The sequence below is a fragment of the Hesperophylax consimilis genome, chromosome 6 (assembly GCF_061612785.1).
Source record: "Hesperophylax consimilis isolate HC1 chromosome 6, BYU_Hcon_1.0, whole genome shotgun sequence".
Classification (NCBI taxonomy): Eukaryota; Metazoa; Arthropoda; class Insecta; order Trichoptera; family Limnephilidae; genus Hesperophylax; species Hesperophylax consimilis.
In genome coordinates this window covers 26439926-27394834 of record NC_142841.1, presented here as the reverse complement: position 1 = coordinate 27394834, position 954909 = coordinate 26439926, and the positions used below count along the sequence as shown (strand labels likewise).

The window sequence follows — 954909 nt, the reverse complement described above, 5'->3', positions numbered from 1 at the left end:
GCATCCATAAATCAACTTCTATAGATTGATAACTTCGTGCTTTTTGTATGAAACAAATTTGTCCTAAAAAACCATAGATATGCCAATATATAGACAGTATAATTCTCATTCGGAGCCTACTTATTATGCTATACACCAAGGGTGCTCAAACGGTCGATCGCGATCGAGCGGTCGATCGCGAGTGTTTTTTGAGTCGATCTCGAGAAAATTTTCCCATTTTTCATGCCTTCTTTTTTATTATTTATTTGTAGCTTGTAGCGGACTGAGTTACTGAACGGAGAGTTCTGGAACATTGCAGATAGTATCAGATATACATCTCATAGCCACAGAATCTGACACAAAATTCTGGTATTTTATATCTGAAGATAAATATCCGAATCTAAGGCAAATCGCCCTTCAGTTGACGGCAATGTTTGGGTCAACTTACTTGTGCGAGTCTGCATTTTCTGAAATGAAGATAATTATGTCAAAATACCGCAGTCGACTAACTGACGAACATACGTCATCGTGCTTGCGATTAGCACTCGGTAATTACGTACCATCGTATGAAAAGTATGCTGAGGACATGCAGTGCCACGCTTCAACATCCAAAGTCATTATTTAGTTCAGTTTAGAAACAAGAACTCGTTTATTTTTTGTAAGAACCAATAAACTTGCAATTTTGAATAATTATAAGTTTTTTTATTGACTTTTTAGTGCAGACCTCCACCTACCTTGACTAAAAAAATGCATATTGCGAACTAATTTCTATCGTTCCTCCAAATTCTATGTGGATTCGTGGCCATGCAATTGTGCAATGTCCCTATATATACACTTATACCTGCGCCACGATACACCCTACCTACATAGACGACAATCCTGCATCACACATACTTGCAGTCTCTCAGAGTCGATCGATCGGAATCTAATAATATTGAGGTAGATCGCCAGCAGTTCAAGTTTGAGCACCCCTGCTATACACCAATGAAAAACTTTGAAAGTTTATTCCATACATTTTCATTGGTGGATATAGCTAGGCAAACACATGAAGTCACAATATTTCGGTTCAAATTTTCGATCGGAGTTATACATCCCTGCTAGTATCCAAATTATGTACATACCATAGATATCCAAATTAATAGACTTGCCCTAACATGAAATCTATAAAATCAACCGAATATTATTGATTACAGTGATCACCTACCTAGGTGTCTATTGATTTTCACAAGGGGCGTCAAAATTTTACTCGCACCAGGCGCCGAGATGAATCAGAGCCAGCCCTGACCAGGTGGGTTTGAGAATGCTTTGAATAAACTATGACATCAGTCATGCATTGACAACCGAAGAGCACACATTGAAATAACCAGACCATGCGCAGAAAAGCATTGTTTGCTAAAGTGAGGCAACGGTTTGCAGCGCAGTCCATTGTGGAACTTTACTTTGCAGGTATTGGAATGATCGTAAAAACTGTTAAAAAAAAACTAAATCTTCTTCAAATCGGGTTGCATAGCAGTTTCGAACTAAATGGTGTAACAAAATATTAAATTTTGGAAACAAGCCAAAACTTTTGCTTACCCGATTTGGGATATGTAGTTAAGTATTTTACAAAGCCAGCAATTTGTGCGCCATTGTAGAAAGGACTAGCAATTCGTAAGCAGATTTTATATTCGAGGACCGAAGGTTATAAAGATTATAATGCAAGTTGCCTGCATAATGTCAGATTTATTGACAAATCACCGAATGTGGGTGACTCCTGCTCAGCGCAAGTTGTTTTGTTCCCCTTTCTCTGATTGGGTCTTGTATTAATTTGAATGTCTATGATATATACATACATTATACCTCTTGCAAATGTATATTACTTTTATTGATGTTGGATTGGAGGTGTACGACTTGACATTTGATTAAAAAAAATCGATAATATTGAATAGAAGCAATGGAGGGAAGACGCTTGCAGTAATTCTGGAGAGGTCATATGTACATTGCGGATGATCATCCTCTTCCTTCTCACACTCGTCTTGTATGAAAAAGACAGAAGAATGACGTCACACACAACCTCTCCCTGGGAATACTATACTGGATGCGTGCATTTCAATTTCCAAGATGAATGTAACACGTGTAAATTTATTAAACCAATATAAACACAAGGTGTAAAAGTACAAAACATTACATAAAAAAAAATATGCCGCATGATTTATTTTCGCCAAATACATGAATACAATGTTCTTTAAATGCGATGAACTTGTCCGGCGGCCGGTGAAACGGTGCGGAGTCAATTGATCAGCAGAAGGAAAACGTCACTGAGTTGTGATGGTGGTAGCGGCAGTGGACATGACGTGGTGGAGGGTCAAATCAATTGACAGTGTCATTTTATTGTACAAAGTTACAGGATTGTCTCATTCACTATTCCGCCATCTCCACGTCCTCTCCGGCCCCGGTCTTGTCACTGGTGGACTTTGTCTTCTTTTTCTTCTTCTTGTTGGACTTTCTACTGGCCGCCGATAAGACAGACTGGAAAAAAGAAACCCGTTATTAAAAGTGATAAAAAAACATCTTGTTTTTTTTAATGTCAAGTCTACAAATTTAATAATAAACACACTGCCTAGAATGGTTAAAAAGTCTTTTATCTAATACTAGCTGATGTGTACCTACGATAACGTTATAATGTGCCGGATAACGTTAGGAGGTAGACATATATCATCGCTGACTTTTCTTAAGGCCTTTTTAAGATATACAATTCCGTAGTACATTATTTTGATGTATCTCATAAGGTTTAGCCAGCGTTAGCAATGTAAAAAAAAAAAAAAATAGTTCTACTTGATTACAAAACATTGACTTTTCTACACTTTCTTTAAATATAATACAGGGTTTTCCAATAAGAGGTGTTATTTTGAATAGCCCGCTATTTCGGTAGATGTTACTTTTGAAGCTGTCATTTTTTGACATTTGACAAATACAAACTACGCCATTAATAAAAATGAAACGATACAAGCTTCAACAACGCATTGAAATTATTAAAATTCACTTGAGTGAATCAAATGCAAATCATCTTGAGTGATGAGGCCCATTTCCACCTAGGTGGCTTCGTCAACAAGCAAAATTGTCGCATCTGGGGCTCGGAAAACCCAAGAGTTATTGTTGAAAAGCCTCTCTATCCTCAACGTGTGACTGTTTGGTGCGGTTTATGGTCCGGCGAAGTCATTGGACCTTACTTTTTCGAAAATGAGGCTGGAGCAACAGTTACGGTGAATGGATTGCGCTATCGAGAGATGATTAATGATTTTTTATGGCCGGAATTGGATGGTAGTGATCTGGCCAACGTTTACTTTCAACAAGACGGCGCTAAGTGCCACACAAGCAACGAAGCCATTGATCTTTTATGATTGAATATCAAAATAACACCTCTTATTGGAAAACCCTGTATATATGTTGACCGGGTATGTCATCAAAATGACAATTTAACACACCTCCAAAAAGTGATATAAAGTCATGAAAAGTGATGAAACAAAAACTAGGTTAAATAGGTTACATAGGCAACTATTAAACCTAGTTTTTGTTTCATCACTTTTAATCTCTCACTCTATTTCATTTTGATGAAATATCATGGAACCGACTTTATTATTAATTTTTTAGTTGGGGATGAGTGATGCTCGTTGTGTGGATTCTATGGACCCAAGCTATAGATTAATTGTAGTGAAATTCATACTATTGCAGGCTGTAGAAAGAGTCTTGAATTCCTAGTGTTAAAGAAAACTGTAACAAAAGCAAAATGATGATCTCACCAGGACATCGGGATCCGTGACAGAGTGCTCCGACTCGCAGGACTCCACATCAAACGGAAGGCCGGTGATCCTGAGAGCCCCGGACGGCATGAGCAGCACCGTGAACTTGAAGTGCGCCACAAGCTCGCCGGGCTTCTCGTACAGCACCTGGAAGGGCTCGATGAGTTTGTGGTTGATGCACTCCACCACTCCCATCCGCGCCTTTGTCTCCTCCGTGAAGCTGCGCAGGTTGAAGGGCATTGTGCCGTGCTTGTGTTTGACCTGAAACGATAGCCAACAAATATACACTTAATTCTGTTGCTAAACAGGGGATACATTACACAGAACTGTAAATATATATATAAAAATACATAGCATAACTAATGTGTAGAAAAATGGAAGATTGTTTCTATAGTACAAAAATCACTCCAGGATGTCAAAAATCACCCCAGGATGTCAAAAATCACATTCTTGTTTATTCCTATTGTCGAGTAGTTTATACGCACAGGAGTGGGAATAATCTAGGATTCTAATAAGAATAGATATTACCATTACACTTTGTTGAACGTGTTTTTTTAAACCGTTTAAAAACCGAATTAAATATACATATTACAATTAAATCAGGTAGATGAGTTGATAATTGTATTAATCCGCACGGAGCCAGCAGAATTATGGCATTCCCAATCAAATTGAGGTACGCTGTGAGGCTGAAAGAAGTGGTGAAGGGAAGGAGAGGAAGTTTAAGAGAGACCAAGCTATTCAGATCTGGTCATTAAACACGGCTGAGCCATTTCAAGCACTTTATTTCACTGGGGTGATACTGAGAGTATTTACCACTCTGGTAGGTATACATTCCAAACACAAGTAAAAAAAAAAAAAAAGCATCAACACAAGTCTTCATACAAGTCTACAAATTTATCTGTACAGTCGGGGAGTTAGTTAGGGGGTGCTAGTTCAATCCTCTTTTGGCCGCTGGCACATTGTAGGTATGTCAAGAGTTTGTGGGATTGAAGGCCTGTGATTATGAAGAGATCAATTATTGTTATTTACCTCAATGTAGAACATTCTCGAGGTCTTCAATTTTAGTTGGTAGGATTCATCAGTCTTCTTGTAAATTGTGATTCTCTTATCCGACTCACGGCCCTGGAAATAAAAATATTTAAATATTATTAAAAATTTAAGGTTCCATCAAAAAAGACTTAAACTGAAGAGATAACATAAATAAATGCACTTATGTAATAAGTTTCATAAATTTAACTTTCTTAAGACTTACCAAAAATACTAATGAAATTTAGACTATATTCAACTTAGACAAAATGGTTTGACTTTTTGAAAACGTTTTAGTTTTCCAGAGCAAAAAGGAAGCAATCTTCAAAAGTCTTAAAATCTCAAAGAATCTGGGAGGTAATATATCAATTGATACATATCAATATAAAGTCAAACTACGTATTTATAAATATGTATGTACATAATGTTGATATTCTTTCTTTGAGCAGGTGGTGTTAGCATAAGTAGCAAACATTATATTTATCTGTTTAAAATACAGAATCAAATATGTACGTAACTATTATATACAATAATTGCACTTGGATACTGGTTTATTTTAATGGCATTAAATATTGAATAAATAATCATGATGTTGGGTAAGAATTTATTCATTAATTACCTGTCCTTCTCCTGTTGAGACGAGGACATCCATGGCGTAGACGTCATGCAGTTCAAAGGTGAACTTCTCGTGCTCCTTTCTCTGAGCGTCCGTGGGATTCTGGATGATGGTCTTCTCGCCGTCGATCTTGTTCTGCTTCAGCTGGTGGGAGAGCATGCCCTCCACGGCCTTGCACTTGTAGGCCAGGGCCACTTTGTTCACTGTGTCGGTGACTGCGTACGTCTGGAATACATTAATAATCCCATTACTCGGATGCCTTCCTTTATGTAAAACATTTACTGGTTCCCATCTAGAAGTTGTGGGTTTGGTTCCTCTGTCAGCCAAGTCATCCACCATTGCACAAGCTACATCTTTCGCTTATAATGATAAGGAGATTTCAAAATATTATCAGATTATTCATAACCCATGAATGTTTGTTCTTTAAAACCCAGCGTGAATGAGGTGAGAAATTGTTACACCCGTTATGAGGCGGGTAGGAGATACCTGAAACTTTGATGCCAAATTTTTGATACTATAATTGCGCATTAAGTATTTTTTTAAACTTGAGATATTAATAACATTATCCATTCAACAAGATGAGTATGTATATAAAATACTATGTTTAAGATTGAAAATTTCTATTCATCTAATTTAGGTCATTTTCAAAAGTACACTGCCAAGACATACAACAGTATTAAAAAATATGATTGCGCTCTATTGTATTGTGCTATTGTATTGTTTGTGAAGCAAATTTGTTTTTAATTTGAAGTTATCTCAAGTGTTAAAATAATAAGGTCACAAATTCAACGCTGATTTTTGATATGAACCGTTTTTTTAACAAAATTTCAAGAATGATGGAATAAAAACTTAATATAGCAAAGAGAACAACAATAATTATTGCAGTGCTGTTTCAGCACAAATTATTATTTACCCGTCATCAAAAACCCAGCCCAGAAAGGTAAAAACTCACTAAGGTTTGCAGAGCAACCATTGTGGGACTTTTCTGCGCAGGGTCTCCGGTTTTTGTAGATTTCGTACCGTTACCGAGCCAGTGGGAAGATAGGCTTAAAGTCATAAAATGCAGATAAGTTGTTTATTTAACCTTTTCAGCGCAATCTATTCCATCAAGCGGTACATTTTGACAGTATGTATGTGCATTAGTGAAACTTCATGGATCAAATACAGGGCCGGCCCTGAGCCAAACAGAGCCTAGCGCCAAGTAAAAAAACCTCGAGGGCACAAGGTCACTATCAGCACCTTGGCTTCTTGACGAGTCAGCGCCCAGAGCGGACTGCTCCAATTGCGCCTGCACAATACAGTATTGTATCGGTGATTCAATCCAATACCGTTTTTGTATGCCTCTCTTGAAAGAATTGTGTTTTCTTACGAACAATACTATTCACATTGCGTATGTACAGGAGCAAACAAATAATTCGTCTTAACATTGTATAGCAGAGCACACAAAAAGCATACTATGAACACGTAGATTAAACGAACGTCGAGTTTAACTTTATATACGCAGCTGTCATATAATATGCATCCATCATAAATTGTCAAAACATGCCGTGTGTTGAATAGGCTAACCAAGTAATCTTCTCACTGTTTCGTCACAGGGGTGGGCAGAGAGGATAATAGACCGCCACACAACTTCATTTAAATTCATAATTGAATAATTTGTATAGCACCATTTTTGTAAAAAATAACCCTAAGGTCGTTCATATATCATCTCATACATATTCTTCTGTTATTCTGACTATTGATATGACTCGACTCAAGTATTTGATTCACTCGTGCAATGTCTTCCTCGGATAAAACCGACATCTATATTCTTTGTAAAGGTGCACATTTCAATAAATCTTGTTTTATTAACGTACCTCATTTCCTGGCTTCAGCAGTCTCAAGGCGGCCTCACTGGCCAAGTGAGCGGCAAGGAGGACATCGGCCTGTCTGCCCGTGATCTTCTTCTTCTCCCCCTCGGGAGTGAGTCCGCCCACCACCACGGTGTGAGCCACCACGGCGATGAAGCCGTCTATGTGTGCACCCAAGTCTCTGCAAAAACCATGCAACAAGTTATTTATAGCTTTGGATGGTGTTCATACTCAACTATGCTGTGTGCTATAGCTGTACGCAAGATCTATGTATTTTGGAGAAGAGTCAAAATACGCTGTAATAAAATAAGAACCTCTTGTCCTTTTTGAAATACAATTTATTGTACGATAATAAAAGGTCACTCGATGCGATTTCGAATGTGAAATTTGTCGATATCGAAAAAAACTCATTTTTAAGCAAGAAAATACTGTAGTAAGATTGTTGCTTCATAGAAAACGTTTTTCAAAATGGTGAAATGCCCAGACTAACCAATGATGTTGTCTCTTACAATTGAATTTGTTATTTACAAATGTATCGTTTGGGCTTGCTGAGGATAGAACATTTTAAATTCTTGGAAAATATCGGATTCGGTACACCGTCAAAATGTTGATTTTGGCGGCTGACCGATAAATGTGTAATGTCACGGTACATACAGTGACTGACACAGTAGTACTGCTGCACTTCCAAATTAATTATTAATTGTGTTGTGTGACATCATGAGACATTATTGTGTTGTGTGACATCGTGAGACATTATTGTGTTGTGTGACATCATGAGACATTATTGTGTTGTGTGACATCATGAGACATTATTGTGTTGTGTGACATCATGAGACATTATTGTACACATTTTGCCCAGGTTCACCTTGAAATCTCATAATATGGAGATTTCGAAAAATAAATTTTACAGTAGTTATAACTCTGTAAATATAATACATTGTCATCAAAATAATTAAGAGATAACCCTCATTTAGAATAACTTTCTTAATAAAAAAATAATTAACGACTATGGGGAATCAATAACTAGGTCAGGGAATATTCCCAGGTGCACATCAGTACTCACACAGGACCTCATTCTTGGGTTACTATTATATAGTGCTAATATATTAACGTATTTTTATTCAACTTGAATCATTTGCCTAATCAATAAAATTGTGCAATATTTTTTAAGATTGTGAAATATCGGATAATAACATTACATGCTTGCAAATAATAAAACGAGAATCCAAAATAAAATGTATTAAGCCCCTATAAAAAAAAGTTTATAAAGGGGGAGGTTTGTGCAAAATTACAAAATAGTATAAATTTTTTTAAATACTCACACTTTAGCTAGATCTCCTTCTTTCAATATGTAATCTGCTTCACTGGGGATAGGTGAAAAGTGGCAGATACAATTATTAACAGATACGCAAGTAGGGAATGCAATTCCCTTCTTCATTTCTTTCTCTTTTTTGAAGACATTGGATGTTTCTTCTGTAATTAAACCATCTCCATACTCGCAAATTTCCCTCACTGAAGCATCGACTACGCATTTTTCTAATACTAGCTTCAAAACCCCTGAAATAAATTTAAAAATTAGCATTTTTAATCAAGCAAACATTACTTAATTAATCGGCGAAGAGGTTGATACAAACATAACATTATTTAGCCAAGTTACGAACTTGGTGCCTTGTAAATGTTTTGACAGGTTTATCGCTAGGGACCTATTATTATATAAATTCGGGAATTTCATTGTGTAGAACGACAGAATCGATGCCAAACTCATTTACCGCCTAATCCCGCCACTAATTTCTACATCAGAACTGTACCGATGCTAGTTTATTTATATCAATTGAATCATTATAATGTTTTAGCCATGTGTAAACTATTTTAAACATCGTAATGATCATATATATTTGCATTTATATAAATCGGCATTGTGAATGCCCACATGGCAGGAGCAGCGCATACCCATATGGGGTTAACGGAAGCATCGAACAAAAAACACAACAAAGGTGAATGAAGGGTACGCCGGGTGGCATGTGATTATTCGTAACTTACGATTAACCATGTCGCCAGCCATTTTATACTTGGTAACCACCAAGGGCTCGGCGGTGGTTTTTTCCACATCTTTTTCGTCAGCCATATCTGCAGCACAAGATTACCAAACTTTGAAGTTATCACGTGACGTCTCGGAAATGATGGCGGATACCGCCTTGCTCGTAATAATGACCAACCTAAAAATTTTACAATAACAATAAAAAGACGCCAACACTTTTTTTGAGATTTGGAATCACATAAATAACGAATGATCTATGGTGAATTCCTCCATAGACGAGATCAATTTCTGATAAAAAGACAAATGACCAGTCTTGCGACCTAGTTACGTCTGTGGTCTTGAAAAATTAATTGACTTTTTTGCGGCAATTTCAAATACATATATATATAAATATTTTTTAGTGAGTGAGTATGTACTACATAGAGTAATATATTATCTTTGCAAAATTACTGCAAAACTAAAAATAAAGAATATTAAAAGAATGTAAACAATTAATTTGTGTTGTATAGCGCCCTTCATGGCAGCCGGACGCGTTAGACGCTTTGTGTTTTTTTTTTGTATTTTCAAAGGAAATAAGGCAACATCCCTTTGAAATTATTTTTTAAATCAATCAATCAACATTTTAACTAAAATAAAAATAAAATTAACAACCAGTCATTAGAACTTTATATCCCTTTGCAACCGGCAAAATTTTTTAAAATTTGATGGGCCACATTGTTAAAGCTCTTAGTTATGATCTCATAGGGCTGGGCGACTTACTGGTTGAAACATGGGCGCTTGAAAGTACCCTAAATAAGCAGCTCCCGCACGTTCAATCGACACCGGTTCCGTTCACAAAAACAAATTTATTTTCTGTCTTCAAACACAAACTCACTCTCGTGTGAAGCCGGTTGTAAAGGGATAATATGTGATTTGAGTGCAGTGTGTTAAAAGTGAATATTCAGAAATTTTGCTCAAAAATATTCGACAGTCGAAATGAACGTCAATCGGTAAATGCACCCCAGATGTTTTTAACGGAATTCTCGTAAACACTGAAGGCCCTAGAAAGTGTTTTGCTAAGCCCAGGGTAATTTATTATCCCGACCGTTGCTTTTTATTGCGGGCAGAATGCACCACTTCAACAATCACCAGGAACAGGATTACATGGAGATGAATGATGGACAAGTGCTGCCAGGGTCTCTTATCTATGTGAGGTGTCAGCACTTCATTAGCAGCAGACACATACCTGGACAGATGACGAACCTCGTGCTGGCACTGTTGGTGGACGCGGTGGACTCTTTTGCTGCAGACTCGGCTACAGGCGCTATACAAATTGTCCAGTAAATAAATAATAAATTTTCAACTTTTCTATTGTCTGCTTCTTTTGGTACTGGTCGATTCCTTGCTCTTTCAGACTCGGCTACATTTATACCGCTCATTTGAAATACACAATTAAAATGATAATAATGTCGAAGACAACATCAACAACGACAAATCACAACAGCAGCCATCATGGAATACGATGCTAATGCTTCACCCATGTGACATCTTTCTAGCTTCTTGATTGGCTGTAGAGGATTTGACTGATATCGATAATAATGTAGCGTGGATTAACTATTTTTGATGTTATCGTACATTTTTTCTATAGATTTCGATTTTATTGGGCAGTTTTGATGGTAAAGTATGGTAGATATTTCAATAAAGAATAAATTGGCATTGTTAGTTAAATGTAATTTTTTATGGATTTGACCAATTTTGATAAAAATTGTCACAGATGTAAACATCACCAAGAATGCCTATGAAATAACTAATTATACAAAAAAAAGATTGAAAAATAAATATTCTTATAAAAATTACTGCCTTTTTTATTCCATTACATAATGAACATTGATAAATAATACAGATTAATGACTGATTTCAAGATAAAAAAAATAATTATACTAAGATGGAATTGAGTACATAATATTACACAAAAATATTTTATGTCATTTCAATTTCATTCTCCAAATTTTTATATTTAATTTTTAGGGTTAGGGTGTTGGGCGTGGTGACATCTGCAACCAGTATTTCTGACTCATCAGCAATTCCTAGTTCAAATAATGTTTTGTTTAAGTTGTCTCTTGTTCTTTCCTCAATGCTGGAAACAGTTGACATGTAGAGGGTTTTGTTTTTGCCATTGATGGATGTGGTGAGACCTGAAATTTTGATAAGAATTATTATTAAGATATGGCACAATCAGCAACTATTGTCCTATTGTTAAAAAAATGATAGAATGTGCATGACTTTAACTGTCGTGCACGGTAGCGGCCAATTTCATTTATTAAGTTTTGGGAAAACGACAGTTTACATTTAATCAGTTTGTACATAAGTGTTATTTAATAAAATAAAACAAATTATGGATTTCCTCCTTGTGACTTTAACTGAGACAGCATAATTTAAATTTGTGAGAAAGGAATATGAATTAAAAAAATTATACAAAACAAAAGATTATATAAAACAAAAAATTTACAAAACAATACATTTATAGCCATTGTGAAAGAATTAGAAAATATAAGATTCAATTGAAGAACTCCACTATAAATCGCAGAAATGGAGCTATGCCCTAACTAAATAGATGTATCTATTAATTTCCATTTTATAATTTATTATTTAAACATATTCATTATACACCTTGTAATGGACATCAGTCGGCTCTACGAGTTAACCAGGAAATGTTAAGATGTTCAATACAGAAAATTAACAAGTATAAATATTAGGAATCAAAATTTAGTTGCTAGTGTCAATTATGATAAAAGTAATAAATATACCTGGAGTTTTCATTTGATATTCATGTCCCTCGCACAGCATTTCAATGAATTCCTTCAGCTTCATTTTATGGGGGTCTTCTAGGTAAATTGTTTTGGGCACAGTGCTGCAGGCCAGACAATCTGATTTCTTTTCAGCTTCGTATGTGTATGTGTATATTCCATCCACATCATTGAAAACCATGTAATTGTTGAGATTCACACAGCAAGAGGTGGCCAGTTTGAAAATCTGTAAGAAAAAAGTGGAAATAATTTGGAAGTTATTTGGTGCATGCTAATTATAATTCGGATTATTGATACAGTACATTAATATTGGAATATGCAAATTGATGTGTTTGTATGAAAGAAAAATTCCACTTAAGAGGAAACCGGGTGGTTTTTTTTCCATACAAACGTATTCCTCATTTCCCTCTCTGGATTTTGACACTAGAGAAAATATTTTTTCTACAAAATATGAATATTGACCGCAAGCGTGTCGGTACGTTTTGATTTTTTTGATAAGTTACTTTTTATAGGAGTTATAACCCTTCAAAAATTGTTAAAATTGCCTTTTTTTAACGCCATCAACAAACGTTCAGTATACAAATAATACGATGTATTTTTAAAAAAAGCAAAACGTACAGACATAGAATGTTTTCTTCCAATACATTTGGTAAAAAAAATCTTGGAAATCGGTTCAGTTTTGGAGTAGAAAAATGAGGACTACAAAACCTCGATTTTGACAATTTTATTTAGGTATTATCAGGCTGAGGTGCATGTGTCCCTTTCTCTCAGTATTCGGGGGTGAGGGGGGGCGGAGAGGGTTTTGTTGAATACGTATACAGTCAACGAAGTGATGTGACATTCTCAATAATTATATCGACACACTAGTCCACTAGTGTTGTCATGTCCCGAGTTATCGATGTTTTTTTTAAAATTATTTTTCTGTTTGGTGACTTATCTTGAGTGTGCCAATACTTACCGAGCTTATTTACTAAAGTTATTGTGACAAATTTAATTTGTTTACGTCAAATAAATTAATGGAATAAATTTGAAAAAAAAACCTGTTACAGACAGACCCCGAGATGATTCCGTTCCGTATTGCCGAGTTGGATATGGAACACAAAAATTAATTAAAATATTTTTTGATAACTTTTGAAGGTTGTACTCAACATAATATTATCCCTTTATAGGACACTTTTTTTAAGATACAACTACCGAACCAAAAAAAAACTTTTATATTTGACTAAATATATTGTTCTAGATTTTTTTTCAAAAAAATTATATTTTACAAGAAAATGTGTGATAGTAAGTACATACACCACTGATCGTTTGATGGAATGCTGGTACAGCGTATGTTCAGTGGTATATGCATCTACCACATGTTGTTGAATCGATTATGTTATTATAATATCATATTACACAAATGAATATTGAAATCTATGTATAAGAGGCACCATATTGTTTATTGTGCTACATATTAGGTACATACACATAACTAGTTTAGTTTTTATTTAACTTTTTTAATACGTTATATTATTACAGAAAAATGCACTTTTGGGAATACCTCCTACATCACTTGACATTTTCAATCTTGTTCAATGATCTAATATTTTTTGTTTTTAAACGCTTTATTGTAAAAAAAAATACTGTTTAACATCTACACAATGAAATTAAAACAATTTATGGTCCAGACCTTTCCCTCGCCGGTAAATTTCTTGGTATGTGACCGTCAATTATTTCTGGTAAAAGGCATTGGTGGTAGAAATTTTCTAACAGTGGAACGATTTTTTGCCAGATTTCATCGTCCCTCTCAATTTTTTCATACAGCAAACCTTTTGGACTCCACACAACAAAATAACAATAATTACGTCGAGTAATATGTAACTGGCCTTGTACTTGGTAGAAGTAATTATGATTCCGTTTTAATGTTAAAGAATGGTATTCCAATTTACAGTAATCAATTATCTTTTGTGCAATTCCCTCTTCTGGTGACATATTTGCTATACTATAAGGGCATTTAATTTCAATTATAGAATCCTCACCGATAAGGCCATCCGGACTTGCCGCTAAAAAGTTTTTCGTTTTATCGATAAATAGCCCACAAGCGGATACCTGCAAACTTGTTTTTTTTGAAAATTGCTCTATTGCTAGGCTTTTATTTTCTTTTCCATAATTTGTGGCCATAGTTCCTTTGAATTGTGAGTAGAGTAAAGAGTTTAATACTCCCGTAACTGAAGTTTTTTGCCGAAGCTTGTATATTTTACCAAAGTTAGACGCCGTTATCCGCTTACGTCTTTCAATTGCCCACAGATTGTTATTGCTTTGGCCTACCGTATTCCGTTCGAGCTCTTCCTTATTCGTTGAAGATAATTCTTTGAGAAATTCCTCTTTTTTCGTTTCAAATATTTCAGGTGGCATATCTGGTTCTAATTCCAATTGACCATAATTTTCATCGGGCCCTGTAACTTTTTTTCTTTTTTCTGTCGTATTTTCATTATAATTTAGTTTTTTTTTTCGACACATTTGTGTATTCTCCTTCGAACGTCGTTTTCTCTCTATAAAGTGCTTCGTGTATTTGCCGGGACTGTGGCCTTGGATTTTCTTTTGTATTCTTGAATGGGTTGCCAATTCACTATTCCTCGAAGCTACTGCTCCAAAACATCTTGCTTGGTAAGATCCTCTTGTAGTAAAATTTACCCTTTTTCCACCTATAAATTTGGCGATAACGTTGTTGAATTGCTCCACAGTGTTATTTGTCACGTCAATAATAAGACTTTCTGCATTTGCTATTAGAGACAATAAGAATTGTTGGATATCATTCCATATTCCACAATCTCGAAGATCGCTTACTAAATTTGGATCATCAGTATACTTCTCGGGCTTGCAATAGTACGATGCACAATTTTTATGATCACCAAACATGATTTGCGGTATTTTTTATATCAATTTTCAAATTTTTTATTTTATCACTTTGTACTGTGTTTTCTTGCTCTTTCCTGTAATTTACTGCTCCAACTACAGCTCTTCTCATGCGTAAAACGTTTGCTTCAACCTTTTTCCTTATATGAACTGGTAGAAAGCCTTTAGTGTTGTTGGTTTTTTTCCAAGTGCTTTCATTTTGTTGCAAAAATTGCGTAGTATGTGATTTTCGCACTCTATTTTTTGTACTATAAGGTTAGGACCATATGGCATTTGTTGCATTATTTTTTTCATGATGCTGGAGTCGCCATCACCAACTAGTTTGTTAAATTTTAATCCATGCATTTCAATGCTTCTCGAGAACCCTTTTGCTATAATATGGGCTTCCATGGCATTAGCACTGTCACGCCAGTTTATGAAACACCTATGTGCTCAGAAGCAACTATGTGTAGTTTAGTAGCTCTAGCACATATGCAGCAGTATGAGTTTCGCACTCCCAGAAATAAAACCTTTCTAGTTCGTAGTCCAACTATGCACCCTGCGCCAGATGAGGAGCTAAATCCACTTTTGTACGACCTCTTTGCCCAGGAGCCATCTGCAACCACCATTACCAAAGGATAGCCACCCTCGTCTACGTCACCGTTTAAAATGGCTAGCCTTTTTTCTTCTTCACCAGCTGCGATCATTTCTTCTAAGGCACATTCTTCAATTGTCGGCGCTAAACATTGTTCTATGTTCGTGTAAGTCTTACAATCCATATTTGGCATATTTAAAACCCCACAAATTTCATTCCATTGTGAATACCCATTTCCTGTACACATCACTCCTTCGACGACAGCAGTATTTATAGACATTTTCCGTTTCGGGTCTTCGGAGTGTACGTATTCTATTTTCTTGCACATTTTGCACTCGAAAACATACTGGCTTAGAAGACCATTTCGTCGTTCCTTCACAAATTTTAAATCGGAAAATGTGCAGTTGGTGTGTTCGTGCTTTATATTTGATATCTCCTTTTTTATGTGTGCAGCAACCTGTATACACGCACCCACAAGTCTCATTTACTTGTGCGTGTGCAGAAGATGAGCTCGGAGCAGGCAGTCACATGTATATAACTACGCACAAGTCGCGATGTGACTGAGGTGATGAGCGAACAGCAGGCGCTCTAGTTGCGAGTTGCGACGTGACTTTTTTATGTGAATACCGCACAAGAGTCCGAACTGCTCCCGTCTGGAGCCAGTGAGACTGTGGATTCCCCAATTGGAGACTTAATTGGACTAGTATTACAAAACCCTGTAAGCTGATAGCTGATTTGGCCGTAACTAAGTCGCCGCGTGTATCATTATTTCTCCAGACAATTATTTTATATTATATTTAATTAATATTCTTTTTAATGAATATTATTTTTAATATTGTGAAACAACATAAATTAATTAAAATCAATTTACTTGCGCACGCCGTGATTTGAATCCGAGACCTCCGGACTCGAAGTCGAGAGCCTTACCCCTCAACCACGGAGGCAAAATAGATGTATCTACGTACATATTTGTAGTAAGTAATAATAATAAAGTTAAGTACAATACAATATTAAATAATGTAGACCTCGCTATTTTATTACGAATATGTACCTAGGCACCTACTTAATTTTGAGAATAAATGAATAACAGTAAATGAAATTATAAGAACTGATCGCGATAATATGACGCAAAGTCGCTATCGGGCGCGGCGCGACGATTCGTGCTTGCACCTGCAGCCACGCACACACACGCATTGGGGTTCACCAATACACCGATAGCGCTTTTGCTGTCCCCGCTGAGATGAACGAAATAGAAATAATTTTTACAAATACCTATCGTTAAAATTTCTCGGCGCTCCTGCGCGCCCTTAAGATTCGTTGAAAAAAGATTTGGAAGAGTGTAAATAAAATGGTCTCCGATAGTCTTAACTGCTTAATCGAAGCAACAAAAATTCTTGAACAGTGAGCTCTATCATCATGAGATTTGAAAAGCTATTTCATAAAACAATTCCAATTACTAAACATTTAGATTTGAGATCATTAACTTACTTCTGTAGTACAGGTAGCCGCTATGACAGCATTGGTGCTGGCTACAGCTGGGATAATATTCTTCACTACTCCTTGTGTCAGTCTGTAGGTCAGACCATGAATATTGAACTGGCTAGCTCTGTCCTGGGACTTCTCGTAGATCCAGTTTACATGCTGAGGATCGTCTCCGTCTATGGCTACGCCCCAGGGGTTTTCCTTCACCCATTGGATGACCTTGACGTATTCAATGCAGTGTTCCGGTAATCTGTTGGATTTATTAAATGCCCATAGAGCTTTTATGCACATAATACATGTCACACAATAATACGGTAAAAATATTAGTTAATTCAACATCAAAAAATAGTAGAAAATCAAATACCTAAATATCAGATACATTGAGAAATTATTATTTTTGATTAGAAAATAGATTTGCAAATAGAGTACATATCGTCATTGGTTGTGCAGTACTACGATTGTGACATGAAACGAATTGTTTACGAGAGAGAAAGCCTCCGACACACATGTGGTAATGTCCTTGGAAGAAGAAGAAGTGATACATATTGTGAAAAAAACTAACATTTTTAACAAGAAAATAATCTACACTTTCAAAAATCACATGACATATCGTCGCATTAATTCGTAGAATGCGTAACTCCCAAATATAAAATTTTACAGGAGGCACAAAAAACCTCGTAGTGAAAAAAAATGAAAGACGGCTTATTCTTTTTATTTATGTTTCGAACATATAATATATTTGGAAATTTATTTTCAATCATTAAACTTTTGTAAGTTAAGGCTTTCTATTTCAAATCGGAGTTAGGAAGTTTACTTAAAAACCGAGAATGGAGATACGCATTTTACAAAAGATACATACTTTTCTGCGAACAGTTTTATGAACAACCTAGCGGAAAATTTGGGAGAAAATTTTACATTTACAAAATAAAACACAACAATGTATGTGTATGTCGAGGCAGTCTATTTAGATGCATTTTAATGATTTTAATGATGCGGAAGGTTATCGTTAAAGGAGTGGTAATCCTTTTCTAATGTCTGTTTTAAGTCTTGTAAATGCTGGTACTTTTCCTTCCTTAAGGGATTAAATCTGACTCTCAAGTGAAATCTTCAAACTCTGGAGATCATTACAGATTCGGCGACGGTTTTGTGCTGGGTGAGATCTACACTGACCGGGAGTAGTCGTGTCAGAGATGATCGTTAAGTGACGCTTGGAGTTGATGAAGGAGATTGTAGAAGAATTTGATCTGACATTGTCGATTACCCTTGTTGTCCTGTAGAAATAAAACTGATGTACTTACTAGGGTTTGCAAGACCCGGGCAAAGAGTAGCCATGACAGGAAACGTTGTGAAAGAGACTCCTCAGAGTGTGAAGATAGGTGGGAGAGACTTGAAAGTGGAACTGGTGAGCAAACATGTGCTTTAAGCGTAGAAACTCTTCATGCTCAGCATCACTTTGGAGTAAAGTGAACGCTTCATCTTGCCCGGCTGGTCGATCCCGAGGCGAGAAGAAAGGACGTCGATAGATGCGTGCGTTCCTGCGTACAATGCAGGACAATTGACCCTCCACCATCATGCCATGAAGCGAGTAATCTTAATGTTGTGACAACCTGGAGTCGCTTGGCAGTTGATGTTACTCATTTCGGTAGGAAATGTTTACTCACATTTATCGATTGCGGTCCAAGTAGATTTGCCGTGTGGCGGGAAATCGAGTCAGATAATGCAGCTTCGATTATCAAACATTTGGAAGAAGTGTTTCGGGAAAGAGGCCCGCCCAAAGTAGTTCTCATGGACAATGGTACTGCATTTTGTTCCTACAGTGTTACAGATAAGTGTAAGAGATGGAATGTTCGTCAAAGATTTTGCGCGGCATACCGACCAGCTGGAAACGGTATAGTTGAACGACATCCAGAGGCGGCTCTAGGGATTCAGTCGTGGTAGGTCATTTGAAAAAAATGTGTGACTAATCTTTATTTGATATTGTGAAAAATGCCCATATATTATTAACTATATCAATTTGTTATAGAGTTTTAGAGTCGCGGACTCAAAATAAATATTATGTTAATATAATAAATTGGAAATAAATACACAATCCATGTACTTACGGCAAATTATTTTTAAGATATTAAGTTTTAATGTAGTTGTCCACAACATTAAAATAAATAAAATCAGTGTTTGATTCTATTTGACAATGATTTTTGACGTTTTTTGTTTTGTTTCATTCTAAATCGATAACATAAATAATTATTCTAATCCTTTCCCGAACTATGCAATTGAAAAACAACCATTGTTCCACACACTACAAGCGTGTAAAATGAAAAAACGACATTTGTTTATGTCACCATCTCTGTAAAACATATAATATTCACCGTGTTGTCTCCCCCACGGTCATGACCTAAGCGTCCCTAAACTTTCTTCGGAAGCTAATTTTTACTTCGACGAAAAATATAGTGCCATCTCGTTTATTCTATGGCGCGCGTAGGGACAGAAGATGCCAAATTGGACATTCTTTAAATTGACCCAGCGAATCGTGTGGACTTGTGAATGAAAGCTTCTATTAGAGACAACAGATGTCACTGCTAGTCACTCGCCGCCGCCGCTGTTTCGCGTTACATTTTAAATGTTTTGATGCACATAATTGATTATTATATTTATTATTGTTGTCTTATAATTTTGGGGGGTCAAACACCAATTGACCTAAGGGAAGAACCGCCACTGACGACATCATCAAACAATAAAGAGAACTGCAGCCAGAAGTGGAAGCGATCCCCTGCAGGCAGTGTTTCGGTACAATCTTTGGCTGCAAAAAGTCAGGATGATCGAGGTATTGCGCTGTCTAGTATAGTTCACACTTCACACTCGTGGAGACACCCTTCTGCGCAAGTGAATATAGAAGAGGAAGTATTGACTGAGCTCTAAGTGGGCGATCTTCTTGCGGTTAAACCAGTAGATGGGAGATGCACATCGTGCATGGAAGGGTGACAGGACTAACTTCTGTCAACAACATCGAAGTAGATGGCATACCAAGACATGTGCTTGACCCGCGGAAGATGCCTGACAGAGAACGGACTGTGTCTGAGGAGAGACGAGATGGAATTGCCGCACGTTCCACCGTAAATATTTTGGGTTTGTTTGAAGAGGACAGTGAAGAACCGGATCCGGATATGCATCAGGAGGAGATCCACTTGCAAAGAGATGGTGACCTTGAAGAAGAGATAATCACAGAACAAGGACCTATTAGGTATTTACGAAACCGCAGAGGCACATAAAACAAGGGAACTACGGCAAAGCGTCACACGGTGCAGAAGACGTCAGTTTAGACTACAGATACAAAACACTATTCGTGACTTCACAATTAAAATTAAGGTTATAAAATGTTCAAAATTGATTAATCAACTTATCTCAGTTAATTTCACGGTAAAACTATTACACCGTAAATAAATTTCCTCAGTCAAAAACACAACAAGCGTGCACGGCTCACCGGCCAATACTGAATTAAGGAGTTTCGAAGTATTCGCGAGTAAAAATAGCACCATGATTTTACGCAGTTTCCTAATTTGTGTTTATCTAAAAGGTTAATTTTTTTTTAAATTTTTGAGTTTTACTAGTCGATGCGGGACTAATTTTAACACCAGATGGAATTAAAAACGTATTTTCGAAAAATTTGGAGTTACGCAGTCTACGAATTAATGCGACGATATTCAAATGTTGACTGTATTCTGCAAAATTATTGATATTGACGCAATGCGCATTCAAGGGAAAACTCGTTGGTGTTAGTGTCGAAAAAGGAGTGCCTTTCTCTATGAATACAAATGTAGCAATCAATGCCATTTGCTGTTAATTAGTACAATTTTACAAACGAAAAAAAAAATGTTATGTTGATTTTCTTTCATGCAGTTGTGCATTGGAAAAATATGATTTTAATTTAACAATCCTGCAGCTTAGCCATTTTTAGTGAAAACTTGCTACGTTTGTAGTAAGATGGTAAATTATCAGTGTTTTTCCTACTGCCTACCCTGATTAAAACCTGTACACGCCACTGGATACATTGCAGTAACAATAAGTAAAAATGAAGTACCTCGGGGTGTTGGCAATGGTACACAGTGGATATGTAATCTGCGGTGGGTATAGATCGAGAGTGCACTCTATGCAGGCGCTCATTCCGGGCAGAATTACACGCGCATTCCCTTTGAATCCTTCAGTTCCACCATCAATTAGTGGGATTACACTGCTCTGATCTAAGGTACCTGGAAAGATTTTTTTTAGAAAATTTTTAGAAAATAGAATTTATACCTGCTAAGCTCCTGTAAGTAACTTGTTAATAGCTTAGTGATACAGTATAATATTTATTTATAACCATTTTTGTACAATTGGGAGAACATGGCACGAGATGGATTTTATATCTAAGGGTTAATGCTAGAACTGATTTAGGTACCAGAAAGTACTCTATAACTTCCCTTATTTGAATGCTATGAATACCTTTGTCAAGTGCTCTAGATTAAAGAAATTGTGGCCTGTCTAATGAAGGAGTTATTTTCACATTTTTTTATGCCAAGAAATTGATAAACAATGTTTAATTCTGAGCGATTAACAAATTTGATATAGGACTTCTAGTGTTAAGCCTTAGATATAATCTTCGCTGCTCTAAAGCAAGAAAGGGACGCTTAGATGGTTTGGGCATGTAGAGCGAATGAGCGAATAAAGGAGTGTAAGGAGAATATACAATGCAAATGTGAATGGTAGCAGAAGTCGGAGACGCCTGAGGAAGACATGGCACGACCAAGTGAATCAGGTACTTGAGTAGGGCCATGTCAAGAGTCAGAATAATAGAAGAGTATGTATGAGACGATGTATGAATGTGAATGAGGCAAGGAGTGTGTGCCAAGACCGAGTTGTTTGGCGGTCTGTCCTCTCTGCCTACCCCTGCGGCGTGATGGTTAGTTAGTTCTCTAAAGCATGATTTGTGGTTATAAGTGTAATCTGTCTTGTTCATATCACCGTTTGGGGAAGCCGTGCTGTCCCCATAGTTTAAGGAACATAAAAGTTTTGTGCATACACACAAAATATGTACATTAGGCTACGTTGCGCGTGCGCAAGTACTATAAAATAAAATATAGAATCTAGTACTATAAAATAGCGCAAAATAATGAACTGACAGGAATGTACTTTTTTTATCGATGGGGCACAGATGATATTTTTCTGAATTATTAAGGAACCGCCTCGGCTTAGAATGATATTAGAAAAACTGCCAAGAATAACAGTAAGTTGATACATCCCAACCTTAGTTTGCTTTAAAGGAAGATAAAGATTACCATCATCATTATAGTTGAGTAACGACACAAGCATGCCGTTGAGCCAGCGTCTTGCGATGATGGAGTCCAGCCCACAGGCCACCATGTGGAACTGGTGGTAGAAGGCTTCATCCTTCTCCTGGATCGGGCAGTGATGCGGAACAACATTGCATCCAGGAACTCTGAAAGAGCAACTTTACATTAGAATCCCTCAGTAAAATAACTAATGTATTTTACCTTCTTCATAAGTCGTTTCATTGATGTTAAGGATTGTGGGCCTCACTAAAATTTCCCTGATGAACTAGGCTCCCCTGCTCCCCGCGGTACTGAGCTGAATGGATAGCTGTGAACAACCATGTTTTGAATGTTTTCTCTCTTCGGCTTCTCTCGCTGACCACTTGACAACTTGCTTTGGATGCCTAGCTCTTTCAGAATATATATTTGTATTGGAATGCCAGGCTATGTTATCCTGAGCACTTACCGCCTGCAACACATCTTCGTCTATCCTAATATTATTACAACAATTAGTAAGCAACATTTTCAAAGAATAATTATGGAAATAAGTACTGCCGCTCTTTTATTAAAATACTACATATTACTAATCTATGGATTCCACAAACCTTCCATTTATAAAAGTGGCAGCACATTCAGCTTTTGACAACCCAATGTCTTTTTTCCTGAACAAGAACTGTCTATTCAAGTTTGACAACTCAATGGTGTCCATGTCAATCACGTGAATCTGCCGGAACCCCATCAAAGCCAGGTTCTTAAGTAGTTCACATCCCAGGCCACCTGCGCCGATTACCAAAACTTTACACGAAGACATGAGGAATTCTAGAATATCAGCCGAGGGCTCAAAATCGGGATGGCAAAATGGTCCTGATCTTTCAAGAACCTTTCGAATATTGAGCCATCTTTTTTGTAGGTGATCTGCAGGTTGAACTTCTTCGGAAGTCATTGTGTTCTGGAAAAAAAATAATCATCATTCTTTCTAAATGAAATATTTACATCCTTTCGCTATTGCTGCCGTAATGTAAGGTTTATAAAAATATTCCGATGTTGGCTATTTCTTAGTGAAGAGGTCAGCTGACACCACAAATATACTGACAAGTACTTTATAAATAGGCGAGTTAAAGCTATGTACTTATAAAGATATTTTAATAGAGGGAAATATTATAATACGAATATTATTAAAAGACAGTGAGGGTAAAATGGGAACACAAGCATTGTCAATGTAAGCAAAAATAATTTTACAAGTAAAGAATGTCTGGAAAATACTTACATATTTCGAAGGAAAATAACGCGCACAATATTTGTTTACAAATATAAAACTATAGATTAAGCTAACGAAAACACAATACTTTAACAATTCCGATTATAATGACAATCGAGTCCAATCCGAACAAGCCGGTTACCATAAATAAACCAATCCGGTTACCATAAATTGCCACAAATAACCACTCACCCTGTTACGTTCCTTGACAGTTCGATGCATAGAAAAAACAAGATACTTATTTATATTACATTATGGCAATATTGGCACAAAAAAGAGGAAATGCGGGTGAGTTTCATGGAAGAAATCTTCTAGATATTTTTAAAATTTTTGTTCAATCTCCGAAAGGTCTTCACCAATTGCTTTGAAATTTTGACACAGCGTTGCATTTTAATACGCGTGTGTTTTTCAATACCTATATTATATAAATGTAACCCGTGACAGGTAAAAATATGCTTTTTTGAACAACAGCGCCATCTTTTGGACATAAAAATAATACACTCGTTATTGTTTCTCTATCTGCACAGACAGAATGAGCCACAGCAATGCGTGGCGGTATACAGCTAGTTATAAAATAAACAAATAACATAACCTACAGAACAAGCAGAGGTTGCTACAAAACTACATTGGCTAGCAAATTTTATGGCAAATCGACGAAATATGACTCGAAAAGTTCTTGGCTAACAAAAGTATGGTTGAAATAATAAGCTCGTGACTGCTTGCTATGTATTTGAAAACCATTTGAAAGTGATACTTGGATTTCACCAAGATAGATGGTATATATATTTTTGTTGAATCTTTTAAATTCAATTATATGCGTGAGGATTCATTTTTGCCATTATGTTTACACTCTTCTTTATTGTATTAATTTTTAAGTGTTTACTCTGATACAAAATGCTTGTATTTTTTTTAAAGAAAAGCCCACTAGGGCGTGTAATAAATAAATAACTGTATCTAATACCTAGACATCTTTGCCCCTGCTCTGATTAGGGCATAATCGTTGGGATGGTTCTCTGACTTTTCGAAAAACATAAATATGTTGTTTTAAAAATAGGTCTCTTTAGCCTCGTGGTCCTCACCATCTCGATAATAATTCCAATAAGATTTTTTGACAGTAGGTGGGTACCGAGTCATATGGGAATAATCAATCTATAAGGTAATATTTTTCTATCTAGCATTACATAACAACGGCCATGTTGGGTGCCGCAAGTAGAGTTGGCTGCGGCCTTTTATCTGCAAAATCTGCTGCCGAGAAATTAGCAAATGAAGCAGGGAAGGTGATTGCTGCATTCTCCGTAAGCAGTAAGTGCAATTATGCTGCCGCCGCCACCGCCAAGGGCTCCCAAGGTAGAGTTGTCGCCGTAATCGGTGCCGTGGTAGACGTCCAGTTCGAAGACAACCTACCCCCGATCCTCAATGCCCTGGAGGTGGAGGGCCGCAAGCCCCGCCTGGTGCTCGAGGTGGCGCAACACTTGGGAGAGAACACCGTACGCACCATCGCTATGGACGGTACCGAGGGTCTGGTACGGGGACAACCTGTCAACGATTCAGGCTTCCCCATCCGCATACCCGTGGGAGCTGAGACCCTGGGCCGCATCATCAACGTGATCGGAGAACCCATCGACGAGAGAGGCCCCATCCCCACTGACAAGACCGCCGCCATCCACGCAGAGGCCCCCGAGTTCGTGGAGATGTCTGTACAGCAGGAGATTCTTGTGACTGGCATCAAGGTAGTGGATCTACTGGCTCCCTATGCCAAGGGAGGTAAGATTGGACTGTTCGGCGGCGCCGGAGTCGGCAAAACCGTACTCATCATGGAGCTCATCAACAACGTAGCCAAGGCTCATGGAGGCTACTCCGTATTTGCTGGAGTGGGTGAGCGCACCCGAGAGGGTAACGATCTGTACCACGAGATGATTGAGTCTGGTGTCATTTCTCTCAAGGACAAGACCTCCAAGGTAGCTCTGGTGTACGGCCAGATGAACGAACCCCCGGGCGCGCGTGCTCGTGTGGCCCTGACCGGCCTCACCGTGGCTGAGTACTTCCGTGATCAGGAAGGACAAGACGTACTGCTGTTCATCGACAACATCTTCCGTTTCACTCAGGCTGGTTCAGAGGTGTCTGCTCTGCTGGGTCGTATCCCCTCTGCTGTGGGCTACCAGCCTACCCTGGCCACCGATATGGGTACCATGCAGGAACGTATTACCACCACCAAGAAGGGCTCCATCACATCTGTGCAAGCCATCTACGTGCCAGCTGATGACTTGACAGATCCCGCTCCTGCCACCACCTTCGCTCACTTGGACGCCACCACTGTGTTGTCGAGAGCCATCGCCGAGTTGGGTATCTATCCCGCTGTGGATCCTCTGGATTCTACTTCCCGTATCATGGACCCCAACATCATCGGAGCTGAGCATTACAACATCGCTCGTGGTGTGCAGAAGATCCTGCAGGACTACAAGTCCCTCCAGGACATCATCGCCATCCTGGGTATGGACGAGTTGTCTGAGGAAGACAAGCTCACTGTGGCCCGCGCCCGTAAGATCCAGCGTTTCCTCAGCCAGCCCTTCCAGGTGGCCGAGGTGTTCACTGGACATGCCGGCAAGCTTGTGCCCTTGGAGGAGACCATCAAGGGATTCACCAAGATCCTCAACGGAGACCTCGACCACCTGCCCGAGGTGGCCTTCTACATGGTGGGCCCCATCGAGGAGGTCGCAGCCAAGGCTGAGACTCTGGCCAAGAACACATAAGTAGATGGCCAAGTCCACCTAGACGCCCAACCTAGGCGTGGCCTAATCTAACCTAGAAACCAGCTCTAGGCCCAACTTTACATACCTAGTGACCGACTCTAGGCCTGGCTGTGCTTGCGATCATCTTTAATCATGCCATTGTTATTATTATTAGTTCGAAAATATACTATAATATAAAATATGAATTCATTGTTTCATTCAAGACAATGCCATATGTAATTGCAAATTTTTTTCACTGATTGAGTTTATTACACCCTTAAAATTTTCGCCGCCTTGTCTTACCTATTAGTGGAAACGACCGGCTGTGTGCGTGTGCCTTGTAATCATCCCATTAAGCTCATGGAAATACAGAGGAAGGGTCAGAACAAAAATTTCATTTAATGCAGTAGTTCTGTAATAGTGACAAGGATTGAAATAAGGTTATGTGCCTTGAGCAGAATGGGATGAATAAGATATTAAAAGTTAATTATTTTGAACAACCTCCCGCTATAGATTCATGGGAAAGCATGACAATTCAGGCCGAGCGGCGATCATGTATTCTGAAAAGGATAATAGAAACCTTATTCTTATCAACATGTATTTCTACATGTCATATCAATGTAATTTTCCAGGTTTTGTACAGACATGCGGTCCTATGGCCTCAATCAAGCTGCTTGTGGGGTCTGTACCTGGTCCCACAATCTCCGCAATGTTTCTAGTCCCTTAGATTTGAATGCTTGTGGAGAAACAGGGTTAATGGATGACGTTTGACCGGTTTTACCAGGTATTAGATACAGTTGACTGGGTTGTCGATGGCTGAGTTGACATTGCATTTGGGACCCACCCAGGCTTAGTGTTCAATTCCTCCGCCGGCTAAGTCCTCCATCACAACACAAGCAACATTCTCCTTTTACAGTGGTGGTAGTAGGGGATTTTTAAATATTGTCAGGTTATTCTTAACCCGGGAATGTTTGTTTCTTTATTAAAAAAAAAATGTTTATCCAGGATTTGGCGGCGGATGCCTCTGCCCACCTACTGTGGCGGACCAGATCGGAAGACTGGTTTTACCTCTCCAGCCGGGTTCTCCTGGCCTATTGGCTTAGACCGCAGCGGGAGGGGTGGATTCATACTTCAGTCACTCCTGGACACACTGAGACCCAGAATCCTACACTTTTTTCCCAGAATTTCCTTTCCATAAAAAGACCCTCCACACATTCCCAAAGATGAAATAGTAAAATAGTTTCCCTCACGGCGTCCTGTGTGGAGTTAATGATAAAATATATATCATGAATATATATCTGATAAGTAATTGGTTTCAATAGTAATAAAATTAAACAAATAAACAGATTACAAAGGTTTATAATAGTGATTTTTCTCTTAAATAATAAGAATACATTTCATGATTCCACCTATTCAGATGATAACTTAAAATAAGAATTATATAAATTTGTGGGGAACACACCTCCATCTCTTTAGGTATTACACTGGATGGTCTTGATCTACACACAATGTAATATTTGTACAAAAAAAGAAAATCATTGAGAAAATAAAACGAATTTATTATTCATAATGATTGTGCTTTTCGAATTATAAGCAGAACTAAAAATGTATTGTGTTACCCACACGGGTTTCGCAGTTGAATGTTGCAGCACTTTCTACATTATAATGTAAGTATAGAATAGTCACATTTAAAACAAACAATACAAATATCTGGATTCATTAACAAATTGCTTTACCAACAATTATTGGTATTAGTGAATTAATATAGATGTACATATGGTCAGTCAAGATGGTGCATCTCTTTGTTCACATAGTAAATTCATTTTGTATAAGTGCCGTCAACTCTATAGGCAAAGAACAAGTCGAACATTCAGTAAACTAAACCTCTCATTCGGGCTCGTGTCTTATATATAAAATATTGGTACTTTCAACTAAATCTACTAACATCTGGGAATATTTAAAAAAATCACCGAAGCACAACAAATAATAATACATTTAGAACCACCTAATAGAGAATGATCGCACAATATTTCCACAACAGCTAGGAAGACGTTAATGAATATTTGGATAAAAACAGTGTTTTTTTTATGACCATGCTAAAAAGAGACACATCTTGACCCACCTCCAAAAAATTGCATCAATAAATTTGTCATTGCTAATCTTCCGACACATAAAAATAATAAGAAAACACTGTCTTAAATTATTACAATGATTATAAGTATGCACATCATACTTTTGTGAATGATCGGTTGAAAAATAAAATTAGCATGGAATTGCTTTTAAGTAATAGCCAAAATATCAGACTAGCTACTCTATCCAAAACTGCGTCGGTTTCAAAATGAATTATGTCTACCAACTGCTCATAATTTATTAATTTAAAAAATGAACGAACATGAATTATGTAAATAATATTGCTGAAAAACCTGTAAACAATTACATTCCTATTCCGATAATACGATTACACATTAGAATAGGATCAATAATATTTAGTCATTGTAAAAATTCGTTAAATTATCACTAATCAAAACCAATTAGTTTGATTGTGGACAAAGATTAATAATAGTTTAATAATTTCACAACATCATGAACAATTGAGCAGCGTGAGTCCACAGAGCTGTCCCCAATTCGGGACTTGAATGGACAAATAACTTTAAGCTTGAAACATATATCTATCTATATCACAGGATTTGGTAAATGTTTGCAGAGTTGATTTACTCGGTTTTCTCCAATTTATTATTTACGTTTGTTGAAGGTGCATCGTCTCTAGAATGTTCCACATCCTTTCGTGCAGGATTTTCAGGAGTAATTTTAACTTGATTCAGTGTGAGGTAATGTGCTAATTTATTTTTGAGGTCCTTCACATTCACACCTTCCTTATTTTTATGAATTGATTTGACAAGGACCCTTTTGCTTGCTTCATCATTTTCTTTCAACACACTTCTTTTTGCGTAAGATATAACACTGACATTTCTTAGCTTTTCGGGCGTTCCCATTTCACTGTTACTTGGATCTGAAATAATTTCATCTTTTAAATTACATTCCATGTTAAAGTGATTGTAATTTTCTGAGTCGGGTTCTGTTTGTGCATTAATACTGTTTGATGAGTCTTTTGTAGATTTCCCAACTGGTTTAGTTTCTCTATTGGGGGTGTTACACTTCTCTGATATAGTTTCGGTTCCATCACTGCCACCTGATGTGCTTAAAGATTTCTTTGACCTTTTAACGATTTTCTCAGTTGGGTTATCACAATTGTCACCTTTAACTTCTGTTTGATCACTACAACCAGATGCAATGGAAGAGTTGATCTTTGAAGTCCTCTTTGACTCTTTAGAAGTCTTCTTGTCCAAGTAATTGAAATTATCAACTAGAGCTTCTATTTGTTCACCATCACTTGGCACACTCGAGGAATTGATATTCTTGGAAGTTTTCTTTGACTCTTTAGTATATTGCTCGGCTGTTGGACATTTGGAAATGGAAGCATCAGAATTCTCATCAAGAGGTTCCCCTTTGATAATGATACTTGTAGTAGTTGGACTTTCACTACTTGTACTTAATGGAAGCGTTTTTATAGTCAGAGCAATACCACACGTCCTGGGTGTGCCAATACATGAACTTGGTTTAGAAGCACTTGTACTTGGCGCAACACCACTTGTTTTGGGTATATTACTACTTGTACTTGTTGTAATATTACTTACACTTGATGTTTCAATTGCTGTACTCGGTGCACCACTACCCGAACTTGGGGCTGTGCTACCTGTACTTGTACTAGGTGTACTCGACGAGTTCTTTTCATCAGAAAATATCTTCGACATATTCTCCAAGATAGCGCATTTATCTTTCTCTTTATTTATTTTAGTCTTGACTAATATTTCAGTTTTATTTTTGGCTGACTTCTGGGGAGGGCTCGGTAGCTCCTGCCTCACCTTCTTTGGCAGCATCCCTATTCTCTTGGGCGTCAGGCTGTGAACGGGCGTTGACGGTGTAGGAGTTCCAATTTTCGGAAGAAACTTGACCAAAGATGATTTGTCTGATATCGTCGAAGGTATGTGGGGGAGTGGCACAATTTTCGCCCCCACTATCTTCAGAAGAGGAATCGCCTCGGTGGAATCTTTGGCTGGAGAGGCCGGTGGAGGGGTGTCCGGAGGGGACTTGCGTGAGACGGGGCGGGTGTTGGTACGGGCGATGAAAGGAGGAAGGTCTCGCCGAGTCGTGAGCAGTTGACTCTGCTTCATGACCGCCTTTCCTCGATGAGCTGCTTTGAGGGAGACTGATTGTAGGGCTCCTTGGCAGCCTTTGGGGACTGTAATGGGCGCCTTTGGACTCGAGGAATCCTTTGCTCCTCCAGCTTGTATTGGCGGATCCACTGGCAAGTTCTCGTTCTGTAACAATGGTTTCCGTTTCAGTTGGTTTTTTTGTGATATATTCGATGTCATATGAGATTCTTTATATGCTTCAGCTTCTAGTTTCAACAAATTGGACAGGTCATACTCAAAATCTTTATTTAAAGGTTTAACACGATTACGGATGGGTCTTTTGACTGTGGCAGACGTGGATGATGCAGTATGTCGATTAGATACATTCTTCTCTACTTCTTCTTTGGCATTATTCAGGCTTTCTACTGAATCTGAGCCAGATGGTACATTTACACCCTTAGACAGAAAACTAAATGCGGAACTAGCACTGCTTGAAGGTTGAGAATTACTCTTCGGAGATGGTAGATTGTCCGCAGTCACTTGCACATCCATGCGCTTTTCCGGAGTACATGCAATTTCCATGGACGAATTTGAATAATCTGAAATTAATCAAAACAATTATTAGACTTTTGTACCGTCAAATAAATTGTTTACAATATTTACTGAAATTAATTTAAGTAGGTGACTGAAGAAAAGGGAATTTACTTTTTGAATATGAACAATAGTTTTTTTTCTTGTATTGCATTTAAATTCATATTGTGATAATATTCAATTAGGTACAAAATGATAGAATAAAATGTGAAATTACCTTCAAATTTAACAGGAGATGTCTTCTTGCTACTGGGGCTATTCTTATCCATATTATTTCGTCTCTTTTTTGAAGCCTTGAAGGAGCCTTTTGGCCTTCCTCTCTTTTTAACCACCCCTTCATTGTTCAAAGACGATATAGAACTACTTGAACTCATGGACAGTTCCGTAGTTGGAATGGTTTCACTTTTGATGTTCTCTTGCTTGATGGTAGAGGTGTCTACACTCATGGAAGATTGCTCGGTGTCCTCTGCCATTGTAGAATCATCATCCAGCAATAGAATCACATCAACAGTTTCTTCGAATTTTTCAGAGGTTGAAGGAGCTTCCGTTGTTTCAGGTTGAGTGACCATGGCTTCCTTAGCAGAGAGGGCTCCCACAAAAGTCTTCAAGCGGTTTGGGTCCCCAGACAACCGGTGCTGATACTTCAAGTGATTCACACAGCAACTTCTGTTGTAGCTTTTGAAGTGACACAACTTGCATTTGAACCTTTTCCAATCAAAGTGCTTGGCCATGTGTTTTCTGAAAGTTATAATTGACAGGAATGCAACATCGCAATCCTTACAGAACAGTTTTCCTGTTATCGTGTCAATGTGTGCGTCGAGTGCTATAATGTTTGCAATCTCATTGATTTGGTCATTTTCTTTTGCTTTATTTGAAGCCCGATTTTTGTCATTTTCAGTTAAAACTGAAATGTTTGTATTTATATCAGATTCACAAATTGTTTGTTTCCTTAAAGCAGAGGTTGGAGTCACATCGATGTCCATGTCCATGGCAGATGTTGAACTAGTGGCTGTAATGATCTTACTGACCGAACTCGAACCTGTCGGGCTATCCGAGCCCAAATGACAAATCCTTTCGATATCTTCGAAATTGAGATCACTGTCATCGATAGGCGAAGATTCTGCATCAAGACCGTTCTTCCTCTTGGCGGGCGAATTGTCTAGGGGATGTTTTTCGATCTTAATTTGAATGTTTGTATCCCCATCTAGAGAATCTGAATTGTTTGGATTAACATACGCATCACCACAGTCTTGCACAGTCCGCTTCATTTTGGAATCACTTCTATTTTTTAAATCAACATTAGGAATACTTTTAACATTAAAACTAGCACCATTCTCACCTTTAACTGCTGACTCCGAGCTATGTAGCGGCATGGCAACGTCTCCGTCTCCCGCCGGCTCGGAAACAGGGGAATTGGTTCCCAAACTAACAGGGCTCGCCGTGGAGCCCTTATTATAATCGCGTCTGATTTGGATTTCAATAGTTTTTTCACTGGGTTTAGTGTCTATTTTAGGGATTTTGATGCGGGGTTCTACAGCCGGCATTCGTGGGGTTGGAGGAGGTTCGGAGGGTTCTTTGGGCGCAGCTTTGGTCATAACGCGGCGCTGCAAGTTGGAGGAGATCTTGTTTTGTGCGGCGATGCGCAGCTGGCAGGTTTGGCGATGGGAACTCAGTGCCGCACGTCTCTCAAACCGCCGCCCGCACCCACCACAACGCGGCACCTCTCCGTCCGTTTCCAGGTTGTCCATCCACGCCTGAGTTTACACCAAATAAAAAGTTAAAAAAATAAAAAGTACAGTTTACTATACACTAAGATGCTTATAACGAAGCCATAATTTAATTTTTTAACCACTTTGTGTAGTTCATCAGAAACATATCAAGCTTATTTTTCTTTTCCAAAAAGAGAAACATTTAGAACGGTTAAATAAAATGCTTTTTTCAAATATGCCTATTAAATCTTAAAATGTGTTCCCGATATTTATGCTAAAGATATTATGTTAAACTTCAAAGCTTGAATTGAAATGACAGATTCACCATCTAAAGAAATAGAACAGATAGATGTAAAAAGTGGAGACTGCTAATCTTATTAACTAATTGATTCAAACCTGATTTTCAAGGTCCATTCGATGTTGCTCACTCATGGATTCCGTTTCCTCCGGAGTTTCTGGTTTTTTTTCGCTCGGGGGCGGCTTTTGAAGTCGGTATGCCTTGTTTTGAATTGAGTCTCTAAGCTTGCGAATGTGAGCGGCACTTTTTCTGCAAGAATAATAAGCATCATGGATCAAATTACATAGACTATAAATTCTTTATGTTGGTGTTCGACTACTTATTACACTATTGTCTATACGGCGATACATATGGCAAATAGGCCACACTACCTAATTTACCATATTGCTAGGATAAAGGCAATCTTGCTGTAAGATTTGTATAAAAAATCTTTTTTCAACCAGTCTTAATAAGAATATTTTTAGAATCACAAGATCAATAAAGTTTGGACCAGAAAGAAGGAAAATAAAAAGAAAGGTGCAAAAATAAAATTATATAAAAAATATATTCATATCTTATAAACATATTTAAAAATGGGAGTAATTATTTAAAATATATTGTCCTTTGTTCGCTCAATAAATATTAGAATTTGGATCAGTTATTCGGATTCCATTGGCTTTAAACCACAGCAAACAGTTTTCCGTATTAATATTCAAAGGTATGATTTTTGCAATAAGCGCAGCCGAATTCATAACCAAAGACCAGAAATCTCTATCGCTCGAGTGGTTTCGTTGTATTATTTTTATACATAGTTTGACTTAACTTATTTATGTAGGTTTACATTTATAATTTGTATTCATTTGTGTTTCTTAGAAGGTAGACGAACAGATAATTTATTAAACTCTAATAATAATCAATCTGTGATGCACCGGGAAGTTGAAATCCCCAGTGGAAGTAACCCACAGAGAGGTGGATAGAATGCGTGGAAGTATTGGAGCAGGACGGAGGACTGGAGGCAAGTGGCGAGGGACCGTAGCCAGTGGAGAACATTTGAAGCACACCAGGTTGATGACGAACCACTGGGAAGTTACTTACACTTATTACAGCGAAAAGAGTTAAAATTTTTTCATGGATAATATAATTAATTACCTGTGAACTTTGAACAAGTGGCGGTAAACTCCCCAGGCATTGGCGAAGGTGTCAGAGCAATCTGGGCACGGGAACACCAGCCGGTTGGGAGCGTGCTTGTGCTTCATATGAAACCGCAAGGTTTTGAGTGTCGCAAACTTTATTTTACCTGCAAAAAAAATGCATTCAATTACATTGGGGTATGTAGAGTATGCGTTCTGACTAAAATCAACTATAAACAATGTTCCCATTAAACATTAGGGGAAGTGGGTAATGGGGTGGTGTGTATCACCGAATCAACGAATGAAATATGAGTGCACTAGTTTCATTGACGGGCTGATACTTTAATTAACTGTCAGAACCCTTCTCAAAGTCATGTGAGGAGCACATTCTATTGGTTCAGCAATCAGTGAACGGATCCGAGCTTTTCGCAAACTGCTTTCTTTCTATCTAATTTACTTCACGCTCGGTCAACTGAGCACGACAGAGATAGCTCATCTCGTGGTGTGTTCCGTATCACGGTACACCGTACATTGTGTATAAATATGTTACACTTTTTTAATATGATATCGCCATTTTACTATGGTAAAACACTATTTACTGATGAATGTGTTGCGAAGGTTGAATATGTAAAATTTAAAGAATGTGATATTTTATAATATATTTATTCTGTTGCTGGAATATAACAGCTTAAAATAATTTATATATCACATAAGTAATTAATCAAAGACACGGCAAGGATTATTTAAGTAATCGCGGCGCGAAAGGAGTAAGTTATTTTGATTAGCGCGTTAAATATAAGTAAGTAGTAGACTGCCTGAGTACCTTCCCGCTGTCGCTTATATAAGGTGCGAATGTATCGAGAATCATCCAGCGGGTAGGTAGATGGGCAGTACCTACGGTGTTCGTTAGTAGGTTCCAATACGATTCAAGTTGCACCTAAGAACGTTCCCGAACATTCTAGTTGCAATCGCTACAAATGTTGCCGCCCGTAATGCTGAAGATTCTAGCGGTCGTCCAATGGCTGTAGCAATAAGGCGGTAGTTTCAGGTACCGTCCGTAATGATCTCTAGGCAACGGCCGAAGTGTCCAGTATCTTTTATGACGGCCTAGGTACCTTAGCGCTTGGCACCGTGTACTTAGTAGTACCTGATACCGTCCGACTCGAGTAGTGGCGTACCACTACAAATGGTTACACCATCGCTATTTCTATCTTTTCCAGAACTGCTTGTGCTCTTTGTATACATGAAAGCATTTTGCAGTAATTGTTGGATACTGGAGACCCTTACCCGGCAAGCACTTGTAACTGACTGAAGCTTATTGATTGATGGTACCCACGAGCATATTATGTTGGTGGAACATTTTGCGAACGCTCATGTATATATGTATAATACATGCTCATGTATATATCTATAATGTTCAATTATGAGATTGTAAAAATTAACTAGAAAAACTAAAGTCATAAAATTTAAATCTATGTAGCTTTGAGAATCTGCTCCAGTCACGGTATGAAAGAAAAAAGAATTAAATATATTTACATATTTTGCAGACAATTTCATGGCCAGTGTTTTCCTCATCTTCATCACTAATCTGAATGACGGCATCATTACTCTTCGGAGCAGATGAGACAGTGTCCAATAACAGCTTCCCGTCAGGACCTAAGATGGCTTCCCTTGAAGATATCATATTATCTAATTCTGTCACCTGTAACCAAATGATTACATTGGAAAACATTGGATTAAATGATAGGATATATTAATAAACAACAAACAACATTACGATTTGAAATTTTCACGGCCAAAAGTATTGATGTGATTTATTATTTTTGTTAATTATAGTGATTTATTTTTGGGGTATTATTCCTCCTTCTTTAGCCAACATAGCCAAAGGCATAATACCCCAAAAATAAATCACTATAATTAACAAAAATATTATATTCGTTACCAGAAACACTCCTACGAGTTCTCGGGGCACTCACAAGTGGACAAATAATATTGTGATTAGTAATTTTTCAGAAATTTGTACAAACCATTAAATAGAGAATTTTTTGAGTTATTGGTATAAATAATATTGTTAATGGAAGTATTTCATTTTTTCTCAAATCAAAAGGGCTGTGTAAGCCTAGTATAAACTCAGCGTTTATTCAGATTGGTATTCAATTAACGTGACCCTGAGTAATAACAGTCAAGATATTTTTCTTAATGTGATGATACTCGAGAATCCTAATTGTCTGGAACCTGTGTGACTATCGCATCTCACATGTTTGGGTGAAAGTTATAAAAAATAAAGGAGAAGGCTATCCAATTATAAGTATTAATGCATTTTTTCATTTGAATGGTATTTTTCACCAAGGCGATGCTGTATATTTCTTCCACACTCAAAATGAAGACATTTTAAGGTTATTATTTTGGTAAAATGCTTTTATTGATGTGTCGCAACAACTAATGTAATAAATACTAAAAAAACTAAATAGTTTAAGTACCTGATCCTTTATTAAATCTTGGAGATCTTTCTGCGATGAACACATATTTTGATAAACAGCCATCGGAGAAGAAGTAATGGATTGAAATTTGATTAATCTTTCAGGTGGCGGTTTACTACTAGTTGAATTTCCTAAATTTGAAGTATTTTTGTTTTTTGAAGCTAATCTTTCCACGATCGACGTGAGATCTTTCGCAGTGGACTTGTCAGTTACGTTTTTAAATTGTTTTTCGTTCTCCGGAGTATTTTTGTTGTTGAGAAAATTCTGATAGTCTTGTTCATTTTGTAATATCATCATCATGTCATCTTTCTGAAATACACACCATAAAATTAAATAAATTTTATAAATAATTCACGTGAAGAGAATCCAGTACTTTTATACATAGTATGTAGTTAGTTACATAGACACATTACATAGCATGGATTTAATGGGTAAAAAATGTATATATTTCATTAGTTTCTCAGTTAAAAGATGAAAAGTTATCCGTAAGAAAATTAATTGATACTTGATTAACTCACTAAAAATTTATTGTTGATGAAATGCGCATGAAGGGAAGTGTTGAATTTCTGTCGACAGTATACCCTTTTATGCGATATAAAATTGGCGAGGCTTCTAAACAGGTTCCTACAAACTCGACATTCATATATCACATCACATTCCAACGAGAGCATTTCCTTCAACTGAAAAATTAAAACATATAATTACAATCCAAACATTACATTTATATTTATCTTCCCCAGTTTCCGGGAAGCATGTCTGTGCTCAATAAATCACTTAACCTCAACATCCTATACTGTCTCCTTCACCAAAGTTATTGTCAATTGCTTCCTTCACTACCATCAAGAGAATAACATAAGAATATTTATGAGAACATCGCGGGGTAATTACTACAACTAGGTAACTCTTTAATCAGCGTTTTCAAGTTACACAAAAAACCATTCCTCAAAATGTAAAAAAATTAAATCATAGTCAAACGTCAATTCTCGCAACTTCAAAAAAAACAACAATGGGGTAATTCTATTATAAATATCCTAGAGTAAATTTTTAAAATTTATTACCAGAAGGATTCAGAAATATAAATAACAATATAAAAGATATTAAATTTCACCTTAAAAAATACACTGAAAAATATAAAAGTAATACACATAAACTGAATAGTCTAACATATAAATAAATAACATAATATAATCACAGCACCTTTGAGGTGATTTTGCACAAAAATGGCGCTTTACAAATCGGCGACAAATCGAGTTACCTATTTGTATTAATTACTTCATGATATGCTATATAAATGTGAATGAAGCAAGGAGTGTGTGCTGAGACAGAGTTGTGTGGCGATTTATCCTCTTTGCCTATCTGTGTGGGGAAATGGCGTGATGGTTAGTTAGTTTTTTTTCTGCAAATTTAATTATTGCTGAAGGGTTGAAGTTTACATCTGAAAAAACCTGTATTAAAAATAATAAAAAGCTTGAAGTATGACCTCTGTAGAGTAATGGTTGAGTCGAAATGTCTAGAGTTCAATTCCAAAGAAGCGCAAAAACATATTGAGAAGAAATTCTCAATTAATATGACTATGATTAGTATTTACTCTTAACGGGAATTGAACCAGAAGTATTTTGATTGCTGCACTAATTATCAAAATAAGCCGTTATAAATAATGATTGTAACAAAGTATTTTGTAATGCCATCAGAACTATATATCACTATTAGATTTAGTGATCTTGTAAAGAAAACCTGTTTTCTATTCATAGCAAACCATTAAAATATATTTATGTCTACTGCATCACATTATTAAACAATATAACTTCCTTGTGCATACGAGTGTGAAATTTTCAAAATTGGAACTGTTGTATGTGAATGTGAACGACTCTGCCTTAACCCTTAAATGCATGATTTATTAATTTTTCTGGAAAAAAAAATATTTTGTAGATATTTACATGCATATGCAAGGAAATATAAAGAATTTTATTTTTTTGTAATTTTTTAATGATATTTGATTAAAAAAAAATTGTTGCAGGTTTACAACACCATGTATTTAATAAAAATTAATATGAACAATTTACGTATGAAAAAAAAATAAAAAACCTAAAAAAATTTCTCAAAACTAATAAGTGTACCGGAAAAATACGAGTTATTACATATAAGTATTGTATTATTGTATCTACTTACCTAAGAAAATCAAAATAATAACAGCAAAACAAAACTGTAATTCTAACCTCCAACCAATTTTCGAGAATCTTCACTTTGTTAACCACTCAGAACATTAGAACGTCAAAAGACGTAAATATGATAATAGCGGTCAAGACATTAGAACGTCTTTTCACGTAAACGCGCGAGATTTTACAAAAATTGATTTATTTCCATCACTAGTATACGGATTGCCATGATTTAAAAAACAGAGTATCGATAATGAATAACGCTACGCGTCTGTATTCAAGAATATCTATGGAACGTAGAGGTGCATTATCTAAGCCGATTGAAACTGTCAAGATGTTCGTTAATAATTTATTGCGTTTCAAAATAATTTATTAAAAATATTTTAGTTTGGACGGTTAATATTTTGAGGTGACTAATAGTTTTTAAATATATTTCTTCAATATATAAAGTGTTATTCCTTTATGCTACACAGAAAAAAGTACATTTTTCAAGGCTTTGAAATAATGGTAAAGGGATTTTTACATATTTTTGACGTTTTCATAAAATGTATATTTAGAAACGCAAATATTTACGTATAACAACACAATGCGATAGTGGATTTCATAACCTTTCCAAAACATTTTTTAGAATGAGGCTACGTTTCCCAAAACGTGAGTTATGAAGATTTTAGTAAAACTCGTAAATAACACAAAAATTATCACATTCTGACAGTTCTCAAAGGAACACATAATAAATAAAATTCTATGTCTGAGAGGTTAAGGAAAAAGTGACATTTGACAAAAAATTTTGAAAAAAAAGGTGATGCCACTCGATAAAATATATTACCGTGAACTTGATAATTCTAAAACGGCATGCATTAAGTATACACCAAAGAGTTAAAGGTGGTTTGAACGGTATGTTGCAGTTTTGCAACAGTATGCATTTAAGGGTTAAAAGCTGATTTACTTCTATATTCGAGACAAAAATATTCCCATATAGTGTGAAAAGCATTTATATATCATTGAAATAACTGCTAAGTAAGCAAGAATAAGTTGTTTTCTTAAAATTTTCCAAAACAGCAACTGAAACCTTGAGTTACTAGACGTTCAGAAAGATTAGGCAGTTTGTGATTACCATTCAACTGAAAACCAGTCCTCTTAACCACAAAATACCTCCCAAAATCAAATGGAACACGGTTTCAAGAATCTGAAGGGATTGACTACTCGGGTTATTAATAAAAAGGTATCCTAGTAACAAAGTTCACGTTGGTTTGTTTCTCAGTCATAACAGAATGTTGTATTGGGCTTGTTTGACGTCAAATAATATTAAATAATTATTATTTATCATTTTAATATTGTGACCAATGACATTACACTATATTATATAGACGCCCTGCAGAAATCTGAAAGTGGCAAGCAAAAAGAATGTCAATTGTAGTACTTTCGATTTCACAGTTTTAGTACTAAACTGTCACGCGTCGCGTATGGTTGGGTGCTAGCTCTAAGTAAATTGCCTTAAAAAGGTGCCAAAATGCCATTGTGTGTAAGGAGAATTTTTTTTAATTATTCGGCAAAAACTAGTAAAAGCCAAGGAATAATAACATTCCATTTGTAAATACACACAAATTACTTATTTTTTTCAATTATTATTAATAATATTGTTGTTTCCCGACTGAAGATTTTATGCGTGATAAAGAAAATGCAAGGCCGACTAAAGTAGAGAGAGGTCTGGGCGCATAACAGCCAAATTACAAAGTCCGTGCTGGCTTCAACTAAACTTCACTATTTAAAATAGTCTAACCACACTGCTTATTTATATGCTTTTGTTAAAACAATATAGATATCAGCAGTAACCATGAGTATCAACAAGCATCGCCGACATTTGTAAACTGCTGTTGCTCTAATATGGCACGGCACTGACTTGATCACTTGACACCTCAAATTCCGTCTCAAAAACGCTTGTCACTAGTCGGTCTTGAGGTAGTATTCGATGCAACTCATGAATATGAAAACGCCGCCCGGTCCTCTCGTTTATTTCATTCATACACATTTTTTTATGATTATCTTTGTCATACATGAGCAACGTTTGAATTAAGAATTTACTGGAAACATAAGTCTTTCTTATTTGCCACATAATACAAATCTAGATATATTATAACATCATTGACTGATATATATATTTATAAAAACAGTATATAATTTACCATAAGTAGTTTCTCTAGAATAGCTAGTTACATTCAGAGAAATGATTTTTTGAAAATATCTTGGATGTGTTGGTCAATGATAGTAGTAAAATACGGTGAGGTTATTCTTAAACGGAGGAAGTTTATCTTTAAAAAAATATTTAATACATTATATCAGTAGGTAGAAAGTATTGTCCATTAAATCTGCTGGTTATTTAGCCGGGGTGCGGCTTTATAATCTTTATTTAGATAAATCATTCTAGACTTACTATCAGAGGTAAACAAACCATGTGATATAATAATTCATTTGGTAATCCAGACCAAGAATTGATAATAGTGTGACCTCGTAGGCAATATCCACCAAACAAAACATCATTATTTTGAAGTCATTCAATTTACATTTACTTTGTAGAAGTAATAAATAGTGCAATTACACAAACCTGACAAAGAAACTCAATGAATGTGTCTGCAGAAATAAGAGGTCAATGCTGTTCATGTATTCTATAAATAGCACTATAATTAAACTGTTCAGCAGTGGACACAGGGATATAGTGTAATATTCCAGTTTTGATGCTGCTTTATTTGTCTACAGGGTAATAAATAGATGACTAAAATCTAAAACTAATATGCTTCAAATAGATTCATTTTCAGGTTTGCCAGATTAGTTTTCAGTTTTAGTGATACACTTAAAATGCCTGCAAATTATCACTCGTTTATCTAAATTACCTCACACTGTTAATAGAATCTTACAATAGTTAATTATTGATGTGAATGATATAGGAAACAATGTTTGAAAAATACCTCTTCTGTTCCAGTATCAAATACATCCCGGGCTTGTGTAAAGCCCGTGATACTGGTTTGGATAGATTTCCTAAGTATTGAGAGATCTGGGATCGGTCTCGACTCATCTTCCATTTGGCACGATTCTGTCGATGACGGAGAACCGACAGCTCTGTTTTTGGAGCGTTGAATTTTTCCATTTTGTTTGGTCATCTTGAATTATTCATAAGTACCTATTCAGAATCTGTAAAAAAAGGAGCTATTAGAAAAAAACACGCACACACAAACCACACAATTTATGAAAAATTTGCAACATCAAATTTCATGTCAGTTGCATATTTAATCTTCGCAAATTTATTGTAAATAAAATTGGAATTGTTATTATTATCTTGAATCTTCCGAGAGACATTATTTTATGTTCCCGAGTGACGTTATTTTATGTTACAGTTACGTTAGGTAAAAAAAAATTGGTCCAAGATACGCAGGTAGCTTGTCGGTATCTTCTATTGTTTCACTAACGTAAAATATTATCACTATTCGAAAAACGTGATTTGAGTTATTGAATTACATAATGTAACAGCACTACAATTAAGTGCATTGGTTTAAAATAATATTTTGAATTGTTAAAAACGCATATTAATAGCTTCGAAGGCGGACATATTTTGAATAAATACGCCGAACGCTTCGAATTCTTTCAGTCCGTGCCATAATGAATCGCTAAAAGAGAGGAAGTCTCTCCCTCAATTTAATGCAAGCAATGGCAATATTTCGGCACAGTTATTGAAAAAATTAACTATTGATACATTGGGAAAGACAACGAATATCTTAAATTGATGTTTACTCACATAGAAATTAGTAATTGAAAAAATACGCTGGTACAGGACCTTTCACATTCCCAACGACGGCGACTCCATTTTTGTCAGGGATTGTTCTCACAAATTCCGCGAAAAATGACAATAATGGCAGCACCAATCATGTAAAGATCCATTAGATACTAACAATTCCGACAGTACCGACTGCTAAGGACTAATGTGATTTCAAAAAATAAAAGCAAGGAAATATTATACCTGAATCAAAAAACTACTTCAACACAACTATAGTGTCTTGTCCATTGGCTTATCAAACTTGGAATTTTTGATGAAGTGCTCAAATATTAGCATTTGCTTGGAGGAATTTTAAGGATTGTCAGAATTGTCTGACATCACGTAATAATAGTTTTTGAGGTTAAAAATAATTAAAAACAAAAGTAATGAAATAGAGTGCGCAAACCAGTGGTTATAAAATAAAGCCCTGATTAAAGCTTTTTCTTGTAAATTTTCTGTTAATAACCTATTTTTAGGTTGGTTTAATATGATTTAAGTCAACAAAGGCATCACTACGATGAATAGATTTGTGAATAACTTTTCCAAGGTGAGATTTTTAAATAATTATATTTCATAGGGATCTGTTATTTTTGGAAATTCTTATGTCGGTGGTCAGCGAATCTAATATTGTTTCTTTTTTCACAACTTTCTGTATTATTGTCTTCTCGTCTAATGTAATGTTATTTATTCATGTGTTCAATTAGAATAGCATCCGGCACTTTACTATGGGCACATTACAATAATAATATAATTTTTAAATAAAAAACACATTTCATTCATTAATTTTTTTCCACTGTTTCTCTTGCCGTGGGTGGTTTATTTATGGTCTTGCCACAGTCACAGTTAACACTGAAACTGTTTAGATTAGATTAAGTTAGGTTAAAAAATATTTATTTTTATTTGATGTGTTCATATAACGGGAAAGTACCCAGCATTATTTTCTGTGCACTTATTGCAGAATTCTGCATTGTTGTGTTGTCAGTTATTTTCTCTTTCGTTTGAATAATATTGACTACATGTCAATTTATTGTTTCAATAAAGTAAATGTTTATTCTTTTCAGATTGTGATACTTGGCAGACAAAGGGACAGAATAAACCAGCATGTCTATTCAACATTATGCATTAATCAAAACAAGAATATTAAGGAAAGCTACCATCACAAGCCATTTAATTATTTAAGGCCTATTAATTTTGTCAGTACAAGATCCGTTAGTATAAATGAATCAAGCGATGGGTTTTTCAAATCATTTATAAAGAAAGTTGGCTGGCTGCCGCATAATAAAACGGTAAGACATTTTAGGATTGTTAATTATTTTATGTCACTCTTAGTATTATTATAATCTGGCCCCTAGTACTTGTTAAGAAACTCCCTTCTTACAGATTTTCCTTGTTTACATGGATTGCCAACTTTTTGAGGGATAGGTCGATTCAGACGGTTGCGATGGTTTCGCCTCTTCCTGACATTCAATAAATGCTGGCGTCCCACAGAAGACGGTTCTGTCTCTGACTTTGATTTGTTGCACTTGTGTCGTGTGACCATTATTATGCATTGACACTTCAGTGACCATTGTTATGTGGATGTCAGTATAGTCCATGATAGCCCCACACAAAGGACACAAACTCCAACAATTTGGAGGGCTTTGAAGCATGGAATAGGCGGTAACCTCGAGAGGGTTTTCTCTAGGAGTATGAATAACCTCGTTGGATTTAATGTTTCAAATACCCAATCATCTCTGATTATGTCTAAAATGGATTGAAATGACTATCTAGTCTCCTTCAACAGAAGCAATCTTCCCAACATGCCTTCCATTGATATGCTTGGTGTAACTCTAGGCACGTTATTACCTAGGCTGGGCCAAAGTCAAGTTAGTCAGAAGTTGAGCTTAGCCATTTCCCTATTTTAACAAATGGATTGCAATCTTTAGAGCACAGGCGTCAGGTGGGAATGCTGTTCTAGTTCTACCGGTATTTCAATGGAAGGTGCTCTGAGGAACTAGTGTTATTGATCCCTTTGGCAATGGCGCATAGTCAAGAAATACCAAAACGCGTGCCCAATGTTTTTACACGGTTGACATTTGCCACATGAGAACTGGTCGTTTCTACCGAAAGCACTTCAACAGCTCGGCTATGGAAATTTTTGCCGACCTCTGTGTTTCGTCCCTCCTACCATATGGATCTTTTCAAAACCCATGTTCACTCCTTCCTCTTCTCAAAAAGACCCTCCACACAAGATGACTTAGACCCTGAAGGAAATTATTTTCCTCAGGGCCTCCCGTGTGGAGTTCATGTAAAATAATATGGTTTTGCCCACTTAAATCAATACTCAAATACTCTTTTCACCCAGATTTATTATAGACTAGCTTTTACCCGTGGCTTCGCTCGCTTGGTATTAGGCAGAAATTACGGTACAAAGAATTTTCCCACTGGAATGAAATGTTTTTCCGGGATGAAAGTAGCCTATGTCGCTTCCCAGTCTTCCAACTATCCCTATACATAAAATCATGCCGGTCGGTCACTTCGTTGCGAAGTGAAAGAAGGACAAACAAAGAAAAATTGGTTTTTATGTATATAGATTTACACAAATATACTATCTAACGCTCTATTTTATCTTTACAGAAAATACGACTGAAAGGCTATTTGTTGTATGAAAACATCGCCGATCAATTGGATTATAAATATTGGCTTGAAGAAAATAAACTTGACAACAACTTTGCATCTTGGTTTATAGTCACGGAGCTCCATGTTTGGATGCTGCTTGTCAGGTGCATGTCCGACGGAGACCATGGAAGATTATTGAGGAATGCCATTATCGAAGCCATGTGGTCTGATGTCTCAGTTAGGGCTAAGAAGCTGGCAGTGAGTATTTTACTATTTTTTTATTCTAAACTGGCTGTACCCCGCCACGTGTTGCTGTGGCTCAGTCTGCCTAGGCAGATAGAGAAACAATGGCTCGTGTGGCTTTTACGTCCAACAGATGGCGCTGTTTTTCAAAAAATAACGCTTTTACTTGTCACATGTGACATCTATCTAATAAAGGTATATTAAAACACACGTGTATTCGAATGCAACGTTGTGCCAAAATTTCAAAGCTATAATTGATGAAACTTTCGGAGATTTAAGATTTTGAATAAACGAACATTTACATTTTTATTTATATATAGAAGAACCTCATTTGTTTAAGGGCCATTTTGCTAAATCGATGAATGCAACATTTCTGTGCCTCCTGGGTATGTTCTTCTTTCTGATTAAATGCAGCTTTTTAGCTTTCTCTTTGTAATTAGTAGATACTCTTTAACCCTTAAATGCATGATTTATTTATATTTCTGGAAAAAAATATATTTTGTAGATATTTACATGCATATGCAAGGAAATATAAAGAATTTAATTTTTTTGTAATTTTTTAATGATATTTGATTAAAAAAAAATTTTGCAGGTTTACAACACCATGTATTTAATAAAAATTAATATGAACAATTTACGTATGAAAAAAAAATAAAAAACCTAAAAAATTTTCTCAAAACTAATAAGTGTACGGGAAAAATACGAGTTATTACATATAAGTATTGTATTATTGTCTCTACTTACCTAAGAAAATCAAAATAATAACAGCAAAACAAAACTGTAATTCTAACCTCCAACCAATTTTCGAGAATCTTCACTTTGTTAAAGAAAAAGTGACATTTGACATTCGCGAAAGAAAAAAAAGGTGATGCCACTCGATAAAATATATTACCGTGAACATGATAATTCTAAAACAGCATGCATTAAGTATACACCAAAGAGTTAAAGGTGGTTTGAACGGTATGTTGCAGTTTTGCAACAGTATGCATATAAGGGTTAAGTATCACACTGTTGAAAAACCACTATTTAGAATTGAAACGTTGATTGAATAATAAACAGTAATTACAGCTGTTTATTTGGCATTGTACCAAGTACTATTCAATCTTTCTGATATCCGACATTAAGTATTTGATTAAATTGTGTCACGTCATGTTAACCTCCAGGCTTTAACGTCATTCTGAATGACGCCGGCAGTCGCGCAGCAGTGTTTACACAGCACTTCGATTTGACTTCATTGTGGAATTCAATAAAAAAAACCTCCTACAAACATTTTAAACCCATAATTTTATTAACAAACCCGTAAAATAACATTACAAATCTTTAAACTAAAAATTGAAGATGATGAAATGCTCTCTGTATAAATAAAGTCAATTTTCGATTGATTTGTGTTTCCTACAAACTCAAAAATTGCTTGACCAATTTCGATGAAAATTTGAAAGTTTGTTCTTATTAGTGCCAGGAGTGTTTAGTGAGTGGTTTGAATCGTAGAAGAAGCCATGGACGCCGATGTATCGTAAATGGTTGTCTATCAGTAGTGTAAAATTTATAACACATTTGTTAACACACCTCAAGCGGGCGAAAACAAGGGTCCCATTCGAGAAAATGTATTTTGTTTTAAACAGCTATATCTTTGAAAATAATACATATATTTTAATGAATTTTTTTTACGCAGTCGCCACATCCCAATTATAAAATTATAAGTAATAATAATAACATAAACTGAAGTTAAATAGGATCGGCGTAAAAGATAAAACCACCCTACCAGAAGTGTATTAATAAGGGGTAATTGTTTTAAAATACAAGCACAGTTATGTATAATATATCTATGGCCTAATACAATCCATAAATACATATTTAAAAAAAAATGTTTAAATTAATACATAACATGTTTTTATAACACAAATTTAATTTTGTTTTTATTTTATTCTAATTGAATTTCCTCTGGTAATTCGTCTTATAATAAAAACTATAATCAATTTGGCGATAGACTTTGTCACAATTTTCGTTGATAACTTTGTGCTGACTATGATTCCCACAGACATTTTTCTGGAATTTGTTACACTCTACTCCTGTTTGATGTTTTTGTGAGGCCCACAAATATGCCAAATTGGTCTGACGTTGGTAGAAGTAATACCAGGAACAGATGCTAGATGCATACATGCTTACATTTTGCTTTTGTCTGCAAAATAATACAGTTACACCAACGGTCGCGCCTTTGGGTTTACACCACTCTCGATGACTGCCACTATGCGATTGAATATCTACGTATCCGAGTGGAGAGGAAGTACGATGTGTGAGCTATTTAACGAATCAATGTATACTAACGAATAGCAGGGGGACTGAATTTGATATATTCTTGACGTGCTTTCCAAACTTCTCACAAATTGATATTGATGTGGAATGGTTAATCAATTGTTAGGTTCTAATGAATCCGAATCAAAACATTTTCCCATTGTCAGCATTAAAACACTTCCAGTGAAAACTAAACAGTGTCCTTTTTACATAATATGGTAGAAGAAGATTGTCCACTAACTTTTCAAAACTTGCTTATTTTCAAGCCAGGAAAGTCATCTGTGGTGCGCAAACAAGTAGATATATTGTCGGAACAGTTCCAAGCAGCACTCGTGGGCTATGATGAGGGAATATTGAGCAGCGATATGGTGCTGGCCGGAGCCATCTGGAGAAGGTTCTTCCAGTCCAAATGCGATGATTCGCGTCTCATCGAAAACATTGTCAGATACGTGAGAAAACAGGTACAATAAAACAATGCACACATTTTTCTACATGAATGACGTGTTGTTATGCATAATCTACATCTGTTATTCTTATAGAATAAAGTAATCAGTGTCTGTCTCCATGCGCCCATTGTACTGATGTCTATTATATGCATTTTCATATTTAACACGTTGACGGACACTTGCCGGAAAACAGAGGTTCATTTTGTCATGACACATGTGTTTTGTGAAGTCAATGAAAATCAGTAATAAAAATTGTAAACCTTGGGTGTGACACTATCAAGTATAGAAGTGTTTGCACTGTGACACAAATATACAGGCTACATAATACTACATTACAAAACTTGATATCTCTGTCCGTTGTGTCATATCACAACCCTGACTAAAAGATGTACACACACATATATATACATATTACGTATGTTGCATCATATCACATCTCTAAAACGATGTCAATAGACGTTGTCATATCACATCTTCCCTAAAACAACATCTATAGATATTGTGTAATATTATTACATCTACTCTGAAACGACGTTAATAGATGTTGTGTTATCACATCTCCTCTAAAATGACATCAATTCACGTTGTGTCCGTGAATGTGTTAAGCTGAAAAGATTATGACAGTCGATAATTTGGTAATATAACAGTCACAAGAATTGTAGCCTCATCAGCTGAAATACCGAAATGCATATATATGTAATACAATGTCTAGTGATGACTTATCTCCATGAGAAGACTAGTTCTACTTATGTTGAACATAATGTAATTAATTATGTATTTCAATATGGCATTTAATTCCAAGAATGCAGAAGTAATCAAGTAACCAATCTTCATGATTATTTAAGGAGATTCTGAGGACGGGTTGTTTCACAGTATTTGAAAAATTCATCAAATTTCAAAGTTGATTTTCAAGTTCTGTGAAGGTTTTGTTCAAGTTCTGTTATTATTTTAGTTCAGTCAAATAACTGGTCCGTAATGATATAATAACAGAACTTGAATACAATCTTCATAGAACTTGAAAATCATCATTGAAATTTGATGAATTGTTCATCTTAAATCTAAAATACCGAGAACTATTGTGAATATTATTGATTTTAATTAATCAATAATTATTATTGCCTTTATTAATTGATCTCCGCAGTAAATAGAAAATCACCATCTACAATATTGGTAAAACGTTTACCTATCAGAATATTACATAAAATGCATTTCTGTTTCAGACTCTGCATTTGGAGCGCACAGAGCTGTCGGATAACCCTAAAATAAGTTGGATACCACTTAAAGAAAAGTAAATGAAATGCTGGCAATTATGTAAAAAGTATTTATTGTAAGTAGAAACTAATTAGTTTTATCAATTACTGTACAACATGTATTGTATAATAATGTGTATTAAGAAAAAAATATTAAATCCAAAGATATACAAATTATTATTCTATATTGATTCAAATTTATTTGATTAATCAATTTTGTGGAGTGTTATATAACTCCCAAAGTGCTTCGCTTTTTCTTACATCATACATTTCTGACTTTGTTAAGATTCTCAACACATTTTGAATGCATCCGTTGTCACAGCCGCCAATATTGAATGTCTTTGACTTGAGCCTGTTAAAGTCCTGAATTAAGTGCTTGTCCGTTGTGACCATTCGAGTCAGCAAATTGTCCATATTCTCCAGACTGAGGGAGGTCATGCCGTACTGCTCCTTGAAGGAGTACTCCTTGAACCACCGGGGCCGTTGTTCGGGCGTAAGGTTTGCCTCCGTCAGGTTGAAAATCCATGTTTCAAAATCGGCCACTTCCTGCAAGGACCAATATAAACCGATTAGGTATTTACAATATACATAATTTAATTGAAATGTAACTGCCTATGTTATGAAAAAAGCATCTCTATAGTCAAGAGTTGGAGGGGGGGTGTTTGGTTACCGAAGCTGTTTTAATTTAATGTTGAATCAGTTTGATCATTGTATTAGTTTCTAATTAACACATTTCTGGTGGGTATTTTTTGCGCTGGCGCTACGCTGTTTCCGGACAAAAATAAAGGTTCCGCGTGAATTTCTTTAATTTGTTTTAAATTGCTATATCTTCGAAAATATTTTGATAAAATTTTTACATATTAACTCAGCATACCGAAGCTATAAAAGTACTAAACGAAAATCGAATATTATTTGAAAATCAACTCAATTAACCTCGCAATATGTTTATTACGGTCTGCCCATTCGTATTTGCCCACACCTGCTTTCTTTAAATACGCCCGACATCTCTCGGATCTCTTGCACACAGGAGTTGAGTAGGTGCGGAACAGAGATAGGGATTCGAATAAGGTTTCACAGTCATAAAAACCCTCATTCCAGGAATTGAATTATTGCAATATCAAATAATATACTATCCTTTTGTCGAAATACCGATGTAAATGAAAGGCACGAAGATAAATATAAAAAGAAGACTTGCATTACGATTCGATAATTATGTACACATATTTGAGACCTTTATAAAGAGATTGGTATCTAATATTCATATAAAAACATTGAATAATTCCATCTTTTCTGCCATTGAAATGAGGCCGGCGCAAAAGGTAGAACTAGCCTTCCCAGTGTTAAGCATTAATAGACCGAACGGGTAGAACTACCTTTCCCGGCCGAAGTGTGTCAATTAAAGTAAAATTCAGTATTTTTAGTGACTAATACTCCTTCCACAGCAAAACAAAATACATTATAAACGCACATAAGCGAACAATATTCAAATACAGTTGGGAATTTAGAATGTCTCTTGAGAAAAATTTGTCTTGGGTCATCATGCTTCTAACCTGTGCAGTATCATTCGAGTTCTAATTGATTTGCTTAACATATAAACCTGCTAAAAAGACCACACACATGTCCCTACAGTAAAAGAAAATGAGTCCTACTCACTTACAGTTTAACTTACATAATTATTGCTGTTGATTTCGTACACTTTGTAATTAGGATTAATGTAGGCATTGGCTGTAACACTGCCTCCGTTCCATGCCACAAAAAGGGGACGATTGATGTCTTCCCTGGAGTAGAAAACCTTCAACTCGTCACTGTGCGTGTGGCCGTTGAATTCTGCCGTGATCGTGTCAGCAAATCTATTAATTTAATACATATATACATTATTTGTTAATTAAATTTATAATTATAAGGACACATATGCACTACATTTCACTGACCTCTCAACGATCCTTTTGTATTCCCTGGTATACACGTACAGAGAACCCCTTGCTGGTATGTGTGACAAAATATGAACTCTTTCGTTGTTTAGCTCTGCCTCGTGCAAAGTCTTAGCGAGCCATTGTAGCTGACCGTTTATGTCTTTAGGCTGCATATGAAGCCACCTGTAAAGAATTAAAATTGATTTGCTCTCACGTCTATCTCAAAGAGGACATAAAATATTACACACTACATAATACTCAAATGCTGACTACCAACACTCAGTGGCATGGCTTGCGAACCCAGCCCTTCTAACCGAATGTGAATACTTTAACACTCAGTGGCATGGCTTGCGAACCCAGCCCTTCTAACCGAATGTGAATACTTTAACACTCAGTGGCATGACTTAAAACCCAGCCCTTCTAACCGAATGTGAATACTTTAACACTCAGTGGCATGGCTTGCAAACCCAGCCCTTCTAACCGAATGTGAATACTTTAACACTCAGTGGCATGGCTTGCGAACCCAGCCCTTCAAATCGAATGTGAATACTTTTAATAATTAAAATTAAAGACATTATATTTATTAAGAAATCAATTAGATTTTTAGCCATCGTTTGACAATAAAAAAACATGACACATATAACATGCATCCACCATGGTGAATACAACATCATTACTTCCCTTGAGCAGCGCAAGAGAGATGCTGACCCTAAACTCAATGTTGAAGAATGCATCAATTTAATTTCAAGCACAAATTTTTGGTACACCTATAAATTACACTTAGGACGGGTTGTTTCGAAGAATTTGAACAATTCATCAAATTTCAACGCTCATTTTCGGGTTCTGTGAAAGTCCTATTCAAGTTCTGTTATTATATCATTGTAGGCTAGTTGCTTGACAAAACTGAAATAAAAACAGAACTTGAAAAAATCTTTCACAGAACTTGAAAAAGAACGCTGAAATTTGATGAATTGTTCAAATTCTCCGAAACAACCCGTCCTTATAAATTAAAACATGCAGTCAATGAATAGAGGTGATTATTTGATTATACCCTGATTTTCCATTTTTGAAGCTAGTGCATTGATTTAAGCTACCAGGCTAGTCTAGTAACTAACTAGCTAATGCAGGAGACGATGGACCACCAAACAACTTGGTCTTGGCACAACTCCTTGCTTGATTCACATTCATAAATCATCTCATACAAATCATTCTTTTATTCTGACTCTCGGCTCAATTTTAGGATAATTCATGTAAATTGATTAAATGACCCACCAGTTGAAACCCTGGTACATGTTTGAGTTGATGGCCACAATTCTGAAGCCAGGTCTTACTAGCACCGTGTAGTAGCCGCCCAGTTTGATGGTTTCTGTGGCAGATTCAGGCAGCCATACACTCCACATCTCCGCCAACATATTGTACATCCAATTGGAGGAGAATGAGTCTGTCACAAAGGTTGGCGCATACCTAAAAATCACACATAACTAATAGTCATTGATAGAATAAATTATAATACATAAAAAAAATCTTTGGGAGGAAACATAAAAATATTTATATTGTTTATAATTTTATTTACATGTTTCTATGTACACTATTATAATTGCACAATTTATTATTATTTTTTATTTTTTTTTTATTTATTTAACGCCCAGAGGGCTTTTACATGGTTGGTAGTATAATTTTAATTTGACAAATACTTTCAAACATAAAAAATAAGAATAAAATTACATTTGATAAAAGCTATGCAACAAGTCATACAAACACAAGAAACAAAAACAGAAAATTACAGCTATTTGTTGGTTTACATGATGTGTTTAGGAGTATTGTTGAAATAAATGTTTTAAATGATCCACAAAACTTGCCAAGTTCGTATTGAATATGTCAACATCACCCAAGTAATGATTTCCCATGGTGTGAAGTCGTTGTATCGGAGAGTGGGCAATGTAGTTACGCTTATGTGTGCTGCTGTAGAATATTGTATTTTGTCGTGTTGTTACTGTGGGTGGTATGTATTATTGAAGGATAGATGCTTTGTTCTAGAGAACAAACAACAATTATGATGTCCTGTTATCAAAGTTACAAACGTGGACTGGGAGTTGCATTGAAAAATAGTTGCATTGATAAATCTTGATTTACAGTCAAATACGTAAACCACTACAATACAGAGGCCTTAAGGCCCCGCATACCCAATTTCTACCAATTTATAACAAGTTTCTCGTTAACTCTTCAAGTTTTTGTTCCAAAAAAATAATATCCAAACATTTGTTATGCCGAAACATTAATTATATGATATTCCCTCGATAGAAAAAAATCGCAAAGTAAGCTCCGAAAATTATTAAAAACACGTTTTGTTCTGTTATTTAATATGTTGCAGGCATGAAAAAATTCATAGTGTATCTTTAAAAGCAACTAAAGCATTTATCTAGAGATTTTTGCTCTTTTTCAAACGAGTCGTGTTTTATTAAATATTTTCACAATTTTCGCTTAATTATTAGCGTTTTTTAATATTAGCGCGCTCCCTCTAACATTTGTATTTACATATCTCCCTTTCAAACCATCTTTGAAAGCTTACTACGGGGCCTTAATGCAGTGGTCTACATTTGAAGAAAATAGAAAATGTATTTATTTTGGTACTCTGAATATAAATGAAAAGTAATAATATGTATCTCTCTTATTCTATATTCTACCCAAAACATGTTATTCATTTTATTTATTATTACTATGTATTTATTTTTAAAATCCAATTATTAACCTCACTCGGACTAAGCCTGTATCGAGGTTAACAATTTTACAAGTGAATAAAAATATATAACAAAAAATAAACAATGATGCTAATCATCAATAATCATTACAATATAAAAGTACCTAGTTATTATCAGAGATGTGCAAAATGGGTACCCAAAACCATTTGAAATGCAAAATGGAAATGGGTCAAAACTTTTCCATTTGAAAATGCAAAATGCAAAATGGTTTTTAGAAAAGCATTTAAAATGCAAAATACCTATTTTCAAAATGCATTGAAAATGCAAAATGGTTTCTCAGGTCAAACAATCAAAATAATTATATAATTTTTAAACAATTTTGTCATTTAATCAACATCAATGTAGAACAAACATATTACATGATGGTAAATCCAAAAACACCACGACTACAGATTATGAAACCACAAAAAATTTGCGCGGGACTAATGTTGCCAATGTAAAAACATAGAAACTGCTATATAACATTTAATATTACAGCGTCATACAGTGTTTTGGCTTGCAGTGTAAATAAAATATTGTAAACTAGACAAAGCATACTCATATGTAAAGCATTTAAGCATTAAAATGAATCATCAACATAAACAAAAAAATTTTTCAACTTGAGGATTAAAAAAAAAAATCGCAAGTTGTGCCACAATACGAAGTATGTCAAAAAAATAGAAATAAATAGTAGTATATCTTTGTGTGAGGATAGAATGGCCAACCTTATGATTCCAGAGATAGCCTCATTTTTAATGTCAGTGGCATACAAATTTTTCTTAAAAAAATGATAACGCCTTCATTTGTACACGCAATTGCTTCATATGAAATTTTATAGCATAGTAGTGATCAGCAGAATCTATTTCTAGCCAAAAAAATACCCTTTAAGTTCAAGTCTCTCTATGAAAGGCGATTTTCAGCCCACTGTGCGTCATGGCCCCATGTTCAGTATTTGAATCAGTATTTTTTGTAATGGTATCACTCAATTGCCAGGGCTCCTACCAGGAAGCAACTTGACAAATGTAAATTATCTCTCATAGAGAGGTTGAGGACCGACTGATATTTGGGGCTTATGAAAAAAAGATGAGTGGAGAAAGAAGGAAGAATGTTGCAAAAAAGCATTTAAAATGGAAAATGCATTGAGAAAAACATTTAAAATGCAAAATGCAAAATGGTTGTTAGAAAAGCATTTAAAATGCAAAATGGAAAATACCCATTTTGCATTTTGCATTTCCATTTGAAATGGATTTATTTGAAATAAAGCACATCTCTGGTTATTATATACATATTTCTTACATTAATTTAAAAAAATACACTTACTGGTTGACAGGTTGAGATTCATGATTTCCCAAAATAGGGAATACAGGAATACCTGGAAATTTGTTTACGAACATCTCCACGGTAACCCGTTGGCTTTCCGTTATTAATTCGTTGGTCGTTTCCCAAACACCGTGATCTGTGGTGTCCCCAGTATAGTAGATATAATCAAAGTCCTGAAATAATATCAATACAAATAAACTTATAAATGGTGCCAAAACCACCTCTTAATCACATAATCAAATTGACTGTGCATTTGTATAAGATCCTCCTATAGGATTATGATATAATCCATTCTACTTTAGTTCATTAACAACTACAGGGTTTTCCAATAAGAGGTGTTATTTTTTATATTCAATCGTAAAAGAATCAAAGAACAATGCTTGTGTGGCACGTAGCGCCGTCTTGTTGAAAGTAAACGTTGTCCAGATCAATACCATCCAATTCCGGCCATAAAAAATCATTAATCATCTTTCGATAGCGCACTCCATTCACCGTAACTGTTGCTCCAGCCTCATTTTCGAAAAAGTAAGGTCCAATGACTCCGCCGGACCATAAACCGCACCAAACAGTCACACGTTGAGGATAGAGAGGCTTTTCAACAATAACTCTTGGGTTTTCCGAGCCCCAGATGCGACAATTTTGCTTGTTGACGAAGCCACCAAGGTGGAAATGGGCCTCATCACTCAAGATGATTTGCATTTGATTCACTCAAGTGAATTTTAATAATTTCAATGCGTTGTTGAAGTGTGTATCGTTCCATTTTTATTAATGGCGTAGTTTCTACTTGTCAAATGTCAAAAAATGACAGCTTCAAAAGTAACATCTACCGAAATAGCGGGCTATTCAAAATAACACCTCTTATTCGAAAACCCTGTATATATATTAAACATCATCAAACTACATACCCACTTCATAAAAAGATTTTTAAATGCAGACTATTTTACAAAGGGTTTGTAAATATAAGAAGTCAAATCTAGATTATGTGTATGTATTTTAATAGAATGACAATTTACCTGATGGTTCTCAGCGATTTTATTCAAACAGTCTTCTACAGCCCATAAAGGTGCATCACAATGTCTGTAGTCTCCCCAATACCCTGCTTGCTTGCCTATAGGTATATCTTTATTCTTATTATTTCTCTTCCTATCGAATTCTGCTTTCAGTTTCATACCTCGCACCTCATTTGCATAGTCTATATCAATCAAGTACGATCCATTGTCAGTTCTGCTGATTCTCTTGGCCGCTGATGCATCATCGTATTGGAGGTCCCAATTATTAGATGCTCTTTCAACTTGACCGACTCTGCAGCATGTTGGCTCGTTGCAGTCAGCCAATCCGTAGGCTTCGTACACGGGGTCATAATGTAAGTCAGAAACCTGGACAATCTTAAATGTCTCTTCTGTTGGAGCAGGTGGCTGGAAACATAATATAATATATTTTCACCTTTTTTGTTGTTTTTACATTTCCATAATACATAATATGTTGCATCTCGTATCTGACATTTCAGTGTTATTCATTTGTTTTGCCAACCATCATCCAACCATTTAAAAATGGAATGGAAAGGTTTATTTTTAAAATTATTCTTTAGCTCTAGGTAGGAATTGTTCCATGAATTTACTCTATCCCAATTTTAGTACCCAAGTATTTTTATGAAAATATTAAAAAGTACATAATATTATTATCTCAATATGAGATAAATTTTGATTGGATTGAATTTAGTAGGAAAATTTATCTCAATTATCTATTTAGATGAAATACATATTTTGCGCGTTGAGCATTTTACAATCTCAATAATTTTAATAATAATAATCTTTAGTTTAATCTATGTTATTAATTAACCCCACGTTTGATGCAAATCATCAAGGCCTTCCCATCCACAGGTGGTCATGGGGATTAAAGAAACAATATAATTCACTTTATTTGTTTATGACTAATCTAGGAAAATAAAATATTCTTACTGCATTCGTCACGTTTTTAGTTGGCAGATCAATTGACCATTCAAATTCCTCATCTTCAAAGGGGCAGCCATTAATGTCATCAGTTTGGAAAACCACCCCACAAAATGTTGCAGTTTTATATGTAGGCTGGTTTCTCATAATGTAAAGCATTATAGGCTGAGGAATAAATATAATATCAGTACCATTGCTTTATGTACTCACAACAAAAGAAAATATAACATTCAATTTAGTTGCGTATGTATACAGCGTATACACAACTGTGATAAATGTACGTACATATAAGCATACCGCTGATTGCTTTGTTGTATCCTCTCTTTTAACCGTAACCTCTGTTTGAGAGCGTCAAAACTGTTAATTGTGAATCTAGTGTTATTATTGTTGATTGTAGACTTGTTTTCAGTTAAATAAAAACAAAATTTCATACAGAAATTTGCAATTCTGTGGTCACAGAAAGAAGAAAAGTTTATAAATATTTTTCTCTGCTGGCAGTAAAATCAGAAATGACAGATGTAAGATATATCATAACAATCTATATAAATAAAAATAACAATGTTGCATTCGAATGTGCATGTGTTTTTATATACCTGTATTATATAGATGTCACCTGTGACAGGTAAAAATATTTGTGTTTTTTTTTTAAATATCATCGTTGTAAAAAGATGCATTTAAAAAAAAACAGCACTATTTGTTGGACGTAAAAGATATACGCGCTATTGTTTCTCTGTATGCACATACAGACTCGAGTCACAGCAACACATGGCGGGGTACAGCTAGTTTGCAATAAGAAACTAGAAAGAAAACCAGCGCTGAGTTGAGAAAGTCTACCCTTTCTGTTTTACATTACATTTTAACTTAAAAAGGTAAATATTTTAGAATGATTTAATTTACCAAGTTTAACAAAATGACGCCACGACAAACATCAGCAGGCTGTATCTCCAATAGTGTGCATAAATCTGATATAACATCCACCAACTCGCCTTCTGTTGAACCTTCATTTTGTAGTTTCTGAACTGTGGCCATAGCTGAACGACACACTACACATACCAGGTCCTGAAAATTATTAAAAAAGAATGATTTTAAATACAGCGATCAGGTCAATATTCAAAGTAGTTTGTACACCTGCCCTCAGTCCCCTCTTACCCCAAAAATCCCCAAAGACATTTGAGTGCGTAGCGATATTTATTAAAAATATGGTAATTGAATTTAACCCCTTAGGTTAATTTGTTCGCTTTTGGGAACAACTTAAACGGGTCTCATTGAAATCATCATATCTCCCTTACTGTCATGGTGAGAAATACGGTATTATAAAGAGAAAATACTACGCTTTATATTCTAATCTAAAAGTTAATCATAGAAAAATTTAAATGTGCACATATATGAAACCAAAGTTTATTGGTTTATATATGAAACTTTTTGTTACTAATTATTTTTGTATGAAATGACAAAAAAATTAGGTAGCATTAACATTTATAATACTTTGTTCAATAAAATGTGTTGTTTTTTATGTTATCAAAATCATTAGATTTGTAAGTAGGTACTTAAATACTTAAGTTATGCTTGAATAATAAAGTGAATGTTATGGAAAAAATAATCAAAAACGGAAATGAAATGCAAAAAAAAATTTACCAACATGAATTGAAAAACGGTTGAGTTAAAACAGGACTTTGCTCAATAAATTATATAAAACACAGATAAAATCATATTTCTTACCTGTCTCGGTGCGACAAAAGTATCAAAAGAGTTTCGGTAAGCATATTGAGGGAAGGAGAAAACTTCAATCATTTCTTTGAACTCTTTTTTGTCATTCTCGTTCTGTGTTTTGGTCATATACTTATAGAATTGCTCGGTTATTTGAGCTGAAAAATAATTATTGTATTTTGTATCTGAGACATTATTTTTCTCTTATTCCGCTTCACTCTTAATACGCAATATTTCACTTTCAAATAAATGGATTTAGCTTTATTAATTCAAAACATGATTTATTATGTCGGGGGAGACGGAAAAATACGCACTTTTAATTTTAATTTCGTTTATTAAGTCACTTACGCGATATGTCAATTAGTATGCTGCGGCGACTATGTTCATATCAAGAGTTGGATTATATTCATAGTATCGTATTAGAATTAAATCACAAACCAGTCTATACAAACCTAGCGTAGCCCACAAACTACTTGAAAACTGGGATATAACTCTAAAGGGGACGCGAGCAGGCATTATTAAAGGTTCCCCAACATTTATAGTAACTTTTAGTAATAATATAACTAAATTCAAGTATTAATTCAAAGTAAACATTCCATATTTACCGTGAAGCGGAATTCGTAACCTTTACCTCTGAGACTTATTCCATCTCACCGATGACATTGTTTGTTTTATATTGTGAAAATATGACTTAAAACTCAAAATTGAAACTAAATATCTGAAAAATAACTTACCTTCTGTACGTACGTTCTTTGCCAAAACATTGCTCAAAAATATTGAGCCTATCAAAACAAGAAAAATAAATGCTTTCATTTTTAAAGCATGAACTGTCCTTCAGAAGAGATCACAAAACTTTATGTTGTATTCAATAAAAACTACGTTTTTTTACTGCAACAAAAGTGATCATCTTTATCTTTCGTAGATAAAAGAAAACAGATCAATTATTGTATTATAATCGTTTATGTCAAAAGTACTTAAAAATATATTTTTCATTTTCACGACTCTCAGCACTGATTCAATTATGACTTTATAATGTAAACTGCAATCTTGTAATTTATCTGTTTTTCAAAAATATAATCCTTATAAATATAAATAGTTTAGTCACAGTTTTTTGTATGGACGGCAGATGCGATCAGAGATTAAATGATTTGAGCGAACATAAATGAATGTTTTCCAATAGCTTGTTGGTTAAAGTGTGTCTAACTGAAGATCACATAAGAACACCTAAAGTAAAGTAAGACTATTTCAATTATCAGTCACTTGAATAACTGGTTTTTTCAGTAACTGGTTATCCGACCACTCAAAACATACATGAAATAATTTTTTTCACTGTGATATTCATGACTTGGTAATGCCAAATAAATGATTGCAGAAACTACTGTTCTCAAATCGATGCATAATTTTTTTTTACTGATGTTTTGAGATATGTACAGACAAATCATTTAAAAACTAGTTTGTAAGCCTGCCCGCAGTCCCCTCTTCCCCCGCAAATGCCCAAAGATATCATTTTTACATTTATTAAAAATATGATAATTGAATTTAACCCCTCAGGCTAATTTTATCTCTTTTGGGAACAACTTATACGGGTCTCATAGAAATCATTGTATCTCCCTTACTGCCATGGTGAGAAATAAGATCTAAACGGTATAATAAAGAGAAAATACTACGCTTTATATTCAAATCTATATTTTAATTTGCACTTATAATTTATATTTTAATTTGCACATCTATGAAACCATGAAATGTTTATTGGTTTATTTATGAAACTTTGTGATTTTTTTTATTACTTAATCATTTTTACATGAAATGGCAAAAAAGTGAGGTAGCAATAACATTTATAATACATTTGTCTAATAAAATGTGTGTGTTTTTTATCAGTAATTTTAGTTTAGTGTAGAAAAATACGTAAGGTGAGCCATTTTTAATACTTTTTATGTTTGCATTAAAAATTTTAACATATCAAAAATGATACATTTATTTCTAATAATAAAATTTGAAAACGTATTTCATCACCTTCCAAAATCAGATTTTAGTTTTCGGATACATTCATAAATATTACATTTATTTGGATTTTATTGCAAATCTTTAAACAACTGTTTTGTTAGGAGTTAAACAACTATTTTGCAGAGAAATACACCAACTATTATTTGGACGGGTTAAAAAAATGGCAGCATAGCTGGGCGAAGTACAAGGAGAGGTGTTGAAAAATAAAAATTAATTTAAAAAAAAAGTTATTTCTTCGTTAGGTCAGAAACTTTTCAAACTACCCTCGTACATGAAAGTTTCTGAAGACAGATCAGTGGTGTTGGGGCCCATTCACACATCCGTTTAAAAATCGTATGCCCTAGTGGCTGTAGAGGTTATGTGGAGCTGTTTCCGCTTATCCGACATGATCAAAGGTTTTCTCCGGCACTTTTTGTCAGATGGATGGCCAGCGCAGTGCACCCGTTTAAATATCGTGTCGGGACCCACTTATTCATAGGTTTGTGTGGAGCTGTTCACACTTGTTACTTTGTCGTTCCAACATACGCCCCACAAACACACCCAAACCTTGCAACCCGTCGCAGTCGCAAGGAAGCGGGTTTTTACCGTCTAATTTTCAAACAGGGTGTCCCATGTCCAGTTTTTTATCATCCGTTTTTTAAACGAAAGTAGGAACATGTCCTTGAATTTTAGCACAGTCTAGGTCTAGGTGTGCCGATAGATTGAGGTTCTGAGGTAAGTTATTTTCTAGCTTTGTGGTGTCAGTTGGCGTCATATTTCAGAGTGGTATATTATTTATTTTTTGCCTTGCAAACGCCCTTGAATGGTTAGCCTATATTGTGGAGTATTATCATTTATTTTTATAACAAAAAAATTAATCAATCACAACTGATACTTACACAATTTGGTTACGTCGATAATTAATTAATCAATCAATCAACACCCCTTCACGATCATGCCAGAAAATCAGAGAGTGTAAATATAATCTGGATTCTTTATTTTATCTTCAGAAATTTCAATTGAAAATAAACACAATGGGCTCGTCTTCAATTATGCAATCATTCAAAATAACATGATTTATTATTGTGATAAAATTAAAGACATCGACCCCTCATTTCAAAACATTAAAATTAAGCATAATATTCACGTACCTACTGACATGTCCGCCCGAATATGATATCACATGAGCATTTCTGCCCTTGTGGATGGATCTGTCTGGCTGACATGCTTCCAGAAATGCTTGTGGCTCGGCCCGTGACGTCTTGCTCACTCGGACATGTTCACCAGAGTTGTTAATTGATTAAATAATATTATGTAAATACATAATGTAATGAGCACCATTGTTATAAATAAGTTATGCAATGTACAAAATCCAAATTTATTTAGAACAAATAAGAAAAGACAACAAATTCTAAAAAAACATGTACCTCGATGCTTATTTATCATGTGTTATTAGATAAAATAGTTTTTTTAGACATTTTTGTAGACATCACAAACGACTACAAAAAATAACAAAATTCAATAAGTTTCAATAATAACAGGTAGGTATGTACATATTTCATATATTTTTCAGTTCTCTGTCTTATTGTTTGCTACAAAAGTACTCCATAGAGCATTGTACTTTTCGTCATCGTACAACTCAGTTGTGGAAAAGTATCTCAAGCTAGCCTTGACACAGTCAGCGTTGCAAACCCTGTTATTGTAGGGGTCGGAATCCTTTCCTCTAAAGATGTGGTAGTCCTTGACCAACAGGTCTTGTTGTGTGGTGACCATCCTCTGGAACAGATCCTCAATAGAATCGTGACTCAGGGAAGAAAGTCCATAGTGCTCTTTGAAGGAATATTCCTTGTACCACCTCGGTCTTTGGTCAGGTGTCTCATTTGCTTCGGTCAGGTTGTACACCCATGTCTCAATGTCCACAACATCCTAGAAATTAAAAAAGAAAATATTTATTTTTTTATATACGGTACAAACACTTTTGTCAAAATATATTTATTTTAGAATGAATTGCCATATATATATTTTTTCCATTATTTCTGGCTTTCACCCTTCAAGGGCGTTCTTGGCCATCATTTAAAATTATGGAGAAATGAAAGGTGAATTTAAATATCAATTTTATTTAAATAGGCAAATTTCAAAATTATTATGAAAATTGGAGTCTAGTTCAGACTTAGAAGAGATGAGATGTTGAATGGAGGGGAGGCAATTTTAGATAAGGCTTGATAGAAGAGAGGATATTTGTTTAGAGATGGACAACCAAAAAATATGTGATCTAAAGTTCCCAATTTTAGACCACAGAATGTACAATCTGGGGAGTCAACAACGTGAATTTTAAAAAGGTGGGAAGGAACGGAACAATGTCCGATCCTCATTCGAATAAGTGAAGAACCACGGTTTTGATGGGATAGTCCGAATTGCCATATTAAAAAAATAAAAATATATATTTACAATAATTGCATTTATTATTGATAGGTTATTTATACCAGTAGAGTTTTTAAAGCTTTCATGCATCAGGCTGAGACATTTCAAACTTCATTGCATCGACAATTTTTTGACATTTGAATGGAATACCATTTCTCAGCCCATTTCAGTTTAGATCAAATTGTGATCAGCTGTCTAGCATAACGGATATTGTTATGGCGCCCAATAATTATTAATAATTAATGTCTAATATAACGTATTTGGAAAATTAAACAGGATATTGTGTTATATTCATACTTTGATAATATTTCAATTCAACCACAGCATAATAGAGATGGATTAGCAGATATTTGAAAACAATGATACTGTCTTTATCAGTTAGTAGAGCAATATCTGAAACTACTATGAAAATAGCATCGACCAAGTATTGTTTTTATATATGGATGACCTTTAGTTATTATGGGTTTTTATCACAATTTGCAATGTATTTAGCTGACTCACATAATTATTGGTGTCTACTTCATACACCTTGTAGTTGGGATTGACATTAGAGTAGGTGGTGATACTTCCTCCATTCCACGCAATGGCCACCGGTTTCTCAATGTTATCCTTGGCGTAAAACGCTTTGAACTCGTCGTTGTGGGTATGGCCATTGAATTCTGCGGCAATTGTGTCTGAAAATCTGAAGGAGAATGAATGGGTATTTAAATCTATGAGAATATTATTCAGTCTTTTAGGTTATTTTTTATCACATTTATTATGCCGGCTGTACACTCTTGGTGAGACTATCCGCTTACTGGTGATCTATCTGGTGTCTGCTTATTGCGCCTGAAGCATCACGGTGGAGGGGTTCGTGGTAATGTGAGAGTGCAGCCACGCATTAAATTATAACCAAGCAACAGCTACACAATGCGACGGTTTCACGGTAATCCGAAATCTTAGGAGGTACATATATTAACATCATATGAGCATTCATAAAAGGCTTACGTTATACATATACGATTAACCCCTAGAGTCTCTTTGGGAGATATTTTTCCCAGCCTGAATGAAAAAAAAAACTCATGCTATAGTCATGAAAAAGTCAAAACGTAAAAATTGAAGTGATTAAAAACTTTAAAAAAACCATCAATAGCGACTTTAAAAAATTTGTCTACGTTTGCATTCAAAATTTCAGTATTTTTAATTGCCTATGCAGATTTCTAACACTAAAATCTGAAGGGTCTTTCAATTGCTTGCAAAAACAAAAAGTATTGAAATACGTTAAAAATGGCAAATCTAATAGAAATTGAATGTGGCCTGCAGGGTTAAATACCTTTCAATGATCCTTCTGTATTCCCGAGTATATGTATAGAAGCAATCAGTAATTCCAGCGGGAATGTGGGACAGGATGTGAACTATCTCCCCGTCAGCTTCTGCCTGAGCCAAGACACCGACCAGCCATTTCAGTTGGCCACTCGGGTCGTTGGGTTCAAAATGAATCCACCTGTTCAATTATTTTGAAGTATTAATTCATCAACAAAAACATGTACTTTACATAACAGTATTATTTGGATGCACTTATTGTAATCTTAAATGAATTAATAGTATACGAAATCCTTGGCAGAAAAACTCCTTAACTCTGGGTCCAGAGGTTGTGGGTTTGAATCACGACAAGGACAAATAAAAAATTATTTGATTTATATGGGTTATTTTAAAATTTAAATTAAAATATTTATATCCGGTTCCAGAGTGGAAGGTGGTACTTCAGAATCAAAACTTTTTAATCATTTAAATTTAAACGAAAAATAAAACAAGAAACTAATCTCTGTCTTACCGGAACGATGTTCTAACGACAACGCTTTTGAGACCTGATTATTTTTAATCATTTTTGTTCAATCCCTAGTTGATACTGTTATTTCTTTTTTCTGTTCTGTTTCATGTTTCGTTTATATTTATAAATATTATCTTAATAAGTGGAACAAGTTCTTACCAGTTGTAGCGGTAACAGAGATTGCTATTGAGTGAGACAATCCTGAAGCCGGGTTTGGCCAGCACGGTGTAGTATCCACCCTCCCTGATGGTGGCAGCAGTGTCTGCGGGAAGCCAGGTACTCCACTCCGACACCAGGAGGTCGTACAGCCAAGCAGTTGAGAATTTTGGATCCGTTACGTCCTTGGGAGCAAATCTGGAAGCAAAGAGAAGAATTCGAATATTTTATAAATCTTTTGACCTACACTAGAAAATGGATTTTGCAGGATAAAGATTAGATCATGGAACTTGAAAATTTTATCCTGCTATTTATGTATATATTTAGATGAGAGAAAAATTGGATCCACTTAGTGGACGGTCAGACCTCCAATGATATATTCCACCATTTTATGTGATCTACAAACATTGACCGCAGTTGACGTATGACATATCATATTGATGTGGGAAGAGATTGAACAATGAGCTTAAGAAAAGGAAAGGACAGTCAAAGCTTTCGACGCGGCGGTTTTAGTTATTAACTCTTGGTGTGCCGACGCAAATTTTTAAAATTGTATCGTCTTACCAGATAATGTGTTTATATATTGATAGTGATAGTAAAAATAGAAAGACGGAAGATTCGCTCGGCAAAAGAGGGAAACTTACGATTACGGTCCCCTCTCATCGCTCTCGCGTGCTCATAGCGGTATGAACAAGTTGTAAGTGCTGTATTAATTTGGCAAAAAACGGAACTTCCGAACACGGTCCCCACTCACGACTGTTCATACTGTAACCCGCTTCAACGATATATTATATAAGACATAGCGCCTATAATTGTATAGGGCATGAGACCATTGTGAGATTCTTAGGTCCCAAAGAATGCGATAGGCTGGTTTTGTAGAAGGACGGAGAGGGACCGGAGAACAGCGCCGTGATGATGACGGTTATGCTCGAACTAAAGCTGAAATGGACTAAGAATCAATGTGGTATGTAAATTAAACTGGAATAATTGACTTACTGGTTTAGTGGCTGAGATTCATGGTTTCCAATAGAGGAGAACACGGGAGTTGATCCAAAAGTATCATTGTTGAGCTTAAGGGTTTCTTTTACGGTTTTGGTATTTCCTTCTTGTGTGGTTTCCCAAACTCCGTGGTCAATCATATCCCCAGTGTAGTAAACAAAATCAATATCCTGGAATTAACAAAACACCATCATTGGAGCTGGGTCGAAACTGCTGGTAGTATCCAAAAAATTACATTGTTACCATAGACATCCAAATTAATAGTCTAGCCTCAACATGAAATCTGGGTACCATTTGTGGGACCAAGAGGGTTCGAGAATGGTTTAAAAAACTACAACATTAGTCGTACATTGATCGCTGAAGACAAGTAAAGTTGCTAAAGAAAGGCAAAGGTTTGCAGTACATTGTAGGACTTTTCTACGCAGGATCTGAATATTTGTTTTTAAATTAAACGCCTGGCATGGTGACGCTAAAAATGAGTGGAGTAAAAAGTGGGTAAATTATAACACATTTGTAAAAGTGTCTAACTAAATAGTGTAACAAAATATTCAATTTTGGAAACAAACCCGAACTTTTGTTTACCCGATTTGTAGTTAGGTATTTTACGCAGCCAAAAATTTTGCACACTATTGTAAAAAGGACTAGTAATTCGTAAGCAGATTTTATTTTCGAGGACTGATTACAATGCCTGTGTACTGTCAGATTAATTTATTAATAAATCACAGAAAGGGAGAACAACAACTACCGCGCAACTTGGTTTGTTCCCCTTTCCCTGATTTGCTATTGCATTATGGATAAAATGTAAGGTTTTAAAATAATCTTACACTGTGGGTCTCAACAATCCTGTTGACACTATCTTCAATGGCCCACCACGGAGAGTCACAATCCCTGTAGTCTCCCCAGTAGCCGGCCCTCTTCCCTACCGGGACCTCATCTTCCGCTTCGGATTGCTGCTTCAATGCTTTAGCTTCTCTAACTTCATCTGCGTAGTCGAGGTCTAACAGAAATTCACCATTCTCATTCATGGATATCCTGTGTTCCGAAGACTCGTCATTGTACAAAGACCTATATTTAGGAGATACGTACTCTTCTTGTCCCTTCCTGCAGCAGGTCGGTTCGTTGCATACAGCTAGTCCATTATATTCGTAAATGGGATCATAATGAAGATCGGATATGTGCACAATTTTAAATGATGAAGTTCCCATTGCTGGAGGCTGTGAAACAAGGCATAGTGAACATTAAGTTAATGAGTTACGGCTTGTTAAAATACTTCCACATTCCAATATCAATTGGTAACCAGCTGCCAACGGTGGGCACACACAATCAGGTTTGCCGTCCAATTTGCATGACATGAGACTTGAGGCTTGATCCAATTTACAGTTTGCCTATAGTGGCTACACATGTTCCATTATTTTTGAAGTGACATCAGTTCATGTGAGTTCACATCTTTGAGTGGTCGCAGTAAGTTTGCAATGTTGGAGGACGACGATATAGCGATAATCGGTTTAGCTTATTTTACGTCTAAAACTTTGATTGAATGTTCAAGTTTGAATGATGCATGAAGATTGATCTATTTTATAAACCAATTTGGTCTTCAAGTACACTTGTCATGCAAATTGACAACCACACACGGTGAAGTTTACTTGATCAAGCATCAAGTTGGATAGTAAAATTAATTGTGTGTGCCCACCATAAATATGATAATGTAAAAACTGTCAGTAGTTTCGAAGAATAAAAGTTTAACTTTAAATTTTCTAAAAGAACATGATCAAAGTTGTTTTAGAAGATCCTTTAGTAACCGAGAGAAACATTTGCATGTTTAATTAATGTTAAATTATACATATTGTCTTAATGAGGATTTTCTGAATAAAAAACCTAGTTGCCTTGATGATACACTAAACCCAGTTGCCTTGATGATTCACTAAACACAGTTGCTTTGATGATACACTAAACCCAGTTGCCTTGATGATACACTAAACCCAGTTGCCTTGATGATTCACTAAACAAAGTTGCCTTGATGATACACTAAACACAGTTGCCTTGATGATACACTAAACCCAGTTGCCTTGGTGATACACTAAACCCAGTTGCCTCGATGATAAACTAAATTCAATTTTATTTTAGAATTGAAAGGCATTAAAAATATAAAGCCAACTTATGTTAATAATGAGTCTATAAATCAAATCAGAAATGAGAGACTCGAGAGAAAATAAATTTGAGAAAAATATTTTAACAATTACCTCTGTTGTCAGTTCCTTGGGTGGTATATCAATAGTCCATTCGAACTGTTTATCTTCATACGGGCATGAATTTCTGTCATCAGTTTGCAATAAAATACCACAGAATGTGTTAACAGAAAAGGCTGGCTGATTGTCGACAATGTATAGAATTAAGGGCTGAAATTATAAAACAGTTGCTTGAAATTATGGTTTTATCAGTATGGCTAAACAAACATACTAGAGATAGGTACATGTCTTTCGTTTTCGAAAAATTCTACGACTCCTAACATCAGAAGGGCTTGCCTTAGTATGATTGCCTTAAAATTCTACATAATTGAAACGATAAAAGTCAACCTTTGCTAACATGCCTGATAGTAGCAGTTGGAGCTGGCAACACGGTATCACATATATACATAAGCACACACTTCACCACAACCTTAGATTACACATCTGCCCTGATGATGGACACTGCAATGCTGTCCGAAACGTTGGCTAAAGAAGGAGGTAGCGCAACACGGCATAATACCCCAAAAACAAATCACTATAATACTTTTGGCCGTGAAAATCTCAAATCATACCTCACTATAGCAATAATTGTGGATATATTATATCAGAGGTTATGCGGCATTTTATTTATGTATGTATTGAAATTATAATAATGAAATTTCATGCAGGTTATTTTCTAAAACATCATAGTTAAAATACCACATCTGCAGGCGAGTATTTGAATGATTTCACCTGGAATAAATGTTTAAAGGCCTTAGACTAAGTACACACATTTAATTCATTCTTGTCAATTAAAACAGTTGTGATTCCAAGGATTTACATTTACATAACTATTGTTTATAGCTGCCAAAAATATTGACCATATTGGACATTGGCCCACCTGGATTTTTTGATTACCTGTACATATATGAAAATGAATAATTTATATATTGAACCATGTGCTGTATAAAAATAACTTATTAAGGCGAAGCACTGCGAAGTAATGCAAAAATATTGTACATGCTTTAATTAAATACTGCGAGTAGAACACGTTTTGCCTTTTGAAATGATCAAGTCTTTTCATAAGTGCAGAAAAAAATAAAAGTGCAAAATCTCCTACTTATGAACCCTTTTTCAAAGTGGGAATTTCAACCTTATAGCCATCTATATAAGGACTGCGAGATTTTGCCTGATTTGGAATGTTCCACGCCATAATTTGTAATTCAGTAGGAATCATTTAAAATTTGTTCAAAAATATGTGTCCATCTTTACCAAATTGAGTTCAACAAGTCCTCGACATACAGTCTCAGTTTGAATATTTATTAATGTGCACATATCTGTGATCACATTGACCAGTTCTGCCTCCGAATAACCTTGATTGTGGAGCGTCCAAATTGTAGACACCGAGGACCGACAAGCTACACATGATATTTTCTGAAATAGAGAACAAATATTAATATTTTAACACTTCGATTGTATTATGTTATAAGGTGGGTGCCTCTAACGGACTAAACTGAATCAATGTTAGTGATTATAAAGATATATATGGTTGATAAAACAATAAAAAATTATGGAAACTGGATTCGGTCAAAACCTCCTAGATCACAAGGCCGGGACAATCATTCAAATCGGCCTCCTAACTCGTATGAGATCCTGCCAACATTTTTGTAAATTTTTTTCATTTCAATTTATTCTTATTTATTACAACATTTTAAAATGTTTTGGAGGTTCTCGTACAAGTTAGGAGGCCGATTTGATTCAGAGTCCAAAAAAAATAAAAATTAGAAACACAGTTTTTTATTAATAAAATAAACAAATCCTTTTTTTTAGCTTCTGACAACATTATATAAAAATGTTTGGTCCACGGTTTTCTTTGTTTATTTTTTATAAGATTCCGCTATGAATTTTTTAAATATAGCAACCCTGAAAGTTCCATTGACTTTGACATTTTGAATTTCTGACAATATCATTTCTTGGTATAACGAAAAATCTTTTTACTGTAGCATATTTTTGCACGAAGAACTATATAATATCTTATTTATTATACAGTGGTACCTCGACATACGAGTTTAATTCGTTCCGCAACCTTGCTCGTATCTTGAATTACTCGTATATCGATGCAGATTTCCCAATACAAAACAATTAGACTACCATTAATCCGTTCCAACCCCCAAAATGTCACCCCAGTTATTTTTGTTACGTGGTTTTGAATAATAAAAACGTATTTATAAATGACAAATATTTATTGTACAAAAACAAAAAAGAGAATGTAAATAAATAAATTAGATATCCTTACTGGTCTTTGCCTTTTTCGCTACACATTTTTCTCGCTTTCACCTGTAGGCCTATTAGAAAAAAACACGTCCAAGGAGGTTTGTTTCTTCCTCCCTCTCAGAATGTTCCGGAAATGAGTTAGGCAAGTGTCATTAAAAAGATCAGATGCACGACCTGTTGCAACTTTTTCTGGGTGTTTCTTTTGCACGAACTACCGGCCGACCTGCTAAACCGAACTCGTATCTCGAATTTCGCTCGTAAGTCAAAGCAAAAAATACTCGCTCACCGGCTCGTATCTCGAAAAACTCGTATGTTGGGGCACTCGTATGTCGAGGTACCACTGTATGTTATTTTTACGATCTCTGACCCTACTTTTTTTTAAATACGCCGTCGATTGAGTGGTTAAAAAAAATTGCACAAATAGATTTTTTTTTTATTGTAATGCAAGTGGCCTACTTGCTACAGCTCAAGTCATGAAAAATTTTAATGTTGGGTATTCAGAATTGAGTCAAATTGATATGGATTGAAGCTTTTCCCATAGATATATATTTAGTATACAGCTCTCTAGATAAGTAATTCTCAAAATGCAATCACCTCTATTGGAATACCCATTTAAATCGACCCATTGTATTGGGCACAAAAAGATTTTTCAATGCTAAACAAAACAGTTTCACCAGAATTAAAATAGTTTTCTATTTGGTAAATAGGTTAATTGCTTTTGTGGCGTATACACAATCAAATTTTTCTATCACTCTTCTCTGCATGGTGTCCTTTCTTTATCAATTTAATGCCCTGTAGTAAGCATTAAAAGATGGTTTGAAAGGGAGATATGTAAATACGAATGTTAGAGGGAGTGCGCTAATATTAAAAAGGCTAATAATTAAGCGAAAATTGTGAAAATATTTAATAAAACGCGACTTGTTTGAAATAGAGCAAAAATCTCTCGAAAAATGCTTTAGTTGCATTTAATGATACAATGTGAATTTTTTCATGTCTATAACACATTAAATAACAGAACAAAACGTGTTTTTAATAATTTTCGGAGTTTACTTTGCGATTTTTTTCTATCGAAGGAATTTCATATAATTAACATTTCAGCATAACAAATGTATAGATATTATCTTAAAAAATAACTTATTTTTTTTGGAACTTAAAAACTTCAAAGAAGAGTACCTAACTTGTTATAAATCGGGAAGGAGGCTTTACACAGAAATAACATTTAAATACTTATGTATATATTAGAAGAATGTATTTAATTATTTTTACATGGGCAACTAATGCATTATTTATGTAATTATGTACTATTATTATTTTAAAAATTTGATTAGAACTACTTTTCTTTAACTTTTGAAGGTTATACCCGTCAATGTAATATATCATTAAAGAAGAAGATAATACAGAATAAGACAAAGAAAATAAAAATATAACGGTCACAACTAGGAATCGAACCCAGGATCTCTTGTCTGACCGGCACATTTACTTACATATATGGATATATCTAATGTAAACAGATACTGTATTATAATGTTTGAAAGTATTAATAATAATGATATCCTAGTGTATAAAATAAGTGTGTACTATTACAGTTAAGTAGAACTCAAACAAAAAATGTGCCCCTAAAAAGACTTCTAAGTTTGAAATATTTTGATATTGTGATTCATTGTGGTGTCATTGTAAATGTTTAGAATGTAAAATGGTATTACCACTCGCCCCGAGCTGTAGCTGGAAAGCGGAGCTCTGTAAAGGTGTTGAGGGAAGGACAATATTTCGACGATATTCTGGAATTCCGCCTGGTCATTTTTGGTTTGTTTTCTTGTCACATATTTTATGAATTGTGACAATATTTGCTCTGAAAATAACAATACAAGAATCAGTAACCTAAATTATTACGATCTAAATGCTGAAATTTGTTTTAAGCCACTTTAATTTAATACACTGCTCTGCCATTTATAAACTTATTTGTTTTAAGTTTGTTATTTTTTTAGAGCAATGTATTACAATAAAGTGGTTCCATACAAATTTATGTGTTATGTATCATAATTATGGCAAGCCACAAAGTAAATGCTTGTCTCGAATACCTAAATTATTGATAATAAGCACTCTTAAGCTATGTATACACACCCGAGGGGAACTTGCGCAAATGTATACACAGCATTAGGAATTTAATTGATCTGAAAACAACATTTAACACAATCTCCCAAATGATTGATGATAACTCACTCTTATATAAAAACTATTTATTTATTATTTTATTAACGCCCTTTTTAGGGGCTTTTAATTGTTGAGAATTAATTGTTTGATTATGTCTTCCGAAGGCAAAGCAATAATAAATAAAGTAAACACACACAGCAGCCCCAAAGATGACAAAGGCCTTGAGGGAAGTTATTTCCCCCATGGCCTCCTGTATGTAGTTAATGCATATTAAAAATAAACTAAAATCTTATGTGAAAAGTTTAAAAATAACTTATAAGTGGTATGAATTAAATGGATTTGATTTACGATTCAAAGTAGCAGCATTTTTTTGAAGAATTCATTTATAATTAAAATATTAATCCATGTGTTTACGTTGTACGGAGATTTCACAGTACACAAATATTTTATACACCTTGAGGTGATTTTGCAAAAAAACAAAACTATACAAATCATCCAAATACTATGAGATTAAATAACTTTGTTATTAAATAATTGTGATATATTACAATATATCACAATTAATTAAATTAAAATGAATATTTTCAAAAATGTCAATAATAATTAATTCATACTAAACTATAGCTTACTTTCTGTTCGAAGACTATTTTTTCCCGACACTTCATTTTGGCTCACTATAATAGCTAAACCTAACAATAGGAAAGGAAACAAAAAGGACTTCATAACTTAACCACGAGCTGTGGCAACTAATGAGAAAGTGGCGGACTGAACACCATTTTTATAGGTGAATTTTTTGCTAGGATTTTTTACACCTGTATACAAAACATTTTATCTTTATCTGAAAAAAGAGTGGGACATACATACTATCATGCATTAATAATACATCCGTAGTTCTTATCAACTATTACATGTGATATATTATATCTTTTAACGAAGACGACACTTTTAAAATGGGGTATTAATTATAATTAAAGACTAATTTTAATCCATGTTAAGGAAATGAGTAAAACAAAAGTATTTATTATTATTTGATTGTTGGGCTTGCAAGACCTGCTAAGTGAATTTTACCAAATTTTACAGGGGAAGCAAAAAACTTCCCAGTTATGTATTCAGATGCGTCAACAAAGTTTGAATGAGTTTTGTGCAATGACGGTTAAACTTATGCACATAGCCGAGATTGGGCCCGAATTCTTGATTTATTAAAAATAATTTGATATAAAAAAAACGTTTTGGTGAAATCTGGAACAAAGCCGTTTTTGCAAGCGCAACGACGATATAACATATTTAATCTTTTATCTTCATAACTTCAATTGATCCAATCACCAAAATATTGTCTTCTTGTCAGCTTTGAAAAAAGGCCTCTTTCTAATGTCTCTATTTTCGCTGATTCTTAACGACTCTCTCCAAAGTTGAGTTTTCTTCAGGTTGACGGTCCATCTCATTTGTGGGCAACTTCTTCTACTCTTCCTCAACCAACTAGGCAACTGAATGATGTTCAAGTTGATCTCGCACGGAGACAACAGCCTTTATTGCCGCATATTATTGATAGACTGTCTATAAAGCACTGTAATCCAAAATTAACTGAGCGAGTCAAATGTGTTTAAATATATGTATTTGATTTATGTATTTTCAACATCATTGGATTCCCCGTATATTCAGAGTTGATCAGCTACTTTTGTACAGTAACGCAACAGATAATTGAATAATTTTTTAAATTAGAAAGTTTGTTATTTATACAGGACAAAATAATTTTTCACATTATTATGGTAATTATTAGAAAACATTACCCATATATTTTTTTCCTTCTAATAAGTGGATGAAATATCACATTGCATCGCATCAAGTAGCATTCACTCGATTTCAACATTTTTTCTCTATCATAATATTGTTATCAACCCTGTTAATTAAAAATTTATCATTATTGTGGTCAGGGCTGCCACAACGAAAGGTGCAGGTAACAAAAATATATTTTAAAGAAATAAAAAAAATGTGTACATTTGAAAAGCTTAATACATAATATTATGACCATCAATTTCAACTTTAAGGCGATGTACTATGTCGTGTAATATTTTAAATTGAGCCGCTATCAATAACAACCCTTACGTAGATGGCGATAAGGTTTAAATTCCAGCTTAACACTATCCGCCTGTTTTGATTTATGAAAGAAAAAAACATGGCCAAAAAGTGCCTTTTATTTTATTTTGTGGATGTTCAGGCATAAATATTAAAAAAAAATTTCGATCATTTTATAAATAACTTAATTTGCCACATTGTACAATAAAATAATAACCGAAAATAGGTTCGTAAGTAGGAGATTTTGAACTTTAAAGCAGTTTTCATAGGCCTTATACATTATTTTTTTCTGGTCTTATAAAAGGACTTATCTAAAAAATACTCGATTATTTCAAAGGCCAGGATGTATTCTACTCGCAGTATTTAATTAAAGCATCTGAAAAATTTCTAGGTGACCAAATTTTCAAACCAAAAACACATGATTTTGCATTACTACGTATGGTATCGCCTTAACCCAAATGCTGCCTGAACAAATTCACTCTGTCAACTAGCATATGCCAAGTATTTTTTAACTTGTCAATTGAAATCGTCTTTATAACTTTTTGCTTGCTCTTGAGAATTTTGCTTACTTTATAAACTCATAAATTATATATAAATCACATATTAATATGTACCTAATTGATAAGCACTTCAATCTTAAAGTGTACTCCATAATGTTTTTTTTTATATAATATCAAACAGCAAACCTACAGAATATCAGAGAGCGGCTGCGCACCATTAACTAACACAAATAAGCAAAGATAATATGGTAAATATGTACAACTCACTTGTTGCCTTTAAATTCGAAATAAATCATTGAATATTGTATTTTTTAGAAATAAAAAGGCAGAATTTTCATAAGGACGGCCCTGAATGTAATAATTTTTTTTTCACAAATAATTGAAAAGAACTAATGGAATTTTTTATTAATTCAATGTTATTTAGTTTATTAGTTTTCCGGCTAAGAATGTTGACCCATATTCTCCAATTAAAAACATGAAGAACAAATTAAATAATAGCCATAATCTTCTAATCTTAAATACATAATAAGGCTAAGAATGTATTCTAAGTAAATATGTACATACATACAAGTAAACCTATAAAAGTTTTAATGACGACAGTGGTTACAGAAAAAAAGGTTTATTTATTAATTCAAACGCCCTGATGGGCTTTTAAATGATACCTAGTTTAGAAGAAATTTCAGTATTAGAAAGTAGTACATACATTTATTTTATAGATATTACACAAGTTATTTATACTATAAATAAAGAATATGGCGTGACATTTAATTAAAATAATTAATCACCTTCAGGTCGTTTGAAATAGTCTGATAATAATATGTAAATACATTGTAACTTACATTGGATGATATGCATTTAAGTTGATGATACTGTGACGCTTGTGGCAGTAAAATAATTTTCTTTATTCAGTATTGTAATGTTAGTACAAACCGCCAGGAGATGTGCATTTGGATTTATGAAGATTTCCAAACCTCACCGAATGCTCAAAAGTGCACTCGGGTTGCAAGCGGTCTCGATGCGCTGCCAGATTCTTTCTAAAACTTGAATAAGTCAGTTGTCTGTGACTGCAGATTTTCACTCTTGTATCGATAAACTAAGGACGGGTTGTTTCGCAGAATTTGAACAATTCATCAAGTGATTTTCAAGTTCTGTGCTGTTACTATTTCAGTTTTGTGAAGCAACTGATCAATAATGATATAATAATAGAACATGAATAGAACCTTCACAGAACTTCAACTTTGATATTTAATGAATTGTTCAAATTTTGTGAAACAGCCCGTCCTTAATAAGTAGTATTGTAATGGGAACTATTGTGTCTAATTAAGATTTAATCATTTTACATCTGAATACAATCCTTTATCCCTTGCACTCATAAAGCAGTAAATTACAAGTAAATTATATTTTATGATAAGTTTTTTGAATTTTGTACCACCAGACTAGACACTTGATATGACAGTCAGTCTTTTATACAGTGTAATAAAAGAAAGCATGAATAATAAAACTGAAAATAACATTGCCTTGATTGATAATACATCAATGTATATAATGTGTGTTATATCCTAATTTAATGATTGGATAATTAAGTATTAAATTAATACTAAATTATTTTATAATTAAATTGGGAATATAACGGTCACGAGGGTTGCAGTGTGCAATCTATCCCACCACGTGGTAAGCCACCACATAATATAACAGATTACAGTGTCACACACACGTCATTTTTCGCTCTCTTAAAATAATTGCTTTCCTACAGTTAAAACATCAAATTGTATCATTGAACCTCGCAAAATTTTTCAGTGAACTCACATAAAATTGACTCTTATATAATCTCTACAGTGTTGATGTTAATTTGCTGTGAAACCAATATTATAAAGTCCAGTAAGGTGCAGTTCCGCGTAGCCATATTTAATACTACCTACTAGAGGCAGTGCAGTGCCGTGCGTGCTCTGACAGACATACATACTCAGCTATATATCCACTTCATCGCCGGTGCCCGACAATCCAGAGGTGCCCAACCTTTTCAACATGAACTGTTCTAAGTGCCAACTAACTATTACCGACGGCATCACGTGTTACTCCTGCAGTAAGCAGTTTCATTACGAATGCGGAGGAACATCTGAAACTACATTCAGAAAGGCTAATAACGAGAAAAGAAGAAGCTGGCGCTGCACTGCATGCAAAACTTCACTCCAATCATCCGCTACGTCAACCAACCCAATAGAAGATGTAATGGTAGAAATAAAAAAAATATCTTCTGAACTTGCCTCTCTCAAAACACTTAATAAGCAAGTCAAGGAAGACATGTCAGAACTGAAAAAATCTGTGGACTTCAACAACTCAAAATTGGATGACTTTTCCAATAGATTCCAAGCTTTCGAACAGTCAATGAGCAAAGTAGACTTTTTGGAACAAGAAGTTTCCTCCCTTAAATCGACCATCAAACAAATACAAGAAGATTCCAACAAAAGGGAGCAATGGATGAGACTACAGAATGTCGAAATAAAAGGAATACCTCAAGATAACAATGAAAACATTCCAAACATTCTATCAGAGATGGCAAACAAACTTGGCTTACACAACTTTAAAACTAACGAAATTGAGTTCGCCACCAGAGTCTCGGCGAAAGACCCACTTCATTCCAAATTAATCAAACCAATAATTGTTAAATTTACCACCCGCTCGCGTAAAAATGAATTCATCACCGAAATTCGACGAAGGAAAGGAATAAGCACGAAGGACCTGAATTACCCTGGTGACGATAGAAAAATCTATGTCAACGACCATCTGACTAGTTCTAACAAAAACCTCCTTTTTCGGGCCAAGGGTATTGCCAAGGAGAAGGGATTCCAGTTCACGTGGATAAAAAACACCAGGATATTTGTGAGAAAAAATCCCACTTCGCCTCCCATACCAATTTTCAAGGAAGAGGACCTAAAGAAAATAGCCTGAGTCGATCTGCATTCTCTTCGCGTCGTAAAATGGATTTTTCATATACTCATGTGTCTCCCCATACATTTCCCCCCTCCTTTTATCCACTCCTATTACACTCACCCTCCCTCTACCATTTCACCCTCTCCCACAAACTTTCTAATTCTTTTCTAAATCAGTCAACACTTCTCAAGAACCAACCTGGAATACATTTTACCGCATGTTGGCGACCCCCTGCACTCCCGACAATCAGACCTACTCGACGGACAATCGCGGTCTCACACACACTAATTATATTCTCCGCCGTGGTAAGCAAATTACCGTATACTCATTTGTCAACAAATATTTCACTCAAATATAAACTGAATAGTATTATTAACCGCTCTTACCTCAAATATGGATATCTACCTCCATCTAATTATATCAACATCAGAATAATATTATCACTAGCCGAGCCAGAGATGCGTATTACAAGATTTTTATACCATTATTATTTTAAACTACTTTATGCACCCATACCAAGAAATTATTGTGTTAGATGTACTTACTTAGTAAAACTGCATGACCACTATAACCGAACTCACTTATTGAAGTTATCATTTATATGTATAACTTACCGCCTACTCACTAATATTTATTCGAATACTCCCCATGTCTTTAGCAATATATCACCAGAACTGTAGAGGTCTTCGTACCAAGACTACGACGATCCTTCAAAATACCTTTTCAAACGATTACGATTTAATTGCCCTCACAGAATCATGGCTCACCAAAGGTATCAGAGACGAAGAACTTTTCGATCCTCGATACTATGTATATCGTAGAGACCGCGATTACGCTTCCACCGGTCAGCGTCTTGGCGGTGGTGTAGTGATAGCTATTAAACAGGAGCTGATCAGCGTCGCCAGACCAGAATGGACTTCTTGTGCTGAAGACATTTGGGTCACCATTCGCACCAATACTACACCTCACAGTTTGGTCCATATATGTTGCGTGTACATCCCCGGAGGGACTCAACATCAATATTTAATCGAAAATTTCCTGAACATGTTATCAGACGTAGTATCAAATAACCCCAATGATTCTTTTATTATCTTAGGTGACTTTAATCTTCCTGAAATTTCATGGATCCAAACTACGCCATCTGCTCACTATGCAGCTAGTAATTACTCTACTCACGTTAGTAATTACTTCGTAGACTGTATGCATTTTCTGAACCTCTCTCAATATAACGGTGAACTAAACTCAAGCGGCCATATCCTAGATCTGATTCTGTCAAATCTACTAATCTCCGTCGAATCTAATGACGACCCGCTAGTTCCCGAAGATGAACATCATAAAGCTCTATCCATTAGTGTGCCATTTCAGGAAACTCCTTCATTGACAAATGCGAAAAGAAAAGTTTTTCTATATAATCGTGGAGACTACGATTCAATTAATTTCGCCCTTGAACAAGCTGACTGGGCTTCCATTTTTTCTACCTCTCAAATAGAACCAGCGCTTGACGGTTTCTATACGTTTTTGAAATACCTCATAAATCTTCATATTCCTCATAAACTTTCGTGGAACTCGAAATATCCTCCTTGGTACAGTGCTGCCCTTATTAAGGTAACTAAGGAAAAATCAAAATACTTTAGCAAATATAAAAAACACAAGAACCAGGCTGACTATGACGCATTTTCCCTGCTTCGTAAACGGCACAAAGACTTATGTCGGAAAAGCAAAGCCCGTTTCTTGAGTAATATTGAAAACAATATTTCCTCAAACCCTAAAAACTTCTGGAGCCACGTCAAATCTTCTAACGCATCCCAAGGTGTCCCAAAATGTATGTATTTTGGAGAGCTGAAAGCCAATAATGGAACGGAAATTGCAAATTTATTTTCAAAATATTTCAGTTCAGTTTTCAGTAAACCCTCCGATCCACTTACCCTTGATCCAACTGACGTCGGGAACCATACATCCAATATAAGCAATATTGAGGTGACACGAGAAATCGTCTTAAAATACCTTAAGGAAATTGATATTCGCAAAGGTGCCGGTCCTGACGAAATACCTTCAATCTTTATCAAACAATGTGCACACAATCTAGCCTTACCCCTTTCTTTAATTTTCAATCGTTCCCTAACCGATTGCACTGTCCCTGTTATATGGAAATCTGCTTATGTGTCTCCTATTTTCAAAAATGGCAAAAAAACAGACGTTAAAAACTACAGGCCAATCTCCAAACTTTGTATATTTAACAAAATTTTTGAAAAAATAGTCTATGACCAACTATATTCTGCTCTTAAGCCCAGCCTGAATACGACCCAACACGGTTTCATTAGTGGTAAATCTACAACCACAAATCTTTTAACCTTCACAGAGTACCTGCAGGATAATTTGGATAACAGAATACAAGTGGACACTGTCTATACCGACTATAGTAAGGCGTTTGACAAGGTCGATCATTCAACCTTGTTGAACAAGCTTTTAAAGATTGGTATTCACGGCAATCTTTATCGTTGGCTCTCTTCTTATATCTCCAACCGTAGTCAAATAGTAGTGGTTGCTGGATTTAAATCCGACTCTGTTGCTGTAACATCGGGAGTTCCTCAAGGCAGCCTGTTAGGACCGTTACTATTTAATATCTATATCAATGATATTGGTCACTGCTTTTTACACTCGCAGACCATCCTATATGCAGATGACATGAAAATCTTCTCACCTATAAAATCAATCGAAGACTGTCACAAGCTGCAAAAGGATTTACAACGTTTAAACGCGTATGTTAATGCCCATTGTCTGGAATTAAATATATCCAAATGCTTCATCGTACGCTTTACTAGAAACAAAAACATATTTATACACGAATACTCAATTAATCATCAACCTTTATCTACCAAATCAGAAATTAAGGACCTTGGGGTTATACTTGATAGTAAACTGAATTTCAATAAACATATTGACCACATAGTCACTAACGCATCTTCTATGCTGGGTTTCATAATCCGTTCCTGTAAACAATTCAAAGACATTGCTACTTTCAAAACACTGTATTTCTCATACGCTCGTAGTATCCTTGAATACGCATCACAAGTGTGGAACCCAGGCTATGCAATACATAAAAATAGAATTGAAAGTGTTCAAAATAGATTTTTAAGGTACCTTAATTTCCACTCTTTTCGATCTCATATCAGTAATGAAGACTCTGCAAAGTTCTTCAATATACAGACGTTAACTTTCCGAAGAAATGTAGCAGATTTGGTAATGTTATTCAAAATTACACACAATTTAATCGATAGTCCTGATCTTCTTCAACGCCTATTATTCCATGTTCCCAATCGCAACAGCAGACAGTCGCTTACTTTTAATCTCCCTCATTGTAAGACAAATTCCAAACAAAACTCATTTATCTACAGATCCACACACTTTTTTAACTTAAATTATAACCATATTGACATATTTAACTCGACTTTACGCGACATAAAACAAAAACTCAATAATCAACAAAACTCAAACTAGTTCAATTCCTATATATTCCCGTCCTTTGCCTCTTAATCCTTATCCTATATTTCCCCCTCCTCCCCCCACCCTCCTTTATTTTAATATTTCCTAACTAAACAAGAAATTAATTTAAGAGAACATCTCTATGCCATTGTACACCATTGTAACACCATTAACTATTCATCAGTGGAAAGTTCATAATTGGCATAATTAATAATATTATTATTGTATCATTATATAATTACAGATTTGCTGTCAACTTTTCCAAATAAATAAATAAATAAATAAATAAGTTTTGTCACAATATATGTGTTGAAATTTCATGGATCACATGTGATAAATCTGGGTACGGATGTCACACATATATTTAATATTAAGGTGAAACAGATGTGACAATTCCCATACAATCTATTTTTCAGCCACATTTGAAAACTACAGATAATATTTTATTTATTTTAGTACCGAAAAATAATACTCGTAATGAGTTTATAGCGAACGAAAATTTCACTGTTCTATCACTTATAATAACCAAGTAATTAAATTAACAAAAGTAATTATTTTATGCGGGCACCGCCAGCCGAAATGCCCGAATCCGTGTTAGAAGGAGACAAACATATGTGCGAGCCATATGTTTCACGTGCACGCTATTAGCCCATTCCTACGGTGTTAAAGTGGTCAGTAAATTTGTAGTAAAAATGTCAATTTGCGCGGCTTGATTTGTTATTCTGATAGAATGTTCGTTTTGCTTTTTTACGAATGTTCCAGTATTACTCGTCGCAAGGAACATTTGCGGTTTTGGCACGCAGTAAAAAAGGCAAAATTAACTGTATAATAATTATAGTGAGAGCGGTTGTAATTATTTAGAACTTTCTTAAATCTGTAACTATCACTAGCTAGACGCCCGCCAATTCACATTCTCTCATTCATTCATTCAACAGTCATTGTCTGCCGCGGTTTGAAGTGACTTTTTTCGATTTTGTACAGCATTGTTATTCCATAAAAATGAGGCGTGCCCTTTATAAGAATCATCAGTATTCCGGGAAAAGAGTGAATCCAAGACTAAGTGCGAACGGGATGAAACGTCAGCACGGCGAATCGGAATACAGGTAAGTATTATGAAATTATTTCAAAATATTTTATTATTTTTTAAATATTTTCTCGGTACCTACCTAACTAACTAACCATCACGCTTGTTATTTTATGACCCATGTCGCTCGTTTGGTATAGGGTGATTCATATTTAATGTTGCTCAAAAATTATACTCCTTTAATGCCTTTATATTATATCTTTTAGTTCCCACAAAAACTGGCGCGGAAATAAAGAAAACAAGTGTTCGAATGACGAGACCCCTAAAATTAATTTTTGTGGAGAAATCCCATCCTCGAACATTACGTCTGGGGAACGTGGAGTGAAAACGTATAAAAGCTGTTCAAAACTGTTGCGTGTTGAAGCTACATTTCCATCTACGAGTATATCCGACCAGCCAAATACCACAATCGAAACAGCGGCCACGATAGATGTAAACTGCTCTGGACCCCGATTTAGAAAACCATAATCTTATTAAAGAGGTGATGGCGTACAGTGATGATAATGAACATTCAATAAAAGGCAATAGAATTGTGGACATTCAGCACGTCCTGAAGTGGGCGTTCGCTATGTCACAGCATTACTTGAAATGCACGTTCTCCAAAATTGAATTGGTGAAAGAATTGCGTACTGGGTTTCATTCTATTTTTTTTTTTCAATGTAATATGTGTGACACCACATGGAAGCAAACCTCAGAACCCGAACCGGAAAAACTTATCAATAAGTCTTTTGTGTGGGGTACGCTTACAAGTGGCAGCTATTACACCCAAGCTGCTCAACGAATGGTAGGAAAATCGGTCCAAAAATGGACCGATTTCAAACCTAGAAAAATAAAATCGGTCCAAAAACGGACCGATTTCTTTCCAGTGGTTAAACAGGAAAAACTCCTTTCTCCAGAACAATTTGTGGCCGGGGTGCAAAGTGCAATGCGGAGAGCTATATCCAAGTTTGGATAAACATTACACAGAGATTGTTTCCTCAAAAACTTAAAAAGATTCAGTAATGATGTTGATTCAGGTTTCTCTGCCGTCTTATTGGAGGAAATGTGACTACAAAAGTGTACACATTCCTGAACTAATTCGTCTTCTAAATCATTACAGTAATATTGCACAAGAGACTGAGCTTTTTCTGAGACTCTTTGTGTTGAAAGTTCACTCATTCTTGTTAAAAATGAAAAATTATCTTTAAATATTACATATGCACCATGTCTTCTCTCTAATTCAGGTCTCAGTCTGTCCAGAATTACCAAAAAGGTGTTGACTCTGAAAGAGTCTCTGGAGGTTGTTTCAATTTCCTCATTTGATGCTTCATCTATGAAGTTTTTTCTCTTAGGGTTCCTCTTACTCTTGTCGCCCTGATATTGCTTAAGTGCGCTCATTTCAATTGCACTTTTTTCGAAAAAATTTTTGCACGTTTTCTCGCTCTGCTATTGTAAATTCGAGAAGAGATCCATAAATATCAGATACCGTCAGTACATCAACAGATGAGTTCTGAATCTGAGCACTCACTTTATTTAATCTGTCCAAAATAGCATTCCAAAATACGATCATAAATGCCGTTTCCAGTTTTTCCAATTTAAGGCGAATTCCCTATGCTTCAATTCGTGGGATGGGTTTCTGTGTAGCGTCATTTTCAATCATTGTTCAGGATCTTAACTTCACTCTCCTGACAGAGCAATCCGGCGTGGTGAGTCACCAGATTCCATGGAAGTATGACTGGAGTAACTCTTCAATAATAACTCCAGCTCTTGAATAATGGTTCTTTATTTTAACAATAAAAAAGACCCGTAGGGCAGCTCATGTACGGTGAGCCCAATAATGCTATCTCTCTCCGCGGTTTTATAACCCACATGTAAGTGAAAACCTGGCAGCTCCGCCGTTTTGCCAAAACGACCCGCCCAAGACGGATGGTAACAAGAGAAGAAAAATTAAATCCGTGGCAATACGAAATTGCCCCGGCAATCGCTAACACAAAATAAATGTTGCCACATCATTAGGGTGACAAGCACCAATATTAATATTTCAGTACCTGAAATCTTAACATATTCCCGCCCCAAAACGAGTATTAAGGAATAGTCGTTTTTCATAAAATAATGTAGGAAGAGATTGCAACATTGGTACTCAGAATTTACCCAACAGGTTCACATACAAAAATAAACAATATTCAATACATGGATATCAAAATAATAACAAAAAACTTATAACAACGTATATAACCCTATGTCAGACTTGACATTAAAAAATAAAAGTCTAATAACGTAGAAACTTCTGGTGCGCTGCACCCACTTATGAGAAAATATCTTATCACTTGGCACTGTTGAGCCTGACGGCATTTTGATTCACACATAACATCACCTTTAGTGTTGTAATTGGTTCTTAATCCAGGTTGGAGGAAGGATCCTCCATGGGAAGTAGACAGAGCTGTGTCACGGCTCTTTTGGTGACACCTCTGGCCGTCCTCAAGGAGACGACGCGGACGCGTCCGTCTTGACCAGGGTGGATCTCCGTCACTCGCGCCATCCTCCAGTACTGCGGAGGTAGTTGGTTGTCTTTGATGATGACCATGTCACCAGGCTGTAAACTGCGTTGACGTCCTTCTTGCCATTTGACTCGGTTCTGCAATTCTGCTAGGTATTCCCGGCTCCATCTGTGCCAAAAAGATTGAACAACGGTAGACATCTTTTGGTAAATATTAAGCCTGTTTGTAGGCAGATGATGGATATCAAGCTCAGGCAATGCTAACAGGTTGTCGCCAATAAGGAAGTGTGAAGGAGTGAGTGCGTTTAAATCATTTGGATCTGATGGCGCCCTTGAGGTGATTTTTCACAAAAACGGCGCTATACAAATTATCCAATTATTATTATTATTATTATTATGATAATGGAGTCAGAGGACGGGAATTTAAACAAGCCTCAATCTGTATTAGTATGGTATTCATGCCTTCGTATGTCAAAACAGTTGACCGCATTGCCTTTTTTAAATGTAACTTAGTCATTTTAACTGCACTTTCCCAAAGTCCACCGTGATGCGGTGAGCGGGGAGGCAAGAAACTCCAGCTAATATTCTGCTGGGCTAAAAAATTATGGATATCCTTATCAGATGCCTTCAAAAAATCAAATAGTTCAGTAAGTTCCCTATAACTACCTGTAAAGTTAGTTCCATTATCACTAAAGAGTCGTGAGGGTTTACCCCTCCTAGCTATAAATCTTTTCAATGCATTCATAAATGCCATTGAAGTTAAATTAGTCACTAATTCTAAGTGAATTGCCTTCGTTGAAAAACAAATAAATAAACATATGTAAGATTTTACACTCTTAGCATTTCTGGTTAAACCAGACTTAATTAAAATTGGACCTGCATAATCTATGCCGGTTACATAAAATGGTCTTTGGATTCGGAATCGGTCAGCAGGAAGGTCGCCCATGAGCTGGCGACACTCGCGCGGACGGACTCGGAAACATACAATACATTTATGCAGTGCTCGCTTCACTGCGTTTTTACCAAATATTGGCCAAAACCGTAAACGCAGTAATGCGAGCAGAGCATTACATCCTAAATGCAAATTCTCATAATGCAGATGGGTTATTATTAAGTCAGTCAACTTATGATTTTGTGGTAACAAAATTGGATGTTTTTGAGAGACCGAGGTAATATCAGATTGTGATAGTCGACCTCCAACACACAATAACCCATCCTGCATAAAAGGATTTAGTGCCTTTACCTTGCTCCGCCTAGATACAAATCTTCCATTACTTAAAGAAGCTATTTCATCACGAAATGCGAATCGCTGAGCGTTCAAAATCATTACATGCATGGCATGTTCCAGTTCGATTACAGAAAGCTCGTCGACCCGCATCGGTTTTCGTTTAGAACAGTTATGTATGAAACGTAACATATAAGCAACTACGCGCCTCAGTCGTCTTAATGAAGAATAATTATTAAATATTTCCCAATCGACAGGACTACTAGTAACTAAAACTATCCTCGCCGTTTCTGGCAACTCCGTGGGAGTATCAAATGTAGAACGTGGCCACTTATCCTCGTCGGACGTGAGCCATGGTGGTCCTGACCACCATAATGAAGATGATTTCAACTGCTGAGATGTTATTCCTCTGGAAATTATGTCAGCTGGGTTTTCAGTTGAACAAATGTGACGCCATATAACGCCATCACCTTCACGTTGTATTTCTGATACGCGGTTAGCAACAAAAGTAGTCCAACGGTACGGTTCTCCTGCAATCCAAGCCAATGTTATTGACGAATCACACCACAAAGTGGTGTCAACAGTTACTTGGAGAGCTGCCGTCACCCGCTTCATTAATTTAACTAATAATTGTGCTCCACATAACTCAAGACGTGGTAACGATAAATTTTTTAGTGGGGCTACACGAGATTTAGCGCATATTAGCTGTGATTGGTGAATGCCGTGTTCATCGGTAGATCTTAAATACAGACAAGCGCCATATGCAACTTGAGATGCATCGCAAAAACCGTGTAAGCTAAAAGATTTTTTATTGAAGCAGAAAATTTTCCTCGGTACACGAATATGATTTGCTCTACTGAGACTCAGCGTGTAAGTCTGCCAGGACAATAAAAGGTCATTGGGTAGCTTGTCATCCCAGGATGTTTTTAGCTTCCACAATCTTTGCATAATTATCTTACCGACAATGATTACTGGGCCTACCAGTCCTAAAGGGTCAAAAACTTTTGAAATTAATGATAAAACTTGACGTTTTGTTACTTCTAACTTTGAGTCTATGTTTTCTACCTGATAAGTAAACTCATCAAGTTTGGTGTCCCATATTAATCCTAGAATCTTAGCTTCATTGGATTCATTTGGCAATAATTCCAAATTATCTTTAGAATCATTAATTGAGGGTGCATTAGACCTCCATTTTCTAATCTCCATGCCTGCTGTAGCAAGCGCATTAATGATTTGGGATTTAAGCACGTGACAAGTATCAATGGAATCACTACCAGAAAGAAAATCATCTACATAAAAATTTTCCTTAAGGGATTTACTAGCTAATGGATGAGTAAATGAAACGTCATTACCTAGCTGGTGTAGACAACGTATTGCTAAATAAGGCGAAGGAGCCAAACCATATGTCACCGTGTTTAGCGTATAATGTTTCAAACAATCCTCCGCATCCCTTTTCCATAATATACGTTGGTAATTTCTGTGTTCTGGGTTGATATTAATTTGGCGGTACATCTTTGCAATATCTGCGGTGACTGCATATTGATGTTTTCTGAAAAATACCAAGTGACAAAATATATCATTTTGAATGGTGGGCCCAATCATTAGAGCGCGATTCAAAGAAATCCCTCGAGCGGGTTTAGCCGACCCGTCAAAAACAACACGAATTTTAGTAGTTGTGCTTGCTTCTTTAAATACAGCGTGATGTGGTAAATAATAAGTAATTTCATCGCGTTTTGGAGGTTCACATTCAGTCATGTGACCTAACGCAAGATACTCATCAATAAATTCCGAGTATTGTTCCTTTAAACTAGGTTGTCTTAAGAATTTCCTTCCCATTGACGCTAATCTACCTTTAGCAATACTAAATGAATCTCCTAATTGAGATAGGTTAGATTTAAACGGTAAGTTGACTACAAATCTACCGTTTGCATCGCGTTTATGCGTGCCTTCGAAAATCCTTTCACATTCACTATCTTCCAGAGAGTGATGCTTACTATTTTCGGTTTCTTCAACCTTCCAAAACCTTTCTATTTGGTTCTGCAAAGAATTTAATGAAATATGACAAACTTTAACTGGCCTCGTATTATGACGACTCTGTACAGCTCCTGATATTATCCAGCCTAGCTCCGTTCGATGCAATGTAGGTTTACCCTTTCCTAACTGTATCTGATCCGTACGAAGCACCTGCCAGAAAACCTCTGCTCCGATCAGCATATCAATAGAAGCTGGCTGGTAAAACTGCGGATCAGCTAACCGGACACCGTCTGGAATGTTCAACATTTTTGGGTTAATCACGGTCTGTGGAAGATTGCAAGAAATCTCATCTAATACCAAACAAGATATTTCATCCTCGTATTGAGAACATAATGATTTAAATTTAATGTCAACTGTTTCCTTTACATGAATTAAATTATTATGCAAACCTGAAACAGGTATGTTCAATTTTGTACAATGCAAATTTAATCTCTTACAAGTATCCTTTGTAATAAAATTAGACATTGAACCTGAATCCAAAAGTGCGCGTATTTTGTGTGTTCCACCGTACGTGTCTTCTATTTTTACTATTACGGTAGATAGTAAAATTTCTCGCCCGTTCATGTCGCTATGACACGCTAAATTCACTGGTGCCTCCGACTGACCCTTGCCAGTTGAAGTACCCGCTTGTACATTATCAGTATTGATATGTAACAGAGTGTGATGTTTTCGATCACAAACACTGCATTTTTCCTTCCACCTGCACACCTTTGAAGGGTGCCCCGGTTTTAGGCAGTTATAACATAAATTGCTCTCTGAAACGAACTTTCTTCGTGCCGCTGGTGCTTTGTTAACAAATATTTTACAAGAATAAATGAAATGGCTGTCATTACACAGCATACAATTAACGTTGCTTGACGCTAACGTAACCTTGTTCGTAGAATTCCTTTCCTTAAAATTAAAAAACTTTGGTTTTGTTGCAACTGGTTCCTCTTTCTGTTGCATTCCACCATTATCACCTTGGATAGTTTCCAGGATCTGTGACCTTTGTGAAATAAAATTGCTAAACTGCTCGAACGTAGGATAAACTTTATCGCACTCCATGGATTCCCACAGGCTACGTGTGTGATTATCTAACTTTGAGGTTAGAATATGTATAATTAATGTGTCCCAATGTTCTGTTGGAAGCTTTAAATTATGTAAAGCTCTCAAATGAATGTTTGCTTGATCAATTAAATTTCGCAATTCATGATGATTCTGTCGTTTTAACGGTGTAACATTAAATAAGAAATTCAGATGTCTATTTGCAATAAGTCTGACATTTTCGTATCTTGAAATAAGCATCGTCCAGGCTGCAGTATAATTATCCCCGGTTATTTCTAGAGAACTAATCAAATCAAGTGCGTCTCCGGACACATAACTAATAAGGTAATGAAATTTCTGAACATGATTTAATTTACTGTTATCATGAATTAGGGCAATGAACGAGTTTTTAAAAGTCAACCATTTATGACTATAACCTGAAAAAATTGGTATTGATATTGGTGGTAAATTCACAGATGTAATCGGGACATTTTCAATCTTCTTAAATTTTGATAATATTTCCTGTCCTAATGCAATTAAATTAAAATATGTACCTTCAAAATTATCCCTCGCGTCATGATCTTCTGATTTATTCAATAAATCAATCTCCAGCTGAATTTTGGAGAATTCCATCAGAGAAGGTTTGATGGCATCTAATCTCGACGACAATACGCTGGGCCTAATATCATTTTCGTTGCTTAAATAGGTTTCAAATCTCGTTAATGAACCTTTCAACACCCCGCGCTGTTTAACCAACTTGTCGAGTTCCATTTTTTAGAAACGAATAACACAATAACCTGATTTAAAACATACACAACTCGAAACGGCAGCTTGACGTTTTGACGTAAACAAAATAATACTATGGATTATAAAGAAACCAATCAAAATACTATGGCATGCAAGGACAAAGCTTGCAAACGCGTGGCTAGATATGTAGGTAAGCAAAGCAAAGTTATTCGGCAGAATACAACAATAAAAATTATTATCACCAACAATTTTATGCTATTTTGAAAGCATCTGATTATGAACACCCGAATATAATTCGATATAATCAATACGAAATAATGTGGCATCTACACAGATTTTTAGCTTTTTTAAATGGAATTTGAAAGGACAATGAAAGGAAGGCTACAACCTGATTTGCTGTGCATGCGAGCGTCGTGATGAGGCTCGCTTGATCAATCCAATGATGGTGATGAGGACGCCGACTGGACCACTCCCGATGATGATGAGGCCCGACTGGACCACTCCCGATGATGATGAGGCCCGACTGGACCACTCCAAATAATGATCATCCGGCTCGAATGATCAATGTTCAGGATCTTAAACTTCACTCTCCTGACAGAGCAATCCGGCGTGGTGAGTCACCAGATTCCAAGGAAGTATGACTGGAGTAACTCTTCAATAATAACTCCAGCTCTCGAATAATGGTCTTTATTTTAACAATAAAAAAGACCCGTAGGGCAGCTCATGTACGGTGAGCCCAATATTGCTATCTCTCTCCGCGGTTTTATAACCCACATGTAAGTGAAAACCTGGCAGCTCTGCCGTTTTGCCAAAACGACCCGCCCAAGACGGATGGTAACAAGAGAAGAAAAATTAAATCCGTGGCAATACGAAATTGCCCCGGCAATCGCTAACACAAAATAAATGTTGCCACATCATTAGGGTGACAAGCACCAATATTAATATTTCAGTACCTGAAATCTTAACAATCATTTTTAAAACCGTAAGTACTTCATCCCAGGAATCTCTTACACTTTGACAGGCATCTGCTCTTGCTGACCAACGTGTGAGGTTTACTCTCTTCAGCGTCTTTCGTTTTCCTATTTCATTAGCCAATTTTTTCCAACGATCGGTTGACTTCACAAAGAAAGTATATACCTCTTCCGTCAACATGAAGAAGTGACAGGCTTCTGTGCAAGACTCAGCGGCCGAGGTTCCCAGCAAATTTAATGAATGAGCTGCACAAGGGACGAACATGGCAAGTGGTGCTTGTTCTTGAATTTTGAAAAGAAAAAGGATCTTACAAAAAAAAGAAATATGGACAGAATATGTGAAAAGAATAAAAAATAATTAAATAAGTAAATAAAAAATCTTTTACTATCGTCGTTCCCGCCAGGCATCGTGAGTTCAATTCCACAGCTGGCTAATTCCTCCATCACGACCCAGGCAACGCTTTCCGCTTACTGTGATGGCAGTTTTACAACTAGTTTATGGACACCGTGTATAAGATATTTGTACAAAAAGTTTTTTTTTTTCAATCACCTTTCTGCCCTATAAAGGATTTACTATTATTAACATGACATGTTTGTCATTTGTGAAAATAAAATATACCCATTTACAAAATACAAAAAGTTTTTTAATGTGAAAAGGCGACTTCATATGCACACTGTAGGCATCGTCTTTGTGGACACTCATATATTACGACGCACGTGGCGAGCTGATTTCAAAACAATGCCTATATTATTTATATGCGAGATGATGTTATGATGTTCGAGAGCCCTTTCTGACTTGTGCATATGACAAATTTGTTTCTCCGTCTGGCAATTCTAACCACTTCGTTGGTTTGATGAATGCGCCCCATAGAAATGTAAGAAAAATTGTAACCTTTTGACTTATTCGCGAAATATTTGTGAGCAAGCAACCGCGCGAATACATGGTTACTATGTAGGTATATACCTACATCGCTTGGTATGATTATGTCCATTTAGCAAAAGCGGCCTTTAAAAAAAAGGTCCAGTTAACGCCAGCTCCCGGCACACATACCGTTGTTCCTAGCCGGCTCCTTTTATAAATTATTTAATCTTCCCAGGCATTGATTTAGTTTAGTGAATTGAACAAACCTCTATCTCGTGTCTCTTTCATACTCATGCGAAACATCGTAAATTTTTTGAAATGGAGTCTTTTTTGCAAATGGTTTTGGTTGGGTAAATAAAAATTTCCTGTACCAACTGGTACCAACGCGCGCGGAGCTGCGTGAAATGTCTTTTGTACGTATTTTTTGCAATGAAATTGTGTATTTTTCAGCCGTTTTCTACGATTATTATTGATACGTTCGCAAACCAATAATTCATCTCAATATTATAAAGCATAACGTGTTAAAAGTGTTTTATTAGACGATATTGAAAATAACACCATCTATCGGCGTAAAGTTTCGAAAAATGTTTTGAGATGGCCCTTAAGATGAAGGTACACATGAGATGAAAAATCTATTAACATTTGAATAATCCCATCAAGAAGAGATAGTCATATTTCTATCATTAGAACCCTGAAACTGGCCATGTGATTATCATGCTGATGAATTATGAAATTGAGATAATAATTATTTGTTGTTTTTATTGTGATCATGATAAAGATAAATCAAAGAAGTTTGATTTCTTTTATCTTGCTTAGGAAAATACTTGGGTTGTTTACGGAGATATTGTACAATGCGAAATATAATAATAATTAGAGATTACATTTACGTGTTTTATCGAAATGTTCAATGAGAGCGATTTAATCCAATCTGTTGCAAAAAGATAACACATCATTTAAAAATAATTAAATACACTTAACTCCCTAATTTGTTCGGTTTTTTGAACAAACAGCTTTACCCATAGAGTCAAGTTGTTCGTTTTTGAGAACAGCTCGAAAGGTCATTGTATCTCCCTTAATGTCACGGAGAAATATGATCTAAACGGTGTTAGAAAGAAATTAAAAAACTTAAGATGCACCATTTAACGTTTTATTTGGTTTCATTATTTTAATATTTAAAAAATAATATATTTATCTCTAATAATAAAATTTCGAAGCGCATCACCCTTCAAAAGCAGTTTTTAATTTTCGGATACATTCAGAAATATTCCATTTATTTGTATTTTATTGCGAAGTGCAAATATACACAAATTCTCTGACTATCTGACAGCATCTATATCAGAAATATATATCAGATATATATCAGAAATATAATGGACAATATGCTAGAGGCCTGAAGGGTATATCTGATGATATTGGATAAGAAATAGGAATAAATTAGCTAATCAAGATAATTTCAAGTTAAAATTTGTTTTTTTTTATAATTAACACCACAGAAGAGTCCCACTAAAAGCAGCCAATAAATTGGACTATGGGGCCTTCAAATGAGGAATGCTTTTCAGAAGAATTAGGCAGTCGTTCCACGGGTCGATAAGGAATCGACAAAAACCGAGTGCTGTAAAGATGCGAAAAATGTTGATTTATGTTGCATGATCTGTACAATGCATGAAATAAATGTTATTGGTAAAAATGTAATTAGAAGTCAGCGGTGACGCGATAAATATCAAGCATCCACTGAAACCTGGTACCACTAGCTGTGCACGGGAAGTACATTGCATCGCTCTCTTTGATAAAATAAACTATGAAAATAATTTATGTTAGGTAATAAAAATACTTTTAATGCCATTAAATATTATTTATTACTTGTGAATAGATAACAGATTAAAAAAAGGAAATTTGACAAGTTTAAAATGTATGAACCTATTTTACTCTTCTCCCATTTCTACATCATCAATGGTGAGGTCGTCCAACATCTCTTCGAGGGTGATTCGAGGCATGGAAGGATCAAATTCCTTTTCATTGCTGTCCACGAAGGTCTTGTTCTTGAAGATGTTGATGTTTTGACGGAGACCGGGGTCTTCCTCCAGATCGTCGAGGAATTCATTGTAGTCACTGGAAAAGATAACAAAATTAATCAACCGGTCAATAGCCGAGTTATTCAAAGCGTAGATTAAGCGTAGATAAGCAATTCCCAGCCAAATGGTTCAATCCTCTGCTTATTAGGTTCTCCAACATTGTACATTGATGGAAGTAGGAGAAACACAAATTTTGTCAGGTTATTCATAACCTAGGAATTTTGCACTACATAAAATGTCCCACACAAAAACGTTAAATGTCCAAACTCTTTTTCTTTGCAGTGCTAAAAAACTTTTATATTAATACACATACAAATATTTTGTATTACTACAAATATTTCGAGGTGGTGAGGTGTTTGTGCATTGGCACTACATTTTGTGTATGCATCGTTTTTGGATTATAGCCGTATCTCAGAACTCCATCCTTCAGGCCAGTGGTTCCCAATTAGTTTTCCTAAGTACCTTCGAGAAATAGCCCAAACTCGCATTCCCTTTGTAGCCAAGATGTCCATACCGCAGTGTCTGTACAGTGCATGTGCGTACCACTAATTAGGAACATCTGATCTAGACACCCCTCATAGGATACGAAAACATTCCGGGGAATATGTATAAACCTTGGCTGTATAAGATTCAGCTCCCTTTTTGGCTCTTAGCTCTTTTAGGAGGTGGGACACTTCAACACCTCATTTGAGGTGGGACAGATTAACACCTCATTTCAGTATTATAAACGCATCATGAAATAAGGATTTACAAAGGGATTTGAACAAAACTTCTTATGCGTGAGCTTATACTTGTTATGGGGATTTTTAGAGAAGATAGTTTCACTGTATTACCTTTACATAATAGGGAGACATTATGGCTTTATAATAATAATAATAAAAGTAAGGAGAGCCACATACTCATTCATGGTGTCCACCACCATATCATCATCGGTCATGTGTTTGAGCTGCCAGTTACGAGCTCTTCTGCGGGCCAGTTTGTCTCCGTAGTGCTTCTTGACCAGCATCACATCTGGTATCAGACTGTTATCCAGTTTTTCAAAGTCAGAATTATTGATGTTAGAGTCCTCTATGTTGTATCTGGGAATTTCAAGAAAAAGTCTTATAATACAAATATGTATCTGTTTAACAGTTTTTTGTTGTAATTTTTTTTTAAATAAATTAAAGTGCATATCACGTGATGCTCTGTGTTGTACCCAGTTGGAAAAATATATATTTGTTTTAATTGAAAAAAAAAAGTCACACTACATCCACATTTTTTCATTTTAATCCAAATAAACTCAGGAATTGCACGTTAAAGTCTGGCAGGTATGTGCTGATACATTGTGTATAAGCTATAAAACCCAATATTGGAAGAATCCTTCCATTGTCAGGACAGGAAAAGTTAAACTGATAAATATTTTAAATTCTGTGAAACAACCCGTCCTAAGAGAAATAAGGGTTCTTCCATTAACAGTATTTTTCGAAATATTCAATATTAAGAAATTGTCACACATTAAAAAATTAGCTATTTAAAAAGTAACGAAATATTATTTACCCCATAACTGAATCTCCAACTTTCAAAACATGCCCCAGATGTGTTCTTGCGTGGATAGTGTTCTCCGTGAGTCCGAGTTCTGTTGCTTTAACAACCCAGACGTCAGCTACCACGTGTTTCGAGGAAATGGCTCCTTGTCCCGGGAATACTTTAAGATCCTGGAAATATATTAACAAATTAATTAATGTATTTTATGTTAAATAAAGCGGCGGCAAAGCACACTTATTGTATGTACACTTTTAGGAAAATTTGAGATAGTTTAAAATGTTCATCTTTGCATTATTTTGTATAGCACAGATACTGCATGTCCTACATACATTCATAATTATTATTATTGGAATTTCAAAACTGAAACATAAGACATACAACACGAGTCCTAACAGTTTTTCATATTCAGGACATACTACAGGGTTTTCCAATAAGAGGTGTTATTTTGATATTCAATCAAAAAAGATCAATGGTTTCGTTGCATATGTGGCACGTAGCGCCGCCTTGTTGAAAGTAAACGTTGTCCAGATCAATACCATCCAATTCCGGCCATAAAAAAATCATTAATCATCTCTCGATATCGCAATCCCTTCACCGTAACTGTTGCTCCAGCCTCATTTTCGAAAAAGTAAGGTCCAATGACTCTGACGAACCATAAACTGCACCAAACAGTGACACGTTGAGGATAGAGAGGCTTTTCAACAATAACTCTTGGATTTTCTGAGCCCCAGATGCGACAATTTTGCTTGTTGACGAAGCCACCGAGGTGGAAATGGGCCTCATCACTAAAGATGATTTGCATTTGATTCACTTAAGTGAATTTTAATCATTTCAATGCGTTGTTGAAGCGTGTATCGTTCCATTTTTATTAATGGCGTAGTTTCTACTTGTCAAATGTCAAAAAATGACAGCTTTAAAAGTAACAGCTACTGAAATAGCGGGCTATTCAAAATAACACCTCTTATTGGAAAACCCTGTATAAGTGTGCTTTACACCATCGACATATTATGTATGCAAAAAGTATTGTAATGGACATATGAATTGTTTAGCTTCAAAGTCCTCATTGTACGGAAAAGGGAGTGAATAGAACTTGAGGAGAGAAGACCAACGAAAGAGAAGGTTATAAAAAGTTAGTGTACATAATATTTGTTACGAGGAAGAACATTTAATTCCTTCAGTTTTCTTAATTTCTTTAATGCTTTCCATTATAATTTTGTTGTTCCCGACATGAAACAAACAAACTTATATCTTCAGAGCATTGTCAAAAAAGTTTAAAGAAAAAGAATTAAAGGTTTATAATTTAAGAATTTGTTTGCCAAAACTTGTTTGAAAAATGTGTATATGTGCACCAAGTACCAAAGTGTTAGTATAATTTATAAAAAATTTACTTTCTCTCCTGTAAAGCTACAGATTTTCAGATAGAGTACTTAGCGTAGGACATGGCAGTTTGAATGTACATAATGTCAATCGGTTTTAAGTCTATGAAAGATTGCAAAATACAAATGATTGAAATGAGATACACAAACATACCTTTTCCTTAATAATTTCGATATCCATAACAATATACTCGACAAGCTGCTTTGGGTTACACACCGGTGTAAAAGGGTTGCGCCAATAAACTGTGGCTGACATTTCAGCAACTAAAAAAACATAATTTTACTTTAAAATATGTGTACCGTGAATATTATTCACAGAAAAATAGCTTGAAAGCTGTCGTAAAGAACAGTGACAAATCAATGTAACTCTATTTAATAACTGGAAATTTGATAAATAATCTCGTTGGTGATTAAAATATGATAGAATATAATGGAAAAAATGCTAAATGACATGTCTCAGACAGTTTGAAAATTTTAATTGTCCCAGTAAAATGAAAATAATGCTTTATAGGTTTGCTGGTTTTTGGCAGACCATCTCTAAATAGTATAAAACAACGTCGCTATCCGCGTCTGTCTGTTTGTGCGCTTAGTTCTTCTAAAACATGCAATGGCTTTTGATAGAGTTTTCACTATCATTTAGAGAATTTCTTCCGGAAGGTTTATGTATATAATACATGGATATTATATTTATAGAAAGTAGAGAAAATCTGATATTTTGTAACATTGCTAAAGCTGTCGTCAGCTAGTTTTTGCATAAGATAGAGTCATCAGAGTTTTATTAAATGAAAATACAAACTAAATAAAATGACATACCATACACATATGTTGTGTAACAACAATATCATTTGTGGATTTCATATGGATCTAATTTAAGACTACAGAGATGATCCCATGCCCTGACTCTCCATATATACACCAATTGGGGAGGCAATGGTGTCACAGGCTCCGAGCAGTTGGGATTGTTGTGCAGTATTCAAATACTATGCCAAGAAGGTTGATTACAGTAAGTACTTTTGTACTCAAAATTTGGTTCCGATAAGTAACCTCTTTCGAAATGACTTTCTGATTACTAGGTAAGAAAGTTTTATATTTTTTTCAACATTAGCCGTAATAAAAATGTACTCACTTTGCCCCGTGCTGACATCCATTAAATGAATGCAGTTGGTGACTCTATACACAAGGCACAGTGGAGAAATGGAACCAAGTTGATGTGTGGTTTTTTTGGACAAGCACACAATGCTGTCCTTGGAGATGGGAACGATGTCCACGCAATACGTGAATTTGTAGTTGTAGATGTTACTGTGTATGTCGTGGGAGAGGAGCTTTTTGGAGTGCTGATATTTGATGGGCAGAACCGACATCAAGAAATCAATCATCTTTCGGGCGTGGCCTTCAGTTGTGTAGTAAAAATCGAGACCCTCTGGAAGAAAAAAATAAAAGAAAGATTAGCATAGAAATTAATCAATGACAAAACTTAACCTTATCTGGTGTCGCATAAGTGATCCATAAAATTAGAAAGTTGTGTCAAAACTTGCTGTGTGGTGGGATAGATTGCATTGAAATGGGTCGCATTGTAAAGGTTAAATACTATACTTTATACATACATCAACTTTTCTATTTCAATAAAGTAATTCCATGGGTCGAGAATTCTACTTTTATTAATGACTTATAAGATAATGACAAAATAAACAGACAAGCCATGTTTTTGATTATGAACTTACTACGAAGGTAATATAGTGTAATTGGAACTTACCATGAATGGGCTTGATACCCAGTGTGTTCTCGTGTGCCCTGTGCTTCAAGATCAACTGCTCTAGGTAGTAGAAGGTCTTCCTGTTCTCTGATTTCTGACGGACCTGGACCAGCGCCCTCCAGAAGTCCTGCGCCTCGGTGCGGTGGCACGTGTCACACATCTGATGGGCCACCGTGTACTCCACTACAAACACCTGCTGCAGAACAGTCCCGCCCACCACCTCACCGTGCACTGTGAGTTTTACCTAAATGGACGGCAAGAAATACAATTAGAGAACATGAATTACAAATGGACAACAAGAATTTCCAAGTGGACAAAAAAAAGAGATTTACTAATGGGGTACAACAAGAATTACAAGTGGAAAACAAAAAGAGATTTACAAATAGGGTACAACAAGAATTGCAAGTGGACAACAAATAGAGAATAAGATATACAAGTGGACAACAACAAGAATTACAAGTGGACAACAAATAGAGAACAAGATGTACAAGTGGACAAGAACAAGATGTACAAGTGGACAACAACAAGAATTACAAGTGGACAACAAATATACAAAAAAAAAAAACAAGAAATACAAATAGATCACAAGATTTACAAATGAACCACATGGACAACAAAAATAATTACACAAATGAACAGTAAAAATCAAAATCCAGAATTGCAAAAGAGCAAAATAAGAAATACAGCTTTATCAATGTCTTGCGTTAATATGATTTTGATATAATTTGTTTTTGATGCATTCAAAATAAAACATGGCATTACTGACAACAATTCGATAAATCCACTGGAGGTTTCTTTTACTAATAGAAAAATGACCTTTCAAAAATTTTGCACGTATTTGCATGCAATTTTTCAGCAAGAGCAAAACTTTCTTGTAAATGATGGTCAAAAGCAGTTCATTCTAATTGCCCATAAATACTCTCATTTTAACTACTAAATTAATTCAAACTGTATTGTATTAGAAGAATTTCGTATTCGAATTTCCCTTCATTCGTCAGAATAAAAGTAGAACAGTAAAAAAAGTGAGGGTTCTTCCGAAATCGATCAACTGTTTGAATAAATAATATTACGATTTAAAATAAAGTAATTGTTCCATTCAAACTTATTTTAAGAACACAAATTGTTAAGATTTAGTTTTTAAAAATTATATGAAAAGGAGTCTGTGAGTTGTAAAATAAGTAAATAATACCTTAATTCTTTTGGAATGAGGTTCCGTCCACACAAAGCCAGCATCCACCAGCTTCACCTTCTGCAGCCCTTTGAGTTTCTTGAGGCAAACCGCCAGCAGCTCCCTGGACTCCAGACTGCAGGCCACCCACTCTAGCGGGGGTTGGAGGTACCTGGTCATAACAAAGTAATACAATTATCTTCTTCGTTGAAATGATTAGGTTATGTTAAGTCTTTTCTGGAATATCTATAAAGTTTTTTTTTAATAAATTCTTCAAAGGAAATGCAAGCTCCCCGCAAAGTATGAACTCGAGAATGAGACCAGACGGTTTATTATTTACTTCAATATTGGGCAATTTACCTATTACTTTGGTTGTTTTATGCAGTGATTTAAAATAACATGACCATCCCCAATCTACAGTTACACAAATCCACAAAATCAATCAATCTGTCCGGAAAGCAAAGTTGCAATTTCCATATTTTGTGATTTAGAACATAGATTTTTATTCATAGATACAACACAAAACAGCATAATATAAATGTTGGTTTTTATTATATAGATCTTTGATTGAATCTTAGAGATTGTAAAAATAATAACCTTTCACAGCCTCTGCAAAAGTGAATGGTTACTTGTTTTGGAATGCCTTCAGTGATGTCAACACGACTCCGTAAACACGCCACACACATGTTGGACGGGTTTGCTTCAATGGGAGATCCACATTCACAGCACAATCTGAAAGCGGAATGAATAATTTACTTAAGACACTATTTATATATGTTGTGCAATAATGTTCAACCAAAACAATACATTGGAATAATCGGTAAATACCTACGACTACCGTTTTTACTACTATAAAAAATTGCCCCTTTAATAACGCCTGCTCGCGTCCCCTTTAGAGTTATATCCCAGTTTTCAAGTAGTTTGTGGGCTACGCTAGGTTTGTATAGACTGGTTTGTGATTTAATTCTACCTTATCCAACCTAACCTAACATGTACGGAATATTTTCTCAAACGGTAGTCGTAGGTAAATAATTACCGAATAATCTAACAGTGTTGAAAGAAATGTATTTGTATAACTTGGTAAATGAGATAATTGAAAAAATGTATAATATTTTTAAGTACATAATTTCATAGAATAGAATGACAGAAATAGTGGATAAAATATGTTTTCATGAATTCTGATAATGTTGTTGATAAATGTAATGTTTTGACGATTTTCTTTAAACCTGAAATCTTTATCCAACTTTCATATAAAGCAATTCTTTTAATTTTCATTTTGTGGATGATCATGAAATGAAAACATTGCCTGCAGAAGGGAAAATATAGAGATCCAAAATACTCACATTCTTGGAGCCGATATGACCTCATCATGGTCGATGTTAAGATACTCCATGATTTTATTTTAGAACCAGTCCTCGCTATTCAATTCACAAATTAATCTGTCAGTGGATAAGGATGGAGGAAAGCACATTACTTGAGCACATTTATTGACACATAAATTGTACATAACCTAGAAAACAAAGTACAAGTGCCATAGACAAGCATTTTTGACAGATTTCGATGTTCCTGCTGTCACCAATAAAAAAACATCTGTCAACTTCAAAAATATTCATCTTTGAGTTTCTGAACAGGAAATACTCCAATATTTACCTGACAAAAACATTAAAAACTTGATTTTGAGTGATAGGTAGATACTGTATGTTACATCGCAGTAATAACATAACGGTACCTACTTTAAAAAAATCTTATTTTACACCACAACGATTCTATTAAATGGCTGACTTCACTTTTACTAAAACGGTCTTCCAATCTCGAGATGATTGAGTTATTGTTAAGTTCATATTGGGAAATAACAAAGTAAAAAAAAACTCCCGGCGTTTTATTCTTTCCAATGGCGGTTCGGACGTTTCAATTTTAGTTTACCAACTTTTATTGAACGACAAGATTTCTAACTAAAAACTTGATCAACTTTGTTGAAAGAAAGTTCCGAAATTATCAGTATGCTTTCGAGTTGATCAACTAAAATTAAAACGTCTAACCGCATAAAAAGTGTGGTCTAATAATTGCCATCCACAGCAGCTAACATTATGAAGATGCAGTAAATTTTAATCAATATAAACAGGGTTTAATTCAATGAGTGGAATGCGGACGGAAGAATAATATTATTGCAGAACCGAAATCGAACCATGCAAACTCTTAGCTTTCTATTTCTAAGGAACTTAAATAAATGGTTCATCGAAGCATCCCAATATTTAAATAAACTAATAATTATACCTAGTTAAATGATTGATGTAATTACTATTGTATTTATTTATGTTAAATTACATGCATGTGAACTATTTTCAGTTAGTTTGGAAAATGCGATAAGAAGCTACAAAACGGGTTACCTAACAATTTTAGCTCATTCTTATGGCGGAAAATAATTTTATCCAATTATAGATTTTCAAACACCAACACGAACCTGCTACATGAACAAACGTTGAGGGAAAATCTTGTTACACATATTTTCCGAGAAAATGATTTAAGTAGCGCGAAGTATTAGTAAAAATACAGAAAATTAGTACAGGGTAAACACGCACTTTTAAAAGAAAAACTCTTTGTTGTAGTTAGGTGATAATGAGAAATAAGTGTTCTAGTTTCCGGAAATGGAAATTTAATTAAAATGTATGGTTCACTTGGCAGCCATTGTTTAAAGGTTAGTTTTTCTTTTCTTATTTAAACCAAAATATGGACATATGATCATAAAACAGGTTCTTATTGTGAGTTTTATTTAAAAAAAAACTACTCTGAAAAAACGATTTTAATATTATTTTATCAAAACATGGCGTGAAGAAAAGACGTCAAAATATCGGTGTTTTTTTAACGAAAAAGCCACTTAAATCCATTTTTTAATTTTCCGGAAACTGACGTACTGATAAAAGTGTTTTTAAAATAAAATGTCTCTGTTAAGCGTTTCTTTTTTTTCCTTATATTTACGGAAGTATTATTAGAATAAAAATAAATTATAAGTTTAATTGTGCTCCTTTCCTTATGGATGTACAACAAGTACAACGTTAATTTGTTTTCCGTACGACAGTAAATAAAAATAATCTTAAAGTGATAATTTTTTTATCGAAGAACGCAAACACACTGTGGCTTGACATTAAATAAATGATTCTATTAAACTTCGTTTTAAACCACTAATGTTTCAATTATTGATGTAATTTTTTTAACCATTTCTTTAAAAACTGTATAAATGTTAATATTTGTTTTCGAATCATTCCTACATTACTATTAACCTATCTACAAATTTTAATATTTATGTCTACCATAATATTATTTCGTTAGATGCATGGATACCATCTCGTAAAACTTTTCCCTGTTATACGACTTTACTTATATAATAAGATCACCTTTTTGAGATTTGCAGTAACTTTTATTTTAGTGCTGTCCACCCCGCCCTATCTCGACTTTTGGTAGGTTACATAAATTTTCTCTTCACTCGATTATCTAAAAGTTAAAATGTTGGGGGCAGCATCACGAGTCGGCCTTTTGGCCTCAAAATCCGCAGAGAAGATTTTGAACGAATCTGGTAAAATCATCGCTTCCCTGTCCGTCAACAGCAAGCGCGATTATGCCGCAAAAGCCGCCGCGAAAGGCTCGCAAGGCAGAGTTGTCGCCGTAATCGGTGCCGTTGTGGACGTCCAGTTCGAAGATAACCTACCCCCGATCCTCAATGCCCTGGAGGTGGAAGGTCGCAAGCCCCGCTTGGTGCTCGAGGTGGCGCAGCACTTGGGAGAGAACACCGTACGTACCATCGCCATGGACGGTACCGAGGGTCTGGTGCGAGGACAACCCGTCAACGACTCAGGCTTCCCCATCCGCATCCCCGTGGGAGCCGAGACCCTGGGCCGCATCATCAACGTGATCGGAGAACCCATCGACGAGAGAGGCCCCATCCCCACCGACAAAACCGCCGCTATCCACGCAGAGGCCCCCGAGTTCGTGGAGATGTCTGTCCAGCAGGAGATTCTTGTGACTGGCATCAAGGTGGTGGATCTTCTGGCTCCCTACGCCAAGGGAGGTAAGATCGGCCTGTTCGGCGGCGCCGGAGTCGGCAAGACTGTACTCATCATGGAGCTCATCAACAACGTAGCTAAGGCTCACGGAGGCTACTCCGTATTCGCTGGAGTGGGTGAGCGTACCCGAGAGGGTAACGATCTGTACCACGAGATGATTGAGTCCGGTGTCATTTCTCTCAAGGACAAGACCTCCAAGGTAGCTCTGGTGTACGGCCAGATGAACGAGCCCCCGGGCGCGCGTGCTCGTGTGGCCCTGACCGGCCTCACCGTGGCTGAGTACTTCCGTGATCAGGAAGGACAAGACGTACTGCTGTTCATCGACAACATCTTCCGTTTCACTCAGGCCGGTTCAGAAGTGTCTGCTCTGCTGGGTCGTATCCCCTCTGCTGTGGGTTACCAGCCTACCCTGGCTACCGACATGGGTACCATGCAGGAACGTATTACCACCACCAAGAAGGGCTCCATCACATCTGTGCAGGCCATCTACGTGCCAGCTGATGACTTGACAGATCCCGCTCCGGCTACCACCTTCGCTCACTTGGACGCCACCACTGTGTTGTCGAGAGCCATCGCTGAATTGGGTATCTACCCCGCTGTGGATCCTCTGGATTCTACTTCCCGTATCATGGACCCCAACATCATCGGTGCTGAGCATTACAACATCGCTCGTGGTGTGCAGAAGATCCTGCAGGACTACAAGTCTCTCCAGGACATCATTGCCATCCTGGGTATGGATGAGTTGTCTGAGGAAGACAAGCTGACTGTGGCTCGCGCCCGTAAGATCCAGCGTTTCCTCAGCCAGCCCTTCCAGGTGGCTGAGGTGTTCACTGGACACGCCGGCAAGCTGGTGCCCTTGGAGGAGACCATCAAGGGATTCACCAAGATCCTCAACGGAGACCTCGACCACCTGCCCGAGGTGGCTTTCTACATGGTGGGCCCCATCGAGGAGGTCGCAGCCAAGGCTGAGACTCTGGCCAAGAACACATAAGTAGATGATGTATGACGCTAGTGTTATTAATTCAAGTGCTGATGCTGGACTTTGTAATGTTATTTAAGACCCCAGAGAGAAGGGTGAGGAGTTTCCTATTGTGTAGGAAGAAAGGTCATGTATCATATTATCCGTTGGTAAAAAATATAAACTTATTACAGATGTATTTCCTGAATTTTATTTGGATGCCAATTTCCTTACCGACACAGTGTCATCAGGCTGACAAAATATATATTTTTTGATTATGCAACTTGTTATGTATGACACTAGGTTAATCAAAGTTCAATTTAACATTTTTTTCTTTCCCAAGTTGTACATATAGCTGTAAGTTGTCATATTGCACAATTAAAAAAAAAAATTATGCAAATTTTTGTTCTAAATTACATAACAAAAAATGGCTGAAATGAAAAATATTATGTATGTTTTTTATGCTTTATTGTTGTATTTATTTATGATCGATTAAAAAGATGAACGAATTAATGAAGCATTTTAGCCCTCATAGGAATAATATTTATAGGTTTTTAGAGTACGAAAAAGAATTTGAAAATTTGTTCAATAATGCAGAGCCAAAGATTAACTATCTGATATTATTATGTAATTTTGTGAATAAATATTTAAATTTCATCTTCCGACGAATAGAAGTCTGCTTTCACATTCATCCGTTCTCGCAAGAGTCTCTTCTTCTTTAAACATCTCTCTTCAACTGTTGACAGCTTGTTTCTTAATCGCTCATTATTCAACGAATCTATCAGTCCATTTCTTATTGTGCTATTTAAATTTATGATACTAAGACAAGGCGGAGGAGAAACTCTGTCCAAATAGCTGTATTTCACCGCTGGAGTATCATCTTCCTGATAAATATGCTTTTGGCTTGTGGATTTCTTAGGGTGGACTCTGGTTTGTATGGCCGGGTATTCATATAATGCATTTTGGGTTATATTGGCACAGGAATTCAGTTCTATTGCAAAATCTGGTCTTATAATAGGCGGAGTAAAGAGTCTGGGTTCAAGGAAATGCTGTGTAGGGGTTGGAGAAGGTTTGGGTCTTCGATATTTCAGTTTTCCAGCCTTGTGACGTTTTCCTTTCTTCCCGCGTCTCCCGTCTGTTGTTTTCACTGGAACCGTGATGATATTAACTTGCTTGTAGTATTCAAAAAAAGACTTTCCTAAGTTGCGACCCAATCGGAGATCTGGTTAAGCGGTTAAGATAAGTTTCAAACACAAAATTCACAGTTGTAATAAATTAAATATTCATCTTAATAAAATGAAACTGTCAAGGATTGGATTACATTAATATTATAAGACAATGATCAAACTGATCATGCACCACATAGAGTAAATCTTTAATTTTACAAACACGACATTTTAAATAATAATTTTAAAAGTATCGTCACAATTTTTACTACGGAGGCACGATTCTGAGGTCAGAGGCAGACTGCAAACCGCAACGGCAGACTGCAGACTTAATACTAAATGTTATAATTATTATCATGTCTTGTATTAAGCCTTTACTAGTTTAGCATATTTTTTATTATATTTAAATACCAATATGATAAATAATGATTGGTGCGTAATCCAGAATCTTGAAGCATTTAAAAAAATCAGTAATTACTCTTGTTGTATAAATAAATTTTACAACTTGTAAACATGAGTAAACAGCAAAAAAAAATGCATTTTTCGATCCTATATTTCTAGGTCTAAAATATGAACACCGTTGATGGTAAAAATGAATTGATCAGAAGAAGAAACGTGAATTTTTTGAAGAAAGCGACTCAACTGAGAAGGGACGATGATAACAAATAGTAAAGGATACAGGCGTCATCATTGTAATGAATGTAGTGAGGTATATTGGTCAAGTGGTATCCGCCCATGGACACTTGTAAAGTGAATGCATTTGTGTGTTTTCCTAAACTTGTGCAGAAAAACCTGCGAGCCGTGCCCACTTTGGACGAATCTGCATTAAAAAGGGAGTTTTCCATGCAATATCCTTCAGCTTTGGTAGCAAAGATTTTAGGGAAAACTATATGCCTTTCATACCTGTAAAAAATATATTTATTTAATAAGTTATTACAAGATTAATGAAATGATTATATATAATAAATATTTTAATATTCTTACCGGTATACATCGTCATAGGCATTTCCATAAATAAAACACCCTTTCTGACTTGTATGAGCATGAATATCAATTATAAAATCAAGCTGATACACCTGTGAATAATATAATATTAATGGATTACAGTACCTACAGAAAAAATAAATCACTTTAAAATTAAAATCAACTCATTGAAGCTTTACTCTTCATTGTGATAAATTGCTGTTTGGATATGAAATAGAAAAGAAACAGAAAGAAAAAAAGATTGCCAAGTACCTTTTCTATTTCACATTGAAAAGGCACAGAAAGGAAAAAGATTGCAAAGTACCTTTTCTATTTCACATTGAAATAGAAGAGGCGCAGAAGGGAAAGAGATTGCCAAGTACCTTTTCTATTTCATATTGAAATAGAAAAGGGACAGAAAAGAAAAATATTGCCAAATACCTATTCTATTTCATATTGAAATATAAAAGGCTCAGAAAGGAAAAAGATTGCCAGGTATATGAAATAGAAAAGGCAGAGAAAGGAAAGAGATTGCCAAGTACCTTTTCTATTTCACATTCTTTGAATGTTATTACAAAATAAAGTTTCAATAATTAATATCACAATAAATTATTAACGTTCGGCAAACGGGAGATACCAAGTTCAATTCTCAGTCGTATCCTAATCTTTTATTGTTTATATGTGTTTTTCTGATTCATATTTATTATTTCAAGATAATTATTACTTAGAGCTAGTAAAATTGCCTGCAAACAGGCGCGTTAAACAGTATTCTATATTGCGGCACTGCAATTAAACCAGAAAATGTTTTTCTTGTAACAGAGAAATGGTTTTCATCAATATTATTCTTAATTAATTGATTGGTTACACAAAAAAACATTAAAACCATCTAAACAGTGATTCCTAACATGAGCAATATCGCTCATCAGTGGGCGATAAGATCGCAGCGCCGACAATTTTTGTCTACTTTATTTTGATAGACTGTTAGTTATGTCGCTTTTACAATCTTATATATAGTAAAAAAATATGGTAAGTAGTAAGTACTTTGCTTTTATTGATTTCGCTAATCATCTCCCAGGCTGCTTTGAGAGTTGGATGAGCCCACTGAGAAATGATATTCCAGGACCTGTTTAGGTCAAGACCCATGAGACTGGCTCGCTGGTTTCCAAGATGGACGCCATCAGGGTTCAGCATTGGGATGATTTTAAAGGTGACGTTCTGTCGAAGCAATTGCGCCATCGAGTGATTGCTTATCAAGAAGTCCATTAGCCCTACAGGAAAATAAAAAAAATATTTAAAAAATAATTATTCGTAAAAATAAGACCGAAGAGCAGGCATTAGATTCAATCTTAAAGAATGATTTTTACTCTGTGTTAAGTAATTCCAGTATTTATTTTAACCTTGACAGACAAAAGACGATGGTGGTTCTCCTCCATGAGTTCTTGCAATGATGACTATAACTCGTCTTTTCTCCTTTTTGGCCTTTGAATCTGAATCTTCAACCTTAATAGCGCTCTCGTCTCCAATAGTGATGAGATCTATTTTTCTTTTTTGCTATAATAATAATCCAAATGAATTTAAAGCATTTAAATAATTAAATTTTTTGCTTAAATAATTAAGTTTAGTTTACCACTAGTTTGCGGAAACGATATACATAATATACATCATAATACTCACAAACTTTTCATATACCTATACTCGGTGTCCGGAAACTATTGGTCCAAGCGGGAAACGGGTGAATCACATTTTGAGTCGATGTTGTGATAAGTGTTTATTTATTAGATTATTTATGATAACTTTCGTTTTAGAATTATGCTTCAAAACGAATTCTACAATGCGGAATCGATAGTCCGAAGTAGGAATTTTTTTTAAATTCATCGCAGCGTAGACATGGCTCAAAAAGTTATTTTCATCCCTTTAGTAGTCGAAAAAAAAGTTTAAAAAAATCAAAAAATACAAAAATATTTTAAATTATAGGGTTATCTATATTGTAGGATGTAGATTCTCCAGTTTCTGGACACTGGATATTTGAAAAGTTTGTGAGTGCACAACCCCTGAAATGTAGACAATTTTCGTAATTTACAACAAAAAATTCCAGAACAAGTCATCAATTAATTTATGAAAAAAATGTTTTAAATTTATTTATTATTTTACAAGTTGTTTCAGGGGTAACAAATGAACAAGCTATTAAAACAATAAACTAATGTGAACTTTAAGTGCGTGTAATAGGTGGTTTTGGTAATAGGTATTCAAATCGGAGAAAATAACTAATTTAAAGATGTCTCACGTACAATACTTTTCCCAATGATTTCTCTCTCCACCGCATTCTTCAGATGTTTCGCCTTTCGAATCCAAACGTCCAAATATGCTTGGAGTTTGGAATAGCTGTAAGGGGTGGCCATCGCAAACTGGTAAATATCTTCTTCTTTGTCGAAGGCAAAGGCAAAGCTGAGGATATGTCGAAAGCGGTGGTAGATGGAACGGTGGTAATAAACACTGCTTCTCACTATTCTTTGCCTAAAATAATAGTTAGTAATAGAGACACAACGTAGATGTCATAAATTACGGAGAAAACTGTTAAAGAGTGTCGACTCGGGCACACAAAACCACATCAATCTAGGCCAGGACATTTACAAGTCAGTTTCTTTTTGTGTCCTGGCCTGTTTTGAATTGGTTTGGCGGTACATCGACCGTCACCGTTATGCAAATTTTATTTTTATGTGAGTAATGCACAAGAGTCCTAACTGCTTCCGACCGTCTGGAGCTCCCAATAAATTGGCACATGAGACTGAAGGTAGTAGGGAGGGGAAGGAGATGGGGAATATGAAGTTGAGGACGTACCTGATTATTCTACCTATTCGTACCTATTATTATCGCTCTGGAAAACTGCGCAAATATAAGTACTAAATCGAAATTGTTTTTACTGAACAAATTGTAAAATAACACAAATTAATCAAATAAAATTAACTTGCGCACGCCGGATTTGAACCCGCAACCTCCGGATTCATAATCGAATATCCTAACCACTCAACCACGGATGTCGTCTAAATGAGGCTCTATTATATTTACTTTTCAACCTTACGAATAAGAAATATTAAAGGTATCAAAAATCAACAAGATCGCACAACTTATAAATTTCTCAGAAGTTGCTAGTTTTTAAATTTACTGCTAACCTGTGATGGAATCGCATTGTAATAATAATAGATACAAATAATATATTGTGTTTTAAAATTTGGATAGCTTTGTTTCTTTGAAACATGTAAAAAAGTGGAACCGGTCCGGACAAAATAAACAGAGCTGTGAAGTGTTGGTCAAAATAAACAGTGTTGCCTTTTTGTTCAGAAATTGTTTAGGTAAGTACTCACTTATTTACCAGTGTTCCTTATCATTACTTTTGTAAGGTCCGTGACTAAGTACCCAATCAACACATGACATACTACACGATAGGGTTAGCTAGGTACTGGACGGAATGTCGATGTGCCTCTTATTTCTTAACTCCCAATTTTCCAACTATGCACTACTGTGATATGGAGGTTATCATGAAATTAGAAATTAACATAGCCGCTAAACAAACAAAAACATACTTACCATTTGGGACGAGACGTCGATTTTACAATCGGTGTCATCTCACTATTGAAAAGAACTTTACTTTTTCCAAAGTTAACTATGTTGAAAATAACTCTCTGAAATTTTCAGAAAAAATAATTAAATTACAATAACCTACCTAATTCTACTTTCTTTCAATACTTCAGGGGGAAATTACTGAAAAGATTTAATTTATACTTATTAAAAAATTGTGTCAATCACGAGGCTCTTAAAACACCTTGCATATGGAAAAGCAGTGGAGGTAACCGGATTCAAATAAAAAGCTAACATTTATATTTTAATAAATAATAAAATGACACACATGTTACATTTTCCTTAAATTATTATGAATAATCACCCCCCGAAGTCGTGTATAAGCGTGAAACACTGTGAATAGTGTATCTATTCTACAATTATACTAAGTTGTACTTATGTAGTATAACATATAATCAGAGATGTGCAAAATGGGTACCCAAAACCATTTGAAATGCAAAATGGAAATGGGTTAAAACTTTTCCATTTGAAAATGCAAAATGCAAAATGGTTTTTAGAAAAGCATTTCAAATGCAAAATGCAAAATACCTATTTTCAAAATGCATTGAAAATGCAAAATGGTTTCTCAGGTCAAACAATTAAAATAATTATAGAATTTTGTCATTTAATAATGGACATCAATGTAGAACAAACATATTACTTGATGGTAAATCCAAAAACTGAAAAAAACAATCGTGGTCAACTACAGATTATGAAACCACAAAAAAATTTTCGCGAGACTAATGTTGCCAACGTAAAAACATAGAAACTGCTCTCTAACATTTAATATTACAGCGTCATGGCCCCATGTTCAGTATTTGAATCAGTATTTTTTGTAATGGTATCACTCAATTGCCAGGGCTCCTACGGAGCAGCTTGACAAATGGAAATTATCTCTCATAGCGAGGTTGAGGTCCGACTGATATTTGGGGCTAATGAAAAAAGAATGAGTGAAGATAGTAGGAAGAATATTGCAAAAAAGCATTTAAAATGGAAAATGCATTGAGAAAAGCATTTAAAATGCAAAATGCAAAATGGTTTTTGAAAAAGCATTTAAAATGCAAAATGGAAAATACCCATTTTGCATTTTGCATTTCCATTTGAAATGGATTTATTTGAAATAAAGCACATCCCTGCATATAATATACCTAAGAGGGTTGTTCAGAAAGTAACTGCCGTTTGGCTGTAAATAGAGGACCTGCATGGATGCAGGTGTTTTGTTGTGTACCTCTTAAAACTGAAGTTTTCCACTACCTAATTTATACAAATAAGAGTTTCTGTAACGGACTTGATTGGTTAAAGGCTAGGACAGTTGCTTGAATTTAAATGGCGACTATGTTTAGGAGTAGTGGAAACCTTTAGTTTGAAAAGGCACATAATATAATGTTTGTTTCTCTACAAGATTTTTTTGTCCAATTTACTTTTCGAACAGCCCTCATATATTTTTGTTGTGCCTGCTAAATTAAAAAAAAATTATACCATAATGTCTTATTGCACAGGCGTTGTGTTCACTTAATGCACAGGACATAGGTGTGGCCTAAAACACTCGCCGAAGTTTGAATAAGGTGCGGTGCATGCATTACATGCAATGCATACAGTCTCCGGTCCACAGGGTGATGGCACATGCCCTAGAATGGCTCAAAGATTTGACGTTTCCCCTTGACCTCATTCTTCAGAAGTCTTTAAACTTACTTACCTGATCCTGCTTCACATTATCCACGGTAAAGTTGAACCAGAGTCTCAACTTGGGGCAGCACGTGTCTGGTCTGACGAACAGGTCATACTCGAATTCTGAGATGAGGTCCACGCGGCCCAAGTTGCCTGTCTCGAAGGAGGCGTCGAAGCAGAGGTGCCCCTTCTTGGCCTTGCCGCTGTGCCCCGCGGGGCGCATCACCATGCGGTTCAGGTTGCCGAGGCCTCCCTCGCCATCACTGTCCTCGCTGTCTGTAAGGTGGTTTCATAATGGTTCAAAGGTTCAAAGCTTCAAATGTTCAAATGTTCAAGGGTCCAAATGTTTCAGGGTTAAAATGTTCAACGGTTCAAAGGTACACAGGTTTAAATGATCAACGGTTCAAAGGTGCAAAGGTACAAATGTTCAAAGATTTAAGGGTTTAATTTCAAAGGTTCAAATGGTTACAGGTTCAAGGTCTCAAAGGTCCAAATATTCAAAGGTTGAACGTTTCAAATGTTTCAGAGTTAAATTGTTTAACGGTTCAAATGTTCAAAGTTTTAAAGGATCAAATGTTCAAAGGTTGTTTAAGGGTTAAAAGGTGCAACGATTCAAAGATTTAAATGTTCAAAGCTTCGGAGGTTTAAATTCAAGGGTTCACGCGTTCAGAGGTTCAAAGCACAAAAAATCAAAATTTCTAATGGTGCCCGTAAACGAGCAAATTCGCAAAGGTAGGATAATTACATCCCCAATTTGGAGAATGTACCAGATTTTTTAACCCTAAGCCGGAACGTTTTAAAAATGATATTAAATTATAGGAAGATACACAACATTATACATAACACATTAAAATATACGATAAACAAATATTATTTTTTGCGACATACGGAAAAAGTAACAATGTAATAAATTATGGCCTTTCCCTTCTCAAAGAACTCATTTGCGAATATTTCTACTTGCCTAAATGTAATTACGGAATTTAATAAAAAAATATATACATTTTTATTTATTTACCATCGAGATTTCTCTCATACATGCTAGTATGCTGCAAAGGATCACGTCCGAGCATTTTGATATTTTTGAGAACACTGAATAAAAAAATATGCTAATACCTAACACTCGAAAAACATCGAATCACATCGGGGAAATGAGATAACTTTTCAACGAAGTAAATTCGAAGTAGACTATTTTTAGCACGTATTTGCACACGTTAAAGACGTAGGTTTCACGTGTCAAACGTGTTAAGACTACCACTTTAGTTTTAGAACACCGAACATGAAGTTTTCAAACGGTTCAGCTATTTCAGACCTTTCAGCGAAAGTCAAAATACTCGACTCGATGGAAGAACACGTCTGACGAGAATTTAAATAATAATTACTGACACAAGAAGGATTTTTTTACAACTGATATTTTAAAAAATTGCATACAATGTTCAATACATTCCTGTATGAAATATGTAGAAAATATACATACCTTAATTTATATTTTAGCAACACAAAAATACGTACCTAAAAAGTTGGCTAAAATATCATTCGAAAAACTACCATCAATCGTAAACTATACAATCCAGCAAAATTGAATTAAAATATAATATGTATGTAGACGTACTATTTCTGCGAACAGTGGGCAACATTTTAAGTTTTTCATACCGGAAAGGCAACATAAGTCGTCAGTTTTCCGTGCAAAAATACCACCGAAAAGCATTTGTTATGTAAAATCACACCGCATAACACTCACCTACTAGGCACCGTTAAAAAAGCTTACATGGGTCTTTTAAAATCACTTTTCTTTTTGTAAACATGATTGTGGGTGTGTAAAGTTATTTTTTCTAGTATGTAAGTAGGTATTCAAATCAAATTCCAACGAATAAGCTGGGTTCCATGTTATTCCATCGATTTAACCCGATTTTAGTTTATAATAAAAGCTGTTAATGAGAGTGTCAGACATCTGCTCTGTTTTGGTGTTAAGCTTCTATTATCTGGTGCAAAATAGTATATCCGAATAACACTAGCCGCGCACGCGACGAGGGGAAAGCATCGACTACATCCACCATAAAAAAGGTTTCAAATCGTTTCAAATTTAAATATTATGTTCAAGTTAATATTATAACACATACCTACGTTCAAATAAACAATGTGAAGTGATTTTCAATATAGTAGCTTGAAATAATGCTAAAACCTCGCAGTGCCTATATGTGTAGTTCTGTTATCAAGTGAGTTTATAATGGTTTCCGGAAACCATATGTTCAACATTTTCTTAAATGTCTTCATAAATATAGTTTAGCTCCAGTAATGTGTGGTTAAATTGTTGCTACGATTGCTAAATATAGTTTATTTTGCCAGTAATGTCTGTTTGAATTGTTTCTACGATTGTCAAATATTGTTTAGTTTGCCAGTAATGTGTAATTGAATTGTTACTACGATTGCTAAATATAGTTTAGCTTGCCAATAATGTGTGTTTGAATTGTTCTACGATTGTCAAATATTGTTTAGTTTGCCAGTAATGTGTAATTGAATTGTTACTACGATTGCTAAATATAGTTTAGCTTGCCAGTAATGTGTGTTTGAATTGTTACTACGATTGTCAAATATTGTTTAGTTTGCCAGTAATGTGTAATTGAATTGTTACTACGATTGCTAAATATAGTTTAGCTTGACAATAATGTGTGTTTGAATTGTTCTACGATTGCTAAATATAGTTTATTTTGCCAGTAATGTGTGTTTGAATTGTTACTACGATTGTCAAATATTGTTTAGTTTGCCAGTAATGTATAATTGAATTGTTACTACGATTGCTAAATATAGTTTAGCTTGCCAATAATGTGTGTTTGAATTGTTACTACGATTGCTAAATATAGTTTAGCTTGCCAGTAATGTGTGTTTGAATTGTTACTACGATTGTCAAATATTGTTTAGTTTGCCAGTAATGTGTAATTGAATTGTTACTACGATTGCTAAATATAGTTTAGCTTGCCAATAATGTGTGTTTGAATTGTTACTACGATTGCTAAATATAGTTTAGCTTGCCAGTAATGTGTGTTTGAATTGTTGCTACGAATGTTAAATATAGTTTAGCGTGCAAGTGATGTGTGTTTGAATTGTTGCTACGATTGTTACATAATAAATATTTTAGAGAAAATACGAATTTATTTAGTTAAATGTTTTAAAAGTGGAACTAGCTGACGTGTACCCGGTGTTGCTCAACTTTTCTCTGCTTTACATAATTTAATATGCACGTATTATTAAAATCCGTTGCGCGGTTTAGAAGAACTAAGCGCACAAACAGATATCGACTTTATTTGATACAATTTAGAGATAACGACTAAAACCTCAAATTTAATATTTAATTATAGAATGTAGTATTAACAACTCTCAAACGACAAATGTGAAACAAGCCCCGGCAAGGCTGAGGTTTGTGTTTAATTCCTAGATGCGATCAAATCTTTTTCAGGTGTAAGTTGTTAGTATTATGCACTTACCTAATGTGTTCTTGGTTCTAAAAGAGAGATCTCAATCGTGAATTTTCATTTTATTATTTATTACCCATGCAGCCTTTTTTCTGTAGAGTCTTAGTAACTAGATCACAATGATTTGGAAATTCAAACTGGAAGATCGTTTAGTTGGATATCCGCTTTTTTATGGAAACTGGATGACACCACTTGGTAAGTGAGAGGTTAAATGTTTTTTTTGTTCAATCATTATTTGTAAGTACATAATGTGCAATGTTCAGCAGGAGTAACAAATCTTACGAAGTATTTAATTCTTCTTTTATTATACACAGTGGCGTAGCTATAGCATTCACACGGGGGGCGGTTCGACCCTAAGGAGGGGGGGGGTGTTTAAAATTATAATAAAAATATATTAGAAAGTTTTTGGGACCTTTTCTTCCCCCTAACCCCTTAACCCCCCCCCCTTTTATATACGCCCTCGGTTATACATCTAAATCGAGATACATTGTTCATATATGCAATATTACAAAACACTAGCAATAAAGAACTCGCAAGTAATTAAGCGAGACTCAAGACTTGCATGAATTTGAGTGATTGCTTAAGATAAATGACTGCACAGAATATGAAGTCACTTTAATTGCATCCTTTGCATATTTCAGTGCTGCCAAAGAGATACCGATGCGTGCTTCCATACACGCAGAGCAGTGCAAAGCCAATAAAACTCTGGAAAGGTGAATAGTTCAATCCATACTTCAGCGAGTACCGAGACCGAGGGAGGTGCAATTACTGTCACGTGTCAGCTTGTACCGACTGAACTACTCCATGGACACAGAGGAGGACTGCTTCTAGGAATTCTAGGAATTTTGAAAACTTTTATGCGACTTTTCTTTTTTTATGAGACGTTGCTATGTTTGCACAAAACTTATCTATTCCCAAGCAATTATTTTTCCTGGTTTTTCTTTGTGTGTTTGGGATAATAAGTAGTGAGGTTGACTCTGGCAGTACATAGTGAGTAAGGGACACAGTATAAACAGTAATGTAGTAACAAATAATTATAAGCAATAATTAGTCGCCTGAAATACAAATACAAATTGAAAATATCTCCGCCAACGGGAATTGATCCCGTACCTTCTGGTGAACGGTCAGGTGCTCTGAATCACTAAGCTATGTCGGCTTATTTCCAAACCTCCAAATAATTCAATATGTACTAGTACCTCAATCAACAATTACTGCTTATTATATTTTTTACCCAGTAAACAAACAACTTTGTTTTTATAGGAAAGGCTTTGTTAGTGCTAAATTTCTCACTAGATGGCGTCGAGACATATAATATCTTCATTTATTGGTGAAATATTTTTGAGTTGTCAAATATTATTATTTTTTAATGATTAACTAATGTTTATATTGCTTATAATTATTTGTTATCCTTTATGCTATCCATAAAACCTTGTCTTATAAACATTAGTTTATCATTAAAAAAAATAGTAATGTAGTAGGTAGATCGATCTCTCTATGCCGCCGTCGGATGTTGGTGATGCTGAAGCTGAAGAATATGACGCTCCAAAACATGCAATTTTAGAAGGGTTTTTAGTTTCAAATTTTTCCCTCCCGAGAAAACACAAGGCCTCTAAGTCTATAATAGCCAGGTAACATTTTAAACACCCATATGAGGTAAAAATTGAGAGGCGCATATGACGCCGTTCTATTTGTATAAAGAACATTAGCATTAATTCAGTAAATTTAAATGATTCACCACTTCATGGAAAATAAGAATCTAGAATAAAATATAAGATCAACCTCTCTTACATCTCATCTGTTAGCTAGCCGAGACGTATCCGTAATCCTGGACTTGGTCTAATAAATGTATAATCTATACATCGGGTCATCATTGAAGTCTACCTGGTCATCCACACACAAAAGTAACTCAACAAAAACCCAACAGTGTGACTTTCGTATCCAGCTTTTTTATGCAACCAAAAAACCCATCTGATTATGTTGTAGGTATTTTCTGATCGTGCAACGTATACCCAGCATAGTCCCTTATATTTAGTTCACAAAACAAATATTACACTTTACCTAAATGCATTTTTTAAATACAAATCTTAAAAATTCTTTTTACATGTCCGCGATACACTTACAAAAATAAATTTTCTTATCTTTTAGCTCCGTTCATAATATTATGCAGATTTTGTGCATGATAATGTAGGCTTCAAGAATTTATGTGTTGGCGTGCGGTAGCAGGTAGTTTATTCCTATTTTATTTGATGATACGCCACTGTATTGTACACTTTACCTGATATAAGATATAATATATCGTGGATGTGAATTGTGTATTGCATTGTTTCCTACTAGTTTAAATCAGTTTGAAGCGTTTGCATTACTCTGACCTCTGCGCTTGAGGCAAACACGCAACTGGAAATCAACTAGCAAACTGATGCGAATTTAATTGATAGAATCATTTCAAAAGGGACGTTTTCAAATCTGCATACTTAAGTACTCCAAAACACGGAAATTAAATTAAAATAAAGTAGGTCACACTATTTTGTGAACTTTACTTTCTTAGATTTCTCGCGTTTCAAAATTCCAATTTTCGGAGGTTCGAGATTTCCGTATCGTCGTAGAATGGTTTTGAAAGTTTGACGAATCGAATTCCAGCTTTTGAATCAATAATGATTGCATTCCTTGAAAGGTCAACAATGCTGACTGAGGTGTCTATTATTAACAGGGTAAAACTTTTCTGATTGTTTATGAAAACACTGTAAGAAGTTAGAAACTAGATTTTCAACTATAGGTACCTATCTACTAGACCAGACACAATCATTTTTTATTCATAAACATGAAAGAATTCGAAAAGAAATGAGTATTTTTTAAGTAAACCTTTATCCATTTTTATATTAATGCAAATTTGCTTCGATCAAAAAATAATTGAAGTTTGGAAAAATTTCGAAGTCAGATAATTTATTCTGGATAATGTCGAGTTATAATTTTTTTTTTTAAACTTCCGATTTAGTTGTCCGGGTTAAGTCTTCCCCAAAGGAAAAACTTAACCCTTCCACTCACTTTTCCACAAATGATCAGCTAGTCAATCAACACTATGTAAGTGCATTATATAAGTAAAATAAATACAAAACAATACAAGAACAACAACATGTCAAATCACCAGATATCAAATGGGAAAAAAAAAAATTCGAAAAGATTATTATCTAATTGTATGGTTGTCAATAATTAAACAATAATCTGGCACTTTTGTACTGAACTCTATAATCTCGAATCAATGCCTATATTTATATGCTTCAAGCAAAACTTATGTAAATAAGTACCTACCCCTTTTAGAGAGAAGAGTGGTTTCATTCTCATGTTTGATTGGTAAACAGAAAGTACCATAGGTAACGATACGGTGACCGGATAAATCATCAAAATGATAATTCATTACATATTTAAAAAATTATATAAAGTCATGGAAAGTGATGAAACAAAAACTTTATTAACTGGGTTAAGTAGGTTAGGTTAGGTTAGATTTAAATTATTTTTTTTCATCGTTTCTAATGACTTTATATAACTTTTTAAAGGTGTGTTGAATTGTCGATGTGTTAATTTATCATAGAACCAACGATACATAGGTTGAATAATAATAATTACCATAGGTTCAAGAATTTTCTTGATGAAAATTCGTTAAATTCGTAAATTTGCAAATTGTTGAAATGTACCTATTGCCATTTTGGCAGGGTTCAATGATGTGTTTTTCTTATTTTGTACCTATGTTGATACCTACTAGCTAAATCATGCACTTGGGTAAAGTATCCAAAAGCACAAAAACGCAATGAACCATCAAGAGATTTTCCATCCAAAAATAATATTCTTATATTGTACCGTTATTGCAGAAAGGAATTATATTATAATTTATAAATCGGTGAATAGAAAACTTTAACATTTTTTATTTGATATTATTTTCAAAGGTGGCTATCAAAAGCTATAATTTTTTTTTTAACATTGGGTGTAGGGGGTGATAAGCGATCTTCCCTTAGAATCTGCGAGGACATACAGCCCACCAACCACCCTAGCAACAGCGCCAAGGGGTTATAAACATGCCTATATTAATGTCTAAAATATTGATTTGTCTATGAATAATAACATATTCACACAAGGAAGAAATTCCACAAACTAATATAATAATTTAAACACATTTCAAATCACATTTTTCGTCAGATCAAACTAAGAAAATAATTAAAATTTACCTGACATTTTGATGAATGGGGTCCTGTCAATTTAAAGAAATCTTAAAGGCTTTTGCTTTACCATGAAGGTCACATTTCTTATATAAAGACTTCATTTTCTAAAAAATGGGTAACTGTTTTAATTGTTACTATAATTGTACACATATTTTTGTCTACGACCTACGAATGATAGATCACTGAGGCAAACAAGATGCAGTTTGCATAACAACAAGGAGCGGTGCGACATAACAATTTCTTATTAAATCAATTTCGAGGCTTCCGGTCAGGTCAGGATATATGTTTAAACATTGGTTTCTTACGAAAATCATTTAGAAAAACCACAAAGAACTTATTTGAGTAAAAAATAAAACACACAGCATACCTAAAGATGGCGTTGGAGGTCGTAAGGACACAATATAAATTTATAATAAATTTATTTATACGCCTAAAAAGGCTTTTACATAAAAGTGATACATGATGCAGTGTACATAGGAGAATATCTGTATTATACAGGAGATACTGACAGTAAATAGGTGTAATCCATTGTAAAGAAGGTACAAAATAGATGGTTCCATGATAACTCCTTAAAATGACAATTCAACACACTTTTAAAAGGTGATATAAAGACATTAAAAGCGATGAAACAAAAACTATGTTAAATATTTACATATGTAACCTATTTAAACTAGTTTTTGTTTCATTACTTTTCATAACTTTTTATAGGTGTGTTGAATTTTCATTTTGATGAGTTATCCGGTCACCAAATTAGATCGACGAATACACAAAAAATATATAAATATTATATCATATAATATTACATATTTATATATATTGAATAGGTGAGAACCGCATAGGATGTGCAAAACTGAAAACATTTGAGGGAAGCCAATAATGAACCCGAGAAGGCGCACAAATAAAATGAAAATGATAAGCATTTTTCCAATATGTAATAAAAATGGCTTTTGGATATATGTATATATTTTTTGTGTAATTTTACCTTACGAAATGGAATTCTTGTGTAACAAACATAAATAAACAAATACATTATTAGTACCAGATTCGTCCAGCCTGAAAGAGTGATTCTACTGCAACCCAATTTATGAATGAACAATTTAATTATTTCAAATAATACAAGGCATTCCAGAGTGGAATATACTCTGAGTATCGCCCTGGTGTAGGACCACCATTCAGAATTGAAACGTTGCATGTAATGGCTTTAGCCGTGATTGGTGACCAGATCTGAATAGCCAGGTACTTCCCCACCATCCTCTTCCCCATCTCATTCCCCTCCCCACTACCTCCAGCCTAACTACATACCCCAATTGGGGATGCCATAGTCTCATTGGCTCCAGATCGTTGGGAGCAATTAGGACTCTTGTGCGGTATTCACTTAAAAAAAACTCCAAAGATGGATGGCGGAAGAAATTGGGAGAAGATAGCGAGTAGTGGGCTGTTACCATGAAGGTGCCTATTCAACAAATTCAATGATTAATTTAGTCATTAAAAATATACAAATCGTCTATGCATTTGAAGAGCTTAATTTTTTTGATATATTTATACAGATCAATCTATCTTATGGAGGAGAAACGTGTTAAAATATATATTTAATTTTTTTATTTTAATATTATTAAAATAAAAAAAATAAATATATATTTTAACACGTTTCTCCTATATATTTAATTTTTTTATTTTAATATTATTTTATTTGTAAAACCAACAGTTATAATTATTATTAAATTATTTATGGTTAAATAAATACTTAATTATTCAACCAATAATAGGTTTTCACCACAGACATAGGAATTAATAGACGAGAAGATAATGGCGAGGGGTAAAATCAACTGTTGAAGAACGAAGGGAGTGAAGCTGACTGTGATTCGTCAGTAAATCAATCTGACAGTAAATAGGCATCTCGCATTATAATATCACCATTTACTTCTTAAAAGTAAAATCTGCTTTTGAATGAATAGACATTTTTACATGGGAGCGCAAATTACTCGCCACGTTATGAACAAATTTGCGAAGTCCAAATTCGGCAAAAAAATTCGGTTCTATTTTCAGAGTCGAATATTTCGTTTAAGTATTTAGTTAAGACACTTTTATAAATGTTCATAATTTACTTCCCAGCAACCAACCAGCTTTGTGTTTCGCGTCCAGACGTTTCTCGATGTGATAGTAACAACTGATTCATATTATACGATGTGAATATGCTTAAAATAAAGTAAAATAATGCTTATATATGGAATGTAATACGACAATTGGGTTTATTCTCTTTTTCACATCTATTTTTACAAGTTTTCATAGTACAAGTCAACATTTTGCCGTGTTATTTCGTAAAATGAACCGATGATGCCTCGACCATAGTTCGCACAAGAATGATGACGTCACGTTTTCAAATTTCACTTGAGGCCATACGCGAGCACAGCCGGCTCCAATGGAACCGGTATGGGGAGTGGGGATAATACGCTTTTAATCACTTAGGGCAGGTCTACTAATATTCATATGTCTATGGTTTTCACCGACTTAGGCTTTAGGGCCGGCTTGAGGGTTTTACCAGCGCCGTTTGTAGAATTACACCATGTAGGTTGTAATGATCTGCCCTTTCTACTTCAAACTTTTCCTTCTCTTCTTTCTACGATAAATTTTCCTTAAGTCCCATAGGTAACTTTTCCATAAGGCTTTGGTTATGTATATATCCGGGGTAGGAATGTCCTCCCTTCCGTCTTTCAAGCCTTTGTCCCTCTCCTTATTACACACCCCTTCAAGTGTGTACATCCTAGTTTGTCTACGTGACGTACGACCTTGAACGTACTCATTTCACGTGACGGTTCAGTATAAAAAGGCTTCACCGAACGTTGTGTTGTTTTTTTTTGTTTCTCGGTATAGAAACCTAGTTATCTATGTATGTGTGGTATCCCTCGGTTCTTTTGAGATAGAGTGAGTTGAATCCATTACCGCTGAGTTTTAAAGCCATTTCATAAACCTTATCTTCTAAGTCGCCTGCTCCCCCAACTAGCTACGCGATTCTATCTATCGTAGGGTAATGTGAACATAATAAAGTGATCGATTTTATATATGTGATATACATACGATAAATTTATGGTGTTAGTTGTCGGCGCCATCCATGTATATATTTTGGGAGGGGAAGGAGAGGAAAGGAAATGATTTTTTTTCAAGTTAAGATTGGCTCCTCCTCTTTACCAAACAAAACCGATGGATGATAATTTGAGCAAGGCGATCGATATCTGCGTGTCTGGATATCACAACCGGCCGGGTCTCCCCTTGTTCCAAATCGGCAACCGTCACGCCAGAATAAAGAAAACCAGGTCTCATCACCAATTTCAGAATTGCCCCAACCTCATACACCTCCAGGAAAATCTACTTTACTGAGTGTAGAAGGGGAAAACCATGACATCCCTTGTCACGAATCTAGTCGCGAAAATGTGACACGTAAGGTCCTAAGTTACGTGCCACCTCTAGAAAACGTTGTAACTCCCTCGTCGTCGGGGATTTACATCCCTTTCTAGGTCAATAACATAGATAACACACGACGATTTTGTCGACATTTAGCCTGCTTTTTAGCGATAGGTTGTGTGCCTACCCATTCAGCCAATTATCATGTGAGATATATGTAAGGTCTACTCGAAAAGCCAAATTTAGGATGAGGACTGTCTGTATTTTAATATTTGGTTCCAGTATTTATTTTATGAGGTTACTAGCACCCTCGTGTATTAGGTATGGGTAACTTCTATTGAATACCTATCCTCTCAGGTTTGATTTTTGCATTTAATTTAAAGAGGCTGCCTACCTCTCGAAAGGTACCTGTTGAGAAAAGTTCTTCGGTTGGTAGTTTTATTTCGGAGATTACCATCTCCCTCTTTTGACTCTAGATTTGTTTTTGTGCATCCCAATTCGTAACTTAGAAAGTCAAACAATAGATGAAAAGTATTAAATTAGAAAGTCAAATAACAGAAGAAAAGTATTCATTTTGTTCTGTCTGGTTGCATCCGATCGCTTTCTATTCGGGCGGTCATACGCTAGCAAAACTTCCCCTTTGACTGACTGTACCTGCGTCTTGTCCTATATATGAAAGGGTCATTGGCCCGTCTCCCTTTTTCAGCTGATAGATAGTCTGATTGACACATTCCCTTTCTGAAACATTATTTGGGCTGCAGGGGTTGTAAACTTGGATGCTGTATCCGTCCTTTAAAGGGACTTCTGTTATTTAATAAATAATATAAAAAAAACTCACCCTGTTAGTCACCTCCAAATCCTAGTGTGAAATTTACCTGGTTACACACTACATAGCTAAATCAGTTTAATTTTCGGTCACCTCCCTATCGGCTTCTTTCCTCCTTTTAGCGAAATCCTTGCAACTTGTTCAAGTTTGGTCCCCTCCCTACGCCTATAAAAGGGTAATTAAATAATTCTGTAAATACAATTGTACCTCCCTAATCTAATCTCTGTCAGGATTCGAACCCGAGTTTATGATTTGTTTGATCCTCTGGTTTTCGGTCTCCGTGGATAGAATGCCATCTCGCAAAATCAATTTCTCCCTAGCCCGATTAAAAAAACTTCCTGCCTTTAAATACGTTCACTCTGTTTTAAAACGCAATCATTATTATTATTATTTTCATGTTTTTAAGACAAGTAATTTAGTTTGAACTACATATTTACGAAATCACGTTTAATTTAACACATTTTATATTATAATCGCGATCGCCCAACTCTTAGCGCCCCTGGGGTGATTTTTCACAAAACGGCGCTCTACAAATTATCCAATTGTTATTATTGTCATTATTATTAATTGTTTTCTCACTGAGTACAACCACTTTCACTTTACACAAACACCGGTTCAATAATATTTCACTTTAATTCAATATACAACAAAGCTTTCTAACACCATTTGAATTCACTAATCAACTGTAATTTCACACAACACTTCTGATTTGTATTGATTTCTCGGAGCTGTCAACGTATCCGCGTTCAAGAACAGACTGTCATGCGATCTCTTTCTTCCTTCCCGTGGGAACATGTGCACTTCAAGCCCGCCTGTCAATAAATCTTATCTGTTAGCCCAAACAAAAAATTTTTGGAGTACATTCATTTCGTTTATTTATGTGATTGTTCAAACCATCACAAGGTGTAGGTACAATCGGAGCCGTATGTACGCACAAGCTATCAAGGCTGCAGCTCACAGGCCCTCACCACAAATGGGCCCGCGCCACTATTTTTTAAGTTAACTTAAATTGTGAAGATATTATAAGTAGGTAATGTAAAAATGCTATTTGCCTCTAATAACTGCCTGTCAACATAAACTAAATGTCGCTGCTAGTCGAACATTTTATTGCAGTCATTTGAAGGTTAGGTTTCACGACATTGATTTCATACTGGGGGCGCCAAATTTTGTCCACGCTGAATACTTTTGAACGGCTCCTGGTATCTTCATCAGAATCAGATACCTATATTATCATTTATATGTAGGCAAGCTCATATATAACTGAGGGCCTCACCGGCCCATCGGCCTCCGTATTGCGTAAGAACAAAAGAGAATTGTATTCGTAGATTCCCCCCAGTAGGGTTGAACCCCCCCGTAGGGTCCAAACCCCCCTCCATATGAATGTTGTAGCTATGCCCCTGTATGTGGGCGTAAGCCAATTAGCCAATAAGCTTTTTCCAAGTTAAGTTATATGGGTAAACTTTTACCTACAACTACCGTTATTTATACGTAATTGTTTTAAAAAACAAACCTTGACAATAAGAACCGAGACATCTTTCATATTGGACATTGTGGAAGTTGATTGATGTGAGGTTTGCCCGGTGAGCCGATAGGTACTGGTGGGTACTGGCAACAAAAAAAAACACTAAGAGCTATAAATGCAGAGACCCTATTTCGAAATTAGGTATGAAAATCCCGTAGCGGTTCGAGCACATTTTCGATAGTGGAGACTAACAGTTTTTTTATGTGTATTACTGAAATCTCACTGCCCGCAGTAAGTGAGAATACAGTCGTTGAATGTTCTCAATTCAACGACTTCATTCATTTATCGAATAGATTTTATGTTTCTTACAAAAATGTTAATAGATAAAATGTTAAGTCACACACCTAACCAGAAACAGCAAATAGGTAAACATATATACACTCGTATATATGCTTGCATCAATGCTTCTCTGTGGTGTGATGGGATATCGCATTGTCAGTCAGGCTATGACAAAGCTCTATCGCATTGATCCTTCCTGCTGCAACTTCCCCTCCAGTATTTGCTAGCCTTCTGCGCCGCTATCATCTCTGGAGCATCCTTTAGCGTGTTCATCATCACCAGAGATGTGCAAAATGGGTACCCAAAACCATTTGAAATGCAAAATGGAAATGGGTCAAATTTTTTCCATTTGAAAATGCAAAATGCAAAATGGTTTTTAGAAAAGCATTTCAAATGCAAAATGCAAAATACCTATTTTCAAAATGCATTGAAAATGCAAAATGGTTTCTCAGGTCAAACAATTAAAATAATTATAGGATTTTTAAACAATTTTGTCATTTAATAATGGACATCAATGTAGAACAAACATATTATATGATGCTAAATCCAAAAACACCACGACTACAGATTATGAAAACACAAAAAATTTGCGCGGGACTAATGTTGCCAATGTAAAAACATAGAAACTGCTATCTAACATTTAATATTACAGCGTCATGGCTCCATGTTCAGTATTTGAATCAGTATTTTTTGTAATGGTATCACTCAATTGCCAGGGCTCCTACCAGGGAGCAACTTGACAAATGTAAATTATCTCTCATAGCGAGGTTGAGGATCGACTGATATTTGGGGCTTATGAAAAAAAGATGAGTGGAGATGTAGATAAAAATGTTGCAAAAAAGCATTTAAAATGGAAAATGCATTGAGAAAAGCATTTAAAATACAAAATGCAAAATGGTTTCTAGAAAAGCATTTAAAATGCAAAATGGAAAATACCCATTTTGCATTTTGCATTTCCATTTGAAATGGATTTATTTGAAATAAAGCACATCTCTGATCATCACATATATAGGAGGTTTAATAAAAATAACACATGATAATAGAACCAATTTTTTAATGCTGCGGCAAGATTTATCACAGGAGTATCTAAATATTCCCACATTTCAGAAGATCACAAGAATCTTCACTGGCTTCAATGTACTGAAAGAATCCAGTTCAAGCTCTGCTGGATGGTAATTAAGTCACTTAACAGAATGGCTTCTTATAGGAAATGTGTATTCTGGAAAATACCAATTCACCATAGAAACCCTTGGGTCGGCAGCGTCATCAGCTATCGGAAGATTGAAGGAACCAAAGCGCATACCAGATACTAAGTTCGGTGAGCATACTTTCGGAGCGTCAGGACCTAAAGCCTGGATTGGACTGCTACATGACTTAAGAATGATCACAGACTCAACAGAATTCAGAGCTAAACTTAAGATTCACCTTTTTAGACAGTCATATCCATAAAGTCAGAAACCTTTCGCCTCCTCAGTCCGCGGCATTGTATATAATTTAATATGTGAAAAATGTAAACCACTAAGAATTTGTAAGCTTTTAAGGTCATTTCATAAAAATTCTGCAGTTCATAATTTTCCAGTCTTTTAAGCCACCAATCTATTAATACATGTAATATCAATAGTAATGGAGGGTACAATAGCAAATGTAAAATCAAAGTCCAGTGTTTTTACTATAGTGTCCTCTGCGTGCAGAGTCGTAATTTTTTTTAAATTAAAAGTGTGTTTATCTGAAGTGACCAGCCGGGTAAGAATGTTTTTCTGTATCTGTTTGTAAATAATAAAATAAGATAGAGCCTAGGAACTCATAATAAATTGTACAGCGCCCTTGAGGTGATAATTCACAAAAACGGCACTGTATAAATTATCCAATTATTGTTATTATTATTATTATACGACTAACAAGAATCCCAGTCCATGCATAACTGACCTACTTCAATTTAAACTAAAACAAAGTCAGTCTGGGGATAGCCTTAACAGGTCAATAATAAAATATAGTGGAAAAAAGTTTAAAACCTTTTATTATATTATTATAATGGAATTCCACCACGAATTGTCAGTATCAAATATAGAAATATTAAAACAACATCCAATTATTCACAAGAGGATCCTAGAATATGTCCCTACGATTATGACATATGATTCAAATTCGCATGTGAAGATTTGCGAAATCTCTAAGAAACATATTCAAAGCAAATACAAATTACAAGGAATTACAAAGTCCAGTGATGTCTCTAGACTGCGCAGAACGCTGTGCGCATGGCTTGTAACTGCTAGAGTCTGGAGCTCTCATCAGCGTTTTGCGAAGTCATAGTGCGTTAGATTAGAATGCTACAAGTAAGTAAACGGAGCGGTCGCATGTTCATCCAGAAGCTTTTCAAATTTTGAGCTTGAAAATGATCCGAATTAAATTTTTATATTATATTTTTCCAAATGTTAATTACTTTTATGGAATTCATTTTCGTGAACAAAAAGCAACAATTTTTTTTCCTAGTTGGTTTCTGGAATAAGTAGTGGCGTCTGTCCCCACCGTTTACCCAGTGAAGAACCGCCACTGCGAAAATCTAAAAATAATTAGTAATAATGTATTGAAAGAATTAACAAGCAAAAGTCTAAACAGAATCACTCTCCAATTACATATTTCAATAAAAAAAACCATATAACATAAAAATATTCATATTAAAAAAAAAAACCATTGGTTTTTATTATTTATAAGGTAAAAAATTATCATCAAAACTTTTATTATTATTTATTGTTATTTGAAAAAGACCTGAAAATATTATTTGAAATTCTCCTACTACCTTCATTATAAGCAAAGGTTGTCGATTGTGCAATGATCTAGTATATCGGACGCTTGTGCGTTATATTATAAGAATGAGTTTTATATTGTTTTTGTTTATATCTGTCGCTACTATGTTGTATTTGAAGAAATAAACAAATATTGTTTTTGTGTAAAATGTTAACCCGTGGATGTGACATTAATAAACTATTTGAAATTGTCCACATTCACGGAACCCTGCATTATGTACCAAGCTATAAGATTGACAAATTCCTTAAAATGTAAAAGATGTAACTTGTAAAAAATAAACAATAAACAATTGACCGGCGGGCAGCGGGTAAAAAGTGTGAGTAGTCCGAGGCTGGCTCGTACGCTCCAACGGCTATAGAAATCCGACCAATGAGAAGCCATAAACAGGCCGCTGGACCTTGGCCGACCTTTTTTTATGTGCCGTTGTAAAGTCGCAATTTTGACAAAAAGCAGCAATTTTAAATTTTAAAGTCTCCTTCTTCATTGGGTCGCCATAGCCTCGGACATATCTTCGCATCTACCAGTTACCTGTCGCAGCCCCTTTCTGCCGAGTTCTGAGAATTTTATTGGCCCTTCTCCCTCATTGACTGAAGTATCCTGCATCGACTAGACTCCGGCGGGAACCACGAGGCTTAAGACTCTGACATACTTAACCGCCTTTTTAAAGGCGATCTTTCACTTATTTGCATTTTGCACAAAAGTCGTGTATATACCAGAAACGTCCTTTTCAGGACGAAAGTCAATTGATTTGCATTTTGCACAAAAGTCGTGTATTTACCAGAAACGTCCTTTTCAGGACGAAAGTCAATTGATTTGCATTTACAAAGTCGTTTGCGGCGTGTAACTAACCCCTATTTTACAGTCTGTGTGCACACGACATTTAGTCGGGTATAATCTAGGATTTAGCCAATCGAGGAATTGAACTCAAAACGCCTGTCATTTGATGATTTGATTGCATGATAACAGATTCTTGAACATTCATTATAAAATGTAGTTTTTATTTAACAAATTACACTAAAAACTATTGGGGGACAAATAAGAAAGAGAAAAAAGCGAATCTTCTGTATTTTTATTTATTATTTATTTACAATCCAATAACACTTCAATTTATTTTCTCAACATTCAAAAGCTGTACGGTATTTGCAATTAATACCAATACACCTTAATCAAACATGTTTAAGTTTTTTAATGCTTTCAATTTCAAATAATCCTATTCTAAATACATATTTCAGTTAACAGCTAACATCCACACATCTAGAATAACTTAGAAATTCATTATGTTCTTGAAATAAATTTAAATAAAGTTATTATTAATTACTCACAAGATCTTCATTGATAATAATAATGATTTTGAATACAGTGAATATGGTTTAAAGTGTAGTTTAATTATTGAAGACAAGAACAAAATATTTACATTCTATTTTGATGCTTGAATTTTCACTAAAAGATTACATAGATAAATTTAATATATGTATGTACCACTATAATTTAATGTGTCAATTTTATAACTATCTCTAAATTAGTTGTAGCTGAATAATAATGTGTCTTTTTGATATTTTCTTTATTTGGACAGTGTTGATTTCATATTAAGTTTGACAAATATTATTTGCATTTAACGGAGTCGACTCAATGATTTTTTGCTATCATGTTTGTTTAGCGCGACAATACCCACATTTGAATGAAGCATAATTACATGTATCTAAATAAGCAGACTTGATTTAATACTATTATAAAATGTAAGTTTATGTAGAAATCAGGGATTAACGAATTTAATCACTTTATCTATTTACTAAATTTGTATGCGGCAGAAAGCTAAGAAAGGATTATTTAAAACTTTTTTTGTGGACTTCATTGTAAACTGCTATATATTGAATAGATATCATATTTATATTTAATTATTAAAAAAAATACATAATTGTCTCAAATAAACATTTTTTAAGCGGATGCGGCTTATAAAAAGATAAAATCCTAGCGTTAACCCATTCCATCGAAAGTTATTTTTACTGAAACTGACCACAGCAGCTGAATTGATTTTTTAGCAAACTTGTCGTGAATTTACTGATGTAAGAAAAAGTCATTAATGCTGTTAGATGGCAATATATACCAGTATTTATCCAAATATTAACATGTTGTCGAAGGGTGATAAATTGACGCCGCCGGACGCAAGGCCATGTAAGATAACGGAGATAAATTGGTGCTGCTCGGACAGAATGGGTTAAAGAGCATGTAAATCGAGAGAAATGTAAATAAACCCCATTATAGTACCTATGTATATGTATAAGCTATGGAGTAACTATGAAAGTATGTTCATACAGTAATATTTAGTTGACTGCAGTAACAGTTGACTACATACATAATGGGGAATTTACACTAGTGATTTTTGCCGTGCGGCTAGTCGCCCCGTCGTGTAGTATTTTCACAGTCGATTCTGGTGTCGAAATAATTCATGACACAGTAATTGAAAAATTGTTTTGTAGAACAAAAAAAAATAAGGAAAGAAAGCAGCATAAAATTTGGGCTTGCAAATGGATTTCTCAATGTAAGCAATTGAATGTTTCAGATACTTTATTGACAGAATTGACTTGGGAAGATTCTGAGAATTATAGGAAACTGATCACTGAGACTTTACTACATAATGTTACCCCTCTTATCCAAAAACAAGAAACCAAGACGCGTGAAGCATTTTCAGCGTTCAATAAATAACCCTGAGTATTCAAGTCTAGCAGAATCATTTAGTGTTCGAGAGTGCACCATTTCCTTATTTATAAAATGTGTGTTGGATGCTATGTATATTATTATATCATGTTTTACAAGAATATACGCCAAATAAACAAGTTCGTGCGGCGAGTAATCGCCTGCGACTGACCATTTTCATGGTCGATTTTTTTCACCCATCGCATTCCACTCATCGCATGGCAAAAGTCAGAAGCTAGTCAACTTTGGCGCTTATGTTTTCAGTCACCTGTGGTCTGTCCAATCATTTATTACGAAAATTTACGTGGACTAATGTAAATCCCCCATAATGATGTGGCACTAGTGACTAAGTTATATTGGGAAGTGGGCAGCGGGTAGTGGACACACAGAAAGCAAGTCATGAAAACAATACCAGAGGCACACAGCGAAGCACAGTTTATAGCTAACACAGAGAATACTTATCAATATTATTTACAATAGACGAATATAGAAAATATTTTAACCACTTATCATTATAAAGAATCAACACGTTTATGAGAGTGGAAAGTGATTGATTTAATAAACAATTAGAAGGATAGAACACATACATGTCCAGCTTAATGTTATTTTTGCTTAAATCTGTCCTTAATTATTTATAAAACGTAGTTCGCCAAAGCCCAAAAAAATAATTATAAGTCGCAAGATATTTTTCGAATATAAGCTGAATACACTGCTGCACCAAATATGTAAGATTTTTGGTATGGTTGATTTGGATAGTGTATATACCTCTTAATTAGTTTAGCTAACTATAATCATTGTGAGTCAAAAGCAAAACGTCACATGTCCATAGAGATAATAAGATAGATAAAGATGCATTCATTTTTGAAGGTCACTAGTTTGACAAACAAATCATTATTATTTTAACAATTTATACCATGTTCAAAAAAACTATTCAATTGTTGCATATAACAAAATTTGGTCCTAAATTCTGATAGCTTAAATGATTATGTAACTTTTAATTCAATTTTATATCTAAAATGTATAATATTTCATTAGACTATACGAGATTCAATTGATTTCAACAGTGTTAGCATTATGATTTTATATAATAATAATTTTGTTTATAAAACTTACTAAACTAAATTCAGAAATTTACCCTTTGCTACGTCGTAAAAAAATAAAATAAAATTTTATTTTGCTGACGGTGTATTTGACCGCATGATAATGAATTTAATTTTCAAACAGTGAACACTATACCGAGTACCGAGTATAAATAATTTATTAATAATACATATAATTAGGTAAATAAAAATAAATAAATTATTAATCGTACATGTCTACGGTAGTTTGATTCGGAATTTGCAGTAATTCATATTCAAATAAATTCAATTTCATAAGACGGTTTACATCAACACAGATTATTAAAGAACCAAAAATATATAATATTTCTCACGGATAAAAGAAACCTTAAAAATATAATATGCAAATATAGCTACATTATACATATTATGGAATGATACATCTGTTACGTGAAGAGTATGATTCTAATCAAGTAACCAGTTTTGCAAAAGCACACAATCAATACAAATAAACCCTTTTAAGTGGGAAATTAAAATACTTTCTGCTTAGAAATTTCCAAATTAATGCAATAATATCGTAATTTTTCAGAATGATTTCAGAAAGGAAATTTTAGCAAAAGAGGCGTTAACAATTTATTAAATGCTATCGAAGAGAGCGACCATTAGAGAACAGAGAATATCGATCTTATTTTGTATGGTTTTATTATTAAATGCTACAAAATTGTAAAATTAACCTAAATGTATTAAATATTGAAGAAATTCAATATCACAAAGTCTTTATAAATAATTAGTTTTCGTGTAATAATATTATGCAGTAGTAGATACTTATACAAAAACAGTGTGAGACGGATTCAACGTTGATATTATTTTTCTGATAAAAGTTGTTTAAACATTTAAAAAAAAATTACATTAGTGATGTGAAAGATGCAGAAGCTAGAAAAATGGTATGATGGTAGTCCTTTATTCAATTAGGCCCGTTTTGACAAACATTCTTAAAGGAAATCAAACTTGAATGTAATAACGGTCCCGGCATGGATTTGGTTAAATGAACAAGGAGCTTTGGGTCCTTTTTTAATGTAGAAGCCACTTGGCAGCGATATACATGAGGATGTTGGGGCCCAGCAGAGAGAAGAAAGAGGTGGCAAGATTGGCAGCACCGCCTGTCACACGGATGTCGCTCTCCTTCAGGAATGGATAGTCAATGACGTGGATAATTCCGTTGGTGCACTCGACGTCGGGCCGGAATACATGTATCCACTGGTTCTGCCATTCCACATAGTAGCCTGGACATAAAACAAACCAAATTAGTATTGTTACTGTCATTTGTGTTCTTATAGCTTGCAAATGTAAAAAAAAAATTAGTAACTATAATTTTTTTTATAAATTAAGTAAAAAAATTGCAGATACAAATAACCTTACATTATTTGAAAAACTCCTACTACGAGGAATTGAGCCCACAGTGCATTTCTCAGCTTGGCGACTAACGTATTGTTACTACATATAAAACTATTGTTCGTGTTTTTATTGAGTTTCATTTTGCACTTGCAATTAGAAGCTAGCAGGGTCGAAATAAATTTGAGTGTTTTGCTCGATTGATAAAGGGATTCTTATCAATGTTGCAGGAAAAAAGTTATAATATTGTTTATCGCTGTATATTTTTTAGATTGGAAGCGTCGGTACATATCTGCATACTGCATAGAATAATACTTAGAATAAACCATGGGTTGGTAAGCAATCGACATACACCGAATGATACATGACCTTGCGCAGAAAAGTTCCACACTGAACTGCACTGCAGACCGTTACCTTACTATGGCGAACTTAATTTTCTGGGCAGGGTCTTATATGATTATAAGATTTTTAAGATTGGGCATTTTAAAACTTAATCTCAATTTAAAATACACTTACTCTTATCAGATTCCTTGATTCTCAGTCTCAGTGTGTCTCGAACAGTCGGCAGAACAAATCCATGGGTGTCGTTAGCCAGCAGCTTGATGTCGGCCATTGTATATGCTCGGTCGGAAATAACAAGATGTCTCTCCAGAATCTGCTTAGTCTAAAATCCATTATAATTAGTAAAAAAGGACAAATTTATAATAAGGAACTCCAGTCCTTTTGTACTATTCTATTTAACATAGTATACGGTAAGTTTTAATAGTTAAATTGTTAAATTTTTAATTTTTCAGATCTCCCCAAAACACACGAAATCTGTGGTTTGACCGTGTGATACGTTTTGATACGTTTTATTTCAACAGACACTGTATTTTGAATTATTGAAAGTATTTTTTATTCAGTTTAACTGCTTTTAATATTGAAGAATTATTTTAATTTTAATGTCAGCATCTCTTTACTATTTTTATTGTATACTACCAAAGTGCAAAAATAAATCCGTGACTGCACCCAAATAATAAACAATTTATTAGTATTCCAAAATCTGCAATACTACAAAGAAGATGGTGTGACATACTTCTACTCTCCACACACTGGAAAAAAATAATCTTCAATAGCAATTTCTTACATGGTAGCTGAAGTCTTCCATGAACAACTTCTTGTGAGCGGATGGGTATTCAGTCTCAAATTTCTGCCATGCCTTATCCCTGGGCACGAAATAGGTGAATCGGTGAGTGGTGTCGTTCAACTGATTGTTGAAGTAGCGACGGCGCCCAAGAAAATAGGTATCGCTACAAAAAAAACATTTGGTTTAACTGATTGCATTATTTTCTTATGAGTTAATTATTATATAAAGATTATTTGATTATTTATGGGGTGGGGACAACTTTCGTCTACAGCTTGATATGTTACTTGTAGGAGGCCAATGGAACAACAATGAAGTAACAACAGCCAAATAAACTATATCAAGCTATAGTGGAGGAGTGTGTAATATGAACACGTATCGTAATGCCAATAATAACAATTCATCAGAAAATACAAGTTAGCGGAGGTTCGCTGGTGAACGGCTATACACGCGTGTCCCATAACAATGTCGGCGGTTCATCAGGCACAACTGAATATTGCCAAAGTGAGCAATTTTCTGGGTTAACACACTTAGCATTTAACATCAAAAAAATTTATATGTTATACATATATCATAAAAAAGACTCTAATTCTAATATTAATATTTCCAGTAAGGAAGAAACTTTCAGAATTGCCCTGGTGTAAGATCACCATTCAGAATATAAACGTTGCTTGAAATGGCTTTGGCCGTGTTTGGTGACCAGATCTGAATAGCCAGGTACTTCTCCACCTTCTTCTTCCACATCCAATATCAGATCCATTTAAACTGAAACGTCTGAACAAAATCTTGTACAATAAAAGTTGTTTAACTAAAATTGAAACGCAGAACGAGGCGTAACTCACAATGACAAATACACTTATTATCTACATATATATGTCGACAGCAGAGTAGGTACCTAATTATTCTAATAGTACTTTTCCCAACTTTATAAAATCAGGGTAAATCAATTTACTTCCTAAAATACCCGCTTTTATGACTAGGTAGGCAAAAATAAGGATACAGAAGGCAGAGTAGGTACCTAATTATTCTAATAGTACTTTTCCCAACTTTATAAAATCAGGGTAAATCAATTTACTTCCTAAAATACCCGCTTTTATGACTAGGTAGGCAAAAATAAGGATACAGATAGAAAAAAAGAATCTGTCGATTTAACTAAAATCTTCTGTACGAATAATCAAATACTTGGCTGACGATATTTCAATGTGTAAAATCCAATTCTTGAAGGGATTAATATTTTCAACATAGTTAATCTAGAATAATGGTTTAGCAATATAAGCTGTAACTCACTTGAGCATAGGGTCGGTGGTCAATTTCTCCAAAACGGTTGTGTAGGGAACTCCAAGAACTCGGTTGATGATGTGGACAATTCCATTGGTGGTGGCGATGTTGGGTTGGATGACAGTTGCGTTAACTCCTCCACCCTCCACCGTCAGAGTTTGGTTATTTCCGTGGTGAACAATATTGAAATAGAGGTTCTTTCTATCTGCAGCAGTAGGTACCTGGAAGATCTGTAGTGGTAACACCAAGAAAGACGGTTTTGACAAGCAATACTACCACCAAACACAATCTATGGCATACACAATACACATGCAGTACAATACACAATACTATGATACACAATAATATAATGTCACATGTGTCAGTTGTGTGATTGGAGATTATGTACCAATTCAATCAATTAACAGGCAAGAAACGGCAGCATTACAACACCCAGACTGTATTGACCTAAAAAATATGTTCTTTTGCATTTCACTAGAAATCAAACTCCTGATTCTTCTAATTCAAAGTCCAATATCACCGGAAATTAACTTTTAATTTTCCAAGTGCCAAAAGGTTGAGCGCCGGCATATCCAATAAGGTAATCTGACATTAATACATTTTATTTGTAGGATTTTTACCCTTGGCACAATGCGGAAGTATTAAGTCGCACAAACTCCTACCATGATCCTGTTCTTTCTATCATGAGCTACGCTAATTGTACAAATTAAGGAAGTTGGGTAAATTGTAAAGTAAGTTTAAAATTTTGACTCGTTTAGTTTCAAAATTTCAGTGAAATTTTTTAAATGATCGACTAAATTTACAATGTTTAACCTTTACAACGCTATGCGTTTCAATACACTCTATCGCATCACCTGGCATGTTTCGACACATTACATTGTGTTTTAGTGAAATAATATGTGACATAAGTACGGGCATAATCGCAGATGGCTCAAATATGCGACAGCCGCATGAATCAGGTTAAAGAAGTATGATTTGGGAAGCATTTACCTTTTCCAAGTTGAATTATAAATAACAGTACACAGTACTGGCGATTAAGGATCATGATGCATATTTGAAGATGCAAACAAACAATACATTGTAGTTAAGATTGATTACCGGAAAAAGATTGATTACAATAATAATAATAATCATAAAATGCAGCATTTGTATATCAATTTGCAATTATTCTTATGAGTAAAAACTAATAAATAATAAAATTAAGATTGATTAACTAGAGTTTTAACTAATTACCAAAAACAATCTAAATTTCTAGTAAATAAAAATAATTCTATTTATTACTTACATAAAAACAAAGGTCTCAAATTACAATAAAATAAATTGGACAGTTTCTTCAATAATAATCAATACAAAAAAATGTCCAGAGAACTTCAAGAAAAAAAATTACCTTAAACATTAATAAATTAATGAAATTGATTTAGTACACGTATTAAGAAAATAAGTACACAGAAATACATAGTCTACGAAAGAATATTATGCAACATGTTTACGTTAATGAAAGAAATATTAAAATTAAGGGAATTAAAAAAATATTCAGCAACGAATATTTAATACACAAATAACACTGATAAGAATGCAGTAGAATAAGTTTGAGACCTGTAAAGCATACTGTAAAAAGCAACAATCAATTCTGTTACAACAGTTTACAAATGGTTAAAGCATGATAAACCCAAGTAAATATTATTCATAATTTTTCAAATATAATTCACGCTTTATATCGCTGAGATAATTTAATAATAAATCACTCTCCAAGTCTAACCCCATTACAATTATATTATGTATGTAGGAATTATACACGTAAGCCACTCAAAAGCATATTAATACACACTTTAACCCTTTGCACACGATCTCTTCACCAGTTGATAGGGCAAAAAACAAATCAGCATTGATACAATGAAGTAGCAATGCTTCATATGAAAACTTAGGTTATCGATAATGTGCCACATGTGTGTGGTGGTATTGAAAAACCTGAGCTAGTTACTGCGGTCAAAAGGTTAAAGTCAAACACACCACACCACAGATCCCAAAAAACACCATTAAATTCACACAACTAAATACCAAATCACTCCCAAAAAGTAAAACATGACAACACACTTTTAATTAATACAATCACACATCTTACTAAGCCAATAAAATAGTGAAACCATTTTAAAAGGTTTTCAAGGGCGGGAAAAAAACAATATTTATGGGTTCGAAATTAGGAAAATAATGTTTTATTTCTGTCTTCAACCAACTTCTTGTGAAAACTTCTCATGTGGGAACCACATTAGGGCATTTTGTAACAAAATCACAAAATAAGAAGTTTTTATGACATATGCACGGATATTTACAAAAAATAATGTCCTTTCAGGTTGAAATTGAGTTAGTTAAAAGTTTAGATTGCTCAATGTTAAAAGTAAATACTGCACTTATAATATAATGTGAGGTTATGATAAACATTATTACTTTCATTACCAAATTGTTTTTTACACGGCGGTGTGATTTTATTTTTATGGTGGGGAATGGATTACGAGCTCAAAACATATTAACATTTTTTATGTATTGTCAGTACCTGGTGAAGATTGTTGTGGATGATCTTATCCAGAGGCAATTTTTCTCTAACCAGATGGAGGTTCAAGATCTCAAGGAGTTTCTCTTTGTTTCTGAAATCACAATTTATTTCAAAGTTTGGAAAGATTGTTTGAAATAAATTATTCAATCTGTTAACATATTTTACCGTGACCATTTATAACATAGTTTGCATACATGTATTAGGAATGTCAAAATATCTAATTTAAATTTGCTAAATACAGTATTATTTCCCGGCTGCCTCGGAGAGCCGACTGAATAACATAACGTTGCTCATCATAAGGCATGTAATGAAAATAAAATAGAAATTAAAACATGGAAACACAAATTAAAATGTATTTGTGGTAGGGTGGCAGAGATAATTTTCATCAATTTTGATTTGAAAATGCCTTTAAAATCGATGCCCTGTGTGGGGAGGCAATTGCTCCCAAATGAGCTACAGTTTCCCTGAGGATAATTTAAAACTTCAATAGCTCCTTAGTGATGTTTTAAATAGGAAGGATGAAATTTTGTGTCAGTGCTGCTCCGACATTCAAGGCGGCCAGACGTCGCAAACTGCGCACGTACAAAGTCTACCCACAATTTTAGACTTTTGGATTCAACACATGACCATAAACGGGAACATATCTCAGAGACTAATTATCCGATTCAAGTGAATGTTTTCACGAAAATAACTGTGGAAATGTTTGACACTGCCTGACTACAATTTTTTTTTTCAACTATTTACACCTTAAATCTTCCGGCCACTAGTAGTGATGAACAAAGTAGTTTAAAAAAAATGATGTTTAGGTACATTAAAAAGTACTGAAATACCAAATGTTAATAAATTATGATATTACCTGATGAGATTATTAAGATTGGAATCCTTCCAGGCCTCATTGGACGGAGCAAACAATGTGAGGTCTCGCATACGACTAAGGGTTTGCATGAAGTCTCCTCCCAGATCCATAATAACTTCATAGAACTTGTAAAGGGGTCCATCTTCCTTGTCCTATTGTCATAAATACATATTTATTAACACAAAGTGGATTTAATCTACAAATAAGTATGAAGCAGACTGATGACGGGTTAAAGTGAATTAACAAAATTTAAAGGAACTAAAACGTGAGGTATAAAGTTTGGAATTAAAGCTGAGAGTGTATACATTCCAGTTGAATCTTAACTCTAAAGCAAACATCTGTTTTTTCCAAAGTAGCAAAAACTCTTGAATGGTGAACAGAGTTTTAAGATATCCATTAAAGTAGAAAATAATGTGATGCATTGAAGACGCCATTTTGTTTGTTCCCAAATTTTCAATTGTTCAATAAGAAAAAAAAGTGTTGAAACTCAGACAAAGTCGGGTACATAGTAAGTTCTGGTCCCATTATAAAATTAAATACTTACATTTTAAGTTTAAAACAATCACAGAAGGTGCTTTAAGTTGGTACAAATTTCGGTTCCTCTGCTACATTTTACGTTCAACAATATGCTACATTTTTCATTCGTTACCACATATACAGGGTTTGAGGGTAAACTTTACTAATTTCGGAAGTAATTTAATTTAATTTAGTAATTTCTACATGCTGGTAGAGGTAAAAAAGATAAAACATCACTTTTCTTTAGAAATTAAATTGCTTTTTTTCCATGGAAAATTTTTATTTTCCATAAAAAAACAATTCAACTTTTTAATCTGAAAACTACCTTTAAACATTGGAATTTCGAAAAAGAGTTATTAAACCCCTCCCGAAGTTAGCGCAATTTACCCCGGAAACCTTGTATTAATATGTAGGTAGTAGTTAGATACTTTAAATTGGTTGCAAAAAAGAAAACTCGATTCAGTTAAAAATCGTCAATAATTTGGTTATGCAATATTAAGTGTAAAACAGAGAAAACAAGATAAATACACAGTGTTGTACAATAGAAATTAATAATATGATGAAGGATTTGGTGTATATTTAGAAATTTGGTGGTATCTTGCAGTGAAGAAAATAATTTTTAAACAATTAAATTTGTACAAATGACAAACAAACTAGCAAATTTATTAATAAAGCGAATTCAATTAGCATTAGTGCTGTTAGACACAGACAGGGAGACTTAAAAAAGGGAGAATAAATTTGATCATTTTGATGTGACATACATTGAGAAATTTAAACAAAAGTGTTACGGGATGAACAAAAGACAACACACAACAAAAATAATTAAATACTTAAAAATGTTTGAAAAACCATACTTCCTCGAAACAACTTGATCTAAATGACTAGCTAATTAATAATGGTACAAAAAAATCATGAAAATAAAAATTATTATTATTAGAGAAACTATAAAAGACGAGTATGATTGAATGTGGGATTTATAAAATATCAGAACAAATGAAGTAATCAAATATTACAGCAGGCTCAACCAAATTGATATACATACATTATCTCTCTTTTTAACCTGGTTTACATTGGTTTATTCCTACACATTTTAATGCAAAACCAAGTTTAACAAATTTGGTTTAACGTGTTGTAAAATTTGTTTTTAAATTTATTGTGAGCGTAGGCAACAGTTAGGTTGTCTATATCCCTTCAAAAATGAAAGGTCTATGCTCACAATAGTAGGTATCTAATTTAACTATTTATTTAGAGAATCAAGGACTTAATGCAAGGGGGGATTAAAACTAGGAGCAGCGTATGGTGACAGATACTCACAATACCCTGTGTAGGAAGATACAAGTAGTGATTCATCCGAGAAGGGAAAACACACGTACAAAACCATGCACCAAAAGTTGGGGACACCGTGTGACGCCGCACACAGGGGTGGACACACCAAGAAATGGAGAAAATTACAAACAAACAAATGTAAAACAAATCTTATTAATCACAAAATAATTATCATCATGATTAAAATAAAACATAGGCACACTATACCTACTTGAAATTATTACGACATTTCATTTAAAATCATATGGACACTGGAAAGCTGGAATCCTTTCCAGCGTCCATACATTTGTGAAGGTATGTTTGTATCTATCTACTTAAGAAATATAATTAGTAAGAAATAGTTCAAATGTTCAAATTTGCAGCGAATGAAATTAAATCGATGTTGGATGAAACAAGAATATATTTATCATTTGATTGTAAAGTCTAGAATTTTAAAAGATTTCAAATTTAATCCAAGATTGAATCAAACCATGTTAAACACCTTTTTGGGAATCAAACCCATGAAAGCTAGATAAAAGGCTGTCATTTCAAAACGATTTTCCTATGATTTCATAATTAAGGAAAATTATATGAAAGTATTCATAAATAATACAAACATGTTTGAGTTAATCAGTTCTGAGCACAAAAAAAATGTATTTTTCACTTGAGATATTATTGTAATAATGATTCATGCACCTTTTTTAATATTGCCGAATCCCGCCACAGAAGAAAATAAAACCTAATGAAAATTACAAGTGTGTACCCTACCTAACTACTACCTACTCATATTTTATTTTGAATAAAGGCTATGTTTGTATTCAAATGGCATGCTTTCCTGCCCAAAGGCAATTATTTATAATAATTTTAGAGTGATAGCGATGAGAAATGTGCATCCATAGATCTTCAAAAATAGATTTGCAGAATGTTATTTAAAAAATAATTCATTAGTAATATTTAGAAAGGCCGCAACCAAATGATGTTACATATGTGCAAAGATAGACAGAAAAACTTTTTACAATGAGATAAACAAACCTGAGGTATTAATAATATTATTGATGTAGTATTAATTAGAAAAATGTACAGTTAAGAAAGTTTGTGCATGACCAATGGTCGAACATGGAATCTACCGCTTTCCGGGTAGGTACATTACCAATTGTGCCACCGAACCTAGTTCTAAGGTCCAAGATACGCCCATATTTTTTTCAAATTTTACTGTTTAAAATTTTCATTTGAGAATCGCTAATTCGTTAATTCGTCTATTTTATGAAAATCACTAACATTTTTTAAATTTATTTTGAGTAATTTTACCTTGGCAAGTTCTACCCACACCTAAGTGTTTTAGGTGAACTGTAATTTTTTTTTAATGCAAAATCTTCAACTTTTGTATAGTTTAACTTTTAAACCTGCTGTATATAAATAAATTTAAACTTTTAAACCTGCTTTATTTAACATGTTTTTCAGTTATTGTTATTAAGCGGCAGTGCCCCATTTTGTTAGAAAGCGAAAAGCTCTTTAAAATTTGGATTTCTTGTCTTAAAAACTATTAAATTTTGAACTGGAACCGGACAGAAGTTAAAATGAAAAAGGACCGATTATGATTTAAATCGAAGATAAGCTTAATGCTAATAATGCTAATGGAAACTACATACATATTGGATGAAATATTTTGATATGTATTATACTATATACATATATAGGTAGTACTCTCTCACTAATCCACAACCCCAAAAACCGGGCTAGTGTCAAATTAGTGAAAGTGGCGGATTACTGTTAAATTAAAACAGGTATTTTATAAAAATAAAACATTGATCCTTGGTAAGATTTCCATTTTTCGGACTCAAGTTAAGGTATCATATTTGCGCTTGTGAGAAGACTTCATTTTGTAAACTTATTTAAATAACAGATATCGCAGAATGAAATTGTTGCTAGAATACAAGGAGGATTGAGAACGGTGAAATGTTCTAAAACAACAAATATGGAAAAATTGTCAGCTCTAGCAAGCTAGAAGGCGACGCGGTAAAGTAACTGAGTGTGTAAGAGTAACTATTGGTGTATAAAGATTGGCGCACGAGGTTAGAGACGCGGCGGGCTACTGAATTTGATATACGAATACCGGCGAATTACAGAGCTTTTGTAGTTTCAACTAGTAAAAATAACGGCAGATTACAGTAGTTGTTGGATAATCAAGCATCAGATTACTGAGAGAGTACTGTATTTAAACATATTTATACAAAAGAGGAATACATACCACTTACATGAAGGAAAAACACGTGAATCCCACAAACAAAACATTTATATTTTACAAAGTGCAATATGAAACAATATATATACCTACCAAATAGATAGTACCCATTATACTTCCTGATGTTTTCATTAAGCATAATGTTCACAGAAGAGATTACAAAACACACATTCACAAAGAAGACATACACATTTTATCTAAATAGGTGACATTCGAGTTAAAACATTGAAAAGCGTTATCAGTCCCAGCACTAAGCTACCAAAAAAGATTAAAAAAATAAAGGAGAAAGCGGTATTTACCTTGAATGACTGTTGTTTGTATGCACCCGACATTGAAAGCATAAAAAAATATTTGTCAATGTTTCATACAGTTGGTATTATCCTGGTTTATTATGTGTTTTGTACAGAGAAGGTTATTAAATGAGAAAGACATGTAATTATTGATCGACAATGTGCCGAAATCTTCTCTGCTTCAAGTGTGACAGAAAGAATATAAGATTCAGTTAAAGCGGAACTAAATCGTTCAGAGCGTAAACTGATATAACAATGTACGAATTGTGGATACAACCTACATGAAAAATGTATTAAGACAGAGGTGATGATAGAATACACAAATTTCCTTACATTTGTGCGAATTTCATTAGCCGAATCATAAAATTAAATGATTTTCCGTTTTGTGACGGGATGAACATATTAGTCACAGATATATTTGCAGAAATGCAATGTAAGCATGCTCGTAATGTGTGAGAAAACATGCTTTTTAATAACGCAATAGGATTTTATATTATTTATGTATTATTAAAGTGGAACAATCGAGTATTGTTAAAATACTTTTAACTATAATTAATTAAGCATTACTTTATTAAGAACAGCAAAGTGAAATGTTTACTGAGATATTGTGATCTGTGTATGATATGTTGGTAAAATAAATAAAAATTATCGCAGTGCAGTAATAATCATTATCTACTAGTGTATTAATCATCTACACAATTATTAAATAGCTGCATGGTGCTTCCACGAACGGATATATCTAAACAAACATGTTAAAACGTTAAACACTTCGAGGCAGTCCAACCACAAACAGATAGACAGCGCACACCTCATTAATAATCAACTCCATAACATTCAAGGTTTCGCGCTGTAATGTGTAATTTGTAATTGAACTGACTTGAAAACAGATTTTCCTAAAATGCTGTGAGCATGTCAACATTTAAGTAGCAGTGAGGACATTGAAGTTCAACAAGCCGATTGGTCCATAGTTGGTATAATCAGCTGCCTACTAATTTAAGCTCGTTGCATGTTCAGTATTCCTGTCAACTGAAATATTGTGGGTTTAAAACAGACAGAGTGATGGGGATCAGTGATCACAGTGTTCAATACTCAAATGATGTTCAAGGGGAATATTGGTTTGTTGATGAATACACAATGGACATGGTATTGTCAGTATTATAGACAAATGGATTTAAATAGTATGTGAAACATAAATCTTGTGAAATTTATTGAAATTGTGAATTTTAAAGTCTAGTTCACAACAAACTATGTATGGGGTTTGGACACAGGTTATTGAGTATACTATTGACAACATTAAAATGGTTTGTAACTGACCTCTAGGAATTGTGTAACAGATGTATCAACAACCATCAGCGGGCGCTGGATGAGATGCACCACTCCGTTCTTCACAGGAATGTTGCCTTTGACAATGTCAGCTAGGACAACGCCTGTGGCGTGCTTCGAGTCTCCGAGAACGGTATTGGATTTCACGTAGGCTGAAAATAAAGCCAAACATGTTATTGTGAATAATATTGTGGATGGGATTTTAAAACCTTCAAACCATTTAAAACTAAGAACGAATACCATCTGGCCGGAACTATTTGACACATAAGAGTATAGGTTTCGAGTTGCCCTAGGCAGTTAAATATTACCACCTCACCTATCCCATCATATACTGCCAACAATAGTTAATGATGTCCTGAAAGAGATTCTTCAAAATATCCAGAACAGTTATCTCAAGATGTTCTATCTTATGTCTGCAATTTGGGATGAATTTCTCAGGCGAGACGGTGGATAGGAGCAAGGCCTAAAGACTCGGTTGAGTAAATACCCCCTCCACTTGCATACTCAACTCGGCACTTCACTCATTCTCCATTAGGTAAGTGCGAACAGCCGAGTTAGTGAGTAAAAAATAAAAATAATTTTTTTTTTTTTGGGAGTGTGTGATGTTTGTTGTTGTAAAATTCTCTCTCAATTTTTCTCTTTTTCGTCCATCGTGAAGCAATGTTAACAGCACTTTAAACCAATTTTAATGAACTAACTCGGTCACTGTCTCTTCTACATGTGAGCACCTCTACTCTGCATTAAGTTGGTCAGCCGAGTAACAAAGCGGTGTTTCACGCTTTCTAATTTGTATTTTGATAAATATTGATAAAATATGTAAAAAAGTACTTTTTGTGTCAGCTGTTTATGGATGTAATAATTTTAAACAACTAAAACACGGTTTTTACGTTTTCATTTGTTACATACTTTTTAATACATTTGAACTGCTCCAAAAGCATCGCAAGAGCTTTGTTCCTGGAACCTCTATCAGATGTATCTCGCTTGTAGAATCCCAAAACCAAGTTAAATTCTCATAAAATGTAAAAAAATCCGTCAAAACTTCACGATCATCGGTAATAACTGCCATTTTATTTTACTTTATTCTTAAAAAGTACGCTCACAAACCACTACGCACAACGGTTCCCTAGGCAGACTGAGTAAAGTGGGTTCAACCACTCAACCACGCTACGGATGATCTAATTTGGTTGGCGGTTGGGTGGTTGGATAGTGGTTGGATGCTCTGGCGTTAAAACAGATAAACTTGATAGCCACACCCCCTTATCGCAAACTACGCAATCTCCACTTACTTCAATTTTACGTTCAACTCAACAAGATTAATACAACCACCCAAATTGAACCCATTATTGTAGAATTAGGTTTCGATTTTTTTAAATTTCGTTGATATTGTCGTTTTGTTCAATATATTTATTAAATATATATATTTGGTTGTAGATGTGACATTTCAATGTCTTCTCGGGGGTGGGGGGGAAATGTTAGGTCTTGAAATTAGAATATGTTTGGCTCCTACCAGAACGCCATTTATCCAGTTCCTACCTCTCCGTATTCATCACCTTACTCGAAAACTATTTGAATTATGGAACATGACTTGAAAATTAATAGTGCATGCGAATTTTTTTTCGTGTACATAATCTCGTTGTAAAAAGTAGGGATTTGACTATCTAGTATCGAATACCGTTTTAAGTACTCATTTGTTTTTGCGGCGAAAATTACATTGAGGTATTACGGTGGATCTTACTATATTGTGGTTGTGATGTGTAATCCTTCACAGAAATACAGTGGAAAGTAACTGGTCATCCCGTTTTCATTCTATATTTTGTTCTTTCCTACACATACTATTATCCAATTCCAGCAAACACCATTTCATTTTGTTTACAGTCAATTTCGAATACAACGACATGAGTAAGTACTATGTACAGTTGTTGCATATGACATAAAATATATTTACTCAGAGTTTCCTGTCCATTTTGTGTTGTGGTGAAGGAGATGGTGACTTTGAGGTTATCTCCAAAGGCGAGGGTCTCAAACGGCATGTCATCAGCCGTTGGCTTGGTGAAGAGTACCATGTTGGGGATGACGTGTCCATCCACCACTTTGGCATCAATCATTTCGGGACGAGGCTGTGGCTGGAAATATATAACAAACATTCATTATTAGGAAAGGGCCAAGAAAAAATGAGTTGTACGCAGCGTTTTTGATTGATCTGCTGTGAAAGATGAGAAAACTAGCCGAGAAAGGTGGTTTAAAAGGAAGCATGCGGTAGAATGATTGCAAATGTTAGAAGAAATCTATAAATATATACTCTTTATAATTTTTATAATGTTTGACTGCCTATAAGGCCTTTTGTACACAGAGATACTTACAAGCTAAGTGTACTGCTACGTAACTGTGACGCAACCATAAGCAGCCTACCGATGTGCTACTCTTTAAAGCTGTTTTCCGTACATGGCGCTACACGAATTACACTGAACTTAGAGCGGGAGCACACAGAGAGCGGTCAGGAGTTCCGAGTTCGGCGTTCATTAGAATGTACTGATACTATAACAACAATGCACACAGCGGGCAGTCAGACCGCGGCGGTCAAAACGGAACGTCGCGTTCTAAGAGTTCTTTTCCCGCTGAGGCAGAGAACGCCAGAACGCCACGATGTCTGAGGTTACAAACACGGAAAAGTTAATTGAATTGGTTAGGGAAAGGAGTTTATTATACGATTTAAGTAATGTAAATTATAAAAATATAGAATCGTTGTTCATCTTTAAGTAAATCCTGAAAAATACTAGTAAATTCGCCTTGTTCTTCTCGCATTGTGTTGATTGGGTGCACCCAATACTTCCTTTTCTTTTTAGAAGCTGCTAAGCTCCACAAGAGCAATAATTCTTCATCGGATGATGAACTTTCTAGTGACATGTTGCATATGCAAAGGCCCAAACGAAACTAGAATGTGAGAATTTGAACGCCGCTTGTGTGCTTTGGAACTCTTGAGCGGTCAACGGTCACTAGAACGCAGAACTCTGACCGCTCTCTGTGTGCTCCCGCTCTTAATCATTTTTTCAAGTGCAGCCGTGGAATTAATACAATGTCAAGTGACTCTTCCAATGAAGACAATAATATTGTTGTTCTTTATATTTACGCAACTAAAAAACGAAACTAAAATAATATTTTGCATTTATCCATAAAATTAAATAAATGTTAATTGTCACTCGTGACAGCCAAGGAACTACATGAGAATGATGTGAAATTTACTTTTCTTTCCAAACCTCAATCAACGCCTTCTCCGCTAAATCCTTTCTAACGAATTATGGTAAAGTATAGTTATAAAAACATGGATATTTTCCCACCTCCAGAATAAATTTAACATTCAAATCATATTCGGACGTCATTTCTGTCAAACGAATAGTAGATACGAATTCAACTCGCTTAGCGTGCTACCAGCACTGTCAGTAGCATGCAACTGCGGCCAAACCCGTTGTCGACGCATCGCGTTGTGTAAGAACACTAGCAAGATAGTATGGGGGATACTCATTATATGCGACGCGCACAAAACTCCTGTCGCTTGGAAGTATCTCCATGTACGAATACCATAAGAGTGGCCTCAAATTGATGACCCACAAAATGATTTTGCCTGGCCCTTATCGTCTCAAAATATTATTTACCCAAATACTGACTACTACAAATATTTATCACCCAAAAATATTTTTGCTAATATAAATAAATTGTTAATTAAAAATATTATGTATTCATAATTTTTTTTTAAGTTTGTGGACCACACAGTTTTAGTTTGAGACCACAGTTAATATCGTTACATAAAATTATCTGGATACCATTCCGATTATAATGTGATATTAATAAACTGCCAGTGAAAAAAGCAGGAAAAAATATTTAGATTTTTTTTTATGATGAAAATAAAATAAAACAAAAATATATTTTATTAAAAAGACAAATAACTTAGTTTACATTAAAATAAATAATGCCACCACAAAGTGATAAATAATTGGTTAGAAGAACTTTTCTTCGAAAAATTAGAATGTGATACATTATGTATCATGTATACACCACTTCTTTCAGACCCGACAATTCCTTCTTCAGGGCAGATCCGGTCGAAGAGAGTTCTATCTGTAATATAGTTTGCTTCAGCTTAAATTTGTGAGTACAAGGTTTTTTAATATTAGATTAAAAGTGCTAAAATTATATTACTCGGGCCACGTAGTGCCATATCTGTCACCAAATGACACATCCTCATAAAATTCGTTCAATATCAATTTCTATTATGGTCAAACGTATAATATAAACAGATTTAGAATGAGAGAAAAAACCAAGATTTCTGTTTGCATTTAAAAGTTTACCATAGACGCTCCCGTGTAATTTGAAAAATATTCTATAAAACAGAAAACCGGCAAACAGTTTTTTTTTTTAATATATTTTTTTTTCTGTCAAGGTGTGCAATTTTTTTTATGATTATTTATGTAAATCGAATTAAAAAATTAATACATTTGTCTAATTAATTGCGTTTTTAAGTTTCATATAAAGTGAAAAATAAAAAACCATCGGTAAGCGATTTTCAAAACTTTAGCTACGTTTGGGATCAAAATATTTAATATTTTTAATTGTAGATGTCCATTTGTGAAATAAAATCAGAAAGAGTCTTTTATCTGCTTCAAAAAAATCGTATTTGATTTCATGATATGTTGAAAAAAAGTAATGAAAGATTGTAACACAAGAAATGTGGGTGTTATATCTGAAAAAATGCGGAAACCTCGTGTACAGGGTGCAGCAAAACAGATATTGCAGTTTTGAAGGGCCGGTACATCCCGTGTGATGTGGGTTCTCATTGTGTCGGGAGGGTCGTTCTCAGTCGTTACCATGGTTTGGTTGGGACAACACCGGGGCTTCGCTGTCTGCACGTTTCTTGAAAATGGCCGTTCTTTCGTCGCTTTCACTTCGTCACGTCCATCTCTGTGGAGCGGTGAACAAAGAAAACTTTCGGTACTGGGCTGAAAATAACACGAGGCAGCTTCACGGGAGACCTCTTCACTTTCCAAAAGTGACCGTATGGTGTGCTTTTCCAAATTTGGGGTGATTGGGCCTTATTTTTTTGAGAAGAATGGACGAACCGTGACCAACGCTCAACGATATGTTTCCATGCTGGGAAAATTTTGTGAACTTCAATTGGAACAACTAACGGAGGAAACAGATCGAGGAGATATCTGGTTTTAACAGGAAGGTGCAACGGCCCATACTGCTTGATTTTCAATGACGAAACTGAAGGGTGGCCCGCACGCTCACCTGATTTGAGCATTTTCGACATGTGTTAAATGTTTTTAAACATCGACCTCGCACCTTGGAAGAACTTGAGGATCGAATTCGAAAGGAAATCGCCAAAATGCGTCCAAAAACTTCAGAAATCGCTTTCATTAATGTATCGCTGCTGGGGGCTTTCATCTTTCTGATGTAATATTCAGGACTTGATGCATAAAACGGCACAATGTACTGAATAAAATAAAATGAACTCCATTTCTGCAAATTACTTTGTGTTTTTTTAATAGTCCTACAAAACTAGACTGTCTGTTTTGCTACACCCTGTTTAATGAGAAGCATATACATACTAAATTATTAAAGAGTGAACCAAGTGGATGTAAAGTTATGTTACAGACTAAAAAATCTTATGGTAGTTAGATGGTATGTTGAATAATAATAATATGTATGTATTAAAAAATTATTTAGCAAGCAGAGAAAATACAAATATCACAGTAGGTACCTTATAAATTATTAGAAGCAGCAAGGAAGTTGAACCAAAAATAAAATACATAAATAAGTAAGTACATACATCTGAGAAGTTATAAATATTAAAATATATGTATATTTTTATGTTATATTGTATAAACAAATAATGTCAGTAATTGAGTTAAGTTTTTTTGAGTAATATCAAAACCTGTGGATTACAAATTTATACATAAAGAAAAAAGAAAACGAAAAGGAACTTTTAAAATCACCTTGAATCCTTCATCAACAGGAATAAAAAAGGTGTGACGACCCTCACTTTTGAAGATATCTTGTTTCTTTATCTGCGTAACCTTTTGCCGGAACGATCTGGAAGTATAATAAACCATGTTTTAGTGAAACATCCTCCTACTATACAGGGTGTCCGGAAACTCGTAGTACAAGCGGGAAACTGGTGAATCTACATCACATTTGGAGTCGATTTTGTAGTATATTTTTTTTTTATTTGAGCTTTCGTTATCGAGTAAATCGAGTTTGAAGTTGATTTTTTTTTTTTTTTTTTTTTAATCAAATTCTTATAAATTATTACTGAAGATCAAAGTACCCAACTAATTAAAACTATTTGAAAGTAAAACAAATGAAGAAACTCGGATTTGAAGCATTATTTTGAAATCACCCTTCATTTATATATGAGAGAAAAGGTCACCGACCTTTTGATCGTAAGCAAAAATATTGTAAGCAAAAGATAGTACGAAAAAAGATGGTAATTATCATTTGATTGTATACTGTACATTAGCTCATAAAATAATGTAACACACAGACACTATAATTTGCCTACAATCATTTGCTTATTATTTGTCTACAATAATTTTGCTTGATTATTTGAGAGTTATGTTACAATCATTTAACAAGTAGAGTGTAGAGTGAACAAATTAATAAGAGTAGGTACACATTAACAAATTAATAAATTAAGAAAAAGAGGCGTGCTGATCAAATAATATTTTTGTGAATATTCTTACTAGTAGTTCTGTGAACAGAAAACCTCGCGCCAAATTTTTTTTATTTATTTATATTTTTTTTTTCTTAAAAAGAAAGACAAACATTCCCGGGTTTCGAATAACCTGACAATATTTGAAAATCTCCTACTTCCACCACAGTAAGCTTAAAATGTTGCTTGTGTTGTGATGGAGGACTTAGCCAGCCGAGGAATTAAACACACTACGCCTGGGTGGGACCCAAACGCGATGTCAACTCGGCCACCGACCGGTTTTTTTAATTTTTTTTTTGTTTTTATTTTTTTTTAATAAATCAAAACTAAAATATCTTCTGAAAACATAAGATTTGTAAGTAGGTACTCCCAACCGTCAGGAACCAGTGTATGTTGTGAGACTGAAGGTAGTGGGGAGGGGAAGAAGATGGGGAAGAGGAGGGTGGGGGCGTACCTCGCTATTCAGATCTGGTCTCTAAAGCCATTTCAAACAACGTTTCTGAATGGTGAACTTACACCACGGCAATACTGTGAGTGATACTCTGGAACTTGTCGCAAGTAAACACTATATACCTACTCGTATTATTTTAAATGAATAAATTGTAAAATAACACAAATTAATCAAATAAAAATTACTTGCGTACGCCGGGATTTAAACCCGCAACCTTCGGATTGCTAGTCAAGAGTCTTACCCCTCATAATACATAAAAAAAAACATATTCAAAAAAAGGAACTATAAAATCTGTCCAAAGAAACGTCACTATCTCATCATTAAGTTATCCACTTAGTCAAAGTTAGCCATCTAATCGTAGGGCTTCCACGAATAACACAATGAAAGCTGTAGAGTTTCCAAAAAACGCACCAAGTCAAAGTAAGGCTTTCTTGAATAGTAAAGTAGATAGGGCAGATTTTCGGAAAACGGAACGTACAAACAAATTTACTTCGCTACGCTCTATCAATAATTATCAGCAGTTGTTTATAATGAATGGGCGGATTTTAGGTTGATGGCAAGTTAAATCAGTATTTTGTGTTATATTTTTTACCACATAAAATAATGAATAATATTTGGTCCCCACCTGACACGATGGGTGCCGATTTCGAAGTCCTCAGAGCGCGACAGGAACTGAAAGGCGTCGGGGTTGTAGAGCGGGTCGCTGGAGGTGGAGGATGGAGAAACAGGCACCAGAACATCGTCAATCACGTGAAGAACCTGAGGAAATGGCATATGGTTTCATTAATAAATTCTCTGTACCATACCATAAATCATGTAAAATATAAAAGATAATAAAAATAAAAACAAATATCTGCGTTTCAAATTCAGTACCAATAAATTACGAAAACACAACAAGAAATACATACTCAATGAAGAGTACACAACTGCTAAACCTGGACAAATCGCAAGTCCGCCGCACGGTTGAATTGGGCAGCCACCTTGAGTGTATTAGCACCAATATACCTGAAAAAATCCTTCGACTTTGCAGAAACGGGCGGTCTGTTTGATTCAGATTGCAATATTTGGAGCACAGGCGTACTTTCAGCTTCACAAATTTGCAATTATAATATCCCGTGAGTTTATATAGGTTGGTGCTAGTGTTACCCATTTTTACGGACGCAGTGAGTCATACTTATATTAGAAAAAAAGGCAGATGGACTATAAGTTATTCGCATGAAATTGAGCGTACAAAAGTGTGGCCGAAATCATTAACACATACTTCAAATCGCATTGACGCTTAGCTACGCCCTTCCTTTGTTTCATGACTGCTTTGATACACCGTGCAGTTTGGTCGTACCTCGTGACAGTAAACTCGGCACGCTTCCATGCCATATCTCCGCTCGTCTCTATTATCCAGGAGAAGTGACCTGAAAGTGTGCCTTCGTCCATCCAGGAACATTAAAATAGCTTATTTGACATCCAGAGATGTGCAAAATGGGTACCCAAAACCATTTGAAATGCAAAATGGAAATGGGTCAAAACTTTTCCATTTGAAAATGCAAAATGCAAAATGGTTTTTAGAAAAGCATTTCAAATGCAAAATGCAAAATACCTATTTTCAAAATGCATTGAAAATGCAAAATGGTTTCTCAGGTCAAACAATTAAAATAATTATAGAATTTTTAAACAATTTTGTGATTTAATAATGGACATCAATGTAGAACAAACATATTACATGATGGTAAATCCAAAAACACCACGACTACAGATTGTGAAACCACAAAAATTTGCGCGGGACTAATAGTCCAAGCGTTTATAATAATTTATTAAATATATATTAATCTATATATCAAATAATTTATTAAAGCGTATTATATTAAGGAGAACCTTGTGGTCTACGCGGGTAATTTAAAAATGTCGCTAGAAGAAAGGTATTTTTCGCTCGAATAATCGCGTAGACCACAAGGTTCTCCTCGGCCGAATTTCGGCCGAACGACATATTCGTAAACAGGGAATTTTTATCTAAATTCTGACATCGATTTTATTCGTGTGGCCGATGAGATATTTTGCCGCATCTGGAGGATACCTACAATGTCATTTGTTAGGTACTTCTCCCCACACAAAAGTTGGCCGAACGATTTTTTTTTTCATAACAAATTTGCAATCAACTTTTGCCGTTAGTTTTGGTAATGTGGCACGTCAGATATTTTCATCCCAAAAATAACACCGGAAGTCGTCGCTTTCCAGGACTCCTCCCAGGCCGAAATCTGGATAAATGCGTTTTTTTAACTAATCTTATATGGGGTTAAAGCCCAGTACTAATTTGGTTCATGTAGCCTATGGGATGGGATTTTTACGGTCATCGCTTGGACTATACATGTAGTTGCCAACGTAAAAACATAGAAACTGCTATCTAACATTTAATATTACAGCGTCATGGCCCCATGTTCAGTATTTGAATCAGTATTTTTTGTAATGGTATCACTCAATTGCCAGGAAGCAACTTGACAAATGTAAATTATCTCTCATAGCGAGGTTGAGGACCGACTGATATTTGGGGCTTATGAAAAAAAGATGAGTGTAGATAGTAGGAAGAATGTTTGAAAAAAAGCATTTAAAATGGAAAATGCATTAAGAAAAGCATTTAAAATGCAAAATGGAAAATACCCATTTTGCATTTTGCATTTCCATTTGAAATGGATTTATTTGAAATAAAGCACATCTCTGTTGACATCAAATGGGACACTTGCTCGCAAATTAATTTTATGAGAAAATACCAAAATTCATATTTTTATACCTGTTTCTTGTTGACGGTGTTGGAGGAGATGTAGTTAGAGCGGTGAGCCAGAACTTTGGCGTTGTTGATGAAGATGTCGTCATGGTGGGTGGACCGCTTCCTCGTAACCCACAAGGGGGGGTTCCCCTCCAGCTCTGAGTTCAGCGAGTGGGCCAGCTGGTCCAGGGTCACGGCCAAATTTGCTGGACGGACAAATAACAATGTGCAGATTAGTAAATGAATGTAGAAGTTTTTAGTTTAGATGCACATCGTATTCGTATTACGGATTATACCTACAAACAATCGTAACAAATCGCACCATTCCTTGGCGTTCCTTGCCATTCATGCCATTTTCTGGCATTCCTTGCTATTCCCTGCCAGTCGTTGCCATACCCTGCCATTCCCTATCATTCCTTGCTATTCCCTGCCATTCTCTACCATTCCCTGCCATTCACTGCCAATCACTTCTATTCCTTGCCAATCTCTGCCATTTCCTGCCATTCCCTGGCATTCCCTGCTATTCCCTGCCATTACCTACCATTCCCTGGAATGGGAATGATGTGAAACGGTACAGAACACTTTGTTGATAATTGTTATATGAACTTTACAATATTCATTACAAAACGGTTCACAATTTTAAAAATATATTTTAAGCTACGATGATTGTATTGTACCCACTCTTTTCCCTATAGAAAGGTTGCTTAGGACCTTGTTGGTAGTAGGTACTTATTAGGTAGCCCGATCGCAAATTTATTCGAGCAGATCCTTGATATATTAGTCAATGGAGCAGATACATTGAATTCGCATCGATTAAGAATTCTAAAAAAATACTGTCGTTTATATATGAAATCGTAATGTGGAAATGTGAAGTAATAATATAGAAGGGTGCACAAGACTGACGGGGGCTGTAGCGAGGGGAGGAATGAACCCCCGAAAGACGTCGATGAGGCAAAATAATAAACATGAAAGAATTGTATGTTTAATGTCATTTGGAGCAAGGCTTAATTTACTTGTAGGGTTAAAGATATTCGATTCGATTCTGTTACTTCGACATAAAAATATCAATTTATGTCGAAATATTTTTATATTATTTATACTATTACAAAAGCAAAACAAAAAGATTCAATAAAAAAACCTATAATAATATTTTGACGGCCTCCGTTGTCGTAAGAGGTGAGGTTTCGACTAGCAAGCGGGAGGTCGCACGCGAAAGTAATTTTATTTGATTAATTTGTGTTATTTCACCAATTACTAATTAAAAATAATATGTAGTATATTTGCGGCATGTTTCAGAGTGGAATGGTCGGCTTGAAATGGCCAACCAGGCATGAATAGTCAGGTACTTTCCCACCTTCCTCTTTCCCTCCCCACTACCTTCAGCCTCATAACATATCCCGATCGGGGATGCCTTAGTCTCGCTGGCTCCAGACGGTTGGGAGCAGTTGGGACTCTTGTGCGGTTTCACAAAAAAAAAATACCTATATCGGAAATATTTTAATAATGGTATGATGTTTCGAAGTCCCTTTGTTAGATCCAATGAAATAAAGACAACAATTAATGAACAGAGCAATATTGCTAGGAAATGTGTCATTGTAATAAAAAAAAATCCCTTTCGCCTTTAAAACAGTTGAATAAATATTTTTATTTTTTTAACATGAACTCGGGATCTTCTGTTAAATAAAATAATCTCTCCATTAACAAGTGCAAGGATGTGAAGTAAATGGTCCTGTGTAATTAAATTGCTTTCCAGAGTGTTTTTGTTTCATTTGTTGATCGCCAGTCCGCCCCTGGGTGGGGGAGGATGGAGGAATATGACTTCCGGTTCCTGGGTAATGCGATGCGATTGCACCCCGAGCGAATTAAATGCCTTCCAGGCCGGAAATACAGCCAATATCCGGAGCCGAAATGCGTGACCGATCGACAGAAACCGGAAGCCGAGCGGCTTTGTTTTGACTGGCTTTTTGAAAGTGCATTTGCGAATTAATTGTGCTTTTCAATGAATCTTATTGCCATTATTTCACGAAATGTAAAACTTCATCCAGTGATATCAACCAAATTTGAAAACTTCATCCAGTGATATCAACCAAATTTGAAAACTTCATCCAGTGATATCAACCAAATTTGAAAACTTCATCCAGTGATATCAACCAAATTTGAAAACTTCATCCAGTGATATTAACCAAATTTGAAAACTTCATCCAGTGATATCAACCAAATTTGAAAACTTCATCCAGTGATATCAACCAAATTTGAAAACTTAATCCAGTGATATTAACCAAATTTGAAAACTTCATCTAGTGATATTAAACAAATTTGAAAACTTCATCCAGTGATATCAACCAAATTTGAAAACTTCATCCAGTGATATTAACCAAATTTGAAAACTTCATCTAGTGATATTAAACAAATTTGAAAACTTCATCCAGTGATATTAACCAAAAATGAAAACTTAATCCATTCACGGAGAAAAATGAGTATCTAAGGCTTTTTTTATTAAGACACTCATAAAAATGTGACTGCATGATCATTTCCCAATAAAATATTAGTCATTCAGAATATATCTGAACACGTGTTCACGCAGGTGCCCTTGTCCGAATAAATTAAATCGTCGAGATGCGAAACTATTATTATTTTGAAGAACAAGTGTTCCGACTTCCTCATAACATATTCGTGCTTTACTGATAGTTTGTTATGAAATTTGTCAAATCATTCGTTAGATGCCTACAGTCCCATTTTTAACAGAAAAGTGTCTATTCTTCACGTCATGTTTTGATATAATAATATTAAAATTGGATTTTTAGACTAGTTTATTTACTTTAACAATTTTGATTAAACCAAACTAAGAACCTAATAATCTAATTAGAAGAAAAAACTAATATTTAAGCTTTCAAATTAATAAAAATGGCCGCCAAGTAAACAATCAATTATAAGTTTTACGAAATAACTATTAAAAAGCATTATTTTCCATTTAAATAGTTTTTCTCATTGTTATATAATCGATACAAAGTATTTAAAAAATAAAACGAGCCTTTTAATCGTGTCCCGTGTGTCTGTATACTTACCGAAATTGGTTATTCTAACAATATATTTATACAAAATTGTTGGTGACATACTTGCTAAGGAGGGAAGATTTCGTGGACAGATATCAAAAAATATGGCCAGGTTTTATAAAATATTGAAAATTTTTATAAGGGCGTGTAATTTTATAATTTTATTTGACGTGTTATTAACGATAATATGATTGATTGCGTTTTTAATAAGGAGTCTTATTTCGGGTGGTGACAGTGTAAGGACACAAATGACTGCATATTGTTTTTATCTACCAGGAGCACAGTGCAATTGAGGAGGTACGTTTGATGTTAACTTGATATAATATCACCAGGGGTACGCTGTAGGCTATAAGGTACGAGTAGGTACAAATGAAAAGAGGAGGATTGTTGTGTTTGCTGATTGAAAACACGATTTAAAATGAGGGAATCGAGCGAAGGAAGCGATATTGGGTTATCAGCATTTATGTTTTGTCACGGTAGGTATCTGCATTCTAGACACGTGGAGTTTTTATTCGGGAATCGGCCCCAAACGGCCGCAGGCGTAGAGAAAAGCGCCCGCGTAATCCATACGAGATATTATGTTTTTTAAATCACTGTGAAATCCAAAGATATTAGAAGAACGAGATATGCTATGTTGGCCGCCGGACCGTAGGCGGAGTACTACCTAATTAGGGTACTTTGAATACTATCGGGAAGTGTACGCACAGAAATCTATTCTCTGTATTAGTGCGGATACCTTAGCGTAAGCGAAGGTGTGCAGTAGTATTGGTGAACAAAACCGGCGACACTGGGCAAAACAATTCCACACAGTATGAACTGCTCATAGCACATCTCGTTCTTCTAATATCTTTGGTGAAATTGAAACAATTTATGACCCCGGAAAACAAATATTTTGAAAATTCGGTGTACGGTTTTCTTCAACAATTTAATGTTGGTTTCAAATTTTATAAAATGTTTCCCTTGATAATGTTAATTTCAAACATATAACACTTTTCGTACAATGAGGAACTGCAGTCCATTTCACTCGAATCAAAATTTTGGCTCAACACTGCTCAAACTCACAACCACACTCTTTCCAATAGAAAGGTGACTACTGAGCAATCAACCAATTTAAGGAAGCCAAACTGCTGGATTGAACTTGCCTCAGTAAATAACTAGTCATAAAAAAGTGTCGACAGGGTGAAAAATATTCGCTCCGCCAAGTCATATTGGCAATAAAGTCAAGCTAATATTATTAAAATATAATATACGTTTGTTGAAAAAAAAAAAAATATCGGTTTATGTATTACAGTATTTAAAAAAAAATATATATGCATTAATAATAAATACAATAAATAATTCGATTTCACATTGAATGTTTTTACTTTGATGTCTTTTTATTTCTATGAAAGTGGGCGGGGCCACTTAAGATAATCAATAGTAAAGATGTTTAGAAACAGGCGAAATCGTTACTGAACAAATCACTTGACTGATCGGAGCCGGAGATTGATCGTTCGAAAAGTTGGGAACAACGGCCTCTAGAGTAATATGCTACAGTTCAACGATCCATCAGGAGGACAGAATGTTGGGGTGTTTTGTGTGAAGAATTGTTTTACTTACTGATATGGTACAAAACCAGAGAATCATCCACGACGCCTTTGTGTCGCTGGAAGGCCTGATTAGTAGGGGCAAACAGGGTCACCTGTCTGTACTGAAGCGTGGTATTGGCGATGCGACTGCGCTCCAGTAGTGCGTAGAACTGGAAAAAAAGAGAAAAAAGTTAATCAATAATATAATCATATTATTTATATTTTCCTTCACTTAGCTAGTACATTTTTAAACTTTTTTATTTGCTGTCTTTTTCGCTGTCGTTTTTATATACTTTCCTACTAATTTAAATCTCTTTTTACTTATGTTTGCATTGTTGGTTCATAGTACGTAAGTAGCTATACAGGGTGTATCGGCACGTACCCGACAAACCAGCTATTCCTTAGCATATTTGGAGTAAAAAATCTTATGTGCACTTTGCTGTCCGGTAACGTTTTTTTTTAATAAAAAATTTACTATTCATATTTTCACCACATGTCACCACTGTTTTATCCTTTGTCAAAGTTTGAAAACCCATCTGGCAATATTTTATTCGAATTCCGTTGAATAATGTACGTGTGTACCTATATTGGCGCGCTTTTACAATCACAACGAAATGGCACGGCACCATTCGTCTCATTTTAAACTATTATTATTTAGTGTGTGCGAAAGATCGAAGACGCTTTTCGACATACTTGCTTATAACAGCTGCTGAACACGAAACGCAATGCCAATGACAGTGATGTAGTGTGGAAATTTTATTTTTTTTTGTTTTTAATTGAAAAAAAAAATGCTACCGGACAGCAAAGTGCCAATAACATTTTTTACTCCAAATGTGCTAAGGAATAGCTGGTTAAAGTTTGTCGGGTACGTGCCGATACACCCTGTATATGTTTTGAAAAAGCCATATACAGATATATTCATCAATGTACAAATAAAGATATATATAGTTTTCATAACTACTACAGCATCCCAAATTGGGGAATGTTGTGAGGCTGATGGTAGTGAGGAGGGAACGAAGATAGGGAAGTAGCTGGCTATTCAGATCTGGTCACCAAATACGGCATTTTCCACATTAACTCCACACAGGAGGCCCTGACGAAAATAATATCACCCCAGGGTATGATCTTTACTGAAAGGAAGTTCTGGGAAGGAAAAAGGAATGAGGGGTGGGTAGAAATCTGGGTGTCAGTGTATCCGGGAGAGACGGCGATGAGGGCTGGAGGGGCCAAAATGACTCCTTCAACCGGCCTGACCCGATTAAGCACCCCATGCAGATGGTGAGCCGACGCATCCGCCGCCAAGACCTTAACAAACCTAACCTTCTAAGTGACCAAAAATAGCGAACAACTTGGAGTGATCTACGGCAGATTTGTTGGTTATCCAATACATGGTTCTCGGGGTGGCGTTAGACTGCCCCCTTCCCGTACCTGCCGGAACGTTTCGATTTTGAATGGTAGTCTTTCACCAGGGTGATGGTGAGGGTGATATCCACCACTCTGGAACGTGCCGCAAAAATACTATGCTTATTTAAAATTAATAAATTGAGGATAAATATAAATTATTTAAGTAATGATGTCGGAATTTGTAATCGAGGGTAGTAACCACTCAACCACGGAGGCAGTCAGAATCATTCTATCGCAAAAAAATGCTGAAATATAATATGAGTAACGAGAATTTAAACTTAATTTGAACGTAAAAGTTCACGACTAAACCGGACGTCCGTTAAAAAGGATTGGCTACAAAATAAACAAAAAGGTTTTATTACAAATCTATATGTAGGTACACGTACATTATACAGGGTGCGTCATTGAAAATAACACCGTGTTGGTTCCGTGAGTGATTCCAGTTTGTAAAGAGTTATAAATACTTTTTATGGTAACACCAAACAAAATCCCCATCTGCCTGGAATCAGTGGGACTATGACATCCCCAATGGGGTATGTTGTGAGACTGAAGAGGGTGGGGAGGGAAGGGGGTGGTGCACGGGAAGGTTGAGAAGTACCTCACTATTCAGATCGGGTTCAAGCAACGTTGAAAAGTGTTGTTTCACCAAAATAATTAGTGGAATATCTCTAATCACGGAAAGAAAGTATAAGGACCAGTTATTTGTGTAGAATTTGAACAATTCATCAAATTTAAGAAAATCTTAAAAGTTCTATTCATGTCATATCATTATGGGTCAGTTGTTTCACTGAAATTATATAATAAAAGAACTTGAATAGATCTTTCACAGAATTTAACAAAAACTAACCAAGAAATTTAAGGAATTGTTCAAATTCTGTGAAATAACTGGCCTTTATTACCAAGAAAATAAATTCACGAAATTAGAGTCCTCCAGGGGAAAAGTGCACTAATTGCGGGAGGTGATTCTACTGGTAGAAGTAAAAAGACAAATGATTTTTTTTTTCATACACACATTTCAAATTTTAAACTGAAAACTACCCTAAAATGTTGGAATTGAGAAAAAAATAATTGATCTTTTTTGCTATCACGTAGAATCACCTCCCGAAGTCAGTACACTTTACACCCGGATAACTTGTAAATAATGGCTTTAGAGTCGGAAAAGGGTTACAAAGTGCTTAAAGTACCTTTTAATTTTGGATGATTCTTCATGATCTTAAGTTGTAACGCCTCAAAGGAGAGGTGGTTTATATTGGACCTTTGTGTAGAAATAAAAAAAAATCAGATAAAACAGTACCGACAGATGGTATTCGCCAAAACTTTCCAAAAAACGGGACACGCAGGGTAGGATTAGCATGGGTTTGTAGGAAGTATGTACTCGTAGTATGTCACAGATGCCAAGCGGGCCGACCCCAAACTTTGAGGTCATAGAATTATTTGCCTGTGTAACACGAAACTTTATTAAGCCAAATTATTTGTTTCTCTTTAATTTTAAAACACACACGAATTTGTTTGTACTCAAAAGCTAATTCGTAGAACTTTTTACCATTTATATTGCTAAAAATATCGATAGAAAAAGCAATTACTTTTTAAAAATATTTTTTATATTACCCCACTAGGGGATTTTTTTGGATGTTGTGTGGAGGGTGTTTTTTAAGGAAAGGAAAGGGAGGAAGTTCCGGGAAAGTATGAGGGTTGGGTATGAATCTAGGGATCAGTGTTTCCGGGAGTGAGTGACATATGAATATATCCCTCGATGGGTCGAGATACCAGTTGGAGATGTCAAAGGGTCTCCCAAAACCAGCCTCTCCTGATCTGGCACCCCACGCAGCTAGAGGGTAGGCGCATCCTGACCACACCTCACCCGATGAACTCGGGCACCCCTACTAATTCACTAAACGTAGCAAACCACTTGGGTTGACCTATGGCAGAGATGTTGGTTATCCAATAAATGATGCCCGGGGCGATGGTACCCAAACCCGCCTCTAATGATAATTACCTGCTTTTCGTATTGTTTTAACACGACCTAATACCACCACATAGAAGATTCTATTACCACCATAGTAAGCAGAAATGTTGCTTGTGTCGTGATTCAGGAAATTGCTGAGCCGAGAAATTGAACGTATGCCGCCTAGGTGGACCCAAACGCGATGCAAACTCAGCCACTATAAATATAATAATAAATTTAAAAAAAATGTTCAGTTAAAAATTCTGTGATAAAATATTAGAAGCATCCATATTGTAAAGGAATTAAATCTTTTCGAGTGACAATCAGACTGAAAATACCGGTTATTAACCATTAACCGGCAATAAAACTTTCTAATACAATTACCCCGCAGCAGTCCTTTGTATTTATGTGAGCATTTAGAATCGGCGCTGGGCACACTGCTTTGTGGTAAATGGCGATGGGGCCAATCAATGACTGCTGACTAACCTTCAATTGGTGATGAAAGGAAGATGGAAGATGTGGAACATGATCTCTAGAAAATAATATACTATCTGCAGCATAGTTCTAGGGGGAACGTCGCATTACTGCTGATGGCTTATGCGCAGAATTCTAATACGGATTCACCGAGTATTCCTACGACCGACGGACAGATCGGCCCGGTCCATAGGTCCGCTGTCCATTTGTCCGTCACGAGCCGATCCGTGTGTGAATGACCTCATTCGCAGTCGATGAGCATGACGTCATTTAGTGATGGTATGCCCAATTTTTTTTTCCTAGACCTCTGATCAAAATTTCTCATCATTTCAAAATGAATTTGTATGAGTTGAATTTCAAAGTTTCAAGAATTTTTGAAAAGATTGGGAATGTGGTAAAGGGAGTTGGGGAAGTACCTGGCTATTCAGATCTGGTCACTTACCACGGCTAAAGCCATTTTAAGCAAGGTTTCGCTTCTGAAAGGTGGATTTTCACCAGGGCAACACTAATACAATTATACATATCTATTATATAGATATACATATATATATCCCGCTACATTTATTGTGGTCCGTATATATGTAAATATAAAATATATATATAAACACCCTGTATATATATATTTTTATTTATTTATTTATTTAATATTTTACAATTTTTTTACAATATATATTTTTTTACAATAAATATACAATTATACATATTATACAGTGTTATCAAGGTAAATAATAATAGCTTTTCCTCACCATAAAGAGACGAGGCTCTTGTGTTTGGTGAGTGAATCCCAGCTCAATTATATGGAATCATGTAAGTAAGTAAATAATATATTTGCAAAACCAAAGGGATAAGTAAGAAATAGGCAAGATTTATCAATAATACAGTTTCATGATTTGAAGGAAATAATAATAAGAGTAAGATATGGACTTTTATAGTAGTTTTAGGTAATTTTTTAATTTTATTTTAAATTCCTGAATATCTTCAATATTTTTTAGATATAATGGAAGGATGTTAAAATATGTTATACCTAGATAGAGATAGGTATTTGTGTGTGCTTTGTATTAAGTTTTGGGATTTTGATAGTTTTTTGATATCTTGCTGATGAATTGAATTGTAAGTTATTTAACTGTATTTCTTTATAAATTTGTAGAATTGAATATTTTTTATATATATTGTCTATTGTGGGTACATTGAATATTGACAAGAGAATCTCAGTAGAAAATTTGGATGGTTTTTTCAATATTACTTTAATTATCAATCTTTGAACTATTTTAAGTGGATTTAATATATTGTTATAAGTTCCTCCCCAGCCAATAATACCATATTGTAATATAGATTGTACAATTGCATAGTACACTCTTTTTAGGTTTTCTAGTCTAAGAATATTTCTAAGTCTTATAAATATATAAATACATTTTCTAATTCTTTTGACAAGTTCACAAATTTGTATTTTCCATTTAAAATGTTGATCTATATATATACCAAGATATTTAATTTCAGAAGTTAGACTAAGTATAGAACATTCTTGATTGCAATTAGTTCTGTTACATTTAAGTTGATGTATTATAATTTTTAATTCTGGTATTGATTTAAATTTGTTGATAGAGAATGGGATACATTTTGTTTTTTCAGTATTTAATGAGAGGAGGTTTTTGTCGAACCAATTTTTCAGTATATTAATATCAGTATTTGCTAAGTTATTAACATTATTCCAATCAGTACCTTCAATTATTATGACAGTGTCAGCAGCATACGATATTATTTTTCCATTTAATCTTTGATTGAATATGTCATATATATATATATATGACATATTCAATCAAAGATTAAATGGATATATATATATATACAGGATGTTAAGGGACGTACTAGACTTACTTACAAGTGAATCCTGAATGTTAAAGAAATTTTGGTCTCCAGTAACTTTTTTGACGTCTTTCTTTCAAACTTTTAAATTTTCTTTTCAAATAATTTTAAAAAAAATTCTTTGATATTCGTCACTGGTCACTCAGCCAAGTAACTGTCGAACTCATCACATCGAACATAGCTGTCCAATTTTCTATGTTTTTTTTAAAGAAAACAATTTCGTTTACATTTTTTATTCCAAACAATGTCAGGAATCACTGGTAAAAGAAAGTCAAGTACGTCCCTTAACACCCTGTATATATTAAATTATACTTTTTTAAAAAACAAATAAAAAATGTGAAATGAAGCAATAACTACTGGTTTTGATTTAGTCAAGCTTTATCAGGATGGCAAGTTTATTAAAAACGATATTAAAAAATGAGGTTTCATTTAGTATACAGTAAAATTGTTTCAACCCACAGAGTGATTGCTTTCTACGTAAACACATACAAAAATATATTTACGCACTCCGGGATTCGAACCCGTGACCTCTGGATTGACTGAATATGATCTCCATCGCTGGGCCATGGAGGTCATCAAATACAACCATGTCAATGAAAAGTTTTACCTTCATATTAGGTACCATAGTTATTATTATCTCTTCGACGTTTTTTGAAATAATGAAGTATTACTTCTTTAGGCTTTCACTCTGGTATCATCTGCACAGTTACATAATCAAAGCCTTCAATAGAGCCTTCGGATTATCGATCCCAGCAGGGGCAGGGGTTAGCAGAAAATAGATGCCGGAATAAAAGCGTCTATTCAGTGAGATTGCTCGTATTACCCAAACCATTGTTGGAACGATACAAAAGGAGCCACTCCATTGTCTCTGAGGATTGGGCCAATCTGTTACTGAATATTTTCAAATATAACTTGATAACTTGCCGTTTTGCTGGAATTTAATTTTTTAAATATTCTATAACGAAGACTTGTTTACTTATTTCAACGTTTCTTTTCTTTTACGTATAATTTAATAGTGGTATGTTGAAATTTACGAGTACCTAACCGACAACTCCCCCCGTGTTATTGCGGTCGAATTATTATGTCTATTTAGCAGATAGAGAAATGATAGCGCGTTTTGCTTTGACGCTAAAGATGGCGCTGTTTTTCAAAAAAGCGTGTTTTTGCTTGCCACAGGTGATATCTATATACCTAATATAGGTATATTAAAACACACGCGTATTCAAATGCGATGTTGTGTCAAAATTTTAAGCCGATCGATGAAGAACTTTCGGAGATTTTAGATTTTGAACAAACGAATATTTACATTTTTATTTATATAGATATGATTGAGCGACACAATTTCACTTCAATCAATGGGGACGTCCACAGACATAGGAATTAATAGACGAGAAGATAATGGCGAGGGGTAAAATCAACTGTTGAAGAACGAAGGGAGTGAAGCTGACTGTGATTCGTCAATAAATCAATCTGACAGTAAATAGGCATCTCGCATTATAATATCACCATTTACTTCTTAAAAGTAAAATCTGCTTTTGAATGAATAGACATTTTTACATGGGAGCGCAAATTACTCGCCACGTTATGAACAAATTTGCGAAGTCCAAATTCGGCAAAAAAATTCGGTTCTATTTTCAGAGTCGAATATTTCGTTTAAGTATTTAGTTAAGACACTTTTATAAATGTTCATAATTTACTTCCCAGCAACCAACCAGCTTTGTGTTTCGCGTCCAGACGTTTCTCGATGTGATAGTAACAACTGATTCATATTATACGATGTGAATATGCTTAAAATAAAGTAAAATAATGCTTATATATGGAATGTAATACGACAATTGGGTTTATTCTCTTTTTCACATCTATTTTTACAAGTTTTCATAGTACAAGTCAACATTTTGCCGTGTTATTTCGTAAAATGAACCGATGATGCCTCGACCATAGTTCGCACAAGAATGATGACGTCACGTTTTCAAATTTCACTTGAGGCCATACGCGAGCACAGCCGGCTCCAATGGAACCGGTATGGGGAGTGGGGATAATACGCTTTTAATCACTTAGGGCAGGTCTACTAATATTCATATGTCTATGGGGACGTCTTATTTTCCGCGGTTTGGCCAAAAATTTTAACTTTCATATTTTATATTAAAGTGAATGTTTTCTGCCAGAACAGGAATGTTGTACAAATTAAGTACAAATTTGCCTTCTTTTCGTGCCTTTTGTATGGAAGTTCACTGCACAAATGCTCTTTAGAGAAAACCACCACTGACCTCTCCACAAAAACTCAGAATATTATTGTTAGTATGGAGTTACTGCGGAAGTAATTTTGTAGAAACAATCTAAAATATATTTTACAAATTTTTCTGTGAATTTAGTCTAAGATCGTACCGATTTAAAAAAAAAAGTTGCATCGCAACAATATAACCTTATAGTTTAAGTATGTATTTGAAAGTCACACGAGAACTAAAAGACAGGTAAGTTATCTAAAGTAACCTTTACATTCAGTGATAAGCAATACTACAATATCATTGATTTTACTCGTAATTTTTTTTGGTTTGTTACGTTCAGGTTCCGGTTCAAGATGGTGGAGTGTTGGATAATACCTTTTTATCCCGCCAGAGTTCACAAAATCGTCGTTGCTTGGAATCGGAATAATCAATATTCTGGTACCTACCGGCCTGAAGGAAGTTTGAAAAAATAATCGTCATCAAGATGGTGACTTTTCTTTGGACAAATTGTATAATTTTCTATTTAAAAAAAAGGTTACGTCGAATATTTATGGTTTATAATAATTTGTAAAGATATTATACTTAAAAGTTTTATGAATTCAGAGAAAATTTTGGTTTAAATTTAACAAATAAGAGAAAAAATAAAACATACTTTTTTAGACACGATGTCTGCTGTTTACAGAACATATAGTATTTTATATTCCTTAAAATTTTCATAAATTTAAATTTGAATAAATATTTTAAAAAGGAGAACTCTGTAAAACTAAGAATTATGATTGCTTTTTAAAAACACATATCGAAGCCAAAATTTAAAACTGCTCCAGGCACCATAACATAGCTCAAGGCAGTCGACATGTGCAATACGTGCAGCGTGTACTCTTCTTGTGTGTAATTCGTTTTAGAATCTCAGGTTAGAGGCGAATGAAAAGCCTTTATACCACCCTACGTTGTATAGCAATGATAAGATCCGAATGGCAGATTTACTTCTGTATTTTCAATTGTGCACGTATAATAAAAACTGTTCCTGTAACCCGGAATAAAACATCAATAAATGTAAATATTAGACATCGAATTATTTGCACTAAAAATGACGAAATAATTGTTGCAAATTATGCAAAAAATATTTTAATATTTTCAAAAATACTAACTTCGGTTTTGTGCGGTACCGCGTAACTTCAGTTCAATGAATTCAAATTTGCTTTGAATTTAATTTTCATTTTAAAATTGTAACTAATTCAGACAAGCGATAAAGTAACTACTTATTAAATTTCATTTTTAACACAAATTTATGTTGATTGTCATTTTCAAAATTGAAACTGATTTGTTATGGACTATAATATACTGTGATTTTTCTTGGGTCTGCGGTAGTTATTTTAACTTTCGTTTGTTTTTGATAATATTTAGTATCTGACATAATAACCTGTGCTACTGCTAAGAATGACAATCGATTAATTAATTGAAAAATGGAGCTGTCAGTTCGAGGCTAACGGAAGTTTTCAAATTATGAATAACGGTCTATTTAAAGAACTTTCAGTCGATATTATGAGCTTTTGAGTCTAACCTCTCACCTTTGTGACGCAAAAGAGCGTGGATTTGGGTTTCTTTAAAAAATCCCAACGGTAAACTAGACAACGATTGTTTTTTTATTGATTGACAAAAGTAAAATTGGGACTGATACACTTTGAAAATTTGATTTATATCATTAGGATTTATTATCAAATTATTGGCGTTCTTATATTTTTAATACTAAAAAACTAAAGTTTATAATATTAGTCACGAACAAACTCAATAATTAAGCCTTTTCTTAATCTCTAAATATACATTTTTTAAATTATTTCGTGTATTATTATTCTACACATTATTTCTGCATTTTTCCCCTGTAATTATTTGTTTCATATTTGTGATAGCACATGAAGGCAGTGATTAACATCCAATTTGTTTTACATTCACGTTGTTTTATATATTACCAACGTTGTTTTACATCTACGTTGACTTACATCTATGTTATTTTACATCTAAGTTGTTTTAAATCTACGTTGTTTTACATTTACGTTGTTCTAAATCTAAGTTGTTTTAAAACTACGTTGTTTTACATCTACGTAGTTTAGAATCTACATTTATATTTATCCAGGACTTTATTACATTTTTATATTTTTTGTAAGAGGAGTTACATTTTTGGTGTTATAAAATACGCACGTCTTTGCGCAAGTCTGGTTTTACACAGTGGAACTTTAAAACATTAATTAACCTATTACTAAATCGGTTTTCATTTTTTGTAAAAAGAGTATTTCGAGCAAATATATATTTTTAACATTATAAACAGTAAATTTTTCTTATCTCAAACCATTAAGCTTCTTGGAATAATTGCAGGGAGGGGTAGTTCATATCTTTATGCAAAAATATCTTTATTATTATTTTTTGCGTTGTTTCTAGTGGCTTAACATGCGTATTATACACGCACCCCATCCTTTTATTCCATAAGGTACTGATGATTGCACCACAGCATGATACACCAATTTCATTCTTTTAATGTCGACTATGTAATTTAAACGTTTAAAAATATAAGTTAAATACCTAAGTTTATTTACGAGCTTTTGTATGTGATCTGTCCATTTGAGTTGGCTGTCTATTATGATACCAAAGTATTTAACTTTATTCGCCATATTCTGTACAGTTAGAGCATGACACAGGATTGCAAGTATTTTTGTGAAACCTTATATTTAATATTACTATTTTACATACTATATTCTTGTATTATCTAAGTACTTTCATCAAGTTCTTTTAAAACTGAGTTGTGTAACATCTCCGCTGTTTAACATCCTTAACAAATCCATAATCCACAGCATCTCAGATGTATGCCACCTGATCTAGATGCTGTCAGTCTTGATGAAGGGCCATTTAAGCCTGTATTAGAATATTTCTGAGTCTAACCTTTCGCATCATCTGCCACTCAGTGTCAACTGTCAACCTCTCCAACGGGGGTTGGAACTTATTCGATAGAAAAACCGAATACTCTTTTATTGTTAACTTGCGGGTAAAGGAATTTACATACGTACCCATTTACAGGAATACTAATAATAAAATATTATGCCAAAAGTTGCCTACTCGAAAAGTTACATTGAGAAGTTCGGCAATGAATGCGGAATAAATTACTAATTGTATATTTATTTAAATTATCTTGTGCTTTTTCTTTCGAGTTTTATTTAGTTAATGTTCAGGGGCTTGACTTCAAATTAGAATGTTATGTATAATTAATAGCGACGCTACTGCTGAGAATGTGGATGCATATAAATGGATTGAATGAATAATTAATTCCTTTGGTAGTCCATCTTTCAGATGCACGCAAAGAAAAGTGTGTCAACCCGTACAGTTTATTTATTTGAGTAACTACTTTTGTACCTATTGAAAAAATGAAACCTATTGAAAGACGTTTGTAGATAGTTAAATACAAGAACCTACAACGATTGAAATAATATATAAAAATAAAAATATTGACGTTTTCTTTTGAAAATAGCCTTGAAACATAAATTCCTGAAAAAAATCCTGAAAAATCTGGAAAAATTTCAGTACGCCAGAGTCCTCCACTTGAGAGTTATTTTCCGCTCCGGTACACAGATTTTATTTGATATTATAGATATTGACTTTAACCGTTTAAGTGCGAAAAAAATTCATACAGTTGCTTGTAAAATGCCACCAAAAAAACATTATTTTTATGAAACTATATATTTTTTTAAAACCCCATAAATTCTTTGAATTTTCAAGGATTTCGATGATTTTTTCGGTGTTTTATTAAAGAATATTGGTTAAGAATCACGCGGAGGAGGATCCCGAAGTCCAGGCGTTTCGAAAAAAATAGAATTTTAGGTACAGACGTACGCGCAAATCAGAACACGACTGACGCAATCGACGGAAATCGACGATCGGCAATCTTCGTTAAAACACGAATGGACGAAAATCGACGATTGGCACCCAAACGGTTAAGCCCGTGTCAGATTATGCTTTACGCATCAAGCGTTTTTGGGCGTGGCCTATACAGATTATATATTGTAGTGTCACACGAATATCTATGGCAGGAGAGAGGGTCAGATCAATTGAGGAGCTGCCGCGTAATATCACTTATTTATATGGGATCTGTCACCTTGATAGCTGACAGGCGCCTGACCACGGAAGCTCTCTAATTGGTCATTCATTTTCACGGCAACACATTATCTATCTGGTATTGGATTGTATGGCGAGCGATATGGTGATACAGGCCAAGCCTAAAACAGGTTTGATGCGTATAGCGTAGCGTGGCAGTACCATCATAGTTAGTTATATCTGTTGTTATACTTGTTATAGATAGATAATATTAATATTTGAAAACTAAAACAAAGAATTAATTAAAACTGTAGATATTTGGATTATATAGGTAGATCTTTAATTAAGTAATAAATTATTAAATATTATAAAAAAATCAATATGAAATACCACAAACTAAACAAAAAAAACCAAACCGACTAAAAATTACCATACTGTATTAAATAGCCATGGGCGGATTCATCCTGTGTTTCGTAAACAAGACAACAAATAAACCACCCCTCATAATAATTTTTTCCGCTTTTGCCCCAGGCCTGTCGGCGAGTTTACCACCGAAAACGAATATATTTTCATTAATTAACTACACAGGTATATAGAAAATAATTTGTTTTTTTGCAATAAATTAATTAACTTGTGCAAAGCGATTTCGTTCGATGGGAAGGAAATTCATATTTTATTGTATTTTGTTTTACGCCCAGCCGGACTTTTACATGCATTTTAAAAACAGAATATATCTAGTGAGCTATCGAAAATTATACAAAAAAAATTTAAAGCATGAAATAACAGTAAACTGATAAACTGAATATAAAACAATATTAGTAAAACATGTAACAGTAACATAAAGGCGTTAGAGACACAACCGAGCGATATTTAAAAGAAAATAGTAGATTTAGTAGGGGGCAAACTCCAATTAAAAAAATTATTAATATTTACTTAGAATTTTTTGTTAAATAATCGCATTTGTTGAAAACTCAGTTGGATGCGTTGAAATAGAGCTTGGCTCAAATACATACAGAAAAATTATCCGTTAAAAAAGTAAATATTAGTCATTCAGAATATATCGAGAACACGTGTTCTTTTCCTAACGAATATGATGACGAAACGCGATAATATCAGTAATTATATGAACACTTGTTCCACCGTCCTCATAAAACATTCACTTTTAACTGATAATTTGTTAAGAACTCTGTCAATTCATTCCTTAAAGGCCTGCAGTCAAGTTTTTAACAAAAAACCGAATAATTTAACCACATTTTTAATAAATGAACAGTATTTTGTATCAGTAAGTTTCCTCCGTGTATGGTTGAGCAACGCCGCATTGGAAACACAATCTTGAGATCTTGAAACGGAAATTAATGCGGACTTCTAAAAACAGGTACCTACTTTGACCGGGATGAAAAGAAAACTGATAGTGTTGATACGCTTTTGTATACCGATATACACAGAATAAACAATAAACTGCCTTCGATACGAATTTGAATAGTCACAAATGTATCGCCTTATTATCAAAAAAACAGCTGACCCGCGATGGAATAGGTCTATGTCCTAGTTATCCTTAGGAGGGTGTCCGTATTAATCATCAAAATGATAATTCATCACATCTTTACAAAGTGATATAAAGTCATGGGAAGTGTTGAAAGAAAAACTTTATTAACTGGGTTGAGCAGGTTAGGTTAATTTTTTTCATCGTTTCTAATAACTATATCACTTTTTAAATGTGTGTTGAATTGTCGATGTGTTGATTTATCATGGAACCCCCTAGGGCATAGACCTATACCATCGCGGACTTTTCTGTAGGCTTTTTTAAAATATACAATTCCATCTTACATTATTTTGAAGTATCTCATAAGGTTTAAACTGGAGAAAATCGGCATACACGGAAATCTGCTTCGTTGGTTAGAATCATATTTATCAAATAGAAGTCAATTAGTTACTGTTAACGGTTTTAACTCTTCCCCAATATTAGTTACGTCGGGCGTTCCACAAGGATCACACCTTGGACCCCTTGCTTTTCTTAATCTTCATCAACGACCTTACATGTAAACTCCACTGTAATTTTTCTCTATACGCTGACGACCTCAAGATATATAAAGCAATTAAATCTATGGAAGATTGTGAACTCTTACAACAAGACCTTAACACATTATCTGCCTGGTGTATTGACAATGAAATGGAATTGAATATAGCTAAGTGCAAAGTTATAAATTTCACCAAGAACACCAACAAAACTCTATACTCATATAGCATATGTGGTCACAATCTGGAAACAGTTGAATCGATCAAAGATCTAGGAATTATATTCGACAACAAACTAACGTTCAACCAACACATAGAATACATTGTAAATAAATCAAATAAAGTACTAGGTTTTATTGTAAGATCAACTAAACTGTTCAAGAACTCTAATAGCCTAATAATTCTATTCAATTCGTTAATCCGTAGTGTTCTTGAGTACTGGTCAACAGTCTGGAATCCACATTACATTACACAGGTATCCCGACTTGAATCTGTCCAAAGAAAATTTACACGGATTTTGTCTTATCGATCAGGTGTCTACCATCTTCTAAATGGGTATGAACAAAGACTTACATATTTCAAATTAGAGAGTTTAGTTAAAAGACGAAATATAAATGACCTCTTAATGCTTTACAAAATTGTGAATAATCGTGTTAATAGTAACTTAGTCAATCAAATCAATTTTTACGCCAGGCCCAAATATACTAGAAATATGAACATATTTTGGACCAAAATTTTTGCCAATAACACTGGATATTTTAATCCTATGTCTAGAATGTCTCGATCATACAATGATCTTGCTAAAATACACACTGTCATAGATATTTTTGCAAATAATATAACGTGTTTCAAGAAATATCTCCACGATTTCTGTACTTAAAAAAAAAAGAAAAATAAATAAATACAAAAATTGTTTAGTGGTTTAGAATTTTTTTTAATATGTACTTTTCAAATTTTTCTACTTATTATGTGCTTCAATCTTTGTAATTAAGTTTTAAGTTTTGTATATAAATACTGTTATTGTTTTACATGTTTGCTTATGTGAATGTGCAAATGTGATTGCTGCAGACACATTAGTCTAGGGATATTTATAATTGTACTTTTTTATTTTGTAATCCATAATTTAAGTTTTTATAAATATCCTGTTTGTGTCTCGAATAAATAAATAAAAAAATAAATTTAGCCAGCGTTAACAATGTAGTGCCCGAAAATATATCAAAATATAAATATATTTATTTTGACGACTTGATTATAAAACATCGACTTTTCTCTAATTTCTATAAATATAATAAGCATGTATTATATATATGTAAACCTTCCGGAAGAAATTTTTTAAAAGATAGTGAAAATTCTATCAAAATCCGTTTCGTAGTTTAGAAGAACTAAGCGCGCAAACGACTTATAATATTATTATTATTATAAGTCGCGCTATCCGCTATTTTATAATATTTTTATATACCTTTCCAGGAATGTTGAAATCTACTGGGAGACAAAATGAATCCGTGGGTGAAAACGGGTATTAAAACAAGTGTAATAATTAAAGATAGGTAGAATTACATTATTTTCAAACTTATAACATTTTTTTCGTAATGGATATATTAAATTCAGTTCCTAAACGGCAAACGTCTTCTTTTAACTGTTCCGCATACCAATGGCATTGCAAGCGACATATCTGAACAGAAAATATACATACATTTTGTATTTGGTCAGCAATATACACAAATAGATTGCGGTTTTTTAAGTAGAGCAAAATTTCACAAACTATGGCAGTTACCTGTACTGTCAAAATTGATTATTGCTAATTAATTATTTCAAATTTCGTTAATAATTTGTAGTTCGCCTGTGAAATAGCATAATTTGAATTTAATGGAAATTAAATTGTTTTTCATGTCATAACTATGGACGATGTGTTACAGTTACGGAAAATGAGGTAAAAAGTTTTTCTACATAGTTAAATCAGTTGGTCAAAAATGAAGCTTTTAAGATGGTGTTTTGGGAGGTTATTAGATTATTTCATTTAACATCGGTGTCTATTTAGATTCAGACTTTTCGTTTAAAAGTCAAATAAATAGGACTGTAAGCACCGGTTTTTTTCACCTAAGACAACTCAAGTCTGTCCGAAGAAACCTTCCTTCAGAAGCAACAAAACTACTTATCAACTCTTACGTAGTCTCACGTCTCGATTACTGCAACGGCATTTATGCCAGCCTTCCAAAATATCAAATTGACAAACTTCAATCAGTGTTTAATGCAGCAGCACGGCTCATAACCGGGGTTTCAAAATATTCGCACATTTCAGAACACCTTCGTAACCTTCACTGGCTCAAGTGCCCTGAAAGAATCCAGTACAAACTGTGCTGGATGGTGTTTAAATCCATCAATGAAATGGCCCCACCCTACATCTCTGAACTATGCTTCCCGGAAAACACTGGTCTGAGGCAGTCAACGCTTAGATCAGCAACATCAGCAGCTGTAGGCAGACTGATAGAACCTATGCGCAAGCCAAATACTAAGTTTGGTGATCGCGCTTTCGGAGTATCTGGGCCGAAGGCTTGGAATAAACTCCCTCCGGAACTAAGATCCATAACAAGTCCAACAGAATTCAGGTCTAAATTAAAAACTTACCTTTTTAAGCTGTCGTATCCTTAAATTAAATATACCAATCCTAAGAGAAAGTCCAGTTATATTCAATTTTTCAATTAAGTCCTAAATCCTGTATCTAAATTTCGCCAATAAACAATTAGATAATGTTAATTAAGTGTTAATCTCAAGTGACCTATCAGGTAAGTATTGAACTGTATATTTTCTCCATAAATAGTTAAGTAATAACATAGACCACTGTACAAATGTATTATCAGTTTGTACAGCGCCCTTGAGGTGTTTTTGCACAAAAACGGCGCTATACAAGTCATCCAAGTATTATTATTATTATTATTAACATGATATTAATTTCATTTCATTTTGAGAGGCAGGTTTGGGTACCTACTGCCGCCCCGGGAACCATTTATTGGATAACAAACACTTCTGCCATAGGTCACCCCAAGTGGTTCGGTACGTTTAGTGATTTAGCAGGGGTGCCCGGGTTCATCTGGTGTGGTGTGTACAGGATGTGGCAGCCCACCGACTGCGTGGCGTGCCAGATCGAGAGAGGCTGGTTTGGGGAGAACCTTTGCAATCTCCAATTGGTCTCTACACCCATCGTCATGGTCTCTACAACCATACTGATCTGATCTGATCTGAGGCCTGAGGGAAATTATTTTCCCCACGGCTTCCTGTGTGGGGTTTATGAATAAAAAAGTGAGTCCCGATACGACATCCAGCTCTTCACTTAAATTTAATTGTCGCTGTACTGCATCCCAGTGTTACATAATCACAGCCCTTTACTTAATTAAAATCACACAAATGACATAATTACTTCAAACAAAGGCTGGCCCTTATTTGTCCATTATCAGCTATTACAGTAAAGTAATACAGTAAGTATTACTTTACTGTAGTAATTACAGTAAGTAGTCCCGATATTAAACAGACAATATCACATCTGTTAGAAAATTACTAATTAGTAATAATTAGTTAGAGGTACTTTCCAAGCGATTATGTCATATTTATAAACTGGACGAGCTTTACTGTTGTAGTATTTTATTTCTCGTACAAAAGCTTTTAGTGTTATGTCGATAATGCGCCTAACCGGTACCTATTTTTCTGTATCATAATACACTCGGCACCACAAGAATCGCACATTTACGAAAATAAGTTTCAAGCGTAAGTTTCCCCGAGCCAATACATCTAACCCAAACTATATATGGTATCAATTGAAAGTACATACGACCTCTTATCAGAAAGTTAAGTTAAATTTCGTAAACGATACTAATTTTCTGAGTACGAGACGTTAAAAAATGTTGCGCATATACTCTTTACAGGTGCCACAACTTGTGTCGTCTTCTTGGGCTATAAAAAGAGCAGTTTAAGTCAAATGTAGGTTATTCACTATCCGAACGTTGAAGATGACACACGTGAATAATTAACGCTAGAAAAAAACCCCTTAAAATGGTCACCACAACTGACAAAGCCGCTCAAGTGGTGGCACTACTGCAATCAGGGATGCGACAGTGTGATGTTGCTTGGCAGCTAAACTTAAGCCTTTTTTAATGTTCAACGGGTTTCCCAATGGTTTCAAGCGACTGCTGCACATTCAAAAGTATTTTGCAATAGGTGCGATTTTTGTGAGGCCGAGTGTATTTTAATAGGCTACCAAGTATAACCACCCTCAGAAATGAATTATTGCTACCATCGATTTCTCATAACACTTAAAGGAAACAGAAATTTGTTACATAAAACTCTCATTATAAAATAACAGTGACTAAAAATAAGAAAAGCTTACGAAAGCACGAACATGTTCTACGTAATTGCCTCTGTTGCCAACTGCAATAATAATATGTTAATGATTACATGAACTAGCTTAAACCAGAACGTTTCCCAGTGAGAAATAAGGGGAACACCTGTGTTTTCTGGAAGATATGAATTAAATTAAATTTGCAAATCATATTCAAGTACGAAATTCTGATCTAAATGATTTGTATTAATATATTCAGTTTCTGTACTTGACTGGGCAAACGCAGAATCTCAAAATAGTATAAAATAAAGTCGCTATCCGCGTCTGTCTGTTTCCGCGCTTAGTTTTCCCTTTAATTACGCAACAGATTTTGATAGAGTTTTCACTATCATTTAGAAAACTTCTTCTGAAAGGTTTACATATATAATACATGCATATTATACTTATAGAAAGTAGAGAAAAGTCGATGTTTTATAATCTAGATGCAAAAAATATTTTTGGGCACTACATTACTAACGCTGACTAAACTGTATGAGATTTATCAAAATAATAGAGTACGGAATTGTATATCAAAGGCCTACAGAAAATATATATCTCCTAAGGATAATCCTCAGCAACGCCCGGTACGCGTCAGCTAGTTAAGTACAAATTTACGCGTAGTGGAAAACTTGATGGATTACACAAATACGTTTAACGAATATTTTGTACTGAGCTTTACATAAATGGCAATTTTTTGTTGTTCAAACTCTGTTTAATTTATGCTCAACCACGTTGATGAATCCAATATAGTGAGATAGATTGGTCAATGCCGTTCAGATGGTATAAGTGACCAGCTCAGGTACGGGGGCTCCATCGAAGCCAGAGTAAAGTTGGCCTCTCAGAAGCTGGGCGTACTGTACAGGGCCCGCAGATACTTTAATAGTACACAACTGCTCACCCTGTACAAATCGCAAGTGCGCCCTACTGTCGAATTTGGCAGCCATCTCTGGTCTGGAGCCCCAAAATACCTGAAAAAACCCTTGACTCTGTGCAGAAACGGGCGGTCCGTTTGATAGATTCCCCAATCTTAACAAACGGACTGCAATCTTTAGAGCACAGGCGTCAGGTAGGTATGCTGTCCTTGTTCTATCGGTATTACAATGGAAGATGCTCTGAGGAACTAGCGTCATTGATCCCTTCGGCACCGGTGCGTAGTCGGGATACACGCCAAACGCGCGCCCAACATTTGTACACAGTTGACACTTGTCACATGAGAACGGGTCGCTTCTACGATTCGTTCTTAAGTTCAACAGCTCGGCTGTGGAACGAACTGCCGGCCTCTGTGTTTCCTCCCTCCTACAACATGGGACTCTTCAAGACCCATGTTCACTCCTTCCTCTCCACAAAAAGACCCTCCACACAGCATCCCCAAAGATGACATAGGCCCTGAGGGAAATTATTTTCTTCAGGGCCTCCTGTGTGGAGTAAATATAAAAAAAAAAAAACACTGGTGTACTGTTATTTGACCACAAGCTAGAAGAAATGAATAAAATAAAATAGGAAAATAAATTACTTCCAATTAGTTAAGTACATTTAGGAACGTAGTCAGCAGAACACGTTCCTCTTTCATTAAAGATTTTTTGAAAAGGCGTTTGTTATTTTTATTGTTATGTTTATTACTTGTCTGTATCTATCTGTTTTCTCCAATTAAATAATAAAAATAATAAAAATTTAACGCAGTAATTTTTTGAAAGGTTAATGGTTTGTGACGTACAATCGTGGTGCTTGATTTTGACATGTAATTGTCTCATTCAAGCTCACGCGCGCCCCCTATCAAATTTATAAAATAAATTGCATGAGCATATTGGCTGCACAGCGATTAAATTAATAGTCAAAATACAAACGTCAATCATTTAATGGACGTAATATAATGGTGCCAAACACACGATAGATAAAATCATTGTTTTGTGCAAATTCAAATAATGCATTAAATGTAAATATCCATTAAATTGTTTATCATTGACCTGCAGATAAATAAATATGAAGATAAAACAAACAAATTAGCTGCATACTGTGCACAGGGAATACAGATTTACCGACCTTTTCAAAAAATGCTAAATACGAATATATGAATAATAATTGTTTTAATGGTTCTTAATAAATAATAATGCTTTCTTCACAAAAAGGCACTGTCTCTTTATTTAGACTAGAAAATCTTGATAAATGGGAATAAGTGTGTAGGACAGCCTGAAGGCCATCGTCCTGTTTGTTATGCTCTCAAAATCTCTCGGTGGCTAGAAACCTAACCGCTAGCTCACCTCCATTCTGAATTGGAGGGGCGAACCCATATACTAGAGACACCTCTTGGAGAACTTTATGAGCTACTAGCACTAGAGCCATCTGTGCTACATATCTCGAACTATCACACTAATGTTAACTAGTGTTTAGAGCTCTACATAATCGTGTACTATAGATCAGTGCTCCACAACCTTTTCTAACCTAAGACACACTAAAATTCTTCCCAGAATTCCGCGGCACACCAAAAGCTAAAATATAAAGGTATTGAATTGATACACAATTTTTTTGTTTTTTTTTATTATTTGAAAAGTATACATACATATAACTATAGCATATTTATGAATTATTTAATAATTATTATAAAATAATATTAAATTAATATGATACATGCGCTTGTTTCAATGAACACAAAAGTTTTATATTCCGCTCGATTTTTGACAGCACGACTTTTAAGCATGACCGCTTATCATTTTTAATTAATACAAACGTTGAAAAACTTTGCTCACATAAATACGTCGTTGAAAATGGAAGTAGTGTTAAGATTGCTTTGTCGAAAATGCGGGGATATTCGTATAGGATAACGTAAATCTAGAAAAAATCTAATGGAGCTTCGGAGAAGTAAAGTTTTAAAGTCATTATATAAATTATCAAGTCATTATATCATTATATAAATCTGTACATTCCTGTCGAATTATATAGAGGCAGTGTTTCCGTAAAATTTATTGCATTGGTTGCAAAACGATTTCGAATCCAATCGTATTGTTCCTTATTAATGGAATAAAAATACTGATAAAATTTGTGGTGAAGCATACTTAAAAATGTTGTTGGGCCAGATCCACAATTAATTGTTTGTTTTCAATTGTACTATGGTTGGTCCTTTGGTAAAAAATTATGTTCATTCAAATGCTCAAATATATCAGTCATGTATGCAAGTTTAATCAGCCGGTAATCATCATCGAGGCGCTGATATAGTTCGTGCATATTTTGATTTAAAAGAAACTCACGCACCTTGTGACGAAGCTCAAACAATCTAGCCAAAACTTTGCCTCGGGATAGCTAACGAATTTCAGTATAAAACAATAGGGATTCATATTCGGCTCCCATTTCAGCACAGAATATTACAAACATTCTGTACAACATTTTGAAAAATAGACAACATTATGAAAAATAATTTGTCATTGTGTATTAAATACATAACTACATTCGGACAAAGAAATTATATTTATTTTGCCACGAAATACCAAAACATCCTTCACCCTGATATAAAGCAAATAGAAAATTTGAATGAAAATCAAGAATAAAAATCTGGCTGAAAGAGATTAATGAAAGAACTTAAAAACGACATATAAAACTAATAAAACAGAAATGAATAACTTTAGACTAAGAAATACAATTTACTATACATATATTTAAAATCATATTTTGTATGTACAATGTTTAAATAGTCGCCATAATAAAATAAATCGCTATAATAATGTATTGCATCAATTTTTCTGAATTTATGAAATGAAAAAAAATTGCGAACGTGTGACGAGAGAGACGGCATGAAAGAAAGACAACAATGTAGACATTGCAAGAGATTGGAAGGTTGACCAGTCTCACTTCATCATAACTTGTCGTCAGAGATTATAGATAGTGTCTTTGACTATTATTCCGCCATCCTGATATCGCAATGACATTTACAAATTAAAAGTTTATAGACAATAGGCAAAAAAAATTACAACTATCCCAGTCTGACATATGTTTTGACTTTGGACACCGGGAGTGCGAATTCATCCAATTATCGGTAAACAAAAAGTGTTATCAGATTTTGAAGTGATTTGATTTTGAATTTTGATTTGGAAACTTTGCAGGTTATTCTTATAATATTATCTTAATGTCACATATTTATCAAAAACAAAATAAAATAAGTGTGAACCATCTTCAGGTTGTTTTATTGAGGATTTTTATTCAACCACTGAAGTGGGCAATCACTGTAATTATTGTTAGAATCACTCAATTTGTATATTTAGCTATATTTTTGTTAATTAAACAAAATGTAATTTTTATGGTGTGATACAGGGTGTTCGGGGGTAAAGTGCGTTAACTTCACGGGTGATTCTACATGATATTACAAGTAAAAAAGATACATTATTTTTTTCTCAATTTCAACGTTTTAAGGTAGTTTTTAGGTAAAAAAGTTGAATCGTTTGTACGTAAAAATAAATATTCTCATATGGAAGTTATTTACCTTTTTACTTCTACCGTCATGTAGAATCATCTCCCGAAGCGCACTTTACCCCTGGACACACTGTATTAATCGATGGAAAGATTTCATAGGTGAAATATTTTGAAACAATTTATTCAAACTCAAAATTTACCTAAGCGGGCAATCATTACATACTTTACCTCTACAATCTATAGAACCTTTACAGATAAAAATATATTTGTTTATTTAAATCTGTAAATGTATCGTAATCACATTATTCATCTTCTAGTCATCGCAGGGTTGCGTGATATGTTAGAAAGGTCATACGTTGCGGAAATGAACAAAAAAGGGTATTAATGTACAACAAGGGTTAAGGTTCAAAATGGCCACTAACACGCACGACGGGAATATTGGCGCGAACTGCAGGGGGCAAATGACTTTGATTTCAGTTGAAGTAAGCCTAACCGACATGCAATCCCTCATTGTATGTACTTTTCAACGTTGAATGTAATTAAAATGAGCGAATTCATCAGGTCTATGATTGGGGTATATATAGCCTCCCCCAAACGTGTTTCTCAAATTTGTTTAAAATAAAAAATTCCATAATGAAAACATAATTAAAAATCGAATAAAAAAGGGAGTTCATTCAGGGTTGATATAAAATTGTAGCAATAAAGGTACAATGTTTTCATAAATTAATGTGTACGGGTCTGAAAGTAATTATCGTAAAATATTCTGGTCGTGAAACTGTACGTTCTGTGGTGCTGTTGCTTTCAAGCATCCTAATTGTGACACAACCTTTTTATTTACTACAGTAGAAAACAACAAGAAGAATTATTGTTCTCACGTACGCAACACTTTAAGACATCTGTACAACTTACGATCCGTAGATTTTCTATGAAAATAGATCCTTAAGGAACACACTTCATCTCACATGCGACGCATCCTACGCTCCCTATGCAACGCCGCCGATGTGCGCTGTCCAGATCGCGTGGGACATGTGAAAAGTGCAGGGGTTGGCCGTCACGCCTTCCAACGCAAGTGACTAGTGTGTTTCTAGATCTTAATATAAGTTTAAGATTTGATGCTTAAGGTTACGTTTTGTTGTTAAAATGGGTGATGACCAACTATTAGATTTGTTAAGACGTTACGAAGCGATCTATACACGAAATTCATTGAGAATCATGAGACACCCGCCGAGATACGACGAAGCTGAATTCTAAGAAGGTAAACAATCAGTCTCTGGTCAGAATATGCGTTTCGTACTTAGAATATGCGAGAAAGTGTGAACGTCGCGCGTCGATGTGGGAACGTAGCATAGCGTACGCTGCGTACGTGGATCAGTTAGTCCTTACCTTTAGTATTTAAAAAAAAGACAAATATTCTTAGGTTACGAAAAACGGAAAAGCGAAAAATGTCACTGGTGCTATTAATGATATGGTGAGAACCCAAAGCTACTAAGCATTGAGCTAATAAATCGGTCGTAATAAAAAAGTATGCAAATTTTGCAATTACGATATTTTAAAAAAACGTGCTTCAAGTATGTGAAATGTTAGCGTGGTGAATATTAAACGCACTTTAGATCCTCCTTCGAAATGATAATTGAAAACATTAGGAATTCGAAGGATTTGCACATCGCTAGTTCGTGGAATGACGCATGCTTCAGTCTAGACATATTTAATACCTCATATCACTTGAATAGGGGAAATGAATGATCATGAGTCAGAATGCAATGGCCGCGAAGTTAAACATATTACACGCTGATAATATCTGATTAAGTGGTGACTTATTTGGCCAGAAAATAGGGCCAATAAGAGGGAAGAGAATATTCACAAAATAAAAAAATTATGTATGTTCCTAAGTATTCATAGATTAAAGTACGAATGGAAAAGCATTTAACTCCAATTTGGGAGGCGGGTATGGGTACCGCCGCCCCGGGAACTATTTAATGGATAACCAACACCCCTGCCATAGGTCACACCAAGTGGTTTGGTACGTTTGGTGTCTTAGCAAAGGTGGGTTGGATCGGGAGAGACTGGTTGTGGGAGACCGTTTTACCTGTACATTTATTATTTTTTTTTTTTTTATATTAACTCCACACAGGAGGCCCAGAAGAAAATAATTTCCCTCAGGGCCTATGTCATCTTTGGGGATGCTGTGTGGAGGGTCTTTTTGTGGAGAGGAAGGAGTGAACATGGGTCTTGAAGAGTCCCATGTTGTAGGAGGGAGGAAACACAGAGGCCGGCAGTTCGTTCCACAGCCGAGCTGTTGAACTACATGCCGGACTCATCGCATACATCCATCACTCATGGAAACATTGACCCCCAGATTCCTACCCACCCTAAAGACCCTCCACACAGCATCCCCAAAGATAACATAACCCCCTGAGGGATTTTTTTTCTCCTCAGGGCCTTCTGTGTTGAGCTAATGCAAAAAAAATTTAAGGGATATAATAATTTTATATATAATGATTTTTCGGTGATTACAAAAAACTGTCCGAAACCAGTGGGACTATTGCATCCCTAATGGGACATGTCGTGAAGCTGAAGTGAGTGGGGAAAGAAACTGGATGGGAAAGGCGAAGGTAGTTATGGGATATTAAGATCTAGTCACAAAACATGGCTAAAGCGATTTCAAGCAACGTTTCGTTTCTGAGTGATGGTTTTTCACCAGGGCGATACTAAGAGTATATTAAAATATATGTCGTGAAAGTTATTTAAATTGTTTGTGGATTTGAAATAAATTTAATTTATTTCCGCACACCGGGTATCGAAGTCGCGAACTCCGGATCCACAGTCAAGGATCGGAACCTCTCGGCCACGGAGGTCTTCGAGCCAGGATCAGAGGAAAATGTATACAGTAGTGAAAATATATGCTAGCAAAAAAATATTATTATTTACGTATAAATATATCGATGGTTACAAAATAAATCATAAAATCACTTCAATGTGTACACAATTTATGGCACAATTCCAAAATTGCCTGTTGTTTTATCAAAATGCTGGAATACTTCTAAGTCCAGATGATTTTTTGGTGTTTTACCAGAATTTACTCGACAAGTCTTACGGAACGGGAGCAAGATTTTTTGTTTTAATTCAAGCATTTTCTTTCTTTGGGACATGGACCCAATAGTTGCCAGAAGTACGAACAGGATAGAGGTCAAAAGTTCGCGGTAAATTCAACACGAAAAAGGAAAAAAATATGAGCTGATTTATTTAAGAGGAAAGTCAAAAGTTCTTCTTAATAAGATAAGATTACCAGTCGAAAAAGTAAAAAGATCACAGAGAACTTCAGGATTCAAAAGTTTTCAACTAAATTCGGAAAGGATGTTAAAATAATGAATTCAACTAAACTGAAAGAAAAGTATAAAGGCACAGAAACTGTGGCAAAAAATACAATATAAACATGAAAAATAAAGGAATAGGAAAAAGAAATTACACTTATAAATAAAAAACAAAATAAAGTTATTTACCCAAAATGCCTAAATAACAAAAACTCGTATTTTTTAAATTATTCATCTTAACATTGTTTATTTACAAAGATTGCACATATTGTCCTCCGCACAAGCCCCCTTACTAATAAAAAGTTTTAAATTTTACACAACTCATAACATTCATTTAACCTTTATTATCCGTCCTACATACTTATAAACACAAATTTTCTTGTATAATGCATTATTATAGGTGTATTAAATTTACTATTTTCTACTTCCATTTTTATACTTGTTACTTAGTCCTGCTTTTTATATTTTAGTATACATTCACTAAATACTTAATTGTATATTACCAATCGAAACATCTGTCAACATTTATGATTGGTCTGTTTCTTTTCCATCCTCCTCTGTATATTAAATTAATATTAAGACTGTTTATGTTCCATAAAATAAATAAATGGTTGTTTATCAGGCGTGTAAAATTAGAAACAAGTTCATTAGTAAGGCCTTAAGAGTTCGATGGTCTTGTGGGGTACACTTTTCAATGATAATTTGATTCCGTATAGCGGGGAAGTATGATATTAAAAAAAATACAAAGTAAAAAATTTAAAACAAGAGTTGTACAATTTCGACAAACTGATTTGGTAGAATACTAAAAAAAAATTCAAAATTGAAAATAAATACATTATACTATTTTTTTCGAAGTGTACTACGTAATATTAATATAATATAATTCCCAACTTACTAATAACATGGCAATATTTGAATTCCTCTTACTACCATAATTACAACCGAAAATGAACATGTGAATGATGGAGGATGTAACCAGCAGAGAATTAAACTCGTTACGCCTGGGTTGGAACCTCATGATTTGAGCACTAACCGATCTTACAAAATAACTTTATAGCTAAATGATTCATGTGATACATTCTCGAAAAACATGAATGTCAAAGTATAAATAAATGATGTAAAAAACTACTAAATAAAACATTTATATTGCCAGTGTACGCCAGACTTTTACTGGATTGTTTTCGTATGGTAAAACAGGGCCAATTTAAATTACACGTGCTGAAAAGGTCGCCCTATAATTGCCTTAAAATAAATATTCCCTGAGTTTAAAGCCAAATTAATGGCTCGTATTTTCTGATCCGGCAAAGCTCCGGAAGCTTTTGGTTTAATCCATAAATTTAATGTGTGATGAGATGTAATACGTTTTATCGACTTTGACGGAAATAAATGGATTAAGAAAAAGTTGAGCAATAAGGGAGTTGATATGTTATTTAGGAACAGGCGAGAATTTATATAATAGCGACGGCTATACTATTAAATTTATAGTTACAGCTTTTACCGTAATGACGTAATGTAAGAGTGTAATAAGTAATAACTGAGGCAAAAAGGTTTAGATCTATCATACGGCTTATAAACATATACAATCGGAGTTATAAAACAAATTGATTTATTTTTATTCCTTTTCACCTCAAGCATAATTTCAATAAGGCATGTTTCACCTGGTACAAAATATCCGTTATTTTAACTGCAAAGCAGAAATCTGGTTGTAGGTATGCTTTCTCACTAGCCATTAGACTGAACACAATTTTTTTGAAATTGTAACGTATGCAATTTTAAGTAGGTACATTCCAATGTTTAAAAGGAAACGGTAGAGCTGAGATCTCATCTCAAGATTGTGGGAATAATTTCCTGTCAAGTAAGTTAAGTGATCATAAATAAAAGAGTGAGTTCTTAATGGAAAATATATTGAAACATCAAAGCAACTACAAAGGAGTACAGATGATAAACATGTAATCATAGAAATAAATATAGGCACATACCCGATGGACTCTTGAATTAAACTAAACTAACTTAACGTGAAACGAAAGAACGACAACGAATGGCGAACGAAAACTTGCTCTCGGCAGCGGGGAACGGACCCGAGTCGAAAGCCAGGACATCCTTCCCTTGGTGGAAGCAGGAGGACGCAACTCCCTCAATGGACGCCTGCAGGGGCATCAGGCCTGCAGCACGTGGTAGTCGACCAGACTCTTCAACGGAGCCAAGACAGCAATCCGTTTTCTTAGTGGCAGCGGGACAGCAACTCCCTCAATGGACGCCTGCAGGGGCATCAGGCCTGCAGCACGTGGTAGCCGACCAGGCTTGTCTTACAGACTTCGGGAACAGCAATCCGTTCCTTCGCGACGCGGGAAAACTCAGCCATCAACTACTAGCCATAGCTAGGACCGATCCATTTACGGTTTCAGTTCCGAAACACGAGTATACAAATATGACCAACGGCCAACACTGGATGAAAAGCGGGATTCCATAATCCCCACTAGAAATAATAATCAACACGAACTATTCGTGAAAGGATAAACACCCCGCGCCCTTTTTTTAAAGAAATAATAACTCCTATTCACATGATTAACTCAGATTGAAACCCCTTAAAAGGCGAGTGACTGGATCCACCGATCAGCAGGCCTAGCTGACCGGGGAGGAAGTAACCATAAACAAAACTGTGCTTCCTTCCTTCAAAATATTGCCAGAGTTTGAGAAAAAACACCATAGACAAAATAACCCCAATTAAGCAAGAACTAAACTTGTCACAAAATATTTATGTGACAAAATATAAAACAGACACTAAGTCCAAGACCAAAATTTTTATAAAAACCCCTTTATGAGTATGTACTTCAAATAGATGCTGATTAACCAATTAATCTTTTATTTTTATTATTTATTATTTTTTCTCATTTTCACATTGTCATTTAATGTAATGAAATATTATGTGTATCAAATAATATGTAAACACTAATTTATGTATCCAATACGTCTGTCTCGACACAGGTATATCCTAGTGAGACAGACATCGAAAAACACCTGTAAAAAAACTTTACATTGTTATTAAAAAAAGGTTAGTATATCTTACTAAAAACGTGCGAACTGTGAGCTCTGGAGTTGCTGGGTCAATTCCACTATGAGCTATGGAGCTTCGAAAAATTCATTCATCACTCAACTGATGGAAAAAAAAACCTGTATACCGGGTAACCGTTTAGTAGTTAAGTTGAGTAATGTGTCAGATTCACCACAGTCGGGAACGTCAGGCGTCGTGAGTTCGATTCCTCTGCAAGCTAAGACATCCATCATTGTACAAGCAACATTGTTTACTCCTAATCATGGAAGTAGGTGTTTTTAAAATAACTTATGGTAACACAGGAATATTGGCAGGTTTTTGTTAAAAAAAAACTAAACCACGCACCTAAATTACATTATATCGATTTGAGGTTCATACCTGTTAATAAACGTACGAATTTCGGTTGTCTGTGCGTCCAAATTGGGTCCAATGAACTCAAATTTGCTATGAAATTAAGTGTCATTTTCAAAACAGGAACTGATTGTGTGAACAATTTATATGGTACATTATTAGCATTAATGAACACAAATTATTTTTATTGCCTTTTACAATTTTAATGATCTTTCTCAAAATTGGAATTAAAGTATAGCGGGATTTTCAAGGATAATTAATTAAACACAATTTTGGTATGCACATGTCATTATTCATAGGTTGTAGGTACCTACATGAAGGATTCTCTGAAACCTGGGTCAGATCTAAAACACCCGTGGGTGGGAGAGTTTTCAATATTCCCCCCTCATGTTTGTGACTTATTGGAGTTTGTACGTAGGATTTCCTCCAAGGGTCACTTAGATTAACCTTTAGACAACTTTACCCGACCCCTGCGACCTTTTTCAGTTCCTATACATTTTCCAGTTCCATAAAAAAAAGAACATTGAAGAAAAAAAATGAAAATTAATGAAAAAATAAATAAATTTATATTCTATCCTAACCTAAACTAATATAACCTAACCTACTATTTTATAAATTTTGTCTCTGTTGTGTTTTATTCGGTTTTTAATGTATTTAGAAATATGAAAGTCGAAAGAAAAGTTAGATTTTTGTGATTTGGCGTTATCTTACCACAAATCACAGATGCATTGCTTACATATAGAATCTTTCAAAAATGTTATCCACTAGAGCAATTTTTGGTATATTATGCCAAAAATTGCTCGAGTTTGCAAAAACGTTAAAATCTAGGTGGATACATTTTTTTTAAAGTAAGTCAACATTCTTGGGTTACGAATAACCTGACAATATTTGAAAATCTCTTACTACCACCACTGTTAAGTGATAATTTTGCTTGCGTTGTGATGGAGGACTTAGCCAGCCGAGGAATTGAACACACCACGTCTGGGTGGGACCCAAACGCGATGCCAATTTAGCCACTGACCGTTTTAAACCGCAGTAAGCAGTTCGATAGAAGACATATGAAACTGGTATAAATATGACACCAATCAGTGACGATTTGCAACACGGAATTTTTTTGCAATATGTACAAGGTCTGATGTACGGTTCCATGATAAATCAACACACCGACAATTTAACACACCTTTAAAAGATGATATAAAGTCATTAGAAACGATGAAAAAAAAAATTAAACCTAACTTACTTAACCCAGTTAATAAAGTTTTTGTTTCATAACTTTCCATGACTTTATATAACTTTTTAAAGATGTGATGAATTATCATTTTGATGATTTATCCGGTCACCCTGATGTACATGGTTACTCGACTAAATGCGCAAATCCTGAGTTCGTGTTGTTTGGGTCAACTCTAATTGCTTAATTGCATGTTAATTTAATGTTGCAAAAAAGAAAATCTGTTCGTGAACAGCGTAACAAATGATCGAGTTAGGATTGAATGCGGCATGATACGGGATAATGTTAGGTAATAAATTCACAGTAAACTTTTAGTTCACATCGTAAATGACTGTAACCCAGAATCCAATCCAACGGTTGGCAGTAAATGGACTAAATTAATTATTTTGTCTATAATCGTCTTGTTTCTTCAGAAGGGATATAAAAGAGTTTTACGATCGCCAAAAAATAAACAGATGTTCGTAGGAAGAAGCGAACACGAATACGTTGCACGATTGAACGAAAATAATTCCCGGATTGGAGTTGGCGACACGGTATCGCATCTACATACATAAGCCTACATCACACATAACTATTACACAGTTAGTCAGCTAGAAACATGGAAGGGTATTGCTATAAGCCCTAGCTAGTTAGAGGAGTACGAAAGAATCCATGAAATCAAAAAAAAAAACTATTACACATCTGCCACTGTGATACTATCCGAAACGTTGGCTAAAGAAGGAACAACGTGGCATAATACGAGAAAAATAAAACAATACAAACTAATCACGTCTTTTATTTTTTCTACAGTATGATTTTAGTAATTACTAGCTGACGTGTACTCGGCGTTGCTCTATTTTTCTCTACTTTCTATATTTATAAAACTTTCGGAAGAAATTCACTAAATGATAGTGAAAACCATATCAAAATGCATTGCGTGGTTTAGAAGAACTCAGCATACAAACTAAGCAGAAAAATACTTTATTTTAGTAAATTACAGATGAAGCAGAAGTTATGTGTGTAATAATTTTTGGATAGCTGTTGTTGCTTTGTTTCCTACGTCATTTTAATTCTTTTCAACTTTCAATATCTTTTGTTCTCAACATAATAATAATACAAAGATATTGTATATTTTTCTCCACGCTAGAAGTTCACTTATGTTGTGGGGGCTTTCCAATGGTAACTTAATAATAGCAGTGAACTTAGTTATTGTACATAAAAAGGGGACTTTAGACTGGAAGATTTAGTTATAGTATATAAATAAACAATTTAAAGTAAACTTCTACATACATTAACAAAATAAATTTAACTTATAAATGAGGTAATAAAATTACGAGGATTGCAGCCAGTTCCATATATGTTTTTTTGTATTCTAGATCAGTGTCGGTCAAACTTTTTTACTTCACGGCACACTTGTACATTGCATTTATTCCGCGGCCCAAAAATAAAGTAAATTTACTTTATTAACATGAATAAACGAATTACATAGTGTAAGTAATATTTTTTTACAAAATATACATGAAAAATAATAGTTTTACTAGTAATAAGGATGCAATGGATTTTTAGAATGAATCCAGTCAAAACGCGGCTATAAATGAGATAAACAAACACGTAACTCTTCATCTACCATCTGTAACAGCTCTCGTTTGTGGATTTAATTTTCTCAAGCTGTTATGAAAATAACATAGGATTATGACAGTAAGTAAGAACCTGTCAAATCTGTGATTTGTCTTGTCTATTGTTTATGCTCTGGCAACAAGGAACTCTAACAGGAAGTGACTAAAATTCAAGATGGCTTCTCTTCCCGGCCGGACAGCGAGGAGGGAGAGCGTCCGGTCGGGGGTCAATAATTATTATTTCTGGAGGTCTGAGGATCTGATCGAAAGATATTTTATGGATTTGTGATTAATACTGAAATGTTCAGTTTGTGCTTCAAGTTTAGAAGTCTAATAATATTTCCCGAGAGTGGAATTCGCCCCGGGTGGCGTGGATAGTGAAAACGTATTTCGTCATGTGTGGCCATGGAGGTAATCAGAGTTTATCCAAGTGATCGGTGGTTATTTCTGCCGATAGACTGTTTTTGCCGTGTGCATTTTGATTCGGAGCATTATTAAGTCCCACCTTGCCTCATGGAAGGGCAACTTACGGATTAACCGTGGAACCGGCACATGGCTGGACCTAACTGGGCCGTTGGCCAGCCACATCCTGATGCTGTCGTCTACTCCTCTTGGCTGGACCTCACTGGGCCGTTGGCCAGCCACATCCTGATGCTGTCGTCTACTCCTCTTGGCTGGACCTCACTGGGCCGTTGGCCAGCCACATCCCGATGCTGTCGTCTACTCCTCTTGGCTGGTACTCACTGGGCCGATACCAGTCCCATCTGAAGCCGTCGTCCTCTACCTACTTGGCTGATTCATCTAGTCCGCCATTCGCGGCACTCAGCGTTTGTTCCTCATAACTATATACGTTCATATTATTTTAGACAGGGTAGATAGATTCTACGTTCTGGTCGATGGGGGTAAGTTTTCACCTTTTTATATATCTCTGTGAAATTTATCAAAATATAACTTGTTACGGTCAGTCCAAAGTTTAACCAGAATACTTTCATTTTATAACCTTGCAACTTCCTTTCAAACATCATGTAGATGGGATATAATTTCCCCACCCTGAATGGAGGATTATGCTCTACCGACGGTTGGTTGGTTTGGCGAGTTCTTTGGGACTCTGGCGCGTTTGGTCTTTCTAAGACCAACAAAGTCAAACTTGGCCACCCTCTTTTCATTCAACATAACAGTCAATAATGTACTTAAAAGCCTAACACACAAACAGCCTATTAACACAACATTGGGCTAAGTAAGTATCATAACATAGTGGAGAATACCTGTACCATAACAAAGCGTTGAAAAACCTAATTCGCAAAGGTACGACGATCCAAATGGCAACAGAGATTTAATTGCTGTTGTAGTCAATCGGTCAATCGAGGATATTGCCTCCAAAGCGATACCCGAAATTCAGACAACTCTAGCTCAGAAAATAAGGCTTTGTGCACACGGAAGGAAGAAGTAGAAGGTAGCCATATGTATAACTATTCAAAGAAAACGGGAGTGATATAATCTTATCCTTAGAAATCATCAAGCAGAATCGAGATAAGATAATCGCTAAAACCAATTCAAGACGATGCTTGAAATGGTTTTAGTGATCAGTTTCGAATGGACAGGTACTTTACCAAAATCCCTTTTTCTTCAACCGTAATCGTTTAGCCTCACAACACAAGCCAAGGGGATACCGTAAACACTGACTTTAGGAAGTTGAAACTTTTGTGCGGTTCACATAATTAAACATAAAAATAGAGAGAAACATGCGTATAACATCTTTTTGTCAGTATTTACACATTAAAAATGAATAATACAAGATTAGTCACTAAACCGATACTCAGAATATCATCGTCTTAACAATACTGAAAAAAATGTAAAAAGAGGAAAAACGTACAAAGAAGCTAAATAATTCATAAAGTGTATAAAAGAACCTTTGATAAAATCGAATAAATGGGCCTGAAAATGTGGTTTCTTGGTAGTGAAATTTATCATAAGATACCTCTAATAAAAAGGGTATTTAACCTAATAGGCTATTTCATGAAGCATTCTATCATTGCTATCATCGGCTGGGATCGTACAGTTAATCGAAGTCTAGAACTAAACAGGTCGGGAAGGTCTTAAAGTCAATGGAATTAACTGTTCACCCCATCTCGAAAGTTTTATTTACAATACCGAATTATTATTGGAAACTTAAGTAACTTACTTAACCTCGATAAAAATGAACTTAGTGGATGATTAGAATAAATTTGTGTTTAACTAAATAGTGTAACAAAATAATCAATTTTGGAAACCTGCTCGACAGTGTTCACCCGATTTAGGATTTGTAGTTCAGTTTTTTAAGCAGTCAGCAATATGCGCGCCATTGTAAAACGCACTCTTATTTTGTTAACAGATTTTATTTTCGAAAGACTGAATTCATTTATCGAGAAATCACAGAAGGGGAGACGGCGACGCCACCTCCCGCGCTTACTGCTACTTGGTTTATTCCCCTTCCCCTTAGCGGATGGTATATCGATTCGAATGTCTATGATCAACCCTTATTTTATTGTAACAAAAACGACTTTAAATTATGCATTTTTTTCTTTATAAATAATAATAATTTATTCAAAAATAAAATCTTCACAGAAACCCGATATAATAATTTTTTAAATATGTTTTTTCTGCTGCCATCCTGAAAATTGAAACATTTTTACTGGGTTTGAACCCGTGACCTTTTTCGTAAATGAATGTTTGAATGTTATATAGGAATAAACTAGACATAAACATATGGAATACATTTGCATTTCTGTATTCTCATATTTTTTATACGAAGGGTGACTTCATGCTAGTATCACTTTGTACCACGCGCGTGGCAAACCCCACGGTCACGTGCTGCAATTTTACAATCACCCCTAACCCCGAATATTGCAGGATAACTTTCAGTCTGTTTTTTAGTGTTCCTCTTTGATTCCTCAACTTCTAACTTAATTTGCTTTTACTCTTGAGATTGATACATTGGGAAATCTCTCTCCCCCTTTGGGAAACTTACGTCTTGTATCATATAATATAATATACATTATGATACACCGAATTTATTTCATATCTCGTAGAAAGGTTTTATTTTTACCCTAGGGGGTAGATACATCCATTGACTATGTTTGAACAGGGCTGATTTGTCAAAGTTTATAAAAATATCATGTATGATTTTCCAACCAAACTTGAATGCCTATCTATTATTTTACATTTGTTACGAAACACATTTTATATTAAATATTAAAAAAAAATATACTTGTTTCTTCGGAGACGTTATCAGAGAATTTTTTAATTTTTAACATTCACAACTAGTACTATATTTAGGTTCAACATAGTACTAGTTGCACTTCTGCCTTACGTTTGTTCTAATTTACTGCTCTTACGTTTAATTTATAAAGAAGTTAATTCAGATACTAGCAGGTGCTGTCTGCGTATGTCCTATTTTTTGTTTGTATTTGAACCAATTACCGTTAATCAATATTTGTTATCCAATATTAAAAAAAAACTGTAAAGCTGAAAAAAGTCAACCTGTTCAAGATTTGACAATTTTTTATTGATTACTAGCTGTAGCCCGCCACTCGTTGCTGTGCCTCAGTCTGTCTGTGCAGATAGAAAAAAAATAGCGCGTTTTGCTTTTACGGCAAACAGATGGCTCTGTTTTTCAAAAAAGCTTGTTTTTACCTGTCAAAGTTGACATCTATATAATGTAGGTAAATAAAATCACACGCGTATTTGAATGCAACGTTGAAGAACTTTCGGACATTTAACATTTTGAACAAACGAACTTTTAAATTTTTATTTATATAGATAGATAGATTTTTAAGTAAAACAAAAAAGTTTCGTAAAAAGTGGTAAATACAGTATATGATTTTGGGTTATGTTAGAAAACTGCGAATATATTTGAAATTGAATGCCAAGCGGGAATATTTGATGACATGAAATTATTTTGTCCAAGCCCGAGGGATAGATTTAAAAAATCTTATTAACAATAAATGACGATACAAATACAGTACTAAGTAGATTCTGGCATCAAAAGTTTATCATCCAACACTACATAACAAGATAATAGCACGTGTCACTCAATCAACGAAAAACGTTGTCACTTTTTCTTTTAGTTGAAACTTTTATCAGCAAAACTTTAAGCGTCGCATGCCTTACGCTGTCTAGCGCTAGTTTCTCTGAATTTCCATAAAAGCTTCTTGGAAACTGATGGAATCTGTCATGCCGTGCAGGTTCACTGCAGGTGAGCATATTATTATATGCAAAACTCTCGCCGCTTTTTTAGATCATAATATGTCGGTACCTTTACAATACCTATGGTAATCAATGCATCGTACAGAAAACTTGAGGGCACTAATGATGTGAGTTTGCGAATCATTGTAAAGGTTGTGTGGTAATTGAAGTTACATAAATTATTATATTTTAATGCTTATAGAATCCCAACCCAGTTAAATAGCGACAGTTATATTGATAGTGAATATATCAGCAAACGACTTCCATGAAGTGGGTTTAATATCGGTGTGGAAGATTTATGGATTTTGTTTGAGTTTTTTTTTCACATTTTCCCTTTATCTTTCCCCTCTCCGCCTTCCTTCAGCCTTTGAACATTCATCATATTGGGGAACACACAATTCCACTGAAAGGGTCAAAGTAGCATATGTTATAATCTACGCGTTCATGGATGGCGTTAATTTAATTATTTTTTGAAAGTACACTTTTTGCAAGTTATGCTTTAAAATATTAAAACGAATTATTTGTTTGCGCCCGTATAAACGCAATAAAAGCACCTAATTATTATTATAATATAATTATTAGTAAGATTTTAAACATATACTTTACAAAATAACATTTAAGAGCATTTAAGAGGTTATGTACATTTACAGGTTATCAGAAAAGAAGAGCTCATGCGGCTAATAAGGGAGCAATGATTCTTACTATGGTTGGTCCTTACTATGGTTACCCGGATAATTTTGCGCGAGGACGCCAACACAGGCTTTTGATTCTTCCTAGGTGCAGAACTAACTTACCAATGGTGATGCCCTTGGGAAGAATCACTAGGTTAATTAACTGCCTCGCAGGAAATGTGGATATTTTCCACATGTCCTACAGCGTATTTAAACGTGAAATATTATTATTCAATACTTAAAATTGTAAATCTAAATTTGAAACTTTTTTCTTTGTCCCACTTGTAAATGTACCTATTTGTTATTCACTTTTTTGTAAATGTTAATTATCGATATTGCAATGTTCTGGTTCATACTGTTTTTGCAAATAAACAATAAAAAAAAATTTAAAAAAAAAAAAAAATTCTTTTGCTTTTATTTATAAATGTTTTCTATAAAATATTTACAAATATAAATTTTTTGGTTTTAAAATTAGGTGCAATGAATAGGTTTCAATTTCTCGTAAGTTTTCATGATTTTCTTTGTATTTTCAACTTTAATTCATATAAATATTGTTTAATAAAAAAATATTCAACTTTAACACCATCATTTTCCAGTCACCCCGTATAATCTCCCCGCACATCTCGCGTCGTTAGTCAATATCTCCAAGTTCAGAAGCGCCGCAAGTTCAGGTGCTCCACAAGGTAGAACTTTCAGGTGTTATCAAAAACGCGTTGGCTGAAACTTGGGAGCGCCGGCGCCGCGACGCCCTATTCTATTCAGGTGTCTTTAAAACACGATTCATACGAGCATTTCATCATTTTATGTGCTGGGGGCTTCAAGCTTTTCGAATTCGTTACATGGTAAATATTACATGTGTCCTATGTAAGTAACATTTCATATTATGATTATGCAATGTTTGTACAATATTTTCGAGAAGTGTCTAGGGAAATACGTTTCTCATAATTTAAACAGATGACAACATTATTTGTCAACTTATTTTATGAAATTGGGTTAGATACTTTTTATTGTAATTTTTATGTTGAGAGTTCACATCCGAAGTTTCAGAGTGGTAGGTACTCTCAGTATCCTGGTGGTAGGTCTCCATTCAGAATTGAAACACTGCTCGAAACGGCTTCAACCGTGTTTAATGACTAGATATTAATAGCCAGGCACTTCTCCAGCTTTCTCTTCCCCATCTCCTTCCCGTATCCACCTCTTTGTACCCAAATTGGTAATGCCATTATCCCACTTTTATACTAACACATACACACAAAAATACCTTCCTTTTAATGGAAACCACTGTATTCTAACCCATTTAACACGCGCTTTGTCTCTCTTATTTCTGCCTGATATCACCTTTCATCCTCCCATTTGGATTTCACAATGGTCATGAAAGACTCAAAATCGAAATATTTGAAATTTAAGGCCCGATTGGCCAGACTTTTGTTTCACGAAACACGCCCATATCGCATTTCTTGTGTTCTTCTTTATTCTGTGATCCCCTTGTTATTGCTTCACAATACACTTTCCAATATGAATTAATACAAACCTTAATTGACAGTAATTGTCATAATAAGTAATTAGTTTACCAGTGGAATTAACCCAAATGAGCTCACATAAGTTTCCATAATAATTAGGTATTGTAAATAAACCTTTCGGGATGGGGTGAACAATTAATTCTATTGACTTTAAGACCTTTCCGACCTTTTTAGTACTAGACTTCGTAGTTATAATATTATATGCATGAAGTAATATTAAGAAAAACAAAATAAAGAGGAAAAGTAATAATTACATTCACATATTTCTTTTAATCTGCTCTCTCGGGGGTTCTATATATAGCTACTGGTAGAATGGGTTTTCTCTGTTTTCCTATATTTTTTTCATGTGTACGCCTAGGATTTGGTTCTTAAGTACAGAAAAATAGATAAAAAGAATTTTATATGACTTATTTCTTTGTGATTTTATTAAAAAAGCAGGTTATGCACTGTACGTGTAAGTTTTGACTAACACTACTTACAGAATACATTTTTTTGACTTACAAAAATTTTAAATGTGTATTTTATTTTGTAAAACTACTTTTTATAAAGTGTAAAAAGTAAAATGATTAAATATTTTTTTTAAAAAGAAAGACAAACATTTCCCTGTTACGAATGACCTGACAATATTTGAAAATCTCCTACTACCACCACAGTAACCGGAAAATATTGCTTGCGTTGTAATGGAGGACTTTGCCAGTCGAGGAATTGAACGTGCGATGCCTGGGTGGGACCCAAACGCGATGCCAACTCGGCCACCGACCGGTTTTTTTTATTTTTTTACTGACCGGTCATATGTTTGTAGTTCACTGTATTTATTTAAAAACTCTAACTTTTTAAGGTAAACATTGACAATAATAACATCAAGTGACATAAATTGAAAGGAAATTAACTAAAAAGCAATTTTCGTCTTGTAAGTTACAGTTAATTTTTAAAATTAATAGTAAGAAAACATAAAAGATAACTTTTGTTCACGGTAGACAGTACTGATAAGAGTGCCGTATATACAGGGTTTTCCAATAAGAGATGTTATTTTGAATAGCCCACTATTTCGGTAGATTTTACTTTTGAAGCTGTCATTTTTTGACATTTGACAAGTAGAAACTACGCCATTAATAAAAATGGAACGATACACGCTTCAACAACGCATTGAAATTATTAAAATTCACTTGAGTGAATCAAATGCAAATCATCTTGAGTGATGAGGCCCATTTCTACCTCGGTGGCTTCGTCAACAAGCAAAATTGTCGAATCTGGTGCTCGGAAAATCCAATAATTATTGTTGAAAAGCCTTTATATCCTCAACGTGTGACTGTTTGGTGCGGTTTATGGTCCGGCGGAGTCATTGGACCTTACTTTTTCGAAAATGAGGCTGGAGCAACAGTTACGGTGAATGGATTGCGCTATCGAGAGATGATTAATGATCTTTTATGGCCGAAATTGGAAGGTATTAATCTGGACAACGTTTACTTTCAAAAAGACGACGCTACGTGCGACACAAGCAACGAAACCATTGATCTTTTACGATTGAATATCAAAATAACACCTCTTATTGGAAAACCCTGTAGTAGAACATGGCGGCAGTTAGAGTGAACCCTGTAAGCTCTAGTCGGTGACACAGAGAACTTGCGCGATCAGCGCATTCATTATAAAAATACAGTATAAAATGCACACAGTGTTAGTCGAAACGACTGAGATTAATCTTCTAGGTTTGGAGCATGCAAAATTTATATTTGGTTGTTCAGACTTGAGAAAAAAGGATTCTATTTTCGAGTAATCCATAAATACGTGTTACTATTTTACAGTGTAAGTATATTCGCCAATGAAGTCAAAAGTAACTAGACAATCGAATGGAAATATATTTGAAAATTTTCAAAGAATCTCATAACAAAAGCGCTTGAGACAATTTTAGCATAAATCAAATCATTATAACGAACAACCAAACCAAATATTTACTTTGGGGGAACTAATTTGGTATATTATAATTACTGTGTAAATTGACATGGCTGTTTTTACTGGATGCATGGCTTACGTTGGGCGGTGATTCTAAATGTAATTAGTCCAAGGGGCGAGGGCAAAATGCATTAAAACACCATTATTTGGGACATTCTAATAAATACATGTAGAGGATGAAGCAAGAATCAAAAAGTATTAGCTTAAATATTTTCTTAGTGATAATAATAAAAATGTATAATAATAAAAATTGGATTACTTATACAGCGCCGTTTCCGTGGGAAAACCAAGTAAAGGGCGCCATACAATTAGATTTATTTAACATATAACTTATCACTTAGTCTTATAAGTACTAACATACAGCTAAAATTTGTTAATAGTGACTTATAACTAATATATATGACTGGTGAGTGACAAGTGAGTCTTTTGAAGCTTTTTTAGAAGATTGGCTATCATCTGGGTAATCTTCAACCTGTAGGCTACAACCAGGAACAACTCTGTGAATCATCAGTGGTACCGGTAACGGAGATTTCAAAGCCACAAAGTGCGAAATCTTCCCTTGGATTCTCGATTGGATAATATTGCATTTCTCGTTCCTCTTCAACCAAGAGATCAGAGTTTCATAAAATTTAAACTTTTAAACCTTTCTGACGACACAATGGAACAGAAAAGAGTGAGGTTAAAGAAAGAAGTAAAATCAGAAACCCTAATCGGCCTAAAGAAAATATGTGGCTCTCAAATGTGAGAGTCAATCTTTTTGGGGAGAAGTATACCTATTCAAATTAACAGTTAATTTAAAAAAATAAAAATATCAATGACGAAAAAACATAAAAAAGATTTGAGAGGTAATTAAAGGTTTCAAAAAACCTTTTCTTAACGATACAATGTTAAAATGTTATGACACGACACTTCAAAAGTGACACAGTGTAATAAGGGTTCAATGTCACCAGAGTGTTAGAAAGGTACTCTTGAAATATCAATGCGGTAGTCACATTAAAAAACGAAATTTTGATAAATCTAGCTTAACCATTTAAATATTATTTTTTTTTTCACTGTTATGCAATTACATATCCTCAAATATTTTGTATCTCATATTTAATCACCCAATATTACAACAGAACGGGGAGGCTTCTGATGATTTAGACTTAGAGGAGAGAAGCTTAAAAGAATATTGTTTGGGAGATATTAAATTATTCTCTTTGATATTTAGAGCGAAGAGCTACTAGAACTAGAGTGGACGCGAATTCATTCTCGTTAGGGTGGATAAGATGCTATATAATAACACTACGAATTGTAATTATAATTTAGCTTCAGGATATAATTTGATAATGAAAACAACATGTTAATTAATGGTGTTTTATGAACCGCTATTTAAAATAAGCAATAAGAAAAAATTGTAATCGGAGAACTCAACATTATTTGGTACGATGGCGATGTGTCGGTTGGATAGCCAATGTATGACAATGTCAAATAAACTCTTCTTTAGGCGTTTCCTCATTACCGAGGATCGTGATCCAACTGCAATTTCCTTGGTGAAAAGGGCTCCTCTAATCTTCGTGGTCTTGCGTTGCGTGGACCAACACCCATGCTATTGGTCACCCCAGGTGAATCACGACATTTGGTGATTTGGCAGGGGTGCCCGGGTTCATCGGGTGAAGTGTGTTCAGGATGCGCCTACCCACCAGCAGCGTGGCGTTCCAGATCGCCAGAGGCCAGTTTGGGGAGACCCTTTGACCTCTCCAACTTGTCACTCGACCCATCGCTTTGCGCCGCAGTGGGAGGGATATATTCATATGTCCGTCACTTCTGCACACACTGATCCATATTCCTACCCAACCCTCATTCCTCTTACCTTCCCAGAACTTCTTCTCCTTCCGTTCCGTATGAGGATGTTTCACTTTGTTAAAATTTATCATTTTCTAGTAGGTACGCATAAGCCAGGTAAATCCACAACTTTACGAAAATCTGAATTAGACACATCGAAGACACCACTCATCCTTAAAGAGAACAAGAATAAAAAAATAAAAAACCTTTATGGTAGAAATTTCTCTTTGTGACAACACTCGTCAATAATTACTAAACGCCAAATGTTAAAACTTCTAAATGATTTTTTTGTCGATAAAAGTATGTAAATATTAAAATAGCTCCGTGATGTGATTTCAAAATTTATTTACCTGGACAAGAAGGAAGATTATTGCGAGTGTATTTGCTTTGAAATTAAACAAAATTTGCTATTTCACTCAATCTCAACTTAATTATCAAAACATAAGATACACAAATGCAAGCAATGTCTCAACTGGGTCGACAGTAATATATCTAACCATTGCCTACAAGCTTCAAAAGTCATGGATTGCATGAGTAAGCCCCAAGTAAGCCCGTTCAGTAATGTCTCAACTGGATCGAACATAATATATCTAACCATCGCCTATGAGCTTCAAATGTCATGGATTGCACGAGTAAGTCAGTTCAGCAATGTTTCAACAGGATCGACTATAATATATCTAAATATTGCCTAAGAGCTTCAAAAATAATGGATTGCATAAGTAAGCCCGTTCAGCAATGTCTCAACGGGATTGATTATAATATATCCATTGCCTATAAGCTTCAAAAGTCATGAGTAAGCCAGTCAAGTTCAGACCATATTATACGTTAAAATACAGGTATTTATTACACAGGTTTCAGGGTTTTTACTTTTCCACCTAGTTTGAGATGATAACAAGATTAGGAGACGGATATAGCAATCGAATTTTCCCTCAATGGGAAGCCACAAAGCTTCAGATATAAGGACAATCAATCAATAAACAACTACTAATAAGAAAACAACAACTCTCAACGATAACTAGTATTGTACCTGTTTATATTGTACGTACTTGGCCTATTATGTTATGTAATATACACACATTATTGTATTCCTGATCAGCTTACCTTAAACATTGTATACACGTAAAAGCCTTCACGGCGTGAATAAATATCGTAATACGTGCGAACCGTGATATTTTCAGAGTTAACGATTTAGTAAATTAATAGTATTTTTATTAATATAAAACAACATTTCTCAAAAAGCGACCTTTTGAATGGAAAAAAATCTGGATATGAATAGAACGAAGGAAATAAATCAGTACAAAAAGGTGAATTTTAAGTGCTAATCGTGAAATTCTAATGTAAAGTCACTTGCCCACCACTATTCCAATTCTAACCTATTGCTTGCGTAGTGATTGATAGGACGTTTTTTAGTTGGATTGTTTGAATCACGCAGCGGGCACCCACTAAATCACTTTTCAGCAAACAATATGCGTAGTAAAAATAAAAAAAATCATGTGACATGAAATATAACGAATAAAATAAATATAGAGGGTGTATCACAGCACGTACCCGACAGACAAAGCAGAGATTCCTGAGCTTATTTGGAGTGTAATTTTGCCATCCGGTGACTTTTTTTCAATTAAAAATAAACAACAAAACTTTTTCTATCACACGTGGCCACTCATCACATCGCAACGGATCATTGGAGGGGACCCACCCTTTCCCGACGGCTGTGTGAGGAAACTGATTGTTTAACCTCCTTAGCCGCACACGTCAGGACTCTAATTTTTTTTTTGTAAAAAGAAGCTACATTTATTTTAAAACGAATCTAGACCCTCCAATGTCCCTGCATGCATGATTGTTAGTACGAAATAATGTATGCATACTTACATTAATAGTAACACAAAATAAGAACACATATGAAATGTGTTCGCCTGGTGGTTTGGCATCTAAAATTAAATAATAAATAAGGAGCACAAATTTTATAAGTGGAAGTATGATTGAAACATAAAAATATACAAGCCGCGTATCGAGGGCAGTTTACCCCACTATCACGGGGCGGTAAACTGCCCGGCAAGAATGAGCGTGGCAAGCGGCCTGGCCACAACGATCCCAAGCACCCGCGTCCCTTAGCCAATTTTCCGAGAGTACCCTCGAAGAAATGTAAATGGGGGGTGGGGGGGGGAGATACTCCCAAAGACCCTAGGGAATGAAGTGAGCCTCAGGTCACCGGAGGCAGGACGGAAGGGGACCGGGCTCGCGCAAACATTCCCCAGGCCCGCTCATGATGCCGGGGGAGGCACCCGTGGTTCGTGGGACAGCCGCCCCGGATTAATGTCACCTTACTGGATGCAGGAACAGGGTCTATCCGCCCCCGTGGTGGGGAAATGAACAATACAGTACGATAGAGTTCAGTTCGACAACCTATTCATAAACCAATTTGTTAGTAACAAATAAAAAGGCAAATAACAAACGTAGAAAATAAGTTGTGATCAACAACAAATTGACCGTTCATAATAGAAAAAAAAAGAAGGGAAAAAAAGATTAACATAGTATTAAAGAGCTAAAACACAAAAAGAAACAGTATTATAATTATCAACGCGTTCCTAATAAATAAATAAGGCCCAAATTCAAAAGTAAAAGAAAGAATGTGCATAAAAAAAAACAGTGTAAAGAATTGGCAAAAACGGTGTAAAAAGCCAGTATACACAATAAATGAATAAGAAATAATAAAACAAACAAATAAAATAATAAATGCATTGCGATCATGCCATAAGACAAAGAAAGTAAAACCAATGAGTATATAAAAATAAAAATAAAACATAAAGCAATCGCGCAAAAACAATATTAAATTTGTTATAAGAGGAGTAACCGTGGAGTGACAGGAACAATACGCTTGGCACCTGAAACAAAGATGATTTTAATCTAAATCAGCAACTCTAAGCACAGGCCATCTCTCTACCCAGGACTTTACAAACTTTTTAAAGCATTCAAAATTTTCTCTGTTCAACACGAGATCGGCATCGCAACGGATCACGGGATACGCGCTCCATTTCATCTGTATGGTGCTGCTGGAATGAAACGGAGTGCGTATACGTGTTGCGTTAGCTTGTTCCAAGAGGCGACGCGTGATGGATTTTTTGTCATTGTTTTTAATTGAAAAAAAAGTCATCTGTCAGCAAAATGACATCTAAACCTTTACTCCCAAAAGCTCAGTTAAAGTCTGCAGGGTGGGCGCTGATACACCCTGTACAGACGACAAATAATATTTCTGGGGAGGATTCATATCTTGAATTTATTATGACTGAATTTTCCACGAAATATTCTGAATAACAAGTAGTGACATTATGTGAAAGGTGGGTTACTAAGCAAACCTCTGTGATATAATAATAATATATGAAACCGTATATTTACAAAGGCTTCCAGTCTCTGAATGAATGCGAAGGTTATACTATCCAGTGTACGCCCAACTTCCTCCTAAGATAATATGTTACGTGTCCCGACAAATAATATTCCAGAAATCAGAACAATCAATTCAGCAAGTTGACAGGCAACTTGTCAAACTGTATTGTAGGTTGTGCGAACATTACATAATTACAATAGTGTAAGCTTGTGTACACGAGCGCGACTTGTAATTGGTACGTACTTATATTGAGAGACATGTGTTTGATTTGAGAATGGAATAATAGTCCGTGAAATAATATGTCCCTTCTAATGAAGCGTATAAAGCAAATGGAATGTGATACTGTCCTTAAAACGTAAAGCTTTGCTTCCATTTCGGTGTAACGGTTTACCTGAATCTTCTCTCACGATGTTCTTATAATACGAATATTGGAGGAAATCTTTTGTATCTACTAGATTTTATCTTTTGTACCTACTAGATTTTATCTTTTGTAGCTACAATATTTTACCTTTTGTACCTACTAGATTTTATCTTTTATACCTACTAGATTTTATCTTTTGTACCACCAGATTGTATCCTTTGTATCTACTAGATTTTACATTTTGTACCTATTAGATTTTATCTTTTGTGCCTACTAGATTTTACCTTTTGTACCTACTAGATTTTATCTTTTATACCTACTAGATTGTATCCTTTGTATATGCTAGATTTTACCTTTTGTACCTATTAGATTTTATCAAAATTAAAATTATTCAGTTAAAATTTTCTAGCAATAATAATTTGACTTACATAATCAAGGCATCGAACAATAACGTTTTCAGGATTTTCAGTTTTCTTTAAATTGATTTTTCAGTACGTTTTTTAATCTATTAGTAGTACTTTCTATGTGAATACCGCACTAGAATCCCAACTGCCTGGAGCCAGTGAGACTATTGCATCCCCAGTTGGGGAAAGTTGTGAGACCAAAGATTGATCAAATAAAATTTATTTTCGCACGCCGGGATTTGAACCCGTGACTACAGATTGTTAGTCGAGAGCCTTACCCCTCGACCACCGAGGCCGTTAAACCTGTGTTCAGAACATTATCAGTAGACCCGCGAAAAATCACGGGATATTATGTACATAAAATTAGTTAGTAAATAATGACGCTTTCTTGAAAATGGAAAAAGCGCAGATCCTTGAAAATCACGAAATCCGACTTCACTTCTAAAGATTAACCCTAATACATTTAAACAAAAGAATTACTCATTTCAAATGTAGAACTAATTTAATTTTCGTGTAAAAAATATTAAGTTTGTAATTTATAGCCTGCCTGAATTATTGACACAATCAGTTCCAATTTTGAAAATGACACATAATTTCAAAACATATCCAATATAATCGAATACATACCCATAACCGAAAATAGTTTTTTGATGAGATCCCAGAGTTGTGTATTTGATAAAATCATGTACGGATGTATTTCGAACGAGGAGATCGGAAATGAATGCTGACGCAAGGGTAGTGAACATGTTTCAGAAAGGGACCTTTAGATTGTTCAGGCATGCAAAGTTTGTATATGTGGACAGCGGGAGTGTTTTTGCCAGTGCCAGTGCCATAGAGGCATCCCATGGTCTCACTGAATCATCCTCTCATGGTAATCCCTGAAGTTTGTGGGGATGGAAAAGTGATGGGCAAGAGAAAAGTTGTGAGATACCTGGCTATACTACGCTAGTTATACTACACTAGCTTATCTTTATGTTACGACTTTAGTTTATAGCCTTCCCTTAATTTTAAAGACCATGATTCCTAGATCAATAACACAATTTTCAATCTCAGTATCTCATCGTAAGTTTTCTCGCTCTTTTGAGACTTGAAAAAGCCAAAAGAATATTTTCAAGTATGTTTAATAATAAAGTGCAAAGTGAGTCTTTAGTTCTTGGAAGTAAATCATGCCGAAGAAGTTTTTGCTGTTGTATCTCTTGCAGGAATTTCAGGACGGCGTACAAGGATGAGAACAACATACTAGTTTGCGAAGCAAGAAGTGAAATTGCCGACGGCTATGAATTATTCGAACCCCATGAGAGATTTATGAGAGATGCTGTGACAGATAGCTCGGCATGGAGAGAAAAATGTTTTTATAAATAAGATATATGCGGTACTATCAAAGTTTTTTTACGGTATCTGGTTTATTCAATTTTTTATCACCATCTCATTACGTAACCTCATTGATGGGGTCTACCGTGTTCCCGTTCCCGTTGCGAGTAATAGGCTCGTGGCGTCTTTCTCTAGTAGTTTTTATCACCATCTTATTAAGTATCTTCATTGATGGGGTCTTTTATGTCCCATTCGTATTGCGAGTAATACGCTCGGGGCGTCTTTCTCTAGTAGTTTTTATCACCATCTTATTAAGTATCTTCATTGATGGGGTCTTTTATGTCCCATTCGTATTGCGAGTAATACGCTCGGGGCGTCTTTCTCTAGTAGTTTTTATCACCATCTTATTAAGTATCTTCATTGATGGGGTCTTTTATGTCCCATTCGTATTGCGAGTAATACGCTCGGGGCGTCTTTCTCTAGTAGTTTTTATCACCATCTTATTAAGTATCTTCATTGATGGGGTCTTTTATGTCCCATTCGTATTGCGAGTAATACGCTCGGGGCGTCTTTCTCTAGTAGTTTTTATCACCATCTTATTAAGTATCTTCATTGATGGGGTCTTTTATGTCCCATTCGTATTGCGAGTAATACGCTCGGGGCGTCTTTCTCTAGTAGTTTTTATCACCATCTTATTAAGTATCTTCATTGATGGGGTCTTTTATGTCCCATTCGTATTGCGAGTAATACGCTCGGGGCGTCTTTCTCTAGTAGTTTTTATCACCATCTTATTAAGTATCTTCATTGATGGGGTCTTTTATGTCCCATTCGTATTGCGAGTAATACGCTCGGGGCGTCTTTCTCTAGTAGTTTTTATCACCATCTTATTAAGTATCTTCATTGATGGGGTCTTTTATGTCCCATTCGTATTGCGAGTAATACGCTCGGGGCGTCTTTCTCTAGTAGTTTTTATCACCATCTTATTAAGTATCTTCATTGATGGGGTCTTTTATGTCCCATTCGTATTGCGAGTAATACGCTCGGGGCGTCTTTCTCTAGTAGTTTTTATCACCATCTTATTAAGTATCTTCATTGATGGGGTCTTTTATGTCCCATTCGTATTGCGAGTAATACGCTCGGGGCGTCTTTCTCTAGTAGTTTTTATCACCATCTTATTAAGTATCTTCATTGATGGGGTCTTTTATGTCCCATTCGTATTGCGAGTAATACGCTCGGGGCGTCTTTCTCTAGTAGTTTTTATCACCATCTTATTAAGTATCTTCATTGATGGGGTCTTTTATGTCCCATTCGTATTGCGAGTAATACGCTCGGGGCGTCTTTCTCTAGTAGTTTTTATCACCATCTTATTACGTAACTTCATTGATGGGGTCTTTCATGTTCCTTTGATTTTATACTAAGATGTACCTCAAATTTGTAATTTTCTCCGTAATATATTGGTGCATAATCGTTTTATGGAGAACATGAATAAATAAAGTAATTAAAAGTTACTAGCGATTTTTTAAAGCAAAGTCAACTGCCATCGCAATTACGTTGTCTACTGCGACCTATTTTTAGATGCTTTATGTCATCAATTGAACCTGAGAGCTATTTTACTCATACGAGAAGTATTACAAACAGGTCATGGAGAATATTAAAATATCTAGCAGATATTATTTAACATTAAAATATCCAATATATGTTTGTCATACAATCCACAAGGATACTCGCTCAATGAGACGATTCAGTTTCTCTCATGATAACTTACGAAAGCTATAAAAAATTACATTTACAGTTAAGATAGAAAACATTGAATAACTTAACTAGAAATACAAAAATTAATACCATTTGAGTACCAAGCTTCGATATATTATTTTTAGAAAATATTTTAGTGATCTTTGGCGGACTTTCGACTAGTTTCAATAGAACAAGGTATATTTAAATCGACTTTTGCTATGTACAACGTGTCAAAAAGGTGAACGAAGATCAATTAATCACATAGAAGAAATCATGATATCTAAATTTGTTCCGAGTCACCATACCATAGACATACGATGACGAAAAAGAATATTAATGGCGCGTTTAAGTTACGATAATTAACAAAATGTTTTAAATCAAACACGATAACATAAGAACTATCAACTCGTGTTTAAAGATAACAGTAGACAGTAAACTTAGAATAAGTACGAATAAGAACAAGGTCATGTTATAATCTTCAAAATAAAAGCGTCATAAAGCTATTAAAAAATCGCGATTATTTTAAAAGGAATGAGCATTTTTTTCGTGAATAGGTACATTTCAATTCATTTTGCATATAAAAAAACCTTTGAAATGAGGTAAAAAATGGCTTCCAAAGGGAAAAACTGTTATCTTTACACCCCTATTGGTTCTATAGGAATAATGGCTTGGAAATCGAATACATAAATCAATTTGGTGCCTATTTGTATACCGCGACTTTTTTCTTGTTATTCCAGATTTGATTTCAGAGAAAAATCGGAATAATAAATAGGTAAAAAGCAAGGTAACACGAGAAGCAAATATTTTTGTAACCCAAAATACTATAGGTATGTATTTTCCCATTCAGAATATAAGAGAAAAATACGTTACGACACTGATACAAAGGTTCATACAACATTATACAACCCAAGGTTTCAAAGAAACACCTACACATGTAATGTGCGACCAAATATTATATAATATTATGCAAACAAATATTTGGTGGAATACGTTTCTTAGAAAACTAAACCTGCGGAAAACAACTGAACTATGAACTCTATTTAAGCATGAATTCATGGCATACAATAGCGAAAGATTTCCTTTAGAATCTATTTGAGCATGAATATGGATTCATGGCATAAGATGGAATATGATGGCATACGACATCTTTAAGAATCTATTTGAGCATGGATATGGATTCATGGTATAAGATGGAATATGATGGCATACGACATCTTTAAGAATCTATTTGAGCATGGATATGGATTCATGGCATAAGATGGAATATGATGGCATACGACATCTTTAAGAATCTATTTGAGCATGGATATGGATTCATGGTATAAGATGGAATATGATGGCATACGACATCTTTAAGAATCTATTTGAGCATGGATATGGATTCATGGCATAAGATGGAATATGATGGCATGCGACATCTTTAAGAATCTATTTGAGCATGGATATGGATTCATGGTATAAGATGGAATATGATGGCATACGACATCTTTAAGAATCTATTTGAGCATGGATATGGATTCATGGTATAAGATGGAATATGATGGCATACGACATCTTTAAGAATCTATTTGAGCATGGATATGGATTCATGGTATAAGATGGAATATGATGGCATACGACATCTTTAAGAATCTATTTGAGCATGGATATGGATTCATGGTATAAGATAGAAAATGATGGCATACGACATCTTTAAGAATCTATTTGAGCATGAATATGGATTCAAGGCATCAGACGGCATATGATGGCATGGGCGCAAGAATGCTACACAACTAGACACAATATGATACGAGTATCATAACAAACTAAAAGCCCCAGAGGAGCGATTCTAGTTCTACTCAAAGATAAGGAATTGTTCTTAACCTTGAAATTAATGACTTTAGGGGCTATTCCCATTTTACTTAAGGATAAGCCGGCCTCTGTGTTTCCTCCCTCCTACAACATGGGACTCTTCAAGACCCATGTTCACTCCTTCCTCTCCACAAAAAGACCCTCCACACAGCATCCCCAAAGATGACATAGGCCCTGAGGGAAATTATTTTCTTCAGGGCCTCCTGTGTGGAGTAAATATAAAAAAAAAGGAATTGTCCTTAATCTAAAAATTAACGAACTTATTGTTAACTATATTTCTAGTTCTCTCGGATTACAACGAAAAAATGGTTAATTAAGATTAAGGATAAATCCGTATCCTTAAGTAGAAAAGGAATCGCCCCACGTGTACAGATTGGGTTGAAGAAGATTGAAAAAGGTGGAAAGTTGATGAATGGCTGGAGACCATAGACATCCACATTAATAGGCTTGCCCTGACATGAAATCTAGGTATCATTTCGACGAGCTAGACAAAAACCATGTGATCATATTTTTGGCAACAGTCTAAAAAAAATCAGGGTAAATTATAACACATTTGTAAAAGTGTCTAACTATATAGTGTAACAAAATACGAAAGACAAGCCCTGATGATGGACACTGCAATGCTGTCCGAAACGTTGGCTAAAGAAGGAGTTAGCGCAACACGGCATAACACCCCAAAAACAAATAACAAAAATGAGTAAGTAAAGTTTTTTTACGCGCCCAGCAATTTGTGCACCATTGTAAAAAGGGCTAGTAATTCGTAAGCAGATTATATTGTTGAGGACCAAATGCGAGTTGCCTGTATATTGTCGGATTCATTTTTTGACAAATCACCGAAAGTTGGTTTGTCGCCGTTTCCCTGATTGTCTCGTATATTAATGTGGAGACCAATTTTGAGAATGGTCTAATACCACCCTCGGAGAAAGTGTCACGATGATGATGAAATGTCTGGCTAGCACGTAGACACGAATCAATGAAGTTTTTCGTTACTTTCCAACTGCATACTAGAATGCAAGCTGATTTAAACCATCGTATTTATTAAAAAAATGTTTATTTTTAAATTCATCCATTTCATTATTTCATTAATTCGTTTATTTTCTTAATCTATGCATTTCATTAATTCATTCGTTTTTTCATAAGCGTATTTTTTCAATTCATTAATATCATTAATTAATTTAATTCATTCATTCATTTCATTTCATTAGTTTATTATTTTTTCATTTCATTTCTACAATTACTTAAGCATGGGTTTTCTGGTTTATCAATAATAAATTGATACTTTTGCTACCTTCATACATACAACATTGACGAAGAGCAAAACTACTATTTCAATTTATTTAAATTTGTATATGCATTTCGCCTGGTTTTAATTCCGCAAATCCCGGGAAAGAATAACCGGTGTGACCGGCGTGAATCACTCTGCCAAGGAAGTCGACGATACCGTCTCATCAACAACGTATCGATATCATCGCACTGACATATCGCATAATATATTTTATTTAAATGGATTCTACAAATTTCTGCGCAGTCACGTGTTTACGGATGCCAGTAGCGACAGGAAGACGTGCAAGGACGGCGGGAAACGGAAAAATCGGCAGGAAAGTCGTCTGAAAGGAAAACTGATTGCAGTATTCGTCAACGTCAGATTCAGTCACGCCGGCCTTACAAATACCCCATTATCATAACACGAAGCGGCACAATAACATGACGCGATTGCGCCCGGAGTACCATCCTGCTGTGTGATAATGCAAACAATTACTTACCACATTGATATGGATTATAATTCACTTACTAACATCTGTTAATATGATAGTAGCGAAGACCAAATATGATTCAAATTTTGAAAAAGTTTTACTGTTAAAATACTGTACCGAGGTATTATAGGTTCAAAGCAAATTAGAAATTTTTGCACTTAAATAATTTCACGCAGGAACATCGCATCACAGAAAAAAACACAGGGTAGTCTGAATTCTTGACGAATCAATTCCGATTTTGAAAACGCTTATTAAAATTATTTTCTGTTAAAATATTATAATATAGGCAAGGTACCTGAATTCGTCCAACAACTGATCTGAATTTTGAAGATGACTCTTACATTCGAAGCAAATTAGAGATTGATCTAGATTTCATGCACATACCACCGAAATCAACATTTTAAATGATGCTAGTTTTTATCGATGAAAATTCTTAAAATAAAAATAGGTAATAAATAATGGGTGCTACAGACCATTCAATTTGGTTGAGCGGTTGTATCATTCTGGTTGAGCGGTTGTATCATTCTGGTTGAGCGGTTGTATCATTCTGGTTGAGTTAATCGATAAGTTAAACCGTGTAGAGATGTGTATCCGATAAGAGGGCATGGCTGAACGGTTGTACACCATCCAACCATCCAACCATCCTACCATCCAACCATCCAACCATCCAACCATCCAACCATCCAATTATCCAACCATCCAACCATCCAACCATCCAACCATCCAACCATCCAACCATCCAACCATCCAACCATCCAACCATCCAACCATCCAACCATCCAACCATCCAACCGCCAACCAAGTTGATTCGCCTGGCGTGGTTAAGCGGTTGAACCAGCTTTACTCAGTCTGCCTAGGGAAACGTCGTGCATAGATGGTTGTGAGCGTACATTTGACGCATATAAATTAATAAAATGACAAGCTGATAATAATAATGATCGTAATTTGACGATTTTTTTAACATTAAATGAGAATTTAACTTGCTTGTGGGATACTACAAGCAAGATGTACTCTGATAGATATACCAGGAACGAAGCTCTTGTGATCATTTTGAAGTAGTTCAAATGTATTGAAAACGAATGAAACCGTAAAATTATAAGTTTTTATTAATTTAGCACCATCATATGACTATTTTTTGTTTGTTTCATGAGCTATTTTTTAGCCCACGTTTATTCTTTTCATGTTAATAGTTAATATGCTACAAGAGCGATCGCAAATTTTTGTTTTTTGGTTAAAGTAGGAGGAGTGCTGCATGTGTTCCCCAGAGGAGCAACTGACGAAATTGAACCAACCTTTGCTTCGTCTGTACGCAACACTCAACCAAACAAACCAATTTGAGTGGTCTATAGGGCGATTAAATATTAAAAAATTAGCTTAACATTAAACTTTTTTGCTCGGCTTGTTTTTGAGAAAAATAAACACAACGTGCAATATTCGAATTTCTCCTACGGCCATAATAATAGGCGGAAAAATTTTCTCCTGCAATGATGGAGAACCTAGCTAGAAGGGGATTGTATCTATGCCTGGGTTGGAAACATTCAACCACTCAGTTACTAACCGGTTATTATTAATATTAAAATGATAATGAAGGTAAAAACATGTATAAAATACACAATTTAAAAGTTTTTAGGTATAATCTCAGAAAACATAAGCAGGTCATTTTCGCTTGGCAAGAATATAACATAACACTTTAATTTAGAATCGCTCGACCCAACTGAAAAAATTAACACGTAAAACTAATTCATCACTTCAGTTTCCTTATAAAGAAAACATTTTGTTCGGGAGGACACGATAATGGATTGAATGGGTGGTTCAAGATTAACATTATTCATTGATTCGATTTGTTCCACAATATTCCTTAGGAATAGGAATAAAGTGAATAATGGAAGAAAGGCAAATCAACAGAATTAATGGATATTTGAACTGTCGTCACATTTGACGCCGCGCGCCGTCACGAATCCTACTTCAGCTACATTATTAATATTTTTATTTTTTAATGATAAACATGATAAACATAATGTCAAGGTCACTGATTGTATGATGAAGGTGCGGGTTCAATTCCCGTCAACAGTTCAACATCAGTTTTATCAAATTTTAAGTAAGGTTGTTTGACCAGCCATTGATTAAGCTGTCAAGCGTAATCTATATAAATAAAAAATGTAAATGTTTGTTTGTTCAAAATCTCCGAAAGTTATTCACAGAATAGTTTTTAAATACCTATATTATACAGGGTGTCCGGAAACTCGTAGTACAAGCGGGAAACTGGTGAATCTACATCACATTTGGAGTCGATTTTGTAGTATATTTTTTTTTTATTTGAGCTTTCGTTATCGAGTAAATCGAGTTTGAAGTTGATTTTTTTTTTTTTTTTTTTTTTTAATCAAATTCTTATAAATTATTACTGAAGATCAAAGTACCCAACTAATTAAAACTATTTGAAAGTAAAACAAATGAAGAAACTCGGATTTGAAGCATTATTTTGAAATCACCCTTCATTTAACCCGGTGTAATCATAAAATATTTCTGCTCTGCAGAGTTAAAACATCTGTTATTCAACCCTAAACACCAGAAAAAACTTTAACCCTAAAATAGCCGAAAAATATTTTTTTTTGGTTTTTTTTTTTTTTGAAAATGCTCAAATCAAAAAACTTTATGTTTTTTTGGGTTCCCCATGTGGTGTAGATTCTCCAGTTTCCCGCTTGTACTACGAGTTTCCGGACACCGTGTATAGATGTCACCTGTGACAGGAGCGCCATCTGCTGGACGTAAAACCAACACGTGCTATTATTACTCTATATGCACAGACTGACTGAGCCACAGCAACGAGTGGCGGGGCACAGCTAATAACTAATAATTTGGTGTTTCAAACGGTGTGGGAGGAACTTTCGTGGGTACCGCTGCCCTGGGAATCATTCATTGGATAACCAACACCTCTGACATAGGTCACTTCAATTGGTTCGCTACGTTTGGTTACTTAGCAAGGGTGCCCGAGTTCATGGGTGACGATTGTCTAAGTCTTGGCGGCGAATACTGTATGGCGGGCCCATTGACTAATTACAAATACACCAATGGGCGGGCCGGATTTGGAGAGACTGGTTGAGGGTGATATTTTTACCTCTCCAGCAGGACTCTCTCGACCCATCGATTTGTACTACAGTGGGAGGGATGAATTCAAACGTCCATCATTCCTGGACACACTGACCCAAAGATTCCTACCCACCCTCATATCTTTTTCATTCAAAGATCTTCCTCTCCTTCCTTTCCTTAAAAAAACTCTCCAAGCGGCATACCCAAAGATGACATAGGCCCTGAGGGAAATTACTTTCCTAATTATTCTACTATGTCAAGCATATGTAAAAAAAAAATTGGCCGCGGTACGTTGATTCGCGACTTCGATGTAACGCATTGTACAAACAAAATAATAAATCATAATTTAACTTCCAAGTAGACATCGAAAAACTCCGGGGTAGATTCAATTTAAGTATTCTGTTCTGTCTATTAAGTTTTCAATAGGGCACTGAAAAATATATAAAAAAATACTGTTTAAAGTATAGTTACGATTTTTAAAGTAAGTTTGGAGTTCTATCCTTTGTTCTGCTTATAATTTTGACGAAGAGATGGACATACCTGAAAGAAAAAGAAAAACTCATGGTCAATAATTTATACATTTTTAATCAGGTGATCGAAAAAATTATATTTTTAAGAGATGACTACACTAGAAACCACAATTATCTGGAATAAGTGAGACTTTGGCCTCATGATGAAGGTGGGTGTAATTGGGAATTGACTGTTTTATTCAGGTATAGTTCTTAATAATTCTCGGTCTTTTTCATACAAAACTTTAAATTGGATTTGAGGCTAAAATACCCAAACAAACTGAATAAATATTTGTTAATTAAAAGGTGAAGCAAATAACTAGTAAGGATAAGTAAATAATATTATCGAGTTTATTCCGAAATATGGCGAGGTTTGTGCAATTCCACACATCCCAAAAATACATATACAATAATATTACGATTATGTACAATAATAAGAACAATAAGCATTAGATTGACAGGGCCAAAGATATAATAAAAATAATGTCCATACCCACTTAATCTAAAAAATGTTAATCCTTTAAAAACGTCTGAAATGAATAAAAAAAATAATTAAAAAATCATCTTTTTGTATGAAATCCAAAATCATCCCTTAACACTTGGCAAAAAAAAATTCAGCGTGGCCTAGAACACCTAGCCACGCGGACGCTGTAAGCCATCCTTTCTAAAAATATTACAAGTCTCTTATCTGGTTCCCAGCGCTTGGCGAATTTTATGTTTCGCTTATCAGTGACGTCATATATTTGTGAGGTCATTGACTGTTTGGATTTTGTACCGTAGTGACGTTAAGATAACCGAAATAACAAGTTCCGACGCATAACTCCTATTATTAAGCAACCTCTAGGATTTACTGATAGACAAATTAGATTGTTCCGTTTTAGTATTCGGGCCTTATCAAATTCTTCTTAAAAGCATTAGATTGACGGGGCCAAAGATATTATAAAAATAATGTCCATACCAACTTAATTCAAAAAATGGTAATCTTTTAAAAATGTCTGAAATTAATAAAAAAATCAATTAAAAAAATTATCTTTTTGTATGAAATCCAAAATCATCCCTTAACACTTGGCAAAAAAAATATCAGCGTGGCCTAGAACACCTAGCCACGTTTGGATTTTGTACCGTAGTGACGTTTAGATGATCGCTCACCGAAATAACAAGTTCCGACGCATAACTCCTATGAGATCATAGCTTGTTCCGTGTTCTGTCTATAGTACTACAGTTGTTATTAAGCAACCTCTAGAATTTACTAATAGATAAATTAAATTGATGCATTTTAGTGTTCGGGCCGCGTCAAATGCTCCTCATGTAATGCAAAATATTGCTTCTACATTTTAGAATATTTTCGAAACATTAACGATTTAGTCGTTAACTATCAAATTTCTATAGTGTCATCTATTTAGAAGTATTTGGAAGGATTCCAACATCCGCACCATTTGTAAATGGCTACAATAATTCTCCTATGCCTGATTCTGGACATTTTTGAGTTTGTCCTCTCCCTTATCCACTTATCCGGATTATTATGCGGGCTGCAAAACCTTTTTTTTTGTGTTTCAAATTATAAAAAATTAAAGAAATCGATTTCACTATTTTAGAGGCAAGTTTGGCAATTATTTGTGAATTAAAATGAATTGTTTATTAACATTGTATCTTTTTTAACGTTAGAATTTTTAACCTCACTAGAACAAGCCTATGTTGAGGTTAATAATTTTATAAAATAATAAAAATAAACATAATGATTTTATATATTAAGAAAACAATATTAAATATTGTTACATTAACGTTTCTACGAATTGGGTTCCTACATGGTACCTATTAATCTAATTCCAGCCAATTAATTACAGTATAATGTTGGTAAACATATAGGGTGACCATGATATTCATTAATATTTGATTGCAAAAAAAACTATTATTTTAAAAAGGAGAGAAGAAACAAAACATTATAAAAAGACAAATATGAAAAAAATGTTGGAAATCCTCGGCTAGCATAACTAATTTAACATTCTTTTTAAAAGTTCACAAGGAATTTAGCTTAACCCATATTGAAATATAAAATACGTTGGAAAACATGATTTTTTTGTTTCATATATCATTACATTTACATAGCTGGTTGAGAAAGATTATTTTTAAAAATAATTTTAATTAACTCACCAAAAAAATAAGAAAAATAATTGTTAATGCCCTTATATTACAATTTAAAACAAAAATACATGAAGTATATATTTACATTATATTCGAATTTGCAATAACTTTGATTAAAAAAAGAATTATTTCGCTTGGTTAAGTATTTTTACTTCGATTCCAAATTTAAGTTTTGTCAATGTCAGTTCCTCTTCATATTGAAAAAAATTCTAGAATTTTTGAAAATTTTAAGAAAATAAAAAAAATAATTTGATTAGACTAAATTATCATATTAGACGATTCACCAGAAGACCTGAAAAAATATATTTTCCTGGTTTAAAAGAGAAAGTACCAAATAAAGCTGTTATAATATATTTATTATAACAGGGGTTAGCTGACTGGAAGTAACAAAGTAACATGCCCCTCCTGTTTTAACTTAACTCCAACATATGTCACGCAAGCGGGACATGTCTCCCCGTATAATGAAATTCCTTAAATTCTACCAGAAAGAAATACTTCATCGCCTTGTTTGGAAAATGTTAAATGTTCAGTTTTTGAAATTGCGATCCAACTTGGGATGAGCTTTCTGCTTTTCCGCTTTGTGTTTTCAATTAAAACATTTAACTGCTAAAGTTTTAAAACGTTCTTCTGTTCATTTCATTAGTTCTGAAATTTAGAACGTAAGTATGTATATTGCCCTTCTTTGAGACTTACAAAGTAGGCTATCTTAATACAAATCATTTCGTGATTACGATTCTTACGAGATCTCTATTCGCAAGCTCTTTTTAAAATTGGTATTATAATTTTTATTTATTTATAGAGTGGAGACGGTTTACATATAGTTCCCGTGAGCACTTAGGCCATAGGCCCATTGTGCTATCACCCATTTTACCTCATTCTTTTAACAGTAACCCACCCTTTTATAAAGTTCACAAGGGTTGTCATTGTATATGTGGCCATGTCTTCTGGGTCCACAATGTGTCTTCCCAAGTCTCATCTCTCCTCTTCAATCCCCTTTGGTTCCCTAAAGGCCCCACAAGGGAAGAGAGAAAGAAAAAAACTAAGTGAATTTAATCATGTTGATTGATTTCTGGATTTTTTCATCATCAAATTAAATAACGAGAAGGTAGTAACAACATAGCTCAATACCAAAACAAGTATTAAACTAATCACTGAAAAAATTTCAATAATCTTCAAAAAATATGAAATGAATAGCATACTCTAACTAGAGACCTCTACGCAAGATGCTTTACTCTTGGATAGAGTGTCAACTTCTATTTCATATTAGACATGTTTTAACAAATAATTCCATGCATCGTAAAGCTTTAATAAGTGAAATCTAATTTAAATATCTATAACGCAATGAGGATCATAAATCATAACTTAGCTATTTTATTAACGTGGTATATATTTCTTCTATTTCATGTAGTAATTTATCTAAGTTATATAATCAGTATTGAAAAATAGAGTAAAAATGTAGCCAGAAGTCATATCTCACCTTTCTAACATTTATAGTATGAAAACGGAGAGTACAAAACCACTTTCTGTCGACTGACTGAATAGAGTACTACAGATTATTTATTTATTACAAAACCATGCAAGATATTAAATTATAACAGTATGTAAAATAAATATACATAATTCGTTTTCGCAATTATTCTACTACTCCATAAGGTGAGCTCCAGAAGCTTATGTTTATGGGAGGAGTAAGTATTTTCTAAGAGAGAATAATGCTTAAAAGGCGACGTGTAAACAATATTCAAAGAATTATTAAATAACCACAAACGTAATTCACATACAAATAAACAAAATTCAATATTCAAATTAAGTACAGAATAATTAAATATAGATAATTTTAGAGAATCAGTATTATAACAATAGCCAAAGTATTTTTTTTATCATGGATTGTATAGATCGTAAACGAATATTAAGGGTACAATATATCATGGTCCAAATTCAGGGAGTTAATTTGATTTTTTGAATTGTTCATATTTAAAAGTTTCGGTTACCTTAATTTTGTTTTTGGACAATAATCTATTGTACCATTTCACAACCTTCAAGTAGTGCTGCTGAGCCGTGGTTGTTCTTAGCGTTTGGATGGCTATTAAGCTGTTTGTTTTGCATATATTGCTTATGATATCTAAGGGGTGAATTTTATTGATGAAATATTGTTTATAAATTTGATATAAGGCGTTTCTTTTTAAAGGCCCCTCCGACCCAATACATCACATACTAATAAGCAAGAAGGAAAAGATAGCGATGTTAATACATAAACTTCAAAAATTTAATTGAAGAGAAGAAAGAACAAGGTGGATTAGTATAGTTACCACCCAATTATAATTTTAAAAAGTATTTTTTCGAAACAACTTTTCAACTGGAACATTCGTAATAAACTTAATAGCCTTTTATTTGACGACAGGTAACTGGATATACCAAAGATTCAAAGTGCATTATGAAAATTAGTTGCATAATAAAATAAATTCTTAGAGTAGAGAGACAGACATTAGAGAAATTCAAAAAGCTGTGTAAATTTTATGGGAATATTTGTTGCTTTAGAAAAGAAATTGTCTGATTTATAGATAAAATTCAAACCTAATTATAATGAAGTTTGGAAATAATAAACCTCAGGTTGATAAAAAAAATTGAAAAAAAGCGCTTTTAAAGTTTGATATTAATTTTAGAAAAAAATTGTACGAAAACTAGAAACAAGGCTTAAATATAATAAACTCAGAATATTTCAAACAAAAATGTAATATTTTAATATGTAAAGAATAAATAATCCTTAAATAATTTGGCTAATTCTAGTGAAATCGGATATCATTTTTGTGTGTTTAATGGTGGTACGGAGCGAGGTAATACATCAATATATTGGAAGGGTGCGATGACAAATAAAGTGCACATGAATATAATCATATTTGGGCCATTTAACACTGGATTTTTTGGACCATTTAACGAAATTGGGGTAGGCCGTACATTAATCAGGGGATGATTTGTCGCCATTTAGGAAGCTAATCCACTACCACGTTAAAGGTATCTACTTTATCACGAGTGGTAGAAAGATACTCTCAGTATCGCCCTAGTGAAATACCAATATTAGTAAACAAATAAAAATAGAAGTAGGATATAGATGTGGAACACAAGTTCGTTATGTTAGGAAAAAAATGGTTTTACTCAGGTTTAGTGCTATACGAATTTGCTCCTGGACCTAATTCGATGACATACGTGGCCGAAAGGTTAAAATCCTTGGCTCCGGATTCGGAGGTCGTAGGTTCTTAACCCGGCGTGCGCGATGAAATTTTATTAAATATTAAATTGACAAGTATAATTTCACACAAAATTTAAAATAAATTGTAGAAACTCTTTAATATAACCCTGGTGAAAAAGCTTCATTCAGAAGAAAAAAGTTGCTTGGAATCACTTTAGCCGTGTTTAGTGAGTAGATTTAAAAAGCAAGGCTTACTTCCCAAACTTTCTCTTCTCCATTCCTACCCCCTTCAGAATCACAAGTAGGTACCCATAATTGGGAATGCCATAGACTCATTGGCTTCGCGCCCTCGTTTGCGGTATTCACATAAAAATAGTTAAACATGTCTTGTTTGGGATGGTAATCTTACAAGGTTAGATCCAGCAAATGCGCGTAAAGCAGAGCACATTATGGTAACAAATATGACAACTTCATAATATATTCTGTTCGTCTCTTGTTCATTATATTAATCCAATTACATCGTTCCCTCAACACATTACTTTAACCTCTACTAAACACACTTTCCGCTCTTTACATCTTCACGATCTTTTTGACACCGTGTTTCCACTAAAATAATAACCACAATACATCTACCAAAATAAACATATGCTTTTTTCTGTACACTTAACTAATGAAAATGTATTTGAAATTTGAATTGTTTTCGTAAAAACCGTCAAAGGGTCATACCGTTATGCTAGAAGGATGATCATACGTTGATCAAGAGCAATTTGGACCTTTTCAACTTGTCGTATCAAGAATACTGACCGCATTTTTTCCAGTAGTATTTCATTGCTCAGTCCAGTGAATTTACCTTTCTCGTTGACTATCCACTTTAATTTTTATTTTTTTATAGTGAATACCTCACAAGAGTCCCAACTGCTCCCGTCTGGAGCCAGTGAGACTATGGCATCCCCAATTGGGGGATGTTGTGAGGCTGAAGGTAAGTGGGGAAGGGAAAGAGGAAGGTGGGGAAGTACCTGGCTATTCAGATCTAGTCACTAAACACGGCTAAAGCCATTTGGAGCAACGTTTCAATTCTGAATGGTGGTCTTACACCAGGGCGATACTGGTAGTATCTTCCACTCTGGAACGTGCCGCAAATATACTAAATATTATTTTATTATTTTAATTAATTAATTGTGAAATAACACAAATTAATCAAATAAAATTTATTTGCGCACGCCGGGTTCGAACCCGCGACCTTCGGAATGGCAGTCCAATGCGTTACCACTGGACTATGCCGGCCGTCCAACCATTTATTGCGTAATCTTTTTTTTGTAATATTTTTTTATATCTTACCACAGACCCCACGGGCAGAGATTATAACAATCTAAATTTGTATACGTAAATATGTATGTCAGACGTAAATCTGTAGTTTAAGCCGTAGTTATAATTTGTTGGTCATATTATAGCAGTATTGTGTAAATACCCACTCGGTCATAAAAATATGTATAGTTTTGAATCACTAGTTAAGGCGATGCACTACGTAGTAATGCAAAATCATGTGTTTTTGGTTTGAAAATTTTGTCGCCTACAAATGTTTCAGATGCTTTAAATAAATATCGCGAGTATAATACATCTTGGCCTTTGAAATAATCGAGTATTTTTTACATAAATCTTTTTATAAGCCCAGAAATAAATAATTTATAAGGCCTATGAAAACTGCTTTAAAGTTCAAAATTTCCTTCTTACAAACCCATTTTCGGTTATGGTTTTATTGTATAATGTGGCAAATTAAGTTATTTATAAAATGATCGGAAAACATTTAAATATTTATGCCTGAACAACTACAAAATAAAATAAAAGGCGCTTTTTGGCCATGTTTTTTTCTTGCCTAAATCAAAACAGCTGGATGGTGTTAAGCGGGAATTTAAGCCTTATCGCCATCTACGTAAGGAGTGTTATTGATGGCGGCTTGATTCAAAATATTACACGACGTAGTGCATCGCCTTAAAAGTATTAGCTGTAAATCACAAGACATTAATCTTAGTTATAAGCCACTAGTTATAAGTCACTAGCTATCAAACTTAGTTATAAGCCAGTAGTAATAAGTTATAAGTCTAAGTTATTAGAAAAGATTAAATGCATACATTAAATTGTTAAGCGCCCTTGAGGTGATTTTCTCACGAAAATAGCGCTATACAAATAATCCACTTATTATTATTAAGAGCTGATATGGGCCGAGGCTCAACCGTGTGTGAGAAGCATTGAACAATCTCACCCTATATTTTAAAAAATCCAAAAAATTCTATATACTTACAAAACATGAAAACAGTTTTTAGTTTTTTTTTAAGAATAAAAAAACATAAGGAAAAAATATTTAGTGTGTTGGTTGGAAGTCAGTTCCTACCGTTAGGGTTTGCACAAAGTCTCATGATTCATTACCTCTAGAGCTCAGAGATCCTTTAGACCTCAGCGTAATCTGACCTAATGCGTACAACATCAAGGATCTAGGAGTGACATTTAAATCCTGCTCCCCGCATACACATGCGATTACGAGTAACATGATGAACAAAACTAATTTATATTTTGTAATAACTTAATGAGTAAAACCTCAAATTCATCCTAGACTTGCAGAAAAGGTCAAAAGATGTAGCACATTAAAATAAAAATAAAATATATTTATCAAAAGACACTGTCTAGATTGCATTTAGTTTGTGTTGAATCTTGCGATCATACATAAAGATAGCTGCCAATAAAAATTTTCGGTGAGAAAATTGAAGACAATGATGGTAGTTCTTATTCGAAGTATGGATACAGTTAAATATGACCGAAGGAGATAGAGTCCCATTAGCTCAGTTGGTAGAGCGGTCCCCCGGCAAGGCAAGGGTCCTGGGTTCTAGTCCTAGATGTGACCTATCTTTATTTTCCTTTAGGAATCGCTAACTCAATAATTAAAAACTAATTTAGTACCGTACGTACAAATTTCTGGCAGCTATATATGTCTTTGCATATGAAAAAAAAGCTGGTCAAATTGAAGAAATAGCAAATACATAATGCTAGACGAATTAGTGTACCGCAATAAAATTGAGGTGAAAAAGGGCGAAAGGTAGTTGTTTTGATTTTAAAAAATAACAGTGTTCAAATAATTTTCTGGCGAATTAATGGCGAAAGGCAGTTGTTTTGTTTTTAAAAAATAATGGTGTTCAAATATTTTTTTCATTTGATTTCATTATTATTTTTATAACATCAGATTTTTAGAGTGCAGGTTAACCAACATCAGCGTGAAGACGACACGTGTTGATGAAATCAGCAAAATGTTCATATGATGAGTTCTAGGAAAATTCACTAACCACAATTCATCGTGGGGTAAGTTCACCGCCCGCAATAAATCACATAAATTTCTGAATGGTGCCAAGGACTGTTTATATTAATCAATAGTAACGAGTTAATTAATCTAATCGAATTCAACCTGACAGTTATTTAATTTATTACCATTTAAAACTTACCTATTGTTTTACTAAATAAAAAATAAATAAGAAGAATTTATTTTCGCTGCAGTCATGTTCCGCGGTGAATTATGGTCAGTGAATTGTGGTCGGTGAATTGTGGGCGGTGAATTTAGATACTATCATGATGATCTCTTGGGCAAATATGATAAATGTTGCAAAAGTTATGAAAAGTTTTGATCTATCTGATGATTGTGAACCTAAATAAGCATTAAAAAAAAAAAAATGGCTGAGCATCTGTTGTAGGGGATGGAAATACGCTCATGTGCTAATGCTACTCACCTAATTAATACTAACACTGTTTGCAATAGTTTGCATGTCTGTCACTTTAAAATATTCCAAAGATATTTTATATTTTAATAAATATTTGGATAAACTTCCATCGTAATTAAATAATTTACATTTGGATCTCTTATTTTTCTGCACGCTACAAAGAAGCGCTGGAAAACTACTTATTTACAATTACAAGACAATACGAGCCGGGCAGCCTTTTATTAAATAGGTTTATTGGTGGTCCTTGGTGTCACACAATGTGGAGCCTGGAGAACCTATAATGTTATTCAATTTCCTCCAGGATTTGCTTCGAAACTACATTTTCTACAGGTTAGTTCTATAATACGTATCTCTAAAACATTTCGCTTGTGAACACAGAGCATTTTGCATGTAAACACAAAATTTTCCCTGTGTGTTCCGTGATACGGTTTACACAATTTGATTTGAATTCAAATTTCAAAGGAAGAACATCAAAAGAATATAAAAGTGGAACAAACAGCTACCGGTAGAAACCGTAACAAAACAAGACAACCGATTCTTGAAAAATTTTGGAAGAAGTTGAATATAACGAAGGGTAGGAATTGAAACTGAACAAAATAACTTGAATATTGAAGCATCTACATTTCAAAGATAACCCATATTCCGAATATTTCAAAATAATATTGAAATTCCACATTTTCTCAACAATCATTTGTCAGTTTTAATCCCGGGTACAAATACTACAAATCAGTTCCAAGATTTCGATCGATTTCGAACCAATTTTGTTCAATTCACTTTTTTATATGTAGGATATATAACTGAATATTTTAATATGTTTAATGTACATTCAGAAAAAATAAATATTTAAGAATTCTTAAAAAAACACCAGCTAATATATCAGTAGACGTTAGGTCAAAAGACATTTTCGTTGCTGAAACATTTTTCTCAACTACTCAAAAATATTTACAGAGAAGGTTTAAAGGGCTTATCACACATTCTATTTCAACCAAAGGCTAACAAACATAAGTATAAATCCTAACTTTGATCCTTATTTGGAATTAAACCCCACGCAATACCACACCGACTTAAGACCTTTCATTCATGTTCACTGTACAGGAGTGTACAGTCACATCACGTTCCTCCCATCTTGTAAATTACCCAATCACCACAGCAGCTTCTCAGTACATTACCATTTTAACATGTGCACGCGATTTGGTTTTTATTTACCCGATTAGGCACTGCAAGCGCACAGATGCGGGGCAATTAAACGCGGAATTAAACCGCCAACCGAATAAACTGGACCAAAACTCGACCCAATTGATTCAGTTACCGAAGAGTGTCAATACTGTGATAATGGATGTATCAATAATTATTATTAATGGTAGGTGCAGGGGATAAAGGGCATTGCATGAATTACGGAGGGCGGCCGCGGCAGGTGGTGCTAATCCCTTTATTTGTATACGCGCGATTTATACTAACGGGTGTAATATTTTGGTTTGAGTACAATTTTTGAGATATCATTTATAACGGCCCATTATCTTGGCGTTTGGACGCCTTGCCAATTTAACAGCATTTGGGCGCGTTGAAGGGTCGCATTCAATTATCCAATTTAGGCGGCTGTAGGATTGCAAGAATAATTATTCTTAATTATAATTAATATTGACTATTTGTGAATGTTATATAAGGATTTAGACACAGGCGGTTTTAGAGGTTAACTTTGAGGGAATCTAACCATAAAGCATGCGAATTGTAATTCAAATATGTTTCCATATTATTTTGCATTCATGTTGGGTAATAATAATGGCAGAAATGTCGCTGCGAAAAATTAGTTGTGTTTATAAGATAGAAAAGCTGTGCAAATTTCATAACCGGAATACTAACCGTACGCTAGAATTAAGTAAGACTACAGTATACGTAGAAATTCTGCTTTAAATAAAAATAAAAACACTAAACTTCATCGCTCCAAAAAAATATTCTATTTGTTAATGACCTCTCGAGTACAGTAGCAGAAAACAATATATAAAAACTGGCCGATAATTTATGGAAAGCACTGCTAATTATCTCACCAAGGATAGATAGATAGTCTACCAATAAAGAGATAAATGTTGGCAGTTGACTGAAGCTGGGTTAGGCGGTAAAGTTTTCATAAGAAATAATGTGCATTTAAAATAAATTGGGATTAACTCTACGATTCTAGGAACAAGGACAATGAAGGTAAAAAGGCTATGTATGTCAAAGCCCATAATCGAAATGAATAGAACACTGACAGCATGCAGGATTATTTCCTAACAAATGAAACGTTCTTGTTCTTCAGATCTGAAAATACTCTGATTAGGGTGAAAATAAAGCTGGAAATGTGTTTGAAATTCCAAGTGGTCCGAGAAACCCCGTAACAACGTCCACAGCTTTAGTCTAGTAAAGACATTTCGTTATCCACAGGAACAATTTATCTCAAAGGGTAGGAAAATGTTGAAACTCCTTGATAAATTCAGAAAAATGGTCAAAGTCAGAGTAAATGGGACACCCATTTAAAGGACCAGACAATTAATGTTTTTGTTAATAAAACCGCCAACTTCGAGGGACTTCCTTGACACAATTCGCGCAAATTAACAGCCGAGCTTTCAGAATAACGCTTTTAAATTATTTAAAAACAATCTATTTGATTGAATGGTGTATTTTAAGTAAACTAAACAGAAAATTCGTTTGTTTGTAAAATGTTTTAGAAATGTTTTCGTAATTTAGCATTATTGTTGTTTGTCGTAGAAATATTACTGTGATGTTTTTATACAACGTTGAATCTTTAAGTAGATACATTTATGACCGCCGTACGTGGTGGAGCGGTAAACACGGAGGCTCTGGACCAAAAGGTTAGGTAATCGAAATCTGGCGTGGTCAAGTAAAATATGAATTTATTCATACAAATGAGACATTTAACACAGAAACATGCACAAAAGAATAAATATACATGAGATATGTATCACAGAAATATGTACGAATGAATTAATATACATGAGACATGTAACAGAGAAATATACAAAAATTAATGAATATACATGAGACATGGAACACAGAAATGTATACGAATGAATGAATATTCTCAACATAGAAAATTGTAATTCAAATATATGAAATAAATTTGCGCCGCACTTCAGAGTGCAATCGCAGCATCATTTTGGCGAGAGATCACTAATCCGAATTGAAAGATCAATTTATTAGTGACCATATCTGATTAACAATGAATTATTTAAATGCAACAATAACTGTAAGCACTATTGAATGTAGGCAATTAGTAAGCCTGAACCTACGTGTAACTAGTTCACGTGGACTATCCTTTCTCAGCTGTAGAACAAGTTAGTGGAATAGCGGTTAAATTGAATTTAATTACAACCGTGTTTGAGTAATATGAGTAAACAATGGAAATGCTACATAACTTCTACTAAGTAAATAACATGGAAACATTAATACATAGTTAGCTTTCGGTTTTGGAGAATGAATCGGCGAGTGGGTTTACAAACTTCAAATTCAATTCGATGAAATATGCAGGAATATTCTACACCTACTCATGCGAAAATTGCATGCTGGTGCAGCGAGTACTATCAAAAAAATTGAATTTCAGAGATGGATTAATTTAAAAATTATTATTTTACAAGCGTAAAAAAACATGGTAGAATAAGCTTCAAATGTATGGTTTTCCATCCAAGGCATGAATAAAAAATACCAATAAACTATATACTTTGTATGCGTACATTTTAATCAAAGCGGATGAATCTGGTGGCAACAGAACATATTATACATACTTTGGACACTTGAAAACATCCTATTATTTTTTATGGTGACTGGATAAATCATCACAATGATAATTCATTACATCTTTAAAAAGTTATATAAAGTCATGGAAAGTGATGAAACAAAAACTTTATTAACTGGGTTAAGTAGGTTAGGTTAGGTAAGGTTAGGTTTAAAATTTTTTTTCATCGTTTCTAATGACTTTATACCACTTTTTAAAAGTGTGTTGAATTGTCACTGTGTTGAGTTATCATGGAACCATTTTTATATATATATTAGACTTTAGTACATAAACAGTAGGTATAAATAGATAATAAGTATAAAAATAGGATATTATAAATAGATATTTAGTACAAAAATAGTAGATATAAATAGATAGTTAGTATAAAAGTAGTAGGTAAAAATAGGTATTTAGTACAAAAATGGTATACATAAATAAAAAAATTAGTTTAAAAAGTTGATATAAATACAAAATTAGTATAAAAAATAAGAGATATTTAGTATATAAATAGATAATTAATATAAAAACAGTAGATATGAATACATAATTAGCATAAAAATAGTAGATAAAAATAGATAATTAGTATAAAAATTTCCCTAGACATGCGTCTTCAGCATTCATAATGTGTTACAAACAGAAAACATATTAAGTGTAAAATTAATTGAAGTAAATAATACAAAGTAAATTTACACATAACATCTTCTAAAACATCTTCTAGACTTCATACAGTATAAATTCCATTGGTCACCATGAAACAGGCAGCCACCTAGTGTGGTGATTTGATATCAAGTATTTATAAAAAAAATCGCATTCAGTGAGTGACAGCACTGCGACGTCGGACAAACAGATATTTATATTGTGATATCAACAACAAAGCTTTTAAATACATATTAGCACAAAAACAGATTCCTCGTCCAAGGGTTTGAGTTTTAGGTGAAAACAACATATGAAATTTTAACAGAATTTTATTCATGGTCCAAAATTCTGTAAAAAGTTTTTAAAATTATCACAAAGACTATAAATGAATTTCGATTGATCAGTTTTTAGTTAAAATCTAAATCGTTATATCGAACATTCGTTCGATAATATGAACAACAGAAAGACATTCTAACAAAGTGAATTCGAACAATGAATAAACTAGTCCGCCACGACCAGGGAAATGTTTCTGGTTTTGACAGCAATGTTTGGAGTATCGGGCTTCTTGACGTTCCGAATTGTTTTCGCCAATACTCTAGTTAAGTGGTAAACCGCGCACTGAATAAATATATAACTCAATGAAAATAAATACCTTTATTATAAATAGCAAACACGACTATTTATTCAAATAATCAATACGTTTCGAAACTAATGTTTTCTTCGTCAGGATAAATAATAATGAAAATTAACAAATTTAAGAATAGACAAAGCATAGTACCCACAGACATTAAATGCAATGACCGACGATTAATTAGTTATTTTTGTAAAAAAATAGCTATGTATTGCATTTATGTAAATTGTATAAATCGAAAACTTTTATCAATTAACACAGCGAGTAACAAATGTCTTAATAATATAAAAGAATAATATTATTATCTATATAGGTACTTATGAAAATATATTTGGTTATTCGAGTTATCTGATTGTAAATCCATTTTTGTATTTGTATGTAAAAAATGTAACCTTTTATTTATAATGAAATATTGATTTGTATCCAAAACGTTGTTGGCAAATTAAATTGATAATTTTTATTAAAAAAACTTAGGTGTTCCTAACTCTGGTATTAAAACAGTTTTAACCATATTAATATACCTATATATATTTTATTAATTTATTCATTTGTTTAAAATCTTTCAACTGCAAATACATAAGTATAAATTTAAATGAATTATTTGAAATATAAAATGTAAAATACCATTTTTATTACAATATGTGTGAATGACCGAGAAACAGTTTTATTATATACTCTCAGTAAAGCCCTGGTAAAAGACCAGATCTGAATAGACAGGTGCTTTCATACCATATACTTCGTTCTCCCCTTACTCTTCCCTTCCCTTCTCCAACACCTTCAGCGTCTCAACATACCCCAATTCGGGATGCCTATTGATCTGTTGATCAGGTGGAAAGTTGTATAAATATTATTCTATTTCAGCCGCAGAGCAATATTATAAAACATATTTTATAAATTCATAGAAACATTCCCATTTGAATTTCAAACTAATCGACCGATAAAAATATTCAAACTTTGAACACAGCATGCATGAAATAATCGAACGAAAGCTTGTTAAGAACCGTGATATTTTACGAGCTCATTAAATGTATGTAGATCGACTTGTAAGGGTGGTGGGAGTAATAAAACAAATTTGAATTGCAATCTCGCAAACAGCACTCGAAACAAACGGTGAATCTCGTTAAAGTTAAACAACGAATATATTATTTTTGTCCAGGTCAGGAGGCCAGGGAAATGGTTTGACCTATAGAAAAGCTCGCGTGTTTCTGCATGGGATTATTGACCTCCCTTGTCCTAGTTGCTGTAAGAACACAGATAAACTAGAAGTGAGTTTTATTGCCTTCTTGCCCCCGTTTCCTTGTTCCCCACCCTTACTAAGGGAGTTCACGCTAATTGACTATGGTAATCTGACTTCGCGGAAAAAAGCGCTGGTGGGAATTGTTTATGGAAACCAGGTCTTCCAGAACGTGTTTGAAAAAAGTTATTAAAGCCTAACTCAAAGAAAATTCGATAAAAAATTGAAAAGTAAAGAATATTTTTACTAAGTAACCACCACTTGTTCAAGATACCACACGGCAGAACAGTTGTTCTAGTACAGCTTAGCATGATAAGAGGAATGACGCTATTTAATGAAATTTCTAAAATAATTACCTTAACTAACCATAAAATTTTTGATAACTTATATTTCAAAATGTAAAGAAAGTTAAAATAAGAAAGTTTTGGGCGATTAAGTCATATAATAAATGTAATTAAAAAAACTGTTACCGCATAATTTCGCGATTCTTCTTCTTCTTTTGAATGGTGGGGAGGGATCAGAGGGGAACATCTACGTCAGTAAGCCAGTCTAGGGCCTCAGGCCCTAGTCGCTCTGTGGACCTAATCAATCCCGCCGGGGTGTGAATACAGCGGGCATTCGTTGACCACATGTTCGGTGGTCTACAGCGCACCGCATTTACACGTCTCCGTCTCTTTATGATACACACCACCAGTGAATTATGTGGCCAAACGACTGGAGGACCTTAACCTATTGATGCGGACCAGAGTTTACGATGCAGTAAGAATCTGTCTATCAGTGGGGTCGTGCACGAAATGGGCATTTCTCACGTCGACCACTTAAGTTTCTGGAGTGAGATGTTATATGAGGAGCCTCTGTTCTTCCGTCCAGAAGAGTTTTCAGGACTACAAACGGCAAGCAGGGTGATAGACGACACCATCGTGCAAATGTGCTGTAGGAGGTTGTTCATAAATTTCATCATACTGGTGGAATAGTCTTAATTAATGGCTTAGACTTGGCTCCGAGACAAGAAGTCAGTGTTTAATGGCTTAGACTTGGCTCCAAGACCATAGGACGGTGTTTAATGGCTTAGACTTGGCTCCGAGAACAGAAGTCAGTGTTTAATGGCTTAGATTTGGCTCCGAGACCAGAGGTCAGTGTTTAATGGCTTAGACTCGGCTTTGAGATCAGAGGTCGGTGTTTATAATTTCAGCGGAATGTTAAAAAAGAGATCAAATTTAATAAAATTTATATAAGTGCTTCATATTAAAGTGGACAGTTGATAAGAAGTATCATTCTTTTGATAAACCAAACTCCAGAATAAAAAAGGTTTTCTGAGATACCAATAGCTATGTCAATAATCAAATAGGTTTGTATAAGTAGGTAACGATTTATTTTCTCCGCATAATAATATTTAATCCGCAAACGGGGATGCTCTGTGCAGTGAAAATCTGGTGTTCTATTCACAAAAAACTGATATTTGAAACACATTGCCAGCGAAATATCAGAGAAAAACATATTAATTTGAAATCTTGAATTTCTCCCCTAACATTTTCGAATCGTGTATTTATAAACGATATATTAGCACTCTTTTATGTAGCTGAATACATTTGATGAAATATGAAATGCGTTCAAAGGCTTTTCATACGAAACGATAAAATTATATTTGATCGCTCGTTGGTACTTAAGAACGCTGAACTAAATATACACGAAATAAAGGTTGAATAAGATCACATTTCATAAGATCCACGACCACAGGTATGATCGTGATTTATTTTTGGGTTTTTATGCCGTGTTGCGCTTACTCCTTCTTTAGCCAACGATAGATTGTGGTGAAGTGTGTATTTATGTATGTAGAAGTGATACCGTGTTACGAGATAATAATTATACTGAAATAAATATATTAGAGAAGTATTTGGAAATGTGTTTTTAAATAATATTTTACGTAAACCTTATAATGTATATATAAATACATTAACGGTAATTTATGAAAGATTCCTTCGAATAAGTAAATGAAATCTAGTTAATGTGAATATTACTTGTTTTTCAAAAGGCACAGAAAATTGAATATCAAAATGTTTGTGGCAGAATTTTACGGAGACATTTTGACGGGAATCATAAAATATTGAAGAGTGTGAAAATAATTTAGGAATTTCGTCAAAATAATAATTTGAAGAACTTTATTGAAATTCCGAAAATATTTGACGCGCCAAGTTTCTTGAGTAAGCAAAATTTGATATTATAATTAAAAAAAATAACAAAATTCACTTATTTAATTTGTACAGTATCATGCTATGAGCAATTTCAGAAATGTATATTTTATTAGTATGTGGGCTGAAAATTGTCTAAAATAAAACAATGGAACAAAGTTATAAAGTTTTGAAAAACATTATAATTGTAATTGACTGCCATCATTATGTAATACTGTAGACGATCCTACACTCAACTAAAAATAAATTCCGAGAGCTGGATGCTGGATCAAGGAACCACAATGCACATGGTCTGTTCGCTGTTCTCGGAACGGTTAAAGTGTAAAGTTAACTAAATAAATCTGTTGTGATATTCTCGACTACACTGGTAGCATGTAAGTTTTATCATTGGTGATCCCCGAAGTCGTAGAAAATCGTACTAGCTTACCTTTCAGTATAATGTCAAATGGAGATTTAAATCTCGATGTTCCACGAACCACAGTTAAAACAGTTCTGTGTTGCGGAAAAAACGCGAAAACGGGGAGCGGTCAGCCGTACTAAATAATAGCCAAGCCTTTCAGTGAACTTTCCCCTCCATTGGTATCTTGCTGCCTTGTACAACCCAGCAACTAGCTGTAAGCAAATCCGAACACCCTTAACTCTAGTCCAGGGAAACCTTTATCATTTAACGATGCCCACTTTATGGTAGAAATGCAAATACGGATATAAAAGCAAATTGGCTGATCCACAAATTGACCAATTTGGTTTACGAACCGCGCTCGCCATGAAACTGTAAATTCAAATGTTTCCAATTTAAATTTAACCTGAGTACGTAGCAAATCTATAAGTCAAGTTGAATATGAATAACGTTCAAACCAATATAATACGCAGCTCACGAAATGCAATTTTCGAACACAATCAGTTTATAAAATATAATAATGTTTACCTACCGTGAGGCTACATTTTAATTGTTTTAATAACACTTAATAAATATATCTATATTATTTTAAGTCGCGTATACCATGCACAAATGGGGCCTCAAGGATTCTGGATTGTATGATGTGGAAATATTCAAACAACAGAGTATACAGTAGAAGAATATCTCCTTCATCCGTTTTCCGAAGGCACATCTGTGCTGAACAAAGTTTCAACTACCGCCAATCCGGTAGCCATTTATTAGACAACTAACAACTCTTCGTTCGCTACGTTTGGTGATTTAACAGGGGTGCCCAGGTTCAACGGGTGAGGTGTGTTCAGCATGGGCCTGCCCATCAGCAGCATGGCGTGCCAGATCAAGAGAGGCTGGTTTGGGAAGACATCTCCAACTGGTCGATCGACCCATCGCCTTGCGCCGTGGCTGGAGGGATATATTCAGACATCCGTCACTCCTGGACACACTGATCCCTAGATTCCTACCAAACCCTAATATCTTTAAACCCTAATATCTATAAACCCTAATATCTTTAAACCCTAATATCTTTAAACCCTAATATCCTTAAACCCTAATATCTTTAAACTCTAATATCTTTAAACCCTAACATCATTAACAAAGCCAATAAAATGCTGGGATTTATAAAACGCATAGCAAAACCCTTCCACAACATAAACACTCCATATTCCCTTTACACCTCATATATTCGGCCGCACCTGGAACACTGTACACCGATCTGGACTCCTTTATACCAAGCCCATATCGGAAGAATTAAAAAAAATTTTATACCCATAAATTATAAACTAAAATTACACTTCTCAAATTATACCGAATCCATTAAAATTCATAATTTTAACTCTCTCCAAACACGACGTCTAATTTTTGATCATATCTTATTGTTTAAAATCCTAAATAATGGTCTGGACTCGCCAGAACTTACCAATTTAAAAAATCTTCATATTCCGTCTAGATCAACCCGAAAATCTGATTTATTTTATCTACCCTCTTGTAGAACAAACATTCGAAAAAATTCCCCAATTCCTTGTATATGTGCACAATATAATACAAAATTTTACAGCATTGACATTTTTGGTAATAACCAAAAGAAATATCGATATGAAGTAATGCGTACGATCGATTATTAATATGAGAGTATGGAATGTATCGGGAGCATCTCCTATCCTCTTCCTATTTTCCTCTTCCTCTCCCCTTTCTTTAACACCAAATTAATTTTAAGATATTAAAACTTCATTTCCAATGAACTTTAACATAAGAAACTTCTGTGGCTTGACTTCAGTTAATTTGTAAATTTATATCTTTCATTGTATATTATATAAAAGTTGTTTGTTTCTTACAAAATAAATAAATAAATCTTTTACCTTACCCGAACTTACTATCCTTTCCTTCCTTAAAAAAAGACTCTTCACACAATATCCCCAAAGAAGATATAGGCTATGAGGGATATTATTTTCCTCAGGGCCTCCTGTGTGGGGTTAACGTAAAAAAGTGACTCCTGATACCGCCGACTGCCCTATTTGCCCTTCACTAACTCTTGTCCATCATACGAAAAAGTGACTCCCGATACCGCCGACTGCCCTATTTGCCCTTCACTAACTCTTGTCCATCATACGAAAAAGTGACTCCCGATACCGCCGACTGCCCTATTTGCCCTTCACTAACTCTTGTCCATCATACGAAAAAGTGACTCCCGATACCGCCGACTGCCCTATTTGCCCTTCACTAACCCTTGTCCATCATACGAAAAAGTGACTCCCGATACCGCCGACTGCCCTATTTGCCCTTCACTAACTCTTGTCCATCATACGAAAAAGTGACTCCCGATACCGCCGACTGCCCTATTTGCCCTTCACTAACTCTTGTCCATCATACGAAAAAGTGACTCCCGATACCGCCGACTGCCCTATTTGCCCTTCACTAACTCTTGTCCATCATACGAAAAAGTGACTCCCGATACCGCCGACTGCCCTATTTGCCCTTCACTAACTCTTGTCCATCATACGAAAAAGAATAATAATATAGGTACATAAATTAGTATTTTTATACATGTAGGGTATATTTACACAGCGGTTGAAATTTCTTCCACGAAACCAACTACAGGGGAAATATAATGATAATGAAGTGTTGTCTTCTGCATCGCGTGAATGATGGAAGAGGGAACGGAAATTAATGTGGGGTTGAAGTGGGGCATTAAGTTAGTGGGAATAGTAAGAACCTAACCTTTTTAGTTGTGCCACGTAGGTGTTGTTTGAGAGGGGGTCCTTTATATTTGTATATACGGCAGCTCGCCCCTTTGGCATGATGCTTGCACGGCAAAGAAGCGTGTTAATGGGCAGAAAACTCAAGAGCTATCTCATTATTTCAGCAAAGAGTATGTTCGAATAGATACAGAAAATTTACACTGCATGAGCACGTAATTTGATTGCTACATTTCAAATCCAATACATTTTGTTAAAATAATTAGTTTATGGTATCGATACACGGCTGACTTTGTATAAACAATAATACAAAGGGTAAACCTAGAATTGTCTTGTTGAAATGGTGGGTTATCGTTCCTTAAGACCTGGAATCCACTGCGATTTCTAGTGGCGCGATCGTTCTGTTGCAAAAATAAAACCCTTTGTTTCAAATACATGCGACTAAACGACAGGCACAAGATTTTTTGTCGCCGCGACTGATCGCGCGACTAAAAATCACAGTCGGGTCTAAGCATTAAGTCGAAGCTTAATGTCAAGTCACTATTTTGATTAATCTTTATAACGAATTGGTGTACATTATGAATACCAAAAAATATGCTTTAGATAAATTGAAAGTTTCCCTATCGCTTCGCTTGAGTAGAATACAAATAGAAAATTAAATTACTCAATAAAAAATATAAATGCAAACTACTAAAAAATATTTTTTTTCAATAGAAATGTATGAACGCATAAAGGAAACAACTATAAAAAAATACAGTATTATAGCTAAGATTATCTGTGACAGTTTCACTCGATTAACTTTTTTGCTTTCTTATAAAATTATTTACAAAATAAATAAAAACCAGTTTTTTGCTTGAAATCGAACGTTTCTAGACTCCGTTTGTCAAGCGATTTTAATGCCTTTTACCTACGATATAAGGTATACCAAGAATAAACACATTTTTGATTTGTAGCTTCCTCTTAAGAAACAAACTATTATTTCACGTACTTTCTTTCTTCAAATTAAAGATGGTCTTGAGAAGTTTTCACTTTGGCAGAAGAAAAGTGGTTCAACCACACGGCTTCTCAATGGAACGAGCTGAATATTATTTTTTTTTGCTGAGGTACTACAACCCCAGGAATTTCATTGAAAGACGGATGCACACTTTCAGAGTATTTCATCGGAAGCCTGTGAAATAATTCTTCAAATTTCTGTAAATTCAATACAGCTTAGTACGCATACGTCACTCCTTGTATATATTTTTTTATTTTCATCCAATTATTGGAAAATATTGTATGTATGGATAGAATAAAGAATATTAAACTAGAAGTGCCTTTGAAATGAAACGAATGTTCCATTTAGATCAACCATCAAGCGTTCTGCCTCATTTAAACTCGCCTGAAATCGTGGATTCGTGAAATTTCGAAAACACACCTTTGTCGGGAAATATAGGCCAAAATTGGACAACTATTTGGATCACGAAACACGCCCACAAGGCACTTCTTGTGTTATACTTTATTCTATGTATCTATATAACTACGTCTGCACACCTTCTTAAATTAATAAAAAATAACAGTGCGTGTTATTGATTGAGTGTAGCGATGTCCTGTTTTAACTCGACCGTTTTCATTCGTATGTCTGTAAATTTGTTTTTACGTTCCGTTTCCGCTACAAGATAGTGGTCGTTTAAATGATTCAGTAAAGTTTTTTCCTTCAATAGTGATGTAGTTGTGTTTATTTGGATTTACTTAATTGCGTTTTTATGGCACCTACATGTCTGAAGGAAGTTTGAAAAAGAATTGTCATAGATTTTGCGACATTTCTTTGGAAAAATTGTGTAAATACTTATTAAGTTAAATATTTTATGGTTTATAATTATGTAGGTAGGTATTTAAGTACCCAATTTTAAATCTTTAAGTTATAGAGGAAATTTTGTTTTTGAATTTTATTAAACACGATCAAATTCGAAACATACTACTTTGAACGCAAGGTCTACGAACTGTTCACAGAACAGCTGGTTATTATCCAATTACGCTTCACTTAATGTAATGACGTAATATAACTTCCCTGCGCTTAACTTTCTCCTCACAATGCATTTAAAACATGTATAGCAACAGAGATACTGTATTAATCTCGTTAAACTTCAACCAGCGAAGTTGTAATAATGTTCCAGTAGCCAGAGAAACACCTTCAGGCGACCTTTGCAAGTTCAAACGATTTGAGATGTCAAATATGATATCTTGGTGCAGTTGCCACAGATCTGCTGGGAACTTTGAAACTATACTGGCAAAAAGCTATTGACATTAATGAACGAGTTCGAATGTTTGTTTTTACTTCAGTTAGGAATTGCTTCTCGATTGAAGACTTTGTGATGTTATAAGTGTGTAAACAGATTTCATAAACTCTAGCATATAAACATTTAATAATTCATATACACAGCAGTGTGTAGAAACGGGTGATGATAAAAACTGATTTATATCTTAACTGTACGGAATGATGGTTGTAGAGTCTTTAAATTTACCAAAGTTACCAGAAATTTAGGAAAACCTAAAACTAATATTGCGTAAGCAAAGATATAAAAGTTTGCGACAATGTAGACAACAAGCGACATTTATTCCTAAATCTACTTTAACGTGAGAAATTTAGCAAAATTAATGCCGAGAAAGGAAAGATAAATAGCGGTAAGAAGGTGATTTGCTTAGAAATATTGCTATCCGCAGGCAAATATTACGAAATTTAAAATAATGTAGAAATATAATATATGTTGGAAGAAACAGCAATGAAATATAAACAAAAAGCTATTTTCCGAATGGGAAAACATTTTGTGGAAAATTCTTTTCGACAATCCTACGGCTGGAATTCGGAAGAGAATGCAAAAAGTTAAATAATGATATATCATATGAAAACAAAGGTGTTAAAGTGATCGGTAGGATATCAGTAAAGCGATACTGAATTTAAATATACTCATCACATCAAAATCATATATTATGTTTATTTTTTGGAATAACTTATTGAGTAAAACCTCAAATTGTAATATTTAATTATTGAAGACAATATTAGCGATTCCTAAATGAAAATCTGAAACAGAAAAATCAGAAAAAGATAGGTCACATCTAGGACTCGAATCCGGGACACCGCGTTAACTCAATGAGTTATTCCAAAAAATAAATACTCATCCATGACTTGCCGAAAAAAGTCAATAGATTAAAACATCTTCGCACATTAAAATAAAAATAAGATATGTTTATCTAAAGACACTGTCTAGATTGGATTTAGTTCGGGTTGAATCTTGCGATCATACATAAAGATAGTTGACAATAAAAATGTGCGGTAAGAAAAATGAAGACAATGTTGGTAATTCTTATTCGAAGTATGATACAGTTAAATATGACCGAAGGATAGGGTACCATTAGCTCAGTTGGTAGAGCGGTGCCCCGGCAAGGCGAGGGTCCTAGGTTCGAGTCCTAGATGTGACCGTATCGTTTTCTGTTTCAGATTTTCGTTTAGGAATCGCTAATATTGTCTTCAATAATTAAAAATATTATATGTTCTGATCTTCGGAAGATGAGTCGGATAGAAATCAGACAAAAGTTATTTATTTTATGTGAATGAACATCAGAAAAAAATGGCTTGATCATCACTTGATGATTTAAACATTATTTGATACTCGACCTAATTTTAATTTACGAATCCTTAAAGTCATGTAAAAATAATCTTTACGAATAGAATATTTATTAAAAGGTACACAAAAACTTAAAAACAATTATTAATGAACGATTTAGACTAATTGCCTCCGTAAAAGTTCCGCGCAAATATTTGGTAAGATAATTAACATATTCTGCCTTGTTCTTCGAAACGCAAATAAACACCACAAATTAAGCTCGAGACTTGCTTCAACTCTGACGGCAAACTGCAATTTTTTTGCCCCTTACTTGTACCCATTAGTGAAGTCTTCATTTAATATTGAAGATTGCGCAGTTTATAATATAGTATTTCACTATCTAGACTGCTCAAAGTATAGTCAACAGAGAAGTAAAATAGATGGATATTTCTTATTTATTTTTTGTTTGTTTATTATTTGTGTTTTTTACAATAAATATACCATGTTTACAAGTCATACTGTTTTAAATTATCGAAGGAAGCAAACACTTTGTGGCTTGACATTATTACACAAATGAAAGAATATCTTTGTTTTAAACCACTTTATTAAATTTATATACGTCGACCGGTTTCGGTTGAATTCAACCTTGAAGGTTGATGAAGGTTGAGTTCAACCGAGTGGTTTAAAACAAAGATATTCTTTCATTTGTGTCATACTGTTTTAATTTATATTACACTTCCATTAAAAGCATTTGCTTGTGGATGGAAGAGGAGTGTACATTTGCGAAAAAATAATATAACTAGGTTACAAAAAAATTACAAAATTAAAATCCATACAAATTATTGTATTTGGAAGGAAGAAAAAATATATATTATGGAGGATAAATAGAGTGTAGTAGGATAATTTTTGAGATTTTCAAGTGAATTTAGGGATATCAGTTTTTTTGCTAACGATTTCCCCAAAATATTTTTTTATATAGTTCAATATTTGTTTTTTTTATCATTAATGCTTCGAATTTCTTCTGGTAATTTATTAAAGATGTGTTTTCCTTGGTGAGTATAATGGTGCTGGGCAAAAGAAGTGTGTAGTTTAAGGCATGCAAATATATATATATTTAAGTCTGCTTCGATTTTCAGCTATGAATGAGAATTAATCTTTTTCTTTTATAATTTGAATAATTGAATTTTTCATAAATAAGTGTTTAAATGTAGGAACTTTGAATTTTTCGAATACGCGTTCAGTGGGAAAGTCTGGAGGTTTTTTTAGTATTATTTTTATTATGAATTTTTGAACAATTTCTATGGGGGTCAGGCTAGTTTTATAAGCTGCTCCCCAACTTATAATGGCATATTGCAAAACAGACTGTACTAATGCATAATATATTGAATATAGATTTTTCATTGATAAGAAATTTCTAATTTTTAAGAACATATAAATTAATTTCCTAATTTTATTTATTGTATGGCAGATGTGATCTTTCCATTTTAGGTTTTTATCAATGATTGATTATTCCTAGATATTTAATTTTATCTGCTGTTTTCAGAAATAAGCATTTCATTAAAAAAAATTGCCTTGGGGAGCCTAAAAAAGACCCAAAGTAAATAATGACGAAAACCGCAAAACATAACTCAGTTTTTTTGTGTTTCTGCAGTTTTTCTTGGATTATTTAAAAATGAGACTTTGAAACGAACAGCAGAAAACCGTTTCTTGCCGAAGTTGTCCGTCTGCTATCAAGTTTTTTAGTGACTTGTAATATATTTTCTCAGTCTTTTGTAAGTTTGAGAAATGTACGCCAGTAACGAGGAAAAATCATCGAAGCAAATGAAAAGAAATTGATCCGAGTCAAAAGGAAATTAAGGATGGGCGGCAATCGATACTTGAAGCTCGAAGTGTTCATTACGAATAAAAAAGTTTCCAAAAAGGCTTTTAATGGAAGTGGGGATGGAAAAATCTTTAAATACAGGTTATTATTCGTTTTAAAAAAACCTAGATAAATACTTGTAAGGGTTGCAAGACTTATTCTTCAATAGTATCTTTTTATTAGTATGTGATACCTCACAAGAGCACCCCTGTCTGTAGGTACATTATAAAGCTAGGGGAACTATGTCGCCATCCGGTTGGGTAGCGTTGTGAGGCGGTTAAAGGCAGGGACCGTAGGAATTTATTAATGTGGGCCTTGAAGAAGGAACAATAGATACTGGTAGCTCGTTCCACATACCAACCGACTTACACAAAAACGAGGCGAAGAAACGTGAACATCAAGCTTTATGAGAATGGGCGTTATTAATTACATGTAAATTGTATTTATAGAAAGTAGTGAAGTTGATGTTTTGTAACCAAGTCGTAAACAAAATATGTTCGGTCGCTTACATTGCTAATGCTGGCTAAGCCTTACGAGATAGATCAAAATAATGTACATGGTATATCTCTTACAGGATAACACGTCAGCTAGTAAATTAACCCTTAATGTAAAAAAGTGTCAAGTCATGAAATTTTATAGGAAGAAAAACCCATTGATTTTCACATACTGTATGAATAATGAAGTCTTAGTATCTGTACCCGAAATAAAAGATCTGGGGATAATATTTGACACCAAATTAACATTTATCTCCCACATTAACAATATAACCACTAAAGCGATGCAAATGTTGGGTTTCATATTAAGAACTTCAAAAGATTTCAAAAATTTAAAAACTTTAAAAATATTGTATTCATCCATTGTCAGAAGCCATTTAGAATTCAACTCAACCATTTGAAATCCATTTTACAATATTCATGAAAAATCTATCGAGCGAATCCAAAATAAATTTTTACGAAACATAAATTATAGATTAGGTATTCCTATTGAAAAAATTAACTACACCTCACTGTTGAAAGTCATGGGCCTTGCCACATTAAAAGAAAGAAGAACATGTTCCGATCTATTTTTTCTTTATAAAATTGTTAATAACATGTTTGACTCCCCTGAACTCCTTAGGTTGATCGACTTTCATGTGCCCAGTAGAACGGTTCGTCAGAAGGTACCTTACCATTGTAACATTGCAGGTACCAAAGCAGAAATAAATTCAGTAATGAACCGACTACACAGTGCAGGGAATAAATATTGCGTGAACACTAACGGTACTGAATGTCTATCAGCCTATAAACACATTATTATTAAATCTGTATGTCAAATATGAACTTGATAACCATTAAACGGGGTATGTGCGAACTATTTCTACTACTCTGCAAACTATTTTTATACTTTCCTATAATCATTACCATTGATTTGGAGGATTTTGGCAGATTCTTTATTTTTAATATCAATTATTTGTACCTATATTTTGTTAACTCGGATATTTTTTTATATTATTTTGTATAACATATATTTATCATATAAGATATAAGATCTGTATAATTAAAAAAATATATAAATAAATAAAGATGTACATTATTATCTGTAAAAGCCCTATGGGCGTTTAAATAAATAAATAAATATAAAAATATAATTTGTTATAACTAAATAAAAACATACAAAAAATAAGTTAATTACTTGGCGTACTTGAGATTTGTACAAGGTTAGGAGCTGGTCACTATTGAATAATCTGCTAGTTCTATAGTTTGTTGGAAGCCAGATTTACTCTGGCTTCTACGAAGCCCCGATATTTAAGCCGGACTGATCCAATTCAACGTCAAAGGTAGGTATGGTGTGTTTGAATGGTTTAATTATGAATGAGTATTATTCCATTTAGAAATTAGCGAGGAACATGCACAAATATAAGATAAATAGACATGATTTAATCATTGAAAAACAATATTAATAACCCTCAATGAATATAAAAATTAAATAAATATTTTTTGTTTGTACAATACAAATTCTTTCCCATTTTAATAATTTACACGAAGAATTGTGTTTTAAAGACCACTTCGAATTTCGAACTGTTACAGTAAACAATTACTTATCAATTTTATTAACTTTAATATATATTTTTTGTATTTTTGACCAGTCTTGTTAGCTAAGCGTTGAGGTAACAAGTAATCTCTTTTCCCACTTTAGAGGTTGAACACTTAGGACAAGTTTCACAGAATTTGAACAAATCATTAGATTTCAAAGAAATTTTTCAAATTCTGTGAAGTTTCCATTCAAGTTTTGTTATTATATAATTATCGGACAGTTATTTCACAAAACTGAAATAATTACACAACTTGAATAGAACCTTCACAAAACTTGAATATCAACCTTGAAATTTGATTACTTGTTCAAATTATTTGAAACAACCGGTTCTTAATACAACACCAAGAAGAGTGAGCATTTATTAAATCAACACAAGTAAAATCAGTTCTAAAATATTTGCATTCGCAAAACCTCAACAGCATGTTCTTAAAAAGTAAACCAATTAGTAATACCGGATTAGTATTTTGCAAAAAGGTTGCCCCTGTTAACTTTACAAATCGACAGGCGGCGGAGGTCGAGATTGACGAGCAGAAGTAATAAGGTTCTATAAAGAAAAAAAGGATAATTATCTCCAGCGTCCAAACTTGCGTAAAAACGTTTTAAGTTTATGAAACAGGTCATTAAAGAGTTTTCTTTGATGCCGTACAGTGAAACATGAAGGGTAGTACACTTTAAATAAAGAACTTTAAATATTTCACGAGTTAATTTAATTATGAAACAACTATCGGTCAATTTCCTTTTGACGAGCTGAGCAAATGGAGTGGAAGGGTCACCCACCCTGTGACCGGGTTAGAACACTTCCCGTAGAACTTTTATCTAGGAATAATTCCTGCCAAATTTGAATAACTACGAAATTTATGACGATAATGTTTACGGAAAACGCCAAGGAAAATGACACAGAACATATTTTGTATTTAGAAATTATGTTCAGAAAAATATTGGAAAGATTTTTTGGCAGGTGCTAACTCTTGCTGTACTTGACAATTGAAACTGCGTTGTATTGATATTCTTGCATTGATTGAAAGGGATTATTAACTATGACGAACTCTGCTGTCGAGAGATAAAGGATTCAGGATTCGAAAGCTCGGCATGCAATAATATATTTGAATTCAGGTAAGTTTTATGCAAATGATTAAAATACAATAATAGGTAACAATGTGAAAGAGAATCACCATTACTAATTTAGTTTTAACTAATGGAGATGTTCTATTTAACGTTGTTTAAATATAAAAAAATAATACAGGTTTACTAAAAACTTACAGAACTAGTAGCTAATTGAACTTGAATCTTCACAGAACTTGAAAATCGACTAATTCAAATTTAGACTCGCAATTTAATTTTAAAGTGTTCTATTTATGTTTTGTTTTGTTTCATTCTTCAGCTTCCTAACAAAAACAAACTAATTATTAAATTAAATTATTTTCTTTATTTTCATCCAGTACACTACTACACACACAAAGATCTCTTTAAAAGGATTTAACTGTAATATGGTATTATAGACAGAAAAATAATGCGACGCACATAAAAAAATCTTTTTTCAATTAAAAAAAAAATCAAAACTTTGGTCGTTCAAAGAAAAATTGATTAAAATGCTACCTAAATTTATAGCAACCTACCCGATAAATAATTATTCTGCTTGCTTAATTAAAACCCCAAATTAATAATGCATTAAAATCTTCCCGTTACTACCCGGACAGAGCTTCAAGAATTTCCTAATTTCCCGGCAAAATATATTAATGGGCGATAATATTTTGCTGGAGAAATAAATCTATAATTTAAGAATAGAACGCAATTAAGCGGAAGTTCACTACAGGAAGGCGGGCACTAATGAGATTTCCCGGGAAAGTTTAAACTAAAATGGGTGTTCGTTGTCAGATAGGAAAACCAGGTGCATTATTGAAAAATTATAATAGTACAACATAAATGGCATGAGTCTGCAATATTGCAGTCAACACTGGAAATATTGGGGTTATCAGCAGTAAATAAATTTTTATTTTTCGTAATAACTTTATTGAGTAAAATCTCAAATTGTAATATTTAATAATAATAATTATTTTTTTTTAAAATTTATTTAGTACAGGTGATGATACAATGACACATGTAGATAAAAAAATACTTTGACTGCCCAACTAGGAGGAATTCCCGTTTTAGGACAGTCAATTATTGAAGACAATATTAGCGATTTCTAAACGAAAATCTGAAACAGAAAAATCTGAAAAGGATACGGTCACATCTAGAAATCGAACCAAGGACCCTTGTCTTTCCGGGACACCGCTCTACCAACTGAGCTAATGGGACCCTATCCCCCTCGGTCACTTTTAACTGTATCATACTTCGAATAAAAACTACCAACATTGTCTTCATTTTTCACCGCACATTTTTGTGTCCCGGAAAGACAAGGGTCCTGGGTTCGAGTCCTAGATGTGACCGTATCCTTTTCTGATTTTTCTGTTTCAGATTTTCGTTTAGAAATCGCTAATATTGTCTTCAATAATTAAATAAGTAAATAAATTCATAGATTCTTTATGTGGAACCATTTTGAAATGTATAAATAATTAAAAAATAAATATTTCTCATGGGTTGTTATTTTCCGCGAAGCTGATTGCTGGCGGCAACACGAGCCTTAACAAAAAAACACACCCAAAACAACATACTAAAAATGGAACGTATCTGACAAAGAAAACTAACTTTGTTCCGGTCACAGAGCCAAGAACATCCCCAGAGGGCGCAAGTAACTGTGAATTATTCAGTTTTAGTTTTCGTTCCAAGACTTTTTCGAAAAGTCCATATTGAGAATTAAGTTTAACGTTGTACTTATAATAATACTTTTATAATAATAACAAAAAAACGCGATACGTTGTTACTGAATATTTTAACATTACTTTTAATAAGGCACGGATAAAGAAAAAAAAGTCTTTCGGAATGCACAAGTATCTGAGTGGTCAAACGCGTCAGGTTCACACTCATTCGTGGGTTCAGCTTTTTTGCTATCATTGCAAAAGCGACATTTTCCGCTTATAAAAATGGAAGTATAAAGTTTTGAAAATTGTCACTTCTGGGTTATTCGTAACCCAAAAATATTATATAAGTGTAAATCGAGGAATACTTTCTTTAAACAAGTATTATTTTAGAATATTACTATGAATTTTAATTTAATAAATGCACAGGATTTAATCGTTGCTCTAAGATCAAGACTACATTGAGGATAAATCCGTACATAAGTAGCATTCTCTTAAACCAACATCGTTAACCAAAATCGTTTGGTATTCCGGCCACCAAATTAGGGGTAGCTCTAGTCCCGGTTTCCAGGTTCCTTCGCTACCCCCGGGGTACCGGGGTACGCGTCACACCCCACGGGATGTATGGTATAAACATCGAGCCTTCAACAAAGCCTTGTTACGGGCAAATAACTTCCTTTGACGAGGATACCTCAATTTATGTCTGTGTCTATCCACGCTAATAGGATGGGATGACCACAAGCCATAATTTGATCAACGCTGACAAATATGAAAGTTAGCAGGCAATGTCTTTTTGAAGTCGTTAGTAGTTTTCTCGAAATGCAATATTCGCATTGCAAGAGAGGCAACCCCCATTCGGGGCATGTTGAGAGACTGAAGGAAGTAGGGAGAGAAAATAGAAGGAGAAGAGGGTGGTTGAGAAATGCCCGACTATATATAACGCAGTTATAGCCACCAAACATGACTAGAGCCATTTCAATCAAAGTAAATATTTCTTTTCGCCCTTAATGTAATTTACTTGTTTTAAGTACCTAATGTAAATTACTTGTTACAGTTTCTAATACGGATTAATTTTCTGTATTAGTACGTATAGAACAAACAAAATTGATCGGATTATCCTTAAAAATGTTCTAACTTACATAAATACATTAAGTAATAATAAGGCTATAGAAGGGCTGATAACCACAAAATATAATTGGATTGGTTTTGTAGTGGTGGACTTTGCATAAATTTAAGATTTAAGCCCTGGCCAGGCGCGGGCCTGTAAGAAATGGTACCGAGTCGAACAAGTGCGAACGGTGGTGTGCTTCAAATTATAATTTTCTCAGTAACTTAGCCGCAAAACTGGAGCTTAAAAAGAAAATTGGTAAAAATGCCTGTGCTTGAATTAAACAAAAAGGTGGAGGATGACGAAAATAAATTTATGAAAAGTGGCACACCCGTTCAAAGTTGATATCGTCTGCATGAAAATGGGTTGTTTTTCCCATTCGTTATCGCGTAAAATGGCAAATCTACTTATGCACACTAATTTAGTTCCATGATACAAAACCTTCCTTAACCAGCCTCACAACGATGTCTTACTGGGTGGCAGTACATTGTTCTTTCATTGGTTGTACGCTTTACAAAAAATAAGGGCGGAGTTGATTCAGATTTATCCCATTTGCTCCCGTCATTAACCGTCAAGAGCCAGTGAGTCTATGGTATATGTTGCGAAGCTGAAGGTAGTCCAGAGGTGAAGTAGATGGGTAAGAGGAAAGTGCGCAAGTAGGTAAGTACCTAGCTATTCAAATCTGGTCACAAAAAAGGGCTGACGCCTTTTCAAGAAACATTTGATTCTGAATGGTGGTCTTTCACCAGGGCGATACTGACATTATCAACTACATCACTGGTAAAATAAACGTAATCTGTATCTTACACTTTGAAATGTTGTACAAAATACTTTACCTATAATGCATGCGATCGCTGGGCCTGTCCCAGTTTTTCATAAACAATATTACTGTTGCTATCTGACACTGGTTGACATGTTTCCATGAGGCATACCAGGCACACCACGTCTCTTCATAGAGAAGACAACAACACTAATGCAACACAAATACCTCACCAATTGCTCGCGCAATCACAGCTTACACCCACCATGAAAAATTACTACACTTTGACATTTTTCGTGATTCTTTGCTAATATTCAAACTAATTTAAGATATTTTTTGACGTGATATAAACTAACTTAATTTAGCATTAGATTTTTCTCAATGGTCAAATACAATTTCTCAGCTTCGTAATTTAAGAATTTAAAATATTCACTTCATCTCTTTAACAACTTTCTTCCTATTTAGTGCCTTTTGTTGTTATTACTCACACCTACATCATAAGTAAGGATTAAAAACAATAATTATTCCATACAAAATTACTCAGACCTTGTATTGGACCCGGAAAATTGATATTTAACCTACAAAAACCTTATCACTTGTTGTAAAATATACTGTGTACGTCCAAATAAAAAAATAAATTAAAATTATAAGAAATTTGAGAGTCTTTTTAGATTCTCTTATTTTTAAAATCCGGTCATAAAAAACCCACCGTACTTTTATTCATTACGAGATAAAATACTAACTATGTTGTCAGAAGAGTGGCAATATACTAGCCATGGTTACTAGAGGGTTGAAAAAAGAGAAAAAAACCTTAATTAAACTCTTCTGGGACAACAGAAATAAAGGTGAAAAAAACCTTTGTTAAATATGAAGTTTATTATCTTCATAAACATCGCGGGAAATTTCCTTCTTAATTAATAAAATTAATCTACAAAGTGAAAACTTTTCATCCTTTTTCTACTATAATCAATCCAGCGTTGAATGTAGTCCTTCTTAGGCCGGGTTATGTATATATAAACAAAATATATAGAAAAAGGCAATAAACCAAATAACAAAGGGTAAAATTAGAGAAATAATGAGGAAAAATGGAAAAAAGTAAATGAAATCAAATACGTAGGTGTAATATTGGATTCAAAACTATTTTAATAGCGAATTTTGAATATGTGCTAAAGAAGGTATTACAAGGGAATATTATCTTAGAAGTCTAAGAAATAAACTAAATAAAGACAAAGCAGAACTCAGTTACTAATCTACCCTTAAACATAGAATATAACAAACTGCAAATCCTGATAAAGGAGAAATATCAGGGCTCTGCATTGATAAACACCTAACTTTTAAACAGCATATTCAAGATATTAAAGATAAAATCACCCCCTTAATTAGCGTATTTAGCCGGATATCATATTTGTTACCAAAAAGGTCTATATTATAGCCTCGTATATTAAAACTACTTGATTGAGTTTAGGAATATATTTATAACATAGATAATGTCTCAGATACGCCGATATTTACTGACCGTTATATTTTTATTTTCTGTGCGATGTTTCGTTTAGTGTTTCGTGACGCATTTTTCGCTCCAACCAATAAGGAGGCTGGGATTCAAATTTTACTGTTTTGAATCTGAGCAGTGTTGCTTTGAGTGGAATCTAGCCGCCCGCGCCAGCGCCGTAGCGACAACGCCATCTAATGACAGTTAACAAAACACCGTACCGATAAAATAACCGATGTGTTAATTCGAATGTAATCCGGAGTTTTATTAATGCAATTTGATACGAGTGCCTGTAAATACCTCTACCATACGAGCGCTGCCAACATCCCAACCAACTCTTCCGTAAGTCACATTTGCGAATACCTATCTTTTTGGTTTAGCGAATAGAGCGTTAATTTACATAGGCAAATACCTGCTTAGATTATAACCCCTATAATCTAACCCATGTGTCGATAGTCTACGATTATCGCACATTAAGATTTATTAATATTATTATATTTTTCAATGATTAAATATTACATCGATATGTATAACCATCATAAAGTTATTCCAATAAATTGAATAAAGATAATAACTTCATAACTTGCATAGCGTCGTTTATGTGAAAAATCACCTGAAGGGAGTCTTAGGATGGGGTTTTTCCAGAGAATTTGAAAAATTCTTCAAATTTCTTCAAAGTTAATTTTCATGTTCTTTTCAGGTTCTGTTATTATTTTAGTTATGTCAGGTGAATGGCCTTAATTAATTGGTTTAATTAATTATAATAACAATATTTGAATAGGACATTTACAGAACCCAAAAATGAACGTTGAAATTTGATGAATTGTTCTGAAACAACATGAAATTCTATGAAACAACCTATCCTTACAAAGAATATGGGTGACAGATGGTCAACAATAAAAGCACAGACACGGGATACATAAGTTTATCATTAGCATAAAATGTAACAATATCCACATTATCCGGATCAACTTTCTGAAATATTCATACCAGGTCAAATTACATAAGTATGGAATAAAAAGCAAAACGAAAGCTCTTGCGACTGACGAACTTTCTCCCGGGAAAAAGTTCTGTGACAGTCGATAGGTTGCCCGTAGCGAATGGTTTTTTATAAAAATGAACAAAGATATTGGATTAAAATGAATCGATTGTGTCATTAGTGATGGCAAAAAATGCGTCACATTAATGTTTTATAGAAAGCTCATTGATATTGATTGCAGAGTGAAGGGAAGTTTTACAGAGGAAATGGCTCTCAAGTTTTAGTAATTTATCAAGGGGATTATAAGTGCTTTATTGTATTATTAAAAACAAAAATAAAACAAGAATAAAAGAGATTAAACGTAATACAAAATACTTAAAAAGATTTATTTACGAATATCTTCTTCGAAGTTAGCAGCAATTCCGGTGTTTTGCTGTGTTTTGTGATGAAGCCAACATACCTGAAAGAAAAGAGAAAAAAATTGAGTGTTTTTTGTTTTCGAATTAGTTAATGGAATGTAATAATTATGGTTTTAATGGGATAGCTAAAAGAGGTCTAAGTGCCGGTGGGATTATGTTAATCTAGAATAATATTAATCATCATTAGGAACAGAACTCTCGAAAGAACAGGCGAAACGGAGGTAAGCTGTATCTGTGTTACAAGATTTACAATATTGCATGATCTCAGACAGGATATTTATGATTTGTCTTTTATTATAGCCCTGTTTGGAGACTAGATCTTAATAGCAGGTACTTCAACACATTCTTCCCCATCACCCTCCGCTCCGCACTACATTAAGCCGCAAAAGGTACCCCAATTGGGGATGCCGTAGTCTCACTGGCTCCAGACGGTTGGGAGCAATTGGGACTCTTGTGTGGTAATCACATAAAAACACATTCCTGTGTGTGGAGTTAATATAAACAAAATATCAGATATGATCATAATCAAATAGTTTCATGAAAACTGAAAATAAAATTCTTCTAAACAGTTTATGGAAATTCAGGAAACACAATATCAACTTTAGAAACGTGTTTCATTATAATTTAACATGTTTTGTACTAATTCATATTGCTTGCTAATAATTATTCATAGTGAGAGCTTTACCCGCATAATATTGGTTAATTTTAATTCCGAACGAAATTGGAATTTCGATTGAAAAATACATCTACCTGTTAATTAGATTTCGCAATTTATGAAAAAAATAGCTGTTAGAGATGAATATTTAAATATTTGCGATTGAGAGGCAATTTAATTTACTGATATGAAATATTGGGAATCAATAAAGCGGACGTATCATCAAAATAATTTATCTTAATTAAAATATAAAATTAGTTAATACTAGGTGACGTGTACCCGGCGTTTCTAGGTACTTTCAATAAATATAAATTTTAAATCGGAGATTTCCGGAAGAAATTCTCGAAATGAAAGTGATAACTAAGCGGACAAACAAACAGATGCGGATAGTGAATTTGTTTTATACTACAGGGTTTTCCAATAAGAGGTGTTATTTTGATATTCAATGGTAAAAGATCAATGGTTTCGTTGCGCCGTCTTGTTGAAATTAAACGTTACGCGTTGTCCAAATCAATACCATTCAATTACAGCCATAAAAAATCATTAATCATCTCTCGATAGCGCAATCCGTTCACCTTAACTGTTGCTCCAGCCTCATTTTCGAAAAAGTAAGGTCCAATGACTCCGCCGGACTATAAACCGCACCAAACAGTCACACGTTGAGGATAGAGAGGCTTTTCAACAATAACTCTTGGGTTTTCCGAGCCCCAGATGCGATAATTTTGCTTGTTGACGAAGCCACCGAGGTGGAAATGGGCCTCATCACTCAAGATGATTTGCATTTGATTCACTCAAGTGAATTTTAATAATTTCAATGCATTGTTGAAGTGTGTATCGTTCCATTTTTATTAATGGCGTAGTTTCTACTTGTCAAATATCAAAAAATAACAGCTTTAAAAGTCACATCTACCGAAATAGCGGGCTATTCAAAATAACACCTCTTATTGGAAATCCCTGTATTTAGAGATTAGAGATTCCAATGTATTGCCAAGATTACGAATTTAATGAAAGTTTATCAGGAAACGGACTGTAATCCCGTTTTTAGTTCATTATGATTTGGGATGTTCCGGGATGTTCCCGAACGCTCAAGACTATTCCTGAACATTCCAGAATGTTCAGGACGTATCTTCCGGCCCTTGTATCTTCAAAAGCACGCCCTCCAGGTAAAAACGGGAACCTTATTCATGAATGAGGGATAGAGGGCTACTACACTATATAACTCCCTTGACCGTACCGGGACTTATTTCTGAATTTTAGCGGTACGCACATTGTACACTTAATTTTATAATATATATTTTATAGAATTTACTCATTTCACTTCAACAATTACCAGGAACAGGATTACATGGAGATAAATGATGGACTTGCCAAACGTCACAGCGGTGCTGCCAGGGTCTCTTATCTATGTGAGGTGTCAGCGCTTTATTAGCAGCAGATACATACCTGGACGCTGTTGTTGGACGCGGTGGACTCTCTTACTGCAGCAGCTGGTCCAGTTCCTTCACCACTTAGGATTCTTGCTGCAGAGTCTCCATCTTCTATCTTCGTAGAACGTCACAGCGGTGCTGCCAAGGTCTGGTATCTGTGAGAGGATAGTGTGTCAGCGCTTTATTAGCAGCAGACACATACCTGGACGGATGACGAACCTCGTGCTGGCACTGTTGGCGGACGCGGTGGACTCTTTCGCTGCAGCAGCTGGACCAGTTTCTTCACCACCTGGGATTCTTGCTGCAGAGTCTCCATCTTCTATCTTCGTGTCACCTGTTCCTTTACTTCATTTTACTTAACTTAACTTCACTCTATTTTTGTAATATTTATATTTTCTGTAATACCTGCATCAACTGTAAAGCGCCCCTGAGGTGATATCTCACAAAAGCGGCGCTATACAAATTATCCAATAATAAATTAAGCAGCATCGATGTTTATAATATTATTTATTTAATACGTACTTTGCCCTGAGGAAGGTGTGGTTAATCAGAAAACTGTCTGCTTTATAATTAAAAATATTTAATTCACACGTTCGTCCACACCTGGAATTCTGTTCACAGATTTGGATTCCGCGCTACATTATTTATGTTAACAGGTTAGAAAGAGTTCAGGAGCGATTTCTCAAATTTTTAATTTTAAATCATTCAACGTATACCTTAAATTGAGAAACTTTTTCGAATCACGAAACTACTCAGCAGGAGGCTTGTCGCTGATCAGATGCTCCTTTACAAAACTATTAACTGAAAAGTTAAGACTGCCCAGAGTTGGTAAACAAAATAAATGTCCACGTATCGCTTCGACATAGCAGACAGAAAACCCTTTTCTATATTGACAAATGCAAAACCGACTCCAATCAATAAAATGAATTTATGAACAGAACCGTTACAGAAGTTCACTGTGTCACATTTTAGGTGTGAATAACACAAAGTAATGATGATTAAATTAATTGTACCTTATTTAATATTTCATTTGCACGACAATATTCCTTAATCCCTTTCCTCCCCAATCCCACCCCAATGCCAAAACCTGTTTCCCACTCTATCCTGTACAGTTAGAAAAACACATATATTGTTAAAAAATTCATTGTATAATTTATATAGCTTTATTATACTTGTTCTTCTTCCATTTGTTTATATTTGTTACTTAGTTCTGCCTTTTATATTTTTTGTCTACATTCACGACGGGTTGTTTCGGAGAATTTTAACAATTCATAATATTTCAACTTTCATTTTCGTTTTGTGAAAGTGCTTGACAAAACTAAAATAATAATAACAGAACTTGAAAAATCTTTAACAGAACTTGAAAATTAATTTTGAAGAATTGTTCAAATTCTCCGAAACAACCCGTCCTTAAAACTTAGTTGTATATTACCAAATAAACCATCTGTAAACATTTATAATTGGTACAATTCTTTCCATCCAAAGCCGAGTACTATATTAATATGACTGTTTATGTTCCTTAAAATAAAAAAAAATAATAAAAATTAACACTTTTATTAATAATCGTCGGGTCCGTCACTCTACGGCTTTTCGTTTCGTAACGATCGCAACTTCTTGCTTAAAAAGTTTATCATCAAATTCGCCTCTCCGAAGAATTAACTCCTGTACATTTTTTTATTCATGATTACAAGAAAGATAACATTTGATTAAGTACTCTGTGAAGTGCCATCCTGAAGCTACCGCAAGAAAACTCATAAACCTTCCCTTTGTTTACAAACTGGTTTCACCAGAAACAACATTGAGCATATTGTGTCGGTGTTCATAACAAGTTTACGAGTATGATGAAAATGGCTAAGATTAATTAACATACACAAAGAGGGGGGGGCAATAATGGTAATATTCACGATACTTGGCGAACAAACTGAAAAGTAATCTAGAAACTTCAGCAAGGTTATAATTAAATTTAAGGAAGAAGACAGCGGTTTCATCCAAACATAATTACCACTTAGGACGGGTTATTTCGAAGATTTGATTTGAACAATTCTTCGAATTTCAAAATTAATTTTCAAGTTCTGTGAAAGTTCTTTTCAAGTTCTGTTATTATTTATCTGCTGTCAATAAACTTGCCTACAATGATATCATAACAGAACTTGAATATGACATTCACAGAACTCGAAAACAACGTTGAAATTTGATGAATTGTTCAAATTCTATGAAACAACCTAATTTGAACAATTCTTCAAATTTCAAAGTTAATTTTAAAGTTTTGTGAATGTTCTTTTCAAGTTCTGTTATTATTTCACTGCTGTCAAGAAAATTGACTACAATGATATCATAACAGAACTTGAATATAACATTTACAGAACTCGAAAATAAACCTTGAAATTTGATAACTTGTTCAAATTCTACGAAACAACCCAATTTGAACAATTCTTCAAATTTCAAAGTTAATTTTCAAGTTCTATGAAAGTTCTGTTATTATTTAACTGCTGTCAAGGAACTGGCCTACAATGATATCATAACAGAACTTGAATACGACATTCACAGAACTCGCCAATGAACGTTGAAATTTGATGAATTGTTCAAATTCTATGAAACAACCCATCCTTGAAAGAAACCGGTTGTTTGCCCTTGACTAAAGCTAAACAATAAATAAAAATAAGTATTACATTTTTCCTGTAAAGGCATTCTTCAGCTTTTAGCATAAAAATATTGCATAAAGACTATTAACATGTTTTTTCTCGCATATTAAATAGTTACTATAACCCAAAATTTTCATAAATTAGTAAAAACATTAAATTTACTTGGAAAATGGATTCTATTTTGTTGATTGTTTAAAAATTGGTACATAATATATTATGTTCCAATATATCACTTAGGATGGGATGTTTCACAGAATTTGAACGATTCATAAAATTTCAAAATTAATTTTCAAGTTCTGTGAAGGTTGTATTGAAGTTCTGTTACCACACCATTATTGTTTAAAAAAACTGAAATAATTACGGAACCTGAATAGAAACTTGACGAATTGTTAAAATTCTGTAAAACAACCCATCCTTAAATATTTATATTAATTTCGTATTTTCTACTCATCAAACACATCTGCCCTGATGATGGACACTGTAATGCCATCCGAAATGTTGTACATAAGTAGGTAGCGCGACACGGCATAATATCCCAAAAATATATAACTACAATTATTCTTTTGTCAGTAAACTCTCAAATTTAATATCGTGTAGTAATTTGTTGGTCAGTTATTTAATGTTTGTATTTTTTCTCTCAAGATTAGATACAGTTCTTAGCAAAAAAATAATAATTATCTGAAAACCATCTATTAAAACACAAGTTATGTTTGCGAATTTCAAACAAATAGAAATATAGGTAAAAGGCATAAAAATTGCTTGGCAAACGAAGTTTAGGAATGGTCGATTTAAGCACTAGAAAGGTTTTTTTTATTTATTTTGTGACTAATAGAAAAAAAAAATTAATCAATAGAAACCGTCAGTGAAAATTTCAAAGTTGTAATTTTTTAATGAAACATTTCATTGAGTAGTAGCAGTTGTATTTGTGCAATAGGGTGTATCGATTTTTAACTTTTTTTTTTTGTTTTCAAATTCCAAGTTGAAAAAAAGTTGCTACTAGGTACCACAACTTACCACAAAAAAATTTGGATTCTTAAAAAAATGTTTAGGTCTCCCGCACAAGGCCTAAAGTTTTAATTTTTTTCAAAAAATATCAAATTTTTTTAAAATTTAAAAAAATAAAATCGTAACTTTTGTGTTTATTCCAAGTTAAAATACAGTAATATTAGGGCATAAAAATAAGTAAGAAACGATTTTTTTTATATAAAAATGGATAAGGTCTCCCGCACAAGCCCTAAACTTTGTTAATTTTGATGAAATTTTGAAATTTTGTGTACATATAAAAAACATATTTTTTTTAAAGTTTAAACTACCTATTTATTTTTATGTCCTAATATTATTGTTTTTTAACTTGGAATAAACACAAAAGTTACGATTTTATTTTTATAAATTTTAAAAAAATTTGATATTTTTTGAAAAAAATTAAAACTTTAGGCTTTGTGCGGGAGACCTAAACATTTTTTTAAAAATCCAAAACTTTTTGTGGTAAGTTGTGGTACCTAGTAGCAACTTTTTTTCAACTTGGAATTTGAAAACAAAAAAAAGTTAAAAATCGATACACCCTATTGTGCAATCATATTTGTGGTATTCATAATGTTAACCGATTCGTAGTAAAGATTACTCGAAAAGAGTGATTTCCCTGGTAGCATCGCCTGTAGGTACATTTGAGTTTTTCAGTAACCTCCAAATATATTAGGCTACCTCCAATGTGTGTGTAAAATCTATCGTTATTAATGAGCACTATGTGTTTCTATCAAGTTAGTGTTCAGAAGATAGAACAAGTAAAAATCACATAAAAACCAGGTAACACCAAAAAATACTCTTCTACCATAAAATGCGGAGACATTACATTGGAAGTAGAAGCCGCAGGAATAAAAAAAGATATAAACGAAGATTTATGAATAATTACCATGTAAAATATACCCTCTCGGCAAAGCAACCATTATTTTTTAACCAAACAAAGCCAAAGTTCATAAATAAGACACTTTCATTTTTGAAAAAAGGTGTAATCGTGGTTAAGCTCCCGAAAAACACTGCATAAAAGAATGTACGAGAAAACATTTTGGAAACAGTTGAGTAAAATAAGGAACATCGAAAATAATTCATTAAAATAATCATCAAATTGTTTTAATCTGTGCATCATACCAAATATATATATGACTTCAATATTTATGTAACTAACCATCAAGAGTAATTATTGATAACTTTGAAAAATGGATTTGATAGTGTTTTTACCCGATCGGTTCTTCAATCTCTATAATTGAAAAAAAACAAAACTTTTTGCTCATGGTGATGGTCGTTAACATATGATCAGGTTATTTGTAACCCGAGAAAGATAAGACAAGGGGCTATAAAAGAAAAAAATAAAGAGAAAGAGAAGGGCGGGAAAGATAAGGGGCGATATTATTTGTCTTTATTTATTTCGCCTAGATCAAAATATAGGCTAATATTTATATTTCCTGGTTATGAAATCTTTTCGCAGCTCTGCTGCAATATTAATTATTTTTGAAAGCTTGTGGATTAATCTATAATTTCTAGAGACAGTCTATGGTCTATATTAATTGCCGGGGTGACTTGGTGAATACAAAGAAGAGTGAATTTTCAAAAAAAAAACTTAATCCTTCAAAATAAGGAGGTCCACATTCGTTCGTAGCATAGACATGAGAAACCATAGCCATGTCTATAAGGGTGAGCGAAGAAACCAAGTTGCGAGGAGCGGAGCGGTGGCATACGCGTCACCTTTTCAAATCGACGACTGGTCAATAAATACGGGCAATTCGCATTGTATTATCACTTCGAAAATAAATACTGCTTTCGTATTAATAGTCTTTTTTACAATGGCCCGCGAATTGCTATCATCAATAATAAAAGTTATTGCAAATTCCAAATCCCGCGAAAAAGTTCCGCTTGTTTTATTTTGTTACAATATTTATTTAGACACGTTTACAAATGAGTTATAATTTACTTCTACTGCAATAACAAACACTTGCACGCTGAGTGAACGCCAATGATACATATATTTAAGTTTTTTATTATTATTTTTATTTATTGAGCAGGCAGCATTGTGCTGATGCATTCATATTTGATTTCACAAATAAAAAAGCTCTTTTCAGAAAATTAAAACAATCATCTGTTTTTATCATAATTAATTTATATGAATTATTTGATGCATACATAATTTAATTAAATTAATACATAGCAGGTACATTATTATTTATGCCTAGTTGTAGTAGATTCTCTCAGTTAGTTGAAATGGTTTTAGTCTTATTTAGTGACCAGATCTTCCCAGGTACTTGTCACCTCTACCTCCAATCACACAACGTAAACGGGAGTGGGGATGCCATATTCCGAATCCTATTTAATATAATTTATTTAAGTGAATTATTTCAGACATAATAGAATATATTGTACTTAGCACGTAGTGATAGTCGGTTGGGTTGAAATCGTACATTCAGACCCTCCGCAGAAAAGTCCCATAATGTAGGTACTGCGCTGCAAACCATTACCTTATTTTAGCGAACTTTACTTTTCTGTTCAAGTTCTGGTTATTTCAATGTTTCCTCGCCGGCGGTCAATCTAAGAACGATGTTGTTTTTTATTCGGGATATATTAGAACCCTGCTGGTGCCAAAGTAATTGTCACGTGGTTTGCCTCCAGCTGGTCGAAATGATATTCAGATGCTGTGTTAAGGGGTGTCTGCTGTTTCTTTTGCTGTGGCTTGTACTAATATTGATTGATGTGAGGAAATTCCACAGGGAAATCTTACTCTTCCGATAAATAAAATAAAATTGATAGAAAATGTCACGACAGCTTGCAAAAACATTGAAAGACCTATTTATAGAAATACTTATTTATTAGTCAGTATTTTTTAAATAATTCAAATCATAATATCTACGGCTTTATGAATGGTTTAGCACAAACAATACCTACTCTACTATACTCATAGTCGTCATCTTGATTGAATTGGTATAGGCTTTATAAATGATTTTGCACAAATAATAGCTACCGTATTACAGTGGTTACCGTGACTGAAGTGATATTGGTTTTGTAAATGACAAAAGCTACTATATTTAAGTCGTCACACTGACTGAAATGTATGGGCTATGTAAATGATTTTGCACGAAAAAAAGCTCCTCTATTACAGTGGTGACCGCGACTGAAGTGGTAGAGGCTTTGTAAATAATTTTGCACCAACAAAAGCTACTCTATATCAGTCTTCACCTTGACTGAAATTATACAGGGCATTTAAATGATTTTGCACAAACAAAAGCTACTCTATTATAGTGACTGAAATGGCATAGCCAGCGCATGCACCGGTTTGCTTTTTGTGGTACAAATCAGCACCGGCTGAAGGAAACTGGCCGTTAACCGGCTGCTGGGGCGCTAAATCTTTCAAATAAATCATTGGAGTGAGCGCACGTTTATTATTGCGTTCACTTTATAGTGTTTAACAGAGTGCATGTCACTGGAAATCTTATCCTTAGTTCAAGGGGGACTCAGAAAACGGATTTCAAAATTACCCGATAATTCCCGGTTTACAACTAATATTTTTACCTGTCCTGAATTTCGAAAATCCTACATTCTTAAATTTACAATCCATTAAAAACCTTTACATTTCAAGAGAAACTATCTGAAACGTGTAAACATAAGTCAAATAATTGCCAATTCAAATAATCTCCGACCTATTCAGGAAGAGTTGTCAATCAGATGGAGCGGAATATTTATCAACCGCAGTTAGAGGCCAATCGCAATAACATATTTGAGCAGTTAATAGGATTCCGACCGCAAACTGAAAATATGTACACACAGTCCTACATACATAATATTAATGTGTACAATACGGGTAGGAATATATCAACGCAAAGGGTAGTCATTACATGAACTGTGTGACTTGCTCGTAGTTATTTATAATATTTTAATGGCTCATGTTCACTATCTGAATACATTTATATTATTTTTAATCTACCTGCCATACAAGGGCCATACTTTAAAGGTTATTATTTACAAATTTTACTTTCTTTTTATTAGTAATGTAAAAGGTTTGTTAAGAAAAATATGTGGTAGGGGGAAAAAAAAGCGTTTTCATTTATATTTCTAATTGAAAATAAGAAAAATAGTTTGAACCGGGGTAAAAATTATCCTTAAGCGAGGGTACTTTGTCCCAGTCTTTTTTCAGGAAATTAATAATGAAATGATTTTTTTAACTCGTTTAAATGGATATTTATTTTAACTCTTCTTCAAGAGTTTGAATTTTGCTCAATCTAGATTCTAGTCAAACACAACTACATCTGTCAACATCATTTACATCCGGATCTTTACAATTAAAAACAAATTATTGGCAAACTAAAATAAGACAGGACGCGAAATTGAAATAAAGGAAAATAAAAATCTAAAAAATTTTGGAAAAGACGAGAAGAAACTATAAGTATATTAAACACACACGTATTGTTGCTGTGGTACCAAGCTTCTAGCCTTTGCATATGCATGTATTAGTTTTCTATAAGAGTTGAAAGAAATGTTCTTGAATATTTAGTCCGTATATATATCTCACAAAAAAAACTACATAAAATATAATATATAATATAATATATAATAATCGGACTAAATATTCATGTACATGACTTGCAGTGTAGAATTAGGTGCATTATATAATATTTCTTAATGTTAGGCTGCTGTTTGTGTTTTAGAAAAGCAGTGCTCGTTAATAAAAGAAAAAAAAACTGTTCTTACAGTGATGACAAAATATAGAAAGAAAAAATCAAAATTAAAATGTTTAAACAAAGAAAAAGGTAAGTATACAGAGGCATGAATAACAATTTTGAAATGATAAAAGTATGTAAATAAGTGTGTTTTTAACACTATTATATGCGTGATATAAAATACCTCAAAATAAATCTTACTTGCATAATTATATTTCATCGATGAATGAGATATGCTTAATCATTATTTATAATATATGAAATCAGCTAAAAATAGTATGTATCACGTTTTAACAAACTTAATAAACTACCATTATGAATGTATATTTACTTCAAAAGCAAATTACCACCAAAAATTCACAAGCAGTGAAAATAGAGGCACCATTTTCGGTGCAAAGTTGCAAAGAAAATATAGGCAAAATATAGAGGGAAAAACACCATAAACTATTTACGATCAATAATCTAACCCATATATAATAATGACGCCTCACAAAATAAACGAATATATATTCTCGTATGAGTATTATTTTAAAAGCCAACAATATTCGATATTACATATTAGATTCACCCTCGTTAGTGAATAGCCACGTTGACGAATATTATCGTATCGGTTACCTGCGTGCTTCAATTAAAGCGGGACCAAAATCAACACGCGTCCTGGTATTCCAAATCTCACATCCAGTATACGGTATATCCACAGCCAGTATAACTCATCGTCAACCCTAATGTTTATCCTTAATATACGAGAGGGGTTATTTACTTTGCGATGATGGTCTCGCCAAGGGCGACCAAAAATAGCCGGCCATTTGAACGACCGAAAGTATTTTTGCATTCCAGGGGCGGGACAACAATGATAATATTAACGGACAACCTTTATTTCAGAGCGGCGTCAATGAAATTGGAAAATTATTCAATAATTCAGAAGATTCATTCATTCGGTGCAGCTCAGGAAAAATGAATGAGATTCAAGGTACAGCAGAAGATTATATATGTGAAAGTGAATGAATGACGAAGTGGATGTCTTGAGAGAGTTTGTTTGAGATCCTGGTGTGGTGGTTGGATTATTGGTAAAAAATAATGTTCAATCGATTTGATGTTATGTTTCGAGGCTGTACAAAGTTGTCATGGTCACAACGATGATAGGTTTTGAGACTGTACGAAGTTATCATGTTCACAATGATGATAGGTTTTGAGACTCTACAAAGTTGTCATGTTCACAATGATGATAGGTTTTGAGACTGTACAAAGTTGTCATGTTCACAATGATGATAGGTTTTAAGTATGTACAAAGTTGTTATGTTCACAATGAAATCGAATTTTTGAAACATTACTAAACATACTGATTTCAGTTTTCCGTGCATGCATGCCTGATGTCAAATATTCCTGCATAATGCGTAAATGCGTAAAATTATTCAAGTTCAATCAACTTTTAATTTAAAAAATTGGAACTGATGTGCATTTCTTTAGTTTACATTTTCGACACAACTAAAACTAAACAATGATTATAAAGTTTACTAAAGATGATCAAATTTCTGATCGTCTATTTTTTGTTCGGCATATTGATCATGAGGCAAATATTTTATTAATAGGTACTTTCAGCTTCACTAATTCCTACAATTACGAGTATAATATACCCGTGATATTTCAAGGGTTTGCGCTAGTTTTCAAATAAAATTCTATTAATTTTGATAAGTTGAACAATTTCTCTCAACCATGAGTAATAATGTGAAAGTTTGTTGTTTTTCCCTCTCTTTACGAGGGAATATTTTATTTTGAAAAAATAACTGAATCCCAACAATAAATTGAAAATTTAATTTTTGATCCATTTCTGCTACTAACAATAAAATCGAATTTCACTTGATTGGATTCGCATTTGGGTGAAAAAAGCTTACCGATTTATTCGAGTAGCAATATAAAACTATCGATATCTGATCCGGTACAACATTATTAACGAATGAAAAATGTATTAAAATGCTATGGTGGTCCGCCTTACGTACACACATCATCGAAAACAAGTTATATTTTTATAAGAGTTCAAAGAGGATTTAATAAAAATGTGAACTTTGATTAGCTTTTTGATTCGGTACGGTTTAATAATAAAAAAAAGTGTAGTAAAGAAATAAATGATTTAATTAAATCATAGTCTAAAATCTAAAATCTCTAGTAAACGAGCAACTTTTTAAGGCAATTTCTTGTCGGCAATCTATTGCCGTCTACTTCTTTCACCGGTGTACATTACTCAAACTGATAAAGTCTTGCGCGTTTTCAATTATGTGTTTAGGCAGACCCTTATTCTAAAGTTGCCATGTATACAAAAGCCAACGCACGCTGTTACGCGTTTATTGTCGTGAAATAAATAAAAAAGTATTCTTTAAATAGTGAGGTTGATCGACACGTGAACAGTGCTTGATAACCTTAAATTACAACCTTCGCCTGAAGGGCATAAAATATTTTGTAGCAACTTCTTGCATAATTCATGATTTACCTGACACAAAAGTTAAGTGGTCATTTTCCCCACGAACTGCTAAGTTTATTTCTTGTGCCTTTTTTAGTTGGTGAGACTTCAAAATTTCTAACGACCATGGGAAGTGAACAAAGGCCGTCCAAATAGCAGAAGGTGAAATTTTTTATTTATTTATTTATTTATTTATTTATTTATCAAAAGAAAGTACATATTACATATTGGATGCTTTGCCTGTCCAACTAGGAAAGTTTCCCGTTCTAGGACAGACAAATTGACATGTTTAGTTCATATTATTACTGAAATGTACATAATTACATAACAAAAACCAAAAAAAAAAAAAAAGTTTCATTTTTCTCTGAAACTAAGTTGTGTAATAAAGAAAATGTATATAATAAATATAAGTACACATACATTGTTTTGTGAGAAGTAGAAAAAATTAATCTGGTAGCATATATTATAATCGGATTTACCGAATTAACCTGGTAACATAAAATATTAAAATTTACAGAGTATGAGGTAAGCGTTGTAACTAGAATTAAAACATGAATTCAGAACAAATTATATTATACGGCAATACGAATATATACCGCGCTCATTTCTTGAACTACTGCTAAAATGTAAAAACAATAACTATATATATAGATAGAAATATAAGCTATGAAACATAAACTATGAATATAAATACATAGTACCTGATTTAGTGCTACTTTGGTGAAATTGGTGCATTACTTCGTACGCCATATTGTGTTATGTATTTATTATAAATCATTACCGTAGTAGGTACCAAGTTTCACACAGAGTTAGTGTGCGACGTACAAATGTGATACGCTTTACAGTAGTGATGTACCTAATGAGCAGACAGGCTTCAGGGGCGCATAACCATAAATCTTAGGTTGAAAAACATCAGAAGTTTGGTGATTTTGTTTAACAGTACTAAGCCAGCATTCCGATAAAATAATAACGTCGAATTGGTAATTGATTTGATCCAGAAAAATTAAAAAATCGTCAATATTAGAAATGCTTCTTATATTTTGGTGTATAATTTTAACGCCGTAAGCACACCATTTATAGTTATTTAGATTGTTCATATCATCAATGACATTCATGTTAAGATCTATGCCGGAATCATTTCCGGTATCATAATTTAATTGAATCATAAATATGTGTTGGTTGTGTGTTGTATAGAAGTTGGTTCCCGAGTAATATATAATTAAATGCGATTCCAAATGTAGTTAAAATGGTAAATGTGCTTAATATAAATAATATAGTATAAATGTTGTAGTTAGATGTAGTACTATTAATGAGATAGCAAGAAGTAAAAACAAAATGGTAGCAAGAATTGCTTGATATCAAATGAATTAGAAAACGGTAGTAAATTATACAAATATGAGTAATATATAATAATATAGTATAAATAATGTAATTAGATATAGTACTATGAAAGAGATAGCAAGAAGACAAAAAAATAATAATAATAAAAATAAGGTAGCAGGAACTGTATAACATACATAACAAATGAATTCCAGAAGGGTAGGAAATGAAACAAATATGGAGAAATATAGAGCGAGACATAAATGCACGGGTCAAGAAATACCTCGAAAGAATAGCCATTAATTCAAAATTATCAAAGCGCAGCCAATTTGCTTTCGTCTGAGATAACAATGGCATTAGTTCCCTCGTTTTTACGAAGATAAATTTGCCCCCGTTTAATCCAAAAAAAGCGATATTGTTTCTCCTTCGCCGCTGTTCGTGTCTTGTACCACAGCTGTTTACCGCGAAATGTTAGTTGTTCTGAAATGAAGATCGGCGAGCAGGAACCAGCTATACCGATGTTTGAGGTGTTCAATTTGTCTTCTGGATTCTGTTTGTTTTTGTTGAAAGTTTTTACGTCTGTTAACAGGTTTTCTCTTGCTATGTTCGTTTTGAATTTAACAATGATTTCTCTCGGATGACTCTTGTTGTTTTTTTTTGCTGCTGCGCGATGAATGGCATCAATGTCCTTTGTATCAGTGGAGGACTTTGTTGTTTTGCAGATATTGAAAAAAACGTCTTGCAGATTTTCTCCTTTGATTTCTGGAATGCCTCTTATTTCTATGTTGTTCGCTTTGAGTTCCCTTTCCTGCATGTCCACACATTTTTCCAAGACATAAATCCTAGCTTCCAGGGTTGAGTTCTTTTTAGTGAGTTCATCATTTTTTAGTTCGATGTCACGGATTCTAGCCATGAAATCCTCATATTGAGAACTCATAAATTGAATACTTTCAAGTATTTTGTTATTCTGATCTAGAATATCATTTTGTGTTTTTTCCAGATTGGACGTCTTGTTCATGACTAGATCTTGAATATCTTTAAGATTTGTCGGTGTCTGAGCGGCGATCGCTGAACTAATATCCGTAACTTTTTTAATCTGCTCCAAAGGTTCAGTATCACTGATTGTCTGCAACGGGCTAGCAGCGCCGGGCTTGGCTGAATTGCAATGCTTGCAAACTTGTTGAGATCGCCGTTCTTGATTAAGTCGACGATATTTGTTCTCAATAATACCTCCGCAAGCCAAATGAAATGCCCCTTTGCATGCGGCACACGTGAATTTTAACTCGTCAGTACGTAGAGTTTCTGAGCACACTCGGCAATGCATCTTGAATTAATGTTTTTTTCGTACTACCCGCGTAAAAGCAAATTGTATTGTTTATAGTTTTGCTGATTTAATTCGGAAGGAACTTTAAATAACTCGGATATTATAAAAAAATATTTTAGAACTTTGTAGTACGAACACGTAACACTCCGAGTAACTTTTAATTTGAGCGTTATAGTTTTTAAAATACACTTTACTACGGAGCAAGTTAATATGAACTATTCACAGGTATAGAGTATTGTTGAATGAAATATGTTGGGATTGTGGAGTTGTGTGAAATATTGTAAAGCGACAAAGGGTAGAGTTCTTTTGTCTGAAAGCGTTTTTATTACCTTACCAATAATGCCACAACACGGCTGAAAATGTCAACTAACCTGTGAAACAATATTTCATTGAAATATTACCTTACAGTAATTTTTATGGTAATAAGGAACAACACACCTTAATAGGGTACTTTATGAAAAAAATGGTTCTAATATTGGGGACTATTCTGTCAAATTTCCCTCTCACCTCAGCCAACCGGAACAACTGTCCTACACTTTGAACAGTTCCATGGCAGCTCAGGACAGTGACAATTCAACACACTTTCGAAAAGAGATAAAAGTCACTGAAAGAGATGAAAAAAACTGTACAAACCCAACCTAACCCATTTAACCTAGTTTTTTCATTCCTTCCATGGCTTTATATCATCGGTCGAGATTGTTTTGTATTGCCGCTGTCCTAGTTGCCCGGTTACACTTTGAACACCTACCAACTGATTGACTGACTGAAGTTTCTTTATCACCAAATAGGCCCACGTTTCACACTCCTTCGACCTTCCACTCTTTCTTTCAACACCAATTATTTATAGAATGTAGCATTCTTGGCAGTTCCTACTTTCAACAACCCCACCGTCACCTGTTCGCTATTTCCGGAACCGTTCTGGGGATTCTCGACGAAGTTATTCCACTTGAACAACGAGTGGTTAGACCCACTCGTTGTTCGATTGGAATGACTTTTGATTTTTGACGTATGTAATTAGGTACCTTCGATGAGGCTCATGAATAAAATCGGCACCAATGTATGACGACGGCGATTACGAGCGGTCTGGATTGGAGAATCGATACCCTGATCATATTCGTTGTCGAACGCCGCTGACGTCAATTTCCCTCCTTCATTATCTTATCATTTTAATAATCCTTAAACGTGTACTTTCCTAAATAAATCTATTGTCACAGTTGCGAGGTTTTTTAACAGTTTGAGTGCCAAAAAAATTCATACAGTTGCTTGTAAAATGCCACCAAAAAAACATTATTTTTTATGAAACTATATATTTTTTTAAAACCCCATAAATTCTTTGAATTTTCAAGGATTTCGATGATTTTTTCGGTGTTTTACTAAAGAATATTGGTTTAGAATCACGCGGAGGAGGATCCCGAAGTCCAGGCGTTTCGAAAAAATGAGAATTTTACGCACAGACGTACGCGCGAATCAGAACACGACTGACGCAATCGACGGAAATCGACGATCGGCAATCTTCGTTAAAACACGAATCGACGAAAATCGACGATTGGCACCCAAACGGTTCAAATTCATCATTACACATTGGTAACATAGATACAATATTTACACTGTATAGCGTTATTCAGTGTTTTGTCAGTGTCCGGCTTTTCAAATATTTTTTTAAGGTAACTTACCATTGGAGTGCTTATTTGAATTAATATGAACCTCCAAAGGTAGCCGATTATTAATAATTTCGCAGAGAAAAACACCCAAATGTAACAAAAACCCACCTCTTTGCAAAACGATAGATTTTCGAAATGATTGGGAAGAAATATATATAATATTATGTTGATTTTTGTGCTAAGAGAGGGTTTCTTTTTTAATAATTAAGATTGAAAATCAACAAAATGAAACAAACACTTAGTTTTAAACCACTTTATTTCGAGTTATATTCGTCGACCGGTTTCGATTGGACTCACGACGAATATAATGGACATGGACATGGACGAATATAACTCGAAATAAAGTGGTTTAAAACTAAGTGTTTGTTTCATTTTGTATCATGTCAAGCCACAAAGTGTTTGCTTTCTTCGATAATTGAAAATCAAGTTGATCGAAATAAAATATAATAACAACATTTTAATAAAATTTAAATGAATCGGCGAATCGTGAAAAAAGTGTGCGTACATAATAAAGCGATTGAGTGAAACCTTTAAAAATATATATTTTTAACCACTTTTGGGTTTAAAAGCGCAAATATTAAGATAACAAGTTCCTGAAAGAGTTTACATAATACTTTAAGGAAAGTTCGTTTCAGCTACATATCCTTTCAATGTATACATGATTTATTCAATCTTCGGTCTCTAGCATGTATGTATCAGCAACTACACAAAAAATTGTCAAACCAATGAATGAGAAAAGGGAAGCAAAGACGAAAGTGTACATAACATATGTTAACGGAAATGTATTCAATTCAATCCGTCATTGTATTCAATTCCTAGGAAATGTATGTAGTTCCTAAAATGGCCCGGAAATGTGTGAAATAAATTATATTGAACACATTTCCTAGGAAATCTATACATTTCCTAAATAGCAATCGGAAATGTAAAACATTTACGATTTTATAGTACTTTAGAATCATTCCGAATGTTAACAAACGCTAAGAACACCGTTTATATTGAAGATGAACTTTACAAAGTGTTAATAGAAGAAGTTTCTACGGCAAAAAGAATAGCTAGAAAGACTTCTAGCGATTATTGGTAATTGCGGCAATACGATGTGCTTACCATTGACCAGAAAAGCATTCTTTTTATACATTTCCTAATACGATATTGGAATTATATACAATTCCTAGGAAATGTATACATTTCCCGGGACTTGTATGTATTAAATAATTAAAAAAAATATATTTTATACATTTCCTATATAGCTCCGGAATTAAATACATTTCCTAGGAGTTGTATACAATTCCTAGATATCATACATTTTCGGTAACATATATACAATTGTTTAAGTGTATTCAAGAAACGTTTTAGCAATTTGCCACTGTCTGGTCGACTTGTAAATAGATATTCCGTCGTGACAGCCAATCGCTTTCCAAGTTGTTTACAAACAACTTCCAGTAGACAACTGGAGCAAGTGATTGAATTAATCATTGAATCTTCCCTCATCCGAACCCTCGATACCGCAGGCCGCAAACTTCGTGCATCAGGGGGCAAATAGTTCCCCGGGGATTCGAGGAAGCTCGACGTTCACAATTCGGTGATATGCGACGTCATTAGATTTTGTGTCTACAGTTTCAGAACAAATCACCGAAAATATCAAATGAGTTAATATTTCGCGAAATATGAGCGTTTACATAGGTCGCGCCATTATGTTGCGAACATCACGAACTTAAGATTGTGTGTATTGGTGTGTATCTATAGATATTGGCAGCGATATTCCTTCGAAGTGTTAATGAGAAACAGTTTTTTTGATTGCTTACGCCTACTTATTATTTTTTAACGAAAAATGAAGAGCAGATAAAATGTAAATTTTAATTAGCGTTTTTGAAGTGGAAATAGAAGTTTTAAAAATACTATAAGCAAACACTGCATCTGTGTTAGTATTGATTTCGCATCAAAATTAGCTTTAAAAACTTAGAGATTTATTAGCAGACATTAATTTACAGGCTATTATAATAAATTGAAACACAGGTTTGTTTCAAAATAAAATAAATTATATAATGCACTACAATAATATTTTGAGAGGAAGCTACAAGCCAAAAATGTGTATATTATTGGTATACCTTATGTAGTAGGTAATAGGCATTAAAATCGCTTGACAAACGGAGTCTAGAAACGTTCGATTTCAAGCAAAAAACTGGTTTTTATTTATTTTGTAAATTATTTTATAAGAAAGCAAAAAAGTTAATCAAGTGAAACTGTCACAGATGATCTCAGCTATAATACTGTATTTTTTAAAAGCTGTTTATTTTATGCGTTCATACATTTCTATTAAAAATATATATATTTTAGTAGTTTGCATTTATATTTTTTACTGAGTAATTTTTTTTATTTATTTGTATTCTACTCAAGCGAGGCGTCATCATAATGTACACTAATTCGTCGTAAAGATTAATCAAAATAGTGATTTGGCACTAAGCTTCGCCTTAAAACAATTCCGAAGCTGAGTTCTGAGAGGCTGGGCTGGATGCGATGGGTCCCGACTAATAGACAAGGAGAAGAAGATATATAACATATGTATAAGAATATTGAATATTGATATGGGTTGATCCATAACATCATTTAATACCTCCAAAATAAAATAAAGAATTAGAAAATCTTCTATCTTAAAATCTAATATTTTAATTATTTTCCGGAAATTACCATTCACTGAGCACAAAATAAAAACAAGAGTATTTCAAGAAAAACCCGATTTATTCGATAGGATATCCAAAAACTCTCGAAAACATTTCAGAAGCCATCAAGTTAAGGACATTGTGGTCTTAGAACGAAACTTAACTGCCAATTTGCCTGGAATTAATCCGACCGGAAGGTCTGGATGCTGCAAGCGTTAAGAGATTTCACGAGAACGAGCCAAGCTATCACGTACATAATATATTATTATACAGGGTGTATAGGCACGTACCCGACAAACTTTAACCAGCTATTCCTTAGCACATTTGGAGTAAAAAATGTTATGGGCACTTTGCTGTCCGGTACCATTTTTTTTAATAAAAAATTTACTATTCATATTTTCACCACATGTCACCAATGTTTTATCCTTTGTCAAAGTTTGAAAACCCATCTGGCAATATTTTGTTCGAGTTTCGTTGAATAATGTACGTACGTACCTACGTTGGCGCGCTTTTACAATCACAACGAAATGGCACGGCACCATTCGTCTCATTTTTAACTATTATTATTTAGTGTGTACGAAAGAGCGAGGACACTTTTTGACACACTTGCTAATAACAGCTGTTGACCACGAGATACAATGCAAATGACAGTGAAGGAGTGTGGATTTTTCATTTATTTTTTGTTTGTAATGGAAAAAAAATGTTACCGGACAGCAAAGCGCCCATAACATTTTTTACTCCAAATGTGCTGAGGAATAGCTGGTTAAAGTTTGTCGGGTACTTGCCGATACACCCTGTATAGTATACACATCGTAGAATGTGATTTGAGTTGTGATTAGAAAGCAGATGAATTAAAAGAATCAAAATTCTTTCACTGCACTTAATCTTAAATTGATCTATCAAAAAATGTCATTCACAACACATGAGGACGTGAACTCTTGCGCGGAGATAGCGGAGAACAATATACATTATCTCATTTGTATTTCAAAAAAATGTTATCGAAAATAAAACAAATAGAAATCAAAAAATAAAAAAAAGATACCTAAAGAAGAATTATTTAATTCAATGAAAATGAAACACTTTGGACATTACATGTTTTAAATTTTACACAACTGATAAACAAAGAGTTGCAGGGTAAATAGTGTTTATCAGTTGTGTTAAATTTAAAACACTCTTATTAATAAGGGTGTTTGAATTTTTTCATTTTGAATTGCGGTTTATACAATGTTTCATTTTGATGAAATTAAAATGCCACTACAAAGTGAATTTGCGATTATTAAAGAAGAATGATTAAACTTCACAAAAGTTTTTGATGAGAAAATTACCTCGATCCGTATAAAACAAATGAAATTGATTTGACGTAGGGAAAATTTGAAAAAATGATACTCTTTGTGTTATCCAATAAAAATTCACAAGTTTTATCATGGAATAATCGTTTGAGGAAAAAAATACAATTTATCCACACAACAGTCCCAACTGCTCCCCACTCCCCACAATTGGATGATGTTGTGAGTGGGGGAGGGTAAGAGACGATTACAAAATACATTCAAAATATATTTCTATCTATCTATTTATTCCAGCTAACCCAACAAATACACATTATATTACAATACCCAACAATTACATGTTAACAAATGTATGTTAATAGAAAAAAAACCGAGGTATTTAATTTATGTAAGGTATTCATTTAAAGTGTAGTGACATTTGTTTAAGAGAAATGTTTTTGAGTATGTCGGTTATTTGTTTGATGCTACGTGGAAGGTTGTTATACAATACTTAAATGGCTATACTTGTTATAAAATAACCAATAGGCCCAATAATAACTAAATGGTTGATTGGACTGGGTAGAGGAGAATCTGAAAACATGTTAAAAAACGTCACATAATAAATAGACATAGTATAGACATAGACTAATCACACAATATATATGTATCTTCCATTATTCTAATTGTTGCTCATACACAATTGAAACATACACAACAGCTCAAGTTCGACTCTATCATATGATTGTAACGATTAAACATCACAAATTAAAATATTAATGGGATATTTTATAGACATAGACAAATCACACACTTACTTTCACATATTTTTGGTTCCTTGGAACGGGCAATTTGCCTAGTTAGGAACCAATAATGTCGACCTGATAAGGTACAATAATCTATAATCACTAAAAATATTTTAATTATATCTTGTATCATATTGTACTGTGTGTAAATCTAAAGGAATAAATAAATAAATATTCAATAAGGCATCCACAAATATTTTAAATCTTTAGGGAGTGGAGAAGGGAAGGAGATGGTTGAGAGGAAAGTTGGTAAAGTATCTGCTAATTCAGATCTAGTCACCAAACAAGGCTAAAGGCACTCCAAGCAACGCAACGTTTCAATTATGTAACGTGGTCTTCACCAGGGCGACAAATATAGCACCTTCCATCCTTGAACGTAAAGCAAATATACTACTTACCCAATTAAATGTGAAATAACATACTAATCAAGTACGTAGGGATTCGAACCCTAGATCCCGCGACCCCTGGATTTGTAGTCGAGGATCTTAACCCCTCGACCGCGAAGTACTCCAGTGAAAAGGTATATGGATTCTGCGATACGTCGTTGCGGTTAGCTGCTTCCTCGAGTACAATTATATGTAGTCTGATGTTTACCACAGACCAGCTAACGTTACTGAACGAATTTTAGTTTGCATCGTATAGTACTCGTGTCTTCTGTTAAATATTTAGTTTAAGATCAGAGCTGTGCTGTGTTTGCGGTTTATAAGATTTGAATTCAAAATATAGGTCGTGAGCAAACATGTTGAAAAAAAGCTCAAATTTAAAACGTATTCTGCTGTGGACCCAAACTACACTGTGTTTGAAATGGTCGAAAATTATTTTGGTAAAGGTTTTAGATTTTTTTAATAAAATTCAGCTTTTTCTCGCTGTCCACTGAAAAGATAAACCTTTAGAAGCTTGTTTTGGGCGTGTCGGTGTGCCCGTATACACAATTTATCTTTACTTCTGGTGATACTGGTTAAACATTTTTAAATATCGAAATTCTTTCTTGGACACGTAATCAATTTTATTGACCTGCCGGGAACCTGGGAGTCTGGGAGTAGAGCGTTATAATGTAAGTTTGCGACATCGCAAACGGTATGGTACATAGGTACTTCAAGGGATTGCTAATGATGTTATCCCATCGAAATAAGCTTTATCCAAAACAATATACAGGGTTTTCCAATAAGAGGTGTTATTTTGATATTCAAAGAAACTTTTCGCGTAAAAGATCAATGGTTTCGTTGCTTGTATGGCGCGTAGCGTCTTGTTAAAAGTAAAGGTTGTCCAGATCAATACTATCCAATTCCGGCCATAAAAAAGCATTAATCATCTCTTGATAGCGAAATCCATTCACCGTAACTGTTTCTCCAGCCTCATTTTTGAAAAAGTAAGGTCCAATGACTCCGCCTAACTATAAACCGCACCAAACAGACACACGTTGAAGATAGAGAGGCTTTTCAACAATAACTCTTGGGTTTTCCGAGTCCCAGATGCGACAATTTTGCTTGTTGACGAAGCCACCGAGGTGGAAATTGGACTCATCACTCAAGATGATTTTTCGATGGAATTCTAATAATTAATAATAGTGAATTTTAATAATTTCAATGCGTTGTTGAAGCGTGTATCGTTCCATTTTTATTAATGGCGTAGTTTCTACTTGTCAAATGTCAAAAAATGACAGCTTCAAAAGTAACATCTACCGAAATAGCGGGCTATTCAAAATAACACCTCTTATTGGAAAAGCCTATATATAAAATTTAACTCTATCATTTGATTATTTCTTAATGTAATTAAACGGTTCGCAATTTAAATATTCGGTTAGCAAGAAAAATATCTATTAAATCATTTTGAATTTGTACTATGTTTTTATCGGCAGTGAAATAATATCAGGCTCAATACGTTAGGGGTTGACATTATTTGCTGATAAATCTTGTTATGTCAACTTGCTGACCATGAGTAGCTGCTCAACTGACCGCAAAAAACACTTTAGAGATGACCAAAACCCCAATACTATTCTGACCATAGAAACAAGAATAACCGAGTAGTGCCTTGTAGACGTGTTTCGGCATCTAAATATACATACAATTTAGACCTTTATTTAAAAAAAAACAAAACAGTGTTTCACCATGATTACGAAAATCAAATGGAATTACAATAAATATATATATATAGGTATATATACAATTTCATGAAATTGCAAGAGAAACGGTCTACGTGCAAAATGGTCAAGAACCAAAATACCACGGAATTTGAACAATTCATCAAATTTCAAAGTTTATTTTCAAGTTCTGTGAAGGTTCTATTCAAGTTCTATTATTATATCAACCTTGGCCAGTTGCTTCACAAAACTGAAATCACAACAGAACTTGGTGAGAACCTTCACGGAACGTTGAAAATTAACTTTGAATCAAATTTCTTTTCAAGTTCTGTGAAGGTTCTATTTAAGTTCTGTTATTATTTCAGTTTTGTGAAACTACTGGCCAATAACGATAAAAACAGAACTTGAATAGAACCATCACAGAACTTGAAAATCATTTTGAAATTTGATTAATTGTTTAATTCTCTGATACAACCCATCCTAAGGACGGGTTGTTTCATAGAATTTTAACAGTTTGTCAAAATTCAAAGTTGATTATTAACGTTCCGTGAAGGTTCTATTCAAGTTCTGTTATTATTTCAGTTTTGTGAAACAACTGGTTAATAACGATAAAAACAGAACTTAAATAGAACCTTCACAGAACTTTAAAATCAACTTCAGTAAGTCAGTGGCACATTTGTTTCCATTCTAATTTGTTTGTAAGGCACTTTTTCTTCTTTATTCTATGATGCTGACCATTTAAATGATAACCTTTCCGTATTATATAATACCCCGACTAGAATTCCAACTGCCCGGAGCCAGTTTGAATCAATTTGAAGAATGTGATGGAACTGTTTAATCAGTTCTGGCTACTAAAATCAAGCACTATTATTATCCCGAATTGATTACACACGAAGTGAAACGAAACGTTTCCCTACAATAGTAACACAGAATTTTCTCGCTCTTAACATTCATAATTGAATACAGTTCGTCAGTTGTATCGGATTCTGCATGACCTTATTCCAAACCCCTGTCAACATAAAAAAGTAAGCTTACCCAAGGTAAATCCGAATTATTTATCACGATGATTTATAGAAGCAGATCCTGCCCGGCGTCGCCTTTTGGCTTCCGAGACAACGGGTGCGTTTGAGTCTCAGTTTCATGCCGAAAAAAGGTATTTACGATACGCCACTGAAAATTTAATGATCCAAGAAAGTGTTTTCGTGAAGTATTACATTAAACACGTGTTAGTATCGAGGCTGATCATGTAATAATATTTTGTCTGGTCTAGCGTACAAACATAGATTGATTGTGAAATCTGAAAGCTGAATACCAGAAACAGCCTCCGTGGTGGATTCTCGGGAACGAAATAAATTTTGTTATTTCACAAATTTATTCATCTTAACATATAAAAATTCAGTCTCCTTATGTTTGTGCTCGTGAAACTCAAAAGTAGTCGACCGATATCGCTGAAAATTTAAGAGTTTTTTTAGTACCAGGAGTGTTAAGATAGTGCTTTGAATGGTGGAAGAAGTCGGGGGCGCCCGAGAAAGACATCTCCTTCCCCTCCCCAATATATTCAGCCTCACAGCATATCCCGATTGGGGATGCCATAGTCTCACTGGCTCCAGAAGGTTGTGATCAGTTCGGACTCTTGTACGGTATTCAAGTTTAAAAAAAGAAACTGAGTTGGGTGGAAACAATATAAACTTAAATCGGTACCTACAAGGTTAGGTTTATTTAATTTCAATATTATGATGTTTCACTGTTTACGGTAGGTTTATGATTATGATATGTTATGTTCATGTTATGTGTATGTTATGTTATGATATGTTTATGTCATGTTCATGGTATGTTTGTGTTATGTTTATCTTAATGTTTTATAATAACATTTATTTACTTCCATATGCTGTATTTGTTTATAAGATTGCCAATTTCATAGTTCTGTTTAAAAAAAAAAATACTAATTTTAGAAAAATCTTTGGTTAAATAAAGAATGTTTATGTTTATGTTTATGTTTATGTTTATGTTTATGTTTATGTTTATGTTTATTATTATGTTTATGTTTATGTTTATGTTTATGTTTATGTTTATGTTTATGTTTATGTTTATGTTTATGTTTATGTTTATGTTTATGTTTATGTTTATGTTTATGTTTATGTTTATGTTTATGTTTATGTTTATGTTTATGTTTATGTTTATTTTTATGTTTATGTTTACGTTATGTTTTTGTTAGGTTTATTTATGTTACGTTTTGTTATGTTTATGATGTGTAATCAATTTATTGTATTTGTTAATAGGAAAAAATGTTAATTGTGTATGGCCAAGATCACCCCTAATGGGTGAAAGCCAAAATAAAGAATAATAAAAAAATAAAAATGATGTTCCAAAAATACACGAAAAGCATATTTTCACTGCGTTCCAGTGCAGAAGACACTCACAAGGTCCTCCCTGGTGAGGGATCACTATCCAGAAATGAGATATATTTGACCGGTTAGTAGCTAAGTGGAATAATGCGTCGGGTTCAATTTCCACGTGTTGTTCATTTCCCTGCTAGCCGAGTCCTATCTCATGACACGAGCAAACGTTTTCTGACTATAACGAGGGTAGCTGCAGTTTTTCAAATATTGTCAGGTTATTTCTTACCCGGAAAAACACTTCTCAACCCTCCTCTTCCTCTTCTCTTTCCCATATACTTCTTTCTTCAGCTTAACGACATTAACCAAATGCGAAAACCATAGTTTCAATGCGCCGGAAGTTAAGCTTTCGGTACTTGATGATTCTCACACGAGAATCACATATTTAATATAACGAAATAAAATATTTCAGACAGAGTAAATGCATTTTTATTTATCTCCGTGATATTATTATAAAACGGTCCCATTTATTTCTCTCAACTAGTAAGAAAATCGTGTTTGATTCAAAGCCGGTTTTCACTGATAAGACTGCATGAAATCCTCCGAAATGTTCTCCAGCCTTAGAATAATAGCAACAAAACTGAAATTCCCAGGGTTTTTCTGAATTTTTCAGAGATAATAATAATTAACAAACTCACAATACCGCATTGTCTTTTGCAAATGTAACGACGTTTAATAAGCTGGCCATTAATTCTGTGTACTTCGAAAAAAATGTAAGGCTTTTGCTCCAAATACAGACGTCTTTAGTCTCAAAACTCAAACTCACCCCACTTGATGCTAAATTGTGCCTTAATGATGTCATTTGCGCACGGGGACTCCCTCTGCCTAATGTCACATTTCGAAGCTTTCAAATACATCGTCAAGTATGGAGGCTTTTTGAAAAGAAACTCTTTATTTCAAAGGATTTCAGAAGCTTTTACTACACTAACTTGATTACACCTTTCTTCGCGGGTTTGTATTTTTGATAGCAGTTTCGAAGGCAATGTATTTGAGCCTAGTTTAAAGGGTGCTGTTATTAAAACTACATTGGATTTGGGACACTGCAATAAATAACTGCGAAGGTTGTAATGATTGTAAATTGCGGATACACCCTGTAAAGCGACATTTTTTACACCTGCAACACCCTCGAATTTCCTTCATTAAAGTAATGAAAAAAATGGATGTAGGAAGTTGTACAATATCAACATCATAATGTTCCTCTGAAAGGGGAAAACAAAATTTTTCAGAGGTTTTTGGACAGTTAATGCGGCAAATATTATTTAATATAAATTATCTAGATACTTATTATTCGAAGACCTCCATGGCAGAACGAACAGAGACGTGAAAATGGATTAATTATCTAGATAACTAGTATTTGAAGACCTCCGTGGCAGAACGAACAGAGAGATACAAATAGGTTAATTATATAGATAAGTATTATTCGAAGACCCCCGCGGCAGAACGAACAGAGAGGTGCAAATGCGTCAATTATCTAGATAAGTATTATTCGAAGACCTCCGTGGCAGAACGAACCTTTACTTCATACAAAATTAATAGAAATTAGGGCAGTAATAGACCAATCCCACGTTGCCACTCTACCAAATAAAATATTGCATTTTCTACATTCTACGCGAATACCAAATGTTTTGTTCCAATTTTTTACCTAAAGCAAACACCGATAAACGATTCAAAAAACGTATTTTTATAACTGTCCAATTTATTAACAGAAGTGGTTCGAAGGGGTTTACTCTCGTTTTGATTTTCCCTTGGGTTGGAAAAAACACCATTTTTTCTGTAAGAATCTTCAAGAAGGAAAAGTTTCAATAAATACCAAATGTTACATAGAAAATATTGGTCCTTATATAAAACATAATATACTTAGGGCCCTGAAAAAAATAACAACACTCATAGCCTAGAAATTGGAGACATTATATTGGTTACAATGAACAATAAAGCCGACATACGTGAAGCGAAATGAAAGGACCAAGTGTAGAAACAGAACAATATTGTGTTATATTGAATAATACGATTTATATTGAGAAAACACGACGTAAGTGGTAAGAAGAGATAAAGGGAGAACAAATAATCTGAAACAGTATCCAACTCCTAGAAAAATATACCTTTAATAATATTTATTCTGTTATTCGTATTTATTTTAGCTCAGTTATTTTTCCTTTCACTTTTTAAATCATGTTGGCATACGTAACTATACTTGAAAACGAAAAAATATCAAAGGAATTGATTTCAAAAAAAGATAAGTGGTAAAAAAGGATTACGTTCTAAGGGCAGGGGAGCCTTTTTGTATTCATTACAGCTCATTATTAGAATTACTAGTAAGTCTATAAAATATAAATTGCCGGTGACACCGGATACTTTTTACTGAAAGTATTTTTGAACACATTAAAGACAAGAAATAGACAACATTGCGATTGTTTTGTCTTTTCAACATTCGGATGTTTCAAAACATTTTAGCTTGTGATGGAACTGACAACACGATCTAAAAATAGTTCCTCCGACCTGTACAAAAAAAGCTAGAGATTTTATGCTAGCATTCGTCTTTTGAGGCATTGGCAATCTGTAATCGAAATTGATTTAATAATATTAAAAAATTATTAGAATTCCATAAAAATCACGTAAGAAAGTAAACATAAAAACGACTGCATTATGAATAACAGTCCAGTTAGTATACCCCTCAGGCGATGCTGGTTCAATAACCAACAAGATAATTTTCGTGAAATATTACAATAGTAAAATAAATAACATAAAATATTGACAGGATCTTCGTAACCAGGGAATGAATGTCTTTCTTAAAAATATTTTATTTATTTTTAAAAATATAATATACGGTTTCAAATTATAACAGTGTGCAAAATAAATATAATTTATTCCTAATTATTGTTCTACTCCATAAGGTGAGCTCTAGAAGTTCGTGTTTATGGGAGGAGTAAATAGATTAGAGTAAATAGTTTAAAAGATGATGTATAAACAGTATTCAAAGTCTTATTAAAAAAACTAGAAACGTAATTCAACATACAAATTAAATGTCTAAATATTTCACCAACAAATGTAGATATAATTTGTCTCGACGCCATCTAGTGGAAAATTTAGCACTCACAAAGCCTTTCCTACCAATATAAAGTTGGTTGTTTACAGGTGAAAAAATATAACAAGCAGTAATTGTTGATTGAAGTTCTGGTACATTTGGAAATATTTGGTGTGTTGGAAATAAGCCATTTAAGGTTATTTTTACCCGGGAGATATTTTCAATTTGTATGGATATTTCAGGCGACTAATTATTGCTTATAATAATTTGCTATACAAATTAACATAATTCCATATACATAATTCAATCTCAAAATTAACAAAAATCATAATTATAATATTACAACATAATTATAACAAAGTATACAATAGCTAAAGTTTTTTAATGCTAGATAGTAAAGATTGTATGCGCATATTAAGGGTACAATATATCATTATCTAATTATTTTTGAATTGTTCAAATATCAATGTTTTTGTTACTTTCTGTTCACTATAGGTGCATAAATATATTCACATTCACATTACACGCCAGTAAACAAATCATTGGGAAAAATCCTCGTTTATTTGAGCGAACGCGGAATGTGCGAGTGTGTGCCCTCGAATTGTGGTGCCCTCGGGGCTACCTACTAATTTCAACCCTTCTGACTAACGCAATAAAGACTTGGATGTAATACAATTATTATATGAGCGGAGGATTGTTCTGGACACGATGACACCTAGAACTATATAAACGTAAACGTTGCAGAACGATGACAGAAATTCAAACATATAAAGTTGATTGCAACCCAAAGACATTTTTACAAAATTTTCAATTTTGACACAAGGATGCTTTAAGTATGATTAAAACAAATATATAATCAAAAATCCTTATAAGTTACCACTTAATACCTGCTGTTATTGAATTATATGTAATTCGAATAAATGTTTTATTTTACACATTTAAATGATGAATCAATAATGTATGTAAGTACTGCTTTATCACATGATTACACGTAGAAAACTTACAGATACTAAAAACATAATCATTCTACGCGTCACAAAACCAATCAATAAACCTTTAACACTTATTAAAATTAAAATACCTACCTAGAAAATTAAAATTGAAATTAAAATACCTACCTATAAATAATATAAATGTATCGTCTGTAAGTGGGCTACCCACAGTTTGATAATGCCTTCAGAGGGCGAAACAGCTGTCACGCATAGTAATAATTACACAGCAGAACTTGTTTAAAAATAAACTGTTTTTATAAACCCAATAACAATATTATTGAATATATAAAAAATAAAAATAATAAAATAGAGTTCTACAAATTAAACTAAATAACAATAAATAAATACCTATTACCCTTTAAAAGAAAATAATTTTTTTTGACCTACTGTTTCTGTATAAGATCCTGAACTGACTTATTGACTCACCAGCTCTGTTAGAAAAGATTACATTTCGTTGCCCTGAACGCAATACCAGATCGAATTACTTATTTTAAATACAACATTTCAAATCAAAATACGTCTAAAACTCTTTAGTCGGACTTATCTGCAAAACTTACAATACCCTAAAAGATATTGATTTTTTCCACTATACCCTAAAAACTTTTAAAAACAAATTAACCTTACGATGTATCTAAATAAAAACGATTTTTTTTTATTGTTCTTCTATTTTTTTCGTTCATTTTTTAATAATAACTTTAAATATTAACTTCCTTTCTAACCTGTAACCATAAAAAGATTGTAAATGGAACTTAACTAGTTTATTTAAAACTAATGTTTCAACTGTTTTCTAAATAAATAAAAATAAGTTTATTTATTAAAAATCTGGTTAAATTATTCGTACTCCTGTTAAAAACCGGAACGTATGCCTATAGCAAATGAATTGTCAGATTTCCTAAGAAACTAACAGTAAAACACGAATGTGTTATGAGGATGTCGGAACACGCGTTCATAAAAATTGTAATATTGTCGCATTTTGTCATTATATTTATCATCATAAACGCAGCTGCACGAACACGTGTTCCCATATATTCTGAATGAAATAATACTTTGAAATAGCTCGCCATCACGTTTTTGATAGGATGTTAATAAATTAGCCATACTCATTTTTCTCCGTGTAAAAGCAAATTTTAGTGCTATTTCACAGAAGATTAAAGATAAACAATGAATAGTCATGTTTTTGGTACTTTCTAGAGTGATAAAACACTGGTGAAAGAACAGCAGCGAATAATCAAAATGTTATTGCGTGAAACGACTTTAGACGTGTTCAGTAACCAGACCTGAATAGCCACACCTCTCCTCCCCGCCTTCTTTAATTAGCCTGAAAACATACTTCAATAATTGGGAATGACATAGACCGACAGGTTTAATGATATTTAAAATCAGCAACCAGCAAAACATTTCTTGGATATCTGATAAAAGATTTCGAATAAGAATTTGTGTATCTTGGTTCTAACCATCTTTGGGAATTTTTGTTATAAACCACAACCAAAAAGATTATCTTCAATCTGTTCTAAAATCGTTCTTCAATCATTCTTCGACATTAAAACATTGTTAACATGTTTCGAAGTAATTTCCTTTCTGTAAAAAATAAAGAAAACCTAATACACCGTCTGCGTATTTATTATCAGACGTTATTGTGTATTGGATTCGCCTATTCTGTTACCGACAAAAAATCTTTGATAGACCTCACTTTGAAAGCTCAAAGCGTGTATAGATAGTTCCGAAAACTAGCTTAGATTAATCCATACAAAGTATGACCTAAATTATGGGTACCGATTAGCGCAAGTTAATGGTTCGTTGCGTTGGCAAAGGCGAAGTTGTGTGTTTGAAGCCAAATTATAGATAAACGGTCGCTAGGTTTGATTGGTTACAGCTATTGGTCGATGGTAATAGCTCGTATCGCAATTCCTCAAATGTTCGGCGTATTTAAATTTTTTTTTTTTTTAATATTCTCAAGCTAACCAAAAATACCCTCAATTGTATGTTCTCAGGTCAAACTAACCCTTAACAATATTTTCTCAATACAAACTAACAAATACCCTCAATAATATTTTCTCTCGAAAAACTAACAAATATCCTCAATAGTATTTTCTCAAGACAAACTAACAAATAACCTAAATATTATTTTATCAAGGCAAACAAAAAATATCTTCACTAATATTTTCTCAGGGCAAACTAACAAATACCCTCAATAGTATTTTCTCAAGGCTATCTAACAAATACCCTAAATATTATTTTCTCGAGGCAAACAAAAAAATATCCTCTTTTATTTTATTATTATTTATTTATTTATTATTAATTTTCGGGAAATCGACAGTTTACATTTATTTCAGTTTATACATAAGTATTATATAGCCAAAATAAAACGAATTATGGATTTTCTCAAGCAAACCAACAAATACCCTCAATAGTATTTTCCCCCTTTCATATTCAATGACAGAATAGAAACGAATACTAGCAAATAAATATGATCGAATGTGAATCTTCACATTTTGTAACATCTCCTAAAATTTGATTGCAGTCATTCAAAGGGGTTACATTATTGAACGAGACCCTTATGTCTCTTATATAAAAGCTTCCATTGAATCGTGGCCGATACCCAAAGCTTTGACCGAAATTCCAGACAAAATCATCTTCTCCTATTAATGTACCCACAGGAGAGCCCCCTAGAGACTAACAAGGGCACTTGAGGTATAAAATAAGATTTGAAAGGTATATTCACACCCCCATAAAATGCTGAATAAGTAATTGAAAGTATCACGAATAAATTTGTATTCCTACTGAATCATCATATTTTTCAACCTACTTTTTCTTATTCAAGCACTTTAAATTTGACAATGACTTAGGTGTAAGAATTAAAAAATATATATATCCTACATAAAATACATGAAAAATGATGACGTTTCTGCAGAGTGGTACAATTCGAGAAGGTTCTGCAAGTACACTACTTGTCAACTGGCGCCAGAGGTCAAAAGATTATTTTTTTTAAATATTATATACACACAGGAGGCCTTGAGGAAAATAATTTAGTTCAGAGTTTAGGGTAATTTTGAGGAAATGAAGGAGTGTACATGGGTCTCAAAGAGACCCATTTTGTAGGAGGAAGGAAACACAGATAAGCTCTTGAACTCAATAACAAGTCAAATAAACGACCCTTTCTCATGTGACAAATTACAAATGTTAAGTGGGCGTTTGGGGTGTTTCTCGACTATGTACCGGTGCCGAAGAGATTAATGACGCTAGTTCCTCGGAGTATTATCCATTGTAATACCGGTAGACAGCATACCTACCTGACGCCTGTGCTCTAAAGATTGCAATCCGTTTGTCAAAAAGGGGGAATCTATAACCGCCCGTTTCTGCACAGAGTCAAGTTTTGTTCAGGTATTTCGGAGCTCCAGACCAGAGGTGGCTGTCAAATTCAAAAGTTAAATAAAAATGCATATAATTTAAATGTTTTTGTTTTCAACAATACTAACTACTTTAAATAAAAAAAAATGTATGCCTTCCCGAATAATAAAAACAATACAAATAAATACGTGATTGTCGTTTAAATTGTAAAAAAAAATAATTTTAATTTAGCGCATTTTATTCTTTATTTTCAAGAGTGATATAAAAGCTCTACAAGATTTTACGGATATTACTAGTTTACGATTGATCGATTTTTCCAAAATGCGTTTCCCATGCGTGTCTTAAAAATCTAGGTCACCCAAAACTCGCCTTAATTTACCCGAGTAATATGAAGCCGTTTTCTCCATATTTTTGGTATTTTCGTCTTTGATCGCCAACTAAGCCACATCGCCATGAAGATTAATAATCTCCACGAATTATTATCGTAATTTTTAGTCGGTTTTTAAAATCATGGATCTTTACATTCCGTTTTTATTTTGTTTATTTTGTTTACTTCAGGAAACAAACTTTTTTATTTTTTTTAAATGAACTTTGAAGAAACCCGAATGAAAATATTTTGACAGCCAAGAAAATGGCGTCTTTAGTTTTTCTTTTGGCTGCCTGCAGAGTTAAATGTATTTAGTTGTTCTTAACTCTTTCAATAAAAACATGAAAAGGTTTTAAATTTATTTTACTTACATTAGGAAATCAAAAAAATAAACTTTGAAGTAAACTCAATGAAAATATTTTGTCAGCCAAGAAAATGACGTCTTTGGTTTTTCTTTTGGCCACATGCAGAGTTAAATTATTAAGTTGTTCTTAACTCTTTATCTAAAAACATGTTCCCGTACAGCCATACATTTAATTACCGGTTATAATCAAGTAATATATCAATCTCCCTTTAATTGAGTCGTTAAATAAATGCCTTGTCAGTAATGAATGCAGAAAGCTACAAGAGCGGAGGGAATGGAATAAAATAAATTGAATTTTAATACGTCTAACAATTGTAATACTTCACGCGCAAGATGAAAGTGTTTCCACGCTGATTTGGCAGATGTCGAGGGGTAGTAGGAGATATGGGGTTCCAAGGGGGGTAGGCTGGATGCTTAAGCTATAGCTATTCAGGCTATTGGGGCTGTTCGATTGTGGATAAAGTTATTGCGGAGAGAGGTCAAGGGTGAGGGAGGAATGAAAAATAATAGATACCTGAGTTGAATTTTTATTTGTTTGTTTCCCAAATACAGTACAGTAACATTTTAAAAATAATTTGGAATAATTTACAAATAAAAAATATCAAAAAACTGTTTTCATCATCACGTTATTATTAAAGGTCTTTATTGAGTTTTGAATTCAAATTTTGTTCAATAAGCCACAACAGCTCGCACGTAGTTGTTTGTGATTAAAAATAATTTAATATTTTCTTTAGATTTTAGGTTCTGCTATATCGCTTAACATTAACTACCCAGTGAGACTCGAGAATAATTCTCCACTAATAATAATAAATAAAAATATTGGACAGTTTGTATAGCGCCGCTTTTGTGAGATATCACCTCATGGGCGCTTCCGGGAATTGTAATTAGTTAATTAAGATTGTCATGTATTAATTTATTATATTGTTATCTTCTAATATTAAATAAAATTAAAAAAAATTGCTGGTTTGGTGATAGTTGTTACGATCTTTGTAGCCATCATTAAACTAAGCTGTCAGGCAAACCCAGACCAGAGTGGAGTTTAGTGAACTTTCTATCATAAAAAATTAAAATTTCAAACACATATCTTTAGAAACACTTTACAGGCAAATGATCGATGTAAGAACACCATATGTTAATTTTAAAATTAAAATGCCCTGTGATCTCAAAAACAGCACAATTTATTACACTGAAACTCCTGTGCAGTTTTGAGTATATTAAATTGAATGCTTTTACAAAACCAAAATTACGTTGCAAAAATAGTACGCAGACCCGCTGTTCCTCGGGTGATTAGCATAATTCCCACCATTTGCATAGTTGGCGGAGAAACACTACTCTCGCTCAGTGGATACTTACTCATAGCCAGCTTCTCAGCGCGTGCTCCGCAGACGCTCTTCAGCTTCGCAGCATCCTTTTTTAATACTAGTTCCCTATTAACTTAATATATTGTATATATATGGTGCTAAGTAAGCTTTTACACATAATGATTATTACTTGTTCAAAAGATTGGTAGAAATAATGGCGCGAATACATTTGCGAGCCGAAATTGGCGCGAGACGCCGCTTCGTCCCTTTCCCATAATTGGAGGCTCGGCTCGTGTTTTGGTTTGCAAATGTATACCGGGCATTACATGATACACAGTGCATTTGTAGACATTTTTTGGTTTTGCGCCCTGTAAGTTAAAACGGTCTAGTACATGGCGTAAAGTAAAATTTGCATAGTTTTCTAGAGAATAATTACCTTCAGTCATTGATTACTAACTTATATATTGCGTTATATATTACGAAATCCTTTGACTTTGCTGCATCGTTTTTTAAAACTGGCGCCCTGTTAAGTTAAAGGTCTTGTATATGGCGTAAAGAAACCGTTGCATAGTTTTATAGAGAATAATTACATTCAGTCATTGAATACGAACTTATATATAGCGTTATATATATAACGATATCCTTTGACTTTGATGCATTGTTTTTTAAACCTGGCGCCCTGTAAGTTAAAACGGTCTAGTACATGGCGTAAAGTAACATTCGTATAGTTTTCTAAAGAATAATTACCTTCAGTCATTGATTACTAACTTATATATTGCGTTATATATAACGATATACTTTTACTTTGCTGCATCGTTTTTTAAACCTGGCGCCCTGTTAAGTGAAAAGGTCTTGTATAAGTCATAAAGTTTACTTTACTTTGCATACATTTGTGGAGCATGATTTGATAACTTTACTCTTTGATTACTTGTTAATAGACATTAGCTACTCAGAATAATTAGAAGGATAATATTATTATTAGTTAATGGATTGTGGTGCCAGTATCTTATACCTGACTGAATGGAATGGCAAGAAATACTGGAGAGAATTATTATTTTACCTCGGCCGATAATATTTGAGCTCCTTATTACTAAGATCGCATTTAATTTAGAATATCCACTGATATCTCAAGTGAGTGTTTTCATTTAAATAAAATGTAGAAATTTATATCGTAGACCTCTGTAATGTTTTTGTAAACATTGTGGATTTATGTGTACTTAAAAAAAAATATTATTAGCAGGCCTTTGTTAAAACTCTTCTTTAGAGTAAAATATTTAAGTTTCATTATCACAGTGACTTCATATAATTATGTTTTGGCCTTTTTTTGTGAACATAGCAAAATGAACAAATATTGCACATGAAATAAATTCATTGTAAAATAACTATAAAGCATAACGCGTCTTTGGTGAGATATTATTATGAATCGGCGCTGCGTCAACAAATTGTCACATTTATTACTAACAAATAACCAAAGAATCCGATAGTGTCACAGACATAGGAATTAATAGACGAGAAGATAATGGCGAGGGGTAAAATCAACTGTTGAAGAACGAAGGGGGTTAAGCTGACTGTGATTCGTCAATAAATCAATCTGACAGTAAATAGGCATCTCGCATTATAATATCACCATTTACTTCTTAAAAGTAAAATCTGCTTTTGAATGAATAGACATTTTTACATGGGAGCGAAAATTACTCGCCACGTTATGAACAAATTTGCGAAGTCCAAATTCGGCAAAAAAATTCGGTTCTATTTTCACAGTCGAATATTTCGTTTAAGTATTTAGTTAAGACACTTTTATAAATGTTTATAATTTACTTCCCAGCAACCAACCAGCTTTGTGTTTCGCGTCCAGACGTTTCTCGATGTGATAGTAACAACTGATTCATATTATACGATGTGAATATGCTTAAAATAAAGTAAAATAATGCTTATATATGGAATGTAATACGACAATTGGGTTTATTCTCTTTTTCACATCTATTTTTACAAGTTTTCATAGTACAAGTCAACATTTTGCCGTGTTATTTCATAAAATGAACCGATGATGCCTCGACCATAGTTCGCACAAGAATGATGACGTCACGTTTTCAAATTTCACTTGAGGCCATACGCGAGCACAGCCGGCTCCAATGGAACCGGTGTGGGGAGTGGGGATAATACGCTTTTAATCACTTAGGGCAGGTCTACTAATATTCATATGTCTATGGATAGTGTCAATAATGCAATATTGCATAAGGGCTCCAAGCACACATTATCTAAGCCTTACATTAATTCCATATTTTTTCATGTAAGTTTCTTGTATAATGGATGCCTAAGCAGAAGATAGCAAACTCAGCGTTCCGCAGATTCTCCGTAGTATATACCTTAGTTACGTAACAAAAACATGGTTTATTTGGCGTTGAGTAACCCTATCTTATCGGGCAAGCTACTTGCGACTTGTAACTTGCCACTTGCCGGGGTTCAAGAGCATCAGATAATGGATGAAAGAAGACAGCGGGAATTGAACAAGCTAACTCGTCACTGTGGGAATGACATGAAAAACAACTCGTTGAGGGAGCGACACTGTTTTTAGGTTCTCTCTGATACCAGTTAACACAAATTAATGGATTCGAAACACTCGGTAAGGGTTTGGTTAAATGGAAGCCCCATAATTCATCAGGTTAAATAACCGGCGCAATCTCCGTAGCTTAACAGTAAAAGGAATTAGCATTTAATTTTTTGATGGCTGCTGTTATCTGAATATGTAATTAATCAAACAATTATATAAAGCTATCGAAAAACCGCTGATTGTAAAAATTCATTTCACAATATCGAATAAATTTTAATAAAATTTGCAAATAACACCCGTGATTTAAAAATGTTTATATTCTTTCAAGCAAAATTATTGCAAACGTCGTCACAGGCGTTTATTGATAATCTTCAACATGATTTATTAAGAACTCTTAGGACAGGTTGTTTTTGCAGAATTGGAACAATTCATCAAATTTCAAAGTTGATTTTCAAGATTTATGAAGGTTATATTTAAGTTCTGTAATTATATGATTATTGGCCAGTTATTTCACATAGCTGAAATGATGAAAGAACTTTAATAGAACCATCACAGAACTTCAAAATCAACTTTGAAATTTGATGAATTGTTGAAATTCTATGAAACAACCCGTCTTAAGACATTTAGTTACAATAAATGTAATCTTTGTTGTTTAAGTACTTATTTATGAATAATGTTGGTGTAACTTGTGTAACTCTATATTGTATATGTACATATCCATAATAAATAAGAGTCTATGTATCCTAACCTCTGCCTGTCATGTGTTGTAATTTCTCACCACTATTTAATAGTTACATCTCGAGTTTCACCCATGTTTCAGTCATTTTTACAGAACAATAATATTGCAAAGTTGTTTTAATATAGTATTTTTATACAGATCCTTACGCGATTACGATGCAACTGTGAGACAAAATAATTGACCAAATTAGTTACAGATAAAATTGGTAGGCTCCCCTACTATTTTCGAATTCCTTAGATTAGAGAAGCCTTAAAAGTGAAAACACAGTTTAGAACACCTAAAATAACCTATATGAACTACTTATATAAATACTTTGCTAAACCCGAACTAAACTGTATAAAAATATAACATGTTTTCAATCACAATTCGCAGTCTCAATTCAACTGATAAGCCTCCTATTTCAGAATACTAGAAGTTAAATAGATCGTTTCTACAAAAAAAACACGTATCTTAAACGTACAATATAGCAACGAAGGGACGTGGGTATTCTATTTATAAAGGTTAGAGGTCAATATTGGGCTCAACTCAAGGACGTGTTTGACTGACATTGACATTATCACGTTCTTGAAAAATATAACTTGTCAGGAAAACTTGGTGGCTAATTTATGGGAGAGAGATGAAAATTTACCCACGTAAAAAAAACTACCTTTCAAAAATTTTTCAAGTTTCCTGAAAATTTCAATTAACTTTTATCATGAAGGCAGAATACTTATATCTCATACTTGAACACGGCGAGGAAATACTGAATTTTGATTTTTGTTCTTGCTCTACTTTTTTAATATTCTTGCGAAAAACCGTGGTTCATGATTCAAATTACAAATTATAATTAAATATCAGAAGAATTCGACTATGCTCGTAAAATGCCGTTATACGTTTTTATTTACATTACATTTCATGGGATACATCCGTGATGGATGTTTTTACAAAGATCTTCTTAGTCGTTTTACATATTTTTAATTATTTCTGGAAACAAAAACCAAATTTATTACTGAATACTCCTGTGGATCCCCCACACAAAATGCACCTACAAGGAAAGCAGAAACTACGATTCTGCCGAATATTTAACCACTAGATCGAAAAAAAACAAAAATCCACAACTCTGCTGACCCAAAACATTCTTAATTATAAATTTTATCGACTTCTGTCGGATTCTTTAATTTCTAAATTATATTCGATAAATATAAAATCTTTTAAATAAAAAAATAACAAAGTGAATACAACAAAAGTGTCCTTTCTGCTACCAACCGTCTGTAACCAGTGAGACTATGGCGTCCCCAAATGGGTTTGTTGTGAAACTAAAGGTAAGGTAAGGTAAGGAGATCGGGATATATCTAGCTATTCAGATCTGGTCACCAAACATACTTGGCTAAAGCCATTTAAAGAAACGTTTCAATTGGAATGGGGGTCTCTAACCAGAGCGATATTGAGAGTATTTTTTACTCTGAAAATCTTAGTCAACTAAATTAGGTATATATAAGAGGTTTTTAGTTATTGCTTAAATCTTTGAAGGAAGATAATTTGAAAAAAAAATATTAGCATTTTATCGCCAGTGTGCAGTTCCGCTAAGTTACTATAATTAATACGAGAAAAACGTTGCTTATTCTACGAAGGAGGACTTAGCAAGCAGCGGATTGAGCCCGCGAAGTATGGATGGCATCTTATTCTGTGGACCACTCGGCAAATAACTCCCAACCTTCAACTTCCCAATCTCCAATCGAGGGTGTCGTAGTTCTAAAGGCTCCAGACAGAGGTATAGTATAAATGGTTTGTGTTTTTTTATTCAAAATGTAAGAGTCCCAATACTGCCCGGATCCATAGAACCGTATGTTGTGAGGCTCAGGGGTGGTGGGAAAGTCGGAGATAATAAAAGGGAAAGTTAGAAAGTACCTGGCTAATTATTTCTGGACACTAAAAACGGCTAAAGCCTTTTCAAGCAACGTATTTAAAAAAAACAATTTGGACCACGCAGTAAATATAGGTATTCATTTAAACGTGCTTGCTTCTCCGCCCATACATAATTGTGCACACAATTCGAGAGGCCTAATACAAACATCCAGGGCCTGATTAAATTTTAATTAGCGGTATCCAGGTTAGCGCTCAGGTCTTTTCCCAGCAGAGTTACAGTACCATGGAGGTAGTTAAAAGGAGAATATTACATATGTAAAAAAATTGCATATGGCTTTCGAACGGAAAACACGAGAATTTGTGTGGTAAAGGGGACCTGAAGTTATACAGGATTTTCCAATAAGAGGTGTTATTTTGAATAGCCCGCTATTTCGGTAGATATTACTTTTGAAGCTCAAGTCATTTTTTAACATTTGACAAGTAGAAACTACGCCATTAATACAAATGGAACGATACACGCTTCAACAACGCATTGCAATTGTTAAAATTCACTTGAGTGAATCAAATGCAAATCATCTTGAGTGATGAGGCACATTTCCACCTCGGTGGCTTCAACAAGTGCGTCAACAAGCAAAATTGTCGCATCTGGGGCTCGGAAAACCCAAGAGTTATTGTTGAAAAGCCTCTCCATCCTCAACGTGTGACTGTTTGGTGTGGTTTATGGTCCGGCGGAGTCATTGGACCTTACTTTTTCGAAAATGAGGCTGGAGCAACAGTTACGGTGAATGGATTGCGCTATTGAGAGATGATTAATGATTTTTTATGGCCGGAATTGGATGGTATTGATCTGGACAACGTTTACTTTCAACAAGACGGCGCTACGTGCCACACAAGCAACGAAACCATTGATTTTTTTACGATTGAATACCAAAATTACACCTCTTATTGGAAAATCCTGTATAATATCTAGTTTCAAATGAAAAGGTCAAACTAACAACAATACAATTTTATGGGACACATTATAGTAATTTATCATTCTTTCTCACGTTCATTCTTGCTACGTTTGTGAAGCCGTATGTAGGTATATGTGTATATATTCATTTTGAATTCACTGGAAAATGTACACTGGAATACAACATATATTTTAAAAAAATCCAATACTTTAGAAGGTCGCATGACGTCAATGTCTCTCCCCTGTTCCCCATTCATGTTTGTATTCCGTTTTTGTTCGAAGAGTTCGCAAATGTTTTATTTCTTTCGAAGATATTCCAATTCAACCTTTTTTATTACCCTATACTTAAACAGATACCTGTTTTGCTAAAATTACGGAATGTTTTATTCTTGGTAATCGTAATAATGGAAAACTTTCGGATGTTTTTAAAAAAAATAATTAATTAAATAACACACTGTAACAGCCTTACTTAAGTTTTTAAGAACTTTCTAAATTTTCAAATTCGATCTTCATAATATATTCTTGTCACCTTTTTAATAGCAATAAGCATGCGAACAAGTCGGCTGACAAACCATATATTTGAAATGTTAACTTCTCAAAGGGAAAATTAGACCTTAAAACAAGGAAATTGGTCTACAACACAACTGTAGCGTCCCACCTGAAATACTACACATGTGAAATTTCTCTGAGCAATAAAACACAAGTTAAAACAATGACAGTAATATAGAACAGAGGCATGAGGTCTATATTTTGTTCTAGTAGATATACTAGGATAAAAACAGTGCAAAATTAACTCAATTCGTGTAGCAATGTTTAGTCTATAATACGTAACAAAATAAAATGTTACCAGATTACATGTAAAAAAATATTATCAAGAGTATTATTAGTACAGTTCATGACTATCCTACGAGAAGCTGCAAAGATTTTAGGCTTTCCAAGACAACTTATCCGTCAAAATATAGACTCACAAAATTTATTTTCACAAATTTCTATATTATTTCCGTGTTTTATTTTTATTAATTTTTTTTGGTACTAATTCAAATAATACGCAAATCCAGGAAAATTGATTATCGTTAGTCGTTTGTAGATAATCTAGAAATAAGTCCTTTTGTGAAGCCTAATAGAGCTGATTGCAAGAAAACTGTATTAAAGTTTTGTCCATTTCTCTAATGAAAATGATCCTGATAAAAAGAAATTGACAATCGATAAAACATCTTCGGATCTACCGGATCTGCCCTGATGATGGACACTGCAACGATGTCCGAAACGTCGGCTAAAGAAGGAGTTAGCGCAACACGGCATAACACCCCAAAAACAAACAACAAAAATCGATAAAACGTTTTTATGAAAAAATAAAGTTAAGAAAAAGCAAATTTGTTGATTCATGGAGAAAATTTTGAATACACTGATTAAAATGTTAGTTGCGGATTAGTAGGGATGAATGAAGAGGACTCTTGTTCAGAGATTACTTTTATTAAAAAAAACCCAAGAAATACACGCGACAAATGGACATGTAGAATTCTCGGCTGCTCGGATCGGAATTATTCTCCTGTTCGCTGCGACAACCCATGGGGGCTACGCGTCGCGTCGCTTCAGTGTGGCAAGCTGATAAATCTTGCCAGTCACCAAAAATTAAATACACGAGAGAGTAGTAGTTCCTACAAATGCAAGATAAAATTCTGTTTCTTAGCATATATTTGCAAGGACATCCCTGCCCAAGTGTATACATTATTCATGGATACACTACGGTTATATAATATTGCAAGACATACATTTCGAAGAATCTTAAACGTACTGATGTTCTATAATTAATTTTGTTATATTGAGAAAGAATGTTTTTTTAAATCCGTGCACAGTGTGATAATTTAGGTAAAGATTTTATAAAATTTTGTGATAATTAATTATTAAATCTTGAAATAACGTAATCCATTCCTAGGGCGTCCGCGTCGCAGCCTAGGCGCCGGTTAGCCCTCGACGCCGCCGCCGTCGGAAATCCAATTAAAAATATCACAATACAGGATCCAGAGGGTCCGCTCACCCACCCGGCGGCTTGTTCGCCCATTCAGATAAAAATGCCCCTTCGTAATGATTCCGAGGTTCATGTCCTGATAAAGCTAACAACCCTTTCTATGATTGTTTTGGAAATGACCAAACTTTGGTTAAAAAATATCATCATATTTGGTTACTTACATTTAGGCTGTTTCAGATACGTGTCAAAACTGAATCATCATTTTGGTTCGATTGAAATTTCAATTTGTTTTTCGCTCTTAGCTGTGAAATATTCTTACCTGTAACAAATAAAACAAAAGGCTATTAGATTACAATAGATCAAAATTATATATGATTATTTAAATTACAGGTTAATCTTGGGCGATCCGTACATTCCTATAGTTGTGAATTGAGTATATTGTTAATATCAAAGATGTCTGTATTAAAATTGAAGGACTTATCGAAGTTTAATAGTACTGGTTTATTATAGTATGCACAATGTTAACGGATTATAATAACAATATTATTAATTAAATTGATGGAAAGATGACAATGAAAAGGACCAAATTAAATTATGTTAACCTAACAAGCAGTAGTGAAGGAATTAATCATACACTGAAATAAATGAGTTAGCTAAAGTGTTAAGCTAATTGAAGTTGTGTAACCATCGCCTAAAGTTCAGCTACTTTACCTAAAATACTTTATGTGCAGATACCGTCGTTGTTTAGTAAAATGTGCTTGAGCTATTACAACTAAACTTTAATAATAGCACACTAAAAGCATACTTACCTAAACAAAATAATCGGTTTGGTTAATCAAGCTAAAGTAATTTACTAAACCTATTTCACTTTAGTAACTTAAGTTTATGTGTTACTTCCCAAAGTATTTAGCTAAATTTAACTAAACATCTAGTTTGGTTAAATGTTTTGTTCATATAGCAAAACTGAGGTTGGAATATCTAAATTTGGTATTTTTACATAACAATTAGTTGCTTTGCACAAACTTAGGCAAAGTGCAACAAAACTTTAGTTAAAATTTCCCGAACTTTGGTAGATCTTTTTATCGTCGCTAATGGTCGATGCGCAGGTGTTCATTTACGACGCAGCTCTCAGATCGCCACAGTTCGCACCATACGTGAATTGACGTTCGTTGCGCGCGTTGCGAATTTATTTTTGAATTGAATTGAATTTATGTTAACCGCTGTTCCTAGTTCCTAGTGATAATGGCAGACAAAACCGTGGAGGATTATTTAATTTCTTGGAATCTGGAGGCTTACATAGAAACATTTAAAGGTGAGTTTTCTTTTTTCATTTTTTTATTGATTTAGAATTTAGATCATGGAACTATGATATTATATATTGTGATAAAATCCATTCTATTTGATTTAGAAACTGGCACCTTCATTATTCCATGACTCAAGTACCTACGCAATAGATTTAGAAGATTTGTATTTATTATGTACCTAGTTTGAAGAGTGCGTGTTGACGCTACAACCAATATTGTGTCAGGAGTCATGACACAAGTTACAGAGAGTGGTATATAAAAATAATAATAATTGGATCACTTGTATAGCGCCGTTTTTGTGCAAAATCACCTCAAGGGCGCCTTTATTTCTTTGTTTGTTTCCGCCAGTATTATTTTGTATTGAACGAATGTTGTTTGAAACTGTAGTATTTTCTGTTTGAAACTGTAGTAAATTATTAATTCGGACATAACATTTTGAACATTGAATTCTGTTGTTTTTTTTTGGGAGGGATATTTTTTTTTAAATACAGGGTGACCACCCATTGTTAATGTTTACATTTGAAATTTTCATATAAATGAAATAATTTCATTATTAAAACTATTTTATCTCCGCTTGATTCATGATACAGGGTGTTCGGTATCTGCTGTTGTATAAATATACATTTTTTTTAATGAATAATTTTCATTCCTTTGAAAAATATTTTTTTATTTTCTTGTTTTGAAATTTTTTGTATTATCTCGTCGTTTTTTTCTTTATTTCAGACTCAAGCCATAGACTCGAAAACACTCCTGATAATATCTCAAGATGATATTAAAGAATTGATTCCGACTGTAGGGCACCGGGCACTGCCTACAGCACACATTAATGCGCTCAAGGATGTTATTAATCCACCTGTCATAAGTGTAAGTTTTTAAAAGCAGTAATGATGACATATTGTATACCTAGGCCTTTTTTGGCTAACCATTTGGAAATAGTTGTACCGGACGCGATTTTGATACTAAAATAATAGTATTTAAAATAATAATTCCTGTAATTAATGAATAAATCGACTGCCGGGGGGTCAAGCAATTCCAAAGGGATAAAAACAAAGCTTGACCCCTTCACCCTTTCTTTCCCCTTTGTGTACATACCCGCTTTTTGTTTCAGATTGAAGATATACCTTCAACTTCCAAACAAACAACGCCCATATATTATCAACACGATGACTTCCTTGTAAATGACATTTCCTTGTTGGAAAATAAAAACAAATCACAAAGAATAACGCAAGAAGCTTTTGAAGAGCAAATTTCGAATGTAAGTTAAATAATTTTAGTAAGTTTCAGATACCTAAGTAACTTAGGTTAATTGTTTTATACATTCCGATATATGTATTTTAGTAGTGGCAGCGTAGAATAGCCATCCTGTGACTGATATTATGATGATTATAGAAGTGGTTATTAGTTATGTAATCAATATGCAATTTAATTTTGTTTTCCAGGACTTACGCAATCATCTCCTATCAATCAATGAAGGGCAAGCACTTTTAATGCAGTTTGAGTCAAAGGGTCTGTTGGACAATTCTGCCAGACTGTGCAGTACTATTATAAGTAAGGAATTGCAGGGTAATCCAGATAGATCCATTACAAGCAAGAGATTTTATGAATTTGCTTTTCAAATCACAAAAGTCTTTAATAAATAAAGCGCAGCTGTATATTTCACCCCATATGTGTGTTTTGGGCCTACCCAAAAAATTGCTGCTAAAGGTAAATTACTAGACACATACAGGCAGCGCCGAAAAGAATTTGCCAAATCAGGACACAAACATCTTTTACTATATTTAAAAAAAATTATAATAAAAAATGATAATATAAATGTGTGTATGATCAAACGTGTTTTCTTTTTTGAGGCTTTGCTGGTAGCTGGAAACAATATTTTGAGAGACGATTCTTAACAAAATAACTTTTATATTAATGAGGTTTTTAATAAGTACTTTCTAGTATTACAAAACATAATATTTATTTATTTAGGTTTCATCTCTCAAAAGGGTTGTAATAAACTACCTGCAACTCAAAGTATTTAACCCATGATTCTGAATTATGGGTATAATCCTTCGAGTTGATGGTGGTTACATTTACACCCTGTATTGTTTTCAGCTAAACTGCAAAGCTGCACTTCCTATTTAATTAAGATAATCTAACCAAAAAGCTAAGCTACAGTACCTAAAGCTAGCTAGCAGTAGAGAGCTAAAACACCTATATCGGTAGGGCTATTCCAACCGAAGTTTAGTTAATCAACCTAACCATTTTGTAATATTAACTAAATAATAAGGTTACTACATCTAAACAGTTAAGTTTTTCTAACCGAACACTACAAAATGGTTTAGGTATATAATTTTTAGTTTAGGTAACACAACTAAACACAAAGCTGTCTCAACCGATTAGTTTAGCTAGAATACCTGAATCGTTAAGCTGTCATAAATACAGTTTAGGTAACACAACTAAACACAAAGCTGTCTCAACCGATTAGTTTAGCTAGAATATCTGAATCGTTAAGCTGTCATAAATACAGTTTAGGTAACACAACTAAACACAAAGCTGTCTCAACCGATTAGTTTAGCTAGAATATCTGAATCGTTAAGCTGTCATAAATACAGTTTAGGTAACACAACTAAACACAAAGCTGTCTCAACCGATTAGTTTAGTTAGAATATCTGAATCGTTAAGCTGTCATAAATACAGTTTAGGTAACACAACTAAACACAGAAAGCTGTCTCAACCGATTAGTTTAGCTAGAATAACTGAATCGTTAAGCTGTCATAAATAAACTGCTGTTTAGCAAACAGTAGCTAAAAGTTCGGCAGTCACCACAGCAACTAAACTGTTTAGTAGATAATTACTGAAAATTTGGTAAATCGTACCTAAACATTTCTTTCAGTGTAGCCAGTAAGTGGCTTGCAGATTATATTTATAACAATTATCTACCAACCTACAAAAGTTTTTTTTTTTTGATTCACATATTATTTATTATATTATTTTATTGTCTTCCATGAGCATTTAATACATTATTTCAGGATTTTATTTGTTCAAAACTACTATTAAACAAACTTAAAAGATAATAAAAATCATTAAATGTGATTATGGTACCTAGTGCTTAAATAAAATATAAGAAAATAAATAATTATAATATTTTTAATAATATTATTAGAGAAAAACATGCATTTGTATTTTAAAAAAAATGACAAGTAGAACTAAGTATATATACGTAAAAAAGGATTTTTTTCATAAATTCGTTTTATAAAAAAGATATAAATAGAAATGTAAGTAAGGGTTTGTTCAAAATATTAAATCTTTGAAAGATCTTCACCGATTGCTTTGAAATTTTGACACAACTTTACATTCGAATACGCGTGTGTTTTTATAAACTTATATTATATAGATGTTACCTGCGACAGGTAAAAATGCTTATTTTTAAAAATAGGACCATCTGTTGGACGTAAAAGCAAACGCGCTATTGTTTCTATATCTGCACAGGCATACTGAGCCACAGTAACGCGTGGCGGGGTACAGCTAGTCGATAATAAAATAAAGATTTTTTTTAATCAAATTTTTTAACATATCAGGAATTTAAATATACATACTATTCATGGTAACATTCGATATATACAAGTACAGTAATAGAAACAAATGTATAATTGCACTGTAATATACAGACAATTAGAATGTACATATATTTAAGCTGGGCATAACCTGCCTCACTGGCGAACCTGTATTGAGGCAGAATTTTGAGCAAAATTAATTAATACGCTGTCTATGGTTTACCAATTCATATAACATACGAGTTCCCATAAAACCATTTATTTACTAGTTCAACATTACTCATCGTCCAATATAAAATAATTTTAGACTAGGGAGAGATCACTGGTTATTGTACTACCTTTATTGAATATCCATTTAAACTTTTTATTTGTCTTGTTTCGTCGAGTATGTAATTGCATAATTTATGTTTCTTTGTCCAAAAATAAAAAATGTTTTGGGCTTTAGTAGTATTCTTCTGTTTTATGTCGCGTGTTTCGTGTGTTTTTTGATATTTTCGTAATGTTTGCTTAATTTGTTTTTAAAGTGGCGAGTTAAGATTATTTTGGCGTAAACTTAATGAACATCAGTTAGTACTTGTAGTTTGTTAAATATATCTTCAGTGCTCGTTTTTAAAGGGACTTTAAGGATGACTTTTAGGATTAATTTGGCGCCTTTGATGGTGAATATCTGGCCAAAAGTGTTTTGCCATCCCATGCGGTAATAATAATTTAAGAAGATTGAGAAATTTAGGTGTGAAAACGAAAATCTGTCAAAAAGAAGCAACGCTTAGTAATCTAAACGAAACGGATAATTCAATGCCCATTTTTGTTATTATTTAAATTTAATCAACCTAATTAAATGGGTGTATGAAGAGATAATGTAACATCACACAATTCTGTTCAGGCTTAGCGTATTTCAGCATATTGCTCGCCATACACTATCAATGGCGAGCGAGATGCTGAAGTCGGCCAAGCCCGAAAATATAGTGAACTTATAGCGCGGTCTGTCACGGACAAAGACCAAGTTGTTTGGCGGTCCGTCCTCTCTGCATAACCCTGTGGAGAAACGGTATTATAGTAAGTTAGTCATAAAATAAAGTACTATATTTTAATGATGTCAGTTGATTAGTATTCGGTTCAGCGACGTACTCGTGTTTTTAATACACTAAACTTTATTAACAATGTAAGGTAGCAGAAATCGGGGACGCCCGAGTAAGACATGGCACGATCAAGAGAATCAGATACTTGAGTCGAGCCATGTCAAGAGTCAGAATAGTATAGAGAGTATGTATGAGACGATGTATGAATGTGAATGAGGCAAGGAGTTTGTGCCAAGACCGAATCGGTCGGTTTAGCGGTCCGTCATCTCTGCCTTCCCTTGCGGGGAAACGGCGTGATGGTTAGTTACTTAATTATAGAAATAGTGTGTATTTATACAAAGTGGGTTCACCTTCAATATTTATTCAACCTGAATTAGAAATATTTCGAATGATTACTGAAAAGTTAAGCATATTTCCCGTTTTCTATCTTAACTTAGGCCATTCCAGCATGCTGACATCCGCCCCGAATTCTAGAATTTAGGATTTAATCGGGGTTTCATTTATTATTCACAAAAGGTTCTGAAACAATGGATACACGTAGGGTATGGAAGCACCCAGAAGGATTTTCGGTAAGCCCTGGGGACGACTAACCGCAAAAAAACAGCAGATCATACGTCAAGTCATTCCGAACGAGAGGATTTCATGATTAATATCTGAGGCATGCACCGTTTGCTTGGTTTATGTGAGTAAACATCCCGCCTGCATCGCATATATTCCATAGTAAAGAAGAGACAAGGATTGGATTACGCAATACAGAATACCTCACACTCAGAATCTGAAGAAGTTTTTGGTGTAATTTTAGAAACGATTTTTTTTTTTTGGATTTTAAAACTCCATTTTACTTGTATTTGTATAAAATAACATTTTGTTATGGTTGTTTTAATTCCAGTCTCAAAAACACACATTTATTATTTATGTTGCCAGTTTAATTGCGCCTAAAAATGAGTATTGCTAATTTACTAAGCCGCCGACGGGACTCGATCCCGCAGCCCTCCTGCCGTTCTGGTGCACTATGCCTGATCGGTAATCGGAAGGCTGCGGGTTCGATTCTTGTCGGCGGCATTTATTTTTTCTCGGAAGATTTTTTTCAATTTATACTTTCAGGCTAGTTTTTTTTTTTTTTTTTTTTTTTTATATTTACTCCACACAGGAGGCCCTGAAGAAAATAATTTCCCTCAGGGCCTATGTCATCTTTGGGGATGCTGTGTGGAGGGTCTTTTTGTGGAGAGGAAGGAGTGAACATGGGTCTTGAAGAGTCCCATGTTGTAGGAGGGAGGAAACACAGAGGCCGGCAGTTCGTTCCACAGCCGAGCTGTTGAACTTAAGAACGAATCGTAGAAGCGACCCGTTCTCATGTGACAGGTGTCAACTGTGTACAAATGTTGGGCGCGCGTTTGGCGTGTATCCCGACTACGCACCGGTGCCGAAGGGATCAATGACGCTAGTTCCTCAGAGCATCTTCCATTGTAATACCGATAGAACAAGGACAGCATACCTACCTGACGCCTGTGCTCTAAAGATTGCAGTCCGTTTGTTAAGATTGGGGAATCTATCAAACGGACCGCCCGTTTCTGCACAGAGTCAAGGGTTTTTTTCAGGTATTTTGGGGCTCCAGACCAGAGATGGCTGCCAAATTCGACAGTAGGGCGCACTTGCGATTTGTACAGGGTGAGCAGTTGTGTACTATTAAAGTATCTGCGGGCCCTGTACAGTACGCCCAGCTTCTGAGAGGCCAACTTTACTCTGGCTTCGATGGAGCCCCCGTACCTGAGCTGGTCACTTATAGTTACACCAAGCATATCAATGGAAGGCCTGTTCGGAAGATTGCTTCCGTTGAAGGAGACTAGATTATCATTTGGATCCCTTTTAGACGTAATCAGACAGGATTGGGTCTTTGAAACATTAAATTCGACGAGATTATTTTTACCCCAGGAGGAAATACTCTCGAGATAACCGTCCATTCTCTGCTTCAAAGCCCTCCGAGCCGTTGGAGTTTGTGTGCCCTTTGGGGGCTTGTCAAACAAAAAGCTATCATGAACTGTACTGTCATCCGCGTAACAATGAATCGGTGCACATGTCAAAAGGTCATTGATGTGCAACAAAAACAAAGTCGGAGACGGAACAGTAATTATTCTTTAAAATATTTTGTTATCCTTTGCGCTTTACATAAAAACATTTTCAAGAATATATATATTAAGAATCTCTTCAATATAAAGAGATGATGTTTTAGTAAACTGTGAATACATTATCACGATGTCGAAACACGTGTTTGAAAACGTGTCCGAAACTGTGATAATATATTCAAAATTTACTAAGAGTTTATTAGGAAACATGTCAATTCATTCGTTAAAGGCCTGCAATGCGGTTTTTAACCGGATTACCAATAATTTTAAGAGATTCTTAATAAATTAGCAATAGTCATTTTTCTCCGTGTAAAAATGACGGAACGGCTGTGACCTAAAATAATAAACATCGTAGCAGATATCAATATTAATAAACATTTATTTTAGTGTAAATTATGTAGATAATCGTTTGCAGATTTACCCCAGATGTAAAGTAAATTACAAAAATTAAAATATAAATAAAATTATGAAGATAATTTTATTCTACATTAACCGAAAAATCATACTATAAATCCGCAGGGGTAGGCAGAGAGCAGTGAACGCAACTATGTCGTGACACGCAAACCTTGCTTCATCGAATTCAAACATAATCTCATTTATTCTTGTAATACGATTATTGACATGACTCGGTTTAGTGAAGAGTCATCTCTTGAACTTGCTAAGTCATTACTATGACTATTTCTTCGATATATTCTACAGATTCTCCCTCATCCGTTTTACCAAAAAATCGCACAAAAAATATAAACGATATTTCACAAAAGCTGCTCAGCGATGCGCCTAAATCTTCTATTTTTCAGAGAGAGCTTACGTAGTGTAATTTATATCAATGCTCATTCGTAATTTTTCTAGTAGAGTAAGCATAAATTGTGTCGTAAAATCCCGCTAACCCTCTCTCCACACCCTCCACGGATGCTGGAATGTTTGCCCTGCGTTTTATCTTAATTAAAACCCAAGCACTTTGCCGACTCTACACAGTGTGTAATAATGCCGTTTTAACACATCGTAAATTCTATTTGTTCTAAAGCTTACACTTATAAGATTATTCGGAAAGTGAACCCATAAAGACGGGCTGACCTAGATGTAAGTTATTGAGGACGCGTTTTATGAAGGTATCGCGGTTATCTGATAAATATTATGAAAATACATTATCATCCATTTTACTAGAATTGAATAATTTTGATAGATTATTTATTGCAAATACATTTATGAATTGAAATTTGCTTTTTGTGTTTGGAATATCTCAAAACAGTGATTGATTTAAATGAATTTTAAACATATTTTTATTTTACAAGTTGAACCCGGTTAGTAGTACTTACAAAGATGAAAACTTCATCAAACATACTAATTACATAATGTAGATAGTTCAATTTCAAAATTGAAACTGATTTTGGGAACCAAGCATTGTGGTAATATAACTATCTATGTATTTAAAAAAACCAAGCGATAAAATAGATGTACTATTTCAGTAATATGTCATTCTATATTTGAAATGTGTATTTCGTTTGTTTTATTTTTTTTACAGATCTCCAAATCCGTAAAAAATTTACAGATCTGAATCTGAATCAGTAATAATTTACTAACGTTTACTAACGGTGTTCTTCGAGATAATTTTTTTGATAAGCAATTACTGATCCTAGGGAAAATATTTTATGAATACCTGTAGCTTCAAAAATCCTACAATTATAATAGCCCATGCTTTTTCACGGATCTGCGCTAGTAGAATAATAATGATCATCCGGTAAAAAATATATTATTTATTATTATTTTTATTTCTTGATAGAGCAATCCCGATGACATACAAAACTCATTGAAGGACGAGAGGAACTTAAAATGCATAGGTGGGAGTTAATAGGTACATTTTTACATCGGTATTTTGATGTCAAAATATTTATAGTATAATTACGATACAATACACGTTTCACATACGATACAATACAAAAATAGAAAAATAATCAATATTATAAGTTTCACATACAAAACATTGAAAAAGGGAGGTTAAGTAGAAAAAACAAGAAGAAACAAACATTATAAGTAGGGTGGGGACTTACCGCTTGAAAAGATTAATTTTATATCAAAATTAATTTTAACAACCGTTAAAGTATTGAAAATATCACACATATTGAACTCACCGTCCGAGAGTTCTGAGAGTGAGAAAGCGGATATCATTTTTTTTGAATAAAAAGGTAATAAAAGTGTGGGTTTTGTAACCATATATCGAAAGATCATGCGGGGGTCTTCAAAAGGTTCAAAGGTCCCCAGTTGACAATAGGAAATAACGTAAAGTGGGCCTATATTGTAAAGCGTATTTATATTACGTGATGGATGTTGATACTGCTCTATTTCACGGGTATTTTTCATTGTTATCGAGGTTATCCATAGCCAATGATTGTGTGGTTACAATGTGTTTATTCGAAATAGAATAATTTGATCACGAAAAATTGTATTCAAGTGAAATAGATAGACTCGTTAAATCCTATTTTATTCTGGAGGAGTAACGAAGATTCACCTTTAAACCAAACAAACTATATCTACCCACATTGATTAGATTCAAGTAACCCATTGTTCCTTCATTGGTCTTTAAGTAAATTACTCATAATTTCCGCTTATGGCTTATTTATAATTTCCATAATTGGAAAACAGGCTACACGAGCGCCCAAAATTAGAATGGGTTCTACTAAGTCTCTTTCTTGAGTTTGTTAGCTCGGCTGTGGAACGACTTGCCGGCCTTTGTGTTTCCTCTCTCCTACAATAGAGGTCTTTTCAACACCCATGTTAACTTCTTTCTCTTCTCAAAATATCTTCCACACAGCAGAACAAAATATGACATTGGCCCTGAGGGTTTATTATTTTTTTCAGGGCCTCGAGTATGGATTTAGTGTAAAAAAAAACATTACAAATTAAATGTTCAATTAGCAATATTTTACCCTGATCTTTCTCTTCTTTTAAGAATCATTTTATTGTATAGATTGCTAATGCAGAAGAAAAAGAGAGATGCAAAGGTCGAAGTCCTTCCATTTTCAGGAAAAGTTTCTTTAGTAAAGAACCTCTCAACAGGTCTCCAGTTCATAAGCATTTGAACTTTGAACTCTCCTCACACCGCGTTCAGACTTAACTGTTTAGATTTAGATTGAGATGATTCATTATACTAGTGAAATCTGTCAGGACTAACTACAGCATTCATCGACTGCGGTTGATAAATTAAATAATGCGTGGATCAAACGTTGTTGCCGACCGATAAAGTTGTTCAGTGAGGTAGTGAGGTCTCAAGAGGAAAGCGATTCGGAAGTTTGGCAACAAGCAGGCAGCAAACTTCCGCCGGGGTACGGAAGTTGTAAACTATACGTAAAATGGCCGAGTACGTCTTCGGTAGTTGAACCAAACTTATTTCGACTCACTCCCCGCACCCATGGTCGGGTTACCATAAGTACACACCCACCCAATAAACTTTATGCAAAGAAACAATCTGCACAAGTATTTTTAATCGTTTTTTTGCTTTGTCTTGATACTGTCAAATTTATATAAATCTGGAAATGATTTCACGAAAACCGCTTTGTTCAATTTTAAAAATGTTTTCCGTTTCTCATCAAAAGAAAACATTCTCTCGAACAAGCGTTATAAACAAAAAATACTACATTGAAAATGAACGTATAAAGGAACTGTAAGGAATCGACGTAATTGCACTTTGTGGACATCACTTTAAAAAGCAAATAGACTTAATTTATATTAGAATGCTTTGTATGAAGTAACTGACTACAAAAATACTTTAATACTAATGTTTAAACAGAAATTAGTTATTATCGTGATCTATTTTCGCATAATTGCGCTGATGATGGACACTGTCATGCTTACCGAACCGTTGGCTGAAGGAGGAAGATGGAGGTAAATACGAAGTGGAGGATGACGCTTTTGGCAGTGAAAATCTCAAATCATCTTTTAGTTAAATGAGAAAAATGAATAAATATATGAATATGAAAGAAATATGTAACGTAATTAAATGAGTTTCTTTATATGATATCCCAAAATCATTCAGCAAAACGGATCCCAGTTTTGGGAAATTTTGTAAGACTGAGAACGTGGGCGAAAGAAAGAAGAGGAGAAAGGTTAAGATCATTGTCGGATAATATGTAGTTAGGATGTACATGTATCTTGGAACGGTTTCGCGGCCTTCTTCATACAAAACTTAAATTTGAATTTGACACCAAAATACCCAAACAAATTTATGTGGCCTATTTGATTTATTTGTGTTTTTATTCTAAAAGAAAAGCAAATATCTAGTACGGATATGGAATATTTGATTTATTTGTGTTTTTATTCTAAAAGAAAAGCAAACATCTAGTACGGATATGGAATATTTGATTTATTTGTGTTTTAAATTATGATATTTGGGGTATTAAAGCATTAAGATTTTAGAGGCAATTTTGGTATTTTTTGTGTATTGGTTGAAATTTATAAATAATATAATCTTGCCTCATCTATCCATCCTTGTTTTAATACAATAGAAAAAGCCTAAAATAAGTTTTTTTTGGCAGAAATTTTGCTTTGTATACGCCAAATTTGTGTTCCAATAAATAGAGAAAGTGAAATAAAAAATGATTGTCATCGACTCATTGAATATCCAAAATTGGCATTAATGGCATTAATTTTATAATTTAAAAACACAAATAAATAAAGTAGCACAAATCAGTTCTAGATATTTGCTATATATACTTTTTGATTATTTTTTTCCCTGCCCCAAATTCAAATTTAAGTTTTTTATGAAATAGGCCGCGCAGCCGTTCCTCCTAAGATTTTGTCACAAAACAGAGCTACAGTAACATGTCATCCGGTAGTTCCTCAGCAGTGCGATTCTGCGTATCTTCCAAATACAATCAAAGAGGTCCAAACGATTTATTCTTGAAAGTGTTCAAACAAGCAAGTACAACAGAGATCTTATAAATTATTTAAATTCAATATCGGCTTTATGCTTACATTAGGTAAGGTACACACTGTAATACGAAACGACACTTTAATTAAAACAACTTACAATTATTTTATAAAACGTTTTGAAATTTCATCCGACACTCGACAAACTTTCAGCGTGAATAATTATCTTCCGAGCAGCTTGATTAAGAACATAGAGAGTGCTGCCAGAATTAAAACTTACTCGTATATTTTCGTTAATAAAATGAAAACTTTCAACTCGAAAGATCCACATAGCCCGGCTATGATAACTGCTCCTCCAGCATGGGAAGTGAGCAACCCCGAACAACCTGCAACTACTCACAGAAACCTGCAACTTCAGTCCACCAAGTGAATAAAAATGGAGGCAACTACGATCGTTAAAATCGGTTCAAATGGCAACACCGAGTTCGTTCAGAGGAAAAGTAATGTAATTCTAAAAAAGCACTATGGTCAAGTGAAAATTTTTCACATCAATATCAAAATGTGTTCAGAAAGTAGTTTTGTGTACTTCCTTAAAGGAGATAACTCTACACTACATTTTAAGGACAATTAATTTACGAAACGGTTTTTATTTTTTAACACTAATTTTTATGAAAAAGTATTACTTTTAAAGAGTTATTAACGACAGTAAAACTAGTTTTTCGCTATATCCAAAAATAACGAAGTAATGATTCAAAGCGAACACTTTTTTTTTTACATAAGATCCAGTCACGAGGCCCTGAAGAAAATAATTTCCCCCAGGGCCTATGTCATATTTGGAAACAGCGTGTGGAATGTTTTTTTAAGGAAAGGTAGAAGAAGAAAATCTGGTTAAGAAAAAGGGTATGAAGGGTGAGTAGGAATCTGGGGCTACGGTTCAAGGCGATGGGTCGAGAGAGTCCTGCTGGAGAGGTAAAAAGATTTCCCTCAACCAGTCTCTTCAAATCCTGCCCGCCACACAGTAGGTGGGCAGACGCATCAGCCGCAAAGACCTACACAATTCTCACCCGCACCCTAGCCACTTGGGGTGACCTATGGAAGAGGTGTTGGTTATCCATTGAATGGTTTGTAGTTGGAGGACGGAGAAGAATGTGACCAGACCAGACCAGACCTCATGTGGTCAACGAATGCCCGCTCCATTCATTCCCCGGCGGGATTTTTGAGGTCCACATGGCGACGCCTGAGGCCCTAGACTGGCTCGCAGACCTAGATTTCCCCCTCTGACCCCCCACCATACGAAAGAAGAAGAAGAATGAATGGTTCCCGGAGCGCCCGCCTCCCAAATTGGTAAAATGTATGCAATTCTTTCTCACCTATTACAATTCATAATTTAAATGGCAGTGCTGCAGCACTGCTGCGCATGCACCGTGATGTCACAAGCTTTTCGGTCGGCCGCAAAATATCAACATTGTGACGGCTAATAACTTCATTACTATTCGGGATTTTCCAAAAAATATAATTTTTTTTTCATCGGCATAATAATAATAATAATAATAATATTGGACAATTTTTATAGCGCCGCTTTTGTGAGTTATCACCTCAGGGGCGCTTTACAGTTGATGCAGGTATTACAAAAAAAAATATATATATTACCAAAGTAAAGTGAAGTTAAGTAAAGTAAAATGAAGAACAGGAACAGGTGACATGAAGACAGAAGATGGAGACTCTGCAGCAAGAATCCTAGATGGTGAAGAGGCTGGACCAGCTGCCGCAGCGAGAGACACTACCGCGTCCACCAACAGTGCCAGCACGAGGTTCGTCATCCGTTCAGGTATGTGTCTGCTGCTAATAAAGCGCTGACATGTGTCTGCTGCTATTAAAGCGCTGACACAATATCCTCACATAGATAACAGACCTTGGCAGCACCGCTGTGACGTTCGACGAAGATAGAAGATGGAGACTCTGCAGCAAGAATCCTAGGTGGTGAAGAAACTGGACCTGCTGCTGCATCGAGAGAGATTACCGCGTCCACCAACAGTGCCAGCACGAGGTTCGTCATCCGTTCAGGTATGTGTCTGCTGCTAATAAAGCGCTGACATGTGTCTGCTGCTATTAAAGCGCTGACACAATATCCTCACATAGATAACAGACCTTGGCAGCACCGCTGTGACGTTCGACGAAGATAGAAGATGGAGACTCTGCAGCAAGAATCCTAGGTGGTGAAGAAACTGGACCTGCTGCTGCATCGAGAGAGATTACCGCGTCCACCAACAGTGCCAGCACGAGGTTCGTCATCCGTTCAGGTATGTGTCTGCTGCTAATAAAGCGCTGACATGTGTCTGCTGCTATTAAAGCGCTGACACAATATCCTCACATAGATAATAGACCTTGGCAGCACCGCTGTGACGTTCAACGAAGATAGAAAATGAAGACTCTGCAGCAAGAATCCCAGGTGGTGAAGAAACTGGACCAGCTGTTGCAGGGAGAGAGTCCTCCCCGTCCACCAACAGTACCAGCACGAGGTTCGTCATCCGTTCAGGTATGTGTCTGCTGCTAATAAAGCGCTGACATGTGTCTGCTGCTATTAAAGCGCTGACACAATATCCTCACATAGATAACAGACCTTGGCAGCACCGCTGTGACGTTCAACGAAGATAGAAAATGGAGACTCTGCAGCAAGAATCCCAGGTGGTGAAGAAATTGGACCAGCTGTTGCAGGGAGAGAGTCCTCCCCGTCCACCAACAGTACCAGCACGAGGTTCGTCATCCGTTCAGGTATGTGTCTGCTGCTAATAAAGCGCTGACATGTGTCTGCTGCTATTAAAGTGCTGACACAATATCCTCACATAGATAACAGACCTTGGCAGCACCGCTGTGACGTTCGACGAAGATAGAAGATGGAGACTCTGCAGCAAGAATCCTAGGTGGTGAAGAAACTGGACCTGCTGCTGCATCGAGAGAGATTACCGCGCCCACCAAAAGTGCCAGCACGAGGTTTGTCATCTGTTCAGGTATGTGTCTGCTGCTAGTAAAGCGCTGACACAATATCCTCACATGGAAAACAGACCTTGGCAGCACCGCTTTGACGTTCGACGAAGATAGAAAAATGGAGACTCTGCAGCAAGAATCCTAGGTGGTGAAGAAACTGGACCAGCTGCTGCAGGGATAGAGTCCTTTGCGTCCACCAACAGTGCCAGCACGTGGTTCGTCATCCGTTCAGGTATGTGTCTGCTGCTAATAAAGAGCGCTGAAATAATATCCTCACATAGATAACAGACCTGGGCAGCACCGCTGTAACGTTCAGCGAGTCCATCATATCTAGTCTCTATTAATAATAATAATAATAATATTTGGACGATTTATACAGCGCCGCTCTTGTGCAAAATCACCTCATCTCTCCTAGTCTATTTTAGTCCCTTCTAGTCACTTCTTGGCTATTCATGCCACTGAGTGCATCTTCTCGACCCCTCTAGACTCTTTCCTGGCTCTAATACCTAGATAAAGCCAAAAAAAAAAAAAAAAAAATTACAATTTCTTTTATTGTGTTGTGATCCAACGATTTCATATCTCTGTCTCAGACCTATAGGGCTCGCTTATCGCAGGCTATCATAAAAAAAAATCTTGAACCAAAGTCAAAGTGAAGTGTATGTGTCATCTGAAACGAAAACGTCCTAATTCATGTGAGACATTTGTGAATAATATGAATTTTCATTATAGGAGTTATTCATATCATAGAAAAGTTTACTATCGTATTTTTAAATTTTCAAAGAAGTCATTATTAGATGTTAAATGAAAATAAAATAAAAGTATAAAATAAGGGTATGTATAACTACCCAATTTTAACATCAAAAATGGAGTTTTTTTTATTTTTTTATAGTGAATACCTCACAAGAGTCCCAACTGCTCCCGTCTGGAGCCAGTGAGACTATGGCATCCCCAATTGGGGGATGTTGTGAGGCTGAAGGTAAGTGGGGAAGGGAAAGAGGAAGGTGGGGAAGTACCTGGCTATTCAGATCTAGTCACTAAACACGGCTAAAGCCATTTGTAGCAACGTTTCAATTCTGAATGGTGGTCTTACACCAGGGCGATACTGGTAGTATCTTCCACTCTGGAACGTGCCGCAAATATACTATATATTATTTTAATTATTAATTGTGAAATAACACAAATTAATCAAATAAAATTTATTTGCGCACGCCGGGTTCGAACCCGCGACCTTCGGAATGGCAGTCCAATGCGTTACCACTGGACTATGCCGGCCGTCAAGTTACGTCATTTTTCCTGTTAATGTCAAACTGCCAATTTCTGGATTCGAGCATAACCTCATGCTATGAATAAACATTTCCACGAGCCATAATAATTTCCCATAATTCGTAACTGGGCTCGCGAAGATTTTGTCCCATTTTTATATTTGAATGTACTTAAACTTGTTCCAAAATCTTTGTCACTCGTTGTAGCCATAGATAAATAGTTTTTCATTAAATTTTTAGACTTTCTTGACAGACTGTACCTGCAACTACCAGCAACTTCTTGCAACTACTTGGAACTGGCTGTAATTCTAACTTCCCCTGATTTGCAATAACACCACGTCCACCGGGAAAACATGAGTAGGGAGGAGCGCGAAGGTGCGCAAGGCTCGTGTGCACACGGATCAAATGTATTCATAAGGTAGACAACACGCGGACGAATCTGCGCTTGCAGTTGGGGATCGCCGGGATTGCTATGCATTACGATTGAATTATTAATGCGACAAATTCGACGCACACAGCGCTTCAATATGATAGGGTAAACGCGAAAAAGGCTAACTAATTCCTTAGCAATTTGTGTGTTGGAATCATAAATTATTATGTTTCACATTCAGCACTAAGTACATATTTCATATAGATTTTTTTATTTATTTAGCTCTCACTACTCCTGATATTTTCCAATACAACACGTAATTATGTGTATTTTAAGATTAGTTATTGCAATTAGTTTAACCTTTGTCCTTAAGAAGGTTTCTTTCAGGTCAGCAGTCAAAACAATTTTGAGGGTTTAAGAGGAAGCTACAAACCAAAAATGTGTAAATTCTTGGTATACCTTTTATCGTAGGTAATAGGCATTACAATCGCTTGACAAACGGAGTCCAGAAACGTTCGATTTCAAGCAAAAATGTGGTTTTTATTTATTTTGTAAATAATTTTATAAGAAAGAAAAAAATTTAATCGAGTGAAACTGTCACAGATAATCTAAGCTGTAATACTGTATTTTTTAAAGTTGTTTCCTTTATGCGTTCATACATTTCTATTGAAAAAATAATTTTTTTAGTAGTTTGCATTTATATTTTTTATTGAGTAATTATTTGTTTTATTTTTATTCTACTGAAGCGACGCGATAGGAAAACCTTCAATTTATCTAAAGCATATTTTTTAGTATTCATAATGTACACCAATTCGTTACAAAGATTAATCAAAATAGTGATTTGGCATTAAGCTTCGCCTTAACAGAATTTTTTGAATTTAATCTTAGTCTTGCAAGGCACATTGTTTTTGAGAACACAATCTTTAAATATTATAAAACAAAGTCACTATCAGCGTCTGTCTGTTTGTTCACTTAGTTCCTCTTAACTATGCAAACGGAGATTGATAGGGTTTTCACAATCATTTAGAGAATTTCTTTCGGAAGGTTTGAATATAAAATAAAAAGATATTATATTTATTGAAAGCAAAAAAAAATGTATATACTACTTATTAATTATGTGTCAATTACATAAATGGTTCGATGATAAATCAACACAATGACAATTCAACACACTTTTAAAAAGTGATATAAAATCATTGGAAACGATGAAAATTTTTTTTAAACCTAACCTAACCTTCTCAACCCAGTTAATAAAGTTTTTGTTTCATCACTTTTCATGACTTTATATAAGTTTTTAAAGATGTGATGAATTATCATTTTGATTAGTTATCCGGTCACCATAATGAGTATACATACCGGTATCTCTACATTGTCATCCGAGATAAAAAATAACGTCAATTAAGTCAATTTCAGTATTATTCTGCCGTTACAGTAAAACCTTAATGCAAAGCACAGGTTCTCAAACTTATTTAGATCACCACCCGCTTTGAGATTAAAAAAAAAACTAGTTCATTTTATATTTTTAACTTACAAACTTAACTAACTCACATTACCATCTGTTGCATATCTTAAAAACATTTACTGAAAATTTAATTTTTAAACATCCTATTTCTGAGATCAAAGAAAGTTTCAATGAGAGGAAATAAAACTCATATTTAGAAGTATTTTAATTAATTCAAAAATTATATAATATGAAGGATAAATCTGATGCATTTTAAACGAGTTTGTCAATATCAGTCTCGAATTTACTTAAAAACTAACGAGTCGCCGATTTCTCTGTTTAGTTAGCAATTTTGCTACAGCAAATTGGTTATAAAACTTGCATTGTTTAACAATAACTTGTTAGAACTTGATTGTCGCAAATACGGTACGAACTGAAGGTGGATAGTCAGATACAGTTTTCCATAAAAACTTTGAGGAACCAATGAAGGTAATAGAAAAGATGTAATTCCTTTATTAGTGTTTTGCTTAATTTAAACAAACTAACAAAGTGGCGAATACCCAGTTTTATTATAAAAAATGTTTTGTTATAAGGAAGTAAAACAAACTAATATTATATAATTCGGCTAGATTCCTCGGATTTTTTTAGATAGAATTTGTCTTCCGTCGCCCCTCTAGATTTCCTTAACGCCCCCCTAATTTTCTTTGAGCTTTCTGCTGCCCCCCTAAAGGTATTTAGCGCCCACAAGGGGGCGTTATTACCCACATTAAGAAAGACTATACAAATGGCAAAAAAACACTTTTTTAGAGTTAAGAAATTCAGTTTTATATTTCAATTATTGTGTCCTGTATATATATATATTAGTGTACAGAATCTGAGAATCTTCTGTCACCCCTATTCACATCAACTTAATAGTAAACGTAACATACGTTATAATCTACGCGTTCATAGATGGCGTTAATTTAATTATTAGAATATACTGGTTTAAATTCACACATCTGTGAATCGATCCAATATTGTAGTTGTATACCTTTCTTGCAAGAGTTGAGTTTTTATACGGGCAGATTCATAATATTTTAAAGAATTAATTGCATAAAATGTATTTTCATAAAAAAAGATAAAAGTACGCCATCTATGAACGCGTAGATTATAACGAACGTTACGTTTAACCTTAAGTGATAGATGGCATATTGAGAATAGTCGCCGATACTTTGAATAAGTACGATAACTTTTCCCAAACTTATAAGTCACTGAAAAAGATGGTGCATTTACGTGTAAAGCCGAATGGAAATTTCATAGCTCCTTGATGGAAATAAAGAGGCGAGCTGAAAATTGAAGAAATTCTAGACAGAAACGAGAAGTCTTAGAGTATTCTGTTTCAGACTAACAGACAGATTTTTACTTTATAGTAAAGATGGGCTTTCAGTTCATGAAACTGATACGCGTTACGATAAAACCAATAATTCATATTAACTATAGTCTTGAGATACGCTAATGACGTGCGTCTAATGAGAACGAGCCGATCGAGCCACGTAAGGAAATATGTTTGCTTACTCGAATCAATTAGATAAACAGAGTTATGCATCAATAATTTTAATGGTTCTCAGAATCACCATATTCTATTTAGGGATAGGACATCAGTTTTGGGAATGGATTCACTATCCACCAACAAATTATGTACAGGGTTTTCCAATAAGAGGTGATATTTTGAATAGCCCGCTATTTCGGTAGATGTTACTTTTAAAGCTGTCATTTTTTGACATTTGACAAGTAGAAACTACGCCATTAATAAAAATGGAACGATACACGCTTCAAAAACGCATTGAAATTATTACAATTCACTTGAGTGAATCAAATGCAAATCATCTTGAGTGATGAGGATTTCCACCTCGGTGGCTTCGTCAACAAGCAAAATTGTCGCATCTGGGGCTCGGAAAACCCAAGAGTTTTTGTTGAAAAGCCTCTCTATCCTCAACGTGTGACTGTTTGGTGCGGTTTATGGTCCGGCAGAGTCATTGGACCTTACTTTTTCGAAAATGAGGCTGGAGCAACAGTTACGGTGAATGGATTGCGCTTACGAGAGATGATTATGATATTTTATGGCCGGAATTGGATGGTATTGATCTGGACAACGTTTACTTTCAACAAGACGGCGCTACGTGCCACACAAGCAACAAAACCATTGATCTTTTACGATTGAATATCAAAATAACACCTATTATTGGAAAACCCTGTATATACACACGTATTCTTTAAATCAAAATTTATTTTATATTATTTATTACACTTAAAATAGATAAAATTCGTGTAAACATAAACGTAGGTACATTTTACCATTTCAATTTACACTTCTAATACTTATTACATACATAATTTAACGTTTTAATTTGAATTTGCTTTGTCTAGGTACATTTTTAAAAACAATTCTGTGTATTTGTTTTGCTATTTTTTTTAGTCTGATGTTTTCTTTTTGTCTTGTATGGTGTGTGTGTGTGGAAGCTATTATTGTGGTGTAGTCTGTCTCTAAAGTGGTTTGGTAGTAAACTGTAACTTTGTAGATATTTTTTTTAAATATAGAAAATTCTTTGTTTGACGCTACTACTGTATTATTTCATATTAATTACACTTCAAAAATTTGTCTCATTGCTCTATTCTGAATTATTTAAAGTTTTTTTCTACCTACATACATTACTAAAATAAAGACTACTAAAAATTGGTCTATGTGTGGTGCAATAATTGTGTTATAAATTAGTGATTTTTTTTAATCGAAATTTTTTTCCAACTTTCCATGTGAAGACACCTTCTCAGTCATTTTTTTTTGTAAATAAAATATGTATTTTCTTTAAGAGATATCTTAGAGTGTAGAAATATTCCCAAGTATTTTTTCGTATTTACCTTTTTCAAGTTTTCACCATCCATTATTACTTGATGACGTTCATCTATCTAAGTACCTTGTTTTCGAGATGTTCAGTTAAAGTTAGTTAACTTTCAGCCATTTGGACACTTTGTTTAGATCACCATTGATTTTCTCAACTATACTTTCATAATTCTTACCTTAATTAAGAAACAGTTATTGATTAATTAAAAATCACTGCGAATTGGTATTGAGATATTTGTAACGTCGTTTGAGGGCCGTACATATATTTGTATTCGTGTACAGAAAATTATAAAATTAGTCCACAATTACAATATTAATTTGGTTTTACATTTAATTCAGCAATACCAAAACCAGGGAGCGCGTAACTCAAGAGGACAGCGCTTGGTAGCCTAGGGGTGTTGTAAAGGTGAATCAATAATTGTGGAGATTATTTGTGAATAGATTCGTGAATATTTGTGGTAATCTGGTAAGGAGACGACTGATAGATAGGTGTGGTATCCTAGCTTTATTAAGGTAGTCGAATTGCAGAGTCCAAATAGAACAGTCAGAGTAGTCATAGTTATTGCTGAGGATGAACAACGATGCTGTCATAGTAGTTGATGTGCTTCACGATGGGATGCACGTAGGTCACACCACGGTGAGTTGTGAATCCGTAGTCTACGATCACGGCGATGAAGTCGGTGTCTCGACACCGCGTCGGTGAAGACTGGACTTGCAGGTGGTGTATATCACTGGTGGGTACTCCAGTGTGAAGTAAGCCAAAGTTACGGTGGACCTGGTTGGCTGTTGATTGTGAGCTCGAACCGCGGGCGAAGCCAGATACGCTGGTAGGAACCTGCGATCCGTTGCGGGAGCGGGTTAGTGGTGCGCGTGGACGGGCGCAGGGCAGAGGCGGAGCGACCGCACGTAGTTAGTTGCAGCTGGACATTTGAACGAGACTGATCAGCTGTGTGCTAAAGACTGACCATCCAAGGTACCGCGATAATGTCGCCGTGTTTATATAGGTACCACTCGGTCGAGAACAAATCGCTAGTAACTGTTTGGTGGCTTCGCTATTATTCTAGATAGGTAGATGCAGCGTACATTCGTCATCTTACCCGTAGATTCCAATGTGATGCGCGTTGCATGTATTGAATTTCTAGAATCTACTAGTAGCTGTCGCTATAGATGTTTGTGGAAATGCATTGAAGTTTATGGATATTTCTTTTACTTTAACCTTGTCCAAATGTTTTAAAGTGATTTATTATTGGGGTGTAATGCAGTGTTGCGCTACCTCCTTCTTTAGCAAACGGTTCGGACAACATTATTGTGTCCATCATCAGGGCAGATTAGGTAGCACAACACGACATAATAACCCAAAAACGGATCACTATAATACTTTTGGCCGTAAAAATCTTAAATCATATGTGTCTAAATGTTATCTTTTCAACACATTCTAACCATGTTTTATCGAATATTAGGTACTTTGTGGTAGTATGTGAATGATTCGGAGTAAAGTTTTGCGGTTTAGAATTCTAAAATAAACATCGACTTTTTCTGGGTTCTATAAATTAATATGCATGTATTGTACATAAACCTTCCGAAAAAAATCTCTAAATGATAGGGAAAACCCTATGAAAATCCGCTGCGTAGTTTGGAAAAACTAAGCACACAAACAGACAGACGCGGACAGCCACTTTATTTACTTTATGTGATCATTGTTCAATATTACTAATTAATTCAATGCTATTTTAATTACTGAAAAATGTTAGCGGTATTTTTACTGAGCACATTTCATACTCGAATATCTATGAAACAAAATCTGTTTTTATTTGATATTTGAGTGGTTAGTTATATATTAACTATCAAAATCCAGAAAGTAATTTAAAATCCCAACGCAGCTCTATCGAACCACTCACCGTCCAATTTGCTCAGCCAGCGGTACCTAGTTGGCGAGTTATTCTGAAATTGCACTGAGGCCCTGCCGCCTAGAGCTCCGCTGAATCCTCTCTTTCCTCTACAAGCGACGTTTATGTGTGTGAGAGAGAGAGAGTACGACTTGTTTGGTTTATTACTGCACCCCCACCCCTCCCTCAACCTAGGTAGGAGGCTTCCCAGGGCGGCAGTTTTACCCCGTATTAGTGGTGAATAAATTATGCAATCGAGCGAAGTGAATTATACTGAGATTACATTTTCAGGCGAGGAAAACAACGAGGGATGAAGCCGTTTCCCGGCGAGATAAACGGGGGGATCATATTTTTATCGGAGGAACTCTCGGCGTATTGTGTAAGGGCAGTAATAGTTATAAATAAACTCTACTCTATATTTGAGTGGCTCGCTTAGAGCTCATCGAGCTCAAGGAACTTATCGAGCAAGTTGACTTGGTGCACAGAAGAAAGCATATGACACTAGAAGTGCCTTCCATACAAATTTGAACGGAAAAAATAATGTTTCATTTAGCCCAACTGCCCAGCAATACACTCACCCGTACACTCGCCTGAAATCGTAGACCTCCATCCCATTTGTATTTAGAAAACACAGCTTTATGTGGAAAAATAGGCCAGAATTGGGCAAATAAAATCTCAAAACACGCAAAGAAGGCACTTCTTGTGTTATTATTTATTTTACAACTAGGTGTGTTAGGAAGTCAAAAATTATGGTCGGTGATTCACGAGTCGAGATTCTATGTGAGATTCGATGTTTTGAATATTTAATAACCATTTTAAACCCTGATGACTATACGAGTATATTATGTAGTACATATTTATGTAAGGTCTACTAAGTTACTAGCGGGTCGGAATTTGTCTGGAATGTGTACGAACTTGAAGGTCTCCTTTGACTAAGTTAATTAAATAATATTGAAGTTGTTAAAATATAAACCAAACGTCTGTGATTTTTTTCGCGAGTAGACACAACTTACAATTATTTAGAATTCAGAAATTATAATTACATTCTACGAAAAACAAGGAAAAATACAGCCCAGGCTAAGCATTTTAATTTACCTAGAATCCGTAAGCCCCATCATAATTAAGGGAGAAGTTCGTTTTAGGCATACGCAAGACCAGCAGATGAAGGGAGAAATGATAGCCCACCCCATAGAGTAAGCACCTCTCTCTTAGTTCACGTACATCGATTGGGAGGTTTGTGAAACTAAAACGTCCCGAAAATTCTGAAAGACACAGGCAAGGTTAGAATCATTTGTAATTCTCTTTAAGAACTATTTTAGACTATGTTATTGGATTGATGAAAATGAAGCCTGCTTCGAGAGTAATCCCGAATTCCTTTGAAGATACTGTATACTGTAGTGAAATTAGGTAGTAATCGAAACCTTACAAAAGGTAGGACCGATTTTGAGAATTTTGAATGTTATTTATTTCCTTTCGATTTACCAGTTTGCGAACTATAAAACTATTATGAGCTTTCGTTACCACAGTGGTATAGAAGGTTTGTTTAGTATTAAAAAAAGATTTAAACAAACGTACGGAGATTCTGAATATAGCGGTGTTAATAATAATATAATATTCGGTAACGATCGATATAGGTGTAATGTAATAAAATCAGGGAAATTAGTAAATTAATTACAAAGATAAAAAAAATATGTGTATTTATACACCGAACTTCCCACTTTTCCCAGACTGTCCGTAGCTAGTGGGTCTATGACATCCCCAAATAGGGTGCGCTGTGAGGCTGCAGGAAGTAAGGAATGGAAGGAGATAGGAAAGAGAAGGTTGGGAGACCTTTTACATCCAAGCAACAGTCTGTCTTAGTGTTTATAAGGACATACATTATCTGAAATTGTTGATGGTAGTTAAAAGTAAAAAAAGATTGGTAGTTAGGAATAAATTACACATTCTTCAATTAAGAAACTTTGTTATATGATATGACGCATATAAATGTACAGTATGGTCTCTGTAATCCTAACCTAATTTAACCCTAACCTTCAGTAATCCGAACCATCCATCGGGTAACGGAGGCGGGGTGGGTGGAAAACAAGAGATGTTAATCATTTAAGAAAAAGTGGAATTTTGAAGAGACTGAAAGCAAAAAAATAGGTAAATCCGCAGTTGAAAGGTAAAAATTAATAGAATTATGAATTAGAACTATGTAGCATTCAAGTTAAAATGTTCATAAAATCACAGACTCTGTTTTAAATTGTTTGGATTACAAGGACTATTCCGTATCGTACATCTTCAATCACTTCAATTAATTTTCGATTGGCCAATTCTATAATACTTTTAATAAAAAAGATCTAAAAACATAAACAAATTACAAGTTGAAATTCAGCATCATTTGGTGGGTAGTAGGAACACTACACATAGAGAAACTTTTAAACGACTCGAATACAAAGCTCATACTAAAAGCTTCTTTTCACATTATCCATTCCAGTGTTTAGTATAACGGTCTGCCTAATACCAGAGGTGGAAGGCTCTAGCGGATTGGCGGAAGCGCCCGGGTGGAGAGCCCCGGATCCGAGGAATGTCCCTTTTAATCCCGCATCAGCCTCCGAGCTCCTAGAGGATATAACTGGAACAAGTAGTGGGCTAAGTGCTACTCGCTATTTCTGCTCCCCTGCCACTGAAATTATTTGCATGATATTTAAGTAGTTAAGGTTAAACGTGACGTTCGAAATAAACTACCTGTTTATAGATGGCGTTAATGTAATTAATTTATTAAAATACGATGTTTTCAAGTTTGGTTTTTTAATATTAAGACGCATTATTAGTTTCCGCCCAAACATAGGCAATAGGATTATGAATAAATATTTTTGTACTTATAATAACTCAATTATTTCAAGAAAGGCATATAAATATAATATTGGATTGAATCACCGATACAATATTGTATTTGTATGCCTTTCTTGTAGGAATTGAGTTTTTATACGGACAAAACTATTTATTTGTATTCATATTGCGTCTGTACAGGCGCAAACAAATAATTCGTCGTAATATTGAAAAAGCACAACTTTTAAAAAGAGTTTTTTAATAAAATAATTGAATAACGCACGTCGAGATTAACCTTAAAGATTAAGTTAAGGTTACACAAATTATAATCTTCGTGTTCATAGATGGCGCTAATTGAAATATCTAATTATAATGTGTGTGTTCGTTTAACCTTAAATATAGGCCCATGAAATACTTGTATATATTTATTAATTTATCGTTTCTTCACGTTTAAAATTTATTGATTTAACAGCAAATTATTAACCTCACTAGTATTAAGCCTTTATTGAGGTTATATTTCTTACTAATTTTTACGTGTTAAGTGGTTGGTTTTCATTAAAATTCAATTCAAGGCTTTTCTAATTTAAAATAAACATAGGAAATAGATTTATATGTTGACTGTAATATTCGTACTCCAATCAAATCATTAATTATTTTATATTTGGTTTATTTGTTGGTCGCTGCTAAAATTTACCGTGTCACGAAAACAGCTTTGTTTGTTTGATAGCTGAAGTTGGCCGGATTTACACATAGTTTTTAGAAATCAGATCAGGTCAATGACCTTCCTCTTATTTTGAAGGTCAAGTATGAAAATTTTCATAAGACACTCTCCTTTATAGTAATTATTATAATAATGTGTTTATTCCGGATTGTGGGAAGGTGTGTGCATCACATACATCCCAAGCATATACAATAATAACATCCCATAAAGTATAAAAATAATATACATATACGTAAAAAGTAAGAATGTGCAACCTAGTATTTAAAAAAAATTATTACAATTATAATTCGTAGAAAAAAAAACGTAAATGCATTAGATTATTGACCAGCCAGCAACTTTCTCCAGTGACAACAAAGTAAGAATCTGGATTCTGGCGGGATTCCATTGTAAAGACATTTTCGGAGTTGTTTATCCTATCCCTTAAGCATGCTATATTATATAAATAAGTTTAAAACTATAAGTTTTATGAAACTTTGAAATATTCTTCTTGATATTTTCACGACTTTCCTGTTACATTTTCACATATTGCTTTCGTTGTGAAATTGTGTGCGAAGTCAACCAGAAGTTAATACAAATAATAAAACCACAACATTACTAATTATTACGCCTATAACAGTTGAGAGGTGTTGATGGTGGTGATTTTGCTGAAAGTGTAACAAATTTATGCATTTTACTTTGCATATTATTTTATATTAACGCTTTTTTATTTCATTTTCCAGGGGAAGATAAACAAATTTGTTCACACATTCTGCTTCACTCAACTCACTACCCATTCGAGTGTTTCTTTCCCCAGCAATCATCGGTCTCCGAAAGAGCATGAAGTAATAAAGGTACACATTTTACGACATATTTCTCTGAGAGATGAAAAAGAAAAACAATATTCGTGAGTCTCCTAAACGTTGGATATTAAAAAGGGCAGCGGAGGGGGCGGAAAACGACCGCCTTATGGCCCTAAAATATCCACAAAAGAAAAGTGCAAGCAAGCCAAGCGAGAGGAGATACGAGTACGTAATGCTGGCAGACGATGGCATAACCGAGAGACGCACTTCGAGGGAGTGACGGGGAGGTGCGTTATGAAAGAAATTGCAACACTCCGTAGTGTCTGCCAAAGTCAAAAGGGGGCTCACCGGCGTCTACAGTGTTACAAAAAAATGGGATAGGTAATATCTATACACTAACGTTGTCGTTCGTCAGTTTTATGGGTAAAATGAAAGTCACATTTCCATGAATACATTCATTTTGTTTTGACTAATCTTACAATGATATTAAATTGAGAACAGGTTACAGGTACAGAAACTGGCAATTTAAAAACGTTTTGTAAACTGTCACCCAGCACAATTTTTTTTTTTTTTTCGACAACTTTAGCAATTTTCTCAAGATTTACACGATTTATAAGTCGTGTAATTCTTTCTGTTGCAGAGTTATGACTGATTCTTTGGTCGCGCGGAGCGAATTTCGAGATTCATTACGTGAGTCTCGAAATTAACTCTGTGTGACCAAGTCATAACTCTGCAACGGGAAGGGTTACATTTATAACTCGTGTAACCCTTTCCGTTGCAGAGTTATGAGTAATTCTTTGGTCGTGCAGAGTGAATTTCGAGACTCTTATCTAACCCCATCCCTGCGTTATGATGTACGCGCAGGATGATGTAAGCGCACTAACAAGTAAAGGACAATGGCCTATTTTTAGAATATACACGCCACAACCTTTGAGCCTGGATATATTTAAATATTTGCTGACAACAAAAGCTTTTCATCGCTAATTCTGGCATGGATCTTATGAGAATGGAAGCCTTTTTAAAAACGTTTTCACGTTAAAATACTGGGTTAATCTGACTTTTGAAGCCTTGAAAAACAATAAACACGATACCTCAATCTTGAGGTATAGTCTATGGATCTATTCATTGCACAAATAAAATTAAATGACATTGATAGCAGTTGCATTGGGTCCATTTATTTTTACATGTAATAGGCATCAACCAATAGTAACATAAGTTTTGTTTTCTTAACACTAGACTAACACTATTAAGACGCCTTTGAAAAGCAACAAATAAGTGCTACATATAAATAAGAGATGAATATAACCTAAAAAAAAAGTTGTGAAATTGTTGGTGAGACTAACGAAAAAAAATATATTAACTCCAAAGTAAGTTCCAAAGAATTTCTAAGAACAACAGAAGTTTCTAACCACATAGTTGGCAAAACAAAACCGACACTGTCATCTTAGCTGTGTCTATTGTGTGTTATGCGTTCACTCCATATTGCTTCTTCCCAGCCCCCTATTCTTCCCCAACCACCTTCTAGTCTCCCAACACACTCCTTTCTCCACCCTCCACCCTCCACTCTCACCGAATGCCATTGCAATAATAGCAGCGTCCACATAAAGGGGGACAAATAATGTCCCGATGGTCCAAGAGGGCTCCATTGGCTGTGGGGATGAAAACATTGGATGAATCGGTTACAATAGTCAGGAATTTTTTAAAAACCTTCCTTGGTTTTGGCACCTTAAGTGAAACTTCTTTCTCAACCAATCATTTTCTGCACCATTTTCAAGAGTAGAAAAATAAACTTTTTGGAGACCTACATCTCAACAATTGTTTGATAAATATTTGGTTTCTTACAATCCAAGCAATATTTTATAAAGAAGAAATGTGTTTATAGAAATGTTTTATCGCCCCGGAGGGAAAACATTGCCAGAAAACGTTTAAAATAGGCAGACTTAAAAAATCCTTCGTTTCGAAATGTTCGAAACATTTAAAGGAAATGATTTCTATAAAAACCGATCAGTTTTCAATGTATCGTAAATGTCTGGCGTTGACAAAATAAACATCTACTTTAAAACAATTGAATATTATATGTATTACTTTTATTTTATGTGCTACTTTAGATGATATTTTCGTTTAAACATTAAATAAATATCTTCTGAAGAAGAATACTGTTTTATATTCAATGCGGTTGCCATTATTTCTTCATCTGTAAAATTGAGTACAAAATCATTGACAGAAAGAACAAATAAACCGCGTCGAGCTGCCGGCAAAAATTGGTAACAATAAAAAAAAGTATATTGAATTTCTTTCTCTTTGTAAGGTTCTAGAAAGGTTTGTAAATAGTCAGCTCTGAGACGATGCAAGTTTTTCCATCAAACGACTTCATGGTCCGTGGCACGATTTCAATTATCGGTTTGCTCCTTGATATAAAAACAAAGTACGGAAAAAATGGTCACCCTCGAAAGGGAGTTGTATTATGATCCCATGTGTCTTGAAGTTGTGTATGTGGGTGTTGTTTGTAACTTTCAGATTGAAAAAATATATTGGTGAAATGTTTAGAATTCAGAGATTATTTGATTTAGATGAAATGTGTTAGAGCTCTTATTTGTTTCTCCAAAGTTTCTTTTAGAAGAAGGACCCAAACGAATTCTGAGAAACAAAAGTGTAAAGTTTTCCCATTCTTTATCCCTTTTCGCTAAATCAACTTGTACTCATCCGACATGGAAGAAAACTTTTTTAATGCCTATGTGGCAAAAAAATGTCCACATCTTCTCAGGCTCCAGAGTGATTTAATGCGAGATAAGTGTTGATGCTAAAGGCCGGTATTATGATTTTAATTTTAAATAGTGATAAAAGCTTCACCTTCAAGAAACAATTTACAAATATTGTTAAATTTACTACAGGGTTACAAATATATTCGTAACGATTGGCCAGTTTTGTATGGCGCCGTTTAGTAATAATCTCGACCAAATACGCTTTTAAAAATTTAATTACATTTTGCCGAAGCGGTTTGTAACATTTTTGCGATGTCGAGAATTTTTTTAAATTCCACATAAATGTGGAATTTTTATATCTTTTTATCTAAGTATATGCAACATATTGGAAATATTGGAGTCACTTCTCGACATAAATACCTTGAAGTTCGCTGTTTCAAATGCGACAATAACATTTAACTAATCGTTTATTATTCAACGAATAATTAATTACACACCCATCAACCAAAATAATCCATCACTATCATTATTATTATAATAAAACGTGTAAAAAAAATTCCGTTGTACCTACCTACGTGATCACGTACCATGTAGCCTAAATAGTAAACGCTCGATAAATCACCAGACAAATGCCATAACACACTTTGTCCGATTAAGAAATGAATCGATCTGTATAACTTCATAATGTAACAATAGACAATGGCGGCAAGCGACTTTTGGCAACGTGAAAATACCAATAAGTAAAATCGCCAAGAGCTCGTAGGAACATCTAAAAACCCGCTAAAAAAAGGAGTGTCAAAAAGCTTTGATCTGTACGACACGACGACCAACCTCACGGCATTATTGGACAATGTAGTATACGAACTATTTATTTATTTATTCTTAAATATATTAGTATAACAAAGGTATAGTATATTGTCCTCCACGCTAGGAGTACATCTGTGTTGAGGAGGACTTTTTCAATTGTAAAGTTATATAATAGTAAACAATAAACAATACAGTGGAGTTATTTATTACATTTATTAAAAGAACAGACTATGCAATATTATTTTTATATATCGCATCATATCGCCTAAAATTACCCGCCCTTTCTCGCGGAAAAATCAACCGCTTTTGATCGTCATATTAAAATTTAAAGTTATTTATGTTAAAATAAATCATAACAAATGTCATAATTAAAAACAATGTTAAAACTAGTCACCTTAAAAAAAATTTATAAGTCTATTTAGATATACTTTTTACTATTGTTTCATTTTTGCTAGCGCTACAAAGTAATTAAGAATTCTAAAACTAGAAAAAATTTTAACACCAAATTGCAATACATGTTATGAATTTTTATATATCCTTAAAATGAGAAGAATCAAAACTTCAAAGAAGACATTTTACTATTATAATTGCGGTATATCGTTCAGATTATAAGCTATCAGCGCTTTATTAGCAGCAGACACATACTTGAACCGCTAACGAACCTCGTGTTCTCGCTGCAGCAGCTGGTCCAGTTTCTTCACCACCTAGGATTCTTGCTGCAGAGTCTCTATCTTCTATCTGCATGTCACATGTTCCTGTTCTTCATTTTACTTTACTTAACTTCAATTTATTTTTATTTATTTTTCGGAATAACTTTATTGAGTAAAACCTCAAATTGTAATATTTAATTATTGAAGAGAATATTAGCGATTTCTAAACGAAAATCTGAAACAGAAAAATCAGAAAAGGATACGGTCACATCTAGGACCGTATCCTTTTCTGATTTTTCTGTTTCAGATTTTGGTTTAGAAATCGCTAATATTGTCTTCAATAATTCAATTTATTTTGGTAATATTTATATTTTTTGTAATACCTGCATCAACTGTAAAGCGCCCCTGAGTTGATAACTCAGAAAAGTGGCGCTATAAAAATTGTCCATCATTATTATTATTATTATAAACCACAACTAAATAAGTATGACATATAGTTTGAAGTATCTATGCCTACTTAATTCCCTTCCCATCCGCTGGATCTCCTCTGCGCTCCTTGTTACAAATCCTGATCCTGATTCTGATCCACACATTTAAGCAATATTTTACGTCCAGTAGTTCAGAAAACCGATTACAGCGAACCACAGAGGATTGATGAAAAAGTAAATTGACATTTTTGGTTTTGTAAAAAATTGTTTTCGATATGGCATTGTAACTATCGGATTTTCTGTTAAAGACAATGACAGGTCCTGTACACATAATTGACGTGTAGTTAGTTATGTAACGATCGCCGCGCCATTGGAAAAGACTTATATTCATTTTCCAATACATCAAGTTTACCAACGAGTACTACGATTTAACAAGAAATTAATTCGAAATAATATTGACGACCACCTTCGATTCTGAAAATATGGATTGATTAAATTATCGTTTTATGGTTGAAATAAAATTTAGCCGTCGAGTTAAATTAAATAGGAATAGAACATAAAGGATAATCTCCCTGAGAGAGCGAAAAAAAGCGGGCTCGGAACCAAATATGAGAACTAATTATTTTTTTATGTGAATACCGCACAAGAGTCCCTAATGCTCTCAGCCGTCTGGAGCCAGTGAGTCTATGGCATCCCCAATAAATGGTGTATTTTGTGAGGCTGAAGGTGGTGTGGAGGGGAAGGAGATGGGAAGAGAAAGATGTGGGAGTACCTGGCTATACAGATCTGGTCATCAAACACCGTCAAAGCCATTTAAAAAGGCGATACTGAGAGTATTTTCTACTCTGAAACGTGTCTGAGTATCTGAAAGTATAATTTACAATAATATCAATAAATTTTGAAATAACATAAATTCATCAAATAAAATTTACTTACGCACTCCGGGATTTGACCCGCGACCTTTGGATGTCTAGTAAAGAGCATTACCCTCGACCACGGAAGCCGTCAAAATAAAACGCATAATATGGGATGAGTATATTTGAACCACGTTTCAAAAAATAAAATAGTGCGTTTATCGCCCAGGTGTTTTTGAAATGGCCTTAACTATGTTTAGTTACCAGATCTGCATACCAAGGTACTTTCTAACCCTACACCTCCTCTTCTCCAGGTTAAATAATTTTTGATCCTTCAGAAAATAATTCCATAATCAGCTTCTTTGCGGAGATATGTATTTTTTATCTTTAACAAATAGTCAACAATTCCCAATAAAATCCCTACTGAAAAGTAGGTGCGTAAGAAATACTACAATAAATTTAAGCCTGCAAATCCTCGCCCATTGAAAACAAGTCAACAAATCTCACTGGTTGTCAACGTGTTTTATTTTACTAAAATAAATACACTTTATTCCGCGAACAATCTGAAAGAAAACCTTCGAACGGACGAAAAAACTTGAAAATCTAATCAATCCCAGACGCTGCCTTAAAGGAATGCGAATTACTTTCCAACGATTTGAAAATCGTGAACTTCTCTCCAACGATTTGACGTGCGTACCGAAAACTGCAGTCGGCGGAACTGAATGCTACTGGGTATCGATTCGCTAATACAGGCCGCTCGCAATCGCCGTCAAAAGTACATACATTAGTCGACATTCTTATTCTTGAGTCTCGTCGTAGGTACATAATCACATCAACACCTCCTAGATCACAAGGCCGGGACACTCATTCAAAGCAAACTCCTAACTTGCGTGGGATTTTTTAATTATTTTTTTTCAATTTATTCGTATTTATTAAAATATCTTAAAATGTTACTTTAAAAAAAATATATTTTTTTGGATTTTCTCATACCTGGGAGGCTGATTTGATTCAGTATCCCGGCCTTGTGATCTTGGAGGTTTTGCTTACATACCCCAAACGTCAAAAGTCATTCCACTCGAACAACGAGTGGGTCGAACCATTCGTTGTTCGATAATAATCGAGGCCCTGGTTCTTGGAATGCGAAAAGCCCGGCGAGGATATTCGGAGTCCAAAGCCAGCTTTCAATAAACAATATATTCCACTATAATAATATACTCGAGGTTGATTGATATTTTACAAAAAATATTCCACACCTGACGAAAATGCATTTTCAAATTTGTGGTTTGCGGATGAAAAATAATACAAACTGTTGAAATTGAGCTGTTTTACATAGATTTTTATTTTATCATCATTAATGTTTTTCATTTGTTCAATTGATTTATGTATATTTAATTGAAGTTGAATGAACAAGTGTTTCCATAAATTTCTCAAGAGAACATTAGACGCTAGAATTAAAACGTTTTTGTCGATAATTTATTTAGTCGCACAACAATTTATTACTTTTTACGCATAAAACCAAAAACGTTCATGTAAAAAAGGCATAATGCGGTTTGAAAGACGACAAATAACAATTTTTTGGTTTGCTGTTATTAATCAGGAAATGTCAGTTAACTACTGAAATTAGGCAAATATTCAACACTTTTTGCATTCTAAACCATTAATTGGTGACATTTGTCCAAATATCGATTCAATTTTTAATAACAGTCACCGGTCGAATAACTTCGTAAATATTAGGTTCCTCCCATTCCAACTCAAAATGGTCAAAACGTGGTTTAATTTATATTAATTAATACAAGAGGAATCCAAGATTTTGAAGACGTTGAACTGAATAAGATATCATTTAAATATGAAATAAAAAAAATAATAATTTCGGTGGTGTGTCTCTGTGTAACTCAGGTTAAATGAACTCTAGAACTGGGATTTGGTATGATTTTCAAAATTGGAACTGATTGTGGGAACGATTTAGATAAGTAGGTTACAAAGTAAATTAAAAATTCTTTATTTAAAATGTACATTTGTTTTGTTAAAATTTTTGACAGATAGAAATTAGAAAAAGTTTATTCTATATATTTTTTTTATATAAATACCAGCTTTACAAATCGTATTATTAAAATAACCTATAATTTTTCACAGATTTGCGCTAGTAAATAAATTAAATTGATAAAAATATTTCATGATTTATAAATTTCTCATAGAAAATATTTTATGATAATTAAGTCCAGCAGTGAAGCATTTATCACAAGTTTTCGGTATTTGACTACAGTGTAAGAAAAAATCGAAAAAATAAAAATATCTAAACTATTGCGTCTGTAAGAGCTGTAAGGACAGATGTTTTTAACTAATACAAAACGAAAATTCAAATCACTTGTAAAAACGAAATCAAGGCTGCCATTAGGTATCTTTATGTGTGCGTCTTTTATCAGATAACATATAAAACCGATGAAATCTCATGAGATATAAGTACAGGTACAGACAAGAATAATAAAATTAAATTTCTAATATGAACAGTAGATAATTAATTACATGAAAGCAAATTGGTTTATTGGTTTGAAATTAAACACATACCTACCCATATCGGCTTCTAAATTTAATCTTTTTCACTGAGAAATTTCATCGGGTATTTCATAAGAATGAACCACTTATAGGAGATAAACATCATTGGATAGCATATAATGGATTTGAATCAGTATCCATAATGTAACACACAACACGAAGAGGTTTTTTTAAAGTTTTTAGAAATGACAATAAGACGATATTACCACAGAAACAACCACAAACATAGAGCAAATGAATACAAGATAAACGGAAAATAAACTTTCCATAGATGTATATTTAAAGTAGTCGAGATCAAAGAGACGATAATGCGAATTAAAACTATCCCCACTCGACGATTATTTTTTGTTGTTAAAAATTATTTATGCATGGTAATATTTTTTCAAATCATTTTTATGGAGAGAGTTCAGTATTTTATTTTTTGTTATTACAATAAAACGCCAATCGTTTTCAAATCAAATGCTATTGTGTTGATGGAGACTGTTGATTGGTTTTGCAAATGTTTGTTTTAGTACTTTTGTCAGGACTGTCGTGAAAAAAGTTTTTTTTTTGAATAGCAATGGTGGTGATTGTAATTGAAAATTTTACTGGAAAGCAATTCTATTTGTATTTCATTCGAATAAAAAACAAATACTTTGCCGTGATCACTCATTTTTTTTTAACTTTTACATTATTACAATTCAGAAAGTTCCCATTTGTCACGATAACAAGAAATAATAAATACGATTTATATTGTAATATAATAGGTGTTTTTAGTAAATGTGAAAAATGTCTACAGGGTGTTAATAGACCAAAATGCCAATTATGTTTTGTATACCAAATAGGGTGAGAAATCACTGGTAAAAGTAAATCAGGTACGTCCAATAAATAATAACCTGTATGATTTATGTAGGTACATTGAACAGAGAAAACGAAAGAAATGAGATCTGTATGGATTTTAAGAAAATCGTCGCCAATTTATGTAGTACGTTTTTACCCTCTAGAATCCCGTAGGCCCCAGACATATCAATTAAAATGATTTAGGACGGGTTGTTTCACAGAATTAGAACAATTCATCATATTTAAATGTTAACAAATTGCTTTGGCAGTTTAGCGGGTATAAATAAAAATATTTTTTTTTAAAAAAATTAAAAAAATTCCAAGTTCTGTGAAAGTCCTATTCAAGTTATGTTCGTATATCATTATGGGCCAGTTGCTTCACAGATATGAAATAATAACAGAACTTGAATGGAACTATCACAAAACTTGAAAATGAATGTTGAAATTTGATAAATTGTTCAAATTCTGTGAAACAGCCCGTTCTAACTGCTTAAGAAAGAAATTCAATATTTCATAATGTTGAAGAATTTCAATAGAAGTTTGATAATTTGACCAGTGATCGATCACCTTTCAAATAAAGTAAATTTTCATTTTATTTTTATTCATTTAACAAATATACACAGATAAAAATAACAAAACATGAAAAGAATTTTAAGAATAATTAATTCCTCAATGGTTATGTCAAAATTTACTATTAAAAAAAATGACATTGCATTGTAAAGTAATGGGAAAAGGTAAGATGAATAAAAGCAGCGTTCTATTTTAAAAGGGAGAGAAAAAGATTTCATAGGCAAGACTAGAGGAATTAGGGGATAATTGACTACTCAAGGAAGAGAATTCAGAAAGCTTGTTTACACCATAAGGGGTGTTGAAAACACCCGGCTAAACCCTGTATTCCCGAAACCGTCTTAAGTATATAAGAAAATTCTTAATTAACTCCACAGTCATACTCCATTTAGAAATTTGGCAAAAATTAAGCTCGGAAACAGTATCGTGTATTCACTAAATTGGATGAAATTCATTGGATGTTCGAGAAAATATATTAAAATAAAATGAACGTAAATAAACATTTACACTTGACTTCAGATGGAATCTTCAAAAAGTATACATATTTTAGGAATGGTGTTTGTACTACCAGTATTAAAAGTCATTGATCCCTTTGGCACCGGTACAATATTGACTCGATTCCCACTTTTGTAGGCGGTGAACATTTCCGTACGAGAACGCGTCAATTTTACTACTCGGTTTTATCATTTATACATTTTCGAGAAATCGTCAGTTAACATTTTATTAGTTTGTACATGTGTAATTGTGTGGTATCAAACATACTAATTTCTGTCTGTGTAGTGTGTTAGTTCTGCGTGAAATCTGGTTCAATGTACTAGAATTTGGTTTGAAATGTCTTTTTCAAAATTGGAACTGATTTTGTAAAGAATTAAAAAAAGTACCTACCTACCCATTTTTCATAAGAAAATTATTTAAATTTTCCATTCTACATTTGATGTGTATTTCTTTTTTTAAATTTTTTAGGGTGAAACACGACAAGTAAAATCAGATTTCGTTATTTTTAAGGTTCTGTGTTTTAATATTTTAAAGACAGCGATATTTACCAACTAAGGAAATATTTTCTTATGTGATTACCACACAAAAGTCCCAACTGCTCCCAACCGTCTGGAGCCAGTGAACTATGGCATCCCCAATTTGGGTGAGTTGTGAGGCTGAAAGTAGTGGGGAGGGAAAGGAGATGGGGAAGAGAAAGGCGTACCTGGCTATTCAGATCTGGTCAACAAATACTGCTAAAGCCATTTCAAGTAACATTTCAATTCTGAATGGTGCTTTTACACCAGGGCGATACTGAGAGAATTTTCCACTCTGGAACGTGCCGCAATCATACTACATATTATTTTGGTGACAGGATAAATCATCAAAAAGATTATTCATCAGATCTTTAAAAAGTTATATTAAGTCATGGAAAGTGATAAAACAAAAACTTTATTAACTGGGTTAAGTAGATTAGGTTAGGTTAAAAAAAAATTTTTCATCGTTTCTAATGACTTTATATCACTTTTTAAAGGTGTGTTGAATTTTCGATGTGTTGATTTATCATGGAACCATTATTTTATATGAATAAATTGTGAGATAACACAAATTCGTCAAATAAAATTTACATGTGTACGCCGGGATTTGAACCGGCGAATTAATAGTCGAGAACCTCACCCTTGACTATGGAGGCAGCCAACTAATTAACTAAAGATTACAATTAAATAATAAAGAAAATCGACCATATATTTGATTTTTAAATGCATTCACATGGGATGCATTCCCGAGGCAATATTTCCAGCATCACAAATCCTAAAATAATAATTATAATATACCGTGACTTCTAACAAGTCTGCGCTAGTCATATAGTAAGACATCCAATGTGCAAATGAATCATATCACGATCGTATTGTAGCGAACATATGAAAAGCTTTCAGATAACAAACAGTACAGGAGAGACCGTCCTTATTATTAATAGTCAATAATGAAATTTCTTCAAAGCACAATAATTAACTTAATCTGGCTGACATAAAAGTACAGAGTAGAGGGATAGTTTTACTTATGTTCGTTATTAGATTACGAAAGAAAAGAACCCCAAATCGAACAAATCAAAGACAGTTTCTCTAATAAACTAACTTCCGGAAGAATGTCCTATTCATTGTGTTGGTTTGATTAGAATCAAGCTACGCTAACAACATAGGCCAGAGATGGCAAACCAATATCTCATTATTAATCAGATCTTGTTTTATCATCGTTCCGCTAATGTGTCGGGGACCTTAGTCGTCTGCAACTGCGTGCGGCGAATGGATTTTCATTCTTATGAAAATAGTTTTTTTGAGAATATTTGGGAGGATGTATGTTTGCTAATCTGTTGGTACCTGTATTTAAGGCATTGAAATCTTAATAAGATAGTTTTGAGATTAAAATATTTTTTTTGAGAATACTTGGGAGGATGTATCTTTGCTAACCTTTTGGTTATTTAAGGCAATGACATCTAAATAAGATAATTTTGAGATTAAAATAGTTTTTTTGAGAACACTTGGGAGGATGTATGTTTGCTAAGCTTTTGGTACCTGTGTTTAAAGCAATGACATCTAAATAAGATAGTTTTGAGATTAAAATAGTTTTTTTGAGAATACTTGGGAGGATGTATGTTTGCTAAGCTTTTGGTACCTGTATTTAAAGCAATGACATCTAAATAAAATAGTTTTGAGATTAAAATAGTTTTTTTGAGAATACTTGGGAGGATTTATGTTTGCTAACCTTTTGGTATCTGTATTTAAGGCAATGAAATATTAGTAAGAAAGTTTTGAGATTAAACTTTTCTGTTCTGTTACAAATTATTCGACGTACTTAAATACGTACGCCTTCCCCGGGAGAGCCGATAGGTTGTATTTAGGGGGGTGTAATGCAGCGCCTATTATTGAGGACAATAAACTGTAATGACTCCGACTACTTCGCGAGGGTTGTTTATTACCCCAGCAGGGTTAACTTCGTTGCCAAGACACGGACTGCAACAGTAGCTAGTCCTTCCAACACTATACTATCATGGCAAATTAAGTTAGAATACTTCAATTTCCGCGTATCCTTTCACATTTCTCTCGCAAAGGCGGAAAGTTGGCAGAGGCAGAAGTTTTTGTAATCATGTTTTACTTCCAACAGCGAAACGTCGTTGCGGATTTGGCAACGTCATACGGGTCAATATTATAATGTGAAAAGAGTACAGATGTACAAATACCACATATTTAATTGTTATCTAGGTGTTGGAACGACACCGATTTAACTATCAGTATGATGAATTATGATTTATTTGATAGGAAGTTACCTAGATTAAATCAAACTGCTCAAATATTTTCTACATAGTTACGTTGTCCCAGCTAAATCCTCTGATAAATTCAATTATCGGTATTACAATGGAAGATGCTCTGAGGAACTAGCGTCATTGATCCCTTCGGCATCGGTGCGTAGTCAGGATACACGCCAAACGCGCGCCCAACATTTGTACACGGTTGACATTTGTCACATGAGAACGGGTCGCTTCTACGATTCGTTCTTAAGTTCAACAGCTCGGCTGTGGAACGAACTGCCGGCCTCTGTGTTTCCTCCCTCCTACAACATGGGACTCTTCAAGACCCATATTCACTCCTTCTTCTCCACAAAAAGACCCTCCACACAGCATCCCCAAAGATGACAAAGGCCCTGAGGGAAATTATTTTCTTCAGGGCCTCCTGTGTGGAGTTAATATAATTTTTTTTTTCATTACTACAATCATTAACAACCTATTTTAAGCATTATTTTTTAAATGATAAACTAATGTTTATAAGACAAGGTTTTTATGCATAGCACAAAGGATAATAAATTATTATAGCAATAATTAGTCGCCTGTAATATAATATAACAGAAGCTCTGGACCACTGAGCATAATTTTTGATTGAAGTATTAGTACATATTGAATTATTTGGCGTGTTGGAAATAAGCCGACGTGGCTCAGTGGTCCAGAGCGTCTGAGCGGACATCAGAAGGCGGAGGTTCAATTCCTGTCAGCGGCATTTATTTTACTCGGGAATTTTCAATTTGTATTGATATTACAGGCGACAAATTATTGCTTATAATAATTTACCAATTTCAGCACTTATTTACAACCTAACTTAAATTGGGACCATTGTGACCTAATTATTATACGTCATAATTGTCGATCTCAAATTTCAAATTCAGAATTAAAAAAAAAAAATCAATAATTTTTCTCACAAGTTTTCAGGTTTCGTTTAGTTTTGTAAATATTATTATTTCTTCAATGATGTAGGTACATATTACATTGATGGGTATAACGTTAAAAAATAAAGGAAAAATTATTCCAATAAAAATTGAATTAATTTTCAATCATAACGCCAAAAAATGATAATATTATGTAGGTACAAAAGATTTGTAGCCAGCACATGTATGTGTATTGACAAAATATTATTTTCGTCGGGCTTCCTTCTATACTTATGCTGTCAGATTGGATTACAGTGTTGTCAAATATGTGATGATCTTTGTTGGTAAGGTTCGTCAAACAAAAACAATATTAATTCAACCGGACTGACGTAACCAATGTACGAAGTAAATAAGAAATTCAGAGATATTTTATATTTATTTATAGATGATACGCACAAGAAACACAAACAAAAGGTTCCAAATATGAAACTAGTAGAGTATTAAATAATCAGTCTGTATGTATATATTGTATATGGTTAAGCAGATGTTTTGTATAAAACTAGTAGAGTGTAGAATAATCAGTCGGTATGTATATGGCTAAGTAGATGTTTTGTATAAAACTAGTAGAGTATAAAATAATCAGTCTGTACGAATATGGTTGAGTAGATGTTTTGTATAAAACTATTAGAATGTAAAATAATAAATCTGTACGTATATATTTAGGTAGATGTTTTGTATAAAACTAGTAGAGTGTAAAATAATCTGTACGTATATGGTTAAGGCGAAGCTTAGTGCTAAATCACTACTTTGATTAATCTTTATAACGAATTGGTGTAAATTATGAATACCACAAAATATGCTTTAGATAAATTAAAGGTTTTCCTATCGATTTGCTTGAGCAGAATACAAATGAAATAATAAATTACTCAATAAAAAATATAAATCTAAAGTACAAAAAAAATATTTTTTCAATAGAAATGTATGAGCGCGTAAAGGAAACAACTTTAAAAAAATACAGTATTATATCTGTGACAGTTTCACTTGATTAACTTTTTTGCTTTCTTACATAATTATTTACAAAATAAATAAAACCAGTTATGTGCTTGAAATCGAACGTTTCTAGACTCCGTTTTTCAAGCGATTTTAATGCCTATTACATTCAATATGAGGTATACCAAAAATATACACATTTTTGGCTTGTAGCTTCTTCTTAAGTAAATGTTTTGTGAACATCTCACTAGGAAAATATGTAAGCACAGGTGTTAGCACTTATTAAGTTAGTAGCTAATGATGATATCACTATTGAATACTGACAGTATTTTAAATCTTTGAGAGTAAACACACGATCAATCATACTTCTTTCAATCCCCAAAACTCGTACTGATAATCACTAACGCTAATTACTAATTCCCAACTTAGCTTCAGAATTATGGTATGATTTGGCATTATAGCACGTATTATATCCTCTTCCGGAGTGGATGTATAAGATAATCCAATGTTGTAATTAGGTAATTGTGCTATTGCTCTGTAATTAGGGAAATCCTCCTTAATACCCAGTAGGTACTTATAACAATGGACATCTTATAACTGCTGTGCTCTATTCATCAGAGATACGTAGGTATTCAAAGTAGGAAAAAAAATTGGATTAATTTTCAAAAAATCAAAGAGGATATAGAAATAATCGCTTTATAAAATCAATGTAAATGTAATATAATAAGTTATGATAATATTATTACTAGATAATAAATCTAGATACCTACATACTAGCAACGATCGACAACCTATTTAGCAACAACTTGCTATGCGTGGCTTTGTTTTTAAGACAAATCTACAGTTTTATTCCGGGACCGATGTAATTTAGCGCGCTTGACCTTCAAAACAACAGGAAGATGGCTGTCATCATGAGAGTTTAAAACACCACTCCATCTCCCTTACACACCTCTCGAAGCAGAATGTTGATACTTCTTGATGAAATTTATACACTTAACATTTAAAATAAGATGAAAATAATTAAGATCTACATCTGATTTCGAAAACCTGCGTGTAAAGATTGGGTAACGCCGCATACTTTAGTTAGTTACTTATAAATTCACCATGAAAATATGGTGAATTTATAAGTAACTGACTGAAGTAAAGATTGGGCAACGCCGCATACTTCAGTTAGTTACTTATAAATTCACCATATTTTCATGGTGAATTTATAAGTAACTAACTAAAGTAAAGATTGGGCAACGTCGCATACTTCAGTTAGTTACTTATAAATTCACCATGAAAATATGGTAAATTTATAAGTAACTGCCTGAAGTAAAGATTGGGCAACGTCGCATACTTCAGTTAGTTACTTATAAATTCACCATGAAAATATTTTAAAATTTGTAAATTTTTTTGATTCTGAAACAGCAAATAACAAGTATTAATTAATACTTTAAAAAGAAGACGTTTTGAAAACATTCATCTGCTGTAACTGCAGTAACTGTGTTTTTTCTTTACACAAAAAGGTTATTTTATAACATTATCGATGTTTCTACACAATGAAAAGAGACCCCATTTCCATGGAATATATCGACTGTCCCACAATTATATACGCCCATTTGTATTCGTGTATTTATCTTTGTAGCAATAAACAACTATAAAAGCTGCCATAAAGGATCGTGTGAAAGGTTTATGGGCGAAACAAGCGCCAAAAAACTACTTCTTTTTCATGGCGGGGATATGGCAGAGTAAAATAACTACCCACGCAACCCTCATAAAATAAAGAAAGAGAAGAATAATGGAGTAATATTATTGTATAAGAATTTTTGACCGTCAAGTATCTATCATCACTTGGAAGTGGCTGTGTAAGGGGAAGATTGAATGTCGAAACATCAAAAACAATGTGTGCTTGGTTCTGTATATACTCGCATGTGTGTGAGCTTTCAACGTGATAATGTGGGGATGAGAAAAGAAAGAATCTTGTTAAAATTGAGATACAGAAGGGTAAGAGTTATGTCCATTGTTAAATAGAAGCGGTCAGCGCAGATGTGGCGTAACCCACAAACAAAAAAACTGTGGGGTTTTGAATAGAAAAGTTCATCAATTAAATCAATCTTAACTAACCATTTCCTAACCTAAAAAATATTATCTAAATTCTATAATTTTGGCTTTACGTGGTTTCTGTCCTGATAGCCTCAATTGGGTGACCGGATAAATCATCAAAATGATAATTCATCACATCTTTAAGGCGATGCCATACGTAGTAATGCAAAATCATGTGTTTTTGGTTTGAAAATTTGGTCGCCTAGAAATGTTTCAGATGCTTTAATTAAATACTGCGAGAAGAATACATCTTGGCCTTTAAAATAATCGAGGATTTTTTAGATAAGTCTTTTTATAAGCCCTGAAAAAAATAATGTATTGGCCTATGAAAACTTCTTTAAAGTTCAAAATCTCCTACTTACGAACCCATTTTCGGTTATGATTTTATTGTATAATGTGGAAAATTAAGTTATTTATAAAATGATCGGAAAAAAATTAAATATTTATGCCTGAACATCCACAAAATAAAATTAAAGGCACTTTTTGGTCATGTTTTTTTCTTGCATAAATCAAAACAGGCGGATGGTGTTAAGCGGGAATTTAATCCTTATCGTCATCTACGTAAGGGTTGTTATTGATAGCGGCTCATTTTAAAATATTTCACGACGTAGTGCATCGCCTTAACTGTTATATTGAAATAGTGCAAATAACATTGTTATATTATTGTTACTGTTCACTTGTAAACTTAATTGACGCAACCTGTTGAAAAAAAAAATACGCAGATAAATTTCGTTAGTATTTTTCTATGGATATGATTATTTATAAAATACTATCATCAGGTCAAACACGATCAAAATCCAATTCAGATTCCACACCCGTGACATCCGGCTCAATGATGTTCCCCCGCAGGAAGTTCTGAATTCAAAATCAGACACAATGGCGCCAGTTTCCGGCTCTTCCTGGCCGGGTCTCGCTGGGAGCCGAATTGTCATCAACACACGTGGGTGCCACGTGACAGATGTTGCCCAACACAGTCGTTCAACAGCACGTGGCGTTTTCACAAAAATTGGGTTAACTAATGGAAACTTGCACGGATGATGTTGAAAATGGGAAAGGACGGATCTCTCCTTGCAATATAAGCTAGAATAGACTTCACCCTAAAATTTATTGAGCGGAGTTCTGAAAAACATAAATTATTCTGTTTATCATAATATTCATGAAAACTGCAAGACCAACATAAAACAATATACATAAATAATAATTAACCCAACCATTTAGTACTTTCAACATATTTGTTCAGTTCGCATTTTTTTCTGTGTATTTCAAATGCCATATAAATGCAACTTATTTTTTTAATTTTCCGTAAAAACAAATACCGGTTTTTTTAAATAAGATAGAATTATCTTTCCGGTGTGAGCATTTAGAATAAACATTAAGTTTTCTAAATAATAAAATTTTACAATCAAACGTCAAAAACGCTAAGCACATTTTAACTTAATTTTTTACTCTAATCGTGGAAAATTGAGAGAACTCGATATTTCGAAAAAACATCCGTTGTCTTTGGAAAATTTGTAAGAAAACTGTAAGTTTACTTTTATCTCATTTATATAATTGAAAAATGATTTTTAAAGTTGAATCGATGGCTTGGCGAAATATGAATTATTAATTTTGGGTATTTTTGAGATTTTATTAATGACATCCAGTATACATAAAAGAATTATTATTTTTCCTTCTAACGTCAAAAAAATAAGTTTTTTACTCAGGATAGAAAAAAGGTAAAAATACTCTTATAAAATATGGACGCCCGGTCATATATGACCCTAAAATGCTGGAGGGGTTAAAAAACTGAAAAATAAAAGTTTTTTACTGTGCACTTATTCATACCTACCGCATTCAGTTTGGTTAACCGTTAAACAGCTAGCACATAAAAGTTTTGTTGTTAATTACAATAATAAATTTAACATTTCACGGCGTCGATTCGATCATAAAATGTTCTCAAATCTATATCAAGTTTTGTATCGTCTATTCTGCCCAATTCACTTCTAGCCAACTTTACTAAGACCATCGTCCCACTTGTAAACTGCGCAGGGTCTCGGATTTGTCGATTTCGTGCCGTTACCGAGCCAGTGGAATGACGGGCTAACTAACAATCACGTCTTTCCCCTCAGTGGTAGGCAGAGAGGATGAACCGTCAAAGTTTTCTGTCTCGATTGGACATTCATTTCAAATCTGTTATTCTGACTCTTGACATGACCCGACTTCAATATTTGGTTCACTTGATCGTGCCGTGTCTTCCTCTGGCGTTTCAGACATCTTCCACGATTCAAATTTGTCAAATATTCTTCGTGCACTCTTTTCTTCGCGTTCCTTTTTTTAAATATTACTCATTACTAATTACGATTAAACCAGCCTTGCATACTTATTTTGCGAATGTCCACATTTCTACGACGATCATATACATGGTTTTACTTGGGATGGTCAAATAAGGAGAGCGAGCTTTTGCTACCTAAAATAATAATAAATTCTTTCATTAACATACATTGCTACCTAGCCTATGGAAACAAATATGGAAAATTTGTTGGTATTTTAAAGACACATTAATAAAGATGCATGGAAATTCTATTCTAACTCCAACTTCTCCAATACGAAAATATATCATAAAAACACGTTTGTTTTTTTATTACGTATACCTAAATTTAATTGATTATCCTAGGGTGGATCGATTTTTTGTTTTTATGTTTTTCTTAGTAGCGGGGTGTGGAATGGATGCTCTATGGGGATACTTTTAAAAGTCATTATGACAGCATTAAGATATTTCGAGTGCAAGTACTGCCCCAAGTCAATTCAAATTTAAAAAAACAGCGAGAAACTAGAAATAGAAGGGTTTAATCTTTGCTCACTAAAAGTAGTTAAAATATAAAAAAAATAACATTTCATTTACTAATAATATTATCTACTAATCAAGAAACAATAAAAGTACCATTGCTACACAAAAAATCTAAAAACAATGTTAAAAAATAAAGTCAAAAATCATAAAAGTTATTGTGTTTTATAGTCCTTCGAATTGAATACTGGCATTATACGACAAGATTCTAGCTTGTTTTGTATCCACCCTTCACGTCTTTCAGGGCCGCAAAGAGCAAAGCATGATGCCGTTATCACTTTGATGCATCTTTCCGTGGCTTGCGTGTGACTGGGCATAAATCGGAACACAAAATGTTGGATTCGATAATTTCGTGGTCTGCAATGGCATCAATTATTGTCTCGCTAGATATCAGTTTTGTAAGAGGTGGTTCTGTTGGTTTTTCCCAGTAGATCAAGTCAATATAGTCTGCTGCGTTGAAATTAAAAGTGGGTAGCTTAAATACTCGTATTGGAGAGAACCGTGACGTACGTTCTCGGATACTTAGAATACGTCTCATAGCCAACTCTCTAATTAGTCTTCCTTCTTCGTTTAACATACTAATAAGTGTATTTGAATTACGGGATCTACCACCTTTTTCAAATGTTCTGGAAGGTAACAAGACACTGGTTTCGTGGAGGTTTCTCGCCCCATAAACTCACGAAGGTTGTGTTTTTATTTTAAACCACATCGGAGCATACACTCTTAGCACAAATTCAGTCAATATCACCTGATTTTCTGACGGATTCTTGGTTGAAATGTAAAGTCAAAGATTAGAATTGGCTGTTGTTAATCAACGCGAATGACAGATTTTACTCGGGTTCCTTTTCGCTAAGTTTTCGTTACATTGTCCTTCGGCGATTGCTCGGCACATTTCCAATAAATAAAGCTGGTCTGTACTAAAGTCGTCACGGAATTTTGTAATGTCCGGTAAGTTGCATTCTATTGCTTGAAATTCTATCACAGGAAGATGTTCACAGTTCTTGAGTAACTTTCCTAGTTGGCTGCTGAAGCTTCTAGGACCTGTTGTTGTTACATCAAGATATTCGAAAAGGTATCTTAAACTTAACTCGTTAGCATATAACTGACAGACCAACCACTGAAGTGGACGATGGAGCTTTCCTTCGAGAAAGTCGAATAATTCCAGACTTAGTTCCAGTATTAACTGCTGTTCCGTCACATCCGATAGCCACGATGCACGTTAAATCAATAGATTTTGCCACAAAATATACAAACAATTTGTGAGCTATTGTTTTAGCATCGTCGTGGCCAATGTATTGTGAGCCAGGTTTTTTCAAAAGACCGATATGTTCTTCTATCACAACTTTTCTGCGTCCATCCTCCATGATTCATATTTTACCCTTTCGACTGTCAAACGATATGCAAATGCACGAATCAAAATGGGGCTGATTGATGGCAGTCAGTGTGGTCCTAGTTTTAGCACGAGCACGTCGAATCTTATAACGATCGATCACGTTTGTTAGATTATCTGTTGTCACTAATCCAATATCTTGTAATGTGGCGCAGACGATGGCAGCACCTGCCCGATCAGAAATACTGTATCGATCCAATGTTCTGGATACAACAGATAGTCCACTGTCCGTTGGATTAATTACATAAGAAGAAGAAGTAGATGAAGCAAAGTATTGTTGGTCAGTTGGAAGATCAACGTTAGTAAAACTTGAAACTGTACTGCGAGATGTGGACGGTTGATCAAAATATGTTTGTTGTGTTTCTTGGTAAAATTTGCGCTTTAATTTTCTTAACATATTGCTCTCATTTTGCTCAGTAGTTTTTCTATCTAAATAACCAATCATCATTTTTCTGTCACCTCTTTGATCTATCAAAAAATGTCTTTCTTTAATAGGTACTTTTTGATCATGCGCACAAAAACAATTTTCGAACGAAGAATATTTGCAAGCAGCGATATCAAATAATGTCTGGGTGCGTCTTTTGAAATCATCCAGTTTTTTAAAGTAACTCTCACTATGCTTTCTACCTTTGCATGGTTTAAGAATCGCCCGATATTTTTCATGGTAGTCCTTTATTCGCGCCAAAATTGTGCGATGTTCCACGATCGGTAGAGACGGTCGTTTCCAAATATTTTCTATTTTATTAGCAACAATTTCACTAGTATCTCTTACCAAATCCTGGAATCGTTTTTCTGTGCTTTGCGAGACGTGAATAAAATATTTCATCATGTCTTCATAACTTGGTAACACACTAGCTGCTAATTACAATTGTTTACTGATGATTTGCAATAACGCATGCAACTCCCCCGCGGCCCCGCGTCACTGCGCGCGGGAATGCGCGGTGCGCGAGCGAGGCGCGAAATTGGACTCAGCAGTTTGTCAAATTTTCGCGGGAAAATAAATATTATCACATTTTTTTAATATTATTATTTAAGGTGCGGCAATTTTTATTCATTATGATATGTAAAAGTGAAAATTGAAGTATTAATATTGACACAAAACTGTTTTACGAGGGGACATTTTTTTATCAGATTTTAAATAATTCAACTGCTTTGGGGCAGTACTTCCTATCAAAATTTTAAATTGATATTTTGTATGCTTAATTGTATGTACCTAGAGCATCAATTCCGCACCCCGCGAAAACTGATTTATAAAAAATAAAAAATTCCATACAATGGCGATCCACCCTATAGGATCCTTGTAATTAAAATACTTTGATTACTACTAATACTAGCTTAATCGTATCTCTTGTCGTTACCTCCACATTATTTATAACCAAGTTGGCTACTATCATGTTGCTATCAATGACTATTATTATTTTTTTCCTTCTGTTCTTCAGTTTTCTATGTATTTTATTGTTCTGTATGGATTACCTAACATGTATATATTTATATTGTTTTCAAAAAGCAAACGGGAATAAACAATAGAAAGGAATATAGCATCTTCTGTATGACGTAGGTATATACTAAATGTACTTCTTAATCAAAATCTCGAATAAAAACCGAATAGCTTTATTTACCTTTTCATAAAAAGGCGGCTGAACGAAATATTTTGTTGGCAGATTTCTTATCTTTGTATTCGATAAAAATATACTTTTATGTTATATTTATAGAGCATAACTAGGTTATTCAAGCGAAATTGGTACTAACTTGAGTTAGATGCTCAACTTTTGTATTGGAAAAGCGACGCCTGCTTTACCTCTTAAAACATTTTCAGATATTATTTACGAATCGTACCGTAAGACGACATTTTACGAGAACGTAATATTTTCCCTTAATAGCCTTGTCCTACTTCAGAAAATAAAAATAAAAACTTTCAAAGAAACTTACTAATAAACGCCGTGTTCACTAACGACAAAGGCACTCTGATTATACGAGTACAAATAAAACTTCGTATACACGTTTTTTGCTTCTACACAATATTTTTTCAAGCTTGTAAAAAACTGTATTTTACTAACATAGCAATATATTTTAGCAAGGTATTATTTTGAGTGGTTTAATCCTCTTTACCAGTAAAAACGGGGAGACATTATTTGTACGAAATCTGAACCGTAAACAGAGCTGCACACTGTAATGATCTGCCCTTTCTACTTCAAACTTTTCCTTCTCTTCTTTCTACGATAAATTTTCCTTAAGTCCCGTAGGTAACTTTTCCATAAGGCTTTGGTTATATATATATCCGGGGTAGGAAGGTCCTCCCTGCCGTCTTTTCTTTATTACACACCCCTTCAAGTGTGTACATCCTAGTTTGTCTACGTGACGTACGACCTTGAACGTACTCATTTCACGTGACGGTTCAGTATAAAAAGGCTTCACCGAACGTTGTGTTGGTTTTTTGTTTCTCGGTTTAGAAACCTAGTTATCTATGTATGTGTGGTATCCCTTGGTTCTTTTGAGATAGAGTGAGTTGAATCCATTACCGCTGTGTTTTAAAACCATTTTATAAACCTTATCTTCTAAGTCGCCTGCTCCCCCCCCCACTAGCTACCCGATTCTACCTATCGTAGGGTAATGTGAATATAATAAAGTGTTAGATTTTATATATGTGATATACATACGATAAATTTATGGTGTTAGTTGTCGGCGCCATCCATGTATATATTTTAGGAGGGGAAGGAGAGGAAAGGAAATGAATTTTTTTCAAGCTAAGATTGACTCCTCCTCTTACCAAACAAAACTGATGGATGATAATTTGAGCAAGGCGATCGATATCTGCGTGTCTGGATATCACAACCGGCCGGGTCTCCCCTTGTTCCAAATCGGCAACCGTCACGCCAGAATAAAGAAAACCAGGTCTCATCACCAATTTCAGAATTGCCCCAATCTCATACACCTCCAGGAAAATCTACTTTACTGAGTGTAGAAGGGGAAAACCATGACATCCCTTGTCACGAATCTAGTCGCGAAAATGTGACACGCAAGGTCCTAAGTTACGTGCCACCTCTAGAAAACGTTGTAACTCCCTCGCCGTCGGGGATTTACATCCCTTTCTAGGTCAATACATAGATAACACACGACGATCTTGTCGACATTTAGCCTGCTTTTTAACGATAGGTTGTGTGCCTACCCATTCAGCCAATTATCATGTGAGATATATGTAAGGTCTACTCGAAATGCCAAATTTAGGATGAGGACTGTCTGTATTTTAATATTCGGTTCTAGTAATTATTTTATGAGGTTACTAGCATCCTCGTGTATTAGGTATGGGTAACTCCTACTGAATACCTATCCTCTCAGGTAGGTATAAACGGATAATTGGTTTGATTTTTGCATTTAATTTAAAGAGGCTGCCTACCTCTCGAAAGGTACCTGTTGAGAAAAGTTGTTCGGTTGGTAGTTTTATTTCGGAGATTACCATCTCCCTCTTTCGACTTTAGATTTGTTTTTGTGCATCCCAATTCGTAACTTAGAAAGTCAAACAATAGATGAAAAGTATTAAATTAGAAAGTCAAATAACGGAAGAAAAGTTTTCATTTTGTTCCGTCTGGTTGCATCCGATCGCTTTCAATTCGGGAGGGCATACGCCAGCAAAACTTCCCCTTTGACCGACTGTACACCGCGCCTCTCGGCCTATATATGAAAAGGTCATTGGCTCGTCTCTCGCTCACGGCTGATTGACATTTCGCCTAGCACATCCCTTTTAATGATAACATTATTTGGGCGGCAGGTGTCGTAAACTTAGTTCCTGTACCTCGGTTGTATCCGTCTTTTAAAAGGGTCCTCTGAAATTTAATAAATAATATAAAAAAAACTCACCCAGTTAGTCATCTCTCATTCTCAGCGTGAAGCTTACCTGGTTACACTATATAGCTAAATCACTTTAATTTTCGACCTCCTCCCTACGCTTATAAAAGGGTAATTAAATAATTCTGTAAATACAATTGTACCTCCCTAATCTCTGTTGGGATTCGAACCCGAGTTTATAATTTGTTTGATCCTCTGGTTTTCGGTCTCCGTGGATAGATCTCGCCAAATCAATTTCTCCCTAGACCGATTAAAACTTGCTGCCTTCATATACGTTCACTCTGTTTTAACGAAATCATTATTATTATTATTTTCTCACTGAGTCGAACCACTTTCACTTCACACAAACACTGGTTCAATAATCTTTCACTTTAATTCAAAAACCAACAAAGCTTTCTTACACCATCTGAATTCACTAATTAACTCTAATTTCACACAACACTTTTGATTTGTATTTATTTCTCGGAGCTGTGAACGTATCTAAGTTCAAGACTCGACTGTTTCATCGATCTCTGCTCCTTTCCCGTGGGAACATGGCACTTCTAGCCCGTCTGTCAACAAATCCCATCTGTTAGCCCAAACAAAAAAATTTTAGAGCACGTTCGTTTATTATTTATCGTTTATTTATGTGGTTGTTCAAAACATCACAACACTAGTTATCAAATTCTTATAAAAGTAACAAAAACTCCAACTTATCTATCAACAAATACATTTATGAATGATAAATGAGTAAAAAAAGTGTTACCGTAGAATGGGTATACATGGGATATGAAAATAGAAATACACAGAAAAACATGACTTTACAGGATTTTTTAAAGGAGGTGGCAGTTAAGAGGAAGCTACAAGCCAAAAATGTGTATATTCTTGGGATACCTTATATTGTAGGTAATAGGCATTAAAATCACTTGACAAATGGAGTCTAGAAACGTTCGATTTCAAGTACGAAATTGGTTTTTATTTATTTGTCAATAATTTTATAAGAAAGCAAAAAAGTTAATCAAGGGAAACTGTCACAAATAATCTTAGCTATAATACTGTATAGTTATTTTCTTTATGCGTTCATACATTTCTATTAAAAAAATATGTTTTTTAATAGTTTACATTTATATTTTTTATTGAGTTATTTATTTGTATTCTACTCAAGCGAAACGATAGGAAAGCGTTCAATTTATCTAAAGCGTATTTTTGGTATTCATAATGTACACCAATTCGTTATAAAGATTAATTAAAATAGTGATTTGGCATTAAGCTTCGCCTTAATGGCAAAAGACAGAGGAAATCCTTATGTCAGATTCGAAATGCACAAGAAATACAGAAGGTCACAATGAAAGGAAGAAGAAAACTTTCAAATAAGAAACTTGATAACATTACAAAAAAATTTTCAAATAAGGAACTTGATAACATTACAATAAAAATTTCCAATAAGGAACTTGAAAACATTACAATAAAAATTTCAAAAAAGGAACTTGATGACATTACAATAAAAAATTCAAATAAGAAACTTGATAACATTACAATAAAAATTTCAAATAAGGAAATTGATAACATTATAATAAAAAAATTCTTTGTGCATACGAGGGAGACAATTTTAAAATCAGCAATGATGGTAGTATTAGGATGAGGTCTTTTTGTTTTTCGGTAAGAGACTAGTTATAAAATCTTAACCGTTAACGGGACTGCACAACAGTCAGCAAATTCTTGTAAAATCAACACGAATTCCAAGAATCATCTATGATTTAAACTGTTAAACGAAAATGTACTTCCGCAACGCAAAATTACCATCTCACTGATGTGTTTTTAGTGACTTCTCAGAACTAAAATGAGTAAACAATTGGATTTTCACATGTCAATTTAAAATTCATATTCCTTTCCTGGCTACTCAGGAGAGTAGACCGAACTAAGGTATTATAATTATAAGATATTTAGCAAAAAAAAGTACATAATTAAAACAAGGAAATCGACAGAAAAATTGTATTTATATGAAAGTCGCAGAGCTTCATTTTCGATGTTTTTTTTTAATTTACAGCTCAAGTCTTGGATAAAATATCAGATTCCGTAATATTTTTATAAGAACTTAGATGCACATGTGGAGAACCGTCAAACCATAATAATAAAATATAAGTTTCGTAATTTTGGTTTGATACATCTTGAGGAAATATACTTTTGTATTGAAATGAATAAAATTCTATTTACGTTAAAATATTTCATACCGTGATGCAAAATGCTTTTTACAAACAAAAAATTTTTCCTTTCATGCTTTTTTATTCTATACTTCATTCAAAGGGACTGCCTCGTTTCTTTATCCTAGTCTGCAAGAAACACACACTGTGCACTGTACAAAGTGCAGTATTTTATATGAGACGGAGGGAGTCTTGTCATTTGGATTTTTGCAACACGAGTTCGCTGCGGGTGGCAACATCTAAACAAGTGGGTCGTGTGGTGAGGTACATCAATGTAATCAAGGTATCTAAGAATTAATTTCCTTTCCAAATAATCAGTGCCAATTGATAGATATCTGAAAATTTCACGTTTACAATAAAGCTAATTTTGATATCTCATGAGAATATCGCGACATTCGCAAATAATGCGAATTTTGTGTATTTTTCTTGCGATTTTCTGGTATATAAATGAAGAAAGTATATATATAACTCAACTATATTACTCTCGGAAAGTCCGTACTGTCGTTATTTATCGATTTTGCTTAAGAAAAAAAAAAATAATCAGAAATTTTGGGACTAACTACCATGTGTATTCCTCTTTGCCCAGAATACTAATGGAGGGAAACAATTTAACCAAGTCAGTGGACATCTTCAATTTATATATAAAAAAATATAAAATGTTGTTGATGAAGAAATTCAGATATTTACAATAAATAATGTATATTTCTTAATATTCATATGTAAAAGGCCCGAAAAAGGGCTTTAATTAATTAATAAATACATATATTTATTTTCCCTGCCAACTCCCTCCAGCCTTACAACACAATAAGGGATGCCATTGTCCCACTGGCTATGGAAAATTAAGACTCTTGAGCTATATATGAATATCACAAAATATATTTTAAAACTAGCTGTACCCCTCCACGCGTTGCTGTGGAGTCAGTATGTCTGAACAGATAGAGAAACAATATCGCGTGTTGCTATTACGTCCAACGGCTGTGTTTTTCAAAAAAACATATTAGTCAAATAGATGGCGCAGTTTAATAAAAAAGGTTAGGTTTACCTGCCACAGATGACATCTTTGTAATAAAAAAACTCGCGTATTCGAATACTACGTTGTGTCATATTTTCAAAACTTTCGAAGATATGAGAATTTGAATAAACGAACAATTACATTTTTATAAATAGATTTGAAAACAATGCTCTTAACATTGAGATGACTTACTAACATTTCCTTTTTTATTATTACACCAAATGTTTTCGCCAAAGACTCCCTACTATCCCCGCAGGGGGTATTCTACTATTGACAAAAAACAAATAATAATGAATACTCAACGAAATTATCCAAATAAGGCTCCCCAAGACGCGAGAGCAGTGCAGAAGCATCACGCTGCGAAACACAAAATCGTTTAAGTTTACAATTTTATTAACGGTTGAACTTTGTCGAACGAGCTTTCATTATTCCTCCTACCCCTCACCTCCTTTTCCATCCCTTAACAGCCGTGTCGACACCCTTTTATGTCTGGTGCACGAGTGGATGCAAATTTAATAACGTAAATGCAGTTGTAATTTTCTCCGGCATTGGGGCGGTGGTGACATCTACCTCATGCGATGAAATAATCACGTAGATACTTAATAAAGGATAGTGTTTTGTGAGTACCTATTTTAGGGATAAACATAATTATATTCCCAAATAAACAGACATATACAATGTTCTTACTTCAGAAATATCAGATTAAACACAAAGAGGTAGCAGATTTGTAACTGTTTTAATTATTGTTTCCACATTCAATAATTTTCACGTTACAATAATAATAATAATAAGTGTTTTATTATCTTTTTTCTTGTAACAAATAGATATAATGATATCCTCACTGGGATCTCCCATGCTGAGGATTTCATTTACATATTATGTGTAATTTAATTATAAGAAAGTTAATATTACAACAAATTTACATATGAATTTAATTATGAACATATATCATGTAGTATAATTTTATTTTTTTTAAATAATTTTAAAATAAGTAAGGTAGTGTTTTTGGTATAGTTCAGTTGATTCTGTTTTAGTCTGTGTTTGATATCAGTATATTTTCTATTTCAGATTTATTTCAATAATTTTATGAACAAAAGTAGATCGCGTACCTTAGAGGGGATTTAGGGCCAAACCGGCGGCTATTATATTATATATATATGTAAGTCAAGTACGTCCCTTAACACCCAGTGTAAGTTTTGACAAAAGTCTGTTCTGAACTTACGAAGCAGGAAATTAGTAAGACCTGAACACGCCAAATACAAAAAAAAAACACAATTCCCAGACTGTAGTTAATGGGAAACTTTGTCATTAGCTAAAATACACCACACTAAAGGAAAGGAACCCTAAAATGCATTTCTCGGGCCCCTGTTAGCGTTGCGTTATCATGAAACAAATGACAAATAATCCCATTAAAATGTTACGGAGACATAACACGCGATCAATAATATTCCCATGTTTGACAAAATGAAGAAGTGTGGCATGAGTTCCCATTAATTTCGGAATAATAGACCATGTAAAATGGGTGCATTCAACAGTATCAAGCCAGTAAATAAACATCTAGCATTGTATTCCTCTCTATGCAAATATATCGCTTTCGGTGTATTAGAAAAAAAAAAAAAGCTACTGCCGGGTTAGGGGGATCACCCTATTTTGTTACCCCTAGCGGCGTCACCCTTGTTCCAATAAAAACGTACGAATTGTGATGAAAAAATAAACTAATATTCCCAAGTCGGTAAGTAGCACCATTAAAATATAAATTATTGTGAAGCGGGAAATGCAAACTGTTATTATTTATTACTTTATTCTGGGTGGGTATTTTCGTTACTAATAAAAAATAGACACAAAAATCACCAGTCGATAAATAATTCAAGGTTTCAAATATTTATTTATTTAAATATACACGGCACATCGTGTACCACTAACATAAATGTAAAGTGTAAAAAAAAGGGTTTTACATTTATTTTAAATAATGACGTATGAATGAATTGAATGAATTATTTGCCAATGATGCCAATCTGTACAAACCCATAAGTAACCGTAATTATTAAATTATATTAATTATCAAATTAAAGGTTACAAGGCTCAGTAGTAAGCGTTCAAAGATGGTTTGAAAGGGAGAAATGCAAATACAAATGTTAGAGGGAGCGCGCTAGTATAAAATAACCATAAATATTAAGCAAAAATAGAGAAAACATTTAATAAAACACGGCACGATTGAAATAGAGCAAAAATCTCTGGACAAATGCTAAAGTTGCATTTAAAGATACACTGTGAATTTTTTCATGCTTATAACATATTAAATAACAGAACAAAACGTGTTTTTAATAATTTATGGAGATACTAATGGTTCGGCATAACAAATGTATAGTATTATCTTAAAACTAACATTATTTTTTTAACTTAACAAACTTAAAGGGTTAACGAGAAAATTTTTATAAATCGGTAAAAATTGGGGGCCTATTTAGAATAACAGAATAGTTATATTTTATGGTTCAAGAAATGACAAATACGAATGGTTTTTATCGAGAATTTAAAAATTGACGATTTTCCCATGAAAATATTTTAACCGAAAAATGAATGGTTGAAAGTGGATTTCTGATTCAATTTCATAGCCAAATTCGGGGAACACCAGAGTTTGCATCACGCTTCAAGAATATTTTGACGAGTCAAGTACTTGGAAATGAATGAAAAACAAATTGGGGTAAAATTTTTAGTAATAAATTCATGAACGCTCTGCTCGTCTCATAAGTACGCATAGGACACAATATAAAATGCAGAGCATAAAAATAAGGAAGAATGTAATGGTCAGACTTTTTGTACATTATCTGGCGAAAAGGGTTTATATTCACATTTTTGGAATTTCTCCTGTTTTTAGTCCCTTTTCCACCGCATCAATATTCATTACAAACATTTTCCGAGAAGACCTTTTGCCAGCTTATAAATATTTCAACAACCCACACACTAAATATTTATTTAATGCTAGAGTTACTAAGATTTGTTGTAATAAGAAAAACGTCCGAATCGGGGAGTCGCGCATTTTTTCTGTTAAAACCAGCTTGTTTTCAGTGTCTTTTTTGTAGTTTATTCTCATATCAAAGACACGACTCGTAAATAAAACAACAAATAAGCCCCCCTGACTTGTCTGCTTCTCAAAGGGAAAATGCTTTACGAGAGTGAGACTTGTGGAAATTATACCGCGAGGATGAAAATCCCCCGTCCGAGAGAAATGGTCGCGAGCCGAGAAGTGAGCGAGGAATCGTTATTTGGATTTATTTATGTGTATCATACAGCCACAATGTTATAGGATTCAGGAGAAAACTCCAAAAAGATGGCCTAAACTGATTGAAACCCCAGAATAATTACTTGAATTGAAAAAAAAATACGAACATTCTGGCTTGGCACGCATTGCGATTAAACGCACTTAAGCGTTTTGAAATTGCCGGAAAATATAACATATAGCTTTCTATATAAGTACACGCATTCGCGATTTTTTTCGGTAACTGATTTTAAAAACCTAATTCTCTACATTTGGATAGCGATTTGAAAAACGCGCGATTTTTTTGTGTTCCATAGTAATAGTATGGTAGCGCACGCACAGCAGTTACCCGCATTCGGTTTTCTGGGCGAGCGCAGTTAAAACAAAAGCTACAACACACACTGCTTGCTAGAAATCCGTAGTGGTACTGAAATAGAATTAAGTTAAAACGCCAGCTGCAGTGCATGTTTGTACGCGGTTTGGCGTTTTCCGCTATTCCAAAATCGCTTGCGTTTAATCGCAGTGCGTGCGAATTGAAAACTGTTTAAATGATCATAAAATATTTTTAATTATAAAAATGTTATAGTTTGTTGTAGAAATCGTTCAATAATCGATACCCTTTTAATACGTTCTTAAAAACAAGTTTATTTAGAACACATTTTTCTTCTTCCGGTGGTCTGTTTTATCGGAAATTAGAAATATTCACACCGCAGAACGCAGCCAGAAAAATCCTTTAGGTACTGCACTCGCGTATTATTTAATTCTAAATATTTGGGCACTATACATTCCATATTAAACGGGTGGTCGGCTAAATACAAATCCAGTCGTCATAATAATAATTATAAAAAAATGGATTTTAAGACCGACTTACATAATATATTCATTAGCCAAAACTGACTTCCTTAGCTAATTCTGCGAAGAGTTCGTGGGAACTCTTGGTAACACGTATTTGCATTTTAATTCAAGTACAGAAATTAACGATACTTTAGCTCAACATGCCATGTCTAAGTCATAATGAGTCATAACAAGTCGCAACGACTTGTTAAAGATTGTCCGGTCAATGGCCAACAAATAAACAAAGGGGTGAAGTTAAAATGTGTTTTGTAATTATTCTAAATGGGCTTCCAATCAGCAAGCGAGCTCGTGCGACAAAAAAAACATGTAAAACAAGAAGTTAGCTCGGGCATGTTTGTTTTTAATATGAAAATGTGTCCAGTGAATTTTGCTGCAGTTGTTAAATTACCCTTTTTGTAACATCAGTTAAGAGCTCGGAAAAATACTGTCGTAAGCATTTTAACCCTTAAATGCATGATTTATTAATTTTACTGGAAAAAAATATATTTTCTAGATATTTACATGCAAATGCAAGGAAATATAAAGAATTTCATTTTTTTGTAATTTGTTAATGATATTTGATTAAAAAAAAATTGTTGCAGGTTTACAACACCATGTATTTAATAAAAATTAATATGAACAATTTACGTATGAAAAAAAAAAAACCTAAAAAAAATTCTCAAAACTAATGAGTGTACCGGAAAAATACGAGTTATTACATATAAGTATTGTATTATTGTATCTACTTACCTAAGAAAATCAAAATAATAACAGCAAAACAAAACTGTAATTCTAACCTGCAACCAATTTTCGAGAATCTTCACTTTGTTAAAGAAAAAGTGACATTTGACATTCGCGAAAGAAAAAAAAGGTGATGCCACTCGATAAAATAATATATTACCGTGAACTTGATAATTCTAAAACGGCATGCATTAAGTATACACCAAAGAGTTAAAGGTGGTTTGAACGGTATGTTGCAGTTTTGCAACAGTATGCATTTAAGGGTTAAGTTCAAGTAGGTATATATAATTTTTAATAGATTTTAGTTTTTAGAGGGTATTTAATCTCGTATTCTTTAGCTAGAAACTTAATTAAATTTTTACATCATTAAACAATATAATTTTATACAACAACAAAACATTATGTATTAATATAAGCACTGATCACAAATAAATTATGCTAAAATCAATCACTTTTTGGATTTAATAATACAATATTGATCTGCACCTCCTTTGTCACTCGGCTTTAATATAAATATTAACTTTGATACGTACATAAATTTGTTAGTTTGATTAAAATTAACTGCTTTGTCTAATCTATTATTACAATAATTCTAAAATGAAAATTGTTCAGGGTAATAAATCGGTTATTATATCTTAGAAGTGGTTCCATGATAACTCAACACAGTGACAATTCAACACACTTTTAAAAAGTAATATAAAGTCATTAGAAACGATGAAAATTTATTTTTTAACCTAACATAACCTAAATAACCCAGTTAAAAAAGTTTTTGTTTCATCACTTTCCATGACTTTATATAACTTTTTAAACATGTGATGAATTATCATTGTGATGATTTATCCGGTTACCCTTAGAAGTACATTGAGATAGTGTACACAGTAGGAGAATGATGTGGAAATGAGATCACTGAGAAGTATGTATGGTAAAACTATATTTGACCATATTACAAATGTGGAGAAACAGAAAGAATGCAAGGCTGAAGGAAGCGCACAGAACAATGTTAAGAAAGGGATTCTTGGATGGTTTGAAAATGCGGTACTGAAAAGATTGAAGAGAATAAGAGAACACATGCATGGCACGACCAAGTGAATCAAATATTTGAGAAGCAAGGAGTGTGTACCGAGACATGCTGTGTGGCGGTCTATCCTAAGTAAAAACTTGGTCAAACCTGAGGGAAACGGCGTGATGGTCAGTTAGTTTGGTAAATAGATTAAGGTGCGATACGGAGCAAATTGTTGTCAATTTGCTCATGCTAAGTGTAAACTTAAACTAATAGTATGCAGTACCTAACTACAAAGTTTAGAGTAAATATAGCGCCAAAGTAAATTGCACCAGGGAGGCGAGAAGACGGCAGAGTCTCCGGGCAAAACAGCCGCGGCGCTCTCGGTGTTCGATGTAAGGTAAACTCAACCGGAACTTAATTGGGTTAGGCAAACACACGGTAAACTCATGGCAAAGTGGCTGCGATAATATCGCTGCAAGAGTAGCCTTTTAAGAATGGAAAGATGAGGCGTAGTGATGAAAGCACGCACTAACTACTGCAAAAACTCAACTGCATAAACTATATCATCAATTTCACCCATCTAAATATATCTAACCACAGACCAAGAAAATGATAGACATGCCCTAAAGCTAAATCTGAATATCATGTTGTTGAGCTAGAAACAAACTACGTCACAATCATTTTGGCACCAGTAGGGTGGGTTCCAGCATTTCTTGAATTAACTACGACGTGAGCTCATAGTGTATAATTTTCAGAGTAATTGTGTACTACTAGTGACACCATGAAGATTAAATTATATTGTTTATGAAAGGTTCTCGCCTCTGCTATTTGTTTGTGATTAAATTGTGTCGGCAAAAACGATTTCTGTTTTGCGGCCTTTTGAATTTGAAGGTTGTCAACAGTCTTTTGTCATATAAAAGGTTGGGTTTCCTTAAAAACTCTCTCTTGCTCAAAAAGAACCAAAGGTTTCACCTTTCCTAAAGAACCACAGGAACTAGCCTGTATCTAGAGTATTTACTGTGCCTAGTCATATCATGTGATAGTGTATATTTATTGTTAAATAAAGTGATTCAGTTGCTCTCAATAACGGAGTTTAAATGAAAAGACCCTAATTTATAACAAATAGAATAACCAAACCCTGCGCAGAAAGTAAAGTTCATTAAAGTAAGGTAACGGTTTCAGTGCAGTCCACCACTGTGAAACTTTTCTGTATAGGGTATGAATGTTCACTTTTAACCGAACCGGTCTTAATATACTAACAATCGGGTTGCGTCGCGCAGCGAAAATCAGTGATGAGAGTAAATTATAACTCATTTAATTAGTTAACCTATTTCTTCCAATATTATCATTAAGTCGATAGAGTATTTCCACGATTCAGTCAATAAAAATACTTTGCATCAAATAAACTTGTAGTCATTTTAGTATCTATATAGCCGGCCGGCGACCGACGTCAGCGTATCAGCAGATTCCTCTCAGCAACCAAATGTATTCATCAGCTTAATATGGAGTCACGACCCATAGATGACAAAAATCGACATTATTGATAAATCATTTATCGATTGACCGTGCTATATATTTGAAAGACGCTTGTAATCATATTTGACCAAACAAGATGTATTTCTAGATGTACCAAATGAGAACACATCCTCTGTAGTAATTTTGATATCGTTGTAGCAGAACTTTGCAAGCAATTATCAACGTGGACAGCTTGTTTGGATTCCTGACGAGAAGGGACATACAGTTATCAGAGGAAGGCTTCAGATATGATCATATTGTATTTTTTTTTATTTATTTTTATTTTTTATTAACAAAATTTTTGATACATATACAATTCAGGTACATACATAGTAATATAGAATGAAAGAGTAACAAAAAATCCCACAAAGGCGAAGCCTGAGCGTGGGTATTATAGTGTAAGGATAAAACAGTGGTGTTCAAAATATATTTTTTTATGTATTGCATAAATGCATGTTCAGTCGCTGATAGTTCTAGGTCATTTTATTGGGGGTGGAGGTAAAATGGGCCAACCCCCCTCAAATATTATTTACGCTTATATTTAAACTACATGACTCAAACAGTTTTATTACACCTAATTTCAAAAAAGGCGCCACAAATTTATTATTATCTAAAGGGAAAAGTATGCCAATTTGTGAACGGGTATGGTTACACCTCCCCTCCTGGGAACCAATAATTGCATAACCAACATTTCTACTATAGGTCACCCTAAGTAGTTCGCTACGTTTAGTGCCCTAGCAGGGGTTCTCAGGTTCATTGTGTGAGGTTTGTCCATGTCTAGGCGGATCGGGAGAGGCCAGATGAGGTAGATCCTTTGACCTCTCCAGCCTAACTCTCTCGACCACAACGTCTTGCAACCCAATGGGAAGGATGGATTTATTCGTCACTCCTGGACAAACTTATACCCCTTTCCTTTCCAAAACTTTATCCCCAAAGATGACATAGAAACTAAGGAAATATTTTTTCTTTCTAGCCCTCCTGTGCGAAGTTAACGTAAAAAAAGAATTCCATTAATATTTTTCATTTTGTAAGTACCTATAATCTTATACAATATACTACAGGGATAAAAATGTCAAAAACTGAATACCCATAAAGCTCTTTTTCACATAACCTCCTCCAACATTGTTTTTCCACGAATAGATTTGACGCCTCAAAAGCTCACTCTATCGGCTTATTCTGTTTACCTATTATTCACATTATTTATCAAACTGACGCACGAGAGACGAAGAGAAATACATATCTATCAGTACCTACGCCAAAAATAAACAAAATTCCGTAAATTGAATTTTCAAGTTAACGTATTAGAAGAAAAGTTGCTTTTAAAAATGTGCTGCCATAAAATATCATGTCGTTACTTTGTAACATTTTTGTAAAATTTCATGGCATTAAATAATATTGAAATTTAAAAATTAAAGATACTTTCAGAATCTGGAGGAAAAATAATATAAGGTGTATCGGCACGTACCCGACAAATTTTCACCAGCTATTCCTTAGCATATTTGGAGTAAAAAATCTTATGTGCACTTTGCTGTCCGGTAACGTTTTTATTTAATAAAAAAATTATTATTCATATTTTCGCCACATGTCACCACTGTTTTATCATTTGACAAAGTTTGAAAACCCATCTGGCAATATTTTATTCGAATTCCGTTGAATAATGCACGTGTGTACCTATATTGGCGCACTTTTACAATTACAACGAAATGGCACGGCACCATTCGTCTCATTTTTAACTATTATTAGTTAGTGTGTGCGAAAGAGCGAAGACGCTTTTCGACATACTTGCTTATAACAGATGTTGAACACGAAAAGCAATGCCAATGACAGTGATGTAGTGTGGAAATTTTTTTTTTTTTTTGTTTTTAATTGAAAAAAATGCTACCGGACAGCAAAGTGCCCATAACATTTTTTACTCCAAATGTGCTAAGGAATAGCTGGTTAAAGTTTGTCGGGTTAGTGCCGATACACCCCGTATATCCACACAAGCGATTTTTGGCACATTATGAGAAGTTTGCAAAAACGTTTTGAGCGATAACTTGCCATATGTGCCAAATTTATAAAACCTAAAAATATAGGGTAGACGGTGAAATCTAGTTCAATTAATTTACTATATTTAATTTTATTGTATACATATGAGACCAATCGCTGGAGTGGATCTACAAGTTTTATATTATGACTTTCGTAAGAATGACAAGTCATCGTAAAATAGTGTTGAAGGTTTGTATTTTTTAATATATTTCTTGCAAGAGCAATCCCGATGAGTTATAAAACCCATTTTAGGACGGGAGGAACTTACAATACATAAGTCGGAGGTAAAAGGTATATATCAAAATATAAGTACCACATACAATACAGAACAAAAAAAAGAGAGGTTAGGTAGAACAAAGAATAAAAGAAAAAAAACAAATAAGGCAAACACCATGTACATATAGTACAAACTCAATGTAAAAATTAACAGAAAAGTGCTTATCCAGTCACACATAGGTAAAATACCCTATGGATGAGTAATAACTGACAGGGAGAAACTGACAAGAGAATTACGTATTTTCGTTTTTGAATTCCTTAAAAAATATTGCGGTTTTTACACATATCTGGAAGACAGTTATAGAGTGTGTAGGTAATAGAGTAGAGATTTTATCCCATATTTTGTAGTGTGTTAGAGGAATGCGGGTTATATTGTTATTTCCAGTATTGTGGTTCTGGGTGTCTTAATTGGAAAGTGGCTTGATGTTAGTTTGGGTTGATAGTTGAGTAATTTGTAGGGTGGTGCTTGTGATATCATGTTTGGGAAGGATTGTGATTGGAAGGATACCAGAAACTGAGTAGATATCCTTGATATGAGTCTCATATGGTAGACAAAGAACATTTCTGAGAGCTCGGTTTTGCACCATCCGCAGGCATCAACTATCAGTGTATTATGAGTAAAGCCTATTATATAGTTCACTAAAATTAAAAATGTTATTTAAAATTTTAAAGCGATTAAGGCCAATAAGAAAATTAGTCTATGTCGTCAAGTGGAAAATCTATTTTCAATTCTGTAGAATTAAAGAAAATAAATATTTATTTTGTTTCAGTACACAAACACCTTCGGTGTGCTATTTTAATATGAAAATAAAGCGTAATCGATTGATAAACATAGGTTTTGGAAATCTTCAGTGCCTCTTGACAGAAATTTTTAAATAAATTTCCAAGATGGCAAACCAACTAAAAAAAAGGTTGTAGTTATAGATTTACCTATGTGGAAACTTTTAAACATGTAATTATTTATATAAAATATGTTTGACTATTTTTTCTTCAATAAACTAAAATAAAATAAAAATATACAGAGTTTTTTTTTTCTCAATAAAGTTTTTAAGAGCAACTCATAGCAATCAGGGCACCAATTACGGCCGGACCCTGGAGCAAATTGCGCTTATGGGGCCTGTCACGGCCTTTCATCCAGTGGCAAAGTTTCATCACAAGCTAAATAATGCAAATTAAAGCAATCCGCTTGTACTTAGCAGCGGATTATTTTGGCAAATTGGATAGGAGCGAACGTAATGACGCGACGCGTAGCTAGGGCAGTCGAGGCGCGGCGAAAAGCGTCGCGGCGGCGGCATCGAACACGAGAAGGCTGGAATTTACTCGTGGTCGACGTCCAGTGGGGTGCTAATTACCTAATGTTTTAAAATGTACACATGGCAGAAAATGGCTTATATCATGGAAAATTATTGAAATCACTAGCTCTCTCAGATCAGCAACAAACTATTAAATTACAATTTAAGTTGTTTACGAATTGAATGGTGAATATTCTGATGGTGAATCAGAACTAGCGTCAGAATTGCATGAATGTGAGAGAAGCCATAGTTGTAAGATCTTTTATAAAGATAACACGCCCCCTTTAGAAATGGAATAATTATTGTACTTCTGAAGCATCAAAGGAAACCGAAGAAATGCTCAATGACAGAGGTACATTATTTCCTGTGTATTTTGACATTTGCATTTGATTCGCCAATAGATAACCGCAACGTTTGTAGACAAGCCATAGGAAAAGTTTCAAGAAAATAGTTTTCAAATTGATAAATCGAAAAGTAGGTTGATGTCAATGCGCTTGGTGTCTGCATCACATTAGAGGTTGATGTTTTTAGCTTATCACCAAGGCAATTTTCACCCTGCTGAATCGAAACGTACCAGACACGCGAGCTATGAGGTACTGCGAAACTCTCTAATTCGCTTTCCATCAATCTCTTCCTGGAGATTACCGTGGCGCACCTCGTATGTGAGGATATGAAAATGCAGTTTTCATACTTTTATGTGTAATGTATATTCATCATCTTTGACTTTCCGACCAAAAATCAATATGTGGTCAGCTCTTCCAACATTCGAAGATGAGAATTCCACTTGAGAGCAAAACAAGTTTGCCGGAACATGATCTCACTAAATTTATAACATTCGATCGAATTTGTCAGAAAACTTATTATTTTATTGATATTTTTTGTTTTTATTTTTTCATCACAGTTCATTTTTTTTTGCTTTTCTGCTTTCAGCTTGAATTGAAAATAACAACAGTTTTAATTTAATAGCATCACTTTCTCTTATCGTCATTATTGGTACCCACTACATGTTTAAATGTAAACCATAACCAGAAAATATAAAAAAATCATTATTGTATATTAAGGTAGTTGCATTTTATCGCAACTGCTTATATTGTATTCTTATTTTTTTGGTCAATGTTATAAAAAATTCCTAACACTGTAAAAAAATAATGTAAAAAGACTTTAAAACGAAAAAAAAAAAAAAAATTATGCATGCAAGGTAAAAAAAATTATACGGGTTGAGAGATTGTATAAACTTTGTATACTATTATTTTTTCTTCAATAATTGTAAAATCACTTTGTGGCGTTATTTTTAAATGGTGATGTTTTCAGAGTTATTTAATTTTTTCAAACCATTATTATTGATAAAAAGTAGATAACTACAAATGTTAAACATTGTGTGCAAGAAAGTATGCAAAACTGTTAAACCCCACATAAATCTGTCGGAGTGATGATAATTATAAATGAATCGTTTCCATTTGATGTTGGAAAAGGGATTAAGTCCCATTATAATAGATGGTAACTCAACGAAAGGGGTTTACGATGTATTCTGGTTTGTATGCGCAAGGCAGACTTAAATAATGTAGAACGTACAAAACGTTGTATACATAATTAATCATATTTCTCACGTTAGTATTAAATTCACGTTATCCACACCGTGTGAATCAACTTATGGTTTATTCATATACAAACTTTTATAATTCAGCCTACGCGTGCGTTTGATTCACACTAGCAGGAAATAGGCTCAGGCGGGGAAAACAGTGGAAATAGAAGTTTCCCACTTTGTGTTAAATACGGTTCTATCTTCTATAGTCGTGCGCAATATCGCCAAATGCCCCACAAGCATTATCATAAATTAAGCCTGGGGCGGAAAGGACATTTCAAAATCTAAGGCAATTCTCTAAAGATTTCCTCGGGTTCTGGGAATAAACACTTTGGGTACGTGAAGATTTCAACTAAATATAAGCGATAATATAAACACTGAACGAAAATATTAAAAAATATCAGAACCTGACCATTGAAACCTTTCGTATCTATTATTCTTAAGAAGAAAATCTTGTAGATATTTATTTTTCACAGGATTACGGTAATTTTGGTACATCTTATCGGTAATCCAATTTCTTAAATATAACATGACTAATATTTTCAAACACATTAAAATGGGGACAAGAGATAGTAAAAATTCTTGCTGAAAAAAACATCAGCCCTCGGGTAATTTGAGACATGTAGATAAAAAGTAGTGGGTGCCACGAAACGAAAAAAATAAACCGTAGAGAGGGAGAATAAAAAGAAACTGCTGAAAATCAAAAAGATCGCTACAAGTTGTCGGCCTTGCTGAAAAAGGAAAATGCCTGAAAAACGTCTGAAAGATATGGCAAAGGAGGGACGTAATAGATGTATAATTATATATAGGTTGTAGGTACTGTCGTAGGTAGAAACTGCACCCACTGTAGCTGCTGTAGTAAGGGGTGGTTGGCCGACTTCCCGTCGCCGTTGTTCGGAGCCTTCCTTTGGTGGCGTTAACCCCAGAAGCCTAATATCTGTGTAGTGGTTGTTTTTAAACTGGTTCAGAGAGTCTGTTTCCATGATTTATGTACCTACGTTTAAATGGATTGGGGGGAAGCCAGATATACACTGGCGATTGAAATAGTTCATGGAAAACTAAACGTATCAGAACTAGTATAGTATAGTAGAGAAATTTTTTTGGTTCTGTGGTAATTATAAGTAGACTAACATTTTTGGGTTTACTTGAAGTGAAGACAAATCGTGGCTTAGATTTGTGACCTAAAGTGCATTCTTTTTAACAAGAAGCATTCAAATTAAACATCAAAATCTATGAAGGTTTATCTGGGGGATGTATAGGTTAATCAATGTCAACCATGGTAAAATCATTTTCTTAGTTCGCAATGCCATTTTAGTATTTTCAAGCTCTTGAATATCCATTTTACAACTTTATTTTCTTAATTCCATATTAAGTTATTATTATATTATATTATTCCAATCCTAAATAATGGTCTGAACTCACCGGAACTTACCAATTTAATAAATCTTCATATTCCGTCTAGATCAACCCGACAATCTGATTTATTTTATTTACCCTCGTGTAGAACAAACATTCGAAAAAATTCCCCAATTCCTCGTACAATGTACGTATGTGCACAATACAATACAAAATTTTACAGCATTGAAATTTTTGGTAATAACCTAATAAGAAATATCGATATGAAGTAATGCCTACGATCGATTATTAATATGAGAGTATGGAATGTATCGGGAGCATCTCCTATCCTCTTCCTATTGTCCTCTTCCTCTCCCCTTCCTTTAACACAAAATTAATTTTATGATATTAAAACTTCACTTCCAATGAACTATAGCATAAGAAACTTCTGTGGCTTGACTTCAGTTAACTTGTATATTTATATTTATCATTGTATAGTACGTGAAAGCTGTTTATTTCTTACAAATAAATTATTTACTTCTGAACTTGAGCGAAAATTTTATAATTTACTGTAGTAAAGCTAGTTATTAATTAAAGTAATGTGAATTTTTCAGCATTTCATGGCACATTACCCAAGATGATTAACATCGATATAATATGTATATTTGAGTTTAAACTTTAAAGATGATTCATTTTGCCTCAATAGCTTAGTTTAAAATCAAGGGTCCGTGGCATGGAAGGTTTTATCAATGAATACAAATATTTTTAAAATTATTTATTGAGTTAGCAGGTACAATATTTTACATATATAAACTAATGCGGTTACATTTCGTTATTTATAAAATTATATTTTTGCAGTAATCATAATATATTTTTTGCAGTAAGCATAATATATTTTTTTGCAGTAATCATAATATGTTTTTTTAAATACATTTATACTTCAGACTTTCGGGCATTTAATCATATATCTTTAATCCTTTACATATTAAGCAATTCTGTGATTCTATTTTTCTCAATTTCTATTAACATTCCTGGTTTCATAAATTATGTATATTTTTATAAAATATTTTTTTGTCCTTAAAGTGTTTAGGCATTTGGTTATTCATAATTTTACGTATAAAATGTAACACATTATATAGCAAAAGATTAACCTTTTGCATGTTTGCCTTTCCTTAGTATACATCTCAATGCTCTATTTTGAACAACTTTCAACTTCATTGGCCAAATATAATATCGTGGAGCAACTAGAGTTTTAAAAATGAGCTTTGTAACGCTACCATTTAATTTTTTTCTTTGTCTTCTATGAAAATTAACAGGTTATCATTTTTAGCACATATTAAAAATTTGCTTTGTAATTTAGTTTAAATGTTAAGATAATATTTTTTTAAATGTTACGTAATAGTTCAACATTATGTTATCAATCATTAATTTATTTTGAAGAATATTGCATGAGAGACCTAATGGGGCTGACAGATTAGGCTATACGCATCATGCATTGGCCTATTTCAGCATATCGCATAGGACTGCCATTCCGAAGGTCGCGGGTTCGAACCCGGCGTGCGCAAATAAATTTTATTTGATTAATTTGTGTTATTTCACAATTAATTAATTAAAATAATATATAGTATATTTGCGGCACGTTCCAGAGTGGAAGATACTACCAGTATCGCCCTGGTGTAAGACCACCATTCAGAATTGAAACGTTGCTCCAAATGGCTTTAGCCGTGTTTAGTGACTAGATCTGAATAGCCAGGTACTTCCCCACCTTCCTCTTTCCCTTCCCACTTACCTTCAGCCTCACAACATCCCCCAATTGGGGATGCCATAGTCTCACTGGCTCTAGACGGGAGCAGTTGGGACTCTTGTGAGGTATTCACTATAAAAAATAAAAATAAAATCATACAATCCAAATTGGAATGTATGGAGAGTGATATGCTGAAATAGGCCAAACCACAAGAATATAGCATGGTCCTTAAAAAAATATTATCTTCTTAAAATAATGAAGGAAGAATTCCCAAATGACACCATTTTGTTATTTCATTTTCCGATAAAATTCAAATAATATTGGCTTTTGTTTTCTGACGTCGATCCTCAAGTACTTACGTAAATTGGTCCCTTTGTAATGGCGTGAGCAATTCTTTATTGGATTATCCGACAAAAATGCTTACAAAAAGCTCCTTTGTAATACTTGAATTCAAGTTTGTTATATTTTTTATGACCATTCTAGATCGATAACACTCTTGTCAAATAAATCTTCTATGACAAATAGAATATAATAGAAGATGTGAAGACTATTTATTTATTACACTTTCTTCATGGAATGTAATTTTAATAGAGTGAAGTTTCTTTATGAAATAAAATGTTTTTATGAAACAAATTTTCTTTATGGAATTACGCTTCATCGTGGATAAAGAATTTTATGGAATAAAGGTGTATCTTCGATTCTCTATAGGAAGTTTTTAGTGGATAAAGATTAATTTCTGAAAAAGTTATTTCGTTATAAACTTTCTTTGTAGAAAAAGATTTTGATGGAATAATGTTCATTCTAAAGATGGAGTTTCATCATGGAATTAAGTTGCTTCGTGGTTAAGATTTTTTAATAGAATAAGGTTACCTCGTGGATAAAGTTTTGTAATGGAATAAAGTTTCTTCGTGGATAAAGTTTCTAAATGGAATAAGGTTACCTCGTGGATAAAGTTTCTAAATGGAATAAGGTTACCTCGTGGATAAAGTTTCTAAATGGAATAAGGTTACCTCGTGGATAAAGTTTCATAATAGGATAAAGTTACTTCGTGGTTTGAGTTTCTAAAAGAAATAAGGTTACCTCATGGATAAAGTTGTATAATGGAATAAAATTACTTCGTGGATAAAGTTACTTCGTGGATAAAGTTTCTTAATAGAATAAGGTTACCTCGTGGATAAAGTTTCGTAATAAGATAAAGTTACTTCGTGGTTTAAGTTTCTTAATGGAATAAGGTTACTTTACGGATAAAGTTTTGTAATGGGATAAAGTTACTTCGTGGATAAAAATTTTGATGATTAAAAAAAGTTCAAGGAATTAAGTTACTTCAAGGAATAAATCTTGTTCACGGATAAAAAGTGCTCAAAGCATAAAGTTACATCACGGAATAAAATACCTTTGTTGATGCGTAGTAATAATAATTCAATTTACTATGTCACGTACATGAAAATAATCCGCGAATTAATAATGTAAATAATATCACAAGGGTGTAGCGGTGTAAATTTAAACCATGAAAATAATTTCCCAAGGGCAGTAATAAATATTATGAAAATTATTTGATTACTTTAAAGTGTTTCAGTAATGTGTCTACAGCAAAAACATAATATTTTATAACAAATTTTCTAATGAAATTTGGCGCTCAGTTAAATAATAATATGGAATAACATTCATAAGAGCTAAATAGTAAATAAATTATTACTTTGAATTCCCGGAGTAAGAAAATAGCTAACAAAAGAATTTTCTAATTTAGGCAGGGAGATAAAATACTTGGTTAGCAGTAATAGCGAAAGTAAACAAATTTATTCATAATGTAATATAATTATGTGACCTAAACAAATACACGTAAGAGTATAAAGTGCTGGCTTATGAAATTCGGAGACATTTGTGTTACTAAAGTATTTGAACATTAGCTTTTTTCATTACTTAAAGTTAAAACATTAAAATTCAATGGCAATTCTTGGACTAACATTTTTTTTAATCCACATTAATGATTTGTGTTATTTAGATATTTAGGGTAACATTGTTAGTTTCGCAGACGAATCTAGATGTGAAAATTGATACATTTTTAAGATGGAATTACCATATCGATATGTTAACAAAGAATTTCAGGAGAGTTACATTTATTTTTAAAGAACCTCGACACATATTGGGTAAAGATGAATTAAAAACTGTCTATTTTGCCTTAGTTCAATCTCGACTTTCTTATAACATAGTATGCAGGGGATCGTGTCTAAAGTCCAATGTCAAACCACGAAATAATACTTAAAATTGATTGAAAAAAATTCTGTTATCCATCCAACCTACTTTATACGGAATGTAATGTTATGTGTATAAAACAGCTATATATCACTCAAATACTTTGTCGATTTTTTATCAATATTAAATTTGCTGAAAGAACACAACAAACGCGTGCAACTAGAATTGGCTCTGCATTGAAGTTTGTGGCGGTACATACTAAAACTTCTTTTGCTCAAATAGACTATTTATATCAGGCACCGATTATGTTTAGTATCCTTCCAAATCATATTAAGTCTACCAAATCCATAGTTAAATTGAAAAAGTTAATCGAGATGTTTGTATTGACAGACGATTGTCTTAATATTTTATCATCCTTGTCCTTTCTTAAATAATTAGATTTTATATAAGTCCCATTTGATAGAAACTGAATGTCACCCTAGCTATCTTATTGTCTGTCTACTTGTTTCTTCTTGGGAATAATGATTGATAAGTAGCAATGGTTCAAATATTGTTACAATATACTGTCAAATTACCGAACTGGTAAATACATATTTTTTTATTTATTTTTGAAATATTTTGTGTTTGTATGTAGTATTATTTTATGTTTGTAATTTATCTATGTTTGCTTCACTCAAATGTAAATTAATATCATAGATACAGGCTTAGTCCTAGTGAGGTCGATTTTTATGAGAAAAAACGTGATTTATGTATTGTGAGATATAATTAAAAAAATCCTTATTGGAATGATGTTTTATACAACGCAAATATGAGATACCTAGTAACTCTACAGTTTCATTCCGAGATTGATGAAAATTTTCACACTTAATCTTCAAAGCAAGAGGAAGGTCACTGTTTAAATGAGATTTTTAAAAACCATCCCCGTCCCCTTTTCCACATTTTGCATACTTGACGTTAAAAATTGATAAAGGAAAATTACTGTCTCAATTTGATACAGTACCCCGCCGGGGACAGCTATCGATTAGCTATCGAGGTTATCCAACCAGTGCTATTTTAAGTGAGAAGATTATGTTTTTGAGCCAGACTACAATAATATGGAAAAGTTATATTATACGATGATGACGAGAGATTAAAAACAGTGTAGAAATATTTACCCAGAAATCCATTCCGATATTTCCCTAGGGTAAATAATGCATTCCGCAATTTTTCAAACCTCATTCAGTTTGTGAGTTGAAATCGTCGTACAAATTAATCGAAATGAACTGACTTTGCTGACAGGGATCTTGATGAATTAATATCATGAAGTGATTACCCTTTCAGGCTTTTAAATATTTTTATCCCAACCAATTTCATTCCATGAAACTTCGGAATCCATCCGAGGTATTTTAAATGTGCTACTTATAATAATAACAATTATTGGATAATGGTGAAAAATCTCCTCAATGGCGCTATACAATTTATTAAGAATTTTAAGTCTCTTTATTTTCAAACAGACAAAGAATATAGATTGCAAACAGATAAGGAATAACATAATGTTTTTGAAGAAACAAGATTAAATTATCTTTGAGTTGTATTTAAAAAAACATTGATATTAATAAATAATAAATTGCCTAATACAAAAAAAATATATATATATTATATCAACCACGAAAATGTTGACAAAAAACTAATCGAAACATTTTGTCTCGAAACGTCCATAATTTTTATAGAATTCGAAATAAAAAAAAATCCTTTTGTGCAGGAAATTAGCAAGAAAACTGTCAGACCCATTTTCTTGGAATTAATACGATAAAAAATATATAAATATGTTTTTAACTTTCAACTGTCAGCAAAAAGTTCCCGCCAATTTGTAACCATACACAATTTTTTGATTTTATTATAAATATTTTCCAATGACGAACAAATCCCCCACTTCCGCATTATACAAAACAGATAAGATTTCGTAAGCCAGGTTACTTATATTTAATTCAATAGATTATAACACTTTCTTAATTATTAAAACCTTATCAGGTTTAAACCTGATAATATTAATAAAAGCATTAAAAGCATAATAAAAACTATATGGTTTGATTTTTCTTAAAAATATAATATTTTTCTATTTATTTAAGTCATTGACGATTACGAATACCTTGCTAGGACTCTTAACAACATGCTGCAGATCCATTACTTTTAAACAGCTCTAAAATATAAAAGCTAAAAAAACATCTTCCCAATTAATTTGTTACAGAATCGTTTTACGAACACGATTTAAAGTGGAACACAAGATGTTACCAGATTAAACAAAGGTTTATTCGGCAGTGTGGGACAAGAAGTAAGGTCTGAAGGCAGTGGGAAGGGAAGATTTCTCGTTTTATTTCCAAATAAAATACGAATTCTTCAACAGTTTCAACTAGAAGGAGAGCCTCAGCTGTCAGCAAGGCGGAAAGTCTAGCAACTAACTTTTAGAGGTATTAAAACGTAACTTTTCCAGTGAACTTGCGCAGAATTTGGACTTTTAACTCTTTGCAGCCCGGTTTGGAAACATGCCCTTTTTATAAGAATCTGTTGTAATTTATTTTTATTATTTACTAAAATACCTACAATTATTGTAGGATTTGAGAGCTGAAAGTATCTATAAAAAATATTTGCCTCAGAATCATCGGTTTTCAAAGAACGTTTTTTTAAAGGTGATAAATACATAGAGGTACTTTTTGTTGACGAATCAGAAATTTACCTTTAGAATTAACACCGTTAGTGAACTTGAAAAACCATGACGAGTGTCAAAAATTTAAACAAAAGAAATACACACTTCATGTATGGAATAATTCATGAAATGATGATGATTATAGCAAGGTATCTAGTATCGCTTGTCAGAAGAATCAGTTAAAAAAATGACCGTTATATCAAAGTAAATTTGAGTTTATTACAGTTATTATTATTGTACGAAAGATTATTCATGAATGAACACCGTTAGTGAACTTGAAAAATCACAAAGTGTGTCAAAAATTTAAAGAAAATAAATACACACTATAAATATGGAACTATTAATTAAATAAAGATTAAATACTTTTATGTTTATAGCTAGGTACCTACTATCGCTAGTGTGTTTTTTAAATGACACTTATATCAAAGTAAAATTGAGTTTATTATTATTTTAGGACAGATTATAATCTGTACTACTGTAATTGGATGAATAATTATTCATCCAATTACAGTACAATCTTCTCATTCTGACACTCTTAAGATCTGGGAAAATAATTATACAAAAAAGTATTTGGGCTATTTTTTTAAAGAGGAATTAAACACATCCACTGTTTCAGAAATTTCACTCAACAGCACCATTAATCGTGTCATTCTATGTTGTTCTAGAACATCTGTTCTGCGGTGTAAAAAAATCACGCAGGAATAACTAACATTTCACACAAAAACAACCGAAATTAGTATGTTTGATGATATCCAACCTCCAACAGCTGATAATCATTGTTAAGTGGAAGCTTCAAGCCAAAATGTGTATAATATTATTCGTATACTTTATATCGTAGGTAATAGGCATTAAAATCATTTGACAAACGCAGTCTAGAGACGTTCGATTTCAAGCACAAAACCAATTTTTATTTATTTTGTAAATAATTTTATCAGAAAACAAATAAGTTAATCGAGCGAAACTGTCACAGATAATCTTAGCTATAATACTGTATTTTTTTAAAGTTTTTTCCTTTACGCGTTCATACATTTCTATTGAAAAAATATTTTTTTTAGTATTTTACATTTATATTTTTTATTGAGTAAATATTTTTTTTATTTGTATTCTACTCAAGCGAAACTGTAGGAAAACCTTCAATTTATCTAAAGCATATTTTTTTGGTATTCATAATGTACACCGATTCGTTATAAAGATTAATCAAAATAGTAATTTGGCATTAGGCTTCGCCTTAAATGTGAAGATCATCATGATATGCAAACGTCTACCATTATAAGTGTAACTCACAAAGTGATTTTAACGTCGATATCACGCTTTTCTACTACACATTAAACAAGCGGATGGAAATAGGGTAACAATTCATCAGTTCCTTCTTTATTCCACTTTTAAGATTCCAAATTGCCAAAAAACTTTGGCCGTAGTAGAAACTTTTGAGGGGTGGAATATAAAATCGACGGCATAATAATATTAAAACATGTCTTTCTTGTTGGCAGAATTGATACGATATAGAATTATAGAAGAATGTTTTTCTCTATCTGTTTCATCTACATATAACGAATGTTTGGGGTGGAAATAAATTTGAAAACGATGTATTTATTTTACGATATATCGCACCCAACACCCTTAAAAGTTTAGGGTTAAGCCATGAAAGACGAATGTGGAGTTCAGAAGTCCAATCTCCGTAAATTGCATAGTAACAAGCAAACACTTTGTATTACTTTAAACCAACTCCCATACTTTGTTTACGGTCAAAGATCGAAGTCTTTGGCAGTAAAACATGGGTACTTACTAAAATTAATGTTATTGAGATAATGTGTAATTTTTCAAATATTAACCACATAAATATAAATTTACCTCCGTCTTCGAGGGGAAAAACTCTCTCCTAGCATCCCGGAGGTCGCGTTTGAAGTTTCTCAATCTATGTTCTGAATGCCAGATACTTCTACACCTCCCTCTTTACCATCTCCTTCCACTCTCCACTACCTTCAGCCTCACAACATACCCCAACTGAGGAGGCCATAGTCTAACTGGCTCCAGACGGTTGGAAGCAGTTTGAACTCTTGTGCGATTTTAAAATTTAAAAAAAATGTATATAACCCCATGTAGTATTAGTATTACAAGGCGCGTGAAAAACTTGTCTTATAACGGTATAAGCATGGTTAAAACTTTTTGAAACCAGCTTAATACGAACAATGTGCGACGCGGCCCTGTGTATTGGATAGACCTTAGATGAATTTGCCCTATCAAATCTTAAAAATAAAGTGGGAATCATAACGATTTAAGTCATGAAATTGTGTGAAAACAATATTCAGCACGCGGCCCGGGGTAATGAACGGACCTACGGTCGACTTTGCCCTACCAGGCCTAGAAAATCGATCTTTCCGTGGGATTTATTTTAATTATTTCCGATGAACGTATTACTAAAACATAAAATGTTTCTAGAGGGATACTTCGGGAAGTTACAAATGCATCGTATAGGAAAATAAAATCTGGCGCTTATCACTAATTTTATGGTTGAAAAACGTTTTATAAAGTTTTCGAACTGATTTAGATAAAATATTTTAATTATTAGGTCCTGTTTTTATTAATTTTAAAAATAAATAACTTACCTCCGTACGAATGCCTCTAGAAAAATTTGAGATTTAGGTAATAAGTTCATCAGAAATAATTAAAATGTGAGCGTCGAACAAACCCCCGTTATTAGAGTAGCCTTAAGGTCCGCTTTACTATAACCGGCGTATACAAATCTAATTAGTTAGACGGTAACTAGCTATAAGAAAAGGTAACCGGATAAAACAGAACAAGCATGGTTAACTTAGGATAGTGTAGTAGATAGATAGGTTAGATGAGTTTCGTTAACCACTTTTCTTCAATGTTATTAAAAAATAAATAATGAAGTGTTGAAGTGTTGTAAAACATCAAGTGCCGAAAGTTTATCAGTTAATTTTGCTATTATTATACTTAAACATCTAACAGGGTAAAAGTTGGTTGAGTGGAAGAAAGTTGTGTAACAAAGAAAATACAAAACTGGTTGTTTGTTCAATTGAGAGAAAGACAGAAGTTGGTTCAATTGATTCAGCAACTCAAATCGGTTGCTTCGCCTTCAATTCTTGGCTACTTCATTTTTAAAGTGAATCGGTGTATCTGGAACTCGAGTTTTCCTAGAGAAATCTGTTACCAAAAACGGGAATGTGAGAAAATTTCCAGTGGAAATAGAATAATCGACTTGTGGTATACTTGTACTTAGTGAGGTTGTAAGAGATTTCTGAAAGCAATTATCTATGTCAGTCATTTGACGAAAGCATAAAACTTTTCTTTCGAGAATCAACCCTTTATAGGTCATAAGCTAAAAACGAATAGTTTTGAGACCTGCAAAATTAAGATCTATATTTCTTTATGTTTACAAGTTATAATCGCCCTTATGGGTTGTGAACATTCTAAAGTAACGCACAGAGGTCTTGAATCAAAGCAGTTATCCTGTAACGCAAATAAATAAAAGTACATTTTTCCTTACCAACATGTCTTTTTGTAATGAAAACAAAAATTTTAGATCATATTTTTTATCTAAATGGACACCGGTCAGAAAAGAGACTGCTGGAAAATCGAATATTTCAATAAGACTAAGCAAAAAAAAACGTTTTTTCTGTTCATCAAAATGAATATGGAACTCATAATTAAAACCATTAAGGGCGTATCGTTTAAAAAAAGTTGTCCTATAAAGGGTTAAACCTTTTCGAAGCATGAGCAAAGAAACACTCTTTTTTGTCGTAAAATTATTACATATTTCGTTTATAAAAAAAATCTTTACAGAAAATTTCAATCTTCGATCCATGCAATTAATAAAATAAAGAACGAACCAAATTGAGCCAAATAGTAAATGATAATAGGCAAGTAATACATGCCGGCCAACATGAAATTTTCTTTTCCTCTCCTAAACACACTCATTAAAGAATTTAATGTATATGAACAAAATAATTACAAGAATTAATTGTAGCATTTCCAATTATACGTGTTCTAATTATGTCTTCCGCATGGGTACTGTATCTAAATTTCTCTAATAAACGATAAGTATTAATCTCAAGTGACCTCCCAAGTAAGTATGATCCTGTATCTATATTATCTGCAATTATCTATACAGAATATGAATAAACTTTTGTACATTCTAACGCAGCATCATATTCATTGGTCAAATGCATTGTACATAAAGTTTTGTATTAGTGATCGACGAACCGGTGGATGCAATATGTTAGCCATAAGTTGATAATAATTCGTCTAGTATATTGTTAGTAATACGATAGATCATTGTAGAAATATATTATATACTTGTACAGCGACCTTGAGGTGGTTTTTCACAAAAATGGCTCTATACAAATATTACTATTTTTTATTTATTTATTGCATCTCACTATACATAAATTACGTTTTTTTCTCATGAAATCAACCTCACTAGGACTAAGCCTGTATCGATGTTATTATTACGCCAAAGGGAAGAGATACCTTCTGTAACCGCTGCTACACAAACATAAATGTTAAATCAAACTCTGCAACTTCTTGAATATCACTTAATTTATTTAAATGAAAACGCCATGTTTGGTACAATAATACCGTTAACAAAACAAACACGTCATTATTATATAAATAATTGTAGGTATCATCCCGAGGGCGCCAATTCATTTAATGATTTTATTACAACAAATATAAAACTTTTATCCACATTTTATTCGTAGACCATACCAGTATGGCCATAACACGCAGAACCGGTTAAATCTACTGTTAAAAAATACATAAACTTGTGTTGATTAAATCGTTAGGTAAATAGATAAACTGATAGTACAGGAGTATTGAGTGCTCATTCGCTAGTAATCGTTCCTTCAATGGTGAAACAGATACAAATTTTTAAAATATCGACATTTTTTCTAGAAAAGATAATCACTTGCTTTGGCCTGTCTGAGGACAAGGAGTGGAGAGGTCTTATATATGTATGTAATACGTAGAAGTCGAGATTTATTCAGTGTAGAAATTCAGGGACTAACTACCATATGTATTTCTCACTGCCCAGAATACTAATGGAGGAAAATAATTATGGAGAGTTGGTGGACATCTTTAATTTATCACAAAACAAACGAAAGGGTTTTTTTACAGAATTTAAACAATTCATAATATTTCAAAGTTAAATTCAAGTTTTGTAAAATTCTCTTCAACTTTTGTTATAACTTCATCACGGGCCGGTTGTCTCTGAGTAGGTACTTGGGTAATAAGATAAAATGAATAGAACTTTTACAGGACTTGAATTTCAACATTGAAATTTGATGAATTGTTCAAATTGTGTGAAAACACCCGTCCTCAATTCAGTTCAGTGGTACAGCAGAAATCCACCATGAACAATTAACAGTTTAAAAAAGATGAATATTGCAAAGATATTAATCACAAAAACATGTCTGTCTTGCGATTTGTGTTGTGCCTGGGTTCCATGGTTTCGAAAAGAACTATTAAGGAGTTTATTTCAGCAAATAAAATTTAGTCTGTCACAGCAGTATTGCCATCCTATGACGATAATGTAATTCCGAGAAACTAATAGTTCCTTGAGGTTTACAGCTCCCGTCGAGGGCCTCTCAAGTGACTCAAGGCCCTCCTCGTCGGTAAATTCCTTGCCAAGGGTGGCAGAGGTGATTGTTCCTTTTTGGCATTTACCACAGAAATAAAACGCCGACAGTTTGTGCAAAGAGAGAGAACGTGTCTTAAAAGATTTTCGCGTCAGCGACAAATTTTTAAGCCAGATTTTAGTGAAGCAGGACTTTGCAATCCTTTTTTATATATATTCTTGTATATATACCTAAACCAAATAATTCCATTAAAAAGTGTGTTAAATGTTAATTTTTAATGCTTTATTATATATTTAAAAAGCCCTGGACAAAGCATTGAAGACTAATCTAAGGTGGGGGGAAATTTCCTGGCAGCTATTTGTATGGCCAACTTTTAATATGATTTGTGTGCAAAGTGGTGAATTATAATGCAATTAATTATGCAATTATATAGGCTTACGATTTTTTGGGTGTCTGATGAGACAGGGAATGGCAATGATTTTGGCATTTTTCATACATATTCCCCATCACCACGCGGCTTTAAATTTTTCTCGAATAGTTCCGTCAAGGACTTATTAGGTCCATGGTCTCTATCGACAACATTCCGAATGTCTCAATACTTTTGAGTGTAATTTGGTGACTTTAGCCAGAATGGGAGAATATATTTAAGCAGTTACTAGGTACTGTCCACATTAATTAAATTTACTGTAGTTTTGTAGCAGAGTACCTACCATGAATAATCATTTATAAGTTAGCCACATTATTATCTGAACGTTGGCAAACTCGTGGCTAACCTCAGAGCCGACATTCCAGCGATAAAGTACCCACCTTATTTTATACATTTTTATACTTATATGGATCACATAAATAAGTGGTCACAACGTGGCCTAGCCACAGTTTGAAAATGGCCTTGAATGCCGAAACAGCTCTCACAATAATAAAAACTTAAATTATTAAATTTGATTTACATTAAATTTTAATACAATGAAATGAAGTTCTATGAATTAAACACAATAACAATTAATGTCACCTTAAAACTTAGAACTGATTTCTGACCATCGCGTGGTTTTTCATGGCACTGCGCTAGTCAAAAATGCTAATAACCGGTGTCTATGAGTTCCCGTGAAATCCGTTCAATGAACTCAAATTTGCTATGAATCTGAGTTTCTTTCGATGTTTCCCGTGATTTTTCACAGGTCTGCGCTGGTTCAAATATAAAGGGTTTCTCAAATAAGAGGTGTTATTTTCAATATTAATTAAGGAATTAATGTTTTTTATGGCCGGAATTGGATAGTATTGCTCTGGACAACGTTTACTTTCAACAAGACGGCGCTACGTGCCACACAAGCAACGAAATCATTGATATTTTACGGGAAAAGTTTCCGGACCGTGTTATCTCTCGAAAAGGTGAACACAATTGGCCACCGAGATGTTGTGATTTAAGACCTTGCGACTTCTTCCTTTGGGGCCACGTGAAAGAGAAGGTCTACGCCAACAGCCCAGCGTCGATTCAAGACCTCAAAGATGGAATTCGTGAGGCTATCGAGGACATAAGGCAGCCACTTTGCGATTTGGTTATGGAAAATTTCATGAAAAGGATATGGTCCTGTAGGCGTGGTCGTGGTGGTCATTTGACTGATGTTATTTTTCACTATTAACGACATACCTTCCTCTTTATAATGAAATAAACATTCGATCATTTATATTAAAAAAATGGCATTTTTTTTAATATCAAAATAACACCTCTTATTGGAAAACCCTTAAAATAAGTAGCGAATAAAATTGTGAATATCCTTTTGAGACCATATTTCCAAAACATACAACATTACCACCTGACTATTTCTAGCTTTATCTAATCACTAACTAAAATCCCCAGCATTGCCCGGGTTTTACACAGATTTTTTAGAAATATAATATAAACAGCAACCTTCTTCTTGATTTAATTGTACTTAATTTTAAAAATACACACTTTGAAAAATTTTCTTTATAAATATTATAAACATACCCTTATGCAGATCACTTGAAAAAATATACTGTTGTACACCGTCATTGAACGGTAGGTATATATATTCTTTGTTATTACTTTGTAGTTATCTTAATTAAATCTGTCTGCTTTACACTTACTTCTATCAATATGTAATATTTGTTATCACTCTGTTGCCAATAAAAAATAAAAAAAACAATTAAAAAAAAGGAATATCATACACTTACCATTTTTTACACCTTGCTTTCTGTGTGCTTAAAAAACGCGCATGGGGATAGGACATACCTGAAAAAAGAAAGGGAAATGAATTAATACCTCAAAGGCTTCATAATATTATTTTGAAACACAGTAAAATTATACGGGGTAGTTAACAAGTTCATTATATTTCACCTTAAAATTCACATTACAAAGCCCAACACTTTAAACCTGAAATATTTCGCATACCTACACAAAGTCATTATTTTCACGTTCTCGCCTGCCAGCGAAAGGTTCGGTATGGCGCTGAAAATTTTGAAATATTTTGTTGGCAGCTTGAAGCTAATGAAGCTTAAATTTTTTAATCGATTTATTTAAACCGTGTCTTGTTTTATACGGTTAAATTGACCAAACATACAAATTTCGGTTGTGAGTCTGTCTGTGATTGATTGTAACTTTGGTTCAATGTTACCATCGGATTTGTATTGAATGTAAGTATAATTTTCATAAAATGAATTTGTTGGTTTGTTTAAAAGTCGTTTGGTTAAAAAGTAAGGCCTGATTTCACGATTTTTTAAGAGTCGTCGCTTTTCCCATTTTCATGAAAGCGTTATCTTCTAATTAGATTTGGTAACATACTATCTGGTCTGTGCTAAATAGATTAGGTGTGGAGAGTCTTTTGAGAAAAGGAAGGAGTGAACCTGGACCTTCCCCCACTAAAGGTAGAGAAAATACAGAGGCTGGTAAATCACTCCACAGCCAAGCTGTCGTAGAAGTGACCTGTTCTCATGAGCCATATTTCAACCGTTTTCAAATTTAGAAGCGCCTTTGACGTGTTTGCTAGCTGTGCATCGTTGCCAAAGGGGCCTCGAAGCATTTGAAATACCATGATTAAATAGCTCTTGATCGGTATTGAGATTCAACTTTTTGTAATTTTTGTTATTTGTTTTTGGGGTGTTATGCCGTGTTGCGCTAAACTCCTTCTTTAACCAACGTTTCGGACAGCTATATATATATATGACATCTGCCCTGATGATAGACTCTGCAATCCTGTCCAAAACCTTGGCTAAAGAAGGAGTTAACATAACACCCCTAAAATCTTAAATCATATTTAACTTTTTTTAAGTTCAAAAATATGTTTGTTCAGAGATCGACAAAAAATGCATAATCCTAATTGTGCTCACGTACCTTTCAAAGACAGGTGTTTCTAATAGTTATACAAAAATTCAATTACCCGTGAGAATAATAGCAGACAAAAAACCTCAACATTTATTCTATTTATGTGTAAATAAGCAAACTAATGTATGAGATTCTCAAAAGGACAAATTCGTAACGAATATGTCAAAAAATAACATAATGTAAAAAAGTAAAGATATTTGATGATCAACAAAAGGTTTCCATTGAAAAAATAAAGTTTTTAATGAATTAATTGCTTTTGTTTCATATATACAGGGTGTTAAAGCTCCGTAGTAAGCGTTCAAAGATGGTTTGAAAGGGAGATATGTAAATACGAACGTTAGAGGGAGCGCGCTAATATTAAAAAAAAACGATAATAATTAAGCGAAAATAGTGAAGATATTTAATAAAACACGAATCGTTTGAAATAGACCAAAAATCTCTATACAAATGCTTTAGTTGCGTTTAAAGATTCACTGTGAATTTTGTCTTGCCCGTGACATATTAAATAACAGAAATAAACTTGTTTTTAATCATTTTCGGAGCTTACTTTGCGATTTTTCTATCGAGGGAATTTCATATAATTAATATTCGGGCATTACATATGTATAGATATTATCTTTAAAAAGCACATATATTTTTTTGGAACTTAAAAACTTAAAGAGTTAACGAGAAACTTGTTATAAATCTGTAGAAAACGGGTATGCGGGGTTTAAGGGCGATCTTTAACCTTGCGTTAACCATCACATTATTTGAAGTAAAAAATGTAGTAATCTTACTTATCCAGTGATTCCTGACATTTCTGGAAATGAAATAAAAAATATTTTTAAATTTTGGTTTTCTGGTGATGTTTTTGTGGGTGTGTTTTTTTTTTAAATAACAAAGGACTTGTATCACTCTACCGGGCGGTTAACCGCAAAGCTTTCCGCCCCGACCTAAACTGTCTAATACTAACAGATTTTTAATGACGTGTTGTAGTTGAAAAAAAATGTCACATCGTCAGCATTTTTACTCCAAATGAGGATGAAAATCACTGGTTGAAGTATATCTATAAAACCCAAATTTAAGTGGTAGAATAATAATTGCCGTCCTAGGTAGGAAGAGCGCTAAGCTCTTTGCCTCAGGACTCAGATATTTAAAAAAAGATTTCGGTGCGAGTGAAATTCTTACTACAACTTACTACGACTTCAATTATATTATAAAATCAATATTTAAATTTTTTTCAAAGGAAGAAAAATACATTAAATGTAAAAACACGATTTGTAATACACCAATCTAACACTAATTAAATAAAAAGGGTGTATTAAAAAGCGAGATTTTCATTATATAACATTTATAAGTTGACAGTAAGTTGCACATTCTATTTCACTTAAGGTGAAATATTCCAAAAGTAGAAACATATTAGCATTTTTTCGCGACGCTGTGATGAGTCACACATAAACCTTCGCTTGTCGAGTAAAACAATATTTTCAGCAGGGTTGAAAATTACAGCAGATTTTGAAATTATTCATGAAATTCGTCGGAAATTCGCTGAGCGTAACAACAGAACTAAGCCAGTGAGTTGTGATAAGGCCAAGTGTCGGAGGAATAGTCTCCTTGAGCAAGACAACACAAGAACATCTTCCAAGAAAAGGAATATCGAATGAGAACGTCTTGTGATTAAACCTCGTCAAAATTCACTGTGTTTCTTCGAGGAAGAATTTTACATTATAAAATAATGTTTGCACGTCTGATAGATCAAATCATAATAATGGATGCATTGCTATAAAATAAACTAGGTCATCATTAAAAACTGACACGTTTTTAATGGCTTTGAACAATACGTTCGTTTACATAATAAAGTGATAATATTTGAATTCCTCCCATTTCCAACATTTTATACAAAAAATGTTATTTGTTATTTTTTACTGTCGGTGTTGAATTTGGCAGTCAGCTCTGGTCTGGAGCCCAAAATGCCTGAAAAAAACCCGACTTTGTGCAGAAACAGGCGTTCCGTTTGATAGATAACCCTATCTTAACAAGCGGATTGCAATATTTAGAGCACAGATGTCAGGTAGGTATGCTGTTCGTGCTCTACCGGTATTACAATGGAAGATGCTCCGAAGAATTAGAAAAAGACTGTCCACACAGCATCCCTAGAGATGACATAGGCCCTGAGGGTAATAATTTTCCTCAGGGCCTCCCGTGTGATGTCAATGTAAAAAAATCTGAAAAGGTAGCAAGGTCCTTCGTTTCTCTTTCCTTGGCTTTCACTAAATTCTTTAATATTTAGCGTGCTCTCCGACAGGCTTCGTTTAGTCAAGACAATACATAATTAACTGTATCAACTATTCACTATTATATTATGCAGTTATATTTGGTGCCATAGAGGCCAATCTAGTGAAATAAACACCCATGATCAACGGTTTAAACTGCGCACCATAATTTTATGGCCCCTTTAATATCAGAACTACAAACATAGGAAGTCCACAACAATTTAAATTTATTTTAAAATATCCATTATAAAAGGCTGTGTTCAATAAATTAGAAAAATATTGACATCCACTCACAATATTAAGCCCGTTGACAAAGCCCACTTCTGGATTAGACGGAGAAAATTTCTTAATAAAATATATGTGAAAAATGTTTGACTGAGATAAAGATTTAGTACGAAAAGAAGGATGACTCGATTTTGATGTTGCGAAGAGATTGTGAGTAATTGATAAAAGATTATGGAGTTAATTGACAGTGATAAGCGATTGTATGAGAGCATGAAAAACATTACATTATTGCTTATCTATTGCATATTATTATACAGGCTGGTCTCAAACATAAAAAGTACGCAATAATTCTCTTAATTTTACTTTTAATTGCAAACTCATTCACTAAAAAAAATTAAACATACCTCAAGAAAAAAGTAACGTAGCTTGTCAAAAAAATTGACAGTTTTATACGTTAATGTTAGCTCAGAGGGTTGGAGCTGGCAACACGGTATCACATCCTCATACATAAGCTCACATTTCACCACAATCTCAAATAACACATCTGCCCTGATGATGGATACTGCAATGCTGTCCGAAACGTTGGCTAAAAAAGGAGTTAGCGCAACACGGCATAACACCCCAAAAACAAATAACAAAAAAAAATAAAGTTTTATTGATTAAAACACCCCTTTCCAACTTTATAAAATGGAATTCCACCTTTAATATTTAAAGTTTCAAAATTACGCAATGTTAAATAAAAAATGCTAGAATCGAATTTACAATTCAACAAGATATATAAGACAGCAATACATATAAAGAAGTGAAACACGAAATTGTGAAATTCGACTAATGAAACCCAAATAAAATATACCAAATTGGCCAATGTAATTAAATCCCAGGAGCCATTCAGTAATCACTGGCGGCAATTCACGTCACTCAGTGAGACGTACTACCCACTAAACAGGATTAACCCTCTCGATGTGGATATGCGAACAGATTTTTTGAAGGCAATAATTTTTTTGATAGGAGAATGTCATAAATAATATCTGTTGAAATTCGAAACATGAGAACTGGCTGATTTAATTTTCCCTGTCAAAATGTTCCCTACCAACATATTCGTGGTCAAAACGTTCCCTGCCAAAATGTTCTTAGTCAAATATAATATTTTACCTGTTTCTATTTGGAAAAATTTTGACCAGGAACATTATAACTGGGGATTTTTTTCTGGAAACATTTCGAGGGGAATATTGTTACCTATACCAGGGTCTAGAAGCACAGGTTCAACCTTTCCTTCCATTAAAAACTCAAAAAAAAGCAACACCAGAAACGGCATTTGCGACCCGAGAAAAGCCTAAAGAAAATAAATATAATATATAATGCACCAAGAGAAAACTCTTACCAATTGCGCAACAGAAATCCATTTCCCTAAAGCCTTTCTAACTAAATCATATTGAAAATCACTTACATTGTTTTGATTTATTTCTCATGAGAGGGTTCTTTATGTTCGTCAGTAAAGATTCGATGCGAATACAATCGTAAAAATAACAATTTCGGTGTTTAAATCATACGTAAACCATTTTCTTTTAAGTCAAAATATAGTTATTATTATTGTTTTTATAATTTTTCAGACTTTATGTCCGGATTAAATCTTCCCAACAGGAAAAACTAAACTCTTCCACACACTTTTCCTCAAATGACCATCTAGTCAATTCACATTATGCAAGTGCGTTATATGTATAATCATAATAAATACAAGATAATACAAAAACAACACGTCAAATCACCAGAGATCAAATGGAAAAATAATTCACTGACTCCAGATATTTTCATATCACAAGGTTCGGCTCAGTAGAACTTCCTACTGATCCCTCAATAAAAATATTTAAAAAATCTTTCGTAATCCTACATGTATTTAAAATGAGTGATTTTTGAATTTTAATGTATAAATTCTTTGACGGATCTAATACGCCTAAATTTTGAATGAGAGAGCTAGGTATAATGCCAGTAGCCGAAACAACAAATGGTAATATTTTTATAGTCTGAGAATGTCTAATTCTTTTAATATAATTTCCTAAATCTGTGTATTTTCTTATTAATATTTTTATCATACAGTTTATTATTATTGTTATATTAATATTTTTAATTTCAACCAATTGTAAATCATTGTAATGTAAGCAAGTATTTTATGCTACAATTATTTATTATTAGCGTATAAAAAAATATTTCAAAAATTGTTCTTTTTGGGAATCTTACTTTTCAGCGGTTTCAAATAGTTTTTAAATACAAAATAGTATTTTTTCCGATAAAGGCATCTCTAATACTAAAAACTAAAATTATGCGTTCAATTTTGAATAAGGTTATTTCGATAAAACCGTAGATGAAATAATTCAATTAGGAGTAGAATTGAAATATTTCATTTATAAATTTTTTCAAATAAATAATCACTATCGTATTTAAAAACATTAAGATTTTCAATTTGTATTACGAGTGGTTAAATAATCATTTTATATCGTCTCATGTAAAGATTTTGTTTTGTGGCTTGGAGGGTTTTACGTATTTTCAGTCGATATGGTAGATATAAAACAACCCAACATGACGGGATAACTGGGTATGTGAATATGTCAAATCTCAGCAGGGGATATTATGTGATAGATCAAACAGATTCCCGTAGAGAGCTCGCGTAATCCAGTTCTTGATTAACCGTTCATTTCTACGAGGGATAAACAAAAACACCTTTAATTCTCTATTCAGTATTTTTTACAAATTACAAACTCTGAAAACGATATTAATAAATAAATATATATATATAGATATAATACATATTTTTTTATGTGAATCCGGACAATAGTTCCAACTGTTCACAACCGTCTGGAGGCAGTAAGACTATGGCATCCCCAATTAACACCCAGTTACACCAGGGCAATACTGAGAGTGTCTTCTACTCTGGAACGTGCCGCAAATATACTATACATTATTTGAAATTTGTGAAATAACACAAAAATAATTTTAGTTTATTTTTATTATTTATTAACGCCCTATCGGGCTTTTATATAGTAAGTTGACAGTAATGTATATAAGTGTAACATGTACATGGATAAAATAGCTAAATATTATTTACTCATAAGGTTATTACAAAATAATATGGTAAAGTAAATCAAAGTATGAAGGCAAGACCTTTTTTTAAAGCTAATAAATATTACAAGTTAATAACTAGCAAATAGGACTAAAATTAGTTGCCTTTTGAAACTCTCAAAGTTATTAACACCAAATATGTCGATAAATTTACAATATTTGTTTGCAAGGTGATGAATTCTTGGAATTGGTGAGTAGGTACATAGATTAGTTAGTGTTGAAGTTATTGTTACATTTAAAAATGTCTATGCTTCGAGTTTGTCTGGCAGGTACATTCATATAAATTAATCAAATGAAACTTATATACGCACGCCGGGATTTGAACCCGCGACCTTTAGCTTGTAGTTGAGAGCCTCACCTCTCGACCACGGAAGCCATCAAATAATAAATAATATGTAGTAATAGTTTATAACCAAAAAAAATCTCGGAATATTTAATTATAGAATTTATAAAGCTTGTTGGAGAATATTCTTTAATATTCTCTACAATGATTAAATACAGGGTGTCCAGGGGTAAAGTGCGCTAATGCGAAGGAGATGATTCTACTTACGACAAGGAAAAAGATAAATAACTCTTTTCCAAATTCCAACGTTTTAAGGTAGTTTTTTTAGGTAAAAAGTTGAATTGTTTGTATGAGAAAATAAACAATGTAATTTCGAAAATGTGATTCATCTTTTTAACTTAAACCATCATGCAGAATCACCTCCCGAAGTTTGCGGTAAACCCCCGGACACCCTGTAATTAATCATTGAAGAAAATATTAATGAATATTGTCAAACGAAAATCAGAAAAAGATTCGGTCGCATCTTGTTTGAGAGTAGCTAATATTGTCTTCAATGATTAAATATTATAATTTGAGGTACGAAATTTCCATAAAAGTAAATATTGTCGCTATCGGTGGGTTAATTCAGTGAAATTGAGTCTTTGTGGAATTAATTTATGCTGGCTAATCTTATATATCTGAATATCCAGTTACTTCCAAAACCACCCTTCTCAACATACTTCGTGTCAAACCATTCCAAATTTGGGATATTATAGATTCACTAGCTTCGGATAGTGGGGACTATTCTGTGATATGTTGGCGATGTCGCTCCTGGATCACATAGATAGAGGGGGATAAGTAAAGAGCGGAAGGGTGAAGGGGAAGGAAATTTGAGTTCGATTCCCTGTAGACCAAATTTATTTGAACTCCGGACAGGTTTTTGAAAACGCCCTATTAATCACTCTTATTTTTATTTTAAAAACAGATCGTGATAACGACTAATTAATATGACAGGGTTAACCACTCAGAGCTACAATTCCAAACAAATCCCAAATGTCAAATGACAAATCGTTCCACGATTCCCGATATAAAAAAGAGCCTTTATTTTTTTGCATAAAATTCACAAAAAACTTTTTTTTTTCACAATTTGTAGGTACATATAAAGTAGGTAGTGTATAATGTTCACCAGCATTCATTTTAAGGCCTTAGCATTAATAAAAGGGTTTCCTATCGAAAATTTCGACTTTTTACCGCACTGTATAGATCGGGCAATGGATAAGTATTTATCCCACTAGCCAGGCCACTTACTAAAAAACGTGTTTTAAATTTTACAAAATCATTTAACATTAATGGTTGTTTGTCAGTTGTGTAAAATTTAAAGCAGTCCTAGATGCCTACTAAATGTAAATAGTGATACCCATAAATACATATAAAATGTAAATGTAAATAGTGATAACTATAAAATGTAAATAGCGATACCTTTAAATATCTATGAAATGTAAATGTATATGGTGATACCTATAAATATCTATGAAATGTAAATGTATATGGTGATACCTATAAATATCTATGAAATGTAAATGTAAATAGTGATAACTATAAAATGTAAATAGCGATACCTTTAAATATCTATGAAATGTAAATGTGAATGGTGATACCTATAAATATCTATGAAATGTAAATGTAAATAGTGATAACTATAAAATGTAAATAGCGATACCTATCAATATCTATGAAATGTAAATGTAAATAGTGATACCTATAGAATGTATACGTAAATATTGATAACTATAAATAATTTACATGAAATGTAAATGTAAATAGTGATACCTATAAATATCTATGAAATGTAAATGTAATAGTGATACCTATAAATAATAAATAAATAAAACATAATATTTTAAACATAAAATTATTAGTCAGTTATTTTTAACGGGTCTGAGAAAAATCTCCTAGATCTGGTGTTGGTCTGAGCTAGTATTAAAGAGTTTGAATGGTGAGTGAGTGCTATTACGTCATGTCAGGTCGATTTGATTTCCTATTCTAAGGAATCCTATACTCCAGTTATGCGTAGTGTATTAACCTGTCAGTAGAAATAATACTTAGGGGAAAATCAGTACGACAGAATAAAAAGAAAAAGAAATTTAGTAAGCATCATTTATATTTGCACGGAGACATTCCTAACTACACGTAGCGGTGATGTCAAACTAAATTACAATGAAAATAATAATCCACAACAATTTTCCACGAGCTTTTGCTCTGATAGTGAAAGTTTTTGGAATGGAAAGTGTTAAATTGGGCCGATCTGTCATTTGACTTTGTTTGCGCTCGGCGGTCCTTCTGATTGGCTTAATTTGTTCAGAAACATAATAAAACTCTGAACTCCATTCCTGACTACATAAAATAATGAATATTTTATCATTCGCGAAGTTCTCGATTGCTGTGTGAACAATGAATACGGAAAAAAACGATTCGATCACCGGCGGAATAAATTCAGGAGGAATGAGAATTAATGACGCTCATCAATCTCAGTAATATCTCTGTAAGTGTTCCGGGGAAGCTTAGAAATTTATGGTGATATTTTTTAGTATATATTAATATAAATCAACATATTTATGATCGTTGAGGAATATTCTCTATGGAAATAATGTTAACTGCGAGATGAGAAAATTTGGAAAAAAAGTTAAGAGAATTAAAAACTTTTAAAGAAATTTGAAAAAAATGCGGGGAAGCTTTTGAAGGAAATGTTTTATTCGCGAACATGAAACACGCACACTGCTAAAGGTAACGTGAAATTGGTTTGTTACAGTCAAGGTATGTTTGCATGAAATAGCAAATACTTTCAGTATATATAGCTCTGAAAAGACAACGTCATTCAGAATTGATTCGTTGCTTTAAATGGCCGAATCGTTGCTTTAAATGGCTTTCGCCGTGTTAAGTGACAAGATATGAATATCCAGTACTTTCCAAGCTCCCATTTTCCTATATCCTCTCCTCCCAATTTTTTTAGTCTCACATCACACCGTAATTATGTATGAAAGAAGAGTCGCATTGGTTCCGGATAGTTAAATGATAAAAATAAAAAGATTTTAAGTATGTAACTTTTCTTATCTGTACATAGAAGATGAGTTGGATCGAACATAAAAAGACGTTAAATTAAGGATTCAAAAGCGAAGTTCAGAATCCTTCAAATGTTTTTAAAAGTTCTTTGGAATATTCGTATCGGTATGCTTGAATTACAAACAAGCTTAGGCTGCGCTTAAGCGCTTTTCGGCAAACTTTTTACAAGAAAATAGGTATGCCCTTTCAGGCGTTTCGAGGGCTGTGGTGTGTGTAGCCACATTAACCATACTGGGATGAGGTGCGTATAGCCGCCCTAGTGTGTGGTGTGTATACTCGCCCTGATGGGTGAAGTGGTATAGCCACCCTTGTGTGTGAAGTGCTTTTACAGTTCCTGCGCCTTTCTGCAGCTAATCGTATTCAGTGAGAATTTAACGCAGGCGGGCAGTGAAAATTATTCATAAACTTTTCAAATTCTCTGCCTCAAAGTACTTTCTTAGCAGCCCGCTGGCTGCTGCCGTATAAACGTGATTAGAATAGGTTACGGCACACATTTAATAATACCTTCAACTTAGCCGAGAAAAAACTAATAACAAACCGTTGAATGGCATAAAGGCAATAAACTTCATATTGTTAGAAAAATAAATAGGTCGAACAGTTCTACAATATTTTATAGCTGACAGGCGATATGGATCAAATGAATTACGGTCTTTGTATGGAGTTCCAAAAACATATAACAGTCTGTTCTAGAATTACGAATTTCAAATAAATTCTTTTACAATGCCAGTCAACATGAAATATTACACTGAGTAAGTACAAGCACTAACATTAATATCATACAAAAGAATGTGTCATTATCGTGAAAAAATATTTATGTCAGTCAAATGAATCCATGTTGTCACGTAGAATTTATTCGTTTTTAGTAAAATTGCAATTTATTTTATTTTCAACTAGAAACGTCATCTGTGAATTGTATGGAAGTGCAGAAGCACGTCCGTCAAAGAGAATAAATTTAATTGAAAAATCTGTTTTCCTTTGATGAATATCGCTGGCTTCAAAAATAGAAATAAAAATTTAAATGCGGAAAAGCAAAATAATCTTCAAAAAAATTCATAACCACCGAGGGTTGTTTTTACTAAAACAAGTGAGAAATTAATAATTCATCTTTTTGGAGTGTGAGCAGCAAAAATTTTCTGAAGCATTTTAATGTTAACTCGTATCCATGGTCCATGATCGTATATTATGTAACATGAAATAATAAAAACAGTATTATTAATTACATTCTCTCTGATTGTATTCAAAAATAATATATGTATACAGCATGTCCGGGGTAAAGAGCAAAAAGCCAAATAATAACTGTATACAGCATGTCCGGAGTAAAGTGCAGAAAACCAAATAACATAAAATAATATATGTATACAGCATGTCCGGGGTAAAGAGCAAAAAACCAAATAATAATTGTATACAGCATGTCCGGGGTAAAGTGCAGAAAACCAAATAACATAAAATTATATATGTATACAGCATGTCCGGGGAAAGTGCAAAAAACGAAATAACTTAAAATAATATATGTATACAGCATGTCCGGGGTAAAGTGCAGAAGACTAAATAACATAAAATGAAAAAAGTATACTGGGTATCCGGTACCCGGTGATTCTTCATCATGGTAGCAGAAAAATAGACAAATTACTTTTTTTGAAATCTTATACAAGAATATTATTTTCTCTATAAAAATAATTCTGTTTTTTCCCTTAAAAAAAAAAATTGGAAAAAAATATATTTCTTTTTTACTTGTACTACTTACTATCATGTAAAACCACCTAACAAAAATTTCATATGTAGGTATACTCTGTATATTATGGAGTATCTCTTCATTTCTTGTTGTAATTATATAAATATACTGCTGACGTGTACCCGGCGTTGTTGAGGGTTATCCTTAGGAGATAGACATATACTATAATGCACTTTTCTTTAGGCCTTTTTAAGATATACAATTCCGTAGTACATTATTTTGATGTATCTCATAAGGTTTAGCCAGCGTTAGCAATGTAAGCACCCGAAAATGTTTTTTTTACGATTTGATTTTTTTTAAATTTATTCATCAATATAAAGTTTTATAACATAAATTTTTATTACATCACTAGGGGACACCTGTGTCGAGACAGACGTATTCAGATACTCAAAGAATACTTACAAAGGGGCTATTATAAAATTATTTTATTTTGTTTGTGAATTGTTGTTACTGTTTACGTGTAATTTGGTTTACATATGTTTGTGATAGTGGGACGCCCAAGACTTGTTATCCATTTCTTTATTTCATGTTTGAATTTGGTCATTGACTCTGTTCGTCTAATAGTGGCTGGTAGTATATTGTATAGTTTGCAAGGTATGTATTTGAAATGTCCTTGCCCAAAGGTGGTTTTAGCAAAAGGAGTTTGGAGAAGTTCTTTGTTTTTGGCTCAAGTATTGTGTATCGTTTGAGTTGGTCTGTATAGTTTTTTGCTGTTTTGGTGTAAATTAATCAAGATGGATCTTGCAAAGAGCTGTTTTATGTCCATAAGTTGACAGTATTGAAGATAGTATCAGTGCTATCAATGCAAGATAGTATCTTTCACATAGCACTCTTTTTAGGGTGAATTGCCTGATACAAAAAAAAAAAAAGATTATAAAACATTGAATTTTTTCTATTGTCTATAATTATAATATGCACTTATTATATATATATTTTTTTCAGGAAGAAGTTCTCTAAATGATAGTAAAAAAAAGACATTATCAATATCCATTGCGTAGTTTCAAAGAACTAGCACACAAACAGACAGACGCGGATAGTGACTTCCTTTTATACTATTTAGATATAATATTCCAATCCTGTTAAATTGTTAAATTCATGTTTTCGTATAATGAGGAAACCTATAATTTTATTGGTTATATAACTGTTGCTTTCCTTAAAAACAAAAAAAATTATAACCATTCGAAGACAAAAAAAGGACGAATGAAATATTATGTATAGTTAACATTTTAAAATTACACTCACATTTATTTTAAAACACATAATTGAACTTCAACTAATTAGTTAAGGTTACTGAAAGTTTATAGTTTCACAAAATTTGTATAATTTTGTGGGGTTCTCTTCTGAGAAAAAAATAATCCACTTTAATAAGATGAAGAATTGCGAAGAACAAATAAATTTTGAATAGGTCAAAACGTATTTTTAGCAAATGGTCATCTTCATTTTTTTAATTGTTTTTTTTTCCGGATATCAGCTATTTATAAAACAAATAAATTTATCATACAATCTCAGTGTAGCAAACATCTTTTTTTATTGCTATGCTCGTGGCAACGTATGGTTAGTTTAAATGTTACATTACACCTGTTAAAATGTGATATTGATTAACAAAAAGAGGCTTGCTGTAAATACGATTTAGAGCACATATTTATCCCTTAGAAATAAGGGTAATGGTACATTTAAAACCTAACAATATAGTATCAAGAAAACTGTAAGAACTGACCAAGATGCAACGTTTTGTAGCTTTACCATAAAACAAAGTATATTCTTTAGGAATCAGGACAACTTTCCTTATGTTATTCAAAGTAATTCGCTCGGCAGAAAATGAAGAAAAAAAATTGGAAGTAGTACACAGAGTACAAAAGAGCTTTGTTTTCTTACAAATGCTGTTAATTTTAACCTCATTATTTCATATTCTTCTGAGAAAAGTTATTACAATTTTCTTGAGGAAAAGAGGTAGGCTTTTAAGTTCTTTTTTGAAGTAGAAAAATTTAAAATTCCATTGTATACTCGCCCCCTTAATAATAAACATGTTTTATATTTTACACATTTGATAAACAACCATTTATATGTAGTAAAGGGTCTCAATCTTACCTCAACAAAGCTTTTAACCACTAAGCTATTGAGACCTCTATGGCTTAGTGGTGAAAATCGTTAACTTACACGTAGAATAAATGGATTGGAATTTTTTTCACGTCAAAAAAGGGTGTAGCTCTTTTTCTCATGATTGAGACCTCAAAAGCGTAGTGGTTAAAAGCGTTGTCCTGGTAAAACAGAAAACCTGGGATCGATCGCCAGTTGCGACCGTTACATTCTCTGTGTTTTACGTGTTACTTGTTTCTTTCGTTTGGATTAAATAATTTTATTTTCTTAATTAAATATGATGTAATTGTATTAGAGAGAAAGAAAAATTCTCCAAAAACTCGTCTATTCCAGTGTATAATATATCACCACGAATATAGTTAATCGGCATAGAAATCTAGAAATTTTCGACTGAATTAATAAGTAACAATAATTTTAAAAGATAGAAAAAAAAATCAAGGAAAACTGTCACTTTGCTATAAAATATATTTTTAAAATTTTATTTCTTATTTAATCATTTTCTAATTAAATTATAGTAGTTTACACTGATGTTTCTTTTACTAAGTAATTAACTACTCTCCTCAAGCGAAACGATGGAAAAAGCTTAAAATTATTCAAGAGCATAATTTTTTGAGTAATCATCATATATACCGATTCAAAAGTAAAGATCAACATAAATAATAATAATAATAAATAATAAATTTATTTCACATAAAAATCATACAATAAAACATGCGGAAACTTTGACAAACCAACTAGGAATGGATCCTGTTTTAGGCCGGTCAAATTGACAAGTTTAGTTCATATTATAATTTAGGACTTGATATAAAACAAAACCGGTAAAGTAAATAACAGCTAGATAGTATTAATAAAAAGACAGATCACTACAGGAGTTGTAAGGTAGAAAAAATGGGAAGGGTAGTTTATAAGTTTATAATATAGTTGGATGATTAGAAAATAAACGATAGCATTGATAAATAAAGTACAGATTAATATAGAATTGACAATTGTGTTCAGAGGTGATAAATATGTGTTTTTGTATTGTGTGGACTTTAAAAAATTATGTATCAGTGTTTTGACAATAATGTACATATATATTTTTTATAATGAGATTATCTATTGATCAACATATCTTCACTTTTTACCCTCCCTAAATCAAGAAGCCAGTCGTTGACCAATTTGCGCAAAACATTTGTACTTTTCGTTTTCCAAGCATTAGGAATGATATTAAATAATTTAGGTCCTAAGTACGAGAATTGCCGTTGCCCAAGGGACGTCGTGGTTTTTACTGGGTCTGTTGGATTATTCCTTGAAAGTCGGGTGTCGTGAAGGTGGTCGATGGAAGGGAAGTGCTGACGTTGTTTTTGTGCAAGTAATATAATCTTAATATACAGTTGTCTAACATCGAGAACTTTAATTTCCGTGAATAATGCATCACTGGGGTACCTGAATGGTTTTTTAAGGATGACTCTTAGTAGTGATTTCTGTGCTTTAACCAGGAAGTCTAATATTGTTTTGGCACAGCCACCCCAACCTAGGGATGCATATTCGAGTAAAGAATTACACACGGAGAAGTATATTGATTTCATATCTTTTACAGAGAGAATATTTCTGATGGTCATAAAGCGTTGGGTAAGTTTTGTGACTTTTTAGGCAGTTGAGTTAATGTGTTCTTCCCATCTCAGATATTTGTCTATGGTGATTCCCAAATATTTAAAACTATCTACGGATTCTCGGTTTTTGCAAGTACATGTATTCGGTTCATTACAAATGTGAATAGTAATATTCAGTATTTCCTTGGGTTGTCCCGCTTGAGTTGCACTAAAACGTATAAATTTTGTCTTTTCCGTGTTGAGAGTAAAGAGATTATTATCTAGCCAATGTTTAACATTGTTTATCCCGGTTTCGGCTTTTCTATGCGTTTCGAACCAGTTTTTTGCCGGAAATATTAAAACCGTATCGTCAGCAAAAGTGATGATATGATCGGCAAGGTTACTGTTACAAAGATCATTGATATAAATATTAAACAATATCGGTCCTAAAGTACTTCCCTGTGGAACACCAAATTCAATATTGGCTGGATCGCTTAGAGTGCCACTAATATTAACTCTTTGGCTTCGATTTTCTAGATAGCATCCTAACCATTTAAGTAACTGCCCCTGAATACCGATTAGCTGAAGTTTTTTCAAAAGGATTTTGTGCAAGAGGGTATCGAAAGCTTTAGCTAGATCCAGAAAGAGCGCGATGGTTTAATTCCTTGATCGATGTTATTAGAAATGACTTAAGTAAGATTGCCAACGGCATTTTCGGTACCTAAACCGGTCGGAAGCCAAATTGTCTTTCAGAAAGAATGTTATTATCTTCAAGGTAAAAGCTAAGACGGTTTTTGACAATTTTCTCGATAATTTTTGAGACCGAATTGACCAGAGATATCGGCCGGTAATTTTGAATCGCAGATTTATCTCCATTTTTGTGTAGTAATACAACAATTGAATGTTTTAGATGGTTAGGGAATATTCCTGATTTGAGACTTAGATTTGAGATAAAAGCTATCGGAGTTGCTATGAATGACTTAATTACTTTTAGCAGATTTGTCGAAACTTTGTCTGGTCCACAAGCGTTAGATGGTTTTAGGTCGTCAATTATTTCCAAGACTTCGTTCGTCGATGTTTGTATATTGTTTATTTTATGGTTGAGGTTAGAGGTGACCAACTTGGCAAGATCGGTTTCAGTTTTATTGAATTTATCGAGGATATTCTTGGCAAGTGTGGTTCCCACCGATGTGAAGTAGTAGTTATTAGCAAAATTCGCCATATTTTTAGGATTAAAGGAGTTTGTGTTACCGATATCAAATGATTTAATAAATACTGATTTTACTGATAACTTCGCTTTAAGGCACTTTCAATTAACAAAAACATCTTGAAAGCATCGGCCTAGCCAATTATCACATTATTTAACGTTTTAACTAAGTTAAAATTATTATTAAAATTATTTTACGTTTTTTACAAAAGCATTTTATAACAGTTAAAAAAGAACAACAGAGGAAGTCCACTTATTTCATTTAGGTATGTTATCCTTGTAGGCATATTTCACCATGTTTGGAGCAAGCTGATTACCCGACCGCGCTTTATGCGCGGCAGATATTCAACTATATTTATCATTTTATAAATTCCTACATTAATATCTGCCTGAAGAAGGTAGGGTTACGTGCAAAACCGGCTGGGTTCCACCCAAAATAAAGTGGTAATAATTTAACCCCCAGAAGCAAAAGCATTCTTGTGACAAAGGAATCCTTGTTTTAGCCCGCATGGAACGCAGACCCGCCAGGGGAGCAGAGTAGGGAACACGGTACAAGATAACAATGTCAGTTGTTTCCGGTTTAATTGAGAAAGTATTATTCTGAATAAAGGATAGTAGGAGAATCCAGGAACTAGTAATGAGAATAATCAAGATATCCCATTTGAAAATGTTCGTCAGACCAGCGCAGTACAAAGCTTCGAACGGTTCATAGTAAAAGCGATCCACCTCAACCCATGACATTCGGAATCGGGAAAAACACGCACTCCTCACGCAGATGGTTGAAAATCCTACTTAAGAGGAAGCTACAAGTCAAAATTGTGTATATTCTTGGTATACCTTATATCGTAGGTAATAGATATTAAATTCGCTTGACAAACGGAGTCTAGAAACGTTCGATTTCAAGCACAAAACTGTTTTTTTTATTTATTTTGTAAATAAATTCATAAGAAAGCAAAAAAGTTAATCAAGTGAAACTGCCACAGATAATCTTAGCTATAATACTTTTTTTTTTTTAAGTTGTTTCCTTTATGCGTTCACACATTTCTATTGAAAAAAAAAATTTTTTAGTAGTTTACATTTATATTTTTTATTGAGTAATTTATTTCTTATTTGTATTCTACTCAAGCGAAACAATAGGAAAACCTATTAATCTAAAGAATATTTTTGGTTTTCATAATGTATACCAATTCGTTATAAACATTAATCAAAATACTGACTTGGCATTAAGTTTCGCCTTAACACCGTCCGCCTGTTTTGATGCGAGTTCAAGCATAAATATTTAAATGTTTTCCGATCAAAATCTAAAGAAATTAGCTTGCCAAATTATACAATAAAACCATATCCAAAAAGGGGTTCGTAAGTAGGATATTTTACACTTCAAAGCATTTGTTATATTATTTTTTCTAGGCTTATAAAAAAAATTTCAATTTTGCCAAAGGCCAAAATGAGTTTTTTGTTCGCAGTAATTAAGACTAATTAGACTAATTTGTTCGCTTTGAACAAATTCATATGTTTTAAAAGACTGATGTAGTTTCTTTAATGTCATGGTGAGAAATATGATCTAAACGGTGTTAAGATCATATTTATGTTGTAAAAGAGAGAGAAAACACCACGCTTTATATTTAAATCTAGAAGTTAAACACACAAGAATTATTTCCCTCCGGATCATTCATTACCTTTCGAAAACAAACATTGTCAATTTTAAAGACGATTTGAAATTTAACTTTCGAATGAACACCGTTGGTAATTACGATATCCGTCAAAAATTTCAAAGAACACAAATACGTTTCAAATATAGAATAGATATCTGTTAGGAAGTTAGAGCTTCATAGATGCACGCACAGATGGCAGTGCATAGAGCTTTCGTGGAAGTCCGCAAGATGGAGCCAGTGGCCAGTAGTCGCAAGGGCCAGTGGGAAGGCTCGCAGACAAACTTACTGTTCCAGATTCCAATTAGCCAGCTTCTAGTTAGGTCGACTATCGAGTCACCATTATTATACGCAGAATAATAATAAATCCCTGATTAATCTAAAAGAACCAATTATTTATAAAACTCCTTCCACGACGAGTTGGAGAACTGTTTGTGCGAACACAGCAATATATATTAATTATTCAAACAAAAGCGAAGTCTTCTATGGAAGAGTAGTATTCAAATCTCTTAATATGTATTAACCAAAGAAAATACCCAAATAACCAAAGTAAATAGTATAAATCCAATTTAAATACTTTATTTATTTAATAAAAAAAATAAATTGAAAATTAATAGAATAAAATAATTTTAATTAACTACTTTATCGCTGGTGTGGATTGATCCTACAACCAGTTCCAAATTTTTAAATGACACTTAAACTCATAGCAGATTCAAGTTCTTTGAGACGAAGTTACGGACATAGTCACAATCAAAATTAGTGCTTTTAATTAATACGTTTAGTTTATGACTGACAACAGGGTCGCATTTATCGTAATCAAACTATTAATAATTCGAGAGAAATATCCGAAGCCCACTGAATACATATAAAAATACCTCTATTTAACTTGACATACCCATGAGTTATGTCAATCAAATAATGATAAACATTTATCAAATGTACAGGCTACAATGTAATATATGATAGATGGCTATAATATAAGATAAACACGCGGTTTACTGACAACAACGAGGTCGATATTGTCGACCTCATTGTTTGTAGTCGTACTACTCAACTAGATACTAAAAGATCTATAAATAATGTTATGATACAATACAGAACTCAGTAATGAATTGATACAAAATCACAGACATAGGAATTAATAGACGAGAAGATAATGGCGAGGGGTAAAATCAACTGTTGAAGAACGAAGGGAGTGAAGCTGACTTTGATTCGTCAATAAATCAATCTGACAGTAAATAGGCATCTCGCATTATAATATCACCATTTACTTCTTAAAAGTAAAATCTGCTTTTGAATGAATAGACATTTTTACATGGGAGCGCAAATTACTCGCCACGTTATGAACAAATTTGCGAAGTCCAAATTCGGCAAAAAAATTCGGTTCTATTTTCAGAGTCAAATATTTCGTTTAAGTATTTAGTTAAGACACTTTTATAAATGTTCATAATTTACTTCCCAGCAACCAACCAGCTTTGTGTTTCGCGTCCAGACGTTTCTCGATGTGATAGTAACAACTGATTCATATTATACGATGTTAATATGCTTAAAATAAAGTAAAATAATGCTTATATATGGAATGTAATACGACAATTGGGTTTATTCTCTTTTTCACATCTATTTTTACAAGTTTTCATAGTACAAGTCAACATTTTGCCGTGTTATTTCGTAAAAAGAACCGATGATGCCTCGACCATAGTTCGCACAAGAATGATGACGTCACGTTTTCAAATTTCACTTGAGGCCATACGCGAGCCCAGCCGGCTCCAATGGAACCGGTATGGGGAGTGGGGATAATACGCTTTTAATCACTTAGGGCAGGTCTACTAATATTCATATGTCTATGTACAAAATTAAGGAAATTAATTGAAAAAAAGTCGATAAAGAATCTAAAACTTGAAATACTGCTTAGGTTGGAATGTTTCAATCTCTGTCAAATTGAATTAACGTAAAAATGACATTGATCGTCAATCAAATGTAACGGAGATCGGAACATCCCAACCTCAAAGCACAATGAAATTCGGTCTGATAAGGATGCGGTTTCCCTTGCAGTAAGAAACCGACAAATACCCCTGATGATTGTATTGTTAATAGATACATCCCCTAATTCCCTAACAATGATTCTTCCCCTAATTTTTGTGTCCCGCATGGGATGACAACTTCCTTTGCTTCTAAGAGACACCCTTTGGTAATACAACACCTGCATAATTGTTGGTTCAATTCAGTAAACATATTTCATTATACGAGTATTACTCCATACAAGTCTAGGAGATATCTTGCGAGGGAGGTAATGTTACACAGACAAATCACATAAGCTTCTTGTTCATATGTCGCAAATGTCAACAGCATACAGTATATGGAAGTCTGGCACGCGTTTGCTGTATCTTCCGAATGTGCACCGTTGTCGAAGGAATCAAATATGCTGATTCCATAATGCACACAAGACTTAAATAGAGGTATAACAGATATAGCTTTCCATGTAGCACACAGATCTTCGACAGTTAATTATTCATCTGTGACAGATTGCCATGTCAAATTTTATGAAAAAAGTTTAACTTGTGTACCTAAGTTTGTCCAAATCAGCAAGACGGTAAGCTCTGGCATTATGAAAAAGCCAAAATATTCATTTTTCGAACATAAAATACAATTAAGCATAGTTCAAAATACCTATTATGTTCTATGGAAATTAAAAAAAATAGGCATTTAATATCCACGGTACTTTTTTTTGAAGGAAATTATTTGATTTTGGTGTATTAACTGGCGTTGTACTTTCTTCTCTCTTCTGCCAATATTTTGAACAACATTACAGTTACTTTTGGCGGTGAGAGTCAGTATATAGTAAACAGTATGTATGGTAGTATAGTAAACAATTTGTAACGAAACCATTTTTCTTATTCGGCTTCATTACATAAAAGAGCTGTGAACAAAAAGGACGTAAAGAGAGGTGAACAAAAAAAATTGTAATCTAACCTAACCCCACCTAAACTAACCTATAATTTTGTATCGATTATTCTGTTTTGCCAGTACTCTGTTTTATCAGGTTATTTAACTGTAGTTTTTCACTGCAAGAGCGAATTTGTGCAATAAATCTAACATGATTTACACGAGTACAATAATTAATTACTTCGCTAAATTTATTAAATAACGGTCATATAAGACTTTCACGTAATACGATATAAAGTGCAGTTTAGCATGTTGTTCACATGATGCGAACATTATTAATAGCAAGTCGGAAATATTAATAAACGCCAGTTTATGAAGCTTTGCTTCCATTCGCAAAACACAAGCAAATAATTAATATGCTCCATTAAGCGAGAGCTTTTACGTTGAATTACTAATACAATGCAAAATTTACATAATTAGTTTGCAGTTTACCAACAACCGTCTTGCAAGTAGAAAAGAGAAATAAACAAAAGATAACATAGAAGCAATATTATAGATATCAGGAAACTTTTCAATAATAATTTTACAGCGTATAATGCCAATGAGATTCTGAAATAATATTAAAGAGGAAGCTACAAGCCAAAAATGTGTATATTCTTGGTATACCTTATATCGTAGGTAATAGGCATTAAAATGTATTATTTATTTATTTTGTAAATGTTTTATAAGAAAGCAAAAAAGTTAATCGACTGAAACTGTCACAGATAATCTTGGCTGTAATACTGTATTTTTTAAAAGCTGTTTCCTTTACGCATTCATACATTTCTATTGAAATTTTTTTTTTTTGTAGTTTGCATTTATATTTTTTATTGAGTAATTTTTTATTTTATTTGTATTCTACTCAAGCGAAACGATAGGAAAACCTTCAATTTATCTAAAACATATTTTTCAGTATTCATAATGTACACCAATTCGTTGTAAAGATTAATCAAAATAGTGATTTGGCATTAAGCTTCGCCTTAAGGCGATGCACCACGCGTCTTGTAGTATTAGAAATTAGGCCGCTATCAATAACACTGTAAATGTAGATGGCGATAAGGTTTAAATTTCTGCTTAACGCTAGTCGCCTGTTTCGATTTATGTGCGAAAAAAACACATTGTGTTTTATTTTATTTTGCGAAGTTCAGGCACAAATATTTAAATGTTTTACGATCATTTTTTAAAGAACATAATTTTCACATTATACAATAAAACCATTACCGTAAATGGGTTCGTAAGTAGGAGATTTTGAACTTTGAAGTAGTTTTTATAGGTCTGACACATTATTTTTTCTTACGCTTATAACATTTTTTTTATAGGCCAAGATACATCCTACTCACAGCATTTAAATAAAATATCTAAAATATTTCTAATCGATCCAATTTTCAAACCAAAACAATTGATTATGCATTGCTAAGGACGGGTTGTTTCGGAGAATTTGAACAATTCATCAAATTTCAACGTTCATTTTCAGGTTCTGTGAAAGTCCTATTCAAGTTCTGTTATTATATCATTGTAGGCTAGTTGCTTGACAAAACTGAAATAAAAACAGAACTTGAAAAAATCTTTCACAGAACTTGAAAATGAACGTTGAAATTTGATGAATTGTTCGAATTCTCCGAAACAACCCGTCCTAAGTAGTGATTCGCCTTAAGTAATAATATTCACAGGAAAAAATGAATATTTTAGTATCTTGTTCCAGAGTGTAAGACACTCTTACAATCTCCCTCGAAGACCTTCGATTTCGAATGATGTCTCATCAGAGTACTGCGAGCATTAGGTTATTTTGTAAAAAAAGACTAAAAATAACATATATGTTAATATATTTTTCATGGGCTACCAATAACCCAACAATATTTAAAAACTCTTGCTACCATCATACTAAACGGAATTTTTGCTTTTGCAATGATATAGGACTTAGCCAGCAAAGGAATAATTGAACCCACAACTCCTAAGTGGGAACCCGAAGCATTTGTAAACTCAGCCACAGAAGAATTAAACATACCATACTGTACTGCCACGACCGCCTTCTACGTAGGGAAGATAAAATTTGTGTTTTTTTATGATTTCGACAACAACGCCACCTATCGGGCCCAAAACTATCCTATATATCAAGATGGAACCAACCATACACTTTCACAAAATTTCATTGAAATCGTTTTGGCGGTTTGAAAGATTAGCACACGGTGACGCGTGATCTGTATATATTAAGATAATGACATCATAATAATTGGTCACAAAAAACTGTTTTCTTCGAGACTAGCAAATATATCCTGAAGAATAACGCTTTCAATCAAGCCAGTCTACTTCCCAAAGTTGATGACAAACGAAATTGAGAAGGCTACGGTAAAAGTAAATACCAAAATAAGACAAAACGCCAGTGAACAAAAGAAAAATACCCTAAATGGTAGTGAACACATTGGTCCAGAGTAGTATATATTCCATTTTGTTTCGGTACTGAATCTTATAAGGGTATAATATTACATGACCATCCCTTTCGAAATCCCTCATTCTGATGGACGTAAGAAACAACCCAGAAAAACATCTCTCACACAACAAAACTAGATGGAAGCATAATGGATTTAATTGAAGATGGAGTGCGAATCTTTCTCTAACTAATTTGGATTTATTTAGAAATATTCTCGGATGACATTAATATATTTGTTACTGTTTATGAATATATATTTTAATGATACATGTACTGTTTTAGAAAGCAAATAAATGATTCTTTCAAATTTTAGTATTAATGTAACTAAAAATATTGAAATGTTGAACGCAAACGTAGATAAAGCTTTTAAAATAGCTTACCGATGGTTTTATCGCGTAAACTGTATTACCACAATACTAGAAACAAAAACAAAAACATATATACAGGGTTTTCCAATAAGAGGTGTTATTTGGAATAGCCCGCTATTTCGGTAGATGTTACTTTTGAAGCTGTAATTTTTTTGACACTTGAAAAGTAGAAACCACGCTCTTAATAAAAATGGAACGATACACGCTTCAACAACGCATTGAAATTATTAAAATTTACTTAAGTGAATCAAATGCAAATCATTTTGAGTGATGAGGCCCATTTCCACCTCGGTGGCTTCGTCAACAAGCAAAATTATCGCATCTGGGGCTCGGAAAACCCAAGAGTTATTGTTGAGAAGCCTCTCTTTCGTTAACGTGTGACTGTTTGGTGCGGTTTATGGTCCGGCGGAGTCATTGGACCTTTCTTTTTCTAATATGAGGCTGGAGCAACAGTTACGGTGAATGGATTGCGCTATCGAGAGATGATTAATGATTTTTTATGGCCGGAATTGGATGATATTGATCTGGACAACGTTTACTTTCAACAAGTCGGCGCTACGTGCCACACAAGCAACGAAACCATTGATCTTTTACGATTGAATATCAAAATAACACCTCTTATTGGAAAACCCTGTATAAATAGGCAAAGATATTACAAAAGTTATTAGCACTTTTTTTCGATTTATATGAAATTATTTATTAACAAATTTGCAAACCTTGGCTAGTATATTTCAGAAGCTTAATGTTGTTTCAATTTCTAATTTTTCGGGAGATTTTTTTCATTTCAATTTTCAATTCAAATACAAAGCAAAAGTGTTTTTGAGCACCGTTTAAATTATATAACATCTCACCGTAATACAAAACGGAGATGGAACGACTTTAAAATAACGAAAAGGGGTAAATAATAATAATAATTGTTTATTAATATTTCTATTTTTGAGACCGATAATTCGTGGTGGAATTCCATTATAATATATTATAATAAAACAAATAAAAAACTTTATTCCACTTAATTTTATTTTGACCGTAACCGGTTTCAGCTCGTCAAAGCCATCTTCAGACTGGTACACAAAATTCTTAGTCTACGGTTTATATACACAACATATGGGGGAGGGGGGAGAGGGGTAGTTTATAGGGTTTTAATCAATTTTATTTGTTACTAAGTCGTTTAAGATTGTGGAATTTCTAAATATTTGGTAATTCCAGTAAGCTAATTACCTTGGGTTTGTAGCTCATTTCAATATTTATTAGGGAAAAAACCTCACAGGTATTATGCATTATTAATGACCTAATTTTATTGTTAAATCATTATTTATGATGGGATTATATTTGCTTTTTGAAAAGATACATGTTTACATTTGAGAAATTATTATAGGAATTAAGAAAGTAGGGACTTAGCAACTGATACTAATAGCTTATTAATTACAAAGTTACTTATTGAAGGGGTACATGTTTACATTGAAGTAGGGATGGTCTAACCTAACTACATATTTTAATGTCGAAATTATTAAGAAAATTACAATGGATACAAGAGCGGAGACTTGGCAAATGATTCTAATTGTTTATTCATTACAAAGTTAGGGTCTATTTTATTAATTAAGCGAGTAATTTCTAAAGATTCTAATCTATCAAGCTTGTGGCCTTTATTGCAAGTATGGAGGACTTTAACATCTCTGTCTTTATCAAACGAGTGTTTGTTTTCTAATAAATGTGATGCTACATTTGACAATTCGCCTTTATTATTTACCCAATTTGTAAAATGTTCTTTAATACGGGTTTTGAAAGATCTCCCTGTTTGACCAACGTAATATGCTGGGCAGTTGGCGCAGTTCACTTGGTAAACGCCTGAGTTCTCGAGTTTTTCTCTTTTATCTTTGTTGTTAATTAAAATTCTACCTAGAGAGTTTACATTATAAAAAGCTGTTTTGCATTTATCATTATTGGTTAATCTAGATATTTTTGTTGATATTTCACCAATATAAGGGATTTTAACCCATTGTTTATTACTATCTTTTTCATTTTTATTTTCAAGGCCTTGTGAAATGATTGTTAATGTAAGTTTTTTATCCTTTTTCTCTATTAGTCTATCAATAGTTTCGCTTTTGTATCCGTTGTTATTGGCGATAGTTTTAATAATATTTAATTCATTATTATAATTTATATAATTCGTACGTAATTTATATAGTACGTACGTATATAAGTTACGGTCAAAATAAAATTAAGTGGAATAAAGTTTTTTATTTGTTTTATTATAATATATTATAATTGTTTATTATTATTAAATACTTCAGTAAGATCTGCAGAGGTAATTTTGACTAAATATAATCCATTAGAAATATTTAGTTGAGGGAAAACGTAGCCAGAAAAATTCATATGGTTAAATTTGATGTTAACATTCTTGTTTTATAGAATACTAGCACAGACCCGCTATAAATCACGGATAGTATGAATGCTCTAAAAATCAGTACCAATTTTGAAAATGGTTATAAAAAAATTATCTGATTAAATATATTGCATTGTTGGTAGGAACTTTATCGCTAGTCTCAATTTTTCACCCAATCAGTTCAAATTTTGAAAATTAGACTTAAATTTTTAGAAATTTAAAGAAAGTATTTTTTCATTAAAAGTAATCGATGTTTTTTAATATTAAATTATTGCCCTTTTTTCAGAGACATGTTATCTTTGAAAATGCTGTGCGGTGGTTTTGAGGAATCGAAGGAGTGAACCTGGGTCTTGAAAATATTCGTCTTATAAAAATGAAGAAAAACAGAATTCCGCAAATCATTCTACAGCCGAGCTGTTGAATACAAGAAATAATCGTAAAAGCGACCCGCTTTCATGTGACACAAATGACAACCGTTGGCATGTGTATTCCAAAGAAATCTGGCTCGCGTTTATAGAAATAAATGTTTTTTAAGTCATCTATAAACCTATCAATTCAAATATATTGGATAATTATTTTATTCTATTTTTTTTAAATTTATTGATTTTTCATGCATATTTAAACACATGAAATAACTACGGAAATAGCTACTTTTAAGCAAGATCTAAGTTGCAGAATTCGGGAATATGTTATGTAAATAATTTAACGCTAACTAATGCTTTGAGCCCTCAGAGTTAGTAGGGCATTTATTATGTTGATTGTTCGGCTCAAGGACTGGGGTTGGAACTTGGAACTTGGGACCAAGGACTTGGAAGGCATCCTAAGTATAATTATTATGTTGTGCTCACTAATTTATAGTTTTAATATACGGAAGTAATCTTCTAAACCCCAATTGAGATAAACAAATAAACAAAGTAAATATTTACGTGGTTTTGCTTTGCTACACAATTATTTTGTTTTAAAATGTACGAAAGATGGGATGGCCCATAGAGATATTGAAAGAAGGATAAATGCAGGTAACTTCATTAAAATGTCCAAAAGTTAGCAGTCCACAATGGAGAGCTGGTACCTACCATGATATATGGCATTGAGGCGTGGAACTGGCAGAGGAAGGATGAACGTAGAATGAATGCTGTAGAAATGAATCCCCTGAGGCGTATGTGTGATAAAACCAATAATGATCGTGTGAGAAATGTGGAAATCCCCAAAAGTGCAAGGCTGACGTAAGCGTTATGAGTAAGATTAAGAAAGGGATGCCCAGATGGTTTGGGCATGTGGAGCTAATAATTTTGAGTGCAAGAGGAATATATGATGCAAATGTGAATTATAGAAGAAGTCGGGGGCGCCTGAGGAAGACAAGACATGATCAAGTGAACCAGATACTCGAGTCAGTCCATGCCAAGAGCCGGAATAATAGACGTATGTATGGAATACAGAGGATGTATGAATGCGAATAAGGCAAGGAGTGTGTGTCAAGACCGAGTTGTTTGGCGGTCCATTATCTTTACTCCCTTTATCGTACCGGGACTCGTTTCTGACTTTTAGCGGAACGCACATGGTACACTTACTTTTATTATATATTTTATATCTTTTCATACTACAAACAAGTCGGTTAGAAGACAGTACCTACCATATTATTGTAGCAATTCTATATCAACGTCCCAATATCACACTCCTATGCGACGGATTCAACAGCTAGGAAACAAATACTCCGATGTTGTTGATATATTTAGTACATCAATTTCATTATATAAGCATACCTTATTGAAGTTTTATTCATCGAGTAGGGGAATATTTTGATAAAGCTATTTAAATTGACAGTATTACAGTATTTTGCACGTTAACAATATTTTGTTGGCTGAAAGAAAAAATATATTTTGGATTTTTTATATTTATATTTTGTACCTACATACTGTGTGGATCAAATTCAACAATATATTTTTTAAATATGTGTTTTAAACAGACATATCCTGCATTATTTACGAGTATAATTTCTTAAATATTGTTATATATGTATGTAAAAGCATTAACAGGCGTAAAATAAACATTTGATTTTTGTCAAAGATAAACGAAAATATAAAATATTTTTAACTAAATCTGAATTGTATAGTTAAATAACAAGGAAAAATTCAATCTGTACACTTACGCAAGATGTGTTATGGCGGGTGAAATAATACAACAAAAAATATACCTACTGTACAATTTTTTTGTGTGAAATTAATAAAAAAAACAACTTCATGGTGTTGATTTTTGCGATACAGCGGCAACCATTATTTATCAAGCTCTCATTTCTAATCCGAGAATATATCGAAAATCCTAACATTTGTCCCAAGGAAGGGGTTTTCACAACGTAAAGGCTCTGTAATCCAGCAATATGTTAAGGCACACCAATACATCCACGTAGTAAATAATAATACTAGGTAAAACGAGACCACTCTCTTGTAAGGGACTCTGGAAAACAAAGCCTGTCGGGTCGTTACCTCAAGGCAAATTCGGATTAGACGTTTCGCCTGGAAGCAGTTCCAGCGTTTAAGTGTGATTTTGCACGGTGACTTGTGCAACCATGACTATGCAAACTTTACGTGAATATGTTCTACTTATTTATTAATTTTCGCCCTTGGGGCTTTTACATAAAATTAGCCTTAATAAATATTATATAAGTGCATTAAATTAACGTAATATATCCATATTGGCACTAAGGCAAACAATGTAAAATTTCGTTTGTTAAAAATCTTTAATCTCAGAAAGTTCTTCACCGATTGCTTTGAAATTTGACACAACATTGCATTCAAATACGCGTGTGTTCTTGTATAATATAAATATCACCTGTGACCTCTGAGGGTATTTTCTTTGAAATTTGACACAACATTGCATTCAAATACGCGTGTGTTCTTGTATAATATAAATATCACCTGTGACCTCTGAGGGTATTTTCTTTGAAATTTGACACAACATTGCATTCAAATACGCGTGTGTTCTTGTATAATATAAATATCACCTGTGACCTCTGAGGGTATTTTCTTTGAAATTTGACACAACATTGCATTCAAATACGCGTGTGTTCTTGTATAATATAAATATCACCTGTGACCTCTGAGGGTATTTTCTTTGAAATTTGACACAACATTGCATTCAAATACGCGTGTGTTCTTGTATAATATAAATATCACCTGTGACCTCTGAGGGTATTTTCTTTGAAATTTGACACAACATTGCATTCAAATACGCGTGTGTTCTTGTATAATATAAATATCACCTGTGACCTCTGAGGGTATTTTCTTTGAAATTTGACACAACATTGCATTCAAATACGCGTGTGTTCTTGTATAATATAAATATCACCTGTGACCTCTGAGGGTATTTTCTTTGAAATTTGACACAACATTGCATTCAAATACGCGTGTGTTCTTGTATAATATAAATATCACCTGTGACCTCTGAGGGTATTTTCTTTGAAATTTGACACAACATTGCATTCAAATACGCGTGTGTTCTTGTATAATATAAATATCACCTGTGACCTCTGAGGGTATTTTCTTTGAAATTTGACACAACATTGCATTCAAATACGCGTGTGTTCTTGTATAATATAAATATCACCTGTGACCTCTGAGGGTATTTTCTTTGAAATTTGACACAACATTGCATTCAAATACGCGTGTGTTCTTGTATAATATAAATATCACCTGTGACCTCTGAGGGTATTTTCTTTGAAATTTGACACAACATTGCATTCAAATACGCGTGTGTTCTTGTATAATATAAATATCACCTGTGACCTCTGAGGGTATTTTCTTTGAAATTTGACACAACATTGCATTCAAATACGCGTGTGTTCTTGTATAATATAAATATCACCTGTGACCTCTGAGGGTATTTTCTTTGAAATTTGACACAACATTGCATTCAAATACGCGTGTGTTCTTGTATAATATAAATATCACCTGTGACCTCTGAGGGTATTTTCTTTGAAATTTGACACAACATTGCATTCAAATACGCGTGTGTTCTTGTATAATATAAATATCACCTGTGACCTCTGAGGGTATTTTCTTTGAAATTTGACACAACATTGCATTCAAATACGCGTGTGTTCTTGTATAATATAAATATCACCTGTGACCTCTGAGGGTATTTTCTTTGAAATTTGACACAACATTGCATTCAAATACGCGTGTGTTCTTGTATAATATAAATATCACCTGTGACCTCTGAGGGTATTTTCTTTGGTCATTTGCCTGTGACAGGTAAACACATGTTTTTGTTGAATATCAGCTCCATCTGGTAGACCAATACGCTTTTTTGAGAAACAGCGCCATCTGTTGGACGTAAAAGCAACACGCGCTATTGTTTCTTTATCTGCACAGACAGACTGAGCCACAGAAACGCGTGGCGGGGTACAGCAAGTTGAATATAAAAACAAAGATGGGAAAAAAATCAATAAACTTAATACTCGTAGGTACAATAAATACAAAGAAATGAGAAGAGAATATTGATAAATGAGTCAATATCAAACATAAACATTTAAAAGGTAAGACATGGAACTTACCTGATTTATTTAATACTAAACATCTTAAATGCAAAATTAATTCACATTCCTAAATAAACTCAAATAAAATAAATAAATGAAAAATATTATAAATATTGTAAAAATAAATATCAAAAGTAAGTTACAGATTATTGTAACAATAACGAAACAAAATGTTAGAAAGTAATAAATGAAAATATCAACGCAACGGAACTGAAGTTATCTAATTTAATGTATTAATATTTGTGGGAATATCAGAATAATGTGGATATTTTTGGATATTTGCGGCAATATTTTGGGACAATAATTGAACGATATTAGATGATATTATGTCTTACAGAAATTTCTGGATATTTATGGTAGTTAATGAATGATTGTGGATGTATCTGGTATTAATATATAAGTAGATTGAAATTTTTACAAATCAAAAAAATTAGAGATTGAATGGAGACGATTAATTTGACACAATTAACCCATACACCATTTACCACAACTGATCTTAAAATGAAATGATGTGATTAACTTGTGAACCATCAGAAATGAACATAGCGATTAGCGATGACGATCATCGAATCATACAGCTTTATCCACATACAAAATTTTATATAAACGCAGGAAATACGTCAGTATGATGTTCAAACAGACGTTTATATTTAAAATACCCATAATATTTCTTCCACGTACGAACAATATTCCTTTATTTATTGTGTATTCAATCCCAACTTATTACGCGACCAAGGACAGACCGGGAATCAAACGTTCGAGCGATAAATCCCAGCCGATTACGCACAGCGCCGTGTTTGGAAGCTAAACCGGCTAAACTAAACAATGTCATAAAGTTCGTCGCGAAAATAAATGGCGCCCACGAAAAAGAGCGGGAAAAACTGAGCGCCCCGGGTCCGAGAAATCGCTTACGTGACTTGGTTCGCAAACGCGTCAAAGGCACCAACAACATGAAACTTTGCGAACAAGCTTGACTTCTTTTTTTGTTGGAGTGCTTTCGTGAACAAAGCTGGGATGAAATAACTGCAGAAAACTACATATTAAATCCAAGCTAGATTAACAGAGGAGTGTTGATACAAACCCTGATGTATGGCAGTGAGGCATGGGAATGGCAGTAAAGGATGCAAGTATGAATTATGAAGTATGAAAAGTGAGTGATTTAGAAATAAAATCTCTGAGGCGTATGTGTGGAAAAAAATTGTATGCACGAGTTAAAAATGTGGAGATCTGGAAGGCTGATATAATCGTAATTATTAAAATTAAATGGGACGTCGTACATGACGTGATCGATCTAGTATCTTCTGTCTTTATCGTTACTGAACCATTAAAACGGCCAACAACTTGAAAGAGAAACGGGACGTACAAACCAATTTACAGACATACAAAAAATATAGTTGAGTTAAAACAATTATTCGGATTTTGGAAATCTGATTCTGACACATAATAAATAATAAATATTCTGTAAAAAAAACACATTCTCGATTGTTACGCCACCATTTGCTTTTGTGAACAAACGGCGTCCTTTGCAATTTTTAAAGTGGACCAAAAAGAAGATTTATCGGAGCTTTGGCTTATTAGGGAGTTTTCGATCTCGCGCACAAAATGTGTCTTCATTTGCATACCCGTACGGTCACACGTCGTAAAGGGAAATCCTTTCTACAGCGCATTACACATTAGTAGACTTTAGGAGGCCTTACTCGTTCCAAAACACCTACCCTCGAAAGCGTTGTCGGGATACTTAGCAAAATACGTTAAAAAAACCCATTTATTTTCATGTGACACCTACACCTATTTTTTACTTCTCTCAAATCTTCTAACCGGTTTTTTACTTGTTCGGTAATAGCGTGAACATTTTATTTATTCTGTTAATAAAATATTTATTTATTAACGCCCTTTTTATGGGTTTCTACACATGAATATTAAAAATCATACAGTACTTATTATACACAAAAAAACTGCTTCAGTAACAATCTTTTGCATTTGTTAAATTGAAGATGTGCTGACTGATTCGGTATAATTATTTTCTTCCATAGGTATTTTGAGCAATAAGGAATACATATGGTAGTTAGTCCCAGAATTTCTGCACTGAAATAAATCCCGATTAGTGTTAAGGTTGTTATTATGGTATAAGAAGTATCTACAGATTATTCAACATTATCTAATATAAATACAATTGTCGCACTTCCATGGGTGAATTATGATACAGCTTTGAACGACGCGCTCAACAATATTATTTATTGGATAATTTTTATAGCGCCGCTTTTGTGAGATATCACCTCAGGGGAGCTTTACAGTTGATGCAGGTATAACAAAAAATAGAAATATTACAAAAATAAAGTGAAGTTAAGTTAAGTAAAATGAAGTTTAGGAACAGGTGACAAGAAGATATAAGATGGAGACTCTGCAGCAAAGAAACCTAGGTGGTGAAGAAAATGGACCAGCTGCTGCAGCGAAGGAGTCCACCGCGTCCACCAACAGTGCCAGCAAAAGGTTCATCATCCGTCCAGGTATGTGTCTGCTGCTAATAAAGCGCTGACACGCTATTCTCTCACAGAAACCAGACCTTGGCATATAACAAGTGGTGGCGACGTCCTCGAGTGTGAGACTCCGGCTCAAACAGAATGGTTTGTACGAGAATATCACATTCGCCGTTGATGAAATGGCTGATGATTAAATAAAATAAAAATGTATTTCAAAGACTCTGTAGACTGAATGAGCATTTTGTAACTTTAATAAGGAAGTAATTGACGTATAACTTACCAGCTCTCCACATTGGCGATCAAATTCGAACTCGATATATCGAAGATCTAGACTATTAATGGCAAAGAAATCGAAAATGCGGCTCCGCTGTCCTAGTGTAAATAATTTTTTATACAAAATTTTATTTTTATAGACGATGAAATAAATTATTAACTTCCCGAAGTATTCTATTCTAAACGTCTGAGATTTTAGTAATACGATTAGTATAATAGTTAAAATACACACCGCAGAACGATCAATTTTCTAGGCCTGCTAGTGCAAATTCGACAATAGGTCCATCCAATACACCGGACCACGCGCCGAATGTTTTTTTACACGCCTTCTTCACTTACGTCGTTGTTTCCATCTTTTATTATTTTAGAGCATTTTATAGTGCAAATACGACTGTAGGTCCGTCCAATACTCCAGGGCAGTGCGTCGCATATTTTTGTTCTTAACTTCTATCTTTAAGATTTTGACTTTATTCGGGGTATTGTGTATCAAGTGATTAAATTACTTCAAAGAGACTTTAAATATATTTTAAAATATGCCTTTTCGTATGATTTTTGTCTTGTTGTTTTTATAGTTTTCATATTTCATAATAAACCTAAAAAAACATTGGCTGACCGAGCAGGCGGGCTGCGGCACCCAGTTCCAGCAAGCACGGAATTTGGCTAGTAAATGAATCTACCCTTTCTTCCCATCTCAGCGATTCCCCAAGGTGTAATTATTCCCGGTCCGCTTTGTTTTAAAATTCGATCGCTTAATTATTAACACTTCTGAGATGCTCGCTCCAAATTTGAACATAATGAAATCAAAATTTTGCGTATTACCGAGAAGGTTAACGATTCCCGGCGAATTTCAACCGATTCCTTTGAGAATTATCCCATGAATTATTTGATCCTGAAATTCGCATAATGACGGTAATAACTTCTGATGTTACTATAAATATCAGAACACACTAGAAGCCTTGTTCGCGGCGGCACCCATTAATTCCACTACCTTCGTATCCTTTATTATTGCAACCTTTAACATAACATAAATTAATAACTTTTATTTTGGTTAAAATTTACAAATTATACTAAATAATTATTTCATTAATTATCCGGAACATTAAATAAATTTATTAGGCTTTTTGAAATGTCTTTGTCCTTAACCTCTTTATAACCAGAATCACCAGCCAATATAAAACTATATTATTTGATATTTGTGCTTCATCATAATATAAAAATAATCAAACACACAATTAATTTAAAAGTGAAAAAAAATCTTATAATATTTTGAAGTGTCGTTCCCGGTAAAAATGTCGATAGTTAAAATGTTCCCTACCAAAATCCAAAATCTTCTAAGTTAATAGTCCAAAATTACTCAAACAGATTACGATAAATAAATTGATTGTTATGGTCAGGTATGGTCGATAAACGTTACTTATTTTTTTTTTTTAAATAATCGATGAACTCGCGAAATATTAATATTTACCGTTTGTAATCGTAGACGATAATCGTAGGTTAGGTTAAGTCACGTCATATTAGTTTAGGTTCACTACAGTATTGATCCGTTGTCTAAATCATAGGTAGTCAACATTAAACGGATTTAAAAAAAGAAAGAAAATCGTTTTTTTTTCTTCATCGAATATATGGAGTCTTTACGAAGCTTAAATTTTTTCACAGAAAGCGCCTACTACGTTAGCGACTATATTTGTTGCTTGGGAAGATGTGAGATTGAATAAAGTAATTTAAAAAATTAAAATAACAGTTTACTTCTAATCGGTGCACCAAATAATCGTTGAAATCAATTACTTGACAACAATAAAACAAATACTGAGGTGAGCTTAAAAGTGAATATATCTGCTTATGTACCTATGTTAGAAGCCCATAGACGCAGAGCATATATGTTAATCGAATGCCATTGGTAATGTTCGGTTCCGAGTCCAACAAATCTGCTGTCGCTGCGCACAAAATGAAAATTCTTCGTCGTATTGTCGTCTAAAATCAATTACTTTCGTCGTATTGCATCATCTCGATTAAGAATTGAAGTTTTTGATGTAAGAAAAAAGGTTGAATTGGAATATCTTCGAAAGAAATAAAACATTTGCGAACTCTTCAAACAAAAACGGAATACAAACATGAATGGGGAACAGGGGAGAGACATTGACGTCATGCGACCTTCTAAAGTATTGGATTTTTTTAAATATATGTTGTATTCCAGTGTACATTTTCCAGTGAATTCAAAAGGAATATACACACATATACCTATTAATACATACGGTTTCACAAACGTAGCAAGAATGAACGTGAGAAAGAATGATAAATTACTATAACGTGTCCCATAAAATTGTATTGTTGTTAGTTTGACCTTTTCATTTGAAACTAGATATTATACAGGGTTTTCCAATAAGAGGTGTTATTTTGATATTCAATCGTAAAAGATCAATGGTTTCGTTGCTTGTGTGACACGTAGCGCCGTCTTGTTGAAAGTAAACGTTGTCCAGATCAATACCATCCAAGTCCGGCCATAAAAAATCATTAATAATCTCTCGATAGCGCAATCCATTCACCGTAACTGTTGCTCCAGCCTCATTTTCGAAAAAGTAAGGTCCAATGGCTCCGCCGGACCACAAACCGCACAAAACAGTCAGACAATTTTGCATGTCGACGAAGCCACCGAGGTGGAAATGGGCCTCATCACTCAAGATGATTTGCATTTGATTCACTCAAGTGAATTTTAATAATTTCGATGCGTTGTTGAAGCGTGTATCGTTCCATTTTTATTAATGTCGTAGTTTCTACTTGTCAAATGTCAAAAAATGATAGATTCAAAAGTAACATCTACCGAAATAGAGGGCTATTCAAAATAACACCTCTTATCGGAAAACCCTGTATTTTGAAGTCTATATGTAGGTCCTAGGAAGTTTGGTGAGGTTTGGTCATACCCAGAATGCATGCATGGCAATTAAAGGTTTGCATATACTATTTTTGTGTTTTGCCTACGGTGATCATGATTAATCAACTTATACACCTTGCAAAACGATTGATCCGTAAAATTATTTGGAAATCTAAATCCGTCATAGCTTCGCGGAATATATTTCAAATGACCTAAATAATATACTCGGCTAAAGTACCCATTCAAACACGTTTAAATTGCTCGCTGAAGCAACTAATTCGTTAATTACAGACTCAATAGGACCGCGACACTATTCGTTTAATAAACAAGCGACTTTGTCAGTGACATAATGCGGGAATAGAATTACAATCCAACATTTTGCATAATTCTATGAATGGATGTTACAGTGATCATAATAATAATGTATGTATTAAAGCTGAGTGCGTGTGTGTGCGTGTCTTCATCTGAAGCATGGAAAACGGTAAGGATATACGTTATCGCAATTCCTGAGTGAAAACACGTTTCTTCTCATGTGATAGATAAAAAAAATTAAAATTGTTTTACGTACTTAAATATCATTAATGTTTTTTTCGTAGAGAGACATTTTTTTACAATAACCTCACACAAGAGGCCCTGAGGAAAACCATTTCTCCCAAGGCTTATGTTATCTTTCAGGAAGCTGGGCGGGGGTCTTTTTTACGGAAATTAAGGAGAAGAAGTTCTGGGAATGAAGAAGGTATGAGGGGTGGGTAGGAATCTAGGAATCAGTTTGTGTATTTGTATTACTCTTGATCTGGTATGCCACGCAGGTGGTGATAAACCCGGGCACCCCTACTAAATCACCAAACATAGCGAACCATTCGGTGTGAAGTATGGCAGAGTGATGGTTATCCAATAAATGGTTAACGGGGCGACGGAACCCAAACCCGCTTCCCAAATTAAATCATTTTTCTAGTTTACCTCATTCCTTTAACAATAGCCCGGTATCTTTTATAAAGTTCACCACGGTTGTCATTGGATATGTGGTTACGTCTATGGTGCTACAATATGGTATCCGAGCCTTGTACCCCAACAGAGCGAAACATTGGCACCATAAGTGAATTGGAGTCTCCTCATCCTCTTCAAATTTTTTGCATCAATTGGTGTTTTCCACTCTCAACAACTGCATCTCCTAAGATGGCAGTGTCCCGTTAGCAGTCCTACCAGATTCATCAGTAAGTTTCTATCCATATTAATGTTTATAATATATGATAAACGATGTAACACTATAAAATTTGAATATTCCATGTAATAATCAAATACTAATTTATTAAGAACCTCTTGGAATTATTCGTAATCACTATAAAAACGATATTGCAGGCCCTTAACGAATGAATTGATAGGTTTCCTGATAAACTTATAGTATTATCACGATGTCGGAACACTTGTTCATAAAAATCCTAATATTATCGCATTTCGTCACGTATTATCAAAGCAAATGTAGGTGCATTAACACGTATTCCGATATATTAGAAATATACTAAAAGTTTATCACGAAACAGCCTGCAATCCCGTTTTCTTCTTCATAAATTCTTAACCTTAATAAATTAGCAATACTCGTTTTTCTTCGTGTATATTCAAAGTAGTAGCTCTAGTAGTTTAACAAAAAATGTTTTTTAAGATAAGGATAAAAAAATAGGTGATGGCAAATAAAGTACAAATAATTTACGAATTGGCGAATCCCAGATGCAATCCGCAATGAAGTTGGTTCTAGAATAATGAAATTTTCCGCTAAATATGGTATCATCCTTGAACAGAGTAGGATATTGTCTTGAAATTGACATCATCACTATCACAAAGAAAATTAGTACCTCGTGGAATCTTATGCCTGGTTGAAAATATGATTTCAAAGATAATTTGGAAGGGTTGACCAAATTAAGTTTCGTAGAAACGTATTAGCAAAAATCCACCATCTGAGAGACTTGACAAAATCATTATAATTTATGCTATAGACTGACGTGTTTAAATTGAACCAAAGAATTAAGCGAGATTAATTTCTGGTATTTTCGGTTAATTTTATTCCTAAAGCGATACGATTTAAGGATTCTAAGAACATAAATAACTTCGTTCAAAAGGATCTCGTTGGAATGGTTGCGTAATGTAAAAGTTTTATTCAAAATTAATTTTTAAATACTTGTAAGAGTAAACACTAAATTCAATAGTAATATTTTCATCTAATTAGAATAACGAAATGTGAGGAACATTGTCGATAGAATTTCATAGAAAATATATCCTAAATCATTTCATTAACAAAAAACATACTTTTTTAATTTTTATTTCAAAATGTAAATTTTTACCGTATATGTACCTACAATCTAAAATAGACAAATTTATTCTATAAATTCAACTATACAATTTTTTAAAGCAAAACAGTTAAATAACTTAAAAATAATAAAGATATCGACAAGTATCACAATCAAGAACATTGAAATCCCATAATTAAACACTAAGCATGTTCCAATTTCCTTCCTCTATGTAGGAATAACTTACTCCAAAAACCTTCCCTTAAGCCCCCACACCGAATTTATACCGATTTAATTTATTTACCGAAAATAATATCAATACATTTGTTACGCCGAAACGTTAATTATATGAAATTCCGTCGATAGACAAAAATCGCAAAGCTCCGAAAATTATTAAAAACACCTTTTGACCTGTTATTTAATATGTTATAGGCATGGATAATATCACAGTGTATCTTTAAATGCAACTAAAGCATTTGTCGATAGATTTTTGCCCTATTTCGAAAGAGTCGTGTTTGATTAAATATTTTCACCATTTTCGCTTAATTATAAACGTTTTTTTTAAATTAACGCGCTCCCTCTAACATTCATATTTACATATCTCTCTTTCAAACCAACTTTAAACGCTTACTACCTTAAGCCTTAAGGCGATGCACTAGGTCGTCTAATATTTTAAATTGAGCCGCTATCAATAACAACCCTAACGTAGATGGCGATAAGGTTTAAATTCCCGCTTAACACCATCCGCCTGTTTTGATATATGCAAGAAAAAAACATGGCCAAAAAGTGCCATTTATTTTATTTTGTCGATGTTCAGGCATAAATATTTATTTTTTTTCGATCATTTTATAAAAAACTTAATTTGCCACATTACACAATAAAATTATAACCGAAAATAGGTTCGTAAGTAGTGATTTTGAACGTTAAAGCAGTTTTCATAGGCCTTATACATTATTTTTTTCTGGGCTTATAAAAAGAGTAATCTAAAAAATACTCGATTATTTCAAAGGCCAAGATGTATTCTACTCGCAGTATTTAATCAAAGCATCTGAAAATTTTTCAAACCAAAAACACATGATTTTGCATTACTACGTATGGCATTGCTTTAAGGGGATAATCTAAAAAATATCTAAATTGTTCTTTTTCTGTTTCCCATAAAACTTGTTGGTTTATTATTTAGTTTTTTGCTGTCAATATTATGTATATTATTTTATTACTTGAATGATCTTATTATTTGAGCTTAAATTCACTAACCTAAAACAAGAGTCACGTCTTTTTACGGTGAGGAATAGCTGTAACTGTTTGTTTACATTGTTTGTAATACAGTGTGAACATGTTAAAAGTATTGTAAATTTATTATTAAAAAACATACGTTTTAAATATAAAATTATATATATTTACAAATATCTTTGGCATATCGTGATTTATTATTGGGTTATTTAAAAAAATATCATTACTATCGTGTTGCGCTTCTCCTTTTTTAGCCAACGTTTTGGACAGCGTTGCAGTGTTCGTCACCAGTGCTGATGTGTAGATTGGGGTGAAGTGTGTGTTTATGTTCATGTATGCAGAAGTGATCAAATATCTGACTTGTTCAGTAATACCAGAAGTAAATTCTGCTTTTCCTGGATTTCCCAATCATCGAGTATAGATGTCCATCTAAATAAACGTTTGCATGTGTGTATTGACGGAAATCGAATCTGAGACCATCTGGCCAAATCAAACCCCCCTTATGAATCGTGTACTAGTAGATATGATTTTTGTGATTAATTTTTAGATAACTATGCCATATTTCGCTTCTTCCTTGTTTTGCCAACATTTTGCACGTCGTTATAGTGGCCTTCATCGATGCATCGAACATGTCTTATCACAAAAACATATAGATAAACAAAAATATCTAATCAAAATAATAGATACGACGGGGCTAAGCTTAATAGTTCTTGGTATCCGGCACTTACGGCTACACCAAAACTAAACTAATTTTAGTCCAGTGTAATAGCTTCAGCATTTTACAATTTTAATATAGACGGCTGAGCGATCTTCTTAATACAAACACTTAAATTTGGATTTGAGGCGAAAATACTGCGCAACCGTTCCCTTTAAGCGGTTATTTAGATTCCAGGTGAATAATTACAAGAGGGTTGGACTAGGTACCTGATAATTTATGCATGGTGCCCTCTAATTAAGAGTCTGGTACGCCTTCGGGAAGAATAATTAGGGTGTGTACTTCGCAACATTAATGAAAAATAATATCTACTTATTCACTTAGACTGGGTAAGGTTCTAAACAATAAAGCCATATATATGTACGTAGTATTTTTACATACACTTAATATATTTATTTAATGACGCCCTTTTATGGGGATATTTACATATGAATAGTAAAAATTATAAAGTATTTATTATACATTTTAGACGGCCTCCGAAGTCGAGGGTATATAATAAGGTTCTCGACTAGCAATCCAAAGGTTGTAGGTTTTAATCCCGGCGTGCGCAAGTAAATTTAATTTGATGGTTTTTTTTATGCGATTCCTTCACAATACCACCCCTGACGGAATATGTGTTATTTCACAATTTATTATTTGAAAATAATTTTTAGTGGAAGATACTCTCAGTATCACTTATCTGTAAAACCACAATTCATAATTGAAACGTTGCTTGAAATTGCTTAAGCTGTGTTTGGTGACCAGATATGAATATCCAAGTTCTTCCCCACCTTCCTATTTGCCATCTCCTTTCCCTTCCCACTACCTTCAGCACAACAAACCCCAATTGGAGATGCCATATCATTGGTTACATTTTGAACATTTGGGAGCAGTTGGTACTCTTGAGCGATATTCATATATTTCTTTATAAACATAACTGAACTGTCTCAGTAATAATCTGTTGTATGCGTTAAGTGATAAATTGAAGATGTCCACTGGACTTGGTATAATTATTTTCCTCAATTAGAATTCTAGGCAAAGAGATACATACATTGTGTCGTCCAGAATAGTCTAGAAATTCTGGACTATCAATTGCACCATTTAGAATTTTACATAGAAATACCAAGTTATTCAAAAACGTTTTGTCAATACATAGCTCACTTCTAAATTTTTCAACGGTGGTGGTGCGCAGTTATTTTGTACAACTTGTCGGAATTTACTGGAAATAAAAGATTTCGATTTGTATTTTAAATGCCAAAAAGCGGCTTATTTTCATTATACATTTTCTAAAGAGGCTTATTTTCAATGAATCTTTTTTTATATGAGAAAATCCCTCAAGAGATACTCTTTGAGGGACTCGATTTGATACAAAAATATAAATAATATTTTTTTGCAACATAGGTCACTTATTTTTTATAATTCCCAGAATTAATCACGGTTTTGACCTAAACTAGTTGAATTAAAGCTTCATTATTAACTAACCTTAAAAGTAAACTTAATATTTATTATAAAAAATTGAAACTCTAGAAAATGTAACAAGAGAAAACCTGCATCAAAAAAGACGTTTATATTAAATTCAACGAAATGTGTAAATTTAGACAGCAAGAAAACGCTACAGAGAGAATAAAAAACTACAGAGAGGATTTCGCCACCGCACCGTTAGAAAGGGTAAATTGTCACATTAAAAGGTGTCCTGTAAATAAGAAAAATAATCCAATCCATTTAAGGAAATGGGCCTGTTGTCCCGAATTAACTATTCACTGCCACCCATTTGGGAAGTGTGGACACATTACGTTCGCAGCCTTTTAAAAAACCTTAATTAAATATCATCAAAAGAAAACTTCATTCGCGTGCGAAACGAGTAAAGTGGACTGACCTACTTACTCTGCCCTGCGTGTTTTATATTTAGAGTTTTTAGACATTTTCAGAGGTGTGATCAGTTTTTACGCTGTTTAGAGCACGCGGAATTTAACCATTTTAATAGTCATTTCCTGAAAAGTATACCATTTTATGCCAATTTTTCAGTTTTGACACTTCATGGATATATTGCATCCCAATAAATTTGTGTGAGCTTCTTTTACTAGAAAGTTATACGACCGCATTGTGCTAGAAAATAATGCAAGTTCGTACAATGGTATGTACAGCGCTGCGTAATGTTTGTCGATCAATAGCTTGTATGTACAATTGTACATGTACATGCGATCAGAAGGTACAAACATCTTGACTGTGACTAGAAAAATCAGTACCTCGTCATGACGTGAATGGCCCATATTACGAGTAATAATTGTGAGAGTGGCACAATTCTCAGTTCATGACCTTGTTTGCCAAACATTCCTCGCTGTTTACTAAAACATTTGGGATATTCAACTTGGAGGGTGAAGCGTGTCTGTCATTTCTCATATTTATCACGAGTCCTGCGAACTTTTTCATTTTTCAAGAGCAGGCAAAGCTGCCAAGTTTATATTTATTATTCAGAGTTGGTGGGTAAGAAGGATTGAAAGAAATCTTGGTTTATGGTCGTACTATATCTTATCATTCTCCTATGCTGGTTATATTGAGTGATATATGCAGAATTTCCAGTCAGGAATGATGTGTGTAAATCTGACAAACATTACATAACCCGCTGCCTATAATAATATACAATATTTACACAATCAGTCGTCTACAAATATATGTTGTTAAGGGTGACCGGGTATCTCATCGAAATGATCGCAAAATACGCTCAGAAAATTATAAAAAAAACGGATCTTGTTCTTCTATTTAACATTTCCTAGGGATGAAATTTAATTTATCGGAAAACAGTCTCGTCGACTGCATACCTACATTATTAAAGCATGGCCACAATCTTCAAAACTCTCAGTAGTTTTGATAGTAATCTAAACACACTCTCTATCGATAGCTTAATAGAGAAAACGGCGTGATGAATCATGATCCATGTCACAAACAATTGTTTAAAACGTGTCCTGTGACACGTTTGGCCTCAGTGCTATACGTCTAAACAGGAAGTAGCACTAGGCCAGGCATTAGAATCACATCATGAACCCGAATAGTGACGTCATTACGCTCGCGTTAGGTTAATGTTTCTCGCTGTTACTGAATGCGAATTCTGCGCTACAAATAAACATACTATCTTACCGGCTGCGCCAGTATTATTCAAAGTGTATTGCAAGAATTATTAATAGTCTGCTATACTCGGCAGATTTATTATGTAAAGTTTGCAACAATTTACGTGCGCATAGCAACGTAGCCACTATGGTCATTTTTGGCAATCTTTGTTGCATTTAAGCATTGCAACCATTGTCGTCTCACTTTAACACAACTGTATTCAAATTAGCGACTTTATCAGGCACCACCCGGTTCGAGAATTAAACTTTATAATATATATCTTATAAAGTTTAATACATAGATTTTATTCACCTTATGGTGTCATAATGTCTACCGGGTATCTTCGGCCTTTTCTACCATTCTCTTTCGTAACATTTCACATTTGCAAAGGATTGTACGAAAAATGATGAAAATTTCATGGAATATGTTTAAATGTTTTCTAAAGTAAAATCAATAATCTTATGATAGTGTTGACTTTTATTATTTGCAAATCAGAAAATTTTTTGTGTATTACAGATTTCAAAATCATATTATAACATAAATTAAAATATATGTATTTATTTCAGTTTTTAAATAAGTAATAGCCAAAATAAAACCAATTATGGATTTCCTCCTTGTGACTACCTCTACTGAGACAGAATATGAATTCAAAAATTTATACTAAACAAAAGATTACATAAATCGAAAAATATACAAAACAAAACATTTATCAATACATTTATAGCCATATAGTTGTAGATATAAATCAAATTACAATAGAAATATAAACAATAGAGACAACATTATTCACAAACCATCAGAAAAATATTATTTTATGGACCTCTTGTATTTAGTGAAATAAAACAATAAAGCTGCTGCCAGACGCAAAGCTCACATCAAAAGAATGTACAGCGCATCATCTTTTCTACCGACACACGACGCTATCAAATATTTCTTCCTATGGTAGGAGAGGGGGTCAGTTGAATTCGAGAGCGGCCGAGGAACATAATTTCATCTGTCAAAGTGACAACTTTACTTACTGACAGCTTGAGCACGTTTTCGAAATGGATGATACTTGTCGCCTATTGCTGGATCTGTTGGACAGCTCATCCTCAGATGATGATGTCGCCAACTATATAATTATAAATGCTATTTATAAACTTTTTAGATTTTAAACAATGTGCGCGTAAATAGCGCATTTTCACATAACCTGACATAACCTCTCCGTCGAATCAGGAAATTCGCAGTTCGCACGCCGATCGACGAAAGCGACATATAATAAATTATTGTAAAATAAGCTCAACTTTCGTCCAAGCCGTCCAACTTTTATCAAAAAACCGAATGATATTACCATATAAACATACTGAGATTAAAAATATGATTAATTTTGAAAGGGCGAAAATTTGTTTACTTCAAATTCAAATATTGATTATATTTATATTTTAAATATATGTTAAGTATGTTTGCCAAATAAAGTTTTTTTTATGTTTCTAAATTTAATAGCACACATAACGATATGAGCTAACATAATAAATAAGAAATGCATTATTAGGCTGCTTATGTCATGGCTGTCAAAGGGAACACGGAACTTAGTTGGTAGCTCCGTAATTAAAATGACCCCCTCTCCTTTTTACGGCGGAGAGGGGGACGCATAACTTTTCAAATATCGCGTCGGGAGCGGTTACGTAAAATAAATTCGGTTAGCGAAGTTAAGAACCACACTTATAGCGCGTTATCTTTTTACGTGTGTCGGGTCTGTATGGGATTGTATGGCGAGCGCTATTGTGCTTTATATTATCTGTTGATGTGAGCTTTGCGTGTGGCAGCACCATAATGCATTTTACCATGTAAAATAACCTTTTACCTTCAAAGCCGATGTTGAAAATGCCAAGAGGGCTAAAGATATGTAGGTACCTACTCGTCATGAGCGATTGTCAGTTTTACACAATTTTCTAATAAATTTCATAATTTATATTTTGTCATATTGCAGGTAAGGTCACAAACAGGAAATCCATAATAAGTTTTTTTTATATATCCTTCACATGAAGGTACAAACTGATAAAATGTAAACTGTCGATTTCCCAAAAATGAATAAATAAATAAATATCATTTAGCAGCATCACACGAGTACCCCCTGTCATTCTGTGCTGGGCAAGCGCGCCCTTTCTGCCAAGTGGCATTCATAACAGGTCGTACCACGACCTTGCGGGGTAGTTGTTCGGTAATAATAAATATTTATAGCATTCCATAAAGTATGGGCTGTCAATTAATAGTAAATTATTTTGAATGCTGTTTCTGTAATATAATCAAAAGCTTAACCAATGTTTTCTCTTATTGAACTTATGTAACATGTTTGGGAGTCGGGGGGAGAGGGAGGGAATGGATCTACATAATCGAAGTTAATTACGTATATACGGAGAATAACGTCTTGAATAAGCTACCGTGTTCACCCATTAGATTTTAGGGCGAGAGGCATTCAGTTGAAGTTATCGTTTTCTGTTTGAAAGCTCCAGTAATGACAGGAACATTTCACTGTGCTTAAATTTAGCATAAAATGAGTATATAATAAAGACTCGCAGTAGAATATGTATTTACCAACTGTAATGTCTTGCTTTTTGTCATGTTATTAATTCGATAGTAACATTTTAATACTAAGACCAACGAATCAAATATGTGCTATATTAATTGCTAAAGAAGCATTTCCGAAATAATTACTCCAGCAGAAGATGTAAACAAAATTAACTTTAATTATGTAATACAACCGAAAATTCAATAGCATTTATTTGATATAGGTATCATGTGTGTGTGTGTAATAACTAAATTTAACGCAGAAAGGGATTGTTTGTAATAAAGCTAGGTCTAAATTTGGACACATTATAACCACTCCAGCGTTTTAGGGACATATTTGACCGGGCGTCAATATTATATAAAAGTATTTTTTGTCTTTTTTTTATCATGCGTAAATACGTAATTTTTTCGACGTTAGAAAGAGAACTTATTAGAAAAAATCACAGTGTATCTTTAAATGAAACTAAAACATTTGTAGAGAGATTCTCGCTTAGTTATTATCGTTTTTTTAATATTAGAGCGCTCCCTCTAACATTCACATTTACATATCTCCCTTTCAAACCATCTTTGAACGCTTGCTACGGGACATAAGAATCTATATATTTAAAGAATGTTTGTTGCGGGCGGCGGGGATTTGATTTTTATACAAATCTACAGTTTTATTCCGAGGTTGATGAAATTTTGCACACTTGACCATCAAAGCAATAGAAAGGTCACTGCATACATCTGATTTTGACAGGCTCTATCTTAAGAACGGGCAACGCTGGGGACTAGCATTTAAGCTAGCATACAAATAAAGAGAAAAATTATTTAATAAAAAAATTGTGTTCAACGTTTGAAGGAAATTAATTATTTAAGTGCATATAAAATAATGTAGTGCAACCGACCAAGATATTCTACAAACTTCCTCTTGCGAACAATACCTCCAGGAGCAAATAAGAGTACAAAGCGTTCTGTATGTAGGTTGTATATTAAAACTTGAATATGGAATTCTCCTTGGTTTCCTTTGTAATTCCACAGTTATATAACGCATGAACTACAAAGTGATTTGTTTGAGCGGACCTCGTATGCTTCAACTGAAAGGAAATAATCAAAATGTTGAGAAGGTTCGATACTCGAAACGAGTTCAGAAATTTAATACAATTTGGTTCCCGTGCATCTCAAAATCCATAACTCTGAGAACTATCAAAGTTCAGTCAAAAAATGCGCAATTCTTGTCTTTCACAGTTGTATTCGAGGAGCGGTCAATTTAAGGCATACGTTCTCATTTTCCATGAAATTGAATTCAATTTAATAGAAGTTTAATTGAATAAATGAAGTATTATTTGAAAATTTATTTCCTTGATCTCTTTGTTCCTAAAACACTTACATATTATGTTGCTTTTATTGAGTGCCCAAATTTGAGGATTTCAGGACACAGACGACGATTTTGCGATAATCTTTAGCCTCAGTCCATCGAATTTTTTTAAAAATAATTTTTCATCTATTTTCAAAAATCCATTTTAGAAGAATAAACTCAGTTGTCAAAAATGGCATTACTGAGGTACCAAACGATTGCTAAAAAGTCACCGTAACTTTTAAAAATGTTAGGTTTAAGTGATTGAGGCTCTCGGCTAGTAATCCGGAGGTCGCAAGATCAAAACTTGAGGTGCGCAATGTTTTTCACAATTTAATGATTAAAAATAATATAAGTTATATTTGCGATACGTTTTATAGTTTAAGATACTCTCAGTATCGACATGGTGTAAGACCACGATTCGGAATTGACACGTTGCTTGAAATGGCTTGGGGCCGTGTTTGGTGACCAGATTTGAACAGCCGGGTACTGCCCCACCTTCTTTCACACCTAATTACCAATTTCCTTCCACTCCTCACTAACTTAAGACTCACAACACACCCCAAGTGGGGCTTCCATATTATCACAGGTTTTACGACAGTTGGGCGCAGTTGGGACTCTTGTGCGGTATTCTCAAAAAAACTTTATTAAAATGACTTGGACAATATGCAATATGCTAGGACATAAAACGTAAATTAGATTTTTTATTTATTCGCATAAACATTATATTTGACATAGATATTTATATATACATATATAAGAAGTGACTAGTATATTCAAACAGTCGATTTACGTTATCACATTCCCGGCTAAATCAATTAAACAAACAATAAGTTGTAAATGGTTTGTGATTTCATAACATCGTTACCACTGTTACCAGCACTCGAAGCTCTCTATGCAATGAAAAATGAATGCATTTGGAATCGAATACTGCATTTTATGCAATATTCGATTCGATCGAGAAATATTCAAATATTTCGACACATGCAAATTGCAAGCAAACATTTTCAGTTCCAGTCATCAACTTAAATAAACATTGACGCATTCAACCTGCCCAAGGTATGGTGGAATGTTTTCCAGTGGGAGAGCAAATTTCCACGCGATGGGATATAACAGTGTTGCATGATAATATTGTTACAAGCCTTGTAAGGGGACAGGTTAGGTTGAAAATTTACCAGAAGTAGTAATATCTACTAGTTGTATTACCAGTAGAACGAGTAGAATTAATGAAAGTGGTCTAATAAAGGGAGACTGTCTTTTATAGAACTAGATTTTTTTTTAAATACACATTACAAATTCATAGCAGAGTTTTTGTGCTTCTTTCAGGTAAACTGGTAAAATAGGAATATTATTCAACTAGGTAATGAATATTTGAAAGTTAAGTATTTACTAGTAGTTCTGTGAACAGTAGACCTCATTTATAAAGTATTATTATTTTATTTATTTATTTATTTATAAATAAATGTTCTCTCTTATTTGATTAATAATAAAGATTTCGTAAGATTTGTTAAGTAGATACTTAAATGTCGACCCAGTTAATTATAAATCGCAGTTTTTATTTAATAAAGCAATATATAATAGGTTCTAAGAAAATTCACTTCTCAATATGCATGTTGCAATTATTTTTTCAAACCTTCTTCAGGCAGGTAGGCACCACAATATTACAAAATGAAATGTCAAGCGGTCGAGATAAAACAGAACAACTTTTTTTTTATTTTTTGGTAAAATATCTTACATTTCTTAGTACAATTTAGTAATATTGGCCTCACTGGTTGGCTTACCCGTGCTACACATGATTGTATTTTTCATTTATCAGAAAATAAAATAGTAAAAGCACACACATTTAAACGCCATCAACATAAAATGGTTAAATTGAACGTAATGAGTTGAAGGCTAAACAAAATACGGTTGAATTTTTGTTGACGTTGATCGTTTAGGAAATACAGACACGGTGAAAAGTAAACACCTTTGTGCCTGAGAACGGTAACACATTGAAAACAGTAAAGGGAGTAAGATAAACAGTGATAGGCGATTTAAAGAGGAGACATTTTTGCTGCTGCCAGGAGGGAATTTTAAAACAGCATAATTAAGTTATTAATGAGCGATAATTACGCAGGAAAAATATTTTTTATGATATCGTGGAATAGATAAGGATTACCGTGATAAGTGACTGCGGTTTAGTTTCCGGAAAATATCATCATAACTAATTTCTACACAAACAAATGAATAAATTATAATCAGTGGTGTCACTTGCGTGGTATGCATTTTTTAAAATTTAGATTAATTAATTAAAAACACATACGAAGATATTATTTACGTACAACTATAATATGAAGACAGAATGCATTGAAACCCGCGAAACGGCAAATAATATTTAAACAGAGGTGGAAGGTAGGTACTTGGTGAAACAAGTGATTTTTTAAAGGTGTGAGGGAACGGAGTAATTTACAACATTATTCTCAAGTCCATTACAATACACACTTCAATACATTACAAACGTAACTCACAACAATTACAGTTGTATTTTATTTTATTTAATCCCAGTTTTATTTTATTTTGTTCCAATAATTTTTTATTTCTTATTATATTTTTATTGAATCTTAGAATAAAGTTTTTAAAAATCTCAGATCATAATGTTTTATCCCTTTAGTAAACGAATAACGGAATAAAGTTTTTAAAAATCTCAGATTGTAAATTTTTAACCCTTTAGTAGACGAATAAATAGAATAAAGTTTTTAAAAATCTAAGATCATAAAGTTTTTATCCCTTTAGTAGACGAATAACGGAACAAAGTTTTTAAAAATCTCAGATTATAAAGTTTTTTAACCCTAGTAGCTAACTTTAGTAGACGAATAAATAGAATAAAGTTTTAAAAAATCTCAGATCATAAATTTTTTAACCGTTTAGTAGACGAATAAATAGAATAAAGTTTTTAAAAATCTCATATCATAAAAAAGGTTTTTTGTAATGTTATCTGTGTGGAGTAGATTCACTAGTTTCCGGACACCGTTTCTAATCTGATTTAAACAAATACGAAAATCCCATCGATGGACCCAACTGTTTTCTAAGAATGTAATTAAATATACGTGAAGGCGAAATCAAGTATATTATACCTACAGTCGAACCTTTCTACTTGCTGAAACTTATTTAATTCATACATCCTTCAGCGCATTGTTGGATACTCTAAGGATTATCCATCAAAGCCAAAAAGGAAGAGATTGACGTAATAAGATCAACTTTTTTCCATTAAAGTGGAAAAAAACTTCTGCGAATCTTTCAAATTTACATTTTCAAGGAACAACGGGGATAAACAACGGCTGTGGAAGATTCTGGAATGTAGATTTTAAGGAAAAGATTAAGTTGTGATGCGTACAACAGGAGATTGGTACGATTTTCCACAATAATAAGAAAAATATTAAACACTTCGCTTTAACCACCTTTTATTATTTAGATACAACCGGCATGTTTTGTGAGTTGTGCTCACCGCATCAAAGTTTACTTAAAACTAAATTAAATAAAAACTTATTTATCTTAACTAATTTTAAAATATTAAAACAATCTATATCTCTTTTTGTTGTTGTTTGTTTTTGGGATGTTATGCCGTGTTGCGCTAACTCCTTCTTTAGCCGACGTTTCGGACAGCGTTGCAGTGTCCATCATCAGGGCAGATCCAGAGCCAGAGCAGAAGGAGTTAGCGCAACACGGCATAACACCCCAAAAACAAACAACAAAAATGCTTTTGGCCGTGAGAATCTAAAAACTTACCAATCTATATCTCATTCATTTTCCATAAATGAATATTTGTTTTCAGAAAATATACATAATGAAGTTTTAATGCTAATCACATTATTTTAGATACGTTTTAACCACTTACATATATACCACATTTACCAAACATGTTATATAATTACGTTTTTACTTTCTCACTTCAGTGTATGTACTTACTACATCACATAATAGATTTATCTGTAATACTATTAATCATAAATAACCAGAATAATGTACCGTAAACTAAGACTAAGCAAAGACCCAAGCTAAGACTTCCATGGAAGAGTGGTATTCAAATCTCATAATATGTAACTAAAAAACCGTCACGTCGTCTCTCCGCGGGGGTAGGCAGAGAGGACGGACCGCCAAACAACTCGGTCTTGGCACACACTCCTTGCCTCATTCACATTCACACATCGTCTCATACATACTCTTCTATTATTCTGACTCTTGACATGGCCCGACTCAAGTATCTGATTCACTTGGTCGTGCCATGTCTTCCTCGGGCGTCCCTGACTTCTGCTAACATTCACATTTGCATCGTATTTTTTCCTTACACTCCTTTCTTCGCTCATTCGCTCTACATGCTCAAACCATCCTAGCGTCCCTTTCTTGATCTTACTTATTACGTAATAATATGTAGAAACTATAAATACTATTTTAGATGTACATACTTACCTTATTGCTTTAATAAAAAAATATATTATTAAATTGAGCGTTTGAATAAATTTTTAGAATGGTAAGTATGTACGCGTGAATGATAAAATAGGATATGATGAAGTTGGCGAGAATATCTACGTCTACAGTACCAGAAACAAACAGTAATTTATATATTTGGCATAAACAGCAATTATTTACAATATTAGACCAATAATGTTCCATTAATTCTAGTCGTTGATTCAATATTTGCACCTATACAATATATTTATCAGCGCCCTTGGGGTGATTTCTCACGAAAACGGCTATATAAATTAGCCAAATATTATTATTATAAATGACAAAGAAATATAAAGAATAAACATTATCAGGAATTACAAAATGTTATAAAAATAATTAAAGACAGTTGGTAGTAATACAGTTTTCGCATGATTATAACAAAAAACAATAAAATAAACTAAGATGATAGGATTATTTCGCAAAATAATAAATGGTAGTATAATACAAGAAATTATGTATTTTTAGTTTATTTTTGGAATAACTTAGTGAGTAAAACCTCAAATTGTAATATTTAATTATTGAAGACAATTTTAGCGATTCCTAAACGAAAATCTGAAACTGAGAAATCAGAAAATAATACGGTCACATCTAGGACTCGAACCCAGGACCTGTTGTGACCGTATCCTATTCTGATTTTTCTGTTTCAGATTTTCGTTTAGGAGTCGCTAATATTGTCTTCAATAATTAAATATTGTTAGGTTATTCCGGGATGTTGTTTCGCATTACATACGAAATGTAATAGAAAAGCATGTTTTGACAATGCGGGATAAATTAATAAGTCATACCAGTGTTCTCGTCGATTGTAACATAATGATTATTCACATAAATGTTAAGTTTAAGGTTTTAAGGGAGGGTAAGGGGTAAAGGATGAATGTGCTGGTAAAAGCATTAGCATTTAAACGAAGAAACTGTCAACAACCTCCACTGGTGGGGCAGGCTCGCGTTAGGGGCTGTCAAATTATTGTTGAGCAGCGCAGATCCATCAACTGAAAGTTAATATACGTGCCACCATATTAGCATTTGTCAGCGAGGCTTATTTACATTCATAAATAAATATCAAAATTTTTAAAAGTGACGAGAGTTTTTTTATTTATTTATTAAGTTAAAAGAAATTTACATTTCACTTTCTTAACTTAAATATATAACATTAAATAAGTAGTTTTCTAATATTGTTCTAATAACTTAAGATTAAAAAGTTTTTTTTTAAGTACATTTATACTCTTCGTTTTAAGTTTATCTGGAAGGAGATTGTATATTTGTACACCCTCGTGGCCAATGCCTTTTTTGCCACTTTCAGTCCTTACAACATGTGTCTACAATTTGTTATGTTGCCTAGTATAATGTTCATGTACTTGTGACGTTTGTTTAAATGTTGTGTTTGTGTGTATAAGTCCATTTTGGATTGTGTAGATTAGGAGGCATATGTTGTATTTGTACAATTTTCTTATTTTCAAAAGTTTCATTTCCTATAAAATATTGTACTGAAATATTCGTAAAACGAGTCAAAGAAACTGGCCACATCAAATTAAAAAAAAAAATACTTAAAAGTTGCGGCAAATACTACATTCCACATCACGAGTGCGACCGAGATGACAAGATACGCTTACTCCATGCGTACTCCCTTAAACTAAGACGAATGCGGAACGCTGTATGAGACGACCTTCTGGCAGTAGGTTGTAATTTTTTTAACTTATGTGTTGCTACGTTCGCTATTTCAAAGCCAAAAGCCTCGTAAATGATTGAATTTATTGAATTAATAAGTGATTTGTATGTATTTCCATTAGATCTGTGTTTTGTTGGGGAAGAGTTTTTGCACCTGAGCTGTCTGACGAACGAATTTATGTACGATACTATACGCACAAATTCTCAAGTTTGTCCAACTGAACGTAGTTCGGTGAAACCAAGCGCGTGCTCAGTAACGTTCGAGTATCTTCACTTTTTAATTTATCTAAGTTCTTTCTTAGCACTGCTATATTTATTTTTTCAGGCCGTGCTGTAGACGTGACGGGAACAAAAATTTCTGAGTTCAGAAACATATTTATCCAAGAAGGCAAGAAATAAAAATAATATTCCAGCCTGGATTATACAGATTAAAAAGAAAATGTTGGGTGGATTTAACTGTTAAGGCAGTAAATATACACAACTATTTGATTTTCGATACACAATATAACAAATAAATTATAATTCGAAATTTTACTACGCTTTTAGTAACAGATGAAGATTGATTAAACTATGTTATAATCGTAAATATATTCAAAGTATCTCACCTTAATGTGTCTACATCACCACAAACGTATTTTAAACAATATTCAATTCAAAATATTACAGAAAGGTTAAGAAAAACGTAAAATAAATGGTTTCATTCATTCGCATGAACTCTGGCCGATTGCGAAATTCTTCCTAAACCCTTAGAACAAACGGTCCGACGTATTCTGAAAACAGGTCTCTTTAACTTTCAGTACATTTTCTGCACCACGGTTTAAGAAATAAAGATGGGGGTGCTCTAAGCCATTACGTTACAGAGTCTGCCTTAGAAAGCTCAAGTATTTCGTTTGTTTTATTTTCATACAGATCAAAGTACAGTGCAGTAAATGTTGACGATCTCTGTCTTTTAATATTCTGGTTATGCGGTCCGTTCGGGAAATTTTCAGCATGTGTTGAGAAGATCACAGTTTAGAGCAGGCCTTTCTAAATCGCGGCCCTGGATAACTAGAGTAATGCCGCAAAAATATTCCAAAGTACCCACTTACAAGTCTAAATCGCACCAACGATAAATTATAATAACTCTCTACGTAACTTTTATAAAATATATCTTCCCAGAGAAAGTACCTATTTTTGTAGCAAGTAAATGTTCGTTAAATAAAACAAAAAAATCCGGATAATTAAGCACGATTACACACGCAAAGTGAAAGATTAAATTTAAAAAAAAACTGTAAACGCCTCGAAAAGCTTGATTAGAAATTCAACCAGAAATAATACATTTTATTTTTAAATTAACAAATTTTCTTTTATAACTTTTGAAGGTTATACTCATCAATGTAATAAATAATTGAAGAAGAAGATAATACTAATAAATATAAACGAAATATGAAACAGAACCCGGGATCTTTGGTTGTTCATTCATTTATCATTTTCATTCATCAAAATTTGTTTCAGTAAAAAATTAGAATATTCATTTAGACTTTTAGAATAAGTCAATAGGTATATATGGGATCCCACATAAATAAAAATCAGTAATGTTTATCCGAGACACTATGTAGGTTACAAAAAAAAATTTTAGAACGGGCATTTTTTTTTAATTTAAAAAAATACGCATGTTATACGACAGATTAATTATCCATTACTACTTCTTATTTTCACATTCTTAACATTTGAGAAGATTTGTATAAGAGTATTTTTTGATCAACTGTTTTAGAAAATTTATAAAAATTGTTAATATTCCCATTACCATGCTATGCTGTGTTAGAACATCTGTCCTGCCGTATGGTATTTTGAACATATAGAGTTGACAACTGTTACAAACATCGCCCATGAATAATTTTTATTAAATTAAATTAAACTTTCATAAAATTTTAAGTGAAAAACTTTTTTGTTTATAAAATAACTGAAATAAAAAAATACGAATTTCAACTGTCTGTGATGTATATTAGTTAGTCCCGCGTGAAATATGATTCAATGAACTCAAACATGTATTGAATTTAAGTGTCATTTTTAAAATTGAAACTGATTGTTGGGGGAAGAAATTGTGATATTTATACAGGTATCTATACTATAATATTTTTGGTTCCATGATAACTCAACACAGTGACAATTCAACACACTTTTAAAAAGTGATATAAAGTCATTAGAAACGATGTTTTTTTTTAACCTAACCTAACCTACTTAACCCAGTTAATAAAGTTTTTGTTTCATCACTTTCCATGACTTTATATAACTTTTTAAAGATGTGATGAATTATCATTGTGATGATTTATCCGGTCACCACATTTTTAATGGAAAATTCAAATAATTTCCATTACTAAAATTGGAACTGATATGGCGAGAATTTAGACTATCCCATGATTAACTAGTCATATAATAAATATCATTGGGTAATATCAAGAATGCAAAAACAAACTGATAATAAAGAAACGAAAAAGCTCCCAAGCTTCTATAATATTTGAAGTTTCAGGAAACGTAAGTAAGTAACGGCGGAAACTTTTGCGGAACTTTTCAGCATGTTATAATTGTACTTTATGATAATTAAACTGATTGCATTAATTAAAACGAAACCCATCAATCAACGTCACATGAAAGTATAATTAACGTCGTGAAATGGGAAGTGGATTTAAAAAAAATACTGGAAAGTTAAGCTTAACTAATCAAAAGTTAACGTGTCACGTGAATTTAGAAATATCAAGATTAAATGAACATTTTTAAGTAAAATTATAGAACTATTAATATGTTGTTGGGTAGATTAGGCAGGTTACTTGATTTAGTTGTGTGAAAAAGGGCCAAATGTTTTATAATTAATTATTTTTTATTTTACTATTAATAACTTACATTTTGTATGATGAAATAACTGCTTACTAGCCAATTAAGTAAACGGAGAAGTCTTCCTTACCTGAAACAAATAAACAAACAACAGTTAATAAAACAACATACAGTCATAATACAGACTTGTTTGCCCTTTAGGTACACCTGTAAGACACCAGTTTTGGGGAAGAAATTAAAAATTTATGTATAATGTACCTACTACAGGTATGGGCCCTATAAATAAATAATATTTTTTGTGTACATAAATATCATAACAATGTTTATTTAACATATAACATAATTTTTATATATATTTTTTTTAATTTTTTTAAATTTTATTTTTTTTATTAGTAAAAAAAGATACACGAATTACATTACACAATATAAAACAGTTATTAATTACATAATATAATATAATATATAAGTATTTGATGTACCCCCATAAATAAGCAGGGCTTGTGTGTATGGGGGGTGTTTGATCCTAAAATTATTAGCACACACAACGAAGTGTGCTAACTTAAGATTGATAAATAAAATTAATTCTATAAAACCTAATCAGAAAAATTTAATTTACTATTTCGAAAACACTATCGAGGGACGAAGTGTTACGCTCAAAATAGAACTTCATGTATTTATTTATTTATTTGCTTCCATTAAAAAAATTACAGTTTATACTGCATATTCCTAAATAGTGCAGAAGATTCGTATGCCTAATATATATTTTTTTTAAATATTGTACAAACAAGAAAACAGAAAATTTTATCAAAAACATATTATATTAGACCAGTCAGTGGGGAGTTTTGGCCTCCAAAAGGAGAAGTAAAAGGAATTTTGCTGTAGTTTGTATTAGTTTTGTTAGTAGTGTTGTTTAGATCGGGTTTCTAATGAAAAAAATGTTCGCTACTTTTAATGTTTCCCAAATTCTCGAGGTATTCTGGAATGGTGGTGATCGACCATCCGATTCTACCCGTAGCCGAAAATAAACAACACAACATTTTATATTAATTACAAGTATTACATAAACCATATCATTTACATGAATCTCCTTTGTAATTGCATTAATATGAATCAATAAAACAAAAAACAACGCGAAATTACCACCACACGAATGGTTTTTATATAATTTTCTTATTTCGAATAAATTGTGTCAAATTTTTTTGATGTAGGTGCAGTGGATCGCGCGTGTATTTCATAAAACGTAATCAAAGACTTATCGATATGGGTTTTTTTTCTTGTATAAAAACCATTCCAGTTAATAGTTAACCAATGTCCTGAAATCAGAAATCCAGACACTAAATTAATACAGTCAGTTCAGAGAAGCAATATACTGTCGCGACTGATTATACTGAATTAACATTGTGATGGTTAAATTTAATCCGCGTGGCTTAATCTGAGATTACTAAGATTTAGATTGGAAAATACCAACACTGATTATTCCGCCAAAAACCTTTTATTTCCATCCCAACTGAGGGATACAGAAGGAGGACAGACAATACCGAAACGAGAGAGAAATGCCATCAGGAAGCTAATTAGAAATTCAATCTAGATTGCGGATCAGATTAAAAGAAGTTGTAATTCATACGTATGGGATTATATTGGTAGATAAATTACCAATTTAAATATATATTTTTTACTGTAATAGGGTTTTCCAATAAAAGATGTTATTTTGAATAGCCCGTTATTTCGGTAGATGTTACTTTGAAGCTGTCATTTTTTGACATTTGACAAGTAGAAACTACGCCATTAATAAAAATGGAACGATACACGCATTGAAATTCACTCGAGTGAAAATCAAATCGAATCAAATGCAATTCATCTTGAGTGATGAGGCCCATTTTCACCTCGGTGGCTTCGTCAACAAGCAAAATTGTCGCATCTGGGGCTCGGAAAACCCAAGAGTCATTGTTGAAAAGCCTCTCTATCCTAAACGTGTGACTGTTTGGTGCGGTTTATGGTCCGGCGGAGTCATTGGACCTTACTTTTTCGAAAATGAGGCTGGAGCAACAGTTACGGTGAATGGATTGCGCTATCGAGATATGATTAATGATTTTTTATGGGCGGAATTGGATGGTATTGATCTGGACAACGTTTTCTTTCAACAAGACGGCGCTACGCGCCACAGAAGCAACGAAACCATTGATCTTTAACGATTGAATATCAAAATAACACCTCTTATTGGAAAACCCTGTATAAATTTAAATTACATTCTTTGAGTACCCACATAGACACATTTTTACAAAAAAATAATTATTCGAGGACATTTTTGGTAATTTAAAAAAAAAAATAATAATGTGACACTTCACAAGGAGGGCCCCTGACTACAGTACAGTGTAAAAGCAAATGAGCTATGTCGCCACCCTGTTGGGCAGCGTTGTGAGGCGGGTTAAGATAGGGGCTCTAGGGAGAGATTTATTGATGCGGGATTTATGAAGGAGGAAAAACAGATGCCGGTAACTCGTTCCATATTCGAGCCGTATTATACAACATCGAGTCGAATTAGCGGCCCCTTCTCATGAAGTACCTAATTAAACAACGATGCCAAGCAGCACCGAGAGTATCTAATACTATGTAATTATACTAATGAACTTATATTATTTTGAATCGTATGAGAAATTAGCACGCGCCGGGTTTCGAGTTTCGACATTTGCTCGTCTAAAAATACACTTCAAAAATCCACTTCCTAATCTCCTAGTGCACTCTCGTACCGGAGATTACCTATCATCAAGACAATCTTCACCCCACAGACACCACTCCGGAACTACTGGAACCGGAACTGCACTCGTAGCAGTCACTTACGATTCGAAGCCAGGAGGTGCGACTTCACCTTCACCTTAAAACGATTTCCATCAATCTTCCCCTGCAATATCTTAAGTTCACCGCACCTTATAACGTGAAATTTATGGAAGTTTTATTCTTTATAAGATCTTAGACAATTTCACAATGTTTAGCCATTCGATAGGATTACGGTATAGTAGTGTACTATATTTCAATGTGTGTGTTATGTTTGTGTGTGTGTGAGTGTGTGTGAGGGTGAGGGTGAGTTTGTATGCACCTTTATTCGAGGACCTTCACAGGCCTTTAGACCCAGAATCCGAGGACTCACACGAATCCGAGGACGTCCTCGGATTCAAAATGCGAAAAACTGAATATGTACCTATAATCTATGCGTTCTGATTGGTCAACTGTCGAAATTTTGGGCCGATCGGAGAGAGTCCTCATTTTCGTGGCGAAAAATATCGTGTTTAATTTGGCTAGTGTTTCATTAGTACGGATGTGTGACCACCAGGGCGGCGCCGCTAATGCTGGAAATCACACACAGACCCTAAACCGAGGACTCTCTCAAAGTCCTCGGTTTCGTGTTAAAAGGTGCCGATTTCCGGAATGTGAACACCAGGAGGCGCTGCAAGCTCGAGTGTCAAGAAATCTCACCTACGCCCTAAACCGAGGACCCGTCGTTCGAAATTCCTACGTGCATGTGTATATAATAAGTATTGCACTATTAAGATTGTGCCGACAAGGAATTCAGTTTTTGACTGTTGAAACAAAATTCAATATTGCGTTTAGTTCGTATTGTGAACTATGTTCTGTAATACTGTTTAATTTGATGTACGGTATTGTAATATTTAATATGTAATTAGGACACCTGATCAAATATTTGATTAATCCGCGTCATATATTTTTCTTTCACTCCATTCTTCGTTAATCCGCTCTATGACTCTATTACCTACACCTCACAAAAACGCCTCTGTCTGAATTAAGGGCAAGGGAAGAATATCGCCACGTGGATGGGTGACGTTATCAAGCGGGTTAAGGAGGAGCTGTAGGAAGGGTTTTATTAATGCGGATCTTGAAGAGTCGGAAAAAATTACCAAACCCAGAGTAACATTATCATCAAATAAAACATACAAAATCGTTAAAAAATATATGGTTTTTTAGGTAGTCTGACAAAAAAATTAAGACAACAAAGTCGTTTATAATTAAAATTATTGAACCAATATAATAATGATTTAAAACAAATATATGCCAAGAATATTCTTATACATCATTTTAAACACAGAAAATCTCCCAATGAAACTCGGATACATGACACAAGAGCCTCAAAAAGGATATACGAGATGTTCCAAAATTCAAGACAAGTTTTGGCCAAAGAAAACACATATATCTGGCAACCAAACTCTACAACATCCTTCATCCAAGTTTGAAAAAGATAGAAAAGATAAATAAGTTTAAGGAAAAAATCAAAACATGAGTAGAAATTAATATGTACGGACATACTATAGAATGTATTAAAAACATAAACCTACCAGACCGCCTCAGCACAGGACCACCTAGTGAGGAGGACTAAGAACAAACAGATGAAACATTTATATTTATATACACTATCATATCTTGTAATTCTCATCAAACCTGTAATTAAATAGTCACTAATAAAAAAAAATGAAAAATTAAAAAATTTATTAAATGAAGACAATGTAAGCGAAACTCGATCAAAAATCTGGAAACAGAAAAATCAGAAAAAGATATTGGCACCTCTAGGACTCGAACCCAGGACCTCTCGCTCTTCCGGGCGAACGCGCCCGCAACCTATATCGAATTTCAACTTATATCGATCGCTCGCCGCAAAGAAAGGGTCTATAGCTGGGTTCAGACATGTTCTTTTGTCCGTACCGTACCTCCGTTTCGTACCAGCGTCGCTATCCAAAAACTCTGGACGCATCATCTTTTGTCCGTACCGTACCTCCGTTTCGTATCCACGTCGCGATCAAGAGCCCGTATCTCCGTAACGTCGCTGCGATCATCGCGTGTTCATTTCCTCCCACCATGTCGTCGACTGCGGAAGTGTTTGAGAATTTGACGATTGCTTGCGCGTCCTTCATTGTTATTCACAATAATATAACGAAAAAAAAAAACAAAAAAGGCGACGTTGCTGGGAGATAGAATTGTTCAAAAACAGAGAAAGATGTCGCACGCCGCGAACACGTCCAGACTGGCCGTATCCCCGTATACCCGTACCGTATCGCCTTTGAACGGGTCGAAAAACCGACTCGCGATGGATCGGAGCGTACCTCTATCCGTATCGAGACGCCGTACCACCGTACCGTACCGAACGGGCGTCCAAACTAGCGTTCTTGATCGCGACGCTGATACGAAACGGAGGTACAGTACGGAGAAAAGAACATCTCTGGACCCAGCTTATCATGCGTCTACAGGAAGGATTCAATCAGGACGACCAGCCAAGTCTTAATTGATCAAGAGAAAACGTATTCACAAAATTGCATTAAATATTGATGATAATGAACCTCCTGCCAAAAAATATTGATTTAAAAAATATATATATATTATTATGTTTTTATTTGTAGGTACCTAGTTGTGTAGATTACCTCACATAACGTATACATCTTTGAATGTAGTTTTATTTCTATCCTTGGTTTTTAATAGGTACAACTCGTCATATTTTATTTTTTTTAATCTCTATTATAATGTTATATACCTGACGAGTAAATAAAATTATTATTTATTCTGTTTTATTGGTTTATAACGCAGAAATTGTGAGCACACACTTACTTTTTTATGTTATAATTTATTCAAAATTATGATTTTCCAAAATTATGATTTTTAATCCAAAATTATTATTACAACTGATAGCCTTGATTTAACAATACCTGATTAAACATTTCAAACAAATATAATTTTAAAGTTCATAATAATCTCAATACTCAATTATAAACATGCGAATGTATGAATAGATATACTTGATGTTAATAATATTGATCTATTCTACTTAAAAACAAGTCACCTTTTTTACACATTTTTAATCTCATGTTTCATAGAAATCGTTGTATCTCCCTTACTTTTATGGTTCATGGTTAGGATATGATCTTAACGGTGTTAAAAAGAGAAAAAATCACGCTTTATAAAAAAACCTAAAAATTTACCGCATATAATTAAGAAGTCCAACATAAACGAATCCTAAGTTTCCAAACGCTATTTGAAAAAATAATTATGTACTTTGAGCATTTTATATTGATTATTTTTTATATGGCACGACAAAAACTGAGATGACAATATCGTTTATAATACATTAGTCTATCACAATATGAATGCGTTTTTTTTCATTATCAGTAATTTTAGTTACAAAAATCGTAAGATGAGTCATTTTTAAAACTTCCTTATGCTGGCATGCAAAATACTTATATTTTTAAAATTAAATATTTATTTTGAATTATAAAATCTGAAAGGACATTTCATAACCTTTCCAAAACGGTTATTAGTTTTCGGATATATTTAGAAATATTCTATTATTGGGATTTTATTACAAAACGGCAATATTTTAAACCTCTCACAAAATACTGTCGAGGCCCAAGGAATTACATAAAATGTTCTATATTTTTATAACATTCTTTACCTTATGAGTACTTCATATTTTTTCTTTTTTTATGTAACCCACATTAAATAATTGTATCCTGTATCTAAATACTAGATTTTCCATACATACATACTTTGTTTTATATTATGTCTTATATAAATCAATCAAAATAACAAAAGTACATAGTTCTTTTTTATTTTCTTTCAACATTATCTCAGTGTACTTCTAATAACAACTGCATCATTTCAGCGATAATATTTCTAAGTACTCACATTCTTATTTTGTCCTTAATACTTAAAATAATTTTTCCCTTCTGTGTACCGCTGCATACTTATAATACAATGTATCACTTTAATGTTAAAGCCTATTATGGCGTTTATATTAATAAATAAATAGTTTCTTTTATTTATCATTTCAGGCTAAGAGCAGTATTATACGTTGAATCATCGTATTGATATTTTACTGATTTGCACTAAATTTAATTATATCCATTTGTCTTGTTTTCTTACAATTACTAAAATTCCATGTAAAAGTCCACTAGGGCGTTAAAAAATAAAAATCTTTCGAAACCAACACGGATCCGTAGTGCTCAATTAATGCGCATGGTAATTATAAACGATTGGACGACGCATGCCTCGTACTGAACACGGATTTGTAAAGAGAAATGGCGTTACAAACCCGTGTTCAGTAGGAGGACGCGTGCCTCGTATTGAACACGGGTTTGGAAGGAGAATGGCGTTACAAACCCGTGCGGGTTTCGAGGCAGTACTGCCTCCTATTGAACACGGAAAAGGAAATACGCCACCGGGCGCGCGGGTGGAGGGGTGCATTGCCTGTCGGGTGTCAGCCGTAATGATCTCTTACCAAATTCATATATTTAGATAGGCAATTCAATTTTATTTTGAACCTTTTTTTAAGTTTTGTGCAAATTTATATTCTAAATAAAATATTTAGCAATACGATGAGGCGTATACTTTTGTTGCCTGTTCACCGAACGAGCGAACGTTAGGACGAGCCGCGACGCTTCCAAGATACGTGTAAGAAATTCGTTCCACACTATTTCGAGGACCCAAGACCTCCAAAAACTATAGACCACTAAATCGAGGACCTTCCGAGATCCGTGTATTTTACGTATGTGTAATCCTGAATACGTGGACAGGCCTCGGATATGGGAAGTCCTCAGTTACCGGCTGTGTATTCCGGTTTTTTGAGGACCGTTTTCTAGGTGCTTACCGGGTGTATGATGAAACCGAATAGACAGCAACGATCACGATTAACTTGAGTATACGTATAAGTGTAGAATACATGTCTACTTTATATAATATAACAGGACCTCGAATTCGGGTAGCCAGTTGAAGTCCTCGAAATCGGGATTGGACAAACAAGGGTGTGTGTGTGTGTGTGTGTGTGTGTGAGTGAATTTGTGTGTTTGTTTAAAAGTTTGATAAGATAATAGTAATAATAATAATAATGTGTTTATTCCGGAATGTGGGGTGGTTTGTGCAATCCCACACATCCCATAAAGCATACACAATAATAACATTTCATTGAACATGCACAACAATATACATACACGTAAAAGTAATAATGTACTAGAACAAAAAATGACGCAATAGCATTAGATTGACAGGACTAATAATCTTTTACAGTGTGGTACGACGCTTGAATCCAGACTCTGCATAATATTTTTAAAATAATAATGATTATAACAAAATAAAGTATTTAACAATGGATGGTTATTTAAAGTAGGTACTATTTATGTAAGACCATATCACTTATTTCTGATAAAACTTAAAACCTACAGAGCCTTTCACAAAAAACGACGCTATAAATATAAATATTTATTTATAGAAACTCCTGACTGCAAAGCGCTTGCATAAAGATATTTTATGTACTCGTATTTACATATATTGTTTTTCATAGAAAAAATTTAAGAATATATCGTCATGAATAATATTGTGGATAAGTAGTTTGGATATTTTAATAGCAGCTTCGTGAATAAATAAAAAAATAGCAAGAAGTCTAAATCTCTAAACTAAATAGTATAAAACAGAGTAGCTATCCGCGACTGTCTGTTTGTTCGCTCAGTTCTTCTTAACTGTGCAATAGATTTTGATAGGGTTTTCGCTATAATTTAGAGAATTTTTTCAGGAAGGTTTATATATATAATACACGCATATTATATTTATAGAAAGTAAAGAAAAGTCGATGTTTTGTAATGAACTCGAAAAAAAACATATTTTAAGGATTTTCCTTTGTAACGCTGGCTAAATCTTATGAGATACATAAAAATAATGTACTACGGAATTGTTTATCTTAAAAAGGTCTCATAACCTCAAATTTTTACTCCAAACCATTCATAAGTCCCCGAGAAAAGTCGGGTACACGTCAGCTATTTCTTTATAAAATTTTTTTTTTTTTAAAGAGAGTTTAAAGTAACATTTTCTTTGATGTCAGCTTTTAAAATATTTTCGGACATGAAAACCTTTTACCTAGTTGATTTTAAAAGAACAAAGTCAAAAGCTTATTGTGACAAAGCTCAGATCGCATTTACAGAGATGTACGACGAAATATAACAGGAAGTCTACTTTAAAAATATTAGAAATTTTCCGCAGGAAATCGTATAATCGGGCTGTCAAAATTTTTAGAAGTAATAAATAATATAAGCTGGTAAAAAGTTATAATAAGTACCTTCCACAAACTCGTTAATCTACCTTTTTCATCGTAATCCCATTGAAAGGATGTGAATCGATTTGCCTCTGGAATTGTAGGAGTTGCTTAGCGCTGACAAAAATTCTTTGTCCGTGGGATGATGGAAAAACTAAGGAGGGTTCCTTTACTGGTTGACTAGAGGAGCAAAATTTGGTCGATCCCAAGAATATTATTTCCATATTTTGAATTTCCAAACAAGGCATAAAAAATTAATATCCTGGTCAGAGGACAAATTGGTTTTTGTTAGCTTCGTGCACGTGCGTTTATTTCAGTTATATCTAAATTATCTAAAAAGAATAATGGGAAACACACACACATCATGTATTTAAACGTCTTAAAAATAATACAGAGTAAATAAATTTAAATAAACTTTTTTAACTATAACCCAGATACCCTTAGCAGAAAAAAATACTGTACGAATGTAATCTACAAAATCCAGTACGGATTTATAAACACAAACACAACATTTAAATAAAAATTACAGTACACGAACACTACACAAGACATCATAATAAATTATACACAAATTAAGTAAAGACTGAACGAAGTAAAAGAAACATAGGCCATAGGGTGGACACATATACAAACTCCTTCCCGATAGCCTGAAAACAGAGAACAGTATAAACAAATTTAAGAAAAAACTGTTAGAAAGACTGTCATAAACTAATCTCAAGATAAGTGAGCAGGTTAAAAATAACTCAACTCTAAGAGTAAACAAAAAAATAAAAATAAAAACTCTAAGATATTGGTGATGTGTACTTAAGTTAAGAAACTGAAATATATATATTTTTAAGTTTAATGTGTGAGTTTTAAAGAGCTGAAAAGAAAGCACAAAAATTCTTATAAGATTCTTGTCGATCTCCACAAAAATTAAGTTGGGAACGCCTTTGCGTATCTACAATACCTATAGGCAGACAGGATGGACCGCCGCGCACAGGAAATTTAAACTTTTCACCTAAAGGACCTAATAATGACCGACCGTAATGAAAATAAAATTTTCTTCAGTATAACAAATACAAACTTAAAAAACTACCACCATAATCATACATTTAAAATGCATAAAAAATACGGCTTTTAAGAAATAATTTGTTGTTTGAGAGTTATCATTGTCTTCAATGATTAAACATTAAAATTTGAGGTTTTACTCAAAAAGTTATTCCACTATAAAAATATTGAATATTCATGGCTTGTAAGAAAGTCAATAGATCTCGCATATTAAAAGTTATTACACTATAAAAATATTGAATATTCATCCTAGGCTTATAAGAAAGTCAATACATCTTGAATATTAAAAGTTATTCCACTATAAAAATATAGAATATTCATCCTAGGCTTGTAAGAAAGTCAATAGATCTCGCTTATTAAAAGTTATTTAGTTAGTTTATTGTTCCTTTACATTGTATCCTTTGTTTTATGTTAGAATTTTTATCCTCACAGGACAAACCTGTGTTGAAAATGATTAAATAGGTAATATACAATTCTTTCTTCTATTCCGTAGGGATTCTGCTTGCGTGTATATTTTCAATGTTTCGTGCCTTCCAAGTTCGGGTTCTTGCACATTTATATTATAGCATAATCCACCTAAAGTTTAATGTAGCTACTAGTATTTGTGAACCAGAACAAAAAACTAGCATCATCTATCATCATTAGGAAGGAATGTTCCAGAATGCACTTACCCGAGGAGATTTCAGTTCGTTGATGAATGTAACGCTTAGTATTTCACTGGATAGGTGAAAACAATTAATGTGCTGTAGAATGCATTACTAAAATCTTTTATTTTAAATGCAAAATATTACAAGTGACAACTGTCAAAATTAAATTTTATGTCGACCGAGGATTTGCAAGTAGCTCACCGCACTTGGCCCCCGATTTTATGGTATTTTAAACCTTAAAAAATGCATCCAAGCATACTAAAATGTATTTCATTCGCTTGGCAAGGAAATAGTGTATGTTAATAATATTCTAGCTTGTCCTTTCGTAAGTTGCAAATATGTTTATTTTATCTATAAAAAAGTGCTTCGCAAAATTCCACGTCAAATTTTATTATTCTGTTTTTTTAAAGTAAGCAGGTACCGCATTTATTTACAAAGAACGCTTATTTGGCTAAAAAATATATTTATAAGTATATTTTTATATGTCTTCATTATGTAGATTTTTTGTAACATGAATTTAACATTTTAATCCTTAACTTTCGGGTTCTCAGAAACAAATGTACAGACCATAAAGCTACGAAGTCGTACATCGATGAAATATAGTGCATTCTGAAACCGTCGTTGAACAAAGAGATAAAAATCAATGGGTGCAGTTCTCCAAAGGCTTCTACACTAATGTAATTGGTTGAAATGGATATCATTTATACTGACAAGAAGTAAGTAGGTCGTACTGCAATCCGGGATGCAAGTGAAGTGGATCCGTAATCTACTGATTCATTAAAAAGCCACCATTGACAATTAACAAAATGAAACTTTCAGTGAATCTTTTGCAAAGCGGCATTGTGTTATAAATACATCAGCTTAGGACCTATTTCAATATTATATGTAATTTCAGCATAATAATTAATACCCTTGAGGGATAATACGGTAATCTTGACAATATCGACATATTATTTCTCAGGGAGGTATATCAATTTATTATACATGGGTTCATTCACCGTAATATTATATAACTAGCTGAGGTGCAGCCCGTCGTTGCTCGGGGACCGAGAGATTTTGAGACCTTTTTAAGATATACAATTCCGTAGTACATTATTTTGATGTATCTCATAAAGTTTAGCCAGTGTTGGCAATGTAGTTCTCGAAAAAATATTTTTACGACTTGATTATAAAACACCGACTTTTCTCTACCCTCTATAATTATAATTTGCTTGTGTTGTATATGTAAACTTTCCGGAAGAAATTCTCTAAATGATTGTGAAAACTCTATCAATATAAGTTGTGTAGTTTAGAAGAACTTATCTAGAGATAAGTATAACTTCGAAGTGAGTATAATCAAATACCCTTTAAAATTAATAATACAATTTAAATTTCAGTAAAATATTGGCAGTATCAACAATGCTAGCCGCCAGAGGCGTTAGTGCAGCCATGTTGACGTTTACATTCCTGACAATGGCGGTAAATTGAATTATTTTGGTGTTCTGCGCTTGTTAATTTGTATTTTGATCAATTTTGATAAAACATGTATAAAAATGTCCCAGAAAATAGGTAATGTTTGTGCAGTTTACGGATGTAATTACAAATAACAAAAACACTCCTGGATGTGTTTCAGGATGTCAAAAAACGATGACGGGTTATTTGGGGAAATACGAGTTTAATATGCTAATAAATCTTAGCGTAACCTAACCAACCTTTTTATACCATCAAAGAGAGTTTCAATAATTTATTAATCTAAAATAGAATATATTTCACATACACCTCATTAAAATGTAAGAAAGAAAACCAAGGAGCACAACTCAGGCAGCTAGGAGGCGCTAGTATAGCATGCTGCCATCAGATTGTATAGGATATGTCAGAAGTTGGAGGTATTAACCTGGTATATAAAACAATAAGATTTTGTTTGAAGAAGCCTTAATGGATCTAACCAAATAATTTCTGAATCCATAAACTTCCCTTCGGTAACTTTTTTGATTAATTGTGAGGGAGCAATCATTAAAATAATAATAGCCTAAGCATATCAAATCGCTCAACCCATGAACTTATCCTATTGATAAGTTTTTCGATCAACTGTGAGGAAGCAACCATTAAAAAATAATATTCCGGTTTTGTACGTAGACTCTGAGGCAGCAGCGTAGTGGACTCAAATAAAATCGAGGCAAACAATACTCGAGGGCTACGGGCGTTATCAGAAGAGCATCTCACGAAGAAAAATCTCTTGTAAGCTGTTTTTCCAACCAATAAGCTCTGGAGCGGAGCTCATAAGCAAAAATAACAAATAAAAAGAAAATAACAAACAAAAAAAAATAACCCTTAAGACAATCTCTAGCTTCTGTCGGAATGGCGGAACATACGGAATGAAGTTGCCACGACTTCTTGCTCTTGTATTATTACTGTGATAAAACAAAAACAGTAAGATCATAACGAGATTCGCAGATACAATAATAATGTAGGTACGATAGGAAGGATTTATCAAGGTTTTACCGGTTTTCGAAAATATTTTCGGTTGGAGAAAATATTTGTCAAATATTGAATTACACATATGTATATGTTATTGTTTGGCAAGTCCCGATTCGATCCCAAAGTGTACCATGACTTTTTGACATACTAATAATTTGAAATACAAAATATCCATTTGAATTTTTTATAAATCTTCAGTACTCTCAACACTTTTGTTCATTTTGCAAGGTTTTCTGCGTTTTTCAAATGCGCTATAAACATCGTATTTTCCGTAAAAACAAATAATGTTTTAGAAACTAGATTAAATTATCTTTCCGATGTTTGCATTTAAAATAAAAATTACTCTTTCTAAATAATAAAATTTTAATATCAAACGTGAAAAATGTTTTCAAAAACACTAACCACATATTTACTTATTTTTTTACTCCAATCGTAGAAAAATTGAGAGAACTCGATATTTAGAAAATGTATTCATTTTGTTTGGGGAATTTGTAATAAAACTGTAACTTCACTTTTATCTCGTTGAAATAATAAAAAATAGTTTTTAAAGTTAAACCGATTGTTACGATAGCGACGCGAAATATGAATTATTTATTCATTTTGGCTATTTTTAGTAGGTTATTAATAGTATCCAGTATAAATATTTGAGACAAACTGAAAAGAATTATTATATTTCGTTCTAACGTCAAAAAATACGTATTTCCGCATGATAGATAAAAAGATAAAAATACTTTTATAAAATATGACGCCCGGTCATAATATGACCCCAAAGCGCTAGAGAGGAAATTGACAGTTATTTCGAAATAATTGCTCGGATATGGATAGCATAGATTTGAAAGTCTAAAGTATATACAATCGGTATCCAGGCTTTTAGGGTCTCCAAAATGTCGATTTTTTGTATGCTGCGGAAAATTGTTATATTTTTTTACTTTTAACTATATTAATTCGGTAGAATAAAAACCGAATACAAAAATTTCCGCTAAAAATAATTATGACTCCCTCCGCGGCTTTGAACCTAGAGGTCACCAATTCAATACACAGGATAGGCAAATAAAAATGGTCAAATCGTAAAAAAGCTTTTTCACGTCCTGAATTAATAAGTAGCATTAATTTTGTTCCTAGTTTTGAAATCTTTAACAGTTGATGGTAGAATTCCAAATTAATGTTAACTTTTTCCACTTTTTTGTTAATGACCGGATCGGTTTCTATCGGTTTGTAATGGGCATCTTTAGACTGGTCTAAATAATAAACCTAGATATACGAATGATTTACTGATATATTATTTTACTATCCTATTACTATTTTGTATTTTAACTAACCTGCGATACTTCGCCATTGCTAATGTCTTGCTTGAGCTTCTCCGACTTTTTCCACCATTCACTACTATATAACCCTGTTAACAAACTACATTATATCGACTTTATATCTTATCACGTATATTCATCGTATCTTATTCCGGTGCAGACATATTGAAATAATTATTCCTCGGTAGGGATGCGCTTGTCCACCAGCTGCATGAGGTGCCAGATCGGTAGAGGCTGGTTTGGAGGGACGGATAAGTCCACCACTTCTGAACATACTGACCCCAAGATTCATAACCACCCCTCGAACCTTTTTCCTTCCCAGAACTACATCTCTTTCCTTTTCTTCAAAAGACCCTACGGACAAAATTTCCAAAGATGACATAGGCCCCGAGGAAAATTATGTTTCTCAGGACCTCCTGCGTGGAGGTAGTATTAAAAAATGTAACATATTATTGATAATTTTTACCCTTTTTTTATAATTTCAATAATAAAAAAAATTAAAGAAAGAAAAAAATTTATTAAATTAAATTAAATTAAAAAGTCATTTCGAAACGCGGCACATTATCTACACTCCTTATGAGAAGTTGGCAACAGTGTGTCCTGACCAGAGTTGTGCAAAATGGGTACCCAAAACCATTTGAAATGCAAAACGGAAATGGGTCAAAACTTTTCCATTTGAAAATGCAAAATGGGTTTTAGAAAGGCATTTCAAATGCAAAATGCAAAATACCTATTTTCAAAATGCATTGAAAATGCAAAATGGTTTCTCTGGTCAAAAAATTAAAATAATTATAGAATTTTTAAACAATTTTGTCATTTAATAATGGACATCAATGTAGAACAAACATATTACTCGATGGTAAATCACAACACTACAAATAAATCACTGCAGATTATGAAACCACAAAAAATTTGCGCTGAACTAATATTGCCAACGTAAAAACATAGAAACTGCTATCTAACATTTAATATTACAGCGTCATGGCCCCATATCAAGTATTTGAATCAGTATTTTTTGTAATGGTCTCACTCAATTGCCAGGGCTCCTACCAGGGAGCAACTTGACAAATGGAAATTATCTCTCATAGCGAGGTTGAGGACCGACTGATATTTGGGGCTTATGAAAAAAAGTTGAGTGGGATAGTAGGAAGAATGTTGCGAAAAAGCATTTAAAATGGAAAAAGCATTTAAAATAAAAATGCAAAATGGTTTTTAGAAAAGCATTTAAAATGCAAAATGGAAAATACCCATTTTGCATTTTGCATTTCCATTTGAAATGGATTTATTTGAAATAAAGCACATCTCTGGTCCTGACGAAAGAATCGAAACATTAACCATCTTTTAATTATCGTATCTTAATAGCCAGACACTCACAAAACACCTTCTTTATCTTCGCCTACCTAACTTTCGTTAAAAAGCATCAAAATAAAGTTAAATAAAAGTTTTTTTTATAAATAATAACAAATATTTTATTTCAATGAGGAAATTAATAATTAAAGCTTTGTATATAAAATCAACCTTGTAGAAATAATCCAATCTGTTAGGGTTAAATGCCTCATGATGAATAAGTCATAGAGGCAATCCAAGATCATTTAACCATTAATGATGACCGCCCGGAGCGTCGCAATATTCCTCATGTCATCTGCAATTCTGATTTCAAGTTCTGCAGATGGTTTGACATCCGGTTCTAGCTTTGAATATAGCTTTATCAAAACTGCCGGGTTAAGCCTCTACGAGTAGATATTGTCCTCAATTACAACATAAATTCGACATTTGAATGATGCATCAGTATCTGACTGATAATATTAAAATTTCATAAAACGATTAAAAAAACATTGATTTCAATTTTTTCGAGACGTGTAGCCTAATATTATGTCCAAGAGAATAATAAGAATAATTCTAGGATGCCTTTGATATTCTACCATAAATCTGATTGTTGAAAAAAGTAAGTGGAAAATATGTTTATATTTATTGATGCATTAAAGCTTTTGTGCTATGCTTAGGTTTTTTGTTGAAAAAAAACATCAAAAATTTATCCGGAGACCAAAATTTCGTGGACATTTTTTACTCCAAATAATGCCAGGAAACACTGGTTAAGTAATTCAAGTACCCCCCTTGGTATCTTGTATATGTGCTCTTAACACACGAAGAAAAATGAGCATGGCTGATTTATTGAAATACTGTTAAAAACGTGATAGCATTCCATGTCATGATAAAATATGAGAATCTTTTCAGAATATATCAGAACACGTGTTCGTGCCGGCGTTCTTGTCCTAGTGAATATAATAACGGCATGCGACAACATCAGAATTTTTATTAACACCTGTTCCGTCGTCCTGATAATAATGAATAATATTTGGCTAATTTATATAGGGCCGTTTTCGTGAGAAATCACCTCAAGGGCGCTGTACAAATATATTTCTTAACAGTAACGTAACAGTTAACACTAGAACTACTGACTTAAAACTAGTGATTTACGTTCGAGACTTATATCTAGAGAATTACGACTAAGGCCTATAACTGCTTTCTTAATAAAATAAATATTTACATATGTAGAAACTTATAACTCAAATTAACATTAACAATCTAATTTTACAAGCGCCAGAAGAAGGAGGAAGTTCTATTATACAAGGTTTTCCAATAAGAGGTGTTATTTTTAAATAGCCCGCTATTTCGGTAGATGTTACTTTTGAAGCTGTAATTATCTGACATTTGACAAGTAGAAACTACGCCATTAATAAAAATGGAAAGATACACGCTTCAACAATGCATTGAAATTATTAAAAATCACTTGAGCGAATCAAATTCAAATCATCTTGAGTGGAGTGGCTTCGTCAACAAGCAAAATTTTCGCATCTGGGGCTCGAAAAACCAAGACTTATTGTTGAAAAGCCCTCTATCCTCAACGTGTGACTGTTTGGAGCGATTTATGGCCCGGCGGAGTCATTGGACCTTACTTTTTCGAAAAATAGGCTAGAGCAACAGTTACGGTGAATGCATTGCCCTATCGAGAGATGATTAATGATTTTTTTATGGCCGGAATTGGATGGTATTGATGATCGGGACAGCATTTACTTTCAACAAAACGGCGTTACGTGCCACACAAGCAACGAAACCATTGATCTTTTACGATTGAATATCAAAATAACACCTCTTCTTGGAAAACCTTGAATTATGGTGTTTTTAAAATTAGTTTTTATTATTAGCTGGAAATATGTCTTAAATGAATGAATGAAATTAATCGTCGATCTCTAACGCATATGATTTATTTGCCAACAATTAAACCGATAGACGTGTTATGTTCCCGCTGATATTGTCTATTGTTCATTGGTAGGCAAGTAAATAGCATTTTGAGTTTATCATAAGTAGTTGAAAGCAATCGCTAGAGAGTGTATGTATGTGAATCATCAATTACGGTATAACAAAAGGACAAAAATTGCAATATTTGGATAGCATGACGGATTATGGAAATGAGTGTCTGAAAAAGTGAGTTTTTAATTTGGATCTAGTGGTTTCAATTCATTGGTTTAAGGTCTGCAGTTCCGTTTTTAGCAGGAAAACGAATCAATCAATCACAGTGCAAAATTCATTAATCTCTAAATAAACCTGTAGACAACCACGGACACTCTTCATCAAACAGTAAATTAAATTTCTCGGGATAGTCTGAATTCTTGGCCAATCAGTTCCTAACAATAAGTTCCAAAACACATTCAACTCTCAGGGCACATGAAAATGATTATAACTTATTATTACCGAAACAATATACAGATATTGATTATTACAAGGTTGCAACTGTTTATAAGAACATGGTTGGATTTAATCTGTCGTACGTGATATTGGGCGATGTCTATATCACACAATTATTATTGCGGCACTATAACAGGATGAACTGAAGCCTTGCAAGGGAGAGATTAAAGGTTCGACGTTCATATTATGTCACGGCACTTGCACTGTGCGGTGTGCAGCAGGCTGCATAAATATGTGAACATTAAAAACGTTAAATCATTTTCCTCCCCTTAAAATAAGGGATCCTATGGTTGTAAAGAGTGCAGAATGGAGAAACCGGTTGGGTTAGGTTGCGAGGTGGCGACACGTGTTAAGGAAGGGGCTAGAGGTTCGTAAAAATAAGGAAGACGTGAAGAGTGCCAGTAACTACTAAGCTAACAAACTTGTTTTACATAAGGACGAGTCGGAGAAGATTCGTTCTTATGGTTTCAGTGTTCCGATCTTGTCAGCCGGTATATTCGTTGGTTATTATTATTTATACATATATAAAAATCATTATTAAGAATAAAAATAAAGCACTTATAACTTGTTTAAACTTCAGGTTGGCATAAGTATTTACCTACTTTAAATAATAATTATACTAATGTACACTGTACAACAACAGTAAATTCGTCTCAGAAAAGATACTGTTTACTGAAGTGGGTAGCAAAAACAATTATTAACTAATATTATGTATTTGTTTTACTTGATCGTGCCATGCCGTCTACTTTAGGTCATACATTTTCCTTACACCCCTTTCTTCGTTCATTAAGTACGCCTCATTTTACAATATGTATAAATGTTTAGTACACTTTGTAGCGTGATGAAAAAACCACATGTTTTGAAATATGTTGATAATTCGTTTTTTATAAAATTTCGATGCAAAAAAAGTTTATTTATTGATTTATTAACGCCCTTTTTCGTTGCATTTACATGTGAATATTAAGAAATATACATTATTTACTGTACATAGCTGAATTGTTTCATTAACAACATTTTATATTTGTTTAACGATAAATTGAAGATGTGCACTGACTTGGTATAATTGTTTCCCTCCATTAGTATTATGGGCAAAGAGGAGTACATATGGTAGTTAGTTCCAGAATTTCTGCACTGAAATAAATCCTGACTTCTAGTATTACGATGTGGAATCCGGAAGCTTATTGATTCTAGCAATAATGGACTATCAACTAAATCATTTAGAATGTTATATAGAAATTCCAAGTCAAAAAAAATTCTGAGTGTTGTAGTTCAACACAATTGCTGGAATAACCATTTTAAAATTTATAAAACGTAAGAATTGTACTATTATTTAAATGAATAAAAAGAATTTCTGCAGGGTTGCCAGCAAAGAAAACTAAGAAAAGATATTACAGAAATTTTACATACATTTTTAAGCAAGAAGTCTTTTGAGATAAAACAGCTAAAACGCATTACTTTGTACTTAACGGCGCCTAACTGCCCCAGTGGCCCACTGGGATTATCCCAAAGGGCCGATGTACGACGGGACCGAAAATTGTTGATGGCAATAAAAAATACTTAAGTTCGTGCAAGTCCCAGAAGAGAGCGCTTTCGCATGACACAACCCGCTCTGGTGTGTTGGCAAAATGTATATGTTGTCATCGTGTTTTTGTTTATCGTTCAGTAACTCCTTCGTGAAAACTTGTGAGATTCCTTTTTAAATATTTAAATTTTCACTGTTGTGCAAGATCAAACACAATTATTGCAACAAATTGTATTGCGTACGCGTTAGTAGGTACCTAACTGCAAATGTTAAGTTTTAAAAAAATACTAATTTCTGGTGTGCCTTTCTCCGTAACTAGAACAATCGCTTTGAATTTTGTCTTTATTTTTGAAATTGGAAGTGTTTGCAGTACCTACCTGTAATACAACATTTTTAGCAGAAAATTATTTTAATTGCCATTTTCATAACTGATTTGTCGATAGTAAAGATGATTATAAAGAAATTCATATTATTTATAGGATGCTGAGAATAAAACTTAGTAAATAAAAATAACCCCCACCCCACTGTAAAAATAACCAAAAGGAAACATGAAGAGCCTAGAATAAGAAAGATAAGAAGAACAAACAACGCTCAATAAAATCATTTCATCATGCCTATCCTAAATTCCAATATTGGTTTAGTGTGTTGCCATGTTATACCGGTCGATTGAACTCCACCCTCCTTCCCATTTTAAGAGCACGTGTTCCAAGTCCTAAAAAATCAGTGCCCCCTGGTGTACCGGTCTCACCGGGACAGAAATGCTCCTGGATGGGTGGTACAGCCGTATCGTATCATATCGTGTCGGGTATTTTAATAATACGCATCGATACTAGTGATCCCACAAGGCGTCCAAGGATGACCAATATTTTAAAGCTATGTGGTTTATGGTGTTCAGGTATTTTTGAAGCAGACTATGTGTACTAGTGCGGTGGAAGTACACGAAAATATACTATGTGTACTAGTTGCATAGAGCGTGGAATAGATGTAAGGCTAGTTATTGGAGAGATAGAAAGACAGATAATTGGATAAAATGTCAGCGAATTGTAGCGTAATGGAGATGGCTTAGGTTTAAATGGTACTTTTGAGTGTAGGCATTTCTAGGGGGAAAGCAGTAAATATTAAATTATTAAACCACCGCATACGCAATTTCTACCGATTTATATATAACATGTTTCTCGTTAACTATTTAAGCTTTTAAGTTCCAAAAAAATAATATTATTTTTGAAGAAAATATCCATACATTTGTTTTGCCGAAAATTCAATAATATGAAATTCTTTCCATAGAAAAAAATCGCAAAGTAAGCACCGAAAATTATTAAAAACACATTTTTTCTGTTATTTGATATGTTATACGTTGTTTTCACATTCACGTTGCATTCACATTCACAATATGGATGTCGCCTGTAACAGGTAAAAATATTTTATTTTCTAAAAACAGCGCCATTTGTTGGACGTAAAACTAACACTCGCTATTTTTATCGATCTGCACAGACATACTGTGCCACAGTAATGATTGGCGGGGAACAGCTAATAAATAAATAAATGAAATAATAATAATCTCTACACCACCTTCTACGGCAGGTATATGCACGATAATAGTGACTTAGGGTAGTAAAGCATGTCAGATCCGTTTACTGAATAAAACAACACGTAGTGCAGGGTACAAGGCGTGTTTTATTAATAACCATAATGTTCCATTTTACTGTATACAACCAGAAGAGTAACTAGCGAAATTTATGCAGAGACAAAAAGATCTTCCTCGGGCGAAATGGCGGATCTCATTCAAGCTCTGCATTCCTTTATTTTCCTATTCTTTCCCGACACTGAGTTCTGCGCCAACAGAGAGAGAACAAAAGATAAAACAAAAGAAAGACAAGAAAGAATCTAAATTCAGGATAAACACCGGATGGGAGCTTTTTTTCATGGTTATGTGAAGGCTCAATTCTGCTTTTGACTGTACAAATAACCGTTTTTAATTTTTTTGAAATTCACACCAAAAAATTCTTTCACGTGTCGTCACTGGTCTACTATTTTCCCAACCTCCTACCACGACCCTAACTGTCCAATAATTTGGGTAAAAGGGACACGCGTAGGTCGGTCGTTTCTGTAGTACGAGGACCATCGGGCCACCTCGTCAGTGCTATGTCGTCAGTCGACCAACGGTAGGCGTGGCACTATTTTCACCCATACTGACTTTTCAATACATCCATACATTACATTTCCTACTCCAAACAACTCAGGAATCACTGGTCAATTAAACAGGGTGGTCAGGTACGTCCTGATATACCCTGTTTAATTATGACTATAATCTTTCACAATATCATAATGGTATGACACTACAATTTTCCACAACATCTCCACACAATGTATAATCTCTCACGTCACTTTTATTGACCTAGTCCGGTTTTAACCTGACCGTTTTGCATTTCCTCTGTCTGTTAATTCGTTTGAGTGTTTCGTTACGGGTTCAAGACGGTGGCCGTTTAGTAAAAAAAAATCAAATGTGAAACCTTTGTGTTTATTTTTTATTTTCTTATTCGCACTTTTTTTCAAGGTTATGGTACCTACCTGTCCAACGAAAGTAAAACATAGTTGTCATTGAGAGAGTGACGTTTCTTTTGACAAATTATATAACACCTTATTATAAAATTTAAAAAAATGTTACATGAATTACTACGGTTTATAATATTAAAAATGGGTATTTAAGTACCTATTCACAAATCGTATAATTTCAGAAGAAATTTTGGTTTTGATTTATTAAAAAGAGAAAATTGTTTATTTGGATGCGAGGTCCACTGTTCACAGAACTACTAGTTCAGCGTACCATTCTCACACCATTATCACAGAGTTCATTTTAGTTATTACTTTCTTCGGAAAGTGCTCCACGTCGAAATCATCTTTGCGAATTCATAACTTTTTACAATCCTGTTTCTATCAACTGTCTTTTCTCTTGTCGTACTATAAATTTTATGAAAAATATTCTCCATCGTTGAAATTACAATAAAATTCAAAAGTAAAACGAAAACTACATGAACGAAACATTAAATAGGATTGTTCTTCCTGCTATTTTTGCTTGCTGTAGTGTCCAAAGTCAATAAAGCATATCCCATGTAGAAACGATCTTGGAATTGAATTAGATCTTACAGTATAAACCTGTATGTCTAAAAGGGAGAGCGATTTAACGATTCTGGGAATGAATTAGATCTTATAGTATAAACCTGTATGTCTAAACGGGAGAGCGATTTAACGATTCTGGAATTGAATTAGATCTTACAGTATAAACCTGTATGTCTAAACGGGAGAGCGATTTAACGATTCTGGAAATGAATTAGATCTTACAGTATAAACCTGTATGTCTAAACGGGAGAGCGATTTAACGAAGACGATTTAACGAGTCTGGAATTATCTCAACGTTTACTTGTACTGAAGTTTTAAACTTTTAATGCAGCAAAAGACAAGAGAAAAATACAAAACACCAAATCTTAGTCAACTGATATCAACCAACCGATTAAGGTTCTACTTGTTATTATATTATAAAATGCTGTAATTTAATGAGAAAGGCAGAAGAGAGTAGAGAGTATTAAAGTATTAAAATGTTTGGGGAGTTTTTGTCGACGGGAGAAACGAGAGCGGAAGAAAGCACGACATTCTATACAAAACCAGTAATTTAATTGATCATCTTTGTGCACTGACATTGGTTATGTCCGAGCTATGTCTATTCATCGTTGTGCCGCTATCATAGAGAGCAATTAAAGTGGCGACAAATGCCCTCATTGAAGCACACATCAAAGCCTCCCCAGACAAAGTAGCCGCTATTGACCATATATTCGGGTGCATTTTGTGAGCGTTCAATTAAAATAACACGGTTCACATAGCACGTCATTAGCAAGGCTTTTTGCGCGAGGGCGAATTGCTCAGTGTTAGTCAGGCACTTCTTACGGTGAGTAGGTACCCAATTAAAAAGATTACTACTGGCGTCGTAATTCATACGTTCCGGGGCGTCGGGATTTGTGGAATTTTAACATTCAAAAGATTTTTTAAATTCCAACACGATGAAGATTCACTTCATTCAAATGGTGAAATAACAAGAAAAAGTCGGATAGATATTGTGATACTTTTTGTAATAACTAATACATCAAGAATCGAACATCAAGAAGTAATAACTAATACATCAAGAATCGACTGTTGCTAGTCCACTGTGGATGCAATCTTTTTAATGGGTTTTATGTATGAGCTGGATCTCTTGTAATATTACACTACATGCGAGTAGATTTTTCCATAATAATAATGAAAACATGTCCATACAATATGACGTAAGGTGCAAGCTTGAGTGTTATTGCATTCTTTTCATCACTCTCTAATTTCAAACTATTTTAATGAAAATCTAAATTGACATTTATCCCTTCATTGGTTTCGGTTTGATATTCTACCATGGAACCTGGTACCTACATAATAAACTAATGTTTTTTAATGATCACCTAATGTTTATAAGACGAGGTTTTATGCATAGCATAAAGGATAACAAATAATTAGTCGCCTGAAATATCAATACAAATTGAAAATATCTCCCGAGTAAAAATAAATGTCGCCAACGGGAATTGAACCCGTGCCTTCTGATGTCCGGTCAGGTGCTCTGAAACCACTGAGCTATGTCGGCTTATTTCCAACCCGCCAAATAATTCAATATGTACTAGTACCCTGAAAACAACTAACTTATTTTTTGTAGGAAAGGCTTTGCTAGTGCTAAATTTCTCACTAGATGGCGTCGAGACATATTATAGGTACTAGTACATATTGAATTATTTGGCGGGTTGGAAATAAGCCTAATTGTCTAATTATTGCTTATAATATAATTATTTGGTACCTACATGACTGTGTATAAATCGTAATTTTATCGTTATCCTTCCTATTAAGATAACTGAATAAATGTGGAATGGATCATTTGAAATTCCATCATGAATTAAGAGTTCCAAAAGTAGGAATTTAAATTTCTTGAGAAATATAAATATGAAGAAAAAACACTTTAAATACACAGTGGTCGTTAAATGTATTAAGCACTGAAACTTATCACTGTGAAATAAGTAATTTAATGGTCCTTGTATGACAATATCACAACATAATAATTATCTCTTGTACCTCGACTAAATGGAGATTATAATAATATTTAACAACTAACAGCAAAACTCCATTAAAGTAGTAACTCTATGTAAACTATCCATGTTTAAAATACAGGGTGTCCGGGGGTAAAGTGGGCTATCTATTCTACATGATTTTGGAAGAAAAAAAGATTTATAACTTTTTAGAAAATCTAACATTTTAAGGTTCTTTTAGATAAAACAAGTTGAATTTGTTTGCACAGGAAAATAAATTCTTCTATGGAAAAATATTTTTGTATGGGAAAATAAAGATATCGAAAAAAAGTTATTCATTTTTTTACTTCTGCCGTCGCGCGTCGTGTAGAACCACCTCCTGAAGTAACCACAATTTATCCCCGTACACCCTGTATATTTGTTAAATACACACATATAAAAATATATGTCTTCGTCATCGGTACGAATAAAAATCTTTAAAAAAAAACATAAATTATTAAACTATCTAATTTTTTTGATAAATGATTCGCAAAATAATCATAAACCCATTAAGAACTGTCAGAGATTAAAAATTTTGAATTAATTAATAATAATATTTTAATAACAATCCAATGATATAACAACAAACAGGATTATTGCATATTCGAATGTATATTTATTTATTACAATTAAATAATATTTTGATCAGATTAAAATTCAATCCCTACACGATGCAATCTTATGAACTAGAAGTTTACATAAAATTAATGCGAGAAGCAACTACATGAAATGGAGCATGGAGTCTATTTGACGGGTACGATATAATTAATTACCATCTTAATATCCGTCAATGATTTGATATTTTTTTATTCGCTTTATTACATAATTTAAGCGCTTTATTAATTTATATTGTATAAAGGTGATTAGAGATTGGAATTATATTTTAGAATGCTTCCGATATAATTTGAGGGGTATTTTTGCAAAACTGACTTATTCCACCTGAACGTTTTGTTGGGAAATCGTAAAAACTAACTCTCGTCAAATATGTGATTAGTATCCATGTTTTTTTTAAATAGATTAATTTAATAATATTCGATTAGAATCATAAAATATTAACAAATATTAAAAATAAATAAGATATTATTTCCAATTTATGTTTGAAATAAGTATTCTATTTATTTTGCAAGACACTCTTCGAATAATCCTGTTTTGGCTGATTGATTCACTGCCATCTTGAAAAGAACACTTAAAGAGACTGCTTTACTCTGGGTTTAGCAGGTTTTGGTACTAACTTATACTACTGTATACTAAACAAGTGCAAACTTCTAAGCGCCCTTGAGGTGATTTTCTCACGAAAACGGCGCTATATAAATAATCCAATCATTATTAAAAGTACGTAAACAGGTCTCTTTAACTGTCAGTACATTTTCTACAGCACGGCTTGTATTAATAAAAGATGGCGGTGGCTGATTTCGAAATGACGATATTGAAATTTAAAAAAGGAAAAACTCGTACGATATCCATATCTGCGGTGACCGGTATTCATTTCCAGTAGGTTTAACGACCAGCGACTAGCAACGACCCCACGACGTGGATTTTCAATGAGGGTGGACCACCCCGACTTCCCGTGTCACATGTGCCCACATCACACCGTGTCGGCTCGTAAGCGAACTTCGGTCCCCGGGGCGTAATAAATGGGAGGAAGGATTGCCAAAGTGAAAATGTCAAAGCGGATTTCGGATTTACAGGATCTCTTTCGAAGGGTGGAGAATTTTTAAATTTTAATTTCATTGCGATAATTTTATAAGGTTATACCCATCAATGCAATATTTAATCATTGAAGAAGAAGATAATACTAATAAAAGTAAACAAAATATAAAGCAGAACAAGACACAGAAAATGAAATTAAAAATAGTTGCGACAGTTACCTTTTTAATTTTTTTTGTCTTCATCTGTTTCATTTTCCATTTAGATTTATTAGGGTTATTTTAGTATTTTAAATAACTGACTAAGCCATCACACCGTTTATCTCTAGGGGTAGGTAGTAGATTAACTACCACACAACTCTATCTGTCTCTGTCACACAATTCTTGTTTTTTTCACATTCAAACATCGTCCCATAGGATGTGAACTTTTCTGTTATTCTCTTGACATACCCCGACTCAAGCAATTGATTAATTTGTCCTTTCAGTCTCTCGTGATAATCGAAAATACTAATTCGGCAGTGTGTCTGTCTGTAACTCTGGTTCATCAAACTCTAGAACTCGAATTTGCTTTGAGAAGTGTAATTTTAAAAATTATAACTGATTGTAATACAGCGATAAATCGATAGTAACTCAACAATAATTTAATATATTTTAGTCAGATTTCTTTTAAAACAATATTTGTTTGGCACTTTCTTAGAAGTGCTTGTAACAAGTTAAGACCTTTTAACAAAAAACAATATTTTTTTTACCAGAAAATTTTTTTACAAATCCTAAGCCTGAAATGTGTATTTCTTTGTTTAACTTTCGTAGCGTTAATCTTGACAAGAAAAGTCAGATTTCGTATTTTTTCTAGGTTCTGCGCTGTCTTCGTTTTCAAGAAAACGTTATTAACTAATAACATTTACTAACATAAAATGTCTTTCACGGGTGTGCGCTAGTTTATCTACCAAAACTGATTGTAGGACAATATTTACAAATCTTTTACGACGGATTAATCGCCGTGAATCTTCGGACCCGCTCTGTTCTTCCAAATACATAATTTGAAAATGTAAACAATAATATTGTTTCAAGTTTCGTCCGCTAGATGCACCTACCTTCACTGATATGCGAGCGATGTTATTACCAGTAAATCGCTGCAGGTGGTGGGGGGAATGTTTGTTCCCGCTTTTTTTAAATTTATTTCATGCAAGTCTTTGAAGTAGAACACATTTTTGCTGCGCCCGCGTTTATGAATTTTATAACATTGCTCGTGCGACTAGTTCAGTCGCTTTGAAAATATTACCATAATAAATTTTGTACGCACTGTGTTACTGTAGTACAGCCCATTTCGAGCATCTTTCGCGAGGCATCAGCAGTGGCCTCCAATTGAGGAGTGTTTTCACAAAGAGAAATATCTATAAAAAAACTTTTCTTTTCGTGTAAAGTGAATAGTCTCATGGGGTCAATATTTTATGATTATATTTAAATGCGAATTAGCTGTTTTTATGTTTTTCTAATAATATTTTTTGTAAATAAGTAAAAAATGTGAGTTTACACAAAATATATCTACATATTTATTTATGGGCTTTTACAAACACGTACATAATAATTCAATGAAACAGTAATAAAAAAATCTTTATTTTAAAATTATGGAGCCCACCCACAAGAAAAGTATTATGCTAAAATCAAAATTTTACAAAGCAAAATATCTCGTATATGTATTTCAGTTCTAAAATATAAGAGATATTTATATTTTAAAAACTTTTTCAAGTAGGTAGGTACCTACAGTCTAGCCCGGAGTGAAAGAGGTCGAAAAAAAATTTTCTTCGAATTTCAAAAACCCTATATCATTTAATGTTGCTGTAGATAAATAGCTGTCGAAAAATATTTTTTATTTTTTTTTGACATATGATCTTCAGGTGGCGCAGAGGACCTGAAATTTTGAAAAAATGATTGATTCTAGAAATTTTTTAAAAATTTAAAACAAAATTATCATCATATTTAACTTTATTATTTGCATTAAAATATAAGGAACATTAAGAATTTATATTTTTTTTAATCATTTCAGCCTTCAGTCGTGTCATATGCGTATGGGGTAGCTCCCTGAATTCCAGAGGAAAAGTGTAATTTTGTTTCGAATTTCGGCATTTCTTTTCTCGATTTTATTCTTGCTCGAATATATCCATCGCGTGCTGTTCTTCCGCAAACAGCCAAGCTAGCTTCAGTGACCACCTTCACACCTCTCTCCACAGCCAGTGTGTGATAGGGAAAATTTTCAATCCGGATATTTATATCTTCGCTCATAATTTTGTCTCATAATTCACTGTCACCGTATTTTTTTGTGAATGGCGGCTCGAATATTTTTTCTGTCTTCCAGTTTATCAAATCATAATAATCGTTGGCTTCGAAGTTTAGTTTTGGAGTCAAGAATGTCCTTACTTTTTTCTCCTTTGCATTTTGTCGGGCTTTAAGAATTCTTTATCTTTACATGAAGGTTTTGTTTTTATGGTGAACCATATTGGCGCATACACTTTTATCACAAACATAGCAATCTCAACCAGACTATGATTTGGAAACTTTGTTGCTACATATAGTCTCAATATTTTATTTCCACACGTTAGCCAACGAGAGTGTGCCAGCTTTCCTGGTTGCTTACTAGCCAAATCAGTTTTTACGCTGCCTTGTGTTATAGCTTGACAAATTTCATACAAATATTTTTGATCATTGCTTAGAATTATCGATATCGGGTAAGAATATCGTAATTTTATGAAATTTCACCACAGGGAGGTCTTCACAGTGCTGTAACATCTTGCCAATGACTCCTGCGAACGTATTGGGACCTGAAGTATTGCCATCCAAAGTATTAAAAAGATGACGCAGTGGTAATTCGTTAGCATGCAACAAACATATAAACCAGTGTAATGGTCTATTTAAATGTCTTTCAATCAATGCGATTGCTCCATTCTTGAAGCCCGTGTTTACAGCCGTTCCATCGCATCCAATGGCTAAAATGGTTGATAAATCTCCGAAGTGCAAATTTAAAAATTCTACAATTGAATCCTTAATAGAATTAGCGGTTCCAGAAGGAAGCGCGACGTGGCCAATGTACTGAGAATCTGGCTCGGAGAGCAAAACAATATGTTCTTCAGTAATGGTTCTCCTGTGGTACTTGTTATCAAGTTTTTCCTGCACAATGGTCTTGTCTTTCCGACCATCAAAATATAACCCACTTATTTTACCGTCAGAACTCCCGAAGCTCGAAATCTGCCTTCTTTGCAACTCTTCTCGAACTTTTCGGCGCTTGCGTCGTAATTTACTTATATCTATTACTTTTGAGAAATCTTGTTTACAAATAAAACCAATATCTTGAAGAACTGCACTGGCGATGGTTGATGCTGATCTGTCGGAGACACGAGTCCTGTCACAGGCAGTTGCAAGATTTTTTAATCGATGCCTCATCTGATTTGTTTGTGATTTCGATGTAGATGGCGTGGAGAAAGTGTATAAAAGTCTGGATCTTGATTGCTGTCTGATAATCTTACACTATCATCCGAGGTCTCTGAAGTCTCTGGTGAGAGGCTCAGAGGTTTCTGAACAGTCTGTTTTTGAAGTAATTTATTTTGCCTCATCAGTCGTAATTGCCTACGCTCCAAAGCCTTGGTTGCCACTTTATCTTTTGAGTCGAGATACCTTTTGCGGCTACTTCTTTGATCTTGCAGGAATTTTAGCTCCTTCTTGGGTATTTTCACTAAACATTTACAAAAATCGACACAAATGCACTTGCAAACAGCAATATCAAAGAGTTTTTTTGTTGCATCTTCATAAAATTCAGTTTTCTTTTTAGGTACTCGACATTTCTTTAAGCATTTGTACTTGTGATAATATTGGGTTAGTTTAGTTACAATTTGACGTTCAGTTACAATAGGAATAGACGCTTTATTCCACAACGTAATTAGATCAATTGCAATTATTTCACATATATCTTTCACAGAAGGATCTTTTCCATTTGATAACCACTGCAAGTAATTTCTAATCCACAAATAATACTTTATTACATCCGAATAAGTTGGCAACACATTGTCTTTAAATTTTTCTGGGCCACCAAACATAGAACACATTGAATATTTTCTTGTTTTAGACATATTACAAAGAAATCACAATCAAGTTTTCGCAGCTGTTCCAACGAACGTGCTAATGTCTGTTAATTACTGATTGACTGCAGCTGTTGTTACGCAAAATAGTGTCAAAGGGTGGGGGGAAGAGGGGTTATTTAGATGGCTAAAACTAAAATACATTTTGTGACGTTTAAGCTGGATTAGATGATGTGCTTGTTTACTAACAAAATCTGAAAAAACACCATTTTTTGTAGAACTTTAGGGTCAGTGCGCCACCTGAAGATGAAGTTGGAATTTGAATATATTTTGTGTACTTTATACGGTACTACCAAGGCACCCATTGGTAATATAGGAAAACCGAAATTTGAAAAAAAGATTTTTCACTCCGCCCTAACCTACACCTAAAAATAATTACAAATATTCGCTAATAAAATTTAAAACACAATACGTAGGTAGGTACACCCACACCTAAAAACAATTACAAATATTCGCTAATAAAAATTTAAAACACAATACCTACCGTTGTTCCTATGTAAAAAAATGGTAGGTAATCAAAAATAAATTTTAAAAAAAGAAAAAAATGGATTTTTTACATTATATAGGTACCTATCTAGTTATTTCACCTTTACATAGATGTAGGCATCTACATATTTCACTTCTTAAATATTAATTATCATTTTCTATTATACACAAAGCAGATAAATATATATAGATTTTTGAAAATCTGTATTAATCATTTCGTAGACATGTACACAGGGAATAGGAAAATTAAATAAAATTAAAACCGTAGATATTTCTCTTTTTATTATATCGTTTTGTGTAGATATTTCTCTTTTCGAAAAAGCTCCTCAATTGCTCAATTTCCTGCATATACCCAGTCGATCCATACCACCCCAGACAAGAAGAATTTATCTCTACATAGTGAGAAGATTCACCGGAATTAATCTGTATTTATTTCTTCTTATTTGGGTGGGAGAAGCAAGAAGATAAAGATAAAGGAAAATGAAGAAATGAACACACAAGGAAGCCCAATTGAACGACGCACGAAATGAAACATGTAACTGCTGATAAGATTCTATACAAGTTATTTACCACTATACTGCTAACTAAGAGACTTTTACCAGTAAAGTTTAAAAAGTTATCAGGGACAGTAAAAATTAGTTTTACGATATCTCCAAAAATGACGAAGTTGTGAGCTTTCAAAGTGAAACTTGGTAAAATGTATGCAATAGTGTCCCGTGAAGTCCACGAAGTAGAATTCATGAATAATTATAATGGCAGTGCTGCGGTACCGCCGCGCAAGTCTCGTGACGTCACACGTTTTTCAGACGATCGCAAATATCAAAATTTTGACAGCTTACATCTTGGGTAGGTACTATTCGATTTAAATTCAAAAGGTTCTGTCCTCACCATGCTGTAATAAATATAATAAATTTGTAAAAAAACATAAAATTTCTATGTGGGAGACCAGCTCATTATTTTTTTGATAAAAATAGAGGAAGACAGCTGATGAAATCTGGCGCTAGCCTTTTTTGTCTATTTAAATAATTTCACAAATAATACGTACTATATATTCTCTCAAAACAATAACTTCGTGTTCAATTCTGTTAAGGAGGGAATACATAGATTTGGCAATGAACTTGCATATTATAGATGTAGCTGATATTTTCGATTTAAATTTTGACACATTAAAAAGCCAAATTAGTTAAGCACTTTTTACTTAATGTAAATAACGATAAACATAATTTATACATATGCATACGAATGAATATGAAAATATATTAACTGATTCACAATAGTTTTTGTTTATTATTCGTATAAAAAAATTTCAAGGGTTCTTTAAAGTTAGTGTGATAATAACTTAACAAGTATATTGTATTTTATACTATTTTACTTTTATTATACTGTTGTTTTCAATTTAATTTATAATCGTTATGTAAAAGCACAGTTAATAAATAAATTTACCAATTTTCTATAATATTACGTAACATTGTACGGTTGTTTTTTTGCAGTACCAGTAAAAGATTTTTTTTAATTTACCAGCAATGGTTTCACATACCTTTACGTTTGGATATATTCAAAAATTGCACTGTATTTAAATATTACTTGATACTTTTAATGGTTGCATTGAATCACGAGAGAATCTGATTGTAATTTATTGTCTTATTGTTTATATATAAATATCTTAGTGCATACTCAAAATTGGACACACATAGAAAAGGAATGGAATATGCGATTTTATTGCATTATTGTGAATTATAGTAGAAAATTATTAGTGAATAAATGTCTTCTGCTATTCGTACATATGAAAACCCATCCAGAGCAGAAATATTATTTAAATTTATGATTTATACTACCTGTTTCTAATAGTGTAATGAACGTGCGACTGAAGTTTTATATAAGAGGGAAGTAAAATACATACACGTAGAAAACTATACACGTAGAAAACTATACACGTAGAAATTTATACATGTAGAAAACTATATATGTAAAAATCTATGAATGTAGAAAACTATACATGTAGAAAACTATGTATGTAGAAAACTATACACGTAGAAAACTATACATGTAGAAAACTATACATGTAGAAAACTATACAAGTAGAAAACTATACATGTAGAAAACTATACATGTAGAAAACCATACATGTATAAAACTATACATGTAGAAAACTATACATGTAGAAAACTATACATGTAGAAAACTATACATGTAGAAAACCATACATGTATAAAACTATACATGTAGAAAACTATACATGTAGAAAACTATACATGTAGAAAACTATACATGCAGAAAACTATAAATGTAGATAACTATACATGTTGAAAACCATACATGTATAAAACTATACATGTAGAAAACTATACATGTAGAAAACTATACATGTAGAAAACTATACATGTAGAAAACTATACATGTATAAAACTATACATGTAGAAAACTATACATGTAGAAAACCATACATGTATAAAACCATACATGTAGAAAACTATACACGTAGAAAACTACGTATGTAGAAAACTATACACGTAGAAAACTATACATGTAGAAAACTATACATGTAGAAAACTATACATGTAGAAAACCATACATGTATAAAACTATACATGTAGAAAACTATACATGTAGAAAACCATACATGTATAAAACTATACATGTAGAAAACTATACATGTAGAAAACCATACATGTATAAAACTATACATGTAGAAAACTATACATGCAGAAAACTATACATGTAGAAAACTATACATGCAGAAAACTATACATTTAGAAAACTATACATGTAGAAAACTATATATATATACAGAAAACTACACATGTACATAAAGAATATGCATGGTTTTCCGGTTTCTCTTCATTAACTCGCGTCATCCGAGATAATACGTGTCAATTACAGTTTATTGACTATTATCTCGGCATTCCAATATTATCCTAAATTGTTTAAATAAAAAATCTTCCTTATCACACGTCTTGTGTGAAAACAACAAAGACAAAAATACTAGAATGATGACGTCACGTGCGACCTCTCTCTACAACTACATAGTTTAAAGTGATATCTGCAAACGAAATATTTTTATTAAAGCAATGCTACACCACCCAATTATCCACAACATTTGTAATCGAATCCATACTAATTTATTATTCATACAGTTGTATTACGTACTTCATGATCTTGATTTACGTTCGTACCCAGTACAGTTTACGTGGGCCCATTAGGCTGCAAACAATATGGCACTGCCCCAGGGTAATAAAAGTGGGCCTAGAAATATTAGACCTACAATCAGTATAGAACTCGAGGGGTTGGAACTACCCACTTTTAGTACAAGGGGAGTGGGGGGAGAGGGGTTGATGCTCCCCCAAAGGACTGGAGGGAAGAATGAATGGCTATAAATATCGGATTGTACAAATCAAAGTGATTGGGCACAAAAACGCTTACTTCGCCCGTTCGGGACAACGTTTCACTTCAAACTGGCGTTTATTAAATTTTCAGAAAAATAAAGGTATTTTTTGTGGAAAAGTTTTACACACTGGAAGCTTAAAATAAATTATTGAATTAAGTGAAAATACGTGGGTGTCACATCTTTTGCTACATTAAGCACAAGGTTGATTCTAATAGATTTCAATTATGTGTGGAATTTATACTGTATACCTTACCACGTATAACGAAAAGAAGGGGGTCAAGGTCAGGAGGTTTTTTTGACAAAATACAACCTTTATTTTGATATGTCTTATAACAAATCAATTTTATTTGAGATTTTTAACAAAAAAAGTTTTATATAGTATCAAGAAAAACAAATGTTATTTTCATTACATTAAAATGATGCCACAAAGGGATTTTATAATTATTTAAAACATAATATTATGATAAAAAACTCTTGTAAATATTTAATCAAAATAATCAATCATTAATAATGTGTTTAATTAAATAGAATACATAGTTATTATTTTTATTTAAATTAAAATGACACCACGTACAGCAAATTTGCAATTATTAAAGAAACTTTTTTTTAACTTTGAACTTATTTTGGTTGGTCATACCCACAAAAATAAGAAATTAATACTGACAAATATAAACGAAATATGAAACAGAATAAGACAATGTTGTCCCGGTATGACAGAGATTAGACCCAGTTGCAACCGTTTCCTATTCATGTACATACTTATAAATGTATACACATTAGATTTATTCGTACCTATTATCTCATTCAATGATATAATATAAAAGTTTATTTCAAAATTGTTAAACTGTATTATTTCACCTCTGTGAATCAACTGGCCTGTAATGATATAATAACAGAAATTCAATAGAACTTTCAAGGAACTTGTAAATTTGATGAATTATTCAAATTCTGTGTACCAACTGACGCTAATAGAGTCACAACTTATGACAATCGGTGTCAAAATCCTAGTTTGCAAAATTAGTCCAATTTTCTAGTAGATTTGTTACTGATTTTGAATGAAGTCTGTTATTAGAGTATGACAGCATTCCGAAACTTGTATTTTCAAAATTCTGTATCAACATTTGTATTGCAAAATTTTGTGTAAGGGCGGGGAAAACCGAATTGATTTCTGAAAGGGGTGGATTCGGGGGGTGGTTTTAGCGCCCTTAGGCATTTCAACCCACGATAAGCTCTCTTCATTCTGGCTTATTCGGCGCCATTGAAAAACCCACCGGAAGTGATGTATCAACAGAGAGGAACCCATTGCTTTGAGAACAAATCTTCCATATTTGAATCAGAAAATCGATGCGTAGGGTACGTTCAATCAAAATTAATTATAGGCAGGTATTAAATTAAACTTACACTTTTCAAATTTTACCAAATATATTAAATTTGATAATTTTAACTCCCCCCAAACACGAAGTCTAATTTTTGATCAAATCTTATTGTTTAAAATCCTAAATAATGGTCTGGACTCACCAGAACTTACCAATTTAATAAATCTTCATATTCCGTCTAGATCAACCCGACAATTTGATTTATTTGATTTACCCTCGTGTAGATAAACATTCGAAAAAGTTCACCAATTCCTCGTGGATGTGCACAATATAATACAAAATTTTACAACATTGACATTTTTAGTAATAACCTAAAGAAATATCGATATGAAGTAATGCGTACGATCGATTATTAATATGAGAGTATGGAATGTATCGGGAGCATCTTTCCTATTTTCCTCTTCCTCTCCCCTTCCTTTAACCCAAAATTAATTTTAAGATATTAAAACATCATTTCCAATGAACTTTAGCATAAGAAACATCTGTGTCTTGACTTCAGTTAACTTGTATATTTATCATTGTATATTATGTAAAAGCTGTTTGTTTCTTACAAATAAATAAATAAAGCATTTTAATTTGTCCACTTTGATGTAATTTTTAGAAACTGGTCTTAAATTAAAAATGTAAATTGAAACGTTTTACCAATTTTTTTTTCATATATTTATAAAATAATAAATATAAGAAAAAAAATACATATTTTAAATACTAAAGACTTAAATTTTAAAGCTCAAATCATCAATATTCCTTTCTATTACGGTAGCCCTCCTTATAAAAGCAGGGGTCAACTTTCGTAATATATATATAGCTGTACGTACGTCTTAATTATATATATATATATATATATATATAATTAAGACGTACGAAAATATTATTGAGCTTAGTTATATTTTCCAGCTAAATAAACGTTTTACACAATAGAGATAAGTCATATGAAGATTCTACGTAAATAAATAAAGTACCATGACTTTTGAAAATCGGAATTATGTGTGACATTTTAGGTGAATATTCTCGAATAACATAAACATATTTGGAAATAACGAAACAACAAGCTAGAATAATATAATGATACATTATTTCCTTGCTTTGAAAACAAAATTAATTTTAGTATGCTAGTAACATTTTTAATAGCAAATCTATGGTATATTTCATGGTACACTATGGGGTTACGAAGGCAAGTTCAGAAAAAATATTGATTATTTAAAATATATAAGGAGTAGAGGAACCTAGATGTATGTGATCTTGACATCCTTGTTATGGGCTAAAATTAAAATTAAATGCAATGTACCCAATATTGGAAGACTTCTGAGATTGAGAAATAAGCTCTACAAAAACGAATTAAAATAATCAGGTCTCAATAGCCGTGTGGTCAAAGGCATTTCCCGGTAACACAGAGATCCTGAGTTCGATTCCGGTCAAAGGCATTTTCCCGGTAACACAGAGATCCTGAGTTCGATTCCGGTCAAAAGCATTTTCCCGGTGACACAGAGATCCTGAGTTCGATTCCGGTCAAAGGCATTTTCCCGGTAACACAGAGATCCTGAGTTCGATTCCGGTCAAAGGCATTTTCCCGGTAACACAGAGATCCTGAGTTCGATTCCGGTCAAAGGCATTTTACCGGTAACACAGAGATCCTGAGTTCGATTCCGGTCAAAGGCATTTTCCCGGTAACACAGAGATCCTGAGTTCGATTCCGGTCAAAGCCATTTTCCCGGTAACACAGAGATCCTGAGTTCGATTCCGGTCAAAGGCATTTTCCCGGTAACACAGAGATCCTGAGTTCGATTCCCAGTGGCGACCGTTACCTTTTTTTTTATTTTCTCTCTCTTGTTCTGTTACATTTCATTTAGATTTATTAATATTATCTTCTTCTTCACTGACAAAAAAGTTAAACATTATATACTTAACATGATGTATGCTATTTGTAAATTTTTATTTTATCTCTCTTATTCTGTTACATTTCATTTAGATTTATTAATATTATCTTCTTCTTCACTGACAAAAAAGTTAAACATTATATACTTAACATGATGTATGCTATTTATAAATGGTAAAATAAAAAAGTCGTTTACGCCATTTTCCGAAATTTTTGTGTGATTGGTAAGCAATTTACAATTTACTTGCCGAAAAACAATTTCAGTATTTAGTTTTATTGAATAAAATAATAATAATAATAATATTATAATTTCGTGTATTTTTTTATTCTATGATAATTTCAAATGATACTACAAGTACAAGTCTAGTTGAATAGAAGGTATATTTTTAATTGTCTTCTTAATACTCTAACACGATAGATGTACTATGAATGAAGGCTTCCGTGGTCGAAGGGTAAGCTCTCGACTAGTGGGTTCTAATCCCGGCGTGCGCAAGTAAATTTTATTTGATTTATTAGTCTTATTTCACAAATATTCATTTAAAATAATATATTTGGGGCACGTTCCAGAGTGGGAGAAACTATAAGCATCGCCCTGGTGTAAGACCACCATTCAGAATTGAAACGTTGCAGAATTCAAATGGCTTAAGCGGTGTTTGGTGACCAGATCTGAATGGCCAGGTACTCCTCCATCTCCTTCCCCTCCCCTCAACCAACAACCCCACAACATACCCCAATTGGGGATGCCATAGTTTCACTCGCTACAGACGGTCGGGAGCATTTGGGACTCTTGTGCGGTATTAATATTAAAAAATACATAACATGAAAATATATATAATATATAAGTACATGAACATATGAAAATATAAATGATTCAGTATGAGTCGCCCTAGGCTGGGGTTCGGGTAGGTAAACTAATCCAGCATGTATGGGATCACTTTGAAGGGGAGATCACTCTGCTGATAATAAAATCTACTTTTTCAATTCAATAAGCTTTGTTTTGGATACAATTCTAGCGCACAATGAAAAAGGTAGCGGTATCTTTCGTACGATCGAAGGTCAATAGTTTTTTTAGTATTGCAGGCACTAAATTAATTCAGATGCAAATAATAGACCCGGTGTGAAAGTGTAGCATTTGTTAACGGCTTTTTAGATTTCATCCTTTATATCTAACTTTAGGATCTCTAGTTTCTTAGTAATTTATTGCAAATATTTTGGGCTGTTAAAATAGATTACTTTTTCCTAGATCGTCAGATTTCATTGATATATTATATTACTAGAATTATTTATTACCCGGTCAAAGATTTTAATAGACAGAGAATTTACATTAAAAAACCCAGCATGGCTCAAAAAGATCTAAATTTAAAATGCAAAGCCAAAAAGTTAAGAACTCAAAATGTAAAGCTCAAATCTTAAAATTTAAAGCTCTAAGCATAAACTGTGTAAAACTGTAAAAACTATGTAAAAATCGATATTATATTTTAATTTTTATTGTTTCTCTGTGTAACTAATCTCCACTGTATTGTTTACTATTATATAAGTTTACAATTGAAAAAGTCCTCCACAACACAGGTGAACTCCTAGCGTAGAGGACAATATACTATTCCTTTGTAATAATAATTTATTTGAGAATAAATAAAAAAAATAAAAAAAAAACAATAACTTAGAGCTTAAAGTTTGAGTTTTAAGCTCAAAGCTTTAATAATATCTCATGCATCTGAAAAAATTTATAGAAAATTACTGCAGACGGATATTGGAAATTTGGAATTAAAACGAATACTTTATATTTTTTCTTCTTCGGTTCTCACGAAACAAGTGGTTTTTTTTCATTATGTTCCTTTCGATTAAGTTAGTCCTCCTTGTAAAAAAAACTGTCAATTTTCTTGTCTCTTTCTCGGGGTCCGATAAACCTAATTTAAACACGGTTTATAATTGATAAAATTTTTTTTTTTAATTTACTAGAAGCTTTCCAGTGAAAACGAAGGAATTGATATCAAAAAATTCCATTGATCAAAACGTATGAAATTATTCGAACTTTTTGCACGAACAAAATTTATGAAGTGATTTTACAGTGAAAAGTTCATTGAATGAAATGACCGAATCAAATTGAAAACATAGGTCGGAAACCAAACCGAGAATTCCTACCAAATGGTTGTAATAAATTGGTTCGAACGCCAGATGTGGTACCGAGTACCAAGATACATTTAAACATTGAAATTATTGAACGATACGGTCCAATCAGCCTAATTTGTATGAGAGGTTATAATTAGATAGTTAAGTTAATTAATTTACACAGAAGTTTTTGAAGAAATTTGGATCCTAGAGTCTGAAATAAACTGTGACCTAAACTAACAAACTAACCATAACACATGTTTAAGGGCAGAGAGAGAGGGTAGAGCGCCACACAACTTTGTATCGGAACACACTCCTTACTTATACTTACTTACTATATCGTATCATATAGTAAGTAAGTATCTGTTATTCTGACTCCTGACATGACACGATTCAACTATTGAGTTATTTTTATCAATTTCTAAATTGCATACATAATAGCGATAAACACCTAAAGTACCTATATTGTCTTACATAATTTTTTGCACTATTGCGTATCTTTGGATTAAGTGTTTTTCCAAAAGTTCGAAATTATCACATTTCTCGACATTACCAAAATACCAAAAATTTATATTTGGGCCTTACGGGAACGTGTTTTAAATTTTACACAGTGGTGGTATATCAGATGTGTAAATTTTAAAACGTGTTTATTAGTAAAGGGGAATACTTAAATCTAAGTGTTTTGAGGAAACCTTGGCTAAATTTTTATTTAATTCGGTGATTTCATAACAATCTAAAAAAAGGTTAGGTATAAATAATATTTTAAGGGGATGTTCCGCAAGCGCAGCATTATTGCGGTTTTCGACGAAGTTTTTAGAAATTTCTATATTGTTTATTAAAAAATAATATTATGTTTTGAACAAATAATTTATTCTTTGAAACAAGGAGAAAACAAAAAATATTAAAATGTAAAGCAATTGCGTAAAAAAAGTATTTACAGAACCTCTAAAAATAGCTTTAAGTTCGATTATATCCTTTAATTCTAAATACAGGAGAATTTTAAATATATACATTATCACCACCTCAATTTCGTCTAAACGATTAGAGAATAAAATTATTATAGCTAAAAAAAGAACAACAATAATTATGATAATCTGTAATATAATAATTATTGTTGTTTCTTTTATCTTTTGTCTGTAAAAATATAAATAAAAGTAGGAATTATGTTAAAATTTGAAGAATTTCAAAACTCCATAGTTGTTACGTATCGATCTACTTATATAAAGAAGAGTGTCTGTGGCGGGAGATTGGGATTTAATTTTGATAAAAATCTACAGTTTCATTTCGGAATCAATGAAAGTTAGCACACTTAACAACATTACAAATAAGATGAAGATCAATGTCTAAATGAGATTTCAAAAAAACCACAATCCTTTGAAAAAAACACTAATGAAGCCCGAGTTTTCATCAGATGTAAGAATTAAGTAAGTTCATAATAAATTTATTGTAAAATCAATAAATGCTGCCGCTGGCGCTGAAATCTCTGCTTTATGGAGAGGGTCCATCATAAGTATTATATAACCTATTTATAATCGCTCTCTTTTTCAATTGAACTCCTTGAGAAACAGTATCTTATGTAGGAGTTAAGATTCATCTATCCTTTGTCTTTAAATCTGTGTTGAAGCGATAATTAGATCAATTAATTATCATTGCCTTTATAACCGAAAGAAGTTCTTCTATTTATAATCGGTAAAATTTAAAAAAACTTAATCTCTGGACTAATGATAATTAAAATATGTAAAGGAGAAAATTTCTCGTGAGAACAGTTTGAAACTTTAATTGACATGGAAAAACAAATAACATGACAATTTTTGTAGTTTTATTGGTTATGTCAAACGGGAGAGGACGAGAAATAAGCCAGCAATCGGATTTACAACCATTTCACTCGGACCTTCCGAGTGAAATGGTTGTAGTAAATGGGTTCAAAAGCCAGATGCGCTATCGGATGTCAATACAAATTTAGGATTGAATGTAATTATGGTATGATAGGGCGGGAAATATGAAGCCACAGAGTAGATAACGGTAAGAGCTTTTCCTAGTATCAATGGTATTACAGTTTTAATAACGTTTTAATAACGCTAAGTGCTTGCGGGTTAGGGGTGACATTAGGGCAAAGAAAAAACTTTTCGGCGACCAATGGGATTAGACGAAAAATGAAATTTCACGTTAAATTGGTTTCTTTTAAATAGTCTCGTAAAATATTTTTACAGGCAGCGAGAATTCTTTAGAAATTAAATATCTAAGTCGGTATAATGAGTTTGTAGAATTAAAAATTAGTTTGTAATATGAGAAGTTCATTTTCAAAAGGAAATATTTACGTCTTCAAAAATACATTTTTAATATAACAATGCTTTTTTTTAGCAACTTGAGCGAGATAATGTGAGGGGGGAAGGAATATTTAGCAACCCCTGAACTTGCAAGGTGTGCTTAGGTAAGTGCGTAAAACTACGTCACTGTCGTGTCAAAATATCAGAAAATACCAAAATAATTATAAGAAATAAATTAGGTATTCAATAGCATTCATGAAATAACATTTGTAACATGATTTATTGCCATCAAATATGAAAACTAAATGCACGGGAGCACCTGGTCCAACGAACACACTAACTCGAAATAAACTCATTTGCACATAGAATAAATAGTAACACAAGAAGTGCCTTGAGGTCGTGTTTCGTGATCCAAGTATTTGTAAAATCTAAATTCAAATGTGATGAAGGGAGATCCATGATGTCATTTATTTATTTGGACATTCACAGTACATTTTATTAGAAGTTATATGTTTCTTAGTATTTAATTATAAATAGTTATAATTAGTAACATGATTTAAAGCCATTAAATATGAAAACTAAATGCACGGGGGCTCCTGGTACAACGAATACACTAACTCGAAATAAACTCATTTGCACATAGAATAAAGAGTAACACAAGAAGTGCTTTGAAGTTTGAAGTCGTGTTTCGTGATCCAAGTATTTGTAAAATCTAAATTCAAATGGGATGAAGGGAGATCTAAGATTTCATTTATTTATTTCGGAATTCACAGTACATTTTAATACAATTTAAATGGTTCTAAGTATTAAATTATAAATAGTTAAGATGCTTATTGTGTCCGTTCTTAAAGTGTCTAGGTAATTTCGTCTGGGATGGAAATCATACTTCTTAATCAAGTAATAATAACAAATAATGTGTGTAAATTGGTTTATACGTCAGCAAAGAATCATGAATAATGTCCAAGCTGATCAATTTGTGCACGAGTAATTGGTTAGTTATTTGCTGCATTTGTGATGTCATTCGACTGTAAGTAAAACGAACATTTGTTTCCATTCAAATGTGTATGGAAGGTACTTCTGATTTTCTTATTTACTCTACGTTTGCACCTCTTTATTCAAATTTAGATTTCTATGAATTTCTTTAGTCATATACTCTAGCCGTTGACATTGCTGTGAATTGGGCAATTTGGGTAAATGCTTTCTTAGGTCAGGTTCTACCATTTCAGATATCCACTTACCAACCTCCCATCTTTGTGTGACCTTCTAATGACCTTATATTATCTGTTCTCCATTACACTTAAAATTCTTCAAAGGTATCTGTAATCAAAGCTATGCAAAGCAACGTGATATTTTCTTTTCAAACTAAGTTTTTCTATACTTTTGACGATATCGACAACGTAAGAATATTCTCCGCTGTATTGGTAAACGATAAGTGAATAAAACAGCTGATATGAATAAAAGCCAATATCAGAAAATGAGAAATAAATTTTAAGAAATATAAGCTAAAACTTGAACAACACCCCTCCATGAATATGGAATACGAGATCACGTCTTCGAATATCTTATTATCTCTTCTTCAGTCCGGAGAAGTACCAGGAGTTGAAGAAACAATAAATTGAATATTGACGAATATCTTTTATATTATAAAATAAACATTTTTCAAGAAAAACTTGAACGAATTCAAATAACATTTCAATTAATTAATTTCTTTAACTCGTGATTGAAATATTGTAGCCATTATAAATAGCATTTCAGAAAACAATACTTCAATAATTAAATTAAAAATCTAATCTCATTATTGTAACCAATACCAACCTGATTTAATTCTATCAAATATTTTTGCTTCCAAGATAAATTTACCTATCGAAATTAACCTTAAATGTTCCCATTATTAAAATAATATATTTGTAAACTAGCCTGTCTCGACACAGGATATTCCTAGTAAGACAAGCACAGTTAAAATATATGTAGACCCTACTCATATACATGCATATTATATTTGTAGAAAGTAGATAAAAGTCGATGTTTGGTAATCAAGTCGTAAAAAATATATTTTCGGGCGCTTTCAAAGTTGATTTTCAAGATCTTTGAAGGTTATATTCAAGTTCTGTTATTATTTCAGTTTTGTGAAACAACTGGGGGCCTACTCTGTATCTTTCGAAACTTCCCTGTTTAGCTACGTCACAAACGCGCATTAAACCTTTCCTTACAGTGTTCAAAAATTCCTTGTCCTCCGGTACTATACACTCGGTAAATATTTACATATTGTAATTACTTAATGCAATAAATAAATGTATTTCAGAGGAATACCTAAAATTTAAACTTTGTGTTTAGTATATTTAGAGAGATATTTTATTAATTAGAGACGATGTTCACTCAGTTTACAGCACTGACAAGGAAAGGTTAAACCACGAACTTACTGGTTTGTTAACCCGAAAGATACGGAGTAGGCCCCCTGGTCAATAATGATATAATAACGGAACTTGCCAATTCCAACAAGGTAACTACAAATAACCGTTTTCTGGCTGTACCATTGCAGTCATCCAAAAATCGATTAAACAGGGATAATGTTTGTGTATTTAGATGTCGAATTATCTACAATTGGGTTTCTTCAAAGTTTTCTTCCAATTTACATGACATAAAGCGATAGTAAAAGTGATTCACAAAGCATTATTCTCAAGTTGTTTTTTAATGATGAACTAACGTTTATAAGACGAGGTTTTATGCATAGCATAAAGGATAACAAATAATTATAAGCAATAATTAGTCAACAGAAATACTAATACAAATTAAAAATATCTCCCGAGTAAAAATAAATGCCGCCAACAGGAATTGAACCCGTGCCTTCTGAACTCGTGAACCCATGCCTTTTTTTTTCAAAAAAAAAATATATATATAATAAGCAGTAATTTTTGATTGAGGTACTAGTACAAATTGAATCATTTGGCGTGTTGGAAATAAGCCGACATAGCTCAGTGGATACAGAGCACCTGACCGGACATCAGAAGGCACGGGTTCAATTCACGTTGGCGGCATTTATTTTTACTCGGGAGATATTTTCAATTTGTATTAGTATTTCGGATGACTAATTATTGCTTATAATTATTTATTATTCTCAAGGTTTTTTCAGTGAACTTCATTTTATAAAATAAAACTAATGATGATCTACCCCTTTTAAGAAAATGTTTTCAATTTTTCTTTCTTTGCTTGCGTGTCTGCTGCATTTCCCAGGGTAAAAGAGGGACTGTCTATTACGCTCATTGGGCATGCAATTCTCCTCGTTTCAATTGGCTGAGGTAGTTTACTGCTCAGTTAATGATCTCACCAGTCGACTTGATAAATGATGCAGAAGGAACGCGGGGCTTATCCGATGCGGTAATAACAGGAGAAGCGAGTTGTGCAAAAAAAACCTATGAAAGAATTGCATAATGTCTAGAAAGTAAAATGTACGTTTCAACTACTCTTTCACTATATATGAAGTGCTCGACTCATTGTCGTAGAATGCACTCGAACTTTAATATTTTTTTTTAGTATTCATTATAAATATTGTTGAATAATAACAATGAAACAACGGCAAATGCAAATATGATTTAAGATTTTCACGGCCAAAAGTATTTTTGCTATTTGTTTTTGGGGTGTTAAGCCGTGTTGCGCTAACTTCTTCTTTAGCCAACGTTTCGGACAGCATTGCAGTGTCCATCATCAGGGCAGATGTGTTATTAATAACAACGTTTTAACGTTGGCTAAAGAAGGAGTTAGCGCAACACGGCATAACGCCCCAAAAACAAATAACAAAAAAACGGCAAATGCATCTTAATTGTTAGGTTTTTAGTAAAATTCCATAAAAAAGTTGAATGCGTCGTACGGACTAGATTACAAGAATGAAGAATAATTTTCCGATAAATTATAGTAAAAATACCCTATAGCGCTTTTTGGCTTAAGAAATCTATTGGTTTAATGTTTACAACTTGGTAATGATGCGGTATGGACAAAATATTCGATTAGGCGATGTTTGTTTTTGCTTTGAAATCGAAAAGTCTCTCATATAAACAGTCCGTTTAAAAAGGCAGTTTAAATATTCGATTACTACGAAAAAAAATTTTCAAGATGTTCATAAATATCTAGTTTAACAATTTGATGTGTAAATCCCACCTAACCTAACCTAACTTTGCCTAATCTGTAGCAACTCTCAGCCTCCATAATTTAGAATCTAACGTTAGGAATATTAATGAATTTAAACGTTAACAGCCTTTTTTATATAACCTGAATCTAACAAAACTCAGTTCAATCAATCACACAGCTTTCAAGAGAAATTCGTAAATACGACACACTCGAGAGGTCAATAACTGAAGCAAATGGGTTTTGAGAAATAAAGCAGGGGTTGGTGGTTGGTTGTGGTAAGAACGCCGGCGCCTGGGTATATACTACACACCCCCTCAATAACCCCTTTGAAATAGCGCACTTCTTTCTTTTAATATCTTTCTTCCTCTACCGCAAATCCCCGGCTACATCAAAGCGAATCAAGGAATCAAAGAACTCATTGAATTTTTTTCTCTTAATCTTATTATGAAGAAATTTCAAACAAATCCTTTTCGATACTTAATGAAATGGGAATAAATTAAATATTGTATAGACCGTCTTATAATCATCCTTCCGGAGAGATCGGTCTAAGGCTGGTTCTAAGAGGTTTATAATATTAGAATTCAATAAAGAAATTTATTTTATTTTTACTACTTTATTAAATTTTATTTTTTTTAAGTTCGTTTATTTAAACTGAATTTATTTTTAATTCGTTTAATTTAACTAAATTTCAATACCGACCATTTTATTTACATATGTATTTTGTCACATAAAATTGTAAAATGGGGTCCTCAGCACGGTTGAGGCTCACATTAGCAAACATATTTTTATAAACAAAATATATAATGTATTAATAAAAAATAAATATTTATATAAGATTTTAAAAAAAAGTATTTTTTAAGACATTATATTATAAGGTACAGACCTTCTCATTAAGTATAACGTATTCGCAAAAAAATATTACCTAAATAGAGTCGGACTAATATCTAATAATCCTACCGACCGAAAATTCGACCAGATCAAATAATTAGGGTGTTATAAGGGTACTTATATATTACGAATTACGGGAAAGGAACGAATCAACTGCAAGCGGCATTTCTCGCCATTTGCGGTTGCTTCGTTTCTTTCCCATAAGTTGAGGTTCAGTCCGTCAGTTCGGTTAGGGCATCACAATGTCACATCCCAAATGTATAATCTCTATAATTGTGAAAAATACGGGAATTAAATACTTAGTACATCTGCAGTAAATCATTATTGATTTCCAGTTTTCACGATATAAAAATCAAAAAAGGGCATCATTTATCCAATTCTGGTGTCTCCGAACTCACTGGAAGAAGTAACGGTAGTACTTATATGATGTGGACAGGTTTAATTTGTGGAAAAATCTACAAACCGAAAAAGAATACGTGAAATACCGTCAAATTATTATTTCTTTTCTGGATATTAACATCCAGGATCCTCAGATTACACTTACATTACATTACTCTAACCTATCTCTCGTCGAATGGTAGCAGAAGTCGGGGACGCCCGAGGAAGACATGGCACGATCAAGTGAATCAGATACTCGAGTCGGGTCATGTCAAGAGTCAAAATAATAGAAGAGTATGTATGAGACGATGTATGAATGTGAATGATGCAAGAAGTGTGTGCCAAGACCGAGTTGTTTGGCGGTCCGTCCTCTCTGCCTACCCCTGCGGGGAAACGGCGTGATGGTTAGTTAGTTAATTAGTTTTCTCTCGTCGCTGTTTATCCGCTACCAAGAATTTATTTACCAAAACCAACTTCTTCACTTTTGTATAATGCACCCTAACAGGATAACACCAAGTATTAATAAAAATCTTATAAGGAAGTGGTGGTAAAACTACTTATTGATTATCTACTTTATAACAACGCCCTCGAGGTGGTTTTTCAAAAAAACGGCGCAAAGCTTTTTTTCAAAGCTTTTACTGTCTACTCTATTGTTCGTGAATGTTTACAGTTTCCTGTAAATATCTAAAGTAGTTAATTTTAACAAATTGTTGTACAGTTTTTGGAAGTACCATTTCATCGTCAGGAGGTGTAACTAACACAAGGAGAATAACATTGTATTATCAACAAAATGTAACATTTTAACAACCTACCCCTATTTGTTATAGTTACCAATACGTTTTTATAAATCGCTTGTCAAAATTTTACTAGGAGGAAATTCATGTTTTCCGCTCAGCATAAAATAAAATGAAAAAAAGTTTCGAGAGGTGAAAAATCGCAGAGTTCTTCCGCCGCTTCATATTTGCGAGCGGAAATGCAATTCTTCAGAGGTGGTAAGAATGCTCAAAGCGCATTAGACATTCTGATATAGACGGATAGGACCGGGAAGTGGGCTATCCCACCTAACACGGGGACGACTCGCATTACTTAAAGCAAAAGGATGTGATGCATTAGATATGTCACCCCATCCGAGAGTCGCACTGCATTCGGAAACGCTGAAATTTGATTTTGTCGTGAAGCGAATTCAAATTTTAGATGCAGATTCAGTCTAGTCATTTTTACATCAGAAAGTTAGTTATCGGGGCAGAAGTAACAGGAAAACATGAAATGTAACAACACGCGATTGTGTGTGGAAACAAATATTTTACTGTAAACACGGAGAAAAATTAGTTCGCTTTGTTTGTATCAAGATACTGTTAAAAATGTGTCTGCATGACCATTTCCTAATAAAATATTAGTCATTCAAAATATATATCCATGAACACGTGTTCAACCAAAACCTCCTAGATCACAAGGCCGGGACACTCATCCAAAGCAGCCTCCTAACTTGTAAGGGATTTTATAAAAAAAAACCGTTAGAATTTTTTTTTAAATTTATTATTATTTATTAAAATATCTTAAAATGTTTAGGTTAATTTAAAGAAATAAATAAAAAAAAAAAATTTCAGGTTCCCGTACAAGTTAGGAGGGTAATTTGATTCAGTGTGATTGAACTTGTGATCTGGGAGGTTTTGGTTCAACGCAGGTAGCCTTGTCCGAATAAATACAATGGACGAGATGCGAAAATATTATTATTTTGAAGAACACGTGTTCCGACCTCCTCATAACATATTCGTATTCTAGTGATAGTTTGTTATGGAATTTTTCAAATCATTCGTTATATTTATATTATTTTTACATAATACATAATTCGGGTAAATGTTAAATAAATTTTTCATGAAAACTTCAAGATATTACTATGGTAGTAAGTACATGGGAAATATTCTCAGCCAAAGTAAAGAACGTTAGTAATTTAATAAAAAAGTTGATAATTGAATCAAATTTATTGCAGACGGACCCTTTGATCTTATCAAGCCTAAAAATTCTATAAAAAAGGATTTTATAAACGCTACACCTTTCTCATAAAAAAATAATATCGTTTGTCAAGTCACCTGAAATTAACTGAATTATTTTAAAATTCGTGAAAAGGCAACGAGAAAATTGGAAGACTGAAATTTTATCAAATTGAAAATGAGAATAGGCTGAATTATATGTATTTATTTATCATAAAAACCTAAGGATTTAAAAAAATATATTTCTTCCAATAGTTTTATTATTATTACTGTAGAAAGCAATCACTTTGTGGTTTGACATATTTAATTTATTACTAGTAATAATTTCTACCCTGAAGATGCTTGAGTAAAGCGAAACCGGTCGGTTATAAAAATTATTAAAAACTCATGGTTTTAAAACAAAAAGTATTTTATTTCAATTTATTAGTTTTATTATTATTTGCTCGCAAAGCCATTAGACATACAGTTTTAAATTATCTATTTACCTGTCCGAAATTTCCAAAAATGCTTGCCACATTTTAAATTTACCAATAAAATATACTTCGTATGATATTATAATCCCAAGTTCATCACGAAATTCTTTTAAGCTTTTGAAGATAAATTTTCTTATCTTATTCTAAATTTACTCTATTGCTTAATAAAACGACAAGATAAATTGTATTTTCGCTCAAGTGTCACAATACTATAAAAAAACTATAAGATAGCTTAATAAGCATAATTATAATAAAATTTATCTTCCAGCTGAAATGATAGGGCAATTAAAGTTAATGTAGAAACTCAAAAAATATTAGTAATAGGGGTATTAGAAAGTCAAAGGAACTTATTGTATCTCGTTGTATGGATATGTTCCTTTTTATGAGTAGTTTTAAATTAGTTATCTACTTAGTGGTGGCGTTTAAATAAGGGGAAGTTCATAATTCCCTAGATAAGGTGGCCGACACGTGGCTTCAGTTAATCGCTTTATAAAATTCATAAAAAGAATTCCACAGTGGATTTGCAATCAGATTTAATTGCATGTGGCGATTTTTTGAAATGGAAGCTAATTATGTTAGAACTTATATAAGTATGCAGGGTGACCGGTAGGTACTACTTGATAAAAAGTAATTTGAAAAGCGTAATAGAGGATGTATGTGCAAGCGAAAAGGATATTGGTTAACAGTGGGCAATACATACGGGAGAATCCGCCCCAACATCTCTTATATGGCAGCGATTGTATCTGGATAATCGTCGCCGAAGAAAAGATACCCTAAGCAACAAAACAGTTTAAAAAACCCTTTTTTTAGAAATTAATTAATTATATATATATATATTTTTTTTTTTTTTTTTGAAAAGAAAGACAAACATTCCCGGGTTACGAATAACCTGACAATATTTGAAAATCTCCTACTACCACCACAGTAAGCTGAAAATGTTGCTTGTGTTGTGATGGAGGACTTAGCCAGCCGAGGAATTGAACACACTACGCCCGAGTGGGACCCAAGCGCGATGTCAACTCGGCCACCGACCGGTCAAAGAAGCCAATTCTGCCTATTTTTTGTATACTTCAAAATAATATATAATACTACCACTAAATATCGTACGCAGAGGCAAACAAGCAATACCAGACAACCGACATCGGTTATATTTTGAATGAAATACCGCCTATCTCCATTACTCCCGCCACAACATAATTTTAACGCGACACGAAAAGTTGATGTTCCTCAAATATTTTAGTCTCTCCTGTATAATTAGATTTTTGGCGTTTGGGCGGTATTGTTTATTCGTAGACATAAAGTTTTCACTTATTACTTTGATTTTGAATAAAAATGTGTTTTTTCTAGAAAATATATCTTCTATAACAACCTTCAATAATAAGAATCAGGTACAAGTCACCTTTAAATAGGCTGTTATTGAATTTTTTACTTATTAACAGTAATAATTCAGAATTGATTTTGAAATAAAATGTATTTTTTCTGGAATATATTTCTTCTATTATGACATTTAAATATTTAGCATCAAGTACCAGTCACCCTGTGTAAATAGGATACTACAATCGTAACTGATATCTAACACAGGCAGCGCCTTAGTGGGATATTAATGCTTGTTTTTGTTTTTTTTTTTTTTAAATATATAACACGGTGTCCGGAAACTCGTAGTACAAGCGGGAAACTGGAGAATCTACATCACATGGGGAACCCAAAAAAACATAAAGTTTTTTGATTTGAGCATTTTCAAAAAAAAAAAAAAAAACCAAAAAAAAATATTTTTCGGCTATTTTAGGGTTAAAGTTTTTTCTGGTGTTTAGGGTTGAATAACAGATGTTTTAACCCTGCAGAGCAGAAATATTTTATGATTACACCGGGTTAAATGAAGGGTGATTTCAAAATAATGCTTCAAATCCGAGTTTCTTCATTTGTTTTACTTTCAAATAGTTTTAATTAGTTGGGTACTTTGATCTTCAGTAATAATTTATAAGAATTTGATTAAAAAAAAAAAAAAAAATTCAACTTCAAACTCGATTTACTCGATAACGAAAGCTCAAATAAAAAAAAAATATACTACAAAATCGACTCCAAATGTGATGTAGATTCACCAGTTTCCCGCTTGTACTACGAGTTTCCGGACACCCTGTATAAATATATATATTTTTTTAATATTTTTTTATGTATATATTTTTTAAACAAAGACAAAAATTTACGGATTACGAAAAACATGAAAATATTTTTTTAAATCTACAACCACAGTAAGCGGAAAATGTTGCTTGTGTTGTGATGGAGGACTTAGCCTGCTGAGGAATTAAACACACTACGCCTGGGTGGGAACCAAACGCGATGTCATATCAGCCACCGACCGATATAAATATTATAACGATAATAAAAAAGAATATTAATTTAATTTTTTTTCTATAAATTACTCCGTTTAAGATTAATAATAATAATAATAATAATTGGATGACTTGTATAGCGCCGTTTTTGTGCAAAATCACCTCAAGGGCGCTGTACAAACTTATAATACATTTCTACAGTGATCTATGTTATTACTTAACTATTTATGGAGAAAATATACAGTACAATACTTACTTGGTAGGTCACTTGAGATTAACACTTAATTAACATTATCTAATTGTTTATTGGCAAAATTTAGATACAGGATTTAGGACTTAATTGAAAAATTGAATATAACTGGACTTTCTCTTAGGAATGGTATATTTAATCTAAGGGTACGACAGCTATTTATTTTCTAAATATTACGCAGTTATAGCATAATATCATAAAGGTACAAATCGTCGATCTATCGTGAACAACTTTACATTACAATTAAGAATAATTTTCCTTGAAACAGACAATATTTATTAACTCACTAAAATTTATCCCTTAATTAATTCGAAGAAATTTTATGTAACTGGCAAAAATGTGTCTGGAAATTTAATAATGGTTGTAACGGTATAAATTTTAGTCGAGATAAAAACAGAATGGCTAAACACCCCTCCCTCCCTTTTAGAACCTTTTTGCTAATTGCGTTTTGTTTTTTGTTAACTGTTAACTACAGCTGGTCAACCACAAATAAATTATCGTAAAAATTAACTGGCTCTTTCAGGGACGGAAACACTTCATGTATTTTGAACAAGAAACGTTTGTTTTTTTTTAGGAAAATTTTTATTTGTGTTTTTATTATTTTGTAAAATAATTAACTTCCACGCAGGCTTGTCCTAGTGAGGTTAAAAATTCTAATGTAAACCATCGTACAATGTCAGAAAACAATGGATAGCAAATATCCGAGTTTAAAATCACTAAAATCATAAACTATACATATATATAACCCGATATAAACTTGTATATATTATGCTAGGTATACATACGCGAGCCGAACTGCCGAACTGAACCTCAACTTATGGGAAAGAAACGAAGCAACCGCAAATGGCGCTAAACGCCGCTTGTAGTTGCTTCGTTCCTTTCCCGTAATTCCTGGTACGGTTTCGCGTTTCGGTTCGCACATTTATACGTATTCTTATATATTATATTATTTAGACGCATATCACATGGCCCAAGTGTGCTGGCATTATATTCTTGTCATTGGCAACATATGATATAGATTACAAAAATTATTTTTTCTAGTTTTGGTTTAGCGTCACAATTTGATTTACTTCTAGACTGATATATAGAAAATATTACTTTAATTCGATAATTTGAACTAATATTGTACGCGGCTAATACTTTATTATACAAAGCAGGTTTAGCTGCACATAATCGGAATGTAAAAGTCGAGACTCTTGTGCGGATTTACATTTTAAAAATATATATAAAAATCTAAAATAAGTGTTTAGCAAGTAACGATAATTTTTCTTTATAAAGGTATATACTAATATGTGTACAGTAAGGAATTCCAGTCAATTGTTCGCCAAAACGATCGGAATCTGACGGGGTACGCGTGACGTCGCACGTACCTCGGCTTTGTCGGATAACTGTTAGGTCAATCCCACTCGGGTCGGTTATGTAATAAATACATTTAAATATAATACATGAATTCTTCTGAAATAATTTGTGGGCAACAGTAGTGACCCATGTGAAGCGCAACTTGGCAATTAAATTGTCCGCCAACCCGTAATCCGCCGACCAATCACAGGGCGTTTGAGCGTCTTACGGTTTTAACCATTTTTAATGACTAATGATTAATTCTAATTTTAATGATTAATTCTATTTGTAATTATATATAACAAAACTCACGTATTCAGAATCGGGATTTGTGGAATAAAATGAATTTATGTTTTTAAGCTATAATTTTCATTCAAGTTCATTCTTATATAGTTTTGAGGATGAATATGGGGAAGATTGGATAAGGCTTTTTTGGACTTTATCCTCACTTGCGTGATGAAGAAGCGAACCACGGAAACGTCCTGCCATGCGTTCCTATTTCATTTCAGACGTGAGCCTACCATATATATTTTTATAACAGAGTATTTCAAAAATTAAGAAAAGTATTCGGTTCTTCAAACTTTAAATGATCAATAATAATTAAATCTGCATTATTTTATTTACAACTTAAGTGAAGGTAAGATCCCTTGTGATTTACTCGTCTCACAAATCCTTCGGACTGTTAATCCACGTCAGCCTCAGTTACATTGTTAAATCGTCCGTCATTTGTTCCGAAGGACTTAGACTACTTTGCAAACAATTTAAATTTGAATTCACTTCTCGCCCTGCTTTATCCCTTGATTGATGGCCGGTCGATATAAGATCTCGTCGGACTTTGATAAAACGGATGCATTCAACAATGTCCATAACGATCCAATCTACTATTATCTATGTCGGTATCCTCTTGTACTCGTCGTGAGATGTAATGTATTGCGACTGACTCGGAATCGAATGCCCGCAATACGTCAGAGAACAAAGTTCAGATAGAACTTTTACAAAAGTCGTATTGTAACTTATGTATTTTGCTTTGCACTGTTCGAAAGCAAAGCGATTAAAACGTTTGTCTTGCTTTCTTGTGGCTCGAGTTCGATTCCCAAGGCGAAGGTAGAAGTAAATCCATATTTTACTAACTTCTCAGGCCTCGGACATATCCTGTCAAAGGATCGGAGTATTTCCGCGTTACAATTAAATTCAAGTAAAGGGGCCGTTCAAGTATTATGTAAGCACTATTGGGGGGCAGGGGGGTCTTTGCTTTGCTTATTTTTGATGACATGGGGGGTGGGGGGGTCGAGATAGTGATTAAGTCAGCACTGATCTGCAGTAGTTATTTTTTTTTACACATTGGCAACCCACACATTGTCTATGTTTGAAAACCGAATACATATTCGGGGATTCCCGTAAATAATTAATACGTTTAGGTACTCGCTTAAAAAACAGAATACATTAACAGAAAAATGCATAAAGGTACCAATTTTTATGTAAGCATGGGAGGGGAGGAGGGGTAAGAGCTTTGCTTACTTTTGGTGACAAGGGGGAAGAGGGGGTAAATAATTGTAATAAATCTGCTTACGTAATACTTGAACGGCCCCAAATGGAATATTTCCGAAAAAACAACTGTTTGAAAGGTGATGAACTTTGCTTTAATATTTTATTATTAGAAATAAACATATATTTTTTGAAATAATAAAATTTGAATGCAAACATAAAATAATGACTCACTTTACGTTTTTGTAACTAAAATTACCGATACAAAAAAAATAAATAAAAACACACTTATTTCTTTAGATAATTTGTATAACAAACATAAATGTCAAGTCACTTTTTTGACGTGTCATATAAATATAATTAATAAAAAAAAATTCAAATTGCGGTAGAAACTTTTGGTTTCATAAAGGCGCAAATTTTAATTCTTCTGTTGTTAACTTCTAGATTTGGATATAAAGCGTGGTATTTCTCACCACAGTAGTAAAGGAAACACAATGATTTCTGTGAGACCAAAAACGAACATATTAGCCTTAAACATTTAATAAAATATTTCGTAGTAAATTTTCATTAGATTGTGGTATTTATACTTTTACAAAAAAAGCAGTCTAACATAGGCAAAACGTGATCCCGTGAGGGTTTGACGTAAAATAATACTTACTTAATTATTGCTTTCTTTGTTATTTAATCCTATATGTTTGACAGCCATTAAATAAAATCGGAAAGATATTTTTTAACCGGTGAAAAACATCTAGTTTCGCGGAGATTTTTCAGAAGACGAATCTAAAAATACATATTTTTCAACACACCTATTTATTGACTGTTGTGAAGTAAAAGCTTCATAGATTCACGCACAGATGGCAATGCATAGAGCTTGCGTGGAAGTCCGCAAGATGGAGCCAGTGGCCAGTAGTCGCCAGGGCCAGTGGGAAGGCTCCCAGAAAAACTTACTGTTCCAGATTCCAATTAGCCAGCTTCTAGTTAGGTCGACTATCGAGTCACCATTATTATAAATCCCTGAGTAATCTAAAAGAACCAATTATAAATAAACTCCTTCCAAGACGAGTTGGAGACCTGTCTGTACGAACACAACAATTGACTAAAGCAGATTGTCAGCAAAAATAATTTTAAAAAGCAAGAAGCGTAAAAGCTTTTTAATCTATTCTATCTTTTTGCTGTCTAAGTACCCTTTCTCATGCTATGAAAATGGCAATAAAAATATTTCAAGGTATTTTTTTTATCTTTAATAGAAATTAACAAAGTTTCACTTTCAATATTGAAAATTTTCGAATCCACGTGACGAGAGGTCTGCTTTTCGCAATTAAGTAAAGAGAATCAAGCTGAAATATATTGATTCCTCAAAGAGGATCGAGAATAAAGTTCAAAGGAGAAGACAAGCCTTTACCGGCAAAGGGTTGATGAAGGGGACTGCCAATTAGTAGTACAGGAAGCTTCGGCACATACTTTAACTTTGACTCGATTTATAAAGCAATAAAGGCGAGAGAAGCTTTTTTATAAGGAAGATGTATTAATTACTTCAAAATACGATATAAACTTTCAATACTGTCACGGCAAAAATGAAATTAAAATTAATAAACTGAATTTAATCAATATTCATTATCATCAGGCCCCCTCGAAAAACAATAAATTATATTTCACTTTAATTTCGCGACGATATTTCCGCATCACTGGTTTTGTTTTAAACCCTATACTAAAAAAATATTTATTCGTAATTTAATATTTTCAACTTAAGGATATTTATATTATCAGGTTTAGCATACTTAACTTAGCGATAAAGTCGACAAACACCTAATATGTAGGCCTAAATCAATGAAATCCAATAATTATATCCAATTACTATTTTTATCGAGCATTATCCATTACATTGTTAAGAATCATATCATTATTGGGTTCTGAAACATAAAAAATGCATAGTAATTAGGTTCATTAAACTTGCAATTACAATTAGGTTGTCAAACTAACAATAAGTTTATGATTCGGTTGACCATACTAAAAATTACACATGATATCTCGAATAAACATATTTATTTCTTCAAAACATTAGAAACATACTCCAAATCTATGAAAATTGTTTATTACTCTCTTTGTCAAACTATCATTGAGTATGGAATAATCGCATGTGGAGGTGCAACACTAACAGCTATAGATTCATTATCGAAGGCACAAAAATTAATTATGAAAGTTATTCTTAAAGTTCCCTTAGAAAAAAGTACTGCAGATATATTCTACAAATTTCAATTTAATTTCAAATTTAAATTCCAATTTACAAAAAAACTATCTTAACTCATCTGTTTAAAAATAAAACACATACATTCTATGAAAATACCCAAAATATTGTAAACACGAGGCACAAAACCAAAGAATTCATACAACCACCTAAAACAAACACAACATTTGGTCAAAGAAATTTCAAATACATTGCGTCTAAAATATACAATAACATATCTGAAAAACAAGAAAATCGAATAATATTATCAAATACAAAATCTTAATCAAACAATGGATCATCGAAAAAGGTCGTGCAATAATTAGTCACCTGACCCAAATATAATCCTCTATCTCATTATTGTTACCGCTACCTACCAACCTGACAATTTTTGTCAAATATTTTTGCTTTATTGAAAAATGTACTTTATTTTAATTTTATAAAATATTTGTAAACTAGTCTGTCTCGGCACAGGATTTCCTAGTGAGACAGGCAAAGCCAAAAAATACTCGTAATAATAATAATAATTAGGTTCGTCAAACTGATAATTTATTATATAATGATTTGGTGGATAAAACTATTAAAACATGATTTAGTGGATAAAACTAACAAAAATATAATGATTTGATTGACCATAATGACAGTTACATAATGATTTGGTGGAACAAACCAATGATTCGATTGACTATAATGACAATTACATAATGATTTGGTGGATCAAACTAACAATAACATAATGATTTGGTTGATTAAACTAACAATTATATAAAGATTTGGTAAATCAAACAAACAATTACATAATGATTCGATTCTTCAAACGTAACAACACTCAGACTGTCGGCGCTCCCACTTGCACACTTCAAAATTAACTTGTTTTTATCGGCACAAATCGGAATCGAACCCAAACCCTCAACTGACTACGACCGTTATAATGATATACTTATTATCCGTTACTTAGTTAATAATATCTGTTAATCCTACCAGGAATACCACAGGGTTTTTAGTTTGTTTTTATTATAAAAAAGTCTTCTCAATTTTTTTTTAAAAGAGGATGATGAGAAGGGTGTGCGTTTAGAAGCTGACTCTAGCTACGAGGGGCATAAAGCTTTTAAGCCCTAAAGCGCTTGGATAAAATTAATTGGGAAAGGATTGACAAAATAAGCGCCCCTTGCTGCGATTCAAGTTCGATCGGAATTATCATTTAATATTTAAGCATTCAAAATAATATTAACAGCTTTCAATGAATTAACGGCAATACACTAAGACACAGAAAATAAAAAGGTAACTGTGATACGCTAGAGGTTTAAGAGATTATTCATAGATGGCAATTAGATAGTAGTTTAAGATGTTAGCCATAGATGGCACATAGCTGTCGATAATGCAGGGATTTACCTCGTTAACACAGGGCGATTTTAGTTGATCAAGTATGTGTTGAATGACACTTGAAAGATAATCGACAAGTGTGAACAGCCTTTCAACAGAGTTGATCAAGTTTTTAGTTGGGCGACGAAAGTTGAAAGCCCGTCTACTTTTGTTTTAGTATGAGTCGTCGTTCGATTTTCCTACCGAATCGAAACGTGTGAACATATGTTTCAAGTCGCTTGCGATTTTTAATTTCCTGCGGTCGAAAGTAGACGTAAGACGTCCCTAGTGAGTGTAGTACCTACCATCATGGCATCTAATTCAATGAAAGAATGTCTTGTGTTTGTACAAACAGGTCTGCAACTCGTCTTGGAAGGAGTTTTTAATTAAATTGTTCTTTTAGATTAATCAGGGATTTATTAATACTCCACGTATTATAATGATGACTCGATAGTCAACCTAACTAGAAGCTTGCTAATTGGAATCTGAAACAGTAAGTTTCTCTGGGAGGCTTCCCACTGGCCCTGGCGACTACTGGCCACTGGCTCCATCTTGCGGACTTCTACGCGAGCTCTATGCACTGCCATCTGTGCGTGCATCCATGAAGCTCTAGCTTCCCAACAGAATGTATTAAGTGGTCGAATGATATGATGTATGGATCTATGGATCTATACCAAAGCTTTCCCTATTTTTGAGATCAGAAGCAAGAAGTTTACAAAAATAAGAATACTCGTGGCACTGCAATTATTAATATTATTTTTGAAATTTTACTGTACTTACTGTTACTTTTTCAACAGGATTTTTATAAATCAGCGATACTAATTTGTCTTAGTGTGCATTCTAAATTCGTAATGTTCTCTGTAGTATATTGATGTATAACAATTTTATGGAGACTATGAAAAAATATAAATCAATATTTTTATTTATTTCATAATGACTTAAACTTAGGCGTATTAACGTACCATCACATATTAAGTTAAAAAAACTAATCGAGAAATGATAGCTCAAGTATGACAAACAAGACTACTCGTCTAATAAATATTTACTCATTCAACCATCCATTAACCCTTTGAGCCGCTGTCATATTCTGTCAGAAGGTCATATAGTATTACCGCTTTGCAATAAAATCTAAAAAAGAGATTTATGAACGTATCCGAAAACCAAAAACTGTTTTTGAAAGGTGATTACATACGCTGCCAAATTGGAAAAATAAATATACAATTTAATAAATACAAAATATTGCTCACTTTACATATTTTGTAACCAAATTTACTGGTAACGAAAAAATAAATAAAACACAGACTAGAAAAATGTATTACAAACGTTATTATGACCTCACTTTTTTGTTATTTCTTTTGAAATTCACAGTTTCATTTTTTTTTAAATTGCGGTCGTAAACTTTTGTTTTATAGAAGTGTACATTTTAAATATTATATGGTCAACTTTTAGATTTTATACATTTTGTAGACTCTAATGCCGTTTACAAAATATTTGGGTCTGGGTGAGGGGTTGGGGGTTACTCAGCATAGTGACCAGTGACGTCACTATGCCGAGTATTGTTTGTTAAGTAAAACATAAATAAATAAAAAAACCAAAAATGTCGCCGCAGACCAAATTTTCATGCACATTTTTTATTCTTAACAACACCTGGAATTACTGATTAAAGTAAGTCAAGTACGTCCCTTATAAAGGAACGAGGCAAACATTTGCGGTTGCTTTGTTCCTTTTCTGTAATTCGTAGCTCGGTTCGCGGAAATTTTGTCATGCTTATACGCACCCTAAGGGTGCGTGTGAAAATGCGAGCCGAACTGCCAACTACGACTTGAACTGAACGCCGCTTGCGGTTGCTTCGTTCTTTCCCCGTAATTCGTGGCATGGCTCACGTGTTTATTCTCACGTTTGTAAGCAGCATAAGGTTTCGTATAAACACGTAAGCCAAACTGTCAAACTGAACCACGACTTTTGGGAAAGGAATGAAGAAACGTATTGGTTCTTGTATTTCGTGGCTCGTCTTGCGCATTTTTCTCGTGTCTACACGCTGCATTATATAGCAGGTTTAATCTTCTCAAATAAAATGTACCGCCATACTTAAATCACCCAGCATTTGAAGGGATATATGAAATTCTTGAATATCAATATTGATGATCAATTATTATTCTACGTGCCGAACAATTCCAACAATAGAATTGCTCATGCGAGAATTAATCGTACAGAGAATCATCATTGTTTATCATTTCACCACTCGAACGCATCAAGTAATACGGGACACATCTCACGTTTGGGATTATTCATTGAAATTCAGCATAGCAAAAAGTACCTCTTTCGGTTGTTAGTAGCGTTGCATCCTGCATGAAGTGTTCTCAGTTTTGCTAGTCTGGTATTAAAAACGAATATTTCACGAAGGCAGCGAAGCGCATAACGCTTGGATGGTCATTCAAAAAAGCTCATTTGTCTGGCGGAAGTTGCACTTTATATGACAAAAGAATAGTGACCAAAGTACGCCGTAATATAAGGGTTCCCAAACAGTCAATCGTGGAGAAAAGTTTGAATACAAGGATATCGCTTTTCGACCTCTTTAAAAAGTAAAACTCGTACAAAAAGGCGGAGAAACGTAGGATAAGAAATTTTTATTAAATAAGTTTTCAGAAATGCATTTTAACTTCATGAAAGTTACATACATGGAGGTAAAAATATCGTTTTTAAGATTCACTCCACACAGTGACCCTGAGGAAAATAATTTCCCTTGGGGCCTATGTCATCTTTGGGGAATCTGTAAGGGTTTTTTTGAGGAGTTCAACATGGGTTGAAGAGGCTGGCAAATCGTTCCAGAGCCGAGCTGTTGAACTTAAGAACGAGTAGCAACAAATGTCAACCGTCTAAATATGGGCACGTGTTTGACGTATTTCCCGACTATGCACCGGTGCTACAGAGATCAATGACGCTAGTTCCTTGGAGCATCTTCCATTGTAATACCGGTAGAACCAAGACAGAATACCTACCCGACGCCTGTGGTCTAAAGAATGCAATCGAATCTATCAAACGGACCACACGTCAAGGATTTTTTCAGGTATTTTGCGGCTCCAGACCAGAGGTGGCTGCCAAATTCAACAGTGGGCGCACTAGCGATTTGTACAGAGTCAGCAGTTGTATACTATTTAAAGTTTCTGCGGGCCCTGTACAGTTGTACAGTACGCCCAGTTCCTGAAAGGTTAACTTGACTCTGGCTTCGATGGCGTCCCCGTGTCTGAGCTCACTTTGGGGAAGTTGTTTCAGAAAACTGAAAAATTGTTCAGATTGTCCAGTTGTATTCAAATGTAAGAACATCTTCACGTCGATTTTATTCAAATACAAATTGGGTTGTTTCAACTCTAAGGACGGGTTGTTTCGGAGAATTTGAACAATTCATCAAATTTCAACGTTCATTAACGGGTTCTGTGAAATTCCTATTCAAATTCTGTTATTATATCATTATAGGCTAGTTGCTTGACAGAACTGAAATAGAAACAGAACTTAAAAATGTCTTTCACGGAATTGAAAATTAACTTTGAAATTTGAAGAATTGTTCAAGTTCTCCGAAACAACCCGTCCTAAAAAAGTTACATTCGAATAATCCGTTTCAGTGTTTCCCGCCGAATCGGGCAATTATTCCAGAGAATTTGATAGGAATTCATTTTTGCGCCGCAACTTACAATTTGTCTATGGAATGCGTATTCGCCCGCCGTCATCTGTCAGATTTCTTTGTTAAAAATTATAATAGTAATACCCAGATGAAATAATAAAAAATATCAGGCATTTTGGATTCATGTTAGCACAACATAAACGTTGATTTTTTAAATTTGTATTTATATACAGTGGCGGCCAGCTAATATGTGCTCTCGAGCGCCGAACATCCAATAAGATTTCCGACATGACTAATCACAATATGAAACTCGGTTCGGTTATAATATCTCATTCAAAAGGTACCTACTTATTAAGCGCGCTTAACTTGCAGACCGACTTTGACTTGTGCCTATGTTCGTAGCAGTTCGTTTTCGATTGCGATCCAAAATTTAACTGCTTTGTCGCATATTCTGTGGAACAGTCGAAAGCGTGGGTACATACCAGTGCATACTATTCTTTGCAAATAATACCATATCATGGACGGCGTTCCGGGTTTTACCACCACATCAGAAGGAACGGTTTATTCAGTAGAAAGTTAAACTAAAACGCGTATGTTTAATGTTATTGTCGATATCGTGGTTTCAATTTACCATCTGCTATTTTCAGCGAATGTTTCGCTTCTTCGATACAAGCATTTAAGATAAAATTTGTCATTAAGAGATGAGTGATGGTCAGATTACTTATTATCAGTTTAGTCAGTAGGTACTCGCCGTTGCCGGGCGCGGTCTGTTGAATTAAAAAATGTTCTTACTCTGCGAAAGTTTTTAAGTTTAATTGCAGGTTATATCAATCTTGTATATCAATTATTAATAAGGTATATCAATTGCAGGTTATACTAATTTATGATTACTTTTGTGTTTGTTCAAAGTATAAATTAAGAATGAGTTTGAATGTGGAATACATTAAGAACAATAGGTCGAGTTTTGAAAACAAAGTGATAATAAAAAATGCCGGTCCACCTAAAATCTGAACTGATAATAAAACAAGAGTGAAAATCTGGATCGAAGAAGTTTACTCGATCATTTAACAAAACAATGTATAACAAAGCTTCGTAGCTCTGTGCATGTGATCAATTGAATAGTTTATTTTGTTTTACGTGTTTAATTTACGATGTTGATTCAGTTTGGACAATCAGCGGTGTTACTGATGTAACTCACCTTTCTTAAAAAATCAAAAAAACATAATTCTTGTCATTTACATTTCCAAAAAGTTTTGAGCTTACAGGTTTTAGGAAATGTTGACACCAGAATGCAATTGGATTCAGGCTACCGTGCCTAAGTTAAACACCATAATGAGCTATTTAATAAAAATCGATACAGGTCAAATTTCCCAGAACATGATTTCAATGTGACGTTTAAAACGTATGACTTCCTAAATAAAGTTCAGTAAAAGTGAAAGATTTTTCAAAAGCTAACGGCGCTTTATCAATTTTACAAATTTTTTATAGTACCTACTTGTTTATTAGAAGACTTTCCCGAGACTGTGAAATTACTAAAACTTTTGTGCACCATTCATGACCTTTGGAATGACCTCAGTTGAAAGCCAAAGATGTTTCTCAACGTTAAAAATAATAAATCTTTTTTAAACACGTTGAGCCAGGACAGACTGAACGCACTATCAGTGTTAAGCATTGATAGAGGTCTTCGCTAAACAAAAGGAGCAGAGAATAGAACTTCTTTATAAATAAGTACGTACCTTTATTTAATTTATTTTATGACTTAATGTTGTAATCCGGTGAACCCCCATATATTTTGACCACCGGCCGCCACTGTTTATATACATATGCAAAAGACAGAAGAAAGTAATGTTACTAAAAAACTTTACTTTAATGGAAGTTTTGTTAAATTCACGGGGTAAAAATCAATTAAAAAATAGTATGTACAATATAACCACTCTTTTCCGGTAACATGCTAAGTAACATAAATATCTGTGATGTGAAGTAAAGAAGATCACCATGTAGCGGTCTCGGCAACCATTTGGAGGACACAATACACCACGCGTGGAACGCGAGCAAACCATCATCAAACGGGACGACCCTTACTATCGATCTTAAATAAAATGTAAATATACATCTGTGTCACACTTCACCTGAATATATTCATATAACTTTAAATCTTTCATTTTTTTAATTTTATTCAGTGCTATTTAGTGTATTTGACTTATGTGTACCTTAAAAAATATCTAAAGCAAATAAAGCTAGCTAGCTATCCAGTCTGGTTCGATAAAAGCATTATAGATAAAATTAAATGTAAGGAATCTCTTCATAGGAATACAAAGCTACTAATAATAAATCCGATTATTTATTATTGCGAAGAGATCAAAAAAGAGATGATTTAAAAAAAGAAAAACCGTTTATCTGATATTAAAGTTTGGGTCAAAGACGACCCCAAAAACTTTTGGCAATAATTAGATCGCAAAAATCAGGCAGGGGCACTTCTGTTGGAGAAATCAACATGGATTATTACCAAAGAAGTCCATCGTCTCTAATCTTCTCGAACTCTCACAGGGTGTGGCAAGAGGATTATATACGCTACATCAGACCGACGTGATCTACACGAACTTCGCCAAGTTTGACCGAAAACTGCATAGAATAGGTTTCTAAAAGCTTTTTCTATTTTTTTTTACCACCTATTTGAAGAATAGGAGACAGTACATATGCATAGACGGATATGGGTTTAGGGAATTCTCTGGAGCACCACAGGGGTCGAACCTAGAGCCACTTCTATTGATAATTTTATTTGATGACATTCAAGAATGCATCAAATATGGCACTTGCATTCTTTTAGCTGATAATCTCTAATTACTTTTGAGATTTGTGACGGGCAAGATTGTGTCAAATTACAAATCGACTTGGATTCAATTTCATCATAGGCTGGTAAAAAAATAAAAAATACAAATAAATTTGTCACTATGTCATATAGACGTTCAAGATACCCCATCGAATTTGATTATTGTATTAAAAAATATATATTATCACCAGTAAAATACATCTAGGATTTACGGATATTCTTTGATCACAAACCGTGTTGTGATCAAATGTTTTCAGACCAAATATTGCAGTTGACATCATCATGCTAAAATCTTATAAGGTTTGTAATAAGATGTTGCAAAACAGTTTTCTAATTCCGAAGCAATGATGGGTATGTATAATTGCATTAAAAGATCTAAAATTAAATGCGCTTCGGCTGTTTGAGCCCCATACCAGCAAAATATATTGAGAAATTAAAATTAATAGATAGCCCATATCTCATGGAATGCTATAAGAAGAATAAGGTATTCGTAACAAATAACTAGAGCCAGGAACGGCCCCAAGATCTGCTGTGTATCCCACATAGCAAAATGGACGTACTGACTAGGAATAATATGACACGATGTATGGCGCTATTAAATAATATATCTAAGACTGTTGACATTTTTAACAGTGTCTTGAAGGTTCAAGGGGCATGTAAATGCCATTCATTACCATTATAAATTTATATTTTATGTTTCTCATTTTTTTTAAATATGTTGTTGTAAATGCTAAATAAATACATGTGCATTGTGAGTGGACAAAAATGCTGTTACGCAAAAAAAACAAGAAACCATGTTTACAATATGACATTATTAATGGATTAAATCTGACGAAAATTAACACAAATAATTATAAAACATCTGAATTATACTAATATAATAGTGAATTGGTCATTACAACGAAATGAAAAGAAAATCTTAATGAAAAAATGTCATAAATAACATATTACAAATTACAAATCACAAAGCGAAGCTGTCATTTGTTGTCATAAAAAGCCCGGGAAAAGGCTTTGCTGCCTTAAACTACCTGGAAAAAGGCTGTGTTATCAAATATTACTTAGCCAGTTTTTTATTAGTGATAATTCAAAATAAAAATTGTACAGTGATTGTACAACGTGTAACAAAAACACCGTTTAACGGAGTGAAGTGATTTTTTAAATGTTAAAATATTGATGAAGCGGTATAATAGTCAGTAAAAAAGAACAGTCAAAATGTTTACAAGATTCTGGTTAGAAGTCATTCACCATGCTAAAAAGCAGCTTTGAGAAGCCTTGCCGTAATGAATTTCCACTGCAGGGGTTTGTTGAAGAGTTCATTTAAATTACTAGGAAGTAAAATATTATCTAATAATATTTTCAGCGCCATTCTGGGAAAAATTCGCTCCTTGCTCGAATTCGAGTCTTGGATAATATTTTTGTTCAGACTTGTGAGATGAGTTATTTTTTTTAAACACAGAAGTTCTAACTTTTCACAGTACATAGTAAATCGTACACAGTATACTCTATAATCGTTAAAAATATTATGAAAAAAATTTCGTATAAAAACTAATGTTTTGAGAGTGTGTAAATTAAAATAAAAATAAAAGCTTTTTTGAGAGGTTTCACAATCTGCATAAATAAAAGGCAATGTGCGTATATGTGTGTCCTATATACACAAATATTAGTAGACCAATTTCGCTGAATATGTCAAAGTTTGTGGTACGATCAAGTGAAACAAATATTAAAAAGTTAACTTTTTGAAATCTTTCGAATTCAAAACCTCAAAACTCTAATCGAAACCATTCAAAACCACGAACAACGCCGGGTACTGGTCAGCTAGTAGATTAATAAAGTAATGTTCCTCTAAATACTATACACAAAGGTTAAAATCGGAATAGGTAGGAACCATAGACATATGAATATTAGTAGACCTGCCCTAAGTGATTAAAAGCGTATTATCCCCACTCCCCATACCGGTTCCATTGGAGCCGGCTGTGCTCGCGTATGGCCTCTAGTGAAATTTGAAAACGTGACGTCATCATTCTTGTGCGAACTATGGTCGAGGCATCATCGGTTCATTTTACGAAATAACACGGCAAAATGTTGACTTGTACTATGAAAACTTGTAAAAATAGATGTGAAAAAGAGAATAAACCCAATTGTCGTATTACTAATAATAATAATAATAATAATAATTGGATAATTTGTAGAGCGCCGTTTTTGTGAAAAATCACCTCAAGGGCGCTGTACAATTTATTTCCTAGGATCTACATTTGTTATTTAGAAATGATACCAAAACATACTTACCTGGCAAGTCACTTCCAACAAACACACTTATATTAAAAAGTTTATGCTTATAAAAGATAGAACTGCACGCAGAGGACACTATATCAAAAAACACTGGTCGTCGCATGATCTTAAGTCTGCTATAGTTTTTATTTTAATTTAAATGTATTTTAACTGTCTTAAAAGCCTACAAATTGTTAGTTGTTATCATTTTTATTTATTTATTTTTAATTATTATTTTTATTTATTTTATTTTATTTTTAGTATTTTTTACATTTTGTTAATTTAAATTTAAATTGCCGTCAACTGTGAAAGTGGAGGTTTCTGAAATTATGGATACGACTGTCTGAAAAGGTGCGTTTTAAGTTTAGACCTAAATTCTGTCGAGTCTGCGATCATTCTCAAATCATGTGGCAGTTCATTCCAGGCTTTAGGTCCTGACACGGCAAAAGCACGCTCACCGAACTTAGTATCTGGTGTGCGCTTTGGTTCCTTCAACCTTCCGATAGCTGATGACGTTGCTGACCTAAGGGTTGACTGTCGGGAGTTGGAATCTTCTGGAATACACAATTCTGATAAATAAGCCGGAGCCATTCCGTTAAGTGACTTAAATACCATCCAGCATACCTTGAACTGGATTCTTTCAGGACATTTGAGCCAGTGCAGATTTTTGAGATGCTCTGAAATGTGGGAGTATTTAGATACTCCGGTGATAAGCCTTGCCGCGGCGTTGAAAACGGATTGTAATTTGTTGATTTGACATTTAGGGAGACTTGCATATATTCCGTTGCAATAATCTAGACGTGAAACAACATAGGAATTGACTAGCAATTTAGTCGCCTCTGTTGGCAGGTTTCTCCGCACTGCTTTAATTTGCCTTAATTGAAAGAACCCCGTGCTTACAGTTCTGTTCACCTGAGTTTTAAGGGAAAAATTAGCATCCAGATTGACACCCAGTAATTTGATGCACGTTTTTGGAGTGATGTCACTTCCAGAAATGGTTATTGGGGAGTTTTCAATGTTATGCTGACGTCTGCTTGTAGCAGTCCACAGAAACTCAGTCTTTGTGGGATTCAGTTTCAATCTATTTGAGGTCATCCAGCGAGTAATTGCTTCTATACACTCAGTTATACGAATTTTTAGACTGTTTATTTCTTCTGGTAAGCAGTAAAAGTAAACTTGCTGGTCATCAGCGTAGCAGTGAGATAGAAGGCCGAATGATTCTATTATTTTAGCGACATCATTTGTGAAGAGGATGAAGAGTAGTGGACCCAGAACGGACCCTTGGGGTACTCCAGATGAAAGGGTTGCATAATTTGATTGGTTTTTTCCTACTTTTACGGCTTGTAAACGGTTGGCCAGGTACGATGTCAGCCAGGTCTTAACATCGCAGTTTAAACCAAATGATTCATCTAATCGTTTAATTAGAAAGTCATGGTCAATCGTGTCAAATGCAGCACTCATGTCCAAGACTGAAAGAAGTGCCAGTTTACCCGACTCAATGGCAGTAGTTATGTCCGACAAAACACGTAGTAACCCGGTTTCTGTGGAGTGGAACCGTCTGTATGCAGATTGGTATTTAGTTAATAATTCATTTGAATTTAAGTGACATATGACCTGTGAGGCAGCGATTTTTTCTAATATTTTTGATATAAAAGGCAGATTTGAAACAGGTCGGTAATTTGAAAGATCTTCAGCGTCCAGTTGTGGTTTTTTTAATAATGGAGTTACGATAGCTGATTTAAGGGATTTTGGAAAGTCACCCGTGCTAAGTGACATTCCATAAGTAAGTATTATTTTACTTTATTTTAAGCTTATTCACACCGTATTATATGGATCAGTTTTAGAAACATATACTATCACATCACAATGTAGCGATTCTCAAGTGTGCTCATCGTTGTTTACTGGGGTAAGTAAATTATGAAACATTTGTAAAAGTGTCTTAACTAAATACTCTGAAACTAACTACGACTCTGAAAATAGAAGCTGCCTTACTTTGCCGAATTTGGACTTCGCAAATAAGTTCATAACGTGGCGAGTAATTTGCGCTCCCATGTAAAAATGTCTATTCATTCAAAAGCAGATTTTACTTTTAAGAACTAAATGGTGATATTATAATGCGAGATGCCTATTTACTGTCAGATTGATTTATTGACGAATCACAGTCAGCTTAACCCCCTTCGTTCTTCAACAGTTGATTTTACCCCTCGCCATTATCTTCTAGTCTATTAATTCCTATGTCTGTGGTAGGAACTATTCAAGATTAACACCAAAACGGTTTAGGATCACAGGGGCCTAACTACAAAAAATTGTGTTTTGAGTTAATGCGAAGCTTAATGCCAAATCACTATTTTGACTAATATTTATAACGAATTGGTGTACATTATGAAAACAAAAACAAAAAAAATATGCTTTAGTTAAATTGAAGTTTTTCCTATTGCTTCGCTTGAGTAGTATATAAATAAAAAAATAAATTACTCAATAAAAAATATAAATGCAAACTACTACAAAAATATTTTTTCAATAGAAATGTATGAACGCATAAATGAAACAACTTTTAAAAAATACACTTTTATAGCTAAGATTATCTGTGACAGTTTCACTTGATTAACTTTTTTGCTTTCTTACAAATTATTTACAAAATAAGTCAAAACTAGTTTTTTGCTTGAAATCGAACGTTTCTAGACTCCGTTTGTCAAGCGATGTTAATGCCTATTACCTACGATATAAGGTATACCAAGAATATACACATTTTTGGTTTGTAGCTTCCTCTTAAGGTTGGTTTCGGTTAGGCCATAATCATATTTATTAGTGACACGAAACTATATCTCGTACATACAGTCGTTTAAGAGATGCAGGTGGGAATATGAGCATTCCAATGTTTATTTGTGTTTACATCTAAACTATATTTTTGTAAATAGGCCCTTGTGATCCTAAACCCCCGAGTGTGGCAGGTACTACTGTATAAGTCTGCAGTGTCAAACAGCATTCAATTCTCGTAAAATAATATAAATTTCCATTTGTGTGAAAAGTGACGTAGGCTGCGTTAAGAAATCTGGATTTGTCATATTTCACATTTATCCTCTCGCTAGCACACACTAGAAATACGTTCTATGTAGATTTGACCAGAAACGAAATTCGCCCCTGACTTTTAGTATTTTTTTTATTCTAGATAACCCATTTAGCATGCACTCTCTCTCTCTCTTACACTTGCCTGAAATTGTACACCTCTACCCCATTTGAATTTCATAATGACGATGAAACACTGTTTTGAATTGGAAGAATAAGGCCCGATTTATTTATTAATTAATGGACTTCGTCCAATATATAACAAAGCGACACGAGATTTAGGACAATGTACAATGCAAGAGTAAATGATGGTATATAAAAGCAGAGACAAACAGGGAAAACATAAGAAAATAGAAATGAAATAAAAGTGTCAAGTTAACTCAAAACCTTGCTAAAACTAAAGTGATACAAAATATCCTCAATTGCATAGAAACAAAAAACATTCTAACTTATACCAAAAAAATCAAGGTCTTGACGTGAGTTGACCATTCTACATATTCTGGACAATGGTGAATTATAAGCATAATTAGTCAAGTGTTGATTGAGGAAGAGCAGTTCTTTATTTCTGAGTCTATGAGAAGGTATAGTTGATGAGTTCTAGTAATGTAAGTGAGTCAATCAAATTGTTGATAGAAACAAATGAGATCAGATTTTTTCCGACGGTCTTCTAAAGGACAAAGGTTTAGAATTTGTTCAATTTCATAATACGAGTAATTTCCTCTTTCTAATTTGTTAGACTTTCGGATTAGGAAACCGGCCGGAGCATAAAATATTCCTGAGAAAGTTGCTATCGCAAATACAGGGGTTTCCAATAAGAGGTGTTATTTTGAATAGCCCGGTATTTCGGTAGATGTTACTTTTGAAGCTGTCATTTTTTGACATTTGACAAATAGAAACTACGCCATTAATAAAAACGATACACGCTTCAACAACGTATTGAAATTATTAAAATTCACTTGAGTGAATCAAATGCAAATCATCTTGAGTGATGAGGCCCATTTCCACCTCGGTGGCTTAGTCAACAAGCAAAATTTTCGCATCTGGGGCTCGGAAAACCCAAGAGTTATTGTTGAAAAGCCTCTCTATCCGCAACGTATGACTGTTTGGTGCGGTTTATGTTCCGGCGGAGTCATTGGACATTACTTTTTCGAAATTGAGGCTTGATTGCGGTATCGAGAGATGATTAATGATTTTTTATGGTCGGAATTGGATGGTATTGATCTGGACAACGTTTACTTTCAACAAGACGGCGCTACGTGCCACACAAGCAACGAAACCATTGATCTTTTACGATTGAATATCAAAATAACACCTCTTATTTGAAAACCCTATAATAATAATAATAATAATAATAATAATTGGATGACTTTTATAGCGCCGTTTTTGTGCAAAATCACCTCAAGGGCTATATATACGTTTTAACATCCAAAATCTGCATGCTTCGTGGAATGTCGAAATTAAATATAATCTTTTTTGCTAAACGACCGAAGATCTCATAACGAATTTAAAAACCAAATAAAATAAATTATGTAACATTTTTAAAAATTATGGGTCTAACGACATGAGCACATGTCTATAACGCGGTCGGACATTACGCAGTTGCCATAATAAATAAATCTCCTGACGGGCGAGAAAAAAAAAACAAATATTTATTTTCACGAAATTTACATAAAGCAACTCTCGCATCGGTTAATGGGCGATTTGCAACGGCGATTACAATAATTATTTAGGGGAAGACCGGATATAGAGAGTGTACAGTGTACAGTGTATACGGGCCACAGCGTTCTACGCTTTATGGAAAAAAATTCCCCCGCGCGTTCGCAATCTGAAATGTCATCATAGCTGCTTGGGGTAGGATGGGTCTGTTGACAATACTACAAAAGATATCGATCTATTTTTTTTTAGATTGTTGAAATGCCATTACGTAGAGTAAAAAATAGTATGTGAAATAATATTTGGGAAAAAAAATTTTAGTATTTTTTTTTTAATTATTGGACAGCTTTGAAATATTAAAGACCTTGTAAAAAATGCATCTTGTGTATTCTTAATGTCTGTTACAAACACTGAAGACAGTAAGCTTTGTCACGAATCCTATTGGAATTTGTAAAACATTAAGGAAACCCTTGAATGTTTTCAAATAATATGTTCCCATATTAAACTACTTCAAAGATATTGTGTGTTTTTTCATCCGAATTTATTTATAAATTTAAACGCCCTGATGGGCTTTTACATTACACATATTTTGCATAATACAGTGATAACAGAAGGTTCAAAACAAAAATAACATTTGTTTAAGTTTACAACATATCTACAAGAAAACAACAAATATACGCAATCGCTCTTTAAATATGCTACATAAAAATGTCACTCAGGTATCTCTTGAACACAGGCAAACTTATATTAAATATGTCGATATTTGAGGTGAATTTGTTTCCAAGTCTGTGAAAGCGAGAAATAGGTGCATGTATGTGATAGTTGGTACTAAAGTTATTGTTGCAGAATAATATATTTTGCCTAGTTGCTCGAGTAGGTAGTCTGAAATCTATGAATTGCAGGAGTTCACAACAGCCTAGTTTGGAGTTAATAATCTTAAATAAAAAAGTTATGTCATTTATTTTTCTTCTGTTTAATTACGGCAAACGTAATATATTTTACACTTGTCTAAAAATTAAGTTTCATACCTGGAAGCAGAATTCTTAGTTTTGGAAAACTGTCGCGTAATCTTGGCGATTCCTCCGCGGAATCAAAAGTTCCGCGGAACCCACATCGGGACCACTGCATTTAAATGTACTGGCTTTCGTTTTTGGAAACCTCGTTTGGGAATGTTGAGGTTTTATGAGAAAAAAAAAACAATCCCCATGTAAGAAGTTGGCGTTGTGGTGATCTGTTTTCCTTTTATTCGATTTAAAGATCGCGCACATACACTATTTAGTACATTATAGTATCTACACGTAAATTAATGCGATCTGCATATTATGATCTGAAAGTTAACTGAGATAATGCTTTAAAAATATACGTGAAAACCTTTGTGAGCTTAACTGATAAATAAGTTAGAAAATAATGGAAGCGAAATAGAAGTAATTACATATTGTAAATCCTTTCACATTCTGGCAGATACATACTTAAAAGCATCGCTAGCTTATTTTAACGGGGATTCACTTAACCAATCCCTTCTTATGTCAAATTTCGTTAAAGACGAAAGCTCTTACGAGGTTTACAGAGTGTCAATGAGGATTTGAAATTATCCCGCCTCTTACAACGGAGAACTCTCACAAACGAGCGAAATATCACATGCAGACATTTCCTGCTATTATTTTAGAGATAAGTCCACAAGGACACATTAATCCTTGGAGAAAATCGCTGGCGAGCGAAAGCCGGAACGCAAACATAAAAATAAATATACCAGCGTCCCTGGAGTCCCCATGGAGAGAGATAAATAGTCCTTATTCATGGACTGATTTGTAATGAAAAATACACCACAGGTTTACATTGTTTGACATTAATGGTTACCCAAAAGCCCATGAGATATAAAAACATATGTTGCTTATTATGATATCAATTCATTTTATTCGAAGCGACTTCAGTACATTTATTTTGATTTTTCGCGCCAGAACATCTAATGAGCACAACGACAAAAAAATAAAATTCTTTACAAGGCATGATGGAAAAATAGTGCAATAAATAAATTAAAATAATTTGAAGCAGATCTAGGCAGTTTCATCAATTAGATTTACTATTCCGCTTGCCGATATGAATTCTACCTACATATGTTTATATTTAGTGATTGATGCGTTAAATATTCAACAACATCATTATATCATTGCCAAATTCTGTATACGGCGAACGGGAGTATACAATTGTGAATCCGTGTTGGAGTTGTCGCAATAATAAGGTAGATGATATTGCTTCGATGTTGGTTTGCGAGGCATATGGAACGAAATCAAGTATCTACCATATTCCGAGTTAAAAATGCATTCACAGATATTTTCACATTCCACTGGCAGAGCAAGTTTTGTAATTTGTGAACGACCTAAAAATATTTTCGAATATAAATCAAAATAAATACCTAATAATAATACGTACAAACTTCGTGGAGAATCTTCAATACATAATGTGTGGGCGAAAGTCATAATCTCCTTACCTGAAACAAAAGACAAAAAAAATTATAAAAAATCCAACATTAGAAAGACAATTTCAAAATATCAAAATTCAAAAAATATATTTATTGCACAAAAATACAGAGTACAAAGGGTATAGCTTAAAGGTTACATCCTATTTCTTCCAGCTAACCCAACAAATACAAATTATATTACATAACCCAACAATTACATGTTAACAACAAATGTATGTAAATAATAAATAAAAAAACAGACGTATTTAATTTATGTAAGGTATTCATTTGGTGTAGTGACATTTATTTAAATATCACTGTCGAAGACTTAAAATACACAAAGTGTATTTTTCATTTGATACTTAAAATACAATTTCCTATTAAATACTCTAAAAATACATACATTAGAATATAGACGTAAAATAAACGATTTAACGTTCTTATTCAAAATACTTAACTCTAAATTCGACTGTTGTGAACTCCTGCAACTTATAAACATACATACACCCACAGTAACAACATGACAAAATACAATATTCTACAGCAGCACACATAAGCGTAACTACATTGCCCACTCTCCGATACAACGACTTCACACCATGGGAAATCATTACTTGGGTGATGTTGAAATATTCAATACCAACTTGGAAAGTTTTGTGGAACATTTAAAACATTTATTTCAACAATACTCCTAAACACATCATGTAAACCTACAAATAGCTGTAATTTTCTGTTTTTGTTTCTTGTGTTTGTATGACTTGTTGCATAGCTTTTATCAAATGTAATTTTATTCTTATTTTTTATGTTTCAAAGTATCTGTCTAATTAAAATTATACTACCATCCATGTAAAAGCCCTCTGGGCGCTAAATAAATAAATAAATTTCTTTAAGAGAAATGTTTTTAATGATGATTTAAATTTGATTATGTCGGTTATTTGTTTGATACTACGTGGAAGGTTGTTATATATATACTTTAATGGCCATGTAGTGTGGACTTTTTTGTAATATAGGTTTGTTTGCTTTTGGGATTAATAAGTTTTCTGTGATCATGAAAACTGTGTTTGCTTTGACACTTTTATGTTTGGCGGCCATAATCAAATTTCAAAAAAAATTATGTTGTTACATGGAAAATCTATAGTGAAACCAAATATAAATATATATGATGTTTTTAAATCGTTTTAAACTGAACTAGTTTTGAATCGTCCATTAGAAACATTATATTAATTTCACCTAGTAATTTAGAAGCATTGTAGCACATTATTTTTAAACGTTAAACTATAAATTACAACTTTGTACAATCAGCGTGCAATCAACAGTTACTAATACGATATTGTGGTATCATAAAGTACGTAAATCAACTTGGCATGTCACATCAATGTGACAGCGAAACTTTAATAATAATGAATACATTTTCTGTGCTGTTAAATACTGAGAAAACACTTTTCGAAATATTGGAATCCTAACACGTTTACTTTGCAATTTTCTTATTACAATACACCGTTGAAATTCGTTTACGGACAGCAAATACAAAAGCGTTAGAGTATACTCATTTTTCATGGAGGTACTATTGAACGAAGTCGCTTAATATAAGTTAACTAGCTGACATTTACCCGGCTTTGCTGGGGGTTATCCTTAGGGTATAGACATAAACCACGGCAGAATTTTCTGTAGTTTTTTTTTTACATGATTTTGATGTATTTCATAAGGTTTAGCTAGCTTTAGCAATGGAGTGCAAGAAATAATATTTTTTCGACTTGATTATAAAAAATCGCATTTTCTGTACTTTCTATAATTACAATATGCGTATTTTATGTATGTAAACCTTAAGAAAAAAAATTCTAAATGATACTGAAAACCTTATTAGTATCCGTTTTGAAGTTTAGAAGAACTAAGCGCACAGATAGACAGACGCGGATAGCGACTATATTATACTATTAATAGATGATAGTAAATTACGTCGATTGTGAACAGCTTGAAGTTTATAGTATAAAATATTCGCTTCTCGAGTTTCCTTCAAAAGTTACCTTGTTCGGCGGAAACCCATCTTGGAGCAAGAAGATAAATTCTGTCAATTTTATCTACATTTATCTCCAATCGCTCGAGAAACTTAAATTGATTTTGCCAAGTTTAAACAAGTTATAAGTTCTACGTTAACTTACGTCATTACATCCGGAATGTTTGGCAAAATAAGAGGTAAGATCCAGTTGAAAAGCAATTAACGACAACATATTTGCAGGCAAAGATGAGTATAAAGTTGATTGATTGAAAATTATTTATTTATATCGACATTACGTTATATGTAATGAGTGGGTAATCGCAATCAATCTAATAGAAAAAAAATCGTACGTTAAGTTTAAAAGTGCTTTCTTTTCCATGACAAAAAGTACAATTGAACCAATAAAAAGTCCATAAAATAAACAACAAGGAAGATAGAAAGTTAATAATTGACTATCCTTTCATCCTTAAATTGCTTAAGGTAACATCAGGGTACCTAGAAAAGAACATACAGAATGGTGTTACTAAAGTTATAGTATCTGAAAAACTAAAGTTATCTCGTATTTCGTAGACAACTTAAAAACATGTGGAATAAATAGAATATAATACGGAGTCAAAAGAAAGGTAACATTCGTTACCGTGAAAAGTCTGCTATGCAAATGCTTATGGAATGCCGTATAGCTACAAGTTTATGTCAGTGGAGAATTGCTTAACTTTTCACATTCGTTTTGGATTGCGGAAAAAACATACAAAAATATTGCCTCCTGAATAAATTGAAGTAATTTGGAATGAGAAATAGGAAGTAGTCCTCGCCACATTAATATTTTAAAGCACATTTATGAGCGGGAAGCTACAGAAAAACATGAAAGAGTATTCCAGAGACTTTGCACATCGGATTTCCTGGCAAGAATGAAAGAAAAAATCAAAATTTCGATATAACTTCATCTGAAAAGGTCATGTAAAGGAGAATAAACGAAAATATTATTAAATACTCCTAAAGAGGCGATTACGAGAGATGGGAAGGCTGACAGAGATATTGAAAGAAGGGTAAATGCAGGTAACTCCATTAATGGAGGACTGAACGCAGTTGGCGCTAACAAAAAATTGTCCAAAGCAGTCCACAACGGAGTGCTGTTACCTACCCTGATGTATGGAAGTGAGGCATGGAACTGGCAAAGAAAGGATGAAAGTAGATTGAATGCTGTTGAAATGAGATCCCTGAGGCGTATGTGTGGTAAAACCACGTATGATCGTGTAAGGAAAGTGGAGATCCGCAAAGAGTGCAAGGCTGATGTAAGCGTAATGAGAAAGATCAAGAAAGGGACGCTTAGATGGTTTGGGCATGTAGAGCGAATGAGCGAAGAAAGGAGTGTGAGGAGAATATACGATGCAAATGTGAATGGTAGCAGAAGTCGGGGACGCCCGAGGAAGGCATGGCACGACCAAGTGAATCAGATACTTGAGTCGGGCCATGTCAAGAGTCAGAATAATAGAAGAGTATGTATGAATGTGAATGCTGCAAGGAGTGTGTGCCAAGACCGAGTTGTTTGGCGGTACGTCCTCTCTGCTACCCCTGCGGGGAAACGGTGTGATGGTTAGTTAGTTAGTTCTAAAGAGGCGATCATAAGTTCTAAGTATAACATGTAAATACATGCGTATAGATTATTTTCATTACATCGAATTACTCATGTAAATATTTTCTTAAGTAAGTCGATATATCGAGCATGTGCTTATTTAACTAAGTTCATAATATTCTGATAATATGTTTGTTCATGTACGTCTATTCAACATTGATCGAACAAGTTCATTGCGTATGACAGACCACACTATAAGCGCGCTATATTGTGGTGGCTTGTCCTTTTACAGTATATTGCTCGCCATACATTCCCATTGGTAGTGTATGGTGAGCGATATACTGAAATAGCCCAAGTCATGACGCGTATAGCGTAATGTGTCGCCTACCTTGGGCGACCGCGAGTAAGAATTCCATTCAAACTCTCGTTAAATAAGTTCCTCGAATTAAGATTCTATGCAGCTTCGAGGCTCGTAAGTTGAGCTGCGAGAACTTCCAAATTACGATATTATGTTAGTATTGGTTTCATTGAGGGTATCCACATCCTACATGTATTCCATACTCCTAGTTTATACCCTACTAGATGCTTTATTCTAAATTCATGGTACAGTCCATATTCCCTGTGATGCTGGGACGTGTTCCGTGCTGATTTCATTTGAGAGTATGGTCTGACGCAGTAGTAGATATATTCGAGCTCCAAGATACCACACGTTCAGACAAGCTACCTCATCATGTTGATGTGCTACTTGTACCTGCACAAATTTGACTTTGAGTTTTACTTGTGGGAAGTCAAAATAGGTTGGTTCTAATATAATATATTCAGGATTGCGGAGAGGTTATTACTTATTGTGTTATTACGCTGTGACGCCTCGGGCTTCGGGAGTCGTTTTAAAACCATATAAAGTTTTATTGTGAGTTAGAAAACTCCTGAAATAACAAAATGCTTTTTGAATTCACTGAAGAGGGATATGTTATGTTTTAACCCTAAGAGACCCAAATAAATTTCGGAGAGGATTACCAGCGAAATTTGGAATATCTCTAAATAGTATTAACCAAAGTAGCTATTCGCGTTTGTCTGTTTGAGCGCTTAGTTCTCCTAAGCTAAGCAACGGATTTTGATAGGTTTTTCACTGTCATTTAGAAAAAAATTTCTGGATAGTTTATATTTAAATATATACAATTACAAGCATATTATATTTATAGAAATTAGAGAAAAGTCGAGCAACGCTGGGTTAACGTATACCTGCTAGTCTATAATATAATATATATAAACTTCTAAGATTACGAGGGTGGTCTGAAAAGTTTTCTACTTAACAATGAAAGAAGAATTATTTTTTAAGTTTTTTATTTATTTTTCTACATAGTCGCCTTGTAACTCTACACACTTCTCCCAGCGATGCTCATCTTTCTAACCCGTCTAAATAGTACTTGGCGTTTTTCTCTGCAAAATAATTGTTTACAAAGGTGATTGCCTCCTCATTTGACGAAAATCTCTATCCTCCGAGAGCAGTTTTTAGATTAGGGAACAAAAAAAAGTCGCTTGGGGCTAGATCTGGTGAGTAAGGCGGATGGTCAAGCAGTTCAAACCGTAATTCGTGGATTTTTGCCATGGCAACCTCTGAGATGTGAGATGGCGCATTGTCTTGATGAAACAGGATTTTCTTTTTTCTGCAGATAATCAATTAAGATAACTCTTCGACTATCCCAAAAAAAAGTCGCCATCACTTTCCCAGCTGAGAATTATTCACTAGCTTTTATTGACGAGTACCGCCATCTTTGCGTTGAGGTCGGAAACTTTTCAGACCACCCTCGTATTTTTCAGGTCATTTTTTTTTTCAATGATGTCGTCTCCTACAACGAAATGTCTGAATTTTTACACATGTATCATATTTTGAATATGTATATAACATAAATTATTATAACTTTTTGGAAATGAGAGAAGCAGTACCGAAGATATTATACGTCGCCAAAATGTTGATGTTTTGCCGTCTGCTGAAAATCTTGTAACACCTCCAAATAAGCACTGCAGCACTGCCTTTAGAATTATTAATTTTATCGAATCATGTCACGTGTTACGTGACGTCACACGAGATACCATGGCGTACGTTTTACCCTAGTTCACCTTAAAATTATAAATTTATGGAACTAATTTTATCGTCGTAAAAAAAGAGACGAATTCATTCTTTCGAAAGGTGGCACGATTCTTAAAGGTCAACCATTCGGAAAGTTGGGGTCCGGAAAAAAAATAACCTCATTCAGAAAATATGACGATGACTACAACATGTTGTTCACTTTCTTAATGTGAATACCGAACAAGAGTCCCAACTGCTCCCAACCGTCTGTAGCTAATGAGGCGATGGCATCCCCAATTGGGGTACGTTGTTAGGCTGAAGAAATTGGGGAGGGGAGGGATATGCGGGAGAGGAAGGTGGGAAAGTACCTGGCTATTAATAAGGGAAAAGGTGTGAGGGGTTGGTAGGAATCTGGTTGTCAATATGTTCAGGAGTGACACATGAATCCATCCCTTCCACTGCGATGCAATGCGATGGGTCGAGAGAGTCTGACTGATTGACTTATGTAAAATAGGGAATAAGGAATATTTGAGAGAAATTGTTGAGTGGTGTTGTTTTAAAACATATGGCTCTGAGAGGGTTAATCGTATTCAGAAACAGAATGTTTGGTGTTTATTTTTCTAAACGTTTATTATTTGTGTAACTCAATAATGGCTTTCAAATGAATATATAACACCAACTCCAATCAAAATGAATTTATGAACAGGACCTGCAAATGGTACAATAACAAACTTGCAAATATAGACGTATCTACATACTGACATATTCACTGCCAGTTATTATTGTTACGGAATTTCGTTGTCACATTCGTGAATCACATTCATGATGATTAAATTAATTGTACCTTATTTTATTTTTTATTATTAATTTATTACTTATTAGTTATCTTCATTTCACCTCCTTCTCCTCCCCTATCCCGCCCCAACTCCAAAACCCGTTTCTCACTCTATCCTGTATAGTTATAAATATTGTTGTATAGTTATAAATATATATATATATATTGTTGTATAACGCATTATATAATTTATATAGGTTTATTACAATTGCTCTACTTCCCTTTTAAATATTTATAACATAATTTTGCTTTTATATTTGTTAATAAGTTCAGCTTTTTTATATTTTAGTTCAATTTCGCCTAAAAGTGCTTGGTTGTACATTACCAAATCAACCATCTGTGAACATTTATACTTAGTTGTATATTAAAAAATCAACCATCTGTGAACATTTATACTTAGTTGTATATTACCAAATCAACCATCTGTGAACATTATTTATACTTAGTTGTATATTACCAAATCAACCATCAGTGAACATTTATACTTAGTTGTATATTACCAAATCAACCATCTGTGAACATTATTTATACTTTGTTGTATATTACCAAATCAACCATCTGTGACCATTATTTATACTTCGTTGTATATTACCAAATCAACCATCTGTGAACATTATTTATACTTAGTTGTATATTACCAAATCAACCATCAGTGAACATTTATACTTAGTTGTATATTACCAAATCAACCATCTGTGAACATTATTTATACTTTGTTGTATATTACCAAATCAACCATCTGTGACCATTATTTATACTTCGTTGTATATTACCAAATCAACCATCTGTGACCATTATTTATACTTCGTTGTATATTACCAAATCAACCATCTGTGAACATTATTTATACTTCGTTGTATATTACCAAATCAACCATCTGTGAACATTTATACTTAGTTGTATATTAAAAAATCAACCATCTGTGAACATTTATACTTAGTTGTATATTACCCAATCAACCATCTGTGAACATTATTTATACTTCGTTGTATATTACCAAATCAACCATCTGTGAACATTTATAATTTGTATGTTTTTTTTCCATGTGCATATTACATTAGTATGGATACTGTTTATGTTTCCTAAAATAGATAAATTATTAGTAGAGCTAAAATGCTCTTGGTTAAAAATATTTTACATTAATCACCTCTAATGAATTACGAAATTGGATAATCTCAATCAAATTGGTGCCATAAATTCGGTGAGAATACTGGTCTTTGTTACAAAACAATAATATTAATTAATAATTAGCCGGGGTATTGAAATAATATTTTCCGTTTTGAATAGCTATCTATAAAGGCAGAACAATAAGCGACGTTGAATGCACGCCAATAAATCAATGCTTGTTGTTAGGAGCAGGCGAACAAGGGAAACCTTCAGTTTATAGTGCCAGCAATCACCAACCCTTGCCACAATCATCATCACCAACGACTAAGGAGCACCAAATGAAAATGCTTCGTTCTGTGTAAGATATTATGCCCTGAACTCTTGTCTCAAATTAAACTTAAAATACCATCTAAACGTACCCGCCAAATAAACTATTTTACACATACGAGGGTGGTCTAAAAAATTTCCGACCTCAACGCAAAGATGGCGGTACTCGTCGATAAAAGCAAGTGAATATAGTTGTGCATCTTTTAACAGTTACTTACCAAAGTTTCGGCCAGTTTTATATGACAGTCGTTTGAGTGAGTCGATGTGTGTGTGTTTTTATGAAAATGGAAAAATTGAGTATCAAGCTGTTATTAAATTTTTGTTTTTGAAAGGCAATACGCTTACGCAAATCAAATATGAGTTGAACGCTGTGTATGGGGACTCTGCACCATCATTTATGACAGAGAAATTTTGGGCAGCTGAATGTAAACGTGGCCGTAGGGGCTTGGGAGACGATGAAACAACTAAACAAAAACGGGAACCATTCATCTGATAACCAACACCTCTGCCATAAGCCACCCCAATTGGTTCGCTACGTTTGGGGATATGGATGTGCCTGGGTTCACGGGGTGAGGATTGTCTCGGTCTTGCCGGAGGATGCATCTACTGCAGCAAACTGACCAATCTCCCGTGTTCTCCAAACAATCAATAATATTTGTTCCAATTAAACTCTCGGCATACTTTTTGACTCCCTGCCATCATTTAAGTAAAACATTACTGATAACTTAATAAATGAGCACTCACAATGCTCCACTAACACAATTCAGATACATGGGTACACACACATGATACATACACACATTCACTTTTACACTATATATTTATTTAATTAATATAATGTCATTTATCATTACTACCCCCTCCCGGTAACACTGTTTCGAATACATTTTAGGAGTGCACAAATAAATTATATGTATATATATAGATATATATTTTTTATTGATACGTTAGCATTTTTTTATAAAATTTTATTTGGTAATGTGAGCCTCACAGGGTGTTTTACATTTGCTTAAGCATTTTACAATTTTGTGACAAATTATACTTAGGAAATAGACATGCAATGATGGACTTTTATGTAAGCCTTTTTAAGATATACAATTCCGTTGTACATTATTTTGATGTATCTCATAAGGTTTAGCCAGCGTTTTTGACTTGATTATAAAACATCGACTTCTCTTTCCTTTCTATAAATATAGTATGCATGTATCATGTATTCTCTAAATGATAATGAAAACCCTGTAAAAATCCGTTGAAGAACTAAGAGCCCAAACAGACAGACGCGGTTAGCAATATTTTATACTATTTAGAGATGATTTATTGTTTCAAACATAATTAATAAAAAGTATATTAATTTGTTGCATGTTGCGTTATCACCATTCAGAATAGGAAACGTTGCTTGAAATAGCTTTATCCGTGTTTAATAACCAGATCTGAATATTCATGTACAACCCAACCTTCATTTTACTCATCTGCTTCCCCCCGCCACTCCCCTCAGCCTCCATTATTTGGGATACCATTGACATAGTCCTGCTGGCGCTAGGCAGGCTATTGTGCAGTGTTTACATAAAATAAATAATTTTCTACCTAAAATTTGACTGTCGTCGGACACCCGCGGGTTTATCGAGTATTTAAGTAATTTGGAGAATTGTGATTATCGCCAATTTAAATGGGTTGTTGGCTAAATGATTCTGTGGTTCTCCAATCCGTATAATTTTATGAACAAAACAGATCGCGTACGTTAGAGGAGATTTAGGGCTAAACTGGCAGCTAGGCCACTGGAGAAAGAATGAAATATTTGCTGCGCGAAGTATCGCGCGGAGGTTTACAGTGATACCAGTCTCACATAAATGTAGGTAAAAGTAATGTTGTTATTATTTTCGGGAGATGTAAACTCCCTATAATTTACCCTACATAATATTATTTATCAGGCCTCACCACCTTTGAAAGTTGTGTCACTTCTGACCATTGGACGTCAAAGCTTTGAGTTCTGTTTGCAAATAGACAGGAGCCAATAGTGACGTATCGCCACGGCCGTCAAAGTCTGTGAAATTAATTGTGCATCCCGTGTGCAAATAACAGATAGTTTGTCGAGTGAGAAATATGAATCAAATAAATAGAATAAGTTTGCGTAGTGGTTTTTAGAATGATATGAACTCGGTGAGAAGAGGGAAAACATTGTATTATAAATATCCTAACTAAACAGTTGAAGAGAGAAGTTTAGAAGAAAAATGAGTACGGCCATTTTAATCAAAATACTGTGAAAAATAACATGACTATTACCTAATAAAATATTATTCATTCGGAATATATATGTTAAGATGTGTTCAAGCAGATGACCTTGTCCGAATAAATATAATTAACAACACGTGTTCCGACTTCCTTATAAAATATTCGTGCTTTACTGATAGTTTGTTTTAAAATTTGTCATTTGATTCGTTATAGGCCTCCATTCCCGTTAACAGGAAAACGAATAATTTTACCAGATTTTTAATAAATCAACAATATTTCATACCAAAAACACTACAGTAAACTCTGGTATCATGAAATTTTCAGTATTTTCTGTCTACAATTTCTAGGATAACAAAATGTTTTTGAGATTAAAACCATATTTCCATCATTAAATTACATATTTATCTGTCAAATATATTTGTAGAAATGTTAATTGTTCGTATATTTTAATTTAAATATCGGACGAGACCGGGTAGTATAAGTATCTGAAATTGCAAAATTCCGTTATCTATGATTCATTTTTACATGGAAAGAAATAATTCCAGAAAAGAGCTTTTTTAAAGCCTGCCATGAAAATTAACTAACCGAATTTTTTAGAAATCTGCCGCAGAAGTTACCAGACGGAAAGAAAACATCCGAATGAAATATAATTAGGAATTTTAAGCGCAGTATTTAAGGGATGAATTCAGAATTATTCAATATCACGCGGAAAATAATGAACACGATAACGAAATAAGAGAAGACACCTCAAACAAATTATAAAGCGAAAACTCCAATTATTTCAATACATTTTGAGATAACACCTTTTCAAAGACCAAGAAATAAAATTTAAATATTTTATACCTTTTTTCCACGTGGATGGGATTACTCCCGCTTCGTTGGAATTGCTTTGAATTAAGCCCCAACAAGTTTTTCGGTAACTTTTTAAGTTCCAAAAAAATGTATGTTATTTTTAAAGATAATATCTAAACATTTTTGGTGCCGAGACGTTCATTATATAAAATTCCCTAGACAGAAAAAAATTGAAAAGTAAGCTCTCAAAAATAATTAAAAATTAAATTTATTTAATATGTATGGGCATGAAAATTTTCAAAGTGTATCTTTAAATGCAACTAAAGAACTTGTCGAGAGATTTTTGCTCTATTTCAAACGAGTCATGTTTTATTAAATATTTTCACATTTTTTTAAATATTACCGCGCTCCCTCTAACGTGCGTATTTACATATCTCCCTTTCAAACCATATTTGAACGCTTACTACGGGGTCTTAAGTTACTTTGGTTTCCTGCGACTAAAATGTAACTCACATAACTTTGGGGCTTTTTAAAATCCATCTCATACAATTGAAGAAAAACAACGAAAGATATATAGAATTATCTGCTGAAATCTTTTGTCGCGTCTAAACCCGATTTATTTGTACATATTTCCAGGAAACTTTGAAGGTATTTTTATATAGATTGAAAACTAAATTGAATTGATGTTCAGAAGAATACGACGAATGCGATAAGTGGAAAGAGTTAAGTAGGCATTACGAGCCCTGAAATATTTAAAGGCACTTTATTTCAACAAATACATCTTTATTGAAAGATGTACAGACAAAATTCTCGAGATTTTATTGAACGAGCGTGACTCTCTCAACAACCTCAGAAATATTACGTAGAGCTTATATGTACATAATTTATATTCAATGAATGAATTTATTTTCATACTTTTCCATCTATCAAAAGGTGCTCAAACGAAAGTATATTATTTTGTATGTAGCATTCAGCATGACAAACAGGGTAAATAACGAATCTATTTTGCACTATAAAAATACTAATTTCGGTTGCGTAACTTGTATGTCTGTGAAACTCTGTTTCAATGACCTAGAATTTGCTTTGAATTAAAATCGATTTTTTAATACTTTAATTCAGACAAGCGATAAAGTACCTACCTATTATTCATATTTTTTTTACTAGAAAATTATTTCAATTCTATATTTGAAACTTTTATTTATCTTTTTCATGGTTCTACACTATTTTTCTAACGTGCAAATATCAATCCTACAATTATAATATTCACGGGTATGTTCTAGTTAATTTTAGATTCAAATTAATCATTTGGATTCCATTAATATTATTCAAACTCATTTTTACGAGTTATTAAATATCTTGTAAAAACATATAATATAATATTAAAACATCGCAATATTATGCTCAGATATATTTAGTACATCAATATTATAATGTAAGCGTGTTAGAACAAGAAAGGGACGCTTATATGGTTTGGGCGGTTCCATGATTACTCAACACAGTGACAATTTAACACACATTTAAAAAGTGATATAAGTCATTAGAAACGATGAAAAAAAAATTAAACCTAACCTAACCTAACCTAACGTACTTAACCCAGTTAATAACGTTTTTGTTTCATCACTTTCCATGACTTTCACGTCCCGTCACCGGTTTGGGCATGTAGAGCGAATGAGTGAAGAAAGGAGTGTAAGGAAAATACACGATGCAAATGTGAATGGTAGCAGAAGTCGGGGACGCTCGAGAAAGACATGGCACGACCAAGTGAACCAGATACTTGAGTAGGGCCATGTCAAGAGTCAGAATAATAGAAGAGTATGTATGAGACGATGTATGAATGTGAATGAGGCAAGGAGTGTGTGCCAAGATCGAGTTGTTTGGCGGTCCGTCCTCTCTGCCTACCCCTGCGGGGAAATAGCGTGATGGTTAGTTAGTTAGTTACTTTAATGCGGTTTTTTTTTCATTTATTAGAGCTAATTTGTTTGATGAAAGATTTAAGAAAGGACGTGTAAAGAACGTTAGTTCAATTGCCGAGTGTTAAATTAAATTGATACTTTTATATTCTTACATTAGGTACCTACTCAATTGCACTTTTTTCATTCTTGTACAGTAATTATAAATACGTTCACATCAGTCGTTTTTATCTAATCACTATTTATGAGCATTTGGGAGACCCTTTGACCTCTCCAACTGATCTCTCGGCCCGCTACTCCTGGACATACTGATCGCCCAACCCTCAAACCGTTTATCTCCCTAGAACTTCCTCTTCCCTACTTGCCTTGAAAAAAACCCTCCACACAGCATCCCTAAAGATGACATAGCCCATGAGGGAAATTATTTTCCTCAGGGCCTCCTGTTTGGGATTAATGCTTAAAAAAATCTATATAGATATATTATTTATTTATTTACGCCGTTAATGCTTTTACACAAAACAAGTTTTAGTAAATTACATTAGTTCAACTTGTATCTACTTAAATAAAATTGTAATTTGTTGGTTTTTTTCAAAAACTTTAATCTCTGAAAGTTCTTTACGGATTGCTTTGAAATTTTGACACAAATTTGCATTCGAATACGAATGTATTTTTATATATTTGCATCATTTTTACTTGTGACAGGTAAAAATAAGCATTTAAAAAAAAACAGCGCCATCTGTTGGACGTAAAAGCAGCACGCGCTATTGTTTCTCTATCTGCACAGATAGACAGAGCCACAGTAACGCGTATCAGGGTACTGCTAGTAGAATGATGTACATAATATAGTTAAACGCAATATTTATTTATGCCTGTAGATTATTTTTTTATATTATTTTTTTTTACATATATATATTTTTTTGTTAATAATTTTTCTGGTACATACATTCGTATAATTTTACAAAAAAGGAAACACATTTTTTAATATAAACAGTTAAAAAGTAAAAAATAATACATTTAGTAGATTAACCAAAAAAATCCCACATAGGCATCGCCAGTTCGTGTTTATTGATAATTTTACTCACATACACACATTATCTTTGTAGAAGATTAGAATATAAAATTGAAAAAATAAGTAATCAGTGTTTACTGAATTACAATTCAAAAGAGATGATAGAAAAATATTAAAAAAATAAATTTAAAAATGTTAAGTTACATCAGGTCAGATGTTACAGCAGGTCGGATGTTACGGCAAGTAAATGTTTGTATGAATGGTATTTATCCAAGACTCAAAATGATTCATCCAACAGTTAAAAAGTAGAGTAAAACTCATTTAACAAAATAACCAAAAAAACCAACCATTTGTTAGAGTTAAAAATTTTATTCAGATAACATGCATTAAGGATATTAGAAAAATTTATAAAAAATAAAAGAAAAATGTTAAGATACATCAGTTCAGATGTTACAGCAGGTCAGATGTTACGGCAAGTAAATGTTTATATCAATCGTATTTATCCAAGACTTTATCACATTTTAATATTTTTTGTAGGAGAATTTATTTTTACATTGAATTTCTGTAGTCTTATAGAGGGCATTATACATTTTTGGTGTTATAAAATACGCATGTCTTTGCGAAAGTCTGGTTTCACACAGTGTAAGTTGTTTAACCTGTTACTAAATCGTTTTTAAAGTTACATATTATATAATTTATGTGAATTTATAAGTGAAAAAGTTTTACGGCATATATAAATAAAACATTTACAAACTCTATCAATTTAACCATGAACTAAAACATAATAACCAATCGTAGGTACTGAAAATACTCAATTGACGGATTTGTAAAGCAGTTTGAGTAATGCCATATTTCACCAAAACAACCATCCGAAGTGATTACTTGGATAATAGAAATTGATTATGTAATTTAGCAATCCATTTTCATATCAAAGGGCTATTTTGAAGCCTTAAATTTCAGTTCATCGCATTTAATTCACGTTAGTCACAAAATCATGTGAAATTCACGTAAAATCCATAAAACTAACTCGACCCCTTCCCTTCCACGGCATTAACGATTTTAAGTTCTTTAAGTCGCCAAGTTTCCATCTGTTTTATGATGTATGACGCCACCGTAAATTCTGAAAGCAAATATAAAATTATACCATTTTCCTATAAGAATAATATTAAATCACCTCTATGCGGCAGTGGGAGTTTCGGGCGACCCGAAAACCCGATTCTGTTGCTACGGGTCTAGAATTACAAACAGGGTTGAGAAAATCATATTACGTTATTATACGTTACTTATATTCTGCCGAAGTTAATGGTAGAAGAATTAGGGGACGCCCGAGGAAGACATGGCAAGATCAAGTGAATCAAATACTTAAGTCTTTTCATGTCGAGAGCCAGAATAACAGAAGAGTATGCATGAGAAGACAAATATTAATAAGTTAATACATACATATTTGTAATAAGGTCGTAAGATAAATAAATACGTATTAGATGGAAATGAAGGACGTACACAGAATATCCTAAAATAAGTGGATATTAATGACGATAGGAAAAAAATTACGTAACTCTCGAATTTGTTTTAAATTTAAGTATTATTTTCAAATTGGAACTGATTGTATGAAAAACTCAGAGAAACGAAAAGTTCCTACCTATAATATGTAAAATTTAAACAAACAAAAAAAATTTAATGCCATTTTCAAAATTGGAACTGATTTGTCAAAAATGCCGTGATTATACACATTTAAAAGCAAACAAATTATTTACGTTATTAATAAAAATGAAATGGATGTTCTTTAAATATATTTAGATAGGCAGGTATTTTTATTAGGTTGACAAATATTCAACTCTTAAATAAGAGAATCGGTAAACCACCTTAAAATATAAAATCTTTTATGGAAAACTGCACGTAGAATCAGGCAAGTAGATATCAGTAGTAATATCTTGTTAATGATATTGGGTTTTTTTATAATATTGGAAAACGAATTTTGTAATCACAACTGCAGATAAAATAATTATTTGAAAAGTTTAAGAAAAGATTTAAAATTCAACAAAATTTGATTGCGACAGCGAGCGATTCTGATTACTAGAAAAAAATGACATAAACCTCAAACAAGAGAAAACACAGTAAATTTGATTTCGCGATGTTTTTGTCATCCCTGTTTTTCTTTTTGGATGGGGAGGTTTGGTCGGGGGAGGGTTGGCACTGACTGGCGACGTCGCGGCGCCGGCGTCGCGTCGGCGGGAGAGGCATAGAGCCAGCGAGAGTGGAGGGGTTCATTCAATTTACGTGGGATTATTTAAAATGCAACTAAGGTACGAAGTGCGATCGGAACAGGTGTGATATAAATATATTTAAATAAATTAAGCACGATAGGGGAGACATTAGTAGTTTACGAGGCGAATGAGAATAATTCAATAAGGCAGGGCTGGTTTTAAGAAAACGTGACATAATAATGTGATCTAGTTTCCTAGCGACGGTTACATAAGAATAGTGCCTACCCATATTGCGAATAATTTCAAAGTAGTTTTCTTCATTCGAATCAAATCTACTCGGCTCCGCCCAAGATTTTACCACTTTTTAAAAATTAAAAAATTGTTAGAAACAATATAGTTTAGTTAATAAATATCAAATTTAAGAGTTTTTACACAATGTCTGTATGAAAAATAAAGTATCAAGGTTTAAGGAGAACTACCGTTAGATGCCCTTTACTCTATAGTTGTAGAAGAAAAATGATTTGTTAGTTAAATTAAAAAAAAATTTTTTTTAGTAAGTTGGTTTCTATTTTACCCATTGTAGTTAAAATCATATATATATCAGTAGTTTCAAACTCACTGAAAAATTAAATACTATGTTACAAAATGTTCATTAACTAAGACGCGTGATATGCTATCAGTACCTTCCAACTGATTAATATCAAAGAGTATACTCAAACTGAAAACAATGTGGTAATAGAATATTTCAACGGAGCATTGAACCCTCATAATTGTGGGCACCTACTACTCAAAATGCCTTTCTAAAACAATAGCTACCATCTCTTTAAGGACAAAGGAGATGAAAAGTAAAGAGAAAGATTACAAGGAGCAAGAATTCAGAAGTTGTGGAGCATCATTCTCGCGTGTCTGTAATCCTATATTAAACAACGTGTTATGAGATATTTATCACCCGACGCCAACGTAATATTTTTAGCGTAGACACGTCGTAGACAGTCAAAAACATGTATTATAATATACAACATAATACATACTTCATATCCACTATCAATTTTGCAACATGCTGAAGCATTAAGCAAGGGATGAGAAAATTATGTTTTATAATATTTTCATCCCTACGCCAAATTCGAGGATAGTTACCCAGGTTAAAAATAACTTAACATATAATCTACGCGTTCATAGGTGGCGTTATTTTAATTATTTTATTAAAGAATACTTTTTCAAGTTATGTTTAAAATATTAACAGTTAAGTACATACGCAATATAAATAAATAGTTTTGTCTATATAAAAACTCTATTCTTTCAAGGAAGGCATACAAATGCAATATTGTTTCAGGGAATCAATCCAATGATGTATTTGTATGCTTTTCTTGTAAGAATTGTGTTTGTATCCGGACAAAACTTTGTATTCAACTCACATTGCGTACGTATGGGTGCAAACAAATAATTAATTTTAATATTTTAAAGCATAACTTGTGAAAAAAGTATACTTTTATCCATGAACGCATAGATTATAACGTGCGTTATTTTTTTATTTATTACTTGTAAATTTTTTTTATTTTTTATTACAAGATAATACATTACAAAATGATAACAACGTAATAATGTATTATTCCCAATGAGTTTATAAAACTCATTTCGGGAAAGACAACATTAGAAAGGACAAGGCAAATAAATAAAATACATTAAAATAAATACATAAAATATATAAACGCAGATGTTATTATGGAGTTCCAGAGAAAGATTGTGTTAGTCATTAATGAAACTGCTAAGGAAATAGCTTTTAAGAGATTTTGTCAATGTTTTTTTGTTCGTTGTCGGAAGTTTTAAATTACTAGGTAATGCGTTATATTATTTATGTGCAGTGTATTGTAAGGAGTTAATTCCAAATTTGGTCGTGTAAGTAGATGACGATAAATGTATTTGATTTTGTGATCGTGTTTTGTGCTGGTGTATGTCAGAATTAAAGACTGGTTTAGTGTTGGTGTGTGAGGAGTGTTGAATTATTTGTAGAATGGCAGTTGTGATGTTATACTTTGGCAGGACTGTAAAAGGAAGTATTTGTGTCTGTGAGTATATATCTTTGACATGTGTATCCCATGGCAGATTATATATATTACGTACGGCTCTATTTTGAATTACTTGTATTTCGGAACTTTTTTTTTTTACATTTTTTTTTAACATTTAACATTTCAAATGATAACAATATGCAGACTTATATATATTTTTTCGTTCTTATTCTACTACTCCATAAGTTGAGCTCCAGGAGCTCGTGTTTATGGGAGGAGTATTTACCTTTAGTTGTAATGATTTTTTAAACATAGTTAATATAATAAATAATAAACATAATAACTAGAAAAGTGTGTTTTTAAAGATAATTAAAATAATATATGTTTTTACAGATTAAATAAGCGTGAGGAAATTAAGGGTACAATATATCAGGTACACAAATTAGAAAAATAGTTTTTTAAAGACAATTAAAATAATATATCTTATTACAGATTAAGCAAGCGTAAGAAAATTAAGGGTGCAATATATCAGGTACCCAAATTAGAAAAATGTTTTTTTAAAGACAATTAAAAAATATTTTTTTTTTACAGATTGAGTAAGTGTAAGAAAATTAGGGGTACAGCAGTATATCATTATCCAATTTTAGGGACTTAATTAACTTTTTGAATTCTTCATAATTCACAGTTTCGATTACACTAATTTTATTTTTGGACAATAATATATTGTACCATCTCACACCTAAATACGAATAGTGGTTCTGAGCGGTGGTCGTTCTAAGCATTCTATTAAGCCATTAGTTTTGAATATATTGCTTATGCTATCTGAGGGGTGAATTTTATATATAAAATATTCTTTAGAAATTAGATAAAGGGGATTCTCTTATACAATTCTGTGATAGATGATACATTAAATTCCCGAAATATCTCTAAAGTTTATGTTTATTGTCAATGTGTAGTTTGCGAATATTTTGCTATCATTTGAAATGTTAACCGAGAGCTTCTCGACAACATATTTATGTACATTTCAAAGTTTGTGTGTTTTATGTATAAATCCTATCTAGCTCCTGCTACACCCATGGAATATTTGTAACAACAGAATTTCTATATAATGAAATTGGATAACACATAAAGATTTAATATCACCGAGCAATACTGAACAAGATACGATAGTTTCCCTCGTACCGTACGTTCAAAGTTTGTGTGTTTTATGTATAAATCCTATCTAGCTCCTGATACACCCTAGGTACATTTGTAACAACAGATTTTCTATATAATGACATTGGATAACACACAAAGATTTAATATCAGCGAGCAATATTGAACAAGATACGATAGGTACCCTCGTAACTCGTAATATAGTAATAAATTAATTATAACAGGCAAACAAATAATGTAGTGGAGAATATAATACTAAAGCCAAGGAAAGGTTCGTCATTACAGATAATGGCTTGATGGGGATTGACACTGATACTCGATACAGTGTTATTAATCGAAGGCTAAAGGATTATAACTTTAGACATAAACTTCAGATAGTATGTATATGATTACTACCCAAAAGAATATATTACATAAAATAAAACAATAATATCTTTAATATCTTCTTTAGTCGAAGTTTCGGACAGCATAACAGTGTACATCATCTTATTACAACTACCTTGATGGACATGTAATACTATCCGAAAGGTTGGCTAAAATTAAGTAGCGCAACAGGGCATATTGACACTGTAATGCTGTCCGAAACGTTGGCTAAACAAGGAGGTATTACAACACGGCATAATACCTCAAAAATATACCACTATGATGGGTGAAACCTTTAAAAGTTATTTCAAAAAAATAAATATCATTTTAATGCCTACATAAGTAGAATTTTTTTTACATTTCGTTATTTTCATAGAGAGCAAACTCTTTGCAGTGCGAAGCCATAAATGAAATGCATAAACTTAATTTTTAAAAAATTGTTTTTTTATGTGAATACTGAACAGGAATCCCAACTGCTCTCAGTCTGGAACCAGTGATACGGTATCCCCAATCGAGGTATGTTGTGAGACTGAAGTAGCTGGCTATTCAGATCTGGTTACCAAACACGGCTAAGGCCATTTCAAGCAACGTTTCAATTCTGAATGGTGTTCTTACACCAGGGCGATACTTAGATAATCTTCCACTCCGGAACGAGCCGTATAATACTATAAATATATTATTTAATGAATAAATTGTGAAATAACACAAATTAATCAAATAAAGTTTAATTGCGAGCTCCGGAATTTGAACCTGCGACATTCGGATTGCTAGTCGAGAGCTTTACCCTCGGTGGCTGCTTCTGATTCTGATTCGATTTTTTTGCATAACTTGCACTTATCATTCTATGTATTTACATGTAAACAGTGTGGACAAGCATAGAAATAATTAAAAAATAATAATCATTTTGTTTTGTATTTTACGAAATTTATTTTCACGATATAGATATTTGTGATGTTTAAATTTATATGTTATATAAGAAAAAAATCAGAAACTAGTTTGTAAATTGAAGATGGCACAAAAATAATAAAACGAGTACAGGTTCATAAATACATCATTTACAAGTAAACAGAAAAAAAAGTTAAAGTATATGTAATCGCTCGTTGCTATGCGATGCTCCTAAATAATAATACTAAGCTACATAAAATATAATTCAGGAATCTCTTTACCTGTATTTACAGGTAAACTTGTATTGAATATACATAGTATCTTCAATGAGATTAAAGGTAATTTGGTTTTATTTCGTACTAAATAATAATGTGAATATAAAACACTAATCTAATGAAACGATGTAATAGTAGACTGAAGAAAATCTCTATCGTAAAATAATTCAATGGGATAAATTCTTAGGATATTAGAACCGATGTTACAATACCTAAGAAATTAAATGAAACACTTTCAAAAGAGTTACTCTTATCTCGAAGGAAAATCATTTTCTTTGGAGATCTGTAGCGGAAAAGAACGTGAATTGAGGAAAACCGAAGAGAGATAACACTTCATTAACACCGCCTTGGAACACGCGAGCCAGATTAAACGATAACGTAAGTAAGAAAAGCTTTGTTGATATGAAAACTTAACCAGAGAGAAAATCTGATAAGTTATGTTTCTGCTTTACTCAGAATTTATCGTTCTCAGTCTAGTATATATTTATCTTTCTAGTAAGTATACAATCGTTTGCATGTAAATGAATAAACATTAAAAAAGAGGAGGTAATATGAAATGTTTTTTCACGAAAACTAAAAATTAACCAAATATTCTTTTGAACTAATATGTTAACTAAATGAACTTAAGAGGAAGCTACAAGCCAAAAATGTGTATATTCTTGGTATACCTTATATTGTAGGTAATAGACATTAAAATCGCTTGACAAACGGAGTCTAGTAACATTCGATTTCAAGCACAAAACAGGTTTTTATTTATGTAAATAATTTTATAAGAAAGCAAAAAAGTTTATCAAGTGATAATCATAGCTATAATACTGTATTTTTTAAAGTTGATTCCTTTACGCGTTCATAAATTTCTATTAAGAAAAAAATATCACTTTACATTTATATTTTTTATAAAGTAATTTATTATTTTATTGGTATACTACTGAAGTGAAACGATAGGAAAATCTTGAATTTATCTAAAGCATATTTTTTGGTATTCATAATGTACACATTGTACACCCATTCATAAAGCTTAATCAAAATAGTGATTTAGCATTAAGCTTCGCCTTAAGATTGAATCCATCTTAGTTGCAATCAGAGAAAATTTAATTCAACACAACTTTAAAAAGTAATATAGAGTCATGAAAAGTGATGAAACAAAAACTAGGTATAATAGTTACCTATGTAACCTATTTAACCTTATTTTTGTTTCATCACTTTTCATGACTTTTTATAACTTTTTTAGGTGTGTTGAATAGTAATTTTGATTAGATACCCGGTCACCAATTCAAACACATTGAATATTCAAGATTCCTGGATAGATATTAATTTCATTACATTTCCATGTATTTATTTATTATATAAACTGTTTCATATGTATTGTACATAAATCCATAATATACATTATTAAAAAAATCATCTTCCATAATACACAATATTAAAATCAATAATGCACATAGGTATATTTTATATATATATATATTTTTTTTTTATATTTACTCCACACAGGAGGCCCTGAAGAAAATAATTTCCCTCAGGGCCTATGTCATCTTTGGGGATGCTGTGTGGAGGGTCTTTTTGTGGAGAGGAAGGAGTGAACATGGGTCTTGAAGAGTCCCATGTTGTAGGAGGGAGGAAACACAGAGGCCGGCAGTTCGTTCCACAGCCGAGCTGTTGAACTTAAGAACGAATCGTAGAAGCGACCCGTTCTCATGTGACAAGTGTCAACTGTGTACAAATGTTGGGCGCGCGTTTGGCGTGTATCCCGACTACGCACCGGTGCCGAAGGGATCAATGACGCTAGTTCTTCAGAGCATCTTCCATTGTAATACCGATAGAACAAGGACAGCATACCTACCTGACGCCTGTGCTCTAAAGATTGCAGTCCGTTTGTTAAGATTGGGGAATCTATCAAACGGACCGCCCGTTTCTGCACAGAGTCAAGGGTTTGTTTCAGGTATTTTGGGGCTCCAGACCAGAGATGGCTGCCAAATTCGACAGTAGGGCGCACTTGCGATTTGTACAGGGTGAGCAGTTGTGTACTATTAAAGTATCTGCGGGCCCTGTACAGTACGCCCAGCTTCTGAGAGGCCAACTTTACTCTAGCTTCGATGGAGCCCCCGTACCTGAGCTGGTCACTTATAGTTACACCAAGCATATCAATGGAAGGCCTGTTCGGAAGATTGCTTCCGTTGAAGGAGACTAGATTATCATTTGGATCCCTTTTAGACGTAATCAGACAGGATTGGGTCTTTGAAACATTAAATTCGACGAGATTATTTTTACCCCAGGAGGAAATACTCTCGAGATAACCGTCCATTCTCTGCTTCAAAACCCTCCGAGCCGTTGGAGTTTGTGTGCCCTTTGGGGGCTTGTCAAACAAAAAGCTATCATGAACTGTACTGTCATCCGCGTAACAATGAATCGGTGCACATGTCAAAAGGTCATTGATGTGCAACAAAAACAAAGTTGGAGACAGAACCGATCCCTGTGGGACGCCAGCATTTATGGAGTGCGAGGAAGAGGTGAAACCGTCAGCAACTGCCTGAATCGACCTATCCCTTAAAAAGTCAGCAATCCACGTACACAGGGATGCGGGAAGTCCATAAGAATGCAATTTGTTGACAAGTCCTCGGTGCCAGACCCGGTCAAAGGCCTTGGATATGTCTAGTGCGACCGTTTGGGTCTCACCGTGACGTTCCAGGCACCGCCCCCAAACATGCGTCACATACGCGAGAAGATCACCGCACGAGCGGTTCCGCCGGAATCCGTATTGACGGTCGTTGATAATTTTGTTCTTCTCGAGGTATGTGAGCAGTTTGTCGTTGATCACACGTTCCATCACTTTGGACAGAACTGATGTGATCGCTATGGGGCGGTAGTTGGCCGGGTTGATATATACAATATAATTGAATCTCTCTCACTTGAGATAATTTTTCACACAAACGGTTTTATAAAATTGTTAAAATAATATATGTATATGCAAAGAAGTATGGAAATTATAAAAATCTACCCTTGTTGAAAAAAAATTACCTTTAAATTAATAAAAACATTTTTTTATTAAAACCCAAGTAACGCAGAATCCTTGGTGATAAAAAGGAAAGCGAGTTTTTAATTAATTAAAGATAAGAAGACTCTTCTTATGCAAAAACTTTGATGAGTTTTGAATTCAGATATATTATTTACGCAATATTAATTAAGCAAGGGGAAAGAGAATAAACTCATTTTTGCTGGTCCGGAACGCAGGGGACGGAGGAACGAAGTGCAGGAAAAAATATTAACGAGATAAGAAAATACAGGGAAGTTGTTACGAAGCATCATCAGCCCGGGGCTAGACACCTTATCTGAAATGAATTATTAAGGTAATGAAATAATACAAGAGAGCGAAAATATATTTAAAGCGACGGAATTATCAAGAAGACAAGCGGAAAAAAATTCTTCAGATATTTTTTCAAACATAACTCAGGATAAAAACAAAAGGTACCTAACGAATTATTTAATAACACCAAATCAGACATCACACAATATTAACATTCATTATAATTTTTATTTGTGTTTGTTTTAATTTTTGTCTTTCTGATAATGTTTTATTATATTTTTTTAACATAATAATACAGTAAATCTATATAACATTACCGATAATAATGTACGTATATAGTATTATGCATATTCCGACTGTTACAATATTATTTATTGAACTGTAAACAAAAATCGGAATAAACTAGCTGATGTCTCCGACGTTGCCCTGGCTTCACACAATAAACTAGTGTAAGTCCCCGACGTTGCCCTGGCTTCACACAATAAACTAGTATAAGTCCCCGACGTTGCCCTGGCTTCACACACTAAACTAGTATAAGTCCCCGACGTTGCCCTAGGCTTTACACAATAAACTAGCTGATGTCCCCGACGTTGTCCTGGCTTCACACAATAAACTATCTGAAGTCCCCGACTTTGTCCTGGCTTCACACAATAAACTAGCTGAAGTCCCCGACGTTGCCCTGGCTTCACACAATAAACTAGTTAAAGTAAACGACGTTGCCCTGGCTTCACACAATAAACTGGCTGAAGTCCCCGACGCTGCCCTGGCTTCACACAATAGACTAGTTAAAGTAAACGACGTTGCCCTGGCTTCACACAATAAACTAGCTGAAGTCCCCGACGTTAACTTGGCTTCAATTTTTTTTTTCGATATCAAATGTAGACAGTATTTTTCCTCTAACGTTGAACGTCATGTATGCAAAATTTCATAAAGAAGTTGAAGCGGTAGGAAAAGGGAGTGGTTGGTTTATGAAATTTAATATAGACAGTGAACTCCCTTTTGTTTCGAGGGTCAAGTGTTCAAAATTTCATCAATCTCGGAATAAAACTGTAGATTTATTTATAAAAAATAAAAAAACCCACGTCGGAACATTATTGATAGAGAAATAAATTTAGGAAGAAGCAGAAAGTTATTATTATGCAAATTATTCAGCGGGATATCAGTCATAATTTGATAAATTACTGATTTGAAAATATCATTTTTGGTGTATTCATTTCGATTAGGATGCCAAATAAATTCAGGAAGAAGCAGAAAGTTATTATTTATCAAATTAGACAGCGGGAGATCTGTGATAAATTATTCATTAGTAAATATCATTTTTGGTTCTCATTTCGATAAGGGTATCTGTCTCACCCTGATTAATGTTCCTTTCAAATACATATTTCGACAACTTGTAAAGTTGTAAGGTCAAAACCTTACTCTATTTGAACACCTAATTAATTCTTCCCACCCCTTTCTCTTGAGTAAGGAATCGAGAAAGCGTGATTTATTCGTGTTTGGCTTCGTATATAAGTTAAGTACAAAAATAAATTCACATTATGAAAAGTCATGTCGATTTAACCCTTAGTGTGCCAAGAAATCCACCGTGGATTTACTAGTAGCTCACGGCGCTTGCCTCGATTTTATGGTATCTTGAATCATCAAAATGCTCCTGACATACTAAAATATATATTATATCTTGGCAAAGAAATAAGTTATCTTAATATTTATTATTCTAGCTTGTAGTTTTCGTACCTTGAGAATATGTTTATTTAATTAGATAAAAAGCGCGTCGCAAAAATCCATTTCAAATGTCATAATTCCGATTTTCAAGTACAGTGTTTTTTAAGTACCGTGTGTATTTACAGGAAAGCTTCTTAAGACTAATTCTTACTGTAAAGAACGCCAATTCAGATGAATAATAATATTTAAATATTCATGTTCATGTTATAACACCTACATCTTTTATAACATAAGAGAGAGAAAAACTTTTCTCTGAATATAATAGCTATCCTGGGAAAAAAAATAAAAAAACATTATCTGGTAAGACAGGAGAGTTTATAAAAGCATTGTTTTGCAAAAAAAAATATTACAAAAATAGTGTCAGCCGGCGATCGGCGTATAACGGCGTATGGAATGTTACCCCTGGCGTTCCAAGGGTTAATTACCAATTATTGTATCTCACCAGATGTGAAACGTATAAAAGCACTAGCTCACGTGTACCCGGCCCGAAAATACTTTTTTACAACTTGAACATAAAACATCAACTTTTCTCTACTTTTTATAAGTATAATATACATGTATTACATGTTTATATATAACCTATTGACCCTGAAATTCGGTCGGTTGGTTACACGCGTTAAATAATGTAATACGAGAATTAATAAGTATAAATGTATTATACTTATCGTACTTGTAACTTCTCTTAATAGTATAAAAAAGCCGCTATCCGCGTCCGTCTGTTTGTGTACTTAGTTCTTCTAAACTACGCAACGGATTTTGATAGAATTGACACTCCGTTGCGTAGTTTAAAAGAACTAAGTACACAAACAGACAGACGCGGATACCGGCTTTATTTTATACTATTAAGAGAAGTTACAAGTATGATAAGTATAATACATGCATACTTATTAATTCTCGTATTACATTATTCAACGCGTGTAAACAACCGACCGAATTTCAGGGCTAATGGGTTAAACGAGGTGTTATCCTTCTAAGGGTGCAGGAATATAATGCAAATTATTGCCTGGTATTATTTTGAGCTAATGCCTTGATTACAAGTAGCTCAAAAGGCGTGTTTTCCAATTAAATATCACTTTAGTTATCGAGGTATATTCGCCCGGTGCACTGTGAAACCGCGCAACAATGATTCACTACGGTTTCGTGTCTCACCCTCGAACAGCGTGCAGAATGACTTAGGGAGGAAACAATAAAACTTCACTGGAAACACGGTTTTTCGCTTATCTACCAAAACGGGCCGTTTCGATGGGTGAAAAAAATTCCGGCCAACCCATTCAAAAATATATTTTCGGAAGCACGGACTATTTCAGAAACGGATTTGTCCGGAAAAAACTAAATTCGAGCGATGGTTTCCTGCTGAAAAAATTCCGATATTCTGGCCGAAAAAAACGTGTAGCCATTATCGGAGTTGTTTCATTTGCAAGACAGTATAAAGGGAACCCTTTCAGGAAATTAAGAAGTCGCCAGTCAGATTTAAAAGGCGTTAAAAATGTATCTATTGTAAAGAGCACGATTTGCGGTGAGAAAAGTACAGAAAGTTTTTACAACGTCATATGTCCAAGGGCTTTATATGAGGACTGAAATACAGCAACAAGATTTATAATTAGGAAATTATTTATAGTTATAACTAATCTTTATACAAGATTAGCCTTCCTGCAGTAGAGTGTGTGAAACAAGCAAATTTGATTGCGCAGGTAGTTTCATAGACAAAGGTAGACGGGGTATTAATAATACTGAAAAAGTGGTGAAAGCCTCCTTATGCTTATAACTAATGCCTTATACTTAACTATCAGTCGGCAGGTTGCAAGGAGTTGAATAGCCGCAGAGCAAGAACATTCAAATGAATAAACAAAGTGGGGTGCTAGAAGAAGGAGGTTCATAAGTTTTATATAATTTTAAATCGTTAACAAGCCTTCACCGAGCGATAATAATACAGGGTTTTCCAATAAGAGTTGTTATTTTGAATAGCCCGCTATTTCGGTAGATGTTACTTTTGAAGCTGTTATTTTTTGACATTTGACAAGTAGAAACTACGCCATTAATAAAAATGGAACGATACACGCTTCAACAGCGCATTGAAATTATTAAAATTCACTTGAGTAAATCAAATGCAAATCATCTTGAGTGATGAGGCCCATTTCCACCTCGATGGCTTCGTAAACAAGCAAAATTGTCGCATGTGGGGCTCGAAAAATCCAAGAGTTATTGTTGAAAAGCCTCTTTATCCTTAACGTGTGACTGTTTGGTGCGGTTTATGGTCGAGCGGAGTCATTGGACCTTACTTTTTCGAAAATGAGGCTGGAGCAACAGTTACGGTGAATGTATTGCGCTATCAAGAGATGATTAATGGTTTTTTATGGCTGGAATTGGATGGTATTGATCTGGACAACGTTTACTTTCAACAATACGGCGCTACGTGCCACACAAGCAACGAAACCATTAATCTTTTACGATTGAATATCAAAATAACACCTCTTATTGGAAAACTCTGTAGAACATTCCTCTTTGAAAAGAGCTGCAAATATTATAGTATTTTTAAAATAATGTTTAATCACATAAATTCACTGTGTTAACTATCAATAGAGGTTACAAGTCAGAAACATCAAAATATATTGAACTACAATAATAACCGCTGAAATCACTTAAAAGGAGTAAACAAATAAACACATTACATCTAATATAATTTGATTGAGCCATCAGATACATAAACAAAATTATTTTCATTGTCATCTTAAACACGGATGCTGATTATAAATAAAAAAATTGGCAGCATCCCTTTCTTTGAAAGATTTTACAAAAATACCAGAAAACTACAATCACTATATAACATACAAGCCCATTATTGCTCCACATTTTTACTACCGTTCAACAATTACTTTCTTGTATAACGACAGAAAAAATATTGTTACAGATTCTCCAAAATAGAGCATTGAGAATAATACTTTAAAGAAATAGATTTTTTTAAAGCAAATAAAATGTTGAAGAAGCTAAATTGGCTAACAGACAAATTATATGGTGACATTGAACGCAATGATATTTATACATAAAATAATAAATAACTTGTTCCCAAAACCCTTTTTAAACAAATACATATATAAGGACATTTACAGACATAGCACAAGGACGTGCAATGAAATTAAACTACCAAAAAAGACACAACCAAGCCGTAAACATTTTATTCTATAAAGGGATGATATATTACAATCAGAGATGTGCAAAATGGGTACCCAAAACCATTTGAAATGCAAAATGGAAATGGGTCAAAACTTTTCCATTTGAAAATGCAAAATGGGTTTTAGAAAAGCATTTCAAATGCAAAACGCAAAATACCTATTTTCAAAATGCATTGAAAATGCAAAATGGTTTCTCAGGTCAAACAATTAAAATAATTATAGAATTTTTAAACAATTTTGTCATTTAATAATGGACATCAATGTAGAACAAACATATTACATAATGGTAAATCCAAAAACACCACAACTACACATTATGAAACCACAAAAAATTTGCGCGGGACTAATGTTGCCAACGTAAAAACATAGAAACTGCTATCTAACATTTAATATTACAGCGTCATGGCCCCATGTTCAGTATTTGAATCAGTATTTTTTGTAATGGTATCACTCAATTGCCAGGGCTCCTACCAGGGAGCAACTTGACAAATGTAAATTATCTCTCATTGCGAGGTTGAGGACCGACTGATATTTGGGGCTTATGAAAAAAAGATGAGTGGAGATAGTAGGAAGAATGTTGCAAAAAAGCATAAAGCATAAAATGGAAAATGCATTGAGAAAAGCATTTAAAATGCAAAATGGTTTTTAGAAAAGCATTTAAAATGAAAAATTAAAAATATCCATTTTGCATTTTGCATTTCCATTTGAAATGGATTTATTTGAAATAAAGCACATCTCTGATTACAATGCGCTGTCGAAAGGAATAAATATTCACCAATCAATAAATTCAAAATCGATTGTAAGAATTACATTGAGCAATATAAAATTTAATAAAATTTGTATACTTAAATGTCCAAAAAACAAAAATAAATCGAAATTACTATGTTTTTAGGTACGTACTATTATTAATACCTATCACGATATGTATAACATATTTTGTATTTGTACTTCAGCAGGTTCATAGTTCACGACCTTTGAACCCAGAGTAAGTTCTCACCTCCGCCACAGAAATATCATGCATGTTATATGTGAAATTCATTTAGTTCACTACCCCAGTACGTTGACACTGTGAGTGGTGATGTAATGTAACACATGTTTTGAATGTACTGTCCGGTAAGCAGAGCTATTCGCAAGATTGCTCAACAATGACCGACTTTATTATGCATATTTGGCGAAACGAAACAAAGCAGAAGCATATGTGCTGATACTGCTAGCACAGTTCATAACACTTGATAAAAAACAGCACACGTTTCAGCGATGATAAAAAATGTTATTTAATTTAAAAATAAATGTCGACTATAGGTACGTTGTTATGAAGTTGTTAGAACTGAGTGAAATAATAAATATAAATACATAGTATACAAAAGGTGTTAAAATATACAAAAAATATATATTCACATGTTGCAACAGATTTGCTAAATATACAGATTTTAACGAAGCTTAAATAGATTAGAAATCGAACGATTAAACTATCTCTGAACTAAATGCAAGGTTTTTTTCGTGCTGGTTTTTATCAAATATCTAAAATGGATAAAAAAATGTACAGTAGATGCAATGTTACTTATTTTTCAAATGTTTCTGGATTTCAACCTTTAAGGGGTGTTGTTTTAGGTCTTCTAGGCCATAATTTCAAATTATGGCGAGAAGGAAGGTGAATTTATATATTAATTTTATTTAAATGGGCAAATTTCAAAATTAAATGGAAGATTGGAGTCGACTTCAGACATAAAAGAGGTAAGGTGTTGAATGGAGGGGAGGCAATTTCAGATAAGACTTGATAGAAGAGAGAATATTTGACACTTTTTTTTCCGTCGGATAAATAAGCGATAATATGATTATTTTACTATCCTTATATTATCTATTATTTTTTATAATTTTATCCGGCTCGAAGGACCAAATAATTTAGACACAATATTTGTCTTCGAACTTTTTTGTATTTTTATAAAGAGGACTGTAATCAAAAAGTGAAATCTTAGTTACTTTATTTTTATGTAATGTATGTTTTTTATTGAGAATCGATATTATGCCACTGATGGATCACTGCAAAAATTTCCATAATAGACTGACCTATACAATTTTTGCAAGGTCACTGAGGTATTTATTCCACACTATGTCTAAAAGGGAGATGCATATAGTTACGTCAAGAATGCTTAAACAAAAATAAATCAGTTTCACTTCAGCACAAACATACAAAAATAGGGAGGAACGGGACATACCTAAGATTGACGATAACAATAACAACAAATAATAAGAGATGAAAGATCACTGATAACTTCAGAAGTTGTTTGGTTATAGATGGTAATAATATGACTGTAGACTGTAGAGTTGGTACTTTAAAAGGAAATAACGCAATGACTGTTTTCAAGGGGTTGTAGGTCAGATTGGAATATTGATAAGTCTAAATATAGCACGAGGAAGTGGAACAAAGAGGATACAATCGACAAAGGAATACAGAAGCCGAATATTTAAGCTGAAATACAAAAATACCTCCTTTCAATACCAACAAGAAATCTAATTCTGAAAGGAGCATTACATCTACAATAATAATAAATACATGTAGAAAGGCATCATAGAACCATCTACCTGATAATTATTTATGTACACTATATAAATAAAAGACAATATCTGTAATATGTGTGTGCCCTAAAAACTCAAAGACTACTCGACCGATTTCGTTGATAATTTTAAAGTTTATTCTTATTAGTGCCAGGAGTGTTTACATGGTGATTTGAATGCTAGAAAAAATCGGGGACGACCGAGGAAGACTTAACTTATCTCTGCAAAGTCGATATAATGTAGTCTATTAATAGTTACAATGTGATACATAGTAGTGAATAGTAGCCGGGAATCAAATAATTGTTTGCAGTAAAATGAGGCGTACGTTATAAAAAAATAAAGAGGTTTAAGGAGAATGTATGATGTGGAAGAAGTAGAGGTCACCCGGTGAAGACATGGCACGATCAAATGAATCAACTACTTATGTGTGGTAAAATGTGGCATGTTGTGAGCGAAGAAATGGGTGTAAGGAGAATATATGACGTGGTAGTGAAATATAGAAGAAGTAGAAGACGAAGTAGCACGATCAAATGAAACAAATATATACAAAAATTAAACTTCTTCAAATCATTACAATAAACAGGTACATCGAAAAAGCATTTTGCACCGGTCTGATTATTGAATAAAAATTATATGAAATTAAAGATTATTTCATTATGAACACGATGGTATAAAGTTGCCTGCTAAAAATCAGTCCCGAATTCCGGTTGTCGAATTTTGAAAACTAAAACTTTTTGAAAACTAGCCGGGAATCCTCGTGTGCGACTGAAAGGTCCCAACCAACCATCCCATGCGATAGAAGAGGACAAAGCATAGCAGCTGTCCGTCCATTAAAACAAAGAGAGAGCGCATGCTATTTGTTCTTGAAAATGAAAAGGATAGCGATAGACTCATGCAAGGTACCATCTAGTCTAGAGTGCACAGAGTGCACGAGTCTATCGCTATCCTTTTCATTTTCATTATACATGGCAACCTGAGAGTTGTGACCGGAAAAGAGTAGGCAACCTAACGTTTGCATATTCTATGGGTTTCATACTTTCGATTGGTATAGAATTTTTATAATAATCAAACCGGTGCAATGTTAATTTTTTTTTTTTAAATTATTAATTAATCATACCCTGGACTAAAATTTGTCAGGCAACCGATATGCAATATATTTATTGTTATTGACATATTAAATTAAATATAAAATACGTTTCACCAAATAAACATCTCGGTGACGGTCGTTCTTTAAGGGATTCTATACTATAAAACACAAATCTTAATTGAAAAAATCTTCCGAAAAAAAATCAATGCCGCCGACGAGAATTGAACTCGCACCCTTCGAATGCCAGTCAGGTGCACTAAAAATGAAATTTTTAATTATTTCGTATTAAGAAATATAAATAACCAACTTTTAATCATTTTTACGCAGAGGTAGGCAGAAAGGATGGGTTACAGTTTTGAATAGTTTTGTCAGACACTTCTTTTTTCTTTAATTATATATTCAGACACACTCTTTTGTATATTAACGAATATTAAAGTATGTCGAAATGAATTTCTGACCCAGATATTATAAATATCATAGCTCCATTTAAAAAAAAAGTCCTTTTTGAAGATGTCCGTTGCAGGACTAAAAAGCCCGATCCAAAAAAATATCATTTTATGACAATGGTTTTCCACAAGAACAATTTCAAAAAATAAGAACCACCGTTTCCCTCCTTTATTCCTTCAACGCAAAAACATTCAATAACGTCTGGGGAGCAATTGCCCGTGGTGAACATGGTAAAACTAGATTACTTTACTATGTAAAGGAAATATTGAGTTAGCTGTTTTCAAACCAAAGGAGGGCTTCTGAATTAATGGGACAAAATTTCAAAAGCATACAAATTCAATAAAGGAGATATTTTTGAACGCATCGAATATTGAATTTGTGGAGGATAAGGATCGGAATGACAGTAAATATAACCAGATGAGAGTATCTTTCACTCGGGAACGGATGCTGTATTTATGAAGTATAATATTGGATAATTTGTATAAGAGCCGTATTTGTCAAAAATCTCCTCAAAGGTGGTGTACAAATATGACTGTTAGTGTGAAGCTTAATGCTAAATCACTATTTTGATTAATCTTTATGACGAATTGGAGTACATTATGAATACCAAAAAATATGCTTTGGATAAATTGAAGGTTTTCCTATCGTTTCGCTTGAGTAGAATAAAACATAAAAAAATAAATTACTGTATAAAAAATATAAATGTAAACTACAAAAAATCAATAGAAATGTGTGAACGCGTAAAAGAAACAACTTTAAAAAAATACAGTATTATACCTAAGATATCTGTGACAGTTTCACTTGATTAACTTTTTTGCTTTCTTATAAAATTATTTACGAAAAATGAATAAAAACCAGTTTTGTGCTTGAAATCGAACGTTTCTAGACTCCGTTTTTCAAGTGATTTTAATGCCTATTACCTACAATATAAAGTATACCAAGAATATACACATTTTTGGCTGGTAGCTTCCTCTTAAGCCAATTTCCACGGATTTGTAACAAGTTTCTCGTTAACTCTTGAAGTTTTAAAGTACCAAAATAAATGTTATCTTTCAAGATAACATCTGTACATATGTAATGCCGAAACGTTAACTATATGAAAAAAGATCGAATAGAAAAATTATTTAAAACGTATTTTCAAAAAAAATCACAGTGTATCTTAAAATGCAACCAAAGCAATTGACGAGAGATTTATTTAATCTATTTCAAACGAGTCGTGTTTTAATACATATTTTCACCATTTTCGCTTGATTATTATCGTTTTTTAATATTAGCGCGTTCCCTCTAACATTCGTATTTACATCTCTTCCTTCAAAACATCTTTGAACGCTTACTACGGGGTGTTAAATTAAGGCGCTGTTTGGTTAATCAGTCATATTTAACATCCACTTCCTTTTCTTTATAATGATAAAACAGAAGGACGCTTCGGGTACAAGCTTTTATTCGTTTAATTCTAAAATTGAAGAGGAGAAAAAATATATCAGGAAAAAAGAGCAATGGTTACTGTGGTAAACTAGGAATCTTCTTTTGTTGCTCTATTGACAAATATAAAAACTGGTTACTATGGTAAAAGAGGAATCTACTGTTATCAATCTATGATTTAATTGATAAATTAAAGCTGCAGAGAGGTCTATTGATAATATTAGTGGCTGGCATTATTGGCCAAATCTTCATATTTTTTTGTTCAGACCTTTAAAATTAAACTTCCTTGGGTCTATTTAATTATTAACAACAAATACAGAAATCATATTATTTACCTGGCAAGTCTGGCAGGCACACACTTTCATTAAATAGTTTAAACTATTGTAACTATCCTGCCACTAATGCAGATCAAAATTCAATAATATATCGCTTGCATAAATTAGGTAATAACTACTCTGAAATTGATTACGAAAGTTATCATATAAGAGATGAATTATTTATTTTGCTATATACTTTATACTATTTAATTTTATATTTATGTTAATGGCACATGTTGTGCCGTTTGTATTTAAATAAATAAATAAACTTGGAAAAGATACGATTCTACAGGCAGAGGACACTATTTTAAAACATTGTAAATTGCACGATGGTTACGATTTTATAGTTGCTATTTTGTTGATTTAACATTTATTTGATTGTTTACCTCTAAAATCTGTGGAGTCTTTGATGACAGTTCATTTCAGGCTTCTGGATCTGATACTCCCTTAAATATAAATAACTTTATAAAACAAATAATTTTATAAATATTTTTTAGCTCAAGTAGAGATTAGAAGACGGTACAGAGCCAGGGAGAGAGTTTACCGGTCTTCCAGAGAGTTCGTTACAATATATTCTGTCATGTACGTAAGTATCTGCTAACAAACATGTCGAATGTTGTCGTAAGGAATATTGGCGAATAAACTAACAATGAAATTTGTAACAGCTGCTGCTATGAAACAACAAAATTTTCGCCAAATAACATATTACTCGTACTACATAATATAGCTTTTATAGAATAACCTACATCGCGCTACAAAGAGCTTGCTTCTTGCTACACAGTACACAAGTTGTGTTTCACGTCCTATCACCAAGAAGTTTCAATCATGCCACGAGAACCTCAAGGCGTAAAGCACACACACATGTATATTATTGGTATCTGTTTACAAAGGAGAATTCTAACATCCTCGTAAGAGCCAATATGCGCCAATACGCAAAGACATTATATTGTCTAAGCAGAATTACGACACAAATCCAAATTCTTCTGAGATCCGAGAAATATGACATGATGCAAATATAGTCAAAGGCAAAAGGTAACGTTATTTTCAAGAGTTTCGTTACTAGGATCAAAAATAAACCAATCTAACCAAAGTGATTTAGGTTGATAAAATTAATGCAGTGGTCATAAAATCCGACACTAGTTCGTACGTCTGTTTAAATGGTTGATGTTGTTTTTTTTTAAGATCGAAAAACTTATTAACTACGAAATACCTAACAATATTATTTGAATTCCTCCTACTCCAATACAGGATGATTTATTTAGCAGCGGATTGAACCCGCGATGCCTAGATGAGAACTAACGCATTAGACCACTTGGCACTAACCGGTATACAATATAATGTGCGTACATAGAACTACCTTCATATCAAATCAATAGATACTTGGCCCTGAGGGACAATTCCGGTTCGACTTAAACATAGGGGATTGTTTTGACCTTAAAATTAACTACTTTAGGGGCAATTCAGGTTAAAATTAAACGCTTCAAGGGAATTCTGGATCTACTTTACTATAAGGATTGTCTTGACATTTTACTTAAAGACTTTAGGGGCATTTCCGGTTCTACTAATGCACAAAGGATTTTAAATTTATTTTTAATACTATCTATAATGATTTATTAAAAACAATCATTTCATAATGATTGGAAAAAATATGTTTTTGAATAAACAAACACCATAAAAAAAAAAACATAAAAAAGTTTTTATTTAATTTTTACTGTTATCAAGATTAATTTTTAGAATTACATAAAAATATTAAAACATAAATAACTCTTTAAAAAAAAGTTTTTTCATGTCGATGAGGTGAGGGAGAAGAAATTCTCGACAATTCCATAGATGTATTTTTTCTAGATTTTACAGTAGTTAAATTAACTGATGAAAGTTACCTGATATATTCAATTAATTTTAATAATTAACTAGACTGTTTTGTAACATAATGTGCTCTTATTATTTACGGAAAAAGATATAAATATTTTCACAAAAACAGCGCAATACAATATTTGGTTTTACGCCCAGTTGTCTCAACCTATATATTAACGACTTTTTCGTACAAAGTTGTTAACTGCGATTCCAGTTCTCTCTGGTGACATCGAAAAAGTCGTCAATTTTAAGGTGAAGGACAATTCCTTACCCTTAAGTAGAACAGGAATCTATGGTTCCAAAGATCGAAGATTCAAAACTCAAAAAATCTCTCCCTGATGAAGCCATTTGAATTTCTCCACTCTTTGTTATACTGAATATACATTTAAAAATGCAAAATTTTCGATGCTTTTGACTGACGAAAATTTTTGAAAAATTCACCACTTAAGAAATTTAATATCTCCCGGCCTCAAAAAGACAGACTTCAAGGCGCTGCAGTTGCAAGATACCGCCTCAGCCTGTTACCATAAGAATTGCATTCTACGCAAGACTCTGAAAACCGTCATAATAAATATACAACGCTTGTACCAGAAAGCTAAGTGAGCAACCTTTTGCAATAAAATACATTTTCCGTTTAAAAATCAATACAGCATGGAGTATTGACCCCACCACTTCCCCAACGGCGTTATATGAAAACATATGGTTTCCTTCTTCACAGCACACGTCAAGAATCTAATTTATTTTATTAAACGAAGCTACTTATTTTTACTAATTAATTTCGACCCTCCAATCAAGACAACAGTCCATGACATTATAAAAAATACAAGACACGCTATATTCAAGGGTATTAATCGCACAAAAAATGTAGCACCGCTCATGAAAATGATATCCATTCAATATGTGAATATGTGTGTACGAATGAAATAGCTATATCGAAAGTAGGTATGTCCACTGGACCTAGTTCATCATGCGCGATGTCTCCGTCATATTTTACCTTCACTATTAATTCATCTAAGATAGCAGCAAAATTTTTATATTCAAAATAACATTCGAAATGACTGTTTTGGTTATTAGTGAATAATTTTAATGCTTGTATTTTAAACATCCGTTGTGCAAACTCATGGTTAAATGACTCAACGTTACCTAATCAAATACGAACACGTGTGTAAACATTACAAAGTTACCACGTGTTTTACTCCATAACATTCCGATTTCTCTCTCGTCATTTTAATATGCCTTTTAAAAACATTGCGCATTCTAGAACAATGGACAATGGCGGACGGAAGGTACTAACATTATTATGCTGAGTCTATAAAAAACATTTGCTAAATTGCGTTAAACCAACCAGCGAGCATAATATAATTGCATAACATCACACTATGGTGTGCATTCAAAATAATTTAAACATCCCATTTAGTTCAAGGTTAACAGTCCATGGCACGAGTAGGTGAATAAAATACTTGAGTTGGGTCACGTAAGAGTCAGAATAACAGAAGAGTACATCTCTATTCCCTATCTGTTTACCTGGATTTTCAGATCCACGCGACGTTTCGATTCTTAATGGTGGTCTTTCTCCAGGGTACACAGACACAGAGAGTAAAAAAATTCAAATAACATCTCACAAACTTTGATCCTGCCTTTTCCCGCAGGAGATGGCAGAAGATCGCCAAACAGCTCAGTCTTGGCACACATTCCTTGCATTATTCACATTCATACATCGTCTCATATATACTCTTCTATTATTCTGACTCTTGGCATGGGCCGAGTCAAGTATTTGAATGTATCGAGTCCACAATGGAGTGTTGGTACCTACCCTGATGTACGGAAGGGGGGCATGGTTGATATTCAATCGTAAAAGATCAATGGTTTCGTTGTTTGTGTGGCACGTAGCGCCGTCTTGTTGAAAGTAAACGTTGTCCAGATCAATACCATCCAATTCCGGCTATAAAAAATCATTAATCATCTCTCGATAGCGCAATCCATTCACCGTAACTGTTGCTCCAGCATCATTTTCGAAAAAGTAAGGTCCAATGACTCCGCCGGACCATAAACCGCACCAAACAGACACACGTTGAGGATTGAGAGGCTTTTCAACAATAACTCTTGGGTTTTCCGAGCCCCAGATGCGACAATTTCGCTTGTTGACGAATCCACCGAGGTGGAAATGGGCCTCATCACTCAAGATGATTTGCATTTGATTCCCTCAAGTGAATTTTAATAATTTCAATGCGTTGTCGAAGCGTGTATCGTACCATTTTTATTAATGGCGTAGTTTCTACTTGTCAAATATCAAAAAATTACAGCTTCAAAAGTAACATCTACCGAAATAGCGGGCTATTAAAAATAATACCTCTTATTGGAAAACCCTGTAATCCTTCGGACCATTGTGACAACTTCACTAAACTTCTTCTAGCCTCGGTTTTATTGTGCCCATTGTCGATCCTCAGTTGTTATTGGTTATGGCCTATTGCATTTGCAATTGCAATTGCAATAGTGTCATTAATTGTTAGTCTGTTCACATGTTTGTGTCATGTCTTTCTCGGGCGTCCTCTGACTTCTTCCACCATTTACATTTTCGTCATATATTTTCCTTGGTCAGGTATATTGTTAACCGAAGTAACAATATTTCTAAAAATGCGGGTTCAGAGAAAACACATATTATTAAATATGTTCGCATTCGCGAAACGAATGATGCTTAAATTTGGTATAATATCAAAATCACAAAATTACAATAAACTTGTCAAGAAAATGACTGGTCTCATGGTCAAGAGCCATTATCGTGAAGGTAGGCTATATTAATCAGATTAAAATGAACAAGGCATGTTTTAATATAACCGAACGGAACGGTTAGCCGTAGTTTAAAGTTTTTTAGGAGTTAAATAAATTTGAAGGCTCTATTTTATATCGCAGTCCCTCAATAAATTAACTTCGAAAAGTCATAAGTCGTAAGTTTTTATCGGACTAAATAATTTTCTTAAATAGGTACCTACCTGAAAAAATTCTGAAAATTCTATCAAGAAATTCGACTGCGAACTCAAGCTCCTTAATTGGATTTCTAAAATCGAGAAAAACTTTTACGAACACTCTAATGACTTCAGAAAATATTATGTATGACAAATTGAAAACGTTTTGATTATTCGTCCGAATGGAAATTTTTTCGAAAAGTCAAAATATAGAAATTCAGGCTAAGGCTCCGCGAAAAATTTGAACACGTAATTTTATAAAGCTCTATAGCTCATGATGGAAATGATACTGCAAATTGGTGCATACTTTACACATAAAGTAACGTTGTCTTATAAATTCCAGAGAAATTTCATGACTTTAGAGCTTATCGTTCGTGATTTTATGCTACATCAAAAATTATATTTCGTAAGACAAATAGGATATAAAATTCGATCACAAATCAGTAAACCTTATGATCCAATTTGTACTAAAAATAATATGATAACCTATTCTTAAATGGTGATGCATTATTTGTATTGAAGACCCCTTATTATAGGTAAGGGTGAACCAAAACCGACCCTTAAACTTGGGGCGGGCTTTGTCCAGTCATTTCCTTTGAACTTTAATTTCCTCTTCCGAAGAGATCATCCATGACCTGTCGTTATTTTCAAAGACTAATGCAATTGGTCCTATCCAATAACAACTGAGGGTTGGCAATGGGCGCAATAAAACCAAGGCTAGAAGAAGTTTAGTGAAGTTGTCACAATGGTCGGAAGAACTGTTCAGCGAATTTAGTGAAGCATAACAATCAAGACCTTGATATTTGAGAGCTGGTCACAATTTGATCAAAAAAGGCGGAATTAGCATCGGTATTAAATGAGCAACGTTCAAAAGTTCACAACAATCAAAATTGCGCTGATCGTTAATTTGACTATCATCAAAAATTTATGTTTTTCTATTACTTTTTTTTTAATTTTTCTGATTTTCAAATTTTTGTCAAGGAATCGCTAATATTGTCTTCACTAATTAAATAAAATTAATGCGATTGGGTTTGAAACAACTTAACGTTATGGCGCATTCCAATCTCATCGATGTATTATCTTTTTTATAAGATCGGTGAGAACAGGCTTTCGATGTCACACAAAACCTGATATTCCATTTTCGATCTATTCTATATAAAAATCGATCACAGACTAGACCAAGAGAATGCACAAAATAGAATAGAGTAAGTGTTAAATGTGAACGCGCAACAATCCTTCCCATTTTCAAACGGTTCGTTCTATTAAATAGGTCAAAGCAAAAACTCGTCGATAAATATTTTTCATAAAATTATGTAAGAGGAATTTTGGGTTAGCACTCATTGCCAATACAACTACTGCGAGGCCGCCAACAGAGGCTTTTGATTCGTCCTAGGTTGAGAACTAACTTACCAATGGTGATGCCTTTCGTAAAAATCACTAGGTTAATTAACTACCTCGCAAAAAAAGTGGATATTTTCCACATGTCATACAACGTATTTAAATGTGAAATATCATTATTCAAAACTTAACATTATAAACCTACACTTGAAAATGTATTTGTTATTCACTTTTTTGTAATTTTAATTACCGATATTGCAATGTAATGGTTTATGGTGTTTTTGCAAATTAAAAAATAAACAAACTCATTGACTAAAATAATTAATATTAATCATAACTGTATAATTTCAACAACGTTTTTTGGAAAAATTGGCTTCAAAGGCGCTAAAAGAATTAATTTCAATAAATAAAATTGGCTGATTTTCAATACCCAATAATTATAATTAATATATACAGTGTATACCAGAACAACATTTGAATCGTAGTCTTTGAAACAAACTTTCACAGAAGTTCGGATCCTTTTCAGAGGAGTTGTCCAAAGATAAAGCGGAATAGATTTGTAAGGGTGGCCCTAACAAGCTTGTGAATGGAGTTTACTAGGAACTATTTTCAATAAATACTAATGGTGATAAAGGTTAATGGTTTGTTGCCGCAATTCAGACAGGTCGGTTAGAAACAACTTTAATCATCACTTATCGAATTTCCATAACTCACACTTTCCCAATTTAATGCATTAGTTAAACCTAATTTAAATAAATATTTTCATTGAAAACTCGACAGCTTCGTGAAATTCGAATTTAAAAAATAATAACTTGCGCAAGCCCGTGAAATTTCGTGGGATATTATAAAACCAATTTTTAAAGAAAAATAACATAATTTTCTGTTGAAGAATTTATTTATTTATTTGAGGAACATAAACAGTCTTAGTAATACAATATACATAAGAGGATAACAAAAAACAGACCACCTGTAAACTAGAATATTTAATAAAAATAGAAAAAAAAAACAGAATAAAGCAGCAAATAAGAAAAATAATAATACGAATGTAAAATCAACAAACAATAAACCTATAATATGCCTACCATAAACAGCAATAAATAAAAGTGTTGAACGGGAAAGGGGAGGATAGGGATAAGGAAAAGTTGCCACGAAAGTAATATTAAAATATTAGGTACAATCAATTTAACAGTCGTGAATATAAGTTAGAATATGATGCAATGAAATTCTGTAGTGATAGTAACTAGCAGTGAGCCAGTGAATATGTCAGCACGAGTGTCTATATTTGCAAATTTATTATTATAGTAGCTACATGTAAAGTAAAGTATTATGCATTAAACCAGAGTTACACACAGACACAACTGAAATTAGTATTTTTATGATGATGAACATATTTAAAAAAAATAATATCATTACAAAGTGGTACAAAAAGTTATTTTCGATCGGTTCTATCTCCGACTTTGTTTTTGTTGCACATCAATGACCTTTTGACATGTGCACCGATTATTGTTACGCGGATGACAGTACAGTTCATGATAGCTTTTTGTTTGACAAGCCCCCAAAGGGCACACAAACTCCAACGGCTCGGAGGGCTTTGTAGCAGAGATTGGACGGTTATCTCGAGAGTATTTCCTCCTGGGGTAAAAATAATCTCGTCGAATTTAATGTTTCAAAAACCCGATCCTGTCTGATTACGTCTAAAAGGGATCCAAATGATAATCTAGTCTCCTTCAACGGAAGCAATCTTCCGAACAGGCATTCCATTGATATGCTTGGTGTAACTATAAGTGACCAGCTCAGGTACGGGGGCTCCATCGAAGCCAGAGTAAAGTTGGCCTCTCAGAAGCTGGGCGTACTGTACAGGGCCCGCAGATACTTTAATAGTACACAACTGCTGACCCTGTATAAATCGCAAGTGCGCCCTACTGTCGAATTTGGCAGCCATCTCTGGCCCGGAGCCCCTAAATACCTGAAAAAAACCCTTGACTCTTCGCAAAAACGGGCGGTCCGTTTGATAGATTCCCCAATCTTAACAAACGGACTGCAATCTTTAGAGCACAGGCGTCAGGTAGGTATGCTGTCTTTGTTCTATCGGTATTACAATGGAAGATGCTCTGAGGAACTAGCGTCATTGATCCCTTCGGCACCGGTGCGTAGTCGGGATACACGTCAAACGCGCACCCAACATTTGTACACGGTTGACATTTGTCACATGAGAACGGGTCGCTTCTACGATTCGTTCTTAAGTTCAACAGCTCGGCTGTGGAACGAACTGCCGGCCTCTGTGTTTCCTCCCTCCTACAACATGGGACTCTTCAAGACCCATGTTCACTCCTTCCTCTCCACAAAAAGACCCTCCACACAGCATCCCCAAAGATGACATAGACCCTGAGGGAAATTATTTTCTTTAGGGCCTCCTGTGTGGAGTTAATATAAACAAAAAAAATTAAAAAAAACCGCGGCCATATAATGATGCATGTCTGTTTATGTTGTGTTGGAAGCAGGAAGGAGTCGGCTATGGCCAATTCTTAGGAATTCCTCCGCATTAGCCAGTTGTATTAAGGGAAACCATATAAAGCCTTAATCAGGAGGAAGCGGCCGTTTGCCCATGAAACTGAGACGGCCTTCAGTTAAATCAGTATATGATGTCCTGCATTATGAGGTGTTTGTATGTGTATGACTGTTTTTATGTAGAAATATACCTATGTATGGGAGTCGCTGCGTATGGGTGATGAAGAGAGTTTAGAACACGAAATTAAATCTTTTGCAATAATGAGGGGTTGTCAGTAAGGGACACCAAATTATTTTCCGTGAATAAGTTGGAATATTCATTAAAAAAACGCTTCCGAGCATAAATTAATCAGCCCTGTGTACTGGGAAATAATAAAAATATGAAGAAAAAAAAATCAATTCTAAAAACCTCCTAACTCCTGTATATTGGAAAGTGGAGTACTAAAATTGAACGTAAATAGGTAAAGATTTAATATTTTGAATCAAGGGGATTACTTTTTCAAAATGGAAATTAATCTCAACTTGGAGATCAGTAGGAATATGAAGTAGGAATACAAAATTACAAAATTTTTCAGAGAGGGTTTTTTTGTACTGAGAAATCATGAAAAATGAAAAAAAAAAGTAACAGAACGCTTGTGATACCTATGTTGTACAAATATACTAAATACTTTAGACTATTGTGGCATTGGAACAGTGGTTTCTTTGCTGCCGTTTGATTAGGCAATAAATCTCAGGTTATGTTTGTTATGTATTCACGAGTAGGACTCTGAATTAATCTCGTTTGAGCTTGTTTGAATTATTGTCTCACCAGACTGATCATGTATTCATTATATGCGGAGGAAATAACGTATTCGAAAAGAGTTTTATATTATAAATGGATTCCGGGGATGTAAAAATCGCAACAATATAAATATAAGATCATCAGTCCATAGATATACATACCTTCAACAACATACATTAAAAATATACATTAGTTTTCATGAACAAGACATTGCTCTAAAATGTGTCATAAGAATTAGAGCATGCTGAGAACAAGTTATTAAATTTTTAGGTAGTACAGAAGATATTACAAGCCGTATAAAATACTATTTTTGCGGCCAGCCGAAAAGCGTGCCTTGTACTGCAGCGTCATTCGAATTATGAATTGCATGCATGTGACTTCACAGGACACTATTGCACTCATTTTACCAATCTTCACTCTGAAAGCTCACAACTTCGTCATTTTTTGTGATATATAAACTGTCGTTATTTAACTCGTAAGATTTTGTAGGACCTAAAGACTGACAGGTTGGTCATGGGCAAAGAATGCCAGATGACAAGACTCTGAAAGTTCTAATTCTCACCAAGTGGGTGCCCCGTGGAAGTGACCCATTGGCATATCAAGAGGTGGGCTGACCAAATAAAAGAAGATTGACACACGATGGGACGGCCAGGGGGAATTTAGAAGTACTACTAGAAGAGAATTTTTGCGGAGGAGGCCAAATCCCACCCGAGTTGTAGAGTGCCGTGATGAAGATGGTGACTTAAATGAATTAGAGTACCGGTTAGTGGATGAGTGGTCCAATACATTTGCATCCTGTCGTCGCGGGTTCAATACTCTGCTAGCTAAGTCTTCCATTATTCTACAGCAACATTTTAAGCACATAATAATGGATACTTTCAGTATTGCTCTGGCGAAAGACTACCATTCAGAAATTAAACTTTGCTTGAAATGGCAGACTAGATTTGAATACCTATGTACTTCATCACCTTTCTATCTCTTTCCTATCTCCTTACCCTCGCCATTACCTTCAGTTTCACAACATACCCTTATATTGGGGTATTACTAATATAATTAATACTTTTTTTGATTCGGTAGAAACAAAATTTTCATATTAAGCTCGGTTCTAACTTCATCTATTCGATGATCTATTTTGTAGAATTTATGAAAAAGATCAGGTGGTACACTCTTTATATGTGATAGAAACTCAAAGTTTAATCCACTTCCACTTCTGTTCTACGAAATAGACAATAGAATAGATAAGGCGTGAACCCAGCATTAGCAAGTCACGTTACACATCCAGTGATTTTCACCGATAACAACTAACTCGGATATTAATTATGTAAAGTGCAAGGTATTATAGGTAACAAAAAGTCAAATCAGAGCGCCTAAAATAAATTCACCTCTAAGCGAGCTGCCTGCTGTGCGATGGTATCCCGATTGAAGGGAGGTTAGTTAGTTCTGTTGCAAGTGAGGTCCGTTGTCTGCGGGAAAGGCGGATGTTGAGTCTAAAGTCAGTGCCGGGAGCAGAGGTACGCTGCACTCTGTAGCTTACGGCACCGGACCGGAGGACAAAGGTCGCCTGACGACAGAGCGCGGATGTCTATGATTGCTTGATTACTATAAGGCCAAGTTCAGGAGAATTGTGATCAGAGGCGAATAAAAAGCACTGTGATGTTTTGCATAACATGCAGTCTGTTTTCTATGTAGTTACTAGAACCCTAGCTGGAAATCCTTTAACCAATCATACTCGTTCTAGTGAAAGACATTTTTGCATTCAGAATTCAAGCGTTGCTTGAAATGGCTTTAGCCCCGTTTGACGACCAGATCTAATTAGCCCTCCAGCCTCGCAATCTGCCCCGATTGGGGATGCCATAGTCTCATTGTCTCCGGTTAGTAGGTATCTGTTGGGACGGTGCCGGTATTCATAACAAAAAGGGATATTAAACATACTCAGGTATTTTAAATGATATTTTGGGTGGGTAACTTATCTACGAAGAATTGTCTAGTCTCGATGTACTTATCTGTAAAAATATTAATATCTGCACAGCGTAAACATCTCAACTGTGAGAAAAACATATATTATGAAAAAGAGCGCATTTTGACGCTGTCAACAGACACCTACTAATTTTTCTTAAAATTTGGGAGGCGGGTATGGGTACCGCCGCCCCAGGAACTATCTATTGTATAACCAACACCTCTGCTATAAGTCACCCCAACAGCAGGGATGCCCGGGTTCATCGGATGAGGTGTGTTCAGGATGCGCCCTGCCCACCAGGATGCACCGAATTGGAAGAGCCTGGTTTGGGGAGACCCTTTGACCTCTCCAATTGGTCTCCCGACCCATCGCCTTGCGCCGCAGTGGGAGGCATATGTTCATCTATCCGTAACTCCTGGACAAATTGATCCCTAGATTCCTACCCATCCTTCATACAATTTACCTTCCAAGAACTTCCTTATCTTAAAAAAGACCCTCCAAACAGCATCTCAAAATATGACATAGGCCGGGAGGCCCGATATGGTACTCCGAATGCCAATTTATAAAAAATGTTTTTTGTTTATGTAGCATTTTCTTGTTTTGTTATACCTTAGCAGTATTCCACCCTGCCGTGGGGTGTTAATAGTATATCTTAACGCCCACCAAGGCGATGGACCGTGATTTACATGCGACAGTGGTCAGTGTTAAGTTATGTAATTGTGTGGGTTATAATACACGGCGCGGCTTCCTCCGAGACGAAACTATAATTGGTGCTGTTGCTCCTTCAGGATCCTAAGGTGGCATCTCTTCCATCCTTGTCAAAAAATATTCTCCCGTATAGTCTAGCACTGTCATATCTTATTACGCTCTGATACAGCGTTCGAATAGTTAAGCCGGCTTTTATCCCGGTTGAGGGTCATATTAACAATACCTTGTTCCAACCTTACGCGCTGCAGAAAATTTAGGAAAAATGGGAGCAGTTTTTAATAGGAGTTTGATAGGTACCTTAATAGTTCAAAATAATAAATGTTTTACTATCTTCCTTTCTTGTAAACAATAAAGATAAAGATATCCTCACTGAGATCTCCCCATTCCTGAAAATTTCCTTTGCATATTATTAAAATTTAGTAGTTCCATCCACCCTCCAAAACCCTTGTAGTAAAACTACTTGATGGTTAGTTAATTCCTTGAAAAATTATTGTTAGGTAGACAGAATGGGTACCTTTCAATAAATCATTTGGTAAGTTGCAAATAGTCTGTAATAAATTTTAGCTCAAAGGCTTATTTTTTGAAGCATCTTTACTTAATCATTTAACACGTTTCAACTAATTCAACGATAAATAAAAGATTAAAAATATTCCCTCAACTATTCTAAGGGTGATTTTCGCCAAACAAATACAATAGATAATTACAGATGGTTAACGTCGTAAATTTCAATTTTACAACTGTCTATGGTCGGCTATCGCAAATCAAAACACGCACGCTCGCCCTGAGCTGTCATTTGAATTTTACGTGATTGATGTTAAAAAGGGCATTTATTATTATCTGAATTGGTGACTGATTACACTTTAATTTATATGCATGAAATTTAAGGTTTCCGAGAGGTAATATCTTAATAACAAAGTTAAATTCACCAGGATCAATTAAGGCAAAGCTTAATGCTAAATCATTATGAGTGTGTAATAAATATAATAAATAAATATATAAAAAATAATAAATAAACACGTTTTTCGAGATTTTACCAACTATACTCACACTTACAATACAAATATATGCACTTACATATTTGTTATTAAATATTAATATATTTTTTTACATATTTATTATGAATATTCAATTTACAAAAACCATTGAAATTTTATGAATATTAAATTTACAAAAACAAAAAAACAACAAAAAAAATTAAAATTAAAACTAATAAAAAATAAAAACTTTCTTCTACAACACATAAATACTTGTCACTTTTATACATAACCACGTAAACACCTCAGCACAGGTTCTCCTAGTGAGGTGTTCACGAAACATACAATATTACTCACATACAGTTTCACCTTCTCAAACCTACCTTACTCACAACAGATTATAGTTATAAGTTTGAAATATATCATGTACAAATATAAATACTTATGTGAACACTGTAAATATTATATAGAAATAAATAAATAAAATTAATCTTTATAACGAATTGGTGAACATTATGAATACCAAAAAATAGGCTTTAGATAAATTGAAGGTTTTCAATGAAAAGTATAAACGCGTAAAGGAAACAACTTTGTGAAACAACAGTGTTATAGCTAAGATTATCTGTGACAGTTTCACTTGATTAACTTTTTACGTTTCTTATAAAATTATTTACAAAATAAATAAAAACCACTTTTGTACTTTCGAACGATTCTAGACTCCGTTTATCAAGCGATTTTAATGCCTATTAACTACAATATAAGGTATACCAATAATGTACACATTTTTAGGCTTGTAGCTTCCTCTTAAGCTGTAATTATCTCGTAGATATTTGTGTCTCGTTTCAAAGAAGGGTTATTTTTAAAATCCGCCGAATTAAAAAAAATAATCCTTGACAACATCGCCAGACGTCAAAGAATATCACAACATCTGACGCTAATCGGGGGATAATGGCTACGTTAAGTGTCGACACCTTTTACCGTGTTTGATTAAGTGCCGGATAGCGATAATGAATGATGAAGAAATGCAAAAATTTTACTAGGGGACAATTACTTAAGGAACCCCTACCAGACCGTTACATGGTTGATGGTGAAAAATCACCTTAAGGGAGCTTTGGAATGAATAATGGGAGAAATAGCCCGAGTGGCCCCTTTTAATTTAATCATCAATCAAATAGAGATAGACAATATTATTCATCAATATTCAACAAATTATGTTATTAACCCGTTAGGTACTTACATCCCACGTGTCATAAAAGTACGCGGTAAAAAAACATACGTCAATTCGAACATTCGTCAATTATTTTTAACAAAAAAAAACACAGTTTTCCGACTGCATGCAATCATATTTTTTAATGTGAAAATTATGTAAAATTTGAATGTGGAATTGAAGACTGACATAAAATTACTTTAAAAAAATTGTTGTTCAAAAGTAGAGATAATTACCACTTGTGGAATACACATTTAAAAGTAATAATTAGGTACCTACATCTGAGTGGTATTTGTGACATTTAATAATGTTTTCTGTCGGAAAATTCCGTTCACTGACAACATTAATCTACTAAGAAGAAATTATAATTCTTAACTAATGTGAATAAGCAAACTTTAACAGGAAATCATGGAATATTATATCATATAAATGTCTCTTGTCATTAAATTAAATTAAGTGCTCTTTTAGGCTGGCCGCATACATACGTTTTTCGTATTCGATTTCCGAATTCGTTTTCCGTATTCGGACATCCGAATGCACGGAATCAGTAGAAAATACATTAACTGCCGCACACGTTCGTTTTAGTTCCGAACGGAACAAATTCCTTACGCACGTTCCGAATGCGAGCCGGCGCGTTCGGAGAAACCGAATGGAAAAAACCTAATGACGTCATGTGGAACGCAGCTATTGCATACAGTTTGTTTGAGCCGACGCAAACGTACGGAAATTTCCGTTCGTAATTCAGTGTTGCCAACGGATCTTGACCTAATATCGCCGTTTCTCATACATAAGGTAGCGTAAAGTAGCCGAATTTGCTGTTAGGTGGGACATGTTTAAAATTGATGTTTTTACGTGAAAATAAAAATTTCGTGGGGGGGGGGGGGGGGGGGGTGGCTAGAGAATTTCAAAAAAATAAAATTTGTCCCCAGAAAATAAAAAAAATTCATGGGGAGGGTGGCTAGAGAATTTCACGAAAATGTAAAATTTGTTGTTTAAAATTTTGATGTTTTTGAAGTAGCTTAATTTTGGCGACCAGTCGCCTTTTAGATTTTTTCGGCGCCGATTCTCGCTCTGAGTAGCCTAAATGGCGATATATCGCCCTTGTTGGCAACACTGGTACTGACGTTTATACATTCCGAATGAAGAAAAACGAACGTTTGCGCTAGTCTCACGGAATTCCGAATACGGAAAACGAATTCGGAAATCGAATACGGAAAACGTATGTATGCGGCCAGCCTTATTCCATTCTGTTCACATGATTTATTTTTTTCATCTCTTTTTTTCTCTCTCTCTTATCTCTGTACATCTTAATATCTTAACATTGTTTTCTAAAACATTATGACTACCATAATACGGTAATGAGCCTAGTATGGTAGTTGTAAACTACAAAATTTTATTCATTTAAATTTTTATGAATAAAGAAACACCAAAAAAAAAAATAGTATAGCAATAATGTTTAATACCCACTGAGTCATAAAATAATATGTATAGTTTAAGTCAGGAGTTTTTCAGAGAATTTGAACTTGAACAAGTCTTCAAAATTTCAAAGTTAATTTTCAAGTTCAGTGAAAGATTTTTTCAAGTTCAGTTATTATTTCAGTTCTGTCAATCAACTAGCCTATAGTGATATAATAACAGAACGTGGATAGTACTTTCACAGAACGCGAAAATGAACGTTGAAATTTGATGAATTGTTCAAATTCTGCGAAACTACCCATCCTAAGTTGTAAGTTATTAATCTTAGTTATAAGCCATTTTAATACATCGAAGTTTTAAGCCTAGAGGATAGGGTATAGGTAGAGATGGCAAAATTTAGCATTAATTTTCAGATTTTTTAGCATTAACAATTGGAAATTTAGCGTTTTATAGCATTTTGAGGCATAATTTAGCGTTTTGTAGCAAAATAGAAAAAAATGTATTTCTTATTTCATCTATCTGAATTTCGATATTATTTTCTTGATTGAATGAATAAATAAACGAATGAATGATATAGAATCTTGGATGTGGAAATTAACCGACATCCGATCGAGTTGAAACTAGGCAGATAGAATCGTTTTCGATGATAATGCATTCCATAAACTCTTATGCACACACACGTATTTTTCTGAATGATGACATTTATATTTATAAATTTACAGCAGTTAAAATAGGAAACAGATGTAGATACTTTTTTTGTTGTTTGTTTTTGGGGTGTTATGCCGTGTTGCGCTAACTCCTTCTTTAGCCGACGTTTCGGACAGCGCATAAATAAGCACAAACTCGACAACCAAAATTTACACATCTTCGGATCTACCGGATCTGCCCTGATGATGGACACTGCAACGCTGTCCGAAACGTCGGCTAAAGAAGGAGTTAGCGCAACACGGCATAACACCCCAAAAACAAACAACAAAAATGCTTTTGGCCGTGAGAATCTAAAAACTTAGATGTAGATACTATCCAATTAAGATTTCGTTTGTGTGTTGGCGGTGTTGAATGCAGTCCCTGGGGAGGAAGGTTCAATCCTCAATCAAACCATTTGTTTCAAGTTTACGAAGCCAGACTGACATAAAATTACTTTAAAAAAATTGTTGTTCAAAAGTAGAGATAATTACCACTTGTGGAATACACATTTAAAAGTAATAATTAGGTACCTACATCTGAGTGGTATTTGTGACATTTAATAATGTTTTCTGTCGGAAAATTCCGTTCACTGACAACATTAATCTACTAAGAAGAAATTATAATTCTTAACTAATGTGAATAAGCAAACTTTAACAGGAAATCATGGAATAAACTTCCATATTCATAAGTCAAAGTCTTTCATGATTAGACCATGAAATCAAAAACAAAATGGAATCGTTTATAAACTCTTCAAATACAAACTTCCGGTTATTTTAAAATAATGGCACGCGAACAATGGCTGATGACTGGCGGGAAAGGAACAGCCGTAGGTACCTACGCAGCTAGAGTAGCCACTTTCCTAAGGATAACAATAATCGTTCCGCCACAATCAGATGATTATCGTCACGTGACTTATGACAATGATTCATTGGTTGCTACTGTTCTTGTATTCATTAGCAGTGGTTTATGGGTTATTGTTGGTGACTCAAATATTTCCCCTTTGGATATAGGGAGATTTGTAACACAAGGATTCATGCAACAAACCGTATAACGAAGAAGTTCTTGGTAAATAGACACACTTTTATGAGTTTTTTTTAATGTATTTTTTACACAATAGAATAGAATAGATTTTAATAAAAACATTGCAGACACATGAAAAATCATAGGATATTATAGTATTGCAGGATTTTTCAAGCTGCAACCATTTATAAAAAGTATTATTTTCAGGATCATTGTGTATTTCAAAAGAAATTCATGTATCGAATATTAGTAGTCATCAATCCAATCTTCTTAATATATAAATATCAGGTGTCACTGTGTTCGTACAAGCTAATTTCCATTGATTTCAATGAAATTTTTAGTTGTTATTGTTGGTTACAGCTTTTGGACCCGATACAATCACAAATTTTAACTTCCCTAAATAGAAGGCGGTCTGTGGCAGGACAAAGATATTAGCAATAGTGAAGCATTGTGGGGGATCCTCGAAGGTTATATTATAAAAATACAAGAAGCGTTATTTTCATTAGCAGCAGACTTATCACCAAACGTAGCGAACCACGTGGGGTGAACTATGGCAGAGGTGTTGGTTATCCAATAAATGGTTCCCGGGGCGGCGGTACCCAAATTAAAAACCATAGTGATTCAGATTTAGATCTGCCAAAGAATTAAAAAAAAAGAAATACATATTTCAAATGTAGAATTAATATCAATAAATAAAATAATTTTGGTTCCTCCTTTATCGCTTCTATCGGTTTCTATCTATCTTCTATTTATATTTCTTCTATTCTCCTCTATCGGTTCCCACAATTATTACCAACTTAGAATATGAGTTTATTGCACCTCGATGATTCTACGCATTATATTATATTACGCGGGAATCTTTCCCATAATGCACTTATTACATACAACCGAAATTAGCTGGGTTTTTAAAGATTTTAACATTAATTACGAGTTCTTCACCATATTAAAAATGAATATTTCTACTGACCCACTCACACTTTAACATATTCTGTTAGAATTGAATTTTTTTGAAGAATTTAGGGAATTAACCTTTTTAATCCTTTCATATAATTTGGATCATTACATTCTTTAAGAAACTACGAAAATATTGTTTTGGATTTTGTCACTAATCGCAGTAAATCTACGTTGACATTATAAATGGTTTTTTTAAATCGTTTGACAGGATAGGAATTTATGCAAAAGATTATGTTTTTAGATTCTCACGGCCAAAAGCATTTTTGTTGTTTGTTTTTGGGGTGTTATGCCGTGTTGCGCTAACTCCTTCTTTAGCCGACGTTTCGGACAGCGTCGGCTAAAGAAGGAGTTAGCGCAACACGGCATAACACCCCAAAAGCAAACAACAACAAAAAAAAAAAAAAAAAGATTATGGTTGAACCAATAATTAATCTGAAGAAAACTACCCTCCCACGACATGGCTTTCTTTTACAAACTGGTATCTAAGTTTGAGGAGCGTTTGTCTACTGCAGTGCTTTCCAAACTTTACCCAGGATCTAACCTACCAATGGGTGCACGAAATAAACAATTAAAAAAATATCTCTAGTGGGATAACATTATTAGAAAACAAAATTACCAAACAACGCTTCAAATAAAGTTTTTCTACAAAGAAATTTTATTTATGTATGGGATAAAAGCCAGTTACGAAAATTAATTATTTTAAGAAAGCCAACCCACAAAACATAAAATTACCGTCAGAAATATTACCATACCCTTTGTTATATTTTCTGCCCCGTCAAAACGTAAGCTTTAAATAAAACCATAAACAACTTGACAATAAAACTGCTGTATATTTAAATATATAAATACTATTCACAGCGCTTGTAAACAAGGTTTCACGTCTAATAAAATTACGAATCGATATTTTTCATTGCAAGTCAAGTGACAAGGCGTAATTTTTTCCAGACGATTTATGTTTTCGGTAATTTAAAATATGCTTGTTTTCGAAAACCATTATTATACTCATATACATATTATATAAGTTCAAACATTCAGACAAAGGAACTTTCGTATGGTACTTTTTTTTTGGTGTTTCTTTAATCATAAAAATTTAAATGATTACAGTTTTTTGTTTTCTACAACCACCATACTAGGCACATGCCCGTATTATGGTAGCCATATTTATTTAGATTACAATGTTAAGATGTTAGGATATACAGAAATAAGAGAGAGAAAAAAAGATATAAAAGTAAGAAGAAAACATATGACTATAATGGAATAAAAGAGCAGTTAATTTAATTTAATGACACGAGACATTTTTTGCAATAGTTCCTTCCCTTTACCAATAGATAATTCTGAATATTTTTTATATAAAGATGTTCAGTTTCTGATTTTCTGGTATCTATATTAGTGAATTGAATATTTTGGGAGCAATATAAGAAAATTGTAGCTGGGCAAATGCTGTTTCTGTTGGAGGAATTACACATTTTAGGTGTGACGAGTAACGCGTATGAATATTTTGTTGTGTTTTTTTGATGATATTTTTTCCATATGTTTATAAGAATTGTCTTAATGTATAATTGACGAATATCTAGGATTATAAATTTTTTGAAAAGTGGCTCTGATGGGTGTGACTGGTGACATTTGAATATTATCCTAAGCAATAGTTTTTGAGTTAAAATCAAGGGACGGTGAATTGAAGATGCACAACTATATTCTTAATTTTCATTACCCGCAGTGAAGTTGATAAAAACAGAAAAGGGCGTTATTTTCTACGTGTATATACACCAAGTATATATCTGCAGGGGGTGTATAGAGTCCTTGAAGTAATATTTAACAAAATACTGTAACATAAAAACTTTTTTTACGTGTTAATCTTCATGTATGTTTGTAACAAACGAGTATTGTACACAGTATAATTAACCTACAATAATAATGAACCTACTTCAATGGCTTATATAGCTGCTTCTGTCTCTCTCGTCCTCTGTTTCTGTCACATACTGCGGGAGTCAATGTAGATGCTAAAACACCTATCTCACATCTACATTTGGTAGTCACACTAATCTAACATATCTTCGAAGGTAACGTCACGGGGATTGTATCAATACCGATTTCCAATCATACCTCTTGAAGGGTTTGCTTACGCATATAGAGAAGATATTCTACGCACTGCAAGGAATTTTAGAGATAACCGGGTGCTTATCGTTTTATTTAATTCCTTAGTAAGGAGTAGACTTGAAAGTGGGTCGGTGATTTGGAGTCCACACCAGGTAAAGTATTCTCTCATGTTGGAGAGAGTTCAGAAAAAATTCTTGAGATTTCTCTACATGAGGGAGTATGGCTACTACCTGTGGTTCTTATCCTACTGACTTTTTTTGGGTATGCTCGGAACGAACTATCTACAGGTCAGGAGGGATGTGCGCATTGCTACACATTTCTTTAGACTGATTCGTGGATGGTTTGAAAACTCGGTCATCTTGGAGAGCATTCATTTCTTTGTTCCCGATGGTTATCTACGTTACCGACAACATAGACTATTTTATCTCCCGGCCTGCAGAACTAACTTCCCAATGGTCATGCCTGTGGGGAGAGCAATCTTGCTGTTGAACAGAATCAATTCGGATATTGACATTTTTAGCATCAATGAAGATTCCTTTAAAAGGCAAGCTCTATTATCACTGGTATAGTTGATATACAATCTTAGAATTCTTATTACAAAAATATTTTCAAAACGCATTGAAATCAACAATTTTGTAATGTTTTTGGAATGAATAAACAAGATTGAATTGAATTGAAACTAGTTACCAAAATCTTAACTCTGGCTTTCATATCAATTTGAGTAAGTAGTATGACGTATTCACCTCAAAAGATAAAACAAACTGTAGGGTTCTGCAAAGTTATTTCCTGCCTAACTATTGTTTGGGGGATTAACTGGAGTCGAAGTTTTAATTGTAAAGATAACGATCAGCAAAGGGACCGCAAGCTTCAACCGGCTGAAGCGTTCGCTTGATTAGGTAATAACTGAAATAATCTATGTGGTTAAGTAGGGGCTGCGAATTACTAATGCACAAACTTTTGATTCCAACACTAATTGGCTAAAAAATCGATTTGGCATGAGTCAATTCTTATTAAAGCCTTTTTATATTTAATCATGAAGACAATATCAACGACTCTCAAATGACAAATGTGAAACGGTAATATCAGAAAAAAGATTCAGTTGCATCTAGGAAATGAACCTTAGACCTCCGTGCCGAGGCTTTACTCTAACACTGATCCATTTCGACCCTATCCCCTATTTAACTGTATCATACTTCGTCTAAGAACTACCAACAATATATTCATCTTCTCGCAACAATAATAATAATTAATATTATCTTCGTGATTAAATATTACAATTTAAGATTTCGACTTATAGAAAAGTCAATAGATGTCGCACATTAAATTGAAAAAATCGATAAATTTATCGAAGACACATATCTAGATTGTATTTAGTTCTGGTAGAATCTTGCAATCATACATAAAGATAGCAGCCAATAAAAACATGCCTTAAGAAATAAAAGATAATGGGAGCTCTTAATCGATGTATGATACAGTTAAATAGGGTCGAAATAGCCGAGTGATAGAGCAAAACCCCGGCAAGCCTGAGGTCCTGGGTTCGTTTCCTAGATGCGACCGAAACTTTTTTAGAATCATCTGTTTCACATTTTTTATTCAAGAATGGTTAATATTGTCTTCATGATTTTAATATAACAATTTAAGGTTTTATACATTATTTTTGAAGTTATTTAAGAAAACTTTTTTTTTCCATTTGGACATTTCTGTGTCAAAATACTAAATTATATCTTTATAATATAATTCTATTGATAAGCTCATAAATTCACACGGAAATACTCGAATTTCGTTCAGGTAGATATTTTTATTTTTTATCAGTTTCATCTTAATTAATTTCATTACATGGGTGATATGTTTTGCCTGTCTCACTAGGAACTCCTGTATTGAGAGCAGGCTCAGTTTATAACGTAAGCAGTTTACAACAGTTTATAGCGGTTTGTAACAAAAATACAAAAAACAACGCAATAATAATTTTAAGTAAAAACAACAACAACAAAAATATCGTACCAATGGGACTGCATACTTGTAAATTGGTTTTAATAAAATCTTTGATGTTAGATCTGTGCTGGTTGATGATTTAAGACTAGGTATCTAATATATATTTAAAGTAAGTTGAGTTCTGTCTAATGACTAGTGGAGGAGCGTTGTAAAGCTTTGTTGCAAAATATTTGAAATTTCTTTGGCCAAAAGTTATTTTAGCGAAAGGGGATAAGAGATAGTGATCTATGGTTCTGGTTTTCATAAACACTTTGGACATGTCAAAAGCAGTTTTGTGTTTTAAGACATATTCTAGTAAGCTTTTGGCATAAAGTTTCCTTAATGTCTACAACACAGATTCCTCTAAAGATTTTATCTGAACTGCTTGTGATCGTTAGTTTTATCATAATCTTTATAATTAGTTTCCGAGCTTTACAAATCGGATCAATGGCGGCTGTGTTTGCTCCTCCCCAGGTTATAATACCGTACTCGATTGACATAGTGTATAGTAAATTATTTTGAGTTGATTCTAGTTAAGAAAGTGGCGAATATGTCTAAGGAAGTATATTGAATTTCTAAGTTTGTTTGTTGTAGGGATAATATGTTCTTTCCACTTAAAATTACTGTCATAAATAATAATTTGATTTTAGTCACCCGTCGAAGTTCAAAGAATATTCCCGTCCCATACATACATAAGTTCACATATATCTTCACATATCCATAAAAATGATCAAGTCGTATAAAAGTCAATAATATTGAAAGCGGTGGCGTATAAAAAATGAGTTTATCCGTCCTGAGGGAATAAAAATTTATTACTGGTTTGGAATTCACTGATGAAAAATAAATCTGAGCTTTGAATTATCGCACAGATTATTCGCAATTACGATAATTCAAATCGTAATCGTTGCCTCCATAGCGAAGTGGTAAACGAATTAAAGTTTGAATCAAAAGGTTGTGTATCAGATTCTGGGGCAGCGGAATATAATATTATAATAATACGATATTTGCATTTAATACGTGGGTGCTGCGTGGCAATATCATTAACATAATCTGTGCGTAGTAGATTTGTGTAGATCTCAGGGTGAAAGACCACATTTCAGAAGCGATAGGTTGCTTGAAATGACGTTAACCGTGTCTGATGACCAGATCTGAATAACCAGGCGCTTTTCAACCTACTCTTCACCCATATCCTTCCTTTTTGCCTCACAACCCCAATTGGGGATGCCATAGTCCCACCGACTGCGGACAGACGGGAGAAGTTGGGACTCGTCTGCGGTATTCACATTAAAGAAAATCAATTATATCTGTGATTTTCTACTTCATAAAATGAATATTTCTGGTGTATTATGCCGTGTTGCGCTACTTCCTTCTTTAGCCAACATTTCGGACAGCATTACAATGTCAATCATCAGTAGATGTGTGTTTTAAATATTGTTATATTAGATCGGTAATACGTATTAAAAAACAACAAAAAAAACAGAAACATGTACCTAAACACGTTCATCGCTATGTAAACATTTAGTTCTGTAACATTCCCGTTGAAAACATGAAATCCTTACCTGTAAGAACAACAAAAAAGTAAGTTAATATTGAGCTATTTCGAGAATACTTTGCCTCGACTTTGATGGAAGGCAGTCGAGAAAATTAACATAAGATTTCAAGGCGTAAGCTTGACTAATACTATAGGTAAGCTACAAAGTTGCGAACTCCGTGGAGCGGCTGCCATAGGTTACATAACGTGAACTACTGCAATGCGCTGCTAGGCGAACTGCTCCGTAAACAGTAATAGCTAGTACCTATCTACGTACCGTAGATTGTAGCTTCCACCGTAGATACCAGGCGATGGAAGAACTAAGTTGAATAATAATACATCACTATTATAGAAACTGTTTCACAGTTATATCCATTTAGTCTGGCGATAGAAGAACTACGTTGAATTATAATACATCACTATTATGGAAACTGTAGCTTAGTTGTATCTATTTAATCTACGATATAGATGGCGATGGAAGGACTAAGTTGAATTATAATACATCCTTATTATGGAACTTGTTTCACAGATATATATGTTTCTGTACGTGATTTATCAATGTATATGATTCAAGTAGAAAGTAGAGCAGAAGTAAAAAGTTACAACAAAATGAAATTACTTGTTATGTTTACGTCAATGTTTACGACATTTTCTTTGCAGCCAAATTCTAAAAATGACAGAAACCAGAGAAATTATCATCCCTAATTGGGGAATATTATAAGGCGGAATGAAGTGGGGGATGAGAGGGAAGATGTGTTAAAAGAAGATTAGGAAACAACTGACTATTCAGATCTGGACACATAAAACAGGTAAATCATTTCAGGAAACGTTTCGATTAAAAATTTAAGGGATAAGAATTTATTATGTAACAGTTTGTTTCTGAACCTATAATAGAATTTAAGGGATAAGAATATATTATGTAACAGTTTGTTTCTGAAATTATAACAGAATTTACCCAATTATTATTAAGCGAAGCAAATACAGGTTTTATTGTTATCATCGTTTAAGTAACAGTTACAGTTTTTACATTTTTTTATGTAACAATTATATCGAATACAATAAACTTTTTAGAAATGCCGACACGGCGTGCGAACTCCGGACTAGATACGAGAGATAAAGACTTCCTTTAGGCACTCTTCAACCTTACAGAAAGGAACGATACATCTCGCTGTCAGTGTCAGGTTTCAGCCTAGAATTTCTAGAAGACCTGGCTGGAAGGGACAACACATCGCGCCACCATGATCAGATCTTGTGCCTTCGACCGGCTCGGGATCTCTGCTCGTTCAAGGCCATGCGTCCGCTTATATACGAGTAGATAGGCCATCCGTTGTACATCATTTGATAGGTAGCGGGGAACTTTATTTTATAAATCAGTACTATGTACTTGCTTTACCATTGCTACTATGCACAACAAATAATTAACATAACTGTACATATCACTTACATTTATTTAATTTTAAAGTTAACTGATGACTGCGATGGCTCTGCATCATAAGCTATGATATAAGTAAGATATGGCCTTGAGTGGGAACGTGTGAACTCGCAGAACGTGCGTACGTGAAAGAGCGAACTGGTGCGGACATCTTCACAAAAGGGAAAAGCCTAAACATTTTTTTACTTGCATGCCGCCGTCGTTAGTGACACAAGACTTCTTCGTTGATTAAATACAGTTATTAGAATTAAGCATAAAGACTATGTAATTTTAGGAATTAATAAAGTACCTAGTTAAGATTAACTCCATTAGAATGAAGTATTAAGTACTTTGTTTTAGTATAAAATATGTTTATGTTTCATAAATTACATCGGCTTATTTTTGTTGTTGTTCCTACATCCTGCATAATATTGTATTAGGACTCGCCAACTAGAGTTATATCAGAAACGTTAGCCGTAAGCTATGTTGCTACATCCTCGCAACATAAGTACATACGTTGTACCGAATGTTGGCTACCAATGTACACTGAACATCCAAACTACGTAACAAAGTGTAGTTGTCGGTAGTCTACGATCTTACAAAGGTCGGCTCTGTCTTGTACTCGTGAAGTTACGAACTTGCAGTAAGACTAATTACGAATGTTGGGAGGTTGGCAAAGGGCAATCTATTCGCGATTGATAACCATTATTGCAATACAGAGCCTTGTGGTTGCTGATGAGCTGATGACATTGTGATGGAATTCGTACCTGTTGGAGATGATACAATACGTATAATTTGAACTTGTTTGGGTACTTTGGTAATTAACATCGATGGTTATACTACATAAGAGTATATATATAAAAGTGTTTGTTTGTTGAGACACGGAGTCGAATGAAAGTCTATATAATCTAGTTTTTTTACTACCACCAATATAGTATACAGAAGAGAAGTCGGGAACTCCCGAGGAAGACGAGACACGATCAATTGAAACAAAAACATATAAAAAATAAATTTTTAAATTTTTTAGAATAATATTATTTTTACCTTAAAAATAGTCCCAGTTCTCACATTTACTAGAATTTACAACCCCAAAACTTTACTTCAAACCAAATAACTCCGTACAACGTCGGGTACACATCAGAAAGTTTATAAAAAAAGAAAATGAAACAAGGAACTTTAATTTCAAATACATTTGCCTAAATTTGCAAAAAATTGCCTTTTTAAATATATCATTACAGCTTTACAATCTTTTTAAAGAGATAAGCTATTTAAAGAGTGTGACAATTTATTAAATAATGATTGACGAAGAGGATAATACTAATAAATCTAAACAGAACAAGACACAGACAAATAAAAAGATAACGGTCACAACTAGGAATCGAACCCAGGATCTCTTGTATTACCAGGGCGGGCGTCTTAAACCACTCGACCATTGGGATCTATTTATTAAACGTCATGTTTGTCAATTGCGATAATCTTGCGATTAATTTTTCCTTTTTTTTTGGCATCTACCTTTTTAAATGATTTCAATGTTTCTTATGAAATTGGTTTGTAACATGAATAAACACATCTGATTTTTTTTTATATGGGACACAAATTGACTTTTTTAAAGTTAAATGAATATTAGATAATGATTTATTCGAAATTTTATATTGAGATCTTGATAACAAAATAAGCTATTTAATGAGGAAAACGCTTTATTTTACTCAGACAAAGTAATCCTACAATTGTTGAAAACACTTCGTGGTAATAAAATTCAGTAAAATTTTATTCCTACCTCCAAAAACCTGGAAGGTAATATCAATCTATTCTGCGGCAAACACAAAAACCAACAGCGATAAAACTTGTCGTACCGTATATCTTCTAAAACTGCCACATTATATTTAAGGGTCAACCGCTGATCCATTGCGACGGGAAAATAAATTGTACAGAAATAGGATACAATGGAGTCCTCCCTCGTGGCATTGGCCTAGCCTTGGATTGATTATAAACCTTTTTGGTGGAATGAACCAGATGTTTATTCAATACACTTTATAATTTGATTTTATTATCACTGCATATTTTATCTAATCAGCGGATTTTTTTAATACCGCTCTAGACTACTCTAGAGTACCTACCAAATGTTCCTATTTTTACGGAATCAGAGGACTATAACTTCATCAATTGGGTATGATGTGGAAAAGGGGAAGGAAAGGAGATCTAAAGCCGTTTGAAGTGAAGTTTTGGTCGATACTGAGAGTATATACCACCATGGATCATGTCTTTATAAATGTTGCTATATTTCATGATCAAGTTTGGGATTAACTATTTATGTATCCTACCTACGAAGTTGAAGACAAATAAACAGCTTCAAATAAGTCAAAAACGCTAGGACGGGTTGTTTCACAAAATTTGAACAATTTATCAAATTTCAAAGTTGATTTTCACGATCTGTGAAGGTTCTATCCAAGTTCTATTATTATTTCAGTTTTACGAAGCAACTGGCCAGTAATGATATAATAATATAACGTGAATAGAACCTTCACAGAACTTTAAAATCAAATTTTAAATTTGATGAATTGTTCAAATTCTTTGTCTTAAGGAAGAGTTGTTTCAGAGAATTTTATCAATTTTCAAAGTTGATTTTCAAGTTCTGTGAAGGTTCTATTCAAGTTATGTTAATAGATCATTATTGGATAATTGTTTCACAAAACTGAAATTATAACAGAGCCCAAATAGAACCTTCACAGAACTTGAAAATAAACTCGGAAATTTAATGAATAAATATAAATATACTGTCAAATTACCCATCTGGTAACACATCTAATACTCATTTTTTCTTTAATTTTGAAATATTTTGTGTTTGTATGTAGAATTACTTTATGTTTGTGATACTCTTATGTTTGCTTCACTCAAATGTAAATTGTTAACCTCGATACAGGCTTAGTCCTAGTGAGGTTGATTTTTATGTGAAAAAGAGTGTTTTATGTATAGTGAGATGCAATAAATAAATGAATTCTTTAAATTCTCTGAAACAACAGATCCTAAGGCTGAGGCGTTTTTTTTGATAGACAGTCAAATTTTGATCAAATGCTGAATGCGTCAAGCATCTTCGTATAACTTGAATTGTTCATAAAATGTAAAAATTCAAAATGGCGCACATCATGGATTTGATTGTCTGTCAAAAGTTGAAACATAATAACCGTAATGTTACCGGACAGCAAAGTGCCCATAACATTTTTTACTCCAAATGTGCTAAGGAATAGCTGGTTAAAGTTTGTCACCATGTATATATATTTATGTTGTGTTATTTAAATCTCATGTGAAGTCGGGTTTAAAAAATCAAATTAAAATTAAACCATTAGCGAAATTTTAACAGGAAAATTATGACGTCACGAGCGGCCGTGACCTCCATGTAAGATGCAGGTAGGTACCTGTGTTCGCGTCCTTTTTGTAGGTCACGTAACGACGAAAGAAAGGAAGACTTTCATATTCTACAGAATGGGAAAATAAACATTCACAACGCGCGGGAGAGTTGTGCAAATGATAGCATAGGCATTGTATTATTTTTCGAAGAATAAATTCTTCAAAAGAAATTATTTTACTTCTTGATGGCATAATTAATTAATTAAAGTCAAATTACTTTGTTTCCACCATTTTATCAGATACTAATCTAGTATGTTCTCTTGATTAGGGCAAGTCGTATACTAAACTTAAATATAGACTATCAATGTGAGAGGGAAAAGAGAGCGGGGGAGGAGAAACCCAAATCGGCAGAAGAATAATTGTAGAAAGTGATGTGCAAAAATAATATGAATTTAAGTTTTTTTTAAATATTCAATAATTTTATCATTCAATTTACATTTTAAAAAAATAGTTTTTTAAGTTCTGCTGTGTAATTATTATGATACGTGACAGCTATTTCACCTTTTGAAGGCATTATCAAACTGTGGTGAAGCCACTAACAGAATGTCGGAGATAATTAATTACCCTTAAAAGTTTCAATTTTAACTAATTCTGTGAATAAAGTAGTGAAAAAAGATTTTTTAAAAGAGTCATTATATTACATTTCTGGGTCCAGAGCAAAGGGTTATTAATTAATCTGTTATTAAGGTGGTCTTGAATATTTCAACCTAACTCAACAAATAAGTCATTTAAAGCAAATACCAACCTATAAAAATAAACGAGACAATAATGAACGAGTCAATGTATATTGTATACTGACCGAAGAGAATTCAACGGAGGGACGAATTTCCGCCTGCGTGACCATTATTAGCACTTTTGTCCACCGCTAAAAGGTATTACGTCCCTTTAAGCTGCTCAAATAAATCCGCTTCTCCCCTTTGCGACATTCAAGAGGACGTTAGAATTTATGTAAATTCTAAAAGAGAGTTAGGTGAAGAAGACAAGGCAATAGAACGAAGTGAAACGATTGTTGAGAATATTTAAAATTTCTTGTTTCTGAACTGTTTTTTGAAATATGATTATAGTTTGAAAGTCGTTTTTTATTCTGGTTAGGAACTCAATTCGAGCTATTAAAACTCTGGAGATAAATACTTAAGCTTTACCGTAGTTTGTATTGTAGAAGAACGGGCAAAAGATTTCTTGAAAACATATTGGGTTTTATTGTTAAATTTTCACAGTAAAGAAGAGATTATAGTATGCTTTTTAAACGTATTTTTGAACAATCATTTATAATTATTATTCATTTTTAAGGCAAGTAATAATTATAAATCTAACTACACAGATACAGCAATATAACAGTTTTTTTTTTTTAAATACCATTATAGGTTAAGCTGAGAATAGTTATGTACTACTGACAGCTGTTTCGCCCCGAAGTCACTCTCTAATGGACTGTATATTTATAGATAATTATTAACTAAACAAAAGTATATTTTACGTATCTCCATATCGTATTTCCGAATAAAGTGTCAAATGATAATAATGATGTTATATTTGTCACAGAATTCTCACAAAACTTCTACTAAAATAAGCCAAACCCTCGTCGGCTTGAGTAGCGTAGGATTTAAAATATTTAAATGCGAATTCAAAATTCATACTTGTATAATATAATATCACTTCCGCAGACCCGTGAAAAAAGGCTGGAGATTATAATTGTAGGATTTGCGAAGCAATTATAAAGAAAATATTTGCCAAACTTGAAAAATTACGACATCTTAAATATAGAATTATTAATTAATTAATTCATTTTGGTACCAACTTTATCGCTTATCTGGATCGTTCTCACAATCCAATTTTTTAAATTAAAGAACTCCAGTTCTAAAGTTCACTAAACAGACACATAGACACACACCACCGAAATCAGTATTTTTTATTATCCCTTGTTACTAATGGAAAAGGAAATATTCGTATTTTCATAAATATACCGACTTCAAATATCACAAAGAGAAATGTTGAACTTTTGATGTTTTGAAGTAGGTAACCACTTGTGCTCTTGATGTAGGAAACTTCTACGCATGCGCTTGACACGCGCTATTATCTTTCACTGGACCCTAGCACAAAAGATTCCCAATAAAATATGAAACATCGTCCAGGCCCAGCGAACCGTTGAAACCCCGATTTTTTTTAACGAAACTGAAGTGCGGTCTGTCAACCCTTATGCAAACCAGGTTTTCCCTTTGTGTAAATCCATATTACTCTACAGTTTCCGGACCCGGTAATGCCAAAGGTGTTCTCACTAAAGAACCTTCAAAACTGAAAGTCTGTCTCAAAGGGTAGAACGGTGGTGCTCGAGTTCAGCCTTGCAAAAACGCAACGGTGGGGAAAAGGGTATTTGTGATTTGGATACTAATCTATTCATTATATAAGTACAGACTGTATCATTTCAAAAATGGCCGGAATTATGAAGCAGTAGACCCTTTCAAAAAAATACACAATAATAATAATTGAAGTTTTCAGCATTTTCGGCACTTTGTATTTTAATAACAATTTTTAGTCAGAAAATGTTTTTTTTTTTAACTCTGTCCGTTTCAAAAGATAAGATCTTCTGACTCAAATACAAAATTGGCATGGTTGTTATAAATGGAGGGTAGAACATTAAAAAAATGTCTTTATACATGGAGTGATTCAAAATATATATTTCCGCAGCGTAAATATCTACATATGTATGAGTGCTTTTTTTATCATTTCCATGGCAAAATGAATTTGACGTCATTAGGAAGATTGATAAATAAACTTTTACATTCCTTTTATCTAAACAGAAAAATAGAGCAAATTTATCGATTTTTCGAAATATTGACCTATATTGATGGGTATCTCTAATCGGGTTCTATGATAACTCAACACAGTGACAATTCAACAAACTTTTTTAAAGTGATATAAAGTCATTAGTCATTAGAAACGATGAAAATTTTTTTTTTTTAACCTAACCTAACCTAACTTAACCTAACCTACTTAACCCAGTTAGTAAAGTTTTTGTTTATCACTTTCCATGACTTTATATAACTTTTTAAAGATGTTATGAATTATCATTGTGATGATTTATCCGGTCACCCCTAATCGACAGTGGCGGTTTTCTCTTTAAAAAATCATGTCAGTGAACTTCCTTAAAAAATGTTATGAAATAAGACAAACTTGTATAATAATTTTAACAAACTTTAAACAGCGCGCAATTCAAATTCCGTGTTAAAAAATCAAACTGTCCGAATGATACGTACCGCCCAAGAGCTATACAAAAATGTATCCCAAATCTCTTAGGTGCGTTATGAATATCAGCACCTAGGGGACTGTCGTATTTCTTAGCTTCAAATTCATACAAAAGCTAGTGGCGCCAGAGCGGTAGACCTGCAATCCTTGGAAATCTGCTGGCTGCCTGAGTGCACAGCACCTATGAGATTTGTTAAGACCAAATTTGTATGGAATAGTATTTTGCAAGAATCAACAGGTTTTTCTGTGATCAAAGTGTTATAAGTTGTAATTAAAATCTGTTGATGTTACTTAAAAAAAAAAACCAGTTTCCTACGAAATTTGTGATTGAAAATTGTGATTTTCGTATTACTATTGTTTTAACCTACGACATTTTATTCTTTGGTCAAAGACGCTTTAATGAATCGCCGAATAAAGACTATACAGGGTGTATCGGCAAGTACCCGACAAACTTTAACCAGCTATTCCTTAGCACATTTGGAGTAAAAAATGTTATAGGCGCTTTGCTGTCCGGTAACATTTTTTTTCCATTAAAAACAAAAAATAAATAAAAAAATCCACACTCCGTCACTGTCATTTGCATTGTTTCTCGTGTTAAACAGCTGTTATTAGCAAGTGTGTCAAAAAGTGTCCTCGCTCTTTCGTACACACTAAATAATAAAAGTTAAAAATGAGACGAATGGTGCCGTGCCATTTCGTTGTGATTGTAAAAGCGCGCCAACGTAGGTACGTACGTACATTATTCAACGAAACTCGAAAAAAATATTACCAGACGGGTTTTCAAACTTTGACAAAGGATAAAACATTGGTGACATGTGGTTAAAATATGAATATTAAATTTTTTATTAAAAAAATGTTACCGGACAGCAATGTGTCCATAACATTTTTTACTCCAAATGTGCTAAAGAATAGCTCGTTAAAGTTTGTCGGGTACGTCCCGATACACCCTGTATATACAATAACAGCAGCAGAAAAGAACAACATAGGAGTCTTTTCATATTATATACATAGTTGTGATTTTGTTTATCTCTTTTTATAATCCACGAACCGCCACTGGTTACCGATGACGACTACGCCATTTATAGAAAGTAACTCCATAAAAATTTTAATAATAAAATAAGACTCGTTAAAAAATTTAGAATTCACGGGTATCCAAGATTGAAACAAAAACTTGAGACTCTTTCACAGAGCCTAATGTAATCACGTTTAAATCTTCCGAGTGGCACAACACGAGGCTAACTTATTATTATTAAAATTCCTGACTCATAACTTACGATGAATTACTTTTCGTGCAGAAGACAGCTTCAACAGAAAATATTGTGACTAGTATTCATATTTTCATATTAAAAGGGAAAAAAAAATAAAGATATCAGTGGTGCATAATTTTGTATAGCTAGATATGTCTACAACGTTTGTACCCCAAAATCTTTACCAAAAAGTTATTTAAAAAATATAAATGTATATTGATTGACACACATCATTCTTTAGGGAATATAAAAACTTTTATTTAAGCCATTGATGTATTTGGTCGTGCCCAAGTAGTGCTTTGTACCCCATAATTAATAATCCGATTCACTAGAATCTGGTACTAACTACCATATGTATTCCTCATTGCCCAGATTACTTATGGAGGGAAATAATTACACCGAGTCAGTGGACATCTTTAATTTAACTTAACAAATACACAATTATGATTGTTACTGAGGCAGTGAAGTTAAGTATAATAAATATGTACTGTATTAATATATAATTCTAACTATTTGTATGTAAAAGCCCCTAAAAAGGGCGTTAATAAAGTAATAAATAAATAAAGATTACACGTTTGAATCACGCTATCATTTATGTAGTTAGCTATAAAGCAAACTATTTATTTACTATAATAAATAATTTTAAAAATTAAAATTCAAAATTAAACCTTAATATCGATAATAATGAGTTTAGAAGTGTGAAGAGAAAAAAAAGTGGAGAATGATTAGTAAAATTTAATATGTTTTCAATGGTGACCGAATAAATCATCAAAATGATAATTCATCACGTCTTTAAAAAGTTATATAAAGTTATGGAAAGTGATGAAACAAAAACTTTATTAACTGGGTTAAGTAGGTTAGATTAGGTTAGGTAAGGTTAGGTTTAATTTTTTTTTCATCGTTTCTAATGACTTTATATCACTTTTTAAAGGTCTGTTGAATTGTCACTGTGTTGATTTATCATGGAACCCTTCTCAATTATGAATGGTCCCGGACTGGCTTCCAGCTCCCTTTCCGACTTCCAGCAGAATGATTGGCATATCTTTGATAATCTTCAATTGAATTGCTCTTACAGAGCTATGGTATGTTGAGATTCTTCTACCAGAAGAATCTCAAGACTTCACCCTGAATGGGTCTCCAAAAACCGTAGTTGGTCACTTACATCAGTAAAGAAAAGGAACCTCCTCTTCTAGAAGGTCCGTAACACGCCTCACATGTTAGTCAAAACACACTCCTGTTCTCGTTCGTTCACATCAGTCAAGAAAATTGAATCGATGCCACTGACAGCACCGACATATCTTGTTCTGCGTTACCTTGGAAAACTTAGTTTATATTCCGACTGGCGGAATTACCTTCCGAACCCAGAATTGAACTCAAAAATAATAATCTCGTCTCCAATTCCTTGCGTTTCCTCACTCCATCGATTACCGATAAAAATTTCTACCATCGACAACTCGCAAGTAGCAGTACCTACTCGAACGCAATATAACGTCGCATCTACATTTTAAAATAACTAACTTACAGTACCTTTTTAGAAGTTGCTATCTTGTAACTTCGCCTGTTCAATAACGACAAATAACGAGCGGGGCTCCGTAGACGTTTTCAGTTAGAAACGTACCAAAAATCAGTTACAATAGTGTACTTTGTTGCTGAAGAAATTAAAATAATTAATTTGTTCATTATAAACACAATTTTACACGATGCATATTAAACCACACTGTTTTGTATGCCTTTTTGCAACCGCTACCATAGTATATGTTTATTTTTTGTTTTTACAGAAACATATTTTAATTGTCTTTATCAATATTGGAATTATAATGTCACGTGATTTTTCACGGGTTTATGAAATCGTATCGTATATCAGAAATTTCATATTAATGATTTTTACATAATTTTAAGATTATAATAAAAATTTTCTTATAATTTTAAAAGGCCAGTGGAGAGAGATAAAACGCATTTAGCAATTGAGTTTAGTTAATGTAGTCAAAATTGTGAAATGGTAATATCTTTGTCTTGATGATATACATCAAAGTGGCTCCATAAAAAAAAAGATGGACAAAGAATGATATTCAAAGTGATATTTTTTGCTGTGATATTAGCGAAAAAAAATTGAAAAAAATAAATTTAACGAAGAGTATTGCTTTATCAACATTTTAAGAAATGTGTAATTCACTTAACAGTATATATTTCTCATTGCCACTGCTTTACTCTTTGGTGCTATTTTAAACCAGCGCACGATCCGCTTCATTAACTGTGTGTAAACAGTTATGAAATGTGGTGAAACCTCCAGGAAAAGTTCGTGGAAACGTGTTTATTCCAGAAATTCCGCACCCTTTAAAAGCAATATACGTCGACTCGGTTTTCCAAACAGTAAAAAATGTGTGCGAATTTCTAACAGGAAAATACTTCTTATGCCAAGTGAGAGGCAGTATCAAACTCCGCTTGTGGTCTTGTCCTGTCCAAAGCACGATTTTAGAAGGCCGTCTTATTATTATTTCCGCATTACAGTAAACCTTCCTAAGAAGAAACCTATTTTAATTTTGATAAAATAATAAAAAAGAAAACTGAACTTAATACTTAAATAAATGTACAGTGCCGTTTACAAAATATTAATCAAACAACTCAATTAGTTGGCAGTGAAAGGAAAATGAAGAATTAGTGTGATCCGATTCACTTGTAATCAACAAATATGGATACCCAAATAATAATTTTAATCCAAAGAGAAATCTATGCACCCAATAACATAGTTGACAATTTCCACTGAAATGAATCTAATTACATACCAGATACCTGAATTAGGCGCCATTGGGTCTCAGTATGCAACAAAATCACCATAAAGTTATTAAACGGCAAAAGTTTTTGCTATTTCAGAGTTCGGGAATGTTATGCAAAAGCCAGTGGGACGTAACTTCGCAGTTGATTTACTGTTTCATTTCTAAAAGTGTTTTAGATACTGCTACGTATTTATTTATCAGAATATCACAACTGCCATATACATACATATACAGTTTAAATAGCATCTTTCCCTCTGCATATTAGTAGAAAAAAATACAGATATCATTTTGCTTTCTGACGATATTTTTTGTCACAAAAAAAATATTAAATCACACATCGCCACTGATCGCACTGCTACGCGCCGCTAAGGATTACGTGATACTCGCCCTGTCTCGTATGTTACCGTGCTGCCGTCACGGGACGGAGTGCGTGTCACGTGACCCGTTAGGCTATACTATCCAGTGGCGACGTGTGATGAAAAAATATATTTTTTGTTTTTAATTTTTTTTAAATCATGTGTCATAAATATTATATTTACGTACTGTATACACTCTGTATAAGTACAATTAAGGGCATATTCACTGGGATACTTTCACGAAACAAAGAAGAGATGGCTCCAGTTTTCCGTTTTTCATTGCCAAATATTGTTTCCCGATAAATAAACGTATGAGAGAATATTAATTGGACGTTCGTTTTAAGTATGTTATATGTCAGAAACTCCAAAAATATCCGATTTGTGAACTTATTGCATTTTTAAAAAAGCGCCTTTGCACAAAAATAGAAATGAAATGAAGTTTGATTAGAACCGTATGTAATTAATTATCCGATAGATGGCAATCAGCCTATATACGCTACGGTAGAAAATCATAAAAATACGAAATACTTTGTCAACGAGTAACTTTAAGTGTATCTCAAAAGATACAAAATATATAATAAAGATACAAAACTTGAGTTAAAGGTTAAAAAACGAGAATCCCAATATCACTTAATCGGACTTATTTATGTCTTCAAATCGTTGTAAATAATGGAACGGAGATGTCGAATAATAATTATTTTTGTTGTTATATAATCATTAGTTTTTCTGTGTATTATTATTATTATACTATTCTTATTTGTATTATGTTACCATCATTAACGGAGATGTAAATAAAAAGTTTAAAAAGGTATTAGCCTAGTTTGGTTTGTCCATTTTTAATAATTAAATTAAAGGCAGGGTAATATTAAATATTGTAAGGAGAAGGAGAGAAAAAGGAATGAAAATATAGGGAATATAAGTATGGAATTATGTATTTATAATCTTTTTACACGGAATACTTACAACGGACTTCTTTGACGACCTGCGCTAAAGAGAGGAAAGCTCTTTTGTCCTTGACAAAAAGGTAGTTGGGTTTTCGTACATCCAACCATTTCAAGCACGGAATTATAGAGAATGGAATTGAACCACGTAGAAGAGGAAATTTTATATTTATTATTTTACAGTTAGCAATACATGCAGGGAGAAAAATGAGTATTGCTAGTTTATTAAAAATCTCTTCAAATCATTGGTAATCCGGTTAAAAACGGGATAGCAGGCCGTTTCCTGATAATTTTTGAGTAAATTTCTAATACATAGGAACACGTGTTCATGCACCTGCATTTACCTTGATAATATACAATGACGAAATGCGACAATTTTAGGATTTTTATGAACTCGTATTCCGATATCGTGATAATACATTAGTATTTGCTAAAAGTTTATCAGGAAACCTATCGAATCATTCGTTAAGAGTCTGCAATCCCATTTTTAACCGGATTACGAATAATTTGAAGAGATTTTTAATAAAACAGCAATTTTCATTTTTCTCTGTGTACTTACACAAAATTAAATTTAAATTATTTAAGTATTAAAATGAGTTTTTTTTTTTTAATTTTCAATGTGTTTTAAAAATATTCCATTTTCCTATTTTCTTTTGTTTTTTCCCCTTCAAATATTCATTTGACCCTACAAATCCTTGTCACGTTCAACTAGCCCCGGATGAAATAAAGACTTTTATGAGACGTCACATTAAAATTAAAATAATCAAAACACTTCAATATCTAGGGAGAAATGTGAAGAATGAGAGCAATCAATGGGTAACTTAATAAATATCGAGACAACTTCTGGAATTCACCTAAGCCAAAATTTTACAAATACGTCATGAATGCGATCCGCAGCCAACGGCTAAAATAATTACGTACAGTAGCAGTAAAAGCACCTTTGCACTGTCAAATAAAATCTGACAAATTGAATTTTATAGGTGTATAAAATTAAACCCTTAATTTCTATCGAAAATACCTCAAATTCTCTGATAATAGAATTGCGGAACAATGTTAGCGTAAATTATCCTTTCCGGGTCGTTCCGGGACCGTTCCGCGTTTATTCACCTGAGTCGGCGCGTTGGCTTTCGCGCGCATTATTCCACGTTTCGCGCCAAATGCGGTGTGAAGGGACAATTTGTCCATCGACTGAAGTGCCGGCCCTGGACTAATGACACGTGAAATTGAGGGGTAATAGGCCGTTCAAAGGAGTGCATGCCCTGATACCTATTAGCTCCCACACCACACTAATTTGATGATGTTGGTAGAGAGATTTCGTCTCTACGCGTAGATACTAGTTTCACTATCAGCAGATCGAAAGCTGACTAAAGAGTATTTAATCTGCTCTCTAAATGAATGAGTCTGGTAAGGCGGGTAACACAGATATACAAATATGTAAGAATCAATGCAAAGAAAATTGCAGAAATTGAAAAGAGAATGTGTATAATAAATGGGCACTACCATATTTGGCTGTTAAGAGGAAGCTACAAGCCAAAAATGTGTATATTCTTGGTATTCCTTATATAGTAGGTAATAGGCAATAAAATCGCCTGACAAATGGAGTCTAGAAACGTTCGATTTCAAGCACAAAACTGGTTTTTATTTATTTTGTAAATAATTTTATAAGAAAGCAAAAAAGTTAATCAAATGAAACTGTCACAGATAATCTTAGCTATAAAACTGTATTTTTTAAAGTTGTTGTTTTACGCGTTAATGCATTTCTATAGAAAAAAAAAATTTTAGTGGTTTACATTTATATTTTTTTATTGAATATCTTATTTTTTTATTTGTATTCTACTCAAGCGAAACGATAGGAAAACCTTTAATTTATCTAAATTATATTTTTTGGTATCTATAATGTACACCAATTCATTAAGATGTTGATTCTTATGTTTAGTGTACTTTGCACAAATGCTGCCAAATCGAATTGTCATAATCAAATTAAAAATCAATTTTATCTTACCTCAATACGTGAATGTCAGTTCAGCAATATATTATACACTATGTAGAAGGTATAAGTATGGAAACCTCACCTGCAACAAAAAAAGAAGTTTTAATAACAATTTTTCTCAAATTTTATGGAAGTTTGTAGAGAAAATTAACGTGGTATGTCAAGGCAATTTAAATTTTCTAATTCTGTGGGACTACAGGTAAACAACTGAATATTAGTTTGAAAGCTAAGGACAGGTTGTTTCAGAGAATTTTAACAATTTTATCAAAAATATGGGTTCTGTGAAAGTTCTGCTTTTAATCATTTACTGTGAAGCAACCAGCCCATGATAAAAAATAAGAGAACTTAAATATAATTTACACAGAATTTAAATTTAAACTTGGAAATCTGGTGAATCGTCAAATTTATCAAATTTCAACATTGATTTTCAAGTTCTTTGCCGGTTCTTAATGGGAAGGAGACTGAAAATCTTACCTGGGTAGAATCATTGTGGAACCAGGCAACATCGAACATTTAATGACAATCCAGATGAACTTAATTAAAGGAACTATGCGACTGTCAAAGGAATACGGTGAAACATGGGAGATGGCATAATGCATAATGGTCCTATGGCTTGAGTGCTTACAGGAGCTATGCAGATGCAGACTGTTTCTGTATCAATAATACCTACGTCACAAGAGCGTTTACACTGTACAGGCAGGGGAACTATATCGCCACCTAGTATGGCAGCGTTATGAGGCGGGAAGGTATTTACTGAAGAGACACGGATTACATGAAGGAGGAAAGACAGATGTCAGTAGCTCGTATTACACCGAGAAAAATGAGTAAGGCGTTTTTAATCAAGACACTGTTAAAAATGTGACTGCATGATAATTTTGCAATAAAATATTAGTCATTCAGAATATATTTGAACACGTGTTCATGCAGATGCCTCTGTACGAATTTTTTTTTTTTTTGAAAACACGTGTTCCGACTTTCTCATAACATATTCGTGCTGTACTGATAGTTTTTTATGAAATTTTTCAAATCAATCGTTTTAGAAATCCAGTCCCATTTTTAACAGAAAAACGAATAATTTCACCAGATATTTAATAAATGAACAATCTTTCATATCAGTAAGATTACTCCGTGTACAGGCGAGCCAACTCATCCAAAAACCAGTCGGAGAAACGACCCGTGTTCCGTCGATTTTCGTGTACATACACCGACGCACAAGAGATCAATGCTGCCAACTCATTCGAGCAGGCTCCATTGAAATACCTTTAGAACAGACTTATTATGCGCACGTTGCATCTGTGCATAGAAGATAGCAAACGGTCTGTTAGCAACGGATTGTCAATTAGACGGGCGGGGCCCTCCTTTGCAAAGAATCAAGTTTGTTTTTAAGGTAGTTTGGATCTCTAGCCCAGTTATTATTACTATTACACTATTACATACTATTGACTAATTGAAGAATCTGTTAGCCCCGTGCAAGACGCTCAGTTTCTTGGAAGCCAGATTAAGTCCACTACTCGAGTCCCGATACTTGTGCAGATCTGAGATACTTGCTCAAGCATTTCAATTGAATGTATTGGGGAGGGTGCTCAGTCAATGGGCTAAATTTAGAGCAGGTTCACATTAGGTAAGACCGACTTTTGTCGTTGGTCGGCTCTAGCTGTTCACACCATATGGTGCGGATACTTTTGTTGTTGACCAGTTGTGATTTGGCTCCCGACTATCCGACCCAACAGTAAAATCGTGACAAAACCTCCGAGAAATGTGTCGTCGCCGACAGTTTTATCAAGTCCCACTATTGTGGACGGTGTTATTTAAACATAAACGCCAATACACGTTCGACGCATTTATCAGGCCGAAATATGTGTGGGTCCAACCTAATGCGTATTTTTTATTTCTTAGTATTTACTTACCTAGATTTTTTGTGACTTGTCATGCATATAGGTGGTTTTTTGTAGTACTACCTTACTTAATATTATATTTATTTTTTGGAATAACTTAGTGAGTAAATTCTAAAATTGTAATATTTAATTAATGAAGACGACCTCTAATATGAAAATATCTAAAATCGGTGAATTATTTTCCCATTTCATCTCTGGTGATTTGACGTGTTGTTTTTGTATTATTTTGTATTTATTATGCTTATATACTGCACTTGCATAATATGAATTGACTAGATGATTCGACTTAAAATAATCATAAAAAGGTGCTGTACCTATATTTTCCCTAGCACAATCGAAATATCAGATATTGTATGAACTTTAACAACCACGTTGACATATCGCAAAAAAATATAAGTACATATTGCGCAAAATTATAAATACATTTTGCGAAAAAAAATATTTGGCATCGTATTCAAAACCTTGATCTCGTAACATAATGTTATTTTTTGTTTACTAACGGACCATGTTCAATTAAAACACATTACATATAACACAAAAGTTATACAAAGAGAAATGTTACAATTAAATAAAAATACTGCTTTGACAAAAATAGGGCACATAAATCCAAAGATAATGTCAAGTCAAGACAGGAACTGTTTTACTGCAACACAGAAGGTATTTGTATACGTATTTGTCGTATATATATAATAAACAGTTCCTGTCTTGACTTGACATTATGATTATTGTTTATGAGGTCCATTTTTGTCAAAGCAGTATTTTTTATATATATATATATATATATTTATATTACTTCACAAAATCATCCAGCCGAAGTCATTTTGGCTGAGAAATAACAATTGTAACCGCAACTGCCCTTACAAACCTTTTCTTTGATTCTTCAAACAAGATAAAAGTTTTATTTTATGCAAAATAAACGTTGTTCAGAAAGTCATGAAATTTATACATTATTCAAGTTTCAACCATGAAACCTTAGAAAACAAAGCGAAGCCTTTGAAAGTCTTTGTGCCGAGTGGGAAATGTCAACGAACGCCGACGGCACAAAAATTTGCCTCAGCGGAACATTGGAAGGCATTATTTGATAGTCTAAACTACTTACAACTATAAACGAAATAATGTATTCATTATTGAGGAACTATTTTTCACGTAACAATAACACAACTACGATTCAATTAGGAGGTACCTATCTAGTCAATAATGAAAATAGTTGTGTAATTTATGAACCAAGTTGGAAACCAATCAACCTAAAATAATTTGTAACATTAAAACAACAACAACAACAACGACAACGACGTTGTACTTTGTTAAAATACTTTCTTATAATATTGTCTGTTTTTTTAATGTTGTTCATGAAATAGAAAAGCCGTTAATAATGTTAAAATAAAGCCTGTTATTTTTTGCTCCACTAGAAATCTTTTCTGATAATGTTATTGTTTGGATAACCATATACGCATAAATTATAGACAATATAATACCGACTATGGTATTCACAATATTGGGAAATGAAGTGAGGTGGAAAAACACGAGGGAAGATTAAAGAAAATAAAATTAGAATGTCGGAAGAAAATTCCTGTTCACTCTCTTTCATTCCGGTAAGGTATTTCAAGTTACTCTTGAATTCTCAATTCTCATATTAACTAGGGCTATTGAAAAGAATTTTTAACACTGTTGTACAAATTGTATATACTTATTATTGGAACCAAACACAAATATCCTCATTTCAGTCGCATACATTTTTAATTCATCGCGTGGAAAAAACTTTTGCGAAACCGAACAATAATAGCGAAACAATTTTCAGCGTATTATATAAAATAAAGTTAAAAAAAAAAATCATTTCCCCATGAAATTGAGACACGTTTTCATATCTGAAAGAAAGTAGCATTTATTATTTAAAAGCTTTTTCTGAAGCATAATTATGTTGATTTTGCTCCAAACATGAAATAAGGATGGCTATATTAAAGTATTAAAAATAATGATCCACCATCTCCGTGATGTTTGAGAGAGCTTTCACGTCCGCCTCACATATCAAATGAACCTACAATATTATTATGTAAGACCACATTATGGTCGACGTATACGAGAATACATGAAAACTCGGCGGCCAGAAAGGCGAGAATCGCAAAACTAATATTGGACTTGTAATAAGCTTTCATACCTATATAAACATCAGCATGTCTCTAATGAGATGCTCATGCTCAACCCCACGGTTGCGACTAACAGCGAGGAAATTCTGTCTATATCGCATTGCAATGTGTGATAATTGAAGTGCCAGTATTCTTTGTTTCATTTTATTTTGTACTAGCTGTACAAAACACGTTACTGTGGATCAGTCAGTCTGTGTAGATAGTTCCATATTAGATACGAGAATGACATAAAGCGTAATCGTTTTTTTAATGTCCTTTTTATTTACCACATGTCTTAGATTTTTAAAGAAATATATAAGTTTTGTAAGCTTTTTCGTGATACCTTTGATATTTGATTCCTATCTAAGATTTTCAACAATTACTACCACGAGGTATTTTACGCTTTGTGAGTTAGTTATGTAAACCACATTTGAAAGATAACAGTCTTAGCATGTTTTTAACCGATTCTACAATATTCTCATATTTACAGTAATGTGGATTCCAAATATTGCTTCCATATTCAAATAGGCATTAGGCACTAATGGGTTAAAATTGATAGAGGGTCTTTGAAAGGTTTACATATTCCGTAAATAAATCCCATCATTTTAAGTGATTTGCACTTAATGTCATCAATGTGCGCATCAAATATGAGTTTAGAATCAAGAGTGATTCCTACAAACTCTCGTGAAAGGTACTTTTTTAGAATAGAATTTTTTATAACGTAGGAAAAATCCTTTTTCATTCTATTTCGAGTGAAGTTTAAAGTGGTTTAAAGTTAAACATTTTTGATCATTTAAGGGCATATAATTGACAGTACACCAGTCAAGAGGTAATTTTAAAGCAGCTGATGATCGGAAACAGAATTAACTTTATAAAAAAGATGATCGGCATTAAAAGCAAAATTCATAGTTTAATTTTGAACCAAGGTCATTTATGAATATTAGAAAAAGCAAGGGGCCAAGATTTGACCCCTGTGGTACACCAGAAGTTACAAATATGGGGGATGCTTTATATACATTAATAAGCACTAGTTGTGTTCTGTTATATAAATATGATTTCATCCAGCAAAAAAGCTCTCCATGTTCCATGTCCTATTTGATCAAGCTTTTTTAGTAAGATGGAGTGGTTAACTTTATCAAAAGCTTTTTGGAAATCAGTATAAATTGCAACTACTTGAAATCTTTCATTAAAAAAAATATACACGTAATTACAAAAGTAAGTTATGTCTATCTTCTATATATATAATTTAAAGAAGAGTGTCTGTGGCGGGCGGCGTGAGGTTGTTTTTATACAAACCTACAGTTTTAACCGGAGATTGGTGAAATTTTGCAAACTTAACCTTTAAAACAAGGGAAAGAACTTAACGAAAAGAGAAATTTCAGCCTGTTAGTAATAAGTCGAAGTAGGATATAGGATTGGAAAAAAATATTTGCACAGCGCACTTGAGGTGATTTTTACCGTAAAACGGCGCTATATAAATTATACAAATTTATTATTTATTATAACTAAGCTCTAGTCACACACTCCGCCATAAATATTGTATAAGAAGAGTTAATATATTGTTATTTTACAACATTAATAAAACAATGTAAAGAAAACGAAATGAAGTACAAGAGAACAAGACCCAGTTTACAGTAATAATTATGCTTTTCAGTAGACAGTAACGGCAGTACAGAAAAAATACGGTAATTGGGAAAACCGAAAACAAAAACAATTTTCCAAGGCTTAAAAATATGACATATTATTTACGAGAAGTTACGCTTTATTAAAATACTAAATTATATACAAACTTTATTCACGAGCAAAAAAACTACTGAGTACAGCAATTTAACTTACAATAAAAAAACAATGTAAAATAATTCATAAAAAATCTACTACTAGCTTATCATATTTCTGTAGAAAGGTTGAATAGTAGGTTGTAATAGAAAAATGTGTTTGTAGGGATGGGATGCTACTTGTATTATTAAGAGGCTATATTTCTAAGGATTCTCGCTAATTTAGAAGCTATTCTAAGGATCGTCATTAGATGCTTGCTGTAATCTTCTGCGGAGATGTGCTTCAGATTTTCAGACAATAGTATATCTCCTCGGATAAGTGCCTTATTTCTTGCTGGATCTTATAATGGTAGGATCATGATTACGTCACTCAAGAACTAAAGCTTCAAGGTAGACTTGATGTCAAAAAACTCTCTTCACTATTTTCGAGGTAAAATGCGATAGTTTACTATTTAAAAAAATTGAATTTTTACAAAAAAAACTGTATAAATTTAATAAACTTTGAAAACATAATCCAACAAACTTGGCGATAACTAATGTATATTATTTATGATTTTAAAAAACTCACACCGCTGACTACCCCTAACCTCTAGAGTAGAGGTCAGCTAGGGATGACAACCTATGCTCCATAGCGAATAACCGGGTCTGACCTAATCCTAGAGGTATGTTTTCAAGTCAATCCACCCTACTCGATCATATTACTTTAAAAATACCAGAATTCACCACAGAGAAAAAATTATTCTATTTTTATTTATTTGAAAAACATTCATAATTTGATTATTACCTACTGGTACATATACATAGACGTATACGTCGGTATATGTGTACGTAGCAGTAGGTAAAATATACTGACTTATACGACAATATTTTAAATCAAGCGGAGTCTGGTAAAAGTTGGGTAGCTTGGGAGCTTGCCAGATGTGTTATCTGAAGGCAGAATTGGCAGGTGAAAAAGAAAAACACCACAAAAAGATATCATTCGAATTCACCCCTATTCTATTAAAGTGCTGTCACGTATCACGTTTTATTTTCATAATATACAGCACGCACTTTGATCACGTGACACTACTGAGATTTTTACCCATTTTTTTTAATGCACTTAGAGATAGATTTATTTGGTGAAATTGCCTGACTTTGATGTGTAAAACAGCTACATATAGGATATTTGTATAAACTATGTAAATGCCCTTTTAATGAGCGTAAATAAATAAATACTAAAATATCATTGGATAAAATTAGTAATTTATTAATTAAGGCCCTATTGTACTTTTGGAATAAGATTATAAATTAAATTAAAAATAACAGTAACTTAAACTTGACAACAGTAAATTAAAAACATCAGCAATTTAACATGTATAAAAAAATCAAAAATAAAGCATGAAATACAATATACTTGGTAAGTAAATAACAAGCTCAATGACTATCTCATTTAGCCAGCGTAAGCAATGTAAGCGCCCGAAAATATGCTTTTACCATTTGATCACAAAACTTCAACTTTTCTATACTTTCTATAAATATAGTACGCATGTATTATATATATATATATATATATATATATATATATATATATATATATATATATATATATATATATATATATATATATATAGGTCCCACAACATTTATTGCGTCCGTGCGTAAATCCGTCTTTGGGCGTCCAGCACTTCTAGTTCTTTTTTTTAGATTATTTTTGTGAATATTGCACTATGTTTTACTCACGATAATCGCTAATATCATATTTTTTTAATATTCATAATAATGCAGGTTTTGATGTTTATTACACTCTCATACATTTCTAGCGTCACGTACATACTCACGTCCGGGTGTATATTTTTTGTATATTGAAGGTTCCTTTTAATATAGGTTTCACGTCCGTTCACTCTAATTTAATTGTTACGTCTGCCGTATATTGCTGACTATTCTAATAAAGGTTTCACGTCCATACTGAATAATATATTCTTGCGTCCGAGTGTATATTATTTGTTTGTTACATGGCGTTTTGAAGGTCGATTTAATTTTTACGTCTTCCGTATATACGGCCCTTAAGACTCTTGGATTTGTTTTGAGAGTTTCAAAAGGTAAATTTAGGCCGTTGTTATGCCCCTTATATTATTAAACCCCTTAGGATTACATGACTTATTCTGATATGGGAGATATATTTCACCTTAAAAATAATTAATATAAATATTGTTTATTTTAATTCTTTTATATATCGAGACAAATAGACATCTATAATTTTTGCAATCTTTTATTTATTTTGAATATCTACTTATGTGAGACTTCTTATCATTTTTACCAATGTATCTTATTTTATTAAACGCTTTTGTTGTAACATTTTTTTTTTCATTCTATTTTGTTTTCTCTATTGTTTTAATTTTGAAGAATTTATAATAACTGCGATACTCAACTATTAAACTAGAATGTAAACGTCTATTAGGTGTAATAAATAAATTAACAAATAAATAAACAGCACAAAATATTTTTTACTTTTCTAGTGAAGTTTTCACGTTCATAGTGAACTAATTAATTAATTACAGCATCTGTGGTTGAGAGATAAGACTCTCGACTCGCAATCCGAAGCCCGTAATCTGACGGTCAAACCCGGCGTGCGCAAATAAATTTTTATTTGTTTGTGTTATTTCACAATTAATACATTAAACATAATATAAAGTGTGTTTGCAGCCCGTTCCAGAGTGGAATATACTCTCAGTATCGCCCTGGTGTGTGACCACCATTCCGAATGGAAACGTTATTTCCAAGCTTTTGCCGTGTTTGGTGACCAGATATAAATAGCCAGGTACTTTTCTACATTTCTCTTCCTCATCTTCTTCCCCTCCCCAATACCTTCACCCTAGTACTCAGATTGGGGATGCCACAGTCTCGCTGTTCCAGACGGGAGCGGTTGAGACTCTTGTGCGGTATATAAAAAATATATGTATATATATTTATGTTTTATTTTTTTGCCATCCAGAAACACACCAGACCTGACAACAAACTGTCTATTGATAGTGAGAACTTTTAATGAATATCTTGTTACACCTTGTATACAAACGTACCTACTGGGCGCAGGCGTGCGACAATTTTTTTTACAACGATATCCTTAGTAAAAATGTATCATTTCATAACGCGCCAGTTCGCTCCATTGCAGAGGGCGGTCGGACATTTTTAGGTCGGGATATCAATTTACCGTCCACTGTAAACCATCTTACAAAAATGTCAACCCGCGCAAGGCGCTTTTTAGTTCTGAGTGCTAAGTGGCAACGTTGTAAATGAACTGAATGTTGCCAAATCTGGGGTTTTGCTTCACCAAAGACTCAAACAATACATAAAAATGTACAAATTCGCCAACGGCCATGGGGACGCAATACTATCGACGAAATGCGTGGACGCAGCACGGCCGTCGTTATGTATACAAAATAATATCTACTCGTGATTGGTCACGAGGATACAATACCATCGACGCAGAACTTCTGTCGTTACGTATTCAATATAATAATATCTGTTTTTATATTTAACTTAATTAGTTCAACCTCAAATTGCAATATTTTAATTAATGAGTTAAACTTATTAATACCATTAAGTTCAAAATAAAAATATATTTTATTATTTTTATTTCTTAACATCTTTAGTGTTACAATATTTACAACATAATATTAAATAATATTTAAATCACTTTTCTGATAAGTAAGATGCTTGTACTTAGGAGAGGACAACAATATATTTTTACATATTTATATTGCAAATATTATTACAAAAACTATTAATAACCTTACAAGAAAATACAATAAAAGTAATAAAAACAGGTTAGTCATAAATAATACCAAGGAATGATAAGCAGAAACATAATATGTGGAGTTTATTAAGCAGAATTGATTTGAAAGTACCTACACGGCACACACGCTCATGTAATCTAGTAAAATAAAAATGCTTGTCTTAGAAGAATATGTTCAACATATGTATAATAACATTCTCTCTGATTCTATCTTTGATGTAACCAAAATAAATATAAAAACTATATTAAAAATGTATTAAACGTGTACCAAACTGCATAAAATGTTATTATATTATGTAATGACATATATTATGTAGTATTACGTTATAATAATCTTCTGTTTTAATAATCTCCTATTATCATAATCTCCAGTTAAAATAATCTCATGTTATAATAATCTCCCTCTTGAATAACGTTATATTTTTTACAAAATGAAACAATACTATGTTTTAAACCACTTTATATTTATTTTATACAATATTTGGGTTCAATCCAAACCGGTCGACGAAATATAAATAAAAATAAAGTGGTTTAAAACAAAGTATTTGTTTCATTTTGTATAATGTCAAGCCACTAAGTGTTTGCTTTCTTCGATAAATTTAATATTTTTTAGTTCTTGGAAGTATAGTTTTTAAATTTTTACATACATAATAGAATAGAATATTGCGGAAATCTGCAATTGGTTTCTCAGTTAGGTAAATTACACGTGTATAAATGAACCACATTGTAAACTGTTGATTTCCCTGAAATAAAATAAATAAATAAATAATTTAAAACAATAAGAAAATTTATTAGGTGGTATTAGAGAATTTTAAATTGTTTTTTTTTTTGTAACTGTCATAATTTTCCTCAGATATATCCAGGAGTAATTTATTGAATAATTTTATACCGTTAAATAAATAATGATGTTTTGCTGTTGTAGTTCGAACTAGTGGTACGGTTAGTCCTCCAATATAAATAATTATTTAGCTTAAAATTAATTATGGAATATTATTTTTATCAAATAAATCTTTATGTAATTGAAGTTCTTAATATACGAGTATTTTTGTCATAAATTTTTGTGAGAAGGGGAACCGGGAAACCTTGGAAAACATTTATTGTTGGATAGTTATATGGCTTTTTTAAATATGATTTTTACTAATATTTTTTGAATTGTCACAAGTGGACGTAGGTATGAGTTATACGCACCCCCCCCCCCCGCAAACCACGATTTCATATTGTAGTAGTGTAGAATGTGCAAGTGCAAAATAAATACCTTTAAGTATTTTTAATGATACAGTATTTCTAAGTCTAAAAAACATAAAGATGAGTTTTCTCATTCTGTCTACTGTGGAGTTTATTTGACTTTTCCATTTGATGTTATTATCGATAATTATTCCAAGATGTTCACAGCCTAAGCACCCTGATCAAGTTTCTGAAAGAATCGCTTGTGTACCTACTGGATTATAAGGGTATAACGAGCTATGTATTCGATACATGCGATTATATTAATTGGCTCATTATTTAGATTTACTAATTGACAAACAGTTTGCGTTACATATTGGTATTTCGTTAACATTGATATCAGTTAATTTTTCTTTAGCATAGACTACAATTCCACTACTTTTATTTTTGTGATAATTTGTGACATATTGTTTGTAGTTTGGAATACTTGGTATATTTTTATGTATTGCATGCGAGTGTGCCTCGGATAGTAGTAAAAAATCTGGTTGTGGACATAATGTTAAATACATAGGTATACCAGAAGTTCGTCCATGTTTCAAATTATAATCTTTTTGTTTAAGTGGAAGATTGTTAGTAGATTAATTATATTGTTCTAGATTATAGTGCATTCGCTGTATGTTTCACATACGTATTCTTCTATATTTAGATTTTTTGTTGATTTCATTTAAGTTAAAGTTTTCATTGCATTTATGAAGGTGTGATAAAATATATATTTATAATTCTATGAATATATTAATAATAATCCTCACAATTTGTGTTACGATATTCTTGCTAGATTTCAATTCATATCTTGAGGTTTTTATTTTATTCTATAAGATTTATTTTATATTCAGATAATATTCGGGAACTTATAAATTGTTTGTTTAATTGACTACAATATTTAATTTAAAATAAAACAATAACTTTGTAAACACCACTTTTATTTTTTATACTTTGTGCCGACCGGGTTTCGTTCCCAAAAAAAAACGCTTTTTCTTTAAAAAAAAACACAACGGACGCAATACTACCAACGTAATGCGTAAACGCATCACGATCGTCGTTATGCATTAAAAACTACGCAGGATGCTTCTTAGTTCTTAGTGTCAAGCGGCATCGTTGTAAACTAACCCAACGTTGCCAAATCTGATGATTTACTCAAACAAACGCTCAAATAATTTATAAAAATGTACTCGTGAATGGCCATGGGGACGCAGTACTATCGAAGTAATGGGTGGACGCAGCAAAATCGTCGTTATGCATTAAAAACCACGCAAGACGATTCTTAGTTCTGAGTATCAAGCGGCATCGTTGTAAATTAACCAAATGTTGCCAAATCTGATGATTTACTCAACCAAACGCTCAAATAATATTTAACAATGTACTCCGAATGGCCACGAGGACGCAGTACTATCGACGTAATGCGTAGACGCAGCAAGACCGTCGTTATGTATTCATAATAATATTTCAACGTGATCGGCCATGGGGACGCAATACTATCGACGTAATGTGTGGATGCAGTACGACCGTCAATATGTATATAAAATAATATCTACTCGTAATCGGTCTCGAGGACGCAATACTATCGACGTAATGCGTAGACGCAGTTCGATCGTCATTATGAGTTAAAAATAGTATATTCTCATGAGCGGCTACGGGGACGCAGTACTATCGACGTAATGCGTGGACGCAGCACGACCGTCGTTATATATATAAAATAATATCTACTCGTAATCGGTCTTGAGGACGCAATACTAACGATGTAATGCGTAGACGCAGCATGATCGTCGTTATGTATCGAAAATTATATTACTTCGTGGACGCGGCAAGATCGTAGAAATGAATAAAAACATACACTGCTCGATATATACATCGTGTAGCGAACCTGTCGGCAAAATGTCAAACGTTCAATATTCGTTTCCAGACATTCTGAGACATTTTTTGCTTCCACAAAAATTTTTGCCATACGATTCTACATGGGGTAAGCATCGTTCTGGCCAATTTTGAGGTCAAAACATTGCAGCGTCCGTATATCGGACGCTGTAAGTCGGTGGACGCTGCAATGCTATGGAGTTTTTAGGGGTCGGACGCAACAAATGTAGCGGGATATATATATATATATATATATATATATATATATATATATATATATATATATATATATATATATATGTAGAATAATGTTCTCGGTTTACCCGCGTAAAGTAGTCCTTAAAAGGACTTTTTAATTTCTGACGTTTCGGACAGATCTCACTGTCCATCTTCAGAGGCCTTATGTCCTGAATTTCGTCTCAAACTGAACGCTTTCGCGTGTCTGTTCGGTCCGGAAGTCAAGATACAAGTGGGTGCTTATCAATTCTTATGTCTAGGACGAAGTATGCGTGTTGATAGTGATTTGACGGTAGAGGGGGTGGGGGCGGGGTTGGCAATATCAAGCAGTATGTGTGTAGCGACCTGATTGGGTTGTTTTGAACTTGTTGGAAGTGTTTCTGAGAATTTTGGAAATGTCGGTTTTGGGTTATTTTGGTCAATTATAACTTTCCAGGTGTTGGGAATTCTAATTGAGTCATTTCTGGTATTCATATTATTTTTATGTTTATGAATTTCAATTGCTTCGCGGTAAATTCTTTTTGGCTCATTGTATATGCTAGCTATTGTTGTGGTATTATTAAAGTCCATTTTATGACCTTCATTAAGGACATGTTGTACTATGGATGAAGTTAAGCGTTTATTAGTGACATCTACCTTGTGTTCTGCAATTCTACATGATATTTTTCTGTTACACCGTCCAATATACACCTTTTCACATGCCCCACAAGGTATTTTATAAATACCATGAGACTCAAGTGGAATGTGGTCTTTCGGACTTCTTAATAGAGATGAGATTTTATTTTCCGATTTATAAATTGTTTTGATTTTATTGCTTTTGAGGATACGACTAATTTTATCTGTTGAGCCTTTGATGTATGGGAGAATCGCTATAGAAAGGGGGGGTTCTTCTTCCGTTTCAGGATCAGTTTTTTTGCGTCTATTTATGGATTTGTCTATTAAATATTTGGAGAAGCCATTTGCTTGAAGAGCGCTGCTAAGAAGATCTAGTTCTTCGTGAATATGATCTTTGTCCGCTAGTCGTTGTGATCGGGTAACTAAGGTATTTATAACTGATGATAATTGAGATGGATTGTGATTTGAGTAAGCGTTTAAGTATCTATTTGTATGTGTCGGTTTACGATATACGGTATGGCCAAGGCTGCCGTTATTTTTCTTTTTAACTAAAATATCGAGAAATGGGAGACAACCGTTTTCTTCGATTTCCATGGTAAATTTAATATCTTCGTGGATACTGTTCAAATGAATAAGAAAGTTATTTAATTCTTTAATTCCGCGTTGCCAAATAATGAAGGTATCATCTACGTACCGACGCCATAGTGAAGGTTTCAGAGGAGCGCTCTCTAGTGCCTTTACTTCAAAGTACATCATATAAATATTAGCGATTACTGGGCTAAGGGGGGAACCCATGGGAGCCCCAAGGATTTGTTTATGTATTTGTCCCTCAAACTGAAAGTAGGTATTTTTAAGGCAATGTTCCGTCAAAGTGATAAAATCAGCAGGAACGTCTAGTTTTGTTTTAATTAACTCTAATGCTTCAACGATTGGTATTTTTGTAAACAAAGAGACTACATCGAAGCTAACTAAAATGTCCCCTTTTTTTAGAGTTATATTAGAAATTATTGAAGTAAAGTGCTCAGCATTACGCACGTAAGAATCAGCTTTTTCAACAAAAGGTTGAAAGCGTTGGGCTAGAAATTTTGCTAATTTCTGGGTGGGTGAACCACACGAGCTAACAATAGGCCTGAGGGGTGCGTTAGGTTTATGAATCTTTGGAAGACCATACATTTTTGGACAGCGTGATGACTTTTCTCTGGGGATAAGTATCTTCTTGATTTCATCATCGAGTTTGGAGGCCATGATTTTACTTTTTGTTGTTTTCTCAAGATATGTAGTGGGGTCATTTTTATTTACTTTGTAAACAGGATCAAGTAAAATTTCGCGCATTTTTGAGCTATAATCGCTTGTATTCATTATTACTGTCGCGTTGCCTTTATCTGCCGGTAAGACTATAATTTCTTTATTCAAACGAAGTGCCTTAAGGGCTTTAGATTCTTCTAGTGTAATATTTTTCTTGGGTTGAACGGCTTTTCTAAGAATATGACAAGTTTCTTGTCGGATAATTTCGGCTTTGTTTAGGGGAAGTTTTGAGATGGATGATTCTACTGCGGTGATAATATCTTCTTTTGGAATTTTTGAAGGTGTTACACTAAAACGTCAGAAATTAAAAACGAAACGTCAGAAATTAAAAAGTCCTTTTAAGGACTACTTTACGCGGGTAAACCGAGAACATTATTCTACATCTTACACCCGTGAAAACCTTAACCATAACATATATATATATATATATATATATATAAAACTTCCGGAAGAAATTCTCTAAATGATAGTAAAAACCCTATCAAAATCCGTTGCGTAGTTTAGAAAAACTAAGCACACAAACAGACAGACGCGTATAGCGACTTTCTTTTATAATATTTAGAGATTAGAAGAAACTGATTAGGTTATAAAATAAACGATTGAAATTTTCTAGCCCGGTCCGGCACTAGTTTTAGTCCAGTCAGCCTGTGTCGTAGAACACCATTTAGACCAACTAAATAGTATAAAGCTAATTTTTTCCCCATCGACTACTACCATTTAGACAAGTGTTTAGAAAAAAGTCCCCGCCCCTACCCCCCTTGCTTCCCCCCCTGTGCCCCCCCAAACATGAAAAGTGTAAGGGTTTCGTAAATCGCGTCTATCTCAATTATTAAACAACATATCGGATTGAAATTTTTTTTATTCTCTTTGTTGTAACATTTTCTACAAAAAAAAGTTCAGTTAACTTTCGTCGTAACTTTTACCGTTTGTTTGTAATTCGTATGATAAGGTAAAAATTTGTATATTTTTTGGCACATAATTTTATATTTTGTCACAGAACTTTTCAGGCCGACATTTTATGAAAAAATATTTCCTACAAAAGTTGTAGCCCCTGTTATTACCTTTAAAATGATATATTTTAATGTGTACTTTATGGCTAGAAAACGCCAAATATCAACCGTGAAAGTCGGGATGTGACATATTATTATTATTACCTTTAAAATGATATATTTTAATGTGTACTTTATGGCTAGAAAACGCCAAATATCAACCGTGAAAGTCGGGATGTGACATCAGAGTGTACTGGCCTCGAGGAGGGGGTTTCGAGTTGTTGCATGCAGAGTGACTGATGTCAAGGCCATAAATAGGTCAGTTACGGAAACCCGCCAGACAGAAAGGGTCGCGTCGCGAGAGTCCGTGTTTCGCAGTGATTGTGTTTTATGGTTTGTGTTTTACGGTTTGTGTTTGTTTTTGTGAACCAAAATGGAGGGCGAGTCATGTGTTATTTGCAATGAACCTTTATCTGTAAGTCAAAATGTTACAGTTACTTCTAAGGGGATTAAAACTTTAATCGAATCTAGCCTTCAAAGGAAGGACGGCCTACAGTGTAAATTCGAAACTCTTCCGACAGTCAGTATACACAAAGAATGCCGTAAAGTGTATACCCGCAGTAGTTCAATAAAAGCTTACATAGCGAGCTCCAAAAACGTTGAAGATTTTGAATCAAACAGTGCGCCTATAAAATGTAGGTCTAATTCTCAGAAGTTTAATTTAAAAGTGAATTGCTTATTTTGTGGAATGGATGCGGTGGTAAATATAAAGACTCCAACAGAATATAGGAAAGCGGTCCATTTAGTTCATACTTTAACTATAAAACAAACTATATATAAATATATTGAAAATAGGAATGATGATTGAGGTGATTTGGTTAGGTCCAGGCTAGAAGGAGTTGTAGACCTCGTAGCTGCTGAGGGGCGTTATCATTCCGACTGTTATGCTAGGTTTTCGAAACAACCCACTCAATCATCCAGTACGTACGCAGGTCGTGGTAGACCAGTTGACGATTTATTAAAAGAATCATTCATAAAAGTTTGTGATTTCATTGAGGAAAACGATGATTGCCAGCATAGTATTTCTGACCTTTTGCAATTGATGAAAAGTGTGTCAGGCAGAGACCAGGTTTATGAAATTAACTACTTCAAAACTCTATTACTTAGGCACTTTGGTGAAAGACTTCTTATTACAAACATAAAACATAAATCCTCCATCGTTTGTTTAAGAGATGGGGCGGGCAAGGTTTTGTCTGAAACTTGGTACTCTCAAAAGAAAAGCAATAAAGATGATGAGATTAGGAGAATCGTTTCTACAGCAGCAGCTTTGATAAGACAAGAAATTCAAAATCAAGTGTATGATGACTCGACTTACCCCAGTGTTGAAGATATAAGGTCAGGCGGGAAAGATGTTGTTCCACAACTTCTAGATTTGTTTTTAAACGATCTAACGAAGAGAAGAAGGCAAACTTCAGACGAAAGTATGGACGTAAAACGAAAGAGGACTACCATAAATCACATGATATTAAAACTGTGTAGGCCTAGGTCTTTTCAATCACCTGTCCAGTCTGCTTTTGGATTATACTTATCTAGACGGTATGGCTCTAAACATTTAACAGACATTTGTTCATCTCTGGGATGTTCAACGTCATACTATGAGACAGAAATGTACTTACAATCGCTGTTAAAAGCAGGTGGGCCCCAAATTGAGGAAAGGATTTTTTTCCAATTTGTATTTGACAATATTGATATCAACTTAAGAACTCTTGACGGTAAAGACACATTTCACGCTCTCGGAGGCATACAGTGCGTAACTCCAAAAACAGCTGTGTCGAGTGATGTCCGAGTTCCACGTGTTAAGACATGCGACTTTGAAGGTAAATTCAATGTCCCAGTTTTAATGTATACTAAAAAGGCGAAAAGTGGCTTAAAGTCTTTAACAATAGAAAACATTTCTGAAAATATGCCCACTCAATGCTTAGTCTCAGCTCGTAACATGCTTTGGTTATGTAGTTTTGCTTTTGTGCCAGTTTCACTACCTGGATGGTCTGCATACATGCGAAACTGTTACGATGGTAGACAAAACTTTGAACCATCTTATGTACTGGCTTTGCCTTTTATAAACATAGATCCAGGAAATCCGACTGCTATTTATTCTGCCCTTAGTTACGCTTCTAAAGAGAGCAAGTTAGCTGGCCAGCCGTGTATTGTCACTTTTGACCAACCACTTTTCCTGAAAGCAGTAGACATTGTTGCAAGTTCTTCTACAGAAAGTGAAATATCTGGAGTAATCGTCAGACTAGGCGGATTCCATCTTCTAATGAGTTTCCTTGGTTGCTTAGGAAAGTTTATGGAAGGTAGTGGAATCGAAGAAATGTGGACCTCTGTTTATGGAAAATCAACGATTCCTCACCTTATGTCAGGACATGCTTACGCAAGGTCTTATAGAGCTCACATGATGACCCAGGCAGCTTTGATGTTACTGCTATTCGAGGAATGTTCATCTCTTAAAGAAATGATTACAAACGACTTTAATGATATTCATATCCAAACAATTAACAAACAAACAACTGTTGAAGACGCCATGAGTGAGTGTAAAACAAATGAAATAATGACAAGACTAGAAGAAGTGTATGAAGATTTGGTTAAAACTAGTAGAACTTCAAAACTGTGGCTACAAGAGTTTAAATTGGTGAATTTGGCTCTAGATTTTATTCTGGCAGAGAGAATCGGCGATTGGAATTTGCACATTAATACAGTCAAGCAAATGATACCGTATTTCCATGCTGCTGGACATTTGCTCTACGCCAAATCCGCACATATATACTTACAACAAATGTTGAGTCTACAATCGAAGATGTCAAATGAAGACTTCGAAAGGTTCGTCAATAAAGGTTTTTTTACAGTTCGGCGTACAGATGGATTTTTTACCGGTATCTGGACGGACATGACCATAGAGCAGACATTAATGCGATCATCAAAATCCATAGGTGGCCTTACTCATGGACGAGGATTAAGCGAGAGGACGCTAACCAAGTTCATTGCTTGCGCTCCTGCATCCCTACAAATTTGTGAGGCTTTCGAGAAGTTCTCTGGCTGCTTGACTCAGTTTAACGAACAGCACACTGAACTTAGATGCAGTAGAAGAGAAAGGGACTTGCAAGATATTAATAAATTTCTCGGGTGGCTGCGTATCCATAATCCTTTCCGACAGAGCAACGATTTAATTTCTTTATCCTCTGGTCTAGTAGTGACAAGTTCGGGTGTAAACTGCGATGAAGCGTATGATGTAGGAATGAAATGCTTGAAAGACATCGAAGGAAATAATTTTGCAGATGTTAAATTAAAAGAAAAAATAAAGTTAAAACTATAGGCTCCGTAGTAAGTGGTATAAATGTGAGATCTGAAGAAGTGCCAATTAATCCTGATCAGCTGTTTAATAGGGTTATATGTATGTCTCAAGGAACAAATAATCTCAAACAATACTTCAACTATGAACTTTGCCCATACCCTTTGTCTTTATTTGAAAACAATAAAATGATAAGAAAGGGAACTAAATCAAGTCTTATGAAAATATTTGAAAAGTGGACAGTTAGCAACGAAGTTTTTAAAAATTTGCCCCCAAAAATATATGTAGTAGATGGAGGGTATCTTTTGCACAGTGTTATTTGGCCTGACAAAGTAACATATAGCAGCATCATAGAGAAGTATGTTGATACTGTAATGAAACGGTATGGGAAAGATTGTCATGTTGTGTTTGATGGGTATCCTGACTATCCCACCACAAAAGGGGTCGAACATATGCGGAGAAGTAAAAAAACATCTCTAGAAATGAAATTCAACGTTAATATGGAATGCTCTGTGAAGCAAAATGAATTTTTGGCAAATCCAAAAAACAAAAGCCAGCTTATTGAACAGCTCTCTCAGAAGCTTAATGAAGCAAACATTCCAACCATTGTGGCGGAGGAAGATGCAGATACTAAAGTGGTCGGAAGAGCAATAGATGTCTCCCAGATTCAAAGTGGGAGGCCTGTAGTTGTTGTCGGACAGGATACTGATCTTTTCGTTCTATTGTTAGGGCTACCACAGTGTCAAAATGTGCAACTATTCTTTCACAAACCCTCTGGCACACCATCAACGTATGACATCAGCAAGATTCGTGAAGAGATTGGTGATATGAAGGATGTGGTATTATTTTTGCATGCTATCACAGGATGTGATACCACATCTTATTTATTCGGCAAAGGCAAAATTAACGCGTACAAATTGCTAAGTTCATCAAATGATCTCCGCACAAAAGTTTTACAGTTTTATGAAAAACAGGCAGACAAAAATATTCTCAAAGAGGTAGGAGAGGCTTTTGTCTTGAAACTATATGGATGCACAAGGTCTGCAAGTCTGAATGACAGTAGATATTCAATGTACCTTAAAGCTGTTGCAAAAATGTCATTAAAATCCAAATTTAAAATGGCGTCCCTCCCTCCAACATCTGATGCTGCTGAACAACACGCCTATCGAACATACTATCAGATTCAAAAATGGATTGGAGATAAGGAAATCAGCGCTACGGACTGGGGATGGATTTTAACAGACAACATGCTGTACCCAGTGCACTCAAAAAAACCACCGGCACCTGAAGAAGTTATAAACTTAGTTTCCTGCAACTGCAAAAAGGCTTGCAAAAATAATTGTAGCTGCTTTAAAGCATCACTTGATTGCACAGAAATGTGCGGGAGCTGTGGTGGATCATGCAGCAATGTAACTTTGGTTGAAGTCGAGGAAAATGAAGAACCTCTCATGGAAGTTTAGGATATGATCAAATTAAGATACCGCAATTATTTTGTTCTAAAATAACATCTTTAAAAAATATTACATGCATTTTCAAACCAAAAACTATTTAAAATACCTATTTTCGCTGTATACAAGGACTTATTATTATTTGAAACAAATTTAAAAAGTGGGGAATTTAGGTTTCACCGAGACTCGATTAGTTTTATTTATGGAAAATGCAATAGTGTACCTTGAAGATAAAAAACACTATCACTATACAACAATATCTGCATTGCAACGCCGCGCCGGCCGGCCCCACCTCGACCGAACCCGCCATGATAATCTCGTTGGATCTCCAACAAAGTAAGTACTATTTTATATCATTTTAAAGGTAATAATAGGGGCTACAACTTTTGTAGAAAATATTTTTTCATAAAATGTCGGCCTGAAAAGTTCTGTGACAAAATATAAAATTATGTGCCAAAAAATATACAAATTTTTACCTTATCATACGAATTACAAACAAACGGTAAAAGTTACGACGAAAGTTAACTGAACTTTTTTTGTAGAAAATGTTACAACAAAGAGAATAAAAAAAATTTCAATCCGATATGTTGTTTAATAATTGAGATAGACGCGATTTACGAAACCCTTACACTTTTCATGTTTGGGGGGGCACAGGGGGGGAAGCAAGGGGGGTAGGGGCGGGGACTTTTTTCTAAACACTTGTCTAAATGGTAGTAGTCGATGGGGAAAAAATTAGCTTTATACTATTTAGTTACATATAAAAACACAGGCTGACTGGACTATTTTACGTGCATTACCCGGCCCGGCCCTTGGATACCAAGGCTATGTATGGGATGTGGGGTACGGGAAGTGGGGTATGGGATTGGGGTATGGGATGTGGGATATAGGTGATGAGGTGATAGGGTATGTGGGTCATACCACGGGGGTAGTAACAGCCAACTCCACATAGCGCACATATTTGTCGCAGAATAGACCACTGTAAATCGATGGAATTCCCCAGTAGCATAGTGAGTCTGCCGGTATATATGATTGGTTCACAAACGTTACGTAATATGTGAATTCTTCATGAATTTCCACCGCATACTGCAATGCATTGCATTGGTTAGCGTAAAGCCGAGTGGATAACACTATCACGATTCAACGTTGTAGGGGAAGGTGGTTTGGGCGTTATTCCAATAAAACGTGATCGGTTTAAAAGTTTTGTGAATAAATATATATTTTTTTAATATTATAACTATGATCTTACTACTAAGAGCTGAGTAGTAAACCTTTCTCTCTTTACCGCACGTCATCCTGATATACATAGTGTTAAGGGACGTACTTGACTTACTTTAAAAACTCTATGTACTTGCTTTTTAAAGTTTTGACTGTACCATAATTTAATTGATGTGTCAGAAGTTTTGTGATAGAACAAGGTTTTCCAATAACAGGTGTTATTTTGATATTCAACGAAACTTTTCCCGTAAAAGATCATTGGTTTCGTTGCTTGTGTGGCACGTAGCGCCGTCTTGTTGAAAGTAAACGTTGTCCAGATCAATACCATCCAATTCCGGCCATAAAAAAATTATTAATCATCTCTCGATAGCGCAATCCATTCACCGTAACTGTTGCTCCAACCTCATTTTCGAACAAGTAAGGTCCAATGACTCCGCCGGACCATAAACCGCACAAAACAGTCACACGTTGAGGATAGAGAGGCTTTTCAACATTAACTGTTGGGTTTTCCGAGCCCCAGATGCGACAATTTTGCTTGTTGACGAAGCCACCGAGGTGGAAATGGGCCTCATCACTCAAAATGATTTGCATTTGATTCAAGTGACGCAAGTGAATTTTAATAATTTCAATGCATTTTTGAAGCGTGTATCGTTCCATTTTTATTAATGGCGTAGTTTCTACTGCAAATGTCAAAAAATGACAGCTTCAAAAGTAACATCTACCGAAATAGCGGGCTATTCAAAATAACACCTCTTATTGGAAATCCCTATAGAATAATATTATATTATTTGAGATTTTCATGGCATTTTGGTGGTGATTTATTTTTGAAGTATTATGCCGTTTTACACTACCTTCTTCTTTAACCAAAATTTATGTCAGCGTTATCAGGGCAGATGTGCAATGATGATGGACACTGTACCGCTGTCTGAAACGTTGGCTAAATAAGGAGGTAGCGCAACAAGGAAGAATACCCCAAAAATAAATCACGATAACATAACAAATAATATTATAAATAACAAATAATATTCTTAAAATACTCTAAGAAAATCGTAAAATAGAAAGCTTATACAATTTGAAAGAAGAGAATGCATAGGAAACAAGACAGATAATCATTGTTCTGCATAAAATATGCGAGACAGGCTCTAAGGCCCCCGTCTCCTGATCTACATAAATGCATTTTGACTCCTAGACAAAGGTACTACGGAGAAGTACTGAAAATTTCGTTTACAGTGACAAACTCCCAGGGGAACAAACGTCATGTCGCAACCGGAGAACATACACGTGTTTCCATCTGCACATCGGTCTAAATACGTATAACGAATTAATAGACTTGACCGTTTGTACAAACAGCCGACGTGTGTTAAACACACCTGAATTAAACAAATACCTACTTTAAGGAAGGTTGTGTGACGTATTTATAATCCAAACACACGGACGACAAAATTGTGAGGGGAATAAAGAATAAAGCACCCCTCGAACTGGGACCACCACAGGCGACTGGCTTTTTTCTTAGGGGAGGAATTGGGGATGTCACTAACTATGTAATTATTTTTTCTTTATTTAGAATTTCAGGACACAATCGTGATGTTTTAAAAACAATATTTTATCGGTTTTCATGATAACTGAAAACAATGACAATTCAACATACTTTCAAAAAGTTATATAAAGTCAATAAAAATAATGAAAAATAGATTAAAAAGTTACATACACGCATTCAACCTAGTTTTTGTTTCATCACTTTTCATGACTTTATATCACTTTTCAAAGGTGTGCTGAGTTCTCATTTTGCTGAGTTATCCGATCAACATCTAAAAGTTAAAGAATGTACATTCTTATTTCAAAGTAACTTCTTCTACTCTCTTGTACATAGCGAAGTAAGACACAGGACTGAGGTATGATTTACATTAAAAATAATAACTTCGGTGGTGTCTCTGTGTAACTCCGGTTCGATGACCTCTAGAGCTGGGATTTGCATTAGAATTGGAATTGATAGTGAGAACGATTCCGATAAGCGATAAAGTATGTACCAAAATAATTTTATATATTAATCATTTTATATTTGAAATGTGTAATTATTATGTTTAAATTTTTGACAGATGTCTACTTTTCATGTTTACCGACGGTTTTCATCCAAAAGGTAAATTTCTGATCGGCTTTTGAACGACAATAACCCTGGGGCAAATATATTTTTTATAAATGCTTCACACTTCCTACAATGATAATATTATCATTTTCATGGGTCTGCGCTAGTAAAGAAATAATAAACAAAACAGTAAGAAGGTAAACAATAAACGATTATCGATAAGAGAATTTTTAATGAAAAATACACTTTAACACCTACTACAACACTTCAGCATAATCAAAAAAAATTAAATAATCCTCCTTGAAATTCCACTTAAGAATATTTCCGAAAAATAATTCAATTGAATTGTGCCTTTATTTAGATTTTAAAAATGAACAAAACAGAATTTCAAATAAAATTAATTTAAATCAATACACTTAGCATATACATACCTATAAGGAATAAATAACAAAAAAATTAAGCCACCCTTGAAGCTAATTTTCACGGAGAAATATAATGTTTTTTTTATTTAAAAAGATACAAACAAAATAGTCAATAACATACAAACCTAAAAGTAAGAAGTACTAGGCCAAGTTTTACCCTAGTTCGCAACACCGTACCATTGTAACATAACACGCCACTAACTCATCCTAGATCCCCTCTGTCCCCTCGTTCAGAAGGCAAGGAGACAATGTACAGCAGAAGCAAAACGTGTAAACACCAACAAACTTTAATCCGTTTAACAAATAATAAATCATCCCCAAATGGACAAAAGAGTGATCGGCCCTTTGTTTGCTGTTGTACCATTTTTTGTTACATTTCCATAACACGTTTATATTCCCATTTCTCTCCGGTAGGTACCTATTTATAGGCGTATTCGGGATTACTATACCCACGATACGCCGGGCTTGTCCGACAGCTTTTTACATGACATATCTCACGATACAACTGGTCAAATCCGATTATTCGATCATCGCCAACACCGTTTCAAAATTAATCTGTACTATTTGTGACATTTAAGTCGTTTAAATGCTTCAATTTAAAATATATATATATATATCTATAATAAATTAAGTCTTAGCCATATCAAGTTAGTTGTCAATTGGTCAATGGCAACCCGTGCGTATATTAAGTTAGTTGTCAATTGGTCAATGGTAACCCGGGCGTATATTAAGTAAGTTGTAAATTGGTCAATGGTAACCCGGGCGTATATTATGTTAGTTGTCAATTAGTCAGTGGCAACCCGGGCGTATATTAAGTTACTTGTCAATTGGTCAATGTCAACCCGAACGTATATTAAGTTAGTTGTCAATTAGGCAATGGAAACCCGTGCGTATATTAAGTTAGTTGTCAATTGGTCAATGGCAACCCGGGCGTATATTAAGTTAGTTTTCAATTAGTCAGAGGCAACCCGGGAGTACATTAGGTTAGTTGTCAATTGGTCAATGACGACCCGGGCATATGGTACTTTGATTTTCATTTTTAGGGTGTAATTTTGTTTTTTACATTTCGATAGTTTAAACATGTGCAATTTTATGACATAAAATTTTCCCACATGTGTGTTATTTAGTTTCAAACTTAAAATTGAAAAGCCACGCCACTTTACGGTACCAGATAAGTGCAGCTAACCCGGCTATCCACAGTCACTGCGATCACGTAACACCATAATACGACGATTCACGAATATTTTTTCAATCCGGTCTTATCGTAGGGCATGCCTGAATTCATTGTATGACTATTTAATCCCTACGCTGCCAACATTACTATTCTGAATGCATCAAAAAACCGCTCTCAATAGCCGCTTAAGTTTGTTTTGTTAGTTGTTTATATTCAATTTGGCCAATAGTATGGTATAATAGGGATTCCATTAGGATTAGCCGAAAAATCCCCTTATGAAATTAAGGATTATTGTTAAGAATGGTTTTGGTTTGATGCGGTGTTTGTGTCGTGCAAAGCTGACGAAGGACCTTAGCAAGGGATTACTGTAATGTTTTTATAAATAATGTTTTTGTAAGCAACGTTTTTGTAAACAATGTTTTAAATCGAATAAATTATACGGAATTGTTATTTTTTATTGCTTTTAAAATCATTTTCAAGTACTTGACAATAGTTTCGCCTTTTCGAGGTAGGAATTGTCAAACGATGCTGAAATATTGATGAACAATATGACGATACTAAAAAATTATGAAATGTACAACATTTATTTTAAAGGTATATTTTCCTAAGTAACTAAGCATCACGCCGTTTTCCGCAGGGGTAAGCAGAGAGGATACACCGCTACACAACTTGGCACACATTTCTTGCTCCATTCACACTCATGTCTCTTACATACGTACTCTTCTGTTATTCTGATTCTTGACGTGACCTGACTGTTGTAATATATACGTAAGAGAATAATTCTCATTTAGTACGTCAAATAAGACCATAAAACCTACACAAACCCAAAATGTGGATATTCTAATGTTTTTATCATTTACAGTTACCACAAGTCTAAAGTTTTTTAGATTCTGTAACTTGGTAGACAGTTCAAATTTAATTTATTTCATAAAGCCTCGGTTAAGGCGATGCCATACGTAGTAATGCAAAATCATGTGTTTTTGGTTTGAAAATTTGGTCGCCTAGAAATGTTTCAGATGCTTTAATTAAATACTGCGAGTAGAATACATCTTGGCCTTTGAAATAATCGAGTATTTTTTAGATAAGTCTTTTTATAAGCCCAGAAAAAAATAATATAAAGGCTTATGAAAACTGCTTTAAAGTTCAAAATCTCCTACTTACGAACCCATTTTGGGTTATAATTTTATTGTATAATGTGGCAAATTAAGTTATTTATTAAATGTACGAAAAAAAATTAAATATTTATGCCTGAACATCCACAAAATAAAATAAAAGGCACTTTTTGGCCATGTTTTTTTCATGCATAAATCAAAACAGGCGGATGGTGTTAAGCGGGAATTTAAACCTTACCGCCATCTACGTAAGGGTTGTTATTGATAACGGCTCGATTTAAAATATTACACGACGTAGTGCATCGCCTTAATACAAATACAATCGCAATGTTTTTCAATTTTTCAGGTATATATATTTATATAGTACGTAACTATTGCGTAAAATCTAAACAAAGTCGATATAATTTAGTTTTGTTATAAAAGTGAATGTTAGAAGAAGTCGGGAACGCACGGGGAAGAGATAGCACGGTCAAATTAATCAAATACTTGATGAACGAAGAAAGAAGTGTATGGAAAAAGTATCGGTATCGTCTGAAACAAAATTTCCATAAAGTGGCAGTTGTGGAATAATCATAATTCTTACGGACATATGTAACTGCAAGACTTGGGTTCGAACTTTGAGAGTCGTTTTTTCAACCTGTATGGCCCAGAAATTACTGAAATTTTGGAATTGTACTAAGAATTATGGTCTTAAACGAAATCAAAAAAAAAATCTGCATACAGTGGGATTTGTGGATGTGAATGGACGCCCGAGGAGAACATGACATGCTCAACTAAAACAAATATTAAAAAACCCAAACATTTACAATTTATTAGAATAATATCATGTCTATCTTTAAAATACACATAGGTACACTAGAATTCACAACCTTGAATCTTTACTCCAAACCATACAACGTACACCGTACACGTCAGATAATTATCTATACACAAAGTGCCTTTGAAGCGATATTCCATCAAAATGACAGCATTAAAATTAGGAAAATATTAATATCACGATAGGTTTATTATGTTCCGACAATTATTATTATTCTCCATTCGAATTGTAAACATTTGCTATGAAACCGATTTTCGGTTGAATTCCACAGACAGAGTAATAAAGATATACGATAACGCGTCTTCTTAGGAATATAGAGTCTGAGTAAAATAGAACAAAGGTGCTATTATTTGAAAGCATTGTTAGTAAGGCACTCTTGCGCAAATCCGTTGTCGTTTGTGGCCGAAGTACGCAGTCAAGCGCAGTCTTGTGTCGCCTCTATAAAAAAGCTTCCTACGTCCAGTGTGCAAGGTTCTACATAAGTACCAACTAGTAATTTTGTAGGTACCTACCGCATCCGAGCAAAAAACCCATAGACAAATTAATCGCTTTGATCTTATAGAAAAATCACATGATTACGTCTGTCCATACGATTTAAGTGCGATGCGAAAATTCAATTTAAATTTTCGTCATTTGATAGCCACAAAATTCACATTAATATCGAGGTTTGTAGTGTGTTCTAATAATTCAGTAATGTCAGCTTCCCAAAAAATCTTCAAATCCAAATAAAATAATATTTAGATGACGAGTGTTACACGGTGACCGTATAAATTATCACAATGATAATTCATCACAACTTTAAAAAGTTATATAAAGTCATGGAAAGTGATGAAACAAAAACTTTATTAACTGGGTTAAGTAGATTAGGTTAGGTTAGGTTAAAAAAAATCATCGTTTCTAATGAATTTTTATCACTTTTTAAAAGTGTGTTGAATTGTCATTGTGTTGAGTTATCATGGAACCGTGTTACACACACAGTAATTGTATTTACGTAAAAATGTGTTCTTAACACAATAACATGCGTGAGCAATTCCATCGATATTATTCGAGGAAATACATGTTTAGGTAGGTATTTTAACTAACCATAAAAAATATGTTTTAAAGTAAGAACGACAGCGGTTAAAAGGCGTTAACTATCTTTAACAAGGGCCAATTTGTGTGTCCTAAAGAGTTTAAGAGAAAGTTTTCAATGAGTTTCCTTAACGAAGAACAAAAACAAAAGAGTATTTATCCATAGAAGAACAAGCACAAGCAACTATATAAAGATATTCCTGCTATCAGAGATGTCCCGCACTTCCTTGTCAAGCAAATTTCTTTTGCGGCTCGATCCCGTCCAAGTTGGAAGCTAATTTGGCTAAAAGCTTTTCCGTAATTACCGCGGGTCCTCGGGAGTCCTGAGATGGCACTCCGTGGCGACAATCCAGAGGAAATTAATTATACAAATTTAGTAAATTAATTTTCAACTCTGTATCCCGCGAACATCAAAAGTTAAATTCGCAACCGGTAAATATACAAACTGTTTTGTCGGGAGAATCAAATTGGAAAGCTTATCTCCGAATTAGTATTAAAATGGGGAGATTACAACAAACAACTACAATTCATCCATTTTAAACCTCTTATCTATAAAACTCTATACAATCTGCTGTTTGCTCATTTCACTTTATGGACCTTTAAACATTTTATCGCTTTCAAGTCTTATTTACTTGTTACGGCCATTCATTTCGTCTTATAAATTCGGCAAAACAAATAAAAGGCCATTATTTCAAAAATTAATGGATGTATTAAATCAAAGTCGTTACAACAAACTTTACGAAACACCACAATTTAAATATACTTAATTAGTCGTTATAAGTTTTTGTTTGACGTTATCTCGTCGATTGGTAAAGAAACAATCTTTAATTCTTAGCTTTCCGTTTTCCTCGAATGAAAACCTTCTTAGGGTTGGTTTGGGTGGTGGCAGGGCCAAAAGGGTGGCGGAAAAATACTTTATTCATCAGGCATTAGATACATAACAGCGTTCAGGGGCGGGAAGTGGATAGGCTTGGATCGACCGGCGCTCTCTGTTGGCATGGCCATGATAGAAGAATTAAGACTTCATTCAATTGACGACGAGAAACTTACCCTCGCTCCCCGCCAAATGCCAGAAATACCGGGGAATACGGCAAACGGGAGAAATTTAAAATTACAGCCAATGGTGCCCAAAGTCGCGCAGACGTCAGTCAGAAGAAGAGAGAATCAAAATCTTATTTCAAATCACAAGAAGATCGATTTGTGAGATTACAATAATTTTCAATTCAATCTCAGAGACAGATATGAAAATTATTAACGACCGAACGCAGTTATTCTCTGAAAACCCCACCTGTTTACAAATTTATTAATAAATGATTTTGTATTTTATATTAACTAATTTGTATTCCTGAAAAATATAAGCTTTTAAAAATCTTGTTGATTTTTCTGTAAACAAAATATTAGTTGGTTTTTATAAGCCTAATAAACACTAAAATAATTATGTCAACAAAACTATACTAACAGACCGAACGATTAGTCATAATAGACCCGATATAGTTTTACATGACAATATTAAAAAAATAACTTATATCATTGATGTCGCTATTCCAAATTCCTGTAATATTCAAAAAACTGTTAATGAAAAATAAGAAAATACACAGATTTAGGAAATGAAATAAAAAGAATTTGGCATTCTCAGACTATAAAAATATTACCATTCGTTATTTCGGCTACTGGCATTATACCTAGCTCTCTCATTAAAAATTTAGGCGTATTAGATCAATCAAAAAATTTATATATAAAGATGCAAAAGTCGGTAATTTTGAATACATGTAGGATAACGATTTTTTTTTAAATATTTATGTTGAGGGATCAGTAGGATTTATAGGCCCTGTTAGGAGTTCTACCGAGCCGAACCCTCTGATATGAAAATATCTGGAGTCGGTGAATTATTTTCCCATTTGATCTCTGGTGAGTTGACGTGTTGTTCTTGTATTGTTTTGTATTTATTTTGCTTATATAATGCACTTGCATAATGTTGATTGACTAGATGATCATTTGTGGAAAAGTGTGTGGAAGGGTTTAGTTTTTCCTATTGGGAAGATTTAACCCGGACATAAAATCGGAGGTACAGAAGAGTACGTATATAACTGAATGTATTTATCAGATGGGTATGTATGAATGGGAATGAAGCAAGGAGCTTGTGTGAAGACCGAGTTGTTCAGAGGTCCATCTTCTCTGCCTGCCCTTGCGAGGAAAAGGCGTGATGGATAGTTGGTTAGTTATATAAATACAAAATTATTTTTTGAAAAAGCTATCAACATAAAAATCAGTGGAAAAGCGGAATTTGCCTTACGAAGTACTCGTAATTTGGTTTATTCGAAGTAACGGCCCCCGGTTGAACAGCGTTGTGCTCCGTAGCGGCCAGTTTAGTGCCAAGCGCCGAATAACCATCAAAATTTCCGACATGGCTAATCACAATACGAAACTTGGTTCGGTTATAACATCTTCCAAAGTTCTCATACGATAGGCACCTACTAAGCGTGCTTAACTTGCATTGAGACTGTGCCTATGTTCGTAGCAGTTCGTTTTCGATTGCGATCCAGAATTTTACTTCTTTGTTTGGATAATCTGTGAACAGTCGAAAGCACGGATACATACGATACTTTCCCAGTATTAGCATAATCGTGGATGGCGATCTTGCTTTTACCACCACATCGGAAGGAACAGTTTGTTTAGTAGCATATTAAAAGGAAACACGTATGCGTGGTATCGTTGTTGATAGTGTGTCTTCAATTTGACATCTACTATTTTTATTTCAAACTATGCCTTGACACAATTTAAAAAGTTGATGTAAACCCCCAACTTTCTATACGATATAAAATTCCAACTTCAGACTCAATTTACTCAAGTTTCTTTGTTTTATTTTGCGTGGGGGCCAATCAGGCGAAAATCGACCGCTCTCCCCCTCAAGTTGTTTACACTCGAGGTTCGTTTTGGCGTGCCAGAAAAAAAGTTGCCTTTCATTTGTTTCGGTCTTCAGGCAAAAAGCGACCGAGACGCCTTCCTGTCAGTATAGAAGCCGAAGCTCAATTCGGTCTGTAAAAACTGAAAACACCAGTCAGTATAAGTTTGTATGAAAATGTTTTCTAATTTATTCGTTTGGGGTAATTTGTCGACACAAATTTGAGTAGCATCTGGCGGCGGAAACTGGAAGCGCTCGCGGCGCGCCATACGAAAGTGCGCAGTTCTCTCTCCGGCCGCCGGGTTCGCCCAACACGCAAAAAAATGATTTAATCGGGAGAGCTTCCCGGCGAAAGAGAAAGTCACGTGGTCACGCAAAAACAACGTGGTATGCTTTTTTTATAAAATCTACACGCTCAACTTGATGATTGCATTCCGTAACAAACACGCAGTCTGCCTTTAAAATTATCGAAAAAATTCATCCTCCGAAGGTTTAGGAACGTTAATCGGCCGTTCCACAGATGGCGCTCGGTTCAAAATGTCTCACAATAATCGGCTAAAGTTTTGACATTTGCCATTTGAATCGAAAATGCCAACAATCGGGCTTTTGGAATCAGAGATAATAGCCGATCATAGACTAGCAGCGAAATGTTGTGAATTCAAAGAAACAATAAAAACTGTGTAGGTACTTACTTGGCAGTATATTTTTAAAAATCGATAGTGCTTTTGAACGAAATAAAATAAGCGTCTCGCAAATTTATTATTTGTACCAGGATCGCAGAAGTTGGATAAGGTTAGCCTGGGAGCCATTCATATAAAAAGTTTACATCTCTTTATTTTTTAACCTAATTGCGTTATGTAAATATTTTTTCGGTAATTTTTTTTTTAAATTAAATTTAGTTTGAAATGACACCTTTCTTCCTCCATAATGATAATTCTTATAAAGCCATTTCTGTCAAAAATTAGCTCGAGGACGCTGTAACCTACCAGGAGCACAGAAGTTTGGGAAAGTTATTTACTATTAAAAACGGAAAATTTAATTTTAATTATTTAAATTATTTTTTTCAAATAAAAGTTTTAACATTTTGCGAGTTTGTATAGCAATATTTTTTTCCAAAATAAAACTCGCTGGGACTTTTGACGAATGTCGGTGACAAAAACCGTACATACGATATGGGTATCAAATTACGCGTCTCGACCTACACAACCCGAACAGTTAGGTGAAAAAATGATCAGTAAGCTCCTTGGCTCTTTTTTTTCTCAAAATATCCATTTCTTTTTTTAAATTTTGTAGTCCCACACTCTTCGTCTCATCTACATTCAAACATCAGATCGCTTATCACATTTACCCATTAGTTGCCTGCAACGGGCAAAAAGCTAGTTTCTATTTATTTTTTAACATGTTCGTGACACATTTTATCGTAAGCGGTGAACAAAAAATAGGCTAGGCCAAAAAATAAATCAAAATTCATACGAGTAAAGGAAAAATCCATTTATTTTGACTTAGGTTGCAGTTAATTAACATTAACACACAACTCTTATGCTATGTTAGCTGATAATAAAAAATAATAATAAAAAAATAAAAAAGATATTTGTTTCTTCTTAATTTCTTTCATTAAGTTTGTACTAATATATATTATTTTTTTCTTTTGTCTTATTTACTTACATAATAGTATAATTTTTATTTTCTTTCGTAATATAATAACTATCATGTATGTAAATGATACGTGTGCTGTTTATTCTAAATACATAATACTGTCTGTACATAATATTAAAAAAACAGGTCACTTATATAATTTTTATTAATTAAAACTGGGATAGCGTGTGAGTGTTATAATTTTAGCCCAAACTTTTACCTGTTTTTGTGTGCGTATAAAAAGTACGCTCAAGATATTAAAAACATTCTGTGTAAAACTGAAGGTTGTGCAATTGCTTCAAATTTACCCGCAGCGCTATTCACATCGATATTTTTACCCGCTTCGCACTCGGACCAAGGCCGAAAACTTACGTAATTTAAGTATTGCCTCCCCTGTGTGGCGGTGGTACGGGTGAGGATAGGGGGTTGTTCCGGTGGAACGGGTCGCGTGGGTGTAGCGGGTGTAGTGGGTGGCAACGGTGTAAAGGGTGGGTCACTCGGCTCCGGTGAAGGGCGTTACACAAATGTTCACGTTGCAATAATATAACGTGCTTATTTGAACTTTATATGCTACAACATGAAGGTATGAATTACATTTTGATTAACAGTCTAGCAAAACATTTAAAGTAGATTACGTTTGATGAATGACGGCCTCTGTGGTAGAGGGATAAGATTCTTGACTAAGAATTCGAAGGTCGCGGGTTCGAATTATATTATTTTAAATTTAGTTCTTATAAATTAATATATAGTATACTTGCAGCACGTTTCTCTGCCATCAGTATCGCGCTGGTGAAAGAACACCCCTCAGAATCGAAACGTTGCTTAAAATGGCTTTTGTCGTGTTTGGTGACTAGATCAGAATAGCCAGGTACTTCTTACGTTACTTTTACCATTAATTTGAAAATGTGTTAATAGTGTAAATTTACCGAAATATTACAATTTTCGTAGGTAGGGGGTCATTTTTTAATCTAAAAAAACCATTTAAGTGTGCAAAATAAATATGTAAATACACATGTACGTAGAATGTATGCGAAATGGTGCCTAGCAACTCTTTGATTATTAAATTTGATATTATACGCATCTAATGTGGGTTTTATGAAGTGGCGGCTCGTGACTTTTGGGTGTAGTGCTAATATTATTAAAAATGGCATTTTTGATGTTGTTATAGCTGAAAAAGACTTTTTATTTTTTTTCGAAATTCAGTATTTTTGTATGAAGATTTCCAAAAAAAATCGTACTGGCCGTGCAGATTTCCTGAAAATCTTCATACAAAAAATCGATTTTTCGAAAAGAAATCGATTTCAGCTACAACAACATCAATAAGGTCATTTTTGTAATATTAGTACTATAATATCCCGAGCCGCCACTTTTTTTTTTTTTATAGTGAGTCTGTCTGTAGTCAGTGAGACTATGGCATCCCCAATTGGGGGATGTTGTGTGGCTGAAGGTAAGTGGGGAAGGGAAAGAGGAAGGTGGGGAAGTAGCTGGCTATTCAGATCTAGTCACTAAACACGGCTAAAGCCATTTGGAGCAACGTTTCAATTCTGAATGGTGGTCTTACACCGGGGCGATACTGGTAGTATCTTCCACTCTGGAACGTGCCGCAAATAGACTATATATTATTTTAATTAATTAATTGTGAAATAACACAAATTAATCAAATAAAATTTAACTGCGCACGCCGGGTTCGAACCCGCGACCTTCGGAATGGCAGTCCAATGCGTTACCACTGGACTATGCCGGCCGTCGCCACTGGTCTTAACGTATTTCCTTTTATTTTTTGAATTGTTAAGAATAAATAAATTTATTACATGCTTACGAATAATCTAAAACTAATCTGCACTTCCATGTTAAAAACTTTTAAATACATTAATTCTTCTGGTATCTTACACCAAGCTCAAATCCTCTTCAAATTTACGAACGCACCCGGGATTGTGTACTCACCACATGAAAGGATGAAGTATATTTCCACGAGCAATAAGGGCGCAGGGTAGTTCCCGAGGATGGCCAAATATGAAGGATGGATAGACCCTCGTCATAGCGAAGGTTCTATTCGACCCCAAGATCCTGACGGATTGGATAAGGGATGAGTTACCCCGGGTAGATAGAATATATGCCACCCAACTTTGGCACCCTTAATGTGACAGCTTAGATCTGACATACATTCATTGATGATATTATCTCTTGAAAACGCTCCCGTTACTTGACACGGAGACTTTTATAAAATAATCGAACTCAAACAGTCCAGTTTGAAACTTGAAATAATGAGAATTATAAATACATTATTATTAGAAATTGTGGAAAACGATGTACCTGGAACTCTGCGCTTAAATCTAACAAACATTCATTGATGATGGTATCTATCGAAAAGATTTAAGAAACCCACTTGTCATTTAGATTTTTATAAACTCAACAAAAACTCAAACACTCTAGATTCGTTCTTGAAATAATGAGAGTTATAATTAATTTATTACAATCTATGCTGGATAAAGATCATTATTTGATAATAAGGAATTATAAACTTAATCACAAGCACAACATCTTCTGGGAATATATATTACAAAGTACTAGTGCTCTTGTTCTTAACGATGAAATAACAAAGAAGTTATAATAATTATTAGCATTCCATAGAACTTAGAGTTCGTAAACTAATCATTATTCAGTTTGAGTTGTTACAGGAGCAAGATAGTGAATCTTCAATCAAAGTTTGACGAGTTTTCTTGCCAATCTTCACAATATACCTCATACAACATTATCATATTACCTACTTAGATATTAACGAATTAGTAATTAAACATAATGTTTTATCGGTTACGAGACTACATTACAGAGTCTTGAATCTCACGTACCAATATTAGACTGGCTGAATTACACGTGAAGAGAATTACATCTACTTAAATTACACTTTACTGAAATAACAAACAAAATTTAGAGTATTGAGGTGTGTGCTAATAAATTTCTTATCTCAAAAAAACTAAGCAAAGAAGAAGATTCGAAATAAGGATTTTCTAATCCTAGTATTGTTATTATTGAAAGTAACTACAAAGCTTCCCAGAATTTGGAATCAAATTGGGGTCGGTGGTATTTTCGATAAGTATTCAGTTTTACAGCAACCTCAGTAAATTGGAATCGGTGGTATTTTCCATAAGTATTCAGTTTGACAGCAACCTCAGTAACTTGGGATCGGTGGTATTTTCCATAAGTATTCAGTTTAACAGCAACCTCAGTAAATTTTTAGAATTATCTTCACTTAGGTATATCCGTAATTACGATTTATCTTAACAGAAAATTTTATAATTCCTCGGCAAGCTAAGTCCTCCATTATGACACAAGCAACATTTTTCTCTTAATTTGGTGGTACTAGAAGAGATTATTGCGTGAAACTTTTAAAATATGTTTATTGGTAAGTCTCTCATTTAGTTTGAGTGTAAAGTAGGTAGGTACCCGAAAGGTTGTGTTTATTGCCTGGTTTAGAAATAGGTTAAAGTTTCGATGTGGTTTGTACGAAACTAAAAATAAACTGTCCAGGAAGATTCCTAAGTAGAAGAGGTAACTAGATTAAAAAGTGTCCAGCTTTAAGCTTTATTGTAAGCAAAAGTTGGTTGGTAGGCTAAAGCTAGGGCAGGCATTTTTACACAAAAGGGTGGATATTCGACGATGCGAATAACCCGATAAAGAAATCGGATAAAATCTCTGAAATTGGATGGAATATTAAGTACGAAGAGACGCCTATTGAGAAATACGAGCCGAGAAAATCTGGCTATTTACATTGACAAATCAATTTGAATTATTACGATTTGGATTTGTAAGATATCCAATTTTCGATATAATTACTAATTATAAAACCTGACTAGCAAAAAAATGACACAAGACCTGATATTATAGAAAATTTTTCATTTCTTTATGAGATATGCCGGTAGCTCGTTCCACATCCTTACGAGCTTACAAAAAAGCGAGTCGAAGAAACGACCTGTTCTTATGATGCCAACAGCAACTACGAATGGTCAAGTTTCACGGACATGCACCGGTGCACTGAGGAGCAATGCTGCTAGCTCCATAGAGCAGGCTCCATTAAAATACCTGTAGAAAAGACCCAGGTCATCTGTGCAGTAGAGATGGCAATCGGTCTGTTAACAAGGGATATTTAATCAAACGGACCGCTCTCCTTTGCACAGAATCAAGTATGTTTGTCAAGTATTGTGGGGCTCCAGCCCAGAGGTGACTCCCAGATTGAAACCTTGGACGTTCTTGAGATTTTTACAGCGTTAACAGCTGGTTACTATTGAAGAATCTGCTAGCCTATACAAGACGCCCAGTTTCTTGGAAGCCTGATTTAATCGGGCTTCTATAGAGCCCCGATACTAGAGCCAGTCTTTATGATAGTTTGTTTTTGAAGCTTCAAAATCGATAATTGACCAGATACTATTATTATGTTAATGACTGTACATTTTAGGATTTTTGTAAACGGAAGTGGCGCCCTCTGTTATTTTCAAAAAGAACCGTTGAAGTTTAATTGAAAAATCTGCTAACAATATATAAGACGCCCAGTTTCTTGGAAACCAGATTTACTAGGACTTCTATGGAGATTCTTTTACTTCTAATACTTGAGACGATCTAGAAGATTTACTCCAAGCATTCATATATTTATATAAATTTTGTATACATATGTATACTGTATCTATGTAATTTTGTGTGTCCCCAGCATTAAATTTTTATGTTTCGATTCCGGTAATATTTTAAACGCCCTTATAAATATTTTTCAAAATCATGTCTCCCGAAGCGTGAAATCCCAAGTCATTTTGTTCAACAACCGGAATTCGATTTCATTACAATGCCAACTGAATGCTGCAATAAACAAAACTTGACACATGTCGCGGGGGGTACTCGGTACCTACCTAGTCCCCGTGTTACTCGGTTGGTACCCATTATCTAACTGCATTTTACCGGCAAATAATGCATTTAGTGCACACGCTACTAGGGGGGGCCTATAGGCAGGGGGGGGCAAGATGTCGATTGTCGATAGTGTTGGGGATTACAATGGCAAAACGAACATAACGAATGGGGCTATAAGTGTTTATTTTTATTTTTTCTGTTACATATTTTTTGTAGATATAAAAGAGATTAATCATTTTACAGACATTGTGTTGAGTTTGCAGTCGTTAATAAATTTATGTCAGATGTGTTCATTTTCAGCATGGTTCTTCCTTACCCAGTAAAACTTACAAAATAGACATTATTTTTCTTCCTTTTTCAAACATCTGTTTTATAATACATATCAGTATATTATGTGTATATTTATATTTTATATACTCGTACCTTACGAGTAAATTATTTTCCTGTTTTCAGTCTTAATAGTTTGCAACAAACATGAATAATTGTATGCTTATACGAATGTACAATTTACATACATTCTTTATATTTGAAACTTTGCTTTATTTACAATATCAGGTGTTATTATTTGGATTTGATGTTAATCTTAGTATTAGCATTTGATTTTTTTTATGTATAAAGTTATGCTATTATCCAGGTATTATGTTACACTTACAATACTTATAAGAACTAGTCGATCCAAAACTCTTTTTAATTGCAATAAAAATATCAGGACTGAGTTATTTAGATATTCGCTTATAACTAGATTGCATGCAGTTAGCAATGTTTTCTGAGAAGTAGTAAATGTGTTCAACTGCACGGAATATAGTTATAAGAAGGCTATAATAACATACCTCAAACATAATAATCAATGTCAGGAATGACAATATCGTTCCGCATGGCTCCTTGATATCTTATAGTGTTAGCTAACAAATGTATTATTTAATTAAAAAATATTATTTGTTATTTCTTATTTGCTAGCCCTGAATTTTTAATGCCAAGTTGCGATGCTTTCTCAGCTATTCCAAGTACAATTAATTTTGTGGGTAACAATAAACTCACGACTGACTATTATCGTAGTATATACTTCGACTGACAGGTCTTATACAATTCTAGTATAAAGTAGTTCAACTATTGTTACACTGGTATATATTTCTTTTGAATATGCACTGTCTTACAGCACTTATATTAATAATTGCATCACTTGCAATAGTGTTTTTGTTGACACTTGAATTGTTCTTTAATTTATTGCCATTATTATCCTGTTTATCACTGTACGCTTGAAATTTGATTATCACTGTATTGTAAAAGCCATTATATGGCGTTTAAATGAATGAATAAATAAATAAATAAATTGTCAATTTCCTCTTTAAAATCCCGATGGGTCGTTAATGAATAATAAATAGTAAAAAGCAAATAAGTTCAAATGGTAGTAGACAAAATGTTAACGTCAACAAATAACTGATATAATTCCAGGAACAAGCCTATTTCAATCCCTTAAGATAGGGAACAGTAGCGAAGACAGTGCTTGAATCCACCATTTCAGTCCAGGGTCGAACCTACAAAATTTTGGACCCGGTGCAAAATGTATAAATGGCCCTTGTGAAACTCACCATAAAACCCAGAATATTTTTCGTTAATCAAAAAAATCTTCAGTGGCATCATTATATATTTTCTCCACGATTATACCTCTCTTATCTGTGACCTAATTAGGAAAATGAAAATTAATTTAATCTAAACTAAGGAATGCTAACTAAAACATAATTGAACCACTGCTACCTACCTACTCAAATTTTCAAAAAAACTCACAAAACCTAAATTTCACCGTTTAGATTCGGATATAGGTAAAACATTTCATTAGCACAGTTAAAAAAAGGTGTAAATGGGTTTTCCAATAAGAGGTGTTATTTTAAATAGCCCGTTATTTCAGTAGATGTTACTTTTGAAGCTGTCATTTTTCGACATTTGACAAGTAGAAACTACGCCATTAATAAAAATGGAACAATACGCGCTTAAAAAACGCATTTAAATTATTAAAATTCACTTGAGTGAATCAAATGCAAATCATCTTGAGTGATGATGCGCATTTCCACCTCGGTGGCTTCGTCAACAAGCAAAATTGTCGCATCTGGGGTCGGAAAACCCAAGAGTTATTGTTGAAAAGCCTCTCTATCCTCAACGTGTGACTGTTTGGTGCGGTTTATGGTCCGGCGGAGTCATTGAACCATACTTTTTCGAAAATGAGGTTGGAGCAACAGTTACGGTGAATGGATTGCGCTATCGAGAGATGATTAAATTATATATGATAATGTGATCCAAAACGAGCCCCGTTTATGATTTTGGTTGTTAGATATAACTGAAAAATATGACGAACGTTTGAAGTATTGATAGATTTTTTTTATGTTTTATTACAGCGACTATTTAAACATTGTACATACAAAATATGAAATTAAATATATGTATAGTAAATTGTATTTCTTAGTCCTCCTCACTAGGGTAACCTGTGCTGAGGCGGACTCAAGTTATTCATTTCTGTTTTATTAGTTTTCTATGTCGTTTTTAATGTGTTTTTTCATTAATCTCTTTCAGCCAGATTGTTATTCTTGATTTGTAATCATTCAAATTGTATATCCGCTTTATATCAGGGGAAGGATGTTGTTGAGTTTCGTCGCAAAATAAATATAATTTCTTTGTCCGAATGTGGTTTTATGACCTGGAATATTTTTGATGTCATTGTTATTTGACCTTGTTTGATGAATACGTGGTATTGTAAACGATTCAGTATTTTTAAATGAGTTCAAGAGTATATTTGTAACATATATTTGTTGTAAATTTGGTACATGAAAACTATTGAAAAGATGGCATAAACAAACAAAAGTTTCATTCATTTTTTTATATTATCGATATGTATGTAGATTCCATAACACATCTGCATTTCTAGATCCGATAATGGTTCTGCCTGAAAGCTATAAATCTGTGATTTGTGGAATATTTGTAATTAAGATTAATAATATAGCAAAGGTAAATAAATATACATTTTAGATCGTTGAATTTTCACCAACTTTTGACTTAGCGGAAGTCGAATGGAGCGGAATAATAACTATGTATTATTGTTATCATGAACGGTCTACTTTCGACTCCAATTCCCCGTTACATGCTTATTGTGTGGCTACAAGCTACCCTTAATGCCGTAGGAGCTCGTTCAGTTGTGAAACTGTATTCGAATACTTTCTACGCAAACTCTTTGATATTCTCTGGTCCCGGTATTGTCTTATTCAAGAGAAATTTCACAGAACACTGGGATGAATTTTAAAATAATGGCGCTGTTCCGAGTTTTAAGAAAGGCGGTTTTACGGAGACAAAAGATATTTAATTTAATGTTTAATTTAAAATAATAAATCCTTCGTTATTTTTGGATGCTCAAATATGTCACAAAGAGGGGAGAGGTTCTCATTTTGTTAGGGCTTGTAAGTTTCAGAAAATTCGACAGTTGACGTTGGGAGAAAGTAGGTTTTCCATTTTATTCATTGTATGTTTAACAAGATGCGGTACTCGTCCTTCTTCGTCCATCCTCATCGAATTATCAAATTTGTTGATTCACAAGGTCGCACGGTTGGTAATAAAGTTCTTCTGACTCGCAACACAACCAGAGGATTAATTGTAAGGCGACCGAATCCCAATCCAGAAAACTTGTCAAGAACGTGCGAACGAAATTTCTCAAGTTTTGTCATAATATGCGGATAAGTACGGGCGGAGAAAATGTGGACGTGATGAAAGTCAGGACATGTTAAGCTTTGACAACTTTTGTTGTAATACTCTTACTTTTATTACGATTATAAAGCGAGGTACCAATTCGGGAGCAAGGGCAAGTGGTTATTTGTTTCATGTCAGAAAATACGAAAGAAATTATTTTTCACTACATCTCTAGCATGAATAAGTGACCGTGCTGCACGTGAGTTTAATATTGCAGTGTTGTGTTCTCGATATTTACAACGTATTTTTTATTCATTCTCAATATTAATCCATCTATTAGGATGACTTGTATAATATGTCACTATTAAATTCCATGTGCCGACTAGGAATAGAAGACAAAATATAACATTATTCTGCAATACATACACAACCAACTATCAGACACACTCACTGACCAATAGGATGCATGATCTGGGCAACAAGTATGGGGGTGCTATTGATATATTTATTGACTCCATTTATAGAATTAAGGCGAAGCTTAATGCCAAATCACTATTTTGATTAATCTTTATAACGAATTGGTGTACATTATGAATAACCAAAAATATGCTTTAGATAAATTGAAGATTTTCCCATCGTTTCGCTAGAGTAGAATACAAATAAAAAATAAATTACTCAATAAAAAATATAAATGTAAACTACTAAAAAATTTTTTTTTTCAATAAAAATTTATGAACGCGTAAAGGAAACAACTTTATACAGTATTATAGCTAAGATTATCTGTGACAGTTTCACTTAATTAACTTTTTTGCTTTCTTTTAAAATTATTTACAAAATAAATAAAAACCAGTTGTGCTTGAAATCGCACGTTTCTAGGCTCCGTTTGTCAAGCGATTTTAATGCCTATTACCTACAATATAAGGTATACTAAGATTATACACATTTTTGGCTCGTAGCTTCATCTTAAGCATAATCTATACCAGCACTTTGAATCCTACTAATGTAGTTTTAGTGGATTATCTTCTATGTAGCGTCGTTCTAATTTATTTTTTATTTTATTTTATGTTACTCTTACGTTTTACTAATATTGTTTCAAATTTTTTTTTTTAAATTATATTTTAATATATTCTAACTATACTTGTAATTAAAATTTTACATTTGTGTATTCATAGATCTATTTTTTACCTAATTTATAAATATTACATCTGTATACTGTTAGTATCTCCTGTATAATACAGATATTCTCCTATGTACACTGCATCATGTATCACTTTTATGTGAAAGCCTTTTTACTCGTATAAATAAATAAATAAATATGTTCAGCTCAATTTAATCTTAAAATAACGACTATTTAAAATAACAAACCCCGTTTGCCGATATAAAGACGTCACATAAATAATTGCGACAACTGTTACGGGCTTTGGAAATAATCTCCATCACCCCTTTACTAACTGTTACAATGTGCGCACAATGGTCCCGATTCGAATTGATTAACACGCTGTGAATCAAATCAAATCTAAATTTCAGTTCTGAGTTATAGCTTAAATTGATCACATTTCGATTAGTTTGTAGGATTCATACGTGTGATGGAATCTCTATAACTCAAATTTAGTAAGAAATGTGAAGAAGTACCTACACGGAATATAACTGATTGATTTATTATTATTTTTTTGGTAAACTAATGTTTTAAGACAAGATTTTTTTATGTATAGCACAAAGGGTAACAATTATTTTATAAACAGTAATTATTAGCCTCAAACACTCATCCACATTGAAAAATCTCCTGAGAAAAGATACATGACGCCAACGGGACTTGAACCCGTGTCCTTTCGATTTCCGGTCGACAGCTCTGGCCACTGAGCTATGGCGGTTTATCTCTTATCCACGAAATAATTCAATATATACTAGTGTTTCATTCAACAATTACTGCTTGTTACATTTTTTCCCCTCATCTTGAGTAATCTTGACATTTGCCCCAAAAAATCGGTAAAAAAATACCAGAGATAATGTTCCTTTAGGAGATGCAAAAAGAGAAGAATATTTAATATTTTTTCTTATTTCCTGCGTTTGTATTTTTTTGAATTCTGCCAGTATTTTCGGGTGAATGAATATTCAATTCACCTTGTGAACCCCCAGCGTAGAAGTATAACGAAGAAAACTTTATATCAGCATATTTTGAGTGGTCGTTCATCATCCCATGGACAGTGGTGACGTCACGAGCGCCATACAAACTTTGGCACTAACTTTAAATTGACTTCCGGTTCCCTAAACAAACGAAAAAACACGACTTCCGTAGAGGAAATTCGCTAAACAATATTTTGCAGAATTTTTATTTATGGCAGACACTCGGGAAACTTTTTAAAAAAAGAATACATTATTATCTAACCGTATAACTTTATCAATGTTGTTTAAAACCAAAATAATATTTACTTGAATAATATGGTGACCGGACAATTCAACACACCTATAAAAAGTGTTATAAAGTTATGAAAAATGATGAAACAAAAACTATTTATTGTTTTGGTGTTTAATTCGTAAAACTCCATTTAATTTTTTAAACTGACAGTTTGATAATGGCCTCAAAAGCCGAAACAGCTGTCACATTAAAAAACTGTAAAAATAACAGAAATACTTGCACAACTTAAAAATTATTATAACATTATTAAATTTGATTTATTTTAAATTTATTTAAAAAAAAAAAAAAAATAAAAAAAAAAACAAAACAAAACAAAACAAAAAAAAAAAACAAAAACAAAAACTAGGTTAAATAGGTAACATATCTAACTATTTAACCTAGTTTTTGTTTCATCACTTTTAATGACTTTATATCACCTTTTAAGGGTGTGTTGAATTGTCATTTTGAGGAGTTATGGTGGAACCGAATAATATATACTTGAATAAATATACTTACTTAATATAATACTTGAAAACAATAACATGTAGATGAATAAAACTTACACACATTTAAATAACTCTTCACTGATTTCTAATGTAAAATGTGTATTGATTTATCTTCTGGTTCAGGTGTAGATTACTCTGGACGGCAACAACTTGGAAAAGTTTTAAGTATTCCCATAAGAGAACCGCTTTCAAAGAAAAACAACCACTAGGTGGTACTAAGGAATGAGACACTGAAAACTTTCGTAGAAACGATGTAAATCAATAAGTATTGAGACTCGCGATAACCAAATAGGTCAAGAGATGGCCAGAATGAAAGGTCAGATGGCAAAAACAAATTTAGAAAGAGATAAATAAAGCAATATTCGGTAGGTACAGTGGTATAGCGAAACAAAAATATTCATTAAAAAATAAAGAGAGCAAAATCAACAACCTCACCTCACCAAGTCAAGAACAAAATGAATTTAGCTTTATGAATTATGGTTAGCATGATTTTCCCCGAACCAAAAAATGCCCGCTTAAAAAATCCCTTGGGGTTTAAAAAAAATATACTTATGAATAAACTAATTCACAATATGAGTTATAAAACAATACTTTATTTAATATTATTAACATACGTACCGTAGTAAGTATTGTACTGTATATTATCTCCATATATAGTTAGTAATAACATAGATCATTGCAGAAATGTATTATATATTATTACAGCGCCCTTGAGTTGATTTGCACAAAAACGGCCCTATACAAATCATCCAAATATTATTATTTATTACTAAGGGAGTACTTAGTAATTATTAATGATTTTCGGTAGTAAAATGTAAAATATATCCCTGGAGTAGAATAAAAAAAACACGACAGTGAGTTTACAATAAAACCAAATAAAAGGGGAGTTCGTAAGTAGGAGAATGCGCTTTTTTTAAAGGTTTGATAGTTTATTTTTTTCTAGGCTTATAATCAAATTTTCAAACACAAGTTCAAATTTTGAAACAATTTTTCATGATTTTGCATCAATTCACGTTGCATCGCCGTAAGACTGAAAAAAAACCAATAGAGCACGAAAAATTCCGAAAAATTAAAATACTTAAAAACCCACTGGGAAAATCATTTTTCAGAGTTTTTTTTCCAACCCTGTTATGTATCCCTAACGGAACCAATAATGATTTAATGGGTGAGAAAGGCATTTAACGTACGTAACGGCCAGAAAAATATCGAAAGCCGACTGAATGCAGTAAAAACGGGATCTATGAATAACATGGTTTTCGTTTAGGTAACCGTGTTTGAACTAGCCCGGTGTGAGCGAAACCAATAGGATTTATGGAATGCAAATGGCGTACAAGAAGAATATAAAGTGACACGGAAAGATAAGAAAAGATCCGAGCATAGGAAAAATCGAAACCATCGAATACTTGAAGAGGGTCAAATATCGGATTAATATAATGTGTGTCTTAGTATAGGCGTGGGGCGTTCTATCATATCTGCCTACTCTTGGGGAAAATGACACAACGATTAATAAGTAACAATTTTAACTTTCCGAAGAAAGGTCCTAATAATGATAATAACAAAGAAACCCACCGCAGAGAACAAAAGCGTCAGATGAACCGAGGCAAGAAATCCTTAATTAAACGGGTTTCCGTTTCCAATTAATCCCAGCCATCTCTAAGGGGCATAGACCATTCTGTTGCTGTGCGTCAATTGAGATCAATTAATACATTGCCCAGCGAGCCACCTTGCGCAATACAAATTCTGCTCGGCAGCTGCTTAAGAACTTGGAAGACGCCGAAACGAGCTTTAAATTGGCATTATAAAAGATATTAGACAATAATCGTAACCTAATTGACCGGTCCGATCCATATCCGAATGGAATATTTGAAGAAGATCTATTTTTAATCTAATTATTGTAAGATGTCAGAGTAATTATTGTAAGAGTGTTGAAATTACAGGGGATTTGGCACTGAACAAATTTAAAGAAACCCAGTCAAAAGAACAAGTGAGGATGGCTTTCTGAAAGCTTTATTCTCAAATATAAAAAATATTCTGATAAAATACTTTTTTTTTTTTGAGTTTTCAAATCAAGTTATACAAAAATTTTATGATAACCACTGACTTCAGAAGACGTTACTTTGAGATAATAGTGATTAAGAGAGAAAAATAAAATAAACAATAATATTTTAGTGCATATTTCGCAAATTGCTCTAATTTGGTGATTTTCTCAACTATCATACGAGGCTCATCCCCGTACAATGGAAGTCGTACATGATTTATGTAAGAATAACAAAATAATATTTTGTAGAACAATTAATAAAACATAAGGGAAAATGACATGTTGTGGTAAAAAATACATATTATTATAGAAACAATAGAAGAAATAAAAATAAAGATTAAACTGATTGATAAAAAGATATTTTAAAGAAAATACAAATAAAAATCAAAATATTAAAGAATATTATTTAATATCATTTTTTTTCTTTAATACAGGTTAATCACATAATACTTATCTAGAAATGTACGTATTTACGGTCACATTGTCTTTTTGACACAGGTTAATCATAGTGCGTACTTATCTAGAAATGTACGCAATTACGGTCACATTGTCTCTTTAACACGGGTTAATCATAGTACGTACTTATCTAGAAATGTACGCATTTACGGTCACATTGTCTCTTTAACACGGGTTAATCATAGCACGTATTTATATAGAAATGTACGCATTCACGGTCACATTGTCTCTTTAACACGGGTTAATCATAGTACGTACTTATCTAGAAATGAACTATTTACGGTCACATTGTCTCTTTAACACAGGTTAATCATAGTACATACTTACATAGAAATGTACGCATTTACGGTCACATTGTCTCTTTAACACAGGTTAATCATAGTACATACTTACATAGAAATGTACGCATTTACGGTCACATTGTCTCTTTAACACGGGTTAATCATAGTACGTACTTATCTAGAAATGTACGTATTTACGGTCACATTGTCTCTTGAACACAGGTTAATCATAGTACGTACTTATCTAGAAATGTACGTATTTACGGTAACATTTGAATTTAGTCGTGTAAAAAATAAATTAAATGATAGAATGAAAACTTTTTTTAAACAGTGTTAGGAACTCATGTATTGTTTAAAGAAAGCTCATCTCCTTTCAAATAGCCAATTTTGAACACAGGTAGAAAAGGGATATAGACTTATTTGACTTAATATCGGTGGTCAATGCGTTGTATATTTTAGGAGCGATAAACCAAAACCTTCGCTAAGCGAATGTGATTCTAGTTTTAGGGAGCACGAATCCCAGGTTAGATGAAAAACTGGTGTGTGCTTGACAGAGGCGGATTTGCAGTCTTGGCCGCCCTAGGCCCCAGACCATGTAGCCGCCCCTTTCTCACTACCCATCATATTGACCAGGAGTATCCAAACTTTTCAGTAAGTTCCTAGGGTCAAAACCGAGCGACGGAGCATGATAGGTGCGGCGAGGGCGGCTGCGGGGCGTGGGGGCGCGCTGTGTGCTGTGTGTGAACACGCTCTTGCACACCGCTATTTCGTACGTAGAATATTTAGGTACTTAGGAAGTAATTTCTTGTTATCATCTGTGACTTTTTTGTCACGATTGGCCGCCCCTAATATCTGGCCGCCCTAGGCCCGGGCCTACATAGGCCTAAGGGCAAATCCGCATCTGGTGCTTGATGTTGTGGAGACACCAGCAGGTTATTTTTCCGTACGTAGCACAAGCTTGTCTTAGTAAATAACTGCCGAATATCTAAGACCCTAATTTAGAAAATAGTTCGTTTGAGAGGTGGGTAGGTTGGCATTTAAATATAATTCTCAAAATTAGTTTTTTTACTGTAATAAATAACTGGATTGATAATAGATTCAGCACAATTATGTGTATTAATATATTTTTTACATATTTTAACATTTTGTAATATTTTCAACGTATGATTTATTATTTAAAGTAAACACTAAAGTGAAATTGGAGTGATGCAGAGACAGCTAAAATAAAAGTTTCAATTTTATTGTTATAAATTTTCTCTTAATTACTTTTGAAGATTCTACTCATCAATGTTATATATCATCGAAGAAGAAGATAAAACTAACGAATTTAAACGAAACATGAAACAGAAAACATAACAATAACAATAGAGACACTTTGTAATCATTCGTAAAAAAGAGCAGCCAAATACATGGGAAAAATTAGTATTGCAAATTTTTAATTTGAAATATGATATCGACAAAAATGGCGTAAAATAATTAAGTCCCGATTGCCGAGCGGTTAGAAGAGTTTTCCCGGTAAGACAGACCCTGGGTTCAATTCCCAGTTGAGACCGTTACATTTTTATGTTTGGGTCTTGTTCTGTTTCATGTTTCGTTTAAATTTATTAGCATTATCCTCTTCAATTATAAAATTTAATTGAATTAATAAAATTAATATTAGAGTAGACTAATTCTGAACTGAATGGATTTCATTAACAAAATAAATAATAGATGAAAATATATTTTGGTGAATTTTTTTATCTAGAGAGAAATAGAAGCGGAAGGATTAATAATTAAAATTAATTAAAAGAGAGATTAATGCATCCGAAAACTAAAAGTGGTACAGCTTATATTGTAGTTCGTACTATTTTATTGTGGTGTACTTGTGTTATTTGCGCACGGATGTTACCCAATGATTGACACGTTCATCAAAATTAAAGTAATAATGAAAATTCAACTTCAATAAACAAGATATATGTAACGTAGGTACTGTTGCTTTTTCAACAGCATACATTCGTTCAACTCTCACTGTAACAAAACCAAAATTTCTAAGCCTGAACAGAACACGAAAATTCGTTGAGCTTTCTAAATTTATTCAAAGCCAAACTTCACATTTAAGACCAAATGAACTTACCAATTTAAGTTCTGTAGTATTAAAATTTAGTTCATTATTGTTTGTTCGGTTTATGTATGTTGTTTTGTGGGTGGCGATAGCAAAGCTATTTGCCGAATGTGGGTCACCGCTCAAAATGGTTAAGAAACACTGCTCCAGAAGATTAGACATTAGACAAGCGAAGCCCGGGTATGAAATAGCTTGAAATCAGAGTTTCCCAAACTAATAAGTCTCACCGCCCCTTCTTAAATATATTTTTCTTCAGCGCCCCTTCCCCTCCTGAAAAACGATTTTTAACATACATTATACGCATTATCAGGCTGACACTTGCGCTATATACTCTCATGGCTTGGCCTATTTCAGCATATCGCTCGATATGCCGAACAACAGCGCGCTTATACCGTGGTCGGTCAAAGGCATTAGTCGAAAGTGCATTTTTTATTACTGTGCAATTAATTGGTTGTAAGGTGCACTGCATTTATTGGAAAACAAAGCATTTAGAATCGTATATGAACGGTTCGTAGGCACTATTTTTGCGACGATGCGTGTGTTATGTAGTGATTTTTTTTTTAAATATTAAAGTTAACCAAATTATTGAACATTTTCTTATTGCCATGCCTTTCAATACCTCATGTTGCCCTGAAGCCAAGACCGACCGTTTTCCTGAACGCCACCCGAGGGGGATATATCATCCCCTTTGGTAATCACTGCTTTAGACCTTAGCTAAGGATTGGCCGCAAACCAGTTATTTGGGTAAGGTAAATAGGTTATGGCTAGGCTCTGTATAGTGCGCAATAGTGTGGGTCGTCAATGTATGAAGGGTTTTTTTTGGAAGAATTTTAATCCTTCAAACGTGTTAAAAACAAAAGTTTCCATGTATTTTCCACGATTCTGCTTAAAATCTATAATCACGGGCCGCTATCAAAATTCACATTCCAGAAATGCGTTCAAATAAACATAAAACTAAATCATTTAAAGAATGTAGTGGTTGTGGAGAATGTTATTTAAAATAAATTTAGTTTTAATAAACCGTAAAATAATTATTGAAAAAAAGGTAATTAAATTTCACAATAGGAACACGCCTAATACGAACACATTTTTTCACTGGACACGTCGATTCAACTTAATGTTGTCAACCAAAGTTTAAAAATTTCATTTCATCTTTTACAGTTTCAGCCAAGTTTTTTTTTCTTGTTTGACGTATTCGTAAAGCGTACACAGCAATTTAGAAAAAAAACATAAATTTACTAAAAAAAAATGCACCAGCAGTATTCGAATGCATAACTCTTGAGACCCTGGGACATTTGAACACGAAAAAACCCACCCTACTGAACCACTGTACTTGGGAATACGCATTCGGTAGCTATAAAACTGAAAAAATATCTCGAAATACAGGACGAAATATGTATTTGGATTTGAACATTCCTCGTTAGTAGCATCATTTACTGATCGAAGATTAAATTTCTGACAATCGCCTGTCAGAGCTATCTCAATAAAGTTGAAGATGATTTATGAGTAAAATCTAGCACATTGCGTATAGTTTATTTGATCCTGCTTTCGAAAATATATTGCGATGTAGCAAAATGTCAAAATATGTAGTAAATGACATGCTTTAAGACGTAAAAACGTCTTATTTAGTTTATTGTGTGGAAACAATATTAAGTTCAGGGAATAATATAAAAGAAAATTTATAACTTGGAATAAAATCGCTGAATTCGTTATACGCTCAGACGTGATGCCTTCCAAGAATGTCATATTATATTGCAAAGAGCAGCTAAGGGTGGGGGAAGGCCACGCCGACCTTTGTGCAGCAATCGATGGCAAAGACGTAATCTTTGTAGGTACAGGCGTACCAAGAATCATCAATTTCATTACCGATCGAGACTGACAACTATGGAAGCGTCATCTGATACAATATCGTTTGTCGCCAATTCACACTTTAAATCAATCACGATCACACGAGAAAACGGTAATTTCCGCGACTTGTTTTTTTTTAGTACGTACCTAAAATTTTGAATATTTAATAAATCATTAACCCTTTTACAACATTTTTTCGCTGGAGGCCTCCCCTTATGTATGCATATCTCCATGTAACGTGGTTTAAACGGAAAATTACAGCTAGCTAATGGCGGGGCATTTTATCCTCACGTTCTTGCATATTTAATATCGTAATAGTGCGTCGTGTATTGATTTTAAATTAAATTAAAAGGAAACATTCACACATTATAGACAACAACTGATGGCCTCCGAGGGGTCGAGGGGTAAGCTCTCAATATGTTGGAGGTCGTGGGTTCAAATCCCAGCGTGCGATAATTTTATTTGATCAATTTGTGTTATTTCACAAATTACTCATTAAAAATAATATTTAGTATATTTGCAGCACGTTCCATGGTGAAAGATACTCTCAGTATTGCTTTGGTGTAATACCACTATTCAGATTTGAAACGTTGCTTGAAATGGTTTTGTCCGTGTTTGCTGACCAGATCTGAATAGCCAGGTACTTCCTTACCTTGATCTTCCCCTCCCTACTACTAGGAGCAGTTGGGACTCTTGTGCGGATCTCACATTTAAAAAAAATAAATAAAAATAATGCTAGTCACACACGGTTACCGGATAACTCATCAAAATAACAATTCAACACATCTTTAAAAAGTTATATAAAATACATGAAAGTGAAGTGAAACAAAACTAGATAAAATAAGTTACTTGGGTTAGGTTTATATGTTGGTTTTCTTTCATCGCTTTAATGGCTTTATATCACTTGCGTGGAGTTATCATGGAACCGTCTCTCTCTCTCTCTCTCTCTCACACACACACACACACACCCTAACACACAAACACACACCCTAACATACACAAACACACACAAACATACACAAACACACACAAGCATACACAAACACACACAAGCATACACAAACACACACAAACATACACAAACACACAAACATACACAAACACACACAAACATACACAAACACACACAAACATACACAAACACACACAAACACACACATGGTGATATGGAATGGAATGTATGGCGAGTGATATGGTGAAATACACGTAGCCATGAGATTTTAGCGAGCGTGTACGAGCTACATTATGGTTTTACGTCAGGTCAGTAGACGGTATCAATTAAAAACGTTCACTGCTTGTAAATTTAAGATATAACAGCCTGGCAAACAAATGTAAAAAATGAGGGCGCTGCAATAGTTTAAATGGCTTCAAAAGGTAAAACCATGATGGTTAAAATATAAAATGAAATTTATTTAAAGCATAATGGTCCAATTGCACAATTCATATATCATGAATTCATATATATATATATGGGAATTTCATTTAATTAACGTTTCAGCATAAAAAAATTATAGATATTATCTTATATTATCGAAACAAAAATTGAGATTTTTAAAACTTAAAGAGTTAACGAGAAACTGGGTATTCAGGGTATTAATGAAGAAATATTTAGATATAACAATGTCAAAAAGTTTTTCTGTTTGGGTGCAATGTACATATTTATCTACCTACAGTAAAACCAAGGGAACTCGTATTAGATTTCACACAATATTTAATTTATAAACTGGGTTAATCTTGTTTTCTTTTCACTTTAAAATACATTTATATAACGTGAGACACAGCAGGATCTTCCCGTCACGTAGCTGCTTAATAAGATTTGGTCGCTTTAAATCCACGTGGAAGAAAAGGTTCCGCACCTGACCATCCCATACTTGAAAAGAAAATGTCTCTTCGCTGAAAAGAGCTTTCTTCGGAACAGGGTGAGGATAGTTTTAATCAAGCCGACACGTGAAAAACGAACTGATTAACTGAGGGGTGAACGCATTGACTAATGGGTTGATTAAGATAACTGAAAGACCTAAATCTGTCAATGTATGGCAAGTCATTTGAGATTGGAGATACGACAGTGCCTTCTTTGGGGCAGATGTGATATACTAGCGCAGACCCGTGAAAATCAAGGGATAGTCAAAGAAGCGCTATTGCCTACTAATATTTCGTCAAACCGTGTTCCACTATTATCATGCGAGCAACAGTACGCGGGATTTGGGTTAATCGGGTAGTCTCCGGTCGTTCGGCGTTAGAGCGCTGGAGGTCAAATCGGACTTATTAAAGATAAAAAAAGTGGAACAAATCAGTTCTTGTTTTGAAAACGGCAATTAACGTTAGTTATTATATCATAATTATATAATTCTCCAAACAAACACTTTTATCAAACAATTTTTAAAATTATTAAATTAATTGATAATCCATTTTTAACGGAATGATTGCTATCTCTAATGCACAGACGCAATGTGGGCATGCTGAGTCTGTTCTCCAGGCATTTTCATGGAGCCTGCTCTGAGGAGCTAGCAGCTTCATGATAACGGGCCGCTTCTTCGACTCGTTTTTGTGTAAGACGGTTCATGTGTGGAAGGAGCTACCAGCTCCCGTTTTTCATCCTTCATATAATCCAGACCTCTTCAAGACCTGCATGAATAAATTCCTTCTAAAAGCCCCTACCTTAACCCACCCCATAAAGCTACCCAACCGGGTGGCGACATTTTTCCTGCCACCAGCCTTTATAATGTATAGAAAGAAATACATGTATATAATATTAGTTTTTAAGTTTTTATTTTTGAGGAAGTCAACTGATTTTCAATCCGAAGCATCGTTTTCATGATAAGTCATGGAGATTATTTATGAAACATCGATTGAAACGTAAAGAAATAAAATAGATTAGTTCAATAAGGAAAAGATTTCTAAAAAGGGTCGGTAATATCGGGCCAGTCATGGTATTATCCATAGTAGGTAATAATTAATTATTAAGAAAATTATAGTTAACAATTACAGGTTTTCCAATAAGAGGCGTTATTTTGAATAGCCCGCTATTTCGGTAAATGTTACTTTTGAGCTGTCATTTTTAACATTTGACAAGTAGAAACTACGCCATTAATAAAAATGGAACGATACACGCTTCAACAACGCATTGAAATTATTAAAATTCACTTGAGTGAATCAAATGCAAATCATCTTGAGTGATGAGGCCCATTTCCACCTCGGTGGCTTCGTCAACAAGCAAAATTTTCGCATCTGGGGCTCGAAAAACCCAAGAGTTATTGTTGAAAATCCTCTCTATCCTCAACGTGTGACTGTTTGGTGCGGTTTATGGTCCGGCGGAGTCATTGGACCTTACTTTTTCGAAAATGATGCTGGAGCAACAGTTACGGTGAATGGATCGCTATCGAGAGATGATTAATGATTTTTTATGGCCGGAATTGGATGGTATTGATCTGGACAACGTTTAGTTTCAACAAGACGGCGCTAGGTCTTGATCTTTTACGATTAAATATCAAAATAACACCTCTTATTGGAAAACCCTGTATAAATATTAATTGCCTTCGCACGTATTGACGTACTAAAATGAATTTCAAGAAAGTAAGAAGGTGGTATCTACGGTGAAATTTGTAATCTTTGAAGACTTGAAAACTGAAAGGTTTGAAGACTTGAAAAAAAATGTTCACAAGACATTTCAGTTAAGTAATTGCGAAGATTCATCAAAATCATCTTTTATTCAAAAATCTTGAATCTTTTGAGAACGCCGTGATGAATGTCGTTTTGACGTTCATTTCTGTAAAAATCTGCAGAAAGTATTTTTCCTGATGCGTAAAGGTTGTTATTAAATGTCAGGCTGAGATGTGAAATGAAATAGACTCTAAAGCATAATATAATTTATTTTATTTTATTCAAATGAGTTATAACAATGACATTACAGATTATTCAAATTTCTTTATTTTTTTTTTATTTTATATTTGAAAAAAATATTTTTTTACATAGATAAATACAGGATATTTAAACGATATAAAAACATTAGAAATTAAAGTAGCCTTTCCTCACAATAAAGAGACAATGCTCTTGTGTTTGGTGAGGGAATTCTAGTTATGTACATGTTAGTATTAAGGTAAATAAACAACACAAGATTTAAACAATATTACTTCTAGATGTAAGTATTGAACGTATTTTAGACTTATAAAAGTTTAAGGTAATTTTTTAATTTAAGGTGAAATTCCTGAATGTTTTCGATATTTTTTAAATTTAATGGAAGGTTATTAAAATAAATTATGCCTAGATGAAGATGGGTATTTTGAATGAGCTTAGTGTTAAATTTTGGGATTTTAATAGTTTTCTGGTATCTTGCTGATGCATTGAATTCCAAGTTATGAGTATTTGACTGTATTTCTTCGTAAATTTGAAGTATTGAATATTTTTGATACATTGTGTCTACTGTAGGTACTTTGAAAATTGTAAAAAGAATTTCGGTAGAAAATTTTGACGGTTTTTTCAAAATTACTTTGATTACCAATCTTTGAACTACTTTAAGTGGGTTCAAAATTTTATTATATGTTCCTCCCCAACCAATAATACCATATTGTAATATAGATTGAACAATCGCATAGTACACTCTTTTTAGGTTTTCTAGTCTAAGAATATTTCTAAGTCTTATAAATATATAAATACATTTCCTAATCCTTTTGACGAGTTCACAAATATGTGTTTTCCATTTAAAATATTTATCTATATATACACCAAGATATTTGATTTTGGATGTTGGACTAAGGATAGGACAAGTTTGATTGCAGTTAGTTCTGCCACATGTGCGTTGGTGTATTATAATGTTTAACTGTGGTTCTGATTTAAATTTATTGATTGAAAATGGGATAAATTTTGTTTTTTCTCTGTTTAAGGAGAGAAGATTTTTATCGAACCAAATTTTCAGTATATTAATATCAGCATTTGCCAAGTTATTAACTGTGATGATTATTATGACAGTGTCATCAGCATACGATATTATTTTCCCGTTTAGTTTTTGTATGAATATGTCATTAACATAGAAGATAAACAGTAACGGACCCAGAACTGTACCTTGTGATATGCCGAATTGACTCGTTTTTGGCAAGCTAAACACATTGTTAATTTTTTTTCATTGTTAAATGTTTATTTATTTATACTGGGTTTTAGATCTAGATGATCTCACTTGCGTAAGAACAATCCAGTTATAAAAAATCACTTAATAAACAAATAGGTACAATAACTAACTAAATCTATTCAAATATAGAATACATGGTGACCGGATAAATCATCAAAATGATAATTCATCACATCTTTAAAAAGTTATACAAAGTCATGGAAAGTGATGAAACAAAAACTTTTTATTAACTGGATTAAGTAGGTTAGGTTAGGTTTAAATTATTTTTTTTCATCGTTAATGACTTTATATCACTTTTCAAAGTGCGTTGAATTATCATTGTGTTGATTTATCATGGAACCAGAATACATTAATTTTCTTACATCTAAATAAAGATTAAAATATAAAACAAATAAAAATACAAAATTATAAAATTAGATGAATGCTCTCTCAAATGATAAATATTACAACAAAAGTAAGAGACACAAATAGAGACACGAGAAGTCGCATCATCAATGTATATTATACATTTATGATGCGATATATTAAAACTCAGAAACGAGTCGCGGTACGATCAATGGATTTATATGGTGTGGTAGCCCTCTATCCCCCATCCATGAAGAAGGTTCCCGTTTTTACCCGAAGGGCATGCTTTTTAAGATATAAGCTGGAAGTTTCACCTTCTAGAAATTTCTGAAATAGTCCAGAACATTCTAGAGTATTTGAGAGCATTCCACAACATTCCAGAACATTCTGGAATGTACTGGACGGGAGTCCGCACAAGACTGTAGATTTAGGCGCCGGGTCCAAACCGTGTCTTCAACCGATGAGAATGCTCCTTTACGGCCGATGATGATGATAGTAGTAATATTTATGATGAAATCTGCCTCCCGCACCCAGGCTTGGTGAATGGTGGGCACTGGGTGTGCTTTCGTCTCTGCTCGCTTCTGGTGTTGGCGGTTTTCCAAAGGAGGGCCGGCTGGTCTCGAAGAGGTAACACCAGAAGATCTTGGAGCAGAAGACTCGGCGAGGTGAGGCAGATGTTGAGCAGGAGTCACTTGTTGATAAATAAAACGCTTGGTTTTGGTGGTAAAGATGAACTGATTTATTTTTAATTATGTGGCTGCTTATATTTAATTAGCCTGACTCGCGCCCGACATTGGGCTAGGAGCCCAAAAGTGGTGGGGGGTTGTACCCGCGCCAACAATGAGTTTATAGCCTCCGACAAACTGTTGCATATTCATTTTGTCGGTAGTACTGGTGATAGTAGTCGCTTAAATTTGAGAGTTAGAAAAGATTTTGAGCGCTTACATGAATGATAATTACATAGTTTAAATGCATAGTAGTTATAGGAATGTGTATCTTGACAACTAGATTTTTTGTTTGTCAAGATACGACAAAAAATAAGAAATGTTTGTAAAATAAATGTGTAAAAATGATCTCAAGCGATCAAATTTGTAAAACATGTTAAGTTAGTATTTTTCCGAGGTCCCCCGTAACATAGCGCTCAGAAAGAGATAAGATTCACTATGCTACGAGGTTCCTGGATTTTTGTACACGCAAAAAGGGTAAAAAATATTGTTCAAAAATGGGTTTACATATGGGTGAAAAACAGCTTTTTTAATATCTCCTCAGCGGTAGTATATCGAAAATAGTGTTTATTTGACTACCGCCGAGGGGATGAACAAGTAAAATATACATATTTGCAATGTTTAAAAATTGATTTTTCTATGTAAAATTTACATAGAAAAAATGCTGGACATCGATCCGCGTGGCAGGTATGCGGGCGGTACGGTATCGATGCCATTCGGAGTCAAAGTTTTCAAGCCGCTTGGGCCGAAAATTGCACAAAATGGCCAGTGGCGGGGAGTGGTGATTTTGCCAGTGGCGTGGAGTAGGGACATTTTATAAAAGTAAACAATTTTTATGAAATTAAATAATATGGTCGCAGCACAAGGTAGCTGCCTCGCACCTCAGCCATGGTTCTCTCCGTACTTGGGTGATTGGCTTCCTGGTGATGATGTCTCACCAGAAGTCTTGTATAGGCGTGATCACCATCTAATATGATCGGTGTCCGCACTGCTTGAGGCACTTTACTGAGGGCTTGTAATCTGGAATTCATCCTCAGTAGGCCGTCAGGTCCAAGGAAGGGGCTCAAGGCTTTGAGCCTACTGTCACTTGGTAGTGGATCTCCTTTCTGGAGCGCATTTATGTCATGATAAAATGTCTCTTCTTGACATATTTTTGCCCATCGGGCCTCTGCTTCTTTGATTTCATCGCTTCTTAAATATTTATCAGGTTGTTCGTGATGTTTTCCACGACACCTTTTAATAAAACGGTGTATCCAGCAGGTAGTTCGAATAAGTCGACGCCATGAAGAGAATCTGTTGATTTCGGGCAGTGTCTCTGCCACAGTTGTTGTGATGCCAACGTATTGAGGCCTCACTTCCAGGGTGCCATCATCAGACTGAGGCAGTTTGCACCGTTCGCGCGGCCATTCTGCCTCGTCTGAGGTCAGGAAGGCTGGTCCACTGAACCATCGTCCAGAGTGCGAGAGGTCAGGAGTGTTGACGTCTCGGGTGCCGATGTCTGCCGGGTTTAGTTTGGTAGGGACCCATCTCCAATCTGCAATGCGGGTGAGCTCGTCGATTTCGCCGAGTCTGTTGGCCACAAAGGCGGAGTATGTGCGTGGATCTGTGCGCAGCCAGCACAACACTGTTGTCGAGTCTGTCCAGAACACTGTTCGCGCAATGTTGCTGCGACATTCTTTCTTCAGGGTTGCTGCCAGTCTGGCCGCCATGAGCGCTGATTGTAGCTCAAGGCGGGGTATTGAAAGAGGTTTCAGAGGAGCCACTTTGCACTTGCTGGCCAAGAAGGTGGCTGTGGTGTTCCCATCAATCTCCTCGGTATGGTAGGCGACCGCACAGCATGCCTGCTCTGAGGCATCACAGAAGAGGTGGAGGGTGACGAAGCTCTCTTTGTTTTGTAAGCATCGCCGAGGTATGGCAACTTTGCAGTCTTGCAGAAGTCCCAGCCAGTCCATCCACCTTTCGTTGTGTTCAGGTGTGATGATGTCGTCCCATCCGATGTTGGATCGCCAGACAGCTTGTAGTAGTATCTTCGATCGGACTGTGAGGCAAGCGACGAAGCCCACAGGGTCGAAGATTTTCATAACAATGCTGAGCAGCTGGCGTTTGGTAGGCCTGCTGATCAGTTCAGGATCGGCAGCATCGCGAAATGCATATAAAAATCGATCTGTGACAGGATCCCACAGAAGTCCGAGGATTCTCTCGGTATCTGCTTCTCCGCTGTTTATGGTGATGGCTGACCTGGCTCGGTCTATAAGCGGGATAGTAGCCATCACTGAAGTGTCGTTAGAGGCCCAGTTTGTTAGGTGGAATCCTCCAGTTGACAGTACTTTGGCAACAGTAGTGATGAGTGCTGTCGCTTCAGTTTTGGTATCGACCGCATCCAAATAGTCATCCATATAAAACTTTGTTTGGATGGCGGCTGCGGCAGCAGGGAATAGTGCAGAATTCTCCTGGGCCACTTTGTTTCGCACGTACTGGGCACTGCTTGGTGAACAGGTAGCGCCAAACATCATTGATGACATCATGTAAGTACGTGGTTCTTGTTGAGGTGTTGGTCTCCATAAAAACAATTGTGACTGTTGATCTTCACTTTTGATTTTCACTTGTAAAAACATCTCCTTGATGTCGGCGGCGAGAGCTATTTTTCCCTCTCGAAACCGGAGTATGTTTCCTAACAATGAAGTCAGCAGGTCAGGCCCAGTCAGCAACTGATCATTGAGGGAGGTCCCTCGGCAGCGGCTGGCAGCATCAAACACCACACGGATCTTGTTTGGTTTGTTTTGGTTCACTACGGCAAAATGCGGTAGGTACCATTTGCGGGCAGAGGGTTTTTCTACCTCTCGATCCGTAAGTTCACGTGCGTGGCCTTGTGTTATAAGTCCGTTGATTTTAGCTGCATAGGCGGTTGCCAAGTCCTTTTCCTTCGATAACTTTCTCTCCAGAGACCACAGTCGTTTTAATGCACATTGCCGACTGTCAGGCAGTGTGATATTATTCTCCTTCCACAGAAGGCCGGTTTCCCATCGGCCAGATGTCAGTTGATGGGTTGTATCTTCCATCAGCTGATTTGCACGTACTATGTGCGCAGTTACACGAGAGGCGGACGTGATCCCCAATGAGTCAATCGCAAAATTGTGTTTGATGAGATCACTCATGAGGTCGTCTTTGTGGCTCTCCTCGCGCAGGGCCAGTGTTGTAGCCTCAGCTTCGTGTTCAGGGGCCCCTCCGCCATGGGTGATCCACCCCAACGCCGTCCGTGACAATATTCGCGTAGAGTCACGAACGTCGCGCACTTCCCTCGAGACAATAAGGTGTACATTGTCTTGCCCGATGAGAAGTGTGGGGGTGATGTAGCGGCCGTGGATCCTCTGTTCAGGAAGGCTGAGCTGCTGGACGGTGTTGGCCTTGATGACGTACTCATCAGAGATTCCGGCGCCGCGTAGAGTGATTGGCACGCGGCGGGACGTCAAGTCTGTTGAGCACATATTTTTTGCTCCGTGTAGTCGTAGCTCACGGGTAGGTCCGGTTGTGCCGATTTTCTGTGCTGTGGTGGCATCAATAAGGGTGACAGTTGAGCCCTCGTCCAGAAGCGCAAAGGTTTTAATCTGTCGCTTGGGGCCCGACAATATGACCCCCACCACTTTTAACACGGCACTTTCGGTGTGGCGTCACATATTGTGAACGTTTGCCACTGTATTGTTATTTTCACGATAGTTCGGGTTGTGAAGAAGTCGGTGGTGGGGGTATCTGCACTCCCCCACTCCGCACCAGTCACTAACTTTGCAGAATTTGGTAAAATGTTTGCCATTGAGGCATACTCGGCACAATCCGGCACTTTTAACTGTCACAAAACGGGTTTTTATGTCTTTCGCGGCGAAAGTACGACATTCGCTAAGTTGGTGGCCATTTTCACCGCACTGAACACACCCGGCGCGGTTGTCGAACTCGCGAACTTCATCGTAACTGTTTAGCACTTTTTCCCCGCTTCGATTATTTTCTCGATTATTACCAGACAAAATTTGGGGCATTCGATTATTACCAGACAAAATTTGGGGCTTTCGATTATTTTTCGCGAACTGTTGTTTTTCACTAGAATTGTTGTTGTAAACATTGTTTTCCCGCGATAAAAACCGTTCTGACGCGGCAGACGTGTTTAAACTGTTGTCACAAGTGTCACTTTTGTTCGAATTGTTTTTTCGCGAAAACTTTTCTGACGCGGCAGACATATTTAAGAAACTTTCACAGGTATCACGTTTTTTAGCACCGTTTTTGCGCGAAAACTGTTCCGTTGTCGCGAGCGTGTGTTCACGGCGTGGGCGGGACCTCGCGGGGTCAACCAAACCGGACTTTGGGATGGCGTTCGCGACGGTTTTCAGGAAGGCGGCAAACTGGCAGATGGTAGCGGAGGCCTCGTAGTGCCGCACTTCCATCAGCCACGCCAACCGCAAGGTGGGCGGCATCTTCCCCGCGATGTCACTGAGCAGCGCTGGATTCGTCAGATAGCCATCATTGTTGAGGGAGCGGAGTGATGCCACCAGGTTTTGAACTGTGCCAGAGAAGTCTGCGATGTCCTCCAGAGAGGCCTCAATTGTGAGGTGGGGCAGCTTCTTCACTTTGTCCAGCATCAGAGCAGCGAGTGAAGTAGTCCCTCCAAATCTCTGCTCCAGGACTGCCAGGATCTCCGGAACCTGGGCAGGGTCCATCAGAATGGGGCCGACGGCTTCTCGGGCTTTCCCCTTGAGGGCCCGCTGTAGGCGGATCAAGTTTTCGCTGGAGGTCATCCGACATGTGGAGGTAGACTGGTTAAATTGTGCCCTCCAGGTGGGCCACTCCAGTGGATCTCCAGAGAATGGAGGCAGGTCCTTGGCCATAGATTGTCTGGCAATAAGGGCCGCCATTCGTGGATCGTCCTCGATTGTGGGACGGGGGCTGTCCTGAGCCCTTGAAGCTCTGATGGCTTCTGTCAGGGCGGAGGCCAGCTGAGCCATGGGACTGCCATCATGCTGAACCCAGGCTCTGGTATGTTGGGCCGTCTCATCCGCCGTAGGTTGGGGCGGGAATCTCGGCATGGAGCTGGTACGGGCTGTGGGCGGGCCATCTGGCCGTGCCGGCACGCCATACTCCTGTTCGCGCAGTGGTACGGGCGGCACATGTCCAGATGGTCCAGAGGGTCCAGGTGGTCCAGGCTGTGTCCATTGCACGTCCCACTGCTCCAGCAGTCCGGCAGGTGATCCTGGCGTCGGCGCTGGGTACCCCGGGTGGGGCAGAGGTACGGGCAGCACAGGGCCATGAGGTCCAGGCTGCACCAGTACTGGGCATCCCTGAATGGTCCAGGGTGCTGGTTGCGCAGGGCCTGCTGGCTCTTGCTGCGCTCGTGATGCGTACCTCTGGTCCACCAGAGGTACAGGTCCGGCTGGCACTTCAGGTACGGCTTGCCTCTGTTCTATCAGAGGGGCGGGCGGTACGGGGCCAGAGGGTCCAGGCTGCATCATGTTTGGCCACCCTGCATTGGGCCAGGGTGACGAGGGCGGGGGACCGGCTGGCCTTGGCTGCGCCGCTGCTGAGTACCTCTGGTCCACCAGAGGCACCGGGCTCGGTTGGCCGGGCTGCACCCATCCAGGGCTGTACCCTTGGAACCCTTGTTTTTTTTTTCTTTTTCTTTCTGTTTATTTACTGTATTAATTAGCATTCTACAAATTTTCTGTTCCTGATTATACTAATGTTTATTATTTGCATCTAATGTTTACTTTCTATCTCTTATTGCAGGTTATTTTGGATATTTTGTAACAGACTGATTCTGCTTATAATTTTTTTAAGATTTTCTTTTATTTTTATACACTGCTTTGTATCTTGTTCTTTCTTTTCTACTATAGAGTGACCTGCTTGCTGGTAGTAGCACTGAACTTATATTTTTCTTGTGTCAGTCCGGCGTACCCCAACTCTGGGGTGACAGAAGACCTCGTCCGTGCATATCAAACTTCAAGATCAAATCACGATGAGGGATCTGTGTCATCGTCTGCTCGCAGCGCCTCCCCTGAGGTCAGGAACTGGACTGAGGATGGGCCGAACGTGGATCGGCAACCTTCCGCCCTGCCTCCAGGTATTCCGACGCTTTCTCCTCATGGTCTTCGGGATATTCCCAACCCCAACTCACACTTCTCGTCGAGGCACAACCGGTTTCCTGGCTTAGGGGCGCGGAACCTGATTCTCGTGAAGCCAATCCAACGCCCAGCTTTCTCTCCCTAGGTCTGCCTGTTAGTGGATATCGACACCCCCTTCACCACAGAAAGAGGCGCATACTTTACCATTTTTCTTTTTTGTTCTCTTTGTAGGTGGCTGTGTATTATTTTAATTCTTCTCTACCTATTGTTGACATTTTGTAAATGTGTTTTTATTATATTAACCAAGTAGAATAGAACTTACTAAAATTATTAAAACACAGCACTTGCATACTGCCAATAACATCGTATGCATGGACATTTTGGAGGTCTTGTTTTGAAATTTTAAATGTAGATTCGTTTTTTAAAAAATTAGCGTCCTTGCGAGAGCTCTGAAGGGGTACCATCAGTACCTAAAACAGGGCGGGGAAGTGGTGGGCCTCCTCCAAAATGTACCCTTGGAAGCGCCAGGGTCCTCCTTGGGCAGGATACCCTTCCAGGAGTACGGGTCCAGATCGGGCAGGCACTGCTGCTGCTGGTTCCTCGTACCTCTGGTCCACCAGAGGCACCGGGCTCGATTGGCCGGGCTGCGTCCATGATGGTGGTGACCTCTCCAGGAGCTTCGAAGGTCCAGGAGGGGCAGGGGCTGCTGCTGTTGGAGCTGATTGAAGAGCTGCTTTAAGTCTCTCAATGTGCTCGGTTTGACTGCGAAGCTGTTGTCGCAATGACTCCATCGCATCCTCTTGAGATGTGGAGGGCGGTGAGTCATGATGTGCAGGTGGTGCCATGTCAGGAGTAGTGCTGGGCGTGGGCATGGGGGTTACGTCAGGCGTGACGTGAACCGCAGCCGTGGCCTGAGACCCAGCGTCCAGGGCATCTGCAGATGGTGTTGAGGATCCATCGTCTTGGATCCGGCTCGACCGTAAAGTTGGAGACATCCTGGTTGAAGGCGTGTGAGAATCCGGCTCGAAGGACCACTTGTACTGGACGGGAGTCCGCACAAGACTGTAGATTTAGGCGCCGGGTCCAAACCGTGTCTTCAACCGATGAGAATGCTCCTTTACGGCCGATGATGATGATAGTAGTAATATTTATGATGAAATCTGCCTCCCGCACCCAGGCTTGGTGAATGGTGGGCACTGGGTGTGCTTTCGTCTCTGCTCGCTTCTGGTGTTGGCGGTTTTCCAAAGGAGGGCCGGCTGGTCTCGAAGAGGTAACACCAGAAGATCTTGGAGCAGAAGACTCGGCGAGGTGAGGCAGATGTTGAGCAGGAGTCACTTGTTGATAAATAAAACGCTTGGTTTTGGTGGTAAAGATGAACTGATTTATTTTTAATTATGTGGCTGCTTATATTTAATTAGCCTGACTCGCGCCCGACATTGGGCTAGGAGCCCAAAAGTGGTGGGGGGTTGTACCCGCGCCAACAATGAGTTTATAGCCTCCGACAAACTGTTGCATATTCATTTTGTCGGTAGTACTGGTGATAGTAGTCGCTTAAATTTGAGAGTTAGAAAAGATTTTGAGCGCTTACATGAATGATAATTACATAGTTTAAATGCATAGTAGTTATAGGAATGTGTATCTTGACAACTAGATTTTTTGTTTGTCAAGATACGACAAAAAATAAGAAATGTTTGTAAAATAAATGTGTAAAAATGATCTCAAGCGATCAAATTTGTAAAACATGTTAAGTTAGTATTTTTCCGAGGTCCCCCGTAACATAGCGCTCAGAAAGAGATAAGATTCACTATGCTACGAGGTTCCTGGATTTTTGTACACGCAAAAAGGGTAAAAAATATTGTTCAAAAATGGGTTTACATATGGGTGAAAAACAGCTTTTTTAATATCTCCTCAGCGGTAGTATATCGAAAATAGTGTTTATTTGACTACCGCCGAGGGGATGAACAAGTAAAATATACATATTTGCAATGTTTAAAAATTGATTTTTCTATGTAAAATTTACATAGAAAAAATGCTGGACATCGATCCGCGTGGCAGGTATGCGGGCGGTACGGTATCGATGCCATTCGGAGTCAAAGTTTTCAAGCCGCTTGGGCCGAAAATTGCACAAAATGGCCAGTGGCGGGGAGTGGTGATTTTGCCAGTGGCGTGGAGTAGGGACATTTTATAAAATTAAACAATTTTTATGAAATTAAATAATATGGTCAACTACGTCCGTTACACTGGAATGTTGTGGAAATTCGGGAATAGTCTGGAACGTTCGAGAACATCTTAATATATAAAAATTCAGCCTGATTATGTTTGTGCTCACAAAACTCAAAAAGTAGTAAACCGACATCGGTGACAATTTAAAACTTTGTTGTTATTAGTGCCAGGAGCGTTTAGAAATGTTTAAATGGTAGAAGAGGTTGGGGATGCCCGACGAATACTTAAAGCAATATCTCTGCACCGTAATGAGATACGGAGTAGAATTAAAGTCAATGTAATGTAGTTTTTTAACAGTAACATTGTGGTATACAGTAGTGAATGATAGAAGAAGTCAGAGGCGCCCGAGAAAGACATTAGTAATAGCGACGCATTGCGGGGATCTACTATTATATTTATAGAAAGTAGAGAAAAGTTGAGAATCGCCGGGTATACTTCAGCAAGTACATAATATAATTAACGCAACATATATTTTAGCAACAGCAACTTTTTTCTGAATACGTACCAATTATGGATGAAAATGTCTACTTCAGCACACTCTATCTTATTATAAAGTCGATACATTTGGGTCAGAAGGCTAAAGTAGGCGATATTATCTTTAAATATTGAAGACAATATTAGAGATTTTTAAACGAAAATCTGAAACAGAAAAATCAGACAAGGAAACGGTCACATCTGGGACTCGAACCCAGGACCCTTGTCTTTCCGGGACAATGCTCTACCAACTGCGCTAATGGGACCCTAGCGCAGTTGGTAGAGCATTGTCCCGGAAAGACAAGGGTCCTGGGTTCGAGTCCCAGATGTGACCGTTTCCTTTTCTGATTTTTCTGTTTCAGATTTTCGTTTAAAAATCTCTAATATTGTCTTCAATATTTAAATATTACAATTTGAGGTTTTACTCAATAAAGTTATTCCGAAAAATAGATATTATCTTTATTTATTGGTTTTGTGTTTAATTCGTAGAACGTCATTTATTTATTTTTTTATATTTAATTCAAATCAAATTTAATAATATAATTAAGTTCTGCAAGTACAGGGTTTTCCAATAAGATGTGTTATTTTGATATTCAAAGAAAAATGCCATTTTTTTAATATAAATGATCGTATGTTTATTTTATTATAAAGAGGAAGGTATGCCGTTAATAGTGAAAAATAACATCAGTCAAATGACCACCACGACCACGCCTACTGGACCATATCCTTTTCATGAAATTTTCCATAACCAAATCGCAAAGTGGCTGCCTTATGTCCTCGATAGCCTCACGAATTCCATATTTGAGGTCTTGAATCGACGCTGGGCTGTTGGCGTAGACCTTCTCTTTCACGTGGCCCCAAAGGAAGAAGTCGCAAGGTGTTAAATCACAAGATCTCGGCGGACAATTGTGATCACCTCTTCGAGAGATAACACGGTACGGAAACTTTCAATGAAACTTTCAATTGGTTTTTCAAACGGAAGATCAATGGTTTCAAAATCATTAATTCCTTAATTCATTTTCAAAATAACACCTCTTATTGGAAAACCCTATATTTTTTGGTTTTTGTTATTGTTACAGCTGTTTCGGCTTTCAAGTCCATTTAACTAATAAAATAAATGACTCTTGTTTGAGTGTGAAATGATTTGAATATGCATTGTTTATATAATTGACATGACGCTCTTTTTAAATCCGAAAAAATATCGATGTTAGAGTTTAGACAAATATTATAAAGAGCACAGTTGATTGAAGAATTTGTTGCTGCATTTGTTTTGTAATCAGGCGTTTAGAATGGTGCTTATTAGTTACTTATTCCGAATCTTAGTACGTCGTATTAAATAGTATAATAAAACTATGAGTATCGCAACCAGATTAAAAATAGTGAAGTGTGAGATGATTGAGCATAAAACCACAGAAAAGCTCTAAAATAAATCACTTTGATCAAATCCTTCATTTTTAAATCCAATAATAATTTAACGGGGTAGGGTCGTAAAATCTAAATTGCCGTAATAAGGTGAGTTGCGATATAAAACGGCGCCAAGCAAGTAGGTGACGATGCTCGAACGCCAACCGGAAGGAAGTCGGCAGGCGTCGGCAGGCGTCGGCGCCGCGATCTAACCGGATACGAGCCACGGTGGGCGTCGATCTGAAACTGATTTGTCGATAAGTTATCACCGTCTCGAACCACTCTACCACAGTTCAGTGGAGTCCACGGGCATGTGATCCAGGGACGGCTCTTACTTACAGGCAAAGTGTGCGGTGCACATGGGCGGCCGAACCAGAGGGCGACTACTTGATTTTTACAATACATTTCAATGATCCAACCTGGCTGCACTACTGATTTCTTTCTGCTACATGCATTACTAATGAGAAAGAGAGGTTGAGTACAAACTATAACGGAACGATCAGCGAGAGTATTAAAGCTTTTACAACGTTTGTTCGTTTGTTGGAGACCTCCCCTTATGTATGTTTATCTCCATGGAACGTGGTTTAAACAAAAAATTGCAGCTAGCTGATGCCGGGGAATTTTATCCCCACGTTCTTGCATATTTAATATCGTAATAGTGGGTCGTGTATTGATTTTAAATTCGGTAAATTAAAAGAAAACATTCACACATTATAGGCAACAACTGAAAGGTTCCGTGGTCGAGGGTTAAGGCTCTCAATTAGCAAGCTGGAGGTCGCGGGTTCGAATCCCGACGTGTGCAAGTAAATTTTATTCGATTAAATTGTGGTTTTTTTTACAATTTAATCATTTAAAATAAAACATGTATTCCATAGTGGAAGATGCTCTCAGTATCGCCATAGTGTAAGACTATCATTCAGAATTGAAACGTTGGTTGAAATAGCTTTGGCCGTGTTTGGTGACCAGGTCTCAATATCGAGGTACTTACCTACCTTCCTCTTCCTCATCTCCTTTCCCTCCTCACTACACTCAGTCTCACAACATACCCCAATTGGGGATGCTATAGTTTCAAGTGCTCCCGTCGGTTGGGATTCTTGTGCTACATAAAAATAAAAATATTTTGGTTTTTTTATGATAAGCTAATGTTTACAAGACAAGGTTTTTATGCATAGCACAAAGGATAGCAAATTATATTTCAGGCGAGTAATTATGACCTAGAACACCATTGAAGGGACCAAGAAACAATTGAAAAAAAATGCTTGAACAATTCAACCAGAAGTAAAGAAAAATTAAACTCACTTCGGACACTGGAACACGCCCATAACACATGTCTAATGGTCTATAACTTCATTGTAGATATAATTTGAATCAAAATCAGAATAAATTAGTATTCACTTGTGAAAGAACCTATTTATACTATGTCATACATTGTAAAATGATGTTTTACTTGTGAATGAATAGGACATATGCCTAAATATTAGATAATCAGTAGCTTATGTCTTTTTTTATATCTGCACTTCGGCGCTGCGGCGCGGTGTTCACCTCGGTGCGGCCCTGGATTGTACTCCACCCAGCTAAGTGGTTTTACACGGGTGCTTTAATCAACGGATCCCAGACGGCTTCCTGGGGAACCCACACTTTTTTTTAAACTGGAATGATTCCCACATAGAGACGAAACCAATATTAGGAAAACAAGAGAGGACAAACACAGATGAATATTTGGAGCCAGTGTAAGGGTGGAGACACATTACGCTAGAAGTATACATTCCCATTGGTAGTGTATGGCGAGCGATATGCTGAGATAGGCCAAGCCACGAAAATACAGCTCGGTCTGTCACAGATTATACAGGGTGTATCGCCACGTACCCGACAAACTTTAACCAGCTATTCCTTAGTAAAAAATCATATATGCACTTTGCTGTCCGGTAACGTTTTTTTTTAATAAAAAAATTATTATTCATATTTTCACCACATTTCACCACTGTTTTATCCTTTGTCAAAGTTTGAAAACCCATCTGGCAATATTTTATTCGAATTCCGTTGAATAATGTACTTGTGTACCTATATTGGCGCGCTTTTACAATCACAACGAAATGGCACGGCACCATTCGTCTCATTTTTAACTATTATTATTTAGTGTGTGCGAAAGAGCGAAGACGTTTTCGACATACTTGCTTATAACAGCTGTTGAACACGAAAAGCAATGCCAATGACAGTGATGTAGTGTGGAAATTTTTATTTTTTTTGTTTTTAATTGAAAAAAATGCTACCGGACAGCAAAGTGCCAATAACATTTTTTACTCCAAATGTGCTAAGGAATAGCTGGTTAAAGTTTGTCGGGTACGTGCCGATACACCCTGTATAGTTTGCGTATTTGGGAAGTATGGGAAGAATGGGATGTGCAGGAAACTCCATTAGTGAAAGTTGTCCAAATTAGCGAGGCTAGCAGTCGACAGTGGAATGTTGATACCAACCCTGATTGCCGCCCCGGAAACCATTTATTGGATAACCCTAGCCATAGGTCACCACAAGTGGTTCGCTACGTTTGGTGACTTGGCAGGGGAGCCCGGGTTCATGGGGTGAGGTTTGTCTGGATCTTAGCGGCGGATACGTTTGCCCACCTACTGCGTGGCGGGTCGGATCGGGAGATACTGGTTGAGGGAGACCTTTTGACCTCTCCAGCCGGACTCTCTCTCGACTGATCGCCTTGCAGCGCAGTGGGGGAGATGGATTCGTACGTCCGTCACACGTAGACACATTGACGCCCCGATTCCTACCCACTCCTCCTATCTAGAACTTTCCCTTTTTTCCCTAAAAAGACCCCCACACAGCATCCCCAAAGATGAAATAGGCTCTGACCGACTTTTTTTCGTCAGAGAATCTTGTGTGAAGATAATGTAAAAAAAACCCTAATGTACGGCACTAAGGCATTGAACTGGCAGAGGAAGGATGAAAGTAGAATGAATGTGGTAGAAAAAAATCAGATCCCTGAGGCGTATGTGAGTAAAAACATGTTGGAAGAATGCAAGGCTGAAGAAAGCGTTGTGAACAAGAAAAAGAAAGGGACGCTTAGATGGTTTGGACATGTGTGAACGAAGACCGGAGAGCCAAGAGAATATATGACACGAAAGTGAACATTAGAAGAAGTTGAAGAAATACTTGTGTCGGGTCATGTGAAGAGGCTGATAAGAGAATAGTATGTAAGATACGATGCATGAAAGCGAATATAGCAAGAAGTGTGTACCACGATAGAGTGATGTGGCGGTTTATTCTCTCTGACTACCCCTCCGGGGAAACAGCGTGATGGTTAATTACCCAATGCCAATTACCAGCAGCTACCCAATGATAAATAACATGGATTTAGATCAATATCCGAGTTTATATGGCTTCGTATGGTCTTCACGGAATGAGTTGTATAATTGGGTTAGGTTAGTAAATTTAAATTATTTGTGTGGTTATACAGGGGAAATTTAATTAAAATGTGTATACTGAAGTAAACCCAAATATGTTCTGAATAGTATTAATAGAAATTCACAGAAATAACATGGAAGAGGCATAGACAATTAAGTAACAGTAAATTTATTCGAATATATATTGTTTTTTGTGTGTGTGTTTTTTTTAAATATATTTTTTTTATTTCTCAAAAGATGATCACTGTGGCTTGATCACAGTTTTGCAATGGCTTCGAAAGGCGAAATAGCTGTAGAATTTTAAAATAACTACATATATCTACTAGAATTTTAAAAAGTGTATTTGACTATTTAAATTAGACCTATGTATGTATTGCTGTTTCACGATATTTGAAAAAATCATCAAATTTCCAAGTTCATTTTCAAGATCTGTGAAAGTTCTATTCGAGTTCTGTTATTTTTCAGATCTGGAACAACACTCCCATATTTATATAGTTACAGAATTTGAATAAATTCACAGAACTTAAAAATTAGTTTTGTAATTTCATGAATTATTCCAATTTTGTGATACAACTGTCCCCTCGTGAAGTGAATTTATTAAATTTGTATATTTAACATTGACAATTTATTATTGTACCTACCTAGCTACTCGGAGTTTAATACGCCGTTTACTATGCCTTTCTCGACACAGGAATTTCCCAGTGAAATAGGATTTGAAAAATCATATATATACATAAGTATGTTCAGAGAAAAAATTATTACGTAAATTTTTGCGAATGCTGGGTTAAGTATTTGGTTGATTTATTGAGGTGTTGGTTATCCAATAAATGGTTCCCGGGGCGGCGGTACCAAAACCCAATTGATTAGCGGTACCAAAACAAGTATTATTAAAATTCAGTTATACCATTGATTGTTATGTTTAAATCTCGAAACAACTTAAATACCTAGTGTGTAAAATATGATTTAAGATTTTTAGGCTAAAGAAGGAGTTAGCGCAACACGGCATAACACCCCAAAAAAAATAACAAAAAAAACCTAGTGTGTAAATTACCTGTACACATGAGACGTAAGAAATGTAGCACATTTCTTGTAAAAATAAAATAAAAAAACAACACAATATAACCAAACGACACTACAATGTACCTTATAACCTCATACTACATCAGCACAAAGACAATTCACCTGCCTAGCTCCCGAAACCTTCAACCTTCAAACTCCACTCCATACTTCCAAAACACAAATAACTCTATGGATCCTAACATCTGCAATACATTTCAACTACAACACTCATACATTCTACACTTTAACCCTCTAATCTTTCTCCAGCCACCTCTCACATTTCTCAATTGACAAAGTTCATATAAAAAAGATTACCTCCTGTCAGTGTTTAATTAATTTTTTTTTATTGGTGCCCTTTTTTACTCATTTAAAGTACGCTCTAGCGAGTTTAAATCGCACTTTATGGAACGCGCGTTTTTTAAAGTTACCATGGCAACATCAACAAATCAACAAAATGTGAAGTATGTCAACTTTTAACTATAAATCCAATTATTAATCTTATGTGACAGATTGCAAATTAATGTTTGTGTTTTTCATTTCCATGACAACAAGATATTGTGATATCACATCACGAATTCATTAATAGTTCTTATTTCCAAATTTTTAATAATAATATCAATATTTATGTTTTCAAAGTGTACCAATAAAAAAAATAGCGTATAGTATTCGTGGATAACTGGTCTTTAAAACACTTGCTTTATTACGAGCACTCGGCTACGCCGTCGTGCTCAAAAAACGCGCGTGTTTTAAAGACCTGTTTATCCACTTATACTTTAATATACTAATTTATCACATAAAATATTAACTTAATCGGAATTGTATGATTTACTAACTATATGGTTTTCCAATAAGAGGTGTTATTTTGAATAGCCCGCTATTTCGGTAGATGTTACTTGAAGCTGTCATTTTTTGACATTTGACAAGTAGAAACTACGCCATTAATAAAAATGGAACGATACACGCTTCAACAACGCATTGAAATTATTAAAATTCACTTGCGTGAATCCCATGAGGCCCATTTCCACATCTGTGGCTTCGTCAACAAGCAAAATTGTCGCATCTGGGGCTCGAAAAACCCAAGAGTTATTGTTGAAAAGCCTCTCTATCCTCAACATGTGACTGTTTGGTGCGGTTGATGGTCCGGCGGAGTCATTGGACCTTACTTTTTCGAAAATGAGGCTGGAGCAACAGTTGCGGTGAATGGATTGCGCTATCGAGAGATGATTAATGATTTTTTTATGGCCGGAATTGGATGGTATTGATCTAGACAACGTTTACTTTCAACAAGACGGCGCTACGTGCCACACAAGCAACGAAACCATTGATCTTTTACGATTGAATATCAAAATAACACATCTTATTGGAAAACCCTGTATTATGAATATTATGAAAATCACCCGCCATAACGCAGGAGCATCTGTAGCATAGTGGCTGAAATAACATTCAAAATGTATCATCCAATTTAATTTTTTTTTTTTTTTTAAATAAATAAATAACTAGTCATCCCATTCATTTTTATTATGATCTCCAGTCTATGAAACTTTGAAATATTCATTTTACAATGAAAAATTAAGACAAGACGCAATATTCTTTGTTCAATCAGTTTCAATTGCTCAAAACTTATTATTTTATCTTAAACAAAGGGAAGTTTTAAGAACAAAGATTCTGACAGAATGCCATTTATGAAGACAGTTTTTCGATAAAAGCCTTTCGCCATGTTAAAATTATTATTCACATTTTCAACGTCAAAAAATAAACACTGTATTAATGGATGGTATTTCAACACAGTGGTAAAAATAAGAAAACAAATCGACAAGAGTCACGGGCCCATGAAAAAGCTATCCGATTATTTGACAAATGGAATCCTGTCAAAAAGCTCTTCAGTGCTTGAAATTACATTCGCTGTGTTTAATGTTCAGTGACCAGATATGAATAGCTAGGTCCACTCAATCATCCAGCATCCGTTATTTTTTCCACTTCCATTTCTCCTGCCCTACAAAATACTCTAGAAATGTGTGTCACAATTCATAATCCCGTCAGCTCCGGGAAGTTGACTCTAGTGTGGTAATTTGTAAAAAAATATTATTCAAAATTTTCAATTATTCAGCTGTGAAACACGACAAGCAACGAAGATGGGAAAATCCATGTAAATTGTAATAATATATATATTTTTTTTATTTTTTTTTATGTGAAAACCGCACAAGAATCCCAACCAGTGGCGGCTCGTGACTTTTTAGTGTGAAAGGGTGCTAAGTTTGACAAATTCGACATTATTGATGATGTTGTATCCGGAACTGTTTTTTTTTTGAAAATTCGGTTTTTTGTATGAAGATTTTCAGGAAATCCTGAAAACTGAATTTTCCTGAAAATCTTTGTACAAAAAAAAACGAATTTAAAAAAAAAATCATTTTCGGATACAACCACATCATTAATGCCATTGTTTGTAATATTAGCACTCTAGTACACCCAAAAGTCACGAGCCAGTGAGACTAGGTATGACATCCCCAGTTGGGGTAAGTTGTGAGGCTAAATGTAGTGGGGAGGGGAAGGAGATGAGGAAGAGGACGGCGGGGGAGTACCTGGCTATTCAGATACGGTCACCAAACACGGCCAAAGCCATTTCAAGCAACGTTTCTATTCTGAATGGTGGTCTTACACCAGTGCGATACTGAGAGTATCTTCCACTCTGGAACATGCCGCAAATATACTATATATTATTTTTAATAAGTAAATTGTGAAACAACACAAATTAATCAAATAAAATTTTCTCGCGCACGCCGGGATTTGAACCAGCGACCTCTGGCCTGCTAGTCGAGAGCCTTACCCCTCGACCACTGTTAAACCCGCTCCCAAAAATGTTGTGTATTCAACCCATAGTTTAAGAAATAATTGTACCAGTCTGAAGTTGGCTACAATTAGCTGAAACCGGTATCAGTACAATAACCGAAAAAAGTTTTAAATCAATTTAATATATGCTATTAAGATGTTATTTCATTTATAAATAAAACCCTTTAAAAATATTATATAAGGCAAATATTCGTACAAAAATTATTCTAAATGGAAATTTAAAAAAGAGGTGTTTTACGGCTGCAACAACAATAATGTTAACCCTTGAGAACAAAAAAGTCGCAAAGATTTTAAGTTGTTTAATTTCAATCGACTATTGTATTCAATTACTGTAAGATTCAGCACCAATATTGTCAATAAATGATTATAAATAATAATATAAAGACAAGAATTGAACCCGCGCCTTCTGATGTCAGACGCTCTGGACTGAGACACGTTGGCTTATTTCCAACCCGTTAAATAATTGAATATGTACTAGTACTTCAATCAACAATTACTGCTAATTATATTTTTTTCATCTGTAAACAACCAACTTTATTTTTGTAGGAAAGGCTTTGTTAGTGCTAAATTTCCCGCTAGATGGCGTCGAGACATATTATATCTACATTTGTTGGTGAAATATTTTTACTTGTTAAATATATTAATTTTTTTTAATTATAAACTTATGTTTATAAGCACAAATATAGTCAATAATTAGTCATATCAAAACCTTGTCTTATAAATATTACTTTATCATAAAAAAAAAAAAATTAACAATATTGTCGTTATAAGGATTATCTTTCACAAGCGCCGCAAAATATTAAATAGTTTTTAAGGTTCACAAAATTACACTACCTAATTTATTTTCACATTTCCATGATTTATGTCGAAGCAGAGAAAGAATATCCAACAGCGGGGACCGGAAGGAAACCATTTTAGGGGACATTATTCGGCCCAACTTCTACTCAGATACAACGAAAGTTCCACCTCCCAACTGAGATCATAAATCAATACAAAATGTCGTGATTTCCATAAGAGTAAAGTGGAAAGGGTTTGTTATGCCTAGTACCCCTTGACTTGTTTTGTTGCCAGCTGCTGGTGTGAATTATTATTTTAAATTTGTAGTCAATAAATAACACATTAGTTTTTATGCATGTAACATTACTTGACGTAAATTTAGGCAGAGTTGTAAACTCAAAATAAATGCATGACTTAAGTCCCCTCATACCCAATTTCTACCGACTTATAACAAGTTTCTCGCTAACTCTTGAAGTTTTAAAATTCATAAAAAATATATGTTAATTTTGAAGATTATATCGATGATACATTTGTTGCGCCGAAACGTTAATTATATGAAATATCCTCGATAGAAAAAAATTGCAAAGCACATTTTGTTCTTTTTTGTTGTTTGTTTTTGGGGTGTTATGCCGTGTTGCGCTAACTCCTTCTTTAGCCGACGTTTCGGACAGCGTTGCAGTGTCCATCATCAGGGCAGATCCGGTAGATCCGAAGATGTGTCTTCGAATCTACCGATCATCTTCGGATCTACCGGATCTGCCCTGATGATGGACACTGCAACGCTGTCCGAAACGTCGGCTAAAGAAGGAGTTAGCGCAACACGGCATAACACCCCAAAAACAAACAACAAAAATGCTTTTGGCCGTGAAAATCTAAAAACTTACCTCACATTTTGTTCTGTTATTTAATATGTTATAGGCATGAAACAATTCACAGTGTATCTTTGAGAGTGATTTTGCTCTATTTCAAACCAAACGTGTTTTATTAAATACTTTCACCATTTTAAATATATTTTGAATGTGAAAACCGCACAAGAGTACCAACTGCTCCGAACCGTCAAAGCAGTGGTTCCCAATTAGTGTTACATGTACCCCTAGGGGTACGAGAGGTTGCTTGAAGGGGTAGGCGCACGCAAACATTTAAATCGCTGAAATATTTATACAGAGCTGCGCAAGGAGAGACTTTCACATTAAATGTTATTTTTGAAGTGAAACTTCTTTAGGCGCGTAATGGATTTTCGGGGACGGAGTAAAACCGAGTCAGGATCGACACGAAAATGCGGGTACCCCCACCACCGCTCACCGTTCACTGTCCCTCTCTCACCATATGCGCTTGTTGAGGTGGGGGAGCCGCTCACGAACGTTCTCTCTCTTCTCTTCTTTCCTCTCTCTCAGACACCAGCGAACTGCGCCACGCCAAGCATCAGCTGCTTGGTTAGTATACTGCGTCGTGAGTGTAATACGAGTGAAATACGTAATTGATTGTGGTTCATACGGTTTGGTACAGAATTTCAGTGTTAAAAATGAGTAGTGACGAGATAGAGGTGATGAACACATCAGTGGCACAAGAGGAAATATCCCCTGAGAATCACCAAAGAAGAGGAGAGTCTGATTCACACAGTGATGACATTAACATAAGGTAAATATAACCTATAAGAGTTGATAAATATTTCACAATATAGTAGTATTGTTGGAATAGGATTGTTTAATATATTGGCGAGATTATATTAACAGTGAAATATGATGTAGGAATGTCGTTACAATCAAAGCAATGGCCAACAGGCGGTACAGACAGCGGAAAAAAGAATTAAAGCCTCCCAAACCTCAAGCTAAAACGGCAGCAGAACGTTGTAAAGCATACAGAGACCGTCAAAAACTTCGGCAATCTGCGGTAGCTGAAGCTATAACACCTGCTCCAGTTCCATCAAAAAAACGGAAAATCGTTCCAAATTCTACGTGTACTGCGAATTTATTGAGTCCCAATGATGGTCCAGAATACGTCCTACATGCAGCACAAATACATAACCAACATTCCATGCCAAAACCCGACAATATTCACCAGAATTCAATAAGGCAGCAGCAAAATAAAAATTTGCAAAAAAAAACTAATGCCTCCGAAATTGTAAGTTGATATGCCATGATTACATTGTTCGAATAAATTTATTTATTAATTAACATTGAATTAAATTTGGAAATTTACATTCAATATGTATTAATTTTTCCAGGATTTTGATGAGATACAAGAGGCTTCCATCACGGACGACGCGAAGACACATCAGTAGCTCAATTGAGAAGAGAATTTGACAGACTTTCTACGGTTCGTTTAAAAACTCTCGATCTAGTACTGTTAGAAAATATTGAGAAAGGAGATATGACGATATTCTCATTCAATTGTCAAAGTATTAACAAACATGCAACAGATTTACGAGGTAATGTTCTAAAAAATTCGGACATATTGATGCTTTCCGAAACTTGGCTTGACGATGACAGGCATGTTAATGTTGAAAATTTTGATTGCATTGTACAATACAAGAGACCCAGTGTTAGAGCGGGTGGTGTCGGTATATATCAAAATGTAAATAGACTCCAACATGTTGTGGTAAAACATAATGACGTTCATGCCCGTAACCATGAATTCGTTTCTAGTCATACATCCTCCGTTGGGGATTTGTGTGCTGCAGAATGCTCTCTGGCTAATGGGGAAAAAATTATTATGGTGTCAATTTATATCTCACCAGGTAAATCGATTACTGATATCAAAGATTTTATCCACCATGTGCTTCTGCCATACACAGAGGGTGGTTCGAGGCTATTGAATAAGAATTATCACGAAATTCCTATGATCATTTCGGGAGATTTTAATGTTAATTTTGCGAGGGAAGAATCTGTAGAGTTATTGAACTTTTTCAAAAACACCCTCAATTTGGATATTGTTAATGATAGGAACACTAGCACGACTAGACACGGGACAACAATCGATGCAGTTTTTGCACGATTCATTAAGGATTTAAGTGCTCATGTATATATCTCGCACTTTAGTTACCATAACCCAATTATCACGACATTAGGAAATGATATTCATGAAATTGACAATGAAAATGGCACATGATTGGTAAATTGTCATTGTAATTTCTTTGTAATTTTTAATTGTAATATTGTTATTTATGTAATATTGTATACTTGTGAATAAATTGAAAATTTTTGGAACTATACATTAATCGAACGTCATTCATCTATAAGAAAATATTAGAAAAAGCAAATCCATGCTTCGTCGTTGAATTATTTAACCTCTAATTTTCAAACTAACCTAAGAGAGAAAATAGAGATGATGAAATGAAAATAGAGAGAGAGGAATACTAGAAGTTTCACTTCTGTCTTTTATTTTTAGAATTGTTATGACATTAATAAAGATTAAGATTTTAAAGTTAATAAATGCCTAGAATTTAATATACTTAAATCATTTTGGATTGAATTCTAGAGCCAGTTGGATTATGGCAACCCCAATAGGAATATAGTATGATGCAAAAGCTAGCGGTGATGAGGAGAGGGGGGTTGAAAGGTACCTTACTATTCAAATCTGGTCACCAAACACGGCTAAAGTCATTCAAGCAACGTATCGATTTCGAATGGCGTCTTCTACAGGGACTGAGATTATCTATAACTCTGTTAACCGTTATATATAACCGTTATAGTTAACCGTTATATAACCGTTGTCACTGAAAACTAGAAAAATATTTGAAAACAACGATAACCACTTCGGTATTTATTCAAAGCCAAAAGATTTTGCGATTTATTTTGTTCGCTGAAATCGAATTGAACCTTCAGTCACTTTGGTGCCCAAAAAATAAATTCCATTAAAATCCAAAAGATCCTCGAGTCGAGAAAAATGAGTTGGTGCCTACTTGAAGCAACCTACAATTCTGAAATCAGCCTTATTTATACAGGAAGGAACCTCGTTTTACTAAATATTCCTAGGGAAGCAGGAGTAGGATAGGACCCTCCTATGAGCCGCGGATAAAAAACTTCAAGAATATTTTCTCACGCTCGAAGAGATTTTCTTTCTACTTCGATTATATGAAAAGTCAAAGAAAGAATTTTTTTTTAAATGTCCTAGGAATTTTCTTTATTCTTGTGAGGATAGTGGGTAGGGCATTTTTCAGCTCTCAACCATCATTTTGTAGGGTTTGTTTGTTGTTTTAGTATGATGAGTACTTACATATATGTACGTTCTTAAAAAAAATGAGTATATTCACCATAAAATAAAACAAAATTAAATTAAAAAATAAAAATCAACAAAATGTTGTATTCAGGGATGGTCGGTCCGTGTAAGCATTAAAAGCATTGGTTGCTTATTCATAAAACGTAAACCGTTTCTTATTTCAGTGCTGATTTTCATAGTGCCATTTCAAGATGGCATTTTGATGTTCGTGCAAAAAGATATATTTTTAGAAATTAAAGCAATTATTACATTGATTTACAGTAGCCTGTTTTAAGCGTACGATAATATCACGTAACAATTTTAGAGTGCTAAATGAAATTAATTCATTAATATTTAACTGTCCCGTCTATTTTCAAAGTTGCTTGTCTAACTAAGAAGCGCACCGACCGTCCTTGAAAATATCTATTATTCACTGATAGGACACCTATCAATTAATTCAAGCGAACAATTGAAATAGGACTCGCAATGTTCATTATGTTGTCAACCGTTTATTAAAATAAAGGTAGCAACTGTTACGTGTCTTGCAATAGCTACCGATCGATAAATTATTATTCCAGCTCAGAATTAGCAGGAATTAGATACACATGAATAAACTCATTACATCCTAATAAAAGGATAAGGTAGAAAATAAGGATGAAATCGTAAATAGAGGACATCCTATTATCCAATTATAACCCCGGCTGCCGCCCGCATCTAGTTAAATTAACTCAATTTTACAAAGATATAAAAATTCTCAACAGTCATTGTACTATCTTTAACTTGACCGACAGTTTAAATGGGAGAATAATCACCAGTTTAACTATTAGTTTACTTACTTCGAACTGCGGTCAAAATAACTACAACTTACATGTTTTTACTTTATATGCTTCAATGAGAATCTGACTCATGGATAAACCACAACACGATTGTAATGATGAATTTAAAAAATCCTTGTTAATAAAATATTATTGCATCCCGTGACACAAATTTATTTTAATCATGCTACCGATATATTCAAGGAAATTCATATCTTATGATTCATACTGTCTCGGTAGGTACTTTTTTTAATTGAATAATCAATCATTATAATTGAATCACTCGCTGCATTCCGTTGAGAATATTCATTACTCAGAATTAACAAAGACATCGATCGATCTTCAATAATTTCTTGAATAAACTTTAAAAACTTGTTGGAAAGTTTAATAAGCTCAGGCTCTTCTGTAATGACCGGCAAAAGAAAATAATAGCTGCCTCCTGCGAGGTTATTCAGTTAAATGTTTGATTATAATATTGTTGCAACATACCTCAGATAAATCAGGGTCATCTCGTATCTTCTCCTCCACGGTCAGCCCTCTCCCATCACCAGTCCCGAAGGAAGCGAAAACAAACAATGTTAAGGCCAAGAATGACCGGTGAAGTCGCCACATTTTTACAGGTACCGTTGGCAGGTAGCTAACGAGAACCGAATGTCAAAATTTCAATAACAACTGACTGCAAACAACGAAACAAATCGAATACTCTCAAAACACAATGCTCTCGGTGTAAGTAAAGTATGAAAGGAGAAAAATAATGTTCTCTATTCCCGTTTTATTGAGTTAAACACTTTTTTGAGTTATACAAAAGTTTCTGCGCTTACGAAACTTGACAGAACTGGCGCCGTAACGAAGCCGAACGAGCCCGAATATGAACCGACCACGACAAACTCGCAACTGGAAACTGGAAGGATGGTTTGTTCTGTACTCACTCGCGCGCTAGCCCCTCTCTTCTCCTTTCTGCCCTCCCCGCGACGGTTAAAAGGTGCCGTAGGTAAACGCGCGGCGCATAGGACGTAGGATAGGCCCCTTGATAATAATACTCTAATATCCTTATTGGAAACTGAATCAATTCTCACTCGATATCCATCCAAACTGACAGCATTTGCGTCAAAGAGTAGAGAAGGCCACATTGAGTCACTACAAAGAAATATTTGACCCCGGCGACCTTGACCTTTAGTCTGAACTGGCGCAGTGAAAATTGAAATGTTATCGAACCTCTTTTGTTAAGTTATTTTAATATCAGCACAAAAAATAATGATGTATCTCTCAGAATCGAATAAATCTCTCCATCGTGGAGATAACTTTAAGTAATTTTTACCTACTTCGAGAATATTCGTACTTCGTAGAAGATCTTTTCCAAATATCTACTGCCTATGTAGGTAGTTATGTACTTTTACTGAAACAATAACATTCACTTTTCATATTCATATTAGTAGTATATAATTATTATTCATGTCGATGTCGGTAGATTATATCCTACAAGATTCCTTTAGGATATTATAAAACCCAAATTATTACGCATACTTTTGCATAAATTATTCGTAGTGACAATAAATAGTGTTTTATACTCACGTTTTTACCTAAAGTGAGTGGTTTTGTGTATATTAGAACAAGTGATACCTACTAATAAAATGAGAATATGAAAGTTTTCTTACATAACATGCGCAAATGAAATGACGTCATGAAACTCGATAGACAAAAATTAGTGACATACCCAAAAGTTCCGAGGATTTTCACGAAAAATAGTTATCGGTATGAATACATCGAGTAAAAATAGGAGTAAATCGTATTTAGATAGGTAGGTACCTAGGTAAGTCCAGGGTTATTTTAATTTCTTTTTGGCATTGTTTAATTATTTTTTATGTCAAAGTCGGTGAGTATTGAGCAAAGGGGTACATAAAATAAATTAAAAAAGAGGTTATATTTTATATTCCGTATTATAATTTATTATCTTTTTTATATTTATGCATGTACAGTTAGCAAGAACCCAAAAACTAATTACAATATTTTTTAATCAATACGAATGCAAAGTTTGCATTGATATAGACATTGATAAAATTGTAAATACATATATAACCCGACGATAAAGCAATAGACATAGGAGTTGAACATTGCAGCCGGATCAGCACCAACTAGTACCAACCAGCACTGTTCTGACGTTCATGCATTCCTTTAGTTAATATCATAAACAAACAATACAAGCTATATAGCCACTGAATTCTCAGTTCCTTGGTATAAGCCACTACGATTTCTAGTCGCGCGATTAATCGCGCGAGTCATCAAGTTTTATTCACATGTGGGTGCACTTGTATTTGAAACAATAGGCTCTGCCACACGTAAATGTTATGCGGAAATCGCACGCGTTCGATTGTTCGGTAACAAAAATAAATCTCGACAGACTCTGCCACACGTACACTTCGGAGCGGCGGTACCACGCGCCGCTCCAGGCCGCCACGCAAAAAGTCTCAATGGGCTGCGCTGTAAATCGTTGCGCGGCGGCCCGGAGTGTCGCGTGGTACCGCCGCTCCGAAGTATACGTGTGACAGTGCCTATTATCCTTTGAAAATATTTACGTCAGTGCCATCTTTTGACCGATAAAAATAATAGTGTTCAATAAGTAATAATAATGCTGTCCGCTAGATGTCGCTACTCAAGGTGGAAACAACGAAATCCCCAAATTGATAAATATTTATTTATTTATAAATCGTTAGCTCACATCGTCGTGGGTGCCAATAGTTTTAGAAACATATAAAAAAATTACAGTAATTGGCAAACAATGGATCTTTAATATTTAGATGTAAGTAGATACGTCACAAAAGATAAAAAAAAACAATACATATTTGAGGAAAATATGTTTTCTCAGTTCCTCTTTAAACTTAACCATCTTCTCAATCTCAGTTACTTCCTTCAGGATTTTGTTATAAGGCATAATATATTTCACAAAATTCATTTTTGGGTGTTTTTATTTTTATAAAAAGTAAAAATACGATACATAATGAAAATTAACAAAAAAAGTATTTCGTTTCTGATTTGCCTGAAACCTATTTATTTACATTTCCCACTGGTTTGCAAATGTTTTTACAAAAATGGCTTGTAAGAAAAATAAGAGGTTTTATCAATCTCCCTCAACTGCCACTTCCGTAATTCCCTGAACGTAGAATGGTCCCTCCTCCACATATTTCTTCAGCTTTAAAATGGTGTCGACGTCAAAGACACAGGATTTTGATAGCTGCGTAATGATTTCATATTTAGCGTGCTTTGAATCCTTTTCATGGTCCACTGAACGATCGAGGATAAATTCTATCAAACCTGAAATAAAGGAATTTTTTTATTTAATTAATAATGCCCATTTAAAGAAGTGTTTGATACTCGGTGGGTAGAGCGCCAGGTTGGCAGCTGGACAGCAGATCTGATCCACTGTTTTAGTAATTAAACATACTCATTTCAAATAATTATAAGCAATAATTAGTTGCCTGAAATATCAACAAATTGAAAATATATCCTAAGTAAAAATAAATGCCGCCAACGGGAATTGAACCCGTGCCTTCTGATGTCCGGTCAGGTGTTCTGAAACCACTGAGCTATGTCGGCTTATTGCCCGCCAAATGATTCAATATGTACTAGTACCTCAATCAACTGCTTATTATATTTTTTCCACCTGTAAACAACCAACTTTATTTTTGTAGGAAAGGCTTTGTTAGTGCTAAATTTCTCACTAGATGGCTTCGAGACATATAATATCTTCATTCATTGGTGAAATATTTTTGCTTGTCCAATATTATTATTTTTTAATGATAAACTAATGTTTATAGGACAATATTTTATGCATAGCATAAAGGATAACAAATAACAAGTCGCCTGAAATATCAATACAAATTGAAAATATCAACTAATTAATCATACTTGACAGATATAATTGAGACAATGCGCATGGTTTCACAGAACTAGACTTTAGCAGCCCGTTCTTATACGTAATCTTGGAATGTTTATCCTTTTCATAAGCGGTGCTAAATCTTTTGTTCAATTAGTATGAATATAACGTGTCTCGTATTTTTATAACGTCATTGGATAGATTTTGTAATTTTTCACAAATCCTACAATTATAATATATCCTGTGATTTTTACAGGTCAGCGCAAGTATGCAATAATATATTATTATGCAAATCTTTGTGTATTTAGCTTCTTTTTTAAATAATGCCAAAAAAACTTTTTAATTTTTAATAGGTACATACTGTAAATTCATCACTCTGGTTTGAATAAACCTATGTTAAAAATTCAATTCTAAACACTACAAAAAAAACATTATATAAAGTGCATTGTGAAATGGCATAAAAACAGTTTGCAACAAAGTATTATTAATAATATTACCTGGTGTCACCCTGACCAACTCCTCTCCCCACTGATGTTGGCAGATTGCCGACAGAACTGCCAACGCCGCATACTTCAATTCGGGGAATGGATTCTTGCATATCTTGAACAGAATCTCCATGGAGCTGGGCCTCTCCGAGAGTTGACGGAACCATTCTCTGGTCATCAGTGTTATCCTGGGGTCGACGGGCCCCGAGGTGACTTCCTTGACTGACAGCAAGCTGGCGGTGCAGTGCAGAGCACGTACTCGCACTTCAGTTGGAGAGTTCTTTATATACCCACCGATCTCGGAAATTGCCGATATTAGGGGGTGGCCTGAAAACAAAAAGCAAACATGGTACAATGTATTCTCGTAACGGGAGCCCGTGCCGACTGTATTAAATTTGCATTCATTTGCACCACAACACCACATTGTATATTTTCTACAAAAAGCACTGTTTGCATCTTGAGATTGCTTTGCCATATTAGTGGTATGCCAATAAGATTGTCAGTTAGAAGGTATTGACAACGGTGACCAGGTATATCATCAAAATGACAACACACAGTTCAACACACCTACAAAAAGTGATATAAAGTCATGAAAAGTGATGAAACAAAAACTAGGTTAAATAGGTTACATAGGTAACTATCCAAGTTTTTTTTTCATCACTTTTAATGACTCTATATTACTTTTTAAAGGTGTGTTTAGTTGTCATTTTGATGAAATATCATGGAACCACTGACAACATACTTTGTGCAACTTAGTTTTGATTTTCGACAGTAGATGCAGATCACAGCAGTAATTGAGTAACCAATTTTTTTATGCGTAATACTGTCCACCCCCATCTGATGACATTTTTTATACAAATACAAAATGAAATGATGTGACTATTCGGACCCATTATCAGTCTCTTTTTGTCTCGCCTGAAAATTTATATTTTCGGCATTATTACTTATGCTTCAATCACATCTGGCTAAGCTTAATAATGCTAACTATTGGTGTGTAAATGTTACCAAGAGCTCCCAATGCCAATTTCCCCTGGCAAGTGGTCCCCACAAAGCCGAGAGTGTCCAGAGCAACGGGCAGCACCGCGGTGTTGTTGGAGATGATTGTGTCAAACAGAGCGTGCACCACAGTGGGGAAATTATCAAACACCTCGGATGGGTATGAATGAGCGATGTTGCCAAAGAACTTCATAAGACCTAAAAAAAATAAGAACAAGAAAATAAAAAACAATTGTATAAATTAGGCGCGAATCCTAGATATTTCAAAAGATATTATAAACCATAAGATTTATAGTAGACCTTTTGATTGCATAACTTGTTCTGAAAAGGGAGTACATCTGCACCCGCTGTGAGTGTCGTTCTGACTACTAATCGAGCGTCATACCCAACAGGCTATCGACCATTTAATTGCAGTAATGTTTTTATTTATGAGAAGTTATGAGATTTGCATTGACACCTCAAGCCGAGGCAACTAGAAAGGATTTAAGCCTACATACAATTCAAAATAACATATTCAACTCAGTTGTGGTCCTATAACGTGAATATTATATTTAATAACATACCAGGTATGATGAGATTCGCCGTGGGATTCCCTCCCATGCTGCCAACCAGCTCTGACAACCCCTTGAGGACTTCATTCTGCACCAGAAACTTCAAGCCATGGGGAGACAGAGCCAGATTCGTCAAAAGCTCCAAAATATTCAGCTGCAGAAGAATATCCTGCGTCTTCAGCTCAGAAACAATCTGCTGAATCAATCCTTCCTGGGAGAACATCTCCAAATTCTCAGGCGACTTCTTGCAAATATTGACTATTACCTGTAAACAAGAATACATAAGATAATAACATTGAAGCAATACCATCTCTGTTTAGACACCAACTAATAAATGTTTAGTCAGAACTGGGATAATATCATTGTTCAATGTGCGTAACAGCACGAACCCGAAGGATTTTAACGAGCGATTCCCGAGCATATTTGGAGTAAAAAATGTAGACGTCGTTTGCTGTTGGTATTTTTTTCAATTGAAAACAAAAAATATATTTTTACATCACACATCGAAAATGTTCTGTTTATATGTACTCTGAATCTCTTCCTTTGCATAATATTATTTTATTTTGCATTCACAGTATCGAAAGCTGAACAATAATACAAATGTACATTCATTTGCTAAATGTCTAATATAATAATTCGTAACTGTCACATTTACAATGAAAATGTTCACAACCGTTACTTCGGTCAGTAAAAAAACTATCACAGATTATTTTTCAAACATATTCTCTTAAATCAGTAATAACTGTGCTAGTTGGTTTGTCATATTATTCTGTTATAAATAAAAATCTGCATTTATATGAATGTGAATAATTATTTACCTCGTAACATTTGCATCGACTGGAAGAATTTCCATGTTCTATGATAACCTTTAATTCTTTGATTATTTGAGGGTATTGGTACCACTGTTCCCGAGAGACAATGTCCATGGCTTTAGTCGACACCTTGAGGTCGTCATCTGCAATACACCTGACCACAGCTATGGCAATCTCCATATAATCTGGCAGAGGAATCAATTGAGTATTACTGCAGACAGTTCTGTGGATCTGTGAACAAACGACATACATTAAAATATTGTTTTTAATTTTTCGGAATAACTTTATTGAGTAAAACCTCAAATTGTAATATTTAAATATTGAAGACAATATTAGTGATTTCTAAACGAAAATCTGAAACAGAAAAATCAGAAAAGGATATGGTCACATCTAGGACTCGAACCCAGGACCCTTGTCTTTCCGGGACACTGCTCTACCAACTGAGCTAATGGGACCCTATCCCCCTCGGTCACTTTTAACTGTATCATACTTCGAAAAAGAACTACCAACATTGTCTTCATTTTTTCACCGCACATTTTTTTACTGGCAACTATCTTTATGTATGATAGCAAGATTCAACCCGAACTAAATGCAATCTAGACAGCGTCTTTTTAGATCTTATTTTTTTATAATTTTTAATGTGCGACATCTATACATCATTGACTTTTCTACAAGTCTAGAATGAATATTTATTTTTCGGAATAACTTTATTGAGTAAAACCTCAAATTGTAATATTTAAATATTGAAGACAATATTAGTGATTTCTAAACGAAAATCTGAAACAGAAAAAAAATAACATGAAAGTGACCGAGGGGGATAGGGTCCCATTAGCTCAGTTGGTAGAGCAGTGTCCCGGAAAGACAAGGGTCCTGGGTTCGAGTCCTAGATGTGACCGTATCCTTTTCTGATTTTTCTGTTTCAGATTTTCGTTTAGAAATCACTAATATTGTCTTCAATATTTAAAATATTGTTATTAATTTGTGGGTTATATAAAAACACACTCATTTTAATAGAAAAATGTATTACAAACATTACAGTTATCTCACTTTTTAATTGTTTCATCTAAAAATATTTAATAAACAAGTCTCATACGTTTTTTTTCAAATTGCGGTCGGTACCTTTGGATTCATAAAGGTGCACATTTTAATTCTTCTGTGGTTAACTTCCAGATTTGAATATAAAGCGTGGTCTTTTCTCTTTCTAACACAGTTTAGATCATATTTCTCACCACAATAGTAAGCAAGACATCTATTTCTGTGAGACCATATGAGTTGTTCACAAGAGCGAAAAAACTAGCCTAAAAGGTTAAGTTAAGTTTAACCGGCTCGAATTTTGGTTCTTTGCATCACATGTCATAAGTCTCATGTTACGAGCGGATTCCACATCGCTCATCGAGAAATGTCACATGGAAACAACAATTATCTATACGCACAGAGTCATAGTAATGAAATTTCCCTGAAACATGAACGGCATTCACTTCGGAACTCTTCGGCATGGCGGAAATACCCGAAGACACAACACATTTATTTGTCATGCCGAGATGGCGCCACTTTAGTTTACAGTTTGCATATTCCAGCTGGTCGGTATAAGCTTCAAAATTACCTTTAATTGACCTGGCGTTGGGGATAGATTGATAACATTTTTAGTGCACCACCCATTGTTATGAGTGCAAGCCACCATTGATACCGACCCACTTAAATCTTTGCAGTCTTTTAAGAAAGCTAGAAAAGTAGTTGCTTTAACAAAACATCTGTAACTATGTAAAAAATTTGACTTGGTTATGTACTTTGACAGCTTTCCCAACTGACTTGTAAAGCCTTGCACCAGGATACACCGACCCCCAGATTTTCCTATCCACCTCTCATACCTTTTCTTTCCCAGAACTTCCTTTACTTAAAAAAAACCATCCAGCTACCATCCCCAAAGACATAAGCCCAGAAAGAAATTCTTTTCTCGTGTTAATGTAAAAAAAAAACATATTTTTAACGCTTCAAACATCACTTCCACATAATGCATAAAGTACAAATTAAAATACAGATGGGAGAATCTTCATCAGCACAATCAGGTTCAGTTTTAACATAAATTATAAGAACCCACTTCGTGTATTGCCAACTGGCGAGCAGCGACATTTTCATTTCCAAGGGCTTTCAGAATATCATCCCGGGCATTAGAAGCTACATAGCCAATTGATAAATTGGCGAAACAGATCTCCAATACTTCACATGCGGTATTTATCTGCTTCCTATAACAGAGGAGAAAACAGTTTAGATAAATAATCTACTACTATGTTAATAATCAGTGAGAAAAATTTACACTAAAAGTTAATTTAGTTTCCGTTTCACAATAAATCACAATATAGATTCGACATCACATTAGCAATAATTTGAACACATGTGAAGTTTTACTAAACTAAGGGGGTATTTCACTATCTCTGATTATGTTCTGACTAAGCACTAATCCGCGGATTAGTCATTTTTTCGTTTTCACTATATCTGAATAACGCTAACGCTCGGGTTAAAGTTCAATTTGACTAATCAGTGCTCGAACCTCACGTTAGGCGCTATTCCTCGAATCAAAGATGGCGTCAAAACATTCCGAGTTTGACAGCGGAGAAGTGAGTCGAATTTTGTTGCGAATTATTATGGATACCGAGGTTTTTGATTTACAGAAGCAGGTGAAAGGGCGGCGATGCGAAGGCCGCGAGTTTTAAGAGCTCGAATGAATTTGAATGCTTGTATGATCCATCCTGAATTATTTGATTGTGTTCAAAATAAGAAACAATGTATTAATTCGACACGAATCTATCTAAAATGACCTGATAATCAACATAACATAACCAAAAAAATGCACACTTTGCGGTGTGCAGACTGTGGCGGGAAACTTGTCAATTGGCGTTGAGGCTAGCATTCCATAGACATTGCGGCAAAACATGACAGCCGTTGTAGTAGATTGGGTAACTGCAAACATTTTGCGATGTTGCCAGACTATTTCGAGTGTTATCTATCCGGAAGCTCGGCAACAATGGTGAAACGGTCGCCGTTGAATAACGAAGTTATTGTGATCTTTAAAGCCAGCCAACGGCTAGCTAGTCAGATATTTAGCCCGACATAGTGAAATACCCCCTAAAATCAATCCCGGGTAAAATATCCTTACTCCCTTTCTAAATACTCACAAATTATTTTAGAAGCAGAATCTTCCGACAAACATCACATCATGCTAACAAGATTAAACATGAACATAACCCAAAATCAAAAAAGGTTCTTAGTTTGGGTTATTTAAAAAAATATATATTATGTATACAGGGTGTATCGGCACGTACCCGACAAACTTTAACCAGCTATTCCTTAGCATATTTGGAGTAAAAAATCTTATGTGCACTTTGCTGTCCGGTAACGTTTTTTTTTAATAAAAAATTTATTATTCATATTTTCACCACATGTCACCACTGTTTTATCCTTTGTCAAAATTTGAAAACACATCTGGCAAATATTTTATTCGAATTCCGTTGAATAATGCACGTGTGTACCTATATTGGCGCACTTTTACAAGCACAGCGAAATAGCACGGCACCATTCGTCTCATTTTTAACTATTATTATTTAGTGTGTGCGAAAGAGCGAAGACGGTTTTTGACATACTTGCTTATAACAGCTGTTGAACACGAAACGCAATGCGAATGACAGTGATGTGGTGTGGAAATTTTAATTTTTTTTGTTTTTAATTGAAAAAAAAATGCTACCGGACAGCAAAGTGCCCATAACATTTTTTACTCCAAATGTGCTAAGGAATAGCTGGTTAAAGTTTGTCGGGTTAGTGCCGATACACCCTGTATTAATAATTAATTGTATAAACATTGCTTGTCTACTGTCATATGGATGATTTGTATCAAAATGAAAACATGGCATCAAACTATTGAAATATTGTTTAGGTGTATTATTAATTTTAACTACTTAAATTGAAACTATGCATCTCTTCCATCTCTCTCAATGTAAATAATTGTTTCTTGTAGTAATTAAGTTGAAACGGAGTATTATTTCAATAATTTGTGAACATTTAGATTGAAGTGGAATATTCCGACAAAAGTCAAGTCATACTAACAAGACAATTCTAACGACAAATTTATTCCGCTTAAAATGTTTTTTAAACGACTTGACATTTGTCGGAATATTCCACTTCAATCTAAATAATTTGTGAACATTTAGATTGAAGCGGAATACTCCGACAAATGTCAAGTCATACTAACAATACAATTCTAACTACAAATTATTACGCTTATAAAAGTTTTTACCGAATGAGAATATAAGGGCATGTTTTTCCATCTCCCCCAACGTAAATAATAGTTATTTTTTGGAGTAATTAGGTTGGAACGATGTGTTATTTTAATAATTAGTGCGTATCAAGAACTAAGTGGAGTAAAGAAATTTTACCTAATAATCTAATAAGAATAATTCTTGAGCACATCAATACGAGGCAACATAAAAATAACATTTTCCTACGGCCAATTCCCATTGATCATACATTAATCAGACAAATAAATCTCAGACCCAAGCAACTCAAGATTGTCCAGTCAATCGGAAGATCAATGAAATTATCACCTATCGTTTCAAAAAAATGTACCTACCTATATAAATTTAAAGTGGGTTGTTAAGAAATCAACGAACCTTACTGACCATTGACATCTCATTATTAATTAGAATTGAATTAGCAATTTAGTTGAGTACTTATCTTGGGAAAAAATAAAATGGTTAACTTGTCGAATTCCGCTGTATGCAAAGGCTCTTTAAAAACAATACTTGATTTCAACGTAAACATCTAATGGAGATAACTATTTGAGTCGGGGCGTAAACAAGCACAAAATAGGTTTTAGGGTGTTAGTTTGGGTTATTTTAATAATTTATGGGTATTTCTTAACCTTCAAATTTAACTTTGGGGAAAATGGAACATTAACGCATCTTTTACCATCTCCCCCGACATAAATAATTATTTCTTGTAGTAATTAAGTTTAAACACACCGCTTTTTATTTTTTTAAAAATCGTAAAGCGTGCAGCGGAATTCGACAAGTTTATCACAATTTGCTTACAAACTTACGGATCTGAACTATTTAAAAACTCAAATAATCGAGGCAATTCCAGAAGCTTTGCTTTGTGCGAGGCTTCAAATGGAGGAATCGAATTGAGATGGTGTTTAATATCATCCAAAGCTGAATTTCGTAGTTCTTCTATTCTCAACTTTTCCCATTGTTCTCTACACCAAGATTCAGGGTCAGACATAATTATGGTTGTTATTTTAAGAAACAATTCAAGGTATAATATTTTTTGGGCTAAAAATATTGTAAACACAGTACGATGATAAGGAACTTTTGGAATATTTTGAATAAACGATCTGTCAAAAGAGTTGCTTCCATAGATATTTCTTCGCATAAATAAACCCATAAATAAACCACTCACTTCATTTCTCGTTTTAAAGTGTTTACAGACTTAAAAAAATAAATATTCAATATTTTACAATCCAAAGTAGGTACGGGGCATTTAAAAAAAACTACATTATTAAAAATTGTGTATGCTAGCACAATGTTGTAATATGAACCTGGTGAAAATGCGCTCTATATTCTCATTAATCATGGTTCGACCCAGTTTAGTCTATTTCAGCATATCGCTCGCCATTGCAAATGAGATTAGTGCGCTCGTGCAAGGTAAAAGTACCGGACAAAGCACAAGGGCGAGTTTTATTCGAATGCAGTGTTGCCAACTCTGCTCCTTAGTTCAGCTAATTTGAGGCCGTCAGCGCTAAAAAAGTGGTTTAGCTTCTCAGCTCGTTTTTCAGATAATCTAGCTCCATTTTTTTTTACAAGTCAGCGAAAATTTTTGTTTGGAAATAATGTTTTTTTTATTGCAGAATTCCTGAAGATTTTTAAAAAAATTTCTTTACCGGTATTCTAAAGAAAAACGTTCAAGGTATTTTATGAGGATATTCAACATTTAAAAATATTTCGTGAAACATGCGTCCTTCCGCGGACGGCCGGAAAAAGACCATATTTCTGATTTGATTTTGATAAATGCTTAATTTTGTGTTTATTGTATTGCACAATAATATTTTTATTATTTCTAATTAAAAATAATTACACTCCACGTAACGTCATTGATAAAAAGTCCTGCTTTGTTTCTCGTGGTTTTTAAATAAAACAATTATTGAAGAAAAGCAGCTTGTTCTAAAGGGGTGACGTGGTCATGAATTAATCTCATTGTAAAGCTAGCATTATACCAGCTGAGTGCTGAATCGAGACAATGCATTCGGCTAATGTGATCGGTGCAGTCAGTACTTGGCCTAGTAGCGGGCGAGACAATAAATAGAAACATGTTTCAACCTATCGTTCAAGTAACAAAAAGGTATGGTTTTGCGTTACTCTGAAATATAGTTTTCTTCAATTGGTATATTTTCTGTTTCCTTTATAGTAGAACTGAATAGATTTCAGAGTAAGGGATATACCAGTGGCGGTTCTTCACGGAGAAGCCGGAGTCCCGGCTAGATATTACCGAAACCTGTTAAAGAAAAAAACAGTATTTGCTTTGACTAGACCAAAATGAATGAACTCTACAAATATAAAAGCAATTAACATTCGCAGAAATATAAAATAAAAATTTATTCCGAATCATTTTCAAGCGCCATGTCTTATAGAGCTTACTATTACTAATGGAGCAACAAACGAATAGCGAAAAGCAACCTGCCGACAAGCGCGATATCGTCTGAGTCCTTTGATGTATTTCTCAGTGCGCAGAACCTTGCGTGCAGGCGGGGACAATCCGGAAAGTCCCTTCAAGCATTTGGGTACATACTTTTGTATTTCTTTCTCGATCGTAAACAATCCTTCAAACTATACGTGCCCTCTCTTATGTGTGAATTTCAAATACTGCAGGATAGTCCATTAAATCCTCTCGTGCCAAAATAATACTGAACTGTTTATTTAGTTCAAGAAAGTTACATGGTTTCGGGCGAGAATCGCATGCATTCTAACTAAGTTTGATGATAATTTTGCAAGATATTGCATTATTTTCATAACATTATGTCATAAATTGGTATAAACCTACATAATTCAGATATCTGACTAGGTGCATGACTCGTCCACTATCATTATTTGTTAGAAAAATTTTACATCAAAGTCTCTGGGTAGTGAGATTTCATTTCGTTACATGTAAAAAATGTCAATCCCCACCAACGAAGAAGTGTTTTCTGACGCCACTGGGATATACTAAGTCTGAATAGCAAAATAATAATAAACACGTATTTCTATTTTAGTTTAGTTATTGCTTAAGAAATTGAGTCAAATGATTTTATTTATTCTCAGCTGAAATGTTTACAGAGGCAGTTGGGTTGATCGGGAAAAGAAAAAGTCAATTAAGGAGCAGCGATGGCAGACTTTATACTGGAAAATAATTTTAAAAATACATTTATTGTCGCATACCACTAAATTAATAAAGAAACAATTAAAAAAAATACTAATTACAAAGTTTGATGAAATTGTAATCTGATGCAACTTACATGAATATTTATTATTTGTATTGTTTTATTTGTATTGCCTCTCATATTGATAAGATATTGTGTGTAGTGTGGATTAAATTAATAAATCATTTATGTTTTTTCCTCATCATCTGACCATTGGAGATTAGATTCATATCTTATAATAATTTTGTTTGGTGGAGGGAACTAATTCCCACCAATCAGTGTTCCCTTTGATAAGCCATTCTCAAATAGATAAAAATACTGGCAATAATCCACTAAATTGCAAGAGACTGCTTTTCTGTCATCAGGATTTCATCAAATTTAAATAAATTTTGCAAGGTAAGTGCCATAATTTTACTAAATCGAAACATCATGAATTTTGTGATTAGTGACGCAGACATTTTGGAGTCGCCTAAGATATGTCTATTACTACGGGGTTGGTACGAATCTTTACATCTTCATCTCCGGTAGTTGCAATTACACCCGGATTCATGAGGAGTGAGCTACTTTTTAAATTTAATTGTAGATCCGATTATTGTATGCTTTACCAATATATTGCATCGGATTTCAAAAAATACATTCTCTAAATCATTTCTGTTATATAGAGTTGAAACTAAGCACAGTGATTTTTAAATGACATAAAAACGTTTTAATATATATATTTTTTTATTTAAACGCCAATTGGGACATGTATAACATAAATACATTTTTTAATATAAAGAGCGCAAGAGCTCAAAGTGTAGTTATAATAATCTTATAATCATCATAACATACTGATAGAGTTAAGAATTAAATTGAATATCTGCAGGTATATTTGCTTTTTGAAGCAAGCAATGTTCATAAAGTTAAATATATCAACAGAGCAAGCATCATTCCCTATATGATTAATATCTAAGAATAAGAATCTATATAGATAAAAATATAAATGTTAATTTTTTCAAAATCTTAAATCTCCGAAAGTTCTTCACGGATTGCTTTGAAATTTTGACACAAGTTTCATTCGAATACACATGTTTTCAATACCTATATTATATAGATACTTTTTAAATACGCGCTTTTGTTTCTCTACCTCTAGCCACAGCAATGCGTGGCGTGGTACAGCTAGTTATACATAAAATGAGTGCGTACGAATGTAATATATAGGTTTTGTTTCAGGATTTTCATAATGGATCGAGTGATTTCGTACGACGAAGTAGTTTCCTACATTAATAAGCCCGAAGTTATCTTGGTCGATGTCAGAAATACGGAAGAAATCAAAGAAACAGGAAATATTCCGACCAGCATCAACATTCCATGTGAGTTTATGTTCCCTTTTACCATATGTTATTATTATTGATACAGAGCCGGTCTACATAAGCCTCGTAGATACTCAGGCCGCGGGTCCATGGATATTCCATCAAAAAAATATTTTTGTACTTTGTCAAACCCCCTATTTACCACTCAATTTGGTTTGTTCAACCGTTGAGTTGAGTGTTGCGCACAGACGATGCGATTGGTTAAATCTTGTCAGTTGCTCCTCTGGGGAACATGCGCAGCATGCCTCCTACTTATCAGAAAAACAAAAATTCGCGATCGCTCTAGTAGCATTGTTTACTATTAAAAGGGTGACAGATTACGCTATAAGCTCAAAGCATTTTATATAACTCCATATTGCTCGCCATACAGACCTGTCACACCTAAAGAAATAGTGTGTTATAAGTGTGGGCGTGGCGACGATGTGCACTGTAATCTGCTAGCCAGGCGATATTTGAATATTAAACAGAACATTTTACAGAGCGCCGTAATTACACGGCTGTCATCTGCCAAAGTGACAGATCCCATGCAAAGAAATGATATTCGGCGGCAGTTCCCCAATTGAACTGACTCCCTCTCCTAAGGAAGATTATAGCGTAGTGTGTAACCCCAACATATAATACCTATATGTCATACCCAAATTATGCGCGCATAATATAGGATAATGTGTCTAAGGCTTTAACGTGAAAAGAAAACGACAAGCGTGGTCACAAAATGGCTCATGGAACAAAAAAATTCAATCATAAGATGCTATTAAAAGAATTAAAAATTAGCTTTTTATGGATTCATTTGTTGCATCCTTTTCAATATATTTGAACTGGTCAAAAGGGATCACAAGAGTTTTGTTCCTGGTTTCTCTATATATATAGAGTACATCTTGCGTGTAGTATCCCACAAGAAAGTTAAATACTCAAATCAATTTTAAAATTCCGTCAAAACTTCACGATCATTAGTCATGCCTGTAATTTTATTTATTTTTATTCAAAATAAATAACTACGTATGACGGCTCCCTAGGCAGACTGAGTAAAGTTGGTTCAACCGCTCAACCACCCTACAGACGATTCAACTTGTTTATCGGTTGGGTCGTTGGATGCTCTGGCGGTACAAGCGTTCAACTCGATAGCCACGCCCCCTTATTGCATCTCCAGATTGATCCAACCGCTCAACCAAATTGAACAGTCTGTAGCGCCCATTATCGTGATAGCCTAGTTGTTCATAAATAAATCTCTTTAATAGTAACCCAATCAATTCGTTTAGTAAAAGTCACTGAGGTTATCATTGAGCGTTTAGTGATCTCTTCTGGTTCCACAATGTGTCTTTCAGTATCATAGCAACTTCCCGGACCGGTTATGATTATGTTTTAATGGCTTATTTCTTTTCAGTGAGGGATCTAGAGGCCTCTCTGCAAATTGAAGACAATGAGGAATTTAAGAGAAAGTTTGGTCGCGACTTGCCAAGCAAAGATATGATGATTGTGTTCTCTTGCAACAAGGGGGGTCGTGGAACGAAAGCCATGGAGACAGCTATCTCTATGGGATTTACTAAGTAATTCTAACGGCATTTATTAATGATTAAATTTGGAACTCATTACAGATACAGGATATAATATAGGCTGGCCATGAAGCCATAGCGGTTGTAAAGGTGTGCATGTCCCAAGAAAAAAGAGTAAAATGAATTCTGCAAATTTTTTTTTTTTTTTTTCATAAAATTTTCAGAATGTATCAAGGAAATTACTATCACCCTACAATAATACATTATTAACAATATTTTGCAGGTATATCTTCAATATTTTGCATTAAGTACAATAACTCAAAACAATCACAATTCAACACACCTTTAAAAAGTGATATAGGTAAAGTCATCAAAAGTGATGAAAAAAACTGGCATATAAAACTATGTACCTAAACTTTTTAACCTAGTTTTTTTGACGCTTTTCACGACTTTATAACACTTTTTAAAGGTGTATTGAATTATTATTTTGATAAGTTATCCAGTCACCGCTTAAAATAATTCATGATCTGCTCTTTCTTAAATTTGCATGTTATGCTTTAAAATATTAAGATGAATTATGCGTATGTGCCCGTACACACGCTATATGAACAATTCTTAACTAAAAATACAATATTGTATCGGTGATTCAATCCAATATTGTATTTATACCTTTCTTGAAAGAATTGTGTTAGTATATAGACAAAACTACTTATTCATGTTGCATATGTATAGGTACAAACAAATAATTCATCTCAATATTTTATAGCATAACTTACAAAGTGTTTTTTCCTAAAATAATTAAATTAGCACCATCTAAGAAAGGGCAGATTATGAATTATTTTAAGTATACCCCTTATTGCAAAATATTAAAGATAAACATTGGACATATTGAGGATTAAGAAATGATGCATCATATTTGTGATTTCAACATACAGTTTTAACAATCGTAAAGACATTTGCTTGGAGCATACTCTGCTTTTAGCCTGTATATATTGCGCACTGCTGACTGGTGAATAGAGTTGTCACCAGTGCAAAATCCTTGGGGACTCCTGGCAATCTCCAATGGTGCTGGCTCCCTCCATTTCCTTATGCCAAAGAATTACTTATTTATTTTAAATGTAGACATACAGAATTGCATACGTTCCAATAACAAATAATACATTATGTTATTAGTCAATATGTACTCGTTACTTAAATATTAAAGTGTTGAATTTAACAATATTCATGTGGAAAATGTCGACTTCAGGCATAAGTTCATAAGAGCACAATAATTTTTGCAGGAGTCATTTCCAATGGTAGATTAGTTCAGCATCTTATAACAAGATGTGTTCTTTTAAAATTGTCAGGGACATAAAGTTTAATAAATCTCTGGATTGCTGATGTGACCGTTCAAGAGGTTATAGGCCATTATCAGCAAAGCAGCTTTCAGTGTGTTGGCAAGACTATTAATACACAGTATTCTAGATATGCCGATAGGCTGACGGATATAACCAATGATAGAATCCGAAAACTATAAATACCTTAGAAACTTCTGTGAAAAATGTTCGATTCCAATCTGTCAGGACGCTTACGTTTAGACCTCCCATCACTCCTTCATCCTGCGAACTTATTGAAAAGAAGCCTCTTTGATTGTTAGTCATCCCGCCCAATAGAGTCGTCCCAGTTTTATGCCGTTTGTTACTGGTGGAATATTTCTAATTATTTATGTATAATAATGTTTGTGACAGATGATTATATATTTCCCTATATTTTCAGCTCAAGAGTTTACAAAGGAGGCTGGAATGATTGGTCAAGCAGGGTTGATGTCTAATTCATTCTTCTTTACTCAATTATATTCGGGAACTAAGTGCAGATCGGTTATAAATTGTCTTGTAATGCCTGTTAGGAATAATCTAGGATAGTAACTTGATGTTAATTAAAAAATGTCCTTGTTGTCACCCCGATAGTAATGCATAGTCAATTTAATGTATGGCAATATTATTGTACTTTTGGGAACTAAAAAAAAAAAAATCTTATCTGAAAAAAATTTATAATTATTTTTATTTTATGACAACCCAACAAATTATTCAGGATCCGAAATACGATTCCTTGTCTATCAGTAAAATTTGTTTTACTAGATTTTTTATAGGATACTATATTATTCTCTTATTAACTTGGTCAAATAAGGTTTGACAATAACCATGAAATTTATTTATGTTCTAATATATTATGTACAATACCTACCTACAGTGAAATTCGCCTATAAAGTTCTTCAAAGGACCGGTAAAAAAACTTGTCAAAAAAAATTAACAACTTTGAAAACACCATACCAATATTGTGTACCTGTTTAATATAGTATGGAGATACACTAAAAAATATCAAAACAAAAATAAAAAAACAACAAGAAAAAGTTCAAACTTTAATTTCTTTTTGTCCATGAAGCATGTAAAAAATTGATGTACAATTTAATATTTTGTAGTATATTATCTATGAAAAACACTTAAATTATAGGCGTATAATTTAACTTTTCATAGTACCTACACAAAAATATACTAGCTGATCAAATAAGACTCAGACTGAAAATTTTTTTTTTTGAGTTCTCTGTGATGTAGATTTATTTACCAGTTTTCTGTTTAAACAACGAGTTTCCGGACACCATGTATATACAGTAGATATGGAAAACACTTAAAATTTGTGTACAATTTAATGTTTCATGGTACATACACATATAGAAAACACAATTGGTAATGTAATTCGCATTAAATTTTTTGTACTGAATTCAGTTAGTTTTATCCTTGTCGGCTAATTTAGCGGAGACCATCTCTCTGAACTGCGAGAGAATGATGTTCTCTCTCTTGGATCTCTCTTCCTTGCTGAACATGGCAAGGGCTCGCTTCTCATCGGCTGAATAGATCTGATTTTCTTTACGTATTCGGACGGCTTCCATACGGCGATGTCTGTGAAATGACAAAAATAATGAATTATTGAAGACAATATTAGCGATTCCTAAACGAAAATCTGAAACAGAAAAATCATAAAAAGATACGGGCACATCTAGGACTCGAACCCAGGACCCTTGCGTTGCCGGGGCACTGCTCTACCAACTGAACTAATGGAACCCTATCTCCTTCGGTCATATTTAACTGTATCATACTTCGAATAAGAACTACCAACATTGACTTCATTATTATCACTGCACATTTTTATTGGCAACTATCTTTATGTATGATTCGCAAGATTCAACCCGAACTAAATGCAATCTAGACAGCGTCTTTAGATAAACATATCTTATTTTTTTATTTTAATGTGCGACATCTATAGACTTTTCTGCAAGTAAAGGAATGAATATTTATTTTTTGGAATAACGTGAGTATAACTTCAAATTGTTATAATTAATTATTGAAGACAATATTAGCGATTCCTAAATGAAAATCTGAAACAGAAATATCAGAAAAAGATACGATCAGATAGGTCACATCTAGGACTCGAACCCAGGACCCTTGTCTTGCTGGGGCACCGCTCTATTTATTGATAGAAATAAATTTTTTGCCTAAAGAAAATATTTATCTATCAACAAGATTGGGCTTTTACACATAAATAGCGAGTTTGTTTTAGCAATAGAATAGTCACCTGCTGCCACTCATGACGTATCCCACGGACTCGTACTGCGCTATCTCATCGCTGGTCAGGCCAATCTCACCACGTCGCGGGATTCGCTTCCCCTCGGCCACGAAGGCCGCCATGGCCGCACCCTCGCCCGGCAGCAGGGCTCGCCCAAAGTCCTGGCGGCCCAGGGACACCTGCGCGCGCTGCACCGGTCCCATTTCGCCATTGTCGTTGTGCTCCTCGTCCCCGTCTTCTCGGAACACAACGGTTTCTTCCACTGATGAGACAGACGTTCAAATGTTCAGTTATAGGTAAATACTAGTATATCGGCTTATATGTACATAAGTAAAATTAGCATTAGCAAGCTATAAAGCAACGGGACTTCAGATAGAATAATAAGGCTGTAAAGCAACGGGACTTCAGCTAGTATAATAAGGCTGTAAAGCAATGTGACGTCAGATAGTATAATAAGGCTGTAAAGCAACGGGACTTTAGATAGTATAATAAGGATTTAAAGGTACATTATACTCTTCACATAATATCATTAAAATTCACTAACTTTGCCACACTGGATATTTACACTAAGATAAACATAATTATTGTTATATTATGATAGAAAATTCAAAAGATACTTACATCCTTTTTCAACCCACACTTCTCCATCGGAACTGTTATCTGCATCCACACCCTTCTCTTTTTTGTTCTTCTTGGCCTTCTTACGAGCTTGCTTGGCCTTCTTCAGTTTCTTCTTCAACTTCTTCAATTTCTTCTTTGTGTCCTTGGATGCGGTTTTGCTCTTCTTGAGTGCTTTGATGGCATTTTCTTCATCTGACCTGGAAGAAATTTTTCTTGTTGAATTTTCATTTAAACACTTTACTCCAAAATAAAATAAATCATTCCTTTCAACCTAGTAGTGTGGGGGGAATCAAGGTCTTCCAAGCTGACCTCATAATCCAAACTAAATTATATTTTCACCCAATAGATAATAAGTCTAGGTGGGCACCGGTCTTATGCCATGTTCCGAGATTCCAGCACTAGTTTAGGACCCGATCTTGTTGTGTGATGTTTCAATGCTAGGTACCCCTGCATGCGGCACTTTTCCATTGATATGTGTTCGCGAGACAACTGTTGTGCTACATATGGGGCACGGCCGCTCGCAAACCTACTTTTGCAACGTACGCGCACAATCACATAAATCTGATTGAATTTTTAAAAATTAATTTCTATAAGAAAACACACTACAACATATACAACTTGCAATTGGGTTCCAATACAATAATATAGAAAATTGGATAAATGAACATTGATCAGTGTATTCAACAATTATAGCTGGTATTTTTTTGCTCTGCAATATGATTAACTCTCCAGCGTTTGAGGGTCATATATGACCGGGCATATTATATAAAAGCATTTTTATCTTTTTTTCTATCATTCGAAAATACATAATTTTTTTGAAGGTAGAAAGAGAAGTATTAATTCTTTCACCTCAAATATTTATACTGAAATCCATAAATAAAATCTAAAAATGGTCAAAATGAATAATTCATATTTCGCGACGCTATCGTAACAATCAATTTAACTTTAAAAATTATTTATTATTTTTCAATACATGAACGAGATAAAAGTGAAGGTACAGTTTTCTTAGAAATTCCCCAAACAAAATGAATGCATTTTCGAAATATCGAGTTCTCTCAATTTATCTATGATTGGAGTAAAAAATTAAGTAAAAATGTGGTTAGGTTAGGTTTTTCACTTGTGATATTAAAATTTTATTATTTAGAAATAGTTATATTTATTTTAAATGCTTACACCGAAAGATAATTTTATCTGGTTTCAGTAATGGTATTTTTTTTTACGGAAAATTAAAAAATAAAATGTACATAACGCATTTGAAGTACACAGAAAACACTGAACATGTGATGAAAGTACTGAAGGGTTAATGGAAAACATACTCTATTCTTGGTGGTGAGTTTCCCCAAAGCGCATTGACTCCAATGATTCCAATCTTCTCTCTGTTTTCCCTTCTGTCATCGTAAAACTCTTCCTCCTGTGACTTGAAGCGCTGATCAGTATAATTGTTATTGCGTTTGTTACCGCCTCCCAACCCTGAAAAAAAATACGTAAAGGAAATGTATTTCCTTAAATTTTGAATATTTCCTAGTTCTGTGTTGGCGATAAAGCAGTGCTTCACAATTAAAATGTCAACAACTGACGTGGAAGATAAAACAGAACGCAAACCAAGATGGCGATACTGCGTCAGATTTGTACATGGCCGAAGTCACTAAAAGAATGATTGTTGGAATAAACCATAAAAGGAAATTGGGAAGAAATTTACTTAGGACGGGTTGTTTCGGAGAATTTGAACAATTCATCAAATTTCAACGTTCATTTTCAAGTTCTGTGAAATATTTTTTCAAGTTCTGTTTTTATTTCAGTTTTTTCAAGCAACTAGCCTACAATGATATAGTAACAGAACTTGAATAGGACTTTCACAGAACCCGAAAATGAACGTTGAAATTTGATGAATTGTTCAAATTCTCCGAAACAACCCGTCCTTAATAAACTGAAATGTCGTTGCTTTGTTTTTACAGAGCACCACAAGTATTTTATTAATCAATCGATTGAAAGGATTTGAAGCACAATATTATATATATTTAAATCTGCATGTGTTACGCAAGCCGGGATTTAAACACGCAATCTCTGGATCCATATTTATAATAATAATTCACTTTTATCCAAGATCTGTTCTTCCTGTACTTGCCCAAACGTGGAACAAGTCACCCAGATAAAATATCTGGAGGTTTGATTGGTCATCATCTACGTTGGGATCAGCATTTAGCCAGCCTAACTACCCGTTTTCGTAAGCTTTCTTATGGTTTTTAAACTCTTAGAAATATCCTACAACACTCAAAATATGAGTATTACTTATACTGCCAAAATATATTTATAAAAATACAGTTTTGAACATAATTATAGTTAAAAAAAAAAATTCTCCGTTTGGAGGTGACTAATAGACCAATCAGATGAAAAAATATATAATTTACAGTAATAATACCTCCCCCAAATCCTCCATTGCGTTCTTCATTATTTCCTTTCCAAGATCTCTCTGCATAAGGGTCAAATTTATCATGAGGCCATCTTTCGACTTCCTTCTTACTGCCAAATTCTTCTTTAAACTCAGTTCTCTCATGAAACTTCTTGTTATGCTCAAAACGGTTATTATCACGTTGGTTGAATTGAGATTCCCGAGGATTCCTTGGCAGCTGTTTGCTGTCTGATGATCTGGAACGTCTCACAGAAGATTCTGTTATTCTGGATGGTCTATTTCTTTGAGAACTTTGTGAATTATTTTTGACTGGCGACCTTGAATATTTTCTGGCTTTATAGGATTCTTCCGGTGAGATTGATCGTTTTCTGGATGATATTTGCTGTGGTGAATTAGATCGATTCCGTGATGATTTTTTCTGTGGTGAGTTTGATCGATTTCTTTTTGATTTAGGCTGCGGTGATTTAGATCGATTCCTTGATGAATTGGGCCTCGGTGACTTGGATCGTCTTCTCAATGAATTATATCGCTTTGGAGGACTTTTATCTCTAGATGTTTGTTTTCTGGGAGAGTATTTTCTTGAAGATACAGGTTTTGGGGATGTCAAACGTTTCCTTGATGAAATTTGCAGAGGAGATTTAGATCGATTCCTCGACGAATATTGCTGAGGTGATTTGGATCGATTTCTCGAAGAATATTGCTGGGGTGATTTAGTCTTCCTCAATGAATATTTCTGAGGTGATTTAGACCGGTTTCTTGATGAATGATTCCGAGGTGATTTGGAACGATTTCTTGATGATTTTGTCTGTATTGATTTGGATCGATCCCTAGAAGAATTTTGCCTTCTCGGAGAACTTTTATCTCTATTTTTAGAAACATATTGTTTTCTTGAAGGTGAATTTTTCAGTGAAACTGACTTTTCTCTAGACAACTTTGGCTTGGGAGATCTTGATCGCCTTCTAGGAGAAGCTTGTCGTCTCGGAGAATGTTTCTCTTTCTTGACAGGAGGAGAGTGTTGTTTTCTCACGGGAGACACTTTTGGTGACCTAAGATGCCGTCTAGAGAGGCCAAGCTCTGGCGACTCTGGCTGTATTTTAGGGGATCTCAATGACCTCTTAGGTTCAATATCTTTTGTGATAGTTAGAGATCGACCTTGCAGCGATTTTACTTGAGGAGATCTTGACCGTCGTTTGACCTTTTCAAAATTATAATCATTTGAACCCTTTTTATCACGACTACTTGGTTTTGAAGATCTCTTCGAATCAGCAGCTCTCCTACCGGTAACGGTGTTTTTTGAACGCCTAAAAAATAAACACATCGGATTAGAGACGACGTATTGCTTCTGTTAAACGGAAAGTAAGAAAATAAAGTAGGAGTGAAATTATTACTTATTTGAATCATCGCTCGATTCTGAGCTGGAATCTGAACTCGAAGACGATGACGAGGAAGAAGAAGAAGATGAATCTGAGGAAGACGTATTACTACTCATTTTAAAATTATTCGATAAATAGGTACAATGCGCAAAATGTAAAAACACAGAAAGTTTTAAATCTTAAATTATACGTCAAACTCGCGTTGACATTTCCATAGAAGCATTTTAATCAGTCCAGTCATTAGTCATTAGTGATGGACGATCTGTTGAAGAACGATGACAATGTACAATCGATATCGCCATTTCGAAATCATTTTATCAAACGAAACTATCTTGAATGCACTGTTGTTATTACTATAGTAAGGGGAGTTCTACTATTAACACTACGCATGTAAAAAAAAGGAGGAACGAGTAAAAAAAAAAGAAGTTACTTAGTTACATACACTTAATTGATATCTGGTTTCAAATAAATTCTTAATCTAAGTTTACAATTATACTCTTAGATTTATAATTATTGTCAAATATTTTAAAATTACATATTTCCAATACGCCTTCAAATATTCGCAACATAGGCCAGCCTTGGCCGAAAGTTTTATTGCCCATTGCCCATTAAGATTTTCCCATTTTATATTTATACTTTATGAGGGGTCTAGAGCTAAATCTGCGGACTAATAGGTGTATTCCTAGGTTGGCTTTCTAATTTTATGGCGGTTGCCGGCCAATCTATACAACTAAAATTTAAGTCTAACTGCCGCCTCCCTCTGCGTGTAATATTATTGCGAATTGTCGTTCTGTGAATTCAAGTCACGTAGATACCTAGGGACATATGAGTCGTATAGTTCCTATCTACGATAAGTCCACTTTTCTCCAAAAATGAACTAATGATGCAGTTTTACTCTAGCGGCTCTTTAGCACACTAATCAAATATCGATGAGTTCAAAACGGCCGTAGAATCCTACGAAAAGTGGATTTAAAAATCGCAATGAGTTCCAAACAACGATAAATCTACGGAGCAGTATGTTCCAAAAGCCAATAAGTCCACCGCTCGTGCAGGCAGCCAATGAGCGAGAAAGATTTCGTCCAGGCAGCCAATGGGGGGGAAGCATTTTTCAAATTCTAACATGGCCGCTGAAGCAGTTGTTTTGTAAAAGTGTCTGCCTTTTTATACGTTTTTACAGCTAAATAATGTCCGATCCAACCACAAATGTTGTTCAAGTGGCGGGTAATACATCTAGAAAGCGAGTTATCATCAAGGAATCTTGCAAAAAACACGTGAATAGCCGTAATAGGTCCTTAAAAATCTCCTATTTTTAGTGGAATCATTCATTGAGAGTCGGCCATTACTGGGTGATCTCAAAACTTCGCTCAGTTGTTTTTAATAATTTTAAAGTTTGTATTTATTGTTTTAAGTTTAATTTTATGACAGTTATTGTTATTTCTAATAATAAGTAAGGTACACAATACTATTAACAAATTAACAAAAGTTTTTATTTTATTTATTTATATCTTGTAATAAGTAAGGTACATAATATTATTGGCAAATTAACAAAAGTTTTTTTAATAATTTGTAATAATTATTATAATAATAAGAATTTATTCCAGAATGTATGCAGGGGTAGTGCAATGCAATACATTCCATATTTGAAATAATATACATAATAAGTAATAAAAATAATAATAAGGTTGGTAATAACATAGGTGATTCCGACAGGCACAAAAAAGCGGAATTTAAGTGAAAAAAGATAAAATATAAACACAAAAATGAGCGTGAACAGCCGTTTATGGGGGATATTTGCACATCTCCCGTCTTCAGAGGGCCATCAGAGGAGACTCCATCCAGGCAACCATGGCAGGGATGATTTTGTTACTAGATTGGCGTAGTCTGCGCCATAAGCTTCCCATGTGATGGCGGAGAAGCGCTCTGAAAGAGTGTACTCATCCCTCCAGGAACATTTCCGTGGCGCTGCAGTATCTCGGTAGGCAGAATAGTTGGCGATATGCATTATTAAATGCAACTTTTATCTTATGCCATTGGGATGAAGTGTAATCCACCCACAGCTCTGACGTATACAGCGAAGTGCAAAATGCATTGAAGAGTATCTTTTTCACGTTTGTACTGCAGAGATAAAAACGCCTTGACAACAAACCTGCTCTAACGGATATCGCTCTTCTTTGCCTTTCCATATCCTCGATGTCTTTCAGGTCGTCTGTGATAATATGTCCCAGGTATTTGACGCTACGACTAACATCCATTTTCCTTCCATCTAGCCATACTGAAGGTGTTAGCATGTTTTGCTAAGTTAATTATAAAATTATAATAATTTAATAAAAATAATACACTTGTTTTGTTTAAAACCAAGACTTTTTATTAAGAATTAATAATTGATTTTCCTCGATTTTTGTGTAAAATATCTGTTTTTAAATTTATCGAGATGAATAAAAAAAAATAATTATCAAAAAAAAAAATTATCATCATAAAATTGCTACATTTCTTTAATCATTTTAATAATAAATATTGTAATCACAAAATATCTGCATTTCCTTTTTTATAATATTTTTGTGTTGTGTTCTATAATTTAGTTGATTAGCACAATAGTTTTTGATAAATACAGAAAAATTGTAATCATAAAATATCTGCATTAACTTTTTTATAATAATATTATGTTTCGTTCTATAAATTGGTTTTGTTTAATTCTTAAATATTGCAATGATTATTTACTTTTGTTTAGAGTACAAAATATATTTTGTTTATTTTTTTAGGAAAAAAATAAAAAAAATATTTTTAGGTAAACACATCTTCTGATTTCGTCTTCTTTCTAATCCATCGTATTTTTTTGTAAAAAATTAGGAAAAAAAAAAATTACGTACCTAAGTACATTTGTATTTTATTTTATTTTTCTTCTATGCACTTTTCTTAACTAACTTTTATTAAAAAAAATAAAACATAAATATTTTCTTTTCATTTAAATCAATTTTTTTGTTGGCCCTATACTTGTCAACGGTGTTGAGAAACAAACACCGATAAGTCACAGACTGGTGAGTTCCTAAATACGATTATTTGACAGTTACTTTCAGATGCCGATAAGTCCATCATTATTTACGTAATTACTCCTAAACTATTAAGAAATTAATGGTTTTATCCTATTATTTACATCCGTAGTTTGACAACAAAGCCCACCTAAAAAATAATTCTCTAGTTTTTTTTTAAAAAACCTTGTAATTAAAAAATATTAATTTGCCAACTTTTCACGAAAGTGGACTTATCGTAGATAGGAACTATACGACTCAGAGTGTTTTTGGGGTGTTATGCCGTGTTGCGCTAACTCCTTCTTTAGCCAACGTTTCGGACAGCATTGCAGTGTCCATCATCAGGGCAGATGTGTTATTTGAGGTTGTGTTAAAATGTGAGCTTAAGTATGAGGTTGTGATACCGTGTTGCCAGCTCCAACCCTCTGAGCTAACATTAACGTATCATTTTTTTTTATTTTTTTTATTTTTATTTAAAGTGGTTTTTCTACGTTTAGCTCTGGTGTATCCGTCAATTACCGGATACCAAGAATTATTGAGCTTAGCTCCATCGTCTCTATTAATGTTTACGGGATTTTTATGAATTTCAATGGCTTCCGTAATCAGCCGTGCTCTATAAGTTTTGGGTCTCCCCAGGATTTCAGGAACAAATCCAAAGTAATGCCCGGTGTCAATCAAATGCTCGGCAATTGCCGATTTGTCAGGGTGGCCGAGTTATAATACCTCAAATAACACATCTGCCCTGATGATGGACACTGCAATGCTGTCCGAAACGTTGGCTAAAGAAGGAGTTAGCGCAACACGGCATAACACCCCAAAAACAAATAAAAAAAAAATAAAAAAAAATATCAATGAGTTCAAAACGGCCGTAAAATCCTACGAAAAGTGGATTTAAAAATCGCAATGAGTTCCAAACAACGATAAATCCACGGAGCAGTATGTTCCAAAAGCCGATAAGTCCACCGCTCGTGCAGGCAGCCAATGAGCGAGAAAGATTTCGTCCAGGCAGCCAATGGGGGGGAAGCATTTTTCAAATTCTAACATGGCCGCTGAAGCAGTTGTTGAAGTGGTGTTTTGTAAAAGTGTCTGCCTTTTTATACGTTTTTACAGCTAAATAATGTCCGATCTAACCACAAATGTTGTTCAAGTGGCGGATAATACATCTAGAAAGCGAATTATCATCAAGGAATCTTGGAAAAAACACGTGGACAGCCGTAATAGTTCCTTAAAAATCTCCTATTTTGAGTGGAATCATTCATTGAGAGTCGGCCATTACTGGGTGATCCCAAAACTTCGCTCAGTTGTTTTTAATAATTTTAAAGTTTGTATTTATTGTTTTCAAGTTTAATTTTTATTACAGTTTTTTTATTATTATTTCTAATAATAAGTAAGGTACACAACACTATTAACAAAAGTTTTTATTTTATTTGTTTATTTCTTGTAATAAGTAGGGTACATAATATTATTGGCAAATTAACCAAAGTTTTTTTAATAAAAATAATACACTTGTTTTGTTTAAAACCACGAGTTTTTATTAAGAATTAATAACTGAAAATCCTCGATTTTTGTGTAAAAAATATCTGTTTTTGAATTTATCGAGATTTACAAAAAAAAATATTATCATCATAAAATTGCTACATTTCTTTAATCATTTTAATAATATATATTGTTCTATAATTTAGTTTATTCGCACAATAGCTTTTGAATTTATTGTGATAAATACAGAAAAATTGTAATCACAAAATATTTGCATTTCCTTTTTTATAATATTGTTCTATAGTTTAGTTGATTAGCACAATAGTTTTTGAATATTTTGTGATAAATACAGAAAAATTGTAATCATAAAATATCTGCATTTACTTTTTTATAATAATATTATTTTTCGTTCTATAAATTGGTTTTGTTTAATTCTTAAATATTTCAATGATTGTTTACTTTTGTTAGTACAAAAAAATTTTGTTTATTTTTTTAGGAAAAAATAAAAAAATATTTTTAGGTTTTCTTTTTGTAAACACATATTCTAATCCATCCATAGACATATGAATATTAGTAGACCTGCCCTAAGTGATTAAAAGCGTATTATCCCCACTCCCCATACCGGTTCCATTGGAGCCGGCTGTGCTCGCGTATGGCCTCAAGTGAAATTTGAAAATGTGACGTCATCATTCTTGTGCGAACTATGGTCGAGGCATCATCGGTTCATTTTACGAAATAACACGGCAAAATGTTGACTTGTGCTATGAAAACTTGTAAAAATAGATGTGAAAAAGAGAATAAACCCAATTGTCGTATTACATTCCATATATAAGCATTATTTTACTTTATTTTAAGCATATTCACATCGTATAATATGGATCAGTTGTAGAAACATATACTATCACATCGAGAAACGTCTGGACGCGAAACACAAAGCTGGTTGGTTGCTGGGAAGTAAATTATGAACATTTATAAAAGTGTCTTAACTAAATACTTAAACGAAATATTCGACTCTGAAAATAGAAGAAATTTTTTGCCGAATTTGGACTTCTATTCATTCAAAAGCAGATTTTACTTTTAAGAACTAAATGGTGATATTATAATGCGAGATGCCTATTTACTGTCAGATTGATTTATTGACGAATCACAGTCAGCTTTACCCCCTTCGTTCTTCAACATTTTACCCCTCGCCATTATCTTCTCGTCTATTAATTCCTATGTCTGTGAATCCATCGTATTTTTTGTAAAAAACTTATGAAAAAAAAAAAATTACGTAAGTACATTTGTATTTTATTTTATTTTTCTTATATGCACTTTTCTTAGCTAAGTTTTATTAAAAAAAAAATAAATTATTAAATATTTTCGTTTCCTTTAAACAATTTTTTTGTTGGCCCTATACTTGTCATTCAAATGTCAACGGTGTTGAGAAACAAACACCGATAAGTCACAGGCTGGTGAGTTCCTATATACGATTAATTTGATAGTTACTTTCAAATGCCGATAAGTCCATCATTATTTACGTAATTACTCCTAAACTAGTACGAAATTCATGGTTTTATCTTCTTATTTACATCCGTAGTATGACAACAAAGCCCACCTAATAAATAATTCTCTAGTTTTTATTTAAAAAACCTTGTAATTAAAAAATATCAATTTGCCAACATTTCACGAAAGTGGACTTATCGTGGACGCGTAGATAGGAACTATACGACTCAAGTAGATAGGAACTATACGACTCACTTGTAGTTTATTCAGGCTGTGTGGTTTACCTCCAACTCGTCTAAATGATACTCAGATTTTACATTAGGGCAAGTCTACCCTTTTTGTAATGTCTATGATGATGACCAAAAACCTTCTGAAGAAAGGAACATGGTATGTATTTTTTTTTGAAGCTGCTGAAACCAATATATTATTTTAAAAATGTAAGTAGATTTTATACTTATTTTTTAATCATTTCAATGACATATTATGTAGCTTCCTAAACACTTCTGGACAATCTCACAAAAAGTTTTCCAAGTTAATGAAAAGAGCGAAAGCAGAAAATCTCATTCTCCAATTCACAAATAAATAACAAAATAAAAACAGCACAAAAATATTTCATTAATCATATTTATTGGTAATAAATACACTTTACAAAAAAATCATGAAAAGTGAATATTATTTTACAAAAATACTGTTGAACATTTTGAAACAGATTTGTCTAGAAAAGGAATGTGCCAACAAGGTGGAATACAGGAAAATTCCTAAGGCATATTTTACTAACGCCAATCACAATAGTAAGATTTGTGTTCATAAGTACTAAAATAGAAAAGCTTCTTGTTATTGGTCAAATAGTACACAAGCGTACTATCACAACTCTCAACGGGAAGATTACGTTATCTGGAAACAGAGAATATTTAATAATTTAAAATGGATGATAAACAGATCGATTGGAAAAAAGACCCTTTGCTATAGTTAGTAAATGAAGTGCTTAACACATTCTGTTTTTGCTCACAAACCGAGCACAATATTTGAAACGCATATAATTAATATTGAATGTCACAATGGGCAATGGGATTGACCTAATTTTTTGCTTTATGTGCGAAAATACACTTCTTTGGAAAACAAAATAAGCAAATAGAGCCATGCCAGATAGATCCCAATCTATGTCTTATATTATAAATGTTGATATATTATTTCAGTTATTATGAATACACAAATTGTCTTCAAGAGTATGTATATAATTTAAAATGGAAAAAAGTGTTATAAGGGGCCTCAGGGGGGCTGGTTGGCGCTCACTTGGCTCTCTGTGCAGGGCTGATGAAGTCAGCGCCCCCGTGGCGCGCCCACTCGGCCAGGAACTCGTGCTCCAGGATCTCCGCCCCTCGCTTCCTGGTCAGCCCCGTCTCTTCAAGACTCAGCTCACACATCTGCATATCATTGGTACCTGCAAATGCAATGTTCACTATTCAATTCAATAGGGAGTTACTGAATCCTCGTCATTTCTGGTTTCCTGGTGGCCTGGTAGGATTTGACTGTCATAACAGCAGGATTTTGATTAGAAAAAAGATTAAACAATAGGTTATTTGTATAGTTTGAAGTTCTGCATTAATTATCATCCAAAGATGAGCTTCAGGATCCCTGGGACAGTCCAGGGCATCGCCCTATGAGACCAACAACATCCATGTGGAAGAATCAACTTCTCAACTTCAAAGGTTGTTTGTCATTTATAATTCACTATCATTACAAAACATTTATTATTAGTAGTTGATTTAACATTTATACTGCAGGGCATCGCCCTATGGACCCCATATAATTGATCGGTGAAGTGTACATTCATCAACTCGATGCACGGCAGTTGAATGGCACCGCAACAGTCCCGACCCGAGACTTTTAGGTCTCATAGGTGTGTGCATCATTTGGGCAGAACAGCTATGGGAGCAATATATTCTATTGGGATTTCAAATGACATTGCAGGATGACAAATTACATTGTCATGCAATGGTATTGCAATATCTTGCTTGGTATAGTTAGTATAACCAAGAGCGGCTAATAAATCAAACAAGTAATGTACCTGCGGTGAGTAGCACTGGTAGCTTGTCGAGGTGGAGTTCCATCTGGTGCGCTACGTTGTGGCCGTGGAAGTGTGCGTACCACCAGCCGCGGCGCTCCTCTATTCTGTCTGGCCGCACGAAGGGGATGCGGAAGTAGCGGTCCATGGAGACCAGGATGTCGGGTTTGGGCTGCGGGTGGGTTTGAGGGGTCTTTGCCACTGCCGCGCAAAAAAAACAAATTGATTACGTGTGTTTATTCACTTTGACACATTTCCATTTAAATACCTCATATCTGAACATATCATATCTGACCAGTTTGGGGGTTCAATGAACTAAATTAGTTATTCGAAACCCAACATTTTAAACATGAGACCACATTTTCCATGCATGGTACAAAGTCTCATCTCATCCTTTTCCCCCTGTTCTATTCGGGTGTAGCACCCATCGCATCAACGTGGCAAACATAACCAAGACAACCTTCTGCGCACTTTTCATGCGCCCACATTTTACATTGTGTGTATTAAATTCATTTTTCCTCGGTCTGTTTTCTGAATATATGCTGACATACAAACAAGGCAGTAGCTCTCCTCCTCTGGTGATGATGATTCATGTTGCGTATTAGTTTTTTTCCTGTTTGTAGCTCTTCGTTTGGGGCCTTTGGTAGTGGCCTACGTTTTCAAAGTGGACTAAATTTTCTACAATTTGAGCTTAGAACCGTCTCTGTAGACTCAGTACGGGGCATGGCAAACATCACGGGTGCATGGTATACTCCTACACTTTAACTTCCGAGGACCGTGCGAGACGCGCTCGGGGTACGTGTTGTTGGGCTGAACGCAGGATTACTAAGGGGAATCTAAAGGGCCGGCGAGCAGCAAACCGGCGTGCACGGTTAGTTCTGAAAGTGGCCGCCCGGACGCTTATTCTTACTTACGATTCAAACGGCTACATAACGTTATATAAAATTTGGTAGTCCATGGTATAGTTTTTTGTTTGAATTATTTTTCAAAATGGAGTCATCTTGTAAGCTTAAATATGACATATTAACTCCTAAGGCTAATTTGTTTGGTTATTTGAATAAACTTTATCCGTAGAGTAAATTTGTTCGCTTTTCGGTACAGCTCAAATGCGCTCATTTTTTTCATCCATCCTTTCCATTATCGGTAATATTCAGTGATCAGACGAAAAAAACGTGAGCCATTTTTAAAACATTTTATATTTGATTTCAAAATTATAATATTTAAAAAATTATATTTACATACAAGGCGTATTTCATCCCCTTTCTAAAACAGTTATTAGTTTTCGGATGCTTTTAGAAATATTTAATTTATTTGGATTTTATTGAGAAGTGGAAATGCACACTAATTCTCCGACTTTCTGAGAGCATCTTCAAGAAATGTAACGGTCAATATGCCAGAGGCCTGGAGAACTAATCGATTGTTTGTTTGTATTTATTTTTTTTATTTATTAACGAGGCTTCTGACTCACATAATGTTGTCATTTTTTGCCTCATCTGTTTTTAAAATTACAATATTAAAATATTGTAATTATAATTTATAAGTTCTTTAAAAGGTGGCTTTTGTACAAGATTACACTTTCAAATATTTTCCCATTTACATGATCGAATAAATTTTATGATTCTTGATATGGCATAGAACTCTGTTGAGGCTATTAAATTTTGAACTTCCGTGTTTGTATTTATGAAATATCTGTTGTGCATGCACTATGGCGGCATTCACTGCCTGTTTTTTGGGCCGACGGATTAGTGAGAGAGTACTATAAATATATGTTTTTTTGCATTAACTCCACACAGGAGGCCATACAGGATCTACGTTATCTTTGGGGATGCTATGTGGAGGCTCATTTTGAGGAGACAAGCCATAGAAACAACCCATTCTCATGTGAAAAATAATGTCAACCGAGTACAAATGTTGGGCACGTGTTTGGCATGTTAACCGACATGCACCAGTGCCGAAGGTATTAATGACCCTAGTTCCTAGGAGCATCTTCCGTTGAAATACCTAAAGAAATCTAAAGATTGCGATCCGTTTGTTAAGATAGAGGAATCTATCTATCGGATAGCCCGTTTCTGTGCAGCGACAAGTCATATCCAGTTCACAAAAAAGATACATGTTCCTAAATGTGTTCAAATTGTAACTGACCATAATCCGTTAAGCGAGACTTGGGGGACTCTTCTTTGGTTGTGTGGTTCTTGGACTTCCAGGTGTGATAGACATTCTGGCGGCGCTGGAACTCACCGTAAGCGGCCTAAAAAAATCATTTGGAAACATATACATATTAAAAACATTCACTGGGCTTCTTCTAAAAAGTTACCTACTGCAGTAAAACATTACAAACTAAAAAAAATGGAATTATTTTCTGTCAGCAGTATATTTGAAATAAAATTAGTTTAAAAGAAATGTTGGTATATGGTAAGGGTGGCCCATCCATATTAGTTAAATTCCATGCTTTATACAGTTCCCATTAAAATAACAGTAAATTTGAAAACTGCTGTGGATTGTACACGCCTGGTGTATGGTGTCCCGCAGGTTGGTAAACAGTCCACATAAACCGAGTGCTGTAAGACCCTGCACAGAAAATTAAGATCGTTATAGTAAGACAACGGTCTGTAGCGCAGTTCAGTGTGGAACTTTACTGTGCAAGGTCTTACAGCATTTAGTTTATCTCGATTGCTTACCGATCCGTGGGACGACTAGCTTAAATTGTATTAAATTTATAGCTCATAAAGATTAAAAATCTTTATGCGAATGTGTTTAACGCAACAACTTAACCTGACACAGTTCGACATCGCACGATGTGTCAATAGTATCTTGAAGTTCTGAATATTTCCACTTGGAAAGGTTGTTCTTTTGCTTTTCCATTGTCAGTTCTTCTAATATAAACTTTTCTGATCTGTAAACAAACATTAAAGTTCATTTTTTATTGAAATTCTTTAGGGCAACACTTCTATTGTTATAAATGAACTTCTATATTTACATTCACAACTACATCATACATTTATACAACTGTTTTAGGCTACATTCAGAAATGTAAACAATAGTACACGATTGACTGAAAAGGATGGAATGTTTTATTTTAATATAAAGAAACAATCAGCACATTGGTTACAATGGTTAAGTGGAAACAATTTATAGATATTAAATATGTCATGGTGGGTACCTATGATATCCGTGGGGTTACTGCCATAAGTTGGTACATAAACATATTTTAGAGTAAACTCAAAAGTTTTATCTTCATTTTAAAATCGGGGTTTTGGAAAATATTGTTTTTTAATTTAAAAACAATCTTTTTAGTGTTGTTTATTAAACAGACATGCTTATTTTTTAAAGTGTTTTTATAATATTTTTCTTGTCAATTAATTGTAAAAAAATTAAGTTACAAAGTTTTTTTTAAAAGCATTAGCTAAAAACCTACTTACCGACATAAGAGGGGACACAAATATATTCCAGACATAGATTATATCACATAAACATTAAAATCATCGCTCAAACTCAAAAACCAAAATATGTAGTTACCAACTTTTGGCAGTAACCCCACAAAATGTTTTCCTTGTTATGTCTTATATGTGGTATGTATATTTAGTAATTACCAAGTGACGTGCATTTGTAGTGAACAGGTGTGTGTGTATGCATGAAAGTATGTGTTAATATATATGTGCAATTAACAGTTTATATTATCATTGACATGATGTTTCCTTTAAATTTGGGCACTGAATCTGAAAAAATATCGATGTTGGAGTTTAGACAAATATTATTGAAATATGAAAAGCATGGTTAATTGGCGAATTGGAAGCTGCATTTGTTTTGTAATTAAGCTTGTGGAAAAGCGCTGAATGTCATGTTCTTCTGAACGGTATGTTAAAATTAATTAGTGACAGAAGTTCAGTACAGTCAATATTATTAATATCTATAAATGTTAAATCAACTACTAATAATAAATGTTTTATAAAATTATTTTCGAATTCTGAACAAAATTTAGAGAAAATGATCGAGGTAGTTAAAAACTTTTCAGATGATATCAAAATGACATTTGGTTTAGATAAATGTAGAACGATCCATATAGAAAAAGGCAAAATTGTAGATGGGGACGAGAGTATATTTAGAAATTTCCAAATTACTAGTATGAAAAGGGATGAGGTTTATAAGTATTTAGGATACCCACAATCAAATAGATTAGACCATAGTAGTATTAAAAATGATATTAGGATTAAATTTCAAACTAGGATAAGGAAAATTTTAAAATGCAATCTATCTGCTAAAAATTTAGTAAAAGCAATAAATACTTGGGCAATACCTCTATTAACGTACTCATTTGGCATAATTAAATGGTCTAATACAGATTTAGATAACTTAGAAAGATTAATTAGAACTACGCTAACAAAGTTTAATTGCCATCATCCAAATTCAGCTATAGAACGAGTTAATTTACCTAGAAATTTAGGAGGTAGAGGTATAGTCAAAATAACTTCTTTGAAACATAATCAGGTAGAAATGCTAAGAACTTTTTTCCATAGGAAAGCTCATAGCTCAGAAATGCACAAAATAATTTGCAAGGCAGATAGAAATATTACACCTTTAAATTTATACGATGAGAATGCCAACATTTTTATAAATCCCAACCAGGAATTATTAGATTCCTGGTCAAATAAAATTTTACACGCAAAACACTTCAATTATCTCAACCAAACGTATGTTGACAAAATTAAGTCAAACAAATGGTTGAGTATTGGAGAGTTGAGCGCAGAAATAGAAGGATTTATGCTTGCAATTCAGGATAGAGTCATTAATACTAAAAATTATAGAAAGCATATAATCAAAGATACAAATCAAATTGATGATTTGTGTAGAAAATGTTTGGCTTTTCCGGAAACTATAGAACATATTATATCGGGATGTTCTATATTAGCACCGTCCGAGTATACATTTAGGCACAATCAAGTTTTAAAAATAATTCACCAAAATTTGGTAATTAAACATAACTTGATTGACTGCCGTAATGTAGTACCATATTATGAATACGAACCAAATTCATTTTTAGAAAACGAATTTTATAAAATATATTATGATAAAACTATACTAACAGACCGAGCGATTAGTCATAATAGACCCGATATAGTTTTACATGACAAAATTAAAAAAATAACTTATATCATTGATGTTGCTATTCCAAATTCCTGTAATATTCAAAAATCTGTTAGTGAAAAAATAAGAAAATACACAGATTTAGGAAATGAAATAAAAAGAATTTGGCATTCTCAGACTATAAAAATATTACCATTCGTTATTTCGGCTACTGGCATTATACCTAGCTCTCTAATTAAAAATTTAGGCGTATTAGATCTATCAAAAAAATTATATATAAAGATGCAAAAGTCGGTCATTTTGAATACATGTAGGATAACAAAAGATTTTTTAAATATTTATGTTGAGGGATCAGTAGGATTTATAGGCCCTGTTAGAAGTTCTACCGAGCCGAACCCTCTGATATGAAAATATCTGGAGACGGTGAATTTTTTTTTCCCATTTGATATCTGGTGATTTGACGTGTTGTTGTTCTTGTATTGTTTTGTATTTATTTTACTTATATAATGCACTTACATAGTGTTGATTGACTAGCTGATCATTTGTGGAAAAGTGAGTGGAAGGGTTAAGTTTTTCCTTTGGGGAAGACTTAACCCGGACAACTAAATCGGAAGTTTAAAAATAAAAATAAAAAAATGATAGTGAATTATAAAATACAACCAACCTTTGAAGTTGAGAAGTTGATTCTTCCACATGGTTGTTGTTGGTCTCGTCGACAATTTTTTTTTTCGCCATTTTAAATTCACTCTCCTCGTGGTCCAACCTGTTTTAATTGTACAATAGAACATTACTATTACTTTTCTGTGAAAAGCAGACCTCGCGTCCGAAAAGTATATTTCTAATTTTCTCTTATTTAATAAAGCAAAACCATAATTCCTCTGAAATCATAAGATTTGTAAGTAGGTACTTAAATACCTACCTACTTAATTATAAACCATCTAATAATTTATGGTAACATATTGTTTATTTCAAATAAGGAATTATACAATTTGTCCAAAGAAACGTCACCAATCTCAATGATAATTCTTTTTCTAACATTCTTCGGGTAAGTCCGCTTTCTTCAGTCCATAAAGGTTGAAAATTTGTGCCTACCACAAAGGAAAAAAACCCAAAAAGAAAAGAAAATATTTAATAATATACTTAATTTATTCAGTGGGCCACACAAACAGTGGAGGATTTTAATCCTCCACTGTTTATATTTGCAAATGGTAATTTTATTATAATAAAATTACCATTTGCAAATATACATTGCACAATTCATAAATAAAATAAAAATCATTTCCATGCATGAAACACTTCACATGAGGGATATAAAAGCAAAACTGCCTCTATCCACACTATGTTCATTTTGACCTAATGATTAATTAGTTATCTATGTCTCACTCTCTACACCTAACAGTCTTCAAACGACTTTTAAGTGGTCAGACGCAAAACCGTCTCTCTTCTACTTTGTTTAAGTTTCAATAGCGCCAATCTCGAAATGCACCAATCACGAACCAGAAAACATATAAGTACCGATATGGTCGTCGTGCTGGTTGAAGTGTAGAACCGTCACTCTAACAAATGCTCAGGTTCAAAAACTTCAATAAGCTGAGGAGTTGAACTGTAAAACCTTTTCTGCGAGGAAGGTTTAACACATGCAGTTATAGACCCACATGATGCACAAATCTATGAGACCTAAAAGTCTCAGGTCGGTACTGTTGCGATGCCGTTCAAACTGCCGTGCGTCGAGTTGATGAATGCACACTTCACAGATCAATTATATGGGGTCCATAGGGCGATGCCCTGCAGTATAAATGTTAAATCAACTACTAATAATAAATGTTTTGTAATGATAGTGAATTATAAAATACAAACAACCTTTGAAGTTGAGAAGTTGATTCTTCCACATGGTTGTTGTTGGTCGCGTCGACCATTTTTTTTTTCGCCATTTTAAATTCACTCTCCTCGTGTTCCAACCTGTTTTAATTGTACAATAGAATATTACTATTAGTTTTCTGTGAAAAACAGACCTCGCGTCCGAAAAGTATATTTCTAATTTTCTCTTATTTAATAAAGCAAAACCATAATTCCTCTGAAATCATAAGATTTTTAAGTAGGTACTTAAATACCTACCTATGTACTTAATTATAAACCATCTAATAATTTATGGTAACATTTTGTTTATTTCAAATAAGGAATTATACAATTTGTCCAAAGAAACGTCACCATCTCAATGATAATTCTTTTTCAAACATTCTTCAGGCAAGTCCGCTTTCTTCAGTCCATAAAGGTTGAAAAGTTGTGCCTACCACCAAGCAAAAAAAACCCAAAAAGAAAAGAAAATATTTAATAATATACTTCATTTATTCAGTCGGCCACACAAACAGTGGAGGATTATAATAAAATTACCATTTGCAAATATACATTGCACAATTCATAAATAAAATAAAAATCATATCCATGCATGAAACACTTCACATGAGGGATATAAAAGCAAAACTGCCTCTATCCACACTATGTTCATTTTGACCTAATGATTAATTAGTTATCTATGTCTCACTCTCTACACCAGAGGTTCCCAAAGTGGTCTATATGGACCCCCAGGGGTCGATATCGGCTTGCTGGGGGTCTATGTCAGCGAGAAAAAAATTTGGGGGTCCACGAGATTCAAATGGGGGTACATATGAGCGGACCCCCATTTACCTCAAGTCAAAATTTAGGAGTTCCGTAAATGACACAAATCAAATCAAATCAAATCAAAAATTATTTATTGTAAAATTAAAATTACAAAAGGTATAGCTTATGGGTAGACCCCATTTCTTCCAGCTAACCACATTTATTTAATTACAATGTTTATACAGATAAAATAATAACAATATACCAATGAAAAAATAAAAAAATACAAATATATATACCAATAAAAATAGGTGTTTCATTTACGTGAGGTATTCACTCAACGTGTAGTGACATTTATTAACAAGGAAAGTGTTTAGTAACGTTTTGAATTTGTGTGTATCTTGTATTTGTTTAATGTTATGTGGAAGGTTGTTGTATACTTTAATGGCCATGTAGTATGGTCCTTTTTGGAATATTGTTTTGTTTGCTTTTGGTATTAGTAAGTTTTCTGTGAGCCTTGTAGCGTATTTATGTGTTGAGTTTTTTAGTGGGAACTTGTCTGTAGATGATCGCACTAACATGCATAACTCCAATATATATATATATCTGTGACTGTCAGAATTTTCAGATTTTTAAACATAGGTCTACATGAATCAACTTTAAATAAAAAAAAATGATACGTTAATGTTAGCCCAGAGGGTTGGAGCTGGCAACACGGTATCACAACCTCATACTTAAGCTCACATTTTAACACAACCTCAAATAAGACATCTGCCCTGATGATGGACACTGCAATGCTGTCCGAAACGTTGGCTAAAGAAGGAGTTAGCGCAACACGGCATAATACCCCAAAAACAAATAAAAAAAAAATAAATAAAAAAAAAAAAAGGTTTGGGAAGGTTCGATAATATTATTATTAATGTTTACATTTATATTTATAGGTGTAGCTTGCACTGGACAAAATTTTAAAATTTGGGTTTTGTTTGTGTTGAGTGATAGATGTTGCGATAACAGCCAGTTTGCTATTAATTGGCAAGTCTCGTTAACTTGTTTGTTAAATTCGTCAACGTCTCCATTACATTCAAACAACAAAGCAGTGTCATCAGCAAACATTGAACATTCTGTGCCAGCAATTATTGGAAGTTCGTTTATATAGATAAGGAAGAGGAGAGGCCCAAGAATGCTTCCTTGTGGCACACCCTTGTTTATTGTTCTCCATTTGGATTCTACCATGTACTGGACCATTTTTTCATTGATATTTGAAATTTGAACTTTCTGCTGACGATTTTTTAAGTACGATTCAAACCATTTTAATGCTAGACCTCTAATACCCACATGTTCAAGTTTAATTAGAAGAAGCTCATGATCAACATTGTCGAATGCTTTTGAGAGGTCGAGAAAGATACCTACAGTTTTTTTACTAATATTAATATTTTCTAGAATTTTGTTCAAAAAATTGAAAACTGCCTGTGTTGTTGAACGGCCTTTACGGAATCCAAATTGTTGTGGACATATTATCTCAAAGTTTTCGAGAAAGTTATAAATGCGATTGTACATGGCTCTTTCAAATATTTTTGAAAAGTTTGGTAATAAGGATATCGGTCTGTAGTTTGAGATTTCCTGTTTAGGACCCTTCTTATACAAAGGTACAATAATAGATTGTTTTAATTGTTCTGGGAAGGTTCCTGATTCAAAAGATTTGTTAATTAATATTTCCAACGGGTAACTTAACGCTTCTGCACATGCTTTTATAATTTTTATAGGGATTTTGTCAGTGCCGACACTGCTTTTATTTTTCAGTTTTACGATGATTTTAATAATTTCCTCCCTGTTTACAGGCGTTATAAAGAATGATCGCGACTGTTTATTTTTGACTGTTTTGGCAGATTGTGGATGTAGAGATGTGTTTTGTGGTGGTGGCGGTGGTGCAAAGAAAATGTTAAATTCATTTGCAATGTTTTTTGGTTCTGATACCAGGTTATCATTTATTTTAAGACAGATTTTTGGTTTACTTTTAGAATTAGAATTATTTGAGTTCTCTTTTATTATGTTCCACGATGTTTTGGTTTTATTTTGCGCATTTTGAATTCGTTTACTATTGTAATTCCGTTTAGCTACCTGTTTTACTTTACTGAGAATTTTTTTGTATTGTTTGTAATTGTTTATGATTGTGAGGTCATTTGTGTTTTTTTGTTTCATGTACAGATGTCTTTTTTGTTTAATAGATATCTTAATACCAGTCGTTACCCAATTTATTTTGCGTTTTTGGGGATATTTATACTGTTTAAAGGGGAAACAAAGCTTCATACCATTATTTATTTCATTAATGAAGTATTCGTAGCTGTCATTAATGGATTCAAAGGATTTCAGTGGTTCCCAACATATACACGATATGTAATTGTTAAAAATGTTTGTGTTTTCTGTGTTAAATAATTGTTTTTTTGTATACCATGTTTGGTTTATATTATATTCTGTTTTTACGTGCATTAACTGTGCCATATGATCTGATACAGCTAATTCTGTGACTTCCCATGTGTAAGAGCTTTTTGATATATTTGTACCTATATGATCAATTATACTTTTTTTATTTCCTTGTATACGAGTAGGTTTATCAATAATCAAGCGTATGTTGTGAGATTTTAGTGTGTTTTTGAGTGAATCTGCGTTTTTGTTCTTGTAGCTTGTATCAATATTTAAGTCACCGCAGAGTATTATTTGTTTTTTGTTGTTTTTGCAAATTTTGTTTAATAATAGTTCAAGTTGTTCAAAAAAAATATTTATACCAGAGTCATTATAGTAAACTGTACAAATTATCATTTTAAGCTTTGGGATTTCAATACCAACACATTCAAATACAAATTCTTTCGTTATTTGTTTAACACTTTCTAGTTCTGTAAAAGCAATGTTTTCGTTTAGGTAAATGCAGACACCTCCATGAATATGGCTCTCTCGACAAAAAATTGAACCTAATTTATAGCCCTTAAAATTGATAGATGTCGCTTCACCCTTTTGTAACCAGTGTTCGCTAGCACAAAAAACGTCGATATTTTTTTCACACAAAATATTTTCTAATTCTAAGATTTTATTTCGAATGCATTGTACATTTTGATGCATTATATTGATGGTTTTTCCGGCTCTGGCGGATAACTCTTCATGGTGAGCAGGCGAACTTTGTATGTTATGGATGTAAAAACTCTCTTCGTTATCTGATTGGTTGTCCGAAGATAGTTTTATGTTACTGTTTACCATAGAGCAGGTCTTTAGTGACATAAAAAATCAATTTTCTTTTTTTCCGCTTCAATTTTTCTCATGTGCACAGAACATTCATCACTCCAAGCAAAATGGTCAGTTGGCAGTTGTAATTTTAGTCGATCATTCATTTTCTTGCAGTTAATGCATTGGATGTCGTTTTGACAGTTTTCACTGTCGTCGTCATGTGTTCCGGAACAACGAGTGCATGCTTTTTCATTTCTACAATCTTGTGATTTGTGCATGTAGCCATTGCACTTGTAACACTTTAAAAGTGAAATGTTGTCGAATACTCGACATCTATCCCATCCAATATTTACTCTGCCTTCTTGTAACATTCTATGGTATGTTTTTCCGTCAACTTCCGCGAAAATGATGTAGTTAACGTCACCTCGTTTCGTTTTCACAATAGAACTAACACAAATATAATAGACTGAGAAATTACTTATTATATATTTGTATTTTGATATTTCGTAAAGTTGTTAATTGAGGTATATAAATAGAGTCTACGTTCCTTTTCTCGTCAGAATTAATATATTCAAGCAAAACATTGCACATTGGAAGCCGCGAATTTTCCTAGTTCCCCAACTTGTTTTTGAAAAACGTCCAGGGTAATAATGACGTTCAACATTTAAATGTACTTCACACAGACTTCAAAACTAAGTTTGAGGACATTTTGACTATCGAAATGGAACGTTGAAGAATTGGATATTGTGTGACAAGAAGAACTGACCGGAATAAGCACTGACAAAGAACTTAAGGGGCAGTTCTGTAGAGGCAGCTACAGAAAGAAATTCCTGTTGCTTATCCTGCTTCATTTTCATTTGGTGTAATACCTAACAAGGGCGCCCCTGTCTGCACAGTGTAAAGACAGAGGAACTATACCGCCACCCGGTTGTTGGACAGGCAAGGGAAGGGAACCTTTTTACAAAAAAAATAAATGATTATCACATGGGACGTTAATAGTTTTAGGAAAATTCAATATTCGGCAGGCAGGGGGTTTACGGAAAAAAAATTTTTTGGCAAGTGGTCTACAGGGCAAAAACGTTTGGGAACCTCTGCTCTACACCAAACAGTCTTCAAACGACTTTAAAAACAGTGGTCAGATGCAAAACCGCCTCTCTTCTACTTTTTTTAAGGTTCAATAACGCCAATTTCGAAATGCACCAATCACGACCAGAAAACATATACAAAGTACCGATATGGTCGTCGTGCTGGTTGAAGTGTAGAACCGCCACTCTAACAAATGCTCAGGTTCAGAAACTTCAATAAGCTGAGGAGTTGAACTGCAAAACTTTTTCAAAGGTTTAACACATGCATTTATAGACCTACTCTCTAGTGAGTTAATACCATAATATTGTACTTGCTCTGAAGGGAACCTGTTAGACCTGCCGTGACTTACCATTATGTACATTTAGTGAAAATTTAATTTTTAGGGCGTTTTTCATAATTAACCTACTAAACTTCAAAAAGAGATGGAATTTTCGAACCAAAATTAGTACGGTTGGTTTAGGCCATTAATAATTATCATATTCATTAACTTATACAAAATGTAGATATCATTTTGCTGCCTGTTGATATATTTTTTTCAATAAAACCTAAAATAATAATTCTGATATGCGCTCGCTCGGTCTCGACTGTTTCCGTGCCGATGGAACGAGACGGAGTGTGCATTACGTGACCCGCTTAGCTATACCCAACTACCTTCTGGCGATGTATGACTGAAAAATGTTGAAAAATATATCATCAGACAGCATAATAATATTATAATGACATCTAGTTACGTTTTAATCGCCAAATATGCTCAGTAATCGTTGGTTAAAATTCTTCGGGTACATGCTGATATAACCTGTATATACAGATTTTTAATGTTATCAGTAACCCATAAACATATTTATAAATCATAATTTTCAACTTACCACCTGTCAATTTCCTTGGGATCATTCCCGTTTTTGTATTCATTGAGTTCGCCTTCCAGCGATTGGAGTTTCCCAACCAAATGGTCGATGATAACCAGCAAGTTATTTGTTTGGGGGATTATTTTGAGTTGGTGCACATTTGTATGGTTATCGGATGGATCTTTTAAAGTTTCGTGAATTGATGTGACTAATTCGGTAGCCTTTGTCAGGTGTTCTTGGGCGTTAGCAGTTGAATCCATATTGATAATTCTTCACAAAGTTGTAAGCGGTATCAGCACATACGTTACAATACGTAGAAAATAATATACTGCAATAGCTTATACAAATACCACCTCTCTAATCTTATCTCGAAATAATATGAAATCTGATATGAAGGTACTTATGTGTTTTTTACGCGTTCTGTCAAATGATGGGTAAACATTTTTCTTTAAATAGGTAAGTTTATTCATTAAACCCATTGCTTAAATTCACACAAGATCACTAAAAGGCAAAACCTATTTAGTTTTAAATGAATTTATTTGTCATATGTTAGCGCCCCCGTAACACGCCCACTCAGCCAGGAACTCCTGCTCCAGGATCTCCGCCCACGGCTTCCTGGTTAGCCCCGTTTCTTTCAGACTCAGCTCACACATCTGCTTGTCGTCCATACCTGCAAATGCACTGTTCATTCATCAATTCAGTCAAGCATTAGAATTTGAGGTAAACTTTTGGCACGCAAAGATGCAAAAGGAGTGACTCTCTTACCCCACATACTTTATCATTTTAATGCCATTTTTTTGAAAATTATTCTAATGGCTTACACAAGTGTTTTCTTGAAATAATAATCATAATAAATTTTGTTGGCTGTATTTTTTTATAAATAAGTTTGTTTCTTCGATGTAACTGTAGTTTAAAACAAACATAATAATTAAGAAAACATCCGAACTTTATAAGGCCAAGATCAACCTTAGGGTGAAAGCCAAAGTTAGTTAATTTTATAAAACACCTCTTCATTCAAAGGCGATGTGGGATGGCAGGCGATGTTTCCTTACCCCCTCATACATCTTTGGTGATAGCGCGAGCGAGTGAGAAGGCGCGCATTGTTCACTGTTCCAGTGTAATGGCGGAAACAACTGTGATATGATTCCAGCGCGCAAGAAATATTATTTATGGCATGAAAAGTTTGAAAAATATGTTTTTTCTGTTTTACCTCTTGCTTATATTATCTGGTGTCAGAAGGAACAATTTACGAAATCAACATTTAGCAAAAAACAAAGTAAGTTATTACGAAGATAGAATCAGCCGGTGCACTGCAAATTTTTTTACCGAAAAAAGTTAATCTAGTACTTTAGTTTATTTTTTGATGATATATTATGTGTTTATATAGCGTAGGGAGTGTGGCGAACTCATCGCTCAGGGAGTGGAAACACGACCTGCAATAGCCATCCCAAGCTAAGGTGTGAGATACCGTGCTCAGGGCTGAATGACACTGGGGAACAGTGTCACCAACGGTTCCTCCGAGACACAAGGTCGCATCTCGGAGTATACAGACCTTACCCCAGCATTCGGGGCTCTGCTGGGGTGGACCTTTTATTTCCCTAGATACTCGTGGGACCGAATATGGACTATAAAAACAAAAACAAAAACAAAAACAACACTGACGAGGGACCTTTAAGGAACCTAGGGGGAGTGGAAGGAGGAGTTGAGGCCGCCTCGGTGGACTCATCTCTCTTGGGGCCTTTGAGGAACCAAGAGGAAGTGGAGAGGAGAGATGGGACCACCCTGGTGGACTCTTCCCTTGAGGGGCCCTCTGGTAACCATAAAGAAGGACCTCCGACGGACGCAACGCGGCGGGATCCCCCAGTGGATCCAGACGTGGAAATGCGGGACCATCAGGGGACCTGGAAAATAACTTCTTTGAGAACCCCCGACTCCAACTGGGGCCCTCGGGGAACCAGCGGAGAGGGGGGGACTTAAAGAAGAGACTTACTCCAACAACCACCGCTGAGGAAGACAAGGTAAAGTCCCTGTCAGACGATGTAAAAAGAATTCACATCAGTAAGAAACTCAGTGGGGCTGCGAGGAGAAAACTAAAAAGAAAGAAGCAGGGGCGGCAGGAAGGAAACAAGGAACAACCAGGGACTGTAAAAGTCCGCTGGGGACAACCAGGGACCTCGAAGGCTGGAACCAGCAAACCAGGGACAGACCGGAAGCTAACGGGGACCGCACAAGGTAACCGGGAGCAACCTGGAACGTCCGGGGAAAAGAAGGCCGGGAAGAGGAGAAGAACCTCACCGGAACCTAAACCCTTGGGGCTTTCACCGGGAAATGCCTGGAAAAAGGAATTCTCACCTCTGCTACCTATGCGGAAGCCGCTGGAAATAAAATTCGGGTGGCTGTTGTCCATAGAAACAGAGAGGAAGAATTTACAAAAGAGCAGGAGGCCCTCGTGAGTGAGGCGGCCGCGGATCTGATTTTAAGCATCCCAAAGGGGCAGTTCAAACCCAGATTCGATGAATGCTTCACTCAGAGGGGCGTCCTGAAAATGACCTGCTCCGACAAGGAGTCAGAGACATGGCTGAGGGAGATGGTGCCGACCATACGGAAATGGCAGGGCTGCGACCTGGAGGTGGTGGGGTTGCAGGAACTGCCAAAGTACGTAAAGTTTATGGCAGTGATCCCCGAAAATGGAACAGTAAGCAACGAGAGGTTGCTACAACTGCTGGAGAACCAGACTGCCCGGCTACACACAAAAAAATGGATCGTCCACGACTTGATCAGGGATAAGAACATGTATCGCCTGATCATGAGTGTGGACGAGGAAAGTGTGAAGGTGCTGAGGGAGATGGGGATGGCGGCGCATGTCGGAATAAGGAAGGCCACTTTCACGGTGCGCTCTCCTAACACCGAGGAGTGTAAATAGGAGGAATGACTTAAGGATTAGGCAGTAATGGCTAAAAACTTACAGTTCATTCAAATAAACTTGCACCGCAGTCCGGCAGCGACTGCAGTGCTTAGCAGTAGAGTCACCCGGGACAGTGTGGACGTCGCGCTGATCCAAGAACCCTGGACTTATAGGGGGAAGGTCAGAGGACTAAACATGAACCAAGGTCTAATCTATTATAACGAGTCGGGGGACAGACCCAGGGCCTGTATTCTCATCAGAGGGATACCTGGCACACTGCTACCCGAACACTGCAGTAGGGACTTAGTGGCTGTGAAGCTACAGGTCACGCTGGACCAAAGAAGCAGGGAAGTAGTTGTGGCATCAGCATACATGCCCTATGACTCTGTGTAACCACCACCCTCAAGGGAAATAACGAGACTCGTCCAGGACTCCAGGGAGAAGGGTAGGGAACTGATACTCGGAGCATATGCTAACTCGCACCACACTGTGTGGGGGAGTACGGACATCAACAAACGAGGACAGGACCTCCTGGAATACCTGATGACAGTGAACCTTGAGATTCTTAATAGAGGCAGGGAACCCACCTTCGTTATAAGTAACAGACAGGAGGTGATAGACCTGACCCTAGGAACATTGAGAGTCTCCGGATGGAGAGTATCGGACGAACCATCCCTGTCGGACCACCGACACATAGAATTTAAACTAGAGGAAGAAACAAGCAAAACGGGGACCGATACATATAGGAACCCAAAAGCAACTGACTGGACTAGATACTCGGAGGAACTAAATATAGGAATGACAAGATTCCCAGCTAAATACGGCTGCCCCGAAGAAATTGAGGACGCAGTAGAAGTACTAAGGGACTCAATGATAAGGGCATACGAAAATAGCTGCCCTCTGAAGACAAGTACCAGGGCCAAAACACCGTGGTGGATCAGAAGACAGCAGGAGCTACGGAAAATAGTAAGGCAAGCTTTCAACAAGGCCAAAAAGTCAGGAAACTGGGATGCCCACAAGCAATACCAGAAAAAGTACAAGGTGGCAATCCAGAAAGCCAAAACATGCTCCTGGGAGAAATACTGTGGGGAGGTGGAAACCATCCCACAGACTGCAAGAATCCAAAAAATTCTTGCAAAAGACCCAGGGGCAGCAAAAGGCCCATTCAAAAAAGCTGATGGAGGATTTACCAACAGTTGGGAGGAGGAGTTGGAGGTACTGCTGGGGAAACATTTTCCCGGCTACAAAAAGTTAGAAGCAGATGATACCAGTCCACCACCTGTCCGAGTTACACGGGAAGGTAAGGACTGGGACACTGCGGCTAAAATAGTTACTCCCTCCAGAGTTAAATGAGAGGATAGAATCTTTCCGGCACTTCTACAGAGGGGCCTAGATACAATCCTACTTCCGGTGACGAAGATCCTGAGGGCATGCTGTGCCCTCGGATACATCCCCATACCATGGCGGAAGACAAGGGTAGTGTTCATACCCAAACCGGGGAGAGCTGACTACGACCAACCAGGTGCATTCCGCCCAATTAGCCTCACCTCATTTCTTTTGAAGACAATGGAGAGGCTAATGGACAGGCACATAAGGGACGGGGCACTAAAAGAGAAGCCCCTCCACGAGTTACAGTTTGCTTACCAAGCAGGTAAGTCAGTCGACGCGGCACTGCACAGGTTGGTGTACAAACTGAAGCAGGCACAATCGACTGGGGAACTGGCGGTAGGGTTATTCCTGGATATAGAGGGAGCATTTAACTGCACCACTATTAAATCCATTGATGAAGCGGCAGAAAGACATGGACTCGACAAAACCACCAGAAGGTGGCTGAGGAACATGCTCTCAGGCCGGATACTTACGGTGACAAGGGGTGAGGTAAGCATCAAAGTGCTGGTGACACGAGGGTGTCCACAGGGAGGGGTCTTATCACCCTTGCTGTGGAGCCTGGTGGTGGACAACCTCATCCGGAAACTGTAGTGTTTGGTGTTTGCGTTCGGGCAGCTTCGAGTTCTACCGAACATAACCGAACGCTACCAACAGACTCGTATTACATTGCCGGGTGACGAGGAGCCATTCTTTCGCTAGACGGCCTTTAGGCAACTTGTTACTTGTATTGTCAGTTTATTATATTCCGAATTAAACAACCTCCGTATATAAGTATCTACGACTATTAATAGATATATTACCAGATCCCTATCCTCGTTAGAATACTGGAGATTAAGGGCCCAGTATTCTATCCTGTAAAACATCAATACGTTACAGAAACTCAACAACAGGGGCCTATATACGCAAGGGTATGCGGATGACATTGCAACCATAATAAGGTGTTGGGATGCAGACACAACCCGAGGCCTTATACAGTCAACACTGGCAACAGTGGAAGAATGGTGTGAAGAAACAGGACTGTCAGTCAACCCAGACAAAACAGAACTAGTAATCTTTACGCGTAAAAGGAAACTAGAAGGACGGAGCAATCCAACCTTCTATGGAAAGGAATTAGAACCCTCTGACACGGTTAAGTACCTCGGAGTCATCATAGATGCCAAACTGAGCTGGAAAAACCAGGTGGAAACTGTAGGCAGAAAGGCCTGTGCTCTGATGTGGGCAACTAGGCGAATCTGCGGCAGAACGTGGGGTCTCAAACCTAAAATGATGCAATGGCTTTACACAGCCGTTGTAAAACCAAGAATCATGCACGCAGCCCTGGTCTGGTGGAGGAGAACAACACTGAAAACAGTGATGGTCACACTCAATCACATACAGGGACTTGCATGCAGAAGCATCACAGGAGCCATGAGAACCACTCCAATACTAGCCATGGGAGTGCTGCTGAACCTACCCCCACTAAACATAGAAATAGAGGGGGCGGCGATGGCGGCAGCCTACAGGTTACATTGCAATGGCCAATGGAGAGGAGAGTTGCCCAGAAACACTCACACGGAGATAGGAATAAGACTGAGGGCAATTAGTCCGACGGCTGGGATGAAGCAGGACGGCAAGCAAGCCGAATACTTCTTCGGACAGCTGTTCAAAGTGACGTACCCCACAAGGGAGGAATGGGACACGGTCCCAGGTCCAAACTCCAAACAGGAACTAATCTGGTTCACAGACGGGTCCAAGATGGAGGAAGGAACAGGGGCCGGGGTCTGTCTACAGGGATCTAAGAGGGAACTCAGTATACCTCTAGGAATGCACTGCACTGTGTTTCAAGCTGAGATGAAAGCCATCTTGGCCTGCGCACAGGAGAATATGAGTATCGGGTACAGAAATAAGAACATAAACATATGTTCGGATAGCCAGGCGGCCTTAATGGCACTGGAAAGTAACCGATGCGACTCCAGACTGGTGATGGAATGCAGGACTATCCTTATAGAACTGGCGACCATCAATAAAGTAACCCTGCTCTGGGTAAGAGGACATAAAGGTATTGAGGGCAACGAGCAGGCTGACGAACTAGCAAGGAAAGGGGCGAAAGCGGCACTTGCGGGATCTGAGCCGGCCGTAGGAGTAGCAGCTTGCCACACTAAACTACATATCAAGAGGTGGGTCAAATCCCAACACTGGAAGGAATGGAAGAAGGCACCCGGAATGAGGCAATCTAAAGTACTCATAAACGGACCGGAAAATAACCGAACCAGGCAACTACTCGATATGGACAGAAACTCACTGAGGGAACTGGTAGGACTATTAACGGGACACTGCCATCTCAGGAGACACATGCAACTGTTGGGAGTGGAAAACACCAACATCTGTAGGAAATGTGAAGAGGAGGAAGAGACTCCAATTCACCTATGGTGCCAATGTCCCGCTCTGCTGGGAATAAGGCTCAGATACCTGGGAAGACACAGTGTGGAACCAGAAGACATCGCCACATATCCAATGACAGCCCTGGTGAACTTCATAAAAGGGACCGGGTTACTGGCAAGGGAACGAGGTAAAATGGGAGATAGTACAATGGGCCTATGGCCTAAGTGCTCGCGGGGAACGTAAGTAAACCGCCTCCGACTTAAAAAAAAAAAAAAAAATGTGTTTATAGTTTTTTAGGAATATAAAAAAATACCTAAGCTAGAGTTTTAGAGATTTTGGGTACCCCTGTTGGCACTATTCACTGTTCCAGTGTAATGACGGAAACAACTGTGATATGATTCCAGCGCGCAAGAAATATTATTTATGGCAGGAAAAGTTTAAAAAATATTTTTTTTCTGTTTAACCTCTTGCTTACATTATCTGGTGTCAGAAGGAACAATTTACGAAATCAACATTTAGCAAAAAACAAAGTAAGTTATTACGAATATAGAATCAGCTGGTGCACTGCAAATTTTTTTACCGCAAAAAGTTAATCTAGTACTTTAGTTTATTTTTTTATGATAGATTATGTGTTTATAGTTTTTTAGGAATATAAAAAAATACCTAAGCTAGAGTTTTAGAGATTTTGGGTACCCCTGTTGGTAACGGAAAGGTTAACATTACTATTAATAGATTAGTCGGATTGTGGTAGAAGAAAGATGAAAAGCAAAAGGTTATCTCTGGAAAGTAAGCACGTGTGGTATCTCTATGAGGCAAGTTACCTGCGGTGAGCAGTACCGGTGCAATGTCATGATGCAGTTCCATCTGGCGCACCACGTTTTGGCCGCGGAAGTGCATATACCTCCAGCACCCCTCCGTGGCACCGGGCCGCAAAAAGGGGATGCGGAAGTAGCGGTCTGCTGAGTCCAGAATATCTTGGGGGCTCTTGTCAGCTGCGCAAGGAACATCTATAACTTTTGTTAACAATTTAATTTAATTCTACAATTTGCTTTGATGCTTTTCCACTAACCCTAGAGCATATATCCAATATCCAATATGACCAGTTAAGGATTCAACGATTACAAGTGTTTAAAGAGAAACTCACCAGCTTGGATGGGTTCTGGAGCTCTCTCCGTCTCAGCCACGGCACTAAACCTGTCAGGAAATGAACAGATATCATTACTCGGACTTTCTGGGAAGAGACGCGTAATGTGCTGGTGGTTAAATAAATACAGTTTTATATAAATTGGCACATAAATATAATACTTAGAGAATACAGGAGATAGAGGATAAATAGTTTTAAATGCTTTCCACCACCACATCCTGAGTCCTTCCCGTCCTACTCCAATCCTTTTCCACTCAGTATATCCACCTTTTCCCAGTCTGCCTCTGGATTGCTTACACTGGCGCACCCACATAATCTGTATTTTTGGTGTCTCTTTCTGTAAGTCCAGTCCATTTAAGTATTTGGGACCTACAGAATCTTACAATGGCGTCATGCTCCATAAAATTTTAGAGTTCATGGTTCATTTTAAATCCATATGATCCAGTCCAATGCATTTTTTTTTCATTATTTGCTAGACACCATGTCTCACAATTGTACAGTCTTATTTTAATAGCACTCCCCTAAAAACACCTAACATAAACATAACATAAACATAACATAACATAACATAAACATAAAATAACATAAACGGTACAGAGCTGGTAACAGTAGGTTATCACAAAATTATAAAAATAGGAACCTGCGTACAATATAAGTGGGCGTTTTTTGGTTATTTAACCAAAGATTTTTCTAAAATTAGTAGCGTTTTTTTTTAAACAGAACTATGAAATTGGCAATCTTATAAACAAATACAGCATTTAGGAGTAAATAAATGTGATTATAAAACATAACACAAACATACCATGAACATAACATAAACATATCATAACATAACATACACATAACATGAACATAACATAACATAAACATAACATAGGTATAACAAAAACATAACTTAACAAAAATAATACAGAGCTGGTGATAATAGGTAATTATAAAAATAAGAACCTGTGTACGTTTGGGCGTTTTTTGTTATTTAAAAGAACAGATTTTTACAAAATTAGAAGCATTATTTTTTTTAAAACAGTACTATGAAATGGATATAAACAAATACAATAAAAGAATCAAGAAAAATATACAAATACATAAAGAATAGTGTTTTAACTCAATCAAAATATGCAGAGTTGGGATTAGTGAAAATAAAGATGAAAATAGGAACCTGTTGAAATGTATACAAATGAAAGTGAAAGTCATTTGGTTTATATTTATTATTATGGTCAGATATTAAGGCCATTTTTATAAATAAATTTTGCCAACAAATGGTAAATTTCTGGAGTGTTTATACTAAGAAGGCAGGGTATACTGGTAGGGATCTTAATATCATGTTTTACCAATTCATGCATGAAGTTTGGAAATTGGTCATTGATAGGACACTCAAAAAAATTATGGTCCAGAGTATCCTCTCACCCACAATCACAGTACGGCGTACTGACTATGTGAAACCTGGCAAGATGGCTAAGACAACAAGTGTGACCACGGACGTATATAAGGGGGGGTCTTGGGGGTCCGGACCCCCCCCATTGCACCGCGCCGATTGTAGAATACGATAGTTTCTTAAGTCCGCCACAGTGCGGGGAGCGGGGGAATGGGCAGTGCCCCCGCCGCGGCGCGCCGCCGCCGCCCGCGTTTCGGCCGCGCGCACCATACCAAGCTAGAATCTAGTTTAGTCTATTTTGTTTCTTCGCGTTGCGCAGTTGTCAGTTGTTTTAATACAGAAAGAAGTGTCGCATTTAAAAAGTATGAAACGATCAAATCAGGTATCTCTTTTGAGTTTTTTTTCTAAGAAAGAGAGACCAAATCCCAATGAACTTTTATCAAAAGACAATGTGGAATCCTGTCATATTGAAGAAGTAGGAATAAATAGAGCGCGGCCATCCACAGATACTGATGACGATGAAGTGAAGAAAGGTAAGTCTCTTGTTTATTTTATTAGGAAGGAACCCAGTTACTAGAATTTTAAAAACTTTTATCCTGCTCTTATTTTTATTCCCAGAGAATTTCTGTAAACAAATGTTTTGCCGTGAGCATAAAATATTTGACAAATGGTAATTTCAGTGTATATGCGACGTGTACCTAAGTGTTATAAAATCATTTCGCCTTTTAACAGAAAGAAATACAATTATATTTAACTAACAACTAACTGGTGCCCGCGACATTGTTCGCGTAGACTTAATTTTTAGTTGAAAATTCTTATTCTTAACATAACTTTTTAGTTTATGAACCGATTGGAATGAAACATAGACTTAAATGTTAAACAAAACCGCATACAAATCGATTAAGCCGTTTCTGAGATTAGCGTGGTCAAACGCACAGACAAACAGACAAAAATTTTAATAACTATTTTATTGACCTCAGTAACATAATTATAGTGCGTATGAATTGTTTTTTTTTTGTAAATATTTATGTACTTACAGAAACGGAACGCTTGCGATTTAATTAAAGTATGGATTAGAGTATTAGAGTCACAAATTATTATTATTATTCTTACAATTAAATATGACCAAAAAGCTGTTTGAAGATGGGTATGTGCTGTTGTTTTGTTTTAGTCAAATATGTCTTTGTTACAGCCAGGATGGATTTGTGTTCGGCTACGTCCGCAGCCGCAGCCAGGACGGGTTATGATATTGCGCTCTACGTATGTCATCCTCCAAGCAATGACGAGGAAAAGCTGAGAGCATTAAAAGAGCTTTGGACCCCTTCGGATACATTTAAATTTCCAGTCACTATCACTAGTAAAAAGAAACTTTCTTTTCAACGCCATTGGACTACCAGGTACTCATGGCTTGTATATTCAAACGTCATGCAGGGAGCACTTTGCAAAGTATGTGTTTTATTTGGAAAAAAGCATGGCGGTCGTGGTCAGCAAGAACTTGGAGCCTTGGTTAGTAAGCCATTTACTTACTGGAAGAAAGCTTTAGAGAGCTTTGATCACCATGCAGATACTAAGTATCATAAATTTGCTGTTGAGCAGGCAGCAAATTTTGCAAGGATCATGGAAGGAAAAACGTTTGATGTTATAGAGTGCATGAATGCAGAAAACAGTAAAATTGCCGAAGAGAACAGAAAAAGATTGAAAGCCATTGTTGAAACAATTATTCTTTGTGGAAGGCAAGAAATAGCACTAAGAGGAAGTCGTGATTTTGGAGAAATTGGGATAAATGAACCCGAACATAATGATGGTAGTTTTAGAGCACTTCTTCGTTTTCGTGCGCGATCTGGCGATGAAGCACTTAAAAATCATTTACTAACACAAAACATTCACAGTAGAGCCATGTATACGTCACCAGGAATTCAAAATCAAGTGATTGAACTATGTGGTAGTGCTATTCAAGCGCAAGTACTTAATAGGGTCAAAGAGGCTGGTTTTTTTACTGTACTTGCTGATGAAACACAAGACATATCACGGCGAGAACAATTAGCGTTATGTTTACGATACGTACACTGCTCATCTGGGAAATCGGTTATACGGGAAGATTTTTTAGAATTCATCCACGTAGAAGATGTTTCAGCTCAAGCTTTGGCAACGACTATTATATCACATCTCTTATCATATAATTTGGATATGGATAAATGGATTGGTCAAGGCTATGATGGCGCTGCAGTGATGAGCGGCCGGTTACGGGGCGTAAGAACAATAATCGCAGAGCAATACCCGAGAGCGCAATTCGTACACTGTGTTGCTCATGTTCTCAACTTAGTTTTAGCGCATTCATGTGAGATACCAATAATACGTAACTGTATCGGAACCATTAAGAGCGTAATAAACTTTTTTCGCCTATCAACGCTTCGCGACGGACTTTTGAAGAAAATTGCGGATCAAATTAATTCATCTCATTCAACGCTTATCTCTCTTTGTGAGACACGATGGACCGAGAAACACGTGGCTGTCGAAAGATTTGCAGAAATGGTTCCCGTTATATGCGAAACACTTGGGGCACTTCAAGATGCTGCTAGTAGCGACGTCGCTACTCAAGCATACCATCTTCAAATCGCTATGGATAACAGCCAGTTTATTGTTTCTTTAGTTATACTGAGAAAAGTTTTTTCATATACAGCAAACCTTAACAAAGCAATGCAGAAAGTCAATGTCGATTTGACCAACATTTGCGAATATACAAAAAATGTAAAAACGACTTTACTAAATGTTCGGAACGAAAGTCAGTTCGCAATTCTTTTTGAGCAAGCACAGCAGATGAGTTCAAGCGATATAGTAATGCCAAGAATAACTGGAAGGCAAACCCTGCGCAATAATATTGCAGCAGAAACTGCCGAAATATACTACCGACGAAATGTGTTTTACCCTTTCATTGATCATGTTATTACAGAACTCGACGCTCGTTTTAAACCACATGAATCGACGATCGAAGGAATTCAAATGCTGCTACCTGAAAAAACCAGTAATGACTCCAGGATAAAAGAAAATCTTAACAAGATTACACAAACATTTCTGGGTGGGGAAAATAAAGGCACAATATTTCTGAGTGAATATGAGATATGGCACAATCACTGGAAATCTGTAGCACAAAAACCTGCAACTGTGATCGACACCATCGATAACTGCGATGATCAGTTTTTCCCTTTAATAAAAAAGCTTCTAATTATTTTAGCCACACTCCCAGTGTCCACTGCAACCCCTGAAAGATCTTTCTCTACATTAAAGAGGTTAAAAACTTACCTAAGAAATAAAATGGGCGACGAAAGACTTACTGGTCTGGCTTTAATGAGCGTACACCGAGATCTGGCGGTGCAACTTGATTCCGAAGAAATTATTAATCAGTTAGCAATTAAACTTAAATTAAATTTGACCACTACAACACGGGCATGTGCCTAGTGTGGTGGCCAAAAATTTACCCGTTTACTGTAATATATAAACTTAACTGAATAAAGAACATTAAAAAAAAAAAAAAAAAAAAAAAAAACGTAAAAGACTAAATGTATTACTTTAAAGTAGTGTCCGACCGAACTTTCGGTTTCGGTTTCGGCCTAGTTTCGGCCAAAAAACGAGTTTCGGCTTAGTTTCGGTTTCGGCCGCCATCCAGCCGAAACTACGGCCGAAACCGAAACTGAATTCGGGAGATTTCGTCCTGCGGTCGGACATGTTCGGTGCACTGAACTGCGAGCCACGAAAACACTTTTTATTTTCATTATATTCAAATAAGTATTATTGCATTAAAAATATTTTGTCATTGTAGGTAGGATGGTACTTTTTAATTTTAATTATATTGTAGTTCATTAAAAAGAGTGCCATACAAAATGACCAGAGTTTAGAGGAAATTATTTTGTTCTTAAAATGAAAGAGTATTTTTTGTTTAGTGTAGGTAGGTACCTAAAGAAATTAGTGCACCTAAAAAAGTAATTTTGTTTTCTACCTTTTATTTTATGTTATTCGTTAATAATGTTCACACAGGTAATACCTAGATACTGTTTATTTTTTTATATTATTTACGAAGAAGTTATAACTTATTTAAAAAAGCACAACCATTTATTTGAAATAAGGAATGATAATTTTTAATTAATAGTAGTTGTAAAACAATGAATCTCGTGTCAGTTTTTTTTGTTTGAGAGAAAACTACATTTATTTTCATGTATAACTTGAATTTACAATATTTTGTTAGTGTTACTGTAGGTAGGTAGGTAATTTTTAATTTTAATTATATTGTAGTTCATTTAAAAGAGTGTCATAATAATACGACCAAAGTTTAAATGAAATTATTTTGTTCTTAAGATGAAAGCTCTTCATTTAGCTTGAGAGAAAACGCTTATTTTTTTCATACATTAAGTATTATTTGCATTAAAAATATTTTGTTATTGTAGGTAGGATGATACTTTTTGATTTTAATTTTATAATTGTAGTTCATTAAAAAGAGTGCCTTACAATATGACCAAAGTTTAGAATAAATTATTTGGTTATGTGATTAAATAAAAGGTGTTTCAATTTTAAAACAAATTATTTGTTCTTAAGATGAAAGAGTATTTTTGTTTAGTGTACCTTAACAAATTAGGTATAAAAAAAGTTATTTTGTTTTCCACCTTTTATTTTATGTTATTTCTTTTTTTATGTTATAAACGAAGCGATTTTATTTAAATAAGGAGCGATAATTATGTTATGTTTATTTTTAGTTCAAATATCAGAGACTGAATGATTTATATATATAATATTTAAAAATAAAGGCTGATTGATTAAGACTGACTATTTTTTTCACGAAAACATGACCTTATATATATTTTTTTTAATTTGCGGACCCCCCCCTTATCAAAGCTATATATACGTCCGTGAGTGTGACCCAGCCGCATTCGGGTTATGGAAGAAATATATTTTTTAGGCATGGCAGTGTATTTGTGAAACCAGGGCTTAACAGGAATAGAAGGAACAGGTTGAATTAATGAGTACTGGTGATCTTTTATCAAAGAGGATTTTTTCCATTCAGAAGACCATTGGAGTTGGTACTCAGTTTTTAGAATAGGGAAATGGTCTCTAACCGGAATAGGGTATATAATATTTCTATTTTTGAAACTGACAATTCATGGTGGAATTCACATATATTATAATAAAACAAATATGAAACTTGTAAAACTATATTTAAACCCATAGAAAGGGTAACACATCGTTACACTTTTGGGGATCAATGGTGAGGCACGAAAATAAAAAGCGTGTGGTGAAGGTCACTGTGTTTATTGAGTCAGTTGCCGTGACGAGGAGATGATGTAGATGATGAATACTCCGGTTGCTGCGGTGATGTGCTGGTCAAGCGCGGGTCAGTGAGTCGACGCCGGGCGCTGGTGACCGGGACTCGATGAAGGTCAGGCACAGGCGAAGAACGTAGGTCTTCAGGCACTCCAGTGCTGACGAGACGGCCGAAGGTGCGGCGGACCTTGTAGGCGGTTGAACGGGAACGGCGTGACCAGTGAGGATGCCGCGTGTCCTCGTGATGGTCATGATGGCGTGGAAGAAGCGCTGGTCAGAGACGCTGGAACCAGGGCGCTTGTAATCCGAGTAGCGCTTGCCAGGGACGGCGATCTGGACAAGGCGCTAAGATGATGTCCCGATAGAGTCCATGATGGTACGGGCCAAACCGGGTATATGTCCTTCGCGGAGGGGCGCGGGGCGCATCAGTTGTCACTCGTGAGATTTATAAACTGACGGCTGATAGATAACTGACTGACTGACTCGCTGCGTCGGGCATATTTATACTACACGGCCGACGGTAGCAGTAGGTAGATGGACGGCAACTAAATCCTAGGCACTCGCACAGACTGTATGTTTCAGGAACCTTACTAAGTAGGTACTAAGTAGGTCGAGTGGTTTATTATTAATTAGTTAATCTAGATTTTTCTCGACGCTACACACTTTTCGCAGTTTTTTGTGAATGATTTGTGCAAAAATGAAAAAAAAGTTTTGTAATATAATATAACAAGTACATTTTTTAGCTTTTTGCCCGGGCTTAATAAGAGATTAATTTTCTTCTTATTTTGAACGCCAAGTGTATAAAATTTCATCGAAATGTATCAAAATTTCTGCTTTAACGGGTGGAAAGAACTAAGCGCAAAAACAGACAGACTCGGAAAGCGACTTTATTTTATACTATTTAGAGATCAAACTCAACGAAACAACGAATCGATACATTATGTCCATTTAAATAATATGTTTTTTTATTCAACTCACTTTGACACAGTTTCCTTCTGATCCTTGTTTTTGTATTCAGTGAGTTCTATTTCCAGTGTTTCCAGTTTCCCAACCAGCAGCCCGATGATAGCGAGCAATTCATACGTTAGAGGGATTATTTTGAGTTGTTGCGCATTTGTATATTTATTAGCTGCGTCTCTTAAAGTTAGGTGAATTGATATCACTAGTTCAGTAGCCTTTGTCAGGTGTTCATGGGCATTAGAAGTAGAATTCATAATGATAAAATAATATGCTTATTTGGAAATCTTCCTTGATATTATTTTAACCTCCTCTGCTGTAGTGCACAAGCAAGAAAGATGTTCAATCGGGCAGTACAATTGACATTTATAAGAAAAAAACAAATGACATACTGCACAGTATAACAGCCAATTACTAAAATGTCACCTCTCTAATCTTATCTTTAGATAGGTTATCTGATAGGTAATCCATTTTTAATTGGGAAAACTAAATTAATAAATATATATATGCATTGTTTTGTAAATTTTTCGTTTTATATAATCTTTTATTTTGTATAATTTTTTTTTAATTCATATTCCTTTCTCACAAATTTAATTTAATTATTGCATATTATGCTGTCTCAGTAGAAGTAAAGTCACAAGGATGAAATCCATAATTGGTTTTATTTCACTATATAATACTAATGTACAAACTGATTAAATGTAAACTGTCGATTTCCCTAAAATAAATAAATATTTATATTCATATATTACTTTAAAAACATTACAGATAATAAGTTTCATTGGGTTTGCTACATCTGCATCTTGAGGCACTGCCGAAAACCAGCTGCATTCTGGGTCCGGATTGTACAGCTGAGCAGTGACCTTTTTGTCAATATTTTCAAGTCAAATATAAAAAAGTGTAACAAGCTTTATAGAGAAACATTTATTAACCCATTGGCTGTTAAGTTTTTTCCCGATATTTACAATTGAAATTTTGTTAGATTTCGGCAAAATGGCGGGCGGTTCGGAAATAGACAAGCTTGTCCGTAAAACGCGTAGTGGCTAGTAGTAAACGGCTAGCATCAGCCCAAATTGAGAGTTTATTATATGAATCTGACGACGATAACTTAGTGACCATATATTCCTCAGATCCGTAGTCTGAAGACAAAGAATCCACTTTTAGCATTTTGTTAAACTATTTAGGAAACTTTTTAAATTTATTTATTTACCACACTCATTTTTGCGTCACTATGCAAAAATGCAATTTCTAGATGGTTAGGTTTAAAACAAACCTTCAGGCCCCTTGCAGAAAAGTCCCACGATGCAAACCTTTATATTACTCTAGCCAACTTTTCTTTTCCGCGCAGGGTCTGGTTATTTCAATGCGGGCTTCGGCAGTCAACGCACAACTGATGTTGTAGTTTATTCAGGCTGTGTGGTTTGCCTCAAGCTCATCTAAACGATACTCAGGTTTTACATTAGGGCAAGTCTACCCTTTTTGAAATGTCTATGATGATGACCAAAAACCTTCTGAAGAAAGGAACATGGTATGTCTTTTTTTTTGAAGCTGCTGAAACCAATATATTATTTTAAATATATTGGTTTCAGCAGATAGGCGGCAGATGGTGTGAGAAGGAAAAACTTATTTTTTAATCATTTCAATGACATATTATGTAGCTTCCTAAACACTTCTGGACAATCTCACAAAAAGTTTTCCAAGTTAATGAAAAGAGCGAAAGCAGAAAATTGACTTGATAAATACCAACTGTTTACAAATAATCATCGACTCAGATACGTGTATTCTTGCCCTATACAGATCACCATCCATACATAATATTGCACCATTTATAACGGCTCTAGATTCTCATCTAAAAAAACTCACTTCGTACAAAAATATCATCATAGCTGGTGATCTAAACATAAACATACTTCCTAATGGCCACCCTCAAAATATTGATTACCAACTAATGCTTCTAGAACATGGCATTATAAGCATCATTAACACTCCTACTAGAGTAACCAAAGATACAGAATCATGTATAGACCACTTTATCGTTAAATCAAAAAGACAAATATGTAGTGCAGTATACGAATCCACAATCACAGATCACTACACAACTATGATAGGCCTGACTTCCCCAACTAAGAACTTAACTTTCAAAAATAAAACAACAAAAAGAGAAATTGATCACACGAACCTAAAACAATGTTTAGAAAAACAAACGTGGGAACATCTTACAAAATTTAACTCGGCAGAAGAGGCCTGGAATTTTTTCTTAACACATCTCCAAACTCACATTACCCAAAATACCAAAACAACATACATACCTATTCCACATCGCAAGGTAAGACTTAAAAAATGGATTAACCAAAGCATCATAAATAGCATTAAAAAAAGGGACAAACTACACCAACAAGTTAAACTGAACCCTTATGACACTTCGCTTTATTTCTTCTACAAAAGGTACAGGAACATTTGCTCTCTGATTGTATCATACGTATCCAGACCTCCAGAATTTTGCAAGAGAATTCATATTTACGCAAAAACCACAAGAACACTCGAACCCCGAAACCGCTTGATACCGTGTCGCCGACACATTTGGAAAGCTTTACATCAAAATAACTCACTCAAATAATGTGTTATATGTGATTAATCAAGATAATTACATAGCAATATAATAGCAGAACCTGAAACACATCTGAAAATAATCATCCATCAACCTCCCTCGGACACACCAACCCACGAAGTGACCGCGGCTGGGAAGGCTACTCAGTATTTACGTAGGACCCCCTCCACTACTCCCCGGATGGAATTCCATGATGGCCGCCGTCTCCAACCAATCACAGCCCAGCATGTCACCTTGACTTTCTTATCAAACACTGATAACAGATTCAAATGTGATTAATTGTGATATCATCAGACTGGATTTACGGGAAAATGATGCAAGATATAACTACGAAATAAATATCAACATCAAGAAATGATTATATACTAATACAATAACATGAATAATTATATCTAACTATATTTGTTACCCTTTGGGAAATGTTCAAACCAAAGATATTTAACTTCAAACCCAACATGAAAATTTGTATAATTATTTATAAAATAAATAAACGGGACTGCTGGAGATGGTTTTGGTAGATTGAACTGACTTGGTTAAAGGTATCATATTAAAATATAACTTTCCTCTCAACAAGATAATTGCAGAGAGGAAAAATACCTAACCACTTTACTCCTCACGAAAAAGGATAGAACGCCTCCGAGAGGGTTCGATTTGAAAACGTTCTATAAATAGAGAACCGAATTCCATACAAAGTCAGTTCAACATCTACCTCTGAGAGGGAATCCTCTCTCCTGAAAAACCATCTCCAAGTCTCCAAAAGTCTCAAGAAATATTCTCAAGAAGTGTTTTATTCAGTAGTAAATTCAGTTTTTGCCAGTATCAAATTCTTTTCGTCAGTTCGGATCTGGAAATAAATTCCTCTCTGATCGTGGCTTTAAACTCTACCACAAAACCTCTACAACATCTACCAAGACTGAAAACGCCAAAAGGTGTACCCAGCTACCTTCGTATCTATTTTTTTAAAATTTTTTTTATTTTTTTTATTTATTTATTTATTTATCAAAAGAAAGTACATATTACATATTGGATGCTTTGCCTGTCCAACTAGGAAAGTTTCCCGTTCTAGGACAGACAAATTGACATGTTTAGTTCATATTATTACTGAAATGTACATAATTACATAACAAAAACCAAAAAAAAGTTTCATTTTTCTCTGAAACTAAGTTGTGTAATAAAGAAAATGTATATAATAAATATAAGTACACATACATTGTTTTGTGAGAAGTAGAAAAAATTAATCTGGTAGCATATATTATAATCGGATTTACCGAATTAACCTGGTAACATAAAATATTAAAATTTACAGAGTATGAGGTAAGCGTTGTAACTAGAATGTGTAATAAATTATGTGCATGATTGTTTTCACTGAATTAAAACATGAATTCAGAACAAATTATAATATACGAAAATACGAATATACACCGAATATATACATTTATATATAATATATCTACAGTTATTGTACGGACGGTATATTGTCTCGTACACTGATAATACGTAAAGCCAAAGAATTATACTATCGAAACAAACTAATAACAGCAAACTATGACCCTAAAAGCGTATGGTCAATTCTGAGGGAAAGTACTCATTCTCAGAAGAACAAAGATGGTACCATAAAGAAATTACTTATTGATGATGAAGAAGTCCACTTCCACGACAATCCTACACATATCCTCAATTATATTAACAAACACTACATAAACATCGGAGCTAACCTAGCTGAAAATATCAAAAACACCTCACCTCTCAGAGATATTCAGGAACCTCAAAACGATGCAACTAACATCAACAGTGAAAATATTAACAGAACCTTCACATTTCAAAATATTACACTTTTTTTTTTTTTTTTTTTTTTTTTTTTTATTGTACGACAGACAGGTAAGTCCAATTATGGTACAATTTTATTAAAACTAACAATACATGTACATATATTTTTTAAAACATGGTATAGTGATATTAAACACATCTATATCCGCTGGTAGGGCATTTAGTAAGGTCATACCTCTTGTCATGCTATGTCGGGCAATGACATCTGTCCGACCCTGCGGTATACAGAATAGGTCGTGGCTTGACTTGAAGATACCAACAAAATAATTCAAACATTAAAGAATAACACAACTACGGGACGTGATGGTGTACACTCTAAAACTATCATAACATTAAGCCAACAACTACTTAAACCACTCACATACTTAATTAAGCGTAGTCTTAAAGAAGGAATTTTTCCTAGCTTACTAAAAAAAGGTCTTGTTATTCCAATTTTTAAATCAGGATAAAAAAATAACGTAAACAACTACAGACCTATTACGCTACTAAATACCATTTCGAAAATTCTTGAAAAAACTATAAAAAAACAACTTCAACACTATCTGGAAACAAAACAAATACTATCGATGAACCAACATGGCTTTAGGAAAAACAGGAGCACAGAACATGCAATAGCTGATGTAACGGACTTTATAACACATAATCTTGACGCTAAGAAAAAAGTTATTTCTATTTACTTAGATCTATGTAAGGCCTTCGACACAATTTCACACGAAAAACTTTTTAAGAAATTAAAAAACATTGGCATTGATGGAGTAGAATTCGACTTAATTAAAAGCTTTATGTCTGACAGAACGCAACAAGTTAAAATTGACAACAAGACAAGTGAACCACTTTTAATTACATACGGAGTCCCACAGGGGAGTGTACTTGGCCCTTTATTATTCCTCATCTACATAAATGAACTGTGTGACATTAAAATTGAAGGTAAAATCGTGACCTTCGCTGACGATACAGTTCTTCTATGTCAAGCAGCCACATGGAAAGATGTATTTATAATAGCCGAAAAAAGTTTATCAATTGTCAAAAAATGGCTAAACAGTAATACTCTTACCAAAATACATCACACACAGTATAACACAAAGAGGCCAACCTCCAACTAACATAGACCTATTACTGCATGACTGTGAACAAACTTTATTTAATTGCCAATGGTAAAGGAAAGGGTAAAACAAATAAAATACCTAGGGGTTATTATTGATACACACTTACGCTGGACTGACCGCATTACTTTCATCACTAATAAACTAAAACGAGTCATGTACCTAATGAAGTCCATCAAAAACATTTTCCCTCTAACAATACTCAGATCCATATATTTTGCACTGTGACAATCCATTGCCACATATGGAATACTAGCTTGGGGAAGTGCTACAAGAATGACAATTGACCCAATTCAAAACATTCAAAAGGCGATAATTAAAATAATCCTAAAAGTACCATTCGACACAGAATCAAGCGAAATTTACAAAACATTAGAAGTCTTGTCAATAAGACAACTTTATGCTAAATCTGCATTACTACACCTCCTCCAATACAAACTCCATATTCCAATTCAACCAAAAACCTCGTTAAAAACCAGATCCTTAACAAATAAAACACTAAACATACCGATAACACACACCACACACGGACAAAGACACTTTCAATACTATGCTACTAAACTGTTTAATTGTATGCCCATTACTCTGAAGCAACTACTAACTGCAAATACATCTGAAAAAATTCACAAAAAACATATCACAGCCTGGATCAAAAACCAAGATATTTTATTTTTTCAAAACATAATAACTCCAAACCAAACATAACTAAACCATAAAAAGTGCATAATAAATAAACACGTTTTTCGAGATTTTACCAACTATACTCACACTTACAATACAAATATATGCACTTACATATATGTTAATTTATATTATTATTTTTTACTAAATTTATAATAATAATATAAATTTTTACTCTTTTATTAAATTTAACTTATTTTACTGAATTTACAAACACCATTAAAATTTTATGAATATTCAATTTACAAAAACCAAAAAAAAAAAATTAAAACTTATAAAAAATAAAAACTTTCTTCTACAACGCATAAATACTTGTCACACCTATACATAACCACGTAAACACCTTAGCACAGGTTCTCCTAGTGAGGTGTTCACGAAACATACAATATTACTCACATACAGTTTCACCTTCTCAAACCTACCTTGCACACAACAATATATATTCAAGGGTGTAAAATTATTTAATAAATTACCCCTTGATATACGATCGGAAGAAAATTATGAAAAATATTAAAAAAAAAATTGAATTAAAATACTCTTGTACCACCTCATAACTTTACTTATTGTTTAGAAATATGTTTTTGCCTTTTCAATTCTTTGAATCGTTTATTAACTAACCTATATTTTTATTACTTTTATTGTTATTTTTTGTTAAATTACTAATATTTTTTGTTTAATTTAAACAAATGTAAAAATATTTTGTTGTCCTCTCCTAAACACAAGCAGCTGCTTTATTAGGAGAGTGATTGAAATATTGGTGTTTATACTGTTATAAAATTGTAACCTTGTTTATATGTTTCAATAGAAATTAAAAAAAAGTTTGAAATATATCATGTACAAATATAAATAATTATGTGAACACTGTAAATATTATATAGAAATAAATAAAAAAAAAAGAAAATCTCATTCTCCAATTCACAAATAAATAACAAAATAAAAACAGCACAAAATATTTCATTAATCATATTTATTGGAAATAAATACACTTTACAAAAAATCATGAAAAGTGAATATTATTATACAAAAATACTGTTGAACATTTTGAAACAGATTTGTCTAGAAAAGGAATGTGCCAACATGGTGGAATACAGGAAAATTCCTAAGGCATATTTTACTAACGCCAATCACAATAGTAAGATTTGTGTTCATAAGTACTAAAATAGAAAAGCTTCTTGTTATTGGTCAAATAGTACACAAGCGTACTATCACAACTCTCAACGGGTAGATTACGTTATCTGGAAACAGAGAATATTTAATTATTTAAAAAGGATGATAAATAGATCGATTGGAAAAAAGAACCTTTGCTATAGTTAGTAAATGAAGTGCTCAATACATTCTGTTATTGCTCACAAACCGAGCACAATATTTGAAACGCGTATAATTAATATTGAATGTCACGATGGGCAATGGGATTGACCTAATTTTTTGCTTTATGTGCGAAAATACACATCTTTGGAAAACAAAATAAGCAAATGGAGCCATTCCAGATAGATCCCAATATATGTCTTATAGACAAATGGAGCCATGCCAGATAGATCCCAATCTATGCCTTATATTATAAATGTTGATATATTATTTCAGTTATTATGAATACACAAATTGTCTTCAAGAGTATGTGTATAATTTAAAATGGAAAGAAGTGTTATAAGGGGCCTCAGGGGGGCTGGTTGGCGCTCACTTGGCTCTCTGTGCAGGGCTGATGTAGTCAGCGCCCCCGTGGCGCGCCCACTCGGCCAGGAACTCGTGCTCCAGGATCTCCGCCCCCCGCTTCCTGGTCAGCCCCGTCTCTTCAAGACTCAGCTCACACATCTGCATATCATCGGTACCTGCAAATGCAATGTTCACTATTCAATTCAATAGGGAGTTACTGAATCCTCGTCATTTCTGGTTTCTTGGTGGCCTGGTAGGGTTTGACTCTCACAACAGCAGGATTTTGATTAGAAAAAAGATTAAACAATAGGTTATTTGTATATTTTTGAAGCTCTGCATTAATTATCATCCAAAGATGAGCTTCAGGATCCCTGAGACAGTCCAGGGCATCTGTGAAGTGTGCATTCATCAACTCGATGCACGGCAGTTGAATGGCACCGCAACAGTACCGACCCGAGACTTTTAGGTCTCATAGGTGTGTGCATCATGTGGGCAGAACAGCTATGGGAGCAATATATTCTATTGGGTTTTCAAATTACATTGCAGGATGACAAATTACATTGTCGTCCAATGGTATTGCAATATCTTGCTTGGTATAGTTAATATAACCAAGAGCGACTAATAAATGAAACAAGTAATGTACCTGCGGTGAGCAGCACTGGTGGCTTGTCAGGGTGGAGTTCCATCTGGCGCGCGACGTAGAGGCCGTGGAAGTGTGCGTACCACCAGCCGCGGCGCTCCTCTGTTCCGCCTGGCCGCACGAAGGGGATGCGGAAGTAGCGGTCCGTGGAGACCAGTATGTCGGGTTTGGACTGCGGACGGGTTTGAAGGGCCTTGGCCGCTGCTGTGCAAAGAAAACAAATTGATTATGTGTGTTTATTCACTTTCACACATTTCCATTTAAATACCTCATATCTGACCAGTTTGGGGGTTCAAAGAACTAAATTAGTTATTCGAAACCCAACATTTTAAACATGAGACCACATTTTCCATGCATGGTACAAAGTCTCATCTCACCCTTTTCCCCCTGTTCTATTCGGGTGTAGCACCCATCGCATCAACGTGGCAAACATAACTAAGACAACCTTCTGCGCACTTTTCATGCGCCCACATTTTACATTGTGTGTATTAAATCCATTTTTCCTCTGTCTGTTTTCTGAATATGCTGACATACAAACAAGGCAGTAGCTCTCCTCCTCTGGTGATGATGATTCATGTTGCGTATTAGTTTTTTTCCTGTTTGTAGCTCTTCGTTTGGGGCCTTTGGTAGTGGCCTACGTTTTCAAAGTGGACTAAATTTTCTACAATTTGAGCTTAGAACCGTCTCTGCAGACTCAGTACGGGGCATGGCAAACATCACGGGTTCATGGTATACTCCTACCTTTTAACTTCCGAGGACCGTGCGAGACGCGCTCGGGGTACGTGTTGTTGGGCTGAACGCGGGATTACTAAGGGGAATCTAAAGGGCCGGCGAGCAGCAAACCGGCGTGCGCGGTTAGTTCTGAAAGTGGCCGCCCAGAGACGCTTATTCTTACTTACGAATCAAACGGCTACATAACAGTATATAAAATTTGGTAGTCCATGGTATAGTTTTTTTGTTTGAATTATTTTTCAAAATGGAGTCCTCTTGTAAGCTTAAATATGACATATTAACTCCTCAGGCTAATTTGTTTGGTTATTTTAACAAAATTTATCCGTAGAGTAAATTTATTCGCTTTTCGGTACAGCTCAAATGGGCTCATCCTTTTCAACCATCCTTTCCATTATCAGTAATATTCAGTGTTCAGACGAAAAAAACGTGAGCCATTTTTAAAACATTTTATATTTGATTTAAAAATTTTAATATTAAAAAAAGGATATCTAGATTTCCTATAATAAAATTTGAAGGCGTATTTCATCACCTTTCTAAAACAGTTATTAGTTTTCGGATGCTTTTAGAAATATTCCGTTATTTGGATTTTATTGAGAAGTGGAAATACACACAAATTCTCCGACTTTCTGAAAGCATCTTCAAGAAATGTAACGGTCAATATGCCAGAGGCCTGAATAGATTGTTTGTTTGTATTTACGAAATATCTGTTATGCATGCACTATGGCGGCATTCACTGCCTGTTTTTTGGGCCGGCGGATTAGTGAGAGAGTACTATAAATATATGTTTTTTTGCATTAACTCCACACAGGAGGACATACAGGACCTACGTTATCTTTGGGGGTGCTATGTGGAGGCTTTTTTTGAGGAGACGAGTCATAGAAACAATCCATTCTCATGTGAAAAATAATATCAACCGAGTACAAATGTTGGGCACGTGTTTGGCATGTTAACCGACATTCACCAGTGCCGAAGGTATCAATGACCCTAGTTCCTAGGAGCATCTTTCGTTGAAATACCTAAAGAAATCTAAAGATTGCGATCCGTTTGTTAAGATAGAGGAATCCATCTATCGGATAGCCGGTTTCTGTGCAGCGACAAGTCATATCCAGTTCGCAAAGAAGAATGTTCCTAAATGTGTTCAAATTGTAACTGACCATAATCCGTTAAGCGAGACTTGGGGGACTCTTCTTTGGTTGTGTAGTTCTTGGACTTCCAGGTGTGATAGACATTCTGGCGGCGCTGGAACTCACCGTAAGCGGCCTAAACAAATCATTTGGAAACATATACATATTACAAACATTCACTGGGCTTCTTCTAAAAAGTTACCTACTGCAGTAAAACATTACAAACTAAAAAAATGTAATTATTTTCTGTCAGCAGTATATTTGAAATAAAATTAGTTTAAAAGAAATGTTGGTTTATGGTAAGGGTGGCCCATACATATTAGTTAAATTCCATGCTTTATACAGTTCCCATTAAAATAACAGTAAATTTGAAAACTGCTGTGGATTGTAAACTTCTGGTGTATGGTGTCCCGCAGGTTGGTAAACAGTCGACATAAACCGAGTGCTGTAAGACCCTGCACAGAAAATTAAGATCGTTATAGTAAGACAACGGTCTGTAGCGCAGTTCAGTGTGGAACTTTTCTGTGCAAGGTCTTACAGCATTTGGTTTATCTCGATTGCTTACCAACCGTGGGACGACTGGCTTAAATTGTATTAAATTTATAGCTCATAAAGATTAAATATATTTATGCGAATGTGTTTAACGCAACAACTTAACCTGACACAGTTCGACATCGCACGATGTGTCAATAGTATCTTGAAGTTCTGAATATTTCCACTTGGAAAGGTTGTTCTTTTGCTTTTCCATTGTCAGTTCTTCTAATATAATCTTTTCTGATCTGTAAACAAACATTAAAGTTCAATTTTTATTGAAATTCTTTAGGGCAACACTTCTATTGTTATAAATGAACTTCTATATTTACATTCACAACTACATCATACATTTATACAACTGTTTTAGGCTACATTCAGAAATGTAAACAATAGTACACGATTGACTGAAAAGGATGGAATGTTTTATTTTATTTTATAGAAACAATCAGCACATTGGTTAAAATGGTTAAGTGGAAACAATTTACAGATATTAAATATGTCATGGTGGGTACCTATGATATCCGTGGGGTTACTGCCATAAGTTGGTACATAAACATATTTTAGAGTAAACTCAAAAGTTTTATCTTCATTTTAAAATCGGGGTTTTGGAAAATATTGTTTTTTTTTAAAATTTAAAAACAATCTTAGTGATTTCTAAACGAAAATCTGAAACAGAAAAATCAGAAAAGGATACGGTCACATCTAGGACTCAAACCTAGGACCCTTGTCTTTTCGGGACGCTGCTCTACCAACTGAGCTAATGGGACCCTATCCCCCTCGGTCACTTTTAACTGTATCATACTTCAAATAAGAACTATCAACATTGTCTTCATTTTTTTCACCGCACATTTTTATTGGAAACTATCTTTATGTATGATCGCAAGATTTAACCCAAACTAAATGCAATCTAGACAGCGTATTTTTTAGATAAAACTATCTTATTTTTTTAATTTTTAATGTGCGACATCTATTGACTTTTCTGCAAGTCTAGAATGAATATTTATTTTTCGGAATAACTTTATTGAGTAAAAACCTCAAATTGTAATATTTAAATATTGAAGACAATATTAGTGATTTCTGAACGAAAATCTGAAACAGAAAAATCAGAAAAGGATACGGTCACATCTAGGGCTCGAACCCAGGACCCTTGTCTTTCTGGGACACTGCTCTACCAACTGAGCTAATGGGACCATATCCCCCTCGGTCACTTTTAACTCTATCATACTTCGAATAAGAACTAACAACATTGTCTTCATTTTTTTCACTGCACATTTTTATTGGCAACTCGAATTGGAAGCTGCATTTTTTTTGTAATTAAGCTTGTGGAAAAGCGCTGAATGTCATGTTCTTCTGAACGGTATGTTATAATTAAGTAGAGACAGAAGTTAAGTACAGTCAATATTATTGTTTAAAATTCTATGTATTAATGTTAAATCAACTACTAATAATAAATGTTTTGTAATGATAGTGAATTATAAAATACAAACAACCTTTGAAGTTGAGAAGTTGATTCTTCCACATGGTTGTTGTTGGTCTCGTCGACAATTTTTTTTGTCGCCATTTTAAACTCACTCTCCTCATGGTCCAACCTGTTTTAATTGTACAATAGAATATTACTATTAGTTTTCTGTGAAAAACAGACCTCGCGTCCGAAAAGTATATTTCTAATCTGCTCTTATTTAATAAAGCAAAACCATAATTCCTCTGAAATCATAAGATTTGTAAGTAGGTTCTTAAATACCTACCTACTTAATTATAAACCATCTAATAATTTATGGTAACATTTTGTTTATCTCAAATAAGGAATTATACAATTTGTCCAAAGAAACGTCACCATCTCAATGATAATTCTTTTTCAAACATTCTTCAGGCAAGTCCGCTTTCTTCAGTCCATAAGGGTTGAAAAGTTATGCCTACCACCAAGGAAAAAAACCCAAAAAGAAAAGAAAATATTTATTAAAATACTTCATTTATTCTGTGGCCCACACAAACAGTGGAGGATTATAATAAAATTACCATTTGCAAATTTACATTGCACAATTCATAAATAAAATTAAAATCATATCCATGCAAGAAACACTTCACATGAGGGATATAAAAGCAAAACTGCCTCTATCCACACTATGTTCATTTTGACCTAATGATTAATTAGTTATCTATGTCTCACTCTCTACACCAAACAGTCTTCAAACGACTTTTAAGTGGTCAGACGCAAAACCGTCTCTCTTCTACTTTGTTTAAGTTTCAATAGCGCCAATCTCGAAATGCACCAATCACGAACCAGAAAACATATAAGTACCGATATGGTCGTCGTGCTGGTTGAAGTGTAGAACCGTCACTCTAACAAATGCTCAGGTTCAAAAACTTCAATAAGCTGAGGAGTTGAACTGTAAAACCTTTTCTGCGAGGAAGGTTTAACACATGCAGTTATAGACCCACATGATGCACAAATCTATGAGACCTAAAAGTCTCAGGTCGGTACTGTTGCGATGCCGTTCAAACTGCCGTGCGTCGAGTTGATGAATGCACACTTCACAGATCAATTATATGGGGTCCATAGGGCGATGCCCTGCAGTATAAATGTTAAATCAACTACTAATAATAAATGTTTTGTAATGATAGTGAATTATAAAATACAAACAACCTTTGAAGTTGAGAAGTTGATTCTTCCACATGGTTGTTGTTGGTCGCGTCGACAATTTTTTTTTTCGCCATTTTAAATTCACTCTCCTCGTGTTCCAACCTGTTTTAATTGTACAATAGAATATTACTATTAGTTTTCTGTGAAAAACAGACCTCGCGTCCGAAAAGTATATTTCTAATTTGCTCTTATTTAATAAAGCAAAACCATAATTTCTCTGAAATCATAAGATTTGTAAGTAGGTACTTAAATACCTACCTACTTAATTATAAACCATCTAATAATTTATGGTAACATTTTGTTTATTTCAAATAAGGAATTATACAATTTGTCCAAAGAAACGTCACCATCTCAATGATAATTCTTTTTCAAACATTCTTCAGGTAAGTCCGCTTTCTTCAGTCCATAAAGGTTGAAAATTTGTGCCTACCACAAAGGAAAAAAACCCAAAAAGAAAAGAAAATATTTAATAATATACTTCATTTATTCAGTGGGGATTAATTTTCTCCTATTCCGCCTCACTGATAATACGCAATATTTCACTTTCAGATAAATGGATTTAGCTTTATTAATTCAAAACATGATTTATTATGTCGGGGGAGACGGAAAAATACGCACTTTTAATTTTAATTTCGTTTATTAAGTCACTTACGCGATATGTCAATTAGTATGCGGCGCCGCCGAAAGCGACTATATTCATATCAAGAGTTGGATTATATTCATAATATCTAATTCATACCTACAAAAAATATTTCATAGACACTGCTGCCAACCAAAAAAAAAATAGTATTGCCATATAAAATAAATAATATCATCGTGTATAATTAATCCATATTAATATGTAAGTCAACGTATTATTTATAACAAATAATCAACATATAATTAAATAAAATAACCCGAATAACAAACAAATAGAATAAAATGTGATTAAACGTATTCCGTTTAGGTAGTTTAGGTTCGGTTAGGTTAGAACATGGAAAATAGGTATTAGAATTAAATCACAAACAAGTCTATACAAACCTAGCGTAGCCCACATACTATTTGAAAACTGGGATGTAACTCTAAAGGGGACGCGAGCAGTCGTTATTAAAGGGGCATTTTTTGCTATAGAAAATCACAGTTAGATTAGGTTAGGTTATATATAGGTATTAATTTAATATTTTCAAGATTTTATTTTCTTTAACTGAATTAGTTCGTAGGTAGGTACTGTACCTAACCCGCGCACTGGCTAGGTAAATAACTAGTTGTATCAGGAATACAATGTCACATTATTTTGTTTCTTTGAAATCTCGTGTGACATATCGCGTAAGTGACTTAATAAACGAAATTAAAATTAAAAGTGCGTATTTTTCCGTCTCCCCCGACATAATAAATCATTTTTTGAATTAATAAAGCTAAATCCATTTATTTGAAAGTGAAATATTGCGTATTTACCGTGAAGCGGAATTCGTAACCTTTACCATCATTAGACAGCATTATAATATTATAATGACATCTAGTTACGTTTTAATCGCCAAATATGCTCAGTAATCGTTGGTTAAAATCCTTTGGGTTCATGCTGATATAACCTGTATATACAGATTTTTAATGTTATCAGTAACTCATAAACATATTTATAAATCATAATTTTCAACTTACCACCAGTCATTTTCCTTGGGATCATTCCCGTTTTTGTATTCATTGAGTTCGCCTTCCAGCGATTGCAGTTTCCCAACCAAATGGTCGATGATAACCAGCAAGTTATTTGTTTGGGGGATTATTTTGAGTTGGTGCACATTTGTATGGTTATCGGATGGATCTTTTAAAGTTTCGTGAATTGATGTGACTAATTCGGTAGCCTTTATCAGGTGTTCTTGGGCGTTAGCAGTTGAATCCATATTGATAATTTTTCACAAAGTTGTAAGCGGTATCAGCACTTACGTTACAATACGTAGAAAATAATACACTGCAATAGCTTATACAAATACCACCTCTCTAATCTTATCTCGAAATAATATGAAATCTGATATGAAGGTACTTATGTGTTTTTTACGTATTCTGTCAAATGATGGGTAAACATTTTTCTTTAAATAGGTAAGTTTGTTCATTAAACCCATTACTTAAAATTCACATAAGATCACTAAAAGGCAAAAACTATTTAGTTTAAACGAATTTATTTGTCATATGTTAGCGCCCCCGTAACACGCCCACTCAGCCAGGAACTCCTGCTCCAGGATCTCCGCCCACGGCTTCCTGGTTAGCCCCGTTTCTTTCAGACTCAGCTCACACATCTGCTTGTCGTCCATACCTGCAAATGCACTGTTCATTCATCAATTCAGTCAAGCATTAGAATTTGAGCTAAACCTTTGGCATGCAAAGATGCAAAAGGTCTGTTACCCCACATACTTTATCATTTTAATGCCATTTTTTTGAAAATTATTCTAATGGCTTACACAAGTGTTTTCTTGAAATAATGATCATTATAAATTTTTTTGACTGTATTTTTTTATAAATAAGTTTGTTTAATATAATTAAGAAAACATCAGAACTTTATAAGGCCATGATCAACCTTAGGGTGAAAGCCAAAGTTAGTTAATTTTATAAAACACCTCTTCATTCAAAGGCGATGTGGGATGGCAGGCGATGTTTCCTTACCCCCTCATACATCTTTGGTGATAGCGCGAGCGAGTGAGAAGGCGCGCATTGTTCACTGTTCCAGTGTAATGGCGGAAACAACTGTGATATGATTCCAGCGCGCAAGAAATATTATTTATGGCAGGAAAAGTTTAAAAAAAAAATTTTTTCTGTTTTACCTCTTGCTTACATTATCTGGTGTCAGAAGGAACAATTTACGAAATCAACATTTAGCAAAAAACAAAGTAAGTTATTACGAATATAGAATCAGCCGGTGCACTGCAAATTTTTTTACTGCAAAAAGTTAATCTAGTACTTTAGTTTATTTTTTTATGATAGATTATGTGTTTATAGTTTTTTAGGAATATAAAAAAATACCTAAGCTAGAGTTTTAGAGATTTTGGGTACCCCTGTTGGTAACGGAAAGGTTAACATTACTATTAATAGATTAGTCGGATTGTGGTAGGAGAAAGATGAAAAGCAAAAGGTTATCTCTGGAAAGTAAGACGTGTGGTATCTCTATGAGGCAAGTTACCTGCGGTGAGCAGTACCGGTGTAATGTCGCGATGCAGTTCCATCTGGCGCACCACGTTTTGGCCGCGGAAGTGCATGTACCTCCAGCACCCCTCCGTGGCACCGGGCCGCAAAAAGGGGATGCGGAAGTAGCGGTCTGCTGAGTCCAGAATATCTTGGGGGCTCTTGTCAGCTGCGCAAGGAACATCTATAACTTTTGTTAACAATTTAATTTAATTCTACAATTTGCTTTGATGCTTTTCCACTAACCCTAGAGCATATATCCAATATCCAATATGACCAGTTAAGGATTCAACGATTACAAGTGTTTAAAGAGAAACTCACCAGCTTGGATGGGTTCTGGAGCTCTCTCCGTCTCAGCCACGGCACTAAACCTGTCAGGAAATGAACAGATATCATTACTCGGACTTTCTGGGAAGAGACGTGTAATGTGCTGGTGGTTAAATAAATACAAATTTATATAAATTGGCACATAAATATAATACTTAGAGAATACAGGAGATAGAGGATAAATAGTTTTAAATGCTTTCCACCACCACATCCTGAGTCCTTCCCGTCCTACTCCAATCCTTTTCCACTCAGTATATCCACCTTTTCCCAGTCTGCCTCCGGATTGCTTACACTGGCGCACCCACATAATCTGTATTTTTGGTGTCTCTTTCTGTAAGTCCAGTCCATTGAAGTATTTGGGACCTACAGAATCTTACAATGGCGTCATGCTCCATAAAATTTTAGAGTTCATGGTTCATTTTAAATCCATATGATCCAGTCCAATGCATTTTTTTTTAATTATTTGCTAGACACCATGTCTCAAAATTGTACAGTCTTATTTTAATAGCACTCCCCTAAAAACACCTAACATAAACATAACATAAACATAACATAAACATAACATAACATAAACATAAAATAACATAAACGGTACAGAGCTGGTAACAGTAGGTTATCACAAAATTATAAAAATAGGAACCTGCGTACAATATAAGTGGGCGTTTTTTGGTTATTTAACCAAAGATTTTTCTAAAATTAGTAGCGTTTTTTTTTAAACAGAACTATGAAATTGGCAATCTTATAAACAAATACAGCATTTAGGAGTAAATAAATGTGATTATAAAACATAACACAAACATACCATGAACATAACATAAACATATCATAACATAACATACACATAACATGAACATAACATAACATAAACATAACATAGGTATAACAAAAACATAACTTAACAAAAATAATACAGAGCTGGTGATAATAGGTAATTATAAAAATAGGAACCTGTGTACGTTTGGGCGTTTTTTGTTATTTAAAAGAACAGATTTTTACAAAATTAGAAGCATTATTTTTTTTAAAACAGTACTGTGAAATGAATATAAACAAATACAATAAAAGAATCAAGAAAAATATACAAATACATAAAGAATAGTGTTTTAACTCAGTCAAAATATGCAGAGTTGGGATTAGTGAAAATAAAGATGAAAATAGGAACCTGTTGAAATGTATACAAATGAAAGTGAAAGAAATTTGGTTTATATTTATTATTATGGTCAGATATTAAGGCCATTTTTATAAATAAATTTTGCCAACAAATGGTAAATTTCAGGAGTGTTTAGACTAAGAAGGCAGGGTATACTGGTAGGGAATTTAATATCAAGTTTTACCAATTCATGCATGAAGTTTGGAAATTGGTCATTGATAGGACACTCAAAAAAATTATGGTCCAGAGTATCCTCTAACCCACAATCATAGTACGGCGAACTGACTATGTGAACCTGGCAAGATGGCTAAGACAACAAGTGTGACCCAGCCGCATTCGGGTTATGGAAGAAATATATTTTTTAGGCATGGCAGTGTATTTGTGAAACCAGGGCTTAACAGGAATAGAAGGAACAGGTTGAATTTTTCCATTCAGAAGACCATTGGAGTTGGTACTTAGTTTTTAGAATAGGGAAATGGTCTCTAACCGGAATAGGGTATATAATATTTCTATTTTTGAAACTGACAATTCATGGTGGAATTCCATTATAATATATTACAATAAAACAAATATGAAACTTTTTTCCACTTCATTTTTATTGACCGTAACCGGTTTCAGCTCGTTAAAGCCGTCAGAAACCAAAAAGCCATTAGAAAACAAGTCTGAAGATGTCTTTAAGGAGCTGAAACCGGTTACGGTCAATAAAATTGAAGTGGAAAAAAGTTTCATATTTGTTTTATTATAATATATTGAAAAACTATACTTAAACCCATAGAGGGGGTAACACATCATTACACTTTTCGCAGTTTTTTGTGAATGATTGTACAAAAATGAAAAAAAAGTTTTGTAATATAATATAACAAGTACATTTTTTACAAATAAAACATCACTAAATGGCCCAACACTTACTATAACTTCTGTTTATGGAGTTGTATTACAAAAGTAGGCTTTAATTTGATTAATAATAATAATTTCATTAATCTTGGAATAAAACTATAGATGTAGATATAGTATAAAAAACAAATGCACCCACATAAACTTTTCTAGATGACTAATATACGGCGTTGTTTGGAGACTTTTCTCTACTTTCTATAAATATAATATGCGTGTGTTATATGAGTCGTGTAATTTCTATACCCGCTATATCAACTTTCATTGATTTGGAGAAAACCGCAAAAAACTGTCACATCTCTAGCGTACATAAGTTGCATTAAAATTTTTTATATAATGAATTGGAGTAATAAAATTTCGAAAAGCATTTATTTTTCTATATACGTCTAGCAATAATTAAGTAATTTCGATAAATAAAATGGATATAGCAGATTTTGATACTCACTTCGTGATTTTGAAAGTCAACTGAGGCGACATGGCGGGTTTAGAAACTCACGCGTAGATCATTTTGACATACGAGCGTGGCGTCAGAGCGGCGGCCATATTGTATTTTGGCAAAATAACTGCTTGTGATTCGTTGAATCCGATATAGCGGGTTTTGATAGTGACTTTCTGTATGATATAGCGGATTTGGTTTCTCACTCGCAGTTTTAACATGGTTTTTGGTCATGATAAGGAGGGTTTTGAAACTCAATTTTAGGCTCCTCTTGTTGCTCGCAAAAATGTGAACAAGATGTCATACTCAGATCATTTTGTCAAAAAATCGGATATAGCGGGTATAGAAATTATAGGATTCATATATATAAACCTACCGGAAGAAATTCTCTAAATGATAGTGAAAACCCTATCAACATTTGTTGCGTATTTTAGAAGAACTAAGCGCAAAAACAGACTCGGAAAGCGACTTTATTTTATACTATTTAGAGATCGAACTCAACGAAACAACGAATCAATACATTATGTCCATTTAAATAATATGTATTTGTATTCAACTCACTTTGACACAGTTTCCTTGTGATCCTTGTTTTTGTATTCAGTGAGTTCTATTTCCAGTGTTTCCAGTTTCCCAACCAGCAGCCCGATGATAGCGAGCAATTCATACGTTAGAGGGATTATTTTGAGTTGTTGCGCATTTGTATATTTATTAGCTGCGTCTCTTAAAGTTAGGTGAATTGATATCACTAGTTCGGTAGCCTTTGTCAGGTGTTCATGGGCATTAGAAGTAGAATTCATAATGATAAAATAATATGCTTATTTGGAAAACTTCCTTGATATTATTTTAACCTCCTCTGCTGTAGTGCACAAGCAAGAAAGATGTTCAATCGGGCAGTACAATTGACATTTATAAGAAAAAAACAAATGACATACTGCACAGTATAACAGCCAATTACTAAAATGTCACCTCTCTAATCTTATCTTTAGATAGGTTATCTGATAGATTATCCATTTTTAATTGGGAAAACTAAATTAATAAATATATATGTATTGTTTTGTAAATTTTTCGTTTTATATAATCTTTTGTTTTGTATAAATTTTTTTAAATTCATATTCCTTTCTCACAAATTTAATTTAATTATTGCATATTATGCTGTCTCAGTAGAAGTAAAGTCACAAGGATGAAATCCATAATTGGTTTTATTTCACTATATAATACTAATGTACAAACTGATTAAATGTAAACTGTCGATTTCCCTAAAATAAATAAATATTTATATTCATATATTACTTTAAAAACATTACAGATAATAAGTTTCATTGGGTTTGCTACATCTGCATCTTGAGGCACTGCCGAAAACCAGCTGCATTCTGGGTCCGGATTGTACAGCTGAGCAGTGACCTTTTTGTCAATATTTTCAAGTCAAATATAAAAAAGTGTAACAAGCTTTATAGAGAAACATTTATTAACCCATTGGCTGTAAAGTTTTTTCCCGATATTTACAATTGAAATTTTGTTAGATTTCGGCAAAATGGCGGGCGGTTCGGAAATAGACAAGCTTGTCCGTAAAACGCGTAGTGGCTAGTAGTAAACGGCTAGCATCAGCCCAAATTGAGAGTTTATTATATGAATCTGACGACGATAACTTAGTGACCATATATTCCTCAGATCCGTAGTCTGAAGACAAAGAATCCACTTAGGAGGCAGTGGATGTTTTGAACGTTTCGACGAGTGCAGTAGGCCCATCGGCTTCCATACCTCCAGCAAAATGTCGCAAAACTACCAATCCTGATGAATGGACGTGGAAATCGTCTCCAAACATCAGCCGGATTGCATTTACCGGCAATCCAGGAGTACGAAGAAGTACGTTGCAGGATTTTTAAGAGGACAAGACGGAGTTGGCACTTTGGGCAGCCATTGTTGTCGAAATCGGTGCATAAATAATTTCAGTAAACTTAATAATTTAGCATCATGTTTATATAGTTGTATGCTTTTTTCATAGTTTTAAGTATATATTTATGTAAAAAATATATATTATGGTAATAAGTATGATTAATGTGCAACTTTTCTTAATCCAACTATAAAAAAAATTGGTTTTTATTATAAATTTATTTTTATATCCTCGTTTAATCATATTGTTTTTTTTTTAAACACTTACTTTATTTTTTACGTTCCTTAATTCAATGTACAAGTACATTTAAAAAAATTGTAACGTTTACATATTTAGTTTAAAAGTTATATTAGATTTAGTACACCACTGCAGATTTAAAACTTTTGGTACAAAATTAATTCGGATGTGAAGGACACTTTTTTAGCTAAACAATTCGGAGGCCAATGGGTTAAGAAACAATTTTTTTTTTATTATTATTGTGTTTTGTTAAATTCATTAGCCCAACTCCTGGTTCTTTCTTTTAGTAACTTTTAATCTTAATATATGAAAATTCAGGCTGCTGATGTTTGCGCTAGCAAAACTCTAAAAGTAGTTGACCGATGTCGCTGAAAACTTCAAGGATTGTTCTTTCTAGTGAGTGTTTAGATAGTGGTTTGAACAGTAGAAGAAGTCGGGGAATGCCCGAGAAATACTTAACCCAATATCTCTGAACCGGAGTGAGATACGGAGTCAAATTAAACTCAATGTAATGTAGTTTTTTAACAGTAACATTGTGGTACATATACAGTAGTGAATGGTGGAAAATATAAAGACATTAGCAACAGTGAAGTATTGCGGGGTTCACTAGTTTTTAATGAAATTGGTTAAAGAATTGGTAAAATTTAAGAATTGGAATTCACTAAACAAGTTACAAAACACGGCCATAACTGTCAAAATGCAGGAAATTTGGAAACTTTTATTGGCAAAAATGGAACTTTAATGCATCTGTTAAGTTGAATCAGGGTTATTTAAAAAAAAATATTCATATGTATTAAGCTTGTCCAGCTACTCTGAAAGATTGCCAAAAAAATTTCTCATAATTCCTTATAAATTTTTTAAAAAATGGCCATAATTTTCACATGATCGTATTAAAAGGGATGAATCCAACTCAAAGTCAATTTCGGTTGACGTCTGTATTTAAAAATTTTTAGCAAAGCAAAAGGCGGTACTTCGCCGTCTGAATCTATTTTGCAACTGGCTGTGAATCCGGTTTCCAACGATCTGCAAAATGTGCTACTAAATCGCAAATGCGATTCACCAGCGCGATACAATCACTTCGAAGGCGACTCAGCAGTTGTCGATGTGTAACGGGCCTTTTAGCATTTTGTTAAACTATTTAGGAAACTTTTTAAATTTATTTATTTACCACACTCATTTTTGCGTCACTATGCGAAAATGCAATTTCTAGATGGTTAGGTTTAAAACAAACCTTCAGGCCCCTCGCAGAAAAGTCCCACAATGCAAACCTTTATATTACTTTAGCCAACTTTTCTTTTCCGCGCAGGGTCTGGTTATTTCAATGTGGGCTCTTTGGCAGTCAACGCACAACTGATGTTGTAGTTTATTCAGGCTGTGTGGTTTGCCTCAAGCTCATCTAAACGATACTCAGGTTTTACATTAGGGCAAGTCTACCCTTTTTGTAATGTCTATGATGATGACCAAAAACCTTCTGAAGAAAGGAACATGGTAAGTCTTTTTTTTTGAAACTGCTGAAACCAATATATTTAAAATAATTTCAGCAGATAGGTGGCAGATGGTGTGAGAAGGAAAAACTTATTTTTTAATCATTTCAATGACATATTATGTAGCTTCCTAAACACTTCTGGACAATCTCACAAAAAGTTTTCCAAGTTATGAAAAATTTAATGAAAAGAGCGAAAGCAGAAAATTGACTTGATAAATACCAACTGTTTACAAATAATCATCGACTCAGATACGTGTATTCTCGCCGTATACAGATCACCATCCATACATAATATTGCACCATTTATAACGGCTCTAGATTCTCATCTAAAAAAACTCACTTCGTACAAAAATATCATCATAGCTGGTGATCTAAACATAAACATACTTCCTAATGGCCACCCTCAAAATATTGATTACCAACTAATGCTTCTAGAACATGGCATTATAAGCATCATTAACACTCCTACTAGAGTAACCAAAGATACAGAATCATGTATAGACCACTTTATGGTTAAATCAAAAAGACAAATATGTAGTGCAGTATACGAATCCACAATCACAGATCACTACACAACTATGATAGGCCTGAATTCCCCAACTAAGAACTTAACTTTCAAAAATAAAACAACAAAAAGAGAAATTGATCACACGAACCTAAAACAATGTTTAGAAAAACAAACATGGGAACATCTTACAAAATTTAACTCGGCAGAAGCGGCCTGGAATTTTTTCTTAACACATCTCCAAACTCACATTACCCAAAATACCAAAACAATATACATACCTATTCCACATCGCAAGGTAAGACTTAAAAAATGGATTAACCAAAGCATCATAAATAGCATTAAAAAAAGGGACAAACTACACCAACAAGTTAAACTGAACCCTTATGACACTTCGCTTTATTTCTTCTACAAAAGGTACAGGAACATTTGCTCTCTGATAATACGTAAAGCCAAAGAATTATACTATCGAAACAAACTAATAACAGCAAACTATGACCCTAAAAGCGTATGGTCAATTCTGAGGGAAAGTACTCATTCACAGAAGAACAAAGATGGTACCATAAAAAAATTACTTATTGATGATGAAGAAGTCCACTTCCACGACAATCCTACACATATCCTCAATTATATTAACAAACACTACATAAACATTGGAGCTAACCTAGCTGAAAATATCAAAAACACCTCACCTCTCAGAGATATTCAGGAACCTCACAACGATGCAACTAACATCAACAGTGAAAATATTAACAGAAACTTCACATTTCAAAATATTACACTTGAAGATACCAACAAAATAATTCAAACATTAAAGAATAACACAACTACGGGACGTGATGGTGTACACTCTAAAACTATCATAACATTAAGCCAACAACTACTTAAACCACTCACATACTTAATTAAGCGTAGTCTTAAAGAAGGAATTTTTCCTAGCTTACTAAAAAAAGGTCTTGTTATTCCAATTTTTAAATCAGGACAAAAAAATAACGTAAACAACTACAGACCTATTACGCTACTAAATACCATTTCGAAAATTCTTGAAAAAACTATAAAAAAACAACTTCAACACTATCTGGAAACAAAACAAATACTATCGATGAACCAACATGGCTTTAGGAAAAACAGGAGCACAGAACATGCAATAGCTGATGTAACGGACTTTATAACACATAATCTTGACGCTAAGAAAAAAGTTATTTCTATTTACTTAGATCTATGTAAGGCCTTCGACACAATTTCACACGAAAAACTTTTTAAGAAATTAAAAAACATTGGTATTGATGGAGTAGAATTCGACTTAATTAAAAGCTTTATGTCTGACAGAACGCAACAAGTTAAAATTGACAACAAGACAAGTGAACCACTTTTAATTACATACGGAGTCCCACAGGGGAGTGTACTTGGCCCTTTATTATTCCTCATCTACATAAATGAACTGTGTGACATTAAAATTGAAGGTAAAATCGTGACCTTCGCTGACGATACAGTTCTTCTATGTCAAGCAGCCACATGGAAAGATGTATTTATAATAGCCGAAAAAAATTTATCAATTATTGTCAAAAAATGGCTAAACAGTAATACTCTTACCATTAATACAACTAAAACAAAATACATCACGCACAGTATAACACAAAGAGGCCAACCTCCAACTAACATAGACCTATTACTGCATGACTGTGAACAAACTTTATTTTTGCCAATGTGAACGTTTAGAAAGGGTAAAACAAATAAAATACCTAGGGGTTATTATTGATACACACTTACGCTGGACTGACCACATTACATTCATCACTAATAAACTAAAACGAGTCATGTACCTAATGAAGTCCATCAAAAACATTTTCCCTCTAACAATACTCAGATCCATATATTTTGCACTGTGTCAATACATTGCCACATATGGAATACTAGCTTGGGGAAGTGCTACAAGAATGACAATTGACCCAATTCAAAAAATTCAAAAGGCGATAATTAAAATAATCCTAAAAGTACCATTCGACACAGAATCAAGCGAAATTTACAAAACATTAGAAGTCTTGTCAATAAGACAACTTTATGCTAAATCTGCATTACTACACCTCCTCCAACACAAACTCCATATTCCAATTCAACCAAAAACCTCGTTAAAAACCAGATCCTTAACAAATAAAACACTTAACATACCGATAACACACACCATACATGGACAAAGACACTTTCAATACTACGCTACTAAACTGTTTAATTGTATGCCCATTACTCTGAAGCAACTACTAACTGCAAATACATCCGAAAACATTCACAAAAAAACATATCACAGCCTGGATCAAAAACCAAGATATTTTATTTTTTCAAAACATAATACATAACTCCAAACCAAACATAACAAACCATAAAAAGTGTATAATAAATAAATACGTTTTTCGAGATTTTACCAACTATACTCACACTTACAATACAAATATATCGTCGCTGTGAAATCAAACCGGCATATCTGCAAAATGCTTGTTTTTCACCAGAGCGCTTTAAAGATTTCGCATATGATATTTTCCTTTTTACGTCCGTTTGGTTCACCTCAATGCCACCTTATGAATGAATAAAATTTAGACGAATACTGCTTATTGAAGTAGTAGTTAAAAATAAATCGAAAATTGCTTAAATTAAGAGTAAAATGCAGATATGCCAGTATGGCTTTAAAATCAGTGTAATATTTGCATTTGTGTCACAGTGGCTTCTTCTTTTGGAACCTGTTTAAGGTATAAAAAAAGACAATGTTGTCAATGAAAAAATAATTTATTGCTTCACAATTTTTTTATAAACAATTAACATAATACTGCTCTTTCCTTTGCTGGTAACTTCAAAGTTTCCCAATCGTTTATGGAAATCTGAATTGACGGTATTATCCCGGCGGTAACTAACTTTAGGATACCATTTTTCTTCTTCTCATCAATAGTCTCTTGGAATAAGCGTGCATCAGAACAGGATTCACGCTCCCATTGCCCCGTTTATTCCTTTTCTTCGCCTCCTCCCAGGCATGTGATCCGTAGGAGGTTTTGAAGTAAAAGTTGCCGTCGTAAATGAGACAAACATCACACTGATCTTTCTTCAGTGTGAAAGTTTGTATGACTTGAAAAAACCTCTACTGGTAGTAGCTGATTCCTGCAAGGTTTGACTCCTTTCTTTCTGTTATATTAGATAATCTCTGTGATCGGCGATAGATTTTCCACCATCGATATACTCCCGAGAACTTTGAGATCTGTAGTAATGACTAGGAACACTTGCGTTTACAGTTGTGGCAAGGAGGCTTCATGCTTCGTTGGTTCACTCTTCCACGGGTTTTAGACTCGTATTCCTCACCGCAGTTTCGCATCTTTCAGTTTGCTAAAGTTTTTTTTTTAAATTTGCCTATTATAATTTATTTTTTTAACCGGGAGAAATTTTACCCGGGTCAGACATTTTGGCATATATGCCGGTTTGTTTTAGTTGAGGCTGCTATAAACGCTTTTGTTAAGTGCAAACCGGATTATCTGCCAATAAGTCATACAATAAGTCATATTTGGTAGTAATAAAAATGTACTATTGTGAGATAATCCAGTTTTACTTACATGATGGACGCATTTCCCCCTTGAAAGTTTTGAAGCAACTGGCGTATTGCGGAATAGGTCTGTCTTCTGCTAAAAAAAATGGCGATTCACGCATAAATGCATACCGGCCCAACGCCATCTGACAGATTTTTATTCAACTATACGACATGCCGGTTTGACATAAAAATAGAAGGGAAAAAAAGAAATTTTTTGACACCAATAACTCAAAATCTCCATTTTTGCATATATGCCGGTTTGATTTCACAGCGACGATATGCACATACATATATGTTAATTTATATTATTATTTTTTACTAAATTTATAATATTACTCTTTTATTATTATATTTTTTACTGAATTTACAAAAACCATTAAAATTTTATGAATATTCAATTTACAAAAACCAAAAAAGAAAATTAAAACTTATAAAAAATAAAAAACTTTCTTCTACAACGCATAAATACTTGTCACACCTATACATAACCACGTAAACACCTTAGCACAGGTTCTCCTAGTGAGGTGTTCACGAAACATACAATATTACTCACATACAGTTTCACTTTCTCAAACCTACCTTGCACACAACATATTATAGTTATAAGTTAATAATGCCATAAATATCGTTAAACTATGGTTTGACGAAAACTTATTGACACTAAATGTCGAAAAAACCCATTTTATACCTTATAGCCTAACAGGGAATATCTCAAATGTAAATCTAAGCATAAAAATTCACGAAAGAAATTGCCTCCTTAGAATCGCACCCTGTAACTCAAACTGTATACACATTAGTAGTAAAGTAGAAATAAAATATCTTGGAATAATTATTGATAATAACATCAAATGGAAAAGTCAAATAAATTCCACAGTAGACAGAATGAGAAAACTGATCTATATATTTTTTGGACTAAGAAATATTGTATCATTAAAAATACTAAAAGATATTTATTATGCACTTGCGCACTCTGTACTACAATATGGAATCGTGGCTTGGGGGGTGCATATAAATCATCCCTACTCCCATTGGAAACTATTAAAAAAATATTAATAAAAATCATCTTAAAAAAGCCATATTACTACCCAACTATAAATGTTTTTCAAGATTTCCCGGTTCCCCCACTTACAAAAATTTATGACAAAATTGCACTTCTACAAATACATAAAGATTTCTTTAGTAAAAATAATTTACCACAATTGAATATTAGCAAAAGAATAATATCTATTAATTTTTCGGAATAACTTAATTGAGTAAAACCTCAAATTGTAATATTTAAATATTGAAGACAATATTAGTGATTTTTAAATGAAAATCTGAAACAGAAAAATCAGAAAAGGAAACGGTCACATCTGGGACTCGAACCCAGGACCCTTGTCTTTCCGGGACAATGCTCTACCAACTGCGCTAATGGGACCCTATCCTACTCGGTCACTTTTAACTGTATCATACTTCGAATAAGAAATAATACTTAAATAAATAAATCATACTTCATTGTCCCGGAAAGACAAGGGTCCTGGGTTCGAGTCCCAGATGTGACCGTTTCCTTTTCTGATTTTTCTGTTTCAGATTTTCGTTTAAAAATCACTAATATTGTCTTCAATATTTAGAATAATATCTGTTGGAGGACTAACCGTGCCACTAGCACGAACCACAACAGCACAGCATCACTATATATTCAAGGGTGTAAAATTATTTAATAAATTACCCCTTGATATACGATCGGAAGAAAACTACGAAACATATTTAAAAAAAATTAAATTAAAATACTCTTGTACCACCTCATAACTTTACTCATTGTTTAGAAATATGTTTTTGCCTTTTCAATTCTTTGAATCATTTATTAACTAACCTATATTTTTATTACTTTTATTGTTATTTTTTGTTAAATTACTAATATTGTTTGTTTAATTTAAACAAATGTAAAAATATTTTGTTGTCCTCTCCTAAACACAAGCAGCTGCTTTATTAGGAGAGTGATTGAAATATTGGTGTTTATACCGTTATAAAATTGTAACCTTGTTTATATGTTTCAAAAAAAAAAAATTTAAAAAAAGTTTGAAATATATCATGTACAAATATAAATAATTATGTGAACACTGTAAATATTATATAGAAATAAATTAAAAAAAATAAAGAAAATCTCATTCTCCAATTCACAAATAAATAACAAAATAAAAACAGCACAAAAATATTTCATTAATCATATTTATTGGAAATAAATACACTTTACAAAAAAATCATGAAAAGTGAATATTATTATACAAAAATACTGTTGAACATTTTGAAACAGATTTGTCTAGAAAAGGAATGTGCCAACATGGTGGAATACAGGAAAATTCCTAAGGCATATTTTACTAACGCCAATCACAATAGTAAGATTTGTGTTCATAAGTACTAAAATAGAAAAGCTTCTTGTTATTGGTCAAATAGTACACAAGCGTACTATCACAACTCTCAACGGGTAGATTACGTTATCTGGAAACAGAGAATATTTAATTATTTAAAAAGGATGATAAATAGATCGATTGGAAAAAAGAACCTTTGCTATAGTTAGTAAATGAAGTGCTCAATACATTCTGTTATTGCTCACAAACCGAGCACAATATTTGAAACGCGTATAATTAATATTGAATGTCACGATGGGCAATGGGATTGACCTAATTTTTTGCTTTATGTGCGAAAATACACATCTTTGGAAAACAAAATAAGCAAATGGAGCCATGCCAGATAGATCCCAATCTATGTCTTATAAACAATGGAGCCATGCCAGATAGATCCCAATATATGTCTTATAGGCAAATGGAGCCATGCCAGATAGATCCCAATATATGTCTTATAGGCAAATGGAGCCATGCCAGATAGATCCCAATCTATGTCTTATAAACAATGGAGCCATGCCAGATAGATCCCAATATATGTCTTATAGGCAAATGGAGCCATGCCAGATAGATCCCAATATGCCTTATATTATAAATGTTGATATATTATTTCAGTTATTATGAATACACAAATTGTCTTCAAGAGTATGTGTATAATTTAAAATGGAAAGAAGTGTTATAAGGGGCCTCAGGGGGGCTGGTTGGCGCTCACTTGGCTCTCTGTGCAGGGCTGATGTAGTCAGCGCCCCCGTGGCGCGCCCACTCGGCCAGGAACTCGTGCTCCAGGATCTCCGCCCCCCGCTTCCTGGTCAGCCCCGTCTCTTCAAGACTCAGCTCACACATCTGCATATCATCGGTACCTGCAAATGCAATGTTCACTCTTCAATTCAATAGGGAGTTACTGAATCCTCGTCATTTCTGGTTTCCTGGTGGCCTGGTAGGGTTTGACTGTCATAACAGCAGGATTTTGATTAGAAAAAACATTAAACAATAGGTTATTTGTATACTTTTGAAGCTCTGCATTAATTATCATCCAAAGATGAGCTTCAGGATCCCTAAGACAGTCCAGGGCATCGCCCTATGGACCCCATATAATTGATCTGTGAAGTGTGCATTCATCAGCTCGATGCACGGCAGTTGAATGGCACCGCAACAGTACCGACCCGAGACTTTTAGGTCTCATAGGTGTGTGAATCATGTGGGCAGAACTGCTATGGGAGCAATATATTCTATTGGGGTTTCAAATGACATTGCAGGATGACAAATTACATTGTCGTGCAATGGTATTGCAATATCTTGTTTGGAATAGTTAGTATAACTAAGAGAGGCTAATAAATCAAACAAGTAATGTACCTGCGGTGAGCAGCACTGGTGGCTTGTCGGGGTGGAGTTCCATCTGGCGCGCTACGTAGTGGCCGTGGAAGTGTGCGTACCACCAGCCGCGGCGCTCCTCTGTTCCGCCTGGCCGCACGAAGGGGATGCGGAAGTAGCGGTCCGTGGAGACCAGGATGTCGGGTTTGGGCTGCGGGCGGGTTTGAGGGGTCTTGGCCGCTGCTGCGCAAAGAAAACAAATTGATTACGTGTGTTTATTCACTTTGACACATTTCCATTTAAATAACTCATATCTAAGCCATATCATATCTGACCAGTTTGGGGGTTCAAAGAACTAAATTAGTTATTCGAAACCCAACGTTTTAAACATGAGACCACATTTTCCATGCATGGTGCAAAGTCTCATCTCATCCTTTTTCCCCTGTTCTATTCGGGTGTAGAACCCGTCGCATCAACTCCAGGCCTCCATTGTGTATCCACCAGAGGGCCTGTCAATTGCTGGCCCGGCCTCTGTATTTGCTTTCCCTAAATTCAACATATTTGCACTTGCCAAGTAATTTCCAAAATGTGTTGAAAGTGAAACTCACCAGCATCCATGATGGATTTGGGAGCCCTCTCCGTCTCAGCCATGGTGGTCCTGCGCTGGTTCTTGGACTTCCAGGCGTGATAGACTTTCAAGCGGCGGTGGAACTCCACACGACAGGCCTGAACAAAGCATCAGAATTAACCATTGCAGAAGGTAACACTCACTGGGTTTGTTGAAGAGTAAAAAAAAAATTGCATTAATTAATCAATTGACTAAAATAAACATACATTATTATCGAGGAAAATCGTTTGGAATAATGATCTATTTAAAGGGATCGATTCGTTAGAGCCAGAATGGTGTAGTTTTTTGTTGTTTAGTAATTTCGGTATGAAATAAGTGTACAGGGTGGGGCAGAAGTAATGACCCGGTTTCGAGGAGGTATAAAAAAAAAACTAATAAACGAGACTCAGAAAGGGAACATTTGTCTCAATTTGTCCATAGAAATCCGAGCTGTGTATGCCGTAGCCTCATCTTGTTGGAACCACAGATGACCCAGAATAGTTTTGTCACTCAATTGTTGAAATTTGTTGTCTTTGAAAGTGGGCGGGGTCACTTAAGAGTGTCAACGATAAAGAGTTTAGAAACAGGCTGAATAAATGGCTTGGTTGCTTGGAGCCTCAGATTGATCGATCTAAAAGTTAGGAACAACAGCCGTCAGTTTATTCGTTTTTTTTATACCTTCTCAAAACCGGGTCAATACTTCTACCCACCCTGTAGATCACAACAATAGAACCTCTTTATGCTAATAAATATTTATTTATTTAGTTAAGCCCTAGTGGGCTTTAACATGATATAAATGTAAGTGATACAGTTGTGTTTACTATGTGTTGTACATAGTAAAAATGGTATAGCATAGTATTGATTTATAAAATAAGTAATCTTATAAGAGATAATGCATGAATTAAGCACATTTGAATAATACAGAAAACTCACATCTTTAAAATGATAAATTAATAAAATTGACAAATAAAATAAAATAGTGTAAAATATTAAAAATAAAGAAACATGTATAAACATGGTTAACACATACATTTCAGAAAAGTAATTATGAAGATTTCATTTCATCACTTATTAGTGATGCACATACGGAATCTTTAAACATGTCTACAACATTCCCAAATCTTTTTTTTTTTTTTTTTTATTTTTTTATTTAATATTTGTATGTTTTTTACAATAAATATACAATTATACATATTATACAGTGTTATCAAGGTAAATAATAATAGCTTTTCCTCACCATAAAGAGACAAGGCTCTTGTGTTTGGTGAGTGAATCCTAGCTCAATTATATGGAATCATGTAAGTAAGTAAATAATATATTTGCAAAACCAAGGGATAAGTAAGAAATAGGCAAGATTTATCAATAATACAGTTTCAAGATTTGAAGGAAATAATAATAAGAGTAAGATATGGACTTTTATAGTAGTTTTAGGTAATTTTTTAATTTTATTTTAAATTCCTGAATATCTTCAATATTTTTTAGATATAATGGAAGGATGTTAAAATATGTTATACCCAGATAGAGATAGGTATTTTGTGTGTGCTTTGTATTAAGTTTTGGGATTTTGATAGTTTTTTGATATCTTACTGATGAATTGAATTGTAAATTATTTAACTGTATTTCTTTATAAATTTGTAGAATTGAATATTTTTTATATATATTGTCTATTGTGGGTACATTGAATATTGAAAAGAGAATCTCAGTAGAAAATTTGGATGGTTTTTTCAATATTACTTTGATTATCAATCTTTGAACTATTTTAAGTGGATTTAATATATTGTTATAAGTTCCTCCCCAGCCAATAATACCATATTGTAATATAGATTGTACAATTGCATAGTACACTCTTTTTAGGTTTTCTAGTCTAAGAATATTTCTAAGTCTTATAAATATATAAATACATTTTCTAATTCTTTTGACAAGTTCACAAATTTGTTTTTTCCATTTAAAATGTTGATCTATATATATACCAAGATATTTAATTTCAGAAGTTAGGCTAAGTATAGAACATTCTTGATTGCAATTAGTTCTGTTACATTTAAGTTGATGTATTATAATTTTTATTTCTGGTATTGATTTAAATTTGTTGATAGAGAATGGGATACATTTTGTTTTTTCAGTATTTAATGAGAGGAGGTTTTTATCGAACCAATTTTTCAGTATATTAATATCAGTATTTGCTAAGTTATTAACATTATTCCAATCTGTACCTTCAATTATTATGACAGTGTCATCAGCATAAGATATTATTTTTCCATTTAATCTTTGATTGAATATGTCATTTACATAAATGATAAACAGTAACGGTCCCAGGACTGTACCTTGAGGTATGCCGAAGTGACTTGTTTTTTGTTGACTAAGAACATCGTTGATTTTTACGACTTGAGGGCGTTTGAAAAGGTAGCTTTTTATCCATTCTATAGCTGTACCACTTAATCCAATGTTTCTTAATTTACTTATAAGTTTGTCGTGTGATATGCTATCAAAAGCTTTTTTAAGATCTATGAAAATTCCAATGCATTTTAATGATTTATCTAATGAATTATGAACAAGACTAGTTAATTTTGCAATTGCATCCTGAGTGCTTCTACCTTCCATAAAACCGAACTGATTTTCATTAATTAATTTATTACATTTTACAAATTGGTTTATCCTTTTTTTAACTATCTTTTCAAAAATTTTTGCTATGTTCGAGATTACTGATATGGGTCGGTAATTGCTAACTTCTTCTGGGTTACCAGATTTAAATATTGGAGTAATGGTAGTTTGTTTGTAGATTGATGGAAACACTCCGCTTTGGAAACTTACATTTATTATGTGTTTTAACGGTTTAGAAATTTGATTTTTAATATTTTTTAAAATATTAACTGTTATTCCATCAAAACCCGGGGCAGAACCTCCTTGCATACCGTTTATAATTGATATTATTTCGTTCTCTGTGGTGACTTGGAATGTTGCTATATTATTGTCAGTATCAATACTACAGTCTGGAAATGTTATATTTGGGTCAGTATGAATGAGATTGGCAAGATTTTCCCCTACATTCGCAAAGAAGGTGTTAAATATGTTTGCAGCTTTTGAGGGATTTTCTTTACAACATCTATTACCAAAATTATCCAGTCGATTTATAGGTGAGCGGTGTGAGCCTGATAATTGGTTTTAAAATCATCACAGAAAAGTGTAACATTTTGTCTCGTATTTCTATTTGAAACATTTTATTTTGGCAAGAATTTAAGGGCTGTCTATACTAGCGATGGGCACAATCAATGATTTGACCATCGAAATATTTCAATCATTGACATGGACAAATCGATTCTGTCAAAAATCACCACGCAGTCCGAGAAAATCGTTTTGAAACGTCATTGAACAAGGAATCGATTCTGTCAAAAATCATTCATAACCACGGCCGTCATGTTATTGGTCAGAATTAATCGATATAAAAGCAGTCACGTCATTGGTCAGAATTTATCGATATAAAAGCAGTCACATCATTGGTCAGAATTTATTGATATAAAAGCAGTCACGTCATTGGTCAGAATTTATCGATATCAAATCAATTCCCAAATCCGAGATGTGTCAAAAAAATCTTGGACTCGGATTGCTTGACAAACGAGATATTCTTCCTGCGCATTGTGTTACGTACTATATAACATTATTTGATATGCATTTGGGATTACACAATTATTGTTTGGTAATTGTGTTATATTGGTAATGTTGATTTAGATATTGGCTGTTTAATTTTGATATTATTTAGCAACCGAAGAAGCTGCGAGTATGTGAACAATTCATACATTTTTAGGTTGGGATTTTTCGGAGCCAGTACATTTAGTTTGTGTAAAAAATGGCAATCTGACTTATCTGTTGGGAAGGTTAAAAATAAATTGATAATTTGAATGCGCCGTTTTTGTGAAAAACCTAATCAAACTATGAAGAATCTAGGAACAGGTTGACATGTATTTTAAGGTTATATATGTAAGTGTTGTGAAAAACCCAATCAGCCCGATTTATAAATTTTATATCTGGTTTTCGTTTAGTGACTAAGTTTTTATGTCCATGAGGATGAAATATTGTATTATTTCTTCTATCGAAGAATGACTTCACGGAAGTATAAGCATTCAAATTCGTAGTCAAATAAAATGGACATAAAGAGTAAACATATTGCCAGTATGTAAAAACTGGTTTTACCCATTAATGAAGTACTTACCTACCAAAATGTTGCCATTTGAATGTGCCATATATACCCCCCCCACCCCGAGAACAAAAAATGCAGCCTCTGTCTGCAGCTACTGCTCCCGCTGAACTCCGAGCAATTAAATCGATTAATCACTCGATTCTTTTGATGTTTCAATCCCGCCTATCACTAGTCTATACCATCATTAATAATTTTATTTGATAGAACAAGGTCAGAGATAAAATGCCTATCTGACAGCATAGTAAAATTTTGATGTTTCATCAAAAGAATATGGTTAGGACGGGTTGTTTCGGAGAATATGAACAATTCATCAAATTTCAACGGTCATTTTCAAGTTCTGTGAAAGATTTTTTCAAGTTCTGTTTTAATTCAGTTCTGTCAAGCAACTAGCCTATACAGTAGAACCCCGTTAATTCGAACCCCGATAATTCGAAAAAACGCGTAATTCGAAATTTTCGCAAAAATAATTTCCGCTGAAAAATTTTTTCATACAAAATTTTTTTTAATTCGAAATTCGTTAATTCGTAATTCGAAATTTATTTTTGTCCGCGCACGAAAATTTGTTCATGTAATTCGAAAAAATTTGATTTTTGCGAAAATAAATCATAATATTTCGTAAATCTGAATCTAAAAGTCAGCCGTGGCGGTAAAACGCCTAAAAATGTATTTTTACGTGGTTATACATCGTCCTAATTAGTATTATTATTTTGTAAATCTGAATCGATTTACACTGGAATGTCGTATTTTTTCAAATTTATTTCGAATATCCGAGTTTAAAGGGCCGAGAAAATACATTTTACGCGGATATATGTCGTAGTTTTACGAGTTTACGCCAAATATCTGCATTTAAAGGGTCGGCCGCGACGAAACTCGGCCGCGTAATTTCGATTTACGCGTAAATATATCGTATTTTTACTAACTTTACTTCGAATATCCGCGTTGAAAAAATACGGCGCGACGGAAATCGGCCGAAAAATTTCGATCCATGCCGAAAGATGACATATTTTTACGAATTTACTTCAAATATCTGAACTTAAAAGGTCGGCCGCGACGAAAAACTGCCGACAAAATTCGATTTACGCGGAAATATATCATATTTTTACGAATTTATTTCGAATATCTGAATTTGAAGAGCCGGCCGCGACTTATTGGCCCCTATTGAGGATGGCTTAGTCCCATTGATTCCGGACAGTTTTCCCTCTTGAGCGGTAATTTGATATAAATCAAATTAACTTCCGACTGAGGATTTCTTATTATTGTAAGAAATCTTCGTTTTACGCGGAAATATATCGTATTTATACGAATTCAAATTCAGATATTTGAAATAAAGGGCCGGCCGCGACAGAAAATTACCGCGAAATCTCGATTTACGCGGAAATATATCGTATTTTTACGAATATCTCAATTTAAAGGGTAGGCCGCGACCGAAATCGGCAGCGAAATCTCGATTTACGCGTAAATATATAGTATTTTTATGAATTTATTTCGAATATCTGAATTTGAAGAGCCGACCGCGACGGAATACGGCCGCGAATCCTCGTTTTACGCGGAAATATATCGTATTTTTACGAATTCAAATTCTGATATTTGAAATAAAGGGCCGGCCGCGACGGAAAATTACCGCGAAATCTCGATTTACGCGGAAATATATCGTATTTTTAGAATATCTCAATTTAAAGGGTAGGCCGCGACCGAAATCGGCAGCAAAATCTCGATTTACGCGTAAATATATAGCATTTTTACGAATTTATAGCGAATATCTGAATTTACAGGGCCGGCTGCTATGGTAATCGACCGCGAAAATAAAGAAATAATTGGTATTAATACGAATTTACAACTAAAATACCACCCGGATTTGAAGAGGCGGCCGAGAAAATCGATTTTCGGCGCATTTTTTTTTTTTTTTTTTTTCATAAAATTTCGAATTACGTGGGAATTCGTTAATTCGAAATTTGATTTTTGATGTCCGCTGGATTTCGAATTAACGAGGTTCTACTGTAATGATATAAAAACAGAACTTGAATAGGACTTTCACAGAACCCGAAAATGAACGTTGAAATTTGATGAATTGTTCAAATTCTCCGAAACAACCCGTCCTTAGTGTTTTGAATTAGAATATTCAGCTTAAAGTTAATAAATCTAAGAAATCTGTGCCACATCCTTTCTATATTTTTGAAATGCACTTTATATAATGGGGACCAAATATGCGATTATACTCTACCAATACTCTAAATATGTTAAGTGACAATAAAAAAAGGGTAATTACCTCCAGCAGTTCGATATCGCACGACGTGTTAATAGTGTCTCGAAGCTCTGAATATTTCCACTTGGAAAGGTCATACTTTTGCTTTTCCAACATCGCCTGCTGTAACCTGACCTTTTCTGACCTGTAAACAAACAATCACAATTGTTGATGAAACACTTATTATAAATTAACATTTCTATTATTTACATTCACAACTAAATACAACAGTTTTAGGCCACGTTTTAGGACGAAATCTACATATGTTTGTTGAAAATGTTCCATGAAAATAATATGTACAAATACTATTTTTGATGAATTATTTTATTAGAACCATATTGACGTTCCCAAGATAAAAGGGTGTAAATGACAAATCCCTGCTAAAATAGTCAAAATAATAAAATAAATGTTGCGTAAATGAGAACTATTTTTTGTTGTTGTTCTTCTTTGATGAATGAAAAAACATGTTAGAATATAATGACATACAATATATGTAGATTTTATTTTACTGTTTTCGCTTTCCTTGAATGTAATGTTTTATCACTGATGCTTTTTTGGCGTGGAACAATCATCATTAATTTGTTAACATCATTTATCTCCCGTTAGAATGATATGGATTATGTACTAAATAATACAGAAAAAAAAAAACAAAATAATGGTTCCAAGGCAACTCAAAACAGTGGCAATTCAACAGACTTTTGAAAAGTGATATAGTCATTGAAAAATTGGCCTGAACCTATTGTAACCTAGTTTTTTTGGCACTTCATCACTTTTCATGATTTAATATCACTTTTCAAGAGTGTTGAATAGCCACTGTCCTGAGTTGACCGGTTGCCAAAATAACAGATATTTATCAACTCGAGCGACAGTGATTTAAAAAAAAAAAGTTAGTAAGTATATAAAGAGAATTCCAGGTGTTCAGTTTTAGATTCGGCCGCGCTCATTCCAAAAATCATACATCCGAATATTAATCAAGTGGTTATGTAGTTAATAGTTATTAAATATCACAAAATAATAAAATAAGTGGTGTTAATACAATTCAAAAACTGTGAGTTTTAAAAACTAATATGTATTCTACCTCAGCTGGGAAACACAGCAAAGCAATCTTAATTGACCCTTTGAACGCATAGAGCTACAATTAGAAGCGCTACTGCGTACTAACATCTAGTCGAAACTTGTTCCACTATTAGAACACGAGAGAATTGGATGTCAGAGGTAAAAAAAAAAAAATTAACCCATTTTTTCTCTTCATGTCTCATTTAAATATGCATTACATCAATTTTTGAATATTGAAATATTTGTTAGGGATTTTTTTTTATACACTTAACCTTTTTGGCAGATTTTTGAAAATTTTCTCTCCAAGATAATTTGAAAGGAAGCTGATTCAACTTCCTTTCAAATAAAACTCAATGGATTTGTAAACTATTTCTATAGAATAACAAGCGTATGCATAAATATACACAAAAAATTAAAACAATGTAATAAATATGTAGATGTGCATAGTGCTGAAGATATTGAAAAATCACCTGTGGGGTGCAGCCATAGAAACTGAAAAGCTGTGCATGCCACCCAAAACCTTGCCATATTTAATAAAATGTGTCGTCAAATTAGCCATCAACACCATTAAATATATTTTTTTAATAAACCAAACAATGGCGGGTCGAGAATCAACATAATGGCAAATTTGAAAAAGATTCAAAATTTCTTTAACGCCTATAATGCGGGTGTCTACATTTCCAAACTAAAAAAGTTGGTCTTATAGAATTGTGCCAATTATTTCAATATGAAATTTGTATTTGAGAAATTTACTAATTTTCACCCGTCTCAGGGGTTTAATGACTGATTTGATGTTCATCACATTTCTTATTGCACACAAAAATGGTTTTAAATGGTTTAGGTTTTCATAAATTTGCCATTTTTATTGTAATTTTTTATCCATGCAAATTGTGCCAGATTGAAACTTTTAGCAGCCAATTTGGATATTTTTAATTCTGGTTTGCGGCAATTATTTCTCAAATGGGAAATTCACTTGCCCATATTTGTAGCAAGAATGTAATCTATGTAGATTTTCAACAATAATAAAGGGTTAATATTAAGAATTCCTATATTGTGTTTTTGTAAGTAGCCTTGAAAACCAGTGTTTTTAGTAAATTTTGTGGAAGACTCTATACTCTAGTGACCGACAGGATTCATGACCAAAATCAAACAAACAGAAGTATATATGTACAAATAATATAATATTATAGTTCGACCAAAAGGGAGATGCGGGCGGAGAGTGTGGCTATTCACCATTGGTGGTGAGCGCTAATGAAGTACTAATAAACCACGCCATTTCTGTGCATGGCAAGACACACGCATCTGCGTACCTTCTTTCCAATGTGATCTAGCTATGGTAACAATGAGCGCTAATGAACTACAAATAAAGCACGCCCTTTCTGTGCATGGCAAGACACACGCATCTGCGTACATTCTTTCGAATGTGAATTAGCTATGGAACAATGCGCGCTAATGAACTACTAAAAAATCACGCCCTTTCTGAGCATGGCAAGACACACACATCTGCGTACCTTCTTTCCAATGTGATCTAGCTATGGTAACAATGGTCTGGTATTTAGCAACTTTCATTTTTTTCCGTGTTTCAATTATTTTGTTTGGTTTAGCTAATGAAAATGATCTCTTCTCGGTGAATAGAGTATAGAAGAATATTAAGTAGTTGGTTATTTAAAAAGGAACTATTAACAGTATATGTAGAAACACAAAAATAGTGGTTAGTTAGGTTTGGTTAGCCATGCATTAGCAGGGGTGTACTTGCGTGAGTACCTGTTCAATTTAAATTCTCCACCTACAGTTCCATCCAGGGGCGTACAACTGTCGGGAATACAATAGCCATCATTATTTTATGGGAAAAGACACATTATACATTGTTGGTGATCAAAGAATTGTGATTTTTTTAGGAAATATGTACAAAAATATTTTACATCAATTTTTACCTGGATAAAACAACCCACATAGTATTTTTCAATTAAATAATTTTTTTAAATCGTTTTCGAAAAAGTGTTAAATATTTTTTATAAAATGAGTGGTTGTGATGATGGTGACATATAAAATGCTACGAACCTTCGAATTTGAGGAGGCGATCCTTCCACGTGACCATTGGTCTCATTGGCTAATCTCTGGGCCATTTCATGGTCGCGGCGCTCTTGGTCCAACCTGTGTGGAACATTCCATAGAATAATACACAAATATCCATTGCATTTAAACATGAAATGATTTGCTCTAATTGTATTACTGAATGCTAAATGATTGCTCTAATAGTATTACTTAATGCTAAGATGGTTGAAAAATAAATGTGCAAAATAGTATGTACTTTTTTTTAGTAAGTACATATTATTTGTGAGGTGTTTTCTGTTGCATTGCATAATGCTCATGTTTCTATAAAAGTGCACATTCAATCATAAAACTGTACCTCGGTTTAGGCATCTTCTGTCCACTATAAAAAGGATATATTGTATTATTTGAGATCGAGAATTACATATTGAAAACATTGCATGAACATTGAGTAGCAAAAATTTAAGCAAAGGCATTATTTAATAGAGCATTGGAATAATATGGACTATAATACATAGTTAAAGTATTAAACAGTGAAATAAGAAAAAGAGAATAGAAAAGTGCATAAAAAATAAAAATAAATTATTACCTGTTTCTTTCGTGTTGGTCCGCCAGAGCGTCGCGGTTGAGCTGCTCCTGCAAAGCCAGAGCCGCTGCGCGATCTCGCTCCTCCTGCGCGCGACGCTCCAACTCTTCCGCTTTGCGCCGCGCTTCCATCTCCACTTTCCTAAACGCACAATGCAACACAATCATTAATATAACAAACTCCTATACATAATAATAACATTTGTACAACACAGTTTTGGAATATTTCACTATTCATTGGAGATCCCTCAGCCCCGACACCATAATGTGTATATGTGAAGGAGTATAATATGTTAAGCTACCTTGCTACATAAATTGTAATGAATTAGGAGATTGGAATTATCTATTCAAGTGTTAACAAAACTATGAAAGGGGTCAATGTAACTAATAATGAAAATAAGAATTTTGGTTGTTTGCAACAAGTTGTCAATTTTAGTCAGTTGGGTGCAAAGAATTCTGCTTTGAATTTATGTGAAGAATTCAGACGAGCAATAGAGTACCTACCTATAGTACAATATTTTATTATTTAAAAAATTGGGACTGATTTGTCAAGAATCAAGAATTCTGACTACCCTAGTCTACGCTAGTATTATATAAAAGTGAAACATGGATGTGTTAAATGTTTTCAAAGTCAATCAACAAAGGAAGAAAAATGCTTACAATCTTCGATGTTCCTCTTCATCCTTTAATCTCTGCGCTTCCTTCATCTTTGCCTCTTCCAAAGCTCGCATCTCTTCTTCAATCTTACGGAGACGCTCTTGTTCCTCCCTGAAGCATAAAAACAATATCAAATTAAACAGTTTTGACCTTTTACTATCAATGAATCTGATATATTGACAGTTATATTAATTTCAAAGACGCTGTCGGAAGGTTAAAGATTAATGAATATTAATGTATCCGAAAACACACCTTACGTATTTTCATCTAAGTACTGAACCAAAATTAATAATAAAGAAAAAAACTTTTACTGGACAAATGTATTATTATAGAGTACCTACTCAAGCAACTAGGCAAAATATATTATTCTGCAACAATAACTTTAATACCAACTATCACATACATGCACCTATTTCTCGCTTTCACAGACTTGGAAACAAATTCACCTCAAATATCGACATATTTAATAAAAGTTTGCCTGTCTTCAAGAGATACCTGAATGAGATTTTTATGTAGCATATTTTAAGAGCGTTTGCGTATATTTGTTGTTTTCTTGTAGATATGTTGTGAACTTTAAAAAATTTGTTATTTTTGTGTTGATGTTTTAAATATAAAAACCTTCTGTTGTCACTGTATTATGCAGTTAAATTATGTTACATGTAAAAGCCCATCAGGGCTCTTAAATTAATAAATAAATAAAATAAACATTACAGTCTCGCATATTAAAAAAAAGTTTATTATTTTTTTCTCAAATTGCAGTCAGAAACTTTGGTTTCATAAAGATGTACATTTTAATTCTTATGTGGTTAACTTTTAGATTTGTATATAAAACATGATGTTTTCTTTTTTTAACACCGTCATATTTCTCACCATAGAAAGGAGCAATGGTTCCTACAGTTAACAAATTGACTCTACAGGCAATAGCCGTTTCTTAGCAAAACCGAAAAAAATAAGCCTGAGGGTTTTTAAAATTTTTTTTTAAGGGTAATCAGAGTTGAAAGATTACCCTTTTTTTCTGTTTTTCATTGCAGGCTGGTCTAGGGGCAATAATATATTGGAAGATTACCTGTTCTTCTGTTCAACCATCGCAGTTTGAAGTGCAGACGTCTGTCTTTCTATTTGTTTCAGTAATTGGTTATACAGATTATCAATGGTTGCGCTGTCTATCTTTGGTTCGTTCTGAAATCAAAAAAATATTCATAGGATAAGCAACATGACTACTTAAAAAAGTGCAATCATAACATGTACATGAAAATTTAAAAAAAAAAATAACAGAAACTGTAAAGTAAAAGATTGGACATTTTTATTTTAATGAGTGTATATTCTGCAACATATCGATGAAAACGAAATGAGTCTTGAAATGTTTCTGAATACATAATTAATCAAAAACAATTTGTATATTATAATCACAAAACCTTTAAATCAACAATAAAATTTTACTCAAGATTACTTATCAAGATTCAGAGCAATAATTATTGGTAACCGAATAAACAGAACATGACAAAAGACAGGTTAACTTAGGTTAGGTTCGTTGTTTGTGCTTTTGCTTCACTTCAATGCGTTGCTTTGTCATGGAACCTATATATTCAATATAAAAGCCAGGGAGTTGTTTAGGTTAATATAGTTGGTACCTTAATTCTTAGAACAGCACCAGTAATGGACTCCCTCAACTTCTGTATCTGGCTCAGAGCCGCCGCCTTGTCCTTGTTGAGTTGGGCCGAGGTGGTCTCCAGCTGCTTGAGGCTGCCCTCCAGGGCGCGTATCTTCACAATGCCCTTGTAGCGGGGGCGGTGCTGCTTGCGCACCAGGTAGCCCCGCACGGCGTTCTGCATGATGATCAGATTGGCGCGGCGGTACAGGATCTTGTTCTTTACTGAAAACAATACAACAACACAGAAATAAAATAACATCCTTAGAATAAGTATAAATCCTAGCAAATAGGATTTAAAGTAGAGAAATTAGATTTTGACAATGAATCCCTCAACTGGCTCTCAGCGGTTCACTGAAAGTCTCCCAATATTCCATTGTAAATATATTTAAAAATAACTATTCACTTCATATGTTTAGTTTTCCACAATAAAGTAACGAAAACGACAATGTGTGCAATCAGCTATTTACGGGTTAAAGCTCCATTGGATTTTCATTTGGAAAGAAAAAATTGATTGACTTATGTATTGTGAAATAAGATATGAGGGCATCAGCAGAATGCTGCCCGCTCATTAACTAATAATATTAAAAAATAATTATAAGTGTAGCCACTCCAAAAACATTTAATGGCTTATACAGTAGAACCTCGTTAATTCGAACCCTGATAATTTGAAAAAAAGCGTAATTCCAAATTTTCGCCAAAAAATATACCCAGAAAATAGTTTTTAATTCGATTTTCGTAAATCTGAATCGAAAAGACAGCCGTGGCCGTAAAATGCCGAAAAATATATATTTATGTGGTTTTACATCATCCTAATTAGTATTATTATTTTGTAAATCTGAATTGATTTATACTGGAATGTTGTATTTTTACAAATTTCTTTCGAATATCCAAGTTTGACGGGCCGAGAATATTCGTTCTATGCGGAAACATGTTTTACAAATTTACACCAAATATCTGAATTTAAATGGTCGGCCGCAACAGAAATCGGCAGCGAAATTGCGATTTATGCATAAATATATCGTATTTTTATTAAATTTATCCGAATATCTGAGTTTAAAAGGCCGGCCGCGTTAACAATCTGCGGAGAAAATTCAGTTTACGAGATATTTTTACGAATTTACATGAAATATCTGAATTTAAAGGGTCGGCCGCGAAATTTCGATTTACACGTAATTATATCTATTTTTACGAATTTAATTTGAATATCTGAAATCTCGATTTACGCAGAAATATACAGTGGTGCCTCACACAACGAACGCCTCGCACAGCGAATGCTGCACACAACGAACTTCCTTTTCGTTCATTTCACGATTCATACAACGAACTTCGCTTCACACAACGAAGTCGCCCGATCTTCTACGATCACTGCCGATTAATTGCATCCTCCCGCGCAGGCAGTCATTAGACTCGTTAGTCACTGCGTAGTACGCTTAACTTACGCACGTATCGCAGCAATCGTTCTTCATTACGAATTAAATCGCACACGTATCACGGCAGTCGTCCTTTTAAGATAAACTCAACTTTTTTTTTTATATGATGGGTTCTAAAAAAAGCAGGAAGGTGATTTCTCTTGAAATGAAACAGGAAATAATTAGAAGGAGTGAATGTGGGGTAAAACAGTGTGACCTCGTCAAAGAGTTTGGCCTCAACAAGACCACCATTTTCACCATTTTGACAAACAAGGATGCAATAAAATCAGCCAAAGGAGTATCAAAACTATTTAATGAAAAACATAGATCTTCAATCCACGAGGAAATGGAGAGGCTATTAGCGATTTGGATTAAGGACAGGCAGGTGAAAGGTGACGTAACAACCCAAGATATTATCTGTTACAAGGCCAAGATAATTTATGAAGATCTAAAGAAAAACATCCCTGGAAGTAGCAGCAATCAAGATAATAAAGAAGATTTCAAAGCCAGCAGGGGGTGGTTTTTTAGATTTAAGAAAAGGTATGGAATCCACAGCGTTAATATGCATGGTGAGGCTGGCAGTGCTGATAAAAAAGAAGCAGAAAAGTTCTCTATTAATTTTCAAAAATTTATTATGGATGAAGGATACTGCCCACAACAAGTGTTCAATGCCGATGAAACGGGTCTTTTCTGGAAAAGAATGCCGAGCAGAACATTCATTACAAAAGAAGAGAAGAAATTGCCAGGACACAAAGCCATGAAGGACAGACTTACCCTTATGATTTCGTCTAATGCCAGCGGAGACCTCAAGATTAAACCTCTATTGTTTATCACTCTGAAAATCCAAGAATTTTTAAGAAAAATAACGTTATTAAGTCCAAATTGCCCGTCCATTGGAAGTCCAATCAAAAAGCCTGGGTGACCCAAGTTATCTTCAACGAATGGATTCTGGAAACCTTTGCTCCTGCCGTGAAGAAATTCTTGTTGGAAAAAGAACTGCCGCTCAAAGCCCTTCTGATACTTGACAATGCCCCTTCTCACCCAAAAGACCTAGAAGAAATATTGCAGGAAAATTATCCTTTTATCAAGGTGCAGTATTTGCCACCAAACACCACATCCATTCTCCAGCCAATGGATCAGCAAGTTATTGCGAACTTTAAAAAACTCTACACTAGAGCCCTCTTTAATAAGGTGTTTGAAGAATGCGAGTTTGGTGGAGACAATATGACTATCCGAATGTTTTGGAAGGAGAAATTTGATATCCTTTTGGCAATACGACTTATACAGAAGGCCTGGGAAGAAGTGTCACAAAGGACCCTCATTTCTGCTTGGAAGATGCTTGTGCCTTCGTGGATTCAGGAAGAAGCAGTAGTTGATGACACAGAAGTGGTGAAGGACATCATCACAGTGGCCCAAAGGTTGGAATTAGAGGTAGAGGAAGAGGATGTAGAGGAGCTTATTGAGGAACACAAAGAAGAGCTGACAACTGAAGAGCTCCAAACACTTCTGGCCCAACAACAGGACAATGCTCAAAGGGAAGCGTCATCTGATAACGAGGAGCAACAATCAAACAATCAACCAATTCCAACTGCTGACATCAAGAACATCCTGGTCAAATGGAAAGCAGTTCAGGAGTTTACCAATGCCCACTATCCGGATTCCGCTGAAGCAAACAGGGTCAACGACCTGTACTCCGATACTCTTGTCCGTTATTTCCAGCAGATGTTGAAGAAAAGAGAGAAACAAACGACTTTGGACAGGTTTTTCACTGCACCATCGGCGGAAAATGGATGAAGATGTGCAAGATTCGATTATTTCTTAAAATTAAAAAATGTGTGTTTTTTTCATTATGTTTTTAGATGTATCTAAATAAAAATAATAACAAAAAAAAATTATCTTTTTTTTATGTCATCTTACCATATTTTATGCTACAGAACGAATTATTTTTTTTAACATGTATTGTTATGGGAAAACGCGTTTCACATAACGAACTTTTCGCATAACGAACTTGCTCCTGGAACGAATTAAGTTCGTTGTGTGAGGCACCACTGTATCATATTTTTACGAATTTTTGTCGAAAATCCTAAATTAAGGGGCAGCGAAAATTCGATATTAATGTGTGGTATTTTTACGAATTTACTTAGAATAACTGAGCTTGAAGGGCTGACCGCGGCGGTAATCGGCTGCGAAAATTCGATTTACACTGGAATAATTCGTATTATTACGAATTTACTCAAGGTACTATCCGAATTTGAAGGGGCGGCCGAAGAACTAGATTTTCGGAGTACGTTTTTTTTTTTTTTCATAAAAGTTCGAATTACGTAGGAATTTGTTAATTCGAAATTTGATTTTTGATGTCCCGTGGATTTCAAATTAACAAGGTTCTACTGTAATACACTAGTGCCCCAAGCGCCACTAGCAGAAACCGTCCCATCTCTTCATCTTGTTTGCTTAGTCATGAATCGTTTATCGTTTCATTTAAAAATAATTAATAAAATATTCACAAAGTTTCATATTTTTTTCTCAAATTGCAGTCGGAACCTTTGGTTTTCTTCTACGATTAACTTCTAGATTTGAATATAAAGTGTAGTGTTTTCTCTTCCTAACACCGTTTAGATCAGTGATGAGCAACACGCAACACATGGCCCGTGAACCCATTCAAAGTTTTTTGACTCAATTTTTTGAACAATAAAAATCATCAGAATTTATTGGTTTGCGATAAAAAAAATTCATCTCCGCCGTTTGGGTTATTAATAGGTTAATAAGTTTGCAAAACCACCAACTGCAAAGTTAACCACGTCAAGCTGTATCCTACCCTTGCGGCCCGCGAATAAATTGAAAAAAAAAATGGTATTATTGATTCACCTACTCTACTGCAACTCATTCCCTTCAATATCCCCTCGCACAGACTCAGAAATAATGAACTGCTCTTCCTCAACCATCATTCGACAAATTTTGGATATTATTCACCATTGTCCAGAATGTGTAGACTGGTCAACTCAAGTCAAAGCCTTAACTTTTTTGGGATAAGTCTGAATGATTTTTGCCGGTCGCTAAACAAGTGACGGAATATTATAAGTGTCCCGTGGTCCTGACCCACGGCGTAGTCTTGACTTGATTCGACTTGTCACTTTATTTTCTTATATTATATCTGCCTTATGTCTTTGCTTTCATGTACCTTTGTCTACTCCTGTATTTTTCATTTTACTGTATTTGTGTTATTATTTTGTAATTTGGACGATGTCCGTTAATAAATAAATAAATAGATAAAAAATGGATAAATTGTCCCTCCGTTTAAAAAGGTTGTTCAAGATCGTATTTCTCACCATGACAGTAAGGGAGGCATGACAATATCTAAGAGATCATATGAGCTGTTCCCAAAAGCGAACAATTTAGCCTGCGGGGTTTAAAGTTTGTTGGGTGTGTTTTGTTGCACTTACAACAAACTTTCTGAATTAGGAAGTCTTATTATAAACACATTACTCAGATGCCAAACAATTCTACACTATACATTCCTAAATGAGCTTTAACTATGAAACTAATAAAGTTGTAATAATATTATTTACATTTAATGATGGAGATGACTCCGAAGATGGACTGCCTCCAGCGGGACTTGACCAGCCACTTCTCCACGGACTTGATGATGGACTTCAGGTTCTCAGGGTCTGACTTCATGATGGTGTCGAACTCGGCGTACTTGCCCGGTCGGAAGAACACTCGCGTCAAGCCGAAGTTGAAGTCCTTGCTGTTCAGCTGGAAGCTGTGTAGGACGGCCTGGAAATAGAAAATGATGGAATTAGTAATTGTTTCTCCAAAAATGAAAGATATGAGTTTTCTAAGTGAACTTGGGTAAAAAGTAAACAATTGTGTATTGTTACTTCACACAAGACACTATTCAGTATAATACACAATTCGAATGACAGTGCTGCAGTACTGTTGCGCCGGTCATTGTATGTACCGTGACAATACAGACTTATCGGCAACATTTTAGCGGCTTATATATTAGATACTAATATACAAGTATGTGGGACCTCTCCTGGAAATGGTTTCCAAATATGGAGTGCATATTTTGCCAAGCAGAGAGTACAGAGTCGAATTAAAAAAATAGCAAGAGCTTTGAAAGACTGGCAATACGAAGATATGTTAAATCAAGGAACTAAGATTATCAACGTTAAAGGAAAGAAGAGAAAGGGGTTACTTGATTCAGATTTTCAAAATTTTATCTGGACATTACAGTTGCTCTGGCATCCAAGATATCTTCACCACCAACAAAAATGTTAATTTCCATGGACACTAAAAAAAATAAAAACCACAACTTTTGCATCCAATCCCAGGAAACACTTCCTTCCAAATAGAGTAGTGGATGCATGGAACAAACTTACACAACGTGTCATCGATTCTACTAATATAAACCAATTTAAAGCTCAATTGGATTCTTATTTGAAGAGAAGAAAGAACTAACTTATTTAAAACAACTCAATTACTGTTAAACGAAGGACGGATTGTTTCGGAGAATTTTTCAAGTTCTGTGAAAGATTTTTTGAAGTTCTGTATTTATTTCAATTTTGTCAAGCAGCTAGCCTATAATGATATAATAACAGAACTTGAATGAGACTTTTACAGAACCCGAAAATCAACGTTGAAATTTGAAGAATTCTTCAAATTCTCCGTAACAACCCATCCTTAGTGTGAAATCAGATATGAGCGCATTAGAAGAATGCAGCTTTCCCATTAAATAATAATAACAATAAAAATATTCCCCAAAAATAAATTTGCGGGAATATAAATCGCTATCTACATCTGAACCAGGCTCTTGGATAATAAGGCGACATACCTCGCAGAAGGTCTTGGGGGCCAGACGGCTCAGCACGGGCGGCAGGTAGTTGGCGTACATGGAGAAGAGCTGCTGGAAGGGCGCGCGCGACGGATAGCCATGCTCCATGAGCTCCAATACCGACACCATGCCGGAGCACTGCAGCTGCGTCAGGATCAGCGAGCTGTCTGACTCTCCGTCCACCATGCGGCTGTTGGGCTTTACGCAGCGGATGAAGTTGGTGGAGTTCTTGCGCAGCTTGTCCATAAGCTCGGCCAGCTGTGTCTGGAACTTTGAACCCACCGAGATGAAGGTGAGCTTGCCCTTGGACAGGTTGTTGTTGTTGTTGGAGAACAGGCCCTGGATCAGCTTGTTGTTGGACTCCTGCACCAGGAACTCCAGGGAGGCGTGCAGCGCGTCATTGTTCTTCTCTATAAATTGGTTCTGAAACAAAGTGAAACATAGTAAGTTTAGTTTACAATGTGTCATGATAATAATACATATTTTTTTAATAATAAATATTTTACTATCTTTTTTTTATTTTTACATTTTATACTCATTTACCTATTTTATTCCGACCCTTGACGTGAACTAATGACTCGAATACTATTATTTCACTTATTTTACTAAAAGAAATAATAAATATATAATATTAGCCTTTGAATTTACTTTTTTTACACCTATCCTTCATTTTTCTATTATAGCACTGGCGCATACTCGTGAAAAAATGACGGGATATAAAAAAATGATTTTTTTGTAGAAAATAAAATTACAATTAAAAAAAAAGTTTATTAAATTGCCACAGCCAAGAATCGAACCCCAATCAGCTGTTCGGTAGGCAAATATGCTCATTACGGTATTGAGAACGGCGGCATAAAAGTATTATACATACCCAAAATATAACAATCATGGATTTATTAATTTTAAAATTTGACACGCATAATATGGCATCAGAAATTATTATTATTGTTAAATTGTATAATCTAACCTAACCTAACCTAAAAAAATATGTATAAATTTAGTTTTTAGTACTAAAAATGTCATCAGCAAAAATTACCTTACCATGTTGTACTTTGAATGTAAAAGTAGAGATAATGATATCCTCACTGGGATCTCCCGAGTTGAGGATTTAATTTACATATTAAAATTTAATTATATGAATTAAAATAATTACAGACAAGGCACATGCTGTACTGTACAAACTACCGATTACGTAATTGATGAACTTCACTTCTACAGGGTGAGACTGGCTCACAGACCCCCATCATACAAAAGAAGAAGTGCTCACAGTGTTGTAACAAACAGCCCCTGCAAAGTGGCGGACCAAGAAGCCCTCGTCGTCGCGGACGGTGCGGTGTGCCTTGAGGCGGGACTGGCGCGGGAGCCCCAGGCGTCCCCCCGCCGCGCCCCACTGCTTCTGCACGGCCTGCGTGAAGTGCGTGAAGTCCGGCTTGGGTAGCTTCGACTCCTCGTCAAGCAGGTTGAAGATGCCGCCGTTCTTGCTCTCTATGATGTCTGGAATACGAAATAATTATATTATTAACAGAGCTATGTACTAATTCTCATTGATCATGTTTTATGTAAAAAATTTTTTGAAGAAAGTAATCATGGGCTCACTGCGAAAAAGTATGACCTGTTGAATGTGGGACGAAATTTCGGAAACGGCGCGAAAATTACCTCGATGTGTTCTGCTCAAATATCTTAATGAAAACTAAGTATTTGCTTTTTTTTCGATTGTTTTCTGTTTACCAGATAATGTAGCTAATTATTCATATATAGTTCATGATTATATCGTAAGACGTTTTCCCAGAATAGCTAACTTTATCTGAAAAATTAATAAAAAATTCCCCCGTTCGGGAAACAATTGTCAAAAAAATTATGTATATGAATATAAACGGATTTTATTATTTCTACACAAACCTGAATAAATAGCCTATATGAAAAAAAAACAAACCAAAAGTGTTTTCAAAGAAATAATGGCATTTACGTTGTTTTGAAAATGTAAAATATTTTAGGCTTTTCAAAAAAAAATGTCAAGCCAAGCGTGCACTTTAGAATTTTTTTGTGTCGTATTGTATAAAGTTATGAAAGCAATTCTTTCAGTTTTTGGTAGTTCATACTATTGTTGTTACTAATAATATTTTTTTATACTAGAAACCTGTAAATAAATAATGCTAAAAATATATTTATGCACTATGATGTAAATTTTCGCTGTCACTTTACTAACTTGGTTTTTGACACAATTATATTGCGAAATATTATAAAAATTACATCAAAATAAACTAGATAGAATTACCTTTCTAATGGAACCTCACACCTATTATTTCGATAGTGAATTTATATCCAAAACAATGCTAATATATACAATATTTACCTCAGACAGTTGACCAACTTCAATACATCGATATCCAAAATGGCCGCCATTTTTGTATACAGATATTCTTCGAAATACAGAGTGGTGCAAAGAATCATGATTCAATGAGAATAAAAATAAATTTTAGTGATATTTTTTTTCATAATATTTATTTCAATTTTATATAACATAAAATGCATTTTTTCAATTTCAAGTAACTGGGTGGTTCAATAAAAATAAAAGTCGGAGATTTATGTTTCATCATATTTATTTCAATTTTATATTACATGAAATACATTTTTTTATTCAAGTGCTGTGGGGTTCAATAAAAAAAAGTTTAGTAAAAAAATTTTTTTTTCATCGTATTTATTTCAGTTCCTCTTATGTTATGTTCTCTTATGTTCCTCTTATGTGGCCGATTTGAAACCTGAAACAGTAAACATTTATTGTTACACTAATGTCTTTCAATTCTGGAAAAGATGAAGCGTACAATCAACCTAATATAACTACTACTAATACAAAACATACCGTCATGGCGATCGATGCGGTGTCTTTGGTGGTTCTGCCCCCTGCATCATGTTGTATTGTGGTCTCCATTCTGCAAAGCGATAGAAGCAATCAGACATATACTTGTATTTATATCATTTTAAAAAAGATATTTATAATTACATACTGTTTTTTTTTTTTATCATATATAAAAAAAAATCTTATAATTTTTTTTAGCACATCCTGTACACCTGATCTAATTTTGTGATATTTATTACGATTTTTCATAAAACAATAAATAACAAAAAAAATATTTCCGTAAATAAAACAATAGTTTTACATTTTCTAGTACACCCTGCTGTGGTGGTTTCTTTTGTATGGAGATTGCAATATTCACATATCACTACAGATGGCGACACTAGTCATTTTTCAAAGCTTTCGTAAAATTCCGTAAACAGATACATTCAAACAAATTGGAAATCTTGATTGTATTGGTGTCAATTGCTGAGATGCAAAACTTATTTTTTTATAATATTTTAACTAAATATTGACTAAACAATGATTTTGAAACACAATGCCAATAGTTTTCCTTACATAATGACATATGAATCTCTACAAATAATATAATATTACGATGTCAATATTGATAAACAAAAACGAACTTTTTATAAGCAAGTTTTTTTTGACATTTTCGGCCAGTAATTCATTTTTCATAAAATAAACACTAAATATTGACAAAACAAAAGCTTTTATATATTCTCTCAAATGGTTTTTCTACACAATAACATGTAAATCATTCCAAATAATGTAATATATGACATAAATAACTTGATTCAAACACAATAAATTTTCAGAGCGAAAACACTTCCAGTTTTTGACAGGAATTTTACGTATTTGTCTTTTGCAAAAATGAATTATATTTATGAAAAACACATGACTTGTTCAATGAACTATGCATAAAATCATGTTTACTTACGTTTCTTTGGGAAATTCGTCGTATAATACAGTCTTTACTGTGGCAGTCCGTCCACCAGCGAACGTTGAAAAAGATGCACAAAAAAGATGACAACGGCTTTTCATAGAGAAGTCAATTTGAAAGCTACCAAAGAGGCTACACTAATAAAATAAAAGGTATCTTCTAGACTGATATTAGCGCAAGCGATTTTGACCTTGTTCTTCATACAGTTTCTCTATAGATAAGGGTTAAAATAGCACTTTAAAAAAAAAACCAAGCAAAAATATTTCTCGGATGCCGGCGTCCGACTCACAGTCGAGAGGAAAGTAATCATGGGCTCACTGCGAAAAAGTATTAAGGCGATGCCATACGTAGTAATGCAAAATCTTGTGTTTTTGGTTTGAAAATTTGGTCGCCCAGAAATGTTTCAGATGCTTCAATTAAATACTGCGAGTAGAATACATCTTGGCCTTTGAAATAATCGAGTGTTTTTTATCAAGTCTTTTTATAAGCCCAGAAAAAAAAAATGTAAATGCCTATGAAAACTGCTTTAAAGTTCAAAATCTCCTACTTACGATAATATAATGTGGCAAATTAAGTTATTTATTAAATAATCGAATAAAAATTACATATTTATGCCTGAACATCCACAAAATAAAATAAAAGGCACTTTTTGGCCATGTTTTTTTCTTGCATAAATCAAAACAGACGGATGGTGTTAAGCGGGAATTGAAACCTTATCGCCATCTACGTAAGGGTTGTTATTGATAGCGGCTCTATTTAAAATATTACACGACGTAGTGCATCGCCTTAAGTCAAAAATACTAGTTTCGGGATAATCGAATTTGAAAATTTGAGTAACATTAAATTTTATCAATTATTGCTTTTAGAATTATTAGTATTATTAGTAAGTGGGATCATTCTGGAAGATACATTTTTAATAAGTACTTACCTACTTGCAGTCATAAAGAATATTATTGTTTGAGGGGATAATATATAATAATATTTCAGTGTTTTGTGAAGATTTTTTCTTAACGCGAACATTAGCCAGTGTCCTCGTTCCGCATTATAATGTTGTTGTTATTCTTATTATTATCATCAAAAATATTACAGTCTATCATGTCGTTGAATAAACCCAGGAGTATTCTGTGGTTGCATTTCGAAAGTGTTGGGGATGATTTGGCTTGGTGTAATATTTGTAAGACGCGTTTATAAAAATCTACTCAAGGCCGGCTGAGCTAAACGTCGCCAAAGTGCTAGTAAAAACCTCAAGGTCGCTGTGTTACTTGCAAAGTATTATCAGTGCCTTGGAGGTAGGCGCCCGGAGTAAGATTTTTTAATTGAGCCCGCACAGGACCGGCACTGAATCAACTGTATCACATTTGAAAAATACCTTGTTGTACAATTACCTTCGTTCATTTCTATGACTACTAATCTACTAATCGTGATTCTTCCGCTGGTAACTCAAACCACGCAAACTGTTGATTAATAAGAAATGTATTACGTTATTTTTAAACAGTTTCTAGTAACCGTTTATTTTGGTTTTTTAGGAGTTTTACTTAGCAAGGGTTTCATGGGTGAGGTTTATCTTGGTCTTGGAGACGAATTTGTCTAGTTACTTACTGCGTTGGGGCCCGAATTGAGAGACTTGTTGAGGGAGACCATTTGACCTGTCAACCTCTTGTCAACTGCCAAGAAATCATTTTCTTTTTGTTTTCTAGCCATTTTTTTATAGTTTTTCCGATCTTGACATCATTTTTGTAAACAATTATTCAATTAGTTAGCAAGAAACTAACTTCAAACCATTTTCAAACACTACCGTTAGATTTCGAATACCACAGATACCCATCGTTAAATAAAAAATCTTTCAACGAAATTGCCTTCTGTCTGACTTTGCTGTTTAACACAGTATATTTCACGGTATAATATGTATAGCCAAGAAATATGCATCCCTTAGTGCTCATTTGCTGAAAAGATTTATGCATAATTGACTTATTTCAGATGTTAACCCGAAAAGTATTACAGATATGATATAGTGCGTTTTCGTAGACTAAAGAGAGGCCAGAGAACAAAATTAATGCAAAATATTAAGTGATGTATCAGCAAAACTTTGCATTTTTGCAAAATACTCACAACATACATTCGCGGGTTATGAGGGTTACAAATAACTTGTTAATATTTGAAAGACTCCTACTATCATCATTACAAGCAGAAAATGTTGCTTGTGCAATGATAAAGGACTTAGATGGCAGAGAAATCGAGCCAATGACTCCTGGGTCAATAATGCTTATCTACAATCTGGATATGAATTGCAGTCTTCAGGGGGAATGCTGAGAATGAATGTTAAAGAAATTAATGTGAATGAAATTAAACATTGGGGGTCATGTAGTGGAACAAGTAGACAATACCCAGTGAACTCTGTAAGTACTGGGCTATTATGCCATCTGTGGATACTAAAATTGTAAAGTGACAGTATGGTTTCTTACCAATGCATTCCTGGTTATCAACGTAAGTTATTTCAGGCACATTGAGGCCCTCCACCTTGTACAGGTCCTGCTCATTCTTGAATATTCTCTCGTTGAAGAACTGCTGCAGCTTTTCATTGCAATAATTGATGCAGAACTGTTCGAAGCTATTGACCGTGAAGTACTCTAGAACACAAACAGACATACAGATATCAATATGATAGAAAATGGAATGTCTAAGAGAAAAGAGATAAGAATCAATAGTTGTATTTACCAAATCCAGCAATATCGAGGATACCGATATAGTAGGCAGAAGCCTGGAATGGAATGCTTTGGTTGATCCTATTGACAATGTGGTCAAACATCCGACTATAGACGGCTTTAGCCAGCGCGTCGCGAGCGTTGTTGGCTTCGTACACCTTCAGAGGAACCCTGGAGACATTCAGAATATTAATCAGTATAAAAGAATCACAAAAATCATGGGTGGCGATGTATTTTCTTCAATCATAATATGGTGGGGCATATTAACGTTGTTATTTAAGTATTTCTTATTAAAATAAAAGACATTTGAAGGTTTCAAAAATATTACCGTGTGCAGAAATTAATTCTGTTTAAATCAAATATAATATCTCATTTTTTTTAGTTTGTATACTTTCGATGTTTGATATACATCGACACTATTAGTTTTCGGAGCCATTCTTGGAGTTCTGGTGTCATCCTGTGGACCTCATCGATACTGCAATGAATGCGTGAAGCAGGCTATTACTTTGCTTGCCAAAATGTGTCGTTTTAAAAATAATTGGTATAATTTAGCATGATACATTTTAATCTTATACTGTGTATACATTTGCCAGTCGAAATGCGAGCAAGCGGCATTTCGCGGCATTTGCCGTTGCTTTGTTTTTTCCATAATTGGAGGCTCGGCTGACGTTTCGGCTTACAAATGTATTTGCAAGCCGAAACGCGAGCAAGCGGCATTTCGCGCAATTTGCTGTTGCTTTGTTTTTTTCCAAAATTGGAGGCTCGGCCGGCGTTTTGGCTCACAAATGTATTTCCGCCATTACTTTTTGATATTAACATTTTTATTCTATTTTATTCAAAATTTCGATTTTATCATTCAGTTTAATCTTTACTTTTATTTCTGTTTTGGTTCAATATGTTTGTTTCCCTTATGTTTTATTATTTGAACCCACAAAATATTATTTTCCTAGTTTCTAAATTATAATTTAAATCATATACGACTACCATAATATGGGCACGAGTCTAATATGAAAGTTAAGAATATCACAAAACAATTGTATTTACAAAAAGTATTGATTGAGCAGCGTCCTCGTTCGTGACTCCAGAAGCCTCTAGTCAGGTTGTAAGGCTGATCGGCTTGTTGGGCTTCCTTCGTTTCACGCCAAGGATTGGCTTGCCGTTGAGATAGATTGAGAGGTTCGCTTCTCAGTAAAACACTTGTGTTTTTTCTTGATACGTTTTAATATGTCACACAGAAGAGGGTAGACATTAAAACTTAGAGAGAGAAGCGAGAGTTGGTTGATAATGAATGTTGAATGAATGATAATGTAGAATTGAATTCTATCTGGATCACAACAAGCTATTTATAAAAGAAAAACAATATTTGACGTGACCGCAGACACAAGATATTATAGATGCGAAATTCATGACAATATTACACTATGACGTGCCATAGACAAAAATATTTAACATTAAAGGTGGCACAGACAGAAAAAGATAATGTAAAAGGCTCTACACATCGAGATTATAAAATGAGAAAGAGTTTAGGCTTGACTGAAGTTAAATAAAACAGGACAATCACAAGATACGACATGCAACATTGATAAATAAAAAAAAATTAAATCTGGACACTATGTATTATGTGTGAACAAAGGCTGTGAAAGCAACTAAGAAGAGGAATAGAAATAACAGTGCAGAGGGAACCCAGGCTGTACCTCAGTGAAGTCAGCTAAATCCTACTAATCTTTTGAAAATAAACGAGTATGGTCTCACATGATAGCAGTACCCTTGGCGCCACCACGCGAGCTCTGCATGAGGCGCGAGCAGAGCGCCATGCGCAGCTCCCCTGCGTCCACACCCAGCAGCCTGGAGGCCTGGAGCAGGGTGGCCTCGCAGCCCGCGCGTACCACGCAGCCCCCGCGAGCCCCCTCCGCCTCCTCGAACTGCACGTTGCCCAGGTGCAGCACGGCAGCCACTAGCGAGTAGATGCCCTGGCGTTCCGCCTCTGAGATCTCCAGCCGAGAAAGGGCCTGCAGACAAACAGATTTATACATTAGCGATTATAATCAATCTAAAATTACAAACAGAAAAAACATCAATGAAAATTTTAATTATTTTTTTATTGTTTTGGAATATTTACAGAAGTTTATGTAACATGATTAAACTATTCTTAAAATTAGCATTGGGATGTGGGTAAGTGTTAAAAATTCAGTTTAAAATGTTCACAGTATGGGGCCGTTCAGGTATTACGTAAGCAGATTTATTACAATTATTTACCCCCTCTTCCTCCTTGTCACCAAAAGTAAGCAAAGCTCTTACCCCCTCCTCCCATGCTTACGTAAAAATTGGTACCTATATGCATTTTTCTGTTAATGTATTCTGTTTTTTAATTGAGTACCTAAACGTATTAATTATTTGTGGGAATCCCCGAATATGTATTTGGTTTTCAAACATAGACAATGTGTGGGTTGCCAATGTGTAAAAAAAAAATGACTACTGCTGAGCAGTGCTGACGTAATCACTATCTCGACCCCCCCACCCCCCCATGTCATCAAAAATAAGCAAAGCAAAGACCCCCCTGCCCCCCTATAGTGCTTACATAATACTTGAACGGCCCCTATGCATAATTTACTGTTTAACCCTTAGCGTGCTAGCTAGAATGCCTAGCAGCCCGGCTGACACCACTTTTGTAATAACTTTGTTTTTTGCAAAATTATGTTATTGTAAATTGTATGTACTCTGTTTCCAGATAATTTTTCTTATACTTACAAAAATCATACATCTATCCGATGTAGTTTTCCCAGGATAGCTATTTATATTCACAGAAATGTTTTTTAATCTCTCTAATGTTATAAAAATATATATAATGGATAAGTGACGAAATGACAAGCTAGAATAAATTAATATACATTATTCCATTTACACATTTCGGGCGGGCATTTTTTACGCTGGCGCTAAGCTGTCTCCGTGCGAAAATAAAGGTCCCGAGTGAATTTCTTGAATTTGTTTTAAATCGCTATATCTTCGAAAATAATTTAAATATTTTAATAAAAATTTCTACGTAAGTAACCCAGCATAATACCCAAGTTATGAAAGTACTAAACTAAAATCGAATATTATTTGAAATACTATTAACCTTGTAATATGTTTATTACGGTCCGCATATTGGTATTTGCCCATACCTGCTTTCTTTAAATACGCCTGATATCTCTCGCTCCCTTGCACATAGGAGTTGAGTGGGTGCGGAACAGAGATAGAGATTCTAATCTGGTTTCACGGTCATAAAAACCCTCATTCCAGGAATTGAATTATTACAATAACAAATAATATACTATCCCTTTGTTGAAATACCGATGTAAACGAAAGGCACGAAGATAAATATAAAAAGAAGACTTGCATTACGATTCGATAACTAATTATGCACACATTAGTTGGGACCTTTACAAAAAGATTGGTATATAATATTCAGAGATGTGCAAAATGGGTACCCAAAACCATTTGAAATGAAAAATGGAAATGGGTCAAAACTTTTCCATTTGAAAATGCAAAATGGTTTTTAGAAAAGCATTTCAAATGCAAAATGCAAAATACCTATTTTCAAAATGCATTGAAAATGCAAAATGGTTTCTCAGGTGAAACAATTAAAATAATTATACAATTTTTAAAGATTTTGTCATTTAATAATGGACATCAATGTAGAACAAACATATTAATTACATGATGGTAAATCCAAAAACACCACGACTACAGATTATGAAATCACAACAAATTTTCGTGAGACTAATGTTTGTGATGATTTGAATACTCACATAAAATAAACGAAATGAATGTACTCCAAAAAATTTTTTTTTGAAAGAATGAATACTTTTCATCTATTGTTTGACTTTCTAATTTACAAATTGGGATGCACAAAAACAAATCTAGAGTCAAAAGAGGGAGATGGTAATCTCCGAAATAAAACTACCAATCGAACAACTTTTCTCAACAGGTACCTTTCGAGAGGTAGGCAGCCTCTTTAAATTAAATGCAAAAATCAAACCAATTATCCGTTTATACCTACCTGAGAGGATAGGTATTCAATAGAAGTTACCCATACCTAATACACGAGGATGCTAGTATCCTCATGAAATAATTACTGGAACCAAATATTAAAATACAGACAGTCCTCATCCTAAATTTGGCATTTCGAGTAAACCTTACATATATCTCACATGATAATTGGCTGAATGGGTAGGCACACAACCTATCGATAGAAGCGGGCTAAATGTCGACAAGATCGTCGTGTGTTATCTATGTTATTGACCTAGAAAGGGATGTAAATTCCCGACGACGAGGAAATTACAGCGTTTTCTAGAGGTGGCACGTAACTTAGGACCTTACGTGTCACATTTTCGCGACTAGATTCGTGACAAGGGATGTCATGGTTTTCCCCTTCTACACTCAGTAAAGTAGATTTTCCTGGAGGTGCATGAGGTTGGGGCAATTCTGAAATTGGTGAGGAGACCTGGTTTTCTTTATTCTGGCGTGACGGTTGCCGATTTGGAACAAGGGGAGACCCGGCCGGTTGTGATATCCAGACACGCAGATATTGATCGCCTTGTTCAAATTATCATCCATCGGTTTTGTTTGGTAAAGAGGAGGAGCCAACTTTAACTTGAACAAATTCATTCCCTTTCCTCTCCTTCCCCTCCCAAAATATATACATGGATGGCGCCGACAACTAACACCATAAATTTATCGTATGTTTATCACACATATAAAATCTAACACCTTGTTATACTCACATTACCCTACGACAGGTAGAATCACGTAGCTAGTCGGTGAGCAGGCGAGTCAGAGAATGAGGTTTATGAAATGGCTTTAAAACACAGCGGTAATGGATTCAACTCACTCTATCTCAAAAGAACCGAGGGGTACCACACACATACAAAGATAACTAGGTTTCTATACTGAGAAACAAAAAAGCCAACACAACGTTCGGTGAAACCTTTTTATACTGAACCGTTACGTGAAATGATTACGTTCAAGATCGTAAACCACGTAGACAAACTAGGGTGCACACACTTGAAGGGGTGTGTAATAAAGAGAGGGGCAAGGGCTTGTAAAGACGGCAGGGAGGACATTCCTACCCCGGATATATACAACCAAAGCCTTATGGAAAAGTTACCTATGGGACTTAAAGAAAATTTATCGTAGAAAAAAGAGAAGGAAAAGTTTGAAGAGGACAGATCATTACATGTTGCCAACGTAAAAACATAGAAACTGCTATCTAACATTTAATATTACAGCGTCATGGCCCCATGTTCAGTATTTGAATCAGTATTTTTTGTCATGGTATCACTCAATTGCCAGGGCTCCTACCAGGGAGCAACTTGACAAATGTAAATTATCTCTCATAGCGAGGTTGAGGACCGACTGATATTTGGGGCTTATGAAAAAAAGATGAGTGGAGATAGTAGGAAGAACGTTGCAAAAAAGCATTTAAAATGGAAAATGCATCGAGAAAAGCATTTAAAATGCAAAATGCAAAATGGTTTTTAGAAAAGCATTTAAAATGCAAAATGGAAAATACCCATTTTGCATTTTGCATTTCCATTTGAAATGAATTTATTTGAAATAAAGCACATCTCTGATAATATTCACATAAAAACATTGAATAATTCCATCTTTTCTGCCACCCAAAGGTAGAACTATCTTTCCCGGCAGAAGTGTGTTAATTTACAATTTACAATGCTGGGAGCATTTTTTATACCATAAAATGGAGGCAAGAGCAGTGAGTTCCTAGAAAATCCGCTATGGATTAAAAGGGTTAATTATCCCTAGGTGGAGATGCTAAATACTCATACAATAAAGAAAAATAAAACTTAATTTATTTTTCGAAGAAAATTTTTTCACAAAGCTTATTTATCACTTATTGATGAAATTATTAATTATATTAAAACACAAATAACTTTGTTTAAATCACTTTAATATACACGGTGTCCGGAAACTCGTAGTACAAGCGGGAAACTGGAGAATCTACACCACATGGGGAACCCAAAAAAACATAAAGTTTTTTGATTTGAGCATTTTCACAAAAAAAAAAAAAAAACAAAAAAAAATATTTTTCGGCTATTTTAGGGTTAAAGTTTTTTCTGGTGTTTAGGGTTGAACAACAGATGTTTTAACCCTGCAGAGCAGAAATATTTTATGATTACACCGGGTTAAATGAAGGGTGATTTCAAAATAATGCTTCAAATCCGAGTTTCTTCATTTGTTTTACTTTCAAATAGTTTTAATTAGTTGGGTACTTTGATCTTCAGTAATAATTTATAAGAATTTGATTAAAAAAAAAAAAAAAAAAAAAAAAAAAAAATCAACTTCAAACTCGATTTACTCGATAACGAAAGCTCAAATCAAAAAAATATATACTACAAAAGGGTCAATCCGCACCAAATCATCCAGGCCATGTCACCCACCATCTCAGATTTTGATGAAACTTTAAATTTTTAATCCTTCCATATAGATAAGAAAATATACCAAATTTTACCTTCCTACCTCAACTCGTTTTTTTTTATGGGCAGTTGAAGTTTGGGCAAAATAAGCGTTTTTACATATTCCGAGCACTCCGGAAGAGCTTGTACCTTCAATGAAAAAAAATTGTATCTTTGTCATTTATAGTGCAAATGCAATGAAAATTTTCAATATTATCAAGAAAACTATGCTGATTGCAGAAAAAAATAAATAAACCCTTTACATTTATCTACTTGACTTTAAAAAATTACCAAAAGTAATTTTTTAAGTAATTTTTGGGACGGAAAAGGTACTTTACAAAAAAGCAATATCTCGGGAAGGTACAGTGTTAATGAAGTAATTTTTTTATTTATTCATATCTACAAATAGCATAGAATCACATACAAAAATAAAATTCATGGCATTTTACTTGCTTCAATAAATAAAATCCATTTTAAACTTTTTTCAAACTTTTTGTAATTTTTTTTTATTCTTATCTACAATAAACATAGTACAACCTAAAAAAATAAAACTCCTGGTATTTTGTGTGCTTCACAGTGTAGAAACGTTTTTAAAATAAGAAATCTTTATCATACAGAATTGTTCTAGGTTTTTTTAAATCTAGATACAAAAATAAATAAAATCCATTTTAAACTTTTTTCAAACTTTTTGTGATTTTTTTAATATCTATTTTTAGTTTGTAATTGGGCAAGTTATAGTTTAGGTATATAGCTAGTAATATAGGTTGAATGAATGGACTAATATCAAAGAAACAGTCCTAGAGACAAGTCACTACATGGAAATGATGTATCTGCAACAAGAACAAGACAGAACATGAAAATTACTATCTGCCTCATCACTAAGTTTGCAGGATACTACATGCTTTGTTTCCTCTGACATGCTTAGTTCTGAGTCAGCTTCAAAGCAGTGATCATCTATATAAATACAGTAGTTGTTTCATGTTATGGTGTACGTTGTTAAAATGTCTCTTACGAAACTCAAAAAATTGTTGCTCAATTTTTAAATCAAAAATTTCCCCAAATTCAAAGTGTTCATTATTTTACTGATGGTTGCGCAGCGCAATATAAAAACTGCAAAAACTTTTTAAATCTGTGTCACCATCAAAAAGACTTCAACTTGAAAGCATGTTGGTCGTTTTTTGCTACGAGTCATGGGAAATCTCCCTGTGATGGAATAGGTGGAACAGTAAAACGTCTTCTAACTAGAGAAAGTTTGCAACTTGGCCCTGGCAACACTATCACAACTGTAGACAAAACTTTTAAGTTTTGTCAGTCGAGAGTAGAAAATATATATTTTTACTTGCTGAGAAAAGAAAGCTTATTCACTTGCAGGCAACAATTACAGCAGCGTTTTTCACAAGCTAAAACAATACCAGGCACTCGAGGTTTCCACTGCTTTGTTCCTCTGTCTGAAAATGAAGTTGGCACAAAAAGGATAAGTTCAGATTCAGATTATGCTTTGATTTTTAACTTCAGTGGGGAACGAAATCGCTCTGAGCAACTAAGTATGGTACAAATTTGTACAAACTCTTATGTAGCTTGCGTATATGACAACCATTGGTTTTTTGGACTTGTGGTTTCCAAAGATGAAGACGAGTGTGATGTATCAATCAAGTTTATGCATCCTTTTGGCCCAGCTCCATCCTTTTACTGGCCACATAAAAAAGAAGATATTTGTTTTGTTCCACTACAAAATATTTTTAATATCGTTGACCCTCCCACAACAAAAGGTTCAGGAAGAGCTTACTACTTTCTTGAAAAAGACGTTCATCATGCTGATCAAAAGTTCAACCATCTTATGGGTCAGATCAAGAATAAAAGTAAAAAATGAACTTGAACATTTATTTGTAAACAATATTATTGTAATGTACTTTCATTTAACCTAATCCTACATTGCCTGTTTTATTTTTATTGTATTTGTTTTTTAAAGAGTTAACTTTGTATTGAAAAGAGTTAAAAAGTTGATCTTGTTATAAAATATTGCTATGGTGTATGCATTCAGGGTAAGGAACAAGGTACATTATTTTGTTGGTGCCTTAAGCTTACATTGCAAGCTTACCAGCATGTTGTAAAGGACCGAATAAGTTTGACTTTTTTTATTTGCAAATACAGTATCTAGATTTTAAAAAACTTGGAACAATTCTGTATGATTAAGATTTCTCATTTTAAAAACGTTTCTACACTGTGAAGCACACAAAATACCAGGAGTTTTATTTTTTTAGGTTGTACTATGTTTATTGTAGATAAGAATAAAAAAAAAATTACAAAAAGTTTGAAAAAAGTTTAAAATGGATTTTATTTATTGAAGCAAGTAAAATGCCATGAATTTTATTTTTGTATGTGATTCTATGCTATTTGTAGATATGAATAAAAAAAAAAATTACTTCATTAAGGGTGGGTTTTTTCATTTACCGAGAATGCTAAATGCAATGCTAATTGTAAAAGTAAACAGTAAAAGTCATAGAAATGAGTTTTTTCATTTGACATTTACCGTTTACTTTTACCTACAATCTTACAGCTAGGCAACCGTGCTGTAAATGCTAATTGTAAAGTAAAAAATGGCTGCCATTGCCGAAGTGACAGTTCAAGAGTTTAGAGGTTATTTTTTGTTGTAGCTATTTGGCGGTATTTGCTATTATATATTACCAATATTACTTAACAAAATGTTTGCAACAAGTGACAGTTCTTCAAGTTCTGATGATGAAGTTGTAATGAATATGACGCGACGTGTTAAGCGACATAATATACGTCGGAACATGTATCTAATGGAAGATCATGATTTTATTTGCCGATTTCGTGTCAATAAGGAAACTGCTCGACTTTTAACTACATTAATCGCAGATATGATATGTACTCCCACCGATATGTAAGTAATGGTTAATAAAATGAAATTACAAACATTTTTACAACAATTTATTCAAATTACATCACGTAAATAGAATGATAATGACTTTCTTTCTCTCCTTAGGAATAATGCTGTCAAACCATCTGAACAGCTGTTACTGGCTTTGCGGTTTTATGCAACTGGTTCAATGCAAAGAGTACTTGGGGACATTGCAAATGTACACAAAAGTACAGTATGTAAAATAATTTTCAATGTGTCAAAGGCGATAGCGTCACTCAATAAAAAACTTTATATCAATGCCCAGAAGTGACGCTGAAATGTTAGAGAATAACAGAAAGTTTCATAGATTGGCCAAATTCCCAAATGTTATAGGAGCCATCGATTGTACCCATGTACCAATAACATCTCCAGGTAAATAAGCTTTTCGTGTTTTTATTTAACTGTAATAAGTAAGATTAAGAAAGGGCCCTCAGATGGTTTGGGCATGCAGAGCGAATGAATGAAGAAAGAAGGAAAAGAAAGGAAAGGAGAACATATGACGCAAATGTGAATGGTGAAAGAAGTCTGGAATGCCCGAGGAAGACGTGGCACGATCAAGTGAATCAGATACTTAAGTCGGGCCATGTCAGGAGTCAGAAAAATAGATGAGTATGTATGAATGTAAATGAGACAAAACAGTAATATTTGGTTTTCGCATATATTTATGCAATTGGAATATACTACAATATTTTATAATTTCAGGTGGAAATACTGCGGAGTTATACAGAAACCGTAAAGGTTATTTCTCATACAATGTCCAAACAATTTGTAATGCTGATCTACTAATTTTGGATATTGTATGTAGATGGCCAGGAGCTAGCCATGACAGCACCATTTTTAATGGTAGCAACATTAAAGGCAGGTTGGAGAATGGAGATTTTGGAAGCAACGTAATTTTGGGAGATGGGGGTTATGGCGTGCAGCGCTACCTTTTAACACCTCTTAGGAATCCAATTACACCAGGGCAGGAACTATACAATAGATGCCATATTCGCACCAGAAATCCAGTAGAGCGTTCGTATGGTGTCTGGAAGAGACGTTTTCCCTGCATTGCGACCAAATTAAGATTAAATCAAAACAGAATCGAAAGTGTCATACTTGCCACCGCAGTTTTACACAATATTTGTTTAAAAAAGAACATTCCTGAGGTAGATCCGGAAATGTATGTTGAGCTCGACAGATATGATCCGAATGGATAACAATGAAGGCGGTGGCAGCGGTGCGCCGACCACCTCTGGAAGCAATGCTAGGGAAGCACTCATTCATTCCTATTTTGACCACTAAGTATTTATTCCTTGTATCGTTCATATTTATGAACATAGATAACCACTTTCTTACAGTACTCCATTAAGTGACCCTTTGCAGGTTTTCATTGACATAAATTCATTAGAAATTAGAAGGATCCAACTCAATACATAGAAGTATGAATGTGGCGGAAGCAGAGGAGGTTTATATACATATATTAAATATATATTTTTTTTTTGGTTGGCTGTCAGAGACGCAATGTGAAAACCATTGTACCTCGCACTTGTAACTCACGTGCAGTGTGTACTGTGCACATTATATGGAATAAGAAATAAGAAAACGAGGAATTGAAATGATGCACTCTTTTAAAAATATGATTTATGTATTATTTATTATTTAATTAACAATTAAATTCACTTAATTGTTTTTGTAATATAAGTATTTCTAAACTTTTTTTGTAGTTCAAAGTTTTCCATCTCAACAGCATGTTTTTCTTCTTTTCTTTCATTATCCCGCTTCATCATATTTATTTCCATTTGTAATTTCTCTCCCTTCAATTCTATTAAATTAGTAGTGCTGACAGAAAGATTTGTCTGTTTTGGGGAATTTTTTGTATGAAACCTTTTGCGAATGTCTGGAAAAAGATAATAAACACACTTTTTTATTTATTGGATTCATAAATTAATTTATACACAAATTTTTATTGATAAAAATGTTTCCACTTACTTCTCAAGGGAGTTTCTGCTGGGAAATTATTCTGGTTTTCAATATTTATAAGGTCAACATCTACCACTGATGACTGCTGACATGGAAGTATATCCATTCCAGGATTTTCTTCTGAAATCAAAAAATAGCTATGTACTTAAACTTCTGCTTAAAGAAATGATGACAGTTGTTGGGAGCAAGTCTTTAACGGGCGGTTGCTTTGCAGGTTGAGATTGAAGTTTGTAAATTACATGTTTATCTGCCTGGCCGCAAGGATCTCAAGCATCTATACAACATTATAAAATTAGAGAATTTCTTACCTGAACCCATGAGCTGCTGTACAATTTGTAGTTTGTCAGCGCTTAATTTAGAACTGTTTGTGTTTGATGTAGCTGAAAAGATGAATTATATTTATATAAATACCAAACCGGCTTGTTTTTATTTTAGACATCACCTTTGTTAAAAGTTTAACTTGTTATTATATAAAAATAACTGTAAACTGCATGAAAAATATGATGAAATAATGAGACAACAGTATTCATCACCACACCCCGCGGCAAGAGATAATCCACATTACTGCATCTACACACCACATCACATGATATACATTTATTTCCTTAGGAATATGACGTGTCTATGAGAACTTACAATCTCCATCGTATGTTGAGGAAATCCCCACAATGGATTCCTTTATAATGCCCGAAATCCACTCAGAAGTTTCCGACATTGGCGGAATGGGAGGCCCACCACCTGTTTTTTGCTGTGACTGTTTTTGCTTTCCAGCTTCCTAAAATATACAAAACACACATTTTTTTCAATTATAAACAAGTGAAATTATCACGAATAGATGAGAGATAACATCAAATGAGTAGTGATTGTAATACCTTTCTAGCAACACGCTTTATATATTCCCACTTATATTTTAGCTGCTTCGTTGTCCGGAGCACATTTGTCGATGCATTGAACTCACTTGTCAAAGAGCTCCAGGCTTTTTCCCTGTCACGTGAGCCCAATGCATCAGATCTCTTGCACATAATTATGGCTCCATATTTTTGTAGCAAATCTTTTAAGATGTCGATTTCCCTCGCCGAAAAATTGTTTCCACGTTCGCTGCAAACATGTATACATTGGTTATATATTGAAAAATAACTATTAATATTAATTCAATTGAATTTTTACTTACTTTTCGACGATAAAACTCATTATTATTATTTAAATAACAATATTTACACCAGAAGATACAATCATAAACAACGCAATACGCATAGAATTCATAGAATGTTTGACATTTAATGTGTGAGTTGCCACATGAAAAAAATATATGAACAGCTCCCAAAACAAAAGTTTGGGAATTAGATTAGTTATCATGCTGTCATCCCTATTTACCTTTACTTTAGCAGTTGGCGTCGTGAAAAAACTCATTTTTCCTTAAATGTCAAATGTATTGCGAAAGTAACTGTAAACTGCACTGCTAAAAGTAAAGGTAAATGAAAAAACCCACCCTAACACTGTACCTTCCCGAGATATTGCTTTTTTGTAAAGTACCTTTTCCGTCCCAAAAATTACTTAAAAAATTACTTTTGGTAATTTTTTAAAGTCAAGTAGATAAATGTAAAGGGTTTATTTATTTTTTTCTGCAATCAGCATAGTTTTCTTGATAATATTGAAAATTTTCATTGCATTTGCACTATAAATGATAAAGATACAATTTTTTTTCATTGAAGGTACAAGCTCTTCCGGAGTGCTCGGAATATGTAAAAACGCTTATTTTGCCCAAACTTCAACTGCCCATAAAAAAAAAAACGAGTTGAGGTAGGAAGGTAAAATTTGGTATATTTTCTTATCTATATGGAAGGATTAAAAATTTAAAGTTTCATCAAAATCTGAGATGGTGGGTGACAAATCCAAAATTTTCTGGATGATTTGGTGCGGATTGACCCAAAATCGACTCTAAATGTGATGTAGATTCACCAGTTTCCCGCTTGTACTACGAGTTTCCGGACACCCTGTATATAACTCAGGAGTATGTATATACTTACTCCTGATGAGGTGAACTTTGTTCATGAAACATGTAGAGGTTATATATATATTAAAGTGATTTCAAAGTTATTTGTGTTTAAATATAAAAAATAAATCATATAAAAGAGAAGATTTGGATTTGGACTTTAATAACCTATGGTTGAGGCATTAGTAGTTAACATTACCCGTTAAACGCTGATTTCCAGCCCGTCTTAACTTCTAATTAAATTGCGATCAGCTATTAAGAATAATATGTATTAACGTTGTGCTTTTCATGATCACAATTTGATCAATTTGAAAACAGGCAGAGAATCAGTGTTTATCGAGAGTCCCTTACCTGGTCCAACTTATTGAAGTCTTCCACATCATCCAGCATGGGGTCCTTAAGTCCCCCCCGGGACTGCTGCTGCTGACTCTTCTGGCTAGGAAGCAGCTTCTTCTCCGTGGCCGGGCTGGTGAAGTATTGGGTGCAGCCGTTCTTCAGGTACTAAAATATTCCAAAACATTTATTAAAAAATATATATACACTGAAAAACTAGGCATAATTTTTCCCAAGATAATATTAATAATCCCAAGTTGACAAACTATTGGAACTGGGTCTACATTTTTTGACACATTTTAAAAGACAATAGCTGAACCCTGTAGTGATTGAACATTTTGAATATGACCAAAGAAAGTTGTCTCAATGAGGTTGTCTCCTAAATGAAATTTAATGTTTTTTACAAATGTACCATACTAATTCGAGCACGCTGAGGACAGAACTTTTAAAATTTTCAGAATATACCGAAGATATAAGTCGTTAAAATGTTGGTATTTGTGGTCGGCCCAAAAACGTGTATCATCACGGTACATGCGCAGCGGTACTACATTCGAATTATGAATTGTAATGCCTGTGACGTCTCGAGACAGAATTGCATACATTTTACCAATGTTCACTTTGAAAGCTTATAGCGTCGTCATTTTTCGAGATATCGAAAAACTAATTTTATTGTCGTTGTTAACTTTTTAAATATAATACATTTTCATCAACATAAAATAATCAGGGGACAACCTCATTTACACGAAAATGAAAGTTCAAATCAAAACATACCATAAAATCAACTCCAAGTAATGTGTTTACCACTTGTACTGTTATACTCTCTCTTTCAAAACCCTTGACTTTAGACATAGACACTTCAGGAGTTATAATGACAACTTATTATTAGTGACTACCAAAGTTAGCCTTGTGCAGTTGAAATTGGTCACTACCTCAGCAATAAGGCATCCTGAAGTTAGCCCTCGGTTTGTTAAATTTTGAGAAATCATCCTTCTGTCCATGTTTTGAGGCTTTTGAGTCTGAGGTTCTGAGGCGGCTGACTTATTACAACAGTAGACGTAACAATTTACTATCTTACATGATAATCATCAGGTTTGGTGATCTTCAGGGCGTTGCGCAGGCCCTCGGGGGCGCCGGCACAGAGCAGGTAGAACACATGGTAGTTCCTCTCCTCGGGTGACTGCACACAGATACGGGACTTCTCCAGGAGGTAGTGGGAAATGAAGCCGCCCACCACCTGGTACTTGGAGCTGAAGTGGACCTCCATGAACTTGCCGAAGCGAGAGCTGTTGTTGTTGCGGGTCGTCTTGGCGTTACCGAATGCTTCTAGCACGGGGTTGGCTGGAGTACAAATAAAGAATTCATCATTATACTATGTATATCATTCATTTGGTACATCTATATAAGTAAAGATTACACATATTTTTTAATATGCCCGTCTTACTAGGAATATCCTGTGTCGAGACAGGCTGGTTTACATATATTTTATTCTAACAAGAGGTACATTTTTCAATAAGCTTTCGATAAGTGCATTTTTGATATTAATTAAAGCTGGTCTTGTTGGAATTGGTACAACAATGCCATTAGAGAACTTTTAATTTAGATTTGGGCGAGCTGACTATGTATTTATTACAGCACGGCCCTTGTTAACCCTTTGAACGCGTTAATTTGCTCCGTTTTATCTATACCTGTACGCGGTACATATTTTCAAATACCTATGCACGCAATTAAATGTCAAATTATAGCATTCTGGCATGATTTATTGGACTATATAGACAGAACAGATTATTCTCCACAATATGAAAACAAATCCTGGTGTGTCAACACTCTTAGATGTTTATAAAAACAAAAACATAAAATTTCATACAAAGACGACTGTATCTTTTGAATGTGGTCCCGCCATTCACTCGGCGTGTGTGTACTTAGGCCACTGCGTTGATAGACACAAGTGAGACACCATGATCACTTAATATTAGTTATGAAAAGTTATGAATGATATACTAGTACTAACGCCATCCGTCGACAAAAATGTAAAGTAAAGAACTAAAAGGCGCGAAGAGGCGCACTTGATTATCGATCTTTTTTTATGAAATACAATTTTATTTTTGAGAAATTCTTGTAGATGATATATATATATATATATATGATATCGTGATAGTTCTACAAATGTTTAAGTGAGCAAGAAATATATTTATGACGAAAGAGCGCTGGAATATCGGCCGTCAAAGTTTCCGTATCAACTGTTGATACAGCCGCGTGTGAGTATGGGCTTTTTGCCGTAACAACAGTTGATACGGCCACGTGCAAAGAGTTAATGATCCAATGTTTAATCGAGATTTTTAAATTGTTTAGTTTTTTTTGATTGTTCTGCTTTTTACGATTTACTTAATTTCGGAGAGGGTTTGGGTACCACCGCCCCGGGAACCATTTATTGGATAACCAACACCTCTGCCATAGGTTACCTCAAGTGGTTCGCTACGTTTGGTGACTTAGCAGGAGTGCCCAGGTTCATCGGGTGAGGTGTGTTTAGGATGCGTGCCCACCAGCTGTGTTTGGGGAGACCCTTTGACCTCTCCAACTGGTCTCTCGACCCATTGCCTTGCGCTGCAGATATATTGCGGGATATATTCATATGTCTGTCGCTCCCGGACACACTGATCCCTAGATTCCTATCCAACTTTGCTTAAAAAAGACTCCACACAGCATCCCAAAAGATGACAACACTTTTTTTTCCTCAGGACCTCCTTTTTTGTGTTAATATTTAAAAAAAAAAAAATACAAAATGCTCCCAGAGAAATGTGATTGAGAAAAATGTTCAAAATTCTATGGACAGCTTAGGCTACAATTGACTATCAACTGTATCCTAAGTTGTTTGGGACACGTTAATTGCCAAACTGTGAACTCAAACCTGGAGAAACTCGTAGTTACAGGAAAGTCAGAAGCAAAAGAGGAAGATTAATGATCATCCAGAACGCCGGGGTCTGTACAGTAATGTAAGGAAAAGAGAAGCCTTTTTTACCGGGAAAACTGGAGTGGGGGTTACGATCACAGGTTATGATCAAATGTATGAGTCAACAACACAATGATGGACTGGGATGCTTGCTCTAGGGACTTATGGCTTTATCTGGAATGTGTGAGTAAAATACTCACCGTCCAGGATCTTCTGTTCTATGGGCCCGGCGCCCGAAGCATACAGGTCACACAGGTAGCGCAGGATGTACTTGGTGGACTCCGTCTTGCCCGCACCCGACTCTCCCGACACGATGATGGACTGAGACTGCTTCATGGATTTCATGTCGCGGAAGGACTTGTCAGCTAGAATATCAAATTGTTTTAATGAAATATACCGGAAACAAAACACTGGTGAATCCTGTAATGCTGGTAACAAAAGTTGGTAAAATCTATATAGGTACTATGACTAATGTCAGGAATCACTGGTTAAAGTATGTCCCTTAACAACCTGCATATATGTTAAAGGGAAATGTATGTAATCTGTCATTGTATTCAATTCCTAGGAAATGTATGTAGTTCCTAAAATCGAATAGAAATGTGTGAAATAAATTATATTAGACACATTTCCTAAGAAATCTATACATTTCCTAAATAGCAATCTGAAATGTAAAACATTTTACCTAACCTACCCTAACTTAACTTAACTTAACTTAACATAACTTAACCTAAACCTAACTTAACTTAACATAACTTAACCTAACCTAACCTAACCTAACCTAACCTAACCTAACCTAACCTAACCTAACCTAACCTAACCTAACCTAACCAAACCTAACCTAACCTAACCTAACCTAACCTAACCTAACCTAACCTAACCTAACCTAACCTAACCTAACCTAACCTAACCTAACCTAACCTAACCTAACCTAACCTAACCTAACCTAACCTAACCTAACCTAACCTAACCTAACCTAACCTAACCTAACCTAACCTAACCTAACCTAACCTAACCTAACCTAACCTAACCTAACCTAACCTAACCTAACCTAACCTAACCTAACCTAACCTAACCTAACCTAACCTAACCCAACCCAACCAAACCAAAAATTTGGTTAAAATCGAAAGGAAAAAACAAAAGCACTATTCATCAGTAAGAGGAAAACACTCCCACCAAACATTGTGATGAATGGTAAAATTGTTCCACTCTCTCGGGATTGAAAAATTTTAGGGATAGTCATAGACGACAAGTTAAATTGGAGCAAGCATGTGGACATGGTATGCCAAAAAGCTGTCAATATAACCAAGAAACTTGCATTTATGGCAAAACCTACTTGGGGACTAAGTTCTGAGATATTAAGGACAATCTACATAGGAGTAGTCGAACCAATAATAACTTACGCCGCGACGGTATGGGCAACAGCTGCAAAACGAAAAAATATTCGCAAAAAACTAGATAGAGTCCAAAGGGCCATCGGCATTAGAATATGTAAAGCCTACCGCACTGTGTCCCTTACTTCTGTGCAGGCAATTGGGGGACTAACACCTTTGGACCTAAAACTCAAAGAACTCAGACTTATCGGTGAGACAAAAAGGAACAGAACTTTGCATCTACTACCTGACGATAAAAAGTACCAGGGAATCGTAAAGGTTACTCATCTACCTCACCCTAGTAAACAAATTGGAGAACATGTCATCTTTCCAGGAACATACGAGAGAAACTCCTTTGAAGAGAACGAAATAGATATATACACAGATGGAAGTAAAACTGGAGGAAAAGTGGGTGCGGCCTACACAGTGTTCAATGCTAGCGGAGAAATTTTTTATTTTTTTATTTTTTATAGTGAATACCTCACAAGTGTCCCAACTGCTCCCGTCTGGAGCCAGTGAGACTATGGCATCCCCAATTGGGGGATGTTGTGAGGCTGAAGGTAAGTGGGGAAGGGAAACAGGAAGGTGGGGAAGTACCTGGCTATTCAGATCTAGTCACTAAACACGGCTAAAGCCATTTGGAGCAACGTTTCAATTCTGAATGGTAGTCTTACACCAGGGCGATACTGGTAGTATCTTCCACTCTGGGCACTCTGTCAAATTACAGCAAAGAAACTGCCCCTGGCAGATTACTGCTCAGTATTTCAAGCAGAGCTTTTCGCAATAATGCAAGCACTAGAGTGGGTCAACAAACAGCATTGGGAAAAAGTTAACGTCTTAACAGACTCACAAAGCGCTGCACACGCACTAGAGTCAGGGACACCAACCAACCCTATGGTCTTCAATATACAATGCTCGGCTCAACTCTTGAGAGAAAGAGGGTCTACCTGTAAATTTTTATGGATACGCGGGCACAATGGAATCCATGGAAATGGAAATGAAAGAGCAGACGAGCTAGCAAAAGACGCTGCATTAAAAAGCAAAACACAAAAACTCTATTTAAAATTCCCACTGAGCTACGCAAAGTTCAAAATAAAGGAGGCAATTCTCGAAGAATGGGACCAAAGGTATAAAAACTCTGATACAGGTAAAGGAACACGGCTATTTTTCAGGAGTATAACAGAAGCCAAAGAGTTTGGTAATAAGACAACTCCAACTTTCGAACTCACACAAATCCTTACCGGTCACGGAGCAAACCTATCCTACCTTCAGAGATTCAAGCTGAAAGATAGTCCCGCATGCCCGTGTGACAAACTATCGGACCAAACAGTGAAACATCTGTTGCTAGACTGCCCAATGTTCACGATGGAAAGATGGCAAATAACCAAAGAATGCCAGAGAAGAGATATGAACTTTACTGACATTTCTGATGTCATAAAAATTATACCTCTCCGAAAAATCTTCATTAAGTTCGCAAAAAACATCATTACAAAAATTAAGGAACAAAATAAATAATAATCAAAAGACATAAAAATAAATTTAAATCACATTAAGCACGATCACTATAGCTATCCGATCAATCTAAAACATGGCTAACGCAAGAAATCACGAACCAAGAGCGCTAAAGAACACTTCCTATCCTACAAATGGTTCTGTCAAGAGGGTAAGCAATTATAATCTTAACAGAACATCCACAATTTTCTTTCAGATTCACAAAACTACTCCGGCTGAGGTTTTACATGGTTCCCTCATGCTGTCAAACAAATGTTGGAGTAATGGATAGCCCATGTCAGATAGTCCCACTAACCTCTCTAAAAATAACATGAACCCTTACCTATCTCAACATACATGAAAAAATTAAACTCAATAGCTCATTAAAAAATCAAATAGTTTAAAGAAACCTTGATAAATAATAGACAAGGTAAAAAACAGAGAACACCCAAAGGAAAAAAAAAAAAAAAAAAAAAAAAAAAAAAAAAAAAAAAAAAAAAAAAAAAACCTAACCTAACCTAACCTAAGTTTAACTTTATAAGAACATTTATGTTTAAGTTTAACTTTATAAGAACATTTAACCTAACTTAACCTAAGTATAACTTTATAAGAATATAACAAATAAAACAATGTGTACTAATATTACAGAAAGCGTTCGTTTTATACATTTCCTAATACGATATTGGAATTATATACAATTCCTAGGAAATGTATACATTTCCCAGGATATGTATGTATATATTAAATAATTTTTAAAACAATATTTTACACATTTCCTAAATAGCTTCGGAATTGAATACATTTCTTAGGAGTTGTATACAATTCCTAGATAGCATACATTTCCTAGATATCATACATTTCCTAGATATCATACATTTCCTAGATATCATATATTTCCTAGATATCATACATTTCCGATAACATATACACGGTATGGGGATTAAAGTGCACTACATGACAGTAGAAGTAAGAACGATTTATAATTTTTTTCGAAATTCAATTGTATTTTGCCAATACAATTTTTTTTTCCATACAATCATTTCAACTTTTTAACCAAAAACATAGGTTCAATAGATATTTAATAAACATAGGTACCTAATTCCGAAAAAGTTATTTATTTATTACTTCCTACTATTATATAGAATCACCTCTCCAGACAAACTGAATAAAGAAGATTGTCCGGGTGTGGGTTTGTTTTTAAACATAGATAAAGGAATTATAATTCCTTTATCTATGTTTAAAAACAACTATACAGGGTGTCCGGAAACTCGTAGTACAAGCGGGAAACTGGTGAATCTACATCACATTTGGAGTCGATTTGTAGTATATATTTTTTTTATTTGAGCTTTCGTTATCGAGTAAATCGAGTTTGAAGTTGATTTTTTTTTTTTTTTTTTTTAATCAAATTCTTATAAATTATTACTGAAGATCAAAGTACCCAACTAATTAAAACTATTAGAAAGTAAAACAAATGAAGAAACTCGGATTTGAAGCATTATTTTGAAATCACCCTTCATTTAACCCGGTGTAATCATAAAATATTTCTGCTCTGCAGGGTTAAAACATCTGTTATTCAACCCTAAACACCAGAAAAAACTTTAACCCTAAAATAGCCGAAAAATATTTTTTTTTTGTTTTTTTTTTTTTTTTGAAAATGCTCAAATCAAAAAACTTTTATGTTTTTTTTGGTTCCCCATGTGGTGTAGATTCTCCAGTTTCCCGCTTGTACTACGAGTTTCCGGACACCGTGTATATAGTTGAAAAAAAAATGAGTAAGAAAAATGAACTTACCAATTGCAAAAACATGAGGTGGCATTTTACCCAAGGATTGTCCGTGATATTTTTTTATCGTACTAGAGGCATACAAGTTGGCTATGTCTTTATAGGGATTAACTGCCACAAGAATATTGGCTACATAGGTCTGAAAAAAAAAACAATAATATTTAATTTCATGAACAGATATTAGAAAAATTGTACACCATTATTATTATCATCATAAACTCACAATTAATAAATTGAAATGTGAGGAAGAATGAAATATGAAAATTTCACATTTCATTTTTACATGAAATTCGCAATTTTCAATTATCTACTCAACACGAATTTTATTATTCATGATATTCTGGTGTGGAAATAAATAATAAGGAAGTAATATTGTAGATTCTAATTAAACTTTTGACTGAATAATAATAAATGAAAAGCTTGAATCGAGTTGAATCCAACTTGAATCAAGTTTGATTGAATAGCCATAATGCAACTAACTTTACATCAAAAATGCCTTGTACTGCCCCACTATTTTCACTGCCCCACCCATTTCTTCTGTAAAATACGAAAACGGGAATATAGGTCTGATTTTACTGAAAAATTACACCGCTTTTCCCAAAAATTACACTGAAATAATGCGAAATTTGCCGAAAAATACCTAACACCAAAGAGAATATAGCATCACTTTTGTTGCAAAATATCACTGTTTTTACTGAAAAATATCAGCGCTTTTCCCAAAAATTACACCGAAATAACGCAAAAAATACTTAACACCACCTTTCCCAAAAAATGACGATTTGCAAAAAATAAGACAGCCGTGCAATAAAATGAATTATAGGACTGGTAAATACTAATAAAATAAGATAGATTCAACAGTGCAACTTACATATATTTTCTCCTTCTTATATCGCATCTTAACATTATTTAGGAGGGTTGCTTCATTCAGAAACATTAAATTACCTGTAACAAAAAAATATTCACAAATTAGTATTGCCGCATTTTCAAATTGATTCTAGTTGAAAAGGGTTGAAAAACAGGTGTGGCGCCACAGTTTGGCATCCAGCGGGATGATCTCCACCACAGGGAGAAAACTTACTGATATAAAAAACTGTTAATTTATTAAAACTTTGGTCAAATTCTTCGTTTTCCTGTTAAAAAGGGACTGCAGGCCTTTAACGAATAAATTGACTTTTGATGTTTTATTTTGAAAAGCTTTTGTTGAATGATTTCCTAACAAAGTATCAGTTAAAATGAAGACAATATTAATGATTCAGAAATGAAAATTTGAAACAGAACAAATAGAACAAGATACGGTCACATCTAGGACTCTAATCTAGGACCTTTGCCTTGTCCTAGGTTCGAGTCCTAGATGTGACCCTATCTTTATCTGTTTCAAATTTTCGTTTAGAAATCGCTAATATTGTCTTCAATAATTAAATATTATAATTTAATCGAATATTACTCATTAAGTTATACCAAAAAAATATGATATTGAATGTTTTATAAGGACGGCGGAACGCGTGTTCATACAAATATTGAAATTGATATTAACATAATGAAATTGTTGCATTCCATTATGATACTTATTTACTAGGAAAAGAACACGTGTTCTCGATATATTCTGAATGACTAATCAGAATATATCTATCTTTCAAGAAATTGGCGTGCTATCAAATTTTAACAGGATAATTTTTCTCCATGCATCAGCTGTGCTTGCTTGCTTGCTGTAGACCTGCCCTAGGGGGGTCTGTGGGTCTGTCTGTCTGACATAAAACACTCACTTTTTTTTTTTTTTTTTTTTTTTTTTTTTTTTTTTTTTTTTTTTTTTTTTTTTTTTTTTTTTTTTTATAAATTTAATTTAGATTAAATTTGATAATATTATTATTAAGTTCTGCAAGTGTTTTAGTTTTTTATTATTGTGACAGCTGTTTCGGCTTACAAGGCCATTTTCAAACGTTGGTTAGTCCACATTGAGACGACGTTTTTACTAACCACGTTGGACTAACCACAGTTTGAAAATGGCCTTGTAAGCCGAAACAGCTGTCACAATAATAAAAAACTAAAACACTTGCAGAACTTAATAATAATATTATCAAATTTAATCTAAATTAAATTTATAAAAAAATTAAATGGAGTTCTACGAATTAAACACAAAAACAATAAATAAAACACTCACAGTTGTCATCCACCTCGGTGTCTGGCTCCCCAGCGGGGAAGACCTCCTCCAAGGCGCAGGTGCGGCGCCGCAGTTTGGGGTCCAGCGGGATGATCTCCACGCCGTCAGCCATCAGCTCGTGGATGCGGCCCAGCACGAAGCACTCGACTGGGTCCCGCGCCCATACGAGCTGCTTCTCCATGGCTACTCCGTTACTCCGCTACTGCAACAGATAAACAAAATATCTATTATTTTCTATACACTTTATCTGATTTCCTTATCACTTCATCATCTTCATCATTTTAAAAGTCCAGAGTTTTTGCTACTTAGGTATAAAAATTTCCCGACCATTTTTCCGACCAAAACTTTATCATTTTTCCGGAAGAAATTTTTTTCAGAAATATAAAAATTTCCCAACACAGAAAATATCCAAACTTCACATAATATCAATAAAAAAATTCCCGATCCGTATTCCGAACAATTTTCCGAGAAAATTAAAATCAATTTTCCCGGATGTATTTTTTTTTTAGAATAGCAATAAATTTACAAAGTTCACATAATTTCAAAAAGACAAATGATTTTATTAAAATTTCCCGACTTATTTTCCGATAAATTTCAAATAAAGTTTTTAAAGATCAAAAATTTCCCATCATGAAAAATTTGCAAACTTCGAATAAAAAAATCAAAAAGATAAATGTCTAATCAAACAACGTTTTCCAAAGTCAAATAAAAAATTTAAAAGAATAAAAATTAACTAATGAACCCAGCTTCATGTACGACGTACATTTCTGTCACGGTTTTTTGTCCCTGTGACTTTATTGCTACTAGATCATTATTTTTTAAGGAACCGGTTATTTTTGGAACCGGTTCTTTTCAGCTTTTATAAAATTCTAAAATTTGAACTGTGCCCATGAACAAAAAATATATTTAAAATGATATAATGTACTTATATGGAAAATGTAATCATGAATTTTTAGAGCTCTCAAACCTATTAGGTTAAAAATTGCGAATGGGGAGGTTAGGGGGTAGAATTTTTGTTATCAAAATACACAATTTCGGCGACGTTCTTTAATTTCTTGAGTTCTGGATGGTAAATATTAGTTAATGGAAGTTTTTTACATTGTAGAAATTATTTTTCATTCGTCCAGTGAATTTCATATGAACGATGTTATGAAACATACATATATTACGTAGGCATTAGGCACAAACGTTTTTTTTTTGGAAAGAAAAATTAATAGTGATAAGTAAATTTTTGCACGCATTCTAATATTCATTGTTGAAAGGGACAAAACTCTACTATCATTGAACTTTTACTAACTTTTTATTGCAGGGCCAAGTATGTAATGTATTCTTGAAAATGTAATAATTACGAGAAACATCAATAATACTGCAATGGTTTTCACTCATGTGTGGTTGAAAAAATGAAGTTTATCAACAAAAGCGATAAGTTTCATCGGTCATATTATTACATATTAGTATTACCTACATGGTAGGCACCTAGAACCTGCATCAAAATACTAAATATAAGTTTGAAGGTTCCCAATAAAATTGTTATACGAAATAGTACAAATTGTTATACGAAACAGTAGAAATTGTTATAAGAAACAGTACAAATTGTTACACGAAACAGTACAAATTGTTATAAGAAACAGTACAAATTGTTATACGAAACAGTACAAATTGTTATAAGAAACAGTACAAATTGTTATACGAAACATTACAAATTGTTATACGAAACAGTACAAATTGTTATAAGAAAAAGTACAAATTTTTATACCAAACAGTACAAATTGTTATACGAAACAGTACAAATTGTTATACGAAACAGTACAAATTCTTATAAGAAACAGTAAAAATTGTTATACGAAACAGTACAAATTATGAGAAATAGAACAATGGCTTCAGATCTGATGAACTTGTATTAAAATATATTATATTTAGATTTGTGTACGTAAATGGATTGAGGTTCTGCCGTCGAGAGAAATGTTGTAGCCTTTCTTTCCATTACATGGGTCCTTTATGAAAAAGAGGGGGAAATTATATATTTATATTTTTTTCTTTATTCATAAAAATATATTTGGATACAGGTTTTTTACATGCTTTTCGACTACCACACTAGACACATGTCCGTATTATGGTAGTCGAGTATGGGATTCATTATAAGGAATTTAGTATTTAGCAAAAACAAATTTGGAACATGAAAAATACATACTGTGTTAGGGTGCCAGAGCTATATTTAAGATTTGTAGTGATTTACGTCTTTAAGCTTCGATTGAATGATTTATAATACATACAGGGTGTTAAGGGACTTAGCTTACTTTAAAACAGTTATTCCTGAGAGAAAAAAATCTTACAGTCACCGAAGATCAAAATTTGATTTACATTATTGGTTTGTTTGATTTACAAAACTTGATTTACAAATATTGATGATATATTTAAGCAAACTTCCATTATAAAAATGTGTAAAGAAAAAAATAACACAGAATATCAAGAATTTTACAAACTGATGAGAAATGGAAATCAATTTATTACGCCAATCTTTAAAACAACTCAAATGCAAAACCATTATATTTACCAAGCCATAAAAAACTACAATAATCTCCCTTCCGAATTGCGCTGTATTACGAACCAACAAGAACAAATAAATAAAGTCAAACTTTTTTTCCAAAAAAATTTATAGTAAAAAAATATATAGTAAAAAAATATATATATATATATTATTATATATAGTTTACATTTAAAAATCTAAGTAAGAATTGTGGCTCCCTTATCAGGCACAAGAGCTCCTCTTTTCTGATAAGGTATACATGACCAATAATGAACCTAAATATTATATTTTGCAAAATATGTATGTATTAATGTAACCCATATGATCTATATTAAAATAATTAAAAAAAAATTAAAAATTATTTACTCCAAATAATGTAAGGAATCACTAAGTAAGTAAGTCAAGTACATCCCTTAACACCCTGTATACATAGGTGTTGTGCAATTATTTTACATGAATTTTGTCGCTAGTATGGAGGATCAGAACAGTTTCGGTTTTTGTGAAAATTTATAGAATAATCAAAAAAAAATACAACGTTTGGATGAAACCAACATCTTTCCATTGACCAGAACATGATAAATGAATGATGACAACCGTGAATACGTAACGAAACTGACTTTTGGGGATTCCTACAGTTCGAAGACTTCAAGCCATACAATTCAGGAATTACAAATGTGCGGGGGATACTAAAAATAGACACGGCATTTCTGCTAAAAGAAGGTGCGAATACAGAAATAAAAAGGTAAGAAAGAGAAGAGATGCTGAATGAATCGGAGAAATGCGGAAGACTGGGTGAATGAGAGGATTGTATTCGCGATTTGCGAATACATTATCTGCAGCCGACGCATCATTGGAGGAACTCAAATATTTTCGGGTTATTCGTAACCCTGGAATATTTTTCTCTATTTTTGAAAAAGAAGATAATTTGTGATATATAAATGATAATACATCTGTTATTATATGAGAAAGGGTGAGAGATCACGACGGAGCTATTAACGGTATGCCTTAAGTGCACAAGTGAAAATAACGTGTGATAAAACAATGCAGGTACGACCGTATTACGAGTGAGAAGAACGCAAAACCGATGTAATGAAAAAATAAGAAAGGGTGCTTAGATATTTTTGACAATTTAGATATTATAATTAGATGTGCCGAGAAAGAAGTGTTAGCGGATAAAATCATAAATCTGATACGCCTCAATAAGAAGACATGGAGCGATCACGAATCAAACAAATGAGTCTTGTCATTATAACAGATGTGACAAGGCCGACTAGAGTACAGACTAATAGTCAAATCACTATGTTTATTTAATATGCTTGCGGAAAAAACAACACATAAATTAGCAGTAACAAAGAGTACCTATAAACACCAATGGCCGCCATTTGCAAACTGTCGTTGCTAGATGGCACTGACTTGAACACATGACACTTCAAAAACCGTCGCCCGCCAAAACCTGTACTTAAGTCGGCATTGTGGATGTGAGATGACGTGCGTGAGAGAGATAGAGAAGATTTGTGTGACGTTCCATCATCTCTCTATACCTACCCCGGCAGAGAATGGTGTGATGGTTAGTTGGATTTTTTGGTTCAAGTGCGTATTTAATTGTGATTTGAAATATCGTTTTAAAGTAGGTATTTAAATGCAGGGTGTTATTTGCCAATGAATTAGGATTTTGCAATTTGCATTCAGCTTAGTGTTCAGTGTTTGGTGTTTGACGGTGATCTGTTGGTTGGATCAGATTAACTCTCGGATGAGTGGTCCAGCGAGCAGGAAGCGAGGCGAGACGGACACGCTCCGGAATGAACAAACCGTTAACATCACACCAAACAAACACCTTCACTGCTGCAGACTATGGACTCTCCCTGCCTCAGTTAGTCCCCGTGGCTAGCAGGCCACATCATCTCAATACTGACAATGTCACAGACGAAAACGCTACTATAAGTAGTTACAATAGTGATAGTTAATGGTAATGATAAGGTCAGAAGGCAGCAGAGGACAACAAACGTGAGGTTAGCCTATCAGAAGCTGGGCGTACTATTATAAGTAAGTATTTCAATAAAACGCAACTATAAGTAGTTACAATAGTGGTGGTTAATGGTAATGATAAAGTCAGAAGGCAGCAGAGGACAACAAACGTGAGGTTAGCCTATCAGAAGCTGGGCGTACTATTATAAGTAAGTATTTCAATAAAACGCTACTATAAGTAGTTACAATAGTGGTGGTTAATGGTAATGTCAGAAGGCAGCAGAGGACAACAAACGTGAGGTTTGCCTATCAGAAGCTGGGCGTACTATTATAAGTAAGTATTTCAATAAAAACAAAAAACGATATGCGCTGGTTAGTCGGGATAGAGATTTTTTTTCAATTCTTTGGGAATCAAATTCTGGAAAAGCATACGAAAGGTGGTGTTCCGATGAAGCAACAATATCATCTGTTTATTTAACCAAGTAGATCATTGTATAAATACAATTATATATTTGTACAGCGCCCTTGAGGTGATTTTTCACAAAAAAAACGGCGCTATTTATCTGAAGTGACCAGCCAGGTACGTATGTTTTTCTGTAACGGTTTGCAAATAATATGTATGTTTTTCTGAAGCTGTTTTTAAATAATACAATTAGACAGAGACTAGGAATTCGTAATTAATTGTACAGCGCCTTTGTGGTGATTTTTCACAAACACGGCGCTATACAAGTTATCCAATTATTATTATGAAAGAGCCAATAGAAGATAAAATAAAAGGTAACATTCGTCCAGAGGATAAATCCAAGGCCTCTGGCGTGAAATGAACACAAATTAGTACGGCTAGTGTCAAGAGGTGACGGTCGTGGGGTTCCCACCCAGGCGTCACGGATTCAATCCTCTGTTAGTCAAGTCCTCCGGCAATGTACAAGCAAAATTTTCCGTTTAATATATTATTGTAGGAGGGGAAATAAAATCATTTAAAAATATATTGTATACGAGTTAAAACCATTACCCATTAAAAAGAGTCGAAAGTGAAAAACTTAGTTTTTCACGATTTTTTTGCATCGTTTAAAAGCTACGGAGAAAATTTCCAACAAAGTAACATCCGAATGTATAAATATTGAGGCGAGATCGGGGCTTCGGTAATCGCCGTAATGTAGGAAATTGCAATGAAAGTAAATAATTGAACTATAATCTATACTCGCTGATGTACTAGTAGTGATGAAGCAATCAATTTAAAAAGCGTTAGATTAAAATCAGTGAGCAGGCATATAAAATGTAACCTCAACCAAGCATTCGTACCTACTGCAAACAACGTAGACATTATATCAAATTCGATACGCTTTCTCTGGACTATAAAATGCAATGAAATAGTTTCATATTAATAACACTTATTTTGAGTAAGAACCATGACCATGAATAAGGAATTAAATTCTTTGTTTTATAAATATGTACAAAACATTAGAATGGAATGAAACTGGAAACTTCCGAGGAAAACCATAGGTGCCCTTTAGTAAGTTATAAATATACTATACCTGCACTGTAGGAGGTAGGAGCAGAGTTTGTCGGATTTGAATATCACGGAAAGGTCAACAGACAGTAATACAAAAGCCCTTACATACTAATTTTAAGGCATGTTTAAAGGTCATAATAGTAAATACCCAGATAAAGCCTGAGTTTCAAGACTCATTTTCGAAGTATTGTTTCTTAAAACATGCAAAGATATTTTAGTCATATTTATTGTCAAATTTCCTCGTGTCAGAAATAAATAGAAAAATCAATGTACATTTCATGACAGAAAAGTTCACCGTTTAGTTTTTAATGGTACAAACCACAGACAGATTCAGATAATCAAAGTTTTCATGATTTTAGAAGAAAAATCACTGCCTTCTTGTGACAATTTTAAACACTCCTAACAAAGTTGTATTTCACAGAAAATAATTCTTAATAATTCGTAATTGAAATTAATTGAAGTTTATCAAGAAGTATACCCACTATCGTCAAAAAGGCATACTTTTGTTGATAATTAAGCCGAGATAACATATAGCTATCTCCAGATAAGCAGTCTAGATACCGCTGTGTACGTACCTGTTACATACATACAGGTAGAGGACAATCGGAGCACCTGTACTATATTATATCAATTAATTATTATTATCGGAACTGCCAAACATACCAGGAAATTCATCACTTTGGAATTATAAACATAAGCTCATCGTTAAATATCCGCTATCGTATTGCGAAAGGGATACGAAGAATCACATTGTTCTAAGAATTTCTTGTTTTTAATCACATAGATAAGATATATAACTTCACAGAAGATGAAGAACTGAATGAACTGTAACTAAAGTAAAGAGAGAATACTGCATCGAGACGAATCGGAAATAATCGAGCATTGTCATATAAATCTATAAAACCACCGCACCGCCAGGAAAACAAGACACAAGCGTAACTGAGAACTAAGATAAGAAATAACAACACACGTAACATACACACACAAACGTTAAACAGTAAACCTACTAATATTACACTGAAGGTTTCTATAGCGTTTAATGGCTGTAAATAAAGACTTACTCAGTTTCTGCATGCAATATAAATGATTAGTTATCGATTATTCGGTCGATTCGGCGCGACCAAGAAAGCAATTGAAATTCTGACACATTCAATTTCAATAGTATTTTTAAAGAAATAATAAATTTTCGAATAAATAAAACTTAAGTTAAAAAGAAACCATTATAAAATATAAAGAAAACATGTTGAAATAATGAAAAGTGGCAACTATTTACAAGGAAAAATGATAACATAATGTAAGTACGGATAAAAAAGATGAAAGAGAGTGTTATTTTACCAGCAGTAATGATAACGCTAGCCGTTTAAATGCAACCTTACTAATACAAAAACTGTTGAATAATAATTGTGATTATACAGTTTACTCGCAAAGGAATTTCATTATCTTTCGATGATTGATAATCCAAACTTAATAGGTAGGGCCGCCAAAAGATAGCTAGTTAATCTGGTGAAATAAAAATTATTTAATGTATTATTATTACTCAACTATAAGTTACTACAATTACCTGTAGTCTAATATCAATGTTTTGCGACTATTACTCATTTAATTGATTCGTAAAGGATTATTTCCCCATTGTCGCCATTTTCCGCAAATCTCTGCAAATTTCTGAAATGTCATTAACTTTTGAAACTGCTACATGTATTTCATAGGTGTAATAAAAAATGTTTGTTTGTAATGCATAAGAAATTACACAAAAAAACACAATTTGCAATTGAAGACCACAGCGATGGCACACACACTTATTGTACGTCCACTTTTAGGTAAATTTGAGTTATATAGTTTAAAAATTTTATCTTTGTATATATTTTGTTTTACAGGCAATCTATGTCCTAACCCACGTGCGTTCATAATTATTGCAACTTCAAAACTATAACTTAATATAGTGAGTAAAACATTCAAATGCGTTTTTCTCAAAACTAACTATTCTTGACATACAATAAATGTGCTTTGTTAAATGGCTTTTAACGAATTAATTGACTGGTTTCCTAATAAATTATCAGTAAAACACGAATGTGTTATGGGCGATGTCGGAACACGTGTTCATAAAAATTATAAAATTTTAGCATTTTCCCATATTATCAGGACAAACGTAGGTGCATAAACAAGTGTTCCGATATATTATGAATGTACTAAAAGTTTATTAGAAACGGCATGCTTTTAAGATTTTAATAAATCGGCAACACTCATTTTTGTCTGTCGGTTAATAATTTGAAATAACTTTACTGTTTGTCTGTTAGAAAACTGACGATAAAAAAATTAAGAGTCATCATAATAACAAATAACACATCTACCCTGATGATGGACACTGCAATGCTGTCCGAAACGTTGGCTTAAGAAGGAGTTAGCGCAACACGGCATAACACCCCAAAAACAAATAACAAAAATACTTTTGGCCGTGAAAATCTTAAATCATATAAGAGTCATCATGATTAATTTCGTAATCGTCAAACTGACAATCAGCCTGTGTCAAGAAGCGTATAATATCGCATGTGAAAGGCCAAGCGCTAACTCCCACGTCATAAAAGTCTCGAAGCCGAACATGTAACTCTCTTCTGAATTAGGCTTTACTGAGCCTCTGTGGTCACTATCTACTTCGAATTGTCTCAGTATTATGTAGTTTATAGGTAATAAGCAGGTGTATTTGCATTTGCCTCGTATCATCACGTGTTCGTGTGACTTGTGCTAACTAATGATACATACGGCGCTCGTGCGAATCGACATTGCTTTCATCACTAAAACAATACAATGAAACTGCAAGTGGAGAGCAAACAATAACAATGGCGCTAACTGGGTGATGCAAACTAAACACCGTCCCTGTTCTCTTTACAACAAGATGTAACGCATAATGCCATTATGCATAAAAATAATGATACACATTGGGATCGTTGAAAGAAGTGCTGTTACGCAATAATTTAATTCGGCATTCCCCAAGGCTTTGTTCTGATACCAGATTTAAAACGATAAAATATAATAAGTCTACAAAAGACGGTGGGAATAAATGAAGCCGGCTTTTCATGAAATATACACCTAATACTTCATATACACATGAGAAAAGCACGAGCCGAGCAACCGCAAGCGACGTTTCGCGCCTTTAAGAAAAAAAACATATACATGGATACAGCTACGATACACCACCCACCCGACGGACGAACCGTATGAAGGAAGTCACAGAAAGGACCTTGGAAGAATAATGAATATTACTTCACTTAGACACGCTAAGCACTGATATGGTGTGAACCTATGGACGTGAGGAATTCGGGTTTTCAAATTGCATTTCTGGAGATCGCGACTTTCGATCCAGAGGAAAACGACTTCAGAGATATCCCACCCCAATTACAATTAACCTCTAGACTCAAAACTGTGACTGAGAGTAACATATTAAATAGACGCATTTTGTTTCCGCCCGCCTTAATTTGCTATCCTATCTATCCTTTTCCACACGAAAACAACCAAACTAAAAATAAACATTCACCCTTTGTGGAAATTGGCAATTTACTTATACCTACCCTTAATTACCTTTTTTTATATTCGTATGATTAAAAATATCTAAATAAAGTATGATTATAAATAAATTAAAATAAATGCAATTAGTCATAATAGACCCAATATAGTTTTGCATGACAAAATTAAAAAAAATAACTTATATCATTGATGTCGCTATTCCCAATTCCTGTAATATTCAAAAATCTGTTAATGAAAAAATAAGAAAATACACAGATTTAGGAAATGAGATAAAAAGAATTTGGCGTTCTCAGACTGTAAAAATATTACCATTCGTTATTTCGGCTACTGGCATTATACCTAGCTCTCTCATTAAAAATTTAGGCGCATTAGATCTATCAAAAAATGTATACATAAAGATGCAAAAGTCAGTCATTTTGAATACATGTGGATAACGAGAGATTTTTTAAATATGTATGATGAGGGATCAGTAGGATTTATAGGCCCTGTTAGGAGTTCTACCGAGCCGAACCAGAAAATATCTGGAGTCGGTGAATTATTTTCCCATTGGATCTCTGGTGAGTTGACGTGTTGTTCTTTGTTTTGTATTTATTTTGCATATATAATGCACTTGCATAATGTTGATTGACTAGATGATCATTTGTGGAAAAGTGTGTGGAAGGGTTTAGTTTTTCCTATGGGGAAGATTTAACCCGGACATAAAATCGGAAAAGCCAAAAAAAATAATAATAAAAAAAGAAGGCCCCATAAGAGTGTACGCATACGACCTTGAATAGGAAATGTGTGGGTACGCTTTCCGCCACAATATCAATGACTTGATTTTTTGCTATAGACAACATATGGACACTGGGGTAGCTCTACAGATGTTGCAAGAAGAAAAACATTTTTTATAGCATAAATAGCAATTATTAACATCAAGCTGAATCAACAACAATTAATTAAATCAGCTCGAATTCAAACGAATCGGGACTTTTACTTGGAGAGACCTCGCATGCTGCTTCGTAAGTGGTTGACATTTGACACTACAGCCATTGGGTGGCCACATATGAATGCAGTTTTATTACTCATTTTAAATAAGAGCATCGGTGCAAGATGCAGGCTCGGTAAATGCTATATTCGTTTCCCAATGAAATATCACGGATTCTACAAACATGTGTGACGCAAACCCTTGTAAAGTTTTTTGAAGTAGAATACAAGATGAACAAGGAAGGAATCCAGAAATTGTAATGAATGCGGATAATTTTATGCCAAATTGTGCTACGTATATTCGCATACGGATTTACAAATTATTTCAAAAGAATTCATGCTTTTTGGAAATCTTGAAAATATTTTTTGTTTCTTTTCAAACCGAACCGAGTGGAATTGACCATACTGACCAACAAAACCGAGGTACATATGACGTCACACGTACCCCGTCAGATTTCGATCGTTTTGGCGGGCTTTGAAAAATGAAAATTTTGAAAATTATAAAATCGGCATTTATAAAGAAAAGAAAAATCAACAGTAAAAAAAAATAACCGAAATTCCTTATTACCCATGGTGATGCAATCAAATGAAAATGGTCTGACTGCTAAAAGCAGGAAAGTATCTAATAATGAATGAGGTAAATAGTTAAGAAGGTCTTGTGAACATTTTGCGAATATCCTTCGACCTTCCATTGTTTAAAACAATGGGCCTAAAGGAACACCGAATCAACAGAAGGTTAGTTATTTTGCAACTGTAAACCGTACGCCCGCCCCGTTAACCAATATGCAGTTAGGTGCTGTGCAAGAAAAAAATCACCTAACTTGTTCAAAGACAATAATTTACCGTTTAGCACTCGTTTCTGCAAAAAAGCACGCTGGCATAAGCCGCAATACAGCAGCAGCAGCGACACAATCAAAAGCCAAGGAAACTTCTAAGCTGAACATATTCGTATATTATATTATTTAAATTAAGTCCACACAGTGGATACATTTAAGTGGCTTTAATACAGATAAACAGATAAATCCGCAAATAAATTAAAATAACGAAACCCTGTTTATCTACTTTAATCAAAATTACGGTGGAAATCACCAAAAAGATAAAAGCACCGCTATAATATCAGATGAGATAATAATATTGTTGATAAGTAGTGTAATTTATAATAATATATAAAACTGTTAAAAAGTTATTTTAACACGATTATAATATTTAAAATTAATAGAAATATAGATATAATGTACAAGCATAAAAGTGAATTACTCCGCATACCATAACTAACTCAGTATTAATTCGCAATACACGACAGGGTTGATACGACATTAACAGGAGTTGTCAAAGGAAACGAGGCTAGCAGTCCAAAGCGAATTTCTGATACCAACCCTGAAGTATGGCAGCGAGGCATGGAACTGGCAGAGGAAGGTCAAAAACTGACGGAATTTAAAACTCTAATAGAAAATATGAACGAGATGTGAAAATAATGTAAGCCCATCATTCTATAGTTTCTGATGTGACAAGACAAACAGATCTCCTGCTACATAGTCAAAATAACAATGTAGTGTTTCATTGGGAACTTTCCAATCGGGAAATAACCACGATAACAACTGTCGGCGTTGTTCAAAGTCTACCTACCTCTAATGGACACAAACGGATCTCCTGCTACATAGTCAATATAACAATGTAGTGTTTCATTGGGAACTGTCCAATTGGGAAATAAACACGAAAACGACTGCTGACGTTGTTCAAAGTCTACCTGTAATGGATACAAACAGATCTCCTGCTACATAGTCAATATAACAATTTAGTGTTTCATTGGGAACTGGGGAAATAATCACGAAAACAACTGTCGGCATTGTTCAAAGTGTACCTACCTCTAATGGATAAAAATCGGCACATATCAGATAATTTTTTTCTGAAGATAAAATAACTTATTTATTTTTATGAAGACGTTCTAAATCACATTATAAGTATACTAGCTGACGTGTACCCGGCGTTGTTCGGGGACTTTTCTCTACTTTCTATAAATATAGTAATAAATACAAAGAAATTCGCTAAATGATAGTGAAAACTCTATCAAAATCCGTTGCGTAGTTTAGTTTAAGGCTCGGATAACGACTTTAATTTATACGGATTAGAGATTACAATTGAATTTAACTTATGGTAGTGGATTTTGCGATTTATTATTTCTTGGAATTTGCAAGAATGGAGCTGTCGAAAAATGAGAGTACTTACCTAATATCAATAAGCCCAAATCATTCCGTCAACATATTATTATCATGAATTGGATTTGTATAATAAATGTCCATTTTATTTCACTATCCGGATTCTACAGTAACGGGGAAGACTTATTTAGATATTTAGAGAAGAAAGACGAACCAGTGCAGAATATGCTGTCGGTTGGTTGGTTTAACGGTAGACTGAGAACGAAGTAACTGGATTGCCTACTTAGTTATCTTGTAAGAAATCAACACAAACACAGCGAAACCTATATATGGCGGTCCCAAAACGGTTACAAAAATATTATCTTTTATGAAACAATACTAGAGCACTTGTGTTATCTTTTAACCTTTTAAACAAGGTGTTACGCGATTCTCATTCGAAGGCTTATATTATTATAGGTCTACCAATAATAACATGTTCGTTGATTTGTTAAGCCATGCGGAGTTATTACCTAGGTACTAACAAATACGTTTAACAGGAAAACAAGCTTACTGAAGATTTAATCATCTTCACTCGGAGGACCCGTAGCCAGACCGAGGAAGAGGTGGTCTGACAGTGTGGAAGAGAATTGAAGCTGAATGGGGAGGTCTGAGGACTGGAGGCGAATAAATGGCTAGAAAAGAAAACTGGAGAACATTTATTTTTATGTGGATACCGCACAAGAGTCCCAACTACTCCCAACCGTCTGGACCCAGTGAGACTTTGGCATTCCCAATCGGGGTATGTTGTGAGGCAGAAGGTAGTGGTGAGGGGGGGGGGGGGGGGGGATGGGAGAGAGGATGGTGGAGGAATACCTGTTTTTTCAAATCTGGTCACCTAACAAGCAAGTTTCAATTTTGAATGGTGGTCTTACACCAGGGCTATACTGAGATATACTATGTGGTGACGGATAAATCATCACAATGATAATTCATCACATCTTTAAAAAGTTATACACGGTGTCCGGAAACTCGTAGTACAAGCGGGAAACTGGAGAATCTACACCACATGGGGAACCCAAAAAAACATAAAGTTTTTTGATTTGAGCATTTTCAAAAAAAAAAAAAAAAAACCAAAAAAAAATATTTTTCGGCTATTTTACGGTTAAAGTTTTTTCTGGTGTTTAGGGTTAAATAACAGATGTTTTAACCCTGCAGAGCAGAAATATTTTATGATTACACCGGGTTAAATGAAGGGTGATTTCAAAATAATGCTTCAAATCCGAGTTTCTTCATTTGTTTTACTTTCAAATAGTTTTAATTAGTTGGGTACTTGGATCTTCAGTAATAATTTATAAGAATTTGATTAAAAAAAAAAAAAAAAAATCAACTTCAAACTCGATTTACTCGATAACGAAAGCTCAAATAAAAAAAAATATACTACAAAATCGACTCCAAATGTGATGTAGATTCACCAGTTTCCCGCTTGTACTACGAGTTTCCGGACACCCTGTATAAAGTCATGGAAAGTGATGAAACAAAAACTTTATTAACTGGGTTAAGTAGGTTAGGTTAGGTTTAAATTTTTTTCATCGTTTATAATGACTTTATATCACTTTTTAAAGATGTGTTGAGTTATCATGGAACCATACTAAATATTTTGTTAAATTAATGAATTGTGAAAGAACACACATTAAATAAAATTTTGTTTGCGCACGCCGGGATTTGAAGCCGCGACCTTCGGATTGCTAGTCAAGAGCCTTACCCCTCAATCACGGAATCCGTCAAAGGGGAGGAAGAGGAATGAGAGGCATAATCCTCCTTTGGGATATAGAGCCGAAATTGTGACAAAGCAGAGTTGTGATACCACCTCATTCTTGAGCCAACGTTTCAAAAAGTCTTGCAATATCCATCAACTGTCCGATATTAGACACTGCTTGCAACAACATCCAGCAAATCAACTAAAATAACTCACGGTTTTTTTCCAATCAAAGTGTTGAATACCCACGACCATCATTTACTTGGGCCGAAATAGGTGCGAAGTAGCCAATTAAAACATCTTAAAAGGGAGACCAAAATATAACGTAAAAAAATTTCGTTTTTAATTTCATCCGTGATCATTATTTGGAAAATATACTGCCATTAAGTGGAAGAACTTATTATAACATTTGTAATGTACAATACTAAATGGCTTGAGTGGGATGGTAGTTGACCGCCCACTAAAAAGTAGTTCAAGTTAATTCATAATATACAGAATGTATCGGCAAGTACCCGACAAACTTTAACCAGCTATTCCTCAGCACATTTGGAGTAAAAAATGTTATGGGCGCTTTGCTGTCCGGTAACATTTTTTTCCATTAAAAACAAAAAATAAATAAAAAAAATCCACACTCCGTCACTGTCATTTGCATTGAATCTCGTGTTCAACAGCTGTTATTAGCAAGTGTGTCAAAAAGTGTCCTCGCTCTTTCGAACACACTAAATAATAATAGTTAAAAATGAGACGAATGATGCCGTGCCATTTCGTTGTGATTGTAAAAGCGCGCCAACGTAGGTAAGTACGTACATTATTCAACGAAACTCGAACAAAATATTGCCAGATGGGTTTTCAAACTTTGACAAAGGATAAAACATTGGTGACATGTGGAGAAAATATGAATAATAATTTTTTTATAAAAAACAAATGTTACCGGACAGCAAAGTGCCCATAACATTTTTTACTGCAAATGTGCTAAGGAATAGCTGGTTAAAGTTTGTCGGGTACGTGCCGATACACCCTGTATATGGGTGGTTGCAGTCCTACAAACTGAGCGATCGAGAAGATAAAATTTGCCCCAAGCGTAAAAAAAACTCCATCAAAAGGTAGTGTTTTTTTACTATATCCTATTTCCATATTTAAAGAAACCATGTCTGATTTCGAAATTGATATTAGTGTGTAAGATTAATTTTGTGGTGTCTTAAATAGATCTGTTATCTTTATCTATATAAATAAAAATATAAATGTTCGCTTGTTAAAAATCGTAAATCTCCGAAAGTTCTTCACCTGCTTTAAAATTTTGACACAACGCTGTATTCGAATACGCGTGTGTTTTTAGTTAAGTACCTATATTATATAGATGTTACATGTGACAAAAAGCGCCATCATCGTAAAAACAAGACGTGCCATTGTTTCTCTATCTGCACAGATAGATTGAGCCACAGCAATGCGTGGCGAAGTACAGCTATTAAATATATTTTTGGAAAATATACAGTTTTTAAATAATTTTCCCCAGAAAAAAGGCGTTGTGTCAAAATAAAACGATAAGACAGTGATTAATGAAACTTTGTACCAAACGTGGACAGTAACTGTCTTCCAATCAGAGATGTGCTTTATTTCAAATAAATCCATTTCAAATGGAAATGCAAAATGGGTATTTTCCATTTTGCATTTTAAATGCCTTTCTAAAAACCATTTTGCATTTTAAATGCTTTTCTCAATGCATTTTCCATTTTAAATGCTTTTTTGCAACATTCTTCCTACTATCTCCAGTCATCTTTTTTTCATAAGCCCCAAATATCAGTCGGTCCTCAACCTCGCTATGAGAGATAATTTACATTTGTCAAGTTGCTCCCTGGTAGGAGACCTGGCAATTGAGTGATACCATTACAAAAAATACTGATTCAAATACTGAACATGGGGCCATGACGCTGTAATATTAAATATTAGATAGCAGTTTCTATGTTTTTACGTTGGCAACATTAGTCCCGCGCAATTTTTTTGTGGTTTCATAATCTGTAGTCGTGGTGTTTTTGGATTTACCATCATGTAATATGTTTGTTCTACATTGATGTCCATTATTAAATGACAAAATTGTTTAAAAATTCTATTATTATTTTAATTGTTTGAATGAGAAACCATTTTGCATTTTCAATGCATTTTGAAAATAGGTATTTTGCATTTTGCATTTGAAATGCTTTTCTAAAAACCATTTTGCATTTTGCATTTTCAAATGGAAAAGTTTTGACCCATTTCCATTTTGCATTTCAAATGGTTTTGGGTACCCATTTTGCACATCTCTGCTTCCAATTATAATGCCAATGTTTAGAAGAATGAAAACACCATGCTTTTTAAAAATATCTATTTAAATTTCAATTTTCTTTTCTTGAATGAATGAAATGGAATCTTAGAAGTGGAAATTAACCCACTTCCCGACATCCCATCCGATATATGATACTGGCAGATAAGATCGTTGTGAATATACTGCAAAAGCGTCACAAAAATCACCCATCCGAAAAACCGTGCGCTCTGAGCTTTCCAATTATAACTGACATAATCAAATCACGAATTGGCTTAATTGATAACGCGGTGCACTCATTTTAGCCAGTCCCTGGGGAGAAAGGTTCAATCATAAGTCGAACTAAAAAAATATGTATATTACATTTTTTTAAATACATCGATTAAGGCGATGCACTACGTAGTAATTCAAAATCATGTGTTTTTGGTTTGAAAATTTGGTCGCATAGAAATGTTTCAGATGCTTTAATTAAATACTGTGAGTAGAATACATCTTGGCCTTTGAAATAATCGAGTATTTTTTAGATAAGTTTTTTTATAAGCCCAGAAAAAAATAATGTATAAGGCCTATGAAAACTGCTTTAAAGTTCAAAATCTCCTACTTGCGAATCCATTTTCGGTTATTATTTTATTGTACAATGTGACAAATTAAGTTATTTATAAAATGATCGGAAAAAAATTAAATATTATGCCTGAACATCCACAAAATAAAATAAAAGGCACTTTTTGGCCATGTTTTTTTCTTGCATAAATCAAAACAGGCGGATGGTGTTAAACGGTAATTTAAACCTTATCGCCATCTACGTAAGGGGTGTTATTGATAGCGGCTCGATTTAAAATATTACACTACGTCGTGCATCGCCTTAATAAAAATAGATGTATTTTTTGTTGTTTTTTTGCAATGAATATAGATTAATCATTGACGGGTGAAATGATTTGATGAGGGGGGACTTCAGTAAAGCGTCATACCACTGGAGTAATTAATGACAATTCGTCTCAGAAACGTAATTAATCAATTCCGTTATATATATATACGCCATTAGTCGAATTAGTGACACTGAATCGATGTGCCCAATTTCTAGAACCAATTGATCATCAGTTCATCAGCAACCGCGGTGGAACTATTACTTACGACTTGTGACATAATCTCGTAAAAACGTCGGACAAATTAAGGATCAAAAGAACTTTATCAGTAGCAGAGACATTATTATAATAACAGATTAAAAGTTTCGTAATACGAGATTGCCGATTTGATCTATATCTCTTAAAGATGTTCATGATAAAAGAATGTTAAAATTTAAAAATTTCTGTTAATAATTTTTCGGTTAACTAAGCACATATTTTCATCACGTACTAAATTTTATTTTAGGCATTTGTAGATCTATGTTCACAAATGTCTAATTTGTTATTGATATTGATACATAAGTACATTTTGTTTTTATCAATGTGGCTCCTACAATCCAGTTTGAATCTATCAATTGGTGCAAACTTAATATTTTCATGAGACATGAAGACTTGAATTTAAAATATATTTTTTTATTGTTTCAATAAGAAAAAATCTCGAAAAAGAGTTATTAAACTCGTGCAAAGCAGGGTACTGCTATCTACTGGGAGGTAAGTACTTTTATTAAACTCGTGCAAATCAGGGTACTGCTTCTACTAGGAGGTAGGTACTTTTATTAAACTCGTGCAAATCAGGGTACTGCTTCTACTAGGAGGTAGGTACTTTTATTAAACTCGGGCAAAGCAGGGTACTGCTTCTACTAGGAGGTAGGTACTTTTATTAAACTCGGGCAAAGCAGGGTACTGCTTCTACTAGGAGGTAGGTACTTTTATTAAACTCGTGCAAAGCAGGGTACTGCTTCTACTGGGAGGAAGTACTTTTATTAAACTCGTGCAAAGCAGGGTACTGTTATTTACTAGGAGGTAGGTACTTTTATTAAACAATTGCAAACCAGGGTACTACCACCTTCTAAGAGGTAGGTAGTTTTATATTTAAAAAGTAGTAAATAAAGTGAAAATTTATAAAGGAACATACGCTATCGGAATATTCCTAGCCGAAGAAGAAAATTTGAAACTTGTAACACGACTCACTAAAAGATTCGCATGAAAAACACGCTGTTACCTACGTCTATATATTTGACTAACTTCAAAACAAAACAATTAACTGGTAGCCTATGAAAGTATTCACCAAAGCCGTGGAAAATTAAAACTTCATCTCGGACTAGATCTATAGCCTACATCACGGCGAGATGTCGCGATTTCACTTGGTGCTGACAAGAACGAGCGATGTGAGGGCATGGAACATTAATCTGAATACAGTAGGCACCAGTTAACCGTAACCTGCTGTACAACCTACTAACTAACACTGCACAAGAGCTCCAACTGCCTGAAGCCAGTGGGACTATGGCATCCCCAATTAGGGTATGTCGTCAAACTGAAGGCAGTGAAGCAGGAATGAGTTGGAGAAAAGGAGGGTTGGGAAGCCGGCTCTCAATCAACATTTCTATTCGGAATGGTGGTCTTTCAGCAAGGCGATACTAGGAGTATCAACCACTCGTATTCGTATGCCAGAGTTATTTGTTCATATTGGCATTATTAATAATTTTCTAGTATCCAAGTAGCAAAGTAACACCCAATCAACATAGCATTTTACCTAAATTTTAAAGTTTACTAGTTGCATATGTTAATTAATTAATTTTATTAACAAATCTTTCAATCAAAAGTCAACCGGGGCACGTTAAATTCCTCTCTCGCGCAGTTTTTGTAAAAAATTTGCATAACCTCTTCTCTGATTCATTTGAATAATGTGTAGGTACAGCATAATTTTTCCGTAGGTTAGTGAACATATTTTTAGGCCAGGCAAAATTACATTTTCGGATTGTAGAGTCGCCGCAAAAGCAGCCCGGACAAAACCGATCAACTGATCATATTAACCGGCGCCAACTGCACATATAAATATACCGAGTAATTATTCTATCACTCCCACATCGCGGTTAGAGTCTCCACTTACCGTTTTATAAACCGTTGACTGAGATTCGAGACCCTTTCATACAGACACTGTACATATACGAGATTAGACGTAGGCTATCTAGAATGTAACCAATCGCATTTTATTGGTTTACAGTCTGTAGACTGGGGTAATGGCGTCTGAAAGCATTTACATCCTGGCTAGGAGAAATCGTCCAACATCCCGCCTACTAATTACTAGTTGTGATGTATGGTAAAAAGTTGGGTATTCAAGCGATAGATGGCACCAGTCATAAAGCTTACTCCAGAGTCCGACAGATGTCACAAGAGTGTAGCAATTGCCTGTGGGGTATCCTTGTCAGACTTCATGCTTCTAGAAACAGAGAATTACCAACCCTCGGGTAATGAACAGTGTAGTTAAATCCAGACTTATATTTACTGTAACGTAAACACACGAAATTATAGTAAAGAACCTTTTACTTCTTCACAAGAGTTCCCAACACAGAAATCTGCTAGTAAGCAGAGATATAACACTAGTTCACAAATAATTTTAAAGATTAATAATAACACATAATTCCCGCACAAAGCACGTTGGTTTTGATCAATCGTAATTAATATTATAGAAGGTAGAACAGTAAACAGTTGATCAGATAAAAGTAAAGATGAGCACACTTTCGTTAGAGATAATACTGTAATTTCAGAACTATTCTACGTAGGTAATCTGCGAATCAGCGCAATGTGCTTTCGGTGCGTGAATTTTATTAATATTTGCATTTACGTAAACGTATTTGAAATATTGGCTGTAGAGACATTATGAGTAAAGTTGTGTTAAATCCTTCGATCAAGTATGATGAGTTTCGGTATTCAGGGAAAATATTTCCGAGACGGATATACAATAGTGAACACAAGAAATCAAATCAAATCATAGTCGTAGAACTAAAATCAGTAGTCACAAACAAGAAGCTGTTCACAGTCAGTTGGATTCTGATACCAAAACTACTTATTACAGACAGTGATATTCAGGGAAAATATTTCCGAGACGGATATACAATAGTGAACACAAGAAATCAAATCAAATCATAGTCGTAGAACTAAAATCAGTAGTCACAAACAAGAAGCTGTTCACAGTCAGTTGGATTCTGATACCAAAACTACTTATTACAGACAGTGATAACTACATAATAAAACACCACTGCTGACCCTGTACAAATCACAAGTGAAAAAACTTGAAAAAACCCTTGACTCTGTGCAAAAACGACCGGTTCGTTTGATAGAAACGACGGTAAATACAAGCTTTGGACAATGACACTATCAAAAAAAAAATGAGGAAAACAAAAATAAATTCAGAAACAAAATTACAAAATGGATTAAAGAACAAAAAAGATAACATTACCAAAATTTTATAAATATTTATATTTTCTATAAATGTTTTATGAATATTTTTTTGTGTTACAAAATGGAGGCCTCAGCACGGGTAAGCCACCCAGTGAGGCCAACATTACTAAATTTTAATAAGAAATGTAAAATAATGTACCAAAAAAATAAAAATAGACTCCCCTATCAACAATATTTCGAGCACAGGCTTCAGGTGAGAATACTGTCCCTGTTCTACCGTTATAACATAGGAAAATGTTCCGAAGAACCAGCGTAATTGATCCCTTCGGCACCGGTGCATGGTCAGGAAACACACCAAACGGCACCATGCGGTTGACATTAATTTATCACGTGATAACCGTGTCGTTTATACCACTTGTTCTTTAGTTCAACAGATCTGCTGTGGAACGGTTTACCGGCCTTTATGTTTCCACAATCAAACCTTCCTCTCCTCAAAACATCCTCACACAGAATCCCCAAAGATGACATATTCAAACATTATTTTGGAAGAACGCTGAATGTAAGCGTACCGAACGAGTAATAATACAAAAGACTAAGAAAGGCAACTTAGATGGTTTAAACGAGAACAGTGAATGAACAGAAAAAGAATTATTGTCAGAAGAATAGAAGATAATGCACAAGAAGACCTATAAAATGCATAAATGAAGCAAAAATAATACACTCTCAATCTATCCTTCCTACACCATACCCCTGCAGGAAATAGAGTGATTGTTAGTTAGTCCATTACATAATATAACATAGAAGAATCTATACAAACCTCTAATAATTCGATAGTGTTTCTACCATTTCGTACCATTGTGTACCAAACTAACCGAAATAATAACGAATGACCTAGGGCTTCAGTTAGCTAAACTAAATTTATCGTGCACGTCGTTCATTCCAAATGTCAGTTAGTTTTCGGCAAAGCTAAAACGATTTTTCATTTTCTGGTCACGCGAACTTCGCTTAAGCAAATTAAGTCGGAACGTAAAGAAAAGAAAACATGCAACTAAATCTACAAATCTAAAATGTCATCGTAACAATTCTTACTAGAAAGACACATGACTAAACGGGGTGAAACAATTGGTGAAAGCAAAAAAAAATAGAAAAAATAAATGGGGTTATTTTCAAAACCTCTAGCAGAGTGACAACTTATTAGACCATACCACAGTACAAATAGACTTTAATAAGCTAACTTTTTTTTAAATAGTGCTATTTAAACTGCTTCTAATATTTTTTTTTACAATTTTTTTTAAATTATTTTCATAACAGGAGTAGTTGTGGCTGAATTCTTAAAAGAGAATTTTTCAATTTAATTTTTCGTTAACAAATACACATCTGAAGATGTCGTTGTTAAATTCCCAAATTTACGGAAGAAGACATCACCACGAACGAAAGCTATATCTACCAAATAACTACAATTTCTCTGCCTATTCCTCAAATAAACTAGAAGCATTAATTATTGATGATTCAGTGTCCCATAAGTGTGGAATCAAATAGCGGTTTGTAAATCAAGTTTCTATATAGGGCTCGCTCGCGATCCTTGGGGGACACCGACAATAGGCGAGTTTATAAGGCAAAGTCAGAACTGGTAGGTACTATACCTATACTGGGTACTCGTGCACTTGTCCGTCGATCGCCCCACGCATACGGAGCTATAAATGTATGCCGGTGATAGTTCCGTCGTAACCTCTCCCTCCCTCTCATAAACGACGTATATAACAGAAAGAGAGTTTGAGATGGAGCTCGGCGTCAGTACCATAATGTCCACTGACTCTGAATGCGAATCATTCTGGTTTCAAGGTGAATGGGCCAGATTTATTTATGACGGATAGAGATATTGAAATATGAGCGACATTTGCCCATCCTCGCAGTTTGGTTAATCTTATCTTATCATAATTGCCATCAATGATAATTTACCGAGGATATTGCAACTCGCAACATAATATATTTTACAGCTACTTACAAAGATAAGAACATTTCCACATAACTACATTTTAATTGACTTATCGAAAACAGCGTCAATTTTTAAATTGATAACTTTACGGGTTATGATGATGATAATCTTTATTTATTTCTTGCAAATAACATGCTCTAAAAAGTATAAACCTTGAAATGTTGAAAAGAAATTGAAAATCAACTTCGAAATTTGATGAATTGTTCAAACAGCTGGCCTATAATTCAAGAAGATGCACGGTAAGCAACAATAATAATTACTTTTCCGTGTATTTTCACAGTCAAAGTGTTACATTTTAAACCTGTGTTGAGTTGTGTGAAATCACGAGGTACCTGAATTCTTAAAAAATCCGTTCCAATTTTGAAAATGACAATAAAAATAATTGTATGTAAAAAATATCATATAATAGGTAGGTACTTTATCGCACGTCAATATTATTATACATATTATTCGCGCAATATTTTCCAATTTTTAAAATGACACGCATACCCAATTTCTACTTTTATACGAAGTTTCTCGTTATATGTTTGGATGAACCTATAAACATTGCTATTTTAACCTCATACAAACACTACTGTCTGTCAGCGCTTCTCAGATTGACTATAATCAAATACAGTTTTAAAGTATAAATTTCTTAACACTCATTACATAATATCCGGGATTTATAATATGTTGTATTGTATTTATAATAACCTACTCATTGTACTTTTTTTATGTTGATACTACTATTTCTATTGTTCTCTTTTATGTATTTTATATTTATATTTTTTTTATCAACGTATATTCTGTATTCATGTGTAAAACAATTGTTATTCTTTTGTAAAAGCCGCTATAATCGGCGTTAATAAATAAATAAATTCTTTGAGTTTTTGAGTTCCAAAAAAATGTATGGTATTTTTTAAGATAATATTAAATTAATATTAATATTTTCATTTTTTATGCCGAAACGTTAATTTTACGAAATTCCCTCGATAGAAAAAAATCACAAAGTAAGCTCCGAAAATTATTAAAAAACACGTTTTTTTCTGTTTTTTAATATGAAAAAATTCAGTGTATCTTTAAATACAACTAAAGCTTTTGTCGAGAGATTTTTGCTGTATTTAAACGAGTCTTGTTTTATTAAATATTTTCACCATTTTCGCTTTATTATTTTCGTTTTTTTTTAATATTAGCCTGCTCCCTCTAACATTCGTATTTACATATCTCCCTTTCAAACTATCTCTGAACGCTTACTACGGGGCCTTAAACTCAAAGAAAATTTGAGTTCATTGAACAAGAGTTACGCAGGACTCACGCACGTATTTTTTACTTTGTTATTTTTTATTAGTAGTGACAAATCTGAATTCTTGACAAATCAGCTCCAATTTTGAAAACTGTTAAAATATTATGTTATAGGCAGGTACTATCAGATATCAGCAGGCAGGTATCGTTTGTTTAAATTCACACATCAGTACCAATTTTGAAAATTATACATTAAATACTCTTAAATTGGAGGGGAAGCCAAATTAGGTTCATTTCACACAGGACTAACCTCACAGATAAGCCAAATTAGTATTTTGATGCGTTTTCGTGCGTAAATAAATAAAAATTTCTTTTGCCGATAATTAATCTTTGCCCGTTGTCTGCGAGGATTAATTTGTATGCTTGAGATGTCTCCAGTCTTCATTGTCTGGCGTGACAGCAGACTTGACAAAGTTAGGAGAGCAAACATTAATGTGGTAAATTACAGCTTAATCCAAGAAGGTGGCATTTACCGTATATACTATTTGATACTTTGCTTTGGCTCGATGAAAATCCGCCACCAGTTTGGCAATTTGCGCAGAATTTGCGTAAAACAGTATCGTACTTGAAATGTGATCGAAATAGTATGGAGGAAATATAAATTTGCATATGCACAAACTGCATTTAAAGCATTTATGCAAAATGCGTTCCATGGTCACAACGAACTGAATAAATAAAATGATCGGCACACGAGAATAAAAACCAAAGTGATATTTTGCTGTTAATATTATGTTGTTTTGAGATAATCAATACAGAAGAATAAAGAGCAATTAAGTAAAAAAAATAAAACTCGTTTTCTCAACACCGGTAATTTTTTAAATAATGGTGTAGGTACAGGGTATATTCGCTGTATTTTTAACTCTCGAAATAAATTACGATAGTACAGGTATTTCATGATACATGATAACGAATAAATTTTATATTTTACCAATACGACATGTTTGATTTTAATTGTGAATTCGGCGGTGTTGACTTCACGCCAGTCGACGTTTTATCTTGGCGTTTTCTGTCACAATGATGTTATAGCCAGTTGGAACCGTTTCGTAATATGTGGTTTTAGATCTTTTTTTAAATCAATTAGGAATGAAAATATTAAAATTAGACATTTTTCGTGCAATAATCAGAATCAGAAAAATTAACTTTAAATTTTCAACACATTTTAACGGTATTTATAGTTTGTGAAAGTACCCCACTAAAATTGGAAGTTTTCATGAATTAAAAATATAAAATTAAAAAAATTTAAACCATCTTCTAGTTAGGTTGGTAATGCATTCACACGATAACGTTAAGAGGAAGCTACAAGCCAAAATGTGTATATTCTTAGTATACCTTATATTGTAGGTAATGGGCATTAAAATCGCTTGACAAAAGGAGTCCAGAAACGTTCGATTTCAAGCACAAAACTGGTTTTTATTTATTTTGTAAATAATTTTATAAGAAAGCAAAAAAGTTAATTAAGTAAAACTGTCAAAGATAATCTTAGATATATTACTGTATTTTTTAAAGTTGTTTCTACTATGCATTCATTCATTTCTATTGAATTTTTTTTTTTAGTAGTTTACATTTATATTTTTTATTGAGTAATTTATTATTTTAATTGTATTCTACTCAAGCGAAACGATAGGAAAACCTCCAATTTCAAAGCAAATTTTTGATATCCATAATGTACACCAATTCGTTATGAAGATTAATCAAAATGGTGATTTAGCATTAAGCTTCGTCTTAATTGAAGAACAAAGGTGATACTTGGAACAGCGGTAGTCTGAAAACGAATCAATATGAATACCTATTAACCATTGGCTAGTGTAGCAGCTGTTGTGGCAGTAGGTTAATTCCCCAGCAGATTAACCCAAGACAAAACAAAGTGGGATTTGCGGTAAAGCCGGCCGTAGCGGTCCCGGACGTTGACCCCGAAGGTATACCCATCTCCATCTCTGCACTGCAGATACTGAACATTCACTACTCTAGTCACTGGACAGTCAACCAACCAACACACGCCAGACGTAACTACACAACCACGCCGTGGATAATCCCGGGACGCCGATCGAAAACTGCTCGACTCTTGGAAATTAGATCAATCGTTGCAATAATGAATTTGTCTTCTATCTTTTTTAATGAAATTGTATCATATTTATATATACGTAGAAATGCAAAATCTTATGTTTTTGGTTTTAAAATATGATGGCTTAGAAAAATTTTACATCCTTTAATTATATAAATATATTTGTACAGCGTCCCGGAGGTGATTTTTCACGAAAACGGCGCTATACAGGGTGTATCGGCACGTACCCGACAAACTTTAACCAGCTATTCCTTAGCATATTTGGAGTAAAAAATCTTATGTGCACTTTGCTGTCCGGTAACGTTTTTTTTTAATAAAAAATTTATTATTCATATTTTCACCACATGTCACCACTGTTTTATCCTTTGATAAAGTTTGAAAACCCATCTGGCAAATATTTTATTCGAATTCCGTTGAATAATGCACGTGTGTACCTATATTGGCGCACGTTTACAGTCACAACGAAATAGCACGGCACCATTCGTCTCATTTTTAACTATTATTATTTAGTGTGTGCGAAAGAGCGAAGACGCTTTTTGACACACTTGCTTATAACAGCTGTTTAACACGAAACGCAATGCCAATGACAGTGATGTAGTGTGGAAATTTTAATTTTTTTTGTTTTTAATTGAAAAAAAAATGCTACCGGACAGCAAAGTGCCCATAACATTTTTTACTCCAAATGTGCTAAGGAATAGCTGGTTAAAGTTTGTCGGGTTAGTGCCGATACACCCTGTATAAATTATCCAAATATTATTATAATTATTATAGCGAGTAGAACATATTTTGGTCTTTGAGACAGTCGATAATTTTTTAGGGGGTTTTTCACCATCCTCCCAATAGCTTATATCTACCCTAATAACGAATATTTTCTATTTACGATATACGGTTTATTTATTTATTAAGTTGGAGTTTATAATTCGGTAATCGAACCTATGTATAGTGGCTATATATTGGATAAGTTGGCCGATTTTTTTAACCCCTGCAAGTATTTTATTTTTATTTTAATAATATTCGTTATTAGGGTAGATATGCTATTGGGAAGATGGTGAAAAAGCCCCTTAATGAAGTGTTTTATAAGCCCAGAAAAAAATAGTATCAGGCCTATAAAAACTGCTTTTAAGTTCAAAATCTCCCACTTACGGACTCATTTTCGGTTATTGTCTTATTGCAGAATGTGGCTAATGAAGTTTTTTTAGAAAATTATGGTAAAACATTTAAATATTTGTGCCTGAACTTCGCAAAATAAAATAAACATCTTTTGGGCGATATTTTTCTCTTGCATAAATCAAAGCAGGCGGCTGATGTTAAGCGGGAATTTAAATTTTATCGCCATCTGCATAAGGAGTGTTATTGTGGCCCGATTCTAAATGTTACACGACGTGGTGCATGGCCTTGATAACGACAGAAAAAAATAGTTTTTGAATCAACAAAAAACACGAAGTTGCAAGCTTTCAAAGCGAACATTGGTAAAACGTATGCAATTGCACAGGCAGTAACAATCCATAATTCGAATGACAGTGCTGCCGTACCGTCGTGCATGTACCGCAATGTCACACTTTCATTCGCCCGCAAATATCATCGTTTTGTCGGATTATATATTTTCTGTATTTTCAAAAATTCTTCTTAATTCTCTAATTAATACTATATATTTGTAAATAAAAACCCAATTTTGCTGTAGGAGAACCTCTCTGCCTTCGACCACGAATCACGACCGTTTTGTAGTTTTTTTAATCGTACGGCACGCTTACTACGCCCCGTGCAGTTAAACACAGTTAAGTCATGATTTCATGATGAGAAATAACCGTTTTACAATGAAGGTGACTGATGGTAATTGGCTTTGCTTCCGACTAGAACGGAAGTCGTTCTATGGAGAGAAGTCGAAAAAGGAAGTAATCTAGTATATATTGTAATATTGTGTTTTATGGCTGTGACATAAATATCTCCCTCATAAACAAATTACATATCAGAAAGAGATGTATTCTCTCAGTGGTAGGACAAAATATTGGATGTGCGATCCCATGACTTTTGAGTTATTGAGTCGTGTTGAACAGGACAGAAACTTATATATTTCCATATTGTAAGAGAGAAAATATGTTTGTCTTCCAAATAAATTCTACGTGTAAGGGTAGTTTAGTACCCTTAGTTTTTACAGTACAGTAGATTCGTAGGATGCGTCTTCACACCTCGATAATTTGATTATTATAAACAATATACCTACGTCATAAACATTTGCCTAATTATGTACAGTATTTTCACGGACCAATTTTAAAACAAATTGAACAGATTAACCGACCGGCCGGAATATGCGATGGTCTTCAAAACATATGTATTCATATTACTGAGGCGAGTGCATACGGACCATCAGGTACATTGGCTGACATGTGACCCGTATTAACCAATTCCGATGTACCGGTAGCCTTGAAATAAATAAATGCCAGTTGAACTCAGGCACCAGATGATGAGCGCAACCAACCGGGCTGTGCTGCTGCTGATAACTCACTTGCCACTTGTTCACAATGGGTGCAACCAGTGGCGGCTCGTCTACAGAGGTATTTTGGTCAATGACCTCCAAAATATGCTGCAATAGTATTAATATTAAAAAAATGATTTAAGAAACTACCCGATTTTTAATTTATTTTAAATATTCGTACGGTAATAGCGAGTTTCTGTGCCATCTAGCGTCCAAATGAGAAGCTACTGTATGTACCTAGCGTGGGTCACATCAAGTTTTGTCCCAAAGCTGTCTCCTTTCTTTCTCTTTGCTATACAAACAAATGAGGTAACCACTATCATGTCTGACGTATGCTTAGTATCATACAAAATTTATTTTAAATTGATTTTCGGACATGTCCGCGGTGAGATAGAGATATCTACGACCTAAGATTATTAAGGTATTAGAGGGAGATGTGAAAAAATGTTAGGCGTAAGTTTTTTTGTGATAAGCTAGCATTACACTTGTAAGTTGTTTCGTAAAATTACGACTTCTAGCCAATGGGCGCATTGGATTTTCAAAATGCAAGATGCCCATTGGCTAGAAGTCGTAAATTTACGAAAAAACTTACAAGTGTAATGCTAGCCTTATGAATGATAACCGTCTTGAACTTGAATATTAGTTCGCGAAATTGTTTATCCATTGTTGACATAATTTGCATGGTATAATTTAAAATTTCAAATTCTGTGGATATGATATCGAAAGAAATCGCAAACAATTCATTGAATCATGACAAACTTATTCAAATAAAGTGACAATTAGTTTATGTTACAAAAGAGAAAAATAAAGAGGTTAAAAACAAAAGTTATAATTTGTATCAGTGCATTTGCGGGTGCTATAAAATGAACGGATAGGTACTTTTGCTTTGATTGTTTACTTTTTAAGTCTACTGATAAATAATGGACTGAGTTTGGAGTTAATACAAATTAAAATTAAAACTTTTAATTGGAAAATATCTTTAAAAGAAAAAAAAACATTAATTAGTTATATCTGTAAATAAATAATCTTAAATTAAACAATATTGTATTACCGGCTTCAGAATATGTGGGCACATGCATTGGCGTTTTTTATAATATTAATTAGACATTACCAATATGTATTAACATTTCATATTCATTTTTTTCGATTGACCTTCCACTTCTGGACCCCTGGATCCGCCTCTGGCAGCTCCATAGCTCACTCACACATGTGGCAATGTGGGAGATAGACGATGCTCTGAGGAAGTGATCGAATCTTTTATAGTCAGTGCTAACTAACTTACAATTGCGACACAATTTTATTCTTTCTGCAGTGCGTTTTCTTCCACAAGAAACTGCACTTAAACATTACTAGTGTTGGGCATAACCAAACTTTCAAATATTCAGATATGATTTGAGATTTTCACGGTCAAATGTATTATCGTGATAGGTTTTTGGGTTATTATGTAGTGCTTTCTCTTATTTTATCTAACGTTTCAGACAGCCGTAGACCATTACTACCTACATGGAGATACTTACAAGCGTCTGGAGTTTTGTGCGCGTAGCATACTCGCCGCTCATGGAGTATCCGCCATACAATTTTGCTAGTGTTCGTACATTATGGGTTCGACGTCAATTGCATGCTACTGATGGTGCTATAGAGCGCTTACGCGAGTTGCATTTACGTCTACTACTCATTTGACAGAAATGAAGTCCAAACATGATTTCAATGTTAAATTTGTTCTGGAGGTGGGAAAATATTCATGTTTAAATAACTATAATTTATCGGAATAATTAGAAAGGATTTAGTGCAGGAGGCGTATATCGAGGTTGGAATGAAAAGTCAATTTGACATCATTCTTATATAGTTCCTTGGCAGCGACGATTGCCCTACAATTAACATTTATTTCGTTGTTTTTTTTTTCTTTATAGTGAATACCTCACAAGAGTCCCAACTGCTCCCGTCTGGAGCCAGTGAGACTATGGCATCCCCAATTGGGGGATGTTGTGAGGCTGAAGGTAAGTGGGGAATGGAAAGAGGAAGGTGGGGAAGTACCTGGCTATTCAGATCTAGTCACTAAACACGGCTAAAGCCATTTGGAGCAACGTTTCAATTCTGAATGGTGGTCTTACACCAGGGCGATACTGGTAGTATCATCCACTCTGGAACGTGCCGCAAATATACTATATATTATTTTAATTAATTAATTGTGAAATAACACAAATTAATCAAATAAAATTTATTTGCGCACGGGTTCGAACCCGCGACCTTCGGAATGGCAGTCCAATGCGTTACCACTGGACTATGCCGGCCGACTATGTTGTGTGGGTGAACTCAAAATCTTTTTTTATGATCGTTTTTTATGCTTGTATAAAGAAGAAAAATATTATTGTCTTTGTCGCTGGAGTCACTTGACATCGCATTAATTCCACGGCTGCACATGAAAACATTATCAAGTTCATTATAATTCGGGTAGGGCCGTGTACGTAAACCAGCTTTAAAGAGTAGCATATCGGTAGGCTACTTGTGGTTGTGTCATAGAAGCTTGTAAGTATCTCAGTGTACGAAGGGCCTTAAGAGGAAGCTACAAGCCAAAAATGTGTACATTCTTGGTATACCTTATATTGTAGGTAATAGGCATTAAAATCGCTTGACAAACGCAGTCTAGAAACTTTCGATTTCAAGAACAAAACTGGTTTTTATTTATTTTGTAAATAATTTTATAAGAAAGCAAAAAAGTTAATCAAGTGAAACTGTCACAGATAATTTTAGCTGAAATACTGTATTTTTTAAAAGATGTTTCCTTTATGCGTTCATACATTTCTACTGAAAAAATATTTTTAAAGTAGTTTACATTTATATTTTTTATTGAGTAATTTATTTTTTATTTGAATTCTACTAAAGCAAAACGATAGGAAAACCTTCTATTTATCTAAAGCATCATTTTGTGGTATTCATAATGTACACCAATTCGTTATAAAGATTAATCAAAATAGTGATTTGGCATTCTTAGCCTTAAAGTGTCCAATTGTCCATCTCACTTCATAAGACTTGAGATGGACAATTCGTCCCTGCCTGAACAGTGTTGGCAGGGAAACTGTATCGCCACCCAGTTGGGCAGCGTTGTGATGCGGGTTAAGGTACGGGCGGTAGAAAGAGATTTTAATGCTGCTGTTGAAGAGGCACGGATTATATGAAGGTGGAAAAATCGATGCAACAATATTTTAAAGATTGATGAAAATTCGAATGAATTTTTAATATTAAAAAGAGTCGAATGATATTTTTCCAGAGATTATATCAATTACTGATAAAAGATAAATAATATATTAATGAAAATAATGTTAATCCATCATTTCCGAAATCTTAATTTACGTTCATCACTAATTTATACATATACGAGATTAGAAATGTAATTAATGATAAAACCATAAAATAATGTTTTTCTGGCGTGATGGTATGAATAACTTTTTTGTTACATGTTCTACATTTCTTATTATATTTTAATATTACGGTTTTGTTTTTAAATAATTCTGTTCATCAATCAACTGGTTGTATTTTTGGTATAATGTAAAAAAATGATTTACCAGATTAATAAATAAATAAATACTGCAATTACACATAAATACACATTCATGATTTAATAATTATTTATGGTTTAATTAATTTTGAATTTCTGCAATAATTATTTCTGAACCAATTTTATTATAAATTTAAATTAACACTCCTCCTCCAATCGCAAGTAAATGCTACTCATGGAAAAAAATAATAAAATCTTTTAAGAAAAAACACTTAATGTCTTTAAAAATTAAAAATAATACCTAATTATAATACGTTCTCAGTACCATTGCTGCTCTATCTTTAACCTGCTCGATCTTTTGGATTTCGTCTGTCTGTAAATTTCTTTGTGCGTGTCGTGTCCGGTCAATCCTGTCAAGATGATAACCATGTTGGATAGTACTTTTTTATTCCACCAGAGTGTATCCACTGTTCACAAAACTACTTATTTTTAAATAATACTCCACCATAAAGATACAAATTTTCACTCTTTAGTAACTTTCTTATTCCCTACGAAATTAAAGAAACTTTAATGATACCAACACCTAAAAACACAACTCTAGATGACTGGTCTATTAAATTATCCGAGCATTCAAATAACAGTATTATTACTATTATAAATAAATAATGACCGGTTACTTTATTCTGGCAGTTTCTGATCACTTGCTCTTTGAGACAGCCTTCACATTTACCCTGTCATATTTTCATTTCTTGAAATGTGATAGTTGAGCGGTTTCGGTCAATGTTATTATTATAGTCATTTGTAGGAATGGCCAAATCATACATTGTTCTGAACGGCACGGCGTACAACTAATTATTGTCGTACTATTGTTCAAGGATTTCACAAATACAATAAAGACAATATAAAGACAATACCCCAATTCGCTGTGGTACGTAGATAAAAGTAGTTACGAATATATACTATACTAGCTGATACTGTGTACTCGGCGTTGCTAGGGGATATCCTTAGGAAGCTACAAGCCAAAAATATGTATATTCTTGGTATACCTTATATCGTAGGTAATAGGCATTAAAATCGCTTGACAAACGGAGTCTAGAAACGTTTGATTTCAAGCAAAAAACTGGTTTTTATTTATTTTATAAATAATTTTATAAGAAAGCAAAAAAGTTAATCAAGTGAAACTGTCACAGATAATCATAGCTATAATACTGTATTTTTTAAAGTTGTTTCCTTTATGCGTTCATACATCTCTATTGAAAAAATATTTATTTTAGTTGTTTGCATTTATATTTTTTATTGAGTAATTTATATATTTATTTGTATTCTACTCAAGCGAAGCGATAGAAAAACCGTCAATTTATCTAAAGCATATTTTTTGTATTCATAATGTACACAAATTCGTTATAAAGATTAATCAAAATAGTGATTTGGCATTAAGCTTCGCCTTAAGATTTACAATTCCGTCGTACATTTTTTGATGTATCTTGTAAGGTTTAACCAGCGCAGCGCTAGCAATGTAATCGACCGAAAATATTTTTTTCGTCTTGATTACAAAACATCGTCTTTTCTCTACGTTCTATAAATTTAATATGCATGTATTACATATGTTAACTTTCCGGGAGAAATTCTCTAAATGATAGTGAAAACCCTATCAAAATCCTTTGCGTAGTTTAGAAGAACTAAGCACACAAACAGACAGACGCGGATAGCGACTTTATTTTATACTATTTAGAGATTGACGTAACAGCATATTTCCTATTGATTATTTTGAGGGAAGTGCCTATTTACAAGCGTCAGATGGTTGGCTGACGTTAATCCAATTGCAGGTCAATAGAAACGAAACCGTTATTGTAGAAAATGCCATCTTTAAAAGGGCGGTAAAGATAATAAGATGGCTTTGCGCAATATCTTTCGATCGAGTGGCCTAAATATTTACAACTGTTCAACTAACCGTAGAGAATCGTCGCCTTCAAACAATTCATTATGTAGCAGATAAGGTAAAGCAGGGTTACTAAATAAAAGGAAAGGAAAAAGTTTTCAGATAGGCAACGAAATTGAACGAAATGCTCTGTCTTCTCTGTACACCGTTGTTGCGAAGTGCCAAGTCACCTTTGAAAAGCTCGGTGTTTTGGAAGAATTATCCAGCCCAGGAAATTACTCTGACCTTTCCACTATTCTTCAGACACACCTCGCGATGGAAGCACTGCTAATCTGAAATACCAACTGAATCTACGTCAGTGGATTCTAGATTGGCAACCTCAAACACACCCACTATCAACATTAACCCCTTGACCTGTTCATATAAGGGTGAAAAAGAGACGGTTTTGTTCTGACCAAAAAGAATTGTATAATGACAACAATGGATACGCTCCTTTTTTGAGATTGTCAAACTCTTTCTACTGAAATATGTGAACATATAAATTAATTTTGGTCCAATGCATAGAAGATTGTTTGGCTGGTGATGTAAGAGCTTCCGATAAGTTCTATTAGATGTCATGGGTTTACCGTGTTGTGCTTTCAAATACCGATAGAATCACAATAGCAAATTAACATGCAGACACCGTGGTGTGTGTTGATTAGTGTTGTATACATCATGTCCCCCTTATGGCTCGTTGGATGAGCGCTAGGTATGGATGGGGTGTCACATGGGCACACCGCGTTGGAGTGGTCCGCTGGTGTCTGGTGTCTGATGGCTGCTGCCTGGTACCCGCTGCCCGGTGACGGTGAATGGTCCCGGACTGCCCGGTCGACAGGAGACACGCTCTGGCGGCCGTGGGGTCGGAAGTGGCGGAGGAAGAGCGAATTTACTGCGGAAGTAGACGATACTCCAGTGCGTGACTGTAGCCGGCTGGTGCTTATACAGAATACAGTGTACCAGGGCTTCACAAACTTGCTAAACTGCCATACCCAAACCCACCTAGGTATAAAGTGTCTACTTATCATTAAAATAGATAAATGGATACACCCTGACTCTGTAATCAGTCAGGCTAAGACGATCTGGAGCAGTCACCTCATAACCCATTGGCGCCTACCCCAACGTTATGAGCATGCATGAAGAATGTTAGCACAAGTCTGATGTCCCCTAAATAGTAAACAATATTCCGTAAGCTGGAAATAGTGCGACGAGTGCGTCGGTCGCGTACATCGGTTGTGCACGATAAAATGTAGGTGAAGGAATGAAGAACTGTAATGCAAGACTGACGGTCAACCGCATACGAGGATCATCGGTCCAGCTCGTCAGCGCCACGTCGTCGGTCGACCGACGCGCTTACTCTATATGAGAGCGTCCAGTGCGGCGCTGATCGCGTGAACTGAAGGGATTGCATGTTGCATGTGTCTTATAAAATGAATATTGACAGAGCGGGTTATTACTGAGGTACATCTTGGCTCTCCTCTTTGGGACTTATCTAATAATTTATACAAAGATACAAAGGTATGCTAAGTTAACATGTTGGCTTGAAGTGTTTGAGGCATTGTTTCCAGTCTTTGACGAAAACGATTTAATTAATTGAAGATAACTACTGTACTCGAGCGACATCGGCGTTGAACGACCGACGCGACTGAAACGTCGCACCATTTCCAGCCTCATCTTCTTCAATTCAGATTTCTTCAAAGAAACTCTCTGTGAACTGGTTATAGGGGGTAAGCGTTTGATTTGTTTGCTACCAGGTCAATTATAACGCATATTCGCGATAGGACTGCCCTGTAACAGTGTTTCTCATTAGATTACTTTTTTAAACATACTATATATTTGCTACCGAGTATACATATGTATGTATACTAACAAACCCTGTAAATAAATAAATATAGCTTCCTTTTACATATAAAAAATATATATAATCTTGAGGTGTACGACGAAGAATGTAAACAATCAGTTTCCTTATAAAGTGACCCCTCCAATTATTGTTAAAGTATACCTAGATATCTATCTTGAAGTACAACTGGTGTGGCGAGTACATTTACTTTTGAAGCAAGTAAAATACTAACTTTTCATGTATGTTGGTATGTGTCCTTAAATAACACTAAAATAAATCATGTTTACGAGAAGTGAACCACAATCCAGAAATTCAGTTAAAAAATTAAAGATACTGGAATCATCGAAAAAAATTACAGCCTTCCTAAAATCAGATTGAGAACCTCTGATCTGCACTGTCATTGCATTAACCTACACTTGCTCATTTACGATATAATAATATCTGTCAATAATGGGGAACTCACGAACAGCCATTAGTGTAGAGTTTACAAAAAATAGATTCCGAGTTGTGACGAAAACAAACATGAAACAAGAGAATGTCATTATTGCAATAATAATCACCATCAAACATACAAATATCGATAGTGGGTCTGTCTGCTAGTGATTGTAACGTTGGTTCATTGAAGTCAAATTTATTTTGAATTTAAGAGTCATTTTCAAGATTGGAACTGATTGTGTGACGAATTCAGACAAGCGATAAAGTGCTTACGTATAATAATATACAGGGTGTCCGAGGGTAAAATGAACAAACTTCGAGAGGTTATTCTACATGATAGTACCTACAAGTAAAAGAGATACATAACTTATTTAGAAATTTTACGTTAATGAAGTTTTAAGGTACAAAATTTCATATTATTGTAGAAAGCAATCACTTTATGGTTTGACATATTTAATAAAATAAAATAAAATACTTTTTGTTTTAAAACCACGAGTTTTTAATAATTTTTAGAACCGACCGGTTTCGATTTACTCAAGCATCTTCACAAATTAGTAATAATTTGTACCCTGAAGATGCTTGAGTAAAGCGAAATCGGTCGGTTCTAAAAATTATTAAAAACTCGTGGTTTTAAAACAAAAAGTATTTTATTTACAAAATTTCAATTATTTGTATGGAAAACTAATTTTCTTATATGGAAAAATATTTTTGTATGAAAAAAAAATAACAAAAAAGATACTTTTTTTTACTTCTACCATCATATAGAATCACCTCCTGAAGTTTATGCACTTTTCCCCCGGAAACCCGTATTTTTAACAGAAAATTATTTTAACTGCCATTTTAAAATAGGAACTGATGTGTCAAGAATTCAGACAAAATCTTTCGATAACTTACATAACTGAAGAAAAAAAATATATTAAAGAGTTGCTATTGTAAATATTTTTCTTGGTTATTCTGCAGCTATAATAATCATGTGTATTGTTATTATTAATATTGTGTTATTTACATAAACTCGTATCTTCACAAATCCAACAATAATTATAATATCCCGTGATTTTTCACGGGTCTGCGCTAGTATGTAAAATTGTTCCAAAACATACAACCGTATAAACCAGTGGTCCTCCATTTACGTCTTAACCACCCCCATTTTTTTTCAATTGGATGGACGCCTGCAGGTCTATATCGAGCACATTGGGAATGACTGGTATAAACGATGCCTATTAGAAAGGTAACTAGGGAGATTTTAGCGGCAGGTCCACATAAAGGTTTTGAGATGTTATCTAACCCGAGATTATCACCAAGACAATACACAATTAACGCAGTATCCAATCAGAGTTTTGATTATGCAACTTAAATTTTGATAAAAAGATCGCGACTGATACAGTACAAGTAGGTAAATACTATATAATCTAGCATGGCAATGTTTGCATACGAAATGAATATCTGCAGAATGCTGAGATATAATATACTTACATAAGGTTTGCGTATAGGAATTTAAAGCAGGGATTCATAAACTGTGCTGAAAGTAATAAAAACAGTATAAAAGTTACTGTAATTAAATCAAACACTACGCCGTTATCATTTCAAGGGGTATTTTTTACCTTAACTAGACACATTTTATTTTACACAAAATAATTTCCCTCTGGGCCTATGTCATATTTGTGGAGGGCCTTTTTGAGGAGAGGAAGGGGTGAAAAAGGGTCTTAAAGAGGCACAGGGGCCGGAAAATCGTTCCAAAGCCAAACTGTTGAACTAAAAAACTAGTGGTAGAAACAAATGTTGTTTGACAAATGCCAACCGCGTACAAATGTTGGGCGCGTGTTTGATGTTTCCCAACTACGCATCGGTGCCGAAGGGATCAATGACGCATCTTCCATTGAAATATCGCTAAGAACAACACCTGACGTATGTGCTCTAATAATTGTAATCCGTGTGTTAAGATAGTGGAACTGTCAAACAGACAGCCAATTTGCCTGTACAGAGTCAAGTATTTTGGGGCTCCAGACCAGGGTCTTTCGGGTTAACAAACCAGTAAGTTTGTGGTTTCTAAACCGGCAGCAGGAAAATTTCGAAAGTTACAGAGTAGGTGCCCAGAAGTGGCTTCAAATTCAACAGTGGGGCGCAATTGCGATTTGTACAGGGTCAGCATTTGAGTAACATCTGCAGTATGCAGTATAGTAGGGCTTAGATTCTGAGAGGCTAAATTGACTAGATTCTGAGAGACTAACTTGGCTTCGATGGAGCCCCGCGCTTGAGCTGGTCACTTACTGATAAAAAATATTGCTAATTTATAATGAATCTCTTCAAATTATTCGTTATTTTATTTTTATTTATTTAACGCCCAGAGGGCTTTTACATGTAGTGGTATAATTTTGAAGACAAACAATTTTGAAACATGACAAAGACATAATAAAAATAAAATTACATAAAAAAATAATATATGCAAAAAATAAAAAGAACAAGAACATAAATTTAAAAATACAGCGATTAGACTGGTTTACAAAAATACAACTTCCATTTAGGAATAGTGTTGAAATAAATCTTTTACGTGATCCACAAAATTCGCAAAGTTAATATTAAATATATCGACATCACCTAAGTATTGGTTTCCTATAGTGTGAAACCGTTGTATTGGGGAGTTCGCAATGTAATTGCGCTTATGTGTGTTGCAGTGGAATAGTGTATTTTGTCGTGTTGTTATTGTAGGTATTCGTAAGTTTATGAGTTGCAGAAGTTCGCAACAGTCGAGTTTAAAAATTAAATGATATTGTCTTCTAGTGGGATATTTAATTTAAAATTTATAAAACGTAGATTTTTTTTTGTATTCGCTCAATGTTATTAATGTGAATTTTGTAAGAGGGAGACCAAAGTAAGAACGAAACTGTAGGCCGATAACGAATTAATTGATAGGTTTTCTGATAAACTTTTAATAAAATTCCAATGAAATGTCACGATTTCAGAACAGGTTCATTAAAATCCTAACATTCCGCATTTCGTCATTATATTTTATTAAGATAAACGCAGGTGCATGAACACGTGTTCCGATATTATTACGAATTTAATAAAAGTTTATCAGGAAGCAGCCTGCAGTCCCATTTAAACTGGATTACCAATAAATTGAAGAGATTTTTCTCCGTGTTCCCCGATAAGTTCGAGTAAGATAGGCCCCTGATAACACTGTATATGTAGAACCCCAATTAACTTGGATTTAATCATACATCATACCTACAGATATGTCATTAGGACAGAATTAACCCAGTGTGAGTTTACGAGTAGGTACTTAGTTGTGCACGGATTCTTTCAAAAGTAAAAGCAGACATTTTCTATTTCCACATAATATGTCATTGTTATTTAATCGTGTACGAAAGATTAACAAATCACCACACTGAAGGCTTCATCTTACAAGCATGTTAAAGACATACTAGTGATAGTTCCGTTGCAACCTCACCTTCTTATAATGTAACAGAAAGAGAGTTTACAATGAAGCTCTCAGTGGCAGGACCATAAACAAGAAAATTATTATTTTTGATGATGCAGAGTCCCATGCAATGCAAGTTAATCAAATTGGCGTGTGTCTATCCAATACCATATATTATTTATTTAAATTTATAATCCGGCATGATTGGGAGGTGGGTAGTGCAATCCCAGTCTGCCATAACTCTTGACAGGTTAAGATGCTAAACAGAACGTCTGTAACCAAGTGGGTCTTCCGACGACCCCTCATGGGTTTTTCTGTCTTATGGGTTTTTAAACTATAGAAATCCCAATTATTAGTGGTAATTTTTGTATTTGCACAGGAATACGTAAAATACTAAAATGATATGGTATTTAAGCTAATATAAGGAAGGTAGTAATTTTGGGTACTACTTACTCCCCCACTTGGCTGCGGGATAGTTAAATGAGATATATACAAGGGGGTATTTACACAAACAATGAATACCGCTAAAAATGTGTGGAAGATTTAAAGTTTATTTTTATGATACTGATCATTGTACTAAAAATGATAAATTTTCATTCATAAGTATTGATTTTCAAAATGATCTAAAATCGCAAATTCCGAAACGGTTCCAATTGGCTACAACATCATTATGACATAGAAAACGCCAACGTCTGGTAAGACGGCTGGCACCAACGTTGGCGTGTCGTCAATGCAGTCATATTCATGAATAAATAAAAAAAAAATGAAGTTCCTTTGTTAAAAAAATTAAATCTCCAAAAGTTCTTAACCGATTGCTTTTAAATTATGACACAAAATATATTACCTATTTTTACAGCGCCATCTGTCGAACATAAAAGCAACACGGGCTATTGTTTATCTATCTGCCACATACTGACTGAGCCACAGCAACACGTGGCGGGATACAGCTAGTTAATTAATAAAAACTTTTCCTTTTGGCGAAAAATCGAAAATGTCACATTTTAAATCGTTATAAAAAATATATTCGTCAACATAAAAATACATTTACGATAGTAATTTTTGCGGGAATAAAATAATAGAAAAAATGCCCTAATAAGATTTACATTTATAGAGAAAAAATAAAAAAAATTAAAAACATAATACGTAAGTAATGACAAAATAAAAAAATAAAAAAATATAGGATCGTGTTTGTTGACATCCGTGTCGAAGAAAAATTATTAATATCGTATTATAGAAATAGATTTTCTGACGGTACAAAGCAGCTAATAATCATGAAATATGAAGGTAGGTAACTACTGCTAAATTCAGAAATATTAAACACAGAACAAGTACGAAATGAAACGCCATGTGTTCAAATAGCATTAAAGTCTGTTCCTCTCACTTAATGGATTCTTCAACATTTCATTCCGAACCGAATGAACTAAAGAGCATCCAAGTGTAATTATTTCAAGCCGTGTAATATTTAATTTATTAAGTGTTAATAATTGCTAAACGAGAAAAGAATATTGAAAAAAACTTGCTGACGTGTACCCGGCATCGCTACATTTTTTTCTACTTTAAATAAATATAACATACATGTATTTTATATATAACCCTTCCGAAAGAAATTCTCTAAACGATAGTGAAAACCCAATCAAAATCCATTGCGTAGTTTAGAGGAACTAAGCGCACAAATAGACAGACGAGGATAGCGACTTTGTTTTATATTATTTAGATGTTTAGTATTAAAACAGTAAACCTACCATCCATTTCATTCCTTAAAAACAGCCTTACCCACACTTGAAAAGAAGAAGATGCTTTGTTGCATTGTAAATTGTCGCAAGTACAGCAATCGAATTCGTGTCGTGTAGCAAGAAGGTGGAATCATAGTGTTCTCGTCATATTATTCACATGCTTTGTGCTCGGTTTGCAAATATCAAAAATTTCACCCTGTGAACAGTGCAAGTTTCGTCGAGAGCCCTATTGCCGGGATTCTTGGGAATTCAATGTAGGCTGTTCCTTCATTCCACTTTTCCCGTGATTTTTCAAAACCAATTGAATGAGCTTTACATTGTCGTTTTATTGTGGATTTGATTTACAGTTCATTTACGTGTAATAGAACACGTTACATTGTTTGGTCCTTCGAGCCGGATTAGAACCAGCGGCCTATGGATTTACAGTCTAACAGACGGTTCATTTAGTTCGGGATGTATTTAAATCGCCAAATCAATATAAAAAACTCCATTATATTATGGTACACAGGATAACCAAGCTGAAAATTCATGGAAAATTGATGGAAAGACAAACTGGTACTAATTAAGATCCATTGAGTTGTTTAGGGTTGCGGTCTACAGGGTGTAGATTGACCAGATAATAGAAAATCATCGATAGAAGGAAAAGAAGAATTGATTCTAAAGTGACAAGAGACCTGACGAAAAAGGCATTCCTCGTAGCGCCTTTGTTGAAACAGAGTGTTGTCACAATGATAAATGTTTCATATATTTATGATGAGGCGGTCTGCGGCAAAATTATCCGATTCATAAAGTAGGTTTATAATAGGTAGGTAAGCGACGGTATTCAGAGATAAGGAGACTTTATCAAATAAACCATTATTATTTCGTGTTAGTGAGTCATCGATAAGATGTTACGCTTACGTTGTCAAGACAGACCTACCTAGAAGACACTAACTTGCTTCTTCCGTGATGAATAAAATATGTCCTCTACATAGCTAAAGAGGTGGTTGTTAATAATATGAACCTGCTGACAAACAGCAAAAGTAGTCTAGTAGGATTTAAATGTTTATCTTTTATCTATCTATATAATGTAAAAAGAAGAATCTGAAGGTGGCTTTGTTTTATATATACAAATGTACACTTTTAATTCGAGATTGATGAAATTTTGCAAACATAACCTTCAAAACAAAGAGAAGGTCACTATAAAGCAGAATTTTGATACCTCTTGATATAATTCTGCACACTTGAGACGTTCAAAATAAGAAGAAAATTTATGTCTGTCTACATACGATTTAAAAAAAACTCTACAAAGCCCAAGCCACTACGGGGACTTCAGCTAGTAAATAAACAAATAAAGTTAAATCAGTATATTTGTGGAATGAGGAAAGATTTACAACAAACTTCCTCCACAGTTTAAATATAAGAAGAAAAAAAACATATTGTGATGCATCGTGTACTTATGAATCACTTTTTAATGGATCGCTTGCTCTTATTTTGCCGTTCTAACGACATTATTCATATTTATACAAACCTGCGATGGTATTTTCATATTTATCATTTTTAATTGCATTAATGCACATCGCAAATAGATATATTACACCTATCATTGTTCTAAGACATGAAATGATTAAAAATTATTAGTTTAAGACAAGCTACTGTCATAAACAATATATTTTTTAAAGCTACCTGTCGCAGTATCACAAAGTTAACGACGCAGGTGAAAAATTGTACGTTTTATCGCCTGTTACAGAGAATCAACATTAAATCGATGGCTAAAATATGTATAACACATTTATTGTGCGCCATTACCAACACTGTTTTTGCTCACCGGCAGAATTATCGTAATCGTTATGGTTTATGATTAAATTAATTCAATACGTTTCATTTTATCAAAAAAGAACATGAAAATAAATTCAAATTTTCAGATATACAAGCACGTATGAAAAGAGAAAATGTTATATGTTTGAAAGAGTATTGGTAGAGAATGTATCAGATTTTTACGGTGATTAGTGTATTTAAAAATATATTTAAATCACAAAAAGCGTTTGCTTCATAAATCCGAAACAATACTGCGCCATCACCGTATTGAACAAAACTTACCGACTTTTTTTAACTTTTCTATCGTCAGCAGTCTGCTATAGAGTGAAAGTACTAAACTTGTTTTCAATTTTTTTATTAAATCGAGAATGCTACGGTCACTCGGACGGAATTAAATAAATCACCAAATCAGACAAGAACATTCAAGAAAAAACAATATAATTAAACTTTTATAACAAAATTAAACTACATTTAAAATGAGAAATTTAAATGAAAAGTATCTAGAAAAAATCGTAGCCATTTTGTATTTGTACCTGTTGTTTCGTATTGTTTTTAAACTAGAACAGGTAGGTACCTACCTATTGCCAAGGTTACGTTGTTTTAAGTATCTACCTAAGTTCATTCAGCAAATAGTGTTGTGTCATTTGCATAATATTTGAAATTGTATTTTTTATCTAATATTGAACTCGTATGAAGGTACCTACTTTTCCTCGTCGGTATTGACACTAGCGATGGTCATAATGGAATGAATCTATTCAAATTCATTATCGAAATGCAGGTTAGGTTTCATATATCGCGCTGTCTTATACAGGGTGTCCGGAAACTCGTAGTACAAGCGGGAAACTGGTGAATCTACATCACATTTGGAGTCGATTTTGTAGTATATATTTTTTTTTATTTGAGCTTTCGTTATCGAGTAAATCGAGTTTGAAGTTGATTTTTTTTTTTTTTTTTTTAATCAAATTCTTATAAATTATTACTGAAGATCAAAGTACCCAACTAATTAAAACTATTTGAAAGTAAAACAAATGAAGAAATTCGGATTTGAAGCATTATTTTGAAATCACCCTTCATTTAACCCGGTGTAATCATAAAATATTTCTGCTCTGCAGGGTTAAAACATCTGTTATTCAACCCTAAACACCAGAAAAAACTTTAACCCTAAAATAGCCGAAAAATATTTTTTTTTGGTTTTTTTTTTTTTTTTTTTGAAAATGCTCAAATCAAAAAACTTTATGTTTTTTTGGGTTCTCCATGTGGTGTAGATTCTCCAGTTTCCCGCTTGTACTACGAGTTTCCGGACACCGTGTATAGTTCCGATTTTTAGCGACTATTAACATTGTACAAACAAAATATTATAGTGAATTTATATAAAGTAATTGTATTTCTTAGTCCTCCTCACTAGGGTGTCATGTTCTGAGGCGGACTAAAGTTATTTGGTTATATTAGAGAATTGTTTCTGAAAACAATTCCATTATAACTATAAAGTTTTCAATGTTAAAAAAATCAACCCCCAGGACCTATGACACAAATTCAGGCTTCAAAAAGTTATATAGAATCATTTAAAAACTATTATAAGATAGAATGGTGTGAAATAATTTTCGATTGAGATATTTTTTAAACATAGAATAAAGGTTTGTAAGTGTTGAAACATATTTTTTTAAATACATTAAAGTAGTCAAAATCGAAAAAATATTTGTCGATTAAAACCAATATGGATTATGCGCATCACTTTTCGTAGATAAAAAATATTTATGAATAATTATGGTAATTTGAGGCAGGCAGCTGGCAGACAAGTCAAGTTGTGGGGACTGTGGGCTGACTCACTTCATGACCCTGCCGCTGAGAGCTCCGTGGCAACCTCTCTTTCTGTTGCGTGCGTCGCTTATGAGAAAGAGGAAGAGGTCACAACGGAGCTATCGGCGGTACACATAATTGGACGAAGTTGGTCGCATGCAGCACTAATAAATATGTCACGGAACTGCGGGTACAAACGTTCAAGAACGATGCAGTTTAATAAAATACATAAAATTAAATAATGCATCTCATCAAAGCAATGGTAGGAAGGTGTGTAGGCAGACGCTAATGGAAATTTTTGTTACAAACAGATTATCGATTAAACATTAGAGTTATTCGCGTGCATGATATAAGCAAAACCACCTAGATCACAAGGCCGAGACATTGAAAAAAATCGGCCTAAAACTCTTGAAAAATCAGACAGACGCGGAAAGCAACTTTGTTTAATACTATTTAGAGATAATAAGAATAAAGATTTATTAAAACATTTAGTAAATTTATAATTAAATACAATTTATCTCTCACTATTGTGAAACTGAACACATCCCCCACTTCACAAATCTCAGATACAACAACAAAAATATTTGTTCTTCATACATTTTATTTTATTAGCATTTAAATGCATTTAAAAAGAATATATCTAGTAAGCTATCGATAATAATAATAAGTGTTATATTATCTTGTTTTTTTTTGTAACAGATCGATATAATGATATCCTCACTGGGATCTCCCGTGCTGAGGATTTCATTTACATATTATTAAAATTTAGTAGTATGGATAATATAAAGTAATTATAAATGTATTAAATAGTGTTTTTCTGAAATAATTTACATGGTGTTTTTTTTTTGTTCAGTTGGGAGATTTCAGTTTCAGTTTGTATTTGGTGTCAGTATATTATCTATTTTTGATCTCCCTATGTTTTGTATCCAGCTTTTTATCTGAGATTCAAATGTTAAAATATTGTTGTTGGTTTTGAATGAGATATACATATATATAACTATAAACACGATATCTGGATGCGGAACAAGGATCTAACAGCTCTGCTATTTTTATAGATAGACTGCTATAAATGTTGTATTATACTAAATCTGAATAGCCATATTGCACCCTTTTTCGTTTCCCTCCATTGCTCTCCCCTCACTTCCGCCCAACAACAGTATTAGAATTAAAACATAATCATTATTTACGCATAATACGTTTGAAATGTTGAAAACAGTGAGAATTTTTAATTTTAATAATTATTTGTGTACCTCAAAACAAAACAAAAACTTTTCTCAGCATTAATTCTTACCTAAGAAATGTTCCTGGGTACATACTTACCCAGCATACGCCAGCACCAAATATAATAAAAGTTATACTATATGGGTAAGTACTATAATAATATAAACTGTACTAATGAGTAGGTACTCCTTGCAATCGGATGAATTTTATTGTGCAGGAGTTATGAACCAAAGACGTAATCTAGAATAACTTCGGCGAGTTAAATTAAAGTTGGCGAGGAGTAAGGCTCTCGATTTGCAATCCCGGTTCAAATCCCAGTTTGCGTAAGTACGTTATTTTTTAATAATTTGTGTTATTTCACTATTTATTCATTTAAAATAATATATATTATATTTGCGGCACGTTCCAGAGAGGAAGATGCGCTCAGTATCAAAATTCAAAAAAATATTTATTGCACAAAAATACAGAGTACAAAGGGTATAGCTTAAAGGTTACATCCTATTTCTTCCAGCTAACCCAACAAATACACATTGTATTACATAACCCAACAATTACATGTTAACAAATGTATGTAAATAAAAAAAAAACAGAGGTATTTAAGGTATTCATTTAAGGTGTAGTGACATTTGTTTAAAAGAAATGTTTTTAGTGATGATTTAAATTTAAGTATGTCGGTTATTTGCTTGATGCTACGTGAAAGGTTGTTATATACTTTAATACTTCTGTTTTTTTTTTAATTTTTATTTACTGTTATTTATTTGTTAACATGTAATTGTTGGGATATGTAATATAATGTGTATTTGTTGGGTTAGCTGGAAGAAATAGGATGTAACCTATAAGCTATACCCTTTGTACTCTTTTTGTGCAGTAAATATTTTTTGAATTTGAATTTGAATTGAATGGCCATGTAGTGTGGTCCTTTTTGAAATATAGTTTTGTTTGCTTTTGGGATTAATTAGTTTTCTGTGAACCTTGTAGCGTGTTTATGTGGGAACTTTTCTGAAGTTGAACTAACTAATCACCCTAGTGACAACCATTCAGAATTGAAACGTTGCTTGAATGACTTTAGCCGTGGTTGGTGATCAGAAGTGAATAGCCAGGCACTTTCCGACCTCCTTCCCGTCCCAACTACCTTCAGCCTCACAAAATACCTCCATTTGAATACCAAAGTTTCACTGGCTCCAGACGTTTGGGAACAGTTGGAACTCTTACATATATTTTTTTTAATGTAAGGTTATGTATTTTCACTACAATTCCAGCCAAAGGCACTAGAATAATAGTTAAATGACCACCATCAATACTTTTTACTGTCTTTCACTGGCTTTTTTCGTGTTGGAAGTGAAAAAGCTTCTGGCGTCTTTTTCAAGCCAATTCGCGACAGTTTTTTGAAAGTGCAACTTGGTAAGAAAGGTGTTTTTTTTTACTGAAAGGTAAACATAAAAGAGTGCAGTTAGAAGATAGGAAAGTAAATAAAAAAGCAAAAGTTTTTCTAAGTTACAAGTTATCTATAGAGAAACGAGAAATGTAGGAAAAAGGCGATGGTGCCACTGCTAGCCAGCAGGTAAAATAATGCTCACAAAAACGTTGATAAGAAATAGAAGCTCGCGATTCTTTATCAACTGAAATAGAAGTAGATAATAAAATAAACGTGATTCACGCGGACGACATTGCGCAAATTACACTATCTATATCTATTCCGGGATATAATATCATTGGAATCTTTCGAAATACATATTGATTTATCGCTCGTCAGTCATCGTCATCACAATATCTATCACCAGTTATTATTATATGGCGGCGATATTATTGTCATTGAGAATTTTGTACATTGACATCGGTTTAATGATTGCCAAATATTGTGGGGTAGTGACCGATCAAAACCAGATTTTCAGCCGAAACCGAATTACGGCTTCTGTTTTAGTTAAGAGTTTATCAGTTAGTGTTGAACAAAAAGCAAAATGGAATAAAACCAAACAGTTTAATGAGAATATTGGTTTACTTTTAGCGCTTTTTGATGCGTTGTTATTTATTTATTTATTTAACCCCCAAAGGGATTTTACATGTATGTGGTACAATTTTAATGACAGTTTTGAAACATGAGAAAGAAATAATAAACATAAAATTACATTAAAAAATAATATATGCAAGAAACATATTAAAAAATAACAAGAACATAAATTTAAAAATACAGCGATAGAATTTAGGAATAGTGTTGAAATAAGTCTTTTACATAATCCACAAAATTCGCAAAGTTAATATTAAATATATCGACATCACCTAAGTATTTATTTACCATAGTGTGAAACCGTTGTATTGGGAAGTTCGCAATATAATTGCGCTTATGTGTGTTGCAGTGAAATAGTGTATTGTGTCGTGTTGTTATTGTAGGTATTCGTAAGTTTATGAGTTGCAGAAGTTCGCAACAGTCGAATATATAATGTTAAGAATATAATAGTTCTTCAATGTACGCTATAGGAACTGTAAAGGAATTACAAAAATACAAAAGATCTTATAAGTACTAACTATAGTCTGTCTAGTCTTTATTAGAAAAAAGCAATCCAATTAAAAACTCATTATTCTTTGAACGGTGAACTTGTGTATGTAAGAGTATACTTAAAAATAATATTTAATTTATTCTAGAGGCATACACAACATACATCTCAGTAAAGCTGAACGTGATCCGATACACATAAGGGTACGTTTACACTTGCGAGCCGAAACGCGAACCGTACCACGAATTACGGGAAAGGAACGAATCAACTGCAAGCGGCGTTTCGCGCTATTTGCGGTTGCTTCGTTTCTTTCCCATAAGTTGAGGTTCAGTTCGGCAGTTCGGCTCGCGGATGTATAAGTATCATAACCGAAACCGCGGCCGAAACTGAAACTGGCCGAAACCTAAACCGAAACATTGGTCAGTCATTACTTCGAAAGTTAAAGAACAAGTTTCTCCTTTCCTTACTAATTTTCCTACTGCTGGGTATGGAATTCGTGGTGTTGGTATTTGTATCTGTGAATGACACTATTACTAGATAAAGGGTATCTTAGAATTTTTTTTCCGTTACACCTGTTATTTAATTATACCTTTTATCTATGGTCCTTGAAGTGAAGACACAGCTCCTTGTAAAAATGTCTAGTAATAAAAATAAGTACCACCAGTCTGCATTAAAAAAAAGCTTGCAACAAGCTGCCGTATTTCGTTTCGTTTTCCAAAGCGTTTCACTTTTCCCCGTTCATGTACACTGCTAATTTAGATAAATCACTCGAATAATAATTATGAACTAATTATATTATGAATGACTTCCGAGAAAGTGCTCTCCATTGGGCCAGCAGCGGGAATATATGTGCGGCTATTTACTTGGAAGTGTGAATTTTCTTTGCCCACAGAGAAAATTACTTTCATTTTAATCAGTTAGCTGATTGGTTGGTGCAGGGGTAATTCGGATTCGTTTGGTTGATAACATAAGCAAGGGAGTAATTTTACAAGAAAACTCTCAAAGGGCAGGTTTCATTTACATGTGATTCGCAATCACCATATCCAGACAATGTGAAACAAAGAATGAAAGAGACAGACAATAGTTAGTACCTACGTCCTACATAGACCAAGGGATATTAAATATTGTACAGTTTACAGAAACATTTAAAAAATGAAATCCACTCAGCATTCAATGACTTAAGGCACTTAAGCCATTACGCATTTATCTATAAAAGTATAAAACAAGCGAAGATAGGAGTGTAAGGAGAATATATGACGCGAATGCGAATGGTAGCAGAATTGGGGACGCCCGAGGAAGACATGGCACGATCAAGTGAATCAGATACTCGAGTCGGGCCATGTCAAGTGTCAGAATAATAGAAGAGTATGTTGAGACGATGTATGAATGTGAACGAGGCAAGAAGTGTGTGCCAATACCGAGTTGTTTGGCGGTCCGTCCTCTCTGCCTACCCCTGCGGGGAAACGGCGTGATGGTTAGTTAGTTATAAAACATCTCATCAAATCAGACCTGAGTGCTGAACCTTCACGAAAAATAGCGAAAGAATATTTAATCTTTGGCACCATACGAGGAAATATTATATTGATGTCTAAGGAACTATAATATAGAAGCACGAACTATAGGTACCAACATCGATATAATCGATGGTACCTGGTACCACCAGAAGAACCGCCAATTATTGGATTTTTATGAAACTAGGAGAGCTCGTCTAGGCAGGGCACGTGATGAAGATGGCAAACCCGCAGAGAGACTTCTTGGCAAGGAGATCTAAACATGATGTGTGAAGGTCAACAACACATCCTTGCTATCCTTGGGAAAGAATTGGAGACAGGCAGAAGTGGAGGCTGCCGGGACGCTCAAAGGTTGATGATGATGGTTATAAATTACAAAGTTCATGTTTAGTTTAAATTAAAAGCTTTCCTACAGACGACTAAGATATTTGTCAGAGGAGGGAAGTTTTTTTAAATTCTGGAGAGGAGGCCCTGAGGAAAATAGTTTCCCGAGGGTCTTTTTGAGGAGAAGAACATGGGTCTTGAAGAGACTCATGTTGCAGGAGGGAGGAAGCACAGTTGTTACTCAAGAACGAGTCGTAGAAACGACATGTTATCATGACAATAAATGTCAACCGTGTAAAATGAACCGGGGTACCTGGATCAGTGAAGCTAGTTCCTCGAAGCATCTTCCATCGAAATACCGGTAGAACAAGGACAGCATTCCTACCTGTGACTGTGATTGCAATAGGTTTGTAGTCTATCAAACGGACCGTCCGTTTCAGCTCATAATGATAGTCAAGGTTTTTTTTCAAGTAGGTACGGGCTCAACATTTCCGCCGAAGAACAAAAATAGTTCTTGATATAGATTTATTCATCATATAATTAGGACATGCTGATTTGGGAGTTGCAAATCGGTTGGATATAAAATACAAATATGGTATGTAATAAACGTCGATAAATAAATCATATATGTATAACAGAAGGGTAAAAGTGCTCACTAGAAAATTATCTAGTCAATTCATTGTGTACCATTATTTATGGATAGCTTAAATTATACGTATGATGATTACCTGCATTATAATTTTATATCACAGATCATTCCAATTAGAAAAATACGTAATAATAGTTACAATACTATATTATATATATTAGAAAAATAGGTAATAATAGATACAATACCATATTATATCATATGAAAAGAGGAAAATCTATTTTCCAAATAACCTTGTAAGATTTCCCGGCTTCAAGATATGACCAAGTACACTGAAGTTGAATTTTACTAACTATTCAGATAAGATTTTATAGTTCATTATCGCTGTAATATAAATTAATACAGTTACACTTTTCAAATAAACTCGAGGAAAAGTGTGTAAAAAGTACCTAATAATTATGTTTAACTGCTGACAAACAAATAAAGTGATTGTTTGAACAATTTGACACAGTCCAAAAAGTTTGACAACTTCACAATCGAAATTATTGTTAGTTAAAAGTGCCGAATCAACATTTCGCTATGAGATGCTTGTATACCACATGAATCCTTTATGGGGATACGTTCGTGCAAAATATAATAAATTGTTTGTTAACTCACCTGACTTACAAATAATGTAATAGTCAGCAGGTGACATAAACAAAAAAACACTTCACCCGCGCACAACAATTTCCGAAACCGTATCCAACCAACTGAAGTTTGTTCGCAAGTTTCGCATTTTCGATATTTATTTTATAACGAGCGGCTAGAACTGGGCTAGAACTATCATGGGTTTCGCTTGTTGAACCAGACAGTGCGCAGCTAACTAGCTACTAGTGTTGGGCATCATTGAAATATTTTACTCGAAACATCAAAAGAATCGAACGATTGATGAAATTGATCACTCGGGGTTCCACGGGAGCCATAGCTACAGTCAGAGACAGCATTTTTCACGCACACAACATGCATTTTAAAACATTTTTATAACATTATAAATAAAACTAAGATTCAAATACGTACGTACAATTTTAATGTAAAAATAATAAGAACCACCAGTCTGCATTAAAAAAGATTGCGAAAAGCTTAAAAAACGTATTTCGTTAAATAGAACTAAGATTCAAATACGTACGTACAATTTTTACGTAAGTATTTTTAAACTTCTGTCACTTTATAAAACGTCGTACGGCTGAACAGCGTACCGTGGTTATTATTTATTAGCTCTAAAAATGAATTCTTTCCATAAGACTAGCCAATTCACTTTAGGGTAATAATTATTCTTCGATTAGGTTTTTTTTAACAAATACCATCACGAAAACAATTGAATCAATGTCAACATTATTTACTGTAAAGCAACGTATACAGATATTAGGAAATTATCATAATTCTTCAAATCTCCCGGTTTCATAAAAACTCTCCGTCACTCCGATATACGCCGTTTGGTAACATTGTAATAACTCCTCTAGCAAATATTACAAATATAACAGTTGAATTATCCATTAATAAAAATTTGCGAAGACAACAAATTATTTGCTTCTTGTGCAGATTCATAATATACCACACAGGCCGCGGAAAATCAATCACACGACACCCAAAATTAGCACTTGGCACAATTGATGAATAATAATAAAATTATTTGAATAGCGCCGTTTTTGTGCAAAATCACCTCAAGGGCGTCGTACAAATATATACATACTTATAGAATTTTCGATGGTTTACTCGATCTTTTTGACCATCGAAATATTTGGATTCATTGTCATGGACAAATCGATTCTGTCAAAAATCACTCGAAATCACAGTCTAAGACAGTCGTTTTAAAACGTCATCGAACAATGAATCGATTAGCGAACAATGAATAATTGATTCTGTCAGAATTCATCGACATCAAAGCAGTCATGATCATTGAATCAGAATTCATTCAAAAACATAAATCACTCCCAACTCTGAGATACGTAAAAAATATTTCGGATTGCTTGACAAACGAGATATTATTCCCATGGTATATTGTGTTACCTACTACCTAATGTGATTTGATATGCATTTAGGATTACGCAATTATTCTTTGCTATTTGTCAAATATTAGGATGTTGGGTATTAACAGAGATGTGCTTTATTTCAAATAAATCCATTACAAATGGAAATGCAAAATGGGTATTTTCCATTTTGCATTTTAAATGCTTTTTTAAAAACCATTTTGCATTTTGCATTTTAAATGCTTTTCTCAATGCATTTTCCATTTTAAATGCTTTTTTGCAACATTCTTCCTACTATCTCCACTCATCTTTTTTTCATAAGCCCAAAATATCAGTCGGTCCTCAACCTCGCTATGAGAGATAATTTACATTTGTCAAGTTGTTCCCTGGTAGGAGCCCTGGCAATTGAGTGATACCATTACAAAAAATACTGATTCAAATACTGAACATGGGGCCATGACGCTGTAATATTAAATGTTAGATGTTAGATGTTTCTATGTTTTTACGTTGGCAACATTAGTCCCGCGCAAATTTTTTGTTGGTTCATAATCTGTAGTCGTGGTATTTTTGGATTTACCATCATGTAATATGTTTGTTCTACATTGATGTCCATTATTAAATGACAAAATTGTACAATTATTTTAATTGTTTGACCTGAGAAACCATTTTGCATTTTCAATGCATTTTGAAAATAGGTATTTTGCATTTTGCATTTGAAATGCTTTTCTAAAAACCATTTTGCATTTTGCATTTTCAAATGGAAAAGTTTTGACCCATTTCCATTTTGCATTTCAAATGGTTTTGGGTACCCATTTTGCACATCTCTGGGTATTAATTATGACATTGTATAACATAAAGGAGTACTATTGATAAAATTATTGATTCCATTTATAGAATTAAGCGTAATCTATACCAGCACCCTAAAAATAAGAGTTGAACCCTAAAAATTAGAGTACCGTTGGTAATGTAGTTTTAGTGATTTGTCTTATATGCAGTATTGTTCTAGTTTCTTTAAGGCGATGCCATACGTAGTAATGCAAAATCATGTGTTTTTGGTTTGAAAATTCGGTCGCCTAGAAATGTTTCAGATGCTTTAATTAAATACTGCGAGTAGAATACATCCTGGCCTTAATCAAGTATTTTTTAGATAAGTCTTTTTATACCCCCAGAAAAAAATATTGTAAAGGCCTATGAAAACTGCTTTAATGTTCAAAATCTCCTACTTACGAACCCATTTTCGGTTATGATTTTATTATATAATGTGGCAAATTAAGTTATTTATAAAATGATCGAAAAAAAAAATTATGCCTGAACATCCACAAAATAAAATAAAAGGCACTTTTTGGCCATGTTTTTTTCTTGTATAAATCAAAACAGGCGGATGGTGTTAAGCGGGAATTTAAACCTTATCGCCATCTACGTAAGGGTTGTTATTGATAGCGGCTCAATTTAAAATATTACACGACCTAGTGCATCGCCTTAATATTTTATGTTATTGTTACATGTTTTACTAATATTATTTAATGTTCGTTGGTTTTATTTTTTTTTATAATTTTTGATAGTTTACTTGATAAATTCAGTTTTAAAATGCATGTAAAAGCCCGGCTGGGCGTAAAACTTAATAAAATTAAATTTGAAAAGCTACGAGTACATGAATAATTCATTCATTTTAAGGTTGAGATTTTCGATGCCCGTGCATTGAGTGTGTGTAAAAATGGCATTCTGACTTATAATAAGTTGGTAAGGTTTTTAATAAGAACAAATTGATAATTTTTAAGGTGCCGTTTTTGTGAAACGGCACCTTAAAAATTAACCTAATAATAAACCTCGAGGGCGCTCTATTATTCTAAGGTAGTATGTAAAGGTATGTTTTTATTGTGAAAACGAAATCGACCCGATACACATATTTTAAATTTGGATTTGGTTCGGTGTCCAGGTTTTTATGTCCGTGGGCATGAAAAATTGCATTATTTCTTTTATTGAATAACGAATTCACGGAAGAGTAAGGACTATAAGCATTAAAATTCTTAACCGTAGAAATCGAGCGTATCAATAGATTGGTCTACATAAAACCGTAAACAGTTTAAATATCATTGCCATTATGTAAACATTGGTTTTTCTCGTTTTTTGCAAATGAAGTACCTATCTACCAAAATGTTGCCATACCAGTGAACCATACCCCCCCCCTCCACCCTGCATGCAAAAAACGCTGCTTCTGTCCGCAGCTATTGCTCCCGCTAAATTCCGAGCGAATAATTGATTTTTTGACGTTTCGATCGAAATATTTCGATCATGCCCATCACTAGTGGTATATTTTAGATACATCTATGGTCAACATTATCTTCTTCGAGTGGTACAGAGTGGTATATCTATGTCATTTTCCCCCCCTCAAGTTTTGAATTTGTTAATAAATAATATTATCAAGACGTCAATGTCACTAGCTTTCCTTAGGTGTCATTACTTGTGTTACTATTAATTTTTATCGTTACTTGTGTTTGAATTGTTTCAGTGAATAGAATGTCTTTTCTTTGAAAACTTTTCGATAAAATAAGTAATGTACTGTTAATATCGGTGTTATAAATACCCACAATCCCATCGGGAATGTAAGTACGCTTTAGTTGTACCTTATATTATGCTAATCAAATGACATTCAGGCAAATATTTACATTACATCCATAAACATTGTGCTAGACCAAAACCTCCTCAGATGTTTATATTCACCATATTTTTTTCATGACATTTAACTTTTGATTCATTCAGAATTATAATCCTGGGTAGTGGTTGCGTATGAGGTATGAGCCCCGGCAGACGAGAAACTTTAGTTGCAGATACACTGGAGACAGTTGCGTTTCAACAGTTGTGGGCATAAAAATCCATTACGGTGTATGAAGTTTCCATGAAGCACAAGAGACTTAAGTTGCGGCTGCCGGTAACCAATTAGATTGAAAATTAACTTAACTAAAATTAACTAAACAATTAAAAGGTAAGTTGGGATAAAATCGGGTGCTTTTTTGATGAGTTGAACATTTGTCCACTTTGGAATTTTTTATTGAATACAGTACAATTTACAGTATCCCCTGCAAAGTGTTTAATTTTTATTATGTTATCTATAGCTCTTAATTATGCTAATACATTTATAACAAATAATAAATTATCAAATATTTATAACAAATAATACACGGGAATGGAACCCGTGCCTTCTGATGTCCGGTCAGGTGCTCTAAAACCACTGAGCTATGTGGGTTTATTTCCAACCCGCCAAATGATTCAATATGTACTAGTAGGTACCTCAATCAACAATTACTGCTTATTATATTGTTGTCGGGATTTATTTTTACTCGGGAGATATTTTCAATTTGTATTGATATTTCAGTCGACTAATTATTGCTTATAATTATTTGTTATCCTTTATGCTATGCATAAAACCTTGTTTTATAAAAATTAGTTTATCATTAAAAATAATAATATATTTTTATTTATCGAGTTATACACACTAAAACATTTAAAAACTGCCAAAAAAAACTTTCTGTAAATTATTTTTCAATGTGTGGTATCATTGAAAATTTGAGGGGGCAAGACCGGAATTCATTCTAAAATCGCATTTAAACACATTAGCCATAGTATTTACTAAAAAAAGTACTTCAATCTTACCCCTTTTGCCAAATTTGACGAACACAAAAACAGGCCATTTATAATTTTAGCATAACTGTCTTCCCCCTTGTGGGGTAAGATATCGACGTAGTGCGTATATTTCCTCCAAGTACTTACTTCGTATACTATAAGTGATATTTTAGTGTTTTTATATTTATACTAAGAAATAGTTGCCACTACTAAAGTCAATCGTGTGCGCACTCAATTTGTAGACGGCTACTGGAACGAAATAGTTGCAACCAAAGTATCTCATTTATGGGCGGCCTGTCTATTATTTCGTTTGTTTTTAAACTTGCTTCTCATTTAGTCATTTATTGATATGTGTAATGTTTAGGGAATGATAGAATGGTGATACACAAAAAATTGTAAGAAAATTTGATTTTAAAATATTTTTATTTCATTTTATACCTATACATAGTTATTTACAAATTATCGTGGTCATTATACTAAGTAGTAATATGAAGATTTGTTTATTTCGTACTATATATAATATTTTGGGATTTGCTGAATTGTAAATAATATTTTTCATAAACATACCACGTCATCTTTGTAACATAAAAAAATGCAGGTAAAAAAAAGAAAAATGTTTTACACATTTCTCTAACACCGGCTTTTGGTTGGTGTTGGTCGCGGGAGAAGGAAAAACCTTAAAAATAATCTTTACTTTATCGGTAATCCAAAAAACTTATTCTAAAATGAGCGCTTTATGAACTAAGTATTGTAAGATTGCAATTAACCTGTTGATCATACGTGGCTCGGTGTACTGCATGCTGCAATGTAAATTTGGAAGCAATCTGTTGGGTAGACATGATTTGGAATTTACTCAATCTGTTGGGTCTTTATTCTTACTGACCCAATATTGCAATGGTAGATTTAGAAACCATATCTGTCGTTCCTTATTCCTTTTGGCTCAATATTGCGAAGAAGATTTAAAAACGTTTCGTCATGAACCATAATTTTTATAATTATTAACTAAATTATTTATAAAATTATAAAAAATGAATCGAAGCATTTTTTACATCTGATTTTACTGTCCAAGGGTGAGAGACTGATCAAAAGTTTGGAGTTTTGAGTAAATTAGCAATAATAATTATTGGAAATTTCCGTTGTCCTGTGCACATGATTCTGATAAATGGTGATGAATGTGAAGTATTCTAATGAACATTTGATGTAATATCACATTGTGACCGGGTGTTTGCACCGTGTCCCGCTCGTAACATGTAGTATCTGCTACACATGGAACATTAGAATATATCATTTAACGTTCCACTTTGTAGCAATCGCTTTAGGTCCGTGTTACGAGGCCACGCAACACAGAGAAGGTCACGTTAAGACATGGGAGGCTGGAGTCAGGACTGCGGCCCTCACGCCTGCTTGGGGTGGGGGGGCAGTGTGGGGGGCGGCACTTTGAAGCACTGCAGCAGAAAGGCCGTGTACATGACGAAGGCGATGGAGATTGCGATCATGGCGTACATAAATATGTTTAGTTCTGGTTGTCGGAAGCGATTCTTTCTCAGCCATTCGAGCACTTCTGATTCGGATAGTATATCTCCTGTAAAATTAATCACAAATATATATCCATATTGTGGTATTTATTTTAGATATTGCTTAGCTGTGCTAAACACAGATGGCATTAGTAACATTAAAATAGATCTACCAATATTACAGGGTTATATAATAATAATATGGTACAGCTCTTCAAGGAGAGAAAGATTCCGAACATCATATAATAAAGTCTTGTCTGTCTATCCTTTTTTCATTATAAATTATATCTAATAAAGGACATCAGTGTTTTGTGAATATCCAGAGTTTGCATTGTGCATTTGCATTTGTAAAGCACCCAATTGAAAGTGCTTATAGTTACTCCTAAACCCAAGCAACTCCTCAATATGGAGAGAAATGCACCCATGCAACTGTTGGAAATGGAAAACAATAAAAGCTGTGGGGATGATGGAACTATCAGACATTATCAAACACCCTATGGCTTCAACTTCATTTGTCAAAGAAATTCTGTGTAACATGAGAAATAACTTAAGGGGAAGCCATGTAAACTTTACTGTCTCTCATATAAATAATAACGATGAGTGTATTTATTTTAAGGGTGAAAGTATTACCTCTGTAAATACTTGGGAATCTTCTTCGGAAGTATACAATTGCAGGTAGTTTAGTAACTCCCCACTTCCGGGCATATCTAGGATCTCCCATCTTTACAAATGTGATGTCCAAGTTGTCCGTCTCCCCATCAATTTTTTCCAGGTTGACCAAAACGGTTTGGCTTTCTGGGAGGTCTTGTTCATCTGAAATGATAATGAAATATTATTTTAAGATTGCTACTTTGTGCAATTTGAAAATTTTAACTATGTTTTTTACATTCAAAATAAATTCTGTAATGTAAATTTATATTTATGTGGGTACTTTTAAAATCAACTTTAAAGATGTACATATTATTACAAACTAATGTTTACAGAAGATTGCCCTTACGGCGAAGCAGTACAAAGTAATGCGTAATCATGTGTTTTTGATTTGAAGATTATATCGCTTTGAAATACATATTTTAAATGCTTCGATAAATACTGAGTAGAACCCTTTCAAATAATGAAGCATTTTTTTGATAGGTTTTTTCATAAGCCATGAATAAAATAAAGTATGAGGCCTATAAAAACAAATTTAAAGTTCAAAATCTCCTTCTTTCGAACCCCTTTTTGGTTAAGGTTTTAATGTATAATGTGGCAAATGATGTTCTTAAGAAAACATTGAAATATTTGTGCCTGAACTTTGCAAAATAAAATATAACACACTTTTTGCTATGTTTTTTCTTGGATGAATAAAACCGGGACTGGTTTAAACTAGAATTTAAACCTTATCGCCACCTACGTAAGGAGTGTTATTGTTAGCGGCCCGATTTCAAATGTTACACAAAGTTTGTGCACTGTGCCGTCGATATGGGACATATAACACTTACAAAAGTATACTGCCAGGAATTCATTTTCGTCAAGGAGTTTATCGAGCATTTTCTTGTTGACTTCTTCGATCTCATTTTTGATTTCGAAGACGTCCTGCGACGTGAGCCACTGCAGCACCGTCTGCACCTGGTGTAGGTCCCCGTCGTACAGCATGGGCACTCGCTTGCGGAAGTAAACCAGCGATGGGATGTTGATGATGCCGTACTTCTCATTGGCCTCGGCACTTGCGATCTTTACAAAGTCTATTCCGTACTGGTCCACATCAGTGTCAATCTGTTCCAGCGATTCCAGGATCTCGTCGCATTCGGGACAATCATCGTCGACTAAAACAACATTGGATGCAATTATTATTATTATATAACTAATTTAAAATTAACTCTCTTGCTGCCATCGGATTTAGTTTGTTAACATTCTCAAAATTTTGTGGCAGTGAACCTGTTAGTAGTGATTGTGTTCACAAATATTTGCTCATTGATAAATTTCCACACTTATTCAAATGAGAATTGGACATTGTTCTGTTCCTTCTCACACCATTTCATAATTCACATACTCGACTCCCCAGAATGTAAATTTTGTGGTCTAGAAGTGGGAAATTTTCTCCCTCTCTAAACAAATATCCTCTCTTCTATCAAGCCTTATCTAAAATTGCCTCCTCTCCATTCAACAACTCATCTGAAATCGACTCCAATCTTCCATAGATTTTTGAAATTTGCCATTTAAATAAAAACGTAATCTATGAATTCACCTTCCCTCTCCAAAACCTGAAGTGATGGCCTAGAACACCCTTGAAGAGTGAAATCCAGAATGAGGAAAAAAAAATAACATCTGAGCGGCAAAATTATTGATTTTATGGAAAAGATACTTTGTTGAAGAAGAAGATAATATTAAAGCTTAGACTTACAGAATTTAATATTAGTAAATCTAAACGAATCATGAAACAGAACAAGAAACAGAAAATTAATAGGTAATGGTTGCAACTCGGGATCGAACCCAGGATCTTTGTCTTACCTGGACAATGCTTTTAACCATTAAGCTATTGAGACCTGAGTTTTTATTTATTTTATGTGATTACCTTACAAGAGTCCCAACCGTTTGGAGCCATACTATGGCATCCCCAATTGGGGTATGATGTGAGGTTAAAGGTAGTACGGTGGGGAAGGAAATGTGGAGAGGAAGGTGGGAAAGTAAACACGGCTAAAGCCATTTCAAGTAATGTTTCAATTTTGAATTGTGGTCTTACACCAGGGCGATACCAAGAGTATCTTCATTTCTGGAATGTGCCGCAAATATACTATGTATATATTATTTTAAATGCATAAGTTGTGAAATAAAACAAAAAAATCAAATAAAATTTACTTGCGTATGCAAGGGTTTGAACTCGCGACTTCTGGCTCGCTAGTTGAGAGCCTTACCCTTCGACCACTGGGTCCATCAAATAATGAAGTCTCAATAGCTTTGTCGTTAAAAGCGTTGTCTCGGTAACACAGAGTCCTGGGTTCGATCCCCAGTTGCAACCGTTATCTTTTTATTTTCTATGTTTTGTTCTGTTTCATGTTTTTAGATTTATTAATATAAATAATATTACACTGATGGGTATAACCTTCAAAAGTTATTCCAGCAAATTGAAGATACATTCTTACTCTTTGAAATAGTTGTCATTATTGTATATTTAGTTTGGTAATAACAACTTTTAGCGATAATAGTTTCCTTAATTTAGAATGAAAAAAGCTTACAGAAGAATACAACCAACAGGGCCGACTCGTCCATCAGTCTCTCGAGCATTCTGTCATTGACGGCCTCGATTTCATCAGCCAGTTCTCTGTTGTCATCGTCTATCAGCCATTCCAGGACAGATTCTTCATTCTGTAAGTCTCCCTCAAATAGCAAAGGGTTTCCATTCCTAAAATACATGAATATATTTTTATTATATCGTGGGCCGGTCTTGAACAGGTGAAATGGAGCAATCCGCTCCGGGTGCCGACTTGCCAAGGTGCTGAAGAGCCAAGCAGCTAAGGTGCTGATCATACCTAACACCTAATACAGCGCCCTTCAGATTTTTACTACCGCCAAGTGCCGTTCGGCTCTGGATTCGATCAATGGTTTAAATAGGTACAAGGTTCGTTATTGCAGATTGTGGTAATGTATATTTTCAAGTATGTAACCTTGAATGTCTAGTGCAGCCATGCGTAACTAGGGCGGAGTGCAACCAGTTTTGTGCATACATATCTGTCTCAATTCGACAGTACATTGGTTGTATGCATTTGGAGAAATTAGATAGGTATTTAATTAGATAAGTTTTGATTTTGTGCATGCAGTTTTTATTGTATTTTGTATAAAATATTGAATGTTAACCTGAAGTACACCATGGCTGGGAAAGTCTTTATGGAGTAACGCTTGGCAAGCTGTGGATCTTGAATCTTTACCATATGAATTCCAAATACATCGCATTCATCATCGACTGTCTCCAAACCATCCAAAATCTGGTCGCAAATGTTACAATTCGGTTTATCTGTGAGAAAAATTATTATTATCAAACATTGAGGTATTACATACACAGTAAACATTAGCGTTCGCAAATGGACAACAATGTTGAGCCAATTGGCATCAAAGAGATAACACAGGCATCAGTCTGTTACAAGCGCTCGCGGGGTGTGGGTCTCCAACGACCACTGCATAATCGTTCTGGAAAAGACAGAACCTATAACCTTTCATAAAACTCAGAAACACTTGACGTAGGCGCGCCGGTAACCCAAGTGCTTTGGGACGTGGCGCGGCAGGCAGTCACCGGCGACTTTGCTCATTGAGTTTGTTTGCGGTCGAAAGGATTCGGGCAACATCGACAGCTGCCACACGTCCCTTCCTACTTTACGTACGGGAACAATATTGTACACTTAATTTGTAAGGAATTTACACTATATAATGTTATCAAATGATTTACTGTGAATGAGTTCTGTCCAAAAATTGTAATACGTAAGTACATTTATCCATACTTACAGAAATATACAGCCAAGTATTGTGATTCTTCTACCATGGACTCCAGCATGACTCTGGTGATCAGTTCTATACGATCTTCAGTTTTCTGAGTTATTAACCATTGCAGTACTTCTTCCTCCTCGGCAAGCGATCCTACAAATTTAAAAATGAACATGTAATTAACCTCATAAGCTGCTATGAGCATCAATTTTCCTCATGCACGAGGAAAATTGATGACAGTTCTTTTTTGTATTCATTTTTTGGTATCTGAACAGCATTTAAGTCTCTACAGAACATCGAAATGAATAATTTAACTTTAGCGAGCTTTGTGGGAAACAGGTCAGCAATTCTTACAGCCTGTTAAGACTATGTACTCGCATAATATAATGTTAATTTCCCTTACTTAGTTGCCCTGAACGCAATGCCAGATCGAATACCTTATTTTATGTACAACATTTTGAAATCGAAATACGAACAAAACTTTACTTGTTTCCTAATATTTATGTATTTTTATTTAAGTACATAAAACAGGCATGGTGTCCAAAAATTTACACACATGGATGTTTAAATACATAATAATAACAAAATGATAATAAAAAAAATAGTAAAAAAATGAATAAGATAAATATGCAGAAGTAAATGACAAATAAGAATGGGTAAAAGGTAAATACAAATATGTTCATAAACAATTTGTTATTTTCGCACCTGTACTGGTGACACACTGATTAGGTAGGTACAATGTTACTTCTCTTTAAATAAAGGGCTTCATCACAATATCATCTTAATATGATTAAAGGTAATTCGTTTTTTTAAGTGTTTAAATTGGTCATTAAAAATGTCTATTTCATTATTAGAGCCATGTATAATGTTATAATTTCTTAATGTTCGCGGTACATGGGAAAAATATCCTGTATTTGTGTGGTAGGCTTTAATATAGAAAATGTCTTTCATCCTCCTTGTTGATTTTCTTGATGGTTGGTATATTGATGTTAATTTGGAATAAACTGTTTGGTGTATCAACTGATGCATGTATAATTTTGTGTAGAAGCAGTACGTCAGAAAGTTTACGTCTGACCGTCAGTGAGTGTAATTTATAGTGCAAAATTCGGTCATAATATGTTCCAAATTGACCAGATAAACCTTCACAATAAGCAATTACACGGGTTAGTTTCCTTTGTATGGATTCAATCCTATAATTATGAATCTCATAATTGGGAGACCAAATTGTTGATGCGTATTCGAGAATACTTCGCACAATCGATTTATATAATGTTAAGGTTAATTCTGTACTTTTAAAACAAATTGTGATTCTTATCGTTAATCCTAATACTTGTGATGCACTTTTTGAAATTGTATCTACATGTTTATCGAAGCTAAGTGACGAGTCAAATAATATATGTAACCATAACAAAAATTATTGTAAATGGAACTTAACTAGTTTATTTTATACTAGCTGTAACCCGCCATGCGTTGCTGTGGATAAGTCTGTCTGTGCAGATCTCTGTTCAGATAGAGAAACAATAGCGGGTTTTGCTTTTACGTCCAAAAGATTGTGCTGTTTTTTAAAAAAACATGTTTTTACCTGTCAGAGGTGACATCTATATAATACAGGTTTATAAAAACATACGCGTATTCAAATGCAATATTGTGTCAAAATTTTCGTGAAGAACATAAGATTTTGAAAAAACGAACATTTACATTTGTATTTATATTTATATAGAAGATAAATTCACCATTAAAATTAAAATTAATTTATATATATTTATTTATTTATTGCATCTCACTATACATAAATCATTTTTTTTCTCATAAAAATCAACCTCACTTGGACTAAGCCTTTATCGAAGATAACAATTTAGTGATCACAAACATATAATACTAATACTACATACAGACACAAAATATTTCAAAAATATATGTATTCAATGAGTTTTAAAGACAGATAAAGACATGAAAAATCATTGAAGAAAATAATGGACTATCTATACTTTAATGAGCTTTTATTTTATGAGAACTGGTAAATATCGTGATGCGAGTTTTCGCTGCGTACATAAATAATAATATGTACTTATACCATTACTAGATGAAATTTCATGACCGGTCAGTGGCTGATTTGGCATTGTGTTTGTGTCCCAGACAGGCGTAGTGTGTTCAATTCCTTGGCTGGCTAAGTCCTCCATCACAACACTCGATGAGTAATTTATTTAATTTGTAACTGTATGTTTCCTGAATAAACTTAAATAAAAAAATGTGTTAAAAGTTGTCTTACCTTCAAACACATTGGGTACGTTATCCTCGAAGTAGACGAGCACCGGGAAGTCAGTGACTCCGTAGGACTCGGCGATGGCAAAGTCCTGCGTCTTCACAAACTTAATGCCATGTCTGTCGCAATCGTCGTCTATATTCTCCAGCTCTTCCAATATTCCAGAACACTGGGCACATTCATCAGTATCTGGAATTTGTCATAAAATCACATTACCCAAGTTTGGATAATATCAAAAAAAATATGTATTTTTATTGTTGTACTTAGTAAGTACATACAATTTCCAAATTATTTCTTCAATAATTGCAAATTCATTTTGTGGCGTCATTTTTAATTATATTTTTATATTTATTTTTATAATGAGTATGTTTGAAATCAACTGTAATAAATATTTAAATAGAAATTTGAGACTAGAAACTAATCAAATTATTATTCAATGTTATTCAATAATTTATTATTGTTTTATTCCATTTTTGTTTTACTATGTTTAATCTATTATAAATTCAAATAAAATCCATTAGTAGATTATGGTTTTTCAACATTTTGTAAGAGAAAAAAACAATAAGCTACAAAATCTTCATAATCAAAATTTTATGAAAGGCTTTTTTAGTCTCCAATTTTCATATTATTTCAATTAGTGGATTATATTTAAAAAAATAAAAAATTAGTATACCTACTAAATTTTTTTGTGAAATAAAGTATGTTTGTAACATGGATGGAAGGTTTTTTTACATGTGTTGTGTGAACAATTTTATATTCCAAATTTTAAATTTAGAGTCTTGGGAATCAAGTGACATCTGTGTTTCGAATTTGGAATGCCAATCGCTCTTGGTTAATGAAGTATTCATTTCGTAGTGTTGACAATGATATATTGGTAAAGTTTTTTCCTGATATGTACGAATGAAGTTTTGTCAGCGAATCGGCGTCTAGTGATTTTTCAAAATGGAAAGTCATTCTGAACTCAATAAGCATGCTCGATAAATGCGTGGTGGATGATAAGGACTATCATACTGAATTAAATTTTTCGTTGTATTTGTAAAAAAAAATTATGTCAATAAGATTGACCAATATTCAAATTGTTTGCATATAAATAAAAATATATTTTTTGTTGTTATATTTTTTACATTTAATTTTTATTATTTTTTTAAACTCAAAATATATTTTGTACATAACTTGATGCAATACATAAGTAAAGTTAAAAAATGATTACATTCAAACATATGGTTTAAAAGTTATATTAGATTTAGTATAACTTTGCAGATTTAAAAATTTTGGTACACAATGAATTCAGAAGTGACGGCTAACAATTTGGAGGTCATTGGGTTAGTATTTCGATGTGTCCACTACTACCTGGGTACATATCCATAACACAACTACAAAATGTATCTATTATCTAGTTACTTTCAAGATACACATACATCTATTCTATATTCTTGGAGGTCTACGGGAAATCTATGTGAAGAATATAAATGATATGTACATAAATAAATTTTTCAAGAAATGTCATTAAAATCACACATAAATATTTGTTATATTAAATATATGTCATTATATTAAATACATATAATTAATATTATATTATCATTGTACACTGTCAATTTTTAATGTTACTTTTATGTAAGATGAAAATCATATGGTTAGGCAACACGTTCATGTCAATAACAGGCGAAATGTGTAAAAAGAGTAAAATAAATAAAAGCGGCTAGAAGCCAGTGATTGACATAGGCTGCTATATAACAGTCCCTACAGACGACTCAATTTAGTTGAGTGGTTTTATCGATCTGGTTGAGTTGAACGTAAAATTTAACCGTGTGTAGATGTGTAGTATGCAATAAGGGGGTGTGGCTATCAAGTTGAATGGTTGTGTGGCTAGACTATCCAACCACCATGCAACCAACCAACCCTCCATCCAAGTTGAATCGTCTGTAGTGCGATTGAACCTTTGAATCAACTTTACTCAAGTCTGCCTATGGAGCCGTTTTGCGCAGAGTTGTGTATACATATCAGGGTACTTTCAATAAATAAAAATTAATAAAATGCCAGGCCTGACTAATGAATGTGAAGTTTTGATGGCTATTTTTACACTGTATAAGGATTAAACTAGCTTGTGGGATACTACAAGCAACATGTACTCTGATAGAGATGCCAGAAACGAAGCTCCTGCGATCCTTTTGGAGCCGTTAAAATGTATTGAAAAGTATGCAACGATTATCATCAATCGTCAGTATCATCACTATTCAATTTTTTTTGTAGCATCACATGACTGATTTTTTGTTGTTCCATGAGTCATTTTTTTGCCCACGTTTGTCTTTTTCTTTTCGTGTTAATGTGTAGTTGACGATGCTACTAGAATGAACGCACATTTTTGTTTAATTGATAAAGTAGGAGCGTGTGTTCCCGGAGTAGCAACTGACAAAATCGAACCAACCGTATGCAATACTCAACGGTTGACTCATTGCGGCTGTAACAAACCAAATTGAGTCATCTGTAGGGTTTTTAATAATGTGAGACGGAGGGTCATGCAGAATGCAGACTAAGGCAGAGCGGTCACACTACACTACAGACTACACTAGGTGAGATGGGGGCATGTAGGTTAGGGCAACACTGACTGGAGGGGGGTTAAGTACCCTCGTCTGCGGCGTGGGCTTCCTCCTCCGCGTGGCTCGCCTCGAGTTCTTTCTTCGCGCGAGCTTTGCGCATCACTTTGGAATTGCATATATCGCACAACGTTTTGTTCCCTAAAGCAGTCGATTAAAACAGAATGAGTCAAGTGTTAAACAACGAGTTAAACTCTCAGTATCACAAAATATTAGGGCAAGCAAAGATTTTGTTCTCGCAAACAAAGATGCGTAATGATATTTCATGTTTTACCCAATGCTGTTTGTGACAAATTACTCAACAAGTCTTAATACAAACTAGTCTCTAAGTGCTTTTGTGGAATGACATCTATTTACATTGACAAAATAGATTCCATTCCACGAAATGGTAGTTATAAAAGTAACTTTTCTCAATGTTTGACTAAAGTATTACAGAGATTCAAAAGGATTTTTTTTAAATCAAATTTTACTGTACAAGGTTGAAAATGAAATGAAACATTGATACGCAACAAAAAAAGCAAAATTAATTCAGTAAGAAAAATGCAACAGCTTTTCTAGCATTCAACTGTGGAACCGAGTTAATTATTTTATTATCACAAAATTATGTTCTTTCCTAAAAGTATTTAAGCTTGATCAAAACTTGATGCATATTATGAATTATAGAGATTAGTGATTGAGGAAAGTTCCTTACAGAAATAGACTGCGAGGGAATCCTCTTCCCGAATGAGGGCGATGAGTTCCTCCCCCTCGAGAGCCTCGATCACATCCCCTGCCGGATCCTTCTGCGTCAGCAGCCAGCTGAGAATCTCTTGCTCATCGTATAGATCCCCTGAAAGTACAAAGTTATTACTTTTCATTAAAATAAACTCAAAATTAGGTAGCTCAATGTCAACTTAATAATTCATTTGTAAATATATAGAAAAGTGGGACAAGGTTAATACGCACATTGTATCAATTAGATATTTATAGTGATGGGTTATTTCTCGGGAATAATATTTTTGGGGAATATTGTGGGAATTGTCATCTAAATGTTGTGATCTCAATGATATTGTCTACTACAGCGAAATTTCAAGTTATGTACAAAGTAATGTATCGTATTATTAGCTGAGGACAGAACTTTTAGAATTTTTGAAAGTGCAAGCTGTCAAATGTCAATACTTGCGGCCGGCCGATAAGCGTGTGATGTCATGGTACATACATACTATGACTGGCGCGGCATGTTTGCCACACTTTCATTCGAATTATGAATTGTACTAAATTGTGTCTCGTGTGAGACACAAACAAGGAACGGTTGTATACATTTTACTCAAGTTGCCTTTCAAAGCTCATAACTTTGTCATTTTTGGAGAAAACGAAAGCTAATTTTAATATTGTTACTAGCTCTTTGTAATACATTTTCATGAAAAAGACAACCTCATCCAGAAAAACATTTGTAATAAAAATAAAAAAAATTCTTACTTTGGGGAATTTATAATAGGCCGGGGAATATTCTCAGCTGCACATCACTAGTTAGATAACAATGAGAAATAACTATTTCAGTAACTGGGTTACGAATAACCTGACAATATTTAAAAATTTCCTACTACCACCACAGTAAGCGGAAAATGTTGCTTGTGTTGTGATGGAGTACTTAAGGAATTGAACACTGTGTGGGACCCAAACGCAATGTCAACTCGGCCACCTACCGGTCGATTATTAAAATCGATTGTTCACTTTATGTTCATTGTTATTGATGTGAAAGTTTTGAGGTTTTTTTTTTCCGTCTCAAATTTAACCCAGACCATGGACCTTAGATTCTAAAATAGGTTCCTAGTTTGGGTTTAATTAAAAATTAAATTCAAAGCTTGCCTAAAAAAATCTACTTTAGTATTAACTGTGTCCTGTTTTTCTGTATATTTTAGTCATTTCATTGGAGATGCATCAAACCCCTGCAAATTCACGATCGTAAACAAAACATAATATTATTTTAAAACAACAATATACCGGCATAAATGACTGGCTCCTTTGATCCCATTTTGAAGAACAGAACAGCCGGCAAGGCGAACACGCCATATTCTTTAGACATTTTTTTGTCATCGATCTTGACAAAATTAATTCCAGCGCCGTCAGCCTCGTCGTCAATGTGCTCTATCTCCGCCAACACCCGCGGACACTGCTTGCAATCAGTGCTGTCTGGAAAGGATTAACACAAACACTTTATTGTTAGGTTTTACCTGCCGAATTTCACTGTGCACTTATTGTATACCATTCAATAATATCATCTAATTTAATTATTTAATCATTTTTTAAAACAACAATTTAAAAAAATATATTTCAAGCTAAGATATGTAGATTGTGTTAACGAACGATTATAAACAGCATTTATACTTAGTATATAGAGACAGGGGAGAGAAAAATAAATAAGAAAAGCACAAATAGACATATAAAAAGCAATTTTTTACAACCAGCAACAAAGCTTGTCGTTTAAACTATGCTTCATAGCTGCTAAATATATCAATATACAAAGTAATTTTATTTAACAACAAGATAACTCTCCCGGGAGATAAAACAGCTATGCTGTCGATGATGGAGAAATTAATGCTCTCCATCATAGACTGAACATCAATGCTCTCCATGATAGACGAGTTTTTGAACCATCCACGAAATGTGAAGCAACGTGCACGTCCCTTCTGATCTGTAGATGGTTCATTCTGAGCCAGTAGAATAGAGCCACGGGAAGTAGTCATGCTCCATCAGGTAGAGAAATCTTGTTGAAAACCTTATTTTAAAGTCAGACATCAGCCACAATATAACATTAATTTTGATCCCTTTCATGACCTCCAACTTTTGTGAATACTATAGTGATAACAAATGTTAACGTTTGTTATTTAAAAATTTTATATGAAACAAGCACCATGTGTGTTCCACTAAGCCCATCATCCCAATGACTCGATAATGCTAAGGAATCAACAAAAACCGAAGACCCTGCATGGAAATATAAAGTTCACTACAGTTTGCAGTATTTTTAATTGTGGGACTTTTCTGCGCAGAGTCTCCGGTTTTTGTCAATTCCTTACCGTTACCGAGCCAGTTGAACAACAGACTTAAATGCTTTACAAACAGTACATTTGCAGCTCCGTTGGCCAGTTGGTTAAACACTGTGCAATAAGTTGAATGATCTTACAAAAGAATACTGCCACATAGTCCGATGTTTGCCTGATCTTTTGGAACATCTTCCTGTTGACCCTTTCGATGTGGTCCGTCAGCTCCATGTTTTCCGGGTTGGTGAGCCAGTCCAGGATTTCCTCTTCATCATCGATGTCTCCATCGTAGTTGATGTACTTGCCCTTGCGGAAGTAGGAGATTCCCGGTGGATCCCGGAATCCGTACTTCTTGGCCATCAGACGGTCTCCCATCTTTACTATTTTGATGCCGTATTCGGACGCCTCGTCGTCTATCAACTCCAGATGGCGGAGAATTTTGGGACTGTCTGAGTTTCCTTCTTTATCTGAAATGATTATTATATTTTTTTAATAAGATAGAAAAACATTCCCGGGTTACGAGTAACCTGACAATATTTGAAAATCTCCTACTACCATCGCAGTAAGCGAAAAATGTTGCTTGTGTTGTGATGGAGGATTTAGCCAGCCAAGGATTTGAACAGATGACACCCGGGTGGGACCCAAACGTGATGCCAACTCAGACACTGACCGGTCTGCATTATTTTTTCGTGTCTTGATTATGATGGTGAATTCGATCAACAAAAATCCCAAGATGGTTACATTGACTTATTCGATAAATTTGCATTTAAGAATTGGTTGTTTTTACAATATCATCTAACCCTTTCTACCTATTCTGATTCGTTTAATGATGATGCATAGTTGAACTTACAAAATATGACAGCCAGGAACTCCTTGGTCTCGATATAAGTGTAGAGAGTGTCACGGTCGATGTCCTCAATACTCTCGTCATCTTTCTGTTTTATCATCCATTCCAAGACACTTCCCTCGTCCAACAAATTTCCTAGAACCAGGTTTTATTAATATTATTTTTTTATACAAAAATGCATCAAATGTATTTCATTCCATATTTCATAATAACTATTATTAACGATTGTAGAATATTTTCTAAAATTTTCTATCGTCGTCATTCAATCACTAAAAATACTAATTTTGGTTGTCTGTGCCACCTGGTAACTCGGATTCAATGAACTCAAATTTGCTTTGAATTTTAGTGTCATTTTCAAAATTTTAACTGATTGTGTGAAGAATTCAGTCAAGTGATAAAATACCTATCTATTGTATAATACACTGATATAATAATTATTTATTTATAATATTTTAACTGAAAATTATTTTAATTGTATCGTTTTCAAAATTGAAACTGATCTGGCAAGAATTCAGACTATCCTGTGATTTTTCAAGGGTTAGTCTATAGGGCTAGTTTACAATAAATAACAATTTTTATTAGGACAATTATAACAAAACATTTTAAATCATCATTATTTTTGTGATGCTTAATGAAACGCACCAATTCGAATGTATATTAATTTCATGTTACATTATTAAAGACAATCTGCTGTTACTTATATTTCTATATATGGATAATTATTATTTTTTCTTGTAGTGCAGTCAGAATCGTTCATTTTCCATCAATATTTGGTATATTGATTGAACAAACATTTTGTAGCTCTACAGAAAACATTATTGTCCATGTGAATCCTTATCCCTCTTATTTTTCCATTTTTTAAGAGAGATAAAAAATACTCTGTAAAATAGATTATGGCAATCGTTTTTTGTTTTCACCTTTTAAACTTAATAAATATATAAGATAAGCAACCATGGATACTGATAATCGTCAGTTTGGAGCACATTGATGATTGGAGATAATTGTCACACACATAGTTGCATACGCAGTAACACTCTTTTAGGACTGTTGCCACTGTCCAACAGCATTTATAGATTACCTATATGCTAAGGTGACAACGTATGCAGTGATGGATTTTCACTCGCTTCCTATCTGTAGTGTGTATTTTGTTGTTAAATGTATTATAAGACATATTCAAACCCCTTTCAGGCCATCCTTAAATACTAATTGTAAAGAATCCACATCCTTTGAGAGCTAATAAGACTACATAACAGATATTATTATAAAATGTATGTAAATAACTCACCCAATGAATGATGGGAATATCTGACAGTCGCAAGGAGTTTGCGATAGAACACTTTTGTTGGTTTGTTTCATGCTTTAGTGGGAATAGTTGCGAGAGGGGAAATGAGAAGAGTCTATGTAGTAATAGTAACAATTATTATTTATTGATTCCCATAACATGATTTGTAAGTGAGGACAGTTCTTTGTTAAAGCTAACATATTACCCGCTAGACTTACAGGTTGCCTCTAACAACCATGACGTAATCATGAAATGAAATCGCTTTGTGAACTTCTATTTCTTAACATTATGATAAGTGTAGTGTACCACTTGAATTTGTACTAGTCATTAGCATGCCCGTGGTGCGTACCATTTCGTCTATACATATTCTTAGCGCAAATTCAAAAATACACATTTTATAAAAATATAAGATTTCATTTATCAAAATATGATGCTGGAGAATGATCCTGACAACCGGGAGGTTTTAGAGTTTCTCCGCCTGGTGGGCTTTGAGTTTATCAAATGATTACAAAACTATATAACATAACATACAAAGTGAAGGTGGCTATAGAACCGAGAGAGTCCAGATACAATTCATCACCCTGCTCCAATATTTGCATTTGGGATTTTCTAACTACGAAAAGAGCATAAATCTATTTGGTTTAACATTATAATTTATTTAAACTCACTTTTTAAAAGCGATAATTTGATCAAAATGTATTAAACATAATACTTCAAATCTTTTTGATATGTTTTTAATAATATCAAGAACAACAATAAAACATAACGTGAATATATATATAACAGATTTCAACAATTTATTGTGAGTAACTACCTCGTTTTCTAAACTTTCAAATGTTCAATACATATATCTTTTTAATAATTCGAGGATGTCTCTATATTATATTTACATCTAAAATAAGTTAATGTACTCAGTCCCATTTCAAAATTTTGAACTATATTCAGGACAAAAATGCTTTTATGGAAGTGTTCCCCCCATTGGCTAGCAAGTCACTTTGTCTTAAAATGCCGAGATGTTCAATCATTGAAAAGTATTCTAAATATCTTCATGGGTGTTGTTTGTTTATATTGGAACTACATATATTATCTCTGGTTGAGGAAGTCGGGAGCTCAAGGGGGACACAAGTTTAAAATGCAGTGTTAATATGTATGTGTATGTATTGTAAAGCAGCAAGTTAGGTCCACACTTCATTTAACACAACATTCGAGCTGCGGTCAGTGGCGTGTAGCTAGTTAGAGAAGCCCGAGGCTTGTAACTGTAACAAACGTCATTCCAAACTCATGTCCTCTTGGAGCTCCGTTCACAACCAGGATGGAACAGGTTACCTCGATTTCGTTAACAGGTTGGCCTAAATGTGATATCAAATGTAACATGAATGGGATGACGGATAGTTTTTACCACCACCAGATATTACCGCTCCCAAATAAACCTTTTTTCCCTTTGGCGCCCTTTTCCGGCTTGGTTGCTACGGCTTTACTGTTCTTCCCAAACCCCAATGGAGTCATCTTGTCGGCGTTCCTGCCTCCCTTGGCGTTCGAGGGGGTGGCCTTCGGCACTTTGGTGGCGCTTCCCACTTTGGTTGGACAGCATTGGTATGGTTCGTAAGTGGGCTTCGGAATAGCCTTCTTCCCTCCCAGCCCGATGTAGAAACAGCCATCGCCTGCAGTCAGTAAACAATATGTCAGAACACGCATTACAAGGCCGTGTGGAAGTCACACATGCGACAAAACAAACTATGCTTCATGCCAATGCATACCAAGCATTATTCGTTCCATTCCATCAATACGTGTTGTTAGTATTAGAAAATATCAGATTTGCAAGCAGAATGTAAAGCTAATTGAAAGTTGACATTGTTCGACTGTCTGCAGACGACAACTATTTTACATAAACAGATTAGAGGACACAGAGAAATGAAAGGCAACACAGTGGTAGAGTATAGGTTCGGTACTACTGTACAGACAGAGTGGACGGACAGTGCATTGTACGCTGTACAGAGGGGAAGTGGCCATGCAAGTTGATGAGATTAGGTGTGATGATGTCTTCCTCCTGAGAGTTATTCGGGGCACTACCACTTTATTTGGCTCCAATTACCTGTAAAGAATCGTCTGATCTTTGTGAATAGGTTTTCATCATCCGAACTGTCACTATCGGAAGAATCGGAAGAGTCGGAAGAATCAAAATTTGAATACTTTATTGGTTGTTTTTTCTTCACGCTTGGTTTTAAAGGGATTCTGCTTTTGGCCTCTTTTAAATTTCTAAAATTTTTCCCCTTTTTTTTAAGATTCGTTTTTTTTCGTTTATCATTTTGACCACCAGTTTCGTAGCCATCGTCATCAGAATTTGAGTCTGAATCATCCTCATCATTATCGGTATCGACTTCACCGTCTTCAGTGTCATCATCACTTTCAACTCCAGAATCGCTGTCTTTATCATCATCTGTACTGTCATCATCGTCATCATCATCGTCACTATCATCTGTATTTTTTTCATCAGAATCACTATCTTCGTCTGAATCTTCGTCAGAATCGTCATCATCTGTATCATCTTTGTCATCGGAATCATCATCATTTGAATCATCGTCATCTGAATCATCATCATCTGAATCATCGGAATCATCATCGTCAGAATCATCATCATCAGAATCATCATCATCATCAGAATCATCATCATCTTCATCACTATCATCATCATCACTATCATCGTCATCTTTGCTGTCACTATCGTCATTATCGTTACCTGTTGGCATTAGTATTATTCATGCAATGAGCTGATTAAAGAAGGTATTTAAAGTGCCAGACAATATAGAATCGTAATTAATAAAATAAGCTAAATTAGCAAAAAGCTTTAATTTATGTCAGAACATCTATTCGTTGTTTTAGAGTTTTTAAACAGTTGCATGCAGTTTTATAAAATGTTTTATTAACTTGAAATAATCAGAACGTTACATGAAGTTTTATTACAAAAATACAAATATAATCTTATATAATTTATTAAAAACTATCTCAATTTAAGGATGTGGATTCTTACTTTTTTGTTCTACAAGCCACTGGAGAACTTTTTTCTCATTCTTTAGATTACCTAAAAATATATGGATTGACCATTATAATAATGTGTGTTTACAAAGAATCTCATCAAGCAGTTTCATAAACTACCACAACACTTAATAATGGTTACCGTAAAATGGGGTGACTTCATCAATTTTCAACTTTGAAATTAAATAATTTTTTTTAAGAAAAATTTATGTCATATTATTTGCAAGTTTAAACTAACGAAATGTATATATATAAATGTTTATGTGTTTGGGCAGTCAAAAAAAACATGGTGATTAAAGTCGCCTTTCGAATTGGGGCGACTTTGATATGCCATTTTGTTATACGTCTACAAACATACGCCAATCCCAAATAAGAATAATGCTAGTGTGAATATTCAATTACTTATGGAGTTATATATTACATCGATAGTTGCTGATACACTTTACAATATAAATGATACGCAACGCAAAGAATTAAAAAAATGATTTACATAAATTTCTCAGCTTCACAGTTCAACTGACAATATGTTTTAGTAATACTAATTTGATACTTATTTTTGAAGTAATGATTAAAAAGGAGCGAGTAATTTCTGAATGGTAGTGGAATGCAGATATCTGCGATTATTGAAGTCACCCCGATTCAAAAGTCGCCCCATATTACGGTACAGGCAAAATACATTACATTCTAATATCACAAAAAATATATATTGTGGTGAGTGGATTCAAAAGATTGAATTATCATATAATTATTTACGACGTAAAAATATGAAATACTAAATAATGTTTATTGATTTAAAGGATCATTCAATTAAATTATCTATGTTGTGTTATAATGATAAATTATGTAGGTAGGTCTGTATAATGTTTGGTGGGGTAGGTACATATTTTTAATTGAAATAATTTAGTAATACTCATTGATTCCAGAAAAGCTGTAAGGAATTTAAGACACAAAATAATAATTACTCGGATTAACCCATTGGCATACGTATCTCCGAGTAAGAATAGCTGCTATTACATAATTACAGTGAAATTCTCTTATAAGGAACTCATTCAAAGGACCAAAATATTTTTAAAAAATGTTGTCATCCTTGTCTGTAGATTTTTTGTCAATTTTAAAGTGGGGATTTTTTGCTATCTATATAAAATGAGTTGACTTTTTGAAAAATTCTTTGGAAAATACATCTTCAAGTAAATACTAATTTCAAAAGAAGCTAAACCATTACTGACAATAATGAATTTGAGAAAATGAAATTCGAGAAACTTTATATTATATTGGTTACATTAGGCCACTTCAAAATAGATTCATTTTCTAGGGACAGTAAAAACCAAACTTATGTGAGAACCTTATAAGTGTACAAAACATAGTATGTCATTTCGAAACAATTGCTCCCTCTACTTGAATAGACTAAGTCTTCAATGGCCATATAAATAATCAACGCCATTAAAAGGACAGAGCAACACTCAAATAAAGTAGTGACAATTGAATGTATTTTTTTTCGTTTTAAACTTGACATGCCGATGGGTTAAACAATATATTTTGCAGAGGATTAATAAAAAATAATAAAAGAGAACTTACCATCGTACATGATCGGAACTCCCGTTTCGTAGTAAACTAACGCTGGGAAACTGAAGATACCGATTTCTGAAGCCAGTTTGGAATCCTTGGATTTGACAAATTGTATTCCGTGCTTATCTGTGTCATCATCAATGGTTTCTAACTCTTCCAGAATCTCACTGCAGGACTCACAATCGTCACTATCTGAAAATACAATAGGAATTAGAGCAATACAGATACTTATTGTAATATACAACTCTTTTTATTTAAAACAATGTTATTAACCCTTTTGTACCAAAGATTTCAGAATTTTTCCTCCTTTTCTGGAGCGAATAAAAATTCGCATTTTTTGTTTTCCAATTGTTGGTATAACTAGCTTTGCATGCAATTTTTCCATTAAATTATAGTTACTCGCTCAGGCAGTAGCCATTTTAATATTTTAAAACATTATTTTTATGTTTAATTTCGACTGAAGATTTTGGATTTAATTTTTGAAGGTATCTGTTTGTTGTTTAGTTAATGTTTTTTTTTAAATTAATTAAAATGTAATATTTTTTGTGAACAAATTGTATTGTGTCATTTTATGTGAAAAACTGAAAAACCTCTGAAACCTAATTGTTCTGTCGAATAAAAGTAGCAATAACTTCAAAAGTTTTTAAAAAAAAGTTGTACCAAAATTTCAAATAACTCTTCCAATTCTTATATTATGCTTCATACTTACATCATGTACAAACTTTGCCATAGAACCTGATAATTAAAATCTTATCAAGCATCAAATAAATATTCTAGCACTGCCAAATATAATTCAGGTCTGAAAGGTTTAAGGTCAATAAAACTAAGAAAATCACTGACGCGTTAATAATCTTTGTGCGTTTTTCTAAAGCACATGGTTTGAAATCCCCTATTCTGGTGACCTTTAATCGTCCAAAATGCCCATGTTTTATTGAATTATTTGCTTTTTCTTCTTTACCAACTTATTTCAGCACGTAAGAATATGTATCTTTTCTTTGTTTTGTCATATGTAGGTACTTACAGAAAAATACTGCCAGGTGCTCCACGTCGTCGATTAGAACTCTCAATGTTTTCCTGTCAACACTTTCAATGACATCGGGCTGTGAGTTGTGGAGTTTCAGAACCCACTCCAAGATGGCCTCCTCATGCATGAGATCCCCGTCGTAGATGGTTCGGAACTTATGGCGGTAGAAGGCGAGCGCCGGCAGATCGGGAAGGTCGTACTCCTTACCGACTCCTTCATCGGATGTTTTCACAAAGTCAATATCCTTCTCTTCACACTCGTCATCAATATTCTCCAATTCCAACAAAATCTTTTGGGACTTCTTATCTCCCTCTTTGTCTGGAAAAAAATATATTTCAATATACGTCAGTCACCACTGACTGATCCCTTTAAAAGATTTCAACATACGTCAGACACCGTTGGCTGATCCCTTTAAGAGATTTCAACATAGGTCAGTTACCATAGGCTGATCCCTTTAAGAGATTCCAACGTACGTCACTACTGACTTTAGGGGAGAGTTTTGCCGTAGCATTAAAAGGGTTTAATCGTAATATTTAAAAATAAAGATGTGATTGGGTACTTACAGAAGAAGACTACGATGTGTTCGTTTTCCATAAGTATTTTTTCTAACATGCGTGAGTTGACTTCCTCAATTTTGCCAGGAATTTCCAGGGTGTTCTCATCAGTCAACCAAGACAGAACTTCGTCCTCATCCTCAATATCACCTGAGAAAATAACACATACATTTTAACGAGAAAGCTATCTTAAACACGTGTCCTTTCGGTAAACAAGTCTTCTTTAAGAATATTTTACCTTTGTAGACGAGTGGATCTTTGTTTCTGAAGAATACGAGAGTTGGGAAGGTCTTAATTCCATTTTTCTTGGCAATAGTCAAGTCTTCGGTGGTTACAAAAATGATGCCCGTTTCGTCTAATTCATCGTCAATATTTTCCAGCTCATCGAGAATATTGTCACAGTGTTCACCTTCCTCACACTTGCCACCTGGAAGAAATTCATATTGATAAATACTTAGTCAGTGCCATAAAAACAATAATTTACTGTGCAATGGACAGACTTATTAATACGGGATTTAATATAACTCACTGAAGTAGACGACTACGTATTCATATTCTTCAATCAAATTCTTTAGAATCTCATCTGTTACTTCTTCGATGGTGGCTGTGTTCTTCTGTTTGATGAGCCAAGTCAAAACTTCCTCCTCATTCATCAGTTCCCCTTCATAGATGGCGGGAATCTTCTCCTCGAAGTACAGCAGGGCCGGGAGGTGGTCGATGCCGTATTGCTTGGCTTCAGCCTTGTTGTCCATGCGCACAGTGACTATTCCTTCCTTCTCTAATTCATCGTCGATGTTTTCCAGTTCATTCAGGATCCTGATGTCTTGCTTAGAATCTTTGTCGTCTAAAATAGAAATGACATTTATATTAAATACAACAATGATCAGTCAGAAAAAGTCTAATAAAATGTATATTATAATAATCTCTCTTATTCATTCGTTCTTAACCATTCATTCTCTTTTGGATCAAACTGATTTGCGAGGTTATTTTCAGTTTCAACACTGAACTTGAAAGCTTTACTAAAGGAATGATCTAAGGTACTCACAAAATATTACCGCTATATATGGAGTATTCTCCAGAAGTCGGTCCAGCATTTCATCGGTGATTTCCGGAATCTCACTATGTCTCTTCTGGTGCAGCAGCCATCCCAGGAGCTCTTCCTCCTTCATGAGATCTCCTTCGTAGATATGCGGGATGCGTCTCTCGAACAACACGATGGTGGGGATGGTGTCTATGCCGTACTCCTTGGCCTCCTTGTCATCGTCTATCTTGACAAACGCGATGTCGTTCTTATCACACTCATCGTCAATGTTTTCTAGCTCCGCCAGAATTTTTTGACTTTTCTTTTGGTCCTTATCGTCTGAAAGAAGTATAGATTATGTTAGTTAATGTTTTCCCTTACTTAGCCTGCCTCACAAGTTCGCCTAAGCGGGTGGTGATATAGATCCCTTGGTTGTTCACCGTACACACAGGATGAGGTTCTTGTGAAGTGTCACATTAAAAATATATATTTGTATACATTTAGTAAAAGTCTTAGAAATATGAACCGTATAAGTTAGGGTTAACATTTATTTTAATCTTTTATAAAGACTACCTAAAACTCGAAAGTTTTCAGAGGGTCTTACTTACTTATAAGTCTTACTTAATACACAAATGTGATAACTTACAGAAAAGTACAGCGACGTAAGGCATTTTCTCAATGATGAGGTCCAACATTTCATCGGTGATGTCTTCTATTTCATCGCTCTCCGTCTGGTATTTGAGCCATTCCAGAAGCTTATCCTCATCCTCCAGGTTTCCCTCGTACAAGGTGGGGATCCCTTTCTCGAAGTATAGAAGCGATGGAATCTTCTCTATTCCGTACTCCTCAGCTTCATCGGGATTGTCGATCTTCACAAATACAATTCCCAGTGTGTCACATTCATCGTCAATATTCTCCAGCTCATTCAAAACTTTCTGCGACTTTCTATCATTGTTATCATCTAGAACAAAATATTTAATTATTATTCAAATATTGACATCATTTCTTGGCTTCCCAAGAACATTTAATTTTGCATGCAGATTTTCCGAGGGATAAAGTTTCAGGAAAGAAGTAGTAAAAAGAGTTGAAACTCACAGAACAGTACAGCCATGGTTTTCCCCTCTTTAATGAGGCGGTCGAGCATTTCGTCGGTGACATCCTCAATCTCGTCCTTCTCCAACTGGTCCACAAGCCACTCCAGGATCTCATCCTCGTTCTCCAGGTCACCTGCAAACCGTCCCAGCAATTATATAGTATCACTATATCAGACATTCATCTACATCAGCCCTTCTATGTCCAATGCCGGTTGAAGTCGGCGATTAGTCTTTTAGGACGTAATATAAAATGCTAGCCATATTACAATAGATATATGGGATCACATTGACCATACCTCGACATAATATTGCCCAGATTTATAATTAATAGATTGGAACCATCTTTATTAACAAATTTTACTTAGGTAATGGAACTTTGAGAAAAAATGTTTTTGCCACAACTGGAATTTGAACTTTGTAATAAAGACTATTAACATTGTTTCAAGTTTTGTCCTCATACAAAATTGGAAATACAATTCACTAGGTTCGCTTATCTTGATTGTTTAAAACAATAATATATATTTATGGTCAATTATTTTTGTGCAATGATAAGTACAAGGGGATTTTTTTAAATTTCGTTAATTTAATTGATTAACATATTAATCCTACACCAGCGACTTATTTCAAAAATGCATTTGACAAAGTTCATAAATAAAATATTGAATACATCTTACCGTCGTACATATTAGGAATTTGCTTCTCGAAGTACACAATAGCAGGAACCGAATCAATGCCGAAGTTCTTGGCTGCCGCGTCATCATCAATCTTCACGAATTGAATGCCATGCTTGTCACAATCATCGTCAATCTTCTCCAACTCCGCCAGGACTGTCATTGAGTCGTCTTCCCCGTGGTCGTCTGAAACATGAAATATATTTTGTAAAACTGTTGTGATATTTAAATTTAGTAGTTTGGAATCCTTGGAGTAAGAAATCTTAAAATGGTATACTCGTAAGGTGAAAGTCATACTCACAGAAAAGTACCACCAGGTTATCAATGTTCCCGATGAGTGTGTTGAGTGTTTTGGCCGTCACGTCTTCGATGACATCCTCCTCATCTCCAGTAGACTTATTCGCTATCAGCCATTCCAGCACGTCTTCCTCTCTGCTCAGTTCACCTATAATAATTATTAATATCAAGTGGAAATAAATTTATCCCCTCTGGCTAATTTTCTAAAGGTTCCAACCGCAACGAAAAAATTATGAAACTTTTATATGAATTTTTGAATACAGTTTTTTCCAATAAGAGGTGTTATTTTGAATAGCCCGCTATTTCGGTAAATGTTACTTTTGAAGCTGTCATTTTTTAACATTTGACAAGTAGAAACTACGCCATTAATAAAAATGGAACGATACACGCTTCACCAACGCATTGAAATTATTAAAATTCACTTGAGTGAATCAAATGCAAATCATCTTGAGTGATGAGGCCCATTTCCACCTCGGTGGCTTCGTCAACAAGCAAAATTGTCGCATCTGAAGCTCGGAAAACCCAAGAGTTATTGTTGAAAAGCCTCTCTATCCTCAACGTGTGACTGTTTGGTGCGGCTTATGATCCGGCGGAGTCATTGGACCTTACTTTTTCGTAAATGAGGCTGGAGCAACAGTTACGGTGAATGGATTGCGCTATCGAGAGATGATTAATGATTTTTTATGGCCGGAATTGGATGGTATTGATCTGGACAACGTTTACTTTCAACAAAACGGCGCTACATGCCACAGAAGCAACGAAACCATTGATCTTTTACGATTGAATATCAAAATAACACCTCTTATTGGAAAATCCTGTAAATATGAATTTTTTGATAATTATCTTTATGTGTCCAATGACGAGAGTGAGGTTTTATTTATTTATTTGTTACAGTAAAAATAATATGATACAACTGAAAAACAGTAGCAATTTGGGAGGTGGGTATGGGTACCGCCGCCCCGGGAACAGTTGATTGCATAACCAACACCCCTGCCATAGGTGGCCACAAGTGGTTCGCTATGTTTGGTGATTAGCAGGGGTGCCGGCAGAGGCGGATTAACTGTTGAGAGCGCCCTAGGCAAGCACCTCATCGGCGCCCCTCTAGCGACCACATATTATAAATTTTAACAAGTACCTAAAGTAGCCGAATTTGTAGTTAGGTGGGTTTTATGTGAAAATAAAAATTTCGTGGGAGGGGGGGGGGGGGGTGGCTAGAGAATTTCAAGAAAATAAAATTTGTCCCGAAAAAAAAAAGGCTAGAGAATTGTTTAAAATTGATGTTTTTACGTGAAAATTATGTTTTTAACTTGACTCTGAAGTAGCCCGACCAGTCGCCTTTTAGATTTTTTCAGCGCCGATTCTCGTTCTGAGTAGCCTAAATGGCGATATATCGCCCTCGTTGGCAACACTGCCAGCTATCTTTTTTTTACATACCAAGTTTCATCACAATCGGTTCAGTAGTTTTTTTGCATGAAGAAGTAACATATACCTATACAAACACACACATATACACTTTCGCAGTTATAATATTAATAGGGATAATTAATAAAACATAAAAAATTTAAATGATCAATTATTTATGTAAAGGAATAAGTATTCACTAATAAGTACCTACCTAGAAATGCCTAGGATCCCTTTGTGTTTAAATTACGAATTTTATTTTATGCACTTTTCAAATGTCACTTATGTGTTGTCTTGGTTACACTTAAACAGCATTTATTTATGAACAGCATTGTGTACTCGCTATGTGGCTGACTGAGTGACTAATAAAAATAATGTAATTTTTAATATAAAAAGGACGACAAATAAACTTTAAATGTCGTTTCTTTGTACTTCAGAGCAACGCATTGTTTTATTTGTCTTATAAAACGATATTTTTAGTGAAGAAAAATGGAAAAGTTACGATTCACATTTACAGTGTTAGCAGCATTGGGTGGAAAAACCGGTGTGAACTGCATAACTTCAATCGAGTCACCCGATGAACATTCTAGGGGCGCCCGCCGGCGCCCCTTTGTAACTGGCGCCCCTAGGCACGTGCCTACTTTGCCTTAGGGTTAATCCGCCACTGGGTGCCGGGGTTCATGGGGTGAGGTTTGTCTAGGTCTTGGCGGCGAAGGCGTTTGCCCACCTACTTCTTTGCGGGCCGGATCGGGAGAGACTGGTTGGGAATGGCGGCTGGTGACTTTTGGATCTAATAGAATGCTAATATTAACCTATTGCTATTGTTGTAGCCGAAATCGTATTTTTTTTCGAAAATTCTGGCGAAACTAAAATTTCCTTAAAATCTTCATAAAAAAATTTAATTTAAAAAAAAAATCATTTTGAACTAAGCAACATCGATTATGTAGAAATTTTCAAAGTTTATCACTCTATCACACTCAAAAGTCACTAGCCGTCTCAACTTGGGGAGACCTTTTGACCTCTCTATCCGGATTCTCTCTCGACCTGCTTTGCATCGCAGTGGGATGGATGGATTCATAAGTCCATCACTCCTGGACGAATTGACCCCCAGATTCCTTCCCACCCCTCATACCTTTTTCCTTCCCAGAACTTCCTATCCCTAAAAATAACCTCCACACAGCATCCCCAAAGATGATATATGCTATTTTTTTCCTCCGGTCCTCCTGTGTGGAGCTAATGTAAAAAAATATTAATCAAGAGGATGGTAGGAGCCTTCACTACACCTGAATAAAGCAATGACAGATTGCACAAAAAATATAGTAATATTATGATTTCTGATGAAGGTTTTGAAGTGACAGTAATGTTTATTTGTCTAATAAATTGTATAACTGTTTTTTTTTCTTATTTAAAATTTTAGTTTAGTATTTAGACGAAGAAACGTAAGGTGAGCTATCTTTTTTAATTTTTAAATTTGTATTAAAAATTTTGAATTATTCAAAAATTAATGTTTTTTATACAGGGTGTCCGGAAACTCGTAGTACAAGCGGGAAACTGGTGAATCTACATCACATTTGGAGTCGATTTTGTAGTATATATTTTTTTTATTTGAGCTTTCGTTATCGAGTAAATCGAGTTTGAAGTTGATTTTTTATTTATTTATTTTTTTTTTTTAATCAAATTATTACTGAAGATCAAAGTACCCAACTAATTAAAACTATTTGAAAGTAAAACAAATGAAGAAACTCGGATTTGAAGCATTATTTTGAAATCGCCCTTCATTTAACCCGGTGTAATCATAAAATATTTCTGCTCTGCAGGGTTAAAACATCTGTTATTCAACCCTAAACACCAGAAAAAACTTTAACCCTAAAATAGCCGAAAAATATTTTTTTTTGGTTTTTTTTTTTTTTTTTTGAAAATGCTCAAATCAAAAAACTTTATGTTTTTTTGGGTTCCCCATGTGGTGTAGATTCTCCAGTTTCCCGCTTGTACTACGAGTTTCCGGACACCGTGTATAATGATAAAAATCACCCTTCAAAAAAACTATTATTTTGCGGATGATCAGAAATATTCCATTTATGTGGAATTTATTGCTAAACGGAAAGACACACAAATCCTAGACAGACAGAATTTACCATAGGTCTGGGGGTTAAGTTCCATTGCACATAGATGCACAACCAAATCGTGGAATTTTGTGAGGCGGAAGGAAAAGAGAATATTTGTGCAGAATCTATTAGTGTAGCAAAACTAAGGTTCCGATATGCTTAAATAAATGCAATATAATTTTATTTCTGCTGTGAATCTATCTGACTTGGTCTATTGGAAGAATTTGCCACTAGGCACTAGTCTAATAAATTCACCTTTATACAGCCATAAATATGTATAGTGTTAAATAAATAAAGTTTTCGCTGCTCGGTTGGTGGGTTGTTGAATTATCTTTTTATTTAACCTTAACAGGACCAAGTAACGCGGCGATTGAATATTGTATTTGAACTCACTTTCATAAATGATGGGGATTTCGTGTCTATAGTAGACAAGCTTTGGCAGATCTCCCAGGTTGTACTCTTCAGCTAGTTCCTCATCGTAGATCTTCACGAAGCCAATGCCGAGCTGGTCCGCCTCATCGTCGATGTTCTCCAGCTCCTGCAACGCCTTGGAGCACTTTTTGCACTCGGGCTTGTCTAGCACACAAACAGCAAAATATAGTTAGTTGGAACAAGTCAAGAGTTGATCATACATATGTCCGGTGGAACTGAAACTAGGTTGGACGAGTGAGTTGTAATTGAATGTGTTTAGTTCAGCTTATCACACATTTTCCTCGATGATTCATTGATCAGGTCGTTGATTTAAGTCAATAAGTATTTATATGATCACTTCAATATTATCAAACGACATCCCGCATACCAAACATATTATGATCTCTAGAATATGTTTGAGAGCGTGTATGGGAGATTTAGTACGTAAAGTGGATATGACTTATTTGGCAGGTTTCCACCATCTAGCCCAGTCCAACAGACGATTAAGAAGGAATGAATGAATGTTGAGTAAGCCAGCTAAAAATGACATAATACAGTAATTTATCTGTTTGCCAATCCCCAACTAACTTTTTTCCACATGTATACTGAATCAAAATAGATTGTGACCAAAATAAAATAAAAAATACCTAAATTAGCCACCTATATGGTTCTGCCAACTATGACAACTAAGCCATCTAGATAGTCTGGTGCATTCTGCATTATTTTATTACCTTCAAATGATTAAAATAACATCCATGCCACTCTTCATGTTTGTTGAGGAAATTATTGGTACATATAAACTTGTTGTGTTTTTAGGCATCTTTTCAATGCCGATTACAGTCCAATTGAATCTTGGGTAACCTGAGAGTTTGTTCCGAGAATGTGGTCCCAATATCTTAAGTGCTTTGTCCCCAAATATTAAAACAATAAGAACATAAGAGAATGCTCAACTATTGTCGTCATTCTACATAAAATTGCCGACGATTGCGTTAATTTAATTTTATAAACTTTAATCAGGTTGAAATGTTTAATTCCTGATAATGGTTGCTCAGGATCGTTGTAAACAATAGTTGTCCGTAGCTAGCAACAGCGCATACCAGACGACGAAACAGCTGGCGCCGTGCCATCTTTCGTCAGACTATTTTACCCTCGGGGACATCATTATAGATTGAAATTAACATCTTTACAAGAGTATTGTCAGACGATGTGATACCCATTACCCCACTCGATGAGTTTTAGAATATCTCACTGATAATATCTTGTCAGAACATAGCATACCTACATACATATGTATGTATATTATTTTATGGTTAGTACCTACGTGTATGTACATAAATGGTTATTATTACAAAATGTATGGTTTTTGTGTTACATCTGCGAATGGCCAGCATTTAACCATTTGGAAGTATGTCTTGGCATGTTTGGTGACACGAAGGTGTAACAACTATTAGAGGAAGTATTGTTGATGCCTCTGGTCCACAGCGAATCCACTCGGCATGCGGCAGACAGAAACATCTAGTAAAGTTATGTGAGTTGTGTTACTGGCAGACTACCAGAAAAATGTTTTTGTCATCGAAACAATAAAAAAGGTTAAAAATACATGGAATACTGAAAACCGTGGAGGAATTAATAATATAACAATCGTGCATCGAGTGATCCGTCACTCGATATAATTCTATCTATGTGAGTTTTATAAATAGGAATATTGTACATTTGATTGTGTGGATGCTGTGAAAACATTGAAAAACATTGGTAAAACAAGAAACACACCAATATCCTAAAGAAAATACCCGGGAAGGAGTGCTCGTGCATCTGATCTGAAAATTAAAGGCTAAGCCGAAAAGCTTTGGAATGGGCATAGGCACAGTTCTGACTTTGGAACTTTGGGATTACGCTGCTTTACTTTAGGTGCCATCAATCGGGATGATATCATTACACTTTCATCCGCTAAAAGATCTTCCTCCTCATCCAGCTGGAATAGTTGCGCATCTAGTGAACATGTGTTCCCGCTATATCTGCTTGAGATAAGTGCTCCCTTGTCGCAAGTGTCTCTCAGAAGGGATCTAATTATAGTGTCTGGGTGCAGTTCACACTGATCACGCAGCTCATCACTAAATAGGCGAGACACGTTGGTGAGTGGAACTATCGAATGTGCGTCAAAGTGGAATGTTTTCACATTTATCATGCAACGAGCATTCCACACTTCCACAGTGCCCAGGTTAATGTTATTTTGACAGAAATTCCCAGAAATCGCAAGGACGATAAGATAGATAAGAGAGACACTTTTAAAGTTAATTAGAGTATTGGAAGGAACCAATAAAATCATGCTACTGTTATAGATAGAGAAATTTAGAATTGTAATAGTTGGCACACGGTGAATTGACGACGATACGACATTGCAGATTGATGAATATTAAAGTATTCCACTTTGACACCTGTGATGTTTAATGTCTGGTTAATACAATAAGCGATCAGCCCCAGGAAGAACGGAACATAAAGAAACCCCCGCCACTACTTACTGTTGGCTGCACAAGTCTTGGAGCTTGGACCTACAGCGGAACAACACAAATAAACACTTTGATAATCACTAAGATAAATAACAGGACAAAGACAACAAATAGTTATTAGAGAGACATCACAGGACAAACCACATTTTACATTAAAACAGAAATCGAATCTTCTTGGCTGCAGCTGTTAGTGTTGCTGTATTATCAGAATGTCTTAGTGTAGAGTATATTATTTGGGGGTAAATAATCATAAGTTCTTGTTTATATTTAACTAGAAGTTTTGAGGATTATATATTTTAGAAGTGGCTAAGTAATCTCAATATTAGTGGTTTGAGCAACTATTTTATTTACACTGAAAACAAAATAATACATACTCATGTTTATATTTTATACAATATATATGTGCACTTGTGGTGTAGTACCTACCACACAACCATTATTTATCAGATAATGGGTTTTAGGCATCGATCTATGTTGGTCGATGGTTTTAGGAAATTAAGTTTTTTGCCGTGCCATAGTAGTTATATGAGTAAGATCATTCCAGCCACTTGCGGGCTCTTAGAGAGACACCACTAAACACTAACAGCCTTTTTAGCCTTGTTAAAAACGTGGTTTAAATATTACGCGCCGTGTAAGATCAAAACACTGAAAAAATTGACCTAATACCACGGCATTTGTTTGGTTAAAACGGTCTTAAACCGGGCTTGAGGTCGGGTTTACCACACCAACAAAAAACGGGCGTGTAAGAATCTAATTAGTAAGACGGTATGCCTCCAAAGTACATTATCTTGTACATACATTTAAGTAAATAATACTGATTTTTTAAAGTTTAAGTCATTCATGAAATATGTCACCGATTACTGAATCAGGAAAAAATGCACCATAAAATTATTGACATGTAGTTGATAACTGGGATTCTGTCAATATTATCTGATGCACATGGTACAGTAATAGGAGAGGTGTATGAGAATAATTGTAATTATAATATTTCTTATTCTTGTAGTCGACAGAGGGCTTGGTGGGTAATTGTAGTATGGGGTGATGTGAAGTTTGTATAAGTTGTGTTGATGAACAAATGACTCACAGAACAGGACGGCCACATACTCCGTGTCTTCAACGATCTTGGCGAGGATCTTCTTGTTGACCTCTTCTATCCTATCGGGGCGGTCCATGGCCTCCAAACTCGTCAGGAAATCCAGAACATTCTCTTCATCCATGAGATCACCTGAGAAAAACACCATCAGATAATGTTACGGGAACAGTTATGACAAATAGGGTAAATGGCTACCAAGAAGCCGATGAACATGCTTTTAGTTAGTTTAACAGATACCATTTCACAAAAAGGATTTATTTTAGTTCTAAATAATGGCTCAGTTATAAATGATGGCTAAATATCGAATGACCTGTGAGTTAGATGTGAATAGCTAAATACTTTCTAACCCACTTCTTTCGGCCTAACGTTCCCTAAACGGGGATGCTACTGGCTCTCGTGTACCACATAATTATTATTATTGTTAATTGACTAAGCTTATGGTGGAAACTGGAGGCAGATAATATCATAGTACCCAAAATAACAACATTTGACATAATCGATCATCTCATAAAAGAATGCCAGAGTGGTATCACTAAACGACTGGGGCCATTCATCTTTAAATGACGAGCCAAATAATGTGCAGTCTTATGTAACCTATGATCGACGGCACTTGTAATGCTTTTAAAATATCTTCACTCAAATATTTATGTGACGAGTTTAAATTATAATAATACCCACCTACATCTTTTCGTTATTTTGAATGTGTTTTTTATGACTAAGATTATTGACTTCTATGTCAGATATCTTCGTCTTTAAATTATGAAACAAATAAAAGGTATATATATATATATAGTTATGTGAGTCATACTTGTAATTGTTTGAATAACTTCCTAATAATACTTTGTTCCACGCTTTGTCACTGTAATTTTGAATCAAGCGTTCATTGTTTTTAAAAGGTTCACAAAATAAATGGCTAAAAGTCACAGACTTGGCAGCTTACATATTGTACCTAGAATTGGCCTGGCAACCTAGTGATGGGATTTTTTTTGTATCTAATAATTCAGTTAAATGGTCCAACTCACTACCTCCATTAGCTGTAGCTACAGTTTTTTTAATTACCTAATAATTAGAAATCCTTCACCCTCTTCTTATTTTCTTCTCTTTTATAATCGTACATTCACCACAGTTAAAAACTTATTGGCTTCGTGCAATAACTTTCTAGGGTGATCATCAATACACTTCTATATTATCTCGGCATGTCCTAGGTTAGGATTTGACCTCTTCCACAATCATTCTCCAGCAGCTCTAGACATACTTCTCTAGTTCTTGGGCTTTCCCACCATGCTCCAACCCTCTTCCACAAACATTCTCCACCAGCTCTAGTCATTAGACATACTTTTCTAGTACTTGAGCCTTCCCGCCCTGATTCAACCCTCTTCCACAAATATTCTCTACCATTTCTAGTCATTAGCCATTCTTATCTAATCCTTGGGCCTTCCCACCCTGTTCCAATCATCTTCCATAAACATTCTCCACCAGCTCTAGTCATTAGCAATTTTTATCTAATCCTTGGGCCTTCCCACCCTGTTCCAATCATCTTCCATAAACATTCTCCACCAGCTCTAGTCATTAGCCATTCTTATCTAATCCTTGGGCCTTCCCACCCTGTTCCAATCATCTTCCATAAACATTCTCTACCAGCTCTAGTCATTAGCCATTCTTATCTAATCCTTGGGCCTTCCCACCCTGTTCCAATCATCTTCCATAAACATTCTCCACCAGCTCTAGTCATTAGCCATTCTTATCTAATCCTTGGGCCTTCCCACCCTGTTCCAATCATCTTCCATAAACATTCTCCACCAGCTCTAGTCATTAGCAATTTTTATCTAATCCTTGGGCCTTCCCACCCTGTTCCAATCATCTTCCATAAACATTCTCCACCAGCTCTAGTCATTAGCCATTCTTATCTAATACTTGGGCCTTCCCACCCTGTTCCAATCATCTTCCATAAACATTCTCTACCAGCTCTAGTCATTAGCCATTCTTATCTAATCCTTGGGCCTTCCCACCCTGTTCCAATCATCTTCCATAAACATTCTCCACCAGCTCTAGTCATTAGCCATTCTTATCTAATCCTTGGGCCTTCCCACCCTGTTCCAATCATCTTCCATAAACATTCTCTACCAGCTCTAGTCATTAGCCATTCTTATCTAAACCTTGGGCTTACCCACCCTAATCCAATCCTCTTACACTTATTCATATTGTGGTTGTGTAAAAGAAAACATTAAAAAAGCAGACCTCCGTAACTGATTGGTTCTATTACCCGTACCTATGGTTGTACAACTTGTTTGCAGTGGTGCGTTGTGCAATGTTAGTCTCACAGTTGGGAGAAGTGTTTGTGTTACTGACCGTCGTAAATGATGGGTTCCTTCTCACGGAAGTAGGTGAGGGCGGGGAAGGTCTTGATTCCATAATGCTTGGCGAGGCGCTTGTCATTGATCTTCACGAAGTCCACGCCGAAGCTGTCCGTGTCGTCGTCGATCTTCTCTAGCTCCGCCAGCACCTTGTCGCATGTCACGCAGCTTCGCGCATCTGCAAACAAACAATTTACTAGTTATCATCGTTTTATTTGGCAGAATAAAAGTTTTCATTGAATACTGACCATGAATTCCGTATTCGGCCCCCCAAGCATTTTTTTTACATTTTGGCCAAGATTCTTGCACTAATTTCTCTTAGAATTTAAAAGATTACATTTAAAAAAAATTAATCAGTACAAAACTTTTATATTTACCTAGCTACACGTACAGAATATATAGACAAATCATTAGTAGGTACTGTTACGTATAAAATATGCAGCTATAAAGGTACCTACCTACATTCCCAGTAATTAATTTGTCTTTGATGCTTTTAGGCATTGGTATCCCGATATTTGTTTGCGATATGTTAGAAGAAAATATGATTATTTATCAAACCACCAGACGAAACAGGATCTCTCACCTGGTAGGTATGTTGCTGACAAATCGAGATCGAATGACATGTAATTTTTTTAAAGTGGAACAATGCTAATCGGAATATTTTTTAGCCCGACGAGGCAACTTTATACCCAGAATGATTGGATAATCACCAACCATACAAAAAGGTCGTTTTTTATATCCTTTTCCAACATTTTGGTGAAATCGGGATTTTATTAATCATTTATTCTGGCCTGAACAAAGGCAACTCACTGCCTGTAATCTTGGATCAGGGATCGCCAAGATCATTCGATAAACCCTGGAGTAATTCCGTTTCACCACCACATGTGTCATTCGAGAAGGAAAGAGAAGTGTTTACCCCGTTTACTCCTTGGTGTAGCGAATAAAATCCTGGTCCTTTACAGATTAGGTTTTCACAATATACCTATGCAGGGTTTTCCAATAAGAGGTGTTATTTTGATATTCAGTCGTAAAAGATCAATGGTTTCGTTGCTTGTGTGGCACGTAGCGCCGTCTTGTAGAAAATAAACGTTGTCCAGATCAATACCATCCAATCCCGGCTATAAAAAATCAAATCATCTCTCGATAGCGATCCATTCACCGTAACTGTTGCTCCAGCCTCATTTTCGAAAAAGTAAGGTCCAATGACTCCGTCAGACCATAAACCGCACCAAACAGTCACACGTGGAGGATAGAGAGGCTTTTCAACAATAACTCTTGGGTTTTCCGAGCCCCAGATGTGACAATTTCGCTTGTTGACGAAGCTACCGAGGTGGAAATGGGCCTCATCACTCAAGATGATTTGCATTTGATTCTCTCAAGTGAATCAAAGTTCCATTTTTATTAATGGCATAGTTTCTACTTGTCAAATGTAAAAAAATGACAGCTTCAAAATAAACATCTACCGAAATATCGGGCTATTCAAAATAACACCTCTCATTGGAAAACCCTGTATTTGTTTGCTGAATGCAAAGTTTGTGTTTAAATATGATTCCAAGTTACAGTACCATCAACGTTATTTAACTACTCATAGGTACACGACCCGAGGTAAAATTGCACAAAGATTTATTAGTTTCCATTTCTCTCTAAAAAAAGGTTGGCGCTCATTATCCATTATTTTTTAAAATCCAGTATAGTTACACTTACATTTTTGCCCCCAGCGTAATATTATGCTAATATTTTAGCACCACTAGTGCTTAGCTTACACTTAGTATAACAGCTTTTCAAAGAGATAATAGACCACTGTTGAGACAGGCTCCTAAGGCTGTGTATTTTTTAGAGATATATAACCACGAACCATTTTTTGTGTCTGAAATAATACCACAAATCATCTATTGTTTAATAAAATACCACCAGTAGAACACACCTTGATTAAGACATTTTTTAATGAATTTTTTTTAAAGTCTAGGAAAAAATCGGTTTTCCTATTTACGACCAGTTTTTCTAGTGTAAAAAGTGACAAATTTTGTTCTTCAAATTGCATTAAAATAAAATAATAACGACTTTTGACGGAAATTTTTGCGTAATTTGTAGATAAGTGGTCGAAAGGAAGAGTTATTCTATCTTACCGCGACCAAAGCAACGCACGAAATATGTAGTCATTCCTGAATTTTCAAGGTCATTGTAGAATATGCATCGCTGTCCATGAATCATGAAGGTAGTATAAATAAATCTGGGTATGGTCTTGACTACCTCCGCTGTCGTAGTAATAAAATCACGGGATAATCTGATTTCTGATCTGTTCCAAATTAGAAAAATGGCAATTAAAATAATTTTATAAGATTAGATACGAAAATCAGTAGCATGAATCGGAAGTATGATTCCCCACAATACTTTTTCAAATCCGTGTGGGGGGGCTGGCTTGGGAAATTTTAGATTTAAAAAAACATAGCCCATAGTTCAGAACCTTTTCGCTAACTTTAGTAGGTTTTCGAAAATTTCGGTAGGTGTGGCATAGCTGGCCATGGGTTGCCCCACGGCAAAAATTCCATGAATCTTTTTAAAAAAAATTTCAAACGTTCCCCTTTCGTAAGTAGGTAAAAAAGAAATATTAATTTGTAAATAGCTAATTTGGGTTAGCTGGAAGAAATAGGATGTAACCTATGCAACCCTTTGTACTTTTTGTGCAATTAATGTTTTATGAATTTTAATTTTAACCCAGCTGGCTTAGCTACTGAATTCTATCTCTTTTGATCTTCCATTCAATATTAGAAAAAATAAAATAACGAATAAATGAAGTAAGTGGATGTAATAAATTTGATATATCTACTTAGTGATAATGGGTGGCTTCTCTTTTAGTGTAAAAATATTTATAAGAAACCTCACAAATGTACCTACTGACACGGTAGAATTCACTAAAGAGATAAACCGAGTAGTATATAATATTGTCAGGGACAATCAATACCTAAGGTAAAACAATATTTCCGGCCGTCAATCACCCACGTGGAATTTTAAATTAAATATTAAAATTCTGGTCGAAGCGTCCTCCCTTGTTCCCCTGGGAATCAAAAAGCACTCAGAGTCTTTTTCCAGTCAAAGACGGCCTTAAAAAATGTCGTCACTGATAAAAGTTGTTGGTATGGCAGTTGTCATTTGCTCGATAACTGGTGTCGGGATCTTTTTGACTCCCAAAATGAAAATGATATTACTTCCTTGTCATAAGCTTATAACAAATTAGTCACCCTCCGAGTACTTGAAAAATCAATAAATTGACATATGTATCTACTAAGTAGTATTTCGGTTTGTTGTGTGTAAACTATTTAGGTGTGTATTTTCTTTTTAACCAATCGAGTATCTGTCGTTTTCATAAATATACAAAACCGAGCACGTAGTTGCCGTGTTTATAATATTGATATTGCACTTTTAGCACCAAAAAAGGTTTTTACAAATCTGAGTTTTATAAAAAGTTTTGTAGATGGGATGGTGCCCTGAAATCTCGATAAAACGGCTCACAAAAAGGAGCCACGTCAAAGACTAAAAATTGTGTAATGTTTAGCTGTTGCGGGAAGATGTATAGGTACTAGCATCAATTTGTACCATGTTTTCACTCGCTCGTTGGCTGTGCAGAAGAGTGAGACGTCTTCTTCTTCTTCTTCTTCTTCTATACAGAACACGAAGCATGCATTCACACTATGTCCTACGAACGGACCGTCTAGTTTTTATACCATCCCATATCGCTACTTAGTTGGTCTACCAAACCACACCTATCTATACAAGGTGTTAAGAGACGTACTTGAGTTACTTCAACCAGTGAATCCTGAAATTATTTGAGAAAAAAAAAATTAAATTGTGTTCTCCAGGGCTTTTTTCGTGCTTTTCTTTATATTTTAAACAATTACCCACATGTCGTCACTGGACACTCAGCCGACTATTATATTTTATATGTTTTTGATGAAGGGTGTCGCCGGTGACCAAAATTTCATTTCCATTTTTAACTCCAAATAATGTCAGGAATCACTGATTGTAAATCAAGTACGTCCCTTAACAGTCTGTATATACTATAACCTACCAAACCAAATGTTTTGTTTAAAATGACTGCTGTAATCAAACAAAAAAAATCACAACATCCAGGACCTGGCAGTGTCTACGCTGTAGAGGCAGTTCAGATAATGACTACTATTTACTCATTAGTATTTTTTTATTAGATTTTGTCATGATATTTTCCTCCAGTTAGATGTCTTCAGAGTTCAGTATATATCGACAATTTGCAAATATGAAGAGTAAAAATCTGCGCCTGTTGCGGCGAGGGATCCCAAATATTCGGATAGTGTTATTGATTAATACTAACTTATTTTTATTCCTGATTTGGCCAGCTTTAACTACAGTAGTTGATTCTGCCATGTTTTTTTACGAACTTGTGCCATTAAAATAGCCTGAAATGCAGAAGTTTCTTCCCGGAAAACTTGAAAATCAAATTACTCTTGGTATTCGAAATCTGGATCCTGAGAAAAAGGTGATCAAAAGATCACCATTTAAACATCGTGAGAAGTGACAGTGTTTTCTTCTCACAACTGTAAGTTATAATGGGACAACGGCAGAAGTAATTTGAGTTTCCAGGATTGATGGGGGAGATTCCAGACCCTTGATGGAGAAGACGATTGGATTGCTGACAATATTAAAGAGTCGATGAGCATGTCAGTGAACGGGCTGAACGTGTTATGGAAGAAGGGATTCAAATATCTTAAAGCTCAACAACAGCACGTGGGCAGCAGCTAATTCACAATTCACATCTCCTCAGAAAATGTTTTCAAAATTATGTCAGTTTTATTGTGTCGCGTGTCGCCCGAAGGATTCAACTCCTCTATCATCGATGCAAACTATCTAACACGGACCCGTAACAAGTCGCAACTGACGGTCTTGACCCATTTCCAAAAGCAATACAATACACCTAATATGTTATCGCTAACCGGTGCACTTAACGATGCTAAATATATAAATATATTCTGGGAGATCGGGACACGCCATCGCGCCATGGCGGCTGGATAACAGATATTCCGACTTGCGTCATTTTACTCCAAAACACACATACTTGAATGGCTGTTCACGTGTGTTGTGTGTTACCCAACCAGTCAATATTACATATATCTTTCTACTGGCGGTTGGAAAAGTAGGGTACCTGTTTAGAAATATCTATTCAAATATGAATTACCAATTGTAATAGCGAACATCTCTTTTTTGTCTTGATATTATCATTGCTGGGTACAGGACTCTTTCTGGTTTTTCTAATTTCGGGACGGTGCCTTGCATTTTATGAACCTGCAATTATTATTTTATAATTTTATCGAAATAATTGAAGCATTTTATTTATTAGTTGAATGATTTTGGTATGGTCCATATAGTAATAGTGACAGGGTCGGCCTGTGCAGGCGAACTTGGAACAGTCCGTTCCAGGCGCCGAACTATCAAGTCGGAATTGCAAAACGAATATTATAAATATCAAAATGTTTCATTTCAATACGTAAATCCATTGCAAATATTACATACATTATGTTTGGAAATGCGGATTTCAACTTAATCTGATTGCAGTCCTACAATATTCCCATGGGAATCTGTTTGGAGAGACTTTTTATTCATCTTCCTGTATGCTTTGGTATACGAAACTGCGGTATTGGGTAATATATGGGTTTTCTGATCTCACCAGATTAGCTAGAATTTGTAACGGGAAGATTTTTTGCTAACAACTAAAATGACGGTGCTTAATTAACCGGCGCCGCCTACGCTTTTTTTGGGTGTACGGACGCTTTTCACGTGTATTTAAATTAGTTTCTTCAAAATTGCGTATTTAAATGGAAACGACTGAAAATTAGCTGGGAATGTGAGATGTGAATATACTCAACATCGTGTGTTACAGCATCTAAGAATACCACCCCACATAACAAACACAACAGTAACACCCAACACCCACATGTGAAATTGTGAATGCTCCGAGGCAGCTCTTTATCGGACACACAGATTTTTCATTTTGTACATAGTGTATTTGCCGATGAATATTTGTATATAAAAAAAGAAAGACTGAGCAGCGCGTTGTTTTGCGTGAGGTTAGGTTAGGATTGGGTCGTTTTTCGCTTTCCCGCCTGTTCTGCCCGGCGGCCATTTTAGGAGATGGTCAACACGAGAATAGTCGCCCGGGCTTGCAAGACTTGACTCCGAATGACTGCTGTGATGGGATGCCGCGCATCTGTTCCCGCCGCCATCTTCAGCCGTGACGTCACCCTTGACAATATTGTATGGAGTTTCCTGGCGTCACGTGACATCTGTTCTTAGCGAGCTTGTCACAAGTGACGTCGTGCGCGATCTGAACAAATATTGGCTCCGAAATTTGCGCATTACGGAGGAAGGGTGACAGTTTCGCTGTCCCTCTCGCGCAATTGCAAACGCGCATAATGATTTTCACTTTTTGTCTCCTAACAGCACTTAGAAGGAGGGGCTAGGGGGCTTTGATGTCTCTCTCGCACTTACTGAAAGTGAAAACGTTGCGCCAACTCGCAAGCATTTGACGGACAATTTTCAGGTCACTGAAATGTCCCGATAGATACGAAAAGTATGAAAGGTCAGTACCTACATTTTATGGAGTAGCTAGGTTAGATAAATATATCTCTATGCCGACGATGGACAAAATAATAAATAGCTTTGAAAATGGCTTTCACAAATTAATAACGTTGTTAGTGTCGCGTTAAATGGCACCCTTAGAGATAGGTATATAGGTATTTATGTATTATAATAAATTTAGAGAGGGTTCGACAGAAATGACAATAAAATCTCTCGGTTTTCATCAATTCAAGAATCGAGGAAAATCGATTAACAGTAGATTAAAATATCAGAACGTGGGTTTTCGTCGCTATGCCAAGACACCGACGGCAATCGGGAAACCATACATTATTAATACACGGTCATAAAAAGTTGTTTCGTTGCGAGAATAGATTTCATTTGAAACCTCTCATCTGCTGTGAGTCATTAAAGTCATAAGAGAGCATTTATCTGATGGAGACCAGACACCGGAGCGGCGCTCCGTAATGGTTATTTGAAGCACCTGCTACCTGCTATTTGCTCTCCGCTCTCTGCTCTCTGCTGGGTCATTTACCACTACCACTAACTTGTTCTACTAGCTAACTCTAACCAAGGTTCACTGTGTCAAAGACGATGCTGGTTAAGTAGTTTAGTGGAAAATCTGAAGTTAATTTATTATCGGATGCCAAGTTTAAAATGCAACAAGATAGAAGTTTATCAACATTGTGGTCCAATGGCAGACACGAGGTTGATTGACAGACTGACCAAAAATGGTTTTCAATTGAAAACCAAAACAGATATTTTCCATCTTTATCAAAAAGTGTCCAAACATTTGAAAATTTTTAATGCAATTTTTTTTTAAATCACTTATTTGATAATATAGATAATTGTAGAAATTGATGAACTGAAAACTATAAATGGAATCAGCTGATTTATTTATTGTGGTATTAACAGTTTTGTTTTGAAAGTGGGATAAGGGCGCGAGTTTGACGGTTTTGCCTTGATGATAAGTTAGGCAGCAAATGTTTCTATGAACTGTACATATTGTATGGCCTCGATATGAGATTTTAATGAAGAAAAGTGAATTAGGAAGATAACTGTCTCCTTGTTTATCACTACAAATTTGAACGAAGAAACATTGTTTTGTCCGAAACTCGCGTAACTATGTCTAAGCCGTCAGAAGGGAGAGGCAAGACGACTCAAGTGAGAAATATAGGACGTTTAAATTTTCTTCATCCGCAATTATGGAAAAAAAATTCTCCTTCTGATCGTTATTCGCTTTTTACCGTCTTAAGGGTCCATGAAGACAGTTGCGCTATATTTAGTACAGTATTCATACTGAAACTTTATGGGTGTCTTTATTATTTACATCAAGGTATTTCATCACCAGCTAGTGATTTTGCTTTTCTTCCAAATCCCTTCAAATTCCTTCTTCATTTCTTTTCTGGTTCCCTATTCTTTAAAATGTGTTGGCCAGATCATCATTAAAGTTCTCCGAGTCCTCAGCTAAACGAAAAAGCTCCCTCACCTTAAATAATAATTATTTTGGTATAGATCACCCATAATATATAAATCACCCTACTTTTGCTGATACCTATGTATGTTACCCTTAGTTTGTTTTTCAGATAAAGCTTTTTCAATGATATTTTTTGTGGACAAAGTGAACCATAAACCTGAAAAGCCCTGGATATATCCGTATTCGCTATCGCGCTATTTTGTAAGAATGGCACTGAAGCCAAATCTAGAGTGAGGGGAAATTTCCTGGCAATCATCTTGTATGACAAACTTTTAAAATGATTTGTGTGCAAAGTGGTAAATAATTAACTATTTCAATTATGCTTTTGTATAGTTAATGCAATTATAACGGCTTCAGATTTTTTATGGATATTTTATGAGACAGAGAATGGGATGTCCTTACAAAATTTATCAGGTTTTGGCATTTTTTATACATCTTCCGCCTCACCCCGCGGCTTCAAATTGTTCTTGATCAAGTCCGTTTAGGGCCTTTTAGTTTCCGTGGTGTGAATCCACTTTTATGACTCCAGCCTACCAGACTGCTCTACACATGACTCTCCTTGCCAGCGCCACCCCCCTGGGTCACGGGCGGAACTGAAGAAATTGGGAACGAAGCCCCACGTCCTTCCGTTCTGCCTCTGGAACTCGACGCTTTTCTCCTTGGGGTCTTGGGTTGTACCCATTTCCCGCTTACTGTCTTCAAGGCACACGCGGTAAAAAGGCCTAGTAACTTCGATCGGATTTCCGCTCCGTGCCCCGGGGACAGCTTAGCACTGAGGGATACAGCTTCTCCATTTACTGTTTCCTCAGCTTCAGAACATTTACGTAGGTATATTTTCTTTTGTAAAATTTTTGTTTATTTAGGAGACGCAGTGCCGGCCGAACATATACATCATCATTTTTCAGTAACCTGTGCCACCAGCTCATCATTATATGTTTAAAAAAATTCCGTCATTTAACAACTATTATTCCCCTCTTGTATTATGTTTGGCGCTTGCATACCGTCACCTAACCACGTATGCGGAGACATTGGAGGTCTAGAGTCCTTTTTTATGAAATTGTAGAGTTGTTTATACCAAAAAAATAGCTTCCTTGCGAGAGCCCCGAAGGGGTGACAATAAGTCACCTATACCGGGACGAGAAAGTGGTGGGTCTCTCCAATGCTCTACACATGATCGGGGGGCCATGTTCACGTCCGGGTTTGAACACGACTTCCTTGGGCGACCTAGACATCTTCTTTCTTTCACTTGCGCGATCTTTACATTCGCCATTTACTGCCGTAGGTGGTTCAACCACACACATACGTATCGAGTATCTCATTTCTGCTGCATTCAACCTAATTTCATCCTCCCTCTATCCGTTTCGTGCCCAACCGCCATACAACAAGTTTGGTATTAGAACTTAAATTTAGACTGCCAGACTTGTTTCCTATGTCAACTTAGTGTTAGCGTCTCATGCATCCAATACTTGATCATTTGAATTTTCTGGAATCACCATTATTTCAGCATGTTTTTTTATCTCTTGTTTTTTTATTTTGTGCCTTACAACCTAATTTCCTTTTCTTAAGGGATAAACTTACTACTTAACTTATACACTTGATACAAGATTTCATTATTTAAAATCACACCGTTAATTAATACTTCGTGATTAATGTTAACTTTTCAGTTACATAACACACATAATACTAACAATTAAAATAATTCTGCATAAGTACCTGTATGCTTCGTTCATCTTGAATGCAGATCTTCCATACGATAATGTAAAATATGTACAAATGTACGAAAAGCAATATTGCTTGTCAAAGTCTACACTTTCAGATTTACTCGTCTAGACCTAGACCAATCAATACCATCCAGTTCTTGGAAAAAAAAATACTGACACAAATTCTACAAACCCTGAATCTCTTCAAACTATTGGTAATCCGCTTAAAAACGGGATTTCAGTCCGTTTCATGATAAACTTATAGTAAATTCGTAATAATATCGGAGCACGTATTCATGCACCTGCATTTGTCTTGATAATATATAATGACACGTATTCTGACATCATGATAATACTTTGACATTTTACTAAAAGTTTATCAGAAAACCAATCAATTCATTCGATAAGGGCATGCAATCTCGTATTTTTAAGGGGATTCTTAAAAAATTAGCAATATTTTTCAACAGTATGTTTTCTCCGTGTACCCTTTGTGATATCAAACCACTGATCAAATCTCCGTTCACTCTTAACACAATGTAACGCTTCCCTTGTTTAGAGGCGCGAGTTTCTTGGATAATGCCTTCCATAACGTACACTTTGGTGTATCGAAAAAATTGAAAATTTCTGACTGTTTACTGTTGAATTATTAGGCAACGTAAAACCAATGACAATAAATAACTTAACTATTTATATAAAATTAACAGGAAACAATAAATTCAGACGGTGAAAGTTCACGCAGAAAACGTGCGCGATGTCTCAGCCGCCAATAATAATTATCATTATTTATGATGATGGCGATGGATTGGTTTATCTTGGGCCTAACAATCCACTAGGTACCTCGGATTATATTAAACCATCTGTTCTTGGTAGGTAACTACAATCAGAGTATTTCTCGGGGAATGAGAAATGATTTGTATATTGAATTTTGCTTTTCTTTGATGTGAATAACCAAGTAGGTTGGTGCATATCCAACTACTAAAGAAAGCATTAGAATATCGATACCAAGGGGGGATTTAAATTTAACCTATTTGATCGATACAGTACGCTTTGTGCATTATTATTATGTTTAAAGTAAGTACATACATAGTGTTACTAATTATGTTGGCCGAATTGGCCATGAAAGAATGAAAAGTGGAAGTATATAGGACATATAGTCAACATGTTGAATTGATGGGTTCGCGACCTTATGTATTGTATTTAATTTGGAATAGATAATAGTTTTTTTTTAACTTTTGCAATAACTTTATGAATAAACTTTAAATTGTAATATTTAATAATTGAAGACAATGTGCGGTGAGAAAATGAAGACAATGTTGGTAGTTCTTATTCGAAGTATGTGATACAGTTAAATATGACCGATGGAGATAGGGTCCCATTAGCTCAGTTGGTAGACCTGTGCCGCAGCAAGGCAAGGGTCCTAGGTTCAAGTCACAGACGTGACCGTATATTTTTCTGATTTTTATGTTTCAAATGTTCGTTTAGAAATATTGCCTTCAATAATTAAATAATAGTATTGTGCGATGTATAAGATGACCTGAGAATAACACGTGTACAATAAGGAACTCCAGTGAAAAAATATTATGGATTTAAAAATATATTCATATAAATCAACGAACGCTACAATGAACGCTAAATCAACACTTTGGTTCAATACAGTAACATTAGTGACGAAATGCTAATATTTTACCTAGAAGTCTTCAATGTTAAAGGGGGGTAATCTTGCGTATAAAAAACTTCTCGATTCCCATACAAAATACCGCACCGGTTGAAAAAAAAAGGTAGGTTTTTGATACTGGTGACGTCACAGGTAAGACCCGAAAAATATTAACTTTGAGAATTATTTCAACTATCAAATGTAACTAGAACAATAAAAAATATACTGGTTTTAGCTGGATTGTTATTATTGATTAAAAAATGGACTGGAGTTCCTTATTGTGTTGAATGCATAGACATGTCTGACGTCAATGGTTGACTGTGTGTTCCATTTAAGTACCAATAATACAAAGCATTCAATATGATACACAGACGTCAAGAAAATAAACGTTTTATGCACCACACCGGTTAATTCTGACTGCATAAGTGTGGTAGTGGGTAGTGGGTGTTGTGTATTTGCAGGAACTTGTTCACTTTTCCCAGTTTTCTGAGCGTACAGAATAGTGATTTTCAAAGGAAGATACAGCCAACATCGGACATTGATATGCCGTAAGGGGAGAATGAGGGCAATACGAAAAGCACTGGAAATAATTTGGCCTGTTGAAAGATTTTCATAATTTTTCTCGCCTGAAGAATTATACTAGTTGAGCGCACGGTGACAGGAATTACACGCTTTTACTAGTTCATTAATGTAATATTATATAAAAAGCCCTGACAAGAATGAAATTACTTTTAGATTTTGTCGAATTGTAAAAAAGTACTGTAAGTACAAAAGGTACACAAAAATTAATAAATTAAACAGTAGATTCTCGTGGGGGAGGAGAGGGTGTAAGATAAGTATATTTGAAAACGGGCTATGGATAATTAAGTTTGAGAAACTCTGGTATAGAACGTGGAACCAGTATCCTCTAGTTTTGTAGTATACAGAATATCTTCGGTTCAGGCCGCCGCGACATCTTGGAGGCCTGCCAACTCGCTGATAAGAATGTGTTTTCTTCGATCGCAAAGATTTAACAGTCCTATTTAACTTTATCTAATTAACCTAATTTCGTTTTCGCATCTGACCGCGATGGAGACAGAGCCGCGAGGGCAAGGTTCCCGCGAGGATTCCGCAAGGTTTCCAGAAAGGGCTGGTACTACCCGACTCTGGCGATACTAATATACAGCCGACTAACAGCATCCTTTTTTTTATTAATTATATAAGCCCGTCGTCCCAACGGCTCGGTAACGGTAAGAAATCAACACTTACTAAGTTCACTAAGGGTCTCCGGTTTTGTCGATTTCGTACCGTTACTGAGCCCGTGGGACGACGCGCAAAGAATCAGAAAAAACTCTTGTTACAGTTGACATAAATATCGAGCAAAAATACGAGACAGTGGTGAGTCGGAGCTCTGGATTTTTTAGATGCGGAAGGGTGATAAGTGATACAATTTTCAGGATACTATTATAATAGAAATATTATACTTTTAATTTGATTTCAATAATATATTATTGTAACAATTCTATATCAACGTCCCAATATCACACTCCTATGCGACGGATTCAACAGCTAGGAAACAAATACTACGATGTTGTTTATATATTTAGTACATCAATTTCAATATATAAACATACCCTATTGAAGTTTTTTTCATCAAGTAGTGGAATAATTTAATAAAGGTATTTAATTTGACTAGCACATAATAATTTTATCAACTGAAACAGAAAAAAATATTTTTGGATTATTTATGTTTTGTGCCTACATACTGTGTAGATCAAGTTTAGTGATATTTTGACTTTATTTTTTTTTGCAATTGTTTTAAATAGTCTGCACTATTTTCGTGTATAATTTCGTAAATATTTTTTATATATATATGTATGTAAAAGCCTTAATAGGCGTGAAATAAATAAAAAATAAATAAATATCAAACGTATAAGAATCGTGTACAACTAACAAATAAGTATTTCAAATATAAAGCTAGTCTTTTTGTAAATTAACTACCTACTCCAGTGATTATTTTATCTTGATTTGAAAGACTCTAATTAAATGAAGCAATACTACTTTGTTTAAACCACTATAAATATAATAACTTAAATTTGGGAGGCGAATGCGGGTACCGCCGCCCCAGGAAACATTTATTGGATAACCAACACCTCTGCCATACGTCACCCCAAGTGGTTCACTATGTTTGGTGATTTAGCAGGGTTGCCCGGGTTCATAAAGTGAGGTGAGAGGCTGGTTTGGGAAGACCCTTTTATTTCTCCAACTGGTCTCTTTTGACCCATCGTCTTGCGCTCGATCCATGTGTCCTTCACTTTAATGTAGATACTTGGGTGTACTTTGTTGAATCTTCTGCTCTAGGTGGTCCATTTAAATAAGAAAATACTCCATTTAAATAATTTAAATAAGAAAATACGAGACGAAAATAAATTCTGGACAGTAAGTGAGCAATTTCGGACCTACGATAACCCATCATTATAGAGTTCAGAAGATTTGGTACCTGCCCACAGAGATATTTAACTGTTTGAAATAAGGATTATTTTACCAATAGTTAGCAATAGTAACGAAGCTTTCCTGCAATGTTTGGGCACTTGACGACAAATCAGACCACAACAAATGAATTAGTATAAAGGTACCTATGTAATATGTAATAAAAAAATTGATGTTTCTAAAATTTCTCTTTGCCGATCGTTTAGTAAAAATCAGAATACCGTAACAGTTTGCAGTTTGGCACTTAGCGTTGTTTCTGGTGCTTCCCAGGCTAGTATCTAATATGAATAAATGTTATTTTAATGGAAATTATAATAATTTATATTGGACGACGATGACTTTTGCATGCGCAATGGAATTATAACAATAATAAAATGTTTGTCTATTCCAGCATTTGCTCTGTGGTTTTACAATATTTACATTCAAGCAATAGAAATACAAAACAATGTAATATAAAAGTAGATTTTATTATTCGGTAATCTCATTGTTCGTAGCTTGGCCATTTCTTGCTATTTGATTATTATTTAACACTACAGGGTTTTCCAATAAGAGGTGATATTTTGAATAGCCCGCTATTTCGGTAGATGTTACTTTTGAAGCTGTCATTTTTTAACATTTGAAGTAGAAACTACGCCATTAATAAAAATGGAACGATACACGCTTCAACTTATTATTAAAATTCACTTGAGTGCATCAAATTCAAATCATCTTGAGTGATGAGGCCCTTTTCCACCTCGGTGGCTTCGTCAACAAGCGAAATTGTCACATCTGGGGCTCGGAAAACCCAAGAGTTATTGTTGAAAAGCCTCTCTATCCCCAACGTGTGACTGTTTGGTGCGGTTTATGTTCCGGCGGAGTCATTGGACCTTACTTTTTCGAAAATGAGGCTGGAGCAACAGTTACGGTGAATGGATTGCGCTATCGAGAGATGATTAATGATTTTTCATGGCCGGAATTGGATGGTATTGATCTGGACAACGTTTACTTTTAACAAGACGGCGCTACGTACCACACAAGCAACGAAACCATTGATCTTTTACGATTGGATATCAAAATAACACCTCTTATTGGAAAACCCTGTAGATGCAGCAACTATAAAGTTATTGAGTCTTTCATTGGGACCAGCCAGCAATCGTTGCCTCGGGAGGGAGGCAAAACTGTGGACTTGGCCGTTCGCGAAAATCGTGCAATAGGGAGAGAGTCCAAATAATATGAACTTAATGTTTCTTTTAATCTAAATCATGCATTAAATATTTGCCATGAGTCATTAGCGCCATCTCGGCACCTCTGGCCAGCTGCCAGGCGCACTGCTCACTCCTATTTACCTCCGCCCATAGTATTGCTCAATTTTTAATGCATTGTAAATTATAATGAAAACTTTTGAGTGAAAACTTTCAAGGTATCTGCGTAGATGATAAATACTTAACTTATATTTCAACATAATTTAACGTGGTTCCTATTGAATCATAATGAAATATAAGAGCGATAAGCCAAACTCTCTAAAATCCGTCAATGGACAACGAACCAGGTTCAATGTATTTTCGAATACAAAATGACCAAAGTTACACAAATATAAATCCGCGCGGAGACAGAAATAGAACTCCACAAAAATATTATAGACCAAAGATATTTTTACACTGGCTGTGCAAGTTTTCAACCAGCTCACACTGCCCCGCTGTTGGAAATGATTTATGAGTTGCCTAAAGATATTTTGATGGAAGGCGCGGAATATAAGTCTGCAGTTGAAGTGAATATTTATGATTGGAATAACAAGCGTGTCAGAAGTTGTTTAGGATAAACATCCCGTCAGATCTGGACAGTTCTGGGCAGCTCCATATGGGTTCTGCAACACATTTGGGTATATAGTGGAGGATCTTTCACTGTGCTGTTTGTTTATGCACAGAATCCATATTATTGGCAGATTATTGTTGTCCACTGAGAATCCACGTTTTATTGTAACTTTTGAAGATGGTGTAAGAAAAAATTGATGAACCTTTCTCATTTGGATTTTCTCTTACTAATATTTTAGGTACTAAAGACGTTGCGATTTGTTCTATACTTTAGGCATCGAAATTATCACTATTTTATAGAAATTAAGATAATTTAAATATAGTGGGAAAATAGTCATTGAAATTCTTTCCAAAAATGACTCCTTAAAGTAGTTCAAGGACATAAATTAATTTCAATAGTGAACGACAGCAGTTGGTGGTATCCAATATTTGGTTGGAAATCCATTGAATATTTCATTAGGGTTAGTGGCGGGGCTCCGTTTTAATGCGAGGTAGACCGTACACCTTTATATGGAATAGGTGCTAATTTGAATGAGATCTTGAAGCCATGTGTAACCCCAAGAGAATACTATAAAACTTTCTCCTTTCTTACAGCCGCAGCCCACAGCATCACAGTTCGTCCATAATCAATCAACTGGAATCTGTCTGGAGACAGAGACAAACGTTTGACTCTGAATTCCCAGCCAAAAATATATCAGATCAATCCTTCCTAACCTAACCAACCAGCCAATTTGTAGCTAGCTGCAGACAGAGACGAGTGACGTGAATCACTGTCTTTTGTCTTCTTACAAAATCTATAATTTGCTATGGATCATTGAATTTAATATTAGCCTAGGGTAAAGATATTGAGGTTTAGTTTTTCATTTTTTTAAAATTATATACAATGTAATATTGTAATATGTAAATTATCGCTGGCATGATTATATCTGCAGCACATTATAACACGGTGCACTGGTAAAGACCCTCAAAAAGGGACTGCCACCAAGACATGAGTTATCTATGATCCAAACTAATCACAAGATAGTTTCGGTCTGGACTAGAAGTGACGTTCACTCATTTGATCATCCCAAAGGACCGTTATGAAGATATATTATATCCTTTAAAGAACAGACGACCACAAACTGCATGACATGAGTTATGAATGGTTAAAAATAATCACTAGGTGATACGAGTGCCACAGTGTTTCTGTCTGGACTAGAAGTTAGTATTGCACAGTCTTCCAAACAGCTTACTAATAAGTTTTAAATAGTCGTGCTATCAAGGACTAAGGGCTAGAGCAGTAGGCATGTGTGCATGTTACGATCCACACGGAGAAAACACACTCATATAAAATATTGCTAACTTATTAATATTATTCGTAATACGGTTAAAAACGGGTTTGCAGGATTTTAATGAATGAATCGACAGGTTTCCTAATAAACTTTCAGTAACACACGAATATGTTATCGCGACGTCAGAACACGTGTTCATAAAAATTCAAATATTTTCGCATTTCGTCATAATATAATACCAGGAAAAATGCAGGTGCATGAACACGTGTTCCGACATATTATGAATGGAAACGGCCTGCAGTCCGGTTTTTAACAGAATTATAATAAAAGAGCAAATTTTTACCCGTGCAGTATAAAGAAAAGAGGAGACGCCAATATAAACAAAACAACAGTAGATTCCGTGTGGAAGTTTTGCATGAAATTAATTATCCCAAATTACTTCAAATACATTGATTTTCTGTAAATAACGTATGACCACAAATAGAGAGACACAAAGCATTGAACGATCAGATACAATCGGGAGGAGATTCTATGCAACAAGCGCAAGTCTCTGGGCCAGAAGTGTAGTAAACTTAGTTATTACACCTATCCCATTTATAGGATTTTCCAATAAGAGGTGTTATTTTGATATTCAATCGTAAAAGATCAATGGTTTCGTTGCTTGTGTGGCACGTAGCGCCGTCTTGTTGAAAGTAAACGTTATCCAGATCAATACCATTCAATTCCGGCCATAAAAAATCATTAATCATCTCTCAATAGCGATCCATTCACCGTAAGTGTTGCTCCAGCCTCATTTTCGAAAAAGTAAGGTCCAATGACTCCGCCGTACCATAAACCGCACCAAATAGTCACACGTTGAAGATAGAGAAGCTATTCAACAATAACTCTTGGGTTTTCCGAGCCCCAGATGCGACAATTTTGCTTGTTGACGAAGCCACCGAGGTGGAAATGGGCCTCATCACTCAAGATGATTTGAATTTGATTCACTCAAGTGAATTTTAATCATTTCAATGCGTTGTTGAAGCGTGTATCGTTCCACTTTTATTAATGGCGTAGTTTTTACTTGTCAAATGTTAAAAAATGACAGCTTCAAAAGTAACATCTACCGAAATAGCGGGCTATTCAAAATAACACTTCTTATTGGAAAACCCTGTATATCTCAGGACTATAGATATTTTTTAAGCTCGAACAAATGATTTCTGTAATTATAGAGAGTAATGTTTGCTGACTAACACAAGGTACACCACACGTTTTTACGATGCTTCCAAGAATATTATTTATTTATCTATCTTTCTGATCATAGCTGCAAAGCCATTTTTGTTGCAGCCAGACCTGGCAGCGCCTATACAAATAAATTAATTCACGCGTATATCATTATCAATTTTACTTTCAGCTTTCTGTATATTTACAATTCTGACCAATTCTAACAAATTATAAACCAACTATTCTTTCCCCTTGAAGATTAAATTAATCTATTGTTGTTTATTGGCAATGAACAACTACTGAGTCATTACTTTTTTATACGCTTTTAGATATGCATACCCAGATAAGTAGAATAACATCTGAAAATCCTCACAATTCTTCCTTTTCTTAATTATGGAAATATTCACTCAAAATACGAACTTTAAGTAATATTATTTCGAGTCTGCCGGATTGAACCCGCTCTTGTTAAAATCATTTATTTGTTTTATGATAAATTGATGGTGATTCGTCATGAATTTAGAATTTAGCTAACATTGTTTTAACAAGGTTAAGGTAACCTAGACCAAAAAATCAAATAGGGCAGTTAAAAACATAATTTTAAGTAAATAAAATATAATAATGTTATATCATTAAAACGGAGAAAACAGATTTTAACGGTAAGTGCCTCACAAAATAAAGAATGCCATTTATTGCGATTGATTTTGATGCATAACTACAATTATTATTGAATTTCAATTTTAAAATATATTTAAATGGTTTAACGTTGCATTTTCAATGAACTTTGAATAATAATAAATTTTCTTTCAGGGATCTGTGATGGTTGGTATTTATAATTCCAAAATATGACTCTTAGTGAATTTGAACAAATTTTTCAAATTTCAAAGTTAATTTTCAAATTCTGTAAAAGATTTTTTTAAGTTCTGTCATTATTTCAGTTCTGCCTATAACGATATAATAACAGAACTTGAATAGGACTTTCACAGAATCCGAAAATGAATGATGAATTGTTCAAATTCTGTGAAACAACCCATCCTTACATGGTTACAAGAATAAAATTATTGTATATATTTCCAATTCTAAGAGAATAAATTAGAACACAATATGGTGCAGCTCTATTTTTCTAATGGGTATAACACGGGAGTATTATTTTTCATATTGTTTGAATATCTGAGGTTCTTGGTGGGATTCCATCGTAACGAAAATAATGATACCAAAGTATAACTTTGTTATACTCTGGTTTCATTATTATTAAATAAACAATAAATTAACAAAGATTATGATTCCGAAACATCAGATGAAATCCTGAACAATTTTTTTAACCATTTTGCTGATCGTATGCTTATTTTTTTAGGTCACAAAAAGTTAACGGGACTTCAAAAGTCAACAGACTGCCAATTTGCGTGGAAGACTTTGATTCACACGAATAATACCCCCCATTGATGTTATTATGATGTGTTTAATGAAGACATTGTGATGTGTTTACTGAAGACATTGGGAACTGTTGGCAGAAGGCATTTGAAGTCCATTGTGAAACAACTCCAAGAAATAAACATTTCCCACGCAATATTTTCCCTTGAAGATATTTTTATGTGACCAATACTTTGGAGAAAATCGTGGCTATGAAATATAGCTGGTCCAGTTTATTCGAATGTTGGTAAATGGTGTTACAGTCTGTTAATAACGAATGATCAAAAAATGCTGCGAGGAAGAAATAACTATTCCAGTTTCGCTGGAAAATCAAGCTATTTGGTTTGGTTCAGCGGTTTTGTTTCTTTAAATCTTAAAGCATCCTAGAAACACTTCGTGACGAGGATATCATTTAGAATACGACAGCAAAGAATTATGCCTAAAATTAATTGTTTTTCTGTGAATATAGATGATTAGGTTGATTCAATAGAAAAAATATTCCAAAGTTGGGATGTAGAATGGAATGAAATACAAATTTTAATTTCGCTTGAATAACTAACTAACTAACTAACTGCATTAGAAAAAGCTTAACATTCGATTTCTGAAAGTTGACGCTTTGTAACGACATAGTCAATTACATTGAAAACCTTTCATCTGTTGGTTTATTGTGATAGGCCAGTTACTGAGCTTCTGGCCACTGGGCGCTTATAGCTGGAATACTCACCTGCATAGGTTCTGTTTATTGTGTATTTTGAACTCTATAATATTATTACTCTACAGAGTGCTCCATCAACCCAAACCCCCGCAAGAGCGTGGAAACAATAATAACACAATAACAAACGGTTTGGAGGGAATAAATAAACAAGATAATATTTCTGAAGCAGCTGCGGATTAAGCGTCGGAATCCGCGTTTTCTGCGATTATTTCGAGATCTTCTTGGATTACAAAACATTGAGAAAGACATGATGCCGTAATAGAAAATAAGCACACATTTCTATACGAGAGATATTCATATATAGCGCGCTGGGAATCGGGAGACTTTGTGTATGTTACATGCGAGGACATTGATTTAATAGGTTTCTTTGTTTTCGCGTAGCCATTATTGAATCGCTAATATCCATCTGTTTGATATCTTTGAAAATAAACCCGTCTACGTGACGTGGAGGACAGTTTGGACGGGTGAAATGCTCTGGCCGGGCTCGTCAAAACATTCCCAGTACATTGGGACACATGACACACTTGCGGTTTGCGGCCAGAGCAACCAGCAACCCAGCCCATGCACAGCGAGACCAGGTGACAGATTAATGACACAGCATCCGTGAGCTGCAGCCTGACGACCATAGCGTCTCGTCCGATGACCGAACTAATGTGATACTAATGTTAATGTAATGCCCAGTTTATTTCTGTGTAGGTTTTCTAAATCTATTCCGCACATTTGAAAGACAAACTTCACGAGAGAAGTCAACTGAAGCGGCAGGCTCCTTTGGTGCAAACATCTGGGGCGGTACTATTTCTGATTCGTCGTTAATAAAGTCATAATTTTGTTATTTATCCTTTGAATTTTTATGATTTAACTTTATGGTTATTATCTTTGAGCTTTAATAGTGGGAAGAGAGAATTTAAACGTAGGTATTATAAACTTTCTTCGTTAAATGTGTCGGCGCACATGGCAGGCTCAAAGCCCACGAGGTGCCGGAGGGTGGCTGGTGACCGCTGGTCGGAGGTTCAGGCGGCATCAGCTCCCGGTACTGGATACTGGTTACCGGGTACCGGGAACTGGGTACGTATCCTGGCGATCGCAGACTAGGACTAAGAACGAACACTGACATGGATGGAACAGCACACACAGGCACACGCAAAAGCTGGCGACTCGCAGCCACTTACACCAGTACACGGCTACATAGTCTTTCTCGTTGAGCACTCTCTCCAGCTGCTTGGCCGTGACCTCCTCGATGATGGGTTCGGCTTCCTTGGACTGGACGGGCGCGGGGGCGGGGGCGGCCTTCTTCTGGGCGGCCAGGCCGGGGGCCGGCAGCGCGAGCAGCGCGATCGCCAGCAGCGGGAGCGCGCGGGCCAGCAGGAGCATGGCGGCGGTGGACCGACACTGCGCGCGCGTGCCCGCCCGGCCCGGCGCGCGCCCGCCCCCCCCCTCCCCTTCACACCTCGTGCCATCATCCTCTCCGCCGCGCAGGGACGGATCTTAAATTACCCGCAATCCGGAGTATAGTCGAGTGGCCAATCATTGGTGTGAAACATTGTGGTAAATCAATTGAAAGCTTTGTTCTATTTTTGTTGGGCAGTATCATACCTATATGTATCTGCTAATTGCTAAGATAATTTCCTTTATAATATTTAGCACGATGACTTTCAGATTTTTTTTGATTACCTGCATGTCATTTACGTACCATTTCGGGAGCTTTCGTGTATAATGTGATATTTTTTTTATTTATTTTTTTTTATTTTTTTTTATATTATTATACTCTCCCTATTTTTACGTGAAGAAACTCTCCTTTCATGGACCATGATAAATGATAAGTTTTCCAAATGCAAATCCTGTAGGTTATAGAAAGTACCCGCCATATTATTATTTAAAAATTTCCTCTCCCGAATTAGTCTTAATACTTGAGAAATAAGAACCCATAGTATTATAGATGCTGGTAATGACTGTCGTTAAATAACCGAATTCGATCAAGAGATTCAAGAAATGATTGGCGAGTCTTGTTCAAGGCAGTCGAACCCTTTACCGTTTAAAGACGCCTTGTTTGTCTTTGCGTGTTTCGCCTTGTATCGTCACACCTCCTACGTGGACTTTTCATTATCTAAATTTTAGGTATACAATCTTTCTCACTGTGATAGTAAGGTTGTCTACCGTGGTGTTAAATTCTATTATCACGAATTTAATGTGGAAGCGCAATCTCACCAGGACGATCCTTCTGATTTACATTCCTAATATAAGGTCTACAATCTTTTTCATAGACCGGTGTATTAGTCGGTCCGTATTCTCGCTATTTGCCACATTCCTCACTTAAGCCGCATGATAGTTCCTATTTTAGACGCTAGCAGTAACAAAAGTCAAATATGACGTTTATGTGATTAATTACCTCACCGAAATATACCTACTTACATTATCAGTATGGAAAAATTATATTCATCGAGCGATGAGAGATGTTGATGTTTTAATTTTTAAATTATTTTTATTTCTTCCTGGAGAAATCCCGATGATGTAGAAAACTCATTGTAGGACGAGAGGAACTTACAATACACAGATGGGAGTTAATAGGTACAATTTTACATTGGTATTTTGATTAATAACAGCATAAGTTTCAAATACAAAAATACATCTAAAATAGTCAATTACTCTGGTAAGGTAAGATGGATTTTTCAACGTCCGAACAGTGCTTTCAGCGGTTTGTTCGTCTAAATTTTTATGAATAGTTCATTGACTCTAGCAAAACAAGTACAATTTAAAATTCAATCAGCACCATGCTGATTGGTGTGGTGAACTTCATCAACTCTTAAATTAAAACCGCCTAAAACATTTGACATTTTGAAATCTCTCGATCTCCCGATTACAGTAGAGAGCATAGATATACTACTCGCGTAGACAGTAATTTGGTTTTACGTAGATAAGTGAAGAATATTTTTTCACAGAGTTTGCAGTATTTGGATATCTGTACGTTACTATTGACGTTCTGGGTATCAATTATTATGTTTCTAAAGAAGATTTTTTCGCTTCTATTTCAATTTCTCGGTTTGGCCAAATGTTTTGGAACACTTGGTCGGTTTGCCACCAGTTGGCGGGCCGTGCCAATAAGTGTATATTGAACACCTAATGATGAGAGAGGGAGATGGGCAGGAAAACTACGGACGGCCTGGAAGGGTAGGATGTAGCTGGGCTAATATTAGAGCAGCCCTAGACCGATGCAGGACCGGTTCGGAACGGCATTTAAACTTTTGTTACATTATTATTTATTATATGTTTTTTTTATTTCTTGATCAACTCTCTATGGTACACTTTTTTTAGTTGTTGATCAACTTTCTATGCTACTTTTTTTAGTTGTTGATCAACTTTCTATGCTACATGTTTTTTTAGTTGTTGATCAACTTTCTATGCTACTTTTTTTTAGTTGTTAATCAACTTTCTATGCTACATGTTTTTTTGATTGTTGATCAACTTTCTATGCTACATGTTTTTTTAGTTGTTGATCAACTTTCTATGCTACTTTTTTTTAGTTGTTGATCAACTTTCTATGGTGCATGTTTTTTGTGGCAGCTTCATTCGAATGCCAGGTTTTATTTTTAAAGAAATAAATAATATTGCAAAAATATATTTACCAATATAATATGGATATAGAGTTCATTTGACGGCCTCCGTGGTCGAGGGGTAAGGCTCTCGACTAGCAATCTGGAGGTCGTGGGTTCGAATCCCAGCGTGCGCAATTAAATTGTATAAGATTAATAAATTATTGGTTATTTCACACATGACCCATTTAAAATTATATATTGTAGGTATATTAGTAAGACCACAATTCAGAATTCAAACGTTGCTTGAAATGGTTTTGGCCGTGTTTGGTAACCAGATCTGAACAGCCAGTAATTCCCCACTTTCCTCTTCCCCATCTCCTTTCCCTCCCCGCTACATTCAGCCTCACAACATACCCCAAGTGGAGACGCCAAAGGCTCACTGGCTTCAGACGGTTGGGAGCAGTTGGGACTCTTGTAAGGTATTCAAATAAAAAAAAATAACTCGGTAGGTACACCCATAGACGATGTAATGTATTTATAATTATTTCAGAAAAAACACAACATAATATCACTTATCATTCAACTTAATTTTAATAATATGTAAATGATATCCTCAGAAAAGGAGACCCCAGTGAGAATATCAGTATCTTTTTTTGTTACTAAAGGGAGATCTAAAACATTTATTTTAGATGGCATACTGGGTATTTTTTTAATACAACATTGATATAACATTGAAGGCGTTAAGAATTGGAGAACAAACAGGTCGGTCATTTAGATTGCAAATAACCTCCCCTATCAACCCATTGGTTTGATCCATAGCTTACAGTACACTCTTTATGGCGCCGCGCCGTTTATTGGTTAAATCCAGAGATGTGCTTTATTTCAAATAAATCCATTTCAAATGGAAATGCAAAATGCAAAATGGGTATTTTCCATTTTGCATTTCAAATGCTTTTCTAAAAACCATTTTGCATTTTGCATTTTAAATGCTTTTCTCAGTGCATTTTCCATTTTAAATGCTTTTTTGCAACATTCTTCCTACTATCTCCACTCATCTTTTTTTCATAAGCCGCAAAAATCAGTCGGTCCTCAACCTCGCTATGAGAGATAATTTACATTTGTCAAGTTGCTTCCTGGTAGGAGCCCGGGCAATTGAGTGATACCAAAAAATACTGATTCAAATAGGTACTGAACATGGAACCATGACGCTGTAATATTTAATGTTAGATAGCATTTCTATGTTTTTACGTTGGCCACATTAGTCCCGCGCAATTTTTTGTGGTTTCATAATCTGTAGTCGTGGTGTTTTTGGATTTACCATCATGTAATATGTTTGTTCTACATTGTTGTCCATTATTAAATGACAAAATTGTTTAAAAATTCTATAATTATTTTAATTGTTTGACCTGAGAAACCATTTTGCATTTTCAATGCATTTTGAAAATAGGTATTTTGCATTTTGCATTTGAAATGCTTTTCTAAAACCCATTTTGCATTTTGCATTTTCAAATGGAAAAGTTTTGACCCATTTCCATTTTGCATTTCAAATGGTTTTGGGTACCCATTTTGCACATCTCTGGTTAAATCACGTCAAGGACGCTATACATAATATGGTATGTTGGAACTTTATAGCGCCGTTTACTGATTAAGACACCTCAAGGACGCATAATATGGTATGTTTTATTTAATTAAAGAGAAAACACAGATACAGACAGTAATTAAAAGATAATTTTGTAAAACAATAACTTGAGAATTCGCCTGCAGCCTGATTTTTCACAGATTGACTGGTAAATAACAATTTTAAATATTTTTTTACATGTAAATAAGGAAAAAGTAAAAAAGGAAATTATTTTGTATATAGATAATACTCAGTGTACAAATATTTTTTATACAAGTTTAAGGCGATGCACTACGTCGTGTAGTATTTTTAATTGAGTCGCTATCAATAACAACCCTTATGTAGATGGCGATAAGGTTTAAATTCCCGCTTAACACAATCCGCCTGTTTTGATTTATGCAAGAAAAAAACATGGCCAAAAAGTGCCTTTTATTTTATTTTGCCACATTATACAATAAAATCATAACCGAAAATGGGTTCGTAAGTAGGATATTTTGAACTTTAAAGCAGTTTTCATAGGCCTATGCATTATTTTTTTCTGGGCTTATAAAAAGACTTATCTAAAAAATACTCGATTATTTCAAAGGCCAAGATGTATTCTACTCGCAGTATTTAATTAAAGCATCTGAAACATTTCTAGGCGACCAACTTTTCAAAGCAAAAACACATGATTTTGCATTACTACGTATGGCATCGCCTTAAAGATAAATCATAAAAAAGTACTTAAAGAGTATAGTGAATGAAGTAAGTATACATTTTCTTTTTTTTTTATAGGAAAAAAGATTTCAATTTCCTACCAAAAGTACCATTTGTATTAAAAAATATGTCGGAATCCTTCAGGTTTTGGTTTTTATTATACAATTCGCACATTCTTCTGATTGGATCCCAGCGCTTGGACACCAGCATTTGTGCGCGTCCGGCTAGTATGGAATAAGTCGTTAAGCCTCGTCGTTCTGGATGGTATTTTAATGTTTATTATATTGAGTAAGCCAGGACAGTCGATAAAGTTGTTGCAGATTTTACCTGTTTGTTCAAGTGGAGACGTTATATTTCGAGAGCATATTTGTGTATCCTCGTTTAGGTTAACGATTAACGATTTTACCGGTTAGTACAAGTGGAGACGTTATATTTCGAGAGCATATTTGTGTATCCTCGTTTAGGTTAACGATTAACGATTTTACCGGTTAGTACAAGTGGAGACGTTATATTTCGAGAGCATATTTGTGTATCCTCGTTTAGGTTAACGATTAACGATTTTACCGGTTAGTACAAGTGGAGACGTTATATTTCGAGAGCATATTTGTGTATCCTCGTTTAGGTTAACGATTAACGATTTTACCGGTTAGTACAAGTGGAGACGTTATATTTCGAGAGCATATTTGTGTATCCTCGTTTAGGTTAACGATTAACGATTTTACCGGTTAGTACAAGTGGAGACGTTATATTTCGAGAGCATATTTGTGTATCCTCGTTTAGGTTAACGATTAACGATTTTACCGGTTAGTACAAGTGGAGACGTTATATTTCGAGAGCATATTTGTGTATCCTCGTTTAGGTTAACGATTAACGATTTTACCGGTTAGTACAAGTGGAGACGTCATATTTCGAGAGCATATTTGTGTATCCCCGTTTAGGTGCGCTCATTCTGTGGTTGAGGTAACGCAGAAATTTCTTCAGGATACTTTCAATATTTTCTTTATAGATATCGTAAAGTGAAGTCCATATGGAGGTGCAGTATTCAAGTTGAGAACGGACCAGCGTATAGTAAAGCAGAAGGTAGGTTTCAGGTTTTCTAAATACGCGGCTGTTTCTGATAACAAAGCCTAGCATGCAGTAAGCTTTATTCACAATTTTTTTTATTTTTTTTTTAAATTATTTTTTATTTTTAATAATATGTTTACATGGTACATAATTCATTTTAAATCTTGGGTCTTTTTACTACTCTTCCATTGAAAGCATTTGCTTGTGTATGGAAGGGGAGTGTACATAATTGTTGTTGTTAGTTAGTACTTAAATAATTCATTGTATATAAATGTATGTTTGCTGTAGTATTTTTTTGATAGTAGTGAAGGATAATATATTAATATATTAAATTTAAAAAAAGAAAGGAAGTTATGGAAACCTAAGGATATTTGTGAGATTAATTAAGTGACAGTAGTTTTTTTTTTCAGAATATTTTGTGTGTCTCTTGACAGAGTTCTGATTTCTTCTGGTAGACGATTGAAAAAAGTTCTTTCCTGGTAAGTATAATGATGTTGTGCAAAAGACGTATTTAGTTTTGGGCATAGAAAAACATGTCTAAGTCGCGTTCTGTTTTCATTTAAAAATTGATATTTATCTTTTTCTTTTATAATTTGGATTAGTGAGTTTTTAATATATAGGTCTTTAAATGTAGGTACTTGAAATTCTTCAAACAGGCGTTCTGTTGGGTAGTCAAAGGATTTTTTAAATATAATTTTAATAATTGTTCTTTGTATAATTTCAATTGGAAGAAGGTTACATTTATACGCGGATCCCCAACTAATAATAGCGTATTGTAAAGTGGATTGAACTAAGGCATAGTAAATTAAATATAGATTTTTTATCGACAGAAAGTTTCTAATTCTTAAAAATATATATATTAATTTTCTAATTTTGTTTACTACTTGACTTATTTGTTCCTTCCATTTCAGATTTTTAACAATAATTACTCCTAGATATTTAATTTTATTTGTTGTTTTTAGTACTGTACAGTTTGATTTGCAATAGTTTTGGCTGTGAATCTTAGTATTATTATATATAACAATGTTAAAATTTTTAGGAGTATCATTTGTATGGATTGCAAATGGAATTACTAATGTCTTTTCATTATTAAATGACAGTAAATTAGTGTCGAAAAAATTCTTGAGCGTGTTGATGTCTTCTGTGGCCTTTAATTCTACTTTTCCCAAGTCTTATCACTTATTATTAATACTGTATCATCAGCGTATGACGTAATTTGACCATGTAAAAGTTGAAAAAAAATATCGTTTACATATATAGTAAATAGAATTGGTCCAAGCATTGTACCTTGGGGGATTCCAAAGCTTGTATTCTCTTGATCACTATTAACACGATTGATTTTTACTACTTGAGGACGGTTTTTTAAGTAGTCGGTGATCCATTTAATCGCGTTGCCTTTTATGCCGATATTATTCAATTTTTTTAATAGCATCTCATGGGATATGCTATCGAATGCCTTTCTAAGGTCAATAAATATACCCGCACATTTTTTACCTTTATCTAATGATTCGTAAATGTATGAAGTTACGTTAGCAATAGCATCTTGTGTGCTGAGAGATTTTATAAAACCAAACTGGTTTTTGTGTAATATTTTATTATTATCTAGAAAATTTACCAATTGTTTTTTTACTATTTTTTCAAAGATCTTTCCTATATTAGAAATTAGACATATTGGGCGATAATTCGTTGCTTGATGTGGATCTCCAGATTTGTAAATAGGTGAGATTATTGTGGTTTTGTAGTTCATTGGAAAAATTCCAGTTATTAAACTTAGGTTTATTAAATGAGTGATAGGTTTTATTAAGTGAGGTTTCATAGTTTTTAACATGTGTGTTGTAATAGAATCAAAACCGGGAGACGAACCTCCTTTCATATTTTCTATTATTTTCGAAATTTCACATTCTGTTGTTGTTTAAAACATTGAAAGTATATTACGTTTCTGTATATTTTTATTTTTATGGTTTTCTTGGTTTGAAGGCTTATGAATATTTTTCGCAAGATTTTTCCCAACATTTGCAAAGAAGGAATTAAATATGTTTGCACCATAGACATATGAATATTAGTAGACCTGCCCTAAGTGATTAAAAGCGTATTATCCCCACTCCCCATACCGGTTCCATTGGAGCCGGCTGTGCTCGCGTATGGCCTCAAGTGAAATTTGAAAACGTGACGTCATCATTCTTGTGCGAACTATGGTCGAGGCATCATCGGTTCATTTTACGAAATAACACGGCAAAATGTTGACTTGTACTATGAAAACTTGTAAAAATAGATTTGAAAAAAAGAATAAACCCAATTGTCGTATTACATTCCATATATAAGCATTATTTTACTTTATTTTAAGCATATTCACATCGTATAATATAGATCAGTTTTAGAAACATATACTATCACATCGAGAAACGTCTGGACGCGAAACACAAAGCTGGTTGGTTGCTGGGAAGTAAATTATGAACATTTATAAAAGTGTCTTAACTAAATACTTAAACGAAATATTCGACTCTGAAAATAGAACAGAATTTTTTTGCCGAATTTGGACTTTGCAAATTTGTTCATAACGTGGCGAGTAATTTGCGCTCCCATGTAAAAATGTCTATTCATTCAAAAGCAGATTTTACTTTTAAGAAGTAAATGGTGATATTATAATGCGAGATGCCTATTTACTGTCAGATTGATTTATTGACGAATCACAGTCAGCCTTACTCCCTTCGTTCTTCAACAGTTGATTTTACCCCTCGCCATTATCTTCTCGTCTATTAATTCCTATGTCTGTGGTTTGCACATTGTTTAGGCTGTATATTGGCATTTATAATTTTTTTATCATGTTCAATGTACTTAATGTTTTGTGTTTTTTTCATATTTTCTATGGCGAAATTAACAGTTTTCCACATTTGTTTATGGTTATTTTCTGAAGATAATATTTTATTTTTAAAATACTCTTCTTTACTTTTTTTAATATAAGATGTTAATTTATTTTTATATTTTTTATAGAAAAAATATGCTTTTTCATCATGGGGATTTTTTAAAGTTATTTTGTAAAGTTTTTCTTTATTTCTGATAGATATGTATTGTTTCATAGTGCTTTCACACAAACGAAGTATTGAATTCCGTAAGTCTAAACTTAAACTTTAGGTTAAGTTATAATAAGTCCTTTGGTAATCCAAGGCTTTAAACATCTTAATTTGGATTTTATGTGTGTTGTTATCTCAGTTGTCGAATTTTTAATGTGTTGTGACATAATATTTTCGAAGTTAGTCGAACAAATTTCAGTATCATCACTGTTTAAAACATTATTCCAACCCTCCTTTGTTAATTTTTCAGAGAGAATAGTCATATCTATTGTTGATTTTTTGGTTATTAAATTATGTTTTTTATGTTTAATATTATTATTATACAGTAGTAAGCATGAGTGATGATCAGTTATGTTAGTTTTCCAAACAATTGATTTTATTTTGTGAAGATCTTTAATGTTTACATTTGTCCAAATGTGGTCTAAACAAGATGGAGTATGTTCTTTTATTTCCCTAGTATTTTTATTTATGCAAGATATCAAATTTTGTTCAGTCATACAATTGATGTATTCATTTTTGTTATTATTTTCTATTTTTTCATTAATATTAACGTTAAAATCTCCTACGACGAAGCAAAGTTTATTTTTTAATTTTAATAATATGTATTTGAAGTCATTTATAAACGTAATAATACTCGAGCCATGCGTTCTATAGATAGCTATTAGATAGTATATTGATTTGCCGAGTTTGAAATGTACTTCGATGCAGTTTACTAAGTGTATTGGATGTTCTATTATGTTAACAATACTAAATTTATTGCTTGTAAATATTATTATTCCCGAATTTTTATTGATGTCTACTTTGGTAGAAATATAGTTGTACTCAGGTAAGTCATAAGACGGTGACTCAGCGTTCGTAAATGTTTCGGATAAAACTATAAAGTCCGGTTTTTTAATTAAATTATTTATTTTTAGAATTAATTCATCTAAATTTTTTTGAATTGAATGGATGTTTATGTGCATAATAATTATATCATTGATGTTTTTAGAAATAATTTTGCTACACGAATCGGTACATATACATTCATATTCTTGAATTTTAATATTTAACTCTAATTCGTTACTTGAGAAATCATCCATTTAATGCATTTTCGGTTGTATTTTACAAAATTATTTATAAAATTTTTATTCAATGTCGTAGTTAATTCTTTCTTTGGCTAATTTAAGCATGTAAGATCGGAACTTACATGTTTCGCTGTTTGTTCGGTGGTCTACTTCATTCATTTTACTGTTCAAGGAGTTTATTTCTTTCTTCTTGTTAGCTGAGTTGCAGTTAGCGCATTTGGGTGGCAGTTCCAGGGATTTACACTCGGAGATGGGATGATCTTCTGAACAGTGCTTGCATGTTGGTTTATTCATTCTATTGTAGCATTTTTGTGCTGTGTGTCCAAATCTTTGACAGTGGAAACATTGGGTAAGAGGACTGCAGTCTTCTACATAGATTCTCATGAATCCTAGATGAATTTTTTTTTATTAATAAGATGTAGTCTCATTTCGGGATTTGTTTGTAGTATTAAGTTTTTGCTGTTAGTTTTTTGTTTGTAATGATGGCCTTAACTTGTAATATTTCTTTGTCTTGGTATTTTTCACATATCATTTTGATGTCGTTGTTTTGTTCAATGATGTCTTCTAAGAATTCTTTTTCGGTATAGTCTTTGTCAAGACCTTTGAATATTACGCATGGATCCGTTTTCAGAAGTACCTCCGCTATTATGGTTTTGTCGACTTCATTTATCTTATCTTTTAATTTTTTGCGTCTTCTTTTTCTGGGCATGTTATTATAAGGTTTTTTTTTTGTTTTTTTAATTTCGCATACTCGAATTCCCAACTGCGATATTTTAATCTTTTGTATTTTCTTCTTTAAAATGTTATCAAGTAGACTGGCGTGGAATAGACGTCCGCTCGCCGCCCTGTCGCAGCGGGGAATGATAAAATTTCGGCTTGCGCCGGGGTAATCACAAACAACAAACGCGAATCGAAATTAATTACTATTATATACTTTAAGAATATATTTTTTGGTCATAAATTATTTCTAATGTTTCAATTATGTCTTGGTAAATTATTTTTCTAAAAAAATCTGAACTATACCAATTTGTAAGACTATAAATAAATAGTCCAATTGAGGGATTTTCGTCACAAAACGCGTGCTCGGATTTATTTATTAGTAATTTTATTTGAAATAAAAACAAAATTCTTATACATACTTATGATAGATAATTTATTGATTGTTTATACATTATTATTCAATGATTTGAAATATTTGTTGTATAATACAACTTCACCTTTGAAAATGCAACAAATCTGCGCATCGTCCAACGGTAACACTTTATTATGATATGAAAATAATATTATTTTTCAAAATTTTACATCTTACTTTACAAGATAAAATAACGATCTTTCGAAATCAATTTGTGTTTTTTTCTAGAAAAGTGTCCATACGTCTAAAAGTGGCCTTAAAAATGCCAAATTTCAGGTCAAGTCTACCTATTTCGCCTTAAGAATCTCTTAAAATTTTTGGTAATCCGGTTAAAAAGGGATTGCAGGCCGTTTTCTGATAAACTTTTAGTATGTCCGTTTGTCTTGATAATATATAATTACCAAATGCAAAAATGTTTGGATTTTTATGAACACATGTTCGTTCCAACATCGTGATAATACATTGGTAATTTACTAAAATTGTATCAGGAAACCTGTCAATTCATTTGTTAAGGCGAAGCTTAATGCCAAATCATTATTTTGATTAATCTTTGAAACGAATTAGTGTACCTACATTATGAATACTAAAAAATATGCTTTAGATAAACTGAAGGTTTTCCACTTGAGTAGAATACAAATAAAAAAATAATTTACTCAATAAAAAGTAAAAATGTAAAGTACTAAAAAAAATTTTTTTTCAATATTTTTGAAATCTGGACTGGGCAGAGGAGAATCTGAAAAAATGTTAAAAAACGTCACATAATAAATAGACTAATCACACACTATATATATCTTCCACTATTCTAATTATTGCTCATACACAATTGAAACATACACAACAGCTCAAGTTCGACTCTATCATAATATTGTAACGATTAAACATCACAAATTAAAACATTAATGAGATATATTATAGACATAGACAAATCACACATTTACTTTCACATATTTTTGGTTCCTTGGAACGGGCAATTTGCCTAGTTAGGAACCAATAATTTCGACCTGATAAGGTACAATAATCTACAATCACTAAAAATATTTTAATTATATCTTGTATCATATAGTACTGTGTGTAAATCTAAAGGAATAAATAAAAAAAATATATAGAAATGTGTGAACGCCTAAAGGAAACAACGTTTAAAAATACAGTAGGTATTATAGCTAAGATTATCTGGGACAGTTTCATTTGATTATTTTTTTTGCTTTCTTATAAAATTATTTACAAAATAAATAAAAAACAGTTTTGTGCTAGAAATCGAACGTTTCTAGACTCCGTTTGTCAAGCGATTTTAATGCCTATTACCTAAAATACAAGGTATAAGGGCCTGTAATGGCGTTTTTATCTAGATTACGAATAATTAGAAGGGATTCTTAATAAATAAGTTTTTTTTTCAGTAATTTTTCTCCGTGTGTGCACTGTGCATATGTAGTGTTGGCGTGTGGTAAAAATGAAATGGTTCCAGCGCCCTCCATTTTAAACTTATTTTTTGTCAGACTGTACCTACTGTAAATCTTAGGGTTTATAGTTTCTTAAAAAATACATATTTAAATAAAAGTTTGACCCACAACGGGTCTCAACGCGATCTCTGGATCCTGGGCCGAATATCTTACCGCTCTGTCGTGGAGATCATAAAAACTCGACATAGTTGTAAGGAATCTCAGGTTTAAATTCCCCGTCAGTTTTTTATAACACCTGAATAATACGTGATTGAACTTTAATAGAAACAGTGGCGGTTTGTGTTCATTCTCAAAGATAAAAGAAAAATAAACTAATTTGTGATCAACGTTTACTTAAATTTTTTATTATATTTGCAAAATTCTAATATCAAATATATTCATAAAAGTATAGGAGAAGAGATTAAAAATCCCCCAAAATAATTTTGACGGAATAACAGTAATACGAAAGAATGCTAAGTGCATTCAATAATAATAATTATTTATTTCTTGTGTTTAATTTTTCATCCGATGCGCACACTAATACCTTCACCTAGCCAAATGTGGCTATTAGGCTCTGCCATATGTACACTTCGGAGCGGCGGTACCACGCGCCAGTTCAGGCCGCCGCGCAGAAAAGTAATGTCTGACGGTAAGGTAACGGTTTACAACGCAGTCCATTTTGAGACTTTTGTACGCGGAAGTGTACGAGTGACAGAGCCTAATAGCGAACGCTCGAGTGGATAAAAGTCAATTCCACTTTAAATTCAAAGAGAAAAAAACCACCCAGCTTGAAGTTAATGACCGTGGTTGTCTGTAAGTGACACCTGGCGTGTTTTATAAAAGCTCGGTGCGATATTTCGGCTCTAGAGATGCGTACATTTCATATTCAAATGAAATATTTCATAGGAATTGTCTGTCCATATGTGCGTTCTGGATTCCCCTCATATAGCCGGATTTTCATAAGGGCAGATTTTTATTGATTAATGTTGTAATATTATGAATCAAGTTTATCTTGTACGTTTTTGCTGCTGTTTTGGAGTTCACTAGGTACACAAAATTATGTTACTTTTCGAAAACCGCCACTGAGAAAGAACACGATCACCGTGCCATTTGCTAGAGTTATGTTAGGTTAGTACTAGAGCCCAGGATGCTAAGCAACTTAAGCTCTGTGCCATCTTCACTTCGCGTCGTGACCAATCCACTCTTCAGTGTTCACCGCGCGTACCTTGACCAATTAATCTCTTCTGAGATAACTTACAATATGTGCTTGTTTATGTAAATTGGTACATATTCATTTTATTGAACGATCTCCCTTCCCACTCTAAAGTTTATAGTTATTCAACGGGTACTTATTACTCTTATTATTTATTAATTATTGTTGCTTATATCGAAGGCTTGCCTGTTTATTTACAGCCGAATAAAGGTTTCTACTAAAGTTCCAGTTTTCAATGTGCGCTCGAAAGACGTGTGCCTCGGGGCTCGGGACGTACTGCTACTCCACTGCAGAGTTACGTTACCTAACACAAACTCATTCATAAATTAATGTTTTGACCTCGAATTCTCGGCTAATCATGGAATTCATTAAATTACTCTGATAAAAAAAAAACTTCTTTCGAAATAATGCTTCACAGTAACAAGTTTCATTTTCAATTTGTTTGGTTTGGTTTATTCAATGTTATTCCTCGATTTTTTCCCGGAAACACCACATACGTGTACAGACATATTGTGTAGAAAGATATAAGGTTTATTTTATATAATTTTGACATTTACATAATTATCGGGGTGTCCGGGGGTAAAGTGCAGGAACTTCGGGGAGTGATTCTAATTTAATTGTTTTTTCCATACAAAAATATTTTTATCACTAAGAATTCAATTTTTTTACCGTTGGAATTAAGATTGTTTTATCTATTTTACTTGTTCTATTAGGTAGAATCATCCCCCAAAGACATCTCGTTTAAATTTATTGAACAGATTTAGAAAATTACATAGAACACCTTCAGTTGGAGAGGTTGTTACATACGCGGGTAATACGACGACTATTTTTAAATTTAGGAAAATGTTTTATATTTTGTGTAAAGTGTACGATTTGTCATTTAAATGCAACACGTCAACACCAAATTTTCTTATAAATTAAAATGACATAAATTTCCAAATTATAATTTTTTTAAAATACATAATTTTTACGTAAGTCTACCAAATGTTATAAAGCCTCAATTTTTTTACCACTGCTGGTTTTTACTCAGCGCCGAAGGGGTTAATATAAGAAGATTCCGTAGCTGGGTAACGCCGGGCATAGAATAATTACATAATAGAGTGGTTTATGCATAGTAAATAATATAATTAAGTTGGTCTTTATATAACATAAATACCTACGAAGTAAGTTACGCAACCTCTAGGCTAACACGTTCTCGTCAAATCAATTTTATTAAATTTATTCATTATTTGTAGGTATTTTCAAAACGAGATTTTTTTCAAATTCACGTTTTATATAACCATGGTAACTTGTATCTAAAATACCAGTGCAGTGGTGTAATAAGGTTTCCATAAGGTTAATAAGGTGAATTTCAGATAACATTCTGAAAATGTCGTTTCGTTTTACTGCATAGATAATACACATTAGATGTGATTTAAATGGAAACTAATGTCGTCACTGGTTTAGTACCTTTTGGTTCTCGTCCAAATTTTTCAGTGCCGCTTGACAGAATGCTTGCAGATTTTTTTTTTTTTTTTTTTTTTTTTATTCTTTATTTTGGCTTTCACCCATTGAGAGTGATCTTGGCCATACATTACAACATTTTTCTTATTAATAAATACAACAAATTACAGGATAAAATTGACATGATTGACAAAACAACATTGATAAAACAACATAACATAAATAAACCAAACATAACATAAACATAACATAAACATAACATAACATAAATATAACATAACATAAGCATAACATAACATAAACATAACATACTTAAAATAAACGGTACACAGCTGGTAACAGTAGATTATCACAAAATTATAAAAATAGGAACCTGTGTACAATATAAGTGGGCGCTTTTCGTTATTAAACCAAAGATTTTTCTAAAATTAGTAGCGTTTTTTAAAAATAGAATTATGAAATGGGCAATCTTATAAACAAACACAGCATATGGGAGTAAACAAATGTGATTATAAAACATAAAGAAAAACATAACACAAACATACTATGAACATAACATAAACATATCATAACATAACATGAACATAACATATCATAAACATAAACCTACCATAAACATAACATGGGTGTAACATAAACATAACTTAACAAAAACAATACAGAGCTGGTAATAATGGGTAATTACAAAATTATAAAAATAGGAACCTGTGCACAATAGTAGTGGGCATTTTTTGTTATTTAAAAGAACAGATTTTTCCAAAATTAGAAGCATTATTTTTTTTAAAACAGTTCTATGATATGAATATAAACAAATACAATAAAAGGATCAAGAAAAATATACAAATGCATAAAGAATAGTGTTTTAACTCAGTCAAAATATGCAGAGTTGGGATTAGTGAAAATAGATGAAATTAAATATGAAAATAGGAACCTGAACAAATGTATACAAATGAAAGTGAAAGAAATTTGGTTTATATTTATTATTATGGTAAGATATTAAGGCCATTTTTATAAATAAATTTTGCCAACAAATGGTAAATTTCAGGAGTGTTTAGACTAAGAAGGCAGGGTATACTGGTAGGGAACTTAATATCATGTTTTACCAATTCATGCATGAAGTTTGGAAATTGGTCATTGATAGGACACTCAAAAAAATTATGGTCCAGAGTATCCTCTGACCCACAATCACAGTACGGCGTACTGACTATGTGAAACCTGGCAAGATGGCTAAGACAACAAGTGTGACCCAGCCGCATTCCGGTTATGGAAGAAATATATTTTTTAGGCATGGCAGTGTATTTGTGAAACCAGGGCTTAACAGGAATAGAAGGAACAGGTTGAATTAATGAGTACTGGTGATCTTTTATCAAAGAGGATTTTTTCCATTCAGAAGACCATTGGAGTTAGTTTTTAGAATAGGGAAATGGTCTCTAACCGGAATAGGGATATCACTTTTTGATGGTTGTTTTGTCTACTTGGCATGTTTGACGATAGATGGCTCTTGATCATTTAATACCTCACATAACAAAGTTTTGCCTTTGTTATTTTTTACATTCTTTAAGCATTTTTTGCATTTGATTTGTAACTTTCTAGCTGCACAGCGCGGCGTGAGGTTTCCACAATCTCTGCGCAAATGAGATGATAGACGTTTTCACAAACAGCACAAGATATGAAATCAGATGGATTTTCAATTTTTTTTATCACATACGATGCACTGTGTATTCATGGTGAATTTAATATAAAAAAAGTGATTTCGCGATGGATAATATTGATTATATGATGTTGTATGTCACAAGTTTCTTTAAAGAATGCACTTTTGTGTTTTATAGAGCCTGGCTTATTTCAAAATAGGTTGACAGTTTGTGTCAGTTTTTTGTGAAGACAAAAACACTGAAAAAGAGCCACTTCACGATGTTAAAATGCACTGGTTTGATTATCTTTTATTTATTTATTAGGTAGTATTATTTTGTACCATATCTTACGAATTTTTTGTATACAATTTTGTTTATTATTACATTCTTTCCTAATGTAGGCTGGCAAATAACAAAATATAAAATGGTAGAATAAAAGGTTTAAACTAAGAAAGGATAAGTACACGGAGAAAAATGAGCATTGGTAATATATTAAGAATCTTTTCAAATTATTAGTAATCCGGGAATCCAGGATTATTGGTAAATGGGACCGAAGGCCTTAAAGAATTAATCAACAGGTTTCCTGATAAATTTAGTGAATTACGAATATATTACACGGAACAACTGTTCCGCGGAAATCAGAATATTTTCGCAATGCTTGTGTATTTGCCTTGATAATATTTAATATGACAGACCCATATTCAGATCTGAAGCGTCGGACGTCTGTTGAAATGTTTTTAACGACCTGATCGGAATACGTAGATTGGTACTTATTACATTCCTCTTCCTTTTTTCCTTTCCCTCCCAACTTCCTTCAACCTCACAACAACCTATTGGGATGCCATAGTCCCACAGTCTCCGGCAGTTTAAAAAAAAACATCGCTTCAAACCTTTGGTTTTGTCAAGAGTGCTTAATTAGTGTGCCTGATTTCTCCCCAACCACGCTGGAATATATTTTTTTAAATTTTTAAAAATTACTATTACATTTTGATTATTATTTTATGAAATATCTCCAAAGCATATACATTTTTTAAAATGGACCAGTAATTGACAGATTACCCAAAATTTTATACGCAACAGTAGTAAGTATAATATATCAATTATTACACCTTTCTTTAAAACCGGTTATGATCTTGACTTTAAAAACTACCATCCAATTTCCTAACTTGGTATTCTAAGCAAAGCTCTTTAAAATTTTTTCTTTGATCAATGAATTTTAGGTTGGTCTACTACATCCAACCTAGCCGTTTACAATAAATCTTTGCATAGTAATGGAAAACAAGTAGCAGATTGATAATATGGCCTTTGACCGCGTAATGCACTTATGCAATTATTTTGAAAAACCTCGTCCTATTGATATACTTATATTAAAACTTGTTTAGATGGATTAAGTCGTAAATTAGTAACCGTGATCAGGTAATCTTCATCAACAGTGTCTCCTCAAAGCTATCGAGATAATATCTGGTGCCCCTAAAGGATCCCACCTAGGCCCACTCATGTTGTTGTCAACATTTATATAAATGACATTGGATTATGTTTTTTCAATTCCGTGTACGAACTTTACGCTAACGATAGGATAATATTGAACGTTGTTTGTTGTCTCTATGACTGTGAAGCGTTACAAAGTGATCTGGATAGGCTTTGCAAATATTACAAAGTTAATTAATTATTATTAATAATTAATTAATTCGACTACCATAATACGGGCGTGTGTCTAGTGTGGTAGTCGAAAAGCATGTAAAAACTGTACACATTAATATTTCATGAATAAAGGAAAAAAAAAAAAAAAAAAAAAAAAAAAAAAAAAAAAAAAAAAAAATCGTTTAGGTATCAAAATTTCTAAATGTCACACTATGACATTCAGCAGAAATAAACATATAATTAAGTACTCTTATTTATTCCACAAAGAACCTGTCATCTCTACGTAAAGATCTTGACGTTGGAATCTTAACGATGTAAGTGAAAAAGCCATGTACAGAAATATGCGAGCGGCCCTGGTGTATTGGACAGACCTGTGGTTGAATTTGTCCTATCAAATTCTGAAATAATGTGGGAATTTTAACGTCATAAGAGATGAAGTAGTGACTAAAACAATATTCGGCGCTCGGCTTGGCGTAATGGACGAATCTACGGTCGACTTTGCCCTGGCAGGCCTAGAAAATCGATCTTTCCGTGAGGTTTATTTGAATTATTTCTGATGAAGGTATTGCTAAAATCTCAAATGTTTCTACAGGAATCCCTCGGGAAGTTACTAATTCACCGTCTAGAAAAATAAAATCTGGTGCTTACCTAATTTTATAGTTGAAAACCGTTTTATGTAAAATATTTTAACGGTAATGTCCTGTTTTTATTATCTTAAATATAAATAACTTACATCCGTAACGATCCCTCTAGAAACATTTGAGATTTTAGTAATACGTTCATAAGAAATAATTGAAGTGTGAGCGTCGAGCAATCCCCCGTTATTAAAGTCTTACATCGCTTTAAGGCGATGCACTACGTTGTGTAATATTTTGAATCGAGCCGCTATCAATAACACACCTTATGTAGATGGCGATAAGGCTTAAATTCCCGCTTAACACCATCAACCTTTTTGATTTATGCAAAAAAAAACATGGCAAAAATGTGCCTTTTTATTTTATTTTGTGGATGTTCAGCCACAAATATTTAAATGTTATAAATAACTTAATTTGCCACATTATACAATAAAATCATAACCAAAAAATTGGTTCGTAAGTATTTTAAAAATTAAAAGATTTTGAACTTTAAACAGTTTTCATAGGCCTTAAACATTTTTTTTCTGGGCTTATAAAAATACTTATCTAAAAAATACTCGATCATTTCAAAGGTCAGGATGTATTCTACTCGCAGTATTTAATTAAAGCATCTGAAACATTTCTAGGCGACCAAATTTTCAAACCAAAAACAAGTTATTTTGCTCACATTTCATTCATAGGTCGAATATAATGCTTGATTTGTTCCTACGTTTAAGTAAAGTGTTCAGTAACCCGTGTACAATAATAATATTATATTTTGCAATTGTCAGAAGTCCACTAGAGTATAAACTGTACATCGATAGCATAGAACGTATTCAAAACAAATTTATAAAATACATTTCCTTCAAATTTAACAATAACTTTGAATGTTCATTTCAATCTGTGCAACAAAGGCGTGCGGAAGCTGATTTAACATAAAGGTATACATAGAATTTTAAACATTAATATCGATTGTACCACATGTTTACCCCTAATTAATTTTAACATACCTTTGGGATGTACCTACACGCCATACATCGCTAACAAAACAAATGAATAATCTAATTTAACAAATTGTTCCTCATACCTTTAATAATATTTGTCTAAAATCTAATAGTGAAATTTTTTCGGAGTCACCGCCCATATTTAAGAGAAGTCTCATGTCAATGATATAAACTGTTCAATTCGCATACATATTAACACACTCACATACACACATACATACCATAAATAAAACATTACACGGAAACATATCATAGGTACCCACTACGAAATATCTAATATTTATAAATTGTTTCATCACTGTAGCCTGTACTGTTTTGTTTCTTTAACATAAAATACATAAAAAATAAATAAAAATTGCATACCTACTAAGCTGAGAGTACTGTGAGGAAGAATAAGTTTATGAAATTCTGTCTGAAAAGGGACATGCCACTGTACTAGTATTTATAGTTCAAACCCCTCTTCATTCATACTTGGTGTTGTGAATTAATCGTGCTTAACACCTTAACTTAAGGTTTTACTACCCAACGTGTCCTAGATATTGATATGTATAACTGAAATTACTAATTAATTCTCCTCTGAAGCTATCTTAGGAAATCTCAGTCAACCGAAAGATCTCACTTACACCTTGAACACTGTCCACTGAAGTGCGTGATTCACAGCCAGTTTTACGACAGCGTATCAAATAACTCCTCAGATGAAAACTAGGTAACCTGAAAAAATAGTGTAACTCAATAAATATTTCTTGGTAGAAATAACAGATAATGGTTTGAACTAGCGAAGCAAAGATTAATACAATTAATTGATTAATATAAAACACGGTGTCCGGAAACTCGTATTACAAGCAGGAAACTGTTGAATCTACATCACATTTTGATTCGATGTTGTGTTAAAACTTTTTTTTGATTTGAGCATTCGTTTTTGAGTAAATCGAGTCTGATTGGAATTTTTTTTGTTTAAATTTGAAAAAAGTTTTTAACCCTTTAGTTACCGAAGAAAAAAAGAAATGCTCAAATCGAAAATGAGATATACCTATGTGTGATATAGATTAACTAGTTTCCCACTTATACCACGAGTTTACAGACATCGCGTATAAAAATATACGTATTAACTGTTCGCAAAAGAACAATCCAAAAGATGGAATATTTATTTTTTTTAAATCCCAAATAATAGAAAATAAATAATCATATAAAGATTTTAGCGCCAACCGGTTCATTGCTAACTTAGAATGAATCCTTGTTGGGAATTAGTCATTGCGCGGAACAAAATAAGAATTTTATGAAAATTATTTCATACTTAGTACTTCGAAAGTTTTTTTGCTGATAATCGTTGACTGCGATTACCGTGAAAGTCGTAATCGTTACACCGCCGCTTTTCGGACACTTTATTTTACCATTTTACAGCGATGGACCAATTAAATGGAAATGTACCTACTAGGGTTGCCATATGCATATAATTAAACATCAGCCAGGTATGTTTGGTACTTTGATTTCTATTTACATATACCTACATGGCGTGTGTGTTTGTGCTCTTCCTAGCTCGGTGAGATTCGTTCTACGATAGCAGTGTTTACTTCATAGTTAGTTTACAGTTTTACACAACGTATTTTTGTGTACACATCGGTTTATCTTTAACATGTAATGCGACGAGATAAATAACGTCATCAAAACTATAAGAAGCAGGTAAATATTTAAACTTTCGGTACCTAGTGGAAGAGATAGAAAAAATGAGTTTAGTTAAAAGACAAAACATTACGATTTCCTCCGTTTATTTTCGACCAAATTGGTTTCACCTTTCTGCGGACTGGTGCCTATATATTTGACAAATGATTTTTTTTCGCACGGTACCTACCTGTACCTACCGTTACCTACCTGCACGGTACCTACCTGTACCTACCGGTGCCTACCTGCACGGTACCTACCGTACCTACGGTACCCGGGCAACTCAGGACAGTGGCAATTCAACACACTTCAACACTCTCGAAAAATGACATAAGAAAAGTGAAAAAAGCTAGGTTACGTTGGGTAAGGTTAGTTAGCTATCACTTTTCTGCAGTGCTGAAGTTTTAGAACACACTACTCGTATAGTTTGTTCTACTAATGACAATGGGGTACAATACACAAATGCTAAAAAGCTAATTGAAGACCAGAGGGGAAAAAATGTAAGTGTCACTTAAAATCTAAATTGAACTAACAACACACCTAGTGGCATCACTGTGTATCTTTCACACTGCTAAATTGTTTTAGCAACAATCGAAAACTATGGCAGTTTATTTGGTTATTTGTGGCAGGCAAGAATCATGAGCGACCGCGCGCAAGTAGCCATAGATATTTATTTTCTACAAGCCAAAAATTTGTTTATTCTTGGTATACCTTATATTGAAGGTAATAGACATTAAAATCGCTTGACAAACCGAGTCTAGAAACGTTCGATTTCGAGCACAAAAGTGGTTTCTATTTATTTTGTAAATAATTTTATAAGAAAGCAAAAAAGTTAATCAAATGAAACTGTCACAGATAATCTTAACTATAATAAGACAGGAAGAAGTACCGAACGATTTTCAAAGTAGCTCTGAAAAAATGCCAACAAAGAGAAATCCAACAGCGAATGGATGGTATTGCCACCTCACTAATAAATAAAGATTTCTATAAATTTTGGCAAAAAACCTCTTCAGAATTGAAAACCAATATGAAAACTCCTCTTTGTATGAATGGAGTAAGAGGAAAGGAAAATATCGCCAATGAATTTCGTAACTTCCTTTCCATGGCAGGTGAAGAAGTAGCGGAAAAATCTCTGAATGTAAATTTTACTTTGAAAACCGAAGGTAATATTACCACTAACAGCATTACTCCACATATGGTAGAAAGAGCTGTAAGAGAAATCGCTACAGGAAAAGCCACAGGACATAACTCAATAGCTACTCATTATTCTATGGTTAACTGTAGTGCTAAGATCTGAAATTTCCGCGTCCCTTATAAACTAGCCAAAAAATTAATAGGAGTTGTTTAAAGCCACAATAAATAGATTTAAATTAAAGTGTAAACCTTCTACGTTTTGTGGGATCAAAAGTTTTAGTTAAGATTTCAAAGTGTGAGTGATTTTTGCGCAAAAACTAATTAAAGTAAAAAAATATTAAATGTCAAGTTGAGTGACTTTGTCTATGCAATAAAACAAATATTAAATAGTGATTGCCACCATCAATTTTTCATCAAGCATAATTAAAGAGGGGCATTTGTGAACTTACTAAAATAGTGATGTCTAGCACACGTAGCAAAACCCCAATAATTTCGGAAGATAAATTGAACATGGATAAGATTATTGAATACATTGATAAAAAATTTGAAACCCTGAAAAAAGATATATTTACAAAAATTGATTTACAAACTACAGAAACTACAAAAAGTATTGATTTTATCAGTGCTCAATACGATGAGATGTTAAAAAAAATTGAGGTCTCAAATAATTTAAATCGAGCGATTCAAACAAATTTTGAAAATATAAAAAAAGACCAAATGGAAAAAAATATGATTATTAAAAAACTTGAAATCCGACTTTCTGATTTGGAAACGTTATCAAAATCTAATAGTTTGGAAATAGCAGGAATTCCACAACAAAACCGCGAACAACCTGTGGAAATTGTTAAAAAAGTTGCTGCCGCAGCAGGAATCCACCTCTTACACACTGATATAACTGACGTCACGAGAGTCTCAGACAGACGAAATGAAGCCCCTCCTAAACTTCTTGTGACCTTTTCCGATAAAAGAAAAAGAGATTCCCTCCTTGATAAGAAAAAGGAAATAAATTATAATGAAATCAAGGATCTGGCGACATCTCGAATCTTCATCGGGGAAGAATTAAGCCCGTATCATAAAGAAATCCTATGGAAAACAAAACAATTATCAAAAGAAAAAAATTACCAATATGTATGGTACAAACAGGGTAAAGTTATGATACGCAAAAAACAAGATGATAAAATTATCTACATTAAGCACCTTGATGATATGGTGAAAATAATTTAGTGAATAATATGAACAACATTACTTAATCCACTTAATAATTTAAATTGAGAAAATGAATAACGCACTAACAACAAACATACCAAACATATCATCCATAAACAATAATTTTAACATAATGCACCAGAATATTAGAAGTATCAATAAAAACTTTGATGAACTACAAATATTGATGAAAAGCTTAAATTTAAAATGGGATATTATTATTCTTACTGAATGTTGGCTAACTGATAAATACTACCCCCTACAAATTGGGAATTATGTCCCTTACTCTACAATAATGAACAACACAAAAAATGATGGTGTCATCGTATATATTAAAGAAGATATAGAAGCTGATGTCAGAGAGATCTGTATCAATAATGCAAACTGTCTAAGTATATCAATCGGTAATGACACAACAATACTCGCAATTTATAGATCTCCTTCTACACAAAATCTAGAACCATTCCTCAACTCCTTATCTAATCAACTAAGTCTACTAAAAAGAACTAAAGATGTATTTATCATCGGTGATATAAATATTGATATTCTTGAAAATGGCCATCCAAAAAAATTTGATTATATGCAAACACTAGCATACCATGGATATAAAAGCCTAATTGATGAACCAACACGTGTATATAATGAAAGCAAAACTTGCATTGATCATATCTTTTGTAAAACTAATAGAAAAACTCAAGCCATATTTGTACTACCACACTGACAGACCATTATACAATAATTCTATCTATTACAAAAAAAAATACATATGTAAACCAAAAAAAGAAATCACTCCTAACGAAATCTGAAACAAATTGGGAAAACGTCAAATGCGAGTTAACAGTGAATGACTGGACAAGCCTTCTGGAAAAAGATGATACTGATACTGCTTGGAGTTATTTTATAGAAGTTTTACAGAACATTATCCTATCACCAAAACCATAGAAAAAAAGTTATCTCATAAAAATTTACACATTAAACCTTGGATTAGTCAGAATATTATAAACTCAATCAGAAAAAGAGATGAACTGCACAAAAAAGTCAAAAACAACCCTTATGATATCCTAACACTTCGATTCTACAAAAGATATCGTAATACATGTAAAAATGTAATACGTTATGCTAAAGAAACATTCTATAAAAACAAGATTGATGAATGTAATAATGATTCACGTAAACTCTGGCAGATCATAAATGAAATAACTAATGCTAAAGCCTCACATAATGACAATAGCATTAAGGAATTAAACATTGATGAGATTCCCACATCTTTTACAGAACACTCGGACAAACTTCTTGACTTTATAAACAACTATTTTTGCAATATAGGCTCAAACTTAGCAAATAAAATTAAACAAAATTCAATTAGTACTATCGAAAATACAGTGAGGATTGACGATGTAAATCAAGAAAACAGCCTCAATATTGTCAAGATAACAAGTGATGAAATAAGAAATATTATAGCCTCCCTAAATATAAATACTTCATCGGGAAATGAACTGATATCAAGCAAATCAATTAAATATCTACAAAATGAGTTAATCCACCCACTGACGTATCTTATAAATCTGTCAATATCAAATGGTATTTTTCCTGCTTGTCTTAAAATTGCTACGATCATTCCAATATATAAAAACGGTCCCAAAAATGATGTATCAAACTATCGACCAATTAGTATTTTAACTACACTATCAAAAATATTAGAAAAAGTTATAAAAAAACAAATGCTTACATTTTTGGATTCTAATAAAATATTATCATCTACGCAGTATGGTTTTAGGGAAAACCTGGGTACTGGTGACGCTATAGCTAATGTAACAAATACAATTATTAGAAAATTGGATGAAGGCAAAAAATGCCTAGCAGTTTTCATTGATCTTCAAAAAGCTTTCGATACCATTGACCACGAAATACTGTATTTAAAACTAAAAAAAAATGGAATAACCGAAACAACCCTAAACCTACTTAGAAGTTACTTAACGGGAAGAGAACAATTTGTACAAATTGGTAAAAGAAGGAGCAAAACTCTACCAATTAAGTACGGTGTCCCCCAGGGAAGCGTATTAGGACCTATACTATTTCTAATTTACATAAATGACCTTATGAATCTTCCCATCAAAGGAAACATAATGAGCTTTGCAGATGACACTGTAATTTTATTCCATGAACAAGATTGGACAAGCACATATAAGGAGGCTGAACATGGCCTAACTGTTCTTCAAAACTGGCTTAAAGCAAACTCCCTTACATTAAATGTGAATAAAACCAAATATTTAATTTTCTCCAAAAACAAAAGAGGACAACCAATGAATGAGCATATACTCAAACTACATGAATGTCAAAAAAAAATTCCTCAATGTTCCTGCTCGATTATAACTCAAACCAAAAGCATAAAATATCTTGGTATTGAAATTGACGATAAACTACACTGGGATTCACACATTGATCGAACTTCAAAAAAGTTAACTAAACTCATCTACTTCTTCAAAAAATTACGGAACATTTTGTCAGCTAGGGATTTAAAGAGAGTTTACTATGCTTTATGCCACTCCAAATTGGAATATGGAATAATAGGATGGGGCTCAGCAGTATCAAAACATATAAAACAGCTGAAGGTAACTCAGAATTGCATCATAAAGACCATACTAAAGGTTCCCATAAGGACATCAACAACAGAAATTTTTAAACAATTTGACGTTCCAAGCATACAGAAAATCTATGCCAAAAACATTTTGGTACAACACCTCAAAAATAATTCTCAGGAAAACACCTCACATACTCATAATACCAGAGCCAAACAAACAGAGATACTAACTATACCAAAGTGTAACTCTACCTTTGGACAAAGAAGCTCTGAATTTTTAGCAGTAAAGGTATATAACAAACTCCCACTTAGTATCAAACAAATCAAAACAAAAAACAACTGCATTAAGAACATTAAATCTTGGCTTAAGGAATTACCGGAAAAAGAACTTACTAGCATATTTAAAACATCGTCGTAGAATCTGGAAACCCTTACCCAAAACATGGAGTCATACCATAGAAGTCGCTGAATAACTTATCCAAAACCTAGTCCCCCTCAGCACAGGATCTCCTAGTGAGGAGGACTATGAATATAATCAACATCTATTTTTTATATATATATTCTTATAAAAATGTAAAAAAAAATGTATAATATAGCTACTAAATAAAAAAAAAAAAAAAAAAAAAAAAAGCTCTTGAGCACATCAAGTATGCTGGGCCACCGATTCATGTTATCCTAGCAAAACTATTTTCAAATATTATGCGTTATAGGTACATCCCGAACGAAATGACAAAAACGGTAATTATACCCATAGTTAAATCAACAAAACTTGATCCATCCATTATCAATAACTACCGACCGATTTCACTCTCGACCGCCCTGGCAAGAATATTTGAAAAAAATTTATCGACGGTCGTAACAGACCATCTAACGACAGAGGATAACCAGTTCGGATTTAAATCTGCACTGTCAACATCTATGGCAATATATTCCTTAAAAGAAACCATTAGCTACTATAAACAAAGAAAAACGCCAATTTATACCTGCTTCCTAGATCTAAGCAAAGCGTTTGATCGTGTTTGTCACAATAAACTCTGGGAAAAACTCAGGAAAAGAGCAGTTTCAGAAGATATAATAGCGATTCTTTCAATTTGGCACACGCACCAAGAAAATGTGGTGAAATGGTCCGACGAGTTTTCCAACCCATTTTATTTGAAAAGTGGCGTAAGGCAAGGAGGAAGCATGTCTCCAGCACTGTTTAATATATATATACTGATGAACTAATTCAAAGACTTAATAACAGTAAGATAGGTTGCCATGTTCAAGGAGTATGTGTAAACAATATTAACTACGCAGATGATATGGTTCTTCTAGCACCGTCACTTAGCGCACTGATGAAACTACTCCAAATATGTGAAGATTTTGCAAAAAATCATAACCTTGTATATAATACGTCCAAATCAATAGTTATGGTTTACAAATGCAAAAACGAAAACATGCTAACACCTTCAGTATGGCTAGATGGAAGGAAAATGGATGTTAGTCGTAGCGTCAAATACCTGGGACATATTATCACAGACGACCTGAAAGACATCGAGGATATGGAAAGGCAAAGAAGAGCGATATCCGTTAGAGCAGGTATGCTGTCAAGGCGTTTTTATTTCTGCAGTACAAACGTGAAAAACATACTTCTCAATGCCTTTTGCACTTCGCTGTATACGTCAGAGCTGTGGGTAGATTACACTTCATCCCAATGGCATAAGATAAAAGTTGCTTACAATAATGCATATCGCCAACTATTCTGCCTACCGAGATACTGCAGCGCCACGGAAATATTCCTGGAGGGACGAGTACACACTTTCAGAGCGCTTCTCCGCCATCACATGGGAAGCTTATGGCGCAGACTACGCCGATCTAGTAACAAAATCATCACTGCCATGGTTGCCTGGATGGAGTCCCCTCTGATGGCCCTCTGGAGACGGGAGATGTGCAAATATCCCCCATAAACGGCTGTTCACGCTCATTTTTGTATTTATACTATATCTTTTTTCACTTAAATTCCGCTTTTTTGTGCCTGTCGGAATCACCTATGTTATTACCAACCTTATTATTATTTTTATTACTTATTATGTATATTATTTCAAATATGGAATGTATTGCATTGCACTACCCCTGCATACATTCTGGAATAAATTCTTATTATTATTATTATAATACTGTATTTTTTTAAAGTTGTTTCCCTAACGCGTTCATACATTTCTATGGAAAAAATATTTTTTTTAGTATTTTACATTTATATTTTTTATTGAGTATTTTTTTATTTATTTGTATTCTACTCAAGCGAAATGATAGAAAAACCTTCAATTTATCTAAAACATATTTTTTGGTATTCATAATGTACACCAATTTTTTTTATAAAGATCTATCAAAAGAGTGATTTAGCATTGCAAATTGCAGGATTTTAAGCATTCAATTCTGATTTATGTAAATTTATCTTGAATTGACAATCCTTATTTTCCCGTGTGGTCTTCATTTATCCCTCGATAAAAATAAATTAATTTTTATTGATTTCTGTTTTTGATTTTTAAAAATTTTCTTTTCAAAATTACTCTACTCTATTCTTCGATCAAATTAATGTTTCCACTGTTGATTTACAATAAAGTAATCTATACTTACTGTGTGTGCTTTATCCGTTTAATTAATGTTTTCAAATCAAAGCGTATGCTTTCTTCGTTTCCGTGATTTAAAAAAAAATATATATTCCTCCTGAAAATTAATATTTGTGAAACTCTACTCAATACTACACAGCTTAATCATATTTCAAGATGCACGCAGCAGTTGACCGCAGTCTCAGGGTTAACCTTAAACCTGGAAACTAGATAGTGTATTATTTTGGGAGGTACCTATCTATGTTCATTATACGTTAGGCCCCGTTGGGGTGGGGATAAACATTTTGGCTTGTAACGTAGACTTTAGGTATACGTATTTATTTACTTACTCGTGCAATGGACAGTGGTGTACCTATCACCTATAGACAGGAGTTAATGAAGCATACATAATACACGCTGAGTACTGACTGAGTGACATTTGATACGGAAGTCCTAATATTTACACCACGCATTGGTAGCAAACCTTATTATTTTATATTATGCCTACGAATTTACGAATATAAGATTTAATATTTATACAGAGGCAGTTTTATACTTATGATGATGCATTATTCCTGTATAAATTAGTTAAATATTCAATGCCTAACAATGCTAAACAAGATTCAATTTAATTTACCTGCGCGATCCACACGCTCTTCAAAGTGGCAAAACAAACTGAAAACAAAACTATTGCATGAACAGACTATCTAATAATTACAATAATATAATATCAAAAGTGGACATTTTCAATTGCGAGCTCAATAAATATAATAGTTTATGAAATATTGTTTTTTTGACATGTCATGTGTAACTTGTTCAATATAATTCGGTTTTGAATTTTATATATGTTATGTACATCCAGTTTAATATGTGTTATGTACATTCAGTTTAATACATGTTATGTACATCCAGTTTAATATATGTTATGTACATTCAGTTTAATATATGTTTTGCACATCCAGTTTAATATATGTTATGTACAACCAGTTTAATATATATGTTGTTTACATACAGTTTAATATATGTAATGTACATCCAGTTTAATATATGTTATGTTCATCCAGTTTAATATATGTTATGTTCATCCAGTTTAATATATGTTATGTACATACAGACTTCTTAATACGTATTTTATGGTTTTTGTTTTATATAATTCTCTTAATTTCTTAACACAAGCGGGAAATAATTTCCATTTCTATGGAGGAAACCTATAAATGGTTGTATTTTTATTATAATGTAAAAATGTTAAAATTAAACTGTTGATTTTCCAAACAAACAAAATTACCTTATAATTAATTTAATTTTCTGCTTGCCAAACGTTGAACTCAGTGTCCGGGTTTTTTTTAGCAAATAATGCGTTAAGGATTTCACCATCCACGTGGGCAATATTAAATTACATTGTGGTATTTTATGGCATTTAAATTTTTTGTCCAATAAATCTTTTTTTTTTAATCAAAAATCCGCATCTAAAAACCAGTTCCAGTTAGCTAGAATAACATCACGCCGGTTGCGTAATATTACATATAGTTGTTGGTCATAATTCAATGGATTGATTCTCAAGTAAACGCTGATAGATCTATAGCGTAAAGGAATATTTCCACCCCAGAAATTATAATTCAATCATTATTAGATTAGCGAAACTGTCAAACTGACCGGTGACGAGAGAAACGAATTTGAACAATTCGTCAAATTTCACAGACGATTCTCAAGTTCTGTAAAGTTTGTATCATATCGTTGCTCTGTTATCATATCGTTATTAGTCAGTTGTTTCATAAAACTGAAATAACCCGTCCTTAAACAAACTTCTTCTTTCAATCAAATTGAATTTAATGTATTTTATTCTACAGATTTTTAAAAAGGGAATTTATGAATGTACCGACTTTATATTGTTTCATCACTGTTTTTGCAATAGGTATCTGTGAGTGCATTTATTAGTTTTTTTTTACATAAAAAGTATATATTTATATGGATATCACTATTACTAAGACATTCGAAACATCGTATTTCGAATATTTATATTTGCTGCTCTTACTTACCAGGAGTTAGTCCTAAGTTATCTAATTCACAGCGTTTCTCTATCCTCAATAGTCATATGACTTCCATATCTGACTAACTACTGAATATCTAAATAATACTTTTCTAGTAATAGGCGATTACCATAATATGTCAAACGTGAGCTGGAACTTTATGTGTTATAACCATGACAATATCGACCACTGTGCCTCCTCATTAGCTGCCTTGTTCTCCAATTTAACACAGTGGAATAGTAAAATGTAATTTCTCATACGTACAAAGACAGATGAATAACAGACGAATTTTATATATTGTGCTTTGTAACACCACAGTCATCGCCTCCGATGCCAATTATCCATTGGTAATCGAAGATGAACACCATAAATCTATTTTATTACCATCATATTCCTCTCCCTACTGTTATCCTAAAACCCCAGAAACTCAAACTGTTTAATAAAGTTAACTATGAAGTAGTCAATGATATAATATGACAAGTCAGGGAAACACACATACCTACACACATTACCTGCAGTCGATGTATGGTTGTTCGATGATCCCTAAACAAGGAATGTTGGCTCTTTGGAAATGGTAGGTACTTATAGTAATTAGGTACTTGTAGATACTTACTTTCCTTTTAAAATAAAAATCGTATAAGTTCTGTTTGTTTAGGCAGGATTAAAATTTCGCTGCTCCCTCAACTACTAACCTTACTAATAATTTATCTATTTCTTTCCTATCTCACGATCTGTTGTAGCCACACAACAAAGTTACAAACTCCTCCATTTGGGATTCAATGAATCCCTGTCCATGCCTAGTGACAGACTCTTATAATCATTGAAAAATATTATCACTGAAATGAAAATTTTTACTAAAGGTAATTACGTAATTAATTAATTACTAACCAGGTACACTGTAGTGAATTATACATGATTCAACAAGTAGTTACTTATATTGTATAAGAATAAATTTGATACGTATTACTATTGGAAATTAATATTATATTCTTATGTAACCATTTATATTATAAGTTCAAATGTGGGAAGGACGTCGATTGCATACCGTTGGGCATTTTTTACCAAATTTTAAATTAATGATGGTTAATTATTATTCACTTTGTAGGTATGCAAATTTTGATAGTATTTGATACCGGTATTAAGTTGAACACGTCTTACAAAATATCTCATTTACCTTTTCTACT

The 954909-nt window shown here is 34.1% G+C and overlaps 23 protein-coding genes, 2 long non-coding RNA genes and 1 pseudogene across 37 annotated transcripts; 7 read left to right on the top strand and 19 right to left on the bottom strand.

Annotated features, from left to right (window-relative positions):
• Positions 1-2147: 2147 nt before the first annotated feature.
• On the bottom strand, positions 2148-9453 carry LOC149423164 (proliferation-associated protein 2G4). The gene is made up of 7 exons (XM_089632894.1): positions 9291-9453; positions 8573-8807; positions 7257-7431; positions 5404-5625; positions 4788-4880; positions 3759-4019; positions 2148-2487 (listed from the first exon to the last, which is right to left on the bottom strand). The coding sequence occupies exons 1-7, from the start codon at positions 9373-9375 to the stop codon at positions 2380-2382; spliced, it is 1179 nt and encodes a 392-aa protein (XP_089489020.1). The 5' UTR covers positions 9376-9453; the 3' UTR covers positions 2148-2379.
• A 1676-nt stretch (positions 9454-11129) lies between these two features.
• Positions 11130-23738, bottom strand: Uba3 (Ubiquitin-like activating enzyme 3). Its single transcript, XM_089632893.1, has 7 exons — positions 23599-23738; positions 22937-23280; positions 22338-22498; positions 21104-21272; positions 17035-17278; positions 12075-12300; positions 11130-11462 (listed from the first exon to the last, which is right to left on the bottom strand). The coding sequence occupies exons 2-7, from the start codon at positions 23272-23274 to the stop codon at positions 11248-11250; spliced, it is 1353 nt and encodes a 450-aa protein (XP_089489019.1). The 5' UTR covers positions 23275-23280; positions 23599-23738; the 3' UTR covers positions 11130-11247.
• A 964-nt stretch (positions 23739-24702) lies between these two features.
• Positions 24703-26524, top strand: LOC149423162 (ATP synthase subunit beta, mitochondrial pseudogene; annotated as a pseudogene).
• Positions 26525-27698: 1174 nt separating this feature from the next.
• Positions 27699-42719, bottom strand: LOC149423161 (uncharacterized). 2 transcript variants are annotated; one of them, XM_089632890.1, is made up of 9 exons: positions 42642-42719; positions 41818-42040; positions 37217-37378; positions 36699-37007; positions 35755-35920; positions 34238-34385; positions 33208-33358; positions 31320-32856; positions 27699-31110 (listed from the first exon to the last, which is right to left on the bottom strand). In XM_089632890.1, the coding sequence occupies exons 2-9, from the start codon at positions 42007-42009 to the stop codon at positions 29030-29032; spliced, it is 4746 nt and encodes a 1581-aa protein (XP_089489016.1). In that variant the 5' UTR covers positions 42010-42040; positions 42642-42719; the 3' UTR covers positions 27699-29029. The 2 variants fall into 2 exon arrangements, with proteins under 2 accessions (XP_089489016.1, XP_089489017.1); XM_089632891.1 differs by having other exon boundaries at positions 30049-30697; positions 32442-32856.
• Positions 42720-42818: 99 nt separating this feature from the next.
• Uqcc1 (Ubiquinol-cytochrome c reductase complex assembly factor 1) lies at positions 42819-49665 on the top strand. Its single transcript, XM_089632889.1, has 5 exons — positions 42819-43206; positions 43721-43945; positions 45276-45515; positions 48059-48253; positions 49459-49665. Exons 1-5 carry the CDS (start codon positions 43177-43179, stop codon positions 49528-49530), a joined length of 762 nt encoding a protein of 253 aa, XP_089489015.1. The 5' UTR covers positions 42819-43176; the 3' UTR covers positions 49531-49665.
• Positions 49578-58699, bottom strand: LOC149423159 (sphingomyelin phosphodiesterase-like). Its single transcript, XM_089632888.1, has 8 exons — positions 58306-58699; positions 57418-57573; positions 56473-56874; positions 55460-55632; positions 52674-52865; positions 51420-51584; positions 51158-51338; positions 49578-50034 (listed from the first exon to the last, which is right to left on the bottom strand). Exons 1-8 carry the CDS (start codon positions 58435-58437, stop codon positions 49699-49701), a joined length of 1737 nt encoding a protein of 578 aa, XP_089489014.1. The 5' UTR covers positions 58438-58699; the 3' UTR covers positions 49578-49698.
• Positions 58700-62646: 3947 nt separating this feature from the next.
• On the bottom strand, positions 62647-73874 carry LOC149423158 (sphingomyelin phosphodiesterase 1-like). Its single transcript, XM_089632887.1, has 10 exons — positions 73743-73874; positions 72666-72811; positions 69961-70122; positions 68725-68880; positions 67309-67698; positions 66482-66654; positions 65489-65683; positions 64832-65002; positions 64021-64201; positions 62647-63024 (listed from the first exon to the last, which is right to left on the bottom strand). The coding sequence occupies exons 1-10, from the start codon at positions 73834-73836 to the stop codon at positions 62668-62670; spliced, it is 2025 nt and encodes a 674-aa protein (XP_089489013.1). The 5' UTR covers positions 73837-73874; the 3' UTR covers positions 62647-62667.
• Positions 73875-77987: 4113 nt separating this feature from the next.
• Positions 77988-78635, top strand: LOC149423157 (uncharacterized). Its single transcript, XM_089633059.1, has one exon. It carries the CDS (start codon positions 77988-77990, stop codon positions 78633-78635), a length of 648 nt encoding a protein of 215 aa, XP_089489185.1.
• A 6363-nt stretch (positions 78636-84998) lies between these two features.
• Positions 84999-90768, bottom strand: LOC149423156 (uncharacterized). Of its 2 annotated transcripts, XM_089632885.1 has the most exons (3): positions 90497-90768; positions 88238-89149; positions 84999-85829 (listed from the first exon to the last, which is right to left on the bottom strand). In XM_089632885.1, exons 2-3 carry the CDS (start codon positions 88342-88344, stop codon positions 85559-85561), a joined length of 378 nt encoding a protein of 125 aa, XP_089489011.1. In that variant the 5' UTR covers positions 88345-89149; positions 90497-90768; the 3' UTR covers positions 84999-85558. The 2 variants fall into 2 exon arrangements, with proteins under 2 accessions (XP_089489011.1, XP_089489012.1); XM_089632886.1 differs by lacking the exon at positions 88238-89149.
• Positions 90769-94359: 3591 nt separating this feature from the next.
• On the bottom strand, positions 94360-101983 carry Nmd3 (60S ribosomal export protein NMD3). The gene is made up of 9 exons (XM_089632519.1): positions 101759-101983; positions 101013-101147; positions 100437-100587; positions 99248-99491; positions 98621-98914; positions 97649-97758; positions 96131-96288; positions 95494-95673; positions 94360-94631 (listed from the first exon to the last, which is right to left on the bottom strand). Exons 1-9 carry the CDS (start codon positions 101806-101808, stop codon positions 94445-94447), a joined length of 1509 nt encoding a protein of 502 aa, XP_089488645.1. The 5' UTR covers positions 101809-101983; the 3' UTR covers positions 94360-94444.
• A 1845-nt stretch (positions 101984-103828) lies between these two features.
• LOC149423154 (ATP synthase subunit beta, mitochondrial) lies at positions 103829-105630 on the top strand. Its single transcript, XM_089632518.1, has one exon. It carries the CDS (start codon positions 103917-103919, stop codon positions 105462-105464), a length of 1548 nt encoding a protein of 515 aa, XP_089488644.1. The 5' UTR covers positions 103829-103916; the 3' UTR covers positions 105465-105630.
• Positions 105631-106078: 448 nt separating this feature from the next.
• Positions 106079-113913, bottom strand: LOC149423153 (cytosolic carboxypeptidase 6-like). Its single transcript, XM_089633057.1, has 9 exons — positions 113859-113913; positions 112872-113119; positions 111146-111240; positions 109849-110074; positions 108958-109111; positions 108602-108828; positions 107582-107673; positions 107277-107500; positions 106079-106653 (listed from the first exon to the last, which is right to left on the bottom strand). The coding sequence occupies exons 1-9, from the start codon at positions 113911-113913 to the stop codon at positions 106079-106081; spliced, it is 1896 nt and encodes a 631-aa protein (XP_089489183.1).
• A 16636-nt stretch (positions 113914-130549) lies between these two features.
• Positions 130550-668521, bottom strand: Fas1 (fasciclin 1 Fas1 domain-containing). Of its 3 annotated transcripts, XM_089632514.1 has the most exons (14): positions 668095-668521; positions 160542-160680; positions 155914-156095; positions 153760-153893; positions 151968-152064; positions 147926-148103; positions 145972-146132; positions 140305-140456; positions 139449-139539; positions 138494-138505; positions 136907-137118; positions 135623-135785; positions 135013-135160; positions 130550-134387 (listed from the first exon to the last, which is right to left on the bottom strand). In XM_089632514.1, exons 1-14 carry the CDS (start codon positions 668215-668217, stop codon positions 134176-134178), a joined length of 2004 nt encoding a protein of 667 aa, XP_089488640.1. In that variant the 5' UTR covers positions 668218-668521; the 3' UTR covers positions 130550-134175. The 3 variants fall into 3 exon arrangements, with proteins under 3 accessions (XP_089488640.1, XP_089488642.1, XP_089488643.1); XM_089632516.1 differs by lacking the exon at positions 138494-138505 and having other exon boundaries at positions 136907-137127; XM_089632517.1 differs by lacking the exon at positions 138494-138505 and having other exon boundaries at positions 130551-134387; positions 668095-668519.
• On the top strand, positions 297976-299811 carry LOC149423152 (uncharacterized). The gene is made up of 4 exons (XR_016302306.1): positions 297976-298223; positions 298939-299079; positions 299324-299470; positions 299655-299811. It is a non-coding gene; the product is annotated as an uncharacterized LOC149423152 (long non-coding RNA).
• A 1912-nt stretch (positions 668522-670433) lies between the features above and the next one.
• LOC149423150 (26S proteasome non-ATPase regulatory subunit 5) lies at positions 670434-679726 on the bottom strand. The gene is made up of 7 exons (XM_089632884.1): positions 679410-679726; positions 676419-676563; positions 674327-674551; positions 673521-673773; positions 672967-673155; positions 671974-672288; positions 670434-670914 (listed from the first exon to the last, which is right to left on the bottom strand). The coding sequence occupies exons 1-7, from the start codon at positions 679589-679591 to the stop codon at positions 670721-670723; spliced, it is 1503 nt and encodes a 500-aa protein (XP_089489010.1). The 5' UTR covers positions 679592-679726; the 3' UTR covers positions 670434-670720.
• A 2340-nt stretch (positions 679727-682066) lies between these two features.
• On the top strand, positions 682067-686719 carry LOC149423149 (rhodanese domain-containing protein CG4456-like). Its single transcript, XM_089632883.1, has 4 exons — positions 682067-682157; positions 682974-683113; positions 684495-684657; positions 686359-686719. The coding sequence occupies exons 2-4, from the start codon at positions 682984-682986 to the stop codon at positions 686411-686413; spliced, it is 348 nt and encodes a 115-aa protein (XP_089489009.1). The 5' UTR covers positions 682067-682157; positions 682974-682983; the 3' UTR covers positions 686414-686719.
• Positions 686720-686988: 269 nt separating this feature from the next.
• On the bottom strand, positions 686989-692825 carry LOC149423148 (uncharacterized). The gene is made up of 6 exons (XM_089632882.1): positions 692623-692825; positions 691244-692535; positions 690141-690294; positions 688825-689021; positions 688213-688465; positions 686989-687539 (listed from the first exon to the last, which is right to left on the bottom strand). Exons 1-6 carry the CDS (start codon positions 692721-692723, stop codon positions 687362-687364), a joined length of 2175 nt encoding a protein of 724 aa, XP_089489008.1. The 5' UTR covers positions 692724-692825; the 3' UTR covers positions 686989-687361.
• A 7248-nt stretch (positions 692826-700073) lies between these two features.
• On the bottom strand, positions 700074-713927 carry LOC149423147 (myosin heavy chain 95F-like). The gene is made up of 6 exons (XM_089633056.1): positions 713508-713927; positions 706406-706504; positions 703432-703552; positions 702802-702907; positions 700663-700860; positions 700074-700123 (listed from the first exon to the last, which is right to left on the bottom strand). The coding sequence occupies exons 1-6, from the start codon at positions 713744-713746 to the stop codon at positions 700074-700076; spliced, it is 813 nt and encodes a 270-aa protein (XP_089489182.1). The 5' UTR covers positions 713747-713927.
• Positions 713928-716934: 3007 nt separating this feature from the next.
• Positions 716935-717744, top strand: LOC149423146 (uncharacterized). Its single transcript, XM_089633055.1, has one exon. It carries the CDS (start codon positions 716935-716937, stop codon positions 717742-717744), a length of 810 nt encoding a protein of 269 aa, XP_089489181.1.
• Positions 717745-718627: 883 nt separating this feature from the next.
• Positions 718628-729326, bottom strand: LOC149423145 (myosin heavy chain 95F-like). The gene is made up of 4 exons (XM_089633054.1): positions 728949-729326; positions 721286-721335; positions 720963-721154; positions 718628-718632 (listed from the first exon to the last, which is right to left on the bottom strand). Exons 1-4 carry the CDS (start codon positions 729182-729184, stop codon positions 718628-718630), a joined length of 483 nt encoding a protein of 160 aa, XP_089489180.1. The 5' UTR covers positions 729185-729326.
• Positions 729327-736152: 6826 nt separating this feature from the next.
• LOC149423144 (myosin heavy chain 95F-like) lies at positions 736153-744381 on the bottom strand. The gene is made up of 8 exons (XM_089632880.1): positions 744106-744381; positions 742471-742569; positions 741317-741415; positions 739951-740071; positions 739323-739428; positions 737440-737640; positions 736825-736972; positions 736153-736381 (listed from the first exon to the last, which is right to left on the bottom strand). Exons 1-8 carry the CDS (start codon positions 744342-744344, stop codon positions 736378-736380), a joined length of 1017 nt encoding a protein of 338 aa, XP_089489006.1. The 5' UTR covers positions 744345-744381; the 3' UTR covers positions 736153-736377.
• Positions 744382-744496: 115 nt separating this feature from the next.
• LOC149423143 (myosin heavy chain 95F-like) lies at positions 744497-749357 on the bottom strand. 2 transcript variants are annotated; one of them, XM_089632878.1, is made up of 4 exons: positions 748980-749357; positions 745939-745988; positions 745616-745807; positions 744497-744754 (listed from the first exon to the last, which is right to left on the bottom strand). In XM_089632878.1, exons 1-4 carry the CDS (start codon positions 749213-749215, stop codon positions 744627-744629), a joined length of 606 nt encoding a protein of 201 aa, XP_089489004.1. In that variant the 5' UTR covers positions 749216-749357; the 3' UTR covers positions 744497-744626. The 2 variants fall into 2 exon arrangements, with proteins under 2 accessions (XP_089489004.1, XP_089489005.1); XM_089632879.1 differs by having other exon boundaries at positions 745616-745786.
• Positions 749358-758292: 8935 nt separating this feature from the next.
• jar (Myosin heavy chain 95F jaguar) lies at positions 758293-861100 on the bottom strand. 7 transcript variants are annotated; one of them, XM_089632505.1, is made up of 24 exons: positions 861008-861100; positions 808990-809191; positions 807700-807773; positions 806841-806970; positions 802389-802553; positions 800317-800579; positions 799260-799409; positions 787331-787587; positions 785592-785749; positions 785339-785503; positions 780347-780573; positions 779080-779502; positions 777812-778019; positions 772817-773058; positions 772252-772364; positions 771189-771296; positions 770533-770670; positions 769953-770045; positions 769656-769703; positions 766860-766980; positions 760403-760520; positions 759837-760037; positions 759196-759343; positions 758293-758580 (listed from the first exon to the last, which is right to left on the bottom strand). In XM_089632505.1, the coding sequence occupies exons 2-24, from the start codon at positions 809168-809170 to the stop codon at positions 758577-758579; spliced, it is 3735 nt and encodes a 1244-aa protein (XP_089488631.1). In that variant the 5' UTR covers positions 809171-809191; positions 861008-861100; the 3' UTR covers positions 758293-758576. The 7 variants fall into 7 exon arrangements, with proteins under 7 accessions (XP_089488631.1, XP_089488634.1, XP_089488633.1 ...); XM_089632508.1 differs by having other exon boundaries at positions 759837-760034; XM_089632507.1 differs by having other exon boundaries at positions 808990-809188; positions 861008-861090.
• LOC149423142 (uncharacterized) lies at positions 781638-783169 on the bottom strand. Its single transcript, XR_016302278.1, has 3 exons — positions 782874-783169; positions 781940-782009; positions 781638-781838 (listed from the first exon to the last, which is right to left on the bottom strand). It is a non-coding gene; the product is annotated as an uncharacterized LOC149423142 (long non-coding RNA).
• On the bottom strand, positions 796390-798352 carry LOC149423141 (myb/SANT-like DNA-binding domain-containing protein 3). The gene is made up of 6 exons (XM_089632513.1): positions 798087-798352; positions 797788-798013; positions 797552-797690; positions 797224-797295; positions 796925-797035; positions 796390-796832 (listed from the first exon to the last, which is right to left on the bottom strand). The coding sequence occupies exons 1-6, from the start codon at positions 798104-798106 to the stop codon at positions 796612-796614; spliced, it is 789 nt and encodes a 262-aa protein (XP_089488639.1). The 5' UTR covers positions 798107-798352; the 3' UTR covers positions 796390-796611.
• A 5281-nt stretch (positions 861101-866381) lies between the features above and the next one.
• hlk (hulk) lies at positions 866382-922775 on the bottom strand. Of its 2 annotated transcripts, XM_089632503.1 has the most exons (27): positions 922542-922775; positions 901079-901261; positions 898721-898861; positions 897649-897678; positions 895112-895294; positions 891217-891360; positions 890919-891101; positions 890246-890377; positions 889797-890111; positions 889175-889489; positions 888659-888973; positions 888368-888556; positions 888139-888279; positions 887573-887893; positions 886561-886743; positions 880674-880805; positions 879967-880290; positions 878787-878975; positions 877495-877632; positions 876834-876944; positions 874213-874395; positions 871965-872096; positions 871323-871479; positions 870704-870870; positions 868970-869293; positions 868122-868304; positions 866382-867559 (listed from the first exon to the last, which is right to left on the bottom strand). In XM_089632503.1, the coding sequence occupies exons 1-27, from the start codon at positions 922741-922743 to the stop codon at positions 867372-867374; spliced, it is 5205 nt and encodes a 1734-aa protein (XP_089488629.1). In that variant the 5' UTR covers positions 922744-922775; the 3' UTR covers positions 866382-867371. The 2 variants fall into 2 exon arrangements, with proteins under 2 accessions (XP_089488629.1, XP_089488630.1); XM_089632504.1 differs by lacking the exon at positions 876834-876944.
• Between the last annotated feature and the right edge of the window lie 32134 nt (positions 922776-954909).

Coding starts and splice junctions, on each gene's coding strand:
- LOC149423164 (XM_089632894.1), bottom strand. CDS start 9,375: ATGGCTGACGAAAAAGATGTGGAAAAAACCACCGCCGAGCCCTTGGTG. Junction 4,881..5,403: donor TCTCAACAGGAGAAGGACAG/GTAATTAATGAA, acceptor TTTTATTTCCAG/GGCCGTGAGTCGGATAAGAG. Junction 4,020..4,787: donor CGAGAATGTTCTACATTGAG/GTAAATAACAAT, acceptor CTATCGTTTCAG/GTCAAACACAAGCACGGCAC.
- Uba3 (XM_089632893.1), bottom strand. CDS start 23,274: ATGACTTCCGAAGAAGTTCAACCTGCAGATCACCTACAAAAAAGATGG. Junction 21,273..22,337: donor ACTCAACTATAATGATGATG/GTAATCTTTATC, acceptor AAATCTTTCCAG/GTACCTTAGATCAGAGCAGT. Junction 12,301..17,034: donor CGGCTACCTGTACTACAGAA/GTAAGTTAATGA, acceptor TTTTTCTTACAG/ATTTTCAAACTGGCCACCTC.
- LOC149423161 (XM_089632890.1), bottom strand. CDS start 42,009: ATGACCAAACAAAATGGAAAAATTCAACGCTCCAAAAACAGAGCTGTC. Junction 32,857..33,207: donor GAATGGACCTTGAAAATCAG/GTTTGAATCAAT, acceptor GTGTAAACTCAG/GCGTGGATGGACAACCTGGA. Junction 31,111..31,319: donor ATCTCCTGTTAAATTTGAAG/GTAATTTCACAT, acceptor GATTAATTTCAG/ATTATTCAAATTCGTCCATG.
- Uqcc1 (XM_089632889.1), top strand. CDS start 43,177: ATGAATAGATTTGTGAATAACTTTTCCAAG. Junction 43,946..45,275: donor GGCTGCCGCATAATAAAACG/GTAAGACATTTT, acceptor TTATCTTTACAG/AAAATACGACTGAAAGGCTA. Junction 45,516..48,058: donor TTAGGGCTAAGAAGCTGGCA/GTGAGTATTTTA, acceptor CTTATTTTCAAG/CCAGGAAAGTCATCTGTGGT.
- LOC149423159 (XM_089632888.1), bottom strand. CDS start 58,437: ATGGCCACAGTTCAGAAACTACAAAATGAAGGTTCAACAGAAGGCGAG. Junction 57,574..58,305: donor GCGTCATTTTGTTAAACTTG/GTAAATTAAATC, acceptor TTTATTCCTCAG/CCTATAATGCTTTACATTAT. Junction 52,866..55,459: donor GAATCTCAACCTGTCAACCA/GTAAGTGTATTT, acceptor TGTGATTTTTAG/GTATGCGCCAACCTTTGTGA.
- LOC149423158 (XM_089632887.1), bottom strand. CDS start 73,836: ATGAAGTCCTTTTTGTTTCCTTTCCTATTGTTAGGTTTAGCTATTATA. Junction 67,699..68,724: donor CCAAGGAACTGACAACAGAG/GTAATTGTTAAA, acceptor CTTGTTTCACAG/CCTCCAGCAATGGGAACTTC. Junction 66,655..67,308: donor GGATTGTTGAGACCCACAGT/GTAAGATTATTT, acceptor TGTTAATTCCAG/GATATTGATTTTGTTTACTA.
- LOC149423157 (XM_089633059.1), top strand. CDS start 77,988: ATGTCAGAACTGAAAAAATCTGTGGACTTCAACAACTCAAAATTGGAT.
- LOC149423156 (XM_089632885.1), bottom strand. CDS start 88,344: ATGGAAAAGGGATGCGGAGGATTGTTTGAAACATTATACGCTAAACAC. Junction 85,830..88,237: donor ACGTTGTCTACACCAGCTAG/GTAATGACGTTT, acceptor TTTTTGGCACAG/ATGGAGCCGGGAATACCTAG.
- Nmd3 (XM_089632519.1), bottom strand. CDS start 101,808: ATGGAGTATCTTAACATCGACCATGATGAGGTCATATCGGCTCCAAGA. Junction 97,759..98,620: donor GGATGTCAGCACGGGGCAAA/GTGAGTACATTT, acceptor ATGTTTTTTTAG/TTGCTGAAATGTCAGCCACA. Junction 94,632..95,493: donor GTGGTGGACACCATGAATGA/GTATGTGGCTCT, acceptor TATCTTTTCCAG/TGACTACAATGAATTCCTCG.
- LOC149423154 (XM_089632518.1), top strand. CDS start 103,917: ATGTTGGGGGCAGCATCACGAGTCGGCCTTTTGGCCTCAAAATCCGCA.
- LOC149423153 (XM_089633057.1), bottom strand. CDS start 113,913: ATGCTCGGACGTGATCCTTTGCAGCATACTAGCATGTATGAGAGAAAT. Junction 108,829..108,957: donor ATCGTCTTTTGTCTGTCAAG/GTTAAAATAAAT, acceptor ATTTTCCTGTAG/GGCTAATGGACTTCTTGATA. Junction 107,674..108,601: donor GCGAAATCAATAAAAGCAAA/GTACTTACTACT, acceptor TATTATTCACAG/GTGTATCAGCTTGATTTTAT.
- Fas1 (XM_089632514.1), bottom strand. CDS start 668,217: ATGTGGCGACTTCACCGGTCATTCTTGGCCTTAACATTGTTTGTTTTC. Junction 153,894..155,913: donor ACACCGTCAACAAGAAACAG/GTATAAAAATAT, acceptor CCATTTCCTCAG/GTTCTTCACGTGATTGACGA. Junction 135,786..136,906: donor ACCACCGACCCTATGCTCAA/GTGAGTTACAGC, acceptor TTTTTTTTGTAG/CGATACCTATTTTCTTGGGC.
- LOC149423150 (XM_089632884.1), bottom strand. CDS start 679,591: ATGTCTGACCCTGAATCTTGGTGTAGAGAACAATGGGAAAAGTTGAGA. Junction 676,564..679,409: donor TTTTTAAATAGTTCAGATCC/GTAAGTTTGTAA, acceptor CCTCTGTTATAG/GAAGCAGATAAATACCGCAT. Junction 674,552..676,418: donor GCCAGTTGGCAATACACGAA/GTGGGTTCTTAT, acceptor GTTTGTTCACAG/ATCCACAGAACTGTCTGCAG.
- LOC149423149 (XM_089632883.1), top strand. CDS start 682,984: ATGGATCGAGTGATTTCGTACGACGAAGTAGTTTCCTACATTAATAAG. Junction 683,114..684,494: donor GACCAGCATCAACATTCCAT/GTGAGTTTATGT, acceptor ATTTCTTTTCAG/TGAGGGATCTAGAGGCCTCT. Junction 684,658..686,358: donor ATCTCTATGGGATTTACTAA/GTAATTCTAACG, acceptor CTATATTTTCAG/CTCAAGAGTTTACAAAGGAG.
- LOC149423148 (XM_089632882.1), bottom strand. CDS start 692,723: ATGAGTAGTAATACGTCTTCCTCAGATTCATCTTCTTCTTCTTCCTCG. Junction 692,536..692,622: donor TCGAGCGATGATTCAAATAA/GTAATAATTTCA, acceptor TTTATTTTTTAG/GCGTTCAAAAAACACCGTTA. Junction 688,466..688,824: donor AGTGTGGGTTGAAAAAGGAT/GTAAGTATCTTT, acceptor CTGTCTCATCAG/TGGAAGAAACCGTTGTGTTC.
- LOC149423147 (XM_089633056.1), bottom strand. CDS start 713,746: ATGGATTCAACTGCTAACGCCCAAGAACACCTGACAAAGGCTACCGAA. Junction 706,505..713,507: donor CCCAAGGAAATTGACAGGTG/GTAAGTTGAAAA, acceptor CAATTAAAACAG/GTTGGACCACGAGGAGAGTG. Junction 700,124..700,662: donor ACCAGTGCTACTCACCGCAG/GTACATTACTTG, acceptor CTGTTATGACAG/TCAAATCCTACCAGGCCACC.
- LOC149423146 (XM_089633055.1), top strand. CDS start 716,935: ATGACAGTGAACCTTGAGATTCTTAATAGAGGCAGGGAACCCACCTTC.
- LOC149423145 (XM_089633054.1), bottom strand. CDS start 729,184: ATGAATTCTACTTCTAATGCCCATGAACACCTGACAAAGGCTACTGAA. Junction 721,336..728,948: donor CAGAAGGAAACTGTGTCAAA/GTGAGTTGAATA, acceptor ATTTCCTGACAG/GTTTAGTGCCGTGGCTGAGA. Junction 721,155..721,285: donor TCCAGAACCCATCCAAGCTG/GTGAGTTTCTCT, acceptor TGTTAACAAAAG/TTATAGATGTTCCTTGCGCA.
- LOC149423144 (XM_089632880.1), bottom strand. CDS start 744,344: ATGGATTCAACTGCTAACGCCCAAGAACACCTGATAAAGGCTACCGAA. Junction 742,570..744,105: donor CCCAAGGAAAATGACTGGTG/GTAAGTTGAAAA, acceptor CAATTAAAACAG/GTTGGAACACGAGGAGAGTG. Junction 736,973..737,439: donor ACCAGTGCTGCTCACCGCAG/GTACATTACTTG, acceptor TTGCATTTGCAG/GTACCGATGATATGCAGATG.
- LOC149423143 (XM_089632878.1), bottom strand. CDS start 749,215: ATGAATTCTACTTCTAATGCCCATGAACACCTGACAAAGGCTACCGAA. Junction 745,989..748,979: donor CACAAGGAAACTGTGTCAAA/GTGAGTTGAATA, acceptor ATTTCCTGACAG/GTTTAGTGCCGTGGCTGAGA. Junction 745,808..745,938: donor TCCAGAACCCATCCAAGCTG/GTGAGTTTCTCT, acceptor TGTTAACAAAAG/TTATAGATGTTCCTTGCGCA.
- LOC149423141 (XM_089632513.1), bottom strand. CDS start 798,106: ATGAGTTTTATCGTCGAAAA. Junction 797,691..797,787: donor TAAAGCGTGTTGCTAGAAAG/GTATTACAATCA, acceptor TGTATATTTTAG/GAAGCTGGAAAGCAAAAACA. Junction 796,833..796,924: donor AGCAGAAACTCCCTTGAGAA/GTAAGTGGAAAC, acceptor ATCTTTTTCCAG/ACATTCGCAAAAGGTTTCAT.
- jar (XM_089632505.1), bottom strand. CDS start 809,170: ATGGAGAAGCAGCTCGTATGGGCGCGGGACCCAGTCGAGTGCTTCGTG. Junction 802,554..806,840: donor ACCTCATGTTTTTGCAATTG/GTAAGTTCATTT, acceptor TTGATATTCTAG/CTGACAAGTCCTTCCGCGAC. Junction 779,503..780,346: donor GGGCTGTTTGTTACAACACT/GTGAGCACTTCT, acceptor ACTTTGTTTCAG/AACCAATTTATAGAGAAGAA.
- hlk (XM_089632503.1), bottom strand. CDS start 922,743: ATGCTCCTGCTGGCCCGCGCGCTCCCGCTGCTGGCGATCGCGCTGCTC. Junction 895,295..897,648: donor CAAGACTTGTGCAGCCAACA/GTAAGTAGTGGC, acceptor TTTGTGTGCTAG/ACAAGCCCGAGTGCAAAAAG. Junction 891,361..895,111: donor AATCCCCATCATTTATGAAA/GTGAGTTCAAAT, acceptor TAATTATTATAG/GTGAACTGAGCAGAGAGGAA.